Source organism: Perognathus longimembris, chromosome 2 (genome assembly GCF_023159225.1).
Source record: "Perognathus longimembris pacificus isolate PPM17 chromosome 2, ASM2315922v1, whole genome shotgun sequence".
Classification (NCBI taxonomy): domain Eukaryota; kingdom Metazoa; phylum Chordata; class Mammalia; order Rodentia; family Heteromyidae; genus Perognathus; species Perognathus longimembris.
The window spans coordinates 133,245,260-134,269,767 of record NC_063162.1 but is presented as its reverse complement, the minus strand read 5'-3'; the positions used below and the strand labels follow the sequence as shown (position 1 = coordinate 134,269,767).

Here is a 1,024,508-nt window from a genome sequence, read left to right as displayed (position 1 = left end):
AGAGTAAAGCTAATAGATGTCTCTTACTGGGAAAACTCAGAGAAAGTTCTTGGAAGAATTGATCTTCAGTTGGAAAGTAGAAAATGAGCAGAATCTCTAGGTCTAGAGTTCAGGAAAAAAAAAGAAGAACGACAAAATCAGAAGAGAAAATGCCATGAGGAAGCTGGAGGTGACCAAGAACATGATGAAGTAAAGACGAATGAAAGTTTGTTTGATTTGAGAATTGAAAACCAGGAGAATGTGGCTGTGTAAGACAAAGGGAACGGAGAGACCCATTGTGTCAGTCTCTATAGAGAAGTTCTGAACTTCTTTAGGAAATAAATCAGAACATGGTCTTTCTGTGAACTTGTTGACACAGAAGACAAAAATCCTGTAAGGGAATAATTCAAAAACATGTAAGTACTACATATACTCACTGTGGTGTAATATCATGGAAAAAGAACTAAAATTGGTGAGTGACAACAGCTTTTAAGCACTTGAGTGCTTGAATTGAATCCGAAAGTTGAGTGAAGATTTTCTAGCAAACAAATGAGTGGGGAAAGAAAATAGAGCACTAAGGGAAAAGGCTTGGGTGTAGAAACAACTCAGTGTAGATGCAGACTAGTATATATGCCTTTATGTTTCTTTGTCATTTGTTCATTGTTTAGTGCTGGAGATCAAACCCTGAGCCTGTGTATACTGGCAAGCGGTGCACCACTGAGCTACATTCCCATCCCTCTCAGCCATTCGTTAACATGACATCCAACACCACTCAGTCTGAGCAGTGTTGGTAGTTAGGCCCAGTTGCCTAAGCATGTGGGCAAAAGCTTGGGCTAAAACCCCAGTCTAGGGATGAAACAACAATTAAACCTTTCCATAACACAGTCTTTCCTGAATATTGAGAGTAATTCAACTTTCAGTCAACATCTTGGTCTCAAATGCCCAAATCCCATGCAGAAGACAAGACATATGAAAAATAGGCAACCTAACTTTTCTAAAAGGTAACACAGTAAATAGACACTAGTAATAGTGAAGCAAAGCTTTAAAACCCCAAGCAAAGAAGAAAACATAAATCACTGGGTGAATTCCAAGAAAATACATGTAAATAGCTGACATTGTAGGATATGAAAGAGAAATTCAATAAAGAAATAATAGAAATCCTGAAAACAAAACACTAAAATTATAGAAATAAGAATTAAAAAGTTCAATAAATGAAAAAGCCAGATGAAAAAACTCAGATTTGATCCAATACACTAGATCAAATCAAAGACAGTACCAGAGTCTAGAGGAAAAGTAGATATGTCAGAATATTCAGGTAAACATGAAAAGCAGAAGTCAGAATATTCAGGTAAAGATGAAAAGCAGAAGTAGGAGCCAGGAGCTGGTGGCTAATGCCTATAATCCGACCTGTTTGGGAGGCTTAGATAGGAGGATCGTGATTTGAAGCCAGCCTGGTCAGGAAAATTCACGAGACTTTTACCTCCAATTAATCACCAAAAAGCCAGAAGTGGAGTTGTGGTTCAAATGGTAGCATGCTAGCCTTGAGCACAAAAAACTCAGGGACAGCACCCAGGTTTGAGATCAAGCCCCAATGCTACCACACAAAAAGAGTGAAGTGTGAGCATAACATGCAAGACTTCTCAGACACTGTGAAAAGACCAAACTTTCGAATCATGAACTTAAAGAGTAAGTACAAAACAAAGGCATAGGTAATAGCAGAAAATGTCCAAATCTTGAGAAAGAGATGATCATTCAAGGACGGTAGACATTTAGGGATCTAAGATAGAAGAGCAGGAAAACAACCAAACAACCCAAACCTCTCTAAAGCATATTATAGTTAAACTTTAAATACACAGAACAGGAAGGAATATTGAAAGCTGCAAGAGAGTAACTAGATCACCTATAAAGAAAATATATAAGATTAACATCAAGCTTCTTTTTTTTTTTGGCCAGTCCTGGGCCTTGGACTCAGGGCCTGAGCACTGTCCCTGGCTTCTTCCCGCTCAAGGCTAGCACTCTGCCACTTGAGCCACAGCGCCACTTCTGGCTGTTTTCTGTATATGTGGTGCTGGGGAATCGAACCTAGGGCCTCGTGTATCCGAGGCAGGCACTCTTGCCACTAGGCTATATCCCCAGCCCCCAAGCTTCTTAATAGAAACTTTAAAAGCAAGGAGGCTATGGAATAATGTATTTTTTTAAAGTTGTGACAGAAGGTAATTGTGTTCCATAAATGAAGGAAAGTAAGTCCTTTCATTATAAAGAGAAAGTAAAGGAATTCATGACTACTAATAAAGTAAATTTTGTTCCCCCCACAATGTGTTTACTTTTCTCAGCAGCTCATGGAACTTTCTCCAAAATAGATTATATTTTAGGATGCAAGGCAAGTCTTAACAAATATAAGAAAATGGAAATATTTTCCTGCATTTTTCCCCCAAGTACAACAGAATAAAATTGGAACTTGACAGCAAGAGTCTCAACAGTAGAAGAAACAGCCCACTTGAGTGATCACTGGTCACAGAAGAAATAAGGGATAGTGGCTAAAATCTAAAAATTGGATAAAATGGAAAACCTAACTTAGCAGAACCTTTGGGACACAGCAAAGGCAGTGCTAAGAAGAAAGTTCATAACTATGAGTGACTATACTAACAAATCAGGGATTGCAAAATAATTTAACGATGTACAAGTGCTTAGAAAAGAAAAAAGAATAAGCCAAAAGCAAAAGTAGTTAGGAAGGAATCGTAGAGATCAAGACAGAAATGAACAAAATGGACACCAAAGGAATAATAGAATCAAGGAAACAGTCTTTTTTTTGTTAATAAAAAAATTGCTATTAGAAAGGTGATATACAGAGGGGTTACAGTTATGTAAGTGAGGTTAAGAATACATTTCTTTTTGGACAATGTCACCCTTTCCCTTGTGCTCTCCCAGTTTTTCCCTCTGGTACATACCCACAAGTTGTATAGTTCATTTTCAATATGTTGTCTAGTGAGCATTTGTTCACCCTTTGTCCCTCCATTTCTGTATTTTCTTTTTGAAGGTAAGATTATCCTGGATTATCTAGGAGGGCGCAGCGTAATGATAATGAGCCATGCAGGTGAAGGGAAGAGACAGAAGTTGTGGGAGGTGCAAGGTGGAAGCAAATGTAATGATACACCAAGGAATTCTGGAACAGTAAGGAATGAATCTTCTCCCCAGCAATCTCCACTTTAGCTCAGTGCTTCTTACCTTCACAGTGAAAGACCATTTGGGTTGTTTTAAGCCTCTCAATTTGTGCTAATTAGTTGTAGCAAGCAATGTAAAACAAATACAAGCAAAAGTGGCAACAGGGACACATCATGATTAATCTAGTGGTCTCTTTAAAATCCTTCTGCTTAGAGTTTTCCTAATTCAGATTTCAATTTCATTTTTCACAGCAGTATGCTTGGCTCCTCCTTGGCACAACAAGCTCTTTAAAGCAACTTCATTACTTTTTTTTTTTTTGTATGAGAAAAGAAACAAAAAGTAAAGAAAAGTACACAAAACAAAATGAAGTAATAAAGCCCAGACTTCAACTGCCTGTGCTTCATGGCTAGTTTACTAATTCTGAACTGAATTTGAAAAAGATCCTCCAAATTTAGCAATCTTTTTTTTTTTTTTTTTGCCAGTCCTAGGCCGTGAACTCAGGGCCTGAGCACTGTCCCTGGCTTCTTTTTTGCTCAAGGCTAGCGCACTGCCACTTGAGCCACAGCGCCACTTCTGGCCATTTTCTGTATATGTGGTGCTGAGGAATCGAACCCAGGGCCTCATGTATACGAGGCAAGCACTCTTGCCACTAGACCATATTCCCAGCCCCAAAATTTAGCAATCTTATATTCACAGTTTTACTTCAATGTCATTCCTTAACAGCATTACTTGTTCCCAGTGGAAAGGAATATGCAATTATCAATTTCCTTTATGTAGTTGCTGTTGGTGATTTTCTGACACAGATTCTTTCAGTCAAGTATTGTAAAGTGCTATGTGAAATCTAGATTTCATGTAAACAGTATAGTTAACACCCCTATGTAGGATTTTGTTTGTAGTATTAGGAAATTGCAAATGGTATGCACAGACTCAAGTTTCTTAGGAGAAAGCAACACTTACATGGAAACAGTTTGGAATTATTTTACTTTTCTGACCCTACTATTCATGATGTACTATTATGCACCATTGTGCATACTAAATAAAAAACAGTGGCCTAATCTTTTGAAAGTGCTTCTGGCATTACCTGAGTCCATTTTTTAAAAAAGATCAGTAGAAGCTCTGTATTTGATAGACACAGAATGAGGTTCTGAAAGAATGAACAGCAAGGGCAAGATGTAAAGTTCACTGTGCTCAGAAACGTTCATATTCCAGCTTCGAAGTATAGGTATTTGCTGACTATTTAAAATGCATGATAGCACATTGAATTTAAAATGTCAGAAATTATTGCCCTTGGTTAATTGTTCAGGAAAAACCTCTAAGTAATTGGACGATCCCCTCCTGGATGTGACTATTTCCAGTCATTGTCCATATCAGCATTTTGTCACAGGCAGAAAAAAAACCAAAACCGAAGGAGGAACTAGAACTATGCAACTTGAGAAAAAGCCATTATAAAAGGAATGATTTTTACGGCTGAAGTAAGTGCTTTAGAGTAATGAAACTTTTAAAAAGTGCTATGCTTTCATTAATTTTTTTTCCCTTTGAAACCTCTAGATTCTTATGAAGGGGAAAGAAAAGATGATAAAAAAAACTGAGAGGAGAAATGGTTTGCTTTTGAATTGTTCCTCTTCTGGAGCTCCCATCAAAAGTTCAGTGCATTTCAATGAAACAAGTTAATAGAAATGAATGAGGAGAATTGAAGTCCAAGGAGAAAGAGTGCAGTGTAATAAGATAAGCAAAAGATTAGAGCGACATCTAATAATTTGGCTACTGCTGCCATTTTTTGGGGGGGTCATATTGGGATTTGGATTTAGGGCCTTGTACTTGCAAGGCAAGCATTGTACCACTGAGGTATGTCTCAAACCATTTCTTTTTTTTTTTTTTTCTTTAGTGCCCTTTTCCCAGGGTTGTCTTCAGTCTTTGATCTTCCTACTTTTACTTACTGTATAGCTGGATTTTATATATATACCACTATGTCTGGCTTATTTTATTTATTTCTTTTTTATTGTCAAGGTGATATACAGTGGGGTTACAGTTACATACATAAGGTAGTGAATACATTTCTTGTCAAACCTGTTACCTTCTCCCTCATTTTTCTCCTACCTTCTCTTCTCCTCAATTCTCCCCCTCCTGACTTGTATAGTTAATTTTCAACACATTGTCTTGTGAGTATTGTTGTTGCATTGGTTCACCTTTTAACCTTTGTCTCACCACCTTCCCCTTCCCTTCCCTAATTCAGATAAACATATATACAATACCTAGGGCACCAAAATCCAATACAGTGACAACAGGGGCTGAACCATAGGGAAGAAAAAAGAAGTAATTTCACATAGTACATTAAAAATAACAACAACAATAATAAATGACTTGTTCCCAGATCTTGGAGTTCACTTTGCTTAGCATCATCTTATGTGATTATATGCAGTGTTTTTTTGCTCTGGTTGGCCTCAACCTGAGATCTTTCCATCTCTACTTCCTGCATGGCTAGAATTACAGGTGTGAACAACTGTGTAACCAGTTCATGGCCCAGATAAGATCTTGTGAAATTTTCTCCCTGGGCTAACTTGAAACTGTGACCCTCTTGATCTCAGCCTCCCTATGTAGCTAGGGTTATAAATATGAGCCACATATGCCAAACTTAAAAGTGAAATACTCTTAAGATATGACAGGACATAAGAAATCCAACTGTTTATGCTATGGTTAAAGCCTAAAAGAAGGCTAATTTTCACAGGTGGGCCTTTACAGTAATCTCTGTGGATTCCTGTTAAGCTTCGAATGTGCTCCAGTTATTTCACATGGAGTTATGCAGGAGGAAGAAATGAGTGTGAGTAGTTCCAAATGTGAGACTGTTCTATGTCCTAGCACCAGCCTCAGTCTGTGGCATAGCAGGGAGGTGAGACTAGGGTACTTGGAGGAGTCAGGGAGCACTGGTGGTACTCTTTTCTGGGTCTTGATGAGGTTACTGCTTAAGTCTCAGTAGCTTCTCCTGTAAAATGAGGGTGATAATAAAGAAGTTTCTAGACAGTGGGGTTGAACCACAGCTTCTGGCAAATAGTTGCTGCCCAGCAAGTGTGAACATAAGCATTCAAGTAAAAGCAGAGGGAGCCATTGTTTTGCCCCCTCAAAATCATCTGGGAGGAAAATGGATGAGAAATTGTGTGATTCAATGTTAGTTAGCCACTAGAGGGGATAAAATGATCAATCCTGGAACCCTCAACTGTAAATACTATATAGAACATCCAGAACTCTCTGAGGTTCATTGTTGCTGGGAGCAGAAAGTGGCATAATTATGTTGGAAAGCTTCTAGCAGTTCTTTATAAAGTTAACCATAAATCCCCTGAGATCCAGGAAATTTCACTCCTAGGTAATTGCCTAAGGGAAAACTTCCCAGACACTTCTACAAGGATTTTCACATCAGGTTTATATATATTAGCAAAATACTGTGAAAACATTTTCCGGAGGAGAATGGACAATTGTGGTATATAATCCTAAGCAATAAAAAGGAGTGGCCCTCTGGCACAGTACTCACAAAAACATGGATCAATCTCAAAATGTGCATTGTAAAAGAAGCCTTTTCACAAAAGACTAGGGACTATATGGTTCCCCTTCCAACAAAATTTTAGGATAGAAAGAAAAAAATTGATGTACAGTGAAAAAATAAATCAGGGAACAGTAATTTCTTTAAGTGTGGGGGATGAGGATTGATTGGAAAGGGACTTGATAGAAATTTCTGGAGTGAGAATACTGTTCTGTGCCTTTATAGAAGTTTGGGTTAGACAGGTGAGTATATTTGCCAACATTCAGTAAATGACTTAAATTTGTTTTTTGAATTTCATTGTATGTAAATTGAATCCCTAAAATAGAAAAGAGCTAAAAACAAATATTGAACTATATGATATACAAGCAAATGTGTACATGTTTGCAAGTTAATCTGATGTACCTACAATATAATGTGGATAGAATATAGATGGAAAATTTCATGTCACAAAGCAACTGTGAAGTAAAGTTTATATAAATGTAAAGCAAAATGTGAGAGATGAAAACATGAATATAGGCTTGAATAGATGGATAAAGATGCTATAAATATTGTCAAATTAGTTGTCAAAATATTAATTGTCAAGTTAAGATGGGGGAATTCAAGTGTACACTGAAAAGTTCAACTTTTCGGTATAACAAAATGCTCTACAATAAAATGATTGGGGAATTTGGCATATTAACACTGCATACACCTTCCTCTTCCTGAAGCAGAGGGTCAGGACACAGAAACCCTGGCTACCACTACTTGTTTGGTGTCTTCCTTTCCATGCGCTTCTATATTCTTTCAGATTCTTTGCTCAAGCAGTTTGATGATTATATAATTTTTATATATTTCCCAATTTATGTTTCTTCTATATTCCCATAGCACTTCCAAATGTGATGCCTTGGCATCTCAGCTCCTTTGCTGACCCTGGTGGAAGTTCCTTGGGCTACTTGACCTCCTGTCCTCAGAATCTCAGTCATAGAAATTCAAGTTTTCAGAATTCACCCTGAGCGTCTCTGCATGGGATGCTCTACTTACAGGCACCACCTAAGATGGTGAATGAAAATAAGAAACAGAGACTCAATTAGTGGTTTGTTCTACCCAGTGCTGCTACTTCATGGATATAGGTATGTATATGGTTGATGATGTTCAATATGGAAGCATCGCTCTCTTTCTTACTTAAGGAATTACATACAATATTTAGCCCACAAGGATTGTTGCATTGACACATTGTAGTACTGACCAATAGAAAGTTTTCCTCCTTGCTCTCCTGCTAGCAAAGCTCTGAGATATATTCTTTGGTTGAATTATTTTCACATGAGGTCTAGCCTCTTAATCTATAAAATGAGAGATTGTATTAGAGACTCAAAAGATTATTTCAGTCCTAAAGTTCTAAGCGCAGATGTTTTGATCAGGGCTGGGTTCAAATTCTGCATTAATGCTTTAATTCTATGAACTTGAGCAAGCTGTTTGCATTTTTTGAAGGGCTAGTTTTCGTGTTTGCAAAGTGGGAGCAATAATAATGAATAGTAGTAATAAGGCTGGCTATGTCCATGGGCTTAACCAACTATGAAATGAAAGTATTCAGAAAAAAGTACTGAACAGACCGTTTCCTTGTCAGTAATCTGTAGGTAATATCATAGAACCATGTACCATGTTACAAGTAATCTAGAGATGGTTTATAGCCCATTGAAAGATGTGTTCAGGTTGTACGAGAATTGCTATAGGTTGGATCTGAAGTGTCTCCCAAAGGACCTGTATTAGATAGAGGTTTGGCTCCTAGCCCCTGGTATTGAGAGGTGGTAGACAGCACAGTGGAAGGTAGTTATTGAGTGTATGACTTAGAAGATGATAATGCATTTGACCCACTTCTCTTCCTTTGTTTGCTTCCTAGTTACCATGAGGTGAGCAGCTTCCTCTACTCTGTCCTCCCACTGTGATGTGGCACAAAGCCAAAGGCAATGGGGACCTATGGAACTATGAGCCAAAACAACCCCTCTCTGCTTCTAATTGATTTGTTTCAGCAATGGAAAGCTAACATGCAAATACTAAGGCATTTATTTAAGTAATTTTTGGGTATCTTCAGGTTTTGGTCTTCTAGGGAGTCCTAGAACCCATCATCCAAGGACACTGAAGGGTGACTGTATAGTCAGTCCCCAGCATACATGAGGAGTTTCCAGTTTTACAATGATTTCAAGCTTAATCTTGAATTTAGGTCTTTCCTTGTACTAGTAATATATGACATGATTGTAATATGTTCTGTTATGATGCTGGGCAGTGACCCTAGTGCCCACTCAACCAAGAAGGTGAACAACCTTCTACAGGAATGGTCTGCTAAGCTATCACATTTGGTAGGCCTTCAATGCCTTTTCAACTTAGGATCTATTCAACATACAATGGGTTTATTGGGAGGCAGGCTCATCATAAAAGAAGGAGCATCAGTATTTAGCTCTTAGAGTTTCCTTAAGGAAATAAGCATAGAAAGACCCTGGCCCAGGTCCTGACGTGGTAAGTTAGCAGCGCAATGTGAGTTGCCACCGCCATTGCTGCAATCTCTACTGCTGTTTCTGCTGTGGGGACAGATGAAAGGTGTTCACAAGTAGTTATATAGATGTCAAAGTTCTCCAAGGGCTTCCTGCTTCTTTCCTTCTCTTGGAAAGCCCTTTGTTGTTAATCCCTTTCAGTTTAAATAAAATTGACCACAAATACTTTTCTTGGTTTAGAATTGCCAGATATATTTTCAGTAACAGTGTATGTGGGGATAAGAGGTAGGGGGTTGTATTTTTTGTTAACCAGATTGATTTTTTTCCACAAAAGATAAATAAGAATCTATTTTAATTCCACATATGCTTCACGATCTTTCATCTAAAGGCAGAAATCTTCATATTCTTTCTTTGGTGAATCATAAGGACTAAACTGAAAAATCAATTCTTCCTGAGAAAGGAGAAAAGAACAGTTATTAAGAAGTAAGGAGCAGTCTGAGGATGGTGTGAGCAGAAGATCAATGGAACCATCAAAGATGTCATTAGTTCCCTACTAAAAGCTAAACCATCACCTCGGGCTGTGGATGATGAACGTCTATCTCTGTTGGATCAATCTGTGAAAATATAGGCAAATACTCATCAACTTCAGTTCTCAGCCTTTTACTTTCACTCGGAAAACTCCACAACATACTGACTCAGAATATTAATCCAGTTAGGTAAATGCAGTATCTAAAAAAATAATCTTAGCATAGGACATGGGCCATTTATAACTATACAGTATTCTAGGCTAATCAGAAGCATTTAACTAGAACTTTAAGAATCTAGAGAATACAACTTTTATTCCCAAAGTTGGATTCTGTTTGTAACATAAATTATTACAGAGTGCTAGGCAAGAATCTTGAGTGATAACAGTACCGTAGGATTTTATCAGCATCTCTAATATATGCAACTTTGACTTTAAACAACTTGCCATCTCTTTAAGGGACTTAAAGGAAATACAGGTACAAAGGACATAAGTCTTCAGATGTGCACTTGTTTTTGTTTTTCGTTTTTTAAAGATGTGTACTTGTTAACTCTGTGTGTCAAACCTTAGTGTAAAATTTCAGGATAGAGAATTCCTTTGGCTTTCATAGGAATCATCTATGTGTCAAGAAAAAGATGACAGACTTCTCTTTCTTTTAAACTCAATTTCAAGTTTCAGATCGTACCACCAATGCAAGGAAGGATCTATTTAGAGGAAGCCCCTGGGTCCTTTCAAGGTCTTCTTGGGTTGGTATACAAGTTCCCTGGCTGGGAGGGAGGTTCTGTTCAACTTGGAAGAGGCTAAACTCCCAATAGTGACCTCTTGGTAGGTTTGCTCAGTTGGGTTCCATAATGTCACATAAAGAGAGCATGGAGGTGAGTGGAGACAGCAATGGTAGCCAAAAGCCCATGATTATCTCTGGGCAGCTGGGTCCTGAAGAAGACTTCCCTGACCCTTGCCCAGTAGGTTAGGAAGGGTTGCCACAACACCACAGTTAACACACCTCCAGGAAATTCTTGAGTTTCTAGGCAATGAGCATCAACCTATCACCTAGGGAGAGAGGCAAGAGAAAAAAGCAGAAGAAAATTTGCTCCAACTACCTCTTTGCTTTTTGACATTTCCAAAGCTTCTCCAGGAACCAGAGAGTGACCAGGGCTGCCAGGACCAGGACCAGGAGGGACCCAAAGAAGAAACTGTAGGACAGTCCTAGCTGTCGGTATAAGGAAGTGTTCTTCAGGTAGTGAGAACTTACTGACTTTAGAAGACTAAAAGTCAGCTAGTTGCATTACTCCTCTAGGGAGGAGGTGATATCTTTTGGAGCATCTGCCTCTTCCCCAAGGAGACTGACACGAGTGTACTGTGGCTACATGGACGTAAGAAAGTTGCAAGGGAGAGTGTTTTATTTATTTTCTCCTTTAGAAAAGGTTTAACTTAGAGTATCTTTAAAACATATATTGCCCAAGTGCAGTTGAAATTAAGTCAGTTTATCACTTGGATTTTCAGGAATTAATGCATATCACATAGGACAATATTTATTCCTAAGAGACAATCATCTTGAAAGTTGATTTTGGGCCTTGGTAAACAAAGAAAGAAACAATCAAAATTGCCCTGTGATGATGGACTATCTGTTTCAGTTTAGATCTCACCATAGACATAACTTCAAGACCAATTTTCCTAGGGACCTAGTGTACCAGGAGTCCAATGAGATGACTGTAACAGTGAGCTTCTTTCGTGAAAGCATTTTGAAGTAAGAATGTTTGTTAGATTTCCTATATTGTTCCCCACCATGAGCCAATTCAAATGGATAATCATTATGTGAGTCACTAGGGACAAGACGATCCTGAGTTTTAGCTTACTAAAGACCAAACTCAAATATGAAGGCACTCTAGTTTATAGAAGGGCTTCAGGCTGTGTGGCCTCATTTTACTTGTCTATACCTGTTTCCCCCTCTGCATAATGGATAGAATATAGCTTTCTCACAGGGTTGCAAGAGTTAAATGAGCTAATTTACATAATCATCAGCCTAGTTCCTGATCTAAGCAAACTTGATGCTTGAAATGCCTGTAACAATAGATGCTATCAATTATGCAAATCGTACAGACTTTCATGACACCTGTTGTCATGATGCTAGATGATGTGAAAGAATAAAAGGTGATATGAAGGCCTGGGTTGTGTCTTAACCAGAGCTTTGGTAGAACAAGAGGTGAAAGTACTCATTGTCAGGAAGAAACTGAATTTTTAAGTTACTAGATTAAACGAAGCCTGTAAGTTGAAACATTTCATATGATTCCTCAAGTGAATTAGTACATTCTATAGATTGCAGATTTAACCAAATCACTCTCATTTTGGAGACCATTCAAGGAGACTTTCATCCTTCCATCACTTAGATCTCCAGGGGTTCAAGCCCAAGAACTGCTGTGATACAGGTGTCTGCACCCCACACCATCACTTTGGCTGCTCATGACAGTGAAGGCCCTCATTCATTCTCTGCTGAGCAGGGACATCCTTTGGTGACGAATGCCTGTTATCCCAGCCTCATAACTGATTATGCTGCTTCTAAAAATTTAGGATTAATTACTCTAGAACAGACAGGCTAAAAGGAATGGCGAAAAGTTCACAGTTTAAAAAGCAGAAAGTCTGAAGTTTTACCCAGTTAAATGTTCCTCCTGGGATTGACTGTGAAATCTGAATTCCTAGCCTGCAGCAAAAAGAGAGGTGAAAAGTGGAGAGAAAGAGACACCTGAGAAATACATAATGAGTGTTTTGTCTGTGGCAGATATGATATCCACAGTTATAAAAAATTCAAGTGGTCAAAAAATGTAACAGGGGCTGGGGTGTGGCTCAAATGATTGACAACCTGCCTAGCAAATGCACGGGATTGAGCTCAAACTCCACTAATACACACACACACACACACACACACACACACACACACACACACATCAGTCTAAAAATAAAATAGGGAAAATGTATTCTTGGTGATTTAAAATAGCTCAGTCCCTGTTAAATATTGTTCGCCTTTCCCTTCTTCTTCCTATATGTGAATGAGGTCCGTGAAAGGCTCATGCATTGTCCTGCCCTGTGTGTGCAGAGGTCCCTGAGATGCCTTGCTTTTGTGTGTGGGCATCAGGGGGGTAGGAGGAGAAGGAGAGGGAGAGGGTGAGGGAGAGGGAGAGGAGGAGTTCTCCCAAAGCTCAGCATCTCCCTTTCTAGGTTTGGTTCCAATCATGGCTCTTGTTGAGACTTGCTATTCTCAGAATGAGCACCGCCCCCCCTCTGATCTCCTTCTGGCCTCTGCTCTGAGCCTGCTACCGTCAGTGCCTTCCTAATTTTCTTGGAGCTCTCAAGAATTGAAGCCTCTGGCCTCTCTCTGCTTTGAGGGTTCACCTCCAGCGTTGATGCTACTGCGATTTCATGCCAGCAAGGAGTACACAGAGGCTATGTCTTCACAGAAACATATGGTGCCAACAGGGCCCGGCTCCGTTACTTGCAGCTCACCAGTCTACAGAAGAATTTCAGAGGAGCAGGCAGGCATTGTGTGTCCCCTGGAGCCTTCATGAAATGTTATGTACTGCTGTACAGAGGGAGGCCTGAGGTAGTGCTGTTCACACCACAGGCGTTATTGGTTTGTACATTTATTGGGATGATTTTCTGGAAAACAAAACCCATATGTCCTGAGGAAGGAGTGCTTCTTATTTTCTGATTCGCACAATCTTTTGTGGTAAACGGTAGCCCAAGTACCCTGACTGATATAGAAACCCTCCTCTTCTCCCCTCCCTCTCTGCACCCAGAGTTTACCTGTGTCTACAGACCTACATGCTCCCTTTTCAACTCTGATTTACTGTGTAAATGCTATGTTGAATTCTCCTGATCTCTTAATATTCAAGCTATGATCTTAAAATCTACATTTTTAAAGAAGTACTAGAATTTGAACTCAGTATCTGAATGCTGGCTGTGGGCTCTATCTCTTATGCTACATCTCCAGCCTAGCTTTTTGCTAGTTATTTGAAAGATGTGGAAATGGAATCTCAGGACTTTCTGAATACGTTGGTCTTGGACTATGAAGCTCTGGATCTCGGCCTTCTGAGTAGCTAGGATTATAGCAGTAAGCCTCCACTGCTTACCTCTTGTAACCCTTTCTTCTTAAATATTTTATTTTAATTTGGAATGTGGCTTAGTGGTAGAGTTCTTGCCTAGCATGCATGAAGCCCTGAGTTTGATTCCTCAGCACCACATAAACATAAAGGCTGGAAGTGGCGCTGTGGCTCAAGTGGTAGAGTGCTAGCCTTGATCAAAAAGGAGCCAGAGACAGTGCTCAGGCCCTGAGTTCAAGACTCAGGACTGGCAAAAAAATATTTTACAAATGCATGGCTCTTAAAATGAAAACCCAGGGCTTTCTAGGTTCCAATATGGAAGTGAAAGCTGGGAATTTGACTTGGGTCATGCTGGATATGAGACTTGAGCAAGTACCAAAAGAGTCAAGTGAGGAAAAGACAGGGCTCCAGAGAAACCATCACAGCCCTTTGCACTTGCGGAGCCCTCAGAGCCGGTGAGGGGGGCTGGGATACTGCCCAGGGCCAAAAGCAAGGTGACATGGGCTGGCAGGTGGTAGGTGCTAGGTGCTGTGTTTTATCCGAATGGGAGTTGGAATACTTTAAATTCATCAGACATGACCATTGGCTTCTGGGAAACAGAAAGGCAGCTGTCTTTGCCCACAGGTGTGAGATGTGTGAGATTCATGGAGGAAGAGCTGTCAGCAGGAAGAGACGAGGCATGTTACACGTTCCAAGGCCCACTAAGGAACACATTAAATGTACCAATAAGACTAATGTGTGTGCACAGGCAGTAGGCTCTTCATGACCTTTGACCTCCTTTGGATCCATTGGAAACCACATTGCCAGATGTCCCCTCCCTTCCTTTTTTTTTTTTTTTTAAATTTATTTGTTCACTTGTTTTGTTTTTGTTGCCAGTCCTGGGGTGTGGACTCAGGGCCTGAGCACTGTCCCTTGCTTTTTTTTTGCTCAAGGCTAGCACTCTGCCTCTTGAGCCACAGCACCACTTCCGGCTTTTTTCTATATATGTGGTACTGAGGAATCGAACCCAGGGCTTCATGTATATGAGGCGAGCCCTTTACCACTAGGCCATATTCCTAGCCCCCCCTTTTTTTTTTAAAGGGGAGTGTTGTAGGGAGTATAGATGACTGCATTTTGATTAGGGAAACATGGTAGGAAATGTTGGGGGGAGTAGATTAGGTCAACCTGACCCCCAAATTCTGCTTCTGTAAATGGCTTGCTTAACTTGTTTGTTGCTTGCTCTACCCTCTGCGTCAAGCCCCTACATCTGTACTGCGCTTTTACCTTTATAAACCCCGATTTGAGGACTGCTCGGGGTCACACTTGCAGCTCCCAAGTCTGTACTGCATCCCTGGCCAGTCAGTTTGCTTTTTGCTTCCCCAATAAATCCATCTTTTTGCTTGAGACTGTCTCTGAGTGGTGGACTCTGTAGCAGCGATGAGGATTGTTAAAAGAACCCACAAAAACCTATCAAGTCTTAACTATTGTTTCTGCAAATTTTATTCCTACTAATCTATGGAAACAAATCCATTAATCATATGACTTTAAAGGTTGGCTTTCTTAAGTAGCTACAAGGTCAACATTAGCCTTCTCTTGCAGTTTACTTGGGAACGGCAAGTGTGTAAATGAACCTTGCAAGTACTTCTTCAATGTAATCCTAAATTAGTGTTAATGCCCCTTATTGGTGAGATATCCTCATTTGGAAATAAAAAAAAAAAACAATCAGCCACTGGAGCTTTTTGTGGGCGGTGGGAGAAAGAAGAAAAGAGACTGTGATATTGCCTGTGTAGTATGTGTGAGAAGCTATCAGGTGTTTAACATTTGTTATTGCCATCATTACTCCCTGCAGTTCTGTATACAATTAGTATGCCCATTTCACGGAGGAGCAAAAGAAAATTTTGTAATGGGATTAAGGCAAGTTAGCTAGTAAGTAGGATTTGAATGTAGGACGGACTCCAAAAGCCTATGTTTTTATTATGTATGCGGCTGTGAGTGGTGGAATAGCCTTCTACCAGATCTGAGTGCACTGAGGTATTTGGGCATTGCGTAGGAAAATTAGTTCCCTTTGCTCCTGTTGGTTCACTAATTCTACTAAATGCTATTATTCATTCATCCCTTTAGACCTATCCACTAACTCTTATTTTTATAATACTTATCTAAGCCTTACAGCCAAAACCATGTTCTCACCAAACAGGTTCATGTGATTACCTATAAATATCACCAACAGAAAGCTATTAACAACTCATTCTAAGTTTGTCTTTAAACCAGGCCTCTGATGCTTCTGTATTAACAACTGGGCTAATTTCAGGTGTGACACATGTTACACAGTAGAGACCTATTTAATTTCTTTGGTCCAACAAAAAATAATTATTTTTCACTCCTCACCTCTCAAGTCTTGTCGTGTGTGTGTGTGTGTGTGTGTGTGTGTGTGTGTGTGTGTGAAGTAGAAATGGTTGGCTTTGAACTATTATATCATAAGGAGCACTTGTGCTTCTTTTGGTCAAGAGACAAATATTCTCGAGGTAAATGAGCTTGGATAGTATCTACTATTTGAACATGGGCAATACCACTTATACATGCCAGCATCTCCAGAGACATTTGTGAAAGTGAATGGTACAATGTGAGATATTTTGATATAAATTCTGTAAGTTTTAAGTTTATTTGCTCATTCATTCATTTTGTTTCCCAAAGAAAACACATCATAGTCCAGGAATATGAGCCAGAAATATACAATTAGCTTCAGTTAAGGGAGCCAACTGTTGAGACTTTCCTAATCAAGTGTGTTGACCATTATACTGGCTCCCCGATGGGAACAGATGCTTCCAACACAATACTTCAGAGCAGACATATACTCTAGCTGATTCTGGTTTCTGTTTTTGCAGATGGCAATGGCAAGGAATCTACTGAGCCATCACTTGGGGGCTTGTGTTTGATCTGATTTTCTCAGAAATCACATTTTTCTTGTAGGAGCTGGAGTAGGGTCTGTGAGTTCTCAGATTGGATGCATAAGAGAATTCTCCAGGGTGCTTGTCAAATAAATTCAAATCTGGCAATGCTGGGGTGGGACTTAGGAACACTTCCTTTCACTCATGTTCCTAAAGCAAACATTGGACCAGCGTTAAAAAAAACCCAATCAAATTCTGTCTTCAAAATCAGAGAAGTTTGGAGATTAGATCCTTGAGATTTAGATTCTGGCTCTTCCAACTTATATGAGTTTGACTGAATTATGTAACCATTCTTTGGTGAATCTAACTAATGAACTGGATATTACATGTATTAGTCTATTTAATGCACTTTGAAAATGTCTGTTGATGTTCAATTGATGTTAGCTATTGCTAAGAACCAAAAGGAGAGTTCAATGCTCTGGGATTTCTTTGAAACATCTCCTTCCAGAATAGACTAGGGATCAGGCCACCAGGAGGCTCATACCTACTCAGATAATGACTCTATGACTAGCTGGTACTTTTCAAGTTTGTTTTCATTATTTAAGACTGTCTTGGAGAGAGGCAAAAAATGATGGGATTTTCCAGGGTGAAATGCCTTTCACTGAGCTATCTGGCCTGGAGATGTTTTCTAAGTGCATTATTTAGACAAAACTATGCAACACTAAACTGCTATGTAAGAGGAGCATGTGCAAAGTGAGCCTTGCAATAGGGTTTCTACTCTGCAGAAATATATTTTATTTCTTCACCTTTCAGAGTCTTCCTGTGTTTATTTTATATATAACAGCTTCTGGAAGAATGGGGGAAACTAAATGTCCTCTATATCCATGGAAGCAGAAGTCTTCTAAAAACTATCTTTAAAACAGAAAATTATCATGTGTTCAATGCATTCAGTGACCAATGTACTTCTTAAGCCATATGCCAGGAGTGAAAAGTTCTCTTTCCTGATAAGAGTGCCAATGCAGCTTTTCACATTGCAGTAGGGTATATATAACGAACAATTTCATTAACAAAAATGCTACTTATATTGTTTCTCACTTAATTTACATAACCAACATATGGCTATAACAAATCCTGAGCACATTGATGGTAACTAATTTTAACATTATTATTCTTGTAACAGAAAAAAGCTTCTGTTCCTTCAAGTGTCATAAATGGGAAGACATAGGGCAGAGCAAAGCCACTCAGACCTGTCTGTATAGTCCCAGGCTCTGCCTCACTCTGTCTTCCAGAGCCCCTAGACATGGAGAGCAGCTCCCCACCATGCTGCCTACAGAGCAGGAAGTAAGAACTTAAGAGAACCCATTGTGTTTGGCCTGGTTGTCAGTCTGCATGGCAGATTATGGAATCCATAGATCTAGAATTTGTCATGTTTAGAAACATTTGCTTCTGTCCTCTTACCTCTCTCTAAAAAAATAAAATATAGGGATTTATATTTTGTTTATATTTTTCAGAAAGGACTCCCTCTCTCCCTCCCTCCTTCTCTCCCTCCCTCTCTCTCTTCTACAGTAGTAGGGTTTGAACTTAGTGCTTTGTCAGGATGGCTAACATTTGACATACATCTCCAGCCCTATTTTTTTTACTGGTTGTTTTGGTAAATTTGCCTAGAATTCTTTTCTGCCTGGTCTGGCATTCAACCCACAGTACTCTGGATCTCATCCTCCTGAGAAGTTAGGATTATAGGCATGAGCCACCAACACTTGGCTATTTTTTTTTTTTTGGCTTCTAATTTCCATTGATTTATTATTATTTTTTAATTTTTTTCTATTTATCGTCAAAGTGATGTACAGAGAGGTTACAGTTTCACATGTTAGGCCTTGGGTACATTTCTTGTACTGTTTGTTACCTTCTCCCTCATTCCCCTCTCACCCTCTCCCTTTCCCTCTCCCCGCATGAGTTGTTCAGTTGGTTTACACCAAATGGTTTTGCAAGTATTACTTGGCTATTTTTAAAATGTTATTTTGAAGTAGGGTGGTGTGTCCAGTTGTACTTTCTGTATTAATAAGCAAATTGTTTGCTATATTTGTTTATCAGGGATATCACAAATTATATCAGTGTAATATAGAAAGTTCATCTGATAATAGTCTTTTAAAATTGTAAACTATAAGACATAGGTCTTATAGTTCAACTTAGCCCAATAAAAATATGTTTATCATGTACAATGTGTTTTAGGCAGAAAATGATAAAGATGAACAGGGCATGTCCTTGCTGTTGGGTTCACAGTCTCGTAGGCAGCAGACATGTAAAACAGGTGCAACTTCTAAATCCTGATGCAAAGACCAAGTTTGGCAAGTGCCATAATAGATTTAAAATTCGAATACAGAAGTGATATATTATTACTGTAAACGAGGTGTTTATAAATATTTCTAACTAACTTAAGATATATCCTTTCAAAGTCTAAAGCTATAAGAATGTTTGGAGACTTGCCCAAGGTCACACATGAACAGTCAAATAGGGATAATTTGACTTCTTCCTTTCCATTTCCCTTTTCCTTTCCTTACATCCATTTTACTTATTTCTCTTACCTTATTAGGAATTCTACCATTGTATTGAATAAGAGTAGAGGGTAGAGACAATCATCAGTTTAAAATGAACATAACTTCTACAGTTATGTTCTTCCCATGAAACTAATAAATTTGTTTTTGCAGGTAGTTTTGTAGCATGATGAGACACAAAAGAAGTGTTTTGTGATGCCAGTGATGGAACCTCATAGCTATCCACCACTGTTGATTTTTCTTCATCTGGGAAAAAGATTTTATCTTACAAAGATTGTGACTAAGGTAAATTTTGCTACAACTACTGCACAAATACGCCTACCTTTACTCAATGAAGCCAGCCTCAAAGAGACTAAACTCTGGGAATGTGTGTGTGTGTGTGTGTGTGTGTGTGTGTGTGTGTGTGCGCATGTGTGTGTAGAGAGAGAGAGTGTTAAAGAGAGATCAGGCCTAATTTTTCTTATATTCTCCTTTAAGCAGGTAAATTGTTGATTGTGTGTGGCTCTTTATGGAAAGACCATATGGAAATCAGTTTAACTAAAATTTCCAAGCCCCTATGGAGTATCAGGCATTGACTTACATTCTGGGGACACAGAGGTGAACAAAATAGACCGAATCTCATCCCCCAAAGGGTTAAATTCTAATGGGGGTAGCATACAATAAACCTGTAAATAACGAAGAGATCTTCCGTTGGGATTGGAGAGGTCTTAGCTGTGGTGCTTGGAGCCTGATGTTAGAGGTGTGAATCATCAGCGTCCTGCAGCTGTGCGATGGTGTGGGCGGACAGGCGGAAGAGCTGCCCATGGGGGTCCACTCTGCAGGGTCCAAGAGCAGCACCAAGGGTGGTTGGCCAGAATGGAAAGGATAGGGAGAGAAAGATCTAGAAAGATCACTGCCTGTCGGGATCTGAACGATCCCTTTCTCCCCGATCTCCCAGGGAGAATGCTTGAACCCTAAAATCTATGAAAGAGCACTCGGCCTTGCCTTCTGCCGGCAGAAGGCCAAGGTGTACTCTCATGGACTTGCGCTAAGTTGAGGAAAGGGTGCTGAAGCCTCCCCTCCCCCCAGTCCCCTCACATGTTACCAGGAGCGGGGGCGGAAAGAAGGCATCAGGGAAACGCTGTGATGGTGGGATGCGTCTCAGCCCCCAGAGGGCGGGGCAGAGAAATTTATTACGATGACAAAGGCGGAAGGGGAAGGACTTGGGGTGACTGCCTGATTGGCTGACTGTGCTGTCACTCAAGTGATCCTGGAACTTCCTTTCTGGGCCTGGGCAACCATCATGGTGACACGCACCCGCTCGCCCCCCAAGGGGGGGGGGGCTTCTCTTCCGGTTGAGGCCGGAAGGTGGGAGGGGCTCCCTCCCATTGTCCCAGGGCTGGGGAAAGGGCAGTGTCTCGCTCTTGGTGCCCTTCTTCCACCAAGACCAAAACGGTCCCCAACAACTGCCTACTGAATAGCTGAGATTACAAGGTGCTCCACGCCACCCAGCCATGTTTTACACACACACACACACACCAGGTGTCATATGCTGTATAGGTATATGAGGAGAGTAAAGTCTAAGAAAGAGCTCTTAGGTTGAGTTGCTAGGAAGCCACTGCACCCCTTTAAAAGAAAGGAGCCTTATAGACTAATGAAAAGTCCATGGGATGGGAGTGTATTTCTTTAAGGAGCTGAGAAATTAGGAAGCTAATGAGCAAGTGCTGTCAGGAGAGTTTAATGATGAAAGGACACAGAACTGATTGATAATGGACAAAACCCACCCTATCTTTTTTTTCTACTTTATAAATATGTGCAAATTTTCAAATTTACTATTGTTTTGATGGTAAAATAAAACAATAAGTTGTTACAGTGGTGAATATACAATGAGAAAAATGGTTATCTTTTTCTCAGGTTCTTTTTTTTTTTTTTGCCAGTCCTGGCCCTTGGACTCAGGGCCTGAGCACTGTCCCTGGCTTTCTTTTGCTCAAGGATAGCACTCTGCCACTTGAGCTACAGGCGCCATTTCTGGCCATTTTCTATATATGTGTTACTTGGGAATCGAACCCAGAGCTTCATGTATACAAAGCAAGCACTCTTGCCACTAGGCCATATTCCCAGCCCCCAAAATGGTTATCTTTTTAAATACAGTTAGGAAAATGGATACTTAAGTGCACTTCTGAGTTTCCCAGGATTTGACAATAATTTCTCATTTCAACTTTTCATTTTGAAATAACTTTACACATAAAATATTTTAAAAAGTTTAAAAAGAAGTATAGAGTATATCTGGAAACCCTTCCTCCTGATTCCCAAGAGTGTACCTTATTCTACAGAAGTACAATAATTAAAATTAGGAAATTGATGTTGACACAATGTAATAACATATACACAGTATAAGCATTTATTATATGCAACATATTAACACAGATTGAAATCTATCAATTGTTCTAATAATGTCTGTTCTGGTCCAATACTGTCTTGTGCTGGTCCTGGTGCTTGAACTCAGCGCTTGGATTCAGTCCCTGAGCTTTTGTACTCCCCTAGTGCTCTACTCCTTGAGCCACAGTCCTAAACTTTCAGCTCTTTCATAGTTAATTGGAGATAAGAGTCTCATGGACTTTCCTGCCCTGGCTGGCTTTGAATTGCCATCTGCAGATCTCCACCTTCCGAATAGCTGTAGGATTATAGTTATGAGGCACTGATGCCTAGCTTCCTTGGATCTTTTAATTTAGGGTAGTCTATTTTTATTTTATTTTATTTTATCCTACTTCTATGTTATGCACTATATTTTTTGTTAAGAAGACCACAAAAGTGATTTGCGTATTGAGAGCACGTGATATCTATCAAGTCTATTTCCACTGATGTTAACCTCAATCACTTGTTAAGGAGAATCAAGTAGGCTTTCTCCAAGTTACTATTTTCTCTCTTGTAATTAGTATGCATCTTATGGTAAGATACTCTGGGACTTAGAAATTACCTAGTCTTTCACCAAACATTCGTCCACAAATTTAAGCTGTTAACAATGATTCCTGTCTAAAAGAGTGATTTCTATAGTGTTTGCCAAATTGATTTTCTATTTCCATCGTTCCTTCATCTAACATTTATTGCTTGGGAATCTACTGTAAGGAAGATTTATTTATTTACTCATTATAGACTCTTGAATTCTTATTTTAGTCCCTGGGTTATAATTCATGCCTATCATTCTTTTTCTTGTTGTTACTTAAGTTGTCTCAAATATGACCCCTGGGAGTCCTTCCCAGCTGGCTATGGTGTCCTTTTGATGCATTTGAAGTTGTTTCTATTTGAAACAAGGACATGCTAAAAATATTGGCTCAGATCCTGAGAAGAAACACCACATCCAGAGATGTATATGGAGGTGCACTCCTTTCCTTATGGCTTGGAAAGAAGCTGACTCCATGGAAGAGGAGACTGTCCCAGAAGCTGAGCTCAGGGGTCACCCCATTCTAACAAGGTCATTTCATTTACCATAAGTCCTCCCTGTCTTGCAGTTTCCATGCCTCTATGGAGATGTTAAGGTGTACTAGGCCATTCCTGCCACCTCCATGCTCTTTCTGAGGAATATCTGGCTCGTTTAGGACACAAGTTAGTTTCAGTTCAGGAGTTGGGGCTCTTCACTTCTGCTGCTGCTTTGCTTGTATGTTGGTTCCCCCACCCCCACAATCCTCCATTTGCAGTTATATCACATGATATCCATGCCCTGTTGTTAGAATAGGAAAGGCAGCTCTATCATCGGTACCCAAGCCAGGTGCTGGTGGCACATGCCTGTAATCCTAGCTACTCAGAAGGCTGAGATCTGAGGATTGTGCTTTGAGACTAGTCCAGACAGAACAGTCTAGGAAATTCTTATCCCCCCAAAAAATCTGGAAGTAGAAGTATGGCTCAAGTGATAAAGTGACAGCCTTGAGTAAAAAAGCCAAGTGAGAATGTGAGTCCTTGAGTTCAAACCCAATATTGGCACTCACAAATAAAGAGGAAGGGGGGGGGGTTAAAGCTTGAAAACCACACAGACCGGGTTTAGTCCCAGTGCTACCACTTATGGCCTCAGATATGGTCCCTCCTGAGGCTCATATAAAGTGACTATGTTTGTATACCAAATTGAATAGTGCCCATAAATAACAAGATGAAAAGACCATACACACCTTTTAAGTGCAAGCTATTATCAGAGATCAAATAATTGGGTAGTTATTTAATTGTACATTTAATATCAGTAGGAGGCTCCTAGAATGAAAGTGATGCCCAGTGAAAATGATCAATGGTTTTGTAGTTTTACTGAAAAATGGAGCTAGCTCCATTTACATAAATAAATGGAACTGAGATTTTTGAAAGCTTCTTGCCTGGGCATTCTCAAGGATCCTGCCTCTCATATATCATAATTAATTCCTCTGTAACCACTGAGCTGGAGTTGTGGATTATTAGTGCCTGAAAAGCTGACATTTACAAACATGTGTTTGAAGCTGATCAGAGAGTAGAACATTGTACTGTGAGAAAAAAGGTGTTCCTTCTTCTTCCATGAACTTTGGCTACTTCAAGTTCAAATGAATGTGGGTTGATTTAAAATACCTAGTGGCATCATTTAGCTCTTTCTTAAAAAGGCTTTTGAAGACTTGCAGCTGTAACTCTGGAGCCCGTGCATGTAGAGCTAAACAGATGCTTTCGGGGATTCTGTAAATAATGTCCTCGCTACAGTGAGGTCATAATTCATCAGATATTCCCCCACTGGCCCAGAAGAGGCAGTATATCTCTAAATATGCTCAGAGGACATGCTCTCATGCCAGAGGAAATTGGTTCAGTAACTAAAAACATATTGAGAGCTTAAAATGAAAATTCCCATGGGAGAGTCTTGATTTAAATAAATTTCTCCAAGTCACTGTCAGCTACCAAGTTATTGATGCTATTTGTGCTGAGAATTCAACAAAGCTCTCATGAAAGCAGGATTGTTACTAACTTGAAATATTCAGTTAACAAAAAAGCAGCATCTCTGTTCTAAGAAGTTTTTTTGTTGCCACATTTGCTTTTATGTCTTTTTGCTTCTGTGCAGTGAGTTAATGCAAGTTAGTTAATCTTAGGGAGATATACTTTGGTTGCTGTGTAGCTGTTGTTAAGACTATCTGGAAATATTTGAAGCAGATGTGGCCATTGTACATTGTGATGTACATTGTGTGATATACAGTGTGGTGTACATTGTGATATGTACATTGTTATTCCTCTCCCACAATGATCAGGCCAGCAAATCACAAAGAGGAAAGGCTTTATGAGAACCTACCAGCTTGCTTCTGAATGCAGTGCTTTGGCATAGATGACAGGGCAGCTTTTCTGATATTTTATTAGAATTTAGTTGCTCAATATTAAACATTTCCATTGTTTACCATAGCAAGAGGGAAGAGGACCTAAGCAAAGAGCAGATGCCAGAGTCACATGGGCAAGCAATGTTCTCTAACCTTTGACCCAAGTACTGTCAATTTCCTAAGAAGAACTTGCAGTAGACTATACCAATTCTTCCATTCCATCTCTCTCTCTTTCTCTCTCTCTCTCTCTCTCTCTCTCTCTCTGCGTTTCTTTCTGGTATTGGAGATTGAACTCAAGGCCTAATACTTGCTAAGGGGAAGGATTGCACCATTTAGACCACATACCTACTCCTTTTTGCTTTAATTTGTTTTTCAGATACAGGTTTTCTTTCCGCTCCAGGTGGAGCGACATGGGATTCGTGGCATGGTCAGAATGGTGGCCATACTTATTCAAAGCTGTCTCAGAGTCAGCACCAGCATTAGCCTCATTCTATAAACAACCTCATATTCTTCCCTCCAGCCTGCCCAGCAAGGGTGCCTATTTATACTCCCACTAGACAAAAGCGGCATCTGTCCACATACAGTGACATAAGGTAGCACGTGTGTACACAGGTTCAAGGTTTCAGGAATCACACACAGAAGTGTGGGCCCAAAGCCTGCTGGAAGCTACTGCAGGGGAGACTCACTCCATGGAACCTTCCTGGGGCTTCGGCTTTTTATCTCCTCCCACTGACTGGCTGAGCTCACCACATTCGTCAGCATGCCAAGCTTTCCCGTTCTATTTTCTAGTTCCCTTTTCTGAAGTTTTCTGATAGCGCTGACAAGAAGGGAAAAAGTAGAGAACGTATAGGTATATTCTACCATCTATGTCTGACACTTGGCTCAGGATGATTAACTTGGAGAGACAAGTGCAGAAGAGAAATGATTAACTTTTTAGCTTTGACTAGTTCCATAGCCTCTTGATATGTATGACAGAGCCAAGGATTCAAACTGGAGAAGTTCAGGTTTTTTTTATTTAATTTTTCTTTTCAAACTGAAAGTTCAGGTTTTTTAAAGAGCCAAGAGAGCGAAGGATTCAGAGCACAATGCTCATACAGTAGACATTGCTTGGAAAGACAGTGTGAAGTGACAGCTAAGTTCTACAAGACTGGGAGGTAGGACTGGTTCTAGGAGAAGGGACGCCCATCCTCCGCCTCAATCGTGGACTAGAAGCAGCAAGAATGCCCTGCACATTTACAACTTACTTTACAACAAGCAGTCTTCCAACACATTCCCTAGTTTAATTCAAATGAATTATCAGTAGCCTCCTGTAACACCTTCTTGTGTAGGTGAGGCTATGGAAGCACAGAGGAGTGATGTGATTGGCTCAGTCACACGGCTGGAATGTGACTTCATGGCAGAGCCAGTGAGTTCTCTCATGCCATCAGAATCTTGATTCCTTGTTTAGCAGTGATAAGTGCTGCTTGAAGATGAGAGGCAGTTCATGTTGGGTTGGAGGAGGTCAAGAGCAGCGTCGACCTTCCTGAAAGTTACAGGAGACTTTGCGAGCACACAGAAACAGTAGAAAGCAGAGAGGATGATGGGTAGGTCTAGGTGAGAAGGGTTGTGGTAATTCCAAGTCTCTGAGGCACAGAGGGGAGCCTACAAGAATTTTTAGTGTTCCTAAGAAGGTTGTAGATATGACCAAGAAAGGCTATGCCTGGGACTTGTCATGGAAAAGCCAGAAGCCAAAGGTAGACCCATGCACGTGGGCAGGTGTGTTAGTCTGTCTTCTGTTGTTGTAACTGAATGCTACAGACTGGGTCAGTTATAAAGAATAGAGGTTTGTTTGAGGTCATTGTTCCAGAGGCTAGATGTGTAAGAGCATGGTGCTAGCAGCTGGGAAGGGCGTTGGTGATACATCATCACATGATGGAAGGCATCGCTGTGTAAGAGAGAGCAAGTGTGCTAACTAAGGTCTCTCCATTTCTTCTGACAAAGCCCCCAACACCATCCTAGAAGCCCCATTCTGATGACCTCTACATGCCCTTAATCCTAACGACCTCTCTGGGAACTGTGGAATGACAAGCAAGTGACCCCAAACCAACAGGCAGAGGCGCCCTCTCTGATGCCAGTGAAGCTCCCAACTCCATGATACTCCAACCCCCAGGACTCTGCTGCCATCCCAAGAGACTGAAAGAGAGAGCATACAACCAGATTTATCTATTTTTGTCCTTGATATATCTGAGGAATCACTCGCTTGAATTCATTTAAATTGGAGAGATTAACTTTCCTTCTATAGGGAAGTCTAAGAGCTTGAGAAAGAACTTAGGCTCAATTATGGAATAAGTAAAGGTTGTGTTTTTACATCCCCATCTTGGCTTATGAAAAGTGTATTTAATACATAATTCTATTGAAACTATGTAAACTCAGCACAAGAAGCTAGGGTGGCAACTTTTGATGATGTTTTTAACAACCAATGCATGGTGTTGGGCCTGGGGAGAGGAGATGGACTTTGAGTCCCTTTTCTCACATTTCTGTGCATACACAGCTCCTCGAAAAGCAATTTCCACTCAATTGCATTTACTTTTCCATGAGTCGGAAGCAGTTAAGGGAAATGAAAGAAATTTTGGTACCAATGCTGTGTTGGTTGCTAATACCGAATTATTTCTGGATTAGGAACACTGTGATCCATATTGTGCCACTAAAAGTACTTTACACCCCATCTTTGGACGAGGCTAGTGCTTCAGTTTATAGACCTCACATTCCCCAGAGTGCCTTACAAATCTGTGAGTTGCTCCCAAGTGCTCTATTTTGCATTTGGATTCCTGAGAGAGCTAGAAAATCAAATGAATAAACACACGTACATGTACACGTGAACACACACACACAGACACACACACAGAGGTACCTGCTTGATTATGCATTGTAGGAAATGAATATGCTCCATTTCTCTTTTTTTTGCAGCTTTTTTATTTATTTTTTTTTCTGAATTTCAAAAAGCTGTACAAGGGTTACAATTTTAACATGTCGAAGTGCTCAGTGGTTTCTTGATTAGAGTCACCTTTCCTTCATTCTCCTCCATCCTGTCTGTTCCCTCCCCCAGACTCATTTCCCATTTCCCATTTTCTTTATCACCTTGAGCAGTTTTGCTGTATTTGTCTCCTATTCCCCTTTTCATTCCTCCAGCCCCTTCCCACCAGCCCCTCTCCATTAACTTCCATAAAGTTTTCCAAAAAAGTCAGAGAAACACTTTCTGGTTTAAAAAGTGCATCTATTTTCCAAATATAAGTGAACAAAAGACCCTAATAACATTTTTTTTGGCATTGAAAGGAAGTTTAAATAGCTCAAGTGGGTCTGAGATGGGCTTCTGTGCCAACAACAACCATATTCTCAGTGTTACTGCATCATGTAACACTTATGGGAATCATCAGAGCCAAGAACTTTGTTTTGGATTTAATGCATTTATTTCTTAGATTTGTTTTTTACTTTTTTATTATCAAACTGAATTACAGAGAGGTTACAGTTTCATACATTAGGCATTGGATACATTTCTTGTACTGTTTGTTACCTCGTCCCTCATTCCCCCCTCCCCCCTTCCCTTCCCCCCCACCATAAGTTGTTCAGTTGTTCAGTTCATTTTCACCAAACAGTTTGTAAGTATTGCTTTTGTAGTTGTTTGTCTTTTTTTACCCTGTGTCTCTCGATTTTGGTATTCTCTTCCAATTTCCTGGTTCTAATACCAGTATACCCGGTTTCCAATATACTCAGATAAGATACAGAGATAGTGTAGGTATTTCTTAGATTTTTGCTAGTAAATAACATGTTTTGTTTTTATTATTTTTAAGTAGTTGTATGAAGGACTTACCATTTAACAAAGTGGCTTATGAATATAATGCATTTTGCCATCCCATTCAATATTCCTACTCACTCCCTCCAGACCACTTCTTCCCTTGCTTTTCTGAATGTTGTAGGATATGCCTTGAATTCCTGACTACAGTCTCCCCCTCTTCTCCTCTTCATTCTTCTACTGCTCTTGCCCTTGACCCTACCCTGCCCATTTTGAGTACCTGCTTTCTTCTGTTTAGTCAGGAAAGCAGTATGGAGGTTTCTAAAAGAAACTAAGCATAGAGCTATCTTATGCTTCAGCAATTCCTTTTTTAGGCTTTTATCTAAAAGATCACAAACCAGGATACAGTAAAGCCACCTGTACAACCATATTCCTTGCAATACTACGTACCATAGCCAAGGCATGGAATCAGCCCAGATGCCCCTCAATGGATGAATGGATCAAGAAAATGTGGAATATGTACAGAATGGAATTTTAAAAGAATGTTATTATATCATTAATAAAGAAATGGAAAGGCCTGGAAAGAATTATATTAAGTGAAATGAGTCAGGTCCAGAGAGACAAAGATTGCATGTTTTCTCTCATATGTGGAAGCTAGAATTAGCTTATAAGCTTATAAGTAAAAGCACTGGGTGGGATGCAAGTATATATAAATGTATTAACTGAAATCTGGTAGATTCAAGGGAGATCTCAAATAATGTAGTGTAATTCCTTAGAGAGGCAAAGTCAAAGTTGAACTAAATAATATGTGTGAGATCTTTCCTATCGCTATGCTCTTCGCTGAACTTATATGTTTGTTCCTTTGCCATGTCAACTTGCTGACTGGGAGCTAAGGGAGGCTCCAAAATTATCCTATGGTTCAATGTTTCAATTTCTTCTTTATTGCTAAAGTGGAAAGAATGTATTTGCTACAGACACGTATCACAGAGATGTTAGATAATTTTCAAGTTATTCCTTGAGAGGTACTGTAAGTAATTTAGGAGAAAAATGATGATAAAATGGAGACCAGTTCCTCAATGCACAGAGCTGTAGGGATCCTTGAGTGTTCCGAGGTCTCACTCTGCAACAAAAATCCCAGCCTCATGCTTGTCTTGTCTGTCAACCCTGAAAATGCCACTCACAGGATTGCTATGTGGAGTGAGTAACCAGGCAGATCAGAAAGCCCTTCACAAATAGAAAGTGTTTGAAATAAAGGAAGACTAATACTCAAGCTCATGCATTTTGAATGCAGAGATATGATGTCTGTTCAAGCCTTGATTTGCAGGAAATGAGTATGTTGGCTGAACTAAAGCTGTCTACAGCTTTTAAGATGACAGGTGTGAGATACTTAAAGACATATGCTGCTTCATATTTTGTCTGCTTGACACCACCAGATTGAAGATTTAAAATGAGTTTCAAAGACTTTCTATGGTACTGCCTATTTTGAAAGCTTTTTTTTTTTTCAGAAAAGACATAGTTATTAGCAGTCTATTCTACAAAGCCATGTTATGACATGGCCTGCCATGGAAAATCCCATTTAAAGAACGATATGTCTGGTGGGTGACTAGCATTTCCTTGTACATGGGCGAACTCTTTCATTCTATATTAGCAGCCACTGTATTCCAATGTCAGCAACAGGTTTCCTCAAGCAGCATAGGTCTGAACTTTGTTGCTTTGGCAGGACATGGCTCGCTTTCCTTCATGGTATTATCAACACAGCAATATTTTCTCCATGACGCTTTCTGAAAATTGAGGAGTCATACTTCAAGCTCACTTGTTCGTTTTTTTTTTTCGTAGTCAAGATGTTTTTTTATTGAAATAGTTCTTCTTGTGCTTCTTAACTAGCAGGGCATTCCACAGCACCACTGCTGATGTCATCTATGATGTCATGAGGATGGCGGCCATCAACATTACACCCCACAGACTGGGCTGTGCCCAGGATCTCCTTAATGGTTCCAGAAAGTTCTCTGGCTATAAGATCGGTGCCGCAGCTGCCGGGCAATGCTGACAATCTCATCAAAAGAGATGTTTCCACTGTGTTTAATGTTTTTCTGTTTCTTTTTGTCTCTTGGTGGCTCCTTTAGGGCTTTGATGATCAGGGCAGAGGCAGAAGGTACCACCTCTATCTGGGCCTGTCTGTTCTGAATGGTCAGCTTCACCGTAATCCTCAGATCCTTCCAGTCACCCGTTGCTTTGGCAATGTCATCACCAACTTTTTTTGGAGACAGACCCAGGGGGGCCGATCTTGGGGGCCAAGGCAGACGTGGCGCCGACCTCGCCACTGGTGCACCTCAGGTACATGGCTTTGATTTCATTGGGATCGAACTTAGGCGGCATGGTGGAGGTGGTTGGTGTCGGATGAACCCGGATTCGGGACGTCCGAAGAAAGTTGCACCTTTGCCTCCTCCGAGCCGAAAGACGAAAAGCTCGTTTGTGTGTGTGTGTGTGTGTGTGTGTGTGTGTGTGTGTGTGTGTGTGTGTGTTTCCAAATCTTCCTATTAAAAAAAAAAGCCATCAGTGACACCTATGTGGGTGGCACGTGGACAGTATCATCTATTTCTCACTTAGGTTATGGTCTTCTTCCATGTTCAGATTTTGTTCCATGAAAAGTTGACATTTTTATGCCAAGCAATATTTCCTCCCGCTACCTGCCAAAAGGTATCTGTTAGCAAGTAGCTTAATATTGCAAGGTTTTGTGAAGGATATTTACTGTGTCTAAGACAGCCACTAATTTTAGGTATATTTGTGTTTCTCCAAATCCATGAGGAGCTAAAAATGGCAATAATTTTATTTGAAAATCATAAGACATAAATATTTAAATATGTGCAGTGTTTCATAACAATTTCAATTCTAGTAATATGGAGACAGGTCTTTAAAGCTTGAAGAGACCACAAGAGCAGCTGTAGTAGACCCTCCTTAGATTCAGAGAATTGGTCCTAAGACCCTCCTCTCCTTAAGTTAGTACCAAACTACCATACCTACCATATTTTATCTATCTACCTGTCTGTCTATCATCTGTCCATCTTATTGTACAGTACTCATTCTTGTGATGAGGTAAGATGACACAATGTCATGTCATTCAGAACAGCTCCCAATTTAAAATGTACTGTTGATCTCTAGAAGTTTCCATTTAATATTTTCAGATCATCATTGACAACAGGTCACTGAAACCACATGGAAGCAATCTATGGCTAAGAGGAGGTACAGTGATCAAGTTTGGTGGAATAGAGAACCAATTGTCTTTCTGTGGATAAAGCAATAAGCATGATATATGGCAGACTCAAGTCACTTATTCCAGAGCTCTCTTTGGGTGCTGGAATTGAATAAGATGAGTAAGTTTTTGTGCCTAATTTCTGCAAATTTTGTCCCGTTAAGCAAATAGTAAACATTAACTTTCTCCATGTTTAAATTTTCCAATAAAGAACTGGAATGGGTTGATTATAGTTGAAGACTGATCCTTCTATTTCTGTCTGTGGAACTGGAGCTGTTGCTTTGTGTCAGGACAATGAAACACAGATATGGACCAATGACAGCAATAGCATGGGCAATGTAACCTAGCTGTCACAGGTAAATAAATTCTGCCAGCTTGATTCCTCACCTGCCTGAATATGCTGGTCTCTTAAAGTTTAAGGTTCTCTCAAGGCATTATGAATTTCTGCACAGTTGCCCAGTAAATTGGTCCCCACACCTTGTATTCTTCCTCCTCCTGCTCCTCCTCCTCTTCCTCCTTGTCTTCCTCGTCCTCTTTCTCCTTTCTTAACCCCAACCCCTCACCATTCCCATCCTAGACTTTTCAGTCAGAATGAACAAATGCATGCATACTGCACATGTGTTGGGAGGCCGTGGGACTAAGAGACAGGGGAGTGAAGGTTTGGCTACACTCAGACTGTGAAGCCAGGTGACAATATTGCCAAAATGAGTTGATAACATAGTGGTGAGAATTTCTGCATTACATTATTCTCATTTCCCCCCTCCGTATTTGCTTATTATTATTATTACTTAAAAAAAAATCTCTGATGACCCTAGTACTGAGAAGGGATTCCAAACTCTTCTTTCTTGGATCCTCTTATCTTTTTAGAACTCAGGTAAACTAGGAATCCCTCTGGTTGGTAGACTGTACCATCTCCTCACTAGACAGGAAAAAAGGAAGTCTGTCTTGATCTGCTCAGGTCCACTCTCGGGTAATGGGACAGTTTCTGAAGACTCAGTCCAGGGAAGCCCAACAGGCAGGCAGCTGCAGGGTCTCAAGCTTTGGAGACATCAAGGTAGATGGTCACCTGTGGGTCCTGGAAGCAATGTACACAGAGGATGCTGGCTGTAAGATGTCTGTTCAAGACGTCTTGGTGAGATCTGGCAGATATAAATAATATTTCAGGCAGTATGTTGAAACCACTTAAAAAGATAAACTCCAACATCTGAGCAATGCTCATTTATAGAAAGCCAATGAGGTAATTATTCTTGGTTATTTATAGCAAGAAATCTCCCAAGGACAGAAACTTACTTTGACAGCATTTAAGTAGATTATTCCATTTACTTTAGTAGTAAGAAAACAAATTTACTTAAAAAAACTTAGAAGTTTAATTGTCTTTCCTTTAATAACAGAAAAGATAAATGGAGGAGATTAGCCATTATCTTATTAGCTTCTATAGAAATGTGTAGTGGGAAAAGCATTTTCTAATGTGGAGTGTTATTTATTTTTTCCCATCGTCCTGTGCGATGATGAGGAACAGGGCCATCTGGCCTTTGCCCTGGCTCATACAGCCAGCAGGGAGCAGGGCAAGCTTATCAGCTTTCAAATCTTATTTCATGGTTCCTTAGTGCATCTTAAACTTAGAGTGAACTTGAACAAGGTGAAAGTAAAGTCCTTAGCACTTCCAAAGCTCCATAGAGCCACCACGGGCACAAATTGTAGCTGATTTAGCTCCTTTGCAGGTCTTTTCCTTAGGTTGGGAAAGTCTCAGCATCTCTCTCTCTCCTCCACTCCTCTATTTATATATGCATAATTTAATATATATATGTGTCATGTTACCTTGTGACAATTTTCAGAGATTTAAATCTTTCAGTATTAAATCTTTAGTGTATAGCAGTTGTACAAAGCTATAAGTTGCACTGTGACACTTTCATATATGTATAAAGATGAACTTCAGTCAACCTCACCTTTATTTGCCCTTCGGTCCTCTCTCCTCCTTCTCTGGTCCCTCTCTCTTTTACTTCCATGACTTTTTAAACATCTTTTTTAATATTAGATTCTGCATATGAGTGAAAACATATTATATTTGTCATTCTAGAGCTGGTTGATTTTGCTCAATGTGATGATCTCCATTCCCATTAATTTTCTGAGATTTACATTTTTTGTTTTTAATTTATTTGGCTGTGGATACTCCTTTTATTGAAAAGTTGGCTATGATATTATAGCAAGCAGAGTGAAAACTCAGGGATTTTTGAAAGTGTGAAAAATCGATCCTACAAGTTTTCTTAGTAAGTAGATTAGATTAAGTAGATTAGATTCAACAATTAATAAAATCCGCCAGATGCCAGTGGCTCTTGCATTGTGATCATAACTACCCAGGAGGTTGAGGTCTGGGAAGTGTTGTCAAGGCCAGCTCAGCCAGGAAAGCTTGTAAAACTCTTACCTTCAAATGACCACCAAAACCCTGGATGTGGAGCTGTGGCTCAAGTGGTAGAGCACAAAAGCTAGGGGACAGCTCCTGGGCCCTGAGTTCAAGCCTTAGGACCAGCACAAAAAAATTAATAAAAGCAATGTAATGATATTTGTGATAAACATTTTCTTAAGCATTTGTTCTGATCATTCAGTTTGCTTTTTTTTTTTTTTTGCCAGTCTTGGGGCTTGAACTCAGGGCCTGAGCACTGTCCCTGGCTTCTTTCTGCTCAAGGCTAGCATCTACTACTTGAGCCACAGCGCCATTTCTGGCTTTTTCTATATATGTGGTGCTGAGGAATAGAATCCAGGGCTTCATGTATGAGAGGCAAGCACTAGTCTATGTTCCCAGCCCACCAGTTTGCTTTTTATACCTCTTTTGGAATCACATGTTTATTAATGTCTTCAAAACAAGCACATTTTTAGTTTTTACCTCTCTACATTGGCTAGATACAATAATAGCACCTACTTTTTAAAGGCTGTTGTGAAGATTAAATCAATTTTACTTATTAAGTTTAAAGCTTTCAGAACAATAAGTAGCATATGGTATTCAATAGTGATTATACACTATTATTATTCCTAATAGACAAAGGAGCTTTCATTATATATCTAGCCACAGAATAAATTTATAGGGAACCCCTAATGTGATCATTCGAATTCTAATCCTTGTCTAGTTTGTGCTGAATATCCAATAATTTTGGAATATAGCTCTTAAGAAATGATGTGGTTTAAGCAAAGAGACTACATAGTTAGTTATAACCATAGCAAAGATATTAGTTGGAGTATTTTTAGTGTAGTGGAATATAGTCTGATAAAGACAATAGCCTAGGATCGATAAGATCACAGGTGCCATAAGTCTTTGAGTTTACTATCAATACCTAGTACAAAGTCACGGTCAAGCCTTGGGCATAATTGTGAACTCAGGGTCAGGGTATGGATAGAGGCTGGTCCTTCCTTAACCCAAACAGTCCTGGCATTCACTTACCATCCTTCTGCCTCCTTACGTTAGTGCTTGGAAACGCTTCAAAATCTTTGCCTATTGTTGGTTAAAAAAAAATCACTTTTTTTCCAAGTGTTAGAAATTTTATTGATGTTAACATACCATGAGGTCATATTTAAATCAAATTGCAAAAAACAATTTCAGGAATACAGGCTAGCGTCTGGGTTAAGATGTCATCTCTCTTCTCCAAATGTCAAAAATGTCCTAGTTTTAAAACATAAACGTCTCTAGAAAGTCACATCCACTGTCGGTATGAGTTAGGTTAGAAACCGGTATGTTGGGTTGCATGGAATCCATGTTAAAGAGACCTGCTCGGCTGTTCGCATCACAGCACTCTTGCATGAAGCCCATTTTCCTCAGTTTCCCCTAGTGGACTGTTACCTCGATTTCTCAGTGGTAGGATCCATTTGACTCTTCAAGCTGACTGGGTGGAAATGTTCCCACCGAGCGAGGTCTTGTTGCTTAGGCCTTTATTACTCCACTCCGGGAATCGAATTTTTGCTATGTGAAACAGATTTTCCAAAGGGTTTCCTTTTATTATCAGGGATGAAAAGTGGTCTTCAAATGGCACACACCTGGGATAAAGCTGTGTTTGCTCAGAACTATCAGCAAGCAATTTAATTTAAATCTTGTAAGTTACCACACAACATGGCCTCTCCACTGCGGCGGTGGTGGCTGCAATGCCCCCCGCCCCCCCCCACCCCGCCGCCCCGGGGGTTCCGCGGGGCTCCAGCGTGCGCCTGGGAAGGTGGCTTAGCGGTAGAGGGCTTGCCTAGCAAGCGTGAAGCCTTGAGTTCGATTCTTCAGCACCACATAAACAGAAAAAAACCAGAATTGGCAGAATGTGGCTCTAGGGTTAGCAAAAAGAAGCCAGGGACAGTGTTCAGGCCCGGAGTCCCAAACCCCAGGACTGGCAAAAAAAGAAAAAATAAGTCACATTTTTTCTTTCCGTTGTTTTTGAGATTCCTGGATCTCCAGGGGATGAGTCTCTAGTTGAGAATCACTATATATTTTTGCGTGCTTTTTTCCCCAGCCAAAAGAAGTCATTCTCTGTAATTTTTATTATTAAAAAGCAGAAGGCATAGTCAGATACATGTTTATGTTTCTGTGTATATGCACATATGTACTTTCTATAATATAAAAACTAATGAATTTCAAAATTTTACATTAGCACAAATAATTTGTACAAAAGGGCTTAACTGTGATAGTTACATATAAGCATGTAATGTACTTTTGTCCAAATTCACCCTATGTTACTAGCACATTTTAAAAAATACCCCATTTTCATTTCCTCATTCCTTTATGCACTTTGACTGAAACATCATTTATGTGTTAGTAGGAGACCAAAATGCACAGATGCCATTCAATTAAATTGGCCATATGTTGAGGAGCACTCCAGTTTTCCAAGGCAATTTACTGTTATCTGGGTGCTGTGGCTATATGGATGTGAATATATATACACATATGTATATGTGTACATATGTATGTATCCATATGTATGTATACATATCCATTCATATTTAAACCCATATGTAATATTGTTGTAAATCATTGAGTAGAACACTGTTGTCAAGTTAATTTTCTTTTGAGAGAAATGTTAATAATTGACTTTTTATTAAGTATTTCTATTTTTTCCTTGAATGGTAGCTTTCTGGCTCAACCCAAAGTTTTCTGGCTTAAGTTTGAAGTTTGAGTCAAATATGGCAAATTTGATCAAATACAAAATGACCTTTATTACTCTGCAGTTTTATTCATTTCCATGATAGACCTCATAGTGGGAAAATATTGACCTGAAATCACTTAACTTAGAAATGGTTCCTGTTTATAAGGCCCAGCCTTGGTCCTGACCCATTCTATGGTACACCAGTATGAAACTGAGCAAGCATCAGAGAGGTGTGGTAAGGAGCAGGTAGAGATTTATGTTGAATAGGATTTTGTATACCACCCTTGGTAGGAGAGAAAGGACAAAGGGAAATGTTGTGAAAAGGAGGAAAAGGAGGCATAGAAGTTATGGCTTCATGAAGATGAATGAGTAGAAAATGAGTGAATATTAGTACTAGAAGTTTAAACAGTATAATTAGATGTGACTCATGTAAGACACTGGGATTTTATTTTATTTTTCTGGTCCCAGGCTTAACTCAGGGCCTGGGCACTGTTCCTGAGCCTCTCTGTGCTCAAGGCTAGTGGCCTGCTGTTGGAGCCACAACACCACTTCTGGATTTTCCTGAGTAGTTTATTGGAGATAAGAGTTTTACAGAGTTTCCTGTCTGGGCTGGCTTCAAATCTTGATCCTTAGATCTCAGCCTCCTGAGTAGCTAGGATTACAGGTATGAGCCACTGGCGCCTGGCTAGACACTGGGATTTTTAACCTATGTAATAGTTCCAAAAGATGATTGAAGGATAAATATGCTTAACTGATAGTAAGATAACTGCTATGCCTAAAATTTGCTTTCATACTAATGTGAAATATAAAACCACTACATATTTCCTTAGCCTTATTCTACTATAGCACAGGCCCTAGAATGATTATCTGCTCATGAACATATCTGTATAAATCTAGAATAGATAAAATACTAATTTTACATATATTTTCTTTAGATAGCAGTTTTCTAAAAAATGCAATTTTTTGGCAATTTTTTTTCAGAACAAACTGTAAAACATTAGAGATGCTCTCAGTGCACATCACAAATAATCATTCTTTAATTCTGTTAGTTCAACTGCACTTGGTTTTAGAAATAGGGAAAACACAAAACAAAGATACAAGAGCTCTCTGTTGGTACACAAAGCAAAGTAACAGTGAAAGACCCAGGAAGCCTTGATAACCTCAGCTGTCTTGATGGCAAGGACAGGACAAGGATCTGTCTTTAGTTCCCTTTCTTTTGATGTAGCTTATTTTTGTCTGTTAAGTCTTCCTCACCCTCAGATTAAAGTGATGAAGACTGCTTGTTGTTAGTTTTGTGAGGTTTTCTTGGTCAGCGGGTGGTGGCTTTACACTGTGTGGCTTTGAGAAGAAATGGTTCATTAATTCTTTTTATCTATAATTGTTTGTTTTTTTTGTATGCGTCACTGTTCCAGACAATAGGTTGACTGTAGAGGACTTTTCTGAGGATGTAATGTCTGAGCTGGATTAGACCACTGCACACTGATGGAGCAAATGCAGAACCCTTAAGAGGAAGATGAAGAGAAATACAGTGAGGGGTTTTGTCATGACATTTCCATGCGTACATATAGTGCACAAGAAATATATTTATCCCCTCTATTGCTTGCCTTCCTTCCTTCCTCCCTTCCTATCTTTCTTTTTGTGTGTGACAGTTTGGGGGCCTAAATTCTAGACCTGGGTGCTGTCTTAAAAAAAAAAAGTTTTTTTAAGGCTAGCCCTCCACCACTTGAGCCACAGCTCCACTTCCAGTTTTCTGGTAGTTAATTGGAGATAAGAATCTCACAGACTTTCCTTCCTGGGTCTGGCTTTGAACGCTGATCCTCAAATTTTAGCCTTTCAAGTAGCTAAGCTTATTTATTTATTTATTTTTGGCCAGTCCTGGGCCTTGGACTCAGGGCCTGAGCACTGTCCCTGGCTTCCTTTTGCTCAAGGCTAGCACTCTGTCACTTGAGCCACAGCGCCACTTCTGGCCGTTTTCTATATATGTGGTGCTGGGAAATCGAACCCAGGGCCTCATGTATACAAGGCAAGCGCTCTTGCTGGGCTGGGGATATAGCCTAGTGGCAAGAGTGCCTGCCTTGGATACACGAGTCGATTCCCCAGCACCACATATACAGAAAACGGCCAGAAGCGGCACTGTGGCTCAAGTGGCGGAGTGCTAGCCTTGAGCGGGAAGAAGCCAGGGACAGTGCTCAGGCCCTGAGTCCAAGGCCCAGGACTGGCCAAAAAAAAAAAAAACAAAAAACAAAACAACAAAAAAAAACAAAAAACAAAAAACAAGGCAAGCGCTCTTGCCACTAGGCCATATCCCCAGCCCCAGTAGCTAAGCTTATTATAGGCATGAACCACCCATGCCTGGCTATTGCTCTTTCTTATTTCCCTCCTCCATTCCAAGTTTTCTTTCCCCTTCATCCTTCTAGCAATATCTTTCTACTTTCAAGCCCTTAATTGTTTCATTTTGTTCACATCTTTATTGCTATTTTCATTTCACTAATTACAAAAACGGGAATCACAGAGGTATTAGACAACTTGCTGAGGAAGTGGTAGGATTGAGCAGGGCTTCAAGTCCTGGCCGGAGATTCCAGGCAGTGCCCATACTTTCATTGCAGCATCAGCAAAAGGACCCATCTCCATCTTCTTTGTTTTCCACCTCAGAGGATATCAGTACATTCTGAATATTGCTGTAAACACCTTTAAAATGAATAATTTGACACATTTTGGAAAAATAGTGAGTGTTGGTGTCTAGATAACCTGACACTAGAAGGAAGATAAAGAAGTTTATTCTTTTATATGCTCAATCAGAAGATTTGATATGCCTTAATTCAATTTTCCAGATGAATTGAAAATGTAAGTAAGTACTTGAGTCATTTTATGTGTGTGTGTGTGTGTGTGTGTGTGTGTGTGCTGGTCCTGGGGCTTGAACTCAGGGATAGCCTGGCCACTTTCCCTGAGCTTCTCAGCCTTCTGAGAAGCTAGGATTACAAGTGTGAGCCACAAGTGCCTGATCTCCGATGCTTTTCTTAAATGTTTTTAAAAAATTGTTATTATATGAAAAAGAGAATAAGCCAAAGGCAAAAGCAGTTACAAAGGAATCATAGAGTCCAAGTCAGAAATGAACAAAATAATAAAATCAAGGAAACAGGTGGGGTTCTTTTTTGGTAAATTTTAAAGTTGTTATTGTAAAGATGATATACAGAGGGGTTACAGTTACATAAGTCAGGTAAGGAGTATTTAGCTTTTTGGACAAAGTCACCCCTTCCCTCACTCTCTTCCAGTTTTTCCAGTTTTAAATAGTTCATTTTCAACATAGTACTAGTCAGTGCCACTTCTGCATTTGTTCATACTTTATCCCTCCATTTCTGTTCCCCCCTTGGCCTCCCCCAAATAGAGAAATGAACAAACAAGTCAAAAAGAAAACAAAAACAGCAACAACAACAAAAAAACCAAACTTCTTGCTTCCATTTTCTGGAGCTCATTTCGATAATTATTTTATTTATTTTTTAAATTTTTATTGTCAAACTGATGTACAGAGAGGTTACAGTTTCATACGTTAGGCATTGGATACATTTCTTGTAGTGTTTGTAACCTCCTCCCTCGTTCTCGATAATTATTTTATGTGATCAGATGCATATGGGTGTTGATGTGATTCTCTCCTAAGAATATCTTCCTTTGGTCTCATCGTGTTTGAATGCCTAGAGCCCTGTATAATTGATCATGACTCAGTATATTTTTACCATCCAGTGTATATTCTAGCTACCATAAACAAGGGAAACCATGCAACCTATGTTTCTGTAGGTAGGGATTGCTTTGCTTAATATAATTTTTTCCAAGTCTTTTCATTTCCTTATAAGTGATACAATATAATTCTTTCTGATGGACAAGTAGAATTCCATTGTGAATATACTCTGACGCTTTTTAAGCTCCAAACCCTAGAGTAATTCCCAAGCCAGAAGAGTGAGGGTGGTCGCCCACCTCTAGGGTCACTGTTAATGATACCTGCCCTACCCTGTATTTCACTCCTATTAGACAAACAAGTTAATATCATATAGTTTTTATTACCTTTTTGAATATGAAAGTCTAATAGTTAAAACACCCACTAAGCTCATCACAAAGGAACAAGGTGAGTCAGAACACAAGGGGTGTGGAGCTCAAGATTTGCATTCAGGGCTGGGAGTATGGCCTAGTGGCAACAGTGCTTGCCTCCTATACATGAAACCCTGGGTTCAATTCCCCAGCACCACATATATAGAAAATGGCCAGAAGTGGTGCTGTGGCTCAGGTGACAGAGTGCTAGCCTTGAGCACAAAGAAGCCAGGGACAGTGCTCAGGCCCTGAGTCCAAGGCCCATGACTGGCAAAAAAAAAAAAAAAAACAAAAAAAAAAAAACAGATTTGCATTCAATAGCATTGTGTTTATGTGTTCTATGGGACAAATTTTACCTTATTGCACCATTGCATTTTATTCAGGCAATATTAGCAAGTACAACAGCCTGTAAAGGAAAATTAACTTTCGATAAAGATATCAGAAAGGAAATGGAATATGAGAAGTTAATGCCTTCACTGTTAGAATCCTTAAAATATACCACAAATTTCTGGTAGTAAAATTTCTTTGACACATGTAGCATTCAGTGCCAGAGCTTCTGTGGACAAATAAAATGTGAAAGAATATTCCTTTTATTTCTTTTTTTAAGGCCATCCTGGGCCTGAATTTGGGGCCTGGGCATGGTCCCCAAGCTTTCATGCTCAAGATGATTACACTACCACTTGAGCCACAGCTCCACTTCTGGCTTTTGGGTGGTTAATTGAAGATATGGTCCTGCCCAGCTTCCTGAGAATCTAGAATTACAGGCATGTGCCACCAGCGACGAGATGAAAGAATATTCTTTTACTCTTCTTACCTGCTTCCCAACTGATTGAAGATAATGTGGCCCTTCCTAAATGCTGGCCCATTTCTTTCATTCACACGTCTAACATTGTATCACCTGTCATTTAACTGTGCAGAAGTGAGGAAATTCACAATTTATAAAATCTTTCACGAGACTTTCCAGCAACCTTGGCTGTGTACAGCTAGAGTTGAAATTTCACTTCTTACACAGGTAAAGCAGCCCATGTGTGAAGGTCAGAGCTCTGGCTTCTTCCTCCCACCCTGCTGATACCCCGGCGCTCAGGTTTCCATGTAGATGTCAGAGTGGGGTGGGGCTTGACGTGGGATCTGAATGAGGTGAGAGCAGTGTTTGGGGACTAGCATGAAAGTATGCAAGCATGGAGAACACACACATACATTCATACATGCACAGTTATGTATATCTTCACACGCATTCACATAAACTGTTACCGTGCATTCACACACAGTGAACATGCATTCACACACCACACTGTGAACATGCATTCACATACCCCATATCTGCATTTATGTGTGCATTAGACACACTCACTTATCCATACAGCCTGCACATGAATTCCCCCGACATATACACACTGTGTACATTCATTCATATATGAATGACACATTCCCTCTTACACACCCCCTGAACATGAAATCACACACAGAGATGTATTCACTCAGGCATACAGACACACACCTTGCACGTGTACTGACAGTGCTCTCTGGAGATGTCATACTTAATAAAGGTGGCTATGTACACACAAAGTTGGCAACTTTAGCCCTAATTTACAACCTGTGCTAGAGAATCATCACTGTTCCATGGGGCAGTTTAAGCAGACTTCCTGTTGCTCTTGAGGACTCATGTATTCAGAACTTTCTTGCACTTAATGTCTTTGCATGTATAATTGAGGTGCATTCATTTTTCAGGTTCCCAACCCCGCACTTCTCCTCCATTCCACCCAGAGTCAAAGCTCAGGTCCTTACTGTGGCTTAAAAGGCATTGTTGCCATTCTCCTCTCCTCAGTTCCGGTGCTGGAGCTAGTCCCTGGCCTGGTTGTTTTTCCTCTGCCTCCTTACTTCCAGTTGGCTCAACCTTATGTTCTCAAAGATGTCTACATGGACTTTCTCTCCCACTCCTGCTATCCTTACCTTTTAAACTTATTGTATTGTCACTTTTAACTCAAGTTACAGTTCTATTTAAGTTATACTTCTTCGTAAGCATTCAGCTTCTCTTTCTAAAGTTGCAATCTCCATTGGGACAGGGTTGCTAGTTTCTCTCACCAGTGGGTCCCAAGAGCTCAGAAGCAGCCCTGAGTGCCCAATGGGGCTCTACAAACATTTATTGAATGCATCATTGGCACGCTGAATGTTGACATGCAGAATGAACTCATCACAGACATGATCTTTAATTCTCTTAACAATCCCAAGCAGGATGATTTCCATTTTCTAGATGAGAAAACTGCAGCTCAGTGAGATTAAGGCGTGTTCAAACTAAAACAAGTTATCAAGAGCCAATAATGGGACTTAAGTGGTTCTGCCTGTCACCAAAGCCAGTCTCCCATCCTCTGAAATAAGACTCACTGATAAAAGCAGTGAATTTTGTTTTTTTAATAATACAGTGAAGGGTGGGCTGGGGATATGGCCTAGTGGCAAGAGTGCCTGCCTCATATACATGAGGCCCTGGGTTCGATTCCCCAGCACCACATATACGGAAAATGGCCAGAAGTGGCGCTGTGGCTCAAGTGGCAGAGTGCTAGCCTTGAGCAAAAAAGAAGCCAGGGACAGTGCTCAGGCCCTGAGTCTAAGCCCCAGGACTGGCCAAAAAAAAATAATAATAATACAGTGAAGGGGCTGGGGATATGGCCTAGTGGCAAGAGAGCTTGCCTTGTATACATGAAGCCCTGGGTTCAATTCTCCAGCACCACATATACAGAAAATGGCCAGAAGTGGTGCTGCGGCTCAAGTGGCAGAGTGCTAGCCTTGAGCACAAAGAAGCCAGGGACAGTGCTCAGGCCCTGAGTCCAAGCCCCAGGAGTGGCCAAAAAATAAAAAATAAAAAAAAAGAAGCCAGGGACAGTGCTCAGGCCCTGAGTTCAAGGCCCAGCACTGGCAACAAACAAACAAATAAACAACAACAACAACAAAAAACACGATATGTAGTCAGTACCGTATTCATCTTGGTTTTTTTTTGTCTGTCCCTATCCACTCAACATTTCTAAAGATAGTTAGTGTCTGTCCAATTTGCATGTATTTAGATATTTCCAGAGCAGTATATTAGAAATACAGATTCCTAGGTTCCACTCCAAAGGTGTTGAGCTAGTATATCTATGAGTAGACATATCTGATTTTTTTTTTTTGCCAGTCCTGGGGCTTGAACTCAGGGCCTGAGCACTGTCCCTGGCTTCTTTTTGCTCAAGGCTAGTACTCGGCCACTTGAGCCATAGCACCACTTCTGGCTGTTTTCTATATATGTATTGCTGAGGAATCGAACCCAGGGCTTTATGTATATGAGGCAAGCACTCTAGCCACTAGGCCATATTTCCAGCCCAGAATTTTTTTTTTTTTTTCTGTTGCTCCTGGGGCTTGGACTCAGGGCACTAGTTTCTGAGCTTTTTTTTTTGTGTGTGTGTGTGCTCAAGGCTAGCACTCTACCACTTGAGCCTGGGCACCACTTCTGGCTTTTTCTGAGTAGTTTATTGGAAATGAGAGTCTCATGGACTTTCCTGCCTGGGCTGACTTCCAACCATGTTCCTCAGATCTCAGCTTTGTGAGTAGCTGTGATTATAGGCGTGAGCTACCTATGCCTGGCTGGACATCTGCATTCTTTTTTTATTTTAAACATTCTTTTATTTAACCATCTATCTACTGCCTGTCAATTTTCTTTCTTTTCTTTTTTTTTTTTTTTTTGCCAGTCCTGGGCCTTGGACTCAGGGCCTGAGCACTGTCCCTGGCTTCTTCCCGGCTCATGGCTAGCACTCTGTCACTTGAGCCACAGCGCCCCTTCTGGCTGTTTTCTATATATGTGGTGCTGGGGAATCTAACCCAGGGCCTCATGTATAGGAGGCAAACACTCTTGCCACTAGGCCATATTCCCAGCATGGACATCTTCATCCTTAACAGAGTTTTTTTTTTTTTTTCTTTTTCTCTTGCTGTACTAGAGTTTGAATGCAGCGCACTCTACCACATGAGTAATGTTCTCAGTCATTTTTGCTCTGGCTGTTTTCAACATGAGGTCTAGTTTTCTACCCAGACCAGCCTGGACTGTGCTTCTCTTATCTCATACTTCCTGTTATAGTTGAGCTGTATCACCATGCTCGGCTTTTTCTGTTGGGATGGGGTTTCACCTGCTATTGGTTGAGATTGAATGTCTCATGACCTCTTTGCCCAGGTTGGCCTCAAAACACAATCCTCCTGACCTCTGCCACACAAGTAGCCATGAGTACAGGCATGAGCCACCCCACCTGGCATTTTTGAACCCAGTGATGACAGCCAGACACTTGACCCTAACATTTGTAAGTGGGGAAACAATGACTTTAGAGACTACCTCCTCAGAATGTTCAATATTTTTCCTCTAAAAGAAGGAAAGGAGGTCATGTCATATTAATACATTCACATGGGCTTTAGCTCCCTCTAAGGAGCCTTTACCATTTGGCTGCTTAGTGACTGGAGCCTGCTGGTGGAGCAATGATGGAAATATGCAGCCTTTGGGTGCAACACATCTTCCAGAACAATCTTTGACTGAACATGTGAGTGTTCTGCACCTCCCCACCCCTTGTTAATGACATGTAATGATTATCCTCACCACTTCCATTAAGTTTAAATGTTAATGTCTGAAGTATTTCTATTAACAAAGTTTCTCTCCCAAGTGCCACCATTTATCAGGGGTCTCGAGAGGAGGGAACATGGAACCAATGCCATTCATGGCAGGCAATTCCCCCTTTTCCTGGCAATCTCTTTGTAGTCACCATGGAGCCTAGAGCTGGGCCTCAGCAATCAATTCAGTCCTAAGCTGGAAAATTAAAGCCACAAACCTCCACTCTCATTGCAGGCAAGGTATGGGCTCCCCTTTTCTGGTAGGACTTGGTGGGTTACAGTTTGGTAATGGTGACATCAAGGAACCAGCCAATTGGCTGGCTGTACAGTGTCTGAGAATTGGGAAGAACCAAGGGTAGAAGTTTTAGTTCTTTAAGCATCTAAAGTTTCCTGAAGGATGTGTGTGTATGTGTGTGTGTGTGTGTATGTGTGTGCAGGTCTGGGGCTTGAACTCAGGGCCTGGGTGCTGTCCCTGAGCTTTTTGTTTGCTCAAGGCTAGCACTCTACCAATTGAGCCACAGCACCACTTCCAACCTTTCTGAATAGTTCATTGAGCTAATAACCTCCTGGACTTTTCTGCCCAGGCTGGCTTTGAACCACGATCCTCAGACCTCAATCTCTTGAGTAGCTAGAACTGCAGGTGTGTGCTGCTGGCATCCAGCTTCTAAGACGAAAACTGTGATTCATACAAACAGAAAATGAGTATTTGTCCAACATCTTATTCAACTCCCTGTCTAATAAAGGAACCAGTAAGATGCTAAAACAGGTTCAAAGGGCACTGGCATTTTAGGCAGTTATAGGCAATGCTAAAATAAGATTAAGGGACCAAAAACAAGAATGGTTAATATCCAACAAGGCAATAAACCATAACTTCTTTGGTTATCTATTCTATAAAAGAAAAATCTACAAGTTAACCTCTGTCCTTGGAGAGTTGTAAAGTTGTCTAGACAATAAAAAGCCAAGGCCAATCCTGTACTGAAAGTGTTCCCAGTGATCACTTTTTGTGCTTTTTCAAATTTTATATAGTGTTGTGACACTCTGGTGTGCCAAGATCTTTACACAGTGAAGATTCTGTTCACAGGTGACCTTTTGTATGGAACCTTTGCGTTTGTTTATTCCTCCCTTTCTCTTTTCAGTAATAGATCATATGTATTATATGTCATATATGTTTCATATAGTTTTTTTTTCTATCCAATTGAAATTCTACTTTTGTCTTGGGTGGAAGTGAATTGAATTATTTAATCACAGATACTCTTTTAAAATGTTTATTTTAGTGTTTTATTCTCTGAATGTCTAAAAGGATTACAATTTAGCATGTCTATTTAAATGTCTACTGCTTCTTTTTTTTTGAAAAAATACTAGTCTTTAAGTAGTTGTACAAAGGCATTGCCATTTTACAAAGTATCCCTGTGTACCCCCTCCTTCACTCTTCTTAATTTTCTAGAATATACATTGGATTCTTACCTGCATTTCCTCCTTGTCTCCTCTTCATTTGTCTCCCCCTAACCCCTTCACCTCACCCCACCCCTTTTGAGTACCTGTTTCCTGCTGTTGTATTTTGCTGAACTTTGATTTTGGCTTTCTAAGGAATTACACTACTTGAGATCTCCTTGAGCCTACTGTATACATTTGTATATATTTGCCTACCACCCAACTAGAGTTTCTAAGCTACATCTAGCTTCCACATCATATAAAGGAAAACATGGCCCCTTGTCTTTCTGGGCCTGACTTACTTCACTTAACAGAATTTTCCCCAATCCTTTCCATTTCTTTACAAATGATACAATATTGTTCTTTCTAATGGATGAGTAAAAATCTATTGTGCTTGTATACCACATTTTCCTGACTCATTTGTCCACTGAGGGGCATCTGGGCATCAGTGATTCTTAATTTAATTACAGATATTATTATTATTTTATTCATTTGACAGCCCTTTCCTAGGACAGTTAACTTCGTGTGTGTGTGTGTGTGTGTGTGTGTGTGTGTGTGTGTGTGTTTATGTATGTGCATGTTACTAAGGTTCAAATCCAGGATTTTGTGTAGATTTGGCAAGCACTCTGCCATTCTTCTATACCAAACTCCGTTTTTCTATCCATTTGTTTTAGATTAATTTGTTGTCATATTTGTTCTGTAAGACTGTATTGAACTCTGATGACAGGGAAGGCATGTGTTAGGAGGCGGAGCATCAGTCTTTAGTATTTCCTAAATATGCTTCCTCCGAAGTCAGTTTTATCCATCTGTTGCTGTGACAAACTGTATTAGTTACTCTCCTCATTGCTGTGGCAGAATGATTAAAAGAGGCAACTCCAGTCAACTTACTTAGTTCACAGATTCAGGGTATCTGTGTATCAAGGCATAGTGGAGCAGAACAGTTCACATCATGGATGGGAAGGACCAGGAAAGGGCCAGAGACAAGTTACCCTCACTTCTAGTGAGCTACTTCCTTCATCTAGGCCCCACTCCTAAAGTGCCCAGAACCTCCTAAAACAGCACCACCAAATGGAGACCTCGGCTTATGTATATGAGTCTATCAAGGATATTTCCTATTCAAGCCATAACATAAGCCATCCATGAAAATTAAACTATACTGTAAAAAAGACTTTTGCTTTTTTTTTTTTTTTTTTTTTGCCAGTCCTGGGCCATGAACTCAGGGCCTGAGCACTGTCCCTAGCTTCTTTTTGCTCAAGGCTAGCACCTGCCACTTGAGCTACAGCGCCACTTCTGGCCTTTTCTATATATGTGGTGCTGAGGAATCGAACCCAGGGCTTCATGTATACGAGGCAAGCACGCTTGCCACTAGGCCATATTCCTAGCCTAAACTAAGACTTAAACAGTGATATTTCATATGATTACTATCCTTGAGATTTTTTTTTCTCCCCAATTATCTGTACAGTCATCCAAGACTCCTTAATATCTTCCAAAATGAATGACTTTCAATAGAAAATTTGTCACTTTGAAAGTAGTGCTGCAATGACTTGGAAAATCCTTAATTCTGTTCACTTAACCATATGCCAATTCATTTCAACCAAGGTTTGGAAAGGACTGGGCCAGGTGATACATACCTATGAGTGTAGTACTTTGGAGATTGAGGCAGTAGCATTGAGAGTTTGATAAACGTTTGTGGCCAGTGTGGGCGATATAGCAAGTTCAAAGCTAGCCTGAGATATAAGAGTGAGATCTTCCCATGGGAGCTAGACGGAGACTGATGTAGAGCTTTATAGAACGTTGCTCAAAAACAAATCCTTCCCTAGTGGATATTTCCTTTTAAACTACCGAGAATAGTTTTGATTATTGAGTACAGTCTTCCATCTTTTTTGGAGAATGGGTTTTGACAGAGAACGAGAATGTAGGGGCATTTAAATCTCCTCCTTTGAAGCACTGGAATGAGGAAAATGGATGGTGGATGTGTTAGGCTTGCTATCACGGTAACACAAATATCTGAGATAATTAGCTTATAAGGATAGAAGGTTTGTAGGGTTCACAGATTTGGAGATGCCAGGCCATGGTGGGTTAGCTGTGTTGCTTTGGGACTTGTAAAGAGGCAGCCTATCATGGTAGAATCACTCAGTTTATGGCCAGGGAGCAGAAATGAAGAATGGGCTCTTGAAATTCTCTTCAAGGGCATACCCCCAATGACCTAAAAAACCTCCCATTCTTAAGGCTCCATCCTCTCAGTAGTGCCAACCTAGAAACCACACCTTTAATGGATATTCAAGATGTAAATGATGGCAATAGAATGTCAGCTATGTTGAGAATATATTACAGAGTTGTTTATTTTGTTTTGTTTTTGGATGGAAGAGGGCTGGTTGGTTATTGGTTGATTGACTAAGGAAAGCGTAGAAGGAATATTAGGGAACAAAAAGACATCATAGAAATTCTGCCTTAGCTTGCTTTAGCTATCACAGCCCTGACTGGGAAGTGGTAGTAGGACAGGCAGGGAAAACAAAACTCTAGAAATATAGAGGAATTTCTTGTCTTGTTTTCATCATTTGGCACTGGGAAAAGTTTCCACTTTGGAGCATTTGAGGTTTCATTTTCTCAGATTTGGGATGCACAATCTGTATAAACAATTTATTTCTCTTTGTATGACCTGACTCATTGCTGTAACTCTAAAAAAAAGTCTAATAACAGTCATGGCTTATGCCAAGTCCAATGGTCCCAGCCTCCTAAGGGGTCTTCGGCAGCAGCTAAGGCAGTGGTCCCATGTCAGGAGGCTAGTCTTCCATTTCCACCCTGTCATTTTCTAGAGGATTTTGAGCAAGTCACTTTCTTGCTTCAGGCAGGAATTGTCCTCCTCCCCACCCCTCATAATTTGGATAAACTGTGCATGTGCAAGTGTATGTGTGTGTGTGTGTGTGTGTGTGTGTGTGTGTGTGAGAGAGAGAGAGAGAGAGAGAGAGAGAGACTTTCAGTCTGTTCTACATTCTGGAGTAAACTTCTAGCTTCCCTTCCTGCCTCCCATTTCCTTCCCTCTCTCTTTCCTTTTTGTTTTCTTCTTCCTCTGTCTCTTTTTCAAAGCCCATATTTGGTTGTAGGCTTTATTAATAGATAAGAGACTTAAATTTATTCCCCTAATGCTTTTGAACTTTTGTCTTAGGGCTTGAATTCAGGCCCTTGTGCTCTCACCCAGTTTTTTTGTTTTTTGCTGCTTAATTGGAGACAAGTCTCTCATATTTGTCTTCCTAGGCTGGCTTTGAACTGGGATTGTCAGATCTTAGCCTCTTGAATAACTAGGATTACAGGTATGAGCCACTGACCCTAGGCTGCTTTTTTTGTTGTTGTTGTTACAAAAGAAAATCTCAGACTTAATATGCTTAATTTTAACTTCAGAGATGCATGGGTGAGAATGTAGTTGTCTGAAGACATTTCTCAGTGGGAATCATGCTGTGTTGCCAGATAGTAAGGAGGCTACCTATACACTGCTAGTGGGGCTCAGTGTAGTCCCTGAAAACAGGATGGTATTGTTGGCCTATTTATTAGGGAGTTTATAAAATCCACACCTGACTTAGACTTGGACACAGCCTGGATCATCTAAATGAGTGATCCAAATATCACTATGGTAAGGCATTGGCTTTGCCTAAAATGGTGACTGACTTGAGGGGATGTTCTCTCCTTGTCTTTGCTGGAGAAAGTGAGACTGTCCCTTCCCCCTGGAAGCTGGCACATGATCCTGTGACACCCAGGTGTCTCCGGGAGGTTTCACGTCAAGGCATTGCTGCTACACAGTCCTCTATGAGCTGTGACAGTGACAGGATCACACCTCAGAGGGTGGCAGCTGGAGGCTCTGCAGATGCTGCTAAAATAGTATCTGAATTGAGGTGAAAGGTTTAATTTTAGTCTTCCAAGAGCTAGCCCCTCCTCCTCTGGGTTGAGATCAAGTTTGTTGCTTAGGATTATTTTTTTCTTACTAGCTAAAAAGCTTTTGGCTGTCATTTGTCAGGATGTAACAATATATTTGCAATGTAAACCAGTAAGCCAGTTTGATATTGTCTCTTTATACTGACTTTATAGTATGAGAAAATTTTGATCCTCAGGTCATTTGCAAGATTTTAAATTTAGTTCAGATTTGACAGGTCACTCTAGCTTCCAACTGCAAACTTGAACCTAGTTTGGATAATGAACCTTTTTATAAGGGAAGGCTATCCTAACAAGGATACTCTTAAAATTATAGAGGTTTCATCCTACCATTATAGTTATTAGCAGAAACGCTTTTTTATCCATCAAGGGCCATAGGGGAAAGGGAAAGAGGGTCACAGGGATGAAAGATAATGCTGTTAATATGTAAGAAGTTACAAGTAACCCACTTCAAGGTTATTCTAGAAGTAAGACATATAATCAATGTTCCTTGTTCTGTAATAAGTTCCCTGAAGGAGTGAGGACTGACAGAAATAGAGAAAGAAAGATGGAAAACAGGACGATGGATGGAGGAAGGGGGAAGCTAGCTGGTGAAGGTGGACAAGCTAAGGAAGAGAGAGCCAGACATCAGCAGATACAAGATGAAAGGACGGGGACTTGCTGTGGGCCAGTCTAACTGCTTCCCAGCTTTGATCATCCAGCAACATGACCTTGGAGAAAGATTCCTCCTCCCCCAAATTCTTAAGTTTGAGAACATCTTCTCTGAATCTATCCTCCAGCTACTGTGCTGGACACAGTTCCCTTTCTTATCCTTATAATTCTGTTGTCCTTTGAGCTCACTGCTCCCATAGCTCTGAGGCCCAATCTCCTGTCCTGCAGTCCTGCTGTTGCGCCCAGCCTTCACATCCTCGTCCAGCCTCACTTTCCCACTCACAAAGGACTACACCAGGGACTTGCCTTGCGCAGTCCTTCTGGATTTGGCTTTATCTCAGAGAAGGGAACATAGATTCCTCCCTTACTTCTAATTTAAGATGATAAGAACACAGGTGGCTAGAGATTCACGCCCCTCACCCCCACCCTAAGCCTTTTTTTTTTTTTTGATGGTCATTTCCCCTTCTTCTTTCCTCTGCTTCTACTCTTTTCCTAATGGGAAAGAAACTCAAAAATGCAATAATTCTTCTTCTCTCTAGCGAATTCACCACTAAGTATCTGGATCTGGAAGAAGAAAGAAAAAGGAAGAGGAGAAGAAGGGGGAAAAGAAGACTATGCCAAGTTGGACAGAAGAAACCCTTTAGAGTGCTTTGTGACCATCCAGACAGAAAACGAAACTAGGGCTGTTACAAAGCAATGGTTTCCTTCCCCACAGTTGTCTCTCTAGCTCACATTTTCCTTAAATGTATTGCTATCTCTGTTAACTGGAGTGCTTTATAAATGACACATGTGTACCTGATCCAGCTGCAGGCAGGTAAATTTAAAGCTTTGCCAGTCCCCCGGTGGCTTTATCTTACAAGAACGAACTGTAGAGCCCCCTGTGGTGGCATTGGACTTCTAAGCAAAGCCCATAATTTTTGCTTCCCTGTATCCCTGCTCCTGTGTTATCTCTTTCTTTTCCCTGAATATGTATTGGACCTAGAAACTCACTTTTAATGAACAGAATATAGCAAACATGATAGGGTGTCATTTCCAGGATTAGATTATAAAAAACCGCGACTTCCATCGTATTGGTATTCATTTGCTCTGTCACTTTCTCATTCTGATGAAGCCTGTTGAGCTGTCTTTTAAAGACCCTAAACGGACAGGGGGTGGCCAACAGCCAGGGAGGATCTAAAGTTTCCAATTGAACAGCCCAGATGCTCCTCAGTAGATGAGTGGATCAAGAAAATGTGGTACATATACACAATGGAATTCTATACCTAATTCGTAAGGAAACGGAAGGACTTAGAAAAAAAATCATACTAAGTGAAGTGAGCCAGACCCAAATAAACATGGACTCTATGGTTTCCCTAATAGGGAACAATTAATTCATCCTAGGATAGTCCTACCAGAACATCACAATAGCTCAAAAACTATGCCCATATGAACACATAAGATGATGCTAAGAGAAATGAACTTCAAGTTATGGAAACAAGGGATATATTGCTGTTGTAGTTATTTTCAACATGCCATGTGAAACTGTACCCTTCTATTTTTTTCCATATTCCCTTCCTGTGATTTTACCCCTGGTATCACTGTAACTGATTTTAGTACCCTGGATATTGTATATACGTGCATTAGAACTAGGGAAGGGAATATAGGGAATAATTAGCACAGGTTTAGGCTAATCACAGCAGAGGATCACAGGAGCCCAATAGCTATACCCTTATGAACACATAAGATAATGCTAAGTGAAATGAACTCCAGGTTATGGAAACGATCGTTATATCACTGTTGTAGTAACTACTTCCAACATGCCATATGTAACTGTAGCCTCTATTATTGATGATATTCCTATATCACCTTCCTGTGGTTGTACCTACACTATCTCTGTATCTTATCTGAGTATATTGGAAACCGGGTATACTGGTATTAGAACCAGGAAATTGGAAGGGAATACCAAAATCGAGAGACACAGGGTCAAAAAAGACAAACAACTACAAAAGCAATACTTACAAACTGTTTGGTGAAAATGAACTGAACAACTGAACAACTCATAGGGGGAGGGGGAAGGGAAAGGGGGAGGGGGGAGGGGGGAATGAGGGACGAGGTAACAAACAGTACAAGAAATGTATCCAATGCCTAATGTATGAAACTATAACCCCTCTGTAATTCAGTTTGATAATATATATATCTAGGGAAGGGAAAAGGAATATCAAAATTGAGAGACAAAGGATAAAAAGACAAACCAACACAACAGCAATACTTACAAAACTATATGTTGTGAACCAACCATACAACTCATGTGGGGAGAGGGAAAAAAGGAGGGGGAGGCAGGGGAAAATGAGGGAGGAGGTAACAAGTTAGGTAAAAAATATACTCACTGCCTTACATATGAAACTGTAACCCCTCTCTACTTCACTTTGACAATAAAGAAAAAAAAATGTGCATTGTGTAAAGGCTTAAGTTTGGGGGAAAAGCTTGTTACACAGTACTAGACATTTTTAAGTTAACTCTTCCTTTACTGGGCCTTTTTATATCTCAATATTCTAGGTGGGGTTCCCGATTTGTATACCTTAAGCCATATTTGTCACTTAGAAAATGTCTTATTATGATTCATCTGAACTCTCCGTGAGAGGAAGCCATTTATTCCAAGTCCTGGAACTATTTCTTTTTCAGTATTTCTTTCTAGTCATCCTTCCCCGACCAGCTTGATCTTATATTCCTAAAGCCTTTCTATACCCCTATACTCCCCAAACTCATCTGCATCATTTAGCCATGGGTTGCTAATTTCCCTATGTTGTCTCCACATTATTGTATATCTGTCAGGCTGGCTTGGAATGTCTTATGCTATAGTGGCTGTGACTTCATTTTGGTCCCTGAGCCAAATAGATAATCATGAGTCACTTCATTATTAACCTTGGAAAGAACGTATGTGCTTTTGTTTGGCTATTACCTCCTGTCCGGTTGAAAGACAAGTAACTAAACAAGCTAAAATATTTTTCCAGTTGAAGTCTCATGAAACGAATGTTAATTTTTGACATCAAGATAACCCCCCAAAGTGTTTTATCCCCCCAAGCTCTTTTCATTGCAAAGTAAAGGTGAAGTCTGCTCAGGAAAGTGAGCAGTGCAGATCCCACAGAAAGTTTTTGTTATGAACTTAAACTCACATGAAATGTAATACAGATTATCTTCTGGACTATAACAGTTTGAAGCTACCACTTATGTTATTTTTATTTGCCACTATCCTAAGTGATTTTCTTAACTCAGGTTACAGAGATTCATATTTAAAAATATCATGAATAATTTAAAAGAAATATAAAGTTTAAATAATTATTAAACCCCTCACAGCTGAACTACATGAGTGAAAGTCACATTAGGGACTGAATTACATGCACCAATTTTCACAAAGCAATTTAAATGTAGGATATAATACATACATATGTATGTATATATGTATATTATTAGTGTCATCTTTTAGCCTTGGGAGGAGTTGTGTGTGTCTCGTCTGGTGATGGTGACAGTGGTGGTAATGATGGTTGTGTGGTGAAGGTAGTAGTATGTCTTATCTGAATTTTCCCCCCAAGTAACTCATAAGTATTTATTTTATCAACTAAAAATGGAGTCCTGACCATAAAGGAAATGCAAATCAAAACAACATTGAGATTCCATCTCACCCCAGCAAGAATGTCATATATCAAGAAAACTAATAATAACAATTGTTGGAGGGGATGTGGCCAAAAGGGAACCTTACTTCATTGTTGGTGGGAATGTAAACTGGTTCAGCCACTCTGGCAAGCAGTATGGAGATTCCTCAGAAGGCTCAATATAGAACTCCCCTACGACCCAGCAGCCCCACTGTTGGGTATCTATCCAAAAGCCCACAAACAAAATCACAGTAATGCCACCAGCACAACAATGTTCATCGCAGCACAATTTGTCATAGCGAGAATCTGGAACCAACCCAGATGCCCCTCCATAGATGAATGGATCAGGAAAATGTGGTACATATACACAATGGAATTTTATGCCTCTATCAGAAAGAATGACATTGTTCCATTTGTATGGAAATGGAAGGACTTGGAAAAAGTTATACTAAGTGAAGTGAGCCAGACCCAAAGAAACATGGACTCTATGGCCTCCCTTATTGGGAATAATTAGTACAGGTTTAGGCAAGCCATAGCAGAGCATCACAAGGCCCAATAGCTATACCCTTATGAACACATAAGATGATGCTAAGTGAAATGAACTCCATGTTATGGAAACAATTGATATATCACAGTTGTAACTACTTTCAACGTCCTATGTGTATGTGTAGTTTCTATTATTGATGATGTTCTTGTATCACCTTCCTATGGTTGTACCTACACTATCTCTGTAATCTTATCTGAGTATATTGGAAACCGTGTTTACTGGTATTGGAAGTAGGAAATTCAAAGGGAATACCAAATTTGAGAGACACAGGGTAAAAAAAGAGAAATAACTACAAAAGCAATACTTGCAAAACTGTTTGGTGTAAGTGAACTGAACACCTGGGGGGGGAGGGTGGGGGGCATGAGGGACAAGGTAACAAACAGTACAAGAAACGTATCCAATGCCCAACGTATGAAACTGTAACCTCTCTGTACATCAGTTTGATAATAAAAATTTGAGAAAAAAAATGGAGTCCTACCTGCTACAGCAGAACAGTCTATTTCAGACTTAGAGATGTGCATTAAGAGACAAAATGAAGGAACATAATCAAGCTATAGCTGAACTGTGTGAGTCAAGATTAGGATGTTCCAGAAGTCTGGGAAGGTTTCTAAGGAGAAGTTTGAGGATGTTTGTCCAGGGCTTGTTGGGAGCCCCTATTCTCATTCTTAGATGGCACAAAAATATCTACCTTTTCCTTCTTGGTGGAGATCATCTGAAAAGAAATAAAAAGCAATTCTTCCTGACCCAAAGATGTCCCAAGATGACCTTGGTCTCCCAGGGTAGCTATTCAAGGAAAAGGCAAACATGCAGAAGGGTTGCTGCATCATCTTTCCCTTTTCCTTCCAGGCCAAAGCCATGTCAGTGGAAGAGAGGGCTGGGCTTATGGAAGACCTGAAGCTGACTGTGTGCTTCTGGGTGCCTAAACATCAATAAAGAACGGCATGTGCACATGACTTCAAGTTGGATCTCAACTGGTGGCTAGATTGGCTGGAACTTTCCCCTCCCCCTTCCCTTGTGTATTTCCTAGGTCACTGAGGATCCATGGTACTGTGTTAGTTTTGTAGTAAGAACAACACTTGGTGCTATAATTAAATCCACAAATTTCATTGACTGAACTCTACACAAGTTTCTTATTTTCTTAGAAATCCAGTGTGGGTATTGTTTCTGGTAACTTTGGTGACTATTTCCACCACTGTAGGAAATCCAAGAGATAGTCAATTTATAGAGAAAAGGTTGATTTTTTTGGGCTCACAGTTTTAGAGAATTCAGTCTATAATCAGCTGGCCCATTGCTTTTCATTATGATCACGACAATGATGATGATAATAGCAATGTCATTGTCAAAGAGGTTACAATTCTGTTAGGTTATAAGAATAACAATCTTGATCAATGTCACTCCTTCCATCATTCTCCCCGATTTTTCCTTTCTCTCATCTTCACTCTCAAGGTATATAGTTCAGTAGTTATATAGAGTATATTAAACATAATCACTACATTTGCTTACCCTTTCTCCTTCTATTCCTGTGTCTTCCTTCAAATCTTCCCTCCCACCCACCTTAGTAACCAGTAGCTTTTAAGCCTGTGGCAGAACATCTTAGGAACATGTTGTAGACCAAAACTTGCTGACTTTAAGTGAAAGAAAAGTAGAGAAAGGGACCAAGGGACCATTTCCCACTAGGCTTTGAGAACACACCTTCAATGACCTAAACACCTCCTGACTAGGCTTTACATCTTCAAATTTCCACCACCTCCCAACAGTATACCAAGGGGACAAATCCTTTTAACATATTGATCTTTGGGGAAAATGAAGATATAAACTGTATCAGTTGTCAATCCTAGGAGTACAGAGTTCTCTGCCTCAAAGCAGAGGAAGAAGGCCTGGAAGTGATATCACCTGATTTTATTTTGAAAGTTATAACTAGGAATCTGACCTCACCTAGATTCAAGGAGGTTGGTGGAAATGTAGTCTTTGAGAATGTGCATGTGTGTTAGGGGGCCCTTTCTAGCAATGATAATACCACACTATTGAAAGGGGAGCATGAATCTTGGCTGGACAGGTAACTATGTGCCACATGGATCCTTATAAATATGGAATTGTAATGCAGAAATGTTAAATGTTTAAGATGATATGATTTGGTAATAGTAAAGTTAGAGCTGGAACTTACACAGTGCTTAAACCTATCTCAAGGAAGAGTGGTGTAAAAGAGAACAAAAGGAGTTTCTGGCCATGAATAGACATGACCAGCATGGGCATTTATTCCCAGAGTTCCTGGTTTCTAAAGTCTGCCTTCTAGGCTTTGTAAATCCTAATATATTTAAATGCACTGCCTGCCTACTGCCTGCAGGTGGATGGTCTCATGAATGTATTGGATTTCAAATTTTGGTGAATATCAATCCCACCTGGAGTGTTTGCAAACAATTGGATTCTCCAGCCCTATTCCAGGGATCTCACTCAAACAACATTGTTCAGATAGAGTGTGAGTGCATGTGCTTTTAACCAGCAACTCAGTAATTCTGAGGCAAGTGGTTCTTGCACTACTTGTGGAGAGACAGTGCCTTGTTATTGTATGTTTTGTGAGGTTTGGATAAGACAGGTGTTGCAGACACCCGCTGTGACCTGCCTACACTTTCTCTCCCTTACATACCACCTGCTTACTAACTGCCAGCACCTACAGTTCTTTGCCAAAGGGCTTTACCAAGCTCTGGGACTACTTTGTCACTTATGTGGGCTGGAATGGTTGGGGAATCCACCTCATTTAGGAGCAATTCGAAACCAATCAATGAGAGGAATTGGTGTAGGTAACCCAGTTTCTGGTGTGGATTATGCAGTGGATTGCAGAGTTCTCCACTGGATTAAGATTCCAGGTCCCTATAACAATATATTTTTATACTGTTACTAGGGCTTGAAATCAGGACCTGGACACTGTCCCTTAGCTTTTGCACTCAAGGCTGGCACTTTTTCACCTGAACCACAGCTCCACTTCTGTCTTTTTGGTAGTTCATTGGAGATAAAAGTTTCTGGGATTTGTCTTCCCAGCCTGGCTTTGAATGGTGATCCTTAGATCTCAGCTTCTTGCATAGCCACTGGCACCTGGCTTGCAGTGCCTAACCCCCTTTATTGGCTCACTTTCCCTTCTGACTAATGATGTTTCCTTTCCCTCTGAAATATACATTTTACCCTTGAATCTTTGTCTCAGGTTGTGTTTCTGGAGGCACCCAAATAAAGCTGGTAGAGATAGAAAACATCCAGCCTATCACATGTTCCCTCTCAGGGACTTTCTTCCATGACTGCTGTGTGCAGGTATTAGCTGACTATGGTGTGAGAAGCATCTGTTTTCAGGAAACTTCCGGGCTCCTTATGATTGTCAGTCTAACATGTCTGATCTTGTTTCTGGCAGTGTCTTAATAAATTGAGCAAACCCCACATGATACACTCGTTGCTACTTGCAGATGGTCTAGTAAGAAAAAAACATTGTCTTAGTTTCTGGAAGAAACAAATTCTCTTTTTTCTTTCTACTATCAACTTTGCTCTGTTGGAACTTTCTCTTGCATGAGTGGCCTGCAAAGGTTCCAGCCTTCAGGATTGGCATAAATCTCCACGTGTGGAATGCATAGCACAGCTTGAGTTAAATGGACCTCAAACATATGGCATTGTGGGTTTTTTTTTCTTTGCATTTTCTAACACATGGGCAGATTCTCACATTTTAAATCAACCAAAAGTGAGAAGATTATAGGCCAATCTACTTGGAGGATTAACTACCAGGAAATATATTGGGTTTGCATAAGTATTTGGGATGAAGTGGATGATGAAGTCAGATACTTTGCAAAGACATACTTCATACTATAGAATGTAGGAGCCCCAGGAGTGGCCAGGTGGATAACAGTAGAATCACTTGCTGTGGGCACTGGTTTGCCTGGGCTTCAGTTACTCTTTCCAGGCTTAGACAGCAGAGCCATGGTGTCTAGGCTAGATAAGTAGGGCTTGTCTTGCTGATGTCTGTTTGATGTGAATATTCCTGATGGGCCCCATCACTGCAAGAGACTGAACCATTTCCTGTTACAGTTAGTCTAGGTAGGTATGACCAGTGTATGAGCCCATGTCACTTGCTTGGTGGCTCTTAGGTTAAGTCTTGGGCATATACAATAGTATGTAGAAGGGCCCTATTCTCTACCGCTCAGATTTTCTGTGGGATTTGAATGATGGCTCTATTCTGAATAGGATGATACAAAGTCAAACATCCCAATGACACATTTCCGAAGAGATCAGGTCTACTTTTCCCTCAGAAGGGTGCAACAGAAAAGGCAGCCCTGTGCTTGTAGGTGACTAGTTCCCTGCAGGTCAGGAGCAACAGTGAAAGGAGAAAACCAACTCTGTTAGGTACTTCTTTCCTTAGCAGTTCACTCAGCCTTGTCAGGCCTCCAAAGCCACAGCCATCTGTGTTGGCCTCATTCTGAATGAGTCCACCACAGCACTAGGGCACAGGCCTCTTGGCAACAATCTTGGTGAACAAGAGGCAACAATCCTGCCGATTTACAGCTAACCCCTAGCAGACCCTGAAGATCACAGCACTGTCAGCAGCTCTATGCCTCAGGGTATTTTCAGGTATGCTCTGCCGGTCTCTGCTTTATTCTTCTCCCCCAGATGTATTCAGACACACAGAGGGAAGGACCTAGAGAGGGATTTATTCGTACTCCTGTGTTACCTATTATAACTCTGCTCAGACAGAGGTGATCAGTCTGGTGTTTGGGCTGGGCCAGGTTGTCTGCTGTGGAAACTAAGCTGTCCTGAGCATACCTTCCTATTTGGGGGAAGAGGAAGTTCTTTCAGTGCCTAAGAAAGTTCCAGATGTGCAACCATCAAATCCATTCCACTGCATTTCTGGGCCAGTGATTTGATTCTTTTCACCCTCTCTATCCCAAGTTGCACTGCTCTGCGGCTCTTGGAAGGAGGCATTGAATTTTTTTCTGTGAACTGAGGTTTCCTGTGCAGAAACATCTGGGGACAGGTGACCCAGCTTGTTTTTTATCTTTTGAGAGCTTCTCTCCTCCCACCATGTGGTTGTGGTCATAAAAGGTTTTTACCATCAAGTAGCCTCTCCTGCAGAGATGGTAGAAGCAATGAATAGATAGGAAAGAAAACCCCGCGTGCACTGCCAAACTGTAGATCTCCTAGGTGAAAGAGGGGAGAGGGTGGCTTTCAGAAACAAGAAAAGAGACAGATGTCTTTTCAACAGAAATTTCACACACTGATACCAGCCTTGGGAAAAGCAAGAGTGCCGGGAAGGAAATGTCTACGGCACTTTGAAACTCTTGATTTCTGATTCTAGGACTTTCCAGGTGTGTGTCTATGTTTGTTTCCTTCTTCTGTAGAGTGGGCGTAATAATTTTGATCACATTACAGTACAGAGCTGATGTGAAAAATCAAAGAAACCTGAACAAGTTACCTATCATGATGCTCGGAAGTTAAAATTCATAGCAGGCGTCCTCAGATGTGTTTAGGGGTGGGGTGGGAGAAAGGGCCCAGACATCTCTTGAGTTTCCCTTCTGCATCTAGCTGCCCAGATATCTTCCCCTGCCAGCGTCCCTGGCTCCCCGGCTCGGCCCCCGGGCTCTGGCTGCAGTTGCGCCCCACTACCTCTAGATGGAACTTTCTCACCAACACACGGCCGGGCAGGCTGCAGCTGTCTGCGCCCGCAGAGGTGCCCAGGGGGCTCCTCCTTTCTCTTCCACCCTGCAGATGTGGGTAGGGTCTGGGTAGAACCTAGTGAGGGGTGGGGGGTGGGGGTGGGGCGCTGGGCTAAGTGCGGGGAGCTCCGCGGGTTCCCTTCAGCCGGATGTGAAGGGAATCCCGGGGCTACCCCACCCCACGCCCCGCTGCGCCTCGCCGCGCCTCGCCGCGCCGCTCCTCCGGAGTTCCCTGTCTTGCATCTGCACCTCCGGAATCATCTCAATTTAAAGGACGGTCACCCCTCCGCCCCATACCCCCGTGGCCGCCCGCCTCCCCTCCCGCACGGTGTGCCCAGTACCGCGTCCAGCCACGTCCAGCTCCCGGGCTTTGACCGAAGGCGCCCTGGTGTGGTCTCGTTGCTCAGGGTGTGGGGTGAAGATGCTCGCCGACCTGGAGGGGTGAGGGGCAGGACAAATGGCGGAACCCCCTCTGGGCTGGAGGCAAAGTTTGCCTGGGAAAACAACCGCGCGGATCGCGGGCTCCACTTGGAGCGTCCGTGGGATGGGAGCGTGGTGCGCGGCGGAACATCGCCTTCGGTCCTGCCCGCCTCCCCACGCCCCGCTTCAGAACTAAAGGCCCGTTGCTGGGGACCCCGGACCCCGCGGGGGCTCTAGGCGCTGACGGCCGTGCTCTCGGTGCGGGTGGTCAGGCGCCTTCCCGCGCGCGTCCGGGGCTCGCCCAGTTGCGGGAGCCACAAGCCGGGTCCTTCTTCCCCTTTCCCGAATTCCCCGCACCCCCAGTCTCCGAGTCCTCCCTTTTGGTTGGGGGCGGAGCAGATGGGGGTGATTTAAGAAGAAAAAAAAAATAAACACCCACAACTATTGATCCCACTGGTCCCCGCGCAGCTCGTGGTTGGGGCGCGGAAGGGGTCCTGCCGCGGGAGCGTCCCCGCGCGGCCCACGCGGTGCCGCTGCTCCGCGACACCCAGATCCAGGACTCCCGCCCCTCGGGCTTCCTCCTCCCGCTTCCCGAGGTGACTGGTTGGCGCCAAGCGATTGGAGATCCCGGGCGCGAACCCGGGGGGCCGTGGCTCCTCGCGCGCAGCGGTGCGGGGTGAATGGCCCTGGGCGGAGGATCCGGAGGCACCGGGCGCAGACCAATCGGGGCGGCCCGTGGGAGTATTTGTTATTCACATGGAAGAGACTTGGTGGCGGCTCGGCTGGCTCAGCCCCCTCAGCCCGGAGACCAGCCACAAGTGCGGCCCGCCTCGGGGTGCGCCCGGCGCGGTGGCGGCGGCGGCGGCGGCGGTGCTATGGAGCTGCGGGGCCCCCACCGCGGGCTTCCTCACCGCGCCCTCTGCGGGGAGCAGGGTAAGACTCCCCGCCGAGCAGCAGGCAGAGGAGGAAAAAATAAAAAGGAAAGCAAGTGCCAACCACAGGGGGTAGGCAAAAAAAAAAAAAAAAAAAGCTCCGAGCTCCCCAAATACCAAGCTGGAGGAAAAAGAAGAATCCCCCCTGTTTTATTACCCCCTCTTTTTTTTACCCCCCCGTTCAAGCCGAACGCCAGGTGCACCGCACCGCTCCTTCTCAGATCACTTTGGTGATTTGCTTTTTCTGGACACAAGTAGGTGGCCTTGCACAGCCAGAGTCTGGGAGCGAACTGGCGGGCGGGCGAATGGGGAGAGCGAGAGGCAGAGTGGGCACCAGGGGGCGAGGGGCTGGCCGGGCATTGGAGCTTGATTGGGTGTCTGTTGATTTTACGTTGCAAATAACAAGGCAGCCACCCCTCTTGTCTTCCCGTGATTACATTCCAGTGAGGAGGTTCAGAATAGAAGGAGGTTTCGCTTGGAACTCCCAAGGCTTGGAGCTGTGATTTCAACCCCCCAAAAGTTTAGTCGGAGAATGGGAGACTGAGGGGTGGACGCGGGCAGGAGCGCAAGAGGGCTCAGACTGGGGAGTGCGGTGGCAGGATTATTTAAAAAAAAAAAAAAATCTCTCTGCCTCGGATTGCCTGCCCCGGGTGAGTGACCTCCCTCCCGGACCTGCCCTGGCTGAATGTGGATTTGCCCCGGCCCCGCCAAGATGACGAGGTACCTCCGGCATGGGAATCTATCGGGAAGGATGAACGAAGTTAGTGGCTTCCGAGATGAGTTGGGGGTAACCCCGCTTTTCTGAGCTTGGGGTGTCTGTCTAATAAGATTCTAGAGAAGATGCGTATGATTGGGATGTGTGTGTGTGTGTGTGTGTGTGTGTGTGTGTGTGTGTGTGTGTGTGTGGTGAGGGGGGGTGTCGCTGGAGAAGCCAGCCGAGGTGGGGGGTCCTGGAGATCCGCATCCCCGCACACACAGCGCACGCTCAGCCTTGAGTTCGCGTTGTGAGTTAGCCCTGCGGGGCTGGGATTTCCGAACCCCTCCACACCCCCGCGCCCCCCCCTTCAGTTTTGTGGCTTGGGAAGACGCTGGAGTTTTGTGCGTTGCTGGGTTGGGGTGGGGGGATGGAGGGTGAGGGAGGAGGAAAGGTCTCCGGGATCTTGAGTTATATCAGCAAAAGGGAGACTCTCCTCGACAGCTATGAGGCAGCACCCACAGCCCGGGAAGACCCCCCAATTTTCGCAGATAAACGGGCGTTGGGGGGGTCTGGGCGCTCCGGGCGAGCCAGGTGTGGTGGAGCCGGACGCGCTCCAGGCTGCGTTGCGCCTGCAGGCTGGAGCCTGGGGCGGCGCCTGGGTGCACCCGGAGGCAGGGCTAATGGGAAACTCCTTGCAGCTCTTGCCTCTACCCAGAACTAAGCTCCTATAGTCCAAGGAACCCAGGAAGACGCGGTAGCAAAGAGGGGCCCCCGGTGGGGTGAGTGAGTAGCTGCTTCGGAGGTACAGATAGAGACACAGCCCATCCGCTCAGTCAAACGGCTTGAGATCCCTTGATGTTCACACACTTGGTGAAAATATAAACAGAAGCCCCTCTCGACGCAATAAAACTCCATTTGTCTGGCATGCTATTTTTTGTGTGCAAATGAAATGCAGAGGAGCATGCGAATCACCCTGTTGTGCAAGACAGCACCCCTGCACTTCCCTGAGGAATTGCTTCCTGAGTAGTCCAGATAGGGTAGCCAGGAGGGCTGAGAGTATAGGAGTACCTGGGCTAGTGGCAGGGCATGTATGAAATTACACCCATTCCTGGGGTGCAGATGACAAACTTCTCAGTTCCCCCAAGCGAACCACACCCCTGGAGGGAATGCCTTATGTGCCAGTTTGGGGTGATACTTTAAGACAAGAATACCTTAGGGTCATGGTCAGTATGAAGATAGAACACAAATTCTGCCATTTGACAGAACTGGAAGAGAAGGGTTTGTGGTGGGGATAGTCACAAGAAAAATTACAAACAGGAGAAATGCATTCCGATCATAGCTTGTATTTTGCTTGAAAGAGATTTTTTTTTAAAAAAGGGAGGGGGGAGAAAGCCACTAGCAGGTAGATCTTGGATAAACAGCTTATTGTACTTGACTGCAATTTCCATTTTCTGTTATGAAATTGTTTGTCAATAATTGCAAATGGGCTACAGAAACCGCTTTTAGTTTACCTTGGTCACTTGCTTGTGAATAATATCTTGAATGATGTCTATAGGAGATGGAATTGGCTGTGGGAAATTCATTCTCTGTTTCTTGAGAATATATGGCTTGATCACATTGAAAAGAAAGCCTTATTCATCAGGGACATGATTTTCTGGTGCGATTTTCCTATTAGAGTCCACTACAGGTTGTAATCACATCTAAGATAAAGATAGAAGTTTTGCTTTTAAGTAAGTGATGTGGAGACAATTAGATGAGAGGAGGCTCTCTAGGAGACATTTTGCTTTGAATAAAGAAAATGATGCTGAGAACACAGCCCTATACTGCTGCAGAAGCTTAATTTGTTTTATTTGGTTTATGTTACTTCTGCCATATTGTTCCCTCCACCCCCTTTTTTCAAGTTATGGTTGCTTGAATAATTAAAAAAAATCCAATCCAAAAGTAATGTGTATATATATATATATATATATATATATATATATATATATATATATATACACACACATTTTTTTGAGGGATAAGTTGAACACCAGTGAATTCAGGGGAAAGTTAGAGGTCTAGAGAGATATGCTCTTTTCAAACTTGGCTAAGCAGGTTGAAGTTGCTGAGGGGCTTGTTTAATTGGTATTTATGCTGCAAATAACCCAGCTGACATTCACATTGGCAGCGTCCAGTGCCAGTCTTTGTGTAAGAATGTTCCATTGTTTTCAGGGCATGACTCACAGAAGGCTGAACACACATGTTTGTGACAGCAATGATGTTTTTCCTTCCAAGTTTCTGGCCTGCTGTCTTCTCCCCCTGTAGTTTGAATGCCCAACATAAAGAGGGCCTTGCTTTTGTCTGCAGAGTGGCATTGCTCTGGGGTGCCAGTGTCTAAAAAGACGCTGCTACTGCTGCATGGGATTTATCTCTTATTGGATTCCCCAGCAAAGACTTAGCCACATCTCTGTGCCTGTTGAATAGTTTGGCTTGCAAAGGGTCAGGAAATTGTTGCTGTTTTCTTGCATGAACCTGATTGTGTAGCACACACATAGTTTGCCCAGGAGCGACCTATCACCCCATGTTTCAGGACAGGCTGCAATCTAAGTCAGCTGGATCCTGTTGCTTCCATCCCAAGATGCTTTAGTTCTTTGCTAGAAATTTAGGAATAGGATAACCTTTCCTTCCTTCCTTCCTTCCTTCCTTCCTTCCTTCCTTCCTTCCTTCCTTCCTTCCTTCCTTCCTTCCTTCCTTTTTCCCTCCTTCCTTCTCTCTACTCAAGCTTTGACAAGTTGTATAAACTCATCCACAGAATGCAAGGGCTTTGAGCATAATGTTGTCTCCGCTCAGGCTCCACCTTATGAGCTGTGGACGTAGCTGCAGGAGTGATTCCAGAGGTGCTGTTGAGAGTTCATGCTTGACTTAGAGCTCCCTGTTCTAGCCTGTTACATCACCAGTCTTAGCTAATGTTAATGGTTGTATTACTTTGGTAAAGAAATGATGACTGACCTGGGTAGGAATCAGGTTAAAAAGGCAGATACTTTTGTTGAAGGATAATAGGAATACCTCTTTAGGTTTTGGTACCTGTTGCTGAATCCACTTCCTTCCTACAGAGTACCAGGCTAATGAGGGACAAAGTTCTTGAGGTCATGACCATGGAACACATTAGCCAGGCAGCTCTGAGGAGGTAGTGGCGAGGGCAGCCGGTCACCAGAAGTGGAAGATGTAGGAGAGGTTCAAGAGGAGTGTATAAAGGTTATTGAACATACCTTTCCAATTTCCAGATAAGATTTTGTTTAAAGATAGAAATATGCTGGCACCTGATTTTTCCAGTGACAGTAACCCTCAGCAGTAAAAGAATTGTATTCTGCTTATAATTTAGAAAGTCTTTCTATTATCATTTTTTTTGGTGTGGTGCCAGTCTTTCCTGGGGTTTGAACTTAGGGCTTGGACACTGTCCTTGAGCTTTTGTGATCAAGGCTGGTGCTCTATCACTTGAGCTATACCGCTACTTCTGGATTTTTTTATGGTAATTGGGGATAAGAGTCTTCTATTATTGTTGTTGTTGTTGTTGTTGTTGTTATTGATTGTAGGGCTTGAACTTAGGGCCTGGGCACTATCCCCGAACCGCTTGAGATAAGAGTCTTATGGACTTCCCTGCCCAGGCTGGCTTTGAACATTGACCCTCAGATCTTTGCCTCCTGAGTAATCAGGGTTATAGGTATGAGCCACTGGTACCCGGATATCTTTCTTTTTTTAACTACAAAGCGGAATCCTGTCACTACTTCCTTTGTAATAGCTAGCCCTTGGGATGCTCTAAGTGTCCATGACCTTAGGCTTTCTAGGCACATCAGGTACTTCCATTGACTTTCCTCTGGTGTCCTCCCGCTTTCCTTCAAGCTCCAGGCTCCCAAATGGAATCTCCAAGGCTTATTCTTGGATGCACAACTGTTGTTAAGATCACACCAGTCATAAAGATGATGGGACAGTAATTTTCTCAGCATGCCCAAGAACAGTATACCAGGAAAATATTTAAATTCTTGGACTGATTATACATTAATCGTTTCCCTGTCCTTTCTAAAAGCTTTGGGTAGTTTACGAAGTACTTTTATACACATTATATCCTTTGATTTTACAACCCAGGTGGGAGGCAGAAATCATTCCTCCTTTTAGTATCAAAGAAGCAGACAAAGCCAAGTGACTTGTTCAGTGCCTTGATGTGAATGCTGGAGGGAGTGAGACTGTACTCAGGGTCTTCTAGGGTGCTGGGGCAACTCACTCACAAGACAGCTCCAAGCCCAGCAGGAGTGCCCGCTCCCAGGGGATGTGGAGGAAGGTAAACCATGTATAGCAGTCCTGAATTTGAACCCTGGCCTGAGGCTTGACACAAGGTAATATAACCTAGCTGTTTTCAGGTCTTGGTATCCAGACTGAGGGCTGTAATGCCAAGTGCACAGGTGAGTTTTAGGAGGGAGGAGATAATGTGTGAGACACTGCAGACACATTGTGGGCATTCACCCCCATTTCCCTCATCTAATCTGCAACCTCCAACAAAAGAGACGGCTCATATCTTTAAATGTGGCCTTTTTTATGCAACAGCTGTGTTATTGGAAAAAAGGGTGCAAATTGAATTCTACTAAATCAGATTGTATTTTAAATGCACAGGATTTAGCTATTAAAGGAAACCTGTGGTGAATTCTTTTGTAATGCAAATAATCACCTTCTAATTTATCTGTTTAGTACATTGAGCTTCTTGTGGATCAGATTTTCTTAATATGGGGCCTGCTTGTATAGAAGAGCTTTCATTGCCCTCTCTCCAGATGGGAGAAAGTTACTCAGCTTGCAAACAAAATCAGTAATTGTGTTCAGTTGGCAAAGCCTTGCTCTGATGTTTGAGTATAATCTCATAGTCCCTTATTATTAAATAAAAGAACCTCAGAATGGGAAGCTGGAAGACACCTTAGAGATTATAATATGGTCTATGTCACTCACTTCACAGATGAGGAAACGCAAGTACACAGAGATGAAGTGTCATGTTCAGTGTAATCATCCAGTGGCTGTCAAATGAGGATCCCATACCAGGCCCCTGTGGCCAGGGGAGGGACTCTGTCAGCCCCATCCCTACTCTGCCGCCACTAGGGATCCACACAGGCAGCCTGGGAGATGGCACAGAAATATGGTACATTTCCAGACAGTTTTAGGTGAACGTCTGGATTTGCATCTTTATGGGTTGGTGCCAGTATTAACATCACCTTTCTGTTAGAGTCAAATGAATCACAGCATAGGGACGCCGCTTTGATCTTTTTATGAAAAAAAAAGAAAGGAAAGAGTGAATTCTTGCTATCAATGATGCTTCTCAGCAAGGATTTTACTAGGGCATGCTATTAGAGGAAGACAAGAAGGCTGAGTCTGATGGCCCTGGCCAGTGGTGGTGGTCTTGCTCCCATTTGCCGTAGCTCACCAAGAAACTAGATTTGAAGAAGTATTTGGAAAAAAGGAACTGGATATTTTCAACCCCTTGATTCAGAAATCACCCTCCAAAATGGCTCCCGAATTGTCCCTCTATAACTAGTGCATTATTGCTGTTCAAGAGCTAGCACTGAAGAGGTACATGATTTTGAACGATTCTAGTGAAGAAGTAAGGGCACCGACACTCACTATGTAGTCGTAGCTGGTCTTGGTAGCACTGAAGGTGTTCATCAAATGATAGGACCCACCTTCAAGGCCTGAGGACTTTGTGAGTACTGTTCCTTGCCAGCTCCAGACTGTGTTCAACCTCTCTGAATCTTCTTTTCTCATTTAAACAGGAGTTAATAGGCCGTCTATGGAAATTCATTGAAATATTATGTTAGGGACTTGAGACTTAGCATAGACCAAATACATAAACAAAAAGAAGCAGCTAGGGGGTGGTGGCTCAAGCTTGTAACCCTGAGAACTGGAAATCAAAGGATTGAAGTTTGAGGACAGTCTAGGGAACAAACAGTCGATTTGGATGCCCCCACCCAAAGAATGGCTGTGCCTGGTGGTAACAGAAAACACACAAAGGTTAGGTAAAGTGGCATGTACTTATTATCCCCAGCAACATGGGGGAATCACAAGAGGAAAGATGAGAGTCTCCCTCAAAAATCACCAATGCCCAAGGAGGCCAGGAGCATGGGTTAAGTGGTAAAACATCTGTCTAGCAACGAGGAGACCTCTATCTTTGATCTCCAGTACCAGAACAAAGCAGAATAAGGAGGAAGAAGAGGAGGAAGAGAAGGAGGAGGAGTTGGAGAAGGTGGAGGGGAAAGAGAAGAGGAAGGAGGAGGAAAAAGCAGCAATATTCAGGTCTCTGGCCCATCAGACGCTGTCCTTAATGGCCTCTCAGAAAACAGCTAGAGCACTGTGAGGGCCCGTGATGATGTGTGCTGTGTGGTGGAGGAAGTGGGTGGGAAGTGGGTGAGGAAGGCTCACTGGTGCATAGTTAAGCCTCTCTGCAGGGCTAACCTCTCTGCAGGCACCTGTTCTCAGAAGTCAGTTTCCACAGTGCAGGCCTCACACTTCCTTTAAGAAGTCCATCAGCATGGATGAAGTTTCTACAGAGCCCAGAGGAAGGTCAATTTGAGAGAAAAGCTATTTTCCTTGAAATCAAACATGGGAATGAAGTAGAGCTACTTGGATCTATAACAGAGAAAGGTCATTATTTTTTTTTCTTAACTCATTGATTCCAACTAGGATAAGTTTGTATTAAAGCTCACAAGATATCTATCAGAGCAAGATTAGGATAATGTAACATTATACAATGAAACTTAAGTTGTGTAGTTTTTCCACAGGCTTCCACTTAATATTTTGCCTTAGAATTTCAAAGGGAAATGAAACCTGCTAGCTACTAAGTCTGTGATTATGTGGCAATGTATCAGTTCTGGAAGTAACTGCACTATTTAAATATTTTATAAGGAGCTCTGATTGTATTTTAAAGGGACAAACAAAATTCAATAAAAGTTTCACCAACTGAGCAAGTAGACAAAAAGTTGCTCTCCTTAAGTAGAAAAGGAATAATAGACTAGGCTAGCCCCTGTTTATTGAGCACATAGCCATGCATGCAGGTACAGCCGCCCACTTAAGAAAAGCCAGCACCAGAGTGCTTGTATGCCATTAATTTTATGTTACAGAGGAGAAAGCTCAAGCAAAACTTCAAGTAAGCTGCCCGATAAATGGTAACCCAAATGGAACCTCTCAGTTTCACTTCATTGTATGTGTCCCCTAAACCAAACAATTCCTGCCTCTCTGCTCTCCATCCCTTGACCTTTCCTGAAAGGAAGACTCCAAACAGACAAAAGGGATGCCAAGAAGACTGGACCTTATTGCAAATACCAGTCATTTTTAAAGGAATCTCATTTCTCTTACTTCCAGGTCTATACAGTGCCGTAGGGTGGGTAAGGATGCTTTGTGATTAGGGATGGACTGTTTATTTTATGCTCTGTTGCTGGCAGCCATGTATTCTCTCGAGTGTTTAGGCATGTGGGGGAGGTATGTTAGTATAATGAGGAAAGGCTATGGAGCGCTGGCACCATTTATTTCCCCTTGAAAATTACATCATCATTTCATTTGTCTATGTGTTCCAGGTTCTGCCAGAAAGGATTTCTTTTTCCTTCCTTCCTTCCTTCCTTCCTTCCTTTCTTCCTTCCTCCCTCCCTCCCTCCCTCCCTCCCTCCCTCCCTCCTCCTCCTCCTCTTCCTCTTCTTCCTCTTTCTCCTTCTTTTTTTTTTTGGCTGATCCTAGGGCCAAAACATGGGACCTGGGCACTGCCCCTGAATTTTTTTTTTCTCTCTCAAGGTTAGTTCTCTTCTATTTGAGCCACAGCTCTAGGTCTGGCATTTTGTGGTTAGTTGGAAACAAGAGTCTCATGGGCTTTCTTGTCTGGGCTAACTTTGAAACTGGATCCTCAGATCTCAGTCTCTTGAGTAGCTAGGGTATCAGGCACAAACCACTGGTACCCCACTTCAGAAAGGAGTTCTTAAGGGTCAGTCTAGTCCTTTGGATTTGGTCTTAAGTTCTAAATTAGTGATGGAAGTTAGTGAGGTTTTACTCTCATGGAACTAGTCTTCCATTTGAGGAGCTATAAGATGGAATTCTACTTCTCTCCTTGGGTAATTTGTGGCCTATCACTTAAATGGTTCCATCCAGAAAGTCAAGTTGACTTTCCGTTTCCCTTTGTGGACTGTTTGAGGTCAGGCTGTTGTGGAATCAGAGTTTCCAAGGGAGAAGCAGCTGCTCAGAGAATGGAGTGGTGAGCATCATCAGCACTGGACCAAGTATCTGGGGTACTATGGAAGAAATCCAAGGTTTGCCATGTGCCAGAGGGCAGAGAACACTTGCCAGAGGCAGCATGGAACTGGCTCAGCTGAGGGGCCAGTGGCTGGCCAGCTCTCCCACCACACACTCAGTGCAGTAGACTGCTCTGAGCCCCTTCACAAAAATCAGAAAGAGAAAAAAAAGGCACAGCTTTCTCTGAAGGCACTTGAGCATATGTTCAGTTGTTCCCTAGGGAAGATGCATCCTTTCTTTCAGGACAAGGAGGATGGAAAGAAAACTTTATGAACTGGAACTTGAACAAGTGAATGGAAAACACAACCAGATGTTGGTTGGCTAGGCCAAAAAAAAATGGCCTAAATTTCAGATTTGAAACTCATGGACAAATAAGTTAGAAATGAACAGTAGAGTAACCATTCAGCCCAAATAAATGCGTGCTATGTATTCTCTTAATGCGAAAGATGGTTCCAATCTCAGATTCCCTAGGTTACGTTAGTTTTCATTTTCAGTTCCCTGTCTTCAAAAGTCTTTTGAGAGACTCATGGGATTCTTTAAGAATGAAAAGACCTAAAATGAACTTTTCCTATGGATTTGCATACACTTTCTCATGATAGGATATTTCTAGTCTTGATGAAATAACTGTTTTCTCCACTGAGTCAGACAAAATTAGCAAGGTTTGCAACTCATCTGCAGCTCTGGTGCTTTCCTATTTCCTAGAGATTCCAGGATCAAGTGTATTTACTTAAGAACTGTAAGCAAGCCCCATGCTTCCATTTCAACCAATTAAATGCCAACAGTGATGATAGGAAGATTGTCACAAGTAACCCTCCCCATGTCTTTAATTTTCAAGTCTTTATTTTGTTGTCAGAGAACAATAAGATAATGAATACAATGTTCTATGTTAAATGTGTTCACAAGCTACAAAATTATATATCTTTTGAAATCTTTGGGTGGGAAGATTTTCTCTCTCTCTCTCTCTCTCTCTCTCCCTCTCTCTCCCTCTCCCTCTCTCCCTCTCTCTTTTCTCCCTCTCTCTTTCTTTCTCTCTCCCTCTCTCTTTCTTTATTCTTGTCAATACTGGGGCTCGAGACTTAGGGCCTGAGCACCGTCCCTGGCTTCTTTTTGCTCAAGGGGTAGCACTCTACCTCTTGAGCCACAGGACCACTTCCGGCTTTTTCGGTATTTGTGGTGCTGAGGAATTGAACTCAGAGCTTCATGCATGCTAGGCAAGCACTCTACTGCTAAGCCACATTCCCAGCCCAGGAATTTCTTTCTGTGATTGAATCAAGTTTTTTTTTCCTACTGGGAAATCTGGGACATTAAAAAATGTTAGGAACAATGTTAACCTGGCATTGGTGGCTCATGCCTGTAGTCCTAGCCACTCGGAAGCCTGGGGTCTGAGGATTCTGAGGTCTGAGCCAGCCTAGGCAGGAAAATCTGTGAGATTCATATCTCCAGTTGACCACCCAAAAGCCAGATGTGGAAGTGTACCTCAAATGGTAGAGCACTAGCCTCGATCAAAAATGCTCAGTGACAGTGCCCAGTATTTGAGTTCAAGCTCCAGTACTGACACACACACACACGTTAATAACAAATGAGTGGCTTTTTGAATCTATCACAGAACAATAACTTTTCGCTATGATTTTGTGGGCAACATGTAAACGCTGAATTCAGGTAGCTCTAAAATGTGAAAAACAGATTTGGAATAATGCCATCTTTCACAGGATTTTTACCTTCATGGAAATGGCATTTAGTAAAATTAAATGATATCCAAACCTACCTTTTGGCTTGGAAGAGCCAACTTAGTTGCTTTTCCTTGCCTGTTTCTCTTGCTCTAAAAGTGTCATCCATCTCCTTATTTCAGCTGCAGAGCGACCAGGTGTTCAGAATCACAGGGGGACAAAAGAGTTTCTTACTGCATGGAGGGAGAGAAAAATTAATGGAGGTAGACAAGGCTTAAGCATGTGAAAATTGCAGCCTCGCTGAACGGAATGCCCCCTTTTTCCTTTCTGTTTGTTCCCCCAGGAGTAAGTCTGCGACAGGGCTGACTGCAAGGACGTGAAGTATTGACCACACCCCCCCACCCCCCCATCGGAAGTGCAAATGCTGTTCTCATTTTTGCATCATTCCAGGAGTCGACTTTAGGTGGGAATAACATTGAACCTTTAAGGGTCGGATGGAAATTCACTGTGACGTTCACATCAAGAAAACGTGCTGAAATCCACAGAACCTTTCCCCCCCATGGGCCCTGATGGTAGCCTCCAGAAGGTGCGGCCTCAGGTGGTCCCCTTTCTCCTGTGTCAAGAATAAACGTCAGGTGTTGGATTGCAACCCCATCTGTAGAGAACATGGCCTGCGAGGGCAAGCGCTCGGCCTCTTGCTCTTGTTTCTTCCTCTTGACCGCCAAGTGCTACTGGATCTTCACAATGATGCAGAGGACTCACAGCCAGGAATACGCCCACTCGATCCGAGTGGATGGGGACATCATTTTGGGGGGTCTCTTCCCTGTCCACGCCAAGGGAGAGAGGGGGGTGCCTTGTGGGGAGCTGAAGAAGGAAAAGGGCATCCACAGGTTGGAGGCCATGCTTTATGCCATCGACCAGATTAACAAGGACCCCGATCTCCTCTCCAATATCACTCTGGGTGTCCGGATCCTTGACACGTGTTCCAGAGACACCTATGCGTTGGAGCAGTCATTAACCTTCGTGCAGGCATTGATCGAGAAGGATGCTTCCGACGTGAAATGTGCTAATGGAGACCCACCCATATTCACCAAGCCCGACAAGATTTCCGGCGTCATAGGTGCTGCAGCAAGCTCCGTGTCCATCATGGTTGCTAATATTCTAAGACTTTTTAAGGTAGGTAAAGGCATGGTTTTGTGACCACTGTGAAGAGACAATAAACTGTTGCAACTGCTGGGACAGGCTGAAAGAGGAAAATGAAATCAGGTGCCCGTGGCTCAAATCTGTAATCTTAGCTACTCAAGAGGCTGAGATCTGGGGAGAAAATATGGGTGAGACTCTAATTAACCAGTAAAAAACCTGAAGTGGAGGTATGGCTCAAGTGGTACAGTGCCACCCCTGAGTGAAAAAGGCAAGCAAGAGTACAAAGCCCTGAGTTTAAGCCCCAGTATAGGCACCAAAAAAGAAACAAAACAAAACAAAAAAGGCAGGTCCTGACATATGGGATTCTTTTTCTACAAGTGTCATGTTTGTTCCATTATTTATGATTAACTGGATTGATTAATTAGGGCTGTATTCTCCTAAAGAGAGAGAGAGAGAGAGAGAGAGAGAGAGAGAGAGAGAGAGAGAGAGAGAGAGAGAGAGAGAGAAAGGTGGTAAATTCTATAACATAGTGGGTCTTTACTATCTTGGGATTTCCTCCTTAGTGAGGCTCATTTAAAATCAAAGCAGGCATTTTTTTTTTTTTTAGAGAATAATGAACCCTTAGTGCACTTATCATACAAAGCATTTCTTTGCTATTTGAGGTATGTGTGAGATAATTTACTTGGTGAAACTTCTTCAAGGTGGGATGCTCTGTTATGACAAAAGTTCCTGTGAGAAGAAACAGTATTTATTACTAATCTGTAGATAGGAGTGACACTCTAGGTGATAAGATGGCCATAAAATTGTCAGGCTTATTATATCTACAATAGAATAGAACCTCATTAATTCAGACTGCTCTGATGTAGGCTTGGAATAATTATATACAAGTCTTAGTGAGTTAATAGTTCAAATTCAGCAGGGTAAATCATGACATGTTGATTTACAGTGGGTGATCTATTACATATACACTGCATTTAGGTACTAAATACAGTGCTGATTCAAAATAATTTATGATAAAACATTTTGAAATATATAGAATGACATCTTAGAAACTTATTATTAAAGTCACCATTTTCAAATCTTATTTGTTAATTTCATTATGTAGTCTTTTGTAGTAGACATATATATTTAAGTTGGGAATACTTTTCACTCTGATTTCTTACTCAGGGGACTTGACTCTTCCAACTTAACCTGATTAATGAGGCTTCATTTTATATTGTGAAAAAGCATTCCTATGCATGTGATATTTAAAGCTGGGCTGATGACAGGGTTGGTGACAAGAAATGAACAAAGCGATGGAACACTTCACAAAAAATGATGAAAGCAATGGAATCAAAGGCTTTCTGGTTATGAAGCTATCTTGGGGGCCTGTTGAGTTTGCTCCACACTTGATGCTGGAATTCTGTCTATACCATCCCCTGCGAGGCTGTGCAGCCTCTGTGAATTTCCTTCATGTAGATGAGAGGACACTAAGATGCATTTAATGCTATTTTCAGGTTGATGAAATTTCCTCAACTGAGGAGGCTGCTGACCACAAGCTCTCTGTGTCTAAGGCATTCTTGAGAGGAACAAACAGGCCCCAGGGAGCTCGAGAGACACTTGAGCAGGGCATTAGAAGTCTCCTGGCAAGAAGAAGGATACAAGATGAGAACAGGAAGCCAAAGTTGCTCTTATTCTCTGTCTCCAGAAACCTTAGAGATGGCTGTAAATAAGGCAGTTGTGAATAATTTCTTTTGGGCTAGCTCCCTCCTTGCTGAGAGATGAGATACAGAAGCAGGATGCTTCAGGATCCTCCCCTCTCCTGGGATCTAGGATTGCTCCCAGGAATCTGGATTCTGTGTCACATGATATTTGCTGCTTTGGAATGGTGTCTGGCCCAGAGTTATGAAATCTCTAACTCTTCTGTCTTCTTTGGTTTAATCCTCCTCCTCACTTGCTCCAAAGCTCAGAAACATCTAGTTTTAGAAAAGGGGACACTCATGAGGGATTTTTTTCCCCTCTGTGACCCTCCTCTTGATCAATGCCTAAGGTTTCCTATATGACTCTATCTCCTTCCCATGGCCAGGCACCCAGCCAAATGTAGGCAAGGACTTGAAGATTGAGTAGAAGGTGCTTATCTGAGGTTCTCAGAGCTTGATTATTTTAATTTTTGCTCCAGTTTATCAATAGGATGATGATAATAATAATCCTACCAGGTTAAACTGATGAGTGTTTTGATGATAATAATCATACCTGGTTAGACTGATGAGTGTTTTGTTTTTTTTTTTTTTTTTGCCATTCCTGAGGCTTGAATTCAGGGCCTGGGCACTGTCTTTGAGCTTTTGAGCACAAGGCTAGCACTCTACCACTCGAGCCACAGTTCCACTTTGGTTTTTTCTTTTCTTTCTTTCTTTCTTTCTTTTCTTTTTTTTTTTTTGGTGGTTAAGTGGACATAGACTTTCCTGCAGGGACTGGCTTTGAACCACAGTCCTTAGAGCTTAGCTTCCTAAGTAGCTAGGATTATAGGCCTAAACCATTGGTACCCAGTCTATTGAGTGTTCTTAATCCAGAGAAATTGTAGGTGAAGTATGATATCTTTTAGTATCTTTTGGCTGCTGAAGGAAACCTCAAGCCATCTGAAGGGGAGATTTGTTTTTCATAAACTGGATCTGACTACTTTGCTAAATTACTGGTGGGTTCTCTGATTCTCTTGGATAATTCAGAAGGGACTCCATGTGACCTGGTAAGAGAAAAGTTATTGATCATCTGAGCCGAGTCAGTGCTCTGGGCAAACTCTTGAGTCACTGGCCAGTTATGATTCGCTGACTCTTAGGGACTGGACCACTTTTAGCCAGGAGGGGCATGGGCTAAGGTAGTTGATGCATAACTAATGATACTGTCAGTACACCCACATAATCAGCATTTAACTGAAGCCAATCTACTTGTTCACTAAGTTCTTGGAAAAATTAATCTCATTCAAACATCAGCCAGTGAGGGATGTAGGTGCTCAGCCCATGTTCCAGCTGAACCTGGACTCACAAGACTGTGAATTAGTTCATTGTAACTTAGCATTATGCTGCTTTCATTTACTTTGATGATTTGTGTGTGACCTCTGGCTAGCACTCCATAGTGATTTTGATTATGAAGTAATGATGGTTGCTCTTGGGATAGAAAATGGTTCACGTTATGTATGAATGGCCATTTATACTCATATATTAGGACAGATATGAAGCATTAGAATACTTATCAAAGGAATGACTAACAAATGAATGCATTAGAGATTGGGATACAGTTCCTTCTTGAACAATACTCTTCCTGAGTCAAATGCTGTGACTTGAAGGAAAGTCAATGTTAGGACAGTTTACGGCTCCTCCAGGACAGCCTTAGACCTACTGAATCTACAAAGCTACACAGAAATCAGAGTACTGCCACTTATTTCTGGATTAATGGGGTTAAAGAAAGTAGAACCTTTTGGTTTGAAGCTGTACAAGCAATTAACCTTGGTTCCAGGGGTTTAGACAAGGTCTTAATTTATGAATTGTCTCTGCTGCTCAGAAACAAATATGAATTGGAGTTTTAAGAATGTGGCTTCTGTTTTTAAGATTTTTTTTTATAGAAAATATCTGGACCCAAAGAGGAAACCTACTCCAAATACCTCCATTTTCTTCTTGGGAAATGCCGGCAAAGTTCTGTTTCTACCTACAGGTACTTTCTAGATTCAACTGTGACTATGACAAAGTACTTCAGGCTTCGTGGCCTTCCCATATCTTCAGTCTTGTTCCACCTTTGGCCATCTGCCTTGTTCTAATCAAAGCCTGGTACCAAGGTCCGGTGTATTAATCTGTCATCTGTGCATTAGTCTGTCTATGTTTAAGTCAGAGGAGGGTTTTATTTGCTGCAGGATCAGATGGAACGAAATGGTTTGTCTCTGGAGGGAAGATGCCCGCCTCAGTGGGGACTGTCCTCTAGCACCTGCGAGGCTGCCTTGTCTGCCTGGAGCCCGGGTGGTCTGGCTCATCTTGTGCACAGAGAAGCCATGTTGTTCCACTTTTCTTTCTCTTCCGGCTAAAGCTCAGAAGCAAAGGAAAGAAAATGGGTCCATTTAACTTTAAAGGAGAGTTGGGCGAGGGACTGGAGCCAGATATTTCCTGGGAGCCGGAAAGGTGAGGCTTAGGCCCTTAGGAAACTCCATGCTCCCCCATCCGCATCAGCAGTCCTCGGCTGGAGGGGAGTGCGGGTTGCCGCCACCTTCTCTTCATTCTTCCTGGGCTGTGTACTACATTATCAAAATTGCCTGGGAGGATTTTCAAGTGACCGGACCCACTAAGCAAAGTGTTCCCTCCCACTCCATGTCCCCCCATGAGGAGGACTAGGGGTGACTCATAGCCCTCAGATTTGTTAAGAGTAGAGCCACACTTGAGAGGGGCAAGACAAGATTGCAGTAATCTGAACTTTGTACCAGCAGTCTTAGACCATAACACACACACACACACACACACACACACACACACACACACGAAGCAGTCATTGAGAAGATTGCCAGGTAGTTCCTATTGTAAGTTAATGGTTTTAGATGACAGTAGCAGCCATTTGGGCAGTGTGACATGTTAGACCCAGAATAATGCCATCTGAAACCAAAGTACAAATGACAACTCAGGGCTCCCCGAACTTCACTAAACCTACTGAAGAGAGGTACCTAGCTTTCAGAGAATGTATAGCTAAAAAATTAAATTAAATTAAAACAACCATTAAGAAAAGTCTTGATTGGGAAGCCCAGAAATTAAATTTAGTTATGTTTTATAAAGAAGCCTCCCCCCACTTTCCTAGAACATTTCTAGCCCTTTCCTTTAAATTAGAGCAAATTGATTCCTCAAACCACTAATCAGATGGCTTAAGTTGAGCAAAGATTGATCATTCCAAGTTAAAAATAGCACATTGATGCTGGAGGTAACTCACATTAATGTCCACAAAGATTCATGAGTTATAAGGGAGCAGTGTCAGATATAATTTCTCTCTCTTCTATGTTACTAGTTAATTTTATCTCCATGGTTAATTTTGTACTCTTGAAGGATAGGGGTTAGATAGCTAGTAGTATATCCTTTTAAAGCCATTAACTAAGACTTTCCCATAGAAATCTATGGGCAGGTTAATTGATCCCCATGTGGAGCTGTGCTGCTTATAAATGATGAAAATTGATCTTCAAGTTAAGTAAATGAAATACTGAGAAGTGCCCAACTTCCCTGGAAGTCTTTGCTTACTTTACAATGTTTACAAAGATGTATTTTCTTCCAACAGACCTTCCAATTGTAGCCACCGTTACAGAAAGGTGCTTATTGCATACAATGGGTTTTATTAACAGTAAAATCTGCCATATCCAGGATTCTATAGTTGGATGGACCAATACAATGAACCCACTGGACAGTCTCTGTGGGAGGGAACATTTCATGTAAATCTTACGTGACAACCAAAAGATAATGGGAAACTGAGAGATTAACTTCTCTGATACTGTAGCAATCTCTAATTTAACACTGAGGCCAGCTGATTCACCTGGCATGAGATACAATGGGTACTCTACAGTGGCTGGTTGTAGCACCGGGTGGGAATGGGCACTGCCCATGTGTTAGTTGGGCCCAACAGCCAACAAGATAATATAAAAAATGTAAACTTGGTAAGGTATCTCGCCATAGAATCCTTTAATAGTTACCATTTTCCCCAGGACAGAGGTCTATCTTTACTTTGCAGTCATTTCTCACTTTGACTAGTTTTCCTTTGTTATGCATCACAGTGAAGCAGCAGTACACTTCCTCCTCTTAACGTTTATCTCACACAATTGTATGTGGTTATTCATCTGTGACTCCCCACTAGACCATAAGCTATGTGAGGATGGAAACATATCTCACTAGTTGCTGTATTTCTAGCCCCTAGCCTAGACTTGTCTGGGAATCTAGGGAATATTAAAAAATACATATGAATAAATGACCAGCCATATCTCTTCTCCCCAATCTCAAATATTAGAAATACTCTCTAGATAGATGGGACAGAAATAGACTTTTGTTTCACTTTTTTATGCTTTTAAAGAAAAAGGAACAGAATAAGTAGTCAGAGGAGAAAGAAAGCAATACTGAATATTTTTACTTCCTATTTTCATGTGCTTCCTCATTTTCCTACGCATTCACCTTTTCTCTAAATAGAGTTCTAAAATTAAGAATGAAATAGGTGGAATACACGGTTACATTCTCATTTTGAAAGGTTTCCTAAAAAATGTAATTTCATGGTATAAATGGAGAGCCCACTTTCCCACATATCTATCAACAAAATTTCATATACATATATGAGTTTATAAGTTACATACAGATATATATATATATATACACACACACACACACATGCTCTACTAATAGGTACATGTTTTATAATTTTCTTTTTTACTTGATAATCCATCTGGGAGAGATTTCCATGTTGGTTTATACATATGTATACTGGTAATTCTCAGTCTTGTCTATAGGTTACCTTTATGTGGATAACCATGAATTGTAGAGGTGTCAAACCTTATGCAAAACAAATGAAATTGGGTGGAATCTCGCCTTGATATATTTGAAAGGATTACCAGGTATTTATGTTATTTGACCAGGATTGATTACTGTAAGACTTTTCCTTTGTTTTAGTAGCTGCTTGGTTGTTATGTTTTAAAAAATTATACAGACTGTGATTTACTTTAGAGAATTAACAATATTCCTTTTGATTTCTTTGGATCCTTTATTACTTGAAAAAAACCATGTTGTAACAGTACTAGAGACTCATTCAAGCACTACTAGTTCTAGAGTGAATTTTGGCATTATGAAACCTTCTTTTTCAGGCCCACAAAGGAGATGAATTAATGAATAACCCAGAGCATCTCACTCTAATGTTGGCACATTTGACATAGCATGAGAAGCATAAAGGATGATGGCTCTTCACAACACACAGTTACGTAGGAACAATGTTGGGATCATGTGCTCAGCCTGTGAAAGGAACATCTTAACTCTTATTGGGTAGAGGAGATTTTCTTTCTTTTTGGTACTGGGGTTTGAACCCAGAGCCTTGTGCTTACTAAACAAGCATTTCCGCCTCTCCCCGCCCCCCCCCCCCCCCCCCCCCCCGCCCTTGAGCCACACCTTAAGCTGGTTGGAAGATTATAAACTTCTTGGTGAATTAACAACTTCCCTACTTACCTTTTCTGTAGCCTCAAATGGTCTGGATTTTTCACTACAGTGTATGCTGAAGACATCTTAAGCATTTACTTAGTGATTAATGCTTATCTTTTGGTTATTTTAAGAGAGGTTGTTTAACACAAATCATGACAAATCTAAGAGCGTGGCTGGGAATTGGATGCAATATATTTTTTTGCTTAGGAAGTTGTCAGTAAACCTGTCTAGGACAAGTCAGGGTAGATTTAAATAAATAAACAAACAAATCTACATTAGGAAAGTAATATATTGTTGGTACTTATTTCCCCTCAAGATTTTTTTTTTTAAAAAAAAAGAATCTTTATAGAATACTTTTGAGAGCAATCTTTCTTATTTCTTTCCCTTTCTCCTTTCCACCTCCCTTCCTCCCTCACTCCCTCATTGCCTGCCTCTCTCTCTCTCTCTCTCTTTCTGTCTGTCTGTCTCTCTTTCTCATTCTTTTCCTTATTTTTTTTCAACCAATAACTCTGCGTTTTTAGGGAGATTTAAAATCTAAAGGCTGTCTCGTAGCTCTAGTTCAGTGGCTTTCAAACATTGAACCATGAATTGCTGAGCCCACCTTCAGAGTTTCTGATTGTGTGGATCTGGGGGGTGGGGGGTCTGGGAATGGACATTTCTTTCTCATGGTTTCTAGTTGATGCTGACTCTGCTGTTTTGCAGCCTATGCTTTGAAAACCAGGGCTCCATACAAATTGCTTGCTGGCTGACTTAGCAAGGCAAAGGATGCAAAACAAAAACGAGATTTAGCAATGTTCTGTCTGACAGCAACCTAGTTTCTTTTGACTCATACCTGGTTAGACTTGTGCTCATTCTGGTTGTAATCATAGCAGCTGCTGTATGGATCTATTTTTAATTGTGTGCTGCTTCAGAAGTTGTGTTCTTTACTAAATAATGCAAAACTCAGGTCTCATGATCAGTGTAACGGTCACTTGAATACAGTTCTGAAAGCAGGGTCACCTAAATTACCACATTCATTCATTTTTTAACTATCGAGACTACTGCAAACTAATTTAAGAAACTTAGACTTTATGGTACACATTAACTGGAAGCTGAGAACAGTAAGAGACAAAAGAGGTAATGGTTTGTCTTAGCTCCCAGCAATTTGTCTTCAGAAACCATGACACCAAACTCTTGATTTCCATTATGCAATGTGATTGCAAATAATATTTCATGGCAATCTTAATCAATGGAGAGTCACAAGAGTCCCTTCTCTCCCAACAGTGGGGAAGGGGCCTATTACCCATTTAATTGATATAACACACTTCCTTGTAAGGGAGAGATATCTCTTTTATCCATAACTAGGAACCTTGGCTATCCCTGAGCATGCTTAACAACACAAAAATGTACAAATAATTTTTGTGATAAATTTTGTGTTATATAGGTGAAGGGGTCTAGGTATAGTATTGTCCTCAGCCATCTCTGTTTCCAGAATGATTTCACTCAACAGCTTTCCTGTACTCAGTGCAACAAACCAATAGGCATTGTCAACATTGATTATGAGTTTCCATTGAAGGCTCTTACAGGCTCCTCCTGACATTGAGAGGCTGGTTTCCCAGGTCTTCTGTAGTAATCCACTAGGCCTACTTGCCGGGCCCAGATATAGAAAAGTCATGGATCTGTTTCTCTGTATCCTCTATGGTCCTGGCACCCTGGTACATGTGGATGTGGCCACGTGTTCATCCATACCTTTCTCTTATTTCCATTCACATAGAACTAGAGTGAATTTTAGCTCTGCTTAGTGCTTGCACTATTCATTACTCTTTAAATATCTATGCGGTGACACTCCTATTTATTAGCATCCACAGAGCGTTTGTGTTTGTTGTCTACTGAAAAAATGCCATATCCTGCGTGTGCAGATTTGTTAGATACTTGTGGTTTATAAGATACTATCTTTTTTCATATTAGGCTATTTTAAATTTTAGATTATTGTAATTTATGTCTAGGAATGCAGATATGTCTTTTAAACAGATGAAAATAAACTTTTTATATTTATTAATGGTGTGGTCTTAGGTCTCTCTAAATCTAGGTCTCTTGATTGTGACTAGATAACTATAATACTTCCTTGTAAGTTGTGTGTGCATGTGTGTGTGTGTGTGTGTGTGTGTGTGTCTGTGTCTGTGTCAGTCCTAGGGCTTGAACTCAGGGCCTGGTCACTATCTCTGAGCTTTTTGGCTCAAAGCTAGTGCTCTACCATTTGAATCACAGCTCTACTTTGGCTTTCTGCTGGTTAATTGGAGAGAAGAGTCTCATAGGCTTTCCCATGTATGAGCTACCAGCACCTGGCTCGTAAGGTTCATAGAATGATGGTCATACATGTTTCGTATGATGATATATGGAAGAAGAAGGCATTTATGTCTAACATCATCAAGCTGAACTGTACTTCTGCAAATACAGTAGTGGTGGAATGGTACTAAGGTGTATTCTCTGGTCAAGAAACAGAGTAAAAGGTTAAAATGGGCTCTGGCATCAAGCAAGGTTATTTTGTTTTCTGGAAAGCCAAACTGGAGACTAGACCTTACAAAGTCCAGGTTCCAGCCAGGTGAGCTGAGAAAATTGTTGTATTCTACTCTTTTCAAGTCTATGTATGATGTTCTAAGAGTCACTTTTATTTAAACAACAGCCAATCAGGGGCTGGCAGTGGTGGTTTACACCTGTAATTTCAAATACCCAAGATGCAGGGATTAGAAGAATCACAGTTCAGAGAAGAGGCCAGCCAAGGCAAAAAGTTAGTGAGACCTCATCTCAACAAAACAAGCCAGGTGTGGTGGTGTATGCTTGTGGCCCTTGCTCTTAAGAGAATTTGGGTCTGAGAGTCACCCAGGGGTGTGGGGAACATGGCACTCTCATCTGAAAAATAAATAAAAATGGGCTGGGTGGGTGTAGTGGCTCAAATGATACACCTGTCTAGCAAGTGCAAGGCTCTGAATTGGGTGAAACAATTATCTAGGTAATATTCAATCAATTCATCCATAGGTATTGTCACTATTTCATAGGATCATGTACCTCACTTGACACTGAAACAGATGGACAGATGGTATGAAAGAAGCAGACAGTCCTGAGCTGTCAAGTTGCTTAGGATTGAATGGAGGATGGGGGGGGGGGGCAGAGGAGAGAAATAATTAACATACACCTACAATGAATGAGGTGAAATAATATCATAAGAACTCCAGCTGCTAGGTTTTAGGTGAAAGGATGACTTTGTCCAAGGAAGCTAACATTATCAGGTAGTACTATACTTGGCTTGGGATGCTATAATAGAATATTATTGACTGGGCTGAAACAACAAATACTCATTTCTCCTAGTTCTAGAAGCTGAAAGTGTGAAATCACATATCAGTATAGTTGGGTCCTTGGTGAAGTCTCTCTTCCTGGTTTCAAGCTTATCTTCTCAGTTTCCTATTGTATCCTGAGAGAGTAGAGAGGAGGGAGCAAGGGAGGAGAGGAAGAAAGAGGAAAAGAAGAGAGAGGAGACAGGAGAGAGAGAGAGAGGAGAGGGAGGAGAGGAGGAGGAGAGGAGAGAGGAGAGGAAGAGAGAAGAGATAGAAATACAGGGGTGGGGGGAGGTAGAGTTCTCTTCTGTCTCTTCTTAAAAGGACACTGATCCATTCACCAGGGCTCTACTCACGAGTTAGTTACTGTACTTCTGAATGGCCCTGCCTCTTCCTGTCATTATATTGGTGTTAAGATTCCAACCTGTGAATTTTAGGACATACAGTACAAGGTTTTAAGCAGTGATGTGGAATTGGGTCTGTGTAGGGACATGGGTTAGGAGTGTGTCAATTTAGTATCTAGAGAGGAGCTAGGATATTCCTAGCCTGGGAATCTCCTGAACCTTTGACCTGATGTTAGCTCAGGATTGGCCATAAGGGGGTGGAAGTGAAGTATGAGGAAACCTCTCTCTTTGAACAGCATCTCTCTGCTATAACCGATGCTCAGAGCACTATGATGCTCAGAAGCTCCTAGGAAGAGTCACAATGCGGAAGATTGAAGCGCTGCGTCCCCAGCTCTCGTTGAACACAAAACTAGAGGCCTCCTTTAAAATCGACATCAGTGGGCACAGGGCATCCAGAGAGCAGAATGCAACACATCCAGCCATGTAGGAACAGGTGAAGGAAGTCAATTGCGATGGGATTTGCTCTTTGGATATCTATACAACTATATCGAACTCACTTTTATGTAGTATGTATTGATATAATAGTTTTCTTTCCATTAGCCACATGGCAACCTTTGCTGTTCTTTTAAAATATAAATGCACAATTAATTTCAGAAAGAGAAATGTATGGTTGGTGAATTGATTTTGTCTTTTTCCAATAAGGCCAGGCAGTCCTTGGAGAAAGGGCTCACAAATCTTTCTTACCCTTCAGTAGTCTGAGACTGACCACATCTGCACTGCCTCTATTTTACCAAGTTATCACAAATCTCAGTAGGCAAAAGTGTTTGTAAGTCAGCGTTGTTCTGAGTGGAAAGAGTCTTGAGTGATTTAGAAATAGGTTCCTAATTGAAAATGGCCCAAATGATTACTTTTCTTCTTAATGTTACATTGCTTCACCTTGTATTGGAATGGGGGATATTTTGTTGTTCTTGAAACCATAGGAATGGGATTTTAAGTCCTTGAATTCTGCTTGAGTCCTGCGCCCCGCCCCCCTCCCCTGCCATCAGCTTGAGGTAGGAATTCCCTGGATATTCCATTTTTCATTTTTAGTGTGGATTCCTCTATTTCATTTATATTCATGCAGCTTAGACATCTAATGAATTTGGCTGGTGTATAAATTAATATTTACAGGTAAAACCTCATTGAAAATAAAGTAGATTAAGTGGAGAATATTTTTCCCACAGCTTCCTTCGCTACTCCTTTGCTGAATGCTGCATCTTCAGACTTCATGAGGATCTGAGCTGGCATGTTGATGGGAGTGTTTGAGGTCAGGGTCTTCATGTGAAGCAGGGTGGGCTTAACTTTTGGTGGCAAGATTGAGAGTTTAAGATTTATGTTTATTGGACCTTTAGATATCTCTTTGAGTTACAGGGAACGAAAATGAAAACCTATACGTGTGGAGTGTAATTACAGCTGAATTTCAGCCTCTACTGATCAGCATTAGGCATAGCACGAGATAACATTCTTACCCCCAACATGTTAAATCAATGATCTAAAATATGATGGTGGTACAGATGGATGAAAATACTTTGGTAACATTTAATAATTTTTAAAATCATGATTTTTAAAACTAGTTCTAATAAAGTAGTATAAGTTTAGTTTTTAAAGTAAAATAAATATAAACCCTATAAGTAATGCTTATAGCTATAGGATAGGAATTACCCATAAAGGATCCATGCTCAGTTAGACAGTAATTCTCTGAGCGTACACACATTTGCATTGTGCTTTGTCTCAAACAACACAAAATTAAATTCAGCAGCATTTCATGGTTTTTAAATAGAATGGCTCATCTCCACAGTGGCCTATGGATTTTAAAGCTCTTTTAGGAAGCTTGACACATGACAAGACTTTTTAAAAAGTGCTATTTTTCCCCCTTGGTCTCAAATACTTATAATCATGGAGTATTACATTTGGAAGGGATTATGGAGGTCTCCTTTTATAGCCTTCTATTCAAAGACAAACATTTACAGTAAAGATCATTGATGGGGAGTAGTAGGTAGGTGGAATCCTTTGTTCCCCTTGGGCTAAACAAAACTTTCTACCCACTTCCCCTTCTCAGTCTCCTTATCTTGGGGTACTTATTCAGATATCTGACGGTTCCTTTTCTTTCTGGCCTTTGAGTTCTATAGGCTGAGCATTTGGTTGGTTCATCTATATAAGAATTACTGTGTATGCACAGAGAACAAACAGGCATGGTCTCCTTGATATATGACTGTTGGGGCGGGGGGACAGTAGAGACCAGGTCTGCCAAACAAAAAACTTCTTGTCAAATGGTATTTCCACAGGTTTGGGTCAGAGACCTTACATTATATATCTAAAACAAAACAACTACTAAACATAAAAAGGTCTAGAATAGACCTCTCAGTGGATCACAATAGCTCAACAGCTATGTACATATGATCATATAAGACAAGGATAAGCAAAAACAACTCCAAGAGAAGGACACAGGAAGACTCTATTGTTGATGTTACATTTAAAGTTCTAGGTGAATTTCCTTTGGCGTACACCACGTGGTTCACTGGGTATTGTGTATATGCCTACCTGACCTAGCGAAGGGAAAGAAAAACGAGGGTATAAGATATCACAAGATATGTACTCACTGCCTTATTATGTAACTGTACCCCTTTTGCACCTTGTCAACAAAATTTAATTAAAAAAAAGAATTACTGTTTATGGACAGCTTCCTATATGCCAGGCACTGTGCTAAACGCTGAATCTGCCACATCTCATGTGATCATCATTGAAGTTTTCAGGCAATTATGGTTTTACCAAGAAGATAAAAGGATTTTCTAAGGTTGCCTTGAAAGTGCATGGCCAAACTGTTTTTAAACCCAGGTCAGATGGACTCAAAAGTTTATGGTTTTGCCAGGTACTGGTGGCTCAGGCCTGTAATCCTAGCTATTCAGGAGGATGAGGTTTGAGGGTCACTATTTGAAACCAGCCTGGGCAGGAAAGTCCATGAGACTCTTAGTTCCAATTAACCACCAGAAAAGTAGAAGTGGAGCTATGGCTCAAAGTGATAGAATGCTAACCTTGAACACAAAAGGTCAAGGGCAGTGCCCAGGACCTGAGTTTAAGCCCCATGACTGACAAAAAAAAAGGTTTATGGTACCATTAATCATTGCTTATCCACTATTCAGATGATATATTTTATTTTCACATTTTCTACTGGTGTCTTTTTTTTTTAGGGTGCAAGTATTGGGGTATAGCTTTTTCACTAAGATTGGCACTCTATCACTTGAGCCACATTATCACTTCTGGTTTTTTGCTTATTAACTGGAGATGAGAATCTCATAGATTTGTCTGACTGGCCTGGCTTCAATTCATGATGCACAGATTTCAGCCTTCCAAGTAGCTAGGATTACTGATTTGAGCCATCAGTGCCCAGCTTGGTGTTCTTTCTTTGTCTACATTTCTACTATTAGTTTAACCTTATTCTCAGTTAAATCCATCGCCCCTCCCCTTGTCAGTCTAAAAGATTGCCTTTGAGGTCATCCCTCTATGCAGAAGACTCAGCTCTGTAAGCCTCATTCTCAGTGTGTAGGTGGTAGGAAGAACAGGTGGGCTGTTAAGCACAAGTGTGGTGTACAATGGCCTTCAGTCAAGATCTGACTGTTCATGATGACCACATGTACTATCTTACCTGCTGGGGTGGCCACATGGCTCCCAGAGAAATGGTGGGAAACTTGTACTCCTTTGGCAATGTGGATGGGAGCTTCCTATGATCTAGATGTTTTCTGAGGAGCACACTGGGTGGAAAGAGTTTGTATTATTACAGATGGTCAGAGCAGCTTGTGTATCAGGAAATTTTCTATGAAAGGACTATTACATTCAAAATTTTTTCTTGATGTTGATGGCAGGATGTTGTGAAATTACTTGACTTGAGGAAAACATTGAGAGTATCAAGACAAACACATGTGGTTTGTGCCTACTTTGTTCCCAAACTGAAATATACCACATGACAGCATTTTCTCAATACACAAGATCAAGTTCTAGATGAAATGGAAAGATGGTAAATGGAGCCTATTCATATGCAAGTTCTTTCATTTACTTTTCTTTCTCTTTTTGTGCTGTTTCTGGTCTTGAACTCAGGCCTGAACTTGTCCCTGAACTTTTTTTGCTCAAGGCTAATGATCCCACTTGAGGAACAGTCTCACTTCTGATTTTGTGTGTGTGTGTGTGTGTGTGTGTGTGTGTGTGTGTGTGTGTGTGTGTTTGTGTTTAATTAAAAATAAGAGTGTCCTTTCCGTTCTGGCTTTCAAACTGTGATCCTTAGATTTCAGCCTCTTGAGTAGCTAGAGTTACAGGCCAAGTCACCAGCACTAGGCTCATTTACTCCTCATTTCTGTTATTGGTTGGTTTAGAATGCATAGAGAACCTATTAGGACCAGAGTTGTATGATGATGTAAGTGTAAGGAAAACTAACCATTCATGTTGATATTTGTGGGGAAAAGGCCAAGAGTTTTAGCCCTCCCTCTCTCTTGTGCCTTAGCAGAGGAAGAGAAGTGAGTCCTTTCAGCCACTTTTTTTTGTAAATGTAGACTGGGTCATCAGACCACGAATCAATGACTTCTCCCAACCTAGCAGCCTCTCAATAGCATTGCTGTCTTTTTTTATTTTTATTTTTTTTTTTTAGTTTTTCTTTTTACTATCATACTGTGCTCCCATCCTTTCTCTGTTAACCTTTCTTGGCTCTCCATCCCAAGCTTCTTTAAGCTACAATATGTTTGGTTATAGCTTTACTTTGAAAGTACTTTTGATCTTTGTAGAATTTCTCCAGGTTTTCCCATTAGATAAAAACAGCTTTTTATACCTTTTGTTTCCATGGTAATGGATTGCAGGACTGCTTTAGAAAACCACTAGCTTCATGAGCCAGTGGAAAGTCAGAGCATTATGGATTAATACAGTAAGTACCAATGCACCTGTGCAAGGAGAGCAAGCCTGATAGAAGCATTTTAGAAGGTGGCCATAAAGTGATATGAGCATAGTTCTTTTCTTTCTTTTTTTTCTGCAATCAGTAGAATTTGGAAAGTGAGTCCTGCATTGCAGAAAAATGGTTTGGGAACATTAGCATGACATTTAGTGTTCACTAATCAGCTCAAGGCAGAAAGAACAAAATTAACTTGTGTTAATTTTGAATTTAACAGTATCTAAGAAGCCATGGAACCCAATTTCTGAGTTTTCCATAATCCTCTTGAGTGCTAATTCTGTTCCTGGGAAGTCAGATTCTCAGGAGAGACTTCTTCAAGCTATTTGTTTTGAAAATACCAGGGAAAAAAAAAGAGAAAAAAATATCAGGGAAATCTGCTTGGTGTTGTCTGTAAATGCACCTTTTTTGGACTCCTGGATACAGATTAGAAGTCAATAGGAAAATCTGTCAAGAGCAAAAAAAGACAAGATGAACATACAAAGCAAAGATTTTTTCTGTTGAGAACAATTTCTCTGTGTGGCTTGAACTCAGGGCCTGAATACTGTCCTTGAGCTTTCCTTTTGCTCAAAGCTACCACTCAGCCACTTGAGTCACAGCTCAACATCTGGCTTTCTTGAGTAATTTATAAGAGATAAGAGTCTCATGGGCTTTCTTGCCCAGGTTGTCTTTGAGCTCAGATCTCAGCCTTCTGAGTAGCTAGAATTAGAGGCATGAGCCACTGGTGTCCACATTGAGAACAAGTTTTGTTAAAAGTATTAGGTTTCTGAGGATCTGGAAGGAAAAGAACCAAGCAGTCTTTTTGTTCACCTTGATTTTGTACCCTGAAGCTCCTTGTCTTTGTTACATCTTCCGTTATATTAGGGTTGGGAAGTGAGAGCGATAGGAAAAAATCTGAGAGAAGGAAACAGGATGGAAGGTTAGAAAGGAAGAAGGAATGACTGCTGAGTTTAATTGTGCTTATTTGGAATGAGACAGTGAATTAAAGCCCTCTTTTTCCTAATATAGATTTCACTATTTTAAGTGCTTTTATGGTGACTTGAAGAAAATCATGTTTGGAATGTTGAATGACATCTAATGTACACCCTTGCCATTTCTTTCCTCGGTTGGTACTGAAGATCAAATCCACGGCCTTTTGCATGAGGCCACAGTCTCTACCACTAAGCCACACTCCCAGCTCTTTTATGCCCCCCCCCCTTTTTTTTAAAGTCTAAACCTGAATAACAACTGTAATAGAATGTTTCAGAAGCATCCTTCCAGGGGATGTAAAGGTGAGGGTCTAGAAAAACAGGGGCAGCAGTCTGTGTAAAATGATACCAATGTAGGCCCTGGTGAGGGAAGTGTTCCCACTTGCACGGGAAAATACAATACTCTTACTTTTAATATAATTAAAGGGAGCATCATTCATTTCAGCTCTCAACATTCAGTTAAAAAAAAAAGATACTTAGAAGAGTGGGGGGAAAAGCCGATTCCAAATCTTCCTCACAAGGGAGGGAAGGAACGAAGGGCCCATCAAGGCTGACTAATGTTGAACCTGAGTCAGTGACGCATGCACTTGGGGACACAGCTGCAGATGGCTGCCCTTACTCAAGCCGCACCAGACCTTTCCCCAAGGCATCAGCCTTCCACATTTCCTGTAGTACTGGTTACACACAACACGGGGCTTTCTGGCTTGTGTAATCAGAATGTCAACGGACCATCTACCCTTGGAGGAAGTCTCCAGCTGGGTTGCAGGTTAGCTGGGACACCAACTCTGCTAAGGAGTCCCCTTGGATGTGCTAGCAGGCCAGCGATGCCTTTGAGAAGAACCTTTGATGAACCCCAGCACCAGCATTAGACAAGCACTGTTATGGCCAAGACAGCTCTGTGAAACTGCTGCTCGGTTCTGTCCCTTTTTCCATCTCAAATGTACACCCCCTCCCTCCTTCCTCCTGCCCCCCTCCTGCCCCCCAGAGAAGCAGACAGATCCTGTTCCCTGGGAAAAGAGAAAAGAGCAGCCAGCTCTGGAGGCAGATATGCCCCTTCCCCTCCCCCTTCAGTTTCTCCCGTGTACTTTTCCTGCTTTCTTGTAGGTTATTTGAACATTTCTTCTTTTTTCTTTTTAAAATAGTATTCCATTTTGATTTATCATAGTGTTTCAGAGTGGATCTTGTTATATAGAATTTTATGCACATCCATACATTATTTATCACATCTATTGGTGGTGTCGTTTCGTTAGTTCCAGTATAGAGACTTACTTCCCTTTCGCCCTTTCCCTTTTTCGATATGATTGTCTTAGACATTTCCTTTGTACACTTTGGGAAGTGTATTAGAGTGTTAGGATTCTTTGCTTTATCAATGGAATTTACAAAAGTCAGAAGGAGATGTAAAGTATTGTATTTACCTGTAGTTTTTCTTTCTCTTGCTTTTTTTCTTCTTTCCTAGTGTTCCAAGATTCTTTTACCTTTTCCTTTCTGTGTGGACAACTCCTTTAGTCATTTCTTTAGGGTAGGTCTGTAGTGATAAGTTGTCTGAATTTTCCTTCACCTGAGAATGCTATTCTCTAAGATTGTGTTCTTTGGGTATAGAATTTGGGTGGACAGCCCTTTTCTTTCACCACTTGGAAAAAAAATGTTGTATCACTTTCTCTGAGCCTCCTTGATTTTTTTTTTTTTTTTTTTTTTTTAGAAATTCTCTGTCATTGGGGGCTGGGGATATGGCCTAGTGGCAAGAGTGCCTGCCTCGGATACACGAGGCCCTAGGTTCGATTCCCCAGCACCACATATACAGAAAACGGCCAGAAGCGGCGCTGTGGCTCAAGTGGCAGAGTGCTAGCCTTGAGTGGGAAGAAGCCAGGGACAGTGCTTAGGCCCTGAGTCCAAGGCCCAGGACTGGCAAAAAAAAAAAAAAAAAAAAAAAAAAAGAAATTCTCTGTCATGGAATTTGTTTTCCTCCTTGAGGGTAATGTATCATTTTTCTCTGACTACTTTCCTTTTTAAAAAAATTTTTATTGTCAAACTGATATACAGAGAGGTTACAGTTTCATACGTTAGGCATTGGATACATTTCTTGTACTGTTTGTTACCTCCTCCCTCATTTCCCCCTCTTCCCAACCCCATTCCCTCTCCCCCCATGAGTTGTTCAGTTGATTTACACCAAACAGTTTTGCAAGTATTGCTTTTGTAGTCATTTGTCTTTCTCTGGCTACTTTCAAGGCTTTGTTCTTCATCTCTGTGACTGTGATATGTCTTAGTTGCCCTGGGTTGCTGTGTTTGGGCTCACTCAGGTTCCCCACCTGCTTTCTGCTAACTTTGGAAAGTTTTGAACTAATATTTCTTTGAATACCTTTCTTTTTCCCACTTTACTTTCTTTCCCTCTCCTGTGGAAGTTTGCTGACCTGAATTTTAGTTTTTCTGTTTTAGTAGTCTTATAGGCCTCTGAAGTGCTGGTCATTCGCACCCCAAGACTAGTTAATCTTTACTGTTAAGTTTGGGCAATTTCTATTATTCTATCCTGAAATTCTCTGGATTTTCCATTCTGTTGTGGAAGCCCTCTATGGAGGGTTAACAATAATTCAGCTAGGGTATATTCTAGCCCCAAAGGTCTAGTTGGTCCTATTGTAAGTTTTTTTTTTTGCTGATTTTCTATTGCTGTGCTAATTTCTTGTGGCATTACTTTCTTTCAAGAATGTTGACAGTTGCTCCTTGGAGTGGGTACCACTCTGGCAGTGCAGGGGCAGGGGTGTGTTGTTACTAACACCTCTGGAGATAGCCACCCCATCTCCTGTTGAAGTAAAGTCCTGATTCTGACACCATCTACCTGTGTGGCATTGCTCCACAGCACAGGTGAAAGAAAGCCTAGCTCTAAACTCAGGTGTTGCTGTTGAGACAGACACCTTTGTATAGCCAAGCCTCCCCACTGTGCCTTTGTCTGTGTAGGAGGGGTGTAGTCACAGTTTTTCTGTGGTTTTTGGTTGGAGCTGTGAGCTTGTTATCTGGCAATTTTCTTTCTAAAGCAGGCTAAGCAGTTCCATTTCTAATTCTTTGGATGTATCAAGTAGGCATTTTGTTGTTGCTGGTTGGCTGTGTTTTTTTTTTTTGTTGTTGTTGTTGTTGTTACATTCCTATTTGTATCCAGATTGCTGTTTTCTCCCGAACAGATGAAGAAATATATAAAGGAAATTAAAAAAAGAAAGAAATATAGGGCTGGGAATGTGGCTTAGTGATAGAGTACTTTCCTAGCATACATGGAGCCCTGGGTTTGATTCCTCACTACCACATGAACAGAAAAAGCTGGAAGTGATGCTGTGGCTCAAGTGGTAGAGTGCTGGCATTGAGGAAAAGAAGCTCAGGTACAGTGCTCATGCCCTGAGTTCAGGACTGGCAAAAAAAGAAAAGGAAAGAAAAGAAAAGAAATATACAGGGGAAAAAGGAAATCTAGGAATTTACTATTCTTTGGGTCCAAAGTCTTTAACCATTGTAACTTCATCTACACATTGTGTACAGTTTATATTTATACCCGTGGAGAAATTTGGGAGCAGCACATTTACTACATCCACTGTCACCATCTCTTTGGATTCTTGTCTTTATCTATACCAGATGTTCTTTCTATTGCTTAGTTCCTCCCTCCCTCCCTCCCCCATCCCCCACTTTTTTTTTTTTTTTGTGCTGTACCTGAGGCTTGACCTCAGGGCATGGGCACTGTCACTGAGCTTTTGTGCTCAAGGCTAGCGCTCTACCACTTGAGCCACAGCTCTACTTCTGGCTTTCTGGTGGTTAATTGGAGAACAGAGTCTCTGAGACCTTCTTGCCGGGTTGGCTTCAAACTGTGATCTTCAGATCTCAGACTCTTGAGTACTGCCCCACTGCTTTGCTCTTTTAAGGTCAGAAAATGTGGTATGCTTTTTTTTTTTTTTTGCCAGTCCTGGGGCTTGGACTCAGGGCCTGAGCACTCACTGTCCCTGAGCTTCTTTTTGCTCAAGGCTAGCACTCTACCACTTGAGCCACAGCATCACTTTCGGCTTTTTCTGTTCATGTGGTAGTGAGGAATCAAACCCAGGGCATCATGTATGCGAGGGAAGTACTCTACCACTAGGCCATATTCCCAGCCCCTGTGGTATGCTTTTGAGCATCAATTATTTATTATGGAGTCCAGGGGAAGGGATTCCATGCCCTTCCAGAGTCCACCACAAAGAGACAGTCTCATACGAGAAGATCTTTATTGGGGGAAGGGTAAGCTGACTGGTCAGGGACGTAGTAGAGATTCAGGAGTTGTTACTTCGACCCTGATCAATTTTTAGGCTGGGTTTATGAAGGAAAAAAACTACAACACAGGTGGTCAAGCAGACTACACAATCTTAGTATAGTAAGTGGTGACTTACCCAAACAATTTGGGTAGTTTTGACATTTCTCAGAATCCAAGGTGCTTATGAAGACTGACTGTGTTCCAACAAGGATGCGGTTACTGGAGATAACATTTGAGTAACAAGCTAGTCAGTTGTTTCTTTTTTTAGTTTCTTTTTTTTTCCTGTTATATTTTTACCAAATGCTAAGCTTTTAATTCCTGATTTATTGGCATAAAACAGCATCTTTTTCTAAAGCCATACATAGTCTGCCTTGATTTATGAGGAGCAAGTCCAGCCCTCACCTATTTTGCAGGACCATCTCAGTGACCAAGCAGTTACAGCCATTTACACGAGGAGATATTTCTGGTTTACATTTAGATGAGTTTACACAAGTCCCTTAACCCCACAGATACATATACAGATAAACATAGTTCCACATCAATGCTCCAATTTTGACCCCATTTATATTATAGCCAACTTGATTACATACTAACTTTACTCAGTCTGGTTTGTAAAAGCATTTCCCTGACTGGCTCTGATGACCTAACAATGCTAAATTACCCTTGCAGGCCTTAGACAGATCTCAATAAGAACACGATCTCAGGTCCACAAGCTTCCTTTCATGAACAGATGTGCCAGTTCAAAATTTACTGCCAGTTAGAAGCAGATTCAGGGGGGCGGGATTTTAAACTACCCCCCCTCCCCCAATTTGACAAACTTAGCTTTACTACCCACTATCAAAGATGACTGGTAAGTTCTCGCCCAGTTACAAAGTGGCCAGATTTAGAAAGGCATGCTTACAAACTATTCTTTTGGGACCTCCCAGCTCTGATTAACTTTTGAAAAGCCAAACACATGTGACTCTAGGATCTGACACCATCTCTACTATCCCAGCAGTGGCTTACTACCTTTGGATGCTCCATCAGTTGTCCCAGGAGTGTCTTTTCCATGTTGGGATAAATGCACCTTTTGCCTTTCCCTTGGTTGGTTGCTAGACTTGGGCCCTAGGCCTGAGTGCTGTCCCTCAGCTCTCCAGCTCAAGGCTAGCACTCTACCACTTTGAGCCTTGACACAACTCACAAATCTGTTCTTAGCACTCTGCTGGCTGATTAGAGATGAGACTTTCACAGGGACCTTTTTTAGCCCGGGCTGGCCACAAATTGCAGATTCAGATCATAAGTCTGTACAAAAGGCCACTTTACTCCAATTAAAAGCAACAAGGTGGCCCACACAGAAGTAGTTTTCAAACATGATCTTACCTGGAACTTATTAAGGACCAAAGTTACATCTGACAAACTTGTAGGAGTCATCTGTCTTTTTTTTTTTTCTCAAATTTTTATTATCAAACTGACGTACAGAGAGGTTACAGTATCATACGTTGGGCATTGGACATCTGTCTTTTTTTTGTGGGCCTGCTGGAAACTGTTACCAAAAACCTATAGACAAACTGGAATAGAATTAAACAATCACTTTGGTAGCTGTAATTTTTCCTTTTTCAATTTTGGAACCATCAATTTCACTTTTAAATTTTATATCTAGAAATGCATTCTTGATTTCTAAAGCCTTTTACTAACCTCAATTTTAACATTTACACTTTACTTTTCTTTTTTTTTCAGTGTTCAAATATTTTATTACCACTGTCTATAGAAATTTAACACTAGTACCTGTGCAATAGTTCTCTGAAACAAGACACAGGAGACCACCGCACATGAATATTACATACTAAGAACAGTACCATGTTTGACCCACCTCAATTCAGTAAACCGGGCTTGACAAGCCAGCCAGCTCAAGGAGTCTAATTCCAGTAGGGAACTTATTACTTAGTGAATGTTACAAATAATATTCAAATGTTATACAGACTTACAATGACATTTGAAGAACTCTGACACCTAGAGGTACCAGGTGCCGCCCATTGCTTTAGGCTGCTTGTTTTAAAAGAGCCATTTTTTTTCTTTAGTCTGAGTTACTGCCTAGAAAACCGTTGAACTCAAATGACATCTTTTTCCTTAATGCAAGAATTACAAGCACCAGAATTACAAACACAAGAATCCACATTTAGCATCTTTGCTTTTTTAATACATCCAAATTGCAAAATAACATAGAAATCAAGTTACATCATACAGAAACTTTTTAACCCTCTTAAAAAAAACTTCCCCAATTTTAACAGTGGAGGGAAACAAACTTTAAGTTTCTAATGCCTTTTTTAAAAAAAAGCCAGATAACTTGATTGCAGTGCAAACAGCCTTCTGCATTAAGATACAAAAACAGGATAAGACAAGACAGAATGGAGAAAGTCTTACTTCCCCGAAGATCTCTTTAAGTAAAAAAGGTCTTTTTTGGATGGCATGTCCATGGATTGGTTGCCAGTGTGACAGAGACACCATGGGGTCTGGAGTGTTTTAGGGGGATCCTCACCTTTGGAGATTTCCATCCCCTGGCAGTCAGCCCCCCAAGGCCACCTGCCAGTGGCTTCAAGGAACCCAGATGCCCATCTCAGCACTGGGAAGAGTAGAGACAAACTAACCCACAAAAATAGAACAGTAACAGACAACGTCACCAAAAGCAGCAAGCAAAAGTGAAAGCAGAAACAGACACTGACACACACGGCTGTACACAGAACAAGAAACAAGCTCCAAGTTTCTACTCTTTAAACAATTCTCATTATAAGCCAGTTCTCTCCCTACAAGGACTGCTAGTGGGACTCGTACCCGTGATTTTAAGCCAGTCCTCTCCCTACACAGGGTCTAGCAGATTACACAATCTTAGTACAGTATGTGGTGACTTATCCAAACAGTTTGGGTAGTTTTACATTTTTCAGAATCCAAGGTGCTTACGAAGACTGACTGTTTTCCTACAGGGATGCGGTTACTGGAGATAACGTTTGAGCAATAAGTCAGTTATTTTCAATTCTCAAGGGCAGGTGAGTTCTCAGTGAATTTAAGATGGAGTCAGTCTTACTCTCCTCAGCACTAACCCCTTACAGTACCTATGGTTTGAACTTCGGGTTTCATGCTCACTTGCCCACTCAGCTTGCTTGTTTGCTGAACTGGTACTCTACCACTTGAGTCACACCTCTGGCCAGGATTTTCGATGGTATTTTGGAGATGTTTTTATTAGGTTGGCTTTGTGCCTCCATCCCCCTTGACCTCAGCTTCTTGAGTAGCTAGGATTATTGGCCTTGGTGCCTGGCTGAGCATCTACTATCTTGTAGTAAGTTTAACTTGAAATAGAAACAGTACAGTTCAGAACCACACCCTAGCACTGGAGCAGTAGGAATGGGAGGGGGTGAAGCAGCTTAATCCATGTCAGACAAGCTGAGTCCCAATCTGGTTTTTTACCATGTGTTAGTAACTGAACCTTGATTAAATTATGTGCCTTTTTCGGTCCTTATTTTTGTCACTTCTTATGAAGAATTAGGAGTGACCTATTTCTAGTGCTTGGTCTATAATGTGTTGCAACAAAGTAAACATTATTGTGACCATGTTGGTCATAAAATTTCCAAATATCTTGTCAAAACTCAGATCACTATCAGGAGTGAAACCCTCCAAATCCATTTTCTAGTTTCTAGATGCTGTTTTATGCAAACAAGTCATAGGTAAGTAATAGTTTCCAGAAATGATAAGTTCCCTGGCCCCAAGAATATCAGTAGAACATGGAACAAGAATAGAGACCTCCCTGGGGAATGGGGGAAGGAAAGACTGCCTTGTTGGTGACATTAATGCTCTGATGAAATCCCATATTCTCCTGAAAAGATTTCATATGGCAGGAAGCAGATTGAAGGGTATTGAGAGATGATTCTGTTCTCCGAGAAGAACCTGGAGAGCAAAGAACATGCAGATGTGGGAAGCAAATGGCATATAGATATGTAAGTCTCACAACAATCTTTTGGTACATGACCAGACAGACACTTCGGCTGCCTCTGCCTGGCTGTTGTATTGATAATTTTGTATAGTCCTCATGTGATGTGCGAAATAGCCATCTACCTTTGAGCAATGAAAAGGTTCCCCACCTCTGGTGTTCTGCTGGTCACTTCAGCTCAGTATCCACAGTCTTGAGGATGTCTTTGAGTTCCTAACTACTATGAGTCAGGCGAGAGTGGGGGGTCCAAGATGGAGAATCTTTTCCCAGCAGGATCGATGGACTTCTAAGCTGGACAGGAGAAGGGAGCTATTCCTGACGGAGTGACTGGATTTAATGCTGAGAGGCCCTGGCTAAAGATGGGTCATTTAATTACTGTGGGGCCTGGGCCAGTGTGTCAGCTTGGAACCGCTCATGGAGAAAATCCAGGGTCAGGTCAGGTTCACTAAAAGCAGGGCAGTTCCCTGAAGGCAGGGAATTCTTATGCAAGTGCTTTGTTAAAGAGCATCCTCCAGAGAAAGGATGTGGTTTCCGGTGAAGTTTAGCTTCAGTCTGGTCTTCACTCACATCAGAGCATCAATCACATCAGAGTCTGCTCTGCCTTAAGGCAAGGAACTGAGCATTTTATATCCTTGCATGGATTAGTGATAAGCTTGGATAACCGATCCTAAATTAGGGATTCTTCTTTGCCTCCCTTGAGCAAGGTGGCTCTCTCAGTCCAAGAGCAATGCTCTGGAGAAGGTGTGAGGTTAGCAATGGGAGTAGATATAAAAGGAATCCCTGGAAACACAGGCAGGTTCAACCTCTACAGGCTTCATCACTCCTACCACTTGCAAACCACTGCTTTAAGCTTAGTTTTACTTCCCAATTTGCTATGTGACATTGAACAAGTCCTTCAACCTCTCTGCCTTTTACACATAAAGAAAAAATCACCATACATGGACTCTTAAAAGCTGCTGAACTCAACTGAATTTATTGAAAATGTTAGATTTACTAAGATCAGGAATTCCTGGTCTACTGGCCATAGGGATCTTCAAGAAGCCCAGAGGAGGGAGGGGAAAGGTTATTGCCACATGGCCTACAGCCCAGCCAACTACCCTTTTGGGGCTTAAAACTATTCATGGCTCTAGGGTATGAGAAGCAAGGATAAAAGGGTTGAATAGTTTTGTGATCCAGGAGTCATCAAAGAAGTTCACTTGAATTCTGAACCTGAATCTAGTGTTCAGGAAATGGAGGAAAACAGTAAAGGAATAGGCAAGACTTGATCACCAACAGGAAAGGACTGTTTGTTGAGGAACAGCAAGGGGCACAGACCTTCCCATGGGTTTGGAGGTTGTGCGAGGGGGTGAATTTGGGACCAGGCTTATATGGGGTCTGAGCAAGGAGACAGGTTATTGAAAGCGCCACTAGGTCTAGGAAGTTGGGGCACACAAAGGGTTGTTCACAGCTGGGCCTAGGTGAGATGTCCTGCCTGCATATCAAAGCAGGTTCCCATATTGGGGTTTTGCCTGGTGCCTGTATCTAGTAAGATGGTTTTGGGAAGAAGTAAAACTTCCCTCTCCTTGTCAAAATGGTAACAGTGGCGATCTGCTCTGCTTAAAAGAAGTCTGATTGTGTTCAGAATCTGAGCTTCAGTTTCTTGTATTGGGTCAACCCCCACTTCTCATTTCATCCATCTAACAAGAGATTCCTCTCTCTTCCATCCTGATTGCATTATTAATAATATTTACAACCATCCTTTTGGAGCATGATTGCAACTTGTGTCCTGTTAAGGGAAAGGGCATATTTCCCCCATACTTTCCTATGTACCCGTATGCAGAGACTGGATAGCTCTAGGGAGTAGCCAGAGAAGTAAAGTTAAGGAGATTGGTTAAAACCTTAGCCATACCAGTCTTAGGGGCTTGCTCTGTCTGAAAATAGTCTCCTCCCCTCCCCCGCCTGCCCTGCCAATGATAAAGGTTTATGATGAGAACATTTTATTGTTATTTAACATAAGTGTTTGTTTGTTTGTTTTCCTGAGACTTGTTAAGTGTTTCAGGAAATTATAGGTCAAGATCTATTAAAATATACTCCTGGAAAGACTTCTTTTCATACTGAGCTTTTGATGACAAAGCTATTACCATTCTCAAACTTGAACAACTCCTGAACAACTCATCTACCATATCCAGGTTGGAAACTCTGTACTGAAGAGTTGAACCTCAGGCCAAACCTACTGTCTCCATAGTACATTTTAGAGGAATTCTTGAGCAGGCCTTTTCTTTGAGCATACTTACCTATATTGACTTTCATCAAAAGCCAAGTATTTGGATGTTTTAAAAAATGTTTCCAAATTTGAGTGATTACTAATAAAAGGATTGGGTTGTTTTGGGATCCTTTTATTCCCCCAAAGAGTTGTTCCTTTACCAAAACTAGTGGATTTGAGAAGGAAGAAGGTCTCCAGTTTGGTATAGCAAGAGCAAAGTCTTGCCAAGGAGTGAGCTGCTTGTTTATGGGGGATCCCATTGACTTTAGGGGTTTCAATATGTTAACCTTTTAAGAGGCAGAGTCCATTTACTGTGTGGTCACCAGAGCAGTGGTCTTCTGGGCTTGTGTCCTTCAGTTGTCCAGCTTTCTTTTGCGGGGTGGGTATAAAGGATTGCTTGCATCATGGGATTTTCATAAGGCTAGTGTGACACTGCCACTTTTTCCACTGGCTCTCCAAGCTCTTAAAATATTTGAGGTCATAAATAATGACTTATTTAAAATTCTATGTACAAGTTAATTGTGTGTGTGTGTGTGTGTGTGTGTGTGTGTGTGTGTGTGTATGGGTTTGAACTCATGGCCTGGTCACTGTCTCTGATCTTTTTTTTTTTTCTGTAATCAATGTTTTTTTTTTTTTCCAAATTTTTATTATCAAACTGATGTACAGAGAGGTTACAGTTTCATACGTTAGGCATTGGATACATTTCTTGTACTGTTTGTTACCTTGTCCCTCATACCCCCTCCCTCCTCCCCCTTTCCCCCCATGAGGTGTTCAGTTCACTTACACCAAACAGTTTTGCAAGTATTGCTTTTGTAGTTGTTTGTCTTTACCCTGTGTCTCTCAATTTTGGTATTCCCTTTCAATTTCCTAGTTCTAATACCAGTATACACGGTTTCCAATATCCTCAGATAAGATTACAGACATAGTGTATATTGTCTCTGATCTTTTTTGCTCAAAGCTAGCACTGAAGCTCTGCCACCTTGGGCCACAGCTCCACTTCCAGGTTTTGGGTGATTAACTGGAGACAAGAGTCTCACAGCCTTTCCCGCCTGGACTGTCTTCAAACAGCAATATTAAGATCAGAGCCTCCCGAGTAGCTAGGATTATAGGCATGAACCACCAGTGCCTGGCAAAATTTTATTTAGAAAGAAGAATTTTGTATCATCCTTTAGATTTAATAGATATATGACATTTAGAATGATTTTCGATTTGGAAGCCCAAACTTCCCTGTTGCCTTTCTGTACTTCAGTCTGGAGGTAGCAGCAGCTGACATGCAAAAGGTGGAGCGCCCTTTCTTGGTTAAGATAGTACCAGGACAGATGCCATTTGCTACTAATGATGATTGATGTTAGTAAAAAAAAGTTCTTGTGTGTCAAGAGGGCACTTGGGGAGCTGACTGTAAAGAGCAATTCTCACCATCAGAAAGCATTTTTCATCACTCACACTTTGGTGTGGCAACATGTTGCAGTTTGTTGCAGTTGTTGGCATAATGAGAGGCAGGTTCCAGGAGTTACCATTACAACTAGCTTCTACCTGCCAAACTATAAAGACAAACTATATTGAGGATGAAAGGGTAGAATGTCTTTGTGCTTCGTTTTGGCAGAACTGAAAGGTTCCTAATGACAGATGGAACCATGAGGAGGCTGAAAAGAAAAAAAAGCAGCAGCCAGGCTGAAAGTGTTCTGGGTAGAAAGGAGTCGATACCCTTTGAACATTTAAGTTCATGTGTTGCTCTTTATCTCCAAAGACAACACTACTGACCCACTGTCTGAGGAGTGTGTGGTGGGGGGTTGTTTCCCAGTAGAAGGTTGAGTTTTCTTCACTTCCATCTTCTCATGCTTGCCAGACATCTCCTTTGGGACGAGTAAGAAGCACGAATGTGCCTGGAATTGGAGAAGGGGAGCTAGAATCTTCATGGCTGACCTTTGAACTCTTGTCATAATGCTAAATTTCTTTCTCAACACTGTACCCAAGTCACCTCATCTTATGAAGGAAGAATGCTTCTTGTCTCCACCTAACAAATGGAGACACTGAGACCTAAGGAGACAAAAATGACTTGAACAATGTCATATAGATAGTAAACAGTGACATTGGGATTTGAACTCATGGAGTTTGACATCAAAGTTACAGCTCTGAAGTGCTGTCTCCTCCTGCTAAGATCTAGTTAGCATTTGAGAACACGGACCCAGAAGTCGGAGGAGCAGTGGACCGGAGTCCTGATGTTCCCACATGACCGCTCTGTGAATGTGGGAAAATTCCTTAATGGTTGGAGGCAAGAAAGAAAGTCAGAAAGATGACTGTTATTGATAATGCTTTGCCTATTGTTTTGTTTTTGTCCCAGAACAGGGCAATGCCAGGAGTTAGGGGTTCTCTGCTTTAGGATACATAAGAAAGAATTACCTGCCAGTGTTCATAAGGCAGATGTCTGTGTGTGCTCCACTCCAGACATTCTAACTCACTAGCTCAGGGAGAGTGGATGCTGGGTATACTCATTGCATTTAAGACAATTTAATTTGGTGATGCTATGGTTTACTCTACCAACCTGAGCCACATTCCCAGGCCATTTGTGCTTTAGCCATTTATTGAATAAGGTCACATTTTTATGTCTGGGACAGCTTGGACTGCAACCTTCATATTTAGGCTATCTGGGAAGTCAGTTGGGAGCCATTATTTCCAGCTTTTATTGGCTGAGATGGGATTAAATAAACTTTTTGCCCTGGCTGACTTCAAATTGCGATCCTTCTGATCTCTGTTTCCCAAGCAGTTAGGATTACAGGCATGGCCTTGCATTAAACAAGGGCTTCATATGATATGGAGTGAGTAGTCTGTAGATCCCAATACTGAAAAATAAAGAAGCCCTACAATATGGGACTCACAGATCTCAGTGGCTCTCTCCCCTGGTCTGGCCAATCCTGCAGTGCCAACTGTCCACAAGGCTTTAGAATTTACCAGCATTCAGAACCACATTATCTAATTGACTTGTGTATTTAGCTGTAATTGGACAATAGAGTAGAACACAGATATTCCATAGACCTCTTGCTCAATCATTAAACAACAGCAACAACAACCCACAGCAAAAAGTAGCACAGGATATAGTCACTAAAAGGAATAGATACATTCACAGGTCCAGTACTAGCCACAGCACAGTGGGTGCTGAATCAACCCCAGAGCATTCAGTGGACATCCCAGAGCTGGAAGAGACTGGGAAGATCCTCAGTTCACACCCTTGTTTACAAATGTTGAGTCCAAGGGCCCAAAGAGTGAAAGGCTCTGCTTAAAAATCACACCATCTGTTGGTGGCAAAATCTCTACTAGGACTCTGCTGTCCAGTCATCTGTCACTTCTGACAAAGCTAGGACCCTTTGGCAAGTTCTGCATTACCAGGGTGACAGTAAACAGGAGGGGGGCAGCCACTAGTTGTGGCTGCAAAAACTCTTTCCTGTCTGGATGCTTTTTCTGTGATGGTCAGCTAGTAACTGCTTGCGTGCTAAGCTGACTTTTGTGGGACATTTCTCTGCCTCTCTCCACTCTTTCTGCCTCCAACAGAATCCATTATGCCTTGTTGGCTACCATAGAGCCAAATGGCACTGATTGAACTTTATGGTTATTTGATTGTTATCTGTCTTCTTTCTTGGGATGCAATTATGTAGTGCCATTCTCCTATTTTGTACACTTGCAGATCTTATTGACCATTCATTATATTTAAAAAATGGAGCACTTACTACATTTGCTAGGTACATTTAGAAAATATAGAGAAATGCGCAACAAGGACATAATAAGGAAAAACACATGTAATTGATCATTTAAGATGCTGATATGGACAATGAGGAAAGTAAAAGTTTGCCATAATAAATCATATGGTTGGGGGTTGCTCTAGATCAAATGGCCAGGGAAGGGCTCCAAGGGTCTCTCATGAGACATGAGATTCAAGTAAGTATATGAGAGAAGGGCCTTCTATGTGCAGGAAAGAGCTAATGTGAGGATCAACAGAAGGAGGTCAGTGCGGGTAGGATGGAGTGAACATGGGATGATGGGAGCCCACAGCTTAAAGGGACTACTGGTAAGCCACAGAGAAGTTTGGATTGCAAAGTACAAGTGTGTAATGGGAAGATATTAGAGATGCTTAAGCAGGACAATGGAATGGTACAATTCTGTTTTTACAGATTGATTTTTTTTTTGTGCCAGTCACGGAGCTTGGATTCAGGACCTGGGTGCTGTCGCTGAGCTCCTTTGGCTCAAGGTTGGTGCTCTGCCACTTGAGCCACAGCTTTTTTTATGTTGATGCAGATAAGAGTCTCATAGACTTTCCTGTGCGGGCTGGCTTTGAACCTGGATCTTCAGATCTCAGCCTCCTGAGTAGATAGGATTATCGGCGTGAGCCACTGGCACTCAGCTTTGTAGGTCAGTTTCATTTACCCAGGGTGGGGTGGACTTGTCTTAGATTCTCAAAAAAATGCTTTAGGAAACTACTACTTGTTAGAGATTGCCAATCTCTACTTGTCAGCTTACATTTTTTTAGGAAAAAACTTTTAGACATTTTTATTATACTCCTTAGGAGCCAAATTTGTGCTTTGATCACTTTTGTGTGTCTCACATTTTGTACCTGGTAAAGATTGGGTTCTTAGGTGGGTTTTGGGTGTAGAAATGAATGGTTTCTGAATTTCTTTGTCCTTTAGGATAAAGAAGGGGCAGGTCTGTCTCAGTGGGGAGACTTTTCAGCAAGTCTACAAAGTGGTAGGTGGCAGCATATTGTGAAAAATGTGTTGGCCCACACCCCAGCTTACCTCAGCTCACTTCAAACTTTGTTTTAATAGTTTTGGAAAATTCAGTTATTGTTAAACTGGGAAGTATCACAGTAGGATCCTTTGAAGTCCCTGAAGGCACAGCTACATTGTCCTAGCATCCTTTAAGTAGGAGATAGAGAAGGCCTGGTGGATGTCTGCTTGTGGCATGATGGGTTGTGTGCTAAAAACCTCTCTTAGTAAAGTGTGCTGTCCACGTGTACGCACACAGAGAGAGAAGGAAGAGAGGAGAGAGAGAGAGGAGAGAGAGAGGAGAGAGAAAGAGAGAGAAAGAGAAGAGAGAGAGAGGGGGCACTCAATTCTGGATACATTCAGCAAACGATGTTTTACATGTGTAGCTAAGCTTGTGAAATAGAGAGTAAATCCACAGGGGCTAAATATGGAGAGTTGACACCAGCAGGATGAGTAAGCAACTAAGCTCTGGGCTGTTTTGGAGGTGTCTGGATTTCACAAAACCCCAAAGTCTTGCTTTTTAACTACCACACAAGGGAGAAGTAGTGGAGTGTGGCATGATGGGAAACAAGATACTGAGTAGGCCAGACAAATTTAGAGCCTGCCAGAGCCAAGGATCTAGAAGGTAAGCATTCTTAATATGAAGATGGATCAGGAAAGTCCATCTAGTTAAGAAAGTTGCTATGAAAATGATTCCAGCCTGGGATGGAGACATGGGAATAAAAAGAACCTCTCTTGAGAGGTTTTCAATGAAAGTTTAGATCTTAAATTTATATAATCTGTATGTGATGTCCAGGAAACCATGAGGGATGAATGAAGTTTAGATGATTCCAGTATGAAAAAGACTCAAAATGCCTGGCAGTATAAAAAGAAGAAGCTTTGTAGACACACACTCATAGACAGGCCTCATTAAGCATCTCTTGTATTAAAATCAGGTACGTATGAGTTCAAATGGAAAAGTTACCAATGACACTGTATAAACAAGTCATCAGTAGAAATAACAAACAATAGAATTAGACTTCTCAAGAACCTCAATAGAAAGTTCAGAATCAAATATAAATTGTCTTTAAAATGGTTACTGGAATGAAAGATGTAATTGGAAATGTGAGCAAAAGTCAGTGAAAAATGGTGAGGCAGCACTTGAAAAAAGAACAAAAATGAAACTCCAGAATTAGAGAATATTTTATTTGAAATAAAAGACTCAAAAAGACAGTTAGAAAGGTTCCAACCTGTATTTTTGAAAATAATTGATATGAGTTTTAGGGTACAACATTATCAAAAAATGACATACACAGATAAAGTATAAAAATCATAAGCATAACATGATGAATTTTTCACAAATTCAAATGTACCATATAACAAATATTCACATCAAGAAATAGAAAATTATTAGCATTACAGAATCCCCTACATTTCTCTTTTCCCAATGTTCTTACTCCCAGGTCAAACATTATTTTGAATCTGAATGCCATATTAGCCTTGCCCATAAATCCACATAGATGGATTTATATAGTGTCTGCTATTTTACAAGTGATATCTATTTCAACATACTCAAATGATCAGAAGCACAAAACACATTCACATTTTAAATATAGGTATAATTTTCTTCTTCTTTATATTACTACTCAACTGTATGGCTAAAACAAGTTCCATTTTATAGATGATGGACATTTAGGTCATCTCCAGTTTTGGGCTTTTATTTATCTATTTCCATCAAGTTTATTATTCCAAGGGGTGGATGTGTGATCACAGAATATACAAGTGTTCAGCATGAGTAGACATGGACAGTTTCCAGAGTTTTTCTAACCCAGGTGAAGTCTTGTGTAGAAACAAAACAAATAAAACCCTATGTAAAAGGTCAAACACACCAAACAAACATAGGAGACTGAAGGGAATGGATGAATTAGCAATAGAATGACACTCGGTGAAGAAAGTAAGTGACGTGGAAGCTAGATATGAGAAAATACCTACATGGTAGCACAGAAAGACTCAGAAAAGGGTGAAAGAGAGTCTGATTAAGAAACATAAAGGTTTAAAGCAGAAGGCCAAATTTATGTTTAACTGACAATGACTGGGTGGAACTGAGTGCGAGAAGGGCAGCCTAAAGCCATGCACCTTAGTATCTTCCAACCCAAATCATATGGGGGCCACATATAGAATTTTTAAATTTCCCAACTATTTTATTTAATCCAATATATGAAAAATACTTCATCATGTCAACAAAACTAGTTAATGTCTTTATGTTTCTTTTTTTTCTTACAAAGTCTTTCAAAAGAGCCCTTTTGATTTTAGCCACCCTTCCAGTGCACAGTAGTCATGTATGGTTAATGGAACACCATATTAGACAAGGTAGATGTGAATGAAACCAGAAAAGCTGGTGGAGAAGCTGAGGGAACATCACTAGCTCGCAGGGAAAGTGGGTTGCTGTAGAGGGCTGCTCTGCGAAGCAAGGAGGAATATGAGTTAGTGTCGTGCCCCCTTCTCCCCCCACCCCCACGCCAGGACTGCTTTGAATTTACATCCACCCACATCTCTCTGTACACTTATCACATCCTGCAACATTTACTGGATGGGGGAATTACAGCTGTTGAGTAATTCAGAACATTAGTAAACAAGAGCTTATACAAGAAGAGTAATACATCTGCTGAATTTACAGAAGGAATTTCAAAACTTGAGAATTTAATTATCCACATGCAAATTGTATCAGAAGCCTAAAGTGAGCGTATCTGACATTTACATCCAAGTTCACTGTGTGCATCCATAGAGGCAGGCAGGTTGGAAATGGCTTGCCTTTTGTTGGCTGTAATGATATGAAAACTTGACAATGAGGACAAGTAGGTCATTACTTTGGTTTCTATGTCTCATTTAAAAGATAGCAAGCCCGGTGTCCTAGTGTGCTCACATAGCACAAAAGATATATTATTGGGCTCAGGATCAAACACCACATAAACTTGACCCAAATAACCTCAGACTTCCTGGGAAATTCTACGTGTGGGTAAAATATATGACTGTAGGCATTGCTTCACTTTGGCAACAACTTCAAAAGCAGCAAAGCAAGGCACTTGGAATCTCGGTCTATCTAAAAGTAGTAATAGGAAAGTAGTAATAGAATTGAAAACATATTTTTTGCCCTTGAAAACACCTCTAAAATGCTGTTTTGACTTGTGTAAGGATAATCCTTTCTGTGCTGGCTTTGCTAGCCCCCAAATAGAGGTGTGACTATCATGCAAAAGAGATCATTAGGTAAGCCTGTGATTATTATGAAGAAATTTTTCTTTGTCCCATAAACTTAAAGACGGAATTGACTCAGCCGCATAAGTGCTACTGCTCTGTTTGATTATGGGCTTAATAGTTAGATTATTAGTTGAATCTAATTATTGCAAATCAAATAACCCAAGTATAGTGTTGTCTTATTCCATTCCTGATGCTATGACAAAATAGTTTTTACTGAGAAGTTTTACTGACAAGTTTATTTCACAGTTCTGAAGGTGGGCATATCTAAGATCAAGTGACCAGCATATTCTGTATCTGGAAAGACCACAGTCTCCAATTCACAGAGCTGTGAAAGGGCCAGCCACAGAAGGATAAACTTGCTTTCCCAAACACTTTTCCATAGGGCACGGATCCTAATTAGCAGTCCCACAGTTCTCATGGGGGTTAAGTTCCAACTTAGGAAATGTTCAGGGACAATAATATTCATACCATGCAAGTATGTGTAAAGGTTCTCCTGCTATCACAACTCCAAGATTCTTTGCATTGACTTTCAGAAGTTTATGGAACAGTCTCCGTGTGGTGAAGAACGTATTCTAAGTCGATCATCTTACAAAATATTTGAAAGTATGTCCATCGGGTGAGACTTTCATTTTTTCCCAATATCTATGAAAGTAAAAGGAACTTTTAAAAATCGCCTATGCCGATGCTCCCTGGTTTGGGGATTGAGTTGGCTACTGGTGGTGGTGGAAGATATTCAGGGGATGGAAGGAAAAGTAGGGTGAGGCTGGAGTGTCTGTGTGATTTGGAGAAAGCCACTGACTGTATCTTGGTGCTTTTGCCAGAAGATTCATTATGTACATTGGGACTGGAATAAATTATAGAGATTATCTGTTACCCCTTCACATCCAAATAATGAGAATTTTTTAGAGTACTCTCATATTTGGACTTGGGTGGAAAGGGGCATGTCTGGTCAGTCCCTCAGTCAGAGGCTGCTGATTTTCCCGGGTTTGTGACCGAGTGCTCCCCAGTCACCCTAGTGTTGTATTGAACAGTGAAGAGCTGCCAGAGGGGCCAGCTTCATACCAGAAAGCCAAGAGGCTTTGAAATAGGTGGTGGGAAGTTAATGAGCTTCCTTTCTGATTTAGCCCTTGAGTAATCTTTCAACAGCTACTATGGCTCCTGCTCCTATTGAATGAGGTTTCCAGGTAGATTTACTTCCTCAACAATCTCAGAGTGGAAATGGAAGGTGTAGTGTCCTGTTTTAGGTGCTAAATCTTCTTGAGGTAGAAAGAGAGAAGAAACCCAGGCTATATTTAACCAAATGCAGTAAGTCCCTGAGCTTACAACTGGCCGGTCCTTGCTTTCTCGCAATAGGGGAGGAGTGGGCGGTGGAATATGCATCAAGTGTGTTTATGCCCCTGATGTGGAAACACACAACATGGGACATTCCAGATGAAAACTTGTACAATAAATAGAATAAGGAACTATGCATTCCAAAAGATAGGCACTCAAGGCAAAAATAAATCATATAATAAGAAAAGAAGGAGGAGAGAAAGAGGAAGGGAGGAGAGAAAGAGGAGAACAAGACCTGAGCTGCTTTATGAGCTGGAAAACTCAACCTTGCTGCATAGTAGAATGACTGAAAACAAGTGACTGCTTTTGTTATAGGCAGTGTGATGCTAGAGTAGGAGCTGGTGTTAGTAGATCATGTCAGATATACTAAATCAAGAGTTTACGGCCTTGGAAAAAGGGTTGATCTGTGATATTTGAAATGAACAATCTAGGTGAAAATTGTGAAAGCTTTATGAAATTCTTATGGGTCTGCCTTCCCAGAGGATCCAGAGTTCCCTGAGATGGGATGGCAGGGGTTAGCTCTGGAGTCTCAGAGTCTGGTGCAAATATGACATTATACAAGTCATTCAACATGTTGTTACATCAGTTTTATTGTCTATAAAAGTGTGTGTGTGTGTGTGTGTGTGTGTGTGTGTATGTGAGTATGCACATGCTAGACCTAGGGCCCGGGCACTTCCCCTAAGCTGTTTTGCTCAAGTCCGGTGCTCTACCATTTGTGCCATGACTCCACTTCTGGCTTTTTGGTTGTTAATTGGAGATAAGAGTCTCATAGACTTTCCTTTTGAGGCTAGCTGGGAAACTGAGTAGTTAGGATTACAGGTGCGAACCATTGATGCCCATATATATATATATATATATATAAAATGTGTGCATTCATATTTGTTAACTTAAATTATATCTCATAATATGACCTGCATACTGTAAAATTGTGGTTCTAATATTTTTCATTGTAATGTTTCTGGTGTGGGGAGATTTTTGAACATTTTAAATTATCTTTAACTGGACAAAGGAGTTTCAACTCAACATACTAGTTTGTGAGTGCAGTGCATCTTGATCAATGTCATCTCTTTCATCATTCTCTCCCATCACTTTCAACCCTACTCATTCCATCAAAATTATCTGGTTCAATTTTCACATATGTACATTGAATATTATGACTGTAGTTAACCCTTCCTTCCTCTCTTCATTCATTGCCTCCCCTTACCTTGACTCTTCTGTCTCAACCAAACACGCCAAGCAGCATTTGTGTGAGTTGTGTATGCATAGGAACAAGCATGCATAGGAACAAGCATGTGTGACCGCCAGCCAGTCTTGGTGCATGAACTCAAGACTTGAGTATTGTCCTTGAGCTTTTTTTTTTTTTCCTCAAGGCTACAATTTGAACCATAGCTCTCCTTCTGGCTTTTTGGTGGTTGATTGGAGAGAAAAGTCTCATGGACTTCCTGCCTGGGCTGACTTCTAACTGCGAGCCTCAGATTTCAGCCTCCTGAGTAGTTAGGATTATAGTGACCCAGTAGCACCTGGCTGAAACAGCAATTTTAATGACATTTCCATCAGGGATTGTGCTGGGATTGCGCACGGCAGGTCACATGCTGAGGATAGTGATTTATACTCTTCACTTGTGAGATGTTGTTATTACTATTTATATTTTTATAGCTTGGATCAGTACAGGGCACATGTTTGTGCTCTCTCTCTTTCTCTCTCTCTCTCTCCCTTCCCCCCCCCATTTCTGATTAGTTGTTGAGTGAGAGTAACATTTGATTTCTTTCCTTTCTTGCTGCATTATACCATTCAATGTAGCACGAATACAGAACACTTTGAAATAAGGGTTATAGAATAGATTTACTAACATTTTTTTCTCTTATGACTATAATAACTATTTTTATAAAAATCAGGATAATTGACTACCGTTGGTTTCATTATCTTGAAAATGTAAATTCATGTCAATTAATTATATTTCTCCCAGGGGTCTGCTTCTTCTGTGTTTAATAAATACAAAGATGTATAGTCTTCATTGCCTAAGAAATCTTAGTCATCACCGCTTCCCACTTTTCACACATTCTCATTTATATCATGTTTGTAGGCATACACACCATGTCTGTCTCAACTCCTGATTAGCTTCTGGACCCATCTTGAATGTCATTCCCTACTGTGATTCCCTTTGTCCAGCTACTGTCAACTCTTGTGTACATTAATGTCGTAGCACCCTGACTGATAATAAAGAAAAACTCCTCTGGAATGTCCAAGGCAACCAACAATTGAACTTCTGCTGGCAAGCTTTCTGGTGTTCATGCAATAGGTCTTATGAATGATTTAAGCAGGTTGGATTTCCATGGGTTTGCAGAATGCGGAGGTGCTTGCTTTCTCTCCTACGGAATTATGTATGAGGAGACTGCTGCTGAGGCTAGTTGGAGGTGTATTTGAAGTGCACATAACTTGAGGTTGTTCTGTAGTTTGCTGTTATGGAAGTGTATTAATTCCAAGGAAATGAAAACTTATGATCATAGGAAATCTATCTATGGAGAAATCCAACACAGAAAGATGGGAAAACTAGATTTTTTATGTTAAAAAACATAAGTTATTTCATCTAAACTTATTTAGCAAAGTCTGCATATATGCTTAAGGCAGCTGGTTAGCCAAAGAAAGTCATAAAGGACTACAGAATTAATCATGCAGAATTCAGAGGCTGGTAATGTTTCCATATTGATTAGGAAAAACCCAAGTTAAATGGATGAGTAGACTCAAATTAGCAGTTCTAAAAGATAACTTTACCACCTTTGGACAAGCTTATTGACAAGCTTACCAGCACGGTTAAGGAGTGAGCTTGGCAGTGATCATAAAGCATATTGGTGCAGTGTTAAAATGCGCCTCACCCACAAGCTCCAGTTATACTAACTGTGGGAGGAAGGTGAGGAAAATGCTCTGATGTAGTGGTTGGGTAGGGGAGACACATTTGTTAGGAAATAAAATGGACTGGTTCAAGACTAGTTCTGTTGCTGGTGTTTTTGATGCCAATGGACCTCAGTTTTCACCTCTGTCTTTAGCCAGCAGGGCTTTCCTAATGGAGTCCAAGATGGACTGTGTTCTTTTGAGCATCATTTTAGTCAATACTATGATGGTGCATTGCATGAGATGATTCTCACAGACATTCCTGGTTCCTAAGGAAAAGGTGGGATCTGTGGGTGTCTGGGTGTCTGAAGTGGAAAAGAAAGAAGAGTGAGAGGGCAAGGGCAAGGGAAAGAAGGGGAGAAAGAGAGAGACACACAGAGAGAAACAGAGAGACAGAGAGGACAGAGAGGAAGGGAGGGAAAATGGAAGGAAAGATGGAGAGAGGGGGAGAGAGAGAGAGCGAGAGAGAGAGGAAAGGTGAAAATAATATATGGGGTTTAGTTGGAGGAGAGAGGCGATGGTCAGAAGGGAAAGAGTGTTACGTGGGAAGGCCAGGTGGATGTTTAGAACTGTGGGGCACAGGGAACCAAGGTGACAGAGCAAGTGAATGAACCTCCAGCTTTCTCTCCCTACCCCACAACAGACCCTGAGCCGTGTGTGGCACACCAGCTCCTCCTGGTGGGCCTAGCAGAGTCCAGTTGAGAGCCAAGGTACAGAAGTAGAGACAATCCTGTGGCCTGGGTCAGGAAGACAAGGAGAGCGCCTGGTGTCTTACCCAATAGATGAGGAGATGTCAACGGAAAAGTCTAAAGTGGATCACCACAACAATTTGGTTTTGTGATTATTGAATGCGACATATGATAGCACCCTCAGATTGAAGACGATTTAAAGGAACCTGAGTCCTAGCAGTTCAGGCATTAATGGAAATGTGACTATATTCATATTCATGGGCTGGTGAAGCTTGGGATATTTGGAATTATATACAGTGCCATAATTCTAAAATGCTATGATTATGCTATATTTAATAGCATTCACACATGGTGAGACAAAAAACTACTTAGCACTTATTTGCAAGTGAATCATAGATTTTTTAGCCCAGGAAGGAACTTTAGGAATAATCTACTTCATTCAACCCCCACATTTTACAAATTGGAGTCAGAGAGGAAAAGATAGGAAATGAATAACTCTGTGGTATTGGACACATTCATGGCAGAGTTAGGATTGAAATCCAGATCTCCTAGGCTCTTTATTTGGCCAACTTAGGAACAAAAGGAGAAAGAAGTATTATTTTTCTTTTAAAAAAATTTTATTGTCGGGCTGGGAACATGGCCTAGTAGCAAAAGTGCTTGCCTCGAATACATGAAGCCCTGGGTTCGATTCCCCAGCACCACATATATCGAAAATGGCCAGAAGTGGTGCTGTGGCTCAAGTGGCAGAGTGCTAACCTTGAGCAAAAGGAAGCCAGGGACAGTGCTCAGGCCCTGAGTCCAAGGCCCAGCACTGGCAAAAAAAAAAAGAAAAAAAAAGAAAAAAAATTATTGTCAAACTGATGTACAAAGAGGTTACAGTTTCATACCTTAGGCATTGGATACATTTCTTGTACTGTTTGTTACCTCATCCCTCATTTCCCCCTCACTCCTCCCCCATTCCCTCTCCCACCATGAGTTGGTTTACACCAAATGGTTTTGCAAGTATTGCTTTTGTAGTGGTTTGTCTCTTTATCCCGTGTCTCTCGATTTTGGTATTCCCTTTCACTTTCCTAGTTCTAATACCAGTATACATGGTTTCCAATGTACTCAGATAAGATGCAATGATAGTGCAGGTTCAACCACAGGAAGGGGATACAAGAAGATCATCAACAATAGAAGCTATGGTTTCACATGGCATGTTGAAAGTAATTACAACAGTGATATAACAGTCATTTCCATAACATGGAGTTCATTTCACTTAGCACCATCTTTTTTTTTTTTTTTTTGGCCAGTCCTGGGCCTTGGACTCAGGGCCTGAACACTGTCCCTGGCTTCTTCCTGCTCAAGGCTAGCACTCTGCCACTTGAGCCACAGCGCTGCTTCTGGCCGTTTTGTGTATATGTGGTGCTGGGGAATCGAACCTAGGGCCTCGTGTATCCGAGGCAGGCACTCTTGCCACTAGGCTATATCCCCAGCCCCACTTAGCACCATCTTATGTGTTGTGATCCTCTGCTGTGACTTGCCCAAACCTGTGCTAATTATTCCCTATGAGGGAGACCATTTTTTTCCTTCGGTCATGGGGCTTGAACTCTGGTCCTGGGCACTATCCCTGAGCTCATCAGCTCAAGGATAGCGCTCTACCGTTTGAGCCTCAGCACCACTTTGTTTTCTGATGGTTAATTGGAGATAAGAGTCTCACAGACTTTCCTGTTAGGCTGGCTTTGAACTGCGATCCTCAGATCTCAGCCTCCTGAGTAGCTAGGATTGCAGACATGAGCCACCAGGGCCTGGCTCTTTTTTTTTTTTTTTAATTAAGTCTCAGTAAAAATACCAAGTAAAACTTGTTTTCAATCAAGTTAGAATTCTAAAATTACATTTTTTTTTGCTATAGTTAGGTACAGAACCTGAGAGCAATTCTCTAAATAATAATGTCTATCTAAAGAAATTTTGCAACTTCAGCTCTGTTATTAGGTTTCTAGAGAAGTGTGTTTTTGGCCACTCTATCTTGGTCAGTTCCCGATGGATTTTATTGGGGGAAAGATGTCATGGTGTGTGTGTGTGTGTGTGTGTGTGTGTGTGTGTGTGTGTGAAGGGGTGTATTTTTGCTGCTTGCTCTCATTCCAGATTCTTGTTCTGCAATTTGCTGTACCTCAAACTCTCTTGTTTACTTTCAGACAAGTTTCCTCCTCTTCTCTGTGAATCAGCTCCTGCTTAATCTCCTGTGGAGCTGCCATTCACGATCCTGCCTTCCCCTTTCTCTCAGTGGTTCTTAATGGAAGCTACTTTTGTCCCCCAAGCTCTGTCTATCCACGTCTAGGTTTGACTGTCATGACTGAGTGCTAGTGAGCAGCAGCCAGAGATGGTACCAAACATCCTATGACTCATATGACACACAGAAAAATCTTACTGCATAGTTTGGGTCTGTTTTCTTACATGCCTCCCCAACTTTAATACCAGCAAGCACATGAACCCCAACTTTAATACTAGCAAGCACATGAACCTCCAGCTTATTTTTTCCCTGCTCATGACTAGTGCTCTACCACTCAAGCCATGACTCGAGTTCCAACTTCCAGCTTCTTTTCCTCACTCTGTCATAGACCCTGGTGAGATGTGATACACCAACCCTCCCAGCAGAGAGGATAATGCGTTAAGTGTGTGACTTCATGAGTAGCCACGGAGACTGATGTCTACCTTGAAAGAAAGCACTACAAAGGCAGAAAATTTGTTTTCAGTGTCATGTATGCTTTTAGAACAGCACTTAGCCTCTGCTAGCCATTCTATACCTATGGTTGGAATTGATTGAATGAAATCCATCATTGCTACTAGAAAATCACCTTCCAGAGTCAGCTGTGCTGGTGGTGCATTGTCCCACTGATGAAAGAACCCAAGATAAAAGTCCTGGGGGAAAAAGAGAATGCTTAGATTTTGTTCTTGGTCCTATATTGCCTACATCAGCCCAATTTTGTTTCCCAGTAAACCAACAAACAGAAAAGGTAAAAGTTGTTTAAAAACCAATGGGGACAGCCTGTGTGACAGGTGTTAGCATAGCCCTTTTCCTTCCACCCCTGGTTATCTGGGCTCCCACTGAGAAGGGGATGAAAATGAAGCCATTTGTACATAAACTACGATTGGCAAAGAATAACAACTTATTGATTCAGGCTATCCAGGAAGGCCATGTTTCTTCTCCATGTCTCTGCATTGTCAGTCTGGGTCAAATTGAAAACACAAATTCTACTCAAATGTATTAATGGCTTTCTAATGTAATCCATCGGTCATGGATGACACAAAAAGAATGACCTGAAGCATGACAAAAGGCCAGAGTTTCTAGCTGGTTTATGTTACCTGGTATGTTACAAATGGAAAGGAAAGAGCAACACTGCGCTCACAGCAAATGGGAGATTGCTTCGGTACAGATTTCTCAGTAGAATGGAATAACATGTTAGTGAGCTCATTTAACTAGCACATGTGATCAGAAGCATCACAGAGATAAAGATGGAAAAGTGCCTTAATGGCTTTAAAATTCACAGATGGCAAATCAAGTAAAATATCTGTTTATCGCCCTCCCAACCCTCTGTAAAATGCACATCAGTGGGCCGGGATGTTTCTAATGGCAACTGTTGCACTTTTGGAAACCCCAGTGGAGCCCTTGGCTCACTGGTATTCAGCTCTTCCAGTGTCTCGTGGCAGAGCCGGAAGCTACTAAGCTGACCACACAGCTTCGGTAAAATACAGTCCGGTAGCCATTCGGCATTGCCAGGGGCATCTGCAGTCAGATACTGTTATGCCATGTGCTACATTTCATAAAGTCTTGCGCAAACAGCTTGATACAGAGCATGACTGAATATTGAGAGCTGCTTTCCAGGGTTTGGCTTCGTACTGTCTACAGTTTAGTGAGTGTTATGTATATTAACTCCATGGCTTGGGATATCTATCTATCTATCTATCTATCTATCTATCTCTATATATATCTCTCTATATATCTCTATATATGTCAATTTCTGTCTTTTTTCCTGATTAATTAGAGATATGAGTCTCAGGGACTTTCCTGCTGGAGCTGGCTTTGAACCATGATTTCCAGATCTCAGCTTTCTGAGTAGCCAGGGTTACAAAAGTAAGCCACCAGTGCTCAGCCCACTTCAAAAACACCACGAAAATGTAAATTAATGAATGAAATCCACTGTCATGTAGGACCTTATTATATTTTGTGCTTATCTCATATACTTCACTCATTTTATACTTTCTAGGTCCTGGGTGACTCATCAGTGGATAAACTGGAATTCGGACTTGAGTTTACATAATTCTAGAGCTGACCTCCTCACAAGGAAGAAAAATTTCACTCAGTTGTGAAAGCATGACCTTATTGATTATATGGGCTTTCACCCTACCCTTATTGAAAATTAACCAGTCATTCACACCTTTTGACAACTCTCTAACCCAACAGTGTGATTCACAGAGGTAGAAATAGGTTGCTTCTCTGAACACATTGATTTTTTTTTAGCTCAATGAAGCTGGAAATTTGGGTCCCTAGTATTGAGACCACTTCATAACATTCACTTAAGACTTGTCTTACAGGATAAATGTCTACAAAGTGGGTTTTCTTCAAACATTATGCTTCAAGGAAACATGGTTTGGTCCATTTGTAAATGGATTTCTAATAGCTGTCCTTGGCATATATGAACTTAACCTATTTAGCTTATATATAGGAAAATATTGCCAAGTTTGTGGTCACTTTCTTGTATTTAAGGCCAAACATTTTTAAAAATAAGGTGATTAAATTTAGGGCTTTAAAGGGTTGCAACTTTTATGAATTGTTTTAAGGAAGGAACAAAAAGGGAAGGCGAGAGGCAAAAGAAATAAAGAACAAGTCTCCATATCTAGAAAAAGAATTTCTCCATTGTAGGACATTAAGAAATTTATAGTCTTTAAAGTAGTTGGACAAAGGGGTTTTGATTCAACAAACCACTTTATAAATATAGTCTATCTTGATGAATGTCACCCCTTCTATTATTCTCCTCCCTTTTCCCACCCCACTTATACCCTCAAGTTATATGCTTTTAAGCTTTATTTTATGGAATATTTGAGTGCATGTATAGCACCACAAATAGAGAGAGCTAATACTGGAATATGTTAGAAATGTAAAATAGGTTAAATGTAAGGGACACGGTCAAAGTGTATTAGGGCTCTCCCTGACTCTGGAATTCGTTACTTTTCATTACATTACATTTTCATGGCATTAAAAATATGGTACCCAAGGATTAGAAGTGATTGGTAGGAACTACTGAAAGCTGGAAGAAGGAAGGAATGATTCTCTCTGAGAGCCTTCAGAGCAACTATGGTCTTGCTGACCTAGGTCTCAGACTTGTACTTTTCACAAATGCTTCAAATCACCCAACGTGCAGTACTTTCCTTATGGTAGCTCTAGAAAGCAGTTTTACAACATATAAAGGCCAACATATAGTGATCTGACTTCAGATTTTTCACCTTTGTGATAGTGCAAAAATGTATCATCAGACAAGGTACCAATTGATAGGGCTTTCAACTTCAGCACAATATCCAGTAAATTCTATGAGATTCTCAACACTTATTGGAAATAGGCTTATGTTGGACGATTTTCTCCCAACTTTAAGTCTTCTGAACATAGTTAACATAGGCTAGGCAAAATTATAAATGTTTGGTAAGTTAGGTGTACTAAAGGCATTTTGACTTACAATATGTTTTATCAGCATTTAAATCAAGGAACGTCTGTACCCTTCTTTTACTGGTTAGAATTTTGTAAATGGTATATAAAAATATTGCTTTAACTTGCAAGCAAAGATGAGTAGTAGGTCCTGAAGTCCTGCTACAAGTGAAAATTAAATATAGCATTATTTACATGAGGGAGCTTACAACGTGTGAGGGTTTGGCTTTGTTTTTAGTGTTTTGGAAAGCTACCAAAGAAAATGTGATGAACTCAGAGCTAGGGGAAAACTTTGAGTTTCTATTAATACATCTCCTTCACTCAATAACAGGTGAATTATGTAGAAACAGCATGTGTGTATGTGTGTGGTGTGTGTGTGTGTGTGTGTGTGGTATGTGGTGTGTGTGTGTGGTGTGGTGTGTGGTGTGTGTGTGTGTGTGTGTGTGTGTGTGTGTGTGTGTGTATGTGTGATGACCCAAAAGAAGAAAAAAATAGTAGATTTTTATAAGGGAGTTCATTTTGAAATTTAAGTTTATTGACTGACTTGACCCCAGCCAACAATCTATTTTTCCCCCACAAAGAGTTTGGGGCTATTAGGAAGGCTTCAGAAGGCAGAGAAATTAAGTAAGTGTAGTTTATAATTGTGCTAGTTCCTCCAGAGAGAGATTCTGTTTTCTTCTTGTTACTCATTATAAAGCAAAAAACAAAACCCACCCAAAACAATAGCAACAAAACAAGCACACACCTTATTCCCTTGTCTCTAGTAGGTATTATTGAGCCATTATGGGTTTGGATAAAGGGAATGACTGAATTGTGTTGATACATGCTGTGAGAACAGAACCACACATCCAGAATATCTCAATTTCTGCTCCATTTTTAACTTACTTATGGGAGACCCAAGAAATGCACAGAATACGTCTGTCTTGCTTCTGTCCTCCAGCTCAGCCTTGCATCTCTGGAACTAGTCCCTATGAAAAGTATTTCTCTTCTCAAAGAAAAAAGTACACATGACACTATTGTTCTTATGACTTAAAGCACTTGTGGTTATTGGATGCACACCCACAAAAGAGCAACGCTGAAGTTAAATATTCTAAAAATCAATGGCATAATGAACTGAATAGTTGTTTGTCTGATGCCGCTTTTTGTTCTTCCCCTTTAAAAGATCTTTCTGCTTAAAATAGTCAGCATGACTGTCATCGTGTTCCTATGGCTAATTAGGATCCTGTGCAGTGCTTGGACTGGGGGGGGGGGGTAAACTGGGGAATGGTTTGTGCTTTGCTAAGTGGGGATACAATTTGCATCATTTAAAAAACAATGGCAATACAGTTTTCAGAAAAGCTTGCTGAAAGGTAGGGTGAAAAGAAATCTTATCCTCATGTGCCCTTGTCTCCTATATATACAACTAATGCTTCCAGCTGGGCGTGGGGTTGTGGGCATCCAGACCTGCAGAAGTTGACTTCCTATGTGATTCCTGTAGAGCCCACCCCCCATGCACATCTGTCTAACCTGTGCAGTGGTTTCAAGATACTTGATCTTTTTTAAGGAAATGTGCAATTGGACCAGCTCCTTTCATCTCTGATGTAAGTTCTCATTGTATTTGAATGTAATTCTAATTTCTAACTCATAAGCACTCATGGGTTTGACTGCCAGCCATCATCTTTAAAGAGTTGAGTTGACTCCCTTATTGGGAATAATTAGTACAGGTTTAGGCAAGCCATAGCAGAGCATCACAAGGCCCAATAGCTATACCCTTATGAACACATAAGATGATGCTAAGTGAAATGAACTCCATGTTATGGAAACGATTGTTATATCACAGTTGTAACTACTTTCAACGTCCTATGTGTATGTGTAGTTTCTATTATTGATGATGTTCTTGTATCACCTTCCTATGGTTGTACCTACACTATCTCTGTAATCTTATCTGAGTATATTGGAAACCATGTTTACTGGTATTGGAAGTAGGAAATTCAAAGGGAATACCAAATTTGAGAGACACAGGGTAAAAAAGGAGAAATAACTACAAAAGCAATACTTGCAAAACTGTTTGGTGTAAGTGAACTGAACACCTGGGGGGGGAGGGAAAGGGGGGGAGGGAGGGGGGCATGAGGGACAAGGTAACAAACAGTACAAGAAATGTATCCAATGCCTAACGTATGAAACTGTAACCTCTCTGTACATCAGTTTGATAATAAAAATTTGAAAAAAAAAAAAGAGTTGAGTTGAAAATCCATCAGGGTATGAGGTGAAAAATAGCACATCTTTAGTGCCAGATAATAGAAGCCAGAGGTCAAATCCTAGACTAGGTTAGTAGAAAAAGAACCAACAACAAGAAAACCGACAACAAACCATCATGAAGAACTCAGTAGTTTGTGTTTGTTGAGAGCCTATTTTGCAGTGGTGCTGTACAAAAATTAGCTCATTTGGCTTTCCAAAACCTAGGAGATACATCACAATTGCTTTTATTCTCATTTAATATGAAACTGCTATTTAAGGTAGGTCAGTAACTTGACAGGCCATGGAGCAGTTCTTGGGATTCAAACCCCAAACTGATTGCGCGTGCCTGTGCTCATTATGAGAAAGAGACTTTTGTATGCCTCACACAGTGACCTGACACAGCACAAATACCTGTGAAAGCTAATGATTTGAGTTGGGTGTGGTGGTTCAATCCTGTAATACTAGCTACTTGGGAGGTGGAGATTCAAGGAATTGCTGTTTGATGCTAGTCAGGGCAAAAAGAAGTTTGAGTGACTGCATCCTAAGCCATGGCTGCACAGCAACACATACTTAGCAACATAGGGAAGCAGGGAAGGAAGATCACATAGCCCTGGCCTATGCCAGCACAGAGTGGAGTCTACCTTAAAAATAATGAATGCAAATAAGAACAATGGAAAATAATGTTCTCCTGCTTGTATGCCAAACTTACAGTCAGTATTCCCCCAGTGTTTGGTATTTTGTTCCATGAATAGCTGGGCAATAGTAGAGAATTTTCTAGCTCCTTTTATTGTCTTGCTTCCTTATTGTTCACTTTTTGCTCTGAGGGATGTTTTCCCTTTGCAATTCTCCCTTTTTCTTTTCCTGACAAACGTGTTTCCTTTCTCAATGAAAGAGATGAAAGACACTGTTTTTGTTTAGGGACAACAAAACCTAACAAAACGAAATGCACATCTAAATCAACAGAGTTGGGGCTGTGAAGCAGAATAGGGCTTCTTTGGTGGTGACCCACTCATTATCATGCTTGCTTTGGCTAAGGCGAACAGCAGTTAAAAGCACACTTCTGATTTCCAATCAAACTTGTAATTTCTTTGATGAGTATCTCTCTGTATAAGTTGTTAAGATTCTGTGAAAAGATCTTCTGTGTCTCTTTGTGGTGGTACGGGGGTTTGAACTCTGGGCCTTACACTTCTGAGGCAGGAACTCTAACACACCATGCCACCTTCTTGACCTTTATGCTTTAATCCCCCCTCTGCATGATATAAGCAGCTCTGCTCTATCAGATGCTCCCTGCCATGATACTTGATGCTCTGCCTCAACACAGGCCCAGAAACAATGGAGGCAAAAGTGGGCTCTATGCTCTAAAACCATGAGCCCAAACAAATCTTTACTTCCTTGAGCTGTTTATCTCGTGTTGTTTGTCACAGCCACGAAAAATTGGCAAACATATCTGTTCAGTGGAGGCACTCCATTGATTATATACAGTAAATCTTTCAGCATTTACATGGAAACCATGTTTCTGTTCTTGTACCTTAAGAATTGAGTGAAGAGTTGCCATCTTGTCTCTTAAATCACCTATACAGATAAAGGCTGAACTGTACTAAGGGTTAGTAATAGTCCCATACTACCATAATATGCTAGTTTTTCAGCAAAGAAATTTTACCAATCCAAATAACTGAAATATAACTTAAAAATAAGTGACCATCATCATTTTAACTGATGGACTTTTTTTTGTTTTTTTGGCCAGTCCTGGGCTTGGACTCAGGGCCTGAGCACTGTCCCTGGCTTCTTTTTTTGCTCAAGGCTAGCACTCTGCCACTTGAGCTACAGCACCACTTCTGGCCGTTTTCTGTATATGTGGTGCTGGGGAATTGAGCCCAGGGCTTCATGCATTCAAGGCAAGCACTCTTGCCACTAGGCCATATCCCCAGCCCCTGGACTTTTTTTTTTTTTTTTAAATTAATGTGATCACTAGGTGTTGGTGGCTTATGCCTAGAATCCTAGCTACGAAGGAGGCTGAGATCTGAGGCTTATGGTTCAAAGCCAGCTCAGGCCGGAAAGTCTGAGAGACTCATCTCTAATTAACCACCAAAAAACCAAAAGTGTTGGTAGAATGCAAAAACCAAAAAAATCCAAACAATAAAAAGAGCAAAATCTCAGGGACAGTGCCAAGGCCCTGGTTTCAAACCCTAGGACCAGTACACACACACACACACACACACACACACACACACACACACAAAACGTTTTTATTATTTATTTATTTATCTATTTATTTTTCCTTTATTGTCAAAGTGAAATACAGAAGGGTTACAGTTTCATATATAAGGCAGTGAGTACATTTCTTTCTTTAAGAGATTTTCTTAGTTTCTTTCATATTTATCATACTGTATTGACCATTTAAATTTTTTTGATACTTATCATAAGACAATACCTTCATTTAAAGGAAAAATCTCTCTTTGTGTTAGGCATATGAACACCCCATAATCCTAGGTCTTGGCTTTAGGAACTAGAGTACTCAATGCCCCTGGGAGCACTTTGTCCTCTGGGCAATCAAGTCAAGATGAATACAGGAGCATGGGGTGTGATTCGTGGTAGGCTTCTTTTGGAGAGTCAATACACTTAAGACATTTGGAGAATTGTACTTGATAACTATTCAGTTGTCTACTCTTCTAGAAGCATTCATTACTGCATGGAGCCTGACCCAACATAGATCAGGATATACCTTTCCTTAAAATAACCACACACAGTGTTTCCACAAAACAGACACATACAGTTGAAAACTCCATTGTGCCACAATACAGAGGTGGAGCCTACATTTTGGTGGTAGCATCTTAAAGGCTTTTGTTGGTATTCTTCTCCAGAGAACAATAATATACTGAAGCTTGCTTTGGTTACTTTAGGATTAAACTTTTTTCTTTATTGTAAGGGTGATGATGTACAGAGTGGTTACAGTTACATAAGTAAGGTAATGAGTACATTTTCTTGTAAGAAATTGTTACTACTCTGGATTAAAAAAATTATGTTCCTATAGTATAGTGAGAATAAATTTTTATTACTACAGTATGGTTTTTGGTGGTTTGACATAGTAAATTACAGAATCGATCTTGGGGAGAAATGTGTAATTATCAACATCATAATAATGTCCATCGTTACTCCTTGATTTGCTAATTAATTAACTACTTTTAAATTCAGGAAGGACTCTAAGGAGTGTTCAAAGTATTATGGTGAAAGTCACATCGAAACAGAAGATCAATGAAAGAATAGATGACTAAAGACACTGGTGTGAAATTTCCTGCTTGTGAAACTGTAGTTCAGGGAGGAATACAGTAAGGCTGTGAGCTTGGTGAACCAAGTCAGCAAGATAAGAATTTTCTTTTTCTTTCTTTCTTTTTGTCTGCCATGGGCCTTGAACTCAGGGCCTGGGTGCTCTCCCTAAACTTCTGTCCTCAAGGCTAGTGCTCTACCATTTTGAGCCACAGATCCACTTCCAGTTTTCTGGGGGTTAATTGGAGATAAGAGTCTCATGGACTTTCCTGCCTGGGCTGGCTTTGAACTATGATCCTCAAAGTTCAACCTCCTGAGTAGTAGTAGGATTACGGCAGTGAGCTACCAGCACTGGGCAAGACTTTTCTTATAGGTAAAAGGCTTTGAATTAGAACTTTAAATGAAGGACATTAATAAGCATAACATGCATTCATTGTGAGAAGTGGTAGAGAGATATAGGCAAGAACCAAGGCTGATGGATGGCTGCCAGCAATATTATCTCTACCTGATCCCAGTAAAGAGAAAACCTGTCAAAATTATGGAAGTAAAGAAAAGCTTTACTTGGACATTTTTATATGCTGTTCATTATCTCAGAGTAGGGAAGGGACAAGCCACCTATCATGTGGGTGTCTCTGGAAAATATAATTTAACATCTCCTCATTAATCCTTCTGATGTAAAAATCCCTTAAAATGATTTTCCTTATGTAAGTGTGACTCAGGAGTAATTTATGCTGATTTCTCTGGATGTGTTGCCAAAATCAGTCTCATTACTTAGCATTCACAATTTCCATATCCTATACAATTGGTTTATCAGGAAAGCTGTTAAATGGGGGAGTTAGGATTAGTTCTTACAGATTAACCATCAAAAGTTTTGTGGAAGTGGAACCATTTTCCAAGTGTTATGCTCTTCATTTTGAAGAGCAATATGCAGATGTTTAAATAGAAATGTCCCAGGGGCAACAAGTGTGCCTGACCTTATCACTGTTTTATGGAAGTAGCAAATTAAACTCAAGGATAGTGAAAATTAAGGATTAATGGAGGCTTTATTTATTTATTTAGTGCTGGTACTGGTGCTTAAACTCAGTGCCTTGATGCTGTCTCTTAGCAGTCCTGCTCAAGGCTAATGGTTTACCATTTGAACCACTACTCCACTTTTGGCTTTTTGCTGGTTAATTGGGAATAAGAATCTCAAGGACTTTTCTTCCCAGGCTGGATTTGAACTATGATCCTTACATTTCAGTCTTCCAAGATTACAAGCATGAACCACCTGTACCTGACCAATGGAGGCTTTCTCTGAAATCTTCTACTATTATTTCACGAACCATTGGAAGTGGAATGGATATTTAGGAGGTATCCTAATTGAACTGCCTTATAATAATAATACTGGTAATGAAGACAATAGTGTTTATTGCTACTCACCTAATTTTTTGAACATGCTTCCAAGAACATTATTCTCATTTTACCCATGAAGGAACAAAAGCTTTGATAGACTAATGAATGTGTCCAAGTTCACAGAGCAAATGTGTTGGATTGTTGTGTGTATATTGTTGGATGCTAACTGTAAAGCTCACATTCTTCTATTCTTTTCAACTACTAATTTTCTCTATCATTCCTAAGCCACACTTACACAATAATTTAAAGAGACTTTATATTGAAAAGATTAACAGACACAGGCACATTTTCCCTGGAATTCTGAGTAATAGGTGATTTGTATTTTTTCCTTCCCCCACCCCAAGATCCCACCTGATGAATAACAAATAGAATACAAAAATGTCAGAATGAATTGAGGAAACAGAGGCAGAGAAAGGCTAATTCATTTAATAAAACCATAGCCCTAGTAGTTATATGTCTGGGGTTGAAGCTACAGCCTTTCCCTCAGAGTCATTGGTGGAATTCAGGACCAGTGGGTCCATTTGAGACAAAGCCATTTTTACCTGTCTGTGAATGTGTTCTGTCACCATTAGGAGCATCTTGTCTTTGCGATGGAGTCTCGTGTGGCTTGTCCATGCTCCAGTATAATTCATATTTGGATGTGACTGTTTTGCAATCTTAAGTTGGATTGTATTTTTATTGTTGTTATTGTTTTGTTTCTGTCTTCTGAGACTTGGAGCAATGAGAACATGATTACTACAAACAGATATAGCAGAAAGAGCTCCTTGGATGAACTGGGATCTAACTTAGAAACTCCCAGTTGTGGAAGCAGCTTCCTAAACCGTCATAGTCTTTTCTCCCGTGTTTGGTCTGTTTTCCTCTGCAAGTGAGAAGCCTGTAATATTTGAGAATTCTGAGGCTTTTGCATAAGTACTGTTCTTGGCCCCAAGTATTAACAATTGCCCAGGAGAAGTTACTGCTTCACTTGTTAAGCCGCCGCCAGAAGACCTAGAGCCTCATACAACGCCCCAGGAGTGCCACTTTAAATTAGAATTGGGAATTAATCTATCTCATATTCACTTTGAAGTTTTGTGCTGCGGAGTTGACCCACTCAGGGATCCACACTGATAAGGAAAAGTAGGTTTTGACTGAATTGGGCCTTCCAACAAATAATATAGAAATTTCCCTACCACAGGTTGAAACATCTCCTGGGTCAATGGTGTCATCTCTCCTTCCATAGGACCCTGGAAGGAGTTATGCTTTCCCATTCTTATTTATGCTTGAACATTATATGATAATGTTGCATTCCTTAAGAAGAACATATTTAAGACAACAATATATAACTATTAAAAAGCATAAAATCAAACTTGTGTGAACATGGCAGCATGGTTTACTCCTTAAGAAAGTCACAAGGGCTATTTGTGTAAGGTATATGGCAGTTGTACGGAAGGTAGAGGAAAGTCAGTGCTGTGTTTTTTCCATGGAGACAGAACTCACTTTGGGTTTGAGTATTACAGCAAGTGAGATGGTGGGATGTGAGTTAGACTTTATGTGCATCGAGAGACTTGAAAGTCCGAAACGTGAGGTACATTTAGGGCTTATTCAAGTCAGTATGGCTCTGTGAGGTGAAAGGGTCAATCGTTTCTAGAAGAAGTGGGATAAATACAGAAGATGTAGGGTGGTTGGATTGCAACCTGGTACTTCCTTCTCCAGTGTGAAGCTATGAGAAATTTCAAATATGGTTAGACATTTTGTTTTAATACCACGCGGGATGTGTAGGTGGCAGCTCAGTCCTTGTAGTGGTTCAGAACACAACCTTCATTTTCAGATTCCAGGGGATCCTTCTTGTACTCTATATAATATAAAATACTCCCTGGCTGGAATTCAAGCTTTTTAAAAATGTCTTTCAGACTTCCTTTTATTTGTAAACCCTGGTGGTCTCCTTGAGACTTGTGATAAAGCACAACCCCAGTGAGTAATGATTCCTTGGAATGATTTGGAATCCAAGACCATAGTCTACAGTGTTCTCTCCTCCTTAGAACAGATTTTAGAGTTCAGTTTCCTAAAGTGAAGTTATTTCCTTTACTCCTGCCCTGCCCTGGGAATTGGAAAATCAAAAACTGCAAATGGACTAAAATCTAAATGAAGCATTGAAATCGATGACATACTTTGGTTAGCTATTCAAAATAATGATGCATAATTTGGTAGCATAAAACATATGTTCCTCCTCTTCTGTCTCTGTGCCATTTACCTCCTCTAAGTTTGTATTTGAAAAGGTACTTCCCACATTTCCAGTGCCCTAGGTAGTGTTTCCTAATCAGAACATTGCGCAAATCTCTCCATGCTGAGTTTACTTATCGTGTGGCAATATGGGAACAGCAGTTGCTAAACACCATTTTACAAAGAAAGAGGGGGAGAGACAGGCTTCATCAGTTTGCTCCCACAAATTGAAACATGCATGCTAATCTATGAGTTTTAATAAATGTGACATAAGTTAACTGAGCATGGAAGACAGAAGAAAGGGAAATGGTGTCCCTAAATCAATTTAATGTGGTAAGAACCCCAGATAAACAACAGATTGGGCCTCTTCTGTAGAACACATGAGAAAACTGAAGGTTGTCAGAAATTGTTCATGGTTTCTTCCTGTCAAATGGCAGCGGAGATTATCTGACAAAATTAAGTACAAAGTCGCTGATGAGAAATTTGTCCTCTTGGTAGCTAATGTTGAAAGTATTATTTATATTAACGGGCAAAATAGGCTGGCAGTACACATGCAATTATCTAAATTTTATGGATGTGGCTATGCCCATAAATCTGGGTAATGATGACATATCTCTTATGAGACTATATTAGCTTATGGGTTACCATAATTGTATTGAATCGAGGGAATGGCTACTGAAGATTAAGGCCTCAGAGTAGTAGCCACTAACTGATAGACAGGTGGAAAGGTCCTACTCTACAGTAACAAAAGTGGCTCTCCAATTAACCATAAATGAATCTAATTCAAACACTTGTCCCTTTTATATTCATTATATTCCCCCTTAAATGATTTTATTGCTAGAAGGTTAAGGGATACAAAATTAAACTTGTCTCTCTCTTTTTTTTTGCATATGATAAAAACAATGCAGGTAGTTAAACTGTCAAATGCACTGAACCTAGAAATTTCTGTGGAGATGAAATCTCATTTCAACATTTTTTTAAAAGCCAGGAGCTTCTTTTGATATTGTAGTATGATTTAGTCTTGACCTTGATATGACTGAGTTGGTATTTACAAAATATAAACAGAATTCAGTCAGATGAGGAACAAAACTTTAGGGATAATTTCATTTCTATTTTGTCAGAACCATGAAAGCAATTACTGATTTTAAAATACAGAAAAAGATTATAATTTGTTCATAATCTTTGCTCTATTAGGTAGAGTATTTTAGTTCTTTTCTCAAAAAATTAAGAAAATTGCCATAGACTTACAAAACCATTCAAAGGTTGTATAAAAATATTTGACCAGACCACTTGATTAAAGATTAGCCAGAGAAGAAATCAATTCATATTGAGCATAAATATTGCTTATCTCAAACTAATATTTAATTAATTATAAAAAAAATTAAGACTAGAGTGAAAGCAAAAAAAAAAAGCACCTTTTCTTAGTTTGGTTACCTAACTCTAAACCTGCAAATGTGCAGGGAATTCCATCATTGCAATTCAAAATACTGTGTCATCGTTATTCATTTATTTGATTTTTTAAATTGGAAAACGGTCTACTGTGATGCCCATATATATTTGTTTCCAACTTGTGATTGTCTCACCTCAGCCTTTCCAATCTTGGAACTATAGGTGCATGCCACCACGTCCAGTTTTATAGTTTTAATTTTAATTAACTAATTAATATTATTTTTTGTGATTCCTGGGGTTTGAACTCAGGACTTGGGCTCTGTCCTTAAGTTTTTGTGCTTCAGGCTAACACTCTACCAGTTGGGCCTCAGTTTTACTTCCAGCTTTCTGGTAATTAACTGAAGATAAGAGTCTCTGATGGACTTTCCTGCCCTGGCTGGCTTTGAACTACAATTCTCAGATTGCAGCTTCCTGAGCAGCTAGGATTACAGATGTGAGCCACTATCACCCAGCCGTAGGTTTTATTTTCATGTGGTTATACTTTTTAGTAGACTATATCATTGGCCTCAACTCCTCATCTTTGACTGTACCATTCCTTTGTCATTGAACTTCGCAGTCCATTTCCATGGAGCAGAGGGATGAACTTCTTCATCCTTGGGTTTGGCCATATGGCTTCCTTTGGCCACTACTTAGGCCCAAAGTGCTCTTGTATTTTTCTAGTGGCAAGCTCCTCTTCCATTGCTATGGCAATGTGTTTGGAGAGGTGGCTGCAAGATAAGAGACATGTGGAACATGGCTGAGTCATCCTGGTTGCCCCAGCCAAGGCCAGCTGATAACAGCTAAGGCCAGCTGACTGCAGACATGTGAGCAAGTCTGGCTCAGATGAGCAGAGCCACTGTGCCAACCTCCAGCTGACCCAAGCAAAAAAGTGCTTCTTGCTGAATGTTACCAAGATGTTTGTAGCTGTTGGTGTTGGGTATTATGGCAGGAGCTACCTAATACATTACCAAAGAAGCCAAAATACATTGACTTGGAATTTTCCAGCTTTAGGAAAGAATGGCTCTATGATTGGCTACTCTCTTGCAAAAGAGGTTCTTCTCATAGTACAAATTCAAGATGGAACTGATTGATTGACTCTTGGGGCCACTCTGAGACACACGGAGGGTTAGGAGCCAGACAGAGATGTGATTTGGATCTTGACATTTTGTCAGATGCTATTCTGAATTTTACCTCCCTTCGTTTCTTGCTTCTGTGTTTCCTTTGCCATCATTGTTCAGCAAGCATTGACTCAACATTTACTTGGTGCTGCTGTGTGTAAGTCATTGAGGACCACACAGGTATGGGAGCCTCATCCACTAAGAGAACATTTGCAAAATGCATTGTATGAATTCTCTAAATTCATTCTTAACCAGATAATGAATTTAGATAAAACATCAAATTTGGGAGATATTTGCTGAATGTTTAGGAATGCAATGCTTACCTTATGAAAAATAAACAGGAAGAAACTAGACCTGATACATAGGGTGAATCAGAACTCTGCAGACTGTGGAACTGGATAATGGTGCCCATCCCCCTCTGGCCAGTGCTAAATAAAGCAGCTTCTCTGTGCTGAGGATGAATCATTGCATTCACGATAAGGCACTTGAGAATTACTGTTGTTTACAGAGAGCCTCACCAACAGCAGGATTAAGCATACCCTACAGCTAAAACACAAACATATTTGCAAGGATGAGTGGTAGGAAATAGTCCAAACCTGCTTAGGTCTGCAGGTCACCTTAACATATTGAGTACTGTCCTCCTACCAGGAAGAAAGGAAGGAAGGCCCTCACCAGACAGACAACACTTAGGGTAGATGCTTAACCCACATCCAAATTCCTATAAATGCACTTTTGAAGCTTTCTCACTTTTATGGCAGTTTTGGATTTACAATATAGTATAAAAACCTGGGCGATAGAAACCATGAAACAGTAAAAGTTTCTTTCATTACTTTGGAGACTCCATATATTATCATTTAATAGAAGATAAAAGTCATGAGATTGGGAATGTAGAAGGCTGATTGGAGGATATTTGTGGTCACCTCAGCTCTAGAGGATGGACGAGGGAAGTTCTTTTGGGTCAAGGTCAGTGAGTGTCCTCAAGCTAATCTGGATGCTTTGGCTTTGACTCTCTAGATAGAATGTATTACTTGATTTATTAAGAAACTTTGCTGCTGTTTGATGAACACCATTCCAGGCTTGGTTGGAGGTGTCTGATATATTGGTTAGGGAGATAAAACATAGTATTAGAACAAGTTAGAAAAAGCTAGTTTCAGATGTAGTATATGTACAAAGTGACAATCTTAACAGGTGAGAACAATGAAGCACAGGCAGCAGTGAAGTCATTAAAGATGTTGTTTGTCCTTTATGCAGTTGATAAGATGGAGATGCTATGGGCTGAAGCCTTGTGAGGGGTGCTTTAGATGGGGACATGGCACCAACATGGTAAGGAGTGGAAGGCATCTTTGAGATAAGATCTTCCTTTTCAGTATTTGTGAATATCTTTAAATAAGCAGTCTTCATTGTTAATATTTAGAATCAATGATTATTGGGGCAGCCATTTACTCGTATGACTGGAGCCAATGAGTGGCTTCTGTGTCTGTTTACTCATTTAAGAAATGGAAGCATGAATCGTACCTGTGTCATAGGGCTGCAGTACTCAGAGCTCAGAAATGTCAGCTACTATTGTGCATACAGGACAGAGACAGCTTTCCTAGGTCCTGGTGCTGCGTTCGTCCTGCAGACACTCAGGAAGTGTAGTTTGATGGATGTATGAAGAACAGTGGATGCCGTGGGGCCAGCTCTTCAGAGAGTCTTACATGAGATCAGAAGAATTCAGTGGAGGGATGATAAAACTAGAATTAAAGGAGACCTTTGCTGCTGCTGAGTCCCATTCTCATTTGTTTTCTTAACAGATGAGAAAACAGGCCTGAGTGCATTTATGTTAATCTGAGCCATTTGACCAGGATGTACAGGAGAATGATAGGAAGGTATTATATTGGAGAAATATTGTGCTTAGGTGGAAATATGAAAGCAGTCAAGGAAATGAGAGCAGGAGCTCTGGGCTCTGAGGCCTGTAATAGGGAGCTAGCACAGAAAGGGCTGTGAGGCGGGCTAGACAGACCCAAGAGTCACACAGGGGAAAGGGCCAAGAGTTCATGATTCAGAGGATAGAAGATGAAAACAGCAGAGGCAGATCTATGACAAAGGAGTTTGTGCCAGGTACGGCCCATTAGCTGGTGGCTTTGGGGATTCTCTGGGTGCACCGCTGTTTGCTATTTGTATGAAGGCCTCCAATGCAATGTTCTGACTTCAGGGGTTGGAGATTTGCTTTGATTAGACACATAGACTCGTGGATTCCTCTCTGAGATTTCATGCTAAAAATCCATTCCTGCTTTCCTTGGTATGAGTATTCTTGAGAAAAACAAATCCTTTCTCAAAATAATGTGATGTTGGCAATGAAAAACAAACCATACACACACACACACACACACACACACACACACACACATATTTACACATGCATTTACCAGGGTATATACTGTTGGAGTTATTGTAGCCTAGATGTTTAGTTATTAAAGGGTTTTTTTTTTTAACAGTTTGTGCTTGTCTTTGTCAGGAAATACATGAAGGCAGTTCTGATGAACACTGATTATACTCTTACTGTGTATGCTCAACTAGGAGGAGGTCAACAGGTGTTTACGGGGCTAGAGCTGAAAATGGAAAGGTGATGACCAATTCCCCTCTTGATCTCACTGAGAGACAGCACCTCATGGAAATATGCAGCACCTATGTCTCATGTTGTGCATAAGCCAGGCACCAATGACAGCTGCCCAGGTGACAGAGTGCTCACTCTTAGACCTCTGCGTGTATGTGCCTACCCTTTCTGGGTCCTTCATTTTATGATGCTCTTTCTAAATGATGTCACCCTGCCTAAGTTCATTCATGTCCACCACTTTCTATGATGATATAGGGGAGGGAATGGGCAAGAGTTTTGAAAGGGGTGACATTGGTCAAGATATAATTGTATTCTTAAATTACTCTGCATTTCTTTTGTACAGATACTGAAAGGTAATAAAAATTCTTTAAAAAAGAATAAGGAGAACAAAAGGAAGGTTATACTATACATGAATCCATATATGTTACACTTGTGCAAGTTCTAGTTTGTTTTAACTGAAATGCTTTTGAAAATAAACATATTTCATATTGCCTTTATGCATACATACACATTTTGTACTTACATTCATTATATTACAGCCAGGTAACAAATGGGGAAAATAAACAAGGGGATAATTTCAAAGATATGAGCGGGGTTAAGAAAGGCCAATAAGGACATATAAAAACAGAATGATACCATGCTTTGACTGAAAGTAGCTGAGGATGGAGCTCTCTTCCAGAACTCTGGCCTTGGAGAACAATGTGGCATTGCTTACCCCTGGGACATCAGAGAAGGAACTAAGGAAATAGGTATTGTTGCTCTTAAGAGAAAATGGAGTGAAAGACTTTCTTAATGAAGAACACAAAGTCTAGACTCTTGGTGGCCTTTGGTCATGAAGGTAAGATTGTTTATCCTGAGAGACAAGGGAGGATATCCACCATAATACCTGCTACCTTTCCTAGTTAGAATCTTTATATGTGGTCATATCTAATTAAGACATAGAATCACTTTCCTTTCCTCCATGACAGTCATATTTTAACTATACATAATAATGATTTCTAACCAAATTATCTGCTCTGGTTATCTTTTCATCTGTGTGTTGTGCAATGTCTGTGTCTTTGTTCACCAAATTTCAACCAGAGCTTTTTTTTTATATAATATAGGTGCTTCTTTAATTATTTATAGGTTTTTTAGTATATTTCTCATAGTACATTATCTCCACTGTATATGTGTGAGTGTGAACTTTTCTTCAGCTCTTTCTCTCTCCAATATTAATTGCATATATCAATGTTGGGATCATGTATTCTGTTGATACTCCATTGCCAGGGATTAGGGATCACCTCCTTCTTGGTACCTCCAAAGAGCAAATTCTCTCTCTTGAACAAGGTTGGCAACTAAACTGATGAATTTGGCTCAGCCTAATTCAAAAGCAGTCATTTGTGTAAGGGAATAAAATAGAGAACTGATTTTTTTTTTTGGTACTGGTCTTGGGGCTTGAACTCAGGCCCTGGATGCTGTCCCTGAGATTTTGTGCTAAAGGCTAGCTCTCTACCACTTGAGCTACAGCTCTACTTCTGGCTTTTCTGATGCTTACTTGAATGTAAGAGTCTTATGGCTTTTCCTCCCCAGGTTGAGTTTGAACTGAGATCCTCAGATCTCAGTCTTCTAAGCAGCTAGGATTACAGGCATCAGACAAAGGGGTAGTGATTTTTAAATAAAGTTCTGCTTATCAATTTTTCGTTCATGGATTAGGCTTTATTGCTGCATCTAAAAATTTATTGCCAAGACCAAGGCCACTTAAACTTTTCTCTATGTTTATTTATAGAAGTTTACTAATTTTACATTTAAACCTCAATACATTTTTAGTTGGTTTGTTAAAGATGTAACATATATGTGTATCATTTTTCCCTTCTCATATAGATACCCAAATATTCCAGTGCCATTTTTGATGTCTATTGTTCTCTGCTGAATTGATTTTGCTGCTGTGATTATATTTGTGTGAGTTCATGTCTGACCTCTATTCTGTTTCACTAATGTATATGTCTATTCTATTGAGAATTCCACACTCTCATGATTGTTGATTATTATGCCTTTATAACAGATGTGAAAATTGGGTAATGTGAGTCTTCTATGTTTGGTGTTTTCTGGTGTCGAGTTGACTACTAGAAGCTGTTTTGCTACTCTAGGTAAATTTTAGCATCAAGTTTACCTATATCAACAGAACAGTTTGCTAGAATTTTGTTGGTATTGCTTTGCATCTATAAACTAGATTAAGAGCAATTGACATCTTGAATCTTTTTATCTACAAGCATTCTCTGAGCAATCATATTTGTAGTTTTGCTCATTTAAATCTTTTACATGCTTTATTATATTACAGGTCATTGTTTCATTTCTAAGTGCTATTGCAAACACCTTTTTTTATAATTTTGAATTCTAATTGGTCTTTTTTTGCTGTATATATAGAAAAGCAATTTGCCATGCATCTCTGTATAATGACCTTGCTATAATTACCTATTAATTCCAGGATTTCCCACATTCTTTGGGAATCTCTGAATAATGGCAATATAATTTGTTCCTTTCACTCTCTAAGCTATTTACACCTACTCTGTCCACAATTGACTACAATGTGGATAGGTTGCATGCATATGCCACAGACTCTTTGTATTTCTCTCATTTTAGTGTGTTAAAACAGAATCCCAATGGGAGGCTTACAGGAAATGAAAACCAATCACAAACTGGAGGACCTTCAAAGCTGGCAATCATAACTTCTGTCCTGTCATTCTCTTTACAGCCCTGTAGTGGTAAGGCTTCTTTTTTTTTACCTGACAAAATCCCCTTCGACCTTGCACAGAACTCTGTGTGCTTGACCTGGGCCCCTTGACTTTATCTGCTACCATTTCCCTTAGGTTCATTGCCCACATCCTCCTTCTTCTTCCCAAGTATCTCTGCCCCGTCTCATGACCTTTGCCCTGTTTTCTTTGCCCAGGATATTCTTTCACCAGATGTCCACAAGTCTAATTCTCACCTTCTTCAGGTCTTTGACCAAAAGTTATCTTCCCATCATCATAGTGGATTTTGCTTTCTAGGACAGTATGTGATTCACCTGTTTATCACGTTTATTAGTTATTGTCTGTCTTCCCTGCCAACCCCCTACCCCCACCCCCGACTTCAGATAGTATCTCCCAATTGCCTGGATTAGTTTGAACTGTGATCCTCCTACTTATGCATCCTGTGTAGCTGAGATTACAGATGAACACCACTATACTCAGCTTATTGGTTGCGTGGGTTCTCTCTCTAATGTAGTCCTTAGGCTGACTCTGAACTGTGATCTTTCTAATTTGATCTCCAATTTCTAAATAGCTAGTGTTATAGACATATACCACTACAACTGTCTTTTCCACTACAGTGCAAGCTCCAGAAGACATGAAATTTATAGCATCTGCATTTCTAGTACCTATACTGGTAGCTTGGCACAAGGCTGGATGCTAATAGTTATTTGTTGAATGTATGAATGCATGCATGCATGAATGTCTTGGTTGTTTTGTCATTGTTCAATTTCTTCTAGGTGGTATTTTCTTGTAGTTACCCTAGAATTTACCATCAAAGCCAGCTCACACTTTTGATACAAATTTGTGTTAGAGTTGAGATGCAGAATAACAGAGATGTGGGCCAGTGGTTCGTGTCTGTAATTCTAACTATACAAAAGGATATGATCCAGAGGATTACAATTTGAGGCCAGCCCATGCAAAAGAGTACACAAGACTCCATTTCTAAAAACAAACAAACAAACAAAAACAACTAGAGAAAAGCAGGTCTAGAGGTGTGGTTCCAATGGTAGAGCACTGAATAGGGAAACAAACTGAGCAAGCATATATAATCTAAGAAAACTCTAGAAGGCTGGTGGTATACAAAGAATGTTGACAGTCATAGCACATGATGATTATAATGTTTTTGGCACATAAAGTGGGGGCTGACTTTGTGCTTGCTAAGTAGGCACTCTACCCCTTGCGGTATGTCCTCAGCCCTTTTTGCTTTCATTATTTTGGGGGACAAAGTCTTGTGTTTTTTTGCTCTGGCTAATCTGGACTGTCATTAGTGCTTCTCCATGCATCTAGGATGACAGACACATACCACCACACCCAGCTATTGGTTGAGATGAGTCTTTGCTACCTGTTTGCCCAGGATGGTTTCAAACTGTGATTGCCTCAATCACCTCAGTATGTGTGACCCACAATGGCCAGCTTATGGGAGTTATTTCTGTGGGTGATAAAGTTATCATCAAAATCATTTTATATGAAATAGACTGCATGGTTAATGGCAACCATGTATGAAAGGTAGAGTAATATTGGGCCAATACTTTTGATAGTTTTATGACTTTTAATACTTTCATATTCTCTGTAATTTGAAAGACATGAAGAATATCACTAGTGGTCATATTTAAAATTTTAAACTATAGATCCCTAATTGTCAATAATGACAATGAAATTATAGATTTTTAGAGGAAGAATTAAATACACTTTTACCTCTCCTCTCTACTTTATACCTTCTCATTTTTATTTAATGTATCTGTGGGTTCTATCAATTTTCAATTAAATCATTGTATTTCCATTGTCCATAGCACACATGGATGGTTTTAAATTATACTAATGCAAATCTTTTAAAACAGGAAAAAACCTTATTTATTTACTGGATATGACACTTATGAATAACATTGTAGCTATTTGTCAGCTAAGTAGCACTCATACACAAATAGCAAAAAATGCCTTGTACCAGCATCTCACACCTGTAACTCTAGCTACTCAGGAAGCTGGGATGTGAGGATTCAGGTCCAAACCCAACCCAAGCAGAAAAGTCCATGAGATTCTTATCTCCAATTAATCAGAAAAGAATCAAGAAGTGCAGGTGTGACTCAGCACTAACCTTGAGCAAAATAAGCCAAGGGACAGTACCTAAGCCCTGAGTTCAATCCTCAGTACCAGCACGCACACAGACACACATACATGCACACACACAGAGACACAGACACACACACAGAATACTTATCTTAGTTTATAAATATTATTGAAACATAGTAAAAAAAAGTCATGTGGAAATTAAAGTATGCATTTATTGTTAGGAATATTATAACTTGCATTTATTGCTGTACATTTTTTAACACTAATGAATATCTCAATGGTCATGTGGAATTAATTCAGTTGCTTTTTTCTCATAATTAATATCCTAATGCTGTTCTTGTGGAGTGTACTGTTTATTTCTTTATTCAAACCAAATTGAGTTGCAATTTAAGGTCCAGGTTACTTTTAAATTCCTCCCCACAAACATGCCAGAGTATTCCTTATCAAACCCTGGCATGGGTTTCCATGTCTCATGCCTCTCTTTCCAATTTTGCATTGGGATATATGCAAAGTGACAACACAGAAGAAAAATGTCACTTCACAGTAGACACAAATAACAAAACACCTGCAGGTCCAAACCAACCAACCAGACACTGGGTTGAGAGTGCTGCTTCAGAAGGAGAATCTGGGTCCACAAGAGTTCCCAGTGGGGCTAGCACAACTTCCCGTCTTCGAGGGCTCCTCACAGAACGAATTATGTGTCAATGACTTCCTGTGTTGGGATGCCGCCACATCACAGGGAATGGTGTGAATCAGTGGACATTTTAGGACATTATAGGTCTATTAAAGGATGCGTAGTGACAGTGTGTTAAAGTTTGTGTGTGCGTTACTAAAATGTGATAGTAACCCAACAACTGGGGTCTTTGGAATTTACAGAGCAAAAAAGAGATTTTTTTGGGGGGGGATGAACAATACTTTACTTTAACATTATTTAGAACTATTGACACATGATTATAATAACAGGTAGTCTAGGGCTGGGGATATAGCCTAGTGGCAAGAGTGCCTGTCTCGGATACACGAGGCCCTAGGTTCGATTCCCCAGCACCACATATACAGAAAACGGCCAGAAGTGGCGCTGTGGCTCAAGTGGCAGAGTGCTAGCCTTGAGCGGGAAGAAGCCAGGGACAGTGCTCAGGCCCTGAGTCCAAGGCCCAGGACTGGCCAAAAACAAAAACAAAAACAAAAACAAAAACAGGTAGTCTGGTTTTAGTTGGTTTTGTTGGAAAAACATTATTGATGTTTTAAAATTCATTACAGATAGGGTACTTTTGTGCCTGCATTCCAACAAAGATTGTCTCTCCTTTCTGGAAACTTCAAACTCTTTCTACCCTCTAGCCCCAATTTATTTATTTAATTATTTACTTACTGTTTATTTATTTCTCTGTTATTTATTTATAGTGAAAAATTGTTTCTAAATACTGCTGTGGTACAGCGTGGAATTTTTAGTGAGCCATATGTTGTGCCTACAAGAATTTTGTCATTCCTGTCTGCTACTACTTTGAGATATATAATAACCAGTCTTCAAAGGCTATTTTAGAGTTAGGGATTCCCTTCTCTTTGAGAAACTAACTCCATTTTGTCTAATTCATGCTGGCAGCTCATCACTTTTAATCCAAACACAAAAGGAGGAAAGAAGTCCTCTCCTTTGATCAGAATAAAGTAGTGCCTGGAAGATTCAAATAAGCCACACCAGAGGCCGCTACAAGGTGAACCAACAGTCATTTAAACATATTTAAAGAGAAACACAAAAATCTATTTAAAAATTCAAAGTAGGGCAGTGCAGCATGTTTATATGAGGGAAATCTTTATAAAAGAATGTAGGAGAGTAAAGTGGTAAAACTCCTGGATATCTTTTCTTCTCTGTGACATTTTTCACGCAAGAGACAATGAAGTTGGGTTTATATTATATCACTGAGAAGAGAGCAGCATTTTTCTTCTTTTTCCCACCTGAAACCTCTGTGCTGGTGTCACCTATTCTCAAGTGCAGCCATGGGATTCTGCTCCATGTGTGGGAGGCTGGAGGGCCCTGGGCAGGGGCCAGTCTTTGGTTGCAGTTCCATCCCAGCCACCACATGTTTTCTATGAGAAGCGGAGGACCTGGCAAGTTTTATGTGTCCCTCATTTATCACAGCTTCAGAAGGTGGGTTCATTAATCTGAGTTGTCGTGTTCCTAGATGAGAATTTATGTGGCCTTAAGTGAATCTCCTAAAAGTTAATCTTCAGAAGTTAATTTTTAAGCTTTTGATGTGTTTAAATCTCTTGTCATTTGGGGCCCTGAGTGTGAAAAAGAAGGAGGAAGGAAAACACCATACAAGCAAAGGAGCTAGACGTTAAGAAGAGTGCTCAGCTGGCTGAGATCATTGTCTACACTTATTGATTTACATGAAGGAAAAGCCCAGGGGCTCAGGCTCAAGCTATCCCCTGCACACACACACACACACACACACACACACACACACACACACACACACACACACACACACGCTGTGCCAGTTCTGGGGCTTGAACTCAGAGCCTGGGGGCTATTCCTGAGCTGTTTTGCTCAAGACTAATATGCCACCACTTGAGCCACATCTTCACTCACAACTTCTTGGTGGTAAGTTAGAGATAACAGCCTCCCAAGCCTTTCCTGTCTGAGCTGGCTTCAAACTGGGATCCTCAGATCTCAGCCTCCGAAGCAGCTAGGATTACAGAAGTGAGTCACTGGCCTTTGAGCCCCTGTTAATTTATATAGTTAGAAACATGTGTGTCTTTGTGTGTATGTTTTTGTTTTCTTTTGTGCCAGTACTGGAGCTTGAACTTAGGATCTGTGCCCTGTCCTTTAACTTTTCCACTCAAGGCTGAAAGTCTACCACTTGAGTCACAGCTTCACTTTCAGCCTTTTGCTGGTTAATTAGAGACAAGAGTCTTAAGGACTTTCCTGGTCGGGTTGGTGTTGAACTGCAGTCTTCAGATCTCAGCCTCCTGAATAGCTAGGATTACAGGCATGAGCTACTTCAGCATGTGTTTTAAATCATCCTATTAGCCCATTTATAAAGAACTCCTCAGGTTACAATTTTCATGACCAGAATTTTTTTCCCCTTGGTAGAAGTAACCATCATATTTTTATCATTCTTGAATCTCCTACATGTTCTAAGGCAAATTTTTATTTTATTTATTCTCTGATTGTGAAGTTGTCAGAAAGCAGAGGCAGGACTTTCAGATCATGTTCAGTCTTCTCTCCCCTGTCCTCTGTGCCAGCTCCCTCTGCCATCACCAGGGTAGCTTCTCACCTCCTTCGCCCTGTAAACACCCCTTCCCAGGGTTGACAGCTCCGTTTGCAGTCTCCTGTCACCTTGGCTATATATTGAAGATAGTGAATAAGAATAGAGACCAAAGAGGAAGAAAGAAGTCAGTGACAGTGTCTCTGCTATAAAAAGAAAGTAGGTGAACAGAAGCAATAACAGCAGTTTAAAGGTGTAATTCAGTCTGTGGTGATATCTTAGGAAACAATTAAAGGTGAAGAAGAAATTAAAAGGCCCCATCTGTAAAATGGCAGAAAGAGGAGAACCGATCAACAGTGTGAACAAGTTGTGATGACAGAGCACTGCGCTTGAAAAATTAGGTCAGTATGAAAAAGACAAGCTGGGAAAGTTGATAACATTTGAAAAGGCATGAGATGGGGCCGAGGAGTGTGCACTGCTGCTGGTTTCAAACCATGACCTTGTCTATTAGTTTGGCCATTTTGTTGGGAAACATAAAGTTCCAAAATATTTAAAAGCTTTTGCTATTGATGCATTTTCCCCAGGCTGTAAAACTGATTTTGAAGGGAATTTCAGTATGAGCCATGTCATCAAAATGTGCCCTTCTTCAAGAGACATACAAGGTTACTTCATAAAAACTAGGATCTCTATAGCTAGGCACTGTGGCTCATGCCTGTAATCCTAGGTACTTGGGAATCTGAGATCTGCGGAGTCCAGTTCAAAGCCAGGTAGAAAATCCATGACACTTTTATTTCCAGTTAACCAGCAGAAAGCTCAAAGTAGAGATGTGGCTTAAGTGGTAGGGTATCTGTCTACCATTTTGCTCAAGGTACTTCCCTTGTGCAAAAAAAGTCAAGAGAAAGTGGGAGGCCCTGAGTTCAAGCCCCAATAATGGCATACACACACACTCTCTCACATACACATTCACACACACACACAATACACTTTAATCTTTTTTTCTCTAGTTTTTTTCAGAGCTCTTTGTACTAGTTGAAACCCATATATCTAAATCTACATTAATGCTTATGCCTGTATCTAAATATTTCTATTTATCTATTTACTGTCCATCCCTTCTACTAGAAAGGAGATCCCAAAGGGCAAGGGCTTTATGTTTTACTCTTGTATTTTCAGGTCTTAGAAAAATCTAGATGCTTTGCAGAAGCTCAATATGTATCTGCTGGGTCAATGAAAACACTTGTAGCTGAAATTGATCGACTGCTTCATATTGGACAATCTCAAATAGACTCCCAGTAAATGTAGACAGTTATAAATCTCCTTTTACAGATGATGAAATGGAAGGCTCTGAGAGGTTAAGAGGTTAAGCAAAATCTCAGAGTCACTCTGATTGGTGGAGCTGGGATACTCATTACTAGGAGGGAGTAATCATTTTGGGTCAAGAAAGTTAAGATAAGATTTATTTTTTATTTTATTTTATTTTATTTTTCTGAATGTTAAAAGGTTGTACAAGTGGGCTACAATTTAATACGACCAACGAGATGCCCAATACTTCAGACTCACTCCTTCTATCTTTCCCCTGTCTGTTTTTCCCCCTCAAGACTCATTTCATATTTTCAACATTCTTTATCACATAGGTACATTGAGTATTCTTTCTGTGTGTGTGTGTGTGTGTGTGTGTGTGTGTGTGTGTGTGTGTTTTCTTTTTTGGTACTGGGGATCAAACCCAGGACGTTGCACTTGCTAGGCAAGCGCTTTGCCACTGAGCTACATCCCAGCCCAACATTGAGTATTCTAATTTTACCCTCTGTTCCTATTTTCATTCAACCATCACTTTCCCAAGTCAAAATTTAAATAAGAGGTGAAATTTTAAAAAGAGGTAAACTTTAAATAAGAAGTTAGTGTTGAATGAGTTTTGATGTGTAGAGGAAAGACGATGACAAGACACTCCCTAACAGGGTGAGGAAAATCACATCTAAGACAGCTAGCTCTAAAAGAAATATTTGTCAAAAAGTGTGCTGCAATGTAAAACTAGAGGGTGTGATGTTGAATTTGACTTTAACAGGGAGTTTAACCAAATGATTACCAGGAATCAGAAGCATGTCTTGTCTGAGGGGGACAGTTATTAATGGGGAGGAGGGTGGAAGAATGGAGAGAGGAAGAATGGATAAAAGCAGTCATAATATTCATAATATTCAGTGTACATATGTCTGGGCAGAAAAGCCCCTGTGAGATTCTTATCTCCAATTAGCCACCTAAAAGCCAGAAGTGGCCCTATGGCTCAAGTGGTAGAGTGCTAGCCTTGAGCACCAAGAGGCTCAGGGACAGCACCCAGGCCCTGAGTTCAAACCCTACAACCAAAACAAAAAAGGAGTGAATTTGACCAAAGCATATTATATGCATGTATGTAAAAATCACACATTCCTTTTAATAATTAAGAGACATAAAAAAAGAAGTTATTCTACCTGTGTTTCTGTAAGCCTATGACTGTTGGTAGGGGGTGGTTCTAGGCAAGATTACAGAGTAGGTTATGTTTATCTTATTGATATTTTCCACTCATTCATTCCCTACTCGTGAATAAATGGCAGGCCACCAAGAAAAACAAGTAGTACCCTCAAAAAATGTATTTAATCATCATAACTGTTCTGTCATTTTGCCCTCTCAACTGTGACAACTCCCTTGTATTGACAAGCTTCAACAGAAAGACCAAAGGCTGGCAAGCTGACATGGTTTTTAGGAGTCAGCTCTCTAGCCATACAACAGGTGGGAGAAGTGGATTTGGAATTGCAATTCCTTCTCCCCTAGCATGGTGAAGATTCCACTAGGACAGTCTGTGTCTTCTGAAGCATACATTCCCCTCCCTGTACTTTCTACCCCTTGCTTTGTCACTGTGGATCTTACACAGTTAAAGAAGAATCTACTTGGACAGCAGGGATGAGCTGGTACAGTTTGATATTTTGGCAAGGAAAGTTTTTTTTTTCTTTTATTTTTCCAAAGGCATTCCCAATCTCAGTGGATTTCAATGCTACAGAACAAGAGCTATATTTCAACAGAGTAGCCTCAGACATTGATAAAAAGCTACTCTAACTGCCTTTCGAACTTGCTTTGCTTTGCTGTGTTCCAATTAGGTTTAAAATATTTAGATGAGAAAAAGTGGTTCTGCTTCATTTAAGCCGAGCCTCCAGTAAGAGGCAGTTTGGAGCTTGCTGTTGGAAGCCGGCAGGGGTTATAAAATCCCATCTAGTTAAATAAATCCTTTCTCTATTAACTCTCTAGTAAGACAAGAATGAGGATCCAGAAGAATGACTAGAAGAGCAAAAAGAGAATGGGAATGACTTACAGTTAATACTTGGTTACCCAGGCAACCATTCCCACACTGCAAGAAAGCTACCCCGGGGCTTTGATTATATGGAAGAAAAGGACCTAGGATCTTCCTTTCCACAACATTCTTTGGGTTTAGGAGAAAAGAGACCAAACAAATGGACATATAGACTGAAACCTCTCCCACATGTAGATGCTGAGAGAAGGTGGAGAAGGCAGGAAGAAGGCCACAGTGTCATTACTCTCCCACCTGGGAGTGGAAGTGGGGGTGCAGAAAAGTTGCGGAGATTCCTGAAGTTTTCCAAAGAGCCGGACCTGCCTACAGCTCCTGATTTTTCAGAGACTGGAAGGTCTGAGGGATCTAGAATATCTTATTTGGGGAAGAAAACCAGAGACTTGATGTTCCAAAATCTTTGGAACACAAAGGGACCTCACAAAAGACATAGCCCAATACTATATAACCGGGAAAATTAGGGGACCTGCCTAATGAGGATGTATGGGTTACAAATGACACAGGTGAACACTCCTAATCTAAATGCCTGAAGTAAGAAATGTGCCAAATCTCCAAACCTTCTGAGCACTAACACATGGAAAATTCCACACAGGTCACAATCAAGACACAAGTGCATGAGGGGAAGTGTGGGGTTGGGATATAGAAGAGGGGGAGGGGGAGAATGGTAGTAGTGAAACTGACCAAGATTCAGTGCTGTACACAAATTGCCATGTTGAACTGAAACCCCATTTGTACAAGTACTTAAAGATAAAAAAATTTAAATCCAACAAAACAAACAAGTACATTAAAAATATTGTATTAATTTACCTTCAGACTATTTAGGTAGATATCATAAAACATTAATGAATTTTATGTTTAGACTTGATCCAGTCCACAAGGTATCTCATTATACATGTATAAATACTCCCAAATCTGATATCTAAATATCTTCTAAGCATTTTGGATAAAGGATACTCAACCTTAACAGCACCTCTTCTCTAATATCTCTATGATCAGAATGGGCTGTAGCAGTCCATGTGTTAAGGAAGTACTGAGCTAGAGTTTACTTGACAGCATATTTTTCTTTCACAGTGGCATAAAAAATAATGGCACATTGCAGAAAGATAAACATCTCATGTTATCATTCAGTTAAAAATTTATTCTTTTTAAATAGGTATACAAAAGGGTTTGAATTTAACACATCAGTTTAGGAATACAATGCTTGTAGAAGCTAAAAGAATTAATCCCATGGAAGGATGCAGGAGATAGTAGTAGTAGGTAGTTTTTATAGGCTGGGGGCTGGGGTAGAAGATGCAGAGAGAACAGGATATATAAATGGGCATAAGAATACACTTAGTGTTGCCTCATATAGTATGCTTATAATAGTTTATGACAATTCATTGTGCATTTCAAAATAATGGTAAGGGAAAGTTTTTAAATATTTTCAAAACATGATAAATATTTGAGCTGATGGATATATTAATTACACTGACTCGAACACGGCATAACATGTTCAAGTATCACACTGTATCCAGTGCATATGTATAATTATTGTGTTTCTACTATAAATAAGAAATAAAGTTAACCATCAGAAAATATAATGGTGGTGTTGAGTGTAGTAGCTCACACCTATAAATCCTAGCTACTTGTGTAATAGAGATTGGGAACAACACAGTTTGGTTTGAGATCCACCCAGGAAAAAGCCCTCATAACAACCAATTTAAAAAGATGGCTTCCCTGATTCCAGCAGGTGTAGAGTGGGAGACAGGGTCTGGCGGTGACAGCCATGGGTGAGTCTGTGTGTGGATTGCCGGATGTAGGCAGTGGGTACAGGAAGCTACGACCTGAAGCTAGATCAACCCAACCTTTGAATCTCACCAGCAGGTTTCATTCTTGATTTTCTTTTCAAAATCTTCTAAATCCTTTCTTTTTTTCCTTTCTCCTCTCAAAAGTTAAGATGCTGGGCTCAATCGATGACAGAAGCTCTATATGGTTTCTTATCTCTTTACTTGAAGCCCATGCTTTTTAAATGTCTGTATGGTCACATTTCTTTCTGTCAACAAAGTTTTTTTTTTTAAATCAAATTTATTATAAGAATATTGAAGCCATTCAGACAAGTATACAGGAAAAGGAAAAAGAATAATCCCTAATTCTATCAGACAGAAATCACCACTATTGTTGAATGTCTTCCCCCTGGAATCTGAGATTTGTTTGTTTCTACCAAGAGAAGACAACTCTGGCTGTTTTTCTGCCTGAGCCACATTCCTGTTTTCTGGAAGCTGGTTGTACCTGAGGTAGGCATGATTGCTAATGTGGATTTACCTCAGAGAGTGATGAGGCTAAATGCCCACCTGGGAGTACATGGCTCCAATCCTATGGGTGGGGTCTCCACATCCTATCTGTCCATCAACTTGTTCTGTGGTGCAGAGGTCTTTCTGTTGCAGAACTGTTATTTTTCTCCCTGGGGGCGGGAGAGATGGTGCCCTGCCTACTAAGTTTGCCTCTTTCCAGATTTATTATTGATGTGAGGACTCAGAATTTTCAGCTCCCCAGTGTCATTTGTATGAGGGCTGTGTGTGGGTGATGACCAATTCTTTGTACCCAATGCAAATCTGCTTACATGTCAGAATTGTTGATTTATTTTCTTACCATTTATTTCTTTAAAGTACTTAACCTTAGGCTGAGGTCTTTCCTTTGTTTTCCATCTGTTGATTAATTTGGATTTAATGTGTGTAGGAGGGTTTTTTCCCCCATTAGTTTTTATTTAATTAAACTTGGGTAGAGGAACATGCCATGAGCCACTGTCCTCTATTCTCCATGGTTGTTGGGAGGCTTCTGGCCCAGTTCAGTTGAATTTTGGATGCTCACTAATTGCTCATCAACTCTCCTGAAAGGAGGAGTGGCAAGTGCCTAAGAATGTTTACTGTTGGCTGGGTTTTGTCTTCATGTATATATTTGATATGTCTTCTGCTAGATAGTATTAGATTAGTGTTTTCTTGAAAGTGATGTGCACTACTGGACTTTAAAATACCATTTTCTAGTTTTGTCCAGGGTAGGCAATGCTTTTTACAAACCTCCCAAATAGGCTCTTTTATATTCAATTAGAGTATTTATTTTTTAGTTTGAGTTTTTGCCTTCTGCAAAAAGAAAGTCAGAATCATCTTTTTTAAAAAATTTATTTATGAAAATAACAAGGTGGTGGGCATCTCTGTCTTTTCTTTTCTTTCTTTTTCTTCTTCTTTTTTTTACATTTTATATCTAATCTTCAGGGTGGAGAGTCCAGTCTGGATTATTATGTTTGACTTTCAGAATGCCTTAATTTAATACAACATGGCAAGTCTTTGTCTTTGCTCTATTTGTCATTTACATAACACGCACTGTCTTTAAAAACAATGTAAATGGGCTGGGGATATAGCCTAGTGGCAAGAGTGCCTGCCTCGGATACACGAGGCCCTAGGTTCGATTCCCCAGCACCACATATACAGAAAACGGCCAGAAGTGGCGCTGTGGCTCAAGTGGCAAAGTGCTAGCCTTGAGCGGGAAGAAGCCAGGGACAGTGCTCAGGCCCTGAGTCCAAGGCCCAGGACTGGCCAAAAAAAAAAACAAAAAACAATGTAAATGGGTAGGGATGTAGCTTAGTGGCAAAGTGCTTGCCAGCAAGTACAATGTCTTGGGTTCCATCCATAGTACCAAAAAAGAAAAGAAAAAAAGACAAAATAGAAACAGTGTGAAGCTCCAGGGCACAGTGTACTTGCATAGTTGGGGTTACAATAACAACAACAACAACAACCCTAGGCTACAAAATGAATACGAATCCAATTTACTAAGTGGGGATTGTGTTAAGGTAATATACACTATTTAAAAATGACTTTTTAATAGCCTCTTTTCATTCATTCTCACCCATTTCCTTTCCCTAGAGGTTCAGATGGGCTTCTGTTCTTACATAATTCATCCTACCGTATTAGATAGCTACATATAAATCATACCGGAAACTTTTGTAGAACTGCTCTTACAACATCATACATTTAAAGTTAGTGGTAGGTTTGTCTGAAAGCTTCGCCTGTGTTTAGCTCTCTCTTTATTCGATGTGACCATTAATTAGGTCATCTTTAAAAATAGACGCTGATGGCTAACCTCTGCACACACACTCAGACAGTTTCCTGTCTATTAATTCTCTGTGCTCACCAGTACTTTTATCTTGCACCTTATTATCAGACACTGAAAGGCTTAACTTAGATATGCAATTTTAAGACAAGAGTAACCTGTGCTTAGATGAGATATGATCTTATCAGTTCACAAAAGAAATACCTTAAAGAATAGCCAGCAAGCTGGAGCAAAGCCCTTATTGTCCCTTTCCATGTCTGCTCCAGAGAAGCAGCCATGTGTGATTGCATGTAGTTTGTTCTTCCCAAGCCCCAACACAAGAAAACATGCATAGTTTTATTTCCATGCAGACATGCCCCTGTTGGAATGCCTATGGCATGTCTAGGGACCAGGAACACTTGGTTAGGCTGTGTCAGGAAGCCGTGATAGAGATTACAGATACATAAAGACAGAAGCAGGAGCTAAATGATCTAAATGGTAGGATTATCCTGAAATTTACATGTGGGAACCTAAAACCCAGTGTGACAGTATTAAGAAATGGGGCTTTTGATAAATGAGTCAGTCATACATGTAATGAGCACCCTTATTAATGAGGCTCAAGAAAGTTCCCTTGCCTGCTAGTTTTCCACCACCCTAGGAGAGCACCAAGGCAGAAAGTTAACCCTTCTCAGTTGCTGGATATGTTGATGCAACTAAACTTATAAATGAATTTCTATTGTTTGTAAATGATCTCCTCTAAGGTATTTTTTTTTTTTTTTTGGCCAGTCCTGGGCCTTGGACTCTGGGCCTGAGCACTGTCCCTGGCTTCTTTTTGCTCAAGGCTAGCACTCTGCCACTTGAGCCACAGTGCCACTTCTGGCCGTTTTCTGTATATGTGGTGCTGGGGAATCGAACCCAGGGCCTCATGTATACGAGGCAAGCTCTCTTGCCACTAGGCCATATCCCCAGCCCTCTAAGGTATTTTTGTTACAGCAGCAGGAGTGAACTCAGACAGATGGGATGTTGTGTCTCCAGCTAAAAGTCTGAAAGATCACTGGATTCCTGCATTTGTGCTGGCTCCCCGGACCGAGTACATAGTGAAGATATCCTCTGCTTTTTTTTAAAAAAGGGTCTAGAGCCAGACTTTCAGACTGGGCAGAACTGAATGTGGCCCTATGCTCTCTCTAATCTATCATGCTTCTGTCTATGGTATGGACTCAATGATATGCTTTGTTAAGAGGGGAGTAAGGGATTTTTAAATCTGAAAATAGCAATTATAGGGATATTAGACCTGACTAGGTTATGTTTATTCATGCAAACTCTTCAGTTGTTTTTAACCCCCTATAAATCTCAATCCATACCAATAACTTGTTACTTTCAGCCCCCAGGCACCTGTAGGGGTGTTGTTTGTTTCTTTTAATGAGAACTCAGGTACAGAGAGTTGAGCTAATTGTCCTCCTTGGTTCAGAGCTTGTGGTCATCATTGATTGGTGAAAATCCTTTCCCTGTTTTATTTGCTTTCTCTTTCATCTTCCCTGATTGCTGCTTTAATTCCCCCTTTTTCCTAAGTATTCACTCTGGTGCCTTTGAGGTATTGTTTCAAATATGTGCTATTTTTTGCATATGAATATATCTTTAATTTACATTAACAGTGTTATGCACTATCCCCTGTTTTTATCTTTTAGTGCTACCTAAGTAACCTGATACATCATAAATGCTTGGCTAAGCTGCAAGTTTAGATGCACCCTTTTAATTTTCAGTGTCAGCAACAATGTAGTTTTTCTCAAACATGCTACATGCTTGTTCTAGTTTGGCTATGGCTTTTCAAAATGGTAGTAGTTATTATAACTTTCATTAAATATTGCCGTGTAATGCATTAATAAAGGAGAACTTATATTGCTATATCAAAATTTTGCTTTTATATGTTCTGGTAACTATATTTCAACATCAATAAAAGTATTTGTACTTCTATGTGGTTTCCTTCCTTCTTTCCTTTCCTTCCTCTTGCCCCCCCCCTATATATGTGTATATATATATATGTTTTTATTTACATTTATTTATATTTAGAGCCCAGGCTGGCTTCAAACTCATGATCCTCCTAGCTAAACTTATTCCAATATGCTTGGGTGGTAATCTTACATATTTTTGTGTTATGTATTTAAAAAACAGAATGTGTTTATAGGCTTTACCTTACTTCCAAAGTGATACTTGGGCTAAAATGTTAAGAGCCTCCAGTCTAGAATATTTGTCGATTATTTTTATATCAATTTGTCCTATTTTTTTTCCTTTTACATGTCCTCTTGCTTCTCTTTCTTTTTCTAGCATCTTGTTTTGGCAATATTGGGGCTTGAGTTCAGGACTTTTCATTGCTAGACCGATCCTCTACTACTGAGCCACAGCACCAACCCTTTTTACACTGGCTATTTTTGAGATAGGATTTTGCTTCCTGCCTTGGGGGGGGTGGCGATGGTGGGGTATGCTTGGACTGTGATCCTACTATTTTTAACATCCCACTGTAACTGTGATAAAAAGTATGCACCATCATGCCCAGCTTCTGCTGTTGATATGAAGTTTTGTGTACTCTTTTTGCCTGGCTGACTTAGAACCTTTTCCATGCTGGTTGCCATTTTTCTCTCACACTTGCTTATTAATCAGTTTCTTTTTCCTCCAAGTTTTTTCATGGTCTTATTTTTCTTTTACACTCAAGACCTTGCACTTGTAAACCCTCTGCCATTTAGTCGTATTGCTCAACCCTTTTTGCTTTGGTTCTTTTCAGATAGAGTCTCACAGTTTTTCCCAAGCCTGTTTCAGACTGTGACTGAGTACCTCCAGTGTAGTGGAAGGATTATAGACATGCACCAAAACACTGAGAATATGTTTTGAGATAAGTCTCACTAACTTTTTCTTGCCTGGGCTGTCTTTGAACCACAATCTTATCTCTGCCTCCTGAGTCTTTATATTAGGTCAGCAGATCTATCTACTTCCTTTCCTTTATGGCTTCTCTAGGAAATTGATAAAGAAGGATTTCAATAGCTTCTGCATTAAGAAGCACCTTTTATAGTCAGAGATAATAATCATTATATCTGAACAAATATGTCATTGCATTCTCAAATGTGTGTTCCACTGAATGATTTTGTCAATGGAAGGCGAAGGATCCTGGTAAAAGATTCTTTTGTTTCCTCGAATTCTTGTTATAACATGAAACCCTATGAGTATAAGTGACTGCTGCTAGAATTCATCCCATCTTATCATAGTGGATGCTAGAGTTACTAACCCTCAATCATTTGGTCAGGGCCTCAGTTCTTAGTTTTGTAAATTATCCTCTTCCAAGCTCAGCCAGGAGCTCAGCTTTTTAGTGTCCCCCCATGTTATCAAGATAAGTGATTCCTTATTGTGTTCCAAAAGGCCCTTATTAACATGAAATCAGAATGAACTTAAAAAGGATAGTACTAATTTTATTATCTATTTAATTTCTTAAATAGTTCTGATGTGAAATTCTAGTTTGTCTGGATATTTTAAAAGTAGGTTTATTGAGTGAGATTTTGAGGTCTTTATATGACAAAATTTGTAAACAAAACTTACTATTGGGACCCAGATAACTTATTTATAAGCTAGGTGCTGGTGGCTCATGCCTCTAATCCTAGCTACTCAGGAGGCTGAATTCTTTTAATTAATTAATTAATTTTTATTGTTATTGTAAAGGTGATGTGCAGAAGGGTCACACATAAGTCATGTAATGAATACATTTCTTTTTGAACAATGTCACCCCTTGAATTGCTTTCTCTCAGTCTTTCCCTCCCAACTTCTCCATACAAGTTGTATACATCATTTTCAACACAGTGCCTAGTGAGTATCACTGTTGCATTAGTTCGCCTTTTGTCCCATCATTTCTGTACCTTCCTCTTACCCTCCTCAGTAAGATAAATTTACATACAAAACAATAAGTACAGAAAACAAAAACAGCAATAAAGGAGAAAATAAAAAACACAAAACCAAAATAACAAAAACTTCTTGTTTCCATTTCTTGGAGTTCATTTTGATAGGTATTATTTTGTATGGTGATGTACACATAGTTACTGAGCCTTTGTGATCCTCTCCTAAGAATGTTTTCATTTGGTCTCCCTGTGTGAATGTATAGAGTCCAGATATAGTTTTTGTCTTTTACTATCCAATGTTTACTCATAGATGTATAGGCATGTTCTAGTTACAACAAATGAGGTAAACAAAATCTGTTTCTTTGAGCATGACTTACTTCACTTAGTATAATTATTTTCAAGTCTTTCCATTTCCTTACAAATTGTACAATATCATTCTTCCTGATGGAAGCATGGAATGCCACTGTATATATGTTCCACATTTTCTTGATCCCTTTGTCCACTGAGGGGCATCTGGGTTGAGTCCATATCTTGGCTATGGTAAACAATGGAGTAATGAACATAGTTGTGCTGATAGCTTTAGTGTAGCCTGGTTTGTGGTCAATTGGACAAATGTCCATGAGTGAGGCTACTGGGTAATAGGAAAGCTCTATATTTAGTGTTTTGAGGAACCTCATACTGCTTTCCAGAGTAGTTGAAATAAGACGCCAAATTCGGAGGATTTTAGTTTGAAGCCAGCTTGGGCAAACAAATCCTTGCAACTCTTATCTCCAATTAAGAAGCAGAAAACCAGAAGTGGAAGTTTGGCTTAAGCAGTAGAATACCAGTCTTAAGTGGAAAAAGCCAAGTAGAGCTTGAGGCCTTGAATTCAATCCCCTGTATCAGTACACACACACACACACGCTCACCAAATTTACTTGTAGTATATTTTCCTTGTATATCTACATTGTTCAACATGTTTCATATTTCTCATCATATCAAATACCTAGTTCAACCTTATGGATAACTCAGCTTTTCCCTTCCTGAACATAGATTATTTAGAAAGACTTTCATCTTGTGGCTAGGGTAGCCTCCCTATTGACTTGTTTCATGTAATTTTTAAATGAAGACACTATTTTAGATGATATTATTCAAAGCAATTGATGACACTTAATTATGTAGAATGAGTTGAAGAAAAAAATTACATCTTGTTTCAAAAAAGCAAATTTCCATAAACAACAAAGTTATCTTCCTTCCTTCTTTCTTGCCTGCTTGCCTCCCTCCCTCCCTCCTTCCCTCCTTCCTTCCATCTTCCTTCCCCTCCCTCCCTCCCTCCCCTTCCCTCCCTTCCTCCTTTTCATTTCTCTTTCTTTCTTTCTTTCTTTCTTTCTTTCTTTCTTTCTTTCTTTCTTTCTTTCTTTCTTTTCTTTCTCTTTCTTTCTTTCTTTCTTTCTTTCTTTCTTTCTTTCTTTCTCTCTCTCTCTCTTTCTTTCTTTCTTTCTTTCTTTCTCTCTCTCTCTGTCTCTCTGTCTCTCTGTCTCTGTCTCCCCCCCCCTTTCTTTCTTTTGCTTGAACTCTGGGCCTGCATGTTGTTCATGTTTCTGAGGTTGTTTTTGCGCAAGGCTAGCACTCTACCACTTGCACCACAGCTCCAGGTTTTTTTTTTTTGTGTGTAGTTAATTGGAGATTAAGTGTCTCATGGACTTTCCTGCCAGGGTTGGCTTTGAACCATTATCCTCAGATCTTAGCCTCCTAAATAGCTAGGATTACAAGGGTAAGCCACTGGCACTCAGCAGAACTATGATTTTTAAGGGGATAAATGCACCAGAAATACCATGCTTAGTTATATCAGGCCAAACTGAATGTATCCTACTTGTAGCTATAGTTATGACAAAGATGCAGGGGGCAATTTGAGGGGAAAATGTGAGGTGGTAAATCCTGCCGACAAGATAAATGGCTCTAATGTCTACTCAGTGACATGTTGGAGCCATCATCTTGGATTATAGCTAAGTCCTTCTGGGATCCTACTTATATTTTCAAGTCTATATCAATTCACAGAAAAAAGAGTTTTATGCTTGCCTCCTGCTGTGGCAAGTAGCATTCTCATTTATTTATTCTAAAGATATACCTTCTTCAGTCTTCGAGGGGTGCCTCAAATTTTAAGACTCGTATTTGGAGGAGCAAAGTCTTATTTGTGTAGGCCTCATTATTTTGCAGTATTTTATAACTCTTTTAAATAAATCTGAACCTTAGCGTTGCTAGACTGTTTCAGTTTAAAATATGGACAGGATGCAGCAATCAGGATTTAAATTATTTCTATCTTTCAGTAGTTTTAGTCAAATTCCAGTAGCGCATATGTAGGAGGTGGCCCTGAAAATGGTTAAGGAAAAGGTTTGAGCCATGAGTCAGAGAAAGGAAATGTCAAAATGAACTGATACCAAAGGTATAAACAGTGAAGTTTAATTTGACATGTGCTAGCATCTATAAAGTGCCAGTCTTGTAGTCATGGAAAGCAAAAATTAACTTGTGTGATTTTTTTTTCCATGGCTAACGGTAGGTTCAAAGACTCTGTATGGGTGGGATCTTCTACTTGGGAATAGAGCAGGCTACCTGAGGAGGAGGAGTGTGTGTGTGGGGGTGGGGGGGGGGGGTTAGATTCAGGCACAGAAAAACATCCCCAGCAGAGTATGGAACTTAAAAAGACACATGGTGTTTCAAATCAGAAAATATTTTGTAAGAGCTGGAGCACCACGTGCTGGGCTGCAAGCAGTGAGAAGAAGCTGGCGGGAGCAGCAGGCAGAAGGGAGTAGCCAGGTCGTGAGAAAGGGAGCAAGGCATGGTGCCTTCTCAAAATCGGAATGGGTTTCCCAGAGAATTTGGCTCCAAGCCAAAGGCCACCATGCACAGTTTCCTTACAGAAACATGGTGCTCAGTGCCACTCTTGATTCTCCTGATCTTGTTTCTGGAACCCTGCCATGTTGAAGTCGGTGTTGGGAAGCCCTGTGACCTACACCACCATGACCTCCAGGTTCTCTTCCTCCTCTGTCCTCTCCCTGTACCACTTCACCGTTTTGAATACAGAGTCCAGAGCTTAGGTCTAACTTTGTGCTGTGTTGGGCTTCACTATCAACTCCATTTACAAACTTAAGAAGTTCTGGTATTTATTGAAACATTTGTATATGTTCAGGTAATTCAAGTATTTGCCTTTTCTGATTGAGTACACATAACATTTATGAGAGGATACTCTGGGATTGGAGCTGTGCCAGGGGACAAAACAAATTAAGCTCTTCAAAAGTAGAAGGGGACATAGATGTAACAGGAAGGAGAAGTACGAACCATCTCTAAATTTATAGTCACAGCGGCAGATCACGTGACATTCCTGTTTACCAATCAATGTACTCTGCCACATTGCACAATGAGTCTTTCAGATCGCCATGTTCCTCACCTCTTTTCTCTGAGTAAATTTTCCTGAGTACTATTTTCCAGAGTAAACAGAAGATATCTAACCAGAGGCATTAACACCTCCTTCAAACTTTTTAAGAGAGTCCATGAAAGCATGTCTTGGCCATCCCAGAGGACCATGTGGAGATAATCACAGGCAGGAGAAGGTTCATAAGGAGGTTTATTAGTGGGGCCATAGCTCCCACGGGAGAGGGAGCTACATGGCATCTGCACCTTATCCAGGGGGCAGCTTCTCTCTCTGGGGGTAAAGGGGAAGTAGTTAGGTAGTGAGTAGGAGTGGCTCATTAGGTATGGGTGGATCTGGGGGCTAGTGGGAGGAGCTGAGAACATGAGGCTAGGGGAATGCTAACAGTCCACAGCCCAACTCACAAGGTGTCCTCCATTCAGTGGTCTCATCCATCTCTCATTCTCATTGTCCCTATGCTCTCAGTTTTTTTAAAAAAATGAATTTCTCTCTGCTTTGCTTTATCACTGACTGCCAGGGACATGAGCAGGGGCTTGCAGTAGCTTTGCAGAGCGCTTGGATTTCCTTTTCCCACTTGCCCACAGCAGTGCTTCTGATAGCCATGAAATATGTCTTTCCCATGGACTATAAATAAAATGAGCCCACATTTCATTAGTGAATCCTTCCTCTTCACATCCCAAGTGATCCAAATGCTAAAGATATAGTATTTCACAGCAGGTTGTGCGACCTTTTATGTAATATACCCTTTAAGTAAGTGGGTTATGGTCTTGTGATTAATGTGGCCTGATATTCATGTGGAGAAAATGGGAAGGTGTGAACTGCCTTAAGAAACCCAAGAGCTCTAAGAAGATTTTTTCTTATAATTGATGCAAATAAGATTGACTAATTTTTTTCTATCCTACCAATGTGATGCCTATAATTTAATTTTGACCAACAAATGCTTCCGAGCTTTTAAGAACATAAGTAGCACACAGCGATTGTACTCTACTTCTAGTAAACTTGTCTGAAAGAAATAATTTTACTGATGATTTTCCTTTTGGCTAAATTTCCTTGGGGAGGAGGTTTCTTTTAATTGTTTTCTCCAAGTGTTGTCAGATGTGTGTCTAATTTAAAGAAATGATTTCTTGATCCCAATATCTGCACTCTATCTAGAGAAAGAATTCAAAGCAAATTGGCAAAGAAAAAAAAACCCACTTAGGATACTTCAGGTTGAATTTTCCCTGGGATCAGTTATTAGTTACTGTGGAATATTAATGTGGAGAAAACTGAAGTGAAATCAGCTAGTATGAGGATCCTCATGGAAATTTAGAATCTAGCTCTAGTGTCTTTCTAGGCAGAATTAATCATGGTTTGTAGAGTATTTTCCTTGTCCCAGACATATTTGGGTTTTAGGGTGACCTGTTCAGTGTTGTTTAAGATTCTTCCTTTGTACCATTCGCTTTCTGTCTTGCTATGTCTGTCATAGCTGCTACCACCACCACCACCCCTCCTTACCATAGTTGCCTTTCTAAGCTGTGCCAAGTTCTTTATTTGCATTGCAATTTATCCTTAGACCAGCCCCTGAAAGACGAGTATTAATTTGCAGTTAATTCATTTTCCATTCAGTAATTAGTAAAATCTGAAATGGAATTTAGGCCTGAATGACTCTCCCCCCATCTTCCTTTTCCTGTGACCTGCCAGTCTTCCCTGCCCCATGAGTTCTTTCACACTATTTCTGTTCATTTTTCCCTTCAGTGTCACAAAGTGGAGAAGAGAGAGCAGTTACCCTGTTTTCAAGATTAAAAATAAACTTGAAAATTCAACAATTAGCAAGTGAGAAATAGTAAGGTTAATATTCCAGTGGCCTAGGAACATCTCATATTACCACTGCTTTGTTGATCTGCAGAATCAAAAAGGCCTTAGAATGCAAAAGAGAAGCACATAAAACTTTTGAATATAAAATCTAATTTATATTTAATACTGCTATGAGAGGAAAACACAGAAACTGACTTTATAAACAGTACTCATTGATGCACAATATTTCCTGTTTAGTTTTATAATCTATACATCAAATAGAAGTAGCTTTACCTTTATGTGCTTTTTAGGCTTTGTATCACATGGGAGAATCTCTTGAAGTACACATGCTCAATTTATTATATTTTCTATTGGAGCATATGCAATTGTATATAATTTTATGATGACATTTCCATGTACTTTTACAAAAGTATTATTAAGCAGTTGTATAAAGAGCTTTTGATTCCGTAAGTCAGGTTATAAGTACAATGGGTCTTGATCAATGTCACACCTTCCATTGTTCTCTCCTGTTGTTCCCCTCCCATCACTATACTTAAGTCAAGTAGTCCAGTTTTTACATAGTGTATCTTGAATATAATGACAGCAATTTGCTCACCCTTCCTTCTTCCATTTGTGTGCCCTCTCTATTTCCCTCCAAGACATCTTTCTACTTCCTGGTACTCATTTTGATAAACAGTTCATTAGTTGTCCAGAAGAGTTATACCTTTGGACTCTGATTCGTGGAGGGGAATGACTTAAGTATATTATCCTTTAGTCAGTTGGTGTATATATGCATAAAACCCTGTATATATTACCATGTATGTTCATACTTTAGATCTCCACATATGAGATGAAACATGTATCATTTGTCTCCTTTCCATGTCCTTTGATATGTATCTATTCCTTCTTATTTTTGATAAGTCCCCATGTCTGCCCATCTCCCTCCCTCCTCCCTCCCTTCCTTCCTTCTTTCCCTTGAATTCAGGCTTGGGCACTGACCCTGATTTTTTTTTTTTTTTCTGCTCAAGGCTAGTGCTCTACCACTTCAGTCACAGCTCTACTTCTGCTTCTTGGATAATTATTTGGAGATAAGAGTTTCATGGACTTCTTGGGCTGGCTTTGGACTGTGATCCTCAGATTCTAGCCTCCTGAGTAGCTAGGATTACATGTGTGAGCCACCAGTGCCTGGCTCCCCATGTATTTCTTAAAATAGAAACCAAAGGCCATAAATTCAGAGAATAAAGGAGTACTAGAGGCTGAAGTTGCGCCATGACTGAACACTTCTCAGAAGATCATCAGGGTGTGTCCATTGTTGAAAATGTTGTTAATGATTTCTTTAATTTGGTGTCATGTTTTCAACCTCCCATAATTAGCAGTGTGGGTGTTTTGTTCTTTTACGCCACCAACAGATCTCTGGAAGAGAAAAGAGATCCTTAGGTAAGAGACAGAGCTGCTCCATAGTGGATTAACAGAAGAGATATGTTTTGGAGGAATTTAATTTTTTTAGTTCTGCATATATTTTAGATATGAGGCCTTTGTCTGTTGTATGGCCAGTAAAGATCTTTTCCAAAACAAAACCGCAAAGAACCAACAGCCCCCTCAACAAGTGGGCTAAAGACTTAAAAAGAGACTTCTCTCTGGGCTGGGGATATAGCCTAGTGGCAAGAGTGCCTGCCTCGGATACACGAGGCCCTAGGTTTGATTCCCCAGCACCACATATACAGAAAACGGCCAGAAGCAGCGCTGTGGCTCAAGTGGCAGAGTGCTAGCCTTGAGCAGGAAGAAGCCAGGGACAGTGCTCAGGCCCTGAGTCCAAGGCCCAGGACTGGCCAAAAAAAAAAAAAAAAAAAAAAGAGACTTCTCTGATGAGGAAACGAGAATGGCCAAGAGACATATGAAAAAGTGCTCTACATCACTGGCCATAAAAGAAATGCAAATCAAAACAACATTGAGATTCCACCTCACCCCAATAAGAATGTCTTTTATCAAGAAAATTAAAATAATAAATGTTGGAGGGGATGTGGCCAAAAGGGAACCCTACTTCATTGTTGGTGGGAATGTAAACTGGTTCAGCCCCACTGGAAAACAGTATGGAGATTGCTCAGAAGGCTAAACACAGAGCTCCCTATGACCCAGCAGTCCCACTTTTGGGCATCTACCCAAAAGACCACAAACAAGAACACACTAAAGCCACCAGCACAACAATGTTCATCGCAGCACAATTTGTCATAGTTAAAATGTGGAACCAACTCAGATGCCCCTCAGTAGATGAATGGATACATATACACAATGTGGTACATATACACAATGGAATTTTATGCCTCTATCAGAAAGAATGACATTGCTCCATTTGTAAGGAAGTGGAAGGACTTGGAAAAAATTATACTAAGTGAAGTGAGCCAGACCCAAAGAAACATGGACTCTATGGTCTCCCTCATAGGAAATAATTAGCACAGGTTTAGGCTAGTCTCAGCAAAGGATCACAAGAGCCTAATAGCTATGCCCCTATGAACGCATAAGATGATGCTAAGCGAAATGAACTCCATGTTATGGAAACGACTATTGTATCACTGTTGTAATCACTTTCAAAATGCCATGTGAAACCGTAGCTTCTATTGTTGATGATCCTCTTGTATCCCCTTCCTGTGGTTGTACCTACACTATCACTGTATCTCATCTGAGTACACTGGATACTGTATATACTGGTATTAGAACTAGGAAAGTGAAAGGGAATATTAAAATTGAGAGACACAGGATAAAAAGACAAACGACTCCAAAAGCAATACTTGTAAAACCATTTGGTATAAACCAACTGAACAACTCATGGGGGGAGAGGGAAAGGGGGAAGTGGAGGGGGGAATGAGGGAGGAGGTAACAAAGAGTACAAGAAATGTACCCAAGGCCTAACGTATGAAACTGTAACCTCTCAGTACATCACTTTGACAATAAATAAGAAAAAAAACTAGAAAAATAAATAAATGAGATGTAACCTTAAAAAATAATAGAAGAGATATAATTCCTAACTTGAGGTGGGAGATTTCTGCTCGGGGTTGGCCTATACACTTAAGGATAAACAGAAATCTTGGTAATTGAGTTTGTTATAAAAACATGTAAGATGGGACTTTGTCTAGAGAGGGTGAGGCTGGAGAAGGAGATGAGATACTGTAGCCTGTGGAGGCTGCAATTAACCATGCAGACCTGGGCCGAGAGACCCTCAGAGTGGAGTGTCAGTGCCGCACTGAGGCAAACTGCCCTTGCTTAAAGTCCTTGTGCGCCATGGGGAGCAGTATCAGCACATGTAATTCCCCCAAAGAAGGAAAATTGCTTCAATTTCTCCCCCTAAGACTTGACACTGATTTTAAGGAATAACATGTACCAACTGGGGGAAAAATACACTTTGTTAAGAGAGCATTTCACAGGCTTCTGCAGACTCCCTGGGCAGGTGGGCAGTGTCAGCTTTGGGGCAGGATCTGCCCATTGAGAGATGAGTGTACAGTAGCATCTGCAGGCCTGATTTTTTTTTTTTTTTTGCCAGCCTTGGGGCTTGAACTCAGGGCCTGAGCACTGTCCCTGGCTTCTTTTTGCTCAAGGCTAGCTGTATACCACTTGAGCCACAGCACCACTTCTGGCTTTTCCTATATACATGGTGCTGAGGAATCCAGGGCTTCATGTATATGAGGCAAGCCTCTACCACTAGGCCATATTCCCAGCCCTTGCAGGCCTTCTTGTATGCTGAACTTGACAAGGCAGCCAAAGGGAGAGCTAGGGATGAGCGAGTTCACAGTGTGATGAGACCCAAGTGCGTCAGTATTAGAAGACACAGGGAAACACAGAGGGTAGAGGGTAGGCCTGAGAGCTGAGCAGGGCTTGAATCCTATGTCATCACATAAGTGAGAATTTCACAATATTTCCTTTTTTAAAACAAACAAACAAACAAACTTAGTTTGCAAGGTGGGGATTATAATCTTATTTTCTATTATAGTTGTCAAGTGAAAGAGGAAAAGTATAGCATCTAGTCCTGGCCCACCAATACTGAATATCAGATGGCCTGAAGGGTCCTGACTCAAATTTCCAGTTCTTCCCATCAAGGTGTTAGGCATCGGGTTGCTGTCCTTTTCTTTTCTGTTTGGTTCCAGTGGCTGACTTGTATGCGCATGCGCTCCTGTCTGGCTTTGAAGCTCTCTACAGGCCCTGCTCAAGCAATGATTGCTCAACTGATGCTTCCACTACCAAACCTCTAGCAGTTGTTTACTGAAAAATATATTGTTTTCCCCCCCATCTATTTGAGCCTTCCAATCTGTGTATGCTTCTGTCCTATTTCATTTTTGCACAGACTAAAAAGAGATTTTAATTTAATTACTTTATTTTGTGCCAATCCTGGGCTTGAACTCAGGGCCTGGGCACAGTTTCGGAGTTAATTTTCCTCAAGGCTAACACTCTACCACTTGAGCTATAGCACCACTTCTGGCTTTTATTGTGATTAATTAGAGATAATAATCTCAGGGATGTTTCTGTCCAGGCTGTTTTCAAACCCCGAACCTCAGATCTCAGCCTCTTGAGTAGCTAGGATTGTAGGCATGAGCCACTGGTGCCTGGATATAATTACCTTTAAAATAAATTGTATTATTCACATTACAGGTATGCAACATGACATGAAGGGAGGTGTGTGGATAGAAAAATGGTTACTATGGTGAAGCAAATGACATATTCATCATAGCACCTAGGTTCCTGTTTTCTTTTTTGTAGATAGGGCAGCTGAAATTGACCTAATTGCTGTGACTATTATGCAATATTATTACCTAAAGTCTCTACTCTGCATCTTATATATCTAGACTTCTTCCACCTACGTATCTGCTGCTTTGAATGTTCTGATTGACATCTCTCCATTCCCCTTCAATGTTACAGAATTGGCTTTTAACAAAACTGTTGTTTTATTCTTTGTAAGATCACACATTTTTTCCCCCTGTTTTGTCTGCCATAGTTCACATAGCATAATGTCCTCCAGGCTCATCTGCACTGTGGTAAGTTGAGAAAAAATTTTAAAGTCTGAGTAAAATTTTATGGTATATATGTAACATAATTTCCTTACTTATACACTGACAGACATTAGATTATTTTCCTGTTTGGGCTTTTATCACAATGAACATGGGGGTGCAGATATCTCTATCTGGTAGTGAGTTAATTTCCTTTGGGGATATGCCCTGAAGACAGTTTGTGTCAAATATTGACACACAAGTGCATTTATCAGACATTACAGATGAAAGGCAAGAACTGTAAGTTTGGGTTGCACTTGTTGGTGCTGATGAGCTTCTAAAACAAGGCATTTAGAACCCAGCTTGAAAGACATGGCAGATGTGCTTTAGAAGATAGTAATTTTAGTTAATAGATAAATAGCAAGTGGTCACAGCCCTCTTTTAGGTCATGGACAATTCTCTTAATAGGTGCAGGGCTGCAGAGGTGGGTGGGTGGTATGGAGTTACTGTAAACTGAGTGATCTCCAAGTTAGAATGAGAGTTTTTAGTAACTAGAGGTAACTAGGGAATGCTTTTGAAAGTGAGGGAATTTGTGGCCATAGCCATGTCCATGAGAGCAGACACTTCTCTTTGAACTATTTGTGTAATTGGAAGAGAATGTTCAGTTTCTATCCCACAGATTACAAGCTGAGGGTTTCAAGCTGGCCATATGTCCTGCTCATCATATCCTTCACAAACCTCAGCCAGAAAAGAAATGCTTGAATGTTCAACAGTTGGAACTTGTTCTACCTCTTCTGTCTCCTGATCCTCTATTTTGCTGTGCCTTTATTCTACTTCTTTAAGCCTTGAGATTCTTTTGTCTGGGTCTTTTACACTGGAGAGCAATTGTGAGTCTCTTCCAGCAGTTCCTCCAGAGACCACATTGTTTCCAGGGATTTTTTCCCCTGGGAGACCACAAAGCCACAAGTGTCTCCTGCACTGACCGAGTGCCACCTTGTCATTGTACATTAGTTCTCTCAAGAGTCTGAACATCTTTTTTTGCACAGTTCCAAAGGGTATAATGTAACAGAGAGGCTTGCTGTCCTCTGAGATCTATTACAATTAAAAAACAATTAAATTAGAACAGATTAAATAACAATCAATAACTTTGAAAACTCCAGGTACTGAATAAACTGAGCTTGTCTTCTGGACTTGCTCTCCTAATGCTGGCTACTGAGCAATCCTTGTGGCTTTTCGGGGTCCTGAAGCATCATTGACCAGGTGATTTCTTCTCTCTGCTATAGATCAATCCCTCTTAGTCAGAGTCCAGGAGGGTGCTTTCAAGTTGACATTCGTCTTTTAAAAAGTAGGGTTGCCAGATAAATATGAAATGCCAGTCTAAATTTGAATTTCAATAGACAATGAGTAGCCTTTTAGTATATGTATGTTCCATGTAATATGGGGAAATAAAAGATGAAACACTTTTGATTGCCTTGCTAAATCTGGCAGTCCTCAGAGGAAGGTTTGTTTAGTTCTCTTGACAATGAAATATGACAAGTCATAACTTAGACATGATTTTTCATCATTTCACAATACTTGGTTTCAAAGAATTGAAGGGTCCAATATTTGTTTACAAAAATAAAATGAATTGGATCTAATTTTACATTGAGAAGTTAATAATGTCACTTGACACAATTAGGCACTCCTGGTCAGAGACAGGTATGACTGACAGTTGGTAATAAAAAGAGAAACAACTGGATACTATGGAATTGGGTAACTAAGCTTGGAAAGTTATTTGGATTTAATAATTAAGCAGGAGTCTTTAGTTATAGAACTAAACCAGGAAGTTCTGCAATGCGAAGTTTTGGTACAAGTACACAGAAGTTCTTTGCAACATAGGGTTATTATATAGTTACCTGATTGCTTGCATACTACATGAAGAAGATTCATAACATCAAAGAATTTAATTGGGAAGCATTTGCAGATATGGCATTGTAACTGTAAGTACATCAAAGAGAGATGTTTCCAGTCCTAGGTAGTTTGAGGTGACCATGTTTTCAAGGAGAAATATTGAAATAGAATCAGATTGACCAAGAAGTTCTATCAAGCAATTTACAACTGAGAAAATTAATGAAAATGTCATCTGTTTAATTACTGTTTGTTACCCTTAATGAAGATGTTAATTTAATACATTTGTGGCTGCAACATACTTAACATGTTTATTTTCCAACAAAGCAAATAACCATGTTTTAAAAAGTCTTCTACATTCTAATGTTAAATTGTTCACTTAATTTAAATATTTTGAAGAAAAGGTGGGAGTATAGCTTAAAAATCATTTTTCTGCTAAGGCTGTAGATAGTAAAATATGTAGAAAATCATAGCTTTAATCAGCAGAAAGGAAATCTACCAGAGGTATGCATTATATCCTTGTGTTTGTATCCGAGAAAAGGGGACAAAAATTAATCAGCTGTAAAATGTCCATTTAGAATGACATTTGTAAGTAAAGAAATTGATCACAGGGAGATGTACTTTAAACCTATTCTTGCCACACTAGCAGACAGGATAGACTGAAGGATAATGAGGACCTTTATGTTCTTTTATATTGATGTACACTTGACCTTTTCATTTGGCCAACATTTGAAATAGTTGTTTCAAACAACATGTAGACCTGTGCTACAGAATTGGTTTGAATTCTCTTTTAACAATGGCTATGATTTCTCTTTTCCACACAACCTGACCTTTGTTCAGTAAATAAACATATGCTGCTTGTGTTTTGAAAAGCAAAAAAAAATTTCTCATATATCAGCATAAAAACAAAATGGTTCCTTTTCAAATAATTTATGAAGTGTAATGCTTTCCAAAAACAGCATCAGCTAGGCAATAACATCTACCACGCAGAATCCATCAGCAAGCCAAGCAGCTGGGGAGTGGAGAGACACACGATGGAATGGATACACTTGTCTGTCCTTATGGAACATCAAGTTGAAAGATTTCTCCTATCCTCTGACCCCTTACTAAGCTTATTCTTTTGTTTGTTGTCTGGATAAACTCTAGGACTAATTTAAAGCTTAGTGGAATGACTTGAGCTAGTGCAATAATCACGAGCTTAACAAAGCACAATTGTATTTAATGTTCATTTATTATAATACCTAATGGTAACCCTCAAACAATCCCATATGCCAGTACTATTTTTTTACAGGTGAGGAAACTGAAGCAGTGGGGCTGGGAGGTAAGATCAGGCAATTTGGACTCAGAGTCTGTCCTGGTATTCTTCTATCATTCATATGAATAGTGAAAATACTAAGTGAATGGAAGAGATTTCAAAGTGTTTTGAGCTACTGCAGGTGCTAATCCACTTCAGCAAAATAAGAGAAAGTATATATTTTATAAACTTAATGGTCTATAGAGATAGTCTTTTAATGGCCATTAAAATGTTAAAGAATGGTTAAAATCAAACGAAGGGAAGCATAGGCTTGTTAAACAAATTTTCTGAGACTATTTTATCATATTTTTTCATACATAATAAGTCTTCTGCCTTTAATGGGGCCACAGTGCAATATATTTTATGGAGTTACAAGGGGTTCGTTAGAATTTCTACTCTGCCACTTACCGGCTGAATGATTGTGGGCAAATTATTTAACCTCAGTAAGCTTTTGTATTATTGTTATTTTTTTTCTTTTTTTACAAAATGCAGTCCATAATTTAGCTCCCAGGGTCATTATAAAGATTAAAGATAAAGCACAAAGTAGCAATGTTGGGTTCATACTGGAGATTTACTACATGTAAGCTACAGCTGCTACAAATTAAATAAGCAAATCACTATGTTGAGAATGATCAAATTGGACATTAGTTAATATCTATTTGAAGCTCTCTGAAGAGATTTAGGAACAATGTATGCAGCTATGTGTTTTAACTAGCCTAAGAGAATGGGCGTCTGTTATACTACTCAAGAATAGTCACCAGGATCTGGTTCATTTTGCTGTTTTCTTTCCATTCCAACAGCTTTCTTTATCTTTTAGAACTGTGGAAAAGAGATGAAATTAGAGGGGAAGATGCAAAGCCAAGCCAGGAGAGAATGACTTCACGAGGCCATGCTTATTCTTGAAGAATGGCTTAGGAGGGGAAAAGGATAATGACTTAAGTTGTTCTTTCTGTTTCACCATTTATAGCTTTCCACTCTGCATGGAAATTATTGGAAAGGACAGTGGCTTTCAAACTTTGAAAAAAATGCCTGTAATTTAAGTGATATGGTTTACGTAGCTATCCATTCTACTAGGCATCATGAGCCCAGTCTTTTATCTGATGGAGTCCTTGAGGTACCCAGCCGCCTGGAAAAAGTACCTGGCCCAGGGTAGATGTTCAGTAGATAGTTGTATGGATTCTGTATCAGTTTACATATCTAAGCTATTTGGAAAAAAGTTTCATCACACGTTCTTGAACTTACTATGTATAATGAATTCTCTATTTTTTAATCCCTTTCTATAAAAAGAAAAAAGCTGTCTTCCAGGCTTACCAAATTAATTTTAGTGTACTCATTAGGGAGAGAGCTTTAGAAGGTCATTATTTCTAATCTTTTGGATGATGATCAATTTGAATAGCATTGCTTGTCCCAGTGAGCAATGGACTTTGTAAATTGGTTTGCATCATTGGGATTTACCTTTATTAATTTATTTTTATTATTATCTTTAAATAGTTACACAAAGGAGTTGCCATTCAACAAAGCAGTTTTATGAATACAGTACATTTTGATCAATGTTAACACTTTCAATGTTCCCACCTATCTGTCCCAACCTACCTTTCCCCTCAATTTTCTTAATTTTGTAGGATATCTATTTATCTATCTATCTATCTATATATATATAAATAGAGAGAGAGAGAGAGAGAAAGAGAGTTTTGTGATTGCATTCTTTCTCCCTTCCTCCCTTCATTTGTCTAGATCCCATCACTCCTTCCTTTTGAGTACCTGTTACCTGGTGGTTTGTTGTTGTTGGACTGTGAATTTACCTAAGGAATTATATTCCTTGAAGCTACCATATTTCAGTTCATGTACTAATGTAATTATATATTTGATTGTAAGTAAACATATATTTACTTACATGGGTATAAATTTATACTTATAAGTTTACTTATGTAATTATAAATTACATAAAGGTTATTATACACTTTTATGTAAAAATTACATAAAATTATTATAAAGGTTTAATATATGAGAGAAAGTATGCATCCTTTGTCTCCCTGGGCCTGACTAACTTCACTTAACATGATTTTTTCCTAGGTCCTTCCTTTCCTGCTGTCAAAATTCCTGGTTTAGCTTGGGTATTCCTCAGTCCTGCACGAGCTTGGGCACTCACAGATACAAACCATGCTATATGCTGGTAGACTAAAACAAATTCTACTAAGGATTCTTGTCCAACATCTGAGAGGTTCTGAAAGCATTAAGGACATTCCAGTCTCTTGCTTTTGTGATTTCCCAATGTAACCTCTAAATGTTGGTTAGTACCCTGGTTTAACCAAGTTCTATGCCCGACTAGAACAATCTGGATGCAGCTTTCCATAAAAGGTAGAGTTCTGGAAAAGCACGAGCTATTAACATTTTCTTTACAATGAACATACCTCGAGTCCGTGAGGATGCTCTATTTGAAATTAATTACAAATGGATCAAAGTGTTATTATTTTTGTCTCTCATTTCCCGAGTTATCTGTATTTAAATTTTACAGGAATGAAGGAGGATAATTAGGAAAATATACAATTAAGAGTTTTGTTAGGTGTGAGAGTTGCAAGTCTTCCATTTCCTGAGAAAACTATGTGGGAGTTAAAGAATAATATATTCCAATGTTGCATTCATTGTCAAGAAGAACCAGAGAGCATGTTTCTGTCTGTTTCTTTTCTAATCTCTATATACTTTTGAATCACCTAACAAAAAAAGACAGTAATTTGGATTAAGATTTTAGTACAATATCTAGAAAAACTAGTTGAATAATGTTAGCATCCAGTCTAGGTCTGAGGACCATAGCTGAGCTAGGTTAACTATGGTATTGAAAGCAAAGACCTGATGTTGGAAATGTACTAGCTTCAGGGTGAGATGAATGCTCAAGAGGAGACTGACTTGCAGATGTTAGCAGCCTGTGGGTGGGTAGAAAGGCAGGTGGTAGAAGTCTAGCAGAGCCACTGGCATCAGATATGCATAGCAGGGACTGACGGAGCATGTGTTGATGTGTTATGATTATATGGGTTATATGATTATATGCACATAGTAATTGAGCCTTTGTGATCCTCTCCTAAGAATATCCACCTTTGGTCTCAGCGTGTGAATGTTTAGAGTGCTGTTTAATTAATCATGTCCAAGTGTAATTTTTTGTCTTTTACTTTACTTGTAGGTTTATAGGCACACAGTTAGTGGGAATGTAAACTTGTTCAACCACTCTGGAAAGCAATACGGATGTTCTTCAAAAGACTAAACATAGAGCTCCTCTATGATCCAAAAATGCTACTGCTGGGCATTTACCCAAATGACTACAAACCAGGCCACACTAAAGCCACCAGCACAACCATGTTCATTGTACCATTGTTTACCATAGCTATGATATGGAATCAACCCAGAAGCTCCTCAGTGGATAAATGGATCAAGAAAATATGATATATATATCATATATATATACAATATATTTCCATCAAAAAGATGTTGTCCCATTTGTAAGGAAGTAGAAAGACTTGGAAAAAATTATATTAAGCAAAGTAAACCATACCCAAAGAAACATAGGCTGCTTGCTTTCACTCTTTTGTAATAATTAGACTATGTCTATAAATATATGAGTAATCCCAATGGGAATTTTCCATTCTACAGCACCAGGATAAATAAGGAAGACAGGATGCTTGAAGCCAGAATATATCAGAATCATATAGGTCCATAGGAAAATGGAATATGAAATATCTTTGATGTTAAATGATAGTTAGATGATACAAGCATTAGATTTACCTTTCTTTCTTATATTCTTGCATTCAGTTTTGATTATCCAAGAAAGCACCACACTGATATGACTACATTATTGTGAGTTACACTGATACATAATGTTTGTCTCAAGGCCTGATAGACTCAGGTTACATTTTTTAGTCTTTTTCCTGTGGAAGAAAGAAAATTAGGCACTTATAGGTATGTGAGATGCTCAAGGTATTGGCCATGTATAATTCAGCATCCACACTATAGTGTCCTCATACATGAGAGAGGGTTCTGGTAACTCAGTCAAGAAATTACTTGAGCATTGCTTTCCCTCCTCCTTATTGCATCTAAACTGGAAGTCCACTTGAAGTCCATTTAGCAAAGTAACTTTTGTGGGCTTAGAGGTCAGACTCAATGATAGGACCTTAGTTCTGCCACTTTCATCCTGTTAGTCTTTGGGTTTCTTTTTAGCATCTTATTAGTTGTTTTTCTTTTTCCTTACTTTTGAAATAGGAGTTGTGGTTATAAAGGATTAGGTAACGTATATGGCTCATTTGACAGAGGCACAGTATCAATAAGGGTAAAACAGTTGTTGATCATCCTTGGATAATGGTACAGTTGACTATCATCACTGTTGCTGTTAATTGCTTTGAGCAATTTGTATTTTCTCTTCTGATTTTGTCTATTATAGGTGGAGAGGATAAGCTGAAAGCCATTTTTGGGAAGGTGGGCTATTGGGTAGTCTTCAGTGCTCTTCCTCAGTAAGGAGAGATTTTTGCCTTGGACTGTGTGTGTGTGTGTGTGTGTGTGTGTCTTTGTTGGAAATAAAATTTGGGTATTTATAGTGATACAGGCAAGTTCTAAGGGATAAGTGTTTTATTCATCCAAATATTAGTTATTTGGAAATGGAAATGTGTAATTCCATTCAGCACTGTGCTTAAATGCTGTCATTCGAATCTGAGCCCTATGATCTGGGAGTGTTAGAATGTCTATAAAAATGAAAAGCCATGTCTGGCTGGGCTCTATACCAACAGCCAGAACTGAGCAGAGATTTTAGTAGCAGAGTTGCCTGGAGTACCAAGGAAAAACACAGCATTCTGGGCCCCTGTGTGAAGGGTAGCAGTTCTTCAGGTTGCTAACTGATTTACCTCTGAGTAGATGATGTGTGTATAGCAAATATTCAAGCCTCTGGGTGTGCCAGCCCAATTATATGAACTTGAAAAAGACTTCATGCAGCCAGCAGAAAGGTATTTCAGAAAGAGAATGGAATGGATAGGGCAAAAGATTAGCTACATGGTATATTTGTTTTGCAAAGGTAGATGGAAGAAGAAATGTTTGAGACTGGAAGGGTTTTGGATTTGAGATCTTTTATTTTTTATTTTTTGGATTTTTGAATATTTGCATATACATAATGAGCAATCTTGGGGATAGGCTAAGCCTCAAATTATTTTGTTTCATAAATATCTTACCCACACACTTTTAAGGTTATATTATACAACATAATGCATATGTGTTTTCACTTTGAGCCATTACAGGAGATGAGATGGAGTTTTCTACTGGTGCCATCAAGTTGATACTCAAAGAATCCAGGAACATTTTAAGATCCAGGTTTTTGGATTAGACCTGCTTCATCTGTACTGTACAAATCAAGGGGAGATAGGGATGGAGAAGAAGAGGAAGAACAATCTGATTTGTGTCAAATAGGCTGCTGTGCTTTTTTAGAACAATTAGGATCCCTGGATTAAAAGGGAAATGACAAGAAATGTATTCACTACCTTATGTATATAACTGTAATGCCTCTGTATATCACTTTGGCAAAATAATTAAATTAAAAACAAAGACAAAGGAAATGAGATTAAGCAAGTATCACACTAACTTGAAGTAGGGTTTACAATCTAGCAAAATAACACACACACACACACACACACACACACACACACACACACCCCTTTCATTCCCTTACTTTTTCACAAGAATTATGAATTGCCCACAGGCAAAACCTGACTAGCAGCTATCAAAATTTTTACCTAGAAAACTATTGCATTTTGAATTGCAAAAAGCAACTTACTTGATATTCAGGGCCTATAGTTCTGAATTAAAAAAATCTCAAACCAAATTAAATTTGTGAAAGGATTAAATTAGAAGATGGTAAAACTATGTGGAGTTTAAAACAAAATTTAAACTTTAAGTAGAAAAACAACAGTTGACTCTCATAGTTAAAGAAGTTCCACTATGTATGTTTCATACATAAATAGTTAAATTTCCATAGTTAAAAATGTAACTAGAAATGTGTCTCAGGTGATAGAGCACTAGCCATGAGCAAGAAAGCCAAATGAATGTGAAGCAAAAGGATGAACACTTGTATTTGAACTGGAAATACTTGTTAAATGATGTTAAATGAAATAAGTTGGGCCCAGAGAGATAAAGGATCCAATTCCCCAGCACCACATATACAGAAAATGGCCAGAAGTGGCACTGTGGCTCAAGTTGCAGAGTGCTAGCCTTGAGCATAAAGAAGCCAGAACAGTGCTCAGGCCCTGAGTCCAAGCCCAGGACTGGCCAAAAAAAAAAAAAAAAAAAAAAAAAGAAAAAAGGCTGGATAATGGAATCACATGAAACTGCAGAGCCTCTGCATGGCAAAGGACATAGCTAGCAAGATAAATAGAAAGCCCACATATTGGGAGAATATCTTCACTAGCTATACACCAGACAAGAGCTTCATATAAAAAGTATTCCTAGAGCTCAAAAAATTAACTCCACCCTAAAACAAATCCTCAAAGAAACAACCACCCCATTAATAAGTGGGCTAAAGAATTAAAAAGCAACTTCACTGGAGAGGAAATAAAAATAGCCAATAGACACACGAGGAAATGTTCTCCATGTCTAACCATATCCCAGATAGAATGGCCATTATCAAGAAAAAATTACAACAGGTACTGGCAGGGATGTGACCAAAAGAGAACATTACTACACTGTTGGTGGGAATAGTTCAACTAGTCTGGAAAGCAGTAGGGAGGTTCCTCAAAAGACTAAACATAGAGCTTCCCTATGACACAGCAATCCCATTCCTGGGCAGTTATCCAAATAACCACAAACAAAGCTACACTAAAGCTACCAGCATAACCATGTCCATTGCAGCATTATTTACCATAGCGAAGATATGGAATCAACCCAGATGCTCCTCAGTAGATGAATGGATCAAAAAAATGTGGTATATATACACAAGCAAATTAAGAGTTTGGCTGTTTGCTGTATGTTTGATTTGCTTATTACACAACCACATTCATTTGAAAGTGGTTCACATTAAATTTAATATGTTATAATACTACTCTGAATATTTTATGATGTTTGTGTTATTTTTGTCCTTTAGTAACTTAGTCATTTAATACATCTCCTTCCTTACCCACCTATTAATAGAGGTATTCCATATGACTTTTATTGGAGTACATTAGAATTTAGTGCCATTGTCTGACTTTATCTTAATGAATTGGCATTAAAGAATTTAAAATTAAGAAATAATCTTGGGCTGGGGATATGGCCTAGTGGCAAGAGTGTCTGCCTCATATACATGAGGCCCTGGGTTTGATTCCCCAGCACCACATATACAGAAAATGGCCAGAAGTGGCGCTGTGGCTCAAGTGGCAGAGTGCTAGCCTTGAGCAAAAAGAAGCCAGGGACAGTGCTCAGGCCCTGAGTCCAAGCCCAGGACTGGCCAAAAAAAAAAAAAAAAAAAAAAAAATCTTGGTCTTTCCATTTAATTTGATGTCCCCCCCCTTTTATTTGCAGGTCCCAAGGCTTGTAGTCAGGGCCTGTCCCTGAGCTCCATTTTTTTTTTGTTATTTGGAATTATAATTATCTGTTTAATAAAACTATATATTTAATATAATATACACATCGAATGTAACTATGCCATCCAATAATTTAAAGAACAGAGCTTAGACAGGAGATGTCTATGCAGAGTTGAAACTAAACCGCCCCCCACATACTACATTCTATCCCCCTTTTCTAATTATCTCACCTGATGGTATATAAAAATTATTTTACCATGAGACCATAAAAATATCAATTCTATTGCCACCAATAAGGGATCAATAATTGTTTTCATGATATTAAGTTATTTGTAAAAACTGTCGCAATCTTAAAATCACGATTCCAGAAACTGTGTAGTCATGCCTTGAACAGAAAAGAAGGTCCAAGGATCTCACAGGCTTCACTATATCAAACAAAAGGAAAGCAGATTGATTTTAGAAAAATCCCATACTTTTTCCCTCTGCATATGCTTAGATTTCTTATACAAATAACAAAAACATTCATTTCAAGAATAAACTCCTCAGAAAAAGTCCAACAGTTGATAATCAACTCCTAAGAGTTTATGCACATTTTTTTCTACTTCAATCAATTTCTTACATCTATCAATTTCAAACACATTAGAGCAGGAAAGTCTTGTTAACGTGAGCACATGAGTCTGTTAAGTGTTTCGAGCTCTGCAAGGTTACATATATCCCATGTTGCTTTTGGTTTCCCATCTCTTTGCTTCAAACCCCCATGCCAGCTTCTTCTTCTTTCGAGCAGCCTGTGAATTTTCAGCTTCCTTTTTGGCTTCTACAAACTTGTGGCAGGCAATTGCTTTGGCAATTTTTATACCAAGCTCTCGAGTAGCTAGCTGGTTGCTGAGGTCCTCAGCCTTCTCAACATCCCACTCCTCCACAGCCTGGTCTATCCTCTTTTAGAGACCTGACTTTTCCACCTTTTTCTTTTTCACAGGAGGTTCAAATCTATCATTGGCTCCGAAATACTAAGTAAGCTCCTTCCATTGGGCTTCATTTGAGGACTGTTCACTATGAGATTCTTTTTCATTCTTCAACTTATCTTTTCTGGAGCGCTTTCTTTTTCTCCCTCTGAATCTTGAGGCTGAAATTTTCTGTTCAGAATGTTTTTTATGCAGTTCTTGAAATTTATTCCACATATTTATAGGAATTCCAGAAGGGCACTCTTCATAGGCATTTGCCTGGACCCCGGGCTCAGTTTCTGGCCCATCTTCCGGGAACTCTGAGGCATCTGGTTTCCTGCTCGTCCCATCCTCCTTAACTGCTTGCACGTTAAACCTGGCATTCTCAGGAATGGCTTGATAAAATGGCTTGATAAAATGATTTGATAAACTTTAAAGAACTCTTATAATGTATACAGAATTGTATAAGGTATAGTTTGGAAGGAGAAATATAAGAAATCTCCAACCTGGGTATGGTGGTTCAGGCAATCCTAGCTGTTCAGGAAGCAGATATTGGTAGGCTCAAATTCTAAGCTGGTCAGGGCATAAATATGAGACCTTACTCAAAAATAAAAGAAGCAATAAAGTATGGGAGCTTGGCTTAAGTGGTAAAGCAACTGCCTAGCAAGAACAAGGTCTTGAGTTCAATCTCCAGTATCACCAAATATGAGATATGAATAAATAAACTCTCAACTTCTTGAAATTACTGCCTATTGAAATAATAACAGGGGAGTCTCTGTATCAGCATTTCCCTATTATTTGCCAAAGAGGAACAACTTCCTTGTATCAAGGCAAAGAAGAGAAAAGAAAAGATTTGTGTTGCCATATTTAAATTTTCCATGAAAATATAATAATAACAATAATAGTAATAATAATAATTCTAGATGAAGGCATGTCTCTTTGCTCAGCTGCCTCTAACAGTTTCATGCCTGGGGGAAAATCATTCTTTATCTCTTATTTTTGATTCTGCTTTTTTTTTTGTTGTTGTTGTTAAATCTATTCTCCTGAGTTGGTCTCTTCCTCAGTGGCAGCACAAAGTAGCAGAAGGTAGGGTGTGGAGAGATCAGTAAATTGGTAAAACAGTCTTTATTAAGAATATTAAAATTTTTTAGCTTCATTAGTTTTAAACATCTCCAGTAGCTTAAACAATGCCTAAAAGGTATTGCTTGGAATATTTTCATTTAGAAATTTCTGTGTACTTGCTAAATGAATAGCTAAAAATGATTTATAATTAGCTTATAATTAATTTTATGTAACATTCACATTTATTCATATGGAAATGGGCATTCTTAGTTTTCTCAAAATAGTTTATTCTTCTTTTGAATGTGCTAAGTATTGTTTTACTGAAAATGTTTCCATCTTATTAATTTACTGCATAAACTTCTATTTTATAAAATGCATAACAAATACACAAATACAGGCTTTCACCAAATATCTCTACTTTCAAATTAATGAATTTCAAGTCAGTGGTTTTTAAAAATATGATGTAAAAGTACCAATGATAAATGGGAGTTTTGTAACTTTTCTATTTCATTCTAAAGAATCGCTTTTTCATCTCAGCTTTTTTGTATTATCATCAATTAGTTGTACAAGGGAATTTTATTCTGAGAGATGGTTTATCAAGTTGAGGTTATATTTTAGGGGAATGAAATCTATAGCAAGAAGTAGCTAGGTTTTATTATTATTATTATCATCATTATTATTATTATTATTTTGTTTTGTTTTTGTTGCCAGTCCTGGGGCTTGAACTCAGGGCCTGAGCACTGTCTCTGGCTTCTTTTTGCTCAAGGCTAGCACTCTGTCACTTGAGCCACAGTGCCACTTCTGGCTTTTTCTATATATGTGGTGCTGAGGAATCGAACCCAGGGCTTCATTGTATGAGACAAGGACTTTACCAGTAGGCCATATTCCCAGCCCCAGTAGCTAGGTTTTAAATGGATCTTTGAAGTGAACAACTTTATCTGCTGCAGCACTTTATTTTCTCACTTGCAACTTTTTTTTTTTTTTTAGCAATTCTTGTAAATTTTCTTCAAGGCAGAAATATTTATAACTGAACCCAACTATACTTAGTAATGAGTTCTTGATTTGCTCACAAATTAAATTATTAATAGAGTAGCTATATGATAACCAAATTAAGTGTTAATTACAGTAGCTAATGCCTAATCAGTACTTCTATGTATCAGCCTCTGTGTTAACATTCTTTACATACATTATTTCATTGCATCTTCATAGTTCAACCTACCTTTTGGATCCTGGGCAAGCTGAGAGATAATGCTGCAAGGGTGAAGGGAAATGAGGTAGAAGGAGGACACAGACTTTGCTAGATGTTAAAGTCCAGAAACCTAAAGGCAATCTCTACCTCAATTAAACTATTGTCTTGGATCCCAGTCTTCCATAGCCAGCTAAGTGAGCCCTTGGAGAAGATGATAATGTGCATCTGTGGACACTCTCTTACTTATTAGTTTATACATTACAGAGAATTAAGAAAAAAGGAGTGAAAGTAGAATGTCAGTTTATCTTGTTATCTGCTTCTTAAAATGTTGTCAGAGATGTATGGAATGAATCCTGGTTTCAAAATAATCCCATCTACTGCTCTAACAAGCAGCTTTCCTTGGGGAATGTGAGTCTGGGGAGAAATCTTGGTATGTGTTCTGCTTTCTCTGGTGGATGTCTGGGACTCAGCTAGTTCACGTGCCTACTCTAGTCAGATGCTTCTCCTAGAGGACTCTGGTCTTTCCTGCTCATAGAACTCTCATCCTCTACTCCTTGTGAAGTGAGATTCCTTCCTGTCCTTTATGTCAGGGCTGAAATGACATGGCTTTGGAAAGCTCCTCTCTAGCCTCCAGCTCTGGTGAGGCTATCCTTGTTGTGACTTCACTAACACACACTATTTCCCTTAGAACACCCTTATTCACTATTGTGGATGCGCTGACCGTTTCCTCAAGTCCATCCTAACCTCAAATCATGTCTGTCTTGCTCAATCTCTGGCACTGAGTGCAAGGTCATGTAATAGGTGACCCTTAAAGACTTGAGGAGTCAACCAAAGAAAGAACAAACCAATTGGAGAGCTTTAAGAAGGAAAAGAAATAATTGAAAGAGGAAAAAGGCAGCAACAGTAACAAATTTATAGCAGAGGTAATGGGATGAATAGCAGCAAGAGACAGAGGAAGAGCTTTGCCTTTAGCCTATAAATCTCAGCTCTGCATAACTGCTATGAAGCTAAATAAGGATGTCCCAACATCAGCCTCTGAGAAACAGCTGTGTCACTTGTCACTTAATAAGACAAGTTCCTGATCCAAACTTCAGGCCGCAGATTTGCTGTATCATAGGAAAGACTGTTCACGCTATAGCACAGATAATGAAGACTGGTTGGTGGAATATAATGGCTTTGGGTTTGTCCCTATTTTTCTTTCCAAGAGACTGCAGTATTCAAAACAAATGGTGTGCTGTAAAATACTGTTCTTTATTTTGAAAAAAATGACACTATTAGGATTAAAAATTAAGTTCCCACTGTTTAGATTACTCTTTTGCATTTAAGAGTTCAGAGCTGCTTAGGTTTAGGGAGGAAAACATAATTAAACATAAATAACGAATGTGGGAAACATGTTAAAGAGAGGAAATGTTAAATTATAACCGAAATACTGCAAGAAATAAAATACATCAACAAATCTTTCACTGCCAGCCTATGCGTAGGATCAATCACTTCTGTCTTTCAAGCCTAGGTTGGAAAAACATAGAAATGAGAATCATGGAAAATTAATTGCCTAAACAACATATCTGTCAGCTGGGCACTGATGGCTTGAAACTGTAATCTTAGCTACTCAGGGGGCTGAGATTTGAGGATCAAGGTTTGCAGCCAGCTTGAAAATGAAAGTCCATGGGAATCTTATCTTTAACAAAGTACTACCCCCACTCCCAACCCCCAGAAATGGAGCTGTGGCTCAAGTGGAAGAGCACTAGCCTTAAGCACAAAAGCTCAAGGACAGCACTTGGGCTCTGAGTTCAAGCCCCGGTATTGGTATATTATATATACAGTCAAATTATGCAACTACTTTCTCCTGAAGTCTTTGTGTTGTTTGCAATTGTTACTTGGTCTAACCATCCCAGTGGTCATAAGTCTATGACTTTGTGTGTGATTCTAGACAATATTGCTTTCATTGATACAATCCTGACCCTTTTCATAAGATTTCATTTTGTAATTGATTTGCATCACACTATTGGCTGGTATAAGCAACCAATTAGAAGTTGATTACAAAGATTTTGAGCAGATTGGGAGGAGACTTTGAATTTGTTAATGTTCTGTTATGACCATTTGTTTCTTGACACAACTTCTTTACTGAGGGATATTGGCTAACTCAAGATCAGGCAATTAAGAACTCTTGTAATTCTGTTCCCAAACAAGAATCCCAAACAAGAGTTGCTACACATCCTTCTAGTGAGAAATGACTAGGTGATTGAATGATAGCAGTGCAGCAGAAAACCACTGTTAGATCCATGTGTTTGTCTTCTAGGGCAAACTAGACTGGGAAAAGATGTGCCCCCAAGATTCTGGCTGAGACGAAAATGTCTGTATTCACAATGTGGCCACCAAGACTAGGCTTTCAGGTTGATTTTCCCACTGGTTTAGCTTTCTGTAATCTGAGAATCAAATCTCCTACTGTGTGCAATTCATAGCCAACAAGAAGGTTAGTTTCTTGATAATGTATTTCCTGGTGTCACTTGATGAGGATGAGAATAGAAATTTTCAGCATAAATGTTTGGGAATTTGATTTTTGAATATTTGTCTTACATGTATTTGTATTTTTAGTGTATAAATAGTGGTGGTTAAAATTATACTGAAGAATAGAGGGCTGGCTTTCATACCCACAGCTTGCTTTCTCAAAGATAGGGAACACGTTTACCATAATGTGAGGAAAGCATTTTAAAGGAAACAAATATCTTTTCATTAGGCTAAGCTATTAGCTAATGGCAGTAGCAGGAAATGGTAAATAAAAGTGTTAAGTTTTGCTTATACCTTGTCTAAAAGGATAATAGCTTTTTGGTTTATGCCTTTGATTCTGTAGATTTATTAAAAAATATCAGGGTGTGAAAATGTTGACTTAAGTGGGTTCCTGCTATGAAATGCATGAAATTCTGATATACTTACAGGCATTTATACATGTAATTTATGAATGAAATATTATTTATATTTGAGAGAATAAAGCATTCCAATTTATTAGTGAAGAGGACATTCTTTTGAAGTCATGGAATTAGTGTTGTTAATATCACTATATTATGGGCTTTAATTCACATGTTGTCTTTTGCCTACCCATATTTTATCCTGTGTATTTTGCTGTTAGCTATTTTTCAGTACTTTGTTGCATCTTCTGTAACCTACAAGCTGATTGAGAAAGAACAAATTCCGACTGTAGTTTAAAGGAAGCCATGCAGATGACTGGGAACTAATGGTTCCTCAGCTTGCTCCTAGAGAAGTTGAACAGTATCACAGAAAGAATGTGGTCTTCAGAGTCTCACAGATCCTAGCTTAAGCCTTATCCCTCCATCATGATATGCACATAATCAAAGGACTTGTTTATCTTCCCAGGTCTTAGTTTTCTTATCTATAAAATACACAGAATGATGCAGATAGAGATAGCATACCTAACCTTCTTAGAAGGCTTACCATAAGTGGTAAGATTATTACTGTTACTTTGCCACACTGAAAGATGCTTTAAGACACTGATTGGGGGATAGCTCTGGTGTGTGGTGGGAGAAATGCTCTAGTTTATAACTGCTGGAATGTATAAGTACATTGGTGTAACCAAAGGGATTCAAGTTATAGTAGGACCAACTGATTTCGGTATAGTATGATCCTCAAATCTGCATGATTAGTGGGCTATTTGGAGCAGCTCAGAAATGGAAAGGGATATGTGTGACAGTAAGAAATCTGAATTTGTAAAAGCTTACCAGTTGATTCTACTTATCAGTCAGGTTTGGGGAACTGTTTCTTAAGACTCAGATCCAGATCTTCTGGACCAACTTCAGGGATCATTTGGTTCTTTTTTGTATATCTACATATCTATCCATATATATCTGTATAATTTATTATTTTTTATTTAGTTTTTATTAGCTTTATTAAGGTGACATATAGAGGGCTTACAGTTACCTAAGTCACGTAATAAGTACATATCTTTTTGAATAGTGTCACCTCTTCCCTTGTTTTCTCCCAGTTTTTCCTTCCTGATCCCCTTCTACTACAAGCTGTATAGTTCATTTTCACCATAGAGTCTAGTAAATATTAATGCTGCGTTTGTTCACCCTTTGTACAGGAAACAAAAACAGTGACAAAGGAGACCAAAAAAAAAGCAAAATAACAAAAAAAAATCTTGTTTTCATTTCTTGGAGTTTATTTCAATAAATATCCTTTTATATGATCATATGCACATAGCTGTTGAGTCTTTGTGATCCTCTCCTAAGCGTATCCTTTAGTCTCACTGTGTGAATATTTACAGTCCCATATAATTTATCATGTCCAAGGGTAATTTTTTTTTAGTCTTACCATCTAATGTATTTACTTGTAGATTTATAGGCACAATCTAGTTACAACAAATGAGATAAACCATGAAACCTATATTTCTTTGGGTCTGGCTTACTTTGCTTAATATAATTTTGTAAAAAAGTGATCTGTACAACCATGTACTGGAGCATTATTCACCATAGTCAAGATATTGAATCAACCTAGATGACCCTCAGTGGGCGAATGGATCAAGAAGACATTGGGTTATCAAGACTCCTATCTTTCTTTTTTTTTTTTTTTTGAATGTGATAGGGAAGTTTATTAAGAAAGAAATACCTCAAAGCGAAGAGATTTTTACATGGCATAATAACAGCTGAAGACAGTACTTAGCTCATCTTCAGCCATCTTCTAGATACACAAGTAAGTGTTAAGTAGAGGAAGAATTAGGGGTAGGAGGCGAAGATCTGCCTACAGTCCAGTTATAGTGTGGCCTTGTTGGTCATTCTTGACTCCTGTCTTTTGTGTTTGTAGTTAGTATGTTTCTCTATTTTGAACCCAACACACTTCCTTGATATGTGGAATCCAATCCATACTCAATTTGCCTAAATCATTTGGATTGTTTGAATCACTCTCTAAGAAGGTATACACACTACATTTTGTTGATACAATATTGAAGTCATACAAACATATACACATATGTATGTGTGTATATAAATGATTTTTTAGCAATACTGCATCACACTGTTCCATTTATATTGTACTCTGTTCCATAGTTTGGATGTGATTGCTTTTTCCTTGTGTCATTTAATTTGTTGCCTTATTTTATATTTCACACAAATTGATAATTTTATATACAGAGGCATGATTAGATTCAAGTTCAGTTGGTTTCTTTTAATGAAGTGCTTATTTGTTGGGAACATATTGAACTTTTAAATAGAATCCACATCAACATTATTAAGCAGGGGGTCTGATTTGCTATCTTGCTTAAATTTTTTTATTGTTATTATGGAAGTAATGTACAGAGGGGTCACAGTTACATAAATCAGATAAAGAGTACAATTCTTTTGGACAGTGACCCCTTCCAATTGATTTTAAAGTTATCATAGTTTTATTTGTTTAATTTCATTGCAGTAATTATTTTTTCAATGCAAATTCATCCATCTTAGTTAAATAGGAGTGCCTACCTGTTGGCCTTGGTGTCCTTTGACATAACCTAGTATCTGATGATGGAGCAATAAGGCACCAGCTTCATTGTGTACCCAGGAAGGAGCAATTCCTAGCAGGAGCTTTGCTTCATTTCCATGGGCCATGGTATGTATGTATGTATTTTACTTTTTTTCTTTATTGTCAAAGTGAAGTACAGAGGGGTTACAGTTTCATATGTAAGGCAGTGAGTATATTTCTTATTCAACTTGTTACCTCCTCCCTCATTTTTCCCCTGCATACCCCCTCCCCTTTCCTCTCCCTCCATGAGTTGTTCAGTTGGTTTACACCAAATGGTTTTGTAAGTATTGCTTTTGGAATCATTTGTCTTTTTATCCTTGTCTCTCAATTTTGGTATTTCCCTTTCCTTTCCTAGTTCTAATGCATATATATACAGTATCCAGGTTACTAAGATCAGATACAGTGATAGCCATGGTATTTAGAGACAATACTCGCAGGGTCATGAGAGCTCATTTCTCCCCCAGGTCATTGCACTTAGCTCTTTGAGATTAAAGAGTTAAGAAAATATACGTATAAAAAGAAAAGAAATTACAAATTTGGACTGAGCCTTCCAAATCAAATGTAATGTATAATTTTGTTAGGTTTTATACTTACGTTTGGTTTTATACTTGTCTTTAATTTCATACTTGCATTTGATTAAATACTTAATCTTATGATGAAAATTTCAAGTGTGTCCTACAAAACTCTTATACCTCTGCTAGTCATTGGGCTATGTGCCTACAAGTCCATTTTTCCTTCCGTACCCTAGTTTGTCCTGCACCATAGGGAGGGAGGACAATTGTTGAAGTTGGCTTTCCTTTGGTTCCACTCTTACTTTCTCTTTCTCTCTCCTTTCCTTCCTTCCTTCCTTCCTTTCCTCCTTCACTTCCTCCTCCCCTTCCTTCCTTCCTCCCCCCACCCCTCTTCTCTCTTTCTTTCTTTTGTCAGTCATGGGGCTAGAACTCAGGACAGGGGCATTTTTGTGCTCAAGGCTATTACTCTACAGCTTCGAGCCACAGCCTAATATAGATATTAGGTGTTTTTGGTGGTTGATTGGAGATAAGAGTCTCATGGGACTTTCCTGCCCAGGATGGCTTTGAATCGAGATCCTCAGACCTCAGCCTCCAGGGTATCTTGGATTAGAGGCATGACCCCCACACTCAGATTTCTTCTTCCTCCTTTTTCCATCTCACTGAGTCTGTCTGTCTATCTCTCTGGCTTATTTGCAGTAAGGGTCTGCTCTGAAGTGCTGCTCTACTGTCATGGCGTTAAGCACTCAAGTGATTTCTATTACTTGGCAAGGCTCTGATACAATAGTGAAGCTTGATCACTTGATGTTTTTATTGTTTCAAAAGAATGTTAAGAATTTTTTCTGCTTAGAGATAGAGAACTGAGTCCTGACAGATACTATTATCATTATCACCAGCCATTTATCAATCATCACATCACAGATATAATTTTTATGTGTTTATGAATTTCTTTAAAAATTCTGACTGTTGGCCTTCGTCTAATTATACTTCCGCTCTAGCTTAGAGAACTGCCATTCCCAGTGGTCTCACCCCACTTCAGGCCATTATGACAGCTTCTTTAAATATTGTAATAACTTCACAAGTCTTTCCTTCACTTCCAGCCCCTCCATTTGGCAGTCTATTTTAATGTATGCTGCCAGATTTATTTTTATAAAGTACAGCTCTGGTAGTGTCACACCATCACTAAGAAAGAACATCTACTTGTGGCTTTCCACCACCTACCAAATTAAGCACAGACTCTTGGTGCTGGCCTTTAGCGCTCTCCACAAAGCATCTCTGGATGTACCCATGTTGAATCTCTCCTTATATAACCAAACTTCAGCCTGTTCATCCAGTGTCATCTATGGAAGTCAGAAAGCTACTCTGACTTTCCCCTAGAGTGTATGTTGTTTGAGGTATCTTTGGGAGTGATCAAGTCACTTGAGGCTTAATTGTAGTAAGTTTGAGTGTCAAAACCATAGAAATGATTCTGTATTTATTAGGGGAAGTCTTCTATAAAGGAGTCTTTTGTTCTCTGATCTCTTTTAACTGCTGAAAAAACATATTCAATATTTGATTTTCTTCTTTTTCATATCAATTTTCAGAGCAGTGCATTGATGTCCAAGCAACTTTCAAGGTGACCAATGGATTTTTAGTATTATTATGAATTTACACATTATGTATCTGATATATTTACATTCATTTAAGTAATTATTCTGGGTACACATTGACTCATCTCAGATAATGAGGCCATCTCTTTTAGATTTTAAACATAGAGATTTCAGTGAATAAGTCTTTAGCGATAAAATGACATTCACGTTTTATAGGCTTGTTTATTCTACTCTGATTCCTGGGCCCCTCTGGGCTCATTTTAGAAGCAAAATGTCAGTGATTAAAAAAGCTACTTGCACTCAGAGAAGGTCATTGTTGACACTTTATTTTATTGTCACTATGGGCTCACTTGGTTCTTTGTTGTAGGCTATATTAATTCTTTTATTCATGTTTGTTGAACCTTTTAATAGTAGGTACTGGAGATATGTTGATGAATAAGACAGATAGGGCTACTGTTCCTGTGAAGCTTAATCCAACAGGAGATGTAAAGATGAAACAATAAATTACACCAATAATGGTACATTTCCAGTGGAAGCAAGTTCCATAGGAAAAATTCTAAAAGTGTGTGGGAACCTGTGTCTGGGGCCTCTGACTTGAAAGGAGAATGAACCAGGGAGAGCTTTCATGATTCCATGATATGTAAGCAGAAACCTGGAGGAGAAGAAGTACTTGGGTGAGGGGACAACAAATCACTTCAAGAACTGGACAGAAGCCTCACAGCCGGGGTATGGAAACCTAGATTATGCCTGAAATAGACTGCAGAGTGTGTTTGAATTAGATCACACCAGGCTTTTAGACCATAGCAAAAACTTTAGGGGGTTTGGGAGACCATCAGTTAGATGTGCATTGGGTTGAAGTCTAGGAGACACATTGGAAGGGCAGCAGGATGCCTAAGGAGACACCATGAGAGATCTGGGAGAGAGATAATGGGATGCCAGACAAGAGAAAAAGGGCAGCGCAAATATGTGCAGGCTTAGCTATTTTTAAGGGAAATGGAACTTAGTGATTGTACAAATATGAATGAATATTGGTGAATATGGAAGTTGGAAAGGAAGATATCAATGTTTGAAATAACTTCAGGGCTTGATTTTGAAGGGTGTAGGCTACAGTTATTGAAGACTAGTTTATATATAATAATACATACCCATTTTAAGTGCACAGTTTTATGTGTTTTGATAAAGACATAAACCTATATACCATCAGTACAATGAAGCTCAGCATTTTCCCATCTAAAGATCTCTTCGTGCTTTTTATAATCTCTTCATCTTACAATCTCCTCATTCGTACAATCTCTTCATTTTGCACTAGTTCCAAAAAAGCATTGATTTGCTTTCTTATTAAACATAAGATTTACCTTTTCTGGTAGTACAATAGGTGGAATTATATTGAATGTAGTTTTTAGGGATTGGCTTTTGGGATTCTGATTTGAAGTTAACTAGTAATTAACTGATTTAATAATAATTATTTAATTTTAATAATTTTGAGTCTGTCATATTATTATGTATATCAGTAGTTTGATTTTTCTAAATTGTGTTCTATTTTATTGTTTTATCATTATTTGTTTATCCATTCATCTGTTGGTGAATAATAGTTTGCCTTCTATTTGGGGATAAAGCCTGAATAAACATTTCAGTACAATCCTTGTGTAGACATATTTTTTCTATCTTCAGGGTAAATATAACTTTCCAGGTTGTATGTATGTACATCCATTTAAATTTTATAATGCATATACATAAGAATAAATATATATATCAGTTGTCTATCATCTCTATATCATCTATCTATCATCTCTATCTATCTATCTGTCATCTATCATGTGTCCATCCATCAATCTGTCTTCTCTTGATAAATGTCTGTATGCCAGATAATTTTGACTAGTGTGGTTATTGTCCAGTGTAGTTATGCCAATTTATACTCTCATAAGCAATGCATGAGAGTTTCAGTTGCTTCTATACATGGAATGAACTTGAAATAAACTTCTAAACTTGGAATAGTCAGTTTCTAACTTTAGCCATTCTAGTGGGTGTATAGTTTTATCTCATTGATTGTGATTTTAATGTTTATTCCCCAGAATGTGAATCTATTGCTCATCATTTCAGTTCTTCATTGGTATGTCTTTTCCTTTGGATTTCTGTTTAAATCTTTTGTCCACTTTAAAATTTTATGTGTTTGTGCAATTTGTTATAAGTTTATTTAAAAGTTCTGGGTGAAAGTCCCTTATTAAATATATGTTGTAAATATTTTCTCCCAATCTGTAAGAATGACATGAGTTACACTTTATTAGTGAAACTTTGGAGCAGAAGTTTTAAATTTTGTATGATTTATTAGTTATTTTAGTAGACAGTGCTTTTGGTATCCTCCCTAAATAATTTTGTTTACCCTAATTTTCTGGAGATTTTCTTCTATTTTGTCTATTTTTATAGTTTTTATCACATGTTTTCAATTGCTATTTATTTTGAGTTAATTTTGGGGAAGAGTGTGGAGTCAAGATTCATGTTTTTTTCCCCATATGGATATTTAGTTGTTCTGTCATATGTTGAGGTAAGTGTTCTTTCTGAATTGTCTTGGCATAGTTACAGAAACCTGATCTACTATTTCTGGGATCTTTATTCCATTGATCTCTATGTCTAATTTAATGCCAGGAGTACTTCACTTGTTGATTTTAACGTTACTGTAAGTTTTCTATTAAGTCTTGAAATCAAAGAGTTCTGCAATTCCATTTTTAGTTTTTAAAGTTATTTTAACTGTTATAAATCCTTTGCTTTTGTATATACATTTTATAATCATGTTGTCAATTTCTATAGAAAAGCTGGAGTTTTAGTTGGAGTTATACTAAACCTTTAAATTAATTAGAAGTATTTGATAGAATTGAAATCACAACATCATTGAGTTTTCTGATAAGTGAACATATATCTTTTCATTAATTTATATGTTCTTCCAGTTTTCTAGGTAATACTTTGTATTTTTCAATTTACATTTTTGTTTGTATTTTGCTAATTTTTTTTTTTGCCAGTCCTGGGGCTTAGACTCAAGGCCTGAGCACTGTTCCTGGCTTCTTTTTGCTCAAGGCTAGCACTCTGCCACTTGAGCCACAGCACCACCTGTGGCCGTTTTCTGTATATGTGGTGCTGGGGAATTGAACCCAGGGCTTCATGTATAAGAGGCAAGCAATGTTGTCACTAGGCCATATTCCCAGTCCACTGTATTTTGCTAATTTTTAAAATCTATTTTTTTGATGACATCAGAAGTAGTATTTAGAGTACCACTTAAATGGCTTGTTTATGTAGGAACACAATTACTTTGTTTTTATAATGTCCTAATAGCCTGTGACTCTAAATTTACCTATTCACTTTATTAAAAAAAATTTTTTTTTAATTTTTTGCCAGTCCCGAGGCTTGAACTCAAGGCCTGAGCACTGTCCCTGGCTTCTTTTTGCTCAAGGCTAGCACTCTGCTGCTTGAGCCACAGCGCCACTTCTGGCCGTTTTCTATATATGTGGTGCTGGGGAATGGAACCCAGGGCTTCATGTATATGTGTCAAACACTCTTGCAACTAGGCCATATTCCCAGCCCCATCCTTTTTACTTTAGTAACCTTTTTTTTTTTTTTGGAGTCCTTTCTTTAGAATTTGTATGTAGGCAATTATATCATCTTCTGTAAGAAAATACAAGTTACAGCAGCTCTTTTCTTTCCTCCCCACCCCATTGCCTTTTTGTGCACATCAGTACTGGGGTTTAAACTCAGAATTATGAGCTGTTTCTTAGCTTTTTTGCTCAAGGCTGGTGTTCAACCAGCTGATCCACAGTCCCACTTTGGCCCTTTGGTGGTTCATTGAGTCTCTGGGATTGCGTCTGTGTACCCATCTATTCACCCATCCATCATCTAATACATCTTCTTAACTACCAGTACTTTTGCCTATTTATGCTCTGCTTTCCCTGCTGCACTGGCTAGACTTTCTAGAATACTGTTGAGGGGCTGGGGGTATGGCCTGGTGGCAAGAGTGCTTGCCTCTAGAATACTGTTGAATAGAAGTGATAAGATAGATATTTCCCTTGTACAGAATCTTAAGGGAAGAGACAACTATTTCCAGTACGTATCCTTTGTTGTGTGGAAGAAGTTCCACTATAGTCCTAACTTGTTGAGAATTTGTTTGTTTAAGCAATGAATATTGCAGTTTTCAAGCACTTTTATACATAAATTAAGATGATTACATGGTTTTTGTATGAATCTTGTTATATGGTAAATTGATTATAACACTAACAAACCTTTCTGGACATTGTTTATTATGCTTTCTGTATATATCTGGATTTTATTTGATGATGTTTTGTTGAGTCTTTGGATGTACATCTGATCCCAGTTGTTCCATTGTTTCAAAATTGAAAGGAAAAATGGTATATATACATTTTTTTAAAAAAAGAAATTCCTGTCAGGTCTTTTTGTTTTGTTTTGCTCTTGCATTTTTGGAAGAGAACCCAATGATATTTACATATAGTCTTTGGCAAGCCATTATGAAGACTTTCACATATTTAGATTATTTAGAAAATTAGAGAGAATTAGAAAGACAATAATTGTCTTCATATATCTCAGTTATGGCCTGTGAAGATGGAATTAGCTATTCATAAAACCAGAAAAGTGTATTTTCACTTAAGCACCAGAAATATGGGAAGGTTTTGAGAAGCAGTTTTACTAGGTAGACAGTAGATATTTTTAAAAAGTCAGGAACCTGGAGTTGCTTTCCTGTGATTACTAGGCAGTTAATCAACAATACATAGACATTATGGACTGTGTTCAAAATACTTCTCTGGAATCTTCTGGAGAATAACAGTGCACCCCAGAGTCTCAGCTCGTAAGCCTACCCTCTGTTAGGAAGTTGGCACAAGAATGCATTTTCTGTTTGGTACTCAGGGGGCAAAAAGCACTTTTCCTCCTTACCAAATGAACTTGGGCATGGAACTCCATTGATTAGGTGTGAAAAACATTCAGACATGGTCATATTTTGGGTGACCAGAATTGGAGACCCAAGACTGTATGATTTTCACAGCAGAAATGCTCACAATGACCTTACTGGGCTATTAAAAGGAAATGGATCCAATTTCTTCCATGGCAATCAGGAGAAACATACTTCCATGACAAGGTTTTTGGGATACCAGACACTGTAAGGAAGCAAAGTGAGCTTCTCTATCTTTCCCCTACTCTTGGTGAGATATCATTCCCTTCTCTGTTTCCATTTCTAATTTTTCATTCTTTTCAACCCTTGAGGCATACTTGTAGCAATTCAGTTCAATCTCTGTTTGCCGAGGCCTCTGAAAAAGCAGCTAATTTCTCCAGGCACATAGATTGGATTGATGGTGTGGGGGGCACAAAGGGAAAAAGAGTCTCTCATGCTCTGAGAAAGCAGCAAAACCAGACAGAAATGAGTATCACATAAGATTTTCCTGTTGCATATGAATGTTATAGAAATTTTTATTGATGATAGGGTATATGGCGCTGTGTATTTGACATTAAGTCATGTGGGCTTTGTCAAATTTTTATTTTCCAAAAGGACTCATCTGTTATTTTCAAATAAGTAAGAAATACATTAAAAATCTCTTACTGACTCAACTCTTCATATGATATATTCCCTAGTCTATAGATTTGCTGTGACACGAAAAATAAACTCCATGCCAACATTTGATGCAGGGATTGAAACATCATGCTCTCTAAAATATAACTTAGGAAGCAGTATATTTCTCAAGAAAGTTCTACTTATCAGAAGACATTGCTCACCTTAGGGGAAGTGATCATCATAGTGAATCATTTCCTTCATGAAGTGAAAAATAGGGGGAGCTTTTATATCATCTCACAATGATACCAGTTAGACCTGCCTAAACCATAATCCTTGCATCTAAATCCCCTTGTGCATCATAGTGAAAAGGTTCAAAAGAAAACATGAGGCTCTTGAGTACACATTCAATTTCTTTTAACTGCAGTATGCTTCTCCAACTTAGTACCCAGATATCTTGTTTTATGCAGGCTTTCATTTTTCAGGTCTGGGCCTGAGATTCTGCATTTATAACTGACTCCCAGGTGATATGGATACTGATGCTGTAGGTTTGCTGACAACACTGAACACCAAGATTATAGAGACTACTTAGTCAAGCTGGGTGCCACTGGCTCATGCCTGTAATCCTAGCTACTCGGGAGGCTGAGATCTGAGGATGGAGGTTTGAAGCAAACCTGGTCAGGAATGTCCATGAGACTCTTATCTCCAATTAAGCACCAAAAAAAAAAAAAAAAAAAAGCTGGAAGTGGAGCTGAGGCTTATATGACAGAGCACTAGCCTTGAGAGAAAGAAAAACAAATAAAAAAACCCCCAAAGCTCAAGGATGGCGCCCAAGCCCTGAGTTCAAGCCCTGAGGCTGGCTCAAACAAAAACCAAACTCAATGCAAATAGTCATTGCTGGTAAACTGACCTTTTGTGATATGAACTTATTGGTCATATCAAGCATATCACAATGTTTTGTTCTTGAGGAAATAGTAATCTAAATTCAACCTTTGAGTAGTCTTTACTTCTAATAGCTAGGTCAAAGTTATATCTTGAATTATAGAGCAGGAAAACAGCACTGCTGTGTAGTTGAAAACTTTCATGTACTTTGTTATAAAACATGTAACACTCATAAATTTGGGACTAGGATGGCTGGCTAGTGATCATTTGAGGCCCCCAGTATGTCAGTCGACCCCTACATGGTGCTGGCACAGGTGGGGCAAATTTGGGGGACATCTTTTGGACACTCAAGTGGAAATATCAAATGAGAACCAGAGGAATTCACTAGAGGCATTTAGACTGTATGCCTAGGTTGTGTGTGAAATTAAAAGAGAAATATAACAGAAGAATATTCATATTTAAAGGAAAAAAGAACACAAGAAAAATAGCCAACAAAGGAGACTGAGATAGGAGAGGAAAAAAGTCAGGAGTGATTTCTCATTGACGCTAAGTTGGAATGTTGGCATATAGAGTTTAACAAATGTCTGTTGAAGTGAAAAAGAAAAACAAAATTCCAGAAATGGAACTGCCTTATAAACACTGAATGAGCTCATAACCTGTGCCAAGACCACTGAATATTTTGCCTTTCCTAAGCAATCTGTACATTTTCATCTGTGTGTTTAAGTTCAAAGGTCTCATTTGTCTGGAAGACCGATTGGTGACCAACCTTCCCAGCCTTGTCTCTGGCATTTTATTGATACCTAACTAAGCAGGAAGCCCTTTTCCCTTTGAGGATTTGCAGCTAATGCAATTGATAGAAACCAGTTGACAGAAACTGATGTTATTTGGCTAATAATATATTAGTATCTCCTTTTCATTTTGGTGCTGTATATGGTATATGTGGTTGATTATGTCCAAGCTCTAGCTAAGCCAGTACCTGTCCTGTCTGAGGGGTTTACATATGTAACTAGAAGAGATAGATAAAGGAACCATGGCTTAGCTCCTCCTCCTCAGAAGCCTGAGCACTCATAAAAATGAGATACATACTGCTATTTCAAAAAGAGGGCCTAGAAGCTGGGTGCTGGTGGCTAATGCCTGTAATCCCAGCTACCCAGGAAGCTGAGATCTGAGAATCACAGTTCAAAGCCAACTGGGGCAGAAAAGTCCCAATGAGTCTTTTCTCCAATTAACCACTCAAACCCATAAGTGGTGCCATGCCTCAAGTGGTAGAGTGCTAGCCTTGAGCACAAAGAGGCCCAGGGACAGTGCCCAGGCCTGAGTTCAAGCCCCACAGCTGGCCAAAAAAAAAAAAAAAAGGTGGGGGGGGTGGCTTACATTGTGAAGAATAATCTGTTTTGGAGATTAATTGCTTTATACTGCCTGGTTTGAATGCTACTTTAGCATTTTTCAGAACTCAGTTTTCTCATCCATAATGTGGAGATGGAAAACTTACCAAAAAACAAAATAAAACAAAGCAAACAACAATAATGAAAACAAAAAGCAGCATAAATGAATATTGTTGAGACCAGCATGTAGACATGTAATGCATGAAGTAGGGATGCAGATGGAATGTGGTACATAAAAGGGGTTTATAAAGAACACTGAGTGAACTTTGTCAAAACTATATTGTAGATGAACATAGAAGGTGAATCTAGTTCTCTTTGGGGACACTCAATGTGCTTCTCTGTAGATATAACTGATTTTTGTCAGGAATACAAATTGTTGGAGCATTCTCCAGTCTGTAGTAAAGGGTCCTGAGTCACTTGAGTTCTTGTATCCACGTTCCCATCACTCAGTGATGGCTATTTATGAAACCAGTGATTCCTCTTTAGAGCCAGAGAGGTGATTCCCTCTGTAAGTTGAGCTCTAATTAAGACCTTTAACCTCATATGGGCTTGAATAACAAAGTAGAAACAGACATTTCTAGTGGTTTTAGGTGTTTCAAATCCGGACCTAACAAGCCAGCTGGAAAAGAAGCAATGACTTGGACACCATGATATTAGTGAATGTGGATAATCACTGAAAAATCCAAGGAATTTGCGAGGTCAGGACACTGATTTTCATAGACAAAGATTCTTATCAACTTTCCCCTATTTGCAAGATTCAAGTCATGCATTATTGAGTGGCAAGATGCCAGTCTAAATAGAATATTTGCCAGCTTCAGGTTTATTGACTTCAATTTGTTGGTTATAATTACTAACTTTTTATGTTTAAATGTTCTTGAGCTGACATGCTTGGGGGGAAAATTAAACCACAGTGGTGATTGCACAGCAAGGAAATCAGCAGAAGAGGAAAATGAAATGCTAGGTGAAAGCTTCCAGTCAGCAGTGATGGGAATGAGTGGGTGGGAGAGTTAAATTTTTAAGTGATTTAGCAAATGATGCTAAGAAAGTGCCACCACATCATTTGGGTTTTTCTATTATAACAAATTGTAATTGATCATCTTTTGATACTCAAGTAAGAAAACTACTTTACAGAACATTTTCCCTGCCCTAAGTGAAAACTCAAACTAAAAATTAAAAAAAAAAACACCAAAAGAACCCAAACCTCAAACTAAAAATTTCTTCACCTTTTGCTTAAAAGAAGACTCAAGAAGAGATTACATTTTGAAACTCAGAGCTGCTTGAAAACTTGGTTGAGAAGGTATCAAAGAAGTGCCTTTTATTCCAGAATGCACCAGAGTCTTGGCAGTAATAGTTAGAAATAATGAAATCAGAAAATGACATTTTCCTGTCTCCCTCAGCTGTTCGGTCACCTTGTGGAGTTTTTAGAGGAGGACAGATCCATTTATTTTTCTCCTCTTCTTCTAAGAACATACTATCTTGTAAAAAAAAAAGATTCTGGATTATCTTCTGGGATTAGTCCTAAATGGCTCATGTGTGTTGAAGCGCTTTTCCAAAACACTCCCTACCTGGGGAAATGAAGAGATTATTTCTTTCCATCTTAATTTTTCTAAGGAAATAAATGTTAGTGCTTTTAATGAATGAAAATAGACATTTTTCTGAGCTTTTGTCTTAACATTCTTTCTTTTATGAGCTTTGTTTCTTCTGTATTCATCGATCTAGTCGCTGTCCTTCTATTTATTCGCCCATTCATTGCCATACCCATACAAAACTTAAAACTCAAAGACCTATGTAGAGCTACATGAATTCTTGCTAATAATTTCTTTATAGTTCTGGTTTAATAGTCTCAATAAGGTCTACCACTTGGAAATAAATTTCTCAGGTGGTTATAGCTAACAATAACATATGGCAATCAAAATATGCCAACTACTCAAATTTTATCATTACATTATGTATGCATGTATTTAGACATCCTTCTCTCTCTGTGTGTGTGTCTGTCTCTGTGTCTCTCTTTCTGTCTCTCTGTCTCTGTCTCTGTCTCTCTCATTGGCTTGAACTCAGGCCCTGGGCACTGTCCTTGAGCTTTTTCACTAAAGGCTAGTGCTCTACCACTTGAATCACAGGGCCACTTCCAGTTTTCTGGTGCTTAATTGGAGATAAGAGTCTCATGGACTTGAAGTTTGATGCCCCAGCTGGTTTGGAATCTCATCCTCAGAGATTTCAGTTGCCTAAGTAGCTAGGCTTACAGAAGTGAATGAACCACAGGCAGGTGCCCAGCCCTTTTTCTCTCATGTTTTGATGTACTAACTTACTTCATCAGGGAAGCCTGCCTTTCTCCTCCTCCCCCCACCCCTTTACCCTAGCTGTGTCACCCTGGAACTCCTGGCAGTCTGTACCTCACCTTCATAGTACTTGCTGTGAATTGTTTACTTAATGCCGGTCTTTTCCTTGGACTGCATGCTTCAGAGGGAGGTGGGGGGGGGGAGGACCATGTATCACTTACTACCCTCTTCTTTCCAGCCTCTTACAGTGAGTGACTGGCACCTTATATAATACAATTCCTTGAATAAAATTTTAAGATATTTAGTGTAACCATTCAACAAACATTCAATTTAATTTAACCACTGACCACAACAAGGGTCTATGTTGAATTAACTTTTTAAACTTGTGTGTAATATTGTATATGCAATGGTTATGATCTAGCAGTCACAAAGTAATGAATTGTAGAAAAATTAGAGAAGAATATGTGATCACTGAAAGGAAAATTGATCAAGAGAAGCTTTAAACTAGAGAAATTAGAATCTGTGGAAATAATGAAGCCTTTTCTGGATAGTGAAAGCTTTAATCCAACTTCTTATTTAAACTTTTGAATGAAAATAGATGTAGAAAACCTTAGGTTAAAAATCTTTACACTACTAATGACTGGGTAGATTTTTGCAACTTTTCCCCTTAGGAGCTCTTGTGCTTTCCCAGTGTAAAATGTAATTAGCAGATATAAAAAAGTATATTAATCTTATAAGGTTTCATTATGGTTGCTTATATGTAAATTCTTTTGTGTTCACGGATTGCTTGTCTTTCATTTTAAGTAAGCAGGTTAGAAGTCAAATTCCATTACCAACTTGATTATAATCATTACATTAAAAAAAAACAAAAAACAAATTCCCAAGTTGGCATTGGTGGTGGCTCATGCCTGTAATCCTAGCTGCCCAGGAGGCTGAGATCAGAGAATTGGACAGAAGTATTTGAGATTCTTATTTCCTAGTAAGCACCAAAACAAAGCAAAACAAACAAAAAAACCAGAGTATTAGTTGTTTTATTTTCCTGAAGAAAGTTTACCTTACTTGGCTTGGTTTTAGGATTTAGAAGTTCATTACCAATCCCAATATCTTGATGTAGGTTTTCTGCCAAGTGTTTGGGAACTTCAGGTTACTATAACATAATGTAATGTAGCAGACTGAGATATTACAGTTATTCACCAGTGTATGTTAAGTGTCCAGTAATCAACATCTAACATCACCTGGGCCGGTTAGTTTCTACTTACCCTTCCATATCACCTTCCCTCTTTTTCCTTTCTGCTTGCTGACTAGGACACTCTGCTATGCAGAGAACACCCTCAACAGATTGTCTGGGCATTTGGCTTCCGGTGTGTCCTGTTAGGGACCCAATAGGAGATATGTGTGGGAGACATCAAGAAATAATTCTCTGTGGGCCTGTGATGGACTGGTTGTGTTCTTTCAGGTTGGTCATAGCTTCTGTCACAGTGGCTTCCATTCACAATTCCTGCTTTCTGTGACAAACTTTTACTAAGGCTCTTTAAATTACTTGAATTCCAGCCCACCATTTGTTTTCATTGCTTTGTCAATTCATTCAGCTTTCCCTTCTTGAAAACAAGGTGAGAAACTGTAATCCGTTACACTTCAGTAGATCATTCAAGTTATTAGAACCAACAACGATTTCAAGTACCAATTGATACCAAAAAATGTGTTGTTTTGACCAAAGTGTAGTTCCTTTGGCCTGATCTTCATATATACTGCTGAAATATCAGGTTCATCATCAATAGTAAACCATCTTTCAATTATTTATCCAGCATTGAGAATGAATAGATCATGTCAAGCTGACCTTGTCAGAAGGGCTGTACATTTGTGAAATGGAAGGTTCTGGTGTGGGGAATGTGTTATGCAGGTCTATATCCTTGTCTCATAAGAGGATGAAACCTAGGATCTTAAACTTGCTAACACTGAATTGTGCTCAGCTGTGTTAAGTAGCACACAGCCTTTTGGTGTGGGTGTGTAGAGAAAGCCTTGCATAGTGTAAGTTAGCTGATGTCGGTGAAAAGGGTACAAATGCAGCACAATGAACAAAGAGGATTTTCTTGTCCCTGTTCTCCACAATTTCCTGTTTCTGTAGGTATTCCCTCTGTTTCTTTTGCTGTTTAGCAAAAGAAAACCCAAATGCTCCAGGCCCTCCTCTGTGTCACTCAACTGAAGAGAGAGAGAAAGATACCTGGCAGTAACTTACACAAACAAGAAGCTTAGAAACTTCCTACTATTCAAAAAGGGTTGTTTTGAGCAGGTTTGATTTAATTGGGGGATATACTTCATGCTTTGGGGCAAAACTTGGGGCACTTACCACTTTTTTTTTTAACACCCTTTGGCTCTACATTTCCTTCTTCTTTTCCCCTTATGCCATTTTCATGATGCTGAGAGGAATATGAAAGCTCAAGGCAGTGTTAAGAGTAGATGGAAGATTCCAGGCATGGCTTTCTATACCCAAATACTCATTCTTTTATAATTTCTGATTATACAGTCATGTTTTGCCACAAGCATCTAGTAGCTTTAGTACTACAGTGCAATGAAGTCTGAAAATACAAAGTTAATGGCAACAGTCATTATGCTTTTCTGGTCTTGAGTTTTGCAGCAACAACAAATCTATCCCAAGTCTGGGTGGCAGGAAGTAATCGTTGAGATGGCCGCTGTTGCTAAGGCCACCATCACTGGAGAAGTGCTCAGGCAAGCACTACCTCCTGAGGGAAAAGCAGAGTGTCAAGCTGATCTTTTACTGGAGAAAACCAATGATGTTATTGAACAGCACATAGAATCCTGCCAACCTACCCCACCAAGTTCGACAATCAATGGATGAGCAAGGTTGTTTGCAGAGATAAAAGAACAAAATGCTTTTTTTTTTTTTAGAGCAAGCATTGATTGTGAAGATGTATGTGACCCGGGTCTTCTGTCGGAAACACTGTTTTTAGATATATGCAGATTTCTTTGTAAGACGATTTAAATTTGGGGTTTCTCTTAGCTGTGCTTTAGGTGGCTACGTGGGAGTCTTGTCAAAGGTCTTGCCTTCCTTGAGTTCTTTGGCAAAATAATCAGAAACTTTAGAGAATAGAGGCAGAGCTTATTCTGTGTAGACAAGACTTAATACAAACTTAATACAATATTTTGATATGCATCGAGAAAACTTATAAAGGCAGATGTGGTGAAATTTCTGTTTATACCAAAGAGTCTCTTTGTGCCAATATCCCTGATCCCACCCCTCAGTCTTATACAGATAGACTCAGTCTGTAAGGCCATATGAGAGGGAGGTATAAACGTGTTTAGCTATGTCTATAGATCATCAGTCTGTAGGTAAAGATCAGCTAGAAGAGGCAAATGATTAAATCATCTGTGAATTTTGTCTTTGGTTAGACATGTAATATTTGTTGGGCTTTCATAGTATTGTCCAAGGTACTTCTGGGGTTTACATGGCCATTTGTGGCATCCCAAAGAGCTAGATGGCAATAATGTGCTTCTCTGTGAATCTGCATAGGCCACACCCAAAATGACACTTAGCTGATTTGAAATGGAATTCTAACATCTTAGCCTGTGAATAGCTCATGCTGCTTAGTAACTTTAGAAGCTGGGAAGACTTTTAAATGATATGGGAAATGGGTAACTTTCCATTTACATAGTTTTACAGAAAATAAATCTTTCAAAATTGGAGTACATGGAAAAATATTAAGGGGGATATTTCATCAGTCTCAATTCTAGTTGTTAAGAAAGTGGGAAGAGCTCAAGAAAGGCCCACTCTTTCTCTTCAAGGACACTTCAGAGGTTATGCTGACCACTGAAAGGAGGTCTAGGAAATGTAATCTAGTCGTGAGTCCAAATAACTTGATAAAAGTCAAAGGTTTCATCTAGGAAAAGTAGAGAGAGCCACTGAAGTATAGTAATCTCTTCTAAGTCATATCAAAACATGTATGTATGGATACATGTGAATTAATTTCTTTTGGCATAGAGTATTGCCTTTTTGAGCTCTATATCAAATTTTTGAAATCTTTTCCTAGAGTGGTAAGTCCATGATGCACAGATTTGCTAGCTAAATGAAGACCAAGTAATTAGCTTTATTAACAGCTAGGCAAGCATAAATAAAGCTCCCTAGACACAAAGCTGTCTGTTAAGAAGCAGATTGGGAAGAATTCAACTTGGACTTGAGGCTGAACTAGTATTTTAGACTTTGGCACCAAATCGTAACCTTGGGACCCATGACTGCCTGCCCAGAAGACTTGAAACCCATCAACCCAGCCATTAGTATGAACTTCAGCCCACTCCCACACACCTAGTTACCAGAGGAGTGTGAGCCTCCCTTCTAAAGAGGGAAGTACTGCTTGGCCTCCTGAATATGTGTGTGTGTGTGTGTGTGTGTGTGCGTGTGTGTATATTTATATACATATACACAAATACATATATTTCCCTTGTATGTGGTCAGGATCAGGTCAGAGCATAAAGGGAAAACCTCATATACTATATATTTCTCCCAATAAATGTAGAATTCTGGCTCTTGATTTAGTTTCTTGGGGGAGAGCATGTAGAGGTGGGAAGCTAGATAAGAAATCTTTATTCAGGAACAGGAAGAGTAGAGTCGGGGATGTGAATCTCCATTTCTTTGGGCAGAAGAAAGAATGTAGTTGGACAACTAATGAGAAAAGTGGAAGTTAAAGCCATATTTGAAAGGAAAGCTTTGATGATGAAGAGTTGTGTAATTAATCACCTCAAATATTCTTTATTTGGGTAATGGAAATATGGACTTATTTTAAGCACACATCTTATTCTTATGAAACCTCAGCACAAAGAAAAATGAGAAGTGAAGAGAAGCAAAATGACAGGTGTTTTCAAATATGCAGTTTGATGCGTATAGGAACTGCAAGGGAAGGAAAAGGAAGAGTCATATAAGGACGTGAGGGAGAGTGCTAGAAAGGAAAGTGGGTGTAAAAGGACAAAGAGGTTTGGGCATGGTGGAGGCTGGGGGACATGGCAGTGATTGTTCCTTCACAGAGATATGTCACAGGGATTATCACATTAGCCAGGGTGTTGGCACACTGGAAGGACAATGGAAGAGAGGTTAATGGAAAGGCCATTTATAAGGCACTGTGAAAGGAACCATCATAGGGTGGTGAAGTACTCAGCCGCTGGCAATAGTGAGAGATTTGTTACTCTCTTACAAGGATAGAGTGTGATCCTAGAGCCTGGCCCAAGCTTTAACTATGACTGAGGGCACAGGTTGGGAAATATATTGCCAAAAGGGAAGAAACTGGAGGAATGAATTCTGCCTTCTGCCTTCTTTTGTCTTCCCATGTCCTGCTGGTGCCTCCCTTTGGCTAGAGTCAACTGGAAGCCAGAGGCAAGAAGACATTAGTAAAGGAAGCCTCATTGGAAACACAACAAGGCAGTGAAGGGTGGAGGGGCACATAGAGAAAGGCCTATTTGACATTTCACTGCAACGCAGGGGAGTGTGTGAGATCAGATTTCCTGCCATATTTTAATTAATGAATTGCCTCCACAAAGTTATTGAGTGCTTGCTCTGGTAGGTGCCATGGATAAGAAATCAATAGAGACCTTGTTTTTGAGAGGATCATATACCAGAAGACAATCAGGATTGTAAAAACAGAGAATGGAGGATGTGGGTATGAGGAACAGCAAAAGACAAGCTGATGGGGATAGAAGAGGATGTGATTTGGAGGCGTGTCGATCATGATATGGAGGGGGGCAGTCATCCACCGTGCACAGTGAATAGCATGGACAAAGGTCCAGATGCTGTCAGAGTATGGACAGAAGACTTCAGTCAGAGAGAGAGGGGAATACAGGGTCTGATTGTCATTCAAGTTGCCAAGTAAGTGGGAGTCAACAGAGGATTATATATACAGTACTTAACTGATAAAACTGCCTTCTTTTGTTAGTATGTGTTTTTCTTTTTTTTTTTTAATCTTATGCTCTCACTGACCACTTTCCTGATTGTTGTGGGTATTGTTTGTGATGGAAGAAATCTCTGGAATTAAGGCAGTATATAGGGTGGATTTGATGTGGGGAGTTGAAAAAGAAACATTGCAAGTACTTAATATGTTCTCCCTTCAGTTGTCAGTAGGGTTTTCATTGGAGGACAGTGATAATATTGGGGATGCTGGCATAGAAATTAAAATGCTTAATGATCCAGGTCTTAGTGGTCTACTACATTAGTGTAAAAATGAGATGTGACTTGTTGAGGACTTGGAAAGTTGTTTTGAAATACTATCACTGTACCATGATGTATATTATTTTAGAGTGCAAAACAGCCCCCCCAACCCCATGAAAATACAAATGCACAGTGTCACATTATGTTTTCAGACTTTGATCTCCAAAGAGGAAACTCTCCAGGACTTTGGGGGAGAAAGTCCATTACTGAATTAATCAAGCAACTATCTTCTATCTGCACTTTTATTTTCTATACCCTTTACACCTGTTTAATTAATCCTAAACATGATGCTGACTGCTAATTAAACAGCCCTGGAAGTGACTGACTGAAGGTAGTAATTTGAGATAATTAGTTTTGGTTTCAAACACTCAATTTTCACACTTTGTGCTCATTTTTAGAAAGGGGTGCCTCACTATTACAGACAGAATGGGGGTTGGGGAAAATTTTTACTGCTGGACTCTGAGTAGCTGAGGAAGTGGGAGGGTTATGTCTCCAGGTATGACAAGGAAATTGCATGGTGTTGTAGAATTTCCTACAGAACACTCTCCTCTTCCCTGTGTACACACACACACACACACACACACACACACACACACACACACACACACCACTCAGATATAGAATTCCTCCCAAAGTCAAGATCAGATTACTGATTCTCTTTTATTAGAACATAGAAATACTCAATATCTTGTTCTTTGGGACGGTTTTTTTCCCTAAGAGGGAGAAGATGTCACTGAGCCATCAAGGTATTTAACTGGGGTCTCTTGAAGCAAAATGAAAAAAAGCAACAAAGGTCAAGGTTTGGAGTTTAGTCTGAAATTGGAAAGAGTGCCTTTCTGAATAATCCTCAACTACAAAGACACGAGGCAACCATTTGTCAACCCCACAGCTAATATCTGGCAGGGAGAGCAAAGGGCAAGAACATGTAGATCAGACATTTTTCATAGTCACATGATGTTGATAAGTAAGTCAACATGGTCCTCACCAAAAGAACAGACCAGGAGTTGTTTATAGAGTTAAATAGGCTGGACTCAATTGTTCCATTGTTGTAGCTTATAGGAGGCATTCACAGAGGCTGAATGACTCCTGAGCACCCTGGAGAGCTCCAGGCATGTTGTTCTGCACATCAGGGTGTCAGCTGCAACATTGGATGGATTGTTTTATGTACCAGTCAAGCTTCCATCTTCAAGCACACCACTTGAGCTAAGGCACCTAGGAATCCATTTGACCTGTGAACCTTCATTACAACCAGCATGGAATGAGTAGGGCTAAGATGCAAAGCTGTATCATTTACACTCCAAAAATTGCTGAGAAACTATATAGGATTCCTACTTAAAAAAAATAGTTAACCAATTTTTCATGTTTATGTCAGGAAATAGGCTCTTTTCCCAAAGAATTTATGATCTGGATTCTTATTCTTTGTAATTTTTTTTGAATTGGAAAGCTATCTTTATTAGTAGTTACATGGTTGGCTCTACCCAATTCTTTTTGTATGATTCAATGACAATATTAATGACAATCATTAAACTTGCCAAACTATATACTTAGAGTAATTTAGCAAAAATGCAACCTTACAGTTTAAATGGTGTCAAATCTCCAATTTAAAAAATCTCATGATGAATTTTGTTAGATATTGTACATCCTTTCTGCCTTAAAGCCCAAGACAATTTTATGATGACTTTTTCTGTTACATGTATGTATGTTCTAGGTCTTTCGCTACTCATTTCTAAGACAGAATAATAATCACATGTAGAATAAAACAGCAGCAACAACAAACACAAATGTTTTCCTTTGGTTCCTGAAAAAAGCAAACAAACAAAAACCTAGGGCAAAACTAACTCTTTCATGTTGGTGGTTCTACAGCCACCAAGATATTACCCACTCGTGATATCTTCCAGATAGCCCTTCTAATTATGTTATAGTGTTGGCTGTTTAATCTCTTGTCAGTTCTTCATCCTACACCATTCCCCACAGGGGTAAAATGACCTGTCATTTGTTTTGCAGATACCTCAAATTAGCTATGCATCCACAGCCCCAGAGCTAAGTGACAACACCAGGTATGACTTCTTCTCCCGAGTGGTCCCACCTGACTCCTACCAAGCCCAAGCCATGGTGGACATTGTGACAGCCCTGGGATGGAATTATGTGTCAACACTGGCTTCCGAGGGCAACTATGGCGAGAGCGGTGTCGAGGCCTTCACCCAGATCTCAAGGGAGATTGGTGAGCATAAATTTACCAGGTGGTTGTGTTTAGAAGTGACAGGATGCTGAAGTCTGAGCAACCCCAAGTGCTATCTGAGATGTATGGATTGATTAGAACTACTATAGATCCATGCCTCAATTGGCTATTATAGAGGATGCTGGGTATATTCGAAATGATTTTGTTGTTTAGTAGGACTATCAAGGTGACACTTGGGTACTAATTTAGGATATAGGACACCTGACTCAGATGAACATTTATTTGAGTTTGTTTTGACAAGGGAGTTTGCTGGCACATTAGAGCCACTGTAAATTTAAATAAGTGACATTACTATTTGATTGTTCTAGATGAAAAAAATTTAAATGTAGAGTTTAACATCCAAATCCAGGGGGATTAAGACTAATAATCACCTTAAAGCAATACCCCAAAGTAGAGCCTTTATACTTAATAGCTATACTTAAGTGCTATTTAGTGACACATGACATTTCTTGTTGTTGTTTTTTAACTTTTTTTTTAACCTAACTCTGAAACTTCAGTCGGATGAAAGGCAGAAGGTAAAATTTGATTAGGACAAAGTACTATTGAATCCCTTCCTTCTTTCCCTCCTTCTCTTCCTATCTCCTGTCATTTTCTTTTTGAGACGGGTCATTCTATGTATCCTAGGCTGGCCTGGAACTCACTATGTATCTCAGGCTAGCCTCAAACTCATTGTCCTTCTGTATTATCTTCCTGAGTGCTGGGATTACAGAGATGAAGTACCATGCCCAGCATACGTCCTAGGCTTTCTTCACAATACTTATTGAAATCTTTTTTTTTTTTTTGGCCAGTCCTGGGCCTTGGACTCAGGGCCTGAGCACTGTCCCTGGCTTCTTTTTGCTTAAGGCTAGCACTCTGCCACTTGAGCCACAGCGCCTCTTCTGGCCGTTTTCTATATATGTGGTGCTGAGGAATCGAACCCAGAGCTTCATGGATATGAGACAAGCACTCTTGCCACTAGGCCATATTCCCAGCCCCACTTATTGAAATCTCTTTAGACATTTCACCAACTTGTATGTTTACCTATAAGTTTGTAAATCCATTCTACTACTTGGAATAAATAGAACAAGACAAAATGACTTAAAACAACTTAGAATACAAGCCTTATTGCTAATTGGTCCATGGATGAAAGAAGATATGTTATTGTCACTTAAATACTAGTCCTTTTAGTAAAAATGAGGTTTTCTGTATAGGAAATAACATTTTATGTTATGGAATAATTTATGTGTCCATTGGATATCTTTCAATTATTTTCAACTTAGAAAAATTATTTTGATTAATTTATTATCTTTCTTGAAGGCTTTGATTCAGTAAAAGAACATAGGGGTGATTTGGACTTAACCACAGTTACCAAAGGGCAAAGAATATAAAGTTGTTAAAATAAGACTTTCATTTGAAAGACTTCTAGATGCCCTCTATCGTTCATCTATACATAGCAGAATATGGATATTTATTATGCACAATCATTTTTTCTATATAACATTTATTCTATGCTTGCACTGTAGTAGAAACTGTAGAAAAAAGCTGTCTTGTTAGATACATGAGATTAATTGATTTAATTGGATACCTGATTATACTGACAATGTCCATGATACCATAATCTTTGCTCTTTGGAATTTTAAATTACGCCACTATTACTATAAAAATGATTGAAAACCATCCATTGAACTTTAAAAATTATATTATCATCTTGAATAAAAGCCCCGAGTTTATCATTAAAGAAAATGCCCACTCAGATGAAAACAATAGCTTCTGGAAGCAGAGTTAATGCATTATTTAAGCAGCTGATGTCAGTTCTTACCAGAGTGATAATTCACAAGGAGAAAGAATCAACAAAATATGTGTTGAGAAAAGTTTTCTGCAGCGATCTTGGGCATTCGTTAATGCAAAGACACATTTCATGTGCATGACACAGATTACGATGGGAAATTCAACACAGGATGTCATTTGCCAATTGTTGTGGAATCTGACACAATGTTGTTTCTTTTTCTGCAAGTTAAGTGAGAGTACAATTTCATTCTTTTGACTAAAATAAGAAACCCCCAGTTTTCACTTTTAGAGAGCATTGCTATATTTTGGTATATTGTCACATAAAATTATTCAGATGGTACCATTCATCACTCCTGATTTAAAAAAAAATTGTAGTCATTAATATGGGTGAAAAAATTTTAGTGCCTTCTGTGTTGATTCTTTTTATATTCTGCAATCTGATTGGCTGTCCATTTTATTTCAGTTTTCACTGATCTGGGGAATGGAGAGGGGGAGGGATGGCTTGCCAATTAATATGCAGAATACTGAAAAGGCCAAATTAGTACCACACTAGAGTATGCCATGGAATATATTAAATATCAAAATCATCCCTCATTTTAATGACAAAGATTTTTATCTAGAACAAAAATAGCTGAAAATTAAACCTTTTGCATGACAATGATATTGATGGGAATGGCAAATGATAGTAACTTAGCCCATTCTGAAGTTATCTAATGGCGCTAATGAAAATTCATTAGTTCTGTAACATTTGCTCTTCCTACAACATTGACATGATGACATTCCTGTCATCAAGTGAGTGGTGTGTATTTAAAAATCTTAGTATCTTGACCAATAAGGAGATGTGTTCACAACTTATGGAATGTCTGCATCACCAGAAAATTATATATTTCTCACACTCATACATAAAAATTTCCACACTTTATTCTGAATTTCTTCTGTCTTTGGTGATGTTGGTTAAGAAGAAGTTTTAGCTTAAATTGAGGCATCCTGCATTTTGTTTCTGATGAATTCAGGCAGATCATAATGTAATGATAGTGAAATGAACACTCATTTAGTGATAAATTACTTGTACATTTCCATTAGAGTGTTTTTAATCTGAACAAAGTCTGAGACTTGAAGAAGTGTCCCTTGTGAATCAGAGAGAATGAAATTCATGAGTGATGGCAGTCAGAGACCTCTGTAGGCAGTATCCTTGTGAAGGAGAGATAAGAGATACCTGAGAAAATAAAGACAAATAGCCCTTTGATGTCCTAGCTGTTAGAGTGTCAGTACAAAGAAACTCTTGACTATAAGATTTTTACTGAAAAAACCCCCAAATCATTTTGGGATCAGCCAATAGCATACTTTAACTGGAACTTAGTGCTTAGCAAGGTCCAGGAGACAGAATTGGAAGGTTCAATACTGACACATCATTGGATATTTCAAATAATAGGTTCTTAATATTTTAATATCTGAATATCCTTAATATTTTTTAAATAAAGGAGGAACTGCTGATGAGTGAGGAAATCTGTCAGGATATACACTTAAGGTGATATTGAGAAAGAGAGAGAGAGACACTCAGGGGCTTCTGCACTATCAGTATTGTCTTTATAATATTAATATGGAAGAGGAAATAGACTTTAATGATATTTCTCAGGTGGAGTCTATGTGGCCTAGTAACTGACTCTAGAGGTTGACGATGAGAGAAATTAAAACTGACCATGTAATTCTCTGGCTGGATAGCTCAAGTCCCATACACAGAACCAATGGAAAGGTTGGTGTGGAGTGGAGAGCTTAAGTCTGATCATAAAAACGCTAAGCTTCTCTATATGTCATTGTGGAGAAGGGCATCAAGGAGCGTTGGTCTGAGCTAAATAGGAACTGAGAGGTAGATCTAAAACTTGCAGACACACAATTATCAGTTACAGAGAGGGCTGTAGTTCCCAAAGAAGCAAAGGGGATTGAGGATGGACTCTTGGGGAGAAGCTTAAATACAAGGATTGGGAAAAATGGCCTGTAAAGTAGCTACTAAAGATAGGATATAATCGGAGCTCCAGTGGTGCAATTGGTTAGAGGTAAGGTAGGATACAGTGTTCTCTGTCTGTCTGACTTTCTCTGTGGGTTTGTACTTGGTGGAGGGCTATCGGTCAACTTCAAAGAAGGGTTTCACTCTGAGAAGTAGTAGGATGGCATTCTGTTGCGCAATTCTTCATAAGAGAACAGGACCTTTTGCCAGTAAGCATAGCTAATTCTGAGCCATGTACTTACAGAGAACTAAGCAATGTCATTGAGGTGGGTGTTTTAGTTTCCCAATCTGCCCTAGCAAAGCACAATGTAGGTAGTTTGAAACAAGATTCTTTGCCTCACTGTTCTAGTGGATAGATATTTGAAGTCTAGGCATTCAGGGGGCTGTGCTGGTTCTGGAACCTATAGGGGAGAAACCTCCCTGGCCCTTGGAGCTGCTAGCATTTGCCAGCAGACTTGGTATTCCTTGGCTTAGAGATAGATGGATCACAAGTCCCTGCCTCTGCCACCACACAGATTTCTTCAGTGACTGAATCTTCTCTCTGTATAAGGATACAGTCCTATTGGATAACAGGCCTACCTTACTCCAAGAGGATCTTATTTCTAATTGATGGGATCTGTAATGACTCTATCTTCAAATGGTTGGATTTTGAAGTACAGAGGTGAGGATTTTGCCTTATCTTTGTGGAAGATAGTTCAACTGATTATGAGGAAATTCGAAGTCATCAGGCAGATTTCAGGTACTTAGAAGGGAAGGAGTCTGGAGGACAATGGGTTAGGATAATTGTCGCTTGAGGTGAGCGTGAGGTAAGCAGAAATTTGGTTAACAGAGAACTTATAACAAAATGAATTCGGAAGTTCTCTGGATTTTAATTGAATTTTGTTCTTCCATTTTGTGTATGTGTGCGGATAGGGTGACATCACTAACAATTTGGGTCTCTACAGTAGAGTAGGAGGTGAGATCTCTGTGTTCAGCTGTCCTAGGCATCAAGGTAGCCAAAAGCTTCCTTGCTCCTCTAGGGTATTGAAAAGCCAGTGAGTACTGGTTGTTTGGTTGCCTTGCTTTCCCAGTTCTAAGAACCCCCACCCCAACACCTGGAAAATTATGAACACCCAGAGAATCCCTTCTGGCTTATTTTTGTTTCCCCTTCTGGCCTCTTTTGGCTCAAAGGAGGGAATCGCTGAGTTGCTGCTGGTTAAGATTTACTCATCACTCCTGTTATACTCTCAATTGTTAGGACCAGAGTCTTCTATTTGTCTTGTTTTAATTATTCAGTGCAATATTTCACTGATATTGTAATAAAGGGGTTGATGATATTCACTCCTTCTTTTCCATCATAAGCTGTGGGGCTTGTAGTTTGTGACTCAATAAAGACTTCCTTGAGTCTTTAGACAGGCTCTTTCATTCTTTTGTCTTACCTTATTATACTATTTTAAAAAGAAGACAGGATAATAAATGTTAATGCTACCACTGTCATTATAAGGGGCAAGGAAACTAAAGCTTTATCTTTGAAGATAAAAGGAGTTGGTGAAAGCGTAATATCTTTCCATTGTGGATTTTGCACAGTATAGTGACACGCCTCCTTTAATCAGTCATCGTGTTTACCAATGACTTATTGAAGATGACAGGCCTTCAGGTCGTCATGGCATACATTACAGAGAACAGAATAGACCTGAATCTGTCAAATTTTGTTCTAAATGTGACTTTTTTTTTTCTAATTTGCAAGTCTTGGAAGCTTCTGACTATTGTCTGACATGTGTTCTGAATCTTAAAAATCTCAGTATTGAAAGGAACCATAGAGGTCATTAGATTGGAAGAGTCTGTTTGAAATGTTACTGTTTTTGACCAGTTTAATTCACTCATTCTTTGTATATAAAGTGATTGACATGTGCCACAAATCTGAGAACAAGGATCAAACAATAAAGGGGAATCTCATTCTTAGTATCAAATTAAGAAGTACCCACAGAGTCTTTTTAATTATTAAGTAATGTACAAGGAGGTTTCAATTCTGTAAGACAACTTATGACTAGAATGCATCTTGATCAATGTCACCCCTTCCATCATTCCCCCCCATATACTCCCACCGTAATCCCTACTTTCCAATTGTTTTCAGAGTGTACATTGAACATTATGACTGTGTTTTCTCACCCTTTCTTCAGGTCACATGTTTTAAAATTTAGTGTTGTTTGAAAAGAAAGCATTGCCTTACCTGCCTTCCCCCTCCTTGGGTTATAAATAAGAACCAACTTTATATGAACTGAAATGGATTCATTTTACTATTAAAACCAAGTATTTTTCAATGACAAAGAAAAGAATGCATAAAGAGGAGTTTTTCCTCTTAGATGTTCATTGCTTTGGAAAAAAATGACTTCCAGCAGGCAAAAATCAATTTGACAAAAGTATTAATGTTGTAAAATACGATGAATGAAAGGAAACATTTTAATTCAATTGAAAGTTTTACTTTATATTCCTACAGCTGAGTTCCATTGATAACACCATATTTCAAGTCACGAATCATATTTAATTAATATTAACACCAGGCAATTGGGCAAGAATGACTTCAAAGGAGGGCTGAGGAGATTGTAAATTGGAATTGCAGGTGCCGTAATAGTATAGAAGCTGTGGAGGCACCCACAGAAAGTGGCTATGCTTTTAACAATTACTGCAGAACATGATCAAATAGAGTGTCATTTCAAAGCTGTTCTGCTCCCTGGCCTTGCTTAATATTTAGGGCTTCGTAATGGCCAAGTATCAACAGCAGCTGTTAATGTGAACTAGTGGCCAGTATTCTAATAAATGTGGTAAGATCCATGATTCCAATGCTGTACTGGTGGTTGTAGTCAATGATGGCAGGTTGATACAGTGGAATCCATGTTGGGGGCAGAAGAACTTCTTCAACCCCCTTTTCTTTTACTCTGAGATTTTATTCATGATCTTCTCTGAGGAGTAATTACTTTGTAAGATGGGATGCCCTATTTGGTGGTGGTCATCAAGTTAAATAACAGTCAATATTTTGGAGACAGAGGGCAGAGGAAGAGAGAGAAGAATGGCAGATGGATACAGTCATAATAGTCAATGTGTGTGTGTGTGAGAGAGAGAGAGAAAGAGAGAGGAGCGAGAGAGAGAGAGAGGGAGAGAATGTAACCAGGTAACTTGTGATAGGTAGGGTTGGGATTAGATGATTAGATAGGGATGGGACAAATGATGGAAGGGGTCACTCTCTTTAAGACACATTGTACTCATAAATTGGCAAGTTGATTTGAAACCCTTCAGTAAAAGTAAAGATAATAATAAAATGGCACACATTTAAAAATAAACTCCAGGGTATTGTTTACTATCAGGTATAACTTGTGAAAGGAATAGGGAGAAGACAGATGTCTTTCTCCAAGGGATGACAAAGGTGTATGTTGTAATGATGGATGGATAATGGCTGCTTTGATGGGCTGGTGTATATGATATTTGAACTAACAGGAGAGGTCATTGGTTGACTTACTAATTACCTCCAAACTTAAATCCTCTATGGTCTGAAAGTCCAAGGAGTAGGCTTCTGAGTCGCTTCTGACCACTTCCCCTCTTGTTTCTCTAAATTAAATTTCCACAACATCCTGAGCAGGCATTCTATCTAACATCTTGTTTTTGCCACCATCAGTGGTAGAATGTTACTTCTCATTCACCTGACAGTTACTTTTGCCTCGTTGCCTCGTTTCACAGAAGTTTGGAGTATTATACTTCATTCTCAGCAGTATGCTCCTAAAAGTCCTTGTGCTTAATCCCATGTACTTCTTCCACCCCAATTCATCCCAATCCCATTCTATGTATCTCCTCAACCTGAATTCATTTTAATCAACATCCAGCAACACAACTGGCACATAACAGGTGCTTTACTATTGACTGGCCATTGTTACCAGAGTCATGGTTATGTTGGTCATATGGGTCTAGAGGTTAGCCTTAATCAGGCTCATGGAGATGGAAGCCAAAGATGTTTCCAACAATGGTGTATGTATTTTATTTGCAAATATGTAATCTGTAAGAAAAAAAATCAGAAACTTCCAAACTATTAAGTGACATTTTTTCTGGAAAACATTAAAACCTATAATCTAAAGGTTCAGCCTGATTAATCCCTTAGCCGAATAGCACTGAGGAGTAATTAAGTGTTTTACACTGGTGAGGCCTGAGTTCCATATCTGTCAGTGAGATCTTGGATAATGTCATTGCATTGTGTTCCACTTTCCTCATTTGCAGATGAAGATCATAACTGCATAAGAGCTGTGTGAGGTCATATGTATCTACACATAGCTGTGGAAAGCACTCTACCACCCATCAATTAATATTCATATTTTATTACTATTACTACTATTATTATCACAAGGTCTTGATATGTAGCTCAGGCTGGCCTCACACTCTCAATCCTTCTGCCTCAGACTCCCAAGAGCTACTATTACAGGCATAATGCACCATGCCCAACTTCAATTTGTATTGTTAGAAGCCTGTTCTACTGAGTGGCTTATGAGGGAACTTATTTCCCATAACCTGTATCTAAGTTCACACAATATGCAGAGAGTGATGCTTTTGTAGTCACTGATCCTATTATATATGTGTGTGTGTGTGTGTGTGTGTGTGTTTTCTTAACCTGAAAAATATATTACCTAGGATAGTGCTGGCATGTAGTTGAATACATAAATTAATTGAGTTTTGTCAGAATTGCCTCACCTAACATGTCTTCTCTACATTCACTTTGAACCTTCTAAATATTAATTGATTCATTTGGCATTGTAGTGCACCCATGAGGTTCCGGACCATATTAGAGGAGACAGAGATAAATTATGGCCTCTGATTTCCAGCAGGTCACTGTCACTGTGTATCGGAGAATACAGAGATGCAAACAATTACAGATGAACATGACCATGGTTTCAATGGAGGGACCCTTTGGAAGCATTACTCGGGATCACCAGTTCCAAGAAAGGGCATCCTTTAGTTCAAATAACAAAAAAGATCTGTCACTAGACAGTGTGTATGGAGGGGTGTTGGGAAGATACCAAGCAAAGGAATTGCACAGTATGATGTGAATTAAATTAATTTTGATAACTTCAGCAGAAGCATGGAAAAGTAGCACACAGATTGAACATAGATGATTGTATCAGTCTTAGAATAATATAATGTGTACTTGTGAACTGTTTTCTGTGTTTAAAACACAAGTGATATTTGACAACTTGTATCTATTCATCTACTGACGTATACTTAGTGGTGTCTGGTTGGGTCACCAGTGCACAATGCATCCTGATAATGTCTGCCCATTTTCCATGATCACTCTCACCCAGCATCACCCAGGCCTTCATTAGGGGTTTCCATTTTGCTCAGATTCTGAGCCAGGGATTCACTTTAACCTGCAAGTTGTCAGAGTTTGGAATCATTTTGCTGTCATAGACCCTGCATTCAGGAGTGAGTTCTAGGCCCCTTTCTAGTACTGCAAACTTGTGTTCTTGGCCTGCTCTTGACTTAATACTCCAGATCACTTGGACTTTCAGTCTAGATTCTTAGTGATGGTCCCAAACTCTGGTCTCCTTTGTTTGCTCCTCTCCTCTCCTCTTCTCTCCTCTCCTCCTTCCCTTCCTTTTCTTTCTCTCTCCTTCTCTTTCTTTATCTCTTTCTTCCTCCCTCCCTTTCCCCTTCCTCCCTCTCTTTCCCCTTCTTCCCTCCCTTTCCCCTTCCTCCCTCCTTCCCCCCTTCCTCCCTCCTTTCCTGCTCCCTCCCTCCCCCTCCCTCCTTCTTTCCTTCCTTCCTTCCTTCCTTCCTTCCTTCCTTCCTTCCTTCCTTCCTTCCCTCCCTCCCTCCCTCCCTCCCTCCCTCCCTCCCTCCCTCCCTCCCTCCTTCCTTCCCTTCCTTCCTTCCTTCCTTCCTTCCTTCCTTCCTTCCTTCCTTCCTTCCTTCCTTCCTTCCTTCCTTCCTTCTGTGCTGGTAGGTACTAGAGCTTGAATACAGGGCCGGTCCCTTAGCTTTTCTTGGTCAAGGCTAGCACTCTAACAGTTGAGCCACAGCTCCATTTCTAGCATTTTGCTAGTTATTTGGAGATAAGTGTCTCATGGACTTTCCTTCCCAGGCTGGCTTCAAACCTGGATCCTCATATCTCAGCCTCCGGAGTAGTTAGAATTAAAAGTACAAGTCACTGGTGTCCAATTTGGCCTCCTGTGTTTGAACATGACACAACCCTGTCCTTTGTCAACTTCCACCTTAAGTGTCTCATGGCCTGACTCTACTCTCATCTGCTTCTAAAGTCTGACTATACATGAAGCCAGTGAACAGAACCCTGACTTTGTCCTTGCCCTTATCATATGTTGGAGCCCTGACCCTATCTAGCTATCTTTACATTTCGAATATTCTTTCTATATTATGGTAATAGAAAGGACACTGTGAATGAACAGATATGAATTCCCTAGAATTAAATGATTCAGCCTTAGGTGGTAGTTTTCTGTCTCTCTCTCTCTTTGTCTCTTTCCCCACCCCCTCTATCTCTGAGATTCCTGTGCAAATACTTAGAAAGGATCATGCTCCGTCTCATCAATAATATGGCGCCTGTTTCAAGTTTTCTTCTTGTTACCTAACTCCCATAGCAAACTGCATAGTTTCCTAGGGCTGCTGTAATGAAGTAACACAAATCCAATCTATTTAAACAGCATATATTGTGTTATGGTTCTGGAGGTTGGAAGTACAAGACCAGGAAGTCAGCAGGGTTCTTCCCTTCTGAGGGATGTAAGAAAGAATCTGGCCCATGGCCTTCTTCTGTTAATGTCATGCTTGCAATTCTTGTCATTTCCTGGTGTGAAAAGGACCACTGTGATCTCTAACTCCTTGTCTGCCTCCTTCTTCTCCTTGTCTTCCTCCTTTCCCCCTCCTTCCCTCCCTCCCTTACTCCCTTCCTCTCTCCTTCTCTCTCCTCTCTCTCTCTTTCCCTTCCGCCTTGCCTTCTTTCCCTGCCTCTCTTTCCCTCCATGTGTGTGAATTACTATTTATAAGGACATGTCATGTTGGATTAGGGATTTATCCTACTCAGTGTGGCTTCATCTTAACTTAATCAATTAAATTAACGATGACTCTAAAGTTTTAAGGGTTAAGGTCTTAGCATATGGATTTTTAGAGAGATAATATAACCAATAACACCAACTTCAGCTACTGGATGGAGCTCTGACCAATGAAGTTCTGTCTGATCTGAGCATACATTTACATTCATTTTTGACTTGATTTAGGGTTTTTGACCATCTGGATACCTATCAAGGAATCATTTTCTGTAGCCAGGTGAGCTAGGGCCATTCTCCCAGGTACTTGCTAGTTGGTCCCTGCACACCTTAGAACTAAGCGCTCATCAGGACAAGAAGTGTTGCTTCCCTATGCTTAGCCCCAAAGAAGTCATATATTTTTATTTTCCTTTCCAAAGACATTTCCTTGTTAAAGGCATTCTGTTTGGAAACTTGAGCACTGGCTGAGAGCTTTAAGGTGCAATCTGTACTTTATTGTGTTGATAGAAGTACATAATATAAAAAATACCCCTCTGCAAAAATGAAGCAACATCACAATCCATTTATGTCATTTTTATAGGTCTTAAAAGAGTTGGCCTGAGAATTAGAAGAGTGTTTTCACAGTATACTTCATAACTTCTCAACTAAGCAACAATCAGGGTTATCTTAAAAACAAATGGCTGATGACTAATAAAATCAGAGAGCTGTAAGATGAAGAGCTGACTGAAATAGGTGCCAGTTATTTCAAGGATTAGGACACTTGGAAAAACTATGGCACGTGGGATTCTAGTCTTCAACATATTCTACATGGTCCACAGATCTCAGGCTCCTTTCTGTGCTTGATTCACTGCTACCTGGCCAAAGCTACTTCATGATTCACTGGGAGCCCTGGGAGGGGAAGGCAGGAGAAGGAGAGAAAGTGAACTTCCAGTCAGCACATTTTGTTTCTTGTTAACAGCTCTGGGAAGAGGTTTGGTCAGGAAAGGAATTTCAAGTAATGATTTAAACATATCATCTGGCAGTTGTAACAGTGAGAAAAAAAATATTGCCTCTTGTAGCAGCTCAGACACACTTCCAAGGCAGTGGTATGCACAGCCATGTGACTCCAGAGTCACATTTGCATCATGTATCATGGCTGGCATGTGGGTAATGGGCTATTAAGGGAAAAAGGGATGTTCAGAGTACATTGCCAGTCTTCTGTGTTGGAAATCATGGAAGGCAATCGCTGTGTTCCATGTTCTCCTTCAAAATGTTGCTTGATGTGACTGCCAGGGGGAATCCTATGTTAGATGGAACCCTTCATGAGGGCTGGTGTGACATTTCATTCAACAAGTATTTGAGCCCCGACTTTGTTCTAAGTGGCAGGAATATGAGACAAGGAGCTGACAGAGAAAACTTGCAGGATTCTCAGTCAAGCTTCCTGCCATTCTAGTTATGTCCTTTTAGCTTCATGCCTCTTCAGACTATAAGAAATTAAATTAAGCCCTTGGGAGATCAGGCTGAGAGGCTACTGAGGGCCATAGCTGGAACCCATAGGTTTTCTGGAGAAGTGGAAGTTTAGATGAGATATCGGTGACATTTTTAGGCTCAGGGGTACACATTTGAAAATAACAGTGTGTGTGTGTGTGTGTGTGTGTGTGTGTGTGTGTGTGTGTGTGTGTGCTTGTGTAGAATACACAGGGGGAATGACCTGGACCAAGGCAGGACCACACACTGTATGACCAGGTGCAGATGTTTGAGAGCAAACCTAGATGCAGAGAGAAAGCTCCAAATTCCACTCCCATCTGCAAAGCATAGCTCGGAATTTGTGTTGTGAGTCACAGCCTGAGCCTCCCACCATGTGGCATACGATTCATGCAAACCACCTCTGGGTCTGTAATGTCATGTCACCCATATTGGCTTGGTTATCATTTCCTCATCCTTACATTTTTGGTTATTTTCAGGAAGCCTTCACTAATGTCCAGCCCCTTTCCTTTCAGCTAAGTTTTTGCTTCTGTCTTCTGTCCAACAAAAACTAATTATCCCAACTTAGATAAGGGAAGACTTTATTCAGAAGAAAGAATATTGTAATAGAGAGTGCTCCAATCCCAGACATCTGTAGCCATCAAAAAAAAATCAAAGAGAAATGACTTCCTTTATAGGATAGAGAGGGATAAGCAAATATTTAACACTGAAATTGTTAAAGGAAAGTTAGGACATGACTGACAGGATCACTTCTTGCTGTGGTCAGCTGGTTCTCTGGCAAAGCCAATAAAGAGGACACATTCCAATTTTCATTGCTTGCTGAGATCTGGGGCAAACAGAGTTCTGGGCCCTGTAGGAAAGAGAGAATGCTAATGTTCTGTCCAGAATGTAAGATGTGGACCATTGTGAACACTTCTGTGGTACCATGAAGATAGCTTTCCACTTCCTATTGTAATTATTTCTCCTCTTCTTTTAGTGGGGAAACATACTTTACTTATCTATATATAGTTGCATGGTCTAGAAGATGCTCTTAGAATACTTATTGAATGAATGAATAAATGGACACCTGGCAAGTATATGCTGTAAACAGAATATCAAGGAACAGGTAGCATGGGGAGATGGGATAAACTGGGGGTATATGTGAAATAATTTGGTAGCAGATGCTCAGCTCACTCTGTGCTTAGCATCACATTTTACCTGGTGGCACAATATGAGAACTATAGGCTAGGGAGCCATGGCTGCTTCTGTCACAGGAAAGTACAGAGGAAAAATGGAGAGCCAGGAAACCAAAGTTCAGGGCCAAGTTTAAGTGAGAAACAGAAGCATTAGATCCACCAAGTCCAGTGCCCAGATTGCTATACTTGATTCTCAGAATCAAAACCAGATGGGAGATTTTACAGTTCCAGAGGAAAAAAAAGATAAGTTAAGGACCAGAGCTCTATATATCTGACAAACAGGATGGATGGATACAAAAATCAGGAAGGAGGTTAATCTGTCAAATGTTTTGCTCCTCTTTCAACTGGCTTGGAGTGCTGTAGGTATTTAACTGTGTGATATGATTCCTGACTGCTAGATGTCCTAATGGTTCAGGAACTTTGGTATTTAGAATCCTATTCCAGGCCCTTGTGGGAGGTGGAAGGGTTGCTGATATCTTTTATTCCATACATGCCTAGTGTTTATATGAAGTTCCCAAAATTAAGCTAGATATTGAGAATTCACAGATTTGGTCCCTGGCCTCTAAGTCTGACAACTGATTTGAAAAGAAACAAAACTAAGTAAGATCATACTTATAGACTGTGTCTTGTTAAGGCAGAAACAACTCATGCTTATGTTTCACTTGAGAGACAGCCAGGTAACAAGGATGGCTTAAAGGCAGCGAGGGTTGCAGGAAGTATAGATGCAGAAGTTGAATTGGGCTTTTATCACAGGCAAGAGAAAAGGACTGGATTGGCATTGGCACAAGGGAAGGAAGTATGTGGATTGGCCTTGGCACAAATGGAGACAAGGTGCAGGCCCGGAGGTCTGGCATCATGTGACACTGTGAGAATTGACACCCTTGCAACAGAAATCCATTAAGTATCATGGCCAACAGCATGGTATGTTCTAGAGCCTTCCAACCAGAATGGGTGCCTCTGGAGTGGCCTTGTGGCTCCTCTGAATGGATAACTAGGGGTGCCACCTCAGGTGAATTATTTCCTGGCAACACTTCACTGTAATGGCTGCCTCTCTGAAAAAGCAAAAAGCATATATCCTTGGGGAGTGTTGTTGGTTTTTCTTTATTCCTGTTTTGAAAAGAAAAATCTGGTTAGTGATCTTTATTGCTCTTTTTTCTAGGTGGTGGAGGAATTGGAATTTAGAGTATTCTTAATAGCTCCGAACATTTTCCTCTCAACTCATATTTCTTGTTGCGTTTTTAAACGTCCGTGTTAAGTTTTCATTTTAAGGCCCATTAATCATTATGCAGTTTTCTGGAAACTTCAGGGCTCTCATAATACAGTGGCAATTTTGTAATTACTTCTGGGTCCACCTAGTCAAAGGCCATAGAACTGGGTGGTTTGCCACTTCTGGATCTAGGAATTAGGCAGAGCACATCTTTTCTTTAAAATATGAACCATTATAATTCTTCCCTCCTCAGAAGTTTTATTCTTTTATTCTTTTGGTGCCAGTACTGGGACTTGAACTCAGTGCCTAGGAATAATTCCTGAGCTTTTTATTTTATTTTTTTTCTCAAAGTTGGCACTCTACCACTTTAGCCACATTTGTACTTCTAGCTTTTAGACTTTCCTGCCAAGGCTAGCTTTGAACTACAATCCCCAGATCTCAGCCTCCTGAGTAGCTAGAATTATAGGTGTGAGTTGCCAGTGCCTGGCTTGAAATTTTTGTTGGTTTGTGTATGTGTGTGACAGTGCTAGGGTTTGAATTTAGGGCCTCATGTTTACTAAGCTGGTTCTCTATCATTTGAACTATGCACCAATTTCTTTTCCATTAAGTTTCAGGCAAAGTCTTACACCTTGTGCCTGGGCTGGCCTTGGACCATGATCCTCCTCCTATGTAGCTGGGACTATAAGCACATACAGCTATGCCTGCTTGACTGGAACATTTTTTCTAATGAGTCTGTGTTGACCTTTTCCCATCTGCTGGAAATGCTGTGTCTACAGCCTCTGCCTTTTCCTTCCTAGGCTCCAGCATAGGATTCTTAGATTCTAAGATTCCCTGGTGCATTTTGGTTAAGCTCATCTCTGTGATCACAGACCTTCATGCATCCTGTAGTGGAGGAAGCATCATTTTATTTCACTCAACACACAGAGAAGCAATAAGGAAGTTTAGGGCTCAGAAACTGAAAAAAAGATCTAGGAGTCATTTCAACTTCAAGTAGTCTTAAATCTACTTTTACAAAGAAGTGGACAGGAAGGGGTCTTGCTCCAGCTCTAGGTTTGCTTTTGAATGCTCTGGCTTGGTTCTCTTCTTTGTCATGTAGTGGAAAGATGGCCACCAGTAGCTGCAGGCTTGCATGCTCTGCTGGCTTAGCAAGTCCATTAGTTTCCTCGAGCTGCTTTAACAAATTACCACACACTGGATGGCTTAAAACAACAGAGATATATTCTTCCACAACTGTGGAGCCAGAAGTCTGAAATCAAGGTGTTGGCAGAGCTGGCCCTTTATGGAACCTCTGAGGGAGAATCTGTTCCATACTTCTGTCCTGGATTTTGGTGGCTGCCAGCAATTCTTGGCATTGCTTGGCTTGTCACTACTCCCTGTTTCCAATCTCTGTTATGTCAGCTGCCTCTCTGGATATTTGTGTATTCTCCTTTTCTGTCTCTTATAAGGTTACTTGTCACTGAAATTAGGGCTCTCACTCATCCAGGATCTTAAGTTCTCTTATTTTAAATAATGTCACACTCTGAGCTTTGAGGCAGAGCATATCTAGTGGGGTGGGAGTGGGGTTCTATTTAGCTCACCGTAGCAAGTTTGGTTGAAAAAGTATGCTTGTATCTCATTCATTCCAGCAGAAATTCCAGACTTGGGCCCCATCACTTAGTTCTCTTGTCACATGCATAAGTTACCCTGGGGCCATAATGCTAAACTCTTAAGTTGGGAAGAGGAAGGTGAGCTGAGTAGCACTTACAATCTATGGTCTGAGCCAGAGAGTGGGGTCATTTCTCAAAGATAAATCGCTGTCCTAGAACAAGGAACAAAGGCTTCTTGGGTGTCTGTGGCCCACATTATGGTGTCAGTCTGTAGGCATCCTTGCTTTACACTTAAAGTCTGACCTTCTTGGGGACAAGCAACCTAGTCTTACTCATCAGTGCCTGGGGCACCCTAGAAGCTCTATCAATATGTGTTAAATGTAGTTACAGAGACCCAACTTTCCCTGAGAAATGAGAGCAAAATGTAACTATGAATCATAATGTTTGTTAAAAATAGTTTGGGCCTCTATGTAAATGAGAAGCAAAGCAGTCTCAGGGTTAAATAAATAAACAAATAAAGGTTTCTATGAAGGTGTTTGTTTTTCTTTTGAAAAGTTCTGCATCCTGTCCTGCCTCCATCAGCCTTAACGTGTTAGAAACTAAGCTCATTTACCTAAGGGGCTCCGTGGGGCTGCATCTCTCTATCTCCCTGTTTAGGAGTTCTTGGTAGCAGGATGTAGGTTCTTCCTACCTCTGCCAGAAATGCATTGACTTCAGTAAGTGAAAATAACACATCCAGAGTGACCGTAATGTGATTTCTCAGCAATGGGTCAGTCCTTATCACTAGCTATTGTAAGGAGGAGTTGTTCAGGCCTAAAAGAAAGAACTACATATTTTGTTTGGTTCTCATAAACATGACTGAATCTCTTATTTTTTTTAAAGAAAGGATAATTTAGTTCTTTTAATTTTTAACTTCTCCATGAAATATGGAGTTCTCTGTGGTTATCAGCACGCATGGAAGCTTTAGTATTCTCACGGGGGAAAGGAACACTCAGGAAGTTTACTTGAGAGCTAAGTTAAAACATGTAAATGTAATTGGCATATTGAATAGGTAGGAATTCACTGAACACTTTTTTTTTTCTGTGTGTGTGCCAATACTGACATGAACTCAGAGTCTCATGTTATTACATGGCTTTGAAGGCTGGTGATCTACAAATTGAGCCAAACCTTCACTTCCAGCCTTCTGATGATTAATTGGATATAAGAGATTTGTCTGCTAGGGCTGACTGAACCACAATCCTCAGATCTCAGCTTCCCGAGTCTCTAGGATTACAGGTGTAGGCTATTGGTGCCTGACTCTGAATAACTTTGTTTTATTTTAAAACTTCCTCATTTTATATTACTTATTTTATGTTTTTGAGATAAGAACTGTAAACATGATACCTACCTTTAACAAGTTCTCAAGTACCTAATGAGTTTATTGGTGACTTGAGGTGCAATGTTGTACAAAAGATGTCTAGAGCTTATTTATATTGCTTGACTGCAATGTTGTGCCTGTTAGTTAATATTTCCCTGATTTCTCCTTGGCTATCACCATTCTACACTGGGGTGCTATGAAATGAACTCGTGTGTGTGTGTGTGTGTGTGTGTGTGTGTGTGTGTGTGTGTGTGTGTGTGTGTGTGTGTGTATGTTCTGGGGTTGGAACTAAGAGATGGGTACTGTCCCTGAGCTATTTTTGTTCAAGGCTAGTGCTCTGCCACGTAAACCACAGCTCCACTTCTGGTATTTCTTTTCTTTCCTTTTCTTTTTGGTACTTAATTAGAGGTGTGTGTCACAGACTCCTTCCCTGGCTGGCTTTGAATCATGAGCCTCAGCTCTTAGACTCCTGAGTAGCCAGAATTACAGGTGTGAGCTACTGTGCCTGGTTGAACTACTTTGGATACTTCATTGAAGTGACATTATGCAGTATTTTCTTGTCGTGACTTACTTATTCCACCTACTATCTCTCTCATTAACTTGGGATGATGCCTTCAGGGCTCTGCTACTTCCCCCTCCTCCTCCTTTTTCTTCTCCTTCTCCTTTTTCTAAGCAACTTTTTTTATTTTCTTTCTTCCTATGGATTCTGCATTGTGACAATTCCTCTCACCTGTATTTGGAAGATCCCCTGGTTTCATCTAGCCATTCCTAAATATATGAGAAGTCTCATTTTGGTGATTAAAGTGTGTAGTGAAACATTGGGATTCAGATGGACACAATGTCTCCTGCAGCTTGGGGCTGAACTCCTTGGTGCTGAAGCTTGCTTCTTCCCTGCTGCCCCTTCGTGCCCTTCTCTTACCCCAGTTGCCCTTCCTGTGTTGATGGTTCCCAGCTACCCAGACAGTCCTGTCACAGTGAAAGAAGCACACAGTGGCAAAAAGCATTTCTGTTGTGTGCTGTGTACAACACCTGTCCTTAACCAGAGGTAGTATTTTCCTCTCCCCCTCCAGTTATTTTCTCCTTGGAGAAACTTTGGTTTTCTCCCTGGCTTTTGGCACCAGGCCCTCCATGTGGGCCAACATATGCTTCAGGTCTTGATCTCAGCAGCCTGAACTCGTGAGTTCAGCTTTTTCTCTTCCTTGCTTGTAAACAGCAAGCTGGAAGGCAGGACTTGATTAATGAAGATGGAACAGGAGCAGAACCGGATTTCTCTATGCTGTACCACGCAATGTCCTTTAGTCACACTCAGTAAGATGCATTGTGTTCCACTGCGGGCAGGGCTCTGTGATGGGCACTAGAAAAGGACACACAGATAGCTGTGTTATGAATGTGACCCTTGAGGAGTTTATAGAGCCAAGAAAAAAAAAGTCATCAAATAGAGGTGCGGTTGCAATAAAGGTGGGCTTTGTAAATGCGAAGGTTCATTAGCTGGTTCCAATGGAGACATTGTGAGAAGGCTTTATAGAGATGCAGCATCGCTTGCTATGAAAGGAAGTGGAAATGCACATGTCTAGAGTCTGGAGAGACTAATAAAGGCACTGGAAACCATCTGTGCATCATAAAGTTCAAGATTTCATAGTTAAAGACTTTCATTGGCTAGGTGTTGCGGTGCATACCTGTAATCCCAGCACTCGAGAGGCTTAGACCGGACAGTTTGAGTTTGAGGGTAATCTTTTCAGACTAGTACATGGGTAGTTGGCAAGCCCCGATTTCCAATAATTTTAGAAAGAGGTTTATGTTTGTGAGGACTACTTTCATGGAACATACAAGATTGCTTTGGAATTTGGATACTTAATTATAGGAATAAAAGTTAATTTGCTTCTCTTGAAATAAATGCCTTTGGCTTCTTCCTTTCTTGTATTTTATGATCCATCAGCAGAATTCTGTTTTGGAGTTCTTACCACTCCTGGTATGCACTGTTTCATTCCTTACATTTCCTTGTTGATAGAAGAATTATTATTGCCCTCTCTCTGAAATATTCAGTCATCTGAATGTCATTGACATTGGCAAACCTTTGGTAGCAGTGTACACAGAGGCCAGGAAGCTAAGTTAAATGATGGGGTAGAAAACACTGCTGTATGTCCCAGGCTTGGCCAGGGTGAATGAGGCTGGGCCTCCCTTTCTTCCTGTAGCTGCAACACAAGTGATGCCATGACTTTATTTTAATGCTTCCTAGAATCCAAGATCTCTCAAAGATTTCTGTCCTTGGATTATCAATAACCTCATGTTTACATAAGTCTATAAAGCTCATCTATGCTATGATGAAGGTGACCTGTGCTGTCATCTATTGTTTACCTTAGCAAATGTGGTCCAGCATGCATCCAAAATCACCAAGTCTCCTTGTAACTACTAAAGTTCAATTACTCTAGTACACAGATGCTAGAGACAGAAGGACTCTATTTTACATCAACTCCTCAAAAGGTTTCAACTCATACAAATCGTCCTGTGTCAGAAGATTCTAGAGTTTGCCTGTATCTTGAAGTGACAGCCCAAATCTAGCTCTTTCATGTCTCAATGCTCTACCAAGTTTTTTTCTTGCTTACCACCTTGCCTTAGTAGTTTGGAAACTTACCTTCTTAAAGACAGAAAAAATTACTGCAAGTTTTATGGAGGAAAAATAGAGTTGCTTGCTGTTTTTAAGTAGCTGTAGTAGTTTTAAAGACCTAAATTACATGATGAGATACTAAGCTTTCTCTCTTTTACTTTTTTCAGTACTCTGATTGGTCTCAGGGTCTCACGCTTGCAAAGTAGGTACTCTACCACTTGAGCCATATCCCCGATCTCTTTTGGCCTTGTATTTCCAAGATATGGTCTTACTTTATGCCTAAGCCTGTCTGGGCCATGGTCTCCCTATCTGTGCTAACCTCATGTCACTACCGATGACAAGAGTGGGTTACTTCATCCAGCCATTGTGTGTCATTTACAGCTGAGTTCATAATCATCCACCATCACATAAAGTTATTGGTTGAGATGGGGTCTTGCAAACTTTTGTGCCTAGAGTTGGCCTCAAACCATGATTCATCTGATCTTTACCCTCCGACCCCACCCTCCAAAAGGAGCTAGAATTAAGACTTGAGCCACTTTGCTGGCTCTCACCATTTTTTCCCACTGAGAGTAGAAAAACCAACAAATGTGATCTCTAAGAGAATCAATACTAACATTTCAAATACACATTTAAAGTTACTTGTCTTGAATGTCCAGGAGCTATGTTATTAGGAGTTGCAGTCACCAAAAAGAACTGAATGCGGCACGGTTTTCAGGCATCTCCACACTAGGGAAGTTGTCTAGTGGCTAGAAAATTTTATATCACGGTTTTTGGAGGCCAGGCATGAAAGTATTTGTTTTGTTGAGATATCAGGAAACACTATCACAACGTAATGATGCTTGAGATGATTTGGGGGGAAAATGAGCATGGCTTGAGATGGAGGGGAATAGTATTTGCAGACATTGAGAACCAAGAAAGGATGTGGCAATGTTAAGAAAGTGCAGATTCTTTTTTTTTTTTTTACAAGATGGGGTGCAAGAAGTACAGAATTTATGGGGGGGAGGGGATGATGTGAGATGAGCCTGGAAAATAAAGGAGGATGGGATTATACAGGGACTTTTCATCAAACTAAGGAGGTCAACCTATTGACAGACTTAAAACAAGACAGTAGCATGACCAGATTTGTGCTTTATGAAGGTCTCTCTGACAGTGAGTTGAAAGATGGACTGAGAGACTCCATTCATCTATAGGCTGGAGAGTGAGTTAGTAGTTTATTGCAATAGACCAGGCAACAAATGACAAGGCCTTAAATAAAGCTGTGGTAGTGAGGATGGAGAGGAGGTGGCAGATAGGAAATAGAATCAATAGGTCTTTCTTGGCAAGCCCTTGGGTACACAGGGAAAGGGAGAGTTGGGAAGGAAGTTCCAAACCTTTGGCTTGGGTACATAAGTAGATAATTCTCTTATTAACCAAATGAGGAATCTAAATGTAGATGATTAAGATAAACTGAAATTAAAAAGTAAATATACATGGAGTATCACTGAGCATTGATGGCTTACATCTGTAATCCTAGCTACCCAGGAGGCTGAGATCTGAGGTTCACAGTTCAAACCCAGCCCAAGCAGAGTCTGTGAGACTCTTATTGCCAATTAACCACCAAAAAACCCAGAAGTGGCACTGTGGCTTGAGCGGTAGAGCACTATTCTTGAGCAAAAAGAAGCTTAGGGACAGCACCCAGGCCCTGAGTTCAAGTCCCAGGACCAACAAAATAAAACTAGCCAGACAAACAAAGAGAATATTGAGTACCTCATAGTGCTAAGAGAACAGATGTGATTGTTAATTTTATGTGTCAGCTTCACTAGGCCAGTTGACATTTAATTCCCGGACTCTTGAGCATGGCACATTGTCCTTTACTGAGTGGATATGTCTCATCTCCCTGGAAAGTTTGAATAAAGTTTGAATGAAAGATTGATCTCCTTTGAGGAATGACCTCTTGGCTATGCTTCTTTGGAAAACCATGACTGAGAGCATCCTACCTGGGTTTATACTTGCCCCAGCACTTGCCTGTGATGCCTCTGTGATGATATTAGGCTAATAACTTCCTTAAGCCTCACCCACTTCTTCTCTACTCTGATTACCACCATGTTCTTTACCTCATCTGGTTTTTAGCAGCAAGTACAAGGGAAAACTCATGTGAAGTTTGAAGCCATGAGTCTAGCATGCATTAAATGCTCCTGAAATGTTTGCCATTGTTATTATAACCAAGGAAACATTTACACATTAATGTTAATGACTAATAACGGCTCAGATTGTTACTTTTCCCAAGGGAGGTTTATGTGATAATAAGGATCAGAGTTCTCCATTAGAAGAATTAGCCTCTTAGCTTAATGCTTTGCACAATGCTTTGCACAGTGGACTAATAGGTAAATATTCATTGAATGGTTAAATCATTTCCTGGCACTGTGAGGGAGATCGGAGAACCACAATAGATTAAAAAGGGAGAAATGTTGCTTCTTGGCCTTTTGACTAAGATCAAGTGAAAGGAAGAACTGAGGTCCAGAGAGTTGAATGACTTAATAGAGATCACAGAGTAAGTTACTGGAAAGCCTAGTGCTAGCTCTGGTTTCTTGGCTTTTGGTCTCCTGCCCTTGCCCATGGAGCCAAGGGGCCTAGCCTGAGTCCACGCAATGTAATTGGTCTCCCATTCTGCCAAGCCAGTCTTGCTAGAGAGGCTGTATCTGATATCTTCCTTGATCAGACACTTAAAGGCCTAATTACTGAATAGACTAAAATTCATAGAGGCTTTCATATTTCTCCTATTACATAAAAATGTTTTCAGGATTATTGGCCTACATGAATATGGGATGAAAGAGGACAAAAGGTCCTCCCTTCCTTCCTTCCTTCCTTCCTTCTTTCCTTCCTTCCTTCCTTCCTTCCTTCCTTCCTTCCTTCCTTCCTTCCTTCCTTCCTTCCTCCCTCCCTCCCTCCCTCCCTCCCTCCCTCCCTCCCTCCCTCCCTCCCTCCCTCCTTCCTTCCTTCCTTCCTTCCTTCCTTCCTTCCTTCCTTCCTTCCTTCCTTCCTTCCTTTCTTCCTTCCTTCCTTCCTCTCTTTCTGTTGGGGTGAGCAGTTGAACAAGTGTTTGCCCATGGACTCTGTTGACTATCCCCTTAGGACTCCACTATTTGCTTTCTTCCATTCATTAGAGGGAAATTTCTTTCTTGATGAGGACATCTCTCTGAAGTTAAGTCCAAGGCCTTTTCCAGCTCCTTTACTTCTTTTTTATTTCCTTTTCTATTCCCCTATTTGGTTAGCATTAAGTAGTTATACAAAGGAGTTTCATTGTGACATTTATATACATTCATCTACCTTGATCAACTCATTCCCTCTATGTTACTTTCCTAATGAGTTCCTTTCCCTCGTGGCCCCCTCTGCATTCTCCTTCATGTGGACACCTTTCTAGACTGTCTCCTCTTTCCCTGTTTCTCTCCCAGGACCTTAGCCTCCTCCTATCTCTAATGGAAAATAGATCTGAAGGAGCTCTTCTTGGCAGTCTCGTCCAAGCTCTCGGTTTGGGCTGTCATCTGTATGCTGATAACTCCCCACACAGCATCTTCCGTCCCGATGTCTCATCCTAGTTCCACTCAGCTCATTCATATTCCTCCTTCTCCTTTTCCTTCCCCCCTCTCTTGACTTCTGTGACAGACACAGTACTGATACAGAGGATCCTTATGAGATCCCCACATTTGAGATCTAGGGTAGAGTAGGGGAAGATGGATACTGACTCTTGCAATCACAGCAATTGTAACAATTTAAAATGTGGATGTGTTGGAATGAAGGTTACCTAAGATTCTGTGAGAACCAAAGTAAAGTAAGGTTATCAATGTTTCCTAGGCAGGGGAAGATTAGAAGCTTGCTTCCTAGAAGCCAATATCTGAGTTGTATTATGAAGAATAACAAAGTGTTAGTCAGGGAACAGCTCTAGAGGCTATCCTGCTCCACTGCACAGGGGGTGAGATGGAGATGAGATGTATGTTTGCCAGCGAAGTTGTTCTGTATGATGGGTACAAGAACATGGAATACGGTGTGGGGGCCAGCTTCGGGTATGGATCATTAGAGAATTGGTTGGTTCTGTGGCCAAAAGCCTACTCAAAAAGGCCTATAGTGCTAGTAAGGGATTTTTGAACTATATTCTAGTCATCTTTAATTAGACTTGCATTTTTGTTTTTGTTTGTGTGCTGGTCCTGGGGTTTGAACTCAGGCCCTGGGAGCTGTCCCTGAGCTCTCTCTCTCTCTCTCTCTCTCTCTCTCTCTCGCCTTCTTCCTTCCTTCCTCCTTCCTTCCTTCCTTCCTTCCTTCCTTCCTTCCCTCCCTCCCTCCTTCCTTTCTTCTCTTCTTTCTTTCTTCTTTCTTTCTTTCTTTCTTTCTTTCTTTCTTTCTTTCTTTCTTTCTTTCTTTCTTTCTTTCTTTCTTTCTTTCTTTCTTTCTTTCTTTCTTTCTTTGCTGAAAGCTAGCACTCTACCCCTTGAACCAGTTTCACTTCCATTTACTATTATTATTTTTTGTACTTAATTGGAAATAAGAGTTTCATGGACTAGTCATCTTTAATTAGACTTGCATTTTTGTTTTTGTTTGTGTACTGGTCCTGGGGTTTGAACTCAGGCCCTGGGAGCTGTCCCTGAGCGCTCTCTCTCTCCTTCCTTCCTTCCTTCTTTCTTTCTTTCTTTCTTTCTTTCTTTCTTTCTTTCTTTCTTTCTTTCTTTCTTTCTTTCTTTCTTTCTTTCTTTCTTTCTTTCTTTCTTTCTCTTTTTGCTGAAAGCTAGCACTCTACCCCTTGAACCAGTTTCACTTCCATTTATTATTATTATTTTTTGTACTTAATTGGAAATAAGAGTTTAATGGCTAGTCATCTTTAATTAGACTTGCATTTTTGTTTTTGTTTTTGGTTTTGTTTTTGCCCAGGCTGACCTCAAACAACAATCCTAAGATCTTAGCTTCCTGAGCAGCTAGGATTACAAGTGTGAACCACTGGCATTGACTAGACTTGTATGTATGTATGTATGTATGTATGTATGTATGTATGTATGTATGTATGTATGTACGTACATATGTAATTATTGCTAGTCCTGGGGCTTGGGACTCAGGGTCTGAGCACTGTCCCTGACTTCTTTTTTTTTTTTTTGGCCAGTCCTGGGCCGTGAACTCAGGGCCTGAGCACTGTCCCTGGCTTCTTTTTTGCTCAAGGCTAGCACTCTGCCACTTGAGCCACAGTGCCGCTTCTGGCCGTTTTCTGTATATGTGGTGCTGGGGAATCGAACCTAGGGCCTCGTGTATCCGAGGCAGGCACTCTTGCCACTAGGCTATATCCCCAGCCCCCCTGACTTCTTTTTGCTCAAGGATAGCACTCTACCACTTGAGCCACAGCACCACTTCCAGCATTTTTTTTAGTTCTTTAAAAATTTTTTTTCTTATTTATTGTCAAAGTGATGTGCAGAGAGGTTACAGTTTCATATGTTAGGCCTTGGGTACATTTCTTTTACTGTTTGTTACTTCCTCCCTCATTCCCCTCTCCCCCCTCCTCCTTTCCCTCTTTCCCCATGAGTTGTTCAGTTGGTTTATACCAAATGGTTTTGCAAGTAAACTTCCAGCTTTTTATGTTTATGTGGCACTGAGAAATCAAACCCAGAGCTTCATGAGTGCTAGGAAAGCACTCTACCTCTAAGTCACAATCCCAGTCTAGACTTTTATTTTTATAATCTCTTAGCTTTTACCTCAAATACTCTGTTCACCTTATTAGATTTCAATGAATGAAGGGATGACTATTGATGAGTGTTTTCTTTATGTCTGGTAAATGAATGAGTTCACGTCTGGTAAAGGGAGGGAAGACTGACTTGACTTCAAGCCGTAGGTTATTCACTCCTCATCTAGATGAAATAAGAAGTGAGTTTTCTCCGTGCATACCAAGAAGCTGTGAGGTACATCACTATCAAAGGGTGGCTCTGAAGATGCCCAGAGAAGGTAAGAAGAATTCAGCTCCTTTTTGCCTTTCTGTTCTGCTATCCTTAGTACACAAGCTTCATCCATCTGCTCCTATGGTCCCATTGTAGCAGACCCAGGGACTACATGTAGATGACTCCACATGTAGAGAAACAGAGGAAGTCTCTTTGCATGGATCTCTTCATTTTTTTAAATTTAGTTAAGAAAAAAAATCTTTCCAAGAAACTTCCAGAAGACTGGTCATCATATCTTTCTGGCTAGAAGCCTATCACATATTTGTTTTTAAGTCAGTATTGGACAGTATTGGAGGCACAATGACTGAGTTAGATTACATGTTCCAAATGGTGACACAATGGCCACATGGGAATAAAAAGTGGTTCTTGGGGATGGGGGCAGTATTAATTTCCCATGATGCTGTTATAGATGACTACAAATTTAGTGGCTTAAAACAACAAAAATTCATGATCTTATAGTTTGGAAAGTTAGAAATCCAAAATGAGTCTCACTGGCTGCAGTTCAGAGACATTAATTATAGAGCAGAGCCCTATTACTTTCTGAATCCATTTCCCTAGCTTCTTTAGCATTGTTTGAAATTACCACCATTCCTTGGCTTCTCATGATCAACAGAATTTTCCACCATAGCCTCACTATATTTCTGAACTTTTGCCTCTTTTTTTCATCATTTAAAGACCCAGTAGTTATATTCAGTCCACTGGAACAATCTAAAAAAAATTGAGAGTTGGGTTAGTTGGGAAAGGAGAGAATAACGATGAAAGGGATGACAATAATCAGTATGCATTATATTCATAAACTAGTTTGTTGAATGAAAGGTGACCCCTCTGTGCAACTATGTAAAGATAATAAAATATAATAATAAACAAGGCTTCCCATCTCCTATTCAGCTGATTGCCAACCTTGATTTTATCTGAAACCTTAAATTCTACTTTGCCATGTAATCTCTCCTAGTCACAGATTCCAGAAATTAATTGGAATGTAGGCTTCTTTAGGAGCCTTTATTCTGTGACTTGGAGGGACAGAATCTCTCTGTTGTAGATGTTACAATGATTTTCAGTCTTTCAAAGTATAGTATATTAGTGGAATTCAGATTTCAATGGACAAAGAAGAAATTTGGAGATTCAGAGAAAAATGTTTAAGGAAGGATCCAGAGAGGGATTTTGGTTGTGAAATATAGATAATTCTTCCTATCAGTGGATTCTACATCCATAGATTCAATCAAGAGTGGTCTGAAAGTATGTAAATAATTTTCACCTGTACTAAATATGTACAGAATTTTTTTCTTGTCAACAGTCTCAGATAATATAATAACTAAGATTTATCATTTATATTGTCTATGTATTATAAACAATTCATCTGATTTAAAGTACATGAAAAGATGCACACAGTATATGCAAAGACAGTACCATTTTACAGAAAGGATTTCAGCAGAGTTTGAAAAACAAGAGTATGGTATCAATGGGGGTCCTGGAACCAATTCTCCATGGACATCGAGAGAAAATTATATTTACTTGGACAAGCTAAACCATATTTACGAGGGGCCAGTGTACGCTGAAGAAAATAGAAACCTCCACTAAACAACCCACTAGCAAGGAGGAAGGGGAAATAGATTTTGGATCAACAGTAGGGCAGGAATTGGTCCAGGGGAATTGTTTGGATTTGAGGTAAGAGAAAGTGTAATTGGTTGACATGAACTTATTAGAGATGAAATCATGCAGAAGAATCCATATGGTTTCTGTCACTGAATTTTCTTTCCTTCCACTATTTTTAATTTTCTTCTGTCTTCAAGTAAAAAAAAGAAGTATTTTTCTTTAAAGAACACCAAAGTTTGATTGTAAGGACTTTAAAAATATATGATGTTTATATATTCCCTGGCTATTGGCTTCATGTAACAATATCATGTAGATGAGATCACAGTGGTTGATTACAAACGGTATAATGAAATTTTCCATTTTATATGCATCTGTTTCTTTACATGTGGACTTAAAAATATTTTTCATTAAGTGATTGTTTACCACTGGAAATTCCATTACTTCATGAACTGCACACAAAGCTTTGGAAAATTACTAATTCTAAAATAATTGTACCACTTATCATTACTCAGTCAAGAAAAATAGCCATTTATGTGTACTTTAGCAATATTTAGATAGACTGTTATACCTCTTCTTTTAAAATATCCCTGATTGCAATGCAAATTGCAAGCTGCGATGCTATTGCTGAAAACTGGAATGTCAATGATCTTTCCGGCTGATATGCTCCATTGGCAATGGCAGCTACGGCATGATATGTTCTGTCTTCTTTGGATCTCTTCATTTAGAGAGCCAGGGTGATCTTTCCAACCAAGGCCATACCTCACATCTTTATAGAGATATTCCTATGATTGTATCTGGTTCCCCTATATAACAGGAATTAAGATGACAATGACAATTAGTTAAGATGACAATGTAATCTCCACTATTCTGCTGGGCTTTCTGCTAACATCAGGGGAGATGCTCTGTGAACATTCAATTCTGTTCTACAAGCATTATGAGACTGCCAGTTCTATGCCATGGACTGTGCCAGGGATGCTAAAAGGGAATGATTTAAGCTGCTAGGCAACTATGGTCTAACCAGGTGGGTTAGGATGATTGATGGGATGGTGGTGAGTCAAACCTTCTCTGACAGCACAGATGGAGGAATGGAAAGAGGGATTATGGGAGGCTGCAAAGGGAGGTGGCATGGATCTGAATCTTGTTAGTACAGCTGATGTAAGAAAACACCATTTTAAACAGCAGCCACTTTCTAACAAGGATGGGGGAGGTATTGGAATAAATGTGGGGCTACATTTGGGGATTGAGTTGGCTACAGCTAACTTGCTTAAGGTCAGGATTTTTCAACCCCTATCCTTCTCAACCACATGACATTTTGGGCCAGATGATTCATTGCTGTGGGAGCCTGTTCTATGCATTTAAGATGGTTAGCAGCATTCCTGAGTCTGCTTACTAGGTGTCAGAAGCTAGCACTCTTCATTTGTAGCAACCAAAAATGTATTAATTTCAAACATCCACTGAGGGTTTTGAATTGGGGACACAAAAATCACATGAATCAGGGAGTCACTATACTAAACAGTAACATAAGAAGGATGCAGAATCCTACAGTATCCTGAGAAAAGGAATGGAAATGGGGTGGGGACAGGAGATGGGAAAGGAAAGTGAGGAAAAATTGAGGAAATAGCAAAAAGTCTATTACCCATGGGGCTTAATTCACCAATAAAATCTCCCTGGAGGAGGGCACTACTAAAACATAGGTATGTGTTCTGACCAGTTAAAAGGGGGAATTGCATTGTCTTAATGTAAATGGTCTTCTCACCTCACTCTCTCATGCACACAGCGGGGTTGTATGTGTGGGTTTTAGTTTTGGTGAATCTTTGGAAGGATTTAACTTCCACATATGGTGTCAAGCAGAGAATGTCACATTCATTCCAGTAGATAATCTATAACTGGAACTATGTGTTAGAAAATGAGAACCATAGGAAACCATAAGGCCTGCTCTGTAAATTACAGCAATTCGGGAAACTTCATCAATGTACATGGAGAGTGAGGCTAATATAGAGGGTCAGGCTAATATACCTAGAATCTCAAGGAGGAGTATTCCCAGTTGAGATCTGGATTATATTGGGAAGAGGAATGAGTTGGAGGAAAATTACTGATGAAAAGCCCTGGCATTGACCTGGCACAATGCCAGAGGGCCCATGTGAACAGCTGAGTGTTCCCAGATGTCTTTAAGTTCTTACTGCAGCAGAATTGCCCTTCTCAACTCTCTCTCTCTCTCTCTCTCTCTCTCTCTTTCTCTCTCCTATGAAATCTGAACTTATGAAAATAGTGCAGAAAACCTATATAGGAACAACACAGGCTATCCAAAGGAAGAAAGACATGTGTTCATGATGCATAGGTAGTGGTCAGAGCTCTGGAGATAGGGCTTTCTTTGACCATGGGTCATTCTCTAACTTCTCTGGATTTTTGTTTCTACTCTGGATTTTTTGTTTCTTCCTAATTTAAAGGCGTTTGTTGGGCTAAATTGTCTGCTGGTAACTACAGACCTTTCCAAGTTTTAACATCTTGTGTGTCCATAAGAAAGAAGACCTAAATGGAAAGGAAGCCATTTCCTAAGCCTTCTGGTAGTATGTTCTTGAAGTTTTTTCTCTCACTACAATCTTAGACTCTCTTTGTTCCCTTTTCCTGGGCCCAAAGCCTCACCTCTTTTTGTGATGATAACTTGTTGATAATCACTCACAAAACTGAAGAGCTCTAATTCTGTTTGCTTAGCTCTTGAGAGGAGTCTGCACATGGTACAGACATACAGAACTTCTGTTTGTCTTGAAACAGCATAAAGCAGAAATATGGAGCTTCCATTTCTGTTATATATAAAACCTTAAAACTCTTTTTGCCTCATTTTACTGCTTCCCCTTTTCCTCAGTTGGACCCTCCCTATTTGACTCAGGGCTGACTTAATGACTCTTTTACTATATTATGGCAAACCATTTACCGATTTCTACTTCCAATGAAGCTGTCAGACATTCAAACTGTTTCTTAGCTGAACTGTTGCCCCAGTCACCATGTTTCCTAAGCTTCTATCTTTTAAACACAATACTTTTGGTGAGTAGACTAAGCATCTCAGTCTTTTAGCACTTTCAAAGCATAGTGTAGGCTCCTATAGTATTCAATACAATTAACTTCTTAGCCCTTTCTCTGTATAAGGCCCTCTACGAGGTACCATTGGATTGAATAAAGATGAGTAAGGCTACACTGCTGTTTTCCGTTGGGTTCCCAGGGGAGGCTTGGAAGGCACTTATGGCAAGTCAATTGTTTTCCTCTCGTTTTGCCAGGATCACAGTGGGGATTGGCCCAACTTGTTGGTTGGTGCTGAATATTTGCCTGTCCCTGCCAACTCTTAATAATCGGAAGTTCTCTTGGCAACTGACTCCCAAACAGGAAAACTATAGATTTCCAGAATATATAAGGGATTACCTTGGCTTTTTGTTGGAGTACCCTGCTTAGGAGAGTGTATTGTAAAATTAGATACTGATAAGTATCTGAAAAATAAATATCTTAAAATCCAGAATCGCCAATCAAAAGGTGGAGGTGGAACCTTAGGCAGGGATTAACAGTTCAATATTAAAGGATAGCATAGAAGAAGGTGCCAATAGAAGATCGAATTTCTGTAACATGTAAGAAGGAAGGGAGGAGGAGACATAGAAGGGAATTCACATACAGCAACACTGTTGGAAGAGATTGCCAATAAACTGGATGAAATCTTAGACCTCTGGGTCAGCACAATGGGAACTTGCCTAACCGAGAAGGATGCCTCAAGATCATCCTCTTATTTCAAATGGTGGGGAAGTGTGACGTTTTGTTAGCTTTCTTTGGTATGAGGCAGTCTTCAGTCATCAGGATGTACAAAGCTGAGAGTCATCACCCAGGGAAGGGCAAATGGGGACATCCAGAAGCCCTGTCCCCAAAGGAACAACATCACCCTGCCTCATTACCTTCCAGTACACACATCTGTGACCCTCTTCTGTCCTTGTCCTTTGCCTATATTGCACAATTTCATGCTTAGATGTGGAGTGTGAATGAAAATTGAAAATACAAAAAATAGACTATGTGGAATTAAACTTTCATAAGTGACAAAAAAAAAGCCCTGGAATTTTACATGGCTAATGCAAAGCCTTTGTACCTTGATTAAGAGTGCCTGTATTCTAGATCATCATTAATCACATTATTTTATTGCTACCTTCTGTGACGAAAAATGCCCAATATTGTGTGGCATATCAGATTAATTCAGCTTACTATTGTAATGCCATCTGGGCTTGTTAGTAACAACTCTTTCCATTTCCGAGTCGTATTAAACCAAACACTCTACCAATTTGTATGTAAAACATTCCAGCCTTATCAAAGCTTCTGTAATGCTGAAACCCAAAGTAAAATATAGCATACTCTTTGGCTACCTATGCTTTCATTAATGTTATAGTCCTGTCTGTGGGATTTGCCTTTCAAGGACAAGATATTCTTTAAAGACATTTCAAGTTATTGAGTTAGTAACTCATATTGGACTGGATTTCTCTCTCTAGATAGAAGCGCACAAGATTAACATGTGCAGAGAAAAAAATGTCTTAGGAAAGAACTTTTTTATCCACAATCTGCTAGGTTGCCCCTCATCATGATCCCTGAGGGTCTGAGTGGCTCATGAAGCTTCCACCCCAATGCTCTTGTGCCGTTTCTACTAAAATTGACCCTTGCTGGGTCAGTCTTAGATTCATAGACCTTGAGAAAACCAAATTTCACAGAATCTAGCAATGTAAGCTCTCCTCACTTACACGTTTACTCTCCTGGAAAAGAGCAAGAGGAAGTTTCTAAGTTCACCGTCTCAAAACCTGTTCAGCACAAACATCGTGAGTGACCATCACTAACCAATCAAAGGTGATATTTCCCTGCACTTACTCACCTACTCCCCTGCAATCATGGTTCATTTCTTTGCTGTTTCTGTTTATGCAGTCAGACTGAGCCAGAGGACTAGGATTTCCATCCTTAAGGCTTTTGTGTGGCTGTCTTCTTTAGCTGTTAAGTGCGCTTTCTCCTAACAAGTCCCTCCAGTCTGTATAAGTTTTATCTCTGTATAGGTCTGCTCAGTGTTCTGGAATGGAACGATGTTTGTTCCTTCCTTCTGGGCAGAGGAAGGCTGCCATCCTCCAGCTGTGCCAGTGATAAATGGCCGGCTTGCTTGCCTTTCTTATTCCCCAGTCACCTTTTATGCCCTCCGCTAGGAGTTGTCTTGGTAGAGTACTACTCTCTCAAGCAAGAGGAAAAAAGAAAAAGGAAAAGGAAAGGAAGATGACTTACTTGCAAGCATCCAGTGGACTAGCTTCACACCCCTGGTCCCTTGCCAGAATGAAAGAAGGGAATTAGCCTTATCATGCCCTTCTTCAAGACTGCCTAAAAATGATGTTTTAGATTTTTCAGGTATGCTGTGAAAATACTTAGAACGTTCTCTCCCTAAATCAGATGTTTTACCATGACAATTCCTTGAATGTATTTATATTTGGACGTAGCATTACGTTCATTCACGTTCATTCATGTTCATTCATACTATCCAAATGAATAGTCAGTTTTGGCTGTTGTGACTTTGATTTGTCTGGTGCTTGGCCAGATGCTACCAAATGTATAACATGAGGGTTCAACTTTTAAGTTGTTTTACCACAAGTAGAAAACATATATGAAACTCTTCTATAACAATGAAAGTTCAGAATGATTGGTATAGGTACAGCATAAATGCTAAAAACCTTCAGGGGAGAGAAGATCAATACAATTCGTGGTGGGTGAGGGGAAAATGCACTTATCCATAGAAGCTTTGGAAAGCCTCAAACGCCAGGCACTCTGGATTGGACTTCATTCTAAGAGAATGGGAAACATTTTGAAAACATGTTAGTACAATCAATGTGAGTTGTTGGAAGAGGTAAACATACCAGAAGGACTCTTCATATCTGTGGAAGAAGTGCTTTACTAAAATGTGAACAGAGAGCTTTGCTGGTCCAAAAGAGGCTTTCTAGACCCTTGAATGCAAGCATGATGAAAATGAAGGAGGGGAAAATGCTTGCTGAGCTGAGACTCTAGGTTGGTAGGACTGATTTAGATGGCACAGGGTTTAACAAGCACTGAGCAGGTGACCAAAATACAGGAAGGCCTGATGTATTAGAATAGTAGAAGTGAGCTGATGCTCTGGAAACAACACATAAACCTTTCTATTTCTTCTCAGGGGAATAGCAACCCCAACACTGCTCAACCCAAAGGGTAAAGATTGAGGCATTAAAAGGAACAGGGAAAAATTAATGAGTGCGGGAAATTCTGATCAACAAAGCAAAGTTGGGCATGTGGGAATGGAGAGGGGGAAGTTCTTTTTTAGTGAGTTTTTGGAATTATTATTTCAGTAGTTGTACAAAGAGGTTGCAGTTTGACATGTCAGTTTGTGTTTACAATGCATCTTGATCAATGTCACTCCTTTCATCAAGTTCTCTTCTATCTCTCCCAACCCCACCCATCCTCTCAATTTACCTGGTTTCATTGCCACATATGTATATTGAATATGATGATTGCTTTTGCCCATGGGAAGAGAAATCTTGAAAGAAAAAAGATATTGATTTCACACTGCTTAATTTCAATTGGATATCTGATATTCAACTTGAAATATCCTAGATAAGAGTCCACTTTAATTTATTTCTATGACATTGATCAATTGTACTAATAAACTGCTTTGTTAAGTGGCAATTCCTTTGTACAACTACTTCAAGATAATAGTAATAAAATATGTAGAAAAATCAACCAGAAACCTCAAAATTTTGTCATATTTTTAAACAATTAATTTGTTGTATCCTCTGAGACATTCTCTTTTGAATTACAGTGTTTCCCACGAACTGTGAACTGATCTCCACAAATAGGAAGGGGAAGAGGCAAAATGTCAGAGTTTCCAGGCTAGGTTATTACCACTTAGCTTTTGATCTGACCCCACTAATCAAGACCCTGTCAGGGGCTAATAAAGAAGGTTTGTTGTTGGAGATGCAGGGAAAGTAGCTGTAAATGGTCTTAAGTTAATATCTGCTCACCTTCATGCTTGACTTTGAGTGTAATGACATCAACTCACAGAAAAGACAGGATGAGGTAGTCTTAAATCACTCTCTGAATACCAACTCTATAAAAAAAAGTCCAGTTTTAAGCTCATTAAGGGATACTTCTGAATACTCTAGGATATCAAATTAACCATTAAAAACTTTTGAAAACTGAACTGAAAAACTAGGACATTTTTTCCATATCTTTAGAGAGTCTGTTTTGGAAGTGAATAAAACTTAGAGCTTCTTAGGTTTTGTTTTTCTTTTTTCCAAGGTCAAGATGAAGAGGACCTTAAAGGACATTTTCTTAAACTACTTATGTTAAGTCTAAGAAGTTACTTAGGTGTCAGAATGTCTATGGCAGGTGATGGTATTTTCTGCAGGGGAATAGGAGTCCTTCAGTTCTGAGGTTCAGGGAATGTGAGATCTAGACTGAGGACTATGGGATGTGGCTCCACTGAACAGCTTGGAAAGTCATACTGAGATGCCTATTCAGGTATATTATTTGTTGCTGTAGGAAACGTGAGATGGAATTAATTTGTGAAATTTTACTTTGTTAGAATTATGATATTTACCCTAAAGATGTGCAATTTCCTTTTTCTCTTACATAGTATAGTGGATATAGACAATGGGCTTTGAAGTCAGGAGACACAGAATCAGGGGTCACTTTTGTTGTCATCAGTTCTGGGACCTTGAGCTATTTTTTTTTTTTTGCTTTTAGTGATGATGATGATGTAGTTGTGCAAAGAAGATACAATTCTATAAGTCAGATTATGAATACAATGTGTCTTGGTGAATATCACCTATCTATTTATTAAAAAATTTTATTGCCAAGGTATTGTACAGAGGGGTTACAGTTACATACATAAGGTAGTGAGTACATTTCTTGTCCAACTTGTTACATCCTTCCTCATTTTTCTTCCACCTTCCCTCCTTCCCAGTTCCCCCCATCCCGAGTTCTACAGTTAGTTTACAGCCTATTATTGTCTTGTAAGTATTACTGTTGCATTGGTTAGCCTTTTACCCTTTGTCTCACCATTTTGATGTTCCCTTTCCCTTCCCTAACTCAGACAAACATATGTACAATACTCAGGGTACCAAAATCAAATACAGTGACAACAGGGGCTAAACAATGGGGAAGATAAACAAAAGAAAAAAGAAATAATTTCACATAGTACATTAAAAATATCAACAGTGATAAGCCACTTGTTTCCATATCTTGGAGTTCATTTTGCTTAGCATCATCTTATGTGATCATATATACACAGCTATTGAGCTATTGTGAGCATCTGCTAGGACTATCCTAGACATACACTGATTATTACCAGTGAGGGAAACCATAGAGTCTAGGTTTTTTTGGGTCTGGCTCACTTCACTTAGTATTATTTTTTTTCCAAGTCTTTCCATTTCCTTATGAATGGAGCAATGTCATTCTTTCTGATAGAGGCATAGAATTCCATTGTTTACATATACCATTATTTTCTTGATCCATTCATTTACTGAGAGGCATCTGGGTTGGTTCCATATTTTAGCTATTGTCATCCTTTTTATCTTGAGATATTTTTCAAATCTTTGTTTCAACATATGTGCTGTGGGAATCATCAGAGTCTCTTTAACACTGAAGTATTGTGAGAGTTAAACCAACTTACTGAATGTTTGTAATATGCTTAGGACAATTTGTGACCTAGCAATAGCTCATAATTTTTTTTTCCGAGATAGAAATGAAAACTGAAGGAAACCATCCCTGTGGTAGTTCACTAACTCCCGGCAAACTCTTGTGACACATCTGAGTCATAGTGACTTGGAGGATGTTGACACGGATAAAGAATCAGAAGAGTAATTGGCTATTTGAACTTTTATGTGTTCCTGAATTTTGTTGTATTTATTGTTATTTGAAAATGGTAGTGAACTTTATGCCCTCTTCCTTTTGATGATTGTATTTGTGATATGAACAAAAATGAACTTCAGAGATCTTTTAAGTATAGTTACTCACCCATCTACCTAGGATGCATGTGGTTTTTCCCAGAGCAGAGTTTATCATGACCTGTTCCTAGAAACAAGTTTATGTTTTGTTAGACACCCAAAAAGGAAGTAGGTGGATCTACTGTCCAAGTTGTGAATAGTATTTAAAAAAGACATTTATTGTTGGAAAGGTAAGATAAATACAAAAGACAAAAAAGTAAATTAAATTAGCTCTCATCATGTTGTTTCTGAGATTGGTAATAAGTGGTGATAATGAACAGCTCTCTGAATTTGAGAGTGACCTATTTTGTTCATTTGTAGACAGAATATTGTCAGTGAAGAAGGAAAGAAGGTCTAACATTTGCTAGTTTCTGATATGGTATTCTATGTCTATTATCTTATGTAATTCTCACAGAAGGTCTGGACATTGGGAATTTGCCATTTATTTTTTTTCTCACATGAGAGTTTGTCTTTAAGAGGTTACAGAACCAGCTAAGATCATACATTTTACAATGTAACAAATGGATGCTTTTAGTCATGGCACTGAATTGCTGCCCCACTTGTAAAGGAATGTCATCTCCATTAACAAAATAAGTCAGTGCATCTAGGGCCACTGATGTTCAGTTCTGAGCTTCTGGAAAAGATAGATGTTGACAGTTCTATTTTCCCTTGGGGGGTTCTTTCATCTGCTCCCCAGGACTGCACAGCCACTCTCTGGCAACAAGTCATTCTCATGGTACCCATTAGAAAAAGAATTTACTAGGCATAAAAGGAAGGCTTCTTTCTTTTCTTGCTTCTTAAGTATTGTTTATAATAGATGCACCAGTGTACATTGGCTGTCTTGAAAAGAATGGAAAGAAACTTTGGTTGGCTTCCAATCCAAAGTGCTCCAGTATAGCAGAAACTCAAACAGAGTACATAAATGAGTAGCACATAAAGACTTTTCCTCACAAAAGCAGGGAAGCCCTATAATTCTGATGTATCCTTATCCCCTTGAAGTGTTGAAGTGGGAGCTTTCCTCTGCCCACCCCCCCCCCCAACTCAAGGATAAAGCAATGCATGCTGATTTGAATAAAAGTCAAAATAAAGTGGACTGATCAGCTAACAGCACCATGAGATGTAAGGCCCAGAACATGAAATCGTTTGCAGGTTTTCTTCCCAGTTTGCTTCTTGCTGTATCGGGTGACTATCTGTACCCCAACTGAAGACTCAGCCCACCCTGCTCTGGGACCATCTTATCTTGAGTTGGGGCTCAGTTGAAAGCTTTGGTTGAATACTCATGTGACATAAGGGCCTCTAGACAAGCTTCAACCATGTGTTCTGACTCCAGATAAAGCCTTTGCTATGTTTCCAAGAGCAAGTTCTCTATGTTTGCCCCTGTTCTAGTTGAAACTTTTTCTTCATCGTGAATATAGAGTGACCAAGCTGGTTTGTCCAGAACTGTCTTGATTTTAGCATTGAAAATCCCATATATCAGGAAATCTAGCTCTTCAGGTATCTCAGAGTGGTCAGTAATCATACAGACTCTATCTTGGTAATGTACTTGGAATCCTCTTAGTGTTACACCAACACGGTCTCTTGCTAAGTTTGAGCTCCTAGACAAAATCTCCAAAATTCTCTACTTATTGTTGAGTGTGTTAGTAAACTGAATTTGAGTGTTGGCAATCAGTTTTCTTAAGTAATTGATTTTGATGATCAAACCACCCACACAAATTGGGCACAAATTGTAATGATTAAAATTTCAGGTCATTAAAGAGTTCTAATAAATACAGGGTATTTGGGAGGAAGTTTGTCCTTGATTAATATGAGGAGGCAAAAAGAATAGAGGAAAACCTGAGGCTCGTCACATTAGAGTAAATGTTTTATTTTGTAGGAAAATATTCTTGTCTGTTTGTATTCACAGGTCTGGAAAGATGAGATACAAAGAGTTGCCCAAATATGTACAATTATAAGCCATCACTTCCCTTGTTCTTTAAATTGCAATCCCCCTTTCCAAGAGCTTTGTCTAAATACATATGCCACATGGTTCTTAAAAGGCTGTTATTTTTAAGTAAAATGTTTAAATATTAATATCAACACCAGAGATGGATGAAAGAAAGGTTATAGTAACAAAATTCTTTGTGTGACTAGTGAAGACTAGACCTCATATACTATTCAAAATTGGATCTGGTTTACTTTTGTTGTAAAAGAAATGCCAGTGTTAACTAATGACATTTCCATTTCCATTGCTTGCAATGATTGTAGGATAATATCCTTTAAAACAAAGGGGATACATTTAAGGTTAGTGAGAAACTCTCAAGAGCCGACTGTAGAACTAAACCAGATAGAAATATGAGACCGACAGTGAAAGAGAGTGCAAGAGAGAGAGAAAGAGAGAGAGAGAGCACCCATAGAAAGAATTATTTAAATAGGAAAGTAGCATCTGTTACCACCAGATGTTTCCTTCCTTTGCTCCAAGATGGTGGTCGTGGGCATACCTTGCAGAAATGCTCACATGTGATCAGGTTCATGACAAAGTCAGTATTTTGTTGCTTTAGAAATGGTAGCATGTGAGGTTGCTTTAGCAGGAGGATCCTTGGTCTTCAAAGGGAGGTGGCTAATAAAGTCAGGGATGTCAGACCATCCCACGAATGGGCTGTTGGGGATATGGGTTTGGAGACAAAATCTGCTGTGGAAAAGCCTGCTGGATCAAAATGAAACCTTCTTGTACAACTAATTGGTCCTAATAAACTGTAGACAAATGTTAGAAACATAAAGTCTACCAGCACTGGATTTCATTGCACCATAGAGAGCCTAGTGTAAAACTGCATAGATTTGGAGGATGGGCGAGAATTCCAGCACCATCACTTCATATTTAGTTCCCATTAGGTGGGTCACTTAGCCCGTCTTGTTCTCACTGATGAAATGAAACCTCGCTCTCACTGGGTTGACTGGTGCATCAGATGAGATAATGTCTGAGAAAGTGCTTTGTAAACTCTTAAATGCTACACAAAGGTTAACTGTTTTCTCATAATGTGGTTTATAATTGCCTGTATTTAGGTATTCTATGAGTCACAACGTTGTCCCCAAAACCCAAGGCCTGGGGTAAGTTATTCTGTGACACGGATATTATTCCTCTCCCCAGGTACAAGCATTAGAAAAGGTTAGCACTATATTAAGTAATAGATCTATTGCTCTCTTCAATTATTCATGATTATGTGTTCGGTGAATGATCGGTTTGATTGAAATAATCATCGGGTGTCCTCAGGACTCTGGAGCGGAAGCTGATAAATGACATAAGCTTTCTTCAATGTGATGACTTTGCTACCATTAAATACCAAGAAAAACCAATTAATGGATTCACAGTGAGGGGAAAAAATGTGCTCCAGTTCTCATCTGAAGCTTTAAAGAACTCATCCCTTCTTTGAAGTGATTGTTCCCTTAACAAATCCAAGCTTTTCAGAAAAAGTTTCAGAGTAGTGAACAATTTCAATCATTTCCTGAAGATCAGTTTTTGAATAAGAGGGAGAAAAATCCCATTTATTTTTTTCACAGAAAAAGATATGGTAAGTTTTTAACACTAGTATTAGAAAAATGCATAGGTTTGGTTCACTTGGGTCAGAGATTGTAGCAGCTGCTACTAAGGTTTGAGCTAAGCCTCTTCTGGGGAAATAGGTGCTCCCAGCTTCATCCATGACATCTCCAGTAGGCTCTGGAATGACAGCTGGGATTCACAATCAACACGAGAATTCCACTTACATTATCTTGCCATCACGAAGTGGTCTTCTCTAAAATTAAGCTGATTTTCTCCCCTTCTCCCTTCAGATCACCACAACCTTTGCTATTGCTCTTATTTTCTCCATCTCATGCTCAAATGCTGTCTGTGGATTTGCCTTTTGTTCTTTCAATTTTGTCCTTTTTATATATTACATAAGGTGCTTCTGACTCCTGACTTTCCTTACTTCTGAAAATATGTCTCGCTGGGCCCTCACTGCCTAACTCCAGCTTTTGTATTTTCAGTGTAGCTCTGCCTTAACTCTTCTGCTTCCTCCAGTCCCTTCCAAATCTTTCTGCAATGGTATATCCATTACAGCATCCTTCTTTCTATAATAGGCAAAGACTGTATTGCTTGCTACCCAAAGCTCAAGTTTGTTCTTGTTATACCCATTCTATCATAAATGTTCCCCTTGATTCGCTGGGGGTGCGGCTCCTGCTTCTCCTGCCCCTGGGTTTCACCACAGCTCAACCATCTGTCATCTTCCCTTTGTAGTTCCCTTAGTAGTTCTTACTGCTGAACCTCTTGGGATTCATTTTATCCTTGGTGGGAGTTTAGGGAAAGCCAGAATCAAAGTAGGCATAAAACTGCTTCAAAAGTGTGATAAGAAATGTACTCACGTCCTTACATATGAAACTGAAACTGCAAGCCCCTCCGTACATCACTTGGACAATAAATACATTAATAATTAATAATGGATATTTATCCACTCCAACTTCAATTTTGGGTTCTTTATTCAATTTGTCACAGTCCAAGACCTCCCTATTCTGTTGTGAAAATCAAGTACATTCCATATAGAGAGTAGACTGCTTTCACCCCAGTGGCAAAACCATTCTCCCTAACCTCAGTATCTGTAAGCTTGAGTCCCAGGAAGTGAACAGGAGGAAGTCTATGCAGGAAGGGAAGACACACAAGAAATGTAGATGGCCTGAGGGTACATAGCAGAAGGTGAATTGTCCACAGTTAGTCCATAGAGGGAGAATTGAGGGAGAAGATGGGACTGCGACTGAATAATCCACTGGAGAGATCATGAGGCCAGAGAGCATTTATCAAGTCTGTAACTTGATCTGTACCAACTTACTTAGAAGCTTCTGGAAGATGACAAGTTGAGTTAATTTGAAAATAACAGTGCCCAGCTCACAGCTGTCTTTAAAATGTTATTATATTTATTTTCAAAAGCAATGAACTAGCAGATTAACTTGAACAACTGCATCTTGCAGTTTCCATAGGTTAATAATTATGTTCTCCTTCAAGATGATCCAATGTGACTGAACTCAATGGGATAATGTATATAAACCATCCAGTACAATTTCTGGTAGCTAGTGGGTCTTTAAGAAATGGGAATGCTTTTATTCTTCTCTGTCCCCTTTATTTACACAGGTAAATTAGGTTTAAATTATCTTTGCTTGTTACAGTTCATGGGATCCTTCCTTCCTTCCTTCTTTCCCTTCCTTCCTTCCTTCCTTCCTTCCTTCCTTCCTTCCTTCCTTCCTTCCTTCCTTCCTTCCTTCCTTCCTGCCTTCCTTCCTTCCTTCCTTCCTTCCTTCCTTCCTTCCTCCCTCCCTTCCTTCCTTCCTGCCTTCCTTCTTTTTCTCCTTTTCTGTCCCCTTCCCTTTGCCTTTCCCCTTCATCTTCCTCCTGCTTCTTTTGTTCTTTCTTTCTTATTGTTTTTCTGTCTTTCTTTATGTGTGGGGTATTGGGGCTTGAACTCAGGGCTAGAGCACTGTTTCTGAGCTTTGTTGTTGTTGTTGTTGTTGGTCGTGGGGCTTGAACTCTGGGCCTAAGCGCTGTCCCTGAGAGATTTTGCTCAAGTCAAGAGCTCTACTGCTTTGAGCCACAGCATCACTTTTGGTTTTCTGGTGGTTATTTTATCTCCATGACGTGCTGCCCTGGCTGGCTTTGAACCAGGATCCTCAAATCTCAGCATCCTGAATAGCTAGGATTATGAGTAGCTTGTAAAAGCATGAGCCACCAATGCCCAACTTAGTCCATGGGAATTTGAAAAGTCCTCAAGAAGTAGAAGAAAAAATATAAAGATGAAAAGGAATTGGGTAGGTGTTTGCCTGTCTCAGGTATACACAATGTGGAATATGGAATCAAATAAGTTTCATGTGAACACTTTCTGTCCTCACTCCCAAGCCCACCCTACCACTATTATGTACTGGAATATTTACACAAATGAGTTGAATCTATTTGAATAGAGGCAGCATGTGGAAATTTGAATTTGCAAAATGAGCAAATTATTTGTGATTATTCTGCTGCGAAATATTCTTTGCTCTCTAAGACATAAATTGAGTTACAAATTTTTTTTTGCAGCATGAATTGCGCATAAGCTGAATTCTATCTTGCTGAAAAGAACGTTAATATACAGCTGAATAAATCTACAAAAAAAATAACCTTAGGAATTTTTGATATTACTATTCTTGTTTTTCTTCTGGCTTGGGGATTTAAAAAAAAAGATAAAATCCTTAAGGTAACAAATCTTAAGAATCTCACTAACTCCTAGCCTGCTGTTTCATGTCATGGGGCCTTCATCTTCTATAGATCTTTCTCCCAGTATTTTCTAAACAGATGGTTCTCTATTTCTAATGGTTCAATTTAGGATTTTTTTAGTCTCATAATAGATATCATTTGGTAGGAGTTATACTTTAAACTTTGATCTTTTTCTAGACTAGCCATATGTGATATGATACTCTTACGTGATCTAGAAAAGTGACAGCAAACCACAGTTTTGTTTTTTTTTTTTTTTGTGTGTGTGTGTGTGTGTGTGTGTGTGTGTGTATGCTGTGTCTCTAAGCTAGTGTTTGGTAGTATAGGTGTAGTCCATGTTTCCAACTTACAATATTTTAAATTTATGATGCTATCCCATTATAATTTGGGAGAGATCTATATTGTATTTTCTGAAATATGTCACCTATTCAAGAAAATTTCTCATTCCACTTATCTCTTTATCCTTTGCAAGATAAAATTTTATGCATTTTATATGTTGAAAATATTAGTTTTGGAAATTTTTCTATCTAACCAATTACTATTTGATATATATGTGTATATATACATATAAGTTCATCATATATATATATATAATCAAGTTTTAACTAAATACTTCCTCAACTGAATTCCAAAAGGATGTATGTATATCTGGCTTAGAAGTGACATTTTGGAAAGCTGTTTGGAAAAGTTGTCACTCAGCATCATGTAATCATCAGGAAGGTGAAGTCCAGTCTCCAGGGGTTGAAATCCTCCAGAGGTTATTCTCTCATCACATTCTAATTTTTAACCACCTCTTGAGGATTGTGAGAACAGTAGAAAATATCCACCAGTGTCCTTCATATGAGAATATATGTCAGAAAACAGTCCAGTGATGGTTGACTGGGATTAGGTAGTTCTGTTGCAATATATTAAAATACCACTTTAAAAATTTTAAATAACTGCAAAGATTTCCCAAAGCCATTCTTCTGTACATACCAGAAAAGAAGTTGCCAAGATCTTTGTGGCTATCCCAATCTTTCAGCAAAATACAAGTGGCTTTGATTTCCCCTACATATTTGGTTTTGAAGAGAGGGACATATTTATCCTGATGGATAGAAAACTCTCCTAAAAGATAATTGTGCTGCATAGATGAGTGATGACTAAAAGAATCATCTAGAAGGTAGAACTTGTGGTGTCAGAAGTAGAGTAAGATCAAGGGGAGGGGTGCACACAATTGGAGAAAGGAAGGATAGGCTGATGCAGTCATAATATTCAAGGTATGTATGTAAAAATGGAACTAATACAATTGAGGGGATGTCTGGGGTTGGGTAAGATGGAACATTATGATCCATATGTCCTCATCAATGGACATGTTCAGCTGAAACCCCTCTCTATGACTACTTGAGGTAAGAAAAACTCATCTAAAGATTATATAATTATGATAGTCATAAGAGTTTGTGAGTCAGTACCCCTCAAATAGCATTTATATCATATAAATCTGTTCAACAGATTGTTTTGGGGGAAAAAACATCATGAGGATGAATTTAGTCTAATACTTCAGGGTCTCCATATGTCCAGCTTTTGGTATTTAAATCTGGATTTTTTTCCCTCTTCTACATGCTCATTTTTCAAGAAAGAACACCAGTGACAAAAGATGTCCTCTTTTTTGTAGGATTGTTTTCAGCACCTCCAAGATTGTCCTTTCTTCCTTTTTTTTTCTGACTCCCTAGAACCCTGTCTTATCATCCTTAGAGTCCCTAGCAGATTGTCTTCAAAGTTGTATTCATCTGTCTCCTTGACGTTCTGTGAGCTCTGCAAGGTGACCCTGGTTCTCCGGCTTCCTCTGAGCTCTTGTACCTTGCCCAGTCCCTGCCACCACAGGACTGGATTAATGAAAAGGAAGTCTCACATCGACACATACACAAAATACCTCCTGTGTTTTAATAATACGATAGCCCCATCTTTGTGGAAGAGTTCTCTGGACAAGAGGACCTTGCTTATCTATGATGGCAAAAATATCTTTCCCACAGCTTCGGGTAACCCTCCAACCTTCTTCAAAGGTTTCTAGTAAAAAACATCCACTGTGGCTGCCACCTGCTTCCCTTAACTTGCTCTTTCAGAACGTTGTAGACGAAAAAATGGAGGAAGAGAATAAGAAGATGGATAAGAAGGGCAAAAAAAGTCAAGCAAATTGTGCTTCTTTTAAGTCTGCACAAATGTTATTTTGCTTATGGCTTGGGGGAGGAAAAGGAGAGATCAGCATTTGTAAATATTTGTCTTTAAAATGGAGTTCAGGTGTTAATAGTTTGTGCGCAAAGCAAAAAAAAAAAAAAAAATCCATGAAAACTCTTTCCATGACAACTGGCCTCTCCATCTCCTGGCTGTAACCCTCAAACACTTTGAACTGGAGAGGTAGGAAAATTTAAGAGACCACGAAGTCATTTCTTCAGTTACTGTTTTCACTGAACGGCCAAGAGTATTGACAAGAATAAAGAAAACCTTTTCATCTTTCTTGCCTTGCTTAGGCCAGGCTGAGAAAGTGCTGAGGAATGTAATCTGATGATATTATGCCATGACATTGTGTCAATATGCGATGATGTGTTGTGATGGCACAGCGTCATCACGTGGTGACGCAACGTCATGACGTAAGACGTCACAACGCCAGTTAAAGATGTGATTCCAGGAGGGTTTGTAAGGCTATAGCGCAGATCTACACTTAATTAAGGTTTGAGGTCTAAAATAGCATGACAGCTGTAAATTACAGGGTTGAAAACTCTTTCTTTCTGTGAATCAGGGCTTTTTATAATTTGTGGCTCCTCCTAGAAATTATAACCTCTGTTCTTGCAAGGCAGGTTTAGAAATCAAAATATAATTCATTTACTAGACTACTCCCATCACAGGTTGTCCTTATGCACATTATTTTTCTGTGTGTGCCTGTGCGCTGGTGCTAAATTTAAATACAATTTAACAATGAAATTTAAAAAAATACAATCTACTCAATTTGCATATTTGTTAAAATTATTTGGTATTTCAGAGCACGGTGTAAAATGATTTATAATTGGCATTACATTATAACTAGTCTTTGTATGCATACAGTTTGCAATATTCTTATGCTAGGAGTCTAAATAATATGAAAGCGTTAAAAAGGAGAAATGATTTGCAAGTGTCATTTAGTGTGTGCATGCCTGCTTGTGTGCTTTCCTGGAAAAGCCCTGTGCTGTTTGTTTATTTGTTTATGTATTTATTTATTCTGTTCCTGAGGCTTAAACTCTGGCCCTGTGTGCTGTCCTTGAGCTTTTGTGCTCAAGGTTAGTGCTTTACCACTTGAGTCACAGTTCCACTTCTAGCTTTTGGTGGTTAATTGGATGTAAGGGTCTCATAGACTTTCTTGTGTGGGCTGAATTTGAGCCATTGTCCTCATATCTCAGCCTTCTGAGTAGCTACGATTATAGGTATGAACCACCAGTGCCTGGCTACTGTGTTTATTTTGTGCTGCACTTTTACTATCTTGAAAATGAGGATAATGCATTTTTCTGGACTTTGTAGAGAAACTAGTATGGGAAAATTACAGAATACATGCATACATTTCCTTTGTGTTTTCTAAAACCAAGTATTATGCAAATTTAGGGTAATATTAAATAGGTTCTCCAGAGTTGTATAGAGTCTGTTTTTGAACTTGATATCAAATGGAGAAAATCCGATTAAATTGCAACTAAGGTAGCTATCCTATGTGATACTTCATCTTCACTACCCCCCCACCCCCCCACCAGTGACTGCTTTATATTAGATTTCTGGATTCAGAAAAGAATTAGATGGCAGAGTAGAGAAAGTAGTGGTCTACTCAAGTTGGTTTGTTTTATTTAAAGTTTTGGTACCTCTTTGTGTAATGTGTAAGTGTGGATGTAAAGCTGTATGTTTTTAACTGGGGAATGGAACTGTACAACCTACATCAGAGAGAATATAGTTTAAGCAAAGGTTCAAAGTGTCCTCCTTCACTTGTAGCTTTGGCAGTTAACACTCCAGAGAATATTGAAAAATGCCTAAAGTGCTATGGGGTTCTTTGTTTAATTCTAATTTTCCATGGTGAAGTGAAGAGATTTTTTTTGTCTTAAAATTCACATTTGCTTCATTACTCCTTCTGTAACTCTAACAAAAATGTACCAAATTTCTGTGCCTTCTGAAAGTGATACATGACTTTTTGATAGAGTTTGAAATGGTGGCTGATTACTTTTGAATACTGAAGCTTCACTGGTTGGCAGCTCACATCTGCAGCAGAGAAAAACAATCACCAAATTTGTGAATTATCTTTGGTTTACACATTGAACAAGCAAAGTAATTCCTTATAACTTTCACCAACAGGCTGTTTCTTGATTACAGGATATGGTTGCTTATTAATAAATGGAGATATTTTTAGATTCTGACAGGGCCTCTTAGTCTTGCTTGCTTTTTTGTGTGTTAGTCACCTACACAATCTCTAAGGCTCAGTGCTTCAAAAACTATTAAAGTTGAACATCATTGACAGAACAACATTGGTTTAATTTTCGTGATCTTATTTATTTGTTTGTTTGTTTATACTGGTGCTTAGCTCAGGGGCTTATATTCTTACTTAATTTTAATTAAAAAAATTTTTTTGCTGGCTTTTTACCACTTGAGCCACTTCTGGCCCTTTGCTGGTTGCTTGGAGATAAGCATCTTTTAGATTTGTCTGCCTGGGCTGGCTTTGGATTTTGATCCTCAGATCTCAGCCTCCTGAGTAGCTAGGATGATGGGTGTCAGCCACTGCTGACTAGTCTTATTCTCCATTTTAGTATACAGAACTTCTAAACAGAGAGCCTAATGCAGCTGCATGTGTTCTTCACCCATACAACTTCACCAGCCCCATACCTGGTAACACTAGATCCTACATCCTGATGCAGAGTTTATATAATTTAAAGCTAGTACATGTGATCTCTTCTTTGGTTGGATGCTATAAAGTAAAATTAGGCTATAATACTTTCATTTCTCTCTAGATGACAATTATTCTGTTTGGGCTGTTAGAGCTCTATTGTCATTTCTTTCTTGCCTGTACTCAGGAAGATCCCTAAACAACATATCATTTCCAAAATCCCTTAAATAACTTCAAATAATGGGACTTAATTTAAAGTTGGGAAACAATCCATTCAAATGGAAACTGAGTTTCTTAAATTTAAAAATAGTTTATTATTTTCAAGCTTGTACAATATTCAATAAATGGTACTAACAGCTACTTATGACTGCTGTTCTATGTGACCTGGTAAAGAATGGGTCATTAAGAAACTGAAAAGGCTTAATATGTACAGAGGTTGCCACCTAATTATTTTAGTGGTATGTTTCCTTGATTGAAGATATAAGGCCCAACTCTTCTCCCAGAAATCTTGCTTACACTATTAATTTACATCACAAACAATACCCCCCCTCAGAGATTGCAAACATTAGTCCTATTCTCTTATGAATCATTTCAAACTGGAGAATTTTAATTAATAATGATTTGATTTTTATTCTATCTTGAATTGTGGTTTTGTCTGTGTTTCGTGGGGTTGCATGTGATTTGGCATATATATCATTAGATACGTTTTATATATTATATATATATATATACACATTTGTGTGCACACGCACATGTGTGCACACATGCATGTATGTGCCCACGAAACCTCATGATACTCTTTGGGTCCATTTTGAGTAACATTTCCTTTTTCTGTGTCGTCTTCATATTTAAAGAGAACTCTGTCTGTTCCCATAAGAGTTTTCTTGCTTCCAGTCTAAGCACATTATATGTGTGTGTATACATATGTATGTATGTATGTACACACACACACACACACATACTCTTAGTTTGATATGGAGAAGCTTAAGTTTTCTTACTCTTTTGGTATGAGACGTTGAATGTCTAGTTTGTTTATTTCTGTAAGATTCAGCTCCAGTTTATATAATTAACCCTCAAATTCATCTACAATCTAGAGTTTAATTACCTGTGCTAAAAAGAGCAAACCAGGTTGTTGTTTCTGTGTTAAGATACTTTATTATCGCGTCAAAAGAAGGGACCAGTGTTCGGGTAGTCAAACCCTATTGTTGATGCAGATTGAATTTGCTTTTAAACAAAGTCTCAATGTCTCTTTCAAGATATGACAAACCATGTTTGTTTTGTAACACTGTGCACCTGGGAAGGTAGTTTTTGGATCCTAAACTAATCTCTGTTAAATTTCAATTTGTTCAACTTGACCCATTTTTTCACCCTGTCAGATCTATTTTGATTTATACAACATATTTATTATCCCACTCAACTTTGTGTCATCTTCCCATTTTAGAGCCTTGTTCTCTATTTATCTATGCCACTGATAATGTTTGGGGACAGAAGAAAGTCAAGGACAAAATTCTTTTTTTTTTTTTTTTTTTTTGGCCAGTCCTGGGGCTTGGACTCAGGGCCTGAGCACTGTCCCTGGCTTCTTCTTGCTCAAGGCTAGCGCTCTGCCACTTAAGCCACAGCACCACTTCTGGCCATTTTCTGTATATGTGGTGCTGGGGAATCGAACCCAGGGCCTCATGTGTACGAGGCAAGCACTCTTGCCACTAGGCCATATCCCCAGCCCCAAGGACAAAATTCTTATGGCACAGTTCTTTTTCCAGTTTGGGAGCCTTCTTTTGTTTCTTCCAGTACTGGTGTTTGAACTCGGGCCTTGTTCCTTGTTCCTTGACTTTTTTGCTCAATGTTCTACTACTTGGCAACACAACCACTTCCAGTTTTTTCATTGGCTAGTTGGAGATAAGAGTCTCACAGATGAGTGTGCTTGGCTGGCTTCAAACTATGATCCTCAATCTCAGCCTCTTGAGTGGTGAGGATTACAGTCATGAGGCCCTAGTGCCCAGCTAACATCTTTTTATAGCAATCCTTTCGGTAGAGCTGGCCAAATCCTTCCCAGTTCTAGTATCCAGAGTGCAGTTTTCTACTTTTTCCATTTGGATGTCAAAGGCCCCATCAGATGTTTTTCTGTAACTCAGCACATGCTAGTGATTGTATTTCCTGACCAAACAAACTAATAACCTCCTCAAAGACAGGTACAAGTTTGTGTATATAACATGATAGGTGAAGAAGTTTAGTGAAGATTTAAAGAATATGTCCCAGCCATCCCAGGGGACCATACGAAGTCACAGACAGGAGAAGAAGGTTTATAAGGAGATTTATTACTGGGGGCCATATCTCCAGTCTGGCTTCTGCACCTTATCCAGGTGGTAGCTCTTCTGGGGCTAAAGGGGAAGTAGATAGGTCTGAATGGTGAGTGGGAGTGGCTCATTAAAACTCTAGGGCAGGGAGTTTAGGTATGGGTGGATCTGGGACCTAATGGGAGGAGCTGAGGTGGGGGGAAATGTTAACAAAGATAAAATTGATACCACAGATAATTGTCAGAGTTAAGCATCTACAGGGGGTAAAATTCAACTGAATTTGTCTAAATGAGAATAAAGTCTGAATGAATCCATTGAGTACATCTCAAAGCACTGATTTTCATTACTTTAGCTTGGAGTCCAATTTTTTTTTCACCTCTAGTGGTACATATCATCAAAAAATAACAAGTTTAGGGCTGGGGATATAGCCTAGTGGCAAGCGTGCCTGCCTCGGATACACGAGGCCCTAGGTTCGATTCCCCAGCACCACATATACAGAAAACGGCCAGAAGCGGCGCTGTGGCTCAAGTGGCAGAGTGCTAGCCTTGAGCGGGAAGAAGCCAGGACAGTGCTCAGGCCCTGAGTCCAAGGCCCAGGACTGGCCAAAAAAAAAAAAAAATAAAAAAAAAAAAAAAAAAAAAAAATAACAAGTTTAAAGTTGAAGTTAAATGTTGAATGGAGGTTAGAAGTTGATGGAGGCTGCGAGCTTTGGAGTGATAAACAAAAAAAGTGCTTTAAGAAAGTTCATCGTTATTGCAGTGGGCCTAGGCAGAATTCTTTAGTACTACTAAACTATGGTTTAATCCTCTTTTAGGCAGGAGATACCTACCTCTTAGAGTTAATGTAAAAATGACAAGAAGATTGGTCATATGTACGTAGCAAAGGTCATGACACAGTATAAATGTATTAATTAATTTTGTTAATTATATTAATTAGTTCAGCAAGTATTAGTTGTGTGCTATTCTATGGCATATGCTAGATTTCTTTGTATAGTAGCTGAGAAAATGTACATTTTCTTTCTACTGAATAAATAGACACGTCTATGTATGTAATCAACATAAATAAATACAAATATGTATATATACACATGTACTACATTGAATATAGCTTGGATCTGTGTGATTAATAATTTAATTAATAGATTTTTCAGTCAAAAGAATGAAAAGTTTACAGAAAAATGAAATAGGCTCTGTTAAGAGGATGAAGTAAGGAGGGCAGACAGAGAGGGTGAATGAGGATGAATACGGTCAAAGCAATTTATTTACATGCATGATAATAGGACAATTAATCCTATTGAAATTGCTTTAAGAAGTAAATGAAAGAGTAAAGGAGGGGCAAGCTTGACAAGACCCATTTTTAGGGATGTATGGACTTGTTAAAATGAACCTCTGATCTAAAACTAACATATAAGAAGAGTTGAAAATTCAGACTGAGACTTTATACAAAGGGACAAAACAATTGCCTTATTTGGTTATTATATAGAACCAAAAGACTTCAGAAATGGGAATAGAAGCAGCCTGTACCTATCACAGATAAGGTACTGAACCTAAGAGATGTTGAATGGTTTTATTACAAACCACTTAGTACATCTTCTGGCTAAAACCAGATTTGCTGATGCTTGACTTATACTCCTAGCTGGTCAATACTAGATCTGCTTCTCTCAATACCACTCTGACCAAATGTCTAAAAAGTTGAAGAGGTCCTAGAACCCCTCAAACTTGTGATACAGAATCACAAAATCATTGTGGCCAATCATTAATCAGTGATCATTTCATCATTCAATGACCAGTCATTAATCATTCTAGCCAATCATTGTGATAAATCACAATGCCATTCTAAACTGGCCTCAGGATTGCCAATATGAAAATTATTAAAACTTAAAAAGATATGACTATCTCCTTAGGAGTTCTATTTATCTGCACTTGAAATATCTCGTGATAAAGAGTAAAATAGTCAACTTTGGTCATCCTTTGTAGGCATTGCTCTCTAGTATTCTGATTTTCGTGTTACTGAAGTGGTGGGTGACATTCAGGTAGAACTGATAAACCAATCTATTTAGAAAGGGAACTTATTGTGTAAGGCATACCTGGAGGGAAGTTCCCAAGAATCAATTACTGGAACTTAGAAGTTAAGCTTTCCTTCATGGAAAAAGTCAAATAGTTAGGATGAATCAATTCTGATATTAAGGTAGGGGATAAAGAGGTGAGGGTGATACCCAAAGAAAAGGAATAAAGAAGTGAATATCACTGTCATGTTGATTTGAAATTCTTTTGCACTTGGTGAAATATATTGCTAAGTGAAAAACTTCTCCTTCAAGCAAAGGTTGCTTATAAATTCAAGGTCACTTTCTAAATCCAACACAGTTTGTCTAGGGGCCAAACTTTGCTAGTTTTATTTTTATTCTTCTTGTCTTAAAATATATCTTAGAACACAGGTTGTATGATTCCTGGTTTGTGACCTGCTATTAGCCCATGCTTGTCCCATTTGCTGAGGCCATTGTAAACAAGGGGGCTATTAGGGTGGACAGTTGGGCAGAAACGGCCACTGCTGCTCATGCATGGAGAAGAAAAGGAGAAGCGGCAGGAGATTTTCTGTTTGAACTCCAAAATAGATCATAGGGGTTCACAAGGAAGAGGACTTCAGAGATCTCTCAAATCAACTTCCTTTATTTTGCATATTAGGGAACTGAGGCCCAGAGATAGAAAATAATCTGTGTAACACCAAAGGGCTACTGTCAGAATAAGGATTTGGGGGTGTTTTTTTTATTTTGCATAGTCAGTTACCTATTTACTTTTCAAACGTAGCCTATTCCAAAAGTTAAAATTTTCCAAGAAGCTCTTTCTAATGGTAAAGATGAACATCAGATATCATACCTTTGATTGTACATTGTAATCTTTATATTATCATCTATATCTATCTAATATATGTGTATCTATAAGCTGGTTTTCCATCTCTTCATAGTACAAGCATAGTACAAGCATAATACTATTAAAGTTTCCAGTTAAATTTACCTATTTAGTACAAAACAAATAGGCAAACTATTACAAATATACCTCTATCAGATGCCTAAAGCAAGAAGAACCTTGGCTGAACACATTCTTTTCATTCACTGTGGTCTAGAGTACCACAGCTAAATTTGTTAACATGTGTCATACAGGGTAGAGTCACTTATGTTGTTTGGATTATTATTATCCTACTATTGTTAAGATCTACAGGCTGACTTAAAATCTCTGAGCAGATAGAATTCTTTTTCATTCAGATTTTTTTTTTTTTTTTTTTTTTTTTTTGCCAGTCCTGGTTCTTGGACTCAGGGCCTGAGCACTGTTCCTGGCTTCTTTTTGCTCAAGGCTAGCACTCTGCCACTTGAGCCACAGCGCCACTTCTGGCCATTTTCTGCATATGTGGTGCTGGGGAATTGAACCCAGGGCCTCATGTATACAAGGCAAACACTCTTGTCACTAGGCCATATCCCCAGCCCTTTCATTCAGATTTTTAAAGAACTAAAATTTATAAAGCCCCATTACTACACATATCATTTCCCCCTTTCCTCAGAGCTAATCATTTAGATAACTGCTTAATTATTCTTTTCAGTTCTTTATGATTTTCTACATGTGGACACACAATACTTAGTTTTGTTCTGCATGGTTATCAAACTATACATATTCTTCTACAACTCATTTTGCTTGTTCAATATCATGTTTCTACGATTTCTGTATTATATATCCATTTATATCACTCATTAATTTATTTTAACTATGAGTAATATTTCAAGGCACAAATACATCACATCTTGAGTTGATAAGTATTAGGGTGAATTTTCATTATTAGGTCATTTGAGTTGCTCTGCTGGTGGGTGATAGCGAGCTGCCCAGGTCAGCAGGCCTGCAGTAGCTGCAGACTTTCAGCTTGTAGTTACAACCCTTTGATGTCTCATACATTTAACATGGGGTATCACCCGTGGAATGATTGTACAAGTAACATCAGTTTCTCTTTTAGCCGAGATGTAAAAGTGTTGGGAAGCACTGTCCTAAAACAGTACTTCTCAAACTTTAGCATGCATCAGAATCACTGAAGAGGGCTAATCTAAAAGAGGTTGCTGATGCCTTTCTCTGGAATTTCTGACTCAGTTTGTCTGGAGTAGGGTCTGCATATTGACATTCTAATGAAATCCCTAGTGATGTTACTGATCTCGAAACCATTTTTTGAGATACATCTAGGAGATGAATCATGAGTTTTAATGGATCAATCCAGTGCATTTGCCTTGTTGCCAAACATCTTTATTGAAATTCCTGTGTCACATCATTTAGAATGTGACTTAAAAATAGAAATTATATGTTTTTTTTTCTTTTATGTGATAGTACTGGGGCTTGAGCTCAGAGCCTAGATGGTGTTCCTGAGCATTGTTGCTCAAAGTTAGTACTACACCACTTGAACCACAGCTTTACTTCCTACCTTTTGGTGCTTAATTGGAAATATTACCATAGACTTTCCTGCTGGGGCTAGCTTTGGACTGTGATCCTCAGATCTCAGTCTCCTGAGTAGCTAGTATTATAGATGTGAGCCATGGGTATGATATACTTTAATAATTTGGAATTTATAAGCTTTGTGTGGAAAAAAAGCAAAAGAGATTTTGTAATATACCTAGAAGCCATTTCCTCTATAATAGTAAATTCTACATTCCCTTCAGAGTGTATAAACCAGAAACAGAACTTTAGAATACAATTAAATGAGAAAAGTATTCCTTCCGTCCTTCCCCTGTTATCTTTATGGAATAATCAATAGGTCCAACACTAGCTCACCGAGAAAGGAAAGGCATAAAGGGAAATGTTACAACTAAAACCTTGTCAGCCTCAGCAAAGGCACAAAATAATCAGACTGTGATGTGATGTATATCTCACTGGGGTAAGTAGGGAGTGGGGGTTCAGTTCTGTTTCTGACGTCCTCTCCATTCCTATCTGCACTCTCACAGATATAGCTTGAGTTTATTCCCTCAAAGAAATCATGTCCCCCAATAAAAGGATAGATGGTAGCTTGATTCCAATGGAAGGGTACTGAAAGGTGGTCAATTTTTAAGAGATGGAAGAGTGGGGGGGTGTTTAGGTCATGGGGATACTATCCTTGGAAGAGATTACTGATGGAACGAGGGAGAAGCAGTGCCGAAAGGAACCTTCATTTTCTGGCAGGGCAGGAGTTTGAGGGCCCTTGGCTGAGATGGGCAGAATAGAGGAGATTCTCTTTCTCTCAGGCAGGAATTTCTGTCAACTATGTTTTAGGGAGCTGAAGGTCCCTTACAGGACCACTTCTTCCTGTTAAGCCAAACTATAGCTTGCACAAGATTTTATTTCAGAGGCTACTTCCTACTGAAAGGATAAATGCAGTATCATTTTTGTGAGGAGAGAGAAAAGAATACCCTTCAAGAAAGACAGAAGGAAGTTCCAGAAAAGGCTGAACACCAAATGGGATACAATGGAAGGGACAGTGACTCAGTTTGTTGTTGTTGCTATGACAGAATGCCTGACATTGGTCAATATATAAAGAAAAGAACTTTCCTTAGTGAATACTACAGAGACTGGAAGTCGAAGACTGGGTGACCATCTGTAGTAGCCCCTGGTGAGGGTCATGTGCCTAAGAGACAACATAGCAGATGGACTCACAAGGCAAAAGAGGAAGCAAAGAGTGGCCACAGCCTGCTCTCACAGCAACTAGTCCACTTGTACAAGTCTCGTTCTACTCAATGAGACCATTAGCAATCTCATTCTCTCCTGACTTAAATCTGTTTATCTTTACTCACCTGCTGCCTCCACCTCTGTCTACAGCACTGTACCTGAATGATTACAATGGACTTCTGCATACTCTTGATTCCTATTTCCCTTTCAATCTGTTCTTCACACTGGGGCCAGACTGACCTTTAAAAACTAAGAAATAGATATGTGACACCACTGATAAAAAAAAATCCCTCTGAAGTGACTTCTCTTTGCATATCTTTTAGCATGAACTGATCCCAGTTTCTGCCTTTCTCCAGGATTGCCTTGCATGATAGGTAGTCACACAACAGTCGGGCTTTCCATCAGGTACGTGCACGCAAGCATGCACGCACACATACACACATTCCTCTCTTTCTTCTCTATAAATTTTTCCCTTCCTTGATTTTCTCCTCTAGGAAGTGTTGTAGGAAGTCCGGGTTCTCCTAGTACTTTTAAAAATTCTTTGTCTACCCCTTGCTCTTTTCATCACTTATGCCTATGCAAGTTGAACTTAAAACTTGCTTTCATAGAGCAGCTGCTCAGGTATCTCTGTCCAATGTGCTGACCTTGGAAATTTCTCTTCTCTTTCATGGCTTACCATCCAATTATAGATTTGTTGCTTTGTTTCCTTTTTATCCAACAGATACAGGGTCCTTAGTTCTTAAAGTCAAATTCCCAAGGCCCAAGATGGTGCCTGCGGACCACTCAATAGATGTTTGTGGCTGATTGTGGCTGATTAATACACCTTCTCCATGGTGGTTTTCTGTGTTGATCACTCACACACACAACACCTACACCCCCCCATATATCTATATCTATATCTATATGAAGGATATATATGTATATATATGAAATATAAATATATATTTCAATTCTCAGTATTATTTACCTATAAACCTAGGTCAATGTACCTTTAAAACATTCAACTTCAGTAGACTAGTAGTCTAATTTGTGTAACCTAATTTTATGTTGTTTAACAAGGAGCCACCCAATTTGTCACTGATAAGAAAAGAGAAACGTTTTATTAGCAAACTCTCTATATAGGTATCCTGTCCTTCTTACATTACTGCTCTCTCTCCTCCATTCACACGCGTGCACGCACATACACACATACACATACATGCACACACAGGAAGGGAGGAAGGGAGGGAGGAGAATGAGAAAGTGAGAGAGAGAGGATAAAGACAGAGGTAGCCTTTTTTGACTTGACTTGATCTAGCAAAAATCTCATGGAAGATAACATTCTTTCAGTCAAAAGTTTTAAAAGAGATGACTCAACAATCAAGAGCTGAAGTAACTTTTAAAGACTATAACTTGAGACTGTAGGAAAGCAGGAATGTTGAACTTCTAGTTTCTACAGCTAAAGCAAATAGATCCCCTGGAAAATTTGTTTATTTTAAGCAAACTTAATATTTGAAGATCTAGGATTAAAATTATTTTTGTTGAGTGGTTCATGAACAAGATCCAAGAGTGGATCTCTACCGTCCAAATAGTCTTTATTTGAAAGTAAGATTTATCTAACAAATCCGTGAAATATAAAACATATTTATATTAGTCTGTTTAATTATGTTAATTATGATTAATTCAAAATCATAGAACTCTTAAAGTAAATATCATACATTAAATAGTGTTTACTTGTGAAGCAGTTTTACAAGGTGAAATTCAAATTAGTTTAGTTCTCTAGTCTATGCTTTGACCCTGGCTCAGGCTGTGTTTAAAACCAGCTTTTCTTTGTATTGTCAATTTATTTAATTTTTTAAGTTTTATTTCCTTCTTCTGTATTATCCAGCTGTTGGGAGGCTATGTGACACTATGACATGAATATTCATTCTCTCAGGACAGTGTGGCTTTCTCTGGTAGCTTCCCCAGCCTGTCCCACCACAACAGTTGGAGAGATCCTTTAAGAATTTCTTTTCTTCTGTTCAAACCCTGGAACTAGTCATTCACATCTGAAATCCTAACTACTCAGGAGACTGAGATCTGAGGATCATGGTTCAAAGTCAGACTATGCAGACAAATCCTCATCTCCAATTACTAGCAAAAAGAACTTGTAGTAGAGTGCTGGCCTTGAGTTTAAAAAAAAATGACAAGCTAGAGCTTAGGGCTCTGAGTTCAAGACCTAAGACCACCACAAAAATGAATAATCAAACAACAATAACAAAAAATCCTAAAAACCCTTTTAGTGGCACTTGGTTTTAGACAGGGTAGACTCAGCTAGGCGCTGCACAATCTGTTGCCTACAATTGCCCTGCTTTTATTTTCTCTGATCAGTGGATGCTGTCAGTGAAGCAAATATCTTTAACCAAATTGCACTGCTGCCTTCCTCTTTCCCCTCTTCTGTGTTGTTATTCCATCACTTTGCAATTTGCTTTTTCATTTTATGTTTATTTTTGTGTTGATACTAGGTCTTGAATTCAGAGCTTCCTGAGTAACTGGGATTAAAGGCATCAGCCACTGGTACCAAGCCAAAATTTGCCTTTGTAAACAGGTTATTTGCCTTTGCTAAAATGTAAACTTTATGAGGACAGGAATCATTGTCTTATCCACTGATTTATTTCTAGGACACAGAACAGTGCCTAGCAAATAGTGGTTCAATTCATATGTGGTGAGTGAATGAGTTTTGAGTAATTTACTATAGCAATTGGCATATAGAAATATCGAGAAATTGTTGGCCAGTTTTATTTGTGATATAATCAGAGGAACACATTTTGCTTTCCTTTTAAAAAATACAGGATGGTAAAAGAGCATATGAGCAGAGGAAAGCTAATAAATGGAAAGGGGGAAGGAAAGAGGAAAAAGATAACCACAAATAATAAAGAAAGTAGAAGCAACAAAGATTAGAAGTTTTAAAAAAAAGCATACAGAAAGATAAAATCTCTTTCATCTGTTTTCTACCTTGTTCCTGGGCTCCACCCTACCCTCTGTAAAGTGAAAATTACTCTTTGCCTATGATATGATTCCAATGATTGAAGCTTCACAGTGAACCTCATAAATATGTAAAATTACTGAGTTAATTAAAAATAAAAGAAGAGAAATAAAATTCATGACATGAAGCTGTCTGAGGACAGGGGGAAGAAATAGGATATGAAGGATATAAAATTTCACCTGTAACTTTTTTTTAATTTAAAAACTCTGAAGCCAATTAATGAAACTGTTACTTGGAGTGGCATGTGCATAGATATTATTATACTTTTCTTTGTATATTTGACTTAAGATTGAATCAGGATGGAGCACTTTACATGGCGCTGCTTGGCCCACAAGAAGTGGTCAGTAAACCTTTCCCATGGCTGCAATCTCATGCTATGAAAATGGTTCCTATTTAAGTCTCTCCCTGCAGCATCTTTATATAGCCCTCAGTCTGTATGACTCCATCCTCAACTGGACTTTGGCACAAAGGGACTTGAAATTTCTTTGTTACTTACATTAATTTCTGTAGAGATGGCTTGAGTTTTAGTGAAACTGTTTTTATTTTTATTTTTCTGAGTCCTTCAGAGAGACACTGCATACATGCTCTAAGTAAATTACTAGTAACAGGTTTGTTTTCATTACTTTCAGTATCTAAATTCTTTTGGGACCCTTACCTAGACAGTATTTCAAGTCCCGCATGGAGACATAACATGGGCTTTTCCAAGCTTGATCATCCCAGAGCAAGGGACCATCTAGATGGATCTTCCTTCAGCTGCTGGTGGAGAGGTGGTGATTGTCAGATGCCCTTCTGTGCAGCTCCTTGCTAGTTGCCCTTGGAGTCTGCAGAGTTCTGAGTTTCCTCTTCCCTCAGCCTGCACCTTCTCAAGGAGCCTGCTTACTCCTCCAGGGAGTGTCCATTCCTTTCTGGGCCTCTCCCCTATGGGAAAGGGATTGACCAAGGCTTCAAGTTAGAGCCTGAGAAGTTTTGCAAAAGAGCATTTACACATTGTTCATGTAAAAAGGGGAAGGAAAAGAAGTTGAGGCAGTCTTTGATGTACTTTCACTCCTCTTTGCAGAGCCCCAGGCCCCACACCTCTTGCATCCTTTAGGCCATGCTCTTCTAGAAGCTCCTTATTTTACACTGCCCCTGGCTACATAGCCTCTCCTTCAGGTGACCCAACAGCCATCTACCCAGGAAGTCTGTTATCTCTGAAATTATTTCTGCTTTCCTTTCCTTCCCACTACTTCTTCACCCACTGTACCTTTTCATTTCCTCTTGATCAGAACTGTCAGCCCTGTGTGTGTTTGCACCTGCTGTTTTCCTGCTCCTCTTCTGTGTAGATGGGATTCTCTCTGTGCTCCACTTGGCCTGGCTCAAATTCCAGCCAGATGCAACCACACTACCTGCCCTGCAGCCATGCACGCACTTACTTCCCAGTCCTTGCTCTACCTGCTCATCCTGTCATCACATCCCATGTATGATGCTGTAATTGCCTGTTGCCCTATTTATCTTCCTCCTTAATAATAGAAACTATGTTTTATGACTTTGTATTTCCTTGTCACCTAGCATTGTCTCTGATCAGGGACACTGAATGAATGAGTCAGTAGAAGTGTCTATTTTGGAAGAAGCAGGAAGACAATGATACATTCTCAACTGCAGTGATGTTGTTTTGGGAGAACTTATATGTCATATATTTCAGCTCTCTCTGCCTAAGTTTTACAATACACTGGTCTGGTGAAGGAAAGCAAAATGAACCATTGCAGCTTCCCCACTACTAGAGACACAGCCTTTCCCTAAAATGTTCTGGTCCCATCTCCTCGTCTATGTCTCTTTTCTTTCTGCTGTTCTTAGATTGTCTCCGATTCAGAAGAGCTTCACTGCACCTTTGTGCTGGTGGGTAATTTACCCCCTCCTCCCTCAACCACAGACATGCTAATTACAGTCATTTACAGGAACTACTCCCATTTATTATTAATCACCATGAAACTTAATGATTCAATATGTGTACCATTACTTAGTCTTCAAATATGAATTGGACACCTACCATCCATCATTGTGGGAAGCAATGGATGGAGATGCATGGATTAAATTTGCACGTCAGATTTAGTTGTATCATCTTTGTGATTTGAATATGGAGAATTCTTTGTTCACTAAGGTTTACTTTTCATGTTCTCATAGCCATGGACCTTGTTAGACAGCTCTACAAAATGGCATGTTTTAGGAAGATTATAAATTAGAGGTTAGCCTGCCTTGGCTACAGAGGTGAAACTCTGTCACAAACAAACAGATATAACTAACCAATCAGTCAAACAAACAAGTCAACCCATCACCATCATCACACAAGTACCACCACCACCACCACCAATAAAACAGCCATTTTCATTTCCCCAGCCATAGGTGGACTCAAATACTGATTTTTCTGTGTGTGTCCTGGGCTTCAACTTGGACCCCCTCGCTTTTTTTTTTTCTTAAAGCTAGCATTCCACCTTTTGAGCTCCACATATGGCTTCTTTGCTAGTTAATTGGAGATAGGAGTTTCATGGACTTCTTAGCCTTGTCTGGCTTCTCACTGTGATGCTCAGATCTCAGCCTTCTGGGTAGCTAGGATTACAGACATGAGCCACCAGTGCCTGGCAGAAGGGTGATTGGTTTTGAGAGGGAATCTTAGGTACTAAAAGTGCAGTACCACCACCTTTGATCTTTCCATTTTATACTTAAACTGGATTTTACCACTGTTAGCTTTCTGCAAATGCCTCAGTACGGTCATTGCTGTCCTTTATTTACATTTTTAATTTGGCTAAACTTGTGCATTCACAAGGAATGCAGAAGTAATGTGCACAACAGGTATCTTCATGTGGCTAAAATTCCTCAGACAGAAGTGTTTGACTATGGTAGATTTTACTCTTACAAAGCCTGAAACAATCCTTACACTTCAGGAAAAGATAAGACTATTCTGTAGATTCTCATGGAGATGGAAACAGTTCAGTGGAAAAGGACAGTCGTCCTTGGTTCTGACAGCCATGGGAATGAGCCTCTTAGCTTTCCAGTGCTAGAGAATGTCATAACCTAACAACTCCAACTGCTCTGACGTCAGCATCTGCTGATGCTGCCTGTGAGCTGTTCTCAGTGAGTGACTGGCTGTGGCAGAGAGACCAAGGCAACCCAGTTCTGGGAGATAGAGGACTTCCTTAAGCCAAGCTCAGACACTGCCATCCTTTTTCACTACCTCTCTTCTTTCTTCTCTTTTTCCTTTCCGAAGGGCCAAACCCGCATTGTGGGCTACTTGTTCTTCCTCTTCATTTCCTCTCGGAAGGGTTAGTTCCCCATTGTGTGTTTGTCTGCTAGTACTACCACAGCAGATACTCTAAATTCGGTAGCTTAACAACAGGAATTTGTTTCCTGCAGTTCTGTAGACTGGAAGCCTGAGATCAATGTGTTGGTGTGGATGTTTTTATTGTGAGGCCTCTTTGAACTTGGGTTGTCTGTCTTCTTGCATCTTTGGTGGGTTTTTCTTCTGACTTCTTGTATACTAATCTCTTTTTATGAGGACATCTTAATTATTGGGTCAGAGGTCTTTAGGGCCTCATTTTGTGACACCATACATTCCATAATATCTAATCATTTTCTTTTAAAGTTAATGCTGTTTCTTCTTTTGCTATTTGGATGACATGAGTCAACCTACTCAGCCTCTCTAATTGGTCTGAGTTCAGAATACAAGCAATAAGTTTGCTAAACCTTGGGGGAGACCAGAAGGACTGGAGTCCTCTCCTTGTCCTCTTAGTTCTATTAAAGGATTCCTAAAGTTTTTACCTGTAATTCAGTCTTTAAAACCTTTCACTTTCTTTCATTGTCTATGATATAATAAATTCTGCTGTTAATCATGGGTATATGAACTTATTAGTCAGTGTCATTAATTTTGGTTGTCATTTAGTCAATCATCGTCATTATTTTATTGGGCTCAAATAAAGAAACTGAGGAAATTTATACCTTTAGCCTACCTCTTCATTTAAGAAAGGAATATAAAGTTGGCTGCACCTTCTACTCTGGGTGATGTTATTATTTCATTTTTATAATAGACTATCTTTTAATTTTTATATGCATCTTTCTGACTTCTCATTTGTTGTTTTTTTCCAGTCCTGGGCCTTGGACTCAGGGCCTGAGCACTGTCCCTGGCTTCTTTTTTTGCTCAAGGCTAGCACTCTGCCGCTTGAGCTACAGAGCCACTTCTGACTGTTTTCTATATATGTGGTACTTGCGAATCAAACCCAGGGTTTCAAGTACACGAGGCAAGCACTCTTGCCACTAGGCCATATTCCCAGCCCCTCATTTGCTTTTTAACTGACAAATCAAGATATGAGCATATATTTCTGTGGATAAATAAATTAAAATTGATGTTTATAGGAGGGAGTTCACTCAAAGCCTGTTGTATTTAATTATAATGTAATGGGTATATTAAGATAAAATAAAGAGTCATTTAAAATTTTGAATGTTTTCTACATCAGAAAAAATAAGATTTCTGCCTAGACCAAAATGCCTTCTTACAAAATTCATATTCCATGTTTGTTTTAAAGTTGGTTTCAGGGCTGGGAATATGGCCTAGTGGCAAGAGTGCTTGCCTCCTACACATGAAGCTCTCGGTTTGATTCCCCAGCACCACATATATGGAAAATGGCCAGAAGGGGCGCTGTGGCTCAGGTGGCAGAGTGCTAGCCTTGAGCGGGAAGAGGCCAGGGATGGTGCTCAGGCTCTGAGTCCAAGGCCCAGGACTGGCAAAAAAAAAAAAAAAAAAAAAAAAAGCTGGGTTCAAAACTTACTTTCTTCACATAGGCTTTTAAGATTGGTCCATTATTGCAGATCCCTGCTCCTTGTTTGTCTGTAAATCCTTTGTACTATATTTTTCAGACCTATTGTTTTATATTTTCCTTCAGTAGTTTCCAGTATGTATTCAAACTCTGGTCCTCACAGCTAGATTAGCAATTCTCTGACAATCTTGCTGTGTTATTTAGAAGCTAAGGGAAAAACAAAAGGAGTGTAAGGGATGATTTCTGTCAATGTTTTCCTTAATGTTGGGAATTGTGAGCAGCAAATTCTGAGGCTCTGCTGACAGGGACTCACTTTCAGCATACAAATGAAATGCAATTTGTAATAAAAATTAATGATACATATGTATATTGTTATACCATCTATTTCCTATCTGGTAATTAGTTATAAATGGTAAATGTGTTTCCTATGTAGCTGTAATTGGTATTTCTTTTATATTGTCAGATCACATTTTCAGATTTCCTTCTCATTAATTTTTAGGTATATATCAAAAGCATCAGATTTGGCAGCTTTTCACTGATACAATATGTAGTGTCATTTTAAACACACACATACACATACACACACAGCTGGAATTTCACATCTAACTAGCTAATCTTCCTTGTCATCCATGTGCTCTGCAGGAGTGTATCTTCTGCTTTGTTGTCTGATTTCTCCTCTCTGCTCTCCTATGTACAAGGTAGTGGTAGCCTCTGCTTTCTTACTCTCTTCTAACTCTGAGATTGTGAGACAACAAAACTTTGGAGCCAGAGACATGAACTGGTATATCCAGGAGGGTGATCATACCCTGAAAGGAAGGAAGCAGATAGAATCTCGGATGCTTGTTAAGTTGTGTTATGAACTGAGGAAAAGATTCAGCAAGAGGGACTAGCATTTCATGGTCTTTGGCAGAAAATGTGGAAAAGGAGGAGGGACAGACACAGACTAATACTATTTAATTCATTCCAACAAAATGGCTGAACATGGTCAAACAAATGTGTTGGTTCTCAAAGGAGTTTAATAATCTTCGTGGTAGCCACTGAGTACAGATCAAGCCAGTGGTTTATAATTAAATGCTCAAATAGCGAGGCTAAACAATAATGGATGTTAGAAAAAAGAAATATCTGTTCCATTCAGGGTAGTGCAGTTTATGAAGTTGAAAATAGGTAAAACTTGAGCAGAGAGAGCCTGGTGGAGAGAGCTACCTGACAGGAGGAGCAGTGTGCAGATGGGAGCCTTTGCTGCACCTCTGGGGAGGTGCTTACTTAACTTTAGCTTGTAGAGAATGGAAAAAAAATGTGACAAGTTCCTATTATATCCCCAGGGCAAATTGTTAGTAGCACTACCAGTAACTGTTAGGACCCTGGTGCTGACCAAGGTGCTGAAGGTAGAAAATAGGAAGCTACCATTGCCTTTTGGAGAGCCCAGTGTTTAGTACTAGAGACAGGCTTATGTGGTGAGGAAATAGACAGTGAGTCTTTAGGTTGCCAAAGAGTAGACAGTAGGAGAAAGTCAGGACTTATTCAAGTGTCCAGCCAACCAAACAGGACAGTCAATCACTTGGTTAATTTAGGCAAACAACACAGGCTTGAATAAATGTTTCACTGAATTGACTGGTTGCTTGAGTGAATCAATCTAATCAAGTGTGTGCTGGCATTGTATAGTCACAGCCCCTAACAATGCAAGTATCATTATAATTCTTTACCTTGGAAATGGCTTGGTAGGACTTTCTGGGGAATCTGGTTCCTGAGCAGGGTCTAGAGAGCTTCGCTCTGACCTTCTGCCACAGGGGAGGAAGATAATTATTTTTTTAATGGAGTATCATTCATTATCTAAAATATATTTCTACAAATATTTGCAAACGTTTTCCATTCTATTATTTGTTCAATTCAAATCTCTTTTGGAGGCTGATTTTTTTTTCCTGGCTATTCATTGGTGACTGATATAAAGAGCTGACTTAGTTTATGACTATAACTACTTTCTTAGCTTTTAAAAAATACCTTCTTTTAAAACTCAAAACACACCCACACACACATGCGCACATACACACACACATATTCTCATATTCTCTCATGCCTACCTTGACCAAACACTTTAAAGTTACTTGAGTGAAAATTCTGAGTTTTTTGGGCTTTCCTACAGGAATGCTATTTTTAGGAAGAGAAACAGGATATTTAGTTCTTTTCTTTCCCCCAAAGAAATTTTATCTCCATGAGCCACTCCACAGCATTGTTCAAGGTTATTTGAGGTATAGAATGAGTACAATTTTGCTTGTATCCTCAGTAGCTTGTACCAGTAAACACATTGGATTTGTGGAAGGCCAGGGATATATGTCTGTGATGTAGGTTGTGTCACCAATTTTGTATTGTGACTCCAGACTCCAGGTCTGATTTTAAGTCAACAATATGAGTCCAACTATAAACCCATTAACCTGGGTGCTTAGAACTGTGTCTGGGAGAGAAACAGGAGGTATCCAGGAAAATAGAGGTAAGACTGCAGAAAGACTATTGACTTACTGTACACTTTCTCTCTTAAGCTTATTTTGGAGACAGTGTACCTGTGTTAGACTCTGAATATAGGCCCTAGAGTATGGGCTTTTGTCTCATTGTCTTGGTAATATGATTTATCCAAGTCTCAAACTCAAATGCTTATAGAGCTTGGGTCAGGTTATATAATTGTATCAAACCAGGCCAGCTTTGATACAAGGGAGTAGTATTGCCAGAGGAACACTAGAGAAAGTACACACACTTTTGTGTAGGATAGTTAGAATTTTTCTAAAGGTTGAATTTGACCACTGAACATTACTGCTTTGCAATTCCTGAATTAAAGTGCATGAGAAGGAAAATATATTCAAATATATCTGATGAAGAGCTATGCGAATTATGCAGTGTGTCCCTGACTAGTGTTCCTTCTCTGGCCATCTTCAAGTTGATTAATGAGATGGGGAAACAGTGCATAGTGACATGCCATCCTGGAGATTCAGAATTTTCATCCTCTCAGAAAATGATTCCATTAGACCATAGCCATGAATCTTCTAGCTTTAAGTTTTGTGGAATATCTTCTAGACAGTGTAATTTGTGATGCACTGTTAGTGCTCATGGGGAAATAATTGGCTAGATTAAAAGAAATGTGTTTACACATGTGATTTTAGCTTCTATTGTTGATGGAGTGTATTGTTTTCAATGTATGTGTCCAAAATTTATATGAGGGCAGATTGTTCTGTTGGGTCATCATTCCTGAACCTCCTAAAATGTAGGAGCTGTGGCTCAGTGTTTAGGAAAGTTCTTTGTGTCAGGAGATTTGAAAGAGGAATATCTATAGCATTTTTCATAATCAAGGAAGTGCTCTGATTATGTATATGGGTTTGGGGGAGAAAGAACTTGGTTTTCAGGTGTGAGTTCTGGTTCTAACCCTTATGCCATGTACAGTTTTGATATTAACCTCTTGAATATTCAGTTTCCTCCTCCATAAGTTGGAGTTTTTAATGAGGCTTGATTGAAATGGCACAGGTAGAATGACTAGATTGGTCTATGGTACATAGAAGCTAAAAAATGTCTAACTTTTCTAGTAATACACATATAAATATTATTATGAGAAGTATGAATGCTTAAACATAAAGTGAGGCCCTGAAGATTGTTTTAGGGTAGATTTCACAAATGACACAAAGCTTAGAATACAAAATATTGAAAAATACTAAAATACTAAATAATAATAATAAAAGTTAAGATATCTTTATGATAGGAAATGAAACAAGAAAGAGGATATTGTTATTCAGCATAATCAAAGCACACATTTCTCAGTCCTATAGATTAAAATGGGAATTGGCAGAGAATACTTAATTTTTATTTGGAAATATGTTTTAAATAAAATCAAAGGGTAAGCAACAGAATAGGAAACAAAAATCATGACACAACTAACAACTGGAGGAATGCTATGTATAAATAAGCTGCCTCTGTATTTAGTTAAAAATATCTAGCTCATAAAAGTACAAAGATGCGAGCATGAAAGATGTAATTAAGTCAAGCTACAAGATTTTGAAACAAAAACAACAATGACACAAAACAACAGCAGTGAAAACAAAGAACAAGAAAGACCTCCAGGTAATTCATAGAGACCCACTGATAAAAGGATATATAGAATGACCTTTGAGAGAAGTTTTACCTAAAGTTCCTCACTCTGAATTATATAGCAAAAACTCTTTCCCAGTTCAGCCTTTAGCAGAAATTAAACAGCAAAAATCAACGTTTAAAAATAGAAAACTCATATCTTCCTTACCTTATGGAGAAAAAAAAAAAAACCAACCAAACAACAACAACAACAACAAAAACCCACAAGATCTTTCTCTCATCTTCTCTCATACCCACATCTGGAGGCCATCCAGTTTGGAAAAAGTGGAGTTATGAGAAGGGAATGGATAATTTGAAGGCTAGAGGTCTTTTTATATTTTCTTAAATTTCCTATGTTCATGCATAGTTAAAGATTTGGGCTATTTATCTCCGGTGGGAATTAAGATTGTTATTGATTTTTAAAGTACCCCAAATTGAGGCAGTAAATGAACCTTTGCAAAGTACAGGCTTCAATTTTCTTTTAGGAGCATTGTTAGGAAGACAGTAGAACAGCATACTTTGAAGAAAGACTGCATAGCTTGGGTGTCCCAGAGAGTACAAGAGTGTATCCCTGTAGGTGGTACTTAGGGAGGAGTACTGTCCTCTGAAATGCTGCTATTGGTCAATCAACCACCAATGAAAATGTGTGGAATGTGACAGGTTGTAGGGCAGGAGTCCTGAGGTAAGTAGCCATGTACAGAAAGAAGTGGATATTCCAAGTATAAACTAGGAAAGATATCAGAGGATTTTTCTTACTTTCCTTGCACAGGCACAGTGATATCAGCAATGGTCAAAAAGAATAAATAAATAATGAACCATAAGAGGGGGGGGGGTTGGTTGTGTGGGTGTGTGGGTGTGTGGGTGTATGCATGTGCACTGATCTTGGGGCTTGAATTCAGGGACTGGACACTTTTCCTGAGCTTCTTTTACTCAATGCTAGCACTCTATCACTTGAGCCACAGCTTCATTTTTGGCGTTTTGCTTGTTAATTAGAGATAAGAGTCTCCCAGCCTTTCCTGCCCCAGCTGGCTTTGGACTACAATTCTCAGATCTCAGCCTCCTCCTGAGTAGCTAGGATTGGAGGAATGAGCCACCAATACCCAGCTCATAAATTGTGTTTTAAATGTATGTGTAATGCAAAACAAATAATGATATAATAAACTGATTGTTTGAAGCTGATGGTACAATAATACAGGTTACAAAAAAGTAAGAACAGTTAAAACTTTGATTTTCTTCTATTTTGTCCTTGCCAGCAGAACAAGTAATCCTCAGATTGGGAAAGAGCATGAGAAGCAATATGAATAATGTGAACAACCAATTAATCTGTCAAACAGATGGGAAGATAATAGAAGGTCTAGTTATATGGTTGATATTCTAGAACCTTTCAGGTATTGAAAGAATGTGGATTGCCCCTGGGAAGGGTAGGCATTTATGAAGTGTAAAGAATGACAGATATCCAGATGTTTGACAAATCCCAGATTCTATATGTTTTCCAGAGGGAGAAATATTTTACTAAATGGATGTAATAGTGGTTGGTTTTGGCTGATTCTATCATGGACTATCTTTGGACAGGATATTAACTGCCAAAGAATTGCACATAGCTTGTAAGAAATAAGCAAGGTAAATATTGAAGAAATCAGACGTTCCAAGTAATGTTGATTTTTATGAAAAAATTGGGATTAAATAAAGAAACAGTTATTGATCCACACACGAAAACACAATGGAATAAAGTCTACATTTTGGCTGAGAGAAGATGGTGGTGTGGGGGGGTAGGGGGGATAGATTGTATACTAATAATCAATGGAAAAGAGAAAAGGAATATCCTCCTTTACAAAAACGTGTGTTTTTTTTTTTAATGGTGAACAAATTAAGATTCTTTGATGGTCCAGTAAGGGAAGAAAAGTAAGGAAATTTAAAAAGATAATGAAAAGGAGGACTGTATTAAAAGAAAAAAAAAGAATGTATTAGCTTGTTCTGGGGAAGGAAAGATGACATATCAAAGCTTTCAGCCACAAGTAGCCAAAAGGAATTTGTCCAAGAGTCTATAAGGAACCTGTTTTCCTTTAAAGAAGGAGGCAGGATTGGCATACTGCTGCCAAGAATAGTGGTTTCATGTGTACATTCCAACAAACAGAGGTTTCTCCATATACAGTTTACCTAAACAAATCAACAAAGGCAAGGGAGGGAGATGGGCAGGAAGTGGAACAGTTGGTGATAAGGGGCAAGATGGGAAAGGGTGAGGGGAGGGAAGAGGCAAAGATTTATGATCTTTGGTACTGTGGAATCACCCAGAGTGAAAGTTGCCTTTGTACTGAAATCTCCATGAAGGAAGACCAGCCCTGGGCAGGCAGGAGCAGTGACCTCCATAGGCAAAAGCAAAGGCAAGTTCAAGAAAAGGCCCTACCATTGGCCAAGGCAAGGAATATTAAAAACAAACACACAAACAAAAGACTGAATTGCATAAAGAGAGAAAGACATGATATGCAGAGATGTGAATTATTTCCTGAGAGACCTTTGTAGGCCACAGTACTAAAGTTAGATTTTCTTTTCTTTTTGGTCTGAGTCTTTGGAGAGTTTCCATCAGACAAAGGATGTGTGGGGTAGAAATATGATTTTTGAGTGCAGTTCACAGAAGAGAGAGGCTAAAGGGAAGACAACTACCAACTTTATTTCTGACTTATGTTAAAATCTCAATTGTTGCTGTCATTATTAATGATGAATACAGAATTAAAAAAAAACATAGGAAACAGTGGAAATCCCTAAAGGCTAATACTAGATGAGTTGTAAAATAGTTGCTATTAAGATATTAGCAGTTGTCATGTATTGGGTGCTTATGAAAAGCTGTGTGGTTCCAGGCATGTGAATAAATCTTTTATTTAATCTGAACAAGAATATGTACCAGCAAAGCTAGAGAAGAGGTGGCAGCTGTTAATAGCCAAATAGAAGACTTGACAAGGTATCAATTTTGTCAAGCAAATCATTAGCAGTGCAATGATTTAAAACCAATTCCATATTTGACTAAATTTCTTGTTAAAAAACTATTTTATTTACAGACCTAGCCTTAGAGAAAAGACTTTAATATCAAAAGGAACACTTAAAATATTCCTTAGATGCCAAGATCTTTTAGAATTTCAGGACTATATCCCTGGAAATTCACCAAACCACTTTTTTCCTAAAATACTCTTTCTTAATGTCCTCAAATTTAGTGTAACAGGAAAAACACTCTTTTTGAAGAGTCTCATTTTACTGAGTGAACAAGATTCCATGGAATTGTACAAATACAGTGGGAAGGGTGGCCTGAGATTTAAAAAGTGGAAATTTTTGTCAGCTGAGGAGGTTTTTTTTTAGTCTGTCTCCATGATTTCAATTTTACAGTTTTTACTTGATGAAATGATCAAAGCCTTTTGCTTCCAAGCTAACATTCCTTTGAAATGTAAAATTAGTAGTTCAGAACTTAAAGGAAAAATAATCATAGTTTTAGGTTTCTGAATTTGACTAGTTGTTGCGAATATTTAGAAGGAGAAAATCCTCTTTAAAAATGAGTGTCCAGATTTGGAAAGGAATGTCATTCTTTGCTGTTCAGGTGGGAAGTATCCCAATGTTTGTCCCTGTGCACAGATTCTGTGTGGTTCTATGAACAGCCTGAGAGTGGTTGGCACCAACTGATAAGGAAGCCTTACAAATATGTTTTGCTTTAATCATAAACTATAAATAATGGATGAGTAAACAGAACATTCAAATTTAATTTGAAACACAGGGAAAAACAACCCCCTGAGAACTCCTGTTGTGAAGAAGGTAGCTTGAAAACTCAAACGTTCTCAAACATAAAGAAGGTGGTATGCTTTCTGCATTTGAGAGAGGAGCAAACGCTACAGGTGGAGATAATCAATGAGATGTATTGACTAGTGAAAAGTTTTCTGTCATTCATGGTTTCCATACCTCTTCCCGGAAGACATGATCTTGGAAACTATAGACTTGTTCTTTGGCTTTCTTTTCTGTGACCTAATTGCTTGCCCCCAACCCCCATGCATTCAGCTCCACCATTATCCCTCTTCATCTCTCTTCCCTTGCCGAGGGAGGGTGTGTATGGGGGGCAATCTGGGATGCCTTGGTTGGTATGGATATAGTCATTACCATTTCATTTTCATTTTTGTTTTATATTAGAATTTTATAATTGTGGTAGAAACTCTACCTCTTCAAATATCTATCTATCTATCTATCTATCTATCTATCCTTTTTATGTGTGTGTTACTAAGGTTTGAATTTAGAGCCTTGCTCTTTCTAAGAGCAACCACCTACACCATATCTCTAGTCTTTTTGTTTTCTGATGATTTTTGCCCACTTTGGCCTACAATATGGTCCTCCTGTTTATGTTTTCCACTATGGCACTGAAGATATTTATCTTTTTCTGTTGAGATAGGGTCTCTTGCTTTTTTTTTTTTTAAGCCCAGTCTGGCCTTGAACTGCAATCCTCTTGATCTCAGCCTCCTAAGCAGCTAGGATTATAGGGATAAACTACTACTCATTATTTCTCTTCATTTTAAAGTATATTAAACTTTTTTTTTTTTTTTTTGGCCAGTCCTGGGCCTTGGACTCAGGGCCTGAGCACTGTCCCTGGCTTCTTCCTGCTCAAGGCTAGCACTCTGCCACCTGAGCCACAGCGCCCCTTCTGGCCGTTTTCCATATATGTGGTGCTGGAGAATCAAACCGAGAGCTTCATGTGTAGGAGGCAAGCGCTTTTGCCACCAGGCCATATTCCCAGTCCACAAGTATATTAAACTTGGAACTTTTAATCTTCTAAACTGGAAGGCTCCTATAGGCCACACGGGATATATTTAAAGAACCACTTCTAGGAAGTAGTACTGTGGCTCAAGTGGTAAAGTGCCTTGAGCTGAAGAGCTCAGGGACAGCGCCCAGGCCCAGAGTTCAAGCCTCACTACTGACAAAAAAAAAAAAAAAAAAAAAAAGAAAGGAAAAGAATCACTTCTTCCAAGATAGTTTAGAATTCACATGTTTTCCGTATAGTGACCTATGCAGCCATAATAAAATTCATGTTGAAGAAACACAACAGAACAAGAGAAACAATGTGTGGTATTGTTCCAAGAAAATTCAAGCAATTTAACCATGGCCTGCTATCATGCTTGGACTATTAGCCAGCTAGTTTTTGGGTAGAAAAGTTAAAAGTGATAAGTGCAATTTTAACATTGTGCTGGATGTTAATCTTCCAAAATATAGGATTTCAGTTTGGATGAATTATTGTTTTATCAGCATTCAATTCAATTAAAAGCTGGAATAGAAGAAAATATTTTTTTAATCCTCCAGAAACCAAAGAGATGAAAATTGTTTATATCTTTTCATTATATTTTACAATGTCCTTTCTAATCTGAATCCAATCCCAGAGGAATGTATTTATTTCCTGAAAACATGACTGAATTAAGTCTAACAAGCTTAACAACTGGCAGTAATCAATGACTGACAAATCTTTTTTCTAAAAATGTTTTGTACCAGAAACTGTGTTCCCTGTTTTAAAATATATGACAACTGGTAGATTTTTCTGTGCCATCCGTGATTTTTTTTTAAAATAAGGTCTACTACAGGATAGGTGAATATAATTTTACAGACTTGGAGGATATACTGCTTTGAATCATTGTTGGAATTGTGCAAACAACTGGCTTGACTCAAATTTTTCTTGTATACCATCTACCGTAGCTTTCATGACTAACTTGACCAGTAACGTAATTTAACTTGCTTGAAGTTAGTATCTCTTACCAACTTTTATTATCACTGAACTAAAAATCACCAAGGAGGGAAAGTAGCTGAACAATTTAGGATTGGATTTATTAGATATCTTTGAAGTTCCTTTCTTTGAAACATTCCCCCAGCTTAGTGTGGAGGCAAATGCTTGTAATCACAGCACTTGGGAGGCCAGATGGGCAACAAAGCAAGACCCTCTTTCCGCTTCTTCAATTCCCCATATCCCCAAAGAAAAAAAATCAACGCACTGCCAACCATCAAAATCTATTCTATCTCATTATCTCATGGGCTGGATTTCCTTTAAAAAAGCAGTTTGGGGAGGGGAAGACTCAGCTTCCCAGAGCCTGGTGGTGAGGGTAAGGTTTATGTGGAAAATATTTCTGGTTGTCGCACTCTGCGGTGTGAAAGCCAAGACTTCAAACTCTTCTGTTTGTCTCTGTGTCTCTCATTCTCTGCTTTCAATAATGGCTGTATTTGCAATATCTTACAAATATGAGTGTAAGTGGCGTTCTCTTTATAGCAGTGTGTAGTGGGGGGGGGGAGGTAGGGATGTTATTCCTCGTAAGCATTTAGAACTGAAAGACTAGAAAGTGTTGGCAGTTGTACCTCCCATAATTGCTTATCTCTTTTTCAATAATGTAGTGTTCAGCACGGCACACATTCCCTTAGGAAGTTCACCGGAATCACCCTATCCTCTGCTTAGAAAGAGCTTTAATTTCCTTCCAGTAACTACTCTGAATGGTAATTGTACATCGAGATTCTTGTTTCCTGATTTATGACGATGATTAGAGCAACAGAGGCATAGTACAAATTTGGCCACTCGCACATAAAAGCGTCGTCTGCATAATTACAAGGCTATATAATGACCCATCCCCCCACCTCTACTACCTTCCTAGGAGGGCATGGGCCAGGAGATGTGTTTGTGTTAACAGACAAATGAACTGACCAAGAAAATGTTATTTTTCATAGTTTCTGTAGGAAAAATATGAGTTCTAAGTATCCATAAATATTATAACTGTTTTATCATTAGAATCCTATTTATAAGCATTTGGCTGTCACTGCCCATACCTGCCAGACTGTCATAAAGGACTGGGTTTATAATCAGAGTGGACTAGCCAAGGAGGGGGTGTTCAGTGAGGGGCTCCTAGGCTCCTCAGGGAAGATGCTTGATGGTTTTTTTGTACTGGTTCAAGGTGAGAGAGGCAGGCAGTTGTGGATCTGGGTACCAGGAAGTTAAGTGAAGGTGGACTCATCAGAAAGCAACTCTTCGTCCTTCATTCCCCTGTGCACAGGCCTAGGTCCAGACATAGCCCCTAGCCCATGTCTAATAGGACAAGGCAAACGACTCCTTAGAGTTCTTCACCAGTGTAGCTTATTCTAATTAGCCCTTTACAAAAAAGAAAGCACTTTCACTAGTTGTACAAAGCAGTTGCCATTCAACAAAGTAGTTTATGAATACAGTGCATGTTGATCAATGTAACCACTTTCAACATTCTTACTCATTCCTCCCAGCTCACTCCTCCCCTTACTTTTCTTAATTTTCTAGAGTATGTATTGAATTTTTTTGGCCATTTAACAAAGCAGTTTATGTATGCAACGTATCTTGATCTGTGTCATCCATCTCTTCAGCATTTTCACTTAACTTAGCCTTTTGAACATGAATTCTTGAATGCTCTTTTTTTCAATTCTGCATGATTTCTCAAGAATAGGTATAATTAGTTTTTTATGGCCCCCCCATCTTGGTTTTTGTATATTTGTTACCTTCTCTTCAGAATTTCAGCAGAACCCCCTCTTTTTTGTTTTGTTTTGTGCCAATCCTGGGGCTTGAATTCAGGGCCTGAGCACTGTCCCTAGCTTCTGTTTGCTCAAGGCCAGACTCTACCACTTGAGCCACAGTGCCACTTCTGGCTTTTTCTATATATATGGTGCTGAGGAATTGAACCCAGGGCTTCATGTATACAAGGTGAGCACTTTACTACTAGGCCATATTCCCAGGTCCAGAAATACCCCTTTTTATGTTGTGCTCAATTAGGTTAAGGTCCTTTCTGTAAGAAAAAAAAAATTACTAGTGTTTACTTATGCTTCCTATAATGAGAATTCCTTAAATGGAGTTCAGGCTAGAGAAAGGGCAGAAGAGAAAAGAGAGTAAGTATGTTTTCAGAGAGTTTACAGTGGCAGAGGTATGTCTGTATGCTCATGGTATGGGTTTATGAAAGATCTCATTTAATATTCACAAAATGTAAGTATTCAGGAAACCAAAACTATGACAGATTGGCTGTTTGCTGCTGGCAACACAATTAGCATTCGACAGAGAATTCAGACCCTAAGGTTTTTGCCTTCAGAGTTCTATCAGACTGGATATACCTTCGAGTGAAATTTAGGCTGCAGTGGATAGCATTATAGAATGCACAGGGTTAGGAGTCTTGGTGTTTACAATGCTTGTCTGAGCTGGCCAGAACTGATTTCACATATCCTGTAAAATGGCAATGACCTGACAAATCAATGAGTATAATTAGAGAAAAGGGAAATGTTGGAAATCTATTTATGCTTTAGTTTCTAAAAAGGTACTGGTCTTCTGCCAAATTGACATACGTTTTTGGAGTCAGAGAATCTAAGGGGGTCCTGTACCTGGTACTTAGGGTAAACAATGCCACTTGCATGTGCAGCCACCTTGCAGCAGCAGCACACAGTCCAACTCTGAGAACAGTCCTGTCACTTCATCAGAGGGTTTAGATTGATGTACAACATTGGAGGAAGTGTCTTTTTAAAGAAAATGTTGCGATGTGACAACTAGATGTTTTAAAATAGACCTGCTTTCTTGGTTTAAAAGCTTAAGAGCTTCCAAGAGATAGCATTTATCATTTCCAAATGTTTTTCCTAAATAAGCAACACATTTCTTTGCATAGCTTGATCATTCCATGGATGTGTGGCAATGGCAGTGTCTACATTCTAAAAAGTTCCTTGAAAGGATTTGCTGTCTCTATTTCTGTCTGTGTCATCATGGCGTTCATTGGTCCTGTAACACTAACAGATTCTCTTTCTTTCCTACTTCAGTCATATTGTCAGGTATAGTATTTGACTTCCAGTAGTAGAAGCTAGTGTATATTAACTTAATCAGATAAGCGTTCGCAGTGGCCCTAGCATGTCATCAAACTTCCAGGTGCTGTTTCTCACTTGTATATTATTTAGTAAGACACATGACAAGATGTTATCATTTAGTGTCTTATTTAGTAAGCTCCCATGACAAGATGGCTGCTTCATTCCCAGCCTTGACTTTGTTGGCCACTTTTTAAAATTTTTGTTATTATTTTTTTTATTACCCACACCCTTAATAGTTTTCTTAAGGTAACTTTCCCTAACACTCCAGAGAAGGTTAGACCATCCCGTTTTAGGGCTATGCTCTGTACTTTAGTTTCTTCTGTTTTTTGAAGTGTTTCTCACCACTACACTTACTGCTCTTATAAGGTGTGTGTGTGGGAAATGGGGGGTTTTATTTGTTCAATTCCTTACTTGCCTTCCCACTAGACCCTACAGTCTATGAGTTCCTGGGGTATGTTTACTTGGTACCTGGATATCTCTCCCTGCCTGGTGTGAAATATAGTGCCCAGAATGGAGTAGATCCTCAGTATATATTGGTTTGAATGAGTTATGCTGCATGGAAATATTTTGTGGCTTTACTCTCATCTGTTCCTCTTTGTTTGTCATGTATTGTCCATTCATTTGTATTTCTTGCGCTCTGTCCCTGCTTCTCTTTCTGGATTACTGTCTCTCCCTCTTGGGTGGCTGCTATCTTTATTCACAACTCTACATTTTCATCCCAGTTCTCTCTTACTCAGGTTTCAGTATCACACACCCAACTGCCTGATGCCGTCTCATTGGAATCTCTCCATCAGCCTACACTCAACAAATTCCAGATGACACTTGTCAGATCTCCATCTCAATTTTATAGTTCCTGAAAGGGATGACACGTTCTACTTAAATACACTTCAAAACTTGATGCTATTTGTGGCATCCTGTATTTATGCCATTAAGTGTTACTTCTTTAACTTAGCAAATAGCTCTAGCTGTTCTCTATTCTTATTCCTGTCACCCCCGTACACAATGTGTAGCTTTCTGGGTGTTGGCACATTTCAGATGGTAAGTTCAAAGGTTTTAGGCCTCAAGTAGGGGACAGAGGTTTTGCCAGCTCAGCAACCTGGTAGATGCTCTTAAACACCATGTTCTGCTGCTTGTAATAATCAATCCAGACAGCTTTGTATTACTCTGCAGTATAAAATTTAAGAGGAATTGGCTATTTAAAGTATCTGGTGCACTTTGTGATGGTATGTTTGGACAACTTTTGCATTATTGATGAGATTATGAAATAGTTTATTTAAAAAACTACAGAAGTAAAATTGCAGTTATAAAGGGTTTTGTAATGACAGATTAGATGGTCTTAGTCAATCAATTTCATAACACAGAAATGAGTGGAAATTTATTGAAATTAATAGGTATGGAATATAGAAAAGTTAGCACAATTGCTCAACAGATGAACTCATTAATCAAGATGTGTGTTTTTGCCTGTATAAAAGAGTAGTGAATCATGTGAATGGATTGGATGAATAAATGAATAAGGAAAATAGTGTCTCTGGGATGCCACATGACTAGTTGAAAAGTAAAAATTTTTACTGAAAGCCTAGCATTTGAAGTAAAAAAACAAACACCTGCCAGTTGTTAAAAAAACAACAACCCTAATGTCTGAAAAAACTAAGGAAACAAAGCCAGATTTTTAAAACACCAAAAAGCATCATGTTGATGGATAACTTTTCATGGTGTTGGGTTCATGTTCAGAAACTTAGGGAACACCTTTTGTGTCCCCTTTTATCTTAGGGAGAATGCCAAATTTTTAAGATTTCTTTTTTCCTGTTGAGATTGAGAGTAAAAGTAATAATTTATGATGCAGTTTATTTTTTAGCTCACTGCCTTTGTCAAATTGAAATTCATCTCTGTCACTGTGTTTTTATTTGGGATAGTTGTTTGGATAAATAGATATTTCAAAATATAGGGCATAGAGACAAAGAGGACATAGCTGGTGTTACTAACATGGGCCCATCGTTAATTTTCCTAATTTCATGCCTTTTATTGCTTTGTTACTCAAGCAGTCATTTGATGATGGGGATTATATACTGATTAAAATGCTCTCTATGGGGGCCATGAGTTAACTCTGATCCTTTAAATGTTCCTTGCATTGCATCGTGGGAACCAAAGCCATGCTGTGGTTCCTACCAAAGTAAGACTCCCATGGCAGGGTTGTAAGAAAGGATGCCAGAGACCAAGAGTCTATTCTCCTTTATTGTTGCATGTATTTCATTTGTTATTTTTAGAGCTTCTTCTCCTCTAGACATTTCCATATTCTTCCAATATGATAAAGTAAATGTTATTTAGGTTTTCATCCATCATAATAATGAAAGCTACTGTCATAAGAAGAAAGTCGAAGATAGAGAATTAGGGCAATGAAGTAAAAAATAAAACTCCCAAACCCCAAACAAACAAAACAAAACTTGTTTTTCTGACAAAAATAGTGAGTGACTAGCATGCAAGAGAACCCTAAAATATATACTTCATTTTTTTCTTTGGATTTCATCTTCATGAATGTCTCAGAACAGATGGCTGCAGTTCAGATAGTCAATTCAAGTAAGATCATTCGAATTGGTTAGTATTACTCAGCTTTAAAACTTAATAACTTCCTCCCTTTTCAGAACCAACCTTCTGTGCTTGATATATGTCACTCTAGTGAAATAAGAAAATCAGATTTATCAAAAACATATAATAACAAGTGATACTAGCGTTTGTCTTCTGCTTATAAGAAATCTTCTCATCTGTTATCATTTTTATAGAAGTCAAAAATATTCCAGAACAGTAGTAGATCAAAGTCAAATGTGTGTTTTTAAATATAACAGGAAACTGGTGCTGATAGCTCATGCCTGTAATCCTATTACTTAGGAGGCTATGACCTAATGAGAACCGGCGGAAAAGTCCTACTATATGCATATGTATGTATATATATATGTGTGTGTCTCTATATGTATAGCCACTGAGTAGAGTTGCAAGTGACTCTACTTGTTGAAAATTCAAATCAAGCATATTATCAAGTGGTTGTACATTAAGATGATTGGATCAGTAGAGAAACATTTTTAAAACTACAGGGGATTACCTGCCAAGTATCCAGCACTCTACCCTTTCCATTTTTTAACCTGAACCTGTAATTTTCCAAACATTCCAGCTCTATCCACCAGTGTACCTCAATTCTGCACACAGGAATTGGCCTCAGCATGATCATGTGACCTGAGAGAAGGACACATCTATCAGAAGATTAGAAGGATTTGTTCTCTTTGAGTGTGTGTGTGTGTGTGTGTGTGTGTGTGTGTGTGTTATATTTTATCTACATGAAGTTATCACATGCTTTTCTGGTGATTAGTCATCTGACTTTCATTCACCAGGCCAGGTTAAAGGTGAAGTTGATACTCTAATTAGCCTGAAGAAAATTTCCGAGTTGATATAGATCTACCCTGTTCAAAGGCAAATGTCAAAATGAACTTAATTATCATTTATTTTAGAATTTTTATCCAAAGGTTGAATGTGATACGTTAAAAGTAAGTAATAATATTATCTATCAAGTTTTCACTAGGTTTTAAGCTTTGTGCTAGGCAATTTCTATTCCTTAGTTTGTTTAACCTGCAAACCCATGTGGTGCATCAGATATTGCCATTCACCCATTAGAGGTGAAAACATTGAAGTACTGAGAGTTTACTTACCACACAGCTAGCCATGCTTCTAACCTAAGACATGATCAAGACTTGAATTTAGAGAGGGGGCTGTGAGGAAGGTCATTTAGGTCTTCATTTAGGTCTTTGAGCAGGCCTTTGAGGGCAGTTCTGCAGATGGATGGGCTTTTGCGCATCAGAGAAATTAAAATCTTGGCCATGATTGTAGAATAAATGGAATTTTTTAAAAATGCAGCAGCAGGGGTGGTAGGAAATCATTTGGCTTGCTGCAGTTCACTCCACTGCCTCTAAGGTCAGTGGGCTCGGTGTGTGGCTGTGTCTTCCCACTGTCCCCAGGCATCCTGCCTTTCCATCTTTGACCTTGTCATCATCAATTACCATGTTCTGGGCACCCAGATGCTGCCTTGTCTGATTAGCCTCACTGCACTCTAAGAAGAATGGTCCTTTATGTTTCTACAGTGTCCTGTAACTCAGTGAGAATCTTTCCCTCTTGGAATCTCATTGAGCATTACAGCTGCCCTGTGAGATGGGGATGGTGAGCTCACTTTCCTGCCCGAGGTGTTTGCATGTCAATTTACTTGGAGTTAATTTGCACTTGGAAGTATATATTGCCCTGTGAGTTTGGTTCCCTTCACTATGTTGCTGAACTTGCAGCCAGACAATAAGCTCCGTGAAAAGAGAAATGCACTGTCAAGTTTTGTCAAGTTGGTTGTACTATAGTTTGAACTCAGGAATTTGTGTTTGATAGGTGCTCTCCTACTTGAGCCATGCCTCCAGGCCTTTTTTTGCTCTGGATTTCTGAGATAGAATCTCACTTTTTGCTTAGGCTAGCCATGATCCTCCTATTTTATACCTCTTATGGTATTTGGGATTACAGTTGCATGCTACCATTCCCAGTTGTTTGTTTTTTTTTCTGTTGAAGGGGGTTTTTGCAATTTTTTTTTCTGGATCTGCTATTTTCCCAGTCTCAGATTCTTATATAGCTAGGGTTTTAGGCACATGCCATTTTGTGTGTGCCCAGCTCTTGGTTGAGATGGGGGTCTACTGTCTGGGTTAATCTCCTTGATTCTCCTGATCTGGACCTAAGTAACTGGGATTAGACATGTCTTCTACCAGCATTCAGTTTGATCTAAGTTTCATATGCTTGATATTTTGTTGCACAGTGCTTTCTCAAATCAAAAACAATAAAATCAAAACCAAAAAGAATTCTCATTAATGCATGAAAGAAGGAAACTGTGGCAGTGATATAGTTTTTTGGTTAGCTGTTAAGTGCCCAGGAATGTGATAAGTGGGATAGTAACTATTTGTAGCTTGACATCTGTGGTGGCATCGTTTTAATTTTTGTCTTTCTTTTTTTCCTTTTTTTGCTAGTCCTGGGGCTTGAATTCAAGGCCTGGGTGCTGTCCCTGAGCTTCTTTTGCTCAAGGCTAGTGTTGTACCACTCGAGCCATAGAGCCACTTCTGTTTTTTTCCTAGTAGTTTATTGGAGATAAGAGTCTTTCCTGCCCAGGCTGAACCTGGGCAGGAACCACTATCCTCAGATCTCAGCCTCCTGAGTAGCTAGGATTACAAGTGTGAGCCATGGGTCCACTGGGATTTTTTTTCCTACCTTGAAAACTGGGAAAGGCTACCCTATCTTCTTACCTCCTGGTGCCAGATGACTAGGATAGTCCCAGTCATCATGTTTCCTGTGGGTTAGCGGTGGCCATGACTCAAATGTCTACAATGGGGGAGAGAGTGAAGATGAAGTCATTTCATCTTCATGCCTTTGATGTCTGGAAGCACTGAGTAAAGGATACCTGTTTCTATTCACTGCAGAAAATCAAACTATAGAAAACTCCTTGGAGAAGCTTGGGATGGTGGGGCCATGTGGATGTCACCAGAAACCTACTTCTTTCCCTGCTCCAACTTGAGCCTCTCCAGCCGCCTTTGGTGAAGCCAGTAAATGGATCAAGCTGTGCTTCTAAGGATTTCAGACACTGTACCAGGATGCTTCAGATAACAGATGTCGTTCCTGATTAAAAGTGATCTAAACCACAAGGATATTTATTTATTAAACAGAAAGTCTGTAAGTCAGGGGTCCCCAGGTAGTGTACTTCCTTTGCAGTAGCTTCACTGATCCTGAGCTGTTTCATTTCCTCTCTGCTACTCTTACTTGGCACGCGCAGTAGTGACTTCCCTTCTAGCTGAGAAGGAACCAACAGAAAGCTACATCCCACTGAAACCCTCAAGAATATTCTGCATATGCCACAGAAAGGTTAGAGTGGGGCAGGCAAATACCTGTAATCCCAGCTAATTAGAAGGCTGAGGCTGGAGGATCCTGAGTTTGAAGTCAGCCTGGGACAAGTTGGAGAGATACTACCTCAAAAAGAAGATACAACCTGGAGTAGGTGGCTCATGCCTGTCTGTAGTCCTTGCTCCTCGAAAGACTTGATCTGAGGATCTTGGTTCAAAGGCAGTCCCCTGAGGAAAGTCTGTGAGACTCTTATCTCCATTGTAATCACCAAAAGCCAGAAGAGATTCAGTGGCTCAAATGGTAGAGCTCCAGTGTTAAGTAGAAAAGTTAAAAGATAGCCCTCAGGCACTGAGTTTAGGCCCCAGTATTGGCATAGAAGGAGAGGACGGATGCAAAGGGAGATGGGGAGGAAGGGAAGGGGAAGAGGGAGAAGAAAATAAAGAAAAAGAGAGGGGGCATTTATCACTTGGTAGACCACATATCAGAGATCTTGAGTTTAATCCTCAGTACAACACAAAAAGAAGTCAGAAAGCTCTGTTTTTTTCTTTTTCTCTTAACCGCTTTTCTGAAGCAATGACATTATTTTCTCCTTAAATAAAGAGTATGTGGAATAAAAGGAGAATGATACATCTTATGGAGTATTAAAGATAACTTTATGGTCAAAATAATTTTGAGTTATTCACTTCCAATTATCAGGAAACTCCAGTAATTTGATGTGTTGAGAAATTAATTAAGGAAGCCAGAAACCCAAGATAATCACAGAAGCTGTAGAATGAACTTAGAAGAGGATCACAAAAAGAATAAGCAAAAGCTTTCATTAAACATCCACAGCAGTAAAATGCTATTTAGGTGGAATTGAAGGCCCAAATGGCTGCAATTATTTATTGAAAAAAATTTCACATTAAGAAAAAAATGTTTTTACTTTTATAGGAAGCAACATTAGATGAATGCCACAGGAGATGAGAGATATGAAATTGTGTGTGTTAGTGAGCCTGCTACCCTTGCTTTGAGGACATGCTTTCCTGTTTCCCCATTGTTAACACAGCGCTTGGCACACTAGGTCTGTGTTAAATGAGAAAACAAGGCAGTAAAGGAGGAGAACATGGGGCCGCGAAGAGATTGGCCATGGCAGAAAGGAGTCCAGGCCAGATTGCTGGAACTGAGCTGGCAGAATTGTAGAATTGCTGAGATTTGGCTCCTGTATTTTGCTTTTTTTTTTTTTTTTGCCACTCCTGGGGCTTGGACTCAGGGCCTGAGCACTGTCCCCGAGCTTCTTTTTTGCTCAGGGCTAGCACTCTGCCACTTGTTGGCTCCTGTATTTTTATTGATTGATTGATTCATTCATTTACTACAGATGAAGCAGGATTGGCCTGAGAGCCTGGGTGAAATAATTGTGGAGGACAGTGTGTCAGAGGGCATAGGGTCACAACACTCCCATTTCTTTGCAGGGCCAGTATTCTGGTTTAGTCTTTGTAGACACCTCATATTACCTATCTTTCCATACTGTTGGGTAAAATTGATGAAATGATTAAAGCTGATTGACAAGGGGCTAATATTTGTGTTGAGGAGCTCAATGAACTGTTTTATAATCTTTTTAAAAGGAGAGTAAGGCAATTCATGGGAGGCTGGGGGCTGGCGGAGGGGGCAGTGACAGCAATCAGACCAGCTGCATCCTCAGCCTAAAATGTGTACAGCGAACATCCCATGCCTAGAACGTACAGAAAATACTGTCACACAGTTAGGGTGTAAAAAAATAAAAGTCTTGTAATGCTTCTTTAGGATTTTTATTTTTTTAATATGTATGAGTGCATATGGTATAGAACTTGTGTTTGAAATCCTTTTTCACTAAATCAGTAATGAACATTTTCCTTAAGTTCAAAATATCAAAATCCGGTTTTTGTTTCTGTATAGCTCCTGGGCCTTGAACTCATATTCTAGGCACTGTCCTTGAGCTTTATATTTTTCTTTTCAAGGCTAGTGCTTTGCCACTTGAGTCACAGCTCTACTTCCAGCTTTTTGGTGGCAAAGTAGGCATAAGAGTCTCACAAACTTTTCTGCCCAGGCTGGGTTTGAATCATAATTTTCATATCTCAGCCTTCTGAATAGCTAGGATTACAGGTGTGAGCCACTGGTGTCCAGCTCAAAATCTGTTTTTATAATATGAAAGCATGAAACCTTTCTTAGAGCACAATAGCTTTTTGTCTTTTTTTCCCCTGTAGAATTCATTAGTATGCATCATATAGGAAGTAAAAAGAAAGAAGAGTATAAATGTAAATAGTTTAATAAACAATACAGCATCACAATCCCACATTCTACATGAGATGTCTCAATGTAGTAAAATGCAAAAGCACCCTATTAGAGAAGGAGAATAGTTTCTTTCTAACAGTTCTAATTTATATAGTCAAACCTCAAGTTCTATACTCTGCCTGTGGGTTTTCATATTAAATGCATATATTCAAGTCAGCACTGTGCCTTTTATTTTCCTGAATTTTGAATCTTTCTCTTGCTGGGATAGCCTCTCTCCTCTCACAGAGAATATGTGAAAGACCAAGGCTGTAGAATTTTATAAACATTGCTGTGAGTTTAAGGTTGTACTGTTTTGTATTCCATGAATTTGTTATTGAGTTTCATAGAATCTGATGCCCAAAGGATATGTTTCTTAAATATTACCTCTGACTAAATAGTACATTGAATTCTTTAAAAACATAATATATAAGGAAGCAAAATAATATCTATGATGATAAGTAAAATTCAGAGTCAATAATAAGTAAAAATGAGTAATCTCTGTTAATTTGGCATATATTCTTAACATTTCATCAATTGTTTTTTGATGTGTGCCACTTCTGAGGCTTGAACTCAGGCCTGGGCACTGTCCTTAAACTTTCTTGCTCATGGTTAGTGTTCCCACTTGACACAGCTCTACTTCCAGGGCTTTTTGTGTCTGTGTGTATTTAATTAGAGATGAAAGTCTCATGGGTTTTTCTGCTCAGGTTGGCATTGAGCTGCAATTTTCAGATCTCAGCCTTCCGAGTAACTGGACTTTACAGGCATGAGACATTGGTGCCCAGCTAGGATTTTTTTTTAAAATAGTTACTTTCTTCTTCCTCCTTCTCTTCCTCCTTTTCTATTCACCTTTCATTCTTCCTTTAACTAAATCTTACACAGCAAGTGGCTTTGAAAATCATAGCTGCTCAAAATAATTTTTGAATCAAAGAGTAGATATATAAATCTTTTTATCCTTTCTGAAAGCTGGCTTACCACATTGAATGTACTGAGGGGTTGGTAAGTGTTTGTTGAAAGAAGTTTTTGAATTTTTGACTTGTTTACTGGAAGTTTAATTTGATGGCTTTCAGCTTAAATTGTGTCAGATGAAAAACTACAAAATGCTTTTGAGCAAGGTTTGATTGGACCCACTTTAATAAAGAACAGGAAACACATAATTAAAAATAGTGGTATGTAAATAAGTGCTAGGAAAGAGATTGTTTCCCAAGTAGCTGTGTTTCCTTTTACAGATATATTTTCAAGTATTGGTGTTATATCAAGTTACATCTCCATATCTAGCCATGCTTACCACTTCCATGAATTTTTACATATACTTGCTTATCACCTAAACAGTTCTTATTCAATATTCTTTTTAACTTGACTTACTTTGTAATATAAATTTATTCAAAGAGGAAATTTTATATTAGTTCAATAAATGGGAAACCAGTATCCTCTGCTGCACACAGAAGGTGACTGTAAAAATAAATAGAAGGAGACAAAAACAACATGATTAAATTTTGGCCAGCTTTTGTTGCCCAAAGGAAGACTAAGCAGAAATAAATTTTCCTAAGGAGTTTGGCAAACATTAGAGAAGTATAAAGGCAGGCAGATGCTAAACTGAGCTTTGTGCCCAACTGTGCTACATGTGTTAAAATAGAATCTCTACATCAAGTGAATCATCCACTCAATAGCAACAACAGTAAAACTAGATTTTCTTTTTCACAATTTCAAATTTGTATGGCGGTAACTTGTGACATTTTAGTCCCTGTAACTTTTGTGTTAAGTAAAAACTTTCTCTCATTAAAACAAGAACACATTCAATGTGAAAAACACAGGCTCTGGTGGCTCACATCTGCAATCCCAGCTACTCATCAGGCTGAGATCTGAGGATCACACAAGTGAAGTGACGGTGTGGCTCAAGTGGTAGAGACCTAGCCTTAAGGGGAAAAAAACTAAGGGACAGTGCCCAGGCCCTAAGTTAAGCCTAGTATTGACACACACACAAAAAAATGCTAAGTAGAATTTAGCTGTAAGATCCCATTTTTCGTGCAGTCAATTTATATTTTTACCCAATGGATTGTTTAAGAAAAGTTGCAGCAATGGTCTTGTATATTGAGAGGCAAGTACTCTTTCCACTAGGCCATATTCCCAGCCCCTGGTCTTGTATATTGAATAACTCAGAGGTAATGTCATTATAGGTAGTGCCTATGAAAATGTGATATACAAGTAAGTAAAACTTTATTAATACTTTATTATCTTGTGGAATTAATTCAGCAAAGAAAAGATTGATTATTTTTTTTTAGATTTAAAAATTTTATGTTAAGGTGATATACAGAGAGGTTATAGTTACATAAGTCAAGTAATGAGTACAATTCCTTTTGAACAGTGTCACCTCCTCCCTCATTCTCTGCCAGTTTGTTTCATCTCAACTTCCTTCTCCCCAAAGTTGTATAGTTCATTTCCAACATAGTGTCCAGTGGGTCTCACTGCTGAATTGGTTCCCCTTTACCCACCATTTCTATGCTAGACTAATATACAAGACAAAGTGTACAGAGATAACAGCAACAGAAAGGAATAAACCAAAGCAAAAAAGGAAAGAAGAAAAAAAAGGAACCCAAATCAGTACAATAAAAAGCTTCTTGCTTCCATTTCTTGGAGATAATTTTGATAAACTTTATTTTATATGATCATATGCATATAGCTATTGAGCCCTTGTGATCCTCTCCTAAGAATATCCTCATGTGGTCTCACTATGTGAATGTCTAGACTTCTGTTTAATTAATCATGTCCAGGTCTAACTATTTGTCATATACTATCCAGTCAGTTTACTTGTGGATTTATAGGCACATTCTAATTATTACAATTGAGGGAAAACATGCAGTCTATGTGTCTTTGGGTCTGGCTTACTTCACGAAGTATAATTTCTTCCAAGCCTTTCAATTTCCTTACGAATGAGGCAATACCATTCTTTCTGATGGAGGCATAGAATTCCATTGTGTATAAGTATGAGAAAAATTTAAATGATTAAAATTCCAAAATAATGTAGTCACTGGTAGAAGGATTAGTGTATCAGTCCATTAGCAGTTGCTTTTGGCTGGTAATCTCAACATTGAAAAAGATCATTTTAGGTCTGATATGAAACACAATCAGTTTGGCCCTTTAGATGAAAAGAATTGATTTCTTAACAAGTAAAGTAATAGTCTGTCAATTATGGGAACCCCAATGATCATTCACTTTAATCAAAATCAAACAGATTTGGCGTAGAGCTGGGCAAGAAGCCCTATAAATTCCATTTTACTGGTCTCCCTGTCATTTCAGAAAAAGCAATGTGGCACAAAACTCAGCCAGGAACATTTAAACAACAAAGCAAACAAATGAAAGGACATAATTTAGGAGTTTTAGACAAAATTCCACCCTGTATTATTTACTGCTTCATAATGAGAGATTCAAAAGTGATTCATTACACTGATAGAGGTAGAAGTATATTTGAAAAGACCAAAGAATGCAAACAATTGACATCCTTGATGAGAGGTGAACATATTTTCTTCTCACTCTATGCAGGAAGTCACCTGGATAGGCTTGAAAAACAGTCCCATGTACCTCACTGTCATTGGGCAAGAGTGTTCCTAAAATGGCCATGGCATTTTCAATATTGTTCTTTTGTACTATAAATTGGCCTAAAAACAACAAATTTAAATGAAATCAGAAATTATAAGACAGAAACAAAACTCACGTAAATGTTATTCTTTGGATAGTTAATTTCAATAAGTGCTGGGAGATAAAATTTTATCAGGAAGATGTCAGTAGTTTTAAATAATTTAGAGAACAGCACATACTTTTCACATATGCATCACAAACAACTTAGTAACCAGGTGTTGAGGCATAAGGGATAATTTTAATAGTGCTATGTCTGTAAGCATGCATTTGCTTTAAAGTATGGGTGGTTTATTTTTGGCCTGTTTTCCTTTACTTTCTGTCCTTATGTCTAAGTGTTTGTAAGATTTTGTAAAAGGAAGCTTGGTATTTGAGTAAGTCAGATGTAAAGTGAAACAACACAATGGTGATGGTTAAAGTTCTTCCCATTCATCGTGTCAATGTTGGAAAGATTATATTTGAACCTAGCTAGAGATTTATACCTACCTGAGAAATTCTAGCAAAAATTATTTAGTCTGCATCATACAGAAACATTTTTTAAGCTTTTGCCAGAAAGACAATGATGGAAATGACTGTAGGAGTTGTACGTCTTAGTTCATTTTCTTTGTTTGCCTGTCCTTCCCTTGCTTCATTATCTTTATCCTTTCAGATCAAGGCCAAATATATAAATAATCCTCATGAGCAATGTGGGTCATCTCCCAGAAATGGTTACTTATTATAATTTTAAAAGGATTGGTAAAGTGGTTCCTTTAGGAATAAATATAAGGCTTTATGACAATGTAGAACCTTGGAAATGCTCTGAACGTTCTGTGTTAAATCCCCAGAACTTAGGAGTTTTAAAAATATCTTTTGTTATAATGATATCTGAATTGAGGCACCTTTGACTTTTCAGTCCTATAATCCTGTTGGGGTAGCTTAGGCAATACCTATGTGTATGGGTTTAAGTTAAAGAGATACTTGATACCGTATTTTAAGAGAGCGTTTCATTGGTGTCTTTATAAAAAAAAAGCTTTTCATAACTATGATTATAAGAAAATTATCTTGGCCTTGAACTCTCTAAGAATGCAAAAAAGTTTTCTCCTTTATTAAGATGTTAATCCTTACCATATTACCCTGTGGTAGTCTGAAAGAATTCACCAGTGATAAAACATTGCTAGAAGTCAAAAGTTAATAGTAAAACTAATGAAAAAAGTTATTAATATAAAGTAAAGCAGAGTGATAGGAAGAGATTCTTCCCTAAGGGATAAAACATTTTTTTTCTGGGAAGATTAACACTTCTGAAGAAACAGAGCATAAAATAGCACTAGAAGCCTTACAATGCTACCACTCATATTGAGAAAAATTCTCTCCTACAGTCATGAGCAATCAATGTATTCTCTATTTTTTCAAAAGGTACAAGGAGTAATTAAACAAAAATGGCAGCCCATACTTATAAATGAAAAGTACTATTTCCCTCACCACATAGTTCACTATTTTAAAAATTAACATTTTATGAAAACAATTCAGAGATCATCTTGGAAAAATGATGCTCCCAGAAGGATTACAGTGATTCTCAGCTAGAAGGAAAAACTACAACGACTTAGAGACAGATATACTCTACCTCAACCCTGTCCCTAATCTTAGCAGTTTGACTTATAGTTTTTCAGCTTTTTAATAATATGAAAGAGAAACACATTTCATAGAAACCATCCTTTAGATTTTGAAGTTTTGTATTTTCCTGGGCTAGTGACATGAAGAGTAAACTCTTTTCATGCATGATAGTGCCAATGAACTTTGAGAATATGAGGCAGTAATGGTTGCTCTATAATGTGTGGTGTTGCTCAGTTAGGTCATTTAATTAGATGTGTTCTTGTTAATTGTTGAGGAGCACTTGTGCCAAACAGCCTAGTGCATGTCTCTGTACAAGCTGGAAGACTTAGGCTAGCTAAATAAAATGAATAAAATGCTAAGAATGAAGAAAAGCTGTGGTACCATTAAGGTTTCTTCCACCCTGAGAGATTTGATTATGGGGATTCTTAGGAGGAAAAGGACAAAGGTTTTTCTATTAATCAATAACCAACTGGCTTTTGCCATTATGATGAATGCTACTAAGATCTACAGTCTGAAGGATAGGAAAGCAAGAAGGTAGATGGTTTAAGATCCAGGATGGATCTGATGACATTGATGATCTCCGAGCTGAGGACTTTCAGGAAGAGAGAAAAAGTCTGACTTCCTTAGCCTTTATTCTATTAACACCTTGTTGGATGGGACAAGGCCTACCCATATCAAGGAAGGCAATCTCCTTTACTCATACTGTCTATTAAGATGTCAATTTCATACCCAGAAATTTCCCCATGGATGTATGCAGAATAATGTTTAGTCAAATATTTTGGCGTCTCATAGCCTAATCAAGGCAACACTTGAGATTAGCTGTCACAATTATGTTCCAATATTTAATTAAACTATTATGAACATTTTTGATACTCATAGAGATTAAAATTTTCTTTCAAATGGAAAAGTGAGTATGGGATAAAGTAGTGTGGGCTGAACTGACAAAGTATAAAGTAGCCTCATGCTGAGCACCCTACATCAGAAAGTAACCATAATGCATTTGCTTTCATGGAAGAGAAGCTTTTGAGAAAGCACAGGGCCTGGAGAGGTCATGTGTGATATGGGCAGTGATAGCTCAGCATGAACAAGATGAATACTTGTGGGAGAGAAGGAGCAACGGAGAATGGGAAAGGAGTTCAAATTTACCAAATTGAACCTGGCATGGTGGCTCAAGCCAGCAATCCCAGATATATGAAGATACAAAAATAGGATTGTAATCCAAGCTGATACCAGTAAAACACAAGGACTGGAGGCCTGGCTCAAGTGGTAGAGCACTGGCTTAGTGAGCACAAGGCTCTGAATTTAAAATCCCACCTCTGAGCAGCATATTGGTCACTACATATTATCTTGGAACTTAGTTGCATTATCTAAGGAGAAGTAAATTTGAACAACAAAAGATACCGAAGAACTGAGCTCTGGAGAATGTTATCAGTGAGACTTGGAAGAGCCAGCAATAGGAACAGAAAGAGAAAAGCCAAAGAATTAAGAGGAAAAAACCACTAAAGCACTCTTCGCGGGAAGCCCAAGTGATGCATTTAATTTGGTCACAAAGCAATCGTTCATTAAGTTAACACTTTTGAGAAGTTGAGTAATTTAGAGACAGATGTGGTAAGATGGAAGATCTTAATAACCTTGCTTTGAGCAGCTCCTTGGGAACAGTGGTGACAGAAGCCTAATTAGAGTCAATTAAACAATGAATGGGACAGAGTAGAGACATTCCTTCCCAAGGAAGCAGCAGGAAATGGGGCAGAAGCTGGAGGGACAAATGAGATCAAGGAAATTTGTTTGTTTGCTCTCCAATATAAGAGACTTGTACATTCGAATGGGATGTTTCCTTTTGAGAAGAGAAATATTCAGAGGGATGTGTAAAAGAACAGAATTCCAGCAGCATAATTCGCCATATGTGAGACCGTATGGAATCCAATGTACCTTAGAGGACAGGCTCATGTGGATCAAGATTTCCTCTTCCGTATCATTAGGGAAGACAAAGTGGATGGGTCAGATGTCACTAGAAGAGGAGATTTGGTGAAGAGAAAAGCAGAATGTCTCTTTTCCTGTTGTTTTTCTTTTTCTTGCAAATACAAGTTAAGATATTAGCCCAGTGTGAGGTGCAGGAGTGGGAGAGATGATCAAGCTTTTGAGGTGTGAGGAAAATATGTAAAATAAATTTTAGTGGGAGCTGGAGAATGAATAGCCTCTGGAAACAGCAGAATGCTGAAGATGATACAGTTGGAGAATTGTGGTTGTGTTCATTGGATTCCTGTTGCAACAGTAAAATGTTGGAGTGAAATTAACTTAAGGAGAGAAAAGATTTGTTTTATAATTTTGGAGATTCCAATCCAGAAGCTTATTTATGACTTTGGGCCTGTGGTGAGGGTGGCACCTTATGGCAGGGACATTTGGAAGTGCTAACCACTTACATTATGAGCCAGGAAGCAGAGAAGGAAGATACTGGACTCCCACAATCCCCTTGGAGGATACATTCAGTGGTCCAAGAATGTCACACCCTGGATCCACTTCTTAAAGATGTTTCTATATCACCATAGTGCCATCCTAATCCTCAACTTGTCACTTGTGAACTTTGAGTCAATAGCAAACTATACTACAACAGGGATCCTAAGTGTGTTTTAAGGAAATGAAAAGTTTTCTAAGAAGTATTGTTTCTATACAGTTTAAATTAGACAAATAAAGTCAAATGGGTGCTTTTCTTTAGCCACTTTCTGCACCTGAAATATACAGAGAAGGTTGCTTTTTATTATATTATTTAAAAATTATTTTTAAGTAATTGTAGCAAGGGGTACCATTTCAACACGTCAGTTTATGATTGTAATGCATCTTGATCAATGTCTTCCCTTCCATCGTTCTCCCCTATCTATCCCAACCTACCAATCAAGTTTCCTAGTTCCATTTTTATGTATGTACTTTGGCTATTCTGACTGTATTTTCCCACTCTTCTCTCCATTCATTTGACTCCCTCTCCTTGACCTTTCTCCTGTCCCAACAACACATGATTCAGCTTCCTGGTATTTATTTTGTTAAACTGTAAGTTAGTTGTTCAAAAGACTGACAGCATTGGGATTCTCCCCTTTTGTCAATTTGTGGATCATGTACATGAGCCTGCAATGTTTCCTTACACGTTTGTATAATTAGATCTAACTTCCACATATGAGAGAAAACATGCTTTCTCTCTCCCTCTCTCTGAGCTTGACTTACACCACCCAGCTTAATTTGCTTCAGGTTCATCCATTTTCTGGCGAATGTCATGATATTGTTCTTCCTGATGGATGAGTAAAATTCTTTTATATAAAGTTTGGCTATGGTGAATTGTGCAGCAATGAACATGGGTATGCAAATGTATTTGCTCATTTCTCACTGGTAAGCTTTTAGATAAAGGCCCAAGAGTGATATTTCTGGATCCCAGGGTAGTTTGAGTCTTAATTTTATGAGAAATCTCCAAATGGCCTCCCATAGTGGTTGTACTAGTTTACATTCCCACAAATAGTGTAATAGGTTTGTAGAAAATGAGGTTCTAAAAGAGATTGAATTTGGGGAATGAGCAGTGGAGGAGAAAAGGAGAACAAGGAATATTGGAATTGCTAAAATTAGTACATGTTCATCTGTGGTGAGGTAGACAGGAACTGCCCACGAAAACTTTAAATGAAATGCTAGGGAGTGATTGGGAAAGCAGTAGACACTGTTACTGTAAAGGGCTCCCTACAAATAGAGCCAGGCTTGGCAACCCCATGGGCCTACAGTGCAGTGCAAATGATGTCTACTTCAGACAGCCCACAGCCTAGCCATGGGGGAATTAAAACAATATCATAATAACCATCAATTAGCTCAAAATTTTTATTTATTTTTTATCTTTAGTACTTCCAACACAGAAAGCCAGACATCATCTGGAACAGAGTAAAAGTACAGTCTGTGTCTGCAGGGAATTGACATTCTACCAGCGACGTAATAGAGAAGATAATTAGATGTAGAAAATGATCCACAATTGTTTTCTTGAGTAGAGTCTGCTTAAGTGAAAAAGCAACAGGCACATCAAGTTGTTTCTCTGCTCTTGTAAAATAGAATGTAAATATTTATGGAATACAGACCTCATTTAATCAGTGGCACAGTTGGATCTCCATAAATAAGAGTTCTCTTTCAGATACTTCGAATTAGAGAGAAATATCAGGCAAAATTATGGACAGTAAAATTCTAATATATCAGATATTAGCAGGAATTCCTAGGAAATCACATATCTGATTTGTCATCAAGAAAAAGTAGATAATTATTTCTCCTCTATACTCTTTTATCCTTCATTATGATTAGGTAACTAATGATTAGCTAACTTGTAATCATTTGGATAAGTGCCCAAGATATAATTGTATCTTGGCACTTGAGTAATCTCTTTTCTCATTTACCCATCCTTTCAATTTTTCTTTCTTAGAAAATATTAGTCACGACTCTATTTATTGTTTCTATCCAAACAATAAGGGAAAATAAGAAAGGTAATAATAACCTCAAACTTTACCTCTCAGAAATAGTTATTGTAAATTTGATGGTTCTCATTTTGGACATCACTCTTGTGTGTAAATGTATAGGCAAAAAGTGGATATCAGGAATTGATAAACTAAGTTTTTTTTTCTTGAACCTGGATGTTATTAGTAAGCTTTTTGTGTCACGAGAGCAGAATTCCTGAGATAATTGACTTATTAAAAGAAAAAGTTTATTGTGGGTCAAGGTTTTAGAGATTCCAGCCCATGACTTGGAGGACCTGCTACTTGATTGGAGTTCTACCACTTTAGCCATGGTTCTATCAGTCATTTTGCTTGTTAATGGGAGAGGGAATCTCATAGACTTTTCTACCTGGGATAGCTTTGAACCTTAATTCTCTGGATCTCAGCTTTGTAGCTAAGATTGCAGGTAGGAGACATCAAGGACCAACTAGAAATCTTAGAGCTGGCATTCTAAGAGCAAGCAAGTCAAGAAAGACTGAAACCTTGACTTCAAATAATAATCAAATAATCAAAAATATATGTCTTAGAAGTTAAAAGCCACTACTAAGAAGGGGTGCTCATATCTGAACACAATTATAATTGTTGATTAGGTTCATCTAGTTTGAATATCTTTTTAAAGCTAATGCAGGTTATGAGAATTTTATAAGGATTCTTTTTGTTAGAGAAGTGTCACTTCTCTAACAAAAGAAATTGTTTAAGTTGAACTAGTTAATTGACCTCAGCACATATAAAGAAGAGTAGAAATAAATTGGTATAGACATATCTACCTGTTCCAAGTTGATTATTCTGCTGTTAGTGAAACTCTTAACCACAAGAGACTAAGAAGAAATCTTTAGTTTCAGTCGAATCCTTTTTCTCCTATTTTCCTAGTTCTTTTTCAATTATCTGTCTTCATCTGTATCTCATGCTGACCCATGCTGCTTGATGTTGGATTGCTCATTTTGAAGATCAAAAGCTGATATAATGGTGGAAAATTGTCTATCTACCATTCTCAAAGTTTAGACTTGGACATATTACTTTTCCATCAACTCAATTTCTGTAGTTTAGTTATTTTTGTTCTTTTTGACACTACACTGTTACCCATAATAGAGTGCTCCAAAAAAGTTACAGTACTCTTTCAATGCACAAATTGCAAAAATTTCTTGGCACAAAATGTCTTCCCTTTCTTCTGCTACTGTGGAAGAGGTTTTATGAAGTTTTTTCCATGTGAGTGGGGAGGGAGCAATTTTCCATCTGTGTACCACCTGTAAGAGTTCGTTCACACCTTTCTCAGAAGAAATGGAATCTACAGTGGCAAACTATTTCATGTCCTTTTACACAACGCTGCCCTCATTCTCTAGGAGCTAAGTGTAAGGATTCTTTATGGGTTGTTTTCTGAGGATAGTACTTCTAGAATCAATGTCACTTGCACTTAAAATTCATTAACAGAAGCAACAATCAGTCATCAGTTATATACTGCCATGTGCAAAAGTAATCTGGCTGTGTCTTCCTGAGGGACATGTTGTGGAAAATATGCAGTGACTCATTTGATTTGGTTTATGTATGGTGTCTCTAGCAGAGCAACGGAAGAGCGAACCCATTAGAACAGTATTTCCCAAAAGGTGTTGAGGCTGTCTGCATCAAGATCACTGGCGAGATGTTAAAATGCAGGTCTTACACCCTAATTCAAGTCTCTTTAAAGATTCTTCAGATTTGACTTAAAAATATGCAATGTTTGCAAATCACAGTATTGACACTAGTACTAGAAATGTGTGTGTGTGTGTGTGTGTGTGTGTGTGTGTGTGTGTGTGTGTGTGCTGGTTCTAGGGCTTGAAGTCCGAGTCTGGGCCCTGTCCCTGAGTGCTTTTGCTCAAGACTAGCGCTGTACCACTTGAGGCACAGATCCACTTCTGGCTTTTTTGGGGGTGTGGGTAACTAATTGGAGATATGAGTTTCATGGATTTTTCCTGCCAGGGTTGGCTGTGGATTTTGATTCTCAGCTCTTAGCCTCTTGAGTAGTTAGGTGGCCCTTAGGTGGTATATATATTTTTTCCTTTTTTAAATTATCAGTTACCTTTTAGACCACCTGAGAAAAATGAAATTTATTAAGAGATTTAGAACGTCATCAAACAAACTTCTATCTGCATAAGGAAGAATACATCAATCATTACTTTAGTTATACTTTGAATACTTAAAAATTATTTCTGGTTGAAACCTCCTTAAATCATTAAGGGACTACCTTGGAAGTAAGAGATTGAGAGTTAGTGGGCTGGGGCTGGGAATATGGCCTAATGGCAAGGGTGCTTGTCTTGTATGCATGAAGCCCTGGGTTCGATTCCTCAGGACCACATATATAGAAAAAGGCCAGAAGTAGCACTGTGGCTCAAGTGGTAGAGTGCTAGCCTTGAGCAAAAATAAACCAGGGACAGTGCTGAGGCCCTGAGTTCAAGCCCCAGGACTGACAAGAGAGAGAGAGACAGAGAGAGAGAGACAGAGAGAGAGACAGAGAGAGTGTTAGTGGGCTATCCTAGTCAAGGGCTCTCAGAAATGAATACATATATATGTATATATACATATATATATATGTGTGTGTGTCTCCATCTGAGTGTTCATTTTCCATGATTTTGGGTGTGTTCTTGGAAATGAAATTCCTGGATCATGTAGAGCTTCTGGGATTTTAGTAGGGATATTTCTGGACTTGTTGCAAAACTTGGAATGAATTTCAACTCTGAACTCATCTTAACAATTGTGAGTGTTCCTATCTGTGAACATCATCTACCTGTCTTGGTCAACTCAGGTTTTCCTAACAAAATACTATAGACTGGGTGGTTTAAACAAAAGAAATTTATTTTCTCACAGTGTTAGAGACTGAGGAGTTCATGATCAAAGGTTGGTAAATTTAACTCTTTCTTTGGTTTATAGTGTTCACCTGCTCCCTGTGTATTCCAATGAACTCTTTTTAAAAAAATGTAACCATAATATTCTTTATAATAGCAAAAACATATTTAAACTGAATGTAGAGATGGCAACTAAAGCCCATGTTAAAATACACAGGTGAATATATATACACAAACATAATAACTAAGTATGGTATATACAGGGAAAGATGCCAATTGAGAAAATACTTTGAACAACTAATTTACAGTTTAACAAAGTAAATACCAGGAAGCTCAAACATGTTGTCTAGTGGGGGGAAAGTCAAAGGAGAGGAAATGAATGGAGAGAGGAAGGGTAGATAACTGTAGTCATAAAATACAATGCCTGTATGTGAAAATGGAGCCAGACAAATTGAGGAGATAGGTGGTTTGGGAGAGATTGTGGGGAGAATGATACAAAGGGTAACAATCCTATCATTCTTCCAATGACCTCTTCTTTGTGCTAACATGGAAAGAGAATAAATGTTTCCTTCGTATCCTCATAGTCTCATCTAAGCACAATTAGCTACCAAAGCTTCCATCCCCAAATTCATCATATTAGGAGTTAGGACTTCAAGATATGACCTAAGGGAAGACACAGTTTAGTCTAAGTCTCAGTTTGTAGTTTTGTAGATTTTTCTGTTTGTAGTCATATTCAGAGAATTGTTTATACACACATTTTGTTAAATCTGTTCTATAATATTTTATAATTAATGCCATGTTATTTTTGGTACTATTGTGAGCATATATAATATATATATATCCATGATATATAATATATATCACCTATATATGATATCTATATATTATGTCATTTATATATTACATATATCACCTATGTATATCACCTATATATGATATAGATGATATCATATATAGGTGATATATATTATATATCATATAACATATTTAAGCTGAATGTAGAGATGGGGACTAAATCCCATGTTAAAATACACAGGTGTATATATACAATAATATAATATGATATACATATATCATATATATGAAATATATCATATATATTATCCAGTCATGGGGCTTGAACTCATGGCCTGGGCATTGTCCCTGAGCAATTTTTTTCAAGGCCAGCACTCTACCACCAGTGCCAGGCACTATTTTCTTTTTAATTGCCTAACGTTACTAGGTAGAAATATAATAATGTTTGTGGATTAGTCTTATATATTTTCAACCTTTCACAATGAGCATATTAGTTTTAGTGGCTTTGGGGGGACTTAAAATTTTTCTATGTAACTAATCATGCTGTCTGTGTAAAGACAAGGTCCACTTCTTCCTTCCTTCTCTATGTGCCTTAATGGCTTATCATTCCTTTCCTTCTTGCTTTAGGGTACTGACTGGGGTATCCAGTACAACGTTAAATAGAAATGGAGAGAGTAGACATCCTGGCCTTGTTCAGCACAAGAGCTGAAGGACGTTTTAGTTTTGTTTTCAGTTTTGTAACTAAGGAATATGATCTTGGGGGGGGCAGTGGCTACAGAGTTCCTTTCCTTATCCAGTCTCTGAAATCAGTGGTTATGGTAGTGTTGGGTGCTTCAAATCTTGTTTTGATTAGGAAGTTCTTATTGATTTTTTTTCAATATTTTCCCCAGGTATCATAGTTAAAATAACCTTAAATTGCTGGACTAATGCCATGCTATTGACTTTTATTGAAGTTCAAACAGACACTGAACCTCAGTGATAATATTATGAAATTTAATTTTCCTTGAAGAAAGACCATGAGATAAATTCTTACTGGAATTTAGTAATAAGATATATGGTAGTCATATATAAAAGTGGTATAGACTATTTCTACAAAATATGAGAATTGCTTAGTTAATTATTTAGTTTCCACATTTTCCTTCATGTAGTGGAAGCTCAGTGGTAATTTTTTGTCATAATCATAACCACAGTGATTTCTATATTTTATCCTCTTTTCCAGTGTTTTGATTTATTTTAGCCATCTTAATCTATTTAAGTATTTTGTTGTGAGTCAAAGAAAATCCTTTAAAAAGGGATTTAGAAGTATAAATTATAATCTTTTTTGAATTAATAAAAACTTTTTCATAAAAGAGCCTATCTTTTAAATATTTAATTAGTATAAATACTTACCTTTAAGAGGCTTAATGGAAAGCTATAAAAGGAATGTCTTTAGGGTTGGGCATAGTCTTTTACTGGCCTTGTAAGATAAGTTTCCAAAGAAAAGAGTTGAAATAACGATCCTGTTGAAGTAAAGCTAAAATACTTCTGACTAAAAGAAAACAAATTAAAAAAAAAACCCAAGGTCTGCTGTTTCTTTCACTGATCCAAGGAAATAGTTGGATGTGCTGAAAATAACCTAATAAATGAAAGGCTAAGAATTTATAGTGTCTTATGTTTCTGGGTGAAGTGGTGACAGACAAATGTAGAATAATTTCTAGCTACTTCTGTCTATCCTGTAACTCGAAGAAATAGTTCATTTTATGTGACTATAAGGTAATAATAAATGTCAACCATTGTGGTAATTATTAATTAATATTTGTACCACAAAATTTAATCACATATGAATATATCCATACACTGGATACTAATTGTATATTTTCTTCTAGAACATATACATACATATGCATCGTAAAATTATCATGGGAATTATTTTATGAGGAATTGAATTCTGTGATAAACTAGTGACATAGAATGTTAATTTTTATATAAAATTAGTTTTTTTTAAGGAACACCATTCACTTTAATAAACAATTCTGAGTGTTTGTATTTTGGTGCCAAAGTGTGTCTTTAGTATTTGAGACTAATACTGTGTGACAAGTTGCATACCAAATACTTTACACACGGATAAATTTGAGCAGAAATTCGTTTTCCCATCTCTAGAGGTTAGTCAAGATGAACTTAATGAAATCAATCAATTTGTGGAACCCACAGAAATTTTTTCAAAGGAATTTCTTGCTTGACTTTGCTCATATTTCATCAGCCAAAGTTGAATTACAGAGTCAACCATAGCTGCAAGAGAAGCAGCAAATAGGAGTGCTTAGTGGTCCTAGCCACAGAAGGTGTCTGCATCACTTGTTGGCTGCACCAGCTTTTTGGCTGACCAAACAAATGTGAGACACATAACTGTTACACAATGCTGATGTTCTCAGGTTACTGCTTGTGGACTTTCTGCAAAGTGTTAAAGACTGATAGAGATTGACAGAGAAGAGGATAGTATCTTACTTTTCTTAGGAACTTTAATTCACTTTTTCAGCAAAGGACTTCAGAATACTCTGACTTCCTCTACCCCATTGTGTGAAGCATGGTATTGTCTCTGGATTGAGTACATCAGTGTGCATCTTGTTATAGTATGGGGATTTCAAGAAAGAGGGACAGCAGCCTGATCCTTGCTTTTGCTTAAACTTTAGAGACAAGGCGAACATATAACAAGACAAACGGATAGTATATATAAACATATAGTATGAAGGAAGGGTATGGGGCACTATGATTGGAGATGTAGCTTTCATTGTCTCCAAGTTATAAACAGGAACTAAGCCTAAATGATCATGCCTTGCTGATATAATTTCAACTGGTAAACTTGGAAGCAATTTTAATTTATTATCTTGTTAAATTCTACTTAAATAAACACCATAATTTGAAAGATAACAAGATAATTTTAAAAAATCAATCTACCAGAATCAATGACCAAAGGTTCAGAGAATTTATTAATTAACATTAAGAGCAATTAATAAAGTCATTGCTTGTGTTGGTTAACAGATAGGTTTAAATTATTTGTGTTTAAGAACATGAGTTTTCTTTCCACATTTAGCAGAAGATATTGAATGGTCATCTTCATATCTAGTATTTTTGGAAATTTTTCTAAATGGAATATAATTTTATGCATTCGAGAGAGGTTAAGTAGGGTATTCATCAATTGAAGCAATTATATGCTGATGCAAATTCAGTGTCAAAAAGGTATCAGGTCCTAGATTGCTTACATCATAGTGCTTACTCTCAGGAAGGTCTAGGAAGGAGCTGGTCTTCCAGTCATGGTTTGCGTCTTTCATGTTATGGATATAATGACCTTAAATTAAATGGCAAATCAACTTTGACTATTTGAGTAAACAGACTAGTCAAATTAGGCAAACATGCAAAATGCAAATTTAGTAGGAGTACAAAGTATATACATACATGTATGGCACATTCTTATATATAATACATATATATATGTAAGGTTTTTACCATCTTAGATAAAATAATTACTTATGCCAAGAAATATTGTTCTCTTTCTTACTTGCATATCCCAAGAATTCATGGCTAATGGTATTGACTTTGACAAGAATCTGGAAATCACTCAATTTAACCACGTGACTTGGGTTACAGAAAATTTCCTTGAACAAGTACATCCAGAAGAGTACCTAGCAAATTATAGTGACATAATTTACAACTTGACAAGGGAATGTTGCAGAATGAAAGCAAATCAATAACTATTCTGTAGCATCTTATCTTCCAAGAATTGGTAGGATTTTTATGATTAAATTCTCCCACTTGTAAAAATAGGAGACATTTTGGAAAAGTCAGTGTTTGTGTGGACTAGTTTGTGTGAACTAAGTCTAGTTAGGTTCAATTTCTTGTGCCTTAAGAGCTTCTGCAGCAATTTTGACAGACACGCTTACAAGGCTCCATGAACGTCTTCTCATGGGCACATCTAGATCCTCTGTTAAACTGACAAGTTGTTTTGATGTCCTTTGCACAAAATGATATAATGTCATTTCTCGTGAAGAGCAATGTGCTAGCTGGCAAGTGCTTGCTTGCTTTTAGGTTTTTCTGGAAGTGTTTTGTTATGGTAGCCTGAGATGTGTCCTTTAACTTTCAGCTTGACCAGTTGCATCTCCGCTGACACTTAAAAAAATGAGGGCCTATAATAGCATTAATTTCAAAGATCCCCAAAGTTTAATATGTCTATGCCATGGCGAAAGTGGGTCATTTATTAGTACATTTTCCGTGGTACATTGTCTCTATTATTATGGATTATTGTTACTTTTGGTGATACTAGGATTTGAAATTAGGATCTTGCCTATGATAGGAAGGTGCTCTACCACATGAACCACATCCCTAACCCCTTGATTTGTTGTATTTATTTACTGAGTAATTTTCACATTTTTCCCCCCTGGGCTCAGATTGTTTTCCACCTTCAGTGTAGCTGGGATTATAAGCACGTACAGCCTCATTTTCTTCAAATGACAAACTTATTTGCAGAAACTTGCTAATTTTGAAACTGGGACAAGTGCCTACTCCTGTAGGTAAAGAGAAGAAAATCTAATTATTATAGATGCTTTATTTGATAAGAGATCAGGTCAAGTGTTTGGCTGCTGGATAATTTATAATTATGCTTTATCTGTTCTGGTACATGTGTTGGAGACACAACTGTAAATAAGATGAATTAAATAAGTTACTATTAATATGCAAAACCAGGGTAATTTGGATTACCTGAGAAAGTGCAGTTTAGTGAATACATAGTTGGAGTTCATGTGAATGATTCCCTTTCTCATTCAAGGCTGGCACGCAACTGCTTGAGCCATACCCACTTCCTGTGTGAGTCACTGGAATGAGAGAGAATCAAGAAGACTGAGACTTATCTGGAAGCGGCCACAGTGATTTCAAATCTCAAAGTTTTTCTTTTGTTTTCTGTCCTGGGGACTGAAACCAGGGCCTGGCAAATGCCAGGCAAGTGCTCTAAAGGGTTAAATTTTATTTGAATGTGATTAAAATCTATATAACATTGTTCCATTAGATTAGATTCTAAATAGAAAATGATTAAAAAAATTGAGAGATAGCTTCACAGAGTACTTAAGAGTTCCAATTCTGACTTTGTCCTTCTTTGGGTCTAAGGACTCTGGTGAGACACCCAAGCTCTCTTTGTTGTAGTGCTTCCATTTATAAAATGGGATGCCATACTGCCTAACTGAAAAGTTTTCCAGGAAGATTATATGAACTAATATTTGTAGAAGGCTTAGAACAACACATAGCATAAAAAGTTCTGTATTAATGTTTATTCACTTTCTTTCTTTTTTTTTTTCTGATGGTACTGGAGTTTGAATTCAGGGCTTCATAATTACTAGTTAGGTGCTCTATCAGTTGAGCTATGTCCCCAGCTTTGTTAAATATTGCCACACAGGTGTCCAGCCATAGTTAACACAATATTTACTTGTTACCTGTGGTAGTGTTATATTTTCTAAATCACTGGAGATACAGTAATCATAGTGGCCTAAGTTCCAGGAAAATGATACTTAAGTTAAATGGAGAGTAGGCTAAGTATTGTCCAAGGGAGGAACATTGTTTTATATATGTGAACATGCATGGATATTTTATAGACCTATATGCACACTTATAACTTCAAATATTTATAAAAGTCTACATAGCTTCTTAGGATCTGTAGCATTTATGATAGTTGGAACAATAATTGTTATGATTAAAAGTAAACATAATATGGACTCAGTAACTGTAATGGAGTCCCCCCAAGGGAGGGGACCACAATGTAGTGGGGTTTGGTTCAGGGATCCCCCATCCCTCCAAGAGTCCACGACTCAGAGACAGTCTCAAATAAAAAGATGGATTTATTGGGGAAGTAAAATGTATACTGACAGTCCAGGGTCATAGCCCAGACTTGGGAGCTGGGACTGCACGTGCTCCAGGCCACGCTTCGGTGGGGTTATAAAGGCAAATACCACATGGTCAAGCCTGCCACACTCAGGTGGCCAATGAGGTTACAACACTTACAGAGCATGCCAGGCCACATGCAGGTGGCCAATGGAGTTACAATCTGCCTCATAGCAACTGTTTGAACCCACCTATCATTTTAGTTAGACTTGGCACACAGATTTGGCAGGGTGCACATGATGCAGGTGGATATGCCTACTCATGGGAGGGCACAGGTTTAACCTTGAATGTTCTACTACGCAGGTGGTCAAGCAGTTTATACAATCTTATCACAGTGAAGGGGAACTTCCCTGCATAGGGCAGGGGAGATCTTAGTGAAGATGGAGTTGACTTCTTCTCTCTTTAACTAATCTGAGATCTGACACCCCTCAATAGCCAATGAAGGCACTGGCCAGATCTGACCTCCATATTACAGTAACTAGAAGCATTGTCAATTTTTTTGGTTGTACTCATAACTATAAGAGTAGTTTAAGTATGACAGAATAAGACAGATACCTAAGAACTTTCCCTTGGCCACTAGCACAAGAAATAATATTAATCAAATAGGATTGTATTTTATGTAATTAACTCTCATGAGAAAGGAATTAGATTTTTTTGTTTTGAACTCTAGTCTTTGTGCTTGCCAGGCAGACACTCATACCACTGAGACCCACCGCAACCCTGATATTTCCTCCAGATTTTTGAGATATGGTCTTGCTTCTGGCTTGGGAATGTACTTAATCATGTCCTCCTGTTAAGCTTCCAAGTAGTTAGGAAAACAAACCAAGCACAATCCATCTATATGACTCTTCTTGAAAAGATGTCTGGAGGTTTTTTTTTTCCCCCTATGTGGCCTTGAATGGTGAACCTAGCAATCTCAGCCTCCCAAGTAGCTGGGATTACAGAAATAAGCACCAGTGCCTGGCATGGATTTAGATTTTTGTTTGAAAGGTTGTTAGAACAGTCCAACAAAGAATCAGGAATTCTGCTTCAAGTGCTAATAAATTTCAATGCAGTTTTCTTTTTCAGACCTTTGAAATGCATAACAAAATAAATGTAGCTTGCGAGCACGAATGATTAAGCAGTTCTCTCTTTTTTACTTTTTAAAATTCTGACTAGTAGTAAAATAATACAGCTTCCGCAGTTCAAAGGCAGAGCTGGATTTGAGCTCATGGATGTTGTCCTATAAATTCGCAGGACAAGTTCTTCAGTAACTAATCCAATCTGGTAAGCTTGAGACCTCTTGGAAAAGAATGTAGGAGGGCTTCAAGTGAGTGATGAGGAAATGGGAGTGGTATGCAAAATTTTCTAGAATATTATAAAGTTGTTTACCTGTACTTCTCAGAACTCACACATCTGTGTCAATGAACTCAGCAAAGTTACTCTAAAAACTTTTCCTCTTCTATTTAATTTTGACTGTATGAATGTTGAGGGAGAAGAAAATTGATTAAGAAAATGAAAAATGATAGGAAAACTTTAAGTAGATAAAATGAAGAGACATGTGCTAGTATAGAACATCCTATGAGCCTTATTCTGAAAATTTAATCATTTTCAGTGACCATACTGGTTATGCAATTCTTATTCCTAAATGAAATGGTCACATTAATAACAGAATTTTTCATTGCTAGGCTTATCTTTGCAAAGCAGTAAGTTTATTAAAAAGAAACTTGATTCCATAGATAATAAGGAGTAATAGTAGAGTCCTGGGTTGGGTAATGACACAAACATTTTCTGATTAATATAATACATATTCCCTTCCCTCTGTCCAATCCTGAGCTGACTGGATCATTCCAGCCACATTGCCTGGGGGGAGGAATAGAGAAAGGAACACACAGGGAAGATGAGCCATGGGGAGAGAATTAGGAGAGGGGAGTGGCTCCTGTACACGATGTAGAAGATGAGAAAGTCACCATTGGGAGGCTCCCAAATACTGTCCCAGTACTACAGCGAGCTGTACTAAAGGTAGCAACCCTAAGCTCAATGAATTTGGCTGCTCTGTGGTCCCTTGAAATGATGTTGGTTTTGAAGAAGGTTAAGCATCAGGAAATATGGGCTATTGAGGCTCTTATCTATGACTATATCCAGCTGTTGCACTGTAGACAGTTCTGAGCTTAGCACCAGAGAGAGGTGCCTGAACAAAGGGAAGGGCTGGCTAGAGTTGGAGGTGAGGTGAAGAAGGCATATCTTTTCACCACCTGAGGGACCACAGCAGGAAGAGGTTCCAGAGCAAAGGAGACATAGCGAGCAATGGCAGGCTACTTGAAGATTAATTATGCAAGAAAAAGAAGTTGAGACATTAAATCTTATGAAGAGGTTGTTTCAGTGATCAGGAAAAGAAATTGTAAACTTGGGTTGAATGGTGCAGTGGAATGGAAGGAAGGTAAAAGTTTAAGAGAGATTCTGATCTAATGGCAAGACCGAGGAGTTGGAGGTGAGATCATCCAGGAAGGCATGTCTAGTAGTTTCTTCCACTGCTTGGAAGTAAAAATATTTAGTTAAGTATCACATTTAACATGTAACAACATGCCAGGTACTGGTGGCTCATGTCTATCATCCTAGCTACTCAGGAGACTGAGATCTGAGAATTCTGATTCAAAGCTACCCAGAGCCGTAAAGTCTGTGAGATTCATCTCCAATTAACCAGCAACAAGCCAGAAGTTGAGGTATGGCTCAAGTTAGTAGCGTGCCAACCTTGAGTAACAAAGCTGAGGGACAGTGTCTAGGGCTTGAGTTCAAGCCCTATTACCCAAGTCCCAAACCAACCAGCCAACCAACCAACCAACCAATTAAAATAATGGTAAAAGTAGCTAGGTATGATGTCACATTCCTTTAACCCCAGCACTTGGGAGGGTGAGGCAGAAGGATTGATGAGGCTGAGGCCAGCCTGAGCTAAATTACAAGTATAAGGTCAGTGTGAGCTACTTAATGAGAGACCTTGCCTCAAAAACAAACAAACAAAAATAACCAAAACCAACAACAATGAAAAACAAGGGCTGTAGAATCTCCCCAGTGGTAGTGCCTTATCAATCATGTGCAAGGTCTTGGGTTCAGTTCCCAGCACTGAGGAAAAAAAAAATAGAAAACAAATCCCTATAATATTCGAGGATTTTTTAAAAAAGATAAAACTAAGGGATGAGTCCAAGAATTAAGCTTTGAGTAGAAGTTCTAAAGTAATGAAGATAGGAGACACTAGTTGCTGCCATCTACAGAACTTCAACAGAAAGCGGGGCTCACTGCTGTTGGGGATGGATGAAGCAAAACCATCTAGTCAGGATGAGGTTACCAGGGAGATGCCTACATTTCATGGGAGTTCCCATCGACATCACCTTTTTGATTTACCATTTACCTACTTCCTGATGGTTTCTCACTAGAATGTACACTCCATCAGAGTACGTGCCAGCTCAGTTTTGCTCCTGGTTGTGTATTCAATAGATAGACAAGGAACTGGTCAGCATCGGCTGAACAAATACATGACTGAACACACTAGCACACGGTGCTCTGTCGTGAGAGCAACAATCTGCCTCCTTCAAGGATAAGGTTGGACTCCTTCAAGTACGTGGAATTCCAGAGCAGTGCTGTCCAGTGGGGTAGGGTGAAGATGTTCTGCACACTTCCCCGCAGCCACACGTGGCTAGTGAGCACTTAGGGGAATAATACATCAGAGGAACTGGACCTGAAGCTTTAATGCGGCCAGTGGCTACTGTACTGGGCAGTACAGGTACATAGAGCAACTTCACTTGCTAGAGAAACCTGCTCCCTTGGGCATCTGTCTTCTGGACCAGGGTGGTGGTGGGGTAAATGTCCCAAATCAGAGTGGAGCTCAATAAAAAGAAATGAAACATTCCCCGTTGACATTGCTTTTATTCTTCTCAGCCCTAGAGGTAAGATCCATTTTCCAAGCCTTTACATGAGGCCCAGGTCACTTTTTCTGGGAAAGAGATCAGAGAGTCATTTGCATCCCAAGTCCTACTTAGCCATTAGCCTAGTTAATAGTTTGCTAGGAGATTTTTTTTAGTCCTCCTATTTGTTAGTGCTCTATAAGTTCATTGTAGAGGCTTCTAGGGTGACCAGAAAGAGTATAAGATTTAGGTGCTGCATGTATCTTTCTTAGTATCATGATTAACAATAATTGCATCAAATGATTAAAAAATAGATGAGGTGCATATACTTTTTTCTCCCACATCGAGTCAGGAATTCAGTTTGGAAAAGCAACATCTTCAAAATATTGTAAGCATAGCAGATTCTGAAATACTTCTGTGTATTAAAATATTTATTAAATTAGACAAATACTTATCATACTTAAATATTTATACTGGATCTGGAATGCTACCACCTCTACTGTGTTTTCTGCTTTAGCTGGTTCTCCTGGATACTTATAACTTCATAAGCAAATAACAGACTCATCTTAATTTCCTTCAGGTCTCTCTAAGGAGGCCCTGGGAGGGGGTGGAGGTGTTCAGGAGTGTGTTAAATTGCCTTGAATTTAGAATTCACCCAGCAATAATACATATCAGCATCATGTATTGAGCTGTGTGTAGGAGCAGATGTTCAGCATGTTTCAGGCTACTTTGGGGAATAGTCAGTATTGAAGAAAGGAAAGTGTGCTTCAGATCTATTCACATAATTTATGAAAGTGAATAGGGATTTCTCACAAAGGGAGAATGCTGGACAGGGTATTGTATTTAGCAAGAAAAAGCAAGCTGTGTGCAAATTTCTTAAGTTTGCAGAATAGGAAAGGACTCAAAGATATTAATACATTCCTGGAAAAAGGAGATTAGTTCTCTAGGGTGAAAACAAAAAAGAAAGTCAAGGGAGTCTCTTAGGGTTTCCTTCAGATTTGACTCATGTCCCCAAGGACAACTGTTTGTTTTCATTGTCTTTATAAAAGAAAAAAATTATTTTGCAAGCATGTAATTTACACTATAAGAAAATGTTAGAGTATTGAAATCTTGAGGTTTGGAAAGACCTTTAAGGATTTATCTAGTTGTACAACATGTTTTATGCTTGAGTTCATTTTATAAAAGTCCTGCCAAGAACCCATCTGATCAGGGCTTCAATATCTCCTGGGAAGAATGATCAATAGCTCCAAAGCTGGAGTATTTTGCCCTTTGAGATATTTTTAAAACTTTTTTTTCAAAAATAACTATTATCTTTCAGTAATTGTACAAAGGAATTGCCATTTAACAAAACAGTTTATGATACATCTCGATCAATGTCCCCTCTTTCAGCATTCTCACATATCCCTTTCTCCCCCTTTCTTAACTTTTTTTGTATGATATACATAGCATTCTTGTCCACATTTCCCCCATCTTCTCTTCATTCCTCTATCCCTCTCCTCTTGGCCACACCCCTCTCCTTCTCAGTACCTTCTTCCTGGTGTTTTATGCTGAACTTTGATTTTGGCTTTCTGAAGAATTACACTACTTGGGATTTTCCTCAAATCTACTATCTTTCAGTTAATACATGTATACCACTTGAAGAACATATTTGCTTATGAGTTTGTAAGCTAAATCTTGTTTCCACATAGAAGGGAAAATGTGCTTTCTATTTACCTTGTGCCACTGGAATTCCTATACCACAGTGACTCCAATTCTCCTTTCCTTTGAAAGTTCTTGGAATTCTTGAACATGATGATCAGATCTCTTAGGCTAACCATGCTCTATTACTTTGAGAGGTCATTGGGTGTTAAGTTTGAATGTCTGTATGTCTCAGGTCCCTCCTGAAGGTGCTGTTTGCTGAGACTTGTTCTGCACTACTTCATGGTGGTCTGGGCTATGGAAATGAGAGGTACTTTTGTTTCTTTCATGTACATTTCTGCTTGCCTTCCTCTCCTGTATTGCCCTTTTCTCTGCTCCCCTTACTCTTTCTTGCCCCTTCCCTCCTTTACCTTCCCATTGATACTAAATTCATTCATTCATTCATCTGGCCAACAAATACTGTATTCCATCTACTACTCATTCAAATTAACTTTTTCCAGTCTAAAATCCTTACATTTTAGTTTCTTGTATTACTAAGATGCCACATCTTTTCCATTCTGAGCCAAACAATTGTTCTTTGGACTTATTCTCTCTTTTAAAAGTTATTTTTAATTACTTTTCATCTTACTAGATTTATCCCTCTTTCTAACCTGTCAGCTTCATTTTCAAACCTAATTCAGTCATCTGATAACTACCACTATCCTTTCTACAAGCTTTTTGATGTCTTTTCTATATTACCATGTGGGATGTTGAGTAACATGTTGAAACAAACAGAACCGAGGAAAAAATCCTTATAGTTCTACAAAATGGATCTATTTTGATCTGAGTCAATGTTGATCCATTTATTAGGGACCTCTTAGTATAGCTACTGAAACACTGTCAGTCATCTACTTCACTGTCCACATAGTTAGCATATATTTGCTCCATATTGACTATAGGGATAGTTGAAGATGTTTAAAAGGTCATGTTCAAGGTGATATAAGCCATGATCCTAGGAATTATATCAAAGTAGGAAAGAGCATTTAACTATTTTTGTTTCTTTCTGAAATTGTTCCCTTCTCTATGGCATATTACTTCTGATGCAAACAATATAGACATATCGTATTGAGAGAAAGATATTGACAGCAAATTGAGCCTTCAGATAATTGTTAGAAATGGCAATGATATTTTATATGAGTAGAAAACATAACAAATTGCTTTGATAACATAAACAAGTGGCTCTGAGTAAGAGCAGCTACTTTCTCATCAGTAACATAATTGGAATAATTGATGTTTTGCTTCAAACAGACCAGAACTTCTGAACCACTGCTAATGCTTATTTATTAAGTTTTTTCATAGATTTTCCAAAGAACTGAAAGTATTTTAAGTCATTAGCTATGTCAGTGTCATGAAACTTCAGGAGATTTACATGCAATTTGACCAAAATAAAACAGGTGTCTGAAGAATTCCTTGCTGAAGATAAAACCTTCATGGAAAGATATGTGGTAAGGAGTAGGTTGGGTATGATGTGAGGGAGAGAATGGAAGAATTTAAAGACTAGACTGGGGAGGGGGTAACAAGTTTGACAAGGAATATACTCATTACCTTACGTATGTAACTGTAACCCCTCTTGGACATCACCTTGACAATAAAATTAAATTTAAAAAAAAGGACTAGACTGTCTTATATGGAAGGAGAGGACTGTCTTCATTGTGTAACAAAGCCTTGTAAGACAGAAGCTGGGTTGAGGGCATGGCTCAAATGGTGAAACACCTGCCTAACAAGTGTAAGGGCCTGAGATTAATCTTCAGTGTCACCAACCCTGTGATCTCTCTTATAGTAAAACACAGAACCAGTTTTGTATAAAAACATATCTGTTTACTCTTCATGCAAGTTAACAGACATTCTTTTTTTTTAAGATAGGATTTTTATTGATAAGATTTACCTTTACATGACTACAAACACTTTACAAATAAAAAATTGTTTTGTAAAAAAACGAAACATTTTCTGGATTTATCATTGTACAGATGAAACAAAAAAAACTATCATATAAATATGAAGGCCATTTCCCAAGGATTAGAACAGAATAGAGATGGAATCACTTCAATAGTATTGTTTTTGGTGCGGCTGGGACAAACCTGGGCTCTGAGTTATATACCCCAGCCATCAGGAACATTTTTCATAAACACTCATGTGATTACTCACACATATATTAACTTCTCAAGGATCACACAAACATACAATAAAGGAAGGTGATTCACTAAAGAAGGTATTTCAAAATAAAAAAGAGAAAACAATAAAAAATTATATATACTCTAAATGCTTTACTTTGCATGAAATTGGTTCAATGAATATCATCAAGGTGTTCATGATCTCCTTTACAAACATAAATATTTGAAAAATGCAGAGTACACTGTAAATTAAATTTTATTAGCTTTGTTGTATGGGGACTAGCTACCTAAACCCACACAACCATACATTATCTTAGGAAAATCTCATAAATAGGGAAATAAGGCCTTTATTTTCAGGATAGTCTTTTTTTTGCCAGTCCTGGGCCTTAGACTCAGGGCCTGAGCACTGTCCCTGGCTTCTTTTTGCTCAAGGCTAGTGCTCTACCACTAGAGCCACAGCGCCACTTCTGGCCATTTTCTATATATGTGGTGCTGGGGAATCGAACCCAGGGCTTCATGTATACGAGGAAAGCACTCTTGCCACTAGGCCAAATTTTCATCCCCCGAGGGTAGTCTTAAATAGGATTAATACAGGAATATTTCCTTATATTTCAGCTATTAACATTATTACCTAAGCCAACATAAGGGTAGTAGCCTAATGACCAACTTGATTATATTTACATGATGTATGTACCATCTAATAACAGAATTGACTAAGCATAATTTTTGAACTGCCCAAGTTAAAGACTTGCTAAGAAATGCAATCCCATCAGATGAGTCCAGTTTGTCACTCAGAGATTTGTCATAAATACTGGAAGCCAAGCAATTCAATGAAATAGTTAACAATATTGTCAGTATGAGCCTACAAAGTGGTTTAGTTAATTTATTACAACCTATTGCTGCTTGACTATAAATGTGGTTTGAATGGAAGCTCCTGTAATAGGGAGGTCAGATCTGGCCAATGCCATCATTAACTATGGAGGGACTTCAGGTTGACTCCAGCTCAGATTAGAGCAGAAGCCAACTCCACCTTCATTAAGCTCTCCCCCACCCTACCCAGGGAAGCTCCTCTTTATTATGATAAGTTATGTAAATTGACCACCTGAGGCCTGGAACCTTCAAGGGAACCTGTGCCCTCCCATGGGTAGAGATATCCGTCAAATCCATGTGCCCTCCAGAGTGGGCGTAACCACCTGATGTCAAATTCATGTGCCAATTCCAACTAGAATAATAGGTTGGTTCAAACAGATGCTCTGAGACAGACTGTAACTCTATTGGCCACCTGCGTGTGGCCTAGCATGCTCTGTAAGTGCTGTATCCTCATTGGCCACCTGTGTGTGGCAAGTTTGACTGTGATGTTTGCCTTATAACCAGGCTGGAAACCCCACATGTGCATGCTGTTCCAGCTCCTTAGTCTGGGCTGCACACATGCGGCTGGTTCTGGCTCCCCAGTCTGGGCTGCGACCCTCACACATGGTCAGCAGTTTTGGCTCCCAAGTCTGGGTTGCGACCAAGGCCAGTTGGTTCACTTTTTGTTCACTTTTTACTTCCCCAATAAATCCATCTTTTTATCATCTTGTAGCTGGAGACTGTGTGGTGGACTCTGGGGGGGACCCCGTTTCATTGTAGCGAACACCCACTTCACTCCAAGGAGCTTTTTTCCCTTGTAGTAACAAAGGAGTGAGTGGTCATCTTCTGTGGCTCAGTTGTGTTCCAAAAGAAAAACAAAAACCAACCACATATAGACGCTTGGGTATTATTCAAATAGTTTCATGTTGGAGTGGGATGGTGGAGTGCAAGTTTCTTTGTTAACTGTTTTTTTGTTTGTTTTATTTTTGGCTTTTCTTTTTTGGTCCTGGGGATGGAACCCAGGACATAGCACTTGCCTAGCAAGTGAGCTACATCCCAGCCCTGAGTACAAGATTGTCAGATCCACCTTAGTTGGTTTTTTGTATTTTTGTTTTTGGGTCCATCATGGAGCATGAACTCTGGGCCTGGGTGTTAACAGACATTCTTTATGTCCAGTGTGGCTGCTTTCTTAGTTGTCATTATTCAAGTGACCAAGGTTTCACATTATTCTACATGTGCAGTTATTTAAAGTATGTGGACTTGAAAAAATAATAAAATTAGCACTATGTGTTCTTTTTTGGAGACTTTTAGGCCATTTTTCTTAAGTTTTGTGATTTCTTGTATTATTCTGTACTTAGAAGCATGAAAATTTAAGAACATCATAGATTTAAAATATCATTGTGCTAAATCCCTTATATGCAGCTATGAATGGAATTTAATATGAGCCAAGACCAAAAGAAGGTTCAAAGGTACAAAATATGTTTTTGGAAGTAAAGATTTCCTTGATAATGTGTGTGTGTGTTTCCAATGAGAAAAAACATGTATACTCATGTATTTTTTAACTTTAATTATGATCACTATGATTTGTCACTTTCTGGAAATTTCCTTATACTTCTTGATTTAAACTTCTCATGCTCTGTTGTTCTTCTGGATTGAATACTAACAGAAAATTAGTAGTCAGTGATGCTAGCCACTAAGAGTTTGGGAAATGGCAGATAGACAAGAGTTCACATAACATTTTCCTAGCTGGAAATTTGCAAATGCACTTATGACATTATTTCAACATTTCATTGAAGATTTATATTCTTAGAATTAGTAGATAAAAATGAATAATATTTTATTTTCTTGACACAAGTAACTCATGTGCCTGGAAATTATTAGAGAACATTTATTGAAGCGATTGGAAATCCTGAACTCCCATGTAAAATTGTTAGCATACATTGTCTGACTGCTGTTGTGTTGTAGAATGAATGCATTTCTTACCAGTCTAGATATGAAGATCTACTTGAGTTTAGGTGTATTGCCTCACTTACTTTCTTTCAAGATTCCTAAAATTAAAGTGAACTTCAGGGGCTGTGAACTTGATGGAACAATCATATTAAACCAAGTTGACTTTCTTTATTCTACAAATACAGTTTAAACAAGATGGCAAAGAGCTTACTAGGGCAATGTCGCTAGCATGTTCCTATGACCTTTACTGTCCTACCTTCTCGCTGGAATGTAAATCTTGTTTCCTTTAAAAATACTCCCCCATGAAGCCTGGCATGGTGACAAATACCTATCATGCCAGCACTTTGGAGACTGAGGCTGAGGCAGAAGAATTGGTCCTAAGCTACTGGGCTACATAATGAGACCCTGTCTTAAATACATACAGCAACAAAACAAAACAACATCAACAAAAAACTCTCCCAGTGGTCCCCAGATCTTAAGACTTCAATTCATGTTTGTGAAACAACAACCCAGAATGGCCCCACCCCTTGACACTTTCCTTCAGCTCCAACTGCCCTGTAACTCTCTGATCTGATTAAGGAACTGGAGTATTGATCATCAAGCCAGTGACTAGTATTCTGTGGGAAAGCCTTTCAAGGCTGGATGCTGTTACAACAAGAGAAGATATATTTGTTTTATTTACTGCCTATATAGTGATGTGACTATTTAGTTCTAAAAATGGTCCTTCAAATGTAGGCTCTATTGACTTCAAGTCATCTGAACTTTGAGCCCTTTCTGTGTCTATTACATCAATGAACTTTGAAGGCTTGGGACAGAATTTCACATCATGTAACCAGAGAAGTGAGAGCCAGTTCATATTCATACCTGGTGTATTTTTTAAAATCAACTCTAGGGTCCATATTTTCCTCATTTCTGAAAATTGATATACCTTCTATGGGTTTAAAATGTATTGTACGTATTTGAGATTTACAATATGATGTGAGAAATATACATGTTAGAATAGTTACTATTGTGAAGCAAATTAATATGCCTACTGTCTCACACATGTCCTTTACAAATTTTCTAATGTAATCAATTTTATTAACTGTATTCTTCTGATCATACATTAGGTTCTTTGGATTGATTTATTCACTCTGCACAATGGATTTTCTGTATTCTCCTTATTTTCTGCCTCTGTCTACCCCTGATCATTGGGGTTTTTTTTTGTGTGTGTGAGGGTTAGGGGGTTCTGCACATAACATCATACAATAAGATCATTCAGTAAGTTCATTCTTCCTGTGTCTTTCTTCTTTCACCTATCATATTCATGATTTATCACATTTCCTTTCTTATTGTACCTATGATAGTGATTCATCTTATAACCTATAGCCTTTTAAAATCAATAAAACACTGCTTTCAGTTACATCTTATTGTATACATTTTATAAAAGTTCTATGGGAGTGTCTGTCTGGTATACATTGTGGGCTATAAATATGTTGAAGTAGATTTTGGCATATTTCTCAATGGACAGAAAAAATAAACATATAGATTCATTCATTCTTTTGCTGGGAGCTAGTCTAAAGGCTTTCCATTCTTTTCATTCACTCAAGTCTCACAATAAACCTATTGGATAGGTATTATACCCACTATATGGATTAAGAAACTGAAGCTTAGTGAAATGAAATAATCTCCACAAGGGCATGCATATTATCAGTAGGAGAGCCAGAATGCAAACCTGAGTAGTTTTGTCTTGAAAGCCCCACAAATGATGTGGTACAGTGATTCTTTAGATATAGCTCAAGTCAACACAATCAGCATTGCCAGGACGTGCTGAAAAATGCACATTTTAGGGCCTTATCATAGACCTAAAAAATGAGAAACTATAGACTTGAAAACCCACCTTCCCCTTGGGACAGGACTATATAATTCATTGGCATGTTAGGTTGCTGTAGTCATTTATTTATCTGGAAAATTAATAAATATTCATATTTAATAAGCATTGACTTGCTTTTATCCAAAAAATAAAATAAAAAATTGTGCGAGTGTGGCCCAGGAATGTGTTTTAATAAGCTTGCCAGGTGATTCATGCATGCGCAAGTTTGAAGCTCACTGTCATTCATGATGCATGTTGCCTACAATAAGAATGGGAGGCATGGCAAATAAAGATAGGACCTAATAAAGTTTATTGGATAGTTGCCTGGCTCATATTGTAATCTTAAGATAATGCCATATTTGCAAGGTTGACTAAGCTTTTAGTTGCTTAATAACTAATAAAATTGCATTTGCTGAAACGTGCTTTAATTATAGTTCCCAATAGGGAGAACTATGGCAACAAAATATACTAGGCCCTAGTGTTATTATTTTTTTTGCATAATGAACATAGTCAAGACATTTAGCATGGATGGATTACAATTCCCCATAGTGGATGGGAAAGCTTTAGAAGGGCCACAGCCTTATGCCTTTCTTTAGTCTAACATCCTCCTATCCTCAATCTAATTCTAATCCTATTATTTCCTTTATTGAAAAGAAACAGGTACTGAGTCTTTGTTCCTAAGAGGAAAAGACAGACTGACAAGATCCCTGTATTACTCCAAGTTGATAGACTGGTTAAATCTAGCATTTGTGATGCAGATAGAAATAAACAGTTTCTGAACAAAAGCTGATTAAAGAATTTAGTTAGAAAAAAACCCACAGAACCTGCTTACTTAGTGAAAAAGAAATTGATTGACATTAAGGAATTAAGCATCCCAGAAGGAGAAATGAATTTGATTCCAAGAAGAAAAGGCAGCAGAAAAAAAATAATATACCAAAGTGACTAAGTGTAGATAGAGGTGCCTGGTGAATATGATTATTATGTCTACCTAACATCAGTACAACTGTTTGAAAAGCACAACATTCAAATAACAATTTTTTTCTCTGCATGATGCAAAATAAGCAATTTGATTTTTCTTTTTCCACTAAATTGACTGGTTCTTCAATGGATTATTTGACCTATCGTACTTTGTATCTACAGCATTTCCCAGGTGATTGAACTAAGTAGATGTGTTATTGTTGTTGTTTTCTTTTAACAGACATGTGGAGGATAAAGGTAGTGATAATTGGAAAAGAGGAAGGGGTAACATTTGGACATGGGAGTGGAGATTTCAGAAGCTTCAGTGAGTTAGTTAGCTAGTTCAGTCTAGTGACTGGTTGTGTAGCTGTGGTGACCCACAGACCCCATCTCCATCTCCCAGGCTGAGCTCAGTTAACCCTAAGCAGATTGGTGTCTTATAAATAGGGAAAAGGGGGCCAGATTGTGATGTGGATTCTGAGCTGCTCCCTTTCTAATATTTGTTTTTAATTTTTCTGTAATGTGTGCCTTGAACTCAAAAGACTACTTGATTTATACCCAAGAATTCTTTCCTCCTGGGTCTTTCTACCTCAACTCTATCCACAATTATCTGCCGTCAACCATTGGATGTCTTTCTGTCCAGCTTAGACCTCACAACTGGGAGCCCAAACCAACTGTTCAATCTGCCAACAACCACTACTCTGACTGTTCTCTTTGAAGTGGGAGTTAGTTCTCCTCATAGATTACTTGGTGTCAGGGTCTCTAAGCCCCGCGGGCGAGCCAAGAAGAGGAAAGGGTCAACAGACTGCCCGCACCCACCCCTCCCTCACTGGAGAACAAACAGAATGCCTGGGAGCTAAGTCAGTGCAAAGTCTCATTTATTGAGGTCGATCCCACTCTTAAATAAGGCACAGGAGCCAATCAGGTCAAAGATCGGCAGGAAGGGGAGGGCTGTACGTGCACCTATCTAGGGACTGTGAGGGGAGGCTTGAGCTGTCCGTCAAGGGTGGAGGGTCGAGGGACCAATCCTAAGAGGCGGCCTTATTTTATGTCACAGCCCACAGGACTGCCTCCATGTTCACCACTAGGAGCCATCTTAGCCACATGTGGTCACAAGGCTGGGAGGCGGGGCCAGCTAGAACCGCCTTTCCACACTTGGCCCCAGGGCTGGGAAACAGGCGGGCCCAGCTAGTTACCTCTTTCTGATGTAACATGCCGTGGCATGTCCCAACCTGGGATGATGGGAAAGCACTTTAGTGAACTAGTTAAGTGAATTTAGCAAGGTCTGGCCTATAATTGAAGGTCTCTTGACAATTCGGTAGTTGTGAGAGCTGGAACTCTTTGAGCCTTAATTTTACTACCTATTTTATATCAAGTGAGTGAATAAAATGACGAAAATGAAGTAGGGTAACATGTGTAAGGCACATAGCAAAATCTGTACGTGGAACTTGTGATTACCATTGTTATGATTGATTTCTATTTTTTACTTGCTTTTAGAATTATTAATCCAATTGCTGACTATAGAGTCTGTGATACCTACCTATCTTGTTGGCTTCTTTTCTCTGTTTTTAATTGACAAGTAAAAATTTTACATATTGATGACATATAATTTGATGCTTCACTCTTTTGTGTTTTGAAGCAATCTTTTTGCTATGTAGCTCAGGATGGCCTGGAACTTGTGATCCTTCTACCTTAGCGTCTAAGTGCTGGGACTGTAGATGTGGGCTACCATGCCTGGCTCATGATATTTTGATATTTGTATACATTGCTAAATTAAGTTGTTCATTGCTTCACAGACTTGTCACTTCCCACAGACAGGTCTTGGCCACCTCTATCTCAGTCTTCCAAATCTTGCTATTGATAAGCCAAGCTCACATTTAGCATGAGTCACATAGTTTATTTAGGGAAATATGAAGCCACGGAATCAAATGGTTTCCTTCATCTATGCAACAACAACAACAGCAATATATTTAGTTTTTCTCTAAAAATTCTGTCAGACCTCTTATAGAAGGAATTATAGCAGGGTAAAAATGTTTAATTTTGTATTTCTGGCTTCCCAAGTTTAGAAGTAGCCGAGGTAAACTAATAGCAGAACTAAAGTGGTCATCATTTAATGCTAAGTTTTGTCTGCTTGTTTATTAGTACAACTCAGGCATAATCATCAGTTTTTATTTCAGAGCTTCATCTTTTCTTGACCTGATGTAACAGTCAATCGGTCTTAGCAATCTGTCATTGTGATAACAAGAAGATAACAAGATAACAATGTGATAACCCCCAATGACTAATGGTTGTCTAAAAGACATTTTCATAAGCTGAAGTCCTTAAGCATATTTATGCCAATGTATATTTATACACATGTATCCTGAATACATATAACTTTACACTTAACCCTACATGAATATTGATATACTCAAATAACATGAACTGGGATTTTTTAATGAGTGCTGAATATGGAATTATAATGTCAAGGCAGATTAAGGCAGCTTCCTCAAGACCTACTTTAGTTTGATTATTCTTTAGTAGTCTAAATGTGACAAGTTGTATATTAATAGGACTGTTTTCTTTGAAGCGAGGGCTATTAGTTTCAAAGCTTCATAGGATTACATGTGAATCAGGTGCCTATAAATGACTTGACACGTTGGCACAGAAATACCATGTTAAATATTGTAAGTTTCAAAGCATGAAAGCTATTTTTATGTGATGGAACATTTTAAAGCACCTTTGAAGAAACAATTGTATTTGGGAGACAAAGAAAAGAGATAACTTTTTTTTTCCAAACCAGAGACAAGAAGAATATAGCTAGGTCCATATAATACATTTGAAATTTTATGGTATGAAATTTTATGGTGCCCTTTCCCTTACCACAACAGGTAGATTTAGCTTTGCTGAATTCTTCTCTTAGTACAGATTGCTGTCACCCATTGAACATTACAGAAATGTCTGCAATGTTTTCTTTCTGATGATGTGAAGCCAAGAAGGACATCTAATGATTCAAAGATATCTCTGAACTGACATTGACAAAGTAAGAAGTAGAGAAGTCTAGTTTAAAAGTTAGAGTCTTCTCTGGTCTAACTGTAGATTTTATCAAGCCCAAAATCTTTAAATTGTATACAAGAATAGGAAGATGTCATGACATTTCATTCAACAAGCAATAATGCCTAGTGATGCCATAGCCGTCTTAGTTTGGATAAATGCATTCTATAATATCAGCACAGTATTTTTCTTTTCTTTTCTTTTCTTTTTTTTTTTGGCCAGTCCTGGGCCTTGGACTCCGGGCCTGAGCACTGTCCCTGGCTTCTTCCTGCTCAAGGCTAGCACTCTGCCACTTGAGCCACAGCGCCGCTTCTGGCCGTTTTCTGTATATGTGGTGCTGGGGAATCGAACCTAGGGCCTCGTGTATCCGAGGCAGGCACTCTTGCCACTAGGCTATATCCCCAGCCCAGCACAGTATTTTTCTGACATCATGTGTGTAGATGTATCCCTGTTGTTAAATTATACATGATTGTGTGCATGTGTGTATGTATTTACTTGAAAACAAAATTCAGAGATTAGCACCAACTATCAGAAACATACCTGTCAGTGATGGCCTAAGTAAATTATATGCCATGTTATCCATACATTCTATTTCTAGATTAAATAAACACAGCAAGAAGGATTCTTCTGGAATAGGGCTCCATTCTCTACATTTCTAATTTTCTTTCCTAGGTAATGTTGGATTTAAGGGTGACATTTAAACAGCACAGTGCAATGCAAATGCAACAGCACTCAAAGGTGAACAATGTGTGCCTTTTCCCTTCTTCTCCCATCCCTGCACCTTGATCTGTACCCATCAGAGGGTGCCAGATCTGGACTGACCCACCTCTCCCAAAGTAATTCCATTTTTTTAAACTGATTTATTCTTTGTAAATATCTAGGAAGATGCTTGGGTGGTACATTATTGTTTATATTGGCCTCAATGTTTTTTCTTCATGAATATGATCAGTTTAATAAATTAAAAGTTTTTTCTGGCTGGGGCATACGGACCAGTACAGCAACATTTCTAACAATTTTCCTATTTGAACTAAGCCTCTAGCAGAAAGAATGACATTGCCCCATTCATAAGGAAATGGAAGGACTGGGAAAAAATTATACTGTGAAGTGAGCCAGACCCAAAGAAACATGGACTCTATGGTCTCCCTCATAGGGAATAATTAGCACAGGTTTAGGCTAGTCACAGCAGAGGATCACAAGAGCCCAATAGCTGTGCCCCTATGAACGCATAAGATGATGCTAAGCAAAATGAACTCAATGTTATGGAAATGACTGTTATACCACTGTTGTAATCACTTTCAACATGCCATGTGAAACCGTAGCTTCTATTTTTGATGATCCTCTTGTATCCCCTTCCTGTGGTTGTACCCGCACTATCACTGTATCTCATCTGAGTACACTGGATACTGTATATACTGGTATTAGAACTAGGAAAGTGAAAGGGAATATCAAAATCGAGAGACAAAGGATAAAAAGACAAACGACAAAGCAATACTTGTAAAACCATTTGGTGTAAACCAACTGAACAACTCATGGGGGGAAAAGGGAACAGGGGAAGGGGGAGGGGGGAATGAGGGAGGGGGGTAACAGTACAAGAAATATACCCAAGGCCTAACATATGAAACTGTAACCTCTCTGTACATCACTTTGACAATAAAAAGAAGAAAAAAAGAAAATAAGAGACTAAAGAGAAATCATTAGATTAAAAAAACCCTCAACTTAATATGAGGCAAATGTTGGTTGTCAGCTTGTTTGTTTCTTTGTCAGTCCTGGGGCTTGAACTCAGGGCCTGAGCACTGTCCCTGGCTTTGTTTTGCTCAAGGCTAGCATTCTGCCAACTTGAGCCACAGTGCCCACTTCTGGCTTTTTCTATGCATGTGGTACTGAGGAATCAAACCTAGGGCTTCATGTATATGAAGCAAGCACTCTTGCCACTAGGCCATATTCCTAGCCCCGAGATTGTCAGCTTGATTAGACTAAGAGGCACCAAGGTGATTAGTAAAAGCAAACTTCCAGTGTAGTTTGTGAGGTGTTTCCAGAGATAATGGGCATGTGGGACAGTGAATAAGCCCTCAGTGTGGGCAGCACCATGCAACAAGGTTGATTCCCAGGTGGAATGAAAGAAGGAAAAAGCTTGGTAGCTCTGGCATGCTCTTTCTGTGCTCCTACTTGCCATGAGAACAAAGCAAGTCTATTCCATCAAGCTCTGTCTGCTATGATGTTCTGCTTTGCCCAGGCCCAAAGCAGTGGGTACATTGGATCTTGGCTAAAATGCTGAAGCTTTGATCCCAAATAAATCTTTCTTCCTTTAAATGGTTTCCTCTGGTATTTATCATAGTGGTGAAAAACTAACACAGAAGGGGAGGAAGTAGAAGGCATGTATTCTTATGGTAAAACAAGGTCAACATTGACTTTATACTTATGACACATTGAAGTGCTAGTGCTTGACATGTACTAGATCAAACAAAAGTCTAATGAGGATAATTAATAATTATAAGTTCAACAATTTATAAGTGATTATAAATAATGAAAAATTCAATATGACCTGTTTTACTTTTTTTAATTGTGAAGGTGATGTACAGAGGGGTTATAGTTACATAAGTCACCTAATGAGTATATTTCTTTTTGAACAGTGTCACCTCTTCCCTTGTTTTCTCCCAGGTTTTTCATTCCCAGCCAAGTTTTATAATTAATTTTCTATGGAGTATCACTGCAGCATTTGTTCACTCTTTGTCTGGCCATTTCTGTGCTCCTCTTACCTCCCCCAAACAGATGAACTTATACACAAGGCAAAAGGCACAGAAATTTAAAACAACAACAACAACGGTGACACAGGAGAGAAAAAAATAACTATTTTGCTTTTTTTTACTTTTGAAAATATGACAGGAAAATGTACAAAAGCCCGTTAAAAATTTCAAAATCAGATATGATTGTATCCTATTTTGATTAAGATTTAGATGAAATTCAAGTGAAATGGATTAAGGTATTTATTAGCAAAATAAATGCTCAATATGTGTCTTTGAGAAGGTAATCAATTGTCTATTTTTATGTAATACTTGGTACAAATGGTTCATTGTTCTAGCTATCTATATTTGAGATAATTTACAAATATTTACAAATTGTGGAAATTATGCTGCTTAGAGCAATGATGGTTGTGATATAAACTTAAAACTATTATATGGTACCAGATTTGTAAAACCGAACTAGCAAGTACAATGAGCTGTCACTTGCAATGGACCAATGTAACAAGAGACACTGAGGAGATAATATTATTTTTGTCATTATAAATGTTTATTGGTGCCTGAGGCTTGTGGCCCACACCTGCAATTCTAGCTACTCAGCAGGCTGAGATCTGAGATTTGGGGCTCCAAATTAGTCCAGACAGAAAAATCCATGGGACTATCTCCAATTAACCATATAAAAATACAACAAACACCAGAAGCTGAGGCATGGCTTACATGATAGAACCATGCCTTGAGTGAAAAAGTCAAGTGAAAGTCCCAGCTCTGTGTTCAAGCTCATACCAGCACCACCACTACCAACAACTAAAACAAGCAAAGGTCCTAGAATTGCTTATTTGCTCATAGACATGTAAATCCATTCTTATATGCATATGTAAACATATCTGACAAGCCCTTTGTAAGCACTGATAAATAGTTCCAAAGAGACCAGCATTGAGGAAAAACCGGAATGCTTAGGTGCATAGAGGTCAGAACTCTAAAATTACTCAAATGAATGCATATTGCACATACAGTGTAGTTCTGCGCCTCCATAACTAGGAACTGGGTAGAGCAGGCAACCTTACCCTGTCAAAAGTTAGTGTTGCTCCCATTAATACTGCTTGCTTACTGAAAACTGGATCGCATTTTATGTTCTTTCTTTCAAAGACTGAAGATGCTTAGTTTGTTTCTCCCATAATGCTGCACAATTTCTGCTAAAAACGTGTTGCCTTTCAACAAATCTGCAATATTTACTTTATTCCTTAAATTAAGTTCAATATGTATCCTTGCCTTGCAGGAATCAACACAGTTTTACCCTACTTATTGTGTGCCACTTGCTTTTTGGAAGGCTTATTTTCACCAGATTAAAAGAATGGAATCACTTAGCCACTCACACAATGACAAATACACAACTTGCCAGCAGGGCTTTGCAACCACTGGGCTGCAAAAGCCATGCATAGGAATTTACCATTTTTGTTTTGGAATTTAAAAGGTTTTTTTTTTCTTTGACTATGCTTAGTCAAAACCACATGCAATAAATCTACAAGTAAGGTAAGCTTATTGTCTACATATTCACCCAGTTCTGAAAGTGATATAACAGGAAGAGAAGTTAAGAGCAACGTTATCTAGTGTTTCCACAAGTAGAGAAATGACTGCACAAAATAGAAGACTTTTGTCAGTATAACTGTCTTGGATGCTGGGCCGGAAACTTCATTCTGGAGGAGAGTATATAAGAGTAGTCTGACCTCGGGCAAACCATTGGACAGAAGAAATCTGTGTGTGGTGTAGGGCACTGTTTACTGCGGAATGAACGAATCAGGCTATCCTGGTGGGTAACATTTGCTCTAACCATGGGCTTTGAAAGAAAACAATGTTAAATGTTTCTACTGAGCTTTTATTGAGGGGGATTGGTTCAAATTGGAAGTTGCTAACTGTGATTTATTAAGAGGCACAGTATCATAAATCAATTAAGGTGCTTTCTATTTGATGCCATGGTCAGTCTTCATCTAAAAGTCTACCGCTGTGTGTTCTCTGCTCCTGGAACTATAAATAAAAGCTATAGATGATCTTAACTTATTCTGCAGTGTCTGTCTTTTATTCAACTAAAATGAAACACATCTCTTCTGATAAGCTTGAAGGGAAACACATTCGTATTCAACAAGTTCCTGGTGCTATAATCTTTTTGCTTTGCCCCTCAGTTCTTGACCTCATGAAGTCGTGTGTGAATGTTGTGAAAAGCTAGGCTTTGGTATCTCAATAGACTTGATTCAAATAGTCTCAATCACCAACTTTGCTTGACCTATGCCAAATCCCTTCATCTACCCAACCTTCTACTTACTTAGCCTTGATGTCTTCCCTGCAGGTGTTTTTAGAGGAAGAAACTTTTATGAACAGTATTATTTAGCACGTTATCCATAAACATTATTACTATCATTATTGTTTTTCTTATTATTTTATTGGCAGTCTGAGAAGCATTTTGTGTGGGAGAGTTAGTTTAGGTACACTAAAGAATTGTAATTAAAATGAGCATCGTGAGAATCTTAGATACAAACAATATTGCCACTAGCCTTCCCCTCCCTCTCCAGGTATAGTAACGGAGAAGAGGGATTGGGAGGGGCCACCTGATGTCATCGAAGAACACTGTCCCATCTCTAGCTGGAACCCTTGAGGCGATAGATTTCTTCCATGGTGGATGTGGAGAAATACTTAGAACCAAAACAGAAGAGTGAAGAGGTGTAAAAGATCTAGGTAATTCTTCATACCGGATGAACCCTACCTGAACAGCAAATGTCCAAGCAAAATTAGCCATAACAGTTCTTCCTATCTTCCTTCCCCTAAATCTTGAGCTGAGGAAAAGTGTTTTCCTTCAGGCTCTACTCTGAGAGACACTGAGTAAGCAGAACACATGCAAAGCATCCATTCCTAGGATTTGTTGAGTCTGAAACTTAAAAAAATCCCTTGGATGGTAGAGTTTGGAGACTGGATAGGGGTATCACCAGCCTGTATAACTAGAACAGGGTATATACTAGGGGTGCATCCTGTTGGTAGGTTACAAACAAATGCACCCCAAACATTTTACAGGTTCTCTGAGTAATTGTAGCATGAACAGTTTGAACTTGATTCCAGACAACTGAGAATCTTATTATATTCTCTTACACATGGTGATTGTATGAGAGAATGGAAATCAATGATAAATTAAGCAAAGGGTATTAACTTCCAAAAGACAAGTGCTTTAAATGCCTCTCAGAATTCAGCCTTCACTTGTTTTACAAAATAGTTTGATCAATGAAATGAAGTAGGTGAGGAGTTTCACACTTAGTGATTCTTTCTCCAAAGCCTATTTAGAATAAACCAGGAAATCCTTCACTTTTTTTCCCCTAAGCTTAACATTTTTATATAGAGAAAGGATTTTTGTTATCTTCATTTAAAGTAAGACTTCGATAACTAAGATGAATTGAGTTTGAGAACTATTTATTTTATCCTGTAGCTATAATAATAATATGGTGAGAACTTTTATGAAAATGAGGAAAGAGAATTGTTTGATGTGTGAATATTCACAGTAGCAGAACTGGCTTCAGTCTTGGGCATTGAGTTTGTTTATGTGCCAGTCATTCATAACCATGTAGGAGTGATAGCTCCTGAAGGTGGGGATGTTCTTGGCTGAATTTTAAGTGTTACTAAACCATTTAGCAAGGAGTTGAAGAGAACTATGAAATTTATATAGAAAGTACCAGTAGCTGCAGAGCTAAAGAGAACTGTTTGGAACATAGGAATAGTTGGGATTTTAAAATCTGACTGTTTGGAAATTACATAGTCCATTGTCATTTGCATATTTGATTTTGTGTGTGTGTGTGTGTGTGTGTGTGTGTGTGTGTTGCTATTGAGCTTGAAATGAGGGTCTGGGCACTGTCCCTGAACTTTTTGGCTCAAGGTTCGTGCTCTACCACTTGAGCCACAGCTCCCTTGCTGGATTTTTTTGTTTTTAGTGGTAGTCAATATGAGGTAAGCGTCTCATGGAATGCCCTGCCCGGTCTGGCTTTGAACCAGGATTCTCAGATCTCAGCTTCCCGAGTAGCTAATATAATAGGCTGAGCCAATGGTGTCCCCCATTGCTGTCTTTATGTGACTCTGGAAAGGATTATTTTAAAAAAGCGTGTGTAGGTCTGGAACCAAGCAAAAGCTAGGCCCATTGGAAGTCTTGGTGTTATTTCTTCTGTATGCTCAGAATATAGTAACATAATTCTTCTCTCTGAAAGTATCTCCTTAATCATGGAGCTTTACATACTATAAAATAATCTCTTCTTCAATTCTAAGCCAACATTAGAAGAATAGTATATTGTTTGTTAATTTTTTATTCTTTTCTTTTGCGGGTTGTACCAGCGTTTGCACTCAGAGTCTTGTACTTATTCAAATGGTACTCTAGCAACTGAGCCACATTTCTAGTCTAGATATTTTCCTGATTAGTTAGAGGATTGAGTCTTTTGTAGTTTTCTACCTGGGGCTGGCTGTGAACTGTGGCCCTCTGGATCTCAGCCTCTTGAGTAATTAGGATTGCAGGCTTGAGCCATTGGTGCCTGGTTTAATTTTTTATTCTTTGATGCTTGTTAATATTTTTCATCCTTCTTATCTTTTTCATTCTTCTAAAAAACATTGTCTACATTTTGATGACTAAAAGTATATTTTTCTGTTTACTGGCCTTTCTCAAAAACCAAGACATTTAAATTGTCTTCTACAGGCACCAATATACCGACTTCTTATTTGTTGAGATGAGATCTTGCTAACTTTCTGTCCTGGATGGCTTTGAACTGAGATCACCCTTGATCTTGGCTTTTTAAGCTTATAGGCCTGTGCCGCTAGGCCTAAAATCAATCAGTCTATCTATCTATCTATCTATCTATCTATCTATCTATCTAACAACTTGGTCTCATAGAAGAAGCAACTGATTTTAGAAGGGATAGTTAATTTATCCAATGCCACACAGCTATAATATATTCTTTTGTCAGTACTAGGGCTTGAACTCAGGGCCTGAGCACTGTCCCTAGCTTCTTTTCGCTCAAGGCTAGCACTGTACCACTTGAGCCACAGTGCCACTTCTGGCTTTTTCTATATATGTGGTGCTGAGGAATCGAACCCAGGGCTTCACTTCATGTATATGAGGCAAGCACTCTTGCCACTAGGCTATATTCCCAGCCCTGCCACACAGCTAATAAGTGATAAAGACCACAGAGCTTATAATCAAATTAGATTATAGATATTTGAGCCAGCCTTTTACTAGGAATCATGGTGGATATAAAAACCACAAGGAGTTTCTTTGGAGGAAAGAAAAGACATGTAAACAAGTAATTAAGTAAAAAATGTCACACATATTACAATAATATTTAGAGGGGCCACTTTTGCCATGGAGGAGCACCATCTCGTTGAAAACTGTGCATCTTTCAGTTTTAGAAAGTAAATTCTTTCTCAACAAAATCTGGGTCCCAACCTTATTGGTTCAAACTGAAAATAATACAGATATAAGCTACTGCAACTTTTGCAGCCTCCCAATACAGATGTGTGTGGTGTGTGTGTGTGTGTGTGTGTGTGTGTGTGTGTGTGTGTGTGTGTGTGTGTGTGTGTGTGTGTGTGCGCCAGTACTGGGCCCTGAACTTTTTTTCTCAAAGTTACTGCACTACCAATTGAGCCATGATCCACTTCTGTCTTTTTTTTGTCATTAATTTGAAGAGTGTCACAAACAGACTGGCTTTGAATTGTGATCCTCAGATCTCAGCCTCCTGAGTAATTGGGATTTTAGGCGTGAGCCACTGGTGCCCCTTAGCAGATTATTATTTCAATTTCCCTTTATTCCTTACTTCACAGTTGCTAAATTATGCCTCTGGACATTCCCTCATTCCTTATCTTCCAATCCTCTGACATGACTTTGCCCCAAGGGCTTTCCATTTCTGTGAAGCCTATTTTGTTTAACTGTAGGTTTGTGTTATTTATTTATTTATTTTTCCAGCCAGCATATGGCACTTCTCACTATTGACTGTCTTTACTGCCTTATATCACTGTGGTGTTTTCCTCTCAATTAAAGATTATAGCAAGCCAGTCCTAAAAACTCTATGGATTCACACAAGACCCTATGAATTAGAGTTAACAGCCTCTGCACTGCTTCAGTCTTTTCCTAGGGTTGTTCTTCCTACCTCACAGGCCCCATATCCTTTTATCTTCTCGCCTTTCCTTTCTATCTGCTCACATTAAATTTCACTATTTCTGAGGCTATTCAGGGGGTCAGTAATTTCTCAGTCTAACTATATATTTCTTGCTCCCTTGTGGGTTTTTTTTTTTTTCTGGTGCTGGGCCTTGAACTTTGTGCTTAGGCACTGTCCCCTAGCTCCTTCCGCTTAAGGCTAGCACTCTACCAATTGAGCTACAGCATCACTTCCAGCCTTTGCTGTAGTTAATTGGAGATAAGAGTCTTATAGACTTTCTTGCCTAGACTGGCTTTGAATTGTGGTCCTCATATCTCAGCCTCCTGGGTAGCTAGGATTACAGGTATGAGTCATCAGTACCCTTGTGCTTTTGATATCATTAGGCAAATTCACGGAATGTACTTTATGAAACAAACTGGTAGAATATGGCTCATGTGGTGTTTTAGGACATAGAGTTGAGAGCTGGGAATAGGTTAAAAAAAAGTCCTTAATGCAACAGGCATGGATGTTTTCCATGTAGATTCTTTAAAAAAATTTTTTTTTGCCAGTCCTGCGGCTTGGACTCAGGGCCTGAGCACTGTACCACTTGAGCCACAGCGCTACTTCAGGCTTTCTCTGTGTGGTGCTGAGGAATTGAACCCAGGGCTTCATGCATGCAAGACAAGTACTCTACTGCTAAGCCATATTCCCAGCCCCATGTAGAGTCTTCTTTAAGACAGAAAATACTGTGATTTATGTTCCTCTCAGGTTAATCAAGAAAGTATTAGAATATAATCAAGAAAACAAGTTGTGCTTCTTACTTTATTTTCACTTCAAACTGGAATGAGGCATGAGAGCATATTAGACATTAACATTTATATAATACCTACTTACTCTCAGACACTGTTCTTTCTTGTTGATACTATGTGTGTTATTATGTTTGATTAAAAAAAAGCTTCTGAGATGGGTTGACATGATTGTTTGCCTCTTACAGATGGTGAGTTCTGAGAGAAATAAAATAATACAAAGGAATGGAGTGAGCGTCTGAGTTTGATGGCCTTTCTCCCAGTACTGTCTCTTTGGGGACCTTCAAAGAGCTCTCACTTGTGGCTCTAGGTGTCATTTATTTCCCTCCTCCTTCAAATAAAACTTAGGATAACCTTATTTTAGAGTGGCAAATTTAGAGTTTATAGCATATTTTTACCAGCATAGATTATATCCCCAAAGTTTATTATGTGTCCTTTACTTTTGGGAATTTGATAATATGTCAAACTTGACTGACATGGTCTCTCTCTCTCTCTCTCTCTCTCTCTCTCTCTCTCTCTCTCTCTCTCTCTCTCTCTCTCTCTCTCTCTCCCTCTCTCTCTCTCTCCCTCTCTCTCGTCAGCCATGGACTCAAGATTGGGTGTTATCTCTGAGCTCTGTGGTCTTCTCTTGTGAAGGGTGTGACAGACATTTAACTTAGTTCCCAATGTGATTAGTTAATGGTCAAGTTTAAATTTTTTCAAATTAATAAAAAAGGGAAGGTGGTTCCTAGAATGGGATGACTATTACCTCTTGGAAATTCCCCCACGCTAAACCCTAGTTGTGTTGGGAATCTGACCAAGTTGTCTGGCCTTTTCTCTTTCCTTAGGGAAGAAAGAAATGGAAAGCTCTACGGAGATCCTTTTGATCTTTAGACTATACAATTAACCAGCAGAGTAACACAGGGGGAAAGAATGGTCTTTTTTCCCATTAAATTGTGGGAATCTGGAATTTATCTGATTGTGTAAAGAAAAAGGCCCATAGGGATTTGTTAACAAGAAGACAGACTTAAATTGACAGGCATAATTAATCTCTTGAGATCTGATAAAGAAAAAAGAACTCATTGGAGTCTTCTGAACATCCTCAAATACCTATGAATACTAGTGATAGAGACAATGAATCTTTTAGAGGGATCTTGGCTTCTGGGAGAGTGGAAAGGGTCTTTGAAAGTGCTGCTGTAGGGCCAGGGGCTGGTGGCTCATGCCTGTAATCCTTGCTACTCAGGAGGCTGAGATTTGAGGATCGAGGTTTGAAGCCAGGCTGGGTAGGAAAGCCCATGAGACTCTCATCACCAAGGAACTACCAAAAAGCGAGAAGTTGAGCTGTGATTCCAAGTGGTAGAGTGCTGGCCTGGAGAAAAACAAACAAACAAACAAAACCCCCTCAAAGACAGCACCCAAGCCCCGAGACCAAGCCAGGATTGGCACACACACACACACACACACACACACATATACACACACACACACACACACAGTGCTGCTGTAACACATAGTGATTCAATTTTCATTGAGAACCTTTCTGCAGTGCTGGATTTTGCATCCAACCAAGAGGAAAATGTTATTTTACAGCCTTTGTATTGGCGTTGATGGGTTCTGAGGAGCTGCCTGAGGAATGGAAGGTGGGAGAGGCAGATAGGACACTTCTAAGAGGACTTAAATGCTGGCTGTCATCCAGGCTCAGGTAATCTTGAGGAAGTGACTGTAAACCAGCCTCTCCACAGAAATATCTGACTAGAGAGGTCACTGTCATTTTTTTTTTAGGTGCTGGTAATAAGTGTGCTTTTAATTTACATATATACCCTTCCTTCATTTTTATCTTCGTTGTTTCACTCCAGTTCTTTTGCCTTTTCTTCTGAACTGAAGTGAAAAATGAAATGTATAAAAACATTGCAAGAGAATTCTGTAAGCTTTCCTCATTCTGAAGCCTGACAGTAATTATTACTAAGGGATTACAGGAAAATCTTACAGTGTAATTTCAGGACTCTCAATTTATTCACAGACTCTTCTTCTGCCTTTGCCTTGCATTGCAAAGATACTTTCTGTCTTTTGGATACAATTTGAACTTTATTTATTAACTTGTTTGTTCTTGCCACACAATGCCAGCAGTGATTGAATAATTACATAAAAGAAAGCATCTATTGAATGAGCTTTGTATAGATTGTTTTACTTCACACAATGCCCAGAGGAAGTTATTATTATAATTATCTCACTTGACAGAGGAGGAAATGGAGTGTTAGCGACACAAAAAGTTACAGGTGTTGGTGGCTCATGCCTGTAATCCTAGGCTAAGATCTGAGGTTGTGGTTTGAATCTGGGCAAGAAAGTCTGTGAGACTCTTATCCCCAATTAGCCACCCAAAAATCAAAAGTGGAGGTATGGCTCAATTTGTAGAGTGCTAGCATTGAGCAAAAGATGTTCATGGACAAGGCCTAGGCCCTGAGTTCAAATCCCTAGACTGGAACAAAAAATACTGCTTAATAAGTATAGATAGAAAGTTTTGCAGCTACACAAGAATCCAGGTCTAAGAGTTAAATTGTAGCATTGACCAAGCCATGTCTGAGAGAAGGGTTAAGGGATTGGCTAGATAAAATATAGAACACCCCCCATTTTTGGAATTTCAAATAAACAATGCATAATTTCTTCTGTAAGCATATCCTAAATATTGCATGGGCTGAAGGCTTTCTGTATTGTTATTTTCAAGATCTAGCCCTAGGGGCTGGGGATATGGCCTAGTGGCAAGAGTGCTTGCCTCGTATACATGAGGCCCTGGGTTCAATTCCCCAGCACCACATATACAGAAAGTGGCCAGAAGTGGCGCTGTGGCTCAAGTGGTAGAGTGCTAGCCTTGAGCAAAAAGAAGCCAGGGACAGTGCTCAGGCTCTGAGTCCAAGCCCCAGGACTGGCAAAAAAAAAAAAAAAAAAAAAAAAAAGATCTAGCCCTAGGAATATTAAATTATTTGTAGAATAAGTTTTGATGCAAGAAGTTCTTTTGTTGTAGTTGTTTAGTTTGTACAAGGGCTTAAACTCAGATCCTTTCTTTTGCTAGGCAGGAGCTCTACCACTTCATCCAAGCCCACAGTTCTTTTTGCGAGAGTTTGTTTTTTCAAATATAGTCTCACACTTTTGTCCGAGCTGCCCTTAAATTGCAGTTTTCCTACCTCTGTTTCACGAGTAGCTGAGATTATAAGTGTACACCACCACATCTAGTGCTTTGACCTAGAAAATTCTTGAGGCCTTCTAGCTCCACTAGTTTAGTCTGGGAGAGAGAAAATGCTGAGGAGCCTTAGATGTTTACATTCCCATGACTAGCAGGAAGGCGAAGTGTAGGACCTGACAGTGCTGTCTCTCCAAATGCCTCATTGGTTCTATCATTTGATGAATCAAGTAAGTTTGCCCTGGTTATTCCTAAGGTCACTCATCTCCAGCTCTCTGGCCTATTCTCAAAAGTTTCTGTCCTGAAAGCAAATCTTGGAAACACATTACCCTTCACAATGCAACTAAAATGGAGGCAGCCTAGGAGGAAGAATCAAAGCACAATTACCTGCTGCTTGTCTGTGTTGACAATGTCCACCATGATTTCCATATGGCATCTCATTTGGTAGGACAAGAGGCAGAAAAGTCATGTATATTTAATATGTGTTTGTCCTAGTAAGGTTTCTTTCAGACCTTAGCTGGGGGGTCCAATTTGAATGAATAGTAGTGTTATCAGGGAGTAAATAAATAGGAATGCATTTCATAACATAATCATCCTTTTAGTGGATAGTAAATTAAAATGTTGTAGAATCCACTGGAGTTCAATAGAGGATCATTTTCTTCAAAGAACAGAGAGGTATTAATTAGTCTGTTGCTTGGAGGCTTCATTATATATGCTCCATTCCTTTTGCTGTTGTAACCAACAGCCCAGGGTGCTTGGGTCCTGACTGATTAGCTTGCAGAGTGTGCTCTTGATAGTGTCTGACAGACATTCTTAAAGAGGAGAGATTGGAGTGGAGGAGGAGAAAAAGGAGAAAACAAAACCCAGCTTTTTTCCGTGACGTGAGAAAGCAAATAAATGCAACTGCTCAGCAGACAAAAAGGAACTATAGGGCTTGGGGTGTCCATCTTAGTGATGGACTTCCCTCAAGCCAGAAAGCAAATGGACTAGAAGCTTTTTGTGCTTGGAGTTGCAAACAACTAAGAGATCACAGACACTTCTTGCAAGGCTATGCCTTTGGGGAAAGGAAAGATAGCATTTCATTGCAATGGGAAGATTGAGGTCTTGATTATAAATGGAAGAACAAAATACTGTTTAAGCCTGGCACTGGTGTCTCGCCCCTGTAATCCTAGCTACTCAGAAGACTGAGACTGGAGAATGGCAGTTTGAAGTTTGGGCAGGAAAGGCTGTGAGACTCTTTTCACCAGTTAATCAGCAAAAAAGCCGGGAGTGGAGATGTGGTTCAAGTGGTAAAGCACCTGCCTTGAGCCAAAAAGCCAAGCTAGAGCATGAGGCCCTGAGTTCAAGCCCTAGTACTAACATTCACAGACAGACAGATAGACACACACACACACCACATAATATTAATTTGCTAAGGACAAGGGGCAGAGTTATTAGTTAGATTAAGTTATCACTGTCAAAAAGTGGGAATTTTTGGTCAAAACAATGTCCCTGCCATTTTACACAAGTATTTTTCTCCCCAATCCTCATTTTTCTTTTCAAAATGAATGACAGCTTCCAAATTTCTTAAATTGTTTGAGTAAGGACTATATTTTTTTTAACTTTTGATTTCAAACTACGTTTAGATTATTGAGAGGTTTCAAATATGATAGAGGGAATTTTTGGATATCCCTCATGTCTCCAGTTTCAAAAAACCTTACTTAAGCAAATGTAAAGATCAGAACCAAGACATTAACACTGATGCAATATCAATAAACAAACAAGCTAAAGACCATGTCTGGATTTCACCATGTTTCCATCAATGTCTTCTTGCTATTTTTCTAAGATTCATCTCAGGAGTTTATACTGACTTTTGTTATTTCTTCATCTTCTGAAATTGATAACAGTTTGTCAATTTATTTTACCTCTGTGTCTTGGGTATTTTTGAAGAGTATGTATTAGTTATTTTTTTCCCCAAATGTTCGTCAGTTTGGGTTTGTTTAGGATTTAATCACAATTGGGACGAAGTTGTGTATTTTTGGCAAGAATCCAATGGATGTTGTGGAATCCCACCAACCCAAAGATGTGCCAGTGGGCTTTGTTATGGTGATATCTACCAGAATCAATTGGATAAGGTGATTTCTGTGAGTTTTTCACTTTATAGTTACTATCTTCCCCTTTATTACTAATAAATACATTGAGAGAAATGCTTTGACTATATGATTTCTGTTTCTCATTAAACTTTTACACATAGATTTTCATCTACATGTGTTTTAGTAATGATAACGATGATTTTTGTTTACTAGCGAGTTTTCTACTGGCCTCCTTTTTTCAATATTTATTAACTATATAGCAAGGAAGAGCTATCTTTTCCTCCTGTTTTTCTGGACAACTGATTTGTTATGGCAGTGAGTATGCAATTGTGGATATTTATCGATTCTCTAGGTCTAATCCAATGTTACTATCATTTAATTTGCAGCTCAACTCATTCTCCCCTTTGCCTCTTTCAGACTGTTGCTTGTACTTTCTTGTTAAACCTTTATCTAGTTTCCAACACTTTCTTACTCTTTGGCTTCATATTATATTATAGGCTCATTTGTACATTTTCCACTGGAGTTCTGAACTCAATCACTTGTCCAAGTTTTCTTTTATTGAACATGCCATAAAAGTCATGATGTATTTAGGAATCTAGATCTCAGTGCAAGGAATACTTTTTGTCATAGCAGTGCCATTGCTCAAGCTCTCTTAATGCAGAGAAGTGATAAATAAATATTAAATACCCACTAGTACATATACATGACACACAACCATATTTCCACATCTATCGATCTGTGTGTGTGTGTGTGTGTGTGTGTGCGTGTGTGCATTAAACCTTGTATTTACACTATGACTTCAGAGTTCACTTCTCACAATCCCCTCACTGGCCATTTTGAATTATTGAGAAATCAGGTTATTTCCCACAATCTATTTATTTGTTTAATTCTAGTTTATATGTAAAGTAGTTTCAGAATTTTTAACTTATACTCCAGCAAGGGACCCATGTTCTACATGTCTGTAGTCTTAAAGTAACCACTTAAAATATTATTTCTGCACTTACATAGGTTGACTTTATGTTTCCCACTCCTTTAGTATGGTTTTGTGATTTATTTCTGATAATTTTGTTCATTTGTTAATTTTTGTTTTGTATACAGGATTCTTATTGTAGTTAGGTTTGATTGCTTGTTGCTAAAAGAGATATGAAAATTATGAACCCTAAGGATGGTTCTTAAAACCGGAGTTTTTCAAAATTATATTTCGGAGAAGTATTAAGTTATATTTCTTCTTGAAAACCCAAACCCTTTCCTTTCTTCTTTCCAACTTCCCTGTATATTAAAAAAAAATCTCCACTTTCTAGGGAATTCCCTATATTCTTGTTATACAAATGGTTAGCCAAAACAAGTGTTTTCTTATTATCTTTCCTTTCTCACACAAAAAAAGCATACTATGGATATTTTTTGGATTCCCAAAACATTAGGAATTTTATGACTTGCTGGTAATATGCATCTGAGTAAGTAATTTAGCATTCATATCTGTTTATATATGAAAAGCATATATCTATTTATATATAAAAGTAGTGCTGAGTGAGAAAAACATGAAAATTATCTTTAATCAGAGAAAGTCCTTGCTGGTAGCTTGGTATAAATTCTTCTGTACAATTTTCCATGTTTATGTAAACAGTGCAAGTATTTTTGCTGAGAGATGTATAATTTAAACAAAATGTTACCATATTTCATACAAAGGCATTGTTTATTTAACATTTTATTGTATTTCCTATAGTACTATTCTTTCTACCAGAAAGCCTGACTAGATCTTTTTTTTCTGTCTAAGGTCTTGTCAATCAAATCTGAAACACAAGTAAATAAGCAGACAGGAAAACTAGACTAAACCTCAGTAGATTTGGATATTTGAAAGGCGTAGACCCTTTGCTATCAGTTACCTATTTTTATAAATACAGAATTTTCCAAGCACTTCCCTGGAGAAGATATAGGTAATTCCAAAGAAATGATTTTTGCTTATTGATATTTTATTTGTGATGTTTATTGGTGGTTTAGCAAAGTGAGGGAATGGATCTCAACTTCAAACCCATGGCTTTGATCAAAAATGCCCCTCAGAAGCCTCCAGGTGAACTCAAATGGGACTACTCTAATCACTGCATTTCCATCGCGATTACAAATTTTAGAAATTGTAAATAAAGTTTTACAACTTTAAAGATTTAATTAGCTACAGGTCTCCCTTGCTCCCTTCCTCCTTCCCACCTTTCCTTGTTTTTGTTTTTGTTTTTTCCAGCTCCAGCGTGGAAGATATATCACTGGTCTTTTAATATTTCAAGAATATGAGATGAGCCAGGTGCCATGGCTCAAAACTGTAATCTTAGTTACTCAGAAGGCTGAAAACTGAGGAAAGAGGTTCAAAGCCATCCCAGGCAGAAAGCTCCATGAGACTCTTATCTCCAATTAACCACCAATAAGCCAGAAGTAGAGCTGTGGCTCAATGGTAGACTGCTGGCCTTGAGTGAAAAAGCTAACTGAGTTCATGCTCTGAGTTCAAGTCCCAGTTCAGGCACAAAAATAAAAATTTAGAAAGTGAAATGGTGCTGTGCTATGTGAAGCTTTCCAGAAACATGAAAGATTGAGCTTTATTTTTATTTATTTATTTTTACTGCTGGACAGTAAAAGGTGAATAGCTGGATATTCAATACATTTTTTTTCCTACAGCTCAGTTTTTTGCTCAGAAAACTACCCTGCAGTTGGCGAAATAGAACCAAACACTCCACTTTGATTCTAATACCCTTTTTTCTCTTTTATAATGGGCCCATCTCAGGCATAGAAGGAAAATTTTGTTTTACAACTCTCTCAGCTGCTCTGAGAATACATCTGTTCCTTAATTAGTCTTACTGTAAATCTGCTTCTTAAGAATATTACAAATTCTACTCTGGATTGAGGAAGGGATTGGTTAAATTCAGGATTTTTTCATTGAGGTTTCTGGAGGGGAGGATAGAAGTGGAGATACTGAGGAGAGCATTTCTATTATGTAGCAGATTCCAGGTTTTCCTCAAGAATAAGCCAAGTGCTTGACTGCAGCTTGACAATAACCACAACCACTATGGATTAAGAAGTGCTTGATATCTGCCAATATGTGCCAAGTTTCTCACATGTATCTTTTCATTTCATATATCCATGATATGAATGGGTGTTATTGTTTATAGGTCAAGATCCCAAGGTTGGAACCATGAAATAATCTTCCTCAGGCAGGTACATCACTAGCAAAGTACCTGCTAAGGTCACATTCAGGCCTGTCAGCCTCATTACCATCTCAGTGTCAGCTGTGGCAGTGTCTTATGAGTCTCTGGAATTTCCTGAGGTCCTCCATCTTTTCTTGTAGGTCTAGCACAGCTTTCATGCACTGAGTCAGCTGGGCACAGCAATGGGCTCTGCTCCTGGAAACTCCTCTCTGCCCCTCTGAAACTCCTAAACAACTCCATTGCCTGCTTCTTGGGATTAGATCATGGGTAGTGAATAGAGATATTCAGTCTAGATGAAAGAGCAGCAGACACAGACTAGCCTTCCTACTGCCTCCATTCTTTTCCTAATCATTTTTATTGCCTCTTTTATAAGAACAAGCTCTTTGCTGAAAGCAAGGGACTCCATGATTCTCATCTACTTATGGCCTCTAAATGGTTCCTTCTTCATCTCCTTAAGCAGAAGTCAAAAACCCCTTGTTGGCCTTATCTGTTCTTGTTTGCTTCTTCCGTATATCTCCTGACAGTATCAATTTACATACTAAATTTGGGATTATCTAGTTGCTTACAGAATTTCAATTTGTGTGTGTGTGTGTGTGTGTGTGTGTGTGTGTGTGTGTAAATGCCTTTGTAAATGCTACGTGTTTTGCCATTTCCTTTCCTGCCCTGTCCTTTCAGCTGCATTTTCAAGATGTAGCTCAGTCGTCTTGTCTATCATAAAGCCTTCCTCATGTTTCCCAGTAAAGTGAAATATTTCTGCCCCTCCGCGCTCTTTAAGCATTCCACAGACACCTTTGTCTTGGCATGTGTGGTAGGGGTCTACACCAGTGCCCTCATCCTTCATCTTCACCAGACTCTGAGCTCTGTGAGGACCATGCGTTTAAGAACTCGTTGCATCTCTTAGTGCCTAGCAAAGTGTCTCCTAAGTAAAAAAATCTTGCTTGAATGGATAGCCTGGCAATCAGAAAACACCAGAATAGGATCTGCTCTTCTTACCAAGCTGCTGCATGCTTGGTAAATTACAGGACCTTCCAGAGTTTTAATTTCCTCGTGTATGGCATGATGATCTTGGCCATAATCTCTCATGCTTCTTCCTTGGGGGCTATCTAGCCACTGTAACAATGGGAGTAATAAAATGTTTCTAATGGCAACTACTTTTCAACTTGCTTTTGGCTAAAATCGTTATTTCAGTCCAAGTTGTACAAATGAGTGATTTGGACAAAGAAGAAGGAACCCAAAATCTATGGAGAGTGAAGTGGAATGAAAAGGTTGCTTTTGTAATAAGAAGGCCTTGGGGCTTCTTACCCTGTCACTGGACCCTGCAAGGTTCAAATTTGGAAGAACCTAAGAGATATATCATTGAATCCCTTATTTCAAGAGAAAAAAAAAAGGGACCTGAAAAGTTTAAGTATCTTGCTCAAAGTCACAGCACTAGGTTGCAGCAAAATGCTGCTGGCCTCTGGCCAGAAGTGGTACACCTGTAATTCCATCATGTGGGAGGTGGAGACAGGAAATAGGGTGATCACAAATTGGAAACCAGTCTGATCTACATGAGAGATCAGTTTCAAAACGAATGAAACGGAAAACCCCACAACAAAGGAAAAGCCTATTTTTAGGTTTGTATATCTATAATGAAGTCAAGATGTTGAATAATATTTCTCTACTCAGATGTATGAGGGACAACTCTTGGAGAAGCTTCAATCTCACACTGGACTTTTAAAAGCTAGAGTCAGTCAAAGGTTACTCATTTCAATTATATTCACATTCATATTTGTTTGGGCTTGTCTGGAAACTACAGTACAATCTTGTAAACTGTTTTTCATTGTCTTTCTTTATCGTGTGCTGTTACTAGAACTTGAACTCTGTGCCTCGAGCTCTTGCTCAAGGCTGTCATTCAATCACTGGAGCCACAAGGCCTCTTCTGCTTTTTTGCTGGTTAACCGCAGATGACTCTCATAGACTTGTTTTCCCTTGACTAGCTTCCAACCATGATCACAGATCTCAGCCGCCTGAGTAGCTAGAATTGGATTTAGGAGCCACTGCACAGGGCTTGCTTGTTTTCTTACAGCACTAATTAGACAAATCTCATGAGGGTAATTACAGGGTGAATGAAACTTCTCATGAGGGATACTTGTTATGAAACAGCACACTAAAAGAGAAGCTACAAAATTCAGCTGCAGTTAGTAGTAGATTAGAAAGTAGATACTGTAAGAGCAAAAATAAGAGAAAGTTCAGATGTCCATCCTAATGTTGATATTAATTATGGAGGTATGGCATTCTCACATATTGCATCTAGCTGGGAATCAGCAAGTTATCTTTTTAGATGGATAAGCTGAAAAAAAATCTCATACATGGTGAATGTATGTTGAAATTATATGCTGCTGAGGCATAATGAAACCAGCCCCAAACTCAATAGTTTCTAAAATACACATTTAGTATTGCTCATGAGTTTATGCTCTGCTGGACATTTATGTCTTCTGGTTTCAGCTAGACATCTCTGTAAGTCTGATAGTTAGATCTACTCTTGACCAAGATTCTTGTATATTTCAAGGTAAACTCTTTTAGGCGAAATGTGAGCCTTTATCTGAGCCAATTAGCATCTCCTCCATATGCCTTATCATTTTCCAGCAGGTTAGTACAACATTTTCCCCCCAAATGTATATGTTTAGCTATACAAGAGGAAGATCAAGAAGTGAGCCACCTTTATTGAGACCTAACCTTGTTCCTGGAAAATTGTGATTGGTACTCTCTAGACTAAGCCTAGTCATAAAGTTATAGAGCAAAGTGCGTGGATGCATAAAGGATGTTAACTAGTGCTGCATTGCAATCAATTCACTATGGCATATGAATATATGCTTATACAAATAGCACAGAATTTGGTGAAGAAGAGAAAGTTTCCCTTTGACATTTTGCCATTCTATTTCCTTCCCACGGTCACACTATTAAACAATTCTTTTCAGTATTTCTCTAGGTCTTTATATAAATATTTACACACAGTGATAGGAATGTGTATATCTGTCCTTCACAATATCTATATCTCTGGATAGATTTAATATTTTTACTGAATTTAGTTATGAAATTCTTTAAAACATCAACACAGCAAACTCAATAAAACATATAATCACCACTGCATTTTGCAGAACTATTTGTAGCATAATTGTAGGTATCCAGCTCTACTTCTCCAGTGGGCCCATGCTAAGCAAGTCTAGAGCTTTCGGCCCATCCTCTGGAGTCCATATTCCTGAATAATACACCCGCAAGATTCTCTACACAGGCCCAGCTCACATCCCTGACTTTACCTTCTCTATTTATGACATCTGGGGACCTCCTGGCTTACTTTTGAGTTTATATGACATCCAAATATTTATTTTAATTATGTTTGGTCCTGTTTTCTAGTCGTGGTCACAAAGAGGCCCATGTCAGCCAGCTCTCATTTTACTGAGAGTTCCTTAGACAGTCTAAATATCTGGTAGGTCCTGTCAGTGTCTCTTGGTTAGCATACTCATCTAAGAACCTAGCTTCATTTACATGCTAACATATTTAAGCCCAGGAAAGGAGTCAGCTGAACTATCTGAAAAGATACTGGAAGTATTTTTTAATATGCACCTTTTAGTTCTGGCATTTTATATTTAAACTTTTATTAAAGCCATAGGTGAAATGAATCCTTTAGAAAGCAAAACAATCAGGCTATGCCTTCCTCTGACAAGTGAACTCTTTTGGCAAATATTTGCCCAATGTCTAAATAAATCCCTATGCAAATGTAAATTTGTTCGTCTATTTACTCTTTATTGAGTGGATGGCCAATCCACACACATATGCAGTGCTTTTCCTGTGAACATGACTTTACTAGCCAATTTTTCAGCTGCCTCAACACCTAGTATATACACAGTATCAACTAAGACAAGGAAAGAAATGGATTGCAGTTTCATCTTGAGTTACCTGAGAACTCTACCACCCTGTTATATCAAATAGGCAATGGAGAATATTTTCCACAAGTCCAAATAAGTATGAAATTCCTTTTTTTGTTGTTGTTGGTTATGGGGCTTGAACTTAGGGCCTAGGTGCTGTCCCTAAGCCTCTTTGTGCTCAAAGCTGGTAGTGTCTTTGAGCCACAGCACCACTTGTGGTTTTCTGGTGGTTAATTGGAGATAAGAGTCTCCAGGACTTTCCTGGCTTTGAATGGTCATCCTCAGATCTCAGCCTCCTGAGTAGCTAGGACTACTGCCTGAGCCATCAGCACAGGACTAAGTATCCGTATTTTTATAACATGATCTGCAAATCATTGCCAATTTGTTCTTACCTCTAAAACCAAGATCTGAGATTTGAGTACCTTTAACTTCTTTGTCTCTTGTCAGTATCCACTTAATTTATGTGTCATATATGACTCCTTCCCTTTGTGAATGCCTGCAAAATTGAGTTCCTCTGGTATGTTCCAGAGTCCCTAGCTACTTCCTCTGGGGAGTGGAGAGGGAAGAAGCCTGACTTGGAAACCTTGATCACAGTTGAAACAGAATCCTGGCCTTTGTGAGTCATGGTAACCAGTAAGATCTCTTGATTTCTGAAATCTTCGTGATTATAACCAAGTAACCAATTGTGTCTTCAAACCTTTCCTGATGGGACTCATGAGGTCCAGGATACTACATGAATGCCAATTAGAAAAAGTCTAGAGTCTTACTACTTAAGAGAGGTCTAATGACCCAGCTGTTTTGGCATCACTTGAGAATTCCATAGAAATAGAGAATTTGAAGTTCCAATCAAGACCTACTGTTGGAGAATCTTCCATTTCAGAAGTTCCCTGAGTGCTTTGACTCTTCCTTTTGACTGAATTTCCCATTCATTACTAGCTCTCAGTGTCAGTGTCACATTTTTCAAATATGTACCCCACAAAATGATGAGGACATCCCCATTCATCTTCCTGTGAGAGGACACTCATCTGGGGGGTGCACTGTCTGCCTAGTGACCATGCCTTCTATGCTACCCTTGGAAACATGGTGCTTACTTGGGTGCATCGGAGAAAGAAACCAAGGTGAAAAGCAAGGAGTTCTGAATTCACTTGTGCTTGCTTCTGGCTTGGACCATAGCCTGGTTCTAGGCAACATTTGCTGAGGGCTTCCCAATCTTTGTTGCCCTACCAGAACATCACCTCCTCCTCACAGTTCCACCTCCCTTCCATGTGGCTGGATGAGCAGCCACACAGACCCAGGCTGCTGTTCATGGAGCAAAGCAAATCTTCACCCATGACATGTTCAGGACCTTGGCCTTGTTAGCACTGACCTCCAAACTAAGCTTGTTATTGTGATGTTCTGTGTTAGGGAATGAGTGCTTAAGCACCCACTGCTTCCAATTATAATGAATTATTAGCAATATGGTCTCAGCCCTCAAGCAGTTTTTGTAGTCTAAGCTGGGAAAATGATATAAGAAAGGGAGCGCAAAAGACAAGCAGGATTGAAAAAAAAAATCTATAGCATATATGCCTGTTGGGTAATTATCTTGGACCTTATGGTAACCGGTTCATTATTAGGAAATTTCAGCACTTTCAAAATAGACACATTCTTTCTGTAGTAATGATAAACCTCCATATTGTCACTTTATTGGGAATGCGACGTTTGGGGATTTGTTTACTCATATCATTAAACCATTTAGAAAGTGTTTTCCAGTTGAAGAATCCCAAAAGATCAAGAGAAACCACCTCTTTCATTACCCGGAAACCAATTTGTGAGGCTCACAGGCTTCTCAAATTTTACTCCAGCTCAAATGAGAAAATACATTGCAGGCATGCCAAAGTGCATCTTAATGATAAGCAAAACTTATTCTTTATTTTAATTTTTTTCTTTATTTTGTGGGAATGATGATAGAATCCAGGCTTTCATGAGCATGCAAACATTCCACCATTGAATTTGTTAATAGGGAACATATCTGTTTATCCTGTATATTTAGAAGAAAATATTTATGCCCTACCTGCTATGAGAGTAGGGAGACTTGCCACCTAATCTCATTTGTCTTTTCTTTTTTGGTACTGGGGATCAAACCTAGGACATTACACTTGCTAGGTATGCACCTTACCACTGAGCTACTTCCCAGTCCACCTAATCTCATTTGTAAAGAGGTGTTTTTAAATGAACTTGATTTTAATGTTGATAACCTACAAATCTATCAAACTTTGGAGTTTATTTTGTCTACAGATTTGTTTCATTTGCTTATTATCTTTTTGCCATTTTTCTGGAAAGAAATGAACTATTTTTAAAAATTACATAACTTTGTCCTACTAATAGAACAGATTCAATAATTTGCTAGATCTCTAGAGTGAGCTTTTTAATTGACTTGCTTTGGTTGTAGTGAGGTTCTGTTTCAGAAAGCAAACAGTTAAAAATCCTTTTCTACTCATGTTGAAGAAATCCACAACATTGGATTGTTGTTTGTGGATACTTTGCCTGTGTTTCCTAGGTAGGCAAGGGCAGCGCCAGGGTTCCAGGAAGACTCCATGGTTGAAGCAGGCAGAGAAACTGTCCTCTAGAGTTTGTGGACGAGCAGGAGTGGAGGACAAAACATGATAAGAACCCTTTTTACGTGTAGTTAAAAATAACTGTCCTAGGAGATTTAAAGAGAAGGCCATGGGCCAGAGAAAAGCCAGGGATAAATAAATAAACTCCATTTGGGTGGCAGGAAAAATTTGAACTCAGATCACAGTCTTGTAGAAACCCTTGTGGTGCAAATGGTAAGCTAAAATGTGCAAAACTCTGTGCCTCATTATCATCATCTTTGTTTCAAGGTGGATACAAACAAATTGTCTGAAAACTGGCCAAGCAAGCAAATAATGATAGGCAAAGTCCCCTTTACAATAACATAATCTACACTGATTACAAAGAGGGCTCTGGCTCTGCATTGGGCTCTTAGCCTGGAGGGCCAGCCAAGCAGCAAGCAATCCAATTGCACAAAAATACTGTGAAAATACTCCAAAAGGAAAGGAAAGGACAAACTATGACTCAAATGACAATAGTTGAAGGCAGCCAAACTGTGTGCAGATATTTTATAGATGGATGAGCCAGGAGTCCCGGAAGAAGACGAGTAGAGCATGTCAATTCCTCATTGCCTTTGTGTTTCATTTTCAGAGGATCAAGGGCCCTTGTGTGCATGGTGACAGCACAGCTAATGGATCTAAGCTTGGTTCTGCCACCGCTGAGTTGTGTGCGCCTCAGGGACAAAGGGTGGCAAGATTGACTTTTTCACGAAGTGCCCAGAAGTGCCCCCTGGAGGCAGCCAGGATGGATACAGGGCCTAGGACACTAGGATTGGAAGCAGATGAACTGTGAAGCCACCCAGCAGGCAGCTTCACAGCTGAGAAAAGTCAGCTTAGAAAATGGGGTCAGACTCGGGTGGTGACTATGAAGTGGAAATCTGTGAGAAGAAATGTTATAGATATGTTAGTCTGGGTGAAAGATGAAGCCAGGTGCTGGTGGCTCATGCCTATAATCCGAGGTACTCAGGAGGCTGAGATCTGAGGATCACAGTACAAAGCCAGCCCAGGCAAGAGCCAGAAACTGGAAGTAGATTTGTGGCTCAAAGTGGTAGAGGGCTAGCCTTGAACAAAAGACCTCATGGACAGCACCCAGACCACAAGCCCCATGACCAACAAAAAACAAAGAAACAACAACAACAACAAAAAAGATTAAACAATAAATGGAGATAATCAATGCTGAGTGTCTTCTCCCCTTACAGGAAATGGAATTGCAGATGGTAGAGGAAAGGTTTTATTTTAAGCCAGAGAGGAAAAGGCTCATTTTCTCTTTAGTTTCAAGCATGCTTCATAGTTTCATGTTTATCTCCAGGTAAAAGAGAAACACTCTTGATTCATTCCTCAAGTAGGGTTGTCCCCCTTAGCTGTCTAAAGTTGAAGAGGGCCTTTTCCGTGGACACTTAGCTTTAGTTTTGTGAAACTATTGAGTCTCAGGAGATGATGGGCTATGTTACTCAACTTTGCTGTAATTTTTACTCCGCCATGTCTGGAGTGGTCAGCCTTAGTAGCAAACAATGCTCTGGGTACAATTTCATGGGATCATTTAACCCCATCAAGGGGCAAATCTGTTTTATAAGTGCATTGCATTCCTGGATGACAGAACCTCAGCAATGCTATTTTAGCCTCAAGAATGGAAGAGAATGTGGTTAGTTGGTCAGTGGGGCCCTCAGCACATCCAATAACCAAGATAAGAGAAGATTCATATTCTATTAGTCTCTGTGAAAATAATTACCAGTAACAAAGTTTCTATTCTCTGTTACCCAAATGCTGTATCTAGACTTCATAGTATATTGTATGTAGTATTTCATTACCCATCTATAAGTGAAAATATTGTTTGCAGATCATTGGTGAGGAAACATGGTCTCAAAGGTACTTGGCAACTCACCTTCCATTGCCCAATGCACTGGATACCGTATATACTGGTATTAGAACTAGGGAAGTGAAAGGGAATATCAAAATTGAGAGACAAAGGATAAAAAGACAAACGACTCCAAAAGCAATACTTGGAAAACCATTTGGTGTAAACCAACTGAACAACTCATGGGGGAGAGAGGGAATGGGGGAAGGGGGAGGGGGAAATGAGGGAGGAGGTAACAAACAGTACAAGAAATGTACCCAAGGCCTAATGTATGAAACTGTAACGTCTCTGTATATCACTTTGACAGTAAATAAGAAAAAGAAAGAGTTAAAAAAAAAGAAGATGATAGCTCAGAAACCAGGTATTCTTGTTCAGATAAAATGTAAATGGGAGTTGGTCCCAAATCTATGAGTCTTGTTTTAAACATGAATCAGATTTTTCATCAGTATGTTTATTTTGTCATATGGAGCACCCAACTCCTAATAAGATGTCGGCATCTTTGAATTAAAAAAAAATATATTACTCTTTCTTTAAAATCCAAGGCATTGGGCATTCTGTTACTTGCTAACCCGTGAAAGGCATTAATTTCCTAGTGGGTGGAAAATAAATGTACTTGTCTTTTAAATAGTGACCTTTTCACAACTTCTTGGTTATGATTTTTAGAAAGCATTCACTGAGGTCTTACTAAGAACTGGGCATTGTCCCCAGTGCTTTGTTCCTTATCTAACTTAATCCACTGTGCTCCTGGCAGCGGAGGCTTAGGGAGTCTAGGTAAGTGGCTCAAGGTCAGGGCACTCAGAATTGGAGAGTTGGAGATGGATGTATAAGCGGTCCATCTGTCTTTGTGATCAGAGCTCTTAACCACCACAGTCAATGGCCTCTTTCCTATGGATTTTCTCTCCTGATATTTATACTAACTATTTGAGCAAGGCACCATTCATTTCTCAGGTGAGTTACTTATTCTTTATAAGGTTTCTTCCTGAATAGATCAAGTGACTTATCATGTTTAAACCACTGAAATAGAAGAAAATGCTTTGATTTTACAATTCCTTTCACTGTTTTAGATAAAGTATTTTCAAAATGAACGTGGTTTCAGTGACTCTCATGGATTTTCTTAGCTGAGCTTTGGTGAAGGCTACTGGGGTTTTAATGCACTCATTTTAGGATGATGTCTACCCTTTAAAAATGACAGTTTCTATATCCTTTTAATTCACACACAGTATATATAGTGTGTATATATGTATGTGTGTGTGTGTGTGTGTGTGCAGTATATATTGTATACTCAACTAACTCCAGTTGTATTTTGTCCTATAATAGAAAAGAGGCTTAACTGCTGTAATACAGTTCTCTTGGGTCTCTTGGGTGATTCTTGGGACTTTCTCTGGTCTGTAACTCCCTTGTCCATTGTTCTCAGGAGCATTTATGTGTTGTGGCCACTTCTGTCCTGAGTGTCAGGAAGGACAGCCTCTAAGGAGCCTGTCCATCACAAGTGACAGAAGCCACCTTCCTCTACAGCCTGTCTTCTGTTGGGAACCTGCAGTATGATGTCGCGATTGGCTTTATGAGGCAGGGTTTTGTTCCTTTGGCCATGTAACTTAAAAAAAATTCTTCTCAGTTTACCACTTTTAGTTGGTTCCACAGGAAAGCGATCTTCGGTTATAATCTTAAGCCTGTAGCACCAGATTCTATTTTTCAGCTTGTTTTGTTTATTGGCTTCACAGGTCACAGCCCACTCTTGAGTTTTTAAGGGCTTCCACCATGAGTCATCTGAAGCAATCGTGTTGGGGAGAGAGGCTATGTCTCCCCCATTTGAATGTTTGTGGCTGGGCTGGCTCCCATTGTGTGGCCTGAGAGAACCTGATACCGGAAGTCAACTTGTGTCAGAGCAATAATTGTATCTTCTACTGCTTGTGGAGCAAAAGAAGCAGGTGGCTTTTCCAGCAGCACCCCCACTTTTACAGCGGGCAATATCTGTGTTCTCACCCCCTGTGACCTGCTCCTGAAGCCTCTGCCAGATACATTGGGCTTTGTTATGGGGATGTCATATAGCAGCTCTGCATGCGGACACAGGCTGAGCTGCCTTAACCAGGAGAGTAAAAGGGCTTCCACAGGAGAGAAGCTGTCTTCTTCGTTGCTTCACGGCCTCCAGAAGGGCAGGTAGACAGGGATGGGTCAGCACTTCTGCTCTAGAACATCTAAGAGTGCCCGGATTCCTTCTTTTGTTATTGTCCTGGTCTCTGTGACAATAAGTATTCCTTGCACTAAGATTTAGATTCCTATCTTTATTACTAACATTGTTGAAGCCCTGGATGGAGTCATTCTGGCTTGGTAGACATGTGTAAGAGCAAGCAAGTGTGTGTTAGACTTGTGTATAAAGAGCTGGTGGGTAGCTTTGCCAGTCTGTATCTTGGTTGCTCCTGCAAACACTAAACCTGTGGACAGAAGTGATTTCTAAGCTTATCCTGGGGAATAATTTTTATCGAAAGTGAGAAGAGAAACACAGAAGTCATCACATCTGGAAAAGTAAAGTGTGTTGAAAAGTGTAGTTTGAAAGTTGTACCTCTGTATTGTTTTCCAATATTAAAAATTTATCTGGACACCTATAAGCAACTTCCTTCCTTCCTTCCTTCCTTCCTTCCTTCCTTCCTTACTTCCTTCCTTCCTTCCTTCCTTCCCTCCCTCCCTCCCTCCCTCCTTCCTTCCTTCCTTCCTTCCTTCCTTCCTTCCTTCCTTCCTTCCTTCCTTCCTTCCTTCCTTCCTTCCTTTCTTTCTTCCTTCCTTCTCCTCTTTCTCCTCTTCTTATTTTCTTTTCTCTTTCTTTCTTTTTTGCCTTTCTTTCTTTCTCTTTCTCTTCTCTCCTGTCTTGTCTTTCCCTTCCCCCTCCTCCTTTCCTTCCTTTCCTTTCTGTCTGTTAGTCTTAGGGATTGAACTCAGGGCCTAGGCACTGTTCCTGAGCTTTGTGTTCAGGCTAGGACTCTACCACTTTCAGCCACAGCTCCATCTGGTGCCTAACAATGATTTTCTGTTTATTCAGGTTGAACTCTGTTACCAACTTTAACATATATTTTCGAAATTTGTTTCCTAAGACTGGCTGTGAGTGCCTTGTGTGCCTTCATTCACCGAGTCAACAGGGAGCTCCCAATGCTCCTGGCCTCATCACAACCCTGAAATCCTTGCCCTCCAATCCATTCCCACACCTTGTCTTCTTGAGGCTGATAATAGGCACTGTCAGTGTTAGCTGCTATCTTTGCTTAGGTGTTGAGTATGGTTGGTTCTGATGTGCTTGCATTTCCACAGTGGCTCTGCCACTTTTGTAGCTTGTTCCCTTTGCTTCTTAGACTGCATCTCTGCAAATAAAGCTTGGCTGTGAGACTCTTCTCTATCCACTCCTTTATGAATCTTTACCATTGAAGTCTCCCTTTGCAGCCCAATCCCACAGTGCCTTAACATGCTCTATACCAAAGCATGCTTCTTTGTAGTTTCATAGTTTGTTCCTTAAAAGACACATGAATCTTGCATTCAATGATACAACGTAGCCATTTGTTTAAATAAATAAATGGTTTAAATCATAGCCAGTAAAAATATTTGCCTCCCTCTCCTACCAATCTTCAGGAAAGACTTGATTTGTAGGACAAGAAACTGTGCTTTATCCTGTGGCTTTGCACAATCTTTTGGCACATGTCTTCAAATCTCCAGGGAGTCACAGTATTTCAATATGAGAAATACGTATTTTCCTAGCCAAAGAAATTGAGTACAAACTGTGGCATTTGTGTTAAAGGGTGTTGTTCTTGATGAGGAAATTCCATTCAAAAACAAAATCCACATTACAGAAAAGGTAGCAGCTCCTCATACATGCAATCTGACCAATAGATTGAGTGTATGCCACTGTCTTGTTTGACTCTCCAGCAGAAATATTACTTTTCACCTGATCTTAACCTCAGAAATGAAGGACTTGCCTTTTAAATTTTATTAATTTGTTTACTTCATGCTGGTCTTGGAGCTTGAACTGAGGGACCAGTAGCTGTTATTTAGCTTCTTTTGCTTAAGGCTAGCACTCTATTACTTGAGTCACAACTCTACTTCTGGTCTTTTGGTAGTTAATTGGAGAGAACCTCATAGACTTTACTGCCAAAGTTGGCTTTGAACCACAATCTTCAGATCTCAGCCTCCTGAGTGGCAAGGATTACAGACATGAGCCTATGGAGCATGGCTAGCACTTGCCATTTTTATCCCTAATAGTATCATTTATTTAGTGGTCCTTTTTTTTAATGGGTGTGTTTTGCCAATACTGGGGCTTAAATTTGAGGCCTTGTGTTCTAGCTTGGCTTTTTTCCATCATGGCTAGTGCTCTACTCCTTGAGCCATTTTGCTCTGCTTTCAGCTTTTTGATGACTAACTGAAGATCAGGCTTTTCAGATTTGTCTCCTTAGGCTGGCTCCACACCTTGATCCTCAGATCTCAGCCTCCCAAGTATCTAGAATCGTAGGGATAATCTGGATTTTAGAGGTCTTTTTACCTTCAAATGATTGATATCTCTGATTGTTTAAAGATTTATTTTATTCATATGCCTTTCAATTTTTTTTGTATAGTTAGTTTTTCTGGCCGAGAAATTCCTGACATGCTCACTCTGTGGTTTGACCTCTGTGCATACCATTATGGAAATCAATTTTTTTTTTTAATGATGAGCAATGCTACAGAGACCCATCCTCAAACATCTTCATGAATGATTTACAGCAGGGCTACATAATTACATTCTGTGAACAATAGACTTTTACTTGGTAAGTTTGAGGAGTGAACTCTCTCTTTGCCTTTCTGAAGTATATATTTTTTTCAAAAATCCATAGTGTAAAATCACTGAGATAGCATAGATGAAGACTAGAGGGTTTTGCCTCCCTCTATGTTTCTTTAGATTTTACTCCATAAGTACTGGTCGAGTATCTGGTTAGGCTTGAATGTGGTCATGAGCAGTTGTGCAGTGTACAGAATGATCGATGTGTTTCCTGTAGGACCTTGGGATGAGAACTTATATCCAGAGCAGACAATGAAACTCATATATCAAGGGCTTTGTGAGTAATAAAATATGGAGGTTGACTTATTCACTTATTGCACATATATTCTGGAAGCTCTCCTACTTCTAAGCTTTGTGCTATATCCTAGAGAGGTGGTAGAGGAGGAAGGAGGCAGGGGCTTTGTTCTCATGAATCCAATGGGTGCCACCCTGCTCTTTGCTGAGCACTATTTGCATGCCTCCTTTACCTTTACTAACTCTAACACTTTACGGTCATATTGTGAAGCCTGGGGTCTATATACTCACAAAGACATGAGCTAGAACCAAATATCTGTGTCTGTAGTGCAGAACTATAACTTCCACACATAACTCTTACATAATCAATCAATATATACAGAATTTTCAGCCTGAAAGTGAATGAAGGATATAGGATGCTATGAGAAACTAACTAGGATGAGTACGAGGTGTGGATTCAGAGAAGGCAGTGAGGTGGGAGTAGAAGAGAGTCTGGGCTTCTAAGAGCTTGGAGTACATGTCCTGAGTCATGACCATTTGATGCTCTTAGCTGTTTCCAAGATATACCATTTGCCTCCATTGCCTTCCATCCTGTACAACAGTGTACAACATAGCAATGTCCTCCATGTTGCCTTTGAACTTTCTTGATCTGTTCTCTGCATCCTGCTGGGGCAGCATGTGGTATCCAGGGTTGATAATCTCTACCTTGTCTTTCTAACCATGGAAAGGTAGGTTTTTCTAAGAGGTCACAGCACACCATTTCTTAGGGAAACAATCTTGAGCTTTTTACCACCAGAATCATCCCTACCCTAGTTTTTCATCTTTTTCTAGATTGGGATAGGTGTTACTGTCTGTAAAATTCTGATTGATTTCTTAACTAATTGCTTCTCGATATTTTGTAACTCCATAACTTCAATTGTCTTTCCTTGTCTCATTTCATAGCCCAGCATTTTAGGACTCTGTTGTCACCTGTTCGTCTTGCTTCCCCATTATGTATTGTACAGATTCACTTCTGAGAGCCTTTTTATTTCCTCTTCTTTATATGACTTGATACTATTCACTCCTGCCTGGACACAGGCACTTATCATTCTTTTCTTACATACTCTGATACATAAGACTAACTATCTTCAAGAAAGTCCTTCAAAAAATTACTCAGTTCATTAAACTGCACCCCAAATCTACATGTACTTTTTGTAATTATTTATGTGATATCTTTAGAAGTCAGTAATGTGCCTCTGTATGCATGCATGTTTATTGTCCCCAGTTAGAGAGTATACTCCTGTTTGGGGGTGGGAATTATGCCTTTTATTTGCTGAACTTTCTTCCACCCATTTCTGTATGTTGATCAGCTGAATAGTCAAAATACTTCTTTAATAATGAATGCTGCATTAGTTCCGTATTCAATTGTCTATGATTTTACTGTGTGGTGTCAACTTTGACCACTAAAATCATTTGATATTAACTAAGCATAAACCATATGTTTCTTGATTGACTTTTCTCTTGCATTTTTGACATTGAGAGTGTTAGCCTCTACACACTAAAGCTCCGAATGAATCTCTACTGCCCTTAAAATAAATGTACAAGTCAAGAGGCCAGGTACAATTGTAAACACCTCGTAGTACTGGCACTTTGGGGTTCTGAGGAGTTCAAGGCCAGTCTAGGCAACATAGTAAGAACCTAACTCAAAAGTAAAATTCAAATACAGTGCAGAAAATAGTATGTCTTTTTGGAACTACTGGGGTTAACACTTACATATGCTAGGCAAATGCTCTGTTAGTGAAGTCATGCTCCTAGTCTCTCTTGCTTTTAGATACTTTTTTAATAGGGTCTCACTTTTGCCTTTAATTGGTCTCAGATTATTATGTTTCTACCTACAATAGCTATATTTTTAAAATTAAAGATGTCAATCACCCACCGTGTCTAGCTTGTTTGTGGAGATTGGATCTCACAGTTGAAGGCTGGCTTCCAACTGTGATCTTCCTGACCCTTATCTCCTAAGTCGCTGGGATTCCAGGAATGAGCCAAGAACTTAATAGTCTTTCTTAGAGCCAAACTAAAGAAAGTAGACAACTTATCAATGAACAAATACACCAGTGTTGAAGAAAGCAAAGAAGTCATCTGCAGCCCTCTATTTGATGCTTGAGAAATTTCTCTATTGGAAAAGTTGACCCTAACTAATGCCTCACTAAGTTTAGAGGAGAAATTAAAGGAAGTTGAAAGGAATATTTTCAAAATGAGCACAAAAGTCACGCCTTGGAATTGGTTATGTTGCTCAGTAGTTATTTTCTAGTGAGTTAGACAGAAAGTGTTATGTGATGCTCTCAAAGCAACCGTGATAAATTATTAAGCATTTGTAATTTATTCCACTCATGAGACAATAATACATTACAATGTGAGCTGATGTCACTAAACAGTGCTGGCAGGAGCATTTGTCTAGATTTTGTGGGAGATTGTCTGAGGAGGCAGAAAATTCATTAGAAACTCAGATATTTGTGGGAGGGCAGAAAATTCATTAGAAACTCAGATATTTGTGGGAGACTGTTTTCCTTCTTATAAGGTTCTTTTTTCAACTTCAAACTAGATATGAAGAAATGTGTACAGATACACTATTCAAGTGTCACTATTTAGGTGAGATACATACCTTCTGATATTAGTAGGGCTATCACCAGTGCATTCCCCCCAAAAAGTGTACAATACAACTTGGCTTCTTCTTTTTAAAGCAAATGTTTTATGAAGCCTTGATGAATATATATTTGGGTTCTTGACTCTTGAGTTATCTGTAGCTGACATGAAATACTATTAATCCGTTGTTTGTTAGCCTGGTTACAAACTGCATTTCCTATTATGCTCAGTGCTATTTTATAAGGAATAATTCACTCTAAGCATGCAGAAGCATGCCTCAGGTGAAGATTAATTCATAAAGCCTCTCGATATTACCATTTCTCATCACATCTTTGCAACTTGGATGTTTTCTTCTACTGACTCAAAGCACCTCACTGAATTTGTATTTGGAAGAGAATAAAAAACATTCTTGAATTTCCTTTCCTAGCAATTACAGGATCTCTTGTCATATGTTGTGGCTCCTAACACCTTAAAATTTTAATTCAGTTCACATTACCTCTAAAAATGATATATTTTATATTATTCTCTATTTCAACTAATGTGTTTTTTCTTAGGTTTTTCCAAAGAAGCTTTGCTTATGGACAAATTATTTTGCTGCCCTTGAGAGCTCTCTCTTTAAACTTTAAAAGCTTCTGTCCTGCTGCACTAAGTGGTGTGTGTGCTGGAGAGAGATGGTGAGAGAGGGGCTTAGGAGTGTCATATGGAAGAGACTGGAAAAGCAGAGAAAGAGAGAATTCAGGAGCAGGCCAGGATGTGACCAAGAGCAGGCATTCGGAATAAAAAAGATCACCCCAGTGCCAAATTGAAAAGCAGGAGGCCTTCATGACTACCGACTACCACTATCATTTTACCAGTCTCTGTTTGCATGAAGACATTCAAACACCAGTAGAAATCATGGATGCTTCATCCAAACTGTGGTTTTTCACCTGGCAGAAGTTGGAAGAAAACAACTAGCCACACAATCATAATGGAATTATAATTAGACTGATAGGATGATGGAATTGTATTATTAGGAGGGAATAAACAACTTGGTAGAGGAGGCTTTATTACCATTTATTTAATATGGTGTTTTCCCTTGAGACTGCACTTATTCCTCATCTGACATTCTGAAACAATGGAATACCAAAGTCAGGAGGGGAACTCATCAAGACCAGAGCAATGTACCTTCTCCTAAGAAGTTTCCATGGGCGTTTGGGGACGGTTGCTTCTATGGGTAGTTTAACTCATATAGGGCAGTTCACTGAATTTTCCAGGCATATGGCAACTGATGTCAATCCTGTGAGGCTAATACAACCTCCGTGGAGAAGGAAGCTGAGGCACAGACAAATCCAGTAACTTGGCAAAGATCACACTGCTCAGACATCAAAAATTGATTTGTGAGCACAGGTAGCCTGGATCTGAGACTGCATTCCTGATCACTGTCAACCAGCCTATCCAGCATGGCCCAGTAAGCTCTTTACCTACAAGAACCTCATTCTAATTAGGTGAAGACAGAGAGCCCTGGTGCCTTACTGTTAGCTCTGCCAATGGAGAGTCTACAGTCATCTTTAATTTTTGTGGTCTTGTTCAATTAAACACATGAAAGCACATTATAAACACACAAAGGTATTACTTCATTATCTTCTCAACAAGTAAACTTGTCTCTTAAGTCCTCTTCCTTTCTAAATTTGTATCATTATTTAAAAAAAGTTACTGTCAGTGTACAATTCTTCCATGCCCCATATAGTAGATATTAGCCAAGTGTGACTATTTAAAGTTAGATTAGCTAGAAACTCAGATTCTTACTTAATTGTGGTCAGATACCACATGACCAACAGCTGTATGTTGCTGCTGGCTGCTCTACTGGATGGAGACCCTACAGCTCATGTCATCATCACGGGAAGGCTCACGCCCAGATATACACACAGTCATAGTACTTTTCAAGTGAGACAGCATGGTATCAGTTCTTTTAACATTGAGGTTTCTTACTTTTTCAGTTTTTATGCTTATGGAATAAATATACAATCTCTTTCCTTGTCCTGTGTTTACTTATGAACCCGCTTTCACTTTATACAAATAGGCTTCTTCCTTTATTTATTTTTTTCTCCCTTTCTCTTGATTCAACTCCTTTCATATTGAATATGTATGTGCGAAAGCAGCTGCCAGAACCCATTAGCTGCATCAACACCTTGGCCTCTGGGCAGTCTCCTTACAGACTTGCTTCCTTCCATTAGCCAGGCTTTCCTGGGCTGCAGGAGGATTTTCTGAGACAGTCAAATTAACTTGAAATTCTACATCACCTTTGAGTAAAATTCCTCCTTAGAAATTCCTCCTTTCCCTCCCTCCCTCCCCCCCTTCCCCCCTCCCTCCCTCCCTCCCTCCCTCCTTCTCTCCTTCCCTCCCTTCTTTTCACAAAACTTTCTTCTATATATGTGGCTATTAGTGTAGTAGAGCTCACATTTGGTTCACATGTCAAAGATGGTATCTAGTATTCTATTTAGTAAGTCATCCCAAAGTACCAATTTTTATGTAACCTCCATGCTGAAAAATACCTTAACAGTATCTTGTACTTTTCAACAGACTGTGGGCTTAGGCATGCACCGGAGGAATTTAAAAACAGTTTTAAAAGGTCAGAAGGAAAAACAAACTCAGGATGAACTGCTTGGTGAGCTCCTATCACACTGAAGAGATTAGATCATTTCTTTATCTACTTATTAATCTAACAAACATACATTTATTATCATTAAGCATGCACTTTACAGGGCTCTGATGACCCAGAGATAGAAGCATACTTCTCTTTAAGGGGACAAGAGGCTGATTGTGGAAAGATCATGAGCTAAATGCACAGTTGTGACTCAGTGGAATTAATGTTTGGGTGAGGGGTTTTAGTCTGTGTTAGTAGAATCACGGAAAACCTACCAACAATGGGTGGATGAGGAGTCAGGAAAGTCTTCTTGTGGATAAGTCATCCAGATAAAGGCTCAGATGTGCACACCCACCACTGGTATGGCATTAATCATACTTGGCAAGACAAAATATTCAACTAGACTATCAAGATGTTTATATTCCAAGCCATAAAATTCAGGTGTTTTTTTTTTTCTGAAAATAAAAGAGGGCAACAGGCCATTGCAGTATTTGAACAGAAGAATAGTCACCACCCTTAGATTGATATTCAACACCACACAAAATACCAAAGAGTGAACTAGAGACAAAACTGCTGGAGAAGATTCTATTGTAGTTATCAGTAAGGGAAAAGGAAGGCTTGATCTAAGGCTACTGCAGAAAAGACAAAGTTGGGCAGGGCAGATATAAGAAAGATTTGGGGTTTGAAACAACAGAGCTTATTAAAACACTGAATGAGGGCAATTAGGCACAGTGAGCAATCTAGTATAATTGCCATATTTCCATCAAAGTTACTGCTGTAAAAATTTCTCTAAGGGCAAAAGACTAGGTGAAGTGATATCTATAGTCCTTTTATAGATCTATGAGTCGTAACTCAAAATTTTATTAACTTTCAAGTCTTCTGAGAGCTTCCACTAATTATTACAAAATGTAATAAATCCAACATGGGACATCTATATAATATATTGGGATAGCATTTTTCAGATCTTACTCTAGAGAGATACTAAGCATTGCTATTCACTATTGGCAAGGCTTCTGAACTGTCATATGTTTCTGATCAGGTATACATTGGTCTAAATCCTGGGAAACAATTTGATATCATATATTAAAGGCTATAAATATATTTACTTGCCACAAAGCTGTATCAAAGACAAAAATAGGAATGTAAGAAAAGAGTTTTATCCAGGAAATATATATTATAATATTCTTCAGACCTGTAAAAAATTGATAATGATCTAAATGTCCAATAACAAGGAAGAGTAAATAGAATTCATTCTATCAATTCTACAGAAGATGGGGTAAGTGGGGGAAATGATAAATATTAAGGCAATGCAAGAAGGAATGTGCGCTAACATTGGATCAAAATCCAGTATTCTTGTGTTTCTATTATAATAACATGGAAGAACACATTCAATAAATGTCATACTTAGTGGCAAACCAAATGTAAGCAGATATTGTCTAGTCAGAGTAATTGGTAATGGTGAGTGTGTGCTTGACTAAAATCAATCATAATGTTTATAATGCTGGGATGGCAAGATGATGGGTAACCTTTTCCCTCAGGCATTCTCTCCTTTAAATAATTTTGGTCCATCATGGGGCTTGAACTCTGGCCCTGGATACTTGTCCCTGAGCTCTTCAGCTCAAGGCTACCACTCTACCACTTGAGCCACAGCACCACTTCTGGTTTTCTGATGGTTAATTGGAGATAAGAATCTCATGGATTTTCCTGCCTGGGCAGGCTTTGAACTGTGATCCTCAGATCTCAGCCTCCTTCTTAGCTAGGATTATAGGTGTGAGCCACCAGCACCCAGCTGGCTATTCTCTCCTTTAGAAGTTATTCTTTGAGTTTTATGCTTTGCTAACAAAATGTTATTCTAAAAATTATAAGCTGAACACCGATGGCCCATATCCGTAATCCTGAGGATCACATTCCAAAGCCAGCCACAGCAGGAAAAGTCCATGAGACTCATCTCCAATGAACTAACAAAAAGTCAAAAGTGAAAGTGTGGCTCAAGGGGCAGAGTGCTGCTTGCTTTAAGCAAAATGTTAAGGGACAGCACCCATGCCCTGAGGTCAGACCCCAGGACACACACACACACACACACACACACACACACACACACGCACACGCACACGCACACGCACACACACAATATAGAACAATTTTATTTTAGCTTCAGGATTGTATTGTTTAGCTGTTCAGCTTTTCCATAAGAATACTTGTTATTATCTTTCCCAAATTAGAAGAATCAGGTATTTAATAATAGAACACATGTGTACTAATTCTGGCACTGCATTCTGCTTTCTAAAAATTCATTCAGCACAAGTTTCACATAAGTCCACCTACACTTTTTGAGCTGTTTGATTTTTTTTTTCACAGTTTTATGCTCATGTGTTATGGCACCCATGCAAAAATAAATTGAATCTTAACCAGTCTACAGAGGAAAATAGAATAAATGTATATTATTAATTCTTGAAAGTGATGATCAGAGTGCTATGTGGAGAGTTTATCATGCTGTAAACAAATGGAAAACAGGAAGAAAGGGTCTTATTACTGAGGCCTTGTTTTCTTGAGTGACTTTCTATGAAGCTGTCAAGAATGTCTTCCTTCCATCCCCATGCCGATATCTCTTCTCTTTCCTGCTTCTCTACTTTCTTTGCCTACTTTTCTCATCTAAATCATGGTCTTGCTTATTCATGTCCCATAGGCATTCATTAGAAATTATTTTCCTACCATCCAGTGAAATAACATTGATGGTGCTGGATTTGGTCCATATAAAAGGATCAATAGGGCCTCTTCTTCCCACTTCTCTCTGATCAAATGTCTCACAAAAATTCTAAACATTAATTTCATTTGCACAATGTTATGTCCAATTAAGATCTGATAGGAACTGCATTTTCACTGCTACCGTCAACATCCAAGATCATTAGTTTCTTTCTTCTAAAAAAGAAAGGGAGGGAGTGGCAGGGAGAAAGAAAACAGGCAACATCAACCTTGTGAGGATTGTGGATATGAATTGGCAGAAGGTGAAAAAAAATCTTATCAGACAATGTGACAACCTAGTTTCATATGTCACTATATCTAGGACACCCATGAGACCCAGAGGGATTATACAGTTTAATCTCTGTTATAGAATGACATAATGTAGGAAAAGAAGTTAACACTTTTTGAATCATGTGATTGTTCCCAATGTTTATATGCCAGTGACGTTACAAAATTCCTGATATCTGATGTGAATATTTATTATTTCACATTCAAATTAAAGAATGCTGGGAGATGGGTCCTTTGTAGTGCTTCCACCAAGTGGTTTCCACATTTTCTGAGAATCAGGATCTGGCCAGTTCCTGTTCAATACTTGGCAGGAGACATTTTTCCTTGTTTCTGCTGTTTGCTTTTCCTTTCTCCTGTGTGAGGTCCGAGGAGGGCAAGAGCTCTCTCATTTTCCATGTAGCATACAAGAGGGCAGCCCATTTCCTACTGAGAAAGAATTCACTGTAAATCCTTCCTGGACAACTGTGAGCTAATTATTTCCAAGTACCTCCATGTATACCTCCTATTCGAAAATACATGCTGCATTAGAAGCACAGATCAATAATAAAATCTGCCATCCATTTCTTACCTGGGTTTCATCAAGTTCCATTCTGGACAAGTTGGCTAAAATTTTCCACACAAACCTTTTCAAGTCTCATCTCTTCCTAAAAGCGTCATAGCCAAGGTTGCAAAATCAACCTGCAGAGGCCTGGATGACAGAAATCAGGGTGTTTCTCTCTGTGCTCTTCTCTCTTGAAAACCTCACTGGACACCTGCTGAGTTATAACTTGTGTCCCCCATAGTAGGACTATCAGCATTGCCTCCACCAATGCTCACAGTGGCTCCTTGTGTGTCCTTCCAGCCTGCAACCATTCTGCCCATCCAGCTTTATTCCTTTGGGCACCTGGAAATGCTTCTATAAGATTATTTGATAATCAACTTTCTGTGAGAGAACTCTTTCTTTTTATCATAACAACAAACGTATTATTATGTAGATCATACCAGATGAACTGTGTTTTTCTTTCAATGTATTCTATGTCATTCAAATCAAATATTTCAGCCAACTGCCTATAATTCTAGGTACTCAGGAGGCTGAGATCTGAGGTGCTCACTTTAAAAGCAGGCTGTACAGAGAAACCCCTGTGGCTCTTATCTCCAATTAACCAAATGCCACAAGTGGAACTGTGACTCAAGTGGTAGATGCCAGTCTGGAGCAAAAATGCCAAGTGATAGCACAAGTCCCTAATTTCAAACCCCAATATGAGCCCCAAAGAAATAAATCAGTTATTGCATTTCTCTCTATGCTCAGTGCCCTGGGTTTTATTTCAAATGCCACAAAATAATTAGAAAAACAAAGAAGCAAATAAATTAATTATACTACAAAAAGAAACTAGTTAGTGATATATCTGAAAAGAATATTTGGCATTTGGGTGTGAAACAATTATGGGCAAGTTCTGTGCGTAGTGGCTCATACTTAGCTACTAGCTACTCAGGAAGCAGAGCTAGGAGGATCAAGATTGGAAGCTGGCCTATGCAAAAAGCATGAAGCCCTATGTGAAAAACAAACTAAAGCACAAAGCACTGGAGTGGGGGTTGAGTCAAGTAGTAGAGTGCTAATCTTGAAAGCTTGCTTGCTTTGACAAATGCTTGATTATATATTATATAGCAATATACTGTATTCTATATAATATGTACTATATATAAAATAGTGTATATATAGTATAGTATGTATAAAAAGTGTATATATGCTACATATATACTACATACAGTACATATTATATATACACTATATATGGTATATATAATCCACTATATAATACATAGTAAAACACTATGTATATTAATATGTATTATATGTACTATATATATATATATATAGTACATATAGTACATACTGTGTATATATACATATATGTATATATATAGATATAGATATTTCAGCCTCATACCCTACCAGAAGTGCATGTATCTGTTCAGTATGAGCACATCAGTCCTTTCTCTGTCTCTTTCTCTCTCTCCTGTCTGTCTCTATCACTCTTTCCTTGAAGATACATCCACAGTCCTCTTTCTGTTCTGATGTGGGCTGGATGTCTACCAACCACTTGTATGGCTGTTAACTCTGACCTCCTCTGATTATCAGAGGGAACACACTCTTTTTTCTGTGTTGGATTAACTTTTTACTGAGATTCTGGATCTTCCTCTTTATTATTTCCTTCCTTAATTGGATGGTATACATCCTTCCTAAGAAGGATATACAGGAAGTCAAATTTGTGTGATTTTTTGCATGTCCCAAATTGACTCTATTTACCTGCAAGCAACACGATTTATAGTTTGTCTGGTTTTCTGTTCATCCTGGAGTAGAACACAACATTCCTCACAATTCTGAAAGTGTTGCTCCATTTACCTGGAGGTCTGGAGGAATGAGACTGTCTTAGCTCAGGCTTCTAAAACAAATGCCATAAATGTAAATAGCAAATGCTCATTTCTCACAGTCTGGAAGCTGAAAGTCCAAGGTCAAGGTCCCAGGATAGTCAGATCATTGGCAAGGGTTATCTTCTTTTTTTTTTTTTTTTTTTTGGCCAGTCCTGGGCCTTGGACTCAGGGCCTGAGCACTGTCCCTGGCTTCTTCCCGCTCAAGGCTAGCACTCTGCCACTTGAGCCACAGCACCGCCTCCGGCCGTTTTCTGTATATGTGGTGCTGGGGAATCGAACCTAGGGCCTCGTGTATCCGAGGCAGGCACTCTTGCCACTAGGCCATATCCCCAGCCCAAGGGTTATCTTCTTGACAGGTGGCTGTCTTTTTACTTTGTCCTTACATTATAGAGATAGGAATGGAGACAGGGAATGAGGAGATGTTGACCTTTTCTCAGATTTCATGATAGTGGTTCTGCTCTCATGACTTCATCAAAACTAATTACCTATCAAAGTCAATGAATACCATAACTTTTGGAGTAAGGGTTTTAACATATGAATGTTAGAGGCACAAACAAATATGGACATTAACAAATAACATATTCTATAGAGTCAGGATATGCAACTGTTTTTCCTGGTGTTGGGTAAGAGAGCAATTACTGGAGTGAAATGGAAGGCATCATGAAGATGTCTCCAAATCTATCTCCCAGGCTTATTTCATTTTTTTTTTGACCTGCCAAGTGACTCCAGTTAATGGAGGTTCTAGTAGACTTATGAAGAAGAGAATTTTAAGCTCCCAGGAAAGCTCTGACTCATGAAGCCAGAATTTGTGATGCTGGGTTGCACACATTTTCTTATGATTTCTCTTATGTGTCTCTTACAGGCTTTTAAGAAAACCATTTATTGTAGCATCCACAGTATTCTGTTCTTGTGTTACATAATTCACAGTATGCATGGTGGTCAGAGTATGTAGTATATCCATAGAAACCCAAAATGTGGAAATGCAAAGGAGATTTGAGGTCATCCTGTCAAGTGCCCTTCTTTTTACAAAAGAATAAACAGGTAGCAGAGAAGTTAGGTTTCTTACCTGGATCCAAAGGGAGCAGGGAGTTGCTCCAATGTACAGATGAGAGATGATACCATGTCATGAGAGAGCTTCTTATAATGATAGAAAAGCTTCTGTTTTTCTGTTTATTTTCTACTTATATTCAAACTGCCTTTCATTTGTAGATATTTACATATATGGCTAAGCTATAATTCATTTGTAAAGAGAATGAATTTTATTTAGGGGTTACTACAAGAACAGAAATTGTAGAAAAGATATCATAGAAACTTATGAGGCAACAAATTGCTAGCCTTTTGTTATTTGAGTTCTAGTAAGTTTTCAGTTTTGTGCTTACATGATGGGATTGTAAAAAGCTTTGTATTTCTTTCTAGGTCCCCCTTAGATAAACAATACAACAATAAAAGATTATAGCACACAATACTTTTGTAATGAAGGTGTTACAAAACTTTTTTGGTTTCAGTGAAAGTTTGCTAGATAATAAATCCTTAATTATGAAATTTTTGTCTGGATTGAATATTTTCAGAATTTCTTATAATTGGAGTGCATTTAAAAATGCTTCAAGAATTTAGCACATAGATCTGTCTATCTACTCTCTCATCTATTCATTTTACATCTATCCATCTATTGATCATCGATCCATTTGTAATATATACCCCTCATCTATTGTATGTATGTATCCATCATCTGTCTAACTTATGAGTGTATGTATGTATGTGTCTATCTATCATCTGTATGTCTATCTAAAAGTGATTCATTGTGATTAAAATTTACAGTATCTAGTTAAACACTGGTTCTTAGGATTCAAATTTTGCTATTTCTCCTTCAAGTAGCCATTTTAATGGTTTTTTCCTTTAGTATTCCTTCTTTCTCAAGGTGAGTTGTCTGCTTCTTATTGTTGAATTCCATTAAATAAATGCAAAGTGTTTGTTGCAGCATATTTAAATTTTTAATGACAATTACATTTTCATGGGAAATTCTCTTTGTGTTTATTGACTGGTACTATATATTAGAAATAGATTTTTTTCTGGTTTCTGGCTAGCTAAACCAATCCTAAGCTCAAGTCTGAATGTTTTCTGACTTATTTATCCTGTGCATACTGTATAGCAACATTTTATGCTTCTCTGATCATGTTTCTCCAAAGTCACTGGCAGGAGCCAGCGAATCTTACTCTGTTAGCAGATTCCATTTTCTTGGTTCCACGTTTGTGGCTATCTGTATTATAGTATCTCTTAAATTGCATTATAATATTCTAGTTGTTCACATTATTATTTACCGTGCTTTCCTGAAGATCAGCAGGTCTGTGTCTTATTTACTTTCTTTAACTTCAGATTCTCAAAAGAGATCTCAGCAAAGAGTAAGAACTCAGCATGTAGTAAGAGCTCAGTTAATGCTTCAGGAGTGATGGCAGTATCCTTGGACTTCTGAGGGAAAGCAGCCTGCAGGATAATCTTTTGGGAAGATATTAGTGAATAAAATTTCTGTCTAACATAAAATAGAACAAAGGAATTTTTCTTAATTGTTCTCCTTAATGATATAAAACTTTAGAGTTCACATTTTGATTATAGTACCTTGCTTGTTGATGCTATGTTTAATTATATATACAAGGAAATTTAATGACCAAGGAGACCATTATGGCGAGTATAGTGAAGTACAGTGAAGTACAGTGGCTATACATGGCTATTGGGTTCATAAGGTCTATATTTGACTGTTTACTGATTATGTGGACTTAGGGAACATTGCTTCAATTTAAAAACTTGTTTATTATCTACCTCACTTTGCCAGAGCACTTAGACATTAGAAGTTAAAACTATTATTTTGGTTTCTTCAAATTTTCCATTATAAAATTCAATTTGTGTTGGGGGAGAATATCTTTCACCTTTTTTTTTTTTTTGGCAATACTGGGTTTGAACCCAGAGCTTCTAACATACAAGGCAAATGCGCTACCACTTGCTCTACAGGGACTCAAAAAGAATGGAGGAATTCCTTTTCTCGAGTTTATTTTTCAGATAGTCTTGTACTTTGGTCTGGTCTATCTTCAAACTATGATCCTTTTACCTTTCAAGAAGTTGAGATTACAACTTTGAGCTATCATATACCTTTTTGTTTGAGATACAGTTTCACCTAATTTTGTTTTCCAAACTGACCTCAAACCTTGATCTTCCTGTCTGCCTACTGACTAGCTAGGATTATAGACATGGAACTCCATGCCTGACTATGTACCTTATTTTTTTCTATTTTGAGCAATCTAGTCCAAAACTTATTTTAACAAGAGTTCTTTAAAGAATTTAAAAGGAAGCTACTTTCTGTCTAAAATATTCTATTTACTCTTCTTTCAGTATTATTCTAGTTCAAGATGTTTAATACAAAACTGTATCTTTAACCACTTTATATTACAAACCTATAAGCATAGATCAAATCCTGCTCTGGAAAATAATCTTGACATTACCTAGAGAAAATCGTCAAACTACTCCTAACTAGATTGAATTTTAAAATTCTTTTCATGGCTGTTTTTGTGCTCTGATGTCTATTTCTTAGTTTTGTTCCTGCTGTACACTGGTAATGACATGAATCTTTCTCTGAGGTTATTTGGATCAAATAATAAAAATCCTTCTGCTATCACCTCCTTTTCCTTACCTCTGGAATGTCAGCCCCCTTTTAGTATTTGTTGTAATGCAAAGACTGTGATACCTATTCAACAAAGAGCTTAATTCAGTTAATGATAACAGTTAGAATAAGATGCTACATGGTGCTGAATAGCAGAATGCTGGTGGTTTGCAATCTGTGATAGGTGCTGTTGAGATACTACAGAGAATATCTTACCTGCAGAAGGTGTTTGGAAGTGAGTTTATATTGTATGCACATGTAACAGAGGTACAGATGCTTTGCTCTTTCTCTGAATAACAGTAATTTGAAAACACAGATATGCTTATCTATTAAATCATTCTGATTTCTGGCTACTTATTACATATCCAATAAATGCCCCATGGGTATCAAGCTTCTCTACATCCTAGAGATTAACTGGAATGTGAATGCTATGAAATCAGCAGTCTTTTGTCCATTGTTCACTGTGGTCACTCATTGTTGGAAGCACGTGACATTTATTCCATGGTCCTGAATAAATCAGGGATAGATAAGATGAACCCTCCTTTATAACTTGCTTCTTTAAAGGATATAATTCTGTGAATTCGCAGATTGACTTATTAATTCTGTACTGGGCTCAATTCCAATTCTAAGAATGTGATTTTAAAATCTAGGATGGGTGAGAAATTTAAACAATGGTAATATTGACCCAATACTCTCATTGACATCATAATTTTGCCAGGTAATGGAATGGAAAACATGAACTTTTCTCTTTTCTCACAGGGCCTAGGCTCTGAGTTCAAGCCTTACAACCAAGAGCAACACAACAACAACAACAACAACACACACACACATTAATTGCAGGCATGGAGAATCAACACCTCAGACAGTTCTAGCCATGGTGGACATCTTTCTTGTCTTACTCTAGAACCTTCTGCAGACTCAATGCCCCAGTGAAGAAAAAAGTCTTAGAATATTTTTTCTATGTTTGGGGTATGAAAATTGAGGGCTGTTGACGTAATACCAGTGAATATCGTTTGATAGAATAGAGTTTTCATTTGATTTTAAATAATTTACAACTATAGTATTTTTTGAAGAAAAAAACAAAGATGCCAAATGCAATTTCATTCCTTCATGACAACCTATTTGGAAAACATTCACTCAAACTTCAGATGAGAAACCGAGGTACAAAGAGGTCATATAAGTTGGGAAGAGAATGGCTAGGATTTGAAGCCAAAAACATGGACATCAGAAATGAGATTTGTAACTACCAAATTGTTCTTTCCCTCTCAGCAGATCTTTGGCTTTGGGAGGAACTGTGGCTTCTCTAGCCTACTGTGGACCCTGTTGCTGGGAGCATGAGGTAGCCAAATCTATGTCCAGAACATGAGCATCTCCCTGAGAGCCAATATGCAGACAATCACACGAGGGGTCTGCTCTGCGAGGGCCTTTCATAGTGCATTGTCCCCATTGCTTCCCTGCATGCAGGAGTGCCGTGTTGATTGTATACCTCTTCTGCACAGAAGTTTCATTCCCACATTACACTGCTGCTCAGAGGCCCTTTAAGGGTCCACATGGGCTGGGAGTGTTGGTGCATACCTGTAATGCCAGCACTTGGGAAGCAGAGGCAGGAGGATCATGAGTTTGAGACCAGCCTAGGCTACATAGTAAAATCCCCCCCACCCCTCTCTCAAAAAAGTGTCTGAATGGAATTTGATAGAAGAAAAAGTATAAGATGCTTGAGAGTTACAGTGTTTGGGGAAACAGAGAAAGGGAGGAGACAGTGAACCCAGATTTCTGAGTACAATTTTACCCTTTTAATCCATATTGGCAAAGATAACACCTTTTCTTTACAGCGTTGTGTGAGGTAAACCTTCACTTTAACAATGTGCACTTTGAGCTGACAAACTTGAACAGTTTCATCATATTGCACATTTTCCTGCTAAGTCCCAGTTGTATATCACATGAGGAGGTGAAAATATTGTTTCAAGAGGTGTGATGACACTTATTTGAACCCTAGAACAAATTTTATTCAACTACCACTAAAGGGCCAATTATATTTAGATAAATTGTTATTTAACTTATGTCTCCAGAAATATGTGATGGGATGATGCCAAGGATATTTAGTGTGGAGAGCTCATGGGCTCCTCTCATCTTAAAAAAAAAATCTAATTATTTAGTTTTGCTCATTAGCTGAACATATACTCATAAAAAGTTAGTCAATGACTCTATCACGTTTCCATTAAATCAAAATGGCCAATTAAAGGCAACTTCTTACAGTTAGCCTGCAATTTTAATCATTCATTTAAAACCAACAGTCTAGTTGTTGTCTTTAACACCTGATAATATGGGAAATTTGTTTGCATATTTGTATGCCCAAACCAAAGTCTGTCATATGAATCTATCAAGCTATACAGAGACTCAGTCAGAATTATGGAGGACTTGATTCAGTAGACAATGTGAGCTGGCGGGAATCACAGATAATAGCTGTGTTGAGTTCCCCTCCCGCGCAAAAAACTGCATTGAATATTCTGTAAACAGCTTTGTAAGTAATTTCATCCTAATAAGTTAATCCTCTATTTCCATCACAGTTGGAACTTAGTGTTGTGGCATTGTTTCTTATTTTATTTTTCTCCAATACATCATTAATAAGAGATTTTTGTCTTAAAAATAAGCAATAACTCAAAATTACAATTCTTTATCCTTTTAGATTGTTTTCACAAAACTTTTTTTATTAAAAGACTAGGGAGTTTTATGGTCCTAATTCTCTTACCTGTGCTAGTTACAATCCCACTTTTGTGATGTTGGTAGAGATTGTCTTTCTTTTTGTAATAAATCTCCTTGGAAGGCAAGTTGTAATGATAAACACTAAAAGTCTTAATTCTTGGACTTACCCTATCATTTTAAGGATATAATATCTTAGCTTCTCTATGAATTTCAATATATATATTCTCTATATATACATACATATATGCCTATACATATATATGTCTATACATACATACATACATATACACATATATATAGAATATATATACACATACTCTTCCAAGGCTCCCAATAAGTGAGAGGCCTGTTGTCCTGTTGTCCTTACTTTTGGGTTAGTTGTAGGTAGAGACCTTCCAAGATCCAGTCCCTCTTAAGTACATCCTGGTCACAAAGAGCTGTCCCTTCCTATGATGGGCACACCCAATGACAGATTGCATTAGAGTTCTTCAGACTTTATATTTCTTTAGAAATTTATTGTGAAGTATTTGCTCACATAGTTGTGGAGATTGAGGAATTCCATAGTCTGCCAACTTCAAATTATTGGTCCAAGACTACATTCTTTGGTATAGTTTGAAAACCTCAGAACCAGGATCACCATGAGTAAAAGATCAATGTTCCAGGTCAAGCAGTTGAATCCAGTGAATTCATTTTATGTCACAATTTTGTCCCAGCCCAGTCCTCAATGGATAGGATGATTTCAGAGAACATTGAATTCTACCTTACTGAATTCACCAATTACAATATGTGTCCTAAACATATCTTCATGTTTCATGAAGCATGTTTCGATAGCCTATAGTTCAGTCAAGTTGACTCAGAAAATTATCATTACACTGTTGTATATGGAAGGAAGTGGACAAGCTTGGTCTTTGTGGCTTATTTTAAAGTAACTTCCAAGGCAGAATTACCTGTGGTGTTGAGAGTCTGTCATTAGGCCTCTTTTCCCCCTGCAGGAGGAAGATACTAAAGATAACTTTCATTCACTACAATCTGCAATCTTGAGTGAGTGGCCTAGCATTTCATTCTTTGTAATTGCATCATCTCAGCTTGTCTCATCCCTCAGGGCCTTGTTAGGCAACTGCTCTACCCCTGAAGCCACATCCTTATCCCTTTTTGTCTTTTTTTCCTCCCAGGTAAGCCTTGGACCATGATACTCCACCCTTTCACCCAGGTAGCTGGGATTATATAAGAGTACAATACAGTGCTTATGCTGCATAAGATATTATCTCTCAAAAAGCTATAACAAATATTTATTTTTTATTATTTTATCAGAACTATAAAATCATCTTCCTGTCCATGACTGAATATACAAAGATACTGGAAGGGAAATAGTCTGCTGTAAAGATGGATGGGATATATCAAAATCGACCTGTTGAATTTTGTTTAAATAGTTCTCTAGAGAAACCATCTGAAGAACAGCAAAAGATGTTTTCACAGGAACTCTTTTGTAGAAGAATGTAGCCTGCTTTAGGTAACAAGTGTACCAGACTGGCAATGTCTATATTACAGTTCTTACATTTTTATCTTGGTTCTTTGTAGAAACTGTTCTTAGGAAACACCAGCATATAAATATCCAAGGGAGGGAACACGTATACCATTTTACAGGGCCTTGTTCTCAAACAAGTGACAATGCCTTGTTCTTTTGTAATGTGACTTACTGCATGATCTGCATAAAGACCTTCTAAATCCAATACTTCCACATTTATACAAAGAACAGAGCCCTGTTTAAAGTCAGTATAATTGTCAAGTTCCTGACAATATGCTTTGTCATCTGAATTTTTTTTCTCTTTTATCAATTTTTATAAGCCATGTTTCGGCTTGATTTTTGTCTCCTTTTCTTTTCCCCTTTCCTTAGGCAGCATCTCCCCTGTGTAGCCCTGACGTATAGCCTAATTTTCAATTCATATCTTTGTGGATTTTCCTTGATAGGAATTTTCAAGTAGGAATTTTTTCTTTGAGAGGGGGGTATAATGAGCTATTCCCAGACTTTATGCTGAAGCAACCCTATTTTAATACCACCAGTTTACATATTAGCATAAATGAGTGAGCAAGTACTACTTCGAATTAAGGCCTCTAAAAACTTGAGTTCAGGCTGCTTGCTTGCTACATTGGTTCTTCCAGCAGAGCCAGGCCCCTAGCCAGTTTTGCTTTTCTTATTTCTTGAATAGGGGTTTACATTTTACCTAGACTGTCCTGGATAACTGGTCCACACTGACCCACCCAGGATTTGTTGGTTGAAATAAAGTCACAGAAGTTTTTTTTTTTTTTTTTTTTTTTTTTGGCCTCTAGCCATCCTCCTCCTAAACAGCCCCCTAATCAACTGTGATTTCAGGGATGAGCGACCTGGGCCTGGCTAGAATTTAGAGTATTTGATAAAAGATGAAGAAACAGCTCATATTTTACATCTGGCCATCAATTATCTACTCTACAAGGATGATGATGCTTGTCGAGTTACAACTGGCATTTTTATTCATGGTGATAGTAGTGCATGGCATATGTATAAGGTTTTTCTGTTTACAATTGGATTCTTACGGCATTCCTGGGAGATCTATGAGCCTTGTCACAGAAATGAGAAAACTAAGAAAAAAGAGACTCTTGCCTATGATTCTCCACTTCTTATGGAGGTAAACAACTATGAAATGACTGTTTCTAAATTTGATCTTGGTATTAGTTAGAGGCAAATTAAGATTACACTTGACAGATAAATAAACCAAGGCCTAGGTCATTTTCTCATTCATGGTAACCTGATCATAACTAGTTTGAGGAGACACTAGTTTGGGCCATTTCAGTGACAACTTGCACTGAATTATCCATGTGTTATTTTACCTCTATTGATACATATTTTCTTACATATCATCTAATTGTTTCTCTGCTTGACTGAGAGTTCTATGAAATCAGGACTGTACCATTTCTGTTTCTTTCTTTTCGCAATGCCCATCTCAAATCTTGTAGGTTTCATTCAACAAACTTCTGTTGAAATCTCTATGTACCAAGATGGTGATAGCTACTGGAAATATGGCAATAAATGAGAAAGACAAGATTCAATGGTCATGTGTTTTTGTTGAAGGAGAGGGGGGAAAAATAACGAAATAAACCCCTTATAATTATTGTGGTTATTGCAGCACAAAAATGAAGTAGAACATGAGGGAGCTAAACAAGTCTTCTGAGGTTATGCATTTATAGAAGGATCAGAAAATTCTGATGTGAATTATTAGACACTAAAGTTGAAGTCTGCCAGAGTCCTAAGTATCTTAATTAAGTTCCTAATATTCAATGGAAGTACTGTATTTATATAGCTGTCAACTAGATTTACAAGGGACAACCTGCTGGGTTTTTAAAATGAGTCTTTAAATTTGGTCTATTTTATTCATCAGTGCTTTGCAACCACTAAACCATTAAGCTACAGGTAGAGTCAATTATGGGTGAGTGAGGTGATGGAAAAAATGTTTAGACTTAAGATAGTTTTGACTTTGAATGTGGGCCTGGCCTCTAGCAAGCTGTGGCTGGCCTGATTTATGTTTTGTCACCAGAAAGATGAGAATAATACCAACTTCTGAGTGCTGCTGTTAGACATGGTGATGCATTCAGAGAGATTAGGGAGGAGGAATGACTTGGGTTGTATATGAAGTGTTCAACTCACTAAATTATCTTTAATTATCCAAAGGAGAAAAATGACAGAGGCATCAAGGAAAACAGAAAGGAAATTCTATAAAACAACCAGTTATATTTTCCTCCCTAAAACATTTCCCTATGTAAGTGCTAAGGTTTAAAAATTGTTTTCTTGCAACCCTGGGCATGCCTACAGAATAAAGATGCTCCATGAATTATACATAATCAGTCATCTTTCAGAGTGAGATATAGAAAATGGATGTAATGGACAAATTCTTGGGTGAGGGGTAACATCTTTTCTTTCTAGCTGCCCCAAGAGTTTAAATCAAGAAAGAGTTTGTTTTAAAAGTCAAAGAGTAGATGCTGAGGATTATATGGTTAGGACTGAATGGCTGATTATATTTCATTGGATTTTTAAGCCAAAGTCTAACTTAGCTGTATGGCATATCCTTTACCTTTAACATCAAAGACTATTTGGAGGATGATATGTTTGTCACTTGTGACTACATTTTTTATATCTTTTATGCTGTTATTTACCACTGTTTTCTATTTAATTTTACTCTTGTCATTCAATTATCTAGTAAGACTCCTGAGAGCTGTTGATTTTTGAATGTTTGTGATCCTTCAACATTGCACACCATGAATGCTTATGAATGGATTAGCTGTCTTTATTTTTGAAAGATGGGAAGGTAGAAAGTAGGAATGAATTTTAGGGCCACAGAAAGTATCCTAATCATCTAACTCCAACCACTTGAAGAGTTATCAGTCTCTAACTCAATCAAATATCCATTGGGCACCAAACAAACCAAAATGCTATTTGGGTCAGGCTTTCTGTAGTGTTTCTTTAAGTGTTTCTTCAGCTGAAATAAATTAATGTGCAGTGTCTCTACCTCCCCCACCCCAAATTAAAAGTTTTGTATGCTGACAAATATAATGTGAAGTAAAGACATTTTTAAAAAGTGAAGTGAATGTAGACTTACTTTGGTAAAATTCAATGTAGCTAATTCAACATTTATTTTTTAATTTTTTTAATTTTTTGTGCCAATACTGGGGCTTGAAATCGAGGGGTCATGATCTTGCTTAGCTTTTTTGCCCAAGGCTGACACTCTACCACTTGAGCCACACCTCTGCCTTCTCCATTTTGCTGGTTAACTGGAGATAAGAGTCTCTCAGTTTTAGCTTGCTTTGAACCAAATTCTCAGATCTCAATATCCTGAGTAGCTATGATGACAGGCATGAGCCACCAGCAACCAATTAACAGTTTATAACAAAAATGTCCAGATCAGTCTTTAGTGAGTAAATAAATGAATTTATTCTCCATCTCATATTTGGACTACCTGTTTTTCTCACAATAAAGACATTTCCGACTTTTATTTCTTCAGGCTCATAGTCTCAGAATGGTGTACAGGATATAACATGACTTTAATGGGATGCTTTAGTAATCACGGCACTTTAATTAAAAGGGCAATCATATTTTGAAACAACTATTGTTCCCTTGAGAGTTTTTACATTTTTGGTCTTGCATTTCTGTAGTTACTTAGTGTTTCTACTCACCATGGGTTGTTAGTTTTGTGTGTGTGTGTGTGTGTGTGTGTGTGTGTGTGTGTGTTGGTCCTGGGGCTATGAGCTCTGGGCCTGGGCACTATCCCCGAGCTCTTTTTGCTCACCGTACCACTGTACCACTTAAGCCACAGCTTTCTTCCAGCTTTTCAGTAGTTAATTGGAGATAAGAGTCTCACAGTTTTTCCTGCCTGGGATGGCATTGAACTGTGATTCTCAGATTTCAGCCTCCTGAGTAGGTAGGCTTTCAGGCATGAGTTGCCCACATCTAATAACTAATGAAGATTTAATTAATCATCACAACTACTATCGATATTTTACTAGTTTAGCTAACTACAGATAGCAGCGTAGCTCACTGTAGGTATTATAAGCAATTCTTCCTCATGGAGAGCATAATATAAGGTGTGTAAAAGCATTTTCAGTACTGGGATAATTTTTGTATGTTCTCAAACTAGATAGCAAACTTTTAATACTACACCACTTGTCAATCACACATTGATTGCGTATATATTTAGTCTGATCAAGAACACTGAAGACCTATTACTAGATACTAGGCATGTCTTCTTTGCATGGCTACCTCAGTTTTTTTTTTCCTAAGACATAAAGATTATCATTGAACTCTCTTGTTTTTGAAATTTTAATAATTCTCATTGTTTTCAGGATACAGTCTAAATTATTTGATGTCTTAGTCTGTTCAGATTGCTACGACAAACTACCATGTGCAGTGTGGCTCTTAAGCAAAAGAAACTCATTTATCGTAGAAGTCCAAGATTAGGATGCCAGCACGGGTGGATTCTGGTGATGTCTCACTTCCTGATTCACATATAGCTGCTGCCTTTTGCTGTGTCTTTACAGAGTGAATGGTACCATGTAGCCCTCTGGGCTCTTTTTGAGCATGACACTAATCTCACTCGTGCAGGTTCAGTATGACTTTATAAAGATTCCACCTTCTAATATTATCACAAAGGGGACTGATTTTTAGTGTATGTGTATTTCTTTTTCTTTATGACAGTTCTGGGGAATAAGCTAAAGACACTTGCATGTTAGGCAAGTACTCTACCACTGAGCTACACCCCTAGATCTTTCATTTGCATATTCCAGCAAAATCATCTGACATGACTAATGAACTCATTCTAACTCTGGACCTGGTTTTCTTTCCAATCTCATCTTTAGTGACTATCAACCATAGGCTATCAAACTAGGTCCTTCTATACCTTGGACTCTGCCATAAACATCTTACGTTTCTTCCTATATGAATTTGTGTTTGTTCTTTAAAAGCCAGCTCTTTCAAGCACTTTTGTTATTTCTTCCCCTGTGTTCACATTCTTGGTACATTTTTTTCAACTCTATATTTAATTGCATGGTTTAGTAGATAGTCCTTATAATAATTTATTGGAATGCTTATCTCTTAGACTAGATTGTAACTCTTGGATTATACTGTGCATTCCCTGGGTTAGTCTGAATGCAAAATGTTTAAGAGCATCATATAATGGTTGGGTGACTAAAGATATTGTCAATTGTTTGGATGTAAAAATGCTTTTACTTACTGAAGTGGTTCTTCAAATGTTGATTTAATTCTCAGCTGACTAAAAGAAACTTGTTTAAATCATAATGCAATTGAAACCTATTCCTAATACTGGCTTCTTTTCTAGTATGAGAGTATGTTTTCTTTATGCTTCACAGCAACATGAAGGGACTTCTTTCTTCTTTTTTTACCCTAGCTTATGGGAGATCTTTCCTCAAGTTTTCTCTCATTACCTTAGAAGGAGAAGTCCACAGAAGAAATCCTCCCTCCCTCTCTCCCTCCCTGCCTCCCTCTCTCCTTTACTTCTTTCTTTTTTCCTTCCCTTTCTCTTTCTACCTCCCTCCTTTTCTTGCCTCCTTCTTTTCTCTTTTCTTCCTTCCCTTTTCATTCTTTTTTTCTTTCTTTTTGTTATGCTACTAAGATGTGATTGCTAGCAGGGTACTGGTGGCTCAAACCTGTAATCCCAGCTACTCAGAAGGCCAAGATCTGATTATCACAGTTAGAAGCCAGCCCAGGCAACAAAGTCTAGAAAATTCTTATCTCCAATAACTACCAAATAACGCACACACACACACACACACACACACACACACACACACACACACACACCCAGAAGTGGAGCTGTGACTCAAGTGGTGGAGTACTAGCTTTGAACAAAAAAACTTAGGGATAGAGCCCAGGTCCTTATTTCAAGCTCCAAGTCTGACAGAAAAAGGAAAAGAAGAAGAAGAAGAAAGATGTGGTTTCTGCCGTTTTTATTTCTGTGGTGAAGACATATGTAGCGTTGCATTTTGAGGATTGCATCTTTGTGTGTTGCCTGTCTTATAGCTTTGTAGAATGTTTGTCTTATACCATATCATTAGGGTGGTCCATGATACTCTTTCTTGCTGCGATCCTGTACACGATAAAGTGAAATTAGCTTTAAATAAGATCTACTAATAAATAAAAGCAACAAAAGGACCTTGCTACTTATTAAGTGTCTCATCTATCAATTTTCCTTTGGCTTACATCAAAGAAATCACCACAGGCCTCTTTCTTCCACTCTGACTCTTATCTCACATCTTAGGCAGGCTCCTTTCCTCCATATATCTGCAAATATGATGTTTAAACTTGAATACAAGCAACCAAACTCATATATTGATGAGTACTTGATTTCACTTCTTTAAATCTATACATTGTATTACACACAAACATACACACAAACATGATTACTTTGAGAATGTTTTGAGAAAAAAATGTACTATGCTGACTCCTGTGCTTTTATGAAGTCAAATTTTAAATAAATTCTCTTTCTGAATCACCTTTTTTTTAAAAAATGCATTCAATAGGTGGTGTTTGCATTGCTCAATCACAGAAAATCCCACGTGAACCAAGACCTGGCGAATTTGAAAAAATTATCAAACGCCTGCTAGAAACACCTAATGCTCGAGCAGTGATTATGTTTGCCAATGAAGATGACATCAGGTGCGGATTTACTTTCTTCTGTATATAGAATCATATTTGTCCTTCATCCTTTTGAAATATCTCCTGTGCATGTTCAATGTGAAATCTTGTGAGATTCCACCAGAATTACTAAATCCCTTTGCAATTACAAGCTGCCTTCTGCTAGAGACACAGGAGCCTCTGGTCTCCACGTCTTCAGTGTCTTTAGTGCAAAACCTTACTGAACAAGATGAGGTAAACAAGGATGATATAAACAGAGATGAAACAGGCTTAAGGATAAGGCTAACTAATGTGTGGTACAGTTGAAGTCCCTACTCTATTTCCTTTAGGAAATGATAAGACTCAGGCAGTTAGAATGATTGACTAATTGTTTACCTGTGACCTATTGAGTGTGTTTAATTTCATAAAGTGGTTGTCTTTGTTTGCTTCTATTGCTGTAATTAAATATCACAGACTGGGTAATTCATAAAGAAAACTTTATTGAGCTCTTAGTTCTGGAGGTCCAAGAGGGGCCTCCAGCTTCTGCTTGTCTGCTGAGCTCCTTCTTCAAGAGTCAAGACATGGAGGAGAACTTGATATGGCAAGAGCAGCTTCTTGCTCAGTCAGTCTTCACTCCTTGTAAAGCCATTAATGCCTTCCTGAAGGCTACATTCTCATGGCCTCATTGGATCCTAATTGCCTCCCAGGAAGCCCACCTCTGTGAAATTAGCCTATGACATTGGAGATTAACATATGATGTACATTTGTGAGATATAGTCAAGGCACAGCACTGGTATTATAACATGCATCATTGTACTGTTCTGTAATAAACGTGTCACATTTTCTTTCTTTTTTTAATTCTTCCAGGAGAATATTAGAAGCAGCAAAAAAATTAAACCAAAGTGGGCATTTTTTATGGATCGGCTCAGATAGCTGGGGATCCAAAATAGCACCCGTCTATCAACAGGAGCAGATTGCAGAAGGTGCTGTCACAATTTTGCCCAAAAGGGCATCGATTGATGGTAAGGATTTATTTTTTATTCCACCTGAACTAAAATACAAAGGCAAAAACTGGATATTAGAACAAAATGAAAGGTACTCATTATGGATGACTTTGAAGAGAAATGTTAGTTCTGATGACACAATTGTCCTCTCAATAGCTATCTAACATAGCATGTTTTAAAGACTATCCATTTGACTTTTGCTGTATGAAAAGGAACTATAGTTAGTATTTGATATTTCTGGGAATTGTATTTTAATTTTGCATATTTCCAAGGGCACATTTGAGGGTTACAGCATATTTGGAGGGAAAGGGCTTAATTAATAAAAACGAAATACATAATTCTTGGGCAGTACTATGATAAATAAATTTAATTGGAAAGATTTGGAGCAACTTAGAGGGAGAAAGAGAACAAAAGAAAGGAAGAAAGAAAGAATGAATGAATGAATGAAAATAAGAAAGAATAGGAAATATATCTTTTCCAATGGTATTGACAAGGACTAGAATTCCTACTTTTAACATTATCTTTTGGTGTAAGGCATTATTTCCAGACAATCTCCCTTCCACGAGGTGGTTATCTGGGAAAGATAATCTGTTAGCCTACTTACCCAAGCACAGATCTTTAGTGAATCAGATAAAAGTGAAACCTACAGGACAGATTCATTTTGAAGCGGGTAGAGACATTGGAAAGTTCTGGAATATTGATCCATGCCAAGAAGAGAGATTGAAGAAGAAGGAAAAAGAAGGATGACAAAAGAGGAAGTAGAAGAGGAGGAAACAAAAGAGGAGGAAGGAAGAGTCTGAGTTGGAATCCAACTATTACAAACCTTTAGCATGCAATATGAGGCCACTGCTTGCTGCCTGGAGGGCTCAGAGCACGGGAGAGGTTGTGAAGGATTGTGATAGCTACAGGACTCCCTGTTTTTCTCTGACTGTTCATTGATATTTGTTGGCTTTGCTGTGAATTCTTCTTTCTAGGTCACTGGTTCCTTCTTGATTGTTTTATATATTTGCTCCTGCAATTATTATAGCATAGTTTCTATTCAACATTCAGTTTGCAGACAGTTACATTTTGAATTTGAAAGAAAAATATCAAAATTATATCTTTCTTCTTTAAAATAGGATTCGACCGATATTTTAGAAGCCGGACTCTTGCCAATAATCGAAGAAATGTGTGGTTTGCAGAATTCTGGGAGGAGAATTTTGGATGCAAGTTAGGATCTCATGGAAAAAGGAACAGTCACATAAAGAAATGCACAGGTAGGGAGCCACTGGAATGTCCGTGGTGCATTTCTTCTGGCATTACCTGATAAATGCAGTGTTTTTTTCTGTGACTAATGACGAAGATATCTTCTATTTCCTATGGCTCTTGTTATAGTTTCTCAGCAGGGGTAAGCAGGCATGGATTATTCAATAAGTTTGTTTGTTTATTGGCTCTTTTAGTCAATCCACAAGCTATTTATTGACCCTGTACTAAATATGCAGCATTTCATTTGTCATTGAGTAGCATTTATTAACTACTGTGGGAAAAGTGCTTTATTAAATTTGTGGGGATATAGCCAAATAAGTAAGATGCAGTAATTTTCTTCAGGGGTTCAAAATGTAGGGAGTCTGATGGGTCACAAGTGCTTCTCACTTATATCCATATGTGTTCTTTATATACAATACTATTAGTTTCCAACGAGCACAGTAGCTATAACACAGCCCCTATACATTTTAATGCTTTTATTTTCTGTAGCACATTCTTAAAATAACAATGATATCCAAATATAAGTTGTATTTATTTTCAGATAATATGACTGCATGTGTACATAGAAGCAACTCTATAATTGTAAAACTTAGTAGTAAGCAAACCTAGCAAGATCAAAGAGGCAAGCTCAATATGAGCATCTATCTTTAACATAAATTCTAGAGATAAGCACATGTGAAGTGATAGGCAAGGAATACTGTTTATAAGTAAGCCAACACCGTTCTCCAAACATTAAGGTTGATTTTTAGCAAAGATGTATAAACCTTGTACACTAAAAGCTACAGATGTTGAATATAGGTAAGGTAAGGTTTTAGAAGCCATTCTTCTCTATCTTACCCCTCTCCCCTATGTTTCGGTATGTTCTTTCCCTCTGTTTCACTTCCTCTGAGGTGGTATGTTGAGTGGTAAAGCAGACATAGAATTGGAGGGAAGGCAGACATGTGGAGCATGGTGTCACACTGTAAAGGAATCTGACTTCAGGCTTCAGTACTAAATTCTGTACAGGAGCAGCTGTGTTGAGCATGGGGGCGTGACCCATGTTCTTTTGCTCACAGGACAGGAGACAGAGCTCTGTGAATCTAGAGTGAGAGTGAAGGAAGGGAGGTGGATGAGAAAGTGAATAGAAATAGGTCACATGCTGTGGGGCATGCCCAGATGCCTTAGCTGGCCCTGCCTGTTTCCCAGCCCTGAGGTCACATGTAGCTATTATGCCACAACCCGGAAAGGCAGTTCTAGCTGGGCCCGCCTCCAAGCCTTGGGACCATGTGTGGCCAAGATGGCGCCTGGTGGTGAACCCAGAGGCGGTCCTGTGGGCTGTGATGTAGAATTAGGCCGCCTCTTAGGATTGGTCCCTCAGCCCTCCACCCTTGACGGACAGCTAAGGCCTCCCTTCACAGTCCCTAGATAGGTGCACTTACACCCCTCCCCTTCCTGCTGATCTTTGACCTGATTGGCTCCTGTGTCTTATTTAATAGAAGGATCTACCTCAATAAAGCAAGACTTGCGCAGACATTTCTCCCCGACTGTGTCTAATTGTCCTCTGGGTGAGGGGAGGCTGAGTGCGGGCGGTCTGTTGACCCTTCTCCTTTCTTGGCCGGCCCCTGTCTGGGTGAGCTTCCCCATCTCTCCTGCAGGTCGGGAGAGCGCTGGGGGCTGAGACCCTGACAACATGCGGTCTTGAAGTTCTTTCTAGAAATTTCAGAATGGAGGAGTTTTTGCTTTAATACACGTATAGGAAAGGAAGAATGTGCTCAGATAACCGTTGAAAGGGAGAAGTTTTCAAAAATATCATTTTGTGGCATAAGCATGAGGAGGGCTGTGAGAAGTATAAAGAGGTCTGGGGCTCACTTGAAAGAAAAGGCAAACAGGTCTGTCCAGCAGCCCTGGTGATGGTCAGCTACCACCTGCACAAGTGCTGCAAAGAAGTGGGCCATACAGGACAGGTTCATAGGATGCTTTAGTGTTTTGTTTGTTTGTTTGTTTATTGTCTGGTTATGGTCCTGGGGCCTACACTCAGGTCCTAGGTTCTGCCCCTGAGCTTTTGTGCTCAAGGCTAGTGCTCTACCATTTGAGCCACAGCTCCATTTCTATTTTTATGGTGGTCAGTTGGAGACAAGGACTTTCCTGCCTGGACTTGCACCATGGTCCTCAGATCTCAGTCTCCTGAGTTGCTAGGACAACAGACATGAGCCATTGGTGCCTGGCTCAGCAAGTAAGCTTTATAGTACAAGTGAGAAGCTGACAGTGGGGCAGGGGATGGGTAAGAGATGGAGGTTTGTAATGATGTATTTCTGTCTGGGAGGTCGAGAAAGTGATGATGTAATCCAACAGAATCAAGGGCTTGATTTGGTCCAATACAGCCCCATGGAATTGCCCAGTAGGTGGCAGCATAAGGTCTGGGACCCTACAATGTATTCACTAGACATTCAAATTAGGGAGTCATAGAGGGAGATTTGTGAGTTAAAGGCCAGGATTAGAGAAGCAGTTGCCACCAGAGATTAAGAAAAAATGTAGAGTTTTGATGGAAGAGTCACGAGGAGAAAGCCAGAAAAGAAACAATGGTGGTCTTGAAGGGGGTGTGGGGGAGATGAGCTGAAAGTCAGGTCATCTCAGTCCCCAGCTGAGAGGCTGGGCTGACAGGCCAAGGGCTGTTGCTGTGCCAGAGTTGTGACTGAGGCAGAAGTGGGAGAGGTGCACCTAAACACTGAGGGATTCAACACAAACAGAAGGAAAGAAGTAGAATATGCTGTTTCATGAAGTTTGGAAAATAAAAGGAGGTAGCTACGACTTGAAAAAGAAGCAAAGAAAAAGCATGTGTAAGCATGATTGCAGATAAAACAGAAGAAAAGAAACTCTTAGAAGAGAATAGAGAGCCAGTGTTTCTGGAACTCTTGAAGAGATCCAAGACAAGGCATGAAGAAGAGGGGCCTACTTTCAAAGAACAGATCTTGTTTGATGAAGAAGATAAATAAACACACTTGTAATGGGAAGGGGGAAATTTCATGATTAGGTGTAAAATGTGGACATAGTAAGGAAATTCAGAAAATGGATATTCAAGATAAAAAATCTAAAACCTCATGGACAAGGCATTTGATAACAGGAAGTAGTGTTGCAAGAACCTCCAAAACGAGGGGAGAGAAGGTGGGTTTGCAGCGCAAAGTCACAGAGTAGGGCACAGTAGGCAGGTGTTTAGAGTGAAGAGGTCTGGCTAATTGAAGAGTATGATATGTATTAAGAAACAACAGAAAATAAAGAGGGGCTAGTTTCTAGAAGGTTTAGGAGGAGAGTTTATGCACAGTAATGTATGGTTTTCATTGAGATATTTTTATGTTGTGCTTAATTTTGAATTCTAAACATTATTGTTTGGTCTTCAACAAATCCAAATATTACTGCTTAGGCAGTAGTAATAAAATTGTACAAGGTTATGAAATATATGTGTGTGTGTGTGCATATGCTTGTATTTGTCTAACTTCCTACTAGTTATACAATCATATAATGTTTCAATAGATTGTTTTCAGAACTTGTGTTTTTCAAGGAAGTTGAATTATGTAGGTACATGTTTAGCATCACTGATGTAAATCATATACTGGATACTTATTTCCAAAAACTATGGTAAGTAAATAAGTCAGGCCAAGAGTGACATAGGATTCACGTTTGCCCTTGTATAAGTGAGGTTTAACATACAAACTTGAAGGAAATATATTGGATGGTATGCAAGTGTATACAAATGTACTAACTGAAATAAGGTAGATCCAAGGGAGATCTCAAATAATGCAATTCCTCAGAAAGCCAAAATCAAGTTCAGTAAAGTGAAACACTAGGAAACAGGTACTTGAAAGGGATAGAGTGGTGCCAAAGGGAAAGGAGTAGATGAATGAAGAGAAGAGTGGGAGAATGCAGACAAAAATCCAATGTATATTCTCCAAAATTAAGAAGACTGGGGGACAGGGTGGATAGGGGAGAGATGGGAGAGAATGTTGAGAGGGGTGATGTTGATCAAGATATACTATATTCATAAACTGCTTTGTTAAATGGCAACTCCTTTGTACAACTACTTAAAGACTACTTTTGCATTGTGTGGGAGGGGCAAACTCACCCTTAGGGATCTGGGTTAGTAAGCATTTCTGTGTAAATCCCATTGTGGGGGATACTAAAATAACTTCTTGGGTAGAAAGCAAAAGCAAATAAATAATGAAATGTTCTGATTTAGTTTTTATTTTTAGAGAAAGAATAACCCATACAAGTTTCCAAATGGTAAGAAAAGTCATTTGTGCCTCAAATTATTGACACACTCAGATTTCATTTCTGTTTAGGGGCAAGAGGGAAGAAGATCTAGCATATTCCTGGTCAAATATACTTAAGAGGAAAAGTTTATAATATATTTGTAAGTAGAGGGGACTATGGTTTGAAAATTGTTTTTAAAGATGGCTTTAACATAGTCCTATTTGCTGAGTGCTGGTGCCAATTATCCTAGTTACTCAGGAGGCTGAGATCTGAGGATCCCAGTTTGAAGTTAGCCAGGGCAGCAAAGTGCATTAGACTCTTAACCCAATTAAGTACCAAAAAGTTGGTAATAAAAGTGTGGATCAAATGGTAGAGCACCAACCTTGAGAGGAAAAGCTAAGGGATAATGCATAGGCCCTGAATTCAAGCCCTAGTATTGGCATAGACAGACAGACACACACATGTTTTTCTTTAACAAAGAATGAGAGAAAAACCAAAGAACCCTGAGAGCAGTTGTAGAGCATTATCTGTGGGCTAAAGGTGCTGGGTAAAATTTCACATTAGATAGTGGTAATCTAAACACAGTTATTTGCTTCCATTGAAGGTGATACTGGCAATATACTTACATGGATAAAAAGAATAATTCCCAGCAGTGTAGGGCTTCTGTCTTATTAATTTTCAGGAGACAGAATATTTTCCAGCAGTGAGGAGCATCTTCTTTCTACCATTAATTCAGTTCCAACAGTTTTCTGGTATGATTTTCCCCTGCAACCACCACCCCCATCCTCCTTCTCATGAAAGCTGTGCTAGCATGGCCCAATTTTGATATGCTGGCCAAATTCCAAGTGAGGTAATTCCTATCATCCACTTAGCTATTTATGTAGTTATTATTGCTTCTGAGAGCTGCTGAGTTCTGAAAACTACCACTACTTAATCCTACTTAAAATTCCCTTTGTCTTTCTCCAGAACAGAAAAAGGGCTCTTTTATACTTGTTATCAGGAGTGATGGCTGTTATTTTATAGATAGAGAGCTGACCTCTCTCTCTCCCTCCTACTCCTATTCTACTCTCAGCCGTAAAGCTTTCTACTCCTCAAAAGCCAGACACCACAGACTCCTTTGAGATGAGCATCTTCATCAGCTGCCTTCACACATTTTGTACAAATGTGTTTCTCCTGTAGTCTCCTGCCTCAACTCTTTCCTGTTTCCCTCCATTGCCTCCTCTTTTTCTCTCTTCCTATCTTTTCCTCTCATTTGATATTATTTTGTCCAGCAGTGGAGATTTTCTTCAGAGATATTGTTTGACTCATTGAATGACGGACATTCCCACTTTTTGCCTTCTCATTTAAGGACTCAGTGGTAAATATTGCAGAGATCTTCCCACAGCTGTTTGAACAAAAGCAGGGTCCTCTCAGGACACACTATGTTTTTGCCTTGATTTCTCCACCAGGAATTATAATTCGCTCTTTCTTGCCAAAACAGTGTCTATGTGTGTTGGTGCATGTTGTAATTCTAGAACTTGAGAGGCTGAGGTGAGACATTTGTGTGTTCAGGACTATACAACATAGGAAGACATAACATAGCGAGGCCTACATAACATAGTGAGAACTTTTTTTCCAAAGAAGAAAACACACACACACACACACACACACACACACACACACACACACACACACACAGCATACATAAGGCAAAGAATAAGACTGAATCCTTTAAACAACCCAATAAATCCAATCAGTTCCATAAACTACCTTACAATCATGCTTTCACTTGTTGATTCATTTGAATAACCCGCCATGTGCTAGTCAAATGCTTTGTAGCTGTAGAGATAAACAACAGAACCTCCCTGCCCCCCTAGGAGCTCACAGAGATCTACACACTTGTCTCTTTGGCTCTGAAGTGCTTTCCTTGTCTGCTAGGTTTTAATCTTCAGCCAGGGGATGGGAGCCCTGCAGCTTAGTCTGCATACAGCTGACACTCAGATACTAAATGGTAGTGAGCATATGCTACACGAAATGGCCTATTGATTCTTATTTATGATGATAGAAATAGTGGTAATGGAAAAAGCAATGCCCAAATATGTTTCTTCCCACAAACAAGCAATACTGTCAGTGAACCAAATAGCAGGCTCAATAATTAGCTCTTGGAAAGTCTGGTCAGTTTATTTTCTAGTGCCAGAGTAACTGGGTCACTTTTTCAGGTACAGCTACCTCTCAGTATTCCTTCCTTTGGCTCTGAAAGGGCATGCTAGGAGAAAGCTCTCCCTCATTTGCCCCTAACTCATGAGGCCCTTGAGAATGAATTGGGTGGTTAGCATGAGGGACAGATTTCTACAATTTGGTCTGGTGGTTCAGAATGAAATAATATCAGGATGTTCTTTCCAGAATTTAAATGTGTTCTGGCATTCCTATTTGTCCTTTGTCTAGAGTAGCACTCTGACAGGGAAAATGAGTTTACATTAGCACTCTGAGGTGGCCAAAACTCCCAATGACTTCTCTCTGCCATTTCGTAGGTGCCATATTGAATTCCACTAGGTGCATCTGAGATGAGAAAACAGGCATTGATTTCAGACACATTAGATTTTAGGATTTAGAGCCAGAATACAAGATCAAAATCATGCTCTAGTCTTCTGGATGTGGAAATTAGAAACCAGAGAAGTGAATTATTAAAAACAATCACACTGTTATTCTTAAAGATGCAACTAGAACCCTGGTGTCTTTTATTTGAATTTGTCCTTGACCTTTACAATCTCGGTTTATTTCATTATTTGCTTATTTCACAATTTTGCCATATAGGTGCCAAATACTTTTTGTTTGCTCTTTCTAATGCTTTATGTGTGACACAATGCATTGTAGGATTTGAATACCACCAGCTATAAAGTGGAATAAAATAATAACTTATTGGCTGTGGTCTAAACTTACACAAAATAGTAAACATTTTAATATTCCTCCTATTGATTTTCAATTACATGTGTGGTTTTTCCTAGTGAGTCTGAGAAAGCACAAACCTTTTTATATAGTTTTCTCCTTCCCTGCCACTTATGAGTAGAAATAGTATTACATTTAGGTAAGAAAAAAACAACAAAGAAGGAAAAATTACAACTTGTAAGTTTCTATTACAACTTATAAGCTTCTATAATTCAAAGTCCAGTGGCACTGAGATAAAGTAATTTACTTTGCTAAATTATAGTTATTTCACTCATATATTCCATATAAAAGCAAACCTATTGCCTGACATAGATGGCTCACTCCTGTAATCCTAGCTACTCAAGAGGCTGAAATCTGAGGATTATAATTCAAAGCCAGCCCAGACAGGAAAGTCCCTGAGTCTCTCATCTCCAATTAACCACCAAAAATAAAAATAAAACCCCAAACAGAAGTGGATCTGTAGCTTACTTGGTAGAGCACAAGCCTGAGAACAGAGGCTCAATGATAGCACCCAGGCTCGGAGTTCAAGTCCCAGGACTGGCACCAAAAGAAATAAAAGCAATTTGAGGACAGCATCTCTAGAACTTTAGTGTGCCAAAATCACTCAAGCACCATGTTAAGATGAAGATTTTGACTTTGTTGGTCTGGCACAAGGCCTTCTATATATTCTCAACAGTACCCAGGTGATCTGAGCCATACATCAAGTAAAGGGAAAATGAGAGTTAGTTTGTAATGATACCAGTAGCTTCTGAAGTTTAATTAGCAGGATAAATAATCAGCTTGTACTAATGATTACTGATAAACTCAAGCTGCCTTACAGAGGATCATGGAAATAAAACTGAGTGTAAATCATCAAATGCAAAAAAAAAAAAAGTGCAATCAGGAGCTTGTGTTGTATATACCCACTCCAATAAGTGTTTTTGATCATTAAAGTGTAAAGATACAGTAATATGTGTATGTGTTGTCTTATAAGGAAAGCTTAATTGCTAAATTTAAAGAAAAGTATACAGATGCACCTGCATCTTTAAAATATGCAAGTAGATTATAGTTTGCCATGTCAACAGCCAAAAATATTCTGAAAATTTAAACTGTACTTTCAACTATGTAGCGTGAAAGAGCCAGGGTCTCATGCTTTTGCCTGGGCAGATGTTGGACTGCAGTTTTCCTGCCTTTAGCACCCAAATACCTGGGAGACTGTTTATCTTAATGGTTCAATTTTTCAGAAATTGCATTCTATCTGGCCTAGGAGAGTTGCCAAAGACAACTGAAGAGGGTAGTTCTGGAGTCTGATTTGATGTCAGATTCTTTTCTTGTCCTTGTCTTGCTCTGAAGGCCTCTTCCCACATAGGGCTGAGTTGTCCTTACCCATTCCACTCTTTTCTCTGGTACAATGGCCTGTTTCTCAATGGTTATCCAAGGTTAAATATTCTATGCGAATCTCTGTGACTCTTTAGGGAGTCACATTGATTTTCTTGATCTGGAAACACTAATTCTGTTGGTTTTGAAAGCAATTTGAGTAAATTTCAAGAATACATTAAAGTTCACACTTTTTTAGACAATAACTCAAAACAGAACAATATCCATTCTGTAAAATGCTCATGAATTTAAGTCTTAGAATTCCTTTCTGCAAAACAACAGATTTTGGCATTATGGGCATAATTGAGTGCTGAATGTTAACTGGGTGTTTTCTGGAATATTATACTGAACAAATAAAAAATGGAAAAGAGAAAGATAGGTAATAAAAATGCCAGCTGAGTATTTTTGAAAACCATAGTAAGGCTTAGACAAATATGGATGGCAGAGAGTAGAAAACAAGAATTGTCATTCCTTCAATTGTAATTAAACACTAGGTGAGAGATGGATTCATTCAAACCAAGCCAAACACAAGAAATGAATATGTAGATGGCTTAGTATTGGGAAAATTTAATATCCTTACTCCCCCCTAAAAGTACAAGCAGATGAAATACTATGTATTAATTATATGACAAAGGAAGTATTTTTAATAAAGTTTTTTCCCTAGGTTTTTTTTTAAACCCATGAGATTTGAGAGAGTGCTTTTGTTATTGTGACAGTAAAGTAAAAGAGAATTAAGCTAAACTCCTATACACATGTCTAAACAAAGCAGCTAACTAGCTAGCTGAGCAAAGAGCCAAAAATGTTAGGGTAAAGGAGACCAAAAACAAAGTATTGTCTAAGTTTACAATGGTTATTTGAGAAAACATCTGAAAGGAAAATTATCCCAGAAAAACCACAGACCATAGACGAAGTCATGTAGAGCAAAAGAGTTTATTGCCAGCAGGGCTGGCAAGGTCAAATTCCCACAGAGTAGTAAGGGAAAATGGTGCTGGAGCTCTCTCTCAGGGGGTCTTTATAACTTCATGCAACAAGTTGGGAGGCTCTTCACCTGCCCCTCAGGTATCATCAGCCAAGGGCAGAGTCACATTGCCAAAGGGCAGATCTTATGTCTGGGCCAGGGGCATTCTATGAGCTTCTATTCCTCCCTTGGTTGTTTATTATGGGCAGTACCAGGCAGGGGGTGTGAACGGAGGTCTTTTCTTCTCGATCTACTTCCTGATGAAAGGGGGTGAGGTAGTCAGAAAAGGAAAAAAAAAGGGGGGGAGGGGGCGGCACTGTCCAAGTTGGCTGAGATTATGGCTGTCATAGAGATGTTATTCATCCACTATGGGATCCTCTGGATCCTCGGTGACTGGAGGGAGGCTAGGTCCCAACTTTCTCCGTAGAGACAGGGGTCCAGTTGGCTCGCAGGTGTATGAGGGTGGATCAGATAGGTGACGTTTGACGTGATGGATATGAATCCGGTGCGGATGTCCCTTAACCTGTACAGCTGTAGGAGTAGAGAGAGTTACTGGATAAGGCCCTTCCCACTTTGAGGAAAGCTTGTTTAAAATCTGTTTGCAGGACCGGTTGGCACGTTCCACCTTCCCTGAGGACGGAGGGTGGTAGGGAATATGGAAGTGCCAGGAGCTGTTTAGAGACTTAGCCAAGAGCTGGGTTACAGAGGAGATGAATTCCGGGCTGTTGTCCATCTGGATGGAGGCTGGCAGGCCAAAGCGGGGAATTATTTCCTGCAAGAGAGGTCCCAGGAACAAGTTTAGAGTGGAGGAAAGAGAAAGCCTCTACGTAGCTGGTCTCCATTAGCTTGCCCGAATGCTTGCAGAAGTTGGAGAGATCCCGTATAACATCAGGATTCAGAGTCCCTATTAATGAGCCCTATGGACTGATTGTCCAGTGAATATTTGGGCCAGATTTCATTGCATAATCATATAAGCTCTTCGGGGTCAATATCAGACTTGAGTTTTAGAACTTTTAGGTTGTCTAAAAGACAGCCCAGGGGAGAGTCCTGAGGAATGTTAGATTGTGCCCCTCCCATGGTCAGTGGTTAGCTGAGGAGTCAATACCAAGCATCCTCAGTATTACTCTGGTCAGCTGAAATGTAGGAAACAATAAGCAGTGTGGTCGTTACTCCATTGCTGTGTCTCGGACTGAGCTCAGATGCTACGGTTGCCTGGAGTGGGGCTCAGAACTTGGCGCCAAGGTTTTTTTCTGTTCTCTTTGTGTGGCTCTGAAGCTTTCTAGTGTGGGCCGTGGCCCTATGGTAAATGGGAAAATCAGATCTGAGCCCCTGGTTAGATGATCACTTACCCTGGGTGTGATGGCAAATTTGCCACTGTTGAATGAAGGAAAGTGTTCAGTCAAAAGGAAGCCAGCTTGGCGGTCTTCTGGGTTGGTTTAGGAATGCGGGCTAGGTCTGGGAGGCAGCTTGGACCCCCCCAAAAATGGGGAAGCTAATCCACCAGGGAACCTATCCCGGGTTTGGCACCAATGAAAGGAAAATTATCCCAGAAAACCACAGACCATAGATGAAGTTACGTAGAGCAAAAGAGTTTATTGCCAGCAGAGCTGGCAAGGCCAAGTTCCCACAGAGGAATAAAGGAAAATGACACTGGAGTCTCTCTCAGGGGGGTCTTTATACCTTCATGCAACTAAGGTGGGAGGGGCTCCTCCTGCCCCTCAGATATCATCAGCCAAAGGCGGAGTCACATTGCCAAAGGCGGAGTCACATTGCCAAAGGTCAGATATTATGTTTGGGCTGGGGGCATTCTATGAGCTTACAACATCCTGAAGAATCTTGATTTTTTTTGGTTACCAGAAACACTTGATAAATTCTATATTGTTGTAAACATCTCCCCTCAAGAAGTATATGCTTTATAAAAACACAATAGTTAGAAAATGCAATAATTAGTATTTAGGTTACTTATATACCTTTAGAATTTAACATAAACTTAGTGCTATTTGTCTTTCAAATGAATTAACTGGTCAATAATGTTGACCAGTTACATTGATATAGTACATGGTGCCTAGTTTAGTGTGAACTCTCTCTCTCCTCTCTCTCTCTCTGTGTTTGTGTTTGTGTGTGTGTGTGTGTGTGTGTGTGTGCACTGACTAGGTAGTCATTTTTGCTTGATTGCTAGGTACTTTACCACTTGAGTCATATTCCCATTCCTATTGTTTTTATTTTTTTCCTATTGTTTTTAGGTTCCTTTCTTCTTTTTTGTTTGTTTGTTTGTTTTTCTTTCTGTCAGTCATGGGGCTTGAACTTGGGCCTGAGCACTGTCCCTGAGCTCTTTTGCTCAAGGCTAGCTCTCTATCTCTTGGGAAAAAGCACCATTCCAGATTTTTGACTGGTTAGCTGGAGATAAGAGTCTCCTGGGGACTTTTCTGGCCCAGGCTGGCTTCCAACTGCAATCCTCAGATCTCAGCCTCCTGAGTAGCTAGGTGTTGGGACCTCAAGGATCCCTTTTCCCCTATCTCCCGGGGAAATGCCTGAAGCCCAGAAACTATGAAAGAGCACTCGGCCTTGTCCTCCACCAGCAGAAGGCCAAGGCGTACCCTCATGGGTTACGCTAAGTTGAGGAAAGGTTGCTGATGTCTACCCCCCGCCGCCTGCCCCCCTCACCCCGCGTCCCCTCATGTTTCAGGAGCGGCGGCGCAAGAAGACATCAAAGGAGATGCCTGGATGTTTGAATGGATCTCAAAGGATTTAATTGGGAGGGGGTTTATATAGCGGTAATGGTGGGAAAGGAGGGGGACTGGCCAAAGGGCCAGTCATAGGCTAAAGACCGTGTCCATCAGGTGATGTCATGAAACTTCCTTTGTGGGCTGGACAACCCCTATCATGGTGGCATGCACGTGTTTGCCTCCCCCAGGGGCGGGGTCTTCTCTTCCGGTTGAGGCCGGAAGGAGTGACTAGCTTTAACACTGTCCCAGGGCTGGGGGAAGGGCAGCATCTCGGGAGCTCTTGTTGTCCTTCCCTAATTAAGGCCCAAACTGAGTCCCCAACAGCTAGGATTACAGATGTGAGCCACTGGTGCCTAGCTGTGTTTTCAGGTTTGTTTTTAAGATGAGATCTTGTGTTTTTACCTGAGCAGATCCTTAGACTACAATTCTCCTATCTCTGTAGGCAAAGCAGCTGTGATTATAGGTATATGTTACTATGCTGCCTACCTTGATTTTGAAATAGTTTCTCTCTAACTTTTGCCTGAACTGGTCTTAAACAATGATCCTTTTATCTTAGCTTTCTGTGTAGCTGGTATTGTAGGTGTGGGCCACAATTCACATTAAAATATTACACTTATATTATTTAAGGAGATGACACGTTGTGTTCATACTACTTCTAGCAAGGTAACCGAATGGTGGAAAGGTCACTTGGAAAATATGAGAACATATTAAGAACATGTTCACTTATTTAGTGTAGGCATGTTTATTTACTGGTTTGTTGCCTTATCCTTCAAGAACATAGATTTCATAAGGGAAGAGACCTTTTGTTTCACTGTTGTTTCCAGTGTTTTAGATGGAATTTGGCGCAAATGGACTTCCTTGAGATATTCATGAGTCTCTTATACTATTCAATTCAGCTTTTATTTACTATCTGGATTTTCCCCAGGACTGTCTAGTCAGCATCAGTAGCATATCACTGAACCAAAAAGAAATGGGTCTTATTTTTACAGACAATGGGAAAGTAAGCCAAATCCTTGTAATGAAATACAATATGGACATATACCAGGGACAACTCATTAATATAGGATAAGGGAAAAGAGAGACATGATTTATGTTGAGATTAAAACAAGAAAAAAATTAGGTAAGCTGAAGAACTTATTGTAGAATTATTTCAGGCAGAGGACAAAACAGGGACCAGGAGACAGAGAAGAGAGCAGTGAAGGGAACTGAGCAAGTTCAATATTGCTGTTGGGCAGAGTTGCTAGGGGAATAGGGGAGAAGGAAGAGCAGGAAATGCAAGATTTTGTATGCTTCACAAGGGAGCTGAAATCTGTTTTGAAAGGCAATGAACAGGCACTAAAGGGTTTTAAGCAGATTGGTGACATAATCGGATTTCCATTTTAGAAAGATTATTCTGGCTGTCGTGTGAAGGATACATGGGAGAGGCGTGACACTGGGCTGGGAGAAGGGGCACACAGAGGTTTCAGTCGTTCCTCTAAAGATCGTGGTAGCCTGAGAGACAGAATACTTTTTAAGAGATATACGCGTAGTTAACTGTGATGTATTTAGGTAGAGGACAGATGAATCATGGGTAATACCGGGAAGACTAAAATGGGAAAGCAAGTTGGTGATTGAAAAACTATCCCCAATATAATGAATGATTAATGGAGGAGGGAAAGAGGAAGATGAATTTGTTCATGGCACACTGAATTTAAGGAACCTATGAGACATAAGAGATGCCGAAGTCTGAGATGTAGTCATTTATATGACTTTGAAGCTGATCAAAGAGGTCTTTGTACAAATGAAGATGATCATCATTAGATGATAAATAGGACCACATGAGAGAGAACCAACAAATGAACTGATATCAAATGGCAGAAGGCCCAAGGCAGAGCCTGTAGGAAGTTAGCCTTTAGGGGTTGTTTAAAGGAGTAGACTTCCCTCATGCAATTTCTCTGATATTTATCTTTAAGGGGTAGCAGAGCAGCAGCCCTAGCTTGGTGCTATCACCTAGATGCCTCTGTGATAACTCTGTAGCCATGACTGATAGGCTTAAAGTGAGAACTTGACCAAAGCTACATCATCAGATAACTTCCAATGAGTATTTAAAATAACATTGAAAAGAGGGAAGATCAGTCTCTTTTGGAAGTAGGTGGGTTTGAGACGGTCAGATAATGTGTTTCCAGAAAAATGGAGCCAAAAGAATAATATTAACTGAGGACAGAATGGAAGTGATCAATGTGAAGAGTTTGAACTATCATCAAGCCTTTAATCATGCCCTTACTTGCAGGTATGTGAGATAGTTCAAGGGTCTTCTGATTTAAGTTTTTTCATCCTTAACAAGCAACCTTGAGTCCACACACATGATAATGGTGTTTGACATACAGGATGCTTGGGAAGATCAAAGGTATGCATAACCATTGACTACTTACTACACAGGGTATATAATCAACACTACTGATCCAATGGAAATTTCCCTTTCCTTTATGTCAGCCCTAGCTAGTAGAACTTACTGCATTATCCAATAGAGTAGCCATTAATTACATGTGACTCTTGATTCCTTGAAATGTGGCTAGTATAAAGTATGGAGCAAGTATACATATATAGCGTGTGTGTGTGTTTGTGTGTGTGTGTGTGTGTGTGTGTGTGTGTGTGTTGGTCCTAATGCCTGGGTGCTATCCCTGAGCTGTTTTACTTAAAGCTAGTCTTCGGGGCTGGGGATATAGCCTAGTGGCAAGAGTGCCTGCCTCGGATACACGAGGCCCTAGGTTCGATTCCCCAGCACCACATATGCAGAAAACGGCCAGAAGCGGCGCTGTGGCTCAAGTGGCAGAGTGCTAGCCTTGAGCGGGAAGAAGCCAGGGACAGTGCTCAGGCCCTGAGTCCAAGGCCCAGGACTGGCCAAAAAAAAAAAAAAAAAAAGCTAGTCTTCTACCACTAGAGCCACAGCTCCACTACTGGGTTTTTTTGGCGGTTAATTGGTGATAAGAGTCATGTGCCCTCCTGCCTCGGCTAGCTTCAAACCACAATCCTTAGACCTCATGGTAATAGACCTGAGCTTCCAGTAACCAGTTCTGATTTTTAAATTATTACTTAATTATATCTATAACTGTAAATAACCAGGCAAGGCTGGTGGCAAGCATATGAACAACAGAAGTCAAGGTTCACAGACTTGTAGAACACTTTAGTTTCAGCATAATGTGATATAAGTTAATCCTGGTTGGTTTCCCTGCTGGCCAGTTCAGTTTCACTGAAAGACTAGTTGGCAAAACAGTTCTAATCAATGAAAAGTTGAGAAAGTCTCTCAGAACCCTTTGAAAGGGAGTGTGGCTATTGTGACATTTGTAATTGGTGGCTGGACTTGCAATGGCGAAATCATGCTGAGGACAGCAGGATAGACAAGAGGCAGGAAACTTAGCCCCTGCTTTGACCCTCTGAACCTCTCACTTTACCAGCTCTGGAAAGACCTTTATTATATATGATGATAATACATTCTCCCAGTTTTAAAGCCATTTTACATTGGAGGTCTTATTGGCTGCAGTTGAAAATATGGGTACCTCCCTCGTACATACATTATAATTAAGTGGAAATGATTTATTTGACATAACAAAAACATGACTCATTTTGAGAAGATATGAAAACATTTAAATAAAATTATTTTTCTAGCAAAATTAAAACCTTGAAATAAACCTGTACATGAATACTTATAACACTGACAAAGCTATTGATAATTTAAGTGGATTCACTACTGATTGTTTAAATTTGACCTGCCAGTCAGTAAACACAAAATGTAATTTGCTTTATGAAAATTAAAATGATATACAGATTTTGGCTTATATAAAAACACATGCATACTGTAGTTTCATATAAGTTTCAAAATTATAAAACATTATAATTATACATTATTAGTGGATATCCTTTAGCTTATCAAAATAATCCATTTCTGGGTTCCTTTAATCAAAATGTGTTTTAGTCTATCAAAACAAAAAAAAAGTGGTGCCAATCCTAGGCCTTGAACTCAGGGCCTGGGTGTTAACCTTCAGCTTTTTTGCTCAGAAACATTGAGCCACTTCTTTGGCTCTGCCACTTGAGCCATAGCTCCAATTTTGCCTTTTTGGTGGTTAATTAGAGAAAAATCTCATGTTTTTTTTTTGTGGTATGGGCTAGCTTTGAATCTTGGTCCTCAGATCTCTGCTCCAGAGAAGCTAGGATTTCATGTGTGAGACACTGGTTCCCAGTTCTATGAAAATATTTTGCAGGTGGTGGTGGAGTGCCGCTTACCACCCAGGAAGACAATAATTCAGCTAGTGTTTTTATTTCAAGTGCAGGTGGAAATATGTGAAACTGCTGGCAACTTTATCAACTAGATCATGAAGCTTAAGTGGAGTGTTCTCTGTTTAGCAAAATCCCAGCCTTATTGGTAACAACCTCTAGTATTCTTACTAAATTATGTATTTTTTTGTTTTGATATTTTGAGAGTGATGATGGTGGCTATTATTAGTGTAAGTGCACTGGTCATAAAGACCACCCAGATTGCTCTGTTTCCCATGGATGTTATCAAAATTTGACATGGCTAAAACATAAACCTTAAATGTGTAGCTCACATTGCTTTCAGAAATGGCATTTTTCTCTTTTATGCTTCTCCCTATCCCTTAACACGGGCTGACATGAGATACAGATACTGTCTTGAGAAAAGGTAGTATTCTGTTGAATGGCTGTTGTCCTTTCGACCATGTATCGCATCCCATTAAAGCCATGTGCTTACATCACTTTGGGTATATGGTTAAAATTGTAGACATTCAGTTAGGAAAATGGTGAATACTTTTTATTAACGACAGTCATCTGGGCTTGAATTCTCCTTTTGTTCATGGCCCATGAACACAAGAATTTTCTCTGTTCATGCTACAAAGGGTAGGAATATGCTCTACTTGTGTTTCTACCCAGATTTCTCCCGGAAAGAAAGCAGGCAATGTTAGCTAAGCTATGAGATGGGAGCAGTAGTCAGCTCTTTGCCAAGACAGATCCAAGACTCCAAATGTGCCAACTCAGCAGACCCCAGAGAGATGATCTAAAACCTGAAAAATGCTCCGGCTTCCATCAGGGTTGGAGATAATTTAAATAAAGCCCAAATACTACTAGCTAACAGAATCAGAGGACATTAGAGGAGGAAGGAAACTTAGAGGTCATTGTCCCCAATGTCTTCCCTAGCTTCACCTCCCAGCTGATGTGAAATGAGGACAGGGAGGACACAGAAACATTTTGGTTTCACTGATTCAGTAAAATTCTTGAAGGCTTTTATTGGTGCAAAATGAGGCTTTCTCGTTGACTCTAAATAGGCTTATTAACAGCACACAGAAGGATTTCCACTGTGATCTTTCCTTTGTCCCTCGTCAGAGGGAAGGCAGAGGTCTGAAGCAGGCTGATAGCTGTGGAAGTGAAAAGTACCCACAGGCCAGAGGGCAGAGAACGGGCTGGCTGCCAGCATTGGGCTGACACCCCGAGGAGTGTCATTTGTCTGAGCTACTTTTCTGAAACAGAAGCCTTCGCCTTTGTATATTTGTGACTATGAAACAGCAATGCTGTAGCAGGTCCAAAGCAGCACAGAAACTAATAATGTATACTGATGTAGGATGCCCACCTCCACTCTCCTCCTCCCCTCAAGAGTAGTAGTTTACATTTCAATACATGGCCAGCATCCTGGGAATTCTGACATGAAGCTTCCCATAGGGATCTCATTAATTGGTGTGAAGGTTTAATTCAATGGAGTCCTGGAAACTGTGTAGCTTTTCCTTCTCTGCTTACTGACAAAAAGTGTCCCCCATTGTTGATTTCTTTATGGGTTTGGCCTGCATGGTAAGCCTGACAGAAAACTCAGCTTGAGTGTGATGTGTGAACTGCATGGTCCACACTCTTTCCCCAAAGGGCCTCGGGTTTGATTAAATGTTTAAATGACCTTTTAGGAGAGATGATTATGAGGATGGGCAAACAATTTTGTTCTTCCCATTATTAATAACTGCAGTGTGTAATTTGGGGGGTATGTGTAGACAGACTTAGTAGAAGTGTGACTAAGAGAGTTGGGCAATCCTTGGTGGTGAGGGTGATGGTAGTTTTGATAGGAATAAGCAGGGAGTAAGATTTGCAAGGAAAGAACAAAGTCAACACACCTCATCATCACCAGCTCCCTTCTCTCACTCTCAGAGGCAGGCACACAGCAGGTTACGTGGCTGATGACTTGTTAAATACATGTGAGTTCCACTGTTAGTCAAGGACACATCTTGGGGTCCAGGGTATTTTTCCCTTTCACTGCTCTCTGGGTGGTTGAGAAGTAACTTTAAAATAGTAATTGTAATTCAAGTATAGATTTACTCAAGGCAATCCCCAGGAAAACACTGCACTCAACTATAAACCACACATAGTCTCATTATTCAATCTGTCTTTAAAGAACCTTATCCGTTTGCTGTAGGTTTGGCTTCCTAGAGTAGGTTGATTCTTTTTAACTCTAGCTCTTAGGAAAGGAGTCTCTTCTGGCTTATTTGTATATTCATGTACCCTCTTCTCAGATCTGCATATTCATGCACCTTCCTCTCAAATCAAAAACTCCTTACTGACACACCACATGGACCAGGTTTTAGTCTACTCATCTCTTCTTATCATCCACAAATCTTGAAGGAGTCCATCTTGTTTGAACATAGATCCAGAATAACATTTCTCTGCCTTTTCAAAACTTATCTCTCCTTTCTTTTGGATCTAATATATTAATTTATTGCTACTTAGAATACACACTAGGTCGATATTTACTTCTCACAGAGTTTCTTATGAAGGAAATTGGCTACATTCAACCTTAGTACATCGAAATGGAGTTATCACTCAAGAAAGGGTCAACATATAGGTTATTATGAAACTTTTACTGTATAACATGAGTTAGCTAAGATTTTTCCAGAAAATATACATATTCAGTGACTTTTTATTTAAGCTACCATGCCTCTGTCCCATAGGTATTGATGAATTTGTGTGGCGCCTGCTCAGAAATTAATGAAGCCTATTTATCCTATGGATTTTCTCATTAGCTCCTTCCCTCTGCCCTTGTCTTTTTGGCATCACTGTTGACTTTGTAAAAGATGCTTGAATCCCTTTGCTGCAGTCCTTGCAAGTTTGGTGATTAGTACACACTTAGGGACCTAGGTTGTCCTGGAGCTTCAGTCCAATTATTTTGAAATTTCAATACAAAATATAAGGGGAAAATTGAAATGTGCAGAATCAGGCAAAGTTTTTTCTTGTTTAAAAAAAAACACAGTCTAAGTAGAGTAAGAGTTTTAAAATGTGTCAGGAATTTTACTGTCCTATTTTCTTCACTTGTGGGTTTTTATGTACTTAATTTGTTGATCTTAAGATGTACCAATGGTATGTGATTGAAGGTGGATGTAATTTGGAGGAAACTTGGATTTGGTTGTAGAGTGGAGTTAGCATACACATTGAGTCTACTCTCAAGGATCTCTGGGTCATTCATCCTTGTGCCTGCTTCAACATTGTAACAGAAACTTGATTGCAAAAATGTTACTTAAGTAAAGAAAAATGTAAGTGTCCCTGCATAAAGTTATCTAGGTATGGTTATAAAGAATGGGATGAACATTACACCACTGTATTTACCTGAAACTATTTTATGTCAGCACTACAGAAATAGTACTATGTCAATAACCATAAAGAATATAAAAACTCAGCCCCTGCCTATCATGGGGCTGTATCTTGAGGGGGAAACAAAAGAAATTTGCCTTTAGACTCCGACAATCACTTTTATTGTGAATTGACATTTCGTTTTCTTATTTTGGGTCAGGAAAGTTAGAGATGAAGATCATGACTATTTTAAATTTCCCTATCCTCCACTCTCTGAAATTTTGAAAATATTTTTTCATTTAGTAAATATATTAAAAAACTAAAAACAGTGGGCTGGGGATATGGCCTAGTGGCAAGAGAGCTTGCCTTGTATACATGAGGCCTGGGTTTGATTCCCCAGCACCACATATACAGAAAATGGCCAGGAGTGGCGCTGTGGCTCAAGTGGCAGAGTGCTAGCCTTGAGCAAAAGGAAGCCAGGGACAATGCTCAGGCCCTGAGACCAAGGCCCAGGACTGGCCAAAAAAAAAACAAACAAAAAAACTAAAAACAATTATTTGGGGTTGTTTTGTGAAGTCATGTAAAGCTAAGGTACATTTTCAATTCATTTATTCCTTGATTTTTTTCCTTTAAAAGGATTTAATTTTCCCATGATTTCCTACTGCATCAAACAGCAGTAGATTTACCTGTTGGTATGAAGAATCAAGGTTCTTTTTATTATTTCTCAAGTCTTGAGGAGACATTTATGTGGTTAGACAGGTCTGGCTAGGTACTCCTCTGACAGCTCTAAAGTCACAGGAAGGGAGGGGTTAAATTAGATTGATTTTATAGCCTATTTTGGATGTTGATTGTTAGTACTTGTTCAGAACTTCTAGTTTTAGAAACTAGGGCTTGTGTGTGGCTGGATGTGTACTCACCTGCGTGAAGCTCTGGGAATATCTAGCTCTCCCCTGAGAATTGCAAGCATATCACAGTAGGTAGACCGTGGAGGAGGGACGATGGATCTGACCAAGGTGTCTGAAAAGCCAGCTGTGGTCTCCTGGTCCTCACCGTGGATAAGATTTGGTTTGAAGAGCCTGTGTTTTAATGGGGATTTGTTCCACATTGCTGTGGATCCATCTCCCATGAGGTTCTGGGCTGCCACAAGACCAATGGAAAACAGAAGGAGCCAGTTTTGGTTGTAAAGATGTGTGTACAGTCAATGGCTGCCCACTTTGTGGGCATGTCAAAGGGAAACATGATTCTTATAAACATTTCCCTTACCTGTTTGTTGATGATCAAGACTATAGGAATAGGATTTAGAATTCTCAACTTTTCTTATCTCTCTGATTACCCCTATACATCCATAGACCACCATGCTCATTTTTATTCGTCATAGTTGTATGTTTATTTGTGGGATTCATTATGACTTATCCCCTATTGAATTGTAAGTATCACATGGATAAGAAGCATATATTTGCTCACCTTTGAGAGTCCATTGTGTATAACATAAAAAGGTACTGGCTAAATATTCATCTGATTAATAACTTGATGTAAAAATACTTGGAGGTAGGTGATACATTCATTAAGTTTATACCACAAGAAAAGATAGTTCTCCCTGTTAGAACATAATGTAATAGTTGCTAATTTTGCTCTGAGGTTGAGAAACTGGGCAGTATGTGCATAACTCTGCATGTGTGTATAAACTCTTCAGTAAGTAATCTGACCTATTTTCTTTCATAAAGCCAGCATGAAGGCCAGGTATGGTGGCTTCTATCAGAAATCCCAGTCCCTCCAGAGGTTTAGATCAAGTATATCACTATTAGAGGCCAGCCCTGCACTAAATGTTATCAAGATCCACATCTCAACCAATAAATTGAATGTAGTAGTTCAGGCCTATGATCTCAAATTTTAGGCAGAGGATGGAAATTTGAGGTTGGATTCTGGTAAAAATGTGAACTTTACCCCACTTTAAAAAAAATATTGAAAGCAAAAATGCCAAGAGGCAATGTGCTCAGAGGTAGAGTTCTTGAGTTCAAACTATCGTACTACAAAAAAGTCACGATGAGGGTAAAAAAAAAAAAGATGAAATAGCAAATTGTTAATTTAAATTTCTGATATATGCATGTACATACACACATAGATAATCTGATATAGATGGATAGATGAGACAGATCTGGTTGAAAGGTATTTGGGTTGTTTGCATTTTGTTTAGTTATGAAACCTCCAAAAAAAACACTTCTATCTTTGGCACAGGTTTATATAAGCAATATGGATGGTCACTTTTTCCTTTGCTTCCCATTATTTAAGCTAGAGGTGAATGACAGTCCTTACTTGTGGAAAATGCTCTGATGCCTCAGCTTGGAAGGAAATGTTGCCATAGGATTGTCATTTAAAATACAGTGTTTTGTTTTTGTATTTTTCTTCCTAATCTATGGCACCAGTAAAAGATGTGCACCATATTGCTAACCAGTATGCCTGATGATGCTAATTTTAACTAAATACTTGGGAGCTTCAGAGGGGGAAAAAAAAATCACAGCTAATTTTAGTGCTGTGTTGGACTGAAGCATAGATAAATGTCAATATTCTTATTCACTCTAGATTTCTTTTCTTGTTTAGTTTTCACAAGTTTATGTGGACTTAATTTAGATTGATTTTTATATCATGTATGTATATAGATATCTATCTATATCTATATACATACACACATATATATGATATTTTAGAGCATGTGATTGTAGTTAAAAATGGCCTTTATAACTTCATCATTGTTGTATTATCTTCTTATCTGTAACTTGCTATTTATTTCTATTTTTGTTTTGCTGGTCATGAGGCTTCAACTCAGGGCCTGGGTGCTGTCCCTGAGCGATTTTGCTCAAGGCTAGTGTTCTACCACTATGAGCCACAGTGCCACTTTGAATTTTCTGGTGGCTGATTGAAGATAAGAGTCTCTCCTGCCCAGGTCGGCTTTGAACTTCTATCCTCAGATCTCAGCCTTCTGCATAGGTAGGATTACAGGCATGAGCCACCAGTGCCTAGCTTTAAATTTTTGATACATATTCAATAAATAGGTGCATGACTGCTGGAGGATCCCATGTTGCAGTTGGGATCAGCTCAGGCAAAAAACGAAAGAGGCAACTCTGTGCAGCCTTAGGAAAAACATGTTTTTATGCTGATGAAACAGGTCTGGTACAGGAAAGCCTCTTTTGTAAACTTTGTTTAAAGAAATTTGGTTAATTTAATGGTCCTCAATACAGCCCTCTCACTGAAGAATCAATGATTTGATTCTTTGTACATAAAACCAGTGGGGAATGAAATAATAATACTGGGTTTAACTGGTACCATCTTATCTTCTTGGTGGATGAAGGTGAGGTCCAACCCCCAGGTGATGGGCATGCTTGAATTCCTAGAGGCAGGCGTGGGGACTTGGACAATAGGTTACTGGACCAGCCAGTCTTGTGCCATGAGATCTGGAGACTCGAGTTCTTTCTGCTCTTGCCCCTGACCATGACCCTATTTAGGCCCCAACCAACTGAGCTGCCATTTTGCACCATGCCTCCTGTCTCCAGACTCATCCCTCTTCAGCTTTGCATTGGAGTTGATCTGCTTTGTTGGGATTGTTTTTCTGTTTTTTTCTTTGTTTTAGTACTCTCATAGGTAATTTATTTTTCTAACAGTGCTAAGTGTATTCGAGGCTAGGACCAGAAATCTCTGGTATGAATATCCTTGTCTCACACTGAATTGCTGTTAATTTGTTCTATTAGTCTGAATGATTGATGAATGTCATTCCAATTGTCTTTCTGGCATCAAAATAAAGTAAATCCCACTCGGTTTTCTTTTCTTCATAGCAATTGTATGGTTTAGGTGGTGTTCTATATTCTCTTGAAATTCAGAATGTTTATTTGTCTAGAAAAATCACATTGTAACAAATGAAGGAGACTCTAACAGATTTATTGAATCCAAAATACCTAAATGAATTGCTTAATTATTTGTCTGTGCAGCTTCTTGGATTTTGTTTTGATTATCTGGATGGAAGCCAATCAGAAATGTCCCAATCTCATCAGTGTCCCCTTGACCCAAGGAGAACATTTGGGCACAAATTGTAGTTTTCATTGTCCTGTGACTGACTCACATTAGAAATAGCTACCTGAGGCCAGGCTTTAGTTCTATTTTGATCTAATTATCTGACAGACACAGCCTTTAGTGTTTTCTCTGACCTTTGAAGACTGCCCTAGGGCACAGGGAAATTACAAGTACTATTGAGGTTGATAGTGTCTCAGTAATGAGGATACTATTTTATATGCTTAGGGGTAGATGCTTTTTCTCTGTGGGATGCCTGGATAGGAATTTTGATGGCATCAAACATGGGCAAAACAAATAGCCTCATCTTCTATTAGAGAGATTCCCCTGACATTGAACTGTGGAGGTTGAAATTGCTTCCAGTGCAAGCCCTAGACCCTATGTGAATGAAAGTCCATGTTTATTTGTAGGTATGTAATATATATGTATGTCTACATGGCCACATGTATACTCTCATTGCAGAGATTTATTTAGAATTCCATTTTCTGAAAGTGTAAACAGCATGACAATTTCTATGAATGTTCTCCTCTAGCTTTCAAGTTTCCTTTTCTGAATAACAGATTTTTGTAGGTTATCTCTGATTATTATTATTAATAATAATTAGGTAAAATATTCCAATGTTAACATAATCTCAAAAAAGAGCAGTAGCCTCTTTCTTCCTTCCTTAGTTACATAGAAAAGACATCTAGACTATTTTTTCATAGTTTTTTTTCCCACTTAAAAATCAGAGATTGAATTAGGGACACAGCAACATAAGCAAAAACCTGAAGCTATAAATTTCTGGGTCAATCCCAATACATAAAGCATTAAAAATGTCAGATACAAAGCTAGATACAAACTGACAGCAAGGAAAAAAATTTGCTTGTGTACTTAAAGCCCCAAACCAAAAGCAAAATTAAAATTTGTGCTGACCCTTCTCCCTTGAGGCTGCAGATGTCACTGCTGTCCAGGGCACCGTCTGTTACTGAATGGAAAGAAGAGGAATGGCATCCAAGTCACTAGTGTAAATAAAATAGTATGCCTGCCAAGTTCTGAAGATGTCCTGCCATATTTTTTAAGTCCAAGGGATGGAGGGTAGAGGTGAGTTATGAAGGTGACCACTAAAATCCATTGATTCTTGTCTTTGATGAGTCATTATATTATTGTAAGCTATTTTATAAGAGGCTATATATGTGTATGTGTATATATATGTATATTATATATATATATATATATCCAGACATACAATTTTCACTAAGTTTCTAACAATAGTAGCTATAATTTGTGGCTTATTGGGTTAGATGTTTCACATATTTTAAGAATATTGTTCATTGGACATTTTTTATTTCTTCTTTTGATAAGTCTCTCTTAAGTCATTAGCACATGTATTAAGGGTTGTTGTTTTGTTAAGTCTTTATTTTGGTGAAGTGTAATTTTTTGTGTGCTCTGAGTATATTTTGGATATTAGATTCATGTCTAATGTACAGTTGATAAAATTTTTCTCCCATTCTGTGGGTTTTCTGTGACTTAAAGAGAGACTTCTCAAAAGAAGTAAGAATGGCAATTAGACACATGAAGAAATGTTCATCATCTGTAGCCATAAAAGAAATGCAAATCAAAACAACATTGAGATTCCACTTCACCCAGTTAGAATGGCCAATGTCAAGGAAAATGAGAACAACAAATGTTGGTGTGGATGTGGCAAAAGGGAACTCTATTACACTGTTGGTGGGGATATAAGCTTGTTCAACCACTCTGAAAAACAAAAAATTAAAATAAAATACAGACTTCCCTGTGACCCAGCAATTCCATTTCTAGGCATTTATCCAGTAGAGCACAAATTAAACCACACTAAAGCTACCAGCACAACCATGTTCATTGAACAATTATTTGCTTTATCCTACGTATGGAATCAGTCCAGATACCCCTCAATGGATCAATGGATCAAGAAAATGTGATAGATAGATAGATAGATAGATAGATAGATAGATAGATAGATACAGTGGAATTCATCCATTGGAAAGAATGACATTGTATCAATGGTTAAGGTAATAGAGACTTAGAAAAAATTGTATTAAACAAAGTAATCCAAACCCAGAGAAACATAGGCTGCATGATTTCTCTAATTTGTGGTAGTTAGAATGTGCCTATAAATCTACATGTAAACACATTGGGTGGTAAGAAATGGATTATAAATTGATTAATTGAAGTATGACTGATTCAATGAAGAGTACACATATTGTACTTAAAAAAAAAGACTAAATCAAACCCAACAAAATAAGTACCAGGTAATGGGTACTTGCAAGGGGAGAAGGTAGAACCGAGAGGAGAGGGCCAGAAGAATGGAAGGAGGGAGGGGGAGAATGTGGGTCATATTTCATTGTATATACTGCAGAATTGAGAAATGTAAGGGATGGTGCGGGTCAAAGCAAGGTGAAGATGTTCAAGTGATGACACAGATCAAGATGCATTTGTATTCATAAACTGCTTTGTTAAAAGCAGAAAAGTTAAATATATAACCTAAAATTAAGATAAGTAAGGGAAAAGGTGGATTGGGAGTGGTGGATGAGAATGCTGAAAGGAATGATATTGATCAAGATGCACTGTATCATAAACTGCTTTGGTGAATGGCAACTCCGTTGTACAACTACTTAAAGATAATAAAAAAAAACTCAAAAACTATATTACTGAGAACAATCTTAGAAACTGAATATTAGTTACTAAAGGCAACACTCTAAGTAACTGAATATTAGTTACTAAAGGCAACACTCTAAGTAAATTGTTCAAAGTGACACACAGAGACATCTGCTCCAATGCAGGCAAAGACCATCGTCCCAAAGGCTACAACTTAGTTTAGAATTGCTCCAGGCCTCCATGTCTTCTCTACCACTCAGTGTCCTCTGTCAGTTGCCTGGTTAGAACTTTCTCTTTGTGTCTATTTTGGCTTAGGTCAGTGGTGGTTCTGAGAGGGTAAAAGAAAGAGGTAAGGAAGTTTCTTCTCTACTGCCTGCTTTGATCCCAGGCCTTCTTGTTGGCAGTCCCATATTGGGCTTTTACTCTCTTCCACACACACTTTTACTGGGCTCTGAAGAGCATGGTAGTCTTTCTCTTTTTCTTAATCTCTAACAGCAGTACTATTACCTTTTCACCATTGCTTGTCTTTGGTTGTTTTGCTATCCATTTTTCTATCTTTTTATTTGAATCATCTTGGATGAATTCTGTTTTTCTTTGGGGGCCCTAATGATAGAGATTGATAATATACACATATATAAAGGTATGTTTAAGAAAATGTGCAAGTGATGTGGAAAAAGTCTAAATTAGGATCAGTAATATGCCAAAGTATACAAGACAGGACAGGAAAATACAGAGCCTAGCACAAGACTGTTAATTACTAACAAGCGGACCTTTCTCAGGGAGAAAGCAGGATAGCAAAAGGAGTGAAGACTTTCAGAGTCTGTGATATACCAGGCGTTAGAGAGCTGTGATAGAAGCTATCTGTGGAGGAGATTTTTCTAGCAATGGCATATAGGAAGCATAGAAGTGGGAGGGAAGGTTGATAGTAGAGAGAAGAGGAAATGAACTTTCAGAATAAGACAGTGATTAAAGACATATTCAGCTAGGGGCAGCAGGTATGAAAACTAGGGAATGAAATAAAGAATGAGACAAATGTTGCTACTTCTTGAGCCTGAATTCTTGTGATCTTGGACGGGTTTGCTTCAAACTGATACAAGCTCCTCAAATGTGGAGGGCCCATATGCCTTCATGTCACCACATTAGATCAAATGGCAGAAGTTAGATTAGGAATTAAGGTGATATTTAGTTGTAGGAAATATCATTCTTGTTTCTATTTCTTGGACTTTTAATGGAAGCTTTTAAAGCCCTACGAGGCTAATTTCAGTTCAACCTATTTGCTTAACAATATTTCAGATCCTTAATTTTCTGTTTCCTGATGATCTGCCTCCACAGCTTGAAATCCAACAGCATGATAGACTTCAAGCAAATTATGCGTGCATTGAGACTCTTGAACTTGGAAAGAATAATCCTATCAGTCTCATCACTGCTAAAACAGTTTTCTAATTGTGATTTCCTTCTAAATGTTTATTTGAAATGTTCTTTTTTCTCTTAGAGAGGTAAATGAGTTAATGTGTACTCAGCAGCACCCACAAATTTATTTATTTATTTACTCATCCAATAAGTGTTTTCATGAATAGCTACCAGGCACAAATTATGTTTCACTCAGAGGCCTTAAACTTAACTTTTGGCCATTTACCTTCTCTTGTGTGTGTGTGCTTGTCCTGAGGCTTAATCTCAAGATTGGGCTAGATTTGTTAATTGGAAATAGGCATCTTATGGACTTTCCTACCCAGAGCCACAATCCTCAGATCTCAGCCTCCTGAGTAGTTAGGATTACATGAGCCACTGGCACCTGGCTATTATGGATTTATTTGTTACTCATAGTGAAAAGGTCATAGGCTTTGGAATGAATCCTGCTTGGGTTTTAAACAGATCTTTGCCACTTATTGGAGTTTTCTTGGACAAATTACAGATTCTTTTCTTGGGTCAGATGCGAAAGTTTTAGTGAAGAATGTGCATTGTAACTGAGAAAAAGCACTCAAAATAGGTTAATTTAATCTTCACTCTGGTTAACCTTACTTATTAGCAAAAAATATACCAGCTCCAAGTTTGATGTAAAATAAATGAAAATATGATAAGCACTCTAAATGCATTTGCTAATACAAGACAAAACAGTGCTGTTAAAATATGAGAAGGTTAATATAATAAAGGAGCAAATACAGTATAACATTTCTTTTGTTACACTTAACATAAAATCAATTCCTCAAATCTCACAGTTGATAAACAAATAAGATCGCATATGTGTGGATTTATTGCTTTGCCTTGACAAAGAAACAAATAAGAGCCATAGATATTTAAGAAAAATCCTGAAAAAATAAATAGATTTAGTCTTGTAAACATTTCCCAAATATTTTTTTTAAAAGACTAGTAGGAAACAAAACAACACCAGCGTTCAGGTGCAATTACAGAAAAGATTCTTGCATATTATTGGTAGACAGAAATGATCGCACATATTCAAAGCTAAACTGAGATCTAACTATTTATTCCAATGGGAGGGAGAAAGAAAGCTTCCTCACGTTGTCAGCACTGATTAAATACTCACATATTTAGATCATTATTGCTTTTTTGTCTTAATCCTATTAAGGTAACTTGCTTATATTAAACAAAATTACAGGAATGCTAAAACTAATTGAAGGATCTTGAAGAAAGAGTTAGATTTCAACAAACAGTGGTATGGTTGGTGGGAACTTTCCAGAACAGAGAACAGAATGTGTAAAAGTTTAGAAATAAGGCCATTGACTATCCAGCTATTTGGGCAAGTGCTACTCAAGAGAACTTTCTGCTATCATGGTCACATGCTATAAATGACCTGTACAGTGTCATGTGTCCATTGAGCATTGGTGTCTGGTTAGTTTGATTCAGTAACTGAGTTTTTTAAAGGCTGTATGTGACTAGAAATGACCTATACCACAGGATACCTGGAGAAGAGTTTGGTATGAAAATATCCAGATATCTTACAAATTGGAAAGGATTTAAGTGCTAGACCAATAAGTTTAGGTTCCAAAAAACAAAAAAACAAAAAACAAACCCAGATTTGGATACAGGAAAATCAAATGAGTCAATTTTCAAAAGAGATTAAAAGAAAGCAACAGCAAGAGATGTAAAATGAACAGGACTGAGCCTTGAAGAAAAGCTTGTCTTGTACTATTAGTTCTGAAGCTAATGAAGGTGGAAAAAAATACATGTTAGATTGGGCAAGTGGGAGATGATGAGTAATCTTCAAAAGAAGTTTCTCTTGAGCAGTGGAGACAAAAAGATTATTGCAAGGATTAAAGAGTGACATCTACTGAGTAGGTGCATTGTGGAGCATAGTCTTTTTGAACAAGTTTCTCTTCCTGGAGTTGTGGAATAAAACATTACACACTAAGTTAGTTTCAGCAGGCACTGTATAATCACCATGTAAACAAAGTTCTTGCAGGCAAACTAGGTAGTTTCAACACCAGGTATGAAATTATAGTGGTTTTGATAAAATTTTGAAGCGATTCTAGAAATAACTGCTCTGAGTCATGACATTTTTAGGCCACACTGAAGACACTGGCTAAAAAAATACAAACAATGCTGAAATGATAACCAAGCCCTTTGCTGTGTTTATATTCTGAGCTCAGGTTAGTCTATCCCTCAGCTCTCATTTGTATGTTTTGAAAAGAAATTATCCTGCTTTTCCTTGCACAGCACATGTGGGTACTAGAGAAAAGGAGAGGAACATCCCCATGGATACCTCAAAGAGGGAGTAACCCATGAGCAGAAATATTATGTACCAATTTTTCTATCTCTCATGAATAAATGACTTGGTATTTCTTCCAGTATTGTCCTTATGAAAGTCACTTGACATACTTGATTAACACACAAAATCCTTTGCTCCAAGTCCAAGTGGACAACAGAAATATGAAAGGGATTTGTTCGGAGATTGTTATTTAAAAATTTTTTAGTTAGCAGTGCTTGGTAAAGACCAAGCCATTTAGGGAAAGATGGATTTCTGTCACTTATTCATCCAGTGGAGCATTTTCCATGTAATTGGTACTCTACTTGCATCTGAGAGACACAAAGATGAGTACGACAGTCTATGGCCTCAAGAAATTATTCTGGTTGGGGAAAATAGTAAATGCTGCTGTGAAAGAAATGGTTTGGTTAATGTTACAAAGGGATCACATTGGTGATATAAGTCAACTTGGAGCAGGGCATGGAGAGATTCTTTAGGGGAGGGCCACACAGCTGGGGTAGAGTGTTCAAGGATAAGTCCCCCAGACAACAATGTGTGGGGGAAATATCACTGAAAGGAAAGAGAGCAATTGTGGGAATATCTGTTGAATTCAACAAAGCTGGAAAATAGATGTTCTGTAAGATAGTGAGTGTTGTAGCTAAAGAGCAAGGCATTGGCAAGAACACAAGAAGTTTCTAGGTATGCACAAGATGACAGGAAATCACTATGTGTAATGTGGGGTTAGTGAGAACCAGGATAGGTGGTGTTGGTGTCTGGCCTAAGGTAGTAGTTGTAAGGTAGAATAGAGAGGACATATTTTGAGAAATAGTTGATGATTTATTATGCATGACATAGGTTCTTGATTCTAGTTCCCTTGCTTCTTTTATTAAGGTTCTTATAATGAAATGAATTGAGTTATTGAATAATTGATAGCATAGATGTGCACACCATGTATTTTCCTTATGACAGGGAACATGAAATTGTTTGCTTATTTATAGTTATAGCCACTGCTTAAGTTGGGTTCCCATTGGAAAAGCTTTCCAGAATTATCTCATTGCTTTACGGAGACACAAAAGAGAATATTCTAGAAGTTTCCATAGTTGCTTTTATGGATAACTCAGATTCTTGATTTTATGCAAGTAAGAAAATGTTTGCTATTTATTACCTAAATTCTTTCTAGTGTCCTGATTGTCCCAATTGCCCGTTTATTTTCTCTCTCTTATACTTTCAGTTAAAATACTACTTCAAAATTCATTTTATATCTATTCCTTGACCTATTCCCAATTCAAATTAATGAAGAAGATAGGGATTTAAAAATATAAACAAAGTAAATGAATTATTTTAAAGGTTTGTTATTTTAATACATTTTAATTGTCATGAAACTAAATTTGGAAGATGCTCATTCATAATAAGTGACCATATCGGTGGTACTTAAGGTATGAAACACTGGACATTTCATCAGAGTTTATTAGAATCTTCCAATTACCAACAAGTTGAACACAGAGCTTTGAACAATGCTTGGCTACCTTATGATTCACAGACATATTTTTTAAACCGAAAGAACCTGGGAGTTTATAACATTTAATATTCTTTATTATTAATTTATTTTCTGTTAGTATAGATTTGTTGTACAGGGGGGTTTCACTAAATTTTCATACATGCATACAATGTCCCCTAATCAAATTATTTCTGTCATTTTTACTCATCCTCACTCACTCTGCTTAAAATGATTTCAACGGGTTTCAGTGCTCTAATTTCAAGTGTTGACACAAAACACTTCAATCATATTTACTTTTCTTGTTTTCCTATATCCCCATCCTCCCCAATATACATATTAGGAGCTGCCCAGCATCTATTATCCATTCTTGAAGTTTATTTCCTTTACTGTATAATGATTTCACAATGAAGTTTTTTCCCCCCATAGTATATTATACATGCGTATATTATAACTTAGGCAGATTAACTTACTCTCTCTTTCCATGTTCTTCATACCCCTCTATGGTTTAACAGCTTCTGGTAAGTTTCCTTATGCCATCCTCATGTATAGACATAATGTATTCCAATATTATTCACCCTTCAACATTCTCTCTTCATACCCTACATCCCTCTAGTTGTATAATTATAATCACGTTGTATGTATCTTTTAGGACTAGATTCTGCCTATGAGAGAAAACAAGAGGCCTTTGCTTCTCTGAACCTGATTTACTTCACTTAACACTATAACCTCCAGATCCATCTAAATATATCATTCATCTGAGATGCTTCTATAGCATGGCTATTGTGAAAACTATGATGATAAATATGAGTGACTCTATTATTTCCTGATTTACACTCCTTTGAATATATGCCCAAGAGTAGTACCACTGGATCATGAAGCAGTTCTAGGCTTAGTTGTTTGAGAAACCTTTATACTAATTTACATTCCCACCAACCACATGTTAGGATTCTTTTTCCCTACATTGAAACCATCATTTGTTATTTGTGTTTTTAATGACACTCATTTTGACAGTAGTATGGTGAAACTTCAATGTTGACTAGCATTTCCTGTGTGGCCAGGAATGTTGAATATTTTTAACTTATTTATTAGTAATTTCTACTTCACTGGAAATTTATCTGCTTAGTTTATCTGCCCCTGTACTACATGGATTGAGGGTACAGAGTGAGCTTCCTGTACATTCTGGTTATTAGTCCCTTCTGAGATGTATATCTGGCAAAGATTTTTCTACCATTTTGTAGGCTCTCTGCCACCAAGAAACAGTTTCCTTTCTGTGCATAAGATTTTTTTAGTTTGATACAATCACATTTGCTAATCCTTGCTCTTCCCAAGTTAAGAGTTTTATCAGGCAGTTGTTGCCAATGCCTATCTACCTGTTCCACTGTTTTTACTATGCTTCCTTGTAACAATGGCAAAGGTTCAGTTGCATATTAAAATCTTTGATCCACTTTGAATTACTATTAGTACAGGACAAAAGATAGGGGATATAGTTTCAGTCTTCTACATATGGAGGTAAACATTTCTCCAACACCCTTCATTGAATAGGCTATCATTTCTTCAATGTTTTTGGGACCTTTGTTGAAAAAAATCATCTAGCTATAACTCTATGGGCTTTAGTACTAAACGGCATTTCTGTGCCTCTGAGGAACAGTTTGAAGTCATATATCATGACACTTCCAGTGTTACTGTTTTGCTTGTGGTTACTTTGGCTCTTTGAGGTCTTTTGTGCTTCCATATAAACTTTAGGATATATAATCTTGGTGAAGATGTAGAGTTTGATAGCTTTTGGTAGTATAGTCATTTTTATATTATTGAGTCAGTTTATCTATGAGCATGGGAGACCTTTCTATCATCTCATGTCTTCCTAGACTTCTTCAGTGACATACAGTTTTCACTGTAGCACTCATTCAGTTTTGTAGTTAAATTAATTCCCATGTAGAGTGAATGTGATTATTTTTCCTGATTTCTTTCCCAGTCTGCTCATCTAGACCAAAGCTACTGTTTGAAACTAAAAATATGCAGGCAAATTTCACATTTCTAATTTTTCCCCAATAATTACAGCAGGTGTAGCCCTCTAAGAAATCAGTGCTCAAGCAACATATATTATTAAATTGCAAAAATTTCACATGAACCATTGATTTAGGAGAAATATACAATTTGGAAACAACTTTAATTTTCATGTATTTGTGCCATGATAGTTAGATGAGGCCAGTTATGTTTTGAGATGATGGATCCATTTTTTGTACACGTGTCCCTGAGAACATGCTGAAATACTGAACATGATACATAACATAAGACGAAAGGAAATTCTGAGACAAACAAGGCCAGAGACTGAGAGATTTATGAGTTTGATTTATTTAACTTTGGTTACACCAATTAATTTGAAGTGTTAGTATTTATCTGTTGATCCTGTACATATGTGTTTACTTTTAAAGAAATAGGAGCAAGTAATAGCGTGGATGGCCATTTGACTTGCTGCAGAACTTCTTAGGCTCAACAAACTTAGGAGTTGTTTGCTCCAGGTTGGGAATTCATAATAGTACCTACCTTATAAAGCTCTCTGAGATTTAAATGAAATGATAGTTATGAAATAGGCCCAAACTTGATATACAGACTTTGAACATCAGCTGTTTTTCTCTCTCAGTTATTAAAATAAGTCTTGCTTTTATAAAAACTAAAACAAAAAAGTGTTTCTCTGTTTTAAAGGAAACTAATATGCTCAGTGAATTTGTCCATGCACAGAATAAAAAAAAGTGCATCCAATATGGTTGTTTTTGAATCGACCTGTCAATTTCATTAGAAAGCCAAATTGAGTCTATTGTGCAGATACAATTTAGGCTGAAAAGTGTTCCCCAGTGAAATTTATCAAAAATGAAGCAACACTGATATGTTCCAGAAGAGGAAGAATGTATTTGTAATAGGGTGTGAGAGTGTGTGTTTGTGCTTGCATGTATGGGTGTGTGGTTTAAACTATAGGAGAAAGCCTAAGTATCTAACCAAACTGCCGGGAACTTGGTAGTTACTTGGTAATTCTTTTTATTAATATGGAATGAATTTTAAGTCATTTATATTCAGGGCACTCTGTGATGGTGTGTTTCACAAAAAGTTATCTTAGTTTCCTCCCTCTGAAACTATGACATATGCCTGATGGATATAGATTTCCACTTTAAAAATTAAAGAGGGGCTCAAATGAGTTTAGTTATTTTCTTCGGTGATGAAATGCTCCCTGGAGGTGGACTGAACGAAGAGATAAATCTTTTATGTACCTGTGTAATATATGCAGCATGCTGCTGAGAAGATCTGGTTTTGAGGTTTCAGTGGCAGAAAACCAACTGCAGGGAATCTGGATATTCTAAGACAGCCCTGACCTTAAGTGTTTTAGCTACTGAAAAAAATAATACCATGTTTCAAAATGTTGACTGAGTTCCCCCAGAAGGCAATGCTTTAATAACAATGTGCATCACAAGCTAAAGACAAATATCACCTCAACTTTAAAATATCGAGGCTCCCTTTTTGTTTAGATTGCCCCTATTTAGGATCTTGGATGTTCCCTAAACAGCATGCTGGAAGGAATAATGCTTTCATTGCTGGAAAATGAAAGAAAAGGTAGATTTGGATTGCAGAGGGAAAAACAGAGGACTCACTTTTTCTCCCCAACTCCTTGACATTTCACAAGGAAAAGATTAAAAACAAAATGGTGGTAAGGTGAGAAATGAACAGGAAAACAGAGAAAAGAAAGTACAAGAAAACCTTTAGAAGAGCTTGCTCCTTCTCAAAAGACAGGGTCAAAACTCTGATCTCCCTTGTAAAAAACAGCCCCTCCTTGCTTTTCCTCCATCCTATGTAGGCATAAAAATTAGGAACTGACCCTTATGAACATAGTTGCTTCCATAGATTCTTTTCAGAAGGCTCTTTCCTATATAACACAAGATGTGTAATATAGTTTGCTTTTATGTTAGCATCTTCAACATCTACAAAAACCTAGCACTGCAAAAGAAACTCATTTTCTCCTCCCATTATATATACTATACCTCCAACAAAACAAAAAGTTCATAGGACACATAGAACATGTTTAGTGTTGCCCATGATAAAAGTGGCATGGATCCCTTTGCACTTTCATTTCAGAAAAGTAGTTAAAGGTGTGGAATTGTGAGGAACAGATCAAGCACAAGGTACAATGTATAAAAGGAAAATGACTTCTAAATGCAGTCAGTTCATCATAGGTATAGAGAACCATTCCATTCTCATTGTGGTCTTTCTGTCTGTTTGCTTTGAAATGCACTAAGCAAATATAGACCTGTGAAGCTGCTCCTGTTCCTATAAGTAATGGTGGCAATTCCATTGTGAAAGCATTTTCTTACCGATGATTTCTTCTTCCTTCTTCTTAATTCAAAAGGCATCTCCAAGATGCCAGCATTTTTAGGACATCAGAATTATATTAAAAAATAAAGCCCAGACTTGGCAAAATTGTCTTTTAAAAAAGGGGAAATTAGATATCTGTTGTTCCATAATATTTAGTTAGGCCTTTCATCAATGGCCAATCCATCTTCCCAAAAGGTTGGGGGCATTTCCAGTGGACCAATGAGGTATATTGTTCTATAATTTCTCTTTTCCAATGCCCAGGCCTGATAGGAAGAAGACTACCTGCCAGAAAGATGGACCAACTGTTCTGTTCTTTCTTCACGAGCTGGGCTCAGAGGGTGGACTGGGCTCAGTCTAGGTAGAGGATTGCCATGGCCCTGTCGCTGGGTTGTCAAACTTGAAGCTCCACTAATCACCATTTGTGTTTTTTAAGGTCCTTCTTGTTATTTAAGTGGTCACAGTTCAGCCACACGTCAGCCCACATGGGATCGAATCTTCTGGGCCTGGCAGGGGCTCAGCCCATAGAGATGATGTGAAGAGGTTGGTGCAAGTTTCCAGCCTATGGGTCACAGAATTGAAGTCACATGAGGACCTTGTTCTGACCTGGCCTGGCCTTCCTGGGACCATTAGCTTACTCAGAGCCTTTGAGGAGGGCCACGCTCCAATTCTTACCACGCTCTGTCAGATTAACTTGTTTATTTTCACATTTTATTTTCCTCTGATCAACCTTTTATGACAGATAAATAACTTTAGATCCTGTTTATATGATTTTCCTATTGTGCACAGTTACTGATCTTGAGGTGTGTTATAAATACTTTCAGACTTATTGTTAGTTGGTTACTTTTGTTGAATTCCACTTGTGATTTTGATGCTGATTAGAAATCATCACAGTTTTATACAGATGGATGACAACATCTTGTTTGCCTTGCATTCTCTCTTTGGTGTCCAACTCTGCCTTCTATCTCTGTTTCTTTCCTTTCCTCTCTTCTTTTCACAAGTCTCATTTCTCTGTTAGCATTCTCATTATTCTTTGTTTCCACTCAATATTTTTTTTTTATCGGATCTGTCTCTTACTCTCCCATTTAATCTCTCAGATGTTTTTTTCCCCCTGATACTGCTAGGTAGAGAGAAATACAGACAAGAATTACTTACTGGGACTTACCATGTTATAAAGAACTTCTAGTCTTTCTCCTGTGCCGATGATTCATTACTTCAAAATACTGACATCGATTTCAGAAATTTATAAAAGTCTCAAGTCAATACATCTAAATTTCAAATAAACCTCCAGTGGTTTTGGTAAGAAAGTGCCCACTTTATTACTTGCCTTCATTTCTTGTAAATCACAACAGTCAATGTTTGCAACAAGGTTATATCAGGACATCATAGGAAAGCAACCTATATAAATGTGTTTTTCTATTCTTTAAGCCTCTCCATACTAGTGACTCAGACTGGTTTTGGCCCTTGACCTGTTGCACCTTCTCTTCTCTTCTCTTCTCTTCTCCTCTTCTTCTCCTTCTTCTTCTTCTTCTTCTTCTTCTTCTTCTTCTTCTTCTTCTTCTTCTTCTTCTTCTTCTTCTTCTTCTTCTTCTCCTTCTTCTTCCTCTCTCTCTCTCTCTCTCTCTCTCTCTCTCTCTCTCTCTGTGTGTGTGTGTGTGTGTGTGTGTGTGTGTGTGTGTGTGCCAGTCGGGTGCTTGAACTTAAGGCTTGGGTGCTGTCCCTGAGCTTTTATGCTCAAGGCTAGTACTCTATTACTTGAGCCACAGTACCACTTCTGGCTTTTCTGTGGTTAGTTAAGATAAGAGTTTCACATACATTCCTGCCCAAACTGGCTTTGAACCTCAATCCTCAGATTTCCACTTCCTAAGTAACTAGAAATACAGGCATGAGCCACTGGTGGCAGGTTCTACCTCCTTATTTATAATGAAATAACAACAATCTCTCCTCTCAGTTCTGTTAATTGTAGAAAAGCATACACATCTGAAATATGTAAGAGAATCAATGTCTTAGAGCTAAGATTTTAAATTCCCATGTTTTAGAGAGATCAAAGTATCAAGAAAGTGAATGTCTCATATCCTCTGCTATTGCTGTGATAGCAATTATGCATAGTCTACCCCAAATCATGTCATTTCCTTGTCAAATCTCTAATGCTCAGAGAAGGTCTTTCCAGGTGGTAACCACTTTAAAAAATTACCACTGTGCCCATATCACATAAAATATTAAATCAGAATGGATCAAGGGCTTAAATGTGAGCTCTAAAACTATAAATATCTTAGGAAAAGTATGTATAAATCTTTGTGACCTTGGTTTTGGTCATGGCTTCATAGATATGATACTAGTAAGCATATAATACAAAATAAAAAGTAAAAATTGCGCCAGCATTAAAGTTACAAACATATCAGGAGATCTTCATTAGCCGTATAACAGACAAGGCCCTCATATCTAAAATTGCTCAGAACTCAAAAAATTAAACCCCCCAAAACAAATCTTCAAAGGAACTACCACCCCATTAATAAGTGGGCTAAAGACTTAAAAAGAGACTTCTCTGGATAGAAAATAAGAATGGCCAATAAACACATGAAGAAATGTTCAATATCTTTGGCCATAAAAGAAATGCAAGTAAAAAATAAATGAGATTCGATCTCACCCTAGTTATAATGGCCATTATCAAGACAACAATAACAGATGCTGGCAGAGATGTGGCCAAAAGGGAAAGGTACTACACTGTTGGTTGGAGTATAAGCTGGTTCAACCACTCTGGAAAGCAGTATGGAGCTTTCTATTTATCTTGCTAGTTATGTCCTTTGCATGCAGAAGCTCTGCAATTCAATGCAATCCCATTTATCCAGCCTTTCTTTGTTTTGTTGTATTTCTGGATCTTTATTTAAGAAGGCTTGACCTATGCCAAGGAGCATAGGGTATCTGCTCTTACCTTGAAATCTTTGATCCATTTAGAGTTGACTGTGGTGCAGGGTGATATCTAAGGATCTAACTTCAGTTTTCTACAAATATATAGCTATTTCTGATGAAGCGGCTCTCTTTCTTCCATCTGATGATTTTGGCTCCCTTAGCAAAGATTAGGTGGGCATAGGTCTGTAGGGTCATTTGTATTCCATTGGTCCTCAGGCCTGTTTATGTGCCAGAACCAAACTGTTCTCATAACTATGGCTTTTAAATAGTTTGGTGTTAATATTCCCCCAGCACTATTCTTCATGCTAAGGACTGTTTTTGCTATTTGGGGTCTTCTATTTTTCCATATGAATTTTTGGATTGCTTCTACTTTGTTAAAGAGTATTGTTGGGATATTGATGGCAATTGCATTGAATTTGTAGATAGTTTTGGTCAGTACTACCATTTTCAAGCTATTAATACTCCAATCTAACTGTTTTCTTTTTCTTTTTTCTTCTTTTTTTTTTTTAGTGGACTGTTTGCAGTTATTTCTTTTGTCTTTTTTCTTCTCTGGTTTATTCCTTGTAGTCACTATTTCTGATTTCAGTACCCTTTGTCTTGTGTGTAAGTTTATTTGATTTGGAGAAGGGAAGGAGAAATCACAGAAATGGTGAGACAAAGGGTAAACCAATGCAACAATGATACTCACTAGACACTATGTTGGAAGTCAATCTTACAACTTGGGGGGAGGGAGGTGAGCCGAGGGGGAGAAAGAAAAAGTGGGAGAAAACAAGATAGGAAGTAACACTGCCTGAAAAGAAATGTTCTCATTATCTTACTTATGTAACTCTAACCCTTCTGTATATCACCTTTACAACAAAATTTTAAAAAGAAGAACAATAGTAGTTCAAGTCTACAGATGCTAGGAGCCATTACAAACATATTTTTTAAACATTGAGAGAAAATTATACTAGTTATAAACGTATACACAGTTTAGGAGTAAAAGGAAAGACATTTTCTATCATACAGTGAATGAAGAGGTTTGTCTTTCACAGACTATTGTTGACGAATTGTTTTTCTAAACTTATGTTCTTGTTTTCTTTTTATTATTATCTTTAAATAGTTGCATAAAGGAATTGACATTTAACAAATCAGCTTATAAATACAATGTAACTTGATCAGTGTCACCCCTTTCAACATTTTCGAGTATCTCTCTCCTACCTACCCTTTCCCTTATTCTTCTTAGATTCGTAGGATGTACATTGGTCTTTGGTCTGCATTCTCCCCTTCTTCATTTGTTTATCCTTTTCCCCTTGGTCCCACTTCATCCTTTTAGAATATTCATTTTCTAATGTCTTATTTTGCTGAACTTTGATTCTGCCTTTCTAAGGAATTACACGATTTTGAGTTCTCCTGTGATGAGGGTAACCACATTGTTTTTTAATTCATGTATATTAATTGAGTAAGTGGAAGGGTGTCATTAGGACATTTCTATACATGCATGTAATGTATGTGATTCATATCTATCACTTTATTATTCTTTCTCTCCCATCTCTTCCTTCCCCTTCCCTAGGTGTCCCCCCCTTTACTTCCATCTCTTTTGCCTCCTTTGATTCTACAGATCAGAGAAAATGTGATAACTGTGGGAATGGTTATTTTACTTAATATTAGTCATCTCCATTTCAATCTATTTTCCTACAAATGACATAATTTTATTCTTATTTATGACCAAGTAACATCCCATAGCATATGTGTATCACACTGTCTTCATTCATTCATCAGAAGTTGGAGAATTAGGCTGATTCTATCATTTGGCCATAGCCAAATTGGGTTTGTAGTTCAGTGATAGAGCATCTGCTTAGCATATGTAAGGGCTTGGATTCCATCCTCAGTATTGCAAAAGCAAATAAATGAAATAGCATAAGCCAGAAAAATAACTGACATAATTATTGAATTTGAGTGTACCAAAACTATTTAAAACAGAAGTTGTATTAAGAAGTGATTAGCTGGATCACATATATTCAGTCTTTTTACAAAACAGAACAGAAGCCCCAGAATAAACAAGGCTCTAAGCCATATAAAATGACTTCAACAAACAAACAAACAAACAAATAACAACTCACTGAGTAGAATTTACAAACCAAGAATAGAAACAGGCCAAATGTAAAAGAAAAAAGACACCAACAAACATGAAGATTCTCAGTACAAAGATAATCAAAATAACGCTTCTCAAAAAAATGAAGGGTATATAATTTTCTATCTACTTGACAAGAAAAAATTGAAATCTGACAGTACACAGAGAAGTTGTAGTGCACTAGTCACTTTCAAGTTATATTTGTGGAAGAATAATGTGGCAGAACCATATTAGAAAGTACTTTGAAGATAAAGAGTAATGATGAAAATTTGCATTCTCTGCATTGTTAACAGAGACTAAAGGAAAGATGGCTCGTGTTGTGGCATGGGTCTTCACGGCTGTACTGATTTAAATAACACAAATGGCCATTTATAGGAGAAAAGATACACTATGGTATATGAATTAACGTAAATAAATTCGATTTTTGTGTATCAATACTGACCAAATCTTAAAGCATAAAAGAAAAAAAAAAAGAGCCAGGCGCTGGTTGCTCATGCCTGAAATCCTAGCTACTCATCAGGCTCAGATGTGAGGATTCTGGTTTGAAGCCAGCCTGGGCAGGAAAGTTTATGAGACTCTTATCTCCAGTTAATCACCAGAAAGCAGGAAGTGGCAAAAGTGGTAGCATTAACCTTGGGCCAAAAAAATAAAAATGCTCATGGATCGTGCCCAGATCCTGAGCTCAAGCCCCAGGATGGGCACAAAAAAAGAAAAAAGAAAAGTATATCGTAGTAGTCTTTGTGAATTGATATGGTACATATAAGGAAAAATAAATGCATGGACCAGAAAGAAGGCACAGTGACTTCAGTACTAGATTACATACAGTAAGGACAGATTGGGGATAGGATGATGAATTATTGGTGAACAGTATGTAGGTATTTTATTAGCTTTCTTTCGACCTGTGTCCGTGGTAGAAATAGTGGCAAAATTCCATGTGTCACAGCATTCTTATTAACTGCAAAGTTGCCAACATGTTAAAGCAAAAGGACATAGATACATACAACAATTATACAACATTTCCCCAACATTCCTCAGTTTAGAAATGTTTTTGGGTTCATGAATGTATAGTATGGAAGAGAGATTTGAACCTACTATGCTTACATTCTCCAGAAAAAAAATCTGCTTTTTAAAAAAGATGCAATTAGTATCTACAGTCTAGGTAAAGAACTCCTTAATTGAGGTTTTGTTTATTTTTTAATTATAGAGCTATTTATTATGTAATCATTGTAATTGGTAATCAATTCTTGATAAATATTAATACTCTTTAATTTCACAAATGTGTCTATATTGCAAGTATTTTAGTGAAATGCAAACAATCAGGAAGGCATAGATTCTTATTTACGACATGTAAGTAATTATATTTCACAGTAGTGGTAATCAAGAGTCTGGTAAATGCTTTCAAAGCTGATTTTCCCTCAATGATCTCACTGCAAGCTCTTAGGGACAGCCAACTTGGCTTGAATGAGTGGAGCAAAGAAAAATGACTATAAAGATAGGATCCTAATGCAATTGCTCATTGGTTAGATGAAAGAAGTAATGACTACTGCTTAAATATAGCTATATAGTCTAGCACAGTAGAAGTCTCATTCAGGTTATGAGAGTCTGCTCTGTTGTGGTCTTTCATGTTGTATGTCATTTGACCTAATGTTATTTTCCTCATTTGTGCTGTCTACAGAAAGAGAGCTCATAGTCTTACATGGTGGTTTTGATAGTTAAATGTGAGGATTGTTTGTTTTTGTTTTATGAAGAAATAGGAGAATTAAATTTCATGGAAGTGGTATTGAAGAGTTCTAAACACATGTGTCCAATTACTATTAGTGTTCCTTCATTTTACTCTTCTTACTTTATGTACCCATTTTCTTCTATCTCTAGAGGCAATGAACAATTTCAAATTGCTTTGAGGAGGAATTATAGGCAAAACCAATGACCCAACATTTACTATGAGAGAAAGTGAAGTCTTGTTTATGTAGTAAAATAGAAGAATTATTTTCTTAGGATCTGGCCTTCAACATGTATAGCTGATAGGTTTCAGTGGGTTCATAGGTAACTCAAGTCCTATATATATTTTATTTCACATGTTGGTTCATATTTATATCAGACACAACACACTTATAATCTTTGAGTCCTAAATATGAGTGGAGTTTCCTTTCAACATGAGAGCCTTACTAAGGATCATTGGGGATATCTTTCCACATTTGGGTAAGAACATTTGGCTTTAATTCTAACATGTTAATTGCACATATGAGAAATTCTTATTCCTCTCTCCCTCCCTCTCCATTAAAATGCAAATAGCCTAGGGAAAAATATGACTTATACTGGTAAATTATGCTGCAGTGTGAGTTAATTCACTTATAGTCAGAGGTGGAGTGTTTAAAGGCTTTTGTCATGGAGCTGGCTTAACTTTGTCAGATTTAGTCATAGCAAGCCCAGTTATTTTCCATTCACATCACGTAAATTTCAATTGAAAATCTGCCATGTGTCAGAATTGGTGTTAGGCATTGGAGCTGCTGTGGTAAACCAGAGAGAGCAGTCAGCACACAAACCAATTGAGAAACTGCTGGATTACAGGGGCAAGAGTGTGGGAAGGGGCTGAAAGTGTATGGCAGGTGTGTATCTTGTGATGAAAAACAGCTGTGCTACTGTATGGGAGGTTGCTTATGATGGAGTGTCTTGGGCAGGTCTGTGGCTAAGCAGCAAGGGACACTAAACTGGGTCTGCTATGAAAATAGTAAAGAGTAGTCATCTGAGGAAGAGGTCTAGGGTACATGAGAAAGGACCTGGTGTGTTCAAAGGACAGAAAGGGCCCATGTGGTTGAACATCTTGTGTGAAGGACAGAGTAAAAAGTTAGTTTGGAATTGTACACAAAGAGTCTAATTATGCAAATACCAATAGGCCAGGATTAGGATTTACAATTTTACTATAAGAAGCAATACTATTAATAATTCTTAAGAGAGGGGGTGGCCTGATTTAAGAATTTAAACTTTGACCTCCTGGTGCTCTTTGGAAAGTGGGTTGTAAATCAAGGCTAGCTACAGACTGACTCAGTAACATACCACCAAGATACAGCATGAGTTCTGGCACATCCAAATAGAATTGTTAGATACAGCATGTTCATTGGTAGCAAGGTTGAGGGAAAAAATAAGTTACTATATTATCAAATTGAATAACTGGCTTAATGGGGATATCATAGTCCCTCATGGAAAAGACCTTTGATTCTGTTTTGAGTAGGGAAGTCTAACAAGGTTCAAATTTGAGTGTGTAGAGTGGAATTTTCCACTCAGGGCTTTGTGCTTAATGAAAATTATATTTTGAACAAAGTAAGTTGTAGGTGCCTTGTAAGCACCTAGTGATAGAATTGCATGTGGGAGATAAAACTCCCACATGGTCGCTCATGGTCGCTCAAATCCCAGATACTTGGGAAGGGACAAAAAGAGAGACAAAATAGAAGTTTGTGTGACTTCATTTCAACCAATGGCTTGGTGCCGTGGTGTACTCCTGTCATCCTCAGCATTGGGGACAAGTACAAGCAGAAAGGTACAAGTAGTGTACACGTTGACAAGTACAAGTAGTGGGCACAAAAGGAGACCTCACTTTGAAAGTGGATGACCACCTGTCTGGCAAGTGCAAACATCTGAATTCAATCGCTAGTACTTCAAAAAAGAAAAAAAAAAAACAAAACAAAAAACTAAGACCCTCCCACCCACAAATTTTTATTTGTCAAAGGGAAAGTAGAGCCTTGAGATAAAGATTAAGAATTAATGCAAATGATATTTAAACCACAGGACCCAGTAAGCCAGAGAAGCAGAGCAAACTTGGGTACAACAGATGCCCCTGAAATGAGTTTGTAGGGAGAGATGTCTTGGAGTCCAGCCTGAGAGAGATTGTGTCTTCCCCACGCCTGATGAACTGTTTTTGGAGCACATTTGTGTGTGTGGGTAGAAATGACCCAATTTCAGGGGGGAATGGGTGATGCCAAAAGGAGATGGTTCACTGCTTCTGTGAGTATTGGGGGTTGAGACATTTCCTCCTGCAGGGGGTCACATAGTCAACTTCCTTTCTTTATTTGGGTAATTCAGTGGAAAATGGCTGCATTCAAATGCAGCTGCCACCTCAGCCTGTAGAAGCACAGGCAATAACACTGGTTGAGAAGTATTCTAAAGTGAAGACAGACTTCTCTAGGTAGCTATAAAAAACAAAGAGACCATCCTTGCATCATTGTGGTAGCATACAATTTTCCCTATTATTGGTATTTCTCCCTTGTTCCATCCAGAATGGGCAGAGTTTCCCTTTGGTGAGTAATTAGGTCAATTTTCAAGATCCTCTGAGTAAAGATCTTTCTGCTCATGGAAAGGAAGGTTATTTTGTTTTTGCCATAGAGTCAATGTACCATACAATTACAAAAGAACTTGCTTATCATTAGATCTTGGAATCGAGGAGGTAAGCACGGAGAATTTCTCAAAGGACTTGGAAGAAAGGCATGCTAATTCCCCAAGTGCCACAAGACAGTTGGAAGAGACTGCATCCTGTAGGCAGAGTGAAAGAATGCGTAGTTCTTCTGGTATATATGGATATTCCGAAGAAGAAGGACTGGCCTACGGTATGGGACTTGGTGACTGTTCTTTGATCTAAAGCCTTCAAAATCTCATTCAAGGGCTGGGAATGTGGCTTAGTGGTAAAGTGCTTGCTTAGGATGCATGAAGTCCTGGGTTCAAGTCCTCAGCACTACATAAACAGAAAAAGCCAGAAGTGGTGCTATAGCTTAAGTGGTAGAGTGCCAGCCTTGAGCAAAATAGCTCAGGGGCAGTGTCCAGGCCCCGAGTTCAAGGCTCATGACTGGTCAAACATACTAACAAAAATCTCATTTGATGGTGTTGGTGATGACTAGCAGCCGAGTCACATATTGCATTCATTTCTAAGCCCTCCTATCAGATCATTCCCCTCCCCCCATTTACTCATTCAGGTCAGCTATAAATCAGTTGTGTAATGGAAGATATGACTACATACCAGAACTTCTCTTTGATGCTATCCCACACAAAAGAGAATAACAAATAAACAAATAAAAGACAAACAGAAATAGTGCCATTTCTAGAATAACTTTTAGTCACTCATCCTCCAAGTCCAAGTATTTCAACCATTATCCACTCAACTCCTTTAAGATAGATTACTGAGCTCAGTGCTGATGGCTCATACCTCCAATGCTAGAGGTTGAGATGTGAGGATTGAGGTTCCAAGCCAGCCCTGGCAGGAAAGCTTGTATGAGACTCTTATCTCCAACTACCAAAAATGCCCATTTTGTACCTCAAGTAGTAGAGCCCTAGGTTTGAAAGCAAAATCTCAGGACCGGTGCCAGGCCTTGAGTTCAAGCCCCAGGACCAGCACATTTCCACTCCACCCCACAAAAAAAGTTAAAATAGGTTGATGAAAAATGTTGCAATATTACTTGTGGTAGTTTTTAAATTTACAGGCATTCCTTGCAGATATACAGTGACAAGAAAATTTATGAAGTGCTAATAAGAAGGATATATTGGCTGTGAATATTTTCAAATATGATATTTCTTGAAGTAATTACTTGATATAGTAAGGTTTGTAGCTGCAATATTCTGTAAGACCAATCTTTCATTAATGATTAGAATTTAGAGAAAATTCAAGGGCAATCCACTTTTGAAAAAAAATGTAGATTTTAGCAATACTGGGAACAAATTTAAAAAGCTGCAATTTAGTGACTGAGACTATCTTTCCCTATTAAGAAAGAGAGTACCTTATTATCTTCTGTTTTTTTTCTGGAAGGTTTACATTTCTTGAGGTCATGGTATGCATCTTTACTTTAATTAAAATATGTATCAAGTCTGGGCTTTGGTGACTCACACCTGTGTTCTCAGCTACTCAGGAGACTGAGATCTGGAAGATTAAAGTCTGAACCAGGTCTGATCAGGAAAGTCTGCTAAACTCCATTTAGAAAAATAACCAGCGAAAAGCTGAGATGGAGGCATGGCTTTAGTGGTAGAGCACTAGCTGAGGAAGTAAGCCAACCAAATGTGAAGCTTTGTTGCTGGAGCTCTCTCTCTTTTCAATGTCTCTCTCTCACTCACACACACATGATTTATATGTATATGTATTAGAGACTCATTCTGCTTCAAGGTAGGTAATGATTGAAGAGAAGTCCAACTAGCTACAGAAGAACAGTGAAGAGAGAATTAATTCTTGACTTAGCAACTAAGACCTGAAACAAGACAAGACACAGTATTTAAGAACGTTCTGAGGTAAGTATTAGCAGTGTATAGGTAGCACAGCATTGAAATCACTGAGAATCAAACCAGTGAATCTCAAAGTGTGGTACTGGGACCGCAGCCTCTGCATCACCTGGGAATATATTAGAAAAATGCAATTTGGGGGTTCTTCCATAGATATACTGAATCAGAGAAGCTGGAAATAGTTCCAGTAATATGTGTTTTGACATGCCTTCCAGATGATTCTGATATATAAGAAAACTGAGAACCACTTGATTAAATTATTTAGGTAAAATAAAACGTGAGAAAGATGAAGCCATTTCAGAGGATGGAAGATAGTTGGATTTTTCTGAACTTTCTGGTATAAGAAAGGCTATTGTGAAAGAAAAAGATAAATCGATGTAATTCAGGAGAAAATTTTCCATGTTTTGACCAAGGTCTATCGGTTTAATTTCAGTGGCAGGAGGGAATAACTGAAGGCTGTTGAAGGAGACAGACACCATCATGTCTAAGTTCAAGAAGGATTCCAGTGATAATAGCCTACAGGATGGGAGGAGGTGACAAATGGAAAGTCCATTTAGGATGTTATTGCAATCGTCCAGGTAGAAATGGACCATGGCCTAAAAAGACTTTGAGGATGACCCTTTGTTCTGACCCTTTTCTCAGTGGAAAAGGAAGAGTGAGGATCAAATGGAGATTTTTAATAAAAAGACAGGGAGAAGAACAGATTGGGGAACTGTCGTTAATTTAGTTTTAGACGTATTCAGTTATCCTTGCAGGTCAGTTGAGGTAGGAGCTGGTCAGAAGCGCAAGGGAAAAGGAACATCTAGTACCTCACTGTCCAATAGGACCTCAGAGAGCTACCAACGGAGTCCATGCAGGATGGCTGGTTTAAATGGAGATACAAAGCTACAAAGGTAACGTCTGCATTGTGCTTAGCACAATAGACTTAGCACAAAACTACAAAACATCTCAAGAAGTTTTACCTGATTTCTTGAATGGGAATATGTGGGGACTGCTTTCGCTGCTCCGGCTCAAATGCTTATTCCTTTCTCTCTTATTACCCTCGTATCGTCCTCTCCCCCAACCCTCGGCCTGCAGGTCTGTCAGGGTGAGACGTAGGGGCGTCTCCGTCCTGGCGTGCGCGTGACCCGCGTGGCAATGTGACCGTTTTCCTACCTACGTACATAGACCACGGAGTCAGCTTCTGAGAGCGAACTAACTTTATTGAGAGAGGGACAAGGGGAGATGATCCGGGGAAAGGGGGTTGGCCAGGATTCCTATAGGCCATGAGCTGTCAGGTGACCTCCAAGGGGCTGGTCACTTGACCTCCAAGGGGCTACGTCACTCTGAGCGCGCCAAACCAGGGCGGGGCTGGTAGGCGCCAGGCTGGCTGCCAGCTAAGTCGGGGGTCTCTTTGCCCGACCGGTTTCTCCGGATTCCAATGTAGAGAGGAGGGGAAGGCCGCATTCCCCAGCTGGGGGAGGTGCCTCAGGCCCCTTCCATCTAGCGGGGAAGATGGACCCCAACAGGAATAGTGCAGATTTATTGAGTGAAATAATATGTATTATTAAAAATACATTTTACTTTGTGTGTATTTTTTCATCCTGGCTACTACACAATTATATTCCACTAAAATTCAGTTAAACATCTGGTTTACAGCTTTTGGCGGGGGGAAGGAGGAGCCTCTATTTAGAGCTACTTTAACCAGAACCTTATACTATACTGGAAAGCATGGAATTGGATGTTTCTGAGGGAGAAAAATCTAAGAGGGAAAGAGGACGGATTGAGGAGAGAACCTTATGGAATGCTTGAATCAGACAGGAAAGAAGTTGGTGCATGAGGAGCAGAGGTCAGTCTCATTTCTCAGATGGTCTCTTATGATTTGCTCTATTTGTGTAAATGTTTGCTGAAAGAATAAGTACATGGGAAAAGATGACTGGATTAATGTTTGCTTACTTGAAGTGGCCTGCTCGTGCTGCTCCACAGCATAGTTTATTTCTCCAGGCCCCATTTACTTTCATGCTACCTCCTTAAGCTTGGATTCTCCAATATCTGCTCTTACATCCCCACTTGCAACTGTGGGCTGATTGATGCTCTGAGGAGTCTCCTTCCCAGCTCTGTCACTCCCTATCCATCTTATTTGGTCTGCATGCCCATATACTCTTCCCCTCTCTCTTTCCAGTGTTCCTGCTTGGCTAAAGCTCTCACTCACACACGCCATCCATGGCATCCCACCCCCATTTTCACAAGGGTGTGGATCCTGCAGTTCTTTCTCTCCAGCATCAAGGTTTCCCCTTCCCCTGGATTGTTCCAATCAGTACAGAAAAATCAGTCTTCCATCATAATGAAGCCCTCTCATCACCCCACTTCTCTCTCTAGTGATTGCTTCTGCTCTCTTGTTCCCTTCACATCAAAATACCTTGAAAGGGTGGCCCAGACTTGCTGCCCTCAGTTTCTCTCCTGAGTCCCTCCTGAAACGGTATCAATCAAGATTTCCACCATTCAACTGTCCTTTTCAAGAACATCAAATCATTTCTTGGTCTTCATCTTCATTGGCAACTCAAAAGCATCAAAAGAATCAAATGTTCCTGATCAATATCATCTCCTCTTGGCTTTCAGAATGGCACACACTCTGGGTTTGCAATGTAGATGCCTGCCTGTTGTTCTTTAGAGTGTCTGTTTGGCTCCTTTTTATCTTCTTAATCTTCACAGTTATGCTCCAGGGCTCAGCCCTTAATACTCTTCTGGTGAAGATATATATGTGTGTGTATGTATATATATTATATTATTATGTTATATAATATAATATATTATATTATATGTTATAATAATATAGTATTAATATAATACATTATAATAATATAGTATAATAATATATGATAATATTTTATCTATAATACATTAAATATTATATAATATATATCTATGCATACATATATGTGGTAGTCAATTTTAATTGCTATGATAAATACCTGGGGGGAAATGTTTTTAAAGAAGGATTTATTTTGCCTCTTGGTTACAGAAGGTTCCATCCAAGGTCACCAAGATCCATTGATTTGGGCCTGAGTTGAGGCTGAATATCTTGAAGGTGGGATCACGTCATAGTAGCCCAAATCCAAAGTAAGATTCGGCATGCCTACTTGATGAGCTTCTTCAATTTTTGCTCCTCTCAGGCCCCCAGTGTACTGGATGGCACAGCCCACACATTCAAGGCCAGGCTTTCTCCTCTAATCCTAGAGGGAAATGCCAACAGAGACATGCCTTGAACTTTGCTGTACTGATTTCCTAGGTATTTCTCCACTCCAGTCAAATTGACAATCAGTGCTCTCTATCCAAATGCACCTATAGTTAAACAAATTGGACTTGTTGCTTACTTCAGTGAAGGAGGAGCACATATTATAGAGAAAGGTGAGGACTTTTAAGATGAAGTTTAAAAGAGTTAGTATTGGGTTTGGGATTTGGTTGGATGTTTTTGAGGAGTGTTCAGACAATTATTTCAGTAAATCTTATCCATAGGAAAGGGCAGAATAAAGCAAGGCTAAAGCAGCAGTAGTCACTCAGAATGGACAGAATAGTTGATCTTTTCTTGCTATAATAAGGTTCATGATTTGCTAGTATCAAGATATGAACATGGGGGGGCTGGGGATATAGCCTAGCGGCAAGAGTGCCTGCCTCGGATACACGAGGCCCTAGGTTCGATTCCCCAGCACCACATATACAGAAAACGGCCAGAAGCGGCGCTGTGGCTCAAGTGGCAGAGTGCTAGCCTTGAGCAAAAGGAAGCCAGGGACAGTGTTCAGGCCCTGAGTCCAAGGCCCAGGACTGGCAAAAAAAAAAAAAAAAAAAAAAAAAAAAAGATATGAACATGGAATAGTCTCATATTCACTTTTTATTTATTTATACTTATTTATTGTCAAAGTGATGTACAGAGAGTTTACAGTTTCATATGTTAGACCTTGGGTACATTTCTTGTACTGTTTGTTACCTCCTCTCTCATCCCCCCTCCCCCCTTTCCCTTTCCCTCTCCCCCCATGAGTTGTTCAGTTGGTTTACACCAAATGGTTTTGCAAGTATTGCTTTTGGAGTCATTTGTTGTTTATCTTTTTATCCTTTGTCTCTTGATTTTGATATTCCCTTCTGTTGTGTTAAGAGTGGCCTTGTGTGGTGTTAGCATTCTGTGAAGTTCTGGTTAGCTGGTGAACAGCAAGGCCTGTGAGTGTCCAGATCAGCCTGTAAGAACAACAAGGCCTACTTAATGATATGATTCTGTCTTGAGGATGTCAGGGACTACATTTCTTCTGATTTCATCTAATCATATGACTTTTAATCCCTTAAGTATTCTATCTCAAGTTTATAGCCTTAGTTCTAAGACTCATGAATTTACATGACAACCAAAAAGCTTTCTCCTAGAAGTCTTTTCATATTGAATATGTCTGCATCCCAGATTCTCATCTCCTCTAAATCTGCTTTATGTATTAGACTTTCACATCTTTATTTGGATAATTCCATACCTTCTTCCCCATGCGATGTCAAAATTCTCTGTTCTTTGAATTTTATATACTCGTCTTTCTTTTATATTCCTATATAATGCTTGGCAAAACTTTTTGGCTTTACTTATAGAATGTGCCAAGTATCTGGCCACTTATCTTTCTAGAGCTATCTCTTTGATCTAGATCACTATTGCTATTCCTATATTATGGAAGAGCTCCTAAATGTTGTTTGTGCTTCCTCTACTTTGGCGAGTTCTCAACTCAACAGCTAGTTATTCTGCTGGAAAGCCCGTCAGCCCATACCACCCATCTGCAGAAGATTTTCCATGGTTTCTCATCTCAGAGTAAAAATCAAGATCTTTCTTGTGACTTGACTACCCTGGATCTTTTATCGATCTCCTCTCCTACTGCCTCAGACATCCCTACCCTGATCAGTGACCCTGGCCTACTCTGAACACCGAGAAAATTGTCCATTTATTGTTCAGGACTTTTGAAATTGTTTCCTCTGCTCAGAATGCTCTCTCCTCAGGTATCTATCTCCACATTATTACTTCCCCCTTCCCCAGGCTTTCACTCCAGTGTTATCTTAGGATGTCCTCCCCTAACCTTTCTCTCTAAATTTGTAACCTCCCACACCTGACATTGCCTCTCCACATTTCTTACCTTACCATTTTTTTCCTTTAGTACCTGTCACATTCTTTTATACTACATATTTTACTTGCCGGTTTTCATTTACTGTTTCTCTCCCGATCTCCATAGAGATCGGGTTTTTCTTTAATTGCAGTATGAAGAGTGCCTGGCACATATGTGATGTCATGCCAGAGACAGTGAGTGCCAAAGTAATTGGGAAATAAGAGGAAGTGGCAGCCTGGGAGAACAAGTTGCTCTAGGTCTGTCAGGGCCTAAAGGCTGAAGTCAGCACTCACAGGTATGGGGCTGGTAGCATCAGGCCTTCTTTCTGGCCTCATCCTCATTTGTGGATGGAGATGTCTGCTCTGGCATGTCCTGAGATCAGTGGGACTAAGTCTGCTACAGCCATTCTATTTGCTTGTTTTGGAGCACCACAGATGCTAGGCAGATGGCTCAGCACGACCCACAGATCCTTTGAAGGGCTGTTCATCAATGCATGATATTTTATTTTTCATTTATTAGCTTCATTCTGTTATACCAAAGTTTAGTTAGAGTATCGGCAAAAGTGCGTTGCTGAAAAAAATCATGCAATGATGGTAACGCTTCCTCTATGAGTAGCTTGAAAACCTCAGCATAGTTCAGCATATATGACCAATTATTGAATTGGTTATCATTATTTATATATTTATGTTTAAATATTTGCATTTATATACTTAGATAAGATTTAAACAAAATGTTTAGTTTTGAGTTGACTCCAATGATTGGTTAATATTTTAAATTTTGTTTTGTTTAAATGAACCTAGTATTGCTTCATACATTTTAGAAGTAAGTTGATGGACTTTGTTAGTGTCCATAGTTCTTTCTTTCTATTACTTCTTTTCAAAGATACAGTATAAAAGAGGGACGAGTGTGGTGGCTCATAACTTCCCAATTACTTGGGTGTTTAAATAGGAAGAATGATGTTGGACGCAAGCCTGGCCAAAATTTTGGTTAGAGTTCATCTCAAAGAGCTGGGTTGGCATGGTGGCATACACTTGTGATCCCAGCTAGGAGGGATAGCAGATAAAGTAGATTTTTGATGTTGGAGTGTGTTGTAAATATAGACCTCAAGCCTGTACTTCTGTAAAGGATGTACCACACATAGTAATCCCAAGACTATTTGCTGCTGTTTCCTTTAGCCATTTCATCTTAACAGTCACATTACAAGAATGGTCTCCCTGGCTAAAAGGTCACATCCCAGGAGACAGTGTGTGCTGAATTTTGCATTCGCTTTTCTTTTCTTCATCAGTTACTTATGTTTTGTTTGAATTGTAATAGATGAGGGAAGAGGGAGATTTTTGTTTTTCTTACTCTTTGCCCCCCTTTACTGTATTATCTTTCTGCGTTACTGATCTGAACTTACTTTTTTTTTCTGTTCAAAAATATTTCTAAGCTTTATTAACACTATAGTTGGGAAAAGTGTTTCTAATAGTGAAACCAACAACCTGCAGTGGCTTTGTTTAATGTAGAACTTAATTTTAAGTGATTACATCTTAGTTTTAGCAACAAGTTATTTCTTATGTGTTTGATAGTATGAACCAGGCTCTTTACATTTCAGAATTTAAGATTTTGTCATCAGTTAACTTCTTCAAGCAAAAGTCTTGAAGGTAATAGAGAACAACTTTTTTCTTTTCTTATTTATTGTCAAAGTGATGTACAGAGAGGTAACAGTTTCATACGTTAGGCATTGGATAAATTTCTTGTACTGTTTGTTACCTCCTCCATAATTCCCCCTCCCCCTCCCCCTTTCCCTCTCCCCACATGAGTTGTTCAGTTGGTTTACACCAAACAGTTTTGCAAGTATTGCTTTTGTAGTCGTTTGTCTTTTTATCCCATGTCTCTCAATTTTGGTATTCTCATTCACTTTCCTAGTTCTAATACCAGTATATACAGTTTCCAATGTACTCAGATAACATACATTGATAGTGCAGGTACAATCATAGGAAGGGGATACAAGAGGATCATCAACAATAGAAGCTACAGTTTCACGTGGCATGTTGAAAGTAATTACAACAGTGAGGGAACCCTATTTCATTGTTGGTGGGAATGTAAACTGGTTCAGCCACTCTGGAAAGCAGTATGGAGATTCCTCAGAAGGCTAAACATAGAGCTCCCCTATGACCCAGCAGCCCCACTTCTGGGCATCTACCCAAAAGACCACAAACAAGAACACACTAAAGCCACCAGCACAACAATGTTCATCGCTGCACAATTTGTCATAGCTAAAATATGGAACCAACCCAGATGCCCCTCAGTAGATGAATGGATCAGGAAAATGTGGTACATATACAAAATAGAATTTTATGCCTCTATCAGAAAGAATGACATTACCCCATTCATAAGGAAATGGAAGGACTTGGAAAAAAATTATACTAAGTGAAGTAAGCCAGACCCAAAGAAACATGGACTCTATGGTCTCCCTCATAGGGAATAATTAGCACAGGTTTAGGCAAGTCACAGCAGAGGATCACAAGAGCCTAATAGCTATGCCCTTATGAATGCATAAGACAATGCTAAGTGAAATGAGCTCCATGTTATGGAAACGAGTGTTATACTCGTAATTACTTTCAACATGCCATGTGAACTTACTTTAAGAAGCTCCAAGTCATAGGAAGTAAAGATCAAATCTCTGCCAGGTGAAGCTTGAAGAGGCCCTTTTAAGAAGCCTATGAATCAGTTTGGATCCTTTCTGGACACAGAAAAAACAAAACAAAACAAAAAACCTAAACCAACTTCTTTCAATGCACAGACCATCTACATAACTGATCTTTGATATAAGATTATATATATATATATATATTCAAATGTGTACATTTGATAGTATGCTTTGATAAATAGCAAGTAGATTATGCAAAGAGGAGGCTTTAGCGTGAGAAAGGATTTCAAGCTTGGGAACATCTCATTTTCTGTCCACCAAAAAGCTCACTGAACAAAAAAGATCAGGAATAGTGCCCAAGCCATGAGTCCAAGATCTAGGGCTGACACCCCTTCCCCAGCCACCCCACAAAGCAATATAGTTCTACCTGGTTCTCTCTTTTACACATGACTTGAGAGTTCTCAGCCAACATACAGAAAAAGTCCAGCTGTTCTGATTACAAAAAATCCAGCTGTTCTGATTAGAAAAAGTCCAGGTTTTCTGAATTCCATGCAGGAAATGCCATGTGGAAAGGCCACTTAGAGACAAGATATCAAGGATCTACAGCTATTTCATTCCTAGCTCTTTGAGGTTTCAACTATGCCTTCAAGGTGCTGCACCTGATGCCACTTAAACCTGGGATGAGCTTTCTTATTCCCACCCGTATTACAGTATGGGTGGACTTATAAAGAAAAAGTTTCTCGGTGCTGGGGATATAGCCTAGTGGCAAGAGTGCCTGCCTCGGTATACCCGAGGCCCTAGGTTCGATTCCCCAGCACCACATATACAGAAAACGGCCAGAAGCGGCGCTGTGGCTCAAGTGGCAGAGTGCTAGTCTTGAGCGGGAAGAAGCCAGGGACAGTGCTCAGGCCCTGAGTCCAAGGCCCAGGACTGGCCAAAAAAAAAAAAAAGAAAGAAAAAAAAAAAAGAAAAAGTTTCTTTTCACTATTGTTTTTAGCCACTAAGTTTAATTTATAGACTCAATACAGTTCCATCCAATTCTCAAGGCTGTTCTTGATAAAAGTAGAGAAATTAGCCCTCAAATTCACATAGAAGAACAAAGAGCCAAAATAGCATGAGTAATCCCACTCAGAAGGAGCAACACCTGAAGTATCACAACACTGGACTTAATCCATAGTAAAAACAAACTCCCAAGACAAAACCAGCATGGTACTGTCACCAAAATAGACACAAAGGCCAAGGGAACATAACAGAAAACTCAGAAATAAACCCACACAGCTACAGTTATTTGATTTTCGACAAAGAAGCCAAAAAACACATTGTAGAGAGACAGCCTCTTCAACAAATGGTGCTGGGAAAACTGGTTATCTACATTCAGGAGACTGAAATTAGACCCTGTCTATCACTCTGTACAAAATCAACTAAAAATGAATCAAAAGTCTTAATATAAGACTTTTAAATTACGAAAGCTTTGAATTACTACAGGTAGGCATAGAAAAAATGCTGGAATAAACGAGGATAATTGTTATCTAAACAGGATTGCAACTACCCAGAAAAGAAAAATATACTGACATATGAAAGGGCATCAAATTAGAATTTCTACACATCAAATATAACAATTACCAATATTAAGATTGAACCTACAGGATGGGAAAAATTCTTTTTCAGCTCTTCAACGGATAAAGGATTCATACCCAAAATGTATAAATAGCTCAAAAAATCAACAGGAAAAGAACAAATAATCTAATTAATAATGAGCAAACAGATTGTACAGATGGTTCTCAGAAAAAGAACCACAAATGGCTAATAAATATATGGAGAAATGTTTGCCATTTTTGACCATACAGGAAATGCAACTCAAAAGTACACTAAAATCCCGTGTCATGTAAGGTCGAGAATGACAATCATCAGTGAAACAACAACAAATGCTGGCATGAATGCAGGCATAGAGGGGGTAGAAGGGATAGGGAAAGAGAGAGTAATAAAGGACACAAATATGACAAAAGTATAACATATGGGTTTGTAAAATATCATGAAATTCTTTATTTAATTAATACCTACTAAAGAATTATAGGACAGTAACAGATTCTCTTCAGGTGGGTATCAGCAGGTACTCAGATGAAGGAGAGGGAATACAAAGTACTTTATAATACACACATACACACACACACAGATAGAACAATGAAACCTACTGGAAGAGAGAGATCGAAGGAGGAATTTGGTTAGAGTATACATATGGATGGGAATATCACAATGAACTAATATGTATGTATATGTAAATGTTAAATATATATGTCACATATAATCATGTATTTATGTTATCTACATATTTCATAGTATGTATTATGCTGTGGGACAAATAATTGGAGTTAAAAATAATTATTGTTCCTATTATTTTCTATAAGAGTAGACTCAGTGGACAATCTACCTACCCCTCCTCCAGTTATCTTCCCATCACCATCCTGTGGGCCTTGCCCTCAGCATAGCCCTCCCTCTAACGCATGCCTGTCTCACTCACATGGCATGTAGACCATAATAATAGAAGATTTTATTTCTTTCTTTTAATGGATTTTCCCTACCTGAATAATGCAGTTTTTGTAATGCAAGATTAATATCTTTGAGTATGTAAGTTCCATTGAAAATACAAATATTTATGAGTTCACAAAAAAATGACCTTTAGAAAGCATGTTTTTCAACTTGAGTTTATCTGGATGCCAATATAAAATTGTTTTTTAAATTTTCTCTTGAAGGCTTATTTGTTTCCTTGTCAGACTGTGGTGTGTAAAGGAAGTTTAATTATGAGTGACTATTTTCTGTGCAGATTTTGACTTACAATAAGAAAATGAATAAGACTGTCTGTTCAGTTCTAGCATTGGCAGAGAAGATGGATGCGAGCTATTAACAGAGGCAAATGCAACCTTTTTAACCTTTCCTAGTGTTCTCTCTAAAACTACTGAAAACCCATCTTGAAGTGATCTTTCAGACCAATATTCTCCATGAACAAAAGTACTCCACTAGCAATGAAGTTACAGGAAGAAAGGAGGCATAGTCAACAGATAAGTTGCAAAGTTTAACAAGTACTATGGATTATGTTAAAGTCACGTCTCAGTTAATGACTGGGCAATCACCAATGTTTCAGATGCCAAAAGCAAGGTGAAAGTGGCTTGGTATCAGGCCAATCCGAGTGCAAGTTATGGGTCTTCCCGCTGGTTATAATGGTTATAATAAGCAAGTATTCTTGCCTGAATTCTGCACCTCTCTCTTCAAAGTCACATGTTGAATCACAACCTACTTCCCCACACCCCAATGTGACTGTATTTGGACAAAGAACTCCTAGGAGATAATTAAGATTAGATAAGATCAGAATATACTAATTTTATGGGATTGGCAGCTTTACAGAAAGAGAAAGAGAAATAAATCTCTCATGTGCCTACTGACAAATGCCAGGTGATCGCAGGAAGACAAAGTCATCAACCACAAGCCAAGGAGAAAGCTCTCTTTAGAACCTGACCATGCCAGCACCCTGCCTTCACATTCGGCAGCCTCCAGAACAGTGAGAAACAAATGTCTGTTGTTTACGCCACCCACTTATGGCATTTTGTTATGAGAACTGATGATGACTAAGGCATCAAGTGACTTTAACCCTTTGCCTCCACATCAAAATTAGGATATTAAAGTCATCTACCTCACAAAATGACTTTGAAGACCAAAACAGATCACATACTTGGAGTTTGGAGACTGGAAGAAAAGAAGAAGAAAGTTTGAAGGAAAATCTTGTCCAGATTTTATATAACCCCTGTTATATAACCCCGATCCTGTGGTCAAAGTCTCTCAGAGTATTTGTTGAAAATACAGATTCCTGGTCCCTTATTAGACCACGCTTCCTCCCAAATTAGAACTTCTTGGATAGGTTCAGGAAACTGGGGTTTACAAATTTCAAGTGATCTAGAGTATGCTAAATTTTAGGGTGCTGCCTTAGAAGACGAGTACACTAATCAGTGCCTCAAAAGGTTGTTTTATAAATGCTCAATGCCTGGTATTTAGATTAAAGTAATTTATGTCTGTAGATACCAATAGATGAAGAGAAGATTAATAGAAGTCTCCATGTAAAATGTGCTGTCAGTGTCTGCCTTGGTTATGCTCCATCTGTGTGTAAATACTTTAGATAGTCCACAAGAGATAGTGGGAGAAGGCTGGCTGTGAAATCATTTAAGATAGGATAACAAGATTCCTGTGCAATTTTATTAATTGTGACCCTATTTAAATATAACATTCTAATCAATAATATGAGGACATAGTGTCTTCAGAAGAAAAAAAAATGAACAGATGGAAGTTACTGCTCGTGCTTCATTATCTGTACTGCCTTGAATAAATAACTAGCAGGTGAGGCACATGCAAAAACTGAACAGAAGGAAAACATCAGCCATGCCCCCTCCCCTGCTCCCAGAAATATTGAATCCTTTTTTAGTGATACTAAGTCTCATCTAAATGATTACATCTTTAAAAAGAACGCCAAATCCCCAGCAAATGGTAATTACAATGCCTAATCCACCCCCTCACATCTTTGTGCAAGACAATATTTACTCTAGGTTATGTGTTTGCCAGAACAATCATAGCCCAGCTTCAGCTGTGGGTGTTTAGCTGTATCTTTGCCACGCATTTTTCACAAGATGTTATGAAGACCCGAGACGGAAACTCAGCTTCGTCAATGGTTAAAAATGTCTCACTAGAAATATATTAGCATTTTTCACTTGGATCCCTATTTGAGTTCTTTTTTTATTCCAAATAATTTTAGCTCCCTTCTCTCTTCTTTCCCTTGCTAATGTACTTTATCTAACAAGCCATCTGTGATGCTGAGGTTTTGTTATTTTATAACCCTATGTAGATTATAGAATGGAGTGATTTCTTCTTAAGGTTCTACTCCATGCCAGGTACCAAGCTAGTCACCAAAATCCAGAACCCCAGAAATTAACATTAAGTAAACAATTAGCATTAAGTAAACAGGAAGTCAGTTTCAACATAAGTGGGTATTTGTTATGAACCTGACAGTGTGATTTGTTTCAGTATACAGTTTTTTTTTCCTTTTGGTAAAGATGTAGTCTTCTATTATAATGTGTCTTCTATTATAATGTCTCAAGTCTCAATACCACTTAAAAAGTCATCTTTGAATGATTCCAAGTGCTTTTATATTTCTCTTTCCAGTACCCCACCCATTTTTTTTTCCTGTGGGACTGGAAACTTTTTGAACTCAAGGGTTCACACTTGAGCCATGCATTTAGCACCTTCTCTCTCTCTCTCTCTCTCTCTCTTTTTTTTGGCAGTCTGGTCATTGATCCTATTAATAGGTGTATGTCATTACATTCAGCTGTTGGTTAAGATGGAGTCTAATGAAGTCTTCACTTAGGCTCTTCTCAAGATGCAATCCTTCCAATCTTAGCTCCAGGATAACTAGAGTTATAGGCATGAGACAGTGTACCAGGCTCCTCACACAGTTTTATAATGGTATTTGTTTCTTATTTCTCTTGTAACAGATTACCACAAATTTATTGCCTTAAAACTACACATGTATTGGGGCTGGGGATGTTGAGTGCTTGCCTAGCATGCACAAAGCCCTGGGTTCGGTTCCTCAGTACCACATAAACAGAAAAGGCTAGAAGTGTTGTTGTGGCTCAAGAGGTAGAGTGCTATCCTTGAGCAAGAGAAGCCAGGGACAGTGCTCAGGACCTGAGTCTTGTCCTCAGGACTGGAAAAACAAAACTAAACAACAAAAACAACAACAACACATGTATTATTTTGTAATTCAGGAGGTCTCAAGTTTGAAACAGTCACCACTGGACTTAAAAGTGTGAATGGTCTGGCTGCCTTTCTTTCTGGAAGTTCTATGGGATTGCAACCCTTACATCATGTCACCTTTTATTTCCAAAGCTAGCAGTCATCAGTTTTTCTTTTTAATGAGTTGGACTCTTATTCCCTCTTCCTCATTTGTGAACCCTTGTGTTCATACCAGGTCTACTTTGGTGATCTGGGATAATCTCCTTGCTAATTCACTTCATTAACAACCTCAATTCCATCTGCTACTCTAATTCTAGTACGTAACAGAATAAATTTCCAAGTTTCAGGAGGAAGAACAGGGGCATCTTATTCTAGCTATTACACATACTTAGCACATCCCCGCTCTTCTTTTCTCTGTCTCTCTTATTATCAAAGTTAAATGACTCATTTATTAATTATTTTCCCTCTTGTTATGTTGTTTTGGGTGTTTCTTCTTTCCATTAATTTTTTTGTTTGGAAGTTGTCTGTTTGGAGAATGAGATAGAAATATTATGAAGGTTCCATCCTGGTTTGCAGCAAATAGATCTTCTCATGCACTTTCTGATAACCCACATTCCATTTTTCTCTTATCATCCTTCTATACAGAGCTGCTCTGTTCTTACCTGCTGTGTTGCCAGCTGTGCCTTTGTGTTTCCCTCCCCAGGTCTCACTGTTCTCTTAGAAGAGTGTTTTTTTCCCCTAGATTTCATTTTACAATAGACATATAAACTGTGATTAAAGTTTTTCTCCAAATTATGTTTCTTAATAATGAATCACAAAACTTTTAAATGAGTAAATAATGTGTGGATCAGAGCTAACATTTTTTTCTGGCAATGTAGTAGGTAAATGTGCTTTGTTTTTATTTCATATTAACGATTCATTTATTTTTCCTAGCAATGTATATCTACTCAATATATAGTCTACATAGCATATATATTAGTATATATAGTCTACATAGCATATATATTAGTATATCACACAACACATATTATATATGGCATATAAGAAGTAATATGCCATATTATATGTGATATGGTATATTCTTACATATATTTTCTATACTGTATATTTTGCATATAATGTCTCTGGGTCCTTCTATACAGGCCAAGGAATGTTTGACATATGTACATCAATAATTCTATTTCAATATGTATCTATATATCTCCACACATCATCCAATCTTCTTTGGTTTTATTTAATGTCCATTTTCTGTTCTGGATCCACATTCCATTTAGTCAGAAATCAATAAGTACAGTGGGAATGCCATTTTGAAACTCCTGGTAGTAATGTACAAGAAGACCTTTGTCGTCTGCCCAAGTCTTTTAGAACATTTTCTCTAGGAACTCTAAGCTTCCACATCACCTGTCAATCTGCCATCACATTTTGTTTCGGGGGCCACAGGAGGTGTGGTAATCTCTTGTCCGTTTGTGCTCGCTCTTCTTGCCATTGCCATCAAGATTCCAGAAATATAACGGAAACTGAGCAGAGCCCTCTGGAACATGCCGCTACCCTGAAGACACCACCGGACACAAATGAGTTTCGACTCACACCATTCTTATTAGTGATCAAGTAGATGGTGTTATAAGCCACACAATTGAAGGTTGATTTGCTATGTAGCAAGAGATGACTGAAAAATTATTCAATAGCGTTCAGGGCCCGAATTTGACTCATGCAGCCCATGTTAAGTCTCATTTGATGAGACTTTAAAACTGTCACCATGACAATGCATACATTATTCTAATATAGAAAATAAAGGACTTCATTTTTAGGCACTGCCAGAGCCTTTAATCTTTACATACATAGCTATTTACATAGACTGAAGTATAGCTTCTTTATTCAAATTTCAGATATTTCTCAGAAAAGGTCCAGAGTAATCTAACGAATACTTATTACAAAGACAGAAGTTTTGGTTTTGTAAGCAGCATAAGATTAGTGTATGCTTTCTAACAATGAAATGAAATTTGATGGAAGATTGTTATTCTTTCAAAAGTGAGTTTTCATGTGTTCCATATCACTTATATTAGAACTTTGCACAAAGCTCGTGTTTTCCTCTGGGGCAAATGCATTCATTAAAAGTCACACTGTGCATTAGAATTTAGGAATTCTCACAATGAGAAACACATAGCTCCAAATTCATATTTCAAGAAAAGAAGCTCACAGACATGGGTATTGAAACAACTTGAAGACAAGTATGAGGACATAGCCTTGTAAAACCAGGTACTAGGCGAGGGGCATAAGGCAACACAATCATAATTACAATGCAGTTACATAGTGAGAAATTTGTATTAAAAATTCCTTTTAAAGTATATATTATGAAAATTGCTTACACTCTAATATGAGGTGAAGGAATAATGCTAGGATTATCAGCTTTTCTTTTTTTAAGCAATAAAACTGTCCTGATTAATTGTGACCTAAACAACTGTGAATTGTAGATGGCCTGTAGTTTACCTTTCTAGTCTGGGAACAAAATATAGGTTTGGGGAATTTGATAGTGTAAGACCATGGTAAAAGTGTTTAACCAGCTTAAGAGGAAATTATCTTCAACATCACATGCTAATTTGCATAAAATAACATTTTAATTATTTATCAGGCTTGAATTCCATCAATGCAGATCCCAAATGGACAGTTGATTGCTTCAGGTAGTTTTAAACTAAAATTAGACTTTAGAAAGCATTCTCATTCTTCAAGCATAGAGAAATCAAATTTATTTCTAGAAAACTGTTAATGAGCTGGTTGAATAATATTTGAGTCTAAAGACTAAGTATGTACATTCAGGAGAAAAAAAGTTCCAGGGTCCTCGTTGTAGGATATGACATGTTGGGTTCTTAAGATGGTGATTATGTGCAAAATTCAAATGAAGCACTTCTGAGTTTCCCTGTAAGATTATCAAGATGTCAAGGCCACTTCAGGTGAGCTAGGACCATTTGATGAGAGACAGGGTTAACTGGTTGAGAGTTCACATTCCTTCCTCTCCTCACTGCCATAAAAAAAATAACAGCCATGTCTGAGATATTTTAAATAGTGAATTCAGGCAGTCCTTAGCCAAACTGAAGTGAAATTGGGTTTTCAGCTCAATTTCCTTTCCCCTATGGTTCTCTTGTAGCTACCTGCTTCTACTTCTTTCAGGATTCCTTGATCACCCCTAATTTTCAGTTATCTTATTTTGTAATTAATAAAAAAGAAAAGTGTCTATTTGGAAAGGTCTTGTGTTTTCCTGTTTCCATGTAACGACAGCATCAGGAAGAGCTGCATAATATTTAAATCTTTGAGTCAGAGATACCTGTCTCGGAATGTGAGTTATTCTGTCTACCTAGACCAAAGCTTCTTAATATTCATGGATATAGAAGGCACCTTGGCCACTGGGAAAAGGCAGAAGCTATTCAGTACTCTGTAGTTTCTGTCTTTTTATTTGCCAGTCTTGAGCTTGGACTCAGGGCCTGAGCTCTGTCCCTAGCTTCTTTTTGCTCAAGGCTAGCACTCTGCCACTTGAGCCACAGCGCCACTTCTGGCCTTTTCTATACATGTGGTGCTGAGGAATCGAACCCAGGGCTTCATGTATACAAGGCAAGCACTTTTTGCCACTGGGCCATATTCCCAGCCCTGTAGTTTCTGTCTTTCTAACAATTTCTCTGATGATAGATAGTTACTGTTCTGTGGAAGGACTGTGGAATAGCCTTTGGTTATAGCAAAAACCTAGAGCATAGTACTCATCTTGGTTTTTCCTCATTTGTCAGTTGAAAGTAACCACACCACACCTACTTATACAGGTGTTATAGATACTGCAAGTGATACATGGATCTCTGTATGTACAGTGCATTGTACAGAAAGTAGGCCATGTTGCTGGTGATAGTAGTGGTGCCTGTAGTAGTTGGATGACGATACAAATTTTAAAAATACACTGAAGATTTTTCAGTCCAAGGTTTTGGGAATAATTTTTAGAAGTAGAAAGTTACTGGGATACCCATGTCTATCCTCAGAAAGAAGCCCACCCAATCACTCAACCTCTGGCTTTCCCTGATGAGGCAAACATGTATCTGAATAGTCTACCCATTGCAATCCATTAAGTAAGGGGCACCCTTCTGAGAATCTATGGAACTGTTGGAAGGGTTGTGAGTCGGTTGCTAGAAAATACTAGCTGAAAGTTCTCATTTTTGCCTCACAGTCTGATGTAGATATTTCAAGTGATGAATTCAGGAGGAAGGGTCAGGGAGGAGCTTTATTTATGTTTTACTTCGCTTGCTACTATCCACAGTTCTGGAGGGATCTTCATTTAGTATTTCAGGAAGGGGAAAATTCAAATGCGGCATTACAATGCTGCTTAGCAATAATAAAATATTATTTGGAAGACACAAGTAGAGCATGATAGTCATCTCAAATTTTCTCTTGGGGTCTTTAAGAACTTGAAATGGAAATTTCTTCCCCCTTTGGCATTGGATAATAGCTAGATAAGGTTATGAACTACCACTTTAATGCATTTGGTTGCTTACAATAGTCTGTAATTTTAGAAAAGTCTTCATAGAATTGCAGAAAACCCACAGTTTCAGTATCTAAATGCTGAATAAGCAGAGCAGGGAAACAAAAGAGGAAATATGATATCGCTCATTCTTGGTGGTGTTACTGGGCTCTCACCATCTGCCTGTGCTTTATTGGATGATTTCTTTCAGAAAAAACACCTTTTTCTTTTCTTTTTTTCTTAAGATGCTTTTTTTCTGAAAGGTCTGTTATTTGCCATTTTACTTTAACTGTCTATTAAGATGCATATTTCTTAAAAGTAGACTAAACTCAAAGTACTTTGTCAGTGCACCTAATTCGTATTTTTAGTGATGCTATTTTTAAGATTTGTGTGCTTCAGACACTGGTTGTGTTTACAATTGAGTATCTATCAAGAGGTTCGCTTTTGAGATGATGGTAATCTTTCATAATCCATTTGAAATAGCCTTCATGGTCACTTTAACTTTAAGAGGATATGGCTTCCTCCTCAGATTTTTTTATTGAGGGAAGCACTACAAGTCTTTGATTTTCTGCAGTACTGCTTGAAAGATGAAGATGTCAAGATGGATGACAGCTAATGAACTGAATGCTCAATAGTTCATCACCTTGGTTTTTCCTGAAACCTGCTCTTGTCCTTGCCTGGTAAATTGAAATCACTTGGCTTTGTTGCAATACCTGACAGGAGTCAAATCCCTAAAATATCCAGGTAGGAGTAAATTCTTTTAGCATCACAAATCTTTCACTATCTCGGCCTGATAGGTCACTGGGTTAAGGTGAGAAAAAGATGAGACCATAGTCTTGTTCCATCTGGCACTTGTTGATTCCTTTCACTCTGGTAAAATGTGCTCTGGACATAGATCCTCCCACTTTGCCATTGGAAGAGGGAATGAAGTGTGGATCCTGCATAGGTAAGGGTACAGTAATGTCCATTCCTGGAAAAATAGCTCAGACAGCAGGCTCATCCATGATCGGCTATGTGTATAATCCCTTGTTGTGTAAAGTCCATTTATAGTTTTGACATTCATTTGAATATTAGTAATACCAAGGAAGTAGAACATGTCCTGTATTTTCTAAATCACTGAGAGCTACATCAATAGAAAATTACGAGTGTTAATTGAGTTTTATGGGATATCCTAGCATAGACTGCTGTAAGGAATTCATGAAGGATTTGATATGCCAAGTGTGGCACAAACTTTAGCTATACATTAAAATACAATCTTTCTTTGTTATTTATAGTTTGTAATATTCCCCAAATATTGTTTTGTGACCAATGACCATGAGAACTTTTTTGGATATAATTATACAGTGTTAAAACTGAGGATGATAACAGTCAGTTGAACCATTCTTTGGTTTGTATTCTTCTTATGTGTTTGTTTGATACAAGGTCTCCACATGTAGCACCAAAAATATTAATACCTTAAGCTTCAGGGGCATGTTCCAATTTGCAAAAAGGTTTTTGGAGATATAGCCTTGGTATGTGAGAACATATAGTTTTATTGGACTGTTGTTATTTTTACAGATGAAGAAGCTCAGAGAAACTGGGTAACTTGTCTAAGGTAACATAATTATTAAGTGCCGGCGCTGAGATTTCATTATCTTAATTTTAATTAAGCTAAATATCATATATTAGTCATCAGAAGTCTGGTGGGTCACACACAAGAAAAAGAAATTAAATAAATCTCTCAAATCATATAATCCTTCATGTTTGTAAGGTGTCCTAAAAAAGAGAAGAGCATGCTGTGAAGGACAATTGGGCACCCCAGAAAGGGTAAAGGAAGGTAAATATGGTAAAAATATTTCCTTCACACATGTGAAAATAGAACAATAAAATGTTGAAAGTGTTGTGGGCAGGGAGGAGGGATGATGGAAAGTACAGAAATGGGGCAACTGAGTCTGATCAAGGTAATATGGGATGTGTATGTGCACATGCTAAAATGAAACTCCCTTGTACAAATAATGAATGCTTATAAACATGAGGAAAGTGATAGGTTTGCCAAGGAAAAAAATTAAGGAATATGTGTGTTCTGAGACCTGAGGAGGACACAGCAAATGAATAGGAGTCAGGGAGGAGCCAGAAAGTCTGGGATAACTTGGAGGAGTTTATATACTTGAGGAATGGAAGTGAAGCCACATGTGTTTGAAATTGGAGGGAAAAGCAGAAGACAGCACTGGAAGGAAGTAGTAGACCATATCAAGCAAGGTCTTTGAATTTCATGTTTAAATGAAATTACTGCCCTGGAGGAAGGGTAAGAAATGAGGTGACTTAATACAGGTATGCTCCCTACCTCAATGGCCAGTGTCAAGAGAACATCATCCTTCTTAGTGGTATTCCTATGGAATTCTTTGTACCCTGCTTTTATTTCCCTCATACTTAAACATACCATCTTATTCACAATGAGATATGTTTAATCTGTTGGATGACAAAAGTGTGAATCTGGCTACTTTTCCTTAAATTTTTGTAAAGAACATCATTCTGGCTAGGAAATTAAAAGTCTAGGCAAACTGTGTTTTATTCTTTGTAAAGTCCAGTAGTAAATGTGATGCATTGTAGGTTTCTGATGTAATTTCTTTATTGTGTTAACAAGTGATTGCCTAATACTTTTTTTTTTTTTTTTTTTTTTTTTTTGGCCAGTCCTGGGCCTTGGACTCAGGGCCTGAGCACTGTCCCTGGCTTCTTCCCGCTCAAGGCTAGCACTCTTCCCCTTGAGCCACAGCGCCGCTTCTGGCCGTTTTCTGTATATGTGGTGCTGGGGAATCGAACCTAGGGCCTCGTGTATCCGAGGCAGGTACTCTTGCCACTAGGCTATATCCCCAGCCCATGCCTAATACTTTTGATTGAAGTGAAATGTGCTGACCAAAAAAGGGATTTTTAAAAAGTGATACAGGATAGTGTTCTTTTTTATGTAAGTTAAGGAATTATTTATTTATTTATTTTCATTTCTTTATTGTTAAAGTGATGTACGGAAGGATTACAGTTTTATATGTAGGGCAATGAGTACATTTCTTATCCAACTTGTTACTCCTCCCTTAATTTTCCCCTGTCTCCCCCCTCCCTACATCCCTCCCCACCATGAGTTGTACAGTTGGTTTACACCATACAGTTTTTAAGTATTGCTGTTGCATTGGATTGTCTTTTTATCCTTTGTCTCTCAATTTTGGTATTCCCTTTCCCTTCCCTAGTTCCAATACATACATGCATATATATATATATGTATATATATATATATATATATATATATATATATACACACACACACACACACACACACAGACACACAGACACACAGACACATAATATCCAGGGCACTAAAATCAGTTACACTGATATCAGGGGTAAAACCAAGGGAAAGAAAGACAAAAAACAGGCACAATTTCACCTGGCATGTTGAAAATAACAACAACAATGATAAACCACTTGTTTCCATAACTGGAGTTCTTTTTGCTTAGCTTCATCACATGTGTTCATATGGACATAGCTATTGAGTTATTGTGATCTTCTGCTAGGACTATCCTAGACGTGTACTAATTATTCCCAATGAAGGAAACCATAAAGTCTATGTTCCTTTGGGTCTGGCTTACTTCACTTAGTATGATTTTTTCCAAGTCCTTCCATTCCCTTATGAATGGGCAATGTCATTCTTTCTGATAGAGGCATAGAATTCCATTGTGTATATGTACCACATTTTCCTGATCCATTTGTCTACTGAGGGGTATCTGGGTTGGTTCCATATTTTAGCAATGACAAATAGAACATAGTTGTGCTAGTGGCTTTAGTGTGATCTTGCTTGTAATCTTTTGGGTAGATACCCAAAAGTGGGGATGCTGGGTCATAGTGAAGCTCTGTTTAGCCTTTTGAGTAACCGCCATACCACTTTCCAAAGTGGTTGAACAAGTTTACGCTCCCACCAACAATGTAGTGGGGGTTCCCTTCTGGCTACATCCCCTCCGGCATCTGTTATTATTAGTTTTCTTGATAATGGACATTCTTATTGGGGTGAGGGGAATCTCAGTGTTGTATTGATTTGCATTTCTTTTATGGCCAGTGACGTTGAGCACTTCTTCATGTGTCTCTTGGCCACTCTCATTTCCTCTTCAGAGAAGTCTCTCTTTAGGTCTTTAGCCCATTTGTCAAGGCAGAAGTTGGTTCTTTGAGGATTTGTTTTGGAGGAATTTAATTTTTTTTGTTCAACATAAATTTTAAATATGAGGTCTTTGTCTGTTGTATGGCTGGTAAAGCTCTTCTCCTAATCTGTAGGCGTTCTGTTTATCTTGCAAGCTATGTCCTTTGCTGTGCAGAAGTTCTGCAGTTTGATGTAATCCCATTTGTTCAGTCTTTCTTTGATTTGTTGTATTTCTGGGCCTTTATTAAGAAAGTTTTGTCCTTTGCCAAGAAGCCCAAGTGTTTCTCCTATTTCTTCTTGCAATGTTTTCAGGGTATCTGATTTTACCTGGAGGTCTTTGATCCATTTGGAATTGATTTTGGTGCAGGGTGATATATAAGGATCTAGTTTAAGTTTGTTACAGGTGTTGAACCAGTTTTGCCACCACAGGATGGTGTTCTTGACCATCAATGTTTTCCCTTGCTCCTCGCAGCTGTCAGTCTTAGTAGCCTACATCTAGATGTTGAACATATATTCCAACTTTGAAGATAGTAAGTTCCTTTTGGAGGTGAATTTCTTTGTACGCATTAAAGCAGAGAAATGTATTTACTTTGAAGCTTATTTTAAAATACCCTACACTCTTGTCCTTTGAATTAATATCCTACAGTTTTAGAAAGGCAATTAGGATACATGGATGAATTTATCCACATAATTTGTGTTTTTCTTAGAGAGTCTACATTCCAAATGGCATTTTGAAAAGAGTACTTAACAAATCACCTGGGACAAAAATCCATTAACAAGTTTCCATCTTTGGTAAATTTTGCATTGCCAAAGAAATTAGAAGAGGATTTTTAAAGATATAAGTATTTAAGGTACCTTAGCAATAGTTTGCTATTTACCATTACAAATATTATTTATACTTACCCAACTACTTTACAAAGTACCAGTGACAGTAGGTTCCTTAGCACTTGGAACTTGGTTAATATATTTTTATTATATTTATTGAGAATCATGTTTATTCAGGAACATTTTGCCAGATGAATCAATAACATTTCAGTTGGTGTTAAGGAGGCTCTTATCTTCAGTCAAGAGTGGTCAACAGAAATTACATTTTCTTGTTCACTTTTTTGTTCTTTTACTAAACTATAGCTCATGGAATCCAAGTATATAAATAATTTAATAGCAATGAACAGTGGTGGCATATCCACTTTTCTTTTTCTTGAAGCATGAGTAATGTCATGAATTTATATTTAAAGCACATCCAAATTGTTGGAAAAAAGGTATAAAATGCTGAAAGTATAATTTTCTCAATATTGCAGTTCTTTCTCTTTTGATACCTCTCTCTTATGTTTATGAACAATAATGATTTTTTAAAACTCATCATTACATGATTGCTGCAAAATGCTACAAAACGGTTAAAGTTTATGATTTCAACATTTACAAAGCAAAGCCCCAGCATGTAGGGATTTAATTCTGATTCCTGTACATTACCTAGTGTAATTGAATTATCAAATCTTCATTTCTGAATGTTATCATTGTTTTGCTAGTTTTTGAACCCTTTATGGTTGTGGCTATTCTTGCATATTAACACAGAAGGTAGAATTAGCCAATATATTAAAAAATATGGCATGCAACTAAACATAATCTTCATAGGGGCTTTGTTCCTTTGTGACACTTCTCCTTGCTATCACGTTGCAAGGTAGATATCTTTGTGCCCAGGGTGAGTGCTCCTTGTCTTGAACACTTAGGGGGAATTGGTTCCTATCTTTCCCTAAAGCAATCTTAAAAATTCAGCTTTACGTTGGATAGGGATATATATGACAATTCTTTTTTCTTTTTGCTACCCAATAAATTTTGCAAAGGCCAAACAAATGGGGACAGGATTGGGCAGTGTGTCACATACATTATTGGTTTCACACATGTATAGATGTGTCTTTTTTGACACCTTCTGGTTCTCAGTCTTTTTACCCATTGCAAACCCTTGTACTCATCTTGGTAGAGCACAGGGATCGGTGAGCAATCAATCCCTTCTCCTCAAAGCTATCCTGAGCTCATAAAGAGATCCCTCACAATGTGGACCCTTACCTTACAATTCCTGGATGGTGTTGGAATATATTTGGGGCCATCTTTCAGATGGAATGGATCAAGATGAAAAATGTTGTGGAAAGGGTGTCCTGGTTCTTTCCTATACCTCTCTAGGTAACTGAAGCTCAATGACCAGGGTTATGAACTGAGTTGTCATGTCCTCCCCAATTCATAAAGCCATAAGCATCAAAATGATGGTGTTAGGAGATGGAGCTTTGGAGAAATGCTGTCTCTCTGGTTAGGCCATAAGAATGGGGGCTTCATGAAGAAAATATTGCCATGATAAGAAAAAAAAGGAACCACAGATATTACACCTCTCCAACAAATGATATAGCAAGTACATGGCCATCTAGTAAGTAGGAAGGCCTTCAACAGAACCTATCCCTATCTATACTCTCACCCTGAACTTTATACCCTCAAAACTGATGAGAAATAAATGTTTAATCCATTTGTCCTGTGGTATGTTGCCAAAGGTGTGCAAGGTGACTAGGAAAAACAGCATTGTAAGCCAGACTCCTTTAAGGTATACATGCAGCTTGATCCTATAGTTTAAGAATGAAGACCAAGGAATGCAAAAAATGATTACTCAGAGATGATTAGTTCTTAGATGTAGATGTAATTTTTTTCCCATTGCCATGATTATTGTCTGTAATCATCATCTCTGTATCTTTCTTTTCTTGTTCCTTGGCTAGTTTCCTTCACCAACTGCATTTGGTGCAAAATACAACTCAGGAGTTTAAGCTCCTGTGTCCTGCTTCCTAATCTGCCCTTGGCTAGGCAAGAGAATGCAAGACTCCTTATGTTTCTTCAGTGTTAACTGAATTTGCTTTACCATTAAATTTGAGGATATCATGTGACCTCCCAGTGCACATTGAAATTGACAGCATTCCTTTAAGTCTTCAACATAAAATCATGTCTTTTTTTGAGATTCTGCAAAATTTACCAGCCTTCATTGAATTTTCTGAAAGAAGAACAGCATGTTCACAATTGCTACTAAATATGATTTATGTGATAATGGAGTTATTTAACATATGCTGTAGCTTTTAATTCTTGATTATTACTATTATTCAGGGAATCACTGTAAACTATTTGAAAGGGATAAAAATGAACTACAATAATTTCATACGTTTCCCTAAGCTTTGTTAGGAATATAGTCACAGAATTCTGAGAAGCATAACCTTTTTACTACTCATTTCTTACCACCAATCTTCACCAACTCTTCAACCACTCTCTCATTCCTTTGTATAATAGAAATTTCACATTCCAGGTCTTCTTATAACTATTGTTGGATGATATAACACGTATGTTTATGTTAAATAATTTAACAAGAAACCCCAAAACATTGCCATATATGTGGACAAACACCTATAATCCCAGATACATAGAAGGCAGAGATAGGAGAGTTTCTATCTCAGGCTAGCCTGCACAAAAATTAGTGGAGAGCTAATTTCAGTCAAAAGAGAGTATGGTGGTTGGTACATACCTGTAGTACCAGCTACTCAGGAGGTAGTAGTAAGACCACTAGCTGATACCAGCCTGCCAAAAAAGTGAAAGACTACCTGAAAAATACAAGTTTAGAAAGAAGGACTGGAACATGGCTCAGATGGTAGAATGTCTTCTTAACAAGTGTTAAGCCCTGAGTTTAACCCAGAGTTTAACCCACATTACTTCCTATCACCTTAAAAAGGTAGAAATTATTTAGATGTGAAATATTATTAGATGTAATTATTTAGATGTAAGTTCAATTATTTAGATGTAAGTTAAAAATATTTCTACTCTGTTACCTTTGTAGTGTATGATTATATATTTCTTCCTGCTTTAGCTGGATGGAGATTGACTTTAGATGTTGAATATAATAGTAAGTTTAAATATGGCTTAATATATTGGAAATGACACTCATTATGAATGATTAAGGTAAGAAGATGTTTACAGCATGCCTCTAGGTGTATGAAATAGTTATCATGAAGCTGTCACTGCTTGTGATGTCAGCCATGGCTAAGCATGAGTCTAAGCGGGCAGAGGGGCTGAGCCACCAGGCATTGGTTTGGGAAAATGGCATGGGGATGTGTACCAGCATGTACACCAGAGAAAGACAGCAATGGTGTGAGGTCTCCTCATGATTCTTCCCCACTCTGGAGAACAATTGGAATTTCGCACATAGCAGGTACACATAGTCCTGAAGCACACCCCCAAAGCCTTTTTGTACTCTTCTGAGGCTATTTGTGGTAAAAATTTTGGAACTGAATTGATAAATCTCATACTTAGTTTTTGACTCCAGGAAATTAAGTTAAATGTCTCTAAACCTTGACTTTCCTACTTACTAGTCAGGCACAACAACAGTGATACAGAAGGTATTTATATTTGGTACATTTTCCCCTCACTTGTAATAACTAGACTATGTCTATGATGTTCTTAACAATGATCTCAATAACCCAATTGCTAAACTCATAGGACCATATATAATGAAGGCTATCCACATGAACTCCAAGAAATGGAAACAAGAGGTCCTTATTAGGTCCTGTATGTAGTTATTTTATTTTATGTTTCCTTTTTCATAGTTTTCTTTACATTGTGTCTTGTATATAAATTTATCTGATCTGTGAAAGGGAAAGGGAATCATTGAAACAGGAAGACAAGGGATGAACTCATGCAACATAGATACTCACTTGACACTATGTTGGAAATGTGCTCTACAACTTGAGGGGGAGGAGAGTAGGGAGAGGTAAGTGAGAGAAAATGAGGGATGAGGTAACTTGTTTAAAAACAATTTCATTCATTACCTTACTTATGTAACTATAAACCCCTGCTTATCACCTTTTCCATAAAGAAAAAAAAAGAATTTGGTACATTTTCAGTTGCTCATATGTGGATAGGAACCATTGCTCCAAGTGGTCTGCCCAAATTCTGTTATCTTCTAATTTATTTCCAGAGGAAACGAACCCCTAGAATGGAAGTTTTTGTCGTTTTTATTCTTAATGCTCTCTCTTCCACTTTGGCTATCTTTCTTAATTTCATGACTTGGGAGTTATATGGAAAGAAGCAGTGCAATGGTGCTGCTAGGAATTCATGAAGCTTGCAAAACTATTTCTTAGTAATCAAGAAGAATTTTGCTTATTAAGATGTTTTCACTGGTATCCCAAGCTGTATTTCATAAAGATAGGAGCCATTAATGATCAGAAATGTGACCTGACAAGCCAGAAGAGTGAGTAACCACACCTTGAGGATTGTTGGAGGGTTAGCTACAGTCTGTGGCTCACAGGGGATGTAGGCAGCCCAACATGTGTAATTGCTTACGTGGCCATACCTCTCCTCTTACCACAGTCACTTTTCTCCCCACATTTCAGGAAGGACAATGGGAGAGATAGTTGCCATCACTACACAGTAGCATCCACTTCCAGGACTACTAGCTTTTAAAGCAGAATGATTTTTGGTAGGGGGTGGGGTGGGGGGTTGGAGGGACAGTGTGTGTGTGTGTGTGTGTGTGTGTGTGTGTGTGTGTGTGTGTGTACTGGGGCTTGAATTCAGGGACTTGGCACTGTGTCTTAGCTCTTTTTTTTTTTTTGCTGAAGGCTAGTGTTCTATAACAATAGTGATAGTTACATGGAAAGTCAATATCTGGAGGTATCAGCTCCTCTTTTTTTCTTCTTCTAACTTCTTCTTCTCCTCCTCCTCATCTTTAGGTGTAGATTCCATAAACATGCACCATTTGGCTCTTTATGCTTCATTTACTATGCTCAGTATAATGGTCTCCAGTTTTATTTATATTCCTGCAAATGACATAATTTCACATGTCTTCATGGCTAATATTCCTAATATATATATATATATAATATTTTCTTTAGGTGTCCAATAATTGATAAATGGAAAAAGGACTTATTTTTCTTATAGCCAGCTCACTATGTGCTAATTATGTAATGTGGTTAATATAAAAACCTACCATCACCCTGGACTGAGTAAATCAGAGTTTGTTTCAGAGAACAGATAGTATTCTGGGCCTAATTCATTCACTAATTTCCTATAATGGCTTACTAGATTGTGTGGTAGGACGGTCATCTTGAGGGAGGTATAAAGTAAACCATGTATCTCAGGACTAAACCTTAGTGTTTTAGTCGTTATTCATGGGGCCATATGCTCAATTTATACTTCCTGTAAGGTACCACAAAGAGATGTTGGGAATACAGTTGTACAAGTAAATGGAAGATTAGGGAATAAACATATCTTAGAGAGATTGATGTGGGAACTGTTTTATATGGATGATATATCAAATGAGATATGTAGATGATTTTGTCTGGGTAAAGTGCATAGTTAGGGCACTTTAGAAAGGATCCTGGAAAGGGCATTCAAGAAAGGACTCAGGAAATGACTGATGAGTGACCAGTGAGGTGTGGCATCATGGCTCTGGATGTAGATATGAGAGTTGTGTTCAGAATACTCAGCAGTACCACAGTGATCTGTAGTCTGGAAGAAAAGAGCTAAGATGCCAAATAATATTAAGCCAAATAATGAGAGGATTCCTTAGCAAGAGCAGATAGGAACCGAAGCTGGTGAACAGTGGACGAAAAGGAAGAGAGAAAAGATGAAGTGGAGGCAATGAGAGGAGATCATTTTTAGAAAAAGTTCTGTCTGACATATTGATGTCACACATTGCTTGTGGATATAGGACACTGCATTATGTCTGTAGAATTCTTGCTGAATATTTCAAATTTCAATCTTGAAAAAATATGAGACAAACCCCAAACTGAAGGACAATCTTCAGAATGGCTGATGTATTCTCTTCAAAAGCAGTGACAGCATAACTAGGAAAGACAAAGCAGTTGTTAGAGGTTACAGGAAACTCAGAACAAATAACCAAGAATAGCAATGTAGGATTCTGCTTTAGACCCTGGATGAGCAAACAACAGTGGGAAAAAATTGCTGAGATTTTTAATCATTTTACAGATGAATAGTTTTTCATCAATGATAACTTCCTGTGTTTTGATCACTGTAACAGTTATGCATGGAAATGCACTACGGTATTACTTTGAAACTTCTCTCTAATTATAAAACTAGTTCAGGAAGCAGCTACTGCTGAAGAGGAAAGGAGAGAAGGAGAATGCTGGGAAAGAACATGAGGTTGAGAAGACTTTAAAATTTTCAGCAGTAATAAAAATATCTAAGAATATTTGTGAAAGGTTCTCATATATTAGAGAACTCATTAAGAGCATGGTGGAGATGTTTTTTATCATTATTGCTAGTCTACTTTACCATACAAGGAATGGGAGACAAGATAAGGACAAGAATGAGGTTAAATGTGATTGCAGGACAGTAGGTGACAGCTGTCATTTCATGGTTGAGTGGTCAAATCAATGCACGGTTTGTTCTTTTGAAGATGGAAAGGCATTGAGCATACTTAAATGGTTCACAAGCACATGCCACTAGTTGTGTAGCAGTGGAAAACACAGGAAAAACAGGGAAGAGAAATTAGGGTAAAAGCACATCAGGAGATAGTAGGAGTAAATGGACTGTGGACCTGAGATGGGATGCAGTATCCATGGAAATAAGAAGGCAGTCTTAAGAAATAAGCAGGAAGGAAGTAATGTGTATGGCTCTACTGGATGGAGGTTGAAGAGACTTCCCAGATTGTCTTTAATTTCTCTGTGAAATAGGAACTGGAGCTACCATCTGAGAGTCCAGATGGAAAATGGAGGAGTTGGAAATCAGAGAGAGAGAGAGAGAGAGTGAAATGGTTGTAAGTAACTAATGTGGAGACTAGGAGAGAGAGCTAGAGGAGAGAGTCAGGGTAAAGAACACGGCAGGCTGTGCTGATAGCAAGGTAGGAAAAAAACATCTACCCATGGTTCTGCCATGTTTGCCGTGGTATGTCTTCTTCAGTCTTCTGGAGTCCATGCTGCGGGATTTATCCAAAGCTGATTTTTCCCCCTAGTGTTGCCAGAAAAGTATCTAATCAATGACATAAAGGTGATGTTAAATAAGCACTAGAACAGATAAGCTTCTATCAAAGGGACTGGTAAGGAGAAACAAGAACATTCAGGGTGTTGTTTCCAATTTTTTTTTGTATAACTAATGACAGTAAATGCTTTATATATTTATTAGCTATTTGCACCCCTCACTTTTATATGTCATAAATATACATATTTATACATGATATATTATATTTTTTTCTTAAAAGGAGTTTTAAAACCCATTTTGTAAGAATAATTCATGTTTTAAGGCTATCAAGTATTTATCAGCAGGTATATTACAAATAGTTTCTTCTCGTCATGGGATTTGAATTTTTCTCTTCTTTTTTGATGAACTGGGGTTTGCTAGGCAAGCATTTTTACCTCCAGACCTTTTGGCTTTAGTTGTTGTTTGAAGAGGGTCTTATGTTTATGCTTTGGCCAGGGCCACAATCTTTCTATTTATGTTTGCCACAATGTTGAGATGGCAGATTCGCACTATCATGCTTAGATTTATTGATTGAGGTCTCAAACATTTTGCCTGGGGTGGTTTCAAACCACAGTCCTCCTAATAACTGCCTTCTGAGTAGCTAGGATTACAGTCATGAGCTAACATACTCAGCTATTTTTACTTTTTACTGTTGGTTTCAGGGGTTGAACGAAGAGTCTTACATGTTGCTAGGCTGGTGCTCTGCCACTTAAGCCATGCCTCTAGTGACTACTTTAGGCACTGAGTCTTGGGATTTTTCTGCCCTGCTAGCTTTGAACTTCACTTCTCCAGATCTGAGCTTCCTAAACAGCTAGGATTGCAGACGGGAACCATCAATACAATGATTCTTTAATTTGTGAGGATTTCATTGAAATGCACAGATCTACCCATTCAAAACAGTAACTACTAGCTGCCAATGGCTATGGAATTTAAATGTAATTTGTATTGCATTTGAATTGATTGAAATTAAATAAAATGAAAATTTTAATCTACAATTTTTACTAAATTTCAAGTGCACAGTAGCTTTCTGTGGCTAGAGGTGACTGTCAAAGACAATGTGACTAAGAAATATTTCAGTCATGATTGAGAATTCTATTGGAAGACACTGTCTTGGGTTTTTATTTTTTAATTGGCAAGCTAATGTTGATTTTCTAGTTGAAATGCTTTGAACTTTGGGAATATGCTTTTCCATCCCAACATGATATAAATCTTTTTTACTTTATCCTAGTATTTCGAGCACCTCTTTTGAAAATTATATTTAATATGATATAGTCTTATATGTTGTTTTTCAAATTTGGACCATTAGTCCTAAATAAAGTTAAATGAAGTTGAAGTGTTATTTTCTACATTTACTGAATATTTAAATAGCTCACATTTAACTATTGACTATTAAATTACATTATTTTATTAAAATTAAATTTACTTTTATGAAACTTTTGAAGGAGATTATTACAATAAGAATTAAGAAAGGGCTGGAAATGTGGCTTAACAGTAGAGTGCTTACCTAGCATGCATGAAGTACTGGGTTTGATTCCTTAGCACCACATACACAGAAAAAGCTGGAAGTGGAGCTGTGTCTCAAGTGGTAGAATGCTGGCCTTGAGCAAAAGGAAGCCAGGGACAGTGCCCAGGCCCTGAGTTCAAGCCCTAGAACTGGCAAAAAAAAATTTAGAAATCCTTCATGAAATTTATAGTTTAGAGGTGAAGACAATAGACATCACAGATATTTATAATAGTGTGTAAGTATATTTGATAGAATCCAAAAGGGAGAGCGAAAGTTATTAAAGTAGGCTCTATGGCAAATTGTGAAAAGATTAAAGTTAATGGGATATGAGTATATGCACTGTGTACGTGTGTGTATACCAGTGTGTTTGTGAATAGGAAGGAGGGAATAGGAAAGAGAAGGATTTTTAAGGGAGAGAGAATGTGACAAATTTGGTGAAAGTAACTTGTGAAACATTTTTGGGGCGACTCTGTAGCAAGTGACCCATCTAAACATTTGTTCTCCAGGATGATAGAGGACTATTCAGTTAAGGACGAGTTACTGGGTGGGTCTAACCAGAAACAAAAAGATCTCTTAGATGACCATTTTATAGTTTAGGAAAGTGCAGAAGAGGACCCAGGTATGTATTTTAAGGCACGTCAGACATGCTGCTCTCCTTTATAATGGTATAATCATAGCATATGACATCTTTTGCTAATTTACTATAGTGTTGATCTTCTCATTCAGTTTCCATGGAATTTTCCTTCCTCTCATAAAGAACATAAATAGAACATTCTAGTGAACGTCTTTGTCAACGTAGTGTGTAGCTGCCACAGTTTTCCTGCCTGCTCTAACTGCACTCTGTCTTTGTGCAGCAGTAGTTTTGTAGGCATGCCAGCAAATCTATACCTACTGGCAAATGGGTGAGCTACTATAATTTTTAATTAATATTTTCTGTTGAGAATTTGACTGTTTTCACTTGATTCTAGAAACTTCTTTAGCATAAAGAATCTTCATAACATAGGTGGACTTGATAAAAATGTCATTTTGTACCCAACTAAATATTCAGTAATTACAGCATATCGTTGGCTTAGCATATCCTCCCAGCATTAAGCCCTGTCAAGCATTTCTATAGCTTTCTTGGGATTTAGTGGGCATAATAATTTACCAATAGTTCTAAAATAATGGTTTAATACTTTAGGATTGATTAAAAGCTTTATTACTTATGTTGGTTTGATGCAAAATGTAAATTATAAAAAGATGGACTTCAGGAAATTAGAGCAATCTGATTTAGCACTATTTAGAATTGGAGGAAATCACTGACTGAGTGGTATAGTCCAAGATGTTCCAGTCAAGTGCAGAATGCCCCAGAGCCTGCCAAGAACAACCCAGGTGAATATTCGGTAACAGATTATTATACTGCCACTTATTACTACCCATGACAGAGTTTTAAATAGCTACATGAGGTTTCTTTGGGTTTGAATACAGTTGTCATTTAGCTTAGAGTATCCTGTTGGACATACATAGAAGACATATTAGCTTGTTACCTAGATTTGTCACAGCACCAAGATTAATTCTGATAAAAGTAATGCCTTAAAAACATCACCATCCCAAATTAAGTTTAGAAAAGGTGGTACTGCATAATCCATATATAGGACCCATTATTGTTTTTCAGAAACTAGGGTTTAAACTGAGGCCCTCACACTTGGTACACTAGCTCTGTTAGCTTCTTCCTTAGCTACCCTGCTTTTTACTCACCCATGCTTTCTATTGGTTATTTTTGCGATGGAATCTCTTAGACTTTTCTGTCTGAGCTGACTTTGAACTGAGATTCTCAAAATTGCAGCTTCCTGAGTAGCTAAGATAATAAACAGAGTTCCGGGAGCCTAACTTAAGACCTACATTTTTGTTAGTGTATATGTTGGTTCATAGAGACTGATATATCAGGTTATTGATTGTAGTTGTTACTGGACTTGGAAAAGCTTTACTTTTTCTCTGGATTTGTAAAAATAATTTACAATGTGTCTGTTTTGGAGGAAAATGGAATATAAAAATTAAGGCTGTGATCAAAATTTAAAAAATTTTAATGCATGGCCGGGTAGCATCACTTTTGCAGAACTTATCTGTGAAAGATTGAATCAGCCAAGAATAAAAGAATTATTATAGATGAATGATCTGACATTTGATAATGTCCACTGGCACTAAGGGTCTGAAAGTTAGTTTAATGAGAATGAACATGAAGAGATTATCTTTGTGTCCTGAAATTCTATCTTCTGTGTTTTTCTTCCTGGTAGGATTTAACAGAACAGTTGCTATTATTCATTTAAAGAACATAATTGAGCCCTAAGTCAGTCTACAGAAAATTTAATTTAGATTTCACTGTTTTTAGGACATGCTTCTACTAATGACTTCAAGTTACATTTCCTGAGATTTGTTAAAAGCAAATATCTCATTTGAAAACCAATTCTATTGTTTGACAGGTGAAAATGAGACATTTTCATTAATATTACAACTGACTAATAATACATTTTCTAGTAAGGAGTTAAATATATCGCATTTTTATCTTAGAAGATTCTTTTACTTTTACAATCTTCCTTTTTTTCCTCTTGGACAAAGTATCTTTTAAGAATTTTAAATTTTATTTAGATGGCATTGTTATCACCCAGAAAGAATTACAGACTATGAAGTTTAAGATTGGTAAAAGAATACATTAGTGTAAATACCATTGAATTCTAAGTGTTTCCTTTTTCTCTGACAAGACTTGTGGAAATTTTGGTTTGTGGTAGTTATTTATTAGAATTTGGAAAAATAAAAATGTGTTGAGAAGAAATAAAAAAGAAATAATGTTTAATGATTTAACTGTGTAGAATTAATCTGAGGTATTTTTCTTTTTTCTGACCTCTTTTTTTGAAAAGATGGTTTAGTTACCTAAGTGAAATTGTAAATCTTTTTCAGCGAGGAGAGTTATTGACTCATAAAAATAGGAATGCTCAAACGACCTCCCCTTCATCCACTCCCCTCAAATGTCTGTTTCTGAAAATCAATGGCTCAAAACTGATTATAGCAAAAGTGGCCAGGATGTGTTTAGAGGATGATAAATGAGAGAGAAGAACTTTTCATAAATATGTAACCTACAGGATGTTTTTTAAACTTACTGGTAACTGCCCATCAATTATCCCTACTAAATTAACTGAACCTTACAAACAAATCAGACAAGTAAAAACACATTATCCCTGTGGTAAATTATTTCGGAGGATATGGCAAATATTTTGAAAATATTTGAAAAGATATTTATAGCATAAAGTGAAGCCTTATGCATACTCTCCATGGTATCATTTTACTGTAATTGCTTTTGCAATACTAAAATGGAATAAATAGTATCTCTCATCCTACCTACTACAGGTTGTTTGGAATCAAAATAACCAGAAATTTTGAGGAAAACACAAAGGTGTTGGAGATAGATATTAATGGAGGCAATATTCAATCCTTATTAAAATTTTACTTCTCAAAAATATACAAGCAATTAAATTAATAACATGTTTTTCTAAGCACCATTGTAATGAAAAGTAAGAATGAAACATTTGAGGTTCCAATATGTGGAAATACTTGAGGTATGTATAAATAAATTTGAATTTAACATATATTCAGAGAACAGCAATTAGGTAGATAATATTAAAGTATTTCTCAGAAATAACAATGAGAACATGGCTTTATTTTCTAAAGGTATTTTTATTTTTAAGATGTCTGCAATAAAATACTACTAACAAAATGATACCATACTCAGAATTTGCTTCAAATAAAATGAATGGGAAGAGAATTGAGGGATTTGGATAAAAGATTATTCATGAGTTGATAGTTATTGGTAATATAGGATGACAAATACATTGAGGATTATCATACTATTTGTGTGCTTCTGTATATGCTTAAAACTTTAGAAATATGTGAGATTTAGTATGCATAGTATATATGCTATATATCATATTTTACATTATCTCTACACTAGAGACTAGACATATATATCTATATATACAGAGACATGTATATAGAGAGACAATATACAGAGTCTATATATAGAAAGAGGGTATATATGTGCATATATATAGTATATGTGTATATGTTTATGTGTGTGTGTGTGTGTGTGTGTGTGTGTGTGTATCGTAGATGCAAATTCTTAACTTTGGGCCATGTGAGGTGGCAAAAAGCAAGATACAATTTCCATCTGGATTGCAAGACATAGCAAGTACCAGAAACTACCATTACTATCACGATCAACATCATGAGCATCATGACAGTCATTAGTTATTGAACACCTCTGTGTCAAACAATAGGCTAAACTATGTTATGCACTTATATAATTATTACATTTAATCATTCATTATACCATACCTATTTATTTAATGTTACCTTTGTTTTTCAGAAGAGAAGACTGTGATTTAGCTATATCAGCTACCTTCCTAAGGACAAGTGTATATTGAATGGAAGAATTAATAATTTCCAAGTGTATTGCTTTTCTACATTATCAATATACTTGTTTGCATTTAGTGTGCTTGATTACCTGTGAATGGTAAAACATTTTATGAAAATAAATTTAGATCACCGGGGCTGGGGATATGGCCTAGTGGCAAGAGTGCTTGCCTCGTATACATGAGGCCCTGGGTTCGGTTCCCCAGCAACACATATACAGAAAATGGCCAGAAGTGGCGCTGTGGCTCAAGTGGCAGAGTGCTAGCCTTGAGCAAGAAGAAGCCAAGGACAGTGCTCAGGCCCTGAGTCCAAGCCCCAGGACTGGCCAAAAAATAAATAAATAAATTAATTAATTAAGATCACCCGAATTAGAACAAAGTATTTATTTACAGCCACCACCATGCACATTTGTCAGATCTTCAAATTTTAATGAAGAAATAATCGAAGACTGTAGGTATGTTCTAACTGGACATTGTTGGCATGGAGAAATTGAAGTTATGGTAACAAGAAGTAAGGTATTTTATGTATTGGTTAGAAGGAGGATATCTGGATTTTTCTGTTTGTTCCTTAGCTGGAAGTAGGGATAAAAATATGGAAATTGGCTGAACATACTCTAGAGATTGTGGACCTGAGTTCATATCAGAATGTGTGTGTGTGTGTGTGTGTGTGTGTGTATGTGTGTGTGTGTGAACACTGCTCTGCTTATTCATTTAAACAATGAGTCAATAATTTTCCCAGGAAGCCTGTCAGAACACTGAAGGACTACTGAAGAATCTTTTAGTCATGATTTCTAGCCTGGATGATGTGCAAAACCATAGTTTTCGTATACAGTCTCTTAAAATACAGTTCCTACTGTGATTAAGGTATTAGTCTTGGGAAAAGAGGACCAGGCATCCTGATCACAAAGGAAGTAGTAGCTAAAAGGAACAAATAGTGAGTCATAAAAAACAACAACAACAACCAATGAACCATTTACCCCATGAGGTTGTAACAATTGCCTTACATGATCTGGATTTTGTATTTGGATCTTTATTATCCTTACAAGTAGGAAATAATTGTCTCATTGTCCAGTAAAGATGATGGAACTCAAATTTGGAATAATTTAGAATGCGATTGGTACATGGTAATAATTTCTTTATTTTCTAAATTAGATGGGTGCAGAAAAGTCACAGGTTGATTTGTCTAAGGTTAGTTATTCATTGAGGTGCCAGTAGAAATGCCATCAATTAAAATTTCCGATGATGTCATTTGATGAAACCACAAAAGTCTTTAACAGGAGTGGTTATGGATGACTTATAAAAGAGACTATAAGATTATAAGACTATAAGATTGAGGACAGTGTGTACTTGCTTGTAAGGGTCAAAGAATGGCCCACAATGAGTATGTTCTTAGTAAAAAATGATAATAGGAAGAATTAATTGGTGACAAACTGATGTTTATAGAAAAAGAAGAAAAATATTATAACCAATAACAGAAGACATAAGCCTATACATTTCTCTTACCAAAGCTGATTTAACATGCTAACCAGTTAGTCTGTGTCATGAGTAGTTCCATCAAGAAATGTATCTAATAACTATTTGAAATTATTTGTGCCTTCAAGCATGCTCATTGGGAAGGACAGAAACAATCTGTAAAGTACAGCCATCGTTTTGTTTCTCCCATTTCAGAGACTTAACTTTAGCATTTCATAATAATCTCTTTGAGTTCCTCAGGGGCCTGCTTTGGAGGGGTTAATTCGGATCATGGCTGCTTACTTAGCACTTTTTTATGCCCCTGCACTTCCTATACATCTAAATTATCTCATTTTACATTGGGGCAATCTCAAACCTTTATATTAAATATCTTCCTAGGAAACATTGAAGTTTACTACAAACTTGTTATTCACTTGGAGGTAAGTTTCAGTATGGTGGAGGTAAGGAACTCATTGGTTGTGAAGCATTCCAAAGTCATGTAGTAATTTGTTTTCTATATGTATTTAGCCTCTGGCTAAATGACAGTTGAGTAATAAATTCTGTCTTATAACAAATTCTACTATTACCTCAGTTGGAAAATGACATGCTAAGGGAAAGCTTACATTAGCAACGATGTGATGATTCCACTTGATAGTCTCCCTTTTCTTTCTTGAAATTTGGTCCACCAGCAAGAAAAACTAATCAGGGTTTGCAATGGGAATCTCTAGTATATTGGAGTGAGGTACGAAAGTTTCTCAAGTTATCTGGGTTGCCTAGCTACTCAGGAAACTGAGCACTGAGGATTGGGGTTCGAAGCTAATCTGGGCAGAAAAGTCTATAAAACTCTTTATCTCCAATTAATCAGCCAAAAGGTGGAAGTGGGCAGACAGCCTGGCTCAAGTGGTAGTGTACCAGCCTTGAGAGAAAAATTCAGAGGAGAGCTCAAGGCCTTGAGTTCAAGCCCCATACAGAGGCATGAGAAGACATAGTAAAACAAAAAACTCTTACAAGTTCGGTAAGGTAATTTCACATTTATCATCTTCTGGCAGAAACAGGAGACAGGCAGGATCTAAGGTTTTGCAGTGCAAACTAGTCATGTGAGAAAGAAAGATGAAGAGAGTCTCATTAGAAGTGAGTGAATGATGTTTGCTCTCAGGTGCGTTGTATGGAAGGAACTATGGAGTCAAGCAGGGACACACGTCATTCCGGAGATCATTGATGTGCTTTCAGGACAACATTGACCGGTTCCACTGCTGTTACCCCGAGACAAGGAAGATGATATGCCTTTGCTCTAGGCTCAGAGGGAAGGCTATAGTTAGCCATAGGGTTTTGATGCTTCTGATGAAGTTGAGTTTAAACCTCACCTTGCATTGACCACTTGTGCTCCCATACATAAAAGGACATTTTCTAATCAAGGATGTCCAGAGAAAGAGGCATTTAAAAATGATTTCTTGGGCTGTGGATATAACTCAGTAGTAGAGACCTAGGCTAACCTGGAGCAAAGCCTAGGGTTCAAACCCCAGCCCTGAACAACAACAACTTCAGGTTCCTTGAAGCCTTCCCACGGTTGATTTCCTAAAGGCATGCTTCCCTAACTGAAACTTTAGTGAATTCAACATGAAGAGTAGTTCCAGAAAAATTGCATTCTCAAATATACCTAGAAATCCTCTAAATTTTCAGTTTCTTGGGGGAATAAATTTGGATAATCCTAAACAGGACAGTGCTTTCTACTCCAAGGAGAGACCATGCTTGAAATAATGGACTCTGCTTATAACATTTGTAACATTGTTATTTTCCTCTGTAATATGGCATGTTCTGTCCCAAGCTGGGAGAAAGTCAATAGACTCCTTTAGGGGGGCCTCCTTGTCTTCTGAGCAGGGCAGGAGAGCGCCTGTATGCTATACTCGCATTGAAACTGAAGGAAAATGCACACCTCATCCTGGCTATTTGAGGATGAGGGGAGGGTTTTAGTAAACTATGCTGGTAAGACTGTCCAAGTAGATTGTTTTCCTCCCTAGATGAAGAGGTAAAGTTATTGACTTAATCTAAAGACACATTGACCAGGCAGGGCCAAGTTCTATGAGAGAGTGTCTCTATGAGAGAGTAGCTTCATTAGAGCTTGGTATTTGGGTAAGTTACTGTGGGGAAGTGCGGGATATAATTTTGTTGATAGCCCTAAGATCTTGAAAACATCAATAGCCTTCTTTGTTTTGTTTTGTTTTTTGTTTGGGGCAAGATGGGAATGTTGACAGGCAAGAGTAGGATATGAGAAAAGACTTTGGATATCAGGCTTTCATAGGTTGAGTTTATCCTTATGTTTGGTTTCAAATGATATCTAGGATAATTGTTTGATAGAATCTGGCTGAACTTTAATAGGTTCTCTTCCTGTTACTTTTGCTGTTAGTTAGTGGAAATGTTAGACTGGGCTGTCTCAAGAACAGTGGTATAGTAAGCAGAATAGTAGCCCTCTCCTTCCATAGAATATACGAGTGTGTGTGTGTCTCTATAGAAAGGGGAAACTCAGTTTGTGGGTAGACTTGGGTCACTTAGGTCACTGTTCAGCCAGTTTAGAGAGGAGCTTTCCATGGGGCTCAAGGTAACCATGCAAATCCTTGTCAAAGGCAGCAAGTCATCATTGGAGCATTCCAAATGCTCCACTCTTCATCTTGAAGGGAGAGTAGAAGGCCATGAACCAAGGAATGTAGATGGCTTCTACAAGTTGAAAAGTGAAGGCAGTGGGTTCTCCCTTTGAGTCTATGGGAGGAATGCTTCTCCAGTGACAGCTTGATTGTGGGCCGATGAGATTCGCTTTACACTGGTGACCTCTAGAACTATAAAATTACAGATGGGCTCTGTTTTCAGCTACTCCACTTGGTGTCATTTGTCCTAGCTTCCATTGAAAGGTGATCTCTTATGTCCAGAACTCTACCTGAGGTACGTATGAATTGTAATGGAGGAGTAAAGATACAAAGCAGATGCAAGACGCCTAGGAATAGAAGAGCCCTCAGGAAGTCCCTCTGCTTTGGATTTAGTATCACCACTTCATTTGCAAAGTACATCTCCTTTTATTAATTTTTAAAACTTTTATTAGCACAAATTAATAATTGTACCAAGGCATTTTTAATATATATATGCATATAATGGTCTTTAATCAAATTCATCTTTACTACCTTAAGCTTTCTTAACCCCCTCTCTTTAAGAGATTTTAGTAGGGGTTTTATTATGCCCTTTTATATACTTATACTTCTATAATATTCATTCACCCATCATCCTCTCATGTTCAATGTTGCTATTCTGAAACAGACCACTATGAAAAAGTGCTCTATATCACTGGCCATAAAAGAAATGCAAATCAAAACAACATTGAGATTCCACCTCACCTCAGTAAGAATGACCTTTATCAAGAAAACTAACAATGACAAATGTTGGAGGGGATGTGGCCAAAAGGGATCCATACTTCATTGTTGGTGGGAATGTAAACTGGTTCAGCCACTCTGGAAAACAGTATGGAGATTCCTCAGAAGGCTAAACATAGAACTCCCCTATGACCCAGCCCACTTTTGGGCATCTAACCCAAAAGACCACAACAAGAACAAACTGAAGCCACCAGCACAGCAATGTTCATCTCAGCACAATTTGTCATAGCTAAAATATGGAACCAACCCAGATGCCCCTCAGTAGATGAATGGATCAGGAAAATGTGGTACATATACAAAATAGAATTTTATGCCTCTATCAGAAAGAATGACATTGCCCCATTTGTAAGGAAATGGAAGGACTTGGAAAAAATTATACTAAGTGAAGTGAGCTAGACCCAAAGAAACATGGACTCTATGGTCTCCCTCATAGGGAATAAATAATTAGCACAGGTTAGGCTAGTCACAGCCGAGGATCACAAAAGCCTAATAGCTATGCCCTTATGAATACATAAGATGATGTTAAGTGAAACGAACTCTATGTTATGGAAACGACAGTTATATCACTGTTGTAATTACTTTCAACATGCCATGTGAAACCATAGCGTCTATTGTTGATGATCCTCTTTTATCCCCTTCCTGTGGTTGTACCCGCATTATCTCTTATCTTATCTGAGTATACTGGATACTCTATATGGTGGTATTAGAACTAGGGAAGTAAAAGGGAATATCAAAATCAAGAGACAAAGGATAAAAAGACAAATGACTCCAAAAGCAATACTTGCAAAACCATTTGGTGTAGGGCTGGGAATATGGCCTAGTGGCAAGAGTGGTTGTCTCTTATGCATGAAACCCTGGGTTTGATTCCTCAGCACCACATATATAGAAAATGGCCAGAAGTGGCGCTGTGGCTCAAGTGGCAGAATGCTAGCCTTGAGCAAAAAAGAAGCCAGGGACAGTGCTCAGGCCCTGAGTTTAAGGCCCAGGACTGACAAAAAAAAACAAACAGAAAAAACAACAACACAAAAAAACCATTTGGTATAAACCAACTGAACAACTCATGGGGGCAGAGGGAAAGGGGGAGGGGGGAATGAGGGAAGAGGTAACAAACAGTACAGGAAATGTACCCAAAGCCTAATGTTTGAAACTGTAACCTCTCTGTACATCACTTTGACAATAAATAAGAAAAAAACACCCATGTTGTGCATTACTATTTTTTTCTTATGTGTAGCTAGCGTCTGTTTATAATTGAATACATGCACTATTTGTTTTGTGAGGCTTGGGGTTATCTGGCTTAACAGGGTATTTTTAAATTCCATCTATTTTCCTACATCATCATTTTTACATCAATATCATACTCCATTGTATATTTATGCCAACTGTATTTTCTTTAGTCATCATTATTTGGCACCAATATGTCTATGTCAGAGAAGATGGGAGTTGTTATTGTTGTTGTTTTTAAATTCAAGGCTGCAAGGGTTCTAGTGCAAGACTAAGATAGAGAAAATCTGGGAATTATTTGAGGGAATTGCCACCAAAAACATGCAGTCGATTAAATGCGGAAGAGGTTGGCAGAGTGTGGTGTAGAGACAGTAGCTTTCTTGTACCAGGTTGGAAGTTGCCAACCTGTATTTTGGTCTTAAGCACTTAGGACAGGATATTGGATCTTTATCTTTCCTCAGCAAACCCTCACCCATCTGAATGGAGGGATTTTTCTTGGACTTGGTATTTCTTTTATAAGAAAAAAAAATTCGTTTTCTCTTCTGTGACTGTGTGTACAGGAGTTCTTATCATTAGGTGATCTATTGAAATTGAGCAACTTAGTTGTTTGATCTAAAGTACTAGAAATTTATTTTGAGCTCTATTTTGTTTTGTTCTAAAAGTCTTTCAAAATGTCCTGTAGGATATTGGAAATCTGGTCTCTAGTCTCTCTTGAAAATTCTGTATGTTCTCTTCATTTCCCCATTTGAATGACTAAATGAGGCCCACTCATATTTATTGGTAGTATTTCAGGAATAGGACTTGGTTGTACATTTTCACTTTCTAGACCCTCAGATTTACTGTGAAAAGAACTCTGCAGGTCCCTTTTTGTGTCAGTTTAATTAGTTTTTGCCATCTACTATCTAGCATCGATGGATCCAGTAACATTTATCTAAGTTGATATGGGTTAAATATGCATTTAAAGTAATTCTAATGTCTAGGAGCACCTGCTGTTCTCTTCTTGGTTGAGAAAATCTGTAATTATAGCTTTGATTCAGCTTACATATGAGATTTAAATTCTAGAATTGCTATATGATCAGGTCTGGGAAATCTATTCCTTAGAGGAAATTGTCATTGCTTTTGAGGTTTTATCCCCAAGATCATGTAGAAAGTCCCAGAAGAGCAAGAAGAGGGAGGAAATGGTGGAAGAGTGAAGAAAAACAAATGCAGGAGCAAGAGCAAAATCTAGTTTGCAGGCAGTGAAGGAGGGAAGATTTCACTAGGCAAATGAGCTGTGCTTATTGTTGCTTAAATTTGTCAAATGGTCAAGTTTGTCCAAATGAATTTGGACAAAGAAATCTTTTGTGGAGAAGTACCTTTAGTAAGAATTTTACCTGCAGCCTTATGTACATCCGCAGGAGAATTCTATTTATTGCAGTTGAGGAATCTTACTTTCATTCTTTTTATTCTTCTGAACAATTTTTCTCAAGCCAAATGCTACCCAGTGCCCTTTGAAGACTAGAATCTTCTTTGGTGCTGTTTAGACAGCTTTGTCTAAGAACTAGGATTATAATGAGAGTATATAGAAAATGGAGCTATTTTTCTTGGCAGAGAAGACTCAGACTTAAATGACCCCAAGAGATTTGATGGTTTAGGTACTTGTGTGGATACTTCATGTGTTGGGCCTCCAGAGAGTCAGCTTCCTGTAAGTGCAGAGTTTACAATGCGCAGCCCTTGGTAGACAAAGAAGGAGAGAGAATGCCTTCTCTGAATTAAAACCAAGCTCTCAGAACCAAACATTGAAATGAAAGCAAGCACTTATCCAGTTTATTGGTTTCTTTACAGTCAAGTTTGTACCAGAGGGAGGTTGTCTAGTAAGAACCAAAACCTCTCACCTACCCGTGAGGCCAGCTTGAGCATCCACTTAGGAGATTCACGCATGTGGCTCTATCCTGTGATTCTGCTTCTTTTGATAAACAATACTTTTATGCAGTGCCACACAGACAGGAACAGAAATGAACACACAACAAAGGGATGAACAGTGGCTGGCCAAACTGATGGCGACCTACAACAGGACTTACATATGAAACAGAATAAACAGCAAAGGGACTCAGTGAAAAGAGACTGGGGCTCATATCTCATGCTGACTCACCATATTTATGTGGAATCAACAAGCCATGAGCAACAAAGCACAAACAGTCCCCCTGGGTACCACACCTGATTGAAACTCCCTGGCAGTAGCAATGGCCATTCGGATTCCATTTCAGTACAACCTCCAGAAACACTGAAAATAACAGACACCACTCAAATGTGAACAAGCTTGCCACAGCAAAGGCATAGGCCACCAACACTTGTGCTGGTTAGAGGTTCCAAGAGAGGCAAGCAAATGGCACAACCTTTTGAGATAGATATTTAGATGGGTGGACAGATGGATAGAGTCCTGATATGCTCTCATTGGACAGTACTGACATGGTGATTCTGAGGCTAAGAAAATTATCAGTGAGGCTTCTTGTGTGATTGCTTTGACACAATCTGACTGTCTCTTATTGCTGGGTTGGAAGCAGGGTAGGGACAGCAATAGGGAAGCTGGCCGACACTGACTTGGGTCAAATTCTGCTGCTTCTTGGCCAATTCCTGCAGAAGTGATGGCTTTGCTCATGAAGCCAATTACTGAGGGGATGTGGGCAAGAATGCTACCCACACTGATAGGCTTTTCTTTGCTGTTGGTAAACTCAGAGTGGGTACATGTAAAATACCAGGTGGTGAGAGACTGGAGTCTGGACATGGACTTCTGCCTGCCATTTACCTTCTGGTTTGAGGGGTCAGGTGGGGTTCCTGGTAGAATAATTCCTAGTCCAGTAAGTTATATGTGGGTAAGGTTTTAAAAGACCTACTAGTTATTCAAACGGTGAAGAAACTTTATCATATATAAGGTAGACTTTCAAGATAAATCATTTGATGTCACATCCTTTTCCTTGTTTATAAACATCTAGACCTCTTTAACTTAAAAGGGAAAGTTTCACAGTGAACTCCTCTACTCACTTAAAAAATAAATCCATTAAGCAGCTACAAAAAAAATTTGGAGGCAGTTTAGCTACCATAGTCCATTTAAAAGAAAGGCCACAATTTCTAGTTCCATTGCAATATTTCAGGCTTACAAGACACCATTGTAGATAAATGCAGGTGACTTTGTTGAATGGATTGTGAAGTGAAATTATAACTAGGCTGCTGTTTAGTTGTGGAAGAGATAAAGGAGAATGCAGAGAGGAGAGGAGATGTAGCTCACAATGTAGTGTCTTCGCCAGAATGTTCTGAGATCAATAGGTGAGTGGCAAAATCTTTACTTCAGCTGGTGAACTTTTTGAGAGACAGCCTTGAAAGAGGAGATATGGAAGAGGGACAGACATACCTTCTAGTCAAGTAGAGGAAAAATGTGGGGCTGGTGAATAGAGTAGTGGAATACAGCATTGTTGAGATTTGATGAGATATAACTACACGGGGACAGACTGCTGGGGTTATCAGAGGAATGGAAACACATTGTATTGTCCCTTGAACAATGTCCCAGACATGTTCTTGCATGCTTTAGAGTACAAAGATGTGGTGAGTTAGCTATTCCACTAAGAATAAAAATCTGGCCATTCAAGCAGAAGAAGGATACCTACTCGAATGATATACTAAGACAGCCTTAATGAGAGCTTACTTTGTGCCAGGTAGAGTGATGTAAGTGTAGTAGTTTAGATACATGTTCTCTCATTTGTTAACACTAATGACGATACTTCGATTTAACATGTTTAAGTAGTTTGCTCAAGTAAATGGTGGACAATTTAAGCCCATAGCTCTTTTGACATGAGGGCTGGAGTCCTTGACCATTGTGGTCAGCACCTCCATTAAGTGATAATTAAAAGCATCAACTTACTCGGTTATGAGGGTCATAGAACAATTCTTAACATGAACAATCATTTGAATAAGCCAGATCGGAAGAAATGCCATTGAGGCCATCTCTGAGGATGGAGAACAATATAAACTATAATTGTAAAATGTAAAAAGAATTTAATCGGCCCTGTATGTTATGAGACTCGAAAGAATTAGTCCTTTTTCAACTTGATTTATATTCAAAAATGGAAACTCATTTCCTATGACTGTTCTGTAATATTTACATACACGTAGCATTAAAGATCCATCTTTCCTGATTGATCTCTGGAGGCTTCATAAACTGTCTCTTATCTAGAATTAAACTCTAGAAGAGCTAACTGATGCTATGCCTAGAACCAGGTCCTGTCACATTACTGGATAAGTCAATATCACCATCTGCTGGTAACTCCTCTAAATTACAGACACAAGGTTCCAGGGTCCATACTAGTTAAGGGTTCCTGAAGAATAGAATCCTAGAAGGAAAGAACCATAACTCCCTAAGATACAATAAAAGGCCAGCGAAATTCCCAAGCCCCATGAGAACCCAGAACACCATCAATTATTCAGAGGGAATTTTCATTTAATTGATTGACCCTGTAGGCTTTACCTCTGTGAAAATTTTCTCCATCTCTCTTTCAAGGTACTAAGTCCCACTAAGAACCACCTGACAGTCTGTGGCTGTTCACGAGAATCATGGGCCACGGTGCATTAGTTTGCATAGTGCTGAGATGCTGAGACTCTCCTGGAAGAGGGGAGTCATGGTTTCCATCATATTTGCCTATTTTCACCATTGTGACTTTCAAGTGTTTTATATTTTTATTTTGGAACTTAAGATGCTAATTTTTGCTTTTCTCCTATAATGCACACATGTGCATTACAGATGTGTGATGCTGTCATCGAAAATGAAGCTGTAAACGAGGCAGACATGGTTGGAATAGGTGTGGTGAAGAAAAAATTCTTAGGATTGGGATTCACTCAAATTCTTATCGAATATTTTACTTAAGGTGATGCTCTCCAATGTTGTTACCCTTGCATTTACTTATATTGTTGTGGAGGATGAGATTTTTTTTCCCTTTTATGGCTAAGTTTGCATATATATGTATAATTACACATATGTAATTCTTTATATATGTAATACATCATATATAATGCATGTATATGTGATTCTTTATATATATGTAATTTTTTAAATCATTTCTTCATGGATACACAAATTAGCAAAATAAGACAGGCATAGAAAAAGAAATACTTAATAATCTTACTCATGTGTAAGCAAGAGTTGAATTCTCAGAAGAAGGTAATATGGTATTGATACTGGTCAAAGGATGCAAAAATTTAGTTATGTAGGAGAAATAAGTTCAAGAGACTTATTTTACATGATGACTATAGAAATAAAATATATTTTATAGTTCAAAGTTGCCAATTGAGGTGTTGTACCTTTAAAAAGTGTGCCAAGTTAATAACATGTTATGCAGCTTGATTTTTATGTTCTACAATGTTAATACCATGTTGCACACCATAATTACACAGTTTTTATTTGTCAGTTGAAGAATTCTTCTAACACAAGGGAAACAGAGCTAACACAGTCTTTAAAATCTTGCATAAATTAGTAGACTGGCACATGATGCTGATGTTAGTGAAATAAATCACTGGGAAACTCTTACTGGAAGTCCATAATGCATACTAATATTTACCTGCTTATATTTCTCAAATAGTTGAAAAAGTGGGCCCAGCAATGGGACTCTAGACAGAGAAATGGAGGTAACACAACTTTCAGGGTTCTTTTTCTTCCCTTTGTAGTTAAGCACTCTGTGGTTAGCTTCTGCTGAGAAAGAGGAAGCCCTTTTTAATATTTTATGTACTGGCTCTCAATCTCTTTCTCCTTCAAATTGCAAACAAATATTTTTAATTATAAGCATCACTTATGATGATACATATATAGTATACAATATACAATATAGTATATTATATAAAGCAACAAGTAGCATATTATATATTATAAAAGGGAGCATGCATATTATATTGTATATTATAGTGAATATATAAAATAAAGTTTAATACAGATAATTTAATGATAAATATATTAAATTTTGCTTAGATAGCAGTGCTGATTATTTTATTACTTTCACAAACAGATTCATATAATTATTTTCACTTTACTCAATCAAAATAATACCATGTATTAACCTCTTAAAATACAGTATAGCAATGTATTAGGAATAACCTTAAATTAATAATTCAGATCTAGTTTACGTATTTTCACAGAAACAGAATATTCCATGAGTTTCCTATTGTTTGTAGTTTTAATAAACAAAAATTATAGTAATTAAAGTTTATTTTTACAAGTGAAACTTATACACATTAAACATTTTTGAGCTTTAGATATTGGCAAAGTATTATGTAGAAAATATAAATGCATTCATAGTACTACTCTTGGTAATAGGAGGTTAATATGTAATATGTAAATTAATACATAAATTACATATTAATATTCCAGTTATACAGTATTCTAGCATAGTTTCCAGTTGTAGTTTGCATAATTGATGTTGAATACTTTTTAAATGTATATTAGTGGGTAATATTTCTTATTTTCTCAACATCCCTCTTATATCCTCTGCCATTTAAGTTTGAAATCTTATTTCAAATGTACCTTTACTTTATTTCAAATAACTATGTCCACATATGCAGTGGTATATCTTTTGTTCAGCACATAACAGAAATTATGCTTTTGTCATGCTTTTGCCTTTTAGTATCACCATTAACATGCCTTTTGATCTTTCACAGTTTTTGTTTTTACTTAAATATTTTAATCATTACCTTCAACATCTAACTTTGGTATCATGCTGTAATTAGGTCTTTTTAAATCAGGGTAATATTAATATCTGTTTTTTGTCTAATTACTTTTTTTGTTGGGGGGGGGGGCTGAAGCTTGAACTTGGGGCATGGGGTGCTGCTGTCCCTGAGCATATTTGCTCAAAGCTGGAGCTCTATCACTTGACCCACAGAACCATTTTCAGCTTTTTGCTGCTTCCTGGGAAATAAAAGTCATACAGATTTCCCTGCCTGTTGGCTTTGTACAGTGATCCTCAGATCTCAGTCTCCTGAGATTATAGGATTATAGGCATGAGCCACTAGCTAGGATTATAGGCATGAGCTACTGGACCTGGCTAGTACTAATTTTTTTTAACAAAGATTTTTTTCTTCTACATTTTGTTTTGGTATACATTTAAGGATGGATTTATAACATTTCATGTCTCTTAAACATTGGCTGGGAGGCCACATACAAGATGGCCACATAAAGTCCTGCCTCTGTAGAGGGGCCGAGTTGGGATGATGTGAGCAGCAAGCTCTGAGGCTGGTCAGAGAAGAAGAGTAGTTCCCTCTGTGGGCCCATGTGGTGTTCCACATTTCTCTGTCATTAAATATAGGAAGAATTACTATGGATGCACTAGAGCATGGCTTTGTCCCCATGGTGAATAGTGAAATGAGCACAATAAGGGCAAACATTTCCAAGGGCACCAATTTCGTAGTGGAAATGTGAGCTAGCAGCCTGGCTGTGCAGATGAGGGCTTCGAAGTGGACTTTCCTCTGAGGGGTCAGAGCGGTTTCCCTCCTTGGGCCTACTCAAAGCTGTGCCCAAGGATAGGATTAGGTTCTTAATGCTTAGGTTTTTAAGAGACTGAAAGGTAACTTGCTGAGGTGAAATATTTTCAGCAGCATTAGTCATCATTTACTAGGAAAAAAAAAATGAAGCGATGTGACCAAGTTGGTGTTTGAGAATGACTATATTGTCAAGCTTAAAAAAAAATAAAGAGAATATCTATATTTTCTGGTCTTGTGAGGTATGTTGAACATTCCAGTTTTGACTTGCATTTTTTATTTTGTATTTGTTATTGTCCCTTAAAATTTATATTTTACTATCCTTCAATAGTTGTACAAAGGGATTTCAATTCAATGCATTTGTCTGTGAGGACAGTATATCTGGATCAGTGTCACCCCTTCCATCAGTGTTTTAAGGAGGTTTAACACTCACTGGCTCCTCTCCTTTACTTCACTCTCCTTGGAGTTAGAAGAAGGAACTGGGACTACATTCTGTAGTTCAGGACTGATTTGCCTCCATCCTTCTTACCCAGGTTCTTAAAAGTGCCAGTTTGCTAATTAAACTCAACCCAGAAGGACCCTATTTGGATAAGCGAAGAAGGGAGGCACAGCCCCATACGAACAGCTTTTATTAGTAATAATTTCAACAATAGCCATGTGTATGGAACACTGCTAAACTCGAAATTAATGTTCCACAGAATCTCCATGAGTATTGCTCCTGTTCCAAACAGTTGAGCACCCCAGCCAGAGAATCTGCTGTCTGCAGTTGCAGGGCTGGAGAAAGTGATGGTGGTACTTTTTGGAAAGAATTTCCTACATATGGAGCCAGCATAGCCCTATGTCATGAGTCAAAGCGTCACTATCCCTGTTGATGTCTAGGATGTTGCTTCTGGTGCAGCTCTGGAGTTTTCCCTAGCTTGCACTCATCATTCAAAATAATGTCAAGTAGCTGGGTGCCTGGGACTCATGCCTGTAACTCTAGGTACTCAGAAGGCTACTCAGGAAGCAGAGATCTGGAGATTAATGTTCCAAGCCAGCCTGGGCAGACAAACTTGGGAGATTCTTACCTCTACCAAACAGCCAGGAGTAGAGCTGTGTAGAGTGCTAGCCTTGAGCACATAAGCTTGGGGATAGTGCAAAGGCCTCAGGACTGGTGCACATGTGCACACAAGTACACACACACACACACACACACACACACAATCTCATGTGTGGCCATCCAAGCATACTGAGGTTTGCATAATTGTATCTTCTCCTGATTTCCCCAAAGTAAAGAAAATGTTCATATTTTTACTCAATTCTTCTTTTCTTTTAACCTTAAATTTTATTTTCCTAACAGGACTCTTGCCATCTTTGTTCTTCCTGGAAAGAGCAAACACCAAAGCTTTGTCCATCATCCTCCATCATAACTTTGAAACCTTTGCTGATATAAAAGGGATGTATTAATTGCAATATAATCCAGGACAAGATAGTGAACTTGATACCATATACATTTGGTAAAGAATGCTGAGATGTTCTTTTTTTTTTTTTTTTTTTTTGGCTAGTCCTGGGCCTTGGACTCAGGGCCTGAGCACTGTCCCTGGCTTCCTTTTGCTCAAGGCTAGCACTCTGCCACTTGAGCCACAGCGCCACTTCTGGTCGTTTTCTGTATATATGGTGCTGGGGAATCGAACCCAGGGCCTCATGTATACGAGGCAAACTCTCTTGCTACTAGGCCATATCCCCAGCCCCTGAGATGTTCTTTAATAAGAGTAGTTTAGAGTGTTTGGGCATCTTCTTCCTTTCATGGAGGGGTCACGTTCTTGTACTTTTGCTGGGGATACAAATTTACCCCTAATGAAGGCAAGACTGAATGTTTTTCAATGGTGTCATGGGTTAGATAGACAAGGCAAATGATAAATGAAAGGTTTGTGTTCTTCTTAATTCTACTTTTAATGGAGGCTTAAAAATGTACCTTTAAATAGAAGTAAGCTCGAATCAGAATAAATGTTCATGTCACCATTTAAGAGGTAAAGGAACAACAACACTTGAGTTCCTTTACTGTTTTACACTATCTTAATCTTAGTTACATATTTTTGAGATAATATTTCATGTTCTAGGAGTAGATTTTTGTATCCAATGATTAGACCTTTAAATTTTTCAGCCTTTTTCCTCTTAAATCTCTTAAGGTCAAAAATCATGAATAAATCCATTCTTGATAGACTGAAAGGTTTTGGCTTCAGAGAATTGTCAGTGGACTTCAAATTGGAGCAGTCTTTCAGTTCTGTTACTTGCAAGTTATTGATAAATTTGCACACTGCTGCCTACAGTCCTAATGAATATATTCATGGACCACAGGCCATGGTTTAATATGTGGAAGAATCTCAAATGTGATTTATATAAAAATTTAAATAGAGTGGGAAATGTTTGTGATTGACTATTTAAGGAAAACTTTAAAAATGAAGAATATGGGATGGGGGGAGAATGATGGAAGGGGTGACATTGATCAAGATGCATTGTCCTTGTAAACTGATTTGTCGAATGATAATTCCTTTCCATAACCACTTAAAGATACTAAAATTATAATTGAATAAAGAATTAAAAATATGCTATTGTAATCCTAATTCTGGATTACTTGCACAAGATATAAATAAGAGATGATAAAACACAAAGGTTGTTAATAGACCATTTGATGTAAGCCATCTTTACAAATGTTAATCACAACACAAATGAAGTGTTTATAAAAATTAAGAGCTTTAGCTGATTAAATTCTAGCCTTTACAATTACAGAAAAGCTAGGAGAATTATAAACTGTGGATATCTCAAGAATTAATGAAATGAAAGTCGGATAATAACTCATAGGATGAGGGTAGAAAACTTTCACAATTTAATGACCACTTAAGTAGTCCAGAGTTCAACTGGAAATTTTATTTCTTTTTTCAATAAATGGATTGCAGTTTTTAAATGCAGTTTTAAATTCAGCTCTCCTAGTCAAGGAGAGAAAACAGAGCACTTGCTTTCCTGAAACTTAAACTTAATTGAGGATTTTTTTTAATTAAGTGGGGCAACTTGGTTTTAATTGTCCTAAAACTCTCTTCAAAGGGGTGAGCAGTTGGGTTCCATTGGCTCCTGCTTGTAATCCTAACAATTCAGAAGACTGGGATTTGAAGATCACAGTTCAAAGCCAGCCCAGGCAGGAAAGTTCCTGAGACTCTTATCTCTAGTTAACTGCCAGAAAACTGGAAGTGGCTCAGAGTGGTAGAGCACTAGCCTTGAGCAAAAAAAAGAGCTCAGGGACAGTGTTCAGGCCCTGAGTTCAAGCCCCATGATCAACCAAAACAAAAATAGTGAGTGAATCATAGGACCAAGATTTATAATAAATACCTAGGATTGAAATAAGCCCCAAAGGATCATCCACAAATATTTATTGGAATGGTGATAATTAATATAAAATCTTTAACAAATTTATTCTAACTGTAGAATGCTTTATCAGGAGGATCTTAACAAGAGGAGTCTATATTTTACATTCACAGAGAACAAGGACCCATCTAGACCCAGAGGGATGAATATATACATATATGTACATATATATGTACTGTGAATGACAAATGAGGTGACATTGTTTTTTTCTAAGCCAGTATTTTTATTAGCAAATATTATTAATAGTATAAAATAATGCATTTTATTGTGGACCATACGACAGTTCTTTTCCTGTTGTTTTAAAAATCAACAAATGCTTTTTTTTTAGGACAACATTAAAGCTAAAATGGCACATAGGTAGACAAAGCAATATACTGCTACTGTTGATACTGCTGTGTTTCCATAGGGGGCTGGAGATGAGCTTTTATGGGGTCACTGGCGATTTTTTCTGGTTATCTGTTTATTTTCATGGGCTTTTATCAATTTTTTTAAAAATTGGAGCATGGTTCAAATTATGCACACACAGTAATGATTTACCAGCCTGGCTTTGATTCCTACATTTCATCTGGCACACTTCAGGTATTTGGCTAACCTCCCCCATTCCACAGGGCCCTGAATATTTTCCTATCTACCATGTCTCCTCAAAGGAGATGCATTTCCCCCTGACAGAACAAGAAATCCAGTGTTGGTGTTAGTGAGAGGTTTGTGTGTGGGGGTCAATCTCTCATCTTTTCTAGCTGCCTCCTTCTTGACAGGGTCATAAAGTTGTCCTTGCTTGTGCATTTGTCATCGTGGCAGAGGATTATAGAGGTCTACTGAGACAAGGCATGCTCCATAGGAACATTGGGACAGAATTGTGAAGAAGCCTGGTCCAGAGGACGAAGAGACATTGCAGGGGAAGACAGGGCATACAACAGTGCTGTAGCATCCTCTGAACTTTGTGCAGTGACATCAAGACTCCTTCCATGGAGCAGAATTAATTCTTCTGTTGTGCAGAGATGCTGTCCTCCAAGGAATTCATAAGAGAGTCTGGAAATAAAAGTGTGAGCAAAGGTGCCCATCCAGATTGGAAATTGGGCTTGAAATGGAGAGGGAAGACTCTTCTCTCTTGTGGAATGCTGGAGGATAGACTATTTTTTTCAGGAGAATTACATTTCTGTGGAAGAGTCTAGATAAGCCTATGGCTCTTTACCTGTGAGGACAGTGGGTTTCAGATGTCCAAGAGGACAATGCTTTTGGACCTCAAAAGGAGTTGTGCTGACCAGAGACCTGCAGTTGCCTCCAAGTTTGAGTGCAGTACTTCTGAAAGTCCTGCTATGAAAATGAGGGGATTCCTCCTGTCTTTCCATGTGGGCTACAATTTTGCTGTGGAGTCTTCGTAGGTATAGGTTGGTAAAAGAATTTCCCTAGACCACAGAATAGGAGAAATAGAGGCTTATTAGAACAACATTAAAAATAGAAAAGGTGGGTTGTTAGGCAAGGTACTGCTGTTGGCTGTTGCTGCCAGATATTTTTTTTCCTCTCTTCTTTTCTTTTAAGGTACCTGTGAACTGATTTCCATGATAGCTGAACTGATATACATTCCCACCATGTATACGGGTTCTTTTACCCCTGTATCCTCCCTAGTATTTGTTGTTTATTGTGTTCTTGATGCTAGGCATTCTGACTATAATGAGAATGGCTATCAATGTAGTTTTGATTTACATTACCATTACAGCTAAAAATGTTGAACTTTTTCATGTATTTTATTAGCTATTTGAGCTTCAATAAAGTTTTTTTATTATTATCTTTAAGTAGTTATATAAAGGAGTTGCCATTTAACAAGAGTCTATGAAATTTTTGAGCTCTTTGCATATGTGTGTATATAAGTGCATGCACACATGTGTATATATGTGTTTAATTTTTGGATATTAATTTCCTGTTGGATCAATAATGATAATAATAATGATAAAAATTCTCTTACTGTACAGACTGTCTTCGCTCACATAATTCTTTTCTTTGTGGTGCTGAAGCTTTCTAATTTGATGCAATCCCATTTTTCAATTCTTGCTTCTTTATTCTGAGCCATCAGAGTTCTATACAGAAACTTATTGCCCATGCTTGTATCTTGAAGTGTTTTTCATGTTTTTCTCTAGTACCTGTGTAGTTTTGGATCTTACATTAAGGTCTTTTTATTCATTTCATACTTATTTTGCAAAGGACAAATAGGAACCTAGTTTGAATCTTCTTTTTCAGCACCATGTCTTAAGAACATACAGGAATTTGATGTGGAAACACTAAATCAGCAGGTTTCTATTCACCAGCTGATTATCATTATTATTGGGAAGTTAGCCAATTGGGAATCATAAGCGATTATTAGGACTGCCACATTGAGTTCCACCAAATCCTAGGAGACACATAGGTCAGCATGATAACTCTCTTGACAATCAAATCATTATTTCATGGATCCAACTCAGTAAAGGTCATATAAATCATTTATTTTTCCTTTATGATTTCCTATTTGCTACATCTTGAAGTGGGTTAATTACCACCACATCAGCATAAACTTACAATTCACTTTTGATGTTGAGAAAGGATGAGTTCCTGAGGTGTTTGACGGATGCATATCAGTATAATACTGGGACTATGATGGATGCATATTGGTATAATACTGGGACTATGTGGGCCGAGATACATCATGAGAAGATTGACTTGTTGACTTGTCATTGTTTTTTCTTCATTTAGAAAAAAGTATTGCAATGATGTATTCTAGTTAAGATTTATTTAATACTGTCCCAAGTCTGTCATCTGATTAGACTTCTTCAGCTGTGTTTATATTTCAGACTTTTTTTTTTTTTGCTGAACATTGTTGCTGGTCCTGGGGTTTGAACTGAAGGCCTGGGCATCATCCCTGAGCCTTTTGGTACTTAAGGTTAGCACTCTACCACTTGAGCCACAATACCACTTCTGGCTTTTTCTGATGAATTTATTGGAGATAAGAGCATAATGGACTTTTATGCCTGGGCTGGCTTTGAACTGCGATCCTCAGCTCTCAGCCTCCTGAGTAGTTAGGATTATAGGCTTGAGCCACCGGCTCCCTGTCCATTTTAGATATTCTTAAGAGGGCACTTGCCACCTGAAGTCCATTTCATCAAAATAAAAATACTTCAATGATTTATCAATTTTTATCCTATTGTCTTGTTATTTACAGATTATGTGAATGCTTGAAGCATGAGGTGACAATACCCATCACCTCAGAAATGATGGCGTTATTTGTGAGTTTTATTGTTTTAACTTCGTATGTTCCACAACCTTGCTCTTCTCTCTTCTGTGCAAATCTGGGGATGCTATTTTTGTCTATTTTAATTCCATCTAGATTCCTGTTCCTTGGATGATTAGGTGACGTCGGTGGTGGTGGTGATGGTGGTGGTGGTGGTGGTGGTGTGTGTCTGTTACTGGGGCTTGAACACAGGCCCAGGGTGATTTCCCTTAGCTTTCTTACTCAAGGCTGATACTTTACCACTTGAGCCAGAGCTCAACTTCTGAAATGCTTAATTGAATAAATAGAAATATAAGATGCTTAATTAAATTTGAATTTCAGATAATCAACAAATGATTCTATGTTAAACAACAATGTTCTGTGCTTTATTGTGGCCTACAGGTTGTGACTTATTTGGTTGAGGTGCAGTCTAGCCACTAGTATTTTCGTAGGGTCCTCAGATGAACTTGGGTTGAGAAGCACTACTGGCTAGATAGACAGGATTTATGAATTGTACTGTACATAGCGATGTCTAGCAATATCTGGGAAAGGGCAAGTTCTAGCTCTCTCCACTCGCATAGGGTGACAAACTTTAACTAGCATCTTATCTATTTGTGGGTGCAGATGGTTGGTGGCCAGATAGACAAACACTGTTTTAGAGTATATTAGCAAGCACTAATCCTCTCTTCTTCCATCCTTCCTCCTTCCTTCCCTCCATTTCTTTCTTTTTCACTCTTTCTTTTCTTCCTCTTCCTCCTCCTACTTTCCCTTCTCTCTTCTCCATTGTCCCTTACTTTCCTTTCTCCTTCCTGCCCTCCCTATCTTGCCCCCTCTCTTCCACCCTCCTTACTCACCTTTCCTTCATCCCTTCTTCCTTTCCTTCCTCCTCCTTCTTCCTCTCTCTCCCTCTTTTCTCTCTGTCTCTCTCCCTCTCCTTCTCTCTTTCTCTCTCTCAGCATTATGCTGTTTTATGTTATTGAAAAGTCTCAGAATAACATATCCCAGGACACAGAATAATACACTAGTTGAGAATGAATATCATATTCATATATATTTTAATATACAAATACATTATATAATTATATATTAAAGATGGATTTTATCAACATGTATTATATAATCTATAAATAATATAAAATACATGTATATTATATAATATGTATTATAGTTTATATATTAAATATATAATACATGAATAGGAATATATTTTATATATTAAAATATAATATATGGCTATGTACAAACATGTGAATACATACCAATTTAATATAGGAATATATGTAAACATATGAATATGCATTTTATATATTAATATATGAAAATGAATGATACAGGTTAGGAAGATGTTTTTCAGATGAATATTAAAAGTCAGTATGGGCTGTGTTCTGTCATTTGCTGTCATTTCTTGTGTAACAAATTAGAGTTGCATTTCTTCTGGATTGGAAGGCAAGGTCCTTATGGTAACAGCATGTTAACTTTAAGAGATCCACTTCCTTAATCATCAGTGACTGGAGGAATGACATTATTTGGGATTGGTTGTAAATTCATGCTGAGCAAAACATGTCTATGAAAATTCAGTCTATGATGTTCATAGGTTGATTTTTTTCCCCCCAAACATTGTATACTAGGAAAAATAATGTAGATAATTAACACTGCTAGTGCTGAGGGCTGTACTATTCATTTCTTATGTGGTTTCGGTAATAAAGAGAGCAAAGACATTCTGTCTTATTTTAGACTCTTGGTTTTGGTGATTTCTGAATCGCTATTTTTCCTAAGACTTCAATAAAACCCGAGGAAGTAACCAGTGTGTTTTATTTTCAAGGGCTATTTAAATTGATGGAAATCTATACTGCTGTTAATTACTCCTTACCAATGTGATTATCTCTCATAATCATCACAGCACTGTAGATTAGCCACAAAGCCTCTTTTGTAATATCAAACATTTCCTGTGCCATCATTGACACACACACATACCCTGCCCCCTCCCCAGTCCATTTCCATTGTTCTTTTTCTTTCTTTCTTTTTTTTAAATAATTATTTTTTGTTGTTGTTGTTGGTGGTGGTGGTTGTGGGGCTTGAACTCCCAGCCTGGGTGATGTCCTTGAGCTTCTTTATACTTAAGGCTGGTGCTCTACCACTTGAGCCACAGAGCCACTTCTGGTTTTAGAGTGGTTACATGGAGATAAGAGTCTCATGGGGACTTTCTTGCCTGGGCTGGCTTCGGACTGTGATCCTCAGATCTCAGCCTCCTGAGTAGCCAGGATTACAGGCGTGAGCCACAAGTGCCAGATATCCTTTTTCTTTTTTAAGGTGGTATGAATGCTCTTTGGTATGCTTGCTTTACGCATTCCACTTTGGAAATCATTTAGAACTGTACAGAACTATTATCTTTTAAAATTATTACTAGCAGTTACTAGCTAGTCAGTTGGATCAACCTGACTAAATGGTAAAGTTGTGACTGGTGAAATGGTCATTGTTATTATAAGACTTGTGATAACTTTAAGATCTTAGTTCTGTGTGTCTTGTAACTTTGATTCTAGAAAGCTCTTTCATGGATACTAGTAATCAGATTCAGGTACCTCTTTCCAGTGGTCACAATGACTTCACATACATTTTAAAATTTGTTCTTGTGAAGAATGTTATAGGTATGCAGGGCAGAGGTAATTATGAATCCCATTTTCCATATCAGAAGGGTCAGCTTAGAATTCTAAATGGCATGTCCCGATCCCTTTGTAAATGCTGGGATTTTCCCTTAAAATGTGGCCCTTCTGACCCACAGTGCCTTTTCCACTCGATCATAACTCTCTCTTAATAAGAACAGACCAAACCAAGCAAAATAAATGAAAGTGTAGTGAGTAGACAACTGTTGCCAAGGAAACCACTACTATTTAAAAAAATACTGATTAGAAAGTAAGAAAAAAGGGCCTTTTAAAAAATTACAAGTAGAAAACAATAAAAAAAAATCAGGTAAAGAGTTGAAAGTAAGCTGATGAAAAATTTCACCCCAAAAGCACTTCAGTGCAATCATGTTTCAAACACACTTGCAGTTTTCTCCCTGTTTCAGGGAGGGAGAAGAAGGCACAAAGGGATTAGCACAATCACTGTCGAGTGTTCTGTGGTGTGAAGTGTATTTCATGGATGAGTCTCATGTAAATTCATTGGTGCAGACTTTAGTAGCGAAGAAGATGAGGGAAGAAATGCCCACCTCCGTAGTTACTGGAGAGGTTCTGCAGGGGCCAAAGCGAAAGTGGACATGCTCCAGTCCCAGTCTGCATTTGATGAATGGCCAGTGACGTCACAAAGCTCAGCAACTGCTGTTTCCTACTATCACCAAAACAAATGAAATGCGATACTCATGGAAAAGATGCAAAAAAAAAAGAGAGCCCTTGATAACCTCCATAGACTTCTTGTTTTTTTTTTTATGGAAAAGTTGGCTTTACTTTCTAGAACTATACATATATTGAAATCGAGGTTTAAACTGCTTGCATTGTGGTTGTAAAGCCAGGGGTTATTAAATACACCGAAGAGTAATTTAGAGGAACTGCACCTAATTGCTTATAGTTTAAGCCAGCGGCCTTCAAATGAAAGGGTGCTTCAGAATCATTTTGCTGACTCCAGATTTCTGGCCAGTGAAGCTTTTCTAATTCAGTAGTACTAGTGTGGGAGAGATGCTTCCCCTTGCTGGTACAGGGACCGCCTGTGAGTAAACCCCCTAGTTAAAATACTGGCTTGATGACTTTTATGTTTCCATCAACCATGGGCACTGGTCCATTTGTTTGAGAGTTCCCTGGTATTCCATGAAGGAAACATACTGTCCTGATGCAGAGGGGCCACTCAGGACTGGAGTAATCTGTGACCCTTCTAGATGTTTCTGAGGAATGTCCTGAGTCCATCCACCTGCGTTCCAGAGCACGGTCTGCCAGATACTGGGATGACACATGCAGTACTTTTCTTCTACCACAAGTCTTTCCAATGACACTTCTGGAAACACTGCACTCATTATATGTGAATTCTGTTTGCCAGGATGTTTACAAATCTGAGGCTCTTCCTGTTTCTCAGGCATAGTCAGCCTGGGCAAGCTTGCATCTTTGGTGAGGGGGAAGCGAGAGTGCTCAGGTGTGCCTGATCTGCAGCTGCTCCCCTCTCTCCAGCCTTCCAGAAAACCTGCTTCCCTGCAATTACATGTTAATTTCAGGATAATGATTAATAGCCTGATTAAAATTGATGTTTATCTGTTTTAGAGTTGCATCTTATTTTTATGGAATTCGGTTAATCACTCCTATGATTCTTTTACTCACACACTGTGCCCAAGAGGCTATTTTTACCTGAAGGTAACAAATCATAATTATGAGCAAAATGCTCCAGGAGCGCACTGGAGGCCTGTGCTTTTGAGCATGGCCCTGTGCGCTGGTGAGCTGTCTTCCCAGGCAGTTTCTCCTTCAGAGCTCCGGAGAAAGGGGAACAGAGAATGCTTCTGCCTCCCTGCTTCACTTGAATGTGTGCGGAACTCATCGGTGAGTCACCACCTTCCCTTGGCAGCAGCCCTGGAATAGCAGGACTTCAGAGCAGCCAGTCGGGTGGAAAAATGCCTCATGTGATACAATCCAGACAATGCATCACATTTAAAGTATGAATATGGTGCATACGATAGAAAGATAATAGCAACTCTGAAAAAAAAGGACTGTGTTGTGAAAGAAATGTAGAACCAAGTGAAGAGATTCAATTATGTAAGAATAGCATCTCAGCTAAGTCTTTTTTTAAAATCAAAGTAAGAAAATAGTTACACAGTAATCTTAAGAACTATGTACTATGAATAGCTTTCTCTTCCCCTCCCCCCTCCCTTGTCTTCCTCTTCTCCCTCATTTCCTGGTCCAGTCACTGAGCATGTAAGATATATACACATTATAACACAACGTGTGGAGTCAATGTCTACACTCACAAACTAGGTAGTCTAGATTAGGATGAAAATGCACTCCAAAAGCTGCTTACGCTCCACTTAGGACTCTAGCACTGTCATTGATCGAATGGGACTTTACTGGTCCCATGTTATCCAGGAGACTGTCAACTTTTCCTTCTTTCTTATGCTCCCAGAGGAAAGGTACCTGATGCATTTTGCATTGGAGCTAGGGAGTGACACTGGATGACATCTGTGACAGATGATTGTAGTGTGAGCCTTATGCTTCTGCAGGCACAGCCAGGACTTCCTGTTTACATCTCCATTTTATGGGGCCTCACTGCAGGTCTTTCTCATTCACCTTCACCTGTCTGGACTTTGCACTGTTCTAACCATATGTTGCTGTTACTCTCCGTGCAGCTTTGCCTCCAAGGTGGTCTCTGGTTTGGCAAGTACCTCTTTGCCCTCTGAGCCTTGGCACAGCCATGGAAATCAACTTATTCCTCTGCAGTTCGTAGAAAAACAAAACACCTTTCAAGTAAAATGCTGATGTGGCTGATACAGCAATACCAACAATTACTAATGCAAAACGACATTTTCAGCAACTGAAAATGTTAAAGTAAATGGGTACATATTTTTTGTATCTTTATGAAGCTACATAAATGCAAATTTCTCCTTAGAGTAAGTCTGTATCTATCAAGTGAAAGGAAATTTCAACACATTTCTCATTCCAGTAATATGCATTTTAGGCTTGAGGTTTTTTGTGTTTTTTTTTTGAAGATAGACTAGCATTGCAATGTCTTTAAGGAAATGTTTTTTACATGGACTAGTTTTGGAATTAAACACATAAAATAATTGGGTTCCATTTTCCAAACTGCCAGTTGAGGGAAAGTCTAGTGATTCATCTCCTTGGGGAAAAAAAAATTTAAAGAGACGTTTCAACGTCTTCCTTTTCTAGATACTCTGATCTCTGACTAGATGATATAACCCACATGGCAAACTGTCTCTAGAAAGTCAGTATATACAAAAAAAGGAAATGGACAGAGTAGCAGTAGTGCCTCTCACTTTCTGCTCCATTACAATGGCATGATTTCTATAAGCGATAATAGCAGATGGCCAGCTCTGATAGATCATTTTTCATATTTCTTCAAGCTTGCTCATTATCACTGACAACAAGAAGGTACCTTCTCTTGATGCTGAGTTGTAGTTATTAATATTTTAAAGTTGGTATTATTTGTCACACTCCATGAGGTTTTAACATGTAAAAAACATAAATTAGCTTCCATGGAACATACATCTGGATGTTGGCTCTGCTGAGAGGAGCAGTCGACTAAGAACTGCAGAGGCCCCATTGTCTGTCAGAGTATCAAAGATAAAAAGCTCAAAGTTGTCATAAATTTATAATGTGGAAGCTGAGTAGGAGATTCTTTCTACTTCTTTATGGGATGCCTTGTTTGCAAGGCCATAATTATAAACTGATTACAGCTAGAGAAAAAAATCCCTCTGTTATTCTCCCCACTGAATCATAATTACTCTGTGGTTGTCTTTCATTGTGATGTGTGTGTGTGTGTGTGTGTGTGTGTGTGTGTGTTAGTCTTTTCAACATTATTAGGCTATCTTAGATTTCAGCATGGCTTCTGAGAATCAGGAAATGCAAAATAAGTGTACTATATGTGAGATGTTTATAGCAATTGTTGTACTGCCCATTTTAAATCATACTGTAGACAAAGTATACTTGAGAAACATACTTCTTGTTTCCCTATCTCTAGTCTTTATAATGCATTTGTTCTACTTGTCTCTTTCCTGAATAATAGTTAGGTATTTCAGAAAAAGGAATGGCATAGTTAGAATTCTGTCTGTTATATGCTCAAACACATTCTGGTGAGCATGAAAAAAATCTGTATGCACAAAAAGAGTAGCTTGGATTTCATTGCACTTATGTCATCTAAAACTCAGAACTAGGGACAGTGTTTTCCTTCTCCCTTAGGAAACCTATTGTATTTTTGTTTTCAAATTGACCTCACAGACCTGTTTGCTGTCTTAAAGGCACAATCTGTGAACTCTTCTTCTACAGTCTATGTCTAATTAGTTTTAAACTCTTTCTTTTCTTTTGCTCCTAATTGTATGTGTACCTGTACAGTTGTAATGAGGCCCTCCCTAGGATAATGCAGAATTCATTGCTTATCTCTTTTAGTGCAATTGTATTTTACTTATCACAAGTAGCAGAGTAAAAATCAAATTTCCCACATGCTGGGATATAAGAGATGTTTGAGTACCTTTTATATATGGGGGAGATCAGGAAGATGTAAACTGGATGAGGAATGTTAAAAAAATACATTACAAGTTTGGGTGAGCTAAGAATAAAGTAAATGCTAAGGGTGGGTATCTGGGAGAAACTTTTAAGTGAAGGATAACTACACAATTGTTGGATGGCTTGATTATTCTTCTGGGGTTTGAACTCAAAGGCCTCATGTTTCCTAAGTTGGTGCTATACAACTTAAGCCATGCTTCTGGCTGCACTTCGTGGGGCTGCTTGCTTTGGAGATGAGTCCATCAAACTTTTCTGACCCAGCTGGCCTCAAACTGTGCTTCCCCAGATCTCAGCCTCTTGAGTAGCTAAGGTTATAACCATAAGCTACAGGTACTACGCTGCTTTTCTAATTTTGTTGTTTTTGATGGAAGCAAACAAAAGAAGTTCGTTTTCTCATCTGACACTAAAGTAGGGAGGATTAGATGTAGATAATGAAACTCATTTTTAGGCATTTGTGATAGGATGGATTCTCTGGTAGTATCTTTTGTTCAAGCAAATGAAATTGATATGCAAACATCTGAGAAATTTCTCTGATATTAGTGAAATTTACCGAAAATTAGACTTCAATAGAATTGGGGTATAAATGACCTGCATGCATGTAGGAAGATATCAAATATACAGAAAAAGAAATAAAAGATCTGGGACAATTACTGAAGTATGCAAATAGACACCACAGTAGTAGAAAGCAATAAAGGTTATAAAATAGTTAAAAAGAATAAAGATCATAGTATAGGCCATTCTGACTGGGGTAATGTGGTATCTCAAGGTTGTTTTTATTTGTACTTCTTTTACTGCCAAGGATGTTGAACATTTCCTCATATGTTTCTTTGTCATTTTTATTTCTTCTTCTGTGAAGCCTCTCTTTAGCTCCTTGTCCATTTAGTGATTGGTTTATTAGGTTTGGGAGGGATTAGTTTCTCGAGCTCTCTGTAGATGATGGGTAGTAGGCCTTTGTCTGTTGCACTGCTGATGAAGAACTTTTCCCAGTTGGTTGGCTGTCTTTCTAGTTTAGTAGCTATGTCTTTAGCTATGCAGAAACTCAGACAACAACAAATGCTGGAGGGGATGTGGAGAAATAGGAACCCTACTGCACTGCTGGTGGGAATGTAAACTTGTACAACCATTCTGGACAGCAGTCTGGAGGTTCCTCAAAAAACTCAGCATATGGGCTGGAGATATGGCCTAGTGGCAAGAGTGCTTGTCCCGTATACATGAGGCCCTGGGTTCAATTCCCCAGCACCACATATATAGAAAATGGCCAGAAGTGGCGCTGTGACTCAAGTGGCAGAGTGCTAACCTTGAGCAAAAAGAAGCTAGGGACAGTGCTCAGGCCCTGAGTCTAAGCTCCAGGACTGGCCAAAAACAAAACAAAAAAACAAAAACAAACAAACAAAAAAAACTCAGCAAGGACATACCCTATGACCCAGGCACACCTAGGCATCTATACTGAGCAATAGGATCCAGGATACAACAAGGACACTTGCACCTCCATGTTCATTGCAGCACTATTCACACTAGCCAAGAAATGGAAACAACCCAGATGCCCCACTACAGATGAATGGATCAAAAGATATGGTACCTGTATACAATGGAATTCTACACAGCTATTAGAAATGATAAAATAATGGCATTTTCAGGGAAATGAACAGGTCTAGAACAAGCCATGTTGAGTGAGACAAGCTTAGAACATAGAGACAAATGGTGCATAGTTTCCCTGATATGTGGGTGTTAGAAATAAAGAGACATGACAAAGCAAACAGACCCAAGATACCAATTCACAGGAAGATCAAAAAGGTCAGATTGGGAGAAAGGCACCAAAAAGTAAAATACAAACACTAGACTGAAAAGAACTCCAGAGATAGGGAAGCAAGGGACTTCTTCATAATTAGTCTTAGAGTATTTAGAGAACCCTATACTGCAGTCAAGGGCTGCAGGGAGGAGGGAAGAAATGAGAGAAAAAGAAGGAACAGATTACACTAAGCAAAAGGAAAGAATTGTATATGTATATGTCACCCGATCTGGAAGGAATTATTTTATTGTTAATAATCATAGAGCTCATAAGCATTGTAGACTAGAATGACAATGTCCATCAAGGGGAAGATTTAAAAAAATGATGAAAACAAGGGTGTGGGTTGGGGGAGGGAGGAGGAGGGAGTAAAATGAGGAAAAGGGTAACAAGTATGACAAGAAATGTATATATACACTACCTTAAGTATGTAACTGTAACCCCTCTGTACATCATCTTGACAATTAAAAAAAAGAATGAAGATCACAATATAAAGCAAATTAATAAATGTATTTAATGGATACCACCTGGAAAATTGCTCAAAGGGAATAGAAACAACTATTTGGTAGATATGACATGAATAGAGTAATCTTAATCACAAGTAGAGAGACAGAAAAATACTGCTTGAATAACATTTTTTCATGTGGGATTTTACTTTGGAAGAAAGAGACTTTTTATTACTAGAGAAATAACTAACCAACTGTCATAAACATTAAATATGCTCACATATTTAATTTAAAATGATAACATACTGTCTAACTATAAAAGGAATACTATAGGATTTGATTAGCATTATGATCATTTCCCTCCCCCCCCCCTTGTTTTGTTGATTTCTTGGGAATTTAAGGAGAGGATCATTTTGGGGGACTGTTGAGGTAAATGTTTGGTTTATATTTGGTGATTGTTTTTAGCATACAACTTTTTATCTCATAGGTGGCAAAATTTCAGGAATGTTAATAAAATATATCCTGGATGGTAACATGAATGTATTAAACGTTACTATTCAGTGTAATGTAGTCTGTCGCACTTATGTTGGCACTTGTTGGGCAGGAGTGGAAAATAAGGATGGTTATTTAGAAGAGAAAAATGCAAAAGCAAGACACACAGGCAACTAGCTTCATCTCCTTCCTAACTTTGTTAGACATGTACTAAATGCTAGAGTAGGAGTCAGCCAATATTGTGACTGAAACAAAATGACAAGGATATGGCACTGAAAATTGCTCTGCAAATTTAATTGAGAAGAAAGTAGAAAATAGTCACAGAGTTCAAAAACCCTTGGTCAGCTTAATCTACTCTTCTAAATCAGACCAATAAGTCTAGCAGATTGACAGAAAGCCCATACCTGCCAACTATAATCACTTTTGAGGACTTTGAGTCTGTCTTATTTATTAACTATATTTGTTATCAGATGACAAGGATGTGAAATACAATAATAACTAGTCCTCATCAAGTAATGTAATTGGCTATTGGATTCTATTTAGAACCAAAAGGACAAGGGGTTATCATGTGGTAGCCTGACAAGGTAGGACATAAGCCTGTCTATACTTCCCATTTTCTGGCTGTGGAAGGCACCCTTCACTACAGAAAGGTCCAGCACAGGAGGATGGGAGAGGGGCATTAACCATTGTTGACATGTAAGCATGTGCAACAGAATCAAAGTGATGCATAAAACATGGGAAGGGGCTTGTGGCCCATTAATGTATGACAGTAAGAATATGACTATGATCTAGAAACAACAAATCACTCTGAAAGGCTTTTAGTTTCTTTTGTGTTTATTTCACACACAGTAATTGGTTGAAGGCAACTGGAAAGTTCATTAATTCAGAAGAAGTGCCTGGTTTAAAAGGCATTTTAAGGTTAAATGTGTACAAACTGTAGGTCTAACTGACTTATATTTTGTGGAAATGGGTACAGGAATACTGTAGAAACCAGTGTTTCGTTGATTGGTTAAGTCAGACATTAAAGAGTCATTATGTCTTTATTCATAGTTGATCCTCAAACTAAGACGGGTTATGTTATTTTCTAGACCTAGCAGAGATATGATTAATTCTACTATAAATTTCATGCTTTTCCTTTGTTTTAGGTAAAACTGAATACAACAGAGGAGGTACATTTGTGTGCATGTATGAAAATATAGTGAAACCCCTTCACATTAGAAATTTATGCTAATTTACAAATAAAATAATAGTTAAAAACTATTTATAGAAGAATGAAGCAAGGAAGGGATATAAAGCAGGCAAGAATTCATTGTATATACCACAGAATTGAGAAAAATAAGGGAGGGGTAGGTCAAAGGGAGGTGAAAATGTTGAAGTGATGAGACAGATCAACATGTATTATATACATAATAATATTATATACATAATAATGTGCTTTGTTAAAAGCAAAAAAAATTAATACAAGATAAGTTGGGAAGGGTAACAGTGATCAAGATGCACTGTATTTATAAACGGCTTTGGTGAATGGCAACTCCTTTGTAGAGCTACTTAAAGATAACAAATGTATTAAAAATTTATAAAAGAATGTGAAGGCCAACTGTGACAGTGAGATTGTTACTTTCCTTTGACTTAGCTATAAAAAAAGATCATAGTGATGTGTCAGTTATGATTACACCTAGCTATAGGTAACAGAGTGAAACACTGATTTAAATTAAGAGGGAACTTCTAATTTTTTGCTTGACGGGACCAGAGGAAGCTGCTCAGGGGGTGAGGTGGCTCTGCATCCTCAGGCCTAAGGAACCCAGCACTCTCTGGGTGTGGCTCATGCCTCCTTGTTCTACATCACAGCTAGAGTTGCAGTGCCTTTTATGGTAATGTGCAGGAAAGGATATTAAAAAAAACAACAACAAAAAGAAGAGACAGAGGGCACATGTTCTGTCTTTTGAGGAAGGTTCCTATTGATAGAGAAAATCAGCCACAAAGGAAATTGGAAAATACAGTCTTCATGCTGATTAGCCATGTGCCCTGTTTAGAATCACTGTGTTCTGATAGCATGTAACAAAGTGGCGAACCAACATGGTTGTATGACCAGTGATGTCTGCACAAACAGCCTGAGGTGTGGGCCGTTACATGTCAAATTGCAGGAGTTAAGGTGTTCAATGGAAGTAGAGAGAGGGTAGTTTTCCAGCTGGGTCTGTCTTATTCATAAATGCAGTTGATTGAGAGGATACTAAAAAACACACAAATTAACAAATGCCATGTTCACACAAGAAGACTCTGATATTAAGTCCAACCTTTAATGTTTTCAAAGTACCTAAAGCCCTTGTGTTAACTGAAATAGATCCATGTAAAGACTTGACAGAAAGTTATATTTTAATCTGCATCTGAAACCTGCAGCACTACTATGGGGCACGGTAGTTATTAATTATCCCTGACATGCATTGAAAAAGAAGAGGGAACAGTTTGAGTAAAAAGACATAGTATGGAGTCTTGGTTGTATGTCTTCTAAGTCTGTGATAACAGGCAGGTTATTTAATCTATCTTGGACTCAGTTTCCACATCTAAAAACATGAGAATTATAAATTTTGCCTCAAGTAGTTTTTTTGTAAGGTATACTACAGCATTTTCATCTTATCTAACATGGCAGCTGGCTCATGATAGATCTCTATGTGAGGTCTCCTTTCAGCTTCTGAGAGCAAGGATATTTATGAACATTTGTACACTTGGGCCATTCTGTCTAAATATTTCCTTTATCATATCTTCCATTTTCTCTCCTAGTCCTTGGTGCCAGTAACATAATTTGGGTAGCAAAAAATAAATCACGGAGAAAAACAGATTTGTTAGAAATAAATTTCAAGTGCATCTCAGGCTATGATTTTCAGATTAGCTCTAAATTTATCTATTTTCTATTTATATATATTTTTCTCACCAAATGTGTTTGGATATTCAAAACATGTGATGAACACTTAAAGATGAAAATATTTTCAATTCTTTCTGCTTTTGCATGCATGGAAAGTTTAAAGATGAAAATATTATTTTCAGTTTTTTTTCTCCTGTGTATTTGCATACAAAGGGTAATACAGAGCCATTCTGATGAGTTTTGCTCCATACTTGAAGGTGAAACCAAGGTGTTTTACCAGAATACATCCTGGGTGGCAAATTCTGTTCTTTCTGGGCAAAAATTCCATGCTTGTTTTGGAATGTTTCCTAGGTCCCGATAGTGCCCATCCACCAAGAGCTATAATTTAGCTTATCTGTACATGTTGAAGAAACCCATATTTTATTAGTTTCATTTTCTTTTAGGAAGAGACTGGTCAAAGTAATTTGTACATTTTCCACTATAAATTAAAGTCTTAGTCAAATGCTAGAGTTTCTTTTTCAATCTCAGGCAATGCTATGTATCAATTTTGCCTAACAAATACTGAGGTTTATTGATTGCTTAGGAAGTGTTGAACTACAATCATAGGTTCCTGACTTATGAGGGGCAACAAGCTCTCATTTGATAATTTATCTCATCTTGGGACTGTTGTTCCAACATTGTCTAATGTGGTTAGTCTCTTCTATGGAAATTATCTTTTTATTTATAAGAGAAATTAAAAGCCAAGGTGCATACTAACGCAACCTTGGTTGTACATTGTTTAAACATAAAGCTAGAAAACATGGATTTAATTTATTTGACCAAACTCTTCCCTGTTTATATTGAACAGATCTTGTAATAATTTTCCTGGAGTGATATAATTTTTTTTTTTTTTGGCCAGTCGTGGGCCTTGGACTCAGGGCCTGAGCACTGTCCCTGGCTTCTTCCCGCTCAAGGCTAGCACTCTGCCACTTGAGCCACAGCGCCGCTTCTGGCCGTTTTCTGTATATGTGGTGCTGGGGAATCGAACCTAGGGCCTCGTGTATCTGAGGCAGGCACTCTTGCCACTAGGCTATATCCCCAGCCCCTGGAGTGATATAATATTAAAGTAAAAGAGATAGAGGAGTTGAGGATGGCTACATGGGGTCATTTTGTTTCTGTATGCTTCCTTAGTAAGATCAGGTTGGGTTGGTTTACAAGCACAGCCATCCACTTAAGACATATCAGGGTGAATCTTAAGTTAGAGTACACAGAAAACTCAGAAGAATTGCATCTACTCCTATCCTCCTAGAGGGTTTAGATTACTGTTGGGAGAAAATAATACTAGGAAGCACACTGCAAAGGAAAAACTGATGACTGAAGGATGAATTCTTCTTATTCATTAAGCCCTGTTAGCACCCCCTTTATTTCCTGATTCTTCCTGAGGACCTGCACTGAGTGTGAGCTCTGCATCCCTGAAGATCTCTGATAGAAGCAGAGGCTGATTGAATTAATTGGGAGGCAGAAAGAGAGGTCATGTTGTCTGGTCTCCCTGTTCCTATGAATGATGGCACAGAAACTCTTGTAGACAGACTAAGACCTGCTTTAATCAGCCACTGGCATTATACCTATGCCTGTGCTGTGACCCCTAAAATTGGGAAGAAAAGTGAAAGACCTAACCAGTCATCCAGAGGATTGACTGGATTGTAAAGTCAACAGTTGTTTTTGTTTTTCATCTGGGCAATTCTGTAGCACACACAGACACTGGAAAATTATTTAAAGTATGGCTCTTTGTCATTGAATTAGACAATCTTCTCATAACGCCAGCATGTATGTCACTGATTTCTTTCTATAATTCACTTATTCCTTCAAGGCTTTTAATTCCTCATGAGCAAACTCATTTAATGACTCCCTGAAGTTTTGCTTGTTATCTGTGAAACTCAATTATAAGAGTGGAGAAAATGCAGCTGAAAGATGCAAAATGACCCAATAGGAGAGTCCTACAGTGAGGTGATTCAGGGTTCTTTCCGTGCTCTGTCCCTTCCTGTGCTGCTGGACCAGGAGAAAAAAAAAATCACCTAGTCCTCTCACTTTCACCATTTGGAAAAAAAGGAAATTGAAATAGTTTAGGGAGTTGCAGATTTTTTTTTGGGATTGAACTCTAAATTAATAATTTACGATGTGTGACAACACATATCTTAGTACACATGCCTTACAAGTGAAACAGGGTTTCAAGAAAAATTGCTTCCTGTTATTATTTGTGTTGGTGCTTGATTTCTGTGTATTTTTAAAGTATTCCATCTGCCCATCTGTATTGATTTCAAATACTATTAATGAATCATGTCAAAAAGTTTTCCCTTCCCTTCTCTTCCCTTCCCTCCTTCCTTCTTTCTCTCACTGCTTCTTTCCCTCCTTCTCCTCTTTCCTCCTGCTATTCTTTCTGTCTTATTTTTACTGCTTATGCTGTCCTGGAATGATGATCTTTCCAATATTAGCTAATGGAATAGTTGAGAGATGATAGATATTGCTACCACACCTAGCTATTGGTGTCTAATCTTGAACCATGTCTCTCCTATTGTTAGCAGCATACCAAGTAGATAGGATTATAGAAGTGAACTGCCATACCCAACTTCACATAGGATGTTTGTAAAGGTCATTTTAGCAGGTGCATGTCTATTTCTCTTTGTTTAATTGTCTTTAAGTAGTTGTACACAGGACTTGCAATTCAACAAAGCAGTTTATGTGTACAGTGTATCTTGATTAATGTATCCCTTTCAACATTCTCACCCTTTCCTCCTAATCCATTCTTTCCCTCACCTTTCTTAATTTTGTAGGATATACATTGAATTTTGGCTGTGCTCTCTGTACATTTTTCTCTTCATCTTACCCCCCCCCCTCCAGTGACCCCAACCCAGCCCTCCAAAATACCCATTTCCTGGTGTTTATTTTATTAAACTCTAATTTTGCCTTCTTAAGGAATTACACTGAGTTCTTTCCTGAATCTACCTTATTTTAGTCAATACATTTGTATATACTTGTATACCACCCAAGATATTTACTAGTAATAGGAAGAGACACATTGTATTAGTTTCCCATTAAGAAAATATAAAGTTATCTAGTAGACCATCCTATTCCTCTCCTAGACAATGTCATTTATCTCACTGAAGAGCATTAGGATTTGTGTAGCTACTTAAACCAGAAACCCAGAAATCACTTGTGTTACCAGACTTTGCTTCATCTCCCATATCTAAATCTTGTTTTGTTTTGTTTATTGCCAGTACTGTGGCTTGGACTGGGGACCTGAGCACTGTCCCTGGTTTCTTTTTGCTCAACGCTAGCATGCCACAGTAACACTTCTGGCTTTTTCTGTGTATGTGGTACTGAGGAATTGAACCCAGGGCTTCGTGCATGTAAGGCAAGCACTCCACTGCTAAGCCATATTCCCAGCCCACTAAATCCAAATAATTTTATCTTCTGATGGTCTCCACTGTGAAGAACTCTCACAGTTCTTCATCTTCATCACCATGTTAGACTCTCAGAGGGTCCTTCCATGCTTCCCTTCATCCTACTGATTCTCCTGACCAAGTGCTCTTTGTGAACAGTAAATCTGATGTTTCTACCATTCTGTAGCTTTCTCTTGCTCTTAAGGATACAGATGGACAGGGTGGGTGCTGTTGGCTCACACCTATAATCCTAGCTACTCAGTAGGTTGAGTTCTGAGGATCATTGTTTAAAGCCAGCCAAGGAAAGGAAAGTCTGTGAGACTTATCTGCAGTGACATACTAAAAGCCCAGAAGTAGTGCTGTGGCTCAAGTAGTAGAGCACTAATCTTACACACCAAAAAAAGCTCAATGATAGCACCCAGACCATGAGTTCAAGCCCCAGGACTACCCCCTGCCCCGCCCCCCCTGCCACAGCCATTAACAAAGAAGAAGAAAAGAAAAATAAGATGGACCTTTAGCACCCTGTTGGATGCTCTACCTGGCCCTGGCTCCCTCTCTCACCTATAATATCATCCTGTTTTGTATTTCCACTCATCACACTCTTCTGCTCCATCACCAATGGGCCTGTGCCACTTCTGTCACCTGCTCCTGGCCCTTCCCATGTGTCCCTTGCTCACTTGGTTTACTCCCATTGATTCTCCAGATCTTAGCCTATGTATCATTCTATAACACAAAGACTAGGTCAACTCCTCCCTATTATTAGATCCCATTCTCTGCTTAATGTGCTGTATGTAAGACTTAATGACAGATGATGACAACAACGATGGTGATAGCAATGATGTCCTTTTAGTAGTGCCTGTTTTCAACCTATTCTTCCAACTGCTTTATAACTCATGTAACTGTGACAGCAGCCTGATGGGAGAGTTATTGGCATGCTCTCATTCTGTAGGTCACAAAACACAATCAGGAAATTACGGAAAGACCTATTCTTACTAAAATTGTGGTCCTGACATTTGAATGTAGACAGATAGAATTTTTGAGGTGAACATCTCTAATATATAAGTTAAATTGGCATTTTCATGTTTACTGAATTAAGGTATGGATTTCTACCACTTTCTGTTGAGGTTTCTTCTGTTGGTGTGACTGTAGAAGTGTTAATCATCATGGAGGGCTAAATATTTTATACCTAATAGTGGCTATTTATTCACAAGATAATATACCAAATGTCCTGCATTTTCTCATTTAACCCTGACAACCACTAGGCAACAAAGGTAGTGTTTCTTGTTTTGTGGAAGGAAGACATCTTTAGATACAGACTTTAAAGAAGAGGAGGAGGAAGTATTGTGTAAATAAAAATGAATTGAAGTTCATGAATTATGCCAAGAACAATTAGAATTCAAATGAAAAAAATCCTATTTTATAAAAAGATGAAGCATGAAAACAGAGGAATCAAAACTTAAGAAGAAATATATGAGTGGACTATCTTCTACTGAGAATTCCAAAAGGAGATCTGAAGAAACAGATATTTAATATTCTCAAGTGGAAATTTAGTATGGTAACTATGTCAAATTGTCTGTAATTATTTTTAAAAATTCATGGAAGCCAAAGAAAAAATGCCAACTTTTGGAAGTAGTAAGACTAGCCAAGATATTTTAAAAAATTGAGCATGATGTAACCAATGACCTAACATTATAAAATTATAATTGTTAGAGAATGTAGTAAGAGAAATGACTGAGCAGGAACTTCAGCTATATGTCTAAGAATGTCTGAGAATTAGTTATGTATTAAAAGTGGCCATATAAATGAATGGAGAAGAGAAGACTCTTTTAATAAATAAATAGCAATGGGAAAAATTATCCACTATTTAGAAACCATAAAGCTGGAATCTCTTAATTTGAGATTCAAGAAAAAAACAAAATGCAAAAACATTGAATCTATTAAGATTACACAAGAGTCCCAATTAAAACTTAAAGACCATGTTAAAACTGTACTTTTTTAATATGTGGGAAAATTCTCACTATAGGTGAAATGCATACAGCATATTAAAAGATTACATATATTAAAAAGTGTCTATCACCTTAATGCTTAAAAATAAAAAGTCAAAGGAAAAAATGCTCAGTAAGGCAGAAGATCAATATACAAATAACAGTTAAGACAGCAGGCTAATACATGTTCTTCATTTTCTTCTTTGGATATTGTTTTCCATATTTCTACTAAAAGTCCACATTATTGTGGAATCAGAAAGAAACGAAATATGCTTTCAAAGGGCAAATCCTGAGTTAAGTCTTAGTTTGCTATGCCTATAACATATTGGGTGGGGGAAATGTTTGATGTCTTTGCTGGAATTATAATGAAAATTTTGAATATATCTACACAAGGAAAGGTCTTTAATTCCCTTTAATAAGAGAACTTTCATATCAACCATTTTACATCATATTGAAAATCAAAATTTGTCTCTTTTGTGTCTGATCTAGGATAATTATGTAGAAGAAATGCAAATGATGAGATTTAATCAAACAGCCTTTTCTTTGTTTAGGGACTTGGGGATCTGTCTATGTAATAACTTCCTCTTCTGAATGTCTTTCTTTTAAACTGGTTGTTTTGCCTGAAGATAGACTCTTAATCTTACTCTGCCACTTACCTCAGGTTTTTCACTGTCTTTGAAACCCTAGGGCATTGCATGGGAAATTTAACACCTGAAGGGGACACCTGGTACCTGCCTGAAGCACTTTCCATTTCCTCCTGCACAAAAGAGAGAGTTATTGTGGGCTGGTCTAGAGCTCTTCAGTGGCTGATTTACAAGTGTCTCCTGATGTGTCTGTCTGCAGTCAGCTAAGAGTCTTCAGTTCTTGCTACTACATTTAAATTACAGAAGGTGGAGAGCAGGTGATTTTTGGCAAAGGACTCTTATCTTCCCATTTCCTCTGCCCTTTGTAAATAGATAAGGCAGAGGCTCAAATTAGTTCATTAGTCCAATACATCTGTATCTCTGGGACCTTGGCAAAGCTTACTGTGAAAGCTCCAGAGAAAAGCCTTCCAGTGTGCAGTTGTCTTTTGAGTTTGAGGATGTTTTCCTCGAGATTTTACATACATAAACACACATCCTTTCAAGACTGAAATATTCTGTTATAATTTTGTTAGGGGAAGTTGATAAGCTTTATTGGCTTTGAATTTGCTGAAAATATTGTTTCTTTTCTGTTCTTTTATTTTCTGTTTTTTTGCAAATCAGCCATTCCATGCAAATTTAATCTCAAGTGCCTGACTGAAATTCACAGGCAAGATAATTTTTCTGAAGGTTAGAGAAAATGCTATCAAAACTTACGTATATTGAAACATCATTATTTGCTAATATTTTCATAAAATGTATAGTTTTTAAAAAATGAACATTGACTTTAAAGATTTGGTTGTAACTGGGAGATTTGAAGAAAATTTCAAAGGAAGAAGAGTATAAACATTTTGGGAGATTTTGAGGTAGACACAAATAACTAAATGAGCATTTATTGCTTAAACTTTGTGATTTGGGGAAACCATCTTTATGAATCTTAATGTGTTTTTTTTCTTAGTAAAAGAGGAGTAACAATAATTTAATATGAAGAAGATGTTATTTGTGTCCTTTCCAACTTAATTAGTGCCTTCCTCTTTTCTCTGCCACTGAAATTTGATCTGTGGCTTCAGTCTAAGTGATGAAAATGTGACAGAATCAGACTGGGTGTGGGAATGAAAATCCAGATTGATATTTGGTCCATGCAACATTTCCACCTCTCCACAATAGCCCAGTTATGGGGTGTTCTATACTATTTGGAGAATTGGTTCTGATAGTGTTTGTTCAGTGACATCCTTGTTTTAGAGAGCAGAGGGAGGAATTAGTTAGAGCAGAACACAGAATTGTAATACTGAAGGACCAGTTACATCATCTTACTAAGTTCTCTAGCAGAAAGAGAAGCAAACACATGTCCCAGACATCATGACTTGCCCAATGCCACAAAGTTAGTTTGTGGCACTATTAGTTGTGGAGGACAAGTTGTGTTTCGGGCTATTGGTTTTACCCCACACAGCACAAGCTCCTTGCTAAAGGTGGTTTATATTATTGAAATGTTACAAACAAATGCCTAACTATGTTACTGCTGTATGGTTCATCTAAACATGAACCTTTGACTATGTTTTGTAGGAGAAAGGGGCTGAGGTTCGAACTCAGAACATTGTACTTGCTAGGCAAGCGCTCTACCACTTGCAATATGCCTCTAGAATGGGAGTTATATTTTTTTCCCAACAATGTCTTACATTTTGGCCCAGGGTCAGCTTCAGATGATGATCCTCCTGTCAGCTTCTCACATAGGTGGGATCATAGACATGAATTATCATACCTGGATTATTAATTAACAAAGGATCCAGCCAACCTTTTCCGCGGCTAGGCTCATATCATGCACCTCCCAATCTCTGCCTCCTGAGTAGCTGGCATTACAAGCTTGAGCCACTGTCACTTGCATTGGACCTTTTGCTCTTGAATTAATCCAACACATTTATATAAGATCTGTACTGTATTAGAGGATGGAATAAATGAAGGATATAGAAAATCTGCACTTTTATCTGAGGTCTTGGTGCAAATGGGGAGTTATTATAACCTTTATTATGCATTTGGTTTTTCCAAATTATGTTCAGGATGCTAATGTTCTATTACCTAGCATTGAACCCCTGAGCTGTTGCTTCCCTGAGCCTCACTGCTCTACTTCCTCAGGAGGTTAGGTTTCATCAATTGGACATAGGAAGCATATTTTCTTTATTCTTTTACTTTGGTTTTCACAGTTGCCTTCTATTTCCAGTCTCTACCTGCCCTGTCTTCCAACTTACATTTCTACCATTAACCCAGCCTTGCTTCCATTCTTATGAATCATTCTCAGAAGTAGTTTTCAACATTTATCACAGCTCTTTGTTTCAAGTGAACAATGGTCAGTATTAATTCTAGCATGCTCCCTGGTTTAATCAAAGCTGTTAAGTTAAAAAAAATCATGCAGCAATATTCACCATAGCCAAAATATAGAACCAGTCCAGGTGCCCCTCAGTGGATGAATGGATTAAGAAAATGCAGTATACATACACAACGGAATTTTACTTATCTATTAGGAGGTATGATATTGTACCATTCCTAAGGTAATGGCAAGAATTATATTACGCAAAGTAAGCCAGCTGCAGAGAAACAAAGGTTGCGGGGTCTCTCTCATTAGTGGTAGATAGAACATGCTTTTAGACCAACAAGTAAATATAGTGGATGATAAGTAAGCAGTTCCAAATCAATTATCTGAATTATAGTAGATGCTATGACGAGCTTGAATAGTACAATTTTTTCAGAAACACTAAGTCAAAGCCCAACAAAATGAGCACCAAAAAATGGATACTTGCAAGGGGAGTGGCAACCAATTGGAGAGGGGTAGACAGTGAAGCAGGGAGAGGGGGTGCAGTGAAGAATTTATTGTATATATCACAAATGGAGAAATGTAAGGGAAGGAGTGGGTGCTAGGGGGATGGGATTTTTGAAAGAGGTGACACAGATTATGACACATTGTAGTCATATACTGCTTTGTTAAATGACACTTCCCTTGTTGAAAAGAATCATGAAATATTAAGTGGTTTGAGGTGACTTGAGGCTTGAAGTATCTGGGCCATAATGAGGAGAGTAGCTGAGTGACCAGTGAGTGAGGTTCAATGGCTTGGAGATCTCAGCTCAGATTCAAGGATCCGAGGATGGTACTGAGAGAGGTGAAAAGCCTTGAAAAACTATGTTTACCAGTGAAGGCTCAGAATTAGTTGCAGGAATGTGTCTTTGGTGTCATATCTTCCAAATTATTGAGATGGGATCCAAATTCGGCCTGACTGACTGTGTAGACCTCTTCTTTTCCAAAGGGAGTTGCTTTCCTCTGTCAGTTTGTTTTTCTGCCTTATCTCCCTTAGGTGTTTTCATCCCTCTGTGATGTGGAGGAGGGGGGAGGGACATTTCCCATACCTGTCCTCAGAAAATGTTCTTGTATAGCCATGCAGGGCTTGTGTTCTCCCCCACCCCACATTCTCCTCATTGTACCTTCCAACTCAAGTCAGTTGAAATCTGTGCTTTTCAATTTGATAGCAATTATTCTCAGTGCACAGCCTGGTTCTTGGCATGCTTCTTTCCAGGTTTAAAGTCTCTGTGCTATGCAACTGTAATGTGTTTGTGCAGCACTGGGAAAAGCAAGTATAGGGCACAGAAGTTTTATTCCTGGCTACTGTTAATGAGGCCTATGGGTCCCTGGTGGAATTCAGAGTGACCTCTAAATTTATCCCTACACACAGGGATATATTTATTCCTCTCAGGCTTACAGATTCTCCTCTTCCTTCTTACCATTTCCTCCACAAAACTCCAAAAATGATTTAATTATGTATTAAGTAGTTGCTGGATACTTAAGAACAATTCAGGGAGGAATAAAAAAAATGCATTTTAATCTGCAAATTTAATGTCCAACATTTCCACTCCAAGTACAGACAGTAATTTTTTAAAAAGAGCAACAAACTGGATGATGTGTTTTCTGTTAAAAAATTGCTAAGACCTCCCTCCTTCACTACCTACCTTCCTTCTTTTCTTTCTTCTCTTCCTGCTTCTTTTTTTCCCTCCCTCCCTCCCTCCCTCCCTCCCTCCCTCCCTCCCTCCCTCCCTCCCTCCTTTCCTTCCTCCCTCCTTCCCTTTCCTTGCTCTCCCTTCTCCCCCCCTCTCTCCCTCTCCCTCTCCCCCTCTCTCTTTACTTCTTTCTTCCTATTTACTTACTTTTTTTTGTCCTGAAGAGACTCTTGTTGACAGGACTATCACTACATTATTATTGGAAGCTTTGTGCAAGTAATTTCAGGAAAATTAAAATAATTTTCTGGCATTTCAGTTTGGAAAACTGAACTCTATCTCAAGGAATGAGAAATTAAATTTTTAGAAAGTAAATCAAATCTATGCTACAGTAATGTGTCCTTCAAAGAATTAAAAGTTCCTGCTAAGTTTGTCTTAGGAGCTTCCATTGAAACTCAATGCTTTGCTTGTACACGCACGCTAACACATGCATGTGTGTGCACACATACACACACAACCCTAGATGATTTGAATTTTACTAAGACGGTAATAAAAAAAGACATAAAGATATACCATGGGATGTGACCAATGTTAACTGGGGTCTGGTGGTATTTCTTGGACCAATATAAATATAGTTTTTTCCAGAACATGAAGTACAGTCAGAAGTTTGCAGTTTCACTAATGAAATAATCAAAGAATTGTGCTGTAAATTCATAAGGCTAACTTCCATCCCCCACCATACAAATACTTCACTATGATATGTTGTTAATTTTAAGCTACATAATGAAACTCATTATGACTTTACAACCAGTGATGTTTTAAATGGATGGCTGACATACAGCCCTTGACAATATTTAGTACTTTACAGCAAGGCATTAAAGGTAACTTTAGAAACTATAGCATAATGATGTTTCACAGCTGATTAAACTGACTAGTCATTGTCAGCTTCCTAAACTCCTCTTATAGATGAATGGGGAAGAGAGAGGGGGGAAGGATCCAAATCAGCTCTCATAGCTGTTAAAAAATGTGTTATCATGAGTGTCAAATGTTAGTGAACAAACAATGCAGCATCTAAACAACCTGAAATAACCATTTGTTTTTATTTTGGAATAGTTTTCTACCTTTCTGCTTGTGAAAATTTATAGAAATTTATAGAAAATGTCTTATAATGTCTAGTGTTTCAAGGGTGAACACCAGTGAACAGATTTTATTTTAAAAGTTAAAATAAAAACTGCACATATTTGGTTGTATTTAATATTCATTTAAATGGATTGGATTTTTTATCACTATATGAGGAAATTGGTAGTTAAATAGTAAATTTTGACTAAGACCCTTGGTAATGTGGTATGTTATTTATTTAATCATGCCTATCATCCTAGATACTCAGGAGGTTGAGATTTGAGGATGCTGGTTTGAAGCCAGTTTAGGCAGAAAAGTCCTTGTGAGACATTTATCTCCAATTAACCACTCAAAAACTAAAAGTGGAACTTTAGCTCAAAGTGGTAGAATGCTAAAGTACCTAGGAATCTGGTAGAAATCTCTCTCTCTCTTTCTCTCTCTCTCTCTCTCTCTCTCTCTCTCTCTCTCTCTCTCTCTCTGGGTCTGGGCTCTGTCCCTGAGCTCTTCAGGTCAAGGCTAGCAGCACTTTACCACTTGAGCCACAGTGCCACTTCTGATTTTCTGATGGTTATTTGGAGATGAGTCTCACGAACTTTCCTGCCCAGGCTGGCTTTGAACTGTAATGCTCAGATCTCAGCTGCCTGAGTAGCTAGGATTATAGACATGAACCACTGGTGCCCAGGTTGAATCTCTCTCAATCTCTCTCTCTCTCTCTCTCTCCCTCTTTTTTTGTAATTTATTTATTAATTAAACAAATTTTTTTGACAAGCTGTTGTGCAAAAAGGGTACAGTTACATAGTAGGGCAGTGTGTACATTTCTTGTGATATCTTATACCCTGTTTTTCTTTCCCTTCCCTAGGTCAGGTAGACATATATACAATACACAATGTACCAAGAACATATACAGTAGCCACGTGGCCCATGCCAAATAAAATTCACCTAGGGCTTTAAATGTAATGTCGACATTAGACAATATGTTGACAATAGTCTTATATGAACATATATGCATAGCTTTTGAGCTATTGTATTCCACTGAGAGGTCAATTTTTGACCTTTATATGTTGAGTAGTTGTTTGCTTTTAGTTACATAATGTTGGGTCGCTGACGGATTCCTGTGGGAAATACCATTTGACAAGAAGCTTTTGGTTTCACAGACATGGTCTCTACTGTCTCCCCTTCACCCCATCTTAACAGTCATATATCAGGGAGATCAGGCCCCTTTGTTTTCTTTGTTCTAGGCTTGTCTCACTCAACATTATTTGTTCAAGTTCTGACCATTTTCCTGTGAATAACAATATTTCACCATTCCTAATCGCTATGTAGTATTCCATTGTGTATAGGTACCATATTTTTTGGATCCATTCATCTGTGGAGGGGCATCTGGGTTGATTCCATATTTTGACTATTGTGAATTGTGCAGCGATAAACATCGAAGTGCAAATGTCTTTTTGATATCTTGGGACCTGCTGTTCAGGATAGATGCCTAGGAGTGGTATGGCTGGGTCATAGGGTAGGTCTACATTGAGCTTTCTGAGAAACCTCCATACTGTTCTCCAAAGTGGTTGTACTAATTTGCACTCCCACCAACAATGGAGGATGGTTTCTCTTTCCTCGCACCCCCTCCAGCATTTGTTGTTGCCTGAGTTCAGAGTATAGGCCATTCTAACTGGAGTGAGGTGGTATCTCAGGATTGTTTTTATTTGCATTTCCTTTACTACCAGGAATGTTGAACATTTCCTCATATGTTTCTTTGCCATTTTTATCTCTTCTCTTGTGAAGTCTCTCTTTAGCTCCTTTGCCCATTTCCTAATTGGTTTACTGGGCTTGGAGGGGCTTAGTTTTTTGAGTTCTCTGTAGATGACAGATATTAGGCCTTTGTCTGTTGCTGTGCTGATAAAGATCCTTTCCCATATGGTTGGCTGTCTTTCTAGTTTGGTGGCTATGTCCTTAGCTGTGCAGAAACTTTTTATTTTGTAGTAGTCCCATTTGTCGAGTCTCTCCCCTATTTGTTGTGCCCCTGGGACTATATTCAGGAAGTTCCTTCCTGTGCCTATAAGTTCTAGTGTCTTTCCTACTCTGTCCTTCAGTAGTTTGATATTGAGTAGTAGTCTGATATTGAGGTCCTTGATCCATTTCGAGTTGATCTTGGTGCATGGTGATAGGCTTGGGTCTACTTTGAGTTTTCTGCATATAGCTGCCCAGTTCTCCCAGCACCAGTAGTTGAAGAGGCTATGTTTATTCCATTGTATGTCTTTAGCTCCTTTTGTCGAATATCCGTTGACTGTAAGAGTGCGGTTTTATTTCTAGATCTTCAATTCTAATCCATTGGTCTTCCGGTCTGTTTTTATACCAATACCAGGCTGTTTTTGTTATGATGGTTCTGTAGTAGAGCTTGAAGTCTGGTATTGTGATACCTCCTGCACTGCTTTTTTTTGCTTTGGCTATTCTAGTTCTTTTGCTGTTCCATATGATTTTATGGATTGCTTTCTCTATTTCAGTGAAGAATGTGACTGGGATTTTGATAGGGATTGCAGTGAATTTGTATAACCATTTGGGCAATATGGCCATTTTCACTATTTTGATTCTGCCTACCCATGAGCATGGGAGGTCTTTCCATCTCCTTGTGTCTTCTTTGATTTCCCTTATTAGATTTTTATAGTTCTCTCTCTCTCTCTTTTTTTTTTTTTGGCCAGTCCTGGGGCTTGGACTCAGGGCCTGAGCACTGTCCCTGGCTTCTTTTTGCTCAAGGCTAGCACTCTGCCACTTGAGCCACAGCGCCACTTCTGGCCGTTTTCTGTATATGTGGTGCTGGGGAATCGAACCCAGGGCCTCATGTATACGAGGCAAGCACTCTTGCCACTAGGCCATATCCCCAGCCCCCTAGATTTTTATAGTTCTCATTAAATAGGTCCGTCACGCCCTTGGTTAGATTGATCCCTAGGTATTTAATTTTATTATTTTGGCTACTGTAAATGGAATTGTTTCCATAATTTCCATTTCTGCTTGTACATTGCTGGTGTACAGAAAAGCTGCTGACTTTTGTGGGTTGATTTTGTATCCTGCTACTTTGCCAAAATGGTTTATTAGGTGTTGGAGTTTGGGGACTGAGTTATTTGGGTCCTTCAGATATAAGATCATGTCGTTTGCGAATAGGGATAGCTTGATTTCTTCCTTGCCGATGTGGATCCCTTTGATGTCCTCCTCTTGCCTTATTGCTATGTCTAGGGATTCCAGCACTATGTTGAAAAGAAGTGGGGAGAGTGGGCATCCTTGTCTTGTTCCTGAGTTTAGGGGGAATTATTTAAGTTTCTCTCAATTTAATATGATGTTAGCAGTTGGTCTGTTGTATATGGCTTTTATTGTTTTGAGGAATGTTCCATCTATTCCTGTTCTCCCCAGAGCTTTTAATAAGTACGGATGTTGTATTTTGTCAAAGGCTTTTTGGGCATCGACTGAGATAACAATGTGATTCTTGATTTTAGTTCTGTTCATGTGGTGAATTACATTGATTGATTTACGGATGTTGAACCATCCTTGTGACTGTGAGATTAAGCCTACTTGGTCATGATGTATAATTTTCTTGATCAGTTTCTGGATCCTGTTAGCTAATATTTTATGGAGGAAGTTGCTTTGCGTCTGTGTTCATTAATGATATTGGTCTGTAGTTCTTTTTTTTTGTTGGGTCTTTGCCTGGTTTGGGAATGAGTATAATATTAGCTTCATAGAATGAGTTGGGGATTTCTCCCTCTGTTTCTATTTCGCGGAAGAGTTTGAGGAGTATTGGTATTAGCTCCTCACTAAAGGTTTTATAATTTGTTGGTGAATCCATCTGGGCCTGGGCTTTGCTTTGTTGGGAGGTTCTTGATTACCGCCTGTATCTCGCTGTAAGTTATTGGTTTATTTAGTTGATTTATTTCTTCTTGGTTCAGTTTGGGCAGTTTATACTTCTCTAAGAATTGATCCATTTCTGTAAAATTATTGTTTTTTACTGAGTAGAGGTTCTGGAAATAGCTCCTTATGATTGTTTGAATATCGTGTGTACTTGTTGTAATTTTTCCAGTGGAGTCCCTGATTTTACGTATATGAGACTCTTCTTTTTTTTGTAAGTCTTGCGAGGGGTCTGTCAATTTTATTTATTTTCTCAAAGAACCAGCTTTTAGTCTTATTTATTTGTTGAATGGTCTTTCTATTTTCAATCAGATTTATCTCTTCTTTAATCTTTGTGATCTCTCTCCTCCTAGTCATTTTAGATTCGATCATTTCTTGTTTCTCCAGTTGTTTTAGTTTCATCGTGAGGTTATTCACCTGCTCTGTTTCCATTCTTTTAATGTGAGTGCTGAGGGCGATGATCTTGCCCCTCAGTACTGCCTTAGCTGTGTCCCATAGGTTTCTTTGTGATGTATTTTTATTGTCATTGTGGCTTATGAATTTGTTAATTTCATCTTTAATTTGGTCTGTGGCCCAAGTGTTGGATAACAGTGTGGGGTTTAGCCTCCAAGAATGTGTATAGCCTCTGTGGTAACAGTGGTTATTGAGGGTTACCTTTAATCCACTGTGGTCAGATATAATACATGGGATGATGTCAATACTTTTGTATTTGCTGAGGTTCTTTGTGTGGGCTATGACATGGTCTATTTTGGAGTATGATCTATGGGCTGCTGAGAAGAAGGTGTATTGGATCTCTGTAGGGTGGAAGATTCTGTATAGATCTGTCAGATCCATTTGGGATAAGGTGTTACTTAGGTCCTCAGTTCCCTTGCTAATCCTCTGGGTGTTGGATCTGTCTCTTGGAGACAGTGGGGTATTAAAGTCACCCACTATGATTGTGTTTGGGTCTATCTTGTTCCGTAGTTCTGTGAGAATTTGCTTGACATATGTAGGTTCTCTTTTGTTCGGTGAGCATACATTTATCACCGTGATGTCTGGATTTTTCCTTGTATTAAAATGTAGTGACCTTCTTTGTCTTTTTGAGTTGATTTTAATGAGAAGTCCAGCTTATCTGAGATCAGGATGGCTACTCCTGCCGTTTTGGTAGGTGTGTTTGCTTGGAAGATCTTGCTCCATCCTTTCATTCGGAGCCTGTTTTTATCCCTTGCTGTAAGGTGGGTCTCTTGTAGACAACAGATGGCAACTTTTTGTTTGCGGATCCATTCTGCCAGTCTGCTCCTCTTTATTGGAGAGTTTATACCATTTGTATTCAAAGAGATCAAGGATAAGAGTGTTTTTTTTCTCCTTCCATTTTCTTGTTAGGCTGTTTTTCCTCTTTTTTTTTTCTTCTTGTCTTTAGTGAGCTGTTCTTTCTGTTGGGCTCTGGCTATTGTAGTTTCTTTCTGTTTCTGTCTGTGTGTCCTGTACGATTTCTGTTGGGTGGGGTTCCCCTCTTAGAGTTCGCTGTAGGGCTGGTTTTTTATTCACATACTCCTTTAGATCCTCTTTGCTATGGAAAGATCTGGTTTTCCCTCGAATATGAACTCCAGCTTTGCTGGATATTTTATTCTAGGTTGGCAGTTGTTGGCCTGTAGGACTTGGATGGTGTTCTTCCATTCTCTTCGTGCGTGGTAGGTTTGTGTGGAGAGGTCTGCTGTTATTCAGATCCTCTTCCCATTGTAATAAATTTCTTTCTTTGCTTTGGCTGCATTCAAAATTTGCTCTTTATTCTTGAGATCTGAAGTCTTGATTATTATGTGCCTGGGCATGGCTTTTCTAGGGTCTGGTCTGCCAGGTGTCCTATAGGCTTCGGTTACCTGGATGAGGTCCCTTGTGAGATTGGGGAAGTTTTCTGCAATCACTTTATTGAAAATATCTTGAAGCCCTCTGCTCTGGTATTCAGTTCCTTCTTCTATTCCAATTATGTGCAGATTATATCTCTTGTTTTTGTCCACTAGCTCCTGGATTAGTCTGCCCTGGAGCTTTACCGTTTCTTGGAGTGTGGTCATTTTCTGGTACTTATCGGCTGCATCATCATCCAAGAGAGAGATTCTGGCTTCAATATGGTCAATTCTTTGTGCTGTGGATTCAAGTGCAGAGTTTATGGATGTCAGAGTGCTATTTATGGTTGCCAGATCAGCTCTGATCGTGGAAATTTCTTCCTTTAAAGAGTTGTATTTTAAATCTATTTTTTTCATGCATTTCACTTCTCAGGATGTTAAGGTCTTCTTTAACGGAGGTTTGCACTGTATCCATTTTTGCTTCCATTTCTTTCTTGGCTTCCTGGGTGTCCTTCAAGACTTCCACTCTAAACTCCTGGAATTGTTTTCTGATTTTGTTTCTGAGGCTTTCCATCATTGCTGCTATCATATCCTCAGTTGTTTTTTTTTTATTCTCCATCTCCTCTTCAGTCGTACTGCTTTATGGAGCTGGCAAGTTGGCTTGCCCTTTGATGAAATTTGGGAGATCTGTGGGTGGCTTCCCTGGTTTGGCTTTGTGCTGGTTCCCGCTGGTCCATCAGTGGGAGACTTGTTTGTGTCCTGGCTCTGGGTTTGAGTTTGGCTGTTGAACCTTACTGCCCAGTGGGTGAATGTGACCGTCTTGGTTGTTGTCGAGGTGGTCATCATCACTGCACTTGGGGGTGAGTAGGTTCTGTGTCTTTCCCTGTGGGACAGTGTCCTGCCGCTGTGTTGTGCTGACCCTAGCGTGCCCCTGGTGGGGGTTTGCTGGTCGCTGATTCAGCCTGGCATGGAGGCTTTTCTTTTCTTTGGTTCTTTTTTCTACTGGGTATCTTGGTCAGAGGAGCTCACCTCTCAGGCGGTTTGCCCATCTGTGTGGATTGCTCCGGGTCCGGTGTTGTTGAGGGGCGGCCCACCCACTTGTGCGAAATGTACCAATCTGAATGTGTGCTGCCGCTGGGGGGCTCTGCCCTCCTGTGCGGGTGCGCCAATCAGAGCAGGTGCTGCTGCCCCCCTGTGCGAAATGTGCCTACCACTGTGGGCGCTGCTGCTGGGGGGCCCTTCCCACCTGTGCGGGGTACGCTTACCAGAGCGGGCCCCAGGTTGTTGGGGTGTGCTTGTGCCCTCCCGCGAGTCCGCTGTGGAGGACGGTATGTGTGGGCCCCAGTAGGATCAAGTGTCCGGGCACGGGTTGGTGCCCACAGACTGCGTCTGGGCTGCGAGGGGGGCATGTGATTGGGCCCAGGTGTCCCTCTGGCTGGTATTGCCCACCAGTGAGCTTGTGACTTTTGTTCAAAAAGTCCGTGAGGGTCAGGCGCCTCAGGTGGGGCTTCCAATGCCTGCTGGTCCCCGGGCCCCTGTTGGGGAGGGGGCGAGGCCAGTGCGGCCAGTTCAGGCTCCTCTGCTGCCTTGGTGCTGCTCCACCCCTGCTAGCTCCTGTGTCCTCCCAGAGTCTGAAGGGACCTTTTGCTGCCTGATTTGGGGGGTTCTTTGTTCCCTTGGGGTGGCGAGGGGAAGAGAGGGATCTCTAGCTTCTTTGTAGGGTTTGGGTCTCTGATAGTTGGTCTCCTGTTGAGGGAGGGGATAATGGGGAACTTACTGGTCCTGGATTGTGTGTGTGTGTCCCACGCTGCTCTTGGCCCTTCAGGGGTGTGGGGCTGAGGTGTGGTGATCGGTCATTTGGTGGTGGCGGCCCCGGCTCTCCCCTTCTGCAACGCCCGGTTCCCCCACTGCTTACGTCCGATCCCGGCTGTGCGGTCCCGCACCTCCCGTCGGCCGCCATCTGTCTCGATTGGTCTGTGCACCCCCTGGGGTCCGTGGAGTCCTGCTGTCTGGACTCTGCACTCCCGCGTGACTTTTCAGCAGTCAGTCTGCCATTCACCGGGCCCCCTTTCCCAGCTTGGCCCTGTTCGGGCCAGGGTCAGTGGGTGGGGGGAGGGTACCCCGGAGATTTTCTGGCTCCATGCAGGTTATAGGCTCTTCTTTTTTTATTATTTTTTTTTTCATTTCCTGTGTTTCTCTGTTGCTTCTGGATGCTGGGTTTGCTGGGTTCTTGATGGGGTGTTGGGTGCTGGAGTTCCCAGCTCGCTATTCAGTTGGAACGAGTTGGGGTGCCTCCCTACTGTGGCGGCACCAATCTTCCTTCAGTCTCTCTCTCCCTCTTTACATTTACAATTTTATTCATTTTAACAACTATTACTATAATTCAGATTTATTTCAAATTTTCATCCTAAAATTTTTTGCACATTTGAAGTCTCTCTTGATCCAGGTAACCATTGATCTGGTTTTCAAGTCTCTAATATTTCCCTTTTCTAAGTTAGGTTTTGGTAGTTCAAACTTGTCATCCCATCACTCAGAAGGATGAGACAGGGGCAGTGTGAGTTCAAAAATAAAAATTGAAAGGGACACAAAATTTACCTGTCCCTTAATTTCATATAAATAAAGCCATATACCATGCAACATTTTATGTTTGTCTTCTTTCACTTACCAAGATATTTCTAGGTTTATCCATTGGTAGTTTTGCCTTCAGTCAGAGGAAAAAACCAACTGTACAACCCTGGGGAAGTGTGGGAAGGGAATTGTGGAGTGGAGGAGGTGGGAGAAAAATGAGGGAGGCGGTAACAAGTTTGATGAGAAATGTACTCACTGTCTTACCTATGGGACTATAACCCCTTTGTATATAACTTTGACAACAAATAAATAAAAAAGTAACTAAATGCAAATTCTAGAACTGAAATGTTAAAGTACTAAAAAGTCTTAAAAATAACTAAAGTTTAAAATTCCAGAGAGGCTTATGGAGGCAGAATTCTAAGCTGATCTCCCAAGACACAACATTGTAACCCTTACCTTTGTACACAAGCCCCCAGTTTTTAAGGTTGTGAATATAATGGGACTTAATCCTGGGTGCTTGCTGAACTGAATATAGGGAGATTATGTACTTAGGCCTAACTTAAATGATCTGAATCCCTTGAATCTTTTGTTTTTTAAAGAAATGTCAAGGAAGACTGTGCTCACACTTGCCTCTGTGTCAATGCATCAGGAAAGCATTGTATACAAATTTATTCCATTAAAATGCTGACGTATATTTTTATAAACTTCCAGAGAGGTTACAGTGCCATTAAAATACAATGATATACTACATCCAGAATATTTGGGATCTAGGATATTTAAAGAAAGAAAATGTTCACATGTGTCTACCTCTTGCATGCATACTGTGAATGGTGGGACATTCCCAAATGCTATAATGTCCTCATGGTCATTGGTTCCTTTGAAGCGACTTGGCTTACACAACTTGTGTTCTATGCTTGTTGTCCACTCTTCATCTTGCAGTAATGGAAACATGCAAGCACTCCCATTTCCTTAATGTTCACAAAAGGAAACAAAATCAGATTAACAAATGGCAATATTCATGGAAGAGATGTAATGTGTGTGTGCAACAGAGAGACAAACAACTTGACGTGGAATATGAGACACTGATTTATTTTAAAATAGTCTCTGATTTTAAACTTCAGGCCAAGCCTTTCCCTTTTATTTTTCCTCTATTTTTTCCCCACTTTCTTTTTTTAAATTTACTTTTTATTTATTTTAACTTTTATTGTCAAGGTGATGTACAGTGGGTCACAGTTACATACATAAAGTAGTGAGTACATAAACTAGTGAGTACATTTCTTATCAAACTTGTTACCTCCTCCCTCATTTTCCTCCTACTTTCCCTCCCCCCACCCCATTGTACAGTTAGTTTACAACATATTGTCTTGTAAGTATTGCTGCTGCATTGGTTCAGTTTGCTTTTTTCCCTTTGTCTCAGCATTATGATGTTCCCTTTCCCTTCCCTAATTCAAACAAACAAAAATATAATACCCAGGGTACTAAAATCAAATACAATGACAACAGGGGCTAAACCATAGAGAAATTAAACAAAAGAAAAAAGAAATAATTTCACATAGTATGTGAAAAATAACAATGATAAACTGCTAGTTACCATACTTCATACTTTCTATAGTAAGAGAAAATATTTAATTCTTTTAACTTTTAATTTTATATTTACTGTCTTTAAACAGTTGTACCAGGAGTTGCCATTCAACAAAGCAGTTCATGAATACAATGCATATTTATCAGTCACCCCTTTTGTAATTCTGCCCCACCCCTTCCTATTCTTCTCCTCAACTTTCTTAGTTTCATAGAATATACATTGACCATTATGACTGCATTCTCTCCCTCACTTCCTTCCTCTACACCATTCATTCCTGTGAGCCCCTCTGTCTTCAAATAAATACATAAGTACACATGTAAATAAATCAACCACCTTTCCTGACAGAACAGTATGACAAGAGAAGACAGAGATAAATGGAAAGATAATCAACTTTAGTAATAAGTCATAAACCTTTGGATAAAAAAGCCTCAGGGAATATGGAGAAAAAAATTAAACCATTACAACAATAATAAAAGCCTATCCTACCGAAGCAAAAGAAAAATGGTTAATTTTTTATACTCTCATTCATATTTTTCTGACTTCTATTCAGAATCAGCTTCAGGCCTCCCCATGATAGAAGTTTGGAAATTCACAGGTGTTAGGAATTACACAGAGTTCTTCTAAGCAACACATTTTGTATCTTTGGACTGATCAAACCACGAACCAAAAACATTAAAAATAAAAACAAAAGCAGTAAACAATCCATCAGACAGAGGTGGGAAATGTTTGGCCCATGAGACATATAAGGCCCTGGACATCAATTGATGGCTGACAGGACAGACATGTGCTTCTGGTGGGCTGACCATGGCCATTTGCCTGTATTGAGAACATTGTATGGTTTCCAAATGTTGTTATAAATGTCTAAATGACCATTGGTAGAAAATGATGGTTTCCTAGCTCTGTAATGTGCTATTGCTAATATATCATCTTTATTCCCTACACAATATAGTACAGCACCTATTCATACAATATTTACAATATTTGCATTATATTAGGTATTATAAGTGATTGAGAAATTATTGAAAGATGTGTAGTGATATGCAAGTGCCTCATCTGATAATGGTCCCCAGGGGGATAACAACACCCGTAGACATACTGAGAAGAAGTACATGTGTTATTTTACTCCTTCTTTGATAGGAAAAAGAGGGGTTCTCTTAGTTTCATAAACCATGACATAATTGTTCTTATTTTGATACTCCTTCTAGGCCATCACTCTATAGTGATATTTTTCAAGTATGAAGACATTGGATTAGAGTAGTGATTTATGAAAGCAGATTCACAGATGGGAGTGGTTATATCCTAATTTCTTGGACTAGATTTTGATGTGACAGGTTCCCGAGGGAGGAGACGCCGATGAAGTCAATTCAGAGTGACGCCTAGGAATCTGTACTGAAGAAGATGACTGAGCAGTGCCCATGAGCAGTGCTCTGGACCTTGTAAGACTTCATTTTATATCACCAGGTTCAGTGAAACGAAGTCTATGAAACACAGGGGTATCCTTCCAAGGATAGCTCTTAAAAGTAGTTTTTCAGACTCACTTTTCTATCACTCAACCCTGCCTCCCATTCCTCAGGCCTGGGCACTGTACCTGAGCTTTTTTTTTTTTCTTTCTTTCTTTCTTTTTTTTTCATACCAAGCTAATAATCTACCACTTGAGCCACAGCTCCACTTCCAACTTTTTGGTTGTTAATTGGAGATAGAGTTTCAAGGGGTTTCCTGCCCAGGCTGGCTTTAAACTGAGACCCTCAGATGTGAGCCTCCTGAGTAGCTAGGATTACAGGTCAGGCCCCAGGTTGTTCCAGGGTTGAACAACTTTTGGTGTCGTGTCCTGAAAACCCCCCTTAGTCCTGAACTCAGCAGAGGTGTTGGTAGCCAGATAAGTATCCATCCACAAAGCAGCAGCTGAATCTCTCCAGTTGCTGTAACAATTCTTCAGTATTTATGAATTGTCTATTTGTGGCTAAACATGTGGGAGGCAGATTCTGGAGAGAAACAGAGAGGACTGTTTTCATAGTAACTTGATGGGATTCTGGGCACGGTGGCTCTGTCTCAGGACAGCGCAGAGGTAGGGAGGGGACACTGATATATCATTCTCATGTCTGTACAAATTATCACTTGGATCATAAGGCTGATGAAGCTGGATTCTGGAAGCTTGAGGATCCTCTTTATGACAAGTGGTAGTATTTACTGTCTACTTGTGCTCTCAAACCCAAAAAATCAAGAGAAGGCTTTTAGGAAAATGATTTTTCCTTACGATAGCCTGATTGAGATACAACTTAAAAGGAGATCCCCGGCTGGGCCCTGCTGGCTCACGCCTGTAATCCTAGTAATTCAGTAGGCTGAGATCTGAAGATTGTGGTTAGAAGCCTTTCCAGGCAGCAGTCTGTGAAACTTTTCTCTAATTAACCACAAAAATGCTGGAAGTGGAGGTGTGGATCAAATGATAGAGTTCTAGCTTGAGCCAAAAAAGAACTTCCAGGATAGCACCCAAGCCCTGAGTTCAAACACTGGAACTTTCACACACACACACACACACACACACACACACACACCCAACAACAATAACAAACAAGCAAAAAAACGTAATAAAGGAAATATGGTAGGTAATTGTAAATGTGGTCTGGTAATTAGGTAACAAGTAAGGCTTAGAAAATGAATTCTCCAAAAGTCCATTTACAAAATAAATTAACTTGATTGCCATAATCAATCTAGTTTTTGAGACATTATAATTAGTGTTTTAGATTCCAATGTATATTTTTAGCCATACTAAAAGATGACAGTATCAAGAAAGTAGATTCTGGGCTGGGGATATAGCCTAGTGGCAAGAGTGCCTGCCTCGGATACATGAGGCCCTAGGTTCGGTTCCCCAGCACCACATATACAGAAAACGGCCAGAAGCGGCGCTGTGGCTCAAGTGGCAGAGTGCTAGCCTTGAGCGGGAAGAAGCCAGGGACAGTGCTCAGGCCCTGAGTCCAAGGCCCAGGACTGGCCAAAAAAAAAAAAAAAAAAGAAAGTAGATTCTGAGATTAGGAGCAAAGAAGCTTAATTTTGGCAATGAGTAGTTGGGACATAAAATAAAAGGGAAGTGTGTGGAAAAGGGCAAAGCAGTTTGGTATCCCAACAGATTCAGAAACTAGAATGCCAACCAGACAGCCAGTAAAGGAACAGTGTCACAAGTGATTGAGACCAGAGGAAAATATGCCCAATAAGTAGATGAAGAAAAGTGAAGTAATTGAAGAAAGTAGCTAGTATTGCCAGAGTATACATGCCCAAACAGAAAACAATAATTTCATTTGACTCTACACTGTCTAAATTTAGAAGAATATGCATTTTTGTGGCAAAAATAAATATTGTTGAATTATTTATTACAGACAATTAAAATGTATGAGCAAATTTAAACAATTTGCTTTTGTCATTTAGAGTGTTACTGATGAGTAAGGTTTTGGGGGAAGGTTAGCCTTTGGTAATAGATATTTTGGTAATTTTTGTTTTACTTCCCAAATTCTTACCTTTTACTATTTTTGTTTTCTGAAGGTAGAGAGAATATTGGGTTGTCAGTGTTACATTTGGGAATATTTCCTGAATCTCTCCCTTATATCTGTTGTGACTACAATAACCATGAATCTTAGTCTCCTCTTCTTCAAAAAGGGAAGACTAGCTCAGAGCTGATATCTAATGTATCTTCAACTTTTAAATGCTTCTAAGATAAGCAACAACCTAAAGGCAATCCTTAATACATATGCCTAAACACTGACACTATTTCTCTGACTGACATTTATTTTGAGAGATCTATATTTTTAAGTGGAAAAATAAGGTGTAAAATTGAATTCAAAAAGAAAATAAATAGTATGGCTCTCTTTTAAACGATAACCACAGTCACTTGTGCAACTACTGTCTTAAGATGGTCACAAAATGGCTATCAGTGAGAAGAACACATGTAAGACACAGGGAGACCTTACTTTGGGCATCTAATTAAGTGATGTGCATAGAGTTGACAAAGATAAAAAGAATGACATTTTACGGGGCTGGGGATATAGCCTAGTGGCAAGAGTGCCTGCCTCGGATACACGAGGCCCTAGGTTCGATTCCCCAGCACCACATATACAGAAAACGGCCAGAAGCGGCGCTGTGGCTCAAGTGGCAGAGTGCTAGCCTTGAGCGGGAAGAAGCCAGGGACAGTGCTCAGGCCCTGAGTCCAAGGCCCAGGACTGGCCAAAAAAAAAAAAAAAAGAATGACATTTTACGCAAAAGTTCAAGTCACTGCCCAAATATTATGCACTTACTAGCACGTGCAGTGTGTTGTTAGTAAGTTGGAAATACAGATAATGAAACAACAATTCTTTTAGTTATTTTATGTATTTGTGATACTAATGAAGTAGTTTCTACTCTTTCCAAATAAAGAATCCAAATGCCCAGTTCAAAAACCCTGGCTCAATAAAGACAGGATTAAAGGAATCAGAAGTGAAATCAAATAGTTGATACTGAGCATTCCTGAGGGGATGGAAATCATTTCACCCAGGATTGAAGGCTAACCATGTCAATTGATGGTTCTCCATTTTCTTTGCAGGGTTGGAACGGATTGCTCGAGATTCATCATATGAACAGGAAGGGAAGGTCCAGTTTGTCATCGATGCAGTCTACTCCATGGCATATGCCCTACACAATATGCATAAAGATCTCTGCCCCGGGTACATTGGCCTCTGTCCACGCATGAGCGCCATAGATGGAAAAGAGCTACTTGGTTATATTAGGGCTGTACATTTTAATGGTGAGTTACAACTTTTTTTTTTGGTCTACAAATACTCGAGAAATGACATGGTATTTTTCCCTTCCTACATATAGAAGACACTTAGGCAGACTGGAAACCACAAGATTAGAAGCTGTTCTTATTTTTAATCAGAAGTGTGAGTTTTACTACTTGCTTATAAAATCTCAACCTATTTTTTGTGTGCTACCATTAATCTGCTTTTGAAAGGAGCCAAAATGAAAACTAAGCCTCTATCAGTCAAAATATTCTGCTTAAATATGACTATTTCAGAAACAACATAGAGGGCTCATTCAAAAAGACTGACAATAATACAGATTTATTTGAATATGTTTTATTTCTGCCATTATTAGGGAAGGGATTATAAGCTATTTTGTTTTGAAACCAATTTTCAGCTTTTTAAATATGAAACCGATTTGGAGGAAAATGGATGACTTGGGGGTTGCTCTGTATTATACTCTAGGAGTAAAAAAAATAAAAAGGACAAACTGGGGGTCGCTACATGTACTCTGAGTGTTTAGTTTCTGTGTCTTCTTTCCTTGTGTTTTCCTAATGATTTCTTTCCTTGAGCTTTCCTTCAGTGGCTGGGAAAAGGAGCTATGTATGATACAGTGTAGATGGAATTTTCCTAGTGTAGAAGCAAGCAGTATTGCTTTTGTCACTGTGACAAGAAACTGATACAGAATATGCTGGGTTCTCAGTATTTAGCAGAGCACAGTGGAGCTGCCTGTCTGAAGTGATGGAATTAGTGAATACTGCTATTCTTTCATCTGACTTGTAATGGCTGCTGCCCATGACTTTGGCCATTATTTTCAAATGAAATGATAGAGTGCTGTGAGCTGTCTACTTCTTTGGGTTTGGCTATAATCCACACAGAGGACATGCCTCTGAGTCACACACAGGGCTATGCTGTCCATCACAATACACTCCCGTGACCTCAGCTGCCAGCTTTTCTCAAAACAGCACAAGGTCATCCTCAATTTAGAATTCAAGTGGAAACTTCTTTTGCTGTTCCCCTCCTCGCCCCGGCAACATAAGGCAGAATTTGATTTACATTTAACTCAAAATATCTTTCACTTTAGCAGGAGTTTTACATTAATTCTTTTGTTAATATAAGCACTTAGAGAGGAGTTTGAAAATAATTTTCATGCAGTTGTCAAGCAGAGCAAAAGAAAATTGTTCCAGTCCTAAGGTATTTACTGTAACAGAATGTTGGGAAATTTTTCATTGATCCAACCATGGTAGGAAGTGGGATGAAGTTTGCCAATGAGTAAATTTTCTTAATAATGAAAGCTCTTCCTCAGATATGGAAATCTTATAAAGATGCACTAGACATAAGAAGTGTAAAAGGTGATTCACTAATTTTACTTTTAATCTTAACTGTAGATCAAAACCTAACTCCTGATGATTTCAATTACTAGATTATACTGTAATATAATGATGCTATTATGGACAGTTAAAAGAGTATGTTAATGTCTAATAGCTATGAAGACAATTTACCTTTAGACTCCAATGAACTCTGAGCTCTTCTGGATACTTTTTGTAGACTTTTATTTTTTTTACAGTATCCAAGTACAATTCCCTGTTCTTGCCTTTAGGGCCGATTTCTTTCTAGAATCTGCTTCTTTCAGTCTAGTGTGGGCAGAGAAGCAAATGTAACATTTTGTTAATTTTGTCAAGAGATATTTATCAAACATACAGATTGTGATCAGAATTATGACTGGTGATAAAGATACATAACTGATGAAAATAGAACAATCCTGGGTTTAGAGTTTCTTGGGCACTTAGAAAGCACACAAAGCTATAATTATGTAATCTTCTGCTAAAAGAGAAGATATGAATTGGAATTAGAATTTACAAGAATGGAACTTCTCTATGAAAATTTCTCTAATGTAGGGGAATTTAAAATTTGTAATAGGGGAAGTTTCTAATCTAGAGAATTAGGTGTGAATGAACTTGGGAGAGGACAGATATCTAAAAAGAGAGGGGTACAGTGATAGGGATATATATGCTGTGTGGTTTTGTGGATAACTCTTAAGGGATATTCATCTAGAAAGTCAAGGGGACCTATGAAGCCTAGCAAAACTGTGTTGATACACATACCTGTATGTAAGTAAGGAGAAGGTCACAGAAAATATACAAGTTTAGTGTGTAAACTTGAAAGAGAACTGCTTTGAGCATACTAGAGATTTATTTTGTGAGTCTGGAGTCCTATAGCTGATGACACAGAACAAGAAGCCTGAACAGGAAGGAGCAGGTTGTCATGTGATAAAAAAATTCTCTTGATTTTCAATAATTTTCAGGATGTTCATCATGCTTTTTATTTTATTGGTTTATCTATTAATGTTTTTCCATTATTAATGCTTTTATGATGAAAAGACAGGGCTGTTCAAATAGAAATAAAACATCAGAAGTATTAAATGATAGACACACACTAGAGTAACACAAAGGATTCTGTTCATTTTGAGCCTTGTAATTAATCAAAGAAAGAAAGAACTGCAGTGAAAACTATGCAATGGGAATAAATCCATCTATATGTCAAGTTACAGTAAAAGCCCTTAAAAATTATCTTCAAAAGAAAAATATTCTATGGAATGTTGACATTCAAATGAACCATAAAAATATTTAACAAAATTTCAGCAGAACTAAAGCCTTCTTGACCGTTTTGCATATGTACTCACAATCAAAGCTAAGGAAGGCAATGCTATCACATCAAAGGATAATCCATGGAAAGGTAGTTTCTAGAAGCATGAAGATCTGGAGGCATGAGGGAGATCTACATCTCCCTGATGTAGATTCAGAACTTTTGCACTTACTTTGATTATATGGGGTGGTAACAGCCTGTGAAGAATTCAAGATCATTTTCATTATACTTCATTATGCCCCACTTTAAAAAATGCTAGGTTAAAAACAACCTACTTGTAAAACTACCAGCTCAGTCAGTTAAACTAAGAACTTCTGGTTTGAATGGGTTAGCATCATCTTGGCCAACTCATTTTTCTTAGTCTTATTTGCTAATCTTAAAGGCGCCTCGAAGCTATTTGATTCTACCTTCCAATGCTGTATACATTGTTGTTGTTTGGTGGGAACTTCAGAAGCTGTAAATAGATGTTTAGAATGTGTGTTCTTTTGGGAATCTAGAAACTTTTACTTAGTGCTATTGATCTGAAAGTCTGGCTGTGTTACATTGGTGATGGTCTGAGTTCTCATGAAGTGGGATAGCCCATCCAGTGACTGGAGGTACAAGGGGGAGATTGGCCTCACCAAGTATTTGTTAGGATGAGTTTTTCAAAACCTGAAGCATCCACAACTCCTTATTGTACACAACAAATCATATACTAGGAAGGTTTTAGTAGAACATTGCTACTGGCAGTTGTTAAAAATATGAGTTGCACACAATGGACAGGGAGGCCATCAAGATTTACTGTCAGGATCACTGAGCTACAAAATGTTCTCTTAAGTGATTAACAAAAATGAGAACCATTTTCTGGAATCATTTAGTAATGCCCACTTTAATATTGGATAATGATGGCCCCCAAATTTAATTTCTATGTAGATAACAGTGTTATTAAGCTGTTTCTTTTATTAATGACATTAATATTAGGATGTATTTTTTTGTGAGTCCATTTTAGTTTGAGAAATGAAGACCATAACACCAATTTGGAGGCAGATTCTTTTGGCTTATAAGAACTTGGGATGAACTATTGTCCAAATCACTGAACACAGTAGGGACCATTTGTGTATGAAATTTACATGAAAAATTTAATCTTGCTGAAATTGTAACTGGAGTTTTTAACTTTTTTTTTTTTTTTTTTGCCAGTCCTGGGCCTTGAATTGAGGGCCTGAGCACTGTCCCTAGCTTCCTTTTGCTCAAGGCTAGCACTCTGCCACTTGAGCCACAGCATCACTTCTGGCCATTTTCTATATATGTGGTGCTGGGGAATTGAACCCAGGGCTTCATGTATACGAGGCAAACTCTCTTGCCACTAGGCCATATTCCCAGCCCAGATTTTTAACATTTTTTACTTGAACAACATTTAAAACAACACATACTTTCTCCAGAATATTATTCGACACTGTAAAAGAATATATTAGAACTTAGAAAGATAAAAGATTAGTGTTCCAGTCCAAAATTATTGATTTTAATAAACAGATTTTTTTTATTGCTGGAAAATTTTGCCTAAGCAATCTCCTGAATCTGTGTTACAAAAATTGATTCAGAATCATGGTCTACCTTGATTGATTCATGTTTTCCTTCCAACTTTAGCTGACCTCTCTTCTCTATTTGGGAAAACAGAGGAAAACAAAGACTTGTCTATTAGGATTACTTTTTTATGTTACTACTTGAACAAAATACTATTTCTATAAATTTTTTAAGCCTTAAGATCTATCAAAAAGAAAACAAAATAAAGGAGTTCAGATATTTTAGAAACACGAGCAACTATGCCAATTCCTTACTTTTAAGCAATGAAATATTAATACTGTACAACTTGTATAGAAGATTTTTCTGTTGCTCAGAGAACCTTCTTTATTATCATACAGAAAAAAGTGTCAGAATTTGAGAGATATATCTCCTCATCCCTTGTAGCTGGGCTAATGTTAAGGACAAATCCCAACACAATGATATATTAATCATGATTCTTTGAATATAGGTAACAATAACTAAGTTAAGTTTGCTTAATTAAGCTAACAGAAAGAATTTATGAACATATCTCATAGCAGAATACAGAATGATCTAAGAAAGTACTACTAATAAGAAACAAAACTTGTCAGACACCCTAATATCTTTTTGTCTGTCTGCATTGTCTGATTTCTTTTTGTATATCTTTTCTCTACATGAACTTCACTGTAATGCACAAAAGCATGCTGCTTTGCTAAAATTGTGCTATTCTTGGCTCTAGACACTTGCTGAGACTAAGAAACTGGAATTGAGATTAAAAATATATATTAATGTAATATGTTAAAATGTATATTTAATCTCAACTGCAGTTTCTTGAAAGCTTGAATATTATTGTCAAAGTTAGATTAAATGTCAAGTCTATTCCAAATTAATGATGTCCAAAATGTCCAAATGGTCTTTGTTCCAGGAACAAAATTCTTGGTCATGGAATGTTTGTTTATAATAAAAAAGCTATTTCAAAACTTTCTTTAAGTGGCTTTCTTTAACTTAGCCTTCAATATTATAATTCACGATCTTTTATTTATAGAAAACAAAGAGATAAATGATAAGCAAGTCCAAGGAAGAGTTGAAATGGGAAGACTTGGGCTCGATAATTGAGGGCTTTGGGCTGACCTTGGACTAAACTTGATTACTTGCCCAATATTACAAATTAATAATCTTAGGAAAGTAACCCAATTTCCCTAAATATTTATTGATTCATTTATAAAACGGAAGTTCTGTCTATGTATATATCTACCCATCTATCCATTCATCTATCATATATTCAATAAATTTGACCTAATTTTGGATATGTAATTGAGATTTACATATATACATGTATATTATGCCTGTATGTGTATTTCCTTGGCATCCTGTGAAATCTCAATATAAAACAATAGGACTAGGAAGGTGTTTAATAAAGAGATACAAACTGTACAGTAAATGCAGAATGTTTAATCAGTAGAAATATGAGTATGAGTCGATCTGGAAATGATGATAAAATGGGTGGCATGAGACCGAGGACTGGAGAATCTTTAGGAAGACAGAAATGCAAGGCACTCAACTGGAGGACCAATAGTGGAAGTTGAAGACAAACCAGACATTGGAGAGGAAACTTCTGCTATGATACCAATAAAGAGATTTTCCTAGAAGTCTTAGCCACTTGAATAGTGGAACCAAATGTAATGGCTTTCCATTGTTGCACTGCATGGGAAAGTATGTTACAGCTAAGATAGCCATGTATTCTGTCTAGATTAGATCAAATGGGGCTCCTTCTCTCCTTATTTTCTCTCTTTCTTTAAAAATTATCTACAGTTTTTGAACTAAAGGAAGGTATGTAATGGAATAGTTCCCATGTTATTAGGGGCAATTAGTTTCTGGTGATATTTCACTTCAAAAAGAATCTACCCGAAAATTAGAATGGAGCCTTGATTATTTTTCTCTTTAAGGTTATTAACTCTTATAATTACATTAAGCTTTAATCACAAAGTTAGTTTGAAAGAGTGGGATATGAATACAAAAATTCTTTTTATTCTGGTGGCTAATCATTATGCTGGGGATTTTTGACTTCCTTTGTCTTTTGTTTGTGCTCAAAAACTATGACTATAAAATAACTTTTCTTCTGAACCATTTTTCTGAAGCTAAGTGAAAATTTCCCAAGTTCTAATTCATTTAAAAAACTTTCTGTGTACTGAGATTGTGTCACAGACATTCGTTAATGAACACTTTGCATTAGAATTGTGCCATTTGTATTTTTCCTCCTTTCCTTTCTCACTTTTCCTTACTTAATTTCTCTTTATATCTTGAACTTCTTTTCCTTTCTTTCTATTCTCTTTATTCAGGTGATTTCTTTGAGTTTTCTTGTGTTCTTTCAGTAACCAAAAGAGTGGCAAATAGCTAAGAGTCTGAGCTTTTGAGAGATATCCTTAGATTGTGAGACTGGATAATCAGTTAAACTTTGTAAGTCTCTCTGTTCTTAGCACTGGATGGAAATGAGCAGAAAAGCTTTAAAGTGTTATGTGAGCATTTAGTGAGCTAAGTCTTGCTTAAGGGCTCAATGCAATGCCTGCATTTTGTGAATAATCAATAAATGGTAGCTATTATTATTTTTACTCTGCCCCTAGAAAAGAATAAATCCTCTGAATTTCAAACAGACACACACATAAGCTCTCTAAAGTACAAACTCCCTTACATGCCTTTCATTTCTGAGCACCTGAAAAACCTTCTATCATTCAAAATATGTCAGCTTATGATTTTCTCAAGATTTTATGCCTTTTTCTTTTGCTTGGGATTTTTAGGTTACCTTTTTCTATTTCCTTGGTGCGGTCACTTTCTGAACTTTTCATTTACTGTTAGTACCTTAGAGTGAGATAAGAGAATTGAGGACACAACTCAACATTAATCAATTTTTTTTCCCCCTCGAGTAAAATGACAGGGCAGGTAGGTAGCTGGAGGCTCTTGCTTGTAGTGGAACTCAGGGAATGTTAACTTGAATGCAATGTAGTTCCCCGGTTAGGAGTCTCATTGGAAAGTCAACCATGGGCTGAAAAGGACATCTGTGGTAACTAGAACTCACCAGTCAAACCCAATGCTGACAGAGAAAATGTGAACCAGTGCACAATCTTATTTATTTTTTCAGGACAAAGGAGACTCAACCCCACTTCAAAGAATTGACTAAAAATCATAAGCTCTACCCCTTCTAAAAGTAGTCCAAGTAGAGATGAAAAATACATATTTTTGGCAACAAAAGTGGATCTGAGGGTGTAATAGTAATTCCAAAGGGGCACACCTCTGTGCTTTTCGGAGCACTCTTAACTTCCTTTGTCTTCCTCTTGGTTCTCATAAAACTTAGGCTTGTGTTGAATTTTATATGCCCCTCATTTCTAACTCCTTTGGGCTTCCCTGAAAACTTGAGGTGATGAAAAATCATTTATTTCACTTTCCCTTATTTTAAAAGATATGTACAGAAAAAGAAGTGTAATAAACCTACAGCTCAACAAATTCTCTTAAACTCAAAGCATTGAGTCAGAATTCTGAACATCTTCAGTTAGCATCCAGGACATAGAACCAAACCCCCAAATTCCCCTTTCACCCCTCATAACCTCTCTTGAAGAAGTCACTGTCTAACTGTACCACTACACAGCCAGGGTTACCTGCTTTTGTACTTAAATAGATGAAGCTGCTTTTATGTCTGACTTCATTCACTGCAGTTTTTGATAAAGAAGAAAGAAAGCACATTTACACTATCACCTCTCTCTATTAATATTAGATTCAATTATGTAAATTTACTTTGTTAGGTATTCAGTAGTTAATTTTTAAAGCTCAATGAATTATTTCATGCAGTTCTAACCTTTAATAATTATTAATGAAGTTTAAGTATATAAAGAATTAAATTTTTACTTCAATACTACAATTTCTTTGAAAGTGATAAAGAAAATACTTCCTTCATGAACTTTTCCATCTTGAACATATTCCTATCATTATTAAGTAATAGATTTTAGTTTTTAGAGACATCTTTAATTTTACAAGAAGTAGAGTTGAAGGTGTAGGAGTCCCAGTAGTTGATATTGGGCTTTATCACACATACATAATGATATTTCACAAATGCATAGTGTTAGTACTCACCAACATATCATATATAATAATTCCAGCACCTTAAAAATTCTCTGCATCTCATATATTTATCACAGTGTACTGCTCTCCAACCCCTGGCAATCACTTATCTTTTATTTCCACAATATTCTCTTTTACAGATTGTCAAGTTTGGACTGGGAATATGGTTTAGCGGTAGAGTGCTTGCCTTGCATGCATGAAGCCCTGGCTTCAATTCTTCAGTACCACGTAAACAGAAAAAGCTGGAAGTGGCGCTGTGGCTCAAGTGGTAGAGTGCTAGCCTTGAGCAAAAAGAAGCCAGGGACAGTATTCAGGCCGAGTCCAAGCCCCAGGACTGGCAAAAAACAAAACAAACAAACAAACAGATTGTCAAGTTTGAAATTCTATAGTGTAAATTCTACAATGTAATAGCATTTTCATATTGATTTTTTTTCACTTAGATAAAACACATAACACACACAGGCTTTCCATGTGTTTTTTTATGGTTTAGAAATTGATTTCTTTGTAGCATAAGATATTCTGTGGCACAGGTACACCACAGTTTATTAGTTCATGTGCTAAAGGGTATTTGGAGCCATTTTGGTTGTTTCTACATTTGGGAAATAGTGATGCTATAATAAAGATCCATGCTCAGATCTAAGTTATAAACATCTTTGTGTAAACACTAAGGCACTTGATTGCTGGACCATACAATAAAAGTGATTTGTTTTATTTGAAACTGCCGAACTCTTCCAAAGTGGTGTTGCCATTTGCATAATTGTCAGCAGTGAATTACAGTCCTGTTATATCCCCAGTAGCATTTTAGTGTTTTCGTATTTTGAATTCTTTCCACTCTGATAAGTGAGTCATGGCATTACACTGTTGCTTTACTTTTTAGTTGCCTAGTGGCACATGATACACATGTTTTCGCATAGTTATTTTTCATCTGAATATCTTTGTGGGTTCAGTTCTGGTATTCAATTTTCAATCGGGTTATTTTACATTAAGGAGTTTTAGGGTTCCTTTTATATTTTGAGCCACTGCCCTTTATCAGATGCTTTTTTTCTAATTTTTAAAAAAATTTTTTATTGTCAAACTGATGTACAGAGAGGTTGCAGTTTCATATGTTAGGCATTGGATACATTTCTTGTACTGTTTGTTGCTTCCTCCCTCATTTCTCCCTCCTCCCTCCCCCCTTCCCTTTCCCCCATATGAGTTGTTCAGTTCATTTACACCAAACAATTTTGCAAGTATTGCTTTTGTAGTCATTTGTCTTTTTTACTCTGTCTCTCTAATTTTTAAAATTTACTTTACTTTAATTTTTTTATTAATTTATTTCATTGCTATTGTAGAGGTGATGTACAGAGGGATTACAATTACATGAGTTATGTAATGAGTACACTTCCTTTGGAACAGTGTCTTCTGTTCCCTCATTCTTTCCCAGTCCCTTCCTTTCTACCCATAACTTGTATCGTTCAGTTTCACTCATGTCCAGTGAGCTCTACTACTGCACTTTTATACCCTTTACCCTCAGTATCAGATGTTTTTTGTAACTGTTTTGTCCCATGCCGTGGCTTGCTTTCAGATTTTCCTTGCATCTTTGAAAGAGCAGTTTTCTTTTGAATGAACTCCAGTTTACTAGCTATTTCCTTCTTAGATCAAGCCATTTATGTCTAACATTCATTTTGAGCATATTTGTGAAGGTTCTCAGATCTAGGTGGATTCATTTTTCTTTTTGGCATGTGAACATTCAGACATTAAAGCACCATTTAAAAGATAAACCTAGAGGGTTTAATTTTGCTTTTATAAATTTTTTTATCATAAAGGTGATGAGTAGAGCAGTGAACATTCAGACATTCAAGCACCATTCATTTAAAAAATAAACATAGAGGGTTTATTTTTTGCTTTTATAAATTTTTTTGTCATAAAGGTGATGAACAGAGCAATTGGAGTTACATAAGTCAGCTAATGAGTACGTTTCTTTTTGTAAAATGTCATTCCTTCCCTTATTCAAACCTAGAGGTTTTGTATCAGTATTGGCACAGGCTAACATTAAGGTTCTAGAATCTTTTCACAAATCTGGGAGAATAATTTTAGAAAATGCTTTCAGGTAACTAAAAAGAAATTTGATCATACTCAGTTGTGAAAATGTCTTTAGAAGTGTAGGCAAAAATTCCATGTATCTAGAACATACTACCGTGTGTGTGTGTGTGTGTGTGTGAGAGAGAGAGAGAGAGAGAGAGAGAGAGAGAGAGAGAGAGACAGACAGACAGAGAGAGACAGACAGAGAGAGAAACTGTGCGAGGATGTGTACCATCATTGTGGTTGCCTTGAAGGGAGGATATGACTGTCGTGAGGCAAATGAAAACTATTAAGTTTGAGTTTAGAAACTGCCCAGTGAAAATAAATAGTTTTGTATAAGACACACTGGGCAGATGCAATGCATTTGATTAATGTGTAGAGACATACAAAGTATCTCCTCAAGTATATTTCATCTCCCAGGGAGTAGTGTTCTCCAAATTCCTTCACATATAATCAGCATTATGAAAAAAAAATACTCCTGATTGCCTGATTCCAGCAGTCTTTCTTCTGGGCATGAAAGACAAGGAAATTACACTGCTTCAGCTAATTCTCTATGACATTTCCAAAGTACCAAAACCAAGTGTGTAGTTTGCCAAATTTATATATCTATATATCTATAATATATATGCATATATATAATATATATGCCATACTTTTGTTATATCAGAGAGGAAAACACATTTACTTTTCCAACTTAGTTGTTAATGACCATATGTCACACTTGTTACCACCTCTGGAGTCAACACAGAATATAGTCTCCAATGCTAATGTGGCATTTAAGTAAAGAAGCAGCCATACTCCTGAGTGTACTTCATTCTTATTCCCACATTCTCATTTTCCTATTTCATCTTTGTCTTCTGACATGACATTGTCCATTTCTCGAAAAGCTTTAGTCTGATGTTTTAGAAAAATTTTGCAGATAGTATTTAAATAAGACTTAGTTGAGTACAGTTTTCTCATCCTGGGTAAACTTCAATCAACCATACACAGAATAGAATATGTCTTGGAGTGTAAGAAGAGATGGTTTTCTCCTGCTATAGTCTCTAGTTAACTAGTAGATCTGGATGAGAAAGTTTTTTTTTCTTTCCCTTTTTATGCCTGTACAGCCATCAACTATCAGATATTGTTAAAAAATAATGAGAATTTTATTGCCACATTTGAATAATATTCTTTTTATACTTTTACAGGTTGAGTGCTTCATAGCTTTGTAGCATTTGAGCCTCTAAGGGGACTGAACATACAAAATTTAAGTAATGCTACCTTGGACAATGATATGCTAATGCGTGACTGAACAAATATCATTTTGTGTTGATTTGTTTTTTGTTTCTTTTAGCATTACTTGAAACCATCTTTTGGCCTTAGAATATGATAACAATGTTCTTCGTTGGTACTGAAGCAGAAAATAACCAGTCTATAAATTTTCCAGCAGCCTCTACAACACAAAGTGCTTATGAAATTAAAACACATTAAGCAAACCAATGATGGTTTCAGTGAAGTAGCTTTAAGTTATGAATCACATCTGAGTAAAGAGTGAAATCCCGAAAGAAAAGCTTTAGAGTTTTGTAACGTTCACCCCCAGGAGGGCTCCATGCAGATGCCCCTGACCTGTTTAAGTCAAGTCTGAGCCCAATACCTGAGTTACATAAGTAACTGGCATACCTGGAGGCAGTTACCACCTTCTCTGAGATCACATCCAATCCACCTGGTCATACCTCCCACTTTTTCCTATATAATCGGGCTCAACACAGACCCCATTCGCTTTCCTTTTCTCTCTTATTCTCTCTTGCTCTTTTTAATCTTTTTCCCTGCTTCCTTACCCCCATGTGTCTCCACACCGCCACCTTGCAGTTTGCTTCCCCCCACCCCCGCAATAAACTCCTTTCTTCCTGAACCATGTAATGGGTTTTCCTTTCTGGAAAACCTTACAAGTTTATTATGGAAGGTGTGTAAACATACATTATATAATCTGTGTGACTCTTTACATACAAAGAGACAAATAAAGAGAAATGTGAAATGATTTATCTCCTGGCCAATGTCATCATAAGCCTTCCCTTCCCATTCCTTCTTTCCTTCCTTCCTTCCTTCCTTCCTTCCTTCCTTCCTTCCTTCCTTCCTTCCTTCCTTCCTTCCTTCCTTCCTTCCTTCCTTCCTTCCTTCTCCTTCCCTCCCCCTCCCTTACCCTCTCTACACCTCTCCTCCCTTCTCCTCTCCACCTCTCCCCTTCCCTCTCCTCCCTTTTCCTGGCCTTTTCTTTCTTTTGTCTCTTCCTCTCCCTTCCTATCCCCTCTCCCTCTTTCCTCTCCCCTCTCTCTCTCCTTCCACCCTGCCTCTTTTTTCTTTACAAGGTCTTTCTATGTACCCCAGGCTGATCGCAAACGTGGGATCTTCCACCCTCAGCCCTCATGATGCTGGAATGATAATCATGATTCAACATGGCTAGATTAGATGAAATTTCCTAGCTGTGTAGTATTGGGTAAAAGTAGAATTTTTGAATGCTTCATTTCTGCTTACAGAAACTTAAGTAAATCCTATAATATTTTAGCTCCTGTTAACTTTTTAAAATATGTTTTTATTATCTTTAAGTAGGTGTACAAAGAAGCTGCCATTCAACCAAGTGTTTTATGACTACAATGCATATTGATGCATGTCACCTCAGTCGTTACCCCCATCCCTCTCAACCTTACCTCTGCTTTCAATTTTCTTAATTTTGTAGGATATGCATTCTACTCTTGACTATATTCTCGCTCCACTTCCTCTCTTCATTTGTGTTAACTTTTGGCTGGAATTTACAGAAAATGTTTCTAGAGCCATTACTTTTGTTATTATATCTTAAGAATAGAATAGCAAGTTCTGTGAACAACATCTATCTTCTTCAGTTCAACTTTTAGATCATCATAATTTAAGAGTAAACTAAATGTCCTACTCATACATGCTAGAATAAAACACAACATTTTTGATATTTTATTCTGTATGAGCCTCATAGGAAACCTGCCTTTAAGACATATGTCAGCTTAGATGGTGTTATTGGATAGCATGAAAGATTGTTCTTAAAGTTTCACCACAACATAAAATATTAACTCTCTGTATTTCAATAGTTCCTTCAAATAATAATTCCTGATTAGTCTATCCATCTCTATCATTTAAGTTGATTTAGGTCTAAACAGTTAAATAATATGTTACTATACAGTGTTACTTCTATAAGAGTTTAAATACTTCTCTTGTGGGTAAAGGAATCACTACTATTTAATCACTACTATTCAAAAGACCTTTTACAGTTTTCTGGCAAAAAGAATACTGTCACAAATATATAAAATTGATGGGTTTAAGTTACTTGAAATGCAGATTTGGCAGGATCACATGAAATTAGTTATGTAATGTCTAGGAAACCATCAAATCACTTTAAAACTACATTCATTCTCCTCCCCCACCCTTACCACCCTGCTTCCCATCATTGGTGTTAAAGTCTAAGTATTATGTAAATAGCTGAGGTGAAAATTAATCTTTTCACTTGGGACTTTGTAAAGGTGAAAAGAACTGAACAAAATTGCTCCTGGGTTTTCTTATTTTGCACTTCCGCGTAAGACTTTTTATGATACGTTTTAATTTTATACTTGTTGAATATTTTTAGTTTTGAATTGAATCAAGGAGCTGAAATGAGACCTGCAATTCAGTTTAATGATCCATGCTCCAAATATCCAGAGTCCCAGTAGGACATTGTTCTAGAAGTAGTCACTCGAAATTTTGAATTCTGCATTTGTTCAACAAGCCATCAATGCAGAAGATGGTTGATAGAAACTATGAAAGCTGTAGTATGTTATTTATTTGTTAATTTGCTTATTTGTTTGGAGTTTGAACTCAGGTACTTGCACTTGCCCTTTGGCTTTATTTTTCACATAGGATTTCCCTTTTATGCCAACGCTAGCATGGACCATGATCTTACTTATGATTCCTGTGTAGCTGGGATGATATCATGCTCTATCTACCATGCCTACCTTTTTCATCAGTTGAGAGGGCGGGGTCTTGAGAACTTTTTCCTTAGGCTGGATTTAAACCACAGTACTGGTCTTGACCCTTCAAGTAGCATGGCTAAAATTTCATGCATGAGTCATTACACTTGTCTTCTATGTGTTAGTCTTTATTAGAAACTGGACCAGGAGCATAGTCCCTTCTTTTAGGAGTATGCAGTTAATAGAGCAAGCAGTTAACCATCAGCCCGAGACAGGATGTGAATGAAGTATTTGAGTTACAAAAAAAAACAAAACAGAGAAACTTGTAAGAGAAGGGTCAGGTGAGTTCAGGAAGAAAATTAGGAAATGTGTCTTTCATGTGCTAATATCTGAGAGTAAAATGACAAAAAAATTGGAGGAGAACCCTTATGATACAGAAGACAGAAAAAAGATGCTAAATTCTTCACAGGACTGAGGTACTGTTTTACTATAGAATGTGGTATTTCTTGAATTTCTCAAAATATAATTGTATTATTGCAGGCTTCAGTGGCATAGTTTCTTGTAAACGTTTAGTAGAAATCCACAGAAATCCAGAAACGATGCCTAGAATGTTAAGAGTCCAGGCTTGTGTTCCATATCAGCTGGCCCTGTACCCCAATGTGCTTAGGTTACATGGATTTAGAAAAATAAGGGTTTTCTTTGCAGTTCCTATTGAGAAAGTGCTATTACTGAATACTGAAGAAGGATGTTGACTTGTCACTCCTTCCCTGGTAGTGATTGGAGTTGTTGGAAAGTATTACATAAAAACATTGGGTAATAGGCAGCACTGTTCCTAATTTTCCCCACTGTTGTGATGACTGCTAGGAACTTTGAGGATGAATGAACTTTCTCCATTCATTGAGTTCTCCTCTCTTCTTCTCACCCCTGGCCCCTAAGGAAAAAGCTCATTTGGATGGGGAGATTTGTAGTTGGAGTCTTGTGCTTGGGGGCAGAGTTGTCTTTCTGGTAAAAGTCATATGAAAAGATTAGAAGATTCTCGGGGGTGGGGGGACAGCAGCAATGAAGTGCAGAGATATTTCTTTAAGCACACGGGTCCATTCTAGCCTTTACTCTGTGGAGGGATTTTTTTGTTTTGTTGTTGTTTTGTTTTGTTTTTGATTTTTTTGTATCTGTCTGCTGACCAAAGTTTACTGTTCTGGGTAGAAAGGCTTGGCACAGGATACTTTGATTCCGCTCAAGAATTAGGCTCTGCTTGTGTAGCTGGCTCATTTTCCTCTCATGGGAATAAAGAGCCCTCTGTATTGTTTCTTCTACTTTATGAATTTTTCACCATGGCATTTGAAGCCACAGTCGTAGCTAACTAAAGTATAGTTGTGCCTTCTTTCTCCTCCTTGAAGTTTCTGCTTCCTTGGAGAGCACCATAGGGAATCATTGAATAAACCAAGGCAACACTCGGGCATCTCTAGATTTCCTGTCCACATGGTGCAGGTCCTTATAGAGCCTCAAAGTAATATAAATCCTTTACAGGTTGAAGTTGAAGTCAGGCTAAGATAAAGTAAACACTGATACACACACTGCACACACACACACACACACACACACACGCATTATTGAAGGCTACAATAGATACAAGAAATATCCTCCCAAAAAATAATGTTTATTTGCTCACTTCATTGCAATAGAAGTCAAAAAGTTAAACACTCGGCTGTAATAACAATAAAACCATACAAAAACTGAAAATTGGAGAATAATTCTTCTGTTGACTGTATCCTGTTGAAATGGTTCCTGGATTTAACATCGTTTTTGGGGATGGAACATTATTTAAACTTGTGGTACTATGTATTTATTTGAATATTTACAAAGGAAGGTAGATGCAAATCCAAAATTTATGATGTTCCAGGTAGATTTCTAAGTAAGAACAGTACATTCACATGAGATAATTAATGCAGTCCTCAAAAGAGTACAATGGTATAGAGATGTTCCTATCCACCTTTCTACAGATGAGGAAACTGAGGCACATACCCAGTTTGCTTGCTTGATTAAGTGGTAGAGTCAGGATTTGAGCCCTTGAAGAATTACTTAGTTTGTATTCTCAGTCCTAATTACTATGGTGATTATGGTAATTACTGCAGTAATTAAGGTCTATCACCTCTAATGATAACACTATTGGAAAAGCAAAGGAAACTTGTTAGGGAAAAATACCCATGTGTCTAAAAGAGAAAACAAAGAACATTTATAATTTAGGTTGAACTTTGGGACTAACAAGAGTCAGATCAGTTTCCAGTAACTGTGAAGCTAATAGGAAACTAAATGAAAATGGAATGAGCAGCCCAAAACAAGCTGCTCCCAAGAACTGGAAGTCAATAATAAAACAAATATGAACAGAAGTTCTTTCCAGAATAGGTATGACATTTATGACATTCATGAGGTAACTCAGACAGAGACAGAGATTTCTTCCAGCCCAATATTTTTTTCTCAAACTTATCTGAGCAAAGGTAACACATAGAGTAAAATCCATCCAGTGGAAGGGTAGAATGTGATGTGACTTACACAAATGTTAAAATCACCATTAAATCATGATTTGAACTATTTCATCAACTCTAATATTCCTTAGTATACCTCTTTGCAATTAATTTTGTATACTAGATCCTACTTATGGGTAGCCAATAATCACCTTATTTGCCAATAGATGTTTGCTTTTAAGATAATTAGCATGACTATATGCCTACATTTTGCAGTGTTTTGGTCTGGTTTCCTCCATTTTGCACAGAATATTTGAAATTCACTCATGTTGTTGTGTTTATCAGTAGCTTGTTACCTTTGAGTTTTGGTATAAGTATCTGAAAATTCATTTAGGCATTTTATAGTTGCTAGACCCTTGGGTTGTTTTCGTGTTGCTTACTTTTTTATTGTGCAGATTGAAGTACAAATCTGTAAGAACATTTGTTTTTATTTTTTCCCCTTGGGTAAATAATTGAGAATAAAATTTCTGTACTGTGTGGTAAGAATGCATTTAACTTTATAAAATAATGCAAATTGTTTTCTAAAGTGTCTGTACCATTTGCATTCCTGGCATTAATAGAGGGCAAACCCAGTTCTTTACTCTTCTCCAACACTGACAGTGTCATTGCTTTTAATTTTAGCTATTCTAGAGGGGATATGATGAGTTCTCTTTGTGGCTATTATTTGCATTTCTCTGATAACTAGTCTTCTTGCATACTTTTCCCTATGTTTATTTGCCATTTACTTATCTATCTCACCAAATATTATTTAAAAATAAACCATTGATTTCTTAGTATTGAATTGTAAAAATTAAATGCTTAATCTCATCAATATTTTCATCTTGAAGTTTGAGTGTTACAGTATTTATGTTTAAGTATATGACACATAGGAAAGTTAGTGTTGAGGCTCATTAAAAAATATGAATGTCCATTAGTTTCACCTCCATTTGGTTAAAAAAAATCAACTTCTTATTAGTTCATCTTTATGTCTGTTAAGAATTCATCAAACAAATATGTGAAATAGACATTTCTAGACCCACATTAGTCTAAATTTCTAATACTCCACTGTATTTATTACTGTAGTGTTTTTTTTCAGGTCAGAAATTGCACACAACTATTATAAACTATGTTTGTGTTCTTAAAACGTACTTAGCCATTCTGTCTTTTGCATCTCCATGTCAATTTTAGGAATACTTTGTTAATTTCTAAAAAAGTAAAGGAAGAGGAAAAAATAGGAAGATTTGCTGCAATTGTAACTGGGATTACATGACTATTGGTCAATTTCCAGAGAATTAACATTGTAACATCTAATCTTCTAGCTATGATCATGGTGAATTTTCCACTTATGTAGATGGTTGAGATTCTCTGTCTGTAATGCTTGTATTTTTCAGTGTCATGATGTTACAATTTTGTTAAATTTTTCTTTATTTTTTTCTATTTTTGACGGCCATATGTGACCATAATTATTTAGTAATTTTAATTGCTGTTTGTTTTATAATAATGAGGAATTTTTGTATGTTCATCATATACCTAGGAATATTACTCATATTTTGTTTATTTTTGTAGACTTCTCAGGATTATCCTCATAAATAATAATGATGTATATGAGTAGAAAATATTAGTTCTTCTTTTCCAACATACATGCTGTTCAAGTATTCTTTCTTTTTTATAATCATGATTAGGTCCTCTCATATACTTATTAAATTAAAAACATGAATAAAAGTGGTAAATGCAGAAATTCTTACATTTTCCCCTGTCATAGGCAGAAATAACTACATTTTAAACATTTAATATAAGTGAACAATATAGATAAATCTAAAAAGCATAAATGACATAAGAAACTTTTAGAGCACCTTATGAGACCCTATTATATATAATAACATGAATGTTAATATATACTATGTATGTTTATAGGTATAAATGTAAGTGAATAAAAATGTACACAGGAATGATATAAATTCATAGACATTAGTTATTTTAGTTTCTCTTCTGGAGTAAAGAAGATAAATTAGATAGTTTCCAGTAATGATACCATACAAATACAATTAAGAAATTGTATTCTCATGACTTGAAAGAAAGATTAAGGAAGGAGAAAAGAGCTGATAATTCCCCAACATACAGAGAATATAGGGAGAACTTTATTAGCATCCTGGGATGTACAAGCATAAAAATACAGGTGTGAATACTTGAAATATATGTTTGTTAGTAAGAAATGAGAAATAAAATTGGTTAATACATTGACATCAGAATATGTATATAATTAAAATCTCAGTAGAATAATTTTGGTCTGATAGCACGCAGAAGGGTAGGTATGTATGTGTAAATGTAAAGCTGGCAGAATGCATGAACACAGACTGGGAGGGAAGCAGTGTCTACGAGCCCATGATCTTATATATCTGAAACTCAGAAGTAAATGCTTTATTTGTTTAACAAATTTTTGTGCAGATGGAATTATAAAGTCTGAAAACAGTAACAGTGGAAAACTATGAACAAGTGATCTATTTCTCAAAAAACCCATCTATATATATGATAGTCTTCTTCTAACCACACATTTCAAGGTGATTTGAAAGATGACTTGGTGCTTAACCATACCACTAACTATGTGGAAAGACAATGAAGATATTGATGATCACATTGTCCTTAAAATGAGATATATTTTAATGAGGCGTTAGTATATTTATGCTTAAAACATGAGCAAAACTAAGAAGGATGGAAATGTTACTATTAATAGCATTAACACTAATAGTAATTATGTAGTAATTTATTATATTCTGGGCTTCTGTTACATTCCCACTACCACATATGTAGAGAGAACACATATGTGAGAGAAACGTGAAAGACTGATGTATAAGTTGATTGTATATGCCTTTTATGAAAGATAATTAAGATATTTCATAACTTATTGATGCAGTATAAGTTTAAATTTGTTCCCAATTATAAAATTCTTAACCTTTAAAGAAGAGTTCTTATGGAGGTCTCAAAAAGGGAATACTGTTGAAATCATAAAAAGCAATAAACAATAAAAGAATTTCCTAACCCACCATTATTAAAGACTGATAACATTAGGGACTTTTCAAAGGCATTTCTGGCTTATTAATATAATTTCAATGATATGAATATCAGGATAGAGCATGGAATTATTTCTGTGGGTATGACCATACATTGATGGTTTATTGGTTTGGTTGATTGTTTATTTAATTCATAGGGGATTACATTAATATTAAATTAATACTTACATTTAAATGAATATTTTATAGTTCTTTAACATTTTATGGTTCTTTACATTTTCATAGTACTTTAATATTTTTCTATTTTGAATTGTTACATGAAAAAGGCCCTTTTGCCCCTTAAATAAATAATATTTTCTTAGTTTTTTTGAGGGGCAAATCAATAAGAATTTTCAGAATATGTAAATTCATTGTATACTATTTTCCTCATTTTATGAGTTACAAAAAGAACTACATCCATTCCTAATGTGATTCAGGGTCATTTTTTCATTGTGAGGATGACATGTAGCATTTGGAAAGAGAAAAATCCTGGATCAGTGAGACAATCTTGTGAAAATCCAGTGTACAAGAGGAAATTCAATACTCATGACTTAGGCAGAATAGGTTTACAAGTGGAGGTTGTCTTACGAGATGGGATAAACAAGAATGACATTTCACAGATACGATTTGTCATAACAAAAGGAAAAAAGCCTTCATATTATGTTCTTACTGTAGTACTAAGGACACTCTCCCCAGACCATGAGGGGAAAAATTGCCATTTATTGAAGATAAGCAATTGAGTGTATGGTTTCAGTGTGAAATCTGTTATAGAATTTTGGAAGAACATTCATGTAAAGGTATTTGGAAGGTAACTGAATATATGTACACATAATAAGATGTGGAGAAATGCATGAATCCGCATGGCTAACTCTAAAGGATAGAAGTACCTAGACAGGACCTTTGCCACAGTTTTTGTTTATTCCTACCCTGTGTGACCTATAATCAGGAGTGAGAAATAGCTGTTGAATAAATGATATGAATATGATTGCTCATGTGTAGATAAAGAACTAAACTCAACAGAACTAAAATAGCACTGCCAAAGAATTTTTCAGCTTTCTATCAAATTGCAGAGAATACCAACATACGCCTAATAAAGTAATAGTTCTGGAACGTTTTGGTCCTAGTAATTTTTCACTGTTAAACATTATTAAACACTAGAATAAAACCCTTTTGTTTATATTCATTATATCTGAAAATGATAAAGTTAAACTATTAAATCATTAAAATAATTCTAAATGAAATATATTACAATAAATAGCACTGTATTAAAAATATTCCAAAACAGAAAAAAATACCCCTTCTTGGAAGAGAGTGATCTAGTTACACTTTTACAAATTTCTTTAGGGATTGTGCTAATAGAGACAGCTTGCAATCTTACATCTTGTTACATATTCAATCGCAAATATTCTTTTATTTCAAAATTTAAGCTTCCTCATTCGGCATACTTCCTGTATGGAATTCCAAGACAGAGAAAGTGACAGTTGCCTTTGGCTGTGTCAAGATATATATTCTTTTTCTTTTTGTATTCTTAATAATTATGATTGAAATCTAATTAAGTATAGTTTAAAATCCCTGTCATGAGAATCAGTATAGGTTATGATATAAAACGTGAATCATTTTAATAGCTCGTGTACAAAATGTCAGTATTTGTTCTTGGGATATTAGCATGTATATCTTCAAATGTTTAAAAGTGGAAATGGTGGAGGTTTTTTTTATTGGATGTGCATTACGGTACATTAAACTATAATATCTTCATACGGGAGAATGGCTTTATAAACTGCCAATTAACTGCATTTTTTTTCCTCTGGAATCTTACTACATGTGCCTCAGGCTCAGATATGCCATAGTCTGTTTTTAAGATATTACTTGATGATTAATTTTTCAGAGCAGTTTCTGCCAGTGTATACTATACATGAAGGTAAAGGCATCATAGTGCATACCAACCAATTGAGTTGGGTTTTGCCTGTGCTCCATTAATTATCCTAGCCATCACCAGTGTATAAATATTTCAACAACTAAGTGTTGGGTATGTATTATGCACAATATAGCAGTTCAAATTCCGTGTGATAAAATGAAGACACATTAGATTCACATTCTTTCCCTGCGAAGGGTAATTTAAAGAAATTCCGCTTTATAAAAAGCAATTGGTAAAACATACCCTAGTAAAGTAGTGAGTAGAATTCATAATGGAAATATGCACAAAATATTGTTCTAAGAAACCCAGTGGTAGGTATGATGTCTTCTAAGGATCTAGAGAAGGAAGACGCTGCATGGTCGGAGAGTGAGTGAGATTTCCTGGGTGGGTAAGAGTGTGCTCAGTGGGGTTGTATTTTGGCAGAAAGAAGTGAGAGTCCAAACGCTAATAAAAGTTATCTTTCATGGTGATTAATAATGAGCTATCAGGAAGGCACAGCACACTTAGAAAGCTTCTCTTGTAAGTAGTACCATGCAGGGTTAGGGTGGGGGCGAAATGATAATAATGAGCTAATCATTAAAATGTTATTAAATCAAGGGAAACAGTCCTGTATTTTAGGGCAGTTTCACAGTTCTAAAGCCTGGCTTCCCACTGCTTCTCTCTCCTACTCTTTTAGTTTCTGCATGGATGGTAGATGTTCACTGATGGGGCATGCCCAACATGGGTGGTTGCTCCTGCTACTTTCCCAGATATGTTAAAAACAATGAGAAAATAAGGCTGAAGGGGACCCTACATCCTTCAATGTGCCTGTTTGACTCAAAGGTTTAATTTAATGATTGGAGAAATCCTAATCACAATAGTGCTAATGCTATGAAATGCTATTGAGTTTTATCTTCCTCAGCATTTTCCTTGATTGGTGCTCTTCGAATCCTTATTTTATGGGTGAAGGATTTTATCTTAGAGGTCCAGGTGGGAGAAATGGGATTTAAACCCATTCTAAATACCTTGCTGTACTCTCTCCTACAACTGTGTATGTAACTCTTGTTGCCATCTTATAATGTGGCCCAGGGAGATGAAGGAATCTGCCTGTGGCCTCATCCTTCCACAAAGGGCAAAGCCTGGAGTTTTGACTCTGTTTGTTGTACCTCCCCAAACCTTTGTTCACTTTCTGATATCACGCTGCCAGCTTGTGGTGAAGTGGTCTTCTGGAGGATATTTCAGTTCTCTCACATTCAAGAGTACAATTCTGAGAAAAAAATCCTGTCCTAGTCTGAGGATAATCAAAAAGGAAAGCAATGTATGCTTGTATAGTTCTGTACCCTTGCAGGCATAGTATGTGCGAGTCTCTGAACTGAGCAAAGCTGTTGCATGACATCTTAATAGTAGAAAACCAAACACTTGACTTATAAGAGTATTCCTTTGTTATAGTTGCAAATAGAGACTTCCTTTTTATTTTTGATGGATGGTCTAGAAACATACTGGAAATCAACTCAGAGGTTTTCTTTTTGTATCATTTGCAGTTTTATTTTCCTTTTCAGTTTATTCCCTTTGCCACCATTTTTTAAATTTCTGTACCCTTTGTCTTGTCTATGTTTAGTTGATTTGGGGAAGAGAAAGAGAAACACAGAAACGTGACAAAGGGTGAACCAATTCAGCAGTGATACTGGAAAATATGTTGGAAATGAATTAAACAACTTGCGGAGGGAGGGGGAAAACTGGGAGAAAACGAGGGAGGGAGGAGGTGACACTGTTCAGAAAGAAATATTACCTGAGTTATGCAACTGTACCCTCTATACATTACCTTTATACATCACCTTTACAATAAAATTAAAATTAAAAAAAGAATTACTAAGGGGGACATTGAATATACATGCACACAGGATGCACACATGAATACTCATGCAGATATACCTGGATACATACATATTCTTAGAACTCTAATTTAAGAGCTCACAAAATGCTAGGCATGATGGCACACCTTGTAATTCTAGTACTCAGGGGCTGAAGGAAGAAGTTGTGCAAGTTCGAGGCCAGCCTGGGAAACATAATGAGTTACACAATTCAGAGTATGGCTCAAAAAAGAAAATCAAAACAAAAAAATAAAACTAAACACAATACAAATCCAAACTCAGGTAGTGATTTGGTAGTACCTAGTTAATCTCTTTTCGACAAGCTTCTTGAATAAGGCAGCATCGTGTAATTAATGGTGGACAGCCAGGCAGGCCTATGAGTTGCTGGTTTTACTCCTAGCTAAGAGCGCTGTCAAGGCAGACAGCCTCTGTCTGCAGTGGTTCTTCACCTGCCTATGTGGTAATTCCATGTGGATTCTGAATCTACTCCGGTTATTACATCAAATAGGTCTTGAGAAATACTGAAGGATTTGATGACAGGCAGATTCTGAAGAACAAGTGAGAAAACCTCCTTAGCTAAAGAGCTGTTTTCCTTAGGTGGAAAGAGAAAGATCACTCTGTGTGAATGGACCCAGAAGAATTCAAGGACGGATCCTGTTTGTCTTCAATGTGCATTCTTCAATTATTAGTGTGAGAGAGCACTCACTTGATCCTCAGTAAACTAAAATCATGATAGTGCAAACATGCACAAAATATTTGAATATTAAATGGAACTTCAGTGAATTCAATTGAAAAGTAGAGCAAAACTACCATAACATGAGGAATATATTGCAGCCACCATCTTCTTTAATTTGTTCCTTCCTAAGAAAAAATAGATGAAAATAACAATCAAAGTCAAATCTATTTAGGATAATAACAGAAGACATTTGTGACCCTGTGCATCATAGTTGCAGAGTAAAAACCACAATTATAAGCCCAGATTTCCTGGAAGAGGATCTACTTAGAAATGTGTTGGCAGGGCTTTTGGACTCAGAAGTTTACTAGATCCTAAAAGTTGTTCATTTTCATAGATGAAGAAGGAAGGGTTAAGATGACAGTCTAAAAACCCCACCATAGCAAAGTATTTTGAGATTAGGAGTATTCTTTTTAATGATGTTTGTTCTATTAAAAGCTACAGTACACCTAGTTTTATGAAGGTAGTTTTAAGAATGCAGACAATTGCTATGCCAGACTGGCTGGGAGAAGCTGTGCTATGAAACAAGGAAAACAGGCTTTGGAGTATTTTCTGAATCCTTCCTTTACTAGATACGTTGCTAGGGAATACCACTTAGCTTTACTGAGTTCCATCTTCCTCTTTCACTTTAAGTGTGGATACAATACAATTGACCCTTCCCATTGATAAGTTTAGCACTCACATGCTTGTATATTGGAGAGTAGCTTTCAAGGCTGTGAGATGTGTAGCAAATCAAGTGCTTCACAGCAGTTGAATCCTTTTTAGCTATGGAGTATGCATACTCAAGGATGCAGATTTTCCTCTTGAAGCTACAAAAACCTGCATCTTTTTTCATATTAAAAATAGCTTGTAAAGAAAGTCAACTGTTGGTGATAGGGATGGAACAAAGAAAAGGAAAGGAAAGAAAAGAAAAGGAATGGGAGAGATTTAAGACAGCGATGGTTCTCAGGAAATAGAATTAGGGATGAAAAGTAGGACGCCAAGTTCTGGTGGTTCAGATGCAAGTTGTGATCAGTTCTGACATGGTCTCATATGCAGCAAACAGGGAAAGGGGTTCATAAAATGTAAAATGCCAACACTGCAGTTTTTGCAAAACAACTGTAATGTAGGTTACACTGCAGATATGTATAGGAAATAATTGATAAGTGATTTAAACATGAATGTAGGTTTCTTTTTTCTTTTTGATTTAGGGTTTCATTGTTATCGCAGCTGAAATCCCTACCCCTGCTGCCTGAGTAGCTGGGATTTCAGGAGTGTACCACCATATGCTGCTAAATGCAGTTTCATTTTATTTTTCATTATCTATAGCTGTACAAAGGAACTTCAGTTACAGCATGTCGGTTTGTGAGTACAGATCATCTGAATTCCTGACACCCTTTTTATTTTTCCCCCACACAGTGACAGAGAAAGAGTAGGTGAACGTAGTCATAATATTCCATGTGCGTATGTCGGAATGGAACCAGGTAAACTGAGGGAATGGGAGGACTTGTGAAAAACTGGGGAGAATAAATGTATTTTTAAAGATCAGAAACCTCCTAAAATATTTCGTATTGAAAAATCAATTGTAACAATACGAGGATATATTTCCCACTCGTTGTGTTTATGACTCGTTGTAGAGCTACTTGATACTTACAATGTTCATAATATCATATATATGTATATTTCACTTAGCACATTGTCTTAGATATATGAGCACTAATTAGATGCCAATATTGGTTTTACTTGTCACTAACTTCATTTCTCCAACTTTCAACTTGTCATATTTACAATAAAATTTGTTTTGGATATGAATATCTATCTATCTATACATCTATCTATCTAATTTTATGTTACTTATTGTGTGCTAGGGATGAACCAAGCACCCTATAAATGCTAAGGATATTTTCTACCAGTGAGTTACATCCCCCAGCCTGGGAAGAGGATAATAAATAGATTTTCTGTGATGCTAAATACCTGTCCTTCAGTATTTTCTTGAAATTCTAAGTTGCTGTTATGGTTGGTTGACACACATATCTGAAATAAGAGGTTTTAGGACAAGACTGCACTGTAAAAGCCATCTGTGGACAGAGGAATTTGTCAGCTTACTTCATGATCTTTCCAGTCAAGAATTGTTGAGTTCAAGTGAGAAATAATAGAATTTTCCTGCCACTACTGGGCAACTCAGGTAGACAGTGTAAATGAGTCATTTATGGTCGGGGACGTAATCCATATTTGAGTCTGTGTTGGTGCCCCCTTCTCCATTAGCAATGTTCTCTGTTTAGCAGCAAAATCTTAGCATAGGAAAGAAAGCTTTCGTACAACTTCCTTTTTCCTTCTTAAAGAAAGATTTTCTAAGTATGCATGAAGTATTGCACTTTACTCAACTTTGGAAAAGGCCACTGATCTCTAATTTGCTGGCAAAACTAATTCAATTTGACTTGATAAGAGTTGTATCCCAGTGGAGGAAACATGGCTCTGTGTTTGCAGTGAGGGGGGACATCTGCCTGGCATGTTTTCGGTGGAGCACTTCTGTGATTGACAAGAGAGAGCTCCAGTCTTGTGAAGCATCCCTATTGTTTGAGAGCCAGGTAAAGAGCACATTGACTGTGTGTCTTCTTGTTTTAATCACTTTGAACATCACATAGCATTACATGGCTAATGTAAGAAGAGCTTTGTAGGAAAAAATGCTTTCAGGTCCCTCAAGTTGAACAATGCTATTTCAGCGTGATTATTAATAATTTTAGCAGCTGATATTAGCGTTAGAAAGTAACGTAAGGAAAAACTTGCAAAGGAGGTAGAGGGAGGATAAACAGTCTCCAAAAAGCATACTAAGAGGCAATGTTAGGAACACTGAGAGCAATGATTTAAATCTGAAGGAATGAATTAATTTGAAACATTAATGTTCAATATTAGGTGATAGATCAGAAGACCTTGGTCATAAATGAGATGTGCCATAAGATGAGATGAAGTGAGAATTACATCTTAATTTATTCTCACAGGATAAATGCAGCTTGTATGAGAACAAACATACTTTGGGATACTTTTAAAAGAAATTCAAGGTGATTTACTCTAATTCCCAGCCAGTGCTCCTGATACTGTTGTCATTTGATTGGGATTTGGGGCATTAGAATAGGAAAGAATAAAAGTTTTCAATGAAAACTTTCCAGCTGGGAAACTTTCCAGCTACCATCCCAGCACTCAAGGATGAAGCTGAGGCAGAAAGGTTACAGTTTGAGATCTGCCTGGACTAAATAGCAAAACCATGTCTCATAAACAAAACATTAGCAAAAATAAAAAAGAATGAACAAACTGTTTCCAAAGACTTCCTTTCTACTTGCAAAGGGTGGTGTCCAAGTATTGAGGAGCAATTAGACACACTCATCATTAGAATAAAAGTAATATTTGTTTTTTTATTGTTTTATTTGCCAATCCTGAGGCTTGAACTCAGGGTCTGAGCACTGTCTCTGGCTTCTTTTTGCTCAAGGCTAGCACTCTACCACTTGAGTCACAGCGCCACTTCTGGCTTTTTCTGTGTATGTGGTGCTGAGGAATCGCACCCAGGGCTTCATGTATACCAGGCGAGCACTTTAACACTAGGCCATATTCCCAGCTAACAGGAACATTTGATAAGGCTCCTGTCTGGGCCTTTTCTTCCTTAGATAAATGGTGAATAAAACCCTGCCCAGGAGTCTATGCAGTGTTCCAGAATCTGGATCTTTCTACTTCCCTTTCTTATTGTTGGAGACTTGTTTCCTTCGGATCTTATCTGTACGTTGCCAAAAACCTCTGCACACTTCTTTTGCTGACTGAAGTGGTCTCTGTGCAGCAACCAGAGATGTTTTATTTTGTGATCTTTTCATTGAATTCTGTGTATGATTACCATTATGACCTCTCTTCCCCTCACACCCCCGCCCCCCAGCAGTTCAATGCTTGTCAGAATTTCAGAGATTTCCTTGCTGATGTTTCTGTTTTTCTTTCTTCATCTTTTCACCTCTGGTAACCTTGACCATTCTCTTGGCTTCAGCTACCTTTTCTCTAAGAGATTATGCTGAGTCCCATATCTGAGAATGAGAGCTTTCATTTATCCAACTATATCCAGCACTGATCCACATGGATGTTGATCTCAAGTTCAAAGTTAAGTTTATTACCTGACTCTTCACCTATTCTTTCTCTTGAACTCCTTATCTTACTGAGTTAAATGCACTTACCTTGTGTTCTAAGTCAGAAATCAGAACTGATTTAGATTCCTATCCCACTAGTTTAGATTTTCTATCTCTGTTCAGTGTTTCACCAGTACAGAAATACAGTTTAAATCCATTCTCTCTCCTAAGATCACTCCTACTTCAAATGAAAATATTAAACATTCTTGCTTAGATTATTGTAGTAATTGTTTCTGTTTCTTTTTTAATTATTATTTTGCTGATACTTGGCCTTGAACGCAGGAATTTTTTTTCTCTAAGAGCTGGTACTCTGGCTTTCTTGTTCATGGCTGGTACTCTACAACCTGAGTCATCTCTTCAGCCTGACTTTTTTTTTTTTAATAATTACTTATTTATTGTCAAAGTGATGTAGAGAGGGGTTACAGTTTCATACATAAGGGCATGGGTACATTTCTTGTACTATTTGTTACCACCTCCCTCATTCCCCCCTCCCCATTTCTGCCCCCCCCCCGCACCCCCCATGAGTTGTTCAGTTGGTTTACACCAAATAGTTTTGCAAGTATTTCAGCCTGGCTTTTTACTGGTTAATTTGTGGTAGTTTCTCATGAACTTTCTGCTTATATTGGTCTCAAACTCCAGTCCTCCAGATCTGTTTCTCTAGTTGGCTCTCTTAGTGTCTTCCATAGGTCAGTTAGAGGGTATGATGTCAATACTAAGGTTATCACATTTTTCTTTTGCTTACACTCACAACAGGGCTTTTATAGCCATTGTTATCATGGCCCAACTTCTGGGGCAGTTTGTCACCTCTGTCCTGTAAAATTTCTCTTTTCCTATCTTTATACTGCATATGACCTTATTATTGGCTACATTGGACCTGTAGTGCTACAACTGGACAATTCTAAGTCATGTTTGCTTTAACTTCTTTATTATTCCTCTCCTGGAAAAATCTTACTTCTGTCTTTGATATGTCACCTTTTCTTTTTCATCTTTCAAACCTTAGTTCAAAGGTTACTTCTAGAAAGCTTTCCTTGACATGAGATTGTCCTCATTAGAGTTAATCTTATTTCCATGCCACCACTATACCCCTTAACCAGAAGGAATCACTCATGGTTTTGCAATTAAATTGCTATTTACTTATTTACTCGTACCCTAGACTATAATTTTCTTGAGGCCAGTAGTCATGATTTCTTTGACTACATCCTCTGCTTAAGGTATTGTATTCAATAAGAGCATACTGAATGAAAAAGAAATTAACCAATGAGCTTTAGTAATGACACTGTACAGATTTTCCCATCCATCAGGAAAGGAATGAAAATAGTGTATGCTAGTGAATTTTTACTCTATTGTTAGACCTAATATCATTGACAGAGAGAAAAATTAGAAAGTCTATATTTGTATACTTATTGAAATGCTATTATGCTGGGGGTAGTTTCTGATTCTCTAAGAAACATGACAGCATTTCCATAATGCCAACATTGACTGAAAGATTTTCTGATTTGAAACTTGGAGCTGCTTAGAAATACATGTATATTTGGCTTTATATAGAATAGCTATCCAGAGTTGTGAGTGATTGACTGTACTTTTCAATTTCTATTAAAACATCCTGGCATCATTTATCCTCAGAGGATAAATAGTAGCAAAGGTTAGAAATATTTAAAGCACTCCCCCCACTATGTATAATGAGAGGGACAAAAAAACTTCCAGATTGCAATTATAGACTGGCACACATAATTAATGAATGACCTTGTCTAAATTACAGGATAGCCTGAATATATCAAGCATGAGAAATGAAAATGCTTTAGCTGGGTTCAGCAAGTTACATTTAGAAAGTTCTAGGGCACTTTTGATCCCTGTTTGCGGGGGAAGGGTATATATACCCATAGTTTAAGAAATTGAAAACTATCTAGAATTTCATTAGTTTATAGTTGTAAAGGAGTTGTACACTTCCAATCACTGAGCATTTGTGTCCTATGCTAGATTAAACCTCTGATTGAATGCAGTACATTCTGTTGAGTCCTTATTCTGGAGTAGATTACAGAATTGCAGCTGATGTTTCCCATCTTAAGTAGAGCATTGCTTCATATGGGAAAATGTTCCATTTGTGCCTAGCTATGAACCTATTGTATCCAGAGTTTACGTCTGCCTTCTGGAAGAAGTTAGTGTTAACACTGTGTGCAGTTCTGTTGAAGGTATGGTATTCCAATATTGGGTTCTTCTGGGTCTTGAAGTGAATTTGCCATTAGCAAGGCTTTTATTCTCATCCAGGGAAAGAAAGCTGGTTAGTGCCAGGTGTCCCTGTTTCTGCTTACAGCTTTTTAGTGTTCCAGAGAACCCATTCCCCGCAGGTGCACAAATGGGACTCACATTGTCTCCATCTGCCTCTTTTGTTCCATGTCTCCCTTTGTTCTTGTAATTAAAGCTTTTGGATTGTGGGTACCATCTTAAAATGTTTGTGTTTACTGGATTTCAGTGTATTGCAAGGACAGGGTCTTTACAATACTAAGTAGAGCTTTTCAATCTGGAAAAAATAAATAATTCATAAAAAAAACTTGGTAATAACATGGTGTCCTTTGTATAAGAATATGCTAGAAACAATCATTCAATTTCTTAAATGTGTAACTGCTGCCTTAAAATTCTTGATAAATATCAAATTATCCTTCACATGTAATGTTTAGTAGTGTGATTTATTTGTACTCATATGTCTAAATGGAACAGTTCTGAGCCTTTCCCTTTTTTATTTTTTTCCTAAGAAATCATTTTCCAATTGGGGAAACGTATTGTTTATTGCCAAATAGGTAGTGTGTCAGAATAATACATTGCTATGTTATCAATTTCATATATAAAGTGAAAAGTAAAGCAAATTGTGATGGGTATTCACTCTGTGCTTGTAATGAAATGAGATACACCAATGTTTGGTACACCTATATCAATAATTATTGTCTTTTCTTGAAGGATTGTTTCATTAGTAATATGGTGTGACCTTTTTCTCTTCAAATTACTTTTGTTTCAAAATTTGCTTCACAGAAGAGAGATACTTCTGCATGTTTTGTAAATTTTAATTTTATTGTCAGTGTGATGTACAGAGGGGTTACAGTTACGTAAGGTAAGGAGTACATTTCTTGTCAAACTTGTTACCTCCTCCCTCGTTTTTCTCCCCAATCCCCACCCCTAAGTGGTACAGTTAGTTTACAACATATTGTGTATTGCTGATGCATTGGTTTGCCCTTTGTCCTTTGTCTCACCATTTTGATGTTCCCCTTCCCTTCCCTAATTCATCAACATATATTTAATACCCAGGGTACCAAAATCAAATACAGTGACAACAGGGGCTAAACTATAGGGAAGAAAAATGCAAGAAAAAAAAAAGAAATAACTTCACACAGTGCATTAAAAATAACAATGAGAAACCACTTGTTCCCATATCTTGGAATTTAATTAGCTTAGCATCATCTTATATGATCATATGTACATAGTCATTGAGCTATTGTGATCCTCTGCTAGGACAATCCTAGACATATACTAATTATTACCAATGAGAGAAAACTTAAGTGAGGCAGACCCAAAGAAACATAGCTTCTGAATGTTTTGAGCAACCATTTGCTTGAAATTTTTTTCTTCCTTTCATTCCATGCCAGTGTTTACCTTTGTCAGTTCAATATTTCTTATATGTGACAAATGGTCCTGTTTCTTTCTTTTTTTTTTCAAGGCCTGGGAGTCTTGCTCAGCTCTTTTTGCTAATGGTAGTCACTCTATCACTTGAACCAATCTGGTTTTAAACTTCTTAAAAATTAATTAGTTAATGATGGTTAATTGGAGATAGAATCTCACAAACTTCTCTTCCTGGGCTGGCTTCAAACCAAGATCCCTAGTCTTAGCAACTTGAGTAGCTATTGTTCCATTTTTAAAAGTGTATCTTGATTGGAGAATTTGAGGCAATTGATATTTAGTTTAAATGTTGAAATGTATAGTGCTTTCTGCCATCTGCCATTTTGATTTTGATGTTTGCTTCTTTTGTAATCCTCGTTTGCTTCTCAACTCACGTAGTAGACTATTGTATTTATCTGATTACTTCTCTTCCTCGTTAGTCCTTTCCATATTTTCTGCAGTGCTGCTTTAATGTTCATTAATTCCCTTAGGGTTTATTTCTTTTACATGTTGTTGTTTATTATGGAATGTTTTCATTTGTTCTTTGATTTTAAAGGATACTTTTTTTAATACACTAGTCCAAGTTGGTGGTTAATTCCCTCCTACAACTTGGAATATATAATTTCTTGTTTCAGAGTTTCTGTTAAAAAATTTGCTGTTATAGATTTGCATGTGACTTGTTACTTCTTTTTCTTTGCAACTTCCAATATTCTTCATATGTTGTATGTGTTAATTTTTTTCAATTTTTTATTATCAAACTGATGTACAGAGAGGTTACAGTTTCATACGTTAGGCATTGGATACATTTCTTGTACTGTTTGTTACCTTGTAATTTTTTTATTACACCATGTCCAAGTGTGTTTCTGTTCTGCTTTTGCCTGAGTGTTCTGAATAACTCCTGTATATGGGTGACCCTCTCTTTCTTAGACTGGGAAATTTTAATTTGTTGAATATATTTCCTATGTCTCTACGCATCTTTTCTTCTATACTCATGGCTTGTAAGTTCTTCCTTTTGATAGTTTTCAAGAGTTTCATATTCCATTTTTATTTTGCTTGGGATATTACCTGAATAAATTATTTCTCCTATCTTACCTTTACTCTGTGATACTGAATTTTCAACTTATTGTAAAACCAAGTTTCTTATATAGGTGGGGGCATTATTGAGCTTTTAGTTTTATGTATTTTTATGTTTTTTTTCTCATGGTTTCTATATCTTCACTGAATTTCTCTTTGATATATGTGTTATCTTCCTTAGTTCATTCAGCTATTTATTTGAACCCTCTTTAACTCCATTCAGATCAGCAGTTTATTTTCCATGCCTTTGATTTCATTAAAGTGCTTTTGAGTGTCCTTTGGTTTTCTTGGCCATATTTATTAAGTCCATTGTTTGAAATTTCATCCACTTCACTATAGTTCATCTTTTATTATAGAAATTCTGGCTCTTATAGAAGATAAGTTGCTCTTTTTAAAATGATTCCCTGTGTTTCTATTTTATGAATACCTTTCAAGAAAAATTTTATGAAAGATAAAAATTCAAAAAGAGGAAAAATAGTTAATTGAGGAGTTTTTATAGATAACTCAGAGATGGTATAGAAGACTTAATTACATAATTTCTTAGAGTTCTTAATGATTTTATTTGTTTTTTAGCTTTTACAACAGATGTTCTTTTACAAACGGTCTTTCATCAACCTTAATAACTTGCCTGCAGTTTTCTGGTTTCATACATTAAATTTGTTTATTTGAAATTATATTAAACATCTAATATGGTGAAAGCATATATAATTATATTTATTCTGGCTACAAACTAAATTTGGATAATGATTTTCTACAAGGAATAGCTGCTGGCACCTTTACCCAATTAGGATTTTGATAGCAATTTCATTCTGAGGGAGTTTTGTTGTAGTCCTTTCCTACTCCACACTAGATATCCTACTTTTTGAAAAAGTTTAGATCTATGAGATGGGAGATGTATTTTATGACTTATTTATAGGAAGTCTCATAATATGTCAGTAAAAATCGCTTAATAAGTAGAAAATCCCTTCTGTCAATAATAAAAACAATATACATAACTGATTGCATATTTTGACATTTACACACACTTATTAGATATCATAAAAATGAGACAGTACTGTATTTTTATTTTCTTCTAGAAATAGTTTATTGCTAATTTATATGAATACATTCACTCAGTTAGCTCCCATCCTATCATTGTTGTAATGATGGAGAATTATTTTAATCTAAACTGTTTTAATCAAAATTTGAGTGCTTTCTTCTAGTGACTTATTACTATTGATATTTGTGGAATATATTAAATAAAGGAGTCCTAAGTAAAAAGGTTTGTGATTCCTAGAAATAGACCTCATTAATAATACAATGCCAGAGAATGCTGGGGCATATATGTCATTTTTGATACTTTACAACAGTGCCTTTCTCTATATTTAGCTTTGTAGTTAAGCAATTTAAAAATTTTTTTCCATAGCAGAGTTGATCACATTTTACCTTTTCTCCAAATGTATTGAGATACATATGGAGGTATGTTTAGTTTTCCTTTCATAAATATAGACTTCAGTACATCTTAGCTAGTTATTTTTAATGTTAAAAATTGACATCTCTTCATTGTTTTCAAACAAATGATTCCTAAATTTTCTGGATTGAAATAAAAGTCAACTTTTCAAGATTACTTGTCTGGGTATTATTCTCAGGAATTTGTGCATGTGTCTGGTAGGCAGGCAACCACCGGATTGAATTTCTAGGACCCAAATATTCCTCCTCTTTAAATTTTACTTATGTTACATAATCTTTATTTCAATTCCAAGTTATTTCTGGTTCCAAATCAATGTATTGCCAATACTATTCTTGGACACATATGTGATTTATGTGTATATCTATTGCTAATCTTCTCAACTAGTTCTAACTGGACTAGAAAGAACTCAAATATTACTGTTGTATGAAGCCTTCACTTCCTTATTCATTAATCCTTAGTTTTAATCTTATGTTTCTATTTCTGTTTTATTTTTCTAGTTGAACACTCTAAGTAGATGATTGTATCATGCACTTGACATATTTATGTTCCTTTTGCTTGGGTGGGTATAAACCTTTAGACTTTTGCTCCAGAACTCTTTAGATTTGTTACATTGTCTTCCAAATTTTCCCATAGTTCAGATCCTTAGGGCAGCCTGATTTGTATTCCTCTTTGTAGACTTTTTGTTTTGCTTCAGAGTTGGGCTGGCACTCTTTCTCATCTTTAAATTTCCCTGAATTATTGCCAAGATGTTTGTGAGAGTTGTTGGAGGTTTGCAGTGTTTTAGGGCTGGAGTTCTTGGTGAGATCTTGAATAATGAGATAGTCACAGAGGAGAGGAGGTAATTGTCCCCACCCCCTCCCCTAAAGGTTCCCAGCATTTAGTGCTGTTGAAAGGCGATGGATCATACAAGTACTAATCTCATCACTGGGTTAACTCCTTGGCAAGTTCATTGATACATGGGCTGGTGGGAGCCGGGCCTTGTTGGAGGAATTAGATCATTGGAGTTGTGTCTTCATAAGGTTTATTTGCCTGGAACCATCTCTCTCTCTCTCTCTCTCTCTCTCTGCTGACATGAAGCAAGCAGTTCTGCTATGCTGCATTTTGCTCTTGTGATATCTGACTCACCACAGGCCCAGAAATAATGCAGCCAAGAGTCCATGGAATGAAAGCTCAGAAACCAAGAATTAGAAAAAAACAACAACAAAAAAGAAACTTTTGTTCTTATGTAGTCTGTCACAGCAGTGGTCAATCATGTGTGAAATGTGTGTTCCTGAATTTAGGGCTCCCCTACACTGTCTGCCAAATGTGGGAGGGACTTCCATGGAAAGCAGAATTGGTGTTGTGGATGATTGATGGGTATCTGCCTACTCTTCCCCCACTCCTACACACAGGAACCCATATATTTAGTCAACCACTCTGAAGATGGCAACAACACCAGGCAGGCAAACTCTGGGAATCTCCTTTGAGAATTTAGGGGGATATCTTCTTTCAAGAAACAGGAGCAAAGCCTCTCCTCAAAGTAGTAAAATGTGGAAAGAGAAAGCTCTCCATTCACACAGATGAGCTGAGCACTTTTTTTTTTTTTAAATAATGAGGACATGGCCCCTTGTTGTTTTGATTATTTCTATCTTGCAGATCAAGCCCGTTCCATTATTTCCATTCTAAAAGAGAATTTTTTTTTCAGTAGTAACTCCTAACGTTTTTCCTGGATTTTTGTTCTACACATGATTCATACCCAGTCTAGTCATTTTTTACCCATTTGGTTCTTCTCTTTATATTCTGCTATTGGGCTCTTGAATAGCTTCTATAATCCTAACAACTTGAGGCCCTTACTCTCCTGTATTTGACTTATAATACAGCTCTCACTTTCCTTTTTGTTATACTCATATGATTCCTTATTTCACACAGGCTTATTTTCTTTTTCAGTATTGCTATTTTTATATTCTTTTCATGATTTTCAAAGTTTTCATTAATCATATCCTCTTAGTAGGCTTTTTTTCTAGATACCAAAATATAGCCATGAGTAATAAAATTAATGTTAGTTCAGTGCTTGTTGTGTTCAGGTTTTATTTTGCACCTTTCCTTTATTAACTTTTTTTAAACCTATTTTTGGTGCTGATAGTTGGGAATATAGGACCTTTTGTTTTTGCTAAGCATTTTTGCTCAAGGATTAGTGCTATGCTACATCATGAGTCATACTTTAACTTCTTTTTGCTGGTTAATTGTAAATACAAGTCTGTTGAATTTGTCTGCCCAGGGCTGGCTTCAAACCCTGCACCTCAGACCTCAGCCGTCTGAGTAGCTAGGATTACAGGAATGAGCCATAGCACCTGGCTTATTTTATTAACTTTTTAAACCTACCTATTACCTGTATATAAGGTAGAAATCTCTAGATTAGTATTTTAGTACAAGGAAAGATTACCACAAAGGGGTAGAGGAAAAATGGAAGAAGGAAGGCAAAAAAAGCCATTTAGAAGGTGTCTGGGCTGTAGATATGGGGGTCAGGTCAATCCTCACTCTAAATTTGGCCTCCATAATTACACCTGGAAGTCTACGGAAGCTGAGAGGTCTTTACCTTCAAACCCTCACTCATTCATCAGAGAGTGGAGACAGTTCGCTTGAGTTTTAACTGCTTGGCATGTTTGCACTGGTCCTGCACACAGCATTTTTCGGTGATGAGAGGATGAGCAGGCACTGTCTGGCTGAAGGGAGTTGTTGCTCGCGTGGGTAGGGTAGCTGCCTGAAGAGAAAGGAACAGTAAAGTGCTGAAAGAGGGAAGACATGGATAATGTTGGTCTCAGCTGGAATCAAATGAAAAAGAATGAAGTAAAAAGTGGTGAGTGAATTGCTGCAAGTTGCAGAGCCAGGCAGGAATAGAGGCTGGAATAGAGATGGCTAACGTTATTCATTGCTGTGAAGATGTTATGGAAGGTTGAGGAAATGAAAAGTGAAGGAATCCACTAGGTTAGCAGCGTGTGAAGGAAGTCCCTGCTGATGAAGATGAAGTGAGGAGGTGAGGCTAGGGAAAGAACATGAAGCCTGGAGAATGTCTTATGTGTTTAAAGAATAATGAGGTAAGCAGGGTGACTGGAGCAGAATTAGTACAGGGAAGAAGGCAAGGCAGCTGGGCCACATCACATGGTGCCCAGTATCTCCCAGTGCATTTTCCTTTGTCTTGTGTCCTAGGTCATTAATATCATTCTTTCTTGTCACCTATCCACTTTTTCAGTTTTCTAAGAACTCATCAAGCTACGCTATTGAGATGCATTCAAAGATCTTCTCTTCCTAGGACTTTTCAGATCCAAGTTCTTTACCTTGCATTGGAGTGGTTTCCACAGGCACTGGGTCTTCTGATTTTCTACTTCATGTGTGTAAAAAGGACAACCTGTCTGGACCCAGTGTGTGTGTGTGTGTGTGTGTGTGTGTGTGTGTGTGTGTGTGTGTGTGTGTGTATTGCTTTTCTGTGATTCTTTCTCTAATCCTTTGTGTGGATTCACAGACTGAGAAGATAACAAGGAAACATACAGCAGCATAAAGTGCCAGACCTGGCTCAGAGACTCTTTCCTTATCTATGACATTATTCCTCTGTAGTGGGAATTTCTTTCTTTATTCCCAAGTGGAAACAAGAGAGTCAGCCTCCTGGGCCCCTACTTCTTCAGGAAGTAAAGAGAAATGAGTGTGCATAGATTGCAGTTCAAGCAATAAACAGGCAAGGGCCCAGACAGGAGCACTGTATGCATGGTTCTGTGAGAGACTTTCTTCATTTCTCCCCTCCTTCACTGATTCCTGCGCACAAATATTAGGTGACTAGATTAAGTTTTATATCAGGTTGTTGTTGTTGTGTTTTTTTTTTTAGAATAGGAGATGTTCTGGGTTTATGTCCAAGAATATTTTTAACTGTGTATTTTTAGCATTGTATACTTCTGCAGTGAATTATACCAAGTTATATAAAAATCTGAGGGATTTCCTGGGAGGTAGAGCAAAATACCAGATTATCTCTTCCCCCTCCCTGCCCCTCCCTTGAGACTTACTGTTAAGTAAGTGGAGTGAATACATTTTGAAAGAGACAAAGAGTACTTTCTGCTGAGGTTTGAGACATCATAATCTGGGCTCCATGCAAGTGGGTTGCATGTTTTGTACTGTAAATGATGAAGAGGGGTATTTTGGATTGTAATATTCCTGTAGCATATGCACTCATGCATGTAATCGCTGAGAAGCTAAGTTAAAGCTAGCACGGAGAGCAGATCATTTCCTTTCATTATTGAGTAGGATGAGGTTAACATTGGAGAGGCCAGCTTGGGCTGGCCATGCCAATATGAATGTGATGTGACTTTCCTGTCAGCTGATCACTTGTAGATGGTGTGTTTCAATGCTTTCCAGCATATCTCTGGCATGTCGTGTTGGTAAAACATCTATACTCATCATTTTTTTTTACATTCATTTTCCACAGTCTGGCCTCATCTGAGAGAAGGCTAGACTGTGAAGGCTGCCATGAGATCTTATTCATTTCCAGCACCATATAAACATGTACATCCGCCTAGGTAAATTACCATAACTGGTTTTATTTCAACCCCCCTTCCCTCTTGCTTTCCCCCAACAAATGATTTCTCCTTTCTGATTGAAATGTTACTTAAAATCAGCTTTGAAGACAATTATAGGAGATTAGCATTAAGATGGATAGTAAAATGATCAAAACTACCCCTTTTTAAATTGTGTCTCAGAGAGAAGTGTATTATATCAGCCTTGGTGGTAGGGATTAATTAGCATTGCTACCTTTTAAGTAGGAGTTTATTATACACACTTGTAATGTTTTCAACTCTGCCCTTACAGGCATATATTAAAAAATTAGGCCTTAAAAAGTTGCTTGAAAATGTATATTTTCACAATTACAGAGAAAGGAACAAATGCAAATCACCATAAAGCATCTTTAAGATATCCATATGTATTTGTGTTTCCCCCCCCCCCCAGAATAAACAGTTGTTGCAATAAGCAATGCTAGGATCACAATGGAATTAGTTAAGTAGGTCCATTTCTTTAGTTGGTGATGCTGGGGGGGGGGGCGGGCTCCTTGTGGAGTCATTCAGTGATTCAGCTTCCATTCACATCTTGATTTGTCATCCGCTAGAGTCCCAAGGTTAGACACGTGCTAATCAATAAATGAGCAGAAAAGGCAAGGAGGAGGCAGCAAGAAGTCCTTTAGAGCCAGGCCTAGAAGGGTCATTCAAACTCATATTTCCATTTCTTATATCAGAACTCAGTCAGGATGGTACCTTACTGCAAAGGATGCTGGGAAAGAAAACTTTCAGTCCAGAAGTAGAAATACAGTTGGGTGATCAATTAACCATTAATATATATCTAATTACAGAAACCTCATGCCATTAGCTAAATTGGCTTTCTTCCTGAAACCACTGATAATGGATATCTAGTAAATGAAGGTATCTCTAAGCACAAAGCATAGGGAAATGTTTTCTTATGTACCTCACCTAGACTCTTGTTTACATGTGTATACCCTGCCAAGTACATCTGAACCCCTGGAAGCTGGAGGGGGCATTTTATGCACAATCCCTGACTTTCACAAAATTAACTTTGTTTTTCTTCTTGTTTTATCTAATTAAGTCTCTTTTTGCCTTGACTCCAAATTCTTTAATGCTCTGACTTATACCCTCTGCCCAGAGTGGGTGAATTCAGGAACATGTTAGTAAAAACAGTAATTTGCTTACTTGATTCATATTAAGATAGGGTTTATTGTAAAAATTCTCTCAGATGCTTTCATATGACTTCTCCCTGACATCAGCATTGTGACTTTTCACTTAGCCACGCTCAAAGTATCTTTCTAGATCTTTATTTTCAGCATAACTGGCCTTGCTTTTCCCATCCCTGAAATCAAACTACTAAAAGTGTGGCAGCTGACATGAACACTGGTTTCTCAGACTTTTGACCTATCAGTGACTATTTAGGCCATAGCAAAGCTGAAAACTTTGTTCTTCTTCCATGGTATTCTAATAGGATCTACAAGGGTCTTTAACACTTGGCTTAGTATTTATCCCAGATTAGTTCTGGGGCTTCCATTTCTCAAGCCTGTTAGATGAAATCTATAGGAACTTTTAAGTCAATAATTAACAGAAAAAGAGATCATCACTTGATAGAATTTCTGAAACAGGTGAAAATGAACAGAGGTGGGGGTTCACAGAAGAGGTGTAACTGGAAGAAAGATGGTCCCTATATTGTTTCATTCCATATTCTTGAATTTTGTCAGCATGTTATAACTGTTCTCATCTGCATAAAGCCAGAGGGGAAGGAGCTCTTAGTCCTTTAATGTCTGTCTCCAAAGGAACTATCTCCTTTCTTTGACAGAGGGACTAGTTTCTCTGAAGAGTGATTAGAAGATGGCAGCCTGGTCTAACTTAATTCATCTGTGGACCATCTGTGTTTCAGCTTCTATACCCAGGGGATAAATCCTTGTGAAACCAAGACATGACCTTGTACATACTTGAGTTTCGTAGTGCTTTTGTTTTTTTCTTCTAGAGAATAAAAATACAGCTTCATAGTATTTTAGGGATCTTCAGATATGTCAAAGATGATCAGTACTACTTCACTTTATCTAAAACTGATTTTAACAAGTTCAGTTTGTAACTTACCAGTTCTCATTCTATACTCATTATTTTGTGCTGGGTAGCTGTGTGAGGTCACCAGATATCTGTGAATGTATTCTTTTTTTCTTCTTGTGCTTGGGTTAGACTCTTTTCCAGGCTCTTGTGTGTGTCAGTGAGTCCTAGTCTCAAGTTCCTTCCAGAGGAAGTGAGTGTATACCACCCGAGGCTAAGTATAAAGTCCTCTCCTTCTTCCATATCCTTCTAATCCTTTCAGCTGGCTGACTGGCGTTTGAACATCAGGGCAACTTTTGGAGTCATATACTGAAGAAGACAGTGACTCATCCTGCTGGGACCCCAAGTGACTATGCATAGAGCTGCTTCCTTGTTTTGGAAACTAGTGCTCAATGCATATGAGAAAAACCTCTCCCTGTTCTTTAAGGGAAAAGAATTTTGGTATCTGGTTTTCCTTTAGCGTAGGCTGTGCTCATATAAAAGAATTGAATTGAGCATGCGATTTTGATATTAGGAGAATGGCCTATATTAACCAGGTTTCTTTCTTCTATACTATATGTGGCTACCATATAATAAATTATGGTGTCTTAGCCATCTCATTACTATAGTAGCCATAGAAAAATTGATTATCCTTAGTTCAGTTTTGTCTTGAGTGGGAGGCTTCAGGTCTGTAATGGAATTGTTTGGCAAAAATAGAAACAATTAGCTGGGCACTGGTGGCTCATGCTTGTCATCCTGGCTACTCAGGAGGCTGAGAACTGAGGATTGCAGATTGAAGCCAGCTTGGGTAAGAAAGTCTGTGAGACTCTTATCTCCAATTAACCACCAGAAAACTGGAAGTGGAGCTGTGGCTTAGAGTAGTAGAGTGCTATCCTTGAGCAGAAAGAGTCCAGGCATTGAGTTCAAGCCTCTTTACTGACAAAAAACAAAAAAAAGGAAAAGGAAATAATTCACTGGGAGGAGAGCGTGTGACTCAGTTTCATGTCACTATCACTTATTCTTTCCTTGTGTGGCATTGTCTTTTACATTGGCTGATCATAATGTATGGCCATCTACTTATGACTTTAAATTTAGTACTACCTTCATCATACAGAAATGTATAATGGTGCAGAATGTGCATATCTATATATATATATAGGTATCTATACTCATATATCTATATGTTAATAAATAGGTATAGGTATCTGTCTCAATATCTAACCATCTTTCTGTAATCTATCCTTTTTTCTAAACAAATAAGGATAATAAAATTAACACTGTATTAGTTTTCTATGCCTACTATAGGTAATGAGATAGCCAAGACAGCACAATTTATTATCTTACAGTTCCTGAGGCCAGAAGTCCAAATGGATCTCCCTGAGTTAAAATGTAGATATACTCAGGATTACATTATTTTCAGAAGGCTCCAGGAAAAGTGCTTTTCCTTTCCTTTTCTGGCTCTTTAGAGGACACCAATCAAGACTCAGGGATAACTCCATGATCTTCAAAATCAGCCACAATGTAGTCATTTTCATGTTAAGTGATTCAGAACTCCTCTTCTACCTCCTTCTTCTAATTTTAACTATTCTTTTTTTTTATTCCATTGTCAGATGTGTGGCTTGAACTTCGGGCCTTGGTGCTGTCCCTGAGCCTCTTTGTGCTCAAGGCCAGCACTCTAACACTATGAGCCACAGCACCACATTAATTTTAAGTATACTGTGATGGCATTAGTAATCCAGAGAGTCCAAATTAATTCCCCCTAAGCCCCCAATTTTAACAGCTGCTGTTCAGTGATCTTAATTCTATCTGTTGTGTTGCTTTATGTCCCTGTTGTTGTGCAATATAACATATTCCCAAACTTTGCCATTAGGATGAGAACATATTTGGTAGAAATTATTTTGTCTATCAAATGACATTGACAGTATCCTAGAGGATCACAATGCCTATGAAGACAGAAGATGTCATGGATGTGTTCTGAGTTGAGCTTGATCACTTCAATGAGGAAAGGGTAAAATCAGCCAGGATCAAAACATAAGTAATAGAAAAGAGGTTGAAAATGATTTTGAGAGCTATCGAATACAAAAAGACTTTTTAGACACTACAGTAACATGAATAGTTAGTCTAGAAAAATCATCCTCAAAGCTCAGTGGAAGACTGACAAGAGACAGTTCATCCTGGAAATTGGAATGGTTAAAAGGCATTGGCAAGCCAGACTGGTGGCTCACATCTATAATCCTAACTACTCAGGAAGTTGAAAAATGAGGTTGCAGTTTGAAGCCAGCCTGGGCTGGAAAGTCCATGAGACTCTTATCTCCAATTAACCACCAACAAACTGGAAATGGAGTTGTGGCTCAAGTGGCAGAGTGCTAGCCTTGAGCATAAAACGTTCAGGGACAGTGTCCAGGCCTTGAATCCAAGCCCCAGGACTTGTAAACACACATAATAAGGCATTGGTAACTCTCCACTGCGTAGTGATGCTAGTTTGGGCGGTAGAAAAAGAACCTGCACTGACTTAAAACTGTAGCTGGTAACTAGTGGCTCATGCCTGCAATCGTAGTGACTCAGGAGGTTGAGCTCTGAGGATTGCGGTTCAAAGCCAGCCCAGGCAGGAAAATCTGTGAGACTCTTATTTCTTATTAGCTAGTAGCACTGGCATCATGGCTCAGAATGGTAGAGTGCAAGCCTTGAGCAGAAGAGCTCAGGGACAGCCTACAGGTTGCGGGTTCAAGCCCCACAACCAACACAAAAAATGTAGGAGACAGATTCTGTAGACTTTGTAGTGATTTGTTACATGGAAGGACAAGCAGAATTGGGTCTAAGATAATTTACTCCCAGGTTTGAACTCAGGGCCTTGTACTAGCTTGACTTGCTTGGTCAGATTTCACTCTTCTACACGAGGCACACCTCCAGCTCTGTGAATATTGCTAAATAAATATATGAGAAGAATAGATCTGTAGAGAGGAAATGAGAGTTTTGGTTTTGGTCATGTTAGGTCATAGCTTCCCTGGGAAGTCTAGGTAGAGGCCTAGTTGGAAATAAGAAAAAAAAATCATGGAGTTCAAGAGTTAAGGAAATTCAAGTAAAGGAGTTCAAGTAAAGGAAATACAGTGTCGATGCCAATTTGGTGGTCCAGTCAGGGCTATACTTCTATCATAAACACATGAGAAAGGTAGCTACCTCCACAGCTCTGAGGGCTGCACTCACACAAACTGCTTTTTAGATTCTCTGCTTGGGATATTTGGTTCTTGTCCAATTGTCAACAAAGCAAACAACAACAAAAAAATCAGAATGTCAATAAAATTTACAAAGTAAAGTGAAGACTAGTTCTCTGGAGGAAAAATACCCTTACTGTTGTTTTTTTTTCCCTCCAGAAGTTGGAGGATAAGAAGAAATGTATTTGGTAATACATTTGAACACAGATGCTCATGAACAGCATGGCTTTCAAAGGATGTGTGCTAAATGAATGACTATAAGTAGACTGGGGAGTTCTGGGACAGTCGTCTAAGAGGAAGGAGAAGAAGAGAATAGGAGGAAGAAAATAGATTAGATATAAATTGGTAGTGTTGATTTTCTGATGAACATGGGAAACTATCTTCAAAGTCAATTCCAAAGAAGAATTTAAAAATAAGTGCTCTGGGCAATGACCAGAGCACCAGGAAAGGATTTAATATCCCAAGGAAGACACAGAAGATCAGAGTTCTGTAGATGCATGCATTATGGTACACTTAGTAAGAGAAATCTTCTTTTCCTTTCTTTATCACCTCATTATGTTCAACCTCTGCAAAGCTTAAAGGAGGAAGCAGAGCTTTCGTAATGTGGGCTCTTCACCATTGTAAGATGAGTCTGAATTGAAAGGATTTCCTTTTGATTGTGTAGATTCAGGATCAGATCCAAAATTGGGTGCCTTTGACTTTGATCACCATTCAAGCTGAGCACCAAGGCTTTTGACATTGTGAAGAAATAGTGACAGATCAAGGGATTAAAAAGAAAAATCACTGCTGATAAAATTCAGTTCACACATTTTTAAAGACAGGTATGTGCTATATATGGTTGGGGTATGGGGTCAAGCTGTTAGTGCTGATGAGATGGCAGCTCAGGGGAGCAGAAAACATTTTCTGTTGTGATGACAGTGAATGACCAACACACTGATCTTTAATCTCTGTGTTTGCTAGAGGGAAAACACAGAAGAAGGCTGCAAAATAAATACTCACAAGGCAGTTTCTTGAACAGCTAGTTGAAATCCCTAAGTCCCCCCAGATTCTTCTGAGTGATACCAATAAAAATTCCAACCCCGTGCAGTGGAAATGGAATTTCCCCTCCTTTTCTTCATTTGTAACAATAGGCCAGAATGACAGTGGAGTATGGAATTCCAGGAAGTATTACACTATTGTATGAAGTTCATCTTTGCACAAGAAATCCATAAGGCATTTTTTCCTAATAGAGTAATGATCATTGGAGAGTTTTATATTTTATTAGAATAAGAACAAATGTTAGAATTTAAAAATTATCATTTAGTAGATATCTTTTATGTTTTCCATTTCAAAAGATCATATAGAAATAACCAGAGTTTGGTTAAAAGTGGAAACTTACCTTCTTCACATTTGTATGTAATTTTCATACTAGAAGAGTAATTTGTCATAAGACTGATTACTGCTTTAATAATTCCTTTACAGAATAATGTATGAGGATTACAAGAGGTAAATATGTATAAAGGAAGAGAGCGAGAAAGAAGAGAGGGAGAGAGGGAGATGGAGGAGAAAGGTTGTGTTTAAGGTATTTAAACTTTTATTAGGGATATTATAAATTAATGATCCTGTTAAAAGTTATGGCTGAATATTGCTTTAAAAATATTGGGATTAGAAGGGAAAAGAAAAAAGTTGAGCTTGCTATAGAAATCAGTACTTTGTAGTTCTTATTTTTTTAAGACTTAAGATTGCCTTTTATCTTAACCGCAGCTGCTTTGAAGAACAAAAATCCACCCACTCAAGTCTTTGTCTATTTGTAATTTCCCAACTCCCTGAAGGCTTGGTGAATTGTGTGGCATTTTTCCAGAAAAAAATTGTCCAGCTAATCCACTGTAGTGAATCACAGCCTGGCAAGACCACAACTATCAGAAGCCCCAACAATGCTCATCTGGAAGGCATTGTGGTGGTCCCGAGGCCCTTGCTGTTACTGTTCACACAGGGTGCCTACTGCCTACAATGGCACACTTTCGTAGAATTAGACTGAAGGTTTGACCAAATCCATTTCAACTACCCTTAGGGCTCCTTTAATACAAGTCCTGAACCATAACTCCTCAGTTATTGGCTATAAAATATTTTGGTAGGAATCCTCTAGGCCTACTGTATTTATACGTGGCCATGAAACAAAATTTATGTGTAATGTTAAAAATACATAACATTCAATCCATGCATATGTTAAAAATACATTAAAACCCCTCCCACCGGCTGGGAGTGAGGCTCAAGTGGCAGAGCATCTGCCTAGCAGTTATGAGGACTTGAATTCAAACTCTACTACTATCAAAAACATCAATCACCCCCCAAATATTTCTGTATCTTTTAAGGACTCAATAAGATAAAAGCATCTAATGTACTCTGTAATAATTTGTTATATCCCCAATGCTACATAAATTATCTGAATATTATTATCTCATTTATTAACTTATTCTTTAAGAGAAATAAAAAGGCCTGTCCTTCACAAAGATTAAATAACATTCCTAAACTGGCTACTTCTTAAGATAACATAGGAATTTGATTCCCATCTACCTAACTTTAAAATGTGGGTGCTTCTATTCTCTCACTGGTGCTCAATATTGATTACATATTATATTTTTTGAGGTACATGAAGGTACAGGGGGAGTGGCCTTACAAACCCTAGAAATTTCCCTTAGAATTGATTGAGAGGGGCAGAAATTTATATGGGAAGTTCTGAGAAATTCATAATTATAAAGAGAGTCCATTGGAAAGGGGCTGGTACAAATGTCACTGGAACTCTGTGGCTTTAGTCATGTCTAGAGAGGAAGTTATCTGCTTCTCAATTAGCCATGATGCTAATGCAACACAACAGAGCTAGTGGAGGTGGTATGTGGACAAGGTCTGGCCTCTAGGTCAAACTGGCAAAGCAACTACTCAGAACAGAAGGAAAGCCCACCACTGCACATTTGGCACTTCTGTCTCATCCCTAGCTGGAATTCCCGAATCAAACACTAAATGCTCTCTGAATCAATGTTTTCCTCCATTCTGAAATTTAACCCTGAAATAGTCTGGCTCAACACACTCGATTGCTGAAGAACACTCTTTGTGTTTTGAAGAGCACTTCCCAGTATGGAGCAAGTTTAATTTGCCTTTGGAAGAGTAAAGAAATAAGGGAAAAGCAGTAAAGTGAAGAAAGGCACTGCCATTCCAATTAAATGAATATTTTTTCTTTGATTTTTTTTTGTTTGAAATCAGGCTTTATACTTCGCTGTCTTCCTTGCTCATTCCACTGGTGCTCTACTACTTAGACCATGCTTCCAGTCCAGTATTTTATGGTTACTTTGGACATGGAGTTAAAGACTTTTCTGCCTATGATTATCTTTGAACCCATGATCCCTTGGTCTTAGCTTCCTGAATAGCAAGGATTGCAGGTGTGAGCTACTTGTTTTCTTTCATAAGGAGGGGATCAGTACTAGGGTTTTAAACTCAACACTTTGCACTTGCTAAGGCTTGCACAATATCATTGAGTGATACTCGCAGGCCTACTTTAAAGTGGTTCTTTTAAAAATAGTGTTTGCGTTCTTTTTAGCCCTGCGTGATCTGTCTATTTAGGCTTCCTGTCATTGCTGTGACAGAACAGGCATGTACCATTCCATCTAGCCTCCTCCCTCCTGAAAACACCATCTCAAGGTCTTTTCTTCTGGCCTAGTCTTATATCTTAACCTCTCTTTCTCATCCTCCTATGTAGCTTTGAATGACAGGCATGCGGTTGAGAAGGAGTCAATTACTCAAGTTGCTAGGATTACAGGTGTGAGCCCCTGTGCCCAGATAGTTATTACAAATGGTACCAAAATCAGATATCTTCCAAAGCAATACATTAATGGCTTGGGGATGTACTGGGTAAGTGTTTTTTCCATACGTTGGTGCGATGTATTTCAGTATTATTTATCTTCTCTATATCCCCCCAAACAGTTCCATAGTTAGAATAATGTTCCATGCATGTGTATATCTAATCACATGGTTTTAAACTCTAGATTTTGCAAATAAATGGAAACATGCAGTATTCACCTTCTTGAGTTTAGTTTATCTCCCTCAACCTCCATTGTGCTCTCCAGCTCTGTCTGTTTACCTGCAGGTGACACAATTTCATTTTCTTTATGGTTGGGTAATGGGCCATGGTGTGTGAGTGTGTGTGTGTGTGTGTGTGTGTGTGTGTGTGTGTGATTGTCCTTATCTGTTTATCCTTTGCTAAGCCTCAGCTGATTCCTCTTGAGCACTATGAACAAATCTGCAATGAACTTGTGTATGTAGGTGCCTTTCTGGTACATTGATTTACACTTCTTCAGAGTGGATCAGTGGGTTTGTGGGTAGGTCTTCTTTTATTTTTATTTTTTTTAAAGAACCTCCATGCTGCTTTCCACAGTGGCTTTGCCAATTACATTCCCTTCAGCAGTGTAAAAGGCCTCCTGTTTATGCCTGGGCCAGCTTGGCCTGGACTGCGATCCTCCTATTTTTTGCTTCTGTGTAGGTGGGAGGCACATGGCTCCACACTTAGCTTTATATTGGCTAAGATGAGTTCTTGTTACTTTTTTTGCTCAGGCTGTCCTTGGGCTGCATTCATCCTAGTATCTGCCTAAGTGGCTACTATTATCTACTAAGTGGTTAGTACTATAGGCATCAGTGACTGCACTTGGCTCCCACCTATGTTCTTGTGTGACTTCTAGAAACAGGTAAATTAGCCGAGTCTTAAATTTAGGTTCTCAGATATTGTTTTTCATAAAGTCCTTCAGATGTTAAACATAATTATTGCTAAGTTAATATTCTTTTGTAAATTTGATTGAATAAATGATTGTTTTGCAAGTTATACTTTTATGTGCATGCACACCAGTAAACTTTAATTTGGAGTAACATACATTTTCAAAAACTAGATGACACAATCTTTGAAGTAGAAATACACATTATGTTGATAAATATAAACACCAAAGTACAACCACGTTCATTGCAGCAAGGTATGGAATCAGCCCAGATGCCCTTTAAAGGACAAATGGATCAAGAAAATGTTGTATTCGTACACACATTTGCAAAGAAGCATAAGGACATGGAAAATTATGTTAAATGAAGTAAATCAAGCCCAGAGAGACAGAGGTTGCATATTTTCCTACATTTGTAGAATCTATAATTGGTTTATAAACACATAAATACGTTCAGTGATAGGCAAGTGTACACAAATGTATTAACTGAAATATTGTAGATTGAAGGGGGAACTCAAATAGTGGAATTCTTTCAAAAATAAAAGTCAAAGTTCAACAAAATAAACAGCATAAAATGGGTACTTGAAACAGGAAGAGTGGGGTCAAGGGGAAGGGAGTAGACAAATGAAGAGGAGAAGGGAGGGACAGAGAATGCAGTTAAGTTAATGTATCTCCTACAAAATTAAGAAAAGTCTGGAAAGGGGTAGGTTGGGAGGGATGGGTGAAAATACTAAAAGAGTTGACATTTATCAAGATGCATTGTGTTTATAAACTGCTTTGTTAAATGCATCTCCTTTGTATAACTACTTAAGGAACATAACTTTTTTTAAAAAAAGTTGTAAGTCCTGCTAAAGCAGATATGGAAGGAACATGGTGATGGGCCTCTGTCATTTCTCTCAGCTGTCCCTTGTTAGGGTAATTTGTTTATAGTTGCATGTCCTGGCTAACAGTGATCTGCTCTTTAGGGATAAGGGGGACCAGTTACAGGCTGTGGTTCTGAGACTGCTCAGGGGCCAAGACGGCAGTCATGTCACTGCTTCCATTTCCATTATGCTGGGCTTGGAATCACCGGCTGTGTTTTCTCTCCCTTTTTCCAAAATTGCACTCTAACTTGTCCCACCACTTTCATTTGCTCTGACCATGATGGCTCACTTCCTATCAATACTTAAATATATTTCCCAGGAAGGTGGCCTTGTCTTTTTTTTTCTTGCATACTTTGCTGCACCTCCTAATCAAGTGATCTTATATTTTTTAGAGAAACCATGTGAAGTTCCTCATGGCCATTTTTTTTCTATAACTGCATTTCTCCATCTCAAAAAAATTTTAAGCCATTCCAGATTTCCTTAACATGTTTTTGATCTGTGTTCATCAATGGAAAAGGATCTCTTTTGCTTCTTTCCTTCGTTCCTTCCTTCGTTCCTTCCTTCGTTCCTTCCTTCGTTCCTTCCTTCGTTCTTTCTTTCTTTCTTTCTTTCTTTCTTTCTCTTTCTTTCTTTCTTTCTTCCTTCCTTCCTTCCTTTCTGCCTTTCTTTCTTTCTTTCCTTCCTTCCTTCTTTCTTTCTTTCTTTCTTTCTTTCTTTCTTTCTTTCTTTCTTTCTTTCTTTCTTTCTTTTCTTTCCTTCTTTCCTTCTTTCCCTCCCTCCCTCCCTCCCTCCCTCCCTCCCTCCCTCCCTCCCTCCCTCCCTCCCCACCACCCTCCCTCCTTCCCTTCCTTCCTTCCTTCGTTTTTACAAGAACCCTTCATGTGAGTCCTTGATCTTCCTCTTCTCCCTCATTTCTGGCTTCTTCTTTCATTCTGTCTCCTCTCCTCTCCCTCCTTGCAGATACTTTGGTCTGCAAGCTGCCTCAAACTCGACAGTGTGTGAGAAGAATGTTCCCTACCAATACTCCCAGAGAAATGGAAGCCCCAGACCTTACATTTCTAGGTGGAGGTACAGATTGATTACAGTGTTATAATGCTTTGAATGGAGGCATGTGTGAGAGGTGGGGGAACTGGCACTCTACAGGAGCATTTTGGAAAGGACTACTGAAATCTTAGGCACACTGTGTCATGTATATGAGCTAATACCTTTGAGACCCTGGGGGAATCATGTAGGTGATGCCACAGGGGAGAAGTGTGTATTATAGAAAAATAGTAGAAATTACTAGACTAACTGATCCCTTTCTAAATTTCAGTGCATTTCCAGGGAGAAATAACTTAGCTGTCAAGTATACTTCTCTGCCTAACTACTTTGTAACTCTAGACAGTTATAGAAATTGTTGCTGCCAACATGATTTTTAAATTAGGCCAATTAGAGCGCAAAGTCATGTCTAAAACCTTACCTACATGTAAGGAAGGGAAAAGTGTTTTGATAAAGAAGCTGGGCTAGCCTTTTAGAAAGAAAGAATTAATGTATTTATTCCATTTGCATGTCTAAATTTAAATGCTTCTTAATTCCATTCAATCATATAGAGTGAATTATTATTAAACACCTACTACATGCCTAGCTATTCTAAAGAATGCAAATATTTTTATGACAAGGTGATATAAATTCTGTTTCTGGTCAAAGGATTTATGCATTTGAAACTTTAAAGAACACAGTTGGATTTTAAGCAACCATGGAAATATATGCTTAGCTTTCTAAGTGTAAGATCAGTCAGAAAAGAGAAAGTTAGTGTTGGCAGAAAAGGTCTACAAAGGAGAAAAGAAAAGCTATTAGAGGGGGAGGAAAGTATTTGAAAAGAGAGGAACTAGGTATTTTAGCCCAGAGAGCTTAATTTTTGGCATAGGAAGATGGAGAGGAGCTTGGACTAATTATTGTAGCATTTGGATATTGTTAAAAATATTAGGATGGAGACAATTAGAAGTGGGAGTCACTGTTCCCATAAAGTTTCTTTCTATGAAACTTTTCAGTTTAGCTCTCCTGTCCTTCTTAGCAAACCCTTCTTTCATATATTTCAGAGTAGAATTTCATGGCCACAAGCCATGGCTCTATAATCAGATGTCTGATTTCCAAAGTTGGTTACACAATGTAATAATGACTGAGGACAAATTAATCAGCTGACTTACCATGTCTAGGATGAATTAAACCTTCTGTAAAGTTGATGGTATCATTATCAAATTATGTTCTGCTGATTTCTGACCACCATTTCCTGTTCTCTTGAACATTTGTGTGAGACCTCTGTAAGTCCTGTGCATGCATTTCAATGGGTTATGGTCTTGCTATTGAGTTATGTGAGTTTCTTATATACCTGGAACCTTAACACATTATCAGCTTTTTTTGTACACTAATGTCTGATTCAAGTACATGACTTTCTGTTCATTGTGTGGGTTGTTTCCTTTGTTGTGCAGAATTGTTTTAGCTTGATTTAGTCCTACTCATTTGTTTTTGCCTTTTTTAGTTTTAGTATTGTATTAAAAGATCATTGCCAAGAAGGATGTCAATGACTTATTCTTGTTTCCTTCAAAGACTTTTTACATGTTCAGATCTTACACTTAGATTTCAAATCCATTTCCCCCTCATTTTTGACGGTCCTGGTATTTCAACCCAGGGGCTCACACTGGCTAAGCAGATGTCCAACCACATGAGTTGTGCCCCAAGCTCTCTTTGCTTTATTTTTCCATATATTTTGTGTTAAGTATTTTTATGTATTTTCCCTGGGTCATACTCAATTAAATGGGCTACTGATGCCTTGTGAATAACTGGATGGCAGGCATGAACCAATATGCCCAGCTGTTTTTGTTAAGATGGGGTCTTTCTAACCTGTTTGCCTGAGGTGGTCTTGAATGTTGATCTTCTTGGTTTTCAAGCTTCCTGAATAATTGAAATCATAAGCATGAGCCATCATGCATGAATCCACTTTTAGTTGTGTTTTTGCATATGGAGATATTGATGCTTTTCACGTGTGTATTTTTGCCCAACACCATTTGTGTACAACATTTGGTGTCATGATCAAATAATGAATTATATGTGTATGGATTTATTCTTGGCTTGTCTGTTCTGTTCCCCTTGGAGCCTGTGACTTTACTGTTTTAAAACTTTAGTATCTAGCATAAGCCTAAAGTACAAGGAAAACAATAAAATATTTGATAAAGGAAGGGAAGACCACGTCAATAAAGCATTCCCTGGTGATTCACGTGCTTCTTCACATACGCACCTATGTCAGAGATAGCGTTTAATAAGTCTCTGTGGTGTTCATGCTGTTTTAAGCTTTTGTACACCTTTATCTTCTCATTGCGATTCCAAAATTTGGCATAGGAACTTTAAGTTTTATGGACTACAAAAAATATAATACAGGCCTATGGTAGAATAATGAGCATAGTATCTTTGTGGAGGTTCAAATTAATACACTGCTCTTTTCTAACTATCCATTATAGGTGTGTAAGAGGAGAGGGGTAAGATGATTGTAGTGATTTGGAAAGATTATGTGGTAAATGTGCAAGATGGATCATCATGAAGAGACACAGGGTTTCCAGGTATCCACCTGGAACAAAGGAACAAATAATAAGGCACAAAGGAACAAATAATTCAATGAGTGTTTATTTCACATGTATAGACAACATGTGTTTGATACTGGGTATAGATTAAGATTAATTCATAATGAAGTCCACTGGAAATAAAAAGATGTAAAGGATGCTTTTGAAAATCACATTTACAGGGTCCAGGCTCTCACTGTCAGATCCTGCTTATGTTTGCCTCTTTCTTTTGTTTGAAGACTGGACTACAGGGTGCCTAGATTTTCAAAAATTATCTTGGTGTTTCCTGGAGAATGTTGTGTGGTAAGATCGCATTTAAGTCCTTAGACTCTGAGTAACGCAGATTGACCTCCCTAAGGTGGCTAGTCTTCACACTTCATCGAAGGGCTAGATAAAACAAAAATGACAACTCTCTTCTCAGTAAGCGAAATTTCTCCTTACTTTGATTGCCTTTGAATAGGTCATGGACACTTTCCAGTCTCGAGACTGAACCGACCCAAAATCTTCCCACATCTCCTGCTTCCTGGCCTTTGCTCTTGGCTCTCCTATTTCTGACTTGCTCAGATCTTGAACTTGTCAGTCTTTACAACATAAGCCAATTCCTTGTACCAAATCTCTCTTTATGGATAAACCTATGTGATATAAAATCTATGTGTTATAAAACCTATATAATATACAAATCTGCATTATATATTATATATTATATATGAATATATGTATGTATTACAAATTTCATATGCTGTAAATAGGTAGACATTTATACATCCAACTTATGTATCCATCTTACAGATGTTTTGCCTAATGGAAAGTTTATCTCAGGTTCACATAAATATAGAAATAAACAAGCACATTATTTGCTAGCATCTTACTCCTAATTATACTCCCAGTGACATTAAAATTCATATCACTTCTAGCAACTATGTGTTCTCCCCTATCTTAAAATAATAGCACTTTTACAGTTATATATGCAATGATTACTTGGATTTTTCTTAGTTGCATTAGCCTTCAACAAGCCAGACAACTTGCAAAGTAATAAACAATTTGAAAGAAACATAATGAAAATTTATGAAAAAATTACTATAATTCCTAAATAAATAGCCAAGCTATTTATTTTTATTTTATTAAAATGTGAATCACTCTGATTTAAGGGTTGCTCATTTGAGCCTCTCCAGTATTTTCAGATAGCGAAAAATGCTAAAAGTGTTGCATCTTCCAATGAAAATGAGTTGCAATAGCACACTTATGGAAAAATGTTTACATGTTTGTACATACACATATTCATATATTTGCTTAGATATGTACACAGATGCATATATGTACATATATATAACCTAAGTGTATATAACATGTATATATGCACATATATACACATGTGTGAATATGCATATACCTATTTACATATTTGTGTACATATAATGAAATTGGATTTTCTATATACAGATACATATACAATGTTAAACACTAATTCATACAAAATACTTAGCTGTATGTAGTTATGTGTCAACACTGATGAATATAACCAGTTTTCAGTATATAGTAATAATCACACCCACTACTGGCACAATGGTATTTATGATTATGTTAAAACTTGCCTATGGGGCACGCTAAGCAAGTCTTTGCAGCAAGGAAGAAACTATCATGGTTTGACACATGATATCACTGGTATTTTGAATGCCTTTATACATGATAGACATAATAGAAATACAACTGTGTGGGTAGCTGTGATATCAAGGCAAGAAGGCTACAGGAGTCGGTCCCAGGATTATTGGCTTTAATTGGGAATATGAAGTCAGTGCACAATAAAAGGACTATAGCTGTCCAGGCAGTCTGATTTGATCATGTGCTGGTAGTAGTGGGAGGCAGAAGAAGTCAGATCTTTCCTGTATGTGGGAGAATTCAGGATTGGGGCGAGGCGGGGGGCACAAGCTGGTATTACTGAGTTAATGGAGTGAAACTTGGATGGCTTTGATACGCGCCAGAGTGAGAAGAAATAATTACATGGGTGCAGTCAGATCCTGGGCCTTCGTCTTCATTCTTGAACTGGAATGAATGCCATACCTTGGATGGGTGGGATTCCCTAGATGGAGAATTAGCTCTTCTTCCTCTAGACTCATAGTCACAACCCTCTCCTGGGCATATTTCCTTGGAAGTCCAATTGCAGCTCAAATTAAACCTGCACAAAATGAAACAAAGAAATCTTTGTTGTCTCCAACACAAATATCCACAGTTCCTCGTTCACTAAGTTGTATCACATCTACCAGTTGGAAGCTGAGGATACATCTTAACTTCTTTATTCCTTTCTCTCTAGTATTGCTGTGGACCTAGACACAAATAATCCTGCTGCTTTACTTCTTTTTCCATAGGCATCCAAGATTCTTTCCTGTAAGTTCTGATCTTCACCACTTAGTGATGGACAACAGAAAACACTCTATTTTTTTTCTTTTAGCACAAGGAGTTTAACAGCATATATTAGTAAAAATGCAATTTTTTAAAGTTTTTATTATAAAACTGATGTACATAGAGGTTACAGTTTCATATGTTAGGCATTGGATACATTTCTTGTACTGTTTGTTACCTTGTCCCTCATACCCCCCTTACCCTTTCCCCCCCTGAGATGTTCAGTTCACTTACACCAAACAGTTTTGCAAGTATTGCTTTTGTAGTTGTTTCTCTTTTTTTACCCTGTGTCTCTCAAATTTGGTATTCCCTTTGAATTTCCTACTTCCAATACCCATAAACACTGTTTCCAATATACTCAGATAAGATTACAGCGATAGTGTAGGTACAACCACAGGAAGGTGATACAAGAACATCATCAATAATAGAAGCTACAGATAAACATAGGACGTTGAAAGTAGTTACAACTGTGATATAACAATTGTTTCCACAACATGGAGTTCATTTCTCTTAGCATCATCTTATGTGTTCATAAGGGTATAGCTATTGGGCCTTGTGCTCTGTTATGAATTGCCTAAACTTGTACTAATTATTCCCAATAAGGGAGACCATAGAGTCCATGTTTCTTTGGGTCTGGCTCACTTCACTTAGTATAATTTTTTCCAAGTTCTTCCATTTCCTTACAAATGGGGCAATGTCATTCTTTCTGATAGAGGCACAAAATTCCATTGTGTATATGTACCACATTTTCCTGATCCATTCGTCTACTGAGGGGCATCTGGGTTGGTTCCAGATAAAAAAAGATCTTGAGAACAACCACCAGATTGAGCCTTTTAGTGATTCTGAGAACAACCCTCCCAGAAGTGATCCGTCAGATCTGCCTCACCAGGAAGCTGGGATCAGGAAGCTACTGTCCCATCTGACAACCATCATATCCATGAACAATGGAGTCTAAAGTAGGGCCATAATTACTAGCTGCAAGAAATACAATACTGTTGTGCTATTGGTTAGGTAATCAGGAGGCTAAATTTCTGTCAGAGAATGTACATGCCTTCCATGACAATGCCTATCCTCCCCCAACTCTGTCCTCTCAACCTAACGTCACACAAGAGAATCTGGGGAGCAGACTTCAAATCTAAATACCTGTCTACTCAGAGGGGGCATAGACAGATGGCTTCCATCTTTTCAACTGCTAGAGTACAGAAAATTTCACAAAAGGAAATTAAAATAGATGATAATCTGTTGGAAGTTTTCCCTCTCATCCCACATATCTCTCTTACGTTTTCTCATATAGCAGGATTTACTATCATTTTGATTATCCTTGATTACTTTTCACTTGTATATTATAAATCTCCCACCTCTAAACTAAACTTTCCTGGTTTATACATGACTTAGCATCTGTGAATGGTAGAGCAAATCTATTGCTCCTTTGGGTTGATTGATGAGTGGATAGAGACCATTAACTATTGCTTTGCTCAAACTCACTGAAGGACACTCACTGGCCTCTGATAGAATTTCTTATGTTTAAGGAGTCCATATATCTTACTACTAGAATATAGAAACTTAAGGAAGAAATGGGTAACATTATTATAATGGATAACATGATTATAATAAGACCATACATAAAATGAGGTTGTCCAAAATAATCTGATCTTCTTCAGTGGCTTCAGAAAGACTGAGATGTCTCTACTTGGCTCATTTCATTTTTCATTTTTCTGACATTTTCTAATAGTTGTGGAAGGGCTTGCATTCTGGGAACTATAGAAATTTCCTACTTTTTGTTTTGACTAATAGAACTCTCGCAGAATTATTTGGGATTGATTCTTGATCTTGTAGTAATTAAAATAAAAAGTAGGGTTATAGAGTAAGATTTTTCAATAAAAATTTGGAACAGGCTGCTCAGTAAACATCAGAAGCACTTTTAAAGGACACAAATTTTGAAAAAGCATTTCCGTCCTAGATATGATTTCCTTTGGGGTAGCTCAGGAACCTATTCATCATGAAAACTATCAGTGACTCTGGTGCATGGTTAGATTATTAGGAACCAGGAGACTAGAAGTCTCTGAGCTGCCCCCCATATTTGCGTGAGTACCATTATTACACATAATCATTGACATTCACTAAGGCCCAAGATGTAATGACTAATATGTCACTGTATCTTCCTCATGTGCTATTCTGTGTCCAGTGGGCCTACCTCTAAAATCCATGCATCTATAGCCATTGTGCCTAACCGAATGCCAAAACTAGCTAGGTCATTTCATTGCTTCTGTTTTCTCTTTCTATCATGAAATGTTTGTGATGCAGCAGACTGTCCCATATGCTGTGAATACTTGGGAAATATGGGTATGTGTAATCGTTGGTGAGTGCATGAATGTGTTTATTCCAGAAGGAAGGAATGGAGGAAGGAGGGGATTGTTGGAGGGAGGGGGTCAAGATGGGGTCAAGTGACAAGCTATTATAAGAAAATAGCTGAGAAAAAAAATGAACTGTTCTTAGGAAGAAATTTGCATTGACGTCTCTTGGGGAAAAGACATTATGTCATCCATTATTTTATATGACTAGCTGAAAAATGAAATTTTGTCCGACTGGATTTTTGGTTTCTGAGAGCGAAGGTAGTTAGTTGTATTTTTGAGGAAACAGTAAAACAAAGTGTAGGTGACACTTTAATTTCATTTGATGATGTAACAGCTTGATGTGAAAAAGACTGTGGGTTGGATGAGATAAATCAGGTCTGGGGTTTGAGAAGCTTCTTTATCTCACTTCTTAAATTATGTGTTTTATTTCTTTAAGCTTTTATATCCCAATCTGTAAATTATAGTAACTTCTTTAAAATTTTAGGTTATAGGGAAGTGAGAAATCAACTGAACTAATAAAGGAGAAATACTGTTAGGAGAGTTGGTGAGCCATGGCATGAGGAAATACTAGGAAATATTAAAAGTGAAGTATAAAAATGATTATTTGCTTCCTTGCAGAAATAAGATTTCTTCAAAACCAATCATTAAAGACAAATGTGGTGTCTCATGTCTGGCATTCTAGTTACTAGAAAGGTAAGGATTGGGAGGATTACAGTTTGAGCCCAGCCCAGGTAAAAATATTAGTGAGAACCCATCTCATTTAATAAACAGGGCATGTTAGGTCATCTCAGTTGTGTGAGAGGCCATTGGTAGAAGGATGGCAGTCTGAGGCCAGCTCAGATTGTATGTGAAACAGTAAGATTGTATGTGGAAAAGTAACTTAAAGCAACAAGGACCAGACCATATGGCTACAATGGTAGAGTCCTTGCTTAGCAAACCCACAACACTGAGCTCCAACTCAAGTACTGCCTCCCACTCTCAAAAATCAATCGCTAATTGTATGAGTCTTATTTAGTTAATTAAGTCAATCTTTAATTAGTAGAGTTGTGCTTTATTCTGTTCAGTGACGGTCTTCAGCCTTATTTTCATGGTATCGAACTCTTGATTTCTTTGAGGTCCGTTGTGCTTCCTTTCAGACATGGCCACATAAAACTGCTCTTTGTGTTTATTAGTGTGTGGACATTGTGAGGTTCTGGTTCCTCCATCTGTTCATCCACTCTACACCAATCTCTCACAAGACAGAGCCACTGGGTAAAGCTGAATGGATGATTAAAGTAGCCTTGCCAACTACCTGAAGCAAGTGTTCTGCATTTCTGATTTTCTCTACTCACATTGAGGCCCCAATTCTAGTTCAGCAAATATCCTCTCTACCCTCATGCTGTGATGCTTCTTTACCCAGAAGAAGATATCAGAGTGCCTGCTCCCCACCCCAAAATCAGGTTATTAACCAGGTCTGTGTCTCAGTTCATTTTGTTTTTGGTGTTGGTTTAATGAAAGACTTGAGGCTGGACAATATATAGGAAAGAAGTTTATTTCTGGATCAGTTTTGGGTGCTGATAGTGCAAGATGTGGCTACCCTCTCTATTCCATCACTGATAAGAATCTCATGGCATGTGGCTTTAGGAAGAGTTCATGTAGCTAGAGAGAAGCCAAAGAGGTTGAGAGACCCAGCTTGCTCTTGTTCAAGAACAGATCCTGTGAGCATAACATTAATCCCTTAGAGGGCCTACTCACTTCCCTGAGCCCTCAGGTTCTTAAGATTCTATCACCTCTACCCTAGGGATCAAGCTCCTAGTGCATGACCCAGGGGGGCCCTCATTCAAATGACACCCTTGTATCTGTATGATTAATGTCTAGAAAATACTACCATTCTCTTTGAGACAATATTTACTGTTGTTCTGTGCATTGCAACTGCAGAGGTGCAACTAGCTCTGGCAAGCAGGCCCCTAGTAAGCTTGGGGTACATCTGGGCCGCTGTAGTTTTAGAGTCTAGAAATGATTGCTTGACAGACACCCCAGATACCCTATCAGATGCTGAAAATGGCACCTTGGAGCTTGCAAACCACTTTCAACTGCTTCAGGAAAAGCACAAAGATGCAGGAACATAAAACACAAATTCAAAATGTAATAGAAAAATGAAATAGGAAATCAAAGAGGATGAAGGCAATAAAAGAGAATATAGGAATTGCCTTTAAAAAAATTTAGTAGTCTTACCAAAAGCATGGAGAGAGTGTTTTGCCTATCAGAGTCAAAAGTCCTTGGGCATGAAATGAAAACATCATGAATTTTCAAAATGCTTTATATTCTACATTTTTGGAAAGCAAAGGGGATTTTCTTACATTAAGTATCAGTCCAGCAGACACAATCTAGTACTAAGAACTCTAATAAGCTTATTTTTATTGAATTCACTTGTCATAAAAGCAGTAGAGATACAATTGAGGGAAATAATGGAAAATGGTTTTGCCATGAGAATTTTGATAGCTTTATTCAATCTTTAAATCCACCTTTATTCCTTCATTAGTCTCTTCTTTTCCAGTCCTTTGATGGCAGTCCTATTTTAAAGATGAACCTATTAATTCCCTAGGAGGATAAGTGATAGGCCCTGCCTGGCAGTCAGGTGCAGGGTTAAGATGAGACAAAAGTTGTCCAGGCTCTTTTGAATGCTAAACTTAGATAAAAGCCACCCTCATTACACACTAGACACTTGGAAATTATCGAGCAACTTTCCCCACCACTCTCAAAAAGAAGCTTTATGGACCTTTACCGTGGATGGTGTTGGCGATGGTTTCCAAATTCAGAGGCCTAGATCATTGCTTTCTCCTCAGAAGCTGACGTAATTCCGGGAGTATTCCTTGAAGAAATACACATGTATTTCAATTTATTCACTGTCTGTGTGATTAATAACTCAGCAAACATTTGGCCTGCTGACATTTCAGGGACTACAGTAGGTTCTACTGGTGTCACACAGGCATGTGGCTCCTAGAGCCCACCACTATAAGCCATCATTTTATTCCTTTATTCTTTTATTGATGACAGTGCAAAGCTGCTGTTAAATCCATGAGAACATAGGTTGAGCAGGAGAGATTTCATAGTCTAGAGAGTATCAGGTGGGTAGTTGTTCACATCTATAGGGGTCCTGGTCATTCTTAGTGCAGAAAAAGCACTGCCATTCTCTCTCAATAAATCCCAGAGCAGAAAATTAGGTGATATTTAGTGAATCCCACTGAGGAGATATTTACTGAGTTGCATATACATTGGTAGACTTGGGATGGTTTGTGATATAAGTATAATTGAAAAAACAATTTTAATATAAGGCAAATACATATGATTGAGAATCAACTTTAATATATGGTAATATTTATAAAGCAATGAATCTTGTAAAACTATACCCCATCTTCTTTTGTAATTTTTCCTTTTTCAATTTCTGTAAATACTATGATTTGGTTGCATAGTTTTCCTTAAAAGGGAGAAAAACAGAAGAATTTATTCCATTGTAATCCTTTCACCACCCTCTAAATAAAAATGTAGTGAAAAGCAAGACACTATATATGTATTAAATTTTCCCCTCCACTTATTGCAGGAGAAAAACAACCTTAAGAATAATTGTGAAGGTTTCACCAGAGTATTGCTTAATTAAAGATGACCAAAGGAGAGAGAGCCCTGGGGATTCCTTTAATTTGACAGACCGGACACTTAACATGTTTGAGGGAAGTTCTTAGAGGCAAATCTGCAATCTGCTTCTTTAAGTACACACCTCTAGAACTTTGCTCAAACAGTAGTGGTGCACCAAGGAATATGTTGCTTCCACGAATAACAAACATTTATTGCATTTGCTTGCACTGTTTCTTACCTTTTTAGTAGATATTTTATTACTGAAACAGAAGAAGTGTTTTGTAGCACAAATTGCTCCAAGGCATCCACTTCAGTGAACCTGGGGATGCAGCCATGGCAGCCTGAGTATAGTTTCCGCTGGAACGTTGGGTAAGAACATTTGTGAAGAGATCTGAGTGCCACTCAAGCACCACTTCTATTATTTTCAGCAAACAGTGTGTTTAGTGCTGTTTTGTTCTTTCCTCGTTAAAGCCTCATATTAGTAAATGCTGATTGATGCTCAAAAGAGAGAGGATTACAGGAAGATAAGCATTGCATACTAATTTCTCCAAATGTGAGAATGGGGACACATCAAGGAAGATGTGAGTAAATGTTATAAATACCTCAGAAGAAATAAAAGAATGACTCACAGAGGAGGTGTGGTGTTTGAATAACAGAGCTCTCTCTCTCCTCTCTTTCTCTCTCCCTCCACGTACTTTCCCCCTTGTCCCTTTCTTTCTCTTTTAGCCTTTAAGGTGTGAAAAATGATATTTTGATACAACATCTACCATGTCACGAAAGGATTGCTATATCCAAATGGGTTAATATATCCATTACCTGGGGTGGTTAATTTCTTTTCATGGAGAGAGTCACTCTCAGAAAATCCCAAATATACAATGCAAAATTACTAACCTTAATCCACACATTCAACATCTCTAGATTTGTTCAAACATAAAGGCATCTTTGAACATATGCCTCCCCGTTTGTTGCTCCTACCTCATCCCCTGTACCCACCTTTATATTCTCTGTTTCTATGACTTTTGCATTTTTCAGGATGCAAAAGTAAAACAAAGAGCAAAGTATAAGGAAAAATATACAATATTTGTCTCCAACTCATTTAAGTCCTCACAAATGATAAGGTGTCCTTCGTTAAGGCTGAATAATATTCCATTCTGAGTTCATGCCCACACCTTCACTATCTGCTTTTCCTCAAAGGACATTTAGATTGGTTCCATATATGGTTATTAGGAATAATGCTGCACCAAATGAATGCAGATATATGTGCAACATGATGGTCCATTTCCTTTTCTGTTGTACCCAGCAGAGGGGATGTTGTATGATTTGGCTTCACCTCCTGATAGGAAACTCCCTTAGTTCTCAGGGCCTTTGTTCTGTTCCCTTCAGCCCCATCTGCAACATCTTTCTTCCACTGTTTGTTTCCTCTCCATATTTGAAATGTCTATCTTTTCTCTGGCTTCTTTCTGCCCTCCTTCTCCATCACCAACCCTTTTGAGTGTCAATCAGTAAACACATTCAAGTTTCTTATTTCACAAAGACTTAACTTTCCTGCTTCATTCCCAATCACAGTTTCTGTAAACAGGAAAGATTTCCACTTACTCTACTCGAATAGAAACGTAAGCCTTTGAGACTACTATTGCTGAATTCCTTTGCTTCAGTAGGTTTGGGCATGATGCTACAACTGACCTTACCTGGATATAATATCTGCTTATTTTGTTCATGAATTTTTGTTTAGTTTTGTTTAGCAATATTTCATACTGACCAAGTGTTTGCCCTGGAATGGAGGCTGTGTCATTTTTATTTGTTTGTTTCTTTGTTTTGCCTCTTCAATTTTGCACCAAGTAGAGTGTTTCACTCCGCTCACTGACTCCATCCTGGCCTTGTACACTTTGCAGTGACTCAAACTCACTCTGCGCCCCTTCAATCCTATCTTCTCTCTTACTGTTGCTCCAGTTTATTTCAATTGTCTAAGTTATAAACCTGGGGTATCTCAGGCATGTCTTCCCTTGGTCTCCAACCATATAATCAGCGATAGTGTCCTACCTCCTTTTATCTCTCTAAAAATTTTCTTCAGAAACATTGTGTTCTTAGTGTGTCTTTCCTGAATTGTTTAACTTTGTGTTTGTACCAATGTATTTCCCAATCTTCTCTGATCTCTTTGGTCATGCCACTGTAGCCAGAGAAGTCTCCTTAAATTGGGAATCTCATCATACCATTTTGACAGTGTAAAAATCCTTCAGCAATTCCTTATTGGCATAGAACAGAAACTATAATCCTTAGCAAGGCATACAAGTAGGAAATACTAGTAAGCCCTTCATTTTCATTTCTTTCTGTCTACCATGAGACTTGTGTTGGAATACCTGTGGAACAATCAATTCTCTATTTGCTCATAGTTTTGAGCTTCTAATCTTCAGGATATTCTGCCTGAAATTCTCTTCCCTTAAAAGCTAGCTTCCATTCAGTTTTTTCTCTGTTAGTTCGGACTCCCTCTCATAGTTGTGATGTCTGCAATATTCATTCTGCTATGAGCTCTAGTGCCTTCCAGCTCTGGGTCTCTAGTGCATAGTGCAGTTCTTGGCAGGAAATAAATATTACCCAAATACTTAGCGACAGTATCATGTTGGATAAGTTTTGTATCTTATTTGAAACAAAACAGGATTTCCTTTTAAATGTCTTCGCATATTACTAATCTAGTATTTGGATAGAGCATGAGTTGACCATCTGCCTCGAAACTATTATTATTTTTCTTAAATTCATAACATTTAAGCTCTCCTCTCTCTGTCCTTCTCTTCTGGAAAATACATCCCCTACTGGCAATTCCAGTAACAACAGAGGTTCTGAGAATTCATGACATTTTTTTTCTCACTCAGAATGTAAATTGTGGATACAAGAGAAGACTAGAACTCATGAGATCCCCAAAGAGGACATTATAAGGAATGAGGCCATTATTGTCCAGAACAAATGCCTCTAGCTGAACCATGGAGCTGGGCACTAATTCTTGTAACATGTAGTCCAGGAAAGGTGCCTTGAGGGACAAACACATCTCAAGAGTGTGACTCACCCAGTCTAATATCATTTAATTGCAAATACATGAAAGCATCATTAAATCTAACTCGTTTTACCTCAGCAGAATGCAGATGTAAAACAGATCTAAAATAAGACTTAGTATATTTAACACTCAAGAGCTTTCTTTATCATATTAAGGCATGCTAACAATTTCCCATAGATATGACAGTTATGGGGCAATTAATGGAATACTTTGCAAATCAATTGCAAAAAAAGAAGAGGAAAAAATGGAGTAAGTAATAGCTGAAGTAAAAAATGAAGCTGCTATAAATATAGATAATAGCTTCCATTAAAAGTGTCTTCCAACACTGGAAAGTTTAATCACAGTTACACTCAAATCGTTGGTCACACTCTATTTCACAGTTACCCAGCTTAGGAAAATCCATACACCATTAAACATGATAGGCCCCATGTTTTTATAATACCTGGTCAGCAGTGGAAATTTTTGTTAGCTTAATTTTATTAACAAGTTTTAGTTTTGTTTCATTCTGACAGTAACAAACAGCTAGTTCTATTTTTAAAAAAATAATAATTATATAATCTTTAGAAAGGGGGGTGTTTCTAACATTACAGAAATTGAAGAAAATTGTGTAAGGAAATACAAATAAATTTAACCCAGTGAAATAAACAAAATTAAGTTTGAAAGAATAGCTGGGAGAAGTACATGTTTCCAGTATAAGAAAAATGTTTTAATACATTGATTATTTATAATGATGATAACACATTTCACACAAACTCCCTTAAAAAGTCTAGCATATTAACTCACAAGAGGCATCTTCCAAAAACTCAGAAAAATAACTGTTTTTCAGTGATACATTTGCATTTTCAACTATTTAGCCTCAGAAGTAATCAATAAGACACATTTTAACATGAGATATGTCATCTAAATCAGAAAATACTTTCAGAAGGAATATCTAGAGGTCATAAAAACAGATTGGAATACTATTATATAGTTGCCAAATTATTAAATAAATTATAAGTAGAGACAAATTCTTAGAGAATAATTTGGCAAATTTCAAAAATATCACTTACTATAATTTTAGTCTAAGAGTAATGCACAATAAAAGCATTGGTTCATAAGGATTTGAGAGTCTCAATGTTAGAAATAAATGGAATATAATTCAGATCCAATACTAATGTTCATAACAATTTATTCAAATAATAACATACTGTGAGTATAAAATGTGAACTACATATTTGATATGTCTAATATTTATATGCCTAAAGTCTGACAGAAGAATGCTAATCCATTGCAATGTCAGCTTTCTTCCTAATTATTATTGCTTCTTTGTGTGCTTTTTATTTCCATCTCCTTGATTTTTCCATAGGGATATTTATTACTTTCATAAACAGGAAGAATACATTTCTAACAAAAGGAATTTGGTTGTCAATGAATTATAAGGGAATAATATTAATATAACATTGCATTTTATCCATTATCCTCTAAGAAGCTAGCAATTCTTTGTGGACAATTTGGGTATCTGTATCTGTCTTATGATTTGTGACTGTGGTTTGTAAGGGGAGGTGGCATCATTGGCAATAAATATTCATGAGATTTCAGGTGAGTAGGGAGTTATTTACTCTTCCAGGCAGCTCTTCTCTACCTAGGGTGTGGGTAAATGGTCAATTATTTTAGTAAACAAATCTGTGCAAAAAATATAACTTAAAGAAGGTAGTTAAATAAACAAAGCATTAGGCTGTGAAAAGAAAGAGCCCTTAAAGAATGACCTACTAATTTTCTGACTTCACAACTGTTTTACAAGGTTGATGTTTGAATGGAGACATTTTCACTTTTTTTTTTTTCAGGATTTTACCTGTGACTGGAATTAACCCCTGAAAGAATAATGCAGTTAAAATGACCTTGATAGAATTCAAAGTTAGTTGAGAAACTCTTCCACAGGGAAGTGAGAAATTATGTTTTTCTTTTAAGTCTTCAGTTACAATAACAAACTTCTCTACTCTGCAGTTCCTGAAGCAATGTTAGATGTAGACTTTGAGGTTCTGATGTAGTCTCATTGGGGGCTGGGCACTGTCCCAGAGCTTTTATTGAGTAAGGCTAGCACTTTACCACTTACGACATAGTTCCAGTTCTGGGTTTTTAAGTGATTAATTGGAAATAAGACTCCCATTGTCTTTCCTGCCCTGGTTGGCTTTGAACTGTGATCCTCATATCTCAGGCTCCTAGGATTATAGGCATGAACCACTGGCTCCTGGCTGAAACTGCTTTCAAATCTAGGAAATGTGTTTTACCTTTCTTTTCTATGTGAGGCTTGATCTCAAGACCTGGGCACCATCCTTGAGTCCTTTTGCTTAAGACTGGTACTGTACCACTTTAGCCACAGCACCACTTCTGGTTTTCTGGTAGTTAACTGGAGAGAAGAGTCTCATGACCTTTCCTGCATGGGCTGGCTTCAAACTGTGATCTTCAGATCTCAGCCTCTTGAGTTGCTAAGAGTACAGGTATGAGCCATAAGCACCCTGCTCACCTTTTCTTATTGATACTATTTTTTATTGATTTATTTATTGTCAAAGTGATGTACAGAGGGGTTATAGTTTCATACCTAAGGCAGTGTGTACATTTCTTATCCAACTTGTTATCTCCTCCCTCATTTTTCTCTCACCTTCTCTGCTCCCCATTTCCCTCCACTCCCCATGAGTTATACCGTTGGTTTACAGCATCACTGATGTCTCTTGAAAAGTTTCTCTAGTCAAGAGTACTGTTTTCCCACTTAGCTGTCTGAGTAAGACAAGAAAGAAGAGTCACGGGTTATTTGTGTTGAGACCCTGTGTCCTTAATTCCCTGGGGAATATGAATGTATGTCTTCAGTATTCACTTTGCCTCTCTATGGTACGCTCTCATCATTCCTGGGTTGAACTGGTGAATTCCTTCTGTATGTTCCACGGTATTTTCAACATCTATCAGGAATGAGCTACCAAGGTTTTGTTTGGGACAAACTGAATTTTGGAATTGAGTGAATATTCAGGACAGGTCAAGTGATAAAGCAAGCTGCAGCATGGGCGAGGATGTTTGAAATATACACAATGATGGGGTGGTTTGTATAAATTTTTGGATAAATATAAAAACACTATAGTTACAAACAGTGAGGGAAGAAAAGGAAACTCAACCAAAAAAAAAAAAAAAAAGACCATAGGCTGTGACCATGTACTTATGTCATACAATAAAGAAAAGCTAGAATGATTCTAAACCCTATTCATATCTGGAAAATGCAATTTAGTACCACAAAAAGATAGCAATGTCTATCTATGAAAGGGGCTTAAGCTAAAGGAAACAGAATATCTGGTCTTGTCAAGGTTCTGAAGCTGTAACGATTCTCAGGCTCTGCTGAATGGAGTGTAATTTGACCCAACTGCTTTGTAGATAGGAATTTGGTACTCTGCTTGAGTATAGATGTTGGCTCATCCGTGAACACTGTTCAATCTCTACTCAGTGGAAATATATAGCCATTTCTCAGAAAGGCATATGTGATAGAATTTTTATCTGTATTTTTAGAATTTTTATCTTAATCCTATAAATAATATGTGTTCACCAGTACTAGAATAATTACATAACTTACAGTATATGTAAATAATGGAATACTGTCCAGAAATGAAATGAATAAATTACAGACAGCTTTACTAATGAAGATGATTCTCACAAGCAAAGTCAAAAGTAACCAGATAAAATTATTATATATTATTCTATTATATATGTATATAAAGTTTGAGTTGGAAAACCATAATGTTCAACGTCTTTTACCCAAAAATATTTACATGCCAGAGAATCTGCTGAGCAATGTAGAATAAAGTATTGAAAAGTTTGTTAATTTTTTCTTTCATAAATGTTATAATTTCTTGTCTTCAGGTCTTACTTTTGACTTATTTAAGATCCTCAGAAATGTTTTGGTAACCATCTCACAGAAAACAGAATGCAGTACAAATTTATTTTTATTTAGGAAGGTATTAAGGTGTTAATAACTCATCACTCCTAAATAAAGATAGCGGAAGGAAATCACCAAAGATGATAAATTGAACAAATATAATTACTCTCCATGTATCTGCCTTGTTTGGTAAGCATAGACGCTCTAGAAAGTGTTTTATCACCTATGTGAGAAGTTAGCATTAGATTATATTTAATTAATATGAAAAATACTTATTATTCAGTAAGGTCAGTTAAGAATAAATAGGAGAGGAGGAAGAGAAGAAGGAGGGAGAAGAAGAATTGACACTTATAGAAAAGGAGATGGGAAGAGAAAGGGAAGAGAGGAAGGTTTACTAAGTTTTGCTACTATGGAGAACTAGATAATGTGACTACCTTACATGAGCCTTCTGAAAGGCTACTTAATTGTTTAATAGGAGTGTTAGCCCTTTCACTGCTCTCAGCTTGCAGTATCAGGAGCCTCCTTGGGAATGAGGTAGCCATAACACCAAGCAGGGAAGAAAATTACACAAGAAAGAAGCACAGACAACACCAATGCTAACCCAAGGCCAACTGAATTTACATTAGGGATTTCACAGGTTGATAGTTCCCTAATGATCTAGTTGTGTTAGAATGTAGTAAGAAAGTAAGAAATAGAGGATTTTGCAAATATAGAGACTAGGTCACACATTTGGGTAGGATTCTGTATATCTCCCTAAGTCCTTCACCTTTTTAGTCTGGTCTTTTGACATATCCTACCTTAAGAGTCATATACACTTGCCCTTATATCCTGTTGTAATAAATATTTTAAGCTTCAAATAACAGTTTGCAACTACTCAACTTTTTTATTGTAGCCCTGAGCATCCATAGGCTATATGTGTGTGTATATATACAAATACACACATATATACATATGTGTATATATAAATTATACATACATGTATATATGTAAGTATAATATAACATGCATGTGTATAAATGTATATACATATGTATGTACATATATGTATATACTTACTCTCTCTATGTGCACATATATAGTAAGTGAAATTATGTTCTCATAAAAACAATGGAGTGTTCAACCACTCTGGAAAGCAGTCTGGAGGTTCCTCAAAAGGCTAAAAATAGAGCTTCCCTATGACCCAGCAACCCTGCTTTTGGGCATTTACCCAAAGGATTACAAGCAAGACCATGCTAAAGCTACCAGCACAACTATATTCATAGCAGACCAATTTACCATCACTAAAATATGGAACCAATCCAGATGCCTCTCAGTAGGTAAATGTATCATGAAAATGTGGTATATAAGCACAATGGAATTCTATGCCTCTATCAGAAAGAATGATATTGCCCCATTCTTAAGGAAATGGAAAGACTTGGAAAAAAATCATATTAAGTGAAGTGAGCCAGACTCAAAGAAACATGGACTCTATGGTTCCCCTCTTTGGTAATAATTAGTGTATGTCTATGATAGTACTAGAAGAATATCACAATAGCTCAATAGCTAGTACATACGAACACTTAAGATGATCTGAAAGAAATGAACTTATGGAAATAAAGTTATAGAAATAAGTGGTTTATCATCATTGTTGTTATCTTCAATGTACCATGTGAAATTATATCTTTTTCTTTTGTCTTTAAATAATGGTGGGCAAAAGACGTAGAGAGCACATTTTTTTTGACACTTGTCCTAGAGAGTAAGAGTTTCGACATCAATGAAGAAAACCTAGAATTTAAATTAATGCTGCCATTTACAGGTCATCTAACCTTTGCCAAGTTACTTAACCTCTCTAAATAGCTGTTTGCTCATTTGAAAATTCAGGATAAAAAACCTACTAATAGTATCCCGAGAATGAAATCATACCATTTATGAAAATTGCCCAAAGCAGTCCCTGTTACTTATTTTCTGTTCAATAATGTGCCACTCTCATTAGTCTATTAGCCCATCATTCTCTCATTCATTGGGCAGGCCTTTAGTGAGTGTCACTTGAGTCAGGCATTTAGTAGGGCAGGGATGCGGCAATATGTCATCACATTTACACCCGATCAAAGGGACCACCAGGCAAGAGGGGGAAAAAAATGAACAGATGTATAAACATTTGTAGGGAAATGAATCAGGGCAAGCAACAGTGTTGGATTTCAAAAATATCCATTTTGTTTTTGAAATTTCCTGTTTTTGAATGCTGATCTTTATATTTAACATGGTTCATAATCTACTATAGCATTTAGAATCCAAGAAAAATGTATTCATAAAGAGGGGTTATGATGAAAGCAGATTAACCAGAAACCATAAATAAATTTGATAAATTAGAAAGAAAAAAGAAAAAAATGCCGCAAATTAAAACAATGAATTTTGTCTTTGTTGAGATAGCTGCCTTTGTACATATTCATTCTTCTGAGAAAGATAGATTTGGAGTCCACTGACTGTGCTTTTGAACTTGCCATCTGAGAGTACTGTGCAATATTTTCAGTCTCAAATGTCTCCAGGTCCATGTGGTAAATGAAGTCTATGTCCTCAAAGTGGTACTACTGAAAGGTTATGGCAATGCTAGGAATTGGAGCCCTATGAGGGTGGTTGAATCACGGAGGCAATGACCTCAAAGTGAAGGTGGAATCCCGGTCCCTTCATCCTCTTGCTCTTTCACTTTATCATCTTGAGATGAATGACTTTATCCCAGTATGCATTCCAGTCATGAGGCACCACAACCATGTCAAAACAGGACAGAATGACCATGGAATCAGATTCTAGAACTAGGAGCTAGTGCTCCACCCCCAAACAACTCTTCTTTCTTTATAAGCTGATTATCTCTGGTTTTCGTTATAGTCACATAAAACTCATATAGAATCTTTCTTAAATCTGTCTCTACACACACATATCTAACACATACCAGTAAATAGTTGTATGATGCTAAGAAGTCTGTGTAATTGAGAATGAGCCAAGATTTCCTGCTTTGTTACATAGACCTCCTAAAATCTGTCTTTTGTCTTCCTTCTTAAAAATGTCCTTTCCCTAATAAGGACTAAGTTCCAGGATAAAAATGTACACAGAGTAATTTCTTTCTAGTTTGCCATCTTGTGTTAACATGAGCAGTGTAGGCAGTAGTTCTGGGGTCATTAGGACAGCGCCTGGGGTTGTTGCAGCTCTCAAGAAATACACTGGTGGGCTGGGGATATAGCCTAGTGGCAAGAGTGCCTGCCTCGGATACACGAGGCCCTAGGTTCGATTCCCCAGCACCACATATACAGAAAACGGCCAGAATCGGCGCTGTGGCTCAAGTGGCGGAGTGCTAGCCTTGAGCGGGAAGAAGCCAGGGACAGTGCTCAGGCCCTGAGTCCAAGGCCCAGGACTGGCCAAAAAAAAAAAAAAAAAAAGAAATACACTGGTGATGGGCTGTGTGGCCCAGCTGTGAGGGCAGCCTACTGACTCAGCAGTAGGTATAACTTATTTTACATAATGGGGTGCTTAGGGGGAATCTTTTCTAAACTTTATTTTTTTATTTTAATTATCTTTAATTAGTTGTACAAAGGACTTGCCATTTAACAAAGTAGCTTATGAATAGATTACATCTAAATCAGTGTCACCCCTTTCAACATTCTTACCCCATCCCCCACTTGAGGGAAATCTTAACAGGAGACTCACAAGGAGTTGAGGGGTCTGTCTGCATTAGTCTATTGACAAGAAGCTATAGGTAAGGCATAGTGAATATAGGAATTCAGTGGCCAAGCAATTGATACCTACTTAGCTACTTATTTTCTCTATCTGCTAACTGCTTCAAATATTTCCCAAATACTTAAGCTCCAGAATCATGTCTCATGAAACTCTAGAAATGACTTTTTCTTTATTTTAAATATCTACATACATGCACACGTGCATGTATAAGTATGAATATAGGAGTTTTCTATGGATGGATTTTTTTGTTATTATGATTGGTTCCTGGATATTAACAAAGACTTGAAGGTAACAAATGTTTCTGGGCAAATAGGACAAAATTAGTTATTCTTGCATCCTCTTATGCAAAACCCATTGCTAAAAATGTCAGCAGGGCACCTGGCAAGCAGAAAATGGTAGAAGGGGAATATTTGTGATAAATTGGTTAGTTATGAGAGTCATAAATCTCAAGCTCTTCTTCCTTACTTGCTATTATTAAATAAATTGTATCACATGGCACTGAGGGGCAAGACATAACCATCATAAGAATACCAGTGGAACAATATATACATTTAATACTTCAATTCTTGTATATCGAGTGTAAAATCAACTTTATTTAATAATTTGTCTGAAACATAAAAGGCCTTAAAGATATATTTCAAGTATAAAGCAAATACTCGTTATTTCAGAGACTTCAACATGTGGTAATAAACATGTCTTCGTCAAAGAACTGGTTAAAAATGTGACTGATATATAGGTATATCACACATATACACTAATATTCATATAGATAGATAGGTTAGTAGGTAGAGAAAAAGATTCAGCCTTTAGCTTTTTAATTTTTTTGTTGTTATTATAAGGAGTGATGCACAGAGAGGTTACAGTGACATAAGTCAGGTAATGAGTACATTTCGTTGTGAACGTCACCCCTTCCCTCAGTCTCTCCCACTTTTTCCCTCCCAGCCCACCCACAAGTCATAGTTCATTTTCCACATAGTGTCTAGTGAGTACTATTGCTGTGTTTGCTTACCTTTTGCCCCTCTATTTCTGTGCTCCCCCTTACCCTCCCAAAATCAGATAAACAAAGAAGACAGAAAGAAGCACTTTGTTTTACATGAATGATGGGGTGACTGGATAGGCAGGACTAGAAGTCACTTTATAAATTAAGTGGACAGTCTTCTACTGACAACCTCACTGTTGGTACACCATAAATATCTGGCATAGCAGAGAATTTGCCACTTGCACCTTAAGAAATCTGTTGCACCCCAGTGACTCATGTCCCTAGTCCTGCAATTACAGGCCAACTTCCCTTGCACTCTTTAATGGGTCCCTCAGGAAGAAGTAACCTTTGAACGGACTGAGATTCATTACTCTATTGTTCACTCTTCGCGTACCCCATTCTTATGTCTCCAATTATTGCAATTAAAATCAGATTGTTTGCTAATTACAACACATTAATGTGGGTCTTGTCATTACTGTAATTCTCCCTTCCCTTCTGGCATATGGTTGATGCACCAATCATATTTGGTGAGAGAAGCTATTGTGCTCTCTTGGGGACTGTGTTTCCACTAATAACAAGAGAACATTTCATGGGAAGATCTCCACAGACTCCCTTCCTCCTTAAAAAGCTGTATTCATTTTCCTTTTATGTATCCCCATTTCTAAACTTTGTATCAGAGGAAACTCTAGCCTTGAATCATAAACTGTTTTCATGTCTAGAAAAATAATAATCAGTAGAATATCCATTTGGGGAAGAGTTCCCGCAGTCTGTACATTTTATGTTATAATTCTAGTGGTATCACAATGGACTTTTGGACTATTTAAGGATGGGCTAGTAAGCGAACTGAATGAAATGGTAGGAAAACAAAAATACAGTGGAAGTCTTAGCTGGTATCAGGGTCAGGGAGTTGAATAATGAACTGGATTAGATACAGGTATTGAAATAAGAAGTTTTCATTTCTACTAATGATTTATAGAGGTCATAGAGGTCTAGGCAAAGTGATTTCAGAGTTTCAAAACAATTCTCCTAAGATTAGTGACATGGTCATTTTTATCATGTAAATTTAAAATCATAGCAGGGAATCTAGTGCTTGATTGGAGCTCTCCTCATTCCTACTCACCGGGAATCAATTTTGAAAAAAAATCCCTCCCTTCCTGACATTTGGATAGGATGTGAAAGCATCTCCATGACCCAGTATTCATCCAAAAAGGAAGCTGTAAGCACTCCAGATGCATCAGCGTCTCCAGGCGCTAAGTACCTCTTCACATAAGATTGTTTACAAAATATATTTTTTTTCTTTTGGATGGAGGACTTCTAAGGGGTGCTTTTAGTTTATCGCAAAGAGGAGACATGCTGCTTTGAAAGTACTTTAAGTAGCTAGGATGAAGCTATTTCCCCTTTACAAAGAACAAAGAAAGCTATTGTCATTTTTCTCCTCTTGTCTAAAGAATCTAAGTACCACATTTTCTTCTCTTTAAACTTCAAACATAAATATAACATTCCGTGGATATGTATGGATGCAAACGTTTGAGCTCCTTAGCAGTCACAACATAAGCAAAGACATCTCAGAATCAGTTTACTCGATGCCATTATTTGATTATTTTCTTTTTACTTAGAATATTAGTCTATTTACTTACCACATATTAAGCATATTCCATATATATCCTGAACATAAAAGAACCAAAGAGAAAAAACAGTTCTAATGCCCATTGATGTTTCTTCAAACAAGAGTTTTTGCCAAAAATCTTGACGTATGTCCTTCTCAAAGGCCCTTACTGTCTTAATTCTTCCACATTCAAGGGTAAGTGTTTGGCAGAGGAATTGGGAAAAATCACAAACATTCAGTCCATACCAATGTATGGACTCTACTCCCCCAAGGCTGATGAGACCAACCTGTTGGCCAATACATTTAAGGGATGTGTGTATATATGAGTGTGTGTGTGTGTGTGTGTGTGTGTGTGTGTGTGTGTGTGTGTACTCTCTCTGCTTAGACATAGGATGGGAATCTTGATTCACTTAATAGTTGGATTTGTTTTTTTCTGCCAGTCCTGGGACTTGAACTCAGGGCCTGAGCACTGTCCCTGGCTTCCTTTTGCTCAAGGCCAGCACTCTACCACTTGAGCCACAGCACCACTTCTGGTTTTTTCTGTTATGCGGTGCTGAGGAATTGACCCCAGCGCTTCCTGCATGCTAGGCAAGCACTCTACTGCTAAGCCACATTCCCAGGACCACTTAGTAGTTTTGAATTACTTTTCCTACACAAGTTTTAAGTTTAACTGTATTCAAACCCAACAGCAAATGCTAGATGAGGTTTGCCTATGAATGTGGCTAACTGTCCAGCAGTCTTTATGTTACCATGGTAACTTACTTTAAGCCAATGTCTTTTATCTTGTCTAAAAGGCATATGACTGTCTTGAGTTGGTCAAGTGTATGTTTTTCTTTATTTTGCTAATTACATTACACTGAAATCTCAGGGGTTAGAAATTACACCTAGAGATTTCTCCAGTATCCATAGTTCATGGTATAGTTTTTTTAGTTTTTTAAAATAGGTCTTTCTAGTTTTTCTAGAAAAATAAGTTTGAACAATTCAACAGCCTGACTGAACATGGTAACTAATGTGAATCTGGCATTATTATAGGACTGGAATACTGCTACACACTCTATGAGCATTTCTATTGATACAAATCCGGGGATGTAACTATCAATTTCAGGAGGATCATGTGTCATTTTATACAGGTAGAAAGAATACTAAGTAGATAATATCAACTAGAAAATATTATCACCTACATTTAAGGATCATGAGTAGGAAACACAGTGCAATGCTCATTTTATTCCTCAGTCCTTATGACTCAGACAGCTATAACTCTCCTCTGTTGCTACTTGGGGATTCTTAAATCTTTTCATACTATAGAAGAACTAGAGTATAGATTTTGTTGAGGCCTTGGCATAAGGAGAGGAAGAAAATAAATGGAAGAGGCCAGTAGGTTGAGAGATGGAATAAGAATGGGAAGAGATTGAATTGTAGTGTTTGAGTTAGGTAGAAATGATGTTCAACCAGAGTGCAGTTTATATTGCACTAAATCAGTTAATGGAACTGAGGACAAAGGTCTGTATTGATACATTTATGTCCTCAATTCACTGTGCAGAATCACTGGTGAGGGCTAATAGAATGCCAACCAAGATTAGGGAAAATATTAATAATAGGTAATCCTTCTCAAGTGTCTCATAAAACCAATGACTCTGAATTGGAATGTTTCTAGGAGGTCATACAACCTAGTTCTTCCTGTAATGTCTCCTTAAACTTTCATGTCAAAGACACATTTCTGAAAGTTAGAATTCAAGGCAGTGGAGTTAGAGGATTAGGATACAACAACAACTAATCAGCTACCATTAATTAAAACTCAGCTTCTACCAAGACAAATCTGACAAGTACAAACTTGCATTTTAAAAAGAGAAATAATGACTCTCACTGTGTTCCTAGCAGACCCCTTGTGTCTCCTTCACCTCTCCATGAAGGAGACAGAGGATGGGAGCCATGTGTTATTGTTTTGTGGGACTTGTCAACTAGCAAGTATATTATAACCATTTGAATTTCATCTTTCTAAAATATGGAGTTTGGGGTAAATCTCTCCTTCAATTTACTTAATTGTAAAAGTGTTTCATGTTATGGTGAAAATTTAAAATAAACTAAAATGTGTTAACTGCTTAGATCCATTCATAGTGCTTTGGAGTAGCAATTAGTATATTAACATCAATGTTATAATAATAATAATAATTTATTGAGTCTCCATTGTTTGGCCTGGCCACTTGAGACTGGATGTTTTTTAAAATTGCTATTACAGTTTTTTTTTAAATTAAAAGGCAACATGGTGACCAGCAAGATTATGTAGCATCACCAGGTGAGCGTGGGGAAGATTGTCATCACTATTGCCACATGAGACCCTTCACACAGTCAGAAGATAGTAATCTTCTTTTATATTGGGTCAGAATTAGGTGACAATAGAATTAAGTGTCTTCAGTGTTTTCAGACATTTTGGATTTCAGAAATATAGATGAAAGATGACAAACTTATTGTTTAATTCTTTTTTAAAAAGACTATTACAGTTTGCTATAATATGTCTCCCAATTTGCCAAGTTCTTTTCAGAGAACATGATATTCTGGGTATAATCTGCTGGGATTAATAGAAATGATATATCAGTTGCTGGCTTCCAACAGCAGTCCTCAGATCTCAGCCTCCTGAGAGCAAGTCTTATAAGTGTGAGTCACTAGCACCTCGCTCACACAATTAACAACTTTTATTTATTTTTCATGTGTTCTATTAAATAAACATATCTCTTACTGTTGTTATGCAACTGGTCTTTGGAAAGCAAGCTTCTCCCTATGAATTTGTTCCCTACCCATAAAATTTAATTTTTTAGCCCTGGCATATTTTCTTGATCTGATGATATGATTGTTGATCCTGATTCTGACATCTCATATCTACTGTTGGCCCTGTATCAGATGGAACTTTCATCAGTATGTCTTAATCCAATATCATCAGAAAAAATATTGGATAGGACAGTGCCAAGGGCAGAATTCACATTGCCTATTAGTGAATATTATTCAACACTATTTTAAATTATCACTTATTAAAATAAATTTAACTGTGACCATTAAAGTTTCTATTCTTGTTTCTAAGAATATTGAGAAGATCCTTTATTTGAGGTCTCGTTAAAATGCACACTTGAAGCTGGGCTCCTGTGGTTCACACCTGTAACTCTGGCTTCTCAGGAAGCCTCCGAGGCCTTGGGATTGGGGTTTGAAGCCAGCTTAGGCAAGAAAGTTCATGAGAACTGTAACTTCTCTGTACATCAGTTTGATAATAAAAATTTGAAAAAAAAAAAAAAGAAAGAAAGTTCATGAGATTCTGATCTCAGTTAGCCTCCAAAAAGCCAGAAATAGAGCTTTGACTCAAGTGTTAATGTGCTAGCCTTTAGCAAAAGAGTTCAGAAACAATGCCCAGGTCCTGGGTTCAAGCTCCAGGACATTCTCTTTCTCTCTCTCTTTCTCTCTCTCTCTCTCTCATGCGCGCGCGCGCACACACACACACACACACACACACACACACACACACACATTCCACACATGATCTACCTACTCCCATGCAGGAACTGCAGTAGTTCTAATGAAGAGGGAATTAAGGTAGATCTCATCTGATTCCGTCTTTATAAAACCTAAGCTTCATTTAACTTATTTCTTCTCTGAAAGCAATCACAAAATTTGGGGTGAAAATCTGTTGATCATACTTAGGTATTTATATATATGTATACATATGCATAGCGTATATATGTACTATATATACTCATATATATATGAAAACAGCTAACTATGATCATATATGCTATTCTGTATGTATATATCACATTTATTTTCTTTCCATTTTTAAAAAAATTAAAACATCTGCTCATTTCTACTTGCATGGAATCACTTCTACTTCAGTGAATTTCCTAAGGTTATTGCAAAGAGTAAGATATGCATTCTCTTATCATGTTGACAGATGCTAAAGATGACCACATAATTTATCATCCAAATGCATGCAATCTTAAAATAGATAAGCAGCCTATTATTTCTTACACCAAAAAGACAAGCATAACCCAAGCTTCTTTTCACCAAAACAGAATGCATGTCTGCCCATGAAGCTGAGTCTTCTTTTAGAGTAAGTGCTTCTAGAATGTTCTCTGTTGGCTTGCTTCTTGTCATTATCCACTCAAGCAGTTTGTGGCAGCGGTCTTCGGTCAGGTCACAGAAGCGCTTGAAAAGTAGAATTCCATTCATAATGTCCCCCAAATCATTAACCATTCCATCACCAATGACCAAAAGTTATTTGCCTTCATTTCTTGGTTTGCATGATGCTTTGAAAGGCTGTAATGGAGGAGGAGCCATGTTTATTCTTTGAACTCTTTGCTTATTATGATATTAGTTTTCTTAACTGTGGAATTTATAAACATTCCCCTCTTTATGCTTTGCCTCTTTCATTATCATTTACACAAATCATTACAACATTTGAGGTCATCAGAGACTCTTGCTCTTTAGGTCTCTTTGGGTATGCCTTCTTACCCTTTTCTTTTTTTTATCAATTATTTGAAGAATTTAAAAATGCCAAATTCTTTCTGGAAAGTCTAGTAAATCTCTTAAGCTTACGTCCATTTCAGAATATCAGCCATGCTTTCATCCTTCTCTTTATTGAGATTTTAGAAAACTTCCCATTTTAGCATCTACCCATCTGATTGAATATACCAGTCCTCTCACTAGCTCCCATGAGGCTTGACATGCCATAGACATTTTTTTCTGTCATTTTCTCACTCTAAATCTACCTGATGGTCAGAATTACTTTGAACAATATATTTTCTTCATTCCTTGTATCCTCTTTAGAATAATTTACATGTTTCTCATAAGAGAATTTTTTTTAGTTTTGTCTACTTGAAACCTCCCAGTTCATGGAGAAAGTAAAAGTAAAGTCCCTAAAGAGTCAACTATAAAATATAAATTTAGAGTGATCCCAAAAATCTGGGTATTTATTAAGAAATAAGAAGTGAACAGAAAAGCAGGCTCAGCACTTTAACAGTTAATGTCAATACCTTTCCAGGAATCTATCAAGATGTATGCTTTGCACAGGGAGTCTTGGAATCATTAAACACAGAACAGGACAGAAACCAGGCCACTGTGAAGACTGAAGCAACCTCTCATTAAAGTGGCATATATTGATTTGAAACAAGTTGTTAAGGAGCTCCTTTGTTTCTTTTATTCCTGAAAGGGGATTTTAAATCTAGTCTCTTGGAGAGAGGAGTGCAGCAGTGCACTTTCTGCATCTTTTTGTCTCTGCTTAATTTTCCTGCTATCCAAAGGACGTTCATTTGGCTAACTGAGTCCAGTGGGTGGAAAAACTGCCTATAGCCTATTCTCCACTGGGTAGAAGCATTATAGGAAGAGCTAGCACCAGGGGTATTTATTATCAGATGCTCCAGGTGTTGGGTTTCTTCCTTGTGGGGTAACTATTGAAGGAGGGTCTGCTCAGGATTCCTGTGATGGGTCAAGGTGTAAATGTCCCCTGGGGCTGGGTAAAGGGAATGAGTTAGGAGCCACAATGTATTCTCCAGTCCTTTACAATGATGCACTTAAGACCCCAGTTTTTCTTTTTGACAGCTAGTGTTGACATTCATACTCTAACATTATATATTTATACTCTATTGGACAGACCTTGAAAGTGATTAGAGGAGAGGTAAGATTCTGATAGAAGAGTTCAGCTTGGGCTTGGAAAAACATAATAGCATTTTCAGTGCTCTTTAGAAACACGACATTTTCATATACATTTGTTAATTCCATCTTGGAACTCTAACCAAGAGTTTTGGCAGTGTGATTAGTCAAGAGTATTTTCTGGAAAAAAAAGAATAATTATGGAGGGATAATTGTACTAAAAGTAATTAAAACATTATTCAACCATACTGATTTCAATGCAGTTGCAGCATTCTATTACTACCCAGGCAAGATCGATGGGCATCAATAAAATGTCTAGAAACGTATCCAAACACCTGTTGTCATTTAGTCTGCAGAAGAGGTAGCAATTCAAACAAATGGGGTACAATGTATATTATTTAGAACAAGGTATGTGTTGGCACAAATTTGGAAATTGCTAAATTTAGATTCATTTTATCCTATTCTCCAGAATAATGTTCATTGGATTTGAGCATTTATATTATGTGCCACACATTCTGTGAGGCACTTTAACTGTACTAGCCCATTTATTACTCCTAACTGTCCCATATGGCAGATACTAATATTAACCATACTTTATGATGGAGAAATTAAAGCACAGATCAGATTAGGTCTCAGACAAATGGAGGCAAAACAGAGTACCAGATTAAATTTAGTAACAGGGAGGATTTCCAATCTCCATTTATGTCATTAAAGAACCAAATGAATGTACTGTGGAGTCTTTATTTGTAGGTGAAGCATAGACAAAAGTTTACAAAACTTCTCACCAAATGCAACTCTGTAGAAATTTAAAGCTGGGCTTGGGATACGGCCTAGGGGCAAGAGTGCTTGCCTCGTGTACATGAGGCCCTGGGTTCAATTCCCCAGCACCATATATACAGAAAACGGAAGTGGCGCTGTGGCTCAAGTGGCAGAGTGCTAGCCTTGAGCAAAAAAGAAGCCAGGGACAGTGCTCAGGCCCTGAGTCCAAGCCCCAGGACTGGCCAAAAAAAAAAAAAAAAAAAGAATCTCATAGAATTTAAAGCTTCCTATGTTGAAAACTAATTATCATCAATGAAATAAGACATGGCATTTGAAATTTGTATCACAGAGAGTGGATTAGTACAGGGAGGGTAAGAAACACTTACTGCTTGGAAAGAAAAATGGATAATAATATGAAAGCTGTTCACTAAAAATTGTACATAGGCCAAAACATGGGAATAATCAAACTTGCTAGTAAACAAATAGGTCCAAATAGAATCAAGGATATTAATGTGACGTTATTTGAAATAGTAAAAACTTAGAGACTAAGCTTTTGCCTTCAGAGAAATGATTAAAAGGAATAGAACGGAACTAAGCTTTTAAAGAATGTTTAAAAATATAATAAAATAACAAAGTACACAAGGTATGTCCAAGTAAAACAAAAGCGTTAGGATTCTAATTTTATTTTTAAATGAGGCACAAATATGCAAATGAATCTAGAATGTTGTGCAATATAACAGCCTATTAGCAGTGATTATTTTTAAATAGAAAGTTTAACAGTGAATATTCTTGTTCTCGTTTGTCGCTGGCTTATTTTCTAAGAATTCTATCTAAGCCAGTCACTGGTGGCCCATGCTTGTAATCCTAGCTAATCAAGAGGCTGAGATCTGAGGATTACATTTCAGAGCCAGCCCGAGCAGGAAAAGTCCGTGAGACTCTTTTATTTTTAATTTAAATTTTATTGTAAAGGTGAGGCGCAGAGGGGTTACAGTTATATATGTCAGGTAATGAGTACATTTCTTTCTGAGCAGTATTACCCCCTCCCTCAAGCCTTAGGATTGATACAAAAATAAATAAATAAGACAAAAATATCGATCTCTCTCTGAACCAGGTAATTTGGGGGGTAGGTATGGTTGGGTTAGATGAGGAGGGGATGGCATAAGGGGTGACATTAATCGAGATGCATTGTACTTCTATGACAACTGTGTCATATGATTTTAAACTAATTTATACAACTACTTAAAGATCATATCTCTATATATTTCTCTCTATGCATATGTATATCTCTATAGGGATGAATACCTATAACTAGAATATATTTCCCTGTATTTTATATAGAGAGACAGATGATATGTATATAGATAGATAGATAGATAGATATTATCAACAAGAAATGAACACTGACATCTAAACTTCCTTTAGAGCAATTTTCTCTTTTCTAGTTTTTTTTTAAGTTTAAAAAGATCAATGCAATACATTTCCTCATTTAACAGAATCAGTACCCCAGGCATGTTCCCACTGCTGCTTGTAATGGCTTAATTTTCTTTTTTTAATTTAAATTTATTTTAACTGATACATAAAACATTAAAACTGTACATATTTATGGGATATGGTGTTATGTTTTGATACATGAACTAACTTTAATTTCCTATTTCATGCCTTTGAAGGTTACAGGAATCTTTGCCCCAAACTCCATTACTGGAATTCTTCTTGTGATTCCTTCCAGTTCCTCAGAGATCTTCTTCCAGGCTGCCTTTTGATCCCAGTTGATCTAAGATGCATTCTTTATACTTATCCTTGTTGTTTGCATCATTATTTTTCCCTTTACTTCTCTTTTGAAATTCAGATAGTCCTTAACATGCTAGTTTATATTTCTTTTTTCCATTAATCCAGGTCTCTAGTTTCAAGCTATTGTTTCATCTTTAAAGATAATATAGTGTTAGTATCTCTTTACTTGATCCCAGTTTGTGTCTAGATTCTGAGAGGACAGACAGATCCCAAATGAAGATCAAGGGGGAGTTTTGCCACTGGCCACAAGGCCTTCTTTCCAGCATCTCATAAATGTACCTGTAGAGGTGCATCACCTGCTGATGTCTCCTCCTTCCTGTACTCTCTCCCCATTGGATGGTCCACTGATTCAATGACTACATATAAGGCTTAGGATACATCCTCAGTTTATATACAGTGGGATTTTGTTTACAAATACACATACATTCATTTTGCTAAATTTATTTTCTTAATTTACTGTTAGACAAATATTTCCACCATTGAGCTAGTGTTGTCATGAGTAGTGTTTTTTTTTTTCATTTTTATTTTTAGCTCGGGAGTTTACAGATAAGGAGAATGATATAGGTCTAGAACTATTATTTCCCATGCAATCTGACATAAACTTACAAGTTTGTAAACATTTTGGTATATTAATTATAATCACAAATGCTAGAAATTCCTATTTATAATATCAACCTATATAGTGTGGTTGTTAACTTATTTATATTGGAATTGAAAGCTTTAAGAGAATGGAAAGTTCTACAGTTAAGAAAAATATTTTGGCTCCCTGGTCTATATGAATCAAGAAACTTTTCAGGACCTTTTTTTTAAAAAAAAAAATTCTATTCTAAAAAGTGATTTTTGTCTACAGAAACAATCTGACTCATCATCCTTGACTCCATAGGAACCATTCTGTGGTTTATTTTCCTCAACAAAATAAAATAACAATAACAACAACAACAAAAGTAGAGGTAATACCTTATGGAATTGTCTCCAAGAGTAATAGAAACCATTGTTGCACTCAGTAAATATAAATGGCTGCGTGCACGTTACTAAATCACAGCCATTGTGCTGTATGCCTAAGCATTTTTCATCTGGGCTCCTGGCTAATGCATTAATCTGTTGCTAGCATTTAGACTTTCTCTGACGTCAGTGTCAGAAGTGGATGAATTTGTTACCCTGAGTTCTCATAGCCTTCAAGACAATGCTTAATCCGCGGAGAGGCTGAGTATTTAATTTGTTATCATTAATAACAAGGACAGTTTGTGAAAATAAGCATCACCAATAAACAGAGCTACATCCCCAGCCTGTTTCTACTGTTGATTGGTTACTGTTCTGCTAGGTAGGCCTTACTTCCAAAAGGATGATATGAGGAGTGGCTCTTATTCAGAAGAGTTGCCCATGGCAGTCCACGCTGGTTTCCACGTTTTCCCTCACATTCCTGCCTCACTGCCCTAAATGCCAGGGAGAACGCAGGTACCACATCCTCTCACCAGTGTACCTGATTATACGACACAGGTTTGCTTTCCAAATCCCCATTGCACTAACATTCAATGCTCCATGACATGATTTGATAGTTATTATTTCTACTTTGTAATCCAGAACTTATTGTTTCAAAAAAGAAAGCTAACACTGAAAGTTCACAGGATAGTTTCCTGAATCTGATCACGGATGCATTATTTAGGATAGGTTTTTTTTTTTATTATTTATGTTTTACTGCCAACTGTGAAGAGATGGCTTAGCACAGTCGCTGTTTGCCGTAGGAGAGAGTGCCAAGTTTAGACCATTTTCCGTGCATTTCCTTGATGCCATTATCTGAGAACATGGCTTTAATGTTCCATTTTTCCCTAGGTGCCACGCCTTGGAAACCTGCCTATCTTGGACATCAGTAAAATCACATGTGGGTGGGTGATTTAATGGTTTCTTTTGTGATTTAAACAAAGTAACACCTTCTTTAGCTTTAGATATGCTATTTGGATTCTATCATTTTTACAGCTTGAACAGTAGCTGAGAAATTAAGCCAGGAACACAGATTAAAATGCCTCAGATGCCTAAGGCATTTAAGGAATTCCTCCTCAGGTTCACTTATAGGTAATATTAGGCTGGAATGAAACTTGTTCAAGATTAATAACGTGCTTGGGATCGAGAAGGCTGAGATGTTTTACAATTTCTAGTTCATTTTATATGATTATAGGATAAAATTGGGATCGATTCTCATAGGATAGGAGGGCAGAGAAGCCTGTAGTACAGAACTCCAGATGAGCTGATAAGCTGAGTTCTGAATATAATGTTTAATGAATGAGTGAATTGTGGGAAAGTGAATCCATATTTACTATCGAAGGATGCTACGATTGTCTTTTTGATAATACAAAGTCATGAATACAGATCTATCCAGGATTAATAGCCCTGCCTGAGAAAAGGAAATCTCTGGTACACCTTCAATATATTTATCCTTTATTTTCATTCTTTGGCCTCCTTTTCTCAGGAACTTTTCTTCAGGTTCCTTTGCCTGCATTAGCCATAGTCAGCTTCTCCAATCAATGATAATTAGCACCATTTCCCCGTGGCTCTTCCTGAATTTTTTTTTTCTCAGCAGAATAGTAATTTTTTTCTTTAACACTTCCTACTGTTTTAATTTTCAGTCCTGTTTTAAATTCTTCATTAACTTTAATTAAGCTTTCCTGGGGCTTAAATATCTATAAAACTTTGAAAAACTTCATCATTTGATGTGGCTGTTTCGTAGACTTACCTAGTTTTAAGATTGTTAAACCTGAAATTGTGCCTTGGAGAGGGTATGAGCACAGAGGGGAAAGAAGGAAATGATGGAATTGTTAGAGAAATGAATGATGAATTTCACTGGAAAAATCTCACACTCCAGTGCTCTTTGTGTTTCATGCTGATAAGCAGCTAATAATTTTAAACTCCTTCATTTTGTATTAAAAACACTTATAGTTTTCAAGTCCACATAAACACCAGGTACAGGTTTACATAGTCTAGAGGAAAATGTACCTCATATTGCTCTTCGAGCCTTTTCTTGCTTACTTCAGCAAATGGTTGTGATTTTTAATTCTATAGCCTATTAATTATCTTCTTAAACCATGCCCTATATGTTTTTTTTCTGATTAAGAACTTAGAACTGGAGATTAATCTGAAAGAAATTCTGGATTTGTTCCATTTAGAGAGAAGAAAACTAAAGTTCCAAGAGGTTACAGTTGCAGAAGCCGATCCCAGCAGGGACTGGGCGGAACCCATGGAATCAGTTGGCTTGAGGTCCACCCACATGCTGCTCTCCAAAGTTGTCTGGTGTTGCCGTGGATTAGGTTATCCTGCCAATTTCTCTAGAAAACCACTATATAGCAACACATATACAAATGTATAGGAAGGGTAAGAATGCACATGCACCTGCTGAGGGCTCTGATTATTTCTAGAAATGGTCTTTTAGAGGTTACTATAATTCTGAGAGACTGCATTTTTCTCGGTGCCCATGAAAGTTGTAGCCCACTTATGATCCAGCCATATGGGTTTTAGAACTATACCTTTCTGACTTTTAAATTCAGCAGCTGTTTATAGAGGCTGGTTATAGCCTTACCTAGTATCTGCTGCAAATGATTAAAGGTTGTCTTGTGTATTACCTGAAGTTGCCCTGAGTCCAGTTCTTTTCCACTTCTTGCTCACAATGTATATTACCAGGATAGTCTCTGTTAACAGTTTTGGGGAAAATAAATAAAAATATTGATTGCTCTTTGATTAGCCAAAAAGCAGCTCTATGAACTGGACTATATGAATACCCAGAGTATTTCTAAGTATTTTTATTGTATATTACTTGCCCCAGACTATTGCTTTTACTTGATCTTCGTGAGTTTTGAGATTTTCATTTGTAACAAGTTTTTCTTGGGTTCTGGTCATGGCTTGCACTCAGTGCCTGGGAACTGTCCCTGAGCTTTTGTGCTCAAGACTAACATTCAACCATTTTAGCTATAGCTCCATTTCCAGCTTTTGGGTAGTAATTGGAGATAATAGTCTCACAGCCTTTCCTGCCCAGGCTGGCTTTGAACCATTTTCCTCAGATTTCATCCTCCTGCATAGCTAGGATTACAGGCATGCATTACCAGCGCCTAGCTCATAGCCCCTTTTTTGATTAGACTATAGAGCAAACCAGCTTGATATGGTAAAGCTTATGTGCTTTCAGAATCTCTAAATGTTATTTATAGAGCCAGTGTAATTATCTACATGTTTTTGCTAAAGTTACCTGTTTTTTAAAAAAAATTAGGACAAAATTATTTTGACACACAGGCCAAAACAAGCCTAATGACCACATTTTATCCTGAGGATAAAAATCTTTTTCCTCAGAATAAAAGTTCATCCTCAAGATGAACTTTGTGCTCCTGTAACTAATTACTGATCACTAATTGAAATGTGTGCTTTCAAGATTCCTGATACTGGGAAGGAGATACATAGAATTTACAAACCAATAGAGTAAAATCGCTTCATGCTTGATGGAGTGATTATCCATTTGAGCCATTCCCCAAGTCTGGTTGCTTTTGGTGATTGCAGTTAATTTTTTTGATGCTTCAGCTTGAACTCATGACCCCACATTATTATTTAGATTGTTTGTTCATGGCTGGTGCTCTACCACTTGAGTCATGCCTCTAGTCCATTAATTCTAAATAAGAGTTTCATGCTTATGCCTTGGCCATCTTCTGACCATAATCCTTTTGCCTCTCTTCTCAAATAGCTTGAGCCACAGATGTATGCTGCCACACTCAGATTGTTTCTGGGTTAGGGTCTTGCTAAGTTTTGCAAAGACTGGCCCAAACCCTGATCCTGTCTCAGTTTCCTAAGTATTTGGGAATATAGGTATGTACCACCATGCCTGCCCCCACCAATCCCTTTCAAGAAATTCACATTTGAAATCCATACATTCAGTTTTTAACAACCATGACATAATTTACTTGAGAAATACACCTAGCTAGCATGGCTTCTAAAGCCCTAAGTCTGTGAGTTCCAGACAGTTTTCCACAGACATTTCTTAGACAATTTTCAAGTGAAGTCCTCATATTACATTGTCTCTCTGGGGATGCATAGGGTTCAGGATATCTATTCCAGTAACTCTAATGAGTATATTCCTTCATTTTAAGGATTACATTGTACTGTTAACCCTATCTTAAACAGCACAGGAATTTTTAAAAATTTAAATATATATATTTTAATGATAGTACGTTTTCCTATTGGAGACGATATGTATGTTTGAGATCATAAGGTTTATAAATACTCAATTTGTTGGTTTGTAAGAGTAGAAATTCCATTCATAACGCAGATTAATAATGGTATCTAGTCAGCTGAGAAAATACCCAGATTTGAGTTTGGGTACTCTGCTATCAAATCTGCCCTATCAGATCAGATCAAGTCTATTTTCCATGGTGGTATTTTAAGCTGTGTTAGGAACCAAACAAAGGAAACATCACAGACCACATCAACAAATAAGTAATTTATACCTGGGAAGCAGAGGCAAGAGTATCTCAAGTCTGAAGCTGACTCAAAAACAGAGGGTATGAAGACCCTGTCTCAAGCTAACATAAACAAAAGCAAAAGGTCTGGTAGAGCACTTACCTAGCAAATGGGAAGCCCTGGGTTCAATCCCTAGTACTTAGAAACAAAAATAAATAGATATGTACAGTGCAGCAGGTAAAGGCAACATAGTGTGACTTGATAGAGTAGAAGCACATTTTCCTGACACTGAAAGGCCACAAAGCTCTACTTGAAATTTAGAATGGAATTACTTTCAGTAAGCAGAGCTTTCCTTGAAGGGAAAGCAGCATGTGTAAATATCCTAAAACTGAAAATGTACCTGTATTGAAGAGATTAAGTAGAGTTGAGTTTTGATGATTTCAGAAATGTTGGTAGGGATTAAGTTTTCTTTGCATGGTATAAGAAGTTATCATTGAGAACTTTTGAGTAAGGTAGTAACATGATTTGTTTTGAACTTGCTATGTGGTCCTGGGCTGGTCTTCAACTTGTGATTCTTATTTTTTTCTGATACTTAAGAGCTAGAGTTAGGGTTACAAGCATATGCCACCATGCCTTTGCATTGAGAGAGGCCAAAGTATAAAAGGAGGAGGAATCTAGATGCAGTGGTTGTGATATGATGATGTTTGATTTACAGTAGTAACAAATAGTGATGAAACAGGTGGGAAAATTAAGTATGTTTGTGCAGGCAAAGGTGATCTCTGAAAAATGTGGAGAGAAAAAGAGAGCATCCAGTGAAGGTCCCATGTTTTTCATACAAGCCATTGTGAATGATGGTAAGATGTGAGTCATGTGTGATGGAGGAGGTAAGCATCTTAGGCTGGTATGAGTTAAGCCTAAAACAGCTGTGAAATACCTATATGGGAATGTCAGAGCAGAGTTGAATAATTAGTTCTGAAATTTGAAGAGAGGAGTGAATGATATGAGTTAATATAATAAAAACAGAATATGCAAATCTACCCCTACCAAAAGACATTTATTAAGGAATATCTAGACGTGCAATGATTTTCTAACAGCACCTATTAGGAACACAGCCTTAGAATCAGCCAATCAAGGCACTTGAGAAAGAATTGTTGAGCAAAGTCACAGTGGCTGTCAAGTAAGTGCAGTATCAGGCCCGCCGTCCTTATTCAAGACACTGAACAATATCTCTCTTCCTCAGGAAAATGTTGTATTGGGAAATTCAAGATAAGTGAACAATTAAGGATAAATAACAGCAACAATATTTCCAATGACAAAAACTAACAGTTATAAATACGAAGTACCAGATCAACCAATTTGCATTTATTAAATCATTTAGTCAAAACAAAACCCTATGGAGCAAGATAATCATTATCTTTATATTATAAGTGAGAAAAATTTAATGTTAACAGGTAAGTCTAGTATGTGGTGGTCCTTGGATTCAAGCTTACACAGAATTTCTGTTAAGTATGCAAATGGTATCATACAACTAAAAGGCTGGTAAAGTGAAAATATGTTTGCCTAAATAAAAACAATTAGAACCTCTGAAATGAATTTGCCAGATTTATAGTCAGAGATTATCAACTCCAAAGGGGTTTTATTTTTTAATTTTAATTTTAGTTTTAATTTTAATTTGGCTCATAGTTTTAGGGTCCTCAAATTACGCACTGTTGGCTTCAATGTTTTGGGGCTGTGATACAGTAGTACATTATGGCAGATGCACTGGTGGGTGGGGTTTCCCTGGTAGCAGGGAAACAAAGAAGGACAAAAATGGGTCCCAATACATTCTTCAAAGGCATTCCTCCAAAGATCTAACTTCCTCACCCTAGACTCTTCCCTTATAGGCTCTATCCCCTCACTTCCACAACTGTAAGCCTTTGAGGCACATCCAAGGCCCAAACTATAGCAGAAAGAGATGCCTTAATATTGAAGAAAAGAAGAAAAGACTGAGGGCTGAAAAGAAAAGAAGACAGCTTAGTAGAGAGCTGCACCTTAAGTAGCTTTTTCAAGACTTTGGCTGTGAAGAAGAGCAGAGCTATGTGGGAACTGAAAGAGGACCAAAGAGCAAAGGAAGATTTCCTTCTTCCCTCCCTGCATATAGTCATCTCTTCCTTGTTTCATGTCTTCAAAGAGTATACATTTAAATGCAGATAGGCAAGCCTGGTACTAACATAGAGGCTAGAGGAGCAGTGAAATACACAGAAACCTGTGAAGATGGGTCCTGAGCATGTGAAAGAAATGACCAAATGCATAAAGTGACATTCACTTTCATGAAATGGACATTTTCTCTGCTTTATCAAGAGAGAGAGAGAGATACAGGAAGGAGGTAGGTAATTAACTAAAATTTATCTGTGGAATAAATTAGTGGCTAAGCATTATGAGCTTTATTTTCACAGGGAGTTAAAGGGTAGGAACATCAGCTGAGGCAAGAAGACATAGGGAAGTGAGCATACCTGGAGGACAGCCAATATTTGTGGAGTTATATGAAACAGACCCAGCACATTGGGAAATATTCTGAGATTTCCAGGTTGCATTGAAGTTTTTTTTTTTAATGTATAGGAACATGAAATTAAAGTGATACTAATCGACAACAGCTATTTTTATCCTGCATCTCTCTGCCCACAAAGACATTTTAAAGTCTGATGTTAGGTTGAGTGTGGAAAATAGATTGGAGATTGAACACGATTCAGAGCAAGGACAATGCTTTCTTTAGGAAAGGATCCAACAAAACTATCTTGGTGGGTTCCCATGGACCCTAGACATGGCTAACTGTATAGAGAACACATTTCTCAAGCTGAAACTAAATATTTCTAGTTATATTCTAAAGACATAAACACACAGTATTTAGAATAGAATAAAATAAATGTGATAACCCAGTGGAGTTTATTTTGGAGTTCTAGTTACCTCATCATCTGTCTACTGAAACACTCTATAAACTATAAAAGTTAGGTTATTCCATCATGTAAAAAATTAATTTATTTTGAGTACCTACAGGTATGTCTTCAAGATACACTAAGCTGGTAACCAATGCAATGTGAACTGATAGCTAAATAAATAGCTCTGGCTACTTGTAGAAGTAAAAAATTAAAAAAGAAAATGAGATAGTCCCATTAGGTTATTTAGTTTTTCTTTACTGAAGATAAGCAACACATTCTTTGATTTAGATATTTGCTCTTGGGAAGAAAAACTCGTATAAGATATCCATAAAACTAAAAGCATTTGTGAATCTGTTCACAGGTTTATTTGCTAAGGATAGAATCAGTGTATAAAGCTTGCCTTTCACAACCAGCTGTTTGTCTTGAGAACTGAATATTAAAATGAAATAATCCACTATGTGAATTGTGGAAATTGACTATCACATACAATATTTGCATGGTAGATTCAGCCTCGCAGAATTCTAGAAACATTCTACTCCAAATGAAGTGCAAGCTATGCATGGAAAACTAACCAATATTTTCAGGAGATTTTGATTGAATATACTAATTTCCAAAAGGAAGAAGTCGTCTTTTCCAGGATGACTTAGGGACTTAGGGAGATATCACTTCTGTCTGTGGAAAGTACTGCCATATGGCTATGATAGCAGGCATTTTTAATCCTTGAAAATTAGACCTTAAAGTAGAAAAGCCAAGGGATGGTGTGAGTTCTCCCATTTTGTTCCCATTCCTTCCAAAAACTCCAACCAAATTATGGTGGGAAAAAAGGACATTTTTTTTTCACCATAAAATGAATTTCTAAGATTCCTAAAATGCTTTCCTAAACATTAATTATCCAAGTTCGAGGCCACTATAGATATGAGGAATGTATGACTACAATTTTTCCGAGATCAGACGAGATGGGGCACGTTCAGGATGGTATGGCTGTAGACTGGTTAAAAATTTTAAATCACACACACATAAAGAAGCTACTATTGAAATTAATTCTACAGATCATGTCCAAATTGGTTCATTAGCAGTTAGCTCTGAGAGACACATTTTGGAATTGTAATGTTGTTCTAAAATAATATTTCATGTAAGATTTATAATTAATCATATAAGAAGTTTGTTTCTGGGAGAGTGCATTAAGTGTACATTAAAAAACAAACAAACACCAAGAGCTTGTTTTCCTATACTTCTACTCAAATGATTTGTTTTGACTAGGTTCTTCTGCATCACAGTCAAAAGTAAGTCTAAGCCTTCCTCTCATTCATAGTCTGTGTGTTCCTCATAATCTTTGACCTGTACCTGTGCAATGGCATGCTGCTTTCCCCGGCCTGTACTTATGATCTTGACCTTCACACTCCCCTCAAGATTGACAGAATAATTTAGAAGCATATTGAAGAACACTAGGTTTTGTTTGCATTTCATATTTGGTTGAATTCACTGTTCCAATTTTTCTATAATAGAAGTATATGTTGCTACATACTACATGGATTTATTTAATATCTGACTAGCAGCTAGAAGCTTTACTCAGTGACTATGTTTTAGAAAGTTTGGTTAGATTTTTATAAATCCTATGACTTATTCTAAGATGTATGAAAATTCCTATTGCCTTTAGGTATCATTTCATACGTATGTTAGGTACTTTGGTTATTTGAATAACTATACATTTAGGTAGACTTTGTAAAAGATATAAAAGACGGTATTAACGTACCTTTATTCCCCTATGATGGCTCATTGCGTCAAACATATTAATAAGTGATTGCTAACCTTATTCAGTACTTCCTGTGTGTTAGAGACAATTCTGAGCACTCTATTAACAGAAGCACATCTAATTTGTATAGTATACTGTTTTGTAGATGAGCCACTGTAGATAAAGTGAATTCCTCAATGTAACGCATCTCCTAAGCTGTGAGAGCCAGAGCAACTCTGATATTTTTCACCATGTGCTCTGATGTCTTTCACCTTCTTCTGTGTCTTGTTTTGATAATCCTTTGTTTGAAGTTGTAACATGGCATCCAATCACAATTACAAAGAAGGTGGTCAAGTCCACCTGAGTATGGTGTGGTACTACCAGTGAAAATAATATCACCATAGTGACAGGGATGAACATAAAGCACCTTGAAGACATAGCCAAGCAGTACAAGGTCCCCTGACACTCATTGTAAAGTATATACTGATTTAAGACTTGTTGATCTATGGAAATTGTGGTACAATAACAACAAGAAACAACATTAAGAGCTACTTTTGCTGCACTGTTCCTTATCTGTGACATGGTGTGAGTGCTAACTACTGATGGTGTCCAGCTTAATACAAGCCATTTGTCTAAAGGGTAGATGTGTGCACACCCAGCCTCCAGCTGAGGGCGCCCCACCATACGGTAGTTCTGGCCAATGAAATGTAACTGGAAGACAGGAGGTTAGTCTAGGGATGTGATTTTCTTCTCCTTCCAGATTAAAAGGAAAAATCTGGGCACATAGAGAGACATATTATATTCAAATTCCTTGACCATGCCTTGGATTCTCTTCCTCTTATGCCCCTAGCTCATGCTGTGCATTTCTCATCCCCATCTCCTCCTTTAGCTGCACTATCTTCTCATTAAATAGTAAAAAGAGGCCTTATGGGCGTAGAGCTATTTTTTAAACTAAATTATGAATCTTCAAAGCATCATTATTTTCAAAACAAAATAATAAAGCTACCTGTTTGGCAGAGATGAGAAAATTAAATGCAATAATGTGTGAAAATTGCCTTACATCATACAAAACAGTAGATTCTCAAAGTGGCTTTCTCCTGTGCTCAGCAGAAGGGACTTTTAGCTTCTCTCCTGAGGAGTGCTCTTGCAACACACTTACACATGAAAACATTTTCTGTTTTCTTCATTTTCATGAATAATTTCTGTATCTTCCTTAGCAAACACAGGGAAGTTTGAGGAAGCTTGGGAGTCTTGCTTTGCAGTATTTGTTCTCAACTGGACTAAAATTGTATGTTGTTCCAGAGCTTAAGCCAACCTGAATTTATTTCACAGACTTTTGTTTTGTTTTGGGTTCAGATCAGCAGACGGTCAGTTTAAAAGGTTTTTATTGAATAGTCACAGATCATTGCACTGGGGACAAAGAGAGCAAGTAAATAGATCTAAGCTAGAGAAACTCAGAAAAAGTCAAGTATTCCCATTGCTAACAGAGTACTTGAAGAGTATAATTCAAAACCAAATAAATACGTCGATATTCACAATGTAGTCTTTGGGGACTACATTGAAAAAGGGAATAAAGTAGCTGATATGATATTTATACTTTCTTTAAAATTGCTAATAATAATATTAGAATATATTGTTCCCCAGTACAGGATAGAAAGCCCTCTGGGGTTAGAAGATATTACCCTTTTGGATGACATATTTCCTACTTGTGTGTTCTTTTAGTTATTTGGGGGTTGCTTGGTTGGGTTAGTATGTTCTCTGTGATATTAGAGAATGCCTAAGAGTAGGTGATGGTGATGTATGAAAGTCAAAGTGCATTTTTCTCCTTCTTCTGGACACTGGAAGTCCAAGAGTGGAGAGTGCTATCTGGCAAGGGCCCTGTCCTATACCACAGTATGATAAAGGAGTGAAATTGGAAAAACTAGGGAGCAGGGCATGAAGAAGCCAAAGAAGCATGTGTTTTAACAATGACATACGCTCATAGCAAGCAAACCAATACAGTCACAACTAGAATTCATTCTCTCCCTCAAGAATTTATAGTGCCTCTGTCAAAAGATATGAATCTCCCTCAGTGAAGTGAGTCACTCTTAAAGGACTCACCTCCCAACCCTGCCCAAATCACAGTTAATGAGTTTTAAAAGGGCCAGGTCATATTCAAACTCTAACATGTAGCATGAAAAATAATTGCTTCTTTGCTTTTGACACATCCCTACCTGAATATAAGTGAATTCAGGAAGAGAGAGGAAGAGAAAACATGTGGTGAAGGGTATACAGCAAGTTGGACCAGAATTTTTCTACTTTCACAATGTGGCAGAGATGGAAGGAAGTTAAGGAGACACACATGGTGAAAAATCAAACCAGATGAATCAAATCTGTTGAAAGTATATGTGTACATACCCATTAGAGCTGTTGACTTAATATCTTATTTAGCAATGATATTCTCCAAAAAATAACCAGCTTTGTTTCTATACACCTTAAAACAATAGTTTTTACTCAGTTATTCTAAAAAGAACACCATCTACCCACTCCAGGCAGAATGGATCTAATGCCAATCAAAATCATCAACATCTTTACTCCTCCTCATTCTATAAAGCAGATCTTCAGCAACAAATTGCATAACACGTTAGCATGCATTCTTCTTACTCACATTAATGTGTTACATACAAATTTTTAACAAGTTCTATTTTTCTGTAAAATATATTCTTCTGCTAAGTGAGGCTCAAAGTGAGATGGGTGGAAATATTTCATATCCCACGTTCTCACATTGCTTTATTATGGCTACTATGCTCTGGTTATATGTTAATAGTTTTCTGACATCTGAAATAGCAGCCCCATTTGAGCCACATGGAGTGCTTTTATCTCAAAGGGATTCAGCCTTAACTACAGATGGGCTTGTCGGCATGGTCTAGATGACATTTTTATAACCTGTAATGTTCTTCAGCAAGATGTGGTTAATGAACCTTCACACAAGCCAGCCAGAGAGCACTTAGTTCCTGGAGGAAGGTCTCATTCACACCAGTTGCTGAGCCTACTAAACACAGAGTTATTACAGTGGGAATCAGCTAATGAAAATTAAGACATGTCTACATTATTCATTTGGTCATGATTGGAATGAATACCAATATTTCAATCTCCTATTGGTATACTTTGCTGTACTGTTTGAGCATAGCCTCATTTGACCTTTTGCTTTGCACAACAGCCCCCTGCCTATGTTTAAGGGGAAAGGAATGCCCCCTTAACTGTGCCTCCTTTTGCTTGGCCTTAACTTCAAAATGAGCTGGTCCTGCTGCAATCTGGCCTCGAAACATTTTACAGCTTGTACTTGTGTAATGAGACTGACTGTTTAGAAAGGTATCATGAAGGATACAGGAAAATCTGTGTGATAACTCTTTGGAATATCTGAGACACGCTGTCTTCCATGTCCTTTCTGTTTGTCACATTCCACTCTCTGAGTTCTGCCTCTAGGGCTTTAGGATCCTACAAAGCTAGATGCAAATTCATTGAACGATTGTTGAGCATCTGTTTGGGGTAAGACACTGTGTTCTGGGATGGGAGTTTCCCACTTCATACAGTCCATGGAGTGAGATAATAAGTGTGCTACCATCATGATGCGACGAGTAACCAAATGAAGTCTTAATTTTCATGGCTGGTAGATGCACTGTCATGCCAAACAGAACCAGTGTCATAAAGGGAGATAGAAGCCAAGTGCTGAAGTTATTTCCAAATGGCATGAAAGGAGCAAAGTACCAAGGAACTGGCATGAGGACAACTTGGAGGGAGATTCTGAGGTTGTTAGCATAAGGAAAGACAGGCTGCCTACTTTGGGCACTGATTGAAGATCTTGAGCTATATTTGGTTAGTGGATGTTAATATCTGGAAATCCAGTATGCAGTTTCAAATGGACCATGTGGCAAGAATAGAGTGGGCAGTGAGATTCAGACATGAGTGAAAAGTCAGTGAGGCTAGAAGGAAAGCACATAACTAGAGATCTGAGGTGCAATGTGGAATGACAACTAAACAACACTCACTCTGATCTTGCTACAGGGGGAGACATCAGAGGTTTTTCAATAATATGATTCCTCTAATGCTACAGAGCTCAATGGAGGACCATAAGGACCAAACACAAAGCCTGTTTATTGGATGAGGGTACATGATCTACAATCATGGAACAAAAGAGAACCATACAGACAAATGCTCAGAAGTTGGTGATGATTACATGGTGAAGAACCTGATAGGAAAATTCAAGGAAAGAATGAAGACTCCAGGTTATGTAGATAGGAATGCTGATGCCTTGGTCTACAGGGTCCTAAAATCTACATTTATGAAATGGAAAATGCTGTGGGAGTAACCCACTAATCTTATGTACTCGATAATTGTTCTTCATCTTCCTGCCATTATTTATAATGGATCTTCTCATTCTCCAGTTACTCTTTCTCCAGGCTGTTCTATGGTACTGCCCACCTAGAATTCCCTTCCAATACTAAAACACATATCCACATGTCCAGTACCATCAGAATCCCACATGGTTAATGAAAAGATGACATTGTCTTTGCTAATGTATCAACATGTCTGTGAGTTAACCTCTCCACTAGTTATGGTAATGAAAGGATTCTGTGCCCTGTTCCACAGAAGTAGGAAGGCACCTAGAAGCTTCTGTGTTGTATAAGGTGCATGCATCCGTTCTGTTAATGAATGGAGTTCCACCTTTCTGCAGACATGAAACAGAAAATGGTAGAAATCATCTAGTGATATTTAGGCAAGGATGGTTCACAAACAAGACAGAAATTGATGTTGGCCAATGTTTAATTTCAAAGTGTAAAATGCATTATTTCTTTAAAATGTCACAGCACACCGATGTTAGAAAAGTGTGGAGTGAAGTGGAGTGCTATGATTTTATTTCACTTTTCAAAGTGCTGGTCCATCAGGCAAAGTGTTGATGAGACAAATTAAGGGTAATTGTCATAGGAGACTGACATTACAGCTGACGCTATCCCACCTCTATGAAGATTTCCATTTCTTTCCCAGGCCAATTTGCATCATCAAACCTCAGGGGTCTAATTGTTCATGTCCAACACACTTGTAATATAGGAATCCTGTTCATTCTTCCTGAAGTTCAGAGACACCTTAGGGGCAGTTGGTAATGACCACTTGAAAGAGCACAGACTCCTGTAAACAGATTAAGGGTAGAAGTGACACAGATTATGAGAGACTTCTAGGGACTTTTAGGCAGCTAGCACATAATTACACAAATTAAACTTGGCCTAAGCAAAACAGGCTCATCCTTCTTTCCTTGCCACATGTTTCAGGGAGACAGTAATGTGGGATGTTGTAATTTTCTGTGCAAGGAGTAACAGGTATTTTTAAAGGAAAGCAACTGTTTATAATCCATCTTTTTCCTACTGACCTTTTGGTTGTTTGGGATCTGGAAAATTCCAGAACTCTTTATTATTTAAATATTTGTTTACTCTTTAAAACTGAATTTGTTTATTGATTCATTGGGGTAAATGGACATAACAAAATTTATCATTTCCATCCTAGTTTAAAGATCTAGGCATTTTGAAGATATGTGGTTTTATATTTCTTTCTTTTTCTCTACTCACTAAAATTCATGTTTTATTGAAGTTACTTATTAGTTACCTAACTTTTCTTTTCTATTTCAAGATCCGGTGCAAGACAATTCCATGATATTTGACCGTCCTTAGACTTCTTCTTGGCTGTGAGAGTTGTTTTTGGTGGGTTGTATTAGAAGGCAATCATAGTTCTCTTTTACTTGAAACCATTTTTTATTCTTTCTTTTCTTATTTAGCATATTGAATTGTGCCGAGTAAAATGGGACATAGTTTCCTTATAAGATTTCCGTACAAGTCTATAATATGGTTTAATTATAGTCACTGTCTGTTAACCAATTCTTGTTTCCCCTCCCTTCTCCCTTTCCATGCTCCTACCCCACATTGTCACTCTTCCATTTTAATATTTTTCCCACATATGAGATAAAACATGCAATACTGGTCTCTGTGAAACTGACTTGCTTCATCTCCAATGAAGATCTCTAGTTCCATGCATAAATTCACCAGCAAAAATGGTTGTCTTCAGGGGCTGGGGATATAGCCTAGTGGCAAGAGTGCCTGCCTCGGATACACGAGGCCCTAGGTTCGATTCCCCACCACCACATATACAGAAAACGGCCAGAAGCGGCGCTGTGGCTCAAGTGGCGGAGTGCTAGCCTTGAGCGGGAAGAAGCCAGGGACAGTGCTCAGGCCCTGAGTCCAAGGCCCAGGACTGGCCAAAAAAAAAAAAATGGTTGTCTTCAAACACTGGTATCATGGTAGACAAGTATTTCTTTAATCTCATTGTCGTTTTGCTTATCTCTATGTTTCAAATAGATATAAAAATCTGTATGATTAATATTTTAAATTAGATTAAAAATGAGCATTCTACTCTGAGTACAATAAAGTCAGCTCCTTTCTTCTAATATTTGATTATATTCTACTACCTATTTTCAACAGTAAAGATGAACAATTACATGAATTTTGTTTTAATAGAGCAATAGACAGATGAAGCCGATTTAATTGAACATTGACTCTTGGATGTAGTTTTCCCCTCCTGATATACAACAATTTAGGGGCTAGACTAGAAAGTGTGAACATATACTTTTCCCCTCTTTGTTGGTGAGATAGTCTAATTACTAATTTTTTCAAGGTAACATCACTATCTATCCTTTATATATGTTGAGATTGTATCAATACCATGACTCACATTGAGATGAAGAAATTTAGCATGAAATGTTATTAGAGTTAAATATGATGAATGAACAGCAATATATTTGCAAAAGGTATATTACTGAAAGGTCAGAAGCTATGTGACATCTAATTAAGTGTTCTTCAGCCAGGTGTCTTTAACCCTAGCTGCTCAGGAAGTTGAGATCTGAGGTTGACATTTGAAGCCAGGCTGGGCAGCAAAGTCAATGAGACTCTTATTTCTAATTTATCAGTAAAGAGCCCGAAATGGAGCTGTGGCTCAAATTGTAAGTGCTAGCCTTGAGCAAAATGTCCAAGCCCTGAGTTCAAGGCCCACTCCTGGCACAAATAAATAGTAAGTAAATGAAGCTCTCTTCAATTTTTATGCTTTTACTTTTTTCTATTTTCCAATTTTATAATTTTTAGTTAGGATATAAGAAAAAATTTATTAATCACATAATAACTAACATTAAAACAAAACTACAAAATTTCCGATGACAGACAAAAAGAACATGTGATTTTAGCTTCAGATTTTGTTTCTGCTTCAGATAAAAGGAACTGGAACAATCTATTCTCTACTAGACACTACATACCTAGACCTCTTAGGCAATTCTCATATTAAAATGTATAAAATGTATATTTTATGTAAGTGCCAGATTGTGTTTTAGTCATGAAAATTGTTTGGAACTCCAGAGAACTTTAGAAAACATTGAAGTTAGAACACATAAAAAGCACTTAGCAATTTCAAGAGAAGAAAAAGAATATTTCATACACATTCCCAAGAAAACTTTTGTTATTCTTTTGAAATATTTGTTTTAGACCATGTAGATAGAATAAAATATGTTATCTTCATTAGTTTGGGATATCAGTTTCCTAAAAGAGAATATTTGGTTTCATTAGTGAATTTATGACCTATGAATGATGGCATACAATTTAGAAATTTAGTATTATTTCAATAAATGAGTAAATTTGTGATTTTGTCATTTTACTCTTACAGTGAGTGAGCAACTGATGGTTAGGCTGAATCACATTAGTGCAGCATTCTAGCCAGGGCAATGCTGTGCATATGAACAACATTGTTTTCTCCAGGTAGGACACAAATAGGAATGCCACTTGGACATGCTATTTCCCCTCCTGAAGCTATATGTAGCAATGTACCCGACTTTGTAGGCATACACAGACTAATAACAGAAGTTATTTGTAAAAATTCAAGGAGAATCCAGTGCAAAAACTGTCCTATTTCTCAAAGAAGATAATCAACATGCACAAATTTAAGTTTCATTCACAGCAACCAATATTGTACTGAATCTCTCTGTTGAACTTGGGTTGTTATCGAAGGCAACAAAGATCAAAATAGTCTTGTAGGTTTCGTGCTTTTGCCAACCACCTTTTCTTACATTTGGTGAGATTCAGCTGTGTTCTTCAATTAGCCAAATATGGAGGGGAATCAAAAGAAGCTGATATTAATTCTCAACCTGAACCTATATAGCTCACAGGTATTAACTCATTTCACATGAGGATTCCTATTGACATAAACTAAATATCAACTTGGTTAATTCTTTTACAGTCTTGATAAAATCAATAGAAAAATTACTTTTTTTACTTAATTAGTTATTTGACTGTACAAAATTATGGATTGAAATTATTGATTGATTCTACTTTTTTAGACATGGCATTGAGGAATAAAAGGCCTAGCAATTATTGACAACATGGAATTTAAAAAATGTCATCACTTAATCTATTAGTCACTTTCAAATGTGGGCGATGATATTCCCTCCAGTCAGTGGACTGAGCAAGCACAGGGATAGATTTTCAAAGATCTCACAAATGTTCACTATGTAACTGTACAATAATTTCTATATCCAAACATCAACTTTGGAGTAGCTAGGCTAGTTTCAATATGTCAGCTATTATAAATACTGCTGCAGTGAACATATAGATGTGCATGTTTATCTTGTATATATCATTTGCAATCCTTTGGATAAATGCCCATAAGTGGTGCAGTTGAATAATATAATAACTCTTTTAGGCTTCTGAGAAACCTCCATAGTGGTTTCCATAACCACTGAACTAATATACATTTCCACCAACAGTGCATGAAGGGTTCTTGTTCCTTGGTTTCCTTGGTTGGTGTTTATTTTTTTAATAGTGGCCATTGTGACTGAAGTCAGACTGAATCTCAGTGTCTTATTCATTTTTCATTTCTTTCATGGCAAAGGATGTTACACATTTCTTTCTTTATGTAGTTGTTAGCTATGTGTAGATCTTATTTTGCAAACTGTTTCTTCAATTTGACTGCTCATTTATTAGTTGGATTATTTGTTCTTTTTGTTTTTTTGTTGGTTGCAGTTCTTTTTGCTGAAGACTAGCACTCTATCACTTTAAGCCACAGATGTACTTCTGGTTTTTGAGTGGTTAATTGGAGTTAAGAACCATGATCCTCAGATCTCAGCCTCCTGAGTAGATAGGATTACAGGTGTAATGTGGGGCTAGGCTTATTTGTTCTTTCTTTTAATTCTTTTGAACTCTTTATATATTCCATGTATTAATCCTTTGATTAAAAATTTGAAAAGATTTTCTCTCATTCTGTGGGTTGTCTTTTGGTTCTGAAATTGTTTCCTTAAATGTGTAGAAGTTTTTTTTTTTTAATTTGCGGCTGTTCCATTTGTCAGCTTGTGCTTTTAGTTGATGAGCTACTGGAGTTCTACTCAGGAAGCTGTTGCTTCTTCTTATATCTTCTACCATTTTCCAATATTGCCATTCATTAGTTGGAATATTTCAAGTCTCACTTTAAGATCTTTGATTACATTCAATTTATTTTAGTGGTCCAGTTTCAGCCTTCTATGGATATGTACATTTCCCAGAACCATTAGTTTTAGAGACAATCTTTTCTTCAACATATATTTTAGGATTCTTTGTAAAAAATAGATGGCTATAATTGTGTGGGTTTATTTCCAGGTCTTCTATTCTACCCATTGGTCAATTTGTCGTTTGTTTTTATGTCAGTAACTTGCTGTTTTTGTTATTATGGCTTGGTAGTATAATTTGAAGCCTGGTATTGTGAAACTTCCAGAATTGCCCCACCCCCCCCCCCCCGGTTGCTTTGATCATTCAGTGTTTACGCTTCTATATGAATTTGTAATGAAGAATGACATCGTCATTCTGAAGGAAATTGAATTGAACCTGAAATGGGTAAAAACTCAATTCATTTTCTCTAAAATCCTCTTTTTCACTATAGTGTCTGAATTCCTAACCTAATATTATTCATTTTCTGTTGAATAAGATTGCTGAAACTCTCAAATTTTGAACTGACTGTTTTGTTTTGCTTTTTTAAGAGCAGTATAGAGTCTGAACTTAGCACCCTGGCTACTTTAGCATTCTACCATTTGAGGTTTGTTAGCTGTGGTTATTTTCAGATACAGTCTCATGTTGCCAGGGGAATATGTCCTCCTTTATGCATAGATAAAAACCATGAGATGGGCTCAGTGTGCTGGATTTCTTCTCCATTGCTAACCTGCCATGCATTGGACTTTACTGTCAGACCAAATTCTGGCACTTGATGTAAATCTGTGAGTTGAGTTTCTTCTGTGACCAGGACTGCCAATCTCTTGTCACCTGGACATGTGACTGATGTTATTGCACCAGGTTCCCCTCACCTTAGGCAGCTGAGGTAGGATTTTTCAGACTGCTTACTTTTCTTTGTAGTTCCTTTCCATTTCTCTGTGCTCTTAGCTGTCCAGTCACCCCTTTCTTTATTCCAATACTCTTCATCTCCTTCTTAACAATGCAGACTTTCCTTTGTTTCCCTGACATGCTTCATTCAGAACTACCAAGAGGAAATTCTAATCCTTCATTGGGACCTCAAATATCATCCTGTCTATTTTGAAATACACTGCTATCTGGTAAGCAATATTCTATAGTTGTAATTTCAAAATTTTTTCAGCTAGGAGTTAATTCAACTATTTTTCTAATACTGGTGAATTTTTGAAAAATTGAATTTTTGGAAAATTAGGTGTGGTTATTACTTTTAAAGCATTTTACTCCTTTGTTGATTTTCAAAAAATAATGACATGAATGATTAAAAAGCTGGCAAATATTGCATGTACACACACAAAAATATAACCTATTACTTAACAATTATTATTTTGTCAAGAGATAAGTTTGTGAACTAGGTATGGTAAAGTCAGTTTTTAGATTTTTTTGGACAATTCTTTGTCTTCATATAATTTCATTTCCTTCTTAATTGTATTCCATCTTATTGTACATGTTCTGTAGAATCTCAAATTACCATAGCAACCTACACAATTTACATTTATCACAGTGGCCTAATATACATTGACAGCTCATGTAATTACAGAAAATCAGTTCCATTATGAGTAAATGATTTATATCCTTTTAAAATTTAACTTATAAACTCTTATTAGAGATGAGTAGACCCTAGCAGTTTGATATTTTACTCATTTCTTTGGACATTTTGGCATCTGTTCCTGTAAAATTCCTATATTTGATTGACTCACTATAATTCTGAAAATATTAACAAAATATTAATTTTGAAATGCAGTGGAAGGCTGTACCTTAATGATATTTCAGACAATGAATTATAACAAAGGCATGCAAAACCCAAGATAAAAGGACAATTTGAAGCTCAGCAAGAATGAAATAATGAATCAGCTGTGAAGAAATGAATTCAACTTTATTTTATTCATATAAAATTTTCATGGTGAAAGATGAATTAAGTTTTGGCTTAAAATTTCATTATTCTAATCACAGACACTTGTTTATAAACTGGAAAATATAACGGAAGGTTGGCTAATATAAGATCTAAAAATACACATAAATTTGCTTTAGATAATTTGGTGAGGCATTTGTTGTGTGTGTGTGTGTGTGTGTGTGTGTGTGTGTGTGTGTGTGTGTGTGTGTGTGTGTTTGACCTAATTTGTTTGCGTTCCTAGATCTACAGGGACAATTCAAATTCCCAAAAGGCATAATGAGAGGCCTAAGTATAGCATTCAATTAATTCATACAGATTACAATTGAAAGCATCTTTCCTTTTCCATGATTTCAAAGTATACTTCTCCATTTAAAAATATCCATCACTTTGTAATTTCTACCTTTGTTTCATTTCTATGTTTTAGTCCAATTCATTTTTCTCTCTCCCTTTAAAAAACTCATGTCCTCCTTCACACCTTCTCTTCCTCTTCCTTCTCCTTCTCTCTCTTCCTCCTCTTTTTCCTCCTCATTCTCCTTATTCTCCTCCTCTTCCTCTTTTCCTCCTTCCTCCTCCCCTTTGTTTCTCTCCCTGCCTTCTTCTGAGCAGGTGCTTCATGACCACACTCATGGTCCACCCATGTAATATCTACTCATTGGTTGAGACATTTTACTTTTTTTTTTTACACTATAATATGCACCTATGAAAATCATTCTCTAACTTCCCCCCCCAAAAAAAAGAAACTTGACAAAAATGTTACTTCTCATTCAAATAAACATGTATACAATACTTCAGGTATCAAAATCAGTTACAGTGGCACCAGGGGTAAAACCATAGGGAAGAAATGCATAAAAGCATAATTTCACATCATATGTTGAAAATAACAACTATGATAAGTCACTTATTTCCATAGCTTGAAGCTCATTTCGCTTAGCATCATCTTACGTGATCATATGGACATAGCTATTGAGCTATTGTGATCATCTGCTAGGACTACCCTAGACATATACTAATTATCACCAATGAGGAAAACCATAGAGTCTATGTTTCTTTGGATCTGGCTCGCTGTAAACCAACTGTACAACCTCGGGGCATGGTGGGAGGGGGGTGGTGAATTGAGAAGAGAAGGTAGGAGAAAAATGAGGAAAGATGTAACAAGTTTGACAATAAATGTACACACTGCCTTATACATGTAACCCCTCTGTACATCACCTTGAGAATAAAAATTTTAAAAAATGCTTGCCACAATTTCAAGCTGTAGCTTCTGGGGTAAATAAGAGGTAATAGATTTAAGAGTCTATTTTGGATATTTCCAAACCACAAAGTAATCTTGTTTAGTAAATTGGATTAAGTAAGTATATATTTTTAAAGCTATGTCTAAGCATGTATTTCCAGTACCAAATTACCCCATTACTCCTGAAATATCAACAACATCCTTTTTTTGTCCATCATGGGGCTTGAACTCAGGACCTGAATGCTGTCTCTGAAGTCTTCTGCTCAAAAGTAGCACTCTACCACTTTGATCCACAAACTGGAGATAAGTCTCATGACCTTTCCTGCCCGGCTGTCTTTGAATCATGATCCGCAGGTACTAGCTTCCTGAGTTGCTAGGATTATAGGCATGAGCCACCAGTACTGGGCTCTACACCATACTTCTATCATTTCACATAGGTTTGTCTTACATCTGTGTAACTTTCCCAAATGAATGGAATTTAAAATTAATTGTTTTTCCTCTGTAAATTGCATTTTGTGAACTTATTGCTCCATTTAATGTTGGTAAGATTCATTTAACATTTGAGGCCATGTGGGTAGCTCCTCCAGTTTCTCTGCAGTGTGGTATTACCTTGCATTAAGATGCCATGTGCCATAGTTTATTTACTTGCTTTTTCTGGACAGTGAGTATGTTTCCATTTGTGTGCAATAAAACATTCGAGTAAGATCTTATCATAATTTTACACAAACTTTACAGGCATAAGAAAAAGATGTATTATTTTCCAAGTCATTCTTTAAGATAAAAATAATGTTAAAATCACAGCAAGAAGAATGTTACAAGAAAAACAATTTCAAATTCATTTCACTGATGGGCATGCATGCAAATATTCTAATCAAAATATTATCAAATTGAATCTAATAGTGCATATAAATATAAAATATTAAGTCCAGGTGGGAACCATTCCATGTTCTATTGCAGAACATTAGAAAATATATAAATATAATTTATTATAGTAATTCAGAAAGGATAAAAATACTTCAATTGATGTAGAACAAGAATTTTCCAATACTGAAACTCTACCTATGAGAAAAAGTTTACTCTGTTGAAAGTGGAATCTGCTTTCTCAAACTGTTAAGGAGTACTCAAAAAGTGTTAGGTCGAACATAACAGTAGGTGGAAAATGTAGGAGACTTTTTTTTTAAGTTAAGAATAATGAATGGGTGCTCACTATTTCCTCTCCTACCAGACTTATACTAAAGGTCCTAAGGAGTACAGTGGCAGTAAAGGCCAGATGTTTAAGAACTGTAAAGGGAAATATTATAAAGTGGAAAAACGTATCAATGGCTCATGTGTGTAATCGTGGTTCCTCAGAAGTCTGAAATCTGGAGCATCATGCTTGGAAGTCAGCCATGGTAGAAAAGTCTATGAGACCCCATATCCAAAACAACAGCAAAAAGCAGGACTGTGCCGTGCTATCACTGTATCTCATCTGAGTACCTTGGATACTGTATATACTTGTGTTAGAACTAGAGATGGGAAAAGAAATATCAAAATCGAGAGACAAAGGATAAAAAGACAAATGACTCCCAAAGCAATACTTACAAGACCATTTGGTGTAAACCAACTGAACAACTCAAGAGGGGAGGAGGGAAAGGGGGAGGGGGAGGGGGGAATGAGGGAGAAGGTAACAAGTTGTACAAGAAATCTACCCACTGCCTTATGTATGAAACTGTAACCTCTCTGTACATCACTTTGACAATAAATAAATAATTTTTAAAAATTAAAAAAAGAAAGTGGTGAGGTAGGGATCAGAAGAGTGACATAGATAAAAGAAGAACAACAGGGAAAATGGTGGAATGCAGTCAAAATTACATATACTACAAAATTTAAGAAAAGTGAGGGAAAAGCAGATTGGAAGGAATGGGTGAGAATGTTGAAAGGGGCGACAATGACATTGATCAAGACACATTGTATTCATAAACTGCTTTTCTGAATTGCAACTCCTTTGCACAACTACTTAAAGATAATAAAACATTATTTTTAATGTAAAAAACAACAAGCCTGTAGGCTTGGATCGAGTATTAGAACACCAAATAAGCAAATGCAAAATCTTGAATTCAAACCCAGGGTCTAATAACTATTCACTTTCAGTCTTTGGGGCAAAACCAGATTTATGACACAGGTATGAAAACATTTATTATTTAAGAAAAGATAGATTGGTTTACTATAAGTCTAAAGAATATTTTGTTCTCAAGTAACAGTGGATTTTTTGATTAAAGTCCTACTAGTAGAGCAAATTGGCAAAGGCTGGAATGCATGTAAGTATGCGTAAACACACACTTCTCTTATGTAAGTCTTCATCACTAGAAGAACAGTTTGGTCAAATTCTTAATAACCTAAATCATTTAATGACACTAAAGTATAAAGGGCTTAATTTGTCCACTATGAAAGGGGTTTTGTTAAGGTAGATGTTTGCTTATTACCAAATTCCCCTTTAGGTATATCACTTAATCTTCCCTAAGTGTTATATATTGTTCAAATTGTTTTCTTTAAACAAACATTTGATATTTAATTGTCCCTTTGGTCAATTTTCTTATAAAATGCTTTACTTAAGTATTTTAATTGATCTGATTTCTTGAGATATGTATCACCAAGTAATGGATTGTTTCTTATTTTAAAATTCATTCAGCATATTTGAGTACTTTAAATGCAGTTATAAGTTGTACTTCTATTTCGCAAATGGAACTATTAATGATAATGACAATTTGCAACATGAAAGCACCTATAATCCAAGTATCACAAAGATTTTCCATAAGAGAAGATGTTACTATCATCTAAGTTTCTTAATGGACAAAAATCAATAAGGAGAGTGTCCCCAGAGAATGTCATTGAAGTATCTCTCTTATCCTGTACATTTTTCTTTCCTTTTCTTTTTTTGTCTTAAGCAACCGAAGTTTATTTTTCTTTATAGTCAGTGTCAATAGGGTTGGTTTTTAAAAAAAAATTAATTGTTATTGTAAAGGTGATATATAAAGGGGTTCCAGTTGCATAAGTCAAGTAATGAATGCATTTCTTTTTGAACAGTTTTACCCCTTCCCTCGTTTTTTCTGTTGTTCTCTCTCTCTCTATGTATATGTATATGTATATATGTATATATGTGTATATGCATATGCATGTATATATATATACACACATATATACTATACATACACACACAACTCCATGTATGCTTCCATTTCTTTGTAAGTCACATGGGTGAAAAAGTATTTTAAAAATTTAATGTACATCATATAAGCTTGTTAGTCTTTACACAGATTGAAGACTCCCCCAATCCCCTCAAAAAAAACCAGCCCCCAAAACGACCTTTTAAAATAACCTAAACTCTATATTGTATATTTAGATCAGAAAGCTGCTCCTATCAGGATTTTATTTTAAATCAAATAACTTCTGTAGATTCTTTACCAGAAAGACATGAGTCTTTGCTTTGGAGCGAAGAACTAAGTCTAACAAAGCTACTGATAGACAGTGCTGTCTGAAAATTTCCACAGAACAAAATGTGTTATGTAGAACTATATCAGAAGACAGGTAATTAAAAAATGATTTTAGAAAGACATCTAGATGAAAGTCCAAAAGGAAGAGAAAACACCTCTAATAGAAATGTTCTAGAACTTAAGAAAAAGGTTCAGATACACTGATACAATCATATTATTGGTATTGATGCCAATGAAAAATAACTGCAATATAATTGCTTCCTACTGAAATGTGGCAAAACCATAGACTATAAAAAGTGTGCCTACACTGACTGAAAGTTAGTTTTTAGACTTTATGTCTAATTTATCAGGCTTTAAGAATCCAAGGACATTTTTTTTTTCTTGGTACCACTTGGGTTTTGAAGTCAGGGCCTTGTGTTTAGTTGGCAAATGCTCTCCTACTTAAGCCACATGACTGGCCTTAGATTTTTGCTTTATCTTTCAAGTGTAATGCCTATGTATGAACTTGTCAAGTTGATTACTGCTTGAAGCGAAGCTGCACCTTTCATTTTATGAGGTCCCCTCCACCAAGAACCCTACAAAAGTTGTAAATAGAACATGGAAATTGGAGTGGTCGGATCAATTTGAGAATATCTGTTGAGAGACCAAAAAGTTTATTTTTTAGTATGTTGGATAATTAAAGAGTAAAAAGATTATTTCTCTTGCTTATTTTTGAAAAGAAGAATGCACTTTAACATAGAGCTACAGGGGCTATTCAAACATATCTGTGAAGTGCAGTACCCATCCAGAAATCACACTTCCTGAAAACCATTCAAAAACAGAGTCCAGACGGGCTGTTGATCTCACTGCCTGTAGGTTGAAGCTCAGATTCTGAACAATTTTGAGGCAAGCAGGGCTGCTTCAAAAGAGCAATGTGAACACAGCCAGAAGCTTAGGACAGGCCTGTAAAATGGCGGGTCCCACATTTACCACTAACTAGCAAAACTGACAGAAAACTCATAGAAAAAGTTAAGAATCCTTCTGGGCAGTGTGCACTCCTTATAATAGCAGACTTTTGAAAATGGAGTTTTACAGTCTATACTTTAAAAATTGTATGTTTATAACAAATAAAAGTATTCACAAAAGTGAAAAAAATTAATTCACATTGCAATGTACATTAAATGTAAAATGTCTAAAGTGCAAAATAGAAATGAGTAAAGCAAAAAAACTTGATGGAGCATAAATTATGGCATAAAATGTCTTTCTGAATATTGCCTCTTGAAATAGAATTGTGTTATATTTCTTAGTGGTGTTCTTCTTAAACCATAACAAATTAACAAATATATTGAGATACTTGCTGTTTGAAATATTTTCTAGAAAAAACACCACTCAATTTTGTTTTTTACAGTGGTGGATTTTGTATAAAAGTTATTTTTTATGATGAAAAATCTGTAGAAACTAGTATACAATTCATGATTCACTCATGGCCTTTTAAGGTGTTCTTTGTTGCACAGACCTCTGTATCAAGACAATTGTTTGATATGAGTCAATAGGCAAGGGAGGCAGGCCTTTATAAGAGAGTTCACTTAACAGTACTCATTCAGCTGTTAAGTTAGCCCACGACAAGAAAGCAGATTAGGAAAAGAAGATGCAACAGTGATTATCAAAAAAAATTGCTTCAGCTACCAGTAATTAACTCAGAAATATGACATAGCAGAGACATGTATACATTTTGCTTTGGTTTCCAAAGTCATCCTGATAACAAAGAGAAAGGGCCAATTAAGTCTCTTCATTTGTGAACATAAAACATGAGTGGCAGAAATAGTGTCATAATGTTAAGAAGGGGATGAATGTGGGTTCACTTGAGAAATTAAGGAGCTGCCTCTTTTATGCCTGTTTGTAATTCATCGATGGCTCATTCTGTGTTGAATAATCTTTGGTGCATGCTTACAAAATGAACACATACATTCTGCCTTCACCGAGGCCATGGTTCTGTGGGGAATGCAGGATAGATTAGCACGTAGTAAATTCTTAATAAATGCCTGGTGAATACATGTGATAATGAATGTGATGGATGGTAAAAGTGTGTGGAGTGAGGGAAATGGCATGCTTTAAGAGAGTGAGCAAGGAAAGGAGGAGGTAGTTGGGTGCTCTGCTCTGTGTTTAGAAGAGGAACATTGCACAAGTGCATGTCCCTTGGCCATAACTAGATGGAATTAGACAAAGAGAAAAGGTTATGTGAGAAGAGCAAGGGAACTGGAAGAAATTTGCTGTTCAAAGGCAGGATGGTAAAGTACACCATGATGGATCCAGAGAAATGGGCTTTAGGGAGCAGGACCATTTTGCTGAAAGGGCACAGGAATTAGTAGGAGAGAGATTTTATAAAACCATACTTGCTCACTGAGTTCATATATTCTCCTATAGACAGTGTGTCTTAAACCCAGCATTGCCATCAAACAACAAAAGCAAAAAGTTATACTTGCATAGAGCTTATGATTCATTTGCATATACTGATTTATTTCATCATTTGCATATGGTCCTCTGAGATGAGAGTGACTATCAGATTACTTTGAAGGAGAGAAAACAACACATCCATTAAGAATTTACCTGACAGTACCTTCTATAAAGTGATAGATCTTGGGCTTTGAACCCGACTAAGTAAGTCCAGCTTCATGACTTCTTTTATAGATTGCTCTTTAATGAGATGCAAAAGGTCTGTATCATTTTATATTAAAATCATATTTGTAATATCAAATTTGTCAGTTCTTATTCTTGTGATAATACAGTTCTCATCCATGGATTTCCAATACACTTTCTGAAATTGGAGAATAGAGATGTAGAAAGAGCCAGCACACGAGGAATTATGTATAAGCCACTAGGGCGCATTGATGGGAGGATGTTACAGAAGTGACATTTTTCTATCTAGAGAATCAGTGGAAAAAAATGGAAACAGCTGTTGAAGGAGATAAGAAGTCATTTGTTCAAGGAGGTGACAACATTGGGGATTGACTCACAGAAAATCAAAAATTGCTTTATTTAGGAAGCCGATGACCTCAAAAAGGTTCAAAGCAATAATATAAATGTCAAGAATTGATAATGCTACTTAGAAATTCATAACAGTTTTTTCCCCCCAGGCAGAAATCCTGTTCTTACTTGAATGCTAATAAACCTTGGTTTAGCATCACTAAAAGAACTTTCAAACCAAAGCCTGTTATCTTAGTGACTCTCCAGGTGGATACAGGATGATCACAAGTTTGAGGTCAGCCTTGGGAAAGTTTGCAAGATATTTTGTTTGTGTGTGTGATAGAGACTGAACCCAGGGCCTCTAGCTTTTAATTTATGTGGTTTGAGTCACACCCCAAGCCTTTATGCTTTTGTTTTGTTTTTGAGAGGAATCTCATTAACTTTATTGGATTTGGACTCAAGCTTGTGATGAATCCTTGCATCTCTGCCTCTTGAATATCTTGGACTGCAGGCATGCACCACCACACAAAGTTGCAATCTTCCTTTTATTTCTACATGTAGGTATTTATTAAAAATGAATACACGATGAAAAGTAATTTATTATTACCTCCTTCTTTCTTGGTGAAGATTGACATTCATTCTGTAAATTCTTTCTTGGTACTTGGTTGTTAAAACTCTACTGTAAGCAAAGAAGCAAAGCGATACACTAGTTGCAGGAATGGCCTTCATGGGTCATTTAGCTCCTGATTCTCATGCCATGTTCTTGCCCCCAATCTGTGCCATGTCTTAAGGGCTCAGGAGTCTTAACAATATCAGGTAACTGTGACCTCCTTAGAGATTTCATGTGCTGTGCATATTTGAGGAAAAATTAACAGAAGTGAGTGTTAAATGCCTGCATTAAAAATGACAAACTACTCAAATTAGTGCTCAGAGATTCTGATTAAGTTTGTTTGCAAGTTATCGCTTATTTTGATAGTCATTCATTTTGCTTGATAAGTGAAGATACTTTAGAATCGTAGTTATTGATTTTAGTTAACTCTACATATAAAATGAGAAAGTCATCATAAAATAGAATGATACATAGTTATCTGCAAATTATATATAATTTTGGAGAGTATATTATGGAAAGGAGATAGCACAGAACAAACACTGTCTTTTATGGATTGAAAATTGAGTCTAATATTCGTTAAGGAGAAAACAGGGAACATGGCTCGCAGAGAGAAGATGGCTCCCAAGAAATGGACTGTTGTCAGCTGTGCAGGTGGAGGCAGCAGAGGCAGAGGTAGGAGCATGGGCAATTTCTTTACAGTGGAGTTGATGTACAGCCCAAGTCAGGATTCTGGATGTGATATTCTACTGCCAATTTCAAGTTGCTGCTTGTAGTTCATATTGTACAATAGCTGTCATGCATCAAGACATTTACATTTTTCTCTATTAACAGCCATCCTGTACCACCAGTCTTGGATATTCAGCCTATCAACTTCTATTTATGGTTTGCTATGCAGGTTGCCTAATGTGGATGCTCGCCATTTGCTTTCTAGTGTTCATAATAAAGCTTATCTTATCCCTATGTGTACATCAGGGGGCTACTTTTCACGTCAAAGATATTATGCTATCCAGGATGACCTTGAAGGGAAGATGATGATATTATCATTTTCTTCCCGCAGTATATTTTATTCTACCATTCTGCCTTACAGGAAGCCAAACACAGTGGGCTATCTTAACCTTTATTAACACTGTTTTCTAAATCTGTATAGGCAGCGCTGGCACACCCGTCACTTTTAATGAAAATGGAGACGCTCCTGGACGCTACGACATCTTCCAGTATCAAATAACCAATAAAAGTACAGAATACAAAGTCATTGGACACTGGACCAATCAGCTTCATCTCAAAGCAAGTATCAGTATAAACCTCTGTCAAAGTACATAGACCTCAAGGAGGAGTGTGTGTGTGTGTGTGTGTGTGTGTGTGTGTGTGTGTGTGTGTGTGTGTATGTCTTAATCCTCTCTAGAGGAATCTCGTATCTCTAAGGATTTAGTGAAATCTTTCTCCTTTTAGTTGCCTGTACTCTTAGAGAAAATGTCTTTGTTCTGAAAGATTCATGGTTCAAGCCGTATATTCTGTGTGTGTATGCACTTGTTCATGAGTGTGCAGGCATGTGTCAGGGTGGGTTTGGCTGATTTGTAGTGAATTATATAATGTTTGGGCTTAGAGAACATCTGTATCACCTTTATTACACCATATAGTGAGACCTTAAGGATACATACACACGACTGCTGAATGTGGACAGGGCTTGTAGTTTTATCGCCTCTTTCAGTTGCAATAGTGGGAAAGGCAACACATCCTGGGCTGTGGTGAGCTTATGTAACAGCCCCTGTAGCTACCTGTTGTCCTATCTCAGGCTCTCTTACAGTCTAAGAATCATGGATTTTGCACTTATTATAAATGGTCATGTGAGAGAGATTTTCCATGTTGCCTACAGCAACTGGGCACTTGGTTTGCCTGTGTATCATTCATTCACAGGGGCTCCATCTTGTTTGTCTGATGGGCAGCCTGTGATACTGGCACCCCTGGATGGCAGCTGGGAGGAGAGTGGTTTTGCATAGATTGCTGGTAGAGGGGCTCTGCAGGAGAACTCCTAGGGTAAGGGTCATCTTCAGGTACTGAGAGAGTGCCCTGTTGACTCCACCAAGAAGAGTATAGGAGTTGGTTCCTCTACTGTCTCTTCTAGAAACAGAACTGTCTGCAGGATCTTAGTGCCCCAGGAATTTACTAGAGCAACAACATGATTTAGTTTCTTTTCTTTTTTATTTTTTGCACTAAGATACTTTTCAAATTCTTCCACTAAACTAGAAACATGTTCTTCTACTGTCTTACTGTTCCAGAGTGTAATTATTTCACTCTTCATTCTCCTTCTGATTTGGAGAGCTACCTCAATTCTGTGAGTGTGTGTGTGTGCTTTCCTGAGTTTGAAACCATTCAAACATCAGTGAGTATTTTTTAAAATACTTTTCTTCCTTTACTGGGTACAAATATGTTCCCCGAACTGGTATGTGTTTGCAGTACCAGTCACCCTTGTTCTCAGCCACGGAGATGATGAGAGGTTGCAGAACTTTTAGAGAAGGTTTTCTTGTGTCATGGCAATGATTCCTTAATAAATTAGCACAGCTCTGCTTTCAGAAATGCAAAGGCAATTTCTGCTTCAAACTGTTGTAATATGTCTGCCTGGGTCTCTACAGTTTATTATCCCATGTACCTGCTTCACAAAACCTTCCCCATTCTTTTGAGACTCACATTGATTTATTGAAACAAAGCTTTGAAAACTCCACAGGTTATGAATAATCTGAAAATCAATAGCTTTTGGACCAATGCCCTTTGGAAAGAAGATTTATTCAATATGTCAAAGAGTTTTGACAAGAGCTAAGCCAGGGAGTTACTTTCATCTGACTTTTATAAATGCCCAAACGCCTATTTGATTGAGGATTTGCATAACAGAATTCAATGTTCTAGAAATACATGCACAATACCTATAGTACCATGATACCTAAAATAATTATACACACTACTACACATACACATGTCTATTTTTGCCTAATGTATTTATTGTAAAACTTCATATCAAATCTCAAGCTGCTCTTTTATGTATATTTAACGGCCCATGAAAGTTTTACATTTATGACTGTTATCGTTCATAAAATATATCAAAACTGTTTGTCAGAATGATTTCCCATGTGGTGATGAGCACTTACAACTACCCAGTGGTGCTATTTATACTGAAACAGTGAAACTGTAGCTCTCAGAGGGAAATAGTGTATGTGACTGTGGGGGAAGTTTGTAAATCAAGGATTGCATTCTGGCAACTGTCAAGACAAACCAAATGAGTCTCCTTGGGAGCTGGGTAAACCATTATTATTATCAGTAGTAGTAGTAATATTAATTATTAGTATTAATTAGTTTGTGCTGGTGCTGAGACCAACACTCCTTCCCTTGACTTTTTCACACAAGGCTGTCACTCTACCACTTGAGCTACAGCTCCACCTCTAACTTTTTGGTAGTTAATTAGAGAGAAGAATCTCACAGATTTTCTTCCCTGGTCTGATTTTCAACCCTAATACTCAGATCTCAGCCTGCTGAGTAGCTAGGTTTACAGTGTCAGCCATCAGTGCCTGGTTCAACTAGCTCTTTTTATATGTCAGGCCTGCATGTTCAGAAAGCTACCGATTTGTTGACATTCTGCTTAAAGCTTAAGTAAGTGCACAGTGTGCATCTTCTCTTAATATCATTCCCCAAATGGAAACTCTAGTAGTGGCACTTTATAGGGTTGCCATAAGAATTAATTGAAGTAGCACAATATATCTTCTAGTCTGTTGTCAGGCACACATGAGATCCAGAAATATTACCTGGTATTATTCCTGTGTTTCACGATACTACCTATGAAGTGGTAGATTTGATTATGAATGCTCAGAGTGGAAAAATGATGGCCCTGTTAGTTGTTTCTACACATCTCTGATGGTGGGAAACTTTCTCTGCACTGGAAATGTAGACTTCATATAAGATCACACGTAGTTTCTTTTCATATGCTAGTAGATGAATAGATACTGTCACTTAGGAAACACATGAGCGTATGCTTTCAATACTCTTTTGGTGTTTGTATTGATGTTCTTTTAAACTCACAGCCTGGACATAGTACCTTAACTTTTTCACTCAAAGAGGATACTCTAGAACTTGAACCACAGCTCTAATTTCAGCTTTTTGCTGGTTAAATAGAGCTAAGAGTCTCACAGTCTTTTCTATCTGGGCTGGTTTTTAACCAAGATCCTCAGATCTCAGCCTCCTCAGTAGCTACAATTACAGGAGTGAGCCTGGCTCAATCTCTTATTTTTAATACATGTAATCTCCTCCTCCTCTTTCTCTTCTTCCTCCTCCTGACTTGAGTTTATACCCAGAGTCTTGCAATTGCTTGGCAAACATTCTAAAACTTTAGCTATGACCACAGTCGATTTGTTGCTTTATGTTTTGGATATGATCTTATACTTTTTGTCCAGGGAGGGTCTCTGGTTGAAATCTACCCACCTATGTTTTTTTCCATATAGCTGGGAGTACAATAAGCATGAGCAACCACATTTGACTTGTCTGTGGAATTGAAATCCCAGTAATATGTTCCTTGGATTGTGTTCAAATTGTGATCCTCCTGTTTTCTGTTTCCAGAGTAGCTGAGATTATAGATGTGTGTCAGAGTGCCCTGCCTAATGCTTAAAACAACAAATTTAATTAAAAAATTAATTGTGCTGGGTGCCAGTGAGTCATGAAAGCTACTCCGGAGGCTGAGAAATGAATGTCAGCCCCAGCAGGAAAGTCCATGAGACTTGTATCTCCAATTAACCTCCCCAAACAAGCCAGAAGTGGAGCTGTGGCTCAAGTAGTAGAGCACTAGCCTTGAGTGTTAAAGCTCATGGACAGCATCCAGGTCCTGAGTTCAAGTTCCAGGACTAGCACACAGAAAACCAGTTAATTGATGATGACTACTACTAATAATTATGCATGCATATTTTTAAGATGTGGAATGATTAAAACAGTCAAGTGAACAAATCTATCACCTTTCATACTAATCATTTTTTTGTGTGTTGAAACCATTTCACTATGCAACTTCTGCTTCTCACATTATCATGAAGACTACATTGGAATGCTATTTCTAGTGATCACGTTCTGTGATCAAAGGAATCAAGCTTCAAGTAGATATTTGATTTTCTTCTGTATTCTAGGATTGTAGATGTGAGTCCCTGGTACCTAGCTCAGGTTTTTTTGTTTGTTTTTTGTTTCTAGGTCTTGAACACAGAGCCTGGGTGCTATCTCCGAGCTTCTTTGAACTCAAGGCTAACACTTGAGCTCTTGAGCCACAATGCCACTTCGAGCTTTTTCTGAGTAGTTTACTGGGGATATGTGTCACATGGACTTTCCTGCCTGGGCTGGCTTCAAAGCATGATCCTCAGATCTCAGCCTCCTGAATAGCCAGGATTACAGACATGAGTCATGAGTGCCTGGCTTGGGCTGTTATTTTTTAATGGTCTGGGTTAGTTTATTCTGCATGTATATGATATGCTAGGGTAAAGGAGCAGCATTGAGGTGTGATCCCTCTCTTAGGGCTCTTACAGCTTGGGTCGGGAGAGAAGAGACCCGTGCCATCAAAGCTGATTCCTGTGAGCAGTGTAATGAGGACAAAGATGAATCCATACATGTACAATGGAAACCAGGGGAGAAGGTTCTAGATCTGACCACTGGCTGAGATCATTGTAGGGGGGAAGGAAGGGAATGGAGAGGAGGATTTATTTTCCACATGTGCTATTTCTCCTTATTCTATTAAACCAGATTTACGATTGGCTTCACAATCTCAATGGTGAGCATTTATCAGCCATTTATTGAGCTGAATTCTTGTTTTCCAAGAGCTAGTTTTTCTGGCTAAATTCAACCATAGTAAAATTTTACACACAGAAAGTGCATGATGAGGCCTATTGGAGTTCAACGAATTTACTCTGAATATATCTTAGTATAGTGAATGAATTTTTTAAATCAACAGATTATTCTTTTTCCTGGAAAATGTCTGAAGTATGTATATCCTCAAAGGAACTTCCCTTAATGTAAAAAAACATTGTTGTATCTTCTTATTGAATGGAACAAATATGTTTTCAGTTTGGTAGTTACAATCAGTTAATATGAAAGTGTAAGCTTGTACCGGCGGCTATCATTTCAGTATTCTTTGACCACATCTGAAGGGTATATTGTCCACCTGGAAGTGAATTTGAAAAATTAGATCTCTATTTTTGACATGCCTCAGTCTCTTAAGAGACAGGTGGTCCTTGTTAGTGATTACAAAACATACCATAACCTAGAGGTTCAGAGTAAACAGAAGCAGATGAACTGTGGAAAGAACAGCCATATGCTGTTCTGAGTCCACAGGGAAAAGGTGTATTGAGGTTATTTGATGGTCTGAAAATAACTCTGGGCTCACTTTTGTATGCTTTCAAACAAAGCTGTCTTGTCTGAATTCCTGTAAGAATGAAGTATAGCTTATTTTTTGCTGCTGTTCTTGTCTTATTTTCTTCTTTGTCTACTCAGGTAAATAATTTGGAGTAGATAAGAATAATACAGAATAGTGATTTCATGATAGCCCCTCCATAACAATTATTAGTGGCACTTAGTAATTGGAAGGTAAGACACGTAAGAGACAGGCTTCATTAACCTGATTTAATTGTTTAATGGGTCATTCCATAGAAAAGCGACTTTGGGTGAAGGTGGAATAATAATAATGAGTGGATATTAAATGCATTGGAATATACTGGTTACAGATCATGACTGAAATTTGGAAAGATGGTTGAATTCTGGCCTTTCCTGTGAGAGTTATGTACCCTGTGATACATTGTTGTATAACTTTTTTTAAAACACAAGTTCATGCTCTCTCAGGAAACTACAGTATCTACTTCAATTTCTTGGGATAATAAGGGATATTCTATATATAGTGACCCATGAGCTGATTGACATTCAGGGTTAAATAAATGTGATAGTAATAATTTCTGCTTATTTTGCTAGTGCAACTAGCCTACTACTGAGGAGATAAAATCAAATGGAAGCAGTATACAAAGACTTTCCTTTGTTTGTCTCCTGATGTCTTGAGTTGGGAGTATAAAAAGCTATAGAAAAGAATTGCATGCACCATGATAAGTTGTTTGATTCTATTCCATAAGCCCAAAGCGTGGCCTCTGATTCAAACGTTTTGGGAACAAACAAAAATTTAAGCAAACTTTTCATCGGCATTTAATTCCATCAAATTGGTCTTATTACAGACTTATAGAACCTCTGCTGTGATATTTTAATTGTATATATGGTTCTCTTTGTTGGTAATTATTCAAATGTACGCATAGTACATTGTGCTTTTCTTTGCCCACATAGAATACAGAATTCTTGATTCTCTCCATTTGCCTGAGGGTGTTATTGATTTGGATAAATGTCAACAGTTTTTAACCAAAATCATTAGGCTCATTAGTTTAATACAAGAACAACTTGGATGTAATGAAGAATATTAAACTGTACTTGGTAGCTTGAACGGGGTTGAAACAGTGTACGAGAACTTGTTTGCTGTGATTTTTAGACCTTTTTTGACCTTTGCCTCTGCTTCTCTGCAAAACTGCTTACGTTTAAAACTTCTTTCTCATACTGTTTTCTATGTGTGATCATATAAAAGTTTACAGTAAAGATACAAGTTTTATAAAGCATGTCTTTCCTACAGGCATGGATTTAAGTCAGTTCCCTAAGACCTTTCTCTATACTGTCTTAGAACTCTGAATGCCACTCTAGTTCCTGCTTTTTACTCTGTCCTGAAAATCCTTTGTCTTTTCCTTGTAACATGATGATTCATCTTTAAAACTGTATTTTACTTATTAGATGCTAATTTATTCTTAAAAAAAAGTCATTTCGGTGCCATTACTTTCATGTCTGTTTATAAACTAGCAAGCATTTGGTAAGGTCATATTTTTGACATGCTGAGCAAATGTTAAGATGATTAAATTTTAACTATGTTCTTGCTAGACACAAAGTAGGCACTCAGTAAGTGCTTATTGAATACATCATGAATAATATCCAGATCATTTCAACAGGCTGACTGAATGTGAACAAAGATCCATGATTATTGATTAAGAAATGCCAGGTGTACTGAATCAGTGGCTGCATATTACCAAGCAGGATGATGAGCCATTGATGGGCACAAGGTTCAGTAAGACACACTTCCTCTTATCCTAGGATATACAACCAACAAAATCAACCACATGCCTGAATACAAACTTGAAGCACAATTGTACAGGTATAGATTAAATAATAAGGTGTGTGAATTCAGAGCTTACTTAAGAGCTAATTATAAATTCAGAGAATGTAACATTCCTGGTTTTGTTCAGTTTTGAGATATCACTCTTAAACCTCAGACCTTACTGAGCTTCATGATGATGTAGAAAGCAAAATGGAGAATTAGAAGACTAATTTTCAAGCTGGGAACCATGGGCCACCAAAATCGACTTGTTTGTGGAGCTGAGATCTCACTAATATTTTGCCTAGATTGTGCTCAAATTGTGATCCTCTTATTTTCTGTCTCCTGAGTAGCTGAGATTATAGATGTGTTCCTGAATGCCATGCCTAATGTTTAAGACAACAAATTTCATTAAAAAATTAATTGTGTTGGGTGCCAGTTACTCAATTCTATAATCCTAGCTACTCAGGAAGCCAGATGAGGATCACAGTTTGAAGCCAGTTGGGCTGAAAAGTCTTTGTGAGACTGGAGACTCTTACCTGCAATTAATCACCAGAAAGCTGGTATTGGTGCTGTGGCTCAAGTGGTAGACACTAGCCATAAGCAAAAGAGCTTAGGGACAGGGCCCATGCTCTGAGTTCAAGCCCTACAACATGCAAAAGAAGAGGAAGAGGAAGAAGAAAGAGGAGGAGGAAGAGAAGGAGGAAGAGGAGGAGGAAGAGGAGGAGGAGGAGGAGGAGGAGGAGGAGGAGGAGGAGGAGGAGGAGAAAAATCATCAGATATATTTGTGATTTCTTACTCAGTATTTAGGCCTTCAATTCCTATGTTCACAAAATAAGTCATTTGTTACTCATTGGAATTTCTTCCCTATCGTTTATTTTCTAATTGATTATCTCAGTAAGAGTTAGATTGTAGTATAGTTGCCTATTAGTTTGTTTATTTAGAAGTAAAATTTATTCTAATACTTTTAAGACCTCAAATGTTTACCTACAGAGCAGGGGTACTGGCACATACACCTCAGTGTGCTTAATAGTTTTCATTTTCAATTTAATACTATCTGAAGAAGTATATCTACCTGTAGCCTGTGAAAAGATAAGAATGATTTTGGAGAGGATAATGAACCTTAGCTATTATGCTGCCCTTGTTCTAATTAAAATGTCAAAATCATTACAATGAGTTTGATATTTTTTTGTTGTTCTTCTTGTGATACCATGATTTTAAAATGTGTCTTTAAAAACTAGGGCTCCCACAATACCTTTAGTCTATTAGATGGACTGAAGCTGTGTGGAGTTAAGTTGAAATGAACTATGCAATTTGTGACACTTATTTGAAAAGCATTTTTCCATGAAGATGGGAAAAATGGTTAATTTCTATGTTTGTGACCAGTTAGCCAATGTCATGGTTTAGGAAAGAGTAGGCCACTCATGAGCAGTAAATGGGAGCTCAGCTTATTTTTCTTCCTATAAAAAGAAAAATAAAAAGTAAAATGATTCCAGAGTTCCTACTATGCCAAGTAAAATATGTGGACTTTCTGCTTGTAACATTGAGACAATCAGCCCACAAGTGTTTAGGGCCATTGTACTTGGTGCATGGTGGAAGGTAGGTTTTGGGGTGGAGGGGTTTGCATTAGCATTGATCTCCAAGCTACCTCCTTCATAGGCAGAGGCAGATCCATTCTCACAGCCTACAGACACCCCTGTCAGCGCTGTACAGATTTCCCCATATTTTTATGTTAAACTTCTCTCCTGAGATGAACTCATGAATCTGCTGCTGCCTGGCTAAGCAATTAGTGAACATTGCATGACAAATAGAACATTTTTGCATCCTTGAAGATATTGTTAAGAAATAATTGGCCTTGGAAAGTTAATACCATCCCCTGATGGTCATGGTACAGGGACCCACAGAACAGAATGTGGATCACATTTTGGAGTTTGTGATGACTCTGAACATTAGAAGGTGGTTTCTTTTTTTTTTTTTTAACAGATTTTTAAAAATGGTTTAAAAACTCAAAGGCTGAGCTAACTTCTAAGATGATAACTGTAAGTTCTTTTCCAAGTCAGCATTTTCTCAGTAACCTTCCTCAGAACACTGGTTCAATAGACTTTTAAATGGCTACTACGTATGCATATCAAGGCTTCCTGGTGAAGGGAATGTGGAGGATATTAGGAGAACTGGTTTTGTTTTATTTTGTTTCCTTTTAAACATTTTTGGAGGCTAGAATGTGCTAAATGAAAATTGGGTACTGGATTAAACCAATTAATCAACTGAGTAATTCTCAAGTTTATTTTTCATATGAAGAATATATGGTGGTACTAGTATTAATTGATGCTGGCTTGAGTAGAATTTTCCAGCTATATTAGTTTTTACATTTATTCAGTTGTTTAAACTTTGTCATAACCTCTGAGTTAGGCACATGTAGGTAGAAAGGACATTCCAAGTATGGTAGCACAAGCCAGTAATCCCATCACTATCTTAATCATTCGAGAGGCAAAGAGGATTTTTAGTTCAAGATTACCCAAGGTTTTACACACACACACACTCTCTCTCTCTCTCTCTCTCTCTCCCTCCCTCCTCTCTCTCGTCTCTCTCTCCTCTCTCTCACAACACACAAGCACACACACACATACACACACATACCACACCACACCGATGGCACTGATGTTTGAACTAAGGACCCTTATGTTTAGTAGATAGGGGCTCTACCACTTGAGACATAACTTAATCCACTTTGTATTACTTATTTTCCAAATACAATTTTACTAATGCCTTTTGCCTGTGCTAGCCTCTGCCTGCCTCCTGTGTAGCTGGGATTACAGTTTATTCCACTATACCTGGTTCATTTGTTGAGATAGATTCTCATTCCCTTTTTTTTTGCTTGAACCACAATCTGCATAATCTCTTCCTCCCAAGTTAACTGGATATACAGGCAGATGCTTTCAAGCCTGGCAACATGGATGAAATTTAAGAACACATAAGGAATCCAAGGAATCTCCGAGAATTAGGATCAGACAGGAGTTGATGACTGGTTGGACATAGGAGGAGGAAGTAGGAAAACAGGATGATTGGGTAAGACCACAGAAGGAAGGAGTCAGGTAAAAGGAGGAAGGGTTGGGGAAAGCACACTTACACTAGATGAATCTAGAATTTTCTAGGCAAGGAACAAGAAGGAAAGATATGTCAGGGTTAAGGAATGGACTGTACCAGGCAGCAAAAAGAGCAAGTCATGGAATTTTCATAAGTTATGGGAGCCAGAGGAATGTCTTAGGTCTCTATAAGAAGCAAATTTTATAATTTGATCTCAACTTTGAGAATTTATTTCATCCTATAATTGGTGTTATTCACTGTAAAGAAATGTTCTTCTCACAATACATGCGTAGGAAGACTCACTCTTATTCTTATATTTTTAAAAGGTTGCCTTTAGAGATAATTGCTGATTATCAGTGCTACTTGGCCATTCCAATTATTACTAGATAAATGTGCTTTTCATCTCTAGCTTATTTATTGAAAAATTTATTTTATCCCAACTAACATCTTTCCTTAGTTTTTCATATCAAATAAGCATGTTTCTTTTTGACAAAACACCCCATTTTGTTATCTTATTTTACTTTTATGTTTTTCTGGTGCTGGAATCAAAGCTAGGGAAGTAATCTACCACTGCTCTTTTCCAACTCTTCTGGATTTTTCTTTCTTTTAATATTAATCTAGCCTCCTCTAAGGAAATTAGAGATCATGAGTCAGAGATAATATTATCATTTTAATCTCATAACTATTTCTGTAACATTAACATCGGAATACCAAACAAATTGTGTATAGATTAAATTCATTAAATTTTACTATTCCCTTAAATGGTACAATTAAGCATGGATAAGGGAGTGATTTAGTGGGGAAATTCCAGAGATACCTGGGCTGAACTTTAAGTACAGCTGACAAACGATGGATACTTATGGGTGCCCTCCAGCCAAGAGGCAAGTGGAGATATTTCTCCTAGAATACAGATGGTATCTGCTCTTCCCATCAGCCAGGGGCTATACTCAAAGTAGAGCAGAACCCATCTGTAATGTCTGTTTCCTGCTGTAGGATTATGCAAATGTCATTTCTGTGGCACAGAGGCCAATGCCAGCCAATATACATACTGCTGCTCTGAAGTCAAGGCTCAACTATAAATATGCTGTAGCATTATAAGCTATTATTTGTGAGAACCATAACCATTTTGACTAGAAAATGCCAGTTACAGAAAGTTAAAAACAACAACAAAACCAATAACAACAGTTTTAAAATAGACAATTGCCCCTTTGTTCTGAGGGAAATTTATGATATTTTGTGAAGTAAGCATAAATTTGGTCAGTAGTGGATTGGCATCCATTTAAACAAAGATTCAGATACTTTTGCTTTTCTGTGTCTTTTTGCACGCATGGAATAGAAAGAGTTGGTCTCTACAAAGACCATAAACCATGGCCTGGCACAAAGCTTAGGTTCCAGGGAATGAGGTAGGAAATTTCCTTTGGAATAGTCACTTGACTGTTTACCCCTTGCTTCAAGTGGTTAAGGTCAGGTTAGGAGAAACAGTGTGATTTTTAGAATTTGTTCTTTTTCCTCTAATCCTCAGTCCAGTGGCTGATGCATAGTGTGAAATACTACTCAAATTAGAGAGCTTAATTATAGACCCAAATTAAAAATGGTAATTTCCCATGGATGTGCCTCTCAGCAGCCTTGTAGTAGGTCACAGCATATAAATGTAACTGGAGTTCTCGCCATTCAAGAGTTCACCTCCAGAGCAGTACAGCCATCTGCTGCTGCTCCCTAGTGGCCTCCCTCAAACTGCCCAGCTCTCACATACAGCCTGGAAGGGGAGGGGACAGCAGCTGTTCGGGAGCTCAGTGGCCACCTCTGTCTTCCTCACCACCTGGCAGGTGCACAGTTTGGCTCTGAAAGCAGCAGACTCACTAAGCCAAGCTGAATCCCCTTCCATACCACTTGCTCATGCCTTGCTTAGACCGCTGATCTCTGCCTTGTGAGCCTTTATCCTTCATCTTCTCTTAGTTCCAACCTGACTTTAAGTTGCTAAGTGGGAATAGAGTAGGGGGACTGAGACTGGTCACAGAGAAACGCAGAATTCTCCTGCTGTCCATCTCACTACTATTTTGGGATTGTATGGAAATATACTTTATAATGTCATTTCCAATCAGCCTGCTATGACACATATTACTGCATATATATACAAACATAGAAGTATGTAATATAATCATAAAATATATATGATAAATATTGCTGTGTATACATATAAAAGTTCACTAAAGGAATTTGTCCATTATTTTTGTTTGAGCACAAGTATCTTTGCTGTCCATACTCTAGGTGATGAATGGGGTGAGAATCAGTAATCACTGAAATTAGTTTGACTGGCATTGACAAGACTACAGACAGAGGAATAGATTCAGGATGTGAGAAGGGGAAAAGAATGGGGAAAGGTTGGGCTTTTGTGTAGACATTTGAGAGGTATAAAAGAAGGAAGAGAGTCTCTTGATCAATTTCAGAATGAGAAAGATACATGATCAATTTTAGAGAGAGACACATGCACACACAGAGACAGAGACACAGAGAGATTGAAACAGTGCAAATGTTTGAGAGTGAAAGACCTTCCATGAAAGAAATCTTGCTCAAGGCAGGTGCTAAAGGTGGTTAAGAAATCTACTGTTTGTTTGGGGATTATTATTTTTTTGATATTGCTCAGGAAAATCTTTTTGGTAACTACAACTGAAAAATTAGCTTTCCCAGTTTTCTTTCTAATATATCAAACATATAACAAAGAGCAATGGTTCAGAATGGAAGGAAGAAATAAAGCATCCATGGCTGGATGGGTTGGGACTTACATTTTTCTTTCTGGAGGTTGCACTTGGAAACCCACTAGTACTGGGAGGAATTTAAGGGCCAAGGGCAGAATAAAGCTTTTTGTCGTGGTTGTAGCTGCTGGCTGAAATAGGACAGCCAGAACCCATGCACAGTCATGACCAGTGGTGGGAAAGATTGTAGAGTTTGGCCTGGAGTGTTTTCCAAGAATCCAAGGCTAACTCTGTACTTTCTTTCCTTTTCCTTTTTCTTTTTCTTTTCTTTCTTTCTTTTTTTTTTTTTTTTTTGATTTGTCGGTCATGGGGTTTGAACTCAGGGCCTAGGCAATGTCCCTCAGCTTCTTTTGCTCAAGGCTAACTATCACTTTTAGCTACAGCTCTACTTCCAGTTATCAGATGCTTACCTGGAGATAAGAGTCTCACATATTCCTGCCTGGGCTGGCTTTCAACCACAATCCTAAGATATCAGTCTCCTGAGTAGCTAGGATTACAGGTGTGAGTCACTGGTATCCTGCAACTCTGTACTTCTCATGAAAATACCTTGTTGATCTAGAAAGAAAATGGCAGAAGTGATGGAGATTGAAAGTTTATGTTATACCTACATTTAGTAAAGGAAGGAATATACGTGCATGCATTGAGACTAGTAGGAATTCATACACTGGCTTAGATATTGGAACTTTACCAAAATTTTGAGGAATAGAGAAGGAAACTATTAAAAAAAATGGAGATCTGGGGATGAGCCGGCTACTTATGTATAATTGAGAACTGATTAGTTAAAAGCCCTACAACTTTACTTGGAAATTAATTTTCTTGCATAATAGTTGAGAAGAGGGATTAAAATTCTTATTAGTGCTTGCAGAAATGAAATGCAGTTTAGAGTTTGTGCCTTGTAAGTTTGAATGCTATAGACTCACCAAAAAAAGAAAAAGGAAAATAGCTGGGCACTCGTGGCTCAGGTCTACAATCCTATTCAGGAGGCTAAAATCTGAGGATCACCGTTAAAAGCCAGCCCATGCAGGAAAGTTGGTGAGACTCTTATCTTATCTCCAATAAATTACCACAAAAGCTGGAAGTAGAGCTGTGGTTCAAGTGGTAGAGTGCTAGCCTTGAGCAAAAGAAATTCAGGGACAAGGCCCAGGCCCTGAGTTCAAGCCCCAGGGCTGGGGAAAACGAACAAAAACATTGGTGTATATACACATATTTAATTTCCTAAGTCCCAGATGGACATCTGGTTATTTGATTATGATGATTTAGATCATGTTTCATTCACTCCTCAGACCTGATGATAAGATTCATGGACGAACCAGTAAGTTTGCCTAAAGAATTGGTAGTGTGTCCTTGTACTCTGTTTAGTAGTGAAAAGTTAGCTGGAGAAAAAGGATCCTTCAAAGAATTTAAGAAGACAGCAAACCTGTTTTGGAATTCAATAGGGCTGATGGAAGACTGTGAAGCCAGTTTTGCTCTCCTCACTGATATATACAGCAATCATGAGGGGTCTTCTTCACAGGAAGTCAGCAGTCATGAGGGGTCTTCCTCACAGGAAGTGTCAGTTCCATGCTTTCACAGCCAGATTGATCAATGGCATCAAGATGACAGATAGTCTTGGAGCCAGTGTTCAAAACAGACCAAAATAAAGTTCACAGTTCTTTCTGTTAAGAAAAAAAAGAAAAGCAAAAATATGGAAACTTAGTTTCCTTGGGGAATTTCAGATCATCAAGTACTTAAAGTTTTAGCTTTGTAGAAATAAAAAAAAAAAAAGGAAAGTGAAAACAGTTTGAAAATACATCCAGTGAGGAAGTGAACATTTCTTTCGGGAAGTTGCAGCTTCTTCACTAGTGGTGTGATAATACCAGGGGGAGACTTTAGCTCCTTACCAAAAGGAAGTGTTGTTCATGATGAGTCAGTGTGGCATTTGCCACATCGGTTCCATTCTTCATAATCATGACACCCTTCTTTTCACCCACCCTGAAGCCTGACACCTTGCCAGGCCTTCACCTAGTCAAGCTAGAACTCTCCAATCATCTGTTCAAGAACTGTTTATATCCCAGCTGAAATCAGTGGACTTGTTGGAGTGCATCATTGACGAGAGTCCATTTTCTTCCGGTAACAACAGCAAAGACTTTGGTGCCGTGCTTTGTTAGGCCACACGTTGTCCTATTGAATAGTGATCATTACCCGAACCTACAAAGAGGCATTTGGTTTCCACATTAGCTGGTGATGATCTCAAGGTCCCTGGAAAGTGGTGTAGATATGAATGATTGTATTTTGAAGTTTCCATTTTAGAAAATGAAAATTCTTTACCTAGAACTCAAGAATATCTGAGCTCATCGCTCCAGATTTTTGGATTTGTCCCAAGGGAGACAACCTCTTTTAATTTAACTCCAGTTATAATTATTATAATTTCAGCTTCTTCATTTACTAGGCTTTGTTCACTTTGGCTGTACTTCACACTGATTTATTTTCCTAGTGACTTCGTTTTATGATATTGCTTGGAGATTGTTTTTGTTGGGCAGGAGTCGTGGTCTGGTAGATTTTATGAACTCCCCCTCTATCAAATACAAATAAGCTTCCAGCTTTGATAATGCCATATGTCTTGACTCTTTGTATTGGAAGAAAAATATTCAAAAACATGAATAAGTTGTGCTATTCTTTCTTCCAAATTATACAGGTTTTTTTTTTTTTTTAGAAACAGTGGTTACTGGGGTTTGAACCCAGGGCCTTGTGCTTGCTAGGCACGTCTATACTGCTTAAGCCCTGCTTCCAGTCTACTTAAAAAAAAATTCTGAATCCTGTTTTGACCATTACACTTTTAAATTGTTAACATAGACATGTCCTATAAGAACAAACAAGCATGTCCTTTCTTTGTCCTTGGTAAAAATAGAAAGCAAAGGAACATTTGGTTTATATGACCATGTAAAATAAATATTAAGTGCTGGGACAAGACTCCATTTTTTTAATATCAATAAACCTCGTCCAGAGGCCACTCAAAGGACAATGTTGCTGGCTCCAAGGTCAGATGGATTCTCTTTTCTGATATCAACTCTATTGTTTAATATTCAAATGAATTTTACTTATTTTGTTTAAAATATTTTCTGATTATTCTATCTTTCATTTATTTTTTCCTTGCAAGCTAACTGTGTGTATTCTGTATAATGGCAAAGACTTATGATGACTTTATGCTCACTTGCAGTATCTTGGAATGATGCACAGAAAATTCATGGTCTTGCCTCTCTCAAAAAAATTTTTTTAAATCAATCACATGAAATGTTTCATTGTAAAGCATAAAATTGCTCGTGTGTTGTGCAAATGAGTGATTATAGGGAAAAAAATCAACAAGCAATCTAGAAAAGACATTTTAGACATCCCATTTTCTAAGTAACTAGTTGTGCATATGTGAATGATTTGGAAATTCTAGAAAAGCTTCTAGATTGTGATTTTGCCTGCCAAATTTTCTTAAAGTGCTATGACTAGGGAATGTGCTGTCATGCAAATACTATGAATGAGGCACCATGGGAGGAAAATATAAGTGAATGCCCCTGGAACTTTTTATTTATTTATTTTTATTTTCAAACTGATCTACAGAGAGGTTACAATTTCATACATTAGGCATTGGATACATTTCTTGCTATGTGTAACTGTAGCTTCTATTATTGATGATGTTCTTGTATTCCCTTCCTGTGGTTGTACCTGCACGATCTCTATCTTATCTGAGTACATTGGAAACCATGTACTGGTATTAGAACTAGGAAACTGAAAGGGAATACTAAAATTGAGAGACACAGGGTAAAAAAGACAAACAACTACAAAAGCAATACTTGCAAAACTGTTTGGTGTAAATGAACTGAACAACTCTTGGGAGGGGAGGGAAAGGGGGGGAGGGGAGAATGAGGGAGGAGGTAACAAACAGTAAAAGAAATGTATCCAATGCCTAATGTATGAAACTGTAACCTCTCTGTACATCAGTTTGGAACTTTTAAGAGTTTTATAGTTTAGTGTCCGATAATCCAAGGCACTTTTCAAGAGCACTTCATCTCTCCAATAAATGGATAGACAATAAGAGTAGCATTAATGTATTTTGTTCATTGTAACCACTTACAAAATCTTTAGAGACTTCTAGTGTTTGTGACTAAGAAAGTTGCTACCTAAGAGTACAGGAGATATTTTGAATTTCTACTTTATTTTGCACTCATGCAATAAACTTGGCTGTTGCAGCTGGAATAGATTAAGCCTTGGAGCCCTAAAGTTATAATTTAAGAAATATCCTGCCTGACAGATGTCTGGGATTCACATCTCCCTTCATGCTCACTGAGGCAAGGTTCTTTGATATGATGTTTTCCTATACTGTCTCCCAGTGGGGGAGTGCAGGTGAACTGAAACCAAACACAAAATCACTGAAGGCCAAGAAATATGAATATGTGATGTAGACCCTGGGCAGGCAGAAAGGAAGATACTGATGGAGAGGAAATGACAAGAGAGAGAAGTAGCCAGGGAAAAGAAAAAAAGGCAACAGACAGTAAAAGAAAATATTAGCTTTAAGAACTAAGGAGAACGGAAAAATACAACGTGGTCTGAAGCCAGGGTAGGGTTCAAAGGAGAAATCATAATTTTAGGTGATGACATCCAATTGAAATAGCAATGAACTCCATTCCAGGTGACTTTGGAGAACTGCAATTTTCATTACGGGGGAGTAAGTTGTTCATCAAGACTTCTTGTATAACTCCCAAGCTTTTTGAAGAACGAGTTGTCTAACAGAATAATTCTCAGATGGATGCTGTTCAAATTTGAAAAATCGGCAATTTACCACCAGATACTTTGCCTCCCTGTACGGGGGCCTTGGAATCCTAATACTTCCCTCCCTTTCTAGGTGGATGCTACTACACTTGGTGATAATTTATCCTGTCAAATAGGCCTGAGAGAAATCATAATTTAATACACATCACTGGGAGAAGCCCCTTAAGCCCTTTCCTCGTTTCAGCAAAGCTGAGAGACTTTCTCCTCTTGGAGCATTCTCCACATGCTTCTGTCCCTTTCTCCTGACAGCTTCCCTCCATGGCCTCCCAAAGTGCTGCTCTGTCAGCATGTGACTGGCAGCTCAGATCTGAATGTGAAGTGCCCTTGTTTTCCTATGCTAAAATAAAATTAAAAATAAAGCTCGGCTTCAGCACTTTTGTTTCTGCTTTGAAGAATTTCAGTTTATCTTCAGTGAACAAAAACTCAGTTGCATGGAGCCTGTCAAACTTGTTAAACACTCAGTTTGAGAAGTATGTCTATGCAAACAATAGTTACTTGGCACTCTTGCCAGTTTCCTTCTATGAGGTAAATTGGAGAATTGCTGGCTTGTGGCTAGTTTATGTGAAACACGAAACACATCTAGATTGTCTTCAGAGACTCACTAGAGAACAAAATTTTCCTTCCTTCCTTCCTTCCTTCCTTCCTTCCTTCCTTCCTTCCTTCCTTCCTTCCTTTCCTTCCTTCCTTCCCTCCTTCCTTCCTTCCCTCCTTCCTTCCTTCCTTCCTTCCTTCCTTCCTTCCTTCCTTCCTTCCTTCCTTCCTTCCTTCCTTCCTTCCTTCCTTCCTTCCCTCCCTCTTTCCATTTAACAATGCAGTGTATGAATATAATATATGTTGATCGATACCTCCCCTCTCAACATTCTCACCCATCCCTCCCCTACCCAACCCTTCCAGAAAGCATTGTTTTTGGAGTTTTTTCAAAAGAGAACAGGTTTATGATCAGCATAAATTTAGTAAAATCATTTACCTTAGTAGTATTTCTTAAAAATTCTAATATTTGCAATTATGTGATGTTAAAAAATAGCCTATAGGGAGGGGGGGCTATGGAGAGAGTGAGGAAAGGAAGACACAGAGAGAGCGTGAAAAACAGAGATAGAGAAAAAGAGAACCATGTACTTTTCTTGATGAAATGTAAACCAAGCAAATAGATGCTTCATATTCTGATCAGATAACCTTATATTGCTTAAGTTCTCCCACTCCTTCGGTTATAGGCCATGAACTCACCCATTTAAAAAGATATAAATGAATACATTAATTTAAAAGTAACTAAAATGAAATAGAATCAATGGAAAGTGGAGAAGGAATCTATAGACCATGCTGTTGATCATTGTACTGTTTATCATTTTGTGAAAACTAGGGTATAGCATCACAAATTGTTTTTTGTCTAATGGGCTTTGTAGATTTTCTTCCTAAAAAGGCACAGGAAGGAAAATGCAAGAAACGATAATAATTAGATTAGGTAAAATAAAGAATTGGGCTAATATGAATTTCAATGTGTGAAACTCTAGTAAATCAGTAGATAATGTAATGTTTCTGTCATGGAAAAACATCTTGACTTATAAAGTCTTACATAAACAGCTGAATGCGGCTATGAAACTAGCATTTTCGTACTCAACATAAGGCTCAAACCAAGGAAAGGACTGAACAATCTATGATTTCTTAGTTTGCCATTGTAGTTACAGCATTACTACCAGGGGCTATATTTTAGCAGCCTATTTAAGTCAACTCGCTAAGGATATACTTAATTTATTTTTATGGAGTAGAAGTATTATCTTTATACCACTTCTATATAGGATCAACCTAAGAATTGTTTAATCCTAGCTTGGAGTTGGAATTCAAGTATTTCAGAATTGTATTTACAGGATCATTACAGTGCTGCTGTGTAGTATTTTTGTCTTTCAGAGACCTGTTGCAGAAACTAAACTACTTACCCTATCAGGTCTTAAGTACTTATCATGCTATGTTCTTATCCAGAAAGGACATTTTTTTCTGTAGCAGTAAATCTTATCTATGATAGCCTTTGCTTTTGTATATTATACACTTCAGAATTTTACTTGTTCATTTGCTCTCTATGCAGAAATTTCCATCCATGTATTGACTCATTTATAAGTAATAATGGAAAGCTGACTTCCAGCACTTTCCCCAATTATGTGTCATCTCAAAGTATAAACATGCCCATTTCTAGAGTTTCCAAATCTAGGATCTAATAATTTTATATATTTATTTCATTTATTCTTTCAGCCTTTCTACTAAATAGTTCAGTGTTTCTGTTTTGGGATTTCACAAACAGATGATAAGAGATTAGTGAGTAGTTAAAATTAGAAATCTAGCTGCTAACTTGATTTTTGGTTAAAAATCAATGACTTGAATGTGATTGCTGCCAACTAAAAAGTATGTGGGTTTGAAAACTTCTCTGTTGAGCACTTTTATGTTCTTTCATCTGGAATAGAGGTTCAGTCACGCCTTTATAAATGTAGCAAAGGCTTCCCAGGATGTCAGCATTGCCACTGGTATGTAAGTACAGATTAGCCTTCTCTCTGACAAAGCAGCTTTCTGTCTTTGGGTTAGATTTCAAGCGGCAATGCATTTGTTGCTCTGGCTTTTTCAGATCAGAAAATGATCATGTCTGTTGACACAATTACAGATGCTGCTATTCAAGACTAGAGAGTGACTGAAGAGAATTTCAAAAAGAAAATGCAACATAGATGGCTGCAAATCGAGACGGAGTGATTCTCAGAAGGCAGTAACTCACTACTGTTATGCTGAGCCTCCGGTGCAGAGAATAAGATTGAAATTTTCAGTTCCAATTGGAAATAATGGTTGAAATTCATCCTATCTGGGCCTCTGAAAGTTCCAATTTACCCTGAAATATTCCTGTAGAGTTGGGACAATGCACTGAGTCAATTGAGAATTTTTCAGTTCTTGTTTTAAATACATTCTCCCTATGACCCAGTGTAAGTTGTTAAGCCATCTCGACGGCATTTTAGAGGGAGCTGGGACACCACTAGACAGTGTGATTGGTTCAAGATGTATCCACCATGACAGTAATTGAGATGAGGTTTGAACCTTGTTGTGAAGTTGAAGTGTTCCTGTTGCTCTTTTCTTGGTGTGGAAATAATCTCTAGCTGATGTTTCTTTCTTCAGTATGAGAACTGAATGGTTCCTAGCCATCTGCAGACAATTTCCGTGTGTGTGTACTAGTCCCTATCTCTTTCCATGGTGTTTAAATGCTTGACTCCAAACCTATTCCTGGTCTCTGGTTAGGCTCATTCCTTTGGCCTTTAAAATTAATCTTTTTAAAAAGAAGTTTCTTAGCACACTATGATGTTAAAAAATGAATTGTTGTTTCTACATATCTAGGCATTTTCATAAATACTTATTCAATATATGTTGCTTGGAAAACAGCACACCGAGATGGACAGGATGTCTTTGTGATGAAGTCATCTGAGCTCTGCTTTGCACCTTTGTCCTTTGCTACACATTTCCAATATGCACACTCTGCCGTGACTCGAGGCACGTGGAGTTGTTCAAAGATGTGGCAGTCTGTGAATCAAGTGTTCTAACTGAGATAAGCAAAGCTTTCTTTAGATAAGTGCACTATTTTAATATTTGCCACTTTCAGGGTATAATTCTTTCTTTTCAATGAGTTCCAGAATATGAAGGGCATTAGAGAATGGTTGCCACTTGTCATTTGACTAAAACAGAAAGCTGCCCTCCTGAGAATGAAGATGGAGGCTGGCAAGAAGGGAACAGAAGCAGCCAGGAAAACTTTTGGATTGGTGTGAGGGGGGAAACCTACAAGGATGAGAAAGCGGATGGAGCATGAGTCCAAGGTGGGAACACAGCACCTCACTCTGTCGTTGGATACAATTCTCCCATTCTCCACATGACTTGTTATGCTGGTGGTTCTGAATCTTCAACTTCTCCTGGTCTCCCCGCTGCCACAGCTGCCTTAGCTTTGTCTTAAGATTTCAAAGTTCTCTTTGTACAAACATCTTCAGAAGGAGTCACCAGGGAGAATGGCTGGGGTCCCCTTAGTTTACCAGTGCCTGCTGCAGACATGAATCCTTGAGAAAGGTCCCCAATCCCCTTTTCATGGGCACAGACTCCCTGAGGGACAATCACGTTCCAGAGGAAAATGTTCTGTTTCTTCTTATGCCATTCTCTGGACTGATCTTTTAAAAATATATTTATTGCCATCTCAATATTTTTTCAGATAACTTAGGGAATTCTAAATAAGCCTAAAGACACCAACAGAGAAACACTGACATTTATATTTGATTAGAGAAACAATAATAAGGAAAGAAGAACTTTCCGTTTACTAGAAAGGCAAAATAGTTTTTCTAGGGACAAAAGATATGTTTTGAAGTTGTGTTTACACCTTTTGTTGTTTTAAGTCTCAGTCATGATTGATATTTATAATGCTAGAGGTTTCTTCTGAAAAAGAAGAAATGCTTCTAACAAAACCTTAAGAAAGCACATACATTCTTCCCCTTTTATTTTCAAGACAATTTCTCCAATATGGCTCTAGCTACACTGTCATCCCTTAATCCTGGTTTAAGGCCTTATGATATACATTTCCATCTGAAAATCACAAAACAAAAACTGTTTCTCACAGATATTCTTACCTTGAGGCTGGGCATTTGCATATACACTTATAAACTATAAGTATAAAAGCACAAAACCCAAATAACTCTATAGAAGGTGAACAATAGTAATAAAATGCTAATAATATTTTCATTCAATTATCTGAAGTGTCAAAGAGAAGCCTTTTGAATAAATGGTTTCCTTCAGGTTAATAAAACAATTATGGCACAGCAATATAAGAAAAGCTATAATTATAAATTATAAATAATGCATTATTTAAGATAATTAAATATGGGCAATAATAAATAAAATAAATAAAAATGAGCTAAAAAGAGGGAGAAGGTAACAAGTTTGATAAAAAATGTATTCACTGCCTTATATATGAAACTGTAACCCCTCTGTACATCACTTTGAAAATAAATGAATAAATACATTTTTAAATGGGCTATAACAATATAATAAATACAGATATTTGTTGCAATAGTGATTCATTTCCCAGCAATGAGTACATCATCCCACAGGCTTATCTAGTGTGGTGAGGCAGAGTCTGGCTTCTAGTTGCTCCCAGCATTGAACAGGTCTGATGGTAGTTAAGCAGTAGAAATATCACTAAACCCTGTTGGATTCTGCTGCCCTTCAGGAAGGCCATGAAGATAACCTCTTGTCCTGAGCAATTTCTCTGAAGCTCCTTTTATCATCTGTCTACTTCACTTCTTTATTTTTTTTAAGTTTTATGCTTAGTGACTTTTTTCTGAATAACTACTTATTTATTGTCACAGTGATATACAGAGGGGTTACAGTTTCATACGTAAGGCAGTGGATACATTTCTTGTACAATTTGTTACCTCCTCTCTCACTTCCCTCCTCCCTCCTTTTCTCTACCCCCATGAGTTGTTCGGTTGGTTTACACCAAATGGTTTTGTAAGTATTGCTTTTGGAGTCTTTTTTTTTAATCCTTTGCCTCTCAATATTGATATTCCCTTTCCCTTCCCTAGTTCTAATACCAGTATATACAGTATCTGGGGTACTCAGATGAGATACAGTGCTAGCCAGGGACAACCACACATCCAGCTGTGGCTAGTCTGCTTTCAGTTTAGCTTTGTAGTGTCTCAGATCAGACTGTAATGTGTACCTACCTTCCTATTCTCTAGTCACATGGGTCAGATTAAACATTCTAGGGAGTTAACAAAAGGATAAATTACATCCCCCTCCCTTCTCCCTCCCCCCTTGGTATTTCTGCACTCAGTGATGTCATTTGTGTTCCTTGTGTTTGCTTGGTTTTGAAGTGTTTCCCTTGGTTTTGAGATTATCATTTATTCTGCTTCTCCATTTTGAGTCACAGGCCATGTGTTAATCATCATGTTTCTCGGGAAATAAGAAAAGCCTCTACCTTACCAATGGGAAGCTGAGGTTCCATCTTTGTCACCTCTTCTTACATCCATTATATTATTAACCAAACTGGAAATGAACACCTCTTTAAGAAGGATAAACCATGTTATGTTCTTTAACTATTCTAAACCAAATTATGTAACTTAGTGCCTTACATAGGAAGAAAACTACTTCTCAAACCTTTTACAAAAGATAATTTGAATTAAGTGTGCTTCCTTAAAAGCTGAAAACTACTTTTGGGCTTTGTTGTAATGAATGTATTCTCTCTTGTTGTACTTTACCACTTACCTCTCTTTTACTTAATTCATTGTATAAGTGAGTTTTCCAAAGCTTGTTTTCATATTTTAATTTTTATCTATACATTTTTGATATTAGTATGCATGCCTTCACACATTTACCCATTAGAGACATGCAACTTCTTCAAACTAAAACCAAAAGTGATTTTAGAATGTTCTATTTAATTCAGCTCATCTGAAATCTGATTTCTTTGAGAAATGAATGGATAAGTGGTATGTATTTCTACAAATATTACATCTTCGTAATCACTGTATGTTCACATGAAAAAGATGGGCTTTCCAGTGGAAACTAATACCATATCAATGTTGAGTGTGAGGTTTGGGTCTATGATCTCAGTACTTGGGAGGCTGAGGCGGGAAGTTCCTGAGTTTGAGGACAGCCTGATCTGCTTAGTGAAACTATCACCAAACAAAGCCAAACACAACACACAAGTACAAGAATGTTGGGTGTGCATTAATATAAGGAGGAAGCCCTACTGCACATCACTTGTGGTTTGGTTAGTAATTAAACGACTTGCCCTCCTTCAGCCCATGCAAGCACATTGTGCTTTTCTCGTGATTTTACATGTGCTCATTTTATGTGAGGGATAAGATGTTGCTGATTTGCTTCCCAGCCATATTCATGTGACATGGGCACACTTTTTAATAAACATTACCGTTAATAAATCTCTGAAGACAGTAGAAAGAACTCTTGTACCTAACTGCAGAAGCATGATATTTGATAGGTAGTCAATATGATTGGGCTTAATGTCTGAATTCTGATGTAGATTATCTGAGCCCACGTCATAATTTGGACACAGAGAAACTACAATTCAACCACATCAGAGTATCCCGCTGGCTTTCATTCATTCACATGACAAATTCACTCTTGGTTAAAGAAAATATTATCTCAGGGAACTGAACAAAGCTGCCATTTTAACACTCTACTTCTGTGTTTAAAAAGATATATTTTTACAGATTTGTTTTTGTATTTAATTGAAGTAATTGGAAAGAATATAACAGAGAAAGGATTGCCAGTAACATAGTAATAACAATACAGTAATGATGATCCACAGAGTTATAAATTTTTTTCTGCAACAAATTTTTGTCCAGGGAACAGAGCACTCGAGATTTTTAAACAAATTATTCACATACTAATACTACAATTTTATAAATACGATGTAGAAAATAGCAGTTTAATCTTACTTAGGAGGTAGAAGACATGTCGAATCCATTTGGGGGCTGAGCCTGGTAATACGTGACTGTAATCTCAGCCCTTGTTTGGTAACAGCAAGAGGATCACAGTTTTAAAGTCAGCCTGAGATACAAAGTTCTGTCTCAAGAAACCTAGAGGATAGTTTTTGGGTGGTTTTTTTTGTTGTTTTGTTTCGTTTTGTTTTGAAGACAGAGGGGAGAACAGCAGCACTCAAAATGTTAGGGAGAAAAAGGAAGTCATGGTAAGTTGTGATGAGGTTATTAACTAGTGTTCCTATTTTTACCATATAATAGGCCAAAATTTTATATGGGTCCAATTGTCCGATTTCCACAAAATCATTTGTGCAAATGTATAATTTATCTATTTTCATAGAGGGAAACTGAACATCAGAGGAATGCAGTTAGTAAGTTAAATATCAGAGAGTTAAGTCCTGGTTTGATTTACAGTTATATGTTCATTTAAAGACAAATTTCCAAAATGCCTCAGGTAAAATGGTTTGTAATCTATGAAGGATAATTTGTTATTGGGCTCTAGAAAGTTATAATGACATAAAAAGACAGATACACTTTCATTTTTTAAAGATAAACCAAACCAACCTAACATGTATAGCCATTTTAAATATACACTATCAGCTAAAATGCTCTGAGCAGCGTGTGACACACAGTAAGTGCAGGGGACATAGTGTCATCATACATTTTGTTTTACATTTTAGAGTGAGGTTAACAGGAGGTATAAGCCTGGAAATTGTGTATAATGGAGAGAAAGTGCAGAAATGGATTTTGCAGTGTTAGCTTGTATGGCATAATTCTCACAAATGCACAAAGGTGATAGTGCATATTTGCCTCTTTGTGTGCTATTATTTCCTACTGCCTTTAAAAATGTGAGTCAGGGGCTGGGGATATAGCCTAGTGGCAAGAGTGCCTGCCTCGGATACACGAGGCCCTAGGTTCGATTCCCCAGCACCACATATACAGAAAACGGCCAGAAGCGGCGCTGTGGCTCAAGTGGCGGAGTGCTAGCCTTGAGCGGGAAGAAGCCAGGGACGGTGCTCAGGCCCTGAGTCCAAGGCCCAGGACTGGCCAAAAAAAAAAAAAAAAAAAAAAAAAAAAAAAAAAAATGTGAGTCAGATTAAATGATTTTAAGAATGTACATTAAAAATGTCATTAGCACTTGTGCTTTCTGTGAAATCCTATGTTAAAACGATATGCACGTAAACAGAATAATCAGACATACATTTGGCACTGCTTTTGGCTTCAATGAGATTGCAAGCAAATAAAATAGTTAATTATAGCGCAAAAGTGAAATGAAATTATTATACAAATGATACAAATAAAATTGCCTAAGGTAAGAGGCAAGATGGGCCACTTAGGGTTTAAATGATAAGGGATAGATTAATGGGAGGAGGTATTTGACATTGTAAAAGAAATGGTAGTGATTTCATCACTGAGAGGGAATGAAAGGCTTTTAATAAAGAGGCAATGTAATAGTACATAATTATAGACAGCAAGCAGAGACAGCTACAGGAAAAGATGAATACAAAAGCAAAGCCAGGCCTGTGCCCCTAGTTGTAACTACTCAGGAGGCTCATACCTAAGCATGGAAGTTTGAGGCCAGACTAGGTAATTCTCAAGACTCCATGTCCAATTAGCCAGCAAAATGCCTGAATTGAAGTAAGACTCAAATGGTAGAGTACCAACTATTATTGAGAAAGTGCTATGTAAGTCCTGAGTTTAAGTCCTGGAAGTGGAACACAAAAAGGAAATGATATACTTGTAGAATTGTTTTATATGATGCTGAAATGATTAGAGCAGAATATTTGAGGACTTAAGTCTTGTTACTGTGATTCTTTTGTGCAGCAAGAAATCAAGGAAACAAACAGATGAGAGAGGATGTTCAGAACACTTCTTTTATCTGGCTCTATGTGCAAGGTGGATGAGAATACACAACTAGGGATAGATAAAGGAAAATAAATGTATAGAGAAGCTAAAAGTAAAGCTTTCAGTTGTTTTGAAAAATCTGGAAGTCACACAGAAAATGCTGTAGGCCAGGGATGAACTTGCTTTCCTACATCACAAGATTCCTGCCTTGTCTTCTGACACTGTTTCACTTTGCCTGGTCAGTAAAGATTTGGGAATGTTTTTAAGGAACTAAATAAAATTTAAATACAAAATAAATGGTATTTGAATCAAAGGAATTGTAGGAACCCCTAACAGAGAAAGATAAACCCAGAACTCATAACAAAAGGGAGAGAACCAATAGTAATAATGTTCAGATAGCAAGAAATGAGACTTTGAGAAACAAGGTGCAATGAGGAGGTCTTTGGGTTGAATGCCAATGCTTTTTTATGCACACTTATGAAGAGTAGATGGCAAGAGCTACTTTAGAAGACAATGATGGGACAGATGGAAGACCCGATGTTCTGTAGGGATGTGTTAAGAAAGAAGGAGGAGAAAGACTGCTGCAGCCATAAAATATAGTTATGAGGCAAAGAATAGAAAGAATACAGTTTGGGAATAGCCCTGACAACTATTTAGTGAGCCTTCCATCTCAACTAAGAAGCTGAGTGTGATGGTATATTTTTGTGTCTCAGCTATGAGGAGAACTGAAGCAAGAAGGTTTTTCCCAAGTGAAAACACAAGACTGATGAAAAAATAACTAAAATAAAAATGTCTAGGATTGTGATTCAAGCAGAGAAATATAGGAGTAGGAAGCACACTTATCTGAGTTCAAACCCAAGGAAGGAAGGAAGGAAGGAAGGAAGGAAGGAAGGAAGGAAGGAAGGAAGGAAGGAAGGAAGGAAGGAAGGAAAGAAGGAAGGAAGGAAGGAAGGAAGGAAGGAAGGAAGGAAGGAAGGAAGGAAGGGAAAGGAAAAAAGGAAGGAAGGGTTTTAATTCCTTACACCTTCATTTCTTATATTATTTTTCTAAAATAATTGTTTAGGTTTCTCCTTAAGTATTATCTGTAATGTTTTACCAATAATAAATATATCTATTTTCCTTTTTCTTTTTTTAAAATAATTTTTCCACCTCTCTTTTCCTTCTTTCTGTTGGAGAATATGTATAAATTAGATTCTATATCAATAATCTGTTTTCGTGCAAACTCCCATATTCCAGTCTGTGCTCCATTTCTGTGTTGGTTTGTACTGAACATTTCATTTTCAACTTCACAAACTTGTTTCTCATGTGTCTTTCCATTGGGCATTTTGGTGATCATTTTCAATCCATTCTTCTTAAAAATGTTTATGAAATTTTCATGCTTTTAAAAGTCATTGGCCCCACAAGACTTCTTTTGGAAATGCCAGCCCTTGATATATTTCTGCCTCTAATTTCAGATAGCCTAAGGTAACTGTACTAAACTTTTTAAATTAATAGCTTTCTTCATGTGTTTTACTAGTTGTGTCCAAATAACTTACATTTACCTTCTACTTAATTTTTTTCTACTGTGTTGACTTTTGACTATGGGCAACCAAGAACAATTTCCTAATCCTGTCATTAGAGTTAGGCTTCTCAGTCTTTCATCTTCCCCAGAGAGGAGCATTGCAGCTGACATTATCACAGTCCCACAGACGCTATTCAAACAGGTGCCACTGAGTGTGTTTGGTTAATTTGCTTTCCTGGAGAATTATTTTTATTATCCTTATAGTTAATTATCATCATACTACTACTAATAGCAAGTGTTTGCTTATTTATTGGTTTTGATTACTTAGAATATCAATCTATTACTACCTACAGATAGATAATGATATATCTAGATATCTAAAGATAGACATAGATACTATATCTATATACATCTATATGTACATATTATATCTATAGATATATCTCTTTACATATATAAAGACATAAATATAGGTATAATATTTTTATAGAGAAATATATATATACATATATAATAGATCTGGAGATATTCTTTCATCTCCTTTGTTGTGAATCTTCTGTTCCCATAGCCAGCTTTCACTTCCTGTTATATTTATTTTTTTTTTTTGTTTTTTTTTTTTGGCCAGTCCTGGGCCTTGGACTCAGGGCCTGAGAACTGTCCCTGGCTTCTTCCCGCTCAAGGCTCGCACTCTGCCACTTGAGCCACAGCGCCGCTTCTGGCCGTTTTCTGTATATGTGGTGCTGGGGAATCGAACCTAGGGCCTCGTGTATCCGAGGCAGGCACTCTTGCCACTAGGCTATATCCCCAGCCCCCCTGTTATATTTAGGTACAGAATGTCAATGCTTACTTCCTGAACTGAAAAGTAGAATTTTTTTCCTCCAGAACTTGAATGAATAACAATGGCCCATCTTCAGCTGAAAGCTGGTGGCTCCTTCCCATAATCTTAACTACTGAAGAGGCTGATATCTGAAGATCATGGTTCAAAGCCAGTCTGGGCAGGAAAGTCTCGAGACTTTTCTATCTAATTAACCACCTGAAAAATCAGAAGTGATGCTATGGCTCAAAAGTGGTAGAGCACTAGTCTTGATCAAAACAGACTCAGAGACAATACCTTCTCTGAGTTCAAACCCCATGTATGACAAAAGAAAAGACCCAGTTTAATCTCATTTCATTACTATTACCCTTCCCAATAGAGAGAAGTGGTCTAGGTTGAAAATCATTTCACATCATCTTCAGATGAAAAGTGTTATATCCTGGCTTCCTGAGTCTCAGATTTCTCATAATCTGTTCTTGGCAACAGTTTGGGGGCATGATTGTCTTTAGAATCCTTTAAGATTTTCTGTCTATTGTATATATCCTAAAATCTCAACAAGATAAAAACTGTTAAATATTTTAATGTGCTATGTGATGATCTCATTAAGACCTTATATTTGAGAATTTTATATTCTTTCATCCTGGAATTAAAAAAAGATTTGATAACCCCAACTACAAATTTTTCTTTGTTTAATTATTATTTTATAGATCTTGGGCTTCCTGTAATGACCCTTGAACTCTTTTACCTATTTTTCCTGATTTCCCTATGTTTTCCTACGCTAATTTCTATGACATCACTTCAAATTTGTGTTCTTTTTACTGAGTTTTCATTCTAAAATTCAGATTAGTCAGTCTATAATTATAATTTATTATACATAGTAATTACTAATCATAACTAATGTAACTATATATGCACATTTGCAATTGCCATAATGATTGTATTAACTTCTAACTTCTCATGTGCCCTAGATATTCCTTTTTGTAACAATATTTCTTATTTATTTCAGGCATGCAATTAAAAACCACAAGGTTTTTTAGATGATTTCCTCTCTGTATATAGTCTACAGTTTTTCTGAAATCCCCTTTCTCTTTACCGTCTATTTTTGATGATAGGAAATGTCTTCAAATGCAAAAGCATCCTTGGACATTTATAAATACATAAAAAAATTGACTTTGGACTGTCTCCATGTGGATGTATTTCTTAACTGTGGGCTTCACTGAGATGTTCTATGATTTTCCCCCCTAAATATGAAGAATATTCAGGTCTTTTTTTTCACATTGTGGAATCTAAGTAACACCAATGTTGAATTTCCAAATCCCCTTCTGGAAGAATACAAGCCATGTTGATAACATCCTCTGACTCAAGTAGGGAAAAGGCCTTGTTCAAAAACGCAAAACTCAGAATTTACATTTCCACTTTTTACATAATGCACAGCCTAAATTCCAACTAGGCCATATGACTTGATCCCAAGAGAGCCTTCATTTTGCTATTCAGAAAAGTATCCCTTAGGATTGCTTTGAATAAAACTTGCTCAAGTGAAAGAGAAACAGGTATAATGCTCTTCTATTGGCTCAGATAGCTGCAACTAACGTACTAGGAGACAGTATTTTACTGTAATGACTACAAGGGGTCCACTAGGGTGAGCAGTTGAAACCAATTTTTACCTTATTTTAAGATATGTGTTGTTAGTTTTCTGTTACTGTAACAAATACTGAGATAATCAGCTTACATAGAGAAGAAGTTTATTTGGGCACCTGGTTTTAGAGGTTACATTCTGTGGTTCATGGACACTTTGCTTTTAGGCCTAAGGAAGGGGTAACAGACGGCAAGGATGTGGAATGGATGGCAGAGAAAAATTTTCACCTAATGGTCAGGGTGTGACAGAAGGGAAGGGTCCAATGTACAGTCACGTCTGAAGGGGATGACCTAGAGACCCAATGACCTAGAAACCTACCACTAGGCTCCACCTCTGAAAGGGTTCACCACCTCCCAATAGAATCATATTGAAGACCAAATATTTACCACATGGGCCTTTGAGGGACTCTTAAGGTCCAAATTACAGCACATCCCAAGTGTCAGAAACCCTTTAAATGTATAATAAATAAAACAGTTTAATGATTTTTCTACATTTGCTATAGAATTACTCTTTCTTTTCCATTCCCAGTGAACTACCGCTCCTGTTTCTGTCTAAGGCCATACTCTGTCCTTATGTTATTATTTTAAATATCTGATGTCTACTATCCTTTCTCTTCTGCTCCTATTCTGGATGCTCCTAATGAAGTCAGTTTTGGAATGTGTTTATTTAGATACTGCGTCTGCCATGTATCATATACTATGTGGGGAGCATTATGGATAGGCAAAAAATATGACTGAATTTGTGCTTCTGATTCTCTGGGTTTGAATCTGTTCACCCTCATTAAATAGCTGCGTCATGAGATGCATGTTATACATTACCTTGAGACATCTTAAACAAATTGGGGCATGAGATACATACGTAACTCACAGGGATTCTCACAGGGTTGTTTTAAGTATTTAATATGAATTTCTTAAAAACAATTTGGGCACATGCTGTGCCCTCAATAGATAGTATCCGCTACTATAATTACTGCTATGTTTAGTTGATTCATTATTGTTATTTGCTAGCAAAATATTTATCCTAATCCCTTAGTTTAATTTTTTGTATACCTTTCGTTCCTGTAATCTACTGGAGGTTGAGTTAAATGCCTGGCATATGAGGTAATATTAAAGTGGAGAAAGTGTTTTGTACTGAATAAAATATCTATTATGTTCAGCATATCAGAAAATCTATTATAACTGCTAGCTTCTGTATGCATAAATCAAATTTGTGTAGGAAAACTAAGAAATATGAATAATTAGATGGAATATTATGAAATTTTACAAAATTGATACCAAAGAGTAATCATCATGGTTGACTTGCATATTAATTGAATAAAATTATCATAAAGAAACAGTATTATATATAACTACTGTATACATATGCAACTATATATAACAATATAGCTATAGTTAGTATAGTTACTAAATACATGTATGACATTTAAGTCATATATTAGGACCTAACAAATTTGAAGTTCAAAAGTGTAAATACTATGAATAGTTTTGAATATTATTCACTAAAATCCTAATATACTAATTCATCCTGGGAAGTTGAGTCACTGTTTAGTAAATGCTGAAATGAATTATTCCTACATGAAAAAATATTGATATGAATTATTTGAAACTCTTTATTTTTCCCATCTATGAAAACAGGCATGCACAGAGTAGCAATCACATCTCAATGGCTTTTGATTGAAAATGATCATTTACAGTACTCAAATAAAAACAAGCATAAATTTACAATCAAGAAGATTATCTGCTTTAAAACTACTGTGACAAGCTGGGCATCACTGGCTCACAGCTGTAATCCAAATTCCTCAGGACGCTGAGATCTGTGGATCTCAGTTCAAAGCCAAGTCAGGAAGGAAAGTCCATGAAATTCTTACCTCTAACCAACCAACAGAAAGCTGTAGAGCTCAGGGACAGCACTCAGGCCCTGAGTTCAAGCCTCATGACTGACAAAAATAAAACAATAAAACCAAACAAACAAATGAAAACTACTGTGACAAATACCACAAGCCCCATACATATTTACAGATGTGTTGTTTAGGGCTTAAATACAGTCAAAGGAAAAAATATGACAGGCCCAACATCTTGTACCCTTCTTGCAGGCATGTATGCCCTGCCAAATTCCCAGTACCTCCTCACCCCTAAGCTCAGAGCAGAGCCATCTTTCCTCTGCATAGAACCAGAATAGAGTACTGAGAACCCATGTACCATTTACCAGATAACCAGCATCAAGAACTGAAACTGTGGGAAGATAGGACAAAACATATTAGGTGTAGATGGAATTCAAAGGCAGTGACATTTTACCTGTTGTTACTCACAATTTTTCAACAGAAAAACTATAATTGATTATATAGAGTGCATTTCTCCTTTCCTATGCTTGCTTTCAACCCAAAATAATGGTATATTCAGAATTCTATATATTTTACATTTTCTGTTCACAAACACTTTCAAACCGTTGACTTGTTAGATCTTTTCAGCATTCCATTAAGATATGTAGCAGAGTGTTTAGTTGCCTCCAGATTAGTTGCTGTGAAACTGTGGATAAAATAATGTAGAAAGCACACAATTTAGAAAAAAAGTTTAGTACTCACATCTGCCTACAGCCTAAGCCAAGGTACTCAAAACACCAAATATTAGTTATAAATAGTCATAGTATTGCTCAACCTAGAAAATAGTCGTTTTTGTTTTTTGTGCTGGTCCTGGGGCATGAACTCAGTTACGGAGCACTATCCCTGAGATTTTATGCTCAAAGCTAGTGCTCTACCACTTAAGCCAAGGTTCTACTTCTGCTTTTTAATTATTTCAATTGGAGATAACAGTCTCAGGGACTTTTCTGCTCTGGCTGGCTTCCAGCTGAGATCTCCAGATCTCAGCTTCTGGAGTAGCTAGGATTATACGCTTGCACCATGATCACCCAACTACTGCATATTGTATCCATCAGTTAGTCTATACATTTGTCAAGCACAGAATTCCTGTTGAAACTTATCTTGAGGACATAATAGAAGGTAAAGCTAAAATATCTTGTCCCTGAGATTAATATACTTTTTGCCTAATGTGAATACAAACACATCATCATATAGTTCCAACATAATGATAAAGGGTTATAGTAAAAGAATTTGCTGGCGGTAGGAACATTCCTATTTGGTGGAGAGTACTGGAAAGAAGAGAACCAGAAACTTTTGAATTGTTTTCTTCGGAAGCTGTAATGTCTTTACACATTACTACTTCCTTATTCCTGATGCTAGGCATCCATTTGGCATCCTGGACAATGGACTTGATTTTTACCTAAAGTCTATCAAGCCATGTTTTCAGTTTGTCTTCACAAAACTTTCCTAGTTTGCTTCTTAAGTTTTCCTCTGTCCATGCTTTTACTTGTGCCCTGTTTCCTTCATATTTTCGATCAGTTCTGTGGATTGAAACTCATTGATAAGTATTCATGGCTTTAATTGCCTTGCATATGGTTGTGCTTTTGAAATCTTTATCTTTAGCCAATTCTGACTCATAAACTTATGATCAAGTTATATTTAAACCTATTATTGTAAGTGGTGCTAGAGCTCAAGGTGATAGAGTGCTAGCTTTGAGTGTAAAATTTCAGAGGTAGCACTCAAGTCCTGAGTTCAAGCCCTGTGACAAGAAAAACACACACACACACACACACACACACACACACACACACACAAAACACAACCCCAAAACAAAACAAAAAGTAGCCTATTATTAACTGGTAGCAGCTTTTCCAGTAAAGGATATCACATTTCATTCACTTCATTTTTCATTTATTCAATTGGTATCTAGTGATAACTGTTAGATTTCAGTTACCACACTAGACTCCAGAATGCACTGGTAGAAAATTGGGCTTGGCCTTTCCTCAAGAAAAAACATACTTTAAACTGGTTCTTACCAAAATATGGCTCATAACCACTGTGTCATAATCACTTGAGGAAAGAAGAGTTCTTGTGAAAATTATAATTTAGTGTCCCTTCCAAGACCAAGGAAACTATGATCTCTAAGCAGCAGGAATATGCACTTAGGATAGAACCTAAAATTTTACTGAACACTTCCTTAAATACAAAAACAAAAACCAGCAAGAAAACACATAATTATTACAATAGGGCCATGAAAGAACACTAGTATTAGGAATGTTCAGAAGTAATGGACAAGCCAGATCCTGGGAGATAGACAAAACCACGTAGCTTTGTGACTGGTCAAACTTGAGAAGTGGCAGTCAGTGGAATGTTAGAATAAATGACAAGTGAGGAATCTAGATGGCAGCTTTCACTTCCCCTCTTGTCCTTTTCCCTTTCTCTATGAATGGAACATGCCTTAAGTCTGTCTAGCTTCTTCATCACCAACACTCAGGAGTTCCCAGGCTCCTGCCTTGTGTAACATTATGGCTATGTTTCTCTAATTTACTTATTTATTTCTTTTATTTTATGCATTTTAATAAAAAGTTTAGTGTGTGCCAAGGATCACTGGTGTTTCCACTCTTAATTCCTGTGGTATTTTCAGGGTATCTACTTATACCTCAAGGTAAAACTTAGGGTTAGGGATATAGGTCATGTAGTTCTCTAATTCTTATTCTAATTCTACTTCACTCTTCCTGTTTTGTTACCATCGTGACTACATCAACCTTAAAAAATAACATCCTGTCATGTATTTGCTTAAAACCCTTCAGTCACTCTCTTTAACCTTGAGAACAAAGTCTGAAAACGTGGTGCTTCTTACAGAGCTTCTCACAATATGTCTACAGACTTTGTCTGCTTTCTTGTGTTGATGCATACTACATTCTTATCACGACAGGTTACTTTTAGTGATTATTTATTTATGGGATAGGTGGTACTTCCCTGCCTTCTCTAGTTCTTCAGTATCTTCCAAAGCAGTCCTCACCCCAAGAAACTCCTTTTGTACCCAGGTATCAATGATGACATCCCACTTCTTTTTTCTTAGTATCCTTTGCTTATTTATTAACATCACTTATGATTTCTTTATTATCTTTGTCTCTCTGTCACATTCACAGTCATTCTGTGAGGGAAGAAGAAAAAGTCCTTTTTATTCTGTATTTGTAGTCCCTACCGTGAGCCTTCTTCATTAAGTGATGAACATAAAGGGCCTAACATTTAGAGTCTGTATTAGTTTTATGGTATTCCAAAACAGTGTCATAGGCTGAGTCATGTAAGCAGCAGTTATTTTCTCACAGTTAAGATATCTAGAAGTTCAAAATCAGTGTCAGTGGAGTTGCTTGGTTGTTTTTTGTTTCTTGAAGCCTTATTTCCCCCCTGACTTGGGGATGCTGAATTATTTCTTCTCCCATTTCATCAGATAAATTTTTCTTTGCACATCTCTATATTTTAATTTTCTCTTCTTTTAGGAACTCTAGTCAAATGACAAAAGAGACTTAATCATTTAAAGTATTGTCTTTGAATATTTGAGGTACTGAAGATTGATCTTCCGCATAAAAATGGGGAGACACATCACGGCCTGTTAGCACTATTACGGTATTTGGTGGTTAGAGTGCTGATCCCAAGTGGCTCTTGGCTTCAAGGATTTCCCTCTTCAAGACTTGCTCTCTTATGCCTGAAAATCAATTGCTGCCAAAGTTGGTGATGGCCATAAAGAAGCAGCCAACAGACTCTTCATATTTTCCTCAACTCATCTACAAATAAACACCCATTCCTTCAAGAAAATGCAAAGACTGGGAAGAAGGGAAGAATAAGATAATTCCTTGTCATTTTATCAGTAGACTGCTACTTTCTAAAAAAAGAGACATCTTGGATTTGATAGGGATTGGGCTAAAGCTTTACAGAAATTTAAAGAGTATTATCATTTTAGCAATTGTTTAAAATAATGTACTAGATTCATATATTAATGCATTGATAAGATCCTCATTCACACATGCATTGTTTGTTTTTCCTGCAGGTGGATAATGATTTGTTTCCTGACTTTTAACTATAACATAAATCCGAACTTTAGTTATATATTGAAATACTTCTTGGTGAAAGGGAGTCTATATATTTAGCATGTTTACTAAAGCATATATAATTTCTATTGTAGTAAGATGATACCTGTATTACTTAAATGGACTTTATTTAAAGAAAATTCAGAATTATAAAAAGCATGTTTTCCGAAATCCTCATAGTTTACTTCTCATTTATGGTAAGCCTCTGACTATTGATTCAGTGTATAGAAAACTTATCAAGGGAAATTTCATATTTTGTTTATTCTAATATTTAGCTTATATAATGAGATTTACTCAGTGTAGTATGCTTATTTGTTAATAAGTCATATTTCACTTTGAAAAATAAACTGCATTGAGAATTAAAACATAAAATGTGACTAGGGATAATAATCATCAAGATTTCTGTCAATCCTGAAGTTTAACATTTTTTTAATTTTGGCGGTGATATGGATGGACTATAAACTCAGATAAGCTCTAGAAATAACATAAAAATTTGATTTTGCAACAATTGCCTTTGAAATGGAACCTTCAAAGGGCATTTTATCATCTTATGAGTCCATTATGTTATAAAATCAGTATTTTAGCCACTTGACATTCTCCTTTTCCAACATGTTTGAAAGATGCCATCATGTGTTCTTAATTGAACATTTTTCTTTCTTTATCCTATAAGTAGATAATAAATCTATTTAATTCATTAATAGTTAATAGTAAATTTTAGGCTTATAATAGATTTGTTTTCCCTTGTAGTGATTAGACAAATCTAATATGATCATGTAATACATAAAATAGCATCTTCTGTATAAAGGGAGAATGTTTGAAATTAAAGACATAAGAAATCCAATTTGTGTAGATTAAACAGTCTTTTTCTCATAGTGATCTGGGGAGCTGTGATTTGTTTTCCTCAACCATTCAAGGGTGATTCATGAAGTGGAACTATCCATGAGAAAAATGCCAGTCATCTGGTTACTAAAGGGAAACAACATTAAAAGTGTTGAAGGAACATTGATGAAACTGTGCACTGGACATTTTTAAAGATAATCATAGCTGCTTTTGTTTTCCATTTGCTGCATAAAAAATTCCTAGTGTATAAGTTAAAACAATAAACATGATTTCATATATATTGTAGAAGTGAGAAATTCAGGAGCAACATGGCTAAGCTATTCAGGCTCAGAGACTCTCATGACCTTGGAGTTGAGTTGACAATCAATGCTTCAATCATCTGAAAGCTTGGCAGATGTCATACAATTACAGTCTTGGTGATTTCTTAGATACCTGGCAAGTTGTCACTTGTGACTGGAAGGAGACTTTTCTATTGTGTTTCATAGAACTGTTTGAAAAATTTCCCCTGGAATTATTTAGTGAAAGAGAGAGGAAAGCAGAAGCAAAAGTATCTTTTATGACCTAAATTAGTATTTATGTAGGTCAGTTCTATTTAAAGAGGAGGGGACCATATGTGTGCATGGCTTCCAGGAGGAGAAGTTATTAGAGGCCATCTTAGAGGCAGACTACCATACAGAAGATTTCATTTTACATAAGCACTGATCTTAATGAAATAATTTTTATTTTTCCCTCCTTAAAAATTGAAAAAAATCTTTAAAAGTCTCCATAAGGAGACATAGGATCTTCCTTTTCTGTGCCTCTTTGAATTACTGCATACATCCAAATCTCAGTACTTCTAAGATAGCCTATCCTTAAGTCTTCAAGTGTTAGTGTTGGCTTCTCTTACTTTTCTTTATACATTCTGCCAATACATATTGAGAACTGTGTCACGAACTACTTGTACTAGTTAGCAGATTATTCCCTTCTTAAGATTTTGTTTTCCTCATTCAATTTTTAATTTTACTATCCTTAAAGGAGTTTAAATTCAACATGCATATTTTCTAAATGTATTCTATATCTAGTAAGATGAAAAAATTCAAGGCAAGCAATGGATTGTTGGAACTACTACCTTCAACAGACATTGTTATTTCAATAGCTGTGTTCTATGATTTATGAAGTCTGTTCTATGATCTATGAAGTCAAAGTGTAAGGCCCTCTAGGTGACTACTAAGCAAATAGGGGTCCTCCTTCCTTTGTACAAATTCCATGGCTTACATCATTTAAATCCTTCAATAGAGGACTACTACATTTTTTTCCATTGGAGAAGACTATCATTAAGCTATTTCATTCAGCACACTCTTCTTCCAAATGCAGGAATTCACATTGGGAAAAATGTACAGACTTAAAGGGAAGTAAAACAGAAAATAATTATCTCCAGAAACACAGGAGTGAGTCAGAAGTAAAATGATTTTACATGTCATTTTCTTTCAAAATTGATGCAGTGTGCTAGGATGCATTTCCCCCAATAAGGCAGAAAGGCATAGGGCATCTTTTGTTTAGATTCATTTCCTGTTCCATTATTTCAAGGATTCTAGCATTTATACTTATGATTAGCCCTAAACTATCCCTCTATGGAGTCTTTAATCTTTATTTTTTATTTTTTTTCTCTTTAAAACTATTTAGACCAATAAATCTTTGTGCAAAATGTCAGCTCCGCCAGCAATGAAGAGGTAAATGGAAACTAATGACACTGATCAAGTTGGTGATGTGAATGATTTATTGGACCCAATCACTTAACACTTTCATAAAGTCAATATCAGAGAAAGGAACTGGGCTCTTATGGTAAACTCTATTTGTACTGTCAGCATCCAGTGATTTATGATGAACCAATGGCTAGGATTAGGATATTATAAATGGAGGAAAAATGGAAAGCTCACTAATTTACATATATATGTATATATGTATACCCACAGGTGGAAGATATGCAGTGGGCTAATAGAGAACACACTCACCCAGCTTCTGTCTGCAGCCTGCCTTGTAAACCCGGGGAGAGGAAGAAAACCGTGAAGGGGGTCCCTTGTTGCTGGCATTGCGAGCGCTGCGAAGGTTACAACTACCAGGTGGATGAGCACTCCTGTGAACTCTGCCCTTTGGATCAGAGGCCAAACATCAACCGCACGGGCTGCCAGCGGATCCCTATCATCAAGCTGGAGTGGCATTCTCCCTGGGCCGTGGTGCCTGTGTTTGTTGCCATCTTGGGCATCGTAGCCACCACTTTTGTAATTGTGACCTTTGTGCGCTACAATGACACGCCCATCGTGAGGGCCTCGGGGCGGGAACTGAGTTACGTTCTTCTCACGGGGATCTTCCTCTGTTATTCCATCACCTTTCTGATGATCGCGGCGCCTGACACCATCATTTGTTCCTTCCGACGGATCTTCCTGGGCCTGGGAATGTGTTTTAGCTATGCAGCCCTTCTGACCAAAACAAACCGTATCCACCGAATATTTGAGCAGGGGAAGAAATCTGTCACCGCACCCAAGTTCATCAGTCCAGCCTCCCAGCTGGTGATCACCTTCAGCCTCATCTCCGTACAGCTCCTTGGGGTGTTCGTGTGGTTTGTGGTGGATCCTCCTCACACCATCATTGATTACGGAGAGCAGCGGACACTAGACCCCGAGAACGCCAGGGGAGTGCTCAAGTGTGACATTTCTGACCTCTCCCTCATTTGTTCACTTGGATACAGTATCCTCTTGATGGTCACCTGTACTGTTTATGCCATCAAAACGAGGGGTGTTCCAGAGACTTTCAACGAAGCCAAGCCCATTGGATTTACCATGTACACCACCTGCATCATTTGGTTAGCCTTCATCCCAATCTTTTTTGGCACTGCCCAGTCAGCAGAAAAGGTAAGCAACCAGAAATGTATTTGACAGTTCTTTTCGTAGATTTAAATTCTTCCTTTGGGATGCTTTTCTTCCTTTTGAGTTTATTCATATTAACACAAGATGATTTGGTATGTGTTATTCTTATTCAGAAATCTCTCTCTCTCTATCTCTCTCTGTGTGTGTGTGTGTGTGTCTGTGTGTGTGTGCGTGTGTCAAGGTCACATTGCTTTGAGTATGTGTTGACTAAAGCTGATTTTCATGAAAAACAAAAACAAAAACAAAATACCAGAAAATAATTTATTGCATCTTCTTTGGCAAGGTTGTGGATTGACACGACTCATACCATTATCCAGGGCACTTGTCCCAGCTCTGTTATCTAAAAACGCCACTGTTCTCTTCCAAATATTAATTAAAAGAGAGTGAGAGAAAGAGCAGATGTAGCTCACGGAGGTGAGCTGTCCCAGATAGATCTCACAGCATAAAATGCTTCCTTTCCTGCTTTTACCAGAACTCTGGATGAAAAAAAAATCCCTGATAATTATGATGCTTTTCATTATAGATGTTTTAAAGTGTAGTGTAAAATAATCAACCAAAGAGGAAGTAAAATGGTTTACTACAATCTGACTCATCTTCCTGAAATTACTTATCAGTTTCTACTTTCATTATTTTCTATATGTGGAAGAAAATACACAAGGGTTTAGAAGACAGCAATGGACAGTTATTTAAAGCTCGTGTGTGTGTGTGTGTGTGTGTGTGTGTGTGTCTGTGTGTCTGTGTGTCTGTGTGTCTGTGTGCTGGAACTGAGGTGCCAACTCAGGGCCTGGGCACTATCCCTTAGCTTCATCACTCAAGGCTAGTACTTATTACTTGAGCCATAGTTCTACTTGTGGATTTTTTTGTGGTTAATTTGAGAGAAAGGTCTAATGAATCTTTTCTGCCTGGGTTGGCTTTGAACTGTCATCCTTATACCACAGCCTCCTCTGTGGCTAGGGTTATGATATAAACCCCAAAGATTGTCTGTAAAGCACTTTTTACAAGGTGAGGATGTATGATGTCTCTCAGTGTAATTTCCTTTGTCATTAATCTCCTATTTACTTTGCTACACTAAACATGGTTCATAAAGGTTATGTAATATAAAAGTGCACATTGGTTGGCTTGGAAGCATATAGTTTTATGTAGGAAAAAGCCAAGAGCTACAGTTAAATCTAAATGCCAGGATTTGGGTGGTTGGATGTCGAATAGAGGCAGGTGCTTAGCTCCAGTGTGTATTTATGAGAAATCTCTCCAGTGAGGACTTAAGGGATGGTCCATTCTCCATCATTGTAAATGGGACAAAATTGGATCCAGTGGGATGTTGTATTTACCTGAGATACATTTTAGGTTAGGCTCAGCATGACTGAAAATCCCAGGAAACTCAGTAAGGGGTTCTTAGTAACGGGTGGAAAAACTTATTTGGCCAGCTACTCATCCTTTCTGGGACAATGTGGCCTTCCACTATGAATTTTTTTTTTTTTTTTGTCGAACTGATATACAGAGCAGTTAGAGTTTAATACTTTAGGCATTGGATACATTTCTTGTACTGTTTGTGACCTCCTCCCTCATTTGCCCTCTCCCCGCCCCCTTAACCATTCCCCCCATGAGTTGTTCAGTAGATTTACACTAAATAGTTTTGCAAGTATTGCTTTTGTAATCATTTGTCTTTTTTACCCTGTGTTTCTAGATTTTGGTATTTCCTTACAGTTTCCTAGTTCTAATACCTGTATACACAGTTTCCAATGTACTCAGATTAGATATAGAGATAGTGAAGTTATGACCACAGGAGGGCATACAAGAGGATCATCAATAATAGAAGCTACAGTTTCACATCACATGTTGAAAGTAATTACAACAGTGATATAACAGTCGTTTCCATAACATGGAGTTCATTTCACTTAACATCATCTTTTGTGTTCATAAGGGTATAGCTATTGGGCTCTTGTGATCCTCTGCTGTGACTAGCCTAAACCTGTGCTAATTATTCCCTATGAGGGAGACCATAGAGTCCATGTTTCTTTGGGTCTGGCCCACTTCACTTAGTATAATTTTTTCCAAGTCCTTCCATTTCCTTACAAATGGGGCAGTGTCATTCTTTCTGATAGAGGCATAAAATTCCATTTTGTATATGTACCACGTTTTCCTCATCCATTCATCTACTGAGGGGCATCTGGGTTGGTTCCATATTTTAGCCATGACAAATTGTGCTGGGATGAACATTGTTGTGCTGGTGGCTTTAGGGTGTTCTTGTTTGTGGTCTTTTGGGTCGATGCCCAAAAGTGGGGCTGCTGGGTCATAGGGGAGCTCTATGTTTAGCCTTCTGAGGAATCTCCATACTGCTTGGCAGAGTGGCTGAACCAGTTTACATTCCCACCAACAATGAAGTAGGGTTCCCTTTTGGCCACATCCCCTCCAACATTTGTCATTGTTAGTTTTCTTGATATAGGACATTCTTACTGGGGTGAGATGGACTCTCAATGTTGTTTTGATTTGCATTTCTTTTATGGCCAGTGATGTAGAGCAATTTTTCATATGTCTCTTGTCCATTCTCATTTCCTCATCAGAGAAGTTTCTTTTTATGTCTTTAGCCCACTTGGTGAGGGAGCTATTGGTTCTTTGCGGTTTTGTTTGGGAGGAATGTAATTTTTTTAGTTCTGCATATATTTTAGATATGAGGCCGTTGTCCATTGTATGGCCGGAAAGATCTTCTCCCAATCTGTGGGCTTTCTGTTTATCTTGCAAGCTATGTCCTTTGCCCTGCAGAAGCTCTGCAGTTTGATGCAGTCCCATTTGTCCATCCTTTCTTTGATTTGTCACATTTCTGGGTCTTTGTTAAGGAAGTTCCGTCCTGTGCCAAGGAGCCCAAGTGTTTCTCCTAATCCTTCCTTTAGTGTTTTCAGGGTATCTGTTTGAATTTTGAGGTCTTTGATCCATTTGTAATTGATTTTGGTGCAGGGTGATATATAAGGATCTAGTTTTAGTTTGTTGCCTGTGTTGAACCAGTTTTGCTAGCACCATTTGTTAAAGAGGCTGGCTTTTCCCATCCTATTTTTTTAGCTCCTTTATCAAAGATTAAGTAGGCATAGTTCTGTGGGTTCATGTCTGGGTCTTCAATTCTGTTCCATTGGTCTTCAGACCTGTTCTGGTGCCAATACCAAGCTGTTTTTATTACTATAGCTTTATAATACAGCTTGAAGTTGGGTATTGTAATTCCTCCAGCACTGTTCTTTCTGCTTAGGGTTGTTTTTGCTATTCTGGGTCTTTTATTGTTCCATATAAATTTCTGGATTGCTTCCTCTATTTCATTAAAAAATGGTGTTGGAATATTAATGGGTATTGCATTGAATTTGTAGATAGCCTTTGGCAATATTGCCATTTTGATTATATTAATCCTCCCAATCCAGGAGCATGGGAGGTTTTTCCATTTCCTTAGTTCTGCCTTAATTTCCTTTTTCAGGTTTTTAAAGTTCTCATCATAGAGGTCTTTCACTTCTTTGGTTAAGGTTATTCCTAGGTATTTTATGTTTTTTGAGGCTATTGCAAAAGGAGTTGCTTTCCTGATTTCAGCCTCAGCGTTCGGGTCATTAGCATATAGAAATGCCATTGATTTTTGAGGGTTTGTTTTATATCCTGCAACTTTGCCAAATTTTTGAATCAGCTCTAGTAGCTTGGGGGTAGAGTCTATGGGGTTCTTTAGGTATAGGATCATGTCATCTGCAAAGAGAGAAAGTTTAACTTCAACATTTCCTATTTGGATCCCTTTTATATTTTCTTCTTGCCTAATTGCTCTGGCTAGGAATTCTAGTACTTTGTTAAAGAGAAGGGGAGAGAGCGGACATCCCTGTCTTGCTCCTGATTTTAATGGGAATGGCTTAAGTTTTCACCATTTAGAATTATACTTGCTGTTGGATTGTCATAGACTGCCTTTATTATATTCAGCAGTGTTCCCTGGAATCCCAGTTTTTCCAGGGCTTTTAGCATAAATGGGTGCTGGATTTTGTTGAATGTCTTTTCCATATCCAGAGATATAACCATGTGGTTCTTAACCTTGCTCCGGTTGATGTGGTGGATTATATTAATTGACTTGTGTATATTGAACCACCTTTGCATCCCTGGGATGAATCCAGTTTGATCAGGGTGTATGATTTTTTTGATGACCTTTTGAAGTCGATTTTGTTGAGAATTTTGGCATCTATGTTCATCAGGGAAATTGGTCTGTAGTTCTCTTTCCGTGATGAATCCTTGCCTGGTTTGGGGATAAGAGTTATACTGGCTTCATAGAAATGTGTCTGGTAGTGAACTTTCTCTTTCAATTTCATTGAAGATTTTGAGAAATATTGGTGTGAGTTCTGTTTTGAAGGCCTTGTAGAATTCTGCTGTGAATCTGTGTGGACCTGGGCTTTTCTTGGATGGGAGATCACTTATTGCCGTTTCTATTTATTTCAATGCTGGATATGGGTCTGTCTGTTCAGAAGGTTTAAATCTTCATGGTTGAGTTTGGGATTATCAATTTTTTCTAGGAAATCATCCATTTCTTCTCGAATTTGTTGGCATGAAGGTTTGCAAAATAGTCCCTTATTGTGTTCTGAATTTTGGTTGTTTCTGTGGTGATGTTACCTGTTTCATCTCTAATCTTGTTTATCTGGGTTTACTGCTTTCGTTTTTTGTTCAGGTTTGCTAGGGGTCTGCTATCTTGTTGATTTTTTTCAAAGAACCAAGTCTGTTTTGTTGATTCTTTTTTTTTTTTTTTTTTTTTTTTTGGCCAGTCCTGAGCTTTGGACTTAGGGCCAGAGCACTGTCCCTGGCTTGTTTTTGCTCAAGGCTAGCACTCTGCCCCTTGAGCCACAGCGCCACTTCTGGCCATTTTCCATATATGTGGTGCTGGGGAATTGAACCTAGGAGCTCCTGTATACCAGGCGAGCACTCTTGCCACTAGGCCATATCCCCAGCCCTGTTTTGTTGATTCTTTAGATTTTTTTTTTTTTGTCTCTAATTCATTTAATTTTGATTTGATTTTAATTATTTGCTTCCATCTATTGACTTGGGGTTTGGCTTGTTGTTCTCTTTCAAGGAGATTAAGGTTCTTCCTTAAGTTGTTGAGTTGCTGTTGAACCAGTTTGTTGATGTATGCACTCAGAGATATAAATTTCCCTCTGGGTACTGCCTTTGCTGTGTCCCAAAGGAGCTGGTACTTTGTGTACTCATCTTGGTTGAATTCCATAAACATTTGAATTTCCATTTTAATATCTTCAATGACCCACTGATGGTTCAGCAGTATGTTGTTTAGTCCCCATGAATTGTAGGATTTTCTGTGGTGGCTCTTTTAGTTGAGTTCTAATTTTATTCCATTGTGGTCTGAGAGAATGCAGGGAATGGTTTTGATACTTCTGAATTTGTACAGATTTTCTTTGTACGCTAAGATGTGATCTATTTTGGAGAATGTTCCATGTGCTGCTGAAAAAATGTGTATTCAGTTGTTGTTGGATGGAATATTCTGCAGATGTCGGTTAATTCTAGTTGGTCTATGCTGTTGTTTAGTTCTGTGGTTTCTTTATTCAGTTTTTGGCATGTTGACCTGTCCAGAGGTGATAGTGGAGTGTTAAAGTCTCCAACTATCAATGTGTTTGGGTTTATTAGTGTTTTTAGAGTCAATAGTGTTTGTTTGATGAAGTTGGGTGCTCCTGTATTTGGTGTGTAGATATTTAGAATGGTTATATCCTCCTGTAGGAGAGATCCTTTTATTAGAATGTAATAACCTTCTTTGTCTCTTCTTACCTTTTTTAATTTGAAGTCAATTTTGTCTGGTACTAGGATTGCAACGCCAGCCTTGCTTATGGGGGCCATTTACTTGATAGATTTTATTCCAGCCTCTCACTTTTAGAAGATGTTTACTTTTGCTGGATAGATGAGTGTCTTGGAGGCAGCAGAAAGATGGATCTTGATTTTTGATCCAACTTATGAGCCTATGTCGTTTGATTGGAGAATTAAGACCATTAATGTTGAGAGTTAGGATTGAGAGATGATCGTTTGTTCCTTTCATTATATCTATCTTGTTAAAAGCTGTGTCTTCTCATTTCTTGATCTAATATTCTGGTTTTCTATTTAGGGTTCATTTCTCTGTCTGTATTGTGATCTTGATTATTTTCCCTGTATAGTACATCTTTGAAGGTTTTTTGTAAAGCTGGTTTGGTGGAGATATATTGTTTCAGTTTTTCCTTACTGTGGAAGATGTTTATTTGACCTTCGGCTATGAATGAGAGTTTAGCTGGGTACAGTATTCTTGGTTGGTAGTTATTTTTATTTAGGGTTTGGTATACTCATTCCAGGCTCTCCTTGCTTTCATGGTCTCTGCTGAGAAGTCCGAGGTAATTCTGATTTCTTTTCCATTATATGTGATTGTTTTCTTCTCCCTAACAGCTTTAAGGATTCTTTCCTTGGACTGTATTGATCCTGTTTTGATGTGTCAGTGGGATGTCCCTTTCTGGTCTGGTCAGTTTGGGGTTCTAAATGCTTCTTGTATCTGTATGGGCCTATCCTTTTGGATATTTGGGAAGTTCTCAGCTAATATTCTGTTAAATAGGTTGCCTATTCCATTAACTTATTTCTCCAGGTTTTCCTTAATACCTATTATCCTTAAATTTGGCTTCCTGATTGTGTCTTGAAACTCCTGGAGCGATCTGTATTGTCAATTGGATTGGTTTTGTATTGATTCTTGATCTTCCTCCATAGATTCTAGGGAATCTTCACCTCCTGAGATTCGATCCTCTGCTTCAGTTAGTTTGGGATTGTAGGCTAGCTACTTGATTTTGAATCTCTTTTCCTTCTGACTGGACTTTCCTGGTGATTTCCATGTCCTTGCTATATTTATCTCTTAGGTCCTGCATGGACTTCTTTACTTCATTAACTTCATTAATTTGGTTTTGAGTGCTGTCTCTCAAATCTTTTAGCTGGGTAACTATCTTTTCGTTGACTCTTGAAGTTCAATTATCTTCTATTTGTGGAGGCCATGAAATTCTCCATTAATTTTTGCTTCGCCTCCTCACACTCTAGAATAGTTGACTGAAGGGATTCAAACTTTTCATTTATCATGTTTATCAGTAGACTTTGTAGAGCATTTTGAGGGTTCTCTTTTATGTCTTTGATTAACTTCTCTGCTTCCTGCTTTTTTGAGTGGGGGATAAGACTTCATTTTTGCCATCTTTCTTGTGTTTCTTCTGCCTATTTTGATTGGGAATGCCAATCTACAAGCACTTGTGAGCACCGTTTAAGAACCAAAGCAGACCTTACCAAGCACTGTTGTGTAAATCTTAGAAGTTCACAATTATATACAGATACCTTGTGTACATGTGTATAAAATTAATTTGGTGTTCCTAAAGAATACAATTTTGATATAACAACCAATCCTGAGCTCTGTATTCAGTAGTTACTTATTTACTGTTACAACCCTATGAGCAATTTTTGTTCTTATATTAAGTTCTTTTTGGACTGGCTGGCTTTGTCTTTGAACCCCTTTGATTCACTCTGATTGAGCAGGAATACCCTCTATGCAATAACCAGGGGTCAGTGGAATCTGGAGGTCCTGGAAGTAAGTCAGGAGGGTAAGTTAGAGTTAGTAAGGAGAATAGAGTAAAATGTATGGGGTGGGGGGGGTGATGATTTGGTTTAGTTTCAGTGACATGGAAATGTGGAGAAGAGTAGAATCAGTAGAAAGAACAAGGTTAAAATGATAGACAATGGAGTGTTAGCAGAAAAGAGTGGCAGTGTTATTCATAGGAAAGTAAATTTTTAAAGAAAGAGAATGTGAAGAGAGAGATAAAGAAAAATTAGTGGAAGACAAATGCACAAAACAGAGAAAAGTTATTTTAAAAAAAAAGAAAAACCAGAAAAATGAACGACCAAAAGAAAAAAAAACTTGATAAAACAACAGGTGAAAATGTAAAACAAAAAAAATGACATTTCAGAAATGAAAAAAAAATGCTTAAAAATGTTTTTTAAAAAATGGATTCTTCCTTGTTTGGGTGGGCTTCCTACAGTCTCTGGTTTCCTTGCTATGGTCTGCAGTCTATTTTGCTGCTTGGCTGGTTTGACTTGCTTTCAGTTTGCAGGGGGTAGATCTGCTCTGACCCTCCTCCCCTGTTAGTGAAATCCTGAGGCTCTGTGGTTCACACAGCTTGCAGGTAGGCCTTGGGTATCCTCTGTAGATGGGAATGTGAATAGTCTTGGGAACTGTGGCTCCTCCCATCTGGTGTGGGGCCGCTGCCTTTAACGCCTGGCTTTGAATAGGCTGTGAACTCAGCAGGGCGGGGCGACTCTGGCCTGGTTTACCCTGCTGAGAGTCGCTTGCCTGGGGGAGGTTCCTCCCTCCTGGGCAGAGCGGCCTCTTGGGCAGTGCTGGCTATGGAATTTAGCTCCATTTGGGGCTGGGAATTGGGCTTCCTCTGTGGTGGGACGTTTATCTCAGGAATTGTTTGTTCTCCCGTCTAGTTGTTCTGTGCTGCTGGTAGCTGCTCACTGCTTTCGGTTTTAATTTAGAAATTCCGGCAGGCAGGGCAGGGCACCTCTGGTTGAGTTCACACAAGTGTGTGAGCTGCAGCCCAGGATGAGCCTCCCGCCTGGGCAGGGGACGTTCTCCTGGGCAGACCTGGCTCTCACTGGTTGGTCCCTCTTGCCCTTTTCAAAGATGGCTCCTTTGTCCTTGCTTTTCCCAGGCCCGCTTTAGTTCCAGTCTGGTCTGACCCTATGCCAGTGTCAAAGATGGTGCTTTGCTCAGGCAGTGGGGGAAGGGCTACCTTCAAGGAGCTCCTCTGTGGGTGTGAGTGATAATGTCTTTCGTGGGGTACTCAAGCTTTCTCTGCGATTTCGGCCCATCTGTGCTCAGCCTGCCATTTGTGTCTGTCTGCCGCTGTCTGGAGGATTTCTTCCTGGTCGCTGCTGTGTGCTTTAGGTGCATGTAGTGCGAGGTGCTGTGCGAGCGCTGGCACTGGCGTGATGGCGGGACACCGCCTGGAGCTCAAATCTGTTTTCAGCCCTGCAAAATCAATTTTTCCTTTCTGGCCAGAATCCTTGTACTGTTAAAACTTACTTGGGCTGTCTTTCTAGGAGTAAAAGTTTCCCTGGAGTGGGAAAACTGTGATGTTGGAGGGAGCTCAGGTAGGGCTCTGCTGCTCCTCTGCTGTCTTATCTTTTTTTTAAAAAAATGTGTTTGTGCCAACCTTTCTGAGCAGCATGAATCTGTCATGAGTCCTAGGCCCTTTGCACTTTCCTGGTTATATGTCTCCATAGAGGTCCATGAATGTTTGGTTGTAGGACTGTGAATATGGTTGGAATGTAAAAATGAGACAGTTGAAGCTCTAACCTTAACTATCTGAACATGTTTTGGAATATAAGGATGGAAACTTGTTAGGATCAAACTGATATATCCAACTTATGAAAGGACATGTGAGATAAAAATTAACTGTCAACTCTATTTTTAAATATGATTTATTGGACCAGTTGGTGCAGAATAATATTTTTCAGAGTATGGAAATGTCAACATTATATTAATTTTTAATAAGTTCAACTTAGTTCCTATATCGATATTTGAATCTGTTTGTATTGTTTTACTCAGAGAGGGCTTATACCAAGTAAAACATGGGTAGTACAAAGCTTCTTTTACCTTTTATTCTCTTTTTTTTGACACATTTAAGACAATAACTTACCCTTTTAATGCAATGATTTTCACATAAGGAAAGAGGTCATATATGTAGTAAATAAGATTATGTTTCCCTTTTGTTACAACTAAGTGTACCAACTTTTAATCCAAACAAAATTGCCCCATATCAAGGTACCAGACTTTGTCATAGTAGTTAAATCTGACTGATACTAGTAGGACTTTAAATGTAATTTTAAAGTTAACTATTTTATCTTGGAGCCATGCTGTTGCCGAGGTGTAGCTTCTCCCTGAGGAAGGAAGATGGAGACAAGAATTTTTGGGTGAAATGGACACTGGAATATGGGAGAAGGTGCTGCTTTTCCTGTATTGTTGAGCCTAGAAGAGCTACCTGACATCCATTTTAAAACCTGGAAATTACATACATACATACATACATACATACACACACACACACACACACACACACACACACAAACACATATTCATGACTGAATATTTCTTCTTTAGCTTTGTGGAATCAAAGAGTAAGAGCCAAGTTATAAAATCAATGATAGAAGCATGCTATTGTGGTGTGTGTGTGTGTGTGTGTGTGTGTGTGTGTGTTTAGCCTGGTGCTTGAATCCAGGGCCTGGCCTTTGTCCCTGAACTTATGTGCTCAAGGGTAGCACTCTAACACTTGAACCACACTTTCACTTCTGGCTGCTTTTTTTTTGGCCAGTCCTGGGCCTTGGACTCAGGGCCTGAGAACTGTCCCTGGCTTCTTCCTGCTCAAGGCTAGCACTCTACCACTTGAGCCACAGCGCCACTTCTGACCGTTTTCTGTATATGTCGTGCTGGGGAATCGAACCTAGGGCCTCGTGTATCCGAGGCAGGCACTCTTGCCACTAGGCTATATCCCCAGCCCTTCTGGCTGCTTTTTGATGGTTAATTGGAGATAAGAGTCCATGAGATGTTTATTGTGGATTCACAAACTGCCTGGGGAGGTGTCAAACCACAGTCCTTGTATCTCAACCTCCAGAGTAGCTAGGATTACAAGTATGAGACACTGGTGCCAGCTGATATATATTTCATTTATGATAAAATTAAATATAGGACATTTTGAAAAACCCTGTAAGAAATACTAACTCTTAGGAATAGCTTTGGAGTTGTTCAATTTACACACATTGTACTTGAGAGCTGTTGTATCATATATACCTAAGATCTTGCCCCTGAAGTACTTTATGTAACAGAAGTATATGTTATCTTAAACTTACCTTGAAATTTACTAACTGCTATTCTCTCTCAAAGGTATCTTTTATCATTCACAATAATAGATAGGACACTAGAGGGTATTAATTAATTTATACCATTACTAAAACAGCTTATTGAAAGGAACATTATAAATAATCAAAACATGTATACTTCTATAGGAAGTTCTTAGATGGTTTATTGACTTGAAGGAACAAAGAACTGGTCATTCTTCCATTTTAATTTATAATGCCCAGCCAATTAGCTTCAGATTATCAATGTGGAGCATTTATAATAGCCAGGCAGCACACACATCCATTCATTCAGCAGATCCTTATCGAGCATTTGTCCAACATTGTGCTGATTATTGAACTCATGTCAGTCTGCTTCTCCGAGCCTTCTTTGTAAGACAATGTCTGGGCTCCCAGCCTATGCCTTCTTGTTGCCTTCAAGATCTAGTGAAATGAGAGGCTCAGGGGCAGGAAAGATGATGACTGGTCCAATCTTAGATGAAACAGTAAAGAATTATGCATCCTTCAACAACATACTAGTGACATGGAAATATCAGAAAAGGCACAAATTCTTCCTGTGTGCATTTGATTATACCATCTCAGAGTAGCTGCTGTAGCAGAAAACTCATCTAACCACAAAGATTTTTCTGAAATTACAAGAAGCAGGAAGAAGGAAGAAAATTATTTGAGTAATTTATGCGGGTGTTTTGGAACACATTTGGGTAAAATTAAATTTTAAGGAGTCATTTGTAGCAGAATCAAGAGGGTTCTGCGGCAAAGAAGTAACAGAAGGGTGTGTTCATTTGAGAACAAGACACCATTTAATTTCTTCACATTCTTTGTATTTATTCAATTTTGAATTTAAATCATGTTTTTTTCGGTAGTATTCAATAACATTCTTAGGCTTACTGCTAAAATCTACTAAGTCATGACATAAACACACCTTTTCTCTTCCTATTTAGTGGTTTAAGGAAGGCTGGATGCTTGTGGGTGAACACAAACAAATAATTGTACTGAATAGACAAAAAGTTAAAAAAAATAACGTATTATGAAAAGAATTTTTAGGGGTAGTTAGGAGCTGTTATTATGATAGAAATCCTATGTTTACTTTAGCTTCCTAATTGGGCTCATGCAGTAGAGATAACCAGGCAAGGGTTATGACACTGCTAAGCTCTAGGGAGCATTGCTCTTCAACCAGGGCATCAGAAAAAATAAAGCAGTTTCAAAATGGAAAAGAAAATAAATCTCAGAGTGATTTCTCTCTCTCTCTCTCTCTCTCTCTCTCTCTCTCTCTCTCACACACACACACACACACACACAAAACAAAAAACAAAAACTTCCTTATACTTCTAGTACAATCTTCCTTCTCTTTCTAGATATATACTGCAGCATTCACGCTGCCTACATACTGATCTGGTCACTCAAGACAGTAACTTGGGTGAACTTTGATCTAATCCCATCCCTTTATTTCCTCTTCTCACCTTGAAATGACATCCCGCATGAATTTGTAGACCCCCTCCCGTAGTGCTTATGTGATGTATTTCTGAATGAATATGACAATGTAGACCCCTTCAAACAGTATCTTCTCAAGTTCCTATTAAAGGAGTGAATGAAGCAGCTTTCACAAAAGTAGCATATTACAACAATGTAAACGCTTACTTAGGATTTATGGTAGATTATGGCATAATGTGATTTTTTTAAAATATATACCCTAATGTGATCCTCATTTCATTGTTATTTCTTCTAATTGTCTCCATTTAATGATAGACCACATACATTATTTGAAATTTTTTTTGTCATTATCATTCTGTATGAGGACTATTAAATATTTAGGGAAAAGGAAAAGCAAGAATCAATCCAGTTATCCTTTGTTCTATTAAAATTCACAAAGCAAAGGACTGACCAGTTCTTTTGCCATGTAGCCCCACCCTTGTGCTTTTATTGTCTCTGTCTCTTTGCAAGGGGATTCAGGAATTCTTCAAGAAAAGGGAAAACTTGTTTTCCTTTGCCCAGTCTGTTAAGCTAACTGAGAAAATATAGGCAAGTTTCTCCAAACAGAAGTAAATTCTCCCAAAGATTACAAATTTGCCTACAGTCATATAATGCAATGGCCTACTACTTGCAGCCAGCCTCATGTACTCTCAAACTAGAGCAGATTTTCTGGGAAAAGGCAGGCAGATGTTGACTTAAAAAATATTTTTTCTCATTATTTTCTTTTGTTGTTGTTTGTACTAGTAGATACCCCCGACTAGTTTTGAAAATGCTTGCAAAATCCATGGATCATGAAAGTGTTTAGTACATAATAATCAGTGAATAGTGTTTGCTATGATTACCAGCGGGCTATTCTCCATGAAGGGAAAGACTACTTGATTTTGCTCACCATTATTCTCAGCATCTGGCATAATAGCAGGTCTGAAATAGGTTCTTAAAATATTTAATGACTGTTATATTCAAATGGATTGAGTTGGAGGATCTAATTTGATTTATCAGATTATTGTCTCAATTTCTGTAGGTACTTAAGCCCTGTCTGCTAAGTCCCTTAACTGGAAGTGTTTTCTCAAACATGGAAGCTTGCCCAAGAGTGTAGACCTTGCAATTACTACAACAAAAGAGTCCTGCAAGGGAGATATGAGTCTGTAGGATTAGGAGGAAGAATTCTTCCTGCAACAATACTTAACAGCTTTCAGATATTTAGCAGAAAAAAATGGAGAAATGCAAAGTATTTTCAGAAAATATTTGCTGAATCCTTCATATTGCTATTTGAAATTGTGAATAGCTCTAACAAATTGTCCATGGTAGTCTTTAGATTTTAGACCACCATGAGCCAAGAGCAAGACAAGAAACAAGAAGATTGTTTATACAACCTGGACAATGATGCAGGAAACATTCAAGAGAGATCAACCAGAAATCATTCTATAGCTATAATTAGCTCCTAACATTTCCTCATTTCCTTAGGAAAGAGGGAATGTAAACAGTGACCAACCTATGTGGTTTGTAATAGCTTGTAACTACTTGAAACTATGTGTGATGAGGTGATAAATACTGTGTTGCCTTGTCACCTTATAGAATTTGGTAGCTTCAGTGATATTCCGTGTGTGTGTGTGTGTGTGTGTGTGTGTGTGTGTGTGTGTGTGTGTGTGTGTGTTTTCCTGGGGCTTGAACTCAGGGCCTGGACACTGTTCTTAAAGTTTTGCTCAAGTTCAGCACTTACCATTTGAGCCACAGATCTACTCCAAGGGTTTTTGGTGGTTAATTGGAGATGAGGCTCAAAGATACTCTTCCCTAGGCTGACTTTGAACCTTGAGCCTCAGATCTCAGCTTCCTGAATAGCTAGAGTTACAGGTATGAGCCACTGGCAACCAGCAATATTCCAATTTGTAGAAGTATTTCACATGCTGTTGTAAAAAGTCAATTATACCAGAAAGCTGCCATCTCCTCTTGAACAGAAAAAAATTAAAAGAAAAGGAAAACTGAAAAAAATGACCTTTTATGTGCCATGAATTAAAATGAAATATTTGTTAATAAGTAGATAGTAAATGAAGTAAGGCGATCTGAGCAGGCGAAGGCAAATGTGTTAAGCCAGGTTCCCTGGGAATTCGGTCTTATCCATGTTTTCTTGTTTGTTTATTTTTTCTGGTTGTGCTAGGTATTATTGTTTCAAAAATTTTCTAACTTTACATATTGAGCACTGTTTTGGGGGGATGCCTGTCTTCTTTTATTGCACAGTGGGACATTTGCTCAGTGAATGTGATTGTCATATGGTCATCCTCTTTTCCTTTGCTCCTAGGAGGCAGTAGGGTCTGGAACTACTTAATGTAAACACATGCTTATTACCTAAGTGGTGGCATTTATTCATTGTGTTAACAACAATGACAACAACAACTAGGTTTGAATATTAAAACAGTTTGAATTTCCTATACCCAAATTACAACAATATAATCAGGTAGACCTCTACACGGTCCTACAGCTAATCAAAAAGTTTTAGCATTCTTGCTAGGTTTGAAAAATAGTAGGATACCAGATTTGATGAAACTGTGAATGCTCCTAAAATCATGTAGACCCTGGATTTGTTACAAAACAATTAGAGGAATATCATACAAATAGACATATATTTTCTATATGGACACAGCCTTAATGACATTGCTGTGTTGTTAATGTAGAAAGTGGTGACTCATTTACTTATTGCAACTTCAAATTGCTTTTTCCTTCACTCACTAGATGCTTGTACCTCATGGAAGCACACAGAATGCCAGAGAGGGCAGAATACAAGCAAATAATTCTTGTGGCTGAACTCATACATACATTTTGTGCTTGGAAAATCATATTTACACATGATATATGTGCTCATATAATACATTATATATATATCAACTTGATTATGTTAATTAATATTAGTATATATACATCATATCATACATTGTTGGGAAATATATACACACACATAAACATATATGCACACAGATACATGTGTTAATGCCACTCACTTATGCTGTGGAAAATGTTTAACCAGGCTATTGATATAAATTATAGGATATCTAAAATAAATGCTGCTATATTTAGATATTAAAATGTATTTATAAAAATAGAAACTTGATTTGACTTCTAGCTGAAAATAAGGGCTGGTTCAATATCCATATCCTCTTCTTCTAAGGGAATTTGAAATGATGAGAGACAGGGAGAGGGAGCAAGAGCATGTGAGAGAGATTGTTATATAGTTAGAATGACACAAACAGAGTTGGAGAAAATCTTGAAAAATGAAAATCAGCTGCCTCAGTTATATGGACCTATTGAAAGAAAGGAAGCACAATTCAAGAGACATAGTCAGTCTTACTGTGTGAATTCTAAATCATTTCCAGCAAATGTCAATAAGTGACTGAAAGCTGGTACTGTGAGGGCCATCAGGGAAATACCCTCAGAACTATATTCCAGAATGGCCCCATATGGCCCCTTTCCATTCTAACCTTCTGTAAGGAGAGTGAAGTTAAAGTTAAGAATCCTAAAGACTGACAGTTATTTGAAAGAGGACTGCTAGTGTGAATATAAGACCTGAGAGAGAAAGAGAAAAGTTCCAAGTAGGTTTATATCAGATGGAGGAAATACATCTTTCTCTAGCATAGGTAGATTGGTAAGCTCTTAACACAAGTTCTTCCTATGGTTCAGTCCCCAGCCTGCTTGCTGGACAATATCCATATATTTGGAACAGAGGCCAAACATCCTTTACTATCCAGTCCGTAGCCCCATCTCAAGCAAAGAATCCAGGCTCCTCCGTTAACCTTTATCAAGCTGTCTGGTCTAATAATACCAAGCCACCAATCTTGGGATACTAAACATAGAATATAGTAAGAACAAGAATATGATTTTTAAAATCTCTAGAAAGCTAGTAAAATAATAATACTGTGCAAAGCATCTTAGAACTAATAGAGACATTAAAAATTCATTTAGTAATGAATACAAACATACATATGCAGACAACTCTGGAAAACATCAATCAGGGAATAAGAAAATAATTCCAGAAATTAAAATTATGAATGTGAACATAAAAAGATGATCAGTTGGATAGAATCAGAAGACCAGAGAGATGGATCTATGAAGTTTAAAAAAAAAGGAGAAACACAACAAAGTAAAATGTAAAAAATAAAAGTCCAAATGCTATGGTAAGTTCAGGATCCAGTGTATATCTTATAAACATCCTAGAAGAGGTAACAGAGACAAATAAGGCAAATGAATGACCTGAATAAAAGAAGAACGTTTAAATGTCCAAAGGAAGATCATTCTTAAAGTCCCCAAAGTGAAAGAGCTACTTCTGTTAGTATAACCTCTATAACTGGCAGAAAATACTTAGACTATTTAGAGAAAACATATTTCCACGAGAAATGAAAATCAAATGTCATCCATCTTTCTGTGTGTGTGTGTTTGTGTGTGTGTGTGTGAGAGAGAGAGTAACAGAGAGAGAGACAGAGGGAGAGAGAGAGAGAGAACTGTGGCTTGAACTTAGGACCTTGTGCTTGCTCTCTTTTAGATTTTGCCTTTCCTTTAGCTTTTTTCTTCAAGTCTGGCACTTTACCACTGTATCCACATGTCTACTCACTTCATGTTTTAATTTTTTTTCTGGTTTATTGGAAGTAAGAGTCCCATGGACTTTTCTGCTTTCAAATGTGAGCCTGAGATAGCCTCCTAAGTATGTAGGATTGTAGGTGTGAGCCACCTGTGTCCAGCTACCTTCCAGGATTTTAAGCAGTAATGAACAAAAATTTTCTTCATGGAAAGGAATTTTGTACTTGAAATTGTATAGCCAACCCAAGCGTCCACTATTGTGAGGCCAAAAATTTAAGGTGCTTAGAAAACATATGCATCATTCTAGATGTGATTCATCAATAAAAAGGCATATCCTATATCAGACTGGCAACAGTAGCAGTCACATGACCTAGAAGAAATGAGCAAGTTTAAGGAACTGTTAAGTTGTGAAAGGAGCTGTTACCCTAGAGACTAATTAGCCTTTAAAAGTCAGAATTTTAATAATTTATTCCTTCTCTGGAAGTATAATTATGTTACTTGACTGAATCTGAAAGAAGAAATATTTAGTAGCCATAACACAGAAAATACTTTTTGTGTTGGCTTATATTATATTATTAGAAGAATCCTGGGAACAAAACAGAAATATTCATGAGATTAAAGTAAATGTTATTAACTTTGAATTTTAAAACTAGCAATATGACTTAACAAGAATGTTGTAGGGAGATTGAGGGAAGATATTTCAACATATCAACTCACCCATTTTTCATTGTGACTTGCAAACAGATACAATCTAAACTCAATAACTCAAGACACAAAATCACATTATCTTAACAACAGTAGAAATGAATGAAAATTTAAAAAAACTATCCAAACTTTTTAATTGTATAGAATAACACCAAATGGTGAGTGGATGACAGATAAAACATTTAATTAAATGAAACAAATATTTAGACTCTAAGAAATAAATATGTATGATACAAGACTTAAACCTATTTAAGCTACATGGGAAGATTAGAGTTTGAAGTCAGCAATGGCAGAAAAATACATGGGCTCTTACATCCAATTAACCAGTAAAACTCTGGACTGGAGGTATACATCAAGTGATACTGCACCAGTCATTAGCAAGAAAGTTAACAGAACAGAACATGAGGCACTGAGCTCCAGCACAAAAGAATTATAAATACATACATCTACTTAGGTATAGAGATATTTAAGATTTCATGAAATTTTTTCTAAGACAACATGCATATTCTGTTTCATATGAAGGATATTGATTGTGCAACAGATTTTTAAAGAATTCTGTAAATGCAGAAATGGATGAGTTTTAATTTGTAAAATGATTGAAAATCTAGTTGTTAAGGAAATGACTAAAGAACCAGTTTCCACAAACCCAATTTTATTAAATTGCAGCTTATAAGTTGTAATTGTGTTTCAAAAAATATATTCCTAGGTGTTATTTTTATGTGCTAAGACCTATTCTTGGTGTTTAGGAAAGTAAAAAGGGAATAAGAAGTTGTTGTCAGTGTCATTGAGGCCAATATCAAGTGCACACTGGTAAGATAAGAAAGGTCTTAGGGACAATGTGTAAAGAAAAGAACAAAAAGGTTTTTTGTAGGGATGAAAAAAGTCTCCATGAAGGTAGGCACTGATAGAAGCAGTCCTTTAGACAATGAAGAGAATACTGCCATATAGAGAAAGGGGAAAGTCAACGCACCCCTGCATGTAGAAAATCTCTTCTCGGTTTAGTATGGCTGTTAAGAGAACTGTGTGGCCAAACATTCCTATCTCCTTGTCATACTAGCACAATTATTAGTCTCCTACTCTGTTTTCTAGCTTGTGCAGCACATTACATGAGTTCCCATAGCATACGGCTAGTGGGATCAATGAGAGCCGCACTATGGAGTGAAGTAAGCAGAGCTTGTACTTCACTTGCTATGCATTTTAGTATATTTGAGTTGTTCCAAGCAAATCTGTATTATCAGTAGAGTCATCTTGCAAGATTTCTCTGCCAGGGATGAATTGACAAATTGTAGTATTTAAGTATAAGAAAAAAATGAGGAAAAAAATAAAGAGAAAGAAATAAAGAATAAAGAGAAAGAAGGAATCCAGGCAATAAAATACTGGGGACTCATTTCAAATAGAATTGGGAACAGAAAATAAAATGGGAGGTAAAGTGCTAGTAGTGTGTGGTCTGTGGTTGTGCTTATAATTGTGAAACTTCTTTCAGGCTGATGGGACTTCAGAAAGATCCATTGCTTTGTAACAACAAGCAAGCCTTCTGAGGGAGTAAGTAAGGCTCTCACTCACTGTTGGCAATCCACTACCACTGAGATGCATCCCAAATTCATAAAAACTTAAAAAGAAAATCTGTGGTGATGAATAGCAATTATTTTTAATGGATGGTTATTCAATCTAGCTGAGAATAGAGAAGCATATTTAGTACTACAATAGGGAAACTGGATAAAATTTGTTTGCCTGGGTAAAATCAAAGATAAAGATGCAGGGCCAAGAAACCCTTGTGGATAATAATTTTTGAGTTGATCAACCAAAATGATATTCAAATAAGTTTAGATAGATGCAATAAAAAGGAAAACTCTTTAGCTGGGCCCTGGTGGCTCATGCCTGTAACCCTAGCTACTTAGGAGGCTGAGATCTGAGGATTGTGGTTCATAGCCAGCCTAGGTAGAAAAGTCCCTGTGAGACCTTTATCTCCAATTAACCACTGAAAAACTGGAAGTGGTGCTGTGGTTCAAAGTGGCATTATGCTGCTAGCAAAAGAACCCAGGCAGAGCTCTGAGTACAAGGTCCACCACTGACAAAAACCAACAATAACGAAGAAAAAGAGAAAACTCTTTGGAAATAAAATCCAAACATTCCAAAGCAATGCATCACATTTAAATATGTTAACAACATTTTTTAATTAAGTGTACTTGACTGATAAACAGATTTTTATATTCTAAAGAGCGTAGGTAAAATTTAGGATTATTTTACCTTTTTCTACTTGTCATGACCAAGTTAGCTCAATAGCTTCCTTACAGTGTGTCTCATTTTGTGCAGTTTAGGTTACATTATTATGAAACCAAACATATCTTGGGAAAAATACCAAAAATTTTATGTATGTACATATATAGGTATATATATATATACATATATATATGTATATGTTCTTCCTGTTGTCCCAAATCCTAAAGAATATAGTATCTATATAAACTTTGGCAATATATGCAAAAATACGCTGCACACCCATATAAAGCAGAGCTTCTGTAGATTTCACATTCTCCAGCAAGATTAAATGCCATGTATTTCTCTTGCCAGCTGTTGTCTCTAAAATTCTCATCTCCTCAAATTGAAGTGAATTGAAAAGAATATTGGTAGATTGTAAGCCTGTCATAAAACCTGGAAGTGTTGATATCAGCAGGCAGGTTATCACTACGGCTATGCCCTTTCTTCCACAAAATACTTTTTCCATGGCAAAATGTCCAATCACACTGTGATTTATGGGACATTTGCTTCTATTGTCTACTTATTGTGAGGTACTAACAATGACAAGCATGCATGCAAAGTGCCTAAGTACTTTTGAAATGCAAAAGGGTGCATTTAAGAGGCAGCAAGAAAAGCAGTGAGGAGCAGAGCCACTCAAAGCTATTCGATTATATAGGATGTATCTCCAAGAAGGCTCAATTTTTTTCTCTATCTTATTGTTTGAGTCTTTTAATATACCTGACATGCATACCATTGCTATTGCTACTGATGCCCTCATTTTACCTCTTACTTTATATTCTTGGCAAACACACTGATCTGCTTTTGCTTCTCTTTGTCTCCTTTATCTCATCTTCCTTCTGCTCATGTTGCCCCTGATTGTGGCCTTTCTCCAAGGTGCCATTTCCTTGAAATGCCAATCATTCACTAGAAAAGCTACATTCATGTCTTCTTAACTGGCTTCTTCAGCTATGCCCTTTTCACATGTTCAAAGATATGGACTGAAACAATGCAATGCAAAAATCTGAAAGCAATTAGAAGCAAAAATCATGAAATTAAGCTAAACACCCCACAATCTATTATCTTTTAAAACACTCCTAACTAAACATCTCTTAGGTGCTCCAAAGTAGGCTGGATTCTTTATATTTAAACTGCTTCTTATCATCTCTAAAAGTTGAATCCTCAAAGAGACTCTAAGTTTCTGAAATCAACTTTGTAAGAAAGTTACATTAAGAATTTCTGTAAATGTATTGTTAAAAAAAATCTGGGATTTTATTTGTCCACAATTTTTAGGCTTTATTACTGTTATATCTATTTCTCAGAGATTGAGAATTAGAAATGAACCTTAATTCCATCTCCCTTTTATCCTTGTTTAAATTCTGCTGATAAAATGTGTTCATTTGAAATTTCTATTACATTCATCTTTCTTACCTCTCCTTCCAAGATTATATCCCCAGCATAGGCTTAGATGTTGTTGCAATATAAAAGTGAATCTGAAGTTGCTATTTGAGAGAGTTTTCCAGATTTCTAGCATAAAATCATTTTATGACAAGTATACATTTTACTTATTTTATTGTTTTCAGTGAAATACTTTCTATTTAATACCTTTATTCTGTTGAATACTAACATCATTGTTTGATCCAGAGGTGGCCTACCTTCATTAAACTTAAATTAACTTAGAGAGGGAGACTGGCTTACCCAGAAAAAAAGTACTATGTTTGCCTATCAATGGTCTCATGAAGAGATTTTAAACTAAAATTACTTTCTAATACCAGTAGCTGGAATCTAACATTTCAAACTTTTTCTATCATTCTTCATATGAGTGAAGCTGATTTTACCAGTGCAAACAATCTTTTAAATGGCTAATGTACAAATATTATAAATTCTAAGTATATACATGCTCTCTCTGTATTTCTCTTTTTGTACATTTCGAGATTTCGACTTGTGGTTTGTTTATGCAACTGTAGTTATATCCCAGGTCAGTAATTCTTCAGGAAAAGGTAAATATGTTTTTTGGTTTTTGTTTTACATTCTTCCCCTCTCACTTCTTATAAGCCCCATAAAGTGGGGCTATCAAAGTACTTTGGAAAGGCTGGGAATGTGGCTTAGCAGTAGAGTGCCTGCCTTACATGCACAAAGCTCTATTTTTGATTTGGCAGCACCACATAAACAGAAAAAGCCGGAAGTGGTACTGTGGCTCAAGTGGTAGAGTGCTAGCGTTGAGCAAAAAGAAGCCAGGGACAGTGCTCAGGCCCTGGGTTTAAGTCCCAGGACTGGCAAAAAAGAAAAAAAAAAGTACTAATAGTTTTAGGTAAAAGGTTTTTTATTTCTGATTTTGTTTTTATTTTTGTTCCAGTCCTTGGGCTTAAACTCAGAGCCTGCATAATGTTCCTGAGTATTTTTGCTCAAGGTTAGGACTCTACCACTTGAGCCACAGCTCCACTTTTAACAGTTTTGTGGTATATTGGAGATAAGAGTCTCATGGATTTTCCTCCCCAGACTGGCTTCTAACTGTATTCCTCAGATCTCAGCTATCTGAATTGCTACAGATTGGTGGTATAAACCACTGGATCCTGGCTTTTTTTTTTTTTTTTTAATTTAGTTGGATAAGCAACTAAACATTTTCCTGCCAATCCTGTGTCAGGGTACTTTAAAAAGTGAGTTAAAAAAGTGGAGAAAACAATTGAATTAAGAGGGAACAAACCAAGATTCTTACCTCATTTACATTGCTTTCCCTTTGATCAAGGAAATTATTGTCTCTGAATTTTAGTCTCTTCACCTCAGGAAAAATTAAGGTTACTTTCTCTACTCTAAGATGCTAGCATTGCAGAGAAACATTGCAGTTATATGTGAAATGGACCACTATGTAAGGCATGTTCTAACTTTTAAGCAAATGCACAGAAGAATTTCTATGCATAGTCAGTGAAGGATGTAAATGAATGCACAAGGCATTTTAGAAAAATGAATGTACTTAAGGCATATTATTGGTACCATAAACCTGAATCAAGTTCATTCTCATTAACATAGCATGATACAAACATGTGATACAGAATCTAAACTACTTTTTTGTGAGCACCTGATATGGGCATCTATTCACACCATATATTTCACTCCGCGTTTAGGAGTTATCTTGAGCAGCAAAATGGAAAACACACTCAGCACATTCATTTCTAGACTTCTTTAGTTTTCCCCCCATAGCTGCAAGTAATAGTAGTGATAAAGAGCAGAGAAAAGAAAGAACTAAAAAAGTACTTAGCAAACATCACCCATTTCATCAGATTGTGCTGAGGTGGTATTTACTGCTTTATTACTTTTTGTTTGTCATTTAAATCACTTCTGCTCTGCTAGAAATACTTGAACCACTGGCTGGAAGAATTTGATATAACGTAAGAGAAGGTTGTTGTGTAAAGTAATTTCCTGTTAGAGATTGATTTTGATTTCACCTCACATTAGTGAGTTCCTTATCCCTTTCTACCACATTTTCTTCATTCATCCTGATAATGCACTATCATAAATCGCTCTCCCACAATGCCTGAGGAATAGAGAAGGAAATTATGTCTATCAACCAATCCTCTTGTGACAAATTGTAGCAGGTGGGTAAAAAGAAACCAGTTATATTCCCTTGTACACATTTGATTTTTTTTCTCTTCTTCCTAATGTCATTCAATCTGTGGGTCCTGGGAGAAAGCTAAAGCTTTAAAGTCCTTTTGTGATAAGTTCGAGGAAGCAGTTATTTTTTGGAAAAACAAACCTATGATGGTTTAACGCGTAATTCAAATACAGAAGTCATGTAGGTACAAGAGTTCTATTCTTGTGATTGAGAACTTGGTAGGGATAATATGTATAAAATTTCCTTTTCCTTAGACTCTGAACCACACAAAACAGTTTCTTTTCCACAGTCTTAACTCCTCAAACTTATATACTGTTATACAAATGTCTTAGGCAGATGTTAATGCACAGTAGTTACAAACAAAGCTGTGTGGTTTTCTTTTAAGTGACACCCCAAATCAAGAAATTACACTCAACGTAATTGCTTGTAGGAAGTGTGGTGCTTGGATAGAGGGAGCCTAGGCATTTGATAAAATCCTGTTTTGACTTTGTTCCAAGCAATGCTTCATATGATACTCATCTAAAATTCAACTCTCCTTTGGAAAAATGGGGCCCAAACCGTGTTCAGCACACAGGATTGCTTTGAATATTGAGCTACTACTAATCTGTCTTATTCCAATGTTGTTGATGACGATGGGGGCCAGTTAAGTGAGCCTTTCTTTCCTATGTCCAGATACTATAAATCTCCTTGGCATTCTCTACCCTCTGTTTTCCCTATATTCATGGGTGTTTGCCACATTTTAAGTTTCTTTTCTTTTTTTTTTTTTTTTTTGGCCAGTCCTGGGCCTTGGACTCAGGGCCCGAGCACCGTCCCTGGCTTCTTCCCGCTCAAGGCTAGCACTCTGCCACTTGAGCCACAGCGCCGCTTCTGGCCGTTTTCTGTATATGTGGTGCTGGGGAATCGAACCTAGGGCCTCGTGTATCCGAGGCAGGCACTCTTGCCACTAGGCTATATCCCCAACCCCACATTTTAAGTTTCTAATCTTTTTTTTTTTTTTTTTTTTGGCCAGTCCTGGGGCTTGGACTCAGGGCCTGAGCACTGTCCCTGGCTTCTTTTTGCTCAAGGCTAGCACTCTACCACTTGAGCCACAGCGCCACTTCTGGCCATTTTCTGTATATGTGGTGGTGGGGAATCGAACCCAGGGCCTCATGTATACCAGGCAAGCACTCTTGCCACTAGGCCATATCCCCAGCCCCTCTAATCTTTTTATATAAAAAAGTTGTCCTATGTAGTACACCATTAGCTTGAAATTTGCTTCAGAAAGCCACAACATATTTCACCTTGTCATGTGATCTCACAAAGTACAGCCCAGTCATTTCATATCAATTATAACTCAATTTCATACTAACAGCAATGATTGATACTGTAACCTGATCTTGAAAGGCAGAGAGATGTTATAATACTTTGCTATAACATTTTAATCCCTATTACCTTATTCTCTAATAATATTTATATCAGAAAATAAACCTTAGTTGTGTTACTTTAAAAGAATTCTTGTAATAGTTGACTACAAGTGATGAACAATTTATATTCTGGAGGAAAACAGCTACAATTGATTAATGTCAGCCAATGCTAAAGCAGTTTATACATTGTGAAATTTTACCTGAAAATCATTTCAGTGCATATTTTAAATGAAATTAAAACATGCCAATCACAGCATTTTTCAGATAAATCCATTCATATCATGAATTCCAAAACTTGGATTCTTATTTCATGGTATTTCACATGTTCAGTATTGCAGAATATTACAATAATGTAAAGCTGACCCATATAGTCATATTTTACACCAAGGGAGTCTCTTTCTTTCCACTCTATTGCTAATCCCTACTACACAGTAGTATGTGAATATCACAGATGCATGCTTAGTTAATGCCACACAGTCTTGCTTCTTTGTGATTCCTGTTAGCCCAATGTTTATTTTCAGGCATTTAAGATTCTGAAGAACATTGTCCTTTTACTTGAAAATGTTACAACATGAAATATTTGGGGATCTCCATTTCCCATGAACCTTCCTACCAGATGGTCCCACCAATTCTTGCTCAGTTTCCCAGAAGATCAGGGTTCGGAGTTTTTAATTTTCCTATGTGTATTTTAGTGGAGCTTAGTAAAATCTTAGTTCTGTATTTTTCTTCAACTCATAAGCTCCTTTTTGAGATATCTTTTTCTTCAGTGTTAGTATAGTACTTTGGAGCACTTGGTCTGTTTCAAGTCATTTCTCTGATTATTGAAATGCAAGATATACATCAGAACATCAAAAGAAGAGCTGTGTAACTATTTTGTAAAGTTAAATGTTATAACACCTTGAAACCTCAATCTTCTCAATGTAAAGCAAATTGGGAGTTTTTCCATATGTATAGCAAGACAATTGTTAATATTTTCAATGAAAGAAGATTCTCTAACTGCTGGACCAATGATAAAGTATGTCCATTCCAATTTTATACCTCAACTCAGTATATACCATTAGTATTTCCCCAAACTCAAAAAGATGCTAGGGTAGAGTTTTCAGGTATATTATATATAATACAAATGTCCAGTTAAATTTTAACATTTTAATTTCAGATAAGCAAAGTTTATTTTGCTTGAAAATGTTTAAGCCCAACAAGCATGAGACGTTTGTTGCTTATGCAAAATAAAAATTTAACTGTGATATATATATATACATATATATATATGCATGTATTTATTTTAATTGATTTTTTGTTTGGCTCCTGGGCCTGAACTTAGGGCCTGGTTGCTGTTGCTGAGCTATTTGTTCAAAGTTAGCACTCTACCACTTGAACCACAGCTAATTGCCTAATTGGAGATAAGAGTATCAAGGATTTTCCTGCCTGGACTGGCTTTAAACTGGAATCCTCAAATTTTAGCCTCCTGAGTAGCTAAGATGACAGGCATGAAGCACTGATTCAGAGCTGTGTCCTATATTTTTTTCCGGCAACCAAACTAGGTTGATTAAAGTAGACAAATAAATAGTAATTACTTCAAATCCTCAATTACTTACTTTATGAATTTAAGAATATTTAGGTATATTGTTAAGGCACAATTATAAATTGCTAGAAAAATATAGAAAGTAGACTAAAGTAGACTGATTACCTTATAATAATCTAAGTGTATTTTAATATTAAAATGATTTTGCAAGGGATATGAATTGGAAACAGTAGACTAAGCTGATATGTTCTACATTCAAAATGTTTTACAACTAACCACTTGTGTGTAGTAAAAGAAACCACTTAACTTTGAAGGAATTTCAGTTAGGACAAATGGCTAAAAAAAAAGATGGATTATTGCAAAAATAAAAGAAGAAAGTTAGAGAAGAGGAACATCAAAGTGGAGAGACAAAGGATAAAAGATGAACCAATGCAACAACAATACTTACAAAACTATATGCTGTAAACCAACTGTACAACTCAAGGGGAGGGAGAGAGAGAGGGAAATGAGGAGGGGGTGGGGGGAGGGAAATAAGAAGGGGGAATATGGGAGAAAAAGTTGGATAAGAAATGTACTCACTACCTTACATATGAAATTATAACTTCTCTATACATCACACTGACAATAAAAAAATAAATTAATTAAGAAGAAGAAAGTCCAAGCTATAAGGAATATATATATAATATATATATATATATATATATATCGCACAATATGGAAAGTAGTTATGAGAGACTTGTGTCTTATAATTATACAGAGGTAACTAAAATGTAAGTATAATTTTGTAATTTAATATGGCTAATACAATATGAATTGGGTTAGTTCATTTCTAAACTATTTTAAAACAGTCTGTCCAGAAGATATTGAATATAAAAAAATCTTAGAATCGGGTTCAGTTTGAAATATTATCCTCTCTGCATCCAACTGTGGGTTCAGGAGGGTCTCAAGAGCTTCTCTCATAGCCTTGCATTGTGTTCCTCTCACTCTTAGCTTCCTAAGTAGCTAAGATTACAGGCATGTGCTACCAGCACCTGCCTCGTTCTTTAATTGTTTTGTTCTTTAGCATTGTTTCATAACCTGAAAAATAGTTTCACCTGAGTTCATACCCATATCCATAAGGATGAATGTAAGGAGAGGGAAGAGAGGTGATAATGAACAGAAAAGCAAGCTGTGGCAGCATGTTGATAGCAGTGAGCAGAGGAACATGACATGGAGAACAAGCAGCATCCTGCTGACAATGTCAGCTCAGGATGCGAGTGGCCCTAGGAATGAGGGCACCTGAGCTGCAGCGTGGGCTAGATTTGGTAGAATACTAAGAGTTTCTCTAAGAAGCCTTTGTTTCAGAAAGACTGATACCAATAAGTAGGTGGAGTTGGCAATGAAAATCAAAGCGACTGAGTCTGACTCTCATGGGTTTTCTCACCCTTTTTAATAGCCATCAACTGTTTTCTCTGTCTACTTCTGCCCTGTGGTTCTAAAGTTTTTAATGTAGAAAATAACCCAAGCTTCATTTTCTGTAAGACTATTCATTTGTACTAATTGGTGTGTGTGTGTGTGTGTGTGTGTGTGAAAGAGAGAGAGATAAAGATGAGTTTTTAAAGCATATACATTCTAAAATTAGTTTTATGTTCCATTTTTAAGGTGAGAAGCTTATTTCTTTATTGACAGATTAATTTTTAAAAGCATACAAAGAAGAAAAGCAAGAAACAATTTTGTTGTGTGCAAACAAGAGTCCAGAAAATTGGTAATTATAGGAAAACCCCAGGGTTTTCATAATTGGCAGTTGGAAACAAAAATGACATATTAGCTCTGCCATTTATAGCTTCTGGAGTTGTAATCTATTAGAATAATGGTTCTGTCTTCAAATCTTTAAATCATACATAGAAGGAGACAATTTGGCGAGTGTGTGTGTGTGTGTGTGTGTGTGTGTGTGTGTGTGTGAACTTTTGACAGCCAAAGAAAGGATAGTAACATCAGTCCAAAGATTACAGCACATGTTGCACTTCAGAGCTGTCCCTCTCAGCACTCTTCCCAAGTCTTTCTGGTCAAGTTCAAATGCACAGAATGGAAGATCAACATCTGTGTTTTCTCATTCTTTGAATTTACTCCTGAGAAATGCGGAGACAGCAATGAAATGAGTCTTTTGTTCTTGTGTTTCAGATGTATATCATGTTGTCTGCAGAGCTGACTCTCAAAAGCTGTGGATATCAGGCAAAACTATAACATAAAGTTGGGTAAACATTCCATAGAAACCCAGCAGTAGGAACTGTGATTAAGAAAAACACCAGGGCTGGGCACCAGGGGCTTATGTTTGTAATTCTAGCTACTTAGGAATCTGAGATCTGAGGATCATGGTTTAAAGCCAGACCTGAGAGACTTTGATGAGACTTTTATCTCCATCTCTACAAAAAGCTGCAAGTGGAATGTGGCTGAAGTGGTAAATCCCCGGCCTTGAGCCTAAAAGTTTAGGGACATCTCCTGGGCCCACAGGTCAAGCCCCAGAACCAGCACACATTTACATAAAAGGGCAACACCAGAGAGGCCATAGAGGCTAGAGTGCTGTGTGTTGGAGAGTTGTGTGCTGGAATATTGTATGGTGTAGCCAGGTGGTGGGAGTGCAGCAGATGGCATTTTCTTAGTCCTTTTTCTTGTGCCTGTAAATAGGAGGTCTTATTTGACTCAATCTGTTGGCTGAATAATCGATCTATTTTGAGCCTTTGGGGCCACCTGCACAAAGTAGCCACGAATACAACTGAGAATAGAGCTGAATGGGAGCTAGCCATAAGTTGCATATACCAATTGACCCACCTCCTTTCATTAATATTATTTTAGCTAATGCATGAAAATACAAACAAACATATTAATGGGGTAGCATGTGATATTTCAATACATGTAGACATTTGTGCTCAGCCTCCTTAAATATTTAGCACTTCTTTAAGCTAAATACATTCAATTTTTTTTTCTGCTTTTCAAGGTATACAATCGCTGTGGTGCCCCCAGAGTTGAAGAGCACAGTATAAAAGTTCTTCACTTCAATCAAACTCTTTGGTCAGATTTTGACCAGCTCTCCTTCCTTTGCCACTCTCCTTGCTTCCGATAAACAGCATTTCCTCTCTCAATTTCTAAGATAATGTTTACATTCTCTGTATGAGTGAGTTCCTCCAACTCTTGTCTTTCTATCTTTATCATGTAATCGGGACCTCTCACTTCTTGGTGAAGATTACAGTGGCTGGGAGATGATGACACTCAATCCTTTCTTTTTCAGGAGAAGAGAAACCAATGGATGGGAATCTTTTGTGTTTCTCATTCTTCAGCAGTAATTATCAATCCATGTGGAGAAAATCACTTTACATTTTGTTTCTGTGATATTAGAGGTTTGGCTATTCTCTTCCTTTGAAGAATCTTAAAATTTTGTTTTCCCTCAGTGTTTCTTCTACATGTTTAACTTTCTGCTGCACCCAATGGAAGATATAATTCTTCCACTGGTTCTTTTTTCTTAATGATCATCTCATCTTTGAATTCAGAGTCACACAGAGAGAGTTCCAACTGATATATTTCATCATTTTACTATTCATATTTTTACCATTATTTGAAGAATTCTTTCCAGTATCAGTCCTATGCATTTTCTAAATTCATATTAGTGCATTCCTTGCCCTTTATTTCACATATAATTTCCAACTCCTCGTGGAATTTAGTTCTACTAATGCACAGTTAATCCAGCCATTTCTTTTTGACACACATCTTGTTTATCTTCTTGATTATCTTTGTATTGCTTTATGAGAACTTTCTCTCAGGGGCTAAAAGCCAAAACCATAGTTCCTTCTTCTTACAGTCTGCCTTGGTTGAGAAAAGGATGAGAAAAACACAAGAGATTAAATGTTGAGGCAACTCAAGATTTGTCTGCTTGTCTAAGATTTATTCAAGATAATTCAATTATAAAATTATCAAGCTGTATTATTGAGACAATTAAAATTTTCCTCAGACATGTCAAATTTTACCATATTCCCTGCTAACTCAGTATTAGTAGCTATCTGAATCTGACAACAATGAGTGATCATTTGATAGGAGAAACTTGAATAGACAGTGCCGCCTGGACTTTTTTTTAGCTGTTCACTGAGTTTGCTAAGTAATGTAAGTGTCCTGCACACATGAAGTCCATGAGACAGCTAATACTGATTCTGTGCACACATGTTAGGCTTTCTAGTAGCTAGGCTAAGTGTTGCATGAATGCCATCTAGCACTTTGATAAGAAAGCATCTATGAACATTTTTCCTCCCAGATAGGCTTGAATGATTATTTCATCTTCTTGAATAGCAGAGGTATGAGCCATTGGTGTTAGGACACTGAGTCATGAGAGTATTAGAACTAAGAAAAGGCAGCAAGTTATCGCAACAGACCAGATCCACTTAAATAGAAAGTTGAAGAGAGAAATAGGGACCTGAGGAGAGTCAAGAGACATGATGGGAGGCATGGTGTAATGAGGGCAGGGATGGAGGGAATTAAGTAGGGGTCATGGGTGGGGGACAGGGTCTCAGGTAGCTGGAACATTTCCCAAGTATATGGTACTGGAGAGCCTATTGTTTGAGCAAGTTGCCTGCCACATCTCTCAGGGCCAATCACTGAGGGCCTGAGGGGATGGGGATGGGCTTTTATATTTCAATTAAGATTCTGAGTTGGAGACTGGACTGGAGAATTTCAGGAAGGTCCCAGGGAGTAGTCAGTAGGCCAAGTCATGGGAGCAACATTGAGTTATGAGAACAAAGCCGATTCCCATCAACTGGCATTTAGCTTTTATTCTACAGGCCTCGGATCTCCATGGAGGGGGTAGTGCAGCTTTCTCAGTATATCTATATGTATGGATTTCAAGGTATGGATTTCTGGGTGACATTTTACCTGTCTCTTTCACCAGAATGCTTTGACCATGTCTTTGTAAGAACCAAGAGGATGTGGGGCTATTGAGTCCCAAACTATAGGTTAAATCTCCAAGTGAAATTTAATACAATGCCTCAAATGTACCCTGAAGGCATATTCAAAGATTGACTTCTAACTTCATTGAAAGTATTTTACAATGTATGCCACTGTGAGAAGAGGGACTATAAAAGAATGTGTCCAAATTATCTTAATTACCTAATGGGTAATTAGTCTAATTGCCCATCAAGAACTCATGCCAATCAGTGTGCATTCAGATAATGTCTGAACACCCCAAGTGACTACAAACTCTCTATCTTCCAAGAAAAGTTACCACAGAATTGTCCACATGGACTCTGAGTCAATTCGTGGTTGAGTTAACATGTATATCTTTTTAACTTACTCTAATGGGTCCATAAAGGAAAATAATAATAATATAGTAAGACTAATATCCATTTTGAAAGTATTTTTTTCTTTCTTATATTATATACATGAGGACAGTCATCATGGATAAGTTTAGTTTTTAGGTTAAACATGTTTAATTCCTTCAAAACTGTGTCCAAATGCCTTTTCATTTCAAATGCTCGATGAAATCCCCTTAAAGTCTTTGAAAAGAATGAAACAGAGTACATTAAGAAGATACTAGAATAGTTGAGGTTGGGTCTATGGGGCAAGTTGATTGGGTAGATTGTTTAATGAATAATAAGGAAAATGACATCAGATTCCACGTGGAAGCCTTATCAATTCATGATTCATATTGAGTTTGTTGTTTTTAACAACTAATGTATTTTAAAGTTATTTTTGCTGAGAAAAAAATCTGCAATTGTTTGTGTAGCCCCTTATATCTTTTAAAGGTGCTCTACATTTTTAGAAAAATGATTTTAGAAGATTATCTGCAATTTGTTGAAGGACACATGCATGCATAGATATACAGATAGATAAGCAGACAGACCGAGAGACAGACAGACAGACAGACAGACAGATAGATAGATAGATATGATAGGTATAGATGTGTATAAATAGATGTAGATAAATGACAGAAGATTATCCATATTCTGTCAAAGAGACATGCATGTATATAGATTTATAGGTAGGTAGAAAGAAAGAAAGAAAGAAACATAGGAAGAAAGAAAGAAAGATGTGTGCTATTATTGGTGATTGTACTAGAAGTTGGTGATTATATTAGAAACTTTCCATGTGTCCATGTGTTTCCTTTTCCCAGGCATTATATGCTCTGTAATTACAGATCTTTTTCTTCTAACAGATGTGTGTGTGTATGTGTGTGTGTGTGTTGAAACTTATGATCCATACATTACTAGAAGGACAGCAATAGGAATCATTTTTCCATTTTCCATTTGTTCATTTCCTTTTTTCTATGTATTATCATCACAATTGCACTGAAGTTATTGCCTATGCTGTAGATAGAGGTATCTGAAGTTATGTAGGACCTCTTCTACTATTTTACTTAAGTTATTTTTGTTTTTTCTTTTTTAAATTTTTATTGTCAAACTGATGTACAGAGAGGTTATGGTTTCATACGTTAGGCATTGGATACATTTCTTGTACTGTTTGTTACCTCCTCCCTCATTCCCCCTCCCCCTCCCCCTTTCCCTTTCTCCCCCATGAGTTGTTCAGTTCATTTATACCAAACAGTTTTGCACGTATTGCTTTTGTAGTTGTTTATCTTTTTTACTCTGTGTCTCTCGATTTTGGTATTCCCTTTCAGTTTCCTAGTTCTAATACCAATATACACGGTTTCCAATGTACTCAGATAAGATACAGAGATAGTGCAGGTACAACCACAGGAAGGGGATACAAGAAGATCATCAATAATAGAAGCTACGGTTACACATAACATGTTGAAAGTAGTTACAACAGTGATATAACAATTGTTTCCATTACATGGAGTTCGTTTCACTTCTTGATTATCTAGTTGCTATGGTGAAAAATTAGTTAGGTGGTCCTGGTTTCAACTTCTAACTTCACCATTTGCTAGCTCTGAAATTTTTCTCAATGTTCCAACCAATTAAATCTCTTTTGAAAGCATCTAAGTAGTAGCCATAATGAGTACTTACATCAAAGGGATGTTGAATCAGATAAGGGAACATTGAATCAGATAACTTTCAAGTGTATGAGACATAATAAGCATTTCACTGAATGATAATATACTTATTTTTATTATCACTTTGGTATTTTGTGGCTTCTGTACTACATTCATCTTCATAATGTGCAAACTTTGTAATTAAGCTGTAAATACAACTTAATGTGAGCTTTTATTCATCTTCTTTCATGTTCCATTTAAATTAACGATGAACATATCTGCCGTTCTCTAAAAGTATAAAAATATATATTCCCCAACCTCATGAAATGGTGTGCTTTGTCTCCTCAAGGGTCTTTCTTTCTGGTATTGTAAGCCATATCCCAGAAATCAAAATTCTATTTTATGTTGTTAGTCTACGCAGCTAGCCAATATTTTCTAGGAATCATTTATTTTAGTATGTTAATCATTCCTTAGAAGAATAGAAGCATTAAAACGTTTCATCCCCAAACATTCATTTATTCACTTCTATTTTCAGAGGTCAAATAAGTTTTCCAAATGTATTCTGTAGTCATGATGTGTGTCCCCTTATTTGTTGGAATAATTAAGAGCCAGTAGAACTTCATGGACTTGAGCTACAATAGCTACATATGTGTTATAGAGACATAACCAGTACACTGTATATCAATGTATTTGGCTATATCCATGCAAAGCAATTCCATTGATGCTCCATTGTGGGTTCTTGCAGAAAAAATCACTACCTGTTATTTGTTTATAGGCAGTCATGTATGCAGTGGTACAGAGCTTCATAGAATTTACACCCTTCTAGAATTGTGAAATTTCTTTTATTTTAATTTATATTTGCTTTTTCAAGGGAGTTTCTATTGCACAAGACAAATAATGAATACATCTTGAATATGAGTATGCATTGTTATCAATGGCACCCCTTCCATTGTTGTCTCCCATTTTCCCCATCCAATTCTTTAAAATATGTCATATAATCTGCAGAACACATACTCCACCATTTGTTTGAGATGCCAGTTTGCCTCTCAACTCTTAGTTGATGGCTGTACTTGATAATCACCACTGTAAGCTATTCAAAGGAATCATTAATAAAACATTTATTAGTGTTTTGAAATACCTTTCTGACTAATGAAATAAAGTAATTTAATTGCAGTGATACAAATCTCATTCATTTATAATTATTAGGATTTGAATCTGTCTGCTCAGAATCTCATGTTGAAATTGAATGGTCAAAGTAGTAGTACTTAAAGGGCTTAATGGGAGGTATTTAAGTCCTAAGGGCAATATCCACATGAATGTGTGAAGGTCATTATTTATATAAAGGAGTTTAAGAGTGGTTTCTCTCTTTACATTATGCCTTCTGCTATGTGGTGATATAGTAAGAAGGTTGTACCCAGATGCTGGCACTTGATCTTGAGAAATTTCTCTTCTACAACTGTGAGAAATAAATGTGCACTCTTTATAAATTACCCAGGCTATGTTACTATGATATATATTCTTAGTCTACAACATGGAATGGTAAAAACATATACAAATATTTTAAAATATAATTTAGCTAGTCCTGAAGTTGAAGCTAGAAGTGTATCTTTCTTTCTCAGTGACAATGTAGTCGCTAACAAATGTGCACATATTGCCATCCCCTATCTATCTCACTAGTATAGGAATTTTTCAATGTCACTTGCAGTGAAGCATGGAACAACACAGAGTTTCAAACAGGGTTAGTGGTTGAGAGCAGGGAGCACCCAAACCTTAGAAAAGTAATTTAGATTGGTAGAAACCATGTTGTTGAAGAACAAACAGAAATAGTGATAACTTGAGGAAGTCGTATAGGGGAGTAGTGTTGGAGACTGATGGTTAGGGGAATGTTTGTTGACAAGAAAGGACCAGCTCTAAGCAGAAGGAATGACTATCAGCTGGCTTTTGGCACCACTGTGCAAGGCTCAAGAGAAATTGATACATTACAGGAGTGAAGGACAAGGTGAACAAATTTGATTTCAGAATATATAGATAGATAGATACATACACAAACACACACACACATATATATATTTACACAATTTTTGTTTTTCAGTAAGATCAGACATACACTTAATTTTCCTTGGTTGATTTTTCTATGAAGTATGTACAAATAAAATGTTTACACAGTAGAGCAATTATTCTCCTCTGGCTCCGTAGTTTGGGGAACACTGGTTACTGTCCTAAACTCAGAGGGCTCACTAGCCACCACTGGTCTGCACTGGCCGTCCTCAGTAAGTCCATCTTTGGAATGAGGGGTATATGATTGGGAATACATATCTATCTGCACATTACATAGGAAAATCAATGGAAAGCTCAGGAATCTGATTGTCCATTCAAGCAGACACTGAAGTTACATCAATGGGGCCACTCTGATCAATGTTCATGTTAATTAATGGTTAGATTAATTAGCAAGGCTACACAATTAATAAGTGAGACACTAAGGGAAATTTGGGTGATGATAGGAGGAATGCAGCATGGCTTAGCGTTTATATGTCTACAAGTCTGCTGTTACAGCAAATCAATTTAACTTCCTGTAGAGGTTTGCCTGCATCCATCACCCTGTAACCTAATTGGTGACAAGAGCTGTTAGTCATTACTACATCTTGGACACTTGAAACTGAAAAATGGCTCCTACTGAACAAGTGAAGCCCTTTATTTTTGCCTTCATAGTATGACAAAACTCTATAATTTAGCTTCACTACCAGCTGCCACTAGTGGTTATTTTGTGAAGTCCATATTTTTTTCATGATACTTACAAGAAACTTGATTATTTAGAAATTAGTGGGTAGAAAATTTCTTTTCTAGCATAATTCCATAAAACTTCTAGAATAAATTCTTTCTCCTGTATAGTCACTGGTAAATATTTTACTGGAAAGGAAAGAAACTTGGGACAATCAGTTGATGCCAGAGATTAGTTTATTTTTATTACCAACATGTGTGATTTCAGCAGGATCATTGGAAACTAGAACTAACACAGAGATTATGTTGTGTTGAGAGGATCACCAGAAGTCTCAGCAGCTCCTAAGACCACGGGTTTTCACTTGTGTGAAGCTTTTGCAGCGAGTGAGGTGACCTCGGAGGGCCACTGTCTCCTGTGCCGCCACTCTGCAGAGACTGGCTTCCACCTCCGGGAGATGAAAGCAGAGGACTGCCAGGCTCAGCAACGGCCTCAGACCTGGAGTGACATGGGCCACTGGCATGCATCTTCCTGGTCACACGTACCCTCCCGTCTCTCCTTCGACATGACTCAGGGAAGGTGGCCTGAACTCATTGTTGTTCCATCAGCAGGAACTCTCTTGGTAATAGCGGCCACCTTCACAAGAATTTATTAATCAAGAGAATTTTCTTTTAAATCTACTATATGATATGTTCTATTTGTGAAGTACACCTCAAGCTAAATGATTTGAAACCCAACTTTGTATTTATACTGGAATTAGAATAGTTCTAGATAACTGCCAACATATCTAGTTGCTAGAAAGAATCTAGAAAGAACCAAAAAAGAAATAATCACAAAAATGAGCAAAGGAAATCCAAACAAACAACCACCACAACAAAAAACCCACAAAGAAAAAAAAGTCATACATCTTTATTTGGGAACTCTTCACTTTTCAGATATTCCTTGCAGTCTAGTACTATGTCCATGTCATTACTTTATGTGCTCAAACTATTTCACATAAAATATAACTGGTTTGGTCAAAACAGTCTTTCCCTCAGTACTGGGAATTGAACTCACCCCTCAGCCTTTTAGCTTTCGATTTGTTTCTCAGAATGGGGTCTTGTGCTAACTTTGCCTCTGTCTTTTCTCCTGAGTAGCTAGGATTATAGGAATGTATGTTACCTCTGGCATATTTGTATCATTTGCTTTCTTCAGCATTTGTTTCTAAGGAAAAACTAGGGTAATCACTAATAGGAGCAGGCTCTTGTCTGATGAAGCCCTTACAGAGACACTAATGTTATTGTACCTTGATATGCTCTGACAACCCCTACCTCATCCTGTTCTGTCTGCACTACATTCCTGCCCTCATCCTCATTTTTCTTCTCTCAACTGCAAGCCTTCCTCTACTTCATGAAAGGAGCAGGTGACAGCTATCAATATTACATCGCATCATCTCCACTTAGCAGCTACAACAGAAAGACAAGTTGAAGGATGGAATAGTTTCTGGGAATGACTCTGATCCTGCTTCAGATTCTTAACTAATCCTGGTAGCTCAGGGGAAGTTTGGGACCCACAATCATCCTGGTGATGGATGACCTGAAGGATCTTTGCTTGACAGTGCCCTTAGAAACACCTGGAATGAGAAGCAGGGCTCTTCCCATCTCGTTGGGCGATTCTGCTTACCCTTCCAAATCTATCAGCAAGCCCGATTGACCTGCTATAAAATTGACATCAAGTCAGCAACACTTTCATGTCTCTAATGTATTAAGGAACTATGAAGCTGAAATTCAAAGCATTTTCATTCACCAAGACTAGCTAATAAATGATAAGAATCTGAAGCTCTATTTTGGATTATAGGATAATTTTGGAACCATTGGGAAACAAAGACTTTTACTATGAAACTGTTTTTGCTTGTGAGCCAATGTTTTATATTTCTGTCAGTAGTCTACCAAGTTTTCAAGGACAAATATTCTTACTCTTTAAATTGATATTGTTTTTGTATGTGCAAATGGAGACTCATGTGCATACTACAAAGAAACTTGCTGTTCTTGAGTGTCTCACTCACACTGAAAAGTCAGTTTTAGAAACTGTCTCCTTTCTTGTAAACCTGGTTTAAGCTTCTAAATTATATTGTTTTTGCTAGTACTGTCCTTGCCAACAATCCACACTACCCTCTTTCATCATCGCTCAGATGGTCATTGTAGAGACAGACTATGCCTTGCTCTGCTAGAGCATTAAGGGATAGGTAGCTGTTTTATATTTCGTTCCATTCCTTAAGTGATCAAAACATTATAAATCTATTTGATGGTTTTCATTCTTGGACTCAACATTTCCAACTTCAACTCCCCCCTCCACACCTGTAGCCCAATCATTCACTTAATTTTTGTTGTTTGTTTGTTTGTTTCTCCATATTGGAGTTTGAAGTTAGAGTCTTGAGATTGCTTGGCTTGGTTGTTTGGAAGGCACTTTACCACTTGAGCCATTCCTGCAGCCTAGCTTTTTGCTAGTTATTTTGGAGATGGTGTCACATGGTCTCTTCTGCCTATTCTATCCTTAAACTAAGATTCACAGGATCTCAGCCTCCTGAGTAGCTAGGTTTATGGGTATGAGATACATGTGGCTGGCTATTAGCTATCATTCAGTCTTACAATGGCAGGTTTTCTATTAAGATAATGATTTTATACCTTTCTAATCTCAACTATAATCAACAATTTATTCTTGCTGCTGGTCTTGCTGTAAAGTGTAAATCAAACCTAGCCATCAGTTCTGGTAAACATTGTATAAATACTCACATCAGCCAGGCGTGAATCCTTCCTCTAACAGGTACCCTGCTATACTCAAGTCCTCCTAGCTGGTTAAAATCCTCTTTGCCTAAGGATGGCCTGCACTGTGCCCCCATCAGCTCTTCCTGGATACACAGCATTCTCCCTCCTTATAGCCTTATTGATTCTCATATCCCCAGACAGAAACTCCCCACCTGCCTGAACCTGCTTGTCTGACTTGGGATTTAGGTGTTCAAATGAGTCCAGTAGCTCCACAACCAGTTCAGCCAGATCTAACCTGGTCTAAATAGAACCATGCCACTTAAAAGATGAGTGCTAGCTCTTATTCACTCTGTCTTCTCCACATTATCGTTTCTAGATATCCTCACTCTCCTACTACTTCTTAGCATTCCCTTTTGTATTTTGTTTGATTTTATTCTTTCTTCCTACTCTCCCTCTCTCTCCCTCCATCCTTCCATTCTCTTTTTTCTTCCATTCTTTTCCTTCCTTCCCTCCCTCTTCTCCCTTTTCTTTTCCCTCTCTACCTCCGCACCCTCTTTCTCTCCCTTTCTCCTTCCTGCTTCCTTCCTTCCTTCCTTCCTTCCTTTCCTTCTTTTCCTTCCTTCCTTTCTTCCTTCCTTCCTTCCTTCCTTCCTTCCTTCCTTCCTTCCTTCCCTTCCCTTCACTTCCCTTCCCTCCCTTCCCTTCTCCCTTCTCTTCCCTCTCTTCTCTCCATCCCTCCTCCTTCCATTTCTTCCTCCCTTCTTTCTTCTTCCTCTTGTTTTCCTGCCTCTACACCCATACTTTACAGCTTCTGGTGATTAACATGTTAGTGCAAAGGTGTTACTTTGAGAATCTTGGTTCTTCTCTACTGTTAGCACATTGGTAATGAATAGTTTTATTTCTTCTATATACTATTTTGTTATCTAGGTATTCTAGAACCAAGGCAGCTCTGGTGCATTGATTCTTAGATGTAGCTTAGATTCTCAAGTGTCCCATCATTATGGATGTTCACTGAAACCGCAACATTTCTTCAACTCATCTTTTGAGTTGTTTTGCCTAAAGTAACTTTTATCTGTGTATGTTTTAAACATTGAGTGGTGTTTGGGACTGAATGCAGGGCCTTGAGCATGCTAGGCATATGCTGTACCACTGACCTGTACCAATCTCATGGCTTTGAAAAATCCATGGAATGGAATTGCAAGTATTTGGTTTTGTAACTATCCCTGCAGTTAAAAGTAAGTCATCAAAGAAGCACTTTTAGAGAGCCACATGTGATGTGAATGTAATGTCTTGCCATTACTCACCTAACTACTTTAGTATGATTGGATATAAGTGGGATAAAAGGCATTTTACAGGAAATGCTAAGAATAATCTACAGAACTAAAGTGATTTAAAGGGCCAGAAAAAATTAATAATATGATTTGATGAACAAAGACTAACAGAAAGTAAAGCAGATAATATATAGCTTAATGTTCTACAAAATATGCAAATATTCTTCAATGGTAATTTTACATAATGCAAATGAAATAAAGTCAAATCCCCTTTGTGCTAATACAGTAGCTTATGATTTATATTTACAAACTCATTAAAAGCTATAAGTAAGACCTCCTCGGATGACTAGCAGAGCTTGAACCTCTGTTATGCAGTAATTGGAGAGGGTTATTCATATTTATTTCTCTGTGCTAACTACAGCTTCATTTCCTATGTACTAATTTGCTAATATCTGAACCAAGTATTTTTCAGGAAATGTCTTCCTTCACAGAGCTATTTCTCAAATTCTGACTTTCCCTCTAAGCACCAGATTTGTCTTCAGGTACCAGTAAGCATATTGGCCTAATTATCAGTAAGAGGTTTCAGAAAGGACCAACCAAGAATGGAACACACAGGTTTTTCTTCATTGTTTAATGTCTGATGATGATTCATCCACTCTGCCCCAGGAAACTTATATTTCTCTGTCACATTTGCCACATGTTTACTGTCACTCAAATCCTTTCATTCCAAAATTCTCCAGAAACTTCTTAAATTTGCTCTTACTTTTTCATTACTACCACCTACAGGAACTTCTTTATCACTCACATAATAAGCAAATCTCCTCGCTGTTGCCTCTGCCCTTTTAAGTCTGTGTGTTCCATCTAGTGTCAATTTCCTATAGGAAAAAGAAAGGGGAAGAGAAAGTGGGAAAAAAAGGGGGGATGAGGAAGGAGAGAGAGAGAGAGATGAGATGGAAGGAAGGAAGGAAGGAAGGAAGGAAGGAAGGAAGGAAGGAAGGGAAGGAAGGAAAGAAGGGAAGGAAGGAAAAGGAAGGTAGATAGGTCTTTTGGATTTCCTGAGTGTCAACCTCTTAGTGTACCCTACTTCTCTTTATCCTACAATCCGCTTCATGTTTCAGCCATCCAACATTTTACTGCTCTTGAATGCATTTTCTCTGAAAGAGTGCTCTCTATTATTTTTGCATGAAAAAACATTAAACCTATTACCAAAAAAAATCTCATTTTTTCTTTCCTTCTTATCTCTACCAAAGTTAATTTGTGCTACCATATATATGTATATATATGAATATATGTATATGTAATTGTTATTGTAAAGTGATGTACAGAGTGGTTATAGTTACAAAAGTCAGGCAGTGACTAATTTCTTTTTGAACAGTGTCCTGTCTTCCCTTGTTTCCTCTTAATTTTATCTTCCTGACACCCCCTCCTCCACAAGTTGCACAGCTCATTTTCAACAGTGTCAAGCAAGCATCATTGCTACATTAGTTCATCCTTTGTTTTTTTTTTTTTTTTTTTTTTTTTTTTTGCCTGTTTCCTAGGGCTTGAATTCTGGGCCTGGTGGTTGATTCTGAGCCTCTTTGTGCTCAAGGCTAGTACTCTACCACTTGAACCACAGCACTACTTCTGGCTTTTGCGTAGTTTATTGGAGATAAGAGTCTCATGGACTTTTCTGCCTGGGCTAACTTTGAACCATGATCCTCAGATCTCAGTCTCCTGAGCAGCTAGGATTACAGTTGTAAGCCACTGGTGCTGAGCTCCATTTCTGTATATTTATTTCCCACTGAAGCCATATGCAGTGCAAGGGCCATGTTTGATTTATCTTACTGTATTTAATATTCAATGTCATGTGTGACTCCAAGGAGGGATTTAAAAAGTTTTTCCAAGTAAATACATGGATCATACTTGATTTTCCCCAATAATGTCTTTTAGTATAACTAAATACTATGGCTCCAAAACAGCAACACAGTTCTTCTCATACAGTGGAAAGAGCAGCATTGATATTGGTTATAATTCTAATTCATAATAGTCCAGCTCTTAGCTTATGCTTCTATCACCAAATACCAGATGCCCTTTCTTGGACATTAACCCAATTTCTTTTTTCTTTGTTGTCTTATAATGAAGAACTTTCTGTCCTTGAGGGTTTGGGAGATCTTTGATATCCTAGTATTGAGAATGAGCTGTATCCTGTCCATATCTTTATATATATATATATATATATATATATATCACATTAGATAGATAGATATAGAGAGAGAGAGATCCCCATGTCTATAAATCTAAGATTAATCATGCTTCTTATTTCACATACTTCAATTAAAAAGACATGAAGCTGAAGTCCCAAGAGGTCTTCGATACACAGAAGCTATTTATTAAAGAGGAAGCTATTTATTAAAGAGGAAATCACCACAGCTATTCTCTGTTTGACTTACAGCAACAAGAAAAATGGTGTGAGATTTTGGAAAACTCCACATTGTTAATTCAGGGCACTGTTTTCAGAGGAGGCCTTTTGACACATGTATCCTGTTCTCAGTCTGAGTATATGCAAGGAAAATAGAAACAATACCAGGCAATAGAGACAATTTTCAAAGAACTGGTAAAAATAAAACTTTTCTTAAAAATGTAGATATATGTTTTAAAAGTTTTGGGCATGGTGGCTCATACCTTTCATCTCAGCACTTAGGAGACTGAGACAGGAGGCTCATGAGTTTGAGCTATGCCTGGGCTGCAGAGGGGAAGAATTGTAGTTTTCTAGGATCCTACCCCAGCAGAGTATTCCAAAGAGTAGATTTGAAGAGGTTCAGATTTGGAATGCATTTCTCAGAGATGTCTACATTTATTTTCCCAGAGACGTTAAAAAGACAGCACGGGCATAGTAGCATCCTATGTACATCATAGGCCACATCCCTATGTACATCAGAATATTGTCCTTTACACAAACAATAAGTGAAGAGATTCACAATAGGTCAATAACTTTGATTATTTTTCCTAATTAACAAGTTACTTTCATCAGGTAATACGTGATAAATACATAATTTATGACCCATAATCAAATTTCCCATAATAAAATACCTAATTTGACCCTGTGGCTACATTATGTCCATTAGAGCTTGTCCTTTGCAGGGTTCTGCCAGGAAAGCTCATGTAAATTGGTACAGAGCAGGGCAAAAGAAACGTGGGAAATGCAAAGTAAATTAAGCTATAAAATATTTAATGCTAACAGCTATCTCCTTAATCAGACAGAAACATGGGAGACTTGCCAGCAGTGTGATCTCCCCATCTTTACTGGAGATGCAGTGTCTCCTGTGAGAGTGAAACTTTTTTGATGAGCATTTTCAGTCACCCTGGGGTGATGTACTAGAAAGGGGCTTCCTAGACTGAGGTCTATTAATACTGGGCCATATCATCCAAGCTGAATTTCCAGACACATCCATCAGATCTCAGGAGAGCCAAAGGGCTAATGGTCCTAACTTTGTCCTGTGAGGAATTCTGAGGTTCTGTGTCCTCAGGACCCACATTTTAAAGTCAAAGGATGTTTTTTGTCTTCATCTTACTCCCCCAATTTTCATGTTGCTTTTGTACTCTGATTTTTGTCTTGAACTTCAATTTTCTTTCAAGAAGTAGGAGGTCACTACCCAGATGATTTTGTTTTTCAATTGATCCGCTGATTGACCCTTCCTGCCCCCTATCATAATAGATTACTTCTAGCACAGGCTTCTAGAAAGTTTCCATTTAAGACTAGCACGTCAGGTTCGCATTGACACCTCAGTGCTTATAGCTTTGGCAAATTGTGGTGGATCCACTTCAGTTTCTACCTGTGACAGAAAGGTTATGATCACTTCAGAGAACATAGAAAAACAATTTCTGGTGTTTACAGTAACAGGTAGGGGCTAAGACATCGACAGGTCAAGGGAAAAGGAATATCCAGACTGGGCAATTCCACCAAGAATGAGTAAGATCATCATTAATTTATTTATGTGCTTAGTTGGCTATGTGGTGAGAATAGCTACCTAATTCCTTTTCAGAAATGAGTAAATTGAGTTGGAGGTAGCTTAACAATACTAAGTTAGATATCTGTGTGTTAATTAAAGGAGCTTGGATTTGGCAGATAGATGTATCCAGATTTGTTTTTTTGTTTGTTTGTTTTGTTTTTTGGCCACTCCTGGGGCTTGGACTCAGGGTCTGAGCACTATCCCTGGCTTCTTTTTGCTCAAGGCTAGCACTCTATCTCTTCAGCCACAGTGCCATGTCTGGCTTTTCCTGTGTATGTGATGCTGAGGAATTGAACCCAGGGGTCCATGTATGGGAAGCAAGCACTCTACCACTAGGCCATATTCCCAGCACTTGTATCTAGTTTTGAAGGACAACGCTGATTATTTTACTTTATTATTTTACTTTAAACAGCTAATTTAAACTTACTGCGCCAAATTTCTTTATATATAATTTTTGAGGTTTGTGAAGATAAATGAAATAGGAAATATAATGCAAAAAATACAAAGCAAAACATCCAGTCATGTTATAATTAGTACTTTTTTGCTGATTGTAGGGCATGAACTGAGGTCCTGGGTGCAGTCCCTGAGTTCTTTTACTCTACCAGCTAGCATTCTAGCACTCTGAGCCACAGCTCCACTTCCAGTTTTCTGGTGGTTAATTGAACAGAAGAGTCTCATGGACTTTTCTGCATGGGCTGACTTTGAACAGTGATCCTCAGATCTCAGACTCCTGTGTAGCTAGGATTATAGGCATGAGCCATCAAGTCCTGGCTAATTAGTAACATTTCTCAAATGGATCTAAATAATCCCTCTTTATGCTCCTGAATTTTTTCTTTAGGGAAGGATATTGATGGTATGTTTATCTGTATTTGTTCACATGGGAAAATGGACCCTTAACCACTATATCCAGCACTTTTTAAAGTCCTTTAATGCACGTGGTATTTCCTAGTTCCCTATTTCATGCTTTCTCCATAATGACAGCGTTGCCCCCAAGGAAAACTGACTTTGAGATATAGTCAAAAGAAAATCTCGGGCTGAATATGGCCTAGTGGCAAGAGTGCTTGCCTTCTATACATGAGGCCCTGGGTTTGATTCCTCAGCACCACATATACAGAAAATGGCCAGAACTGGCGCTGTGGCTCAAGTGGCAGAATGCTAGCTAGCCCTGAGCAAAAAAGAAGCCAGGGACAGTGCTCAGGCCCTGAGTTCATATACACATGGTACATAAAGATATTTTCCCTTTCATGGTGGTGGTAAAATTTCTTTGGGAATACAATTAAGAAAACATCTAAAAGACATTTTTCATGAAAATTATGTAGAAAAAAGCAGTGAAGGAGACCTTTTGAAAAAATATATACCACATTTTCTCTTGAACCTATCTTAAATGTACACTGGAGAAAGTAGACGTGAACCAATTTCTTCCAAGCCACAGAGCTAGTGAGCAATAAGCATAATAATATAAGTGAACAGACCTCCACCACTTTCTTTTAGAAAGAAGGATGGGTAAATTGGCTCCAATAATTCTTTCTGAATTAAAAAAAAAAGTCCTTAGCGTCTGAATGGACTTAACACGTGGATCTTGATTTCACAGTAGCACAACCTTGTTTTCTTTTTCAACCTGATCTTTGGACCAGAAAACCTGTTATCCTAACCCTTAAAAGTACAAATGAGTCAGCAGGCCAGAGACAGTCTTGTCTGTGCTGGGAATACATGAAACAGACAGAACATATCTAGTAGAACTCATTTGCCTAATCTGTGAAATGTGGAGATTCTTCCTTTCTCTTCCCACCATTCTCCTTTTCCATCTTGCATTATCTTTGATTTAGGAGAAAGATTCCTCTTTAAGATGATCTATCTTGGGAGACAGCAAGTATTCAAATTGAAGAGATGGAGCTCCAGTACTTTCTTGGTTGTACCTGTACATGTCTGTTTCTGACATTGCTAGTGGGTAAAGGAGCAGCTGTAGCTTGCACAGTTGGCTGCCATCCAGCTTGGTTGTTGAAACATCTGTCTGCCATTTTGGAGATCATGTGTTGTGCAGGCCTCACTGAGTCCGGTGGAGGGATTGCCATTTCTCTTCTGTCCTTCTAGCTTTGGACCACAGTCTCTGAAGGACTTGTATTTGCCTCTCTCTTCTTGGCCCAATCCTTTTATATATCTTAAGATGGAATATGAAAGGATTGATTCCTGCTTTATTTAAACACCAACAGGCCTAGTGCTATAGAAGAGTTTGCAAATTTTTTTTTTTAATACTGGTAATGATCATATCCACTTGAAAAAAAGTTGGACAATGTGTAAATATTGAATTTTCTTTTTATTTAGTTGATTTTTTGACTTAATAAATTATCTATGATTAGAAAAAAGCAAAAAACAAACAAAGAAAAGCCTATGTTGAATGCCGCTCGCTCATGCCTATGATCCTGATTACTCAGGAGGGTGAGATCTGAAGATCAAGCTTTGAAGCCAGCCTGGGCAAGAAAGTTCATGATACTCTTATGTCCAATTAACCATCAAAAAACTGGAAGTGGAGCTGTGACTCACGTACTAGAGTGCTAGCCTTGAACCAAAAACTTGGCCAATGCCTAGGCCCTGAGGTCATGCCCCCAGGACTGGCACAAAAGACAAAACAAAAACTTATGTTCATAAAGTTATTTATGCTATGGAATTAAGCATTTTTATCAGCAATTATCACCTTAAAACAAATATATAGTATTTCCCTGTGTTCACTTTTTGTCAGAGCCTTTTGTACATCTTCAAGCACTGAATTTTGTGATTTTAATAAACCAGCAGAGCATTCTCATATTTACAGGGAAAACCCACTTTGAATTCTGTATTGCTAAACAGTGATAGTAACATCCCTATGTCCAAAAATCTTATTTTTTGTTTTTGTTGGTGGTGATGAATGAGAAAATGTATTAGGTACCAGGAAATGGACAAAAGGATACGATGTAGTTGCTCCATGTTTCTTCCCTAAGCCTTTTCTTTTCATCTAAATACTTGCAGGAATTCCTGGGCTACTTCCTTAAACCATAAGTTTATATTTTACTGATTTTGTTTGTTGAAATGAGATGAAGTATAAGCAAAGATTTGAATTTTTCTTATGTGATATATGTAGTTATTAAAGGTAGCCTAAAAATCACTAGAATCAGGTTTATGATTTGTGACTTGCACACCTAAGCCATGGATGGTCACAATTGGCTTAACATGATTGTGTAGATTACATAATTTTAAGGAGTATGCCTATAGATTTGAATTCACGGTGAGATTCCTTCTTCAAATAATGATTGTGGCCTATACTATTTATCTCCAAAGATTTATTAGTGTACAATCATGTTCTTTCCTCCCACAGATTCTAAAACCAACTGCAAAATTAATAGAGAGTTATAAATAAATAAGAAAATGACCATGTTCATTATTTGCAAGTGTGTACTGGAAACACAAAACTGTTTGAGTCTGAAAGTTGTTCATTGACCTCCTCAAACCCTATGGCTTCCCTAGTGGTCATGGAGTCTGATTCTTGAAAGTCATTAGGAGAAAGAAAGAAAAACTCACAGAGCTGAGACTACCTGCCTGTCATGTCAGCAGTAGCTAAAAGAAAAATGTGCCTCCTACAGCCTGCTGTTTTCAAAAAGAGCCTAGAAGGATCTGAGCTCTCCATTCTTAGTGTGCTTGTGTCATCTTGCTGTTCACTAGGGAAAACACACAGATGTCAGGGCAGGAGATAGATTAGGGAGACGGTCGTATCAATGGAAATGGAAACTTCTAAGCTTGCCTTTCCTACCCAGCTTAAAAACAACTCAGGAGCCTGGTAGATGTGAGGGAGTCAGTGAAGGTCACAGAGCAGTGAGGGAGCAAGGCCTTCAGTTACCCTACTCAGTAAAGCTGCCTGGGCCAAGGCAACATGGCTGTAACTCACACCACTGCTCTTCTGCTACTTTCCTTCCTGCCAGAGGGGCTGCCAGGGAGATTCCAATGGCTTGGCCCCATCTTGTGCTACAATCTGTTCTTCTGGAAAAGGCAATAATTCCTCTCTTTCCATTTTCCTACTAATCTTTCCTGCATGCTTTTCTCTGTTTGGGAGAAGCTTCACTCACATTCTTGGAGTAAAAATTCCCTTTGTGTCTCAATCCCTTGTCCTCTTCTCCTGTTCTCTGCTTGCATCCTGTCACCTCCCAACATGTGGGAGACAGTCTGGGCTCGCTACTGCTCTCTGCCTTAGCTGCTGGAAATCTTGCAGGTAAATTTTATAAGGATGGCTTCTGATTTCTTGATGTTAGATGCTCCCTATACTGCTATTTCTTCCTTAAGCATGTATTTATTCATTAAGACTATATCGCCTTAAAAAGAGAGGAAATTCCATTGAATGATTGCGTTAGATGAAAATGTTTAGTCTACCCTGTAATAAAAACAAACAAGCAAGTAAACAAAATTAAAAAAAACGCTCATCAATCATTTCCCACAAAATCAATAAACAAGTAGACCATCCCAATGCCCTTTTTCCTTGCCTGCATGTTTAGGTGAGCATTCTAAGTTTGACATTTAACCTAGCAAAAAATAATTTTGTGGGACTTAAAGTTTGCCAGGCAATAATTTCATGGATTTATTTATCATACTTTGTTTATTGAATATAAGTCTGGGCAAGAAGAGTATTTCACTTGACAGATTTACTTAGTTTTGATATTTATTTGTAAAGAAATATTTTATAAAGTGGCCTATATTTTTTTAATAAAAGTCAGTGTTTGCAGCATAATAAATATATCTTGGTTCAATATGTAGTTTAAGTCTAATTTTTATTGGAAAATCATACTTAGTTTGAATTTTGATGTAGTTGATATGACCCAATCTTCTTAATAAAGAACTAGCATGAGTATCACAAACTATGTTTTAGGAGCTGGGCAAGGTGGGATAAGGCGTGGCTATGAAATGGCAATCATTTCACATCAGTAATCCCCATCCTATTTCAACTTTCTTCATGCGTCACTTGTATGGGTAATGAAACCTATGTCACTAATCTTGTAGGAATTAAACTTGGGTCCTCTTGCATCCCCTGCCTGTGGTTGTCCCCGTAATATCACTGTATCTCATCTGAGTACTGGATACTATATTGGCATTAGAACAAGGGAAAGGAAAGGGAATATAAAAATTGAGAGACAAAGGATAAAAAGACAAATGATTCCAAAAGCAATACTTATAAACCCATTTGGTGTAAACTAACTGAACAACTCATGGGGAGAGAGGGGAAGGAGGGAGGGGGAAAATGAGGGAGGAGGTAACAAATTGTACAAGAAATGTATCCACTGCCATATGTATGAAACTGTAACCCCTCTGTACATCACTTTGACAATAAGTAAGTAATTATTCAGAAAAAAGATAATAATTGTAATGTTCTCAATACAGTTGCTAGTACAAAAAATCTTGTTATTAAATGCCAGTTATATAATTATTGTGTTTTAAAGACCTACACAAATCAATATAATTATAACTACACAATGTGAAAGAAAGATTATTTTTACTTCTCTCCAAAGTCAACTTTTCAGGTTTAAACATTAATGCTATAAGACAAACTAACAATTGGGAGCCAATCTCATGGAGATGTGCATGAAGGAGGAAAATGTTCTGAATCTTATTAAAGGATAGATGGAAAGGAATGAGCTCTTTTTCACACCACATTCACTTTATCTTCTTATATTGCAAAAGTCATTTCTAACTAGCATTTTGTTTCATTCTTTCACTAGCCTTTCAAGCCCCAATTTTGTTTTAGTACTAAGATGCCTGTGGCTAAGAAAGGTAGAATAAAGTAGTTAAGGGATCATGGATGCTGTAGAAAAAAAAGAAAACTTCTACCTCTTTTCTTTCCAGCTTTCTCTTGTTTGCAGGAAGCCCCATTACTCCCAAGAGTAGGAAAACTTTGTAAAAGTTCTGCACAATCATATTTGCATACTTATACAAATGCAAGCACTCTAAATTTGTGAGTAATCCTCTCTACTTAAACTGAAGTTCCTTGAAGAACCACATAAAGTTTTTTTTATCAAAATGCAAGTGACAAACAACAATATCCATTTCGTTGTAAATTGCTGTAAAATGCAGATAATAGAAACACATGATTTTAAGATTCATTTACTTTTTGAGCATTTGTAATGCTGTTGGACTAAGTTTCATTATGATAAGAGAATAAATTGTTGAGAATCTATGCAGAAATTATGTTTCTGTGAAATACATTACTATAAGCCCTCAAGTTGAAGCTAGTTTTTGTAGAGCAATTCTTTTTTTCCCTTTGCTGGCACTGGACTGAAATTCAGGGCCTGGGTGATGTTCTTTACCTTTTGCACATAAAGATAGTGCTCTTACTTGAACCACACCTACACTTCCGGCTTTTTGCTGGTTAATTAGAGATATGAATCTCCAGCTGGCTGTTTTTGAACTTTGATCTTTAGGTCTCAGCCTCCTATAAAACAAGTCTTAGTTTTGAAATCTCAAGAAATGCTAATTTGGTTAGAAATTTTGCCCCTCAGACTTCATGCCATATAGGTTAAAGAAACTCCTCTAGTCATTTGAAATTATATTTACAAATGTAAAGCATAAAATGATTTTTTTAAAGATTAATATTTGCAATTCTTGCAAAGTTACCATAGTAAAAAGAAAAAAAGCACTATAACTTTGTAAAAATTTGCTAATATCCTGATTCTGTTATAAGTTAGCTGTAGTGGGCTGCGACATATTACATAATTTCTTTCAATTACCCTGACTTTGTTCTTCAAATGGAAACCTGCTGGGGTTATTCCAGAATTAAAAGTTCATCCGTTTGAATATTCTGTAACATATAGAGTGCAGGATCTATCAGGACTGGTGATAGAGTTTGAGTTTCTCTGAAACCAGAGGAGCACAACTTGTGTATATGGGAGGAAATGCTAGAGTAGCCATACAGGAGCTTCACTGAGACAGGGAAGGAAGTAGAGGTATGTGGGGTAGGGATGGGGGCCTGTAGGCCCTTGGGACTTGACTTTGTATAAACCTCTGAGCACATAGAGAGATTACTCTCCCTATTTATCCATGTGACTAAAAGAGATCAGACATAGTTAATATTCTGCAGGGGCTTCTTTCTCTAATGTCAAGAAGTAAATCACATGCTTATATTATACTCCTTTACTTACCTTTTGGTTAAGAGGTGAGTTTTTGTGGAAGCTTTAGCAATTTTTTATCCAAGTTGGAAGATTTCATGAAACAATGCTGCTGTTACCATAATAGTTGAAGGTTGTGGTAAGCATGGGTGACAGTGCCGTACTTGGAATGGTAAGATGTGTTAGAGTTCACCAGAGACAGAACTCATAGGATATTGACATACAGAGATCTATCTATCTATCTATCTATCTATCTATCTATCTATCTATCTATCTATCTATCTATCTTATCTATCTATTTATCTATCATCTATCATCTATCTATCTATGAAAATATTTGGATTGGAATTGGTTCATGCAGTTGTGGACCTGAGAAGACACCCACTCACTGTCTGGAAGCTGGGGAACTACCAAAGTCGATATCCAGTGGAATCATCAAATGAGAAGACTGAGAATTGTAGAAGTTTATGTTGGGGGGAGTGGGAAGTGAGTGACTGATTGAAGGCCAATAAACCAGGATCTCCAGTGTTTGATGGCAGGAGAAACGGGTGTCCTAGATAAAGAAAAGAAAGGAGAATTTGACTTTTTTCCCCCCAAATTCTCATGAAATTGCATAAGACCCAGTCACACGAGTGACGGAAGACATTCTTCACTAAGTCTAGTGATTCAATCTGTATCAGATCTGTATCCTCTCATATAAGTGTTCTAAGATTTTTGAGCATCCCTTAATCTAGGCTAATTAGCTGGCTTTCAGAGGAATGATAGTAGCAGGAGATGACAGTAAAATCTAAAATGGAGAAAGAAGTCATCAGAGATTTATGGTATATTTTTACGTGGGATTCTGTACAAATTGTTGACACCTTTTCCCTCAAGTTTTTCTTTAGGATTTTAAGAGTCAGACTGCTAATAATAGATCATTATGTTCCTTTGCTTTATGTGGGTAACATGAAATATAAGTATATGCAAGTCATTCTCTAAGCAGAGTGTTAAATACCTCAAGCTATTTGGATTTAATTTTTAGAAGTCTCAGATCTGTGTGGTAAATCCTCCTAATTGCTATGATATTCATTCAGTGATCTTAAAAATGATATTTGTTTGCAGTCAGCATGTTCATCTGAGTAATAATTGCACCAAAATATTCCATCTGAACACTATATTTTTAAGGACAAACTTTCTTGTAAGATTCCTCATTTACATATCACAGCAGGGAGAACATTTTACTGTTATGGATACTGAGGCTCAGATTAGTTTTGTGGCAGTTCTAAATTTATTTGATTCTCTAAATCTATGCTCTGCAGACACTTACAGTACTTTTCCTATCTGCCCATCTAGTTTTCCTTCTGTAATATTTGTATGCTATTGAATATAGCTTTACTGATTAATAATCTGTAATATATTAATATGTATATAGTGAGAAAGATAGATTACTCAAACGAGAGACAGCACAAAATAATTTATTATATTAAAACATTTTCTGTATAAAGTCCAGTACACCTAAAGAAGCACATGTATGTTTTTCATGTAAAATATCTGTTTATAAACTTAATATAATCCTTATGATATGCTTGTTCAAAATATTTTAGTCAAAGCAGGATTATAAATCAGTCCTCACCCAGGAAGAGCTGAAAATCTATTTTTAGAGATAATTTTGATTCCCCAAGAAAATTTGTGACACATAATCTAGTGACTGATCTGCTAAGATTTAAAAAAAAGTTTAGAGTTGTGAAACAGTGATAAAAATCAAGTTGGACTGGGAGAGATACAAAGTTGTATACATTGTAAAGATTGGGATGGACTTGATGTGACATCACCAAAAAAGGATGTTTCTCAAAAATGAGAAAATTGGTTTAACTTATGAAGACAGAATATGGATGGATTTTAGTCATAGACAATAGATTTTGCATTTTCTCCTCAAGATGCCCAAAGACATTTTAGGAGACTGTGAAGTAAAATCTGTTTTCCTAATCGTATTAACCTTCATCTTTTTCACTGAGATGACATTTATACTATTTATTCAAAAGTACTGCTGGTTAAAGTTTTGGTGTCTTAATATGACTCAAGACAATAACACCCATCCCAGACTGTGTGATCAACCATCATGATCTCTACCACTGCTCATTTAAGGTTCCTTAAATGACCCAATTTCAGCGAGAACTATTCATTTTATTAAATCTAGTTTAACTAGGTTTCTACATGACACAAAAAGCAAGCACTTCTCCTACTTACAGAAATGTGACATTTATTTAAACTGTCTTGGAAGTTGAGTTGAAAGTGCAATTACGTATTATTCTCATAGAATATCATTTTTATTTGAATGACTGACAGATAACTTGTGGTTTTTCAAAAGTAGGTTTAGGGCCGATATTTCCCTCAAAGTGAATGGAGAAAGTTTGTCACTTTGAAAGAAATCACACACACACGCACACACACACACACACGCACACACACACACATTCATACATTGACAGTAGTTGTTGCCAATGATAAAATTTGAACTATTAAGCAAAAATTGTATTTTTGGAAAGCTTGTAGCTTTGCATGATAAAATCCATCAGTACTTCTCACATGATAAATGCATGATCTTACAAGATCACCATAATACACAGATGCTTAAATTAAAAATACATGTACATGACAAAAGAGACCAATGGTTTTTAATAGAATAGTATATGGAAAGGTCATTAATATGGTTTTGGAGTCTTTGTTGTGTGTAACCTTTAAGAACTACCACAGCCAAATAATAGGGTTGTATAAAAATATAATTATTGGAAAAGGTTATTAAAATACTCCATTTTCCAGCAACATTGTTTGGAGCCTGAGTGTTCACTATATACTTTAATTCAAATAATTTATACATTGAATTTAGGCAAAAATATCACAATCCAATGATTGTTAATATTAGGCATGACAAATATTTTCAAAATTTAAAAAGGACTACTGCTTCATGATAGAACTCAAAAAAGTAAATTCCTCCAAAACAAATCCTCAAAGAACCAATGACCCCCTCAACAAATGGGCTAAAGACCTAAAAGGAGACTTCTCTGAAGAGGAAATGAGAATGGCCAAGAGACACATGAAGAAAGACTCTACCTCACTGGTCATAAAAGAAACACAAATCAGGGGCTGGGGATATAGCCTAGTGGCAAGAGTGCCTGCCTCGGATACACGAGGCCCTAGGTTCGATTCCCCAGCACCACATATACAGAAAACGGCCAGAAGCGGCGCTGTGGCTCAAGTGGCAGAGTGCTAGCCTTGAGCGGGAAGAAGCCAGGGACAGTGCTCAGGCCCTGAGTCCAAGGCCCAGGACTGGCCAAAAAAAAAAAAAAAAAAAAAAAGAAACACAAATCAAAACAACACTGAGATTCCACCTCACCCCAGTAAGAATGTCCATTATCAAGAAAACTAATAATAACAAATGTGGCCAAAAGGGAACCCTACTACACTGTTGGAATCCTACTACACTTGTTTAACCACTTTGGAAAGCGGTATGGAGGTTACTCAGAAGGCTAAACATAGAGCTCCCCTATGACCCAGCAACCCCACTTTTGGGCATCAACCCAAAAGATTATAAGCAAGACCACACTAAAGCCACCAGCACAACTATGTTCATCACAGCACAATTTGTCATTGCTAAAATATGGAACAAACCCAGATGCCCCTCAATAGATGAGTGGATCAGGAAAATGTGGGACATATACACAATGGAATTCTTTGCCTCTATTAGAAAGAATGACATTGCCCCATTCATAAGGAAATGGAAGGACTTGGAATAAACCATACTAAGTGAAGTGAGCCAGACCCAAAGAAACATGGACTTTATGGTTTCCCTCATAGGGAATTATTAGTACATGTCTAGGATAGTGCTAGCAGAAGATCACAATAGCCCAATAGCTATGCCGGTATGAACACATATGGTGATGCTAAGTGAAATGAACTCCACATTATGAAAACAAGTGGTATATCATTGTTATAATTATTTTCAACATGCCATGTGAAACTGTACCCTTTTTTTCCCTCTCTTATTCCCTTCCTGTTGTTTTACTTCTGCTATCACTGTATCTGATCTTAGTACCCTGGATACTGTATATACATGTATTAGAACTAAGGAAGGGAAAGGGAATACCAAAATTGAGAGACAAAGGATAAAAAGACAAACCATTCTAAAAGCAATACTTACAAACCATTTGGTGTAAACAACTGTACAACTCACGGGGGGGGGGGGGGGAGGGAAGAGGGGGAGGGGAAGGCAGGGGGAAATGAGGGGGGAGATAACAAGTTGGATAAAAAAATGTACTCACTGCCTTATATATGAAACTGTAACCCCTATGTACTTCACTTTGACAATAAAGAAAAAAAGAAAAATACAGTTTTGTATAAGGCAGACATTTAAGTCACACACAGTGGCTTTGCTATCATTAGCTTAAATGAATTTATATAGAAATATTTTTAAATTCCTTGGCTTTAACTTCAAATATGGTAAATAAGAATAGATGTAACTTAAATAAACACAAGTGTGCAAGTATCCTTAATCATCTGTAAAATGGACAAGGGGCCAAACAAGTTGATAACTGTTAATCTGAGAATCTGTGAAAACAAAATTTTTTGAGCCTTTGTGTGATCTCTCTTGATCCCAGACTAAAAGCTGTGGTTGTAATTCTTGTTTAAATCTCCTCAAAGACCAAGCACTTTTACCTCATATTTCCTGTTATGAGCCCTATGAAAGAGCCCTTAAATTTATTTTCTAAACACTGTTCAAAATTTTATATAGTGAAATTATTATTTATAAGGACACAAACCACACCCTGCTATGCTATTCTGTTCTCTCATACCTAAGTTCATCCAGTTTCCCTTGCCTGGAGAACCATTCCTGTCTTTTATTTTTGCCTGCCTTTATATGACTTGTCTCTCAAGATGTAGATCAGAGAACATGTCTTAGGAAATTATAACTGAACTCCCAGTATATGCATGTGTCACTTCTGTGACTACTATATATCTGTTACAATTGACATAATATTATTTTGACTTTTTTGCTTCTCTATTTTTCTAGTCATTGTTAAGGTTTCTGAGTACAGAGTACATGTATTCCTGCCAAATATATGTTTATTACTTGTTTTTTGTATTTAAATTTAATGAATGTAGGAATAGGCAAGTATTTATCTTAAACTATTTCAGGTCAGAAAAGCCTCCCATGTAATAAGAACAATTCTGATCAACAAACAAAATAAGTATATTGATTGAACTCATTCGAATAAAGTGACAGTAAGAGTCTGAAGAAGTATTGAACAATAGATTCATGTGAACACACATATACTCCACTTTCCCAAAAGAGAATCAATTACTTAATATTTTAAGAGCAGCATCTGGTTCACAGAGGTCAGTTTCAGCATTTTCAAGTCATTGTTGCAAAGTTATTCTAATCAATTCCAGTGAAAAGCTTTTTATGAAAATAAAAATCAGATTGCTTTGGAGTAAAACTTTAACAGAACTTTAAAAATCGCTATGGTAATAGTAATGAATACATGGAGCTTAATTGCTTATTTTAAGTACAGCCTAGAGTAGAAACAAATGTGTTCATTGGTCTGTAATGACTAACCCCATCTAGACATAAGGAAATCACTTGACAGTAGGAATGATAAACAAACTTCTTAATATTTTTCTCCATATTAATATTACTGAATTGCATGAGAAAGGCTACAAGGACTTGTTGGATTATTTGGCTCCTTAGCTGTCATTTCAATCCAGCTCCTTCCTTAGTCATGATTCAAGTCTGTTAGCATACTGCGTGGTTTGGGTTTGCACAGCTGTCCTTGCCAAGGGCTTTGTGCAGTTGCTCCATCAATGGGGTACCCAGCTGTTACTTATTTAAAGCCTCCATCATTTTCTATGACAGAGTAACTTAATTATGCCCCGCTTTAGAGATGTTAAATGAAATTATCTTCAAAACAAGTGCACTTCATTTAATATTTTTCTCCATCAAGTACTTGAACTGTGACATTTACGTCATGAGCACTAAAGAACTAAATGCTTTACAAATTGAGGCTTTCTGATGGGGTAATTATTATTGAAGCAGAGCTCTATTCTAAAGTACCTGAAATAAAAATTGTGGTAGCTGATGGTCAGGTCTGGGTTGGAAAGGTTTTGGAGAGTGGAATTTTGATAATGCAGTTAACAAGTTGTACTTATCAACTCGCAGTGCCAGTCTAATTTTGTTTATCTAATTCTGAAGAGAGTTACATTAGAGGTTTTAGTAAGTTCCTCAGCAGATCATAAAATCTGCTTACTGGGTCATGACTAGCACTGGAAGGGAAGAAGTGAGGAAGTTAATAAAGGAGAAAGGAAGGAAAGAAGGAGAAAAAGAGGAAAAATGCAGGAAAGAAAGTACTTAAAGAATATAAAAGACTTTACTAAAAATAAATTTTGTGGCCAGGAGTTTGGCCTAGTGGTAGAGTGCTTGCCTAGCATGCTTGATGCCCTGGGTTTGATTCCTTGGTACCACACAGAAAAATCTGGAAGTGGCTCTGTGGCTCAAGTAGTAAAGTGCTAGCCTTGAGAATGAAACTCAAGGACAGTGTCCAAGCCCTGAGTTCAAGCCCCACAGCCAACAAAAAAAATTGTTTACAGATGTAAGATTTGTATACAGGTGCATGCATATGTAATATGTTTAAATATATGAGTACACATGCACATGTGTGTATATAACGTGTATGCATATATAATATGTACACTGTATATAATAGGTATACATGTATATTTACTGTGAATTGTCAGAAAAGTTTGACACCAAAGTTAGCAACATGACTACATAAACTTTATATGGTAATTACAGGTAAAACCTAGAAACAACCCCTGTAAACTCATAAATATCTCTCTTTGGTCATCACTTTTCTCCATTTTTTCCTTTTAGTTTTATGGTTGTAGAATATACACAGCATAAAACTTACCTTCTTAATCATCTTATGTTAATAGTTCAGTGATACTGAATATATGTATAATGTACCATCTCTACCACCATCTATCTCTACAGCTCTTCTTCATTCTTAACTAACACTCCACCCACTAAGCAAAATCTCACCATTCTATCCTCTCCTTCTATGTGGGCACCTACCCATTCAGTTTTGTCTTTATGATTCTGATTACTCCAGCTGCCTTCTATAAGGAAATCATATTCATTCATTTTGCAGATTGCTTCTTTCACCCAGCATAATGTACACAAAATTCATCCTTTTTGGAGTATGTGTCAGAATCTCATTCCTTTTTAAAGCTGAATAATATTCCATTGCATATATTGTTGAATTTTGTTTATCCATTCTAAATGGGATGTTTTGACTTCTTTCATGTCTTAGCTATTGGGAATAATATTCTATGAACATGGACCTAAAATATCTCTGTAAAATCTTTCATTATATTTGGGAGGCTAGATATTCATATCTGAAATTGCCAGATAATTGTTCTAGTTTCTCTCCATCTTCTGCAACAGGCATTATTTTGTGTATTTCTTTTAAATAGTAACTGGTTTAATCCATTCTCTGATGATATGGAAAAATATAAGATTTATTGTGAAGGGCAAGGGGGCACAGGAGTGGTGGGACAAAGGATGAACAAATGCAACAGTGGTACTCACTAGACACTGTTGAAGATGACCTATACACTTGTGGGTGGAGACAGGAGGAGAAACACTGGAAGAGAGTGAGGGAAGGGGTGACATTGATCAAAAAGAAATGTACCTTTTATCTGGTTTATGTAACTGTAACCCCTCTGTATATCACCTTTACAAAAATAAATAACATTTTAAAAGATTTATTATAAAAGGGGACTATTTAGCTCACAATTTTGAAAGGTTAAGTGCATGATGCCAGCACCTGCTTGGTATCTGTGAGCGCAAGCAAGCCCGAGGCAACCAGCAAGCCCAGTGTTAAATGAGATAGCTTACATCCATGCATATATGTGTCTATTTATCAAAGGAGGGACCTCATGATGTAGCCATCTCTTAAGGGTCTTATTTGATATCAAATACTGAGGATTCCATTTCAAAAGGAATTTTGGGGATATCCAAATGAGAGCAGTTGTCATGCTATTAGGTATGAAGTGGTAGCTTCTTGATATTTTGGCTTACATTTTCCTGCTAATCATATGTTGCTTTTGCAGAAATGTGTGCTCAAATTCTTTGCCCAATTGTAAAGAGTGCTTTTCTTCTGTGTTTTTTTTTAAATTTTAGCCAATTTTATACTTACACGACTGCTGTAAAACTAAAACAAATACTTCCCATAGGCCTTCCCCTAATATTAAAATGATGGAATGTAAAAAAGTAAAGTCGTTAAAACTAGGGAAATACAAACTGATGCATTAATATATTAAGTGAAATGACTGTCTTTCAACTCCCTATAGCTCAGTATCTAATTTGGGGTTTTATTGCCCTTAGGCATCAAACTTCCCTTGTCTTTTGATCTTGAGAGAGGTTCTTTGGCTTTCTTCATTTCTCATGACCTAAAAATTGAATAGTATGAATCATTTATTTTGTCAAAGGTACATCACTTTTCTGTTGGTTACATTCAGTGTGTTACTGTTAGGAATACTATTGCATTTATTTGATCAATTCAGGTCTGTGCTTGGATCACATGTAGTAACATGCAACCAAGTGCCTCATGACTTCTAAGTTACTCCTGTTTGTTGAGTTAATATGGTTTCTTCTGGGTTTTTTTTCTTCATTTTCCACTATAAAGTCAGTTTTCTTTTTCTAAGTAATCAATATCTGTTAGTCACCTAGGCCTGAGGGTAGAGCACTGTGGGAAGTTACTGCTAATGGCTACAGGGAGCTGGAAATATTCTATATTGAGTAGAACTATTTATAGTTGACACCACTGTCTTGTTCCTGATCTTAGACAAAAAAGTTTTCACCGTGAAGTTATTTGTGGGCTTGTTATTGAGGAATTTTCTTTGGCTAATACGTTCAGAATTTTTGCTGTAAAAGAATGTTGAAATTTGTCAAGTGATTTTTGTTATCTATTTTAATACTTGAATGGCTTTAATCCTTTGTGCTGTTAATAGGGTGTCTTAGGTTTATTGATTTGTTCATACAGCCCTGTCCTTTATTTGGTAATACTTGATGAGGGTGTGTGACTATTTTAATTTGCTATTGAATTCTTATATATCAGCAATCGTGTCAGGGCGTAAATCCTCCTCTATATAGCTACAAATACATATATATGTAAATTGTATATATATATTCATATTTTACTTATAAATATGTTTATGTACTAAGCATATAAGTATGTATATTTTTATTTATTTATTTATATATCAATATAAATATGTATTTACTTATAGCCATATAGAGGAGGATTATGTAGAATGTATTTTTAACCAATGTTTAAATCTTTTCAAGACTGTGCTTAACTTTGGAATATGGAAAAATACAGTATTCCACATCATCTTAGACATCAACTGACAGACATTGTTGAGAGATCTTCCAATTCATGCCCATTTGATAACCCACTGGCAAACGTGACAACAATTTTATAGAAGTCTTGAGGAAAAGCCTAACTGGAGTGGATTCAGGAAACAATGGGAGAAATAATGTGTATTTAGCAACTACGGGCAAAATCTCATTGAATTTTACTAGGAAATCATGAAGATTAAAATTCTTTTTTTAATGCTGGCAAATGCCAAAGTCACTGAAAGCTTTATCATATGATAGGATAGTGATAATGGTAGTGATGAGACTAATTCAGAAGAAGACATGGAAAAATCAGGAGGGGAGAACCTTTCAGAGCAATGTAATTATGTATGAATATTGAGGTTTTCTTACTTATCCACAGGAGCAAAAACTGCACCAGTGATTATAGAAGCCAGTAGATTACTGAAAGTTGTGTGAAAGCTTATAGTTCTACAATCTTCTTTTCTGTTTTCATACTAAAGTGGGAAGTGGGAGTTCTGAGATAACAGTAAGAAGAGTGGTTATTGCAGCCTTAAGAAGAGATGTGTACGTCCAGGATTGTACTTCAATGAACTGACAAGGACAGCCTGGTAGTGTAGTAAGTTGCCAGAGGCCTTGTTGAGGCTCAACATTAACAACAGAAAACTGTCTTAGAACAAATCTAAGTTTGAATATTCCGGCAGAAATAGCTCCTGAAGAAGCAATGAGTTAGGTTTTAGCAGGGCTGAAGTTTGGCTTTCTGGATAGAGGCAGTGACAGGAGAGAGGAATTAGAAAGCAGAGTATAATTGGAAAATAATGCTTTTATGGTTGACAACGCAAGCCAAGCTAAATAAGGAAGAATTTGAGAAACAGCAATGGGCTTGTATCCTGGTTGATTGGAGGACATTGTAAAGTTTAAGGATTAATTGTTCTATTGGTTGTTTCACACGGCAAGATTTTCTTCTGTTTCATGACTGAATAATCACTGTGTGTACATTGGTATTGTGTACACCAAATTTCTTCTACCCCAATTTTTTCTATAAACAGGTTGATTCCTAGTTTTCCTACAGTGACTAATTCTATAAGAAATAGTAGAGCCACCGACTTATTGGATTAAATAGAAGCACACAGACTCTGGAGTCAAATGAGCTGTGTAAAACACAGCTTTACCCCTTACCTGCATATGTCTTCAAACAAGTTGCCTATGATTTCTTCTCCTCTCTGTCTTTATCTGAAAAAAATGGGAAAAGCACAGTGCTACCTGCAGAGTTGTGGTAAGATGAGAATGCACAGAAAATGCTTATAAAGGGCTGTTGGGTAACAAGCTCTCATACATGCAGTTCACTGTTGCTCTATGTTTTTAGTAGTTCTCTCCGTGCTTTTCTATGTCTTTGGGCTTTTGATGTCAGTCATAAAGCAAAGGATTTTCACTTCCTCTGTCCTGATTAGAAGTTTCTAGATTCCTACCTGAATCAGGCCCCAGCCTGCTGACCTGAACAGTACCTCTTCGTCTTTTGTCTTGGGTTTGTCTGTCACAGCCTTCCTACTTCCAACCAACATTTAGTGAAAGGAAGAAGTTTTACCAAAGTTAGTTTTCCTAAATCTTTGCTATTTGACAGAAAGGCTAAAGGCATAAACACCCGAGTGAAGATATTGATACTGAATAATATTAACACTTAGCTGTTATATGTTATTTCAGTACTTTTAAAAAACACCTTTTTATTCATTATTCACAACTAACCCTGTGAGTTTATTGGGTCATGAATAAATCTTTCCCACTTTACATATGAAGAAAAGACTCAGAAAAATTGGTTTATAACAAAATCGAGGGGAGGTAAAGTTAAGCTATTAACTCTAGCTCTCATACTTTCTCAGTAGACTTATTTCATCGGCAGTAAACTAAAGTGTCATTTTTGTCTTTACAATTTTTGTTGATATGATAACCCTAAATACAGTGGCCAAATAATAATGTAGTATTTTTAGACTTCATTATATATTAGGGCTATGATTCACTGCTGAAGCATGACCTGCAACTGCTATCCTTTGTCTTCATAGGAGAAAGGGATCAAGTACCATTCATTTGGTGATACCAAACACTTACGCTCAGGTGGTGTGGTTTCCATTTCATTTGCTCAAGACACATTTTCTAAGCCATAGCACATGAGGAATTGCAGGATGGATAGAGTGAGAAAAAAAATCTCTTTCCCACAGTGAGATTTGAAAGCCATATGACAATAGCAGAGTGTGAAGTTCTATCATAGAGATGAAAAGGAAATATTGAGAATAGTGGCCAGATGTACAACAGGGATTTAAAAGATGACAAAGTGTTGCGGCCCTCTAGGGAGGGCCTGGACCTGGGAACTGAAGCAGCAAAAATCAGGACATGGGGGGTGCAGAGGCAAAGGAACCAATGCATGTTTTATTTTAGGAAGTCCAGCACTTGTATACTGTTTTAGAAATAGGGTCCTAACACGTAAGTTTACAACTTTAAGAGTAAAATTCAAACAGAAAGATATACATCATAGGATAAGACTGGTCAAGGAAAGGCTACATTTATCACCTAATTACTGTTTGCGCTGTGCTAACTACCTTAACAAATAAAACTCCCAACACACAATAAAATCTCCTACGCATGCAGCTGTAAATCAATCTTCCAAGGAATTATCTTATCAGGAGAGGAATGTCTCATGACCAGATGGTTTGCTTGCCATCAGATACAGAAGTGCCTTCAAAGAGGTGTTCCCCTTAGGTCCCCCAGTGTTCCAAGGAAAGTCTGTGGCTGAGGTCATCACAGGTCAGAGAATCATTCGACCACAACAAAGATACAGATGAAGGTCTTGACAGAAGAAAGAACAAGGAAGGGAGGAGGTAACAAATAGTACAAGAAATGTACCCATGGCCATACATATGAAACTGTAACCCCTCTGTATATCACAATAAATAATTGTATAAATACATTGGCAATAAATAAGCAATTGTTTTTAAAAAACAAAGAACAAGGAAGTATCAACATTCAAGTTAAAGAAGTAAGACCTGTTGTAAATTGAAAAAACGTTCACTGTGGAAGAGATATATCAAAGATAGTTCTTGCGTTTTGCTTTATTTTTTTTTGTAGAGATTCAAATACTTGGATTGGTTGTTTGAGTAAAAAGGAATTGATTGGAGGAAATGTCAGATATGAATGAGCTGAGGGAACAAGATCAAAAGAGATAGCTGCACTTCAGGCACAGTGCTGGGCCAGGGACATGGGGATGTAGACCATGTATCTGACAGCCTGACTTCTGTTTGGAAATGCTGAGTTCCAAAGACTTCCTTTCTGATCAACTCCCTAAGGCTCTGAGGCCTACATAAAGTATGTGTGATGGTTTTTACTTGAAATTTTAATAGGAAATATAGCATGGTGCTTTCACTTACCAAAGGCCAGGATCACTGAGCCTGAGAATAAATGTAATGTCTTGGGGTTATAGATGACAGACTAGACACTTCCTTAGAACATGTCAATGACATAAATAAGGTCAGTCATTACAACCTGTGGAAGGATAGGGCACCTTCAATCTATCTTCTCACAGCTATAGGTTTGATACTGCTCCATCATCTGTGAAGAAAGGCATGCATTGAGCATGCTACTTTATTCCTCACTGTTACAAGAGTTTGTGGTGTTTTCTGTCTGAATGAAAAATCTCCTCTATGTGATGATATAGAAACCTGTAGTTTCTCCATCCAATAGCTTTGCCATCCTCATTATCATAAATGTAGAGTCAGCAAAAAGGAAGTTATTTTAGAGAAAGTGCACATATTCTTGTATGATGCTGTCTCAGAAACACAGTATGTCTATTATCATTTAATTCACAGTGCATTGGTTGAAAATTGGTCGAAACCATCTGACTGCATTTAGTCTGAGTCCTTCATGACTAGGGCAGGCACTCTTGGAATCTGTTCCACCCCGTGGAATGCAATGTACATATCTGGGTAGACTGCTGTCTCCTTTACCACAGTCCTTTTCCATATTTGGTATGTCCAGCTTCAAAAAGAAAATCTATTGGGCCTACAAGGACCAATAGCTATACCCTTATGAACACATAAGATGATGCTAAGTGAAATGAACACCATGTTATGAAAACAATTGTTATATCACAGTTGTAACTACTTTCAACTTCCCATGTGTATCTGTAGCTTCTATTATTGATGATGTTCTTGTATCACCTTCCTGTGGTTGTACCTACACTATCTCTGTAATCTTATCTGAGTATATTGGAAACCGTGTATACTGGTATGGGATGCAGGAAATTGAAAGGGAATACCAGATTTGAGAGACACAGGGTAAAAAAAGACAAACAACTACAAAAAGCAATACTTGCAAAACTGTTTGGTGTAAGTGAACTGAACACCTCGGGGGGCGGGGCGGGGGGAGGGAAAGGGGGAAGAGGGAGGGGGGTATGAGGGACAAGGTAACAAACAGTACAAGAAATGTATCCAATGCCTAACGTATGAAACTGTAACCTCTCTGTACATCAGTTTGATAATAAAAATTTGAAAAGAAAAAAAAAAAGAAAAAAGAAAATCTCCCTGGGAAATGACTGTATCTGTAAGGTTTCTTAGTTAAAATAATGAAAGAGAAAAAAGTACAGGATAATTTTGTTTTCATAACAGAAGAAAGAATATTTAGCGATATTTCCTTGGCAACAATTGAAGATTTGACTGAGTGGTGGTTTTTCTGAAAACCAAAGCATTCCATTTTAACACTTTTTGAACTTGAACTATCAGATTTACCAATGGAATAGTTTATTTTGATTTTCATATGACAATACTCTTAGGAATATAGTTTTATTAGTAACATAGTTTATCCTCCAATTAAAATAATTTATGTCCCAAATTTCTGTTTGTAATTGGACATGTGGAATTTGAGATAATATTTCATACATATGAAATTTCATATGATTTTTATCTCTATGCCATCCATGAGTCTATTTCATCATTTAACTGGATAGCAAGACCTTTGCATTATAAAATTTAATAAATAATGTTGTGGTGTTGGTAGTTATCATAGAAATTTTATAAATTGAAAATCATTTTGTTTACCCACATAGTACCCATAATCACAGAACTTCCAGAATTCCTGAGTGACTTAGAGTCTATATGTTTGCTTGCGTTGCCACAAGAAAGTCCAGGTGGCACTGACAAGAAAAATCTAGTTTTTTTGAAGTCTGACTTAAGTCATTAGAAATATTTTGTGGCAAGGATGCTTTCAAAACTTTTTTCCTTTTTAAAAATTATTTGTTGTCAAACAAAATTATGTACAGAAGGGTTACAGTTTCATATGTAAGGCAGAGAGTACCTTTCTTATCAAAGCTGTTATCTCCTCCCTTACTTTTCTCCTACTTTCCCCCCTCCCTTGTTCCCTCCCCCCGATTTGTGTAGTTGGTTTACAGCATATTGTCTTGTAAGTATTGCATTGATTTTCCTTTTACTCTTCATCTCTCCATTTTGATGTTCTCCTTCCCTTCTCTAGTTGTGATAAACATATATACAATACCCAGGCCACCAAAATTAATTATACTGACATAAGTGGTAAGACCATGGGGAAGAAAAACAAAAGAAAAAGACATAATTTCACATAGTACATAAAAAATAACAACAATAATAAATCACTTATTTCCATAACTTGGAATTCATTTTGTTTAGCATTGTTTTATGTGATCATATTTACATAGCTATTGAGCTATTGTGATAATCTGCTAGGACTATGAGGGAAACCATAGAGTCTATATTTCTTTGGGCCTAACTCATTTCACTTAATATGATTTTTCCCGTGTCTTTCCATTTTCTTAAGAATGGGGTAATATCAGTCCGTCTGATGGAAGCATAGAATTCCATTGTGTATATGTACCACAATTTCTTGACCCATTCATCTACTAAGGGTTATCTGGGTTGATTCCATATTTTAGCTATGGTAAATAGTGCTGCAATAAACATGGTTGTGCGGGGAGCTTTGGTATGGTTTTGTTTGTGATCCTAAGTAAATGTCCCAAAGTGGGGTTGCTGGGTCATAGCAAAGCTCTATGTTTAGTCTTCTAAGGAACTGCCACACTACTTTTCTGAGTGGTTGAACAAATTTACACTCCTGCCAACAGTGTAATAGTGTTCCCTTTGGCCACATACATGACATCATCTGTTATCAGTTTTCTTGATAATGGCCATTCTTACTGGGGTGAGGTGGAATCTCAATGTTGTTTCAACCTTCTTTTAGCACTGGCTGATACATAAATACATATATGTATAATATTATATATAATATTCCAAGATAAATTTTGTTTTAAAATAATTTCTCTTTTCTTGTTTATACATCAAATTAAGCCTTTGTTTATTGGTTCTGTTTATGTTAATATTCAGTTTGTCATACTTTGATTTATTAAAAGCATATAAATCAAAGGCAGTCCCATTACTTTTATTTGCAGTTCTGAATATGGTACAATGACTAAATGACTGAAAGTAGGAGCCATGAGGGAAATGTGGAGTAAAATGCTGGTTAAAAAAAGACAATAAACACTCACAACATCGATGCCCCATAGTTATGTCAATATAGCATCTATTTTGCATATCTCAATTGATAAATAATTTTTATTGTTTCTACAAATAATTTGCATAGAGTAATTGAAAATTAAAGACCCATTTTACTTAATGGTGCTATATTTTAAAACACTGAGTATTTAATAAAAGTTAGCTACTATGTTAAATATTATTTGAATTTAACTATAAGCATTACAAATCTGTGTTCTCTCTCTCTTTTTTTTTTTTTTTGCCAGTCCTGGGGCTTGGACTCAGGGCCTGAGTACTGTCCCTGGCTTCTCTTTGCTCAAAGCTAGCACTCTGCCACTTGAGCCACAGCAGCACTTCTGGCCTTTCCTATATATGTGGTGCTGAGAAATTGAACCTAGGGCTTCATGTATAGGAGGTAAGAACTCTTGCCACTAGGCCATATTCCCAGCCCTGTTCTTCTTTCTTCTGAAGAATTATTTTGTGACAAGTCCTAGCCTCGAAGCCTAACTCAGCCATCAACTGATCTTAACTCAGCCCACTAGTGCTTTGAGTATAGATGTTTGACACTATGCCCAGAAAGAACTGGAGCTTCCTATCTGGTAGCTCACTTTTGTCATTCTATCTACTCAGGAAGCTGAAATCTGAGGATCGTTGTTCATAACCAAACTAGGCAGGAAAGGCTGTGAGACTTTTACCTCCAGGTACCCATACTGTGTGTCCATGCACATGTGTGTGCGTGCACACACACACACACACACACTCAGCCAGAAGTGAAACTATGGCTCAAGTGGTGGAGCACCAACATTGAGTGAAAAAGCTAAGGGATAATGTGTAGATCCTGACTTCAAGCCATCATGTCAGCACATTAAATGTCCTTCTCTATCTTTGGCAATGTTGAATCTCTACTTGCTGATTAATTTCAGGTAGTCTCTAGTTGGTTACCACCATTACCAACAAGTTCAAGGTTAAGGATTCAGAACTCCTGGGTGAATCATCCAATCCCGCATCCTCCATCTTTTCTTTTATTTCTAGAGTTTCATCTAACTGTTCATTTTGAAAACCTCAGTCTTGGGGCCAAAGGGCATGTGATGAGTCAGTAAATGGATCACAGCAAACCCAGCTCCATTTTCTCTGATGAAAACACACTGTAGCATCTCTGACCTGCTGATGGGTTCACAGCACTGTGATTTCTTCTGACAGAGACACATCACTCAAGATAGTGATTCTTCCCAAAATTAAATTTGTCTGTCCTTTATGATTTTCCCACAGCATAAAGGATATTTCTTTACATTTATGTTTACAAATACATATTTTTGCTTGTATTTGTGTGTAATTGGTATAAAAATACCCCCTCCTTCCAAAAAAAACCTTGAAAGTATTTTGTGAAAGCCATGTTTATGGTATCAGGAATGAAAGAACAAGATGACGGTTAATGTCAATATAGGTATTGTATCTTAATTAATATGACCAAGTCTCTATGGCAGTGATTTATAAATGTTGTCTCATTAAATTCTTTGAGTTTGGCCTATGGAAGTTTAGATATCATGTAAATCTCAGCTAATCTATTAAGCGTGGATAAGACCTCCCAAACTTGGAAGCCTAACAGTCTCACTTTCCCAAAGTGAATACCATTAACTTTCATTTTATACTTTCCCCTGAAAAGGCAGTGACAAAAGGGTCCACTGTTGTCTTAATTAGAGTGTAGAAGAGCTTCATACTTATCTGTTCATGATTAAGTTTCTGTCCCAGCCTAGAGGTCAATTGACAGGAAATGCCCCCCTCAATGTTTTTATGCATTTTAATTTATTATCTATTTGACTTATTGTTTCCTGCTTGGACTTATGCAGGTTATTTCATTTAAATGCCTAACTCAACACCAAATCAAGATACAGAAAATGAATGTCACCAAGTGTTGAAGGTGCTGAGCTCACAGCAATAAACACACACACACACACACACACACACACAATATCCACAGTTAAAAATCCCTCTACCTGTGGAATTTTTATCCAGATGAAGACAAATTGATAATATGGAAGTTAAATGAAACATATAGCCTGTGGCTATGGAATTGTTAGTTGAAATAATGCAGGGAACACAGATACAGAAGATGGGCATTTCAATTTTCAATGATGTCTTCAGGAAAGGAGTCACAGAGAAAGACTATTTCAATAAAGACCTTAACAAAGTGGAGGATTGGGACACCAAATATAAAAACCTGAAAACTGAGGCATGGTTATTTAGTTCCAGGATTTGTTATTGTGGCTGGAATAGGATAAGTAAAGAGCAGAATAATGCCAGGCACATTCAGAAGAGTTAGAGGGTTGTTGTAAGACTACTGTGGGGAAGACACTGGAATTCTGAGAACAAAGGATTGTGCTATCTTCTTTGTTAGGATTAATCAGTTGCCTGGACAGAAGACAACAAAGGCAGAGCAAGTGAGATCAGTAGGAAAGCTACAGAGACTTCCAATGGAAGTTGTTAGTGGCTCTGAACAATGTAATACCAGGAGAACCAATGAAAAATAACCTGTCTGAAACACTTTGAAGACACAATCAACAGGATTTTGTCATAGGTAGGGTGGGAGTGTGTTCAACGGAGTCAAGTTCAACTTCAAGATTGATTGTTCCAAGAACTGGAAAGATGGACTAAATGGCAGAGAGGCTCACTGTTAAGAATGAATTTCAGGGCAAAGAAAGAAATAATCACAGATCCTGGTATGTTTTATTTGCTGTCAGACATCCAGGAGATCTAAACAGATGTCACTTGAATGTCTCTAGAGAAGTCTGGAACCTGTCGGCAGGTAAATGGTATTTAAAAGGATCAACTGAATAATTTCTAGGAATTAATGAAAAATGAAAATGTAAATGTTTTAATCCCAAATATATTATAAATTCCATGACAGTAATAGCAGAGCTTTAAACCAAGTAGAAACTACTTGAGAACAGAATCCAGTGTACAGAGCTGATCCTGGTTTAAGATCATCATTCCAAATGTGTTCTGCAACATTGAACCACTTACAGATACAAAGATAAATGGATAGGTGGATAGGTGTCCAAGGACTAAGCTCTAACTATTTCAATGCAGAGAGGCTGCATTGAATTAACTGAGGTGAAATTAGGAAGACACCTTGTTGTTTCTTCCTCAGAGGTGGTCCTGGGGGGGGGGTAAGGGCAACCGAGTCATGATGCAGACACCGGAGACAGGTCTCAAGGAACAAGTCTACTTTATTGCAGAAGCACAGCAGCCTACATACATTTTTTCAACTAATTATAATACCCTACTCACCCTAGCAACCCAATGTAACTTATTACCTTAAGGTTAAGTTGTTTACCAGGTTCTTTGGCTCAGTTATCAAGAATGAGGAAGGTGCGGTGGTACCTGACGTGGAGGAGCTCCTGACACAGGGCAAACAACACACAGTGTTCTGTGTGGTCTTAGGTGCACAGTGTGCTGTCACGCCATGTCCTTTATGGCAGCGGCATACACTCCAAGGTCAGCCTTGCCTCCCACAACACCACAACCAAACAGAACTGAAACCAGAGTAAAACACTATGTGTTTGATTCTGGTTCTGTAGTGTTTAGGCTCAGTCAAAGGATCTGAGTGGTTGATTTTGATGTTACTGCTGCTCAAGAAAGTTTAGCTACCATTGGATTTATTTCATGATGGATCGATTTGGAGCATTTTGCCATCTACAAGCTACTTCAGGGTTTCTCTTTAACATTACTTAAAAAAAAACATAATCACTTCTAGTAATCAATGAGATGTTTGAAGTCCACTGGCTGAAGTTCTCCTTAGAAAGTCAGAAGAAAATCTATTTTTCAATACAGGTGCCACTTTGGTAGTCAGAGAGATGAGGAGATAGATGACAGAAGCAGAGTGAGGCAAGATGGAAGGAGAACTGCTCAGGGAGTGTGCAGAACAGCCAAACAGAATCTCCCTGGCTGTAGGGTAAGCATGAGATGAAACCATCCAATGCAAAACAGAACTATTTGGGAATAAATCATAAATTTGTTTCTTTTCACATGACATTCACATGCCTTGAATGTTAGCAAAAGAAGACTGCCTTATTCTTCAAGAGGATTATAAATTTCACCAGGTTTGTGTTCAGATAGCTCCATCCTCATTCTTCCTGGTCTTTTGATTACAGATGACCCTGGCTGTGTACAAATGTTGCAATCAGAGAGTGAAGAAGGAGCTATAATGAGGTTGGAAAAATGTGTCCTTCTTATGCATTCCATTGTACCAGTTCTTCCAGAGCTTATCCAGAAATTGCTTAAATCTGTCTTAGTGGTCCATGACCTCTTCACAGTCAACATATGCCTGAGTTGTGGAGGCCAACGAGCTGAGAAGCCATTAGTGGATGTAAGGGAATGCATCCTTGTTTCCTATATTCATGGATATTTTGGAGTAATGGAAGCAGGGGAAGTGTGTAAGAGGAAGTTAGAAAAAGATTATTAACACTCCTACTACCACTGTCAGTATCTTTTGATTGATTCATATGCATTCTGACGACTTATATCATTGAGACAGAAAGCTGTTGTGTGGTTCTAAGAATGTAGCGCCCAAATGGTTATTGCCTTGACATTGTCAAATACACTTGTTGTTTGGACCAAAACTTTTTCTACCTACTTCAAAGTGTGATTACAATGTCTTTCTAGATAATTGGAACATGGCTACCACCACTTCAGTAATCAAAATTATTGGGCTAATTGGTATCTCTCTCTCTTATTTTTTCTTTCTTTTGTTCTTCATACCTGGATGATACTTTATTAGTATCTCTTTGTGCATATTCTGTGCATATGAGACTTTTTTTTCTTTTTTTTTGCCAGTCCTGGGCCTTGGACTCAGGGCCTGAGCACTGTCCCTGGCTTCTTCCTGCTCAAGGCTAGCACTCTGCCGCTTGAGCCAAAGCGCCACTTCTGGCCGTTTTCTGTATATGTGGTGCTGGGGAATCGAACCTAGGGCCTCGTGTATCCGAGGCAGGCACTCTTGCCACTAGGCCATATCCCCAGCCCGATATGAGACATTTTTGAAGACATCTTAATCTACCCTGAAATTCCTCTGTGAGAAAAATATTACCCTCCCTCAACTGTACAAGCTGCAAAAGAACAGAGAAGAAAATAAAATTAGACATCTTTCAAACACTAGGGAAAATTTTGATAGTTTGGATTCTTGCTTGCTTGATTGGTTTGTTGATTTTCTTATGTTTAAGAATAATCCCAACTATTTATCTTTAAAATTCATTATAAAGAGGTGGTGCTGGAACCACACTCACTGTTAAAAAAAAAACATGTTTATTCCTGTCGTGAAAAGAAATTAGAATTGTTTTTGGGTGTGCAGAAATCCAGTAATGTCTTTTTATAACCAATGTTCATTTTCCAAGCTTTGGTTGTAAAGTCTCCATTCCTTTCCAATATGGAAGATATTTTTAATTTTTTTTTGCTTTTTTTTATTCAAATTTTTATTATCAAACTGATGTACAGAGAGGTTACAGTTTCATACATTAAGATATTTTTAATTTTATAATCCATGACATTATAGATTAAACTTGTCCTGAATGAGAGTATTTAGAGCTTTTCTTGTTTTAATTTTTTTCATACATTTATACCATATTATCCTCCCCCTGCCAGTTTTAAATTAGCATCACTTAATTGTATAAGGCAGTTTCATTTCAACAGGACAATATATGCATACAATGTATCTTGTTTGGACTCATCTCCTTTTTCACTTTCCCTTACCCTCTCTCTTCCTTAGCAAACCTAGTTCAACAAGCTTTATTATTTGACTTTTACACATGTACATCAAGTGCTTTCACTATATTCAGCCTCCTTCACCCTATCTATAACAGCACTTTTATTAGTTTTACTCTGTTGTCATTATGTTTCTGACCTGTGGGACATCTCCATTTCATTAGATGGTGAAAGATGAAGCTCATGTGCTCAGGCCCTTCAGAGTCCAAGGCTCTGTGAGATTTTGGATTTATTTTATTTTTTTTATGCTTATTTATTGTCAGAGTGATGTACAGAGAGGTTACAGTTTCATACGTTAGGCCTTGGGTACATTTCAAGATTTTGGATTTTAAAGTACAATTTTATGTAGATGCTTTTCCTGTGTTAAATTTATATTTTTTCCAAAAGCTCTTTTAAGCGAGAACATAATTAAGATGAACATTCTGGAGTAATTTAGAACTCTAATGTCTAATGGAGAGCTTGGTACACTAAGCATAGTGCTATTTAATTCTTAAGTCTATGTTTATTATGTCTTTTTCTGAGTAGACTTGCCAAAAAAAAACAACAACAAACCCACAGTAATGCATTTAATGAGGAAGTTTGCAGTCCAAAATCTTCTTTATATCTAATATTAAGCAAGTTTAAATTTAGTATGTATTTTAGAGGTTCTCCCAAAGAAGGACAGAAAATGATTACTTGTATTACTGGTAGCAGAGAAAAGTTAGAAAATTTCTTTAGCTATAAAGGCATTTATGTACTATTTGGATTCACTTTATATATTATAACAAGATAAAGACATGCTAAGAAATTTAATTAATCACTATGGATGCTCTAGTCATTTCATGTCTGTTTGATTTCTAGATTTTATTTATGTATTTGTTTGTTTATTTGTTTATTTATTTATTTTGTGGGCTAAATTGGCTTAGCAAGGTCTGGTGGAGATGAATCTGATGGCTACATATTCAAGTATGTTTGCAATATTGATGTGTGTGGCTTGAACTTTGCCATGTTTTTCTTCAGTATTCTTCCTCTGCATTTCATTTTCTTTGGAGATTTTTTTTATAACAATGCTAGCTTGGAAAATAAGCAGAAATCAAAGACTAAGTAACTCATGAGAATCTTAGGAGTTTTCATAATTATAGGTTGCCTCCAAGTAGACGCCAAAGCTTAGGGAAAGTGATGGTAGTTTAAAGGCACATAAATGCACCCCATTGGGATCTTAATTCCAGTAAAATCTTTAGTACTCTCCAAGTTGATATAGGATTTCTCTTTACCCATTCCTCCCTTTGCCTAGGGGTGTCCTTGAAGCAGGTCTCTGTTGATGCTGATACTCATGAGCCAAGCTGAGAATCTCGAGTTTACAGCTCGTCACTTTGTTTTATAGTCACAATGTCATCAGTGTGGTATGGTAGCCATTACTGAGACCCAGTTTACACATTGGGAAACTCTAGAAACCATGTTGGTATAATTGCTGTAAATAAAATTCTTGAAGATCTTCATATACCTAAAACTAAGAAGCACTTTCTATGTGATCATTATGTAAGGAACCTCACATAGATTCTTATTAATAACATAAAGTTAACATAAATATAATTATGTACACATGAATAATCTTCCCACTTTATTCATTTTAATATCTTAATATTTAGGGTTAATAAATATTATTATTGAGATAATATTTACCAGAGAGAATTGCATAAGTGAGATGACATTTGAAACAATTAAATTTTGCATTTTTTTTCTTTTTTCTTTTTACTAAACTGTTTTTATTATTAAATTTTATTGATAAGGTGATGTGCAGAGAGGGTATAGTTACATAATATGGTTGTGAGTACATTTTTGTCATATTTGTTACACCCTCCTTCATTTTTCTTTCCCTTCCCCAGTTCAGATAAGCATATATACAATATCCAGTGTACCAGAATCATATACAGTGACCACAGGGGGTACATCAAAGGAAATTCACCTAGTACTTTAAACATTGACAACAGTAAAATCCTCCTGTTTCCATCTCTTGGAGTTCATTTTGCTTAGCCTCATCTTATATAATCATATGTATGTAGCTCTTGAGCTATTGTGCTCCTAAAAAGTCTATCCTAGATCTTTTTATGTTTATTTAGTAATTTTTTGGTTTTAGAGAGATTATGTAAAATCGCTGACTAAAATATGTAGAAATACCATTTGAAAAGAAGTTTGTTGCTTTACAGACATGATCTCTACTGTTCTCCCTTCCCCCTCCAACAACCACATATCAGGGAGATCATTCCTTTGTCCTCTGTGCTCTAGGCTTGCATCGCTCAATATTATTCGTTCAAGATCTGACCATTTCCCTGTGAATGCCATTATTTTATCATTTCTTTTTTTTTGCTATTAAGATTACCTTTAAGTACACATTAAACAAGAGATTGAGTCTGCATTTTTGTTGAAAGATATTCCCCTATTAACAATAGGGTCTCATGTAAGGATAACATTATTAGTAGAGGAATTGATAAGTAAACTCAGAAATCTGTATAGTATAACTTCACAGATGAGAATAGTGTTTATTTGACTTCCTGATGCTCTCCTAATAGTGTAGAAACTTCTTGATCTCTAAGTTTTACCATCTGGTAAAAGAAAACTTCTAACCTAAGAAAATGCAACAGTAATGGTTATCTATGAATTCATCCTTCTGAAGTTTTTTCAATGTTTTATGAGCTCAGGATGTGAAAGTGGAAGATCAACAATTTTTGTTTTTAAGTACTGCTCTATCTCCTTCCATACCACAAGGAAAAATTCAAACAAGTGGTATTAATGTTTTAACTTATTCATGTGTCATTTGTAGAAAGGAAAAATTTCCAGAAGGGTCCTACAGTTAATTTGAGCATTGAGGAGTGAGTAAGAAATGAGCACAGGCAGAATTTTCAAAATGCATGTACCAGGACTCACTCCCTAGACTATCTTAATTTTACAGGTTGGTATTCTTTTATATTTGGTAATGGCACCAATATTCATTTTGATATGATGTCGTCATTGAGAAAACTCTAGAAGCATAGTTTAGAGGGGCTATTTAAGTCACACCCTTACAACCTGCTTGCAATTTATCATGTTGGATTGTTGAAATTAGGGCACAAAATGGAGATAAAAACAGTAAGTGGTGTGGAAGAATGATATTGTACAATGCCTCCTTGTCACTCTTATTTTCACTGTATATAATTTACCTTCTGGGGTAAGGAATACTGAAAGAACATCACTTGCCCACAGGTATTTCCTGAGAAAGGCTTTTGTGGCATAAAACAATAATTTCTTCTTATTCTGGTCTTGGACCTTTGTTTGTGGAGTTCATTTATAATCTGAAAAGGAAAATAGGCTCCATCAGCTTGTTTGTTTATTGTGGATTTGTTTTCAGCAATCAGGTTTTGTTAAAAAAAATACAAATTAGCTCATCTTCCCTTGTAAGTTGGGATGTTTGCTACAGTTTAGGACAACTTCAATAAGTGTATTTGAATGCATCTTAGCAGAGATGCTGTAATAATTTTATAAAATGGCATGTTATTTGATTTACCTTTAACTAGGCAGACTTAACAGCTGCAATTCTCTTTTCTTTTCCTTCCCTCAGATGTACATCCAGACGGCAACTCTTACTGTGTCCATGAGTCTCAGTGCTTCAGTGTCTCTGGGAATGCTCTATATGCCCAAGGTTTATATTATAATTTTTCATCCAGAGCAGAATGTTCAAAAACGTAAGAGAAGCTTCAAGGCTGTGGTGACAGCTGCCACCATGCAAAGCAAACTGATCCAAAAGGGAAATGACAGACCAAACGGCGAAGTGAAAAGCGAACTCTGTGAGAGTCTTGAAACCAACAGTAAGTCATCCGTAGACTTTCAGATGGTCAAGAGCGGGAGCACTTCCTAATAGATGTACGTTGAACAATCTTCTACTAGCCTTGGGGACTGTGCTACATGGTCAGGGGAATAATGTACCCACACACTGTAAGGCTGTCAGAACCATTTGGTGATAGAGCTGGATGATTGCAGGATGAGTGGCTGTTCTTCAGAGCATAAACATGCCCTGCAAATCTCTTACAATGCATGCCACTCAAATCTTCCTTTGTATGCATCATAGATTTGTGTTTTGGAAAGCTGTTCCATTTGTAAATTCTATCAGAAACATAGAAACAATTTCCCAATTTTTCCGAGTTCAATACTGGATGTTCCTTGTAATTGCAACTATTTAGCAATACTGGTAGAATCTATTAGAAGAGATCTTACATGATCCACAACAACAACAAACACTGACATGACATTTGGAACTTTAGAGGAATGAGAAAAATGGCCAATGTATTTTAGTTAAATTACAGCAATTACATCATTCCTCCTTGTGTTCTTTTTGACATACCTTGATTTGTTGGAGACATAATGACAATTAGACCTGTTTAATGCAAGCCTAGTAACCTTGAAAGCAAATCCTTTCCATTACCACCAACATTTCTGTTTTCTTCATCCATCTTCCTCTTCTCTAGGGTGTACTTCAGAAACAGCATACGAAACATCACAATGATACTCAGACTAATCTACTACAATTTAACTGGTCAATTAATTCCATCTTTGTATCTGCAGCAGAATAGCAAATAGGCTAAAGATTTATGTTGTAAAATAGCACAAGGCTGACCATAGTAAAAATTACTTTCCTCCCAGAATTCTTCAATGGGCTATATTACTCATTTTACTATACTTTTGACATGAAACTCAGGAGGATTAGAATTGAATTTATGTGGTTTAGTTATTCCTGATGTTATTCAAAGTCTTCACTGCATTCAAAAATTTCCTTTGTATTAAGATTTTGAGGTGAGCCAGGTGCCAGTGGCTCATGCTTGTAATCCTAGCTGCTCAGGAGGCTGAGATCTGAGGATCATGGTTCAAAGCCAGCCCGGGCAGGAATGTCTGTGACTTTTATCTCCAATTAGCCACCGGAAAACTGGAAGTGGCACCTGTGGCTCAAGTGGTAGAGCACTAGCCTTGCACTGAAGAGCTCAGGGACAGCACCCAGGCCCAGAGTTGAAGCCCCACAACAGACCAAAAAAAAAATATTTTGAGGTGAGTGGTCAGAGGTCAGATAGTGGACTATCTCATAGACAGAGCCAACCCAGAAGATCAACTTTTCTTAATTAACTCATTGGCCTCATTTACTTTTAGTTCTCCTAGTAATTCTGGGTTACCTTCTTATCACCATTACCAAATTCAGTTCTCTTTTAGAGAAAGAACTCTGACAAGATCCCACAAATACTCCTCAAATAGTCACCATTCTGTTAACTTGTGATATGTCAACGGAAGGCATACTAATGATGAATTCTAAACCAATTCCTTACAATCATCTTTCAATATAGATGAATAATTGACGAATAATAATCTCAGTTAAAATGATTCATAACTACTATTCAAGTCACCAGAATAGGATGCTGTGATCTGAGGGCAGAATTTTCCCTTTCTTTTTCTACCATGAAAGCATCAGTGTGGAAAGTTAAAACCCATGTAGAGGCCAGTAAATTGCTCTTGGCAATGGACGCCCTTTGAACATTGTACCTCCCTGATGAATCACGACAGTCTATTGTTGTACCTGTGTTTTAGTAACAATCCAAAAAAACATTTGATAATATGGTTTCAAGTGAGAACATCCACATTTAGAGTGAAACAAGTACCAATCATCCCACACCCTCCTGTGGAAAAAAGGTAATAGCATTTTTTACTTTAAAGAACAAACAGTTCTTCTCAGAAGGAAATTTCCTAATATTTCAAAGTACTAATCTTGCATTATGGAAATAACCCTCAAACACTTACTATTATTTTTGTTGATGTTGAAATGGAAATTATACACATACATATGTTCCTCTATTTTTTGTAAAATAAGAAGGAAACATTCAAATCACAAAGACTTTAGAGAGGAAGTCTATAATATTCCTGAGAAGTTAGAAGGGTCACTTTTGGGAGATGAAGGAAAGTAAAAAGAGGAATGAAGATTATTTCAATCATTGCCTGAATGGAGGTTGAAGTTTACTTGAGAGATTTGAGTGTGTTTATCATTTACAGGACTAGCTTAGGTTTAAATAAATTGGGTCCAGTTAGAGTGGCTTAGATTATGCATTTGGGAGGGACAGTTTTGTGAAATCTTCACACATTTATCCATCAGAGCAGCCATGATCATTTTTGCTTCCCTGTTTCCTTACATGGTCATTGTTCAAGGAGAGGGTAGATTTCTGTGCTGTACCAACAAGCCTTGTCATTACTATATAGAATTCCATGTGCAAACCCAGGTTTCTATGGCTTTGTGTCCATGTTGCCATTAGTACATTAGCTTTTACAAATTAGCTAAAAGCTTCTGAAATCACAAGCCCACTTAAAAAAATAAGCATCCACACAATTAACTACTTAAATATGATATTTTTCTCCTAAAATTGTGTGGATTTAGAAATGCAGTTGTATATTGGAAAAGCATTTGACATTCAGTTATGAGAAGTGCCTCATCTTCTCAAATTCAAAACATTTCCTCTAAAAATGAACAGCCTATTCTCAATAAAACCTATGCTGCTAATCCACTGGAACCGTGTGTATGTTGCTGCCATCTTATCCCTTCTCTTATCCCATTTCCATAGGGAAGTGACATTGTATTCACAAGTTTTTTCAAAGCTATAAAACAATCACAGTAAATGTAAAGGTATCATTGTTACCTTAATATGCAGGTTGCTGATGGTTAAAAGAAAATAGTGTCTCAGAATCAACAACAACAACAACAACAAAACATTGTTCAGCATTCTTTTCTCTTTTTGGATATGTGGAAGATTTTGATCATTATGGATGTTACTTGATTATTGAGATTTTTTTTTTTCATTCTGACCTAATAACTGTAACATATGTGCACTTCTGTGGTCATACTCTGAAGCTCTACAAGTCATCTTGTACATGTGAGTTGTTCATGCCAGACATTCCCATCACAAATTTCAGATGTGAAGGTTTCATTATGCTACAGGACATAAATAAAAGTAATGTTAAACTGGAAAGCAAAAGAACTTGGTGAACTTGTGAAATACAAAAATCCTATATAAAGCAGGGCTTTTTGTTTGCCAAAACAGGAATAGAGTTAGAAGCAAACTTGTCATCTGTAAATTTTACCAACTGTACCAAATGAAGCAATGCTGGACATGGTATTCCTTATGCTATGTTCATGAATGAGTCAGGGAAACAGCTATCATTGAAAGTTGACTTGCTTTCTGTAGCAAGTGGGCAGAGTACACATGCACTGCTGTATCCAAAACTTGTTTTCATGTAAGTATTTATGACAACTGTAAAAATTCTTGTATTAGGCCTTCTGCTCATTTTAGATCTATTTTTTTTCTCTAGCTTTTTGTTGTTCTTGGTTGTTGGTGGTGGTCATGGGGCTTGATCTTGGGGCTTGGGCACTGTCTCTGAGCTTTTCTGCTCTAGGCTAGCACTCTATTACTTTGAGTCACAGCTCCACTTTTAGTTTTCTGGTGTTTAGTTGGAAATAAGAGTCTCATGGACTTTTCTGCCCGGGCTGGCTTTGAACCTCCATCATTCGCTCTCAGCCTCATGAGTAGCTAGGATTATAGGCATGAACTACCAGCACGTGGCCTTATCATATTTTTGAAAAGGTTTATGCAAATTATCTTCTCTTCATGGTTTATTTTTTCTTCTTATTGTTTGCTCTTCATTTCTTTATTTGATTTACCATCTTGACAAAACACTCTGTTTCCAAACTTTATGTTTCTTGACTGAAATCAATGGAAAAAGTTAATTGAAACTAGTGTAAATTATAGTTCTAATTTCTCAATAATACTCTACCATCTTCCAGAAGATTTCTTTTAATACTTTCAAAAATCAAGTGTAGTGAATCTTCATTTTGTCCTAAACTCTCAGAATTAAAATGATGATTAAAGATGATGTATATGTTAATACCATCATCAGGATGCCATACTGTGAAGATCTTTATTTCCTTCTTGTTTCAACCATGATCTTTGCTTTGTCTGATGCACAAACACTTCCTGTGTCTTGAGGTTTTGTTGGTGATCTTTAACAGTGCACAAAGTTGACTGACCCCTCAAATGCTCACTTCTTCAATCCCTTTGAGTTCTCTAATTAACTTAAGTCCTTTGAAAATACATTTATGTTTTAAAAGAAATTTGAGGGCACATAAGAGCATTATACAAATTAAAAATGAAGACTTCATGTAAACAAATGTGAAAAAATGTGTTTCAGTAAGATATCAGCAGATATTTTACTGTTTGGTAAGATACTAGAGTTTTTCTTCCATAACTATAAGTTCCTCCTTAATTTAAAAAAATTGTAGGACACATTAAGTTATCTGTTCTTTTCATTTTACATGGATGTTTCTTGGTCAAATATACTCCTAAATTGAATCTCACCAATGTCTGTTAATGGCTAGTATCTTAATAGTTTTAATTTTCTCTTAAACATTTATGTGCTGTACACCTCATACTAGTGGTTTTCTCAGATTAAGCTTGCTGCTAAATTTTTATTTCTGTAATCTTTGAATTCCTTCGGTAGGCTTAAAAATTAAACTTACCACTTACAAACTGAATGTCATAAAACATCAAAGAACTGAAATTTTGAAACCTACTTAAAATCATATTAACACAATAATTTATTATTACATACTATTAATCTGTCCCAATTTGTCTTAACAGCTTCCTCTACCAAGACAACATATATCAGCTACAGCAATCATTCAATCTGAACAGGGAAATGATACAATCTGAAGAAACGTGGTTTGTGATTTTACACAACGAATATGAGACTACAAAAACTCCTTCCTGGAGATCAACGTAGACTACAACCAATCAAATCCATAGTCAGTCTTGTAAGGAACAAAAATTAGCCATGAGCCAAATGTACCAATAACTAGCGGGGAATGAAGAAACCCGTGTTATACAAAACAACCAATGAGTGTCAAGCTAAACATATTGCTGACTCATGAGCAATTTAAAAACAAAAAACACAAAACAAAACAAAAAAAAACAACAAAAACCTAAAATCTCAAAAGGAAAACTAATGTTAGCTTGTGAAAAAAAATGCTGTTGAAATCAACCATGTCTGATGTTATTCTTGTAAGTACTTTTCTGTGATTGTGAGAATTCCCGTTCCTGCCCCACATTGTTCAACTTGTATAAGACAATGAGTCTGTTTCTTGTAAAGGCTGACCTGATTGAAGCCCTGGATTGTGCTAAAAATAAATGCAATGATTGACGCATGCAATTTTTTATACAAATAATTTATTTCTAATAATAAAGGAATGTTTTGCAAATGTTGAGAGTTGTTTCGTTCCAGTTTTCAAAAGCTAGGTCATTCATCTTTCCAGTTGGTCCTACTTCTGTTTCTTTTTCCTGGCGTTCCCAAGGAAATACCATTTGTTCCAGCAATGTTTATGTATTTGTGTGTGCTTATGAAAAGGTTCCTTTTATTCCTATATGAAAAGGCATTACTTGCCTAAGATTTTTCTGAATACTTCCAGGTTTCTGTGATAGTTTTTCATAGTAACTGTTTCTTTCATGGAGAATCAAGTATTTGCTTGAATAGCTGCAAGTTATTATAGTTGACCCGTGATGGGTTAAGCTTTACTTGGAAAATGTAATATGAAAAGCACTATGTTAAAAATACATATATATATACATATATATATATATATATATATATATATCAAGGTGTTACTGAAATTATCCATTACATTTCTAATTCAAAACTTTTGCATAATGAAATCTCCCCCGGTATGTGATATTAACCTCTTCTCACCTGGACCTAAAAATCACTGAAATCTGTAATGGTAATGGGCCTTACCAATTGCTTTCTTCAAAGCACAGAATTAGCATATTTATTCCCTTACCATCACTAAAGAAGCCACAGTTCAGATAACATGTCAATGCTTTCTTATTTTCCAAATGAAAACATTCATTGGTTCATAGAACAGTATCATTAAAGAGAGAGAAAACAGGGAGTCTGTCTCCTGCTAATAAACCATGCCAGAATGGAGAAAAGGAGCATGTGAAAGGCCTTCAAATCTGTTACGATGAGTGCCTCTATCGCATACAACCCCAGCCATCCATCAAATCAATGGGTCTCTGCAATCATTTTGTTAGTAAATGTTCTCTCTGCTGAGTTAGCTTGGATGGCTCATTGCACTTTGTATAGGTATAAAGAGCTCTGTAACTTCCACCCAGATAGTAACCATCAACTTTATTTAATAGAGAAGGTTGAGGTAACAGCACAGGTTCCTTTCACATATGGTAACATTTCCCAGATACGTAGGAAGAAGATAGCCACAGAAAGCAAGGATTATGTATTTACTGCCCTTTGTGGAATTTTTCTGAAAAGTGTTTTCCTTTGTAGATAATATTCAAATCAAAGAATAAGGGTATTATTTTAAAGTTTTCAGATAATCTGAATTGCTAATGACACATTCCTATAATCTGGATCCTAAACCCACTCCTAGGTGTGCCTTTTTAGATAAGACTGACACTAAGGAACATATAACTGAATATTTAGCCTATGATTGGGTTGTCATGTATTTCAGTACCAATAGACATCCTAAGAGAGAATTTTAAATTGCTAGTATTCTTTGTATTAGAGATTGTTGGTGGTTTGTAAGAATCTGTTACTTGATTTTAGGTGATTATCCATATGTTTTGCCAAGAAAAACACTTGAATTTTATAAGCCTTGCATTTCAATAAGAGAACAAAAATTCAAGTGTATGTTCATGTTCTCATGTATTCATTGATTCTAATCAGGGTAATTGATGTGACAGGGTAACTATGAGAGCATAGCTGGTTCTCAGAAAAACTATGAATTACTACTATTATTAATACTTTTTAAAATTTTAAAGATTTTTTTAGGAGGACAAATAAAATATCCTGGCATTTCGAAAATTTTCTTCCAATTGCAAGTTTACCAGTGGGTAAATTTAGCTACTTCCCTTAACTAATTTTATAAATACTTGTTGCTTGTTTGGTGCCATGCAAAATCTGATTAACTCAAAATCGAGGTTGTCCTGTTCCATATGCCAGTTGTTATTTATAACTTTTTCTGCTGATGAGGCGTATTGCCCTCCACAAGGATTAGGAGTCCTACCATTCTTCTAGTAGAAGCTCCTTTAGCTCTTATAGTAGGAGGTGGAGAATCTGCCCTCTACTGTATTTGTTTTCTCAGGGATTTTGCTGAGGGCTTCTCAGAGGTTGTCAGATAGCCTGGGACAACAGTAGCATCCTGTGAGAGAGATTTAGCATGTGCTTGGTACTGGCTCACAGGATCCGTGCTTTAAAACAAACTGTCTGTGCTCTATAGATAAGCAAATGCAAAGTTGCATGAGAAAAAATATAGTATTATAGTTTTTAGAATTGACCTTGTGTTTTATTCTGGACAGGAAATGTCATATCTAATCTTAGTATGCCAGAGGTAATGCTAAAAATGTAGCCCATAGTAATATTCAGCAAATGTCACTTATACACAATGAGAGATATTTAGTGTGACCTTGAGCCAGTCTGACCTCAGTTAAAAAATAGATAATAATAGTCAATATTCCAAGCTGTCTAACTCGATGATAGTTGATCTGTCACAAACACCGTAAGTAATTGAAACTTAAGGACAAGAAATTTTAATTAATTGAAACTTAAAGGACAACCAGTGGAAAATGAAGACTAAGACAGAAAATGTTTAAAGAGACTTCTTATTTCGTATTAATACGATTTTATTTTTTATTTAAGTTACCTTACTATGGATAAACTAGTGACATATCGTTTTATTACTTATAATTTCCCCTTTAATTCAGTATTCTATAGTGTTTACCAATACTTGACAATATCAAAGCAATATTAACAATTTTTTAAAGTACATTAGTCAACATTGTTATTTTATTCCGTCAGCAGGTAGAAGACATGACTTTTTATGTTTCTGTTATGTTATCTTATTAAGTTCTCTCTTTTTAGTTATTTAATATTATTTAATATTATTTAATATATGTATTTATCCATCTTCTCAGATGAGATGCCCACAAAGAGCGATGAGCTTTCATGAAAGGATGACTGGGAAATTATAGTAAATTACAGAATACTCTAATCATGTATAATAAGCACTAGAAATGTTTCTTTTTGATCTTTCATGATTCATATTTAATAAGTATCAGTAATGAGAAAAAATTATAGTTAGTTCTTTAGGAAGAAACTATAATACATATATTCAGACAAAAACTTAATGACACTGGAATAGTAGCATATTACTATGATGAGAAAAATACATGTAATTTAAATTTTAAAAATATTTTATGCTATATTACATTTTTTGTTAAATTTTTTAACACTGATGCAACTCTGAGCCTTGTTGCTTGTCAGTTCATTTAATCTTTCATAAAGCATTCAGAATATATGTTGTTTAAATTAAACTCAGTCTGTTATCAATGAAAAGACCATGTCACACTTGAACATACAGGTCTACTTTTCTGGTGATAATGAGAGAGAAAAAAATATACCTGTTTAAGAAGTTTCTGTTTGTTTAATATTAAAAGCAGTTTAGCTAAAGCTTATTTTAATAAGTAACTTCATACAAAGTCATTGATAGTCAAGCTAGAATTAACCATATGATGAGTTAAATGGAGATAGAGGTAATGTGATTACAAAAAAAGGACAATACAAATGATAAGATTTCAGGAAATTCATGTTATTGCTGACCACTGAGTAAATTCACTATAACACAGGGTGATTTTGAAAGTCCATAAAAGAGTTTAGAATATTAAAATATAAAATTGATAGTTGAAAACAAGTAACATAACAAGGATAAAAACAGAACCTATCAAGGATTTTATTCACCCATTACCTAATGAAGACCTCAGATGCAATGTTAAAGGAGTCCAAAGGGTATTTGGAAAGCTAGGGATGTGTATTGTATGTAAATAACTATTGTAATAAATCAGAAAGGGGATGCATACAATATTAGCTAGTGTCTTGATATGATACATATGGTACCATATGAAAAACTATAAACATGGAAGTTATCTATGCTAATGGACATACATTTTTTGAATTTCTACTTGATAAAACTCTACTAAGTAATAACTATACCCAGAATTATAAAGTAGCTGTGCTGATAGAAATTCAAATGTGGTCATAACTAAAAGACTACTGTTAATTAAATATGTTGCTTATTTCCAAATTTTGTCTGATTTCTCTGATATGAAAGGTACTATATTATTTTACATCCATCTAATTATATAGTCATTACATTGGCAACATCTGAATAATAAGAATTGTAAAGTATCTGTGTCAATATGAAGATAATCCAGTCAGTCTTGGAGAATGTCTGGGATAGCTGTTTCAAGTATTTATCCCTATTTCAACCATTGCTCCATTCCAGTGGTAGGACTGTATAAAATGAGTTGGTGGAGTAATGTGAAGAAATGTATGATTGCCTTGGAAGTTCTATGATCTGTGAAAGGATAGCACCCTTCTTTCCTAGATACCAATTTACTAGTGAACATTTCCTCTTTCCTTTTGTGATAGATGACTCTAAAATATGAAATCTGATTTTCAAGAGTGTCCATGAAGATGATAAGCAAATGATGATAAAAGAGCTCTTGAGTTTCTGCAAATATCCCATGAATTTAGTAACCCCTCTTTGGTAACTTGGTGCTGCTGAGCAGGATAATGATGACTACAGAGCCATGGGGTTCCCCTCTCTTTGGAACCCTCTTTCTGAGTAGACCATCAGCAGTTCTGGAACTCACTGGTCCTGTAAAGAAACTTTTCTTATCTCCTAGACTATGGAAGGAGAGACAGCTAAAATATGACAAACGTATGAAGTAAGTGAAGTAATGGTTAATTAACTTGGTTTCTCCCTTCTTTATTTCTTTTCATGTAATGGTTCTCAGCTTACTTATACCTCTTCCCAATGCAACCTAGTGGCTAGTCTTCTTAGTTTACATTGCAGGTTCTTAGAGATCCTTATATACCAACTTTGGCTTTCTCAGTAGTACTTTCTTCAATAATTCAACCCAAATTACTTTTGTATGTCAAATGTTCCTTTCTCCCAAAGGACTCGTATCATAGGAGTATGTGCCAAAGACTCAAGGAAAGCTAGTGCATTTAGACTTTAAGTACTAATTAAAATAGCTTAGCCATTTATTTTATTCTGAAATTTTTGAGTATCTGGTATGTTGCACACATGGTGTGGGTGCTCAGAATATAATAGGCAAAAAACATCACTTCCATCCTGACACTTTTGTTTCTGTAGAAGATTAATAACATGGGCATAAAAATATAGAGTGTGTTCCATGCTGATAAATGCTATGAAAAAGAATATTCCAGGGAAATCAATGGACAGGAAATAGGTTAAGATGTAATCTTGATGAGTAAAGGCAGAATTGAAAGTTAGTTAGGATGGCAGGAATGATAGTACTTGAGGAAAAATAAGAAAACATGAGGGGTCGATATATATATGAAGTATCTCGGGAAAAGGAACTTCACATAGTAGGAACAATACGGCACCATGACCTGAGGGCAGAAACATGTCTAGACCGAGGGAAGGTGAGTATGATTGGGAATTGGTTATAAAGTGTTGTAAATCTCTATGGGTCATTGAACACCTTTAACTTAACTCACATGGAAAAGTGTTAGAAATTTTTGAGCAAAGGAATCATATAATAAGTTATCCTTCTTTACCCAAGTCTTCCTGATTTCTGTAATAAGATGAGGGAAGCCTTTCTTTGAGACAAAGTAGACTGTAGTATTACTAATATTGATTCCCTTATTACGCCCATTTGCATATTTGAAGACACATAAATTATTAATTTTAATAACTGAAAAACCTGAGACAAGTTTGGAGGGCAAAAGTCCTATGAGAACAATCACTTGTTCTTCTGAAATAATTTTATGATCTTGGGTCCTGTGTCTATGATACTTAATCATTCCGTTCTTCTCTCAGTGCTCTCAACCTTGGCTGTATATTGAGAGGATTTTTCTTTTCTCTTCCCTCCTGAGTCTGTCTACCTCCTGAGTCTGATCTCACTTCTTTGGTGGTTACTTTTAAAGAGTTTGATTATTGTGGTGGCTGATGTTATTGTGTAGTTAATTTCCCTAAGTGTTGGTGAGTTTTTGGGTTAATGTTGATCCCTAAGTTTCTTTTATCTTAGCCTATTGACTTCAAAAGTGCATGGAGCTACTCACAATTCAGCCTGAGGAAATTATCCTATATCTTTAATCCTGTATGCTAATCAAGATTATCTCATTATCATCTGGGAGGGGGAAAGAAGTCAGTTGCTTCTCAAGAAGCAAATATGATTGAAACAATAAATGAAAAGGACGTTGCCTGAGGTCACAAGTAGTAAGAGGCTACAGGAGTACATAGTCTACTAGTAATATCCTAGTACATACAAACTATCTTGAAGATATTTCCTGTTTTTCATCTATTATTTCAACCACTTGAACATTCACATTTTTGTTCTCAGGGTAAGAACAATGTGAAAACTATACATTAATTCTCCTCTTTGAGTAAATGTATGAAGAGCTTACTAATCAGGATAAGGTGTCTAATGGTATTTACAACAGTGATCTTAATGATTATGAATCCTGAAGATCATCAGACACATTGCATATACGAAGACTGCCTAGAATATTTCTTACAATGCCCTCTGGGAGAGGTGCTATAACTATCACTTATTATAAATTATAAGATGGAGAGAAAGATTGGTTGCTTAGAGTTCAGAGAACTTTTAGGTGCAGAGTTGTAATGTCAGATAGAATGTTATCAACTGAGAGAACAATACCACAGGGGCCAGAAAAGTGATTTTCATAGTCCTCTGGGAGAATTAGGCTACTCTATGAAAGAGATTCTTGGAGTTATTTATTTTCTGACCTCAGTGTGTCATGGATGAAAATCTGATTCTAGAAAGTTTACCCAACTTTACTTAGTTTCTGAAAATCTTTTTGGTCAAGGGGTAATTTGCTGACAAATTCAAGTTAGTGTCAGGTATGTATTCAGTTGAGAGTTTTCATTTTTATTCATCATTCATGTTCAGAGTTTATAGTTGCCTACGCATATCTCAAGACTAGGTTTATGTTGACCTTTATAATTTGTTATAGCACATTTAAGTACAATTATAAGAGTGCTTGAGGGACTTATTTACAATTTAATATGAAGTTCACAGAAGTTAACTAGCTGTGAAATTTGCTATATTTAAGGTAACACCTCAGAAGTTTAATCAACTTGTTTGTAAATGTGCTTTCAGTACATCCATAGAATGGTAATCTATGATTGTTCTTTCACGCATTAGCAGTCTCTTAGTAACAACTTATGAATTAACTTCATAAATTATGGTATATCATGATTATAATGTCTTCCACACAGAAAGATCACGAATGATAAATTATCCATCAAGAATTGGGCCAAGAATAGAACCTCACCATCTACAAGGCAGAGCCAGCACCACTCTCTAGTCCAGCTGGCAGTAGCTTTCAACATTCAACCTTCAATATTGTGATTACTTCATTACTATTTACTTAATTCCTAATTTACTGTTGTTCATAATATATGATTTTTTCCTAAAGTAAATACATATGCACATACTCATATACATATAAACATGCATACATATGAATAAATGGAGAATTGAGAGAGATCTAAACACACATGCATGGATGATATGTTTTAAGCAAAATTTAGACTCAATTTATATTTACATGTAAAATGGAAACTTCATGTGAAAACAGTTACACACATTGTAGCTGGGATTTTAGAAAAAATGCAGTTTTCCATCAGCAAAGATCTAAAGTCCAAAATAGGTATTTAATGGATTGTAGGGCTGATGGATAGGTCCTATGGTCATGGTACCTTTATGGGCTGGATCAGTGCACCAAAACACAGAAGGTTTTGTGTTGGTCCTGTACCATTATAAAAGAGCTTTAATAATGTATTGTAGCAAAGGCTTCACTTTTAGAAAGTACCTAAATCTCAATTCATATAGTAGAGATTTTTACTAAGTGCAAGAGCTGTTGCCCACTGAGCAAATACTGTTTTTTTTTTAATAGCAAGCAATAAGAGAAGAATTTGGCTGCTTTGCACATCTAACTTTTAGCTATATTGACTGTATAGCATTCAAGTACAATTACCATAGTTATGGGCCTCATTCTAGCTATAGAACTTTAAATGATGTGTTTAACAGGCATAATAAATGGAAAATGTCCTCTTTATTTAGTTCTTATTGTTATCAGCTTTAGATGTTGACAGATATGTTAAAATATATTTTAACTTAAGTTTTACCACTAATATATAATGCTGTTTTATCCATTAAGTCATTATATAGTGTGAGGTTACCATTAACATCCAGGATGAAATGACTCATGCCAAATTAAGCTGAACAAATATTTAAAATTGTTTTTGAACATGCAGTAAGGACAAAGTTCAACCACACCATACTTAATGATGGTAATTTTTACTTAATAGTCGTACACAGGTGATATTGTATACCAATATGACCATTTACAAAAACTTCCATAACTAGTTAAAATCCACCTATAATTGCAAAGATGCAGAGATTTCTTTTCAAGAGAAAATTGAGTGACAAATACTAATGGTATATTCTACAATTATACAATGATTTTTGGTGGTAATGGAATTTGAACTCAGGGTTTTAGAGTTACTACACAGGAATTCTACCACTTAAGATATGCTCTCAGTTGCTTTCTCTAGTTATTTTTTAGATAAAATCTTGCAGTTTTTATTTGCCTGTTCTGGCCTGGACACTGAGCCTTCTATTTCATACTTCCTGTTATAGCTGAGATAACAAGTGTGCGACCATGGACTGCATTTTCTGTTGAGATGGGGTCTAACAAACTATTTTGCCTTGGAGAGCTTGAAAGCACAATCCAAATGATCTCCTTTTCTCATGGACTGACAATTTCAGAAATGAGGTGGCTTAATTGTGTACCTCTCTTCACCTACCAAAATGACTAGCATATTTTGGAGCAGAAAAATAAAAGCAAAAAGTTTCATCCTATATCAAAAACTGTTGCTGACTAAATTATAATAGGAAAAGCCTATAAATTGTCTATAAGCAAATCATTTAATAAGACAAATAAAATGGCAACCTGGAAATTCACTCACATGTTTCCATTGAGTCTGTATATTGGTATTTTACAATGCACATCATCACAGAAGGACAAGAAAAACTAGTTCATTATGGGACAAACACAGAATGTTCAATAAAACTACATGATAAAGGAAGTAGGAAACATAAAATGAGTCAAGGGGAGAGTGGTAGATAGGATAAGGGACAATGATAAAATGGGAAATTAATCAAGAAGCAATTGACGTATAAATTCACATTGGAAGCACAGAAAAGTAACAAATTAATAAGATCTTTCTATCAAAACAAAAACATTAATCTGTAAATCTGTAAGTCTAACATTAGATCAAAATAAAAATTTAGCAACCAATCTATAGATCTATGATCAGTAACTTCTGGCCCAGCTGTTTGCTTTGAGGCTAAAATAGGACAGCAGACATTTTACAAAACCAGAGAAAATGTAAACACTTTGAAGATAGCTTTTTTTTTTTTTTTTTTTTTTGGCCAGTCCTGGGCCTTGGACTCAGGGCCTGAGCACTGTCCCTGGCTACTTCCCGCTCAAGGCTAGCACTCTGCCACTTGAGCCACAGTGCCGCTTCTGGCCGTTTTCTGTATATGTGGTGCTGGGGAATCGAACCTAGGGCCTCGTGTATCCGAGGCAGGCACTCTTGCCACTAGGCTATATCCCCAGCCCCCTGAAGATAGCTTTGACCAAGTGTTTTTCCAAGAGTGGTCTGAATATCCACTTGTTTCTGGATGAATAAAGATGTAGTTTCAGGATGTAGACTGAGACTTACTGTCAAGTTTAATCCCCTGAGTTAAGAATATCATAGTGCAGGGTCTGAGAATCTGCATTTAAAAAATAGTACCTATTGTGCCTGTGTTGAGTCTCCTACTCAATGAGTTTGAGAAGACAACTGACACCTATCCATTTGATCCATGATATGTAATACGTATATACACAGTAACCATGACACCAAACAGTTGAGTATCAAATTTTGCTGTCTTTTAGCCCTAAGCCCACCACTTCTTTACATAGCAGTTTGATTACTTCATATGTGAAGAGTTTTACTGATTAAAATTGTCATAGAGTTTTCCACGGCCAAGCACACTTTCAGTTCCCATGCAGTGGGAACATTCCTTCTTGGCTTATCTCTCCACCTGAAGAGTTTCCAACACACAGTAGGCATTTATCTCTATTTAAGAATCTTGGGACCAATATGACTACTTCTCAATCTGGTAAACCAGACAAGATTTTGCTGTGATCTTAATCTCCTCACTCACCCCTCTCTCCACTGGTAAGCCATACATAAGAACATGTATATGGAAAATGCAGATCATCCTTCCATCATACTTTTGGGCATGTAACTTAAAGAGGGACAAAATCAATGGTAGTATATCATGTTATGGGCACCTCAGGAGTATATAAAGCATGTACAATCTGTTAAATTTTACCTATTGGTGGTAACAATATATAATGAGTCCACTTTATGGAAATTACAATTTATTTCTTTAAGAATTCTGAAAATATTGACTCGTGTGCACATGTAAGGGCAATGTCATCTTTTTTCCTTGGACCAAAATTATTTCCTCTTGTTACCAAGTTCGTTTTATTTTTTAAATTTATTTTAATATTCTGTGGAATGCATTTTTCACAAATAAAAAAATACTTGCATACTCATGAAGTGATTTTTTAAAGCAATTTTCCTCTCTGTGGCATCAAAACAATGGAGATAACAGAAAATGTCGAGAGGTCAGACTTCAGTGAAAACTCTTAAGATTGTAGGATAGAAGAACCCATTCTTTGGAGATAATAGAACTCGGTCAGTTTTCAAATCACTGCTGTGTTCAGATAGGATGGGAAGAGTCTGTCACATCTTGGAATAATCTAATGATAGCCTTACTCTTATATTTGGAGTCATATTTGAAGAGAGAGTGAAACAGTAGTATAACCAAGTGAATGTGATTTGAAATTATTATACTATGGGAAGTTCTGAAGGAAAACTGTAACTCTCGGTATTAAATGGGAAGACTCAAGTCCACAATAAGTTTGGATAGGACACATAGGATATGAAACATTGTGTGTGTTCTCAGTGGTGGTAGGCATTAGAGGAAAAGCTCTGTATCTTTAGGAGGTTTGAAGCACCAAAGGATTTCTTCTATGAAACTGATTATGTATGCATTATGAGATTTGTCATGAGGTGATTAATGTGACACTCACTAAGATTCAACATCTGTCAAGTGAAATGAACCTGGAACAAAACAGTCATTTTTAGATTACAGATAAGACCTGTGACCCTAATCAGTAAAGGAACAGAGAGCTGAGGTAAGAGGATGAAGAAGATGGTAGGGAGTTGACGGTGCTGTGCTTCTGAACAACTGTTCAAACTATTTGCTTAGGATGTCTAATCTATCACTATGAAGTAGGTCTTTCAGATAGAAATGTGTCTAGCCTATAATTACCAATAAATTAAACATCATGAAAATTCAAGTAGGAGCATTTGAAAATTTATTTTTAAAAATAGTCGTACAAATTCATATTTTCACATAAACCATATAAATCAGCTTATGTAGTTTTTTCTCATATTCTTCCTTAAATAAAATTTAGGTTTCTAGAAAGGAAAGCATTCAAATGTGGTTGTTGTTCTGTTTAGTTTTTCTCTTTTCATTCCTTACACTTTGTGGTTGTCAGTTCTCTTCTAAACTTCATGCCATGAGTCAGAACACAGGGCTTCAGTCTCAGGGCTTTTAGTAGATGGATAGCATGAACTCGTGCAAACCCTCAAGGAGAGAGTTAAGAGGATGACCTGGCTGAATCTCACAGTCTTGCCTTTGGGCATTCCTTACAGGAAGAACATTTATGGCTGCCATTGGCTAGCCTACAGTGTGTACAAGGGAGTGTATAAGGCTGGAGTTCTTCTGGAGGGGCAAATGGAGTGGATCAGGCACAGTGTCTAGGGGCTATGGAAGAAAGTTAGTGTGTTAGTATTAGTGTATTAGTACTTAGCTATCATAGAGCAGACTGGTTTAATTCACATCACTACAAAGGAACACACACACACACATACACACAGAGAGAGAGAGGAGGGAAGGAGAAGCGAGGGGGAGAGAGAAGGTGAGAGGGAAGGGAGAAGGGAGGGGAGAAAGAAAGGCTAGCTTCTGCCCTCCAGGAACTCAGAGAAGTTAATGGGAAATTTCTAAGCGGCCTGATTAGCCTAACAGTAGAAATGAGCCTGAAGAGGAAGTCACAGAAACAAACAGGAAGAAGCTAACCTACAATTCCATAATTGCTTTCTCCTGTTCTGTGCAACTGGTATTTATGCACTCCACAGTGGCCTCAAAGAGAACAGAAAAAGATGAACTAAAGGAGTAAGACAAAGTTTTTAATCCCACCTACTATTATTTTCCCACAATCCTTAAAGAAAGCAAATGGGAAAAAGAGAATTCAAATATATTATTTCATTTTACAGGGTGACAGTGAGATATAATTGCAAGCATTAACTGTCCATTAGAGTTTTCCTTTTATTTTCTGAATCCTTTTTATTTTCCTGCCTTAACTATTTTTAAATTTTCCAAGAACATATCTCTTGCACTGTTGTCATACCATGTTAAGGTCAGAAAACATTTGAATATTTCACAATACATTTTCCAAAAGGATGGAGTTTCTACTCTTCAACATGATAAGCTGCTATAAATGTGTGACCCCCCATTCATAACTTTAGATGCTCCAAAATTAGGGTGAGTTTTTTGTTTCTGAATGTAATAACTTTTTAAAAAGAAAACTATAGGTTAAAATTTTAAGTTAATGTTTAATACTCTCATGACTCAACCTACTAAGAAATCCAATAACAATGAAACTAGAAAGAATAATGTTCTGTTGCTCTCTGAGTCAAGAATTAGTTACAACAAATTTTTCTGAAAGAAGGTTTTATTCTGTTTTTGGTTGGGAGATGACAAGACAAATATTTCACATACCAAGATCTTGTTTTTGTTTTATATTTTTAGTATTTCGACCCTTGACCTGAGAAACATGAAGGCTTCAGATTCTCTGAGGCTATAAAGCAATTATTTAGCCTTTGGGCCTTGACTGCTTTATCTGTAAAATGGAAGTAATGTGACTTACTATTTCTGCAGAAGACCTCAGTTTTGATAACTAATAAGAAACTAATAATAAAATGCTTTGAGCTCCCTGGAGGTCAGCTCCTAGCTGGGATAAAGTGGGTTATTACAACAGCATTTCTTGAGCTATTGGTACTTACAGCAACCAAAAACAAAATATATCATATCCTGTTGAAACTGCCCTTGGATGGGAAGAATGCAATTATCCAAGGTTGAAATTGATTGCAGAGTGTCTGGGAACATCTGGACTTTTACAAAGTGAGTCTTTGGGGTCCTAAGATATGTGCACTACTTGCAGAAGTAGACTGCTCTCATAGAAGAGGTAAGCTTAATATACTCTTTCTGTTTGAGAACTTGGCAACATTGTAGCATGGTTGGAATGGCAATAAGTACCCCCCCCCTCCACACATATACACACTAGAAATCCTACCTACGATTACTGCTGCCAGTTTTAACTGACAGGTTAGAGAACTATTTTTCTGGATACAGAGAGATTCCTTAGCATTAATTGTTGAAAAGAGGAGGATATGGAGAAAGCATGGGTTTTTTGGGCAACTGAATTTCAAACACAACTGTGAGGTATACATAATATTAAATCTTCTCAGGTCCCTTGTTTGTGAAAGAAGTACTACAGAATTATGATTACTGTACAGGGGTGAAGCCCAAGCTGATAGATCTTCACATGCACACTCTGGTGAGCAGGCTTTTCCCTAATGAGCTTCACACAAAGCTTCTGTTTGTAAACTGGTGTCAGGCAGCCCTATGACCCATCTCTATCATCTCTTAACATCTCTCTTCTGACTCAAATCCACCAAGTCATAAAAGGAAGTTTGGTTGTGTTGATCTGACACAATCACCTAAGGCTCTGCCTTTCCTATAACATCAGCAAAAAACAAACCAAAGCAAAACAAAAATACAGTTTTGTTTCCTAATCTCTTATAAGTAATACAAACAAGTCACTGTTTAACTAGCCAGTTTTTGGACAACACCCTTGACCTTGAAATACAACTCAAGAAATGACAGATCTATGATTATGAGATCACCAAGAGGGAATAGGATTGATTTAAAAAAGGTTAATGTAGAAAAGTAGAACCAGAAGAAGATAGAACAGTATTTGAGTACTGTTCTTGGGTACCCATTACAGGATTATTTTAATGCTGGAAGCTGGGAGTTGTTCATATCATTGGGGAGTTCTCAGGAGAGGTTTCAGGCTCCCCCTAGTGGCTGGCACCTTCATGTGCTCAGAGTGATACATTTTAAAGACCACACCTCTTTATCATTTCCCTAATGAAGAAGGAAATGAAGTTGAATGAATTCAACTAAGTTTTCTGGGTAACATAGTTTGCTATGTTTTGTCAAACCAGTACTATTTCCAAGGCATATCCATAGGTGACTTCTCAAAACTAAAAGTGTTAGTATTTGTTTGTTGCTAGTTGTTAATTCCTCAATCAAGGAGCCATTTATGTGTGTATTTATTTATTTATTTAGGCCAGTTCTGAGGCTTGAACTCAGGGCCTGGGTGCTGTCCTTGAGCTTTTTCACTCAAGGCTATCTTTCCTCCAATTGAGCCCCACTCAAGCCATAGCCCCACTCCCAGCTTTTTGGGTGGTTAATTAGAGATACGGAGATTTATGCGCTTCCTTGCCCCTGCTGGCTTTGATTCAGGACCTCAGATCTCAGCTTCCAGAGTAGCTAAGGCTAGATATGTGTGCCACCAGTGCCTGGTTTGCATCAGTGCCTGGTTTGCATGAGCCACTTTTGATGTCTCAGTAGCCAGGCATGGCTAGTGGTTTCCATGCTGTGCAAGATATGTATAAAATAAAATTGCACAGGGCTGGGGATATAGCCTAGTGGCAAGAGTGCCTGCCTCGGATACACGAGGCCCTAGGTTCGATTCCCCAGCACCACATATACAGAAAACGGCCAGAAGCGGCGCTGTGGCTCAAGTGGCAGAGTGCTAGCCTTGAGCGGGAAGAAGCCAGGGACAGTGCTCAGGCCCTGAGTCCAAGGCCCACGACTGGCCAAAAAAAAAATAAATAAATAAATAAAAATAAAAAAATAAAATTGCACAGCCAGAGGCTTTAGAGACAAAAAGAAGTGGGGATGTGGCAATAGTTTAGTATTAGCCAAACTAAGTCATATAACCTGGAATGTGTCACGATGACCTATAAATTCCATTAAGTGTTTCTGAATACAGGCAAGTTCTTCTGAGTTGAAGGTTAATTACAAGAAAATATTACATCGTAGATCACTGAGTATTTCAAGGTCATGCTTTATAAGAGTTTCTCCACGGCCAATTGCTTTTCTTTTCTTTTCTTTTCTTTTTTTTTTGGCCAGTCCTGGGCCTTGGACTCAGGGCCTGAGCACTGTCCCTGGCTTCTTTTTGCTCAAGGCTAGCACTCTGCCACTTGAACCACATCGCCACTTCTGGCTGTTTTCTATATATGTGATGCTGGGGAATGGAACCCAGGGCTTCATGTATATGAGATTAACACTCGTGTCTCTAGGCTATATTCCCAGCCCAAGGCCAACTGCTTTTCTGTGCTACAGAATTCTGTCAGATCCTACCATAGAGCCACAGAATTTTTTTTCCTCCTATAACTCTGTATTGTGCCCTCTACATCCTTCCTGCATTGCCACTCAAATCTTTATCACTTGAAAACAAAATGTAACCCAGCAACAGCCTGAAATTCCTCTTTACCCTGGCCTTATTGTATGAATGGCCACTGCTTCTTTGTTGTTTTAAAATCATGGCACTATTGGCTTTGTACAGGAAGAAACCTTTGCCTGGTAGTTAGGAGGGATCATCACATTTAAGCTGGTTTTCCCAGATCTCTGTAGGCTTAGAGAGATGAAGGCACAGTGGGCAATAAGGGCAATGGGTGCCAACAGTGTTCACCACCTTATCTCTTTTTTTTTAATGCAAGAAGAATATGTGTCACCTAAGACAATTTAATTTTTTCACTAATGCGTGCATTGAGGTAATAAATTGTAAATCAAGGAAATATTAAGATAGACTTTCTTTTTGTAAGTTTAAAAATAACTCTTAAGTTGGGCACTTGTGGCTCACAAATATAATACTAGGTATTCAGGAAGCTGAGACCTGGGAGTTGTCCACTCCAGGCAGACAGATGTGTAAGCCTCTAATCTCCAGATAACCGGCCAAGCGTCTCAAGTAGAAGGGTGGCTCAAGTGATAGAATACCGATTGCTCAGTGAGAGCACGAGGCCTAGAGTTCCACCTCCCATACTAGTAGCAAACAAACAAGTAAATTAAAACAAGTGAAGATGTGCTTTACCGGAAGCAAACCCAAGTGACACAATAGTAAAGTCATTGAAGGTCACAGCATTTCAGTCAGGTGTTTCCTTGTTAAAGGTAGACATTTCTGAATTGTTCTCAGTCTTTGCTGTTTCTATGACTGAAGAATAGGTGCTTTATTTTTCTCCCTTACTAGATAAGCATGAGTGAAGGAGAGTTGACTGACGCCCAGAGACAATTTTAAATACAAAGCGGTGAGTTAAAATGTGTTAGTAACTGACACTAGCATTCCCTGGCAGATGGGTAGATATTTCTGTCTTGTTTTATTTCTTTTCATGTCATTTTTTTTCCATTTGCTTATGTGCAAGGACTTCTATAAGCTTGCCCAGTCCAGTCCAATTTATGTGATTCCTTCCTAGAACAGGATGATGGCAGCCCTATAAATTTCCAAATTTACTTACTGTCAAAGGACAGTTTCCCTTGTGGATATTAACATATATATGTATATATACACACATATATAAACACATACATTCTCATATATAGGGTAGATCTAAAATTATAAAGCTGACTTCTCAGGTCACATACACTATCAATTATACTAACTGATAGTTATTTCTATGTCAGATAAATCACACCTTACCCTCCTATCTAGAACAAAATAATTTAGCAACATGGTCCCATAATATGGAAGATCATAAAATAAGAAAGATTGATCATTTATAAAAAATAGTTTATGGCATTTTTTAATTTAACAAATAAAATACTACAGTAAAGACCTGTATAAGTTGGAGCCTAATTCTGATCATCTATTTGACTAAAAACAGGTATATAAATGGTAAAGACAGGATAATCAAATTTGGGAGAAAAAAAATCCAAATTGTAGAGCATGTTAGATTATGTATGCAGTTTTGCTATACCTAGGGAAACAGCAATGACAAAAACAAAATTAATTGCTCACTAGATATTCCCAGGACTTTCCTGACCTCTTTTAATCAGCACTTTTGCTGCAAAATGGATAGAAGGGAGCGCCATTGGCTAGGAGGTGGAGAGCTAAATCAGATAAACAGGCAAGATCTTTCGTGAGTTTGACCTATGATCTCCTGGTCTACAAGCAGTAGCACATAGTTACATAAAGCTAATGAATGTGACAAAGCAGCTAAACATGTTTCTTTCAAATAGGTTAAATCTATTTTCTATACTATTATTCATACTGTGTTTTGTGAGAAAGCTTACAACTGAACTACATAAATTGCAGGTCAAATGATAACACATTTTCCATTAACAGAAGCTGAATTAATAAGACTCTAGTCTGATAAATACCTTCTGTTTGGATTCTTGTGAGCAAAGCTGTGGTTGAGGCCTCATCTTGGCCTAAGGGACTGCTTTACAACCTCCAGTAAGGGAATCTGAGCTTTTGGCTTATGAAAATTACTACCTTGTCTGACTTCTGCTGGTAAATTATAGTTTTAGTTTCCTCACAATCTCAAATACACAGAACTTTAATCCAAAGAAATTTATGAATTAGAACACATTCCCCATTGAACTGGATCGAGTTGTTACTACTTTATATGCAAAAGAGAGCAAACTCATCTGCAAGCTTCTTCTTGTGCTTTGTGTCATTAAAATGACTGAAAAATCTCTCTGATGATAACTTTTACAACTAATCAGAAAAGTGATTTCATATTGAGTTTTTCATTTTATATCTCAAGATAACAGTGCACCAAAAATTGTGCTATTTCCATTTCCCATTGCCTGTTGATAACTTAAACATGGTTTGTTTCCTTCCCTTTCAGCAGGCTGAATGTTTCTTAGCATGCACCTCTTGACACTATTCTGGTTGTTATAATAATGTAGACTAAACTGGGGACTTAAACAGAAAATATTTCTTTCTCATAGTTCTGGACACCAGAAACTCCAAGATCAAAATGCTGGTTTATTTTGTTTCTAGTAAGGGATTGCTTTCTGCTGTGTGTTCGAATAGTACAAGGAGAAAAAGAATAAGATCTCTTTCTTGTTATTGAGGCACTAATTCCAGGTTGAGGGTTCTGTACTCGTGGCTGTCTAAACTTATTTCTTCCAAAATTCTCACCTCCAAATATCATGGCATTGGAAGTTAAGACTTCAACATATTGATTACTATGCCAGCAGTGAGATTCTTTGGGATTAACAAATTGCAGGGAGCAGTGATAAAAGTTAGTGAGCAAAAAAGTAGCCTCTTAATTATTATCTGAATTCAGTTGACTTCTCCATAGCTTTAGATACTTTATTTGAAATTTTTGTTGGTGTCATAAAGCACTAAACAAATGCATTTTTAAAATTATATGTTAAAAAGTATGATTAGAAAAATTTTCATATTCCATGTCAGGTCACTGAGCTCTTTTTGAAAACAATATAATAGTAAGTAGAGAAAAAGACTTCATTTTAGGTTAAAAATAAGCACCTTGCCTATTAGTCTTCTTCTATGTGCCACTCAGCTACTAGATCTGAAGTCAACTGGAACCAACTCACAAAGATGGACTTCCTTGCTGGGAGTGTGGCTTAATGGTAGAGTGGTTGGTTAACATGCATGAAATCCTGGGTTCTATTCTTCAGCATTACATAAACAGAAAAAGCTGCAAGTAGTTTTGTAGTTCAAGAGGTAGAGTGCTAGCCTGGAGCAAAAAGAAGCCAGGGACAGTGTTCAGGCCTTGAGACCCAAGCCCCAGGACTAGAAAAAAACCAAAACCAAAACCAAAAAAATATGGACTTCTTCATTTTGATTGTTGATATGAATATCAGCTGGCCAGCCCTGGCCAGATTATCAAAAACAAAAACAAAAAACCCACTTACTTTATGTTTTAATCCAGTGAACACTCTTCAAAAATGCAAAATACCATATTGATTAGCTTTTGATCTTTTATCTGACTTTCATCATTTTGGGACACTTTTGGTGCATGTTAATGAATATGACTGCAAACCTCTAGGGACCTTGCTCTCATAACAGCATCAGCAGACACTAGTAAAACTTGTTTAATTTTGAAAGTTTGAAGATGATTGAAATTCATTGGTTCCCATAATCAATATTTTGTTTCCCTAATGTCTCCCTTCTCTAAAGAGCTTTTCAAATTTATAGTAGCTCCTGTCAAAGTTTATGTTTAACTGGATCAGTAAAGTTAGTATGTGATACCGAAAAGTGGTAAGGCAAAAAGTTACCACAATATGTATGGCTTTGAGGATGAACAAGTATCCTATTGAAATTCAGCTACAGCTTCAGAAAATGCTCACAGGATGTTTGGAAATTGCATTTCTAAATGTTATAGGCTTCGAGTCTCTCAACCATGTAATGAATATATATTTTTTCTCCATTTATTTATTATTGGTAGAAATTGAGTGATGGACTTTTCCACTGATGCTCCTGTCCATGTTTATTTTTTTTCCATTGCTCCAGTCAGCATTGTTATCTGACAATGCAAAACAAGTTATGTTCGGGTTGATATACACAGGCAATTCTTCTTTCAAAGAATTTTCATCTGTCACCATCACCTTCTACTATGATGCAGAACAGGGCATGACAGAATGATTGGTTTTATCTATATTTTGGTATATTTTTCTTTGAATGGCAGTCCCACAGAACACAATTTTCAAGATAAAATAACAAAACAGTGATTATTTCAAATGGCAGGGCCTGATGGAGGATTATAAATTATTGCCTAAAAGTGCCAAATACTTTAGACCAGTAGCTGGAAATTACATTCTGGTGATTGCATGGAATGACTGCTTCTCTGAATCTCTTTCTTCACTTAAGAATATGAACTGTTTCTTGAAAATGGGAGAAGACCAAAGAAGGGGGAAAAATAAACAAAGGAAAAAAAGACCTAAATGAAACAAGATAGCAAGGTCAAAACAAATTCAAGGAAAACTTGACTGTATATTCTCTTCACAATACTATTGACAATTGCCAATAGTAATTTTCAAGGCTGGACTCATTTACTTATAGAATGGAAAATGATTTTTGTCAAGCCCATTTTAACTTCACTTTTCCAAGGGATACAAATTCAGATACAATTGCATAAGTCTTATAAATACCTTCCATTTTTCCTCAAAATACCTTTCATTTTCCCTCCTGACTGTTCAGAGTATCAGATCTTTGCTTTAGCAAAGAGTAATTGTGTAATAGATGTTAACAAAACTGAGGTCTGGTTACTGAACTATGAACTCATCAGATGAGATCCCTGCCTCTTAGAACCTGAGTGGATGGAACTCTGGAGGATAGGAGATGGACATCAGATAGTCATGAGGACTAAAGATTTTGGGCAAAATTTTTCTTTGGCTGGCTCTTACAGTTGCACAGTAGCAATGTCTTCAACTTTACATGAGAACATTTCTGTTATGAATGACTTTTGTTCTCTAATGTAGCATTGAATTATCTGACTGTTTTCCAAGGTGAGTTTCTAGGTGAAATAGGATTCTAGGGCACCAAAGGCAGTTCTGTATTTATAACCCATAAAGTCTGACCTACCAAACTTGACCACATATGCCAACTTATTCCCCATTCATCTTTTCCAGATGGAAATATCCAGGGAGATTGAAGTGACTGGTTTAAGACTTTTTAGGACTTTTATGATCTTTCTCCCAGGGAAAATTTGATGATAGTCCTTGTAGCCAATTACAGATAACACAGACACCCCAGCTCTCGTGCTCTTTGACACATAAAACATCTTCCTGGGTCCTGGTGACATATGCTTGCAACCCTAGCTACTCAAGAGGTTGAGATATGAGGATTGACATTTGAAAATAGCCTGGCCAGAAAAGTCCATGAGACTTTTATCTTGTATTAAGGAACAAAAATTTTGACTTGTCAGCCTTGAGCAAAAAAAAAAAAAAGCCAAGGGAGACTAATGAGGCCCTGAGTTTAAGCCCTAGTACTTGCATAAAGAAAGTAAGTAAAAAAAATACAATTAAAAATAAAAGGTCTTTGGACATCATCAATGTAACACTTATCACTAATACTCTCTATACAGAGAGAAAGCTTTCCAGTTTCCTAACCACAGCAACAATATGACTAGAACCAATCCATATGTTCCAGGGAAAAGCAGGTCTTTGTTCAAAGGTATAGTATTTAAAATTAATGTATGGAATTATTGTAAATTCAATAGATTCTGTTTTGATTTCCTAGCAAGGAAATTTACATTGCTTTTGAAATCAGTGTAATTCTTTGAGCCATCAGTGGAGAAGTGACTGTGGTACAAATGGATTATGGATGGCTGATGTCTAGTAGGTGGTCCTTGAAGATAAGGAAAAAAATAAATGAGTTGTTCATAAAGTGATTCTAAACTAGATCGGCAGTCACAGATACATCTCCTCTGTGGAGCCTTAGATAAGAAGAAAAGGAAACTTTCTCCTCTGATTAACATCTCTAGCTAAATATGCCTCATTCTTCATTTTGTATTATGGTGGAGAAGCAAAGAAAGAGGAAATATTCAGGGAAAAGACTAGATGGGGAAAGGAGAAGCTAAAATATGGGACACAGCAAATGCTTTTCTACAATGTGAAAAACTGAATCCTTTGTAGTTCTCTCCACATTTGTCAGCCTAGTTTAGAGATGGACAGCACACAGACAATTATAGAGAAAGATGTTCCGGTGCTATTTTTTGTTATTTCACCAAATCATTAGAACATCAAGGAAAGTATCAAAGATTTGAAAGTATACTTAGTCTTGAGAACTATGGTGATACAATGAATTTTAATTCTTTATTTGAAAATTTCAAGCCTATAGCATATAACAAGTCTTGTTCTGTAAAAAGGGTATTCTTCTATTAAAGCAAATAACTAAAGAAGTTGAAACTATAGTCCCAATTCTATCTCAGAATATAAACTCTGAGTAAGTCATGAGGCACACATTGCCATTCTAGCTACTCGAATGCTAGAGAGAGTTTTGGCCCAAGGTTGGTCCTGGAAAAAGTACAAGGTCTTACCTGGAAAGAAAGCTAAAAACAAGAACCTTGGATGTGGCTTCAGGGGAGAAGAGTCTGCTTGAGAAGTACAAAATTCTAAATTCAAAAATCAAAACAAACAAACTGCATAACTGTGATTACATTCCTGCTGTCAAAAGAAAATCTGAACAACTGATTGCTGATTCTGACATCAGAATATGAAAGTTGAAGTTTGAATGTTTCAGATGCCATAAAAACAAACCACTTCAAAGTAATTCAACCAGGTAAAAATTTTTAGACACGTGATATAATTTAAAATACATGTTCACACTCAGAAAAGATTCCTAAGGGAAAGATTTTCACTTGCTTTACCTACTGGTGAAGTTTGAGCTAAAGCCTAATACATGATCAATACTTAAGCATTACATATTTGTTGAAATCATTATCAAGGAATTCTTAAGAGATATTTAAGCATATCCATTATAAATAAACTATTCAATTGTAGCAATTTATATGAATTATCTCCTTTTCTATGACTATTATGATTAATATTTAGCAATATTATCCTCATTTATATGTGAAGAAACTGGTACACAGAGTTATACAATTCATCTTAAGTTACTACCTATTTAATAGTCTTATCAAAGTTAGAACTCAGTCTCACCGAAAAACTATCCTCCAACCACTTATCTCCCCTACAGAGAGTACTTATGTCTCCTTACCTAATATTCTTCAAATAGTAAAATGTAAGTCAGAATTAATTGTTACACTTCCTTTCTGTATATATGTGAATGCTCACTCATAAATATGTCAGAATGCATCTGCCGTTAATGATTAAACTTAACACCTGGTGACAATGGAAAAGTTTTTTTTTTTTTGACATATTCACATAAACCAGCATTGGGTATTATTGCTTGATCTAATTTGTCACTTTCTTCCAACTTCAATAGGATTGGGGACCTTAACTGTTACTATTGCAGTACTGAAATAGAGATATCATCTTTCCAAGGAACTTTTGAGAATCCTACATCTATCTATCAGTCATGTGAGAGTCGAGTTCACATTTCCAAATTTAACCATTAAAAAGAAAAGAAAACCACACAGTAAAGTAACAAGTATGTCAATTTCTCCCACTTCACTGAATCCAGGCAAGTTGATTCATCTTTTGACTATGTTTATTATTCATTCCAGCCAAACTCCCATTTCTGCCTCAACTTAATGCCAAGTCACCTGTATGCTCTCCCCTGGATCTAGAAAGGGCTCAGCATTTGATTAAACAGGACATATTTCTCATATTGTTAGTTCTTTATCATAGTGAAATAGGTCAGTGTTTCTTCGGGCATCATTTATACATCAAGTGATGCACAACCCCTACCTATGCAAATGAGACAGGGTAACTTCTTATTCTCTTAAATACCTGAAGGGCTTTGGCCTAAGATTGCTTGTAGGAATTCAATCCTGTCTTACTTTCCAATTTTGTTACTCATTTCTACCCTTATATCTTTCAATGTTTGGGGACAGGATCTTGATTCTTTTATTTGACAATTACCATATTTGATTTGAATCAATGGCTAATATACCACCTGAAATTTACCAAGGTGGAGTCAAAGGTAGATCAGGAGTAAAGCAGAGGAACCTGAAAGAATTCATAAGTGATTTACCCAGGTCAAGTCTAGACAGTACTTGGGGATCCTCAGGTCATGGAGGTACTGGTTATGTCAACCTGCCAATCATATTTTATTTTATTTTAATAATAGCTGTTCTGGTAAGCATGTGTAATGATCCTGGATATTTATTATTTTGTTCTTTTATAATAATAGGTACCCCAGCTTTTAGCTCAACACATTCCCATGGGTAATAAAGACACTTTCCTTGAAATCAGTAGTGTGTGTCAAAGGAACATGTGTGCTTTCATGGTCATTCCAATTCTATTCACACTAGCCAAGAAATGGAGATAACTAAAGGTATCAATTTATGAATGGGTAAGAAATATATTTAAGTAGATGATGATATATTATTCATTTCTAAGTAGAATTAAATCCTGGGATTTAAGACAGATAACTGGTATTGAATTGGGGATTATTATATTAAATGAAATTAAGTCAGATGCAGCAAGACAAAATACTCGTTACCTGACTCATGTGAAATGTGAGAAAACTTATCTTCCAGAGTTTAAGAATAGCATTATAGCAAAGTCTAGATACAGTAGAGAGGGAAATGGTATATCTGTTTTTTGTTTTTTTTTTAACTTTCTCACTGGTCAATGCACAGTGTTGTATATTAAGTCTGGGCTTATAATTATTCCAAAATAAGAAGTTTAAATAAATCATCCTCAGTCTAAGAGTTACTGAAAAATGTCAGAAAATTCAATCCACAATTAAATTCCATTATCACACAAATACTTATAATACAAATATATTTAATTGTGTGCTGGTGATTGTTAATAAACAGAAATACAATAGATGGCACCGGAACAGGCCTGAAGACCAATGAAACAGAAATGAAGATCCAGAAATGAACCCACAGAACTATGCCTACTTAATCTTTGATAAAGGAGGTAAAACAATAGTTTGGAAGAAAGATAGCCTCTTTAACAAATGGTGCTGGAAAAACTGTTTCAACACATGCAACAAACTAAAACTAGATCCTTATATATCACCCTGCACCAAAATCAATTCCAAATGGATTAAAGACCTTGAAATCAAAACAGATACCAAAGGAAGAAGTAGGAGAAACACTTGGGCTCCTTGGCACAGGACGGAACCTCCTTAACAAAGACCCAGAAAGGCTACAAATCAAAGAAAGGTTGGACAAATGGGACTGCATCCAACTGCAGAGCTTCTGCATGGCAAAGGACATAGCTCGCAAGATAAACAGAAAGCCCACAGACTGGGAGAAGATCTTTACCGGCCATACAACGGACAAAGGCCTCATATCTAAAATATACGCAGAACTAAAAAAATTACCTTTCTTCAAAACAAAACAGCAAAGAACCAATAGCCCCCTCATCAAGTGGGCTAAAGACCTAAAAAGAGACTTCTCTGATGAGGAAATGAGAATGGCCAAGAGACATATGAAAAAGTGCTTTATGTCACTGGCCATAAAAGAAATGAAAATCAAAACAACATTAAGATTCCATCTCACCCCAGTAAGAATGTCATATATCAAGAAAGCTAACAATAATAATTGTTGGAGGGGATGTGGCCAAAAGGGAACCCTACTTCATTGTTGGTGGGAATGTAAACTGGTTCAGCCACTCTGGCAAGCAGTATGGAGATTCCTCAGAAGGCTAAATATAGAACTCCCCTATGACCCAGCAACCCCACTTTTGGGTATGTATCCAAAAAACACAAACAAAATCACAGTAAAGCCACCAGCACAACAATGTTCATCACAGCGCAATTTGTCATAGCTAGAATCTGGAACCAACCCAGATGCCCCTCAGTAGACGAATGGATCAGGAAAATGTGATACATATACACAATGGAATTTTATGCCTCTATTAGAAAGAATGACATTGCCCCATTTGTAAGGAAATGGAAGGACTCAGAAAAAAAATTATACTAAGTGAAGTGAGTCAGACCCAAAAAACATGAACTCTATGGTCTCCCTTATTGGAAATAATTAGCACAGGTTTAGGCAAGTCACAGCAGAGGATCACAAGAGCCCAATAGCTATACCCTTATGATCACATAAGATGATACTAAGTGAAATGAACTCCATGTTATGGAAACAATTGTTCTATCACAGTTGTAACTACTTTCAACGTCCCATGTGTATCTGTAGCTTCTATTATTGATGATGTTCTTGTATCACCTTCCTGTGGTTGTACCTACACTATCTCTGTAATCTTATCTGAGTATATTGAAAACCGTGTATACTGGTATTAGAAGTAGTAAAATGAAAGGGAATACCAAAGTCAAGAGACACAGGGTAAAAAAATGACAAACAACTACCAAAGCAATACTTGCAAAACTGTTTGGTGTAAGTGAGCTGAACACCTCATGGGGGAAAAGGGAAAGGGGGAGGAGGGAGTGGGGAATGAAGGACAAGGTAACAAACAGTACAAGAAATGAGTCCAATGCCTAACGTATGAAACTGTAACCTCTCTGTACATCAGTTTGATAATAAAAATTTGAAAAAAAAAAGAAATACAATAGAATTATAATTGCTGATCCACATTAACTGTAGCTGTATTTCTTGGTACTAATGTGTTGGATAGCTAAGTGACTTCATTCATTGTCACTTCTGGATATTGCAGCAGCACCTTTAATGTACTTTGATTTGTGGGTTTATGATTTCAGTACTTTTTCACTGGTATGCTACTGTTTTTTTTTTTAATGAGCACGTAATTTTAAAAAATCCACCTCATCCAAAAAGTATCATATCAATGCACTGATATTTAGGAAAAAAATCTTTGGTGTCTGTATTTCAGCTTATTGTGGCTGGATCAGCAGGAACTGTTGTTCATTGAAAAGTTCACCCAAACCCTCCCCACTCTCTTACTCCTGATAAATCCCTGGCTTGTGATTTTTTTTTTTATTGCATCAAGCTGTTTCTCTTGCCTTATTTATTTTGTATTTTACCTTTCCAATCAGAATTATATATGACTTCCAAACTAAGATTTTCTATTCTCTTAAGTAGGTTTTGGCTATATACCTCACAGTCAGAACACTATACTGCCCTCCTTTCCAGATTAATTCGTTTTGACTTATTGAGAATTTTTATTAGAAAGCAGCAGGATCATAGAGGATGTAAGCCTTTCAAATCAATGGGTTAATTCCTGTCTTCTTGGCCAGGGCAGTTAGAATATCCTAAGAACACAGCTGCTTCATACTCATATCTTTCTATTTCTAACCTCTTTTAGTTAAGACCAAATAAAAGGGGCAATGATAATTTCTACAGAGATCAGTGATTTAGCTTGTACTATTAGCTGCTTATCATCTCTAATGAGTAGATGCCAACATTCTCTGCCTAATTAATATATTAAAAAAAATAAACCAATAGTGAACAGTAGCCCCTATAGAGTAGATATAATCTTATTATTTAGATGTGTTTTTTTTTGGAATATAATAAAGAAGCCTAATAGTACCATTATTTACCTCCATTACATTTTTTGCCAAGTGAAACAATAACATTTACTGGGTGAATGAATAAATGTGTGCATGAGGAAAATGATAAAGACAGGATTTTACTTCCTATCACCAAGAACACTATAACCTCAGCTTACTTTACATAGAATAATAAACTGCTTATCATGGTATAAGACTTGGGTAGGGATATATAGTTATTTTTCTGAGAAACATGAAGATAAATAAAATACCTACAAAAGAAGAAAATTGTAAATCTGTCTTGTATTTGTATTTCTAACAGAATGTTGAAAGATTGTTGTTTCAATATAGATTACTTTTTTTTTTTTTAAATTTACGGAGGAACTTTATTTACAACCTAAAACCCAGAACAAGAGCAGCCCTCTACCTCCAAATGCTGGCCTGCGGCTGCCTTTTCCTGGGCCAGTTACCCAGAACCCACAACTGACCTGACCTGACTTGAACCTCCACTTCTTAATCTCCAATCACCTCAACCTCCAAACCTCCAGAGGAGCAAGCTTCCTTCCTGCAGGCCCTGCCTCTCCTCAAGCCCCAAGCCTCAAGCCACCCCACAGGCCTTAGGCTTCTCTGCAGGCCTTAGGCCTCAAGCCTCTCCTCAGACCTCAGGCTACAAACCTCTCCACAGGCCTCAGGCTCCAGGCTCCAGACTCCTCTGGAGGCCTCAGGCTTTGGGACTTCCCCACCAGCCTCAGGATCCTGGCTCCTCTGCAGGCACCCCTGCTTTCCGCTTTCCCCTTTTCCCTCTCCTCTTTCCCTTTTCCCCTCTCCTCCTCCCTTCCTCTTTCTCTCTCTCTCTCTCTCTTCTTCCTTCCTCTTCTCTCTCTGTCTCTTCACTATACAGATTAGTCTGAAGGCAGCGAATCAAGTAAAAAACTATTTGGAAACTACCCATTAACTTTTAGTCAGTAACTAAACAATTTAAAATCTTCATTGTTATTAAAGTGCCCTTTGTCCCTCTTGTTATCAACAAATTATTTCCTTAATTTTAATCTTTCTGGTCTAATCCACAAAAGATTCCAAATAATCACATTAGAATGCATAAACTTTGTTAACATTTTTATACCTGACTTATTCAGATACCTCAGAAATCATGGAAATTTCAATCAAGACTCTTTGACAGCTTAGTCATCATATTCTGTGCTAATTGTAAAAGAACTTCTAACCAAACATTATTTCCAAATTTAGGACTAGAGTCCAATTAAATTTTGTCTTTTGCCCAATGAATAACCCATGCATCATTTTCATGTAAATTGGAAATTTTCATATTGTGCACAATGAGTGCTAATTCCAGGGAACAAGACAGCATATTTGGCTCATTGGCCCTTTTCCAAGATTATTCAGGGTTTCAGAAGAATTGCATTTCTCTGTTTTATATAGAAAGTTATAGATGACTTCTTTTTTCTTTTGGGGGAGAAAGAAGATTAAGTAGCAATTAAATGTCTTATTATATAGGACACTTTAAAATTCCCTCAAATAATTAAAGTCCTCCACACAATTCCCACATGATGCTTTAAGGGTGAGATCCAGAAAGATAACAGATAAGTTGAGCAGCAGCTGCATATATTCCAGTGACATTCAACCAAGGCCAATGTTTTTCAGATTTCAAATGAGTAGAGCTAAGAAAGGACAATCAACATATCCTTAAGCCAGATACAGTACTAAATTCCACATGCAAATTAGTTTATAAGTTCTATGCTGATTTCATTTGCTCAACTGTTACTTGTAGAATAACTAGGAATTAGCTAGCAGGACAGGCCACCAGCAGCTTTTGAGGTGCACATGCTGTTGAGAAAAGACAGCAGCATTAGAGTTGTTTGGATTTGTTTTTCTTATTCTCTACAATACAATACTTTGAATTCAAGTTGGGAGCAGATTACAACTTAACTTTGGAAAAGGAAAATAGCCTTTACAGAGTAAAAAAGAAATCCTTTTTTTTTTTTTTTTTTTTTTTTTTTTTTAGTGTAGACCCAATATTCTACTCTGGCAGAAAACATTAGAAAGGAAGGAAGAGTCAAATATTGGTGCATAATAATGAAAGGTTTGTTCTTTTTTTTGAAGTGGCATCTTTGAGATGGTTTGCTTTCAGGGGAACATAGACAATGAAGAGCATAAAACTACCGAAGTCCATTTCTGCTTGCTTCCTAGGAACTTAAGAGAAAAGATGGTCTGACTTTCACAGGAGACTATGAGATTCACTCCCAATCAACAATATAGGGTTAGAGGATTCATTTATTTGCTTCTTAATTTACTTGTTGCATTTCTTTACTTTTTTCATTCCCCCAAACTTAGGTGATTTATTTATTATTTCTAGAAGAAATCAAATGTGAGAATTACTTCAGGCAATTGAAAGAAGGATTTGTGTCCTCCTTTATTATGAAAGATGAGTGAAAGCCATTATCTGAATCAGACTTGACAACAGCTCAGGATACTAACAGAGGTGAGTAAATGATCTTCAGGCTCTCTCAAATCTAAACTCATTCTTTGCAATCATGCAAAAAGGAAAAGGAGGGAAAAAACTTGGCTCCCTTTTACCAAATATGGCAGAGAAAATTTGGTTATGAAATGATGATCCTTAAGGACCGCGAAGGAGTTGAAGATGAGCTATACAGAGAAACCTGGATAAAAGATGAATGGTTTAAATTGAATCATACTAGATTTTCTAAGACGAGTCATTAAGTAAATAGAGCTAGTATGAAGGTTGGGACTTAATACATGCGTCAGTGCTTTAAGCTAAATTTTTGAAAAATTACCATATTGAATTTGGTATGCAGATTAATGTAAAAAGGCAATTTCTGATGGTACTGCGGTTTGAATTCATTGTCTTTTACATGCTAGGCAGGTGTTCTACCACTTAAGCCATGCCCTCACCCTTGAAAAAATACGTTTCCATCACAAATTATATTGGGAGTCACTGCTGTGTGAAACACTAAGTTAGCATTCTATGATTAATTGATTCCAAGATTTATTTTGAAAAAAAGATGAAACCAAAGTATACCCCACAGGGCCTAATGCTTTGGGACATAGAGACAGTGCTAATAAAAACAAAACTGAGCACTTAATCAATCTAATGAATTAGATTAATGCAGGCAGTCAGCCAGGATAATATGCAGGAAATATGTTTATTTTCATCCACTATCATTATTTCTTTCCTATCATTGTTATTCAAATAATTGAATTAGTTGTTTCAACCTTGCTTTGTGAAAGGATTTTCTTGAATTACTCAATTTGCCTCCATAGAGAGGATTTTATTTCTGAAGATTTTTTTTCCCATATGTTCTGTTTCTGACCAGTCAACCAAGGTTGTCTTTGAGATGTGATTTTTCCCCCCCCATAATATATGTAGCATTTCAAATTAATTGCTGTTTCCTCCTTCTTTATCTGTTAGGATAAATAAGTTTGATGATAACTACATATTGACTGTGACCTTGATTTCCCTGTTTAAATTCTACTTTATCTCCTCCATAAAATTTTTATTTACTTTGTCTATACATTTATCTTAATTAGCTTGCACTTCCTTCAGTTAGGTACATCTCTATCAATGTTTGCTGTGACCAGGACAAGTGGTGGATAACAGAGCTATTTTAAGTAAGCATGAGTCAGGTACCTACCGCCCTAGGAAAGCTATGTCTTTTTGGTCTCCTTGAAAGTCCAAGGACCACGTAAAGGACAAATGACATTATTAGAAGGGGAATTATACATTCGTAATAGAGTCAAGGATTACAACTGCCCCTCAAGCAATTTTGAGGGACCATCAAGCAAGTTGTTTTACTTAGTTATTTGCTGAGAAAATATGAAATCAAATACAATAACATTCTATGAATATCTGCACCTTTTAAAGGCATCCATTTTGACTTTATGAAACATACCATTTATTTTGTAGAGATCGAAGGTGAACATATGAAAATTTAAATTATATGAAAATGTAGGACAATGAAGTGTTCTAGCTAATACATATGTATATACACACACGCATATATATATATATGTACACATATATATGACATAATAAACAACAACCCGGAACAGAATAGTATTTTGTTTTCCTGTTGTTTTTAGTTTCATACGAAATAGAAAGAGTGATATTAAGCAAAGGTAGAAACCTATTCTTTCCCTGTGGCCAGAAAACTTTTATGAGATAAATCATCCCCTAAATAGAAAGAAGATGTAGTTTTTATAGGAAAAATCATTCCTGATGGTAAAATCTAAATATGTTCAGATATTCACATCATAACATTTTTCTTAATCTATATAATTTTTACCAGATATTTTTATTTTCTTTCCAACCTATATGATTTGTTGATCATCTCTGCTTTGTGCTTTATAAGCTTCTTGGAGAAATATGGTGTTATTACTATAAATTGTGATTCTGTTACTTTCATAAATCGTTTCTTTCTTACAAAATGAAACTGTAGCTCAGTATATCCAGCTAAGTTTCATTGTTTTTTTTCTTTTTAAGATAAATACAAATAACAGGAAAGAAAAAAGAGATATATAAGTTTCTCAGAAACATTTTAAGTGGAAAATTAAGGCCACAGAATATATTTTAACCATAAATTTATCATCAGATTTTAAAGCTGCAAAGGATACTGAAAAATGATTTTACCCCTTTCTCTTTATTTTGACAATGTACAAATTGAAGGTCAGTGATCTTAAAATACTTTGACCAGGTAATTGTGTCCAAATTTAACCTGCAGTGGAGTGTTGGACTGATCTGGGGTTTAGCTGTAGAAGGATAAGGAAGAAGGAGATTAGAATTGTGATATCATGTATCTAAACCCGAATTTTTTGGTTCTACATTAATGAAGATGACATGTTAAGCTTCCAAATAGGGAGAAAACTTAAGTCTTCTTTCTCCCAGTTACTCATTATATTCACATAGCCAAGTCAAAGCCTAGTCTATGTTAAACCTTCATTCTCATTTTTGCCACTACAAGGTAGGCCTGAAACAGTATAATGTCTGTTTTTTAAAAAAATCTTTATTATATTTTCCTCCCATTTATGCATTGCTTGATCTCCAGTTCCCTTTGAATGGCAGGCCTTGTGACTTCTTGGTCCCAGTCTACCACCTCCTTACTAGAGGGTTCCATGAAGAGAGTCCTGTAGACTTAACTTTTTTTTTTTTTTTTTTGCCAGTCCTGGGGCTTGGACTCAGGGCCTGAGCACTGTCCTTGGCTTCTTTTTGCTCAAGGCTAGCACTCTGCCAACTTGAGCCACAGTGCCACATCTGACCTTTTTCTGTATATGTGGTACAGAGAAATTGAACCCAGGATTCATGTATATGAGGCAATCACTCTTTTGCCACTAGGCCCTATTCCCAGCCCCAGACTTAACTCTTAATATACCAAATACAATGAAACGTATTGAAATATGTTCTCCCAAGAAAATAGTCTTGCTTGGGGGACACTTGTCTCAATGTGAAATCCTATTTTGGATGGCCAAGAAAACTATTATTTAATTTCCTACTCAAGCAAAGTATTATTTTATTTCCTATTCTAAGATAATATTCATTAGGTAAACCTAATGAAGCTCCAGAAAGATGAATATCTTAGATAAAGACCATCACAATTCAGGAAAGAAGACAGACTGATAATTTTCAGAACAGAATTGATCACATATATTTCATAGGTAAATAAATAAGAAAGGAGGGGCTGGGGATATGGCCTAGTGGCAAGAGTGCCTGCCTCATATACATGAGGTCCTGGGTTCGATTCCCCAGCACCACATATACAGAAAATGGCCAGAAGTGGCACTGTGGCTCAAGTGGCAGAGTGCTAGCCTTGAGCAAAAAGAAGCCAGGGACAGTGCTCAGGCCCTGAGTCCAAGCCCCAGGACTGGCCAAAAATAAAAATAAAAAATAAAAAAATAAATAAATAAGAAAGGAGTGAGCAAATGTCTGCATCTAATGCAACATTGACAGTAGATACTAAATTGTGACAAAAATCTTTATGATCTCTGAATATCATCAACCAGTAATCTCAGATGACCCAATGGCATAGGCTTGAACCCTTCCATGTTCCTACTCAAGTTATGAGTATCAAGCATGAGAAAAGTTGAGATTCAAAACATAGGCTGGGCATCTGGGGCCATTTTTCTACCTCATGAGTTGCCTAATCTTGTACAATCGACTGGAACTTGCTAAATGGATCACCATTTGAGAAGATTTTGAATGATTCCTCCTTGTTCTTCTTTTTTTATTTTTTACTGTTTTTCCTGTTGTGTTTTTAAGTGTTTGTAATCTTTTATGACATAATGACTTCTGACATTTACTGTTATTCCCCATGCAATTCTTATTTATGCCCTTATTCTGCTGATATTTAGGAAGAAATTGAAACTTCGAATATGATCAAAGCTATTGGGTGTGTATAGTTCAGTTGAAACTTCTTTTTGTTTTGTTCTGGATTCAATCCTGAGTGTAGGAAAATAAAGAAAGGATGCTATTATTTACCAGGGTATATTATTTTTTGTTTTTAGTTATTTTTAATAGCCTTAGAATAATGGCTGCCATCCTGCTGCCCCTGGGGAAGAAATCCCATGTTCATCTTCAAATTTTAGAAAGAAAATGACACTGGAAAGTGATGCTTAAAATGGTCATTTTCCTCTGATAAAAGTGGATACAGGTAGGAACTTTTCCATTTTTAATTGTAGATAGTTGCAAATGATTGATTACTGGTTTAACTTTTAATTGCCCCCAAAGTGTATATATTCACCAGGATTTCAGCTACAGATTGTTAAGGTCTGAGTCAAGATGGCACCACAATTCATTTGAAAGACCTAAAGTTTATAAACAGGATGACTTGGTCTTTTTAACCTGTGTAAGAAAAAGGCAGTATGTGTGAAGATAACCTGAAATCTTCTCAGGAAAGCAGGGCTTGCATTTTATACACATCTTGTAGTGAGGAGTCCAAACATGAGTGCCCATTAGACCTTCCCCAAAGAAGCTTTTCTTCGTTTGTATTGTAAGAGCATACTTTTTGGGAGGATTAAGAGGCATAAAATATTTGAGCCTGAACATGAATTCTTTCAACAAATAGCTACTGAGTACCTGCTTTGTGCCAGTGTGTTTTGGTCCTTAGAGACAAAGCTGGAAAAGAAAAGCAAGAAAGCAGTCTAAAACTGAGAGCTCAGTCCAGGCACCTTCCTCAAAATCATGTCGCCCAATCCAGGATTTGATAGAGGGAAAAATGTCACTCATCAAAGGTTAAAAAGACAAACCATTCCAAAAGCAATACTTACAAAACCATTTGGTGTAAACCAACTGTATACCTCATGGGTGGGTAGGGGGGAGAGAGGAAAAGAGGGAGAGGGAGGTGGAGGAAAAATGAGGGAGGAGGTAACAATTTGAATAAGAAATATACTCACTGACTTACATATGAAGCCGTAACCCCTCTGTACTTCACTTTGAAAATAAATGGAAAAAAAGAATAGGTTGGTAACCATACTGAATTTAAAAAAAATCTCACTTATCTATAGATACATTGTTTTGAGGGAGATGCTATTGATCACTCAGCTTTTATAAGTGATCTTGGGAAAATCTGCAAACTCTGCAACTCTGCTACCCTGTAAGAACAACTTACATTCTTAACCATTTTTTTCCAATTAATTTTTCCATTCCTTCTTCAATCCTGAAATCAGTTGTGGACTTTGAAATGTAAAAAAACCCAGACTGTATTTTCTTTCCTAAGTTAATACTTCAGCACAGCACCATAAATTATCTTTTTGAGGTGATAGGCTATTTAAATTTTTTTCAAAATAAACACAGGTTTATTGATCCCAGGTGCACATTTCAGATTATTTCCTCCCACTAGCATAATGGATCATGCACTAAATATGCTATAAAATTACTTTGGATTATCAGCTTTGTGTGTGTGTCTTTCTGACTTTTGTAACTATCATAAAAGGAGGTAAATCTGGTATCTAGAGCAGCTTCTCAGGAAATTGCTGATGTGCTTGCATTTCTCAGATGGAGAAAATAGGAACTGAGGCATCATTTCCTTTAACTTATTCTCACAATGTTAGTTATTTTCTAAGAAACACATATGGGAAGAGGAATATCCTTCATGGAACATTCCATCAGATACACTCAGTCAAAATCCTACTCCAGGGCAATGAGGAAACTGAACAAGTAAAACATAACAGGGCAGGAAGAAAACTTCACTTGGAAGAAGGACTTAAATGCACTGCCCATCGTCCATTGTATTCATAGTCCCTTTCATAGTTTTCACTAAAGGATGCAAAGTCTTTGCTTCAACCTCTTTTTACCCAGTGATAATTATTTTAATAACAAGCCAGGGGTCAATTGTGTTGTTTGTGACCACGGAGTAAACAAACTAATGGACTGATATTTGACTCTTGAGTCTCATGGACGCGATTATCTAAACCACTGGCCTTAACTGAAATTATAAGTGATTTTTTTTAAAGAGCAAAATAAGTGCATTTTCTCTTAATGGAAGAGCTAATTTGGTAAAGTCATGTTTATTCATTTAAAAGTAAGTGACACATTTCCACATGCACCAAGTGAAAGTAATTAATTCTAAATTCTAATTAAGTATTGCAAGCCTCATGTTTATAGACACTTTTTTAAGTATAAAAATTTCCAGGAACATGTCTTTGATGTAAAAACCTGTCAGACATGCATGGAATTACTATGCTTCCTCCCTCCCACTCCTCCCATAATGACAAGTTTGTGCTATAATATTATCAGTAATGTGATCTGGAGTAGCTGATCAAATGGGATATGATTTGTTTGGCAAACAGATAAAAACATATTTCAGGAATGTTCTTGTTTGGGAAAGAGACTTAAAATACCTTTTGGCTAGCTCATATGCTTTACATACATCTTTGTTTACAGTTTTAGATCTAAGAAGTTGAAAATAGAAACAAAGGCTCAGAGACTCAATAGAACACTATAATCATGATTTTTCAAGAAACAAAGTTACCATATGTTTTTGGACTTTATTGGAAACATGCATTGACAAACTATTTCTGTAAGTCAGTATTTATTTTCCTCAAAGCAATCATGACAGCATGGATTATTTTTGCTAACATTATTGGTCTGTACATGTGCTTGGGAGAGGAAAGATGCATAGATGGTAATTCACCCTGCCATAATATACAACTGGCTCTTTCCCTCTTGTCACTGTCATTTTGGCCTCCTAAGATAGGTATTTATGGACTCCATGATCACAACAACAAAGGTTTTAGAATTTATCCAGAATAGATGGAACTGCGAATTATGAAAAAGCTCAAAAACTCATTTTGCTCGACACTGAAAGGGCTTATGACTTACTATAATGTCAAAATACATTGATGAGAAAATAACGCAAAAAGGTTTAGGTGTAAGTCAAGACAAATTTATTTATTTCACTAGCAGAGTTTATTTGTTTTCTGTATTAGGAACCCTTCTCATGAATATTAAACTTCAGGCACAACTCAATACATGACATTTTGCCATGCTCTTTTTTTCTGAGCTGCCTGAGATGTTAATACCATCAGCTGTCATCATGAGCCATTCTCTCCTTTACTAAAGAAGAATGGTTTGTTGAATATTCCTATTGTATTCTTTGGACAAAGACTCCTTTATAAGATGTTACCAAGAACATAATACTTCTGGTTTTATGTCTTATATTGCTATCCATCTGGTAGAGTTTTATAGCAAAGAGAAGCATATAATGATAGTCACTCTTCAAAAAAGAGGTTGCCTTGGATGTAAGAGTTAAAGAAATCTCATTTTAAATGTGGTGTCATTACTAATGCAATATTCCAGTGATAAGAAATAGACTAACTGTAAATTTAACCCAATCATAAACACTACCAAATTAATTTTACTCAAATTAAATTTTATTCTATGTTAAAAAAACACCTTAGCTTTCTCCAAATCATATACTACTCCCTGTACTCTGGGAACCTGTTCACACATACACAAAACATCTTCAGTCTCTCTTCCTCTATTATTTCACTGATTAGAAGTCATCAACAGTCTCAAGTGAATCAAATGCAATGACCTCATTCTTACCTTTATATCAATTCACACACAGTTACACAGACACACATACTACATAATATACAATATATTAATATGTGATGTGTGTTTGTGTGTGTAACATGTACTGCAATGATGGGAATTGAACTGAGAGTCTTATTCAAGCTGGGTAAATGCTCTACAGCTATGGTACATATCCAACTCCAACTCACACTTAGCAAGCTTCCCTTGTTCATTTCTTGCATAAATTCTTTATCTGCTCTATAGCAAATATGATTCTTGCTAGGAGTATTACAGTGTATATCAAAACAAGAAATGTCCTGTGAAGATGTGTATTTAGTCTGAGAAGCCCAGAAAACATAATATAAAATAGAAGGGTAGAGATTAACAACACTCTGGGTAAAAGAAAGGCAGAGTAAAGGGCAAGACAGATGAGATTCTGAGCTCATAGTATATAAACTGAATATTTAACACAGAAATAAGGTATTTTAAGCAGTAAGAACAAGGTAATAAGCACACACACACACACACACACACACACACACGCAGAATGGAAGCTGGGAGATCAGGAAGAATAGATTCCCAGTGATCTATGTTAGTTATTGCAAGAATCTGGACAAACCTGGGGTAAAAAGTGCAGTAAGAAAATCAAATATAATATTATAATTTGAGTTTATAGCTGGAAAACTTCAATGGAATTTTATAAAAAATCAGAAAATATGTAATAGACATTTGCTCAAAGTTTTTGACCTGAGAAACTGGGTAAATGTGTATGATATCTGTTTCCATAGAGACAATGAGTCAGAAAAAGGATTACTTTTGTATAATGAATGGAGAATAAATGATTTAAAATATATAAACTATATTTTCATATACATGTGAAATGTATCATTACTGAAAAATAGAAATATTAAATAAATGATTGGATAAAAATCTTCAATATGGAAGCATTTAATCCAAAGTATAGCTGTTATCAGTGTATACATGGTATACAGTGGTTAAGGCCTGGATGGATGTCATGATTTTAAATATCCCCAGAGGATCATGTGTTGAAGGCTTGATTCTAGACTGAGGATGCTAGTTTGGAAAGTATTCCATACTTTTTGTAATCTTTTCATGGTGGGCTTCTCTGGGGAAATGAGGTTACCAGGGAAACCTTTGCAGGCTATTGTAACATACAGGAGAGCATCCTCCTCCATCACAAGTTCTAACTGTCAGAAACAACTGGAGCCAGCGGGGCTAACTGTGGGCTAGAAATCACTGAAACCATGAACCAAAACATATTCTTCCTTTAAACTCTTTGTCCCAAATATGTATCCCACATAGTAACAAAAACCTGACCACAGACTGAGTATGAATAGTGCTGAGCAATGGAGAAAAAAAAAGTTACTCAAACTGAATATGGGTAGAAAAGAGAAGGCAAACCAATGAAAGCTAAAGGCAGTGACAGGAAGTGTCCTTTCTAGAGGCCAAGCAAAGAAAGCTTGCAAGATTGAACAACACAAAATACTTCATGAAGGTCAAAAAAATGAGTCCTTATAATTTACTTTTGGATCTGTAAAGTGCAGTCGTTTATAAACTTGACAAGAGTTCTTTTGATAAAGTGTTGAAAACAAAATCTTGCTTGGTGCAGGTTCAGGAAGAGAATAATCAGTGATGGGATGAATGATATTTTAAAGGGGAGAAACGTGGTAGCAAATATTACGTTGAAAAAGGAGCTGCTGCCAGAGCTAAAATCTTGAAGGAAATCAGGGAGGCATTTGATGTTGCGGATAAGGTCAAGCTCTCGTCGGAGCTTTGTAGATTGATGTATGGATGCCCAGGCTCCAGCCCATGGAGAAAGCAAATGGGAATGAGAGGGAAAAAGAGTCAGCAGAATAACACCTGGAACTTTTGATTGGAATATTTCAACTCTTCTGGGATTTGTTTCATTGTTTACAAGGTTTATGGGATGTAACATAGGCAGTGTGTTGTTTTCAAAACCAGATTCAATCCCTGAAAATTTAAACTGTTTCTGCAAACTAGTATATATCTCAAATTTAAAACCATGTCCCTGCGTCATTTTCTGAATAGTGTATTTGCCTAGGGTTCTCTAGAAGAATCACACAATATACCAGAGGTTAATAATAATCATAGTAAACAATGCTGAAGAATGTAAATTCTTACACATACTGGCAAAGTTTTCAAAAAGAAATAAATCTGAAATGCAGGGATGTATCCCAGTAATAAATTGTTTATCCTTGCATGTAAGGACTTGGGTTACATCTATAATACCCACAAAAACAAACAATCACACCCACTGAAGAGGAACTGGGCTTGTAGGCTCAAGTGTGAGCTTCTCCTTTTTCCATTCTTGTTCCATGTGTACTCACAACCCTACCACCATGTGCAGCTGGGATTTCTACCTTACGTTCACTGACCTACCTGTCAATCATGTCTACAAACACATCAAGAAGGGTGCTTTATGAATGTGATCACTGTCAATTCAGTTAAACTGACAACCAATATTTAATATCATGTCCAGTGAGCAATGTCTTGCTGCATATTTCCAAATGTTGGGTTATTGATACCAAATTGAGCATGCTTAGCAACTAATACCATTCTGACGTCTACTCTTGCTTCTGTCTACTCTCTTTCACATAACAGTCACATCATTTCCCCCAAGACACTAGTTTATAAACTTTATTACTTGGTCTTTAGTGTCCTCATGTCCACCTCACAACCTGTCCAGTCTCCACTTTGTTTCTTTCCTTAGGCCCCCAGTTGCTGACTTCACTCAGCTCTCTAATTCACAGTGCAACAAATTCCTATCTGTGCTTTGTAGTTCTTAGTACTCTTTCACAGTGCTAAACTATTCTTGTCTCAAATGGAATCATATCATTTCCATCCTCTCCAATCTTCTTGAATGCCATTTTAGAAGGAAATGAACTTCTTTGGGTTTCTCGCCAGGGGTTCATTCATTTAGTTTCTTTCTGATTTTGAAGGTAATTTGTTTTCTATAAACTTGGACAGCAGGATAGTGGAGAATGGAAGTAGCTGACAGCAGCCTGGCTTTTCCCTAGATTGGAATGCAGTCTTGTTGATGTTGAGTTGAGGTAAGAAAGCCCAGCTGGTTGTAATTTTTCCTATTGGAAGTAAAATTGAATGAATTTCTCCTAAACATGCATGAGAATCCTAATTATCAAATACTGGAATACAACCAAAGAGTGAATGTCTCTGATGTGAACAGATTTTAAGTTTTTGTGGACAGAATGATTAACACCTGACTAACCTCCTTCACCACACCCCAGAGACAACAGCGGCATTTCAGAAGGAAAATAGAACTACTAGTAAGTATTCTTTATTCTCTTCTTCACACAATTCTGATAGCACTACTAATAAACCATCTAAGGAGTCATGGCGCTTCTCCCATTGCTTTAAATTTATACATTATCCATCAAGAGAAGCTGAACCCATCTACTTCCTTTTAGTAAATATTCTTTGTATCTCAACTTTGTCTTTCTGCCCTCCATCCAAACTTATCACAATGTTGTTTCCCATTTCCATATTCATCCTCCTTTATTCAGTACTGACATTTTTCTTACCATTTGCCTTTAGGGATGTGTTTTTCTTTAGTTTGAAGGTGTTTTAAGTGTTTCTACTGTAAAGTGTTTTTTCCCCCATTGCCCTTTAATTTTGTCTTCATTCCTGGACTTTTGATTTTTCCGGTGTAGAGGTTAACTGATTATGTGTCTGGGGCTAAGCACATCCTCATTTCTCTACCCTCACAGCAGCTGTCAGTGGGTTGTCTAACTCTAGGGAGTTGATTAATTATATTTGCAATGGTTGGACTTAATGGGCCAGCAAACAAAGCAACTGTTTTCATGGTAGCAGTATCCATTCTGAGAGTTAGACCTTCCAGTGAGCCCATGAGAACGGATTTGGGGGAAATTTAGGATTCAAAAGGAGTAGATAGGACCTGAAAAATAAGGACATTATAAAGTATATAATTCTTGTTTAAGTGTATTTTCAATTTTGTGTGCTCATCATTAGTATCAAATTCCAGAATCCTTCCAATAATGACTCAAAATTCCTTAACTTTTCAATTAGTATCTATCCCATTACTCATGTGACAATGACTAATCAACTCCCTGTGGCCATACTTTTGTCTATTCTAAATATTTTACACAACTGAATTTAATATTTATTTATAAATATATATGGCCTTTGGTATCTAGTTTCTTTTACTTAGCATATTTTTTCAATGTCAACTAGAATTGCATATTTTATGTTTCTTTCATTTTTTTTCTATACTTGTATAGTCTTCCCCTGTATGGATATATCATATTTTATTAAAACATATAACCAAGTTTTGGCATCCTATGTAAATTCATTCTTATCAGCAAATATTGTTATCAGAAAAATATACAAAAATATTCCTGGGGTTTGAAAGATCTAATAGACGAAATTATGTAGCAGTGTGAAGTGTGCTAGACAGTTGGGTGGAAGAACATTTTTTTTTTTTTTTGGCCAGTCCTGGACTCAGGGCCTGAGCACTGTCCCTGGCTTCCTTTTGCTCAAGGCTAGCACTCTGCCACTTGAGCTACAGTGCCGCTTCTGGCCGTTTTCTGTATATGTGGTGCTGGGGAATTGAACCCAGAGCCTCATGTATATGAGGCAAGCACTCTTGCCACTAGGCCATATCCCCAGCCCAGAACATTTTTTTTAACATGTCTAACCTAAGGAAATTTGACAGATGATAAAAATCTTCATGTTAGATTTCTACAAACCACTGGAAAGAAGAGACATTATAATTTTAACAGTAATTACCCTATTAATTAAAAAAGCTATAAGAAAAATATGTACATCACAGTAGATTGGTTACTTTAGCACATTGTTTTAAAGTAAGAATTAAGCTGGGTACCAGTGTCTCACACCTGCAATCCTCATTACTCAGGAGGCTCAGATATGATTATCACAGGCAGCTCAGGCAGGAAAGTGTGTGAGATTCTTACCTCTAACTAGCCACCCAAAAGTGTCAAAAGTAGAGCTGCAGCTGAAGTAGTAGAGAGCTAACCTTGAGCTAGCAGGAGTGCACGCATGCACATACACAGAATTAAAAGTAGAGTATAATAATAACATCCAAGAGAGACTGCATTTCTGAAATTACTTCTAGGTAGGATCTAACTGCAAGGAAAGTAAAGCCATTAGTGCTCAAAATGGTTAATAAATGATTGATATTGTCACTCTAACTTTAAAAATATCAAATGTTTGATTTCAAAATTTTGAATGTTAGGGCTGGGAATATGGCCTATTGGTAAAGTCCTTGCCTCCCATACATGAAGCCCTGGATTAGATTCCTCAACACCACATATATAGAAAAAGCCAGAAGTGGCGCTGTGGCTCAAGTGGTAGAGTGCTAGCCTTGAGCAAAAAGAAGCCAGGGACAGTGCTCAGGCCCAGAGTTCAAGCCCCAGGACTGACAAAAGAAATTTTTTTGAATGTCTTATGAAGAGAAGAGGTAGTACTGTGAAGATCATCAACATTACTTAGAAACATTCTGGTTACTTCGTAGTGAAATACTACAATTGAACTTAGATGTGAAATCTAAAGAAGGGGCTACAAGCAAATATTAAAGAAAAACATCTAACTTTCCAAAGGGCGTAAGTAGTTTAACAAGTTATACTAAGTGAAGTGAGCCAGACCCAAAGAAACATGGACTCTATGGTCTCCCTTATTGGGAATAATTAGTATAGGTCTAGGCAAGTCATAGCAGAGCATCACAAGGCCCAATAGCTATACCCTTATGAACACATAAGATGATGCTAAGTGAAATGAACTCCATGTTATGGAAACAATTGTTATATCACAGTTGTAACTACTTTCAACGTCCTATGTGTATCTGTAGCTTCTATTATTGATGATGTTCTTGTATCACATTCCTGTGGTTGTACCTACACTATCTCTGTAATCTTATCTGAGTATATTGGAAACCGTGTTTACTGGTATTGGAAGTAGGAAATTCAAAGGGAATACCAAATTTGAGAGACACAGGGTAAAAAAAGAGAAACAACTACAAAAGCAATACTTGCAAAACTGTTTGGTGTAAGTGAACTGAACACCTCCGGGGGTAGGGGGAGGTACGGAAAGGGGGAGGAGAGAGGGAGTTATGAGGGACAAGGTAACAAACAGTACAAGAAATGTATCAAACGCCTAACGTATGAAACTGTAACCTCTCTGTACAACAGTTTGATAATAAAAATTTGAAAAAAAAGTTTTGGAGTTTTTTTTTTTTTTGAAAGAAATGTGTTATGGAGAAATTAATGGTTGACACTGAAAAAAGTAGATTTTAGGGAGACTGTTGCTTAATGTTAGAGTTCAAGGCCTCAAATTTTCTTAGAAGTTGCTTTATCACTTGACCATGTCCATAGTACTGTTAAACTTTATTTTTCACAAAGGGGCCTGTCTTTATGCCTGGGACAGGCTTCCTTCTGACTTGCCTTCTACTACTTCTGACACTTGGATAGCTGGAATTGGAAACACATACTACTGTCTCTGCTCTTTGTTCAAATGAAGTTTTACATTTTATTAAAAATAGCATTATTGTTATTCTCATGATACTGTACAGAGAGGTTACTATTTCATAAGTCAGGCAATGAGTAGATTTTTTTTTTGGACAATGTCATCCCTTCCTTCACTTTCTGAAGTTTTATGTTTTGTCCAGACTAGACTTGAACCATGATCTTTCTGAAGGCTGATTTTTCACTAGTGGAAAAATGGGATTTTGCTAGATCAATTCCAATTAAAATATTCCAGGGATTTTTCAAGCGTGATTGAAATGTTAGAATCTTGTTGTATAAGCACAGCTATCATTAGATAATACATTTCTTTGGCTTGGATACAGTCAATTTAGGGAATTTAGAATCCAACCTTTAATAGGGGAATGCAAAAGTTGCTGTTTTTAAAACTTTTTTTGCTATATTTTCCCCCAGAATTAGCAAAGCATTTTCTATCACATTGTTTATAATGGAAAGTTTACAACCAATTATACAAATTTAACCTCGGTGGATTTTTTTTCACCTCAACTACATTTTAAAAAATGATGAAGAAGATAAAAGTTGAGAAAACAGCATCAATACGAACTGTGCTAATTGTATTAGTTTTAGGCCAGCTATCCTTATCTTGATGGCCAGACTTGAAGACTATCTTGAGGACTAAGATAGAAGCAAAAAATGGCTGTCAGATAACCTTATTCTTACACGTCAAGATAATCCCGTCTGTCCTTTTATGATTAAATGATTTTTTAAATTTTAATGTAGTTCAAGCTTTCCTCCCTCCCCTGCTCCCCCCCCACAGCCTTTCCTTTCCCCTCACTTCCATTCCCTTTCTCTCTCATGTTTAAAATTATTTTTAAATTTCTTTTATTTGTTTATGTGTTCAAGTATGTGTGTGTGTGTGTGTGTGTGTGTGAGTACATGCATGTGCATGTGTGTGTGCATACTTGTCAGTACCGGGGTGGCTTAAATTGAGGCCTGTTTTCTCTCATGGCATGTGTCTACCAGTGAAGTCACACTTCCAGTTTCCACAAGGAGCTACAGGGAAGACCATCTCTAACATCATCTTTCACCTGTCATCTGAAAACTTAAAATTTAGCATTACTAAATAGATTCATCTGAATCTATAATTATTTTTTATTATCCATAACTGGTGGTAACTGGTAGGTCTTACAGTCCTTAGGGGCAGAAATTAAACCGTGGGGTTTACTTAGGGCTTTGAAGGCCCTTGGTCTTTTTAACCTAAATTTCTATAGAAGGCACAAGAGTAAAGGAGACAGTGGTAGTGATAGTGAGGATAAAAGTAGGAGGGTAGGGATTGGGGCTAGTTATCATTGTAAAGCTGCACTACACAGTGTGTGAGTACAATGCATCTTGAGTAATGTCATCTCTTTCAGCTTCCTGGTGTGCTCAGCTTTACCATTAGAATCTCCCCTCCCTATACCATCGTTTACCTAACATATTTCAGCCTATGTGTATGTGACCCTGTATATGTTTGCATATATATTTATAATTTAGAACTAAATTCACAAGTGAGAGAAAACATGTGTTCTTTGTCTCTTTGAGCCTGACTTACAGCGTCTAGAGTAATAGTTTTCCAGGTTTGGTTTTCAATGTTTCTTTCTTAAAGAGAGCTTATATATTTCTCAAAACTATTTTCATAATTATTTTATTATTATGTTTCTGCAAATGGAATATGTATATCCTGTAGATACAATTGAGCATAGACATAAGGATAAAATGAGGGGCTATGACCAGGTGAGGGGGGGTAGCTTGCAATTGATATGAAGTTTCTGATATGCAAGATAAATCTCTGGAGATCAATAGTTAAATAGACAGAATAGTACACTCAGTCAATGAAACTTAAAGTTAAAGGGAAAACATTACAACAAAGGTAAAGGATGCAGGAAACTTGGACTGACTGGATATCTCTGACTTTGGTTGTGGTGCAGTTTTGTGGGTGTGTTGTGTCTCCACACTTGTGATTATATGCATCTAATATGTGTAGACCACTTATCTCTATAGCTGTTTAACAAGACAGGTACAACTGACTTTCAGTATCAACCTTATGTTCTGTAAAGTTGCTAAATCACTTCTAATTCCTACAGACTTAATGGTAAAATCTTCAGGATTTTTTCTCCACACACAATCATCTTATCTGCGAATAAAAGCTTTTAGTTTAATTTATCTGTATGTTAAATATATAAATGAGTGTTGATCTGATACCATGTTCTCTTTCAAAATCCAAATACTGTGACAGGAATAAAACACTGAAAAATTTCAAATCAAGTTACTCTCCCTCGGCATGATGTTTATGGAAATTGATGTTACACAGGATACTTGAAGATGGATTGGTGATGCTAAAAGCTGTCACTTTCTCTGTATACTTGGGTATGTATCTAAGAAAATGTTCAGAATAGGGTTTGATGTCTTTGCTCATAAGTACCGTATTTTCTATTTCATAAGTCACCTCATGAGACAAAATAACCCTTTACCTGGAAGAAAGCCTTAATGGGAATCTGGAAGCCTGGAGAAAGCTATGTCCAAAATATCAGAAAACCAAGTGACTGAAGCACACATTTTCTTAAAAGACAATGAGATGAAAACACCTTCTCAATGTTTGTCAGTTACACAAATGTATGCTCACATTTACCATTGCATAGAGTAATGACACAGTTAAAAGTCCAGAGTTCTTCTGATCTTGACACTTTCACTAAGCATCCATATATACTACAGAGATATAAATATGACTGATACATGGTTTTTCTCCTCATATCAATTTTGTAGAACTCTTGGCACCATCCTTTGTTCACATAGGTGGGTAGAACTGAACCTCAAACACTCTTCTCCTTGTCCTCCACAATGACTTTTAGCCAATTTCCCACAGTATAATCACAGCAAACAGTTCAGATATAAACAGGTGGGCCAAATGTAATAAAGGTATCTGGATATATGGTGATGTAAGTTTTATTTCCTTTCAGTTGGAGATATTAGAGCTAGCTGTTTCTACTAGCTATTATTTCTATTAGCTATTTCTGTACTCCAAGTTATGTTATGCTACTATGAGTAGAAATAGCTTAGTAGATTTGAAATTAAAATGGTGTGTGTCTGACTATATAAATGATGGTTTGCAATGAACTAAGCCTTAAAAGTAAGACCTGAGCCAAAAATTTAATAATTTTGAATGTACTAAAAATGTTGATGTTTATGCCTTGAGCAGTTTGGTGGTTTATGAATTTTTATGTGAGGAACAAATGTTTTTATGATAAATGTCACATAAGGTCACTTCTGCAGTTGGAGATAAACAGAGAGCCAAATTTTGAGTTGCTAAAACATGGAAATTATAACACATGATATAGTATCTGTATAATCATGATGCAAATTGTTAATTGACCACTGCTAAGGTGAATCCCAATCTGAATGGTCCAGAAATACCATACTTCATGTTCAACTTAATTCAAATCTCTTAAAAAGTTAAGTCTGTTTTTCAGTGAGCTTGAAGTCGTCTCCCAAAGCATGCCTTTCCAATTGACATCTTTTCAGTGTGAACAAGAATAAAGTGAAATGCCTGACATTGCCAGATGAAAACCCTCACTGCAATACCTGGCAGGTAAGAAATTCAAATTGACAAAAATCTCTTAAAGGAGTCAAGGCAAAGTACACTTTGAACTAACAATTCAACCAACAGACATTGGCATGGCTCAGAGCACTGTGGCAACAGTTTTTTTAAGCACAGTCATCTCTTGTCTTATATGTCAACTTAGAGAGCTTAAGGTATCCAATTTTGAAAGGAGATACAATGAACTGAAAATCTGTTAAAAGCTAGACAATCCATTATTATAACTTGCTAAAATTAGAACCTGAATCTGACACACTCTATTCACCAATGTGAATAAAGAATAAAAGTGGTAAATGAATACATATGATTTTGGCTTTTTGTCCTGTTTTTAAAGATGAAATTGATTCTTGCCCTTGACTTCATTGCAAATAAAATTGTTTTCCCCCATTTGTGTTCATCAGATTTTTGTTGACTGAGGAAACCTGTAAGGAATGTACATTTTACACTTATATTTCAGAGGATTGGATCCATGGTTGCTTGTGCTAGAGACCAGTGGTAAGGTAGACTATCATGGTGAAGAGCACAATTTGGAGCAAAGATGTTTACATCTTGTGAGGCAAAGAAGAGAGAGAAAGAGAAAGAGACTGACAGACCAATGGACAGACACATAGAGACAAACAGAGAAAGAGAGAAACAGAAAAGAGACAGAGAGCGCACTAAACTTTCATTCAATGGCACCGTTAGTGGCTTACTTTCTTCTCTTAGCTACTATCTCCCAAAAGTTCCACCACCTTTTAATAGTGCAACAAATTAGTAACCAAGACTTCAAACATGGATTTGGGGAGTAATTAAGATTCAAACCATACTGACACTAGTGTTAGCCACACTTTTCTGTACTGTGATGACTACCGAGGACAAGAACAACATAGAAGAGAAAAGAGGTTTCTTGGCTTACAGTTTCAGACTCCATCACCACTTGGAACTTCATGTCTGGACCCATACAAAGCCCTACAGCAATGTTTAGAATGTTCACAATCTTTAGAAGAGCAACAACAAAAAAATGCAGGAAAATTGAGTTTCTATCTGAGAAAAAAGAAAATTCAAGAAATCGCAAGGATGTGCATCATCTAGACTCTTTTAGAGCTCATTACATGAGCACAATTAACTAAAAATATAAAGATGCATAAGAACATTACACAACTAAAATCAATAACAACCAAAACAAAATAAAACATCTTTTGTGTGAACTCCTTAACAAATCTGAGGGAAAAAAACCTAGTAATTCACAGAGTACAAGATCAAACATCAACTAAGCCAGGTATATTCTACTCATATGAAAAGTTCTTTTGTTTGTTTGGTTTTGGATTGTTGGTGCTCCTTTTTCTAAACAATATCTATAAATATAAGACAACATTGTAACAGGTAAGTGAAAATTAAGAATAACTAAAACAGTGCAGACAAATATTTGATCAATTAAAAAACCCATTCATCATTAAAATGTTTAGAAAGAAAAGGATCTCAACTGTTATCCACCAATGTTCTGCAACAAAATACATTTTACTGTTGAAATCTTTCTCTTTCAATTAGGGACAATCAAAGATGCCCACTATGACAACATCCACTTCATATATTTACTGAAGACATTGTCAAACAGAAGTAATATGAACTAAATAAGCAGACAAAATGATGTATGGTTGGTTAAGGAAATAATAAAACTGTCAGAATTGTAATTATGAATGAATGACTGGCAAAATTAAAAAGATAAGTTACAGAAGATTTTTGCAATTAGCATAGTTTTTCATGGTTGTTGGGTAAGATGAAAATGGAAAAATAGTTTATACCTGTCATTGATGATGCCTGTCCTACATCTTGAAATGAATCTTGGACTTGCTTCTTAATGTTTGTGGATAAAAATGGACTCACCTTGCAATTGTGGGTTACCCATTGTTTTCCTAACTTTCACATCATGAAAAGTATAAAAAAAAGAATATTTATTTAGCAACCTAAGGTAAGGAGGCAAGGACATCAGTAGCTAGAGTGAATCAGCTGAAATTCAGGACATATGTTGTGTACAGTGACAGCCAACTTGAAACATACACAGGGCTTTGATAAACAATTCATAGGCATTTGTTGTAGCAAGCAGAAACACCCAGCCATCTCCAGTGAAGCTATTTTTAATAGATCTGATTAAAATAGTGACTTGGCATATGCCAGACTGTCATCTGGTAAATTCTTCTGACAACGTAGACTCCTTTTAACTGAAAATATATTTTATGGCTTATTTCCGTTATAATACTTAATTAACTCTCCAAACATTTGCCTCTCAAAATAGATGTTTTTCTTTCAGGTATATGAAAGACAATATTCAGACCAAATGTATTAGTTCATTCAATTTGAGTTGAGCTTAGAATATTTTTCTCATCTCAACCCTATACAATAAGGTCATTATTTGGTCAACATTTAGCAGCTTCTGTGTGGAATGGGAAACAACATTAAAAACTACTCATTACTTTGGAAGTTGTGCTACAAATTTTGCTTTAAAGACCTGATTGCAAAATTTCTCTTTCAAGTTACTTTCCCCTTCCCTTTCATAAATGTAAATCACCCAGTGTTTTCCCTAGGTTCTTTGTAGTGGCTTAAGAATTCCAGGTCTTATATTAAGGCCTCTGATCCAATTTGAGTTTATACTAGAACAAGATAAGAAAAAATGATCTATTTGTTATCTTTTAGTTTTTCCAGAAGTGTTTGTTGAAGAGGCTGCCTTTTTTCCAAGGTATGCATTTGGCACCTAGTGAGTATCAGCTGTTTGTATCGGTGCTGGCTTATTTTTGGCTCTTCAGTTACATTGGTAAAGTTACGGATTCAGGAAGTAACTTCCTGCATAGAACTCCAAATCTCAGAAAAGCAGGACAGGAATGAACACACGGAATGGCATCAAGCACAGCAAAGGCATCAGTGACTAAACTGAAGATGCAGCTGATAGAAAAGGAGAAAGCCTTTTCAAGTAGACAGCTGGCAAGGAATTAATAAACAGAATATACAAGAAACTCAAAAATCTAAATTCATCCCTAAAAAACAACCACCTGTTTAACACACAGGCAATTGAAATGAACAGATAACTCAAAAGAAGTTCAAAATGGAGTTAGGAGTCAGATTTGTAATCCCAGCTACTCACTCAATAGGCTAAGACCTAGAGGTTCTTAGTTCAAAGTGTGCAGAAAAGTCATTGAAGATCTATCTCCAATTTACCAGCAAAATATTGGAGATACATACCTATACAAATAAATAAATAAATGAAAAAAGGATACAAATGATCAATAAGCATATCAAATGCTTAAAACAATCAGTATCACACAAATCAAAACAACATTGAAAAATTCTGGTTAATCAACTTCAACAAGCCATCAAAAAATTATACACTATGATCAAACCATATTCATTCCAGGGATGCAAATCTAGTTTAATATATGCAAATCAATTAATGTAATATACCACATCAATAGGAGCAAGGTCAAGAATCACAGGATTATTTCTATAGACTCAGAAAAAGCATCTGACCAAATCCTGCATCCATTTATCATGAAAGCTTTGGAGAAACACTACCATTGGCAAGACCATACTAAATCTACTAGCACAGTTATGTTCATCGCAGTACAATTTATCATCACTAAAATAAGGAACCAACCTAGATGCCCCTCAATAGATGTGTAGTATCCTCGAACCCACCACAACAAAGTCATCAGCACTCAGTCAGTCATGCAATGAGTCTTTATTTAGCTGTGCACAGAGTCTGCTCTCCACCATCAGGATGGTAAAGAACAGCAGTGAGCCAACACAGGTCTGGCTTTTTAAAGATAGAAGCCATGCATTTTACAGCAGGTGGTCATGTAGCACAGACACAGGGAGTCAATGCAGGGGGTCAGAGAAAATCACAAACAGAATTTTGCAGTCAGGCTGATCTAATATCAACTTTATTTTAACAATGGTTACCATGTTTTTCTAATATCAACTAAGCAAGTGGGTTAAAGCAATCAAGTACTCAATCATAAGTGGAGCAACCTGATGGTTGCCATGCATTTCTACAACTACTACTATGATTATTTCTATAATCTGTTACTATGATTGTTTTTACAATCCATTACTATGGTTAGTACCCAGATACCGAGAGGAACAAAGGCAACATATATTTTTAAATGTCAAACTATGAGGAACTAGTCTCTTGGGTGGGAGTGTAGCCCTCTAGCGTGGAGTAACCAAAATGGAGTTATAGAATCTGAGAGTAAACTGTCAGATAGTGAAATTTTACAAGCCCTGTTGTCGCTAGTTGCTCAGAGGCCTACACTTTTCCTTGGTTCTCATGGGTGAATGGACCAAGAAACTGTGGTACATATACACCATGGAATTCTATGCCTCTATTGGAAAGAATGGCATTGCCACATTCGTAAGGAAATGGAAAGAAAGGGGAAATTATATTAAGTGAAGTGAGCTAGACCCAAAAAAACATAGACTTTATGGTTTCCCTAGTACATGTCTGGGAAAGTCCTAGCAGAAGATCAAAGTATCTCAATAACAATGGACATATGATCACAGAAGATGGTGCTAAGCGAAATGAACTCCAAGTTATGGAAATAAGTGTTTTTTTCCTTGTCGTTATTTTCGATGTACCATGTGAATTTATGCCTTTTTGTTTGTCTAATCTTCCCCATGATTTTACCACTGATGTCACAGTATTTGATTTTGGTACCCTGGATATTGCATATACATTTATTAGAACTAGGGAAAGGAGGGAAGGGGAACATCAAAATGGAGAGACAAAGTGTAAAAGAAAAACCAATGCAACAGCAATATTTACAAGACAATATGCTGTAAACTAACTGAACAACTCTCATGGGGAGGGAATTGAGAAGGGAAGAAGATGAGAGAAAAATGTGGGAGGAGGTAACAAGTTTGATAAGAAATGTACTGACTGCTTTACGTATGAAAGTGCAACTGCTCTGTACATCACTTTGACAATCAATCAATCAATAACAAGATTAAGATTTCATTTCAACCCGTCTGACTGGCTAACACTAATAACACAATTAACAAATACCAATGAATACTCAGGGAACAAGAAACCCATATAGGGATGGGAATATGGCCTAGTGGTAACTGTGCTTGCCTCCTACACAAGAAGCTCTCAGTTTGATTCCCCAGCACCACATATATGGAAAACGGCCAGAAGGGGCGCTGTGGCTCAGGTGGCAGAGTGCTGGCTTTGAGACGGAAGCCAGGGATGGTGCTCACTCAGGCCCTGAGTCCAAGGCCCAGGACTGGCCAAAAAAAAAAAAAAGAAAAAAAAAAAAAAAAAGAAACCTTTACAAATGGTTGATAGAAAGGTAGATTGGTGCAACCACCCTGGAAATCAGGATGGACTTACCTGTACCAACTAAAAATACAGTTACCAACAATACAACTCTTGGCATATATCCAAAGCAATTTTTTTTTCAGTTTTTATTAGAAAACTGATGTACAGAGAGGTTACAGTTTCATACGTTAGGCATTGGATACTTTTCTTGTACTGTTTGTTACCTTGTCCCTCATACCCCCCTCCCCCCTCCCCCTTTCCCCCCCTGCGGTGTTCAGTTCACTTACACCAAACAGTTTTGCAAGTATTGCTTTTGTTGTTGTTTCCCTTATTTTACGCTTTGTCTCTCAATTTTGGTATTCCCTTTGCATTTCCTAATTCTAATACCAGTACACACTGATTCCCATTCACTCAGATAAGATTACAGAGATAGTGTAGATACAATCACAAGAAGGTGATACACGAACATCATCAATAGTAGAAACTACAGATACACATGGGATGTTGGAAGTAGTTACAACTGTGATATAACAATCATTTCCATAAAATGGAGTTCATTTCACTTAGCATCATCTTATGTGATCACAAGGGTATAGCTATTGGGCTCTTGTGATCCTCTGCTGTGACTTGCCTAAACCTGTGCTAATTATTCCCAATAAGGGAGACCATAGAGTCCATGTTTCTTTGGGTCTGGCTCACTTCACTTAGTACAATCTTTTCCAAGTCCTTCCATTTCCTTACAAATGGGGCAATGTCATTCTTTCTGATAGAGGCATAAAATTCCATTGTGTATATGTACCACATTTTCCTGATCCATTCGTCTACTGAGGGGCATCTGGGTTGGTTCCAGATTCTCACTATGACAAATTGGGCTGCAATGAACATTGTTGTGCTGGTGGCTTTACTATGATTTTGTTTGTGGTTTTTTGGATACATACCCAAAAGTGGGGTTGCTGGGTCATAGGGGAGTTCTACATTTAGCCTTCTGAGGAATCTCCATACTGCTTGCCAGAGTGGCTGAACCAGTTTACATTCCCACCAACAATGAAGTAGGGTTCCCTTTTGGCCACATCCCCTCCAACAACTGTTATTGTTAGTTTTCTTGATATATGACATTCTTATTGGGGTGAGATGTAATCTCAATGTTGTTTTGATTTGCATTTCCTGTATGGCCAGTGATATAGAGCACTTTTTCATATGTCTCTTGGCCATTCTCATTTCCTCATCAAAGAAGTCTCTTTGTAGGTCTTTAGCCCACTTGATGAGTGGGCTATTAGTTCTTTGCGGTTTTGTTTTGGAGGAAGGTAATTTTTTTAGTTCTGCATATATTTTAGATATGAGGCCTTTGTCCATTGAATGGTCAGTAAAGATCTTCTCCCAGTCTGTGGGCTTTCTGTTTATCTTGCAAGCTATGTCCTTTGCCATGCAGAAGCTCTGCAGCTGGATGCAGTCCCAGTTGTCCAACCTTTCTTTGATTTGTAGCCTTTCTGGGTCTTTGTTCAGGAAGTTCCGTCCTGCGCCAAGGAGCCCAAGTGTTTCTCCTACTTCTTCCTTTAGTGTTTTCAGGGTGTCTGTTTTGGTTTTGAGGTCTTTAATCCATTTGGAATTGATTTTTGTGCAGGGTTTGTTGCATGTGTTGAGCCAGTTTTGCCAGCACCACTTGTTAAAGAGGCTATCTTTCTTCCATACTATTGTTTTAGCTCCTTTATCAAAGATTAAGTAGGCATAGTTCTGTGGGTTCATTCCCGGGTCTTCAATTCTGTTCCAAAACTTTGGCAAAGTTGCAGGATATAAAATAAACCTTCAAAACTCAACGGTCTTTCTCTATGCTAACGACCCAAAGACCGAGGCTGATATCAGGAAAGCAACGCCCTTTGCAATAGCCCCCAAAAACATAAAATACCTAGGAATAACCTTAACCAAAGAAGTGAAAGACCTCTTTGAGGAGAACTTTAAAACCTTGAAAAACGAAATTAAGTCAGAACTAAGGAAATGGAAAAACCTCCCAATCTCCTGGATTGGGAGGATTAATATATTCAAATGGCAATATTGCCAAAGGCTATCTACAAATTCAATGCAATACCCATTAATATCCCAACACCATTTTTTGATGAAATAGAGGAAGCAATCGGGAAATTCATATGGAATAATAAAAGACCTAGAATAGCAAAAAACAATCCTAAGCAGAAAGAACAGTGCTGGGGGAATTACAATACCCAACTTCAAGTTGTATTATAAAGCTATAGTAATAAAAACAGCTTGGTATTGGCACTGGAACAGGCCTGAAGTCCAAAGCAATTATGTTAGAATACAATAGCACAACTACAACACTGATCACACTCCCAAGCTAAACAAATGCCTTAGATGACCTAAAACTGATGAATGGTTGCAAATGTGGTACATACACTACTAAGTATTATTTAGCCACACAATGAAGAATGAAATTATATTATCTACAGAAAAAGACGAGGGAATGGCAGACTATTGTAAGTCAGAATCAGAGTGTCAAAGCTTGAATGTTTTATCTCCTATGTGGAAGTTATTTCCTAAAGATATGTGGATCTATCTATCTATCATATATCTATTATCTTTTTACCTGTAAGTGATTTTACACAAACAACACAAACAGAATACATTTGTAATTTAGAATTGTGGGATAATTTGAGAAATTAGGATGAAGAGGGAGAGCAAATGAGAATGACAGAGGCCAATAATTTCCAAATGCATTGCATTCATATATGAAGATGGCACTGCACTTGTTACAGTCTGTTAAATAATAGGGAAAGAGAAATCAGGAAAAAGAAAGTGAGAGAGGGATATAGTTTAATTAAAGTACCACACATGCATGTGTGAGCCAGAGTGAAAACCCTTACTACAATTAATGTAAACTTGCAAATGGTATGTGCAAAGTAAAATAGGTCCTGCTTGGGGTAGGAGTTGGGAGGATGAAACCAGAACAATGAAATTGGTCGAAATCATCTTAGTGAATTATGAAGATGAGAGGGAGAGATGGGAAGGGTGAGCTTGATCACGGAACACCATAATCTTGGGTGGAAAGATGATAACAAGACATATAACTAAAAAAAAACAATCTCTTGTGATGCACTAATAAAAAAATGGAAGGAATTTTCTAAACTGTTTCACTTGTATTATAATTCCAGTCCAGCCAGGACTTCAGAAGAAGATAGACAAAATATTAATGTGAAAACAATACACAGAGTCAGGACTCACACTCGGGAGACTTGTGAATTTAGATTCCTATATTTTCCACCGCCCTCTCCATTTATTACCATCCCGGAGATACCAACTCATGTCAGAGCTGTTCGTCATCTATTAGGAGCCCAGTTCCTAAATATCTGCTTCATTTACCTGCTTGCTTTTGCATTCCATTTATCATTTTTTAACAGTTGTCAGCATTAAAGGAGATTTTCCACATCAGCCAACTTATGTAGCAAATGCAAATCTATTAGTTTAACTCCTGATTTCTGGACTCCCCAGGTCCTTCCAGTTCTGCTTTGTCAGCACTATTCTAACTTCTGCCATTGGGGCCAGGGATTCTGGTAGTTCTGTTTGTAAAAATAGAAACCAAAACAATCATGTTCAATCAGACATAGTTCCTCAGTTATACAAACGAAGGTACTTATTTTAACAGCCACAGTCCAGATCAATAAGACAGCTATGTCCTGTGACAGGTTATACAAAATAATTGGAACTGTTCATCCCATTTGGGGAGAACAGCACAGGAAAAGGATTTATCTGTGAATACTCTATAGGGTTTCCTTAAACGGCAACATTGCAATGTTTAACTTTGGGTTCAACTTTTAGTTTGTGATTACTCACAGGAGAATGGTGGAGGGCACAATTGAGCTTTCTCAGGGGGTGGAAGGAGATGTTGACTAATTGCCCAACAGAACCCACTTGTGACAAGTGGAAATTGCCAATTGGGAAAGAATTATGTTTAAGATCAAATTATGTGTGCCACAATGGACTGCATTAGTAAATGGAGCAAGTCTACAGAGAGAATGTAAGGAATTAAGAGTGAAGATGGTTAAGAAGATGGTCCTTGACTTTGACCATTTGAAAGCCATTGAGTTGGAAGAAATGAAGACAAAGGGTGAAAACAGAAGTGGTTCTTAATTTTTCTCTGTGTGTGCTAACAATCAAACTCAGGGTGTTGCAAATGCGAGGATAATACTCTATCACTAAGATTCTCCCCAAATTCTCCTCTTCAACTAAACTGATTCTTCTGTAAGATGTACATTTTTCGAATAGACTGCATCAGAATTTCTTCAGCACTGAATTAAATAATTCATATGGATTGGCAAATACTATTTGATAAAATTTCATATGAGAAAATATTGAGTGAAATTAATACTGAGACTATACTTGACATGCTTAAAAACTAAGGCAATAGAGAGATGGAGAATAGCTAGAGAGGAAATATACATTAATTACATTAAACAACAAAATGTTAGTGATGTTGGCATCTTGACTACTTCTGAGTAAATAATTTGCTGTGTTTTGGAATGAATGTGAATTGCATTGCACTCCTCCCAAAAGAGAGAGCTCTTAATTTCCACATAGTACAATGATTTTATTGTTATCAATTGTCCAAATAGTTTAGTCCATAAAGAGTTCATTTGAACTCCCAATTTGCTACCAAGAGAGACAGACAATCTATTTAAAACTGTATTATGATTGAGTGGTTACAGTTGAGAAAAATTATTAGGATACTTCAACATACAAAATGAAGAACTCATTAGCTTGAAGTCTGTCCATTTAACAGGTTTTGTGAGCTCTTTAAACTAGTGCTAAGTTGTCATGGTGATAGCAAAAGTTAATAGTGGGTTGGATGGGAATTCTGACCTTGCTTTAGAAAGCAGTTAACAGTTGTTCTGCCACAGAATTGAATCGACAGACTTGTAAAGTACATATATATGTAATATTATATTATGCATATAATAATTATATACTATAATAATAAATATGTAATATAATATATAAAATATATTATACATATAATATATACATTATATGATACATATAATAAATTATATAATATATACTATATTATATGTAACATAACAAATATGTATAGTTAATTATATAATATATGACATTATATAGTAAATAACTATATGTAAAATTAACATGTATGTGTGTGTACATACACAGGACATTTAATATTATGACACTTAAAAGGAAGAATCTCCTTTGTCTTTCTGAAAATGGTGACTTGTCTTTCACTTGCCAGTTTTAACACTTTGGTGCTAATTATTTGAGTATTTTAGCATTTTTTTGATGGGGATGTTTTCTCTCAGCCTTTGAAGAATGTATGTACTGGAATGCTTCATTACATAACAAAAATCAAGTTTTAATTCTATTTTTTCCTTTTAAGAGCCTGAACTTGCTCTGAAATTTATATAGAAATATTATAAATGTGTTTATGATTGGATAATTACTTTTTCTTCTACTTTCTCTGATCTCTGTATTACATAAAAATGAAAAAATATTATAAAGCAAGATTCAAATTTTAATTTTGTTAGATTAAGCTGTATTATTTGTTTGGAATAATTAAACCTATTCTATTTATTAAACATCACAATAATTTTGTAAAATTATGAAATAAAATACATCTTCAGAGTGATTTTCACAGAATAGTTTGGATCTGCACTATAAATATGAAGATGATATAACTCATTGAGAATTCTTCAAAGAGAGGGATTATTTTTATAAGGTGACAAAAGTAGAAAGTTCAAGAGGGCTGAAATAAAATCTCAAAGGATTTTTCCATAGAAAGTAGGCATCAATATTTGCTTAAGGGAATTCAGAAAGATACATACTAATAAAAAAAATCTTCCAGTTCCATTGTTTGGGCTAATCTGTGAGTACTGTGCAAATTTTGTGTACATATAATATGTATTTTTATGGGAAGCCTGTTAGCAACTTTACTATCATTGACCTATATCACCAGTGAAATGGAAAAGGTTTTTACTATGTGGGGAAAGGCATTTAATTTAATTCTTGCCTTATTGCACTGTAAAATCTTTAATTTAGGCATGTAATAAGTATATTGTATGTATAAAAATCATGGCCCTTGTTCTATCACTCTGGAAATCAGTGTGGAGGTCCCTCAAAATGCTAAACATAGAGCTCTCCTATGACCCAGTAACCCTGCTTGGGGTCATTTACCCAAAGGATTACAAGCAAGACCACACTAAAGCTACCAGCACAACCATGTTCATCACAGCACATTTACCCTCGCTAAAATATACAACCAATCCTGAAGCCCCTCAGTAGATGAATGGATCAAGAAAATGTGGTACATATACACAATGGAGTTCTATGCCTCTAGTAGAAATAATGACATTGCCACATTCCTAAGGAAATGGAAAGACTGGGGGAGAAATCATACTAAGTGAAGTGAGCCAGACTCAAAGAAACATAAACTCTATGATTTCCCTCACTCGTAGTAATTAGTACATGTCTAGGATAGTCCTAGCAGAAGATCAAAATAGCTCAATAGCTAGTACATATGAACACATAAGATGATACTAAGGGAAATGAACTCCAAGTTATGGAAATAAGTGGTTTATCTTTGTCATTGTTATTTTCAATGTACCATATGAAATTATACCTTTTTCCTTTGTCTTTCTTCCTCATGGTTTTACCTCTGATGTCACAGTATTTGATTTTGGTACCCTGGATATTGTATATCCATTTATTGGAACTAGGGAAGGGAAGAGGAACATCAACATGGCGAGACAAAGAGTACAAGGCAAACCAATGCAACAGCAATACTTAGAAAACAATATACTATAAACCAACTGTACAACTCGTGGGGAGGGATTTGGGAGTGGGGGAGGGTGGGAAAAATGATAGAGGAGGTAACAATTTTGATAAGAAATGTACTCATTGCCTTGTGTATGAAACTGTAACCCCTCTGTACATCACTTTGACAATAAATTAATTAATTAATAAAAAGAAAAACATGGCCCTCAAACCCTAAAAGATACCTACAGATCTTATTAATTTCAACAGTGCAGATTCTCAAAAAAATGAAATTGTAATGGCAATTTGTCAGTTCTTCTTTCCTACTCTGGAGATGTCATGGGATTCTATGCTGATGGTCTCATTGGAGGCCGTGCAAGGAGGTTCTTCAGTGCTCAGATTGAGAATGTCAATCAACTGCTTATACTTCACTGGCTGAGTTTGCTTGTCTACATTGTCAGGCAGTTCTCATTAATGTTCCTTCCCTGTTCTCTATTCATTTTCCCCTCTTGTAATTTTCAGACAACAGAAATTAGATTTCCTCTTTTATTTCCCACTGAAAATAACCAGAATGATGTTTTACCCATCTAAACACTGGAGTTAGCAGAGCTAGTCATAGTTAAGAAAATGGGCCATAAATAAAAGTCTATTCAATTTAGCTTTACTTCAGAATGAACTCATGATGCCATGAAAATTTTTGAACAAAAACCAGTGATCACTTTGTTTTGATTTATCTTGTATAACCCACATTATATTACCACATTCTTGCTTATGTATTATTGTTTTAGAAGTGTTTCTTAGTACTTCATCAACATAGATCCCAAGTTATTTAACAAAACACTTTAAAATTCACCCAACTATAAAAAATGGGATCATTACCATTGATGACACCTATTAAAATTTCATATCCCAGACTGAAAGGGAGTCATTAAACTTTAATGATGATGTATGGTTTTGAAACATACACAATATACATTCTTCCCAAATTGTGCTCTAAAAATGTCTCCATTTAAAAAAAAAAGAATCAACACTTGATTTTTCACGTTCCCAACTAACATGGTGGTCTTAAATCTTTGTGTACAAAAGTGTATGCTGAGCTGAATGTTGTTTAGTGGTAAAGTGCTTGCCTTCCATGCGTGATGTGGCTTCAATTCCTTAGTACCACATAAACAGAAAAAGCCAGAAGGGGCACTGTGGCTCAAGTGGTAGAGTGCTAGCCTTGAGCAAAAGAACCCCAGGTACAGTGCCCAGGCCCTGAATTCAATCTCAGGACTGGCAAAAAAAAAAAGCGTATGCAATTTTACAATGTATAAAACTAACAAAAATTACCCATAATAATATAATCCATAAGGACCCCTGTGAAAACATTGATATCAATTTTTAAAGATAGGTAAAAATTAAAGCAAATAAGTTTCTTCTATGAATTACTTATATTATTTTCATTTTGTGAAATTTCATCTATAAACATACTGTGATAAATTTAATGTCTTCTTTACCTGGTATTTAGTTTGATTCTATTTCAAATTAGTTGGGATACAGTTGTTCAAATTTTTGTCATAGTTATGTCTGTGTAATATAATGAAAATACTTGCTAAAATAAGATTATTTGGACACATACGCACACATAAATATATGTTTCCCCTCCAAATAAAAAATATATGTCTCCAAAATGCCATTCAGAAAGTATTCTAATGTATACTTCCAGTTGAAATGTATTCTTAAATATATTTCACTTTTTATTGATTAGGATACTTTTTATTGATTAGGATAGTTTAAAATCAAAACATTTCAATATGGCAACATAAATTAAGCTTCTAAAAGTCTTGTCTTCATAGTAAGTCTTTATATCCAGTTTTTATTGTATGTATCTACCATAACAGTTCAGACACCGAATTTCCATTTGAAACACTGGATTCTTCCTAGCTTTCATTAAATTTGTAGTTCAAAATGTATGTCCACATATACATGTTGTTTGAAACATACTTTAATGTTTCTTCATAAACAAATCAAGAATCTGCTCTCAAATTTAAATATAAATAGATTTAAGTGAATTAAATTATATTCCAATCCCATTTCAAGCACCCAATAGCTACACCTGCTCAGTGATCACAGAACTTTCTAGCATAGGTATAAATTCTTTAGTATGATCAGCTCCTCACATCATCCAGGTACCCCAAAACTCAGTGACCTTATTTCTTACAATTTTCCTTTGTTGCTGTGACCTTACCATTCTCATTTCCTTTACTTTCTGCAGCACAGAAAAGGCTTCTATGGGGCTCTTACTGTTGGCTATTCTGTCTATCCAAACTGCAATTTCCCCATATATCCTCTTGGAGTGCTACTGATACCATATGCCTTTGTAGGCATTTGTATCTTATCTGAGAGTACTTCCCCTATCAGTTGTATTTTGTATGCCACACCTTTTTCACTTCTTTGTCTTCCTCTTGCTTTATTATATCCTGCATTCATTTTCTTCAAAATCCTTATTTCTTCTACTCCCTACTATTCAGTCAAGGATTTATGTCCATTGTTGTACTCCTAAAACCTGGCACACAGAGGACTCCCAAATATTTGCCTGACATAAAAGTCATCGCTAACTTTTAATTATTATGCCATGTGTGTATGTACACATACCTTTGTGCTGCTGCCCATCCTCTTCCTCTTTCTTGTGTATTTTCCATAGGATTATTCATCTATGCATCACTTTTCCCTGTCTTAATTCTTACATTGTATTTCCTTGACTCTGCAGAACTCCCATTTTCATTGAAGGGTCAGTGGGTGAGAAGTATTTCCACTTTAAGCATCAGTATGTATCAGTCTTGACAGAAACACACCTAGGAATTAAAAACTGTTGAAAAGAAGTATTTAGGACAGAGATTAAATAATTGCTTGTCCCACCAATAGGTTGTAACATATTAAGGAAGATAAATGATTTAAACAATTATCTGTCATTTCTTCTGTTAGATAAAAATCAGTAATTCCAAAAATAGAGCTTATCTAAGATTCTGTAGTAACTGGTAATTACCTTCTCATGCATATGTATTTTAAAATTATTTGCATAATGAACACTTGGCTCTGAAGAGATCATAAACTCAGAAAATTAAATCAATAGCATTAATAGAAATCAAATCATCAATAGTTACATCAGTGATTATCAATCTAAAAGCATAAGTCACATTTATAAATATTTATTATAAATATCAATGATTTGGTATAAGACAAATTTTTAATTATAATAAAGTACCCATAATTACAGTAATTACAGTTTTTTACAGTTCTGTTTTATTGTCTCATCTCTAGTGCTCTTCCTGATACATTTCCTTATAGCTACAAAATGAAGAAAAGAATACTAATTGTTAATGAATGAAATTAATTTTGCAGATGCTTATCATTCTATAGTAAATTTGTATATTCTTGTGGGATTGCAAAATTTCTGTCCTCAGAGGCAGCTTTCTTATTTCCCATTTGCTTAGCAGTACCTGCCGCGAATCCGCCAAGATCTCAGCCGAGTAATATCTTCCTGTGTCTACCACTGCCTTTGTTATTACAGGATAGGTTTTCCTAATGCTTTCTAATTAAATCTCTATTTGAAGACTCTCAAGGGAGTCAGGTTGTAAAGCTACCCGTTTGTAGGAAAATTGAGCATATGGAATGTGTAATGTTGGACTTGGTATCCTTGGAATAGCTTGCTATTGGAATTCAGGACAGAGAAAACCCATTTAAACATGGCTTAGGAATAATCAGATCAAATAGAAAGCTAGAATTGTAAAGGGAGTTATGGGCCCTGACATTACTAGTCAATTTCTCACTCACTTTTCTCACAGGTCTCTCTGCTTGAAAAGTTTCCAGTGTTCATTCAAGACCTCAGGAAGTGGCTATTTCTTCTGGGGTAAACATTTCTCAATGTCCCAGGCAGATAGTTATCTCTTGCTCCAGCACAGTACATAGCCTTTTGCTCATAGATATATTTACAGTAATTTAGCAAGATGTAATAAACAGCTTATGACTAACAACTATCACCCTAGGAGCTAGCTCTGACTCATTTTTCTCTTTTCTCATCTAATCAGACAGCAACTACTGACCATTTTATTCTCAATATGTGTGACAGGTAGAATAAGTTTTCCTTATGAATGACTGTTTCCAAATCCTTTTGTAAACCTAGTAACGTTTGAGTGTCAGGTTCTTCTTGGGTAAAATGTGGATACAGAAGTAGTGATGGGTTTGGAGCGGTAACCTAGGTGGAAGGGCATCTGCCAATGAGCAAAAGCATGAGATATAGAGCTCAAGTCCTGGTCTCAGATGAAAAAAAAACATTGATTACTTACAAGCGTTCTGAGAATTAAGTGGGTATAATCACATTGAGGAGTGCATTCAACCATTCAACAATACAATTACTATGAGCTACAATTCTTTACCTTCATTTTCTTAAGTTACCAATAAGGGTGAAATTATATTTACATTTTTCTTTGGTTTATAATCAGTTTTTTACTAACCATGTGGCTTATATTTTTATGTGTTCTTAAGCCACTTATGTTTTCATAGATGTGATTTTCTTGTTGGTATCTTTGGTTAATTGTCTAATTAACTGTCACTTTCTAAATAATATGTTTGATGAGATTTCATTCTTTAAAAAATATTACCCACTAACATTAACAAATTAAGTCTCCACAAAAAAAGCTTTGTTTATACTTCCATGACATTTATCCTCCTCTGTAGATATGAGTGTTCTTTGTCATTATAAAATGTAAAAATGGGGAAGTTTTTAAATTTTTTCTCAGTGTTCTTTCTTTGGTGATTGGAGAATTATCCTACTAAGAGTCAGTAATGCTAATAGAATTTCTCCCTCCTTTTTATTTCTCCCAGATGTTTATGCAAATTCAGGCCCCTATGGAATTTCTGACATAAAGATACAAGCAGACCTTAGCAGGGGAAATGTCAGTGGGGTTAGCCCTCTTGCTCCTCCCCTATGCTGTAAACTACACTAGCCACTCCCCCTGGCTGCCTCACCACTACCTTCTCCATACCAGCTCCCTGCAATGGTTCCAACCACACGTGATATTTATCAAATACCAGAGCTCACAGGGTATGAAATTAATATAGATAATCATAATTTTATATTTCACAAAGAGACTATTTATTTATTTATTGTCAAAGTGATGTACAGAGTGGTTACAGCTTCATACCTAAGGCAATGTGTTACCTCCTCCCTCATTTTTCTCCCACCTTCCCTGGTCCCCATTTCCCTCCCTGCATGATCTATATAGTTGTTTACAGCATATCGGCTTTAAAGGTTGTCTATGACATTTATAAGATTCACAAGAGGAAGAATAAAAACACACAAAAGTAAAAAAAAAAATCTCTTGTCTGAATTCTCTCTTGCTTTCTTTATAGCCCAGACCAGTAATTTCACAAATAACTCTAGTAATACATTCACGTATAACATAATATCTATATATTATATAGTAATACACATACGTATATCTACTACATTATAAGTATATATATTCCTCATTTTAAGTAAAATATTATTATATTCATATTGATATGTATTGTGGAAGGCAGATTAATAGCTCCAAAGATGTCACAGGTCTTCCAGGACTCCTGGAATCTCTGTATAGATTAACTTTGATGGAAAAATAGTACCAATGTGACCTCTCTTGATCATCACTTAATAGTGTAAGGATAGAAAACCTTAAAGTTTGCCAGTTAATGGTTGACCAGTTGTGTCTTGCGTAAGTTGTAGCTATCACACAGAGCAAATCATGTAAAGTTGAACTGACCATTTCATGAAAATGGGCATTGTGTATTTCAATTGACTTTGAAAAGATTGTTTGAATTTACCTGTCATGTGTGAAAGGCCTGTTATACTATGTTTTTGCTAATGTAGTATGCCTTGAACATTAGTTTTAGCTACTTAATATCACATAAAAGGAATCTAGTTTGGACTCATGTATTAACAAATTTTAAAGATGTTTGTATGTCTAATTTTGTGAATTTAATGTTTTCTTTTTCTTTGTTTTCTTTTTTCATTCTTCCTTCCTGTCCAATAATTTGGTCATGTATTATTTCAGTTGAGTTGGTGACAATTTTTTTATTGACCTATCTGCTTACTATCACTAAGATAATTTCCCTCATGATTTTACAGTCAGCATTTCTATTAATGGAAATTTGGCAAAAATAAAGGAAAATATGTGCATGTGTGCGTGTGTATGTGTATGCATATATATTCAAATTATACAATATTTTACTTTACATTTCAGATTCAGTGTTTCACTTCATATTATCAGAAAATCTCTGATTTTTTTTATATTTCTGTGGGCTATTTACTCTTTTTATATTTTCAATAGTATGTCTTTGATCCAGTATTAGTCAGCTTCCCACTACCATAACATATACCTAATGTAATCACGTTCTTAGAGAGAAAATGTTTCCTCTGGCTTTCATTTTAGAGATTTCAGGGTAGGCCAGGATTTGTTGCCCATTACTTTGAGCTGAATATCACTAAGGAAGGATACTGTAGTGTATTTCCTATTTCTTTTTTCTTCTGCTGAACATTTATATGTATATGTATATATGTATGTATGTGTGCACACATACATACATGTATATCATATATGCCTGAGCATTTTTTACTAGAAGGCTACTCAATTGACCTAATTCCATTTATTCAATGCTCCATTCTATTTATTTATTTATTTATTTATTTTTGCCAGTCCTGGGCCTTGGACTCAGGGCCTGAGCACTGTCCCTGGCTTCTTTTTGCTCTTCTTTTCACTCTGCCACTTGAGCCATAGCACCACTTCTGGCCATTTTCTATATATGTGGTGCTGGGGAATGGAACCCAGGGCTTCATGTATATGAGACAAGCACTCTTGCCACTAGGCCATATTCCCAGCCCCCCATTCCAGTTTTAATAGGTTTTAAAAAGTAATTTCTATTAATATCACATGTTAACTACTCAACAATTGGAATACTGCATATATCTAAAATTTTAGCTTCAATTTACATTAATTTTATTAATATTTATTACATTCTTATAAAAGAGGAATCTATATTCTGGGCTTTTATTATAGATAGAGGAATAGCCTAATCTAGCCTGGCAGGAGATGGAATAGAGCACACCACTAAGTGTCCAGCACACAGCCTGCAGCCAGGGCCCAGACCCTGTTCTCTTGGTTACCATTCTTTTCCCTGTGGTCCAGCCATTGCTGATTGTATCGGCACTACTCAGACATAGTGTTGAAAATATAGTTTCCTTGACCTAGTCATGAAGAATATTACCTTCCCTTAACAGGCCATATCTAAGTTTGCCTAGTTCCTTGCTTATTGTGTTTGTACACGTCTTTAATAGTAGCAAACAAACTGATTATAATACTGAGAACTTAAAATGCAGAACACTAGCTAATATTGATGTATTTGGAGAAATGGGGCTGAATAGAAAACTGTTAACTGACTGAAAAAAATTAGGTAGAAAATGTCCTGTATAATTTCCAACTACAGTGTCAGTAGTGATCATCCAGATTATTTTTCCCTCCAAAACAATTTTTTTTCAGATTTTGTGATTTTTATTAGTGCCATATTTGTAGTATTCATCATCCTTTCTTTTTGTTAGCATGGAATGCCTTTCAATGCAGTGTTGGGGTTTGAACCCAGGGCTTAGTACATGTCAGGCAAGTGCTTCCCCACTAAACTACATCTCAATCCATGTTGGTTAAATCTTAATTAATTTGGATCTTTAATGTTTGTGAAATAATGGCTAAAATAAGAACAGTGCTTTGAAAAATGACTTTCTCTTAGTAGTTAATATTTAAAATAATTTGTTTTCATTCTATTTCTTGAATGGGTTTAAAGATTTAAAGAAACTTGATCGACTCTGCCAAAGGGATCCCAGCAATTAGAACACAAAACCTTACTTCCCCAGAAATGAGAAACCCAAAGATTTTCCTTTTATCCCACATAGGAGTGAACATTGTTTGATTACTTTCTGATAAGTTTGCAGACTCAAGAAATAGGCAAAAAACTTTCTTGTGGAAACAATCAAAAGCAAAAAAAGCAAAATTCATTATTAGCAATTCAGAAGGTGGTATGTTCATTTTTTCTTTTTCATATCTATTCACTTTTATTTCCTACATCAGTTCTGAAAAGAAGAATCAGGCTGATTAATTAACTTGGTGTTATGGGGCTCAGTACAGAGAAGATACTTAGTAAAACTTTGCTTTATAAATGAACATGTCTTCATTTACTGGACATAGATGTATGCTCTGGGGGAAACTACCAGAGGCTACCCTATGTTTTGTGCTTAAATAATTATTCAAACCATTCCATTGCAATCAGCAGTACCTATCTGTGATGACTCAGTCCCTTATGACTCTGATGAATGACTCGGCGATGTCTTCAGCAGGTGTCTTCTCTCTTTTGTTCAGGGTACCATCCCGTCCCTCTTCAATTGGTTGAGTTCAATTGGTTGCTTCCAGGAAGAAAGTACTAGGGTAGTCAAGAGAAGAAAAACCTCTTATCCCCAAACATACCACGGAAACAGGACAATCATTTTGAGCTAAGAATACTGATGAACACATTTTAAACACAGAAGATACAATTCCCCTGTGGAAAATGCCTTTCAAAAGAAATTCAAATACTTGGCTCTAAGACAAAAAAAAAAAGGAAGTTGTGAACTTTTAGCACTCCTTGTTAAAATTATGATTTATTTCCTGTAGTTTCTTCATGTCATTTACTGACCTCTCTTTTAAAACTCTAGCAGGGATTCCAAGTTGTGTATAATTTGTATGAATGTGTTTGCTTTTGCCTATCCATCTGTCTTACAATTTCATTCTCAGGAACAGCCCTGAACTAAAGAAGGTGGATGTAGTTTTGTCTCCCTTACAATAGAATCTTCTTTACTTCTACAGTGATATCTTTAGAAAATGACACACTGTCCCCTCAAAAGAAGACTAAAAATGACTTTTCTAATCTCTCTTGGGTCTCTTTCCCGTAACCTTCACCCTTGGGCCTGTTGATTTCCTTCTTGGAGAAAGTAAACAAAAATTTACCTGAATCTTTTGGTTCTGCCCTTTCCTCAGTGATATGGGAAATGAGTTCCTTAACTGAGAGTCAGACACCAAGTAATAAGGCAAGCAGAGCCCCAGGCTAAGGCCCTGTCCCACCAATTGTGCAAGGATTCATGCACTGGAGAGCTGTATTTGGCATTATTTCTACACAGGAATGTTGGAGGGATACAATTTAGATTCCTTCCCCAGATCTGAATCTCTTAGATCAGCAATTAGCTGTTTTTAGGGTCACCTGTCCTAGCCATAAAGAAAACAGTGATGTTACTTCATTTAGGCATTGTCAACACTTCTCATAGCATTCTGTTAGGTGCTAAGTTAACTTTTGACCATCCATCATTCTTACCAAGCATTTCTGACTCCTTCCATCATTAACATTGCACATCAACAACTTCCCTACCCACAGGCAAGTCCCTCAACTTTCCTGCCTCATAAACTGCAGAAAATGCTTTTTGTTCATACTTTTTTTCTGGAAGTTTAAATGATGTAATGTATTTACAGAGCCTAGCATGGGCATCTAATAAATGAAATTATTATTATGAAGCCAAGTAAGGTGACTGTGTTCCCAGAAAGTAAGAGAAAAATGCATCTATTCATTATGATAGTGAACACGAATAAACATCTGTTAGAGAAAGGTAGAACTGATGCTACTTTGAAATATTTTGTTCTGGAAAAGCTCATTTGGTCAAAAGATGGTCTTAGAATGAAATCCAATAAAATATAGGCTAAGTTCATGGAAAGAGCTATCACATAACCCAATGAAATTCAATTTAATTCTTTTCTTAAGCTTATAAATAAGTGCTGAAGTTGCCTTTCTCCATTTAAAGTGCTTTCAGCCAAGACAAACAGCTCAAATCCTTTTATTTTCCCTTAGTCGCCCTTAAATGAACACCTTAGTTATTTCTGACATCTCTAATCCAACCTAGAGTCCTCCGTACTTCTAAGGCTGCTATTTATTTTCTACAGAGTCTAATAGTCTCTGTCTTTGTAAAAGATGAATTTAGAAGCCCCATTCTAGATTTCTTACTCATGGTTGCTTCTAGTTTGGGAATTTACTTCAAAGCCCATGGTATCAGCCAGGTGGAGGGGGCTCACACCTTTAACCATAGTCACTCAAGAGGTACAGAACCAAGAATCGAACCTGAAAGTCAGACTGAGTAAATAATTGCAAGAAACTCTCAGCTCCAGTTAGCATGCAAAAAGCTGGAAGTGGAGGCATGGTTCAAATGGTAGAACAACAGCCTGAAGGGGAAAAAATAAGAACAAGCAAGAGTGTGCGGATCTGAATTCAAGCCTCAGTAATAGTACAAAATGTAACAGCAGTAATTAAATTACAGTGCTACAAGCAGGGGCCTTTAGTCCTTCATTTGTGGAAAGAATGTGAAGGTGTAAAGGAAACTTGCTTCACTATTTTCCAAAGATGAAACAGTAATAATATCTACATGTGGTCATAGATCATAAATATGGGGAATGTTGCACAGAAGTTTTGACTTCATGGCACAACAGAGTAACAGGAAGAATTCTAACTGGGCATCATTGTGAGTTCTAATTCACAGCCATCCATGTTCCCAACCCCATTATTGCAAATAATTCACTGAGGAGTCCTGTGTTCTAGAGCGATTCTTTGAACAAATGCCTTGGGCCAAATGTTCTCCTCGTTTGTGAAGACTCATGACACATTTAGTATTGTACTATGAAAGTTCATTGTTAATTAATTCAATAAAGAGATAGAAATAGCATTCATACACTGAATAAGATTACAAATATGTTCTCTAAGTGATACTAGAGAGGAAACATATTCCTGTGAATTAGTAGGAAGCTATAGCATTGAAGTTATCTTGCAAGTTAAATGATCTATGAACCATATAGTTCATGTTCCAGGAGAAAACACAATGATGATAGATCCCTTCAATTTTTTGAGTAAAGATTTCAGTGATTCCCAGTTAACAGAAAGCTCAATACATCCTGTGTTAACAGCTCTAATTTTATTATGTGGAGGTATATACTCAGACATAAACAACCATGAATATCACACTCCATAGTGTGCGTTCATGCATCACCAACCAAATCCTACTTTAAAAAATTTCATGTAGCACTCAAAATTAACTTCTTTAAGTATCGGTTATGTTGTTAAACTTCTGTTTTACTGTTAAGGTAGATCATATTCTTACCTTGAGCATTCAAATTCCATAGTATCTAAGATAACACAATTTTTAACCTGTTCACATTTGTCTTCTTTTTTAAAAAGCCTTTAAAAATTCAAAGTAATGCATTCCATGAACATCGTAAATTTTCTCAATCCTTTGATAAAATATTTGATTTTCTACTATGATTCATGAATTTTCTTAGATGCCAGAAATCTAACAATGAGGGAAAAATTTATTAAAAAAATGCTCTTACTCTTATTGAACTTGAATTATAGTATGGGCTTGGATGTGAAGGATATGACATCTAAGGAGAAAAATAAAACTAAGTGAAATGAAGACAATAAGAACTTTAATACTTGGGGATAGGGAATAAATTAGCAATTTTAGATGGAATGCACCAGGAAAGGCTGAGGAAGGTGTCATTTCAAGAAGCACCCGAAAGAGTGAAGGAAAAATTAAGAGATTGGCTCATGGTAGAATTTGTACACAGTATCACGGAAGCCCTCAGAAAATAATTTTTAAGATGCTGTATAGGTTTGTTGTTGCAGTTAAGTAGGAATCCTAGAGGATTAATGAGAGGATATGGGAGACAAACCCAGGAGGCTATCAGTGGGTCAGTGGTGGAAAGGCCATTAGACACTGCCTGTCCAGCCTGGGAAAGACTCCAGCTTTTACTGTGAGAGGAAGGAGGAACCAACAATATCACTTAGATTTCCCATTGGCTCTGTCTCCTTGAGTGAGAACAGGGAGAAGGAGAGAGGAAGCTAGTTTGGAAGCTTGTATAAATTAATATGAAAGTGTCCTTTAAAGACATAGCTCACAGTACTGAAATATTTAAAGTAAAATGCATTTGTTTACCTACTTTCCCATTCTTCTTTCTTGAAAGGATCTCCTTCTAGACTTCTCATTCTTTCTCCTCCAGAGCATTTCTCCCTGACATATCATTTTGCAAGTTATGAAGTTTAGGCTTTGTTCACACATTTCTTGTCTCAAGAGAGGGCGGATTTTGATTTATCAGCCCATGATTTTCCTTTAGGGGATTTCCACATACCATCAATGAGAGATCTTTTGTTTTGAAAGATTTGTTTTTTTTTCTGAATAGACACCTTCAATCTTCCATCTGCAGATCATGCATTTACTTACAAATGTTTTCTGGTAGAAGGCATGATAAAGAGGAACTTTCACAATTCATAAGCAGACTTGAGCTTTACTAATATACTTTATAGTTCTGACTATTATTCTGATGTAGAATAAACTATAATCTTGTCTTTATAAGGTGAAGGAATGTGAAATATCCACTACTTTTTATGTTTTGATAAGGATTAATTTTGGGGGGGCTCTGCTGATATCATTGCAGGGACTTCAGATTCTAATGATCTCTACTGAGTCAGTTATTATCATTTTATTCCTTGTCTCTCTAACTTTAAAAAATTAATATAATAGTCTCGTTTAACCGGAATTCCTAAAGGAAAATGAGATACAGTATAGGTTGACTTATGATAGTTGTTTTCAGGCATCAATTTGCTTGGTTATTTTATCCAGGGAGATCAATGCTTGTATTAGGATGTTTTGAGATGAGATCAACATTTAACTTAGTGGAGATGAGTAGGCAGATTACTCTCCCTAATGTGGTTAGGCCATGCTCAGTAAATGGTCTTACTAGAACCAAGACCTCTGTGGATAAATTGGAAATCTGCTGCCAGAAGGCCTTGAGGCTGAAACTCAAAATTTTCCTTAGGCCTCAATCCTGACTGCAGTTTGGTAGGTTTTGGCTTTGCAAAAGAAAAAAATATTTGTGGGTAAGTTTCTTAAAGTAATCTCTTGCATGCTCTCTTTCTCATTTTCCTTCTCATCATGTGATGAAGTGATGTCACAGTAAATCCATCAAAAGTAGAAAATTCAGTTAAGATGAAAATGCCTCAGCTATGCCTAGCCTGTCAAATGTCATATCTTAGAAACATAGAACACTGTAGAGCACCAGCTATTTTCCCCCAAAGGTCAGATGACTGGCAAGGAGCAGTTTGCCCAGTATTGAGCCTGAGAAAGATCAAAATTCAAAACTCCAAGTCCGGTTTCTACTGATTACAGAATATTGCCCTGCACCATTATAAAATCACTCTTAAGGGATACCACAGTAAATTGAGTCATACATGAAAATACATTTCTGATGGCTTGGTTTCTCTGTAACACCATGAATAATGTAAGCAATCCATCACTTGAAAACATAAGCCTGCAGGATATGATTCATGCCTTTAATGTTAGCTATTCAGGAGGCTGTTGCCTAAGGGTCATGGTTCAAACCAGCCTGGGACAAACAGTTCTTAAGACTAATCTTCAATTAATCAACATAAGTCTGGGATGGAGATATGGCTAGAGTAGAAGAACCACAGTGAACAAGCCTTGCAGACACAATGGCCTGGAGTTGTGAGTGCATGTGCACACACACACACACACACACACACCTGCATATGCCATATATACATATGCATATGTACATATATATGCTGAATTCTCTCATCCACTTCCTTTATAGCTGTTTATATGTTTCTTTCTCAAAAACACCTATTTCAGGAGTTTTAAACCCATTTCTGAACACAAGTAGACCATACATGACAGGTAATCTCAGACAACATAAACAAATAATCAAATTTGGATACAAATAATCAAATTTGGATGCAACTCTATCATCCTAATGGTTTCTTACTGAGGCTTTTTCCTGCTTGTCTTGTCAGACATAAAATCTACATTGCAAATTACAGGCTAATGAGTGTTTGAAAATCCAGTATTTTGTAATACTATACCCATTAAAAATGCAGACATGTTACTACCCACTAATCTAATAAATTGCATTTTTATTAAAAAGATCAACTCTACAGGACATTTGATCTAGAGGTCAACTTGTTTGCACATTTTCTTCTCACCAAATCAATTCTATGGCTTTTAAAAAACAATTTTATTTCTAAAGAAACTATATTATCTGATAATAAATTAGCATATGATTTCTAATAAAATTGGCTTTGTTTGCTGGAAGATCAAACTTGCTTTCTTATCTTTTTATTGTACCACTGAATGTTTATCGCTTATTTTTCAAATGCAGAGTACAAATGTCCCATAAACAACAGGCATTAGTAAAACCATGGCAAGTTTCCTGGGATAACTGAGGAAGTACATAGGGCTACAAGGCAGTGTGTCCTGCGCATGAGGGAGTGAAGAACATACATCATAGAAGAGAACCTGGGAAACTGATGTTGCTTAAGTATCTTAGAAATGATGGATTGTTTGGCTGGGAATTTGAAGAATGGTAAAAAAAAAATTGGGTGGAGGTGGCATCAGGAAAATTCCTACAGTTACAGTGGAATTTGAAACAGAACTCATGCACATTAGTATATTCAGGAAGCAGGCTAACAAGGGAGAAATAACTTAAAAACTTCCAAATTCTAAGACTCAAATATAGTAGCAAATGCTGCTGGCATCCTGCCCATCTGTGCTCTCCTTTTCACTGACAGGATGCCCACCAACAGCACCTGCAATTCATTGCTGGAAGACTTTATTTCATCTCTCAGACCCACTTTGCCAGTGTGCAGTAAGGCTAAAAAGACTGTGGGTGTCACCTTGCTTTCTGAATCGTGTATTCAAATGCTCCTTCTTTCTTCATATAGAGGAACAACTTTCAAGACTATGTTCTACACTGGCTTCTAGAATTCCTAGATTCAGTCCTCCATTTTTGCAATGCCAAGAATAGGATGGCAGAATTTAGAATGGTGAAGTGGCATGTTACAGTACCACATGTAGTAAGAATCTCTCTCAGGCTAAACTATGTAAGAGGGTAGACATAGGAAAGATACTGCTTCTATAGTATCTCCAGGAGTTTAGAGACCAAAAGAAATAGTAGAACTTCCTAGTTACCTGGCTATAGTTAAGTGTCATTAAAAACAGTGAAGGAAAAAAAAAAAAGCTTCAGACGAGTCAATTGCCACCTTAAGTACAGTGGTGGATAGAATATAAAGTAATCTTCTAACCAGAGGGAAGAATGAAAAAAACAACAACCCTGGGTTCAGGTAAGACTGTGAAATTATTAGATTTCAAAGCAAGCCATTGTTAATTATTACTCCATGCTAAGATCAGAGTTCTGACCCCTAAGGATGGAATATTGGCTAAAATAGTCTGAATAGATTGCTTTCTTACACGCTGAGGATCTCTGGCTACGTTTTCTATAGAAATATGTTCATCTTTAAATCTCTAATCTAGTAAAACAATGGCCACATTAACACTTACAAAATAAATCCTAAAGTCATGCAAAAGGAAATCAGATTCTCCCAAGACAATCTCTATGAAGACAGTGTGTGCTCATCTTTCTCCCACCATTGGTTTTTAGGGACATGTTCTAATTATTGGAGATACTGCCTCTCTCAAACATGTTTTATTGTTACTACATCTTGGCTGATCACATATATTACTCAAGAATTAGCATCTCACTATTCAGACACTGGACCAATATTCTATTAGGATGAACGTTTCTGAGAGTCAGGACATCTGCTATGAGCAATGGATTTGCATCCCCTCTCTGTAATGATAAAATGGACATCTTGGTCTAAGACACCATGATGCTAGATGACACTCATTCACCAAACATCCCAGGAACCTGGGATAGTGATGTTCCCAGCACGGTCCTCCGGCAGGGAAGAATTAACCACTCAAATCCGTATGTGGTCTATGTTAAAAAAGGAAAAGTTGAGATGCAAATAAGAAAAAAAAAGAAAGGAAGAAATATAGATAGAAAGAAAAAAGAGAAATGAAAGAAATAAAGAGAAAGGAAGATAAAAAGAAAGGAAGAAATGTGAAAATAGTGTATAGAAAGATTAGTTAAGCTGCAATTTTTGCCTTAAGAAATTAATTGTTTTCTTTGCTTCTAATATCATAACAGAGCACCAAAGGCCAGTAATTTATTTTAGAAAACCAGAAAGTTTGAATTCTAGAGGTCAAAAAAATCTAAGAGCATGGTGCTGGCATTAGGCAAGGGCCTTCATGCTGTAGGATAGGATAGCACTGCAGAGGACAAATTATTTTCAATTTTTTTTCTTGTTGATAACTGGGGTTTGAACTCAGGTTTTGATAAACAGGTACTCCATCACTTGAGCTATGCTTCTAAATCATTTTTCTTTTCGTTTGTGAGTATGGTCTTGCTTATTGCCAGACCTCAATCCACCTATTTATCCTTGCCATGTAACTAGAATGACAGGTGGACACCACCATGCTCAAAATTTTAAAGTTAGAGAGATGAAGTCTGTCTAACATTTTGCCCACGCTGAACTCTAGAACTATGATCCTTTCAATTTCAACATTCTAAGTGGCTAGGATGACAAGTTGGAGGCACAGTAACCAGTTAATGTTTTTTCCATACCTACAAATATGTATATTTATGGTATGCTATGTGTTTTGTTCCTATATTATGTATATGTTCAAGTCAGTGTGAACATATCTAGGCTTCCAAATATTTATAGTACATCTATTAAAGTACATCTTTTATAGTACATCTATTAAAAACACTACCATATAAATTTGCAAAAAATAGCCAGTATATTATCCTTATCTATCCTAATGTGTAATGAACACAATTTCTTTTATCTCACTGTGACTTAGCACTAATTAATCAGTCTTTCCAGCTCCTTCCTAGGAATGTATTCAATAGCTATAACTCATTTCTCTGTAATAACTCATTTGTTTATATGGTAATGGCATTAATTCACTCAAGTTTGGAGCCCTGGTGATTTATTCATCTAGTAGATGTCCTAAGATTGTTGTGGTGCAATTTTAGTAATATCAATCATCTTCCTTCTCTAGCAATCATTGCCAAATTTCCCTCAATTCCTATCTTTTTCCAAACCTTTGTCCATGCAAAAGCAGAGCACTTGGAGAGTTGTGGCTGTAATTAGGCCCTTATGTTTACCACTGGTTATGAAAGTACTGATGGTCTCTATTTTATTAAACAAGATTTTCACTTCATAAATAGCAGTTAGTTACTGTACCAGCAATTCTTTTCTCCCTTTGTGAATTAGATGATGAGCACATGAGAAGAATAATTTTTTTCTCTTTAAGATAAACTTGTTTGCCACATTTCTATTCTTTCTATGTGCTATAATTTTATAGTTCAACTATGAGAGGGAATTTTTTATTTCATTTAATGTATTTATGGTGGTTTCAAGTGCCCTGCTGTTATCCCATATGCAAACTATGCTTCTGTATTGCTGATGATTAATGTGTAAAAGAACAAGCTGTCAGGAGTTAATTCTGCAGAGGTAATTAGGGACCAATTCGTAAAGCACTTTAAAGTTTATATACTATGCATCAGGATATCCTTGCATGAGCTTTAAGCAATGGAGTGGTAGATCCGCATCATGATTTTGAAAACCAGTGTAAGTGGCTTTGAGAACTGAGATGGTGGAAAGCTAAAGGTCAAAATAATTCCCTTGATCCAGTTGAAGACCCCGAGAGGTCACTGGCAATTGGATAAAAGTGATTTGAGAAGTAAAATCCAGAAAGAGAGGTTTGATTTCGGTAATTAATTGGATACAGAGACTAAGTAAGGAGAGAGAGAGTCTTAATTGAAGTAGCTTTGCTCTTATCTCTCAGAATTGCCCCTGTCTTGTCTCTTAGACTGATCGCTATGTTTCTGCTGTCTGCCACGTATTAATCACTAAGGGACAGAACAGATCTAAGATATCAAAGAAGGAGAGATCTGGTTTTTATAAAACAGGCCATGAAAAAAAAGTCAAACTTAACAGTATGTTAACAAGGTAAAATAAAAATCATTCTTCACAAAAGGGGTAAAGTCCACCTCTCCCAAATGGACATACTTAGTACTTTGATGTCCCCCCTCCCATGTGTTCCCACTTACAAAACTTTGTGTATTGAATATGTGCAGTTTTATGTGTATCAGTTAGATCTCAATGAAGTTTTTAAGAAGTGACAAGGTCAAATTTGTAACATGCCTTTAGCTCGAAGTATTTGTAAAGGGTTTGTGAACATCTGCCTCACTTCTCAGTTATGAACACTCTGGAGATTGTGAGGAGGGAAGATGTTTTTGGGGGATGATTGTGGCATTTGTTATAAATTCCTTCCCTTTTTGATACTACTGAGGAGTGGCTGTGATAGAAGCAGAGGGCTCCAGCTCCTCACTTTGTCAAGTCTGGGGAGAGGCCTACTTCTGTATGTAGTAAACCTGATAATAGATGTATCATGGTCTTAGTTTAAATAATAAGTGTGCTTCTATTATGTATAACATATGCTGCCTATTTGCATATACTATATATGCCATATAGCTTTTTCATTTGTATTTTGTTTGATATTCATATTTTATGATACATGCCACATATTATTTACAGATATATTTTTATATAGAAGAAATGTGAGAGATAAGATGACTAACTGAAAAATAGCACAAAGGAAACATTGCTGAATTGCAAATGAGTCACTGTTTTGTCAGAACAAAGGATTTGGGTGCTTTCTGTGGGCAGGATCAGAAGAGATTCATTGAAAGCCTGGCTTGACAAGGTTTGTTATATTGGAGGGACTTGTCAGACTTCTATGTGAAGAAGAAAGGACACAGACATTATCAAGTATGTGAACTCATCAAAATAATAAAAATGAGTGAAATCAGTCTTGAAGAGCCTGCACATTAAATACCAGAGAACATCACAAATGAGATGACAACAGAGGGGGTTTAGGTAGAGTTAACAAAACAACAAAAATCTATCCCCAAGAGGGTACAAAAACAAGGACATAGCTCCCTCCAGAAAGTGTTCTGCTTTCTCTTCACAGACACGTATTTGAACGCTTCCCTCTGGGCTAAGGTGCAGCTCAAAGGCAGAACATTTGCCTGACATGTACAAGGCCCTAGGCATGATACCAGCATCACTAAAACCATGGCTCTCATTCATTAGTAAATCTTTCCCTATGAGACTTTCCTTTGCACCACTCTAGCTGGAGTGTGTAATGAGGGCCAGTGATGTATGTGCAATTGCCCCTCCGATGCTGTGTGATCTCTTCCTGAGGATTCTTAGTCTGTGGATGCAGCCAAATACAGATCAAAAACAGAAAAACAAAAATTGAGTCTGGGAGCTGGGGATATGGCGTAGTGGCAAGAGTGCTTGCCTCTTACACATGAAGCTCTTGGTTCGATTCCCCAGCACCACATATACAGAAAACAGCCAGAAGTGGCGCTGTGGCTCAAGTGGCAGAGTGCTAGCCTTTAGCAAAAAGGAAGCCAAGGACAGTGCTCAGGCCCTGAGTCCAAGGCCCAGGACTGGCCAAAAAAAAAAAAAAAAAAAAAAAAAAAAAAAAAAATTGAGTCTGCATGGAATATACCCAGAATTTGTATCTTCTGACATTATGTCATATATAATAGAGTATAAAAACCACACAGTTTTTACATTTTATCAGGTATGATGGAATCTAAGAATGATTTAAGGTATGTGGGAAGATGCGCAAAGTCCTGTGTAAAACCCTGCCATTTTGTACAAGGGAATAAGTATCTGCAGATGTTTGGTGACTAGAAAGGTCCAGGAACCAGTCTCTCATTGACTCTAAGTGATGAGAATACTCATGAAGTTCTCTAAAAGTCCAAGTAGTATTAAATCCCTGGCTGCGATACAGCTTCTTTTACTTAGATTGTCACTGACTTTCAATTTCAGGTCTCTAATTATTTTTTCTCATGTTTCCTGTGATCCAGTCATCTTCCGGTTTCTCTTGTTTCTTAGAAGTTTTTTTAGTGACCCATCCTCTCTATTTGAAATATGTATGTGGGAATATACCCAGAATCCTGTCTTGGCCTCTTTCCAACTTTTGTCTGCTTTTTGTTTTAACCCTGTGAAATATTCATCCCTAGATAATACCCCTATAATATAAGTTTTGAGTTTAAGTGTCCTTTACATTCTGATGACTACTAAATTCTCTTTCTCTCTCTCTTTCTCTCTCTCTCTCTCATGCTTTCTTGCTCCTCCTTACTTCAAGTCCTCTTTCTACAATTGTTGTTTTAACACTGATTTAGTTTTAGGTGCTGTGAAACAGACACAGAGGATTTAAGTTGAATTTAAAAGGGAGTGAGAGCTGACAAGACAAGAGGGAAGAGAAATTGCCTTGCTGCCAAGTAAATCAGTAGCAGCATTGCTAATGGGTTTATTACAGCTGCTCTATTAGTCACAAACAACAAAATGGACTCTGATTGTCTTACACAGAGAAAGAGATTGATGGGAATTTGGATATCTCACAGAATGGACAGGAAGGACAGATCTCAGTTGCAGCAAGAGCCACGCAAGACAAAACCAATACAACACAGACATCCTCAATGGCCCCCATAGATCCCCAGACTCACTGCTGGTGCAAGAGAGATGAGATTCTTCACCCACCCTTTCCTTTGCTTTATCTGTCAGAGTCAGACAGGTCATTTAACTGGTGAGACTCAGGTTACATGGCAGGGTGGGAAAAGTAATACCTAACCCCTTTTTAATCTGCAGTGTGAAGAAGTAGGGCTGCCTTGTGCCTGCCTCTTTTGAGACTCCTCAAATATGTGCATAGATGTACTGTTCTCTATGTTAAATATTCAAAAGGAGTGGCTCAGAAGTGGGAATGCTTTATATTACAACAGAGATAAAAATGATTGTCTATCTCATGGCTCTTGTTCATAGATCTGTGTGGAATCACAGTGATTTTATGTAGATCATTCTTTCTCAACAGACCATTCATTGCTCACTTTTCTATAAAGTGAGGCTGTTGTTTCCACGGTGTTTTTTTTTGTTTTGTTTTGTTTTTTAGCTCATCCCATTTCTAGAAGTCTCCAGGCAGCATCCTGCAACTAAAGAAATGTATCAGGAAACCAAGTCATACCCGAGTTTTCAGTGCTTTATCACTTCTGACCCTTCCTGCAGGCCCTAGGGGGCAACATAGATGGGAATATCTTTGCTAGGTATTGTACAGGTAGAAGAATACAAATGAGAAGTAGTAAAGGTTACTATATACACTGGTCAGATGAACTGAAGCAAGACTCAGAGAGAAAATGTGCCAACACTGTGGTTATGTTTATTCTCAAAAAAAAAAAAAACCCGAAAAAAAAAATGCCAAGGGAGCCAGATTTTCCTCTTAGCTAACAGTTCAATAGAAGCATGGAAAATACCACACTGCAAAAGACAGAATGTGTCAAGTCAACCCAGAAATCAACTGAAGGTAACAGGCTAAATACAATTAAGGTTTCTGTTCCATAGAGATGTGTCTACCGCCTGGAGATTTGATAAAGACAAGCACAGATTTCAAATGGCACAGGACTCATCTTCCATGACATTTCCATAGGCTCCAGTAGCATGGGAGGTTCAAATATCCAGTTATTTATTTTAATACTAAACAAGGAAATGGAAGGACTTGGAAAAAATTATACTAAGTGAAGTGAGCCAGACCTAAAGAAACATGGACTCTATGGTCTCCCTCACAGGGAATAATTACCGCAAGTTTAGGCTAGTCACAGCAGAGGATAACAAGAACCCAATATCTATGCCCCTATGAATGCATAAGATAATGCTAAGTGAAATGAACTCCATATTATGGAAATGACTGTTATATCACTGTTGTAATTACTTTCAACATGCCATGTGAAACTGTAGCTTCTGTTGTTGATGATCCTCTTGTATTCCCCTTCCTGTGGTTGTACCTGCACTATCACTGTATCTTATCTGAGTACATTGGAAACTATATATACTGGTATTAGAACTAGGAAAGTGAAAGGGAATACCAAAATCGAGAGACACAGGATAAAAAGACAAATGACTACAAAGCAATACTTGCAAAACTGTTTGGTGTGAACCAACTGAACAACTCTTGGGGGAAGAGGGAAAGGCGGATGGGGGAGGGGGAAATGAGGGAGGAGGTAACAAAAAGTACAAGAAATGTATCCATTGCCTAATGTAAGTGTAATGTAATGAAAGTGTAACCTCTCTGTACATCACTTTGACAATAAATAAGGAAAAAATACTAAACAAGAAAATAATTAATCTTAGGTCTTTGATGGTGCAATACATTTTTTAAAAGTTAAACCTGAAAGAGAAAATGTATGTTTAAAATCATACATGTTTACATGTTATTTGAAAATGTAATCACTTGTTTTGGCCAAAAAGAAGTATGGTAGATTTAAATTGCAATCTTGGATTTATTTGAAATCCTATTGATACTTTACAGCTTAATGTACACCGATTTCCAGGCAGAGAATCTTTTTCTCTGGACACCAATTATTTAGGGCAGGCTGCTCAGGTCAGGAATCAATGAATGGCAAGAGCACAGTGTAGTTATTGACATGTGAAAATGATGATGCACAGATACCTATAACCTGTTTGCTTACAAAATAATTGCATGATATATAACTTGGTAAAACTTCTTTAGTTTATCCATGAAAAATAAAAAAAAATCTTTAAGTTCAGAGAGATCAGTGTTTAATGCAATGTATGTATTTATACTTATAACATACTGTTCTTCTTTTAAAGAATAATCAATTGCATGATGTTCTAATTAATGCTTATGATATCGAACTCCTAGTAGTAAAAAAAGTAATTGCTAACATGATATTGTTGTAAATCCATAGACAAGAAAGTAATCGATGCAACCAGGCTCTGGTGGCTCAGGCTTGTAATCCTAGCTACTCAGGAGGCTGAGATCTGAGGATCACGGTTCAAAGCCAGCCCAGGCAGAAAAGTCTGTGAAACTCTCATTTTCAGTTAACCATCAGAAAATGGGAAGTGTTGATGTGGTTCAAGTGGTAATGCACTAGACTTGAAGTGAAGAGCTCAGGAACAGTGCCCAGGCCCAGAGTTCAAGCCCCATGACTGACCAAAAAAAAAAAAAAAGTGATCAATGGTTTCTTGACACTTTTGTCTTCTTATTGGGCATCTAGAGATACTCATGACCACACATGCCCTTCAGACATAATAATGCTAAGGAAAAAAGTGACATGTGCCTAAAACCTAAGAGAGGTGTCATGAAGGGATTCCCCCAAGGGAAGATGCTTTGAGGTTGATGTGGAAGGGGCCCTACCACAAAAGAGGCAGTTAAATGTAATTTTCCCAATGGATATTAGTCTTTGAGGAGAATTTGATTTTAATCCAGCAATGCAAACAAGGGTAATACTTGCACTTTGTAATTTGTACCATGTAACAACTTTTGCAATTCATGCCTATTACCTATTATTCCAGCCACACTTAGCTTTTCAGGGGCAGGATTAGGCACCTTGTCAGCACACACTTCAGTATCATGAATACTGTCAGTATTTGTTGTTTGCAACTTTAAAAGAAAAAAAATAAGATTGAAAAGAAATCATGAAATGCTGAGTAAAATAATGTAATCTGTAGGTGAATTACAAATAAGCCTGAGAAAGTTATAAAATGTATCTGTGATTCTATTTTCAAATTTAAAATAGAGTTTCCATAAGAATTAAGTGGGATAATACAGGCAGGTCTCTTAGGATAGTATCGGATACATACCAATCATCACTGCCAGTCTTAGAAACTGTTGGACATATATGTGTGTGTGACAGAGAAAGTGATGGTTATATTTTCACATCCAAATTTCTCAGTAAACTTTACAACTATCTAGGCAGAAATATATGATGGTATATTCTAAGAATGGGGCCAGGAATATAGACTTAGAGGCTTATTCTCTATGTTTTCTTTTACCCTGCTGCAGAGATCATACAGACATAGATGAAGATAGAAGACTCCTGGAACACCAATATTCTCAATATACCTTTTCTCGCAGTTGATATTTCGGGGGTGACTGCACTGAAGCAGAAACTTACCGAGCCTGGTTAATGTAAAATTACCCAAGAGCCATACTTCAGAAATACATGTTATATACCTTTCAAAGGGAAATTGCATACTTAACTCATAAATAAGCTGAAGTAGCAAGAGCAACAATGAAAACGGTCATGGCCAAACATTCTAATCCTGGGACTATAACTTATGGGCTGAAGGGTGAATCATCAGGCTTTTAGGCTTTTAGTTGTCCTATCATGGCCATTTGAAAATGACTTTGGGAGGTATGGAATAAAGGTGGAAGAGGGAGAACAATACTGATGATGTCATACTAAGGAAGGAATCACTGAATTCAGAACACTCTCTATGCTTTCATAAATCTTTGTTTGTTGAGAATAGTATTGTCACATTGTCTTATTTGCTTTGTGATTTCTAATTCTTACAGTAAAGCTAAAAAATTCAAAAAATTAATTATTATTTTAGCAAAATGTAAATATATAGACAAAGTGGTTTAATTCTCCAACTCTTTTGTTGCCTTGTTTGTTTGTTGTTGTTGTTGTTTGTCTTTTATATATATTTTTTTCCCCAGAGCTGAGGACCAAACTTGGAGCCTTCCTCTGAGCTTTATAAATCACCAGCCCTCTGTTCTCCAACTTTTTCTACAAATAGAGCTATGTGGGTATAAGAAGAAGTGGATCACAGCCTTTTTTGAAAATCTGATAAAAATGTGTACTTTATTCCCCAAGGAAAGATGAAGTGGTCAACATTAGTTTCAAGTGTTCCCAGGATTACTAGACTTGTGAGGAGGTTCTCTATCAAACTCTGATTTGAACTATTCAGAAAGCTCTTGAAAGGAATTTCCCAATCAATTTCATTTAGCAGTTAGGCAGTTAGTTAATAATGGTATGGGCACTACATGGGAGTAGTGCAATGTAAACATTGAGTACAATAAACTGTATTCTTCAAGATAAAAAGTCATCATCCTCTCTGAGTCACCAGTTCTATGGATAAATTCTATTAGAAAAATTATTACATATTGTACATTCAAGGATCTTCATAATAGTTTCTTTATTCATCACAGAAAGTATACCTGGGAATCCTGACAGCTCATGAGAAGTTTGTAAATTAAGTCTTAGCATATTTGTTCCAAATAATATTCTTCATCCATCTATTGGCTTGGGGATTGGTTTGTTGTTCTCTTTCAAGGAGCTTAAGGTACTTCTTTAAGTTGTTGACTTGCTGTTTCTCCAGTTTGTTGATGTAGGCACTCAGAGATATAAATTTTCCTCTGAGATATAAATTTTCCTTTGCTGTGTCCCAAAGGTACTTTGTGTGCTCATCTTGGTTTAATTCTATAAACATTTGAATTTCTGTTCTAATTTCTTCTATGACCCACTGATGGTTCAGCAATGTGTTGTTTAGTCTCCATGAATTGCAGGATTTTCTGTGGTGGCTGTCTAAAAAACTTAAATTCCTCCAAAACAAAACCTCAAAGAACCAACAGCCCCATCAACAAGTGGGCTAAAGACCTAAATAGAGACTTCTCTGATGAGGAAATGAGAATGGCCAAGAGACATATGAAAAAGTGCTCTACATCACTGGCCATAAAAGAAATGCAAATCAAAACAACATTGAGATTCCACCTCACTCCAGTAAGAATGTCCATTATAAAAACAATAACAACAAAAAAAAAACTAACAACAACAAATGTTGGAGGGGATGTGGACAAAAGGGAACCCTACTACATTGTTGGTGGGAATGTTAACTGGTTCAGCCACTCTGGAAAGTGGTTTGGAGATTCCTCAGAAGGCTAAACATAGAACTCCCCTATGACCCAGCAGCCCCACTTTTGGGCATCTACCCAAAAGACTACAAACAAAAACACACTAAAGCTACCAGCACAACAATGTTCATCACAGCACAATTTGTCATACGTAAAACGGAACCAACCCAGATGTTCGTCAGTAGACAAATGGATCAGGAAAATGTGGTACATATACACAATGGAATTCTATGCCTCTATCAGAAAAAAATGAATTTGCCCCATTCATTAGGAAATTGAAGAACTTGGAAAAAATTATACTAAGTGAAATGAGCCAGACCCAAAGAAACATGGACTCTATGGTTTCCCACATAGGGAATAATTAGCACAGCTTTAGGCCAGTCACAGCAGAGGATCACAAGAGCACAATAGTTATGCCCTTACGACCACATAAGATGATGTTAAGTGAAATGAACTCCACATTATGGAAACAATTATTATATCACGGTTGTAATTACTTTCAACATGCCATGTGAGACCGTAGCTTCTTTTGTTGATGATCCTCTTGTATCCCCTTCCTGTGGTTGTCCTCGTGCTATCACTGTATCTCATCTGAGTACCCTGTATATTGTATATACTGGTATTAGAACTAGGGACGGGAAAGGGAATATCAAATTTGAGAGACAAAGGATAAAAATACAAACCACTGCAAAAGCAATACTTGCAAAACCATTTGGTGTGAACCAACTGAACAACTCTTGGGGGGAGAGGGAAAAGTGGACGGGGTAGGGGCACATGAGGGAGGAGGTAACAAATAGTACAAGAAATATACCTATGGCCTAATGTATGAAGATGTAACCCCTCTGTACATCACTTTGACAATAATTAAGTAATTATTATTCATCCATCCGAGCAATATGAACTTAGTATTCATGTAGTGACAAGGAAGATAACTTGTTTATGAAAATCTAGGAACAGTATCATGCATTAAATAGTGACTAGTGTGTGTATTGTGTGTATAGGTATGTGTGTTTGAGTATTCTGAAAGAATACGTAAAATCCTGTTTAAAAATAGTTAGGACTGAGGACTGATATTCACAGTCCAACAGTAGTAGGTAAGTAGAGGGATCTTGGCTAACAGTAAGATAACTGCACAGATCTTAAATGAAACCAATGGGTAAGAAAAAGCAGAATCTATTATCAGGGGAGCCAAGAAACAAATGTGTGACCAGGTGACTCAATTGTCTCATAAGAAATAATGAGAGATAGGAATGAGGGTCCACTGTGAGAAAAGAAAATAATAGTTTGCTTTGGTGAGCCATATGTGCATGTCTGTGACAAGGGGATTCAACAAATCCAGTTGCAATTATTTATTATGGAATGAGTTCATGATTCCTTTATGCTCAACACATTTTTCCATTATTTGGGAATGCAAAAAATGTAAAAGTCATTAAATTTTAATTCTATTTCCATAATTAAAAACAGGTACAGTTGAAGTAATTCTAGGGAATATAAAATACCTGGGCAAGTATGTCTTCAAACCAAAATTTATACAGGAAAATATTATGTATGTGTGTGTATGCACTTGCACTTTACAGAAGTGAAAACATGTGAATCATACAATTCATACAGGAAAACAAACTCAGGAAAAGGCTTCATTTCCAAATTGATAAGTAAATCCTATACAGGATCACAAATACCTTTCTCACAATTTTGGTTGATGGTAGAAGGGTGCTGAAAAGACTTACACCTCATTGACCAAGAATCAAAGGAGGATGCAGCCAATGAAATTAGTACACCATGAGAAATTCCTTCAGTTGTGTCTCCATATGTAACACAAGTCCTTGTGTAGCTTTTACTTCTTGAACACCAGGAAACTATATTTGACAAAATTGGCAGCTTTGTTCAGATAGCGGTTAGTGATGCTCAGAATGGGGAGCCTGACAACATTTGATGTATGGGTCACGCTGACACCCATACCATCTGGATCTGTCCAGGAGACAAATCCATCAAAAAAGTCAGCCAGTCGGGGTGTGCATATATGCAGTCAAGGCACAGCTGACATTTTGTTCAATGATATGCTCAATTCTATTTCTCTAAGAAGGACTATGAATATTAATTGCAGACATTATAAAACAATGCTGATCAAAATGTCTAGTTTAGTAGTAGAGTATATGCTTAGCATGCATGAGACCTTGGGTTCAATCCCCAGAACCTCCACTTGATGCTCTGTTTTACTCGCCAACACACTACCCCTTGGCAAAGGATAAAAGACAAACCAATGCAACAGCAATACTTTCAAAACTGTATACTGTAAACCAACTGTAAAACTCAAGGGGAGGGAGAAGGGGAATGGGGAGGGGGGAAGGTGGGAGAACAATGCGGGAGGAGGTAACAAGTTGGATAAGAAACATACTCACACTACCTTACATATGAAACTGTAACCCCTCTGTACATCATTTTGAAAATAAAGACATAAAAAAGTCTTCAAATACAGCAATAACAGAGACTAACAAGTCTGTGTTACCTAACCTGACCTCTATTTTTCTTAGTAAATAAAATATTCTCGTATTGACAAGGTGAGTTAGATAGAGTTGGAGTACTCAGGCTTAGACCCTTGGCATGAGTCTGCATTGTTCCTGATGACAAAAGCAGGAAACTGGACTTTGGCTGAGATATCAATAGAAAGTTTATATTTCCATATGGAGAGGAGTTAACCTTCATCCCTTGACTCTCAAATTACAGCTCCCTCCTCTGCAAAACTCTTCCTGTGGCTGGACCTATTCTTCCTTTGCCAGACTCATTTGACTACAAATCTGATGTGGAGATGAGGACAGAGAAAAGAAAACAAACACACCCTCCTTTATTTTACCTGTGAGCACCCATCAGACTACTTCTCCACGGACCAGCTGTCTGTATTTAATAACTTTCCCAGAATGTCTCAGAGGAAACTTGGGATGGTTAAGCCACTTTAGCATCGTTCGTGAGTCAAGGTCTTCTGGAGCTAAATTTCTAAAACCTCTTATTCAATTGTGTTTGTTTCCATCATTCATCCTAGAAAGTAAAGAACTGTTTGTTACATAGGCTACTCATTTAGATGAGGAATATGCTAGAGCTCAAGAGGATTTATCACTTACTTAGAGAAATGCTGCTATAACTTCTCAGGAATAATTCTCAGCAAAAGGAATGAAATTTTAAGAGAAGGAGAAAACCTAAAAACCTATCCTGCATTTGATGTGGAACCCTTCTCATGTTACAAATGTGAGAAAGTAGAAGCTCCTTGGGAAGAGCAGATGACAGGGCCCCATGGGCTTCAGTTGGTTGCCAGTAGTGGGAGCAAATGTGTGCATGTGGCTAAGTACAAAAGTAACTCTTTGTTCCTGCACCTGGAAGTGTCTAGTCATAGGTGTGACCCAGATGTTGCTAATACATAATTTAAAAATAGGAATACAAATTACTGGGTTAGTTAGGTCTCCTGTAGAAGCCAGCAGGTGATATACAAGCAAAGAAACATATTAAATACAAATTCTTAGTGCCAATCCAGTGGAGGGTAAAATTGACATGATTCAAGGATTAATTAAGCCATTTCTGCAGTTCTCTCTTGGTCACTAAGTATAGAAAAAAATCAACTTAATTATAGACAACTACTCAAGAAAATAGAATTCTGGAAGACTAACATCCCTCTCACTTAACATCCATATATTACCTAGTGCTGCCCAACATACTGTACCCAGGAATGGATTCTGTTCTAAGCAAATAACTGGCTTTTCCCAAGGTACTGAAACAATGGAAGATAATAAAACTTAAAAATTTGTAGAATTTCGGGCTGGGGATATGGCCTAGTGGCAAGAGTGCTTGCCTCTTATACATGAAGCCCTTGGTTTGATTCCTCAGCACCACATATACAGAAAATGGCCAGAAGTGGCACTGCGACTCAAGTGGCAGAGTGCTAGCCTTGAGCAAAAAGAAGCCAGGGACAGTGCTCAGGCCCTGAGTCCAAGCCCCAGGACTGGCAAAAAAAAAAAAAAAAAAAATTGTAGAATTTCTCAAACTCAATTAGTATTGCATAGGTACTCTTAACTTGTTGGTAGGCTATCAAGTAGATTCTGGAATTTTCTCCAGATCTAAATTCGGATATTACTGAAAGGTAGTGACAGACAATGAAATATGACACTTTTACATAGCACCTTAAGAGAATAAAATTTCACCTTGAGCTAAATTGGGTGAAATACTTTGGAGTTCAGAAAAACAGTAAAGGCATTCATAATATTGGTTCCATAAAGTAATACAAAGTAAGACAATTATAACCATAATAATACAAACAATATAAGTCACTGCATAATTTATACAAGACCTATGCATTCGGAATTATGTATGCATTACCTATCAATAGAGATAATACTCATAGGAGTTACATGATATCATTATTGTCACTATATTATTTCACCCACTTTTTTACTCTTTCATCGCTTTAATTAAGGAATCTGAAGTTTTTTTTTTTTTTTTTTTGGCCAGTCCTGGGCCTTGGACTCAGGGCCTGAGCACTGTCCCTGGCTTCTTTTTGCTCAAGGCTAGCACTCTGCCACTTGAGCCACAGCGCCACTTCTGGCCGTTTTCTGTATATGTGGTGCTGGGGAATTGAACCCAGGGCCTCATGTATGTGAGGCAAGCACTGTTGCCACTAGGCCATACCCCCAGCCCCAGGAATCTGAAGTTTTATACAAGAGAATTGCCTAAGATCTCTTGGTAACCAAATGGAAGTTTCCAGGCCCTTATGTAAGTCATTCTTAATGATGTACTTATTGAATGGAATTGTTCAGGATTAAACCTGACATCAGAAGTTTAGCAGAAAGCATGGACAGTAGTGTCTCCTGCAGGTTTCCATTGATAGATGTTCCCAAAGGGGAGTGTCCTTGGGGTACTTTCAAAGGTCATTACTTTGGGGTGATGGTAATCACAACACTAGTGATTTCCTATTCAGAATGTGGTCTCTGGACCAAAATTATATTTATTACAAGTGCAGTTACAAAAGACCACCAAAACCCTCACCTAATATTAGTCTATTTTCAAGGGTTTTCTTTTTTCTTTTTTTTTTTTTTGGCCAGTCCTGGACCTTGGACTCAGGGCCTGAGCACTGTCCCTGGCTTCTTCCTGCTCAAGGCTAGCACTCTTCCACCTGAGCCACAGCGCCCCTTCTGGCCACCATATATGTGGTGCTGGGGAATCGAACCAAGAGCTTCATGTGTAGGAGGCAAGCACTCTTGCCACTAGGCCATATTCCCAGCCCATCAAGGGTTTTTTAACTTGTCTAAAGTTACAGACTATTCACACCTCAATTAACACTTGAGAGGCAGGACCCTGTGGTGGCACCTGTTTTAGCTTTGCACTGAACATGATAGCATCAGGTAGGAAGGGGGATGTGTATAGGCAGGTTGTTTTATTTAGTGACCCAGTAAGTGCATAGATAAATAAAAGCACACTTCAATTTGGGACAAAGCAGGCAATGCTACTCTCTTTCACTGGAACTAATGGAACTACATGTGTGGGGATAAACTGACAATCCATGAAGTTCTACTTTGTCTAAATTATCTGTTTTCAGAGAATCTATGTCTTCATGGGTTGCTGACAGTACAGTTCTATGTAAGACATAAGGGCATCTCTAAGTGGCTAATCCAAAATGCAATCTGTAAAAAAATAACCCGTTCACTTGGAAACTGTAGTTGAAATGTAGAAAGAATAATGCTATAGTAACAAAAGCAAAGTGAAAGTTAGAGGTCTCCACATAATGTAGAAAAAACAATGTTAAAAAGCAAGAATGTGTCCCTGTTACTTTAGTATCATTCACAGGAGAACATAGCCAAATGACCTATGGAAGACATTCCTCCACCAGACAGCTAGATTTTTGGAGATGGACATGTGTCTCACCAAACCCACACTATATTGATTAGTGATCCACATTGTAGTCCCAAACTCATCATGCAAATTTTTCTTATTTTAATTCACCTTCTTGGATAAATTTCCCAGTAAGGAAGGAAATATATATTTAAAGATGTTGTATTAATCTGACCCTTCTAGTAAATTATTTAAGTGGCTTTCTGTTACAACTCTCTTTGGGCAAATGAAGAAAGTCTCAACATCTGTGAATCACAGCTTAAAGATGTATAAATTACTAAAGTGAGGAGTTAGGCCTTGTATGAGGAATATCTGTCATTAATTTCAATATTTTTAAAGGGTAAGTCTAAAATTGTCAGATTGTTGGCTTTGTAAGACTGTATGACTTTAAATTTCTAGAGGCTGTACTTCATCTGCATGTTCTTTAACAGAGAACACAGTTCTCTTAGCAGTGTTCTTAGCAGTGGAGAAATAGCTGAGTCCTGTGGATATTGTTATACTGATAGAATAAAATATTGGTACACTAGATGGGAAATTCCACTTAATTTTTTATTTCAAATTTGTCTTTATGTGAGGAATTATTTTTAAAATAGCCAAGTGATAATCTGACTATATAAGCCTTTAGGGTCTTATGGTGATTCTAGCATTTCCCGTTACATCTGCATGAAATTAGAACACTTAATTACCTTCTCAGAGCTCTCAAGTCCTATACTGGAAATGAATAACAATAACGTCAAATTCACAATTCATGATGATGATGAGATGATGATGGTGGCGACAATGATGAAGACGATGTTGATGGTAGTGACGATATTGAAGTTATTATGAATTGCTTCTGGGTCATTGTGCATGGAAGGAATATGATGAATCTACTTAATATATAATTTTCCTTATGTGGGTACAGAAAGATAGTTGCCTAAGATGTTATATCAGGCACAAGTAGTTGTAGTACAAAGATATTCCCTTAATATAGCAATATGGCATAGTATCCTATGATGAAAACTTGAAGATGCAATGTGCCAAATTTCCAAATGATTATGCATATTCAGAAGAAAGTATTGATTTTTAAGTGATAACCTCTCCTGAGCATCTAATAAATTTGATCCATTAATGGGTTGTATAACTGCTTTTGCCTTTCCTCCTTGAAGAGGATTATTATATTGTTTCCTCCTTAATTTACCATAGGGAATTAACACTATTAGTTATTCAGTTCCGGTACCACAACAATGTAATGCTATAAAAACAAATTGAAATATTCCGGGCAGAAGGCAAGTAATTAACATAGTTTTAGTTGTATTCTACTGAGCTAAGTGAAGGAATATGTTTTGTAAGAAAAATATTCCTTTTAATCTTTGAAATAGACTTGTGTTTTTATAAGTTTTCTGTTTCTTTGTTTTTTTGTGGAACTTTAAATGGGTCTTATTTCCACCCACAATAAAGGAAACCATTACATAATGTTACTCAGAAAATATGGTAATACCTCCCGAGGGGTCTTTTTTAGGTACATTGAAATTTATCACCTGCTGTTTATTTTTGTTAAAAAACATTTAAGGATCATCACCTTCATTTATTTTGCAATATGTTTCTTTGCTATTTTTGAAAATGTGTGAAACCCACATAAACAATCCACCAATATACATTCCTGGACAAGAGGTTGGGATAAAATGGTCCCCTTAGTGCACAACAAAAAAAATGCTCTGTTTTTGAGTGCACAATATAATATGGGTAAGGAAAATAACTGATTGAGAGAGGGAAGGGGATATAGTTGAAGGAACTGAATTATGTCAAAAATATGAATTCCAAATCTATAGTATTTTTCCTTCATTACTGAGCACATAGCATAAGTCATCTAATACTTTTCTTGGAGGCTAAATATGAAAGTATTTTATTCGACTCTCTTACAATAAATAGCTTAATTAAACAAAATGTTATTGAAGGAAAAAATAAGAATAACTGCATTTACTATTGAACTTCAGGGTTAAAAGAAGCTGGAATTTTAGATCCATCCCACTGTGAAGCTCTGCCCAATCGCAGCAGAGCTAAACATACCTTCGTGTGAGTTAGGATAGGTTAGAAAATAAGTTCTCTTCCAAACAGTGCACAGTAATGACCATTTGTTTCTCAGTCATAATGAAAGTCCTAGGCACTCTGTGAGCTTCGATAACAGGTCTTTGAACTTTGGCAGTTTCCACAGCAGGAAGAAAAATGAAATCTCTGGAGAGGCTCACACCTGCAACTAAACACTTGGCCTGAAAATGAAAGCCATGTTACTTCCGTGAACATGTACACAAGGAGCCTATGAAACTACAGACCTGAGATGGTATTAGTATGATAAATGCCGGGGAACAGAAAAGAGTGACTGATTTATTTTGATGGTGCTGCTACACACACACACAGACACACACACAGGCACACACACACATACATGAACATGTGGTACATGTGAGAATGCTCCTTTTCTAAATATGTGTAAAGTTCATAACATTTAAACTTCATATAAATTTTATTTTATTATCCTTCCTCTAATACATTTAATACATATGCTATGACATGACCAATTATGTCATAAATAGGTCACCTTTGTTACATATCATTGAAACAGAAAACAAAAATTGAGTCGGGTTTCCTTTTCATGAAATCTGGGATATTTCCCTTTCTCTTGTTTTTTATTTATTTTTATTTTTTAATTATTACTTAATTACTGTCAAAATGATGAACAGAGGGGTTACAGTTGCATATGTAAGGCAGTGGGTACATTTCTTGTACAATTAGTTATTTCCTCCCTCATTTCTCCCCTCCCCCCTCCCTGTTTACTTCTCCCCCCAGGAGTTGTTTATTTGGTTTACACCAAATAGTTTTGTAAGTAATGCTTTTGAAGTCGTTTGTCTTTTTATCCTTTGTCTCTCCATTTTGATATTCCCTTTCCCTGTCCTAGTTCTAATACCAGTATATACAACATCCAGGGTACTCAGATGAGATACAGTGATAGCACGAGGACAACCACAGGAAGGGGATACAAGAGGATCATCAACAAAAGAAGCTACGGTCTCACATGGCATGTTGAAAGTAATTACAACCGTGATATAATAATTGTTTCCATAATGTGGAGTTCATTTCACTTAACATCATCTTATGTGGTTGTAAGGGCATAACTATTGGGTTCTTGTGATCCTCTGCTGTGACTAGCCTAAAGCTGTGCTAATTATTCCCTATGTGGGAAACCATAGAGTCCATGTTTCTTTGGGTCTGGCTCATTTCACTTAGTATAATTTTTTCCAAGTTCTTCAATTTCCTAATGAATGGGGCAATGTCATTTTTTCTGATAGAGGCATAGAATTCCATTGTGTATATGTACCACATTTTCCTGATCCATTTGTCTACTGAGGAACATCTGGGTTGGTTCCATTTTAGGTATGACAAATTGTGCTGCGATGAACATAGTTGTGCTGGTGGCTTTAGTGTGGTCTTACTTATAATCTTTTGGGTAAATGACCAAAAGTTGGGCTGCTGGGTCATAGGGGAGCTCTATGTTTAGCCTTCTGAGGAACCTCCATAGCGTTTTCCCCATTTTCCCCGAGTGGCTGAACCAGTTTACATTCCCACCAGCAATGAAGTAAGGTTCCCTTTTGGCCACATTCTCTCCAGCATTTGTTATTGTTAGTTTTCCTGATAATGGACATTCTTACTGGGGTGAGGTGGAATCTCAATGCTGTTTTGATTTGCATTTCTTCGATTTCTTTTTGGGGGGCTCGTCATGGGCCTTGGATTTAGGGCCTGAGCACTGTTCCTGGCTTCTTTTTGCCCAGGGATAGCACTCTACCACTTGAGCTACAGTGCCACTTCTGGCCATTTTCTATATATGTGGTGCTGGGGAATCGAACCCAAGGCTTCATGTATGCAAAGCAAGCACTCTTGCCACTAGGCCATATTCCCAGCCCCTGATTTGCATTTCTTTTATGGCCAGTGATGTAGAGCACTTCTTCATGTGTCTCTTGGTCATTCTCTTTTCCTCTTCAGAAAAGTCTCTTTTTAGGTCTTTAGCCCACTTGTTGAGGGGGCTGTTGGTTCTTTGTGGTTTTGCTTTGGAGGAATTTAATTTTTTTTAGTTCTGCATATATTTTAGATATGAGGCCTTTGTCCTTTTTATGGCCATTAAAGATCTTCTCCCAATCTGTAGGCTTTCTGTTTATCTTGCAAGCTATTTCATTTGCCCTGCAGAAGCTCTGCAGTTTGATGCAGTCCCATTTGTCCAACCTTTCTTTGATTTGTTGCATTTCTGGGCTTTGTTAAGGAAGTTTTGTCCTGTGCCAAGGAGTCCAAGTGTTTCTCCTACTCCTTCTTGTAGTGTTTTCAGGGTATCTGTTTTTATTTTGAAGTATTTGATCCATTTGGAATTGATTTTGGTGCAGGGTGATATGATGTTCTAATTTTAATTTGCTGCAGGTGTTGAACCAGTTTTGCCAGCACCATTTGTTAAAAAGGCTATCTTTCTTCCATCCTATATTTTTAGCTCCTTTATCAAAGATTAAGTAGGCATAGTTCTGTGGGTTCATTTCTGGGTCATCAATTCTGTTCCATTGGTGCTCAGGCCTGTTCTTGTGCCAATACCAAGCTGTTTTTATTACTATAGCTTTGTAATACCGCTTAAAGTTTGGTATTGTAATTCCTCCAGCACTGTTCTTTCTGCTTAGGATTGTTTTTGCTATTCAGGGTATTTTATTGTTCCATATGAATTTCTAGATTGCTTCCTCTATTTCATTAAAGAACAGTGTTGGGATATTAATGGGTACGGCACTGAATTTGTAGATAGCCTTACGCAATATTGCCATTTCATTTACTTAGCTCTGCCTTAATTTCATTTTTCATGTTTTTAAAGTTCTCATTATAGAGGTATTTCACTTCTTTGGTTAAAGTTACAGCTAGGTATTTTATGTTTTTTGAGGCTATTGCAAAGGGAGTTGCTTTCCTAATTTCAGCGTTGGTCTTTGGGTCATTGGCATACAGAAAACCCATTGATTTTTGAGGTTTTATTTTATTTTATTTTATTTATTTATTTTTTTGCCAGTCATGGGGTGTCGACTCAGGGTATGAGCGCTGTCCCTGGCTTCTTTTGTTTGCTCAAGGCTAACACTCTACCTCTTGAGCCACAGCGCTACTTCTGGCTTTTTTTCTATATGTGTGGTGCTGAGGAATTGAAACCAGGGCTTCATGTATACGAGGCGAGCACTTTACCACTAGGCCATATTCCCAACCCCTTGAGGGTTTTATTTTATATCCTGCTACTTTGCTAAAGTTTTGGATCAGCTCAAGCAACTTGGGAATAGAGTCTACGGGTTTCTTTAGATACAGGTTCATGTTGTCTGCAAAGAGAGAGAGTTTGACTTCATCTTTTGCTATTTATATCCCCTTTATGTCTTCTTCTTGCTGTATTGCTCTGGCTAGGAAGTCTAGTACTATGTTGAAGAGGAGAGGGGAGAGCAGACAACCTTGTCTTGCTCCTGATTTTAGAGGAAATGGTTTTAACTTTTCCCCATTAAGAGTAATGTTCGCTGTGGGTTTGTAGTAGACAACCTTAATTATATTCAGGAATGTTCCCTGGAATCCTAGTTCTCCAAAACTTTTATCATAAATGGGTGCTGGATTTTATCAAATGCTTTTTCCGCATCTAGCAAAATAACCATGTTATTTTTTACCTTGCTCAGGTTGTTGTGGTGGATTATGTTGATTGACTTGCGTATATTGAACCAGCTGTGCATACCGAGAATGAATCCAGTTTGGTCAGAGTGTATGATCATTTTTTTTGGCCAGTTGTGGGCCTTGGACTCAGGGCCTGAGCACTGTCCCTGGCTTCTTCCCGCTCAAGGCTAGCACTCTGCCACTTGAGCCACAGCGCCGCTTCTGGCCGTTTTCCGTATATGTGGTGCTGGGGAATCGAACCTAGGGCCTCGTGTATCCGAGGCAGGCACTCTTGCCACTAGGCTATATCCCCAGCCCCTGTATGATCATTTTTGATGACCTGTTGAAGTCGATTGGCCAGAAGTTTGTTGAGAATTTTTGCAATGAGGTTCATCAGGGAAATCTGTCTGTAGTTCTCTTTCCTTGATGAGTCCTGCCTGGTTTGGGGATAATGATTATATGGAATCATAGAATGTGTTTGGTAGCGAACTTTCACTTTCATCTCCTGTTTTTATAATTACAAAAACCTTACAAGCATTGTACCTCTGGTTTCATAAACTTTGCTACTGAATATATGATTTATAATAGTACCTTACTATGGTTTTCTTTAATGACACATTTAGATATTCATTGTGGAAAAAAATGAATTACATTTTAATCATGTTGGACTTGTTCCTTATTTATTTTATAAAATAGGGAATTACATGAACAGTTGTCGAAATAATTTTTTTTCTTTTACCAGTAATTCAATGCCACTTTTAGCACACATCTAGTTTATTGTCATCTGGATTTATCTTTTCGAGAGCTCAGTTTTATCTATTATACTATATTCCTTCGTTTCCACACAGCCCTCACAACAAATATAAGCATATTTTAAAGTCTAGTGTCTTAGAATCCCACCTCTGTATCACTTATTCAAATTCACCTCGGTGATAATTTCTCTTGTATCCATCAAAAATAGGAATCAACTTTACAAAGCAGAATATCAAGCTTTGCATTGCAATCCAATTGAATATATGGATTCAATATGATAAAATTAAATTGTCTCTTACTATTATTGTTTTATTTGAAAATGCTAAAAGCAGAGGGGCTCCAGTTACATAAGTCAGGCAAAGAGTGCATTTCTTTTTGGACCTTGTCACTCTTACCTTTCTTTCTCCCTTTCATTTTTTCTCCCTCTCCATTTTCTCCTGTCATCCCACCCTCAAGTTGTATTGATCATTTTTAACATAGTGTTCAGTGAGTACCATTGCTACATTTGTTCACCCTTTGTCCCCAGACTTCTGTGTCCCCTTTATTCTCCCAAAGGCAGATAAATGAACAAATAGGACAAAATGGAAGAAAAAAAATCAAAAGCAACAGGAAAAAAAACTCTTGTCGCTATTTCCTGGAGTTCATTTTGATAAATATTATTTTGTATGATCAGATGTACATAGGTATTATGCCTTTCTGTTCCTCTCCTAAGAGTTTCCTCCTTTGGTCTCAATGTGTGTGAATGTTTGGAGATATGCATAGTTTATTAGGTCTCAGTGCACTTTAGTTCTGTCTTACACATACAAGAGAAAACATGTGCCATTTTTCTCTCTGGCCTTGGCTTCCCTCACTTAACATGATTTGTTCTAAGTCCACTCATTTCCCTACAAGTGACAAAATATTACACTTTCAAATGGCTATGTAAAATTTCATTGTTTATAGGTACCACATTTTTTGGATCTGTTCATTTATCCTGTGACATCTGGGCTGTTTTCACAACTTGGCTATTGTGAATAGTGAGGCAATGAATATGAACGTGCAAGTTTCTTTATGATATCCTGGGTATGGCTGAGACATAGCAAAGATCTATGTTTATGTTTTTGAGGAATCTCTAGACGCTGTCCAGTAGTTGTATTAGATTGCATTGCCACCAACACTTAGGGTTCCTTTGTCCCCACATTTCCGCCAACATTTACAAGAATTCATAATGTTGACCAATCTAACTGTGGTGAGATGGAATCTTAGAGTTTTTTTCATTTGCATTTCCTATATGGCCAGGGATGATGAGCATTTTCTTATGTAATTCTTTGCCATTCTTACCTCTTCTGATAAGTTTCTCCTTAGCTCTTTTGCTCATTTAATGACTGGTTTATTAAGTTAGGGAGGGGCTAGTTTCTTGAACTCCTTGTATATACAGGATATTTGGACTTTGTCTGATGTATTGCTGGTAAAGTTCTCCCGGTCTGTTGGCTATCTTTCTAGTTTAGTGTTTACATTCTGTTTAACATTATTTGGTTTACTTCTTAATAATAGTACCTGTATCTTCATGTATTTGAAGCATATATGTTAAGTTTCCTACAGGCAACAAGAATCTTTTATAATTAGATTCAAGTACCTTATATTTGTTAAGAATTGATAATATTGCTTATGCTATAATTTTCCTGACATTTTTTAAACCCTTTGCTACTAATATATAAGAAGTCTTTTTTTCCCCTGGGTCTGAGGCTTAAACTCTGGGCTTTAGCTCTGTCCTGAACTTCTTTTTGCTTACTTGAGCCACAGCACAAGTTCGAGATTTATTGGAGATAAATTTCGAGTTCGTTGGAGATAAGAGTCTCACAGACTTTCCTGCACCGGCTGGCTTTGAATTACAATCCTCAGATCTCAATCTACTGATTAGCTAGGATTACAGGCATGAACCATGGGGCCTGACCTTAGTCTTGAAATTTTAACACAGCAATTTGCCTCCAGTGAGAGTGTTGCTATTCTAAATAACTCTATTAATTCATTTGTAAAATCTCTTAGTTTTACCTCACAGGTGATAATATAGTTTCACTAGTGGTATTTCTTTCTCTCTGTTTCAAACTTTAAAATAGTATTTTTAAGTCATAGTACATGATTTAAAACCACCCTCACAATATCAGATAGAAGCAAGGAGAGTGGATGGTTATAGTTTTCTCAAATTTTCAGTTTAAATGTGTAATGCTTTAAGTTTAATGTGTTTTAAAAGGCACCAAAAGGTGCATTCCATCAACCTAAGAAAATTCATTCTATTTAATGTGTGCTTAGATTTCATTCTGGTTTTCTTTTCTGTTTTGTATTGTAAATTGTGATTTCTTAAAACATAAACTTTCAGCATAAATATTGAATTTGAGGGTCAGATGTTTCAGAATTATCTGTGATAATTATCTTGATCTCATGTCAATAAAAATTTTTTCTCCTTGCAGACCTGGAAAATTTTAAGCTGTCTTATTTTGTGTTCTAAACCTTTATTGAGATTATCACTTTAGAGCCTACATTTCCTTATATTTATTTGTTTGTTTGTTTATTTATTTATTTATTATTTTGTTGTGTTTTGCGAACTATCTTTACATCCCTGTTGTTATAGAGAGAAAACTCAAAGATATTCATTCAACAGTCTATTACAAAATACTCTTTTTTTTTGAAGAGGAAATATCCTTAAATTGTTGGTCTTCGTCTTAAGGAAAATTTACAAGTTTCATAAGTGTCAAAGCATCTTACAGGATGTGATTAGATTAGCATTTTAAACCACTCTCACTCCAGATTTTCAGCTGTATTAGAGGAGTGCCGATGAAAACTCTTGAATAAATCCTTTTTTCAAAGAGATCTTTCAAGGTTGTGTGGGTCTAGAATATCAAGTGTGATAGCATTGGGTTGCATGTGGTTCTTGAGCACTTGAACTCTGTCTTGTTTGAATGAGTGTGTCGCCCTGTCTTAAAATATACTGAATTGTGAAACTTAATAAAAAGAAGAAAAGAATGGAAAATGTTTTATAAGGAAGCTCTTACATTGATAGACTAATTTTTTTTCTAAATTAGGCCAATAGCCTAATGATTGAAAAATATATGCACCTGTTTGGCTGCTAGAAAATGTGAAATGCCATGTATGGCTAACATTCTATTTCCCCAGGACAGTGCAGCTCTACATTTCTTTGCTATCTAGTTCAATAGAAAAGGCATGGAATGTGTTTCTGAAAGTGAGCATTATCTGCTCAAACTCTTCCAGCCTAAGGAATTACTGCTTTCTTGGGTGACACACTACTCCTTCATTGGCAATGTTCTTTTTATATTCAGTTAAAAGTCTAAATTTTTCATCTATCACTGAAGAATAGATTGCCCTTGACATGTATTTTTTTTAGTCAAGCTTGGACCCCATATCATTAGTTACTCAGGATGGGTCAGAAAATGATGGCCTGGTTATTAGATGGAGTTCAGTGAGCATTAGCTTCTGTTCATTCTCCTTTCTAAATATTGTGTGAGGCTAACCCTTCCTCTTCACCCCTTGTGCATCTTCCTGACCTGGACCTCTTTATCTCTCATCCCAGACACTCATCTCAGCAGCTTCTTAGCTGCCTTTGTCTCCCCACCCTTCCTGTCCTCTATCCCCCAGTCCTTCATATTGCCACCAAAATCATCTTGAGAGAATGAAGGTTTCATTAAATCACTTTCTCCTCATTTAGGATGATAAAAGGTCATTGAGCCCTACCTAAACTACATGAGAGAGAAGAATCTGATTTTGACACTCTATAGATGTTATCTTCTTTAATTCCATTGAAATGCATAGTTTTCTTAATCCTTCCTAAGAGCCTCCATTTCTATATGAAATTCATTTCATTTCTCTGCCTTATCCCAAGTCTTACCTCTTGTTTCTTAAATGTTAAAACCCAAATTCCTTTCCCTTCTAAGATTTGAAAGTAATTGATCTGTTATTTCCTCTTTATCATGTTTATGTTCTACATTCTCTTTATTTTTCTCACCTTCAATTCGTTTCAAAAGGTGAATGGTGAGAAGAGTGGCATTGATTGATAGAGATGTACTATAGTCACAAACGGACAGACTGAAGTGCAAATACTTTTTACAACTATTTAAAGTATATATGTATATATTTAAAGAGGAATGGTATTTTTCATTCACAATTTCCTCAGGTATTGTAGTGAGGATTTAAAATAATATTAATGTGAATTAACTATGTAAAATAATCCTGACATTACTAGGATGTTATCTACCACAGTACTGTTACTCGATATTTTTTTTTTTGATTGATAAGGTAGGTACAGAAGTGAGTGGGAAGAAAAGAAAAGGGTACTTTACCTTTCCCTTGATTGACACGTATTCATCCATTTACTAGACAAAAAACCAACAGATTGGTCATCAAATTTTAGTCTCTACTAAGACCTCTTAGTTGGAATTAACTTTGAACTAATACGTGATAAGGAATGAGAAGTAAATTACAAAATTATATGAAGGAGAAATGAGGCACGAAAATAAGTTCTAGGTATAGAAAATTAGAATTCTGCAACTGTTTTATTTTTTAACTCTTAGGTACTTTAACAATTATCTTTAAGTACTTGTACAAAAGAGTTACCATTAGAAGAGCAATTGGTGAACAAGAATCCTGGAAATCTTGAGGTTAACATTCCTATAATTATTTATCTTGCCGAAAAGACATGTTTTTCTTATTTTAAAAAGTTATCTTATTTCTCTTTGAAAATTCAGCAATCACTGCTCTCTTGTAAAACCAGATACTTTATAAGATATTGTAATTTGGGGCCCTGTTATTCAAGATTTGCTGCCTCCTCGTTTCAGTAGTATTGATTTTTGTTAATTATCTTTTTTTGTTTCTCCTGTTTATAAGCCACAGGCAATTTCTATCAGTTCACTTACAAGAACACTAAGGTGTCCAAGACAGTTTTTATGTTGGGCAGCATCTCTTCAAGTCTGCAGTGGGGTTTATAGTTTGATTATCTTTATGGTTATATTTTCTAATGAGTTTCTTTTTACTCATTTTTTTCACAATCCAAACCTCTATCAGATCTTCTTTTGGCAATAAAGTATTTGCCCCAAATAGGGATTAGTTGCTATCAATGAAGGCCGAGCACTTCAGTGAAGGCTTCCAGGAGCTACACTCAGTAGTTGTTGGGCTTAGTGGTTGTCTGAGGGTTTATAATCATTATTCTAAGGATGTACCAAGTGTGTTTGAATTAGTAATATACCAACAGTGTGCAGGAGATTGGGAAGCAATTTAAAGGTGACAGCAAATGTATTTTCATATTAAAATATTTAAATCTAAATATTTACATAGAGGGAACCACAGGAATTTACCTCAACAGAGGAATATTTTAAAATAATAATAAAGGGCATGGAAGATGGTCTGAATAAACAGACACACCATGATTTTGGATAGTGCAATTTAATTTCATAGAAGTGTTAACTTTCATAAAGTTATTTGCAAAAATTTTTTCAGTTATATCTTTTTATGGAATTTAATAAATTTAAAGTGTATGTGAGGAAGTAAAGATACATAAACAGCTAAGTTAAAAGCAAGCAGAGGCTTAATATACATTGATGAGAAACCTGGACCCTGCCTAATGGAATAACAGAAGGAAGGTCCAGTTTATACAGAGTTCAGGAAGAGGTGTAGGTAAAATGCAGGTGAAACTATCAAGTTAATGGAAGAAAAGAATAAGAAATAAAATGATATCTTCATATCGTTTTCTTTTTATCCTCATTGTATTCTCTTCTTTTTCTTCTCCTTTCCCTGACAATTGATTTAGATCATGTAAAGAGAGAATGGATGCACAAATCAGAACATCCCAATGCACCTAATATATGCTTATAAATAGTATATGTCAATCAAAAACATGAATTTTTTTAAAAAAAGATTAACACTTGCCAAATCTGATTGTAATATCAACCCTGCCTCTATCCTTGATATTTATAAGTTCTTATATATTTATTAGGTTTTGTTGTTATAAAAACTGAACAACTCATGGGGGGAGAGGGAAAGGGGAGAGGGGAGGGGGGAACGAGGGAGGAGGTAACAAACAGTACAAGAAATGTACCCAAGGCCTAATGTATGAAACTGTAACCTCTCTGTACATCACTTTGACAATACATAAGAAAAAAAAGAACTAGAATTGTGTCCTTTGTAGATATTGCACACACTTGAACTTTGCATTATGAAAATAGTTGATTGTCTAAAATTACAAGAAACTGACCTTCCCTATTCATATAAATGTGGGTATGAAATTAAATGACTCACTCAGGAGCAAATGAACCCTGTCAATATATAGATGGTTTTGTTTGTTGCGATGGAAGAGTATGATCTCAAATTGTTTTCTAGCAACAGAAAGCTCATTTTTCTCCCTAAAAAGCCACAGAAGTTTGCAGTCAGAAACCCTACAGAATGAAAGAAAATTCATCCTCAGATGTGGGGGTCTGTGACTTTGGCCTCATAAGCTGTGCACTGTTGTCTGAGTTCACAGGTTGTAGCCTGAATGGAATCATATACATGTACTAGAAATACAAGCAGCTGCTTTCCACATTAGGAAAAAAAAACAAAAAACCTTTCTGTTGTGCATTGGGGTCTATTTATTGCTATTTGTTTTCTTGAGGCCTGTCATGGCATGTTGATCTCAGTCCTACCTTTCATTCAACGTCCTCTTGACTATCCAGAAACTTTCGATTCTCCATCCCCATAATTGAGCTGCTGACTGTTTACCGTCCATTGTGAGGGGCTGATCTGGTTTCCCCACTGTTCCTCTAGGTGTCTGTGGCACACTCCTTGTCAGGAAGAGGAATCCTACATCCTGAGGAATAGTGAGCTTTGATTCTAACAGACTCTCCCTGTCTCCTTTTCTTTCCTCCCCTTCTCTCTGTGTCCAACCCTTTCAGAACTCTCTTCCACACATATTCCCTGAATTCCTACTGATAAATGATTGTTGGGGACCTATGGCTACTTCAGTACCTAATCGTACTGTTCCCTTATCAGATTCCCCTCATGGCTGGATAGCTCATGATTTTTCAATTATCTGATACATTTTAACCATTTTTTGTATCGCATTTCAGTAGTATTATCTCCCTATGTATCATCTAAGAAGAAATTTGAGTCACATAGTATATCTGTGTACTCCATCTTGCACCAGTGAGGAGCCTTTATTGCTCCACAGACTGCAGGTTGTCCAGGTTCACCAGTGTATATTGAAATTGGATTTCCTTAAAAAATGTTTGGTACCTTTCTTGTTCAACTTGTTACCTCCTCCCTCATTCCCCCCCTCCCCCCTCACTTTTCCCCTCTCCCCCCATAAGTTGTACAGTTGGTTTACACCAAATGGTTTTGTAAGTATTGCTTTTGGAATGGTTTGTCTTTTTATCCTTTGTCTCTTGAATATGATTTTCCCTTTCCCTTCCCTAGTTCTAATACAAGAAATGTACTCCCTGCCTCACACATGAATCTGTAACCCCTCTGTACTACACTTTGACAATAAAGAAAAAAATGTTTGGTACCAACTAAGGAAGCTTGGGTTTTCTGGAAACCATACACCAGCTAGAAGGGTATTTAGCCATGAATGCTTCTGCAATGATAAGGTGTTCATAAGGAAAAATAAAAGAGTGAGAATGGGTGACATAGAAGTTGAGTAGTGTTGTAATTACAACACTTTTGGAGGTGCCCCATGGTAAAGCAAGGAGGTAGAACTTTGTAAATGAGCATTAGCTAGGTAAAGATATAGACCACCACTAGGCGGAGCATGGTTCTGGGGTGTTGTCTCCTTTCAGTAGAGCACAATGAACTTTGAGGACTGACTGGTGATCTGTGAGCTAGAGAGAGGGTGGAGGTAGCTTTCAATCTTAAAGAAGGGACGAGAAAGCACCACACAGTATCTGCTAAGTTTTGTTGTGTAATTAGAAAATATACAACCAACTTTTCTCCCTTGGGTCAGTGTTTCCATGAATAGTCCTCTCTTTCAGTAATCTTATACTAGTGCACCTACTGCATGCAAGCATTTACAAGTACATGAATAATAATATAAAAATGTGAAAAGGCTGAGTTGATGGAATTGACCTCAATAGCTTTATTGATAACAAAAGCAATATCTGACTGAATCAAGGGGATTTCTCTATTTGTTTCTCTGAGTTTCCTTAAATGTACAGAAGTTTTCTGTTGCTCTTGTCATAACCTACATTGAAGAGAAAAACAAGTATTTTGAGTCTGTGGTCTGCATACCAATGCACCCTTCTTTCCGATTTTGTGAATATTTTCCAGCAGCTTTGTAATAGGAAGCCAATTATGTACAATACATCAAACAGAGGAAGCAATTACATTCATTTTCTTGGGCACTGAGAAATTTGATAAGGTTGACACTTGGCACATTGCGCTGTGATAACAGTTAATTTTTTAAAAGGCATAAAATATAGGCCAGTTGAATTGAAGTCATTTGTTTTTAAATGGTTGGATATTGTGTTACCTTAGATGCTTCCAGATGACAAGAGGGAGTGAAAAATTAATTTAGAATCTTTTCTAAATGCATAATGTGTACTAGGCTCATTCAATTAGAGCAAAATACTTCCTTCCAAAAACAAACTGATTCCTGAGACCTTGTGATCAGCTTCAAACAGGACTGAACCTTTGAGGAATTACTATAAAGGAAAGAAAAGAAAGGAAATCCTATTCTGTTGGGCCTAATGTTTTTGTGAGATCTTCATTTTATGACAAATACTCCCTTTTCTTTTTTCTGAATGTTACTCAGATCAACATTTCTTCTCTTTCTTCATTAAAATATTCTGTCAAGGAGACTATGCATGATTTTAAATTCATTGAGATAAATGACTGAGAATTCTAAAAGCCCTGGGGTGTGTTTCCATTCATTTATTTATGAGCATGACCACTGAGACAAATAATATACTATGCAGCATACTTGCCAAAATGTGTCAGTGTTGAAATGGGTCAGAGTTAAGACCCAATACTCATACAAAGCACAATACTGGTACAGAGAAAGCTTTATTTGGACTGACTTGAGATATATTTGCCACATGACTACATTCAAATGGAGATGTGTGATTCAGCCTAAGACTTGAGTGATCTGTGATTGGTGAGGGGAGTATGAGTTACAGTTGAGGGAAGTACAAGTGTTTTTGAAATCTGGAGGAAACTGTGCTAACATGATGTCCTGGCTTTTCTGCAATCAGACTGGTCTATATCTACTATCCTCAGAAGCATAACTAATAATACTCAATTTTCCTCTTTAATATACATATTTGGACAATAGATGAAATTATCACCTTGAGCTGAGAAATACATGTGAGAAAAATAAAGGCCAAGGCCAAAGAGCTGGGTGGGGACTGTACTATGCATATGTCAGATGGCAACATGAGCATTGAAGCATTATTTTCAGATTATTCGCAAGACATAGGCAGATTCCATTTTATTTTTGAAACAAAGAAAAAAAATTCAGGCTTTGTATTGAGTGTCACATTAATAAAATAGGGGTGTTGTTGTACCACAAGATCACTTTCTGTGAGATTATACATGTACATTCATAACAGGGCAAGCACTGACTTTTTATATAGCTATAGCTTCCTTTACATGAAAATATAAAATGCAGCCTTGCAAGATGGCTATTGGGGACAATTATTTTAAACATCAAGAGTTGACATTTTAAGGTTTTTGGGATATCTCTCAGATAACACACCTGTTATTATGTTCCGATACTTTGTGAATGTGCGAATTGTTAAACAAACCTGAGCAATAGATATTAACAACCATTGAATAGAGAGAAAAATTGGAATCTGTTCTCTCTGTTTTCTAACATGAAGTTCTACAGGTCACCAGTCACATAAGCCTACAGGTCCCCTGAGATTAGATGTCTTTCATCACCTCCATAGAGGCTCATCTTTCCTGGATTTCATTAAGACTCTGAGGTGAAAAATGTCTTCTTTCTTGTGGCTCCAGAGGGTTCCACACAACTCCTGGAAAATGAATAGGATAAATACCAGGTATCACTGACCATTTTGAAACTCTGTGATGTTTCACTGACAACACATTGCAATACAGTAAATAGTGACCACTGTTGGACCACTGATCCATGGCATAAACTTTGCTGCAGCATCAGAAAATTATACTTATGGAGGTGGATGACCACATACAATGGGATTTAATATGAAGCCATGGACATAATTACATGTAAATAAATTTGCATTTTGATTTCATTATGGAGCTGATCTATGGTTTATTTCTTTGGGTGTTAAATCATCTCATTCAGTACCTCAAGTAGAAGATTTCCAAGTTTTACATTTCATTCAGCAAATACATATTATGATTTCTCATGTGAAAAGATTTTTTTTTGAGAGAAGCAGGATGATTTTGTGAAAAAGTTTGTGTTTGCACATGGAATAAAAACTGAGATAAAGGAAGGCAGGTCTGTATAGGGTAAGAGAGAGTAATGAATTTGTCCACTGACTGTTCCTTTGAAGTAGACTAATTGCAACATTCATTAGTTGTAGTATTGTCAAGCTTCCTTAGTGCATAGCTTTGCAGGTATTTGCTGTCATTACTGACTTTATGACTCTGAACATAGCTCAGGAGGCACAGATAGATGCCAGAGAAAGGGCTATACATAAAAGTCTGAAATCAAAGAAGTATAGGGTCACTGTCAATAAGTGACAAAATGGCAGAGAAACTGACAGGTGCAAGATTAGAATTGACTTACCTTAGAAACAAGCAAATATTGCCAACATTCCAATGTTCAGACGGAATAAAGATAAACTTGTTTCTTCAGGGAAATTGTACAAAAATGTAATCAAGTACGGTATATAAGAGCATCAGAAATGTTAATATAGAAAAACTAATATTAAACACCTTTAAAAGACTGCATGCTGTTTTTATAATGCAAGTACATTGGTAATAGTAAACAATCTCTCTGCTTCAATGGAGAAAAAGAGGCTAAGCTAAAATAAGAAAAACATGCTAATAGATAAAACATGATAAATGAAAGAGAAAATAAGTTTAAAACAGTAGAGACAAATTGTCATCCATAAAGTCAGAGATAAACAGAAAAGTAAAATAAGTAATTATCATTTTTAGTGAGGGTATAGAGGTATAGACCTTTCATACATAGTAAGAAATATGAAATAGTATAAAGTTCATATGAGAATACAAAATATCATTTCTAAAATGTGCATTTCTTTTTCAAAACTTATTTAAATTTTTATTGTCAAGGTGATGTACATAGGGTTTACAGTTACATAAATTCAGGTAACGAGTACATATCCTTTTGGACAGTCACCCCTCCCTCATTTTCTCGCTCTTTTTTCCCTCCCAACCTCCTTCTCCTGCAAGTTGTAAAGTTCATTTCCAATATAGTGTCTAGTGAGTATCACTACTGAATTGGTTCACCATTTTTCCCACCATTTCTCTGATTCCTCTTCCCTTCCCCAAATCAGATAAACTTTACATATAAGACAAAGGGTATAAAATAATGACAAAAGGGAATAAACCAAAGGAATAAAAGAAAAAAAAGAAACTGAAAACATTACAGAAAACACTCTTACTTCCATTTCTTTCAGTTCATTTTGATAAGCATCATTTTATATGGTCATATGCACATAGCTATTGAGCCATTGTGATCTTCTAAGAATATCCTCCTTTTTTCTCATAGAGAGAATGCTTAGAGTGCTGTTTAATTAAATCATGGCCAAGTGCAATTATTTGTCTTTTACCTTCCATTGGATTAACTAAGATATGGAATCAACCCAGATATCCCTCAGCGGATGAATAGATCAAGAAAATATGCTATATATACACAATGGAATTCTATGGTTCCGTCAGACAGAATGACATTGCCCCATCCATAAGGAAATGAAGAGACTTGGAAAAAATTTTATTAAGTAAAGTAAGTCAGACCCAAGAAACATAGTCTCCGTAGTATCACTCTAGTAATAACTAGACTATGTCTAAAATGTGGATTTCTTAAACTCAGTGATTAGTCTAAGAATCAATTCCAAAACTAAATAATCAAATGTAAAAAAATGATCACTGCATCATTAGCTATGTAGATAACACATTTATTTTCATCTCAAATATTTAATAAAATATATGTGAAGTTATCTTTGCATTCAGTGAGAAGTTTACACAGAAATTATATTCATATTTATATTTATTTTAAAATATTTAGCATGGGAAGTCTTTTTAATAGAATGCTAAAATTCAAAACAATAAACTATGATGTGAACAAATATAGAAGACATGAAATGTATTGAAAATTTGTAGTTACTTAAACTGGTTAACAAATATACTTAAAATCATTTCCCTTGTGGATATTTTCAAATTTTCATCCAGAGACCAGGAGAGATTATATTTCCCTTCATAAAATGACCAAAAGAAAAAAGTCAGTTAAAATAGAAAGCAAAATCTTGACAATGATAATAAAATATGTAGACATTAATGAGAAGAAATAGCTGAGAGGATTTTTATAAAGGGATCAAATGCAATTATTAATAGATATGCACGGAGGCCCATGGGCTTTTGAATAGTGCTTCTAAAATTAGAAGGAAGAAAAATTAATGATAATTTTATTGATACTAAACTTTCCCTTCCTGGCTGTTTCTTCAGTCCCTCGTCCCAGACCACAAAATTGTCGCTGCCAAAAGTGATTCAGACTTGACATGAGATTTTAAACACATGTCTACATCATGTTAATTATTCCAGTAAATAATTTTTCTATAGTTTTCAATTCTTCTTAAAATTTTCCATTTCTGTCATTTCTGTTAATGAGTTTTCCTGGTGCTAGTGCTTGAATTGAGGACTTCTAACTATTTGCTCAAGATCGGCTCTCTACCATTTGAGCTATACCTCTACTTCTAGTGTTTTTCTGGCTAGGTGGCAATCAGAATCCCTGTAACTTATGTGCCTGGGCTGCCTTTGAATAAGGGTCATAGTATCTCGGACTCATGAAATAGTTGGGATTAAAGGCATGACTCACTCTCACTGGGTTTATTATTGAACTTTGGGGGTAAGATTGGAGACTGTGGTCATTAGTAGAACTTAGTTTGGTATTCTGAGATGACCAATATTTTCAGAACTTATTCAGAATCTAGAGTTATATAGGTTTTCAAAGTTACAAAGAAACACAGCTTGAGCTTTTTGTACTGATAAAAGCAGAGTTGGCTTTAAAGTGAATGATGACTGTTTGAACTGTTGAAAACACAAAGAAGGGATGTTAAATGTTTTCACCCAAAATGGTAACTAGGTGAAGTAATGCATTTTTAATTATCTAGTGTTCACCACTCTGTAGATACTTTAAGACGTTGCATTGTACAACATAAGAACATCCTGTTTTTCTCATTCTAGCATTTATTGTGATACATACTTTTGGTCCTATCTTTCATGTGTTCTCTACATTTTCCTAAAACCTATAATAATAATTAAAGAAAAGAAGGCAAAAGTAAGCCCATTGTATCACAATCTGAGGTTACTTGCAAACAATGGCATTTGTTGAATAGTCCTCTGGTAAAAACACATCACTAGAGATGTGGCTTAAGCAGTAGACAAGCACCAGAACCTCCGTTGGAAGTTTAGTATTGCCAAAAGAAAAAGAGCATCAAATGTTGGTAATTAGGAGACTATTCTATATTGGAAGCCACCTTTGATGATGTTTATCTCAATATATAACTCCCAAGACACATTTTCCCAAACTGTGTGGTTCACTTTTAAAAAAGTTTCTTTCTTTGTGTGTGTGTTTTAATTTTTCACATATTGCTGCTTTGCAAACAATGGAGAAAGGTGTAGAAAGCATTTGCAATGCGAGCAAAGCAAGATTCCGAAACTTGTTGCAATCCAGTCTTAGGAGTTCTCTTGCATTTCACATGGCTGCAAATAGACAGTCACCCCTTTACGCACACTGGTTGGTAATTTCATTGTGAATTTAAAAAAAACAGATGATTGCATGATGAAAAAGTAGACTGAAATTGGAGTTTGTAATATTAACCTTAAAATAATTTTCTAAGTTACTTCCTGATAAAGGACAGGGTAAAGAATATTTATGTATTTATTTATTTATTGCAATGAGGTCTTGATTTCAGGGCTCCACCCTCTCAAGGCAACACTTCATGGCTTGAACCACTCCTTTAGCTCATAATTGGCAAATGTTTCCCCTTATTTTGCAAGCTGTCTTCAACCAAGTTACTGTTTCTCTAGTTTGGATTTCTTTTTTTTTTCCAGTCCTGGGCCTTGAACTCAGGGCCTGAGCACTGTCCCTGGCTTCCTTTTTGCTCAAGGCTAGCACTCTGCCACTTGAGCCACAGTGCCACTTCTGGCCGTTTTTCTGTATATGTGGTGCTGGGGAATCGAACCCAGGGCCTCATGTATACGAGGCAAGCTCTCTTGCCACTAGGCCATATCCCCAGCCCCTAGTTTGGATTTCTTTTGGTCTCTTTTCTTTTTTTTTTTTTTTTTGTACTGGGGATCGAACCCAGGATGTTACACTTAACAAGACAAGCACTTTGTCACTGAGCTACCTCACAGCCCTCTAGTTTGGATTTCTTAATCACTAGAACAAATCTAAATGCATGTCTTCTTATGAAAAGCAAAGGATTTCTTCAACTGAGATACTGATACTAAAAGTTATAATTTATTACTTTGCACAATTAACACATCTTTCTCTCCATTTTGATTCTAGGTCGTTTCTTGAGTATAATATCATAAAAATAAGCTGGTTTTGCTTTCCTGCAGCTGATTTAATCATGGACTCATATATTCAATGACATATATGTATAACTGTAAAACTAATTTGAGTCAGTCATTAAAAGGATGTACCCCAAGGCAGTAGCTTTAATGTACAGTAGCTTTGCTTTAGCTCACATTTGCTGTTGTTTAATAATTGGTCACTTACTAGACACAGTCAATATTATGCAACAATTATCAAGTACTTCTGATCCCTCATAATGATAAAAATTAAATAAAAACCACTAGGACAAATTCTATAAAAGTATTTCACCTGTCTCAGTAACAATGACTCTATTTGTGGCAATTTCATGAAGGTTTTGTTTTTATTTTCTTTTATAAATTAATAAGCGTAGCTATGGTAGCTGTTTCTAAATGTTTTACCATTTCAATTTATTTTCTATGAACTAGAATCTAATATGTTTAGCATTCTCGTCTATAGCCTTTTCATTTCCAGAGTGTCCACATGTCAACTTAATTCCTTGCATCTACAAAAATGTGATTAATTCATACCTGCCTTACATGATGACCACATAGCACTAAGGGTACACTAGTTCTATTTTGGTGAGTATTGATCATTTCCTTATGCCTTTATATGAAGTAGATTTTCATGAATGTTTTAGGATATTGGGATATGTGTTTGAATTTTATTGTTGACTGTCCTTTCACTACTACAGGTTTTGTAAATTGCTGCCCTGTGTTTAAACCATAGTACAGTATGAAGGCATATGTTTTTTGTTTTTGCGTTAGTACTTATTTAAAAGGCACATTTTATGGATCTTTGATACGTTATTATTTTGCTTTAGGTATGTTTGAGGGGAACAATCATTCCTTTCCACTTTTTAGGTAGCTAAGAAAAAAGCTGGCTAATAGAAATGAATTTAGTTATGTACATGTACTAATGTACATGCTAATATCTTTACCAAGATGTTCTGTGGAAGCCCTAATATCCAGTGTGAATATAGTTGGAGGTTCAGTTTAGGAAAGGGAATTATGTTTAGATGAGGCCACCAGGCAGAGGCCTTTGATACAATTAATGCCCTTCTAAAAAGAGAAAAAAGAAAATCTCTCTCTGGTTCCCAGGAAAAGCATGTGAAGACAGAAGCAGGAAGATCCCCTTCAGAAAGACACTGAACCACAGGTTTCCTCATTCATCTTGGTCTTTTAGCTGATAGACTGTGAATATACATATATATTGGGGGTGGAATGTGGTGCCACTTGCCTGTACTCGCAGCTACTCAGGAGAGTGAGATCCAGAAGATTGCAATTTGAGGTAAACCAAGAAAAAATAGTTAACAAGAGCTCAACTCCAGCAACAAGAGATGTGGGAGATATAAATAGGAGGATCACAGTCATACTGGCCTGAGGCAAAAATATGAGATGCTACTTAAAAATACAAAAAGAAAGAAAAGAACTTCAGGATTTCCTGGGGATATAGCCAGGTATGACTTCTGGTAGTTGTCTCTGATGTCAAGAACACTTCTGGAACATGGCGGAGAAGAAGTGGAACTGGATCACACCATGCCTCACGGCCCTTCAGGCCCAGGTCAGTGGGCCTAGCTCTAGAGCTACGGACAGGTCTGATTGCTTCCTCCTGCAAGGTCAGGCTACTCCCAGATTGCGGCTGAGGGCTGGAGCCATGTGGCAGGCCACTTTATGATGTATTGCTGGGATGGAAGTTGATGGACCAGTTATTCAAGGCATAGCACCTAGAGCTAACGCATAGTTTCTGTGTTACAACTGAGGACAATCTGGGGACTGTGCTGTTGCTTGCACTGTAGTCAAGATCAAGGGCCGCCATTCTGCCATCTGGGTGCCTGGCTATCTTCCTGCATGAAAGTTCCCCAGTTTGGAATTCTACTTTCATACCTGGAACACAAAACTCCGGTAAAAAAACATGGATGTATTTTGGGAGTACATTTTGGGATGTATTTGGGAGTACATAAGCAAGGGACTTTCCATCTGCCATCTTGCTGGTATCTGGGCTGTTTTCTGCTTCAATTCTTTCTTTCCACTTATTCCACTTTTTCCTCTTCTTTCTTTGACCATTGGATGGTGTTTGATCTGTTTTTGAGATAATTTTCCTTTTCCTTTATGCAGCTAACTTTACAATGGTTATACTGGACTGTATAATTGTTTCTCAGAAGTATATATTGATTCTTCATTCCAGCTAATGACATAATTAGCCAACTCCATTCCCTTCCACCCCTCTTCACTTGCCTCCCCTTCCTGAGATTAACTTGTCATGGTTTCAGATTGTCCTGTTTTTTAGCCTACTAGTCGTTTCCTAGAGTAAAAACACAGCTCATCATTTTAGTGCTCTACCCATCAACTTTAAATATTCTATTGCTATTTTCTTATCATATAATTATCCTTACCCTTTCTACAGTTCTAGAGTATGATACAAAGTATATAAACTTATCAAGTACAGAATTTCTTTTTTGTTGTTACATCAGAAAAAGAATCCCCTGATATAGGTTTAAACTTATATTTAAGTAGAGTCAAGAGCTATTAACAGTCCTTCAGCACAGATTTTCTATTCGTGTGTCACTTGGCTCAGTAATTTCCTTGAAGGAGTTTTCACTGAGGTAGACATCTCTGTGGCTCCATGATACCTTCCCAGCCCTCACCACCATGAGTCACATGCTCATTCGTAGATTGAGTACATGAGTAGAATCAGGATGTACCCTTCCTGTTAAGTAATCAGGGAGGGACCGCAAATGACATAGCTATTGAGTTTGTTTATGTGAGCTCAGGGTATTGTCCCATGGTAACATTTTAGAGTTGATTAAGCCTATTCAAATAAAATTTCTGTTATCAAATCTTAATCTGTCTTGCAGAGGAAAAGTATGCAAGTGTGAACTGAATTTAATCACTTCAATCAAAGCAATCTTAATATCTTCATGAGGTTGAATAGTTGTATGTTTACCATTACAAACAGATACTCTGCAAATGTTTACAAGAAGTAACTTTTATAAAGGCTAGAATTTTTGACAAATCCTAAGAACAATTTTATAAGTTGTTGTTATGCTTCAAGTTCATGTGCATTAACGTGTTTTAAAAATCTGGTGTCGTCTTTTATATCTCACTCATAATCCAGTAGTTTTCACAGCCACTGTTATGCACAATGTTTTTTTTCTTTTTTCTTTATTGTCAAAGTGAAGTACAGAGGGGTTACAGTTTCATATGTAAGGCAGTGAATACATTTATTATCCAACTAGTTACCTCCTCTCTCATTTTTCCCCCACCTCCCCACTCCCCATTTCCCTCTCCCTCCCATGTGTTGTTCAGTTGGTTTACACCAAATAGTTTTGTAAGTATTGCTTTTGAAATGGTTTGTCTTTTTATCCTTTGTCTCTTGATTTTGATATTACCTTTCCCTTCCCTAGTTCTACTACATGTATGTACAGTATCCATGGTACTAAGATCAGATACATTGATAGCAGGGGTAAAAACCATGGGAAGGGAATGAGAGGGGAAAAAACAGAAAAAGAAATTTTCAACATGGCATGTTGAAAATAATTACAACAATGATATACCACTTGGATAACTCACTCATAATACCTTCTGTGACAAACTATGAAATTCATATAGTTTTGTGAACAGTATGGTTTAAAAGTACATATGGAACTCTATTTTACTGCCATATTTTACAAAATATGTAGGGAGCAATGTTTTATTAAAGTGGGTTTTTTTACTTTTTTTTTTCTTTATTGTCAAAGTGTGGTACAGAGGGATTGCAGATTCATATGAAAGGCAGTGAATACATTTCTTGTTCTACTTGTTACCTCCTCCCTCATCTTTCCTCACCACTCCTTCCCTCTTCCCCTTTCCCTCCAAGAGTTGTGCAGTTGGTTTACACCAAATGGTTTTGTAAGTGTTGCTTTTTTGAATGGTTTGTCTTTTTGTTCTGTTTTTTTAATAGAACATTAAAAATTTACAGTTACTCCTTCTTTCTATGTATATATAAGCCTAAAGAGTAGATATTATATGGTCAAAACAGATTGTAGTAATTAGTGGACAGATTTGAGTAATCAGTAGCTAGAATAATCCTGACATTTCCCTCCTCTTCATGGCTAATGTTAGTGAGGTTATGAATACAATCAAGAAATTTAAACTATCAAAATAGTCAAAAGATGATAAGGGCAGGGCACTGGTGGCTCATGCTTGTAATCCTAGCCACTCAGGAGGCTGTGATCTGAGGATCACAGGTCAAAACCAGCCTGGGACAGGGAAGTCCATCAGCCTCTTAGCTCCAATTAACTACCATTAAATCGGAAGTGGAGCTGTGGCTCAAAGTAGTAGAGTGCTAGTCTTGAGCAAAAGAATTCAGGGACAGTGCCCAGGCCCTGAGTTCAAACCCCATGACCACAACCAGCAGCAACCACAAGAACAATAACAAAAGGTCATAAGGAAATCTAGGGAGGGAAAACATTATTACGGAGGTTGTTGTAAAAAGCACTTCTGGTAAGACAATGTTGAATCAGAAATCTGTAGCTAAGGAAGGGTGAACGAGTCAGACTTTAGAAGATATTTAAGCAGAATTCTGTAGCATCGAAATGGAAGACAAAAGAATGTATAGAAGTTATTGACAAGGCAATCTATAGCAAGGAAGGGTAAGCCAGGCAGACGTACAGAAGACATGTCTTCCCATCTGCTGATTTTTGGTTTGGGGGTTGTTCTTGTTTTTCTAGGAACATGAGGTATATCCATGCTATTAATTTGAGATCTCTATTACTCTTTCTCTTTCTCTCTCTGTCTTTGTTTTTCTCTGTCTCTTTGTCCCCCTCTGTCTCTCTCTCTCTCTCACACACATACACACAATCTCTATCTCTTGGTGTTGACACTCAGCTATTGGTTTTCCTGCTAACACTGCTTTTATTTACTGTATCCCCAAAGTTCTGTTATAATGTGGTTTTGGTTTTGTTAGTTCTAGAAACTGTAGGATTTTACCCTTTATTTCCTCAGTGACTCATTGGTCATTCAACAAAGTGTTGTTCAGCTTCTATGTATGTGAATATATTCTACCATTTCTTTTGCTGTTCAGTTCTCATTTCCATTATCAGATAGAAAACAGAATAATTTAGATTTTATTATATTTTCTGAGACATACTTTGTGTCCTAGTATATGAAGCAGTTTTTAAATTTAATTAATTTTTATTTTATATTGTCAAGGTGATATACAGAGGGGTTACAGTTACATAAGGTACTGAGTACATTTCTTGTCAAACTTGTTACCTCCTCCCTCATTTTTCTCCCATCTTGCCTCCTCCCCAATTCACCTCCCCCTCTGAGTTGTACAGTTAGTTAAAAACATAATTTCTTTTTTTATATGTGTGCATGTGTTTACTTTTTTTTTAAGTTTTTATTATAAAACTGATGTACAGAGAGGTTACAGTTTCATACGTTAAGCATTGGATACATTTCTTGTACTGTTTGTTACCTTGTCCCTCATACCCCCCTCCCCCCTCCCCCTTTCCCCCCCTGAGGTGTTCAGTTCACTTACACCAAACAGTTTTGCAAGTATTGCTTTTGTTGTTGTTTCTCTTATTTTACCCTTTGTCTCTCAATTTTGGTATTCCCTTTCAATTTCCTAATTCTAATACCAGTATACACGGTTTCCAATATACTCAGATAAGATTACAGAGATAGTGTAGATACAATCACAAGAAGGTGATACAAGAACATCATCAATAGTAGAAGCTACAGATACACATGGGATGTTGAAAGTAGTTACAACTGTGATATAACAATCATTTCCATAAAATGGAGTTCATTTCACTTAGCATCATCTTATGTGTTCATAAGGGTATAGCTACTGGGCTCTTGTGATCCTCTGCTGTGACTTGCCTAAACCTGTGCTAATTATTCCGAATAAGGGAGACCATAGAGTCCATGTTTCTTTGGGTCTGGCTCACTTCACTTAGTATAATTTTTTCCAAGTCCTTGCATTTCCTTACAAATGGGGCTATGTCATTCTTTCTGATAGAGGCATAAAATTCCATTGTGTATATGTACCACATTTTCCTGATCCATTCGTCTATGGAGGGGCATCTGGGTTGGTTCCAGATTCTCGCTATGACAAATTGGGCTGCAATGAACATTGTTGTGCTGGTGGCTTTACTGTGATTTTGCTTGTGGTTTCTTGGATAAATACCCAAAAGTGGGGTTGTTGGGTCATAGGGGAGTTCTACATTTAGCCATCTGAGGAATCTCCATACTGCTTGCCAGAGTGGCTGAACCAGTTTACATTCCCACCAACAATGAAGTAGGGTTCCCTTTTGGCCACATCCTCTCCAACAACTGTTATTGTTAGTTTTTTTTTGATATATGACATTCTTACTGGGGTGAGATGGAATCTCAATGTTGTTTTGATTTGCATTTCTTTTATGGCCAGTGATGTAGAGCACTTTTTCATATGTCTCTTGGCCATTCTCATTTCCTCATCAGAGAAGTCTCTTTGTAGGTCTTTAGCCCACTTGATGAGCGGGCTATTAGTTCTTTGTGGTTTTGTTTTGGAGGAAGGTAATTTTTTTAGTTCTGCATATATTTTAGATATGAGGCCTTTGTCCGTTGAATGGCCGGTAAAGATCTTCTCCCAGTCTGTGGGCTTTCTGTAAAACATAATTTCTTATAAGTATGGCTGTTGCATTTTTGAGGAAGAGCCATGGACTACCAAGAAGAATGCCTATTATGCAGATTATGGATAAAATATTCTTTTTCAAATCATTTCTTTTTCAGATCACTATTTTCAAATGTGCAGAGTAAAGGAGCTGGACACAACAGAATTTATACCCATTGAATAATTCCACTTACAAGTTTCATGAGATGTGACATACCCAATTTGTTATCTTCTGAAACAACTCATGAGTTTCAAGGGATTTCTGGGAAAGGGAAAGTCTGGAAAGAACTTCACTAGGACATTTCAGATGGTAGACATGTATTATAACCTTATTGTGCAATGGATAAATCATGTACATATTTGTAAAAATACATCAAATTTTGCACTTAATGCAGATGATTATATGTTTGATGCTAAAAACATGGAGACCATAGAAACACAAGGCCCATGCACACATTTATAGTTGTAACAAACAATGTTGATCACAATGCATTTTACAACTTTAAACTGATAATTATGACCATTATTAACAACTGGGTACCAGTGGCTCACACCTGTTTGTCATCCTAGCTTTTGCGGAGTCTGAGATTTGAGAATTGCAATTTTAAATGAGCCTCTGGTTAAGCACATAACACCTGAACTTATACATTTCTCAGCTTTAGAATTTTGTTAACTAAGAGGCCAAGAGATAATCTTTAAAATGCTTATCTTTATGTACAACAAGTTATATTTTATGTGATATTAAATATGTCTATATTCATCTAATTAAATGACAGGTTTAATCATCTTCTTAGACATAGTCATAATTCTTTTTCTTTGTGCTGGCATTGAGGCTTCAATTGAGGTCGTCAAGTTATTCTTTGGCTTTTCCATTTACTGCTGGTGCTCTACTAAAGCCATACCTCCACTTCCAGCTTCTTGCTGGATAGTTGTAGATAAGAGTCTCATGGATTTTTCTACCTGGGCTGGTGTAAAAAAAAAATATTGTTAAGGTGATGTACAGAGGGGTTACAGTTACATACATAATGTAGTGAGTACTTTTCTTGTCAAACTTGTTACTTCCTCCTTCATTTTTCTCCCACTTTCCCTCCTCCTCAATACTACCCCTCTCCCCGAGTTGTACAGGTAGCTTACAACTATTGTCGTGTAAGTGCCACTGTTAAAATGTGAACATTGGCTCACATTTTACCCTTTGTCTCACCATTTTGATGTTTTCCATCCCTTCCCTAATTCAAACAAACTTTTAAAAAATGCTGGGGTATTAAAATTAAATACAGTGACAACAGGGGCAAAACCATAGGGAAGATAAACAAAAGAAAAAAGAAATAATTTCACATAGTGCATTAAATATAACAACAACAGTTATAAACCACTTGTTTCCCTATCTTGGAGTTTATTTCAAGAAATTTTGGTATATATACAATAGAATTCTATGCTTTTATCAGAAAGAATGACATTGCCCCATTCCTAAAGAAAATATCATACTAAGTGAAGTGAGCCAGACCCAAAGAAACATAGCCTCTAAGCTTTCCTTTATTGGTAATAATTAATGCATGTCTAGTATGTCTAGTCCTAGCAGATGATCACAGTAGCCCAGTAGCTATGTACATATGATCACATAAGATGATGCAAAGCAAAATGAACACCCGGGCTGATTTTGAAACTCATTTCTCAGATCCAGCCTCCAGAGTAGCTAGGATTATAGGCATGAGCCACCAGCACTTTGGACTAAATTCTAAATTCTTATATAGAATGTCTGTATGTGCTAATACTAAAATTTATAATTGGCTCGCCACCTTTTCATTACTTGCCAAATGCAAACTCCCTACATGGCGGAAATGTTTTGTATCTGTACAGTCCTATGTGTTAATCTAATTGCGCATGTCCATGAAGCACTTGAAATGAGATTGAGGAAGTGAAAATGCAACTGTGCTTGTAGCAGTTGATTGTCACATATATAGCCATATGTGGCTATGAGCTACAATAATGAAAAGCAGGTGTAATGCTTAGCCTGGAGTAGGTTGGATATTCTTTGCATCAATCTCCTGTTGAGCATTATGGAGGGAGGTTTTCCCTTCCCCTTCCCATTCTCTTTGCTCAACTGCTTGCTGGGTTTTATCACATTCTGAGTGCGGATTTAAAGCAAATGTGTGTGTGTTTAGGGTTTTTCTGCATTAAATGTCAAGGTAGAGGAGGATGCTGGCCTCAGGATTTCTCCACACTGACATGGGCCACTGAAAACATGGAGCCCAAATCTAACACCAGAAATTATTTTAGAAGTTATTTTTCTCCCTTCTTTCTTGGCAATTATTAAGTGCTTGGGGGTTCTTGTTATCCGTTTAATATTAAGATTTAAATATGAGAAAGGTTAGAAGCCCATTAGCTACTCACTGTGTCTAAACCATTTGTTCCAGTTTGGATCATCAAAGAGCTCAGTATTGAGAAATATAGGCACTGGCTATTGATGAAAAATTCTTTATTTTCTACCTTCTATTGCCTTTATGGTTACAGAAGCTTTTTACTTAATAGTGATTTAGTTTCTTAAAGACTATTCATGAATTTTAGATAACTGAAATCGAGTTTAAGTACCTTTCCCCCCTATATGTGTGAAAACATAGTACAATAAATTCTTTAATTATTCTTACTTTGCCTTTCAGATTGTTCCTACTGTGGAATGTTTCACTATGGTTTTTGTGGTGTAGTATCAACTGTGCCTTTATATACTTTCTTTTTGTTTCATTTTTTCTCAATACCTGTGACAAACATTATCTCTGCTTTTGCATGTATTGGGAAGGATATGGTTAATGGCAAATGTATAATCGATAACAGTTCAACACACCCTCAGAAAATGGGGCAGAGAACAGTTTGAAAGATTACTGGTATTCAAACTAAGATTCTTATTTTATGTAGTGAGAATAATCAAGATGCCTCTCAAGGTATTTCAGGCTTTTTGGATGAACTGAAATACTAGTTTTGAAAAAAAAAAGAATTATCCTAATGGTGGATATTAAGTTACAAATCACATATTTATGCTTCATTCATTCTTATAGAATTAAAGGAGGAATCAAATTGTCTATTCACATATAATTACAATAGATTCTGATGAAAGATGTTTAAGTGATATTTGGCTTAAAGCACAATAGTACTGAGAGTTACAAAATTCTTTCTGTGACCACCTCTTCTCATACAGTCCAATAAGGGTCTCAGAGTTCACATGTGAAGGTGAAAATTAAGAAAGAATGATGTGGGCACTGAGCTCTCATCTGTGGCAATGACTAATACAGAGAACGACACACTCATTAATTATAAAAGAAAACCTGTTGTATTCATATTTCTCTTTATCCAAATTTATGGGTTTTACTTATAATTATTATAGTACAGATATGAGTTATATTTGACTAATAATATACTAATAAATGTTAAGTTTATAACTCCAAAGTTAAAGACTTTTTCAACCCTTAGAATGTATGGTTACGGAAATTTAAAGACAATAAATTTGAATTAACAGATATTTTTCTCAGAAAAATAAGAAATAACATAGATTATGTGAATAATGTGTGGGGAAGTTTAAAGATATCTGAAATAAATTATAATATTCAAAATGGAAAATAAATTACATTTTATGGAGTGAACTAATATCAGTCCTATAGAAGATGTGGAACAGAGATAGGAATTAAAATCAAGAAATAATGCAAATTTTCTCTCCAGTAAGAACAAACTTGATCATGTATACTCTCTCTCTCTCTCTCTCTCTCTCTCTCTCTCTCTCTCTCTCTCTCTCTCTCACACACACACACACACACACACACACACACACACACACACAGTACAGGGAATTTAGGACAGCTTTGTTAACCTTACATTAGACAAGAGTTGAATTCAGGCAAGACAGAAACACAGTAGAAGTATTTGGAAAGTTGATTAGGCCAGAAATGTGCAAGAGAAATATGTGGCCTAGCTATGCCCAGGAAAACCACTTCAGTCTATCCTTAGTCATCTCCCACCCTCTGCCCAGTCTCCCTTGGTACAAGTATTGACCTGAAGTTAAATAGGCACCATTATGGGCAAGGTGTTAGGAAGCATGAAAAATTAAAACAGTCCAAATCTGTGGCTCTTCAGTGGTGCCAGTAGGTAGTATGATAGCACATTGTCTCATGAGTGGCCAGATGAGGCCTTGTTACAGTGAGAGTCATTAACACCTGGCAGGCTCCCGTGCTTTGACTCGCTTTCTGGTCCCAAGATGTTTGGGAAGTGACTGCAAGAGAGAATACCTCCGGATTATTTAAGTCCTTACCACCCCCAGGACCAAACCACAGAGCAGGGACTGTCTTATGGCTCCAGGCTCACAGCTACCTCTATGAATATTTTTTGGTTCATTGAGGTATAATTGACAGGAACAAATTATATGCATTCCAGGTGTGTAATACAGATACACTCTGAAACATGATCAGGCAACTAAACTGGTATTAATGCAAGAATCAAAATGTGATTAGAAATCTGAATGTAAAAATTAAAATTTACTAAAATGTGCATGAATGAAAAAATCTTCAAAATGACGTTAGTGAATAATTCTGAAGGAGCCCAGACCAAAATATGCTGGGGGTGTGGGTTAGATTGGACAGTGTCAAGTTTGAATTACCTATTCCTAGAACTATTAAAACTCCACACTTTATATATTAATTTTAGCAAGGGAATATATAGATAGCTATATATTCTGGTAGATAGATAGATAGATAGATAGATAGATAGATAGATAGATACTCAGAATCCCAAAGCAATCTAACTCCTCAATGCTTGATTCCAAATAAGGATATATAAATACAGCCTGTTCTACACCAGTGCTTGATGAAATGTGGCATGCAATAAAATATTTTAGTAACTTGAGAAAAGATCTTGGACTTCTAATCAACTTGACATTTTTAAAGATGCATACAAAGGGGACCTTCTTTTATCTACCATAAGGTATACATACAGCAATTTTTGGGTGTCCACAGGACTGTACACAGATCCAGGGAATATTTACTTAGGTTTTTTAGTTGACAAGGGCCTTTGAGAATTTTGTTTTTCACTGTTTAAAACAATACCTTACAGATAACTCTTTTTTTTTCTCAGCCTTGTTAACTGCCTCCTATTATTCCCCCATGTGCCTTCTGGAAGGAAACTTGTTTTAAATAATATGTTTGCTTGAGTATTTCCTAAAATATTTATATTCTAAATAGTAGGGATACTTTTACTCCTATGTATCAAATAACTGAATGCAATTTATCTGCCTTGGAATTTATATTACCTTTGCAAACCTAGCCTCAGAAAATATTTAAAGATTGATTAATAACTTAATTCCATAATGTGTATATTTATTTTTTAGGTTAATACTTATGCTATATCTCATTGTGAGTGACAATTGTTTTTACTTGAGAGTGGCTTAAATACTGCAAGAAACAACTTATCTCCACTACAGCAGGAGTTTGGTTGTGACAGCCCTCACTGTGTAGCAATTTAGTTTTCTATCCCTTACAGAGAAATCCCACACATTCCCACATAGTTACAGCCATCTGTGGAAACTACCAAGATGCTAAGGGCTACTTCTTTCCCATTCTTTATTTACAATCCAAAATGAACAGTTGTAATGTGTAACATTTATAAACATGAAATCCAGTATAGTGTGTGCAGAAGGAAAAATTCCTTCCTCTTTTCCTTTTAGGCACCATCTGCGTGGTGTGTAGCCTTATAGAACTTGCAAGACTTCCTTGTTTTAGGCCCTTGTGCAATTCAGCAGTAAGGTAATGACACTCTTTATAATAACCCTGAGCTATTAGGTCTGTTGTGTCAACAAAGACAAATTATATTTGTTTGCTTTATGCTTAATGTCGAAAGTGTTTACCTAAAAGCTAATGTTTGGAAATTCAATTATCTGAAGAATGGATGTAGCAACCAGTATTTAAATGTCATAGTACTCTGAGTATCTACTCTAAGATCATATTTGGTTTTACAGCCAATTGAAATATGACAGAAATTCCTTCTGTGTAGATTATTACTTCTGGGTTTTCAGAATGATACTCTACATTCTCCTTTGTTAGGTGAATGGGGCTAGGTTAGATGGTAAGGCTTTTTCAAAGATAAATTTTCAACATTTTCTTGGGTCTGTCATAAAATTGAGTTATATAAAGTTATGTAAAGATTAATTAAGAAAGGAAGTTTTAATTAAAATGAATTTAGATCCAATTCATATTTAAGAAAATTTCAATTAAAATGAATTGATATAAAAACTTTATCTTCCTAGAATCCATGGAATCTTATGTATTATTTCTTCATTTTTTTTCTGCATTTTCTTTCCTAAATCTATTTTACACACTAGATCATAAAAGCCTTATATATCATGAATCTCCACACTGTGGATTGTCTTTCTTTTTTGAGACCATATTATGTGAACAGTTAATGTTTATTCTTTTCTCTTTTTTTTGGCTAACTTTCTATCATACTTGTTTTTGTAGAATGGAGAAGATATGATATGGCAGATGCAAGCCTAGGTTTCAAGATGCCTTTTTTCCCTATTTTCTCTGGGGATGAGGCAATCAAATCAGAACTAGGCTGGTGGACAACGGGAAACAAAATTCCCTGTTACTTTCATTTCCCCAGATGTCAGCTAACTGACATGTGTGAATAATGCCATCGTCACCAATCACAGCCCTATCCTAATGACTCACAAAGAGGAGATGCCAGAGTATGTCAAGGCAAGATCAGTTTGGTTTGGTGCAGCTAAACAAAACTGCCCACTCCACCCATAAATAGGAAGCAACTATATTAAGTCAGTAAGTTTGGCAATGATTTGTTGTTAATAAAACTAAAACTCACTTCTCCCAATAACTTGTGGTTTAAAGAATGTAAAAGTAAAAGTGTTGTGTTGATCTGTATCCAGTCTTCATATTCTTTATTTAATTGTCTTCCATGGCTCTTAAAATTCTAGAACTGTTATCTTGCTACTGGTAAAGGTTTGTCAAGTAACAGTGTGTCATACAATTTTAAGAAGATCTATTTCCAGATCTATAGTGTCCAGTATTGACTCTTCCCCAAGCTGACCTTCCTGAGGATGCAGTCTTCTGCTGCTCTTCATAATGTCCCTGTTCTGAAGACTGCTTTGTTAGAACACTTTCATAACAAGTTTTACATATTTATGATGAGCACCTACATTTTTCCACAAATATTTTTATTTATTTATTTATTTTTTGGCCAGTCCTGGGCCTTGGACTCAGGGCCTGAGCACTGTCCCTGGCTTCTTCCCGCTCAAGGCTAGCACTCTGCCACTTGAGCCACAGCGCCGCTTCTGGCCGTTTTCTGTATATGTGGTGCTGGGGAATCGAACCTAGGGCCTCGTGTATCCGAGGCAGGCACTCTTGCCACTAGGCTATATCCCCAGCCCCCCAAATATTTTTTTAAGAAATATGAAAGCAAAAAGGTTTGACAACATACCCCCATATTAGTCAAGTACATTTTCTAACATTCCAATCTTCTTAGTTTTCTCTCTGGTTTGAAAGTATTTCAGCGGTTTACCATTACCCCTGGATGGAAGTCAACTTCCTTGGCAAGGTTCTGAGACCCACTAAGTCCAACTTGACTTAATCTTTTGGATTTATTTCTTTAATAAAACTTTGTTCGTGTTATATCTGACTACTTCAAAGTCTCCTGGGATGTCTGTGCCTGCCCTAGTGGCACAGCCTTGAAAGTCCCAACCCCCTCGTACATATTTGTTTGCCCCAGAGCACTTGATTTTTGTTTTGTTTTGTTTTTGTACAGGGTCCAATTCAAATCATTCCATGAGCCTTCTTTCTCTCTATGCTGAACCTTCTCTTCTCAGACAAATCATCTCCCTTGTTTTCATCTTTATTTCTTATCTATTATTAATTATTTTTCTTTTATCTTTATTTCTAAGCTCGTATCTTCTTTTTATTAAAGTTTTGATTACCATCAAAGGTTTTGAAAAACACCATGTTTGTGATTACTGGGATTTGAACTTAGAAGAGCTCTGTGCTTCTGTGTGCTAGACATGTACTCTACCCTTTGAGCCACAGAGCTCAGCACATTTTTGCTTTAGTTTTTTTTCAGAGAGGGTCTTTTTTTTTTGCCTTCTTTACATATAGCATATTTCTTTTTTTTCTTGTTTATTGTCAAAGTGATGTACAGAGAGGTTACAGTTTCATACATTAGGCCTTGGGTACCTTTCTGAGAGGGTCTTAAAATTTTTTTTTTTTCTCAAATTTTTATTATCAAACTGACGTACAGAGAGGTTACAGTATCATACGTTGGGCATTGGATACATTTCTTGTACTGTTTGTTGCCTTGTCCCTCATGGGGTCTTAAAATTTTTATTCTTTTTTTTTTTTTTTGAGGTTCAGACTGTGATTATTCTACCTATATCTTCTGTGTAACTGGCTCTACAGCCATAACCACCATATCTGGCTATTGATAAATATGAGGGTCTTCCTAACTTTTTTCCAAGGTGACCCTGTACTTTGATCCTCTCAATTTCTACTTTGTAAGTAGCTAGATTTACAGCTGTGTGTTACAAGGCTGGGCTTGACCTTAAGTTTGTATCTTTTGATTGTGATCTCTTGAGATGAGAATTTACTCATATCAGTTCCTTCTCACACCTCCTCAAAGGAACTTTCAGGAAATATTGGATGAATAATTGAGTAAATACAAGATAATTTATTGTGTAAGAAATGAAGAGCTAGAAAGTTCTTAAAATCTAGGTCAGAGGAGACCTTGGGGAATCTAAGCTTGCAAGTTGGTCTGCATAGAAATGTAAACTTTCTTCCCATTTCTTTTTTTTTTTTTCTTTTTGGCCAGTCCTGGGCCTTGGACTCAGGGCCTGAGCACTGCCCCTGGCTTCTTCCCGCTCAAGGCTAGCACTCTGCCACCTGAGCCACAGTGCCCCTTCTGGCCGTTTTCCATATATGTAGTGCTGGGGAATCCAACCGAGAGCTTCATGTGTAGGAGGCAAGCACTCTTGCCACTAGGCCATATTCCCAGCCCCTCTTCCCATTTCTTGATAGGAGGCAACTTTAGAACTTGGACCAAGGATATGAAATGAAGTTAAATTACTACTGTTATTGGGCTACTGTCTTCCACCCTAGCACCAAGTATGGGACTGACAGCCCTATCTTCCTTAATGTCCAAGGGATGGCATTGGTCCACAAAAAGACAGTCCTGAGTTTTAAAGCTGGCAATGGTTCTGATAATATATACATCTCAAAGGATCAACAATTACATCCATTTTCCAAAATAAATGCTACAAGTGGAGATGGAGAGGAGCTTGGAGGCAGGAAGAAACCTGCCTGGAGTATGGTCAAGAGGGAAAATTCTTAAGGCCATCTTGATCAATCAAAAGCCATATTTTAAAGTATGATGCCAGACCAAGATACTTTATAAGCTTTCAGAGCTAGTTGTTGTATTAAGAATGATTTCTCAAACATTTATTAAAAATCTAAAAATGTTGAGTATTATCTATTTCATTCTCTCAATGTGGTAATTTTGTTTCCTCTTGGTTGATTCTGAGAGTCAACCATTCACAAATTCCTTGTTAATTCTGCTGGCAAAATTCTCTCACAAAGCAGTTACTCTATCTCTAAATTCTTGAAACACAAAAACAATTCAGTATCCCTTCTATACTGTCATAGAAAGCTACCTACCTAGAGCCTTTAAAGGCTGACTCTCCCAGTGGAATTTGTGTACAAATAATAAAGAAATGTAGACACATATATTTATCTTTTGGTTCTGGTCCTGGAGCTTGAACTCAGGGTCTGTGTACTTTCCTTGGGGATTTCTGTTTGGGCTCAAGGCTAGCACTCTACCACTTGAGCCACAGCTCCTCTTCCAGATTTTTTGGTGATTAATTGGAGATAAAAGTCTCATGGACTTTTCTTGCATGGGTTAGCTTTGGACCACAATCTTCAGATCTGAGCCTTCTGGGTAGCTAGGATTACAGGCATAAGCCATGGGCACACAGTTTAAGAATCTAGATTTTTTAATTAAGAATAGAGTTAATATACTATTTGTCATAGATATTTCTCCTTTTTTGCCAGTCCTGGGGCTTGAACTCAGGGCCTGAGCACTGTCCCTGGCTTCTTCTTGCTCAAGGCTAGCACTCTACCATGTAGGTCACAGCACCACTTCTGGGTTTTTCTATATATGTGGTTTGAGGAATCAAACCCAGGGCTTCATGTATATGAGACAAGCACTCTACCACTAGACCATATTCCCAGCCCCAGATATTTCTCTTTTAATTTGAAAGGCTTTGTCAGAAGCTTCTTTGTCAGAGACTTGTCTGGTGATACGTAGTTCATAGGCATGTTAAAATAAATAAAAAATTAAACATAAAAAATTACAATGCATAACTTTTTATATTGTTTTGTCTCTCAGCTGTGGAGAAGATATGAAACTTGAGTAATTAGCATGAAGTGTCAAAAGAGTGGATAGAGATGCCAAGTCTTCCCAGTTATCAGTAAAGTACTTGCTGCCGCTTCTTACATATCTCAGGAAATTTTGTTTGTATATTGTAGGCAGCTGGAAAAGGTATACAGATAAATGTGTGAGGCTACTGGGTATATATGCTACTGGCTAAGTCTGCCTAAACCTTCCACGTTAAGTGCTGTTAAATTTGCCTTCCTCTGCAACAAAGACAATTATATTTATAAATGTTAAGGTGCCAGCTCTCCTCTCTGCATCTAATTCCCTAGAATCTCCGAGGCTGAGCCCAGGGCTGCTGCCTTCCCAGTCTTCTTTGACTGCTGTAGGTAACATTGAATTCCAATGCCACACATTTTGGAAGGCTGAGTAAGATTAAGAAAAGTGAAAATTACAAATAGGCCAATGGCCTTTGAAACTCCACAAAATCATTTGTGGTTTAAAAGATATTAATATTTCATTATTTGAATGCCTTTATATTTGTGTTTAAAGTTGATTTTATAGCAAGTTGAAGCTAGCTCAGGCAGACAAATCTACTAGGGTCTTATCTCCAATTAACCAGGACAATCCAGCCAGAACTAGAGATGTGGTTCAAGTGGTAAAGTGCCAGCTGTGAGCAGAAAAGTGGAGTCAGGATGCAAGACCTAGAAGGTCACCAGTATAGACACATGCAAAACAGCAGGCACCACAGCGACTGACTTTAAATAGGTGATACATGTGCTCAGATTACAGTACTGATGTAAGTGATGAGTTATGTTTTGCATCTCAAAAACTCATCAGGAATTGTATGAATATCCAACATTAACTAATTAATGAACATTCTCTCTCTCCCTTCTCTCTCATATATGCAAGCACACACAGCATGTATTCACACATGGCCATTAGAATTCAATTCTTCTAGTTTATGAGAAGTGAAACTGAAATAATTCTCTATCCTTGTATTAAAATATGTTGGAACCAAGCAAAAATAATTTAGCTGCTTGCTCCAGGAAATACCTGCTAGTAGAAGATAAGAGAATGAACCAACTAAACGGATTACTTATCAGGGGTAACAGCTTCTTGATAAAGACTTGCTTCAAGACCCTTGGCTGTACAATCCTAGCAACCCCAAGTTATGATATCTAAAACACAGACAGTTTAACTAATGTCTACTTTTGCAAAACTCCTGGAAAAAAGTCACTTGATTCAGGCTCTAGATCTTGATACATATCTTGCTTTCATTTTGCACTTTGAAATTAATAAGTGGGGACAAAATAAGAGGGGTAGACAAATGAAAGGGAAAAGGAGAGAGAATGCAGTCCAGAATTCATTGTAATGTTGGAAAAGAACTATAAAAGTTTGGGGGCAGGTATTGAGGGAGAGGAAAGTGGACAAAGAATGAGGGAAGGGGTAACAAGTTTGGTAAAAAATGTATTCACTACTTTATGTATGCAACCAACCCTTCTGTATGTCAACTTGACAATAAAATTGAACTTAAAAAGAATCCATTGTATATACTACAAAATTAAGGAAAGGGAAGGAGTGGATCGAAGGGGGGGTTGAGAATGTTGAAGAGGGTGACACTGGTCAAGATGTATTGTGTTCATAATTTGCTTCGTTATATTGCACCTCATTTGTACAACTACTTAAAGATAATAAAAAATCAAAAATAAATTCTAAAAGTTTGTTAAGGCTGTGTTCTTCACTTGCTGTGGTGAATCTAAGAAACTCAACTTTGGTTAGGAAGATTTTCTGGCATGCTGTTTAGGGCTCTGTCTGCCAGACTCGATCTAGGAATTTTAGTCCAAGCACCACGTTTTGACAGTGCAATGCACCTCACTCATCACTGATACTTTCCCTTTGCTAATATCTTAATTATTGAAACCAACTCCTACCACTGTCATTATGAAATTATTAGTAACAGAGTTCATGAATAGAAATAGAGTTAGTATAGTTTTTAAAGCATGTTTGATTCTATAACCTGGTAATGACCCCCTAAGTAACATTTAGAGTGGCACAACTTGTTGAAGCCTATTTCTTCCATGAATACAAAAAAGAAAAGAATTAATCAGCATCCTATGGGGGAGTTTATCTTATAAATACGAGTTATGGTGGAGACAGTACTATCTATGAGCTGGGATGTGAAATGATGTCCCATAACCCTTTGGTTTCCAATAAATGAAAATTTTCAGTTTAGCTACATTTTCTTGCAGGCCTGATGTGGGATATGGCAGCCTTGAACATCAACTCAAACATTTAAGAACATTTTCCCCCAAATATTTCCATGTTCTCTCACACTTGGCTTCCTATTCTCCTGGCTTTTGCTTCTGACCATTGTTTTTGTTGTTGTTTCTTTGTGGTGGTCCTCAGCTTCTGAGAGGAAACTTGAGAAGAAGATGTGCCAGTGATAAAAATCTACCCTGTGTTTGTCTTCTTGTTAGCAGCCCTGTGTAATACTCATGAGGAAAAAGGATTTTCTTGGGCTTGTATCCTCTTCTCACTCAGGGATAGAATAATTACAAGCCCTAACCTATAAATATTGAACTTTATGATCTGTGTCCAATAATATCACATGACTTCAAAGAGACAGCAATGCCATAATGTATTATAGCATCTCATTACTTTCTCATATATCATTAGTTTTTTACTGCTTGGGGCTATAATTTTTACTGATAACTTTTTTTCCATTTACATGTTCATAATACATGTATATTTCTTTACTTTCCTTTGATACCATCTAAGAGTTCTGAGTCCTTTTTGTCCATTAAATAAATAATATGAGTCAGGATAAGCAGAAGCATGAAGTAAGAATAAGTTGAGGAAAGCTTCCTGGTGACTGGCATGTTGGTATAAGCCCCCGAATAGAACTCCCTGCTGGGATGGTTGCCTTATGCCTTGTTGAGGTGCTACCCACCTGTTTCCCAGGGAAGGAGGAACAAAAGGAAGAGAAAGAGGAAGGGAAGGTGGAGGAGGAGATGAAAGAGGAGGAGGAGAAGTGTACAGACTGTTTGGTGTTGCAAGAGAGGAGGCCTAGAAGTCTGCCTACCTCTAATGCTCACAGGACCTCCCTCTTATATCCCTTTGAGTGAATCTCAGGTGCTGGGCTTCTTACTAGGTCACTGCCCACCTCACCCCAGGGGAAGGGTTGTCAGTCCTTTGTATGGGTCTGCTCCAGGGGCATCAGGGAAATTGGTTTTGTCTGTCTTCCAGGGTCTTTTGGAAGACAAAAAGGCATCATCTCCATCAGGCCGCTATGTATTCCTCTCTGTCTGTCTCAGCCTGAGTATACCTGTACTTATTTCAATGTAATGGATAATAAGCCTTAATGGTATGATGAGTTTTTGCAATTTTTGTGTGAGTGTATTGACAACATGGTATATATGTCTCAGCTCCTGTGGTTAAAAGAAATCAGAAATAAATATATGCGCTGATATTTTCAGGTTAACCTGACACTGATTTTTCAAAAATGATTAAAAGATTGAAAAATAAACACATTCCACGTATAGCAGGGGCCTTCTTTTAAAAGTTTCTAAATTCACTGTGTTTAAGTGATTGAAAGAGAATTTTTCAATAAATAAGTTTTGATACAACCATTAATATCAAATGAAACACCTCAGGAGTTGGACACGGCTGCAGGCATTATTTGGAGACAGAACCTCTCCGGGTCCCTCTGGCACACAGGGATGGCAATCAGAGGCGGTTAACAAGCTCTCTGCTATTGTTCTCCCCTGGTGGCAACACTGCGAACTCAAGAGCATCTCTTCAAGAATCCTTTCATTAGGATTCCTCACAGTAGTCCAGCATAGAGGGCAAGAAGGGCAAACCCAACAGTACCTAGCTACTTATATATATATTTTAAAAAGTTAGTGATTAAAGAAGAAAAGTCACTCCTAACACAGAACCACAGTGATTTACTAGGATACACCTAAACATTTCTTTATTCTTTCTTTGCTACCTGCAAAAAAAAAAAAAAGGTATGAAATAGACTTACTAAAAAGCATGCCTTTATATCATTGTACTTATTTTTTGTAATAGGCAATCATGAGTTTATGACCCGTGTTTTAAAACTAGTAAGTCTATCCCTGTAATTAAGCAGTAAGAAATTTACTCACGTATTTCTGTCATGCTGAGAGTCTCCTGGGCAGTTCTATGGGGTCAGAATTTTCTTCAAGGCTATGGTAGCTTCAATGAAGGAGATTCTGCATCTAGATCAACCAGGAGTGATCTCATGTTCGGGATGCCCTCACCTGCAAGGCAATTTTTAGACAAACTGCCAGGATCTTCTCAGGATCTTTGTCCAAGGGAGAAACATGAACAGGGCTCTCAAGGATAAAGCAAGCAATTAAACTAAAATACATCATTAAGAAAATAACTACACAGATTACGGAGTGGGAGGAAAAGTACTATTATATTTATTTGGAAAAGGCTTTGTATCAAGTCTGTATAATGAAAGTGTACAGATAACAATATGAAGAAAATTAGCCAATGAAAATGGGTATTGGAATTCTGTAAATGGCTTCCAAAAAGAGATATGCGAAAAGTCCATAGGTACATTGAAAATGTATTCACCATAATTAGTTATTGGAGAAAGTAAATTTAAAGTCCACTGAAATGATTAAAATTAAAGACAGTCAATAGCAAATACTGGTTACTAATGGGGAACATCTGACACCCCTACACTGTTAGGAACGAAAAATGCATCACTGTTTTGTAAAACTGGAAATGTCTTGTAAATGAAGTATGTTCTTCTAATGCAATTCTTGTAATACATTCTGCCCCATTACACTTCTATATGTCCTCACAAACTTTTAACTCAAGCGTGCTCACATTGGCCTTCAGAATGGCAAAATGTTGTTCATAATACAAATATCTATCCAGTAGGACACGAACCATCAAGGTATGGCATACTCATAAACATTTAGGAAAATTTAGCACCATGAGTAATTAAGTCACAGATTTGGACTGGTGTCAATATGAATATGTTGAATGAAAACAAATGGAATATTAATACACACACAAACATGGCAGAATTCATGGAGAAATCCCCAAAAAGTATTCTAAAAGGTGTTTGTAAGTACATATTTCAGGAAAAAAATAATTTTATTTCTTAAAAGAGAGATTTTATTTATTTATATTTTCTTTAAGTGGTTGTTGTCAAATCAACTTCTGAATACAATGCATCTTGATCATTGTCACCCCTTTCAACATTCTCACCCACACCTCCTCTACCAACCTCTACCCTCACTCTCTTCTTAATGTTTTAGGATATATATTGTATTCCATATTTTTCCTTTTTCCTTTTTGTCTTGTTTGTTCATTTATCTGTCTTGGGGGGAGTAAGTAAGGCACAGAATGGAAGGCAAAATGGTGAACAAATACAACATTGGTATTCAGTATTGAACATGAAATATGTATATATATATGTACATACATACATATATGTAACTTTTGAGATATAATGTTTAGAGTTTCCATTTTTTATAGTGATAGAGGATTTTTAATTGTCATGACATGTAACATAAAAATCTGACATATTCTCATAGAGAGAAGGATGTGACTCATTAGAGAATTTATACTTCCAACTTAAAAACAGTTATTCTTTAGGATAAACATGCATTTTTGCTTGTCCATGCTGTATGTGTGTGTGTGTGTGTGTGTGTGTGTGTGTGTGCAGTATGTTTGTGTATTTGATAAAGTGTGGGGGGGGAAGGAAGATAAATGTATATACTTATTGGGTTTTTAACGCGTATAATCCACTTAGTATATATATGCACATGTAAACATTTAGTATATGTATGTACATAAATACAATAAAAGTAAGGGTGTGACTGAATGCATATTAGATTTAACCATAATTTTTCATTCTCTAAGTATGAGTGATATTTGTACAATTGAAGATCCAAAATTGTGTTGACATATGCAAATTGATGGGATGAAGGTGAATGATATTCAGAACATATAGGATTATGTTTTTCTGTTTGTATGAACAGTTAGACAATATGACCACTTCCTCTGTAGTAAATAGCTTTTAAAGTGACTTGAAGCAACTGTCACTCTGTGAATAAATATAATAGGCATAGGACAAGATGAGAAAGAGTTGAAGAGCAAGGGACCATGAATAATGGGAAAACGAGGCAGGTACTTCTCTGAATTTCTGACTTGGTGGTCCAGGACGGGAAATTTTTCAGTGGTTTTATACGTAAGCATGCTATAGAAATCATTGAAAGGACTTATCTCCTAAAAGTATGGAAATTAAATAAGATTATAATATTACCAGTTTATATTTAAGAATTGGTAGCTATTGTAATTGTAAGGAAGGCAAACATACCTTATAAAATGATAAAAAAAATATTAAGAGAAGGAAATACATCATGGCCATTGGAAGTAGTAGACAGTGGATAACATTTCCTGCATTAAAATGAGGTTTGTATCAAAATAAGTTCTGTTGAAACTTTTCTAAAACCTGACTGCATAAAAGACTCAAAGATACAGCTAACAATAAAATAAGAACAATGATAATGTTTTGTTATATGGATGCACAAATAAGAACAATTTCTCCTATTATTAGTTGGGAATTTAGTCATTTTCTTTGAGCATAGTTTTCAGTAATTATTCTCCAAAATAATGCATTATAGTATGCTAAATCTACATGACTTACATTAAGCAAACTCATACAGGATCTGTGCATTCAAATATATGTGAAAGCACTAATTTCAAATCCAGTCCAATATTCTTTGAGTGGTGAATGCCAATTAGTGAGAATGTAAATCACTGAGGAGGAAAAATGATAGAAGGTAGTTTGGAAAGTCCACACTGATTAATTATATTTAGTGGATAATAAAAACTTACACTTGTAGGTATCTGGTGACAGTATTTTATAGCAGAATCAGGTACTTGGAGAAAGATAGTCAAAATAGGCATAATAGTCTATGTGGATATGATCAAAATAAGTTTGAGGGAATGCAGAGCTGAAATGCAGGTACGTTCATGCTGGTCATTCTCAAAGCAAAAGTGCACACACAGGCTTCCTTAGGAGAGGCGTTCCCTGATGAGTGTGTGAGCATTTTCACAGGAAGTTTGGGACTATGTGGGTGCAGCAGGAACATGTTCTGTTGAAGCTTCACACTCCAGATCCAACAAGAAAATGGAGAGCAGACGTGCTCCCCTCCCAGCCCCATCACATCTCTCCACGTGACAAAACAATGCTTCTCTAACCACTGAAAGCAATCTAACTCATTATGACATACAGTTGAAGAGATAAGGAAAATCTAGTAGTTCTCAAGAACTGCTTTTAAGAAGAACAAAATATTGCCTTCTCTCATTAGACCCAATTAACCACAGACTGCTGCCATCGTGACTGAGGACATTTTAGAATCATTATGTGTTGAAAGCTTTGTGTCATTTGCCTGTATCACTGCTCCTAAGAAACAAGTAAAACTTGTAGACCATGGCTGAGCAAGGCAGAGCAGAGTTTCAGGGGTAGGAACTGCTTTCCATTGATGAGAGGTATAGAATTTCTTTAGGTTTTATGAAGAGCCGCTTACGCTCTCATTCAACTGACAGCAATCCAAGACAAGGAGATATATTTGGGCACTCTAACTTTGCATAAAGTATGTGATCATGTCTTTTCAGTGGAGCCCATCATTTAGAAATGATTACAATCACAGCTGCTACAATGATAAAGCGCTTCCTAAGAATTCTGTCTCCAGGTATAGAGCAAGTTATGACATTTTGTGGAATAGGTTTTCACTTGCTTTTTTATCTTAAAAATTTAGATTACTCATCTATATCCCATTATACCACTGAAGATGGAGATTTATGTCTCAGAGCAATGTATGTATTCTATTACACACACTGAATAGTGACAGCAGCTAGTGCCTTTTATGGAAATGGTAACAAGGGAATGGATTGCAGAGCAATTCTCAATCATCTGCAGAAGCAATCTCAGGAAGCTTGCAAACAAGACCAAACTAAAAATCCTACCATTTCATATGGAACTAAGAAGTCAGGATAGAAATCACAGCTGTGTTTCTCAGTTTCAATTTAAAAAAGTAACCTTACTAAAAATGTAAAATGCCTTAATCTTGATTTTACCCATCTTTTAAAATAATTTTTGCATCAAAGACAGAGCATCATTTATCTCAGTGGAGATTACAAGGAAAGAAAATGTCTCTTGTCCATATACTACTATAAATAAAGATTAAAATATACATGAAAGTGACTTAAGTCCCAATTTCAGAACTGTGTAATTTTGTGAAAATCATGCACAAATATGTCATATAAATTTAAGTTTTATTGATTTTATTTATTTTTATGGATGATACATAATATAGATGAAATAGTTATACAGCAAAATCCAAGTCTAGAAGATCCACAAGTTTCTGACAGTGGGAACAAAGACATAAATGGAGCCTTTATAAATGCATTTCCTAGGTGAAGAAAATTTGGAAGCATCCTTCATTTTGAAAGCACATTTATTTTTCTAATTCCTTTTTTGAATATTTTTCTTATCTTTTAGTAGTTGTATGAAGTACTTGCGATTCAATAAAGCAGTTTTTGAATGCAGTGTGTCTTGCTCAATCTCATTCCTCTGAACATTCTCACCCACCACTCCCAACCCAGCCTTTCCTCATTTTTCTTAATTCTTAGGATATGTATTGAATTTTTTGCCACTTAACAAAGCACTTTGTATATATAATGCATCTTAATGGGTTTCATCCCTTCATTGTCTTCACACCTCCCACCCACAAACCACCACTTAGTTTTCTTAATTCTCTTTTATACATGATACATATAGAACTTGTGCACTGCCACACAATGGTCAGCAAGCCCAAGCACTGGTGAAATCTATTTGTTGGATTACGTAGTGGCCATTCAGTGCTGACAACAATGATCTTTGAGTACTATAAACTTTTAGGTGTTGTTCCAGTTTTATACACATAATTAAGTATTTGCATTTGCTTTAGTAAGTGCACAAATTAATATTTGAAGTATGAGTTGCAATTTCAGCAAGGGGGGTTTAAGTTTTATTGTTCACCACACATCTTTTAAAAATGAGATTGTTGCAGGGTGCCAATGGCTCACTCCAGTCATTCTAGCTACTCAGTGGGCTGAAATCTGAGGATCTCTGTTCAAAGCCAGTTGGGACAGAAAAGTCCCCATGAGACTCTTATCTCCAATAACATACTCAAAAATTACAAAAAAAACCCAACCCTCCAGAAACCCGGAAGTGGAGCTATGGTTCAAGTGGTAGAGTGCTAGCCTTGAGCACAAAAAAGTTCAGGGACACTGTCCAGGCCTTGGTCCAAGCCCAAGGACCAGCAAAAATACACCCCAAAAAACAAAACAAAACAACAAAATGCTTTGAACTTCAGGCTTCATGTATAGAGGGATTAATAAAATGACAGCTGTTGAAATGATAATGATGACATGGTGATTAGTAGGAGAAGTTGGAGGAAGAAGAAGAAAAGGAGGACGAAGACAAGAAGGAAAAGGAGGAAGAATGGGAAGATGAAAATAATGATATCTTTGTTATAGAATATTGTAGTTCATAAGAAACTCATTTACAGGATCATTTACTGAGGCCAATGAATAATTACTTGCTTTGATACTTTTCCATTTTTACCCAGTTATATTTCTCACTCTGTATATCTCTTTCAAAATAGTGCTCATTCTGCTCTGTCTTGGTACATGTTTCAAGAATAGTGGGTATTTTAGCTCTAATAATAATATTCCTTATCTTCATTCGCCATGGAAGTTTTTCCTTCACAGTGGCTTCAGATTCTTCATTAAGCCATGTAAGAACATTTCTTTCTCATTCTTAATTTCCTATACAATATTGTAATTATCAAAAGTCACCATCATCAACTACACTTTTGTAGCCATTCAAAAGCATTTGTTAATATCATGTTCCATCTGCACAAATTTGTTTAAATCCAGTGAAAGACTCATGGAAATTCTCAAGGGAGAATTTTTTTAAAGCAGGTTTTACATGTGATTTATTTTTCCTAAAGGCAAATCACACTGATCTTTATTAGCTTTTTAGTACTGTAGAACATTTTCTTTTTGTAGCTCTGCTACTAAAAGTGTTCTAATATTTTGTCAGATATTGTATCTAATTGCCTTAAATAAGTACCAATTTCCTGGAGTAGTTGTCAACAGAAACAACAAAAAATAATTTTCCAATAAAACTTACTTTTAGTAATTCAAAACATTCCTTTCATTCTCTAGATCTTTTTGAAATATCAATGTTTAAAATGAAAACAGGTGTGAACTTCCTCTCAGGAGCAAAAGTAATATAGGGAGAAGAGTGGAGAGATATTGATAAATCTTTAATGACATGCATAGGGGAACTTTTTGTTTTGCCTCTTCTGTCTTGCATCACAAATGTGATCAACATTTCCGTCTCCTAGTCATAAGAATTGTTTGAACTGTTTTTTTCTCTTTTAAAACTCTAGTCCATTGCATTCCTATAGTGTGATTGCAATAGGATGAGTGTGAATATCATGTATCTCATATTTTTCCCCCAAGCACCACCTTTTGTTGTATGACAGGAACATCAGTATCTCTGAGCTTAACCGGCCTGAGCAGCTCTGTGAATCGTTCCTCAACCAACAGGTTAGCTCCAATGGTCTGGGCAGGCCCTCCAGGAGAGTTGCTAAAAGGCTCCCTCAGGCTGAAGCTGGGGGCAAGAAAGAGAAGAGTAGATGATGCTGACATTGCTACATGAACTGCTTTCAACTGTTGTTCCTATCTCACTCAAACACAAAGATGCTCAAATATGAGATGCACAGAGCATGACCACACACTCCTTGAATATTCTTTTCTGTATCACTTTTTGTGACCCACAAAACTTGTTAAAACTGGGTATGGCTTTCATTTTGCAGATAACAGCATAGATTTTTATAGGAGTGGGCAGGGGTGTAACTGTTCACAATTCTTCTCTACTTTTATCATAATTTGATTCTACAAGTATTTTTAACTTTCTGCCTTCTTATGAATGGCAGAACACGACTCTCAAGTCAAGAATAAAAATCTTTCAGGTTGTCCTCATTTGCAGAATATTCTTTGTAAAGTCTGTTTTAACAAAATGCCAAAAGAAAACCATACTACAGAAAGAATATCACATGTAAAGTCTTAATTTAAGGCAATTAGGAGAATATTGCCCTTTTGCTGTAAATTCTAGAGTCAACCAACTGAGGGAAATTTTGAAGGTTATTTGCTATACATTTTATGGAAAAATGTTTAATTTAACTTCCAAGGTATTTTGCTGATATTTCCATATTTGTTTATTTATTTCTGGAAATCATTTTCTTGACAACTCTTGGAGTTAGGGGAATAAGAACCTTTGTTCTCTCTTTGGAATATAGAGGATATTTTAGACAACTGTATCATTTTAGTCAATGAATTAACTCCCTGGGTAAGTTGGTAATAGAATTGAAATTGTACTTAAGTATAAAGTAATTGAAATTTTTGCAGCAACCACTATTCTGTTGGTGCATATTGTTAGGTTTATTAAAGTAGGTAGCCAATAAAGGAGAGCACCACATGGTATTCAGGCAAGAAAGAAAGTTTATTATTCAACTGCAGTCCTGTGGCTGAGATGATGCTTGGCCAGAGAGAAGGGACGACCCTTATCTAGGGCAGGGGCAGGGGCACAGGGGTGTGGCCAGGTGGATTAGGTTGTGACCCCAGGGAAGGGGGAAGTAACTGCCTCCAGGTATGCCAGTTACTCAGGTAATTGGGTGGAGATTTAACCAGGTGGAGGGCATCTTAATGGAGCCCTCAGGGACGGACCTTACACATCTGAGTTCATGCCCTATGCCATTGTCTTTTGGAAACGTCTTTCTCAATCTACTCTGCTCCAGGATTTTTACTGCCAGAGAAGCCCCATAAATATATCTGTTCCACCTCCCTCACATAGTCCAAATTCTTCAGGGTTTTCTACATAGAAGCAGAAAAATTACCCACTGAGGTTGGCACAGATTGCTCATGTCTGTAATCCTGGTTAATCAGGAGGCTGAGATCTGAAGATCAAGGTTCAAAGTCAGCCTGGACTGGAAAGTCCTATAATTAATCAACAAAAAGTGGGAAGAGCAACTGTGGTTCAAGTATTAGAGCATTAGCCTTGAGCAATAAAGCTCAACGATAGTGTGGCTAGGCCCTGAGCCCAAGCCCCAGGATCAGCAAAGAAATAAAAACTTACTAATTATAGATATCTTTCACATGTTTGGTTAAGTTATTCTAAGTTTTGGAGTTTTTTGTGTTTTTTTTAAGTTATTGCAATTGAAGTATTGAAGTTGCTTTCCTGATTTGTCTCGATCTCATTGTTGGCGCACAGAAAAGCTACTGATTTCTGTAGGCTGATTGGATACCCTACTTCCTTCCCAGGATTCCAATGTCTGTTTTACAAAATGAAGAAGAGAGAGAGAAAAGGTGGGTAAGGGAGGGATGGATGAGAATGTGGAAAGGGGGCACACTGATCAAGATATATCCTATTTATAACTGCTTTGTTAAATGGCAACTCCTTTGTACAATTAAAGATAACAAAGAGAAAAATAAAATAAGCCAAAAAAGTAAAAGTAAGTAAATGTAAAAACCAATGGTACAGTGACCACTTAACTTCCTGCCTTTCCCTGCTCCTCAGGTAACAACAGCCTTCTCTCAGGGGCCCTGCTGGGAATAAAAAGAGCCCTACACTTGCTGACATGTTCAAGGACACCCCATTTCTGAAGACAGATCCGATTCAGCATCCAGTGTCTACACTGGAAGCTGCAAAATGCTCACTGAGGTGACACCTAAAATTTCAGGTCATGTTTTGAGGGCCCAAGTTGTGAGGCATAGATTCTTTATTAAGACACATTTGGGCAACTGAAGGTCTGTGTGTTTGAATTCCTACCCTCTGTGAAACATAGTTTATGGGCTTGTTGTCCTCTAAACTATTCCTGTTGGGGCATATAAAATAAGGTTACTAGTCGAGGAGGCAATTTCTTCTAAGGATCAACACAGATTTCATGAAGAATGACCAGTTAATTTGTAGAAGGGCTCACCACCATGGTAATATGAGTACCCCATCATTATATGAGAGACATTGGCTTCTTTATGAAACTCCTGACGGCTTGGAGGGTAGATCTCTTCATTCTCTTAAGATGGAAAGTAATAAATAGTGCTCCAACAACGTGACAGTGGTTTGGAGTTACCAGAAAGGCACCTATTCCTACTGACTGCTGCCTCAAACTTCAACATCCTCACCTCGACATGCTACTGGCCGAGGTCAGGTGGCAGGTGGGGAATGTGATGATTGCAACCAGGTCCTCCCAGTCTGAAAACCATTCTCACCAGACTCAGGTGAGGTCTGAGGGCTGTGGGCACACGACAGAGCTTCTCAGTTCTTGATAATTTTCGCTTTGGGATATTCAAAGGAAGGATAAAAACTGAAGTCGGGGGGTTGGTGTTCCATGGGAATGTAGGTAATTAATAACAGGTATTCATATCATACCCACAATTAAGATTATATTGTGCACCTCATTACACACAGTGTTCGATATTTCCAAGTATGTACTGATTTACTTGACTCCATCATATCAACTCTTGATCTACTTGCTTTCTTCCAGAGGAAAGTCATTGAGCTTGAAGGGTTGCATTATCTTCATTTTTGTTACTCTGAGAAATATAGATTGCTGTGTGCGTTCTCCTTTCATTAAGGCTTATATCTGGTATTGAACAAAGTGTAGAAGCCTAGGGATCTTAGGTAAGGCATATTAGTAGCAATTTTCCCATGTATTTCATATCGGGAATTGTTCAGTGCTGTCAAAGTTAAAACATGCAATTAAAATAATTCTAACTTGTGTTAAAAAAGTTAGATCACTAAACATATACTTATTACCAGCCTCCTGTCTACCAGGATGTGTGTAGCATGACCTACAGCTTTCTGAGTATATAGCAGAAGAAGCACTTGTGGGTGGAATGGACGTGACAAACACTGGAGATGGCTATTGTTTCCCATTTACTGTATTCATTTTCTCTGATCACCATAAGAGAAAAAGGGAGGAAAAAAATCTCTCTGTAACTTCATTTTTGGCTCTATTGAAAATGACCTTGTGAAGACATTACTCCCACTGGGAAGAAAGTTTTTCTCTTTTCTGTCAAAGGGCCGTAGGACCTACAGGGAATTTTGCCTATACTTTTTAAAAAGCTTCCTGACTTTATTTGTTTTATGCATGAGCTGCACAGCTGTTTCAAATGAACCTTAAAATATAGTGTTTGCTGGAGAGAAAAAAAATCCATTTGCTAAATCAAAGCAGGGTGATATTATTCCTCTACAATTACACAACAATTAGAGATACAGAGATGTCTGTCAGCTCCAAGACAAGTGGCTGTGATGCACTCAAACCCCACGAGACAGTTCTGTGAGATTTTGGCATGATATTAACCTACAAAGACATTTGTCCTACATCCTGCCTTCCTATATCCTCCCATCCTGGATCTCTTCCCAGCTTTTGGATTTAAAGTATGAAAATGTTCAGTATCTTAAGGGAGATCTAGTAAGTACAATGGATAATCTGTTCCACTGCTGTATTTTTAATGTGTCTCGAGACAAAGGAAGTCTTTCTGTGCCAAAATTCATATGTACTGTTCCAGAAAGGAAGTTATTGGGCTATGGAATTTATTGGATTTATTTGATTAATTCATTTAAAAAGATTATTCTATATTTTTTAAATTAATAATTGCCAGGACTTTCTCAACAAGGATATTTCTTAATAACAATTATATTTTTGAAATAAAATGTGAATTTTTAAAAATTGTTATTACATGTACTTGATTTTTCCATATTGGTACTAAAAAAAAAATCACCCAAAACATGAGCAGATACAATTCTTCAAATCAGGGAATTTTCTCAAAAGTTACTTTCTGACATTTGAAAACATTTCTCTTTTTTAGAATTTTTGATGTATATTCTAACAAAATGAATACCAGGGGCCTGGTGTTCATTGAGGTGTATGGAAGGGATCAGTGAAGGGCATTTAGATTATTTGTGACATGAATAACATGAGTCATTCAGAAAAGTTATTGTAATAAATACCCCTGCAAGACAAAAGAAAACCCGTGACTATCTTGCGCCCACATATGGCAGCCTTCCAAATAAGGTAATGTTGTGATGTTTTGAAAATAAAATTATTTTATATTCATATTCTTCATATCAATTATAAAAAGCAATAAGCATGGAGAAGAGCTTTAATCACTGTATTTATTTAGTCTTCTGACTCCTCCCTTGAAAAAAGCATTTCATATTAAAAATACCATCTTTAACTTTTTTATGGGTCAAAAATAGCAATTGTGTTATGTATGCACATGTTATTTTATACCTTTATATGTATAATTATATTTTTATCTTTTGACAGGTTTGTAATTATAGAAGAACTCTGATTCTTCGTTGGCTGTCAGATATTACCCTATCAACAAAAGTATTGTCAACATAACATAACCTGCGTATTGCAATCAATATATATGTCTTTAAAAGGCAGACAATGAGGGTACAAAAGGCTAAGTCATTTACAAAGCTGTCTTACTGTTAAAAGATAATAAATAAAATTAATTAGAAGGCTAGATAATTATAAGAAGGAAAATAACAAAACCATACCTTATGTTTCTCAAATAGTGATTTGACCTTTCCACTGAGTATGGTCTGTGTTATAAACAATGGGCTGTTATTTAAAATGGTCAACAACCATGTTTTTTATTAAGTAAAATATATTCAAAAATTTTCCTTATAAAATCTTACAGAGAAATTTTTCTGCATAGTATCAAGTATTTTATTACACAATCATAAATAAATTTTCATGAGTTGTATGTCTGACCTTGAAAATAAGGTTGGAATTCAAAGTTATTATAATTCAATTTCCTGAAAGAATGTCATGAAAATATATAGCCTCTTGTTACTGCCTGATTGTTAAATTTGATAGGGCAGTCATGAAAACAAATGCTGTCTTGCACCACCAGAGCTTAAATGGATCTTCGTGGATCTAAAAAGAACTACTCAGAAGCCAAAATGAGAGTTGTACAATGTGTAGGTTGAGAAATTTAATTTAGTTTGCTTTTCATTTTTATTTATTTTCAAAAGAATGTGGGTTAGTAGTCCACATTCTGAAATATTTCTCCTGATGCATGATTTTTAGAAATTAGAACAATAGAAGCAGAAGAATTGACAGGAAAAGAGCATGGGTTCTGTAATTCAGCTTCAAATGTGTTAAAGAGCATAAGACAGTTAATTGTGCTCTATGCTTGTCAATGTGTATGTGTAGTGTGTTGACTTTTGAAAAAGAAAAGTCTAATATTGTGCAAAGATGAGTCTTTCTTAGATCAGAGTATCAGCAAAATATTCCTACTTGTGAAACTACTTTATGCTGTCTCAAGTGTGACTCTGCATGGTCTCAGAAAATCAGAAAGGAAATCAAAATCCACTGCTGAAAATCAATGGAAATATGTCCCATCTGAGAAACACATAGTATAACATCCCAGGCATAGCTTGAATTTAAGTAATCCATTGAAAGAAGATGAAGTAATCCTATTAAGATAATCTTAGGATACATCCATCTGTCCATACACATGGATGTTGGTAAGATTTATATAGGTTATGAGTCAAAATCACGAATAACAGTAACACAAAGACTATCTTTAGATTTAAAAATATTCTCTCTATTGTTGCCAATGCTGTGGTTTCTTCTTCAATTCCATTTTCAAGCCTTTTCTGGAGAGTTAAATATAATTACAATTGTTCATTTTTTAGTATATTGCCAGTATTCATGAGTCATTACTATTCAAATACCATTGATGACTATTTTATTCCTTTTCTAACTCTTTCTTTTTTTCCTTTTTATTGTTATCGTTATGCAGTTGAACAAGGAAGTTATCATTGTATTTTATTCATTCTTTCTATGTAAACCTTATTTTGGCATTATATTATATTGCACGGTGTATTTTTTGCTGCTAGGCCTGAGATTTGAACTTGGGCCTGGAGAATGTCCCTGAGCTTTTGTGTTTTTGCTCAAGACTAGAACTCTACAAATTAAGCTATAGCTCCATTCACAGCTTTTTGTTGGTTCATTGGAGGTAAGACTCTCTCATAGAGTTTACTGCTTGAGGTTGGTTTTGAAGTGACACCCCAGATCTTATCTTTCTGGGTAGCTAATATTACAGATGTGAGCTGCCGGTACCCAGATTATACAGTCTATTTTAAGCAACTTATTTTTGTTCAATCAAGAATATTTTCAGGAAATGCATATACATGTGATTAAATGAATGCTTTGTTTAATCATTAGCTTTGACTAAGTAACTATATGCCATTGTGTAACAGACTAAAGGGTGATTATTGTAGATATTCTCTGGTGGACCTTTGAGAGCATTCCAGTTTCTTGATATTATAAACAATGATTTTTAAAATATCTTTCTATTTGCCTGTGAGTACACAAGTATGGCAATTTGCCTAAGGTGTATGCCTGTGAATCTTTAAAAGATACCATCAAATGGTTTGCATTTGAGTGTGTCAATCTTTTCTGCCACCAGCAATACGTCTTAGCTCTCCTTGCTTCCTGTATTAGTGTTTGGTACTGCATTCATGAGTAATAGAACCATTCAAAATACAAGCAAAGGTATAAAAAATTATTAATAGAGTTTTATGTTCCACGTTGCAATTAACATAGGCTATAAAATATCTCTCTGCACAGAAATCATACATTCTCTGGATAGCATATTTTCTTCACAGACATATCACAAAAGTAGGAACAAGAATGTGGCTATAGTCTATTAACCTAAGCATTAAAAGATCTGTTCAAATATAAAGTAGCACTATATTTTACTAAATAATTGGTTTTTAAAAGAAAGCATTGCCAAAATATGCCTGTTAAAATACAGCCCAGAGTTTTGAAAGACAGAAAATATTGCCATTTTAATAAATAAATAAAAAAATATATATATATTTTTTTGCCAGTCCTGGGGTTTGGACTCAGGGCCTGAGCACTGTTCCTAGCTTCTTTTTGCTCAAGGCCAGCATTCTACCCCTTGAGCCACAGTGCCAATTCTGGCTTTTTCTATACATGTGGTGCTAAGGAATTGAACCTAGAGCTTCATATATATATAAGACAAGCACTCTACCACTAGGCCATATTCCCAGCCCCATAACTGTATATTTGAATTATAGAAATTTTAAGTTTATAGATACATTTATTGTAATGAATTAACGATTATTGTAAGTTTATTAGAGTATTGATTTATAATATGAAGTGTTGACTTTTAATGACAACTACTGGTAAATATAATCAATGGAAGACAAAGATCCTTTGTCATTAATAAGTTTTCATTTACTTAGACAGTTGCATTGACTCATACTACATGAAGTGTTCTTGATCCTTTCTGGTACTTGCTGTTTCTTCTTGTGGTTAAAGACCCATGATTTTTCTAGGCTTAGGTATTATCTCATTTTAATTTTTAACCTGTATTTTCATGGTGTATTTTTAACCTGTATTTTCAATGGTGACTTGTGACTTGTGATGTGGAGAGAGTTTTCATGTCAATATTGGTTATTCCTTTATATTTATATGTCTATTTGGAACTAGTATCCATTTTTTAACTGGGTCTTTAACTTTTTGCTATTGAGTTTCAGGGATGCCTTCCATATTCTACTTATTTTTTTTCCATTTTGTTTGCTCACCTCATGCTATTTTTTTTCTTTCCTGTGTATGCAGAAGCTTTTCAGTTCAGTGTGGTTCTATTTGTCTATTTGCAGTTTCATTTCTTATTTTTGATCCTGATTTGAAAAAGCCCTTGTCAATTCCAAAGTTGTCTTCTGTTTGTAGTTTCATATTGTATATATTTTCAAGTCTGTAATTCACTCTTTGTTGATTTTTATGGATGCTGAGATATATGGACCTCGTATTATTCTTCTACAAAATGCTTTAGAAGAGTGAAACTAGAGCCATACAAGTTATTCTTTGCATGCAACTAGTGGATGATCTTGGCTCCATTTTGTTCACAACTGCATTTGAAAATATATTCTTTACTGATTGAATTGCCTTAGTCTGATTATTAAAAAATAATTGGTCATATAAGGGTAGATCTATTCATGAAGTATTTCTTATGTTTACTGACTTACATTTTAACTTACAGAAAAATGTATGATATTGATTATTGTGATATTTTAGTATTACTTTTTGTGGGAATATAGTATAAATGGTCCAATATTGCTATTGCTCTTTAGCAATGTTTTATCTATTTTGGATGCATTGCATTTGTACGTAACATATTAATTTTTATGTATCTCTACTCAATTTATTTTGATGTGCTATATATAGAATGTAATTAAACTTAGCAAATATCCTCATCTTAATGCTGAGTTTTCAGTTAAAGCTAATTATGCCTTTGTATTTATATCTTTAATTTTTTCCCTCAGAGGTATTTTCTAATTTTTACTATACAAATTTGATCTATTTTATTAAATGTATCCCTCAAAATACATTTTAATACCTTTGAAATGGAAGTTTAAAAACTTTTCACTTCCACATTTTTGCTGCCAAAATCAATAGTACAATTGATGTTACCCATTCAATTTATATTCTGCAGAACTGCTAAATTCATTATCTATGTCACCTTTTTTAAGTGACTTATACTTTTCTCCATGGACTCTCAGTTTAAGGCTTCCATTGTCTACATAGTGCGTTCCAGGCCAGCCTTGTCTAACTAGTGACACCTTGTCTCAAAACAAAGCAAAGAAAGAAAGATGGACTTTGGAGTGGCAGCAATGTTACCAACAGTCACTTTGATTCCCTACATATGGGGATATAAGAAAGACACATTCTCATGGAACTATTTGGGAAGGCATTAAATGAGTTTTTTGATTATCTGGTTTGTATATAAAAATGGGAATTCTAGCTCGTGAGAATAATTTTGAAAAGACTACCAAGAGACAGAATACCATTTAATTGTTTCAGTATTCAGATGAGGAATAGTGATAATTTGGCTCCAACATTAATGGTGCTTGTTGAAGGTAAGACTGAAAGAAATACATTTGCAATAGAATGGATGTGTGATGTGTGAGATTATGGGAAGAAGAAAGGCAAAGGCTGTGTGTGTGTGTGTGTATGTGTGTGTGTGTGTGTGTATGTACATGAGTTTATGTGTGGGTGGGGTGAAAGGCATCGAGGGAAAAGCAGATTTTGGAATAAAAATTTTTAAGTGTAGTGCTGGCTTCGGCAACACATATAGTGAAATTTTAAGTGTTTAAAATATTATAGTACTATAAAAGGTAATCAATAATTTACCATCTTCCATGCAAAGTTTGAAATACCTACCTTTAAATATCTCAGGGGAGATACTTAAAGGCAATTTCATATATCATACAGACTACATATTTTGCCTGTTGGGAGTATCAAATATGGCTAAAACAACAGTGTAGGTTTTTAGAGATTGTATGCCCTCTGGGCACTGTTGTGATCGCACAAAATGTCCCCTCAAAAACGTAGACCCCAGTTTCAATTTACTGTTTTAATTTAGTATTATCTTTCATAATATCCACATGCTCATATAATGTCTCTACAATAGTGACAGCTTAGTAGTCTACAACAATAGCAAGTACTGTGTGAGTCATGTGGCAATATAATGAAAAAAAGAAATTTGTTTTCCTTTAGTTATATTACATTTTGGGACAATAATTGAAAATCATATAAAGATACCTCCCTATGGTATTTAAATGCAGAAGAACCAAAACTATCTAGAAAATCTAGATATTTCATTGGTTACTTTATCTCATTTTGTTATTTTATGCAGACCATATACATTCAAGCATGAAAAGACCCTGTGGTACTTGCTCAGTGGTAGATGATCTAATGCATTATGCAACCTGCTTACTCTCAACAGTTCATAGTAACAAACTGAGAGCCTTCTGTAGTTTCCCCTGTAAAACAGAAAGAGCAGGGTTATCATTCCTTCACAGGTGTAGGCACTTATGTAAATATGGCCAAAGTTCAGTGAAGTTAAAACTTTGTACTATGATCTAATGAACTTAAATACAATATGTTATAGAAAATTTTTGTGAGGCAGGGCAACATTCTAAGCAATGACCACAGAAGTGAATGATGAAATTTCACCAGGCTAATGGTTCTCACATTTTATGGGTTGGGTTCTTGATGCACATGGAGCAAGACTGTGTGCAATAAAAAATGTGAGTGTTACTCTAAAATGAATGGTCAGTTCTGATTATGCTTATTCTGCCTGGAACTCATGCAAAAGTGTGTGCTATTTAATAAAATGTAAGTGATTCAAAAATATTATTAGTTTCCCTTTATTTTTGTTGAAACACTGGCATTCTTTGCACGATAAGTCCAGAAAATGGTAAAGTTCTACATCCAACTATTATCTCCATATATTGAATTAGTTAGGTACCTACTTAATTTTAGACACTAAGATAAGAATTTTCATATCTATTACATAATTTCAGTCATCATAATAAACCTAGGTGTTGGAATTCTTAAAAATCACTTTTCACAGAAATGAGAAACCTGAGAACAATATAATTGAAGTAACCTTGTGAGATCCTATTACATTCAACGAGTTGAATTAATATCAAAACCAGAACAAATTTTAATGACCATGTTCATTTATGAACATCTTACACTGAAACCATTCATCCTGGTTTTAGGAGATTTAGTTACATTCTGTCTCAACCAGTCAGCTTTCTAATCAACGTTTATTTCTCCTCTCTACTCTCCTATAGAAAATGGTTACACGTCTGAAAGAGGAGTGAACCACTAAGTTTTTACTAATAAACATCAGATAATTGCATGGTGGATGTTTTAGACACTGTTAAAAGGTTGTGGCTATTCTGTTTAGTCTTGACACATGTAAATGTAACATTCACATAAGAATATTTTCCCTAAGAGTAAGAAATAAAAAGTCTTAGAACAATCTTCCTGAACACATGAATTCCCATAAAAAAGTTTTTACTTTAGAAAGGATAACATTTTATTTATATTAAAAATCTACTAAGTTCTACAATTTAGGATTGTATTACAAAAATTTATGGTTACATAAAAGCCTACCATGTCCTTAGAGACACCTTAATGAAAGTCTGGCTCATTGTAAATCCTCCTGAAGAGAATACAAAGAGAAAAATACTTTTCAAATTATCTTGCAAAGAATTTCTCTGCGATCCATAGGGAAAACTTTTATAGAATATGCAGGATACGTGCTGTCAGCCATCTATTGAATTTTCTGTATTGCATTTGTTTGGGAGAGAACACACATCAATAATGCAAATACAACCACCATCACCATGCTGAAATAATACATTTTAAAAGTAAATGCATGTAAATTATTTTCAACTTGATGATGTTTGAAATGTTTACATATGGAAAGGAAGCAGAACAGAACAGAAGATGGGAAATAAAATTTGGAAAAAGTTTTTTGCTATTAAAAAGTTTAATAGGATAAGAAAAATAAATACAGAATAACATTTTTAATCAAAATTTAGCAAAATTAAACAACCCTCTCATCACTAAAGTCTCCACAGATGATTAAAGTCAATGGATTTATCCTTTTGTTCCTAGAAAGTGAAAGAACATTTGTCCATGTGTCTCTTTTTTTTTTTTTTTTGCCAGTCCTGGGCCTTGGACTCAGGGCCTGAGCACTGTCCCTGGCTTCTTCCCGCTCAAGGCTAGCACTCTGCCACTTGAGCCACAGCGCCGCTTCTGGCCGTTTTCTGTATATGTGGTGCTGGGGAATCGAACCTAGGGCCTCGTGTATCCAAGGCAGGCACTCTTGCCGCTAGGCTATATCCCCAGCCCCCCATGTGTCTCTTGGTAGATTTGTGTGGGGAATGAGGCAATAGTGGTGTTTGAACTCAGCTTCCCACTTGCTAGGCAAGCACTCCACTAGTTGAGTATTTTTTCTAGAGCTTTCTGTCTGGACTACTTTTCACATTGGATCTCATTTCTGACTGGACTGATCTATATTATAACTGTCCTATTTACACTTCATACAGCTGGGATGATAGGTAAACACCAATGAAGCCAGATAATGGCTGGGTTGAGAAATCTAATACAATTTTAACCTAGGCTAGTCTTGAACTTTGATCTTCTGGATATAAGCCTCTTCAGTAGTAAAGATTACAAGCATGAGCTACCAGCATCCAGCTGGTAGTTTTGATTCTATATTAACTCTCTACTCAATAATTCTGAATTCATTCTCATCACAAATACTAGTAGCTGTGGAGTCAGTTATACATTGACTAATTTATTTTAACACAAACTAAAATAAACACAATTTGCTTGTATGAAATGCATTTATCTCTGAGAAAACTAAAATAATATCCTGTAAAATAATGTACTAACAGTACATAGGTTTTAGTACAATACTGAATCTATATTCAACATTGGCATCTTCAGAATTTTGTTAAAACCTCAATGATATTGCAAGATTTTTAGGATGTAATTATGTGCTTCATTATTTCAAAGAGTAAGTAGGAGGAAAATTAACATGCTAAATTTATAGACTTTAATTTTGTACATATATAATAGATTAAAGTACATATATGGTAAAATCTATTAGAATATGATATTACAACCTAAGAATATGCTGAGATGAGCAGAGATAATTTTACAAAATAAAGAATAGCTTTTGCAGTACAACAAATATATTGATATTGTATTTAATTAAGATAAAACTATCCTTTGACACTCTCATGGAAACCCAGAACAGCCCACATTTTCAAAATTTTATGAAGTAAAAATGCTGCATGTGTTACATTTTATTCTGGCAGTCCTGGGGCTTGAATTCATGGCTGGGATGCTATCTCTGAGCTTTGTGTACTCAAGGCTTGGTCTCTATAACTTTACGCACAGCTCCACATTTGACTTTTTGATGCTTAACTGAAGATAAGAGAATTACAGTCTTCCTGCCTGGGCAGGATTTGGACTGTGATCCTCACATCTCAACCACCTGAGTAGCTAAGATTATAGACATGAGCCACTGGTGTAATTTTTGTTGATTTTAAGCATAAATTAATATTTTTCAATATGTGTGCAATAAATTGCTTTTTATTCAAACATTAATATATATTTCTCAATATGTCACAAGCAATTTTAATTACTTTTACTTCATGTGGCATCTTGGGGGGGGTCAGGCTCTTATTTTAATGCAAACTTCAGACTTGGTGAAACCCTAGGTAATCATTTTTTTTCAAATTGCCACATAAAAGTGAGCACTATCAAGGGGAGAAAAAGATCATGAAAAATATCAAAACATCCCTGAGAAGTCCTGATTTTTAATGCCTTAATAAACAGTTGAGTGTAAAATTGTAGCCTTCAGATTTTACTTAGCCCCATACTTCTAATGTCTTAGCTGTGGCTGACCCTATAAAAATGCTGTTAATGGCTCACTTTACTGGAATTTATTGCTAACAGGATGGAAAGCCACAGAAGCTATTAAAGTACTATGGTAGCAATATGCAACCTCAAGTTCTTAAATGTGGTTGTAGTTTGAAATCATTAAAATGTAGATGAGAATTAAGCTAAAGATGGATTTTATGATTGCTGTTAAGGTATTGCATAATTCTTAAAATACACGTATGGGTGAGCGTATATAAATAACTTGCACATTAGTATATCTTATAACTGCTCTGAGGGAAAGGGCTTTTCTCCAGCTGACATCTTCTTATTTAAGAAAAAAAGCTTTGTGATTGATCAAGTAAAACAGATAAATTTCTTTTTTTAAGATTGTAGTTATACACACACGCGCGCATACGTGCATGCGCGCTCATACACACACACACATATATAACTGTTTACTAATTTTCAGGTGCCTCCTGTATGTGACATTTAAGATGCATGAGAAGTTAGAAGTATATTCTGTATAAGTCACAAATTTGCTTCGTATTTCACAGAGCATTTCAAAACCAGAGCTATTATCATGCCAGGTGATTTTAAGATAGCACATTCATATATAGATATACCAAGGGACACATATATAAGAGGCATCGCTTCAGGGATAAGATTCTCCACGTTGTACTGAGTTACCCTATCTAGACATAGTTTAAAAACGCCTCCATATCTACAGAACACCGTCTAGTATCTCGAGAGCAATGTACCAACATTACTTAATTGATTACAGCAGAAATTCAAATCTGGTGAGTTGTGTTAAAATATGAAATTTCTGAGAACTTATTTTTGAAGAAGTATATTTTTCACGCTTTATATTTGATAGCTACCTTCTCTTTGAGGGGTTATCCACTTTTGGGGGGACTGTCTGCTTTTTTCTTAGATCACTCCACATTAATGGCAAAAAATGTCTTTCACAGACTGCTTAGCTCTTCGCTAGCACTCAGGTGCCCATTGATCCTTATCAACTGCATTGTTATAAAATGCTGCAGAGCAGTTTATTACTGGAATTTTTTTTCTCTCACTACTTACAATTGATGCTGTAATTCTGGGGACATGTTGACATTTTATTTCTCTTTATACTCTGAATCATCTCAGCCACCACCATAGGTTGAACTACTATTTATATTTCCCCTTGGATTTCCAACCTGAGCATTGCTTTCTGATTGCTTTTAAGCTGCAGACTCTTCAGTGTGAAAATACACTTTGGAAGCCATTAAACCTAGTGTTTTCCAAACCATGAACCCCCTCAGCCTAATCTCTTGATGCCTAACTGTTCCCTTGTTGGGTTAATGGTATTAATTTACCCACCCCCTCCCTCTCTGTAATTGAAGCTAATGGAGAAATCTCATAACTGAAGTATCTTGCAGGAACCTTACTTTTGTCAGTTCTTTGTCCATGATGCAATTTATTTATTTACACAAAACACAGGACTTCCGTGTTCTAGGAAAATTAATACATTGTCAAATATCTCTAGGTCTAGTTATACAAAGAATCATTGAAATTACTGGTTTGGATTTGGAGGACAGTCCTATAGTCCCCTTTTCCTTGCCTTATTTTTAAACCAGTTCTTTTTAATATATTTAAAACAATATATTATTCTTAAGGGGTTTCAATTCAACATGTCAGTTTGTGAGGGCAGTACATCTCTATCAATGTCACTCCTTTCATCATTCTCCCCACCCCTCTCAAACAGATATAATGAGGACATTGGTGAAGAAGGGAGGTTATGATGGGACCATTAGAAAATAAGAATTCATACTGCTTAAAGTTCTGTAGGTTTGTGACACACACATGTTTTTATGTGTATATGTAAATATAAAACATATATACACATATTATATAATATATCATGTATGACAACATATGTATATATAAACATGTACATGTTTATATACATGCATATGCATGTGTACGAATATAAACATTTAAAGGAAATATAATACATCCAGTGTTTTTTTTTTAATCAAAATGTTGTTCTTTAGTTTTAGGAAGGCTTTTATGAAATCATATTTTTTTATTGTTTTGGTCTACTTCTGTAAAAATTGCCATTACATTTTGGTAGGGAGTTCACTGAGTCTACAGATTTCTGTGGGCACTGTGGATTATTTAACAATATTAAGACCTTACATTTTATAATTACAGTATATCTTTGCATTTATTTTTGGCTTCTTCAATTTCAGCAATTGTATGGAAAATTCAGTAAGGAGAAAAGTCAACCCATGGGATGGGGGAAATTATTATTAAAACATGTATTTGACAAGTAGTTAATATTAAAATATATAAGAAATTCATAAAACTTAATAGCAAATACTCTGATAATCTGATTAAAATGGCACACCGCAGCTGAGTATGGTACTTCATAATGCAATCCAAACTTCCTGGAAGGTAGAAAGAGGGAAGATCATAGCTTCAGATCAGCTCAAGCAAAAACAAATATTTACAGAGGCTCCATTTCATTTAATAAGCCAGGTAAGATGTTATGAGTCCCTCGTCTTAACTACCCGGGATGTACAAGTAGGATTTCCATAGTCAAAATTTTTGTTGCAAAAAAATGGGAGAACTCCTCTGAAAAATAATTAAACCAAAAAGGCCTTGAGTGTCCCTTCGTAGCAAGCATCAGGCTTTTAGTGTAAATCTAGTACTATCAAAAAATTGGCAAAATACTTAAACAGTTATTTATCTAAATCACACACATACACACATTTTCATATATATAAATGTGAGTATATATATACCTAATATATATTTTCAAGAAAATACAATAAAGTACAGGAAATAATATTTCACATTTCTTAACATTAAATCTCTCAGAAAGATTACTGTTAGTAAGGATAAAGAGAAACTGGAAAACTAGCACTTACTTGGTAGGAAAGGTAAATTTTGCATCAGTTAGGGAAGACAGTGTGGAGGTTCCCTACACCATTAAAAGTGAGAGGTCATATGATCCCACACTCCTTCCTTATGATAGGTCAAATGAAGGGATAACTGCAACCTTATATTCATTAAAGACTATTCACCATAGCCAGAGCATGGAAATAACTTACATGCCCATGGAGAGATGAGTAAATAAAATTTCCTGGTATTTATATGCAACAGAATGTTATTCAGTCTTTAAAATGAAGGAAATCTTGTCACACATTACAACATGATGGTAAGAGAATTGTATTCATTGCTGAAGGACCAATGCTTCCTGATTCTGATCACATCAAGAATATTAAATAGTCAAATTCATGAAAACAAAGAGTAGAATAATTTCCTGGATTGGGCCAATGGGAAAATGGATAGTTACTTTTCAAGAGAAATAAATAAATGTTCACTTATGCAAAATGAAAAGTTGTAGTGAATTTTTCTACAGATGAATGCCCATGGTTAATAATATTCTATAATTCATTTAACACTTTTTGTGTTTTGTTTTTTGTTGGTTTATGGGGCTTGAACTCAGGGTGTGGGCACCTTCCCTGCGGTCTTTTGCTAAAGGCTAATGCTCTGCCACATTGAGCCACTGGACCACTTCCTCATTTAAATTTTGTTTACAGAGTAGGTCACATGTTAATTTTCCATGCCACAATTAAAAACAAAGCAAAACAAAATCTAAGAAGGATAGATAGCAGAGGAGAAATATCCATTCCTTTGGATTAAAAAAAAAAAGACCACTTCTTTGTGGTTTCTACTACTGATGGGATAGCAACCTAGCCTCTTCTTGTGTCTTCTAAATTAGAAGCAGTGACAATTTCCTGCAATTACTAAATTTTTGGTTTCCTCCAATTCCTATGAAATGAAATCATGTCATTTTCAGGGAAATTGGTGGAACTGGAGATCATCTTGTGAAATAAAACAAGCTAAACTGAGAAAGAAATATATTGAGTATTTTCCTTCTAATTCAAAATATGGGCAAAGATAGAAATAGACACAGAGTAGGAAGAGAGAGAGACAGAGGTGGAGAAAGAAAAAACAGAGACAGAAAATGTAACAGAATAACTGTAAAGGGGAAAGTCACTGAAGAAAACAAATTGGCCAGAGAGACGACTGGTTGAAGGAAAAGGAGAAGATTATCAGATCATTATATTACACAGGAAAGTCAACAAAACTACTGAGTGTAATTAATATATATTAACACAAAGTACCATCTTTTTCCATTTTAAACTTATTTGTTGACTGAATCATCAATCCTTCCTTCTTTTAAGTCTCCTGTTTCTCTGTGTTCTGTGCCATGGCTGTCTTACACTACATATCTCCTGCCTGAATGTTCCCAATAAGTTCTTTACTGTTTTCCAGTTTTATGTGTTTTTGTCCCTTTTCCTTCAGTGAGAGAAGTCTTTCTAGTTGTCAAGTTTCATTTCCATCACTTTTTAAATAGATGTAACTTTCAAAATAAAGTGTCACCTTCATAGCCTAGCTAGTGTTGTAATTCTTTTATTTATTTTTATCTTGGATCCTCTTCAAAGTTAGCTGACATGTTTCTCCCTTATTTTATGCCTTTGTTTCATTATTTGCATAGTGAAGTGGGCATTCTCTGGTTTTATTTTATTTGTATATGTCAATTGCCTCCCTTTAGCACTTTTCTTAGTTTCAAAGTATCTGCCTGCACTTTCCCTAAATCAAATTATTCCACCTGCCAATTTTTCTGTAGATCTCTCCTTCAATCCACTACAGTTTCCTCTGTTCTCACCTCCACATTGTGATTCTACCATCACTCCTGCCTGTCTCCCAGGTGGATGGCAAACACCCACTTCTTAGGTGATTAGTATATTGAAGTGCAAATAGCATCATATGATAAATACTTGCAAAATAATGTATCAAGAAATGATTGAGAACTGGGTTCTTATGTAATGCTAAAAGATGTGTCTTTCGTATTAACTAACTCCTCTGTAAAGTGTTATTCAACCAAACATTGCCTTTCACTTGCAGACTGATATGAAATACTTGGCTAGTACTCAAATACATTATGATCCCCCAACACATTATAAACTGAGGCATATTATATATTAATGTATATACTCCAGCTTGTTTCTCCCTCATCTCCTTTGTTTCATGAGCCAAGAAGTGAGGAGTTAGAATGCTAAGCAGATGGTCTGCCATGTGAACATGGTATAATAATGCTGGGGAAGCTATGAACCATGTTTTCAAAATAAAATTTGCACTTGTCACTTAGGAGAACTTTATGACAAAGGAATAAAAACACAATGCCACTTATTAAACATGTTTAAATGAGTTAATGCTTCTTCTTACAAGCAACCAAGCCAAGCCAATAACATTGCCAGCATTTTACAAATGGAAACACTGAGGGTGAATTAATTAATTTGTGAAAAATTATAGTCATTGATTCCTGAATACCATTTTAACTGTAATTTCTATAGTCATTCTATGACCCCTGTTCAATTCCCTTTCTGGAAGCATCAGTAAATAGTCACAAAGTATTATTAGCTTCTAATGCCTTTTTTGAAAAATCAATCTGTATTTATTTATTAAGACATTGTTTTCTAATTTTAAGAACTTGTGAGGAAATATAGCTATCTGTTTATCTATACATCTACATATTACAATTTCAACGAATTAGTAAGATTTATGTGAAAATCATAGGTGTGAATTAATATGTAAAATCTCCAGAAAGACTAAGAAATACAGGGTAACCATATAATAAGATAACATATAGAAGACTCATAGGTCCTCTGCTGAGGACACATGTGTCTCACACAGTCACAGCAGTAAATGACTTCAGTTATCCAGGAGAGATGCAATCAACAGGAAACAGATGAGAAACCATGGCATGCTGACACAGATACATAAATAAGTGCGTTCAAGTTAGTACCACAGAATATTTTGTCCAAAAGGTATTTTTAGTTTTATGTAGAGGAGCTTGATCATTTTGTGTACTGGATATTCTATTTAGAATTACAGTAGAAATAGTTCTTACTGAAATAGTAAAATCAGGTATGTAAGAGGCTTATGGATGAGCAGGTGCATATCTCAATGTACTGCAAGTTCATAATGTCTGAATTTGTATGTTTCCTTCCATGAAGCAAGTTCTAAGTTCTGACTGTAATTGAGTGCTTTGAAAAAATAAATATTTTTTTTACAGATCACATAGCCAACTCCATAACCTTAATGGCTGCACTGTGGGAATGTTTATGACTCTAACAACGTTATACTTCATTTTCCTGCTTATTACAGGTAAACTGGTTGAGCCATAGTGCATACTGTCTAAAATTAGGCTTTCGTAGAAAACCCAGTACCCCTGAGTTAGTGTATTAGCATGTGTCAATTCCTATAGCTAGCTGTGTCTCTTCTCTGGACGTCTCATTATCATGTTCCTGATGCTAACTGGTTACACTAATTTCTTTCTGCTTAAAGACAAGGCACTTGTTGAAACTTCCCATTTGCATGATAGTCTGCATGCAATTAAAACCACAAGTTCTTTGCTATTTTAGTTAGGGCTATTTATTTGTTTGTGGGGTTTTTTTTGTGTTTTTTTTTGAGCTTGTAATTAGCCCAATCTGATTTTGAACTTACAATCTGTTGGCCTTAGCCTACTAAGGGCAGAGATGATAGAAAAGCACCACCTAACTTGATAAAAGTGTATTATGATTAAATGTGCAACCTTTTAAAAATGTTGATGTCTAACATAGGTTTTTTTTTTTTTTTTACAATTTCTTAGGTTCTTTTTTGTATTTATTCTTTTTTTTTTCTCAAATTTTTATTATCAAACTGATGTACAGAGAGGTTACAGTATCATACGTTGGGCATTGGATACATTTCTTGTACTGTTTGTTGCCTTGTGCTTTTTTTATTGGCGGTCCTGGGATTTGAACGCGTTCTCACTCTCACCTAGCTTTCTTGATTAGCTGATCTTGAGCCAAGCCTTTATCTTTGCTTTTGGCTGGTTATGTTGAAGAAAAGTTGAATCTAGTAGACTTTTCTGCCTCAGCTGGCTTTGAACAAGGATTTTTTTCAGATTTCAGCTTTCTAAGTAGCTAGGATTACAATTGTGAGTCACCATTGCCTGGAACCAAATACAGTGCAAATTTAATAAGTATAGTTCTTATGTTGAACATTAGATTTCTGATTTTTCTGCCTACATGTTTCCTGCTTTGCATCCTCTGACCTACATCTCCATATATTTGTCCCCCCAACACCTTTGGTGAGGCTAAATTTATTATCTCTTTTGATGCTTTTGTTTACTTAATTGTTTATGTATTGATTTATGTATCCATTCATTTGTATATATTACACGTATAAGAGTATACAATGCTCTGTTTATGAACCCACTTAGCTTAACTGCTTCTCTGTATTTAAACAGGAAGATAACTCTGATTTTATGGAAAGGAAGTAAAATGTAAGATTTAAGGGGCTATAGGACATTTTATATACAATAAAATTAAATTTAAAAAGAAATACTCTATTTCTTAAATTTGCATCCATATTTCCTGACTGAACACTTAATTATAACCAGAAAACATACAATGTTGATATAATAACAGGGCCCTAATAATACCTTATCAGATCCGAGAAGATAGATAATTCTAATAAAGAGTTCACGTCTCTTCCTCCCTATAATGCTGATTTGGTATTCCAGGGTCCATACTTCATGATGACCCCAAATCTTCCCCATGAATATAGCATGGTATCATTTAATTGCACTTTGAAATTTAGGTTTTCTTACTAGAAACAGAATTATTTTATGTAGTGATGTATTTTAGCCTTCTCTCTCTCTAAGGAAGCATTGGGGAATATGATATGCAAAATTAGTGAAGGAAGGGTTGAAAGTGGATGTGTGGATGTGTGTGTGTGTGTGTGTGTGTGTGTGTGTGTGTGATTTTGAATGCATGAATACTCTTAATAACAGGCTTTCAAATCATAAGAATAGTTACTGAGAGCTGAGTTGAAAGTTTCCCATCCTTAATCATAGCACATTTTTATTTTCCACATTGCAATTAGATAAACTAAATGTCCTCCTACTTTTGCCAGGAAAAGTGGAGGTATCAATTATCTGAAATGTAATTTAATTTCTTTTGTGTGTCAGGCCACTATTGAAAAAGAGATACAGATGGGGAAAATCAGCCATAATCAAGAAATAATAAATAATTACACTGAAAGTCTAGTCTAAGTAGCTTGTCCAGACTTTTGTTTGTTACCTCAATTACATGAGTTATAAAAATGGTGATTAAATGAATGAACAAATGATCTTTTCACAGTCCAGCATTGTAACTTGCTGTCAGATCTCTTGTCGGTGCTCAGTAAAGGTGGGAAGCCGAGGAGACAAGGAAGAATGGTGATTCAGAGCAGGGGTCTAAAATACATGTCAGATAGGAAAAACACAAAACAAAACAAAACAAAAAAAAAACAGGTCAAATTAAACATCTGAAGCCATCCTACTTTTGGCTGATTTTCTTACAGCATATGGTAAAGGGAAGAAGAATCGATCAAAAGAAATGGCTTTCCCTCTGAGAGTAATGACACAGCTAGTTCTGTTAGGAATATTTCTTTTACATTGAATGCAAGTTTTAAATAAGAAAATACTTCAAAATATAATGAATCTAATTATTGTTAGACACATTGAAATAATATTGGGGTAACCCATTCTTTCTCTTTCTCACACCAACACAAGCACACATACACCCACATTCACACACCAGATCACTTCATTTTCATCACAGAAAAGGACACTACTAGCTGTGCACATAAATAGAAATTGCCTCTGTGAGTTACAGGAAAAACACAGCAAATGCTTTATATATGACTTATGATACTCATTGAAAATTTGACTACAGCTAAGCATCTATAAATTTATCTAGAGCAAAAATGCAAGAATGAGGCCAGTCACAATGGCCCCTGATTATGATAAAAAACAAAAAACCCTGGGAGGTGTAGAAAAGAGGACTGTGGTTGAGTCCAGCCTGAACAAAAAATAAGCAAGATCATATGTCAAAGGAGAAATCAGGTATGATGGTACATGTCTGATATCCCAGCTATGTGAAATGCTGAAATACGAGGATCATGGTCCCAGGGAACCCGAAGTGGAGTCATGAGACAGTAACTAAAGCAAAACGGACTGGGGATATAGCTAAAGTGGTAGAAAAGTTGCCCAGCAATCACAACGCCCTGTGGTCGAAGCTTAGTACTACCAAAACAAAACAAAAATAGCCAGGCACCAGTGACTCAGACCTGTAATCCTAACTATTCAGAAGCCCCAGATCTGAGGATCATGGTTCAAACCCATCCTGGGCAGAAAAGACCAAGAGACGTTTATTGGAGATAAATGTCCAATCTCCAATAAACTGCTCAGAAAAGGCACTGTGGATCAAGTAGTAAAGCACTAGCCTTGAGCACAAAGAGGCTCAGAGACAGTGCCCAGGCCCTGAGTTCAAGCGCCCCAGAACAGGCCAAAAAAAAAAAAAAAAAAGTAACATTAAAATAAATAAGTTTAGGGTGTATTGAGTAATCTCTACCTAACTTTTTCTATTCTGAATGATCTTTCTTCCAATTGCCATGTGCTTCTGAATCATGTATTCCATTATTTGGTGGATGGAATCTTTCAAAATGATATTGGTTTTTATAACATCATAACACCCACCAGTTTACCCTGAGCATTGCTTCATCCAATTGAATAGGAAATTGAAAATAATTCATTCTATTTATTTGAGAAATGTCCACAGCTATAGAGAAAATAAATACGTGTATTTGTGCATACTTTTCTGGTTTAAAAACTTAGTTTCATAATCTCAATACCTTTTTATTTTGTTCAAGGAACAACAGCTAACGAGGGCTATAAGGACAAAGGAAATTCTGTCACTGGCTAGGGGAGCTCAATAGGAGCAAAACTTACAGCCAGGGGAGACCTCCAGCACACTAAAGTTGCTGAACTGAAGTCCTTTGTTCAAACTGCACCCTAGGTGCAATGCACAGGGCTTTGCATGAATCCCCAGGTTTGCTGTAAATGTACCCTTCTTTCTTAAAGCAGTGCTAGAACACTCAGGTTCTCCCTGTACCTCTGTTTTTGCTGTTTTCCCCTTACCTGTCATGTTCATCTTTCTTATATCTAGTAAGGTTGTTTTCTCACTCTCTGTGGGAAAGTTTTTGATGAATGCAGTGATCTCTGCTTAAATTCCTAAATCAACTTCTTCATTCTCAACCTTTTTTTTCACAGCTCCAAGACAAACGTTTTAAGCTGTCTACAGAGTGTGGAATATTGCTACTTAGATTTCAGCTGCAAAGACACTTCTGTGACTTCTACACTTTAAAGGTCATTATTATATCTGAAAGCTTATATGGTTTAGGGATTTCTTCTCCACTTTTAGATTAACCTTGGAGTCTACTCTGTTACAAGTCTGCCTTTATTTACCATGTAAGGTGGCTTTGCCACATGCACCTTTGTGCTTTGTATCAGCCTGGCTTGTGATTCTTGTTATCTCTGTCATTTAGATTTCTTTTCCAACTCAATGGTTATCGTTAAATGGTACATCGTCTTTTATCCAGTCTACGAGGAGACAAATTTCAATAGATTACCACTTAAGCTTTCTAAATTACTGTCTTAATTATACACCCAATCCTTTTGTATAAATATTCAGCAATTACTTTATTTAATAGAAAATGCTAGCAACTCATCTGATGCTTACTTGTTCCAACATCAGAAGTTCCATTTTATATATTCCGTGCCCAAATCAAATTAGTTGCTTTTTTATCTGTGCATGTTTAGTTCTTTGCTTTATGTTAATATCCTCTGGTTGACACAATCTTGATCTTGGTGTATTAAAATAATGCATGTCATTCAAATATGTGTTTAGATAACATGAAACACTCATAAGAAACAGTCTCAGTACTGTAGTCATCTTCTGGTCTCAATCATTGGTGGCTCCTTCCAGGTCTCTATCTCTAATATATTCTCATGCTACCTGCTAGGGCACACATTTGTTTGTTTGCTTTTAATATTTTTTGCCTTAGGAGGGCAGGCACACACCATGACACCCAGCTTTTACTATTGATATGGGGGCCTCATTAACTTTTTGCTCTCAAAATGATTTTCTACTGATTGCAATCTCTGGAGTAGCTAGGATTACAGATATGATTCACTGCACTGGGCTGAGACATAATTTTTAATTCCCAGAACCTTTAAATATGTTAGCTAACATTGCAAAAGTGACTTTGCAAATAAAGGATGGTTGGGTATTATCATGATAAACCCCTTGAAACTGCATTCAGTTCTTTTGAATTGTCAAAGTACTGTACAGAGGAGTTACAGTTACATATGTAAGACTGTGAGTACATTTCTTATCAAACTTTTTCCATCCTTCTTTTTTCTTCCACCTTCCTCCCTCCCCAGTCCCTCCTCACTCTCCTCTGACTTGTACAGTTGGTTTACAGCATATTGTCTTGTGTTGCACTGGTTCACCTTTTACCCTTTGTATCTCCATTTTGGTGTTCCCTTGTTGAAACTGCATTCTTTAGAAGAGTTTAATAAAAACCAGAAAAGAAGGTCAGAAAGACATAATGTGAGAAAGACTTCAACTCTCCTGGATGCCTTTGAAAAAGTATAGGAAGTGTGAGCCAAGAAATGTGAGCAGATTCTAATAGCTAGAAATATGAGGAAACTAATTCACAAATTCAACACCCACTCTTCCCAACTGAGAAGAGACTTGCTAACATATTTATGGGGCCTATATCAGATTTCTGACAGAGAGAACTATAAAATAACTACAACTGTAAGATTAGAGCCATGATACATTGCAAACTAAGCCATTAGTTTGAAATAATTTTTACAGAACAAAATAGAAAACTAATGTCAGAAGTTAAGAGATTCTAAGTCTAACATATAAGAAAAAGCCAGTCAACGTTGACTTTGACTGCACATCTTATAATTCATCATTCACAATCTAGTTTATATGATTTTGATTTTGCATATTTATCCACATCTCTAGATACACACTGTAAAAATATTGTATAGTATTTACTTTACATGTCATCATGCAAAGCACACATGCAAAAACAAAGCTACTTTTAATATCACATATGTAATAAAAATGCATGAACTAATTGTCAAGATGATGTCCTACTCTCCTTTGATGAATGGAGAAATAGAAGACAGAACATGATTGGAAATAACATTTAAATAAGTCTCTGACAAAAGTGAGTGAATGAAAAATGAAACCATTTAGACTAAAGTTCAAATGTCAAAGCAGGAAAAGCAATTCTGATTTAAGTATGACCTTACAGATTACTGAAGGCAGGCAGGTAATAATCTTCCTGCAGAAAGGTAGGATTGCTTTCCAAACTCAGGCAGCACCAAAATCCTGGGAAAGATTACATTCTTTATAGGGGTCAGAATGATGATCAGCACATAGCTAATTCAGGATTTTTTTTTTACAATTTAAGGGAGAATTTCACTCCATATCAGTATATTGTTTAACAATATGGTAATAAAATCACAGAGTAGCAAATATTTTATTAAATCAAGGAAATATAAATTATAATTTATGCTAATATTAATTTATACATATATTATAGAGCTGTGAAAATAAACTTACTATCTATTTATAAGTACTAAAAATGGAATCAACCCTCTAAAATGTTGGCACATGTATTTTTGTTTAAACACACCATGTTTTCCCTCCTGTTATGGTCCCAAGAATTTGAAGTAAATCAAGAAGTTTCATTAACACATATGTTTCTCCTCCTGTTCTTATCCTAAGAAGTTGAAATCCATCCAGAGCGGTTTTATCCAGACCTTGTGCTCAGAGTATCTTCAGAACAGCAGGAAGAAAAAAAAGTGTTCTGATTTTCTCCCTCTTTGGGGGAATAGATCCATTTCATTGTGTGCAATTTTCAGTGATGCAGAAAATGCAATATGGAAATAAAAAGGCCATATGTGTTTATCTTTGCAAATCTAATGCTAGACTAACAAGGGTGGAGAGGAAGAAAGGCAAAAAAAAACCCAAAACATCAATCTCTTGGGTTTGTTTTGAATTTTAGTGTGACACAGAAGCAAAGAAAATGCTCCTGGTTCTTGGTCACTTGTTCTGCTTTGAATATTTCAGATTTTTGTATTGCAAAGGAGTAAAGGTATGCATCACAAAGCTGCCATATGATAGTTGATAGAAACAGTGAAAAAAATCTCTGGGATAAAGGATGTGATTGAGTACTATTCCTAAGACTGATGTGAATCTATGACTCCAAATACCATTTTGATCCCTATAGCTCATATTGCTGTAGGAAATATTCTATCTTCAGCATTTCTGACTCTTGCCTTTGTGCCTGAAACAGCACAGATCAGCAGACTGAAGAATGTATTAGTGACTGTAGGTAAATGTTTTATTCTCACACTTAGTTAATAAACAGAGTATTATTAAATCAGGAGATATATAAATGAGTTAATAAATAACTCCTGCTTGCCACAATAAAGATGTTAGATGGCTCCAAGGTCAATTCTCCTGTAAAATGTTCCACTCGCCATTTCTGTTTAGTGATGTCTGTGTTGAGTTTACGTCCAACACTGATTAAGCATATACTCCTCTGTAAGGGCTAAGTTTTAAAAAAAATAGGTGATTCTTTTTTGGCTTACGGAACATCTCTGTTAAATCTTCTAAATTGGTTTGAGGAGGAGATACCACGACTTTCTTCCCCTTTACATATAGGCTGATGTCTTATGTCTTAAACTAAAGCTATGCTCACATCAGAGCACTTAACTAAATAATTGCCCTAATGGGAATTTAACCTGACTCTCAGTCTTAATTGCATGATTACTTCAGTATGAACATACTCTAATAAGATGCCTGAGAAAAACTTTGCCTTTGTCTTCCAAAACCAAAGTATTATTCTGTCTCTTCATTGAATTGTCCTCACTAAAGGTATAATAAATGTTAAAAGTAAAGTGCTTCAATAGAAAGACATGCTAGAAATAAACATTTATATTAGTGATAACCTACAGATAGATACTGGTTTTTTTTGTTTTGTTTTTGCCAGTCCTGGGGCTTGGACTCAGGGCCTGAGCACTGTCCCTGGCTTCTTTTTGCTCAAGGCTAGCACTCTGCCACTTGAGCCACAGCACCACTTCTGGCCGTTTTCTGTATATGTGGTGCTGGGGAATTGAACCCAGGGCCTCATGTATAGGAGGCAAGTACTCTTGCCACTAGGCCATACCCCAGACCCAGATAGATACTGTTAAAATTCTGAAAAAAATACTTTTATACTCCTCTCATTTTCACTCTCTTGCTTTCTCACTCTCCCTTTTCTCTCTGAATTCTCTTACATATATTCAGACAAATACATGTACATGTATAGTGTATACACACAAATGTGTACACACATACTTATACAATGCAGATCCTTCCAATTATCATTTTATTCTATGTGAGTTTCAGTATCAGTAGCTAAAACCTAAACCTAAGCCAAATGTCATTACCACAGAATGAACTACTATACAGTCATCATAGGAAAGGGAGAAATCTACTACAGCTAGTGGAGTCACTAAAACTCCACCCAGCCTTCAACTGCTAATCATCATCCTGATGCATTACTTACAGCTACCATTTCAGGAAGAGTGATAGCTGATAAATACCAAATAGTAAAATATTTAATTATTGCACAATAAAAACTAATTATAGAAATCTCTGTCATAGCAAATAGAAATCATAAAATAAACTTTATAAGTTTTGTCAATGTTCAAATCTTTTAGAATTAGTGTAGATAAATAATTGATTATGGATACATACTTTATACCTAAGCAAGTATTTACTTTGAAAGCTTAGATTCTTTCACATTTTGAAATATAAAAGTATTTTCATTCTTTCTTGTTTTCTTTCCTTCCCTTCCTCCCTTCCTTCCTTCATTCTCTCTCTCTTTCTCTCTCATACTAGTGATTGAAGTAGTTGTCACACTTGCTAGGCAAGTAGCTGAAACCTGAGCCACGCCTCAGCTCTTTATGCTTTAGTTTCTCTCTCTCTCTCTCTCTCTCTCTCAAATAGAATCCCATTTTTGCCTGGCTGGCTGGGCACTGGGAATCTTCTAACATCTGCTTCTCATGCAGTTGGAACTACATGTGTCTGTACCATACCAGATTCAAAGATTCAATTTAATAAACAAAAAATTTCACATCAACAGATAAGATGGCATGGGAAAGGCAAGTATCCATACTAAATCAGTTTGGGATGCTATCAATGACATTCAATTTTCAGAACTAATAATAAAAAACAGTTCCCTAAAAGTAACTGAGCAATAAATGTTCAGTGCGTTATATTTCACCTAAATACAACTGTCGTGGTGAATCTAAATTGTCAATCTGGATTGAATTGAGAAAATTCTTTAAGAATAGTACAACACACTTTCGGGTGTCAGTGATGGTGTTTCCAGAGGTGATAGGGTATTGGTCAGATACCAGTCCTGAATGTGGGAGATACTCTGGAGTAGGGTAGCCAGTTGGAACAAAGTGTCACAAGAATGCTCCCTCATAGACATGCTCTTGCAGCACTCTGCCTGTGGCCTATCACCAGGGGAGCAGAGCTGTTCCTTCACATCCTTCCACCTAATGTTCTCCTTGTCACTGGCCTCAAAGCCTGAAAGGGCCTGAAGAAGCCAACCACAAAATGAAGTCGCTGGAACTGGGAGCCACAATGTATACACATATTGAAACATCACACTGTCTTCATTAATATGTAATTTTGTATATCAATGGAAAGCAAATTAATTAAATTACAAATGTCCCAAATGACCTTAGCAGGAATATTTAAAATAGATCCCATGACAAATATTATAAAGACCCCAAGATATTACAAAATGCACCCTGGTTTGAAAATTTATTTCTCTCTCTACATGTTGCTACCTGTTACGTGGTGATAAGTTCTCTCCTACAGATTTTGATCTCCAAACTCATTGAACATTGTGTTAGCAGCAGATCACTTTAAAAATGCACTATCAGGAGGCTGAGATCGGAGGATAGTGGTTGGAAACAGGCCTGGGCAGAAAAGTCCCAGTGAGACTCTTACTTCCAATTAACCACTCAAAAACCAGAAGTGGTGGGCTGGGGATATGGCCTAGTGGCAAGAGTGCTTGCCTCGTATACATGAGGCCCTGGGTTCAATTCCCCAGCACCACATATACAGAAAACGGCCAGAAGTGGCGCTGTGGCTCAAGTGGCAGAGTGCTAGCCTTGAGCAAAAAGAAGCCAGGGACAGTGCTCAGGCCCTGAGTCCAAGCCCCAGGACTGGCCAAAAACAAAAACAAACAAACAAAAAAAAACCAGAAGTGGTGCTGAGGCTCAAGTGGTAGAGTGCTAGCCTTGAGAACAAAGAGGCTCAGGGACAGCATGCAGGCCCTGAGATCAATTACCACAACTGACATTTTTTTTAATGCACTAGTAATAGTTGATATAAACCAATAATAATATTTCTATATTTTTCTTGTTAAATCAAAAGAAAAGTTCAATATATTGAGGATATATTTCATACCTATTGGGTTTAGTCTTGATTTTTGTTTCCAGGAATAATATAGGGACGTATGTTCAAACTTATATAAAACATATAGAATTATGCATTGTAAGGAATTTTTACCTGTCATTTTGTCAGGCTTCCATTAACAAGCAAAGATACTGTACGATACCTGCTTCACTAGTTTGTTCTGTTCTCTTCCTATTGCCATCGTAATTGGTCCTTCCTGTCTACATATTAGTTTTGATCATTCCTAACCTGCTTGTTCTATCTTCGTCAGCTCAGCTCCTTTTCTGCATCTGCAAGGACAATTGGCTCCATCCAATGAGGCTTATGGAGATTTCAAACAATTGATTTCATGACTTAAAAAGTATTTTTGTATCTGTGTAATAAAAAAAGAAGACAGAGGCATTTTTCTCAGGGCTGATCTATTTGAGGAGAAGCCCTAGATAACTGAAAATGACAGCATCTCTGTTACTGCTCAAATGATGTGGATTCAAGCATAACACTAACAAGATGCACATACAATACTGAAGTATAGTCACAGGACAATATTGAGGTTTACAAATGCTGCCCCAATAGTGCTTAGGTCCCTAGGAGGAGAGGATGAGTTTATAATGGTTGAAGAATTCCAGCTGTAGTACTTGTTCTGGATCGTGGCAAACTGGCATGCCTCAGCAATTCATATCTTGATAACAGGGCTATGAAATGAATGAAAAGACACATCTATGCTTTCTGGACACAAATATGAACCTATGGTTTGAGATTTCTTCTTTAGGATTTGTTTCAGTTCCATTGCTAACAGGGATCCTCAGATTTCAGTCTGTTGAATCACTAGGATTTCAGGCATGAGAGATCAGCACTGGCCACAGGAGACATTTCTATGCTATGCTTTACTTACATGGTTAACAATTACACCTGTAGGGCAGTTAACAATTGTAAATTGCCATGATCAGTTTCTGACAATGTGTTGTTCTCTGAACCTTTTTTATTATTTATATTAAATTATAAAGAATGACCTAAAATATTTAAGAAAATAAACTTAAGTTTAACTTAGAATTCCATCTTGGTACCTCTAACCATGAACATGCTCATACAAAGTCACTAGCAAAAATTGCACTTTTTGGACAAAGACTTATGACATTGTTTTACTTTTTCCAAATTTTCCTTTTCCTTATAAATGGTACAATATCATTTTTTTCTGATGGAAGCATAGAATTCCATAGCATATATGTATCACATTTTCATGACCCATTCCTCCACTGAGGGGCATCTGGGTTGATTCCCTATCTTGGATATGGTAAACAATGCTGCAATGAACAAGATTGTGCTGGCAGCTTTAGTGCAGCCTTCTTTGTAGCCCTTTGAGGAACTTCCATACTGCTTTCCAGAGTAGTTGAACAATCTTAACATTCTCACCAGCAGTGTATTAGGGTTCCATTTTGGCCATATTTTTTGACAGAATTTATTGTTGTTCCTTTTTCCATTATTTTATTTTTTTATTGTCAAAGTGATATACAGAGGGGTTACAGTTATATATGTAAGGCAGTCAGTACATTTCTTATCAAACTTGTTACCTCCTCCCTCATTTTTCTCCTACCTTCCCTCCTCCCTATATCCCCCCTCAGATGTACAGTTGGTTTACAATATAGTATATTATAAGTATTGTTGTTGCATTGGTTCACCTTTTACCCTTTGTCTCACCATTTTTATGTTTCCCTTTACTTGGTAATGGACATTCTAACTGAGGTTAGATGGGACCTCAATGTTGTTTTGATTTACATTTCTTCTATGGCAAGAAGTGCTGAGCATTACTCGTGTCTATTAGCCATTTTGACTTCTGATAAATCTCTCTTTGAGCCATTAGTCCATTTATTAATTGGGTTATTGTTTCTCTGAGGGGTTGCTTTTGCAGATTTAATTTCTTTGAGCTCTAAGCACTTTTTGGATATTAGGCCATTGTCTGATATATACCTGTTAAAAATATTTTCACAATTTTTAAGCTTTATGTTTAGTGTGGTTTTTTAATGAATTAGCTTTTAAATGGTAGATATTATAAGAGCATTAGTGTACAATACAACTGTATGCCTCAGTGTTCCTCACAGACAATTATGAGTGTCAAACATAATGCTGATATTGAGATGGCATATTGTGACGTTATATTCTTTAAAATTTGTTTTTACCTAGAGAGTGGGAAGAGGCATTTTTATGTTTATCATACACTTTCATTGCACAGTAGTTAAATACCTTACAATTCACTAACGATCAGAATTTAGCAAACTTTGTGCAATGGTAGAAGTAAGTAATGCACTATCATGATGAAAACAGTTGAGGTCTGAGTGGAGCTTGAGTTACCTCAAGAGCTATAAGAGGTTTCTTTCTTGAGGTATAATAATTCTCAAAGAATGTTCGAAGAATAAGTACATTTTCTCTGTTGTATATAAATTGCTCAGCAAACAGCCTGAAATGAGTTTTATCTACCTAGAAAAAAAATATCTTTGAGTCTTCCTCTTTTCAAAATCTGGATCTATTACTCAGTATGATGGTAGTAGCTTCAGTAAGTTTAATCTTCGCCAGATGTAGTTTGTTATCATTTATTGTAATTCTAAGCCTCTGAGACACCCAATTGCTTTCCTACTTTCAGAGTAGGAAATAGTAGGATGGACAGAAGTGGAATGCAGGAAAACAAGAGAATGAGAGAAAGAAAGGGAGAGCGAGAGCATTTTAAAAGTGTCTTCTTATGATGTGCTAAGAAGATACTTTTAAAATGCTCTTTCTCTCTCTCTCTCTCTCTCTCTCTTATATATATATATGTAATAGCAAATATAGGTGAGATATATAGCAGATTTTGTCTTGGTCTTAGATGCCTTGTTAGTTTTTACTTTTTTATTTATAATATTATTTCCCCTTCTTAAATTTGAAATTTCTCAATATTAAATTAGGATCATACAAAATCTTGCATGAATTTTCTACACAAGCAGCTTGAAGGAAGTTAAGGTTCACTCATAGGACTTTACACGGAACTGTAGTGGTTAGAAGTCTGCTTTGTACAATGTTATCACCTGAGGGGTTTGCACAGCTCCCAATCTCAGTGTCCTGTCCTGCCCCAGCGTTCCTGGTTTAACTGGCTTTTGAATGTAACACAGTCTGGCAATTTGGAAACTTGAGAGAGGATTCTGAACAGTAGACAAGATTAAAATTCTCTCTTTATTCTAAACAAAAATTCTAGTTTGATAGATATTTGGGTGAAGATCTGCAATTCAGCAAAATGTTGTTTTGTAATGTCCCACCAAACAAAACATAGCTTTAAATTGGCTACATTTTTAAAAAAAATTCTCTGAGATGAAAATTGAATCAATATTCTTAGTAATTTTCTGTCCTCATACCACAGCACCATGACCCCTTCTTGTTTGTTTAATCACCAAGCTCAGAAGAAGCAACTGGTCATCTAGAAGTCCCGAAATGCAATATGTTTTCTTTGCTTTGTTGTCATGTCATCATATAAGACCGGTTGTCCTCAAAGAGTAAGAGTACTTGTCCTTAATCTTCCTGTCTCTGTCTCCTGAGTACTAGCATTAAATTGCCTTGCACCCTAACCAGAGTCATATGTCTTTACAGTACAAAACAGTTTAATAAGGCCTAAACCAAAACAACTTACCCAAGTATATACAGTATATATTTGATACATTAGACAAATATTAGCCATGCAGTCTCCACCATAATGCCAAGAGGTGCCCAAGTGTTTATACATGTCTGAACTCATGCTACGTGAGCATGCATTTTCAGTTTGAACAGTGAATAAATAGAATTTATCACTCTTGAATTTTGATCCCAAACTCTGGTAAAAGACAGAGATTGAGAATAGCTGTCAAGTTTCAGTAAATTCTAAGATAAAAATAAATCTATGTTCTATCTTAATAGGAAATCTACTTGTCCCAAAACAGTGTAACCGTTTAACACACCCAATATCAAAATGAAATGAGATAGTTGAAAAGAGGCTATATAAAGTATCTCCCTTTAAATCAGCTCCTTCAGAAAATTTTAAACAGAAATTTGTCATGTTAGAATGACTGTAAATTATTAGGCATATTGAGAAGATGATACAAATATACTCCAAACATTTGTTACAATTAGTGAACCTATACCAATGAGTTATTTTAAACTATGGCCTATGCTATATTCCGATTTCCTTCCTTTAAATGAATGTCCTTCTTATGTTCTAAGAGTCCATGTAGTTAGATAACATTTAGTGATGATTTCTTTAGGCTCACCTCTGATGACTTTCTTAGGCTTAGTCTTCTGTGTTTTGGTTTTAGGAACTTGCAAGTTCTGTGCTTTGTTCTGGGGGTAATGTAGAATGTGGCTTCTTGAGATTAGTTTGATGATATTTTTCTAATTTTTTAAGAGCATAGGTGTAGTGTTTTCTCAGAAAGGTCATAGAGGGAAAGTGCTATTTTATCAAATCATGGCAATGATATATAATACTAGTAACATGAACTAAGATTGTTAATACAAACTTTGTTCTCCCCGTGGTACATAGTTTCTTCATGTGAAATGACCTTCTTTCCCTCTTTTCCCCATTGTTCTCTTTGAAAGGAAGTCTTCTCTATATTCTGCAAAGGGTAGAGTGATATATACCCCTTCATGAGAGCAGAGACCTACATACATAAAGTTATTTGGGATACTTCTCAATGGAAATGTGTCTCTTCTACTGGATTAGTTTATCTAATGTTATTTACATTAACGAGAAATCCTGAATACAGGTTTTATACTTTGAGTTATAATGCAATATGGTTAGATGCATTTTCTTGCTCCAGTTGTTTCTGCTTTTGTCACTAGGAGCTCTTTCATTTGTTTCCTATATCTTCTGACATAACTCCTTTTTTTAAAGCAAATATGTGTGCATGTGTGTGTGTGCTTAGGGCTTGCTTATTTTGTCACAATAGAAGATTCTCTGGGTTCATACTGTTTATTTTTCTCTTCGGTTATCCAAGGAGCTATCTCTCCGAGGAGTCATGGCTCCTTTTATTGCTTAATGGAATTAGGAAGTCAATGATTGTATCTCAGGTATTTTCCCTGTTACTGTATTATTGCTACTACTTCTATACCTTCTCAGTAGAAAGAAGAAGAAAGTATATGTGTATATACAGAGGATTTACATGCACTGAAGTGTGTATATCTCCATAGACAGCTATTGTACCGATATTAAATTAAGCACAACTTTATATTGCTACCTCCATCTCTAATCTATCACTAGACTGTCCTTTGGCCTATAATATCCCTGTCCAACTGTGAGGAATCTGATTCCCACTGGCTGCAACATCTACACTTACCTGTTCACTTTCTGTAGGCACATATACTGATATCAGAATGATGAGCCATTACTCCCATGGGGAACGACTTTGACAAATGGTTTATATTGATTATTTTTTTATTTCTTTTCTTTTTTGTCTTTCATTTTAGTTGAATCTCCCTTTTCCAGAATCATTGTGGTTTCCAACCCCTCATTCCACAGATGTTTTGTGCATATATAGCACAGTTATTTTTTTTAATTAGGGTCTATATTCCAAGCCCAAATCTCCTACAATTCTAAATATATCCACTAATGTTTAATGTTTTGCAGTGAAGCTCTGTGGGTTGTGATTGTTGCAGAGTCACATGATCCTCACTGCAATACAATGAAAATTGGTTCCATAACCCCTCAAATTTCCCTACCATATACATCTCCCTATCATTACTTCCACAACTTACTTGATTTCAAATCTTATAGATTTGCCTTTGCAAGTATTGTGTAAATGCAACAACATAGTAAGTGGTGTTATTGATAAAGGTTTACACAGTAAAAGACATTTTTCACTGTTCTATATCTTCACATGTATTAATATTTGTAAATTAGTAGTATTTCATTGTATGGATGTACAGTAGTTCATTATATATTCACCTATTGAAGACATGTCACTTATTTCCAGTTTTTACGATTTATGAATAAAGTTGCTAGAAGCATTCTCAGTAGGTTTTCAAATAAGCTTGGTAAATACCTAGGAACACAATAGTTAGATTGTAGGGTAAGTCTATGTTTAACTTTATAAGAAATTGCAAAACAATCTTCCAAAGTAGCTGTATTATTTTGTGTTTCTGTCAGCCAGCAATGAATGATAGCTTTTTATAACAGGTGCAGTCACACTTCACTTAACAATGGGGACACATTCTGGGAAATGCATTCCTGGGTGATTTCACAGTTGTGAAAACATCACAAAGTACTCACACAAACAGAAAATATATGCAGTGGCTGTTGGCATAACAGGACACATAGTTTTCCAGAAAGCATTCTAAATAAGAAAGACCAAACTCTAATACAATGACAAAAGGTAGGGTAAACACATAGCCTGCAGCTATAATTTATTATCATTACTAAGGATTATGTGCTGTACAAAATTGTGTTGTACTTCCTTGTGCCTATCAATGCAGTGCCACCACATACAAGTAATGGATTCTATAGGATGGATTTATCTGAGGTGATAGAAATTTTCAGCTCCTATGTAATCTTATGGAAACATTCCATATATACAAACTGTCATTAACTTAGGTTATATGCAAAGCATATGACTTCACTAGGGCATGCATTAAAAAATTATTACTTTTTTGTTAATAGGAGAGCAAGATCAATAACATGTGTTGACAAGAAAACAAGACTGAATAATCTGGATAAGACAAGGAGCCATGAATATAGATGAATCTATGAACATGAGAGTGACATTTTACTGAAACTTGCATAGTCACATAATTATCTATTAATGTTATGTGTTGAGTCAAATTTAGAAGTATTTGTCCATTTGCCATGTTTTCTGTTTGCTTTCTAGAGTGTTTCACTGTGGATATAGTATTTTTAAAAATTTAGCTATAAAATATCAATATCTTAGCAATATTTATAGAAAATTATCATATTACTGTAAGTTAAATGTATAGCCACTTAATTATGCATTGATTCTAAAATATTTCTTTAGATCATATGATCTGATCAATTCTACCAAAGACTTAAACTAACAAAAATTGTGTTCTCAAATTTGGTCAACATATCTTCAGCAAATGATTGGATGATAAAACATTCTCAATTAAGTAAGAAAAACCTTGGGACATATAAATAATTATTCAGTACAAGTGCTTAATAATAAGAAGACTTTCTCAATAGAAGTTAAACTGTTTGATTAATTGTAATTGCTTGTAATTACTCCAAAGAATAAGTTTATTGCCTTGTCTTATAAGCACACGATTTAAATATTTTTCTTATAAGATGCTTTAGATTGGTTTAGTGTTTACATTAGCAGCTTTGGTTGCCTCTCCCTGTAGATGAAGATAATTGAAGAATCAGAGAATAAGGAAATGTGTTTTTGCAGAGTTATGCTTATATAAATATCAGTACTCCTTCCCAATATATTCTGAATATATAGAACAGAATTTTATACTACATGTTAATAAATATTTAATGTCTAAGAAAGACATTCCAGGGCTAGGAATGTGGCATAGTGATAGAGTGCTTGCCTAGCATGCATGAAGCCTTGGGTTTTATTCCTCACTACCACATAAACAGAGAAAGCTGGAAGAGGCACTGTGGCTCAAGTGGTAGAGTGCCAGCCTTGAGCAAAAGAAGCTCAGGGACAGTGCTCAGGCCCCAAGTTCAAACTCGACGACTGACAAAAATAAATAAAGTCATTCTAGAATTTTGCTGCCGAATACTGATAGTTGCTTCCCCATCTCCCCTTGCTCCAAGTACTGATCAAAGCTACTGAAAATGTGAGGTACAAGAAGGAATGTTTTTCATCACATAAGTAACTTCATATCCTTTAAACGTTTATTTCTTTACTTATTTAAATGGAACTCTGCGTGCATACCTCACTGCACTAAGAATGGACATAGAGCAGTCCCACATTATTTACAGTGGATATTCCCCTAGGATCCCAGGGATTGTCTGAAAAATGGGGTTTTTTTTCCTATACATATTGACAGGAATTCAGTTTTTAAATAAGACAAAGTAGGAACTTACAATGATGGACTCTGATAAACAAAAATATTTGAATGTGCTCCTTATATGTCAGCTCCTACACTTCCTGCAAAGCACCATGGGGCCTTATCAAGAATTGGTACAAATTGTAATGGAGAAGGCTTTAGTCATTGGGGCTTGTTCTTGAAGGTGATTCTGAGACCCCTGCATCTTCCTTCTACCTTTTTATCTTAGTGTTGCCTTGAAAAAAATTGAACTTTGCTGTGTCATACTCTCTCTATTTGCCATAATGTACTGCTCAATCATAGGACCAATTATCAACCGGAATCTTTAAAACTGTGAGCTTAAACAAATCCTATACAAATTGATGACCCGAGGTCTATAGTGAACAATGGAAACTGGTCTACCCACACCGTCTCTTTCTATGTCTCAAAATGTTGTTTTGTGCTACCCCCATCTTTCTTTTTCTTCTGCCCTGCAGTTAATCAATGGTAACTGAAACTGCAAAGAGTGAAGCCACAGAAAATGTGGTGCTGCAGTATGGACTGAGTTGTATGGAGAACAGACATGGAAACATAATACATGTTTCAGAGAATGTATTGTTTAGTGGTACATATGAAGTACTGATTGTAAAAGGAAAACATTAGAAAAGTCAGACCTAAAACTGTAAAAGAAGAAACATGAAGAAATGGATTTATCAGAAATCCTCTTCACCTTTCAAAATTTTCCACTCCGATGACTTCACTCCACTTATAAAGGGTGAGGCATAGATCTAGTGTTTTACAGTAATCGTGAACAGTTTCACAGGAATAATGAATAGATGTAGGCATTCTGAAAGTTCAGCAAGTTAAAACTTCCCAAAGAATTTAAAGAATAGCACACTATTTCTGCTTCCTTATCTTTTTCTCACTGTAATTTTTAATAATTCAGTGTTCAAATTCTTTCATCTGTAGTAATTAGATATTGTGGCTAAGCTAATGAAGAGCTATTGAAACAATACGATTGACACTATTTGATTGCCAATCGTGCTTGTTACTTAACAATAAGTTAATTGGAAACAAAAGGTCCAAGGGTCATTTGAAGAAAAAGGTTTCTGTTTGATCTATAGTCATGGCTTGTGTAAATTCATTGAAATAAAGGTTTACTTTCTTCCTCTTTGTAGTCTGTTTAAAATTCAATTTAGCCTAAAGGTTTTGCAAGAGACTCCTCAAATCTGGGTTAGACATGAGTTATCCTAACTCTGGTTGCACAACCTTGTGCCTCCTGATTTGTGTCAGAGTGCCCTGCCCGCTGAGCCTGTCACTCGTCTATCCTGCAGCACACAATCATTTTGATGTTGGATTTTTGTCTTTCGGTGCAGTGCTTTTACGTGCAGTCATGCTGTTTCTGTTACTCAACCAATTTTGGTGTGGGTAGATTATTATTTTTCAAGAGATGCCCAGTCGAAAGCAATGAAGTCTCAAAAAAAATGCTGTATGTATTACACAGGATGTATAAATTGTATACTGTAAAATGCACAGATATTTTTATGAGTATTTTGTTTGAATTGTAAGAAATGTGTGTCCTCATGTGCCCATCACACAATAAAGAATGAGACTACTACTTTTCTCTTAGAAACATTATACTCCTTTAAAATCTTTCTTTATATAATTGGTGTACTTATTTTATTTAGCATGATTCATTAGATTTTGATTTGTGTCATTACATGCATTCTAGATTTTTTATACTGTTGACCAACCCCAAGACCCCACTTACCCTCCCGTGAGAATAGTTTGTGTAGTGTTATAGATGTGTAGGACATCTGTGGACAGTATTGGACAAGATATTAAAGGAGATATGCTTAAATTTCATCAGAGTAAATATTTACAAGTTGAATTACTTGATTGTAGAATTGTGTTCAGTGTGTCATTTTAGTCTGGTTGCTTTTAATTGTTCTATACATATCTTTTTTCTAACCTTTTATCATATTCTTCAAGCAACAGTTTGCAATAATATTTCAATATGAACTTTTGACCCTGATCTTTCAATTTAATATTCTGATTTTTATAGTAAGTCAACTTCCTGAACTTTTTGATATTTCTTTTATAGTCATTTCACTCATTGGAGCAAATATTTATTGATGAAAGAAATGAAATAGATTTGGTTATTTCCAAGAACAAATCCAATCTAAGGGGTTAAGAATAGGATATGAAATGTGTCGATTGTCATTTTGGTAGTTTGAGTGCTGTTCTTTGCCTGCAAGTTATCTGTTTCCTTTCTTTGTAGTTATGGTCAGCCTGCACTGCAATCCTGTTGTCTTCGGCATTGATGTGGATCAGGTTCATTGTGCTCACTAATATGTTGAATTGCAATCCTTTGTACACCTAGTTAGGTGTAATACAAATAAATAAGTACAGTTGGGTAAAGTAATTTTAAAGAATCCTCACAGCCAGGCAATAATAGCACTAGCGTTTTAGAAACATCTTATCTTTTAGGAATCATCTCACCAGGTCATCCAATTATTTAATTCTTTCAAAGGTAAGGAAAACAGTGTGAAAAAAAGTAACCTTAACAATGTCAAGCTTTATATCTATGAGGTGTCTCTCTTAGAGCCTGGCTACAATTTGATTCTCTCTCTCTCTCTCTCTCTCTCTCTCTCTCACACACACACACACGCACACACACACAAACACAAACACACACATGCACACACTCATACACACAAATGTGTCCCTTTGAATTGTCAAGTTATGATTTAAAATTATTATTATTTATTTTGTTACCAAGCAGGACTGATTATCAAGTTAAAAATTAATAAATAAGCTTATGTATCCAATGCCATTTATTTCTACATTGTACCATTAAAAATCTTTGAATACTTACACAAAAGAGTTGCCATTTAACAAGGCAGTTTACAAATGCAATGTACCTTGATCAGCATCACCCTTACAACATTCTCACCTCCACTTGTATCTCTTCCAAAAATGATTTCTGTTCTTCCCCAGCATAAGAAAAGAAGACATTTCCTATTAGCTTTTTCACAAGGGTCAAGCTAAGAAGTTGAAAGTCCTAGAGAAATAGTGAATACTTTCATCATACGAGATTAGCCAGTACTGAATATGTCTTTTAGTTTAATAAAATTTATAAATGGTTCTCTAGTGGCTCAGAGGAGACATAGCATGCTACCAAATGACAATTTGTTATACTCATGGGCCTTAGGCCTGGTTGATGGATTAGCACTATAAAGTACCTTTTCCTACTTTATATTGAAGCTCCCTTTGATTAATAATAAATAATATATTTAGCAATCTTGTATATAATTATGCTCATACTTTTTCCATAAAATATATTTTTTGAATTATTCTGTAAAACAGTTGTTCTAAACGCCTTTCAAGGAATGTGATTAAGTTGGCTCTCATGAATCTAGTAAGCTAGTTATAGTCACATACACAGGGGAATAATAAACCCTTTATAAGTTTTACTCTGATGTTTATTTTAAAGACTTTTTTGTCTTCGTTGAATGGTAATAAATACATTAAATATGACAACACAAGTATTCTATACAAAATTGCTCTTAAGTGAGTTGCAAAGAAATGATGGTAAAGGAACTAAATTCTTGATGGCACTAACCAGGCCTTTTCACAGGAAATATAAATTTAAATAAATAAAGACTGGTGCTTTGTGCAGGGATATCTAAATCAGTAAAAGTTGGTATATGTTAATTAACTCTAAAAGTTTAGATTCAGTAACACAAAGAGTGCATATTTAATGAAGTTGCAATTCAATTTCAAAAGCATTTGAATGGAGTTCAGCTCTTGGTAGCTGGTTTCTTTGGAAAATAATGGAGACTTCTCAGTTGAGTATATTTTTTTAATTGTTTTGTATTTTTTCTATTCTAAAAGTCTTGTATAGTAAGGATTATGTATAGTAAGATATTGGTTGCTATTCCAGTCTTCATCCCCAAAGGTGGTTTGACTGAAAAGTAAAATATTTTATTCTTATATTTTATAAGTTGCCTATTTCCACATTTGCTTCAGTTAAAAATGATATTGATAAAAGTGTACTTTCAAGTGTTTAATGTAAATAAAATGCAAATAAGATGAAGCAAGCTATTAAAAATTAGTAGTAGATAAAAGTATTATGTGGGAGACAAATGAAGGTTGACCGTTCACACAGATTCAGAAAGGAGGTTAAAACTGGTATGCCATGATGACATTATATTTGCTAACAACAAAACATTAAGAAACTTTAAATTTCCTTACATCAATGTTGAGAAATAAAGTTGATTAGCTTTACAATGTATAGGATCGAAAGTGTAGAAAACAACCAATTCAGAGGAAAGGTAAATGTTCTTGATATTAAGAACTTAAAGGTATTTTTCTCATGGATTTTCAAATACTGTACTATATATTTTAACATCAAAGTTGCTTAAAAATTATTGCAGCAAGATTTAGTCTCTCCTGCAATACAATCTAATGTATTATGACGTTTTTATGACAACGCATAATCAGTACATAAAGTTCAGTTTACTTCACATAGTAGTGGGTCCAGGGGTGTGTGAGTATGTGTGTATGTGTGTGTGTGTGTATGTGTGTGTGTATGTGTGTATGTTGGGTGTAATGAGAATAGCGTATGGAAAGTTGCATACAATCAACTAATAGTGAGGTTCAACTTCTACCTAACCTTTTATTTCTCTAACATACTAATAATAAGTCTAGTAAAATGGATAGAGTAAATATTATTTAGTCCATCTTTTAATTATACATTTTTCAAAAGATGTTTCCATAGATATTTGGTTATATTAAATTCAAAATTATGTTATCTGGAACGTTTATTTATTTATGTATTTTTAAATTGGTATAGTAGTTTTTAATTTAAAAAAAACTTAAGGACAAAGTGAAGCATTATTCAAGATTTTTCTCAACCAAATTCTTTTCTTTTTTTTCTTTTCTTCCCTTTATTGTCAAAGTGAAGTACAGAAGGGTTACAGTTTCGTGTGTAAGGCAGTGAGTACATTTCTTGTTCAACTTTTTACCTCCTCCCTCATTTCCCCCAGTCCCCTTCCCCTTTCCCCCTGTGAGGTGTACAATTGGTTTACACCAAATGTTTTTGTAAGTATAGCTTTTGGAATCCTTTGTATTTTTTCCATTGTCTCTCAATTTTTTTATTCCCTTTTCCTTCCCTAGTTCTAATAGCAGTATATACATTATCCAAGGTACTAAGATGAGATACAGTAATAGCGGGGGTAGAACCACATGAAGGGAATACGAGAGAAAGAAAAGAGACAAAAAGGGGTACGGTTTCACATGGCATGTTGAAAATAATTACAACAATGATGTAACACTTGTTTCCATTATGTGGAGTTCACTTCAGTTAGCATCATCTTATATGTTCATAAGGACATAGCTATAGGGATATTGTGATATTCTGCTATGACCAGTTTAACATGAGCTAATTATTCCTTCTGACAGAAGTCACAGAATCCATGTTTCTTTGGGTCTGGCTCACTTCACTTGGTATAATTTTTTCCAAGACTTTCCTTTTCCTTGATAATGGGGCAATGTCATTCTTTCTGATAGAGGCATAGAATTCCACTATGTGTATTTGTATCACATTATCCTGATCCACTCATCCACTGAGGGGCATCTGAGTTGGTTCCATATTTTAGCAATGACAAATTGTGCTGTGTTGAACATTGTTGTGCTGGTGGCTTTAGTGTGATCTTGATTGTAATCTTTTGGGTAGATGCTCACAAGTGGGGTTGCTGAGTCATAGGGGAGCTCTATGTTTAGCCTTCTGAGGAACCTCCATACCGCTTTCCAGAGTGGGTAAACAAGTTTGCATTCCCACCAACAATGTATTAGGGTTCCCTTTGGGCCACATCCCCTCCAGCATTTGTTATTGTTAGTTTTCCTGAAAATGAACATTGTTACTGGGGTGAGGTGGAATCTGAGTGTTGTTTTGATTTGCATTTCTTTTATGGCCAGTGATGTAGACCAATTCTTCATGTTTCTCTTGGCTGTTCTCATTTCCTCTTCAGGGAAGTCTCTTTTCAGGTCTTTAGCGCACTTGTTGAAGGGGCCATTGGTTCTTTGAGGATTTGTTGTGGAAGAATTGAATTTTTTGAGTTCTACATATATTTTAGATATGAGACCCTTGTCTGTTGAATGGCTGGTAAAGATTTTTTCCCAATCTGTGGGCTTTGTGTTTATGTTGCAAGCTGTGTCCTTTGCCCTGCAGAAGCTCTGCAGTTTGATGCAGTTCCATTTGTCCAACCTTTCTTTGATTTGTTGTGTTTTGGGGCTTTTATTAAGGAAGTTTTGTCCTGTGCCAAGCAGCCCAAGTGTTTCTCCTATTCCTTCTTGAAGTGTTTTCAGGGTATCTGATTTTACGTAGAGGTTTCTGATTTATTTGGAATTGATTTTTGTGCAGGGTGATATGTAAGGATCTAGTTTTAATTTCTTACTGGTGTTTAACCACTTGTGCCTGCAACATTTGTTGAAGTGGCTGTCTTTCTTCCATACTATTTTTTAGCTTCTTTATTCATGATTAAGTGTCCATATTTCTGCCCTCTTCTGTTGAACATACTACTGGAATTCCCAGCCAGAGCAATAAGGCAAGAGGAAAATATAAAGGGGATCCAACTAGGAAAAGATGAAGTTAAATACTCTCTCTTCGCAGATAACATTCTCTTGTAACTAAAAATCCCATAGACTCTACTCCCAAGTTACTTGGGCTGATCCAAAACTTTGGCAAAGTAGCAGTATATAAAATAATTCCTGAAATATCAATGGCTTTTCTGTATGCCAACAACCTGATGAGTGAGGCTGAAATCAGGAAAGCAACTCCTTTTGCAACAGCCTCAAAAAACATAAAGTACTTAGGACTAACCTTAACCAAAGAAGTGAAAGACCTCTATGATGAGAACTTTAAAAACCTGAAAAAAGAAATTAAGGCAGAACTAAGGAAATGGATAAATGTCCCATGCTCCTGGATTGGGAAGATTAACATTATCAAAATGTCAATATTGCCAAAAGCCATCTACAAATTCAATGCAATACCCATCAAAATCCAAACACCATTCTTTAATGAAACAGAGGAAGCAGTCCAGAAATTCATATGGAACAATAAAATACCCCGAACAGCAAAAACAATCCTAAGTACAAAGAACAGTGCTGGAGGAATTTCAATACCAAAATTCAAGCTATCTGAAACATTTAAATACTAAAATAGGAACTTAAATTTTGTACTTTTAATTAATATTAAAAATTGAATCTGTCATTTTGTCTTCCATATTATAATTGATTTTTTTTATCTCATAATCTCCCTTCTCCATTGTGGAAGTACATATCCAACCCAAGTGAGTAATGTGCCCTTCACAAATCACCATTAACTTGTGCATTTTGATGAGACTGGATTTTTCTTGAAAAATCACTTAGGTTGGAGTTGTGAAATATGCATTTTCCATGAAGATAATTCATAAAAAATCAATTACTAGTGAGTGTAATCATGATTATTGAGACAGACACAGAATTTGATCAAATGTTTCTCATTTTACAAGAGTATTTCTAATTTATGAAATTTTAGACTCTTACAAGAGACAAGTCTTCTTTGATTTAGTCATTTTTTAATTTATCATTAAGAAATTAATTAGTAACAGTAAATCACATACCTTTCTTTGTTCCAGTAAGAAACATGTGAGATTAATCTCTAGTAGGTATAGGACATCCTACAGAAAGGTTGACTTTTTGACCTCCAAGTTCTCCATTTACATCCAACAGCTGCTTTCCTATAATGTCATCTTACTTACAATCCTCATTCTACTTTCTATTTAGGAAGTTATAATGAATTTACTCAGGACATGGAGAGCAAAGCTTTTGTTCCACACTCTAATTCTTATTCTCTTTCTTAGCCAAGAAATATCCCTATAGATAAATTGCTTATTCAACATCTGTGTGTTATTCAGATTTGTAAGGCCTTCCATTGACAACCAAAATATTCACTTCCTTCTTTCTCTTCCCCTCCTTTTTTCTACACATCTACTCCCTTCTCTTCTTTACCTTCTGCTTTTTATTTCTTTTTATATGTATATATATATATATATATATATATATATATATATATATATGCCTTTAAATTTACAATCAATCTTTTTTTAAAAAAAGAAAAAATCCTTAGTGGCCAGGAAATAATACATAAAATTCAGAACCGTGTGTATTGTTTTATGTATGTTTGGTTAGGCAGTGAGTTTAACCTTAAGAACTTGGATTACAAATGAAAAAGAAGTCCTCATTCTTATACTAGTAAGACTAGTATGGCTGTAACACCAGAAGGCTTGATTTTACCCTGTGGAATACAGTTTCATATCATGAAAAATAAGTCATACTAAAGCATACCTGTCTTGTGACTTGCTTCAGAAAATTACAACAGAAATTTTCTCCCATCACTTGCTGTGTATTTTGTCAAACTTCAGTCTAGTCCTTTTTATTTACAACATGTTTATTTGACTAGCCGAGCTTTTGAGGCAAAAATAATTTAGAGAATTTGTCCCTTTTATTTTTGTACATGTTTTATCCTATCTGCCTCCATGCAAATTAGTCTTCAAAATTTTTGAGGACCAGTGAAGTTCTAATGCAAGAATTTTTAATGACCTTGCATAGGATGTCATTGCCTTGCCTCAATTCTTTTTGGTCATAGATTGATGTCAGAGTTGTTCCTGTATTAGTGCTTCAGAATCCAATGATCATATTCTGTTTAGGTATTGAGGTGAAGACATGTGTGGACAGATTTCCCATTCCTATTTATGAAGTTTCCCTGAACATGGTCGTCCATATATTCTATTTATTCTTGAGACTCCGTATTTTAGGGAAGCACATTGTAGATTTTCTTGCTTGCCCAAGATTCCCTACAGAACTTGTCCTCCCAGAAGAAGTGATCTGAGTGTGATTTGAGAAAATTGTGGGCAGAACTCCTTGTTCCTAAATTGCGATCTTATTCTTTCCTTCACCCAGTCATTTTTATCCTAATTCCTGAAAGCATGTGTATCACTTGGAATCACTTATATTTAATATTAATACACTCAGGGAAAGTCTACCTTTGGTTATCATCATGTCATCGTCACAGCAAGTAGTATAGACATTCTATATTTGTTAAAAAAGAGACAAATGGAGAAAATGAAAATATAAATGTCAGAGAAGATTCTAGAATCCAAGAATATTTTTCAAGAAGTATGCATTTTTGGGTGAATATAATTTCTCATTTCATATAACATTTTCTATGGATTTGAAACCACTGAAAAATAAATATTTCTTGAAGCACTTCCCTGGTTTTTCACATCGTAAGTTTGGAAGATATCAGATTTTTTTTTCTCTTACTTATAATAAAATAAGCCAAGCAAAATGATCATTTGCTGGAAGTTTATTTAATCAAGTGTGCTTAGAAATTTCTAGAAGTGCAAAAATACTTAGAGAAATCACTCATTAGTTAGACATACACTACATTTAATACAGAAAAAAAATTTAATATTTCTCTTACATCTTTGTAATAACAAGTTTTAGTGTCTTGTAGTGCAATGGCTAACTATAGTTGATAACACGCTATCATTTATTTTATGAATTCCTCGGAAGAAGTTGTAGTGTCCAGAAACAAAGTAATGACAGGAAGATGGAAGTGTTGCTCACCCTTGGTTTATTAGTATGCTTTGTACACATATATTGAAATATCACAATTCTTTATAAATATTATTTATTATTTTAATTACTAAAGAAAAAAATTAGAGGTGAGAATGGTAACTACCTTGATTCATACTGAGTACATGAATCAAATTGTCAAGTTATTCCCCATAAATATATAAATTAAAACAATTACTTAAAACATATATATATACATATATGCCATGATACAGTCACATATATACATATATATGTATATATAAGCATACACACACTTATGGAAACTGCCAATCTGTCTAGTTAGTATTATTCTATTATTTTTGTGTATGTGTATACACATGTGTATACAATATTAGTTTGTAGTTTATGTAAATCAAGATCTTATTGCCTAAAAATATTTTACAAATTTTTTAAGAAGGTGCTAATTTGCTATTAATCATTCAATAAAATGTAATAAATATACATATGTTTATATTTCTAAGATTTGTTGATATCAAGTATAAAAAATTAAAAATCATCTTCATTTTTATTTAGTTATTTATTTATTATTTGAGCGCCAATATTAAGGCTGAAACTCAGGGTCTAAATGCTGTCCCTGAGCTTTTTGCTCAAGGCTAATGTTCCATTTTGTCCTTTTTATTTTAATTAGTCAAAGCATTGCTGTTGGCTCCTGTTATGCACATGTTTTTCAAAATACTGGAAGAAATAGTTGAAAAAATTGTAATAATGATCCCATCATTTGTACATTTTTCTGTGTATTCACTGTTTTGGGGGTAGGTATTTTTGTATTTTATTTTACATTTTTGCTTATGTTCTGAACAGGCTCACTAAACTTAATCATTCCATTGTGACAAATGGATATTCACCAAAGTTGTTACGTTTTATAAATGTTATCATCTGATTCAATTTTGTCAACTTACTCAGTTTTGCCAAGCTGATTTTTCTCTTGTCAGATCTTTACTCATCTTGGATATTGAGTAAAGTATACTGTCATAATACCAAATCATCCCTTTCATCTTTTTTATTTGTAGTCTCTGGTGGTTTCTGGTAAGCAAATAGAAAGAATTACCTATGTGAAGATTTTTTTTTGCTTAAAAATGAATTTTTTGTGCAGATTATATATACATTTTTCCTTAAAATGGCATTATTGAATCACTGAGCCCCAAATTGTAAGATAAAATGACAGGAATGTTGTATTATATAGAACTGATTCATTTGAAAATCTAGGCCTAAGATCTTAGGTCTCCTTGGTTTTCACAAAAGGATACAGGCACATTCCATAATTATCAATGTCACTGCCTACCCTTCAAGCTATTTTTAAATCACATATGAAAACATTGAAGGCCACGGGTCCACTTCAGTTAAAATACAATAGCTTAAAAAAGACATGGAATTTATTCATCTGTGCACTATTTCCTTTTTCCCTACTTAAATCAGTTGAAGTTAGACATCCAAATACTATATAATGATCTAAGACTGTGTCAAATACTTACTAGGCTCAGAATGCATGCTAGTCTATGGTTTATCTTTTGAAGTAATCTCCAATTTCTGTATCTAACTAGAACTAATTATAAATAACATATACATACATACAGATACATGAACTGAAAGAATGAAACAATTGAACTGAAAAAAATCTATTAATTTCGACACAAATTTCTGAATATTTAATCTACTAAATGGCAGGAAAATAAATCTCAACTTGAAAGTTTGTATTCTATTATTGTTTAACATAATTGCAACTACAGGACTGTTTGTGGTGATTTGCAGGAAGGGAGAAAGCATAAGAGAATATTAGAGGGTGAAGAGTATCAAAATACACTGTGTCTGTGCATGGAGATACCATGAGGAATTTCAACAAAAAGTTTGATGTTGTCATTTAAATTGTAAAGTGTCACATCTTCCTATTAATGTAGTATAAAGGTTAGTATATTTATTTAGATTACACATTCCCTAGCTCAGATTGTACGTATTTTGAAAAGTAAATGCAGTAATGAATAAATAACTTGTACAAAGTAAGTGTAAAAGATGGACATAATAAAATACTACAACTCCAGTTCTGAAGGCTTGATATAAGGACAATACTGGCAATCACAAAATAATTTTAATAGTGGAAGTATACAAAAATGATGTAAGTTTACTCACACAATAAATAGCCTTTATATCTTGGTCCTTATGTCCATCTTTAAATACATTTCTCACTAAGTGCAGTGATTAAGAAGTCATCAGATGAAGAGATATGTAATTATGTAAATGAGAGGAAACTCAGAACCATTCATTGACTGAGGAAAAGCAAGAAGTGGCAAACCTTGCCCTAATCCAACATCAGACTTGTTCTTTTTTTTTTTTTTTTTTTGCCAGTCCTGGGCCTTGGACTCAGGGCCTGAGCACTGTCCCTGGCTTCTTTTTGCTCAAGGCTAGCACTCTGCCATTTGAGCCACAGCACCACTTCTGGCCATTTTCTGCATATGTGGTGCTGGGGAATCGAACCCAGGACTTCATGCATATGAGGCAAGCACTCTTGCCACTAGGCCATATTCCCAGCCCAACATCAGACTTGTTTATGGAACGAAAGGAAAATAACAAAATGGCGAGACAAAGGGAAAAGGGTGAATTGGTGTAACTGGGGTATACACAAGACATTAATTTGGAAAGGAACTTTACAGCTTGGGGAGGAGGGGGGTGGGTGAAAACAAGGAAGAGGGTAACACTGTTTAACAAGAAATGTACTCATTACTTATGTCACTGTAACCCCTCTGTATATCACCTTTACACTAAAATTAAATTCAAAAATCCACAACAACATTCTTAACCAAGAAGTGGCAGACCTGGTCCTAAAACTTGTCTTCATACATCAGAAGATTATTTTTCTTCTTGAAAAATACTCTTTAAAATTATAAAGAGTATAAATACTCTTTCAAATTATTCTTGATTATTAAGAAGTTACATTGTTTTATTAACTCTGTTTTCCTATCTCATTTTTTCACCTTATATTTCTAATATGGACTTTTGTGTGGTGTTCCAGTATGTCATTCCATTAGGAATTTATAATTGTAAATATTTGCTTTCCTTTCTTGATAGAAGGGTTATTTAATATATTTATGTAGTTTGTCTCAATCAATAATCATAGAAAGGGAAACATATTTATTTAGTAGCTTACAAATTTTTGGGTATGTTTTGGTGTGTTTCACCTTGAGAATATACAATGCTTATCAACCATCCATCTCTGCCAAGGCCTTTCGCATTAGAATCATCTCTTTCCTTTCTCCTCTCATCTGTCCTTGACACTTTCTTCCACTCCTTATGTTATGAAGAAACTGCTGGCTGATATGAAAACAAATATTCAGGGACTGCTATTGTTTAACTACTGAGAACCTGTCTGACTTCTCCTCAAGAAGATAATATAGAAATGAGTTTGTTACAAAACAAGCATTGTTAGGGTAATTTTCCTTTTTCACAGAATAACAAAGAGCACAATAACAGGGGTCCATTGATTTTATATTTTTACAGGGAGATACCAGATTAAAGTTAAATACTTAACTAAGCATTACTTAGTTGAAATTTGTTACATAATCTAGCAAATATAGCCAATAATTAGTTTTTTTCCCTTTATTGCCAAAGTGAAGTACAGAGAGGTTACAGTTTAGTATGTAAGGCAGTGAGTACATTTCTTATCCAACTTGTTATCTCCTCCCTCATTCCCCCCTCCCCCACTCCTTTTCCTGTCCCTATCTTCCCCCTCCCATGTGTTGTACAGTTGTTTATGCCAAATGTTTTTGCAAGTATTGCTTTTGGAATCCTTTGTATTTTTAGCCGTTGTCTCTTGATTTTGGTATTCCCTTTCCCTTGCCTAGTTCTAATACATGTATGTACAGTATCCAGGGTACTAAGATCAGATACAGTGATAGCAGGGGTAAAACCACAGGAAAGGAATGTGAGAGAGGAAAAAAAAAAGAAGAAAAAGGGTATGGCATGTTGAAAATAATTACAACAATGAAATACCACTTGTTTCCATAACGTGAAGTTCCTTTCACTTAGCATCACCTATGTGTTCATACGGGTATAGCTATCGGGCTACTGTGATCTTCTGTTATGAATAACATAACATGTATTAATTATAAGGGAAATCATAGCCACCATATTTCTTTGGGTCTGGCTCACTTCACTTAGTACAATTTTTTCTAAGTCCTTCCATTTCTTTCCTGAATCACTACCAGAAGGAATAGGAGAAACACTTAGGCTCCTTGCCTCAGGACAAAACTTCCTTAATAAAGGCGCAGAAACACAACAAATCAAAGAAAGGTTGGACAAATGGGAGTGCATCAAACTGCAGAGCTTCTGAAGGGCAAAGGACACAGTTTGCAACATAAACACAAAGCCCACAGATTGGGAGAAGATCTTTAGCAGACATACAACGGACAAGGGTCTCATATCTAAATAAATATGTAGAACTCAAAAAATTCAATTCTTCCACAACAAATCCTCCAAGAACCAATGGCCCCCTCAACAAGTGGGCTAAAGACCTGAAAAGAGACTTCCCAGAAGAGGAACTGAGAACAGCCAAGAGACACAAGAAGAAGTGCTCTACATCACTGGCCATAAAAGAAATGCAAATCAAAACAACACTCAGATTCCACCTCACCCCAGTGACAATGTTCATTTTCAGGAAAACTAACAATAACAAATGCTGGAGGGGATGTGGCCCAAAGGGAACCCCAGTACATTGTTGGTGGGAATGCAAACTTGTTCACCCACTCTGGAAAGTGGTATGGAGGTTCCTCAGAAGGCTAAACATAGAGCTCCCCTATGACTCAGCAGCCCCACTTGTGAGCATCTACCCAAAAGATTACAATCAAGATCACACTAAAGCCACCAGCACAACAATGTTCATCACAGCACAATTTGTCATTGCTAAAATATGGAACCAACTCAGATGCCCCTCGGTAGACAAGTGGATCAGGAAAATGTGGTACATATACACAATGGAATTCTATGCCTCTATCAGAAAGAATGATATTGCCCCATTCACAAGGAAAAGGAAGGACTTGGAAAAAAGTCATCCTAATAATTAGTTTTATTTTTAGTTATTTATAAAATTGAAATCTCTTAATAAAGGACTTGTACATTTACATGGAGAAAAAATTTCCCCACAAGAACAATATTTTTATTCAGCTGGGCAATCATGAAACAATATCTAGCAAGGGTTAAGTATTAGCCTTTGAATTATCAAGTAGATTATGAGTGACAAGGTAGAGACATGTCCACGTGTTTAGAATAAAGTTATTTAAGAGATTTCTCACTTTTTATTTAGAATTTGTTTTTCTATAAACCCTTTCTTTATTAACAATCTCTAAGAAAACACATTTAACCATTTTGATTGATTTTATTCATTGTGAGACTGAGATGACAAATGATGAGACATGCAGGCCATCTCTGGATAATCAAGAATGATTTAGAGGCCTTGCTTAATAAATAATTTTAAGTTCTCATGTAAACTCAAAAGAATGAGATTTCAAACAAGCAGAACAGATATTTTTGCTTAGTTTATATTGATCAAAAGGTTGATAAAGTTATAAATGTGGCTGATATCATCAAATATGTCCGTCTCTGTTTTGTTTGAAATTACTCACTGGCATCGAAGACAACATATTTTTTGAGGAATTGGGAAAATTAAATTCAAGACCTACTTAGCAACCACCTTGCTTAACTGAGTTAGCACTCTTTTAAGTAATTAGCAATTTAAAGTCACAGGGATGAGACAAAGAAGGAAAAAACAGCAAAAGCCTAAATCACAAGAAAAACAGGAATCATACTTCTATAGAGTGATAACAAATATATAAGTTTAATTGCAAGGGGGTCCTATGAATTAGGATTCCTGAAGGAAATACTTTGTGCATAATGAAGAGTACCGATGCCAGAAGAAATGCTTACCTTTCAAAAGAAAGAGAGAACCAAGTTTAGGTGACTGGTACACACAAGTAAATCTACATAGGGCTTTTTTTTCTCCTCATTTTAATTTTGCTAAAGCTGTCATTAAGTTGTAAAATTGCTATAGGTGGAACAATCTGGACCAAGATCTTTGTAATGTATTGTTGTTGTTTGGTTTCAGGGCGTGAACTCAGCCTTTCATAGTTGTTTGGTTTATGTTTTGTCTGTACTCCATCACTTTACTCACACCTCTACCTTTACTTTTTTGCTGGAGTATCAGAAATGGAGTGTCAAAATTTTCTGTCCAGGTTGGACTTGAACCCATATCCTCCACATCTCAGCCTCCTGGGTAGCTAAGACAATAGACATGAGAAACTGGTGGTGAATTCTCCTCTGGTTTGACAAAGTTATAAATAATCAAAATTGTTTATTATTTTATGTAACATATATTTTTTTCTCTTACTGTGGGTGAGTGAGTTCACCAGAACAAAGCTTAGAGTTCTGGTAACAGAATTTTATGTATGAATGCCTTTATTTCCATGAGATTTTATACATATTTTGTCCTGTGCAATTTGTATTTCATACCAATGACTCATGGGTTAAAATCTAAATTCCTAGTCAAGAAGTTCTATTCATAACCATTTAGTTTTATATTAGTTTTGACTTTTCTACAATATAAAATACAAACTATTATATATTTCCCTAGAATGAAGAATGTTGGGCAACCATATGGATGAAAATATGAACAGAGTCAATCTCTGACAAGGAAGGTAGTATGTAACCATTTAACTGGAGAGACACAGCTGGACATTGATAAGAATGTAGTTACAATAGTTAACAAGTTGATGGAGGGTAATTGCTAAGTACGAAAGGAAAATAGAAGACATCTCTACCATAGAGGAAGCAGAATTTCCATCATCTACTGGCACTAGTTCCATCTGGCATGCGCTGAACGTGAGCGCATGCAGCGACATAGTGTAGTGAGACTTGAGACACCATCACTCACAGTCTGTTGGAAGGAAACAATGTCTGTAGGAATATATGTTTGGAACCATACCTAGGGACACAATGCCTTAAATCCGCTGTGAAACTAAAGATTTAAGTAATGGAGAAGAGGGAAATAAACACGGATAGAGTTAGGAAATGGGAAAAAAATATTTCGGTTCAGGAAGAGGGATAGAACAAAAGTTTGTATGTCTGTGGGAAATGCAAAGCAAAGTATACTAGTTTAGATGTGGCAGAAGCCTCTGGAAGCCCTTTCTCCCAGCCCAGGAGGTTCGTTAGATTGGTATTTTGTCAGAAAACAGAATACTCACACTCCTATTATAAACCAGTGGCTAATAAATGATGAGTAACAAATGATAACAAACTATGTTTATAAGAGAGTTACAAGTTAATAAACGTGCTTGGAACAGTAACATAATATGAAAAAAACAGAGAGGACAGACTTTAAAAAAATCTTACTGGAAGAATGTCATATATCAAGAAAACTAACAATAACAGTTGTTGGAGGGGATGTGGCCAAAAGGGAACCCTACTTCATTGTTGGTGGGAATGTAAACTGGTTCAGCCACTCTGGCAAGCAGTATGAAGATTCCTCAGAAGGCTAAATGTAGAACTCCCCTATGACCCAGCAACCCCACTTTTGGGTATCTATCCAAAAAACCACAAACAAAATTACAGTAAAGCCACCAGCCCAACAATGTTCATTGCAGCGCAATTTGTCATAGCTAGAATTTGGAACCAACCCAGAAGCCCCTCCGTAGACGAATGGAACAGGAAAATGTGGTACATATACACAATGGAATTTTATGCCTCTATCAGAAAGAATGACATTGCCCCATTTGTAAGGAAATGGAAGGACTTGGAAAAAATTATACTAAGTGAAGTGAGCCAGACCCAAAGAAACATGGACTCTATGGTCTCCCTTATTGGGAAAAATTAGCACAGGTTTAGGCAAGTCACAGCAGAGGATCACAAGAGCCCAATAGCTATACCCTTATGATCACATAAGATGATGCTAAGTGAAATGAACTCCATATTATGGAAATGATTGTTATATCACAGTTGTAACTACTTTCAACATCCCATGTGTATCTGTAGCTTCTACTATTGATGATGTTCTTGTATCACCTTCTTGTGATTGTATCTACACTATCTCTGTAATCTTATCTGAGTATATTGGAAACCGTGTATACTGGTATTAGAAGTAGGAAATTGAAAGGGAATACCAAAATTGAGAGACACAGGGTAAAAAAAGACAAACAACTACAAAAGCAATACTTGCAAAACTGTTTGGTGTAAGCGAACTGAACACCTCCGGGGGGAAAGGGTAAGGGTGAGGAGGGAGGGGGGTATGAGGGACAAGGTAACAAACAGTACAAGAAATGTATCCAATGCCTAAAGTATGAAACTGTAACCTCTCTGTACATCAGTTTTATAATAAAAACAAAACAAAACAAATCTTACTGGAAATTAGCCTCTCTCCTAAATATACATTCCCACTAGACACTCAAAATGAAGGCTTGGAGAAGTAAAAGCACATGAATTTCTATACATAATAGCTATATATCTTAATTTTGAACACAACATAACTATAATGCCCAATTCTTAATAAAAATAAGTCCCATTATAAGGCAATAGTAAAACACACTGTTAAGTACCTAATCAATGAATAGACCCAGATTCAATTATAACCTAGATTTTAGAATATCCAGAAATTAAAGAAATTTTGATTAATATATTAAATATTTTAGTAAGAATTTGCAAAAGCAAATGGAAAATTTTTGTACAGAAATACAACTAAATAGGAATTACTACACTTTAAAGCAAAATACTGGGATCTTAGCTACTCAGAAGGCAGAGATCTAGGGGATTCATACCTTGAGGTCAGCAAACGGAGAAAAATTCACAAGAATACATCTCCAATTAGCCAGACTAAAGCAAGGCTGGAAGTTTGGCTAAGTGGTAGAGTGTCAGCCTTGCAAGTACAAAGGAATGGGTTTGAGCATCAGTACTGCCAAAAAGAAAGAGAGAAAAATAGCACATATGAAGATTCCAAAAAATAAAACACCAAAAGCGCAAATAGTTAAATCAATAAATAGGGAAATGAATGGACAAATGGAACAGATATTTCTAAAATGAGCACAAATGCTCAATAAATAAGTGGAAAACTGATGGATATCTTTAGCCATCATGAAAATGTCAATCCAAACTACACTGAGCTTATACTTTATCACTGTCAGAATGTCCGTTTCCTAAAAGACAAATTATTAAAGTAAATATAATAGTAAAGGCTTTCAAGAATGGGGAGAGAGAAGACCTTACTCACTTTTGGCAGGAATGTAATTTAGTACAATCAGTAAGGGCACATATGAAATAGGTATTGGATGAATGAGAGAAGGAGGAGGAGAATAAAGTCTCAATGCTTAATGTACATACATGGAAATGAAACTTTGAGGGAATGGGAGAGGAAAGGATAAACGGGAGTAAGGGAGGATGTTGGGAAGGGTGGCTATGATCAAGGTTCACTACACATAAATGAACATAATAAATTGAAGATAATAAAAAAGAAGAGACAAAAAGAAAAAGAAATTGTATTGCACTTGGCTATTTCTGCATGTAAACAAACTCCAATCAAAACACACAGAATGTGTTATAAAACAAAATGCAAAAGTGATATGCAATAAAACCATCTCCAAGAAGAAAGTTCTATGGGACAGAATAAATGTTGAAGTCTGAACTGTTTTTTTCCTATTGACATTACATTGAACATAATTAAATTTAATAAGGTATACATCTTCATAACAGCTCAGTGTGTCTATTTGAAGTTAGAGTTGTGTTTCTTTAAAAAAAAAAAAAAACCAAACCAGCAACAAACTGGTCCCCATCTTTGACTTTTTCCCGGGTGAGTTATGTTTTCTGAGCCTTGGGAGCTGAGGGGGTGATGGATGGTTGTTCATGCATCATCTATGCTTTCACTACCAATCTCAAACAGTCAAAGAGAAGGTTCTTTATTAATTCTGAGAGAAAAACAGAGTGTCACACGATCCATCACTCTGGCCTTTTTGAGAGGCTAGAAAATATAGTATGTTTTTCCCTAGAACTGTTATCAAATCATTTTTATAAAAAAATTCATTTTCATTAATATATTTCACTCCAATTATTTCTATTGTATAACTGATGATTAAAAGGGCCAAATAATAACCATCCTTCTAAGACTGTATTCTACCAACAAAATCAATCACATTTTAGATTACAGTAATTGATCTTTGAGTTCAAGATGGCAAAATTAAAATAAATGTTTTGTCTATTGTAGCTTCAGAAGCCTTAATAAACTAAAGCAATGGAAAATATTAGAAACAGCAAGGGATTGTCATGCACAGATGATATCTAGTGTTTCAATGGTGACAAGAAATATCACTTAGAATAGAACAACTCCTTAATTTCCACTGTCCAAACAGAAGATCTTGAATTATTGTTTTTTCATTAAAGCTTCTCATGCTCTATTATCTTCATATTAAGAAATTTTTGTTAGGACTGGAGAAGTGCCTCCAGTAGTAAAGTGACTTCAGATAAACGCAAGGCCCTGAATTCAAAACAATACTGACAAAAATATAAATTAATTAAAAGCCAATGTTTTTTTAAAAAACATATTTTAGTTCTACATTTAAAGTGTATTTAACACAACGATTGGAATTACTTCTTAACTGGTCTTCTTGCTTGTGCCTTATTCCCCACAGTCAGCAAACTGTATGGTCTTTTCATAGTTTATACAGAACAAATTTCAAGTCAGCTCCAAACACTCACTGGGCTCCTCCCAATGTAGTTAATGACTGCAAGGCACAGCAGGGTTCCACATCTAACTTTCAAACCCACACTATTACAGTAGACATATCTTCATAACAAGCTTTATCCTCCTTTTCTTAAACTTTTGTGGTACTGAGGATTACTCTCAGTACTTTCTACTAGGAAAGCACTCTACCACATAAACCAGACATTGACTACTTTAGTTTTTAAACTGAGTTTCAGGTAGGATTTCCCACTTTTGTCTAGGCAGTCCTTAGACTCAAATCCTCCTTATGTATGTTTCCTAAATATCTAGGATTGCAGGCATGAAACACCATATTTAGCCTCCTAGGAATTGTATATACTGGGAGTGTGGAATAAATAAATATTTTAAAGTCAATTTCTTATTTCTGAATATTAGACGTGTGATTATATTTTAAGCATTATGTATATATATATGTATTTCTCTAAATTGACACATTTTAAGTAGCATGTACTCAATGCAGATAAAATAATAACAATATATTGATCCTAAATATGATTCATTATACTTAAAACTTTAAAGGACCTTATGGAGTAAAATCCTGAATGATGACAGATTTTCTTTAAGTATTCTAATCATTGAATAGATAACTTCAAGATCAAAGTGTTATTTATTCATTCACATCTCCCCTGACAAGTTAAAGACTACTTGGGGGGAAATACTATGATTTTGTAGTTTTACTTTTACAGTGCTTAACTTATGTTTCATAGAGTATGTATTTTTATTAACTACGACCCGGCTTTTACAATGCAAAATTTCCAGACCATCTTGTTGTTGAATTGATTTCAAAGCAAATTTATGTTGTAAATAAATATCTTTTGTATCTAGTATTTAATAATAGTATTTTTCAAGTTCTATATTATGTTTCTTTCAATGTGTATAATCACAAACCCTTCTTTTAGAGAGAAACCACCCATTATGGCAAAGTGAGTTAAATCTTTTCTATGTACTTTTGTTTTTATTATTCAAATAAAAACCTGTAGGCAATTTGTGACAGCATTTAGAAAATAGCATCTGATTGTACTTGTCTTTTCTAGTGTACCATTATTATTTTAAGAGTGTCTGGAAAATTGATGAGTACAGAATACTTTGAAGAAACTCTTTTTGCAGTATCAGGACATGTTTTAAGTACATAAATATCTTTCTTTGCCTGATTACTATCATTGTAATCAGACAATTCAGCTGTAACCTAGAATGGATCATTTTATCAATATTTAATATATTGTGAAATCTACAGAATCTTGAAATTTGGTTATCTTCCTTTCTGTCATTGCACAATTATGGCTGCTGTAGAACTTACAAAATTGAGAACTGACAGGGAATGTAATAAGCAAGTTCAAAAATAAATTGAGTCTTTTCTTTTTGTCTGAAAGAAGCTGAAATATAACATGTTAATACCTAACTCATCTGACCAGTTAGTATTAGAACTAAAATGAGAAAACATGATTATTTTTTAGTTTCTTGACAGAAAGGGAAATACATGTCATGTTGAAATAGCTTCAATTAACTCTTCTCAAATATTGGAATTAATATGGTAATATAAAGCAAAACTAAGCTCCTTAATAAGTATGCTGCCTGAGAGGAAATATCCAGTTGCATGCAAAGAAAGGAAACTCAGTAGCTATTAAAAGAGAAAGATGTAAATTCATATGGCATTCATATGAAGTAAGAGGAAACAAATTATGTCTTATGCTTTCTGAAGGGGTAGTCAAAAAATCTTGTTCCAAGAATATGTACACATTTGTTTTCCATGTATAGGAATACCTCCACAGACACGCACATATACACACACAAAGATAAAAACAAATGATTATGTTTGTATTGGTTACAGAATCAATGTAAATTGAAATTAAGAATGCTTTCAATTTGTGTGTTTTTGATGACATTTTAGAATATAGCATCTGAGCCTATCATTGAAAAGTTAATACAATTTTTTTAAATGAAATCATATGACAAGATTGCTTGTCTTTGTTTTGCAGTGTTCCAGTGTTCAAGTATCTCTTTTTCTGTTTTGATGGGCAGGAACTGCTAATCAGCCATCAATACTGCCGTGAATTTTACCTGGGAACATTTTATTACTATTGTTCAGCTTATGTTTTATCAACAGTATTTTTACAGTAGTCTAGAGATGCAAAAATTATCTTTAAATACGCTTATAACAGTGTTTGAAAATAGGTTTAATTTATAAAATTATAGGGATAATACACTTACGATTATTTATATTTCGTAATCTTTTTTTTTTTTTTTTGGCCAGTCCTGGGCCTTGGACTCAGGGACTGAGCACCATCCCTGGCTTCTTCCCGCTCAAGGCTAGCACTCTGCCACCTGAGCCACAGTGCCCCTTCTGGCCGTTTTCCATATATGTGGTGCTGGGGAATCGAACCGAGAGCTTCAAGTGTAGGAGGCAAGCACTCTTGCCACTAGGCCATACTCCCAGCCCCTATATTTCGTAATCTTAATAAAAGTCATTGTATATATGTGTGTGTGTGTGTGTGTGTGTATACTGAGACAAGAGACTTAAGCAATTCTAATTATACCCATCTATAATTAATTATATGTTGCCCACATCATTTCAGACATTGGCAGAACTCTATTATTTTTCTCTATCAGTGACTGTTCCTTTCTGTGTGTGTGTGTGTGTGTGTGTGTGTGTGTGTGTGTGTACACCAGAACAGTCTTCCATAATATTCAATCTTGAAAATTTCAACCGCTGTAACACCTTTTATTTCAGTCATTTTTAACTTGTATTGAACCTACAATAATTGGGATATGGTACTAATTAAATGTTTAGCTTCCCAATGGGTTACCAACGTTTTCTCTGCATTTCATAAATTGTCAGGGATTTTGTTCAAAACTCTTTAAGATCTCATAATCTCTCAGGACCATCCTTGACTGGCAACAAAGCCTGTGGAACATAAACTGCTGGGAGTAATTTGAAGTCCAAACGAGGACTATGCACAGATAGTGATACAGAATCAGACAAATATTATTTCTGGGTAAGATGAGGTGCAGGAAGACTAATCCTTGAAATGGTTTTAGTCAAAAAATTCTTTCTGTACAATCATCATTAGAAGAAAACTCCTTTAAAATAATGTTTTGGCTAATCTTATTTAATGTTCTTAGGGTATGTGGTATGACAGACTAAAAATATGATAAATCTAACAAAATATTTCTATAGAATTCTAAGATACTTATAATTGTGATCATTCTTTAAAAATGTCACTGGTGTGCTTGGTGTATTTCCTATTTAATGAAACGAACAGCAAAAAAAGTTATAGATAAAAGACAATTATTGCCCTGGTTGCTTTTAAATTGTCTGTAGTATAACAGATATTATTTATGAAATATTTAAAATTTTAAAACCCTTAGAAATTATTCAATATTACCCTTCCCCCAAAGAATAAACTGTTTGCTTTGCTATTATTGAGCAAATCCATTTTCATTTATTTGAAATACATTCATTAAAGAATGCTATTTTTTCCACATATTTTCAGGTTTACTTACGGACATGTTGTCACTTCTCTTTTATTGGTTTCATTCATTTTTCAGAATCAAATGACCATCATAAGAATGAAGTTGTGACTTTTTCCAGAGCAAATCTTATTATTGGTTTTGAGTAGATGGCATCAGATATTTCCATTTCTCTACATTAAATACATCCCAGAAAATATACTTTAAGTGTGTACCTCAAAGAAAGGGGGAATGCGTTGCAATAAATAATGAACAGCAAGAAATAGTTCTCCTTTATGCCTCTTAACTTCATCTCTTACTGCCAGGAGAACTTCCTCAGCCTCTATACCTTGAGACTATAGCTTTCAGCTTCCTTCACTTTTAACTTTGAATAGGCCTTTATTTTGCACATAAATTTAGTTTACTTTGCCTTGCACAGACAGCAAATAATACTCTTTAAAAAGAATAAAGCTGTGCTTGGGAAATACAATATTCCAGTGATGAAAATCTGCCATGGTTACAGCCTGGATCTTTAGTTTGCTGTTTTGGACACAGAATATAGGAAAGTTTTCTGTCTTGACTGGTCTCAAACCACAGTCCTCCAGATTTCAAACTTTGGAGTGGCTAAGATTACAGGTGGGAACCCCTTTTGTCTGGCTATTTTGTTAATCTTAAAGGCAATTGAAAGAAGCAAAATGTTTCCCAACACCATAAAAATGTATTATCTAAGAATTGCTCATAATGTGCTGGACACATTTCATAGTAGATGTATTATTATCTATTTGCTAGGTGAAGGTGCTGGGTTCAGAAAGATAATACAAGCTTTTCAAAGTCATATTACCATTAAATAATGGAATGAGCCTTTTGAAACTTTGCTAATCTAAATTTTTGGCCATTATTCTTTGCATGAAATATGCTGTAATTTCAGAGAAGCCAGAAACATGCTCACTAATATCGACTAGGTTGTCTCTACTGGGTGATTTTCTCGACACAAAGTCTTCATCCACTGATGGCTGTAATGGAATGATTGCAAATGTAAGGCTAATGTAGTCACACATTTCATTTGCCATCATCGTAGATGTGCACTTGTGGTGAGCAGTTTTTTTTAAAATTTATTTGTTGCTATTATAAAGGTAATGTACAGAGGGGTTATAGTTACATAAGTCAGGTAAAGAGTGAATTTCTTTTTGGATGTGACACCCCTTTCCTCACTGTCCCAGGTTTTCCCTACTGTTCCCACCCACATGTTGTATAGTCCATTTTCCAACAGAGTCTAGAGAGTATCACTGCTATATTTGTTCACCCTTTGTTCCATTGTTTCTGTGTCTCCCTCTTACCCTCCAAAAAGACAGATAAATGAACACACAAGACAAAAAGAAAACAAGAACAGCAGGAAAAAGAAAATCCTCTTGTTTCCCTTTCCTGGAGTTCATTTCAATAAATATTATTTTATATGATCAGATGCACATAGCTATTGCACTTTTGTGTTCCTCTTGTAAGAATATCCTCCTTTACTCTCACTCTGTGTGACTGTCTAGAGACCTGTATAATCTATCATATTCCAGTCTATTTTTTGTTTACTTGTAAATTTATAGGTGCATTCTTGTTCCCAAAATGTGGTAAATATAGACGATGAAATTCTATTCATCCATCAGAAAGAATCATATGGCACCATTTGTAGGGAAATGGAAAAATTTGGAAAACATTATGTTAAACAAGGTAAGACAGACCCAAAGAAACATAGGCTGCCTGGTTTCCCTCATTTGTGTGGAGCAGTTTTATGCAGCAGCATGGCTACATTCTAATCAACCAAAGATCTTTGTGTGACAATGCTGCTAATTTGTAGATAAAGTTACCATATGTGCTAGTATCATTTCATTTTTAGTAAAGAATCTCATCCTCAATAATGTGGCCTAGACTCATTTAAGGCTGAAGGTCTTGAAAACATATCTTGAAGTGCAGATATATTATTTTCAATATTTATGAAAATACTAATTGTAATCACAAAACAGAATGAATCACAGTTAAATTTAGTTAAGATTTCCTTTTCAGAACATTGAAAATATTATATGAGGCTTTTGATTTACCAGTGTTACCAAATAAGAGAAGCTCTTCAGAGCTTCTGTGTGGTTCTTTCCAAAGTTGTCTTTCTCAAAGGCAGACCTTCAAGAAGGCTTGTGGCTTTTTATACTTGGAGTATATGGGCACCATTTTATTTGTTTCAAGAAGAATATAAATAAATAAATTCCTGAAGAGGGTTTTCAATTGGAGAGATTGTATATCTACTCTATTTTATTGCTCTGCCAAATATAAGCCATTCTATGGTGCTCTACACTGATACTTTATCCATGGTATGAGGTGAGGCTTACCTAGAGCTTAGTTTTGTACAACACTTGGTGGTTACCTCAAATTGCAGTATATTTGTAAACACAACGTTTGCTAAAATTTTATGCTAATAATCTTTATTCTTTTAGTTTTATTTTGTTTGCTTTCCAAAATGAGAGTGATATATGGAATTTTGTTGCTAACCTCCAAAAGCTATTTTCAAAGGAATCGTTATTTTGTTTAATGCTTCAGTGAGTTTGAATAAAGTCAAAGGGGGGTTTTAAATGCTTGGGTAAAAAAGCTCAGCAAGAAATAATAATAAAAGACTAGCCATATAAAAGTATTGTGTGAAAAGCCAGTGGGATATAATTATTGTTAAGATTATTGCGGTAGGCGGGTTTTATTAGAAAGTGGTAACATGAGATAGTAAGAAAGCCAATGAAACTAAGGATCGAAAATTACTGGGGAAGGGGGGACATACTATTTGCAAGAAGTTTTATGATTTTTTTTCACTTGAAGAACTGAAAGAAGTGTAAACTCAGCCTATTTCACAAGTGCCTGCTTTGCATTTATATAATAATTACAACCTTGGTTTTCTATTTGAGACATTAAAAATTCACTTAAGGTATCTATGAAATTGCTACTCTTCTACATAGTATGCGCACGTGTGTGTGTTACTTTAAATGTCAAAATATAGAGATTTTTATATATTGCTAACACAGATAAAATGTGAGGCATTTAAAAACTTACAGTGAATCATTCAGTACTGAAAAAGGGAATCATTTCATTTGGAATGGAGAAACAGGGGTGTAAAGACAGAATATGCTTGGAAAGATTAGACCTATGTCTAATTCACAATGGGAATTATATTCTACAATCAAAGGAGAAAATAGGGCAGTTCAAAGGAAATGACATAAGCACATACAACACACCAGGAAACAGAACTATTTATTATAAGAGAAAGAACTTTACTCATTACCTAGGGAAGTTGTTTCCAAAAGCCACAAGAAAAATTAGGCATCAACTAAGATTGGAGAATATCATCTAGGTTATCATAATAGTTTTTGGTTATGTAAATATGCACACATATATGTGTGTACATATATATGGCATAAAAAACTTCAGGCTATATACCTTTCAAATAGCTTATGTAAGCTATAACTCAGTTTTACATTTTTATGTTAATCTAATGCACATTAGAGTTTGTATATTAGATGTCTTTGCATATACCCTCACTGTCCACACATAGCAATCCCTACAGGGATTACTAAACAAAATTTAGAGAGAAATTATCAAGAGGGATAAGCAAGAGGGATAAATAAGAAGTTATTTAGCATAAACTGTGGTAGTTGTGGAGTAACTAAAAGAGAAACACAAGGCAGAGATTTCCAGAAAATAAGAGCAAAATGGGAAAAGCAAATAAATAAACATGTAAATTTCATATCAATATGATTGGTGTAGTAATTAAAATAAAAAGGTAGAGATTCTGAAACTAGATTTGGAAAAATCAAGAATCAACCATACACTATTTAAAAGGAAACAGACCTCCAATTAGGACATGATTATGTTAAAAATCATAATTTGGAATATATATTCCATGTAAGTGGTAACAATTTAAAAGTTGGAGGGTCTATATAAGTGCCTTATAATATACATTGTCAGTAAGTTATACTACTTAATATCAAGGGGGAGTGTGTAATGACAAGCAAGCCAACAGATCTGCAACACTTATTTATAATGAATACACAAGAAGATATTGCTCAAATATAGCTAGCAAAATTAACAGTGTAAAGACACATAATTCAACAAGAATTATGTAATAGTTAAATACTTTACTCCCAATAATCATGATATAACTAAATAGGAAATTACCAAAGATATGTAAGACTTGAAAACACCATGAATCAGCTTGACTGACATGTTTAAAGTAGTTTTTTAATTGACTGAAGAATATTTTGAAGCATAAATTTGTTTTCCAAACACAGATATGAGATCGATTATAAACTAAATGATAAGAAAAGATAAAATGTGGTGAATATTATACTACTTGATGGAGTCGAATGGCAAAAATACAAATACCTTACTCAAATGTGAAATCTTAAAATGTTGATGCCATAGAGCAGTTTGGAGAAGAATGGTATTTACTAGAGACTGGGAATAGAGGGGGAATAGAAACAGAATGGTCAAAACTATAATATGATCATTAATAGCCAGAATAAAGTAAGATTTCTAATCCTCTCCAATAGGCCCTAGTAATAACCTGACATACCTGCACCAACCCATCTCTCTGAATTGTTGGTGATTACTCCTCAGTCTGTCAGTATTCTTTTTCTGTATAGATGTGTATACTCTTGTATTCTGTTATGAATTTTTGTGGGTGGGCTTCTTTTCTTTGGACTTTCATCTTGGCCACTTGTGTGGATGCTTGCTGAGTAAATGTAACATCTAGGGACCGGAAACTGCTAGTTTGGCTCTCTAGGCTTGTCACGTGGATAAATGTCACCAAAATTCCAAAGGAATGGGCACACATTGGTAAAAGTGAAAAATGTATAAGACAAAGTGAAAGGCTAGTAAACAGCTTATTATTTGACACACTGTTTTAATGGCCATTTTCGGGCTACAGAGTTCATAAAGGAGAGCGAGGTTTCAGAATCACAGCAGATGAATCCCGATCAGCGAGTCTTTTCCATCTGTATTTACAGCCCTCAGAGACACAGCACAATCATTAGATCCACATTAAAGAATATAGACATCTGCTGCACATTTTGCCCACAAACATATGTTTTTGTAAAACTTAGAATGCTATCATTGTGAATCAAATTGTCCCATGGTTATACATGCATGCAGAATAAACAGTGCCCCAGGTGCATAGCTTGTCTCAAAGCTTCTCATTAGATAACCAGCTTATGATGGATATAACTATTTGTTTATGGATGATCCATCATTTTTCTAACAAAGCTAGGTGCCTCTAACTCCTGAAGTGTTTCCTTTGATCATTTCACCAGAAGAGGGAATGAGAAGTTAATACATGATCCATGTGTTCATTTGCAAGTGTCCATCAATGAATTATCCTCTACCACCCCATTTCATTCTTTATTAAACAATATTTCTCTTTGGATATCAAAGGCTTCATCTGTTGTTTTTTTTATACATGACTAAGAGTGACTAAGATAGACAGGAAACTTTAGTGGAATATTTTGTGACCAGATTGAGAGGCCGGTGAACATATATGGTGACCTTGGAGAGATTTGGATAATAATCTAATGCTTCACTAGAAAACAAAGAATGGCCAAGATTTTCCGTAAACTTGGAGAAGGAAGGGATCACTGCAGAGTTTACCACCCTTCTTATATCTATATAATAGTTTTGCTAACAAAACATAGTCTTAAAACGTTGTAAATGCAAATATTTTTATTTAATCATTCAGCCACCTATTCATTGATTCTTACATTCATCAGTTTTCACCGAGAGCCTGTTTTTTTATTTTTTATTTTTTTTATAGATTCTCTGCTCTGATTTGATCTAGTAGGTTACAAAAGCCTCAGTGAATTTGTTATGTAGTAAACTATCATTAATATTTAAATTATAAAAAACAGGAATGATTGAAGGCTTTGGCACTTGCTAGGCAAAAGCTCTATCTACTGCTTGAGCTCTGATTGCTTCTACTGACAGGTTCTTGATTTTCTTGCCTGGTTAGGCCTTGGGCTGAAATTCTGTATATCTGTCTTCCAAGTAGCTGAGATCACGGGCCATTTATCATAATGTTTGGCCCCAAGACTTTAAATTGATTACTTTTCTCACAACCAAATTCGAGGTTTTTAATTCTTAATTTCAAATTCTGGCGTATTGACTGTTAAGTAGTATAATAATTACCTTAATCCATTTTCTCTCCCATGACATAAGGATTTATTACCAAAAGTTTTCTCCAATTTTGATAGCTACTTTTTTCTTTTCTGGAATTCTCTTTTGGAACTTAGAGAATAATAATTGTCCTAGGAATTTGTTGAACATATATGATTATCCAATGTGCATAGTAGGACCAGAAAACACAAGGTAACACAATGATCCACAGGCCAAGTGGGCATATGTAGAGGATGGTGAGCAAATATAGCAGATTCAAGGTAACTCAAAGTGACTAATTCCTTAGAAGGGAAAGTCAAATTTTAACAAAATAAATGCCATGAAATGAGTACTTGAAAGGGATGGGGTGAACGCAAAGGGGCAAGGGTAGAGGAAAGTGAGAAGGGAATAATGCAGTGAAGAATTCAATATATCCTACAAAATTCAGTAGAGTAAGGGAAGGAGAGAAAGATGAAGGATGAGTAAGAATGCTGAAAAGGGTAACATTGATCAATGTGCAATGTATTCATAAACTGTTTTGTTAAATGTCAATTCTATTATACAAATATTTAAAGATAATAATAATTTTAAAAAAGACATTCCATGCTGGGATAAAAGAAGTATCATTCTTGAGTAGTAGTAAAATTAGTAAATACTTAAAATATGAGAATTTGTATACAATTACAATAATGCTCAATGACACATTACATGAACAAAGTGTTTCTAGGTTAAAAAATGATTTTGCTTCACTCTGATTTATATTATACTATATTATATCTATATACTTAAAACATATACACAAAAATCATGAACAAATGTATCATTATTATGACATGCAAAGAATCTATAGTAAGGACAATTCTGAATTAGTAGAATTCATTTAGTTATATTAATCAAAGTTTTTGTCAATTTGTTCAGAATCATATTTTAGATAATGCATAAAAATTGTGCCACAAAGATATGCTCACATATATGTCCACAATTATTAAGAAATGTAGAAGCCCAATTATATTTGCAGGTATCCTTTGAGAGGTCTACTATGACGTATTTTCCAAGCTATTTCTGAGTTAATTTTCATTCATTATGCTTTTTTCACATAGCTTTTTCTGAATATATGGGAGGAAAAAATGCAATAAAGAAAAGAAAATCTGCTTGCATTGTCTTCTAGGTTTTATTCATTTCACTAAGGAACTGCAATACACAATAATTGGAAGCCACTGAAAATGCTAGCATTAATCATGTACACCATGGCTGACAATTTGTGTATTGAAATAGCTCTTTTCATTTGTTTTATCAGCTTGTCTGAAATTTTCTCTTCTAATTGGTTGTCACAATTGCATCATCAATAGGTTTAAAAATATTTTCTTAAAAGAAAATGTACTGCTCTTGTTGGATATTATGAAATTATGAAAAGAAAATATTTAGACATCTGATCTGAGTGTAAGTCAGGATTGTGTAACATTTACATTGGTCTGATGGGAAATCTCTGCTAGATATCTCCTTCCAGTCTAAGTCATAGATACAGGTACATTATTGAGGGCAAAAATAAAACTTAGCAGAGGCTGCTCCATGATAAAAACTTTGGTTAAGACATGGAAAATGATAATGACTTATGTAATTACCTATTTCTAGAATTGTAAGGTAACAGGTTGTGTGAATTATGTCGTTCATTTCCTGTGAGTCTTCAGAGAGAATTTTTTCGATATATGGTAGCACAAAAATGAAAGAAAAACGTTTCATAGTGAGGAGAGATTTCTAATTTATTTTAAGGGAACTAGGAATTCTGTCACTAAAACCCATTAATATATGAGTTTTTATTTGTCTGTGGCTCTTTTCAACTCAATTTTAAGTTGGTGTTACTATCTTAGAGATAAAGCATAATTTATAAAGTGGGTGTATTGTTTGTCTGATTGACATACTGATAGTGGAATCCCCAGGGCTACAGAAATCTTATCACAATTTATGTACTTCAGTGATTAATTACATAAGCCCTTGAATTTACCTTCAAATTTTGGTTCAGCCAAATTTATTTCTTTGGTTCTGCCTCTTCAACCTCCTGAGTCCCATTTTTGGGAGGTAGATCTCTCAGATTTCCAGATGAGAGGATGGGCATAGCTTCTGTGGCTATGGAGACCTGCACCCCATAATAAGCCTGAAGTGATGCACAATGTAAGCCTGGAAAGTAGATACCTTTCCAAGTACTTAATAAATGATCTCTACTTTCCTTTGGTTTACTCAAGCTGTCTTATTTTCTTGTATTCAAATTTTATATTCAATTCTAGAAACTTCAAGCTTCTTCATCTTCATATCTGAGTTATTCTTGAGGTTTATAATTCTCAAGTTCATTTCAAATTCAGGGATTATGTAGTTCTTTAAATACAATTCTCATTTAAGTCCTTCCTTCCTTCCTTCCTTCCTTCCTTCCTTCCTTCCTTCCTTCCTTCCTTCCTTCCTTCCTTCCTTTCTTTCTCTACCCCTTTCTCTCTTTCTCTCTCTTTCTCTCCCTCTTTCTCTCTCTTTCTTTCTCTCTTTCTCTTTCTCTCTCTCGTTCTCTCTCTCTTTCTCTCTCTCCCTCTCTCTCTTTCTCTCTCTCTTTCTTACTTTCTTTCTTTCTTTTTGCCAGTCCTGGGGCTTGGATCTAGGGCCTGGGCTGGCCCTGGCTTGTTTTTGCTCAAGGCTAGCACTCTACCACTTTAGCCACTTCCGGCTTTTCTGTTTATGTGGTGCTGAGGAATTGAGCCCAGTGCTTTCAAGGCAAGCACTCTACCACTAAGCCATATCCCCAGGCCCTAAGTTGCTTCATTTTAATGCATTTTGTTTTGCTACACAAATAATGTGCATTCCTTGATTTTGAATTTATGAATTTCTAAAAATAAACGTTTTTTTTTTAGAAAAATTTCATCTGGGGACATTACTCATATTTATTATATTATACATACTTATTGTAGTACTTTTTTCATGTAAGGAAAAGTCCTTCTGTTTTCAATATTCTGAGCACTTTATAGTTAAAATTGACCATTACAGTGACATTTGAATGATATAGTTCCACAGAAAAACACTTAGAACAGTTTTTTATTTCTATGACCCACAATTGTTTTACATAAAAAAATCCCATGTGAAACCAAGTTTGTCTTGTTCCTTTCCAAGAAGTTTTATCCAGTGTGTATAATTATATAATTACATTCTTTATTCTTGACATATGGAATATAATTTTGATCTTTTTCTGGACCTAAGGTAATAATAGAAATGATCAATATCATTATAAAACAGAACAAAATAATCATGAAACACAACAAAACATAGATGACAATTATTTTGAAACAAGGTCAGCAGGCACAACTTATGATTGTGATCACTGAACTCATGAACACCAGTGAGAGGATGATCACCATTACCAAGGCACTACTGGACTTGTAAGGAAATTCTAGACAATGGTTCAGATAGGCAACCAGACACATCAACACTCCTCCTGTATTCATAAGTCAGAGAACAGAGTTTGATGGTGCAGAGACAAATATAATATGTAGAATAAAGTATTCAAGAAGAGATGGATAGGCAGCAAGTTTTCCTAATAGTGATCATAGTGGTCCCTAGCAAACAATAATTAGTTGAATAGTAATATTTCAATGAATTGGTAGACAGTATATATTTGTCTCTTGTTGATTGTTTAAAATTTTATAATCTAATCAGTTCAGTATGTAGGTTGCCCTTTGTCTTTGTAGTTATTTTTATCCAATTCAATCAGAAGTTATTTGAAGAGAATAGGTACTGTATATTTTCCCATAACATCAAGATGCGCAACAAATCATGTAGAATTTAGTATAAGTCACGGAATCTAACTCCCACCACAGATCCAGTCTCTAACATTTGTGATAAGGAATGTGCCTCCACAGTTTGTGTATTTGGTCTGCATCAATTAGCTACTGTGGAGTACTGGCAAACAGAGAGGGAGAGAGAGAAATCACAGTGTATTTTTTCTCTAGCTCCCTTTCCTAGACTTGTCTTGGATAGGCCTGTATTTTTCTTGCTAACACCACAGATCTGTCAATTCACATTTTATTTATTTTATATGTTACTTTATTTGTGGTACTGGGGTCTGAGTTCAGGGCTCCCTTCTCCCACTCTTGCTCCCTCTCCTTCTCCAACCATTCTGGTAACCCATCTTGTTTTATTAAACCATCACTTCTCTTAGCTCTTGCTACTTCTATAAAGTTTGCTTTGATAATTCCCATTAATTCAGCTCTTGCCTTTGTACATAAACTGAACTCTCCTGAATAGTTCTAGTATTGCTACTTTTTTTGTTATTATGAGACTCTAAACTACAATGTTTAAATAATAGATGAAAGCATAAGTACTTTTAAAAATATCAAGGATTTGTTTTTGTAGTACTGAGTTAAAATAGGAAGTAATGAAGGGAAATATTTCCTGCTCCCCATGTAGGAACTAGAAGTTAAATATTCCATTCCTGCCTTTTAATCCTTAGGTTTTCCTTTAAGTTGCTTTTCAGAGAAAATATTTGTATTTGATATCACTAAAGTATTACTTTTGATAAGCTTTATAGTTGGTAAATTTTAAGAACAACCTGCAAAATCTAACATCCAACAGGGAAAATTCAGCCCAGACTGACCTTCTAGGGAAGTAAATGAACATGAGAAAACATACTGGCAAGGAAGCAATGACATTTACTAACTTCTAAAACAGGCATTGTGCTCTCTGCTTTCTTAAGTCCATCAGACAGCTAACTGAAAAGATCTCAAAGTGACATGACAAAATGTTGGGAGCAACACATAAAAGACTTTGGTTGATATCTTGTCATGTTAACTTTATCTCGGCAAAGTCAGATGTTCTTATTCTCCTCAACTTGATATAAGAAGATTAAGGTGCTGCATGACAGATGGTTTTAAAAAATATATCCCATTCCATCTGTGCCCTAGCAGAAAAATGAAAGTCACTCAAAACTTTTCATACAAATATTTCAGGGAACTATTTCAGGGAAAGGATGCTCAGCTCTCCCTTAACACTGTACAAAGGAGTTCCATAAAATCCTAGAGATGTAGGAATCCACTTACACCCAGTTAGGAACATGTGAAACTTTTGTCAATAAATTTTGAAGTAGGAAAAATTAACCACAGAAAGCTCTAGAGTCATTTGTGAGAAGGTTGAAAGAGTTGGCATTGTTGAAGATGAATTTTATTCACAGACTCTATTGTTGATTAGCAGAACATTTGTAAAATTACTTAAAGATTTTCTGTACATATATCTATATCTATATATATCTCTCTATATATATCAAAGTTTTAGAATCATGTTATGACTGTATAAACTGGCTCAAGTTTAAGTCCCTCTCTGCTCTATGCCCAGTTAAGAACCTTTCAGGTAAAGTTCATATTTTTAATAGGATCTTCTGTATAAATAAATGATAGAAACAATTCAGTATATCTTATTATTTGCATTTATTAATAGAGTTCTTAGTCAATGATTGAAAATTCTAATTAGTGCATTTAAATTTCCAAGAAATCAAGTCGAGAGAGGTTTTATGGTTCCAGAATATTTCCAGCATAATGAGCGTTCACAGACAACATTGAAAAATCAGGCCCAGTGTTCAAACTTCTGAAAACATCAAATAAATTCCATTCTGTAATGGATGCAAGGAAATTTGATTAAAGGTAGTTCATTTCTTACCATTTTTCCATTAAAGCAAGAGTGTACTTTACGAGTAGTTAACAGTTTTTTAATGATAAAAGATAAATAGATTGGATTAGTCATCATATGAGAGTTGGATGCAATGTACATACGATTATATGGTAAAATGGAAAACTGTGTCACACATTTCTATATTTCAGGATAATATTTTATATGACCATAAATGGTGGAAATGTAGACCTCAGATTAAAATAGATGTGTGATTATATCATAAAATATTTATAATAGCATACTACCATAATTTACAGTAGCAACCATTAGAAATTGTTTCCAATTTCATTGAATATCATACATTGACTCATCCATTTTATTCTATTATGAATAGTATGATCCTTTCAAAGTAGTATTATGCTCCATGTATTTATTACCATGTACTCATTGAAGGCATTTGTTTCAGTAAAAAAAATCAGTAAATAATTTTGATTTTCTCAAGTAACAAAATATTAATGAAATGTTACACTGATAATAAATTCACTAGTACAGATAGATTATCGAGTGTGCTGCTCATACACATACACAATAAGGGATAAAAAAGTAAGGAAAGTATAGACAGATCGGCACACATGATTACTTAGATGAAGCTGGGAATGTCATCAGGTTATATAGGAATGCATGTCTGTTTCTTGTAAGCATGGCTGACTTAGGGATGCACAGAAAGATTTAGCTGCTTGTTGCTTGGTGTATGTGGTGAATATATGATTTTTACTCTGTAATTATACATCTACATTATTTAATAGAACATTTTGTAAGGGAAAAACTCCAAAATGCATTAAGGTTCTAATGAAATCACGATTTATCTTTCACAGCCCACTTAAATTTTAAACAGGTATACAAATAATGTAATGTTTACCTTAATGGTTATTATCGGTACAATTTTACAATACAGTAGTAAGCTCAGAGACCATGTTTCTTCACAGGAGGATATTTATCATATCTGTAGATTAATTTATAAACAGTCTCTGCAAGAAATCAGACTTGAATAGTACAAGTTTTAGTTTAGTCTGTAAGAGAATGTGCGGTTGCTTTCTTATTATGTAAATGCACCTATAGAGAGCTTAAGAGTTAAACTTTGTCATTTTCCTTTAATTGTCATCATATATTATACTTCATATGGAAGGACTGACATTGGTAATGGAACTAGTTTTTCCTGAGACAAGATCTTATAATCTAGATCAGGTTGGCCTGGAGTTCTCTATGCAGCCTGGCTGGTATCTTAGCTTCATTCTTCTATTCCTCAACAAGCCAAGTTTTGGATGCCAGGTGTGTGCTATTACGCTTGGCTCTGAAATTGATTTTCTACAGGTACAACAAGTAAGTGTGTACTTTTCCCACAGAATCTTTCCTGAATGGTAGACATCATCTTCAAACAACACAATCAATGTTTGGTGCATTCATTTTCACTGTCTACTCTCCAACTCCAAAGTCTGATGTGGCAATTATACAACAACAAAAATAATGTTATTTTTCCAAGCCAATAAGGATTCTACTATTAAATGATGCTGTTCATTTTTTTCCAGGAAATTTCGATCACATTTTCCCTGATAACAAGAGTGTTTTCCTGTCTACATGTTAGCAAAGCATCTTGCAGCATCAACAGTTTAGCCATCATCAAATTCAGACTCAAAAGTTACTTGAAGTGGGCATAAATCTCCTTCTCAAGCAGTTAAAATATATTTAAGCTTGTCTATAAAAATCTAGATATTCAATTTTCCATGTCTATGGCACATGAAATTTATTATGGAAATGATCATTGAATGCAATAAAAACTACACTTTTGTGCTCTCGTCTTGGACATGAAGAAGACTAGAATGAGAATAAAAAGCACCTGCCCATGCACAAGCTTTATGAAGGGAAGGTATGAATCAGTGGATGAAATTACACCAATGTAGAAAATATACTATCATAACTTGCTTCAAAAACCGTGTATTATCCACCTGAAAGAATGCAGTGAATACCTTTACAATGATTTTCCAATTAGGATTTTTTTCTTAAAAGTTCCTCATGGAAAAATAAAAGCACATGAGTTTCTGGAATAGGTCACATCTAGCAAGAGCAATTTGATTAGAAATTCAAAATCAGGAATATTCAAAATTGAAACTGACAACAAAATCTAAATTTAATATGTGCAGGTTTACAATAGTTACTGTGATTTAGGATTTTCTCACATGTAGGGAAAATAAGACCATGACAACATTGAGCAACCTACATCTCAAGCATATGTCTACAATCCAAGAATTTCTTACGTAATAATTTTACATCATCCAATCCTCTTCACCATTATAGTGCTGGTTAAATTTGCCTTCTCATCTTAGGAATCACAAATAAGTTTTCTGGTATTCATTCTTATTTATGTATCCATTATACCTCTGCTTTCAACTGAACTTGAGAAAATACAAATTTGATTGTTTCATGTGTTTTACATTAAGACACTCATAAGTATTAAATAATCTTTATTGTGGCTTGCAAGACCATCTATACTTAGCTTATCATGTTAATTTATTTTCTGCATTTCTTCCACTTTCCTATCTTTCATTTATTTCTTCCAACAGCCAAGACTCACCATCTACTGCATTTTCTAGCTCCCTACCATTCCATGTTTTTTCATATGTTCTTTTGAAAAATGGGACACACTTGTTTCATTTTTTTTGTTGCTTTTCAGATAATCTTTCTCCTCACAGATTTTTTCTGTACCACCTTTTCCAATCTTGGTCTTCAGATCACTTATTCACATTCTCATGAAGACCTTTTATAATCTGTATTTTTCTTAATTTTGTTAAATGATTTTATTCTACTTAATCAGACATACAATCTATGAGCAAGAAATATTATTTGCTTTCTCACCATTGTAGATCTGAGTCTAGAATTGTTTCTAACACATTAAATAAATTAATGAGTGAACAGTTTTTGTCCTTATTTCTTTTGTTTTTGTTTTTGATTCTGTTTTAAAAATCTTTATTGATAAGGTGATGAGCAAGGATGTTACACTTACATAAATAAGGTAATGATTACATTTGTTTTCAAACACCGTTTTCCCATTCTTCATTTTCTAATGTTCTTTTAAATCCAATAGCACCTAAAAACCCTGAACAATAATTTAAGAATTATTTTTTTCGTTTTAATAAATGATAATTTAAATATTCATAGAATACACATTTGGGTTCCTTCCCTAAGGATTATCCTGAGTGTGTGTGTGTGTGTGTGTGTGTGTGTGTGTGTGTGTGTGAATGCCTACAGTCCTATATTGGTTGTTATCATATCCAGTTATATATTAGACCTAGCTTCCACATATGAGAGAAAACATGTGCTGTTTTTCTTTTAGAGCTTGGCTTACCTCACCTAACATGATTCGCTTGAGGCCCATCCATTTCTTTGCAAACGACATGATCTTTTTTTTTTCTAATGGAATTTAAGTATTAAAAAAAATTCTAATGACATACTACATTTCATGTTATCAGTGGCCTTATTTTAATAGAACAAATGTGATGAATTTACAAATCATGTACCTCAAAGAGCTTCCTTTAGTTAACATAAAAACTGTGTTTAACCTCATGGGTATGGCTTCCCTGAAGTTTTTGTTGTTATTTGAAATCTTAAAGATGGTAGCTATGCTGATTTGTACTGTTCAATACACTAGGAGTCTCCTTCCACTTTTTTATTTTCCAGAAATTCATTTATTCAACCAGTATATATTTAACTAGGTAATCTATCTATGTCTATAAATCCTAGCTATGTATTTCAATTTATACCTTCTATATAATTAATAAAATTCCATGGTTAATGGAATTTATAAATAACAGAACCTTTAAATCATTTTAATCCGCACTTTATTGGCACAGTTCTCTGATGCTCTGTCATAACTCACCTATAAACTGTTCAGTTTCCTCAGCTATGGTGATGAATCACTCTTACTAACTATTTGATGAATCACTCTTGCTTACTATTTGACTTGGCTGGCCTAAACCACAATGGTCATCTCCACCTCCCAATGAGTTAGGATTAAGTGTATGTAAGACCATACCAAGCCTGTCTAAATACATATAAAATTTCAAACTATAATTTCATGTTGTGCTAATTAACAAACACATTTTCTTAACATATTGAGTTATTCATAGTGTTCTGTATATTCATAGAGCCTCCGTGGTTGAAATTCAACTGTGCTTTGCCCAAACTTGCCTTTCCTTTTGACCTCTCTGCCCTCATTTTTCTGTGCTCTTTCAGTCTATAGTGATTACTGCTCTACTTTAAGTTGATACCTTTAGCTTCAGTATATGGAATAAAACCGGCAGCACTTGTCTTCCTGTGTTTGGCTTACATCACTTAGCACAGTGTCTCCTAGTTTCATCCACCTTGCTGCAAATGACAGGATTTCATTTCTCTTTATAACTGAATCATACTCCACTGTGTACTTAAACCACAGTTTTCTTTATATATTCATCTGCTGTTGGGTATTAAGATTTGTTCTGTATCTTAGTGATTGTGAATAGTGCCACAGTTAACAGGAGCCTGCAGGTACTCTTTGTTGACTTCATTTCCTTTGAATATATGCCCAGTAGTGACATAGCTGGTTCATATGGTGGATCTAATACAGCTAGCAAGCATTTTTTAATCTTAAAAAGAAATGTACACAGCCACATATTACAGTAACATTCTATAAAGAAATACAGAGGATGAAACGTTATACAGAAAATGATCATTGTTTAAAAAGTAACTATGGCACAAATCTTCCTTGTCAAGCTTTGGAATCTGAACAAGGTTGTCATCTCAAATCATGATGGTTAGTATGTTCCAGGAGACAAATAGAATTTTCTTCATTTTTTTCAGCTATTTTTTTCCTGAGAGATGTCAAGGAGAGGGAGTTCAAAGAGAAAATTTATGAATGTAAATAACCGAGGTTACAATTGACAAACAAATGCAATAACCTTCAGTCCCTTTTATGAATCTATCAGGCTTTTCTGCCCACTTGCCTTAATCTGCTTCTCATTGTGGACGTTGGTCTAATTACTGAGGCCACTCCTGATTTCTGAAAGTCCTGAAATGCTCAAACCCCTTACTTTTTGTTCTGTAATCATTATGACACTGCATTTCACTTTATTTTTTCTCTTGACTTACTAGTTTCTTCTAAAACTTTATAAAACAAATACGTGGCAGAAATAAATGAACATATTGTGATTGATACTGGGCACATAACAGGGATGATGATCATTCACATTTATTGCAACTCTGAATGAAAAAAGAAAAACTAAACTCATGAAAGTGAAAGTGATCTGTTGATTGATCAATTATCTATTGCTCTAATTATCTATTTCATGGAAGGGTAAGATAGGTTTTCAATTTTTTTTAAATGCACTCTTCCTATGTTAATATGTAACCCAAGTAATAGTCAACACTGCTGTAAATTAATACATTTGACATGGCTATTTATAAAGTAGAATTAAGTACAGTGAAAAATAGAAGTAATCATGATTATGTGCAATAACAGGGACTTTTCATATGCTTTACTGTTGAATTTATCTAAAATCTCTTTCCTCCTTGTCTGACAAAGAAATTCTAAAACATTTGTCATATTTAATCTAAGCATACCCCACTGGGTAAGGAGAGTTTCCTTTTGCAGTGCTGGCTACACTGTGCATTCCAGTGCCATTACTCAACATTGGATAGCAGCATCATAAGAGCAAACTGTGTGTCATGTTGCTTTATATCCAGGGAAGCACTCAAGATCCATACTGTATGATCATGTATTTCCACTGATTGTCTAAATTTTGATTACAGTATTCACAATGAAAAACTAACAAAGCACAATAAAACACAGATTGACAAATGTGTGGATTTCTGTTCTATTGCCCTGGTAAGCATGCATCCTATGTGTGTATATAGTGTGTACATGTGTGTATGTTTATGTAAGCTCCTATGATTCAATCTAACCTTGACAAAAATGCTACATAAAATAGATGATTAATTTTTGTAAAAATTTTATACATATACAAGTGTATATATTACATGCATATATACATATAGTTCTTGGAAAGCATAATTTTGGAAAACAATGTGGTCTTATCTTTTCTCGCATTACTGAATAATGTCCTTCAGCCTTTAATCACAGGGAAAAAAAATCGGTTGCAGCTGCAGATCACCTTGAACAAAAACACACTCCAACTGTTTCTGGGGGGGGAAAGAGCACCATTTATGCTTAAGAAACAAAAGAGAACCCATCCTGAATTAATATATAATGAAGGAAATGGTAATTATTTGATCCAAAGGTTTCTTGAATCTCACAGTTACAATGTCTTTTGGAACTGCTTCATGCTGAGAACAGCACATGCAGTAAAGAATGTGAAATGAAGTCATGTTGAGGGCTCTGGGGGTTTTACAAAAAGTTCCTGTGTCTTTTAAGAATGATTGAATCCAATGCTTTGTTCTCTGGCTTCACTGGCTAGCTTGGGCTCAATTGCTTTTGAGCATGCGGTGTTTATTACATCCATTAAAGACAGAGAAGCAAATGAATTGGTTTCAACCAACTAAATAATTCCTTGATGAATGCTGTCATGGCAGAAAAATAAGGTTTTAATCTTATGAGTCAATCTGAGTCCTTCCTTAAAGGCTCAAATCAACTTTTCACAGAAGCCCCAAAGCCAGTTTAGTCATTCCTCTCACTATGTACTTTTACAGATACTTTAATATAAGTCAATCAGGCAATTTCCCTCCTTGACAGAAATAGATGATACCAGAGATGTCTCTGGGTATATTCTATGGCCCGCTGAAGTCATAGGTTAGCTTAGTAACATAAAATCATTTTGATATTATTGTAAAAATTAAAAAAAAATGATACTTGTCTCCATGTTCATTAAATACTACTAGTCCAGCAGCTAATCTATTTTCTAACAGCTCTGAGGACTTAAATGCTTTGGGTCAAAATCTTTCAGTCTGTGTTTACTTGTAGAAGAAGTTGTGCTTAAGTACATATTGATCAAAGTCATGTGGCTTAATTAAGCTTTGAAATAAAAATGCCTAAGTCATCATAAAGTTAGATGGTTTGTGTGTTTTTTGAAAACTATAACTTCAAATGTATACCTATGATTGGAGTACTGAAAAGCTCATCAGGAAAATTATCTAGGCTATCCTGATCCAATTTAAATTCAAAGTTGAACTATTTCTCCACTTTAATTTTAGTCTTCCTTTGTCTTGAAATGATTTCTGAAGCAGTAGTGTTGTTTTTACATTTTAACCCTCTGCAGCTTATATCATAGTTCAACAATTTTCTCCTAGTCACTGAAAAACTTTTGTAAAGTCAAATACAATTTTGTATTGAATTTTCTCTAGAGAATGCTCAGCTACTAAATTTTTAACTGAAGGTTGGAAATTGATATTTTACAACCTTTACTGCATCTCTACTTTTTTTTGTCATAAACAAAAAAATTTAAGCCACAATTATCAGTTGCACAAATTCAAGTTACAGAGTTACCAGTAATTTATTGGGGGAATTTTAGTTTGCCAATTTCCAAAACACTTTTCTAGAAAACTAAGTTTTCATTCTCATTATTAATTTCAACAAAATACAACAATTTCTTAATTCACACTTTGATTTTTTACAAAGGTTTACTGTTTTAAAAAGTATATTATTTTTTCTTGGTACTGGGTTTGAATTGAAGCCTTCATACTTGGTAGATAGGCACTTTATGTCTGCAAGGCTGGTTCTTTTTGAAATAAGGTTTTGCTTTCTGCCTAGGAGTGTACTTGGATTGTGATCTTCCTATTCCAGGCTTTCCATTGTAGCTGGGTTGAAAATCTTGCACTATTGAATCTCTGAATTCTACGTAGGCCAAGTTCCTTAAAATCTTTGCACACGAGCATAGTTTAATAAATATTAATATCACACAATCTCATCAAATGAACTGTTCATTATCCCTAATATCATCTTATTTTAATTTTGGCAAAAGACTCAAGATTGAACTGTGTATCAAGAGTGCATGTGGCCACCATACTAGTGGATAGAACATTAACACACTAATTTTGATGACAAAACACCAATGCTTCAGTATGCTGGACATTGTGTATTTTTGCTTTTACAAAGGATTTATTTCCTTTCATGTATAAAAACTGAGTTAATAAAATAGATGAAATTCAGTCAGGTATTTTGATAACAGAAATAATGCGTGTGTGAGACTTGAATATCTGGCACATTTATGAAACACAAATAACATCAGATTATTTTTCTTGTCTTAAAATCTATGTTTTTTAAATTTATTTATTGTCAAAGTGATGTACAGAAGGGTTACAGTTTCATATATAAGGCAGTGAGGACATTTCTTATCCAACTTGTTACCTCCTGCCTCATTTTTCTCCCACTGTGTCCCCTCACCATTTCCCTCCCCCACATGAATTATACAGTTCATTTACAGCATATAGTTTTGTAAATATTATTGTTGCATTGGTTCATCTTTCATCCATTTTCTATCCATTTTGATGTTCCCCTTCCCTAGGTCCAATAAAAGTATGAACAATACCCATGGGAATGTGGCTTAATGGTAGAGTTCTTGCTTAGCATGCATGAATCCCTAAGTTGAATTCCCCAGCACCACATAAAAAGAAAAAGCTGGAAGTGGCACTGAGGCTCAAGTAAAACTATATTTTGTGAGAGCTGTGTTCCTAATGGCTTACCCCTGTAATCCTAACAGGGAAGTCATAAGACTCATATGTCCAATTAACCACCAAAGAGATGAAAGTATGGAGCAGTGGTTCAAGGGCTAACCTACCAACATTGAGTGAAGAAGCTAAGGGAGTTTCTGAGTTCAACTCCAGTACTGGACAGAAACAAACACACACACACACACACACACACACACACACACACACACACACAATATTCTTCAAAAATTACCTATGAGTATTTGAAACTATTTTCAGCACAGAAATGTAACAATATGTGAATACAATTTATGCCAAAACATTCTAATTAGTTGAAAAAAACACATACTATCATTTCACTTTTAAAAATAGATTTCACAATTGTGTGTTCATTTTTTTCAGGCAATAGAGAGAACTTTATTTTGCTGTTATTCTGGAAATAATACCGAAATATCAACATTTTTATATCAATGAAGAATTAACAGTTTTTATTGCTAGTGATACAAAATATAATGTTACTAGGACCATGAATTGGAAAAAATTTTACACTGCTGTGAGCAAATAAAACTTGCATATTTGTATTTGTAAAGTATATTAAAGAGAATCCCACATTTTTTAAAAAGATAATTTCTATCATTAAAAATAGAAAAATACTCCATATGTTTTCTTAAATAAGAAAGTTAGAACTTTTAATGTACAGTAAAGAGTTCTGTACATGAAAAATTCAAATGGTGGTAAATACCGTCTAACTTTCTGTGCCCTTTTCCCTCAAGGAGAACTATTGGTCTCATTCCATTTCTTTCTGTCCTATTGTCCTGTAGTACATTTTTAAAAACAGCCAAAAGAGGAAAACAAAACACAACTAGAAAATTAACAGCCGTCTGCTGAGGAGTCCAGTGACATGTCTTGCTTACATCATGTCTGAGTGTGTTAGAATGGCTCCATGGAACATCCCACAGATTATCAAAAGGAACACAATTTACTGTGTTTTACTGTGTCACAGTTCTGAATAAACTTGTGAGACCATGGGTCTCATTACTTTGAAATCAGAATTATTCTATCTGAGGGTTGTGAGGAAGCCCTTGTAGTTTTCTTTCTTCTTCCTACAAGTTCCCGTACCATATGTGCATCTCTGTGCTCACATTTCCTGTTTCAATAAGAGGCATATCCTTCATACTGTGTAAGGACTCACATTGATGAAATCAGTGTAACATGATCATCTCCATTAAAAACCCTATCTCTGGTCAAGATAACATTTGAAATGTTGGTATTTTGATATAAGCACATGAATGTATGGTACATATTGCATTCCATAAAACTTTTGAAATCATTGATTTAGATTATTTGGCTCATTTTCTTGAATATTTTCACAAGTTTGTGCAAAACGCAGCCTGAATTTCCATGAGTAATAAATATTGTTCCCATGGAAGCAGTGATATTTCTGTCAATATTGCTATTAAACAGCATGGTGGATAATATACTTTATTACTCATTGTGTTGGTTAATATTATGTTTCAGCTTAGTCTATGCTGTTCAGTGTGGTAAAACACTAGTTAGGTACTTGTGAGGTATTTAAGAATGTGATTAACATTTAAAATCAGTTGATTTTTAGTAAAATAAGTTAACCACTGAAATAAAAGTTAGCCTCCTTCAATTAGATGACCATCAGAATAGAAAAACAAATCACAAATGTCCCAAGGAAAATCTACTTCTGCCTCAAGACTGCAATTTAAAGCTCTCTGCCCTAAATTTGTAGCCTAATATTCCCTGCAGATTGCAAACTCAGTACTGTGACATTAGTTCTTCCCAGACTATCCAGCCTAGTGGAGTGTCCATAAACTTATGATGAAACTACTTTAAATAATAAAGAGAAAGTCCTAACATTTATTTATTTATAGAGCTATTACCAAAGATACTTTTCATTCATTCAATATTAATTTCATCATTGAGTATAAATATTTAGAAACAAACCAATTCCAAGAGTTAAAGGAAACAACTTGCATGGTATCACTCTTACATGCTTTGAAATGCCTCAGACCACAAGATACACAGTGTTTTCAGTTATAGCTCATCAGATATTATTAGTTACAGAGACATGCGACCTTTGGACCTCAAATCCACCAATGCTAAAGGTCCTTAAGTAAAATGATATAGTATTTGCATACCAGTGATGCTATCTTTACAGATATTTTACATCTCCTCTAGATCACTTACACTGTAATTATATCACAGTGCACATGATATGTAAATTGGCTTTACAGTGTATTGTCTTGTGATAATGACAAAGAAAAGTCTATACATATTCCATGAATACAACACTATTTTTTGAAATACTTTCAGTTCCTCAGGACATAATTAGAGAGGGCATGTTGTGTATAATTGTCTAACATGAGTTAATGAAAACATTTAGTAAGACCTGCCTGTCAAACATACATTCCGTAATATAACATCATAAACCTGATATTGCCTCTCTTCAATTACTGGTTTGGGATTTTTACTATTGATGGCACTTTGATAGTAATTGCTTCTGGAACAATATAGCTAATTTCACATACCTATTATTCAAGCTTAGAAGGAATCTTGTTTATCACTTTTCCAATTAAGATATTAGAATTTAATTATTATATTTTATATTGATTTCATTTTGGAAGCCTATTCATGAACCAAGATGATGAAATGAGAAAGAGAAAGAAGAATAAAACAAAAACAACCCTAACAAATACAAGAAATCATGGGATGAGCAGCAATCCTGATGGAAAAAAGACTTACTTCAATGATGGACCACAGCACTTCTTGGACAAACACAGGTAAATAGGAAAAAAAAAAAAACAAAAAACGTACGCCACCAAGGAAAACATCTATTGATCTTGCCTGTTTTTGTCAATTAGAGAGACGACAAGCTTAAGTGGTATATTTATGAGACCACTCTAATTTATCTTAGAAACTGCAGCCTCTGCTCCTTGTCAACTGTCACAGTTATTTATGAGGCAATGCCTTCATAAAAGTGTCAATACGGAGTGGAAGCACACCAAGAAAACTTCTTAAAAGTTTTAATGCTCGACCAATGAAGGAGAAATTTATGAAAATGTAAATGGGGAGATGATAAAGAAGGCTTTTCCACAATGAATCAGTTTAGGTAAAACCTATTACATGGAAATTACATTTTCAAAACTAGAGCTATATTCTTTCATACTTATTATGTGAAGGAAACATACCTTATTGTGGTAGGCATGGGGCATGGGTGTGGCTGAAAGGGAAAATGATTTGTATTTGAGTTGAGCTCTGCTTAGGAAGGGGGAGGCTTCAAAGCTATACATGCTACACCCTTTGCTGGCTTCCCCTGGGCTGGGCAGAGACTGGTTTTCTATTGCTCCTTATCTTGCCAATTCTACAATATCTTGGCTTGCCTCTGACCCTCACCACACCTCCATAAAAATACTCCTTTCAGGATTCTTTCCCATTTACCATTCAGGGTCCCAACTATTATTGCCTTCCAGGAGTGATATAGTATATACACAGTTTATCTTCACAAAAGCAGCAGGTAAAAATACAATTCTGATTTGTAGGAAGGAAATGTAAATCAAATTATACAGGGCCATTATATGAGTCAGAAGTCATTCAGCTCCAAATGCCATAAAGTCAACTTAAACTGACTTTAAAAACCACAGTGAAAACATATATAAAATATATATAAAAACATATGTAAAATTTAATGCATACTTGTTATCTTAGCTATCAAATTGTGTCATGGTGTTTTGTTTGTTTGTTTTTATTATGTGTTTCAGTTTTCAGTAATGTTTCATTCCTTAGGAAGCACTCTGCCCATGGCTGGAAGAATGTAAGCTCACTCAGGCCTACAATTCTTCCTCTCATAGGAGACACAGTTTCTTCTCAATCTTCACACTGTCTTCTTAGTCTTCCTGTTTAACCGTATGCACACACTCCTGGAAAAAAAATTCAGACCAGAAGCATATAGTGCACATAGCATTTAGGAAAGAAGCCCTCATTGTTCATAGATGAGAAGACAAGCAAAAATGACAGATATCCACTTACTTTTCTCCCTGAAAAACTGAAAATGCTAGCTATCTTTACCTCTCTACATTCTCAACTTAGTTCCTTTTGTAACAAAACATCCAGTCTCAGTTTTGTTTTTGCTACCCTCTATGGTTTAGAAACACCCCAGGCAACAGGCTAAGGCAAATGTCATCTCTTTTGTTATTTCTCTGGATCTCCAACTCACTCTACTGCCTCATATCTAAAAGACATTATTATTCATCTTTTTTCCTTTTAAGCTGTTAGAAGCAGAAAAATAAATCATATCTATTAACTTTGCCATGACTAGAAACAGAGACTTCATTTATTTATTATGTTTTTTTAAGAAAACACTTTCCATAGAGATGATTCAAATCTACAGATAAAATCCTAAGTTGCTTTGATGAATCACAAATAAGAACTCTACTGTAGATAAAAAATAATGCAATATAGAAATGCTAATTTTGTCTCTTTTGATTCTCCTGTGCATGTTGTAGCATGCACAACTTGAGAAGCTGAATTGATACAGACTTAATAAAAAGGGAGCAATTATATTGATTAAATATTAGATTGATTAAATTCCTAGAAATTGAATTATAGTTTATAATACTATTATTTTGGCCTAATTCCAGACAACATTGCTCATGATTAACAAAATCAGGACAATTTTAGTATTAGGGTGAAATTCTGTATTTTTAGACTAGAAAGGTTAAGGAACCTTTCCTGAAGGTTGAGACTCTGAGTCAATATTTTGGTGCTGTTTACTTCATTGTAGAAAAGTCTTAGTAGATTTATCCCCTTTAAATATCTGCTGATTATATCAATATAACCAACATAAACTTGTGACCACATTAATTAGTATTTTTATTCTTTTCAGCATCTTCTGCCTTGTTCTGTGGGAAGGGCACATAATTTTATCGACATTATACTCTTTTCCTATAGATCTGTGAGAAACAATGCATTTCAAGAGAACCAAGCTGTCAACTACAAATGGATGTTAATGTCCTGAAATAACAAACAGCACAGAGTCCAGCCTTGTCCTAGTATGCTGGAGATCCAGTGCTGGAGACAGTTTATTTGTCTGGAGAGCACAGTAGCAAGTACAATGTTTCAGGAGACCCATGAAGGTCCAAATAACCACTCTTCAGAGCCACTGATAAACCAAATTTACTGTACATGAAAAAACGAAAAACAACTAGTTTCTAAGTCACTAGAATCCAAAAGATTTTTTCCCCCCAGTACTAGGGCCCAGACTCTGTCTCCAAGAGTCTTTTGCTTTAAGCTAGTGATCTACAACGTGAGCTCCAGCTCTGTATCTGGCTGGCTTAGAATTGTGATCCTCAGGTCTCAGCCTCTTGAGTAGCTAGGATACAGGCAGAAACCACAGGCTCCCTGCTCCAATGTTTTTGTTTTCTCCATCTTTCGGTTTACCACTTTGACTCAAACTACAAAATATATAATTTTTTTATCATGATCTACTCATAGTCATTCATTACTCTCACCGTTATTTGTATCGCCATAATCCATAATGATGAAAGCACATGCACACACACACACACACACACACACACACACACACACACACGATGATTGATATAGGAATTCTCCTTGTTATTAGAGTCATTGCTTTATGATTCACATTTGCCCTAGTGGTAGAATATTTATACATTTATGTTCTTGTACTTGAAATAGGGAATATATTTTTTCCAATGCACTGTATCTCATCGTGCATAATGTTATTATATTTTGTCCTAATATCAACTACATTGCTTTCATCCTCTACTAGCTAATACTGTATCAAATATTGCTGTATTTTACTAACTGACAAAGGACTATTTAATTCAAATTTTACTCCATGCTTAATTCTCTCATAATAATTGCTAAATTACCCACATAGATTAATTTAAAGTTTTCATTTGAGCTATAAATAATATGGGTATTGTTTGATAGACATGAATTGAATAGTCATTCTAATTCTTTTAGGAGTTCAATGATCTCAGACAAATTTATTTTGGATGACTTCTATCAGAGTTTATAATGTCCTATTGTGAGATAAAGAATTTTGCATGAAGGCATCGAAATATTATTTTCTTTAGAGAACAAAGTGAATTCAATTTTAACAAATGCAAGTTTGGAAACACTTAACATTGTTAAAATTGCTAAAACTTCTCTATAAAAGAGCATATTTCTGTAATCAGATACAATGATAAAAACTGTATTACCAGGAAATTAGCCTGTCATTCTACAATTAATTTTCCTAAGTACCAAATACATATAAGAGAATTTGAATAATATGTTTGTTTCAGATAATACTAGCTTTGGGAAATTTTGAGCCCACAAACAGAATTAGATTCTTTCATATATCATTTTGGGAAATTGTGTATTTGCATATATATTATTTTTTAAATAATTAATTAAATTATTCCTTATTGTTGAGGGTGATATACAAGGGGTGACAGTTACATAAGTCAGGTAAAAAGTATATTTCTTTTTGAACAATGTCAACCCTTCCTTTGCTTTTCCTTAGTTTTTCCCACCCACAGGTTGTACAGTTCATTTTCAACAGCGTCTAGTGAGTGCCACTGCTGAATTTATTCTATGTCCCTCTTTACTCTTCCAAAGGTATACCAATGAAGAAACAAGCCAAGAATAAAAACAAACAAAAAACAAAAGAAAAATCTTTGTTTTCATTTCCTGGACTTCATTTCAATAAATATCATTTTGTATGATCAGATGCACCTAGGCCTTTGTGGCTTTGGGTTCCTCACCTAATAGTATACTATTTTGGCTTCACTCTGTGTGAATGTCTAGTATCCTGTATAATTTATCATGTCCCCATGTATTTTAGGTCAAGCTTCCATGTATAAGAGTAAACATATATAATACACATATATACATTTAACTTTATACATATATTTCACTATGCTTATATATAATTTATATATTCCCTTATATATTTGCAATAATGAATATTATATATTAATATATAGTGAAATATAAAGTGATATTAATATATAATGACTTTTATAATGATTCCAACTATACAGAATGATTAGTAGTTATGGGACTGTGATTAGTTTTTAGTTTATTTTATACTAATTCTACAGATATCACTGAGACTATATTATTATCATTAGCAATTTGTCCCACAAATTTGTTTCTTGTTGTTACTAACAACAAGAAATTTCCTTGTTTCTCAGAAATTCATGAATGTAAGGCTCATGATCTAGGATAAAATGGAATGGGACTTTTTGTCCTATATTTTATTTCCTCTCCTTGAGAGATGGTCCTCATTTGGTGTCAAAAGTCATTAATAGTATTCATTGCTATATGATATTCAAAATTTTTCCTACTGTGGCTCATCTTTCTTGCCTTATCTATGTATATTTCTATCATCTACCTTTATGTCTATCACCCTATCATTTATCTGTCATCTACATATATAAATCCATCTATCAATCATCTGTCTGCACCCATCTATTAATCATCTGTCATAATCTGCCCATCAACCTACTTCCCCATCTCCTATTTATTTCTTGTGTTCATAAGTAACCTGTTTCAGGGTCTTCAGGTCAAGATTTATTTTTTTGCAGATCTAGAAATACAGTTGGAAGCATGTGTGAACTCACCATAACTACCCCTGTCACACAGAGCAAAACAATGAGATTGGAACTGCTTTCTGAGACCCTGGGAGAGCAGCAGGAGAGCAATGATTGTAAATTTAAAACAGGAAAACGCCATTTTGGAGATTGGATACATTCTAGTTGAACATAACCGGGACTTTAGAAGGACACTTTTTTTTTTTTTTCTGTTTTAAATTCACAGTAATTGAACTCCTTGTCTCAACTTCCCTCTCCACAGGCTTAGCCAGCGTGGCCACTTTGAAGGATTTGTTCCTCTGTGACCTGAAGAGCAATAGGCATTTCAAACAATGGACTCAGAGGCAAAGCACAGAGTGTATAAGAAAATGACTAAAAAATCCTGAAAGGATTTCCAGTGCCAGAACTTCAGAGACTTAGTCTAGCCCTGCACATGAATTTCCTGGAAAAAAAAAAAAATGAAGACTCAAATTTCAACAGAGTAACAAAGAAAAACTACAACAAACCCTGCTGCTAAGAGATTTGTTTAAACAACCATGCATGGTATTTGCGTTTGCTTCCTTCCCGCTTTGTTTTGCAGCCCCTGCCTTTATTTGTTTTAATCATAAAGAGTTTGAATTAAGTCACATTATTAAACACAATTCTAGCATAGGTTTTGTGCAGCAATACTTTGAAAGTACTTTGAGGCTTTCTTTTTGTTGTGCTTAGTTATTGATTAAAAGTCATTGCGGGTAATGCATTCTCCTGATCCTTCTGTTCACACAAACAGAGAAGGGTATTCCCTTATAGATAATCCTATACAGCTACACAATTCAATAGTAAATACTTATAAACATAGGTTTTTAATATCACTATAATATTTCCTTATTTATAACTTGAATTTAAGGAGAAGTGATATTTCTAGAATCACTATATTATTTTTTAGCCCAGAGCCCCAGAGTCCTAGCCGGTTCTCCGCCTCTTCGTCCCGTGCAACATGACTGATGCCACTATGTCCTTCGCTAAGGACTTCCTGGCAGGCGGAGTGGCCGCGGCTATCTCCAAGACTGCTGTAGCGCCCATCGAGCGAGTCAAGCTGCTGCTACAGGTACAACATGCCAGCCAGCAAATCACCGCCGCTAAGCAGCACAAGGGCATTGTAGACTGCATGGTTCGGATCCCCAAGGAACAGGGAGTTCTGTCCTTCTGGCGTGGTAACCTGGCCAATATCATCAGATTCTTCCCCACCCAAGCTGTCAACTTTGCCTTCGAAGATAAATACAAGCAGATCTTCCTGGGTGGTGTTGACAAGAAAACTCAGTTCTGGCGCTACTTTGCCAGGAACCTGGTATCTGGAGGTGCAGCAGGGTCCACATCCCTGTGTTTTGTAAATCCTCTTGAGTTTGCCTGCATCCGTCTAGCAACTGATGTAGGCAAAGCTGGAGCTGAAAGGGAATTCAAAGGCCTCTGTGATTGCCTGGTAAAGATCTACAAATCGGATGGGATTAGAGGCCTGTATCAAGGTTTCAATATGTCTGTTCATGGTATTATTGTCTATCGAGCCGCCTACTTTGGTATCTACGACACTGCAAAGGGAGTGCTTCCAGATCCCCCAAATACTCACATCTTTATCAGCTGGATGATCGCACAGTCTGTCACGGCCATTGCTGGCTTGATTTCCTATCCTATTGACACTGTTCGCCGCCGCATGACGATGCAATCCGGTCGCAAAGCAACTGACATCATGTGCAAAGGCACACTTGATTGCTGGCGGAAGATTGCGTGATGAAGGAAGCAAGGCCTTTTTCAAGGGTGCATGGTCCAATTTTCTCAGAGGCATGGAGGTGGGGGAGCCTTTGTGCTTGTCTTGTATGATGAGATCAAGAAGTACAACTAAGTGTTTCCCTAGGGATCTCTGTGACTAGCCATGTTGTGTGTTGAGCATTTTGGGACAGATTCTGGGCTGTTTATCATTGGCAACGATTTGCTGGTTGAAAGTGGGGAGCAGTAATATTCATCTCACCTGTTTTGTCTTATAAAGCTGTTTGTATGAAATTAATAATAAAGGGACTCAACTCACATGTTTTATTTCAGTCACTCCTGATAAAGTTGAATAAAAATATCTTTAAAAGAAAAAAATATTTAAATGTATGTCCTTTAGCTTGATAATATAAATTGTCATGTCTTTTTTGTTTTCCTATAAAGATGTATTGTGTTTTCTTAAAGTTATAGCCGAAATTCACAACCCACATTTTTCTCATTCAGATGTACAAATTGTCATAATCTATAGCTATATTTTCCATGCTAATATACTCCTGTGCCATAATTTCAATGAATTTATTAAATTGAGTTACAAAAGCACTACCTCAAAATTTTGAGGAATGAGTCTAAGTAATAATGACTATAACTAGGAATCTTAAAATCACCAAGGTAGAACAAAACAAATTGCTGTGAAAATGATACAGAGGAGTATTAATGGTGAAATAATTTTAGCAAATTCATGCATGAAATATATGCCACAAGACCTTGTACTATTCTCAGAACTGGGCCCCTGATTTTCACGGAATTTTCTAGTAATCTTTTGCAAGGAAATAACATGATTCACTGGATACAAAGTTAGGAAAATTTCTCCTAGGTTCTGAGACATGAATGAATCTTTTCCCACAAGTCCTCATAAATACTAGCTATATTGATGTGCTAAACAAACTCGAGGACTACTTCTGTGCTAAATAAAACATGTTTACAATGATGTTTTAATTGCATTCTCCTTGTACCATGTATTAATAAGCACAATTTTTACAAGTCAGAGCAATCCATAAAGTCAATTTTCTGATTAACTGACCTTATTCAAGGGGATATCCTTTGTTTAAGGGTTTAAATTGTTTATAGAGCATGACTGTCAATAAATTACAGTATGTCTGTTTTAGTAATACCTGTGGAGCTGCAATTCTGTTCTGTAATTCAGAGGCACCTATTATGGCAAGCTGGTAATGGGCAGAGTCACTACTAAGATAGTTGAAGACTTAGGCCTGAGATAGGCTGGCTTATGTGCATGGAATTGCAAATGGATAAAATAAATGTATAAATAGTATAAATTATAAGTAACAGTGTTATACATAAACAGAAACATCCTTAGAGACTACAGTTTAGTGAGTTTACTTATATTACCACTCAATGAAGACAAGAGCAAGATAACTATAAGCAGAATTGGGTATGATTTGAACTGAGTATGGCACTTAAATTCCACTAAATGAAAAATGGTATTGATATCATTTAACTTATAAGGCTACTATAAAAAATAAGTGTAATCACTGTATATGTAGCTTCTGTAAACATTCTCTGTGGTATAGGATTTTCATATAGAGTGATAATTATTAAAATATTGCTAGATTGTTAGATTGCTATTTAACTACTCAGGTTTCATATTGCATTATGCTTTTAAAGTTACATCTTGAAATTTACTGTCTTTTAAACTAGACCCTGTAGCATATTCAATAAAACTAATGAAGACAACCAATAGCGTAGCAATCACATGTCAATATGAAGTCATATTAATTTCTTTCATTCACGCAAATTTGTGAATTTGTATTTGCACAGCAAATATTTGAGAAATGTTTCCAACTTCAAGCTCTTGGTTAACAAGCTGGAAATAGTACAGGGTGAGGGGAGTTGAACTAGTACTGTTCTATAGATGGAAGGATGCACAAGTAAGATACTTCTATTGTTGAACTCTGAGAATGTCTCTCATAGCCAAGCCTATATGTATGTACATGCTTTTGGATGTAATTGGTTTTGTGGTGATTCAGTCATTTCTTTCTGTGGGAACGAAACCCATTTGTAAGCTCCCTAATGTCGCAGTTATGTTCTGTGAGCACTGGAGTAAAAAGTGTATCACAGCTGAGAACAAGGGCATTCCTTTCTCAGATTGGTGACCACTATGTTCAAGTCAACCAATATAATTAGGCAGAAGGATAAGATATCAACTGTGGATAATTGCTTTAAGAAATCCTAGTGGTCTTCTGCATTTAATTTTATACGAATTGTGCAATTTTCCTTGAGCTACATTGTAAGATGCTCTATTAGTTAATGTCTTAACATCTGAAGTTCACAAATCATTGCAGCTTTAGTATACTGTGAATGAGGGAATAAATGTGCCAACTATCTCAAAGAGAAAGTCAATACTATTGCTGTGATAGGAAGCTATTATTGTCTTTTAATTCATCTTTTACAAATGCTGTGTAATTACTAGTGCTATTCAAGTGGATATTTTTATGAAAAAGGTTTTTTCATTATTTTCTTATTTTTTAAGCATTTTATTTATTACATAGGAAAGATACATTTCCATTACATGTACAAAATTGCCGGGCTCGGGTCGCCTCCCCTGGCGTAGAGATTCAGGCTCAGCTATGCTTCTAACAGCTCCCTTTCTCACCCTCTCCCCTGGTCACCCGACTCGCAGGTAAGTCCAGGGTGGAGTGGGGGGCCCAGGAAAGACCTCAGATGCAGTGGCCTAAGAAGATCGCATTACCTCCCTCCTTACCCAAAAAGAAAGCCAGGCGTACACGGACCTCGGAGACGCTTCTGGAGCAATCTGATTTATTAGGGTGGGGCAAAGACTAATATGGTAGGAGGGGACGAGAGAAGGTGATCGGCCAGGACTGATGATAGGCTGAGAGCTTGCCAATATGACCCCCTCATGAGCTAACATCACTCGGAAAGCGCCAGGCCAGGGGGAGACTGGGGGTGCATGGGCTGGCGAGAGATTGGGGGCTGTTGGCAAAGCCCGTTCTTCTGGTTCCCGACCCAGAGAATTGTGGCCTGCTTCCGCATTCCCCAGGGCTGGGGAAGGGCGGCTTCTCGGGAACACTCCCAATGCCCATCCCCCTTAGGCTGGACCCCAACACAAAATGTACTTTGATCAAATTCACAGCCCTCTATTACTCTATCTTGTGGCCACGCTCTGCCTTTGTAAATTAATTTTTAGGTATTGGGAAAAAGTCTAGTAGAAATTTCAAACTACTTATCCCTTTTTTTGCCTCTGTATTGTTGAAGCTATTTGAATGAAATAATGAAATAAATATACATTATTAAATGAGCATGTTTTGAGTAAAAGCCAGATGTCTGTTGGCTAAAACAAAACCATCATTGCCTTGTGAGCAGTAATATCCTTATAAATGGTAGAAATTTCTCATATGAAGTCTGGATATGAGAGGAAACCTCATTTAACAAATATGAGTATTTACTAAGCTTATTACTATATATTATTTCCTGACACATTGGGACTAAATTTATGAATAGAATATTAAGTCTATTCTAGAACACTCCAAGAAATTAAGAGCATATAATTGGAATGACTAGTCGATATGATTAAAATTTTTTAATTCAAAGCTGAGGCTTAGTTTCACTTTGTGTGTCTAATGTTTTTTCTCAAACTTAGGTCTTTAAATTTGCTGCAATATTGCTTTTTTGTATCTAAAAAAAGCAAATAGATAAATTATACAGAATCTTTTTGAAGTAGGATTTAAAACCAACGTTACTCAGAAAAGATGATGATTGAAAGTAGCCTGTGCTTATTTTCCAAAGTATATTCTTAGATTTTTTTTCCCTTCAATCCATTTGGAAATGCTACTTTGAAGAGTGATATTAAAGAATCACTTTTGTGAGTTGACAAGTGACATTCTGCCTCTTCAGTAAGCATTCTACCTTTCATTAATTTTTTTTATTGTAAAGGTGATATACAGAGGGTTGCAGTGACATCAGTAAAGTAATGAGTACATTTCTTATGGAACAGCATTACCCCATCCCTCATTTCCTCCCACTCCCCATCCACTAGTCTCCTCCCCACAAGTTGTAAAGGTCATTTCCAACAGTGTCTTGTGATTATTACCATTGCATTGGCTCAGCCTTTGTCCTTTGTCTCACCATTTTAGCACTCTACCTTTAATTTCTTGCTATGGTAATGGTGTTAAAATCTCCAAGGTGATGTTTAATTAGGCTACTCTCAATCCACGCTATCAGTTTGGGAGCATTCCATTCCTTTCTAAGGAAACTAAGTCTGTGGAGTTCAGAAAAGACAGTGCCTTCTGGCATTGAATAATGCATGTTATATTTTTGGAGGCATGATAGGTTTATCTAATTTGTTATGTACTGGGAAACATTGAATTTTACTGAAAAGAAATCCTAGCATTTACATTTTCAGATTACATTTTATATAGTATAAGCAAGTTGAGATATGATCTACGGTTAGAGTGTGTGGCAAACCACAGTGGAGGGAATAATATGTAATCTTCATGTGTTTCAGGTAAGCTAAGGACCTGTGCATATTAATGGTCATGCTGACATCAGTCTTCCCATTTCCACTATGTCCTAGCCCTAACCAGCACACACAGCCTACCTCCTCCTCTGCCATCAATCATGACCTACCCAGACTGCGCCCTTCGTAAGATTGTGCTTCTCCTCAGCGATTGATTCTTAGAGGGTTTACAAACCCCAGGAGGCAACGTCTCTGCTTCTGCAAGGGACTGAAAACACTTGTCATTGAGACAACGACTGTATGTTCTGTGTACTGCAGTCTGCACAAGTGAGCTAAAGCTTCTGTGTGTTTAGCTTCTGCATTGAGTGAAGTAAAATTTTGTAAGTAAAATTCAGGCAATAGAATAGAAAAGGAGCAATTAAGTTAATTGCACAATTATTGCTGATCATTATTTTTTAGTTACTAATCTTCTTTATTCTTATAAGTAGGTTGTGTATTTTCCTTTATCTTGTTGGAGAGATATTTTGATGCACGACAAAGGTAGTATTTTTTTTTAAAGCATGGTTATTTTTCTCTGGCTAAATATTGGCAGTAAAAATGGTTCATTATTAGGAAATAGGAAATTTATTAACACCTTTTCCCAGTAGTCTTTTGTTGAAACATGTTTGTAGTGTTTGTAGTTCTTTTTTTTTTTTTTTTTGAAGAATTTATCAGGCTGGAGATGTGGCATAAGTAGTAGACCAGAGACCTAGGAAGCACAAAGCCTTGAGTTCAAACCCAATGACCACTGAAAATTAAAATATAAAGCAAGAAAAATTTTTATGCAAGAAAATACACTAGTTAACTGATTTAATTATTTGGAGAGTGATTTTGTTATTCTGGCAGAGTTATAGTCTCAGAATACCTGATCTGTATTGTGAAAGGAGAGTTTTAGTTTCATACTATTCCTACATCTCTATAATTATATGTTTTGTTTCGCCCCCCCTCCCTTTTTTGTATCATTTGTGAATCTTGAACTCGGGGCTTAGTCACTGTCTTTGAGCCTCTTTGTGTTCAAAGTTAGCTCTCTATCCTGTTAGCCACAGAACCACTTTTGGCTTTTTCTAAGTGGTAGATTGGCAAGAAGGATATTATGGACGTTCCTGCACAGTCTGGCTTTGAAACAATCCTCAAATTTCCACCTATTGAGTATTTAGGATTACAGACATGAGCCACCAGCACCCATCTTGCTTTGATATTTTTATAGCTTTTGTGTTCAGTCTATTATGAAATTTTGATTTCTTTACCCTCATAAAGAAAAAGAGCCACTTGAGTCTTTAACTTATTATTATTATTATTTTTTTGGCTAGTCCTGGGCCTTGGACTCAGGGCCTGAGCACTGTCCCTGGCTTCTTCCCGCTCAAGGCTAGCACTCTGCCACTTGAGCCACAGCGCCGCTTCTGGCCGTTTTCTGTATATGTGGTGCTGGGGAATCGAACCTAGGGCCTCGTGTATCCGAGGCAGGCACTCTTGCCACTAGGCTATATCCCCAGCCCTTTAACTTATTTTTGTCAACACAGACACTCAGCTTAGAAATAAAAACAGAAACCAATCTGATGAGTTCTGAAATGTGGGAATTTCCCAGGTCATAAAGTCAAATCATTTTGACAAATCAAAATAGAAATAAGCACTGTAAAGTCAATCAGGTAAACATGGGAATTGAAATATAATAAAAAAAATTACAATCTTTTAAGATTAATATTAATGATAAGAAAAAATTGGTAAACTAAATATTTTCTGATGAGAAAATAAAAGAATTCACAAAGTGAAGGGACAATATAAATAAACTCAAAAAATAAAATTAACCTGTACATCTTACAAAGGAAAAAACAGCAAAAGAACTAATGATCCAATAAAAATGCACAGTAGATCTAAATAGATATCTATAAAAGCAAGATTTATGAATTTTCCAACCAGTACATGAGATAGTGCTCAAAATCACTAATCATTAGTGATACAGATCAAAACCACAATAATCTACTACTTCTTAGCAGTTACTTGGCTATTATTAAAAAGACAAAAGATAACTGATAATAAGAATGTGGAGAAAGGAAGGACTCGTACATTCTTGATGGAAATAAGAATTTGGGTAGACCTTTTTGAAAAATATTTTGGTGCTTTAAAAAATTAACAATAGGCCTATGCAGACTAGTTCATATAAATCACACCTACTCAGAAGGTGAAGACCAGGAAAATCCAGATTCATAATTATTGAAAATCCATAATGATTAGGGAGATCCCATCTCAGCTAATAATCAAAGTGTGGTTTGTTCATGCCGGTAATCTTGGTTACTCAGGAGGCTGTAGGTAAATATGTCAGAATAATTGCATTTGAGGCCAGCCCTGGCTAAAATCTCAAGAAGCCTATTTTAAGATCAACCAAAGCATAAAAAGTTGGGAAATGTGCTCAAGTTTAGAGCACCTGTCTTATAAGCACAAATCCCTCAGTTCAAACTTAACACTACAAAACGCAAACAAAAACAAAACATGTTCAAATAAGAATTACAACTGGTCCACCAATACTATCCATGGGGGTGCATCTAAGAGAGTATGGAAAAACACATCTTCACTTCCATTTTCATTGTAGTACTAAGAAACACAACCTGTGTCTCGGCATGCATCAAATGCTGGATATATAGAAAAAACTTGTGACATACACACAGGGAACTATTGAGACTGAATAATCATAAAATTCAAGTCCCATTATTTCCAACAATACTGATAGAATTGAAAATTATTGTGCTCAGTGAAATCATTAGATACAAGTACTGCATGATCTCACTCACATGCAGTGTAGAGAAGTTCATGTTTTAGAAGCTGAGATTGAATGGGAGCCATGGGAGAGGCTGAAGATTGTCAGATGGGAACTGAGCTGCAGAGTGGCATTGCTACAAATGATTGTAGTGTACTGTCTATATCAGAAATCTAGAAGACGTGATTTGAGACATCTTCACTGTAGAAATTGATGAATGTTTGAGGAAACACATGCAATGATTTAAGCATTATGCAATATGTATGTGTATTGAAATAATGTACAGTCCTCTATATATCATATGTTTGCGTTTTTTTATTTTTCGGTAAGAAAAATTAAATAAAAAATTCAAGTGGAAAATGCTTTTTTCCCTCACTTTAATCATATGACATAGTATTTCTATGTAAATCCTTCTGGAATCTGAGTTATGTTTTTATTATGAGTGAAAAGTATCAAATTTGTTTTGTATGTCTTCTCATTTCATGACAATGTTCAATGATTAGACCTAAAAAAATCATATAGCGCCCTCAATAAAAGCAAATACAAAAAGAAGTGTTGGTAACAAGAAGAATGAAAAGAAAATAGCTATCACTTTAAGAACTAATAACATTTCTTCATTTAAAACAACAAAATATGTAAATGGCCCAAAGTTGAATATTTCAAGTGCAGGCTGAATTTAAACTATATATGACAATACAAAATGATAAAATATGGGGAAAATCTATTCTGCTAAGAATTTCCAATATAAACATATGTACATATGTTCATTTTTGTACACACACAGATATGCTACATACATTTATGTTTGGTTATAGTAAGGATTAAATTCAGGGCTATGCACTTGCTAGGCAAGTACTCTACCACTTGAGACCTTGCTCCAGTCTTCTTGCTTTCTGCTTTTGTTTTGTTGTTCTTTTTGTATTTTGTTTCTGGTTTTTTTCTTAGATGAGGTCTTCAGCTTTTGCTTTCACTGACTTCAAATAGTTATCCTCCTGTCTCTGCCTCCTGCGTAGTATAGAATACAGGCATCTATCTGCATTAAAGGTTACAGTGAAACAATATACTGTAGTAACATATGAAAAATATGAAAGAGTTAATATAAAACATTTAACTTGTTTGTGATATGAAACAAGCACTCACTATGAGCAATGTTAGTTAAACCAGAAAATGAGGGAAAAAAAGATTTTAATATCAGAAAAATGTATCATATAATTAGATAGCATACGTCATTATTGAGAAGACTATTTTTTACATTTAGAAGTAATGTAATTATGTAACATTACTCATATAGATGTGAATGGATGCTGTTATTATTCACTTTTAGTGGCTTGGGAGAATGAAACTCTTCACTTCTCTGCCAAATATATTTAATCACATGAATTGAGCAATACATACGTTATCACTCAAACTATCAGGGCTGCATTCTAGAGTTCTTCATGTCTCTGGAGCTAAAATAGAATCCTCCATCTTTCCCTTCTAATTAAATTCACTTACCACCTAATGTCACTTGGAAAAGTTTCATACTTAAGTAAGCAGAAGTTGGGGGGAACAAGATCATGGAGGATGAGAGCAAATTTTAGAATGTAAAGGAGAAGACATGGAAGGATTTAAAATTGAGATGATCAGATCAGATTCATATTCTCTCATTTTCTCCTTCCTGCTTTATCAAGGTTAGAGGGGTGGATGGACAAAGTACTGTGTACAAAGAAGCTACAATAGAGCAAGTTAGATGTCAGGTTCTCCTAGGTTTACAGTAGCAGAGATGGTACCCAGTGGTCATAGAAGGAATGTCAGAGTTATGTGATGGTTGGATGTAAAGAATGATTATTGTGGAGGAAAACAAAATGTGAAAGGTGGGGAAAAGAAAGAGGTTACAAAAACCAAATTGGTAAGATACAGATCTGAGACCCTAAATATGTGAGTGTGACTTTGTGTGGGAAAGGTAGATAAATAATTTTTTTTCCAGTTTATAATAATGAATTGAAACTACTGGCATATGTCACCACTCCCAACCCCCCAAAGGTCGCCTTTTCATTGTGTATATTATTGTTTATTTTGCTTGTTTTCCCATTCTATTTATTCTCATTTATTTGCCTACTGAGTGTGTGTGTGTGTGTGTGTGTGTGTGTGTGTGTGTGCCAGTCTTGGAGTTTGTACACACTGTCCCTGAGACAACCTTTAATGGAGATACATGGCTGTAATCTAAACTACTCAGGAGGGACTTCCAAGAAGACAGCAGAGGAGCTGCAGAGCACTAGCTGAGCTCCCTCCGACATTGCAGTTTTCTCACCCCATAGAAACATTTACTCTTAGAAAGACAGCCAGAGTAAGTTCTAAGAGTACAGGGATTCTGGCCAGGAAGGAAAAATCGACTTTCCTCGTCTGAAAACACAGATTTGAGCTCCGGGCGCCGTCCCACCGCTGCACCAGTGCCAGCACCGCACAGCGCCCGGCACAGCAACCCTCACTCCGCGCAGCTAAAGCACACAGCATAGACCAGGGAGAAATACTCCAGATGGCGGCTGAGTACGGATGACCTGAAATCGCAGAGAAAGCATGAGTACTCCACGAAAGATATTCCCACTCGAGACCACAGAGCAGCTTCTGGAAGGCAGCCCTTCCCCCACCGCCAGAGCAAAGCACCATCTTTGCCATGGCATAGGGTCAGACCAGACTGGAACTAAAGCGCGCCTGGGGAAAGCGAGGTCAAAGGAGTCATCTTTGAAAAGGGCAAGAGGGTCCGACCAGTGAGAGCCAGCTCCGCCCAGGAGAATGCCCCCTGCCCAGGTGGGAGGCATGTCCTGGGCTGCAGCTTAGCCAAAGGTGCCCCATCCTGCCTGCCAGAATTTCTAAATTTAAAGCGAAAGCTAGGAGCAGCTAACGGCAGCACGGAAACACCAGACGGGGGAACAAAGAGTTCCTGACAAAGTTAAACGCTCCCGTCACAGAGAAAGCCCAATTCCCAGCCCAAAATGGAGCTGCATTCCATAACCACCTCCGCCAAGGAGGCTGCCCCGCCCAGGAGGGGGGAGCCTTCCCCAGGCAAGCAACTCTCAGCCGGGTAAACCAGGCCAGAGGCACCCCACCCTGCTGAGGCAGCGGCCCCACAGCAGACAGAGGAGCCAGGATTCCCCAGACTGCTCAAGTCCCCATCTACAGAGGATACCCAAGGCCTATCTGCAAGTTGTGCGAACCACAGAGACCCAGGATTGCACCAACAGGGAAGAAGGGTCAGACAGGACCACCCTCTGCAAACTGAAATCAAGTCAAACCAAGCCAATCAGGAAAATAGACTGCAGACCATCGCAAGGAAACCAGAGACTGGGGAAAGACCACCCAAACAAGGAGGACTCCATTTTTTTTTCTTTTCAAACATTTTCTAAACTTTAAAAAAAAAATTTTTTTGTCACTTCTGAAACGTCGACGTTTTTTTTTTTGTTTGTTTGTTTTCTATTTTAACCTGCTTGTTTTATCAAGTTTTTTTCTTATCTGTTTGTTTGGGTTGTTCCTTTTCTGTTTGTTTTTCCTTTTTATTTTTTTTTATTTTTTAAATAATTTCTCTCTGTTTTGTGCATGTCTTCCACTATTTTTACTTTATTTCTCTCTTTGCGTTCTCCTTCTTTAAAAATTACTTTCCTATGAATAACACCTCCACTCTTTTCTGCTAACTCTCCATTGTCTATCATTTTAACCTTGTTCTTTCTACTGATTCTACTCTTCTCCACATTTCCACATCACTGAAACTAAACCAAAATCACCGACCCCCCCTTCCCAATACATTTTAATCTATTCTCTTTACTACCTCCAACTTACCCTCCTGACTTACTGCCTGGACCTCCAGTTTCCATTGAATCCTGGTTAATGGATAGAGGGTATCCCAGCTTAATCTGAGTGAATCAAAGGGGTTCATAGAGAAAGCCAGTCCTAAAAGAACTTAATATAAAAACAAGAATTGTTTACAGGGTTGTAACAGTAAATAAGTAACTACGGAATACAGGGCCCAGGATCGGTTGTTATACTGAAATTGTATTCTTTAGGAACACCAAATCTAATTTTATAGACAGGTATACAGGGTATCTATATATAATTGTGAACTTGTAAGATTTACACAACAGTGTAAAGGGCTGCTTTGGGTCTTAAACGGTGCTCACAGGTGCTGGTAGACTGGCATTCCCAATTCAAATGGGCAGAAGGAACACAAGAAAGATGGCAAACAATGAAGTCTTATCCCCAACTCAAAACAATCAGGAAGCAGAGCAGTCAATCAAAGACATAGAAGAGAACCCCCAAAATGCTCTACAAAGTCTACTGATAAACATGATAAATGAAAAGCTTGAATCTCTTCAGTCAATTATTCTAGAGCGTGAGGAGGCAAAGCAAAAATTAATGGAGAATTTCATGGCATCCACAAATAGAAAGATAAATGAACTTCAAGAGTCAAATGAAAAGATAGCTAACCAGCATAAAGATTTGAGAGACAACACTCAAAACCAAAGTAATGAAGTTAATGAAGTAAAGAAGTCCATACAAGACCTAAGAAATGACATGGAAATCATCAGGAAAGACAGTCAGAAGGAAAAGAGATTCGAAATGAAGTAGCAAGCCTACAGTCCCGACTAACTGAAGCAGAGGATCGAATTTCAGGAGCTGAAGATTCCTTAGATTCTATGGAGAAAGATAAAAAATCAATACAAATCCACTCCAATCAACAAAACATATCACTACAGGAGATTCAAGACACGACCAGGAAACCCAATTTAAGGATAATAGGTATTGAGGAAAACTTGGAGAAAGATGTTAATGGGATAGGCAACCTATTTAACAGAATATTAGCTGAGAACTTCCCAAATATCCAGAAGGAAAGGCCTATACAGATACAAGAAGCATTTAGAACCCCAAACCGACCAGACCAGAATAGGACATCCCACTGACACATTGTGATCAAAACAAAATCAGTAGAGTACAAGGAAACAATCCTTAAAGCTGTTAGGGAGAAGAAAACCATCACATATAAAGGAAAAGCAATCAGAATTACCCTAGACTTCTCAGCAGAGACCATGAAAGCAAGGAGATCCTGGAGTGAAGTATACCAAACACTAAATAAAAATAACTACCAACCAAGAATTCTATACCCAGCCAAACTCTCATTCATAGCCAAAGGTCAAATAAAAGTCTTCCACAGTAAGGAAAAAACTGAAACAATGTATCTCCACCAAACCAGCTTTACAGAAAATCTTCAAAGATGTACTATACAGGAAAAATAATCAAGATCCCAATACAGACAGAGAAATGAACCCTAAATAGTGAACATCAGATCAAGAAATGGGAAGACACAGCTTTAAACAAGATAGTGAAAATGAAAGCAACAAATGATCATCTCTCAATCCTAACTTTCAACATTAATGGACTTAATTCTCCAATCAAAAGACATAGGCTCATAAGTTGGATCAAAAATCAAGATCCATCTTTCTGCTGCCTACAAGAGACACATCTATCCAGCAAAAGTAAACATCTTCTAAAAGTGAAAGGCTGGAATCAAAGCTATCAAGCAAATGGCCCCCATAAGCAGGCTGGAGTTGCAATCCTAGTATCAGACAAAATTGACTTCAAATTAAAAAAGGTGAGAAGAGACAAAGAAGGTTACTACATACTAGTAAAGGGATCTCTCCAACAGGAAGATATAACCATTCTAAATATCTACACACCAAATGCAGGAGCACCCAACTTCATCAAACAAACACTACTGACTCTAAAAGCACTCATAGACCCAAACACATTGATAGTTGGGGACTTTAACACTCCACTATCACCTCTGGACAGATCAACACGCCAAAAACTGAACAAAGAAACCAGAGAACTAAATAATTGCATAGACCAACTAGACATAACCGACATCTACAGAATATTCCACCCAGCAACAACAGAATACACATTCTTCTCTGCAGCACATGGAACATTCTCCAAAATAGATCACATCTTAGGGCACAAAGAAAGTCTGTACAAATTCAGAAGTATCAAAACCATTCCCTGCATTCTCTCAGACCACAATGGAATAAAATTAGAGCTCAACTCAAACAGCCACCGCAGAAAATCCTACAATTCATGGAGACTAAACAACACACTGCTGAACCATCAGTGGGTCATTGAAGAAATTAAAACAGAAATTCAAATGTTTATGGAATTCAACCAAGTTGAGGACACAAAGTACCAGCTCCTTTGAGACACAGCAAAGGCAGTACTCAGAGGAAAATTTATATCTCTGAGTGCATACATCAACAAACTGGAGAAAGAGCAACTAAATAATTTAAGGAAGCCCCTTAATTTCCTTGAGAGAGAACAACAAGCCAAACCCCAAGTCAATAGACAGAAGCAAATAATTAAAATCAAATCAGAATTAAATCAATTAGAGACAAAAAAAAAAACCATTGAAAGAATCAACAAAACGAAGAGTTAGTTCTTTGAAAAAATCAACAAGATAGACAGACCCCTGGCAAACCTGATCAAAAAGCGAAGGCAGCACACTCAAATAAACAAGATAAGAGATGAAACAGGTAACATCACCACAGAAATAACCAAAATTCAGAAAATAATAAGGGACTATTTTGCAAACCTTTATGCCAACAAATTTGAGAACTTGGAAGAAATGGATGATGTCCTAGAAAAAATTCATATCCCCAAACTTAACCATGAAGATTTAAACCTTCTAAACAGACCCATATCCAGTATTGAAATAGAAACAGCAATAAATGATCTCCCATCGAAGCAAAGCCCAGGTCCAGACAGATTCACTGCAGAATTCTACAAGGCCTTCAAATCAGAACTCACACCAATATTTCTCAAACTCTTCAATGAAATTGAAAGAGAACATTCACTACCAGAAACATTCTATGAAGCCAGTATAACCCTCATCCCAAAACCAGGCAGGGACTCATCACAGAAAGAGAACTATAGACTGATCTCCCTGATGAAGATAGACGCAAAAATTCTCAACAAAATTCTGGCCAATCGACTTCAACAGGTCATCAAAAAAATCATAAACCACGTTCAAACTGGATTCATCCCAGGGATGCAAAGTTGGCTTAATATACACAAGTCAATTAATGTAATCCGCCACATCAACAGAGCAATGTAAAGAACCACATGGTTTTATCTCTGGATGCGGAAAAAGCATTCGATAAAATCCAGCACCCATTTATGCTAAAAGCCCTGGAAAAACTGGGATTCCAGGGAACATTCCTGAATATAATCAAGGCAGTTTATGACAAACCAACAGCAAGCATAACTCTAAATGGTGAAAAACTAAAGCCATTCCCTTTAAAATCAGGAACAAGGCAGGGATGTCCACTCTCTCCCCTGCTCTTCAACGTAGTACTAGAATTCCAAGCCAGAGCAATCAGACAAGAAGAAAATATAAAGGGGATCCAAATAGGAAAAGATGAAGTTAAACTTTCTCTCTTCGCAGATAACATGACCCTATACCTAAAGAATCCCATAGACTCTACCCCCAAGCTACTAGAGCTGATCCAAAACTTTGGCAAAGTTGCAGGATATAAAATAAACACTCAAAAATCAATGGCCTTTCTCTATGCTAACGACCCGAAGACCAAGGCGGAAATAAGGAAAGCAACTCCTTTTGCAATAGCCCCCCAAAACATAAAATACCTAGGAATAACCTTAACTAAAGAAGTGAAAAACCTCTCTGAGGAGAACTTTAAAAGCTTGAAAAATGAAATTATGTCAGAACTCAGGAAATGGAAAAACCTCCCATGCTCCTGGATTGGGAGGATTAATATAATCAAAATGGCAATATTGCCAAAGGCTATCTACAAATTCAATGCAATACCCATTAATATTCCAACACCACTTTTTAATGAAATAGAGGAAGCAATCCAGAAATTCATATGGAACAATAAAAGACCTACAATAGCAAAAACAATCCTAAGCAGAAAGAACAGTACTGGAGGAATTACAATACCCAACTTCAAGCTGTATTATAAAGCTATAGTAATAAGAAGAGCTTGGTATTGGCACCGGAACAGGCCTGAAGACCAATGGAAGAGAACTGAAGACCCAGAAATGAACCCACAGAACTATGCCTACTTAATCTTTGATAAAGGAGCTAAAGCAATAGTTTGGAAGAAAGACAGCCTCTTTAACAAATGGTGCTGGCAAAACTGGCTCAACACATGCAACAAACTAAAACTAGATCCTTATATATCACCCTGCACCAAAATCAATTCCAAATGTTTTAAAGACCTCAAAATCAAAACAGACACCCTGAAAACACTAAAGGAAGGAGTAGGAGAAATACTTGGGCTCCTTGGCACAGGACAGAACTTCCTTAACAAAGACCCAGAAAGGCTACAAATCAAAGAAAGGTTGGACAAATGGGACTGCATCAAACTGCAGAGCTTCTGCACGGCAAAGGACATAGCTCACAAGATAAACAGAAAGCCCACAGACTGGGAGAAGATCTTTACCAACCATTCAACGGACAAAGGCCTCATCTCTAAAATATATGCAGAATTTAAAAAATTACCTTCTTCCAAAACCAAACCGCAAAGAACCAATAGCCCCCTCATCAAGTGGGCTAAAGACTTACAAAGAGACTTCTCTGATGAGGAAATGAGAATGGCCAAGAGACATATGAAAAAGTGCTCTACATCACTGGCCATAGAAGAAATGCAAATCAAAACAACATTGAGATTCCATCTCACCCCAGTAAGAATGTCATATATCAAGAAAACTAACAATAACAATTGTTGGAGGGGATGTGGCCAAAAGGGAACCCTACTTCATTGTTGGTGGGAATGTAAACTGGTTCAGCCACTCTGGCAAGCAGTATGGAGATTCCTCAGAAGGCTAAATATAGAACTCCCCTATGACCCAGCAGCCCCACTTTTGGGTATCTATCCAAAAGCCCACAAACAAAATCACAGTAATGCCACCAGCACAACAATGTTCATCGCAGCTCAATTTGTCATAGCTAGAATCTGGAACCAACCCAGATGCCCCTCAGTAGACGAATGGATCAGGAAAATGTGGTACATATACACAATAGAATTTTATGCCTCTACCAGAAAGAATGACATTGCCCCATTTGTAAGGAAATGGAAGGACTTGGAAAAAATTAAACTAAGTGAAGTGAGCCAGACCCAAAGAAACATGGACTCTATGGTCTCCCTTATTCTGAATAATTAGCACAGGTTTAGGCAAGTCATAGCAGAGCATCACAAGAGCCCAATAGCTATACCCTCATGAACACATAAGATGATGCTAAGTGAAATGAACTCCATGTTATGGAAACGATTGTTATTTCACAGTTGTAACTACTTTTAATGTCCCATGTGTATCTGTAGCTTCTATTATTGATGATGTTCTTGTATCACCTTCCAGTGGTTGTATATACAGTATCTCTGTAATCTTATCTGAGTATATTGGAAACCGTGTATACTGGTATTAGAAGTAGGAAATTGAAAGGGAATACCAAAATTGAGAGACACAGGGTAAAAAAAGACAAACAACTAAAAAAGCAATACTTGCAAAACTGTTTGGTGAAAGTGAACTGAACACCTCAGCTGGGGAAAGGGAAAGGGGTGGAGGGAGGGGGCTTTGAGGGACAAGGTAACAAACAGAACAAGAAATGTATCCAAAGCCTAACGTATGAAACTGTAACCTCTCTGGACATCAGTTTGATAATAAAATTTTGAAAACAATAAATAAACAAACTACTCAGGAGGCGTAGATAGGAAGATAATGGTTTGGAGTTATTTTTCTGTATCCAAAATTGGATAAACGCACTTCATCTACTCAAATCAGCAATTTTTTATGTCCTGCTTAACTTAGTTGTTCATTAGCCATTATTTCTATCTACGCATCCAATGTCCATGTTGTACATGATGCCCTTCACTGGAGTCATGTGACCCTGGCAGCTGAAGAGTCCTAGTTGTTCAGAGAAAAATTTCCTACCCATAAGAGTATAGTGCTGAGGAGGAAACCCAGGGCAAGGTGAATGTTGTACAAACACACTCTATCATTGTGCTATTTGCTCCCTGTCCCTGAAACATTTTAATGAATGAAATTTTTATTTTTATTTTTATTTATTTATCTATTTATTTATTTACTTATATATTTGCCTGTCCTGGGGCTTGGACTCAGGGCCTGAGCACTGTCCCTGGCTTCCTTTTTGCTTAAGGCTAGCACTCTGCCACTTGAGCCACAGTGCCACTTCTGGCTGTTTTCTATATATGTGGTGCTGGGGAATCGAACCTAGGGCTTCGTGTATACGAGGCAAGCACTCTTGCCACTAGGCCATATCCCCATCCCCGATGAAATTTTTATTTTTCTAATTACGTTAGGTAAAGAAATTAATGGTGGTCTGTTATTGATGAGGTCAGTCAGATCATGAAACCTCACATATTGCCATATTCTCAGCAAAGCCTAAGGAGTGCTGTAATGTCACAGCAACATTGCATAGCTATGGGTAAAATGCATTGGCAATCAAGTAGCATGTAAGGACATGCTTGTTAATTTGGCTAAGATGTCTCACTGCGGTGTTAACAAAGTTTTTTCAAAGTGAATTGTGCTGCAGAATAAACAGAAAATCTAAAATTTGAGACCTATGGGATGAAAGGACGTATATTGCTATTGATAAATGAATGTGATAGTTTATCCTTCATTATGAATATTGAATATTGACATTGCCTTCAATATCTACAGGAAGTCAACTAGAACATCATTTTATGTAGTTAGGGGATCAACTTTAAAAAGGAAATCTGTGACACTGAACATATTATCATAAGCACAATAATTTTGTGCCATGGAGGGAATTACACAAGGAAAATATATATATAGCTAAGACTACTGGCTACTTTTACATTGAAGATTGTTTTTGTCAAATCCAGTTTGTTTGAGAATGCGAATATGTATAGGGCTGTTTTGTTATATGCAGCTTTATTAGTTTTATATTCAATAGATATAAATTAACAATGGTATAATAAAAATACAATATATATTCACATGTACGGAGGGTTGTTTAAAGTATAAGACCAAAAGTTATCTTCACAATAACTACAATTTAGATATTCTTGTCATTACAATCTCAGAAATATATACACCTATATATGTATATATAGACATGCAGAGAAAGAGAGAGAGAGACAGAGAGACAGAGAGAGAGAGAGAGAGAGAGATTTCCTAAATGCAAGAAGCTAAGGGAAAATGTTACTCTAATGGCACAAACAGAACAAAGCATTCCAAGTCTGTATATTGAAGACGTCAGGAGCTGTTTGCAAGCAATTCCACCAGACAGCCTCCTGCCATTGTTGATTGTTATAGACTAGACTAAAGGACTAGATCCTTTTGGCTTAGTGGTAAGTTGCCTTTAGGGATATTTTCTGAAATTTGCTCCTCAGAAACTTGGCCATCTTAAGATTATACAAGTCTCTTCCTGAATTGTACCTGACTACCAAAAGATGAAACTGTCCCCCATGTGGTTGCTTCAGGGACAGCAGAACTGACTTCCACAAATTCCATACATTAAAAAAAGAAACAGTACTCCACAAGCAAGCCGTGCTTTTTGCAAAGCTCTCTGCTCCTCCCAGAATATAGGCATTTCTATTTCTTACAGTTTGGGAATATATAATGAACCACTCTTAAATAAGGCTCAACTTGAGACATCAAAACATTTTTGTGGTGAATTTGGTGGTTACATTTATATGTTTTCAGATATTGATGTAAAAATAATTAATTATTTCCCTCATTTGAGCATTGGCTGTTGCTTCTTGTCTTTGACTTTGGAAGAATTACAATTTGGAAACTGGATTTTTCTAGGCAACACTTTTGCAATCACAACAGTTCTAGCAGATGTAGTTGGTTTGCTTGCTACAGCCAAATTTTAAATAGGTAGGAGAAAAATCAGAGGATTATGATGATTTATTGTAGCCACCATTTAATACAGTCTTTATAAAAAATATAACAGATTAAGCATAATAAAAGGCAACATATAAGATAAGTATACCAATAAGAAATTCAAAAATAGGCTGCAAGTATTAATAATTTTTACTTGATCTTGTTATTATTGACATATACCCATTAATAAACATTAAGATGTACTTTTCCTTTGTGTTTCTTCCCTTTTCCTGTTCTTTCTTCTGCCTTTCTTTAATTCATGTCCCCTTACTCCATCTTGCAACATTGACTTATTACCAAAGGAGTGGAAAGCTCATGTAATATATTTTTAAAATTCTTTCTGCATCATTTCCTAGGTAAGAATGTGAATCAAAGCAGTCATCCATAAGCTAATCATATATTTATGAATGTTTGACTTTTTTCCTAGTCCATTCCTTTGTACCTCTGGATACATATGTGTGCATTTCTGTGCATGAAATTAAGAACATGTAGTGGATAAGAAATATTTACCAATCAATACACAGATAATGTTACTTTCTTCAGCTTAAAACCATGAAGGTACTTCTTCTGTAAGGACAGTCTTAACCACTTCTTTATACTTCTAACTACAGTAAATTCACAAAAGTCTATTTGGTACAATATGCTCCAGAAGAACAATAATAAAAAATTCTTTGAATGATAGACATGGTCCTTTTATTCTATTTTGAAACTCAGATATTCTAGTATAATAAGCCTGTGAAAATTAGAAAGCTAACTCAAATTCATAAGTTATCTATGGTTTTTCATTTTTGAAAGTATGGAAATTATTCTAATATTGAGGTTGTCAGTGATATAATATTCATTGAAGCTTCCTATTTTAATTATGTGTATATTTACTACCTGAGGGACCAATGTTAATATTTTCAAATATGATTTGAATGCCTACATGAGAATCTAAATTTTATGTACTTGACTATAATCAGGTACATAGGGAACAAGTAACCCAATTTTAAAAAAATAGGCAAGGACATGAATAAACATTTTTCCAAAGAAGACATACAAACAACTAACAAATGTGTGAGCTAATGTTCAACATCAGTATTCTTCAGGAAAAAGCAAATCAAAATTTCAATGAGATATCACCTCACATCTGCTAAATCATTGTTATCAAAATGACAAAGATAAAATCTATTGGCAAGGCTGTGGAGGAAAAGAAACTAAAGCACACTGCTAGTAGGAATGTAAATTGTGTCAGCTGCTCTGAGAAACAACATTTAAGCTCTTCCAAAAATCAGAAAATCACTGTTATATGGATTTCACTGTTGCGTGTATATCTAAAAGAAATGAAAGAAAATTGTTGAAGAGACATCTATTACTCTATGTTTATTGCAGCACTGCTAGCAGAAGGTGAGATACAAAACCAAAATGTCCATCAATAAATGAGTGGATAAAGAAAATACGAGTATATAATGCAATACTGGCTAGACATTCAGAAGAAGGAAATCCTGTTATTTACAGCAGCATAGATGGATGTAGCAGGAGGGCATTATTATGTTAAGTGAAAAATGCCTGGCATCTAAAAGCAAACACTACATGATTTCAGTCACACATACAATCTAAAGACATTGTTTCCATAAAGGGAGAGAGTGGAAAGTTGGTTGTTAGGATCTTGTTTGGATGGGGTAGTAAAAAGAGGGATATACTGATCAAAGAATATAAAATGTCATTTGTGTGAAAGAAGGAAGTTCGTGATATAGGTACTATGACATGGAAATTCCATTTAATACCAATATGTTTTAATCTTGATTAATGACATCCAAGCAAAAAGGTTATTCTGAGGGTAATTTAAAAAAAAGTTTTAAATTTTCTTAATGTAAATATTTAAAGGTAAACAGCATGAACAGGCTGTGTTTGAAAATAAATTATGAGAGAAAGGATTTTTCATTCACTGCTTCAGGGATTTCAGCCCAAGATCAGTCCTGGAAACCTCCTTAGAAAGGAAGTGATAAGCTGCTCACATGATGGCAGCAGGAAGCAGAGAGGCTCAGGAACAGGTGAGGACCACACATGTCTTTCATATGCCAATGGAGGCCTACTTCCTCTATCTGGGCTTCTCTCCCTTTCTTTCAATACCTACCAAGGATTCCACAGGATGGTATCTCACAAAATCCCCCATGTCCACATCCCTACTCTAACTTCAGAAAACCATTCATCAATCTAGGTTTATCTGTTTAAGAGATTTTATACACATAAATGATACAATATACTCTTTATGTCTGATTATTTCCCACTTATTAGAAAAACAAAATGGTGCGGCAAAGGACAAGGGATGAACTAATGCAACAGTGGTACTCACAAGAAGCTACCTTGTAAATGAACTTTGCACCATGGGGGTGGGGAAGGGGGGTCGGGGGAGAGGGAAAGTGGGAGAAAATGAGGGAAGGGGCAACACTGTTGGACAAGAAATGTACTCATTAACCTTACTATAATCCCTCTGCGTTTCACATTTAACCTAAATAAAATATGAACACACAAGATGATGCTAATCAAATGAACTTCAAGTTATGGAAACAAGTGGTTTATCATTGTTGATGTTATTCTCAACATACCATGTGAAATTATGCCTGTTTCTACTCATCTGTGGCTCTTTTTCTCTCATGTCTAGAATTTCACTATTGAGTTTCTGCCTGATCAAGCTAGCTTCCTGCTCATTCTAAGGAAAACAAACTGGAAGTCTAGGTTAGAGGGCAGCCAGTTTTCATTGCCAAATTCCTGTTAATTTGTCTGTACTTACTGACAAATGCTAACAGCTATGATTTCTCTGCCTTCTGCTCTAGATCAATTTTGTCATCTTTGACAATAATATGGGTCAGATTACACCCAATCTGTGTCTGCTGATCTAGGCTAGAAGGTGGTGGCTGGTGAGAATAACCCAGGCAAGAATCCCAAGGAATCCTAGTGTTTTACCTGAAGTAGAACATTTATTCATGAATAAGCATTTCTCAATCTGTTGATTATGTTTAGTAGATTTCAAGATCTTTGTGTTTATAGTACTGGCAACTTGGTTCATTTTTTACAACTGCTTTTGAAAGAGATTATCTCTGAACATTTAATTCCATAGTCCTTGGAAATGGTACCAAGAGCTCTACCAAGGTGGTTACAAAATAAAAACAGAAATAAAACCTGGAGCCAAATTGTAGTGAGTATTTGAGACACTTATCCCCAGACTGCTTCAGAGAAGACAGGGGTTTTCCATTATTGAAGAGGAAATGACAAGACACCTTGGTAAGGCTGATCCCAACTCTAATTTTGAAGAGCTCCTGAACAGGCTACCTCTTTTTCTTTTGAAGCCATAAGGATTACCCTCTATCAGTGGTACAAGAACTTCAGGATATTCATTTGATTCTTCCAAGATCAGGAATCCAAAAATGAAAAATTTCTTAACATGTTAGGTGTTTGAAATTAAACATAATTTAAAAGAAACAACATAAATCTATCACTATACATCACTGATTCTAGGGAAAGTTCATAAATACAACAGGAAAATCCTAAAATGTAAAAGTGATACTTTTTGAAATAAATCTGCTTACCATAAAATGTTACTTCCTTGGAACAAATTTTATGTTTATCTTAGAGCACAACAATACATACATGAAGCATTTATCAAGAGAAATGAGATTTGAATATTATGAAAACTGTAATATAATTGGCCTTTTTATTTAAAACCATGGAGAAAATTCTGATTTCCAAGGCTTAGTAGTTGCATCTTAATGCTTTATATATGTGTTCCTTCAATTAAACTAATAAGATCTGCTTGAAAGAATAATAATGAAACATTTGGCTTCAAGTTAGCTCACTAAAAATACTGAAGAACTGCTTACCTTCCATCATCAAAATACAAATGCAGGAGCCACGTAACAACATTTGTAGCTGTTGAGACTTTCTAAAATACAAAGATATATTAAATGGTGTGCTACCCATTAATTTGCTATTGTGCAAGTGGCTGAGGCCAGGAGAAGCAGGTGCGCTGGAATTTTGCTTGGCCTTTAATTGAGCATGACACCCCGGTTTTGTAGATAGCAATTACCTCTACATTATTACATGAGTAGATATATGCTGTCCTGAATTTTAATAAGTCCTCATGTAGAGCCACACTTGTCCCTCATCATTGGTATGGAGACAAAGTTCAAATGCATCACAGAAGTGTGGGGGAATGCTATGCTCAGATATTTGTCCCTAAATGAGCAGCCCCAGCCATTTAGGGGAAGGATTTAGCCCACAGCTTACAAAAACTGGTACAGAGCCAACAATTTGAGTGTGAATGCTTTCATAGTAATTATTTACAGAAACCCTAGTGGATATCTGCCAAAACCCAGTAACTGTTATAATTAACATTTGAAAATGACTGATGTATTCACGCTACCTTCTAAAGATGTGGTGGGTAACAAGGAGGGAACTCCACCAAGAGGACCACACACCCTGTCCTGAGACTGCAAGGGAAATCTGGTGAGGTTGGCTTGTAGATGTTTTTATAGGAATCACTGTAAATGGCTGACTAAAGGTAAGTTGTGGAAGCTACAGGCGCTCTTATTTCTCCTAGAATGATACTTGATTTCACTTTACAAATGACAGTCAAATCATTTAAAGTAAAAAATTAATAGTTACAACAAATTGTCAGGAAATGATAACTGTGTCCTGGGAGTATTAAAATTCCCTGTACAAGAAAGATAAATTCTGTCCTTTTGTTCGCAGACTACCAGAGGTAGATTCATAATTATTATTAATAATTATTATTATTAATACTCTTTATGGTTCTGGTGTTCTTTCACATTGATTTGTCTCTGCTCTCTTTTTTTCTTTCTTTCTCATCTTCTTTTCTATTCCTGGTTACCAGTCATCTTGTGTCACAATATCCAAGACATTCCAGTTATCCACTCCCACAGAGATGGAATATCCTTAGTGCTAGGTTAAATGAATCCCCTGAGTCCTGGGTTGGAAGCAATCTAGTTCTCCCTCTCCTTGAAGATGACCAAGCAATTTCTGCCACTCTCAGTTGAGGTATCCCAAGTTTTTGTACATACAATCACCGCCACAGGGTGAGGAGTCTTTATTGCCTAGGGCTGGGAATATAGCCTAGGAGAGTGCTTGCCTCCTGTACATGAAGCCCTGGGTTTAATTCCTCAGCACCATGTATATAAAAAAAGCCAGAAGTGGTGCTGTGACTCTAATGGTAGATTGCTAGCCCTGAGCTAAAAGATACCAGTGTTCAGTGTTCAGGCCCTGAGTTCAAGCCCCAGGACTGGCAAAAAAGACAACCCCAAATACCAAAAATACCCTCCACTAGTCAGACAGCAGAGCATAGTGGCTAGCTTTCCCACAGCAGGTTTTTTAAAGGGAAAAAAACCACATCCCAGGACTCTGGGCATGTGGGGCCTATTGGTCCACATTCCAGATTTCCAGGCTTTTCCTGAGTTTCACTACTACTTACTGAATTCCAATAACCTGGTGTTTACCTCCTAATTTACTCTTCCTCAGAAATTTCCCTTTAATGACTGGCCTTGGGTTTCTCCCTACAAGGAAGTTTTGCCTTCAATACTTGGCCCTATTCCTAATAATCAAGACTCCTGTCTTCTGACTTTAGACAGTATTCCAGTCTTTCATATAATTTAACACGATGCATTGTGTAGTACGAGATAGGACAATGGGTCATGAGGGTATTAGAATAAAGAAAGAATAGAAAATGACCTCAACCGTCCAGATCAACTTTAATGGACAATTAAAGAAGGATGCCATGGAAACCTGAGGAGAGTCAAGAAACACAGGGCATGGTGTACCAAGACAGGGTGGAGGGACTTAAGTAGGAGAAATGGGTGGGGAGCAGGCTCCCAGGTAGCTGGAACATTTCCCATTTATGATACAGGGTTGTTTGAACCAACCTCTTGCTCCTTCTATCAAGGCCCGTCACCTAAGCCAGTAGGGTTGAGGTGGACTTTCATATTTCAATTAAGATTCTAGGCTGGAGACTGGACTTGAGCATTTCAGGAAGGTCTTCTGGGTGGAAGGGTAGTCAGTGGGCCAAGGCACAGGAGCAACATTGAGTTATGAGAACAAAGCTGATTCCCATCAGTGCTAAGGATTGAAGGCTTTGTGTATACTAGACAGATATTCTACCACTCGAGCCATGCCCTCAACCTCTTATTCTGATTTTGCCTTTGAGATAGGGTCTCATTAACTTTGCCTTGGATAACCTTAACACATGAAGTTTGTGTCTCCCTTCTCTAAATCCTGAGTTGCTGGGTTACAGAAGTATATCACTAGGCCCAGTTAATTCAGCATTTTTTTTAAACCCAGAATATGTTCTTATCTAAGAAGTCTACTTACTTGTTCACTAGCTCTGGTGATTACTAAGAAACCCCTGTATTCTACTAAGGGAACTTTCTTTTCTCCTCCATATTTAAATTAGAGAAGTGAGTATCTCCATTGAGTATCTGCCTTCAAATTTTCATTTTTTCTGCATTATTTCCTTTTTATGCAATAATACTGTCTTGACATTACATATTAGGTGCATGACCCAGAAATTCCTGATCCTATCTTGGCTTGAGACCCAATTTAGAATTTCTTGCATTCCTTTGGGCTAAGATATTTTATTCAGCAAACAAGAAAGGATTTAAGGATTATGTGATTGCAATTTTTCTAGCAGGTTGTGCTGATGAAATACCAGATCCATGTCCTATAAAGTAAAAAGATTTTAGTTAGCAATTTGTTTTATAGATTTTCATTTAAAGCCAGGCATGCTACAAGTATTTTTTTAAAGAAAAAGAATGGTGTTATTTCTGTGATGGTTTTATTACATTTTTTTCTTTCAGCTTGTTTGCTTGTAGTTTATATTTTATCTCCTGCCTTGTTTTCTTCTGGATCTAGCAGGCTGTTGAGTCAGCAGTGTGTAGACAAGGGAAGTAGGACATGATTACTGAGATTCCTTTTATGTTCCCCTTCAGGGTAGCCACCTGCTTTGTCATTGAAAAAGAATGACTCACATGGCACACTGACAAATACCTGGTTGTTCTGTGCTGCTCACTTGTAGCTCTGCTTTAAAAGAGGGTAAAAATAGAGATTAAAAATTCATTGAAATAGCCCTGTAGAGACCAGCTAAAAGGGCTTCCTATCATAAATAAAACATTAGCAGTTTCAGTGCAGGGCAATGGGCCGCTTTTATGATTATTATACCTAAATGATGCAGGAAAACAAGGCAACAAGATAAACTTATATGTCAAGGCAATATCAGAGTCCCTAATGCATTCTCTGACCTAACAGTCAAACTCTTTCAGTCACAGGTTTCTTTGCAGTTTACCCTTTGAACCACAAGAGTCTCAATAAAATCTGTGTCAAAAATTCCAGTAGAGTTGGCACATGCTGCATAGTTTAACCTGAAACAAATGCTCCCTTTTCTCAACATTAGAAGCTTCTGGTTCTGTTTTCCATGTGCCTCAGCAGTGAAGTTAGCACATCCTTTGCAGTCAGACTATTTGAGACAGAAACTTTTCTGATTCATTTTGTTTTGTGAATGTAAAAATAATCTTCCTACTGACATAGGATTGACGTTTACAGTTAGTTATTTGAACTAGGTTGAAATGACAATATTTGAATGACCAGTCAGGCTTCTATTAAAATAATATTTATAAGTCAGTATCCTATTATATAATTCTTGTATTTGGAGCCTATTTAAAGAAATGTACCACAAAATTTTTCTCATAAGAAAATAATATAAATTTCAAAATTTCCCTTTAGGGGCCCCTATTATGAAAATATAGACATACAGACATCTGAGCGGACTGTGTTTCTTCTTATCGTTATCATATGCAGAAACACTTGCAAAAAATTAGAAAGTGCAATGACCGTTTTTAAAATAAAATAAGGCAGTTTTGTATTTCAAAGATAAAATGGTTTTCTCATCACTTTGTCAAGATGAATGATACCTTAAATATATATGTGCAGATCAACACAGAAGATGGTAAAAGATCATATTAGTGTCTTCTATGAAATGGGAAGTTACTTAAAGCTGAAATTTTGATGCTTGAAATTGGAATCAAAGTAAAGTGCACATCACATAGAATTGATTATGTTATTACTAAAATCCTTTACTAAGCAATTTTATTATGGAGACGAGCTTATTCTGTTATTAAGTAGGATTGTAGTTCCTTGAGGGGAAGTAATTAATGAGAACATTATGGACCCTACTTGGAGCCAATTTTTGCATACCTTGTTTGGTAATACTAAACATTAGAGATTAGTAAAAGACAGCTTAAAATGTGATATTATGCACAGAGTTCATTATGATCTAATTAAATTGTTTGTGCAGTGATTTAAGTAGCTTTCTTAGATTGAATGCAGACTTTGCAATATTAACAGATAATCTTTGATCTTCAATGACATCTTGGCAGAAGATACGATGATGTCATTGCTGCTACCACTATTAATTGACTCCTAGTACAGGGAAAAATAATTTTTTTTCAAAAAAAATTTTAAACTACATTAAGGTTAAACATTCATGTTAATGTTTAAATCCTATATTCAGATATTCATAATATCAATGGAATACTTGCTTAATACACATCAAGAACTTTTATGGAACTCATATTTGGGGTCCCTATCCTGATGGATAGTCTTATTACTTTCTTAACTTGGTTTTCCACTTTCAAATAAATATATTCTATCTTAAATAAAAGAACTTTTAAAAAATTAATTTCATAGAATTTTAATTTTAGATGATGTTCCTATATTTTTATATTTCCTCCAGTTTTATACTGCATTTCATATATTCTCATTATTTTTCTGAGAAAACCATAAAGCAGAATCAATAAAATTCAAGCATTCTTATCAGTAATTTAGAGTTAGTAAAATCAAAATTGAAAATTCAGTACATATTTAGAAACTGTATTAGCCTTGTATCCATACATACTAAAACACCCAACTTTTGTCTTCTGTTATTATTTGACTTATGAGTCTCTATCAACAGCATTCAATAACATATTTCTTATTGTGTTATTCACTAAAGTAATATGATTTATGGAATTATGTAAATACTGAAAATTGTACAAGGATGAAAATTACATAATCTTTGCTTTCTTTTTCCTTTATTTTACTTTTCTAATATAGATAATATGTCCTCCTTCCAATGAAACCCCAGAATAATAAGAAATAAATTAGTAAATATGGAAAAATTGTTGTCCTACTCCATCAAAGCATGCTATTTCTGCCTAATCCAGTTGAAAACATCTGACTACGGTTATAGATTTTTTCACATATTCCTTGTCAGTAATACAATCTTATAAAATGATTATATTATATTTAAGTGAATATGGTTTCTTTATTTTCAAAACTGTTCATACTTATGAATCATTCCTTATGAATTAGACTTAGAAGGTAGAGAGGCTATGAAAATAATTATTTTGCCTTGCATTAATATTTCTCTATAAAGAAACAAAACAATGTTGCTTATCAGCTTATAAGATTTGATTCTGAATATTAAACATTATACTTTCTAACAATTGATATGGAGACCTCATAATTTTGAATTATTCTTCATTGTGAAAAAAGCTTTATTTTTCAGTTACTAGAACATACCAGGGCAAATCCAAACTTTGAGTGCACAAAAATTAACAAATCTAGGTGATACAGTATGTCAAATAAGATGCGTCTTCCTAAACGAACATATATGCACTAGAAGTTCATGACAGCCTGTCGAATCCGGCCTAACAGCAAAGCAGAACTGAAGATGGTGAGTGATATTAGTTCTCTGATCAAATTCAATTTGGAATGATGAGCCTCCTCATCCTCCTTTTATATGACAGAGTGATACAGTCAGGGCACAAGTACTGAATGGAAGAATTCTATTGTTTACTAATCCTAAATTTACCTTAATACCATGATTTTTATTCCTATACCATTTTTAAAAATGTAGATTGTGAAAAAAATACATAAAACAATAAAATTCCCAAATAATTTTACCTAGGTAGACTGTATATATTGGTTGATTAAAAATTAAAAGCGATAAATAAGTAGTCATTACTTTAGATTTTTTGAAGATCCTATGTTTCAACTATGTAAAAATAATTTTTCTATTTAATGTTTCTGTAAGTTTATAGAATGTCCCCTGGCCTATAAGCTCTGCTCTTGGAAATGCAACTCCTCCCCTGGCTACCCAAGGGGCAAGCAGAGCACCTCCCACCTTAGTTGCATGAGGGTAGAAAGAACCCCCTAAAAGAGAGTTCAGGTGCCATTTTCCTCTCCTCTGTGGGAACTTGGCCTTGCTGGTCCTGCTGGCAATAAACTCTTTTGCTCTACGTGACTTTGTCTATGGTCTGTGGTTCTTCTGGGACAATTTTCCTTTCCGTTACTCTAATTTAATGTTTGTGTTTACATATAAATAGGTCAGGTGGCATTTATACAGACTGAAAATGTTTTTCCTTTTATTTTCTATAACCAAGCTTTTATTTCTGTATTTATTTTAAGTATTATAATAGGCATTTTTTGCCACAGTTACCTCATGCCAACAAGTAAGCAGACATGTGGATGTCTTTTTGTTTAAAAGATACTCAGAGAATTAGACTTAAAAAAAAAAAGTAGATGTTTATTTTTCTTTAAATTTGGCTTGCTGCTTGCTTGCATTTAAGGTAGCAAAAAAAACCATAAAGGAAAATTGAGTATGAAATACTAATGAGTTTTTATTTTCATTGTATTGCCCCTATAATTACCTGAGAACAATTGCAGAAAACCTATCAGAATTGTTTTGTTTAACCATGCTTGAACTGTCTCTCCCTCCCCCTCCCCCGTAGCTCTCTCTCTCTCTTTCTCTCTCTCTCTCTCTCTCTCTCTCTCTCTCTCTCACACACACACACACACACACACACACACACACACACACACACGCCAAGCTAATGCCAGAGCTATTTATGTATGCAGCAGAACAACACCACATTGAACTGAGGAACTTGTCTCTGGGGACCAATTTTATGCCTTCCTCTACAGCTGTGTGGAGACACTTTGGAACATAATGTATTCTTTTGAAGTCAATGATCCCTGAGGGTTCAAAGCAAGATAAGAATTTGGTTTTTGAGAGAGTGGATGCATTGTGTAGAATAGAGTCTTTAATTCTAAGCCTCACTGAACATACCCATGACCCCCCCCCACACACACACCCCAGAGAATATCACCAGAAAATTCTGAAAGAAAAAAAAAAAAGA

The 1,024,508-nt window shown here is 37.4% G+C and overlaps 1 protein-coding gene and 3 pseudogenes across 3 annotated transcripts; 2 read left to right on the top strand and 2 right to left on the bottom strand.

Annotated features, from left to right (window-relative positions):
• Positions 1 to 30,077: 30,077 nt before the first annotated feature.
• LOC125345868 lies at positions 30,078 to 30,685 on the bottom strand (annotated as a pseudogene).
• Positions 30,686 to 73,491: 42,806 nt separating this feature from the next.
• Grm8 (glutamate metabotropic receptor 8) lies at positions 73,492 to 761,798 on the top strand. Of its 2 annotated transcripts, XM_048340161.1 has the most exons (10): positions 73,492 to 74,324; positions 203,545 to 203,761; positions 380,642 to 380,777; positions 381,603 to 381,757; positions 382,858 to 382,995; positions 524,909 to 525,109; positions 639,421 to 639,557; positions 679,123 to 680,058; positions 756,556 to 756,802; positions 761,657 to 761,798. In XM_048340161.1, exons 1-10 carry the CDS (start codon positions 73,815 to 73,817, stop codon positions 761,704 to 761,706), a joined length of 2,727 nt encoding a protein of 908 aa, XP_048196118.1. In that variant the 5' UTR covers positions 73,492 to 73,814; the 3' UTR covers positions 761,707 to 761,798. The 2 variants fall into 2 exon arrangements, with proteins under 2 accessions (XP_048196118.1, XP_048196119.1); XM_048340162.1 differs by lacking the exon at positions 382,858 to 382,995.
• LOC125342383 lies at positions 174,776 to 183,232 on the bottom strand (annotated as a pseudogene).
• Positions 761,799 to 993,331: 231,533 nt separating the features above from the next.
• Positions 993,332 to 994,465, top strand: LOC125345867 (annotated as a pseudogene). Its single transcript, XR_007209807.1, has one exon. The product of XR_007209807.1 is annotated as an ADP/ATP translocase 2-like (transcript).
• The last annotated feature ends 30,043 nt before the right edge of the window (positions 994,466 to 1,024,508 follow it).

Coding starts and splice junctions, on each gene's coding strand:
- Grm8 (XM_048340161.1), top strand. CDS start 73,815: ATGGCCTGCGAGGGCAAGCGCTCGGCCTCTTGCTCTTGTTTCTTCCTC. Junction 74,325..203,544: donor ATATTCTAAGACTTTTTAAG/GTAGGTAAAGGC, acceptor TTTGTTTTGCAG/ATACCTCAAATTAGCTATGC. Junction 380,778..381,602: donor GCCAATGAAGATGACATCAG/GTGCGGATTTAC, acceptor TAATTCTTCCAG/GAGAATATTAGAAGCAGCAA.